The sequence below is a fragment of the Nomascus leucogenys genome, chromosome 5, assembly GCF_006542625.1.
Source record: "Nomascus leucogenys isolate Asia chromosome 5, Asia_NLE_v1, whole genome shotgun sequence".
NCBI classification, from domain to species: Eukaryota; Metazoa; Chordata; class Mammalia; order Primates; family Hylobatidae; genus Nomascus; species Nomascus leucogenys.
The window spans coordinates 6,565,043-7,606,209 of NC_044385.1; the positions used below are offsets into that span (position 1 = coordinate 6,565,043).

The 1,041,167-nt window shown below is 39.7% G+C and overlaps 6 protein-coding genes, 4 long non-coding RNA genes, 1 other non-coding gene and 5 pseudogenes across 22 annotated transcripts; 9 read left to right on the forward strand and 7 right to left on the reverse strand.

The window, feature by feature from the left end:
- The first annotated feature begins 7,031 nt into the window (after positions 1–7,031).
- OPN3 (opsin 3) lies at positions 7,032–53,999 on the forward strand. Its single transcript, XM_030812612.1, has 4 exons — positions 7,032–7,523; positions 42,334–42,653; positions 49,201–49,452; positions 52,500–53,999. Exons 1-4 carry the CDS (start codon positions 7,151–7,153, stop codon positions 52,761–52,763), a joined length of 1,209 nt encoding a protein of 402 aa, XP_030668472.1. The 5' UTR covers positions 7,032–7,150; the 3' UTR covers positions 52,764–53,999.
- Positions 11,331–14,121, forward strand: CHML (CHM like Rab escort protein). Its single transcript, XM_030812611.1, has one exon. It carries the CDS (start codon positions 11,633–11,635, stop codon positions 13,601–13,603), a length of 1,971 nt encoding a protein of 656 aa, XP_030668471.1. The 5' UTR covers positions 11,331–11,632; the 3' UTR covers positions 13,604–14,121.
- KMO (kynurenine 3-monooxygenase) lies at positions 51,516–112,848 on the reverse strand. The gene is made up of 15 exons (XM_003267317.3): positions 112,630–112,848; positions 95,953–96,022; positions 95,144–95,241; positions 93,873–93,962; positions 89,065–89,113; positions 83,798–83,885; positions 82,222–82,387; positions 79,496–79,567; positions 77,943–78,064; positions 75,912–76,059; positions 60,193–60,250; positions 58,121–58,203; positions 56,837–56,938; positions 56,687–56,746; positions 51,516–55,229 (listed from the first exon to the last, which is right to left on the reverse strand). Exons 1-15 carry the CDS (start codon positions 112,681–112,683, stop codon positions 55,029–55,031), a joined length of 1,461 nt encoding a protein of 486 aa, XP_003267365.1. The 5' UTR covers positions 112,684–112,848; the 3' UTR covers positions 51,516–55,028.
- Positions 112,849–125,873: 13,025 nt separating this feature from the next.
- FH (fumarate hydratase) lies at positions 125,874–148,716 on the forward strand. Of its 2 annotated transcripts, none has more exons than XM_003267316.3 (10): positions 125,874–126,062; positions 128,384–128,518; positions 131,925–132,035; positions 133,585–133,761; positions 136,842–137,024; positions 139,458–139,623; positions 141,367–141,570; positions 143,041–143,168; positions 145,042–145,195; positions 148,349–148,716. In XM_003267316.3, exons 1-10 carry the CDS (start codon positions 125,931–125,933, stop codon positions 148,489–148,491), a joined length of 1,533 nt encoding a protein of 510 aa, XP_003267364.1. In that variant the 5' UTR covers positions 125,874–125,930; the 3' UTR covers positions 148,492–148,716. The 2 variants fall into 2 exon arrangements, with proteins under 2 accessions (XP_003267364.1, XP_030668473.1); XM_030812613.1 differs by lacking the exon at positions 125,874–126,062 and adding an exon at positions 126,354–126,593.
- Positions 148,717–161,660: 12,944 nt separating this feature from the next.
- LOC115835128 lies at positions 161,661–194,997 on the forward strand. 3 transcript variants are annotated; one of them, XR_004030057.1, is made up of 4 exons: positions 161,661–161,748; positions 164,089–164,180; positions 176,709–176,856; positions 189,617–194,997. It is a non-coding gene; the product is annotated as an uncharacterized LOC115835128 (long non-coding RNA). The 3 variants fall into 3 exon arrangements; XR_004030058.1 differs by lacking the exon at positions 176,709–176,856; XR_004030056.1 differs by lacking the exons at positions 176,709–176,856; positions 189,617–194,997 and adding an exon at positions 172,465–172,780.
- Positions 182,254–230,283, reverse strand: LOC115835127. 4 transcript variants are annotated; one of them, XR_004030054.1, is made up of 7 exons: positions 230,210–230,283; positions 199,149–199,237; positions 198,881–199,026; positions 185,466–186,888; positions 183,649–183,771; positions 183,250–183,393; positions 182,254–182,858 (listed from the first exon to the last, which is right to left on the reverse strand). It is a non-coding gene; the product is annotated as an uncharacterized LOC115835127 (long non-coding RNA). The 4 variants fall into 4 exon arrangements; XR_004030052.1 differs by having other exon boundaries at positions 198,881–199,237; XR_004030055.1 differs by having other exon boundaries at positions 185,466–185,637; positions 198,881–199,237; positions 230,210–230,282.
- Positions 230,284–269,492: 39,209 nt separating this feature from the next.
- LOC115835126 (tRNA (guanine-N(7)-)-methyltransferase-like) lies at positions 269,493–290,686 on the reverse strand. The gene is made up of 3 exons (XM_030812618.1): positions 290,103–290,686; positions 275,111–275,216; positions 269,493–269,650 (listed from the first exon to the last, which is right to left on the reverse strand). The coding sequence occupies exons 1-2, from the start codon at positions 290,565–290,567 to the stop codon at positions 275,154–275,156; spliced, it is 528 nt and encodes a 175-aa protein (XP_030668478.1). The 5' UTR covers positions 290,568–290,686; the 3' UTR covers positions 269,493–269,650; positions 275,111–275,153.
- RGS7 (regulator of G protein signaling 7) lies at positions 290,361–872,623 on the forward strand. Of its 5 annotated transcripts, XM_030812614.1 has the most exons (20): positions 290,361–290,687; positions 291,738–291,865; positions 565,327–565,423; positions 680,491–680,541; positions 725,320–725,426; positions 730,856–730,907; positions 782,422–782,486; positions 783,689–783,765; positions 783,873–783,954; positions 821,341–821,415; positions 832,067–832,165; positions 833,698–833,759; positions 834,747–834,857; positions 836,424–836,549; positions 842,018–842,204; positions 845,344–845,433; positions 846,831–846,884; positions 847,582–847,662; positions 850,468–850,481; positions 871,921–872,000. In XM_030812614.1, exons 2-18 carry the CDS (start codon positions 291,788–291,790, stop codon positions 847,654–847,656), a joined length of 1,488 nt encoding a protein of 495 aa, XP_030668474.1. In that variant the 5' UTR covers positions 290,361–290,687; positions 291,738–291,787; the 3' UTR covers positions 847,657–847,662; positions 850,468–850,481; positions 871,921–872,000. The 5 variants fall into 5 exon arrangements, with proteins under 5 accessions (XP_030668474.1, XP_012361900.1, XP_030668475.1 ...); XM_012506446.2 differs by lacking the exon at positions 850,468–850,481 and having other exon boundaries at positions 871,921–872,623; XM_030812617.1 differs by lacking the exons at positions 290,361–290,687; positions 291,738–291,865; positions 850,468–850,481 and adding exons at positions 547,622–547,627; positions 549,194–549,197 and having other exon boundaries at positions 871,921–872,623.
- On the reverse strand, positions 633,793–660,086 carry LOC115835129. Its single transcript, XR_004030059.1, has 3 exons — positions 660,042–660,086; positions 641,600–641,606; positions 633,793–635,532 (listed from the first exon to the last, which is right to left on the reverse strand). It is a non-coding gene; the product is annotated as an uncharacterized LOC115835129 (long non-coding RNA).
- LOC115835139 lies at positions 661,019–665,680 on the forward strand (annotated as a pseudogene).
- On the reverse strand, positions 740,706–741,905 carry LOC105739709 (annotated as a pseudogene). The gene has a single exon (XR_004030051.1). The product of XR_004030051.1 is annotated as a heterogeneous nuclear ribonucleoprotein A1-like (transcript).
- A 3,997-nt stretch (positions 872,624–876,620) lies between the features above and the next one.
- Positions 876,621–879,978, forward strand: LOC100602198 (annotated as a pseudogene).
- Positions 879,979–905,272: 25,294 nt separating this feature from the next.
- LOC101179620 lies at positions 905,273–909,535 on the forward strand. Its single transcript, XR_178255.2, has 2 exons — positions 905,273–905,332; positions 909,090–909,535. It is a non-coding gene; the product is annotated as an uncharacterized LOC101179620 (long non-coding RNA).
- An 88,421-nt stretch (positions 909,536–997,956) lies between these two features.
- LOC100599370 lies at positions 997,957–998,506 on the reverse strand (annotated as a pseudogene).
- Positions 998,507–999,162: 656 nt separating this feature from the next.
- Positions 999,163–999,276, reverse strand: LOC115835233. The gene has a single exon (XR_004030228.1). It is a non-coding gene; the product is annotated as a U5 spliceosomal RNA (small nuclear RNA).
- A 16,456-nt stretch (positions 999,277–1,015,732) lies between these two features.
- Positions 1,015,733–1,016,193, forward strand: LOC100601862 (annotated as a pseudogene).
- The last annotated feature ends 24,974 nt before the right edge of the window (positions 1,016,194–1,041,167 follow it).

Consider the following 1,041,167-nt stretch of genomic DNA (forward strand, 5'->3'; position numbering starts at 1 on the left):
TTCCTTACCTCCTCTGTCATGTAAACTGCTTTTTTTTTTTTTTTTTTTAGACGGAGTCCTGCTTTGTCACCCAGGCTGGAGTGCAGTGGCGCGATCTCGGCTCACTGCAAGCTCCACCTCCCGGGTTCATGCCATTCTCCTGCCTCAGCCTCCTGAGTAGCTGGGACTACAGGTGCCTGCCACCATACCCGGCTAATTTTTTGCATTTTTTTAGTAGAGACGGGGTTTCATCGTGTTAGCCAGGATGGTCTTGATCTCCTGACCTCGTGATCCGCCCGCCTCAGCCTTCCAAAGTGCTGGGATTACAGGCATGAGCCACTGTGCCCAGCCATAAACTCCATTTTTTTTAACAGCAATGTAACAAGTGAGATTTTATTTTAAAAACAAATGTATGTATTTGGGGGTTGAGGGGACGTGGACAGATACACAGTTTATGTATTAAGCTGATCCCTACATCTCACCCATCTAAGGAGCTGTATGCACCAGGAGCATTGACATTCAGAACCTTAAGGCATGCTAGATTCTCCTTTTTTTAAAAAAAGTTCAATCACATCCATTAAATTGCATTTCCTAAGGTAGGAAAGGTGCATACATGTTTCGCAAGATTTTCAGTAAGGGCTCTTCTGCTGCTCACCAGAGACCAAGGTTAGAGTGGCCAGGGAAGAATGTGTCTCAACCCTGGGAAAAGGAATGCTTGATTGAAGTTCCCTCTCTGCTGTCACGTTATGATGCAGAAGGCTAGGGGTTATCAGTTTCCAAACAAGAATGTCAAATGAAACGTGTCTCCATTCCTCGCTCCCCTATACTTTGCGAAGGACTTCCTTGGAGTATAGGTATTGTGATAATTTAATGTTCCAATGTAAGAGGGTGTTTAGAGGGTTTTAAATGAACCTCTTTCTGTCTAAAGGACAGGGCTAGACGGCCCATGCAGGAGGATGTGTGCAGACACTGGGAACCAGTTCTGCAAGCATTAGCTCCTGCTCACCTTCAAACTACTTAAGAGAAGGCAACGAGTTCATTAGGAGCTCAAGGATATCCTTAATGAGCACTTCCACAGGGAGAGTGTTCAGCATGGAGGAGCCATGACATCTCCCCATTTCTTTCCATCTCAGGGGCACTGACAGGGAGAGTCTGGGGCTGGCCAACTCTCTGCAGCAGACCACTTCCAGAATTTGGCAGGGCAAAAGATGCATACATATGTACAGAGGAACAGATGCTAGACTCTCAGTAGAGGGGCCAGACTGGGTCAGCTTGGGAGAGTCCCCAAGCAGGGGCAGAGAGCGAGATCCCAGCAGCCAGCTACTAAAGGCATTGCCTCTGCCGAGAGAGTTGTGTGAGAAAGATGCCAGAGATCTCAGTTTCTCTAGAGAACCTGAAAATCACCCTAGAAGAGAAAAACCCAACATTTAAAATTTGCTACAACCAGAGAGCACCAATATCAATTTTTTTAAAAAAGACAAAGTCGCAATCTGTTGCCCAGGCTGGATTGCTGTCTCCTGGGTTCAAGTGAGTCTCCTGCCTCAGCCTCCCGAGTAGCTGGGATTACAGGTGCATGCCACCTCACCTGGCTAATTTTCGTATTTTTAGTAGAGATAGGATTTCACCATGTTGGCCAGGCTGGTCTCGAACTCCTGACCTCAAGTGATCTGCCCATCTCGGCCTCCCAAAGTGCTGGGATTACAGGCGTGAGCCACCGTGCCTGGCAGAGAGCACCAATATCAGACTACAACTTTACCAATCAAGGAAGATTTTTTTTCCCTCACAATCTCAAAGGGGCCCAGAGCAGCATCTACAGGTAACGGATCAAGAAACTGGGGGAAGCTAAACTTGTTTTCCTTCCCACCTCCACCCTCACAGAAGTTCTCCAGGCCTGACGTTGGCTCTATCTTGGAGGGTGTGGGCAAGCGAGTTTTACGTGAGTTTTAGCTTTTCAGCATTACAATGTTGTGGCCTTGATGTCAACTGCAAGGGAGCAGAAAAGCTTTGGAAGCTGCCAAAATTCCATCTAAGGGCAGGAAGGAGCAGGTGGTCAGAAAACATTTGAAATGAGTAGGGAGAACAAGTTGCTTTTTGGTTGCAGCATACTGAGTTCAGCTTGCCTCATCAACTGGTTATAGTAGTTTACTTCTCCCACTCTGAGAGAGTGAGATGCAGGCACAATTTGCACATGCTTTTTTCTTTTTTTAAAAAAAATGTGGTAAAATATACATAACATAAAATTTTCCTTTCTAACCATTTTTAAGTATACCATTCAATGGCATTGTGTACATTTACAATCTTGTGCAACCATTACTACTATTGATCTCCAGAATTTTTTCATCATCTTAAACAGAAACTCTCTACCCATTAAACACTAACTTCTTATTCTTCCCTCTTCTCAGCTTCTGGTAACCACCATTCTACTTTCTGTCTCTATGAATTTGCTTGTTATAGGTACCTCATATCATTGGGATCATATAATATTTGTCCTTTTGTGTTTGGCTTATTTCCCTTATCGTAATGTTTTCAAAGTTCATCCATGTTGTAGCATGTACTAGAATTTCATTTCTTTCAAAATATGCCTGTATAATATTCCATTGTATGTATATACCACATTCCATGTATCATTCATCTGTTGATAGGCATTTGAGTTGTTTCTATTTTTTGGCTATTTTGAATAATCCTATTATGAATATTAGTATACAAATATCTGTTTGAGTCCCTGCTTTCAATTCTTTTGTGTATATGCCTAGGAATAGGATTGCTAGATCATATGGCAATTTTTTTTGTTTTGAGACAGGGTCTCACTCTGTTGCCCAGGGTGGAGCACAGTGACACGATCACAGCGACACGATCACAGCTCACTGCAACCTCAAACTCCTGGGCTCAAGGGATCCTTCTGCCTCAGCCTCCTGAATAGTTCGGTGAGACTACAGGTATGTGCCACCACACGCAGCTAATTTTTTATTTTTTTCTGAAGAGATGGGGTCTTACTATGTTGCCCAGGCTGGTCATTGTACTCTTGGCCTCAAGCGATCATCTTGCTTAAGCTTCCCAAAGCACTGGGATTACAGGAATGAGCTCACAATAATTCTATGTTTAACTTTTTGTGGAACTACCAAATTGTCTTCCACAGGAGCCACGCCATTTCACATTCCCATCAGCAGTACCACAGGGTTCTAATTTCTCCACATCTCCACACAAAAACCAACACTTGTTTTTGTGTTTTGTTTTGTTTTGTTTTGTTTTTTTGATGATAGCCCTTCTAGTAGGTGTGAAGTGGTATGTCATTGTGGCTTTTTGCATTTCCCTAATGACTAATCATGGTGAGTTTCTTTCCATGTGCTTTTAGGCCATTAGTATATTTTTGGAATAATGTCTACTCAGATCCTTTGCCTATTTCTGAATTGGGTTGTGTGGAGTTTTTTGTTGTTGTTGAGTTGTAGGGGTTCTTTATATAGCCTAGATATTAATGCCTTATCAGATATATGATTTGCAAGTATTTCTCCCATTTGGTGTGCTGTCTTTTCACTCTTTTCATAGTGCCCTTTGATGCATAACAGCTTTTAATTTTGATAAAGTCCAATTTATCTATTTTTCTCCTGTTGCCTGTGCTTTTGCTGTCATACCCAAGAAGTTTTCTTCTAAGAGTTTTATAGTTTTAGCTTTTACATGTAGGTCTCCAATCAATTTCGAGTTAATTTTTATATATGATATAATGTAAGGCTCCAACTTCATTCATTTGCACATGGATGTGCAGTTTTCCCAGCATCGTTTGTTGAAAAGACTGTCCTTTCCCCATTGAATGGCCTTGGCATCCTTGTCAAAAATCAATTGACCATATATGTAAGAGTTTATATCTTGGCCCCTTTATTCTATTCCATTGCTGTACATGTTTGTCCTTGTGCTATGTATTAGGCTGTTCTTGCACTGCTATAAATACCTGAGACTGGGTAATTTATAAAGAAAAGGGGTTTAATTGGCTCACAGTTTTGCAGGCTGTACAGGAAGCATGGTGTTGGCATCTACTCAGCTTCTGGGGAGGCCTCAGGGAGCTTTTACTCATGGTTGAAGGCAAAGTGAGAGCAGGCATCTCACATGGCGACAACCAAATAGGGAGAGAGAGAGAGAGAGAGAGAGTGGGATGGGGGAGTTGCCACACACTTTTAGATGAGCAGAGCTCACTTATCACAAAGGGGATGGCCCAGGCCATTCATGAGGGATCCGCCCCCTATGACCCAAACACCTCCCACTAGGACCCACCTCTGATATTGGGGATTATATTTCAACATGAGATTTGGGTGGGGACAAACATCCAAACTATATCATGCTGGTGTTTCTTGTTTGTTTGTTTTTTTGTTTTTGTAAAAGATTGTAATGTTCTGCTGTTATCCTATCATTACATAATTCTAAAATTAAAAAAGAAACATATATCCTTATCATTGCCTGTTTCTGTCAAGCTCAATAAATGTCCTTAATGGTTCATAGTATTGTAAAATTACTGTATCAAAAATTCTTAAACATTTCTCAAATGCCTCTTACTCCTCCTTTGCATTCACTGCTAGTAGGCATTGCCCTGGACTTTACTCTGATTGAGTAAAAGCCAAAGTCCTTTTATTGAAATGGCCAAGGTCCTGCATATTCTGGCCATTCACTGCCCACCCACCTGACTGGCCGCATTTCCCAATTCTCATTCTTGCTTCCTTATTGTTCCTCCAACATACCAACTACAGTCCTCCTGCCCATAACCACCCTGTCTAAATAACAACCTTGACAGAGCAGGGGCATCACCATCTTGGACAAGCACTGCCATTTTAAAGTTCCCCTTGATCAAAAACCACCTAAATCCAAACAGCATCAGCCTAATGGCTAAGGTCAGCATGACTATACACCACAAAAGACATCTCTGACCAGAAACATTCCAACCCTAAGATAAACCCCTAAACCCCTCCCTGACCAGAGACATGCCAGCCCCGAGATAACCTCCCCTCCGACGGAGACATTCCAACTCAGCAATAAACTTCTCCTCCAAACAGAAACATTCCACGCCAGTGATAAGCTCTCTCACTCTAAAATCCTTAAATACTCTTAGTCTGTAAGAGAGTGCTCCTGACCGAAATTGGCCAGAAGCCCCTCTTAGGTTTATTCTTCCAAATAACCCTGTCTGACTGTTGAGCTGCTATTCGTGTTTCTTTCCTGTTTCTTTAACTCTTACAAACTCCTTGCCCCATCTCCCATGGCTCCTGGCTCAGCCTCCTGAGTAGCCAGGACTACGGACATGTACCATCTTGCCTGGCTAATTTTCTATTTTTTGAAGAGTTGGGGGGCGATTCTCACTTTGTTGCCCAGGCTGGTCTTGAACTCCTGGGCTTAAGCAATCCTACTGCCTCGGCCTCCCAAAGTGCTGGGGTTACAGGAATGAGCACCATGCCTGACCCCGATTTCTTTATGGCATTTGTCAGTGGCTGACACCCTACGTATTTATCTAATTTTTGTTTGTTCTCCCAACACTACTGGAATGTAAGCTTTATAAGGGCAATGACTCAGCAATGATGAATAGGAAAAAATATAGCGAGTTCTTTATTCATTCAAATTACTATTTATTGAGAACTTACTGTAGACTAGACACAGAGAACACACTCCACATTAAACATATAGAACTTGTTAAGTCGTTATGTTTTGTTCAATGTTTGTACAAATCTAAAATTAACAATTAAATGTGTGTATGTGTTTTTTAAGGGGTGGGTGGGTAGGAAGTCTCACAGATGGCTAGTCCAGAGCAGAAGCCTTGAAGGAAAATCAAGGTGTCAAAGGCAGAGCACACTGCCCCTTAGCTATTGCTCTATGCACCAGGGTGGAGAACTGCTGCCAGCCTATTAGATCCTCTCTCCAGGGAATTCGGAATGTGGATTGATCCAAGCTAGTCATTCCCTACTGATCTTTCAAACAGAGGTGAGGGGGGTAAACGCCTGCAATGGAAAGCCGTTTCTTTAGCTTGCACAAACCCTGTGTTCGTCACCAGTGTCCAGGACGATCTGCAGGTGTGGCTCGGGACTGTGATCTTCTTGTAGGGCCTCCTTAGGGATTGTGCAACCACAAAGGCAGAAGCGGCTCTTGCAGAGTGTGATGACGTTCACAACCTATATTTGACTTGTACTATATTCTCATCACTACAGGGGAAGAGGCCCAGTGGGAAATGTGTGCTGTTCTAAATATAGCACCTGCCTCCTATACCTGCTAGATTTAGGTTGAATCTTTCACTGCCTGTGAAGGACTTCAGCAGGCCTCAGTGACCGGAAAGATCTACCCACACTTTCAAGCACAGGAAGGACGGTATTGGAAGGCCTTGGGGTCCAGCCCAGGGCTTAAAGTCAGTTCCATTGGAATGCCATTTTCAGAGAGTTTTCATCCCAAACTTGCCGAGGGTGGCAGGCTCTTGTATCAGCCCTGGGACACGTGTCCTCTAGCAGTCAGGTAGTTAGGCAGGCACCTGTCTATCAATTTGTTGTTTTTCTTCTCAGTTTTCCGGTAAGACTACCCCGAGTTCTTCAATGTTTTCTTTGCTTTTGTTTACATTAAGTGTATGACGCGGGATGGGCTTCGTAGGCTGGATGTGGGTTATTACAGCTTCCCAGGAAGGGGAGAAGCCTGGGGAGAAGCCCAATTCTTGCCAGCACGTGGTGGGCGCAGGCGCTCATAAATACTTAGGAATAAATGAATGCATAAGTGAGTGAATGAATGGGTGAGTGGACACGAAGCTTTCAAGGTGGGTGCAGGGAGGTGGGGGTGTGAAGAGACATCGAGGCTACCCTACGGCCCCCGGCCCCCAGGCTATCCCGCGACGCGCGTCCACGCCGACCAGCTGAAGGTGCCCAGCCAGTGGGGGCGGGGCGAGCTAGCCGCGAGGACGCGCCCGCGGGGGGCGGGGCTGAGAGGACGCGCCGGGAGCAGCGGAGCGGCGAGAACAGGCCGCGGGGAGGGGCGGGGCCACGGGGGTGCGCCGGGCGGAAGGGGCGGGGAGAGGGCGGGCCCGGCGCGCGGTAGCGCGGGTACCTCAGTGCACAATGGCCAGAGCCGGCGGCGGAGCCCCAGCCCCACCCAGTGCGGAGCGCGCCGCGAGCTCCGCCGCACGCTGAGCGCCTCCGCCCGCCAAGCGCGCCGGCGCCGGGCCATGTACTCGGGGAACCGCAGCGGCGGCCAGGGCTACTGGGACGGCGGCGGGGCCGCGGGCGCTGAGGGGCCGGCGCCGGCGGGGACACTGAGCCCCGCGCCGCTCTTCAGCCCCGGCACCTACGAGCGCCTGGCGCTGCTGCTGGGCTCCATTGGGCTGCTGGGCGTCGGCAACAACCTGCTGGTGCTCGTCCTCTACTACAAGTTCCAGCGGCTCCGCACTCCCACTCACCTCCTCCTGGTCAACATCAGCCTCAGCGACCTGCTGGTGTCCCTCTTCGGGGTCACCTTTACCTTCGTGTCCTGCCTGAGGAACGGCTGGGTGTGGGACACCGTGGGCTGCGTGTGGGACGGGTTTAGCGGCAGCCTCTTCGGTGAGTTGGACTGGGAGGAGAAGGCAGCCTCCCCTCTGCAAACTTCCACTCCCCGCCCCGCCGCCCCCTCCGTGCGTCCGCCTGCCCCCAACCCGCCCCGCACGGCTTCCCGCTCGGCCCCGCGCCCCCCGCCCGACACCACCCCGCTCCCCGCTCGCCTCCTCACGCTGCTCGACCCCAGCCGCATGGCGGGTGCCTTCCTTTTCCTCCCCCTCCCGCCGCACGCTGTCCACGACTCCATTCCTGTGTTCTCTCATCTGCCCCCCACGTTGACCCCAAACCCCAGCCCGTCTCCTTTCTTCTCATTTGTTTTTACCTCCTAAGATCACTCAACAAGGCACGAAACCACGGGTTTTTACACTTTGAGGAAAGAGACGAGGGCCTGTAGAGTCAGGAGATTCAAGAAAAGAAGTGATTAACTCGTGAAAGTTGGAGGGAGTGATGAGATTAGATTCATATTCTACTATTTCCTAAAATGAGAGTAGAAAACTAAAATAGCAATATGTAAAAAAAAAAAAAATTCTCATTAGTACTTGTAAATCTTTGAATGCTTTCTAGGGAGTGAGACAGTTTCATTCAGATCCTCAGAATGCAAATTGGCATGTGCCCTGTAAGCTATTTTTACTATTTTCCTTCTTATAGATGGGTTCCAGCACACCAGAATCTCGGGTGAGATTACAAATGGCTCAGCCAATACCATCTCAGGTGAACAAATACTGTAATTAGCTCTGCAGTCGGTAGATTTCATTAAAGTAGAACTTGATTGTTGATTTATTTCGGAAATACTCTTATTATAGAAGATTTAAGTTTCACTGAGACATGATGTTTTGAAGGATGATCAACAACTCAGCAAATCATTGAAGGAAGCGTAAGAAAGAAATTATTTTTTGTGTGCCTCAGGAATTTCATTTGTAGGGAGACTTGAAATAGAAATGTGTATTTCTCGAGGCTTAAAGTTCCTTTTTTAAATCCTGAAATCCATTGATACTTTATTGCTTTAATCTTGGTGGGTTTGGGAGAACAAAATCTTTGTAGAATTATCAAAAATATTTTCTTATTCAGTAACCTCTATGCTATGACAAACCCAAATATTATATTTGTAATTATTCATTTTTTGGCATTTTGAAGGAAATAAGAAAATAGATTTTATTCGATTGCTTCAGAGGTTATAATATTTTCCTCCCCGCCCCTCATAAGCTTTAATCTGATAATTTCATTTGAACAAACATTTGAAATTTAGGGAGGGGACTGTAAGCGTATGTAGGCGGTGGTATGGATGGCTATGGGATTACACACCTTATATTAATTAAAAAATACCTATCAGGCAGTTTCTTCGGCAGTGCTAAGAAGGTTATTCAAGCCCAAGCCTAAAGTATCATCAGTAGTGTTCTCCAGGGTAGTCAACAGGTGTTTGTTCACAGACATCAAAGTTCTTTTTTCCTTGAAGTGCCTTTTCTGTGCTGGAAAATTCTATTTTCATGCCCGGGAGTTTGAACACAAGGGTGTACTGAGTTCTTTATAAGTGCTAGCTGTCATCCACCCTCTTCCTCACCTCTTTCCTCTGCTGATCCCACCCTCCTGTGTCTCCTAGTCACTTCTCCCTTCCTGTTTTTCTTCTTCACCATCCCTCCTAGGGTCCCAGCCCAGTGATTTTCTAAGTTCACCTAGGTTTTTGCCTGAGGGCTGCCCCATTTTTCAGGGCATGTAGTGCTTTCAACCATGACTTTCTCCCTGTTTTTAATGTAGAGGTGGAAACCCTGGGATAAGAGATTCAGATACTTACTTAAGCCCTGGGGGGCAAGTTAGTAGTGAAGTTACTACAGAGTTTAAAAAGTTTTTAGCAAAGATAATTTCTTTGCCCGGAGTAAATTCCAGAGTTTGTGCTTCTAGATCCAGGTTAAGGATGAAGAAAAGGAGGGCACTTCCTGCATAGTTATCCCTGAGCAAGAACTACCTAACAGTGGAGTATTGAAAGGGAGGGAGTTAAAAATGAGGGAAGTAGCTTCTTGATGCAGAGGCTTTTGGAGAGGCGTGCCCTATCTGTTGGAAAGACCATTGGCCTGATGGCACAAGAGTGGATCCTGTTCCTGATCCTGCGACTCATGCATTGTGCGGGCTTTCCCAAGTCACTTAATCTCTCCAGCCATCAGTTCTCTCATCTGTATTATTGGGTAGTTCAGCTTAATGCTCTGTAAGGCCATCCTACTTGCTTTGCATTTTGATGACCCCTTTGATATCTGTAGGTTAGAACGTGCCTGATCTTAGCACTTATTGATTGTGTCTTCTGCTCCTACTCCTACCCTGAGCCCTATCTTTCTAAGCCAAGAAGCAGCATATACTATGGTTACACCTCTTCAGATACCATCATAGATTCAGTCTCTGTCTTCACACCCTGCTGGAAGAAGCAGAATAAGTAATTCAGACATACTTATATTTATACTTGAGTGGGCCAGGCAACTGCTGCATTCTGTACTTAGTTCCTGGCTTCTTAGGGAATGCCAAAAATGAGTGGAATCCTTGATATTTTTGAGACAGAGGCTTTGACTAGACAGGACTGTTAGGATTGCTATTTTAGTTAAACTAAAGGTCTGTGCCCTACGCAATTTAATCTAAGTTCCAATTGTATGGCTTGTTTTATCAATATCCAAGATTATTAGTCATCTTGGGCTAGACAGGTCCAGCTTGTACTGATTTATATTTCAGTAGGTTTAACAGTAGTGAAAAACAGAGCTCAAAACTGTACAATGATGAATATTAGAAAGTTTAGCAGTATTATGTATATAATGCTTTAGCCTAAAGACTTTCAGGTGAGTATGCCCTTCAGCACCTTGGCCGTTCTACCTCTGGCCACACAGGGCATCACACAGATGTCTTCTGCACATGGAATGTAACCAGCATTATGCTCAAAGTTAACAGGAGAGCCTTTTTTTTTTTTTTAACTTCTCCTTCAAAAATAAGAACAAACAATGTTAGTCTTGGCAGAGGATGTTTAGATAGACCTTTTGCTTGGGATGCAGAGATTCAGGGTTGCAGAGACAGTGGCGAAATGCAAACATCATTGTATTCAAATGTTAGAAGTAGGTATTATTTATGTTAAGATATTTTAATATGAAATCGGAAGTTTTCCTTTTTTACTTAGACTTACACTTTTCCTTTTTTATATGCATTGTATATTCATATACATATTTTTAATACATTTTCCTCAGGCCTATTATGAGCCTAAATATTTTTAAATGGCCAGTTGTTTTCCTGAATTAATCCTTTTGTAATAAACTGACTAGTAATTGAGTAGAAATAGTCTCATGTTGCTACCATGAGATCCTAAGGGTGGCTGTGGCATGGAAAGGTCTTATATTCAGCTGTTCTGGAATCACACTCAGACTGTAATGGCCACAGAAATATTTTTAATCATGGCAGTATGCACATAGTGTATAATCTGTTTCTATAAACAATGGAGCCACGCGTTCCGTTTAGTCTAAGCTCACAGCTGTGTATAGATTTATTCACATGATAGTTTTCTTAAAAGCTAGAGAATTGTATTATGTTATTTCTTCTTTATTTTTGTGGAACATTATGTTGATTCTGTATTACTATGTTGCCTGATTCTTGGGAGGGCTGTTGTATCTCTATTGTCCATTTTCAAGAAATTAGAAAATATGTGAGAAAGCATTTAAGACACGCTTTAGTAGAGGTTCATGTCCAAATAAGAAGTCACACTCCAGTGGATTGTCATTGTTGCATGAAATTATTTTTCTCTTACATTGTTTACAATGTATTCTTTCTTGAATTTTCTTCTTTCAGAGAAGAGTTCCAGTCACAAATGCATATATGATGCATTTTGACATTTACTGCTAAGATGAAATGCAGAAATGAAACCACACATCCATTTTAGTATTCTCAGATGTGATTAGATGTACTTGCTCATGCTTTGATGCTACTGACTTATAAGAAAAAAAAATGTTTTAAAAGGGTAACCGTTAAACAGCTAGGACCTGCAACTTCAGTGCTTCTGGGATAACTGGAACATCAGAAGGACAGATTTTATTACAGCATAATCACACCTCATTTCTTTCATCAGCAGTTGTCACCAGACACTGTTACTTCCTAGAATGGCGGACAATCTTCCCACAGAGTTTGATGTGGTTATAATAGGGACAGGTTTGCCCGAATCCATCCTTGCAGCTGCATGTTCAAGAAGTGGTCAGAGGGTTCTGCATATTGATTCAAGAAGTTACTATGGAGGAAACTGGGCTAGTTTCAGCTTTTCAGGATTGCTATCCTGGTTGAAAGAGTATCAGCAAAACAATGACATTGGGGAAGAAAGTACTGTTGCATGGCAGGATCTGATCCATGAAACAGAAGAAGCCATCACTCTTCACAAGAAGGATGAAACTATTCAACACACAGAAGCTTTTTGCTACGCCAGTCAGGATATGGAGGACAACATTGAAGAGATTGGTGCTCTGCAGAAAAATCCTTCTTCGGGGGTGTCTAATACCTTCACTGAAGTTCTGGATTCTGCATTGCCCGAAGAAAGCCAGTCATCATATTTTAATAGTGACGAAATGCCTGCCAAACACACTCGGAAAAGTGATACAGAGATTTCACTAGAAGTAACTGATGTAGAGGAATCAGTGGAGAAGGAAAAGTATTGTGGAGATAAAACTTGTATGCACACAGTTTCAGATAAAGATGGAGATAAAGATGAAAGCAAATCTACAGTAGAAGATAATGCCAATGAACCAGTTAGAAATAGGATTACTTACTCTCAAATAGTTAAAGAAGGCAGGAGGTTTAATATTGATTTGGTATCAAAACTGCTGTATTCTCAAGGATTGCTAATTGATCTTTTAATCAAATCCGATGTTAGTCGTTATGTAGAATTTAAAAATGTCACTAGGATTCTTGCATTTCGGGAAGGAAAGGTAGAACAAGTGCCTTGTTCCAGAGCAGATGTCTTTAATAGCAAGGAACTCACCATGGTTGAAAAGAGGATGCTAATGAAATTTCTCACATTTTGTTTAGACTATGAACAACATCCTGATGAATACCAAGCTTTCAGGCAGTGTTCATTTTCAGAATACTTAAAAACTAAAAAACTAACTCCCAACCTTCAACATTTTGTACTGCACTCAATTGCAATGACATCAGAATCATCTTGCACTACAATAGATGGTCTTAACGCAACTAAAAACTTCCTTCAATGTCTCGGACGGTTTGGTAACACTCCCTTTTTATTTCCCTTGTATGGCCAAGGAGAAATTCCCCAGGGTTTCTGTAGGATGTGTGCAGTTTTTGGTGGAATCTATTGTCTTCGTCATAAAGTACAATGCTTTGTAGTCGACAAAGAATCTGGACGATGTAAAGCAATTATAGATCACTTTGGTCAAAGAATAAATGCTAAATATTTTATTGTGGAAGACAGTTACCTTTCTGAGGAAACATGCTCAAATGTGCAGTATAAGCAGATCTCTAGGGCAGTACTCATTACAGATCAGTCTATACTAAAGACAGATTCAGATCAGCAGACTTCCATTCTGATAGTTCCTCCAGCAGAGCCAGGAGCCTGTGCTGTACGGGTCACAGAATTATGTTCTTCAACCATGACATGCATGAAGGACACCTATCTGGTACATTTGACATGTTCATCTTCTAAAACAGCAAGAGAAGACTTAGAATCAGTGGTGAAGAAATTATTCACTCCGTATACTGAAACAGAAATAAACAAGGAAGAACTTACAAAGCCAAGACTCTTGTGGGCTCTTTATTTTAATATGAGAGATTCCTCGGAAATCAGCAGAAGCTCATATAATGGCTTGCCTTCCAATGTTTATGTCTGCTCTGGGCCTGACTGTGGCCTGGGAAATGAGCATGCTGTCAAGCAAGCTGAAACACTTTTCCAGGAGATCTTTCCAGCTGAAGAATTCTGCCCTCCACCTCCAAATCCAGAAGACATTATCTTTGATGGTGATGATAAGCAGCCAGAGGCTTCTGGAACCAATAATGTAATAATGGCCAAACTAGAATCCTCTGAGGAAAGCAAAAACATAGAAAGCCCAGAGAAGCACCTTCAAAATTAGAAAAGAGTAATCTGGAAATGCTGTTTTGGACCTCCTTCATGGCATCAGAATTTTCTCATTTAAAGGACAATTTCCCATATGAGTAATTAAGAGTGGTTATATATGATGAATGCTATGCAGATGTTGTCTTTAACTCTCAGACATTCAATGAGTGATTTATCGATTATTGAACATTTTGTTTAGAATGGGCTACATGACCCAGAATCTTAAAACAGAGTTAGCTTTATTTTAGTATTGGGTATGTATGTAAGGGTTCCATATTAGCAACTCAGCTTAAAGGTAATGTATTTGCTCATGATCTTCAGATTTTATCTTTGTCTATAGAACAATTAGTAATACCCAAGTAATATTTTAATTACTTTTGCAGCTATTACAGTTGCTGCGGCCTGTTCGAATAGTGAAACACACTCAAATGGTAAATTATGTGGATCTTTTGCATATAATGTAAATGTGTAGACATGGTGGTAGGAATAGCAACTAATACAAATGCCAAAATGATAATAAAATACATTTGTCTATAATCGTTAAAAGATTAGCTTTGCATGATGCTTTATTCACTGTGAAGGTCTGAAGTTTATAATACCCACTTGACCCTTGTAACTGATGAGGCAATGACGCCACCACAGTGTTCTAATTTACAAAAAGAATTGGAGTTCAATTAGTGGTTGAAAAGCTCATTTTGGGGAGGTTGATTGCAAAGAAAATTTGAAGGATAAGATTTATTCTTATTTAATACTTCAGAAAATTTCGGCAGAGCCCTGCTCTGGCACTTAAAGAGCTTCCAACAAGTAACTTAGACCAAAAGGAAAAACGAAGTGCCCCAGGAGAAGATACTTCAGAAGGGCTATTCTGAAATTCCTAAGGAGGAATTCTTAGGAATTCCTAAGGAGAAACAGAGTGAGGCCTTTTTAACCTGGGATTACAGATAGTTATAAAACCCTCTATAAATAGATTACCCAAGGTTTTTCAGTGAGAATGAAACATACCACCTTGTTGGCTCTACCACTTTAATTAATGTCACTAACATAACTGATAGGAATGCATCAAAGGAGGATTTACCATGCCCTTTTGGTTGTGTCCCACTTAACAAATTGTGAAGTAACAACCTTCTGTAATTTCTCTTGCCTCTTCACTGTTATCCAGAGTATAGAAACTTTTTTTCTCCCAGAACCACCCAACGTCATAAAACTGGTAGTACTCTAATGGTGAAAACCTGTGGAGCTGTCAGAAGACATGAACTTGCTTTTCCTCTAGTCCAGTTTCCATTCTTCAGTCAGAGAATGATGATCCCTGTGACAGTTGTTGCTCTGAAATAGTATTTATCATGTGCTTAGTACCTAGTATTATGCTTTCTCATAACAGTTTCTCAACAATCCTGTGAGGCAAATTTGCATGTACCTTCTGTATTAGTCTGTTCTCATGGTGCTGATAAAGACATACCCGAGATGGTAATTTATAAAGAAAAAGGTTTAATGGACTCACAGTTCCATGTGGCTGGGGAGGCCTCACAATCATGGTGGAAGGTGAAAGGCACGTCTTACACGGCGGTGGACAAGAGAGAATGAGAACTAAGTGAAAAGGGAAACCCCTTTTAAAACCATCAGATACCGTGAGACTTATTTACTACCATGAGAACAGTATGGGGGAAACAACCCCATGATTCAATTGTCTCCCATGATCTCCCCATGATTCAGTTGACCACAACATGTGGGAATTATAGGAGCTACAATTCAAGATGAGATTTGAGTGGGGACACAGCCAAACCATATCACCTTCAAAGAAGAAATAAGAGGATTATTAGTAATTTGCTCAGAATCTGGTATGTGGAAGAGCCAACATGGGACCTAGCCTTTTGTGATTCTAAAACCTTTGATCTTTCTACTAACATTCACTGTTAGAAGAGTGTAGGCGCTGCAGGAGAAAGAGAAAGTGCCCACGAAAATTAGTCTAGCATTGCCGGGGGTAAAAAGCACACACTGGTCCTGCAGCTTATTGAATCAGAGAAATGTGAAGATTAAGATGAACTAAACATATTTTAGAGCATGGATCTCATTGAAGCAGAATTTGGCTAAGTTTTAACAAAATGTTCTTCAGTAACACATCTCTGATCTGAAGATTGTGTTATAAAAAATATTATCAGGCCAAAATTTGTTCGGAATACACTAATTTTTGCTCCTCTATATGTGAGGAAAATGAGACCAGACAGATTTAAGTAATTGACAACTTAAGACTTAAAGTAGCAAAGTCATGGATTGTATTGACTTTTAAAAATATAGTAAAGTGATATTTAAACTTTATCCTAAAATTTAAATCTAACAAAACAACTGAAATACTTGAAATAGACCTATAAAATAGTAATTGAAATGAGAAATACATAAGATGATAAATAAAATGAAGGTGAAGTTATTCCAGATCTACTGAAAAGATTTTCAATATCACAGATTATTCATAAGAAATTGAGAAAAGGAACAATAAGAAGTTGCAAAAGATGGTATAGCTGAATATAATGGATATAGGAAAAATTAGTCCAAGATAAAGTTTGCTTTAAAAATGAAGAAAATGAATATACTTCTTAATACAAAATAAGTGGGAAATGAGAAGTTATACCAATAAAAAGCATTTAAAAATTTAGGGGATATTGTAACCCAGTATAATTTTCTGACAGGTTGGACTTTGACCCTAATGGACTTATTGGTGAACTTTTTCAAATGTTTAAATAATGTCTATCCATGTATCATGAAAGGCAATATGCTTCAAATTGTTTTTTGAGGCAAACATGTTCTCAATACTGAAAGACATTTTTAGAAGGATTTTATTCTCAACAGATGCAAAATGCAAAATAAAATATTGGCAAACAATAACAGCGACAAATAATTTACTATCACTCAGGATTGTAAGGCTGGTGTTAAGCAGAACAGCCATTAAATCAGCATCAACAGAACAAATAGTAAAAATCCAAAGTATTAACTACAGATAACTTCAAAAATTCCTCATTCACCCTTGATTTAATTATTTCTCTGGCAATGATTTAATAGACTTCTAGGAGTCTGTTAAGTACTTAAACCAAGAACTACCATTATTCCTACTGGGAAAACAAACATTTCTCAAGTGGAAAGTAAACAGTGTTGGCACCATTTTTATATATGGTTAAAGAGACCTGTCATTGCAATAAAAGCCAGCATTCACAAAATGAGGAAGATAGGGAAAGTAGCATAAATATTTTCTATTAACATGGCTTTACAACTGCTAAAACTTATAGTATAAAAATGTACTAACAAAGACTAATTCAAGAAGTTGCAGGATATACAATTTTTAAAAATCTCATTTCTACATCTTAGCAGTGACAAACTGCAATTTAAAAAGTGTGTTTGGTCATTAATATATATGAGACTTTTAAAGAAAGTTATATAACTACATTGAGATAAATTAAGAAAGATGCCTAAATAGAAGCAAGTTTAAAGAGCTATATTTTTAAACATGAGCAAACTCCCATAGGAGCCATGCTGGTGTAATGGAAAAGTAGTACATAGGGAGATAGGGAGTTTTTTGAAAACCAGAATTACAGTTCTCATTTCACTACTTACCAGTTGTATTCTCTTGGGAAAGTCACTCCTAGTATCTATTTCACCATCTACAGAAGAGAAATACTTCACAGAATTATTGTGAGGATTAAGTTAGATAATCTGTATTAAAATATAAAGCTACATCCAAAGGAATGCCAATATGTGACATTAGTATGAAATTTACTACAGTTCCATTTAACATTCCAACTGGTTGCTTTGTGGAATATGGCATAATTGTAATAAATTATTTAGGAAAGCAAACAAAGATGTAAGTTTTTTTAATTTAGGGGGAAAAAATGGGAGCCTTGCTCTCCAAATCCTTAAAACATGCTATTAAGCAACCTTTCTGAATATTCTGTGGTGCCAAGTAGAAAGTTTAACTAAAACTAATAAGCCAATGGAAAGAAAGAAATATTAATAACTGCTGGTGGAAAGACTAGCTAGATGTCAGTGTGGAAGGATTAGATCCACTTTACATGTGATATTCCAAATGAATTAAAATGTTAAGTATAAAAAGAAAAAGACTACGAGTCTCACACCAATAGTGGTAAAAAGGAACTTCATGGCAGTTGATAAGGTAGGTCAACTAAGAGAAAAAATTTTAAACGTGTAGTAAATAGGAAAAAGACAAAACAAAATGGAATTTAAAAGAAGCTATTTGCATTACACATGGATACACTCAATTTTTGTAAAACTATATGCATATCCATAAGGGTTTGTACTCTTAGGCAAATTTATAAAGAGATCGTGTATAAATGGTATAAAAAATCAATTTGAATGGTATTCAAATTTCCTAATATTAAAAATGCAACTTTGACTTAGTTCATGCTATTGTATTAGCAAAATTGTTTTAATTGCATGTGTCCTCATAGCAGCAGCATTGTATATTAGTAGCCTTTTAAGAGAACTATCTAGAAGACTATAAAAAGGGCTTTATAACTGATCTATCTTTTGACATACTCACTTTGAGTGGCATGTGCCCAGGAAAATATTTAAAAGAAAGAAAAGCTATTTGTACAAAGTTTTCTAGCAATTCCACTCAGATAACTTTAAGGGGAAAAAAAGCCCAATGATTGGGAAATGGTTAAGTAAATTTTGGTGTATTGCTAGTGCTATTACAGAATGTTATATAGCCATTCAATAATATTGATATATGTAAAATTGTATGCAAAAAAGTGAGATTCAAAAATGTTAATAACATAAATTATGTTTACTGATACATGTGAAAATTTAGTTCTACATTGAAAAGAATCAGAAGATAACATGTAATTAACTTCAGTTTAACATTAGGGGTTCTTTATTTTTCTTCTGTTAAATATTGATGTATGCAATAAAAAATAAAAGATTAATTGGTAAAGTGGTTTACTGAACTGGTGAGAAAATTACTGATTTCTTAGAAGTTTCTAAAATTCTATTTTAAATTAAAATACACATTTCTAGGTGTTAAAGTCAAAAAAGATCATCTTCAAATATGTGTGGCAGAAAGTTTTACAAATAATGGTGGGAAGGAATTCTTGGTCAAGATGGACTTCATAATTTATTTTTTCTTAGTTGATCACCATTAAGGAATAGTAATAGAAATAGTAGTAATACATTCTAGGACGTCAGCATGAAGACGTCATATACTAACTCAAGTATGCCCCTAAATGCAAACATGTCACTTGGGAATCTTAAAAACCGTGGAGATGAAAGTTGGATTCATAGATGTGACCGAACCTGGTTTGCAGAGAGACCTGTGCAAAGGCCAGATCTTGGGGGACTGAGGATGCGACAGACCCTTTCTTCCAGTCAGCGTGAGAGATCCAAATCAAGGTGATTTAATTTAATAAACATCCATTGAACACCTACTGTGGGTTATGAATTGGCATTATTCTGGGAAATTAGAGATATAAAAATAAGTGCTCTGTACCTGACAAACATTCTGTTGGAATGTTTTCCTTAAGGTAAGGTACCTTTTACCTTAATGAGCATTTAAGACATTTTTTACCCATCTCACTCCCCACTGTAACTAGCACTTCCTGTTTCCTGGCAAAAGAAAAAACAGAAGTCTCTGCCTTGTGCATGGCATCCCTTTTAAAAGGTGCCAAAACTTACTACACAGTTGAAAACAGGTGGCTTAAAGGTTAAAAGCCGAATCATTTAACACTCTCCGAAATCTATTTCGGATGACATTCAGTGAGTTAAGTTTTTCACATTAATCAGAAACTTTTTCTTTTGCCTGGGGAAGGAGCCAAGAGGAGTTCCAGGGGATTGGGTCTAGAAGCCCACGACATCAAGGGCTTAGAGAGAGGAAGTATAAAGAAATCAGATCATAAAGTTTCAATACCAAGAAATTCTGATTTAAGATTAATTTTATTTGCCTTCATCTTGATGGATCAAGTGAAAGTCATGCTCCTATTGCATAGAGGTAGCTGCTTCCTCTGAAGATTTTCAGATTTTTATTTTAGTATTTTTACCTTCATTATAAAGAGGCATTTGTAGTGTAGTTCATCTCCTTTTAACCAGCAACCAAATGTATTCACATTTCAACAGCAGGGGATACAGTACTTCCAGCTTTCTGTAAGGCATGAACAGTACCAAAGCTGAGTGATTCACCTGAAAGAATTTGGCTATAACAAAAATATATGACAACAGTTCTGCTCAGCACTTGTAGGAACGCTTTTCTCTTGACAACTACATTTTCTTACGTGATCCTCAGGACAACTGTGTAAGGTAAGAAAGGGCAGGTATTTATACCAGTTTTTTTGTAGATAAAACCGGGAGGAGTTAAGTGACTTGCCTGGACTCTTGTACTTTGTATTTAGACCCATTAATGAGAAGTGAAATGCTACTGTTGTGCTTTGCTTGCATCTCAAGAGTGATTTATTACATGTAAGGGTATGTAACACATAAAGCACTATTTAAAAAGTGGCGGCTTCTGGAACTTTAGATTGGCTTTTCAACAAATAGCAAAATAATCCTATAAATTACAATTTTTATAATTACAATAAAATGGGCCAACTGTGATTGAAAGAAGGGTGTTAAGTTCACTCCTGAAATCAGAAAAATGATTTCTTTATTCTGATATGTCAAGAGCTTAAAATCTTTATATATAATACCTTCATTGGTCCCTGCTGATGTCCTATGATTCTTGGCATTTGCTTGTTGCTAAATATATATTTAATTCTAATACACTCGGGACAACTGTTTAATATTAATAAAGGCATACACATCAGAGGAATGACTGGATTCAGAGGTGCAGAGTTGACACAGTGTAGCAGGAAAATGAATACCTGATTATAATTAAGTCAGAATGATATACATATTTAGGCATTTTATAGTTTTAAATAATCCTTGATACTAGTACAGTGTGTTTTATGCCAGTTCTTTATTACACATCATATAATTAAAGCCCTTGAGTTCTCTATTTCTGCTCACTTGAGACTTTTACTCATTCCTTATTCATCTCTGACATAAAAATAAATATTACCTAGTATGGGAAACTTTATTTTTTATCATTACTAAAAGTTAATTTTACTATATTTGTAAGTTAAGTTTACAGTTAAAGCTTGTGTAACCATTGCAGTATTTTACCAACTATAAAGGAAAAATTTTGGGGAATGTATTGGCTGAGGAAGTGCTTGGAGTCTTGTTTTTAGGCAATTAATAATACAGTTAATTTCCTAAAATGATTTAAGTGAAGTATTATGGAGAAATGAGCTGTACATTGTTCTGTTCTCATTTTATAACTACATAACATTATTTGTAATGGCCCCTGCTGTTGAAACATAAGTACCAACCAGATACTAAAAGTAAAAAGCAAAAGATGAGAATTGCACTGGAAATAGTTTGTCAGGAGATTGTGATCTCCTTTCAAACAAAGACGATGTGTATGGTACCTCTGCATTCCCTGCAGTTGCCTACATATCACAGGTATCCCCACAACGATTTGCTAATTGAAAGACCAGCTAGCAGTTTCCAGTGGCTCTTTTCTTCCATGTCATCCTCTTGCCTTCACACTGTTCTAGGTTCCAACCTGAGGAACAGAGGACCACTAGGACCCATCTCTGGTAAAAGCTATCGCAATCATAGTCCTGGCTTCTTGTATTATTAGTACAGATTATTAGTTTTAGGGTAAGTCTATATGAGTCAATAAAGCTACTTAAAAATAGTGCACATTTAAATATAAGAGGTTCCATCTAAATAATTTTGCTAATTTTCTCCCATTAAGGCAGTGATTCTTAAACCAGAGTGTTTGGCCTTTTATTGGCAAAGTCTGGAGACATTCTGGTTTTCACATCTGGGAATCAGATGCTACTGGCATTTAGTGGGTAGAAGGCAGAGGTGTTGTTCAACATTCTGCAATGTGCAGGTCAGCTCCCTCATAACAAAGAATTATCCAGCCTCAAATATCGACGAGTGCCAAGTTGAGAAAAACTGCACTAGAGCAAGTGTTGAATATTCATAAGGAGTCTGCTTTCCTCCTCAGGTTTTCTGACCCTATCAGTGCTTCTTCAACAGGGTCATTGTTGATGGGAACTGCTGTCTTTGCTGCTCCCATATAGATCCCCCAGTTCCCCACTCCTTACCCTCACCAATCCACAGTGACTTCCTTCTGGGATTTATTATAACAGATTCCAAAACAAAAGTCAGAGAATTCGAGAATATTTTTCATCCTGCCCCAGTTTGGTATAGGTTAGAAATTTGCAAATTTTGGTATTTTTAAAATAATTTTATCCAGAAATACAGTTCCTCTGCAAAGCAATTATATTAATAGAAATGAGAGGTAATCTTTCTATGCATGGCAACTACCTCAAAATCAATGTAAAAACATTTTAGCATACTGTTTTTGGAAGGGGTGCTATTCACTTGACAGACTATTGGCAAATTAATCAAATTACACATATATAACAATATTATGGCTTCAGAGAAGCCTATTGAAGACTAAATAAACCATCCATAATTGTACACACATTTGCACTCACTGGTGGTTCACCAAACAATGAGATAGGCAGCAGCTTGGTATTTTGTAGATGGGTGTTAACTATAGAAAATACTTAATTGCGATGGAATGAGTCAGTATGCTTAATGCAGATAAGAACTTTAACTAGATACTGCCAAGTGAAGCATAGGGTTCATTACAATGTAATATTTATTGAGCATGAGCCTTGTCCCAGGTTCTGTGCTAGACTCTGGGATACAGAGATAAAATTGTAACTAACACTTAGCACTAACTGGATGCCAAGTACTGCTCTGCATGGTTGCTATATTTATTTTGTGTTATCCTCATAAAAAACCCAATTGGGTAGGTATTTTATTGTCCCCATTTTGCAGACGGGTAAACAGACAATGTGAAGACAAAGAGCTTGACCAAGATCACACAGCTGGTAAGTGGTAGAAGTGGGCTTCAAACCCAGGCAGTTTGATTCCATAACCCCCAAGCTTAGTGCACATGCTATACTGGGATGTGATGTGGTGCCTTCAGAGGTGTCCGGTGAAGGCCAGGAACACTAGTAACTGCTTATGTGCCAGGAACTGTTCTGATTTCTTCACACGTTTTATCTCAATTTTTAACGCAACTCTGTGAGGTAGGTATTAATGTTTCCATATGTAGATGAGAAATAAGGCTCAGTAATTCTCTGAAAGTCAGAATCTCTAAGTAGTGGAACGCTGAAGCCATTGGGCCTGACATTGATGCACAATTAACCACTATTAATCAGGCTGTGATCATTTCTACAGTATATAAACAGAGTAGTCCTACTAGGGAAATCTAGGAATGCTTCAAAAAAGAAAAGGTGTTTCTGCTTGGCCCTGGTGATTGAGAAGGATTTCCATGGGCTGATATGAGGAACAATACCCCATGTAGGAAGAATAGCAGAAACAGGCATGGGGGCATTGAGGACAGTCTGCATGGCTGGAGCATGGAGTGCCTGGCCTGGCGTGGAGAGTCAGGACAGGTGGAAGAGGGTCCATGGTGTCTGGAGCATGGAGTGCCTGGCCTGACGTGGAGAAGCAGGACAGGTGGAAGAGGGTCCACGGTGTCTGGAGCATGGAGTGCCTGGCCTGGCATGGAGAGGTAGGATAGGTGGAAAAGGGTCCACGATGTCTGTAACCTTGAATAGCTTGCTAAGATTTGGGGGCTTTTATTCAGTGGATGAGGTACTGTGGAAGGTTTTTCTTGATAAGACTTATGTTTCAAAGGTTAGCCTGGTGACATTGGAGAGGAGGCTGGGAAAAAGGTGTGGATACTGGAGGCAAGGGACTGGCAAGGAGGAAGAATGTGATAAGGCCTGGATACGGCAGAGCGAAGGGAATGAAAGAGGCAGAGAACAATTTGAAGACAGAAATACAGGATCTGGAAAATGTCTACATTACAAGTTAGGTAGAGAGGGAAAGGAATTGAGAACGTCTAAAATTTCAGGTTTGGTGTCTGAATGTATGTAATTCATTTAACTGGAAAGAGGGTTTGAGGAAAAGCAAATGGATTTAGTTTTGGTTATACAGGGTGATCAGTAGATGGCTCTGGAAGATCTTGGAGGGCTTTGTATGCCATTCTAAGGAATTCTGACTACTTTATCCTAGTGGAGAAGCACCTAATGGTATTAAATAAGGAAACAGATTGCATTTGCTTATCTTTGTGTCCATATGGAAGATTAATCCAGGAGAGGCAAGAATGGAGAAGGGTGATCAGACGGAAGGCTATTAAAATAGTTTGGCAAGAGATGGTGAGAGTCTGAATTAGGGCAATAGTAGTCAGGACAACAAAGGACAGATTTGAGAACTGTTGAGATAAATTAGCCTGACTTAGTGATTGACTGAATGGGAGTACTGCAAAAATGTAAGAGAAATCAGAAAAAAATTAATAGCTGTGGACTTGGTAATGCAAACATGGTGCCCTGCCTGATTTGGCAAAGTAACTCCCACCCCTGGATTAGTCCTGAGCCAGAAAGAGTTCTTTTTTTTTTTTTTTTTTTTTAAGATTTCTAGGTATAGACTCTTTAAAAAAACAAACTTCCTGGGCTGCTTAAAGCTCAGGGATTTGAGTCAGAGCACGCCAGTACTTTGATTGCCAGGGAGTCTGTCCAAATACAAAGAAACTAAGCCAGTGATGGGAGGAGAGAGCCAAAGCCCTGATGACATTGCTTCAGGCCCCTGGATGATGCGGCCCACATATTTCTACTGGACACTATGCTTGAAGCCAGTGCCACTTTGGACTTGCCAGTTACATAAGATTACCCACTTACTTGCTCCTTAAAGGGAAAAAACATACGGTATAGAAATAGCAGATGATGCAGAAGAGAGAAGTGTTATAGAAGCCAAGAGGAATTTCAACAAGAGCGTGGGCCAAAGTGTTAACATTGCAAAGAGGCTGGGTGAAACCAATGTTTTAGCAATTGATTTATCAATTGATGAAATTCTAGAACAATGGTTTTAAACTGAAGAGTGCTAATGAATTGAATGGGCATTTCTTTAAAATGCGGATCGCCAGGCAGCACTCCTGCATTCTGGGTCAGTAGGTACACAGAGGACTATTGTAATCGATTGCTGGGTGGGTGGTGGGTTGTCATGCATTGTGACATAAATAAGAGGGAATCAAACAAGTGTCAGATGATATGGTAGTGAGATTTAATTTCTCTTCTGGTGAGTATTTTGGCAAGTTATATGAAAGCATTAAAATTTTGCACACCTTCTTACCTAACAATTATATTGTCAAGAATTTAACCTAAGGAGATAATCATGAATGCATATAAATATATAGCTACACTGATTATAATGTCCATAGCTAACAGTAAGTGTGTACCATATGCCAAGTACTATGATAAGAGCCTTATGCATATTAATGAACTCTATTTTTGTCTCAACTCCATGAGGTAGTTAGATACATCAGTACTCCATTTTACGTTTAGAAAATTAAGGCACCAGGAGATTAATTTGTTCAAGGTCACACAAAAAGTAGAGGATGTGAAACCTAAACCAGTGCCCTTGATCACTATGTCTCACTCTCTCCCCACTGCACTGTTAGAAGAGTGAAACATTGAAAGAAATTCAAAAGTCCACAGTTTGAAGCTGAGAGAGCACATATTCCAGAAATCAACATACCACCAAGCAAATCATTCAGGACCTACACCCTGGAAACACTCTTTACCCTGCCTCTTCCCAGAAGATGATCAGAACTGATCCCATAGTACCTCACATCCCTGCGAAAATTAGTTGATGCCAGAAGGGAAAACCTCTCCCGTTGGCCATGCCTGGGCTCACATCTCTTTATGACCCATTATATTTATTGATCTGTTCCAATCCTGAGCTTCCACTGGATCCTCCCTTCATGAGCAGTACACTCCCCTATAACTTCAACATCTTTGAACATTTCTCTACCTCCTTACTTTAACTTAACCCTGGCTGCCCCCAAGAACCCTACTTTCCCACCTGTCCCATCTGTGTTTTCCTTAACACCAGGTATACCCCAGGACCAGGTAGTAGAATAGGTGACTCATTAAGTATCACTGCTGCTTCTGAAGCATTACTCCCTCATTCTGTAAAATCCTTTGCTTCATCAACACTCTCCTAAGGTGAGGTTGCAAAATTGAACTCACATTTGTCACACAGATGTGCAGGGAATATAAAACTTTAGCTGTCACCTCTCGTTCACAGCCTTAACTCTCCTTTCTGGATCGTTCCCATCAGTTGACAAGCTGAGTCACCATCCCGTTGTCCCTTATGACTGTCTGTATTCTTTCTTCAAAGAGCCCGTCTTCTGATTGTCTACTACTTGCACCTCCATATCCTCAGTGAATTTTATTTTGTAATTTACTTAAAAGCTTTTAAATACAGAAAAATGCAAAGAATAATACAATAAGGGTCCATGTATCTATTATCCATTGAGCAAAGACTGGTATTTCTATATTTGTTTTAATCTAAAGAATTAAAATATTGCAGATAAAATTCACACCTATGTATTTCCTCCATTCCATTTTACCTCCTTCCCCCAGAGGTCACCAACATGGATTTAAGGTGAATCCAAGCAGTGCTTCCATCCTTTTGTTCACAGTTTATTTACACATTTTTCCCTTGTGATGGAGGTCCATTTCCTGTTTTTCACTATAATATAATAAACAATGCTTCAGAGTATATCTTTATACACATTTCTTCCTGCCCAATATGCACAGAGTTTCTCTAGGGTCATGCTGTCTAATATGATAACTACTAGTCACATATGTCTCTTGAGCTCTTGAAATGTAGCTAGTTTATACTGAGATGTAAGTGTAAAATATTAATTATATTTCCAAGACTTCGTATGAGAAAAGTATACAATATCTCAATAATTTTATATTGATTACAAATCGAAATAATATTTTGCATATATTAATGTCTTAGTCCAAGCTGCTATAACAAAATACCCTAAAGTGGGTGGCTTGTAAACACAGAAATTTATATTTCACAGTTGTGGAGGTTGTAAGTCTGAGATCAGGGTACCAGCATGGTTGGGTTCTGGTGAGGGCCCTCTTCCAGCTTAGTGTGCTTACTTGTGTTATCCTCACATGGCAGAAAGAGAACTAGAGTTAGCTCTGTGGCCTCTTACAACAGCACTAATTTGATTCATGAGGGCTCTGCCTTCATGGCCTAATCACCTTCCAAAAATGTCACCTCAAACCATCACTTTGAGGGTTAGGGTTTCAGCACATGCATTTGGGGGGCCACAAACATCCAGTCCATACCAGTTGGGTAAAATAAAATATGTTATTAAAGTTAATTGCATCTGTTTCTTTTTACCTTTTAAAAATTTAAATAATGTTTGTGGTTCACATTATATTTCTACTGAACCATGCTGCTTTAGGGTTTATAATTAAACCTGAAATTGCTAGGCATGTACATGCTGGGCAAATTTTCCGATTGATTATTTTCAACTTCCCTCAGTCCCACCCCTTTATTTAACAGCCCCCACTACCCTGCCCCGCCCCGTATTCCCCAGTACTTGGTGAACTTTCCCCTGTCTGGGCTCTTCTGGCACTTAACATCTGTATGTCTCATTTGACATTTCAAATACGCAATTTTGTATTTTAGTTTGTTCTTTCATATTGCGTTTTCCCCTTTACATCAAGGACCATATTTTATGATTTTGCTTCTCCAGAACTAAGCTCAGGGCCCTATACGTTAGAGCCACTCAAATATTTAAAGAAGATTTAGACACGCCGGCCTGGTGACTGTCTGCTGTTAAGCTGTGATTTGTCCTGGAACAATTTTATCTGATTTACTTAGAATATGCTGCAAGTTTCTTGTACAGCCAGGCTTCTGCTCTCCATAAAGTGAGATAATTCCCTAAGAAGTAACATCAGTCTGTTTCATGATGAAACTGCCCATGTCTCCCCAACAAGCTTCTCACTTTGTGATGGGTCTGCAGTCTAGGGAACTGGCGAGGCCAGGGTGAACCTCAAGGGCATTTAGTTAGATTTTTAAGAGCTTTTCATATGACATCACTTTCAGCCATTTTATGATATGCTGTGTTAGGTTCTATAAAATATGGCATTATTATAGCTTATTGGACTATAAGAAGCAGCAGAATTGCAAAAGACAAGGAGATAGGTAAAGAGGAATAAAAGCTAGAAATGAGCAAAGTACAAAAATCAGAGCTGCCTATATAAGCTAGAAAAGATGCCCTTTCATCAGGGCTGGCTCAGCCTGGTACCCGGACATCCATACTGACTCTCTCAACTAGGGAGCCTTGTGCATAACATTGCCTTTGGTGTCCCGTGCAGTACTGTTTTGTGAAATGTTAACGCAAATGAATGGTTCAGTTCTTATATTGGGGCAATTTCCAAATTCCTAATATGCAGCCACTGAGCAGCAGATAGGGACAAAGGCAAGCAAGTTTTAGAGCCCAGTATGAAACAACCAGAAGATTTTCCTGAAAGTTCTTAAGTTCCAAAGGATGAAGGAGTGTTGATGTAGAAAGATCTGTGAAGAATGAAGGATTTCACACATAAAAGGCACCATAGCACTGAATTGTAAGTATGTACTGTTTCCTTGCCTGGAGTGATCCTTAATTATATCTGAAATATATATATATATATATATAAACTAGCCTGCCCACTGGAGGCTTGAGGCATATCTCTTTATTCTCTATTTCTTAAAGATGTAGAAGAATTCCTAGATAAGATGAAATAGGCAAAAATAAATAAATACAAAAGTGGGTATGCAAAAAAAGATGATACAATGAGAAAAGAAGAAAGCCTTAAACCACTGAAACCCTAGCATATACATGAAAGTCTTCTCATTGAACATAACTATCATAGAACATTAAGGTCCTTAAATATATTCCCAATTCTGTGCTGCTGCCTGAACAAAGAGACAGAATGATGGTGTTGTTGCTTTGCTGAAAACGATGGAGGTCAGCACAGACCAGAAATGGGCTGGCTGCGGAATCCGTCAGAGACAGGAGAGAGGGCCACCCCTCTGCGCTGCACCTCTTGGTGTGGGATTGAGACTGAAGGCTTCAGAGGCATCTGGAGTGGTTTCTTGTGCTCCTGCACCAGTGATGGGAATTGAGGAAAACCTGGGAAATGAGCAAATAGTCATAGAGATTATATTAAAGGAAATCGGATTTTAATCTTGACCCATCGTTTCTGAAAGTCAGTCAGAATCATCAGTGGTAACTTTTAAACTTACAGATATTCAGGTTCTGTCCCAGGCCTACTGGATCAAGTATTTTCAAGGGCAGAGCCTTGGAATCAGCGTTTTAAACCGTCTCCTCAGGAGTTTCGTATGTAGCTATTTCAAAAGCTGGCATTTGGAAACAGCATTCTTATTAAGGGAAAGAGACATGCTGCTGTGATCCAGGTGTTAAATTGAACATCAAAGAGATTAGTTAAATTCATGTTAACCCCAATTTGACAGTGTGGAAGAGAAGCTTGAAATAGTAGAATGTGAATGGGTCTGGGAACTAGCCTTGTTCTAACACCTACTTTGTGGTCTTGGGGAAAATATCTCATATTTGTAAAGTTTCCTTCTCCCACCTTCTTCTTTTTATTTTTATTTTTTTTTTAGTTCTTCGTTACTTGACATTCTCAGATCAGGATGACTAAGACTTCTAAGGAAATGAGATTTTTCTTGCCTGTCCAAATTGTTCCACACTGGTCACCAATATGGGTTTTGCTTTATACTCCAACGCCTCCACCTCACAAGTTTGTTTTCAACTTAAAGCATTTTGCCCAAGTATAGAACTGCACAGGCTATATAGCAATTATGTGTTTCCTTAACACGTTATATATGACAAGCTTCTTCTCTCATTCTCCTCATATGGTCCTGAGGTATCATATCACATTTTCTGGTTGATTAATTACTCACACACAATTATAGTGGAGCGTGTGATATTCATTCTTGAGAGAGGAGTCGCACTCGCCCTCTGTGTTTCCATGCTCTCCATTTGCATCAGCAGCAGGGTAATAGAAAATGACTTAAATGGAATCAGTGTTGTTATCACCTGCTCTAAAACCTAAACCCTGAGCTCCCTTGAGAGCTTTGTAAATTATAAGTGATGGAATGAAGATTTAATTCAGTGCCTCTGAGATTCCTCATATATTTCATTTGCTCTTCTGGGATGCCAGATTTTTTTCATTTGCTGTCAGGTTAATAATCTAGGAAGGAACACTTAGAAACTAGACTCATCATTGCAGGTCACAGAGCTATTCCATAATTTATTCATGTGTTGAATGTTTTCATAGAATTAAAAAGACCTCAAGCTTCACCATTGCTGAGAAACAACTTGCTTTGTGTAATCTTTTTGGGGAAAATCCAAATAGAGCTCCACACTAGCAGTCAGAAGATCTGGGTTCTCATTCAAACAGAACCTTCCTAGTCTTGTGACCTTAGGCTAGTCACAGATATCAGCCCCTTTTTCACACTCATCAAATGGGGACGATGAGACTTTCCTGACTGACATGTCTGGAAAGATCTAATTAGAAAAATACATTAAAAAGTGCTTTGAAAATTATAAAATATCATATGAAATAAAGTTATTATAATGTATTATTTTGATTAGAGAATAAGAGATGATAAATCTAACAGGATTGTCATTTGACTTTGCAACAGTCATAAAAATGAATATTTTATAGATTTTTTAATAGCCAAAAATTATCATGTAAGGACTGTCAAATCATATTTTGAGTTGAAAAAGTGATCCTTTAGGTAAAATAGCAGGGAGTTGGCCTTGTTTTACGTTCTTCTAACTTGTGTATTGCTAGTTCCCTGAGGAAAAAAAATTTTTTTCATTGAAATGTCACTGTGGCTATTTCTAAGCAACGTTTCACCTGAGTGTTTGGTTAATTACAGGGATGACCATGTTTACTCCAGGATTTTTCCTTGTTATTTGGGAAGAAACATGGTCATGTGTATATAACTTTTATCAGCAACAAATACATAATAATCCCTTGTACTATTCTTGGTGCCAAAATGATGTCAAAATACAAAGACATACTTAAGTTTACAATTTAATTGGAGAAGTAAGACATAAGTACACAGAATTGTACCAAAATATAGTAAGTAGGAAATAGCAGCCATGAAGATGGTCTGTTTGTGTTGTGGATGGACAGAGTGAGGTATGCACTAAGGAAGTTATAAATGGTGAAAGAGAAGGTTGACTAGGTAGTGCAAGAAATACATAGTTTCTTAATAGCCAGCATGCTACGCGAAGGGAGCTTTGCAGGTCATTATTCTAGAAAGGGCTTTGTGAAAGTAATAAGATGATTATCTTAGCACACGTTCCCTGCATATAAAGCCTAAAGCAAAGCATATATGCTAATGCTTTATTGGGAAGCATAATCCCAGGGAATCAAAAGTAAGGGAATAGAGGAAGAGGCAGGGAAAGGAGGAGGCCAAATCTTAGAGAGAGGATGCACCATCGAGCTGGCCACAGCAGGTCACTGGGTCTTGCAGGACATCTTCAGAGAGACTACCTGATACTAATGCAGCTTGAAACAACCCATGGGATGCGAGGAGAGTGCAAGCAATCTAATCTCTGGCTTCTTCCTGTCTCCTGACCATTGGTCCCACTCTGCTCCATGAGGTGTTAATGTCCCTTTCCCTCTAGGTTGGATCAGCCAGCTTCAGGCAGCCACTAGGGAAGCCAGAGCCTCCATGGGTCCAGTGCAGCAAGGCACTATCTGCATGCAGGTATGCACTGGTGGTGACAGTGGCAGCAACTGAAGCTTTGTAACTATAGTCATAGAGCCACCGCTGCCGGGAAGCAAGGCAAATAGGGCACACAGTTTGGAGTAGGAGCTTGTGAGTGAGGTCACGGAGATCTGGGATGGCACATAAATAGAGTCCAGTCAACGATTAATCTGGTATGTGGTCCCCAGGAGGATGACAAAGGCTGTACGAACAAAAGGAATTTAGTCATGGATGGCTGACAGCAATCATTTATGGAATATGAACTTGCACTAGAATAGTGGGAATGGTATGAGGCACAGAAATGAATTTAGAAATGTTTCCCAAGAAAGGCTTTCTGTTGGCCTTAAAAGCAATATGAGATAGGGGAGAGAGGAATGGGAAAACTGAGCAAAACAATGTGTTTCTAAAGTGGATCAGAGTCTGATGCAGTTTTTTTGAGCATACTGTGGTAAGTTATCATAAAACCTAGATTGCTGTGTTCACGAAATAATTTTAAGTGTTGGAAACAAAACGTATGCCTCCCATTTTATCTGTGGTACCACACTTCACACTTTTATTCCATGAGTGCAGTTGATTTAGGATTAGAATTTAGAATTCTCAGTTCCTGTTAAGTGCATTCATCCAACTGTTTTGTTGTTGTTGTTGTTTAGACTTTGGCCCCACTGTGCTTATGTTTGTTACTCTTCTGAACCTTAATTAATTCCACAGAGAAGTTACTTTATATTCAGACTGTTTTTTCCCACTCAGCCCATAGACTCTGGTCATACTAGATATTTCTTGGGTCTCTTAGTGTAATAGTCCTTTTTTCATTGTTAACCATCTTGTTCAATATACTTTCCTGACGAGCAGAGGCATAAGTGTGGAAAAAGTTCTAGAGAGGTCCTATTCCGAGATAGGGCACTCCTTTTCCTTCGTTATGGTGTGTGAAGTTTAAGCAATTACTTGGGGGAAACAAATGCCTAAAACTTTGTCAAATCAGAGGCAAGTCAAAGAGTCTAAGGCTAGGATATCTGTCCAAATGGGACTATAGGCAGAAAAGAAGCCAAGCTTGAAGCCAGAATGGTCAGAGAACAAGTGGAGCTGATATTAAAGGAACCAAAGATAACAGAGGGGAGATAAGCCTGGCACGATTTCCAAGCTACTGCACAGGGGCCCAACGTAGCCTAGGAGGAGATGCTCACGGCGAAAAATGTCCGTATGTTTTAACAACTATGTCAACTATTTGCCCCGTGTATCCTATTTTTAAAAAAGTCACTAAATTTAATAGAAAACATGCAATGCATGTGAAATACCAGTGAAGGATAGCATGAGTGAACACAATGGGAACAACAGTGCAGCATTTTAAACTGTGAGCAGCTAGCCACAGACCACAGCATGTGGCCTGCCTCATTCAATCGTTCCCTTCTGGTAGTTCACTGGCCCTCTCTTAAGGGGGCTCTCAGTTTTAAATGCACTGCAAGCATTTGGGTAGCTATGACACACAATGGTCAGAAATAAATTTCTATATAAGTTGATTACCTGAAATCATAATTTTTTTCTTTTTTTTAATTTGGAGACGGAGTCTCACTCTGTCACCCAGGCTGGAGTGCATTGGCATGATCTTGGCTGACTGCAACCTCCACCTCATGGATTCTAGCGATTCTCCTGCTTCAGCCTCCCAAGTAGCTGGGACTACAGGTGCGCACCACCAAGCCCAGCTAATTTTTATATTTTTAGTAGAAACAGGGTTTCACCATGTTAGCCAGGCTGGTCTCAAACTCCTGACCTCAGGTGATCTGCCTGCCTTGGCCTCCCAAAGTGCTGGGATTACAGGCATGAGCCACCACACTGGACCCGAAATCTTAATTTTTTAACCCATGGAAAGGGTTTTAACTTTGATGTTGTGCTGGGTTTCCTTTGAAACTGAGTCATTGTGCACGAAATATGAAGACTACTGAACATGAAAAATGTAATAGAATGGGGTTTCCACATCCTGATGTGGAAAACATATATAATAAAAACCAACCACCACTTTGGTTGTTCTAGCAAACTGCTTTTATTGGTCAAATGGAAATCACTCATTCTAACAGCTGAGAGATATTATTCAAATGAAGGTAGTCTTTCATTTTCTCTAAAATTCTTCAATTTAAGAATATTGAGTTTAAAAAAATGATTTCTTCTGATATCAAAGGTAGACATGGTTACAGAACATACGTAGCAGGCAATGGGTTAAATATGCTTTCTGTAGAGACTCTACATCACTAATTTAAAATTTTTGATAATTCTCAAAGAAGAGTTAGAAAACAAGTATAGCACAGCATGGACTTTGGAAGCAGACTGTGTGATTCGAGTCTTAGCTCTTTTATTTTTTAGCTTGTGACCTTGGCAAATGACTAAACCATTATTGCCTCAGTTTCTTCATCTGTAAAATGGGAATCGTAATTATAATTTCCACATGTCTCACAGAATTATTATGAAGATTAAATGAGATAACACAGGTGAACTGCTTAGAACAGTCCCTGACTCATAGTAAGTACTCTCTATAAGTGTTAGTGCACTGAAATTACTATTGTTAATTAAATAAAAAGGAGGAAGGAAACTTTCTCAACAAATAAGCAACATAAACAAGATTTCAAAGAAGAATTGGTTACTTGCTTAAAAGAACAAACTTTTTCAGGCATATTAAATATACTGGTTTTCTTTAATATTGTTTAATATGAATCGATATTATAGGAGCAACAGGATGGTATGCCCGCTGCATGGTAACAGCCATGATTGAGTGGGCGCTGAGCGAGGAAATGGGAGGAGACCCTAAAATGCATCTCCCTGAGGAGTTCTGGGCTGGGATTGTTAAGGGGACCATGAGGAGAAAGAGGATGGGAAATTGGGGTCATTGATTGGTTGGGTTTTGGGGGATGAAATCATCAGGATGTGGAAACTGCATTCTTTGGTGAGTCAGCTTCTCGTGGGATCCTTCAGGCAAGCTGATGTCAGTAGTTTCACTGGTACGTAGGACCTGAAAGAATATCTCAAATGGAAAACTTAACATTATATAATGTTCAAGCTGTTATCCATAGAGCAGTTAAGGGGAACTATAATTTTGTCACAGGGTCTACGTGATTCTGGGACAAGAGGCAAACAGCTATAAGGAAGCAGGTCAGAGAGCAAGCTGACCTCATAATCCATGCTGAATGTACCACAGGCTTGGTTTATTTTACATTCCCCTTGTCCTTTTTTCCTTGATTAATTTTATAGAGCTTCTAGTGACGATTTCATAAAGACCACTACTTAGTAAAGTAGTATCTTTATTAAGCATTCTTCATAGAGTTTTGTTTCCATTACTATCTGTGAACAAAAATAGTTAAACTGCATCTTTAAAATTTCTACAAATCGATATATTTTTGAATGAGCAAAATTTTCATTAATTTGAGAAAAATGCATCCACTTAGTTTGGAAGATTTTACTGTGTGCTCATCCACCCAGCCAACTCTGAAGACCACAAGACAGGTATTTACAGTTGCCCCATTTTATAGGTAGAGAATTTGAAACACAATCCATCCAGATATTGTTCAAAATGATCCAGAGAATCTATGATGACATAAGTTATCCCCAATCATCTTCACTTCCAAATTTACTTCTCTCCCATTTCTTTTCTAAGTCAATGCAACATCAGCTATTAATTATAACAAACCAGTAACCCAAGACTTCCTGTGATTCTTCTTCATTCATTCCCACAGCCAACAAAGATTAACTTCCTTAAATATGGTGGACCTTCCTCGTCTCTCCTTCCCTAGTGCCACTGCATCAATTTCATTCCTTATCACAGTAACCATATTTCTCCACTAGGTTTCCCTAGAACCAGGCTTGGCTCACAATCTATTTTCCTCATTGCCCAAGGGAACTTCCCATAAGGAAAACCTCCAAAAGCAAAATCAAAAGAAAATAAAATTCTCTAGAATTGTATAGTAATGAAAGTGAACAAAAACAACTTAATGGCTCCTCAGAGCCCTCGGGACACATTCCAAGCTCCACGCATGGCATTTAAGGGTTTTCCTAGGAGAGTCCTTAGTCTTTTCATTCTCTGTTTAGAACTCCGTCCTACCATTTTGAATTATTTGCAGGCACCCAAATGGTGCAAGCTCTGTCAGATCTCCATGTATTTACACAAGCTGTTTTCTCTTCCTGGAATAGGATAAGAGGATTGGCTGTCACTTCCCCATCATTTTTTTTTTTTTTTTTTTTTTTTTTTTTGGCCTCGCTAAAGTGTGCTTTATCTTTAAGACTCACTCAGGTGGTACCTGCTTCCCACAGAAAATCTCCTGAGTTGGGTATTCTTCCTCCCACTATAGGCAGAGTTTCTGATTCTACCTCCTTCTCTGGATTGTGTGCTCCTTGAAGACATGGGTTTTGTCATATTAACCTTTTTATACAACAGATAAGGATTGACAGGTCTGGGTCATGGCCTTTTTTGAAGCACGCTCCTCTGTTTAGTGTGAACTTGCTTACCCCAGTCTAGAGACTTGAACTGTAAATAAGCTATTCAATGTGGCCATCTAGTGGCCAAAGTGAGAAAATAACTGTATTATTGGGTAGTTGTACATTGATAGACACACCTTGTATTAATATTTAAGCTCCAGAGTTGTATTGATATTTAACCTCAGAGCCCTGTCCACTCCCATGCCTTCCACCCACTTTCTACTACTTAAAGCAATTTTGCTCCCAGATATTCAACTATTCAGTAATAATAATAATACCTTATGCATTGCCACTTCACTAAACATATTTATATTCTCATTTAATACACCCACACACCCACACGATGAGACAGCATTTTGGTATGATTATCTTAATTTTACTGGTGAGCAAATTGAGATTCTGGGATGTTAATTTTCCCATGGTCACATAGTAATTATGTGAAAAAAAAATGAAATTGATCTGAAGTCAAATGACTTATTCATTAGGTAATATGGAGAAAACTGGAATTGAATACAGGGCTTTTGGCCTCAAACACATTTCTCTATTATTGAAGTTATCACATTGTTTTATAGTAGTTTACTTCTCTGTTTATAATTCACCTTTTTTTCTTATTGCCTAGCACAGTGCCTGACACAGTATGTGTATGACATATGTTTGTTGATAAATATTGCAAATGAGTGTATAATCATTAAGTTATATCAGAAAGAACTATTTGACTCAAACTGATGCACAGAGTAGACATTTAAATATACATTTTCACTTCTGTGCTTTTATACATACTGTATCCATGGCCTTGAAATATCCTCACTCTTGTCAACTTAATAAAATTCTCCCGTTCATCAATTCAAATGTTGCTTTCCCTTAAAACCTTCCCCAGTGTTTCCCCAGGCAGAGATAAGTACTTCCTCCATTGCATTCTCCAGCTCCCCGACACAGCTTTGTTTAACTCTTATCACATTCCTGTAATTATTTGTTTACACATCTGTCTTCTCCAGACTGTGAGATCTTTGGCAGCAATTCAGGCAGAAGGAACAGCAATATCAAAGCTGCCAGCTCTGAGTGAACATGCCGGGCAGTTTGCAGCCTGGGCATGGTGTGTATCCCAATGCAGCAAACTTAGGCAAAGCCTAATGATATGCCAACGAGATTTGATTTTACAGACTGATGTCTTCAAAACCGTTGGGGGGTACATAAGCCCTTTCCAATGTTTCCAATTTTGAAATGTTTATATTACACAATTCTTTAAACTTAAGACAAAAAATGTAGATGTCACAGTTTAAATATGGCTGAATACATAGTTTTTCAAAATTCCATTAGGGAAAACAGTAAGAAAAAGATGGAATATCCCTGCTGTGGACCATGGACAGCCATGGAAGGCAGATCAGCTTTGTGCCATCCTCTGTAGTGACTGACCTTCCCACCTCTTGATCCTGGCTCCACACCCAGAGTCCAAGGTACTCTTGCAGTAATTCAAGGAGGCTTCAGCTAGAAATGCCCATTTCATTCCTTTCTGTTCCTTAACACCTATTCCATCTTTTATGACCCAACTTAAGCTTTATCTCTGAATGAAGCCAGCAGTCCACTGGGATTTTACTTTTTCTGGTTTGTTTTGGCACCATGACTTTGACATATGATCACATATCATCTTACATTGTTCTCTAATGTTGTGTGTGATATAAAAATACAGTGTTGCAGTCTTCTTGAGAGTAGGGACCACGTGTCTCTGGTTTCTCCAAAAGACCTACTCAGCATAGTGATAGGCACATACCTGATCCATCGGCAGCTTTGCAGCAAAGGCACAGACATCACTTTACTACTGGTAGAATTTGTGGAGAGGTAGAAGTCACCCTCTAGTGGCAGCAGGTGGTATTAAGACAAAATCACAGGATTTGGAGTAAGTCTTGGGTTCTCAAAACTGTCTCCACCACCTGTTGGTGGAGACATCAATTCCTTAACCCTTGGAGCCACAGACCTTCTTTCCAAAGGAGTGCATATCATATGTGGAGTGATGATCATGGGACCTGGTGCATAACCGGCACCCAGATTGCAGCACTCATCATTCCCATTGCTTTTCAGTGTTCACGGAAATGGATGCACCATTTGAAGTAGAATTTGGTTGTCTTCCTCATATCTGCTCTTATACCATGTAGTTTTTATTTCCGTTAATAAGGCTCAACATCAATTAAAGGTCTAAAGTAGTTGTAAGACAGTCTTTTCGTTCTCATCCTCCTGGTGGAGTGTTGTGGGAATCAAATAGAATACAGCAATTAATTCCAACTCAAGACCAAAATTTGTTAGGAAATAAAGCATTGATGGGAGAAGGGCTGCATATTTTGCAAGGAAGATGTAGATTAGATCATTTCAGTTGGGTTATCCTCGAAGACTGTCAGTCTGACTAACGCTGCCACTCAGTTATATGCTCATGCTATCAGGGAGGACTTAGGAAATACAAGGTTTGCCAGATCTGTACTAACATGTCATGGTACATAACAACTGAAATCAGGCACCTGAAACTCACTGTGCTTGCTAAGACACAGGCATGATCAAAAACGATATTAGTAAATGTTAAAGTCTCTTTGATCAAAATAACCAGAAGGAAAATGTTACTAACCTCTTGCACCCTGACTTATCACAAGGCTGGGATTTTTCATACTTCAGTTCTGAGTGCAATGGGTCTTTTCCTGACACCCTGCCAATACCGGCTGCATCCCTTTCTGTGTCCTTCCCACCATGCCTCACGTTATCCTCTATCCCTGCACTCTCTATTCTTCATAGCACTGCACTGATTTGCTTGTTTGATTTGTTTTTTTATTGTCTCTCTTACCCACTGGACCTTAAGGCCATGAGGGTTGGTTTCACTCACCTCTTTATTTTCTAGCACAGTGACTGAAACATCACAAGCAATAAGTAATGACTAAATGAATGAATGAATATATGAACATGATATGCTCATACCAGCTTATTTTACCAGCTTATTGCTTTCACCATAAGAACTCATTTATTCCTCTCTAAGGTACATTGAAATTTACTAACTTACAACAGTGCAATTATTTGTACTGAGTTTTCTTGCCTATGAAAGACTAAATCATATTCAATGTAAATTAACTAAAAGTTGAATGCCAGACTATGTTTTAACACATAAAGGCAGTTATAAAAGTAAATACCATTATACTTAATAAGAAAGTTTGTAAACTACATAAAACCGACAGTATTTCATTAGCGTCAACTTATGTCATTTTCTTTAGGTGTTTAGATTTTTTTTCTAGGAATATAATCAGGTAAAGAAAGGATAATATCACTTTTTAGATAAAAATTTAATAAGGTAAAAGTAGACTTCTGAATACGAAAGCCATCCACCTTGATACTTTCATTGTCCCAATAATCACTACTGTGATTTGAATTTAAATCCATTATTTGCTATTATTTGCTATTATATCATTACTTTCTTTCCTTTTCTTTCGTTTTCCCTTCCCTCCTTCCTTCCTTCCTTCCATCCTTCCTTCCTTCCTTCCCTCCTTTCTCTCTTTCTTTCTCCTTTCTTTCTTTCCCTTTCTTTCTTTCTTCCTTCCTTCCCTCCTTTCTCTCTTTCTTTCTCTCTTTCTTTTCTTTCTTTCTTCCTTCCTTCCTGTCTGTCTGTCTGTCTGTCTGTCTTTCTTTTGATGGAGTCTTGCTCCATCGCCCAGGCCGGAGTGCAGTGGCACAATCTCGGCTTACTGCAACCTCTGTCTCCAAGGTTCAAGCAGTTCTCCTTTCTCAGCCTCTGAGTAGCTGGGATTACAGATGCATGCCACCATGCCTGTCTAATTTTTGTATTTTTAGTAGAGATGGGTTTTCACCATGTTGGCCAGGCTGGTCTTGAACTCCTGACCTCAGGTGGTCTGCCCACCTCAGCCTCCCAAAGTGTTGGGATTATAGGTGTGAGCCACCACGCCCAGCCTTATACCATTATTCTCTGAAGTATTTTCTTCCACTCGATTCCAAAACCCAATCTTCTTCCGGTCACTTGAGTATTTAATAAATATTCGTTTATTAATTCAAAGAACATTTATTGGATGCCGTGTGTGAGACACTGGGAATAATACTGCTCCCCACCCTCCAACTCCCACAGAAGAACAAACCTGTCATGGGATAAATGAATATTAACTATGTTATGCCAATTGCTTTCTGAGTCCAGCAGCTCTGTATTTCATACTTACGAATTGCAGAATCATGAAATGTTAAAATATGAAGAGATTTTCAATTTTATGAAAACAAAAAGGTCTAAGAGATTGTTTGATTTGCTGAAAGTTACAGAGCTATTTCATGGGGAGCTGGGACTTGCCTCCAGACCTCTTAACCTGTTTGCTGCCCACACCCTTTTCTCCCTTACTTCTCATTCTGTATTTGAACTGCTTTTCTTTTAATCTCTCTGCATCCACTCATTCAACAAATATTTATGCTCCAGGAAGCTCACAATTTTATTGTCTTCCCCACATCTGTTCATACATCTTGTGGTTTTTACTTCAGTTCATGTAATCACTTGCTATTCCTTAGGCAGGTTAGAAACCTCCAAGTTATTTTATTTATTTATTTGTTTATTTATTTATTTATTTATTTTGAATCAGAGTCTCACTCTTGTTGCCTAGGCTGGAGTGCAATGGCACAAACTCAGCTCACTGCAACCTCTGCCTCCCTGGTTCATACAATTTTCCTGCCTCAGCCTCCCAAGTAGCCAGGATTACAGGCTTCTGCCACCACACCAGCTAATATTTTGTATTTTTAGTAGAGACAGGGTTTCGCCATGTTGGCCAGGCTGGTCTTAAACTCCTGACCTCAGGTGATCCACCTGCCTTGGTCTCTCAAAGTGCTGAGATTACAGGTATGAGCCACCACGCCCAGCCAAAAACTTCACAGTTACTTTTAACTCCTCTCTCCCCTCACACCTCACATTCGATAAGCAGATAGATTCTGTTGATACCAGTTGCTAAATGTTTCTGGAATCCAGACTTTGTTGTTCATGCCTTTTAATGTCATCCTAGTTGAGGTCCCATCATGTCTTGCCTGCTGTTGCAGTAGCCTTCAAGCTGGTTTCCGTGGCCTCCAATCGTGTTTTAAATTCTCTACCACTGCTAGAATGAGCATCCACTACTGAAGAAAAAGGAGGAGGAGGAAAAGGGGAATCTAACTGTGTAAAAGGACAAGAGAGTAACAGATTTATAATTTACTATTCATAGAGGAAAATGTTAAAAAACAAAAAAATTAAAATAACACAAACGTTAGCTAGAAATTAAAAGCCTTTGTCAATGTGGCTCTCTCTAAATTTCTCTTTCCATCTCCTGTGAGCCCTGGCATCTTTGAATCATCGTTTATAGACCCCTCAGTGTCCTTTTACGTCTCCACACTCCGCTGCATATTTCTTCACTCTTCCTGGAATGTGCTTCTGCCTTGTGCGCAAATGCTTCCCTTTCTGTGTCTCCAATCCATTGTGTGGCAGTTGTAGCATTCACACATTGCATGGTCATTGTCAGTGTTTATACACGTACATTCCCTTCAGACATCTAGAGTTCTGTCTCTTAGTCACCATTGGCCATCCACTGCACAGTGCCTGGCACACAGTAGGTGCTTGTTAAGTGAGTACCTTACTCTCTGAAGGTGACAGAGAAATATACAGACAGTATCATTAAAGCGTACTTGTTGCAAAATAGCGGTATACGTGAAGACCACGGAAACCCAGAAGACCCCCCCACCACCCTTGTCAGCAATCCTTGCATGTGAACAGTTTGTATGCTGACATCTGCTGGTAGTAGGCGGGTTATGGCAGTCCTCTGCATCATTTGACTGCGACTTCATTCAGTTTGAGCTTTTGCAACCCCTTTTGACTTTATCTCTAATAGCTGAGTCAGAGACAGCCAAGAGAAGGTGAACTAAATGAGACACTTGCACTAGTGACTCTCCCTTACTCGTTCTGGAATTTCTCTTCAGAAGAAAGTCTAATACAATAGGGGCATCTTTGGGGTGGGGCTGATTTAGGGCTTTTAATTTTTGTCTAATCTTTTTTAAATCTGCATGGCATTTTCCATTTTATTTTATTTTATTTTTTTTGAGACAAGGTCTGGCTCTATTGCCCAGGCTGGTGTGCAGTGGCGCGATGTCAGCTCACTGCAACCTCAACCTCTCTGGGCTCAAGCAACCCTCCTGCCTCAGCCTCCTGAGTAGCTGGGACCACTGGCGTGTGGCACCACATCTGGCTAATTTTTGTATTTTTTGTAAAGACATGGCTTGCCACGTTGTCCAGGCTGGTCTCGAACTCCTAGGCTCAAGCAATCCTCCCACCTCAGCCTCCCAAAGTGTTAGGATTACAGGCGTGAGCCACTGACTGCCCTTCTATGGTTCCTTTTATGGAAACTGTTTTCAATAGAATTTCCTTGGGACTATAAGACACTATTACTCTTGGCTTTTAGAGCAGTCAGTCTCTGAGCACAGAGTCTCAGATACTCTGTAGGTATTTCCAGTGGAGAATGTATCACGTCTCTTATGCCTGGTTTCCCCCTGCACCATGCTATACTTTTCCACTTTCTCTTCTTGCAGGGATTGTTTCCATTGCCACCCTAACCGTGCTGGCCTATGAACGTTACATTCGCGTGGTCCATGCCAGAGTGATCAATTTTTCCTGGGCCTGGAGGGCCATTACCTACATCTGGCTCTACTCACTGGCATGGGCTGGAGCACCTCTCCTGGGCTGGAACAGGTACATCCTGGACGTACACGGACTAGGCTGCACTGTGGACTGGAAATCCAAGGATGCCAACGATTCCTCCTTTGTGCTTTTCTTATTTCTTGGCTGCCTGGTGGTGCCCCTGGGTGTCATAGCCCATTGCTATGGCCATATTCTGTATTCCATTCGAATGGTGAGTTGAAGACTACAGATGCCCCCCCGCCCAAATCACATCCAGGGTAGAAAATTTTGTGTGGAAAATAATGGAAGTCTTCCTATGTCATCAGTAGTTGCCCAGAGGTAGAGCAGTTCTAGGGGACTTCCCTTCTGGTTGAATTTTATGCTATGAGTCACTCTCTGGAAAGATCAATGCGGAATAGCATTTACTCTCTCTACTTCCCTCTCTCAACCAAAAGAAGGAAAGAAAAAGCTTCTGACTGACAAAATCAGCAACCAAAAAACCCTACATTATCCAACACTCTTAAAATTTAAGAATTTAAAAAAGGGAATTCCACACTTCCCATAACTTTGTTTATTCAAAGGTCATATGAATTTGACTAGAGAACAGCACAGATGTTTTGTTTGGCAATCACACCAGAGTCATAAGGGGTAAGAGCTGACCACAGACAATTTCACGCTGGGTGCCAACAAGAACTTTCCAGTTTGAACTCAAGCCCAGTGTGGAGCAGGCTCCACTTCCCGGTCTCTAGCTTTGGCCATGGATGTTTCCTTCCTCATTCACTGATTCTTCCAACTCTGTTCTCTGCTTCCGTCTCTAGTGTCTTGCTCACTCCGTCAAACCTTTCTAACTTTCACCTTTTTAAAAATCAGACTTAGCGGCCGGGCGCGGTGGCTCACGCTTGTAATCCCAGCACTTTGGGAGGCCGAGGCGGGCGGATCACGAGGTCAGGAGATCGAGACCACGGTGAAACCCCGTCTCTACTAAAAATACAAAAAAAATTAGCCGGGCGTGGTGGCGGGCGCCTGTAGTCCCAGCTACTCGGAGAGGCTGAGGCGGGAGAATGGCGTGAACCCGGGAGGCGGAGCTTGCAGTGAGCCGAGATCCCGCCACTGCACTCCAGCCTGGGTGACAGAGCGAGACTCCGTCTCAAAAAAAAAAAAAAAAAAAAATCAGACTTAGCTACATGCATCACTTTAAATCATTTGTTTCTACATTCTTTACACATGCCAACTTTGTTAAAGACAAAATCCCTAGATCAGTTCAATCATCTATTTTCTCCATGCCTGTAGTCAAACTGCAAGGAGGAGCTGGAAAAAAAACAAAACACATCTGTCTACACTTAGATGTCCTCTCAGCCTTGTTCTAGCAACCTTTCTATCCCTGTATGTGTGGTCTACTGTCTCCACACTGTGACTATTACACAGCCTCATTTCTCATTTTAATTTCTCGCCCTACTGTCTCCTCTCATTCTTATCAAATAAGCCTGCTTCCAATCTATCAGACAAAACAAAGCCATTATCAAGGGTTCCTTTGACTCCTTACCTCTCTTTACACAAACCACTGATTCTTACGACTCTCTCTTCAGTTACAGGGCGACAGGAGAGGTCTCCCAGGACCAACTCGATTCTGTATTCTGATTGCTCCCCCACCCCCTTCCATGCCCCAGAGACACTTCTTAATAATTTTCTCTTTCACTTGTATCTTCACACTCTCCCTTACCACTGGTCCTTTCCCTTTAGCATATTACCAGGCTATTTTTTTTTAAATCACAGTCTACTCTCAGCTCCCTCTAGCTATCACTTTATTTTTCTCCTTTTTGTCACTGCTAACTCAAAGAACCATTGGCGACTCTTGGTGCCACACTGTCACTCACTAAGCGTTCATTTACCCAATATTTATTGAGCATATAAAATGTGCCAATTTCTTGCTGTTATAGACTGAATGTTTGTGTCCCTCTCAGATTCCTATGTGGAATCTCTAACCACCAATGTGCCAATATTTGGGGATGGGTACTTGGGAGGTAATTAAGGTCAGAGGAGGTCATGAGGATGGGGCTCTGGTCTGATGGGATTAGGGAATTAGTGTCCTTGTAAGAAGAGACACCAGAAAGCTTGCTCTCTCTCTCTTTCTCTCTTTCTATCTCTCTCTCTCTGTCTCTCTTTCTGTCTTCCCACACGTGCATAAATAAGAGATCATGGAAGCACACAGTGAGATAACGGTCAAGAGAGGAGGCCTCAGAATGATACCTACCTTGCCAGGTACTCTACCTGGGACTTCTCAGCCTCCAGAACTGTGAGAAATACATTTCTGTTGTAGTTCAGGGAGTTGGTAGTTTAGTAAGTTTATCTAGCATTCATTCCTCAACTTAAGGCAAACTGATGACTCCTTCCTCTTCCGCACTGCCACTAATACAGCCCTAATTTCAGGTCATTGATGAGCTCCCAGAGATGTGATCCCATGGACACATTTTTATTCCTTGCTAGCATCCTCAGCGTTTGAGACTATTGGCAACTTCTACTTCCTTGTGATGGTCTCCTGCCATCGATTCTAGGGCGCCTTTCTCTGCTGTCTTTGTTGCTGACTCTCTGGCCCCATCTTCTTATGTCTTCCAAGGGCTTCTCTTCTTTGGGCCTCCCAGTATCCTATGTTTAGCTCTTGTCCCATGCTACACACTGGCCTTGGGTGGTCTTTCATACTGCCAGGATTTCTCCTTCTGACACAAGCTTGGTAACATCTCCATTTCCAGTTCAGGTCTTTCTTCCAGCCTCTAACAGATCCTCGTAGTCAATTGCCTATTGAACACCTCCACTTGGATGGTCCACAGACTCATCAAATTTAACAAATGTAAAGATTAATTTGTCATATTTTCCCTAAAATCCTCTGCTCCTCTATTTGCTTTCTCATTGAATAGTCATCATTCCTAGCTACCAAGACCAGAAATTAGGGAGTAATCTTTGACTATGTGCCATCCATGTCTCCCCCAACACCCAACTATTGATCGGTTCTTATCCATGCCACTTAAATGTTTTTTTGTTTTGTTTTGTTTGTGTTTGTTTGTTTTGTTTTTTTGAGACAAATTTCACTCTTATTGCCCAGGCTGGAGTGCAATGGCAGAATCTCGGCTCACTGCAACCTCCGCCTCACAGGTTCAAGCAATTCTCCTGCCTCAGCCTCCTGAGTAGCTGGGATTACAGGTGCCCACCACCATGCCTGCCTAATTTCTAAAACATTTTTAGTAGAGATGGGGTTTCACCACATTGGCCAGGCTGGTTTCGAACTCCTGACCTTATGATCTGCCTGCCTTGGCCTCCCAAAGTGCTAGGATTACAGGTGTGAGCCACTGTGCCCAGCCCTATATTTTTTGGTATATCCATTTTTTCCTCTCCCACTGCCACAGACTCAGTTAAAAAAAAAAAAAAGTTCTCCTTTTTAAAATTTTTGCTTTCCTCTATTCCATTCTTTGCACACTGCCATCAGAGTAGTTGTTCTCAAGTATTACCTTCAGAAGTTCCACCGTCTTTGTGATTAAAAATAAAGCCCTCGGGTGCGGCCAGCAGATCCTGTATAGCATCTCCTGTCTACCCGTCCAGCCTCATTTCTTGACACTCCCCTCTTCTTGCCACCTCAGGATGCGGCCAGTGGTAATATTTCTTGTTTTCAGAAACTGACTTGTTATTTTGCCTCTTGTCTCAGCACACTTTCTTTCTCTGGAGCATTCTGTCTCTCCTCCTTACTTGACTAATTCCTCATTCCCTCACAAGGCTAACAGCAGGATTTTCTTGCTCTAACCCACCCTCAGAACCAGTTGCCCATCCTGTGTACTACCATATCCTCCCTGTTTACCTCCCTCTTGGCTTCTACCCACTCAGTGTGCATCATCCTCACCAAATAGTGAATTCCTCAAGAGCAGAGACTGGGTCTTATGTATTTTCTCACCTGTGACTGGAACAGTGTCTGCATGTAGTAGGTGATCAGTGACTATTTTTGGAATGAGTTACAAGCAGAGGGCATAGAAAGGAGAAGACAGGAGAAGGGGTGAAAGTATGAAGAGATTTGACTTTAGCTGCTACCTAAACAGAGAGCTCACTGCAAGTAATTTGCCTCCGTTTCCTTATTCAGAGGGAGGTGACTCATAACAACGATGGAGACATAGCTACACACTTGAGAATGAAGATTCACAGTGAAATTCTTTGAAAATCTACAGATGTCTTGGATTAAGGAGCACTAGGCATCAGCCACTTATACAGCCAGAGAACACTTTCATAGAGAATTCTGAAGAATTTGTTTTAGCTGGTTCATTCTTTAGGACAGATTTGTGCCTGTGCCAATCATTTCAAAATTGCTTCATCCATAGCAATTTTGAAAACTATCCTCAAATGATTGAATAAAGAGGGTAAGACATGAAATCAAGTTTTTTATTTGGAAAATATTTAATGAGCAGACTGAAGGAATAGAAAGTAATGAAAGAAAGACGCCTGAAAAAGATAAATAAAAAATAATCATGAAAACTTCACATGTATAAACCCAAATAATCTAAAACATTAGTCAAGATCTTCTCCTTATACCAAAGACGAACTGGGGACGTATAGACCAACATTTATTTAAATTAATTTCTCCAGCATGCATGTAATTCCAAGATGGACAAATGAGTGCTCTCCTTTGATAAATGGCGAGAGGGGATAAAGACTGACCTGCCCAGAAAATGGTACAGATAAAACGATTGGACCTAAATACCGGAGGTTTGGGAGGCAGATAACTGAGATGTGGTTATGTTACTTGTTAATTGAAACTCTGAAGAGTCAATAATGATTCTAAATATCCTATAGTATCATAAATGTACATATACATACAAGTGTGTTAGTCTCATATCTAGTTCAAATGTAAATAAGTACTTAACCTCAAAAACAACCCCACAAAATCATACGTGTGGAAATGGAACTCAAATTCTGTTAATTCTAATAGGTTTTTTGTTTCAACCTCCTTTCTTCTTTACTCTTAGAGGAGGTTATTGACTTGCTCAATACCACACTGCGAGCAAAAGTGGTGAATCTGGGATATAAACTTAGATCTTCTAATTCCAAATCTAGAGCTTTTATCAAAACCCCACAGCCTTCCTATAAACTCTAGAGAAGCTACCCCAAAATGATATTTTGAAAATAGAAAAATATTCTATCCCATTAAATAAAACAGTTTCATTTAAAACAGAATTGCACACACAGAATAGTAGTATTCGGTTGGTGCAAAAGTAATTGCGGTTTTTGCCATTTAAAGGTAAACCTTTAAAGGTAACTTTATTTAAAGGTAAATTATTTACCTTTCTGCACACCAAAAATATGTTCCTAAATAAAAATAGTTATCTCTGAACATTGTAATAAGTTATACGAATTTTACTACAAAAACACAAATACTTTATATACTGATTTTTTAAAGTAATTGGCATACTGGTAAAGGAATATTCTTTACCTTTAAATAAGGTTACCTTCAGAGGTTTACCTTTAATGGCAAAAACCACAATTGCTTTTGCACCAAACTAATACCAGAAATTTAATACCCACTCTTCCCCACACAGTCTCTCTACCCTAAAAAAATCAACGATTTAAATTTTTCCTATTTCTCTCTATTCTTTGCTAATCTGAATACATGATTTTGATAAGAATATAATTTCTTAAATACAATTTTGGATATCAGTAATTTGAGAATTTTAATTAAAATATATTTCTAAATACTCTAAGCACATGTTCTAAATGATTTCTTTGGAAATTCTTTCTCTTAATTTTTATGATAATGCTAGAACTAAAAGGTACACTTAGAGTTAATTGAAACACAGTAAATTTCCCGGCATAAAGTAATCAATACTAAGTATTAACTATATGCTAACTACTTAAAAAATCAATATATAAAGTATTTGTATTTTTGTGGTATAATTTGTATAACTTATTACAATGTTTAGAGAGAACTATTTTTATTTAGGAACATATTTTTGGTGTGCAGAAATATTCTTTGCCTGTGTATTATCATGACACATTTATAATAATAGCCGAAACAGCAAAAAGAAACTTATATTCAAGAAACTCAAAGAACTTTCAGACTGTACATCATTACTCCGCCATCCCTTTAATGGGAACAGACTGCGAGTAGACAGGCTGATTTTAGAGGAAGGAGTTGTTTTACCAAGTGCTGTTCTCTGCAAGTGAGCCCCTAATGAAACCAATCACAAACAAATTTCTCCTGAAATTCTACTTTATAGTCACTAGCAGTGAATTGAAAAGCTGGTTTTCAGTAAGAATTCACTTGGGGATTAAGTTCTCATCAAGGCCAGCTGCAGGCTTAATCGTGCAGAACACCTGACATGACATGGGTATGCAGTCTGATTTGAGAACTCGAGGACTAACATTCTAGAGTTTCCAGGATCATGGGGAAATTCTTTCCATTTTATCGTGACTCTTTCAGGCTGTCTTTTAGAGACTTGAAGATCTAGGCAAAATTATTTTATTCTTATTAAGTAAATTAGAGAACGTTAAAAAAACACTGAAGGATGTAGGAGGCTATGTAGCTCAACCACCCTATGTTGTGAGTGGGGAGACTGAGGCCCAGCAAGGTCAAAGCTGGACTCAGCTATGAGTCTCGGATCCGAAGTCAGCCTGCCAAGCTGCCATTCAGTTCTCTTTCCATTTAGGTGGGGCCAAGAATGGTGTCTGAATATCGGTTCTAAAAACAACAAAAGAAAGCCTTCTTTTTTTTTTTTTTAAGGCTTTTCCTTTCTTTCTCCTTTCTGCAGCTTCGTTGTGTGGAAGATCTTCAGACAATTCAAGTGATCAAGATTTTAAAATATGAAAAGAAACTGGCCAAAATGTGCTTTTTAATGATATTCACCTTCCTGGTCTGTTGGATGCCTTATATCGTGATCTGCTTCTTGGTGGTTAATGGTCATGGTCACCTGGTCACTCCAACAATATCTATTGTTTCGTACCTCTTTGCTAAATCGAACACTGTATACAATCCAGTGATTTATGTCCTCATGATCAGAAAGGTAAGCTTTGCAATTAACTGATTGTTTTCACCCTGGGGATAGAGTTGGAAATGACAGTGTAATACTTTTACAGAGGTGATTCAGAGTCACTTCAATTAAAAAAAATAAGAATTTTGTAGGAAAGTAAAGAGATCTGGAAGAAATGTAGAATATTTCCAAAGAAAATCATAACATTCTAAGAACTACCCACAGGGATTCACACTTGTTAGGTAGAATTCTAGTAAAATTAATATTTAATTCACCAGAAAATAGTTTATGCCTAGTAATAACAGCTACAATGTTAATAATACATTTAAAATTCCGACTGTACCAAGCAAGTTACAAGCAAGTCACAAGTTACAAGCCGGTTTACAAAATTCCACAAAATAGGCACTAATATATTCCTTGTTTTATTTATGGGTTATGAATAGGTTCAGATAAGTTAAATAACTTGCCTAATCCAGGAAGTATTGGTGCCAGGATTTGAACCTAGTTTGCTCAAATCCCCAAATCCAGTGCTTATAACTCCTCACTTGGGGTTATAGATACTTGTAGCAATTGGTCTGGGTTGTTATTCACATGCCACAGCAAATGTCTAGCCTAAATTAATTTGGTTCAAGAAACTTCCTGGGCCTGGTGTGGTGGCTCAAGCCAGTAAACCCAGCACTTTGGGATGCTGAGGCAGAAGGATTGCTTGAGCTAAGAGTTCAAGACCAACCTGGGCAACATAATGAGATGCCCCTCTCTCTCAAAAAATAAAAATAAAATAAAATAAAATAAAATAAAATAAAATAAAATAAAATAAATTAGCTGGGCATGGTGGCATGTGTCTTAGTCCCAGCTACTCAGGAGCCTGAGATGAAAGGATCTCTTGAGCCCAGGAGGTCAAGGCTGCAGTGAACCATGATCGCACCACTGCATTCTAGCCTGGGCGACAGAGCAAGACCCTGTCTCAAAAAGAAGAGGAACTTCCTTATCATCTGTTCCTGTAGTTGAAAGGTTTTGACTTGATGGCTATGAGTCATGGCTAGGAGAGCCCACAAAATGATTATTATAAAGCTGAGCCTCTAAGTTTCAGAGAATTTGAAAGTTAACGATAATACTTAATTACTCCATTGGAATTTTAAAGATAACAGGTCATAATAATCACAGGTAATAATAATCACCGTGACTTCTAATGCTCAAGCATGTGGAAGAAGAGGGCACTTTTGTAATAACCTTATTATGTTCAGTGCTAAATCTCTCTGCCTCTTCTTTTGCCTTTCTTTCTCTTTGAATATTATTGGCTTACACTCTCCATAAACTCACTTTCACGTGCCTTAATCTCCTCTCACTGACAGTGTTTCTTTCCCTTTTTTGTTGCCTTCAGTTGGTCTATTTCCTTTAACCCAGAGATTTTAAACTTGGAGTCCGTAGGACCTAAACATTCCTTGAGTTGGCCTCAGAAGAACCACTGAAACCCTGGAAATTGTTTATAACAATTTTTTAGTATGCACACATATGAATTTTTCTAGTGAGATGGTTTATAAATTTTCTATCAGAGGTTAAGATATTTTAGGGACCACCCTCTCAACAGACAAAATTAAAATACATTAACTAACAATTATTTGTTGCACTCTTTCTCTCAGCCAATGGGCTATAAATTAGTGCTTCTGGAACTTTACTGTGCATACCCCACCCCTGGAAATCTCGTAATAAATGAATATTCTCCTTCAGTATGTATGGTTGCCCAATATTCTGCATGTCTAACAAGCTCCCACATGGTCCTGATGTTAATGGTTCCTAAGGGCATACTTTAAACAGGAAGTCTAAAAGATACAAACAAAAACAAATAAATAAAAACAACGGTCCTATGGAAAAACGTTTTTTGGCATACATACTCTATTTAACCTTTATAGTAATGTATCTTCAACACTTAACCAAACAATGGTCTAGTGAGTAAAGTCTCAAACAAATATTATTTTTTAAATTTTTGAATCAGATAGAAAAAATAAATATTTTTAAATGTGAGTATAAACTAAATGCTAACTTGCATAAGATTGGAGCTCAAAGAAGACATTATCAGGCAGTGTTTGCTGTAAAACAAACCAAAACAAAAAACAAAAAAGACAGAAATCAATGTAGCTATTTATTATATTTTTAATTGGTATTTCCTGATCTGAGAAAGTCCATATATTCAACATTTATTTCGCTCTAAATAATGGGATAACAATTACATTAACTTTTGATTTATGTTTTACTGGTCATGATGGACCGACTACTATAACAAGCAACCCCAGCATTTCAGTGAATTAATACGGAGTTTATTGCTCATTCAGGTCACAGTTCAGTCTATTAATGTATTGGGTGGAGGAGATGGGATCTGTCCTATGCAGTCATTTAGGAATCTAGGTTCTTTCCATTGTGTGATATTATAATCTTTAGGCGTTGGCCTCCCAGGTTCTTGTAGAGAGGAATAGCAGAGAGGAGAAGCCGAAAGGAGGCCAAGAAATATTATTCGATGTTGTACCCAGGACACAGAGAAGAATAATGTTTGTTGATGACATTAGTGCTGTCTGCTATAGTATTTTTTCCCTAACTCATTAGTAATTTCGATAGAAAAAAAATTCTTCACCTAATTAAAGAGACATTAGCAAGTACACCAGGCTGTAAACTCTGCCAGGAAGAGCCTTGTCTGTTTTTGATGCTTACAGTAAAAAATCTCTAATTATAGCACAGTGGCTGTCACCTAGTAGATGCCCACTGAATATTTGTGGACTGACTTAATGTTCAAAATCTCTTAATAGTTGTAACTGCCCTCACAGAAAGTGTGTGCAGATTGAAGCTTGGAGGATTACAAGGTATTGAAATGGTCCTACATGTTCTGGTTAATAAGAATTAGAATGAATAAAAGACATAAAGCTCTGAGGTGATTTAGGTAGATCTGAGCATGACCACATAACCCTACATCCATACCTGCTAACAAACAAAAAACAACTTAAATTCAGCTCAACTGATTTCCTTGAATGTTAATTCATATTAGTGCCCAGCTTTTACTTAATATTCCACTTTATTTTTTCTCTGCCCAGTTTCGAAGATCCCTTTTGCAGCTCCTGTGCCTCCGACTGCTGAGGTGCCAGCGGCCTGCTAAAGACCTACCAGCAGCTGGAAGTGAAATGCAGATCAGACCCATTGTGATGTCACAGAAAGATGGGGACAGGCCAAAGAAAAAAGTGACTTTCAACTCTTCTTCCATCATTTTTATCATCACCAGTGATGAGTCACTGTCAGTTGATGACAGCGACAAAACTAATGGGTCCAAAGTTGATGTAATCCAAGTTCGTCCTTTGTAGGAATGAAGAATGGCAATGAAAGATGGGGCCTTAAATTGGATGCCACTTTTAGACTTCCATCATAAGAAGTGTCTGGAATACCCGTTCTATGTAATATTAACAGAACTCTGTGGTCCAGCAGGAAATCCAAATTGCCCATGTGCTCTTGGGCCTCAGTAAGAGGTTGAACAAAAACAAATTCTTTTAATTCAACGGGTGCTTTACATAATGAAAAAACCACTTGTGGCACACAATGGGCATCTAACATCATCATCTTCTAATGTGTTGGAGATTTTCATTTCAAATATATTTTTAAAATTACTCTATTTTCCAAAACACGTAATACATTTTCCTCGAAAATACCTTACTGTAAAAATAACTGTCGCATACACATGTGTGAAGTAGCTAGAACATACTGAATTTTTTTGTACCGTTGGACTCTATTCAGTGTCATGTCCTACATCTGATCAAGTTATCAAGGAGATAATTCTAGAATGAAAAAGAAAATCCTCTTGTTGGAAACAAAAGACGTTTTATATGTGCAGTATGACAAAGAGGAGTTTCAGAGACAACTTTGAATCCTTGTCAGCCTGGAGACCAGCACCAGAGGAATCTACAAGGCAAACTCCCATATATTTGCTTCCCCCAAATTGCTGCCCCTACAGACTCAAAGCTCTTTTTCTTTGTTTTGTTGTTTCTCTAAAAATTTACTGTTCTTTGTCGATGCTATATAAGCCAGGGAGTTCTAAGACGCCAGCTCTTTGAGATTTGCTCATTCCCCTGTATTTCCACCTGTATTTCCCACATATATATTATATATACCTGCTAATAAACTTATGCTTGTTTTTCTCTTGTTAATCTGTCTTTTGTTATAGGGGCCCCAGCCAAGGAACCTAAAGTGGGTAGAAGGAAAAATTATTTTTTCTTTCCCTACAAACTAAACATGGATTATTAGAACTGAAGAATTTCATTGACAATATAGAAGAGAAACACTGAATCATTTTATTTTATTGCCCAATTTTTATTTCTTATGACTCTAGTGTTTCATCTTCATAATTAATCATGTTTGAAGGACTTTTCAGTGACTCAGCAGTCTGTTAAAGAAGGATGAACCAAAGAAAACATTTTCACTAAATGTGCTTTTAAAAATCAAGTGTATTGCTGGTTCTGCTGCAGTATGTAGTCGAGAAATAAATTAGTAAATCACTTCTGAGGGTGTGAAATTGAATAAAATAATGGCTTTGTATTTCTATAAAAGTTGTCTCCCCTTGTTTCCTTTCCACTCTTGCATATGTAGACATTTAATTTATGAATAAAACCCTTTCCTGTCCTTCACTTAGTATATTAATAGCCTTGTTCTTATCTTTAGAGGGTAACTTTGGGCTGGCAGCAGTGGCTCACAACTCTAATCCCTGTGCTTTGGGAGGCTGAGGTGGGCAGATCACATGAGGCCAGGAGTTTGAGACTGGCCTGGGCAGCATGGCAAGACCTGGTCTCTACTGAAAAATACCAAAAATTTAGCTGGGCATGGTAGCCCCAGCTATTTGGGAGGCTGAAGTGGGAGGACTGCTTGAGCCCAGGAGGCAGAGGTTGCAGTGAACCAAGATCTCACCACTGCACTCCAGCCTGGACAACAGAGTGAGACCTGATCTCTAAATACATAAATAAATAGACATAGATAGATGATAGATAGATAGATAGATACATACATACATACATACTAAACAGATAGATGGTGATACTTGTATTTGAAGATGGGAAAATAAAATGAGTTCATTTTGTAAGTCTCTGGAACTCCCTTGAATTCCTTATTTACATTTCTGGTTTTATCTAGTAAGTCTGAGCCCTGTGATTAGGTAAGTTCCATTCAGGTAATGAAAAGTGCAGTTAACATGCTAGGTAAGTTGTGATTTTTAGTCCCAGGTGTTGAGTCAATGCTGTTGTGAGTCCTACTGTGTCTTTTAAAGAAAAGGCATGATTACTGTCTTCCCTGGGGCATCTTGGGCCTTACTTTCTGAGAAGTGAAAGATCTTAGTCATTGCACTTTTATAGTTAGAATGACTCAACCTGAGTGTGTATAATGTAGGGAAGCTGCACGTTTCAACTTTTAAAATGTCCCCCCCACCAGTAATTGCAGTTAACATACAGAGATATTCTACATTCAGTTTAATTATAAGCAGACCACTGTCTTCCACTAGTGAATCAAATATGGCAATGGAAACATTTTTTTCATGCTTAATTTTGGTCATGGAGAAATCATGCATTTGCTACCACAAAACCTTTCTATCACCTGCTAATGAGACTGGAAATTTGTTCTAGGGAGTCCATGGCCTTCGCGGGGAAACATGTTGTATTCCGGAAGTGAGCTATCCAGTTCCATGGTCTTCTCAAGCAGAGGAAAGGTCGTGGTGACATGTAGTGCATAAGTAGGTAGGTACTGCTGATGGCTATCAGTGATCCCAAGAAAAAGAGTCCTTTGTTTATTACCTGTAAGACAGCAAGAACTCTCATTTCATTTGTCCAGAGATTAAAATCTGAAAATAGACTTCATTTTTTAACAACAAAGGGGTAAACAATGTCCTCTTTGTTCTTTAACCTGAAACAACAATTTAATTACATGACCACAAGATCACGAATTGATAAGATCAAGATAAAGTCAAGGATTGGGAGCCTCCCTTCTCCCTCTCTCCCAAGAAACTCATGAATCCAGGTCTTCTGTATGAAAAAAATTTAGCAGTCAGCTTTTGTCCAGCCATTAAAAAACCTTTGCAGTTTAGAAAAAGAGCTGTGAATTCTTAGAAGAGTACTGCTGTGCTGGGGCCACACATCATTCATTCCTTCTCAGAAGCTTCCCAAAAGTCTCCAGGAGAAGAGTGGTGGCCTGGTGGCCTCTGTGACTAAGACTCACGTGGAGACTGAACACCAGCTGTAAACAGCGGCCTGAGGCCCATTCCAGCCTGAGGCAGGTGCTTTCCCATGGCATCCTGGCTATTTCTATCCCCGCACTTACTGTCCTGCATTCTAACTGCCTGCTGGTATCTTTTCCCCTTTTAGACTTTCAGCTCCTTAAGGGTGAAGGCCCTGTTTTATTCATCTTATATAGATAAACCTTGATTTCTTCCAATCCATTCTCCATATAGACATCTTTCTAAAATCCATACCTGAGTCTGTTGGCCTCCCTGGGCTCCCTGTTTCTCTCAAGAGAATATTCCAGGTGTTTAAAGCCCTGCCTCCACCCTCTGACCATTCTCACACACTAGTGCTGCCTTCCAGCTCCACTGAAATATGTTTCTCATGTGTCTTCCGCCTTCCCCTGTCCTGGCCCCTCCTGATCTCCTCGGGAGCAGTTTATCCCTCTCCAGTGCAACTGTCTCTATCCCCCACTAGCCTCTGAGCTTTGTGAAAGGTGTGAACTGCTCATGTTCATCACCATGCCAGCTCAGTGCTATGTACTAAATAAAACTGTCTGCTGAATAAATGACGCTGTAAAATCCCCAAAGTGGAAGACTAGGGAATCAGAATTCCATTTAATGGCATCTCTAGGCCAACTGCCCAAAATGAATGTATTATAGCATTCCATTGGAATAGGTCTTTTAAAAGTGATTCAGTTCTGTCTAATTTTACAAATTAAACTCATAAGAATATTGCACGAAGCAAAAATCAAGAACAGTACATCTTGCTAAAATAAAGTAAAAAGTTGAGAAATATTAGCATCAGTTTCTTCTTTGAGATACTTCCCTTCAAAAGCTCTCTTTGCCACCTCCTTGTAATGTTGTTCAGTAACCACTGTTCCCTCTCTGTACTCAGGACAGTTTCTGTTTGGAAGGCAAACAGTTGGTGTCTGTCCCATTATTTCTGTATTTGTCGGAAACAAACATAATCATAATACGATGACATTTCAACACATCACATTAAAAAATAAATAAAATGTAATCTGTTCCAACCTTTTTTTGCCAATGCCAACGCTGCACAGCCTCATGGTATCTTATTCTGGAAAAAGTGACCTGCAGGGAAGTTTAAAACGTATTCTTGTGTATTCTTTAACAGCTAAACAGAAAATTAAAATGAGGAAAAGTCTTCAGTCCAGACCTTACCATTGTATAGAGAGGGATAAAGGTCGATGGCATAATAGCATGAAGAAATCTCTCCATGTTCTTCTGAAAAATGAACCAGCTTGAGTTGACATGTGCTCGCATCTGCAATAATGAGAGTCTTAAAGAATGCTTTTGAACAAATACGGTTATTTCTCACTGCGACTTAGTATTATTCTTCATTCCCACTCATCGCAATGCCAAACACAAAGTAGTCAAATAATTTTTTGTTTCCTTAATGTCATTCCCAATCCATTTTGGTAAATGTCGGTCATATAGGACGTTGCCTCGAAAATGTACAGCAATTACACGAAACTTGCTGGGGAAGTTTATTTTGCTCAGGGGTCAATAGAGGAAGTCGATTTCAGCAGAGGGTTTGTTTAACCAGATCTGCAGGCAATCTGTGAGCTCAAAGATTTGTCTAATTTTCTGTTGCTTCCTGGTTGGTTTGTAATATTGCTTATGGCAAAAGGAGATTGTTTAAAGCTATGTTTGTCTGGACCTACTCTCTTTTTTAGGACAGATACTGTGTCGTAGCCATCCTGTTTTTAAAGGAGAAGACAAGGTACATCAATGAAGCCTCCAATATCTTGTAGGACATCCTCTACCACATCTAATGTCGTTTTGCTCAAGCCGAAGTCCAGTTTCTTTCTGTCTTCAGGAGAGATGGAAAATAGCTGGTCACTCTGCTTTAAACTTATCTTGTAAATACTTTCGTTTTATTATTTTAAAACTATAATCACTATCACTTACCATGAGCTTTACATGTGACTGGTTCAAAATGGAATTAATGTGTTTTTCCTCAAAGTACTAATCTTCCTGAACATGAATTTCTTTTTGGTATGATGCATTTTTTTTTTTAGTGCATAAGTTTCCAAAGGATAATCAATGCTACTCTAAATATGCAAGTTATAATGTTATGAGTGAAAAGGCCATTCAACATTTCTTAGATTTTCTAAATATGTTGACACATCTGAAAGTTGTATTTTCATTAAATTAACATATTGCTAAATGTCTAAGATAAAAGCATGTGAATTATCAGAGGTTTTGTTACCTCCTAAATGTCCTTAAAGTGTAGATAGAGATAATGTGTGTTGGTCATTGCCACTGGCCAGAGTCGCAATCCACCCAAGTCTAAGGAATGCTATGTGTGTGTGTGTTTTCTTATCTGTAGGTATTCTTATATAGCATGCATGAGATGGGGGCTGAAGCAAAGAAAAAGAAAAGAACACTAGTTAGGATATCAGTGAACCATCTCATGGAATAAAGCCAAACCTTCTCACTCACCTCTATGTAATTGTACATGGATAGGTCTGAAATCGCGTGATCATCTGGGACTCTCAATCTTGAGAACGCAGGAAGACACAAACCTGTAAGTTAAATAATACATCTTTCAAAAACCTTCTATAAAAATGTGCTGAACTCTACACAGGTCAAATTAAATGGTATGTTCACTACCAATGCTCTCACTAATTTTTTTAAACCATAAATAACCATTCTGTATAACCAACAATCTATGACTATTAATAATACACATAGAGCATTTCCTGAAAATAAAAATTACAACAAAGTTAATCTATATTATTGCTTTATCTTTGTTCTCTAGTGCCCCAAACCAACGTTGACAGTGTGTTCTTATGCATAAACCCTCTATCCACCTCCAGCGTCATGTGTAAACCAGTCACACAAGCGCTAGGAAAGGAGGAGACAAAATATCTTTGGCTGCTGAGCATCTGAGAGAGACGACTGGGAAATAACCAAAAAAAAAAACAGATGAGAAAATTTGTCCTGGAACTCTATAATTTCTTCAGACGCAGGCATCAGTGTCCTTAGACTTCCTAAAACACCACAGCAAACATATACTATGAACTTACTTTACGGTAGGCTTTTTTTTTCTTTTTAAAACTTGATAGAAATTATTCAGTGTTCACAACTCTGAAGTTGAGAGTATCATCCCCACTTTATAAATGAAAAAGAACAGAGGCTTTAGAAAGATGAAGTGATTTGCTCAAGATCACACAGTTAATAAGTTGGCAAGTCAGGACTTGAAACTGGGTGAAGTTTAAGGCCAGTTCTCTAGTCTATCCTTTACCTGAAACAAGTGTAAAATCAGAGGTGGCCTTTGAAAGCACGTGATGCTGGGAAGCAGGAAAAGGTTATCCAGTTCTTAGGCTGTTGTTTGCACCTTCTTTTATATATGTAATATACAAACCTTCCATCCACCTCCATGGTCATGTGCAAACCAATCACACCAGGGCTAGGAAAGAAAGGAGGGAACAAAATGCCTCTGGCTCCTAAGTATTTAACAGAGATAACTGAAAAATAATTTAAAAAAAAAAGGAATTTATGCCAGGCACTGTGGCTCATGCCTATAATCCCAGCACTTTGGGAAGCAGAGGCGGGTGGATCACTTGAGGTCAGGAGTTCGAGACCAGCCTGGCCTCCATGACAGAAACCCTGTCTCTACTAAAAATACAAAAATTAGCCGGGTGTGGTGGTGTATGCCTGTAATCCCAGCTACTCTGGAGGCCGAGGCAGGAGAATTGCTTCAACCCAGGAGGCGGAAGTTGCAGTGAGGCAAGATTGAGGCCACTGAACTTCAGCCTGGGTGATGGAGTGACTCCATCTCAAAAAAAAAGTATTAGATGCAATCTTTGACAGGGCAAAAAACACTGGAGTGTTTCTGAGGATGTGTTGTAGGGTGAATGTCCCCAACCCTCCGTCCATGGCCTGTTAGGAACCAGGCCGCACAGCAGGAGGTGAGTGGCAGTTGAGATCGCATTACCGCCCAAGCTCCGCCTCCTGTCAGATCAGCAGTGGCATTAGTTTCTCATAGGAGCGTGAACTGTATTGTGAACTGCACAGGTGAGGCATCTAGCTTGCACGCTCCTTATGAGAATCTAACTAATGCCTGAAGATCAGAGCAGGAAGTTTCATCCTGAAACCATCTCCCCCCACCCCCTGTCTGTGGAAACATTGTCTTCCATGAAACCCGTCCCTGGTGCCAAAACGTTGGGACTGCTGCTAGGAGACGCAGGCAGAGGGTGCTACCTAGGCTGAAAAGGGAGAGAAAGCAGCGTTATCTCTGCCAAGCATGGGTACTCTGAGCTTTTATCTTTGAGTGAATCACTTCATGGACCTCCACATAGAAACTTCAAAAGAAACTGTGTTTCTTTTTCTGGGTGCTAGTTGTTGCTATGGGAGAATGGTGGCATAGACCGTTAGTAGAAAAATATGTAATCCTGGGGAGATAATATACATTGTACGTCACAGGTTTGTGATCATTGAGGATCAGAAATAAGCCCACAATTAGTCAGAAGAGCTAGTCCATGTCCAGTTGAGAAATTGACCTTACTTACTAAGGTCATTATTGAATTTATCCATTAACTCATCAAATACCAAGCAGTCTTCAAAGCCCTGAAACAAGAAAAAAAAATGAGAAATAAGAAACTAGAAATAATTTTTAAAAAAACCCTTATTATTGATTTTGAACAGATCTTCCATTGGTGAAGATAATTCATAGACTGTTTATCCTCAACTAGTACATAGCAGTTGAGTTGTCACATGATATTGAATTATGGTTAAAAATGACCATCGGGCCTGGGCGTGATGGCTCACACCTGTAATCCCAGCACTTTGGGAGGCCAAGGTGAGCGGATCGCTTGAGCTCAGGAGTTTGAGATCAGCCTGGGCAACATGATGAGACCCCGTATCTACTAAAAATACAAAAAAAATAGCTGGATGTGGTGGTGTGTGCCTGTGGTCCCACCTGCTCGGAAGGCTGAGGTGTGAGGATCACTTGAACCTGGGAGATGGAGCTTGCAGTGAGCCGAGATTGCTCCACTGCACTCCAGCCTGGGTGACAGAGCGAGACCCCGTTTCAAAAAAAAAAGACCATAGACTTCATGCTTGGCGGTGTTATCTTTGTCCAATTTACATATATATGATACAGTGATTTGAAATTCGACCAAGATTTTACATCACTGTTTTAATTTTGATAGATTCCATTACTTCTTTGAGAAGAAGAAATTATTATATTGCTCTACCATAAGTTTTAGAATTATATTTAAACTCATTCAAGTCTTTAAGATTCACATTTAGAGCAATTTAATGATAGGATAAAACTACTTACGTATTAATTTAGTTCCTATAACTCAGATTAAAGCAATATTAAGAAGTCCACAAAATTAATAATGTACTATGCTAAATACAGAGAGGATAGAGAATTGAAAACAATGTTTCCTGTTTTCTAGGAATTCAAGCTACAGCTTTAGAGGTAGTATAAAGATTTTTTTTCTTTTTGTTCCTTTTTTTTTATTTTAGATGGAGTCTTGCTCTGTTGTTCAGGCTGGAGCGCAGTGGCGCGATCTTGGCTCATTTCAGTCTCCACCTGTTAGGTTCAAATGATTCTCCTTCCTCAGCTTCCCAAGCAGCCAGGATTACAGGCGTGCACCACCACGCCCAGCTAATTTTTGTATTTTTATAGAGGTGGCATTTTACCACATTGGCCAGACTGGTCTCAAACTCTTGACCTCAAGTGATCTGCCCGGCTCAGCCTCCCAAAGTGCTGGGATTACAAGCGTGAGCCACTGTGCCTGCCCTAAAGATATTTTTTAAATAAAACATTTTTCACCTCGATTATAAAGATTACATCTGAAACAAACAGATTTATTTGTCAAATCAATTATATAGTCTCAATACTATACAAGTGAGAGATACCATATGGGGTTGAGATAACAGTTTTATATTCTTTTGTTTAAGTTAATTCATTTACTCTTCACAACTCTCTGAGGTAGACACTATTAAAATTCCAATTTAATTTAATTAAATTAATTAATTAATTTTGATAATTTTGAAATGTAGTCTCGGTCTGTCACCCAGGCAGGAGTGCAGTGGCATGATCTCGGCTCACTGAAACCTCCACCTGCCAGGTTCAAGTGATTCTCCTGCCTCAGCCTCCCAAGTAGTTGGGACTGCAGGCACCCACAACCACACCTGGCTAATTTTTTTTTTTGTATTTTCAGTAGAGACGGGGTTTCACCATGTTGACTAGGCTGGTCTCAACCTCCTCACCTCAAGTGATCCACCTGCCTCGGTCTCCCAAAGTGCTGAGACTACAGGCGTGAGCCACCACACCTGGCCTAAAATTCCAATTTTATGGATAAGAAAGTAAAGATAAGGTAAGTAAATTGCACAAGAATATATTTGCAGTAAATTCTGGAGCCAGGATTTAAAACCAAGTATTCTAATGCCAGGTCCTGGGCACTTATCCACTGTGCTACAATTAATGTCTTATGTTTTTATAAAACAAAATGTTTACCACTGCTTTGTGGAGAATATAATTGATTAGATTCAAAAGCTATTTTTACTTGGAATATATGCCAATAACCAAAATAATATATGATTAATGATTATGAAGCTGTTAGCATGTACACACACACGCACACACACACACAAATTAGTTTAGGATTCCTTGAAATGAATGTTCAACTTTTAAACACTATTTCTTTTCTGAATTCTTTTTCTAGCCAAAATAGTAACATTTCCATGAAGGCAGTAGTGTCCAACATCTAATCAGCTCATAGTTTTACTTAACCTTGTCAATCGGGTTTCACTTTCCTTTGGAAAGAAAAAGTAGAAAAGAAAGAGATCTTTGAGGAATCGCCACACTGTCTTCCACAATGGTTGAACTAGTTTACACTCCCACCAACAGTGTAAAAGTGTTCTTCCAGCGCCTGTTGTTTCCTGACTTTTTAACAATCGCCTTTCTAACTGGTGTGAGATGGTATCTCATTGTGGTTTTGATTTGCGTTTCTCTGATGGCCAGTGATGATGAGTTGCAAGGACAGAAAACCAAACACAGCGTGTTCTCACTCACAGGTGGGAACTGAACAATGAGAACACTTGGACACAGGGTGGGGAACATCACACACCAGGGCCTGTCATGGGGTGGGGGGAGGGGGGAGGGATGGCATTAGGAGAAATACCTAATGTGAATGACGAGTTAATGGGTGCAGCACACCAACATGGCACATGTATACATATGTAACAAACCTGCACGTTGTGCACATGTACCCTAGAACTTAAAGTATAATAAAAAAAAGAAAAATAAATAAATAAATAAAAGAGATAATTTTTGATTATTTTCTTTCTTTGAGGCTAATGTTACAAATTTATGCATAGTACCTAGAAAAAATATATTTAAAAAATTAAGTCTTGAATTGCTGATAGCCAAGTTTCCAAATTTTGAGCTATTGGTACATTTTTTCTAACCGAACAGAATACTATATGGTCAGCCACATATACCCAAGTTCTGGATATATGGATTCAATCAAGTTTGGATTGGAAGTATTTTTTAAAAAACAATAAAAATAATGCAACAAAAAAGAATGCAAATAAAAATACAGTATAACAATTATATACATGGCATTTATATTATATTAGTTATATGTATTATAAGTAATCTAGAGATGATTTTAAGTACTTGGGACCCTCTTCTTCAACTCCAGGCAGTGCAGCTTGGGGAAAAACTCCCTTCACTTGGGGAAAGGAGAAGAAAAAGTATAGAGGTCTTTGTCTTACTACTTAGTTAGGTACCAGCTAAGTCACAATAAAATAAAAGACCAAGTAGTTTCCTGAAGCCCATGATTCCAGGCCTTAGCTCCTGGATGGCATTTCTAGACCCACCCTGGGCCAGAAGGGAATTTTCTGCCTTGAAGGCAATGACTGAGTCCTGGCAGGGTTCACCACCTGCTAACTAAAGAGCCCTTGGGCCTTGAATAAACATCAGTGGTAGCCAGGCAGTAGTCACCATGGGCATTAGGCAAGACACAGTACTGTGTTAGCTTCAGGTATGACCCAGCACAGTGCCAGCTGTGGTGGCCACAGGAGTGCTTGTGTCACTCCTCCCCCAACTCCAGGCAGCCCAGCATAGGGAGAAAAACTCCTTGTGGTTCAAGGAACAAAAGAGAAGAGACTGAGATACTTTGCCTAGTAACCCAAGGAATTCTCCCTTTAGGACAATGCTTCATTTAGAAGCATCATTCTACCTCTAGGACTTGGCAAGAGTTGTAGCATTCCTGGGCTTAGGGCACCTCCTATTACTGATACAGCTACAGTGACCATAAGCTTAGATCGCAACACTCATTCCCCTTGGAATACCTGGAAAGCTATCTCAAGAAGGACAGGTACAAAGAAGCCCAGACTGGGAAGACAAAATAGACAAAATAGAGACCTAATTCTTCAATGCCCAGATGTCAACAAACATCCACAAACATCAAGAACATCCAAGGAACATGACCTTACCAAATGAACTAAATAAGGCACCAGTGACCAATCCTGGAGTGAAAAAGATATATGACCTTTCAAATAGAGAATTCAAAATACTCGTCTTACAGAAGTTCAACAAACGTCAAGATAATACAGAGAAGGAATTCAGAATCGTATCAGATAAATTTAACAAAGAGATTGAAATAATTTTTAAAAATCAAGCAGATATTTTGGAGCTGAAAAATTCAATCGAAAAATGCATCAGAGTCTCTCAATAGCAGAATTCATCAAACAGAAGAAAAAATTAGTGAGCTGGAAGACAGGCTATATAAAAATACAGTCAGAGGGAAACAATAAGAATAAAAAAGAGTTAAGCATACATATAAGATCCAGGAAATAGCCTGACAAGGGCAAATCTAATAGTTATTGGCCTTAAAGGGAACATACATAGAGAGGGACATCAGGGTAGAAAGTTTATTCGAAGAAATAATAATGAAAACTTCCCAAACCTAGAGAAAGATATGAATATCCAGCTACAAGAAGATCATAAAACACTAAACAGATTCAAGCCAAATAAGGCTACATCAAGGCATATACTAATGAAACTCTCAAAGGTCAAGGATAAAGAAAGGATCCTGAAAGCAACAAGTGAAAATAAGCAAATAACATAAAAGGAGCTCCAATATGTCTGGCAGCAGACTTTGCAGCAGAAACGTTATAGGACAAAAGAGAACCGATTGGCATATTCAAAGTGCTAAAGGAATAAAAGCTTCCAATTTAGAATATTGTATGCAGCAAAGTTATTCTACAAACATGAAGGAGAAATATGTTCACAGACAAACAAATGCTGAGAGATTTCATCAACACCAGATCCATCTTACAAGAAATACTCAAGGGAGATCTTCAATATGAAAGACAAGGATGTTAACAAATGGAAAAAAAGTCACCTGAAGGTATCTAATTCACTGGTAATAGTTAAGTATACAGACAAATACAATATACTATTAACACTGTAACTGCAATATGTACATATCTTTAGTAGAAGGACCAAAAGACACATTTATCAAAAATAATAATTACAAGAACTTTTTAGAGACAGTATAAAAAGATATATATAGAGACAACAAAACGTCAAAATGCAAAAGGGGGAAGGAGTTAAAGTGTAGAGTTGTTTAGTTTTCTCTTTGCTTGTTTGTCTTTTCTTTTCTCTTTTTTCTTTTTTCTTTCTTTTTCTTTGTAATTAGAGTTAAGTTGTCAACAGTTTAAAATACTTGGTTGTAAGATGTTATTTGCAAGCCTCATGGTAACCACAAAGCAAAAACCTATGATAGGTACACAAAAAATAATAAGCAAAAACATAAAACATACTACCAGAGAATATCACTTTTACACAAAGGAAAACAAGAAGGAAGAAATAAGAAGAGGACCAACAAAACCACCAGAAAAGAAGTAACAGTATGGCAGTCGTGAGTCCATACCTATCATTAGTAATACTGAAACTAAATGGAATAAATTCCCTAATAAAAATACATAGAGCAGTTGAATGTATAAAAAGATAAGACTCAACTATACGCTGCCTACAAGAAATTCACATCACCTATAAAGACACACATCGACTGAAAATAAAGGGATGGAAAAAGATATTCCAAGCAAATGGAAATCATAAGAGAGCAGGAGTTGCTATACTTATATGAGACAAAATAGATTTCAAGACAAAAACTCTGAAAACAAACAAACGAGTTCATTATATAATGACAAAAAGGTCAATTCAGTAAGAGAATATAATTGTAAATATCTACGCATCCAACACAGGAGCACCCAGATATAGAAAGCAAATATTATTAGAACTAAAGACAGTGATAGACCCCAATACAATAATAGCTGGGTACTTAACACCCCAGTTTCACCTTTGGACAGATTATCAAGAAGTAAATTAAAGGAACAGTATGTAAGAAATGGACCTAATATGTATTTACAGAACATATTATCCAAAAAAAGGCAAAATATATGTTTTTTTCCTTAGCACATGAAACATTCTCAAAGATAGATTGTACGTTAGGTCACGAAAAAAAATCTCAAAAAAATTTTAAAAAATGAAATCACATCAAGTATCTTTTCTGACCACAATGAGATGAAACAAGAAATAAATAACAAGAGAAACTTTGTAAATTATACAAACACATGGAAATTAAGCAATATGCTCCTGAATGACCACTGGGTCAATGAAGAAATTGACCAATGAGGGAATTTAAAGATTTCTTGAAACAAATGAAAATGGAAACAGAACATACCAAAACCTACGGGATACAGCCAACTAAAGTTGAAGTGTATGCAATAAATACCTACATCAAAAAACTAGAAAAATTTCACATAAACAAGCTAACAATTGTATCCTAAAGAGCTAGAAAAGCAAGAGCAAACTGAATCCAAAATTAGTTGAAGAAAAAAAAATCTTTCCCCCTAAGACAGTGAATTGGAGGCAACGTTAGCATGCCTCTCCCACTTGGGAAGATAAAATGTGGTGTAGAGATATGTAGAGATACATGTGGAAATATGTAGAGATACACACTGTGAACTTTTTTCCAGGAGGCAACACAGGAGCTTAACAGGAAAACGGAAGGAAACCATAAGACCCTTTAAAAAGAGAGATAGGCTGCAACCTATACTATAAGCCATGTGAAAAATTGTAAGTCCTCAAAGTGTGAGAGGGGGAGAGCCTGCCTCCAGGATATAAATCCCCACTGGGGAACCTGGCAATCCAGCCCACGGGGGAAGGTGTTAACCCCACCAAGCACTGGAACTGATTTAGTGAGCAGTGGGGAATATAAAAGCAGGATCAGTAGCTGGAAGAGACTTTTGGACATTCCCGGCCTCCAGTACAGACCAAAGGAGGTTATTCCTGATTCTACATCACTGGGAACCTCATGGAAGTCTGCAAGCTAACTCAGGCAGCAGTCACAGGTTGAGAGAAGATCCCAACTAAAATCTGTGATATAATCTCGAGTGGGGATGAACTCTCTTGGCCAGAACTGGGAGGTGAATGGGAAGTGTGCTACAGCCACGAGTGCAGAAGCTGGGTGCCCTGGATTTGTGGGTAGACTGGGAGGGGAGTGGCCTGAAAGTCACAGTTGCTGTGTCTGAGGAGAAGGCTTATGGCCTAGGACAGTTTTGAGCGTAGACTTCCTGGAACTTAGCTAGCTGTTGCCAGCAGAACACTGTGGGTGTAAAACCTGCCTTGCCAAGTGCGTGGAAGCTGGGTGGAGCTTACTGCCGCCTGCTACTCCCTAATTGCTGGGCAAACTCTTCAGTGAAGCAGAGGCAGTTGTCCTCATCCCTGAATCATTACCCTAGTGGCCAGAGAACTGTCTCCTGGCCCCCACAGGGAATGCTGCTTGCATGGACCTGCCCAACACAACTCTGACCTGGCTTCACCCCTCCACCTACCCTGGTAGCTTAACACAAAGGACGGAAACTTTTGGGAGCTTTATAACCCTGCCCATCATGTAAGAAACCAGAATACCTCTCCTAGGTAACATAAGGCAAGCAGATATCCCACTGCTACCACCACAGCTGGTGCTCTTTTGCAAGTACCACCAACCACCACCTGGCAGAAGCCAACTGACACAGTCCATTACAGCATCTGCAGGTAGAATAACCTGCACCCAGGAAGAAGAAAATTTGTGTGTGACCTCAGCTATCACCATGATATGGTTTGGCTGTGTCCCCACCCAAATCTCATCTTGAATTGTATCTCCCACAATTCCCACGTGTTGTGGGAGGGACCTGGTGGGAGATAATTGAATCATGGGGGCAGTTTCCCTCATACAATTCTCATGGTAGAGAATAAGTCTCATGAGATCTGATGGGTTTATAAGGGGAAAACCCTTTCACTTGGCTCTCACTCTTCTCTTGTTTGCTACCATGTGAGAAGTACCTTTCACCTTCCACCATAATTGTGAGGCCTCCCCAGCCGTATGACACTGTGCATCCATCAAACCTCTTTTTCTTTATAAATTACCCAATCTTGGGTGTGTCTTTATCTGCAGCATGAAAACGGATTAATACACACCATTACCTGCACCACCCTGGCTAACCAGGAAGTCCTAAGTCTGTCCACATGACCAGTTAACTACTCCTACAACCAGCATTTGAAATAGCCAACACACTAAGCCTATTTATAGCCAAGGAATCACAGAGTCTATGTCACTCCCCACCATCTGAGCTGGTACTGGTACCCACTGCTGGAAGACTTAAGGACAGGTCACGTTACTGGATCCCTTGCAGACATTCCCCACAGTGGCCTCAAGTGTGGCAGCCCCACTGTGTGGCTGGACCTAGAAAAGCAACAGCATACACACTAGTCTAGCTCTCAGGGACTCCTATTCCCAGGGGAAAGAAGAGTGTACCACATCAATGAAACATTCCATGGGACAAAAGAGTCTGGAGAGCAAGCCTTGAGTCCCAGATCTTTCTGCTGGTGGGAAGTTTATTTCATCAGAGTCATGTTTGCAGTGCTGGGCTCAGCAAGAAAAGTCTGCAGTTCTAACCCAATAGTCAGGCATCCCTGGTGCTCATGAAGAGTCTTGGAGAAGAGGACTTCTTTTCCTCCTCATCCGCCACTGCAAACACAGTGGGGATGGGGCTTCTCCCATGGAAGTTTGGTAAGGGTGCCCTATAGACTGCCATTCTGGAACACTTCAGGGTGATTGCAGCCCCACATGAGGGAGCACCCTTCAGGCTCAGGCTTGCACAAAAGGTAGAGTCAGAACTCTTTTCTACTTGGAACATCAACATTCCTGCAGATGGAAAGAGGTGCCTGTCTGATCTGAAGAGCCAGAACACTGGGTCAGGGATGTATCTGGGAGGTGGATCATTTTCCGGCTGGCCTGGCAGGGGAGGCCAGAAGGAAAGGGGGAGGGGAGGTGGCTCCCACTCTTTCCCCTGAAAAGACTTCAGTGTGTTTCACTGAGAGCTCCCCTAACCACCTCTGTCAAGGCTGAGGCCTCTGCCCACCATTTCATATTGCATTTACCCACCTGCTTTAGCCATAAATAGTTTCTGCCTAGGGATACCTTATCTACTGGCCTGAAACCTAAACTATTCAGCCCAGTAAATAAAATACTGGGGAAAAAATAAATAAATAAAAAAGTGCACATCATGGGAAACGAGATGAGCTTCAAAATATCTCTACCATTCCAACCCCATAGGAGACAGTGAACTTGTACACACACCAAGCGCATTGCTACTACAACCAGCATCTGAGAAAGCCAGTCATCAAACAAAGACTCTCCATAACCAAGGAACCCACACAGAGTCTTCAAATCTGAAAGCACCAAGAGCAGAATTAGGCTACAATAAACTATAACCATTAAAATCACATCCTTAACAGGGTAAAAAGGAAATTAAAGAAAAACACAGTTGAATCAAAAATAAATTTAAAAATAATTAGAAGAAATAGTCTACCCAAATTAGAAGGAACCAGAAAAATAATTCCAGTAATATGACAAAACAGATTTCTATAACAACCCCAAAAGATCACACTGGCTTTCCAGCAATGGATCCACACCAAGATGAAATCTTTGAAATACCAGATAAAGATGTCAAAACATTATTAAGTTACTCAAGAATATGCCAGAGAAAGGTGGAAAACAACCTGAAGAAATTTAAAACATTCAGAATATGAATGAAAAATTTTCTAAAGAGATAGATATTTTACAGAAAAACCAATCAGAATTTCTAGAAATGGAAGACAAATTTAAGGAATTACAAAATGCAGTGGAGCATTTTAACAATAGGCTAGAGAAAGTAGAAGAAAGAATTTCAGAGCTCAAAGACAAGGCTTTTGAATTAACCCAATCAGACAAAAATAAAGAAAATATACTCAAAAGAAATGAACAAAGCCTCAAAGAAATATGAGATTATGTAAAATGGCCAAATCTAAGAATAATTGATGTTCCTGAGGGAGAAGAGAAAGTAAAAAGCTTGGAAACTAATTTGAGGGAATACTTTTCTGACCCTGCTACAGATTGAGATATGCAAATACAAGAAGCTCAAAGAAGTCCTGGGAGATTCATTACAAAAAGAACATCATCAAGGTGTATAGTTATCAAGCTATCTAAAGTCAACATGAAGGAAATAATTCTAAGAGCAGTGAGGCAAAAGCATCAGGTAACTTATAAAGGAAAACTCATGCAGACCCCTCAGCAGAAATCTTACAAGTCAGCAAGGAGTGGGGTCCTGTCTTTAGCCTCCTTAAACAGAATAACTGTCACCCAAGAATTTTATATCCAGCAAAACTTAGTTTCATAAATGAAGGTGAGATAAAGTCATTTTCAGACAAATACTGAGGGAATTTTTTACTACCTAACGAGCCATACAAGAAATGCTAAAAGGAGCTCTAAATCTTGAAACAAAAGGTTGATATGCACCAGTATAGAAACTCTTGAAAATATAAAACTCACAGAGCCTATAAAACATAACACAATGAAGAAAACAAGTATCTACGTAACAATTAACATGATGACTGAAACAGCACCTCACATCTCAATACTAATGCTGAACGTAAATGGTCTAAATCCTCCTCTTAAAAAATATAGATTGTCAGAATGGATAAAAACATCAGAAACCAAGTGTCTGCTGTCTTCAAGAGACTCACCTAACACATAAGGACTCATACAAACTCAAGGTAGAGGGGTGTAAAAAGATATTCCATGCAAATGGAAACTGAAAGACAGCAGGGGTAGCTATTATATCAGATAAAACAGACTTTAAAACAACAGTGAAAAAAAAAAAAGACAAAGAAGGCCATTACATAATGATAAAAGGATTGATCCCACAAGTAGATATTACAGTCCTAAATTTATAGGCACCTAACGCTGGAGCTCCTAGATTTATAAAACAATTGCTACCAAATCTAAGAAATTAGATAGAAAAAAACACAGTAATAGTGGGGACTTTAATGCTCCATTGAGATCTGTCTAGTGCTGTCAATGGAATTAACCACACTCTAGAAAGTATAGATCTAACAGATATTTACAGAACATTCTATCCAAGAACTGCAGAATGTACATTCTTCTCATCAGCACATGGAACATTCTTCAAGATAAACCATATGGTAGATCATAAAACAAGTCTCAATAAATTTTAAAAAATCAAAATCATATCCAGTTATCTTTTCAGCCTACAATGGAAAATTAACTCAAGATTAATTCCAAAAGGAAATCTCTAAACTATACAAATACATGGAAATTAAACAATCTTCTCTTGAATGATTTTGGGGTTAACAATGAAATCAAAATGGAAATTTAAAAATGCTTTGAAATGAATGATAATAGTGACACAACATATCAAAACCTCTGGGTTACAGCAAAAACAATGCTGAAAGGAAAGTTTATAGCATTAAATGCCTACATCAAAAAGTTCAAAAAAAATCACAAATTGACAACATCATGTTACACCTCAAGGAACTAGAGAAACAAGAACAAACTAAACCCAAAGTCAGCAGAAGTAAAGAAATAACAAAGATCAGAGGAGAATTAAATGAATTTGAAACAAAAAAATACAAAAGATCAACAAGACAAAAAGTTGATTCTTTGAAAAGAGAATCAAAATCAATAGATCATTAGCTAATAGACCAGATGCACTAAAATCTCAGACTTCACCACTATATAATTCGTTCATGTAACCAAAAACCACTTGTACCCCAAAAGCTATTGAAATAAAATATATACATTAATTTAAAAACAAAATAATCTCAATAGGAAGTTTTTAAAATTTCTTTAAAGAATAATAAAGATCAGAGCAAAAATGAAGTTGAGGCTAAAATATGATACAAAAGGTCAATGAAACAAAACGTTGGTTTTTTAAAAAGATAAACAAAATCAACAAACCTTTAGCTAGACACAGAAAAGGGAGAGAAGACTCAAATAAATAAAATCAGAGGTAAAAATGGAGACACTGATACCACAGAAACTCAAAGGATTATTAGAGACTATTGTGAGCAACTATATGCCAATATATTTGAAAACCTAGAAGAAATGAATAAAGTCCTAGACACACACCAACTTACCAGGATTGAATCATAAAGAAATTCAAAACCTGAATAGACCATTAACAAGTAACAAGATAGAAGCAGTAGTAAAAAGCTTCCCATCAAAGAAAAGTCCAGGACCTGATGGCTTCATTGCTAAATTCTACAAAACATTTAAAAAGGAACTAATATAGGCCGGATGCGGTGGCTCATGCTTGTAATCTCAGCACTTCGGGAGGCTGAGGTGGGCGGATCGTGAGATGAAGAGATCGAGACCCTCCTGGCCGACATGGTGAAACCCCGTCTCTACTAAAAATACAAAAATCAGCTGGGCGTAGTGGTGTGTGCCTGTAGTCCCAGCTACTGGGGAGGCTGAGGCAGGAGAATCGCTTAAACCCGGAGGTGGAGGTTGCAGTGGGCAGAGATCACACCACTGCACTCCAGACTGGCAAGAGAGTGAGACTCTATCTCAAAAAAAAAAAAAAAAATTATTCCTACTCAAATTATTCCAAAACATTGAGGAGGAATACTTCCAAACCAATTCTAAGAGGCCAGGCCTTACCATAATACCAAAACTAGACAAAGACATAACAAAAAAAAAAAGAAACTACAGTCAATATCTCTGATAAACATAGATGCAAAGATTGTCAACAAAATGCAAGCAAACCAAATTCAATAACACATTAAAAATCCGTCATTATGATTAAGCGGAATTCATCCCAGGGTAGCAAGGATGGTTCAACAAATACAAATCAATAAAAGTGACACATCATATCAACAGAATGAAAGACAAAAACCATATGATCATTTCAATTGATGCTGAAAAAGCATTCTGTAGAATTCAACATCCCTTCATGATAAAAATTCTCAAAAAACTGGGTATAAAAGGAATATAGCTCAACATGATAAAAGCTGTATATGACAACCCCACAGCTAGTATCATACAAAATGAGGAAAAACTGAAAATCTTTCCTTTCCTCTAAAATATGGAACAAGACAAGGATGACCATTTTCACCCTTTCTTATGCAATATAGTACTGGAAGTCCTAGCCAGAGCATTTAGACAAGAGAAAGAAATAAACAACATCCAAATTGGAAAGGAAGCAGTCAAATTATTATAGTTTGCAGAAAATATGACCTTATGTTTACAAAAACCTAAAGACTCCCCCAAAAACACTATTAGAACTGATAAACAAATTTAGTAAAGTTACAGGATACAAAATCAACATACAAAAATAAATAGCAATTCTATATGCCAAGAGCAAACAATCCGAAAAAGAAACCAGGAAGGTAATCCCATTTACAATAATTACAAATAAAATAAGATACCCGGGAATTAACCAGAGAAGTAAAAAATCTCTATAATGAAAACTATAAAACGTTGATGAAAGAAATTGAAGAGGACACAAAAAATGGAAAGATATTCCATGCTCATGGATTGGAAGGATCAATATTGTCAAAGTGTCCATATTACCCAAGGCAATCTACAGACTTAATGCAATACCTATAAAAATACCAGTGTCATTCTTCACAGAATAGAAAGAATAATCCTAAAATTCACAGAATTTAGAAAGAATAATCCTAAAATTTATATGAAATAGAAAGAATAATCCTAAAATTTATATGAAATCACAAAAGACCCAGAATAGCCAAAGCCATCCTGAGCAAAAAGAACAAAACTGGAGGCATCACATTACCTGACTTCAAATTATACTACAAAGCTAAAGTAACCAAAACATCATGGTACTGGTATAAAGACAGAAACATTGACCAATGGAACAGAATAGAGAACCCAATAATATATCCACATTCAATTTTAGCAAAGGTGCCAAGAACACACATTGGGGAAAAGACAGTCTCTTCAATAAATGGTGCTGAGAAAACTAGATATCCATATGCAGAAGAATGAAACTAGACCACTATCTTTCACCATATACAAAAATAAAATGAAAGTGGATTAAAGACAAATCTAAGACTGGAAACTATGAAACTAGTAGAGGAAAACATTGAAGAAACCATCCAAGACAGTGGTCTGGGCAAAGATTTTCTAAGCAAGACCTCAAAAACACAGGCAGCCAAAGAAAAAAACAGACGCATAAACCTTTGGAACAGAATAGAGAAGTCGGAAATAAATAGGACAAATGGGATCGTATCAAGCTAAAAAAAGTTTCTACAAAGCAAAAGAAACAATTAACAAAGTGAAGAGACAACCCACAGAACAAAGTAAAATATTTGCAAACTACCCATCTGACAAGGGATTAATAATCAGAATATATAAGAAGCTCAAATAACTGTCAGAAAATAACGAATAATCCAATTTAAAAATTGATATTTTAAAATTGATAATATAAGTAGGCATTTCTCAAAAGAAGATAATAATATCTGATTGTTAAAATAATAAAAATAATATTTAAGTAGGCATTTCTCAAAAGAAGACATACAAATGGCCAGTGGGTATATGAAAAATTGCTAAACTTCACTAATTATCAGAGAAATGCAAATCAAATCTACAATGAAATATTATCTCACTTCAGTTATAATGGCTTTGATCTGAAAGACAAGTGATAACGAATGCTGCTGAGAATGTGGACAAAGGGGAACTCTCGTTTGGTGGAAATAAAAATTAGTACAACCACTATGGAGAACAGCATGGAGGTTCCTCAACAAACTAAAAATAAAACTATTACATGTGCCAGCAATCCCACTGCTGGGTAAATATCCAAAAAGCAAGAACATCAGTATATTGAAGAGATATCTGCACTCCCATGTTTATTACAGCACTATTCACAATAACAAAGATATGGAATCAACCTAAGTGTCCATCAATGGATGAATGGATAAGGAAAATGTAGTACATATTCACAATGGAATATTACTCAGCTATAAAAAAAGAATGAAATACCATCATTTGCAACAACATGGATGGAACCAGAAGACATTAGTGAAATAAACCAGGCATGTAAAGAAAAGTATCACATTAATTTTTACTCACTGAGGGAGCTAAAAAAATTAAACTTATGGAGATAGAATGATGCTCCCCAGAGACAGGGAATGGTAGTAGGGTGGAAGTGTAAAGTGGAGACAGTTAATGGATACGAAAATAGTTAGATAGAATGAATAAGATCTAGTATTTGGCATCACAATAGGGTGAATGTGGTTAACAATAATTTATTATATATTTTAAAATAACTAAAAGAGAGGAATTGGGGTGTTTCCAATGCAAAGCAATGATAAATGCTTGAGGTGACAGGTGTTTCTAATACAAAGAAATGATAAATGCTTGAGGTCACAGATACCCCAATTACCCTGATATGGTCATGTACATTGTATGCCTCAATCAAAATATTGCATGTATCACATAAATATATAAAACTAGTATATATCCATAATAATTTTAAAAATTTTAAAAATTAGACGTAAAAATGGATACGAGAGATTCTCTGTAGGTTATATGCAAAAACTATGCCATTTTACACCAGGGACATGAGCATCCATGGATTTTTGTATCCACGGGGGTCCTGGAGCCGATCCCTTGGTGATACCAAGGGATGGGTGCATTATGCTTTGTGCTTTTTTCTACTATGGATTACTGGATTGATTAATCCAAATTCTGATTAGAGTTGGTGATCAATCTAGCTACACAGCTGGTATGATTGCTGAATTGATTGTGCTTTCAGGGGTTATGTGGGGATAGTCTTAGACATATGTTTTATGTAAGACTTGTTAGCTGAGACTGACCCAGAAGTATTTCAGGGACTTACCTAGGGAAAAAGAACTTACCGCATTCATTCCTTGCCCAAAAAATGGCACTATAGCATGAGCTGCATCTCCCAGTAGTACACAGTGAGATTTAAAGTGAAATGAAGAGCACTTTACAGATATCATGGGCTGGGCAGGCAACAGGAAGAAATCTTGCACTAGGCGTTTCCTTCAAAGGAAAATAATCCGAATGTAAAGACATCAAACTAGGTATTAAATCCTGCTAAATTCTTTCAGATTTACTAAATTAACTATCATGAAGTTTTGTTGAAAAATACCTTTTACAAGAAGAAAAGAGAAAAGGGAAAAACTGAAGTTTTTCCAGTCCTAAAATTCCGTTATTCTAATTACCTTCTTGGTCTGCAACAATGTTAATCACATTAAAAATAAAAGTTTGGCTGTATTTGAATAATTTAAATATTTCTGTATCATATATTATTAAAACTTTGTTAACATGCACCTGGGCCATGAGAGTTTCAAATACAGCAGTGGATTTTAGGTTTCCATAAAAAATTGAGCAAATGCTACTGTGCATTTGATTAGAAGACAATAAACCAAAATTGAAATTAATGTGAATCTTTACGTATTTGGAAATAGATAACAGTAATAAAACTAGGATTTGGGGGATGGGAATAATTTGGTCAAATGGTACAAACTTTAAGTTAGACAGGAAGAATAACTTCAAAAGATTTATTGTACAACATGGTGCTTATAATAAAAAACAAACAAAAAACCTAATATTTGTAAAGCATCTGTAGAAGTGTTGAGGAAGCTCTAAGTAGACAAATAGTACCTAGCCTCAAGAATCTTACATCTGGCTGGAAAGGCAAAAGATAGCCATGAAATCAGTTTGAAAGTACATAAGGGCTAATTCTGGTGTGCAGAGATTTCTCTTCACAGTTGGAGAAGGAGGGACCCATAGAGACTAAACTAGTCTTCAGGAAAGAAAGTGACTAGCAATTTTTAAAAGACCTGCTATGGGCCAGCAGTGGGTTATCCCTTTTACATAATTAGCTCATTTAATTTTCAAAAATGCCCTATGGTAGATACCCATTTTAAAGGTGAAACTCAGGGAGGTAAGGGGCAGAAGCGGTACGAAAATCTTGCTCTGCTATAGACTGTTTATGCTCCCCTAACATTCATATGTTGGAATCCTAATCTCCAATGTGATGGTATTTGGAGATGGGGCCTTTGAGTGGTGATTAGGTCTTGGGAGTGGACCCCCCATTAGTGGGATTAGTGCTTTTATAAAAGGGACCCCAGAGAGATCCCATGCCCCTTCCAGCATGTGAAGACACAGCAAAAAGACTGTCATCTATGAACCAAGAAGTGGGGCATCACCAGACATCGAATCTGCTAGTGCCTTGATCTTACACTTCTCAGCCTTTAGAACTGTGAGCAATACGTTTCTGTCATGTATAAGCCATTGAGTCTATGGTAGTTTTATTATGGCTCACTGAACTGACTAAGGTCTATTCTCTGTAGCATTGCGCTGCCTTCATGAAGACATCGTTGGAGGTGTCTAGATAGACAACTTAATATGCACCAAGCCTTGTGCTGAATGATTTATAGACATGATCTCATTTAGTCCTCATAACAACCCTTTGGGATAGGTTCTATTATTTATCAACCTTTTCCCATGAGTGGAATATGGGAAAGCTTACGTGTCTAGTAAGTGTAGGATCCAAGACCTGAGGCTGCCTGATGTATCTGCTGTGCCAAAGATTTGTGTATCTACCAGTAGAAAACAGTTCAGCCAGTTCCTGTGGCACGCCAAGCCCCAAGGAGCCTGAGGAGCCTGCATAAGATGCACAAAAGCCTTGGGACATTGGTGGCTCATCTTTCCCGGAGGAACTGGCCACAACAAGGGTGTTTTTCAGAATTCCTGCTTGCAGCACAATATCCACTTAGACTTTTGCTCTAATGTAGGTTTCTCTCCAGGTTACCGCATGATCCATTGTGTTTAACCCAAACTGAAATCAGGTGCAAAACCTTTATTTGAATTTGGAATAATTCAAACAAATGGAGCAAAAGGCACATCTTGCAACTTACTCTCCAATTAGAGGGATGGCATCTGGAAAGTATTTCTGGAAGAAATCTACCACATCATTACTGGTTAGAAGTTTTTCAAACTCTTCAAAGGGCATGAACAAAGTACATGTGAATGATTTGTTCTGTGAGAAGAAGAGAAACAGAGTGAAAGGGGATGGGGGCCAAGTGATGCTGGCACTGTAGGTGGGTCTCGAAATCACAAGACTTCTTGCTGTGACCAGGGAGCTTTAGGAAGGAATGTCCAAGCAGACAGGAAAGGCACTGTCACTTTGTTCCCCTGCTCCCAAAGAAAAGCTCTGCCAAGTCCCAGGGGTGCTCTCCAGCTTCTTTGATTATTCGGACAATTTCTATATTGTAAACTCTCCATTTTCACACAGCAAATACTTCACTCTTTTTTTTTTTTTTTTTTTTTTTTGAGATAGAGTCTCACTCTGTTGCCCAGGCTGGAGTGCAGTGGGGCGATCTCAGCCCACCACAACCTCCGCCTCCCGGGTTCAAGCAATTCTCCTGCCTCGGCCTCCTGAGTAGCTGGGATTACAGGAATGCACCACCACACCTGGCTAATTTTTTGTATTTTTAGTAAAGACGGAGTTTCTCCATGTTGGGCAGATTGGTCTGGAACTCCTGACCTCAGGTGATCCACCCACCTCGGCCTCTCAAAGTGCTGCGATTACAGGCATGAGCCACCATGCCCAGCCTACACTCTTTAAATTACTAATAGGTTGGTTAGATTTGACATCTCTTTTTCTTCCTTTTAGGATCGTATTACTAGGCCCTGGACCCCAGGACAGATACCAACAGAAAGAAAAAAACCCCAACTAGAGACACAGCTATATCTACCTAGGAAAAAAGTCTTTCTAATGAAAGAAAAGCCATGCTGTCTTTTTTTTTTTGAAACAGGGTCTTGCTTTGTTGTCCAGGCTGGAATGCAATGGGATGATCATGGCTTACTGCAGCCTCCATCTTCAGGACTCAAGCAATCCTCCCACCTCAGCCTCCTGAGTAGTTGGGGATGCGTGTGTCACCATGCCTGGCTTTTTTTTTTTTTTTTTTAGTAGAGGCAAGGTCTTGCTATGTTGGCCACACCAGTCTTGAACTCCTGAGCTCAAGCAATCCTCCCGCTTTGGCCTCCCAAATTGCTGGGATTACAGGTGTGAGCCGTTGCGCCCATCCCCACGCTCTCTTTTGATAATGCATATTCCAATGTACTACAGACCTTAAAGGCTGAATCGATTCCTAATAGATAACCTAAATCTCTTCGGCTTTACTGGGGGGGCCATTTCTTCCTAAATTGTCTTTAGTGGCAATGACAGGCACCACCACATATAAACTCTTGTTATCCATTCATGTAAGTTAAATCTCCTTTCCAAAGTAAATCATTAGAAATCCTTCAGATTTTTCCTCAGTAATCCCAAAGTTTCAAAGCTATAATCACTAAATAGATTAAACAATGAAGTGATCAATTAGGTATATACATTCTAAGTACAAATGTAAGTAATAAACAACATTAATTACAAATGCAAAATTACAGTTGATAAAAAATTCTATATTACCATGTTAGGAAGTGCAATCATCATAAAGGTATTTCTAGGCCAAATATGCAGATAATTAGGTTCCATGGCATACTGCAGAAAAAATAATATATGATTGATTAGTGCATTCATATAGCAAACCTATAAAACGGACTCAGCTTTATAATAGTTTCCACAGTAATTAAAACCAGTAGCATCTACACGATGATATGCACATCTATTGCTACATAAAATAGAAGTTGTCTTAGAAAACACTTTGTGTTCTGTCTTTATGAACTCAACCTTAGGTAGGTTTTTGATACCAGGTATAATTCAAGATTTCGGCATACGTGCATGTGTGTGTATGTGTAAGGAAAAAGAGAGAGAGAGAGAACATCTTATGTTCTCAAATCTTGAATCATACCTGGTATAATTATACCTGGTATATATGTACACACACATACATTATATATATTTATATAATTTTTTTTTTTACTTTATCTTTTGCCTTATTTCAGAACTTATCTATACTGGACAGAAAGGTCTTACATTTAAATTTCATGAGCCAAACCAAAATTTTAGAAACAAGCTTCTTATCATTTGTTTCCTATAACATAAATAATAGAGAAGAGTCTTATCTCTTTAGTGGTCCTCTGTAATTACTATTAATACAATAACAGCCTGAATAAGTATTAATTGCTTGGGTAGATCAATTGACCCAAAGACCCAAGTGACCCACATTTTTGAAGGTTCCCAGGGGTATTATATACATAGAAATATGCAATCAATTTTCCAATTATTTCCAATTTGTATTATTTTCTACAGATGTTTTGAGAGCACCTTCCATGTATAGCTTACATAGTAAGAATACCGAAAAAACAGCATAGTCTTGGAGCTGACATTTTTACACTGTATCATAGTTATTTGTGTCTTAGGTGAAGGGACTGTGTCTTCCTTGTTTTTTTAGCCTCAGACTCCCAAAGAAAGCCCAACACACAGACACAGGAATGAGTATGTGCATAACTCTTGACCTTACAGGGCAATCCAATAGGCAAGAGGAATACATATGAAAAGCAATTATTTCGCTTTAACAGTAATGCTAGTGGTAGAAAGCCATTTACCCAATCTCTTGCCCCCACTCCAACCATCAGAAGAGCACAAGTGTCTATTTCATACATTACATTAAGAACAAAAGAAAAAACAGACACAAAGAGAAATAGAGAAAGTCTCACAAAGACTGTTTTTGGGCCATGTCAAAATGTTCCCATGTCTGAGTCACATTGCTATGCCTAAACAATGTTCTTAAAAGAGTGGAGATATTTTTTAAAACCATCAGTTATTACTATTTATTATATATACCTAGAAAATAAAGGGCTTTCTTAAATCTACTTTAGCAAGCACAGTTCTTCTTAAGTCTGGAACAATTTTTCAACAGAATTCTGTTATCCTATATCCAGAGTTATCAGATTCTGGGCCATGAGAACAGAAGCTATCTGAAAACCAGTACAATAAGTACTAAAAAATTAGCAAATACATTTTGACCATGAAGATGAAACAGAAAGGTAATGAAATGTGAAAATATGGATTTTACTGGCAGATATTTAGTATTTAACAACACTATCCCATATTGACTAGCTATTTTACACTTGTCTGGATTTCAGAGGATAGATTAAATCAGCATCTTAAAAATGTATGCTTTATATGCAAATCAAGTATTTAATGTTGTTTGCATATCCATACTTATAAGCCAATATCCTTATTGTTTCTGTTAGCATTTTTTTCTTAAGTTCCTACACTTATTTGCTTATGACAACATGAAAAAATTACATACCACTTATTTGCCTCCAGTCACATATGGTTTAACCAGGAAATGAGAGAAACACAATAGAAATCACTTTACAACAATTTTCTAGTCATTTTATTTAATAACTATTATTTGATTTAATCATGCTTATAAGAACCCCCGATTGTCAGTATACTGAAGGATTCATCATCAACCTGTTTTTTTCTCCCAAGAGAACATAGACAAATGATATTATTCAAATCCTTTATGTGTTTCCAGTAGGAGAGTTGTAACTTCCCCCTTCCCTTCCCCTTCCCCTCTCCTCCCCTCCCCTCCCCTCCCCTTCCCCTCCCCTCCCCTTCCCTTCTCCTTCCCTTCCCTTCCCTTCCCTTCCCTTCCCTTCCCTTCCCTTCCCTTCCCTTCTCCTTCCTTCCTTCCTTCCTTCCTTCCTTCCTTCCTTCCTTCCTTCCTTCTTTCAAGACAGGATTGGGCTATGTTGCTCAGGACAGAGTGCAGTGGCATGATCTCGGCTCACTGCAGCCTTGACCTCCCGGGCTCAAGAAATCCTTCCACCTCAGCCTCCCAAGTAGCTGGGACCACAGGCGTGTGCCACCATCCCTGGATAATTTTTGTGTTTTTTACAGAGACAGAGTCTCCCTATGTTGCCCAGGTTGGTCTTGATCTCTTGGGTTCAAGCGATCCTCCTGCCTTGGCCTCCCAAATTGCTGGGATTACAGGCATGAGCCACTGTGCCCAGACTGCTCCTTTCTTTTTCACTCCAGAAAGCATATCCAAAAAGAAAGGACTTGAGAATTGTATTATTAAAAAGATACCCATGCATCCAATTTATTATTAATTACAAAGTTCTTGTGATAGGCCTCAAAATGGATCAAGACATGCTGCTGAGAATGACTGCGTTAGAATATGCATTTGTGCTCATGAAGCAAGGGTTGTGGGAAGGGGTTGAGAAAGGGCAAGGACTTACATCTCCGTTCTTAGGTGGAATAGTCAACTCCATGTACCCATGAGGAATGTACTGCTGACTGTAATCAAAACGAGGTTTCTTCATCAGGTGAGATCTGACAGTTGAATAGGCTCCATCACATCCTACAATGAGGTCACAAGTGACATCTTTGGGAACTTTGTCAGATCTGAAAAATAGAACAAAACATCCAAAAGAAAAATATGTCTAGTGGTGAAAATGATGATGCACCTCTGGGTATGAGAAGTAGTGGCTCCATAGATAACTTAGAAAGCTCACTTTTACGTGTTTGACTTGGAGCTTTGAGTGAATAGATGTAACCTTTAGATGAAAACACTTGTCCCAGTCATATGTTTGCTTATGAGAATAGCACAACACCATACTGATTAATAAAGACATGGTAGGCCACAGAAGTGTGACAGGATTTGAGACTTCTGCATGAAGGAGGAGAATCTTGAAAACAGGGCAAATGTTCCAAGTGTACAAATGAATGTACGAACAACCACAGGATTTTCTAAGAACAATGCATTTGGCTTGAGCACAGGTATTAGAAGAAAAGCTTAAGAAAAGAATACAAGGTAGGGAGAGAAAGGAAGAGGAAAAGAAGAGAATCTTGAATGTTAAGATAAAAGATTTCAAAACATTATTCTGGCAAAAGGGAAACTGAAATTATCTATTAGGGGAATGATGTATGAAGAGCTGCAATTTAAGAAAACTTCCTTGGCAGTTTGAAGTGAAGGCAGAATGCCAAAGGGAGCAGAAAACAGGTGTGAGATGATGGCAACACATTATATTACATGTGCAGGGATGAGAGCCTGAAGTACTGTCCTGCAGCTAGAAGGAGGAAGACAGGCTCTGAAGCCAGCAGAAAGTAGGAGAGACAGGGGTGTGTTATAGATTTAATGGGAGAGGACAGGGGAAAGAACACATCATGAATGATTCTAATTATTCAGGCATTAGTTCTGGGTAAGTCAAGAATGGGATGTGATTTGGGAGAAGTAGGTGATCAAGGTTTTAGGTGTGTTTGAGATAATGGCAAGATGTTCCAGCAAGGATGTTTGATGAGAAGTTAACATAAATTGATTTGAGCTTCTATAAGGATTTAGAACGAAGAAAGAGGCTTGGACTGGAAATGTTCATCTTGGAGATGTGGTTGTTGAACCCATGAGTGTGGATCCGTAGCATATCGCAAGAATGGGATACGAGGCTTGGAACCTTAGAGGAAATAGAATCATCCAAGGAAAGGCAGAGAAATAGCACCTGGAAAGAGAACATGAGGAGAGCAGTGGAGGGTCACGTATATTTGAGAGAGGAGAGAGTTTGAAGCACATTAGAGTCACCAGTGTGGAATACAGTAGAGGAGGAAGGTGAGCGAGTGTGAGAATTAAGAATTATTGGCATTGGTGTTCAGATGGCCATCAGGCCCTATTTGCAATCTAAAATTCCTTGAATCTAGAAACTATTTGGATGATCCTTTCAATAATCTTTTAACTCTTTCAAAAGAGCCAACAAAGTTTATGGATACAATTCTCCACTCCCAGCTTTCACCTCTGAAGTCCAAAACCTGACCCATAGTTACCCAAGCACTGTGATCATTCCTTCCTCTGGGTTACATTTCAACAGCCTGTGGTTAAAGTGCATTTTCACATTGGGGTATTTCTCAGCAGCTGAGGAAATGGAGAAAGAGGCAAACGGAAATGAAATTTCAATTCTTACTTCACTTAATCAAATTGAAATATTAATTGTTTTCTGGGAACAGTATGGTAGAGAATTTTATTCATAACAATGTAAAAATAAGTTCACTTAAATGGTAATTTGACAACTGTTTGGTAACTATTTCAGTATAATTTGGTAGTAAAACAGATGAATAAAAATCAATTATCCTCATCTCAAAAAGAAAACATCCAACTGATTCCATTGTGCAAACTCTTGCATTGCTGTAATTATTAGCACCCTGGGAAAGAAGCAAGCATCACATATTTCAGAAGTCGCCTCTAATCCGAGGCTTTGTTGTGACTGGAAATATTCAGTCAAACTCCTTTCCTCATGCTATGCATGTCTCTATATCTCTTTTTAGCTAGTTTTCTGGAATTCTGATTGAAGTTGTCACAAATAGAGATCGTTGATTTTAAATCTCTTTGCAATCAAACACTGGCATAGTTAGGGGGAAAATGAGTAAGAAGCTTTGAAACCTCTCAATAAACTGAAACAAATTATTTTCATAATTTTCTATTTTGCCTGCTAGCACTCGAGAATTGAGTGAATTTCAATTTATGAACTGTTAATTATGTCCTTGTTACAAGAGCAAAATATGATTTTGTCCCTATTAATGCTCATGTATTCATCTATAAATATAGCCTATTTATTGTTCTTAAAGGTATAAATCAGAATACAGGTGTTAGAGCTGGAATAGACCTCAGAGATGATTTAGTTCGAAATCCTTCATCTTAAAAAGGGAGTAACTAAGATTCTGGAAGTAAAGGTAAAATGCCTGAGATCACACAAAGTGAAAAAATTAAGGACCAAGCTCATCAAGTTGTATACATTAATTATGTACAGTTTTTTGTATGTCAAAAAAGTAAGTAAAAAGAATGTTGAATTTGAAAAAAATAGGGAAAATAAGGCAGGAGTTCTATTCCTGCCTGTACTTATCTCCCTTTTTCATCTCAATCTTGTCTTATTTTACTCTTTTTTGTTTCAGTTTGATTTGGGGTTTGAAGATTTTAACTTTCTTGCAAAATCTGAGAGACCCTAAACCAAAGAAATTCATCTATGTATAAGAAGTAGTTTGGCAAATAACTTTGAAGTAATCAGAATTGACCTGATATAACAAGGATATATTTTAGAAACATAACATGTGTTTGCAAAATAAGCTTTTTAAAAAATTATGTTTATTTTTTCCATAAGTATATAGTATTACATCCTAAATAATTTTTTTGTAGAACGTTAGTCCTGGGATATACTCCCTAAAAAAATTGTTCTGTTGTCAAAGACTAGAGTCATGCTGAATACTCTGTCTTGGGCTGTGCTGCCCTGGTGTCCAGCCATATGTAGCGTTTGAGTGCTTGGAGTGTGGCTATCCTAAATTGAGATGTGTCGCCTGCGTTGGATTTTGGCAAATTAGAACAAAAAGTATACATAAAAAGAATGACAGTGAATAACTTTCTGATGTTGATTACATCTTGAAATAATATTTTGGATATATTGGGTTAAAATATCTTTATTTATTTTTTTTTGAGACAGAGTTTCACTCTTGTCACCCAGGATGGAGTGCAATGGCACGATCTCAGCTCACTGCAGCCTCCACCTCCAGGATTCCAGAGATTCTCCTGGCTCAGCCTCCTGAGTAGCTGGGATTACAGGTACCCACCAACATGCCCAGCTAATTTTTATATTTTTAGTAGAGAAGGGTTTTCACTATGTTGACCAGGCTGGTCTCAAACTCCTGGCCTCAGCTGATTCACCCCCTTCGGCCTCCCAAAGTGCTGGGATTACAGGTGTGAGCCACTGTGCCTGGCCTAGGTTAAAATATCTTATTACACATAACACCACCTGCTTCTTTTTTTTTTTTTTTAACCTGGTTAGCATAAATTTGAAAAGTATACACGTGCCTGGTATTTGTGGCCACATTTTGGACTGTGCTGCTTTGGAAGATCCACAATGCAGACCAAGAATATAATAAAAGCCCTGAGAAGTACTATAAGAAAACTTGTTTGATGCAGGATTTGTCAAACTTATTTGGCCACATATCTTTTGTCTGTTTGCTTTGGCTTAATAATTACTAACATCTCACAGAACAGCGGATGAACCATGAAACAATCCCGCAAGAAATGCCGACGCAGGGAAATCACGTAGCGACAATGTTTTCAGAGGGAGGTTGTGAAGTTAGGGAGAAATGAGCATTTACAATTGATTAAATGTGTGGAATGAAAACCTCCCACATTTGATGCCTCGTAAAGAAAGAATGAACTTTATATGCCCAACAAAGTCTAAGAGTGAAGAGATTCAGCATTCATTTTATTGAGGTATTTATGGCATTTATGAAATTGTTTGCCATGCAGCACATTCCTAATGAAAGACAATTTGGGGAACTTCTGGTGTGTACACCAAGAGTGTACCTTTCCCATGTTTTAAGTTCCTTAGTATTAGCAGATGTTTTATATATAATATTGGAGGCAGAAGTCATAATAATTAAAAGCATGGACTTTGGAATAAACAGACTCAAATTTAAATCCAGATTCTACCACTTATTAACAGTGTGATTCAAGCTCTCTAAGCCTCCATTTCACCATCTATAAAACGGAAATAAAAGTAATTTCCCCCTCATAGAGTTGTTGGAAGGGTTATGCAAATCTATGCATGTAAAACACTTAACATAGAGCTTGGTGCTTCAATGAATGTTTGCTATTATTTTTATCTTGATAAATTGAGAGGATTTTTGAAAGACGGTGTCATAGGTCTGCTATACTGCTTTTCGTAAAAGCTGTTTTGTGGAGTTTTCTTGTTGTTGTTTTGTTTTGATTATTTAGAGTTGACGTCTTGCTCTGTGGCCCAGGGCTGGAATGCAGTGGTGCAATTATACTCCTGGGCTCGAGCCATCCTCCCTCCTCAGCCTACCAAGATGCTGGGATTACAGATGTGAGCCACCACACCCGGCTGGTTCATTTGCTTTCTTGAGATCAACCTGAATATACCTAGCAAACTGGCTCCACTCCACCCATCTACCCATCCAAAAGGCAGTCTGACAAATATAACTAAAGAAATACAATTAATGATAATACTAAACCCTCTTTCTTGTATCTGGTGAATCAACTAAAGTGAAATTCCTCATAGCCCTCCTCATCCCAGTTTAATCCCATTAGATTCAATTACATTCAGTAGATATATTGAGGAGATTGTGGAGAAACAAAGATAAATCATGTACAGCCTCTGTTTAAAAATCAGAGTCTACTGGGCTCCATCACGAGGGACTAGTTTAAAAGATAGTAGAAATATTAAGTGGCATGCTTTGCTGGGAGTAAATCCGTTTAATACAAATGCTGAAGGGAGGAAAAGCAACTACAATGTAGGCTTAAACTTAGTAAGGGATACATGGGGTGTGACTAGATCGACTATGCAAGCTACAAATTTAATTTGTAATCCAGTGGCTTCTCCATGAATAGGTAAGCTTTTTTTAGTTACACAAATTCAAAACTTCAGGGTTATATTTACACCTTTCTCTTTCTCAACTTTCTATATCCCCTATCTATCGATTTGTTCTCATAAATATCACGAATCTACACTCTACTCTCCAGCCACATTACTATAGCTTTATTCTTGGGCCCTTCTGTGCCCAGAGATTATGGAAACGCCTTGAAGATTGCAACCCTTTCTCAGTCTTCACACTATGGCTTTTCATCTCTCTAAAAGACAAATCTTTATTATTATTATTATTATTTTATTGGGACTGAGTCTTGCTCTGTCAGCCAGGCTGGAGTGCAGTGGCATGATCTCGGCTCACTGCAACCTCCGCCTCCTGGGTTCAAGCAATTCTCCTGCTTCAGCCTCCCGAGTAGCTGGGATTACAGGCATGTGCCACCACACTCAGCTAATTTTTTTTTTCTTTTTGTATTTTTTAGTAGAGACAGGGTTTCACCATATTGGCCAGGCTGGTCTCGAACTCCTGACCTTGTGATCTGCCTGCCTCCACCTCCCAAAGTGCTGGGATTACAGGCGTAAACCACCATGCCTGACCCAAAAGGCAAATCTAATTGTGTCACTTTGCAAATTGTTTGAGTTCATCTATCATTCCATTAGAGTGTGAGTTCTTCATCAGCATGAACACTCATTCACTCAGTGCCTAGGAGACCGTGGGGATTCAATATATGTTGAACAAATGATTTCAATTCAGAGAATTGTCAGTGAAGTGGGTGCTAGCACCTGTAATCCCAGCTACTCTGGAGTCTGAGGTGGGAGAATCACTTGAGCTAGGAGTTCAAGACCAACCTGGACAACATAGAAAGACTCTGCCTTTAAAAAAATTTAAAAAATTAGTCGTACGTGGTAGCATGTGCCTGTAGTCCCAGCTTCTCGGGTGGCCAAGGTGGGAAGATAGCTTGAGCACAGGAGTTTGAAGTTACAGTGAGCCATGATTGCACCACGGCACGCCAGTCTAGGTGATAGCAAGACCTCGTCTCTAAAAACTTTAGGCAATTGATACTTTCAAGAAGGACTTCGTTTATTTATTTCTTTTTTTGAGAGAGGGTCTCGCTCTGTTGCCCAGGCTGGGAGTGCAGTGGCACAATCACATCACTCGTATCTCACTGTAGCCTCGACCTCCCTGGCTCAAGTGATCCTTCCACCTCAGGCTCTTGAGTAGCTGGGACTATAGGTACATGCTTCTACACCCAGCTAATTTTTTATTCTTTGTAGAGATAGGGTCTCTCCATGTTGCCCAGGCTGGTCTCAAATTCCTGGGCTCAAGCGATCCTGGCCTCACCCTCTCAGAGTGCTGGGATTACAGGCATGAGCTATCATACCTAGCTTCAAGAAAGACTTTGTAATGTACATAGTCTTGCTCTTCGTAACCCATAAAAAGGAGAAGCACAGCATTAGGAGATATACCTAATGCTAAATGACGAGTTAATGGGCGCAGCAAATCAACATGGCACATGGATACATATGTAAGAAACCTGCACATTGTGCACATGTACCCCAAAACCTAAAGTATAATAAATAAATAAATAGCCTGCAATTATGAAATGAAAAAAAAAAGGAGAAGCAAACAAATCCAATAAATCATATGACAAGGTTAGTGTCATGTGCTTTACTCAAAATGACAGCTGGTGAATCAAACATTAGACTTACCAGTCAATAGATCCTTGTTTAGATTTTCTCTGCTTACAGAAAGAATATACTGCAAGAAAAGTAGAGTAGATACTGTTTGTTTCTGGTGAATGGACAAATATAATTCTAAGTTATTCACTCAGCAATAAAACATATTTATTATTTAGCAGAGGGTTGCAAGCTTAGTTTTATAACCATTTCACTAAGTGACCTTTGATTTTTTTGTTTAAAAAAGAACACTTTAACCAAACACATACAATATAATATCCAAGTTTACACTTAGCCTTTTTCAAAGTTTAATACTTTAAAAATCAAATCCTTCTCTTGTAGCTAAAATATAATTTTCATCAAGAGAGTTCTGTCTTAAAAACACATCATAAATGTAATATTTTCAGCTTAGGTCTCCAAATTTAGCTCTTAGAAAAACTTCAGTCATGACAGTATCACTAGAATCAAAGTGCTATTTCCTGAAGAGACAACTTTGAAGGATTTCATTTCATTGTAAAAGGTGTGTGTGTGTGTGCACGTGCGCATGTGCGTGTGCATGTGTTTGTGTGTGTGTTTGTGTGTGTTTGTGTGTGCGTGTGTGTTTGTGTGTGTTTGTGTGTGTGCACGTGTGTGTGCACGTGTGTGTTTGTGTGTGCGTGTGTTTGTGTGTGTGCATGTGTTTGTGTGTGTGTTTGTGTGTGTGTGTGCGTGTGTTTGTGTGTGTGTTTGTGTGTGTGTTTGTGTGTGTGCGCATGTGTGTGTGTGTGTGTGTGTGTTGGTTGTGGTAGGGATGAAGATTGATAGGAATAGGACCAGTCCTTGCATGGAACATGTGCTGGTTGTTTCTGACTTTATAGGACAATTCAGCAAAGCTGACCCTCCCCTGAGGCAAGGTAGGCACAGCACCTATGGGACTACAATACTTTATTTTTTTTTTGAAACAGAGTCTTGCTCTGTTGCCCAGGTTGGAGTGCAATGGCGAGATCTCAGCTCACTGCAACCTCCACCTTCCGGGTTCAAGTGATTTTCCTGCCTCAGCTTCCCAAATAGCTGGGATTACAGGTGCCCGCCACCACACCCAGCTGATTTTTTTTTTTTTTTTTGTATTTTTAGTAGAAATGTGGTTTTGCCATGTTGGCCAGCCTGGTCTCGAACTCCTAACCTCAGGTGATCCACCAACCTTGGCCACCCAAAGTACTGGGATTACAGGGATGAGCCACAGTGCCCGGCCACTTTTTTCCTTCTGATTTAAAAATAAACTAAAATCAAAACATTTTTATGGACTCTTAAAAGTATTGTAAAAATGTTTTGATTTTAGTTTATTTTTAAATCAGAAGGAAAAAAGTGGCCGGGCATGGTGGCTCATCCCTGTAATCTCAGCACTTTGTGAGGCTGAGGCAGGCCGATCACTTGAGGTCAGCAGTTTAAGACCAGCCTGGCCAACATGGAGAAACCCCGTCTCTACTAAAAATACAAAAATAAGCCAGGCGTGGTGGCACATGCCTGTAGTCACAGGAAACTGAGGCAGGAGAACTGCTTGAACCCGAGAGGCAGAAGTTGCAGTGAGCCGAGATAGCGCTACTGCACTGCAGCCTGGATGACAGAGTGAGTGAGACTCTGTCTCAAAAAAAGAAAGAAAAAGAAAGAAAGGGAAAAAAGAAAAATGTTAAGTATTAGATAATAAAAAATATGTAATAATAAATCCAGCCTGGATTTTATTAATCTTTATACCAATGAACCCATAAAATCTAATTTTTAATATTTATCATTTTTCTAGAAAAGGAGCCCATGGAGGCCAAAGTGCCTGCCTGGGGCCCATTAAAGTCATAATGCAAGCTGGCAATTCAGGGTGAATCTATTCTTTAAAATTTTAAAGCATATAATTTTCCAAATTGTGGGACATAACAAATATTTTTAACACATATATACTAATTTATAAATCTTCACCTCATCCAAAAATAGAAGTATACATTAGCAGCTAAATCTATACTTGGTGTAAAAATAACTTGGTCAGTGGCAATGACGAAGAGGAAATTCCGGTCTTTGTATAATTTAAAATGAAAAGAAACATCTTCATTCTCTGCCTCAGAGCTAGGTTATTAATAGACTGTATTTCAACAGAAATCAAACTTGCTATTTAAATTATGTTAGGGAACATTCAAATTATAAAGGTTTTTAAATTTTTAATTTTTTTTTAATTTTTGAGACAGGGTCTTGCTGTTCCCCAGGCTGGAGTGTAGTGGTGTGATCATGGCTCACTGCAGCCTCAACCTCCCAGGCTCAAGCGATCTTCCCACCTTAAGTCTCCCAAGTTGCTGGGACTACAGGCGCATGCCACCATGCCCGGCTAATTTTTAAATTTTTTTATAGATACAGGGTCTTGCCATGTTGCCCAGGGGTGGTTTTGAACTCCTGGGCTCAAGCAATCCACCTACCTTGGCCTCCCAAAGTTCTGGGATTACAGGTGTCAGCCACTGTGCTTGGCCCGAATTGTGAAGATTAATTTACATGGGGAAAATATTTTCTTTCCACATCAGTCATCTGGGAACTGATAGACTTGTCAGCCCTGCAGGAACACCAGAATGTCCCTTTCTATTCTACTCCATATCTTTGGACAGTATTATATCATAAGCAAATATTTGAGTCGTTCCCATCAAGTCTTACTTCTCCAATATTTATTCTACAAGATTGGTCTGATAAAGAATAAATAAGAATAAAGAAGTCAAGCGCTATAAAGTGGCCTCTATAACCAAAAAGATAATAGTAAAACCTAAAAAAGGTTAGATATATCCTTTGGAGATCTGTAAGACATTAGTTGTAGTACTGACTACCTCAGACATATTAGAAAAAAAAAAGTTTATTTTCTCTATTCTCAATGCCTTCAAATGAGAATGTTTTCTACTAAGGGGGAGCCATTGCTCTATTTTGAGCATAAGAGGTTAGGTTAGGATTCAGAACTGAGGAGCTCTGACCTGCTCTGTATATTAGGGAATATTTTGACAGTTTCCAGGGCAATTTGGGGAGAAGATGGGAGGACCCAGCAAGACAAGAAGAATCTGGACATCACATTGGAGAAAGTTCAAAAGAAAAATCAGCCGAAGGAGGGAGGCCAGGGAAGGGAGTCAGAAAGGATTCTGGAGGTCAAAATTTGCAGATTAGAGATTTCTAAATCATTGCCCGTGCCATCCACAAGGAGGTCTCTTCATGACCCGTAGGTCTTCAGCAGACTCATGCATCTTTTGAGTGAGTGTTGTCTGTGGGTGTTGGTGGAGGAGGTGTATTTCAAATCTGGACCCCATGGTACATGGCCAATACCAGGTGAGAGGGAGTGGGGTACCGAGAGGCAAAGGAGGCCAAGAGAATGTGGGCTCCCCAGGGATGTGAAGAAATGCCAGAGTCATGGGAATGGCTTTGTGCTCCCACAGGCTGTGGAACTGACCAGGTAAAGCAATTTTATGCAGTTCTTAAAGGGCAAGGAGGCCACCATATATGAGAAATAAAAGTGACGATAAAGAAAAACTGAAGTATGTGGGGCCCCTGTAAATTTTGCATAAACTCAGTTCTTAAGAATTGAGAAGTAGCAGGAATGATTCGAGAGGGGCCGTTTCCTCCTTGTAATGCATTGAAGGCCGCAAAATGGGAACTCACACCAACGCTTTCACTCTCTTGGGGAATGTATGCACGCTCTTTCTCTCTCTCTCTCACACACACACACACACACTCACACTCACACACACACAGACAAGGTGGTGGGGGTGATGGTGTCAGCTCCAAGTCCCTCTCCTCATTTAGCTTTTCTGATACTTGAACCGTATCTTATCTATGGATACATTATTCGTTCAGTCTCTGAAGCGGGGGCGTCTATGATGACTTGGCCTTCCTCAGGACATTCCTGGTTAATGCAAGTGAACAGTGAGACGATTACGTTGATTTCACTCTCAACTCAGTGAAAGAAGTAAACACCCGGAAGCTTGTTAGAAATGTAGAACCTGCGCCTCCACCCCAGTCCTAATGAATCAGACTCCGCATTTTAACAGGATCCCAGGTGAGTTTGAGAAGCACAGGTCTAGTTTCAATGAGGGCTCTGCTGAGGGTCAGAGACTTAGAAGAATATGAATCTCACTCAGACTCTGCACTTCATAAAAGGAGGCATGGCTGGTTAAAAATAAAGCAAGTTGGAGTTTTTCTCTTGTCGATGGATGTTTGGTGCATTCATTTTCTCTCAAGAAACAGAATCAGAAGGTCTAATTAGATAAAATACAAATACATATTTCCCCTGTTCCGTGTGTTACTGTGTGAAAGATAAGGAAAGCACAGAGCAGGATAATGAGTCTCCTTTCATAAACTCTCCATCATCATCTGGCCTCTGTTGTTTTAGAAATCACGTAGTACTGAAAGCATTTCTGGATCATTCTATACATTCTATTATAAGCCCAATTTTGAGCAAGAGGGTGAGTTAGGGAAGGGCAACAGCATCATGAAACCTTCTAGATTGTTCTTGTACATTATGCTTGATGACAAATAAGATAGTCATCATCTCTATCTAATTGAAAAGGAGAAAAGAAGGAAAGGGTGTCCCAGGTAGCAGGGCAGCGCAAAGGCGAGAAATGACACAATAAGGACAGTAACAGCTAATTCTTCTTGAATGTTCTGGGCTGGGGCTTGTTTTGAGCATCTCCTCTCAATAAACTTGCTAACTAGTATCTGTATTCCTGGGGTCTAGACTGAGCCAAGCAATGTCAGAGATAGGGCTGGAAAGAGAGGGGCCATCAGGCAAGAGGCAAGTTCCAGACATTGACTTCCTTATAATCAATGCACAGTGATCTCTGGGGTCAACCTACCTGAGACTTTGTCCCATAGGGAATTGCAGACTTTTTTCCTGAAAGAGAGTGGATCATTCTTGCTCTCATGGGAATACCTTGGGATACAATCTGAAATGAAGCCAGAAATATTGACTTCAATGACAGTAACATGGCATTATGCAAGAAAGATAGAAGTTGATTTTTAAATGTAATTTCATATATTCTCCAAGAAATTTTAAAAATTGTGAAAGACCATAGAAGCCCAACGTGGTAGAAACTCCTTCAATGAAAATGGTGGTCCTGAAGCTTTTAGTTTGTTTTTTTAATCTTAGATCTTAGAACCGGCTTAAAATTTATCTGATCTAAATCGAATATCACAGATTGAGGAAAGTGATTTGTTGTTACAGAGGTCAAGTGATTTTCTCATCCTGAGAAAAAGGGAGAATATGAGGAGTAAAACCCAGGGCTCCTAACATTCAATGCAAAGTGTTTTCTTACACATGGCTGCTGCTATCTGGGAGAAAATAATAGGAACGTAAATAGCACTCATATTTGCTTGTATTATCAGCTCAGAGACACATTGTCACTGAAAGTAGTATCAAGAAAAATACATCTATCACGTTTGTTTATATTACCAAGTGACACGTAGACGGTGAAAATTTCTACAACATTAAGCTCCTATGATGAAAATCTACTATAGGCCCACCATTCTTTATCCAAACCCATGGGGCCTGATGGTTTCAGAATTCAGAATTTTTCAGTTTTAGAAAGTAGTGTAGCACACATATGCTGGATATCACATAAACTCACCCCATAATCAAACACAAAATTTCTGTAGCAAAACATATTTATGCTAAATGAGATTTTTAAAAGACTACAAAGAGTCTCATGTCAGGTCAGATTTTGCTACTCAATGAGTGATGAGAAGCTTTCTATTTTCAGAGTCTGTTTGGAGTATAGAATTGTAGATAAGAGATTACGGGCCTGTGCAATTGAAAAAAAAAGGAATTTGGCTCCTTTTATCCTGGATGCCATCTCGACTCTCACTCTCTACAGGCAGTGATGCTCCATCCTGTTGAGAGCCCAGTATTGGAAACAATCATCCGGTTGCAGGGTCCCCCTCGGGTGCCTCGAGTGTCCAATGTCCACCCTCTTGCCAAATTTCGAATTTTAAAAGCTTTAGTAGAATGAGTTTTCATGCAGAGATTCTTGATATTAAATGGTACTTTTTAAGCCAGGATGAAATCAAATCCACGCAATTGTTGAAAAATACCAGGTATTATCTTCTGTAAGAAAGATACATTAAGTACCTGATCTTCCAGGTCAACAGCTTTCAAGGCTTGTCGTCCTCTATGAGAAAGGGCTAAGTTAATGCTTCTTCCACGTGTGAAGTTAGCCACTCGAGTATCTGAGACATTGGAAGCAGACTGCATGTTACACACACTTTATATCCTAGTCCAGGATGAGCAAAATTACTTCACCTAAACAATTGGTTCATTCAGAACCAAATTAAAGACCTTCTTAACTCTTCTAAAGAAAATGCTAATAGCAGTAAATTTATATTAAATTAAATTTAGATAGTTGGTGGTTTTTTAAAAAAACTAGTTTTTTTAAAAAAATTGTTTTATTAAAGAAACTTTTTAAGTTCAGAAAATCTAAAGAAAAATAAGTCAAAGAATTAGAACCATATCCTGCAATAAATTCTTTCTTTTCTTTCTTTCTCTTTCTTCTTTCTTTCTTTCTTTCTTTCTTTCTTTCTTTCTTTCTTTCTTTCTTTCTTCTTTCTTTCTTTCTTTCCTTCCTTCCTTTCTTTCTCTCTCTTTCTGTCTCTCTCTCTCTCTTTCTTTCTTTCTTTGGGTCTTGCTCTTTCACCCAGGCTGGAGCGCAGTGGCACGATCTCGCTTCACTGCAACCTCCGCCTCCTGGGTTCAAGCAATCCTCCTACCACACACCACCACACCAGGCTAATTTTTGTATTTTTTGTAGAGATGGGGTTTTGCCATGTTGCCCAGGCTGGTCTCAAACTCCTGGCCTCAAGCGATTCACCTGCCCTGGTCTCCCAAAGTGCTGGGAGCCACCATGCCCAGCCTTCATCCTGCATTTTTCACCATGGACGTACCTTCCCTAGCTTCATATACATCAATCTGGAAATTCCTCTTTGCAAGAAAGCATGCTTGTAATGAGCCAACCTAGAAATTTTAAAAAAAATTAAATATTTATCTGACTCCACAAATATAGGGAATTTTTAGCAGCAAAATGAAACATCATGTATGGCTATATTTTACTAGCCTCACATCGTGTGTGGTCATATTTTACTAGCCTTGTTTATCACATTGCTTTACTCAGTTTCTGCTGAAAAGTATCAGTGGCAAAAATAGCAATATTTATTCAAAATTAAGTAATATAATTTTAGAAGTAGTTTTTTTTACTTTTTTTATAATGAGGCAATTTTCAAACAGAAAAAACATAAAACATATAATCTTACAGAACAATTAGAAAGCAATTCTTTATAACCTTATATCCCTTATAACCACTACTCTGGTCAAAAAGTAGAATAGCATCATTCCTCCAAAACTCCCCCCACCTCCTCCCCAGTTACAGTCCCCTTCCTCTCACATAGACGTAAACATTATTCTGACTTTTGTGATAACCCATTCTTGCTTTTTTATATTTTAGCCTTTAGGTGTACATATTTCTAAGCAATATACTTTAATCTTACCCATTAAAATTTTTTTTAAGTTTTTTTGGAGAGGTGGGGTGTCACTATGTTGCCCAGGCTCGTCTCAAACTCCTGGGCTCAAGTGTTTGTCCCACCTTGGCCTCTCAAAGTGCTAGAATTATAGGCATGAGCCACTGTGCCCAGCCATTTACCCATTTTTTTTAACCATATAGTTAGAATCACACTCTGTGTGTGTGTGTGTGTGTGTGTGTTTTGTTTGTTTGTTTTTGCATCTTGCTTCTTTAAGACAACATTATGGGATTCATTTACATGATTACATGTAAACTTAAGGTCATCCATTTTTTTATTACTGTATGATTCTTCATTAAATGAAAGATCACAGATTATCTATCCTACTGTCAAAGGACACTTGAGTTGTTTCTGGTCTGGGAATATGTTAACAATCCTTCAAAGAACATTTTCTTGTGTGTGCAGGAATTCTGGTACATATATGATGATTTTTTTTCGAGGGTTCTATGCATGGAAGTGGAATATCTGGTCAAAAGTTTATGTACCTTCACTTTTATGATGCCAAACTGTTTCAAAATTTGGTGGTAATGTGTTTTCCCACCAACAGCTTCTGAGAATTTATCTTTGCCAGCACTTGATGCTCTCAAACTTTTCATTATTGTGGAGTGGGAGGGTGGGAGCTGGTAAGTCGGAGAGGAATGTAGTTTTACTTTGCATATGCTTAATTACTAAAGAAGTTGAGCACTTTATTTATTTTTATTTTTTATTTTTTGAGACAGAGTCTCGCTCTGTCACCCAGGCTGGAGTGCAGTGAGCGCTTTTTCATATATTGATTGGCTGTTTGGATCTCCTCTTTCACCAAGTGTCTGTTTAGGTCTTTTGCCCATTTTCTGTTGGGTTGCCTATCTTTTTTCTTTTCTTTTTCTTTTTTTTAGTTGTTCATAGAGTCTGAATATAGAGTCTTTGTCATCTTTAAACATTAAAAATATCTTCTTCCATTCTGTTCCTTGCTTCTTAAATGCTATAGTCTATTTTGAGGATGAGAAGCTGTTTATTTTAATGTAACCATATTCATCAATCTTTTATTTTATTATTAATGCAATTGCAATTGTCATTTTATTTTTAATGCAATTACAAATGTCTTGTTCAAGAGATCTTTGCCTATTCTGAGATCATAAAGAATTTTTTCTGATCTATTGTCTTCTTAAAGCTTTAGAGTGTTGCCCTCCCAGTAGCTTTATATAGGCTGTGGTAGTTTACTACCTCATCGCTAGCAACTTGTATTTGGCAAAGTCATCAGTATACAATTATCACACTTGAATTTTCAACAGTAGTCAATACCATTAACTAGACCTTCTGGAAACATTAACCTTCTTCGTTTTCTGGTTTTCTTCATACGTCTCTGGCCAGTCCCACTTTTCCTCTTTCACCATCACAAAGACAGACAACTATTGGAGTTTCTCAAATCTCCATCCAAGTCTGTCTTCTCCATCCACGATGATGTGAAAATTTATATCTCCTATCCAGATCTGTTTTTTGAGCTCATGCATACAAATTTTTAAGTGACATAGCTTCTTGTATGTCTCAAAGCACTTCAAAATCAACAGATCCGAATTGAAACTTGCGATCATCGCCTCCCATCTCATCAATTCTCTCCACATATTCCCTATGTAAGTGAATGATATGCCATCCTTCCAGTTGCTCAAACTAGAAAGCTAGGAGTCACCGTCTCTCCTTGATACTCCATTCCCAGTTCTACCAATTCTACCTTACAATGTTTTTCCATCTACCCATCTCTTTTCATTTTCACCTTTCTGCCTCTAGTAATTGGAATCATTATGCTTTGCTAATATCAAATTTTCTGTGTATTCTACCAGCATTCATTTTGCCTCTTTCCAATTTATTTTCCACAAGCAGTAATTTAGGGTGATGGTGTAATAGGTCGTTTGAACTAATACCTCTACTGAGAGGAAAAGGAGACGCAGAGAGATGACCTGGCATTTGGAGCCATGCCTACAGGCATCAACAAATGCAAAAGAGGCTGAGGACTTCAGTAGACAGACTCATGAAACTAGAAGTACAAAATTTGGAGTCTGGGACACTCCCGCACCCCTTGCTCAGGAGGGCAGGTTCTGATAAACCCCTTAGGTTTTAGATCAGGACCCTAAATAGGTACATCCCAGGAGAAGGGCAAACTGGAAGGAAACCAATGGTCCAAGGGCCTGTCTGGAAATTATCTCTAGTCCTGATCAGATTGCATTAATTTTTGATTGCTGGTAATCACAGCCACCCAACAGAAACAAACATAAATCCTCTCTGGAAAAAAAATGACATCACCATAGGCCTCAGATTTTCCCCACATTTTAAAATATACAAATCTGATCATGTCACCCTTCTGCCCCAGCCTTGCTATCCTTCTTTTAGCCATTGTATTCACCACGCTGCTCCTCACTGAGGGGTTTAGCGTGTATTATATCCATGGCCAGAAATGTTATCTTTCTTCTTTACATAGTAAATTTCCATTCATCCTCCAGGTCTTCACTCAGCTTCGCTCTCTAAAAAAAGATTTCCTGGGCCACCCTACCTCAAATCTCGCAATTATGAGTTCTCACAGCACTTTGAACTTTATCTTTGAGGTAAATTGCATCCTTCCAACTTCATATGTTCAAGTCCGAACCCCCAGTACCGTAAGAATGTGACATCATTTGGAGATAGGATCTTAATATAGGTAATCAAGTTAAGATGATATCATTAGGGTGGGCCTTAGTCCAATATGACTTGTGTCTTTATAAAAAGGGGAATCAGACATGCATTGAGGAAAGATGATGTGAAGAGACACAGAGAAAAGGCTTCCATCTACAAGCCATGCAGAGGGACCTGGAACAGATCTTTCCCTCACAGCTCTCGGAAGGAACCAACCCTGCTGACACCTTCATTTTGGACTCCTAGCACCAAAACTGTGAGACAAGACATTTCTGTTTCTTGAGCTACCTGGTTTGTGGTAATTTATTTTGGCAAGCCTAGCAAACTAATACAAAGAGCTTACAACAATGGAAAATTTACATCTTTAGAGTGATTCTATAATCAATATCCGTCTATCCTTCTAAGCTATCAACAGGTTTTGCTCACCATTTTATTCCTAGCATCTACCATTGTGTTTGTAACATAGTAAATGCTTCATATATATTTGTTCAGTGTATAAATAATGGTAGAGATTACATTTTTAAGTAAAGTTTGTAACCAAGTGAAGCCAACATTTATTGAGCACCAACTAAATGTAACTTAATCTGCTAAATTTTAGGGACTCAAAGGTTACCAAGATAAGTCCTTGTGCCCAATAAACACCCTATTATTAAAAAAAGACAAACATATAAACGTATCCATGCTTAGTGAACCACTTTTGAGTATGGAGGCCCACTTCTTACATTAAAAATTTTCAGATTCTTTTATATTATTTGAATTTCTAACATGGATTGTTTAAAAATATATAATAAATTTAGTCACAAATCATCTACATACACTTTAAAAATAATTATGTGTTTAAGTCATATAATTTTATCCTACTTACTCAAAATTTTGTATGCATGTTATTTCATAGACCCCTTGCAAATAGCTCTGGGCTCACAGGTAAAAATCAATGTAAAAAACAAAAAGAATAAGTGAAGTTCTAGAAAACACACATGAAAAAGATTAATTTTGCCTTGATGAATGTGGCAAATTGTATTTTTCAAAGATGGTCATGATGATGTCCTTTATCCTACGTGCTCTTCTCCAGTGTGATCTTGATACTCCTTCATCAACGCATGGGGTTTATTTCTGCAATCTCTTAAATCTAGAAGGGCCTGTGGTAGCTTTGACCAAAAAAATGCAGTAGAAGTTACCCTTGAGCCATTTCCAAGCATAGTCCTTAACTGGTCCAGAAGCTTCTGCTTCTTTGTTTTAGGAAGTCAATTATCACAAAAGACAACAGGGTCAGGAGAGTTGAAATGAAGACACAGGAGGTTCATTTATTAGACTGGTGCAAAGGGAATCACGGTTTTTACCATTAACCACAATTACTTTTGCATCAACCTAATAGAAATGAGTCTCTCTTACTGAGAAAACAGGTAGAGAGAAAGGCAAGTAGGACACTAAAGCCACAATCTAAACAACAAGTGATCAGTGAAAATCTAATGTAGGGAAATGGCCTAAAAGGAGAGATCCTGGGATTCAGAAGCAAGAAATCCATTCATCCATCTCCTAAAAATTCAACCACAGTAAAGGAGCTACAATATATAACGCTGCAAACAAAGCTCTCAGTGACCGTGTTGGAATCGGATCAGCTCTGAGCCAATGATGGGCCAATGGCCTGGTTGCATGGGTTTGTTATGTTCCTTTTCTTTGATAAAAATTGCTTCCAGGATCTCAGAGGAGGAGGGCAGACCAAGGTGGAGATTCTGCCTCAATCCTTCTAAGGTTGGCAGATGCCAATTCATACCTTTCCAACACTTACATGTTTGCCAATTGAACATGTATTAATGGTTTTTATGGGAGAATAAGGGATCTCGGGTAGTGTAGGCACAATCAGATTAAATCTGTCTTAGGCTCATGAAAATATTAAGTGCTAGAGAAGATGAGGCCTAATGGGATCTCTTACACATTGCTTGTAATTATCTTTTCAAGTTGAATATTCACATATTGAACAAACCAACAATTCCTCTTAAAGGCATATACACAAGAGAAACTTTTGCTATATGTATATTGGGTGACATGTGCCAGGTTGTTCAGTATAGTGCCTTTCATAACTAAAATAGACAAACAAAAAAGCGGGGAATAGCCCAAATGACTATCAGAGAGGAATGAACGAACACATTATGGCATATTCACACAATGAAATATGATATGAATATATTGGCAAGACTATAAGTGAAAAAATAAGACTCAGATAATTTTATATTGCATGATACAAAATAAAAACAATCAGGATGAAACTATAGATATATACAAATACATAATTTTTGAAACACATAAGTAATATTTATATGTACATGTATATATGAGATGAACATGTAAATAATATATGATAAAACTATATGTAAAAAGGCAAGGGAGTGATAAATACGATTTGGCATAATGCTTCTAATGGGTGGGGGAGAAGCACAGAGTTAATGAAGTCACTGGCAATCTATCACTTCTTGTGTGGAGTAGTAGATTCATGGCTGCTTATTATTATTAATAATAATAAATAAACAAACAAGGAAGTAAAAGTGTTTTCTCCAAGACCAGTCATAATGGTGTGTAATGAAATAAAGCTTGTATAAATATGATCCCAATTCTGTGTAACAGAGGTTCAAATAAATTTAAAGAAAAAATACATTGGTAGGTGTTATGTCAGTTCAGCCAGAAGGCGGAGTAATGTGCGTGGGTAACAATATAGCTTTCAGACTGTAATTTTCTTTCCTCTCTCACTTTCTGTAAAAAGTGCTTAATTGGGAATAACTGTCAGTGCCATCTTGAGTTGTTATGCTGGCAGGAAGGACTACGACATAAATATGTAAGTGGAAAGAAAATGTGGTGTGTAAAGAATGCTAAGCCCACCACAAACTCTTGGTTAGGCACAGCTGGGTTCCTGAGCATAAATAGCGAAGGAGGATGGCACAGAAGTGAAGAAATTGGGCAGGGTTAGACAGCCAGGAGAAACAAAACGATTTTTTGATTCTGGTTCTGAGGGTAAAGGCTTAATAGAGACAGGACAGTTCCCAGTAAGGACACGAACAATTACGAAAAGTTTCTGTCTTTGTTTTGAAGCACCAAGCGTTCATGATAGTGAGATGTTTGCTCACAAAATAGTTTTGCAAATTAAACATTTTATGAATAGCCAGTCTAGCCTGTTTGTGTATACAAGACTCTGAGGGGAGAGGAGAGGAGAGGAGAGGAGAGGAGAGGGAGGAGAGGGAGGGGAGGGGAGGAGAGGAGGGGAGGGGAGGGAGGGGAGGGGAGGGGAGAGGGGTGGGGAGAGGGGAGGGAGGGAGAGAGGAGGGGTGGGGAGAGGGGAGGGGAGGGGAGAGGGAGGGGAGGGGAGAGGGGAGGGGAGGGGAGGGGAGAGGGGAGGGGAGGCTACACAATTATGGATTTACCCAATTTGTCATTCTCTCACTTCTCCACTTTCTTCTTCTGTCTCTTCATACTTCCTTATTTACAGGTCATGTGCTGTATAGGGATGCCTAACTACCACTTAAAGATATTATTTGAATATTTCCTTTCTGTAAATGTTGAGGTATGCTTCTCCTGTCTTCTGTTGCTGAGCTTTTCTGTCAGTTCCCATGTGACCCCTCTAGCAGCAATTGTTCAAGTAGCCAATGATCATGAGAAAATTGTAAACCATTTAAATTTATAAATGTTGACTCTTGAATCTTACATTGAACTGATAAGCAACAAAAAAAAAACAAAAAGAAGGAAAGGGAAAAACTGTGATCCTATTAGGAAGAGGAAACAGGATTATAAAAATTCCATACATTTTATGTCTTTTGGTATAATATGTTTGAAATTAATCTGATAGTGCAATATTAAACATGTGTCAACTACTTTTGACTTAATGAAGCATGTAACACCTCTAATCCTTAAGAATCGTGAATGTTTCTGAGTTTTCTGTGTATCCAACTTCAAAAAATCTTGTTAATAGTTTTTGAAATCCATATTTGGTCATGAAACTGTAGTTTGATGTCTCAAGAATTTGATCTTTGGGTATATCAATGCAGTGAGAAGAATCAGATTGTTAATTCTACTTACAATGCAGTAAGCACATCAAAGTGTCTTCATACTTTGTTAGTAAATATTACATCTTCCAGAATTTCATATGTTATGCCAAATATTGTTTTATTATTTAATCCTTACCCTGAGTTCTCTAATCTGTGTCATCTGGAATTGGTCTCTAAAGCCAAGCAGTGGTCTTGATTTTTCCCTCTTATGAGAAGGTGAATGACCCACATTCCATGAGTGCTCTTAAGAAAATTTATGACTTTTACTCTAGTCTTGATCTTCATCCTGAACTCCATCTGTGAGTACTGAACCTGTCTATAGGCATCTCCCTCTAAACATAGCTAAAATTTGACTTATTCCCATTCCTCAACCCTCTCATTCTCCTTCTTCTGTATTCTGTATTCCATAAACTTTCTTCCTCCTTGTATATTTCATATCTTAGAGAATAGCAATTGCACTCACTAATTCACCCAACCAGGATAGCTTGGTGAATATTTAACACCCCTCTCTACCTACCAGTATACATGAAATTAGGCAATACGTCCTATTGATTGTTCCTCTTCAGTCTCTCTCACAACAGATCTTCTGCTACCCACAGCTCTGTCCTTATATGGGGCCCCCATTAGCTTTTACCAGGCTACTGCAACAGCTTTCTAATAACCCTCTTTCCCCAGTCTGTATGCATTCAATCTATACTCTGCACTAGAACTAGTCATCTTCTTTTTATTTTCTTTTTAGACAGGGTCTTGTTCTGTCACCCAGGCAGGCATACAAGGCTGAGATCATAGTTCACTGCAACCTTGAACTCCTGGGCTCAAGTGATCTCCTGCCTTGGCCTCCCAAGTAGCTGTGATTACAGGTGTGCTGCTAGGCCTGGCTAATTTTTTTAATTTTTGTAGAGACAGGATCTTGCTATGTTGCCAAGGCTGGTCTCAAATCCCTGGGTTAATGTGATCCTTCTGCCTCGGCCTCCCAAAGTGCTGAGATTATAGGCATGAGCCATCATGCCCAATCACTAATTATCTTCTAAATCAGACATTGAGTGATTATTTTTGTCTTACTGTTGTTTATTAGCTCCTCATCTTTTCAGGATAAAATTCCAAATTGTCAACATGACATAATAGATTCTTACATGTGATCCTGACGTCTTTCTCCAGTTCATGATGCACTATTCTCATGCAGTATCTCATGCACTATTCTCTTGCACCATTTGTAATAGGCATACTAAATTTACTATATGTTTTCTGAATATGCCATGCACTTTTATTCTTCCATGCCTTTGAATACTATCCTTCCCTGCCTTATATTCAGTTTTTTGGAAAATGTCTACATTTCCTTTAAGACTCATATCCTCAGTGTAGTTTTTCCTGATACCTCTACTCCTCCAAAAGACTTGTTTGCCTTTTCTTCTGTAATTTTATATATATATATATATATATATATATATATATAGAGAGAGAGAGAGAGAGAGAGAGAGAGGTGTTTTAATGTCTTAAGTACATTGAATTATTTATGTATAGTCTTGTCTGACTTCCACCAGGCAGTAAATTCCCAGAGAGGAATAATATTTGTATGGCTTGTATTTTGTCTATCTTTTTATCTCTGATACAAACCACAAATTCTAATGAATTAGAGAATACAGGTAAATGTGAAGAAAAAAGTAATTTCTCACAATTTTACCACCAATGGCAACCAATATTAACATTTTCTATGTATATAAAATACATGATATTTCTTTTCAAAATGGTAACAGGTTGTATATTTTCTTTCATCATTTCTTTCAAAAAATGAAAAGTGTACCCTAAATACATTTCCATGTCAAAAGACGTCTGAAGTAAAAGTATTTAATACTTGCATTACATTTTATTGTAGGCAGTGTGCTTATATTTGGATATTCAAGTTATTTTAATTCTTTACCATTATAGACGATTGTATGATGCATACACGTTTCTTTTGATAAAATCTCACTAATGAAATGGCCCACCAAAGGGCACTTTTGAATAAAAGGGCTTGAAACACTGGCCAATTCGGAGCTCCACACCCTCTTTCTATCTGCCCCGTTGGCTCCTGGGCCTTATTACTAGTGGGGGAATGGAGTAAGGATAACAGGGGAATGAGAAAACAAAGAGGGAAAGAAGAGAGTCTGAAGTGAGCTGGGGAGAGAATATTGATGGTCTAGAGTGTAGGAGGAGCCTGCTCAATCTTCCTTTGTCTTGCTTTTGGAATAACTGCAAAGCACATGAAAGAGATTCAGATTGACTGGGGCAGGCTCATTTCAGAAGGTTTGTTGCTAGTTCTGAATACACTCCAGATTTGATGTTTTTGAGAGCCCACATTAGATTCTATTTGCTTTTAATTTCTCATTGGCTGAAGGACAGTTGTTTCTCTGAATGCAATGCCATGCTTAGGCCAACTTCAAGGGTGAAGTAGCTATTGCTGCTTTCTGGAATTTTTTTTTTTTTTTTTTTTTTGAGACGGAGTCTCACTCCGTTGCCCAGGCTGGAATGCAGTGACACGATCTCAGCTCACTGCAACCTTTGCCTCCCAGGTTCAAGCAATTCTCCTGCTTCAGCCTCCCGAGTAACTGGGACCACAGGCACACAATGCCATGCCTGGCTAATTTTTTTGTGTTTTAGTAGAGATGGGGTTTCACCATGTTGCCCAGACTGGTCTCGAGCTCTTCAGCTCAGGTAATCCACCCACCTAGGACTCCCAAAGTGCTAGGATTACAGGCCTGAGCCACCGTGTCCAGCCAAATCCCCACTATTTTTAAGACTACAGATGTGTATATTTTCAAGTTGTTTTCCAGGAAAAAAATACCAGCTTAGATTACCATCAACAGTGTATGAGGGTGCTCTTTTTCTTTGAGGGGACAGATAGAGGACTAGATGAATGCATGAGTGAATATAGACAGAAGGGAAATAATCTGAGAGTATTTAGAAAGAGGATGGGCCAAATGAGAAGGAATGAAAGACACACTCTTTGCAGGCACTTAACAAAGTTTGGAGCTGTCTAAAGTTGTTGGTTCCATTCCAGATACTTCCCACCAGATAGCAAATGAAGGAATCTCTGAGGGATGAATTCCCTGAGGTGAGAGTGGGATTTATGAGGCACAGCCACAAACAAATCCATTCCACCTCTGTTTTTAGAAGGTGCTAGATATGGGCCACTAATGAGAGTTTTTCATATTTAAGAAGGCTCAGAGCCTATGAAATAAAAAACTGAAACCCAGGGCTAACATAGTGAGGCCCACCAAACAGCCTGCCTTGCTTGATTTTTATTGCTTACTTCTAGTTGATCTCAAAGCCCATATAGCTAAAAGTCATGTAGCCAAACAATATACATCTAATGTGTCACTAGCTTCCTTATAGACAACATCTCTGGCATGTATGTCACTCGGTAATAGTTGCTTAAAGTTTTTGTTTTTGTTTTTCTTTTCAGGAACTAGGCAGGCAGCTCTTACCCAGTTTAAACTACTTGAAAGAGACCACCAACCCTCTTTCTGCCTCCCCCATTGACTCCTGGGCCTTATTACTATGGAGTAAGGATAATAGCAGAATGAGAAAGCAGATAGAAGAAGGAAAGAAGAGAGTTGCAGGCCCTTCAACTGGGCCTGCACAAATGCCCAAGAAGTGACTTTCTGATACTAGAAGGCCAAAAACTTCATCTTCAGAGCATGCTAATGCCACCATTTTCTGAACATGTGTCCTATGAAGAGTCGTGAACCTTGATTATGCTTGCTCAGACCACCTATTCATTTTTCCCCACTGCTGATCACCTTTCCCCACACCTTAGACCACCCCGCTTCTTTACCCCATAAATATCTCTAAGCCCTATCTTCAGAGAGGTGGATTTGAAAGCTATTCTTCCATCTCCTTGCTGGGCTGTCCTGTGAATAAAATCTTCTCTTTACTGCAATACTTGTTGATATGGTTTTGTTGTGTCCCCACCCAAATCTCATCTTGAATTGTAGCTCCCATAATCCTCATGTGTTATGGGAGGGACCCAGCTGGAGGTAATTGTATCATGGGATCGGGTCTTTCCCATGCTGTTCTCATGATAGTGAATGAGTCTCATGAAATCTGATGATTTTATAAAGGAGAGTTCCCCTGCATGCCCTCTCTTGCCTGCCACCATGTAAGACGTGCCTTTTGCCTTTCATCATGATCGTGAGACCTCCCCAGTCACGTGGAACTGTGAGTCCATTAAACCTCTTTTTCTTTATAAATTGCCTAGTCTCAGGTAGGTCTTTATCAGCAGCATGAAAACGGACTAATACACTTGTTATCTCAGTAACTGACTTACTGCATGCTGGGCAGAACAAGCCCAGTTTGGTATCAAAACAAAAGTAGAGCGAATAGAGCTTAGTTTATTTTCATATCCATAAAATAATAACAATAAAGGTTAACAGTGATTATGTCTTTTTCATGGTATAGCTCATTAATATTTGCAAAAAATAAAAAGTATGCACTTGAATCAAATTCTGTGTAGACCTCAACCCAGGATTATAAGCCATTTGATGGTTCATATGCACTGAGGACGTTTACTTCGGGGAAAGTGAAAAAATTCTGGGTGACATTTGATTTCTGCTTTTAGAAAGGAGTAGGTTGAGAACAAAGCTAGAGATCTGTGAGCGAGAAAGCGTGAAAAAGAAGCAGTAGAATTTTAGTGTTAAAAGACTAGCAATCTAGTTTTAGCCCAAGAGGAAGAAACTGAGACCCATAGGGTAAGATTTCCTGAGCGTCCAGCTGGTTGCAAACTCTGCTATTCCCAGTCTCCTCACTGAATAACACTGTTTCCATCCCATGAAGCTGAGTGAAGAGTAAGTGGTGAGGTGGAAAAATCCTAAGAAGAACAGAACAGAAACACCATTACAGTTTGGCATCAAGACAATTTTGAGCCTATAAATCCATGACAGGATTTAACATCTATAGCTGTGAGACATAAACTCTCATAGAGTTAAGGTCAAGTTGCTTCAAAGGCAATTTCATCAGCAGAAGCCACTGACTTGACTTGAATTCCGGGGGCAGGGCACAATTATCAACAATAAGTCGGAACATGTACAAATCTCCTCACCCTCTAAGTACTACTAAATGGAGAATTTTGCTGGGTCAAACATAGGGAGAGTAGATCACAAAACCCTCTACAATGGGGTTTCTTTTATGCAGAAAGGAACAGAAGAAATATTTGAATGATATCCTAAATACATCTCCAAAATATATGCTAGAATAGTGGACATACATTGCGACAGCAGGAGACAGCTGAGACTGGAATGCTTAATAGTCCTCTTAGCCAAGGCTCTTGGCTTCAGTCAAAAAATGATGTCTTGAGTAGCTTTAGCTGTCACTGAAATGGTGCCTTTTTGTTTTGATCACTTTCATCATACCTGTAAACACTGAAAATAGTTATCAAAAGCAGTATTTTTCTGAGTCTCGAGGACTGAATTCAGACATGGATTAGGGACACCTGTTTAGGTTAGATGGCCTTTGTTTACTTCTCTGGCTTGTCTACTTCTCTCTCACTTCATAAAGAAAAGAAAACATATTACTCTAACGTGAAGTAAGGCAGTTTGTATGGCAATTTTTTTGTAATGTAGGTTTTTCTTGAAATGATGTGCTAGAATTGAAAAGCTACACCTATAGAACTCCTTCCAGCATGCAAAATTGAGATTATTTTCCAAATCCTTTTTTAAGTTACTCACTAAAAGGACTACATTCCTTATGACATAATTGTGTTAAAAAAAACCATTAAAAAATTTCCCATAACTTCTAAAAGAGTGATTCTCCACTTTGTTCTGAAATCAAGCTCATGCACAGAAAATATTTTAGTGTGGTTCACATTATAAGGCATTGGGAAACCTTTATAAAAGTAGTAGAAGCCAAAGATAAAATGATCTTTAGATCTACGAAGTAAAAAGCTTCTATGGGGAATAAACTATGCATAATAAAATTTTAATAGAAGGCAGCATTTGGTAATGGCAAACAAAGCCCTGTGGGCATTTAAAGAGAGGAGAAGTCTTCACAGGTTGATCATCCTGCAATTACCTTCTGGAACTAGCAGGAGGTAATCCCATTGGCCGCAGAAGGGATGGGGGAGTTGTAATTCACACAAGGAGGAAAATATCAGTCAATACAGTGGTTTTTCTAAATATTTAGGTCAATGTTCTTGAAATGCTATTTTAACATCTTTTGCCACTCTTTTTTCAATATTTAAACTTTACCTGGTTTATGATTATGGTTTAGTTTCTTTTACCTTTTGTTTCTCATTAGGAGTTTCTCTACTGATTTGTTGATCTCTTTGACTGAACATGTCTTCAAAGAAAGGAAATCAGTTGGTTTAACCCAAGATCAGATGATCACTACATCAGAGCAAGAACAACTTCTCAGGGTGACTTTTCATTAGGCAAGGTTACTAGACACGGTAAGCTACCACTGATAAGAATTGAGGGAAGTTCACTATATTTTTTGGACGTCTAAGTAAAGGTTCTCAACTCTCATTTTTTTTTTCTAGGGGCCAGGAGAGAGCCTTTAATGTGTTTGACAGTATAAGGTACTGGGATATGGTTTATGGAAAGGAGGAGGTAGGAAGAGAGGGTGGAAAAAAAAAACAGAAGAAGATGGGCAAAAATGTAATCTTGTCCTCTATGTAAAGACATTAACCTTCTTGAATTGCTCTATTTAGTTAATACTTTTAAAATAATTTTCTCAATATTCAAACATGCATCTGTTATTATTTTTTCACCTTTATATCATTACATTTTCTCATTCCTCTCATTTATTCATCCACCCAATACATAATGTTAGGTATAATTCCAGCCTCTGGAATACATTGGTTAATAAGAGTTTATATCCTAGTTGGAGTAGATATCTAAGAAACAGGTAAAAAAAAAAAAAAACCCAAAGTGTGTAATTTCCGATACTGGTAGATAAGATTAAAAAATAAAAAGGGAAATGGGTGAAGCCAGAAAGGCAGATAGGCTCAGTTCAGACAAGACCTTTGGTAAAGAGTTTGGGTTTTATTTTATTTGTAATGGGAGATCATTGGAAGATTTTAAGCAGGGGATGATAATGATCAGACTCATGTTTTAAAAGGGTGTTTCTGGCTGTGGTGTGTAGTACGGATTATAAGGGAACAGGAGTTAAAGCTGGGAGACTAATTTGGAGCTTTTTGCAGGAATATGGATGGCGGATGATAATGGCTTGGGCCAGGGTGGTTGTAATGGCTAGAATTTAAATGTATTTTGGATATAGAGCCTCAAGGCTTACTGATGGAGTGAAAGAAGAATAAGCATTTGCATAAAATGACAAAAGGAATCAAACATGATGCCTAAGCATGGACTTGAGCAATAGGATGGGTAGAATTCTTTTGCAGAGGAATTTTAGTTGCTTCCTAATACACAAGTAGTAATTTTTGTCTCCTATTTTCCAGCATATGTATGACGTGGTTACATGATGACGATCTCATGTTATTCAGGGAGAAATCCATGGATGACACCCACATTTTTATGCCCCCTAAAACCATATATCCAATCACATATTTGTTATCTCTCCCTTGGATTTCTAAGAGACAGTTTTTAAAATGAGACATCACTGCTGCCACCTTAGTCCAAGTCTTGAACGAATGTAACAGCCTCCTAACTGGTCTATCTTGTCTTCTTAAAATGTTCCTGGTCATTCTCCACATAATGGTCCAAGGAAACTTTTAAAATCACAACTTAATTTCCTGCCTAAAATCCTCCAATAGTTTCCCATTATAATCTGAACAAAATCTGATCTTCTTGCCTGGACCTCTAAGATCCTACAAGATCTGGCTCTGTCAGCTTCTCCGGCCTCATCAGCTACTCTTCTCTGGCCTCATGCAGCTCCTGCCTTTCTTTCTGCTCCTTGAACTTGGGCAGCTCATTATTGCCCGAGGGTTTCTCTTCTTGCTGTTCCCTCTGCCTGAAATGCTCTTTCTCAAGATTTTCACGTAGTTAGTTCTATCTTATCATTCAGGTCTCTGGTCACATGTCCCTTCAGCAGAGCGACTGTCCCTGACCACATTCTAAACAGGTACTCCCAAAGATACTCTCTACAGCATTACCCTGTTTTCATTTCTTTCATAGTGCTTCTCTTTAACTGAAATTATCTTATTTGTTTTCTTCTTCCTTGTCTTTTTCTTCTCTGGAATTCTCACCCTTGCATCCCTACTACCTAAAACAATATTGGCACACAGTGAGTAATCAGATTTTGTTGAACACATGAATTCTGATTTTGTGCAACATTTTGATAGGACAGATTGGACACAAGCCTAGTATGAAGCAGTGACGACACGTGTCCCAACCAGTGACTGACACATCATGTGACAGCATTTCTAAATGGAAATTTAGAATGAGAAATGTTAAAAGAACTGTTCTAGCACTTTGGGGAAAAGACACTAAGGAAGGCAGAACAAAAGACAGCATATACTATATAAATACATGTGTGGCATAAAATATACCATCTATATTCAGCTTAGAACAGTGTTAGCCCTCAATAAATGTTTTGTTGAGTGGATATATGAATAATTAATGAAAAGTCTCCAAATGATTTGACCAAAGGTGATAGGGAAATGATTTAACCTTGACTAATTGGGATGTTTGTATTCTGAAACAGAAATTCTGCTGAGAGGGGAAAAAGCAAAGTTGAATCGAAGCAGACCCATGTTAAACAGAACTACCTTTGGCACCTTGACTATGAAAGCAGAGAATGACCCTCCTTCCGTCTTGCTAGGTGTGGGCCAAGTCCCAGCACCTGTATGTCACTTGCTCAGTGAGAAGTGAACACCTCACTCTACTGCCTTAGGTGCTTCACTGGAAGAGTCAAGTAAGTCAGGCGACCACATAAATCTTATTCCCAATTACTCATATAACTAATGAACATACAACATGATACTTTGACGTTAGCTTCATGTTTCTTGATCCTTTTATTCTCATTAGACAGCATTAACTGAGTTATTAAACAAAGCGGGACAAATGTTTTTATTAAAATGAATATTGAGATTAAGTCCTGTTCCTAAAAACATAGCCGATTTGGGGATAAAATCAAATTCAATTTGCATTATTTTTGCTTTTTAACAAATCCTAAACCAAAATGATGAGGGAAAACAGAAACCTTTGTATTTAATGGCTATAAAATACCTTTCCTGAAAAAGAACAGATTAAAACTCCTACTATATTAAATCTATGAAAATAAAAATGTTTAAAAAATAAACAAAATAGCTGTATTTAAATATCAGAGAAGTTTTCACAAGAAAATTAACAATTTGCAGAAGTGACGAATAATAATCATTATGAGTAATAATAGTTAATATAATACCACAAACAATAATAATCCATCTGAAAATTCTTACCAAGCCACCACCAATGACAGCTACTTTTTTCCTTTGAATGACAGATGAGTCCATAACTGCTGAAGTATTTTTCACAATTATTGTTGCTTCTGTCACTGAGTGACACTGATTTGTGTCTCTCCTACACACTGATTTCTCTGAGTTTTTATACTGCCCCAAGCCCAGTGCATTTATGAGCCAGCGGCAATGTTTAGTCAGGGCTAATTTCCCTTGACAGTATTAACCCATTAGTTGGCTAAAGTACAATCAGCTCAGCTCTAAGAAAAAATAAATTCATTACAATAACCAAATTTTTTTTAAAATCCATCCAATTGGAGACACTCTACTTCTTCTATCTTCTGTGTAAGACATGGAAATTTTTAAGCAGTCTTATGGCTTTTCTTCTTCTTTTTCTACAGCATATATTCTTAGTTTCGTTTTCATTCATGATTAACCATGAATGGAACCCTGCTCATCTGAAGTCCAAAAACATCTTATACCTCCCTTAGAAAGTAAGATGACATGGTTTCATAATTCATCTGTGGATCATTTTTGTGATTAAGACCAATCAAAAATTTCATCTAAAGGGTCCTCATGGATTGTTTTTAACAGGCTCTACCAGGGAAAATTTTCTACAAGGTCTTAATATTCTCCTGATCAACATTTTGAAATGTGTAACTGACCATACTTCCCCTTTCTTTTTTTCAGCCCAGATGCTAGAAAATTTAGAATCTAATTTTAGAATCGAAAATTTAGAGTCTAATTACCACTAGGGGAGATGACTGACACAGTGCTTCTGTAAACTCATTCCTGACTTCATATTATCTATTCACTTTTTTGTCTTTTTCACTCCATTTTAAATGTTATACTTTTGTGCATGCTTTGTGAATTGCAGTTGTTTTCTGGAACATGATGTGGTGTAATGTAAAATAAGAACATAAATGAAGTTGTTCCTTTTTTTTTTTTTTTTTTTTTGAGACGGAGTCTAGCTCTGTCACCCAGGCTGGAGTGCAGTGGCACAATCTCGGCTCAGTGCAAGCTGCACCTCCCGGGTTCACGCCATTCTCCTGCCTCAGCCTCTCCGAGTAGCTGGGACTACAGGCGCCCGCCACCACGCCCGGCTAATTTTTTGTATTTTTAATAGAGACGGGGTTTCACCGTGGTCTCGATCTCCTGACCTTGTGATCCGCCCGCCTCGGCCTCCCAAAGTGCTAGGGTTACAAGCGTGAGCCACCGCGCCCGGCCTGAAGTTGTTTCTTCACTTCCTGTTAAGCACATAAAGAATTCAGAACGTTTTTTACCCTGGTTAGGAACTAGAGTTAAATGGCATTCAATAGCGACCCCTTGTGGATAAGCACGATTAGGTATTTTATTTATTTTGAATAGGTAATACATTAACATGGTATGAAATTAAAAAGACACAAAAGAGTACACAGTGAATAGTAATCCTGCTAGCCTTGACCCTTGGCCACCTATTCCTCCTGCCCACAGACAACAACTGTTTTGGTGTGTGGGTTACTGTATTCTTCTACACGTTGATTATGTCTTTCTTGTTCTTTCCTTGTTTTCTATCTTCTCCCTCTCTCTCCTTTTCTCTCTCTGTCTCTCACTCTCTCTCTCCTTCCCCTCCTTCCTTTCTTTTTAAACATACATTTAAAAACTTTTTCCACACCATATTTCTCACTTTACAACATATAGCTTGAGAATTCTTCAATATCAATATGTAGAGAACTGTATCATTGTTAAAAAATCTTTTAAAAATTATGAACTATAACACAAATGAACAGTATAATAAGTTACTGTAAAGCAAGTATCCATGTAACTACCATTTAGGTGCAGAGAGAGAATATTACCAGAATCCTAGAAGTCTAACGTGCCCCTTGTTAATCACCCCTCCTTCATAGAGGTAACTGTCATACCGACTTTCTTTGCTTTTATGTATAATTGTACCATCATAGATGCATCCCTAAAATAGTTTAGTGTTGACTTTTTTTAACTTTCCTATAAATGAACTTATGCTGTTTATTTTTTTACAACATGCTTCTTTTTCTCAATGTTATATCTCTTAAGATCCATTTGTGTTGTTGCATGTTTTTCCAGTTCATTCATTTTTATCTTCATATATTATTTGTCCATTGTACTGTTGATGGACATTTGGGGTGTTTCCAAATTTTTAATATCATGAATAATGGTGTTGCCATAAACACTCTTGTGTATACAATGTCGTGTACATATGTATGAGTATCTCTAGGTTTCATATGCTGTTTATGCTTTTTTGTTTGTTTGTTTTTTGTTTGTTTTTGAGATGGAGTCTCACTCTGTCACCCAGGCTGGAGTGCAATGGTGCAATCTCGGCTCATTGCAACCTCTGCCTCCCAGGTTCAAGTGATTCTCCTGCCTCTGCCTCCCGAGTAGCTGGGATTACAGGTGCCTGCTACCACACCTAGCTAATTTTTGTATTTTTTTAGTAGAGACGGGGTTTCACCATGTTGACTAGGCTGGTCTTGAACTCCTGGCCTCACGTGGTCCACCCGCCTGGGCCTCCCAAAGTGCTAGAATTACAGATGTAAGCGACTGCGCCCAGCCATGTTTATGCATATTTTTTACCTTTCTGAATAAACCAACGTTACATTCCAAAGTGGTGCATTAGCTTTTACTTGACACAATGTGTAAAATTTGTCTTCTGCTGTATCCTCACCAATGTATGTATTGCCAAGAATTTTTAATTTTTGCCGGTCTGGTAGATGTGCTTTATATTTCATTGTTCTTTTAAATTGCAGTCCTTTGATTATTAGTGAAGTTGAGCACATTTTTACCTGTTCATTCACAACTTATTTTTCTTCTTCTGTACAGATAGTGTTAATTTTTGGGGGGAGGGTGTGAAGTTTTTTCCTTTTTTGAGTCCCATTGCATATGAACTTTAGTATTTACATATGGCGCAAATAACATTTCATTCACTCTGTGGCTTGCCTTTTTGCTTTCCTAGTGGTGTCTTTTGATGAAAGAATATTCTTCATTTAATATATTATTTTTCCTTGTGGTTAGAGTTTTTCATGTCATGTTTTATCATTTTTAGTATAACCTTGAGGTCATGAGGATATTCTTCCATGTTGTCTTCTAAAATACTTATAATTTACCTTTCATTTTTAGGTCTATGATCAACATGGAGTTAGTTTTTTTGTTTTTGGAATGCTGTGATATAGATGTCAAAATTTTATTTGTTCTCCAAATGAATACCCAGTATTCCCAGTACCACTAAATGAAAAGACTTTCCTTTTCCCACATTGCCTTCGGTGTAGGTCCGGTGTTCATATATGTGTGGCTCTTGTTCCAGGTTTCTACTCTACTTCATTCCGTTTAGTCTATACTGCCTATACTATACCTACTAATGCCAGTTCCAAAGCCAAATTACGATAGCTTTAATACAATCCTTAATGTCTTCATTAATTCACCCCACCTTGTCCTTCATTAATAATGTATTGACTATTCTTGGTGCTTTGTATTTCCAACTGTTTTAGAATCAGCCTGTTAATTCCATTTAAAAAAATCCCTAAAATAAAAACGTGGTTGGGATTTTTGACTGGGATTGCTTCGAAGTTATACATCTATCTGGAAAGAATAACTATTTTGACTACTGCGTCTTTCTATTCAGAATATGATATGCCCCTCCCCACCATCTGTTTGTCATCTCCAAGGCTTACAAAGTTATATTCTTTCCCTGCAGAGGTTTGATCCCCTATTATTATGTTTAGGTAATTGATTTTTTAAATTTTATTGTAAATAATATCTTTTATTTCATTATCTACTATTAATAGTATTTAGAAACATTATTTTCCATTTTGTGAGCTTGTATCCAGCAGCATTGCAAAAGTTATTAATTCTATTAATTTTGTCTGTAGATTTTTTGATTTTTCTTTTCACCCAATCACAATGATAGTCCTTCCTTCCTTCCTTCCTTCCTTCCTTCCTTCCTTCCTTCCTTCCCTGTCTTTCTTTCCTATTGACTGAATGGTGGATTTTTCTCTTCACCACAATCATGGTAGTTTCTCTCTCTCTCTCTTTCTTTCTCTCTCTCTCTGTCTCTCCCCCACTACTGACTGATTGAATGATTCCCTTCCGTGCTGGCTAGTACCTCCAGTACAGGGTGGAATAAAGGTTTATTTCTTAAGTTCCAAATGCATGAGACATCCTAGTTTTCTTTTTTTTTCTTTTTTTTTTTTTTTTTTTGAGACGGAGTCTTGCTCGGGACCAGGCTGGAGTGCAGTGGCGCGATCTCGGCTCACTGCAAGCTCCGCCTCCCGGGGTTCACGCCATTCTCCTGCCTCAGTCTCCCGAGTAGCTGGGACTACAGGCGCCCGCCACCTCGCCCGGCTAATTTTTTTGTATTTTTAGTAGAGACAGGGTTTCACCGTGTTAGCCAGGATGGTCTCGATCTCCTGACCTCGTGATCCGCCCGCCTCGGCCTCCCAAAGTGCTGGGATTACAGGCATGAGCCACCGCGCCCGGCCCCTAGTTTTCTTATTGTTATTGGTTTTTAGCAAAATTCAAGTGAAGCCAGCTAATATGTGCTATAGATTTTCAAACATGTGAAACTGGTTAAGACTCATTGTATGGCCATAAAGTGGTAAATTTGTGTAAATGCTTTGTGTGTACTTGAAATATATATATATATATTTTTTTTCTGAAATTAGTGTATATATTTTCCTGTACATATCCATTAGGTCAAGTTTATTAATCATGTGTTCAAAACTTTTGTATTCTCGCTAACTTTGGGTATGCTTGTTTTGTCAATTACTGAAAAAGGTACGTTAAATAATCTCACGCTGTGATTGGTATTTGTCTGTTTCTTCAGCATTCCTATCTATATGGAACAATCCACACTTAAAGCTGCTATCCATTACTGGTAAACTAAAGCTTTTATTATTATGAAGCAAATAATTATTTTTGCCTTAAAGTTTATTTGATAGTACTATTAGCTTTTATATTTAGGTTAGCATTTACATATTATATCATTTCCAACCTTTTGGTTTCAACTTTCTTTTATTCTTATGTGGCCTTTGTAAACATCATTCTGTTGAACATTTTAAAATCCAGTCTAGTCTTTAATCTTTATCTTTTAACTTGAGTCTTTGGCTTTCTGTCATTTCACTAAGATGTATCTACATAAAAATTTATTTTTATAGATCCTAGCAGGAAATCATTGGGTTGCTTAAGCAGAGACTGGTTTCTTCCCTTGTCTCGTATCCTTTTATCTGTATTTGCATTGCTTGTCCTTTTGTGCTTCACTATGGACAGTTATTTTAATGCATTACGTATTTTAATGTATTATTCAATTTCCCAATTCTTTTTTCTGCTGTCTAGTCAGCTGATAAACTCATCCATTATGTTAACTTTGATTATTGTAATTTTTTAGTTCTGGAATTTTTATTTTTCATATATACTACAATATTTTTAGTTTCCAGCACCCTTGCCAAAATCCTCAAGCTTATGTTTATTACTTAACATAATGAACATGAATGTCTTACGGTCTGTGTCTGATAATTTCTACTGTGGCTTTGTTTTGATGGTTATTTATCTTTTGTAGATACTTATGTTATCTAATTTCCCTGTGAGCATTTTAAACTTTGAGTGCTCAAAATGGTAGTTGAAAAAAAAAACAAAACAACTTGTAAGTAGTTTGGGGTTTCAGGCATCAGTGTATTGCTTTAGAGAAGATTTATTTTTCCTTCTGCCTTGTGCTTATGGGTGATTCAGCACTCACTCCATGTGCAACACCAGTGAGGTCTGTCTTAGGAATGGCTGTTCCTTTGGTATCTACATAGCCCATATGGGACAAAACTAGAGATCGTCGTGCTATTTGCTCTCTTTAAGCCTAGAAATTCAAAACCCTTTTCCACAACACATGACACATTCGTTTTAAATGTTATTCACCTGAAAGATGAACTCTCATGGAAGTACTAATATTAGCAGTTTGGGCACAGATGAGATAGCCTGAAGTTTACATACAATTCTCTGCTTAATAGCTAGAAACTTACCGTTTTTCTTTGACTCAAAGAAGCACATATATTAATACTATATTATCTGGGTAAAAACATATTGCATCTGCTTTACTTATTTTTAAAATAATTTTCAAATTTTGATACTTTAACTCCTATGTATAACAAATTGTGACCCACCTCACAAATAATCTGGCTAAAACAGTGTTTATGACATTAAAACTGACTATAAGGAGGCTGATAACTATTGTTCTATGATGTTTCTACATCACTTATTAGGTGGGTCAAATAACTCTCCACTTATGGGCCAAAAAATTATGTCAAGTCAATAGTTGAGATAAAAGAGATTAACAATGAATCATTAAGTCTATGCAGCATGTAAACAATATGCTAATAGACTGATAAGTAATGATTATTATTACTTTTATAGTAAGTCCCAGTTTTCTCAGTTCATTCTTAGAATAGATAATTTTGTTATTACCTCTCAGAAATGTCCTCAATTTCTGTTATAGGGAGAGTCAGTAATAAATGACTGTTTCTCCAGAAAAGTGACAATTTTCATATCTCATGTTGCTTTTATTTTTTTTGACAATCCAAACTAAATGAAACTTAAATTGATATATATTTTTTAATTTATTTTATCTTATTTTAACTTTTAGGTTCAGGGATACATCTGCAGGTTTGTTATTTGGGTAAACTTGTGTCACAGGAGTTTGTTGTACAGATTATTTCATCACTCAGGTACTAAACCTAGTACCCAATAGCTATTTCTTCTGAGCCTCTCCCTTCTCCCATCCTCCACGTTCAAGTAGGCCCCAGTATCTGTTGTTCCCCTCTTTGTATCCATGTATTCTCATAATTTAGGTCCCACTTATAAGTGAGAACATGCAGTATTTGGTTTTCTGTTCCTACGTTAGTTTGTTAAGGATAATGGCCTCCAGCTCTATCCATGTTCCTGCAAAGGACATGAGCTCATGCTTTTTTATGGATGCACCATATTCCATGGTGTACATGCACCATATTTTCTTTACCCAATCTGCCACTGATGGGTTGATTTCATGTCTCTGGATAGTTATATTTTATAATAACATCTGAATAATTTGGATTTGATGATCTTTGAGTTGGAAGAGGCAGGAAGAGGTAATCAACTTTTGTATAAGGTTACGCAGGAGAAAACAGATCTGAGTAGAATGATCCAGTTGGTGACTTTTAGAAACTGTAGGATAACATGAGAGTCCAGAGTGCCCGAAAGAGAACGGGCAGCAAAAGCTTGAACAAAGCTTAATTATTATAACAATTTTGATTATGGCTACTTATCCCTCTGTTCTTCCTAAAAGTCAGGTAGAAAGCATTGCGTTGGAGGAGCCTCAGGAAGGTTCAAGATCACAATCACTTCTTTCTCTGGATGATGTTCTTGAGGGAGAGAAGAACTGATAGACTAGCTTCCCCCATTCTCTGAGCCTGAAGAACTTGAGACTGTAGGATAAGTAGGGATTTATAGAGCAATTTGTGTCAATAGCAGTAAGCAATTCATCCTCATTGGGATTCAGCTATTTGTTAATCCCTAAAGCTGGCACTTTTACAGTAGAATGACTCCAAGAGGAGAATACTTTACATCAGACACTGAATATTTCCACTTTACTCTACACATATTTATATATTTAACAAATCAACATTATTGGAAATAATAAACATTTATGAAAAGAAATTAAAATTTAGCAAAGGATTAATTAAAACAGTATTTACTCCGATGTTTTCATCATTCTCGGACTGTTGAAATTGACAGAATATTATCTCCCTTTGACGACATCAGCTTGCTCAACAATTGTTTATTCGTTTAACCAAGCCCTTTGTACTTGCAGCTGTCTGCCTAGAATACTCTTCTGTCATTGTACAGCTGGCTCTCATCGCTTAGTTCTCAGCTCAGATACAATATCCTTAGCTTGATCACCTTACCTAAAAGAAGCAACCTCTCAATAATTCTCTAAACATCTTATTTGTTTCCTTTATTGTGTTCACTATTCTAGGAAACTACCAGGATTATTAGTTTACTTGTTTTATTAACAAATAGATATTGGTGAAAGTAAAAAGAGAGGAAAGTGAATGGATTCAAGACATAAATTTGTGGTAAAATGATGAGGATCTGCTGGTAAATTTGGCATAGTGTATGCATATGTTTGGGAAATGGGGGCAGAGTTCAGGAATCAAGGAAGACTTGCAGGTTTCCAGCTTGACTGACTCGTGGTAGTTTACTGAGCATGAAAGACTAGGGTGGGGTGCCAACTAAGATTTCTCATTTAGGGTATATTAAGTTTGAGATGTGAGTATTGAGTTAGACAAATAGAGATACTAAGCACACAGTTGGAAATGTAAATCTGGGGCTTGGAGAAACCTAGGTTGGAAAAATAAGTTTGGCATCATCAGTATATCAACATCAAGATGGTACTGAAAATCATGGGAATGAAGATTTCACCTACGGAAAGATAACTGATTGAGAAGATGGTTAAGAAAGGGAATAGCATGCATAATTCAATACTGTTTACATAAAATTTAAACTGCACAAAACAACTGTACAAATTTTACAATAATACATCTAAACAAAAGGATACAAAGTAGACACATTATAATAGTTTTCTAGGGGTTTGAAAGGAGAAAGGGTATAGGAGAATAAGAAGCTAAGTGAAGCTAAGCTATGAGGACACAAAGTCATAAGAACCACATAATGGACTTTGGGGACTCAGGGGGAAGGATAGGAGCGGGTGAGGGATGAAAAACTTACACATTGGGTACAGTGTACACTGCTTAGGTGATGGGTGCACCAAAATCTCAGAAATCACCACTAAAGAACTTATCTAGGCAACTAAACACCACCTGTTCCCCCAAAACTATTGAAATAAAAAAGAGAGTAAGAATATGAACAGAAAATAGGAATAGAAAAGAAATATTTAAATAAAACAAGAATGGATCTTACACTCCATAACGTCATAAGGTCAGTGTATTTACTCAACCCTCTGTACCTGAGGTCCCACTGTATTCTTTAAAATGAATTAAAAAGGAAAGACTATTTAGGAGTGAGCCCTGAGGCCCTTCCCTATTTGTAAGTGAAAATCTGTCAAAGAACAGTGTGAAGGAGTAGCTAGTGAAACAAAATGGAAGTTTGGGAGAGGGAAATAAGGAGAGTTTGATATTTCAAAGAGCGAGAAAGAGGTATTTCCAAGGAGAAGGGGTGTCAATTGTGTCAATGCTGCTGCAAACATAGGAAACTAACTGTTCATTGTATTTGCACCTTGCAGGTCACTGGTGACCCTGGAAAGGGCAGTATCAATGGAGTGACATGTACTGAAGGCAGATTGTAATAGGATGAAGAAAGAATGAGAAGTGAAGTGAAGATGGTGATCAAATATGTGCTGGAAATGAGGAGGGAGTTGAAGTGGGATGCAAAGTCAGGGCAGCTTTTGTTTGTTTTTAACATGAGAGCTGAGACAGCAAAGTTACAGTATTAACTTATTCTATGGGTCAATTAAGAGAAATAACCAGATGAAGTAAGAAAAAGAGTGGGTAGTGTCTTTGAGGGGTAATGGAATCCAGCACATTGAGGAATTGATGTTTTTCTGGAGAATGGAGAGAGAGGTTGGTTAACTTTTTGAGTTGGTAATTTTAGTGTTTTGCAAAGTTTCTGTATGTGCACATAGTCTTAGGAATAAAAAAGTTCTGCAAGACATCCAACCTAAAGAGTCATCACCCTTGTTACCTCTCTGCCACTTATCCTTGCACAGAGGCATCCCTTTCAGTTCCTGGGTATATACGTCCACGTCTCTAAAGATTACTTCTTGGTTTTTGTTTCTGTCTGTCCAGTTTATGGTTTTAGGTATTAGATCATGACTTCTCACTACTGAAGACGAAGATTAATGTTTTTTCTTCACCATGTCCGAATCTCTCCAAACTTCCACATTCTTTCCATCTCCCCATCCTTTCAGTATAGTTACATCAACATTTCAGTTAGATCAATATTCAACGTTTGATTTATTATAACTATGGCCATTCAAATTTGATAATGATTATTTTTCCTTTCCTGCAAAATACAACTATCTTTGTCAGTTTAATAACTGTCATGCTTTTTCCCTTTGGTTACTTTTCTAAGACTTATCAAACTCTCCCCCGATCAGCTAAATTCCTTCTCAATATATTCAAGGCATTAGCAATTTTATCTTTTTGAGTAAATCTATTCCAGAGGCTGTGACCTGCTTCCATCTGAGACGGTTGCTCTCTAAGGTAAGTGCACAGCTGTCATAGCCTCCTCCAGGCAATATGCCACATCTGTCTCTTGTGTTGAAGACCATATTTTCTAAGTCTGTAATTTCCTCTTCCTTTGTTTACTCCTAGTTACAGTGGAGCACTTACCTGAGGCGTTTTCTTGAAAAGTGTAGATAAGAAGTAAATTTTTTGACATCTTGATAATGTGAAAACATTTTAATTCTCTTCACACACTTGATTTCTCTGGGTATAAAGTTGGAAATAATTTTCCTTCAACAATTTGAAGACATCATTCAACTGTTGTCTGGCTTCTGATACTGTTGTTGTGAAGTCTAAGGATTTCTAATCCTTTGCTTATTTATTTTTCTCTCTGAAAGATTCCAGTCTCTTCTCTTTGCCCTTGGTATTCTAACATTTCTTGTTGACATAACTCATTCTGGCTAGTTCATATCTGCTAGTTCTACAATATATTTTTTTGAATTTTTTTTAAGGTTTATTCCATTTTTTCCTGATGTTTCCCCTATATTATTCACACATTGGACATACTGAACTGTTTCTCTAATTTTATTTACTTCTTTTATTTTCCTTCTCTTTGAATATTTGCTCTACTTTCTGGGAGACTTTTATGGCTGTATCTTGCAAACTTTCTATTAAGCTTCCTCTAGGAAACCCTCTGGTAACCTCCCAGGCTGGGAGGTATCCTAAATTAGAATTTGCAGAAGTCTTTATTTTGAATAAGGAGAACATTTTGATTGATACAATTTGAACCTTGCAATCAATTTTGTCAGCCAGGTGTTGAGATTTAGAACATAGGCAAGAGAAAACCACTGCACTTTTCCCTTGTCCCTTAGCAGGACACCAATCACATCCCCTACCTTAAACAGAAAGCAAAGTAAAACAAACAAGAACAAACCAGGCAAGTATCAACAAGAAGAAAGCAGGTCAATATTATTATCAGACAAGTCCAAAGATTTAAAAAAAAAACCCAAACTCTAAGCAAAGTAAAAACATTATTTCAAATAGATAACATAAGTCATTCTAAAATGAAGATGTCTAGCCTTTATTAATTTAAAGGCTTTATGTACATTTTATTACTAATTAATAAAAATAAATTAGCTAAGTTAACATTTCCCAAATTTTAGTCATTTATATAGCATCTTCATATTATACTGAATATTTTACTTCAAATAAAATGAATAATTAAAAATGGAACTTTATATTACTGCTGCAAATAGAAAAGCAGTTTCACTAATAAATCGAAGTAAAACACACAAATAAATACTTGGATGTTCCTGGGCATCAATTTTTCTCTTCTATGTACAGGAATAATAAAAGGACCTATCTCATAGGGTTGTTTTTGAGTGTTCCAAGAATTAATACATGTAAAGTGCCTTGAAAAATTCTAGAACATAATATGTGTCATAGGTGATTTTTAAAAGGGATTAAAATAACCTATTTATAAAAAGGCTATTAATTTGGGTTTTGAAAAGTTAAACTGTATGGTAGAAATGAGAGACATGCTCGAAACAAAAATGAAACAAAAAATAAAATAAAATGAGAAATATACATCAGGCAAATAATAGCCAATACAAAATTGGTAGAGAAATATCAATATTAAAAAAAGTTTAAAATGACAAGCAACAATAACAAGAAAGAGGGGCACTACCCAATGAAGAAAGAGATGATCTATGAAGAAATGACAAACATATGTTCATTAAAGAATTTTGTGTGATAGCAAAGAAAAATATTCTTTATTAAGAAACTGGATAAATAAAATATTTCATATTCATGTGATCAATATGATTAATTTTAACTATATCTTAAAAGCATAGAGTTCATTATACAACAGTAAAACTTTAAAGTAAAATATTAAAACCATTGTTTGTATATTAGTGCACGAAGCAAAAAATATACAGAACTGAAAGGATGCATCAAAATAATGACATACACAATAATGCTACCTGCTGGGAAGGTGGAGAACAAAAACAAAATGTCATTCCATTATTAGCAATGTTTTAAAGAATTTGCATTCAGTTTTCTAGTGTGTTTTGATTGTAGTTCAACTATTACAATCTCATTTGAATTTTTATATTTTAAATATGTGTCAAATTTATAAGTCGCAAAATAACATAATGTTACCAAAAGGTTTAGCAAGTTTACAAGTTTAACTCATAAATTTGCTTTGCAGGTTCTGGACTTTTGATTTTAAGAACATCCGATCGCTCTCTCTTTACTGTCGTCTGGTTCCAGGCAATAGAAAAGAGAAAAGATAAAACCGTGGTTCAGATGCAATTTTATATCAATTCCTGCTTTTCTGTAATCAACTATTATATTAAAACAATATGCCTTTAATTCGAAAATGTATAAATTAGCCATGCAAAAAACTGGGAGAACTATATGCAAATAATAAAAATTCCGAGGTTACCTATAATTGTGTACATCTTCCACAATTCATTAAAAAAAAAAAAAAAAATTCTGAGGTTACAGGCTGAGAAAGGAAACTAGCGATCTCAGAATGATAAGTTAAAAGAAATAAGTGAGTATCTTATTTTTCAATTGTGGGATTATGAATAATTACTATTTCATTATCTACACTTTGCTGCACTTCCCAAAAATTCTACACAGAAGATACAATCTGGAAGAAATGAAAAAGGATTTCAGTAGCAAGAACGTGTAATGAGTGATTACATGATAAATAAAATAATAAATATTTCTTTCTAGGATATTTCACCAACCAGACACGACCTGATTCACCAGCTAATACTCCCGCCTTCTAACAGCCACACGTAAAAATCAGACCGGCTCCGAGAATAACCGGAGCCTCCTTTCCCATAATTCCCTTCTTTCTAGTTTCCCATGAATCCGAGGGCCTTACACCCCACACTACTACTAGAAAGTTAACCCGCCCCCCTCATTCTTTACTGGTCATTCACTATTGGTCCCGCCCCACCTGTTGGTTTGAGGCTGTTGATTGGATAAGAGCGGAGGCCGGTGGGCGGAACGGCTTCTGACAGCTGGCGTGGAGGCGTGGCCACAGCCGCCCAGAATTTCTACCCAGGCTGCCTCAGCATCATGTACCGAGCACTCCGGCTCCTCGCGCGCTCGCATCGCCTCGTGCGGGCTCCAGCCTCAGCCTTAGCTTCGGCTCCCGGCTTGGGTGGCGCGGCTGTGCCGTCGTTTTGGCCCCCGAACGCGGCTCGAATGGTGAGCGCAGGCCGCCATCCCCCGGCCTCCCCGCGGTGACCTTCATTCCACCTGCCTGCCGGCCCGGGCTCCCGCGGCTTGGCGGGAGAGATTCCCCGGGCGTCCGGGCCGCGCCAGACTCTGGGCTCAGCGCCCGCGCCGGCGTGGCGGGCCTCCCGGCCTCGGGACGCCTCTTCCAGCGCAGGGATGGCGCCGCAGCCCTGGAGAGCGCTTCGGGAGGGACGGCGGCTGGCAGAGAGGGTCCTACTGGGCCCGCTCCCGGCGCCTCCTCAGAGCCGTCCATGGCGGGCCGAGGCCGGGGCATTTTGGGGTAACTTCGCTGCTGCTGGCGCGCAGGCCCACAGCCCTGGAGCGCTGTCCTCAAGGACAGTGGCAGCGTGGGCGGAGGGTGCTGGGAGAGGGGCAGCTCCTGCACCGTCCTGCCCCTTAGCTGGGCCTTCCTGGCCGGACACTGGCCGCCTGTGCATCTAGTGGTTTCTGAACTGTGGTTTGTGTCGCCAAGGGGCACTGCACTGCTTTCAGGCCCTCCAGGTGGGGTAGAAGGTTCTTCGAAGATTTTACTTCTTTTGAAATTGCATGTTCAGTTTGTTAGGCTGACTATGGTTTCCCCCATAACTTTTGTAAAACTCTTCAATTCCGAATACTGCGGGCATAGTATTCTGAAGCATGTTTGAGCAGATTGGCTAGGAGCTGAATCAGTACTTTTTGTTCAGAAAGACAGCTAAGAACTTAAAGATCCAAGTTCAGGTTATGACATGCTTACGTAAGTCCTTTTGCTCTTTAGAGTGTCACCTTTAGGAATGCAGGCTTTTAAAAAGCTTTAAATACATATGTATATTGTTAGGAAACGTTTGAGAAATGATAGTTGAAGAGTTACAGTTCTGCACTCTGGTGTAGCATGACGTTTGCAATCTAAGAGATGTGATTTCAAATCTTACTCTGCTTCTCCTTTGAGACTTTGGGCAAGTTGTCTTTGTGCCTCGGTTTCCGTATGCAAAGTTGAAATACAGCTACTCAGCAAAACTGCACACGTGAAAATACCATGTAGTGAGTGCTCATTAAATAAATGCTCCATCTAGGGTATTTCAAAGGGCCAGTACTTTTTCTGGACTATAAACGTGAAGATAATTTGATTGGATCACTATACCTACGATATACCACTATACTACAGAATCAGAGATATTTTGTATTCCTCGAACTCCCTGCTCGAATAATTTTAGGGCATTTTAAAACCTTTACATATTTTTAAATTTATTTATGTATTTAGTGTTTTGTAAAGGGAAGCAGACTGGAGAACTTCTGAATCTATCCTGTTGATGCAAATGTCAAAAAATAGCACTACTTTGCTTTTAGAATTGTAATGTTAGCTAAAATCAGATGGAGGTAGTTTTTGTTTTTTCTAGTTCTGGTATTTTTTGCCCTCTAACCATTCTCAGGTCCAAAATCTCTGTTGGTTTTGTTAAAAGTTCTTCCTGTTGCTAATGTTGAGAATTTCACATAACCCTTGATGCCCTAAGGTACCTTTTATTTAAAAGAACACATACAAATTCATTCAATAGAAAGATACTGTTTATTGAGTGCCTTCCACTTATCAGGCCCTGTAAATAGACCGTCTCTATGGGGATAGGGTTTTACAGACAGTGTTTTATTCTTGTCTTTAGGGGAGATTAAATAAGCAAAGCAGTTAAATAAGCAAATAAATCACACATGAGTAATTAGTGTGATCATTGTTTATTAAAAATGCATTAAAAAGTGCATTGAGAATGAGAATATTTAACAGGCAGACCAGCTGTGATACTGACTTGGTAGCATGATGACATATATATAAATAGTGTTTATATATATGAATACTGTTTATACATTTTTTATATAAATGAATATACATATGTAATATATATGAGTAATGTTTATATATAAATAATGTTTATAAATTTCAAATCATCGTTCTTAGACCATTTTCAAAAGTTCCCAGTAAAATAAGCATTAAACTAAGTACATTGAATTGGCCAAATCTTGACCAATAATAAGCATAGTCTTGAAATGGAAAAGATTACTATTTGTATTTCAAAGTCTATGTTTATCACCAGCCTAGTATATTAGTTCTACAATCTGTCTTTAACTCCTGCGTTAATAAGTTTGTGTGACAAAGAGCTCTCAAGAAAAGACCTGAAAGTGAGGAAGAGAATGAGAATCCAAATAGTATTTTTTTGTCTTTGTGATACTTATTCAGGGTTCTTTCTCTTTAACAGCTGATAAGATGCAATTACTTTTGATCCTGGGTTTCTTTTCAAGTTGTAACAGTGTTGTATTCTTGTCTTTAGGCAAGCCAAAATTCCTTCCGGATAGAATATGATACCTTTGGTGAACTAAAGGTGCCAAATGATAAGTATTATGGCGCCCAGACCGTGAGATCTACGATGAACTTTAAGATTGGAGGTGTGACAGAACGCATGCCAGTAAGTGACATTTGTGGAAATGTTGGCTTATTTTGGATGAAGTAGGCTGTATTCATGAGTCACTTTATAAATAAATATTTTTCAGAGTTAAAATGTAAAGTTATTAGAAAAGATGGCTTCATGAGTAATAAGAGGTTCTCTTTCACTAAAATGTTAAAGAATATTTTGGATTTTTTAAAAATTTAAGGCCGGGCATGGTGGCTTATGCCTGTAATCCCAGCACTTGGGGAGGCTGAGGTGGGCAGATCACGAGGTCAAGAGATCGAGACCATCCTGGACAACATGGTGAAACTCTGTCTCTACTAAAAATACAAAAATTAGCCGGGCACGGTGGCGCGCACCTGTAGTCCCAGTTACTCGGGAGGCTGAGACAGGAGAATGGCTTGAACCCGGGAGGCAGAGGTTGCAGTGAGCTGAGATCGCACCACTGCACTCCAGCCTGGCGACAGAGTGAGACTCCATCTCAGAAAAAAAAAAAAAATTAATTTAATTTTAAGTTCCGGGATACACATGCAGGATATGCAGGTTTGTCGCATAGGTAAATGTGTGCCGTGGTGGTTTGCTGCACCTCTCAACCCATCACCTAGATATTAAAACCCCACATTAGCTATTTATTCTGCTGCTCCCCCTCCCCCCACAGGCCCCTGTGTGCTTTGTTCCCCTCCTTGTGTCCATGTGTTCTCATTGTTCAGCTCCCACTTACAAGTGAGAACATGCGGGTTTGGTTTTCTGTTCCTCTGTTAGTTTGCTGAGGGTCACAGCTTCTAGCTGCATCCATATCTCTGCAAAGGACATGATCTCATTCTTTTTTATGGCTGCATAGTGTTCCATGGTGGATATGTACAACTTTATCCTTTATTGATGGACGTTTGGGTTGATTTCATGTCTTTGCTATTGTGAATAGTTATTTTGGATTTTTATTTGACAGAACTAAATGATTGTCTTTTCATTCTTGCTGGGTATTTACAGATTTTTACTACGATTTTACAGTTTGTAAACATTTTTATTTCAATATTCATTTTTTTCCCCCACTAATTTAAAACTGAGATTTTTTAAGATTACACTTTGTAGTTTGGTTTCAGTTTCCTATAAAGTGTATAGTACACAAACACATCAAAGTATTACTCTTAACCATGTCTGACATATAACAGATAATATATAAGTATTTATTCAGTTCCATATGAATGATTAAATGATGAGAAAACTTTCTACCACATTCAATTAAATTTAAGATGCTATCAATTAGAAGATGCACCGATAGGCACCACTAAGAAAGAAAAATGCTACTAATTAAGGTTGTGACTTACCATTGAATACAAGATACATCTTGATTTCAGAGATGTTAAAGTGTGAAAAGAATTGAGAAATGCATAACATATTCTACGGGAGCCCAACCGGAGTATGAAAAATAGTCAATGCAGGATAGGCTAGTAAGCCTAGAAGTAGCCAGGCTTCATCTGGTGAGATATTGTTTAACACTTATCTTATAAATATGCTTTTATTTTCAATAATGTTAAGTCATTCCTAAGCCTTCAGACTGCCTCGTGACAGGTATATAGAACTTTACAACAGGCAGGTGAATCTTTGATGAGAATATCTTTGTCATTGCCATCTACAGCCTTCTTGGCGGTGAGGTAAACATAGTTTGACTACGTGGTTGGGTGAAAAAGGGTAGTGACCAATCCTAAAATAATCTCATATTATTCAACTCCAGAGACTAAGGAGGAGGTCAGCCCCAGCCAGTGTCGGTGGGAGTGAGCATGGCTGCCGTTTTCATTGATCTGTGTCACCAGCATGTTTTGTGGTTCTGGTGGTGCATGGTTCCTGCTGCTGCTGCTCCAGAGACAGCACAGCCATTGGGATTGCACACCTGTGAAAGGCAGACACCTGGGGTCTCGATTTTGTCATACTTCCTGAACTTTATTACATGTAAAACAGTCTGTATGTACTCTAAACTAAGTAGTATGATTAAACTCAACCCTTTTTACTTGAGGTCCAGAGGAAAACAAAGCTAAAAAAGATTATGAACATCTAATGTGAATAAATTAAGAATAAAGTGACCTGTCTTTTCTCTCTAGTGAGACATTTTGCCATTTTATGGTGTTCGTTGAACCTCTTTCTGCTGTGAGTGACCCTTTTTTATTTTTATGGTCCATAAACACTGGGGGTCATTCACTCCATTCAGATGGCCAGCGTTGATTGGCATTCACCTTTGCCCTTGGTAGTGGTTCAGCCCACTACTGCAGTGTTTGTTACTGTGGAGATTTAAATTCCCATTTGTTTTCATGTTTAAAGTTTTTAAGTTTCTAATCCTGTGTGCCATCTGTCACCATTTTGTTTGAGTAAAACATTTCTAATGTTTTAATTTTAGTTACTTAAAATTGAAATTTAAAATTTTCTGGTTTTCCTTTTCTATTTGCCCCTCAGCTTATACTTACTGTGGTCAAAGTTTATGTTTTCAATGTGTCTTATTTCTTACTTTTCTTTGTTTTTTCTACTTTGATTCCAGAGATAACAGGTTCTCTCTTATATATTCATCATTCTCTTCCTTTCTTCCCTTTCTCCCTTCTGCTCTTTCCCCATTCAAACCTGGTGTGGGATCTATACAGCAATCTGTATTATTAATTTTGACAAGAACTCACAATTCACTTGTCTTACAAAAACTAGGTTTTCATTTCAGTTTATCCTTTTCAAGCGTGGTGAGGTGATTTGGGATAGACAATGAAAAGATCTGCACTAACGGGGTTTTATATATATCGGAAGCTGTCACCTTTAGGTCTGGAGAATCTTGGGTTTAAAAAAATAATTCTTCTGAGAGAAATGTCCAGGGAGTTACTGAGTATTAAGGCTTTACTAGCTAAGTAGAATAGATTGCTTTTTGGCCTTGGGGTGAAATGATAACCCAGTCAGTAACTGGTAGTCTCATACTGATTGGCAGTTAAATATATCCCTTATTTATTTATTTTTTTAAGAGGGGAAGGAAACAATTATAATGTAATGTGGGATCTAGTGAGAGAAAATAATGGCTCTTGCTGGTGAAAAGATTGACTACTATTTGTTTTTATTTATAGTATCTGAAATAAACACATATAATTTATTGTGTGTATTTGTGCATAGGATTGTATATGTGTGAATATGTGTGTATATGTATGTGGGAGACATACATATATATGAAGAGTCAATGTATTTGTTTTTATTTGGTTCCTTAAACAAATAGATCCATGATAATGTTGATTCTTGGTTCATGAATTCCTGTCTGTAATCTTTATAACCCAAACATTTTAGAGCTATAGTGTTACCGTTTTATTGTTATTGTTTTATGTATAGCTTTTGCATCTGCCAAAATAATAAATTTCCATGCTTAAGTAAAATTGCAAATTTGAAATATTTTTCTGATTAATTTTAGACCCCAGTTATTAAAGCTTTTGGCATCTTGAAGCGAGCGGCCGCTGAAGTAAACCAGGATTATGGTCTTGATCCAAAGATTGCTAATGCAATAATGAAGGCAGCAGATGAGGTAGGAGGTGATAAGTGTGTTTACTTAATAACATCAGACCCATGCCATACTCTGGATGATGATATGCTCTGGCAGAAGGAAAGGCGAACTGTGAATTCTTGAATTAATGAATTTCAGGGGAGGGTGGTAGCATGATTTTTAGTGATGATATTAATATGGTGCTTAAAATGTTACATTGTGACAACATTTCTGGATGATTTTATACCTTTTGTTTTTAAGCCTTTTGACTTTCCTTAATTTGTATAGTTTTAAGAAAATTTTTTGAAAAGATATTGTTTGGACTTTACTTGATTTTTTATTTTATATATAAATCTTTTTAAAACCAGTTGATTATTTGATAATGCATATTGAGAATGTAATTTTACTAATGTGCTAATAACATTGTCTTAAAGAAGCGGTCAGAGGTAACAACTGTATATATAGTATTGTTAATTACAGCACTATTTATAATAATGAAAACAAATTAGACAATTGCGTAACTATGATAGCTACTTATATACTTTATATTTATATGGTAAATTATAGAAAATTCCTTTTTTGAAGATTGGCATGAACAAAGCCTAGCCTATGAGAAATAGGGAGGAAAGTTTGCAAAAATATATGTATTTTACGATCCTAATTTTGTTTAGGAAAAAATGAACAGAAAATGTGTGTTTCTCATACACACACACACACACACACACACACACACCCCTCATTGCATGAGATAGAGACTGGGGATGCCAACATGCTAATAGTCATAATTACTGAGCAGTAGAACTATAGTGACTGTTTTACTTTTCTCAGTTCTCAAAATTTTCTACACTAATCACATATTTTTATATAACTAGAAAAAAAGTTTTATTTTAAAGTGGACCAGTTGTTCAAGGTAATAAATTTCTCAAGCGCATTCTGATTTTTTAAGCTAAAATCATTCCAGAAGATTGTTAACCACCCACATTTTACAAAGCACACCATCCAAAAACTAACACATAAGCTGAAAGTATAAAAATACTACAAAAATAGGGGCAAATCTGGGCAGTGTTTATTTCTACATTTGGTGATTACTGCTCATTGGACATCTGTGCAATGAAGTAGCTATTAGTGAACTCACATTTTCAAGTCACTAGCTCATTATCATGCTGACTCTGGCAATAACGTCTGTTGGATATTCCTGCTGAGCACCAGCAACAAATATATCTAAAGACTAAACGTATTTGCCAGCCCTAACAGGTGGCCCTATATTAGAGGAGGCAGTTAGAGAAAAATAAGAAAGATAGTTTTGATTCCCTTTTTATTTGAAACCAGTGAATTGTCATACCATTCACTATAGATAATATTTCACTTTTTAAAGTATCTGTGGTTGGAGCAAGTGATGCTTCAGAAGCTTAGATATGTGGGTCAACTGTATTCAAACTCTGTGGCATAATCAGCAGGTCATTTAGCATATGAAAACAATGAACGTATTTAAAATAGTTTTATAAATGGAACTTAATTATGGTTGATTAAAATAGTGGAATGAATATTATTTCCTTTTTTAAAATACTCATTTTTAACATTTTTTCTGCAGGTAGCTGAAGGTAAATTAAATGATCATTTTCCTCTCGTGGTATGGCAGACTGGATCAGGAACTCAGACAAATATGAATGTAAATGAAGTCATTAGCAATAGAGCAATTGAAATGTTAGGAGGTGAACTTGGCAGCAAGATACCTGTGCATCCCAATGATCATGTTAATAAAAGCCAGGTCAGTATGTGAGCTTTGCTTTTTTTTTGTTATAAATTGAAAAGCATACCTGAGATTTTCCTTGTAAAACAAGCATTCACTTTTTGACAAGAAGAGTTCATTATTTAATGGATAAGCCTTCTTATGGTTCTTATTTCTTTAAGGAATCTTGGCTTTATGTTTCAATCCTTATAAAAATTACTTTTAGGACACTTGAATTTAGTATATGTATTTTTTATTGTTTAAAACTCTATTTTGAAATAATTTTAGATTTATAAGAGAATTGCAAAGATAGTTCAAATAGTTTCTATATCCCTTCACTTAGCTTCCCTTAATGTTAACATCTTACGTAACCATGGTACATTTATGAAAACTAAGAAATTAACATAGATACAGTACTGTTAGCTAAACAACAGACTTAAAAAAAAAAATTGAGGCTTTCCTCAGTTTTTCCACTCAAGTTCTTTTTCAGGATCCAATCAATGCTATACATTACATTTAGTCACATGTCCCCTTAGTTTCTTCCAATCTGTGACAGTTTCTTGGTCTTTTGCGATTGTCTCAGTCCTTTGGGGCTGCAGTAACAAAATACAATAGACTGAGTGGCTTATAAACAATAGAAGTTAATTTGTCACAGTTCTGGCAGCTAGAAGACTAAGGTCAGGCCACTGGCCAATTCATTGGCTTGGTGGGGGCCCACTTTTTGGTTTGTAGATGGCCATCTTTTCTGTGTCTTCACATGGTGGAAGGGACAAGGGAGCCCTCTGAGATCTCTTCATAAGGGCACTAATTCCGTTCATGAGAGCTTTGCCCTATGAACTAATCACCTTGCAAAGGCCCCGTCTCCTAATACTATTACCCTAGGGGTTAGCATTTCACATAGTAGTGACCTTGACACTTTGAAAGCAGTGGTCAGGTATTTTGTAGACTGTCCCTCAATTCTGGTGTGTCTGATGTTTTCTCATTAGACTGAGACTTTTGAATTTTTGAGAAAACGTCACAGAAATAAAGGGCCCTTCTGATTGCATCATATCAGGGGTTCATGATAGCAACATGACTTTTACTGGTGATGTTAACCTTAATCTCTCGGTTAAGCTGGTGCTTGCCAGGTTTCTCCATGGTAAAATTATAATTTTTCCTCTTCTATACTCTTTCATTAGAAATAGGTCCCTAAACCCTGCCTGCATTCCAGGCACTGTATTTCAGTTTCTAGAGGGAGGAGTATCAAAAAGTTTTTGGGCTTACATTAAAATCACTGTAATAATTAATAGTGCTACCTTGAGGCTACACAAACATCTTCTTTTTCCTTAAACTTTTTCCCACTATTTTTAGCATTCATCAGGGAATCTTGTCTACAGCAATTACTTCCGTGGTGTTTTAATAGTGATTTTCAGTTTTCTTTATTCGTTCTACATTTGTTAGTTGAATTTTTCTGCAAGGAAGATTTGTTCTCTCTGTCCCATTTATTTATTTATTCAATTATTTGTGTATATCAGTATGGATTCATGGTTATTTATTTTATTCTTCAGGTTATAATCCCATACTTTTGTTTATATTGTTGCTTAAATTCTTTCAGCTCTGGGAACCCAATGCATTTGGCTCTTGTGTCCTTTTAGGCATGCCACCATCCTTTTACTTTTCTTAAGTGTGTTCTGACTTTCTGGTACTTTAAGATGCTCCAAGCTCATTGTCTTGTATTGTTTCTGCCCCAGCCCTAGAAACAGCCATTTTTCAAGGAACTGCTGGAGAATTTTTATTGGAAAATGATATTTAGAAACTGAGATCTGGGTGCTAGGTATAATTTAATATATTTTTAAGTAGTAAGGAAGAAGTTTTTTTCATATACGTTCATTGTATAAGGGATTTTCCCAATCTAATACTTGCCTTTATGAATTTATGTTTTCTATATACTGAAGTGTGAATTGTGCCTCAGAAAGGTAGAGTTGTAGATGTAACGTGATTGGCTACATGTTGATAATTATGTAAACTATTTTAATTCAGGTGACAGGTACATAAGTGTTTATATACCATTCATCCTACTTCTTTTGTAAGTACTTTATATTTTGCGTAGTAAACGTCAAAATATATAAATAATGTATCTTTTTAAATGACAGTATACTTTTATATATATCTGTGTGTGTACGCGCGCGCACGTGTGTGTGTGTGTGTGTGTTTAGAGATGGTGCTTCACTCTGTCACCCAGGCTGGAGTGCAGTAGAGTGAGCATAGCTCACTGCAGCCTCGAAATGCTGAGCTCCAGGAATCCTCATGCCTTAGCTTCCTGAGCAACTGGGACCACAGGCATACACCGCCATGCCTGGCTAACTTTTAAAATTATTTTAGAGACAGGGTATTGCTCTGTGTTGCCCAGGCTGATCTTAAACTCCTGGCCTCAATTGATCCTCCTGCCTCAGCCTCCCAAAGTGCTGAGGTTATAGGCATGAGCCACTGCACCCAGCTTGATATTATGTTTTAAAAGTACAGGGTCAACAGTTGAGGAAAGAGCACTGAGTTTATACTACCTGGTTAGGTCTCAGGTTTGCCAGTTGCTAAATATTTTGGCATTTATACAGTCTCTTTGAGGGCTTGGCTTTCCTATTTTTAAAGTGGTAATCTACCTCACAGAATTTTTCTAAACTTAATAAAGAGCTGTTTATGAAAGACTGTATGCACTGTATAATTGTAAGATATTCAATTATAAGATTTTGAATATATAATTCAATAATTGATGTAATTTGATATAATAAGATATTCAACTACATTGAAGATATTACTGCTGTCTTCAAGGGTAGTTGTTAACTATACTTCTCTGTATTTTGCTGTCATTTATTAGCAGCAGATATAATACGTATTCTATATAATACATAATACATTCAGTATACTTAATGTGTATAATACAATTCTGAGTATGCGTTAGAAACCAGGATGCTGCTTATTTGATTCTATAATAACTTACCTATGACATGCCACACATAAATGTAACTGAGCTGGGTTTTGAGTAGTTAGTTGGAGAGTTTTTTAATTGAGAAGTTTAATTCAGAAGTTTGTTTTTGTTGCCTCTGATTTAACATTTTGTATTTCTTTTGAAAAATTTCCAACAGAGCTCAAATGATACTTTTCCCACAGCAATGCACATTGCTGCTGCAATAGAAGTTCATGAAGTACTGTTACCAGGACTACAGAAGTTACATGATGCTCTTGATGCAAAATCCAAAGAGTTTGCGCAGATCATCAAGATTGGACGTACTCATACTCAGGATGCTGTTCCACTTACTCTTGGGCAGGTATAGGAGTTTGACTAATTTTATTCAATTTAGAGCTTAGTACAAATGGCCAGTGTGTCGTCCTTGAAATCTGACTGGCTTAAAAGGCCAAATTTGTAACCGTCAACTTCAGTGACAGAGGTTATTCTGTTCAACCAATCAGTAATTTTTATTGACATCCACTTAGAAGAAAAGCAGAGTGTACTGGCTATAAGTCAGATTCAGTCAGACTGCTCGGGTTCAAAACTTAGCTTTGCCGTGTACAAGCTATGGGACCATAGGAAAATCATTTAGCCTTTCTGTGCCTCAGTTTTCTGAGCTACAAAATGAGGAAAATAATTTCTCTTTCATAGGATAGTTGTGAAACTCTAATAAATTGATTTATGTCGAGTGCTTAGAAGCATGCCTGGCACACAGTAAGTACCCGTTAATGTCAGCTACCATCATCACCACCGTCATCGCTGTCATCTCCGTCAGTATCATCATGGTTTTTCTTTTGTCTTTCTTACCTAAATTAGTAGGTTATTTAAGATTTAATCTTAAAGTGATTAAATAAGGTAGATCTTTTTAAGATGGCTTTGGCCGCATGTGAAGGAGATACTACTCTCTTCTCCAAGATATTAGAAAGTATTTTCATGTTTCTTTATCAATGCCTTAAGGAATATCTAATAGTATACATTGTGAAGGAAATGTAAGGAAATACAGGGAATGACTTTTGTCTTAGTAAACTCACGCTCCAATTGGGGTAGCTTAATTTCCTTATGGAAGGAATGAGGAAAACTCGAAATGAGTAATTGAAAAACAAATGATGGGACTAAATTGAACTCACTGGATTGAGTTGCTTCTTAAGGCTATGTCTCATTTCTCTTTGCATCATTAGTACTTAGGACCATGCATAATTTCTAAGGAGGAACAGTATGTGTGTTTTGAAACTTTTGAATGTTCCTCAAGTTTCTAATTTTAACCTTTTTTTGGTGTTGAAAACCACAATACTAAATACCATTTGGGCCATGACTCAGCCTCCTGTGTAAAATCATCATTCTTCCTGTTAAGACAGAAAATTATATTTTTCTGTTTGATTTTATCAGAAGCATTTATAGTTGCTTTTATTGGGCTTGTCTTTTGAGTTCGTGCATTGTTCCCTGTCAAAGTGTATTTTGTAAGTGAATCTATGTAGTGTGTTTGTGTGTGTGTGTATACACACAGTCATGTGTTGCTTAACAATGGGGATGTGTTCTGAAAAATGCATCCTTAGGCAATTTCATAGTTGTGTGAACATCACAAAGTATACTCACACAAACCTAGATGGTATAGCCTTCTATACACCTAGGCTATATGGCATAGCCCTTTCCTCCTAGGCTACAAATCTGTGCAGCATGTTACTGCATTGGATACAATGGGCAATCGTAACACAGTAGTAAGTATTTGTGTATCTAAACATATCTAAATGTAGAAAAGGTACAGTAAAAATACGGTTTTATAATCTTAGGGTCCCACTGTTTATGTGATCTTTCGTTGGCTGAAACATCATTATGTGGTGCATGACTGTATATGAGTGAAGTTATATCAGATGCATCAGGTCTACCTATAATGAGTTATATCTTTTGAAATGTTTTCTTTAGAACAGTATGGCATCCTATCACTTACGGTTTTTCAGTGTTTTCAGGCAGGAAAAAAGGATAGATTTAGTGTAACCATGTATCTTGGCTTGCGCAGTTAACTCCCAGTTTATGCCTTTTGTTTCTGCATAACTATTAATAGAGCCCTTTCTGTGTTCAAAACATAAATTCTGTGGTTGCCTTAATTAAGGCATGTCAAAATTTGGAACCAGGGTTGACATTGGCACACTGATGCTATGATCTGACTCTACTGTTACCTCCTATTCTTTTTGGAAGGTCCCTGAATGCAAACTGTTACCTTCCTGTGCTATTCAGTGAGTCATTAGCTTCCCGAGTCTCTGTAGAATGTCTTCATATTTCCTGTAACGTTTATACACTGAAATTGTATGGAGAATATTTCTATGTTTGCATTTTTTAGGGGGAGATGAGTTACTATTTTTTCTTATACCAAGTTGTCTGAGACATCTCAAAAAATAAGAAATCACTTCAGTTTCTTTAGTAGACTGCAAGTAAACCAATAATTAAGTGTAGTAAAGTTGTTCTTTTTAAAGTGTATTTCCTGTGCTGTTTTTCTTTGCTTCCTATTAAAAGACTAGATTATAATAAATAGGCTGCATGTTATCAATGGCATTGTCGTACCTTATGGTTCTATAAACCCTCATCCTTCCCTATACTTTGCTCATCATAAGATTTGAAGTAGTATAAATAAAACTTGATTAGCTTGTAATTTAGTATTCTGAAAGGTATTTTTAAAAATTTCTATTTAATGAAGTTAGAGTCACTTGTAAGCTATTAGGAATTACTTATTCTTACCTTAATTTTCTTTTCTTTTCAGGAATTTAGTGGTTATGTTCAACAAGTAAAATATGCAATGACAAGAATAAAAGCTGCCATGCCAAGAATCTATGAGCTCGCAGCTGGAGGCACTGCTGTTGGTACAGGTTTAAATACTAGAATTGGCTTTGCAGAAAAGGTTGCTGCAAAAGTGGCTGCACTTACAGGTTAGTGATCACGTGAATTATTTCTCATTTTCATTTCTCATTATCTGTGGTCTGTATATTTTCTGAGTGTTCCTGTCTTGAATTCTTGTGAATTTAAAGTTAGAAATGATATTTTTCCATCAAACATGTGTTGTGAGTCTGTTTCTGAAGTTATAATGTTAATTATTTGCCTTTTAAAAAATGTTCCATATAGGAGTTTATACAGCATGCCATTAAAATCTACCAGTGTTAGCTTTATTTACTAGTTAGTTTTCAATTATTTTCCCTTTAAAGTTTTGAATAGCAGTTTTCAAAATAGGCAGAAAAAACTGAGTGTTGAGTAAGTTATTTGAATAGTAAATATGTTGTAGACAGACTTAATTTCTTTTTTTCCTATGTCATGCTGTGATAATTCTTTGAATTATTGACCTTTTTGAACCGTGTCTTTCCTTTAGTAGAGAGAGTACTATACTTTAGATAATGATAACTATTATTAGGGCCAAGTTGTCATCTTCAGAAAACTCTTATTAAGATGTAGATGTTACCAGACGGTTAGGGTAGAGATAATTATACACTGCACATGATACCAGCTGATATGTCTTTAAACCATATTTTAATAGAAGAGAACTCTACTTTTAGGGTTTGGCAAATGTAGATTTATAAAATTTTTAACATGGGGGTTTTTAACTGAGAACATCTAACTCATTTTAGCACCCTGTTTTTACAGGGGATCTTGTGGGCTTCTGGCTAGGGGAGAGGATGAAGCACAGTAAAGTGGACAAAGAAACTTTAAAAAATTGTATTAGGGGCTGGACATGGTGGCTCACACCTGTAATCCTGGCACTTTGGGAGGCCAAGGTGGGCAGATCACTTGAGGTCAGGAGTTCGAGACTAGCCTGGCCAACATGGTGAAACCCTGTCTCTAGTAAAAATTTAAAAAAATTAGCCAGGCATGGTGGCGGGCGCCTGTAACCCCAGCTACTCGGGAGGGTGAGGCAGGAGAATCGCTTGAACCCTGGAGGAGGAGGTTGCAATGAGCCAAAATCGTACCACTGCCCTCCAGCCTGGCTAACAGAGCAAGACTCTGTCTCAAAAAAAAAAAAAAAAAAAAGTATTAGGAGTGTGGAATAAACTAGAATGAATTCCCGTATACTTTTTACTCAAGCATGGTCAGGCATCATATACATGTATCTACGGTAGGATTGTGTTTTTTCTTTCGGTACATTTATTGTACCTGTTATTTCATCTTTTAAATGTAGTGCCTGGCTAAGCACAGTGGAATTACACACCTGTAATTCCAGCACTTCGGGAAACCAAGGTGGGTGGATCACTTGAGCCTAGGAGTTTGAGACCAGCCTGGGCAACATGGCGAAACCCCATCTCTACTAAAAGTTAAAGAATTAGCTGGGCGTGGTGGTGTGCACCTGTAGTCTTAGCTACTCTGGAGGCTGAGGTGGGAGGATTGCCTGAGCCATGGAGGTTGAGGCTACAGTGAGCTGTGATTGAGCCACACTGCACTCCAGCCTGGGCAACAGAGTGAGACCCTTTCTGAAAAAACTTCAAAAATGTAATACCAGATTCTTTCTGCTCCTTTAGGACTTCTTTTAAAAATGTGGACAAAATTTGAGTCTTAAGTAAACATTTTTTTCTGAAGTAAAATTTTTATTTTTTCATATATTGGAACTTTCTGTTTAACTTGATAATAGTAGAAAAATGTTTAATTCAACTTGTTCACCCATATAGGATATTTTTTCTTTTCCTTAGGCTTGCCTTTTGTCACTGCTCCAAATAAATTTGAAGCTCTGGCTGCTCATGATGCTCTGGTTGAGCTCAGTGGAGCCATGAACACTACTGCCTGCAGTCTGATGAAGATAGCAAATGATATTCGATTTTTGGGTTCTGGTCCTCGGTCAGGTCTGGGAGAATTGATCTTGCCTGAAAATGAACCAGGAAGCAGTATCATGCCAGGTAATCACATAGCTAGTAAATGTTGGAGCTAGAACTTGACTAGGTCCTAGGCATTTTTAGCTATGGAACATGTCTCTTTGTTTAAAGTTATCCCAAAGCTGGATACGCAAGGCACACTGTTTCAGCATGTCTGTGGTCCTCTGATCAGGACTTCTGGGCACATCACCTAACAAGATAGGAAAAAAGAATCTTACTTAGCAGCAAGTATTTTGAATCCCACATTAGAAAATGTAGAACAGGCTACATTGATCAGCATGGGTTGAATAAAAAGAAGTCATACCAAACTTCACTTATTTCATTTTTTGCATTGCGTTATGTGCCTGTTAGATATAGCAAGTGACACAACAGTGTATGCCTGGATTTCAGCAAGTCATTTGATAGATTCGCATGATAGTCATTGATTCCAGTGGAGAAGCCTGGGCAGTGCTGGCAGATGAATGTAGCTGGGTGAACAGTGACATTTCAGAAGTGACTAATGAAGTGACTTCAGTCTAGAAGAATATATTGGTAACGAGCTGAAGGGCTCTGCCCTTCAGCACTTTACTGGTGACTGAGGGTGAAGGAAGAGAATACATGCTAATCATATTAGCAGTTAACAGAGTTGAGGTAGCAATACTATGGATGACAGAACTGAGATCCATAAAGGCCATTGTGGCTTGGGCTAAAACTGACGATGTAACTTTTAATAGTGAGAAAGAAAGGCCTGACTCTAGATTTTTATAAAAATTATGGATCTGTAGAATAAGAAGAGATGAAATTTTGTTTTAAAGTACTTCATGTTGAAAAATGACATAAGGGTTTAGTTGATTGCAAATCCAGGGTGATTGCCGAAAGAAAGAGAAATGGGGAGTCACAGATAAAGGAAATAATCCACCCAATAATCTTTCCGGTTTGTTAACTTGTACTGGTCAGCGAATCTGGGTTGTTTGATTCAAACTTGGAGCTTGTCCAAGGAGTATAAGCAGGGTAGTGGGGTTCCAGAGACTCATGTGATAGATAGGAAAATTTTAGCTTAGCATCACCTTCCCCTAGGAAGCCTCCCAAGTGTTAGTGAAGGGTCACTTTTATAAGTGTTCTGATAGCAGCATGCACTTCTCTGTATTTACCCCTTATAATTGCCAGCTCTTTCTCCCTAGCCTCCAAGTTCTGCAAGGGCAGGGCCTGCATCTTTCTTATTCACTGTTGTATATTGAGTGCCTGGCTCCATAAATATGTATAGAATGAATGAAAATCATGAAGGCGGAGAACTATATTTAATGTGTAGTTGTGGCTACTCATTAGCCTTTGAATGATTCAGTTTGTGGCTACCCATCCCGCCTTCCTTGGTTGGTTTGTTTCATTAAATTACACCGATGGTTGGGCCTTGCTTTGTTGTATATCTTACTCTATTTAATGAAATTAGATTTCTTTATTCTCCTGATTATTTGCATAAATTCTAGTCTTACTCTGTCATTGGTGGTTTTCTTGAAGGCAAGGTGAACCCTACTCAGTGTGAAGCAATGACCATGGTTGCAGCCCAAGTCATGGGGAACCATGTTGCTGTCACTGTCGGAGGCAGCAATGGACATTTTGAGTTGAATGTTTTCAAGCCAATGATGGTAAGCTTTAAATCTGATTTTTAATGTTTTTTGACCAAAGGCTTATTATCTTGGTTTTGTATTTCATAAAGACTTCTAGTGATTCCACATTGGGTATTTGGGTGACATAAGTAGCAGTTGGAAGTCAAGCATTTATTAAGTTACCAGAATAACCCTAGATAATAGAAATTAGTTGACTTTTAACCTAAGGAATTTGATGTTTTTATAATAGCCCCAGTTTAAGAAAAATAAAACGCCTCCCTACAAGCCTGTCTCCTTCTCATGCTGCTGCTTTCTTCTTCAAATTCGGTCTTCTTGAAAGGATAACACATACTCACTTTCATTTATGCTATAGTCACCACAGCCCAGCATGGCCCCCTCCATGCTTGAATTATTCTGCCAGTCATTGGTGACTACCTCAGTCCAGCTGGCATTGCACAGTTAGTTCTTCCCCTACTAATAGTTGATGTTGACTGTCCCTCCTTGAAACATTCTTCATCCCTGCTTTCTTGAACATTTTTTCACCAGTTCTCTTTCTGCCCCCTGTCAGACTTTCTTGCATTGTTTGGCTTTACCTTTCCACATACTTGAAAACATTGTGTCCACCCGAACTGTTCTTTTTCTTTCATCTTTACGAAGTTTGTTAGACGCATTGCGTCATTTCTCATCAGTTTCCTCAGCTTCAGATAGTGGAGCTGTTGCCATAATTTAGAGTCCTTCATTTGGGCAAAGTGTTATAGCTAAAGTATAGTAGGGGCTTACTTTCTCTTGGAATCTGTTGTAAATTCTAATTTTAATTTGATAAGAATATGCAAATGACAAATATTGAGTATATTTAATATATTCACTAAATATTTATTGAGTACCATTTTCTATCAGGCACTGTACTGGATGCATAATAGAGATAGAGCAATGAACAAGACAGATTTCTTGCCGTCGTGGAATGTGTGTTCTAGTGGTAAATAAAAACACAGGCCAGAGCAGAATTCAGACTGTTAAAATTTTGCTCTCAGGTCAGATTCAAAACAGTTAACACCAGATACCCAGCATTTATAGGTGCATAACAATAAATGCCTTGTTAATCTTTTTAAAATTTTATTTTTAATATAAAATAAAGATAATCAATATTTGCCTTATTACAAGGTCATTAGTAGCAAATTAAAACTTAGATTATGTGTCTTAGAGTCCATTGTTGGAAGTCTCGTTTTCAGACTGTGGAGTTTTAGACCAGAGGATATTAGGATGTGGATATATCTTCATAAATATTGGAAATGTTGCCAAAAAAAAAAAAGCCAAAACAAACTAATTGATTTTATACTGTTTTTAATATTATATGAAAAGTTATTTTACAGTGACTGGAGTATTTGTTAAAGCATAGAAAACCTAGAAATTTGGTGATCATTAGATTTTGCCCTAACTTTACTAATTGCCTCACACTCATGTTGAACTTTCGAACCTCTGCATCTTTGCTCCTCTTCCTTCTGCATGGAAGATTATTTTTCCTTCTCTGGCCAAGTCCTCTCCATAAAATAGGATTTCACCAGTTCCAACAACTGGAGTTAATTTCTCTTTCTCTATAGTCTCTAACACTTCAGACCTCTGTTTTAAATACTTGCTGTGGGCTATTTTGTGTTTTAGTCATTTGTATTTATGTCTTTTTCACCTTTTTTAGATTTCTGTGCCTTCAAATGTTCGTGCTTTCTTTCACATTTGTTTCCTTGGTTATAGTGCCTTAAAATTTGCAGGAGTTCTATGTTTATTGAATTGTATATTTACTATCAACCAGAAAATAATATGTTATTGGACAAAAAACATGTTGCCTTAGTAATGTCTCTCTCTCTCTCTCACTTGCTCTCTCGCTCTCTCTCTCTCTCTCTGTCTCACTCACTCAAAGATTAAAAATGTGTTACACTCAGCCAGGCTGCTGGGGGATGCTTCAGTTTCCTTTACAGAAAACTGCGTGGTGGGAATCCAGGCCAATACAGAAAGGATCAACAAGCTGATGAATGAATCTCTAATGTTGGTGACAGCGCTCAATCCTCATATAGGTAAGTGTTTAAGGAATAGTAATATCACTTTGAATGCAAAATTAAAAAGCTAAAACATTTTTAAGAGACAAGCGGATCAGTGTTGGAGAACAGCAAATTTCTTTTGAATATAGTATTAGTAAAATCTCAAAATATTTGAAATTGTGTGGAAAGATACTATATAACTTGTATGGTGTCATAGTTCTTTCAAAACTTGATCTATCATGCCTCATTTTATTTGAAATGTATAGAGAAGTAGTAGTTCAAACTTATTTTAATTTTAATGGAATTCAGATGCCAAATACTCTATGCAGACCACTGGGGAAGGTTATTTGTAAGACCTTCAGGGGCCGGGCGCGGTGGCTCAAGCCTGTAATCCCAGCACTTTGGGAGGCCGAGGGGGGCGGATCACGAGGTCAGGAGATCGAGACCATCCTGGCTAACACGGTGAAACCCCGTCTCTACTAAAAATACAAAAAATTAGCCAGGCGTGTTGGCGGGCACCTGTAGTCCCAGCTACTGGGGAGGCTGAGGCAGGAGAATGGCGTGAACCCGGGAGGTGGAGCTTGCAGTGAGCCGAGATCGTGCGCCACTGCACTCCAGCATGGGGGACAGAGAAAGACTCCGTCTCAAAAAAAAAAAAAAAAAAAAAAAAAAAGACTTTCAGTGCGTAATGTCACTAGGTGGCACTGCTGATTAGCAACATTGAATGAACTCATTTTTCTACCTTCCCTAGATCTCTACAATGCTTTAATTTTGTTGTTTTATTCAATTCAGAAATGGAAAGTTACAATTAAAATAAAAAGTTTATGTATTCATTGCTTATAGTGAAAGGGAGGAAGGAAAATGCAAATATTTTGTCTAAAACCATGCTATTGTATTGTAAGTCTTTTTCGGAACTGTAAATATTTCATTATGTAGAATCAAACATACAGGTTTGGGTAGTAGACTGACCATAGAGATCCCCATTAAATGAACTGTTTTCACTTTTGTAGATTTTGAGGCATTATGTTGCATTATATTATGACGTGTTAAAAGCCTTTTACCCATTCTTCCTTTCTGCTAAGCAGAGGTTAATATATTTTCTGACTTTCTATTATAGAACAAGTTATGGTTCATGTATTTGGCATAATATGGCTACTGCTTCTTCTATAATCTTGAACTTTCAAGGCAAATTTTATATTCCTAGTTTCACATCAAGCTATAATTTCAGTTTTTTTTTTTTTTTTTTTTTTGGAGACAGTCTCGCTCTGTTTCCCAGGCTGGAGTGCAGTGGCGTGATCTCGGCTCACTGCAACCTCCGCCTTCCAGGTTCAAGCGATTCTCCTGCCTCAGCCTCCCAAGTAGCTGGGACTACAGGTGTGTGCCACCACGCCCAGCTAATTTTTGTACTTTTTAGAAGAGATGAGGTTTCACCATGTTGGCTAGGATGGTCTTGATCTCTTGACCTCATGATCCACCCGCCTTGGCCTCCCAAAGTGTGGGGATTACAGGCTTGAGCCACCGCGCCCGGCCTAATTTCAGTTTTTTAAAATTAGAGCTCACTTGACTCTTTTAGGTAGCTCTGAGCCCAGTGTGATATCAGTTTTTTGGTATGGCATTGAGATTGGTAATAATGGTTGATCCATTTAAAATTATGGTACATCAACTACATCTGGAAAAACACAAAGGGGAACCCAGAGGCTTGTGTGAGCAGTTTTCATCAGATCTTTACTTCAGAATATGTTGCCAAAACTTTTAAATTAGAGGTGTCTCCTAAAGTTGAATGATTGGTAAATCTTTATTGGAATCAACTTACTGTGACATAAAAAGAATTGTTAGAGGCCATATGAGAATGAGATGGGTCAACACCACCTCACTAGTTGACTTGGTGTGAACCTTACAACCCTTCGAATCATGGGTTCCCTATATTCTCATTATGTACCAGGCTGGTTGCTAATAATGTCCTGTTGGACTTGACAACTGAAATGCTTAGACTTAAAAGCCATTATTAAGATAAAAGTACTGGATATATTTTGATCTCAAGAGTTTAACATGCGAATTCTTTCTCAAAGCATTTCTGCTTTAAGAAAGATGCCCTTTTCAGTAAATGGCATCAATAAATGCCCTTTCAGATCAGTAAATGCCCTTTTCAACATATTTAGCATTCACAAATTCAGTTAAGTAATAAAAGTAACTATGCCCATGCTTTCTTTTATAGCTGATTAATAATTGCATATTGACACATGCCATCTTGTTGATGATGTATACTGCCTCAGCAAGCTTCTTCCTTTTGGTCATATTTCTCTGATCTTGTTTTGTTTTTTGTTGTTTTTTCTCCCTCATTGGTTTCATTTTCATTCCTGCTTTTTCTTCTTGACTTTATATATATATTTATATATATGTTATATATATATTTATATATGTTATATATATATTTATATATATGTTATATATATATGTATGTTAAGACAAGACAGCTTGCAGAACTGCCCTGCCCCCACTTTTATTAATTTGAAAAGCAAATAACTCTGAAGTAAACACTATGCCTGTGATCTTTTGTGCAGTCTGTATTTCTGCCCAGACTCCCCATTTGTGTCCCTGTAACGTCTGGGAGGAGGCCAGGGTATAGAAGCCATTGCAGTGGAGAGCCACATAGAGAAGAGCCATTGGAAGCAGCTCTGGAGGCACCTCTCCCCAGGCCCTGCCTGCCCCTGCCTCACTGCGAGGACTTCTCCCCTCTCAGAGCCACTCACCACAGTTGTCAGACGTGCAGTGCTGTATTTTCTGCTGGACTGGAGCATTTAGCTTGTTAATGTTTCTTTAGAAATATAATTGTTTCTAGATAAACATGTTGTTTGAAAAATATACCCAGATGTATATTTTTATGTCTTGGTGCTATAATTTCTACTTTTTTCCCCTTCAAAATATCTAAGTTAGTGGAAAATTTCAACTTAGGAACAAATCTGTTGGAGAAAGTGAGGTATGTTTAAGTGTTTATTTCTTAAGAAAAGTAAATGTTCTATGTAAAAAATGATTGTTAAGATAATCACTGTTAACTATTTTTAAAAACAAAAAATGTCATTTAAGAGGCCCATATAGCATCAATATCAAGTAAACAATTATGTTACCTTTTGCTTTAGGAAACCAAATATCACTACTAACCCGTATGTCATCTTTTTATTTTTTCTTCAGGGTATGACAAGGCAGCAAAGATTGCTAAGACAGCACACAAAAATGGATCAACCTTAAAGGAAACTGCTATCAAACTTGGCTATCTCACAGCAGAGCAGTTTGACGAATGGGTAAAACCTAAGGACATGCTGGGTCCAAAGTGATTTAAATAAATTTATAATGAAAATAAACATGTATAAAATTTAAAAAAACAGACTCCCATTTCTTAAAAATGGATAAGTTTGAAAGGAAACTTCTATTGAACTTAAGTATCTCTAGCAGAGCAATTTGATCAGTATATAAAACCCTAGGATGTGCTAGGTCTAAGGTGGATTAAGCAAGTGTAAAATAAAATACATTTATAAAATAAAAAGGAAAACAGACTTAAATTTTCTCCTATGTTAATTGACTTGTATTATAGTTGAATCTATGATATTTGTGCATGTTGTCTTTGTGACTTCATAAGTTACCAATTTCTAAAGGGTTTTAATTTTGGAGGTTATTGGTGGTTTAAAAAATTGTCCGATTATATCTTATTATCTCATTCCCAAACCATGTCCTTAGCCATCTTTTATTTTCCTTTGATTTGGAGACACAGTGACCAAGCCCTTCTGAGTGGGGATGTATGTGTGTGTGTGTGTGTGTGTGTGCGCGCGTGCGTGTGGGTGTGTGTAATAGAATAGATTACGAAAATTGGGACATACGTGTCCTGTGTGTTAAACACACACCTATCCCTCCAACCTTGTTTCTGTTACCACAGAGGGACCAGATAAAGGCCAGGCATGGTGGGTCAGGGACACTGACTTTGGGAGACCGCGCTTTGGGAAACTGAGGCAGAAAGGTCATTTGAGCCTAGGAGTTTGAGACCAGCCTGGGCAACATAGTGAGATCCCTATCTCTACAAAAAATAAAACAAAAATTAGGCAGGCTTGGTAGTGTGTGCCTGTAATCCCAGCTACCCAGGGAGCTAAGGTGGTAGGATTCCTTGAGCCCAGGAAGTTGAGGCTGCAGTGAGCCAAGATTGCACCCCTACACTCCAGCCTAGGTGACAGAGTGAGACCCTGTCTCAAAAGAAAAAAACAACAAAAAGACTGGGTTAAGAATTATAGGACAAGGGTTAGAAAGATAAAGGGAGCAGGCAGGAAGATTGGAAGGAAAGGAAAGATGTCCTGAAAGTGAGTCTTGTTCATCATCTCAAGTGCTGAGATTTTTTAGCAGAAATTCATTTGAAACTACCTTAGGGGATTTTGAATTAGCAGTTATAGGGAGATGCAGAATAGGGTGACCCAAATCCAAAGCTAAGGAATGTATTTAAAATAGAACCAACCTCTACTATGCAGGGAGTTGGAACAGGCATTTGGTTTATTTTTTCTTCTGCCTCGTATAATAAATAACAGGATCGTAAGAGGAACTCTCATTAACTAAAACATCTCATCTGTAAGTATTACTCTATCAGGTACATTTTTAAAAATGGGATATTTACCCCCTAATGTTCTTGGGAAATCAGTCACATTAACAGCAGCTCCTCTGTCGTTTGAAGTAGTTGCTTTATATAGAATTTAAAAGTGTAATTTAAAAAGTTCTAGAAACATTGTGATGAAAGATGAAATTTATATTTTTCTAATTTCTTAAGCGTGAATGGTCACTATTAAAAGGGGGTTCAAACTTTAAAAACTGAACTATAGAGAACCTATAGGATCTACTTTTTAGCCCATGCAATACTGTTTCTGCCAGTGTTTTTCAGAGGGTGATGGGATGATGCTTGTGTAGCTTGCTTTAAAACAAAGCATGCTTTCCCTTGGCCTATTCTGTTTTTTTTTTTAGAAAAAGATTTTTATTGGAAAATAAAATCAATTAGACTGCATAGCTGTGCCTGGACCCCAACAACCAAACTGGCAACTGATCTGTAGTTGTGAAACAATTTATCCACTATGATGCTGAATGTTTTGCCTTAGCAGGCATTCTCAGTCTAAATAGGCTGTCATTTGAGGATCACTAGAGACACAATGACTTATGTAATAAAGATTACAGCAGATCAAGTTCCTAGCCTCAGACAGTCTTTGCACAGCTGTCTGATGTATCGCAGCATATTATAGGGCATCATGGAATCCTTTGAGTTGGCAGTCATCTTTGTGTGATGTTAGTGAAGTGAAACTGCTTTATGATGCAATCTAAATAAGACTTTTAGAATTCCCTGTTGGAGGGTTGTATCGAAAGTCAACTTCCATGTTTTTTCACTAGGGGCACTTTTGTCTCCCAGGGAACATTTGGCAATATCTGGAGACATGTTTGGTTGTCATCGCAGAGGAGGGGGGTGCTACTGGCTCTAATTGGGCAGAAGCCAGAGATGCCGCTAAACGTTAATGCACAGGAGAGCCCCCCCCGCCCACAACAAAGACTTTTCTGGCTCAAGATGTCAATAATGCCAAAATTGAGAAACTTAGAACCAAAAAGAATGTCTCTGTAAATGCTCGCCATTCAGTTAGGCTTCACTACTTGTAGGGAGAGTAGGGACAGGGGGAGTGTCCTGGAGTTGCTGTGACTTTATTCATTGAAATTCTAAGGTGTCTTAGAAATAAGCAAGAAAAAGAAAGTGAAATACTAGCTGATCACGGTGCTCATGTCTTAGAATGACTTATTCCCAGCAGATTTGTGCCAGATAAACTCCATGGGGGTCAACGCCTTGCAAAAATGTCATGCTAAAGATAGAGACAAAGATAATTCAGGGATCCCTGTAAGCAAACCGGAAGGACCAGGGGCTTTCTTGAACAGAAAGATTTCAAATGGGGAAAGTCCTGGGATTTATGAATGAACTGGTTGGTCTGGGACTACACCCAACTCAACACACAAGTAGCAGGGAATTCATAGAAAGCCACCAGCCAAATTTACTCTTTCTTTTAATGGTTCAGTTTGGTAACAAAAAAAAAAAAAAGAAGGAAAAAACATACATACATATATACATACACACAAAATTTTTTGAGAATATTTCACTCTCAAGATTATGCTTTTGTGCATGGCTATGTTTTACTTTTCTCTTCTTCCTCCTCAGTGTCTTTGCAGCAGAAAGAAATCTGGGAGACACAAAAGTAATAATAGAAAAAGGGTGGTATTATAAAGACAAGATTAAAACTGGTAAAGTGAATTATTTTTCTTTTTGGAGTAAATTTATTGAATTGGCCACTCAGCAATTAATTTTTGAGCAATTGATGTAGAGCTTCCACATGCAATCTGGGTCAGAAGAAAGAAACTGCTGATTATCGTCTGCCATTTATGATGTTAAGAAGCAGAGCACTGAGGTCATCTGTGTCAAGCCAGGTAGGTGAGAGACCCTTGTATTGGTATCTTCTGATCATCCTGGAGATACCTGCTGAGATTTCACCTTGCTTTTCAGGGCTTTCCCAAAAAGACTAACATTGGGTTCCCAGTCACAGGCCAGGGTGCTCAGACAGGTACCACAGAGCTCGTTCCATCCCCACTGTTGTTTCAGCATCAAACGTAAGCCTATGGAACCAGAGCATGAGAAGCCCTGGGTCCTTACGGTTAAGAGATAGAAGAGAATGAGATATGGCTCCTATAGCAAACATTGCTCTCTCATAGATGAGCCTTCTCTTAAGAACTTTGGGTCATGCATGCTTAATTGGGCCTTAATCTTAATCAGGTGAGGAAGTGAATTTAGAAAGCTGAGTTCTTGATGAGAGCTACATGTTTTCATCAGTAACCCAGGGCAATTCATTATATCAAGACTTCAAGACAGAGGTGAGATTTGAAGGTGAAAACAATGGACAAGAAAAAGGCAGAAGGGAGATGAGAGATAACCACTGAAGGAGAAAAATGTGGCCATGGAGGTTAAATTGGAGTGGCTTATATTCTAGATGCTAAGAGAAGACAGGGAAAAAGCTGGTAGATTGGCTAATCCCAGCACTTTGGGAGGCTGAGGTGGGAGAATCGCTTGAGCCTAGGTGTTCAAGACCGGTCTGGGCAACATCTCCATTTGTAGAGACCCCATCTCTACAAATAATTTTAAAAATTAGCCGGGCATGGTGGCTCATGCCTGTGGTCCCAGCTACTTGGGAAGCTGAGGCAGGAGGATTGCCTGAGCCCAGGAGGTCAAGGCTGTAGGGAGGCATGATCATAATACTGCACCACAACCCAGGCAACAGAATGAGTGAGACTGTCTCAGAAAACAAAAACAAAAGCTGGTAGATCCAGTGGACTTAAATTCCACCTCTGCTGCCTGCTAGTTATGATTTGGGGCATCACTTTAGGCCTACAAACCTGTTTCCTTGTCCTCACAATAGAGCTATGGGTACATATTTCATACTCATATTCCTAAGTTCCTATGTATATCTAAAGTACCCAGCACAATGCCTGCCCTAGTTAGCTTTCTAATTCCCTGGAAACTGGGCAAAATTGCTAAATGCTAAATTGATTTTAAGAGGGTGAAACAGGTAAAATGGGATTAGGCCATTTTTTTTTCTTCAAGAAGAGACTATGTAATTCTTCAAGAGAATTATGTTACTTAATGATATAATTTATCATCCAAACTTGAAGCCTTTGAAGAATAAAAAAGAATAAAATAATTCAAGTTGTGTAATTTTTGAAACTTATTGACCAAAAAATTGGTTTTATCACATTAGTGGTGCTCTAAATAGTGCTACTGAAAAGCTAATTTCAAAAATAATTATCTCCAGGTTGAGGTGGGAGGGTTGCTTGAGCCCAGCAGTTGGAGGCCGCAGTGAGCTATGATCACGTCACTGCACTCCAACCTGGGTGACAGAGGGAGACCTTGTCTCTAAAAATATCAACAGAAAACACCAGTTTTCTCTCCAGTAGGGTCTTAATATTTTCACTTCTTCCATAAAACTGCCTACAATCTTCTTGAAGTTGCATTTATTGTTAATAAATGTAAAATGTTGATATTTTCAATGAACTCCTCTGTAGACTACAATATTTTTAATTGGGCAATTAGTCTCTCTACAGTTGCTGATGTACCTGAAAACCTCAGAGAAAATTCTACTAAATGAAAGATACTTTCAATACCATTTTTTGTACTGAAATGTATAAATTACTTATTTTCTTTTTGCTTCCACTCAGACTAACTTAATTTGATGATTAAAAAAAAAAAAACCCAGAACTTGTCAAATAAAGTGTTCCTATTTATGGTTAATTTGCCATATTGAAATGCCGCAAAATTGTAGGGCTTCTCAAGTGATTCTATTCCAATAGAGAATACAAATTTGCACAACATTATAAGTCAGAATTTCATCAAATAATTTTTCTCAAACGTAGAGATTTTTCAGGTTAAATCTCATGTATGATTTGACCTCTCATCATTTACTTTGTTCAGTTCTTGTTTTTGTTGAGACAGATTTCAATGTCTTCCTGTTTGCAAGCTTTTTCTCAATCATTGCGATTCAAATTTAAGAGAGAAAAAACCCTGAAATTTTGGTGCTACATTTGTTAAATACCTAGATTAAAGATTTCCAACTGTATTAGTTTCCTGTGGCTACCATACACATCACCATAAATTTGATGGCTTAAAACAACAGAAATTTTTTATCTCACAGTCCTGGAGGCCAAAAGGCTGAAATCAGTTGCATAGGGATGGTGCTTGTGGCAATCCTTCACCCATGGCTATATCACTCCAGTCTCTGATCTCATGGTCACATTGCCTCCTCCTCTTCTGCCTGTGTCAAATTTTCCTCTGTCTCCCTTATAAGAATAAGGACACACGTGATGGCATTTAGGGTCCACTAGGATAATACAGGACAATTGCCCAGTCTCAAGATCCTTAATCACATCTGTGAAGTCCTTTTTGGCCATATAAAGTAACATTCACAATTTTTAGGAGTTAGGACTTATATCTCTTTGACAGCCATTATTTAGCCTAATACACTAAATAATATTAAGCAAATTACTGCTGGGCACAGTGGCTCATGTCTATAATCCTAGCACTTTGGAAGGCTGAGGCGGGTGGATTGCCTGAGTTCAGGAGTTCGAGACCAGCCAGGGCAACATGGTGAAACCCCCATCTCTACTAAAATACAAAAAATTACTTGGGCAAAGTGGTGTGCACCTGTAGTCAGCTACTCGGGAGGCTGAGGCATGAGAATTGCTTGAACCCAGGAGGCGGAAGTTGCAGTGAGCCGAGATTGCGCCACTGTACTCCAGTCTGGGCAACAGAGCGAGACTCTGTCTCAAAAACAAACAAAAAACCCCCACAAAACTAAAATTTAGAAGATACATTCACAAAACTATTCCACTGTAGGATGCTTAAGATGATTTATGAAGTAATTCTAAAAGCTGGAGGAAATGTGTGTACCACCAACCTATTTTGTTTTTGACATCAGCTTTATCACAAAGCTTTTTGATTCAGTTACTCTAAAATTGTATATAAAAATAGTTATACACATTGACAAAGACAGTCTCTATTTCAATTGGGAAAATATCACAGCTTGTTTGAATTGTGTTTGGACCACAACCAGTTCCAAATACACTTTTGTTCCACCGGCTTCTTAATTTAGTAAAAACATTGCTTTTACAACAACTGTGTGCTCCACCGAAATAAGTCTCTATATTACTTCTATATCAACTTACTTTATCTTCAGTATCTTCAGTGTTGAAGTTTTTAATAGAACTTAACAATAACATTCACGATATTGTTTCACCTTCAACACCTCAACAAAAATAATTTCCAGCTATTACTGGAAATAATTGACTTTCTATTTGAAACATGATGACTGATATAAAGATGGCATTATTTATCTCTTCTACTAATGAGTAAAGCATCATGAATTAGACCATGAACAGGACATGTATTTATAGTCTCAAAGCTGACATAAAAAGGCAGAGGCTCACCTTGCTTGACCCTGGCTGGGAATGTGCACGTCAAATGGCCCACGTGTTTTGCCACTCTGTGCATGTTCATAAATGACTGCAAAAGCGCCAGAAATACCGATTTTGGGGTAACAAATTTTTGTCAGTAAGTGAATTAGCAAATACGGAATCTACAAATTTTGATGATTGGTTGTATTACCGAGCTCTTTTCTAAGAAACAGGTGTAAATTGGTGGTGCTACTAGCAATTGTATGAGGATTCTTTTTCAGCCAACAATTATCATTGTCATTTCAAAAAATTGCTGAACTAAAATTTTAAGTACCTTACGGTTTTTGTTTGAATTTCTTTGATTACTATCGTAGTGACAAATTATTTTCATGTTTATCAGTCATTTGTTTTTCTATAAATTTCCTGTTCCTTAACTTTATTTTTCTCTTAGGATGTTGGTGTTTTTATATGCATTTGAATGAATTTTGTATGTATCAAGTTCATAGACCCTATGACATATTTCATGTAAATATTTTTTTCCAAGTTTTCTGTTTGCTTTATAATTGGGTGTGCAGAATGTTTTGGCATGCAGAAAATTTGCGTTTTTTGTAGCATTCTCAAATCCATCAAATTTTTCCTTAAGCTCTTTCATGATATTTGGAAAGAAAGGAAAGAGGCAGGTCTTTAGCTTGAAGGACTAGGAAAATCCAGGAAAGTTCTATTCCTGCTTATTTTCCCTCTTCCCTTCCTTTCTTCCTTCTCTTCCTTTTTTAGAAAGATACTAAACCCTGAACTTTTTACTGACAAAGAGACTTGAAGTGAAAATACACCGAAGATAGAAGAGAAGGGATGTTTGATGATGTTCCAGAAGAAACAAGAATGATTACCACAGAGAGCTTAACTTCAATTCAGCAAGAAGCATGACTTTTATTTTAAACTGGGGATGCTGAAGTAAGGAGCAATGAAGTGACCTAAGGATAGGTATTTTATTATCTTCTGTAGTTTCTGTGCCTCAGGGAGCCTGGAGTGTGGAGGGTGCTCAACAGTTCTTCAGTAGCTGACATTTGGAGGCATAGCTGGGATCATAATCAAGAACTCTCTTCTTGGGAGGCTGAGGCAGGAGAATCGCTTGAACCTGGGAGGGGGAGGTTGCAGTGAGCTGAGATCGTGCCACTGCACTCCAGCCTGGGTGACAGAGTGAGACTCTGTCTCAAAACAAACACAAAAAACCTCTTATTACACCTTTTTTCTTTTTTTTTTTTAATGTACTACAATGAACTTTTAGTTTCTTTGAGTACCATGCCTTACCAGTACACATTTGAAAGAGTATTTTTCTGATTGAAACAACGTAATAGATACACCTTTAGCCCCGTGATAAGAAGAGTCTTGGTCTCTATTGTTATCTCCTAAAATTTTCTTTGGAAATCAAGAATGAAAGGAAAACACTTCTATTTAGGCCATGTCTGCTCAATGGCAGAAAGTTAACTGCCTTTCCTGTCAGAAACTAACTTAAAGGACTTTAATTTTATGTTGAAAACTGTATTGAAGAGTGAATTGCCGAGAAAACCGCAACCCAGAATTCTTGTGGATCAAGCCAGATTGACTTATCATACCAACCAACGCTTTGTGGTGTACAGGGAGGATGCTTGTTTGAATAAAACTTCTATGTTCTTGTGATTGTCAAACCAACCAGCGAAGGTGATGGAAATGGTCACCTTCTCACAATAGTAGCTAAAGATGTGTTACTTTTTTTTTTTTTTTTTTTTTTTTTGAGACAGAGTCTCGCTCTGTCCCCCAGGCTAGAGTGCAGTGGTGTGATCTTGGCTCACTGCAACTCCACCTCCCGGGTTCAAGCAATTCCCCTACCTCAGCCTCCCGAGTAGCTGGGATTACAGGTGCATGCCACCATGCCCAGCTAATTTTTATATTTTTAGTACAGATAGGATTTCACCATGTTGGTCAGGCTGGTCTCGCACTCCTGACCTGGTGATCCAAGATGTGTTAATTTTAGTTAGAACTACTTCAAATACATTTCACAGTTTTTACAAGGTCGAAAGTGCTTTGCCAGAAAGTATCTCAATAGAGGATTGGTTTTTGTTTGCTTTTTAAAACATTGATGCATTAATCAAGAAAATTGTCAGGGTAACTTACAAATTTTTGATTTTTGATGGTACAGCTATATATGGTTTCATTTGGTATGTGAGTAGACACACAAAACAAAAATACAGGTTTGGAGTTACACCTTGTGGTCATCTTTTTAGGGGGAAAGAAAAATTAAACCAAGAACATTTCTTACACCAAAATAATCTTAAATGAAATTAGATGAATCCTTCTGATTTTGTTATTTTTGGTTATAAGTGTCATCATTTAGATTCAATTTATTTAGCGTGTTTTCTGGCATCCATTTCTGTTAAAGATTAAGAATGCTGCTTCAAGGACTGAGTTATATATCTTGCCAAAATGTAATTTTGATTATAATATTTATCTTGTATATCCAATGACAGATATATTTGAATAAAAAGCACCTGTAACAGTAATTCTCACCCTAGTTGTTGGAGAGGGACACACTAGAATCTCCTGGGGAACTTTTAAAACATTGATGCTCAGCTTCACTTGTGAATTAAGTCAGAATTTCTGAGGGGAGAGACCAGCTCCTGGCATTTTTATGAAAAGCTCCCCAAGTGATTTTTATGTGATGTAGCCAGGATTGGGAACCAGTAATCTGTGTAACACAATGGTAATTTTTTAATACATAAATTAGCAATTCACTATATTCAAGATAAAATGGTAACCATTTTTGGTACATCTCATGAATGTACATTGTATCATTCTTGTTATGAAGCTGTTAGATCATCTGGGCAGAATTTCACATCGTCCGTCTCTTCTGTTCTTTTAAGTTCTCTAGTTATTTCTCCATTATTTCCTTGAAGTCTTAAAAAAAAACTTTGATTATTAAGAAGGAAAAACTTCATTGCCATTTTATCCTAATAATCAAACATTTGTTTCAAAAGTGATTTTCCTGTATCACAAACAGTCTTGTGGTGAGAATAGTAAGATCATAATTTCCTGGAGTTTTATGTTATTTTCCCCAAAATAATAAAGCCTTCCTTCAACATACATACTGTTAGCAAATATTCTCTACTGACATTCTGATTTAATGTAAGCAATATTTGACTTTATACTTTCATAATCATTAGATGTAATTTTATTGATTATTCATCAATATCCCTTTCAACATTCCTCAATCCTAAATGAGCATGCATTTCAGAAAATTATCCTAACTGTATAAGTTCAAAAACTAAAACACAGTAAATATATCACATAAGATTTCCTATTCTGTATAATTGTCCTTGGCATCAGACTTCCTGCCTATGACTTTAGGATACACTAAGAAGTCTAGGAAGACAAGCTGAGCTGAAAACTAGGGTGTGTGTTTGTGTCTGGGTTGCTTTCGTTAAATAATGGAACATTTCTCTTTCTCAATTTGTTTGAACCGAAAAACTGGATTAAAGACTTCCTGTCACCTAACTTCAGTTTTTTTTTTCCCAGCTATAAGACTAGCACCTTAGTGTTTGTCTCACTGACCAACCACTTTTTAAATTTTAATTCATTTTATTAAACTTTTTATTTTGACCTATTTTCGACATACAGAAAAGTTGGAAAAATTGTATGAAAAATTCCTTTATGTCTCACCAGCTTACTTACCCTTATATGAACATCTTACATAACCATAGCACAAAGGTCAAGAACAGAAAACTAACATCAGTATACTATTAATTATAGATGTTTTCCCAAATTTCACCAATTTTTCCATTATCATTCTTTCTCTGTTCCAAGATCCTACCTGGGATCCCACATTGCATTTAGTTAGTCCTCCTTAGTCTCTTCCTGTCTGTAACAGTTTTTCAGTCCTTGGTTATCTTTTATCACTTGACACTTATGAAGAGTATTAATATGTTGTTTTGTTTTAGAGATGAGGTCTTGCTGTGGTGCCCAGGCTGGAGTTCAGTGACTAGTCACAGGCGTGATCATAGCTCACTGCAGCCTCAAACTCCTGGCCTCAAGACATCTTCCTGCCTCAGTCTCCCAAGTAGCTGGTACCACAGAGTGCAACATGCCTGGCTGGATCAGTTGTTCTATAGAATGTCTGTCAATTTGAATTATTCTGATACTTTCTCATAATTGGAATGAAGTTATGGATTTTTGGCAAGAATACCACAGAAATGATGTTGTGGTGTCCTCGGGGCATCATACTAAGGGGTTGATAATCTCTGTGTCATATCATTGATATTTACTTTGATTGCTTTGGTTAAGTGGGTGTCTGCCATGTTTTTTACTGTAAAGTTACCATTTTTCCCTTTGTGGTTAGTATGGATCTTAGGGAAATATGTTGAAACTATGCAAAATCTATTCTCAAACTTTCAGCCACAAATTTTTGCATCCATGAGAGTACCTTATCTGTCTGTGACAGTTACTATTGTGGTAGTTGCTTAATGATGATTATGGCTTTTTATCTTCTACATTTATTTAAATTCTACTATGAAGAAGAGGCATTTCTTTCCCTGTTTGTTTGCTTATTTTATTATTTATAACAATTTGGAACCATAGATATTTATTTTATTCTATGTGTTCAGTACTACCATTATTTACTTTGTGACTCAATTTGCTCTAACATTAGCCATTCAAGTGGGCCCTTGTGCTTAAACAAGCCTTAATTTTTTTATTTTTATATATTTATTTTTTAGTGTTTGCTTTATTTTCTGGGACCACAAGATGTTCTTTACTTTCTATTCCTATGACCTCCAAACATTTCCAAAATAGGACTGATCCCATGAGGGCACTCTATTAACTTTGAAGTGGTAAGCTAATGAGTTCATATGACTGGTATTATCTACTCTGTGAATTAGTTCACTTCTATGTCGCAAGCTACACAATTGTCAAATAAGAATCACCTGTGCCTACTACTGTTACATACTAGTCGTGGCTGAATATTTGCCAAATACCATGCACAAATGAAAAACAATAAGCTGACTTCATGCTTTTGCTTGGGGAATTGTATGTATGTTGTGTGTGTCTTCAAATGAACCAAGGAGATTTTAGATTATTGTAGATGCTTCGAGGGATATGGGGGCTGATTTTTTAAAAAGCAATACATGACCACAAGGTGGCAATAGCACAGATAAGCTTTATTTCCCTTTGACAGGTTTGCATGCAGGAGAAGTCCCTCATAGCAGGAGAAGTCCCTCAGAGCATGAGGTCTTCCGGAGTTTAAAGTACAGGGAGCCACCACTCAGAAAGAGTGGAGGGCAAGGGAACTTCCAGGGAAGAGGGAAATTTGACAGAGGGCTATGTGTCTAGATAACGTCATTAGCAGCATGGCAAGAGTCTGACTCAGACAGCTCCAAAGGGCAGCAGCAGCTTGGACCTTTAGGGCCCAGAACTTATCTATTGCTAGCAGATGTTTGGTGCAGTTTTACTGAGTACACAATACAGACAGGCTCTAAGTGGCTACAAATATGGTTATTTGGACTATCTGCTTATTTGGACTGATTTAACAATTGGATGTATAAAAATTTGAGTTTGGAGCTGTCAGATTTTTGAGTTAGCGGGTCTCTGCCTGCAGGGAAGAAATAAACAATCTAGGGCCCAATACACAGATGCCCTTGTTGACTCATTTATATAACATTCATAAAGTAGCACTATGATTTTTCATGCTACATCAGATCTCAGTTTCATGAATGTAATGAACGATTATTAAAGGTGAGCTGGATGGCTGAGCAGCTTGTCAATCTTGATTTACACAGTAAGAATGATGTGTTATTAGCATAGGACTATTATGATAGTAAGATCTTAAAACCTGCCTTGCAATTCTATTCCTCCCACCATGTGGGCATCCAATAAGTGTCTTGATTTACACAGTAAGAATGATACATTATTAGCATAGGAGTATTATAGAAGTAAGACCTTAAAACCTGTGTTACAATTCTATTCCTTCCACCATGTGGGCATCCAATGAGAAGCTGAAGATGGCATGCAAATCCTGATAATCTACTCACTCCATATCCAAGAGGACTTGAGGAGAATCTGAGGTGGCACCTGTGGCGGAGTGGACAATGTTGGACTTGGAGTTCAACATCATCTCCAGATCCTGATACTGTTATTTGCTTGTCCCATGACCCATAGGTAGAGGATTTAATTCTGTAAAGCCAGTCTTCTCTGCAAAATGAGAATAGAACTGTCTAACTCACGTGGTTATTTTTGGTGCTAGAACAACACCAACAACATTACATCCTGAGTCCCAGAACATAAATGCTACCCAGAATAAACTTTTATAGATTGTTTATAGTCCATGTGATGACATAATAGATGATCTCCCTACCTGATGTGACTGGAATGGTATGGAGACAGCCACTCTGCGATGTTGACTCAAAGATCCACTACGTTATAATGCTCCAAGAAGATAAGGAACACATGTATTTTGTCTACTTCTGAATATCCAAGATTTTACCGGGTACCTGACATACAGTAGGTACTATATAAAGACATTATTTGAACCACTTCTTTGAGAAAACCTCAGTTGAACGCATTTATGGAAGGTAAGTTCTAGACATCTATATACAACATCGTGCCTAGAGTCAGCAATGCTATGTTGTGCACTTGAAAATTTGTTAAGAGGATAGATCTCATGTTAAGTGTTCTCATCAAGCAATCCCTGATAAATGCAAATATCTATTAAATCATTAATGTCTTGGTTTATAGTAATCAATCAAATTAACTTCACTTAGCACTATCCTAAGGGAATGGGGCATAATTTTGATGAAAGGAGATTTAGAGCATGGGATATTGTTGAGTAAGGAGAGCATGGCTAAGGTGCTGGGGCAGGTGGTCACCAAACAGCCAGTAGGGAGTCAGAAGAGGTTAAATGCGCTGGGAGGGAAACACTCAAACCTATGAGAGGGCTTATGAATATGGTCACTTAAAACAAACACGGACAACTTCCTAAGGATGAGTTCTGTGCCTATACAACTTTTCATGTAAATGAAGCTCTATCTTGCTGGGGATAATATATGATGGAATTAATTGTATCTTGGACATGGTTCGTGTTTCCTAGAGGTGCTATAGAAAGGGATAGACACGGCCAGGCGCGGTGGCTCACGGCTGTAATCCCAGCACTTTGGGAGGCCGAGTGGGGAGGATCACGAGGTCAGGAGATCGAGACCATCCTGGCTAACATGGTGAAAGCCCGTCTCTACTAAAAAAATACAAAAAATTAGCTGGGCATGGTGGCAAGTGCCTGTAATCCCAGCTACTTGGGAGGCTGAGGCAGGAGAATGGCGTGAACCCGGGAGGTGGAGCTTGCAGTGAGCTGAGATTGCGCCACTGCACTCCAGTCTGGGCAACAGAGCGAGACTCCGTCTCAAAAAAAAAAAAAAAAAAAAAGAATGAGAAAGGGATAGACTCCCATTTTTGCAGACTCCACAACCCAGTTATCTCTGAAGGCTGGAGAGTCTTCAGACAGCTGCTGTGTGCAGACAGCAGCACAGGAAAAGGAAGACAGAGGAGAGGGAGTGGAGGATGGTAAGTGACAGACACATGGATCCAGGGAAGAAGAAGAGAAGCAGTGAAAAGAGAGATAAAGGGAAAAATGAGACACCCGCAATGCTGAGAGTTGATGTCATTTGTTTCCAGAGCTCCTAATCGACTCAAAAACTTCTCGGTATAGGCCAAAGTCCTCATGACACTTTTTTTTCCTATCTTTCCTGCTCACAAATCTCAACATTTGTCGTTGAAAGGTACTCATCTACTTCTCAAATATTGTACTTACAGATAGAAGTCTTTAGAATCTGCATACTATTTTGTGTCTCAGCCACCAAAAAAAAAAAAAATTATGGAGAGTAATTGGGCAAATTGAGGATATGAACGCCAGAAGAAACAATGTATTTTGACAAGAAAAATTGGTTGGCAAATGTTAAGGTTTTTGTGAGTAATCACGATGATTCTTTAAGTAATTATAATTTGTTCCACACTCTGTCACAGTTGTTTTGATTGTGGCTTTTTATTAGTGAATAAGTTATTTAGTCGTCCTTATTTTTAGGAAGAGATTCACAGTATTGAAATATTTCAAATACCAATGATGTTAAATTTCTTGAATATTTTCCCTTTCTACTGTCTGATGAGTCATTGGACTATCATTCTGTCCCAAGAACATTACAGTGACACCAGTCTTAGTCACAAAATCATTACTGTCATAAAGTGGGGGGGCAGGATATGGGAAGAAATCTACACAATGTGACAAACCTGGCTTAATCTTACAGTTGCAATTATTACCCACATTTTTAAAGCAAATTTATTTTGAAGTAAATTTTCAAATTTCCCAATGCTTAGTTGCCTTGTCATTAGCCTGTCTCCAGATGAATGAAGTCTTGGGGCTGCAGGGATAAGTAGTTTGGATGCTGTGGTTTCATAATTGAATTTTCTTTTCATAAGCATGGAGAATGAGGATTAGGAGTATTATTCTGCAAGAACTGAGTGCAGCCATTGATGTAAGCCCAGATGTGCTCTGTTGTACCATAGAAACATAAAGATAGAGCACCTCTGCAGGCTATGTGGTTCAGTCCCTCGCTGAAGTATAACACTCATAATAATAATGCTCTTATAAACTTTCACATGGAGGAGACAGACACTGAATATTGGTTGATTAGTAAGGCATTTGCATTGGTAAAGTGTTGCATACTGTTGAAAAGTCTAAATAAAAGATCTGTTTTCAAATACGATAAATAAAATAGTTCATGTGTAAGAAGATAGGATATGTAAGATGATATATGTAAGAAATATGATAAATAATCAAAAGTTCTTGTGTAAAAAAGCAGGTAGCTTTCCTAGTGATGTTACAACACATCACAATATAATACAATATTGTGACTTTCACTTTTCAGTGTGACAACGAATTACAAGTGGAACAACACATAGAACTGACTGTTTTTTTCACTATTTCACAGAACTGGGATGGCCGAGGATTTGATAATGGGTAAGAAAGATGACCTGAATGGTCAATGCTGTAAACTTGTCTCCTTTATTAAACAAACTCGAACTCAGAGAAACTGGTGAATAATATCTATGCTATTTAACAAACATTCTTTCAACAATAAGTATTTAGTCTTTACTTTGTCTTTGGCTTTCCATTAGGCATAAGGTTCAAAAGATAAAGAGACAGCCTCGATCTAAAGTCTAAATGATTGGTCAGGGAATTATGGGACACAACAACAGTGATGGGAAAATATTCCTGGCAAAGAATACACTAATAATCATTTTCACATTTCCCTGCAGTATCTCTATTTACTCATAGGTAAAATTGTTGTTTGGAAAAATCCTCAAATAGGTCATCCTTCTGCTGGACCCACATTTAACTGTTCAAAATAACTGGTCTTTGTTGGCTTTATTAAACTATCAAGTATCAAAATTCCACAACTTTTTGGCAGAGCCTGCTGCTTCCATCTATTTTGTACAGGGATTTCTTTCTTATTTCTCTCTGAATTGTTTTGGTGATCTAAGGTCATTTACTCTGACTTTGTCACTAAGCAATATCTTCTGCTGGCACAGAAAATCATTCTTAAGGAAACTTCTCTTTCTTCTTATCAGGCAAAATGCGCTTCCTTTAATCTTTTACTTCAGGCCTATTTTTCATCATGCTGTCTTTCCCTGGAACTTTTCCTTTATTTGAGGGAGCAGGTGGTAGGCACAGAAGCCAGTCATACTTGCTTTAAAATGGTCCCAACCATTACTAAGAATAGCATTCATTGACGAACAACAACTATTAAATGCCTAGTCTGTGACAGGCACTGTGCTAGGGACTGGGTCTGCACACACAAATTATATATGATCCCTGTTCTTGGTCTAGTGGTCTAGGAATGGTGACCAATAATCAGAAAAATGTGCAAAAAAAGTGTGATAAGGCATTGTGAGTGTCATAAAGAATATGGAAGTTTGAAGGTAGGCACAAATCGAGGGGCCAATTTTGGGTGATGTTTATCAGGGCTTCATGGGAGTAGTGACCCTTGGGCTTATTGGAGTTTGAAAAGATGGGCAGAAAATGAGTGGGACAAAGTATCACCTGTCCATATCTTGCTACCCGTTTGTAGAACTTTTTAGATATGCATAGAAGACAAGACAAGGCAAGTTTATTTTCCCCTCAATTGTTCAAAATTTATTGCCTTATCTATGTGGAATTTGGTGAACTTCCATGTGCACTTGAAAAAAAAAAGCAGTGTGGTGATTCCTCAAAGAATGAAAAACAGAATTACTATTTGACCCAGCAATCCCATTATTGGTTATATATCCCCTAAAATACAAATCATTCTACCAGAAAGCCACTTGCATGAGTATGTTCATGGCAGCACTATTCATAATAGCAAAGACCTAGAATCAACCTAAATTCCTATCAATGATACACTGGATAAAGAAAATGTGGTACATAAATGCCATGGAATACTATGCAGCCATAAAACAGAATGAGATCATCCATCTCTATCCTTTGCAACAAATGGAGCTGGAGGCCATTATCCTAAGTAAACTAATGCAGGAACAGAAAACAAAATATTGCATGTTCTGACTTATAAATGGGAGCTAAACGACAAGAACACATAGACACAGAGGGGAACAACAGATGCTATGGTCTACTTGAGGGTGGAGGGTGGGAGGAGAAAGAGGATCAGATGAAATGCCTATCAGGTACTATGCTTAGTACATGGATGAGGAAATAATCTATATATCAAACCCCCATAATGCAAGTTTACCTATATACCATGCCTAAGGCACATGTACCTCTGAACCTTAAGTAAAAGTTAAAAGAAAAAAAAACTTTAAAAAATGTATTCTACTGTAATTGGATGTAGTGGTCTGGAAATGTTGGTTAGGTCAAGTTGGTTAATAACAGTATTCAGACCTTTTATAGCCTTACGAATACTTTCATCTATTCTTGTCTACTTTATTTGTTCAAGATTTTAGTTTCCAACTTTGATTATGAATTTATTTCTTCCTTTAGTTTTCTCAGTTTTTTTCCTCATAAGTGTTTAAACTATATTATTATGTGCATTAGAGTTGTATGTCTTCTTGATGAATTTCTCCTTTGCTTATTATCAAACATCCCATTTATCTCTTGTAATATTCTTTGTCTTGAAGTCTATTCCAGCTTTCTTATTTTCTGCATGGTATATTTTTTTCCATTCTTATACCTTCTAACTTATTTGTATTATTTGGTTCAAAGAGCATCTCTTGTGGGCAACATATAGATGCATCCTCCTTTTTTGAATTAGATACTCTCTGCCTTTACATTAGTGTTTTAGTTCACTTATATGGATTGTAACTGTTGATATGGCATGGTTTAATTCTTCCATCTCACTGTTTTTTAAATTTCTCTTTTCTGTTTTTTGTTCCTCTGTTTTTCATTTCTTGTGTGCTTTTGGATTGTTTGGATATTTTAGCATCTCATGGTATTTCTTCTGCTGACTTGTTACCTATGTCTCTTCCTGTGTTTGTAATGGCTTCTCTGGGGCTAATAATATGCATCTTTAATCTATCAAAGTCTCTTTAGAATCAATATCTACCACTTCACACTTCTCACCTGACACTTCCTACTTCATATTGCTCATTTCTCACCTCACGTCTACCACTATGCACTTCCCATTTTTCACTTCCCAAATAAAGCAACCTTAGAAGAGTGTAACTCAATGTAATTTCCCTATGCTTCATGCTATGTCTTAAATTTTACTTCTACATGTATTATAAATCTCACCTTGATATAAACAGTGAATTGCCTTTTAAGAAATTGTTTTTTTTTTTTGTTTCAGATATTTATTCTCATTGGTCTTATTACCAGACACCTTTTCTGAAGTCTTTACACATCTGGTTTTTTTTTTTTCTCTCTCTCTCTCTATTTTTTTTTTTTTTAAAAAAAAAGAAATTGTTTTTTAAGAGAACAAGGAAACAGCTTTTTGTGATATTAATCAATTTATTGACTATGATGGGCACTTTCCTTCATTTCCTGTAGATTTAACTTTTCATCTTCTATCATTTCTTTTCAGTCTCAAGAACATTCTTTAGCATTTCTTATAAGTCTCTTGGTGAATTTTTTCAGCATTTGTTTATCTGAAAATGTGTTTATCTAGTTGTGAATTTTTCTTTTTTGACAGAGTCTTGCTCTGTTACCCATGCTGGAATGGAGGGGTACAATCATGGTTCACTGCAGCCTTGACCTCCTGGGCTCAAGTGCTCCCCACACCTCACCCTCCCAAGTAGCTGGGACTACAGGCTCATGCCACCATGCTTGGCTAATTTTTCTTTTCTTTCTTTCTTTCTTTTTTTTTTTTTTTTTTTGCGTTTTGTAAAGATGAGGTTTCACTATGTTGCCCAGGCTGGTCTTGAACTCCTGGGCTCCAGAGATCTGCCTGTCTCCACCTCCCAAAGTGCTGCGATTACAGGCATGAGCTACCACACCTGGCCAATATTTTTTATGGTTATAGAATTCTGAGTTAGCATCTATTTCTTCTGGTACCTATTTAAAGTGTACAGTTGAATAGTTTCCTCCTTCCTGATGCCTAGTCCTTTTTTGTATATGTGGTTAGCAAGTATTTTTTCCCAATGTGTAGCTTATCTTCTCATCCTCTAAATATGGTCTTCAGCACAGCAAAAGTTTTAACTTTTGATGAAGCCCAATTTATAAAGGATTCTTTTTATGAGTTGTGCTTGTGAGTTGTGCTTCTTTATAAGTTGTGCTTGTGTCAAATCCAAGCACACTTTGTCTAGCGCTAGATCCCAATTCCAATGATTTCTCTTATTTTTAAAATATTTTTATCGTTTATGTTTTACATTTAAATCTATGGTCTATTTTGAGTTAATTTTTTTTTTGAGATGGAGTCTTGCTCTGTCGCCCATGCTGGAGTGCTGTGGTGTGATCCTGGCTCACTGCAAGCTCTTCCTCCCAGGTTCATGCCATTCTCCTGCCTCAGCCTCCCAAGTAGCTGGGACTACAGGCACCCACCACCACGCCCAGCTAGTTTTGTTTGTATTTTTAGTAGAGACGGGGTTTCACCATGTTAGCCAGGATGGTCTCGATCTCCTGACCTCGTGATCCGCCCGCCTCGGCCTTCCAAAGTGCTGGGATTACAGGCATGAGCCACCATGCCTGGTCGAGTTAATTTTTGTACAACGTGTGAGGTTTAGCTTAAGGTTCTTGTTTTTGCTTATGGATGTTCAATGTTCAATGTTCAATTGCTTTAGCACCATTTTTAGGACAGACTATCCATTTGAACTGCTTTAACACCTTTGTCAAAAATCAGTTGAGCTTGTTTTCATGGGTCTATTTATGGATTCTCTATTCTGTTCCATTGATCTACGTGTCTTTCCTTCCACAAATACCATACTGCTTGGTTTACTGTAGGTATCTTGTAAGGCTTAATATCAGGTAGAATGGCTCCTCTTGCCTTACTCTTCTTTGTCTAGATTGTTTTAGCTACTCCAGAATGTGTGACCTCTCATATAAACTTTATTTTATTTTGTTTTATTTATTTATTTATTTATTTGAGATAGAGTTTCGCTCTTGTTCCCCAGGCAGGAGTGCAATGGCACAATCTTGGCTCGCTGAACCTCCACCTCTGGGGTTCAAGCGATTCTCTTGCCTCAGCCTCCTTAGTAGCTGGGACTACAGGTGCCCCCCACCACACCCAGCTAATTTTTTTTGTATTTTTAGTACAGACGTGGTTTCACCATGTTGGCCAGACTGGTCTCGAACTCCTGACCTTAGATGATCTGCCCACCTCGGCCTCCCAAATTGCTGGGATTACAGGAATGAGCCACTGTGCCAAGCCTTATATAAATTTTAGAATAAATTTTTCTCTGTGCACAAAACACCTTACTGGGATTTTATAAAAATTGTATTAAATCTATAGATAAATTTTGGCAGAATTGATACTATTACTGTTTTCTTCCAATGCTTGGAATTGGTATATCTCTACATTTATTAAAGTGTTCTTTGATTTCTTTCATCAACATCTGGTAATTTACATCATGAGATCCTGCACATGCTTTGTTAAATGTATACTTAAGTATTTAATTTTCTTTGGAATCAATTGTAAATAGTATTGTATTTGTAATTTCAGTTTCTGCATGTTCATTGTTAGCATGTAAAATGTGATTAATATTTGTGTGTGTATGTGTTGATCTTCTCTCTTGCCGAACATGTTCTATTTTGAACATGATGAGTATAAGGGTTTTGGGGAAATTCAGGTGAAGATGTTCTACAGAAAATTAGATATGTGTAAGCTTGGTACTTGGTCAGGGTTGGGGAGAGAGATTTGAGGATCAGTCATATGCAGGTGGTAACAAAAACCAAAAAAAGTGGAAGAGGTTTCCTGGGGATTGCACCAGGAGAAAAGAGAAGCCTAGAGCTTCCTGGGAGCACAGGCATCAGAAAGGCAGGTCAGGGGAGCCAGCAAAGGAGCTGATAGAGACCAGAGAGGAGTGGAAGAACACTGAGAAAAAGTGGCATCTTAGAAAGCAAATGGAAAGAGGAAAAAGAATTTTCAACAGTATTAGATTCCTCAGAAAGTATATGTATTAGTCTGTCCTTACACTGCTAATGAAGACATATCTGAGACTGGGTAATTTATAAAGGAAAGACATTTCATGGACTCACAGTTCCACATGGCTGGGGAGGCCTCACGATCATGGCGGAAGTCAAAGGAGGAGCAAAGTCACCTCTTGAATGGCAACAGGCAAGAGAGAGAGCATGTGCAGGGGAACTCCCCTTTATAAAACCATCAGATCTCGTGAGACTTATTCATTATCATGAGAACAGCACGGTAAAGACCCCGCCCTCATGATTCAATACCTCCCACCAGGTCCCTTCCACGACACGTGGGTATTACAGGAGCTACAATATGAGATTTGGGTAGGGACACAGCCAAACCTTATCAGTGTAGACTTAAAATATTAGCACTTAATATAATTTATTGAATTTGACAAATATGACCTTAAATGACCCCAGAAAACACAGTTTCAGTGTGCATGTGAGTGTGGCAGATGTGGGTAGAGTAGAAACAATAAGCCATTATTTTGAGGACCTTAGTTGCCAAAGGAAGGGAAGTGATAGGGCAGGAACACAATTTAGCATGGGCTAAAAAGAGAATATGGTGAGACCTGAGCATAATGTTCTTACAGGGAAGGAACCAACCAGTGGATACTGAATGGTTAAACACAGAAAGATAGGAGTCAGATAGGGAGGGAAATGGGAGAAGGAGGACTGTTAGGAGGAGAAAGGCACGAAATATGAGGGCAAAGATCAAGAAGGAGGAAGGAAACAGGAAGGAGGGGAGGAAGAGGTGGAGAAAGTAAAGGGAGATGCCAGGCAGGGTAACCGATGGCGAATGGAGATGCAAGGGTGACTGTTCAAAAGCTCAGCAGAGGAATAACCCTTGGAAAAACCCTTTCTCTGTGATTAGTGCAAAAGTGGTGGGGCTGGCTGCAGAATACGCAAATTTGTTTCGATGAGTATGAAAAACTGTGGAATTTCTGACCTGCTAAAATGAAAGAATTATCTCTGTGAAAGAGGCATCTTGGTCATGAGGCTCTGGGGCTGCCCTGGGGAAATTGGTTTGAGAAGAGTGGCAAAATTTTAGAAAACTTGCTGCGGAGGATGGGAAAAGGACAAAATAGGAGATGCCAAATATTTCAGAGGAGTAATGACAGCCCAAGTGGGATTGAGTTCCATGATTCTACTGTGGCACTGATACAAACGATGCACAGTGCAGTGAAGGAGATGCTTTTCTGGAGCCAAGGTTGTAAGGTAGGGTAACATAATGCATCGTGGGGCTGGGCGATTCAGCCATGTGAGTGGTGATCATGGTGGTTGGGGTGGTGGTGATGGGTTGTTGGTTGTTGTTGGTGGTGGTGTTTTTCATTTTTAAAGAAATTTTTTTGGTGGTATTAGACAACAGTTGCTAGTTATTGGTAGTAATGATCATAAAAGAGTTGCTGACTATACAAAATGTGTAAGGTGGTTGGAGTCAACAAGATTAATGAATCCAGTTAGATAGTAAGGTGACTAAGTAAACCAATTGCATCTGTTCTACACAGCTAATAAAGAATAGCCAGGCTTTGTGCTCTCAATTCCTAGGCTAACTTTGATCCCAGAGAGCCAAAATAGTCTTTTTGTGGACAAAACCCTAACAAAGAAAAGCAGAGAGGTGGGACTAAACCATCCCAAAGACGAATCTTACACAGATCCTTGTTTTCCAAGATCTGGACCTCTTAAAGAATTAATATGGTTTGTCCCAGAGGAGAGGGGCTGGAGGCTTTCTTCTTAGGGGGAAGAAGATGGAAGGGCCCCCACCAACTCAGAGATTGCCAGATCTGAAGACTTAGGTCATAGAGAAGGGTGACAGGACCCAGAAAGTACGTAGGCAACTTGGTCAGCTTAACTATAGTCTCTGGAGCTCTAGTAACAATCCCAGTGGCTGAGCTTGGCACAGGGAAATGAAGCCAGAGGGGCAAGGAAGAGGCAACTGCCTTAGGATGAAGGCCAATGCACGCCATCATTTTTCTGAACTTCACTTTAAAAAAAGAAAATTAAATAGTAAAATATCTACTATAATTTCTGTTGTTTTACTTGCTTTTAATTACCTTTCATAAATAATTGAAATAATCTCAAACAATATTACTCACAGTCATATTTGATACATAATATTTTGATTCATGCGTATTCGAAACTGCCTAAGAAATAAGCCATATGTCCTTAGTTTTATTTTATAACCAAGAAATATGTGTAAAATGAAACCCCAGCTCATCCCTGACTTCCATCTGCATCTGCAGGGTTGGTGATGGGAAGGAGGTGGTATATGCACTTTCACTTTGCTCCACCAAACAGGAGGTCCACATTCCCGCCCCCGTGTCTGCAGACTGGCGGTGTCAGATGTCTAGGTTAACATTACTTTGGGCTTTGAAATAATCTTATTTTTGGTATTATGTTGTTGCAATATTTTAGTTTTAGGTGAATTAAGAAGTATGGCCTGCGTTATTCAGAAATTTATCTATGTAGATTTTTCTGTTTTATTAGAATCAACATTTTAATTTACTAAAGAGCTTTAGAAACTGTTAAAAGTCCTCATCGAAACTCTACAAAGAGCAGTTAGTGCTGTTCTACATAAATTGCACATAGAGAGATTGAAAAAGACCCCCAAAGACAAGCTATCTAGAAAAAACCTCACCATTTAATCCAATTAAACAATTAGTTCAGTTGATCAGTTTTCATTGTTTTTCAGGAAATTGACTGAACCTGCAACTGCTTTGGCCTTTTTGTGGATATACCATTATGACATATAAGATGGAACTTTCTACCTGTTTATCTGCATGCATGTCTCAAAATTCTTTCCATTTTTGTGTGTAGATAAATTGTTAATGAGTAAGTATTGTTTTACTTAGTTCTGATTATTAAAGTTAGCAGATAAAGCTGGAGGGAGGAAAATAATTTATCTGACTGGTTAAGTCTCTACTTAATATTATAAGAAGTTTTTTAGTGCTTGAGAAAATCTTATCTAAATATTATTTTACAGTAGAGAAAAAAGAAATTTTTAAAATTTAGATATTTTATTTTTATTTGTAATGGAAATTTCTGATTCTGATAAAAATTATTTACAGATTTTTATTTGTGAATGATTTATACCATTTTGTGAATTATTTAAAATGTCTTTACTTACCCTGAAAAATCTGAAAATTAAAATAAATAGAATTGTAAACATTCAACTATAAGAAAACAACCCAACTAAAAAGCGGGCAAAGGCCTTGACAGACACCTCAACAAAGAAGATACACAGATGGAAAATTATGAAAAGATGCTCAGCATCATATAGTACCATCATTAGGGAATCACAAACTGAAACAGCAATGAGATACCACTGCTTAGCTATTAGAATGGTGGAAATACAAAACATTGACACACCGGATGCTGGTAAGGATGTGGAGCAACAGGAACTCTAATTCATTGCCAGTGGAAATGCAGAAGGATACAGACACTTTGGAAGACAGTTTGGCAGTTTCTTACGAAGCTAAACATAACTATTTCCATGTGGTCCAGTAATTGCACTCTTTCATGTTTATCCAAATCAGTTGAAAACTTATGTCTACACAAAAGTCTGCACACAAATCTTCACAGCAGCTTTATTCCTAATTTCCAAAAATTGGAAACAACCAAGATGACCTTCAATAGGATACACAAACTCTAGTACATCTATGCAATGGAATATTATTTAACGACAAAAAGAAATGAGTATCAAGGCATCCAAAGACTCAGGACAATCTTAAATGCACATTGTTAAGTAAAAGAAGCCAGTCTGAAAATACCACATACTATATGAATCCAACTATATGTCATTCTGGAAAAGGCAGAACTATGAAGACAGTAAAAGGATCAGTGGTTTCCCAGGATTTGTGGGGAGGAAGGGACAAATAGGCTGAGCACAAGTGTATTTTTATGGAGTGAGACTACTCTATATGATACTGTAGTGGTGGATACAGGACATCTTTAAATATCCATAGAATGTATAAGCACCAAGAGTGAACTGTAAACTATAGACTTTAATGATAATATATCAACATTAGCTCATCAATTGTAACAAATATACCACACTAATGCACCATGTTAATTAGGGCAAACAATGGGCATGGGAGAGAGGGGTATATGGAAACTCTGTACTTTCTGCTCATTTTTTCTGTAAAATTAAAATTGCTCTAAAAATAGAGCAGTTTAATATTTTAATTAAAAATATAGATAAGTTCATGGAATATAAATGGATTATATTAATGGATTTTCACAAAGTAAATACTATAGAATCATTAACTATAGACTAAGCTTAATATAGAAGACTTACTATAGAATAATCAACTAATTAAAGGAGGTGATCAAAGCTATTGAGCTTGGCATGGTTCTTGATATCATCTGAGAGTAAGAATAAAATATCTTGGCCAGGCACAGTGGCTCATCCCTGTAATCCCAGCACTTTGGGAGGCCAAGGTGAGTGGATCACCTGAGGTCAGGAGTTCGAGACCAGCCTGACCAATATGGTGAAACCCCATCTCTACTAAAAATACAAAAATTAGCCAGGTGTGGTGGCGCGTGCCTGTAATCCCAGCTACTTGGGAAGCTGAGACAGGAGAATCGCTTGAACCCAGGAGGCGGAGGTTGCAGTGAGCCGAGACTGTGCCATTGCACTCCAGCCTGGGTGACAGAGGGATACTCCGTCTGGAAAAAAAATAAATAAATAAATAAAATGTCTTGCCTGGATAAGCTTCCAATTTATTTAGGAAAAATGAAAATTTTTATTACCACATCTTCTCAATTCTAAGATTTAAAAATATATTTCAAGATTAAAATTATATACATTTACAATTAAAATATATTATTTAGCATGTCTACAATTGTATGCATTTTACAATCAATGGCATTTTATAATTGGCAACTTTTTTTCTTAGTGGTACATAAAATATATGACATCCTGGAATTCAATAAAATATGTCTGCTTCTTGTAGTCTCTTAGAAGCGAGCTTTCTCTTCCAACTTAAAGAGAGCTGTTCAAAGATCTGGGAGAGCAGGCTCCTAGTCTTGGCTCTCTCATTAACTGGGTATCGACCTTGGCCATGGCCATTAACTGTTCTGATTCCAAGTTTCACTATCTGTAAAATGGTGGAAGTTTAAAAATCCCTTAGGTTCTCACTAACTCAACATTTGAATCTAGGCCACCTTGGTAGAGTAGGGCAGGGAAGGTGCTAGGGTAATACAAATGAAATTGAATTGCTCTTCTCTCTCTGTGAAGCACCTGGGCTGTTTCCAAATAGAAAATGCAGCTTAGTGATTGTTGTGAGCAAGAAATGTCCCAGCCAAGCTTAGTGAGGAAATAGCAGCAGAATTGCAGGACTCGGGCTCTGCAATCGCACATTTTATATATTTGGCACCACCTCGGACTTTCATATGAATAGAAACCAAAGGCTTTTTAGTTTTTGAAAGTAAAATGCTTCAGATTTGATTTTCCTCTGAATTATACTTAGGAATATGGGAAAATTAGCTAAATCTCCAAGACACCCTCCAACCCTCCATCTGCCTGCTCACCCCCGTGCCTCCTCAACACCTTCTGTGCGCCTATTCCACCAGCAGTGCCCACTGGCTTTTGTTCCTATGGGGGCATCTCCCCAAGGCTCTAGTCTCTGCATATAGGTCTGTAAGCCACAAACTACCTTCACCACACAAAGCCACTGTAGACTCCATCCTTCTGAATACTCCATGTAAGCTTGCGAATGACACTCCAAACACAACACAGTAGCTAATGTCATAAGCCAGTGAGCCACATTTAGGGCTGATTTTGAAAGCCTAGGTTTTATGTTTCCGATAGTTGTGATTCATGAGCAAATTACCAGACCCAGAAGGGCTGCTAATCTTTGCTTCTTGCCTCTATGAACATGTTGTTAATAACGTAACTATATTATTTGTTAATGATAATTATGTATTTTGTTATGGTAATGAATGATTGTTCTTTCAGATGAACTCCACAAAGTTATTAGTTTAGTCTTTAATTTTGCCTAAATCTGTTCATTAAGTGGCCAGAGTTATCTCTACAAATCAATCAGTTCACCCATCACTGAAACCTAACAGCTGTCTATATGACACAGAACTATTGTTTACTTTGCTGAGATGCTGTCTCCCCACAGTTCTGGCCAGAAATGAAGATGAGTAACATAATGAATAGGCATCAAAAGAGGAAATTTAGGACAATTTAAATAATACCATTTTTGCTTTGCTGAATTGCCCATGTATGGTGTGACACAAAAATTAATACATGATTTAAAATACCAAAGACATGAAAGCCTGCCATTTGCTTTCTTATCAGAACTTGAGGATAGACACACAGATTTGCCTTCTTCTTCAGCTTATTATTATTATTTTTATAAATCTCATGCTTATTACTATCTTGGTTTTTGGAGGACAATAGATATTGAGGAAAGCTATTTATTTATTATTTCTACTTTCAGATCTCCCACACTCCTAGCCCTTGACAGTTTACACAGATAAAATATGATCACTCACTTCTCTCTAATTTTCATTCTTTTTTTCCCATCATCTGGTCCATATCCATAATTACTCCCTTAGATTCAGATAATTACAGAGATTTCAATAAGCATGTCATGATATTTGTGCATTCACAACAACCCAAATCAATTTGATAATAGCATTCAATAAATATGTTAAGCATCAACTAGTAAATTGGCTACCAGAATTGCTTCTCTGAGTTTTTTTTCTAGCATGCTTGCCACTGAGTAAAATACATAGAAATTACTTTTCAGCAAGGTGGTGGCATGAGGGAAAAAATATTCTTGTTTCTCCTCTCAAATTTTCCCTTAAATAACCAGTAAAATATGCAAATATATTTTTAAAACAGCTGAAAACTAGAGATGAATATCATCCATGCACTATATATTTTGGTTTGGAGGAAAGCTAACCTGATTGTCCGCTTTTCAGAGATCAGAATGTTAAGGAAGTCAATGAGAAGAAAGCCTTGAAGAGTTCCCTGACAAGTTAGAAAGTTCAAGAACTGGAGGCAGAACTGGGCCCTGAGGCTTTAAGCTGCCTCTTAACATTTCCCACGAACAACATTTGGACTCCACTGGTAAGCCCATAGGTCCCCCATTTACTCTTGTTTCATGGGGCCTAGGAAGTAGAGAGCAGATATAGTTCAAATTTGCTCCTGAAAACTCAGGAGACTATGAGGAGAAAACTGGCAGGGACTTCTCTCTAGTGACCTGACAATATTGGTGGCATAGACAAATGTGCACTAAGGGAGAATCTATCACTAATGTTCTCTATTCCATGCCGCAGGCTATTAGATAATGAAAATGGATTGAATCTGTAGACTGTCCAGTAAATAGTTTGGACTGGGACTGAAATAATTTGTCCTAATTCCTGCTTGACTCAAAATTTCACGAGATGAGTTAAACTGAAATATTGTAGGATCTATGAAAATATGCAGTTCACATAAAATGGATCACCGAAAAATAATTATATCCACTGCCTTCTTCTGAAGAGGAGTGTCTGCCTAATTGAGAAAAGAAATTCTGACTTCTAGCAAAATGATGAACTCATTGTATGTATGGTTTTACAATAAGTATTGGTGGAGTGAAGATGTGTTTAGGACAGGAAGGATTACATGGAGATGAAAAACACAAATATTGAAAAACAAAAGGTGGTTAGAACATAGGCAAACTAAAAACTATGAATTTATTAATTATAGATAATAGGGAGAGAAACCAAGTTAGTCTTCCATCTCTGATGTAAGAATTAGGAAAAAAAAAAACAACTATAGAATCTCTGAGGCAGAAACGGTTTCCAAATCACAGTCCATATAGCAGTATATGAAAAAGACAAGAGCGTAGACATTGTTTTCAAAAAGAAAAGGCAAAAAGTATGATAACTGGCCCAACTTAAACGTATCATTTTGATAGTGTAAATGGATTACATTCCATGACTACAGAAAAATTTTCAAATTGGTTAAAAACAAAACCGAATAGCCCCAAATCCCATACTATATTGCTTATAAGAAATCAACCTAAAATAAGGAAAATAAGCTGTTAAAGAAGGTCACAGATTTATTAGATAAACACAACATTTTAAACAGCAGGGACATTGATATTAGTATACGTATATTCATCCTTTTTATTACTATTCATTCATTTTCATTATTATATACCTCCTATGTGCCAGGCAATTTTCTAAGTGCTGGGGATATAACTGAATGAAACAGAGCAAGTTGCAACTCTAATTGAGCTTGCTTTAATGGAGAGATATTAAACAAATAATTATATAATATAAAGTCAAATAATGATATATGCTACAAAGAAAACTAAAGGAGTGAGGGACTGAAGCCAGCTGTTTCAGAAGGGAATGCTTCTCTGAGGACATGACATTCCTTCAGGGACCTGAATGGAATGAAGAAGAGCTGTGTAGTTATTTGGGGTTGCTTCAGTGATGCTCTAGAATTTTACTTCTCAAAGTATGGTGGTATGTTTGTTCCAGTTAGTGATGAGGAGATTGCAATTTCCCCAGAATGCAAACCAGCTCCATCATTAAGGACACTGTTCACTGCAGCTGACATTTTTCTCTTTTATTGCAAGACTTTCTTGATGAAGGAAGCACTGTGTTCATTTGCACTCTGGCTCTTGCTCTTTTTTTGTTTGTTTGTTTGTTTGTGTGTTTGTTTGTTTGTTTTTTGAGACAAAGTCTCACTCTATCACCCAGGCTGGAGTGCAGTGACACAATCTCGGCTCACTGCAACCTCTGCCTCCCGGGTCAAAGCGATTCTCCTGCCTCTGCCTCCCGAGTAGCTGGGACTACAGGCATGTGCCACCATGCCCGGCCTGGCTCTTGGTTTTTATCTGGTTGCACTTTGAGTAACTCTGGTAGAGGGAACAAAGTGCAAAAGCTTGAGGCAAAAGCATAGTCAGCATATCGGGCAAAACAGAACAAGTAGACAAAGCTAAATAATTATATTTAGCTTAACAATAGTCAATCATTAATGAAATAATCGTTTGACTTAGTTAATCGTGTTAATTGTTTAAATAATTAGAAAGATTCCTTTCAGAGATATTAACATCAAAAATCTGTAAAGATCTCCCTCCTAAAGTCACAACTTCTCTCTCTCTCGTCTGATTTCCAACTAGAAATCTCCACTTTGATGTGTGATAAGCATAAAAAGCATAATGTGCTCCAAACTCAAGTCCTGATTCTGATCTCCCACACCCTGCATGGCAATCTGCCACCACCTTGGTCCTGGTCACCGTCTTCTGTTGCACATACTGTTGCCATAGATTCCCAAATGGCCTCTGTGCTTCTGTCCTTGCTCTTTCCCTAGCCTATTCTCCACGTAGAATCAAGAGTAGATCTTTTAAAATGTTAGTCAGATCATAGCACTACTACTCAAAACGCTTGTTAGTTTTCCATCTCATTCAGAGTAAAAGCCAAAGTCTTTACAATAGCCCACAAGCCCTGCGTGACCTAGAACATGCTGCCCATCTGATTTTTATCTCATATCCCTTGCTTACTATCCTCCAGCCACGTCGGCCTCTTTGCTCTTTTGTGAACACCCCGAACACACATCTCAGGGGCTTTGCACTTGTTACTGGTCACCGTGACTGCTTTTAGGTCTGATATGTTTTGGATCTGTGTCTCTGCCCAAATCTCATGTGGAATTGTAATCTCCAATGTTGGAGGTGGGGCCTGGTGGAAGATGATTATCCAATCATGGGGGCAGTTTCTCCTGAATGGTTTAACACCTTCCCCCTTGGTGCTGTTCCTATGATAGTGAGTGAATTCCTATGAGAGCTGGTTGTTTAAAAGTTCTCCCTCCCTCTCTCTCTTCCTTCTGCTCTGGCCATGTAAGATGTGCCTGCTTCCCCTTTGCTTTCCACCATGATTATAAGTTTCCTGACGCCTCCCCAGAAAAGCCACCATGCTTCCTGTACAGCCTGCAGAACCGTGAACCAATTTAACCTCTTTTCTTTATAAATTACCCAGTCTCAGGTATTTCTTTATAGCAGTGCAAGAACAGACTAATACAAAGCCTATGGTGTTCACTAAATCTTATCTGATTACCATATTTACAATACCAACTTATCCCCAAGCCCAGATACCCCTTCTTACAGTGGTGCCCCCTTATCCACTAAAGGTTTAGTTTCCATGATTTCAGTTACCTGCAGTCAACTGTGGTCTGAAGATAGCAAATGAAAATTTTTAGAAATAAAGAATTCAGGCCAGGTGCAGTGGCTCACACCAGTAATCCCAGTACTTTGGGAGGCCAAGGCAGGTAGATTGCTTGAGCTTATGAGTTTGAGACCAGCCTGGGCAACACGGCAAAACCCTGTCTCTAGAAAAAATACAAAAATTAGCCTTGTGTGGTGGCGTGCACCTGTAGTCCCAGCTACTTGCAGGGCTGAGGTGGGAGGATTGCTTGAGCCTGGAAGGTTGATGCTGCAGTGAGCTGAGATTGTGCCACTGCACTAAAGCCTGGGCAACAGAGCAAGACTCTGTCTCAACAAAGAAAGAAGAAATAAACAATGCGTAAGTTTTAAATTTTGTGCCGTTCTGTGCAGCATGATAAAACTCACACTTTTCTGCTTTGTCCCCCCAGGATGTGAATCATCCCTTTGTCCAATGTGTTCACGATGTCTGTGTTACCTGTCCATTAGTCACTTCACAGTTGTCCAGGTTGTCAGACTGACTTTCACATTATTGCAGTGATCGTGGTAAGTTATCCTTATTTTACTTCATGATGTCCCCAAAGTGCAACAGTAGTGATGCTGACAATCAGGACATGCCAAAGAGAAGCCATAAATTGCTTCCATTAAGTGAAAAAGTGAAAGTCTTCGACTTAAGGAAAGACAAGAAATTGCGGCCAGGCGTGGTGGCTCACGCCTATAATCCCAGCACTTTGGGAGGCTGAGGTGGGCAGATCACTTGAGGTCGGGAGTTCGAGACCAGCCTGACCACATGGAGAAACCCTGTCTCTATTAAAAATACCAAATTAGCTAGGCGTGGTGGTACATGCTTGTAATCCCAGCTACCTGGGAGGCTGAGGCAGGAGAATCGCTTGAACCTGGAAGGCGAAGGTTGCAGCGAGCCAAGATGGCACCGTTGCACTCCAGCCTGGGCAACAAAAGTGAAACTCTGTCTAAAAAAAAAAAAAAAAGAAGAAGAAAAAGAAAAATAATTGTTTGGTGAATCATAGCCAGTTTATCATATAATAAACTTATCACAGGTACATATGTGTAGGAGAAAACAGAATATATATATACAGGGCTCAACACTATCCACAGTTTCGGGCATCCACTGTGGGTCTTGGAATATATCCACCGTGGATAGGGGGCACTACTGTACTTTGCTTTACTTTTCTCCAAAGCACTTCATATCATTTGACATTTATTTTTTCCTTATCTGTCTCCCACCCACTCCCCTAATAGGATAATGGTTCATGGAAGAGAAAGCTTGTTCTTATTTTATCTCCAGCACCGAGTGAGCTCGATATATATTGATATGTAGGTATTTGTTTAATAGATGAATACAAGAATGAAATCATACTTAGAATTCTAAGACTAAAGATAGAATAAAATGTGTAGCTTTCCTCTGTCAAGTGAAAAAACAAATCTGGACTTAAGTCAAGAGACACTCCATTCATAAATTCTATTGCAAAAGGAAGAGGGTCACTATTGCCTTAAGGAGAATGCTCTGACCATAGCCTCCGCAAGTGTCTCAAAGCTCAGGCAGAAAAGGGATTCTCTCTCTTTTTTTTTTTTGTTTGAGACAGAGTCCCACTCTGTCACCCAGGCTGGAGTGCAGTGGCGCAATCTTGGCTCACTGCAACCTGTGACTCCCACGTTCAAGTGATTCTCCTGCCTCAGTCTCCCAAGTAGCTGGGCTTACAGGCACACACCACCACGCCTGGCTAATTTTATTTGTATTTTTAATAGAAACGGGGTTTTGCCACGTTAGCCAGGCTGGTCTTGAACTCCTGACCTCAGGTGATCCACCCACCTGGGCCTCCCAAAGTGTTGAGATTACAGGCGTGAGCCACTGCACCTAGCTAAGGGCTTCTCTTTTTATATGAAGGAGTAGAGAATACTAGAGAGGAGTGGCTGTGAGGGAGTGGGATGAGCAGGTGGTGTGAATAGACAATTCGAACAGGGAAGGATCACTGAGGAGAGATGTTCTGTGTTTTAGTGCTTGCTTAAGCTCAGGGGCCAGCCAAAGTTCAATGGCCTGGGGGAGGGAGAGAGGCCTCATTAAGTTTGAACAAGTTAAGTTGATGAGCAATTTGTTCAGATTAGTCGGTGAGGACCAAAAAATGAAAATTTGGAGGATTGACTTAGTCTGTTCAAGCTGCCATAACAAAATACCATAGATTAGGTGGCTTATAAACAACAAAAACTTATTGCTCACAGTGCTGGAGGCTGTGAAGTCCAAGATCAAGGCATCTGTAGGATTGGTGTCTGGTGAGGACCAGCTTTCTCATGGATAGCACCTTCTTGCTGTATCCTCACATGGCTTAAGGAGCACGGCAGCTCTCTGGGGCCTTTTTAAAAATATGAGATCACTAATTCCATACATAAGAACTCCAATCTTATGACCTAACCACCTCCCAAGGCCCCACTTCCTGATACCATCACCTCGGGGGTTAGGATTTCAACATATGAATTTGGAAGGACATAAACATTCAGACCCTAGGAGGGGTTGTGTCTGGCTTTGTCATAGGTTCTCGAGGAGCTCATCCATGAGTCTTCTCCAAGTCACATAGGGAAGGGTGGCTCTCTGCCTGGAACACAAAAGGACAGGGAGGATTTCTTGACCATTGCTGTTTTCCACATTGTTAGCCCATAGGAAGTCAGTCACAGCAAGGTCATACACCAACTTCAAGACTGGAGAATGGCAGCTGTGGGGACCATCACTGAGCTGTTTCTTCCGCCACAATGTGTTGCCAACAACAGACTTCACAAAGAGATCATTCCCCATCAACCCATTCACGTGTCTCTTAACTGTCAGCGTTATGTCCTCCATCTGCTGTCAGTGTGCCTCCATCTGCTGTCCAGCTCACAGAGTCTTGAATCTCATGTTGTCACTGTTTCTCTGGGTCATTGAAACAGAGAGAGATTAAAGGCGGTTCGATAGGGAAAGTCAGAATGTATGGTTCTTACTTATTCACTGTTCTGCCAACCAATATAATATGATATTACTAGAGATGAAACAGAAATGATTTCAGTTATAAATAATTTACCATCCTCAAAGAAGGTTAGAATTAAGTTGCTTATGTTTTCTTTCATTTAAATAGCTTGCTCTGGGAGCCTATTATGTTTCCTAGACTTACTCTGGTACTGAATTCCAGTATTCTGTAGCTCTTATTAAATACATAAATCTTGTTTATTCTAAAGCACTGCTTTATAGGAACAAACACCTCAAGTTCTTACTCTGATTTTAAAGGACAAGAACTTTGGTGAATACTAGAATATATTGGTCTTACCTGGAAAATGCTGACATTTGTAGCAGAAAGGCCTCAGAGAGCCCACACTCGGCAACCCAGATAATGTCCAAGTTCTCTGTTTATAGAGAAGAATCTCAGGGTACTGGCCCTAGGGACATTTTCCCAGGTGTCCCTGTGATAATCCTAAGGTATGAAGAAAAGTAAGGTAGTCCCACAAGACAAAGGTTGAATTGAAATGGTTTCATACTCTAGTACTGAAAATAACTGTTTTTCAACAAACTGTAAGAAACAGTGCCTTACATTTGTCTGGAATTTATACTTTACAATATGCTTTTAAATATACCATGTCATTAAAATTCACAACAGTTTGGCAAGAAAGAAATGATAATCTCCATTTTGTTGATGAGTAATAAAAGCTATTATCTATTTCACACTTACTTCTTGCTGGGCGCCATGGTGAGCACTCATTTGATCCTTGCAACACTCTTATGACGTATGTGCTATCATTGTCCTTGTAATACATACATTGAAAGTGAGGCTTAGGAAATTTGAAGATTTTGCCTAAGGTTAGGCAATAAGTAAGTAACAGAGTAGAAATTTAAACACGTTTTTCCAACTCATAATGCTCTAAACCAGTGGTCTTCACACTATTTTGGCCACACAATTTTTAAATTATCTATGTACCACCGTATTACCATGTGCATTAACATATATACAAAAATAGACATTAAAAAAGAGAACAAGATAAAAATGCAAATAGAAATATAAGTTATTTCTTCTCAAACTCTAATAGACTATCTTCTACATCCCATAAACTTAATCTTGCTAATGGCTCTTCTAAGTTATTACCCTCTATGGACTGTGCAAATGGCAACCAAATTTCAACTTGAGTTTTGGAGGGAATATTCAAACCATAGCACTCTTCACAGTCTGAGGATGATATTACTGTTGAGAGGGGTAGGTCTTTGAAACCAGGCTTGGGATTCCAGCCAATAGCATGATATGGAATGTGATATAGAATGTGGTGGTTTGAGGCTGACCAAGAGGCAGTAGAATGGCACTGGAAAGGACCTGGAGTTATCAGAGGAGAGTGGAGGGTCTCACTGAATCCTTTACTGATTGTGTGATTATGGACAAGTTGCCAAGACACAATGGGCTTTGGTGTCCTAATCTGTACCATGTTAAGAAGTGAGACCATAAAGAGGTGATTAGGCAGATCCCCTCATGAATAAATTAATGCCATTATTATGGGAGCAGGTTAATTGTCATGGGAGTGGGTTCCCCATAAATGGGTGAGTTGGCCCAATTTTCTCTCTCTTGCAAGTCTTGCAAGCTTGCTTCCTGCTTCCATTCTTCTGATACAGGATGACACTTGCCAGATGCCAGCATCATGCTCTTGGACTTCCAGCCTCCAGAACTGTGAGCCAAATACACTTTTTTTTTAAAATTACTCAGTCTGTGGTATTCTGTTATAGCAGTAGAAAATGGACTGAGACAGAGTATGAGAAATGAGTGCTCTAGCTATTGTAATTATTTGGATGAATCAGGCCCAAATCCTCTTTAATCTCAATTTTTCTTGACAGAGAACATCTGCTTTCATTGGACAATTGTTACCACCCCCCATTCACTTGATGCCATAGAGGGCTGCCTGTTTCACACAATTCAACTTAGATGTATTTTCTTTTCTCTTTTTCTTTCTTTCTTTTTTTTTTTTTTTTTTGAGACAGCGTTTCACTCTTGTCACCCATGCTGTAATGCAATGGTGCGATCTTGGCTCACTGCAACCTCCACCTCCCGGGTTCAAGAGATTCTCCTTCCTCAGCCTCCTGAGTAGCTGGGATTACCGGTGCCTGCCACCATGCTCAGCTAATTTTTGTATTTTTAGTAGAGACAGAGTTTCACCACTTTGCCCAGGCTGGTCTTGAACTCCTCATCTCAGGTTATCTTCCTGCCTCGGCCTCCAAAGTGTTGGGATTACAGGTGTGAGCCACCACGCCCTGCCTGTTTTCTTTACTAGAGTTTGCATTTGGCTGTACTCCCATTTGGTGTCTGGACACTCCAAAATTTAATATTTATCACTTTACTTGGCGTTTGTTTTATTTTTTTCTAACTTCCAATGATTCTGTGAGTTCACTTTAATATGAACAATACAAACTGTTGCTCTAATCATTTATAAATTCAAACAATGTGATTGTGCCAAACATTGTAATATCTTCACCATACAAGATTTATGATGTCTGGCCGTGAGTGCTTACCTGTTTTGTGGTCAAAGGTAGCACAGTAAGGTTGCCAGGATGGTGAAGTCTCCGTGTGTGGGATGAGATGGAGTTGGAATCCTGGTATAGTGCGTCTCCCAGAAGGGAGTGTGAGCCTCAACAAGTAATGTCTCATCACTAAGTGTCCTCAGCAAGAGTCCTCCAGGGACTGCTGTGCAAACACAGAGAAGGGAAAGTGAATCCCAAAGGTACAGGACTCTGGAAAGCCACCAAGGGGAGTAATTGCTTTATTGAGCATTTCATTCTAGGGACTCAAAACCTTTACCTTTAAGAGTTATTTTAAAACTCCCCAGCCCTAGCCATTTATTTTATAAAAAGCAGTTCACTTTCACCAAATATAGTACAAGACAGATTATAACAGAAATTATATCACCATTTCTTCCACTTTGTTTGCTTCAAAGAGAAGCCTATCAAGGACAAGGAAGTCAGTGCTGTTACAAATAATTTGATTTGATTTGATCTTACTTATTAAGCAGACATATATGAAGCAGGCATGCATGAAATCAGCTGCATTACAACCCCAGAAGTGGTTTTGTGTTCCCTGTATTGAAGTTCACACAAAGCACAGCATTTAACTCCCTGATCTCATCTATTTGAGACTGATACTGAGACTTCAGGTGGACTAGACACATCATATAAGGATAAAAATAAGTATCTGGCATCAATCTGGAATCTCTGGGTGGCTAGACTGATGCTCTCCCCATTTGGCAGCACTGCCCTCCTACAGGGCATTATGATTGGATCACTTTTGAAAGATGTGTCAGGGGTCCTTCAGTGATGAAATCTTTAACAGGAATGACAAAGACTAGATACCTCACTTAGCTTCTTTAAGTGATCTCTGAGGGAAGCTAGAGAAAAGGTTCTTAAAAGCTGCCACACCTCTGTAGCCCAGAAAGGAAATTTTCATATTTACTTTTTAAAGAAACCAACTCCAGTCATCTACAGTGCTTTCTTTCTTTCTGACTCTTGGAAAAATGTTATTTGCCACGTTTTAGCTCATACTGCTGGCCTAAGTGCTAATGAACACAAGATAATATGTGATCTCCCTGAACAGTGTCTGAGATAGTATCCACCCTCCCTTGCTTTATTTCCCCCTGAACTTTGCAGCTGATATATTATGTCTTTATATGCCACTGCTTGTTTTCTGTCTCCCAGTGGGATATAAGTGCTTCAACAGCAGGGCCCTGGTCTAGCTTATCAGCTGTTGTGTTCTCAGTTCATAGAACCCTGCATGGCCTGGTAATTGTTGGTTGGTTGAACAAATAAGCAAAGCAACAGACGAACAGATGAATATCTTGCATAAAGGCTAATTCTATTAAATTCTTACCAATGAGGTCTTACCAACAACATATAGCCAAGGTCATCACATGTCATTTTGCTTAGAGTTGCAGATTCCAAGAATCTTACAAAACAAAAAAACAACAACATGAAAAACCCTTTGTTTAAGACAATCAAAGATTGCCTTTCACAAACCAGAGCTACTATATTTGTGATCCTTCATTCACCTGAGGACATTTATTTGCATGCATATAACACTGTGTAGGCCTTTTTTAGTATTGTCAGAGTGACCCTGAGTCCACAGAATGAACTTCCCATGTTCCAGATGTCAAGGCTCCCCAGGAAGAGTCAGTTTTATCTGGATGACAGTGTGTTCAGCACAGTAGCATCCCAGGTTTTCCAGAAAGCCCTTCAGGAAAAACTATTTCCATCATGTTTTAAGCAAGCACTTTTTTAGCCATGAAATGAAGACCCACCTCATGCTACTTCAAGTAATGGTGTGTATATGGAGGAAGGGAGTGGTGGTTGTTGTAATAATATACACACAGGGGAGCTCAGGGATATTGGACAGCCAAGCCTGGAAAGTGGTGGTTCCGTATTGAAGGCAACTGCAACAGCAAAGTGGTGAATTTGCTCAGATAGTCTCAGTGGTTTGCCACATGCCTGCTTCTCATGCATCTCTATTAGCACTCTCTCAATTATAGATCTTTACATGGATCTTGAGATAGGTGTCTTCTGTCTACCTTACAGTTTCTGCTTATTCGTTGTTTGTGTTACCACGTAACTCCAGCTCACACAGGTTTCTCATGACCCCTCCAGCCTCTACAACAGAACCTTTTCATGAAAATGCAGTGGGTCCTAGCATAACTTTGTTTCATTTTAACATTGGAAGAAAAAAATACATTCCCATCTGGGGCCACTCTCTGTGTGGAGTTTACACATTCTCCACATGTCTGTATGAGTTTGCTCTGGATACTCGGGTTTCCTCTCACATCCCAAAGCTGTGCACGTGGAGTGAAACGGTGTGTTTATGTGGTCCCAGTGTGAGTGAGAGTGGGTGTGTGTGTGTGAGTGTACCCTGCAATGGGATGGTGTCCTGTCCTGAGCTTGTTCTGGCCTTGAGTCCTGAGCTGCTGGGATGGGCTGCACAGCCACCCATGACCCTGAACTGGAATGAATGGGTTGGAAAATGAGTAGATGAGTAAACATAAATCATTCCCAAATAAAAGTGTGTAAAGTATACAATTATCATACAAAGGCACAACGATAAAGGGTGCAGCAACAAAGCACTCAGTGAGCCGCCATATGTGTGAGTGTTGGTTTTTTAAGCCACTTGGTGACTGGGGGTGCTCCTTATGATTTTAGCTGTGAAAACATTTATTCCTTGATGGAAACTACCTATGGTTGCCTTCACTCACTGATTCCAGAAATTGGGTAAATAATTATCTTACTTGTTTTTATTCTTTCTTAAATGTATATGTAGCTCTCATTTATTTGAAGGTTTTGTATTAGAAGTATTTTCAGTCTTTTGTTAGAGGTTTGGTAATGTTTTTGTGACCAGAAATGTCATAGAAACTTAACTCTTTCTTCATATTAATTAGCCTATGGTAAAATTGGTTTCATTATCATTTTTCTTAAAGTGAGTTTCCAAGAGCCTATCTACTACATTAATTGAGGAATTACTAAAATTAAAATTAAAGAGGCTTAATTATTAAGACTAAAATTAAAAGGCTTAATTATTCCTCTTGAAAATAAGAAAAGAGATTTTCCTTTCTTCCTTTTTCTTTAAGCATTTACCTTAGAAAACTTTTAGTTGTAAGTATTTTCTTCTCCCTTTGAAATGTATTTAAATCTTTTGAAGATTAGGTAGGACTTTCCTCAGCTTTGTTATCCTGGAATGTCTTTCCCAAGGACCTGGCAGCCATCTCTTTGAAATGTAAACATCGGAGGACTTAGCATCCCCATCTCCCAGTTTCTGTGTCAGGGTAGAAGTCTGACTTCAGTGAGTATCTTGCTCCAAGTTGCAAAACTGCCTCCCAATATAAGACATGAGAAGTTGGTTTCTTCCTTTGGATAAAGCCAATTAGCTAATACAGGTGGTCAACCCCATGCCTAGGTAAAGTTAGGATGAACTTTGTGTGACAGTTGGTGCTGTCAAGTCCTCTTATTTGAGGACTAGTTATTGCCTGCCTTGAAAACACATATGTAATGGATTGTGGCTGCTTGGCTATATAAAAATGTGAGATTTCTTTCTGTCTTTGCAATCCCCTAGTGGTGCACATTACATTCTGGTTTAATGCTATTAAATAAAATTTATGGAAGGCTGTAGGTTTGGATTGAGCTTCTGCACTGGGCCTCAACAGACCAAACCAAAATGGAGTCATTCATGCTAAGTGCCACATAATCAAACAAGAGATTCACAGCAACCAGTCAGAAAGGGCTTAGCCAACCTAAGCCAGCACTATAGGAAAGAATGAAAGTAACCTAAAGTAACCTGATGTGAACCAATCCACTTTTTTGTATTATTCTGTTTCCTTATTCTGCAAGATAGCACCTTACAAAAACCAACTGTTCCACCTTACCCAACAGAGCTTCCTCTATTTTTAGACAGGATGCTGCCTGATTCATGAATTGCTAATAAAAGCCAATTCAATCTTTAAACTAAATTTGTTGAAGTTCTGTTTTTTGCCAATACTTATTCAATAATACAAGCGCTATTTTTCCCCCCTCAACTATCTTTAGGGAGAAGATTTTTTGGTAGGGAGAAAGTTTTCTTTTTAATTATATTTTCCCAAATACCTATCACATTTATTTCCTGTGGCTACCTGACTGTTTCCTTTTTCTTCATTCAGATTCTGTGGAGAAAGACTCTTATTGGACAGCTCTCCTTTTTGAGCAAGCTTTTCAATCTATAAACTGGCTGCCAGTGGATGAAGTACCCTCTCCCTCCCCCTGTCCAATGTGTGAGGCCAGAGGTGAAGCAGGATCATCTGTACTGTACGTGGTGCTAAAGACTGCTCACTAGTAGGTATTGTGTTGTGAGCTAAGTGACTCTCTATATGATACTTTTGAACATTTATGGAAAAATAAGGAATATAATGATGCCAGTTGGTTGCTCCTAATGTTACTGGATATGTGGTGGAAAAAAAAGAAATGAGTTCAGTTCAGGGAGTTGAATTCCCAGGTGAAGAATCACAAATGACCTAAGAGCTTCCAGGTGTGCCCCGAAGGACAACCTTATCTCCAATAGTTACAGGGCTGAAAATGCTGAAAGCTGATTGCAGAACCTCATCTGATGATTTGCTAAATTACAGCACAAGTTGAAATCCCAGCCTCCCAGGGTGTCTACTGTTAAAGTGAGGGCATTGATTGGGAAAGAATGGGATCCTGTAATTTGAGATAGGGCCATGTGGGAAGACCCTGATGAACCTGGAGATACTGAGCCCCTAAATTCTGATGAATCTTCTTTGCCAGAGGGAAATATCTCCCCAGCCCCAGTAGAAGAGGCCTCCCCAGCCCTACTGACAGCAGCCTCCCCAGTGTCAGTAGTATTGGCCTGTCTACCTCTGTCTGAGGGGTTTAACCCTGCATTGCTTGAGGAAATGGTAATGGCCTCCCCTGAGAGAACTGCCATGCAAGACAATTCTGATTCTCCACAGGACTCACCATGACCACCCTTCTTTGCTTCTAGACCTATGACTGGACTCAAGTCCCAGCAGGGCTCTAAAGGTGAGGTACAAAGTATGACCCATAACAGGGTGCACTGAATTCCAAAAGAACTACTTGGGGTTATTAGTTCATACAAGCAGAAATCCAGGAAACGTGTGGGAATTATGGATGTGGAACATGTGTGGGAATTAAGGGTGTGGAACAATGGTAGAAGGAACATAAAATTGGATCAGGCTGAATTTATTGATATGGGCTCAGTAAGCAGAGATTCTGCATTCAGTGTTGTGGCTTGGCAGAAAGGGCTCTAACTGGTTGGGTGAAGCAAAGATGAAACGATGGTCCACCATAAATGAATTGGAAATGCCTGACTTCCCTTAGTTTAATAGAGAGGAAGAAATTCAAAGGCTTAAGGAGATTGGAAGATTGGAGTGGATTTGTCATTTACCTTACTCACCTATGCTGGAAGGGTCCAGAAGACATACCTTTCACCAGTACTTTGAGAAATACTTTGAATAAATAAATAAATAAATGTCAAGGGGATACCCAGCATCTTTGTCGAGCTTTGTGGTTGCTCTTTTTTGTAGGCCCCACCTTACAATGGGAACCACAGTCATTCGATTGGAAAACCTAAATGCAATGGGAATAATTAGATCCCAGAATATGGCAGGAGTCAAGTGGTGGCAGTGGCACTTAACCACCAAAAGCAAAGTGGGCATGGTTATTATAATGAACAGCAGAGTCAAAGCAGCAACCAGAATAGTCTGACTCCAGGAGACGTATGGTGTTGGCTAGTTAATCATGATGTTTCTCAAAGTGAAATAGATAGGAAGCCTACTAAATTCTTAATTGATCTGTATAAGCAGAACATTTCTAGGCCAAAAAACAAAAGTCTAACTCAAATCATAAAAACAGAGAGATGTGGCCCCTCAATCAATTCCCAGATGAGCCAGTTTACAGACCTGGAACCCCATGAGTGAAGGGGAGATTAGGTCCCCTGGAAGAACCACGGCATAATACTAAAAATTTATACTGTTAAATCTTTCTCCTATCCTTCTTCAAAGGGACCTATGGCCTTTTACAAGGATAATTGTACACTGAGGAAAAGCAAATAATCAGACCTTTTGGGTCTACTGGACACTGGCTTTGTCTATCCACTGATTACAGGAGACCTAAAACATCACAGTGGTCTTCTCATTAGAGTAGGGGCTTGTGGAAGTCAGATGATCAATAAAATTTTAGCTCAGATTTGTCTTACAGTGAGTCCAATGGGTCCTTGAACCTATCCTGTGTTTTTTTTTTTTTCTCCAGTTCTGGAATGCATAATTAAAATAGACATATTTAGCAGCAGGCAGAATTCCTCCATTCATTCCCCGACCTGTGAAGTGAGGGCTATTTGATAGAAAAGGCCAAATTGAAGTCATTAGAACTACCTATACTTAGAAAAATAGCAAATCAGAAGCAATTCTACATGCAGAAATTAGTGCTACTGTCAGAAACTTAAAAGATGCAGGCATGGTGATTTCCACCATATCTCCATTCAACTATCCTGTTTGGCCTATGATAGACAGGTCTTGGAGAAAGACAGTGGATTATCATAAACCTAACCAAGTGATGACTCCAGTTGCAGATTCTGTACCAGATAGGATTCCATTTATTGAGAAAATCAACTATCTCCTGGCACTGATATGCAGCTATTGATCTGGGAAATGGCTTTTTCGTCATCCCTGTCCGTGGGGACCAGCAGAAGGGACCAGCAGAAGCAGTTTGCTTTTAGTTGGCAAGGCCAGCAACATACTTTCACTCTCCTACCTCAAGGGTATGTCAACTCTACAGTTCTATGTCATAATTTAGTTTTCATGGATCTTGATCACCTTTCGCTCCCACAAGATATCACTCTGGCCCATTACATTAATCACATTTTGCTGATTGGACCTGGTGAATGAGAATTAGCAACCACTCTAGACTTATTGATAAGACCTTTAAGTGTCAGAAGTTGGGAAATAAATCTGACAAAAATTCGAGGGCTTTCTAATTCAATGCAATTTCTATGTGTCCAATGGTGTGGGGCATATGGAGATATCCCTTCTAAGGTAAAGGTTAAATTGTTGCATCTGGCACCACCGGCAACCAAGGAAGAAACACAGCACGTATTGGGCCTCTCTGGATTTTGGAGGCAACATATTCCACATTTGGGTGTGTTTTGCTGAGCCATTTACAAAACGACCTGAAAAGCTTCTAGTTTTGACTGCAGCCTAGAACAAAGCAAGGCTCTGCAATAGGTCCAGGTTACTGTGCAAGCTGCTCTGTTACTTGAGTCATAAGATTTAACGTATCCAATAGTGCTTGATATATTAGTGGTGAACTGAGATTCTGTTTGAAGCATTTGGCAGGTCCATATAAGTGTATTGGAGTGCAGGCCTTTAGGATTTTGGAGGAAGTCCCTGCCATCTTCTGCAAATAACTACTTTTTTTTTTCTTGAGAGACAGTTCTTGGCCTGCTACTGGGCATCAGTAGAAACTGAATGTTCAACCATGTGGCACCAAGTTACCATGTGACCTGAGCTGCCCATAATAAACTGGGTGTTATCTGATCACCAAGCCATAAAGTTAGGCATGCACGCAGCACTTCGTCATCAATGGAAGTGGTATGTATGTGATCCAGCTCTAACAGTCTCTGAAGGCATAAGTACCTTACACAAAGAAGTTGCCCAATTGCCCATGGTCCTCCCTTCTGCTACACTGCTTTCTCTCTCCCAGACTGTACCTATGGCTTCATGGAGAGTTCCCCATGATCATTTGGCAGAGGAACAGAAGAATTAGGCCTGGTTTACAGATGTTTCTGCATGATATGCAGCACCACCCAGAAGTGGACAGCTGTAGCACTACAACCACTCTCTGGGACATCCCTGAAGGACAGTCATGAAGGGAGCTCCTCACAGTGGACAAAAATTCGGGCAGTGCACCTGGTTGTTCCCTTTGCTTAGAGGGAGAAATGGCAAGATATGTGATTAAATACTAATGTATAGGCTGTAGCCAATGGTGGTTTGGCCGGATGGTCAGGAACTTGGAAGGAACTTAATTGGAAAATTGGTGACAAATAAATTTAGGAGAGAGAAATGTGGATAGATGTCTCCAAATCAGCAAAACTTGTGAAGATATTTATGTTTCATGTGAACGATCACCAAAAGGTGACCACAGCAGAGGAGAACTTTAATAATCAAGTAGATATGATGACCCTTTCTGTGAATGCTACTCAGCCTCTTTCCCCAGCCACTCCTGTCATTGCCCAATGGGTTCATGACCAAAGTGTCCGTGGTGGCAGACATGGAGGTTATTCACAGGATCAGAAACATGGACTTTCACTCACCAAGGCTGACCTAGCTATGGCCACTGCTAAAGGTCCAATCTGCCAGTAGCAGAGACTAACACTGAACCTCCAACGTGGCACCATCCCTAGGTGATCAGCCAGCTACCTGGAGTCATGTTTATTACATTGGCCTGCTGCCATTATGAAAGGGGCAGTGTTTTGTTCAGGAATAGATACTTCTGTTTGCCTTCCGTGTACACAGTGCTTTTGCCAAAACTACCATCTGTGGACTTGCAGAATGCTTTATCCACCATCATGGCATTCCACACAGCATTGCGTGTGATTAAGGAACTCACTCCACAGCAAAAGAAGTGCAGCAATAAATGCACGCTTATGTAATTCACTGGTTTAACCATGTTCCCCACTATTCTGAAGCAGATGGCTTGATAAAATGCTGCAATACCTTTGTGAAGAGTCAGTTATAGTGCCAGTTAGGTGGCAGTACCTTGAGTGCTGGGACAAGGTTCTCTGTGCCCTAAGTCAGTGTCCAATATTTGGTGTTGTCTCTTCCATAGACTGGATTCATGGGTTGAAGAATCAAAGGGTGGAAATGGAAGTGGAACCACTCACCATTACCCTTAGTGACCAGCTAGCAAAATTTTTGCTTCCCATTCCTATGACTTTATATTCTGCCGGCCTAAAGGTCTCTAGCTGTGAGGGAGAAATGCTTTCACCAGGAGACATAATGATGCTTCCATTGAACTGAAAGTTAAGACTGCTGCCCAGTCAGTTTGGGCTCCTTCTGGTTTTGAGTCAACAGGTAAAGAATGGAAGTATGGTATTGACTGAGGTGATTGATTCAGACCACCAAGAGGAATTGGACTATTATTCCATAATGGAGATGGAGAAGAGTATGTCCAGAAAACAGGAGATCCTTCAGGTATGTTTTAGTGTCACCATGCGCTGTGATTATGGTCAATATAAAACTATAACAACTCAATGACCAGGACTCAAGGTCTACTAATGACCAGGCCCTTCAGCTTTGGATCACCCTGCCAGGTGAAAAACCATGACCAGCTGAGGTGTTTGCTGAAGGCAAAGGGAATACAGAATGAATAGTAGAAGAAGGTATTTATAAATACCAGCTAAGAATAAGTGACCAGTTACAGAAATGAGGGCTATAACTGCCATGAGTGTTTTCTCCTTGTTTTGTAGTGAATATATTTGTGTGGATATATATGTATATATATATTATATTTGAATATATATGGAATATATATTATATATTTATAAATTAATTTATATATATATAAATTAAGCAAATATTTTTCACTCTCTTATTCCCTTATGTAACATAAGATGCATTGACTTTATATCATAGTATTTAAGTATTATTAATCTTACATAGAAGTAAAGTTATAAGATATCAAGGGGAAGAGTTAACATCACTCAAATACTTTACCTCCACTTGTAGGGAAGGGATTAGTGTGTTTTCAGTTGTATGCAGGATAGTTGTATCACGTTAGGCAGAATTATGACCCTGTTATTGTCTTTAATTGAAGATTAAGTATGGTTTAAAAAGATGTGTATGGGTTGATTGATAAGAGGTGGAATTGTGGTGGTCATTTTATGTGTCCACTTGACTGGACTAGGGGATGCCCAGGTAGCTGGTAGAACATAATTTCTAGGTGTGTTTGTGAAGGTGTTTCCAGAAAAGATTAGCATTTGAATCAGACTGAGTATAGAAGATCACCCTCACCAATGTGAGTAGGTACCATCAAATTTATCGAGAACACAAATAGAACAAAACTTCAGAAGAATACATTTTCTCTTTCCTTATGGAGCTGAGACATTAATCTTCTCTCTTTTTTTTCTTCTTGCTCTGTCACCGAGGCTGGAGTGCAGTGGCGCAACCTCAGCTCACTGCAACCTCTGCCTCTCGGGTTCATTCTTGTGGCTCAGCCTCCCGAGTAGCTGGGACTACAGACACACACCACCATGTCTAGCTAATTTTTGTATTTTTAGTAGAGACAGGGTTTCACCATATTGGCCAGGCTGGTCTCAAACTCCTGACCTCAATGGATCTGCTGGCCTCAGCCTCCCAAAGTGCTGGGATTACAGGTGTGAGCCACCGATCTGGCCTATTCATCTTCTGTTAACATGAGTGTTCCTGGTTCTTGGGCCTTTAGACTCAGATCAGGACTTATACAATCAGTACCTCCATTCTTGGGCCTTTGAACTCAGACTAAATTACATCATTGGCTTTCTTTGTTTGCTGGCTTACAGACATCAGATTCTTGAACTTCTTGGCCTCCATTGTCCCGTGAGCCAATTCCTATATTAACTCTCTCTCTCTCTCTCTCTCTCTCAACTCTAGAGAGAGAGTCTGTTTCTGTGGAGAATTCTTGCTAATGCAGCATTTTAAGAATTTAAACACGATCATGCTTCTGTAGCAGAAAATCCTGAGATTCTTTCCTTTGATGGCAGAGATTCAAAGTAGTTCAGTTCCACTGCACAGCTGTGGCCACTGGGCTTTGTGAAGTCTCTCTCTCTAGAGAAACTTCATGCAGTTTCATAAAATTACTTTTGTCTTCAGGATGGAGGTTTATTGGTTCTTTGCACAACTGGGAAATCATCCCTTTTGGACTATGGAGAGTCTTGATTAGCCCTTCCAAATTAGTTTTTCCTTCTTCTGTTGGAAGTTTTAAATCAGTACAGTTTGCCAGACATGAGGCAATATATCCAGAAAGTAGAATGCCACAAGTCTTTGCAGATAGCCATTTCCCAGGGAACATATAATTTCTCACTTCATCTTATAAAGGAAAATGGTGGAGGAATGGAAACAAACATGTATTTAGACTTACTATGTTCCTGGTCCTTTGTGAGGGGGTTCATATGGAATATTTCACTGAATATCAGCAACACTTTTGTGATGTAGATGACATTTTTGAAAGGCCACTTGAAGCCCAAAGAGATTGAATAACTTGCCCAAAGGTAACATTGTATGAAGTGATGAGACTTGGATTTGACTCCACATGGTTGCTTTTTGTATTATAGCTGGTTGCTATCTACTCTCCTCCAATTAGACTTGAGCTAAAACCAGGACTGAAATGATGCTAAATTCATGAGATTAATATTAATGCAGTAGAATCACTCCTTTGCTATCCACATGAGGAGATAGTATTAGTCTGTTCTCACACTGCTAATAAAGACATACCGGAGACTAGGTAATTTATACATGAAAGAGGTTTAATTGACTCACAGTTCCACATGGCTGGGGAAGCCTCACAATCATGACAGAAGGTGAATGAGGAGCAAAGTCACGTCTTACATGACAGCAGGCAAGAGAGCTTGTGCGGGGAACTCCCATTTATAAAACCATCAGATCTCATGAGACTTATTCATTACCATGAGAACAGTATGGGGAAAACCACCCCCATGATTCAATTATCTCCACCTGGTCCCACACTTGACACATGGGAATTATTACAATTCAAGGTGAGATTTGGGTAGGGACACAGCCAAACTGTATCACCCAGTATAAACCACCCAGCTCTAGTTTTGCTTCTGTAATGGAGAAACTATTTTTAAAAATTCCTCTGGGTGTATTTTCTCCCATATTAATGCATTTTTTAGTTTTACTCTCTCTCTCTCTCTCTCTGTAGTCTTTTCTACCATTAAAGCAAATCAGTGACATTTATTGCCATAGTGAAAGGCAGAGAGATACATCTGAAGTCCATAGGGCAGGAGAGAAAAAGGTGATTCCTGGGAATATTACTTCTGGACAGGAAGGGGAAGTAGAAGTTCTTCCTAGGTTATAGAGCAGGGACTGGATCCTTTAGCAACCTGGTGTCCAGCCCTCAGGAGTTATATACCAAGCTGAGGAGGGCAGGAACCAGTGAGAAGAAACAGAGGCTCTTCTACAATGCTGAGAGGCTCCATAAATTTCCATGTGCACTCACATCTATGGGGAAAGATAAGGAAGGCAGACACTTTGGAGGAAAGAAATACTATAGGTAAGAAGTTAAAACTTAGATTGTGAGATATGAAATGTTATTTACCAGAAAAAAAAATTACCTTATACTGGAAAATTCCAAGATTTCTTACCAGCTGCTATAAGTGAGTATAGGGCCTCCAGATTAGGATGAGAGAAATTATAGAAAGAGGAAAAGTCTCCATTTGTAGCACATTCTTCATTTATAGTGTATTAATTTTAGATAATGCTGTGCTTTCATAAATCATTCTTTTGAGTTATTAATAATGGCTCCTCTTAAAATACAAAGAGATTTTATGGGAGGCATTGAATGTAAAGCTATGCTAAGTATCAAGACCATGACATTCAATCAGGTTATTGTGGCTCATCTCATGTACCTAGAGAGACCTGCAAAGATACAGAAGATACTGATATCATAGTGTCATGGTCTGTGGGGTAAATCCCTGATGAGAGAAGACAGAACTAGGAAAAACTCTGTTTTATAGAAACCTAAGTCAAGGCCCAAAAGGTGGACACCTGGGCCTTTGGTGCTTGGGAAAGGCTGCAAAGAGGACAGGGAAAGGTGAGCCAGGAGGTGGGGTTGGGGGAGGGACCTGTGAGCAAACTTCTCCTTAGCTCAGCATGATGTTGCAAAAATGTGTGAATTTTGGCTCCAGACAAATCTGAGATTAGATTCTCCCTGGCCACTGGTGCCTGGTGCCTTTGGACAAACTCATTTGCATAAAGGGAGAGCATTGCTTGAGGATGTTGTGAGAATTAAATGAGAAAACATTGGTTAAATGCCCAACATTTTGCTTGTCACATGGTAGCTACTGTGCCCATAACTGTAGATTTTAATGTGTGAAAGTGAGGGCTACACTAATTTGCTCTGGAGGTTTCCCTGAGCAGATGGCAAATAAGAAGTGTCAGAAAATGAATGATGTACTCTGTGTCATGGGTGGCCCAGAAGCATGTGGTGGCACGTGTGGTTTATATCTCTTTATGAGTGTTCTGAGTCACTCTGAACCCAAATGACAGCTGTGTGTAAGCAATTCCTGCTGGCAGGCTTACTGGTCTAGAAAGCCAAACAGCAACAACAATGCCCACCCCCCAACTAAAAAAAAATTCCCCAAACCTCATTACCATTTGGACTTGTTAACTTTGTACCTTTCTGTAAAGATGATTTGATTTGTGGCTCCTCCAACTGATTTAACTATGGCTTTGCCAGTCTGTCCTTTCTATTAAGTTAGAGCAAAAATCTTTCAAGTGTCAGCCAGGCGAATCCATCTGGAGTTCTGGAGGTCCTGGCAGCACTAATTGGGAGACAAGAGGAATGCATGCTTTCTTCCTGAGACTGTAACTTAGTCCACTGGTGTTGCTGTAACAAAATACCTGAGACTGGGTAAGTTATAAAGAATAGAAATTTATTTCTCACAGTTCTGGAGGCTGGGAAGTTCAAAGTCATGGTGCCTGCATTCAGTTCTGGTGAGGGTGGCTCTCTGCTTCCAAGATGGTGCTTTGTTGCTGCATATGGCAGAAGGACAAAAGAGACTTAAGTTCGTTTCCTCCATCCCTGTTACAAGGCACTAATCCGTTTGTGAGGGCAGATCCCTCATGACTCAATCACTTCCCCATAGGCCCCATCTTTTAATACTACAACAACAAGGACTACATTTTACCATAAATTTTGAAAGACAGGCAAATTCAAACCATAGCATTCTGCCCCGGTCTCCCCTAAATTTGTGTCCTTCTCACATGTGAAATACATTCATTCCATTCCAATAGCCCCCCAAATCTTTACTTATTCCAGCATCAACTTAAAAGTCTATGTCTAAATTCTAAATGTCATCTAAAATATCATCCAAAATATCATCTAAATCAGGTACAGATGAAACTTGTGGTATGACTTTTTTTATTCAAATTCCTTCTCCAGCTGTGAGCCTGTGAAATAAAGCAAGGTACTTTTAATATACAGTAGTGGGACAGGCATCAGATAGACATTCCCATTCTAAGAAAAAGTAACAGAAAGGCAGAAAGGGGTAATAGGTCCTGAGTAAGTCTAAAACTCAACAAGGCAAACGACATTCAATCTTGAGCCCTGAGAATAATATTCTTTGACTCCATGTCCCTTATTCCAGACACACTGGGTCAGGGGTTGGGTCCCCAAGACTCCAGGGGATCCTACTCCCATGGATTGTCTGAGCTCAGCTCATGCTGAAGCTGTTATGGGTTACAGTCAAGTGCCTGTGGCTCCCCAAGGCTGCCACTGAACACCGGTGGCCCTACATGTCTCAGATCTCATAGGTCATTCCAACCTCATGCCTCGGCTGGGCATTGCTCTGGTGAGAATTTTCAGTGGCAGTCTTCTCCTGATAGAAGTTCTCTGCCTGTTCTCCAAGGCTCTCCAAGGCATCTTTTGAAATCTAGATGGAGGTAGCCATGCTTCCACAACTCATGAACTCTGTGCCTGCAGAGTTAGCATCTCATGGATGCCACCATGTAATACAGCCTGTACCCTCCTGAGTGGCTTGAGCAACAGCTAGGGCAGCCAAGAAATGCTGCACCAGAATGCAGGGAGCAGAGATTTGAGGTGGCCCTGGGCAGTGAGGCCATAGGCACCTTGGTCCCTCTTTTGAAACTCTTCTGCCCACAAGGCCATGGCACTTTGGGCCTGTGAGAGTAGGGTATCCACAGAGATTTCAGAAATGCCTTTGGGATCATTCTTTCATTGTCTCGGTGAATAGCACCTGGCTTCCTTCTATCCATACTAACCTCCATTTCAAACAGTTGCTTAGCCACACCCCTAATATTCACTCCAAAATACACTTTCTCATTCTTTACAAGGCCAGGCTGAGAATTTTCCAAACCTTTAAGTTGTGTTTCCATTTTGATAATAAATTCCATCTTTAATTAAATTCTCTCTTTTTGCATTTTTCTATAAGTAGTCAAGAAAAGCCATGCAGCACCCAGAGTGGTTTGTTGAGAGACTTTTCATCAAATATTCTAGTTCATTGTCCTTAGGTTCTGCCTTCCACAGAGTACCAGGACATGGATAAAATTCAGCCAAGTTACTTGCCACTTTATAGCAAGAATGGCCTTTCCTCCAGTTTCCTATAAGATATTCCTCATTTTCAAGTAAAACCTCAGCAGAATGGACTTTACTGTCCATATTTCTACCAACATTCTGATCATGACCACTTAGAAAATCTCTAAGAAGATTTAGGCTCTTCCTACAGCTCTCTTCTTCTAAGCCCTCATTATAATTGCCTTTCATTCACAACAATCTAGGCTTTTTCTAGCATGCGCCTTCAAACTCTTTCAGCCTGTATGCATTACCCACTTTCAACGCTGCTCCACATTTCCAGGTGTTTGCTAGATAACACCCCACTTCTGGTACCAGTATCTGTCTTGGCCACACATTCAAAGCACAGAACTGTAATTTACTCTTCATCAGAACCCTTTGTTCTACCACTTATTTCTTGTTTAGAAGTGAAAGAAGTAGACCAGACTGGAATGTAAAACTTTGAGTTTATGAGAAAGGGTGATTTGGATTTTCTTCCTGTGCATATGTAACCCAAATATCTCTGACTCTCTGTGCATTTACACTTGCTGTTGCTCTTGCCAGCACCTGATTTAGGTAAAGTTTTAGCTGTTGTCCCATCCTAACTGCCCATCTCTTCTGTCCACTCTATACTCCCCCCACCCCCTACCCCTATTTATGTCTCAAAGCAGTCAGAGTATTGGAATTTTTTTTTAAGTTTGAAGGAGGAAATTGAAGAAGGACATTGCACAAAATATTCCACTTTTGCTCTTTATTTAAAGGTGCTTTCCACATGGCAGTTGCACAATTTCTTTCTCTTTTCATTGTTCCTCTTCCTTAACATAAACCTCCTACTGATTCATTTGAGACCATGAACTCCACGTTTTCCTCTCTCTTCTACATCAAACTCCCCAACTGCTAGCGTGTACACCTAGAAAAGAGCATTTCTAGCATGCCTTGGTTTCTCTTATAAGTGTATTTTAAATTTTTTATTTATATTATTCTTTCTATGTAATAAATGCTAATCAAATTAGAAAGAGAAACTAGGCAGCTATGTGATAAATACAGACCAATATAAACTGGTGGAAAAGCCTACCATCTGTGTTAGAAAAGTGCTTGCAAAAATAAATGCTGTTTTGAGTGGGAAATGCAGCTCTATAAAGGAATCACTTCTCAGTTAAAGGATCAGAGTTGAAGGTTGCCAAGGTTGGGTCTTGGGATGAATACACCCAGAGGCGAAGCCTGTCCTTCAGGCCAAAGCATGCACACATTTCAACTTCCAGGAGAACTGACTGATTGATATGAGGAGGGGACAGGAATAGAAGCTTGATACTATTGCCTCAAGTCTGGACAACTCTGTGGTGCCATTCATATGCCTGTCTGCTCATGGGATCAGGCTGGGGTTACACTTTAGGTGAAACTACGTCTTTACTGAACTTCTTTCCTCTGCCCAATCCTTTGTCTCTCATTTCTTTAGAGGGTCCTTTTCAGGAGGATCCCACAGTAAATCACAGCACAAGAGTCCCCATCTCAGACTTCTGGGAAACACAGTCTAAGACACTTGCTGTGGTATATGCAGAGTGATGGAGTGGTCAGCCAGCTGGGCTGTGACTTATTGGTCAGTGGTCAGATCCTTGCAATTCTTCCCTTGTGGTTGTGGTTTTTACTATTAGATTGATAGTTATATGTGGTATATTGCAAAAATGACCACCACTTTCTCTCTTTACTTCATGAGATGTCATCTGCTTGTCTATTTATTGAGTTTGGACTGGCCAAGTGACTTGTTTTAACTAATGAGACATTAGCAAACAAGGAAGTTTGGAAAAGCATGCGCACATTGAGCTTGCTCTTTTGCCGTTCTTGGAACCCAGAGCTACTATGTGAGACTAACCTGCTGGATGAGAGGCACAACCCATTATCCCCATTGTCTCCAGAAGCAAAGCTGTTCAACTAAACAGCAGTGTACCTTAGATACATGAAGAAGCTGGGATCAGCAGAACCATGCAGTCCAAATTGCTGACCCATAGAATCATGAGCTAAATGAATGTTTATTATATTAAACCACTAAATTTTGTTTGTTAGGTAGCATACGCTGATTGATACAGTATAATAAATTGTGATGGATCATATTCTTTTATGGATTTTTGCAGATAGCTACTTTAGGCTCAAATTGCTGCCATGCAAATATATGGAGCATGATGTATGCATTAAAAATATAAGCGCACACACACATATATATATATGCTGCAAAAATGTCTTTTGAAATCAATGTGCTTTCTTGATATTTAGACAGATAAATGTTGGAATTACCACTAACTTACATACTAGGTAAACAATTTATACGGCAGAATGAAGGAAAAAATCTTACATTTATTAAATGCTTTCTGAGTGTTAGGAGTCCCCATCTTAGACTTCTGGGAAACACAGTCTAAGACACTTGCTGTGGTATATGCATAGCGATTGAGTGGTCAGCTGGGCTGTGACTTACGGGTCAGTGGTCACATTCATGTAATCCTTCCTTTGTGGTTGTGGTTTTTACTACCAGATTGATGGTTACATATGGTGTATTGCAAAAATGACCACCACTTTTCGAGACTACCATCACTTGTAATGGTGAATGACTTCTTGCGAGATCCGGAAGTTTAAAAGTGTGAAGCACCTTGCTCTCTCTTGCTCCTGCTTTTGCCATGTGGCATGCCTGCTCCCCCTTATCCTTCTGCCATGACATGATTTGGATCTAAGTCCCCGTCCAAATCTCATATCAAATTGGAATCCCCAGTGTTGGATGGAGGTGGGACCTGGTGGGAGGTGATTGGATCATTGGGACAGTTTCTCATGGTTTAACACCATTTTCCTTGGTGCTGTCATCATGATAGCGATGAGATCTGGTTGTTTAGAAGTGTGTACCTTCAGCTCCAGTCATGTGAAGTGCTGGCTCTCCCTTTGCCTTCACCATGATTGTAAGTTTCCTGAGGCCTCCCCAGAAGCCAAGCAGATGCTGCCATGCTTCATGGACAGCCTGCAGAACTGTGAGCCAATGAAACCTCTTTTCTTTATAAATTACCCAGTTTCAGGTACTTTTTACAGCAATGTGAGAACAGACTAATATATGCCATGACTGTAAATTTCCTGACGCCTCCTCAGAAGCCAAGGAAATGTCAGCATTATGCTTCCTGTATAGTCTACAGAACCATGAGTCAATTAAAACTCATTTTTTTAAATAAATTACTCAGTCTCAGGTATTTCTTTATAGCAATGCAAGAATGGCTTAATACACATGGTCAGTTAGTTATATCTATTTTTACAAAAGAGGAAACTAATGCTCAGAGAAGGAATGTAATTTGCCCAAGGTGTAGATAGCAGATGGATTTGAAGGTAAGTTTGCTTCACTTCAAAGACTATCATCAGGTACCTCCTGGAAATGTAGGCTTCTTGTCACAGTACGTACCTTTCAAAACAGTATGGTTGGACAAATCTATGCATACGATTTAATATTCTTTTAATCTTGGCCTCCAAGTCTTATATGGAGCTTCAGATCCATAAGAAATTTCTGAGCAATTATTATTTCCACATTTCAGTTTAGAACAGCATTTCCCAGTTTTTATATCAGGGGACGGACTTCTAAATTTTCAAATATGCCTTTCAGATATCTGTCTTCTAAACTATATCCTCCAGCATAAACTATGTCCTCAATAAAATCTATTACATTTTATACAAATATTTCTGCTGCACCTCTTTGTGTCAGTCTGTGTCCTAAGCTCTGGAGAGGCAAAGAAGAATAAAATAGTCTATTCTTTCAAGGAGCTCACATTTTAGTGAAGACAAAAAATATACACATTTTTTAAAATCGCATACAACTCATAAATGAAATATGGAAGTGTTAAACGGAATACTAAAGCTAGTCTGGTGAGTGAAGGGATAAAGTGATCAGAAAGTTTTCTTGGAGGAGGAGATATCTAAACTAAGTCTCAAAGGAGTTCACCCGGCTGGGTGGGGTTGAGTGGGGTTGAGTGAGTACAGTAGACAAGGGTCAATAAATACTGTAATGTATAAACTCTCAAAGTTCAGTAGCCAACATAGCAAAAGTTTATTTGTTCATGTTAGAGTTTGATGCAGAGGTTTCTGTTGAGAGGATGGGTGTGAGACTCTGTCCCTAAAGTCATTGAGAGATCAAGGCTGACAGATGGTCTGCATCTTTGACACAGACACCTTCTAATGTCTCATTGACATCCAGTAGGGAGAGAAGACAGGATGTAGAGGGCACATGTGCATCTTAACCTCTTCCCTATGCATCACTTCCTTGAAGGCTGCATTGGTGAGCCTAACCACATGGCTCGACCATGAGGATGGGGACTTTGTTTTGCTAACTGCTGTATTCCCCACAAAAGGAGCAGTAAACACATTAAATGCACAAGAAATGTTTGTAAATTTATTTGTGATTGAATGTATCTTTGCACTATTAGTACAGCATCCACCACACAGTGCCATTCTATAAATATTTGTAGAAATAAAGCATACTTTTCTTTCTTTTCTTTTTACCTATGTTAAAAATTATTAAATTGTACTAAAAATCTAACACACTGGAATATATGAACTTCTCAGTTATGAACCCAAGAATTATGAGAGGTTAGAAAAATTCTGGGAAATATTTGTTTGTATGGACACCAAAGTGGAACTGTAGCTCTATCAGCAATAGAATCCTTCCTTCTCTCTCTTTCTTCCTCCCTCCCTCCCTCCCTCCCCACTGCTCTTTCTCTTCTCTTCCTCCTTTCCTTTCTTCCATTTCTATAGACCTGAACATATCCCATAGTGCTTGTGTCCTATGTATTTGGGGGAATACAGAGATTTGCTGGACACAACTTTTGCTTTACAAAAGGAATCTAGACACGTCACCAAGAACAAGAACACAAGGCAAGCAGTGACAAACACCACATTAGAGCCATAGATAGAACCACCCACTTGCCTAGTCTATGTGGCTGAAGAGGGGCTGGCTCTAAAACACGTCCCACATCAGCTGTACCTTTTCCCCATCTGGAGTATCTGGTACACCTACAGTTCAGGTGCCACCCTCCACTTCTAGTTTCAGTGAGAAAAAAGTGGCAGAGGAGATGACTGGGTAAAAGCCTTCTACAGGCAAAGCCATAATTTTCACATCAACATCTTAGGCTTCCCAAGGGATGTTTCTTGTCATAAATATGTATCTGAAAGCAATACTTCTCATGAACCATCTTCTTGGTTGCCAGGCCCAAGGATTAGAATTGCACATATCGGAAGGACAATTTTCACTCCCTTTAAAAAGCAAATTAACTATAATGCATATAAATAGCTGTTCCCACAGAGGCAGCTGAGTTTGGAGGACATAGTACCAGCAGGACTTATTGATATTTTTATGTGATCAGGAAAACTGCCTTAAACAAACATTGCTTTCTAGTGAGATATTCATCAGTCAAGCTGTCAAGTCAAAAAGGCCCAAGTTCTAGGCAAGAACCTTGTATTACATGTTTCATGCGCGTCCGTGTGAAGAGACCACCAAACAGGCTTTGTGTGAGCAGTAAAGCTTTTAATCACCTGGGTGCAGGCGGGCTGAGTCCAAAAAGAGAGTCAGCAAAGGGAGATAGGGGTGGGGCCATTTTATAGGATTGGATAGGTAAAGGAAAAAGGGGGGTTGTTCTCTGGCGGGCAGGAGTGGGGGTCACAAGGTACTCAGTGGGAGAGGTTTTGAGCCATGAGCCAGGAGAAGGAATTTCACAAGACAATGTCGTCAGTTAAGGCAGGAACATGCCATTTTCATTTATTTTGTGGTGGAATGTCATCAGTTAAGGCAGGAACCGGCCATCTGGATGTGTCACAGGGGATATGATGGCTTAGCTTGGGCTCAGAGGCCTGACATTCCTGTCTTCTTATATTAATAAGAAAAATAAAATGAAATAGTGGTGAAGTGTTGGGACGGCAAAAATTTTGGAGGATGGTATGGAGAGATAATGGGCGATGTTTCTCATGGCTGCTTCCAGCGGGATTAGGGGCGGCGTGGGAACCTAGAGTGGGAGGGATTAAGCTGAAGGAAGATTTTGTGGTAAGGGGCGATATTGTGGGGTTGTTAGAAGAAACATTTGTCATTTAGAATTATTGATGATGGCCTGGATACAGTTTTGTATGAACTGAAAAACTAAAGGGAATAAGAGAGGGAGAAAAACAGGTATTAAAGGACTAAGAATTGGGAGGACCCAGGACATTTAATTAGAGAGTGCCTAAGGAGGTTCAGCATAGTCCTGCCAGCAAAGATTATTTATTTACTTGTGGCGGTTTGGGGATAGCACCAGGAGATAGCAGCTGTGATGGCTTGGAGAAACAGTGTAAACCGGCAGTGTAAACAAGAGCAGGGCATGTATGAGTAGTTGAGAATGGTGAATAGGAGTATGACTAGACAGAAGACAGTAGGGATGACAAGTTTTTTGGGGCACAGTCCAAGTTGGTCTGGTCTCTGGAATGAGAGACTGGGACCTAAGAAAAAGGAGCATCTATACGGGAGCTCAAATGGGCTGTACCTTGTGGCATTCTGAGGACAGGCCTGAATTCTGAGAAAGGAAAGTGGTAAAAATATTGTCCATTCCTTTTTAAGTTGGTGGCTGTGCTTGGTGAGGTGTGTTTTAAAAAGACCATTAGTCCGTTCTACCTTTCCTGAAGACTGAGGACTGTAAGGGATATAAAGGTTTCAGTGAATACCAAGAGCCTGAAAAACTGCTTGGCTGATTTGACTAATAAAGGCTGGTCTGTTATCAGACTGTATAGAGGTGGGAAGGCTAAACTGAGGAATTATGTCTGACAGAAGGGAAGAAATGACTGCGGTGGCCTTCTCAGACCCTGTAGGAAAGGCCTCTACCTATCCAGTGAAAATGTCTACTTAGACTAAGAGGTATTTTAGTTTTTCTGACTCAGGGCATGTTGAGTAAAGCTAATTTGCCAGTCCTGGGTGGGGGCAAATCTTCAAGCTTGATGTGCAGGGAAGGGAGGGGGCCTGAATAATCCCTGAGGCATAGTAGAAAAGCAGATGCAACACTGAGAAGTTGTTTCCTTGAGGATAGATTTCTACGATGGAAAGGAAATGAGAGGTTTTAAGAGGCGGGCTAGTGGCTTGTACTATAGCATAGCCTGCCTTTGCTGGTGTGTGGCGATTAGGCCTGGTGGAACTGCCATCAATAAACCAAGTGTTATCAGGGTGAGAAACAGGGAAGAAGGAAATGTGGAGAAATGGGGTGAACGTCAGGTGGATCAGAGAGATGCAGTCATGAGGGTCAGGTGTGGTATCAGGAATAATGTGGGAGGCCAGATTGAAGTCCGGGCCAGGAACAATGGTAATTGTGGGAGACTCAACAAAGAGTGAGTACAGCTGAAGGAGCCGGGAAGCAGCAAGTATATGCATCAGGTGTGAGGAAGAAAATAGATTTTGGAAGTTATGAGAGCTGTAGAGAGTGAGTTGAGCATAGTTTGTGATTTTAAGGGCTTCTAAAAGTATTAGGGCGTCAGCAGCCACTGCATGGAGACATAATGGCCAGCTTAAAACAGTAAGGTCAAGTTGTTTGGACAAAACGGCTACAGGACGTGATCCCGGTCCTGTAGTATCCCGGCTGTGTGTAATGAAAAGGGTTGGGATGAATCAGGGAGAGCTAGGATGGGGGCAGTCTCTAAAGGTGTCTTCAAGGAATGGAAAGAGGAGTGGGGAAAGGATTTAGAATCTATGGGGTCAGCTAGGTTTTCTTTTGTGAGTTTATATGAAGGTTTTGTTAGGATGGCAAAACCGGGTATCCAAAGGCAAAAGTATCCAACCATGCCCAGGAAGGAAAGGAGTTGTTGTTTTGTAGAAGGGGTTGGGGTTTGAGAGATTAGTCGGACATGATCGGCAGGGAGAGCACGTGTGTTTTTATGAGAATTATGCTGAGATAGGTAACAGATAAGGAAGAAATTTGGGCTTGACTGAAGTAATGGGGGCTGTCTGTGAAGCTTTGTGGCAGTACAGCCCAGGTAATTTGCTGAGCCTGATGAGTGTCAGGGTCAGTCCTAGTGAAAGCAAAGAGAGGCTGGGATGAAGGGTTCAAAAGAATAGTAAAGAAAGCATGTTTGAGATCCAGAACAGAATAATGGATTGTGGAGGGAGGTATTAAGGATAGGAGAGTATATGGGTTTGGCACCATGGGGTGGATAGGCAAAACAATTTGGTTGATAAGGCATAGATCCTGAACTAACTGGTAAGGCTTGTCTGGTTTTAGGACAGGTAAAATTGGAGAATTGTAAGGAGAGTTTATAGGCTTTAAAAGGCCATGCTGTAGCAGGCGAGTGATAACAGGCTTTAATCCTTTCAAAGTATGCTGTGGGATGGGATATTGGCATTGAGCGGGGTAAGGGTGATTAGGTTTTAATGAGATGGTAAGGGGTGCATGATCGGTCACCAAGGAGGGAGTAGAGGTATCCTATACTTGTGGGTTAAGGTTGGGGGGTAAAAGAGAAGGACGCAAAAGAGGCTTTAGATTGGGAAGAAGGGTGGCAATGAGATGTAGCTGTAATCCAGGCATAGTCAGGGAAGCAGATAATTTAGTTAAAGTGTCTCGGCCTAATAAGGGAACTGGGCAGGTGGGGATAACTAAAAGGAGTGCTTAAAAGAGTATTTTCTAAGTTGGCACCAGAGTTGGGGAGTTTTAAGAGGTTTAGAAGCCTGGCTGTCAATACCCACAACAGTTATGGAGGCAAGGGAAACAGGCCCTTGAAAAGAAGGTAATGTGGAGTGGGTAGCCTCCATATTGATTAAGAAGGGGACGGACTTACCCTCCACTGTGAGAGTTACCTAAAGCTCGGCGTCCATGATGGTCTACGGGGCTTCTGAGGTGATCAGACGGCGTCAGTCTTCAGCTGCTAAGCCGAGAAGATCTGGGAAGGAGTCAGTCAGAGAGCCTTCGGCCAGAGTTCCAGGGACTCTGGGAGTGGCTGCCAGGTGAGTTGAACAGTTCGATTTCCAGTGGGTTCCCACACAGATGGGTCACGGCTTAGGAGGAATCCCAGGCTGTGGGCATTCCTTGGCCTGGTGGCCAGATTTCTGGCACTTGTAGCAAGTGTTCTGGAGGAATGCCTGGCCACTGCAGTTTAAGTGTTTGGAAGTTCTTGTGTGCTGGAGATGTGGCTGGGGTTTGTCTCACAGTGGAGGCAAGGAATTGCAACTCAGAAATATGTTGCTACTTGGCTGGCTCTACTCTATTATTGTACACCTTGAAGGTGAGGTTAATTAAGTCCTGTTGTGGGGTTTGAGGGCCAGAATTTAATTTTTGGAGTTTTATTTAATATCGGGGGCAGATTGGGTAATAAAATGTATATTGAGAGTAAGATGGCCTTTTGACTTTTTAGGGTCTAGGGCTGTAAAGCATCTCAGGGTTGCTGCCAAGCGAGCCATGAACTGGGCTGGATTTTTATATTGGATGAAACAGAGCCTAAACGCTATCTGATTTGGGATAAAGAAAAAGGAGCATTAACCTTGACTATGCCTTTAACTCCAGCCACCTTTTTAAGAGTAAATTGCTGGGCAGGTGGGGGAGGGCTAGTCACAGAACGAAATTGTAAGCTGGATGGGGTGTGAGGAGGGGAGGTGATAAAAGGATTATAGGGTGGAGGAGCAGAGGCTGAGGAAGAATTGGTCTGTAGAAAAGGAAGATTAGAAAGACTCAGTGACGGTTGGGGTTGGGACTGAGGGGACAGGTGGGAGGGAAAGAAGGAAGATTTGGGACGAGTTGCATTGGGAACAGAGACTAGGGAGGGACTGATGTGTAAAAGAATGCCTGGATGTCAGGCACCTCAGACCATTTGCCCATTTTACGACAAGAATTATTTAGATCTTGTAGGATGGAAAAAATGGAAGTGCCATTTTCTGGCTATTTGGAACTACTGTTGAGTTTGTATTGGGGTCAAGCAGCATTGTAGAAGAAAATAAGGCATTTAGGTTTTAGGTCAGGTGTGAGTTGAAGAGGTTTTAAGTTCTTGAGAACACAGGCTAAGGGAGAAGAAGGAGGAATGGAGGGTGGAAGGTTTCCCATAGTGAAGGAAGCAAGCCCAGAGAAGAGAGAGCAGAGACACAGAGGGAAGGGGTTCGGGGGTTCTCACCCTCCAGAAAAGCGGGAAACGGGTCTGGGTGTGGAAATAAGGGGTTGGGGTGCAGAGATAAGACGTTGGGGTGCGGAAATAAGGGATCGGGATGCAGAGATAAGAGGTCAGAAAAAGATGCAGAGATAAGAGGTCAGGGCATGGAAATAAGGGATTGGGGCACAGAGATAAGAGGTTGGGGCATGGAAATAAGGGACTGGGGGTTCTTTCCCCCTAGAAAAGCGGGACTCGCTGCTAACGGTGAAGGAGAAGGGGTTGAGGGGTTCTTGCCTCTCCCCCAGAAAAGCAGAGAAGGGGTAGAGACATGGAGAGAAGAGGTTGGGGTACTTGCCCCTCCCCCAGAAAAGCGGGACTTGCCGCTAAGGGTGAAGGACCAAGGCAGGCGTCCCTGCATGTTCTGACACCTCTGAAACATGGGCAAATAATCAGAGAGGTGTCCCTGCAATGATTAAACACCGGGAAGGCTGCCTTCCCGGTCTGTGACCGGCACCAGAGTTTTGGGTCCACAGATAAAACATGTCTCCTTTGTCTCGACCAGAAAATGAAAGGAATTGAAATTAAGAGAAGGGAGAGATTGAAGTGTGGCGCCAAGATTGAAAGGAGAAAGAGGTTGAGGGATAGTGAAGGAGGTTGGAGAAGAGAGTAAAAAGAGGCTGCTTACCAGATTTGAAATTGGTGAGATGTTTCTTGGGCTGGTTGGTCTGAGGACCTGAGGTCGTAGGTGGATCTTTCTCATGGAGCAAAGAGCAGGAGGACAGGGGATTGATCTCCTGTGGGAGGTCCCCTGATCTGAGTCATGGCACCAAATTTCATGCACGTCCGTGTGAAGAGACCACCAAACGGGCTTTGTGTGAGCAATAAAGCTTTTAATCACCTGGGTGCAGGGGGGCTGAGTCCGAAAAGAGAGTCAGCAAAGGGAGATAGGGGTGGGGCCGTTTTATAGGATTTGGGTAGGTAAAGGAAAAAGGGGAGTTGTTCTCTGGCGGGCAGGAGTGGGGGTCACAAGGTACTCAGTGGGGGAGCTTTTGAGCCAGGATGAGCCAGGAGAAGGAATTTCACAAGACAATGTCATCAGTTAAGGCAGGAACGGGCCATTTTCACTTCTTTTGTGGTGGAATGTCATCAGTTAAGGAAGGAACCGGCCATCTGGATGTGTACGTGCAGGTCACAGGGGATATGATGGCTTAGCTTGGGCTCAGAGGCCTGACACATGGATCACAAAATTCTTCAGTAACTTGAGGAATATGATGTACTTGTAGTTCTGGGAATTTATACTCTGTAACAAGTAGTACAGGGCCCATTTATGGTTCCCAAGAGTACCAAGGTTAATGTCAAGTTAATGTCATTAGAAAAAAATAAACAAGACTCCCACATTTTTTTTTATGAATAAAGGCAATTTCATCAGTAAGGCAATAAGGACAGAAAACGTATCTCACTGACATATTAGTTGAGTGGTTGTCTGTATTTTTAATTTCAAAGAAACTCAGAAAGAACATGGAATATCTTCAATTTTGATTATTCAGATAGCTGTAGGGGAGTCAAAACTCCACCTCCATCCTCTTTGGGTTCTGGCTGGACCCTAAAGTTCAATCGATATAGACAGATTAACAGGAGAAAAGCATACAAATTTATTTAATACAAGTTTTACATGGCACAGAAGTCCTCATAAGGAAACGAAGACCCCAAAAAGCATCTAGAGTCACTCACTTGTATACCGAATTGGACAACGAACACTGTTGCAAAATGTAATAAGGCAAAGGGGCTTCGGCTAGGGTAGTTAATTGGGTAAAGAAGCGACTAAGAAGATAAGGGTTAGTTTAACAAGGTCAGCTTGTGGAGCTCTCTCTTGACTTCAACTTTCTGTTCTCGATGATAAGAGCGTTGCTTTTATAGGTAGCTTGTCTTTCACATGGGAATGCTGCCTCCTGCTTTTAAGAAACACAAAAATGGTCAGAGCCATTTTTTTGCACCTACTGTTTTTTAAGTTCCTTGAACAGAAATAATCGTGATGCCAGAGCAGCATATTTTGGGGATGGCGTATTCTTAACTCCTTCATCACCAGGAACTACATTGCAAGCATTTCAAAGAGGATCTTCATTGTTTTCATCTCTAGCCTCTTTCTACTCTTCCAACTGAGTTGTTTGACTTCTATTTTTATGATGTTGTTGTTTTCACTATGTGAGCCAAATTATTGGTGTCACTCATGAAAAGCCATCTAAATGGCATTTATTTACTTTAATGCTGATAGGAAATACAAATAGTAATCTGGCTGAAAAGAAATGTGTCCGTTTTCCTGCAAGCTGTTGTATAATAATGGTCAGTTGGGAGGCAATGGGTAAACTGCAGTCATTCCTTCAAGAAACCCAATCTGCCTTCCATGGACCTACTTAGCAAAAGCAGTAAGAGCTGCCCATTCCTTGAACCTGTGGCTCCTGTGACTCTAAGATAATTCTTCCTGGAACTTGTTTGTTGGTTGTACTCTAATCCAGGACACTGTTGAGATGCCCCTGAAGGTTCCTTAATAAACAGTCTGAAGGTACTCATTTATTAGGATTAGAAAGTGAATCTACATTTTAGGAGCCAGGCTAAATAATGACAAACATTCAGAGTCATATTTTTCATTTATTAGAATGACAACATTCCAGGTCATGTGGTGATTCAGAGATCTGAATCTGAATTTCCATTCTGCCACTTACCAGCTGTCTGACTTTGGACGTCTTGCTAAACTGCTCTGGGTTTCATTCAGGTGCTGACTTTTAAAGTAAAAAAAAAGAATGTTTTCCTTTTTGACTCCAAAGTATTTTTTATGATAAAAAATAAGATAACGAATGTAAAAATGACATTTAAGCTATAAAAAGCTATACCCTATTATTAAGATAATCCAATAAATAGGGTGCATGTATTATTGCTTATGTTTACATCTGTGTGGTGATAAATCCTATCTGCTCTATCTTTTTAAAATAACTAAGACTAGATAAAAGAAACCACAATACCTTTTTGTCCCCATTATTTTTAGCTCCAGAAGTATGTTGATTTGGAAGCAAATCAACTTGATGCTTATTAGATCTCAAAGACTGCTTGCTGTGTTAAAGTGGCTTGGGATAAAACTTGAGTTAATACTACTCAAGATTTCTCTTCCTCTCAAGAAAGAGAAGATGATCATTTTTAGAGACTGCACATTTGGAGACAATGTCTTGCCTCTTCATTAAAAGCCTGGACAAAATTTTCATAGACTTTGTGTTCAGAAAGCACAGATGCACAGACATGAGGGCAAATAAGTGTCTTTCACTGAAGAGAGCCTTTAGTGTGTCTCAATAAACTTCTTCAGTAAGTTAATTTATTAACATTAATATATAGATTCCTACATGAGATCAACAAACTGACTTTTTAAAAAATGAAAAGAATCAAATTTGGTCTACATTCCTTTAAATGATGAATTTTACTAACTTTTAGTTACTGAAGTAACCAGTTTTGGGGTATCAGATAACTTCAGTCAGAATATAAATTTGGTAGATCAGAGATCTGGCCCTTGATGAAGTAGGATAAACAAAGATACAAGCTCTTTAAAAAGAAGTCATTATATCCAGAAGATACTTGCATTCATATGTTTCTCACAGCACTATTTACAATATCAAAAATATAGAATCAACCTAAGGGTCCATCAACCATCAACGGATGACTGGGAAAAAAATGTCATATAGGTGGCTGACAAGATGGCCGTATGGGAACAGATCTGATCTGCAGCTCCCAGGAAGATCAATGCAGAAGGCAGGTGATTTCTGCATTTCCAACTGAGGTACCTGGCTCATTTATTCGGGACTGGTTTGACAGTGGGTGCAGCCCCCAGAGGGTGAGCCAAAGCAAACCCAGGAAGTGCAAGGGGTTGGGGAACTCCCTCCCCTGGCCAAGGGAAGCCACGAGGGACTGTGCCATGAGGAACAGTGCAACCTGCAGACCAGCAGATTCCCTCGGGTCCCTACACCACCAGAGCCCTGGGTTTCAAACACAAAATGGGCAGCCGTTTGGGCAGACACCAAGCTAGCTGCAGGAGTTTTTTTTTCATACCTCAGTGGCACCTGGAATGCGAGACAGAACCATTCACTGCCTTGGAAAGGGGACTGAAGCCTGGGAGCCAAGTGGTTTAGCTCAGTGGATCCCACCCTGATGGAGCCCAGCAAGCTAAGATCCACTGGCTTGAAATTCTTGCTGCCAGCATAGCAGTCTGAAGTTGACCTAGGACGCTTGAGCTAGGTGGGGGAAGGGGCATCTGCCATTACTGAGGCTTGAATAGGTGGTTTTCCCCTCACAGTGTAAACAAAGCTGCCAGGAAGTTCAAACTGGGCGGAGCCCACCAGCTCGGCAAAGCCACTGTAGCCAGACTGGCTTTCTAGATTCCTCCTCTCTGGGAAGAGCATCTCTGAAAGAAAGGCAGCAGCCCGAGTCAGGGGCTTATAGATAAAACTCCCATCTCCCTGGGACAGAGCACCTGGGGGAAGAGGCAGCTGTGGGCACAGCTTCAGCAGACTTAAAGGTTCCTGCCTGCCGGCTCTGAAGAGAGTAGCATATCTCCCAGCACAGTGCTCAAGCTCTGCTAAGGGACAGACTGCCTCCTCAAGTGGGTCCCTGAGCCCCGTGCCTTCTGACTGGGAGACATCTCCCAGCAGGGGTTGACAGACACCTCATACAGGAGAGCTCTGGCTGGTATCTGGCAGGTACCCTTTTGGGACGAAGTTTCCAGAGGAAGGAACAGGCAGCAATCAATCTTTGCTGTTCTGCAGCCTCCGCTGGTGATACCCAGGCAAACAGGGTCTGGAATGGACCTCCAGCAAACTCCAGCAGACCTGCAGCAGAGAGGCCTGACTGTTAGAAGGAAAACTAACAAACAAAAAAGGAATAGCATCAACATCAACATAAAGGACGTTCATACAAAAACTCCATCTGATGATCACCAACATCAAAGACCAAAGGTAGATAAATCCACGAAGATGAGGAAAAACCAGCTCAAAAAGGCTGAAAATTCCAAAAACCAGAATGCCTCTTCTACTCCAAAGGATTACAACTCATCACCAGCAAGGGAACAAAACTGGATGGAGAATGAGTTTGACGAATTGACAGAAGTAGGCTTCAGAAGGTGGGTAATCACAATCTCCTCTGAGCTAAAGGAGCATGTTCTAACCCAATGCAAAGAAGCTAAGAACCTTGAAAAAAGGTTAGATAAATTGCTAACTAGAATAACCAGAATAGAGAAGAACATAAATAACCTGATGGAGCTGAAAAACACAGCGCAAGAACTTTGTGAAGCATACACAAGTATCAATAGCTGAATTGATCAAGCGGAAGAAAGAATATCAGAGATTGAAGATCAACTGAGTGAAATAAAGTGTGAAGATAAGATTAGAGAAAAAAGTGAAAAAGAACAAACAAAACCTCCAAGAAATATGAGAACTATGTGAAAAGGAGAACCTATGTTTGGTTGGTGTAACTTAAAGTGATGGGGAGAATGGAACCAAGTTGGAAAACACTCTTCAAGATATTATCCAGGAGAACTTCCCCAACCTAGCAAGACAGGCCAACATTCAATTCAGGAAATACAAAGAATACCACAAAGATACTGCTTGAGAAGAGCAACCCCAAGACACGTAATCATCAGATTCACCAAGGTTGAAATGAAGGAAAAAATGTTAAGGGCAGCCAGAGAGAAAGGTCAGGTTACCCACAAAGGGAAGCCCATCAGACTAACAGTGGATCTCTCTGCAGAAACCCTACAAGCCAGAAGAGAGTGGGGGCCAATATTCAACATTCTTAAAATAATTTTCAACCCAGAATTTCATATCCTGCCAAACTAAGCTTAGTAAGCGAAGGAGAAATAAAATCCTTTACAGACAAGCAAATGCTGAGAGATTTTGTCACCACCAGGCCTGCCTTACAAGAGCACCTGAAGGAAGCACTAATTACAGAAAGGAAAAACTGGTACCAGCCACTATAAAAACATAACGAATTGTAAAGACCATTGACACCATGAAGAAACTGCAACAACTCATGGGCAAAATAACCAGCTAGCATCATAATGACAGGATCAAATTCACACATAACAATATTAACCTTAAATGTAAACAGACTAAATGCCCCAATTAAAAGACACAGACTGGCAAATGGGATAGAGTCAAGACCCATCAGTGTGTTGTATTCAGGAGACCCATTTCATGTGCAAAGACACACATAGGTTCAAAATAAATGGATGGAGGAAGATTTACCAAGCAAATGAAAAGAAAAAAAGCAGGGGTTGCCATCCTAGTCTCTGATAAAACAGACTTTAAACCAACAAAGGTCAAAAAAGACAAAGAAGGCCATTACATAATGGTAAAGGGATCAATGCAACAAGAAGAGCTACCTATCCTAAATATATATGCACCCAATACAGGAGCACCCAGATTCATAAAGCAAGTTCTTAGAGACCTACGAAGAGACCTAGACTACCACACAATAAAAGTGGGAGATTTTAACACCCCACTGTCAACATTAGACAGATAAGACAAAAAATTAACAAGGATATTCAGGACCTGAACTCAGCTCTGGACCAAGCAGACCTAATAGACATCTACAGAACTCTTCACCCTAAATCAACAGAATATACATTCTTCTCAGCACCACATCACACTTATTCTAAAATTGACTACATATTTGGAAGTAAAACACTCCTCAGCAAATGCAAAAGAAGGGAAACCATAACAAACAGTCTCTCAGATCACAGTACAATCAAATTAGAACTCAGTATTAACTCACCCCAAACCTCACAACTACATGGAAACTGAACAACCTGCTCCTGAATGACTACTGGGTAAATAATGAAATTAAGGCAGGAATAAGTAAGTTCTTTGAAACCAATGAGAATAAAGGCACAACATACCAGAATCTCTGGGACACAGCTAAAGCAGTGTTTAGAGGGAAATTTATAGAACTAAATGCCCATGGGAGAAAGTGAGAAAGATCTAAAATTGACACCCTAACATCACAATTAAAAGAACTAGAGAAGCAAGAGCAAACTAATTCAAAAACTAGCAGAAGACAAGAAATAACTAAGATCAGAGCAGAACTGAAGGAGATAGAGACACAAAAACGCTTCAAAAAAATCAATGAATCCAGGAGCTGTTGTTTTGAAAACATTAACAAAATAGATAGACCACTAGCCAGACTAATAAAGAAGAAAAGAGGGAAGAATCAAATAGATGCAATAAAAAATAAAGGGGATATCACCACTGATCCCACAGAAATACAAACTACCATCAGAGAATACTATAAACACCTCTACACAAATAAACTAGAAAATCTAGAAGAAATGGATAAATTCCTGGACACATACAGCCTCCCAAGACTAAACCAGGAAAAAGTCGAATCCCCAAATAGACTAATAACAGTTCTGAAATTGAGGCAGTAATTAATAGCCTACCAACAAGCCCAGGACCAGATGGATTTACAGCCGAATTCTACTGTAGGTAAAAAGAGGAGCTGGTACCATTCCTTCTGAAACTATTCCAAATAACAGAAAAAGAGAGACTCCTCCCTAACTCATTTTATGAGACCAGCATTATCCTGATACTAAAACCTGGCAGAGACTCAACAAAAAAAGAAAATATCCGGCCAATATCCCTGATGAGCATCAATGTGAAAATCCTCAGTAAAATACTGGCAAACAGAATCCAGGAGCACATCAAAAAGCTTATCCATCACGATCAAGTCAGCTTCATCCCTAGGATGCAAGGCTGGTTCAACCTACACAAATCAATAAATCTATCACATAAACAGAACCAATGACAAAAACCACATGATTATCTCAATAGATACAGAAAAGGCCTTCAATAAAATTCAACATCCCTTTATGCTAGAAACTCAATAAACTATGTATTGATGACACGTATCTCAAAATAATAAGAGCTATTTATGACAAAACCACAACGAATATCATACTGAATGGGCAAAACCTGGAAGCATTCCATTTGAAAACCAGCACAAGGCAAGGATGCCCTCTCTCACCACTCCTATTTAACATAGTATTGGAAGTTCTGGCCAGGGCAATCAGGCAAGAGAAAGAAATAAAGGTATTCAAATAGGAAGAGAGGAAGTCAACTTGTCTCTGTTTGCAGATGACATGATTGTATATTTAGAAAACCCCATTGTCTCAGCCCCAAATCCCCTTAAGCTGGCAAGCAACTTCAGAAAAGTCTCAGGATACAAAATCAATGTGCAAAAATCACAAGCATTCCTTTACACCAATAATAGACAAACAGAGAGCCAAATCATGAGTGAACTCCCATTCACAATTGCTACAAAGAGAACAAAATACCTAGGAATACAACTTACAAGGGATGTGAAGGACCTCTTCAAGGAGAACTACAAACAACTGCTCATGGAAATAAGAGAGGACACAAACAAATGGAAATACATTCCATGCTCATGGAAATGAAGAATCAATATCCTGAAAATGGCCATACTGTTCAAAGTAATTTATAGATTCAATGCTATCCCCATCAAGCTACCATTGACTTCTTCACAGAATTAGAAAAAACTGCTTTAAATTTCACATGGAACCAAAAAAGAGCCTGTATAGCCAAGACAATCCGAAGCAAAAAGAATAAACCTGGAGGCATCACACTACTTCAAACTCTACTACAAGCCTACAGTAATCAAAACAGCATGGTACTGGTACCAAAACAGAGATATAGACCAATGGAACAGAACAGAGCCCTCAGAAATAATACCACACATCTACGACCATCTGATCTTTGACAAACCTGACAAAAACAAGCAATGGGGAAAGGATTCCCTATTTAATAAATGGTGCTGGGAAAACTGGCTAGCCATATGCAGACAACTGAAACTGGACCCCTTCCTTACACCTTATACAAAAATTAACTCAAGATGGATTAAAGACTTAAATGTAAGACCTGAAACCATAAAAACCCTAGAAGAAAACCTAGACAATACCATTCAGGACATAGGTCCTGGCAAAGACTTCATGACTAATTCACCAAAAGCAATGGCAACAAAAACCTAAATTGACAAATTGGATCTAATTAAACTAAAGAGCTTCTGCACAGCAAAAGAAGCTATCATCAGAGTGAACAAGCAACCTACAGAATGGGAGAAAATTTTTGCAATCTATCCATCTGACAAAGGGCTAATATGCAGAATCTACAAGAAACAAACAAATTTACAAGAAGAAAACCCTGTCAAAAAGTGGATGAAGGATACGAACAGACACTTCTCAAAAGAAGATATTTATGTGGCCAAGAAACATATGAAAAAAAAGCTCATCATCACTGGTCATTAGAGAAATGCAAATCAAATCCACTATGAGATACCATCTCATGCCAATTAGAATGGTGATCATTAAAAAGTCAGGAAACAGCAGATGCTGGAGAGGATGTGGAGAAATAGGAAAGTTTGTGCACTGTTGGTGGGAGTGTAAATTAGTTCAACCATTGTGGAAGACGGTGTGGCGATTCCTCAAGGATCTAGAATCAGAAATACCATTTGACCTAGCAATTCCACTACTGGGTATATACCCAAAGGATTATAAATCATTCTACTATAGAGACACATGCACACGTATGTTTATTGCAGCACTAGTCACAATAGCAAAGACTTGGAACCAACCCAAATGCTCATCAATGATAGACTGGTTAAAGAAAATGTGGCACATATATCCCATGGAATACTATGCAGCCATAAAAAAGGATGAGTTCATGTCCTTTTCGGGGACATGGATGAAGCTTCAAACCATCATTCTCAGCAAACTAACATAGGAAGAGAAAACCAAACACTGCCATATTCTCACTCATAAGTGGGAGTTGAACATTGAGAACACATGGGCACAGGGAGGGGAACATCACACACTGGGGCCTGTCAGGGGATGGTGGGCTAGAGGAGGGATGGCATTAGGAGAAATACCTAATGTAGATGACGGGTTGATGGGTGCAGCAAACCACCATGGCACGTGTATACCTATGTAACAAACCTGCACGTTCTGCACATGTATTCCATAACTTAAAGTATATTTTTAAAAAGTGCTTTTTGGTGCCCAAGGTCCGGAGGCGGCCGAGGTGGCAGGTGACTGGCATATCAGCACTGCTCCAAGTGTGCACACACCTGGCCGGGCTGTCAGTGCTGGGGCTCGGCCCCTAACCCTGCTCCGAGATCCAAGCAGGCACTGGGAGTGGGGAGAGGCTAGGCAGCAGGAGCAGATACCCACAGGCCTGCAAGGGCGAGGGGGGCCCCCTGGGCCCCTGAGGGTGCAGAGTGCAGAGACTCCCAGGTCCTGCACCTGGGAGAGTGGGCTCCCACCTGCTCCGTGGAGCATTCAGGCAGCTCCGGTCAAGTCTCCTCACAGCCTGGGGCAGGGGCTTCAGGTCCTCACTGCACCCGGGTGGCACCTGGGGAAGGGACAATGTCGCCACAAGTTCTTCCTGTGGCCCCGGCACTCGGGGGTGGCCCGGGGCTTTCTCTCACCCTGCTAGCAGCCCTGCCCAGTGGGAAAGCCTCCGGAGTAGATTGCGGGCTGAATGTTTATAGTCGTACAGTCATCACAAAAATCTGATTCTAGAAGCTGGCTGATTTATAACAGGGGCCCATTCTACTAATTCTTCTACATTTATGCATGCCTGAATATTTTCATAATGAAAAAGTTTATTAGAATTTAATACTAAAACAAAATTGATAAAACAAAAGCGTTGGGCATGGTGGCTCACACCTGTATTCTCAGCACTTTGGTAAATTAAGGCAGAGGAATCGCTTGAGCCCAGGAGTTTGCGACCAGCCTGGCAATATAGTGAAACCCCATCTCTATATTAAAAAAAAAAATTAGCCAGGTATCATGGCACCCACCTATGATCCCAGCTACTCCGGAGGCTGAGGTGGAAGGATCAGTGAGCTCAGGTGTTAGAGGCTGCAGTGAGCTGTGATCGCACCATTGCACTCCAGCCTAGGTGACAGAGTAAGACCCTGTCTCAAAACCAAACAACAACAACAACAACAAAACAACCACATAAGCCTGACTTTCCACACTGCTGCTGTCTAAAGTGTAACTACCTCTCTTTAAAGAGACACAATGGCAGCCCTCGAGTGTCTCATTAGATACATCAACCATGAATTAACAAAGCCAATTCAATTTTACAAATTTTGATTGAGCATCAACGATAGGCAGGGTTTTGTCTTGATGCTTTACATGTTTTTATTTCTTCGTTTCTTCATTGGTTGAAGCAGATATTCATGTTGTTGTTTTAAATTTGGTGATTTTTGCTCTTTTTCTCGAACTTTTATTATTGTCAATAGCATAAATTTAGAAACATTCTGTTCTATCTCTCTCTCTCTAGATTATCTACCCTTCCTGTATTTTGTCTGTAAATAATAGAAAATTTTACCTCTGTAATTCAAAACATCTAATGACTAAGTGAAATACTTTGTGATGTGGTAAGATAATTAGGTTTTGGAAAAAGTAATGAGTCCCATGAAGTGATGTCCAGTAGAGGCAGTAATTCATTGCTACCCTCTAACAACAAGGTCTCACTTTTTGAAGCTGATTTACTCTACCTTAAGATGACCTGGGTGAATTCTGCCCATCAAAGGGCAATATACTCACTGAAGTAGCCAGTCCTAATTCTTGCTTCACCTATTTGAAAATCTTGAATGGAATAGAAAGAATGAGAAACAGTTTTAGAATGTTTTATATTACCTGCTACCTGTGAAAATAGAATCACCTATAATAAGACATTTGGGATATTGCATGCATAGACTTCATAGAGATAATGTATTTGGGGAAGGTGGTTAGAACCAAGGGAAGGCTAAATTATTTCTCTCGACAGTCCCTATTGATTACTTGGCCCCAAATGGTAGTAACTTCTGGAATTTAGGTACAACGTCAGAAAAATTAACATAAATTAAAATATTAACTCTCTATAACCAGACATAAAAGATAACATTATGAAAGCTTCCAAAAGCTTATAAAAGGCATGGGAGAATCTCTGAAACATTTATCAAAAAAAGCTCAGGTGTTCCTGAAATTTCCACCCCTCTTACACTACCTGTCAAAGGACAGGAGCTTAGAACTGAATGTTGAATTTATCAGCATTAACAAAGACTAATGTAAGATAAACTGTTAGCCTATTAATGATGTTATGCCCCAGGCTATAACAATATACAAGTATTGCGATATGTTTAATCAAGGACAAAGAAAATTAAAGAGTGTATGTGTGTGCATATGTGTGTGTGTGTGTGTATCTAGTGACTCAAAAAAAGACACCGTCCGTAAGAGATATGAGAATTTATGTTACTAGAAAAGTGGACTACATAGTAAAGTAGGAAAGTATTCAGGTTACCTCACAACCTACATGAAGTGTCTTCCAAGACTCTCTTAATCTCTTTGCTTTATTTCGCCAAATAACCATCTGATTATTTAATCTGTATGGAAAAATCTTCTAACTTAGAAGGTACCAGGCAACACATAAAAGCATATTGGTCATTGTAAAGGCAGCTTCCATTAAAAATTAAAATTGAAATTCTGCTTTGTAGATCAGTATTTGTTCTCAATTTAGCCAGCATTAGTTGTGTGACCTTGAGAAAATCAATTCTCTGTGAAGAGAATCAATTTTTTCTCTTGTACAATTACAACATGAAATTTGGTCAGTATTCCCCCAACTGTCCGTCTCAGAACAAAAGTCTTAGCAAAGTGCCCAATCTATTAGAACAACTGGACATCCACCTGCAGTAGTGTGACTATTCTGTGACTATCCTATGTGATATTGTAATGGTAGATACACGTTATTATGTAACTGACAGAACCCATAGACCGTACAACCCAAAGAGTGAACCCTAATGTAAACTATGAAATTCTAGTTAATAATGATGCATCAATCTTGGCTCATCAATTGTAACAAACGTACCACACGAATGCAAAATGTTAATAATAGGGGGAAGCTAGGAGTGGTGGAAGGTTAAGACGATCTATGAGGCTAGGTGTGGTCGCTCACGCCTGTAATCCCAGTACTTTGGGAGGCTGAGGCGGGCAGATCATTTGAGGTCAGGAGTTTGAGATCAGCCTGGTCAACATACTGAAACCCCATGTCTACTAAAAATACAAAAATTAGCCGAGAGGTAGTGGCACGCACCTGTATGTAATCCCAGCTACTCAGGAGGCTGAGGCAGAAGAATCACGTGAGCCTGGAAGGTGGAGGTTGCAGTGAGCAGAGATCGCACCACTGCACTCCGGTTGGGGGTGACAGAGTGAGACCCTGTCTCAAAAAAAAAAAAAAAAAAAGAAGCTATATGAGAACTCTGTTCTTTTTGTCCAAACTTTCTGTAAATCTAAAACTAAAACTGCACATACACACACTATTAATTTTTTTTAAAAGGTACTCAATGTAAAAAGGATTTTATGGCCAAGTAATTTTTGGAGACACTTCCTATAGTTTGTGATTCTCTTTGTGATTCATATAGAATGCCAGGTATGACTGGAAAATTCTGCAGTAAAAAAAGTATGCTTAATATTATTTATCCTAGCATTTCCGAAACTTGTCATGGACATTTTTCCCCCCAAGGGAAAATGATTAACAGCCTGGGGAACCAGTGTTTCAGGAGCATTCTTAAGATTCTTTCCAAATCTGGAAGTCTGGTTTTGTCTGTATTATGAACTTCTTTAGTAGAAATCAGACATCACCAAATGATTCTATGGAATCAAAATGAGAGCCTGACCATAGGCCCCAGTGGCTCCAGGAGAGCATATTGGTGCCTTGTGAACTGTATTAGTCTGTTTTCACGCTGCTGAAAAAGACATACCTGAGACTGGGCAATTTAAAAAAAGAAAGAGGTTTAATGGACTCACAGTTCCATGTGGCTGGGGAGGCCTCACAATCATGGCAGACAGTGAAAGACACGTCTCACATGGTGGCAACCAAGAGAAGAGAGCTTGCGTGGGGAAACTCCCCTTTATAAAATCATCAGATCTCATGAGACTTATTCACTAACATGAGAACAACATGGGAAAGACCTGCTCTCATGATTGATTCAATTACCTTTCACTGGCTTCCTTCCACAACAACAGGAATTGTTGGAACTACAATTCAGGATGAGATTTGGGTGGGGACACAGCCAAACCGTATCATGAGCCTTACCTTTTCAGCATGCCAGTGCCTAGTTTTACCACCTCTGAGAGCACCAAGTTTACAATTTCGTAAATGCCTTTAAGATAACAGGTCAGCTACTTATTAAAATATGAAAGATGTCATATTCATATCTAAGGTAAAGAAATCTAGTACCAGTCCACATATCCCATTGGTTTTTTAAGAATTTCAGAGAATTTCTCAATCAAAATCACTCCTAATGGGGAAGTTGAGAGGTCAAAGCTGGTGCTGCTGTTTGCATGAAAGGTGGGCAGCACGGCTGTGCATCTTGAGAGCATTTGCTCAATAAACACTCATTTACTGACTTGCTGTTGATTATTCATTGCGTTCATGTAAACAGTGAAGCACTGGCTTAAACTTACGCTAACACATTTTTTCACTTCAATTTTTATTCTGGCTTCAGAGTATGTAATACTCCCTCTGACTCGAGGAAGAGAGGTAATATTCCCCAGTCCTGCCTCTTCCCCCCCTCCAACCCCCGCCCACAATTTTCCCAAGCTGAAAGCTTCCTTTAGAAATATCAGAAGAGTGTCAGTCAAGGCAAAAGTCCCCAGGTGTCCAGAGAAGGCCCTGGCATGACCACGGTGGCTTCTGTTCATTCTGTGCAGGACTTTTTTTTTTTTTTTTTTTGAGACGGAGCCTTGCTCTGTCACCCAGGCTAGAGTGCAGTGGTGCGATCTCAGCTCACTGCAACCTCAGCCTCCCGGGTTCAAGTGATTCTCCTGCCTCAGCCTCCCGAGTAGCTGGGATTATAGGTGCCTGCCACCGTGCCTGGCTAATTTTTGTATTTTTAGTAGAGATGGGGTTTCACCATGTTGGCTAGGCTGGTCTCGAACTCCTGACCTCAGGTGAACCGTCTGCCTCGGCCTCCCAAAGTGCCAGGATTACAGGTGTGAGCCACTGCACCCGGCCTCTGTGCAGGACTTTTAAGGGACTTCCAGAAGCACCTTATGGCATCCTATCCTTTCAGTCCAGCTGCAGGGCATAGCCACTTGGCCACTGGCAATGGCCTTCACCAAGTCCATGTTCCCTCTAGCCATTTCCAACCTTCTTGTGCTTGATCTCTTTATCTTTCGAATCCTTTGATTTAGTACTTGCTTTTGACTCCAGGTTCAGGCTGTTTTTGCTTTGATGATATGTTGACTTAGGTGTCCATGGTTCTCACCCTCCAGCACTCTCCACTGGCACCTTGTCCATGCCTGGTCCCTGACTCCATCCACCATAATCATGGGTAAGAGGTGCTCTTTTCATTTATCCTCATTCTCAAGTATGCCCACTGGCCAGGGCCTCCAGCAAAGAACTAGAAAATATTTGATAACTGCCTCATCACCTTTCCCCCAGTCTCCTGCACAATTTCCTGTGTAGAGAGGTTTAGGGATCCACTATGGAGCTTTGCAAACTGAAGCCTGACAAGGGCTGAGAGACAAAAGGACAAACTCACAGTTATCATGTACCTGTTGCACCAAAAGCTGTGCTTGTTTTTCACTGAATACTCACAACACCGCCGTTTCACAAAGAAGATAACTGAAGCTCACAGAAATTGACTTAACTTTTCCATAGCTAGCAAGCGGCAGAACTACAATTTGAACATCACTGTAGTTGATTCCCAAGCCTACTTCTTCTCTCTCTATCTCAGTGCCTGGTTAGAATGCTTAATTCTAAGATATAGACATGTGGTCCAAAGTATAGAGAAGTAAATATAGTTAAACTTACATTTCACATTATTTTTGTTACCACTTAATAAATGATCATGAATATTGGGCATATTCTTTCCTTTCCTCATTCATTCACTCAACAAATACCTGTTGAGTAACTACTAACTACATGTCAGGCACTGTTCTAAGTACTTGGAATACATAAATGAAAAACATGGCAGAAACGCCTGCAAACCTCACATTCTAGTGTGTAAGGAATAGAAAATAAGCAATAAACACAATAATAAAAAAGAAAATTGTATAGTATATTGAAAGGTGATAAATGGACTGGAGAGAAGAAATAGAGCAGAGAAGGGTGTGGGTTAGGAGGCGATTCTATTTCTAAACAGAGTGGTGATTGAGAAGTTGTCATTTGAACAAAGACTTGGTGGAAGACTTCCCGAGGACATTGGTGTGACTGGAGGAGAGAGAGCCATGTGTGCTAGGGGGAGGGACGGGGGGAAATACAGAGACACCGGCCTGTGAAGGCCATTGAAAGGGCTTTTTCTTTTACTTTACTAAAATAGGTAGCCACTAAGTGTGCTTGAGCAAAAGAGTGATGGATGTAAGTTAAAAGGATTGCTGCACTGAGAACAAGCTGAGATTGTCTGAACATCTAATTTATGGTTGCACATTCACTGTATCTCATTAGGTTAAGGTTAGAGAGAATTTAACAAGATCAAGATAATGGCAAAAGTTCATTATGCTGAGATGAGCCACGGAGAAGAGCTGGCTGTAAGTTAAGCCTAGAATTAATGTAGTGGTGGATGTAGGATCCAAGGAAAAGAACAGTAATTAGGAAAGAAAAGTGTGGCCTCTGACTGGGGAATCTCAATTTATAATCTCAGCCTGTCTTTTCAGTTTGATTTCCTGGATGTACATCTCTCTTTTCTCCAACTTGTGGAAAGATTTCAGCTTAAGAAATGAAATTTTCTCTAAAGATTTCATTTTTAGTTACACATTTAAATTCCAATATAAGTGACCAAAAAGAATACCACTTTGGGCCCAATAAGCAGATGCCATTAGTTACATGAAAGTCTTTCAATATCTGCTGATTGATTCTCTTGTAGTCACTGTTTTCCTTCTCTTTTCACTTAACTAGTTTCACTTAAAGAATCCGAGATAAGATGAATAGAATCACTTTCCAAATAAATGTGAGAATTTTCTCTCTTGTCCTCTTTCAATCTTACCGGTTCCCTTTCCTCCAACTTAGAATTCAGAGAGTGAAATAAGAGAAGTTTCTCTCTTGAATAGCCAGATGTATTGCTTTGATGCTAGTTTCCCTCTTATTTAAATGATGAATCTTATTTATATTTATTAAATATAAATTAAAAATATATTTAATGAGCACCCATTACATTTAAATCACCACGCTGGAGATTGAAGTATGAACATGAGCCAGGGATTGTGACACGCATTATAGTGCCAGCTACTCGTGAGGCTGAGGTAAGAGGAGTGCTTCAGCTCAGGAGTTCAAGGCCAGCCTGAGCAACAGAGAAAAAAGCCATCAAAAAAAAAGAAAAGAAAAAGAAAAGAAATATGAACATTGGCAGGCATACCCTCTGAGTTCAAAGAGCTCAAAAGCCAGTGGTAATCTCACGCCAGTGGGAACTTTGTCACTGGACTCTAGTTAAAGGGATTTTCTAATTATTTAACCTATAGCATGGTTCCGCAGAATGAACTGAATATGAAAGGAGCATTAACCACCTCTACTTATTGCACTGGTATTAAGGAATAGGTGAAATAAGACTTCAGAAATATTTACATGTCTAGATGCATTATTGCTTGGAGTCACTTTTCATTCTTGGTGACTTTTTGTGACTTTTTTTTAACAAGATCATCCTGATCTTGTAAAATCACTACTGGAATTTCAACTTGCAGGACTATCTTATATATTTGAAGGATTTACGAATAAACCCAGTACATACAAATCCATATTTAAGTAATAATTCAATAACTAATCATTCATTTTTCCAAAAGATTCATAAATGAATACTCTGAGACAAGATCTTCTTAAGCATTAAAAAATATGATTCAACCCTTTAAATATTCATAATGGACACACTCCTTTCTAGGGATACAGGTATTAGAGAGAGGTATAGTTATACCTGGCATATAGTATTAACTCCTATTAGCTCTGCAAGGTGAAAAGATAACAGCATTGAAATTGAAGATTCTATGAATGTAAAGTCCGTATCACAGAGACTGAAGGCAGTGCATTGTATCAACTAGAGGAAGACAAGGAGAAATTCATTGTCCTTCCTCAAGGGCACACTGTGAAGAAAAAGGAGCTGTACTTTTCCATTTCCTGCAACAAAAGGGACAGCTTTTAGATGATACTGTACTTTCTTAAGGTCTCTCCTATTTTCTGTGATTGTGTTCATTTTTGTGTGTGAAATAGATAAACATACTTGTGGTAAATGTTACTAATACCAAATTTTATCTATTTGCATCTATTATCTCTCTGTCTTTTTCTATAGATATCTCTTTGTGTATATATACAGCATAAAAACCCTATTCAAGATATGTATTTTACCCAAAAATCTATCCATTCTAATTCTAGCCCACTCTGCAATCTGTTGTAACGCATAAATCACTTCAAAAGTGAAAGAGGATTATGGGTCTCTTCCACTTTTCCATATATCGTATTTTAGGGCACTTCAACAAATGAAATGGTAAAGCCACTGTTGCTGTCCTAGAGACTGCAGGAAATAAACACACCATGTATGGGCACACACACACACACACACACACACCCCTCTGCCTTCTTCAAGTTTATCATCAATTGATGAGACAAAAACTAAATATGTAATCTAATCGCTTGACAAGGCTAGATTCAGATAAAGCTGCTCTGTCTGCAAAAAAAACAGAAGACACAGGGCACAGCAGGTGAGAGCAGGTGCCTGGATGTCTTGGTGTTTCCAAGTAGCAATACCCTCAAACCAATGTTATCACCAGTGTCCAGAAGCAGACACTTCCCTTTCTTCTTTTTCATGCTTTTACTTCATTTGGAAGGAAACAAGCCTGCTTAGCTCCTCCTCTCAAAGATCACCGGCAAGTCCGGGCGTCTGCAGAGCTAGTGCCCCTCAGGTGTCTGTGTCTTCAGCACACTTGGCTCCAGGGCCCTTGCAAACAATGTGACTCAGCCCTGAATAAAGGTATGCCTCCCTGCAGACTTCCAGCCCAGCTTGGACCCCTCAGGGTGTGAGAGGTCACGAAATGCTCACAATGCATCAACTTCATTTATCCCATGAATGCCATACATCATCTTTTAATTGAAGGGAATTGTAGGGGAAAAACAGTAACAAAATATTTAAACCAAAAGACAGTGCCTCATTTCCAAAGAGAGCAGGTGTCACAATTTTAGAGGACCTGGTCTCTCAGCCTCCACCAAGGGCACTGCTGAACGGGTCCCCAAGGCGATGCAAGTGAAAAAACCCATCTGACTTACCTGTAAGAATCCCATCAACCACCTCAGTCAGTCGTCTCTTTCAGATCCCCAGGCACTACTTAGGTCCTGAAGCTATGATCTTACTGTGGTGATTTAGTGGCTGAAGGAGCATTTGGCAGTGATGACACAGCCTTGGCTCTGAGATGAAGCATATGGCTCGGGAGAGCCTGGCTCATTATTTTCTGATAATGTTTACATGTTAAACCGTCGACTCAGATCTAAAATATCACATGTTCTGTGGTGGCATCTGCATGCGACTGTGACTCAGTACTGGAGCTGTGGCTCCATACCAAGACAACCAGAAGGACACATCTGGTTGCCACATTGGAACCACTATGCAACAGCTGTGCCATGGCTACAGGCACCTGGACTTGCACTGTAGTTCTCCTTTTGGTTCTCTCTGGTGCAGTTTTACCTCAATAATAGATTAAATGATTAAAGTGATTAAATAATAAAAAGGACCAACTTCTGTGTCACTCGGATCTAGGTTCAAATCTCAGCTCCACAACTTAGCAAATGTGAGAACCTGAGCAAAGTACCTAGGCTCTGAGCCTCAATTTACTCATCAGTAAAATGGGGATGATAATATACCCATATCTTATATACCCATATATATCATAGTCGTATCCCATATCAATATTGTGAGGAATAAATTAGATCACATACCCAAGCTATTTTTCATGGACAATATCGTGATTGGAGTGTAAGAAATGATAGCATTATCAGTGGCAAATCTGCATTCAAACACCTTTCTGTGAGCTGGGTTATAGGGCACTGTATTCTGGCAGATTCACTTAGTAGCTGCAGCTGAATGCATTATACCTGAAGTAGACTTTCTACCTGAAAGAGGATGCAGCAAATAAGATTCTAAAATGTGGAATTGGCTGAGTGGAAGAGGTGGGGCTTTGGATAGTGAGGTCTCAGGTATTTCAGGCTGCAAATCTGGTGGCCGAACATTTGGTCAGATTGTCACCCGCTGTTCTTTGGGATACAGACCATGTGCCATGGCAGCTTTGCTATTAGGATAAATAGTGGAAAAAATTCAGAACCCTGGCATATGGCTATAGAGTTTTTTTTTTTTCTGAAGGAGTGGTCTGTACTCATATCCAAGTTAGCCAGTCTGCAAGTGGAAATGAGAGATCAATGCCTTACCTGTGGCCTGCATTCTAAATTCACTGACAATCCTATATTTTGGATTGAGTTTTAAAAAAGAAATTTATTCCTACTGAACTGAGCAGGCAATGACAGTGACAGGAAGTCTGCAGCCTTCATAGATTGGTAGCTTAAGACTTTTCCATCCAGGCTCTTAGGATTTCTTTAGACAAATGCACATTGGCCTTACACTTGCTATCTCTCCATCATCATTTTGAATGACCTCAAGGCATTGGCCATTAAGCTATGGAATAGAGGACTGGGAAAAACCCAGAGATCAGTAGGTGTATTAGTTTGTTCTCACGCTGCTAATAAAGACATACCCGGGATTGGGTAATTTATAAAGAAAAGGAGATTTAACGGACTCACACAGTTGTACACGGCTGGGGAGGCCTCACAATCATGGCAGAAGGCAAAGGAGAAGCAAAGTCACATCTTAAATGGCGGCAGGAAAGAGAGCGTGTGCAGGGGAACTCCCCTTTATAAAACCATCAGATCTCGTGAGACTTATTCACTATCACGAGAACAACAAGGGAAATCCTGCCCTCATGATTCAGTTACCTCCCACCAGATCCCTCCCACAACATGTGGGGATTATGGGAGCTACAATATAAGATGATATTTGGGTGGGGACATAGCCAAACCATATCAGAAGGTAAAGGAAAGGAATCTTCCAGCTAAATACCATGTCTAAGTGAAATCTTTGTCTGTGGTTATTCGCATATGGAATTAATTGAGAAATTTTTCCAACACTGGAAATTCCGTGAACTTTTGAGGACATTGTATTGCTGGAGGCTAATAAGAGCCTGTCATTGTTAAACCTCTAAGGTTATTCCTTACCTCAAATTAAGACCAGTAGGAAGTGGGCCAAAAATATCTGTGGCTTCAAAGGAAGTGATCTTCTATAATACCCATTTCATATGTGGCCATGGATGAAAACAGACAAGGAATAATCTCCCCAGAAGCAGGACGGGAGGATGCCAGAATGGGTAACCGAGGACAGCACCTCTGACAGAGCACAGGAGTCCTGAGTTTTCCTGCCTGGCAATGTTTGGTGTTGACTTTGGCACTGTCTCTCCTATGTGACTTCCACTGTTCTCCTTTCTGAATAGGGGTTAGTATTGCTCCCAATTAAATATTAAATAATGGTTGAAAAGGAGCAGGATAATGCATTATTAGTAAGTGCAGCCAGGTAGCCAGGTAGCATTTGCTTCATTTACCTGTCCTTCATCCTTTCTCTCTTCTTTTCCTTCTTTTTTATCTGTTCTGGAATTAAAATTTGCTTGGGTACAGAGTAGTCATCCTGGAGATCATTAAAGCAGAAGCCACATGCTAAGGATGATGGAGGAGAAGCAAGCTAGAAAGAATCTGGTTCCAGATGACTTCCTTGAGTTGTTTCATCAGTTCTGGACTGACTCTCAACTTCTAGATTCCTTGCTATCTAAAACATTTCTAATTCCCTGAAGTTGGATTTTTTGCAAATACCTGTTCATGACCAAATTCTAACAAACCGTGGTTTGGTTGCCAAGTAAAATCAGAAGTCATGGAAAAGAGAAGGTCGAATATTCTTATTTTGGGAAGCAGTAACTGAATTGATGGAGATGACAGTGTGGTAGTGCAGGAGGCAAATGTGAGGTTTAGAAGGTAGAGGGTATGGTGCCTAGACAAGTTGAGGAGGCAGAAGAATGTGACCGTGTCTGGGGTCAAAATGGCAATTGAGAGGCAGGAACGATGGTCAAAAGGCTAGATAAGGCCAAGGAGGGGGCAGTAATGCTCTCTTAGCTAAAAGACCCTCAGGGCAGACTAGGACCTGTCTCCAGCAAGACACACTCTACTTTAGCTCAGCTCCATTCTAGCAAACATCCCTTAGTGCAGGTTGGCAACCACAGATGGAAGAGTCAGAAGGACAACTCCCTCACCTTCCTGTTATCCTGTGTAGAAGCATGTCTGAGTTGATGTGCCGCTGATCATATCATGGGCCTCCTGTTCTGTCTTTTTACTGAACAAGCATAAGAAGAGTCATTCATAGTGATGAACCATCTGAGTTTAGGCTTGGGTGCCTGCTGTTGAGTGGAGCTGTCTGGGTATGCATTTGTTTCTCACTTCTGGTAAATTAGAGAAAAGTTAGGCTTAGGGATTCAGGGAAGCCACTATCCAGGCCTCCAAAATCACCCACAGTTAAACCTGTTTGGCTCTTCTCAGGCTGGGAAGCCATTTATTTGCCTTTCATACATGTTTTGATTTGCTAATTGCATTTCTGTTGATCTGATGAACTATTAGGAATAGAGTCTCTTTGCCTAATGAAGCTATAATGAAATTCTAGTCAAGAAAAGCAACAGCATCTTAGTTACCTATATAAATATCTGAATCATTTTGTTAGACTCTCTAATGTTTCCTGATTTCTGTTCTTGCATTTTAAGAAACTGCAAAGAAAAAAGCCCTCTCAGACATAGCAGTCATCCAAGCCTCAAGTGGACCTAAATTTGGAATGCCTGAAATTGAAAGCTCTGATAATGGATTTGCTCAAATCAAGGAGAATAAAGTCCTTCCTCCTGGCACAAATAAAAATCATCACAACCTTTACTTTATGTGGCATGCGCTGGATTTTGTAATTTTCCACCCCCCTTTAATCTACCAAGATAGAAAACACAAAATGATGTAAGAAAATGGGAAAATCTGCCCATTGATGTTACATCACCCTTTTGCTTCTGTATTAGCCACAGTTCTCTAGAGAAACAGAACCAATAGGATATAGACATATAGGGAGATACAGATGTATAGAGAGATAAATGTAGACATATAGATGTTATATATGTCATAAAAATATAAATATATATGAATATTTTTAAATTTGATGAACATATTAATTAAATTAAAATATTTTAAATTTTAGATACATATATATATATAGAGAGAGAGAGACAGGGAGAGAAAGAGAGAGAGAGAGAGAAAGATTGAGATTTATTGTAGAAAATTGGCTCACACAGTTAAGCTGGAGGGCCAAGAGAGCCAATGACATAATTCCGTCTGAAACCCAACAGTCTCAAAACCCAGGAAGAGCCAATGTTTTAGTTCAAGTCTAAAAACAGGAGGAAACCAATGTCCCAGCTTGAAGGCAGTTAGTCAGAAGGAGTTCCCCCATACTGAACTTTCTCGTTCTATTCAAACCTTCAACTAACTGGATGAGGCCCATTCACATAAGGGAGGGCTGTCTGCTTTACAAGGTCCACTGTAAATGTTTACTGCATGCAGAAACAGCCTCACAGCCACACCCAGAATAAAGTTCAACTAAATATCTGGCTACCTCATGGCCCAATCAAGTTGATACATAAAATTAACCATCACACCTTAACTGAGATTAAAAGGTAGCTGTTTATAGCCTAGGTCTAGCTCAGAGGTCAGTGTTTTTAAAAAATTTTTTAAATTACTTGTTGTCAAACCAGTGGATCAGAGACTACTAGGAACACATCTGTAGTGAAAAGAAAAATAGTTTTACTTATATTGTTTCAGAAAGAATGGTCTCACTTTGGGGAAACCCCAGGAGCATTTCAGGAGGGAGTTGTTAAGGGCTCTTTTAGCATTGGGGCTTATGTTAGATCATTTGAGGAGGGATTAGGACACGGAGACTAGTATTAGATTTCAGACTGCTAAGAAGGTAGGAGGTGAATCAGACCACCTCCTTCCCATAGCAAGTCTGGGATCACATATGTACTGATTCTTAATTTTTATACTCATTTTATCTAGTATTTCTTGTTAATCACCCCAAACTTCTATCTTTACAAAAGGCTTTTGGCTGGGCACGGTGGCTCACACCTGTTAATCCCAGCCCTTTGGGAGGCCAAGGTGGGCGGATCACGAGATCAGGAGATGGAGACCAACCTGGCTAACATGGTGAAACCCCGTCTCTCCTAAAAATACAAAAAATTAGCTGGGTGTTGTGGCGGGCGCCTGTAGTCCTAGCTACCCGGGAGGCTGAGGCAGGAGAATGGCGTGAACCTGGGAGGCGGAGCTTGCGGTGAGCTGAGATTGGGCCACTGCACTCCAGCCTGGGTGACAGAGCGAGACTCCATCAAAAAAGAAAAAAAAAACAAAAACAAACAAAAAAAAAGTTTTTAGGACAAATCTTCTATATTTTCCAAGATACATTGTATCTTCCTTTACTTATACTAAGAAGGTAGGTCAATGCAGAGATTGGGTTTTATCTAAGACGTGAATGGTTTATCTAAGACGTGAAGGGTTTTATCTAAAACTCTGAATGAGTTTTATCTAAGACGTGAGAGTATTAAAGTGGGTTTAGAGGTATTGCTATGGAAGCAGTATCCACTCACACTGGTGACGTTAGTCAGAAGAGGGGGATATTGAGTCATGTTTGTGTCACAGGGTGGCCTTATCTGTCTTTCTCTAAACATGGCTATGGAGTGACCTTATCCATGTGTTGTTTTCAGCATTATTTGTGATCTTTTGGGAACATCGTTGTCTGGTTCCCAAAAATGGCAGAGCCATTTTTCACTTTCTCATTACCAACATTTAAAAATTGAGAGAATTTTGCCTAAAATATGGGCTTGTCTTCTTTTGAAAACATTTAAAATATTTATTGATTTGCGTATGTTGAACCAGCCTTGCATCCCAGGGATGAAGCCCACTTGATCATGGTGTATAAGCTTTTTGATGTGCTGCTGGATTCTGTTTGCCGGTATTTTATTGAGGATTTTTGCATCAATGTTCATCAAGGATATTGGTCTGAAATTCTCTTTTTTGGTTATGTCTCTGCCAGGCTTTGGTATCAGGACGATGCTGGCCTCATAAAATGTGTTAGGGAGGATTCCCTCTTTTTCTATTGATTGGAATAGTTTCAGAAGGAATGGTACCAGTTCCTCCTTGTACCTCTGGTAGAATTCGGCTGTGAATCCATCAGGTCCTGGACTCTTTTTGGTTGGTAAGCTATTGATTATTGCCACAATTTCAGAGCCTGTTATTGGTCTATTCACAGATTCAACTTCTTCCTGGTTTAGTCTTGGGAGGGTGTATTTGTCGAGGAATTTATTCATTTCTTCTAGATTTTCTAGTTTATTTGCGTAGAGGTGTTTGTAGTATTCTCTGATGGTAGATTGTATTTCTGTGGGATCGGTGGTGATATCCCCTTTTTCATTTTTTATTGCATCTATTTGATTCTTCTCTCTTTTCTTCTTTATTAGTCTTGCCAGCGGTCTATCAATTTTGTTGATCTTTTCAAAAAACCAGCTCCTGGATTCATTAATTTTTTGAAGGGCTTTTTGTGTCTCTATTTCCTTCAGTTCTGCTCTGATGTTAGTTATTTCTAGCCTTCTGCTAGCTTTTGAATGTATTTGCTCTTGCTTTTCTAGTTCTTTTAATTGTGATGTTAGGGTGTCAATTTTGGATCTTTCCTGCTTTCTCTTGTGGGCATTTAGTGCTACAAATTTCCCTCTACACACTGCTTTGAATGTGTCCCAGAGATTCTGGTATGTTGTGTCTTTGTTCTCGTTGGTTTCAAAGAACATCTTTATTTCTGCCTTCATTTCATTATGTACCCAGTAGTCATTCAGGAGCAGGTTGTTCAGTCTCCACGTAGTTGAGCGGTTTTGAGTGAGTTTCTTAATCCTGAGTTCTAGTTTGATTGCACTGTGGTCTGAGAGACAGTTTGTTATAATTTCTGTTCTTTTACATTTGCTGAGGAGAGCTTTACTTCCAACCATGTGGTCAATTTTGGAATAGGTGTGGTGTGGTGCTGAAAAAAATGTATATTCTGTTGATTTGGGGTGGAGAGTTCTGTAGATGTCTATTAGGTCCACTTTCTGCAGAGCTGAGTTCAATTCCTGGATATCCTTGTTAACTTTCTGTCTCGTTGATCTGTCTAATGTTGACAGTGGGGTGTTAAAATCTCCCATTATTATTGTGTGGGAGTTTAAGTCCCTTTGTAGGTCTCTCAGGACTTGCTTTATGAATCTGGGTGTTCCTGTGTTGGGTGCATAATCCAGCATATAAACAGAACCAAAGACAAAAACCACATGATTATCTCAATAGATGCAGAAAAGGCCTTTGACAAAATTCAACAACCCTTCATGCTAAAAACTCTCAATAAATTAGGTATTGATGGGACGTATCTCAAAATAATAAGAGCTATCTATGACAAACTGACGGCCAATATCATACTGAATGGGCAAACACTGGAAGCATTCCCTTTGAAAACTGGCACAAGACAGGGATGCCCTCTCTCACCACTCCTATTCAACATAGTGCTGGAAGTTCTGGCCAGGGCAATCAGGCAGGAGAAGGAAATAAAGGGTATTCAATTAGGAAAAGAGGAAGTCAAATTGTCCCTGTTTGCAGATGACATGATTGTATATCTAGAAAACCCCATTGTCTCAGCCCAAAATCTCCTTAAGCTGATTAGCAAATTCAGCAAAGTCTCAGGATACAAAATCAATGTACAAAAATCACAAGCATTCTTGTACACCAATCACAGACAAACAGAGAGCCAAATCCTGAGTGAACTCCCATTCACAATTGCTTCAAAGAGAATAAAATACCTAGGAATCCAACTTACAAGGGACGTCAAGGACCTCTTCAAGGAGAACTACAAACCACTGCTCAGTGAAATAAAAGAGGATACAAACAAATGGAAGAACATTCCATGCTCATGGGTTGGAAGAATCAATATCGTGAAAATGGCCATACTGCCCAAGGTAATTTATAGATTCAATGCCATCCCCATCAAGCTACCAATGACTTTCTTCACAGAATTGGAAAAAACTACTTTAAAGTTCATATGGAACCCAAAAAGAGCCCACATTGCCAAGTCAATCCTAAGCCAAAAGAACAAAGCTGGAGGCATCACGCTACCTGACTTCAAACTATACTACAAGGCTACAGTAACCAAAACAGCATGGTACTGGTACCACAACAGAGACATAGATCAATGGAACAGAACAGAGCCCTCAGAAATAATGCCACATATCTACAACTATCTGATCTTTGACAAACCTGACAAAAACAAGCAATGGGGAAAGGATTCCCTATTTAATAAATGGTGCTGGGAAAACTGGCTAGCCATATGTAGAAAGCTGAAACTGGATCCCTTCCTTACACCTTATACAAAAATTAATTCAAGATGGATTAAAGACTTACATGTTAGATCTAAAACCATAAAAACCCTAGAAGAAAACCTAGGCAATACCATTCAGGACATAGGCGTGGGCAAGGACTTGATGTCTAAAACACCAAAAGCAATGGCAACAAAAGCCAAAATTGACAAATGGGATCTAATTAAACTAAAGAGCTTCTGCACAGCAAAAGAAACTACCATCAGAGTGAACAGGCAACCTACAGAATGGGAGAAAATTTTTGCAACCTACTCATCTGACAAAGGGCTAATATCCAGAATCTACAATGAACTCAAACAAATTTACAAGAAAAACAACCCCATCAAAAAGTGGGCAAAGGACATGAACAGACACTTCTCAAAATAAGACATTTATGCAGCCAAAAAACACATGCAAAAATGCTCATCATCACTGGCCATCAGAGAAATGCAAATCAAAACCACAATGAGATAGCATCTCACACCAGTTAGAATGGCCATCATTAAAAAGTCAGGAAACAACAGGTGCTGGAGAGGATGTGGAGAAATAGGAACACTTTTACACTGTTGGTGGGACTGTAAACTAGTTCAACTATTGTGGAAGTCAGTGTGGCGATTCCTCAGGGATCTAGAACTAGAAATACCATTTGACCCAGCCATCCCATTACTGGGTATATACCCAAAGGACTATAAATCATGCTGCTATAAAGACACATGCACACGTGTGTTTATTGCGGCACTATTCACAATAGCAAAGACTTGGAACCAACCCAAATGTCCAACAACGATAGACTGGATTAAGAAAATGTGGCACATATACACCATGGAATACTATGCAGCCATAAAAGATGATGAGTTCATGTCCTTTGTAGGGACATGGATGAAACTGGAAAACATCATTCTCAGTAAACTATCGCAAGGACAAAAAACCAAACACCGCATGTTCTCACTCATAGGTGGGAATTGAACAATGAGAACACATGGACACAGGAAGGGGAACATCGCACTCCGGGGACAGTTGTGGGGTGGGGGGGAAGGGGGAGGGACAGCATTAGGAGATATACCTAATGCTAAATGACGAGTTAATGGGTACAGCAAACCAACATGGCACATGGATACATATGTAACAAACCTGCACGTTGTGCACATGTATCCTAAAACCTAAAGTACAATAATAATAATAATAAAAAAAACCTGGACCCTTGAACCAGAAAAAAAAAAAAAAGTAGACAAGGCACCAAAATATTACCTATATTTTGAACATTGACTACTATCTTTTAGGTAACCTTGAAAAATGAAGCTCACCAATCAATCATATCATCAATTAATACCTACTTAGGTGAATAATAAACATAAAAGTTGGATATAAAAATTAAAAAAAAGACAAAACATTTAAAATATTGGGCTATGTTGGACTTTTATTTCCAGATGATTCCAATAGGCTATCTCATCTCCAGTTTGTCCTAGATTTTACCCACTTATTATTATTTGATACCAGACATACTCCATTCTTTTATGATATCTTCCTGGTGTTTGTAGACATATGCATTTTCAATCTGTGGTGCAGGTGATGAGTTAATCAGAGATTTGGAATGGCCTGGGCCTTTCCAATTATTAAAACTGTTCACTTTTCATAATTTCTTCAGTTATTGAAATGAAAGCATTTACCATCATTTAACTAAATCATTATACATTAAATTTTGGTCTGTCTTACTTGGGGAAAGTAAAATGAAACCTCAAAACATCATATATCATATTTCAATTGACTGATCAGTCTATAAGTGGCTCAGCTGATTTACGTTAAATTTAAATGATAGTAAACTAAAATACTCCTTGTCTCTTTCTAGCTAAACCTCATAGAATGTCTATAACTTGTCTATCAGTGGGACTCTTTAGTACAAGTGACAGAATAATCTCACTCAAACTAGCTTAAACCAAAATAATTTATTGACTTTCATAACTGGAAAGCTAAGGGTAAGATTCATCTGTACAGTTTGATTCAGGCACATAAATAGAGCCATCTCTGAATGTGATCTTTTCTATCTCTCATGTGGTCTCTATTATGTTGGTTTTAGTCTCAAGCTTTGCATGGAAGTGGCATGGCTTCCAAAATCTACATTCTTACGTGCTTAACAGCCGTGGAAAGAAGGACTTCTCTTTTACGAAGTGAGTGAAGGAACGTTCTTGGTCTGAATACCATTGCCTCAATTTGGCTAAGATGTTCATCCTTGAAGCAATCATCTTGCAAATAATAGAATATAGTAATTGTCTCAGCTCTGTTTCTTACACCTGGTCCTGGAACTGCAGGTGGTCAGCCGCACCCACTGATATAGTAATGGATCTCAAAACAAAAGCTAGAGTACTAGTAATGGAAAAAGGTGAATGGCAGGAGAGAACTTCAACAATAAATATTCGGGAGTCTCATGCAATAAATATCTATTGCAACTTGATAAGGTCACCACCTTTTAAGGGTCTGACCTTCACTTTGATAGGTTCAGAAACAGTATTTGCAGAGATGATCACGCCATTGGTTCTAAATCCCTGTAAACCTGTTGGAAACTGATTTTTATATTTGCCTCAGACTTCCTAGGAAGCAGACTCTGAGCAAGAAATTTATTAAAGAGTTCTCTCAACACATTTGCGGAGGAGTGAAGAAAGTAAGAGTGGGAAGAAAAAGAAGTTTGAATGTAATGAAGTCAGCAAAAAAGGTCTTTAGCTGGTGTTACAGGAAGCTCTGGAGCGAGGATGCTCTTTTACATATGGGGGCTAAGACCTTATATTCTCCTCTTAGCTGTAGGTTTCCCAGAAAAGAGGTGGGCAGGGTGACTCTCTTCCAATAAAAGAAAATCCCAAAGAATGACTTAGCTGGGAAATGCCAGCTGTCAACATTCCTGGCAAATGGAAGAATGACTGCTTTGGTTTTGCTGTGGAGGGCAGGTCTTGGTAGCATGCCATAGCATCCACTGCAATAATGTATGACTCCATCCCAGATATGTAACTGGTAAGGGAAAACAAATACTGCTGGGTGCAGTCGCTCACTCCTATAATCTTAGCACTTAGAGAGGCCAAGTTGGGAGGATCGCTTGAGCCCTGGAGTTTGAGATCAGCCTGGGCAACACAGTAAGACCCCCATCTCTAAAAAAAAAAAAAAAATAGCCAAGTGTGGTGGCGCATGTCTGTAGTCCCAGCTACTTGGAAGATGGAGAGGTGGGAGGATCACTTGAGCCTAGGAGGTCGAGGCTACAGTGAGCCGTGATTGGGCCACTGCACTCCAGCCTGAGTGACAGAGCAAGACCTTGTCTCAAAAGAAACAAAGAAAGAAAAGAAAAGAAAAGAAAAGAAAAATACTTATGTCAGTTCATCAGATAATGCTATTCAAAGAATGAAAGTCTGTCCTGGAGAATAAAATAACTATCAAAAACTCACTTGGTGAGTAAGGCAGTAAAATAGAGTGGAGCATGTGCTTTAAAGGAGCTATCTCCGTATAGTCTTGGAATGTCTTTGCCTCCACCACATAAATACACCTGGCCATAAGGCAGAGTAGAAAGTTCACATCCTGTGGAGGTGAATCAGACCACCTCCATCCCACAGCAAGTCTGGGATCACGTATGTACTGATTCTTAATTTTTCTACTCACTTTATGTAGTACTTCTTGTTAATCACCTGAAACTTCTATCTTTACAAAATGTTCTTGTGACAAACCTTATAAGCTTTACAAGATACATCTTATCTTCCTTTACTTACACTAATGGAATGCCTTTCTCTTTAGGAAGGCAACTGAGGGGTTTCTCACAAAGCTTTAAGAAGCACCCCCTTCTCATCAGCAACACTGACAAATTAAATCTCACTTTGTCTAGTTAATTCATCTGTTTATGTGAATTCCTTTGAGTCCAAAGACTCATTGCAACCTTGTCTTCCCAGTCACGTGATCTCATGAAATTATCTAACCTTTCAAATTCTCAATGTTCTCATCTGGAAAATGAAGTTTTATAGAACATAGTCTTTAAGATGGCTTCTAGAATTCTAGGATCCTAACGTTCTACGATCCTTTTTCTTTCATTTATTTATTATAAAAATGAGACAAATGCAGTGATTCATATGATCACTGGATCCATATAATCACAGCATTCAAATGTTCTGTCAGTCAGGGGCTCATCAGGAGACAGAACAGAAAATTCAAATCTCTGCTAGCACACGGATATCAGTGGTAATGTACAAATACAGAGTCCTAACAACATAGTTATAACTGGATCAATTACTCTGTTTACAAATTTCAGGTAGATAAACCACCTGTGTATTTCTTATAAAATCTGTAAATTCTATTCTATTGGAAAATAAATTTGATCCTCCAAACTGAGGCCATTTCTTAATGCCAACAATATGTCACATGTCTTTCATGTCACAGGCAAAGTAATTTATGATTTATAGAAACAGGCTGTTGGCTGAATCAGAGACTCAAGTTCTAACTCTAACTGGCCCTGTTCTAAATGTTTTATGTGTATAATCTTACTTAACCCTTATAACAACTCTAAATTTACAAATGAGTAAACTAAAGCTCAGATTAAATGATTTTCCCAAGATCTTAAGTGGTAGAGTCGGAATTCAAACCCAGGAATTCTGACTCCAGAAACTATTTGCTAAACTTGTTCATAGAGCTACGCCAAAATTGAGTCATAAAACTATTTATTTCTCTTCCTAAATAAGAGACAAAAAGAGAATGATGGTATATATTGTTAGAATACCAGAAATATATTTTCACACCCATTATATGTAAATGAAAATTTATCTTGTAATTTTCTTTTTGTAAACAATTTTCATCTTTCTAATATGTATATACTCAAACCTTATGATATATACGTTACAAAGATAGTTTGATGTCTGGGTATCTCTTCGCTTTTTGAAAGTTGCACAATCTTTAGTTTTTAAGTTCTCAATTCAATTTACCCATCTCATCACTTCTATGAATGTATTAATGAACTTGCCAAAAAATCAGCAGTATCTGCAATATATTAGACACTGCTGAATGGTAGAAATACAAAAGCAAACAACACATCCTCTTCCATCAAAGAGCTCATCGTTCAGTAGGGGATGCAGACAAATAAGTAATTACAATCTAATGGGATGAACACTATTATATTATAGCTGTATGTACATGTTGCTATGAGACCACAGCTATTAGATCTAACTCTGCTTGAAGTGGGATGTAGGCAGACAGAAAAGATTTCACACAGTAAATATTTAGTGGGTACCTACCGTGTTCCAGATACTATGCAGAGGGCTGTAAGTACACTAAAGATGAGATGGCCCTGAGACAGCTTATCATCCATAAAAGATAAGGAGGGGTTTGTTAGATAGATGTTGGCTAGTGACATTCCTAGCAATGGAATAATAATGTGCTAAGATAGGAGATATGAATTTGTTCAGAAAACTCCAATAATTTCAGTGCACCTGGGAGAGGGGCAGAAGGTGAAAATAAAAAGATAGGAGGAGGCTAAATTCTAAAAATTCCTGAATGAATGAATGATGTACTGTAAGAGATAAAGAGTATGTGAAGTATTTTGTTTCGGGTTGTAATGTAATCAAATTTTTATTTTATGAAGATAATTCTAGCATCTGTGGAAATGGATCACAGACAAATTAGAGACTATTATATATGTTAATTTTTGAGTTAAGAGTTTGGACTAAGGCATGAGCAGTGGAGGGAAATTTCAAGAGATCTTCTAGAAGTAGAATTAAAGAGACTTGGAGTCCAACATATGGGAGGAGATCACAAATGAAGGCTGAAGGTGATTCTTGGGGTTTCTAGGTAATTAGTGGTACCACTAATAAAGACAATGGAATTAATTAAAGACAAGAGAATACAGGACCAGGTAGGTTTGGTGTGGAGGAGAAAACAATTACGTTTTGTACATATCAAACTTGAAGTACCTGCTAGATATTATAATGCCAGAAAGTAGTTGGATGCATGGATCTGAAACTTCAGGAAGCTGGAGCTGAGATATATAGATTTATAACACATCAACAAGAAGACTGAAGAAAGGAGGAGATTGGGATTACTCAGGGAGAGTGTTTAGAAATTTTAGAAGGAGACTAGCATGGTGCCTGGGGTACACCAACAATTTGAACGTTATTGGGCAAAGCAAACCAATGGGAAAGAAAGGCAGGTAAAAAGAGTAGCACTTTAAAGACAAGAGAAGGAAGTGTTTTAGACAGGAGAGTGTGGACAATAATGTCAACAGTTACAGAGAAGTGAAGTAAAATAAAAACAAGAAGTAGTTTTTAGATTCAGAGCCTTGATGATTGAAATAGTTTTCAGCATGGATAGGAAGATACATTTTAAAAGCCAGGTGGATTGAGGAATGAATAAAAGATGAACAAAGGGTATGTGTAGGTTGGTGTCTTAGTCCCTTTTGTGCTGCTGTAACAGAATATCACAGACTGGGTAATTTATAGTGAGCAAAAACTTGGCTTACAGTTTTGGAGGCTGGGAAGTCCGAGATCAAGGCACCAGCAGGTCTGCTAACTCTGACTCCAAGACAGTGCCTCCAATGCTACATCCTCCAGAGAGGAGGAAAACTTCGTTTTCACATGGCAGAAGATGAAAATGCAAACAGAGAAAGGGGGCTAAACTCACAGGGCTGAACTCATACTTTTTAAAGGGCATTAAGACAGCAGAGCCTTCATGGACTAATCATTTAAAGGTTCCACCTTTTAATACTATTGCAGTGGAAATTAAATTTCTACATGAGTTTTGGAGGTGAGAAACATTCAAGCCAAAGCACTTGGCTATTAAGAATAAAGACAGGCTAGCTAGAGGCGCTCTCACGGCAGAAGGCTAACATTTTTTTAGTTTGTTTGTTTGCTTTGTTAATTTTGTTACAGGTGGGGAAGAAGTGAGCATGTTTGTATACAGACAGGGTAAAGCCATGGAGAGCAAGTTCCTAAGAGCTTGTGAGAAGATTTATGGAGTAGAAACAAAATGGAGACAGGAGATAATGAAATGTAAAGAATAGCCAGAGGAAATAGCTCTCTGGTTCTCAAGCCTGGCTGTGCATTAGATACATTTGGAAAACTTTCATGGAACAACAATGCTGAGACCCTGCTCTAGGCCAATGAAATCAAAATTGTTGTGAATGGGACCCAGGCAGGAATATTCTCTAAAAGTTCTCCAGATGACTTCAGTATATAGCTAGAACTTCCTCAAACAAATAAGACATACCTAACCTTATCAGCAATGTTGATGGGTGAGGAATATTTTCAAGGCTAGAATATCAGGAGAGGAGATTGAGATGACCCACTTCCACTTCTGGGCCTTTATTTTTCTATTTCTTCCTGGCATCTGACAAGTTACAGAAATAAGATATACTGGACTTGAAATGAGTCCAGAGAGGTGCAACAGTGGTGACCAAAAAGGTGGAAGTGTTAGTCTGCTAGGGTCCAGATTTCAAGAAATTGAATTAATTTGTCCAGATGAGAAGACTGAAGAGGCATTTAATTACAGCCATTGAGGAGTGAACAGATTTTGTCAAGGGAAGTAGAACATCTGTTCACCCTATTCAATGAGACCAGGACAAAGGGGAAATGACTTGTAATTCAGCAAGATGCTAATTAAATACTAAAAATCTCTGGTCATGTATATGAGCTTTGAAGTGATGGGAAGTATGTCTGAAGATATTTTCTTTAGAAAATACAGACAATGTAGATATGGAAATGGATTAAGTGAATTCTAGAAATCTTTTTGATCCTTTGGAAAACTTTTATATTGACATTATCTCACAAACTTCCTATCTTTTCTGTGAGAAAAATGACAGGCTGTAATTCCTTCACCACATTCCACCAACACACACACACATATACAAACACACACACACACAAACACACACACACACACACGGAGAAAGAAGCTAAAACCAAACCAAATGACTGATATTTAAGATTTATATCAGTTACAATATATTTGCTTATAGGGCAGCAAAATATGTGACTCCAGTTGATATGGTTTGGATTTGTGTCCTCACCCAAATCTTATGTCTAATTGTAATCCCCAATATCGGAGGAGGGGCCTGGTGGGGGGTGATGGATTTCTCTCTTGCTGTTCTCATAATAGTGAGTGAGTTCTCATGAGATCTGCTTGTTTAAAAGTGTGTAGCTCCTCCTGCTTCGATCTCTTCCTCCTGCTCCACCCACGGAGGATGAATCTCCCTCCCCTTGGCCTTCTGCCATGCCTCCTCAGCCATGCTTCCTGTACAGCCTGCAGAACCGTAAGCCAATTAAACCCCTTTTCTTTATAAATTACCCAGTCTCAGGTAGTTCTTTGTAGCAATGCAAGAATGGACTAATACACTAGTGATTTAACACATACAAGTTTTTCACACAATAAGATCATTGAAGGCAAGTAGCTGTTAGTGTTGGCTCAATGGCTCAACAATGACAAGACTAGAAACCTCTGTGACTTATTTGGCATTTATCCTTCCTCCCCATGCTCATTCCCTTGGGTTGCAAGATGGCCATTCCACCTCTTGGTGTCAACCCACTTTCAAAGCTAGGAGAGAAAAGGTCAAGGGCCTCTCTTCAGGCTGCAACTTTTCTTCTTTAGGAGAAAAACAAAAGCCTCTCAAAACCTCCCTCAGGCTTCCACTAAGGGCTCCCTGGCAGAGACTTACGGTTGCTTATGCAACATTTATTTTCCCACAGTCTCCAATAGGAACCCAAGTTTATTTGGGGTGTCACTGTGCTCAGCATAGTGACTACATTTTCAGCTGTCTTTGTGTCTAGGGGTTGTCAATGACGTGGCATGGAACTTCTTGAGTGTGGCTCTCAGGAAAGTTCCGTAGGAGCTGGCTGGAACATAGCTTTCTTGTCCTTCAGTTGTCATTCCCTGTCCCAGTCCCCTGAGTCCCGCCTGTAATGTGGTATCATGGCTGGGGCCCCAGCTGACTTCCTTTTTTTTTTGAGACGGAGTTTTGCACTTGTCGCCCAGGCTGGAGTACAGTGGCGTGATCTCCACTCACTGCAACCTCTGCCTCCTGGGTTCAAGTGATTCTCCAGCCTCAGCCTCCCGAGTAGCTAGGATTACAAGCGCCCACCACCACACTCGGGTAATTTTGTATTTTTAGTAGAGATGGGATTTCACTATGTTGGCCAGGCTGGTCTCAAACTCCTGACCTCAGGTGATCCGCCTGCCTTGGCCTCCCAAAATGTTGGGATTACAGGTGTGAGCCACTGCACCCAGCCCAGATTTTCTTACTCAGTCACGGGCAGTGGGGGATCACCAGAGTGGTCTCTTTCACTTTCTGGCAGAATATTAAGCAGAAATGGCTCCTCGGGCAACCCCATTCCAAAGAGAAATAGAGAAGCATGTGTGTGGATGGCACATTCGCAGTTTTTTATCCCATGCTCACCACCCTTGGTTGGTGAGTAAGAGGCCAGAGGTGACTCACAGCGGAGCTCCCTTCACAAGGAGGAGGCACCAAGAGCAGAGGAGAAACATTCGTTCACTAACCTCTCGAGTTCTTTATTTTCTAAACTCACAAGGCTTAAAAACTCAGGGCATGAATGACCATCTCCAGGAAGAAAATCGGTGGCTTTTTAGGACAGTTGTGTTCTCAGCACTGTCCCTTTGAGGATCACGGGTGGACAGCTTATTATTTAACTTCAAAAGAGTTTGAAATGAACCAGAACAAATCGTTAATCAAATTAGTTCTAAACCCACATTCTAAGGCAGAAAATCCATTCCCTATTCTGTATTCTATTCCCTGCTCTACTTGCTACCCAAAACCATGCCCAGCCATATCTTCAATCAGACTTTCGAAGTTCTGCAGTAAGACTGGATGACAACATTATCACACTTTAATGACAAAATGTCAACAAAGGGATGTCTTACTTATGGATATAACTTCCCTTCCATTATCACATTTGCAGGGCATAATTAAAGCTGATAGATTCCTTTCCCTTGCCCTGATAAGTGAAAAACCAAGAAAATAAAAGCCAAAAGTCCCTTTTCCCCAACCACTTATTCTGCTCTGCCTCAGCTAGATGGGCTTCAGGCAAGGTTGGGACAGCCTCGGCAGCTGTAAGCCAACTTGTCTCTTACTGAACTCAATCCTTTAAAGCCTCAGAAACTACATTAGTTTTACATCAGTTCTTTGATGTACCTACTTGTTAAAGAGGACAAAAAGCTAATAATAATAGTAATATCTAGTCACTAATTCTGTTCTAGACATTTTTCTATGTATTATGCTATTTAACTATAACTACATGAACTCTTTACATAGTGTTATTCTCATTTTTGATGAAAAAAAAATTGAAGCCTGGAAATTAAGGAACTTGCCCAAGATGCTTCAACTGGTTTAGGAACAAGCCAAGACAAAAGTGCAGGAAGTTCCAAAGTCCACTCTTCTGCTGCCCACCTCCAAATTTAGAAGCAAGAATCCCCAATTCAGAGAAGAGTTAATCCAGACAAAATTATTGTCTGAGAACTCCATTCTCAGCATTGGCTAAGACCAGGAAAAATGCTCAACAGTTTCTACAGAAAAGAAGGTAGGCAGAGGAAACAATTTCAAATTTCGCCCTTTTCATACATCCCAGTTGTTTAGAGCCCAAACTGGTAAATTTAAACTGAGTTGGAAGAAATTACCCATCAAGGGTTTAATTTTGGCCCAAGGCATTTACCATGACTGAAGTTGGGACAGATAGACCTCCGTGCATGCCATTTTCCTCTCTCAGGGAGAGTAGCATTTGAGGCATTGCTACGTTTGTGCAAAGTTGGACAATTTGCCAGGGTGACCACCAAGTAACCAGGTCTTACCTGAAGTGCTTTTATTACTATTTTGCCTATTCCCTAGGTCTTCATTTTCATTTCCTTTCAGAAGCCCATGGTTTTGAGCATAATGCTGACCTAGGGGTGGGCTCTGCTCAGTCGTCTGGCCTCATTGGGGTGTCTCTGGTCACTCATCACATGCTGCTGCCACTCCTGTCTCTATGGAGTTAAGTCTGTGAATCCCACCCGCCGTGCAACAGTTTTTCCTCATCCCCTGTCTTTCATTTCCGCTGGAGGAAAAAATGGCTCAGCAGCTGCTGTAGATGATTCCAAAGTTCTGGAGTATAACAAGGACCAAATTTTCTGCTGTGTTGCTTCAATAACCCAAGCTCTAAGTAGTACTTCCTTCTGCTATGCCTTTTCTTGCAGGAGTGGGGGACAGCTCTGGCATTTCTCGTTTCTTTTTACAACCAATCCACTGTTTTTGTAATGCTTTAACTTACTGCTTTAATCTGTCCCTTTCTTTCTCCAAAACTCACAGGCCCCTCTTAGCATAGAAAGTATCTGAATACCCCCAAGATGACTATACCTCCTTGAAATTCATTCAGCAACTCTTCAAGTATTTTAAAACGTTAGCCTTTGGACAAGCTACATATATTCAAGGCTATCCAATGAGCAAAATCATTCAAGTTTGTTCCTTGGTCCAGAAAACAGGGTATAATATGGGCAGCAGATCTTGCATTTTTCACCGAGGTTTGACATTAATCATTTAAAGGCAAGTTCTCCCTCGTGTCTTGAGCATACCTGGAGCGCAGCTGCCTCAAAATTTAAAAAACAGTAATTATTATTTTTTGCCCACCAATACTTTAACAGGCTTAGTATGGAACGGTTCTCTTTATCCTAAAATGGAATCCTTACGTCAGCTACAACTACTTAGAAAAATCGTACCTTCTAGTTTAAGGTCAAGCTGCGGTGACTAACACCCCATAGCACACGATATTTTTCCTGAGGCATTTGTACTGTTTTTCCAAAGCTCTCATGCTTGCAGCTCTGTCTCTATAGAGACAGCCGCTCACTGTGGACGAAGTTGCCATAAGCTGATGTGAACCACCAAGGTGAAAAATCCCATATGGCTGTGCCTGAAGCCTAAAGCTTCTACCTCGGTAAGGTCAGCTGAAAGCTAAACAAATACCGAGTTGTAGGCAAGAGCTGGGCGGCTCAAGGTAGCCTCTCTAGGTTGTCAAGGTCAAAGCTATGTGCTTACTGAAGTCTAAATTCCTGTATCCTGGCCTAAAGTAAAGACTCACCGTGTGGCATTTCAGTCTCATTCTCAGATTTCTGGCCCAGCATGATGGATATTGAACACAGTATTTTCTCTCCTGTCCAATTGAGAACCAATTAAACCAATTGGGAGGGGAAAAAATAGGGTCTACGGGAAACACATATCAGTTTTGTGAAGCTATTATTTATAATATGGCATAAACCTGTGGCCTTCTAATAATGAGTTACAGCAACTTTCGCCTTTACAAACCATGCTGGTCCACTGCAGTTCCCACCCCTAAATCAAAAGGAACAGACCTCTGTCACTGTGTGGCAGGGAGAAGTGGAAATTCCCGGCTCCTACAAACAGTCAGAACTCAAAGAAAAAGGAAAGGGAGGGGCTGGCGCAAACACCTTCCTTATGTCCCAAACTCTCCAATTAAATGAAGGGACTTTTCCTTTTTTGGGAAGAAATGAGTGTTACACCAAGGAAACCCCTTTCCAGGGAAAGGAAATATTAGGCTCAATTAGGTAACATGTGCAAGATTGTAGCATTAAGTAGTATTAATGCTGGAATCTGAATCTGGGCTGAACAACTCCAAAGCCACTGCACATCGAGGCCTCTAAGAAATGGCTAATCACCATCTCCTTTGTACAGCTCTGTTTCTTGCAGATACCACTCTTATTACACCTGTTATGGCACCCTGCTGTAGTTGTTCCTGACATGGCTCACTGTCCTACCAGGAAGAGACTGTGACTTTATCATCTTGGTATCTCCAATCCTGCAATAGTGCATGACACGTAGTAAGAATTCAGTACAGGCTTGTTGAGTCCAACTAGACTGAACTATTATCTTTAGAAGAAACTCGTGATTGTTCTGTTCTTGGAATCACTGCATAACAAATTATCCCCCAAAGTAGAAGCTTAAAATAACCATTCTATTTTCCTTATGATTTTGTGAGTCAATAATTCTGGAAGAGTGAGGTGAGGCTGTTCTTGCTTGAAGTCTCTTTTTTTTTTTTGAGACGGAGTCTCGCTCTGTCGCCCAGGCTGGAGTGCAGTGGTGAGATCTCAGCTCACTGCAAGCTCTGCCTCCCGGGTTCATGCTATTCTCCCGCCTCAGCCTCCCGAGTAGCTGGGACTACAGGCGCCCGCCACCACGCCTGGCTAATTTTTTGTATTTTTAGTACAGACAGGGTTTCACCGTGTTAGTCAGGATGGTCTCGATCTCCTGATCTTGTGTTCTGCCCACCTCGGCCTCCCAAAGTGCTGGGATTACAGGTGTGAGCTACCGTGCCTGGCCTGAAATCTCTTGGGTAATTGTAGTCCGATGTCGACTATAGTCATTTGAGGGCTTGACTGGGATGGCCATCCAAGATGGCAGTTGATACTCTCTGTAGGGTGGACGGAACTCAGCTGGGACTGTCAAGAGAACAGCTGCCTCTTCAGCCTGGTGTTCTCCATGTAGCCAGACATCATCCATGGTGGCTGGTGTTCCCCAGCAAGCATCTCAAGAGAACCAGGAGGAAACTGCGAGGCTTTTTCTGGCCTGGCACTAAAAGTCACACAACCTTGGAAGTAGCTTCCACTGCATTTTATTGATTTGAATTAGTCACTAAGATCAGCCCAGATTCAAGATGAGAAGAGATAGCCCCTACCTTTCGACTAGAGCAATGTCAACAAATTTGTGGACAAGGTTTGAAATTCCCACATGACCTTTCCCATCAATTTTACTGCCTTCTCTCTCCTTTGCCCTCTTATAGGCAATCCATAATTTATACCCCTTGTGTTCCATTCCTCTTTTAACTGATAAATGAACTTTTTCTTAACTAATTCAGCAAATGCTGACGAATGAATATGTTGCTTCTCTAAAGCAAAATATGAGAGAGGACTTTCAGAACTCAAAGAACAGCTTGAATAGTTCTTAATTTTTAAGAACAATGCTTTGTGAAGAATATGTTTTTGAAAAGACAAGCCTGACAGGACTGAAATCACACAGGATGTAGCTAACTACATGTAGAAAGGTCAAAATATGGGGATTCTGTCCTAAGTACACAGAATTATACAAAGTTGGGCCCTAGAATATCAAATGCAGTTGAACAATTGCCAGCTTTAATGGAGATAGAATTTATTGGTTATTTTAATGCAGTAATGCAGACCCAGGAAGATACTAATTATCTCAAACAGTGTGTGACATTCTCAAAAAACATATTTTAACTTGAAAAATATATGCCCTGTGATACTCTTCAGAAGAGAAAACTCTAGGTGGGGGGCCACAGTAAGAGAGTGATATTTGCGATCACTGTGATGGTTTGTTTAGGTTGTTTGCTGATCAGGAGCAAAGGAGACTAGGACTGAGATCATACTCAGTGAAAGGAGCAAGATGCTATTTTGGAAAGTGGAAAAAGTAACATTTTAATATAAAACGGGCATCTATAAACTTTCCATTTTTGGCAACGTATCAGAGATTATCTCTATATAAAACTTCCTAGTAGAAAACTAATAAAAGTATACAAAACATCTGTTTCAGGGAATTTTTTTTTTTTTTTTTTTTGAGACAGAGTCTCTCTCTTTCTACCAGGCTGGAGTGCAGTGGCAAGATCTCAGCTCACTACAACCTCCACCTCCCAGGTTCAAGCAATGCTGATGCCTCAGCCTCCCAAGTAGCTGGGATTACAGGCACGGGCCACCACGCCCTGCTAATTTTTGTATTTTTAGTAGAGATGAGGTTTCACCACCTTGGCCAGGCTGGTCTCGAACTCCTGGTCTCAAGTGATCTGCCTGCGGTGGCCTCCCAAAGTGCTGGGATTACAGGCGTGAGCCACCATGCCCAGCCTTGTTTTGGGGAAACATTTTTGGTTGAAATATAATCTATATGCAGAAAAGTTCGACAACTGTAAATCTATTGCTCTAAAGCTTTTATAATTGGTATTTTGAATAGAATGCCATGATCAAGAATATGATTGACATCCTTGAAGCCTCTCTCGTGCCTCTTTCAAGCTACTATTCCCCCGAAAGTTTGCTACCATTCTGACACCCACAGCCAGGAGTCAGTTTTACTTGCTTTTGAACTTTATATGTGAGAATGTTGTAGTATGAGTCCTACTGTGTTTGGCTTCTTTTGTACATGTTGTGAAGTACAACGTTAATGTATTTATTTTCACTGCTGTATAATATTGTAATGAATGAACATGCTTCCCATTATTTTTTCGTACTATTGTTGATAGGTTTTTTGGATTCTTTTCAATTTAGGACAGTGGTTTTCTTTTCAATTTAGGACAGTGGAATGATTTTCCTGCCCCCAGGGGATATTTGGCAATGTCTGGAAACATGTTTGGTTGTGATGACTGGGGGAGGCTACTGGAATCTAGTGAATAGAGGCCAACGATGACGCCAATCACCCTATAAAGCACAGGAAATCCCCCACAACAAGAATTATTCAATCCAATGTGTCAATAGTGCTGTGGTCGAGAAACCTAGTTTAGGACAATTCCAGTAATCCTACCACAAACACCGTTGTATGTGTTTTTTGGTGAATTATATATGCATTTCTCTTGGATGCATACTTAGAAATATAATTTCTGGGTAAGACAATAGGCACATGATCAGCTTTAGAATATATGGCCAAACAGTTTTCCAAAGATTTTACCATTTTACACTCACCATGACCGGTATAGGAGGGTTTCCGTTGCCCTACATCCATCCACCCCAACTTACGAATTTTGGCATTCTGGTGATTGTATAGTCATATCTCTTTGTGATTTAATTTTCATTTTTATGACGACAAACAATGATGAACACTTTTTCATATGATTACTGGCCATTTAAATATCTCCTTTTGTGAAATGCCTATTCAAGTATTTGGCCCAATTTTCTGCAGGGTTGTTTGATGTTTGCTTATTAATTTGCAGGATTTATTTATACATTTTTTATATGTGTCCTGACGCAAGACTTCTCTCTCCACGTCACAATGTGCCCATAGATATGCAACCTGGAAGTGCAAGGAGCTGCCACCTTTTTGGGTAAAAATTTGACCACTGGGGGACAGGAATTGATGGATTAATAGTTACCCTTTTTATCCCACCCTGGACAAACATTCTGAAAGCCTGTTATATGTTTACACAGCCAGTCCTATTGAATTGAGCAACCAGTCACCCATATCAGAGGCCAATTCAATAATTTATCCTTAAACCTCAAAATGAAACATCTTTCTAGACTTTCCTGATAAATGATCTTATCAGATTCAGAGTTTGGGATACCACAAAACTACAGGTGCTGTTTTTAAGCTGATCTTGATGGATCGTTTAAACAACAAAGTTCTTGCCTATCTGAGAAGAGATCTCAAGAAATCCAACTATGTCACAACCTTTGAGGGAATATAATATTAATATTTGGAAGGAATGGATGCTAGTGATTATCTTGCCTGCCTGCAATGTTCATGTCAGAAGCTCTCTTACACCTGTCTGCCTCTGGAACTCAGCTTATCCCAGGTTGAATTGCTCTAAACATCTTACAATATTTTGTAAATAAAGAGCCCACTTCGTTCATCTCTAATTTCCATGCATTAACAGATAACTTTAAGTATGTATTTGCTGTATTTATAACACTGTGCTAAAACCTTTATATGTAGATCAGCAAATCCTCACACAAAATAGTAAGTCTATTATTAGCCCCATTTGACAGGTGAGAAAATTGCACATAGCAGTTTAGCAACTCACCCAAGATTACGTAGCTCGAGTATGTTGAAACACATTTGTGGGTTTTTGGTTCAAAATTCCTGTTTGATTAACTGCAAAGTTCCACTGCTTCACTTTGATCATAGTTCTCAATCCAAACATCATATATTGGTTGCCGATAGCACATGACATAATTTAAAGTCCCTGGATATCACCACTGTGTTGTTCCTTAAGGCTGCTTCTCAGTGTTTTCCTATTGATGAGGAGGAGGAAGAAGAGGAGAAAGACAATGAATCACCTAGTTTGGCTTCCCTTATAAAATACAAAGTAGGGAAACTCTGGGGAAAAAAATGTCATCCAGTCCACTTCGAGAGGAACAGATGGCTCAAGCTTATAAGGAGCTAGGCAAACACAACTAGGCAACTGGAGCCTGGTCCTAATCATACAGTGGGCTAATAAAAGAAAACAAACATTTAGTAACCAGCGCTGAATGAGATAACAAGAAAAATAACCACAGCTATAATCACAGGACTTTAAGCAAGCCAGGGGGAGCTTAAAGGGAATGTCATCCATATAACACCGTGGTTGCCTTCCTATTTTCTCATCCTGAGAATGTTTAATTTCTGCTTTATTCTTAGTGACTGATTCAGTGAAGGCAGAAATTAAAGTGAAAAGACCATGGGCTTTGGGGCTGCACATACTTGAGTTTAAAATCAGACTTTGCCACTTACCAGCTGTATGTCTTTGGGGACATTGCTTGATCTCTGAGGCTCAATTTTCTCATCAGGAAAATGAGATTGATAGAACAGCGTCTTTCAGGGATTTTGTGAATGTAGGTGTCTGGGATGGGTTTTCTGGGAAACATGATGAGATGGCAATTTGCGTGTAAGAGTTTTATTGAGCTGTTCTCAATATTGACACCTGCAAGGGGAGGGGAAAATTAAGGCTTGTCATGTAGTGACAGTGGAAACCTCATCTGATGCTGTAAGAGCTCTGGAGAGGAGATGAGCCCTCAGGATAATCCTGCGTATGGCCAAGCCTTTATGCTTTTCCGCCATGGACCAGACATTGGATGTGAGCTGCTTCCAGGGAGGCCGTGTGACCTTGGGCTAGGTGGCTCTCTTTAGCTTAAGCAGATTCCCTGAGAGCTGATTCCCCAAGGGCTTGGGGAATGAGTACTTCAGGTGTGAAGGGGGATCTAGGCAGTGCCCTACCGTGTCCACTAGAGCAGGTATGCCCCCCACCACATGATTCAGTAGATACCTCCTCACCTGACCTCTCCTTCCCAGAGCCTTGTGCTTTTCCTTAAGATGTTGCAATTGGACTTCAAGCTGCCACTGTCGGGGTCCACCCTTGGCTTCCTCTGTCTTCCTGGTCCCAGTCCCAGCTTCCTTCTCTGCTAGTCTTTCAGGCAAGACCCAGCCAGTCAGTTCAGAGACTTTGAGAGTTTCCTGAAAGCTATCAGCTTTTCGAGCTCAGGTTCTAGTGTTATTTATCTTGGACATCTTTGTCTATTGCTGTTCATCTCTGCTTAGTCTAGATACTGGAGCTTAATCTCCAAATGTGAATCTGGCTCAAATCTGAAAAATTGCCAATCGCCAGACAGCTCAGGTAGAAGCCGACAAAGGAAGCCCCACTGAAAGTGTTGGTATGGAGGTCAGGGCTTTTCCCATGATGGGTGGGTGGGAATAATTACCTAGCTGCCATAAGGTGCTTCCCACATAGCCTGGAGGATGATTGAATTTTATTTTGTATGATAGGCAAACCCTTCCAAAGCATCAGTGCTGGCTTTGATTGGTAGCAGCTAATATTCATTGAGCCCTAGTCATGGGTCACATGCTGGGCTAAATGGTCCATGTGGATTATGCCACCTTGTTCTCACTGCAGCCCGATGAGGCTCCCATGTGGAGGGCTGTATTTTCTCCATTTTGTAACTGGGAAAACTGAAGCTTTGAAATGATTTATTTATTGAGGGTCAATGTGCTTTGAATCCAGGCAGTATGACTCAACATCTATGCATAAATTATGGTCTAAGGCATTAGGAGAGGTGCAGAATCCATACCTGCTCCCTTAGATCCAGGAATGACCCCTTTGCGTTAAGGAGGAGCCATGGTGTTTGTAGTGGATTGAATAGTGTACGCCCAAATTTATGTCCATCTGAAACCTTAGAGTGTGATCTAATTGGAAACAGGGTATTTGCAGATATGATTTAAGATGAAGTCATCCAGGATGTAGGGTGAGCCCCAAATCCAGTGACTGGTGTTCTTGAAAGATTAGTGGAGGACACAGAGAAATAGACAGGAGGGAAGGCCATGTGACGATAAAGGCAGAGGCTGGAGTGATGCAGCCACAAGCTAAGAAAGGCCTGGGACCACCAGAAGCTGAAAACAGAGTTCTTTCCTAAAGACCAGAAAACGTGTGGCCCTGCTTAACCTTGAATTTCAGACTTCTATGTTCCAGAACTGTGCAAGAATAAGTTTCTTTGGTCTTAAACCACCACATTTGCAGGCATTTGTTATGGCAGACTAGGAAATTAATACATACGGTAAATAGAAATGGCTAAACTGGGTACCATTGGCTTTCTTGTTCTCAGGGCCAATGTCTTCTATAAAATGAAGCTTTCAGTCTAGGAGCCCTTCACCTTTGTCAGTGTCTGATCCTAAATCATGCCATTCCCTAACACAATCTTGGTGCCAGCCATTCTATTTGTCACATTCTTTAAGACCAGGCAGTTACCCAGCTCCTACATATGCCTTTTTAAAATGGCTTTTCTCCCACAAAAATCTTAAAATGCAGTCTAAAGTGACTTCAATTTTGAAAGTACCCTTCATTTGTTCTTGCCGTTTGTTCACCTCCTGAGCCAGGCACTTAGAGCACAAATGACAGCATCAGAGGTTAATGCGAGCATTTAGATTTGCCTGAATTAGTCATTTTTTTTCCAATGGCCTGTGTCAGTAATGTCTAGGCCCTAGAGAGAACGTGTCTCTCAGAAGTGGGGGATCATATTAATCACCTGAAAAAGTGCAGCACTTTTTACAGCAGAGACAAGGCCTGTGTGATTGGTTTCCTTTAAACTTTCAAAAGACAAGGCTGGGACTAACATCTTCTTATCATGGAAACAGCAAAGTTAAAACAATATAAAGTAGATTTTTACCCCTAAAATTCTTTGCTCCTCTGTCATTTCACAACTGGATCTGGTCATGGATCATGTTCCTTCCCTTTGGAGATCCTTTTAAGATGCCCTTGGCGGAATCCTAAGGACAACAGGAAATTGAAGCAAAGAAGAGATAATTAACTCGCTCCAGTTCACCCAGACAAAAAGTAAAGGAGCTAGATCCAAACTTAATGCGGTCTGACTCCAAAAGCTCTGTCACCCAGGCTGGAGTGCGGTGGTGCGATCTCTGCTCACTGCAACCTCCGCCTCCCGGATTCATGCCATTCTCTTGCCTCAGCCTCCCGAGTAGCTGGGACTACAGGTGCCCGCCACCATGCCCGGCTAATTTTTTGTATTTTTAGTAAAGACAGGGTTTCACCGTGTTACCAGGCTGGTCTCAATCTCCTGACCTCGTGATCCGTCCGCCTCGGCCTCTCAAAGTGCTGGGATTACAGGCGTGAGCCACCGCGCCTGGCCCAAAGTGTGGGTTCTTAATCCCTACCCTACTTCCACTGTGTCTCCATTCGCAGAACGGAGTAGCTGGAAGTAAGAACAAAGAAAATGAAAGCAGTTAAGAGACTGTTGTAATTGTTATATTGTTTATTGCAAAAAAAAATCACACTGGATTAAGGCAGGAGTAGCACTCTAGAGGCAGTGGATTGCAATATTAGGAAGAGAGAAGTTAGATACGGAAATGAATTTGATGTAGAAGATGCAGGAGATAGAGGGTTGAGATAGATGACACCTACATCCTGTCTTGGTAAGTGAGTATATAATGGTGGTAGTCACTTAGATAAGGAATACAAGAGGAGGGATATGTTTGGGTCCAGATGGTGGATTCAGTTGTGGATATTCCAGTTGTATCTCAAGTCCTGTGGAGGTGTTCGGTAGACAGTTGTCTAAATGGTAAATGTATTAATCCCTCCAGTTTTTGAATTCTCCAGATTTGCTTGGCTAATCTCACCTTCCAAGCACTTGGCCACTTGCTTGGTGGACAGCCCCAACTGTTGCCACCCTGACTGTCAACAATACTTGCAGTCTCAGCCACTGGTCTTCTTGGCTCTCGCATTTTCTGTTATCCCCAGCGCAGAGAAAGTCACTGCAGTTCTGGCCTCCAAATCTGGCCTAAATGGAACCAGTGGCTCTGGCTTCTCCCATCACTTCTGGACTCATAAAGAGCCACCCTGGGAGATTAGCTGTCCCAACAGTCACCCATATCCTGGAACACAGTGAAGTAAACATTCTATGTGGTGAAATTTGACTGATAAAAGACAAAAGATGGAGAGAGGCAGTAGATCTATTTTCCTTTCTTCTTCACTATTGACTGTTTCACAGCACAGCGATGCCAGCATTCTGCCTGGAGACATCCTGTGTGAGAGAACAGAAGAGCTGCCCTTTCCTGGAGGCTGTAGCCAACTTCGATGTGTAAAACTTAATATTTGTTTTCCCTATTTTTCTTTTCCTTTCATTCTAGATTCCTGGATTGTGCCTCCTACCTAAACAAAGCATTAGCTTACAACTTTTTCCTTTGATTCTGTTTTCCAGGGAGCTTAGGTTATGACAATTTGTACAAGGAGTGGCTCCAGAAAGCAGATTCTCAGCATGGGGTTTTGAGAGTGGTTTTCCTATCTGTCTAAAGGCAATAAAAAGCTGGAGTAAGTGTGATGGCAAAAACCCTCTGGCATAGAGAACATGATACATACTAAAGCTTTCACATTCCTTTAATTGGGCAAAGTGCGGGTGAAAGGGAAGGAGGTGAGAGATCAAGCGGGCACCGCACTAGATTGATATAAGGGCAAGAATAATGGTAAAAGCTGTGGTATGGGGTGAGTATTTTTGACAGTACAGAAGATCTCACAAAAATATAAAAAAACAGTAAGTCTAGAGTAGTTAACTGCCAACTTAAGGAATACTGTACAGTTAGAGATTTCTGTGGCAGCTTTAAAGGAAAATATTGTCATCTGCAGCCTGAGGGCATGCTCTATTGAAATTTCAGACTTACAGTCTGATTATAAGTGTGGCTGAGTTGCAAAGGAGGCTGAATGCATAGCTTTGACAAGTTTCCTATGTCAAAGCCAAGGCCCTGATAGGAAAATAGTAGACCCCAAGACCTGGCATGGAGACATTGGGAAGACTAGCTTAAATCTCATACCTATAAATTAACTCTAAGTCATTCTGGCAGGAAAAGCAACTTTCTTCCCCTTGCCGAAGAAGAATAGATTTTCCTTGACTGGAAACTGTACAAAACCTGATATAAATGAGTTCACTTGCAATATGACGTTAGGTCCCAAGCTCCACTCTCTCGACATCTCATTGACTTCAGGCCAATAAACAGGGTCAGACCTTAGCACAGCCTGAGCAAAGAAATACAACCTCTGTTTTGGAAAAAAAAGGAGCCAAAATATGCCAAAGGAATTGCAGGGCAAGACTAACATGTACCAGTAGAAAGTGGGAGAATATGTATGAAAGGGAATACTGAGGGTGTTAGACTTGGGTGGTGAGCATGCTGGAGCATGATGAGTTTATTGACATGGGAAGGACTCACCCATGGCTTGGGATTTAATATTTTGCTCTGGAAAGACACATGTGTAGGATATAAACCTGGTGAAGATTCATGAGCCTGGCGTATTCGTGAAATTAAGCTAGAACACCTGCCTGAAACTGGGTCTTAAATTTTGCTGGAACAACTTGAAGCATGGACATGGCAATGGGCTAGAATTAATAGGATGGAGATGCCAGAATCTCCCTGGCCTAAGATTGAGGAAAGAGTCAGATGGCTCATGAATGTGGAGTGTTAGGATGGATTTGTACGTAAAACCCAAAACCTACCACTTGGCAGTTTCCCAAGGAAAGTCTGGAGGCTCCTTTCACCAAGGCAATCAAGAATGTGCTGGTGAAGGAGGGGAGGAAGCAGGGTCTTTCCAAACCTTGGTGGTGCTTTCTTCTGAGGCCAGGCTTGAGAGTGGAAGATGCTGGCATGGAACTGGCTTCCTTTCTATCAATGGGTGTGATAGGATTCTGGAAAGTCAGAGACCATGTTTAGCATTTAACTCCCAGAAGTGAAGTAAATATATGTATTAATTATATATTGCTAAATGCATTTATTGATTCTAATGGTTTGTGAATTCATTTGTATTTACAGATATAATCACATTGTCTGTACATAATGAGAGGCATATTCCTTCCTTTCTCATCCTTATATATATATTTTTTCTTTTTGTTGCCTTATTGCTTTGATTTGGACGTTTCTTACAAGGGTAATGTCTTCATCTCGCTCGTGATCTTAGAAGAAAATATTTTCATATTTCATAATTAACTATGATGTTTGCCGTAGATTTTTTGTACATGTATCTTTTCAGGTTGAAGGAAGTTCCTTCTCTTCCTAGTTTGCTGAGTTTTTCTTATTATTATTACTATTATCATCATTATTATTCATGGATGTTGGAATTTTAATTATTTTTCTGACTTTACCAAAATCATTTAATTTTTCTTTTTTCTGTTAATGTAATGAATTATCTTGGTTGCTTTTTGAATTTCAAAATACTTTTACATTCCTGTAATAAACCCAATATTTTTGTGATATATTTTTGTTTCGTATCACTGGACTTTATTTTCCTATTTTGTTTAAGATTTGATATCTAGGCCGGGCATGGTGACTCATGGCTGTAATCCCAGCACTTTGAGAGGCCAGCGCGGGTGGATCACCTGAGGCCAGGGGTTCAAAATCAGCCTGGCCAACATGGTGAAACCCTGTCTCTACTAAAAATACAAAAAAATTAGCCAGGTATGGTGGCAGGTGCCTGTAATCCCAGCTACTCAGGAGGCTGAGGCAGGAGAATCGCTTGAACCTGGGATGCAGAGGTTGCAGTATGCTGAGATTGTACCACCGCACTCCAGCCTGGATGAGAGAGCAAGAGTCCGTTTCAAAAAAAAATAAGATTTGATATCTATCTGTGAGAAACACTGACCCTAACTTTCCTTTCTAGTAATGTCTTTGTCAGATTTTGGTATTCAGTTAATACTGACCTCAAAAAAGTGGGGGGGAGGGGGTATTTTCCTTTTATTCTCATCTCCGAAATGTTTTGTGCGAGATTGGCATTATTATGGCAATCCATATTTATGCCTTAAATATGGCATATCCATATTTGATGTAGTTTGGCTGTGTCCCCACCCAAATTTTATCTTGAATTCCCACATGTTGTGGGAAGGACCCCTTGGGAAGTAATTGAATATGGGGGCAAGTCTTTCCCATGCTGTTCTCGTGATAGTGAATAAGTCTCACGAGACCTGTTAATTTTTAAAAATGGAGTCTCCCTGCACAAGCTGCCATCCATGTATATGTAACTTGCTCTCCTTGTCTTCTGCCATGATTATGAGGACTCCCCAGCCACATGGAACTGTACATCCAGTTAAACCTTTTTCCTTTGTAAATTGCTCAGTCTCAGGTATCAGCAGTGTGAAAATGGACTAATAGAATAAGGATATTTGAAAAACATCATCAATAAAACCATCTACATCTGTGTATTTCTTCTGAGAAAAATTTTAATAACGAGTTCAATTTTAGTAATTGTTTTATGATTGTGGCTGTTATTTTCCAAGGACTGTTTTCAATTCATTGTCAAATTTATTAGGTTTAAACTGTTAATAATATACTATCATTTTATTGTCTATAAGATCTGTAGTAATGTTTTCTTTTTTATTCCTGATATTGGTAATTCATGTTTTGTCTCCTTTTTCTTTTTTCTTTTTGCATTGGTCTTACTAGAGCCTCTTCAGGTTTTTTGTTTTGTTTTGTTTTGTTTTGTTTTGTTTTGTTTTGTTTCCAACACAGAGTGTCATTCTGTCACCAAGGCTGGAGTGCAGTGGCAGGATCTTGGCTCACTGCAACCTTCACCTCCCAGGTTCAAGTGATTCTCCTGCCTCAGCCTCCTGAGTAGCTGGGACTACAGGTGTGCACCACCACGCCTGGCTAATTTTTGTATTTTTGGTAGAGATGGGGTTTTGCCATGTTGGCCAGGCTGGTCTCAAACTCCTGGTCTCAAGCCAATCCTCCTGCCTCAGCCTCTCAAAGTGCTGGGATTACAGGCACGAGCCACCATGCCTGGCCAGACCCTGTAGTTGGAATTGTATTTTCTTTCTGTTGTATATTGGATTTCATTTTATTGATTTTAGCTCTTAAATTAATTAATTAATTTTGAGACAGGGTCTCTTTCTGTCACCCAGGCTGCAGTGCAGTGGTGAAATCATGGCTCACTGCAGCCTCAACCTTCCAGATCAAGTGATCCTCCCACTTCGGCCTCCCAAGTCGCTGGGACTACAGGAGCACGCCACCATGCCTAGCTAATTTTTTGTATTTTTTTTAGAGATAGGTTTTTGTCATGTTGCCCAGGCTGGTCTTGAACTCCTGGGCTCAAGTGATCCTCCTGCCTTGACCTCCCAAAGTATTGGGATTACAGGCTTAAGCCACCACACCCAGCCTATTTATTATTTATTTGTTTTGATTTGTTATTTTTTTCTATTTATTGTAATAAATTCTTAGATTATTTTCTGGCTTTGTTTTTTGGTATATTTAAATACACATGTATTTAATGTATATTTAAATACATATATTTAGATCTACATATTTTCCTTCTGCAGGCACTGTTTCTGCTTTATCTCACAAGTTTTGTCATGTTCTATTTTCACTGAAGTTAAATTCACAATATTTTCTGATACTCATTTTAATTTTTTTTGAATTATATGTTATTTAGAAGTGTGTTGATTGATATTCTTGATATTTGGAGATTTCCAGTTGTCTTTTTAAAAATGACTTTTATCTTTATTGTATAATTACAGAAATAATCTCAATTATTTCAGTTTTTTGAAATGTGCCGAGACTTGCTTTCTGAAGCAGCATATGAAGAGTTTTGGTAAACGCATACGTGTATTCTCTCATTCTTGAGTATGGTGTTATCTGTATGTGAAGCATGTAGTGTTCACATTTTCCATATTGTTACTATTATTTTATTTTTTAATTCTAGCACTTATAAAAAGGAATGTGTTAAAATATCCCAATTTGATTAAGGATTTCCATATTTAGTTTAATTGTCCTTTATTGTAATATGTTTGTGTGGTTTTGATGCTAGAGTAATGCTGGTGTCACAGAATGAGTTAGGAAGTATTCCTCTGCTTCTTTTTTTTGGACTATATTGTAGATAATCAACAGCATCTATTTTTTAAATATATTGTAGAATTTACTGGTCAAACTATATGGGCTTGGTTGCACTCTATTTGGAGGGTTATACGTTGTTGATTCAACTTCATTAATAAATACAGTCCTGTTCTGCCTGTAATCCCAGCACTTTGGGAGGCCGAGGCAGGCATATCATGAGGTCAGGAGATCGAGACCATCCTGGCTAACACGGTGAAACCCCGTCTCTACTAAAAATACAAAAAATTAGCTGGGCGTGGTAGCAGGCGCCTGTAGTCCCAGCTGCTCGGGAGGCTGAGGCAGGAGAATGGCGTGAACCCGGGAGGCAGAGCTTGCAGTGAGCCGAGATCGCGCCACTACACTTCAGCCTGGGTGACAGAGCGAGACTCCATCTCAAAAAAATAATAAATAAATAAATAAATAAATAAATAAAATAAATACAGGCCTATTCAGATGTTCTATTTCTTCTTGTATGAGTTTTAGTAGATTGTTTCTTTCAAATAATTGTTTCATTTGTGGGCTTAGAATTGTTCATAATATTCCTTTATTATCTTTTTAAAATATTTGTGGCATCAGTAGTGATGGTCCCCCTTTCATTTCTGATATTAGAAATTTGTGTCCTCTCTTTTTGTGGTTAGCTTGGTTAGAAGTTTTCAATTTTACTGATCTTTTCAAAGAACCAGCTTTGGTTTTGTTGTTTTTCTCTATTAATTTCCTATTTTCAATTTCACTGATTTCTGCTTTGATATTTACTATTTTTCTTCTGCTTACTTTGAATTTAATATGCTCTCCCTTTTCTTATTTCCCAAAGTGAAAACTTAGATAATGATTTTTAGATCTTCTTTTCTAATACGTACATTCAGTGCTATAAATTTTCCTCTAATCCCTGCTTTTGCTGCATTCCACAAATGCTGATGAGTTGCATTCTCATTTTCACTTAGTCCAAAATACCTTTAAACTTCTCTTGAGGGATTATCTTTGGCCTGTGTGTTATTTATATGTGGGTTGTTTAACCTCCAAATATTTTGGGATTTTCTAGCTCCCATTCTGTTATTTTCATTATGGTCTGAAAGAATACTTTGGGTAATTTCTATTCTTTTAAATTTGGGAAGGGTGTGTTTTATGCACCAGGATGTGATCTACTTTGGTGAATGTCCCACATGAGCTTGAAAAGAATGTGTATCTGCTGTTGTTGGATGAAATATTCTGTAAACATCAATTAGATCCAGTTGATTGATGATGTTGTTTGGTTCAACTCCATTCTTATTAATTTTCTGCCTGCTGGATCTGTTATTTATGGGTAGAGGGGTATAAAAGTTGCAACTATAATAATGGACTTTTCTATTTCTCCTTGCTATTCTATCAGTTTTTGTTTTATGCTGTTTGATACTCTCTTGATAGGTGCATATATATTAAGAATTGCTATGTCTTCTTGGAGAAGAGAAGAAAACATAAGAGTATCATTATGTGATGCTTCCCTTTATCCCTGATAATTTTCCTTGCTCTGAAAACTGTTTTGTCTGAAATTAATATAGCTGCTCCAGTTTTTTTATTTGTGTTAATATATCTTTTCCCATCCCTTTTTCATTGTACTCTACAAGTATCTTCCATCCTTTTCTGTATTTCCTATTCATTTTCATCTCAGTGTTTTTATTTGATTATTTTCTGTAGATATGTCTTTCAGTTCAGTAATCTTGCCTTCTGCCATGTTAAAACTGCTGTTAACACCCTTGTTAAAATTCTTAATTTTAGTTATTTTATTGATCTGTTATAAAATGTAATTTTTAAATAAACTACAGTTCTCTGAAAAAAGTCTTCATCTTTTAATCCATTTTCTCCATATGCCTATGTTCTTGCACATGCTAGTTACTTTCAAATCCTTGTTTGCTAATTTACTATCTCGATTGCCTTTGGATCTGTTTATTGTCTTTTTTACCTCTCTTGGCTTACAATCATATGTTCTTGTCTCTTGGCATGCTTAGTAAATGTTTTTACTTAAAGGTAGACATTATATATAAAAAAATTGTGGAGGCTCCAGTTAATATTTCTCCAGAGACATTATCTTTTCTCTCTGCTGGGCATATACAGAGGGGCTTGTAATTTAACCCCAGAAGCTGTGCTGAATCAAAACTATGTTTTATTTATTTATTTTTCCCACATATGCATGTTTTACTTTTTGAAAGGTTCTGTCTTCCTTTGGTTCATCTACAATCCTGGGATGTATTGTTAGTGTTTTCTTCTGTTCACTGAGGGTCTTACCCTCGGCAAATCCTGAACTCCAATTTTTATATCGATATCACAGTACGACTGCAGAAAGCAATGCTTTGCATTTAGGATGACTTCTGCTGAGTTGTACAGCCTCCCAAGTCATGCAGCTTCAGAAATAGGCAGATTCTTTAGAGAGAACAATGGCTGTCCCCCAGGATCAACCCTCTACTCTTCCTTTTTCACTGGAATGTTGCCTCTTCAAATTTCCAATTATATCTCTCTAGTCCTGTGAGAGGACTTTCACACTCTGGTTTCTGTCCTCCAGCTGTGGCCCTCTGCCTGGGAAAAGTTCACATTCTCAGCCTCTTAGTTTGCAAATAGAGTTGACAAACATCCTCACTTGCAAAGTAAAGCTGCCAAACATCAGCTTACCTTTCTGCAGTTTTTTTTACTTTCCAGAATCTTGGCTTCTTTAATGTCTGCTCATTTTGTTGCCGGAAAGGGCTCCCAATCCAGACCCCGAGAGAAGGTTCTTGGATCTTACGCAAGAAAGAATCTGAGGCGAGTCCACAGAGTAAAGTGAAAGCAAGTTTATTAAGAAAGTAAATGAATATCCTGGCTAACATGGTGAAACCCTGTCTCTACTAAAAATACAAAAAAATTAGCCGGGCCTGGTGGCAGGCACCTGTAGTCCCAGCTACTCGAGAGACTGAGGCAGTAGAATGGAGTGAACGCGGGAGGCGGAGCTTGCAGTCAGCCAAGATGGCGCCACTGTACTCCAGCCTGGACGACAGAGCGGGACTCCGTCTCCAAAAACAAACAAAATAAAATAAATGAATAAAAGAATGGCTACTTCATAGGCAGAGCAGCCTCAAAGCCTGCTGGCTGTCCATTTTTGTGATTGTTTCTTGATTACATGCAAGAAATAAAAAAATAATAAACAAGGGTGGATTATTCATGATTCCCCTTTTTAGACCATATAGGGTAACTTCCTGACGTTGCCATGGCAGTTGCCATGGTAAACTGTCATGGCACTGGTAGGAGTGTAGCAGTGAGGATTACCAGAGGTCACTCTCGTTACCATCTTGGTTTTGGTGGATTTTGGTGGGCTTCTTTACTGCAACCTGTTTTATCAGCAAGGTCTTTATGACCCATATCTTGTGGCAACCTCCTATCTCATCCTGTGACTTAGAATGCCTTCACTGTCTGGGAATGCAGCCCAGTAGGTCTCAGCCTCATTTTATCCAGCCCCTATTCAAGATGGAGTTGTTCGTCTTCTAATGCCTCTGACACTTTGGCAGCTGTCTCATGCCATTGAATATTTTGAAAATTTTATTGCATTTTTCTAGTAATTCTCATAGGGACTATGAGTCTGCTGCAAACTACTCTATCTAATGTGGCAACAGAAATCCAGGTTATCCTTGTTTGAAGTGAAAAATGTCCATCTAGGATGTTTTCAAGAAGGCCTTTGTGTTTCCTAAGGACCAAGAAAGCACACTTGAGCATGAATGGTGAAGTAATTCACTTAAGAAAGGAAAGTGATGTCAGACTCAGTCCAAGAAAAACTGTTCTGAGTGAAAAGAGAAAGAGCTACATAACCCATGGACTAGATATGAAAATACTGTAAATTTTAATAACACCAAATGAATGACATGAAACTTCAAAACTTGTAATAGCCTCATTATTTTTGCTTGTATTGTGAAACCCCTTTGAAATATAAGAATAAGTGTTGTTTAAATGTGTAGAACTCCTTTGGACTATCGATACAGGAGGGGATCCCACAAGACAGTGTAAAGGATCGGGCAGGAAATATTAATGATCTCATCCTATTGAGTCCTTTGGGACATGGGGGTAGCAGTAGAATGTTACTTCAGAGAAGTGGCAAGAATCCAACTGGAGAAGCCTCCCATTAGGAGAGCTCACTTAGCTTTCGTGCTACTCCATAGGTAACGCCTTTAAGAGTGTTTATCTTATAAAGACATTGACAGGTAAGGTAGTGCAAAGGAAAACCTCTGTGATGACGGAATTTTTGGTACTCGGTAGCCTTTCAGATTTCTCTTGGTATATGTAAGGCTAGCTTTGCTCACTGGTTTTGAGAATTTGTGTTTTTGGTTACATATGGGAGTGGGAGATGAATCTGATTTGATGCCATGACTGACACCTGCTCTTACTTCCCCTAGGTGGAAAGAAGTGAATTTATGGTCCCTTGCTTCTCTTCCATTTCCCTTCACCAATGGAAACTCTGTTTTCTGGTTTCCTTCACCAGGAAAAAGTATAGTCCTAAATGACTGAAATAGCTCTCAGTGTCAGGTTAATGGCTGATTTTAATGCCATTGCCTTTAGAAAAACAATTTCCGGCCTTTAAGATATGAGTAAATGAGAGAGCTACTGGAGACCGGTGTTGGGGATGGGGGGTAGGTGGAGGGGAAACTCAGCATGATTGAAGTCCATTTGTAGATTTAAAATTCTTGTTGCTGAATGTATAAGCCTAAACGTTGCTCAGAAGGAATCCCAGGCCGGTCGTGGTGGCTCACCCCTGTAGTCCCAGCACTTTGGGAGGCTGAGGTGGGCAGATCATAAGGTCAGGGGTTCGAGACAAGCCTGACCAACATGGTGAATCCCCGTCTCTACTAAAAATACAAACATTAGCCAGGCATGGTGGCATGCGTCTGTAATCCCAGCTACTCAAGGGCTGAGGCAGGAGAATCGCTTGAACCTGGGAGGCAGAGGTTGCAGTGAACTAAGATCGTGCCACTGCACTCCAGCCTGGGCAACAGAGCAAGACTCCGTCAAAAAAAAAAAAAAAAGAGGCAATCCCAATATTCAGAATTCATTATCAGCTGCTGCCTAGTGTATCAAATGCATACATTCCACTGGTTTCCATTGGTTCCATTGTTTTCCATTGAATTTTTGTTAATGATTTTGTGGTAGTTTCTGGGAAACCTGAAGGCAAAAACAAAAATGTGAGGCATGCTCATTATTACTCCAAGAAAAATACCTCAACATTCTCATCTTGTGAAAGCAGCTTAGTGAAATTATCTTCTTACAACTAGACCACAGGATAAATACTTCTGAAATTTTGTAGGTTGACTTCAGCTCTGTGTACTTTAGTTAAAATAAATTTTGTGGTAATTTATTTGCAATCACTTAGTTATCAATAGAATTTTAAAAATGATCTGAGATGACTACTTTCTTAAAATTTGTCTAAAACTCCCATTTATTTAACAATTGAAGATAGTAGGCCAAAAATAGTTAAACGGCTTACCGAAAGATACACAGCTGATTTGTGATTGGTGGAGAGGCTGGGAACCAGAAAGCTGTGTTTGGGGTTTTCCACTCTACATGACCTGGCCTGTGACGCCAGCTCTCGGGTGGCTACGTAAGTTTCTGCCTCTTCTATCAGCTTCTTGTTTTTCCCTAATGTTATGTTCTTAATAGCCTCTTGGACTAATTCTTCCATATGCTGTAAGTGACTCAAATTGATAACACTATTTTATTCAGAAGAATTCCTAGAGATGATACCTTGTTGTATATTTTTTTGAAGAAATAATCTGCTCTCACATTTAATAATTTGCAAAAAAAATGTGGAAAACTGTCCTGTGAAGATATTCCATGCCACCCTGTCACTCGCTCAGCTACCCAATTCACCTCCCTATGGGCCACCTGTGTTTATTAGATTCTCATGTAGCTTTGCAAATGTATTTTATGAATATACAACGAAATAAATCTTATATATTCTTTTAATGCCCTTTTTAGTAACAACTTTTATTGTGACAATAAAGACTTCCAGTGTCAATGTCTGATACCAAGGTACTTTTGCTCATGGGTCTGTGGATTGACTGTGGCTCTGCCGGGTCCAGTGGGAATCAGCTGGGCTCAGTTGTGTTCAAGTCAGGTCTACTCCACCTGTTTTTTCTGGGATCCAAACTGAGGGAGCAGCAGCTACGTGGTCATGCTCATCTCATAACAGATGGTGAGAGTGCCCTAGGGACTAGCAAACACACATGCTGCTTCTAAATCCTTTCCTTGCAATTAGCACACTCTCATTTCTACTTGCATGTCATTGCTTAAGGCAGATCACATGGCCCAGAGTTAATGGGGTAGAGAAGCATATTCCTCCCACAGCGTAGTTGGAGGAGTGACTATTTGATGGCTAATGATGCTGATTATTAACCTAGTATGGGCTTACAAACTATATACTCTGTACTTTTATTTAACATATCTTGGAGATATTTGTCTGTTAGTATATAAACACTTAAAATTTTTAAATAACTGTACAGTATTTCATTTTATGGATGTCTATGATGTAACAAGTCAGTTCTCTATTGATGGACATTTTGATCATATCTAGCACTTCGCTATTACAAATATTACTGCAATGAGTAATATACATATATCATTTTGCATAAATGCAAGTTCTATCTGCAAAATAAATTCCTTGAAGTTGAATTGTTGGCTCCAAAGACAAATATTTAATTTTGCTAAATATTGCAAATTTCTTCTCTGTAGACATTGTATCCATACAGATCTCCAATAGCAGTATGGGAAAGGGCTTATGTCACCATATTTTTGCCAACTCTCTGTGTTACCCAGCTTTGAATCTTTTCCAATCTGGTGGAAAATAACAGTGTTGATGTTGTCACTCTTATTATTTTGTTTTGTTTTTTAACCACAGTTATGTTGGCATATAATTCACTTATCATAAAATTTACCCTTTCTAACATGTACATCTCAGTAGGTCTTAGAATATTCACAGTATGGCAACCATCACCACAATAAATTACAGAGCACCTTCATCACCCCAAAAGTAATCCTGTACTCATATTAGTCATTTTTCATTCTCGATCCCCCTATCCCTCAGCAGCCATGAATCTACTTTTGTCTCTAAGAATTTGCAGAGTGTGGAGATGTCATCATAATTGGAATTAAATATCACGGGTTTTTTCACTTTGCATACTGTTTTCAAGGTTCATCTATTGAACCTCATCATGGCATGTATCAGTACTTTATTCCTTCATGTTACTAATTTTTCATTATATGAACATACAGCATTTTATTTCTTCATTCATCAATTGGTGGACACAGGTTGTTTCCACTTTTTGGCTATTATGGATAATGCTTCTCTGAACATCTGTAAACAAGTTTATGTGGACATACACTTTCATTTCTCTTGGATAGATACCTAGGTGTGGAATTCTGGGTCATTTGTTAATTCCATGTCCAACAATTTGAAGAACCAGTGCACCGTATTTCAGAGTGGAAGCACAATTTTACAATCGTTCAGCAATATATTAAGGTTCCGATTTTTTCACATCTTCACCAATACTTTTTAATTTCAGACATCCTAGAGGATGCAAAGTTTTATCTCACAGTGGCTTTGATTTGCATTTCTCTAGACCTAATCATTTTCATGTCTTTCCACGTGCTTATTGGCCATTGACATAGCTTCTTTGGCAAATACCTATTCCTCACTTTTTAGTTGAATTATTTGTCTTTTCATTGTTTAATTGTAAAAGTTGTTTTATATTCTTTTTTGTTTGTTTGTCTGTTTGAGATGGAGTCTCGCTCTGTCGCCCAGGCTGTAGTGTAGTGGCACCATTTCAGCTCACTGCAACCTCTGCCTCCCAAGTTCAAGCAATTCTTGTGCCTCAGCCTCCCAAGTAGCTGGGATTACAGGCATGCGCCCCCACACCTGGCTAATTTTTGTATTTTTAGTAGAGATGGGGTTTCGCCATGTTGACCAGGCTAGTCTCAAACTCCCGACCTCAAGTGATCCTCCTGCCTTGGCCTCCCCAAGTGCTGGGAGTACAGGTGTGAGCTACCACACCCGGCCTGTTTATATATTCTTGATAGCAATCCCTTATCAGATATATGATTTTGAAACATTGTCTTTCATTGTGTGAGTTGTCTTTGTTGAAGAAACCATTTTTTTCCCAGTGAATGGTCTTGGTTCCCTGGCCAAAAATCAATTGGCCATAGGGATATAGGTTTTGTTTTGGACTCTCAACTCTAATTCCTTCATCTATGTGTTTATCCTTATGCCCTTGCCATGCTGTCTTGGTTTCTGTAGCTTTGTAGTAAGGTTAAAATAGGGAAGTGTGAGTCCTCCAACTTTGTTTCTCCTTTTCAAGATGTTTTGGATATTCTGGGCCCCTTGAATTTCAATATGAATTTTAAGATCAACTTGTAAATTTCTCCGCAAAAGGCAGCTGGGATTTTGATAGGAATTGTGTTGAATCTATAGTCAGTGTAGTTTTAAACTATATCTATTTATGAATTAGGTAGAACACATTTTTAAGGCCATTTGCTTTTCTTTTTCTAAACTAAGAACTTACATATATTTGGCTCTTTTCTTGTGGGTGTCAGTTCCAGTTCTGTTCTTGTACCACTCAAATTATGTTTGGAAACAAGACTAGAGGGATGGGCATGTTTCACAATTATATTGGAATATTGACTCATATACACTTTCCTCCATGATCCCCTCAAAAGGATTGGGTGCACTGGTGTTATGATAGAGAATATTTGTTTGAAACAACCAGACCTAAGCAATTAACTTAAATTAACAGGAAAAAGAAACTCTAAACTCTTTTTTTTCCCTCTCCTCAGAAGAAAAAGTGGTATTTATTGAAATATCCATGGATTGAAAAATGTTCCAAAATAAGTTTCCTTAAAATGGCCAGACAACTCATCCTTGAAAGAAAGTCATTTCACAAGATACACCAATTTATTCTTAATGTATATTTTTCTGTCAGTATTATTTTTCTCCAGATGTTTTATTTCCCTGTTCTTCATGCAGATAATTTGTAGAATTCTTGTCTTCCCTGTTTTGAAAGAATTTTCTTTAGTTTTTTTATGTGTTGTCTCTCTCTTTCTCTTCTCTAGTATGAGCTTATAATTATTTATGCTTCTCTTGTATTATCCAATTTTCTACCTCTAATTTATAGGTCTTAAATTTAGCCCAGTCATGTCACTTGGAAGAAAATAGCTTAGGTATATAGCCATGCCTTGGTTTTAGAAACAAATAGCTCCTGGATGTGTCAATGCCAGAAAATGAAGTGTCACCACAAGGGCATCCAATGACAGACAGGGACCACTTTCTTAATCCATTTTGTGTTGCTATAAAGGAATACCTGAGACTGGATCATTTATTTTAAAAAAGAAGTTTATTTGGCTCATGGTTCTGCAGACTATGCAGGAAGCATGGCATAGGAATCTGCTTCTGGGGAGGGCCTCAGGCTTCTTTCACTCATGGCAGGAGGTGGTGAGCTGGTGTGTGCAGAGATCACATGACAAGAGGGGAAGCAAGAGAGAGGGAGGAGGTCCAGGCTCTTCTTAACAACCACCTCTCTGGGGGAACTAATAGTAAATTCATTCATCCCCATAACCCAGGGAGGGCATTAATCTTTCATGAGGGATTCATCCCCAGGACCCGAACACCTCCCATTAAGCCCCACCTGTAACATTGGGGATGAAATTTCAACATGAGGTTTGGGAGTGACAAATAGCCAAGCTATAGCAGCCATCTTGCATACTGATCAAGGGTCAGTGGTCAGTGATTTTGCTGCTCTCTCAACTATGGTAGGAATGAGATTATAAATACAGGCCTTTGAGGGTTTTTGTTCAAAATATGAAGACCTCTTATTCTATTCACCTGGGGTGCTGAAAGGGCCCATTTTCATTCACTCCAAATTGGCTCTCCATGCCAGTGGCCATTATTCAATTCTTGATCACTGAAGGGCTCTGTAGATTGCTAAATGGCTCTGACTGTCCTTGATAATGCATTAGAGAAATGAAAAAGGCAGTGGCATTACAGCATAATTAAATTCAACTCATGAGCAAGGTAAGATGACCATGCTTTTTAAGCAAGTTTGCTCTAAGAGCCTGCTGCCGTCTCTTCAAATCTGTCCCTGGGAGCAGCTCATGTTTTACATCCGTCCAGTCTCTCTCACCTCTTTAACGTGTGTTGTCCTGGATGGTGTCCCATCATGATTTTTGGTGACAGGCACAGTCTTGTGGAACATGGCTAAAGACCCACCCCCTGGGATATGCCATAAGGAAAAAAGTCATACATTACAGAGCTTAAATGTGGCATTTCTGCTGGAGAATGGTATGAATGAAATTTTGTTCATTTTTATTTAACATCTTTCTCCTAAAAAGGCCAAAGGAGGCCAGCTTTATACATGTCACTGCAAATCATCTCAGCATCACTCAGAAGTGGTACCGAATTCAGAAAAGCATTTTAATGGTGCTTTTGGCACCACTGGCAGAGAGTACTGATATTTGGCATTTCTAGGTAACCATGTTCTCTAGGCATTTTCCGTTTAGTAGTTTCAGAGAAAAAGAGTTACTTCAGGTATGGCTGCAGTTATTTTTTCAAGAAATTGAGGAAAGAGAGGAACTAACCTCTGTATAGGCCCTCTTGTGTGCCAGACACTGTGCTAGATGATCAACAGGTATTATCGCATTTGATCCCATGACAGTCCTGTGAGGTAGGTTTTATTATTTCCCCCTATTTAAAATAAGAAAACTGAGGGTCAGTGAGGTTAAGATCACACAGCTCTGACACAACAGAAGTGGGCTCTGAGTCCTGGTCCAACTCACAGGCTGAACCCCCTCTTCCACACTCACTATCCCACCCTCATGGAGGCTGAATGAAGAGCCTAACTCAGGACACCCAAAAGGTGGCATAAGGTTTGGCTGGCCCAAGAGACTCGTGTTCCGTACAATCACACTTCTCTTATATGCCAAAGGGCCTGTTTTCCCCTATAAGGTTTTAGGAAATGCTTTTCAATAACTTTATGTTTTCTAGAACAAAGGCTATTTATCTCTCACACTCCTAGCCAAGTTCACAGGAAACGGGTCTTTTGTCAGAAGAGGCTAACCATGACAGAAGCCCCTGTTATAAGTGAGATTACCAAGGATCACTTGCGGATGGTATTTTTGAGCCATTTCACTCTTTACAAATGGATCCCAGACTAGAATGTTCATTCAAGGACAAGCTGTGCTTTCTGCTGCTCTATAAGCATGAGCAGAGAATGCGAGTAGGAGAGAGCAATACAGGAGTAGCTGAGGTCAAAATAGAAGACAGAAAGCCAAGCGTGTCTTGGAAATCGTCTTGGAAATTGATGGCTGTATCACGTCAGCTTCATTGATGGTGCTGGGACTGACCCATCACAGCTGCCAGAGCTGGAAGGGAGCTCAGAGATCACCCCACATAATCTATTCATTTCTCAGATGGAAAAATTGAGCCATTGGAGATAAAGTGACTTGCCCAAAGTTAGGCAATTAAGAATCCCCACTTCTAGTCCAATGCCCTTTCCATGACACCACAATTATTTCAAGGTTGTGGAATGGTAAATGGCTTATAATTTTTCTATTTTCAATCTAATATATGATCTATTTTACATATATTATTTTTACTAATGTGAAATTTTCTTGAGCAAGAAATAAATTCTTTTATTTTAAGCCAGTGAGATTTTGAGGTTTGTCTGTCATCATAGCATTACCTGCCTGTCCTAAATAATGCATGTGCCTATTGAGATGATTATGTACTTTTTCCTCTCCTAATGTATTTATTATATTACGATATAAGATTTTCTGATGTTGAGTTATCCTTGCATTCTTGAGATAGCCTTTATATTATGGCATAGGAATATATATATATATGATGTATTTGATATATATATGTATATATGTTACACTTAACTAATATTTCATCTATTTTTGACTCTAAGATTACAAGTGAGATTGGTCTATCATTTGCTTTTTTGTCCTGTTCTTGTCCCGTTTTGATATTCTGTTATTCTAGATTCATAAATTGGCTAACTTTTCCTCATTTTCTATTCTCTGAAACAGATTGCTTAAGATAGAGATGGCGTATTCCTTGAGTTTTGAGCAAAGGGGAATTGTAGCATAGAATGAAGTTGGAGAGGTGAGGAGGAGCCAGATAATTTAGGGTCTTGAAGGCCACCATAAAAATTTCAGATTTTATTCTAAGGTCATTGGGAAGCTATTGAAGGATTTAAGCTGCTGAACAGCATTATGCTCTTTTATGTACTTTAAATACAGTCACACATTGCTTCATGATAGTGATACATTCTGAGAAATGCACTGTTAGGTGATTTTGTCGTTGTGCAAGCATCATAGAACATACTTACGCAAACCTAAATGGGATAGTCTACTACACACCTAGGCTTTATGGAATAGCCTATTGCTCCTAGGCTACAAACCTGTACAGCATGTTACTCTCCTGAATACTGTAGGCAATTATAACACAACAGTAAGTTTTTGTGTATCTAATCATAGAAAAGCTACAGTAAAACTATGGTATTATAATCTAATGGGACCAGTGTCATATATGCAGTCTGTCATTGACCAAAATATCATTATATCACTGTGTCCATTATCTGAAGAATGCATTAAGGTGGTTAACAATGAAAGCAGAAATATTTAGAAGACTACTTAAGCAGTCAAGGTAAGAGATGACAGTGGCTTGGGCTAAGATGTGACAGAGGAGGTAGGAGAATTGAATTGTCTTGATGTGATATTTATTTAAATATATATTAACAAGATTTGTTAATGGATTATATAAAAGAGTAAGGAAAAGGGAGAGATTACAGTTTGCTGGAATGAAACCTAGGCTTTCACCTGTGTAACTGGGTAGATAATGTCCTAATTGCTTATATGGAGAATTCTAGAAAAGGAATAATTTTGGGAGTGTAGGTAGAGAAACCAGTAGTTCTGTTTCGGAACTGAATAAATAGAAGTGGCTATTAAAGGAAATTTGAGTTTGGAGCTCAGGAGAGAAATCAGGATACCATAGGTCTATTGATGGCATTGAAAGCCATGGAAGTGGATGAGATCACCAAAGGAGGGAGGTGAGACAGAGAAGAAGTCCCTGGGGCAGGAAAAGAAGGTGAGCCAACAAGAGATAAGCTCATCCTCCATAGGACTTGAGTTGCTCTCTGGTGTTCCTATTTGGAGTCTGGATGATTCTCCATGTACTTGGGCTGTGAACATTCAGAAACTTGTTAATTTTGTTAGGCACAATGTTGATGCTTAATAAGTAAAGGTTTGATTGATTCATAAAAAATACTGTTACTTGTGGGGCAGATGCTTTGGAATCAGCAGGAGCTCTTATAGACAACTTCCCTGGCCTCTCTCTCTCTCTCTCTGCAGTGGCTCAATGGGGAGATGTCAGGTCCTCTTCCCTTAAGTATACCCTGGCCTAAATGTTCTGCTTGTGGTCAAGGTAGAGTTGTGTCATCCATGTTTGGGAGTCCATATCATGCTTATATGGGATGGGGAATTGGGTATTCAACAGGACTGCATCTGGTACACATCACATACAGGTCCCATGAGGGAGAGGCAGCCTCAGGCCAGGACAAATCTGAAGGCCTTGAATATCATATCCCTCGCCCAGGGCAGGGATTGTTAATCAGTCTCAATATTCCTTCTGCTGATCTTTCGGGTGCTTTCAGCTCCTTCTCAACACAAAGTATTCTGGTTGGCTGAACCAAAACAAAAGCAAAAGCTTTTTTGTCAATCAGGGAATAGACGGATGTTGGATTTAAGAGCTGGGGTGTTCGGGGGAGTTCAGTGGTATGTGTTTAGCTGCTCAAAATGATCAAAAGATATACCTCCAGGGTTTTGGCATGCTGCAGGGTAGAATACCAGGCTAGCCTAAGAACTTTGAAAAAATCTTGAGAAGATATCTTGTCTTCCAAATATCTTGTTAACGGGTTGGTTCTATTGGTCAAAGATAAATAACACTGATTTTATACCTTGAAAAATTAGCCCTGGAATTACTCATGATAAGAAAAAAAAGTTTTTTCGGAGAGTCTTGTATTTAAGGATATTGGAAAACACGACGTGTGTCAAGAAGATCGAAAGCTGCAGAATGGTTGGATAAAGTACAATAAGAGAAAACTTACACAGTGCAGATAGAAACTCAAGTTCCTAAGCTCTTTACCACAGATTGTGTATAGCCTTTCAATTACAGGGTTATGTGTGGGTGGTGACTTATTATAAAATGCAAAGTTGATAGGCATAATTAACTAATTCAAGAATGAGTTCCTAAATGTTTTTCTATAAATTTCAGAATTCTGTAAATTAAGTAATTTAAATAAACATGTTCATTCCTTCCTCTTTTTTTCTTTTTGCTATTTGTTTCTTTTTAAAAGCAATTGTTAGGTTTGTAGAAATTTGGTACTGCTAATGCTTGATTAACTGGAAGAACTCAGAAATATTTATAAGTAGAAATGATGGAGAATCAAATACATGGAGAATAAAATAACTATAAATGAGTTCTTGTCTTGGCATGAACAGATGCCATCTTACCCTAAACAAGATAGACTTTGCATCTTCTGAGGAACTTCAAGGTGCTGACCAGCAGATATATTTAAGACACCATGTGACAAAGACCTACCTCGTGATAGGTAATCCATGATAACACATACTAAATGTTTCTTGGTGTGCAATGAAGGCTAAAGAAGCTTTTCTCATAATCACACTTCAGCAGTGACCACCATAGCCCCTTCTGTCTCTCCAATGTTCCAAGCTCAATAAGTCCCCTCTGCGACAGAGGTCTTCCCTGGTACCACCATAACTCAAAATGAACTCAATGAGGGAATTTATTCTTGGTATCAGTTATCTGTCATTTTTCCTACTTAATGCCAATCTTGTCCCAATTTACATTAAAATCATATTTTAAGTCCTCTTACGAAAATGGCAGCATTCAGTTTTCGTTTTCTTTTTTCTTTTTTTTTGAGACAGAGTCTCTCTCTGCAGCCCAGGCTGGAGTGCAGTGGTGCGATCTCATTCACTGCTACCTCTGCCTCCTGGGTCCCAGTTCAAGCAATTCTCCTGCCTCAGCCTCATGAGTAGCTGGGATTACAGGCATGCCACCATGCCCAGCTAATTTCTGTATTTTTAGTAGAGGCGGGGTTTCACCATGTTGGCCAGGCTGGTCTTGAACTCCTGACGTTGTGATCCACCTGCCTTGGCCTCCCAAAGTGCTGGGATTACAGGCGTGAGCCACCGCGCCCAGCTGGTAGCATTCAGTTTTCAAATGATTTCCTCGTATCTCATCTCATTTTGTAGTCAAAGAATATAAGAATTGGAAGTAACTTTTGTGGGCACCTAGATAAGCATCGTTAGTGTAAGAACATCCCCTCTGCAACTTTTCAAACTGGGGCCATTCAACTTCCTTCAAACACCTTCACCAATGGGCAGTTCACTCCTCAACTAAGGCCACTTTGAACTGCCCTAATTGTTAGAAAGTACTTCCTTCCGTGGAACTGAAATCTGTCTGCCTTAAACTTTTATCTGTTAAATTTAAATTTGTCCTATGGGGCTTGGCTGTTAATGTTCGATTCTTTTCCCACAGAAGAGTCTTTTAATGTTTTAAGAAAATGATTGCAAATCACCCAAGTCTTCTCTTTCAGGGACAAAATATCTTTTATTTCTTCCAGTCATCAGAGTGACTTTGAGCACCTTTGCCATCCTTATTGCTTTCCTTCAGCTTCATTAAGTCACTCCTTCACTGAATACCTACTTTGCTCCTGCTGTGTGCCTGGCACTGATCTAGGCACTGAGTGTACAAGAAAGGTGCAATAAGTAGTGGAAACAGGACAAAATCTCTATGCTCCTGGATCTTACATCACTGAGGTGGGGTGGGAGCATAAAGGAAGGATTTATATCCTTGGCACATGCCATCCAGGATGTTCTAGACATGTCTGCACAAAGCATTGATGGGCCCATTTTCTCACACCTCCATTCATTTCGTTGGTACTTCTCCATCACTGTATTTCTAGAAATGCAATTTGTGCTTATATTATCTTTTTTTGGTAGATGTGTGCTGTTTTTGAACAATATTGAGTTTGCTCTCAACCACAAACAAAAACCCAGTATCTTTTGTCATTCAAACTGATGTTCAGTTATATTTTGTCCATGCTGTTCTTAGTGCTAATCCAGCCCTTTCTGTTTGTCTTAGTCAGTTTCAGCTGCTATAACAAAATACTACAGAGTGGGTGGTTTATAGACAACAAATATTTATTCTCACAATTCTAGGGGCTGGGAAGTCCAAGATCAGGCTGCCAGCATATCCAGTGACTGGTGAGGGCCCAATGCCTGGTTCATAGATGACCATCTTTTTGCTATGTCGTCATGTGGTAGAAAGGTTGCAAGGGAGCTCTCTGGGGTCTGTTTTATAAGAGCACTAATCTCATTCATGAGGTTACCACCCTCATGACCTACTTACCTCCCAAAGGCCCCATCTCCTAATACCGTCACTTTGGGAATTAAGATTTCAACATATACTTTCTGTAAGAATACAACATTCAGACCATTGCACCCACTGAAGTATAAGTCTTAACATTTATTCTTGCTAAACTTCATCTTACTTGTTTCAGCTCATCTTTTCAGCCTGCCCAGATCTTCCTGGGTCCCCATGCCATTAGCTATTCCTCATAGCTTTGTGCCACTTATACATCTGATTGACTATGTGAGTTCACTGTGCCCAGGCCCAGATAGGACAGGGGCATTCTGAGGGCAGTGCTTCGAGTCCTCCTCATGGAGCTCTCCTTTCTAGTGTGTCCTGCTCAGTTCATCAGTGCTCTTTTTGCCAGCCTCACTCAGCCTGTTATGAGTCCAGTGAACTGTTACTCGACCCTGTTTTACCAGTACGTTTTCAAAGCTAAAGCAAAATGTCCTGTCAAGTGCCTTGCTGAATAATATATATTGCCTTAATATAGCCCTCATTTGACAGTTTACAGACCATATTTGAAGAGGAAACGAGGCTAGTCTGAGATGAGGTGTGATCGGTGAACATTCACAGTGGCTCATTGTTCACCACTTTTCGGTTTAAGGGTTTAAAACTCATCCAATTACTGACTGGTTAAAGCTCATACTTCCTGGCTGGGCACAGTGGCTCATGCCTGTAATCCTAGCACTTTGGGAGGCCAAGGCAGGTGGATTGGCTGAGCTCAGGAGTTCGAGACCAGCCAGGGCAACACAGCAAAACCCCGTCTCTACTAAAATACAAAAAATTAGCCAGGTGTGGCAGCATGTGCCTGTAATCCCAGCTACTAGGGAGGCTGAGGCAGGAGAATTGCTAGAACCTGGGAGGCGAAGGTTGCAGTGAGCCAGGATTGCGCCACTGCACTCCAGCTTGGGTGACAGAACAAGAGTCCGTCTCAAAAAAAAAAAAAAAAACCAAAAACAAAAACTGAAACTTCCTAGTATAGGCTGTAGGTTCTGTGTAATCTGTCCACAAGCTATAGACCACCTTAATTTCCATCCTCCAATCTCCATATGTCACTTCTTCTCTTTGAAATCAGCCACGCCAAAATTTTGCAGGCCATCAAATCTTTGCCTTTATTCATGCTTCTGTGATTTGGCACATGTTATTCCACCCACCTGAAATGCTGCTGCACTCTTCCTCCTTGTAGTCCATCTGGAAGATCCCTGATCAATTTTTAAAGACCCTGCCAGAATGTCCCCTTTTCATGGAAAATGTGCTTTCCTAACACTTTGTATGCACTTGCACTTAACACATTGCACTACAGTGATTTATACATCTGTCTCTCCTATCTGCCTCTGCCATGGGAAAGGTCCATTCATTCATCATCAAAGACTACCATGATGCTTGGTGTGGTGTGGGAGCTCAGTAAACATTTGTTGAATTCTATTATAGAATTTTCCCATGGATGGGTTCTGGGCACCACTCCAGTTTGTGCATCCATGTTCTCCCTCATTTCAGGCAAATTGACTCTATTTTGCTATCTTTTTTCTCCACCATGCTTTAAAAATTGCTAAGGATTTCATTTCCAAATTCTCTCAGTGCCAATGGCTGGGACTGCTCTGATCCTGGTGATGAACATCATCGAGCACCCTTTTACTATTTCTTCCCTTATTTGGGGTCTCAGTTGCCTCTGAGAGAGTTGCCTCTTCTTACATAATATGAAGAACACCATATCTCAATCTAAAGACTAAGGTTTTAGGTCCTGGCTCTAATTCTGTCTCGGTGTGTAACCTGGAGGAAGTAAATTCCCTTCACCAAAGCCCAATTTCTTCATTGTAATTTGAGGGTAATCCCCTTCATTTTTGTATTTTATTATTCTAATTATGTCTTCTATAATCTTCAATCTAGACTGTTCTCCTTGGCTAGGAATTCGGAAACCAAACAGGAGATGAGTTCCTCTGCGGTTTTTCACCTTCAGGGGAAATGACTCCTGTTGTCCGGCTGCTGGAGCTCTGCTCCCGTAAGCTGCCTGGTAAGAGCCCCAGGTATGGCCTGTTCTTGCTATGCCTTGCCCTCCTATGGGGACACTGCCTGTCTCATCTCTCACAGTGTCATTTGGATCCAGTCACCTGGCCTGTTTCTACACTCTGGACACCACACACTACTTGCTGCTACAGCTACAAGTACATTGTAGCCACAGCTGCTCCCAATATCTGCTCCACAGAATTGGTGGTTAATTTCTAGGCCACTGCATCTCTTGATATGGGCAACATGACTACTGCCAGACTGTCTTTCCAAATATTTAATTTGCCTTGGAATAAAAAGATTTTCACAGCAGAGCAAGACAAGGCAGATAATACGAATTTTGTTTTATGGCTAAGGAAACTGAGCCTTAAAATGATCAAATTACTTGCCCAGTGCTACCTTGATTTTAAGCAGAGGAGACAGGCTAAAGCTCAGACATTTTGACGCTTTCTCTAGTGGTGTTCCATCATGTCAAAAGGGCAGGAACAAAGTCTCAATATTTTCAGTATTCCTTCACAAACATTATACCACAACTCATTTATAATATGTGCTCAGTTAGGCCGGGCGCGGTGGCTCACGCCTGTAATCCCAGCACTTTGGGAGGCCGAGGTGGGTGGATCACCTGAGGTTGGGAGTTCGAGGCCAGCCTGACCAACATGGAGAAACCCCGTCTCTACTAGAAATACAAAATTAGCCAGCGTGGTGGCGCATGCCTGTAATCCCAGCACTCAGGAGGCTGAGGCAGGAGAATTGCTTGAATCCGGGAGGCGGAAGTTGTGTTGAGCCAAGATCATGCCATTGCACTCCAGCCTGGGCAACGAGAGAGAAACTCTGTATCAAATAAATAAATAAATAAATAAAATAAAATCTGCTCAATTAATTTGCCAGTTAATTAAAAAGTATATGACATTTTAAAATTGGGTAACTTTGGAAATACTCAAGATCGGAATTTAAACATGTCAACTGGAATGAGCGAGGAATAAACTCATGAAGAAGACAAGTCATAATTTTTACTTCTTTTTTTCTTTATCAACTCTCTGACATTAGTATGGAATTTCTAATTAGAAGAAAAATGGCCATGAAATGGACAAAAGGATAGTAAAAGTGAAGAATAATTCATTAATGAGGATATTGCACTGTAAATAATTCAGAGTTGATTACAAAAAAGAAGATATTTATTTAAAACCTGTCATTTGGGGTAAGATTTCCCAAACTATTTTGCTTTACTTTATGCTGCTTATATCAATCTTAACTCAATTGTCTCATACAATTCCAATGTAGTATTGTGAACAATATAATCCCCTTAACATTATTCTCATCTCTGTACTTGCCCCTGTGTCACTTATAATTCTTTTGCACAATAAAACCTCAAATTAATAAAGTGCTTCTCTTAGGAAATCAAGATGCTTTCTCCACGTTACCATTTAATTACGTCTCAAAGCATTCCTCTGTGAAGTGGGTGTGTGTTAGGAAGAGGAATTAGTCTTTCCCATTATGACACATAGGAAACAGCTTGGAAGAGCAGATCATTTCCATCCACAGGGGAACTTGATGCTAATTCAGTTCGGTTCGAGGTTGTTGACTGGGTTCTTCCAGTATACCCAGTTTTCAAACAGAATCATGCTAATGGACTCAATCACCCAGTAACTCGGCACATAATTACTGGATATCTACTATATATCAGACTCTGTTCTAGACACTGAGGATATAGCAGTGTGAACAGAAGAAGAAAAATCTCTGACCTTATGGAACTCATATTTTTCTAGGAGGAGACAGACATCAAACATAGTAGATAAATTGTACAATATGTTAGAAGGAGACAAATGCTCTGAAAGGCAAGTAAATCAGTGTAAGGAGAAAGCAGAGTGCAGGGAAGGTACATGGTTTTCTATAAAGTGGATAGAGTAGCCCTCACTGAGAGGATGCCAGTGGAGTAAAGCAAGAGCATTCAAAGCAGAGGGATCAGCCAGTGCAAATGCCTGGAGGTGGCAGCATGCTTGGAATGTTTACAGAATCCAGGAGGGCAGTGTGGCTGGAACAGAGTAAATAAGACGGAAAGGGGCACAAATTGAGGTCAGATGTGGCAGAGAGTGTTCCAGAAGTGCCTCTTTCGCATTTTAAAGATGTCTTGCCCTTTATGCAACATGGGGTGTTTTGGAGGATTTTAAGTAGAGAAGGGCCACGATCACTCTGGCAGCTATGTTGAGAACAGACATAGGTGGGAAGGGATGCAAGCAGAGACCAGTTAGAAGGTTGCTGCCTTCAACCAAGAGAGAGTCAATGGTGCCTCAAAGCAGGGAGGAAGCAAAGGAGATGTTGTGAAGTGACCAGATTCTAGATACAGTTTTTAGGTAGACCCAGTGGGACTCACTGATGGAACTCTATGTGAGCTGTGAGAGAAAGGAAGGACTCTTATCTTCTGAATGAGACTGGGAGCTCCTTGAGGACAAAAATCACCTGTTATATTTCTTTATGATCTTTATAGAAACCTAAGAAGGCTTCATGCACAATAAATACATGACTAAGTTTTTGTTAAATGGAAAAGGGAGGGAAAAAGCAAGTCTATATCAATAGACTTGGGGTTCCTATACCCACAATGATTTGCAAAAATAGACACTATTTCCTGTATTTCCACAAAATCTTAAAAATCGACTATTTTTTCCCAAGGTAACCCTACTGAAGCTAAAAAAAATCTTGAAATGTCTTTGTTTGGGCTGGAATTCATTACCTTGATGAGGTAACAGGTCTTTTATCTGCTATTTAGAAGTTCTGCCTGGCATGCAAAATGGATGTATTATTACCATTTAATTTGTTTGACAAAAATATTAATAAAATACAAGGCTTACAAGAAAAATAGTAAAATGCTTTGGATATAATGATTGAGAATCACATATTCACACGGTTTTTAAAGAAAGAACCCCCTCCCAAAAAAAGCTACTCCACAATATCTATACTTTCTTTTTTATTCTCCTTTACAACATAAAGGTCTCCATTATCTAGAACGAAAGCACAAAAGAGAACATGTTGAATCTTATGATGGGTTTTTGGAGATGATCTAGTCTAATTCGCTAAGTTTATATGTGAAAAACATCAGTCGTAGAAACGTTAAGGTGATAGACATAATTTTGTTTCCAATACACAGTAACACAAATTCTGAGTTGTCTAATGAGGCCTAACAAATAACAGTAGAAAAATTGTGAAATATGCTATTTCTTGAATCTTCCTTCTTCATGTTTGCTTGGCAACAGTAATTAGCCACAAACAATCTTGAGTCATAACTGCCCAGAGAGCACGGTGAGAGGTAGGTGTGTGGAGGGGTGGCAGATGAGGGAGAAAATAGAATGAGAGGCACCTTGATAGGAGAACTCTAGCTTTTTAAAACTCATACTGTTGCTAGGAGGCATTTGTGCATAATTTTTCACAGGGCTTTACAGTCACACACAGGCATATTTGAGTCAGGACTCTGATATTTAGAAGGTGTGTGACTATGGCCAAGTTTCCTAACTAGGACATTGGTGTCTTTACATACCTTATAGGGACGTTTTGTCAGCTATGGTAAGACTATTTTTAATATGGTTAGAGATAGCAGGAATTCAATACATGATATTTTTATTACTAGTAATTTTCCTAATGGGTTTCAGCATTTCTTGCCTTTGTGTTTGAATAGAAACTCCTTCACCCTTCATACAGTAGATATCCTGCTAGTCCTTGAAGAGCCCGGTTTGAATGTCAGTCTCTCCTTCAGCAGTTCATACACTGTCATTCAGTTTTTCACTTACATGCAGCTATTTGTCTCAAGATCTTATCTACCTAAGTTGGATTTCTTGTAGAATAGTGAAAAGAACCTAGAAGTCTTGGATTTGAGCTCTGCCAGCCACTCTTTCATGAAAGTGGAACCATTATGAATATAATGGAATGAGGGATGTATTATGAGAACTTACCCAATTGTTGAGAAAGTTATTTTCCAGAAGTAGGAATTCACAGATCTGAGAAAAGTCACTATTGGATTTCCTGAGGTCCTTGTGTGGATGGGCAAGTCAGAGCTTCCAGGGGAATCTGGGAGGCCCGCCACATCCAGGAGGGGGACCCTGAAAGAAAGCTGGAAGAATACTCAGTGAAAAGCTTTTGTCTTTGCCTGGCTACTGCCTCTTTGGATCCATGTTAAGGCCCTTGTGATGGGTGTGTGGCTACTGTTGATCAGCTGTGCTGGAAATTTGGAAGATCTGGGTGTGAAGTGGGGGAGGGCCAGGACATGCTAGAACCCTCCAGGTCTCTGCATGTGTTGTCACAGCAAACTACAAAGACCTTGAGAGAGGAATAGATACTGTTTCACTCTGCTTCCCAAATCTTGCAAAAATTCCTCTTTGGGCCAACCGTACTTACATGCATACAGGCAAGAGGATCCTAAGAAACATTGTTCCAGCTAATGCAGTCGACAGAGAACAAACCACCACTGCCACTTCTTGGCTATGTTGGTTGTATTGGGAAGTTGACCCAACCTTTCTGATCCTCTCCTTCTCTATTGTTGCATTGATGTAAATGAGATAATTATTATAACTACCTCTATAGGGTCATTAGTAAGAATTAAATAAGATAATACAAAAAAATCCATTACAAAATACATAGCTGGATGCGGTGGCTCATGCCTGTAATCCCAGCACTTTGGGAGGCCAAGGTGGGTGAATGACCTGGGGTCAGGAGTTCGAGACCAGCCTGGCCAACATCTCTACTAAAAATACAAAAATTGGCCAGGAATGGTGGCACGTGCCTGTAATCCCAGCTACTCAGGAGGCTGAGGCAGGAGAATCACTTGAACTTGGGAGGCAGAGGTTGCAGTGAGCGGAGATTGCGCCACTGCCCTCCAGCCTGGGTGACAGAGCAAGACTCCATCTCAAAAAAAGAAAAAATTACAAAATACAAAAGAATTTATCAGATTACTGTTACTAGATACATCCATTCATTTCATTAACGTATGTTTATTGTGCATCTACTATGCACCAGCAACTATACTATGCCTAGGATCCGAGGCAGTGACAATATCCTTGCTATCTTCAAGCTGAATCAGACATAATTAGATATTCAAGTGGAGATGTAAAGTGAGCATTTGACAGGCTGAATTTCAGGGGATAGGTCCTGGTTAAAAATATACATTTGGAAGTTATTAGTGTTTAATAATGAAATACTAAAATGTATGAGCCTGAATTAGGTCACTTTAGGTAAAGTGCATGTAAATTGAGAGAAGAGGCTTAATGTGTAAGATCCAAGATGCTTCAGAATTTGGGGGTCAAAAAGACAAAGAGGAACAAGCAATGAGGGTGAGAAAAAACAGCCAGTAACGCAGAAAGAGAAATAATAGAGAGTGGCGTCCAGGTTAATTTACGCTGAAAAGACAATTCATATGACAACTGAGAATTGACCATCAGCTGAGCACCATGGAGGTCATTTGCCAAAATGCAACAGGTTCGACATGGAATGGAAAGATTTTGGCATAAAGGGAAGCAGGAAAATAGGGTGGCAATAAGTGGAAAGGGCGTCAAGAGATAGTTTATATATATATGTTTATGTGTGTGTATAATTAATTTATATATATATAAATTAAATAGAGCCAATTATATATAATAAATAGAGCTATATATATACTTATCTATATAGGCTCTCTCTATATAGAGCTTGGGTACAGCTTCCTATGAGGATGGAAACTTTACCCAGAGATGCAAAGGAGGAGGAAGACTGCTTCCTTCAGGCAGTTCTCCCTTAAGAGGAAAACGGTCAAACTGAGTGAGCGTGCCCAGTTGTATCTGCAAATTTATTAATCCAAGTCATGCAAGTCACATCAACTTCTCAGGAGCAGACTGAGCAAAAGGGAAGAGAGAGGGCTTAAAGGAGGGATAAGTAGATTTCAGCGAGAGCAAGGACGTTAAAGAAATATTTCGAGAAGTCGAAAACGAAGAGAATTTTGCTGAAGAAGATTCTAAGTTCCACAGGCTACAGTGGAAAGACGTGGGGAGTTGGAGTGGGAGACAGGTCAGAGTAGAGTGTGTGTAGTTTGGGACAATGATATTTCTCCTGTAGTACTTGGAACAGGGGCTAGGTTAGATAAATATTTGTTCCTTGAGAGAAACCTGACAAGACCTGCATGGGGCTGGGGTAATACATTGGTCCACATGGCCCCCTGTTTGAGTAGAAGTGTTCATCTCCAATAAGGTCTACTCTGCTTAGACCAAGGGGTCAGGAAAGGCTGACCTTGATTATCTTCTCCTTCTGTCCCTCCCTCTCCTCCACACCTGGCCCAGTAGAGGAAGGAAAACTAGATTTACAGCTGATCTTGATTACCTTCTCCTTCTCTTCCTCCCTCTCCTCCACACCTGGCCCAGTAGAGGAAGGAAAACTAGATTTACAGCTGATCTTGATTACCTTCTCCTTCTCTCGCTCCCTCTCCTCCACAGCTGGCCCAGCAGAGGAAGGAAAACTAGATTTACAGCTGCCCAGCCCTTCCCCCTGAAAGCCAGAGGCACAGGTTGCTTTACTACCACCGAGAGAAAAGTGCTCTGTCTCCTTCATGTCGTTCTAATCCTTACAGAAGAATTTGTGGCAGGAATACGAAGACTATAGCTAGGAGGATCAGCACCTCAGAAGCTCTTTGAAAATTGCTAGAGGACGAGGGCAGTGGGCAAGAGGAAAGTTCCTCTGAGCACCTTCTGTTAAAAGGAGAAGCCAGGCCTTGGGGATGTTCCTTCAGTTTCACAAGTGGCAAGATTTTCACCTCCGGTTGGCAGCTTTCAAATCGTTTCCCATTTCTCCAACTTAGGAAGAAGCTGTGAAAACCGCAGGCAAACGGGGATGAATGATTCATTTGGTCCTGGCCATTTCCTTCATTCCTAGGATGTCTCAATATCTCTCTACTCTGTTATTTCAGCATAATAATAATAATAATAGTAATAAATCATCTGCTTCCCTGGGACTTTCAGCGGAGTCGTTAGGCACGTGATGAAACCTTGCTTTGCACGGGGCTCCATCCATCCATTCATCCGTCCATCCGTCCGTCCATCTGTCCATCCATTCACTAGACCACCCACCCACCTACCACCCACCCATCCATCGCAAAGCCTTCCTCCCTTTCCGGCTTACACTGGGCGTTAAACTCCGGTCTCTCCAGGCCTCCGGCGCACGTACACACGCGCGGGCCGGCGGGCGGGGTGTGCGGAAGCGCGGGCCGGCCGCGCCGGGGGCAGGACTACAGCCTCCCGAGGGGCGCGAGGGCGGGGAGGCCGGGGAGGCCCGGGAGGCCCGGGCGGTGTGGCGGCGGCCGAGCCGAGCCCATCCGAGCCGGCACCTTCGGACGCCCCTGTCCCACGTGACTGTCCCCTCCTCCCTCCTCCCAGTCGCGCGCACGGGCCGGGCGTCTCGACTCCCGCGCGCGCTCGGCTGGTCCCAGTCCCCGGGAGAAGAAGCGGAGGAGGGAGCGAGCCAGCGAGGCGGCCCAGGGGAGCGGGCGCGAGTGGCGGCTGCCGGAGCCGCCTGTGCACTGGCGGCGGCGAGGCGAGGGTGGCGGTCGCCTGAGCAGCTAGAGCCGGGGCGGCGCGGAATCCGCATCCGCCGCGAGTGTGATGAAGCTACCCTGCCTCGCTGCTCCGCTTGCCGCCAGCTGACACCGCCTGCACCCAGCCCGCCCGGGAGGGGAGACGCCGCGGGGCCGTGACCTTGGCGGAGGAGGTAAATAGCCGAGGCGGGCGGGGAGGAGGCAGCGCCACCCAGAGCCCTCCCGGCCCCCGGCCCGCACCCAGCCCTCGCTCTGCGCAGCGGGAGCGTCCGCGGGCGCAGGGCGGCCGCCCCCGGGAGCCCAGCGCCGGGGCTGGGCTACGGGCGCCGCGCGCACCCCGCGGTCCACGGTGCTGAAACTGCTGCCCGGTTCCGGCGGCCGCCGCGGCGCGGGGCACAGGCTCGCCTGCCATTTGCTGCTGCCGTGAGAGCGAGCAAGGGGAGCAGGGGCTTGCCTGTTTTCTCCTCTTTGGCTGCTTGCTCTGGAGGCTTCTGCAGTTAGGCTTTTACCTACGGTGACCCGGGTTAAATGGCCTAAAGGCTTGACCTCTCACTAGTTCTTGTTGCCGGGACATATTCTGGTGTCTTCTTGCAAAAATTAGGCAGGATTACCTCCGGACTTCGGAAGCGAAGTGGGGAGAAAGGAGAGCAGCCGGTGGCTGGCAGCGCAGGCAGGTGAAAGTAGGCGAAGCATATACTCCGGCTCTGTGTGGGAGACCCGGGGGAATAGAGAGGAAACCCATGCGCTGGAGAATGACACCGGGAATGGGCCTGTCTGATGCGCTGCAGGTGGGGACACTAGACAGATACCTGGGAGAAAGTATGCAACCACCCCCCAGGTGTTGCCTTTCCACCCTTTGGGGAAAACATCACCAAGTGCAGATGCAAGTATTGGGAGAGAAGAGAACTCTGTACTAGGGGAATGCTACCCATGAGTTTTTAGGGTAAGCGTCAAACACTTCTCAAAACGAGTATCCAGCAAATGAAGTCAGCTAAAACAATAACCAAATGGCTATTTCTACCTGGAAGATTGTAATTTCTTACAGTTCCTTGAGGGTATTGTAGGTGTCAACTCACTTTTTAAAAAATCCATGTCCTGTGTCACTTTCTCCAGCCTGCCCCAGTTTGTAAGAACGCACCATGTGGGGTGGGTGCTGTGAATGATGAGGATGAATCAGGGGAGTCCCACTGGGATCTCACTGAAGTCTCTCTAACCCTTTGCAGGGCACACTGATAATTCTTGTATCTTGAGAGTGGACCAAGTTTTGGGTGACATGGCCCAGGGGAATAATTATGGGCAGACCAGCAACGGGGTGGCCGATGAATCACCCAACATGCTGGTGTACAGAAAGGTAAGAACGTCTTCAGTTTCTTGGAAAACGGGAAACTTCTGGCTTTCTCGATTTTTTCCCCCTCTAGATGAGAGTATGTATCCACTTTGTGGCCTCGTGGATTCCCCAGATCATCAGTGATTATGTACTATATACGTGAAAGTGATCTGACATTCTCAAATGATGCATACGTGGAGAAACACATTGAAGTAAATGAGGCCTCCTCACATGTTGCCTGCTGGTTTTGAATAGATTATTCTGTCCTGAGCAATAACAGCACGTTTGGGCATTCCAGATATTTTGGTTGTTATACACATGATTTAGTTGCATCCGTAATAATTTTAGAAGCTTTTTCTTATACCCCCTCTAAACATTTAGGTTGTAATAATGATATAAGCGTATCACATTTTAGAAATAAAAATAGACCACTTTGCAGTTTTGTGGCAAGAGACTGTGTCGGTGTAAATGTATGTGGTTTTTACTAATTTTGTTCTTGACTAAACAATTCTAGTCTTTTTTTGTCTTAGCCGAAGTTATTTTTTACTTTCTGTTATTTTTATGACTCGGGGTATTTATGGGTATTTATATTCTAGTGCTGTATGCCTATTAAATCATTAAATAATATTTATTTTGCAGAGTTGCTTTTTTTTGGCCACAAATAGATTTGACAGCCTTATACATTTAATAGCAATGCTCCCGGCAACAAACTTTTAGACACTGAGCAACCATAATAAAGATGCATTTAAGTATTACATGTGCTTTTGAGTGATTGCTTAGGTAACTTCACTCTGGTTATCATCAACAATTCTTACTAAAATTGAGGATGCGGTGTTCTTCTGCACCAATCATCTTTATTGCGTTTTATAGATGATTTTTTAAGTATATTATCTGGAGTGCTTATTGGGCAATATTTCTTTAGTTAACACTAACAATGGTAAAAAGGAAGTCATACTTTGAAACACCCCAAAATTGTTAAAGGCTTTAATTAGAGGAAAGCCCATTGAAGAGTTCAAGATGTTTACATTTATTTCTTTTTCAGCAAGGGGATCAGAGCTGATTATGAATAAAGATGAAAGACTATGTGCTACTTTAACCTGCACTAAATCAAAACTTTTCATCCGCGTAGCCCAGAATCATTAAAAGGTAGTGATGAATATGTGTTTGAGGGAATATTGCTATGGCTTTAATGGAAAGATGCACAGGTGTCCTGGTACAATGCTAGCTGTTTTATTCTCTAGCCTTGGCGAACAGTACTATATTGTATACCCATGAATACATTTATATGTGTCTGAGATAAAACAGTATGATGGGAAAGATAAATCAGAACTTAGTTTTCTATGTTAGTCTTAAAGTATTCCAACTGCATAAATCAGGAAAATAATCCACTTGAGTTTAAGTTATTAGTATTGTATTTTTAAGTTAATTGAAATAACTGGATACTTGTCTATTCTATTTAGAGTTGATTTTGAGAAGAGATATTTTGGGGGGAGTTAGATGGATTCAAATAAGTCATAATATTTTGTGTTGTTTGGTAAGACTGAATATTGTAATATGCAAGCTGTGAGAATTTTGAATTCTATCTTATGGGTGTATACAATGTGAAGAGTTAGACTTCTGGTTGGAAAATTGTAGTAGGAAGTTATTTCTGTTAGGCTAAACAATTGCATTCCCTCTCTGTTTCCCTTTAAAAGATTGAGGACTGAGTAGATTGGACACCTAATAGTTATCTTCATTAGAAATAAACTAAGTATGCAGCATCTAGTGTGTGTCATTCAGTCAGTTATTTTGAGAACAACAACAACAACAAAAAAGAAGACAGGGCTTTCAGAAATAGTTATTTGACTGTTTAGTGTACCTGAGCCTCATATTGGTAATTTTGGGTTTACTCTACACAGCGTTGGATAGCATTGAATCACCATTAATTTTACTTTTAAGTTAACAGACTATAGTGATTTCAGGAAGAGAATGTACTACCTCATTTTTTAAAGCATGATTATTTTGTTGATTAAGCTTGGAATTGCTTGTGCCACTCATTTTTCCCTTCTTTTATTAGTTCTTTGCTTAGGATTAGTGACCACATATAACTTACTTTTCAAAGAAAGATTTTCCTGATAAATCATTATTGGAAAAAAATAACTCCTTTCAGTACATTTTACTCTTAATGCTTACCTATGGATTGTCTGTCTATTCTTGTATTCTCTGAGCATATATTTTTTGTTTTTCTTTGTGATAGAAATAACAATATATAAATAATATCAGATAATGTATAAAGAGACACAGTGTCCTTGCTTGTCATTCGCTAGTTATCAGGTCGAACGGTCTATATCTGTGTGTAGACATAGATCGTGACATCACATATTTCGTGTGTCCATTATGCTTCTATTTTTTCTATCTTATATGGGCTTTCCACTTGATATCTTCTCAGTAGAGGCCAAATTTCAGTGTGAAGAACAACACAGTAATTGGAGAGGGTTGTTGGTTGAATATGTGTGTTAGGATATTTCAACTGCTCCGCCTTCATAAAAGAATAAACACTAGATTACAATGCTTATTGATCAGGAAGTCAATCAAAGACTTAGAAAAAAACTTCAGTTCCAACAGGACATTGCTTAGTAACAATGGAGAGAAAGGATAGAGAAATTGCTGTTCTATTGACTCGTGCCCATTTTCCCTTCTACGTCACGATTGAAGCATCGTTCTTGAAAGTGTGTTCTGAACTGGGAGCATTTGTGGTGTTTTCCCTCCTCATGACACCGCCTGTTTACTTATTGCGTATGACTCTGATGATTTACACGCACTCAAGATGTGTATGTACTGTTTCCATTTTATCTTCATAGGCTATTGGTTTCCAAAGTGGAATACACAGAAAAGCTGGGATGTGTAAATTTCTTGTGTGTGTTTGATGTCTCTCTTGTTATCACTATCCTTATACAAATTACAGGAGTTCCTCCAAATCACAGAAAAATTCCAGGGATCTGTTTTCCATGGAGAAGTCCATAGGAATCTTATGGAAAAAATGTACAGTGGATAAAACTCTGATTGTTAAGGTAGAGCGGATATCACCCTATTGAAGGGTACAGGTGATAGTAATGCTGCTTCATGATCCGGAGTAGGGTTGGTACTTGCAAATCAGTCTTGGATGTTGGCCAGTAGGTTTTTGGCATAATACAGGGAGTCTCAGTAGAGTTCATTTGATGTCAGAGGCACATTTTAAAAATCCGTATAGGCCAAGTATTTGCCTTATCAGTTCTTCTGTGTAGAGTGCTGTCTTTTTCATAAGCAGATGATTAAATTACAATGGCTATGTTGTTTTATGTACTTGAGGACGTCTTATTTAAAAGCACATAAAATTATGAGGCTTGACTGCTTTTATTCCTGGCACTTTTTAGCCCTCCTTCAGACAGGCCCCTAACTAGATTAGAACTAGAAGTAATCAACTGCCTTAGGAAGAAGAGACCCAACTAGCTCCAAGAGGTGTTGGATTCAGATCAGCTTCTTGAAGAATCTGTAGAGGTGACAAATAAAAACTCAGTGTTATTTGGTGTTGATGGATCTTAAACACTACCCCCATTTTTGGTCGGCTTTGGACAAAACTCTCCTTTGTGAGGGCAGCACTGGCCGTAAAGAACAACTGAGTACAGGGAGAGACACTCCAAATTTGGTGTCTGGCCAGCATGCTGTCCACTAGACAGTATACATCACTTTCAGTCCAGCAGCTGACATTCCTGCATTTGAAAAACAAAATTTCTAGGGCACCTTGGGGCCAGAGCTTCAAATTGGCTGGAATGCTGACTTCTCACTAGCAAGACTTCTCAAAATGCCCAATAATTTCTGATATTATTGCAGCAATCATTTATGCTCAAGCTGTCAGAAAAGAAAATGAAAATGTTTTCCTTATACATTATCTTACTGCAGTAAACATGGTTTTGGAAATAGCAAACTTACCAAGTTCACTGTTCCTCCCCCCTCTCCCCCTTCCCCTCACCTTTCTCCTACGCCCATTCTCTCCTCCATTCTCCTGTCCTGTCTCTTCATCCTTATATAGTCGCTTGCTTTGCATTCATTTGTTTTTATTTTTTCTTTTCAAACCTGACTTAAAGTTGAGGACATAATTTGCACTGTTTATTTAGTTGTAAAGGAGGAAACAGTGCCTTTTGGAGAAGAGAATAGATGCCAGCCTTGTTACCTGTGAAGCTCAGGTACCTGAATAAATCTTTCAAATATGGTATCATATGGTGTTAGTGGAAAAAGGTTATTATTTTAGGGTTAAGATTGCTCCATTCTTTTTTTTTTTTTTTGTAAGTCAGGGTCTTGCTGTGTTGACCAGGCTGGAGTGCAGTGGTGCAATCATAGCTCACTTTAACCTCGAACTCCTAGGCTCTAGCTATCCTCCCACCTCAGCCTCCCAAGTAGCTGGGACTACAGGTGGGTGCCATGATGCCTGTATAATTTTTTTGTTTTTTCTAGAGATGGGGTCTCACTATGTTGCCCAGGGTGGTCTTGAACTCCTGGGCTCAAGCGATCCTCCCCACTCAGCCTCCCATACTGCTGAGATTACAAACGTGAGCCACAGTGCCCAGCCGTGACTGCTCCATTCTTGAAGAGCAAGACAAGACCACTGGCTTTTCTTATATGAAGTCACAGTGAGAGCTATCACCCAACCAGGAAGAGTACTTATGCTGATTGGCTTGACCTAAGCACTGTCTTTGAAAGCTACTTCTGAAGTCAGCCTGTTCTGTGAGAGGAGACATACTTGCCAGAAAGAGGAGTGGCTTGATTTCTTCTTTGGAAGAGACTGGGCCACAGACATTACTAGTCTCTTAGCGTTGAGCTAGCTGACATTTTCTACATTAACTCAGTAGACTTGTCAGTGCAGGACTGCCCTTCTGGTCAACCCTGAGGGTGTCGATGTTTCTCGCCGAAATCCCCGTTGTGAAAAATAATCGTTGGCTTTTTTTTTGAGATGGGGTCTCATTATATTGGCCAGGCTGGTCTTGAACTCTTGGGCTCAAGTGATCCTCCTGCTTTAGCCTTCTGAGTAGCTGGGATTGTAGGTGTGCACCACCGTGCCCAGTTGATCTTCGAACCTTAGTTTTCTTAATCTGTCTGGGTTTACTACATGTTAGCAGAGTGAGGAATATATACGAGGGACAACAAGACAAAGACCCACTAGAAAAGGAAGGAATGTGTGTAAAAGATCATTATGAAAGGCAAGGTCCTTTTAAGCCCTCAGATTTCTAAATTAAGGGCTCAGATGGGAGGCAGGCACTGAGAGAAGTATCTTGCCATTTCTGAAAAATTTTTAAACGGAGTGTCTTTTGTAAATCAGATTATTTGAAAGAAACTTTCTGGACCAAGGGATGTTGTCTACCCTAAACATATTCAGACCTGTTTTTTCCTCAGTGATACTAATACTGACATGTACCCTGAGATAAGATAGGACCATCATTGATATTTCCATGATGATAATTTTTGATGAGAAGTAGATAGAAGGATTTTATGAGTAATCATTTAATGATGAATTTTGGATAATAATTGAGTTTAGAGCAGGAGAGTCTTCCAGGGTTGAGCTCTTTCCTCACCAGTTGTTGTTTGTCAGTGCTATTTGTGGGATTATGAGAAGGATTTGTGGCCTGGATTTTATTTCTTTTATTTCCCACTTCCAATCTCCCTGAATCTAATTGATCAGAGGAAAGTGCAAATGTGCAAAAGAGAAGCCCTGGAGGGATTTTATTACCTTCTAATAGCCTCTGTGGTTCTAGTGAGTGATGGAAAGCAGGGTATTTTTAGGAAGTGTGGGTGACAGAATGTGATCACTGCAGAGAATGTGGAAATATTTTGAATTTGGACAGTTTAGTGACTTTAATGTTAAGTCTCTTTGAAAACAGGATTGTGGAAAACAAGCAACACAAATAATTGGCCCTTGCTTTCCACTTCATGACAGTGATAAGGAGGCATATGGATGTCAGGGTTACGCAGGCTTCTATCCTACAAAATATCAACCTAATTATAAAATAATTGTAAAAGATAGAATGGGTGCCCAGTTCCTTAGGAAACAATGGCCCACTTCTTTCTGCCATTTGCCCACAGCAATGCAAATTTAACTTGGCTTCTTTTTAACGCCCTTTGTCTTGTGTCTAATTAAAAAAAGTCTCAGGACATTGGAACACTAATAGGCAATCATGAACTCAATTCCAGCTCCACTGAAATTGCCACCTGGTCTAGACTAGAAAATATTTTGGCTGAGTGGCCTATCTAGAAAGATAAATTGTTATTTTTTCTTCTGGAAAAAATATATAGGAAATGGCAGTTTTATGAAATTAGCTGGGTTCCCAAAAAGTTTGAGCCTTCTTGGGTCCTTTCTGGTGATTAACAAGTAAAAGTTTTCTTAAGGAGACAATGGGTGGAAATGGAGGAAGCATGTGCACTAGAATTGGAAAGTCTTGGTTTTAAATCTCAGCTCTGCCACTGTTTAGTTGTGTGGCTGTGGTTTGGCGACCTAACTCCTTTCACTGCAGTTTTTTAACCTATAAAGTGATAAAAAAAATAAAAAATGTTGTAATGTTTTCTTCATAGGGCTGTTTGATGCTAAAATGGGATAGCCTGGGGAAAATGTCTTGCATAGAACCTAATATATATTAGGTTTCCAATAAATGCCTGCTAGCATAATTAATATTATTATCATTTTATCTTATTACTATTATTTAACAAAAATTATTAAACATCCGATATGTGCCAGGTGGGGTACCCTATGTTACCATATTTTTTGATAATGAAAGAAAAGCGAATATTTCCACTACCTCCAGTCATATTTTTCTGGTAAGATAAAGAGGAGGATTCTGTAGGATGCGTTGGTAATACCATTTTTATGATACTTACAATGTCCTGTCTTACATTGTTTAGCCCTGTCTAGTGAGCTTCCTCCACTCATTAATGGGAAAGTCTTTGGTATCTTGTCTTACATATCTTGGAAGTCTGCACAGTTCCTTGGATATTATGCAAACGATATAAAGCCTTAGAATCCAGGAATTTCAGAGGTGAAAGGGAACTCGGAGTTTATCTACTTTTTCATTTTGCAGATTATGAAATTTAGGATCAGAGAAGTAACACAATTTGCCCGAAGTCACACAGCTTGAATTCAGGTCTTTATTTATTTGTCTTTCTATGGCCTCTCTTTCTTTCTCTGTCAATAAATCCACTAAGACTTTGTGTTTGTAATTTAGTGTCAGTGAATAATCAGCATCCCGATTGCTTCGTGGACATCGTGGATTATACCAGGATGTCTAGTCAACGCCTCTAAATAGATTAGGTGCTTTTTTCCTCTGACCTGTAGTTTAGCTCTTGGAACCCCAGGAACGATAAGATTGGGAACTTAGTCTGACCTATTCTGGTGGTCGTTCTGTTCATATCTGATCTTAGCTGGAAGTCCTGGATTTGATGCCCTATGGTGATGCTGTCCAATAGAACTTTCTATCACGACCAATGTTCTATATGCGCACTGCCTAATATAGTAGCCACCAGCCACGTGAGGTAACTGAACACCTGAATGTGGTGAGTGTTATTGAGGACCTGGATTTTAAATTGTAATTAATTTTAATTAATTCAAATTTAACTTTAAATAGTCTTGGTGGCTAGTGGCCATTGGATTGGGCAGCACCGTGACAGGAAGTAAAGGACTTTGAACAAATAGCATCAAGTCCAAGAAAAGAGATAGAATAATATGCTATACTTAAACAGTTGCATACAGTGCTTAAAACAAGGTAGAGTTCAACAAATTATTTTTTTCAAGAGAAGACAACAAAAGTTTTAAAGGAGGACCATAGATCATGGTCTTTAAAACAAAAGTTTTAAAGGAAGACCATAGACCATGGCCTCGTAAGGGAATGGTAGATATCATGGTAAGTGACACTGAATCTTTACTTGGTTTGTGACTTTTTTTCTCTTTTTTTGAAACTTTCAGTGGTCTGAAGTGAGTGGCTCTCCTAACATCAGATGACATAGGTTGTCTTTCAGTAAGACAAAGGCCTGCATGTAACATGAATGTACTGTGCAGGGTGTTTATGGGGCCTCAGATGATTTGCTGATGTTGAAAGTATTTCTATTCATCTCTATTTCATAACATCTCAGAGATGTACCACAGCCACTCCAATTCCTAACAAGACTGAGCAAAAACCAGAAGCTTCTGGGTAAAAGGGATTTAAAGTGTTTAGAACCCTTTCTGAGAATTTTAAATTGACGTATAAAAGGAATCTATTTTTTATAAGCTCCCTTTTCTTGTCTATGTCTCTGAACTTTTAAAGGAGGGCGATAGCCCATGCAGAAGTAGTAGTCATGAAGGGTCAAAGGACTCCAAGTCAGAAGAGCCGGATGTGAACTCTCACCCCACCCCTGAGTAGCTATGCAAGCTTGGGCAAGTGTCTCAACTTACCTTAGTGTCCTTGCAAAATCCATCTTTGCAAAACGCTTCCTGACCAAGTCTTCCTCTGCTTGCTGTGTGTCCCCGTGGCTGTAGGTCATTTAGAAGCCCAGTTGACATGATTTCCCCCATTTACTCATTGCTAGAAGATGTCAAGAACAATACGAATCTACCTGACCTTCATTGTCCACACAAAGCTCTCCATGTCAGCCAAACTGGTTTCGTAGAAATTTTTTTCTCTAGTACGGAAATCTATGGACATTTTTCATTGTTAATACTTAAGATGGTGTATGCCAAGGGATTTTGAAGAAAATTTGATACCATACAGAGAGAACAGATTCATACTAATATAGCTACTAACACATAATTAATATTATTACAATGTTTTCTCTCTTTGAACTTTTCTAGGTGCATTCGCTCTGGAAATCAATGTTATTTGTCACTGGTTCTAAATTTTATATTTGGTATTTTGTTTTTAGGCTTTTGGTTGATTGTTGATTATTGAGTGTTTACTTACCATGTGCCAGGTCCGTTATGTATATGACTTGTTTTCTTTAAAATAATCTTCCATATCGGTTATTAGTATTCTATTTTTCTAACAAAATAAAAGCTGAAAACCAACTTACGCAGACTGAGTGACCTCCCAAGGTTAGTGGCAGAACTGTCGAGCTCTGTGAGGCTGGAAACACCTGTCTTTCACTGCAGTGTCTCAGGACCTAGAACAATGGCACAAAATAGGTGTCCTCGAATATTGGTTGCATAGATGCATGAATGAATGAATAAAATAGTGAATGAATGCCTGCTCCACAGCCCCTACTCTTGCCTCTTTGCTGTGTTGCTCTCTAGATAAATGAGTGAATGGACAGGACATTCGGAATTCAAGTCCATTCATTACATATGCATTTGGCCTTGGCTGTGTATGGGGCAGCTATGCGTATGGTTAGCGCTGAAGATAGAGTTTTGGACAGTGCAGATAGGTCTGAACCATCACAGAGCTTATTTTACCATGAAAAACACAGATGTCAAGCAACTCATCATAGGATGGTTAATACCATGAAAGAGGAAGAACTGACTGATATAAGTTATTTATTTTTGGTTTTCTGGTTTCTAAAATAAATACTATGTTAACCTCTATTTTCTGTTGGCAGTTTTTTAAATCAAATTTTATTTTTATTGCTCTCTGATAACAAATAATGTAATAGAAACACATATTTTAAGTATGTTTTACATTTGTATTGAAACTCTGCAAGTTGAGAAATAGAAACATTTAAGTATTTATTTTATTTTATTTTATTTTATTTTATTTTATTTTTGAGACGGACTCTCACTCTGTCACCAGGCTGGAGTGCAGTGGCGCGATCCCGGCTCACTGCAATCTCTGCCTCCTGGGTTCAAGTGATTCTTCTGCCTCAGCCTCCCAAGTAGCTGGGGTTACAGGTGCGTACCACCATGCCTGGCTTATTTTTTGTATTTTAGTACAGATGGGGTTTCACCATGTTGGCCAGGATGGTCTCAATCTCCTGACCTTGTGATCCGCCCACCTCAGCCTCCCGAAGTGCTGGGATTACAGGTGTGCCTGGCCTTAAGTATTACATATTTTATTGTCATTTGTTGCTTCTTTGATTTGGAAATTGGAATTTGTAATTTTTCCTTCTCCAAGATGCCATACCAGGCCTTGCAGTTTATATTGCAATAGTCTCTAATTCAATGTATCTTTTAAGTAGGAGCAATATTCATTTTACTCACTTTTATAATAGAAAAATAGGCATTGAGAAATGTAGGTATTTCCAGATAAATATACAATCATGTTAATATGTTGGTTTTTACCTTTATAAAAATTCTTCTCGGGGAATTCTAGTATTCCACCTTCATGATTATATTTTAGTTTTCAATACAGTATCATGTCGTAGTTCACTGTCTACCTTTTTAAACTTTTATTTTAGGCTCTGGCGTACATGTGCAGATTTGATATATAGGTAAACGCATATCATGGGGGTTTGTTGTACAGATTATTTCATCACTCAGTTATTAAGCATAGTTATAACCCCATAGTTGTTTTTCCTGATCCTCTCCTCTCTCCCATCCTCCACCCTTCGATAGGCCTCAATGTGTGTTGTTCCCTTCTATGTATCTATGTGTTCTCATCATTTAGCTCCCACTTATAAGTAAGAACGTGCAGTATTTGGTTTTCTGTTGCTGCATTAGTGTGCTGAGGATAATGGCCTCCAGCTACTTCCGTGTTCCCACAAAAAACATGATCTTGTTCTTTGTTGTGGCTGCGTAGTATTCCATGGTATGTATGTACCACATTTTTCTTTATCCAATCTGTTCTTAATGGGCACTTAGGTTAATTCCATGTCTCTGTTATTGTGAACAGTGCTGCAGTGAGCATTCGCATGCATCTGTCCTTATAATAGAATAATTTATATTCCTCTGCAAATCTGAGTGCCTAGCACAGTGCCCAAGGTTTAACAGCCTCTGACACTTAGTAGGTGCTTAGTGAATGAACTAAATTGACCTAAGCTAATGTTGAAACCAGGGATTTACTGTGACAGATGAGGCAAAGGTATTGATCATATCCCTTAAAAAACAAAATACCGCTTTTCATGGGTTCTCAATCAGGTTTTTCTAATTCTGGTAACTCAGGATTGTTGAGACTGTCTAAACTGGCTAGCAAGAAAGAAGAAAAAAAATACCCTCGTAATTCAAGAAATGTACTTGTTAAGCTGAAGGGCTTGTAGCCAGACTGTCTGGGTTAAAATGCACTTAACATGAATCCTGTTATTTTACCTCTTTGAGTCTGAATTTCCACATCTGTAAAATGGTATATTGTTAGTATTACGTGAACAGTGCATGTAAAGCTTGTATAAGTAACAATTGTTCAGTGTATGTTAACTGTTCATTATAATTGTCCAGAAAAGGGACATGGATTTTCCTACCAATGGAAGTGATGACATCTAAGGAATATTTTCTTTTAAAAATTTTCTTTACCTTATTTTAGAATTTGCTGCTCTTCAGTGGCTTGATATTTTGTTTAAAACTGTTGTATATGGTAAATATAAAGCAGTATTTAAAATTTTTCATTGTGGCATAGTTCAAACGAATACAAGAGTGGAGGAAATAATATAAAGAACCTTCATGCACCCATCACCTAGTGTTAACAGTGATTCATCACAGGTAAATCTTGTTTTGTTTCTACTTCCCCACTTCCTCTATGCCCCAGTTGATTACTTTGAAGCAAATCCCATATATCATTTAGGATATAAATTTTTTTAGTATGTACATAAGCCACCTTTAAAGAAGATAAAAGTATATAAAAAGGTAAATAAGATTACTCTATTATTTGTCTTGGATCCTTAGGTTAGGGACACATCTTACTCAATGTGCTGTAATTTTTTTTCATATTTACACAAAGAAGTCTTTTGTTGTTTACTTTTTCTTTTTTTTGGTTTTTCTATTGTGGTAAAAATATATATCATAAAATGTACCGTTTTAGCTATATTTAAGTGCACAGTTTAATGACACTAAGTACACTTCACATTATTGTGCGACCATTATCACCATCCGTCTCCAGAACTTAATCTTCCCAATCTGAAACTCTGCACCTGTTAGACAATAATTTCCCATTCACCTACCAGCCCCATTACAATCACCATCTGACTTTCTGTCTCTATGAATTAAACAGTCCTAGGTACCTCATGTAAGCAGAAACACAAAGTATTTATTCTTTTTTGACTATCTTATTTCACTTGTATTATTTGTGACTGGCTTATTTCCCTAGCATAACATTCTCAAGGTTCATCCATGTTGTAACATGTGCCACAATTTTCTCCTTTTTAAAGGCTGAATAATATTACTTTGAATGTATTTACTACATTTTGTTTGTTCATTCATTTAACAATGGGTAGTTGGGTTACTTCTACCTTTGACTATTGTATATAACAGTGCAGTGAACATGGATATACAAATATCTGTGTGGAGTCTCTGCTGTCAGTTCTTGTGGTATACACCCAAAAGTGGGATTGCTGGATCACCTGGTAATTGTACTTTTAATTTTTTTTTTTTTTTTTTGAGACGCAGTCTCGCTCTGTCACCCAGGCTGGAGTGCAGTGGCGCAATCTCGGCTCACTGCAAGCTCCACCTCCCAGGTTCATGCCATTCTCCTGCCTCAGCCTCCCTAGTAGCTGGGACTACAGGCAAGCACCACCACCCCTGACTAATTTTTTGTATTTTTAGTAGAGACAGGGTTTCACCGTGTTAGCCAGGATGGTCTTGATCTACTGACCTCATCACCCGCCTGCCTCTGCCTCTGAAAGTGCTGGGATTACAGGCGTGAGCCACCGCACCCAGCCTATACTTTTAATTTTTTGAGGAACTGCCATACCATGTTCTCTAGTGGCTGCACCATTTGACGTCTCCACCAGCAGTGCACAGAGGTTCCGGTTTCTCCACATGCTCACCAACACTTGTTATTTTCCATTTCTTTGGTAATAGTCATCCTAATGGGTGTGCAGTGGTATCTCATTGTGATTTTGATTCACATTTCCCTAATGATGGAGCATCTTTTCAAGTGCTCATTGGCATTTATATATATTCTTTGGATAATCTATCAGCTTTAAAAGGCAGGTCAGATTGTCCACAGTTTAGGAAGGGCTTTGGCCTACGGACTATATACAACTACTAAGATTTCTGTCTAACCGAAACTCTGTTGTTTTTGTTGAAACTTCTGAGCTAGGTTTTTAATCATGGGGAGGTCTTTAAAGTCTGTGTAAATTTTGTAATTGCTTTTTACACTTACTTATTAGCTCACCATCCACTGAGGAAAGATGAACTCAGCTCCAAAGGCTAATTTGTAATTTCATTAGCAATTGAAATAATCTCATGGAGGTTTTTTCTCTTCTCGTAGCACCCATTTGACCTTATCAGAGTAACTGATGTTACTTTCATTTACTGAGATCTCCTTCATTGCCACTGGACATTAAAATAGCATGTGCTAAATCTCTGCCTGGGGATAATATTTTTAGCTGCTGGTGTGCTGATGGGCCTAATATTTTCCTAGTCCTGCTTTTATAGTGAGATTTTTATGATATTCGCTCTTTCCTATAGGACTGTTATTTCTAGCTGACTAATATCCAGGCAGTGTAAGAGTTGAAGAGTACCAGAGACCAGGTGTGGTGGTTCATGCCTGTAATCCCAGCACTTTGGAAGGCCGAGGCGGGCAGATCTCCTGAGGTCAGGAGTTTGAGACCAGCCTGGCCAACATGGTGAAACCCCATCTTTACTAAAAATACAAAATTAGATGGGCGCGGTGGTACATGCCTGTAATTTCAGCTACTCGGGAGGGTGAAGCAGAAGAACTGCTTGGACCTGGGTGGTGGAGGTTGCAGTGAGCTGAGATTGCACCACTGCACTCCAGCCTGGCTGACAGAGTGAGACCCTGTCTCAAAAAAAAAAAAAAAAAAAAAAGAGTTGAAGAGTATGTACTTGTACCTGTGTGGATTTGAATCCAGGCTGTCTTGCTAACCAGCTGTATACATTGGTCAAGTTACTAAACCCCTTCAAGGCTCACTTTCCCTATCTGCAAACTGGGATAATAGCAGTACCTGCCTCTTAGAGTTACTGTGGTGATTAAATGAGCAAAGACTTAGTACAGGGCCTGGCACACAATAAATGCACAATGTTAGCCGTTGTTCCTGGGTTTGTCTGTTTCCTTGTCTTCCTCTCTTTCTCTCTCTTTCCCTCTCTCTTTCCTTCCTTTTTACTTCCTTTCTTCCTTCCTTTTCCTTCTTCTCCTTCGCCTTTTCCATCATTTTCAATCCTAATAGTTTATAGGACTAGCAGCATGTAACTCCATGTAGCCTTTTACACTGAACATTTTGGTTTTAGTAAATATGACAAATTATGTTTTTCATTTTACCAAGTATTTTTACATGTACGTATATATATTCCCATTTATATGTGAAAGCCTGTGGACTTGTTATTAATTATTTTCACTTTACGGATGATTTTTATGGAGGCTAAGTGACTTTTCCACAACACACCGAGTAAGTTGCAGACCTGGGACTTACATTGTTCAAGATAATCTTGGACAAGTCAGTTTCTCTCTCTGAGCCTCCATGGGAAGTAGGGATAATAATATCTGCTTCACAGTGGTGTTGTAAGGATCAAATTCAATGACAGGAGAAACCAAACCATTTCTACCATTTCGTGATTGTGTAACTGGGGTGGAATATCTCCATGAGCTTTTGTGTTTTAATAGGGAAAATCAGGATCACACAAAAATTGGGCTTGATGTCCTCCAAACGATGGTTAAATTCGAATACAGTTTCTCCTACTGAATAATGCTGCCTAGATGGTGCCTCCCATTTCAGAGATCTTCATGGCAGTCCCAGTCCTGTAAGAGGATTTCTGTCTCCCTGCTAAAATATCCTCTTTGCTTTTTGTTCTCTTTGTGTGTAACTCCTTCTGTCACTAGTGTTTTTGCTCTTGCCTTCATCTCTCTCTCCTTTACTTTCTTACTTCTCCTATTTTCCTCCAAATTCACCCTCTACTTCTCCGAGTCACTATCTAGTACTAGTTTTCTTTTTCTTCTAATTTATTTTTCTTTTATCTTCTTTCCATTTGAATGTTTCTCTTATCTTTTGCTTATTCTTATCTTTCCATCCTTAGCTTTCAGTGTTTTAGTTTGAATGAAACCTCAATAATTGACCCTTTTGGGTGATGACAGTGATGAAGCTTAATTAAGAAAAATACTAAGATAATAGTACAGTGAAAATAAATTCAGTTTTAGTTGTTTTAGATCTATGAAATAACTGCTTTTGGAGTTTTCGGATGAGGCAAGCTACCCATATCTCCTGAAGAATCTTATAAATTATTGAAGGAATATCCCAGATGCTCTCAGAATTATTTTATTATTATTGTTTTCTTTCTTTGGCTTTGTTTAGTCTCCCCATCCTTTTATTCCCAATGCACTTAAGTTTGGACAGCATTAGTGACTATACAGCCTTCCCTCTATTCTGAGGGTAAGGAGAGAGATGGATGTGATTATAACCAAAAAAGTTACCATTCAGTTAGTTTTGTGTGAAACGATTATTTCAACCAGCTCTCTCCCTTCACCTGAAATCTTAGTCTCAGGCAGTTATGCATTCTTTTCATAATATTTCTTTTAATCGATGTGGTGTGGCTTAGTATTAAGTTTTAGTATAGATCATTAGGGATGGGAATTTGAATGGATTCCAACAAAAGCATCTTATCTGTTGGAAATAGGTTCCAACTCTCCTCATTAACTAGAATTATCTACATCCTTAAAACACGTGTGACGGTCTTGTCCTGAAAGTTTATTAGAAACAAATTAATTTACTTGCTCTGTATTGATTTGACTCAAAGCTCACTGTCAATTTATACAACTGTGTTAACCTTTCTGTCCTTGTTATTTTTTCCCTCTTTTTCTGTAGTAATGGCACTCACCATTTATCTAGGCACGTGGCCATCAGAATAAAGATTATAGCTCCCAGGCTCCTACACAGCTAGGCATGGCAAGATAATATATTCCAGCCACTGGGATGCAAACAGCTGGGATGTAATATTCAGAAAGTGCTCTTAAGAAACGGGGATGCACCTTTCTTTTTTTTCTTTTGTTTTTCTTGCTGGCCAGAATGCAATCATCTTGGCCAGGAGATAAAAGCTGAGAGTTTATGATGGTAGAACAACAGTGGTCCCTGATGATTACAGGGTCACCATACCTGACCTGCCTACATAAACTTCTTTGCTATAGAAAAATTAGCTTATACTTTCTTTAAGATATTACAATCTGTGTTTTCTGTCACTTGCATCCAAACTGAATTTTAACCAATTCAACAGCCATAGCCAGTGCCCTTTAAGAACAATCTATTTGCTCTCTAGGAATAAATCTAGTTTCCTTTAAACAACTTAACAGCAAGACTCTGACTTTGCTTATGCATATGGTTCAATTTAATGTAGCAAACATTTATTGAATAATTATTATATGCAAGGCTTATTCACGGTAGCAAAGACATGGAATCAACCCAAATGCCCATCAGTGATAGACTGGATAAAGAAAATGTGGTATGTATACACCATGGAATACTATGCAGCCTTCAAAAGGAATGAGATCATGTCCTTTGCTGGGGCATGGATAGAGCTGAAAGCCATCAATCTCAGCAAACTAACACAGGAACAGAAAACTAAACACCGCATGTTCTCACTTATAAGTGGGACTGAACAATGAGAACACATGGACACAGGGAGGGGAATAACACACACTGGGGCCTGTTGGGGTCAGGGGAGAGAGAGCATCAGGATAAATAGCTAATGCATGTTGGGCTTAATACCTAGGTGAGGAGTTGATAGGTGCAGCAAACCACCATGACACATGTTCACCTATGTAACAAATCTGCACATCCTGCACGTGTATCCCAGAACTTAAAAAAAAATTATTATGTGTAAGGCAATTTGTTAAAAGAGGCTGGGGATAAAGAATCAGTGATGATGATAATATGTTCTTTATCAGAGTACTGTACAATCTCAAGATTGAAGGACAGATTTACAAGTAATTTCCAGTATATATATATATATATATAATATATATTTAATATATAAGATATAAACATATATTTGCATATAATATACCATATATATAAGCTTATAACAACCTCATAAAATTAATAGGATAGTTATTCAAGTTTTTAAAATTGCCATTTTCCTACAGTGAAAGCCTGGAAAGGTTGTCATTTGCCCATGTCAAAGAATAAATGCAAATGAAAATGTTCTGATTCATTATACTGCCAGCTCAGTATGCTAGGGGTAAGAGGAAACATTTTAAAAAAGTATTTGAGCTTATTTTCTTACCCTGGAAATTGGTTCCTCATGTGACAGGTTCTGTAGCTGAAGAATCTTTTCTTGTAATGTCTTTGCTTGCTTGGAAGTTTAGCTGATTTAAAAATGGAATGCTTTTATATAATAAAGCAAAAGCTGCTTAAAGTTGTAGAGATAGGCCAGTACTGGATAGATTTATTTCAGTGCTATATTGGATACACTATTTTATGTTTAGAATCATTTGGTTTAGCATATTTATGAAAAGTAGTATGAATTTTCCCCCTCGGTACTATCTTTGGTGGAAATGGTACATTCTTAACCATGGAGATGAGTTCCTCCTGACTTGGATTTTAACAGAGTCAAATAAGCACATCGATTTGTGGCACCTCAATATATAAAAAATAGCTACGCAACAAAGCAAAATGTGAGCATTCCTACGGTCACATAATGCATGTATTCCTTTTGAAAATCTCACATTCTGAAAAATCACTCACTAAAAATAACTGACGTTTTGAGGAAAATAGAATTGGAACAGATCACTCAAAACATTTTAAACACTCAAAACATTTAATGTTATAATTAAACGCTAACCAAAACAATAGCGAGCTTATGAAAAATACTAGCACAATTATAAGAACATGTTAATGTCCCTACAAATAAATAATCCAGTAAATAAAAGAGTTTACCTTTGAAATTGAAGGGGAAGGTGGGTTGGTGGAAGAGTATGTACGGAAGTACTGAGTAGCCTGAGTTATGAAAATGAAGTCGGGGGGCATTGGCACCAGGATTTGCAGGTGGAGGAGCAGTGACAGGCTTAGTATAAAATGGTTCTGGCTGCTTCTTGAGTGTTTGCTTGTTTTGTGCATTGAAGTGTGCAATAAATACTTTGGAAACCATGCATTTAGCGAGATGGAGCCAAGAGGAAGAGCATGGTATAATGGGCAGCACGTTCAGTACTGTATCTCTGCATGACCTGTCCATCCTCCTAGCTGTGTGTGCTTTATGTTCAGCTGCTGTGTCTTGGTGGCACAGCACACAGTATGCTAAGAAAAATTGTGCAGGAACCAATGGGGCTTCCATGTTGGACTGCAGTGATTCCCTGATTTCCCAATTGTGTGGGGTCTAATTCTTGCTACAGCAATATACTCTGGTAGAACACACTGTCCATTCAATGACTGTTCAACTTCTGCTTGTTCAACTGCAGAGGCCGTTTGAGTCAGGGCAAGAAACAAAATGAGTGTGTTTGAACTAAGGATGGTGCGAGGACAAGAGGCATGAACAACGGAGTACAGAATGGTAGAAAAGAGAAAAGAAATGTTTTGAGAACCCATCTTATGCCAAATTTTATTTTGTGTGATTTTCCTAACAGTCCAGTAAGGTGAGTGTCATCTCTCCATGCTAGAAATGAGGAAAATGAGGCCTAGAAAGTGTAAGGATTTTACCCAAGATCACACAGATGGAAAATGGTGGTGTCAAGGTTTGAAATCTAGCCTGCCTAACTCCACATCTTGTTTTTCTCTAAACTATACCAAGCTACTTCCCTACTGGGTTGGAATATGGAATCTGAAGCTCATGTGTTTAAGGCAGTGAGCGACCAGTCTGTGGCTTTGTGAACTTCAGTGAGTCTTTTAAACTCTCTGAGCCTCTTTATCTTCACGTTGGAAGGTGCCAGGAATATCCTATTCCAGAGGATTATTGTGATAACTGTGATAAGTTACATGTAATTGCTTCATAAATGTTAAAACATTATGCAAGCAATAAGGCGTTTTATTTTCCCTCCACAAAACTTCCACTTCTTTACATTAAAAATGATAATAAATAACCTTGAAGATTACAGGGTTAATCATTTATATAGTCCTAAGAAAGAAAAGAGTTTCTGGAATGGGGCAAAGATGTTTGGTTCCAAAACAGAGTGCATCTGCGTGTTAAGAAAGCCGAAGGAGGAAGCACGAGTTACAGCTGCAGACACTGTTGAAATTTAACCATAAAACCAAACAGGTGGTGAGTCATTCAATCCTGTCCTAGGGTTTCTGCAGAAGCGATAATATTTCTGTCTGGATTCCTATGTTTTAGGGATTATCCTTCTCTTAGTTTCTACTTCCTCCCCTTCTTTCACATACATCCTATGATTGACTATTTCAAAATCTTAAGAATGTGTGGAGGTGGCATGCTCTGCAAATATATTTCCTAAGATCTAGGTAGTCATATGGTTACATAGGTGGGGCTCAGGAAGGCTTAGTGCTAAATGAAGTCTGATGATGCCTCTTAGAAGTTGGACACTCTCTGCGCATTTCCTTTCTTAGTTCTACTGGGACATGTGCCTCTAAAGCTAGTCTGATGTGCCATCAAAATATTTTAGCCACTCTACTCCTCAGATAATTTTGGTTATACCAAGGCTGTGTAGAAAAAGTGGTCTGGGATAAGAATCTTGCTACTAGTACTTATCTTTAAAAAAATCTTCTTCATAAAAAATGTTGGATGCTGTAAAAAAAGGAAAAAGAAGAAGCAATCATAATCACACTAACATAACAACTCTAAAATATTTGATTAGTTCTTTTATGTAGTGAAACACACACACACTCATATCAGCAGTATATCAGTAGTGGTGCACTAGAGCCAGTTTAGACAGTTTTGTATATCTCCCTGAATCCACAACCCCACATTGATGTTGAAAAATTGAAATTAGCCGTGGTTGGAGTATTTGTATCATGGGAATTGGCAAATGCTGTAAATCAAGGCTCCTCCTCCAGCCCCTGGAAAACTGGTTGATGAAGAGCATCTACCAGCACATCACTCTGCGTGTGTGTGTGTGTGTGTGCGCGTGCACGTGTGTGTCTGCGTGTGTGTGCGCGTGTGTGTGCGTGTGTGTCTGCGCGCGTGTGTGTGCGCGTGCACGTGTGTGTGTCTGCGTGTGTGTGTGCGTGTGTGTGTCTGCGTCTGCGTGTGTGCGTGCGTGTGTGTGCGCGTGCGTGTGTGTGTGCGCGTGCGTGTGTGTGTGTGTCTGCGTGTGTGTGTGCGCGTGCACGTGTGTGTCTGCGTGTGTGTGTGTGCGCGTGTGTGTCTGCGTCTGCGTGTGTGTGCGTGCGTGTGTGTGCGCGTGTGTGTGTGTCTTTTAAAATCTTTTAAGCTCTTTAAGAACAGGATCTCTTTGTGATTTTTGTGTGTTCCAATAGGACCTAACACATCACTTGATAAATTTAGTGGATATTTATTAAATGCCTGACAGATTAAAGAATGTATGAAGGAAGAAAGGGTTAGAATTGTGGATAACATTTTAACAACAGATTTGATACATTGGTTGACTAATATTTTATGAATAAGTAGTTCCTCAAACCCAGAGAAAAGTGGCAGTTTTGCAGTTTGCTGTGGAACTTGTTGAATTAACATAAATTGTTTTTTCTCCAATTCCAGGATCATTAAACATCCATTTAATTGCCCACAGAGTGGAAAGTACATAGGACTAATCCAAAGATCCTAGTCCTGACATTATTACTAGGGGCTTGATTTGGACAATCTGTTGACTCTTAATTCTTACATTTGTGAAATGTGCATGTATCTCTGTGTGTGAAAGGGGTATAGTGGATGTAAGGATCATGCTAGGTTCTCAAGATACCGTTTAGGGTGCTGGAATAACTTCCTTCTCTCCCCCCGTAACTTAGGAAATACAATTCATCTCTCAAGGTTACAGATTCCCCTTTACAAGTGGGATCAGTCTGCAGTTTTTTGCTGCGCTATTTTGATTTTACTTGGTTTAGCCCCACTTATTAATGTGGAGATTGGAATAATCAATGTGCAGGAAATTAATTGCCCCATGGATATTATTTTTGATTGTTTAGAACATTAAACTGGCAGAACCCAGTGCCCTTGCCTGCTGATTGTTAATGACTTCTAATATGTCATAATTTAATGATGCTTGCAGAAATAAATATTTGGTTTATTCTGTATTCGTGTTTATTTAAAAAGTCTGTGTAACACAATTAATGATTCTTGAAGGGATTCTATAACTAGAATTACTGATGGGACCTTTTGCCAAGAGATGCTCTTTTTTTTCTATTTTTTTCTTGCAATTTCTCTGGTAAAGGTAAGGAATGGTCACCGCATTCAAAGGAAAGTGAAAAATCTGTGGATATTTTTATGTTACTTTAGAAAACTACAGTATGGAAAGAGAACTTCATGAATTGAGTAGGTACTGCTGTTTTGGAGGAGTTTTACTGGATAGTCCCTTCCCACTGTATTGCCCTGCAAGGTAAAAAGAACTTTCCAGCTAACAGCCTTTCACTGTGGAATGGGCCCCTTCAGGATAGTAGGTTTCCTCTTCTGAGAGGTGGACTGGCTCAGAGGCCCTGAGCATTTGAGGCTGGGGGGAGTATCCCTGAGATGATCACAGAATCCCATGTTGTGGAATGATCTTTATGACCCAGCCAATCCCAGGACCCTGGTACTGAGAGTTTCCCCATCCCCATTGCTCTCCAGCAACAAGACAGTGCAAGCCGGAGGATGAATCTTGCTATTTCAACCACTGGCCTTGTGATTAGTGGAAATCTTGATTACTCTTTATGGGGAAAAAGATTTTTTAACTTTTTAATTAACCATGATCTTCATAACTTCAGTGCAGAAGCTAAGAATTGTGAAAAAGCTTTTACTCTTCTTGTCCATTATCTGTTTATCCTAGGTAGAGGTTTGATATCTAGTTTACCTTTTTGGGGAAGAGATGGAGTACTAAAACACTTTCAAGAGTATACATATATATACATATACATATACATGTATGTATATGCTATATATATGTATATATAGATCAATATATTAATTTGGTTTAACATCACAGAACCAATGTTTATAAAACTATAACATTATCATTGCTATTACAATAATATTAATTACTATTTATAAGGAAGTCATCTAACTTTCACAGAAACTTATTAACATACGGAAATACAAAGGAACATTTTTCTGTTAAGAAGAGACAACTAAGATGCAAAAATAGAAAAGTTTTATACTGAAGAAGATATCTATAGCTCAAAATTGCTTTTTAATAATCTTGCTAATACAGTATATTATCTATACAAATAGTTTTAATATCCTTAATGAAAATAAGGAAATACAGTGAATTCCCTTAATTCGCTATGAAATTGTTGAGATTTCCATCAAACCATGACCATTATGCGTAGTGAAAGAGTGCCGTATCTAAGACTTACACAGTGTTTTGGACTTTACATAGTGTTTCCAGAGATATTATTTCCTTTTAGTCCTCACACCAGTCCTCACTGTGTATGGTAGATGAGGAATATCAGTTACAGACTTAGCCAAGATTATAAATATGGAAACATGAACCCAATTTTCTAACTCACAAAATAGTTCTTGTCCCAGCTGAAGTCTCTTCTTATCCGCCTGGCCTTATCTAGATGTCATTTTGGATACATCTTTTCTAACAGACTTGAAATAAAAATTGGAATGACCCAAATGGGACACATCTAGTTACCGCTAGATTCCCCATGGCAAATTTCCACATGTGAACTCTCTCTCATTTAAACAATCCCATCTCACAACAGAGTGTTATTCTATCAAAACCAGTAGTCTAGCAGGGCTTGAGAGGAAAGTGGTAGAGAAAGCTAAGGGGGCAAATGACAGTATTGTAGCAGTCGATGCCTTTAAGGAGCACCTGGGTCTGGCTCTATTGATCTGCTTTTGAAGTCTGTTCTAAACTACAACAACGGCATTTCCTGTCTGTGAAAGACCCTTCAAAAACAAAATAAGACCTTGTGTTTGTTATCCCTTTCCCTCCAGGTGGGGAGTGAATTGAGACAGAGTAGAGGGCTTAGCCTGACATCACTGTTCATCCTTGTGAAATAAAACTCTCCATCCCTTGCAGGTGGCAGGGAAAACAAAGGCTGCTGGGGAAATGGGCCTGTTCATTGTTCATTGCCTGTTCAATGTCAGACACCCTCCTAGGTGGTTCTGAAGGCGGAATTCTAATTTTTTTTTCTTCCTTCTGTTCATGTCAAATTGCATGCAGAATTGAGAGGCTTTACTGTATTGACAACACTAAACTCGCCAAAGAAGGTGAAGCTGCCAGTAAGTTTCTGCTTTTGGTTTGCTTACAGATATGCAAATGGGAGATACAAAACACAATCAAGTTTTCCTAACAGCTTTCCACAATTAATTAGGTTTTCTCTAAAAAGCGAATGTTTCATTGCGTTAAATACTTCATGGACTCTTAGACTGTGAAGGTGCCGTGGAAGTTTTCTCATTCACTCCTCCCTCCCCCGCATGCCAGAATTTTCTCCCTCTGTATGACTTCTTTTAGTGGGAAGGAGTCCACATCTTCAGGAGGAAGTCTTGGTTGGACATCTCAAACGATTATAAATTAGTTCCTTACATTAATATAAAATCTGTTTTTCTGGCGTTCTTTCCCATGGTTCTAATTTACATTTCTGGATTTACATAGGATATCTAATCTCCTTTCACACAAGATCACGTTACCTCACCAAAACATCAATCATGGCCTCCCTAAGCCTTCTCTCTTCCAGGATTAATGTTTCTGTTTCATTTAATCATATGTCACATGATGTGGTTTGCAGATCCATTACCCTTCCTGTGGGCCTCCTCTAGACAGCCCCTAACTGGCTGATGCTTCACTTAACTCCAGTCCTGTGCTTACGATTTCCATTACTGTTCATTGCACGATTACTTTTAAAAACTACAGGGTGCTCTTTGGGATAAATGTTTGAAAGTCAACCTCATAAAAATGTGAAGACTGTAACAGAGATCGAGGGGGCAGTGGGTGGAAAGGAGATTCAGCAACGAAAGTAGCCAAAGTACAATTTTGGAAACTCGATTGTTCTCTTAGTCCATTACAAGTTAAACATTCCCAGGCCAGCAGGTTTCCTCCTGCAACTGCTGAAATCCCTCAGCATGTTATTGATGCTTCTCGAGTGACACTGATATTTTTCATCTCTGCATTACCATACATCTTTCTGCTGTGAATGAATGATCACCTTATGCGACCCTAACTCTGGATATCTGAATAGAAGCTGTATTGCTCATTTTGCTTCTCTCTGAAACATTCCTGGTCAAATTTCCAGCTGACAGTAAAATTGCCAAGAGCTCTACCCCTGAAGAGTGGCTTATTTACATTCCTCCTGTTAGAGAGACTGCATTAGGTGTAACTAGTAAGTAAATACAGAACTAGAGTAACAAACACAATTGCTAAATCTCAAGTCTAAACTTTGTCTCACAGTATGCAAGTGAATAAGTAATAATAATAATATAATATCAATGGCAGCAACGTAATAGTGAAACTATATTGTACCTTTTTCATATGTGAGTCACTGTGCTAAGCACTTTACATATATTGTATATTAATGACTTAATCCTTAAACTACTCACAGATTTGGAGAAGTTAAGGAACATGCCAAAGCTAAGTTGCATGTAGCAGAGCCGATTCAAATCTAGATTTTTTTTTAAAAGCCCATTCTCTCAATCATTATAATACTTTAAATTTTCTTTTATTTTTTTATTTTTTTATTTTTTTTATTATTATACTTTAGGTTTTAGGGTACATGTGCACAATGTGCAGGTTTGTTACATATGTATCCATGTGCCATGTTGTTGTGCTGCACCCATTAACTCGTCATTTAGCATTAGGTATATCTCCTAATGCTGTCCCTCCCCCTTCCCCCCACCCCACAACAGGCCCCGGAGTGTGATGTTCCCCTTGCTGTGTCCATGAGTTCTCATTGTTCAATTCCCACCTGTGAGTGAGAACATATCCCATTCTCTCAGTCATTATATTATAATACTTTAAATACTTTAAATTTAATAGATTCTAAGTACAGTTTGATTAGCATTTCTTCTTCCTCAAAATGAAGTTCAGAGGTTTTGCAGACCTTGTGGTTACTTGCAGTTCAATAATCAACAGCACAATGGGTGAGTGAGTGGAAATACCCTCTTTCGTAAATTAGACTTTCTTCCAGTTTTGATAGAGAGGATCTGAAGTTGGCAGCATCTTTAAAGTGCCTCCTTAGTTGGCTTTTGACATTTGCTGGAGCAAATAGTTTAAATAAATAGAAAGAAAATTCTACTGAAGAACACATTTAATATAGGAATCGTGGAAAAGTCAAGCTAAATAGAGATGTACTAATGGATCAATGAAAATCAACGCTGCATGTAAATACAAACAGGGTTTTTAAACATAGATTTAGGGTGTAGGTGTGCAGGTTTGTTACATGAGTATATTGCATAATGCTGTGGTTTGGGCTTTTATCGAAAGCATCACCCAAATAGTGAACATAGTACCCAGTAGGTAGTTTTTCAACCCTTGCCCCGACACCTCCCTCCCCGCGGTTGGAGTCCCCGGAGTCTGTTGAGAAACAGGGTTTTATTTTGCTGTGTGGTGTGGGAGAATATATGCCTTTAGATTCTAGAGTGAAAGAGAGTTTCCATAAACAAATATAATTCTAGGGGTAGCTTGACTAATAGAGTGTACAGTGGAACTTTTACAGCCCACTTTCTGGATACTCTAATGCTGTTAACGCGTGAGTGTTTTCAAGAGCTTCACTGTTTTATCGTCCCTTTTACACTTTTAGGTCACACTGAGCTTGCAGTCAAAGGGAGACTTAAGGTTTGTTTCAGATAAGCTTCTGTATAACTGGTATGTCTTCAGGTGATGGGTTATTTAAACCCACACACTGACTTTATATATAAATCTACTTAATTACATGTTATTAAATTCAATTTGGCTTTTCATCATGTTGTTTTTTGAATCTGATAGATCATGTGATATATTCCCTTTCACCCTCAAATGTGTGACATCCACCACTAATAGCAGGTCATATCAGATGAGAGAGTTATGGGCCCTCACTTGAGCTAGAAATTGCCATCCAGGGCCAGGCGGGGTGGCTCACACCTGTAATCCCAGCACTTTGGGAGGCTGAGGTGGATGGATCATGAGGTCAGGAGATCGAGACCATCCTGGCTAACACAGTGAAACCCCGTCTCTACTAAAATTACAAAAAATTATCCAGGTGTGGTGGCGGGCACCTGTAGTCCCAGCTACTCGGGAGGCTGAGGCAGGAGAATGGCTTGAACCTGGGAGGCAGAGCTTGCAGGGAGCCGCGATCGCATCACTCACTCCAGCCTGGGCGACAGAGCAAGACTCCATCTCAAAAAAAAAAAAAAAAAAGAAAAATTGCCATCAAGTTTTTATTGACTTATTGATTAGTGCTTGCTGCTATGCAATGGGAAAGCCTAGTTATAAACCATCATGTGTGTTTTATATCTATAATCCATCCACCAGCAGCACACAAGAAACACTGTCAAATGTTTTCCAGGATTTCACCTAAGTTCCTAGAGCTAAAAAAAATCTTCCTTTTACCTGGTACTGAGGACAGCACCACATTATCCAGCACTTAAGGACCCCAGAGAACTTGTTTCTTAAGTGGTTATTGACAATTAGGCACTTGATGGTCATTGTGGAATAACATTAAAGGGAACATATGGTATTCTGATATCACCGAGCCCTTTGTAGAGGATTAGCTCTTCGCTGCATTATCACAAGAAGAACTCTTTTGTGTAGGATAATGCTGGAAGGAGACAGGTTTTATTACCATCAATATTAATATTAGTGATGGGTATCCCATCTATGAAGACTCCCAGGCAGTATAACTGGGCTGTAAAGCATTTGGAAATTTTAAACTCCGTAAGCAACCAACTGACTGTTGTACACGTTCTGATCTTATTGACAGAATGCTTTTCTTCCCACTCAAACAGACTTTTCTCACTTTTCTAATGATAGTATCTTTGTATCCTGTCAAAGTAAATATGCAAAATTTCTGTAATTCTCTTAATGCCTATTGGTTGTTTGTAACTCACTAGTATCTTGGGTATGGAAGGCTTTGGTGCGGATACAAGTTCAGTGAACCCCTGAAAACAGTAGGGGATAAATGGGATCTCGAAGTTGGAAACGAGGAAGGATAGACTGAATGTTATTGGCATTTTACAGATATGAAGGCTTTTTATTAGATGGAACCTACCAAGTGCATAACAGCAATGGTTATTTTCACTCCTTTATGTTGCCCGTATGGAAAATGAAGGAAAGCATTGTTTGTGAAGGTGAGTGGTAATGACTTCCATTTCACATTTATTGTTGATTTCTAGATACGAGTTTGTGCATAGGTATTGTAGAGAAGGAAAAAAAATTAATGCTATCCCTGGTAGACCAGTTGCCTGAGCATCAACTTTGTTTCCAGACTATTTTCATAAATGAAATGACCCCACTGTAGATTTATTTGGGAGTAGGGATAACAAGTTAAGACAGCATTTTCTGACATATTTCTATAGAGACACAAGCCTTAAGAAACTGTGTTACAAGAAGACAGTGTGAGGTATTAAAGCAAGCATCCCAGATAGTAGCCGTGCCTAGGAGATAAAAAACCATGCTGGAGTCCCTAGCTGTCAATCACCAAAACAGGCAGCCGTGATACCAGCTGGTCATGGGAAGGTGAAAATTAGAGGAGTGAGCAGGCAGAAGGTTAAAATTTAGACAGATTAAATTAACCTGGTCAATGTGCTGGCCATCAGAGTGTGTTATGTGAGTTTGCGTTGGCACAAAGACTTGATTTCCAGTCCACTAGGACAGATATGAATCCCATGTTAGGAGTGGAGCTGGGCCTGTAGTTTCTTGTAGCTAAGCAGCTGTACTGTGGCTGAAAGTGGACAAGTGAGCAGTGTTCTTCTCAAAAGTCCACAGAGTCACAAAAGTGTAGGGCACGCAGTGGACCAGGTCATCCTTTATTTTACACATGTGGAGATAAAACTTTCTAGAAGCTAAATGATTGGAACAAGGTTGCTGGCGAGTGGCAAAGCCAAGACTCCAAGTACAATCCCTTACCACATATCAAAAAAAAATGTGAACAGGAATAGATTCCTATGAAAAATTTGGGTGAGACTTTTTTTTAACAGTCCTTAAGAGGATCCACCTCTAGCGAAATATACATTCCAGATTTTTCTGTAACAATCCTGACTTTACAAAAATTTTCCAAGAAGCCATTAACTGTAAAATCAAATGTAATTTAATATGTACATAAATTGTACTCTTTTATAAAAACAAACTTTCAAATTCATATATTATTTTTCAAGCCATATGTTATTTCTGCTTTGAAAATAAGGTTACTTTATTTTACAGTCTGTACTATAATGTGGTAGCTGTACTCTAAGAAGCCTTTTTCTATCAAAAATTGAGTTTTAAGCATAATTATTTTATTGGGAAAAAGGATAGTAAGGAGTTTTAGATCTGTAATTATAGCTATTTTTCATGTAGGAATTTCAATAATAAGAGTTTAAAAAATATCTGTAAATGTATAGTCATAAAACCTTAACATACCTACATACATTTATTCTTGATTATTTCTAACTTTTGCCCTGGAGTAATGGCTTTTCTTTCCACCATGAAAACTATTATCAGTGTAGCATTCTTTCACATTCTTATCACATTTGGCAATGAATGATACAGCCTGTCAGACAGATGTATTGTGGGGATCTAGTTCTTGATGCTGCTACTTCTGCCATTACAATAATGACACATAATGGAACTCAAGTAACAACCGATGTCCCTATACTTGGTTGAATTATGAAAACTTATGCTGTTGGCTTTTCTTCTTGCCTGTTATGTATTATTTAATAAGGAATCCCATAATAACATGTTTTTACTCTTTAGGCTATTTAGTTCATTGCCTTCATAATTGCAATATGAAAACATTCATAATAAACAGTTTTATGAAGTTTATTTCAGGTGCTATATTTCCTATAGGCATATTTCCTTAAACACCAGGAGGTTCAGAAGTTGATATCTATGGCCTGCCTCTAACAGAGTATAAGGGCCTACCTGGCAGGTATTCTAATTTCTAATTACCTACCTGTACCTATGGCTTGATCTTAGTTTTCTTTCTTTCTTTCTTTCTTTCTTTCTTTCTTTCTTTCTTTCTTTCTTTCTTTCTTTCTTTCTTTCCTTCCTTCCTTCCTTCCTTCCTTCCTTCCTCCCTCCCTCCTCCCTTCCTTCCCTTCCTTCCTTCCTTCCTTCCTTCCTTCCTTCCTTCCTTCCTTCCTTCCCTCTCTCTCTCTTCCTTCCTTCCTGCTTATTTCTCTCTCTCTTTCTTAATTTTTTCTCTCTTTTTTTTTTTTGACAGTGTCTCACTCTGTCACCCAGGCTAGGGAGCTGTGCCATGATCACAGCTCACTGCAGCCTCAACCTCCTGGGCTCAAGTGATCCTTTCACAGTCTGCTGAGTAGTTAGGACTACAAGTGTGTGCCAGATGGGTTTCAACATGTTGCCCAGGCTGGCCTTGAGCTCCAGAGCTCAAGCGACCTACCCACCTTTGCCTCCCAAAGTGCTAGGACTACAGGTGTGATCCACCACATCTGGCTTAATCCTACTTTTTCTACTGTTATTTTTGATTCTCTGAAATTTGCTAATTGTTAATATTTAATGTGTCTTTCTAATTGGCCTTCCATGTTTTTAAAAGATAAAACAGAAGGCAAATAATAATGTAGGTAAATATTAAACACAGTTTTTAAAGAACAAGGTGAAGTACAGACAATAAATAGACACACAATTTGGTAATGCTGTTGTAGACAGGCCTACTGATACATGGAGAAACAAAGAAAGCAGGTGATATAGCTGGAGGATTCTCTACATTTAATAAGCTGATGTGAAAATGAAGAAGAGGTTATTTAGAGCAAGAAGGTAGCCTATGGTTTATCCAATTCTTTCTGGAGGATCTTGAGAGGAAGCCAGGTTAACAGTGGTAATCCTTTGCTTCTCACTACGGAGATGATGTACGTACACAACCAGGGTCCCAGGAGGAAACTGCTGAGAGATTCCTTCTGTCCCTCAGTCTTTTCCAATTAGCGGTGAAACCGGAGATGAGGTTCCTAGAGACACCTCTGTTTGAGTACACATCCTAGGAGGGGAACATGAGTGCTTTGGAGAGTATTATGACTTTCCTGGGGAAGCTGAAAGCCACTGGGAAAGTGACCTTTGCTGGGTGAAGCAACAAAGAGCTTACTTTGTTTTATCAGTAGATCCAGTGCACTCTGTATTTTAGTTTATTTAACAGGGTAGCCTCTTGAGTAGAGAGCAGAGGAGCGTAGTGAAAAAAAAGAAAAAAAGTAACAGTTGTTCCAAGTCATCCTGTTTGCCTGGAGAAGTGAGAAAAATTACACTTTCCTATAAGAGACTTACGGATATTTTATTCTATTTCCGCCTCCTCTTCCTCCTCCTCCTCCTCCCTTGCCCTCTGTATGTGTCTCAATATTTGATGATAATTGAAAAAAAGAATAGTTTGTGATCAGAATGTTGTCCTAAAACACGAGAGACGCACGCACAACAAGTATCAGATCTAAAATCCCTGCATGATGTCATGGAATCTGCCAAATGGTCTCTATATAAAGGTTGCCAGTAACCCAAATGGAGTGAGAACCTCTTGCCGACAGACACGTTTCTCCTTTCCTACAGGAATGAAGTGAAAGTCAGTAGAGATTTATTTGAAAGCAGGTTTAAGTGTGTGCACCTGTGTCTGGCGGTGTGTTAGGCATACATGAAAGATGCCTCTCATATCATCAATATGAATACCCTTTTTACCGTCCTATGGTCATTTTGCATTTTTATATTTATAGCTTAGCGTGAGTAACTGTGGAGAGCCAAACTGCAGGTTCAATCAGCAAAATAGTACCTGGCTTATGAGTTCTGTGTAACTAATAGGCACAAGGATCCTCTGCTAGTTTGGATCACTGTGATCGCTCAACAAGAATTCATTGAAAAGGGTTTCAGTGCCTCCTTATATCTAATTTCATCTTTTTGTGCTCAAAAGCACCAGCTTATTAGGAAAGTTTTTCACCTTGAACTAGAGAAAATCTTTGTTGTTTAAATAAAACAGGATTCTATTTTATCTCTTTAGAGTCAGGTTTTGGATGGGGACATGGAGGAATTAAAATACATCCTACAGAACAGTTTCAAATGTGTTTACCAACAATTTTCCCATATCAGGGTTACCTTGTTTATGAACTTCACAATTATTTTTTATCACTGTTTATTTAAAATATAGCTACTGCTTTTTTTGGAAAGATGTGTCCATAGCTTTATAGTAGAATGTGATGTCTTTTAATAGAAATACAGAATACTCTATGACCAAGGAAGAGAAAATCATTAGGTCAGAGTATAAAGATAAGAGGCATTTTATTAAGAAAGAGCATTTGAACTGAACCTTAAGACTTAGGCCAAAAACTTGTGTCTTTATCCAGACCTGTAAGTCAGAAAAAGATCCTAAGCAAGGAAAAAAGCCAGAGAAAATGAATAGATATGAGGAAGGACCATGAAAAGCTGGTGGGGATGAGTAGGGGATGAAGTGAGGAACTGAGATCAGATTGTAAAAAGTTGCAATGGTCATTCTAAGGAAATCTGGTCTTTATTCAGCAGACAGTGGTGTGTTCCAGAAGAGTATTTAATTAGAGGTGACTGTGAATTAGAAGTTTTTCTTCTGATGCAATGCAAAAAGGGTACACATATTAGAAGACAGAAAGTTCAATGATGAGGCCCTCATAAAATCTCCATGAGGGGAATGAGTACATGAGTTATACTTTTTGCAGAGAAAATGGGTTATACATGAGATTTAGAATCAATTGTGATGGTAGAAAGAAAAATAAAGAATCTAGGTTTTAAATAAAAAGTTGTGTTTTTTTTTTTTTTGCTTTTATATATTTTTCTTTCATCCCAAACTGTCTCCAAGGCAAAACATCTGGGGTTTAAAATCTTAACTATAATCGTCTACCTATTTTTTAAGTGAACAAGCTGGTAATAAGTAACTAGAGTTAGCTTAAATTTAAAGCTAATTTATTTCTCTATTGAGCTACTATGCCAGTGTGGAAAAGGAAATTATTATCATTGTTGTCATCATCATGCTCATGATCGTCATCTAACATTGGAGTTGTCTGTGCTAACCACTACGCATTCATCATCTCATGCATTTCTCATAATAATCCTTTGAGGCATTGCTATTATATCCATTTTAAACATGATAAATTGGAGACTAAGAGAGACTAAATAACTTGCTTAGGGCCACACAGGTAATAAATGACAGAGCTGGGGTTCAGTCTCAGGCAGCCTGGGCTTTTAAAAATTACTGTTTGCCTAGGCCTTTTTGTCACAGGGCCTATCAGTAGGTTAAATTATATTATTATGACTTCTGTGTCTGTCCAAATAATTTAGGTACATTGTGACTCTGTGGAATTGGAGTTGGGTTGCATTTCAGGATAGATGGAAGCCTGCAGGTTGACTGGAATCAGAACCTCAGGGTATCAGGACCTCGGACAGCTCTCGCGTCAGTTCTCCGTTGGCAGCTCTGCTTCTCTCCAGGCATCTTCATTTGCCTGTTTTCTACTGATTAGCTTTCCCCCTCTGCTTTGTCTCTTGGACTCGTTCGTATCATTGACTTACACTAGTTCATTCTTCTGATTTCCTAATCCAGAGTTTTGAGATTCGAATCTGATTGCCCAGTTTATCCTTTAATACTTGGGCAGAGGTTTGCCACTGGCTTGTCTGTGCATGGGCTGACTCTGAGTGAAGATTTACTTCTTATTCCTACAACGGGGTCAGGGAGGAGGGAGAAGACTGCAGCTGTAAGCCTTCTCCTCTTAGGCCTGCACCTTCAACAAGGGCAGTGGGTGGCAAAGGCGCTGACAGGTGCGTCTCTAGTTTAAAGGAAGTAGACTGTGTCTTGCAAACATACATCACAATTTAAATGAAAGAAATTGTCACAACATTCATTGGTATTTGAAACATTGCATATTATTTAGAACTTGATATATTCATTGGCACTTATAGCCACAAAAACATATTATCAAGAAATTTTCTATTATCACAAAATCAGATGGCTTCATGTTTTCTCTCTTATTTTTGAGGGAAAATATCAAAGCAGTTTGGGGAGTTTGTAGTGTATGATAATAAATATGATATTTAAACGATTAAACTAAATAATGAAAATCTCTTGTTTTTTATTTTCTGCCATAATAAGATTTATATTTCTGTTTTTTACTGTTAGTAGAATTTAGAAATTATTTTATTTCCTGGCCCTACCAATTTGATTTCTGTCCTTCAGAGTATTCTTAGATTATGGTATAAAAATTCAAAGTCCGAGCAATATTCATGATCCTATTTTTATTTGTCCTTTATGTGTGAATTCATGAATTACAGTACCTGTATTTCACATTTTGTTAAAAAAAAATCTTGTGGAAAAGGTAAGGCTATTGGTGATATGACTGTGTAGCACTTAAGCACTCCATGATCTAAAAGTATTTCCAAACTAAGATCTTCAGTAGAAGCCATGTTGGTACTTATCATTCTATGCCATAGGACCCTCAAACTTTCTGACACTGGAACTTAAAGAATCTCTGAGGGGTGGTTTAGCATCAAGGCCCAGGTTACACATGAGGGGCAACACATGCAGTAGATAATTGAATTCAGGGTGGGAGATATGCTAAACCCCTGCTTATCTTGAATTTATGTAAGTAGGATATTCAAACATCAGATTTTAAATACTCTTTCTTTATATGAGAATCAAATAAGTGGCAGATAAGCTGCTATTAGAAATTAACTTGCTAAAACAACTTTTAATATCAGTTCAAGAGTGACTATATAGTCAACCAATGTCTTGCAACGTCTGAATCTATCAAATAATGGTAGTCGATATGCGTGGTTATGTGGAGAAATTAAATAATCCTGAGATGCCTTCTGAATCATTTTGTAAAAAGATTCAGCCACTCACTTATAGGTGTGGTGCTGTACACCTAGTATGTGCTCACAACAGTTACTTATAAAGGTGAGCAAGGTGAGGTTTACTTACGAAGGTGAGCACGGTGAGGTTTACTTATAAAGGTGAGCAAGGTGAGGTTTACTTATAAAGGTGAGCAAGGTGAGGTTTACTTATAAAGGTGAGCAAGGTGAGGTTTACTTATAAAGGTGAGCAAGGTGAGGTTTACTTATAAAGGTGAGCAAGGTGAGGTTTACTTATAAAGGTGAGCAAGGTGAGGTTTACTTATAAAGGTGAGCAAGGTGAGGTAGACGTGGCAAGAGACATATATGCCAGCAGAGTGAGAATGTAGAGGACGGAGGCATTGCTCTCAGGTGGGATAATCTAGACAGGCTTCAGAGAGGAGGGCTTCTGATGAGTTAGGTTTGAACAGGTGAAATGGGAGGAAGGTTAGTCAAGTGGGAAGAACCGTGAGAGGGCAGACATGGAGGTGGAAGAGTTCTCTGAATGCTCAGAGAACACAGAGTCTCTTGGGGATGGAGTGTAGATTTTGCAAGGGACATGTGGTTAATCAACAATGAAGGCAGATTGGAGCCAGTTTGTGAGGAGCTTGAATTCTAGAACGGCGGTTTGGACTTTATTCCACAACTAATGAGTGAGAATTATACACTGTCAATCAGTGCCACATTTTTGAGCCGTGATTGAGCTATGTTTTTAGAAGTCTATCTGGCTACTATGTATGTAATAGATTATAGAAGGTTATTTAGAAGTATGGTTATTAGATCTAGGTGCAGTTTATTCTTTAAGGTTGGTGGTAAATATATAACATATGTCTTAATTCTCAGACGTAATGGAAGCAACCATAACCTCCCATCTTCATGTTGTTCTGCACAAATGATAGTGTTCTATGGTTTGAGAAAGAGAAGTTTGGAAGATATGGAAGCTGAAATAGTTAAAAAATCTTTTAACCCGCATGAAGATTTTTCAGTGTGCCTTTGGAAAGTGAATCTGATGTGCTCACCCAACCTCGTATCTGTGGGAGTGCATGGAGCCCGAGTGAGGTGGAAGGGGGATCGAGTTTGAATCCACCTGGGGACTCCAAATTGCTTGAAAACAGAAAGCTGTGAGCATAAAAAAAATACTGGCGCCTGTAGTCCCAGCTACTCGGAGAGGCTGAGGCAGGAGAATGGCGTGAACCCGGGAGGCGGAGCTTGCAGTGAGCCGAGATTGCGCCACTGCACTCCAGCCTGGGCGACAGAGCGAGACTCCGTCTCAAAAAAAAAAAAAAAAAAAAAAAAAAACAACAACAAAAAAAACTGCTTGTGCTTTTTGGTTCTTCTATAGAGAGACAATTTTATTTCTTCAGTGCATTTCTTTGGAAGATAGGAAGAGCAATAATGTTCAAAGTTGAGATATCAAAAAGTGACTTTGTTAGTCCACAACAATGGAATCCTAAAGAACGCTTCTCTGTCATGATACAATTTAAGAAGAAATTTATACTACCTACTCCCCCCACCCCAGCTACAAGCTGAATCTGGGAAATAATGCTTTCACACCAGTTTTAAAAGTTTATTAAATCTTCATAAAAGTATCTTTTCCAATTCTATACTTTCTGTAGTGAGTGACAGTCAGCGTGTCTTCCAGTATTCCAGTGGGTTAATAACAGCAGGTTTTGTTATTTTTTATGCCCATTCTAATCACGTAACATTGGGTATTTACATTGATGATATTAGGCAATTGTCCAGTGCAGCCTTTATTATGCTTTGTATTGTAAATACAACTACATTTTAGTTTAACACATTGTTGGAACCAAGAAGGCTTGTCCCCACACCCCACAGCACCCCTTTTTGTTCCTGCTACAGAAAGTGCATGCTTCAACACTGCACTTAATAACACTACTGCAACAGTGGATTTGCCTGACTATTCCTGTTAGTCTCAGTTTGTTGAGGAAAGAAGCACTGTTCCTCCTTTCCATGTTCTAGTGCCTAACACCAAACCTGGCACTTACAATGCCATCAGTTAATGCTTATTGAATGATACTATTTAATTAAATGTATAGATTGAATTTATGTAGATAACACTCACCCTTTTTAGGGTGTCAGGACACCTAGTTTCTTTTTACTACTCTAGTCAAACAGCCAGTCACTTAAGTGAGAGAAAACAAAAAGGTCAACCATTTGTTTAAATTATGGAAATGTCAAAGTTGCTTACCATTCATTCATTTCTTTATTCAGAAGGCACTGTGCTTTGTTAAGTCACTTTCCACAGTTATTATAGTGTGATAGTGCTTACTGTTGATAAATGCATTGAGGGCTGTCTCCGAAGGATGAGCATTTATATTGTAGTGGAGAACTCAGAAAGTGTTCCTGGAGCAGGTTTTGAAGGAAAACTCATAGTTACATTAGGAACATAGAGCAAGGTGCCTAATATATCAGCAACAGCACCTATTAGGGCACAGAGTTGGAATTAGCATGATGCTTCAGGGAACTACAGGTAATTCAGCATGGTTGGGAAAACACAGGGAGAGTAGTTAGCTTCTTTTGGACATTTTCAAACTTTTTTTTTTTGATATGGAGTCTCGTTCTGTTGCCCAGGTTGGAGTGCAGTGGCAGAATCTCAGCTTACTGCAACCTCTGCCTCCCGGGTTCAAGCGATTCTCCTGCCTCAGCCTCCTGAGTAGCTGGGATTAAAGGCGCACACCACCAGGCCCAGCTAATTTTTGCATTTTTAGTAGAGACGGGGTTTCATCATGTTGGTCAGTCTGGTCTCGAACTCCTGACCTCGTGATCTGCCCACCTCAGCCTCCCAAAGTGCTGGGATTACAGGCGTGAGCCACCACGCCCGACCTTCAAACTTTTTAAAAACAAAAATTAAATTATAAAACATTTTCTGGAATATGTTTAATGAGTAAAGTGAGATATGAGTATGTTATCTTTTTAAAATTGATGTTTTAAAAATAAACTTTTGGGTCAGGCATGGTGGTTCATGCCTGTAGTCCCAGCATTTTGGGATGCTGAGGCAGGAGGATCGCTTAAGGCCAGGAGTTTGACATGGTGAACTATGATGGTGCCACTGAACTCCAGCCTGGGTGACGAAGCAAGACCTTGACTCTAAAAATAATAATATTATTAATAAAGTTTTATTTATCCATCCCAGGAGCATTTCACAATCATTATGTAAACTTGGAAACATCACCTTTAATCCCTCCATTTAGAGGCACTACCACCATTAATATTTTGGTGTATTTTCTTAGGATATTTTTATACCAACATTTAACAGGCACCATTAATAGTAAAATCTATATTCTTGTATTTTTCTTTTATATTAGCATTTCATGTTTACATTTCATGGATGTATATAACATGGGAAAATCAGTCAAGTCACATTTTTGTAATAAATCATGATTTAATGGCTTTTATTTTAGAAAGGGAGTAGAAAGCTAACATTTATTGACACCCCATGGAGACTTTTATATTAAATATTATCAGCCAACCAAGTTAAAGATGCCAGAGACAACCATACTACAATGTCGAGAGGGTAAGAAATGGTTGTGGTGCTATCACATCTGTATGGATTTCAGGTTGAGCTCAGGTTGTTCATTTAATCATTTTAACAATCTGGTGAAACATTTGAAAAATCACACATGATCCACTTGTCTTCCTGAGGAGTAATTGATGGGTCAGTGTCCTTCGTTTGATCATCTTTTTCTACATTTTTGTTAAAAAAAAATTAAATGTCATGCATTTTTAAAGGGTTAAGTCCAGGAAGCCTTTTGTAAATGAAGCACATCGAGTATGTATTGCTTTATAATGATTAAAATATAAATGTTGATCATTTTTGCTTATAAAACAATAGTTCCACATTGAAAGTTCTCAGTATAGGCTGGTAGATTATGCCTGTAATCCCAGTACTTTGGGAAGCCGAGGCAGGTGGATCACCTGAGGTCGGGAGTTCGAGACCAGCCTGACCATCATGGAGAAGCCCCATCTCTACTAAAAATACAACAACAAAAAAATAGTAAGAAATTAGCCAGGTGTGGTGGCACATGCCTGTAATCCCAGCTACTTGGGAGGCTGAGGCAGGGGAATCGCTTGAACCCAGGAGGTGGAGGTTGCGGTGAGCCAAGATTGTACCATTGCACTCCAGCCTGGGCAACAAGAGTGAAACTCCGTCCTGGAAAAAAAAAAGAAAAAAGAAAGAAATTTCTCAGGATAGAAGCCTTTTTGATGCTGGCAAGGGCATATATGCACGTAGAATACTTTAAAATGACGTCAAATATAAGAAATGACTTTTTACAGTGGAGAGCTCTTTTATGTCATCTACGTGATAGATTCCAACCAAGTCTCATTTTATATTTAATGTGAAATATTATAGATGTCTATAATTTTGTTATTATCTTAAAAACGGAGATACTTCCATTAGTGTGTGATTGCTGGATTCCAGTATTGACCACACAATTTTAATCTTTTGTCTATATATGTCATTACTTGCCCATTTCTATCCGAATGATTACTCTCTGGTTAGGACCTCCTGAGTGACAGGGGATATGTCTATAACACATAGACAAATGTATTATTCAAGGAGTAAGTATTATGCTCAACCTCTCAGTTGAGAAGGTGAAGTGGGTGAGGGGCACCAAGATGGCAGGAGGTGGTTTTCATGTGGAAAACCCAAGACAGTATTTTGTTTACGTGGAAAAGCCAAGGCCTTGAAAGGAAATCTCAGAAGAACTGGGAAGGCATATGATTCAGTGTTTACTGCCAAATGTTATCTTCTGCTTTGGCAAAGGAGATGATGATATTATTGTCCCTGTAAGATATATTTAGAACCTAAAAATATATCCAACAGCAGCAACTGATGAATGGCCAAGAAGCTGAAGTCTGAAACCTTGATAATCCAAAAAGATACATCTAATGATGTCAGCAACAGAGATGTTTATTCCGTGATATTTTAAAAGGGTGCATACTTTTGATGTGCAGATAACCACTGATGATCTTTCCTCCCCAAATTCATTACTGGAATCCTGGGTGGCTGGGAATGGAGTCCTGATTGTCATGGGTTCTCAGTGAGACCTTAAGAAGCCTGCCTCAGGATTTGGGGTTTGATTCAGCTGAAGAGTTGACAGTAGCTTCCTTCATGCACATAGGGAGACGTAAGAAAAGAGGAATGCAGAAAGTAAGGGTAAGGTCCTTTCCCCATATTTGGCTCCAGATAATTCTAACAAGTTGTTTTCTGGAGACCAAGCTACAGTGGTGTGCTGGAGCTGGCTTGTACTATTTCACAGGAGCCAATTGCTAAATTCTCAGGAATTCATGTGTTGGCTGTTAAACACGGTATGTATTAACTATTCAATTATATAAACTTATAGTTCATTAAATTATATTAAACGGAAGTAATACTCAAAACTTGTAACTTTCTAGTTTTTTACCCCATTTACAATTATCTGTGCTTTTGAGGTTGTTTACATCTTGTAAATAAACTGCTCATTTCTTCCTGTCTCTGGGTTCCATATCAAACATTGGAAGCTTGAAATCAGCTTCCAAACGTGCAAATACTTTTGTTAGTATTTATCCCAGGGAAATCAGCAAACACTACAAATCAGTGCTTGATTGATTATTTTATTAGCTGTCAAGACTTCAGAAAGTGATGGAGAAAATGTTAACATTGCAAATATAAACTTAAAAGTGCATAATGCCTTTCACTATTATATATTACTTTACATAATAGTAAGCACATATATTGTTCTCTATTTGAAAACTATTAAACTGTCTGATTCAAAAACAAAAAAGTGGCTCACGTCATTGATAAACAAATGAAATTTTGACATTCATCTTCTGAAAAATTGAAGGGGACACTTCTAAACTCAGTTTATGAGGCCAGCATTAACCCATTACAAAAACTAGACAAAGATATAACAAAAAAAGAAAACTACAGGCCAATATCTATGATAAATATGGATGCAAAAATTCTCAAAACAATACTAGGAAACCGTCTTCACCAGGTCGTTAAAAGGATCATACACTAGGACCAAGTGGGATTTATCGTTGGGATGCAAGAGTGCCTCACCACATGTTTGGTATTGTGAAATATATACATTTGGTCTTCCATCAGTCTCCTGAATACAGCTCCTCAAATCCTGGAATCTCCAAACTATTCAGTATCTTTTTTTATTTTTTTATTTTTTTTTTGAGATGGAGTCTTGCTCTGTCGCCCAGGCTGGAGTGCAGTGGCGCAATCTCGGCTCACTGCAAGCTCTGCCTTCCGGGTTCACGCCATTCTCCTGCCTCAGCCTCTCCGAGTAGCTGGGACTACAGGCACCTGCCACCACGCCCGGCGAATTTTTTTTTGTATTTTTAGTAGAGACGGGGTTTCACCGTGGTCTCGATCTCCTGACCTCGTGATCCGCCCGCCTCGGCCTCCCAAAGTGCTGGGATTACAAGCGTGAGCCACCGCGCCCGGCCTTAAGTATCTTTTTATGCTAATGAGTTGACTGATGACTGGCTACCCTATGTAGCTTCAAGATGTGGGGACTGGTCATTGGAAAGACCAAGGCATGATTAGAAGGTAGGGACTTTTAGCCCCACCCTTGCTCCCCCACCTCCACGGAGAGGAGAAGGGCCGAAGGTTGAGCTGGTCTTCAGTGGCCGGTGATTTAGTCAATCATGACTGTGTAACAACACTCTCCCCAAACCCCCAAAACCTGGGTTCAGAGAGGGGTGAACACTTGGAGGTTCCTGGAGGGTGGCATGCCTGCAGAGGGCATGGAAACACTCTCTCTAGGTAGATAGTGGCAGGACTACTGGAGGACGGCTAGTGTCTGCTCAAGGATTGATTGCTTGCTTGATGTGTGGGGAAGAACCCCCCACAATGAGTGTCAGAAGCATGTTCTGAAAGTAGAGTAGGAGAAACTAAGTTTGTTTTTCTACTTCTATACCACGTGCAGATCAATTAATGTGATTCAGTATATCAATGGAATGAAGGAAAAAAATCACACAATCATCTCAAAAGATACAAAGAAAGTATTTTACAAAATGTAACAACCTTTATTGATAAAAATGCCTAGTAATGTATGTGTAGAAAGAATTTACTTCAACGTAATGAAGGCCATATATGAAAAGGCCACAGCTGACATCATACTCAATGGTAAAAAACTGAAAGCTTTTTCTCTAAGATCAGAAAAAAAGACAAGGATGCCTACTTTTGACACTTCTATTCAGCATAGCACTAGAAGTCCTAGCCAAGGCAATTAGGCAAGAAAAGGAAATACAATGCATCCAAATCAGAAAAGAAGGAGTAAAATTCTCTCTTTTCACAGATGACATGATCTTATATGTAGAAGATCCCAGGGACTTCCCGAAAGTTGTTAGAACTTGGAGCAGAAAAATTAATAAGTGGGAGTTGTTGGTATTATGGAATGTATTTAGCTAAAATTAGTAAAAAGTAATAACATTAGAGACTACATTCAAATGTTTAGTACCACAAGAAAGTGGCTTGGTTATCACTATGTTTTTTAATCATTAAATTTTTAAAATGTATTTTCCCCCTATTCTGAAATTTCAAGGCTGTAGGGATTAGCTATTGTCAGATATCAGACAGTTGTTGACAGGAGAACAGGGCTGGGGAAAATGCAAGGTGTAGGAGGTCCACTTTAAGTTAATTACAAAAAAACAAAAATTGGCCACTATTCAACTTAAAATAATTCAAGGTGAAGCTTCCTTTTTCATTCTCAGGTTGATCTTTGGCTGTTATTAAGACTCTTGATTTCTGGCACTCCTCTCACCCTCAGCCCCAAGTCAGTTCTTGCCATTTTCTGCATCTCAAAAAAAAAAAAAAGCTACTACTGTTTCATTGTTTGAATGAAACACCTTGAAGCTATTCTTGATGCCATCCTTTTTCTTACTCTATCTTCAACATCAACAAGTTCCCCTGGCTCTAACTTTAAAATATATCATGACTTTACTCACTTTAAACCATTTCTACTGCTACTACTATCATTTCTTGCACAGACTATTGCAAAGGGCTCCCAAGTGGCTCTCATAGTTCCTACCTTCTATCTGTTCCCCACAGTACAGTGAAAATGATCTTTTAAACATTTGAGTTAGCTCATGCTACAGCCTGCACAAAACCATGAGTGAATTCCCCTTCCTTTGGCCTACAAATTCCTATGGTGTCTGGGCCCGACCACTGCTCTGCTTCTCTTACCAAATCCCCTGCAAGGAAGGGAATTTATATATTTCTGATTCCCACTGTGCTCTACTTTTGTTCATGACATTTATTACTTTCTAACATTATATATAATTTATGTATTATAGGCATAGCTTGGATATATTGCAGGTTTGGTTCCAGATCACCTCGATAAATGAATATCACAATAAAGTGAGCCACACAAATTCTTTGGTTTCTGAGTGCATATAAAAGTTAAGTTTATATCACACTGTAGTCTAATAAGTGTCAAAGAACATTACGGCTAAAAAAACAATGTACATACCTTAACTTAGAAATTCTTTATTGCTAAAAATTGTTCACAATTATCTGTGCCTTCAGCAAATCTTTCTCCTTGTGGAGGATCTTGCCTCAATGTTGATGGCTGTTGACTGATCAGGGCGGTAGTTGCTGAAGGTTGGGAGTGGCTGTGGCAATTTCTTAAAATAAAGGACAGTGAAGTGAGCCGCATTGATTGACTCTTTCTTTCACAAAAGATTTCTCCGTTGCATGTTATGCTGTTTGAAAGCATTTTATCCACAGTAGGACTTTCAAGATTGAGGTCAATTCTGTCAAGCCCTACTACTGCTTTATTAACTATGTTTATGTAATATTTTAAATCCTTTCTTGTCATTTCAAAAATGTTCGTAGCGTCTTCACTGGGAGTAGATTGCATCTCAAGAAACCACTTTTTTTTTTTTGCACATCCATAAGAAGCAAGTCCTCATCTGTTCAAGTTTTTTCATGAGATTAACAATTTAGTCACATCTTCAGCCTCCACTTAAAATGCAAGTTCTCTTGCTATTTCTACCACATCTGCAGTGACTTCCACCACTGAAGTCTTGAACTCCTTTAAGTCACCCATGAGGGTTGGAATCAGCTTCGTGCAAACTTCTGTTAATATTGTTATTTTGACCTCTTCCATGAATTATGAAAGTTCTTAATGACTCTAGAATGGTGAATCCTTTCCATAAGGTTTTCAATTTTCTTTGCTCACATCCATCAGAGAAATCACTATCTACATAGATAGATGTTATTATACATCTGTCTAGGTGTAGACTTACAAAATGTATTTTTTTAAACTTATAAGACTTAAAGTAGAAACTACTCCTCGATGCATGGGCTGCAGAGCAGATGTTGTGTTAGCACAAAAACAACGTTAATCTGTTTATAGATCTTCATCAGAGCTCTTGGGTGACTGAGCATTGTCTGGGCCTTGTTGCTCCATTGATAGAGCACAGGCAGAGTGGATTTAGCATAATTCTGAAGAGTCCTAGGATTTTTGGAATGGTCAATGAGCATTGGCGTAAACTTAAAGTCACCAGCTGCATTAGCCTCTACCAAGAGAGTCAGCCTGTCCTTTGAAGCTTTGAAGCTTTGAAGCCGGGCAATGACTTCTCCTCTCTAGCTATGAAAGTCCTAAACGGCATCTTTTTCCAACAGAAGGCTGTTTCATCTACATGGAAAATCTGTTTTTTAGTGTAACTACCTTCATCAATTCTCTTGGCTAGATCTTTTGGATAACTTACTGCAGCTTCTTCATCAGCACTTGCTGCTTCACTTTGTACTTTTATGTTCTGGAGATGGCTTCTTTCCTTAAACCTCATGAACCAACCTCTGCTAGCTATCAAATTTTCTCCTGTGACTTCCTCACCTCTCAGCCTTCATAGGATTGAAGAGAGTTAGGGCCTTGTTCTGGGTTAGGGTTTGGCTTATGAGAATGTTGTGGCTGGTTTGATCTTCTATCCAGACCACAAAAACTTTCTCCATGTCAGCAATAAGGCCGTTTCACTCTGTGATCATTTCTGTGTTCACTGGAGTAGCACTTTTAATTTTCTTCAATAACTTTTCCTTTGCATTTGCAACTTGGCTGACTGTTTGGCTTATCTTAGCTTTCTACATGCCTTTCTCATGAAGCTTCATGCTTCTAGCTTTTGATTCCAAGTGAGAAATGTGTGACTCTTCCTTTTACTTAGAGGCCATGGTAGCATTATTAATTGGCCTAAATTTAATGTTGTTGTGTCTCAGGGAATAGAGAGGCCCGAGGAGTGGGAGAGAGACAGGGCAACGGCTGGTTGGTGGAACAGTCAGAACATATACAACATTCATGGATGAAGTTCGCCATTTTAAAGGGGCGTGGGTTTTGGTACCCTAAAACAATTACAATAGTAACATCAAAGATCACTGATCATAGATCACCATCACAGATATCATAATAATGCAAACAAGTTTGAAATACTATTGGAAGAATTACCAAAATTTGACACAGAGACACAGAGTGAGCACCTGCTGTTGGGAAAATGGCACTGATGGCCTTGCTCAGTGCAGGGTTGTCACAAACTTTCAGTTTATAAAAAAGGCAATATCTACAAAGTGCATCAAAGCAAGCACAAGGACTGTATATGTATCAATGTGCCATTGTTTGTAGTCTCTTTCTCTCACTAGAATGTAAGTTGCGTGAAGACAGTGACCTTTTTGTGTTTTGTTTACCAGTGCATCTCCAGTGCCTAGAATGGCACCTGACACATCACAAATGTGCAATAAATATTTACTGAGTGAATCAAGATTGGAAATGAAAATTTGATGAATGATTGGAGAATGAAAGTAAAATCTCCCCATATTTGGTAATCTACTGGTTATTGATCTTAATTTCCTAATCAAATGTCCTTTGTGAGGTTCAAATAATGTGCTGAGGAAGACAGAGGTGTGATGAAATTCATGTTTGAAGCCATTGATTTTTCAAACCATCAAATGTTCATCTATTTGCTGATAAAAAGAGAGAAGCTCAGAGCTGCGCTGAGATGTTTCTTCCGTGTATATACTCCTTTTAAGTAGCAGGAACAAAGAGAACCAGCTGATTTTCACGTAATTATTTTGGGGTTTTGTTTTCCAATTTGGGGACACATTTCATGATGCAGTCAGTTCCGCTATAATGCTCACTTGAAAACACAAATTTGTTCCAACACAATTGATATCTCAGGGAGCAATTCTCACGCAATGTGAATTTTATGATTGTTTATGCGTGGTTTCATTTGTGAGTGAATGAAAAAAACTGCACCTAGCTGAATTGAGCCCTATAGAAATACATAAAACGCCCATTTCTCAAACATCTACCAGCTACCTCACAGTTCAGGCCTTGGATATGAGCATAACACCTCCTACTGGCGTGACAGCTCTCCAGCTTCAGACAATCCTCTTTCTACCACTTTCCAATAACTCACAAGCTTTAGCTCTTCCGGTGCCCACTTCCATGAGCCAACTTTCAGGTCTTTGTCAGGATAGAAACTATGTATTGTCTTGAAAATAGAAAACTATTGTAGTATGTATGTATTTCTTAGCCAATTAACTAGTGAAACACCGTGCTACCGTTTTTATTAGGTTCCTATCTTTGTTTTTATGTGGCACAGATAAAATTTTTAGAGCGTTGCACCCTGTTTCTTTTCTCTTAAGCTCTGTGGTTTTTATTGCTCAATTTTCTGTGGTGTGTGATTTTCAGGAATGCCTAAGTTGTTATAGAAAAACAAATTGTGTTTTCAAAAGGTGCTAACAAAATATCTAACAGTAGCAATACTTTTAATTGTCTTATGCTTTTCAACCTATAGTTTCATTTTTATCTCGTTTTAAATTTTTATAACTGCTTTGAGGAAGATATTTTATAAGCGAGGAATCAAAAGATGACAGAAGATGAAAGCTTGTTTGTCAAAAATTAGTCCGTGTCAGAACCATAGTCAGATCCAATCCTCTGTCTTCCGTTGCATTCCACCCACTCCAGGGATCGAGATGAGAGGATCCTGGCTAATTTCTTTGACCACTGCCTTGCAAATGTGCATTGGGTAGCCTTCTTTGGGGAAAAAATATTCCTGATAGCCAAGCGAACCCCTTTGTTGAATAGTGAATTTTAAAAAGCAACACAAGGATCTTAAATTAAGGATTTAAAAATTGCAGGTTAACAACACATTTAACAGGAAATAGGACAGTTCTGAATTGGATAAGAGAAGCATTTAAGGCTGAGAATGATTCACTCATCAGTCACTGCTATAAGCTCCTTTACATGGGCAGTCATTGACTCCCTGGTAATTTTATGATACCCATCATATTGTTCTGGATTTTCAACACTTCCATGGCTGTAGTGGGCAGTACACTGGTTAAAAAAAAAAAAAAAAGACATAGTCCTGTCGTCTTGTGTTGCATATATTTTTTTCCTCTGTCTCACCACACACACTCACACACACAGACACACACACACACACACAATCTCACACACACAGAGACACACACTCACACACACTCATTCACACACACAGACACACACAATCTTACACACACAGACACACACCCCCCCACACAGACACACATACACTCTCACACACACTCTCACACAGACACACACAGACACACACACACGCACACTCACATACACTCACACGCACTCTCACACCTTCGTCTCTAGGTCTTCATATACACTGTTTCCTAAGATAAATGTACGTAACAGAATATGGTAGACTTGACTACATTGGAAGACAGGGTGCTACTTAGAGTCAATTTCTCAAGTTCTTGACTTTTTTTCATAAAGAGAAAAATGACCACACGTGTTGGTTTATTGTCTTCTTGTAATGAAAGTCTGACTGGAAAAAAATGACCTTTTAGACATCTAGAAGTAGCAAACATGTTGTCCTCCTGGGCAATATACCTTACTGTAATGGAATATTGCTTACAAAACAGCATTAATGTCGTTTTTGAGCTGACACATTTCTTATCCTGCTCTGGAATGCTGTCTTGTGAATAGCACCAACCAAAGTGTTCCAATGCCACTCACCAGAGTTATTCAGGATACTTTGCCAGTTTGACAAATTGATTCTTTTACATTAAATTAAAAGGAATCTGGGCACTGTGTCATAAGCTGTTGAACGAAGGCAATCATGGTGATTCTTGAATCTGTGCTACTTCAATGCACATGTTAAGTGCAATGCTGTAAAATGAGATTAATTCTAACATTTGCATTTTGCCTTGCCTCCTATGCCAGAGAAGCAAATGTCACAATCTGCATTCCTTTCCTAAATTTTCAGTAAACCAGGACTCCTTTACAGGAAAAGGTACTGCAAAGTATAACATTATAACACAATGTTCCTCAGACCTTTACATTCTACCAAGTTTACATAGAGCATTCTAGTAACACCTTAAAGGATGAGTTTATTGTCTATATCTTTCCTGTCGAGTGGCAAATGTCAGATGCCTGGAATCTTAACACCAGATGCCACAGCACTTGAAGAGTTTCTTTTGGTAGTGAACTTTCTTTACAGCAGCCTACAATATGGCCAGGGCAATTGGATGATTTCTGTTTCTCATAGACACCTTATGTTGTTTACTCTTGTCATTTTCTTTTTCTTTTTCCTTTTTTTTTTTTTTTTTTTGAGATGGAGTTTCACTCTTGTTGCCCAGGCTGGAGTGCAATGGTGTGATCTCTGCTCACTGCTACCTCTGCCTCCCGGGTTCAAGCAATTCTCATGCCTCAGCCTCCCGAGTAGCTGGGATTACAAGCGCCTGCCACCACGCCCGGCTAATTTTGTATTTTTAGTAGAGACAGGGTTTCAACACATTGGCCAGATTGGTCTCGAACTCCTGACCTCAGGTGATTCACCCACCTCGGCCTCCCAAAGTGCTGGGATTACAGGTGTGAGCCACCACGCCTGGACTTACTCTTGTCATTTTCTATAGACGACTTGCATTCCTTGAATGTTACAGGAGAGGTTATTGTGAGAGATGCAAAGAAAATACCATGACCAGTTTTTGTGTTCCTCTTTTGGCCATGCGTTCACTCATGAATACCCCTCTCATGTAGCTGACCGCTGTCCTCGGTTTAGAGACAATGACAGAGGGCAAAAAGTCAAGGGAGACCTGATGTGATAAGAAGTGAGTTCCTGCAGTTTTTTAAAAAATTCAAACATTTTTTGGGGAAAAAACTCTGCATTAGCTAGCTTTCTATTAATGAATCCTCTTTTCTTTTCTTTGCTGCACCAAGTGTCTTTTCTGTGTGTATTAAGCTAAGAGGGCCCCCCCACCCCCCGGCACAGTAGACTCGCTGTAAGTACTTGCAGCGTGAATCAATGAACAGGCCTGGAGAGCGTGCTGGAAAAAGCAGCCAGACTCATGATCAAATCTACTAGATTAAGAGCACTTGTATCCAGGCCATGACAGAAACCTCAAAGACTACTCAGCAGCTGTCTAGCCCAAGCCCACTGAAGTATTCACACAGCTGGGCACAGTCTTCTCTGGGTCTCTCAGGTCATAGACCAGCTGATAAAAGACAGTTTGCTCTGGTTCTCTGTCAGGCTTGTTGCTGTCACCTTGCAGAGCAGATGCTTCTCCCAGGTGCTTAATCCATATCCGTGTCAAAACACAAAATTGCCCCCATGCTTCCTAACAATTGACAGCTTAAATAACATGGCGGTATTTGGAATAGAGTTGTCTTAGGCTGATATTTTTGGTGGTTCTAGGCTAAATACCAAAACGTAATCATGACTACTTCTATTCTCAATGGACTGTAAGAGATTTGATTGAGAGAACAGGCTGGCCCTGTTTCTCCATTCTGATCACTGTGCCCTGGCCTGCAGGCTAAAGAAAACACTCAATGTCCCCCTCATTCCCCCCACATTCTCCCTATCTCCCTAGCAACAGCAAAGCCCACTGTTTCTAAGTGGCATCATTGCCTGAAATGGGCCCTTAAAAAAGAGCAAAGATCATTGTCTCCAGAGTTATACCTAATTTCCCCTTGGTAAGGCTGTTTGCATCCAAATGCACAAACATTTTCAGTATAAAATCATAAGAATGAAATCAGTCGATGGAATGAGGTGAAGAGCTGAGTATCAACATATAACCAAAATCCTCATTAAACACATTTCCTTATTGTCTCCTATTTCTGTACCGCGAGGCGATGTGACTTTGGCTGAGGAGACCCACCCAATGTTAAGGAGCTTGGGACTAACCACTTCTCTGGGAAGACATCCCATTCATTCATTCATTCATTCATTCATTCATTCCGAAGTATTGACTGAGCATCTGTTGTGTGTCAGATACTGCAGGTGCTGGGCGATACATCAGAGAAACAATGCTCTTACTCTTGTCATATTTCTGTTTCATGGTGGAGACGTTTATGTGTTGACCTCACTTATAAATAGGGCCTAATAAAAGGCCCGTCGTAGAATGGGTGATCAATAATCAGTATCCTCTTTTTATCTTCTCTTTGCCTAGATTTTAATTTTCTAAAGGATACCTATGTATTTTAGTTGGTTTGAATGAATACCTAAAGCTTTTTTAACAGTTGGTTGAAATCACTCGGTGAATTAATCAATAGATTTAAAGGGCCTACTCACTGATTTTACTAAGTGGGAAGTACCAGGATAATTGATGCACTCAAAAAAGCCTGATTTTTAAAAATATAATATGCATTTGTTATTTCTCTGCCATGATAGTGGTTACATTGAACTCCCATTAGATTCTTCTTCATTGTGGAACTATTAATAGGCGCATGAATTTAGTAAGTTTTTCTTCAAACACTTAAATTCATTAGGAGGGAGTAGAAAGAGTGCATTTTCAGGGCCCACTCATAGTATTTTGGATGGTCTCAGGATCCTCTCTGTAAATGACTCATTCAGTAAATTGCAAATAGAGATTGGGCGGGAACAAGAGCATTTTCTATGGTCATATTTATAGCAAAGCTGGAAAAATATCTAAACCATGGGAAACAATAGAATCTTTCAATAAAAATCCATTCAAAACACATTCAACAGGTGAACAAATACTGATTTGCCTGCAAGTATTTTTCTTTCATTTTTACAGCCTTTCTCCCTTGCCAACTATCTGTTAGTGTGATTTGAAAGAAAATACTGGAACACCATTCACCTAACATGTTTTGCCAGTTAACTGCTTCTGTTCCAAACTAGGTATCTAGGGTTTTGTGTGTATGTGAGTGGATATATGTGTGTGTATGTGTGTGCACACAGGGGGGTGTGTTCATGTGTGAGGATGTGTGTGTAAAGGTGTGTGCGTATGTGTGCAAGTGTGGGGACATGTGTGCATAAGTGTCTGAGGGTATGTGTATAAGGGTGTATGCATGCGTGTATGTGTGTGTAAGAGTGTGTGCATGTGTTGTGTGGGCATGTATTTGTGTGTGAAAGGGTGTGTGCATGCGTGTGGACATGTGCATATATATGGCTGTGAAGGTGTGTGTATAAGGGTTTGTACATGGGTGTGTGGGCATATGTGTATGTGTGTAAGGGTGTGTGCATGTGTGTGGACATGTGTGTATATGGCCATGCGAGGGTGTTTGTGTAACAATGTGTGCGTGTGTGTGAGTGGACATGTGTGCATATGTGCATGTGTGGGGGTGTGTGTAAAGGGTGTGTGGACATGTGTGTGCGTGTGAGGGTGTGTGTAAGGGTGTAAGGGTGTGCATGTGTGTGTGGACATGTGTGCATATGTACATGTGAGGATGTGTTTGTAAGGGTGTGGACATGGGTATATATGTACATGTGAGGGTATGTGTGTAAGGGGGTGTGTGTGGACACGTGTGCATATGTGTGTATGAGGGTGTGTAAGTGTGTGCATGTGTTGTGTGGACATGTGTGTATTTGTGCATGGGAGGGTGTGTGAATGTGTGTGGACGTGTGTGAGTGTGTGTGTGTGTGAGAAAAAGAGGAGAGAAAGAAAATAGCTACTCATGGTTTCTTGGAAAATATATTAACCTCTCTTCTCTTTATTCTGATGTGAATTCCGTGCTTCAGCACCCATAAACCTTTCCAAATTCATTTCTACTGGCTGCTCTCTAGAGAAAGTCACTTCACCTTTCTACACCTTTTTCCTTCTACAAAAGAGAAGGTGGGTCCCCTGCGGTGGCCCTCGGAGAGCAGCAGCCATGGTCCTGCACTACCCCATGGCCGTGGGCCTCAACAAAGGCCACAAGGTGACCAAGAACGTGAGGAAACCGAGGCACAGCCAAGGCTGCGGGCGCCTCAGCAAACACCAAAATCGCGCAAGACATGCCCCGAGAGTGTGTGGCTTTGTCCCGTAGAGCGGCGTGCTGTGGAGTTGCTCAAGCTCTCCCAAGACCAACAGGCCCTCAAGTTCATCAGGAAAAGGGTGGGGGGCACACTTCCCCCCCAAGAGAAAGTGAGAGAGCCTGTGCAAGGTCCCGGCCCCGCCCTGAGGAAAGAAGCTGCCAGGGACTGAGCCCCTTCCCCCTTGCATCTTTGCAGAAAAAAAAAAAAAAAAAAAAAAAAAAAAAGATGGGAAGAGTAGTTTGTTGGAAAACCTTCATGGCCCACCCAGCTGTAAGATTATGCTATTCTTTTTACAAGTGTCTCAGGGGAAACGTGTCCTCCGATTCTCTGCTTCCCTTCCCTAAGAAGCTGACATGCTCATTAGCAGCAGTGGCGTTGCTGGTGCCTGAACCCACAAGGGCATGGGTGATCGATGACGTTTTAAAACTCCATCTAGAAACCGGAGATTCAGTACGATGTGGAGTTCAGAATGTGTGTTTTTCTGAATGTGTTTCTCCATTGACATGTCTTCCTTCATAAGTTAGAGAAAACTAGTCAGTGGCATTAGAAGCACTGGAAAAGAAAATATTTGTAAATTATTTCATAAAAACTTGGGAATGGAAATTAGCCAGTGAAAGCAGTTAAAAACTCCTAAAAGAATCTACCTGAGAAAATATGAAATGTCTTCAGAGAAATTAAGCAACTGTACCATTTAAAAATAGATGGTCTGAAAATTTTAAAACCTTGAAATAATATACTAGCTGAGGTTTATTGTCAAATTAGGTTGTTAAATAATACAACAGCTTTTTTTTTGACAGATCAAGAGGGTTACAACAGATTATAATTACTACAATTAGTAATTGTGATTTAATTATGAACCACCTAAATATAGGTAATAATAGAGTGCTGATGAAAATGTGTTAAGTAGGTCTTTAACATGATAATCTCATGACTTCCTCAAACCTCACATATGTACAAATGTATTTTTTTCTCAGACTTCTTTACTTTTTCTTTATTTTTAAGCCAGCACAGTAACTATCATTAATGTCCACTGCTGTCTTGCAAAAGTACATAACTGGAATTTTAAACTAACTGCCTATTTAGCATTAAGTATGTAACTCAGAGCTTTGTTAAGACAGGAAACCTGTATGATCAGTTCTCTTCACAACACCCACTCCCGGCCCCTACCTTGCCCTCCTGCTAAGGGATTTGCTTTTATACCCAGATGTAGCACCCAGAGCCCAAATTCCTGTCTCAGCTATGATAAAACCTATTAACCATCAGGGACCTACTGAGCCACTTGCAAGTAGAAAAATCTATAACCCCAGTACACTCACAACTCCTGTTGGCTGTGCATCAACTCAGTCCTTGGACCTCCCTACTTGCTTCTCCCTACTTCCAGAGTTATACTTTGATTTTAGCCATGACCATGGCTCTCCCGGGTAGCCATAACACCCTCCTAGATTATTTCTCTATTTTCACACTTGCACACTTGCCTCTAGAGTCTTTTCTACCACAGCAATCAGAGTGATCCTGTTAAAATATAAATTAGGCACAGGCTTGTAGTCCTAGTTACTCGGGAGTCTGAGCCAGGGAGAATAGAGAATGACTTAAGCTCAGAAGTTTGAGCCCAGGCTGGGCAATGTAGCAAAATCTCATCTCTCAAAAAATAAATAAAATAAGGTGTAAATTAGCCAAATGATTGATTAATATAAATTTCTCTTATAGATGTATTTAAAATAGTAAATGAAGAATAAGTGATAGAATGCAAAATATTATCATTTGGAAAGAATCATCAGTAGGCTATTATTACTACAAAAATGAAACACAACCAGCATGATGGTTCCTTCTGATGGACGTGCACCACCTGCACCTATGAAGGAGTCTTGCCCCCCAAAATAAATCCTGCCTCTCAGCAAGCCACTAAATCTAATGACCAATTTATAGGAAACGGAGGAACATGTTAAATGAAACCATAGGCATACAATTAGCAATTGCACACTGTGAAGAACTCTACAGGGCAAACAACCCAGTTCCCTTAACAACAATAAAAACAAATGCCAGAAAAAAGAGAGATGTTGGGGATCCTATGGATTAAAAGAGATTTAAGGGATATCAAACAGTCACAGAGTATAGATTTTATTTTGATCACTATTCAAACATACAAACTGAAAAAAAAAAAGGTTTACCAAGGAAATATGACCATTGTGTAGAGTAGACATCTAATGGTATTAAGTAAGAATTGTTAATCTTCTATGTGTGAATCAGAGGTGTGATGGTGCATTAGTCCGTTCTTGCAGTGCTATAAAGAACTACCTGCGACTGGGTAATTCACCTAGAAAAAGAGGTTTAATTGACTCACAGTTCTGCAGACTATACAGGAAGCATGGCTAGGGAGGCCTCTGGAAACTTACAATCATGGCGGAAGGGGAAGGAGGAGCAGGCACATCTTACATGGCTGGAGAAGGAGGAAGAGAGAGCAGTGGGAGGTGCTGCACATTTTTAAACTACCAGATTTCATGAGGACTCACTCATTATCACAAGAACAGCAAGGGGGAAATCCACCCCCATGGTCCAATCACCTCCCACCAGGCTCCGTTTCCAACACTGGGGATTACAATTTGACATGAACTTTGGGCAGGGACGCAAATCCAAACCATATCAGATAGTAAAGAATTAACAATTTTATTACTAGAAATAAAAGCCCTGCTGTTAGTATTTGTGGATTTTCATGGTGTATACACTCCCTTCATGGTTAATTTCAAGCCACGTTCATGAAGTCATGGATCCTTGAGTGGGAAGAGTGGCATACGCTGTTTCTCTTTGGCTGAGCAGGTATGAGCTGCTTTAACCCCTACCGGATGTGATAATAGTATTACAGTGGTGTTAAAAAAAAAAGAAAGAAAGAAAGAATAGAATGCCTATCTTTTAGAGATCTCTACTGAAATACTTATGGTTGAAATGACATGATGTTGGAAGATTTCTTCAAAATGATTTGGGGTGAGGGTAGGGTAGAGAGTGTAAATGAAACAGTAATGACCATGAATCAGTAATTTTGAGACCAAATCATAGGTACACTAGAGTATATTATCATTTTTCTCTACTTTGCTCATGTTTAAAATTTTGTATGATAAGAAAAGTTTTCCAAAGTAATTTCTTTTACTGAAAATTCCCAAGGTGCTCCCTATCTGAGTAGAAGCCAAAGTTTTTTTTTGTTTGTTTTTTTTGTTTGTTTTTTTGAGACAGAGTCTTGCTCTGTTGCCCAGGCTGGAGTGCAGTGGCGTGATCTCGGCTCACTGCAAGCTCTGCCTCCCAGGTTCAGGCCATTCTCCTGCCTCAGCTTCCCGAGTAGCTGGGACTACAGGCGCCTGCAACCGCTCCCGGCTAATTTTTTGTATTTTTAGTAGAGACGGGGTTTCACCGTGTTGGCCAGGATGGTCTCCTGACCTCATGATCTGCCCGCCTCGGCCTCCCAAAGTGCTGGGATTACAGGCGTGAGCCACCGCGTCCGGCTGAAGCCAAAGTTTTAAGATGCCTGCAACTGATCCTCCCCCTTCACTTTGCTCCACTCACCCTCCTGCTGTTGCTGCAATGTGCTAGGCCTGCTCTCACCTCAGGGCCTCTGCACTGGCTGCTGTCTCTGCTCAGAATACTTTCCCCCAGATAAACCATGAATATTACTTCCCCACTTTCTTCAAGTCTTTGCTCAGACGTCAACTTCCTAATAAGGGCCCCATTTAATGTCCCATTCTGCCCATAGCTCTGGCCCAGAACTCCGGATCCATAGTGCTTATGATTTTCTAACATAATTTGACATCTGTGAATGTCATAGCATTTTTCTTCTTTACTTGATACTTCTGATATATCATCTGCACTAATTACTACATTTAAAGTACATTTTTGGAAGACTGAGCTGTTGGAAATGCCTTTTAGAATTGATAAAGGTAGTGCACATTGCTTTAGATTCTATTCAAAAGGTCAACATAAGCTTGTTTCTACACTTAAGTGCAGAGGTAGAAAACTTTTAAGAGATTGTACTATCATAAGTATCTTAAAATTGATAAGTTTCAAGAGGAAAAAGAATTATAGTTTGACCAGTTTACTTCCAAAATAACTTTGCCATTATTTTAATAAATTCACAATTTTTAATGAGGATGCTGGTTCTTTTGAATTGTAGCACACTTGCAGAATGTCTCTTACTCCATTTCTCCATTGCCCTTCAGCAAACACTTACACAACTTAACATGCTGCTCTCTCTACCAGTTCATCTTGACCTCCATAACCCTTAACCATCATCCCTAAATATTCAGGGTTACATGCTGTGAAAACTTCAAGCAAGAATAAATCTCCTTACTTTGTGGACTGTCAAGCAAACACTGATGATTCTGTGTGAACCCCTCAATGTCATGGTCTAAGCAGAGAATTTGATAACTCATTTGATGCCTTTTCATATATGTAGTTAAGGTGCATGGGTGTAAATGCTGTATTAAATTATCCAGTCATTGCATTACTTTACATTTCCACACAGCTTTCTTTGCTCTAGCATTTATTTGCTATGAGCTATTTCAGTGACCCAGGAATAGTAGCTCTGAAGGGTAGAATGTGAAAACCATGGCTGGTTCATTGATTAAATCACAACTAGCTCATCATTGAAGGGCTTGTTTTTATTCTGTTGCACAAGATTCAGTGGGACTTGGGCTTTGGCTAGATATGGCTAAAAGGAAAGGCCTGGCAAATAAGAATATGAAAAGATGCTCAACATATACGTCACTAGGGAATTACAAATCAAAGTAACAATGAAATACCATTAAGACCTATTAGAATGGCCAAACTCCAAAACACTGACAGCACTGAATGTTGGCAAGAGTGTAGAGCAACAGTAACTCTCATTCATTGTTGGTGGACATGCAAAATGGTACAGCCACTTTGGAAGAAAATTTGGCAGTTTCTTACAAAAGTAAACATACTCTTACCGTACAGTCAAGACATTACAATCCTTGGTATAACCCAAATGAGTTGGAAACATGTCCATACAAAAACCTGTGCACAAATGTTTATAGCAGCTTTGTTCATAATTGCTAAAATGTCTTTTAGTGGGTGAATAGATAAACTGTGGTACCTCTAGACAATGGAATATTATTCAATGCTAAAATGAAAGGAGCTATCAAGCTATGGAAAGACATGGAAGAACCTTAAATGCATGCTAAGTGAAAGAAGCCTATCTTAAAAGGCTACATACTATATGATTCCAACTGCTCGACATTCTGAAAAAGGCAAAACTATGGAGATAGTAAAAAGATTAGTGGTTGCCAAGGCTTAAGGAGGGTGGGAGGGATAAATAGATGGAACACAGGATTTTTGATACCCTAATGGTGGATATATGTCATTATAAATTTGTCCAAACCCATAGAATATACAACACCAAGAGTGAACCCTAATGTAAACTATGAACTTCAGGTGATTATGATGTAGCCATGTAGCTTTGTTGATTGTAATAAATATACCACCTAGATGCAGGGTGTTGACAGTGGGGTAGGTTGGGGAGGGGACAAGGATTATATGGAAACTGTACTTTCCACTTAATTTTGCTGTGAATCTAAAACTGCCCCCAAAAATTGTCTTTTTTTTTTTTTGAGACATGGTCTTGCTCTGTCACCCAGGTTGGAGTGCAGTGGCGCGATCACGGCTCACTGCAACTTTGAAAACCTGGGTTCAGGCAATCTTCCCACCCCAGCCTCCTGAGTGGCTGGTACTACAAGTGTGTACCACCACTCCTGGCTAATTTTTACTTTTTTTTTTTTTTTTTTTTTTTTTGTAGAAACGAGGTATCTGTATGTTACCAGGTCTCAAACTCCTGGACTCAAGCAGTCTTCCCACCATGACCTCCCAAAGGATTACAGGCATGAGCAACTGGGCCCAGCCTTTTTTTTTTTTTTTTTTAAGGCCTAATAAAACTGGGAAGAGAGTACCTAAATGATGCTTTAATGTGACAATTAAGGACTGAAATGAAGGACTCCTCTATCATGCTCATATGTAATCGTACCAGGTTGTTATCTATTGATTTGCAATTAGAAGCATAAATAGATTTCAAAAATGAAGATTAATGCTATATTTTGAAATTTACAGTGGATTAGATTTCATAGTCTTCTCTGTTTCTTGCAAAAGATGCTGGATATGTAGTGATACTCATTTCAAATCATTTCCGAAATATTCTAGTTGCCATAGCAGCCAAAGCTGATGATGAAATTTCTATACAAAGCTCTCAGAAATGAGATTTGCTAAGAAAGTCTTTTGAATTGTTCAAGATAGTTGGCTTTTTCTTATCTCACCTTCAAAACATTTTTTTACTTTTAAGTTCTCTACATTTATTCTAGCACTAAAACTGTAGTATTTTTAGAGCTAAGAAAATGTATGAACCATCTAGGAGGCACACAAGATATGGTCAGTGTATGATAACAGGAGGGAATAATGGAAACACGGATCTTCCTGGACATTGTGAGGACTATTAGCAAGCCTAGAAATGTCAGAGTGAGAAAGGGAAACTTGAAAGTTTTCAGAATTGTACTGGCTCAGATTCGTTAGCCCTGTGTCTGCTTCAATATGTATTATTTCTTTGTGATTGATTCTATATTTAAGCTTGTACACAGTAGCGTTGAAATTAAAGTGGGTGAGCAGAGTTCCTCATGTCTACAGAGATTACTTTGCCAGCTCTGGGCTTCCCTGAGGATGCAGTTTTGCAGCCTGTTGTTCTTTAGGTGCTAAATTATGTGACGGCGCATGTGTTTCCAGACATAGCAGGCGCAGCTCAGTTGACCTTGTTACGTTTGTTTTTGTATTTTTTTTTTCTCTAGAAGCTTATCTTGAGATAGTCAAAATACTGTGAAAAAAAAATAAAAACATTGGACACTGACCTTTGTCCAGGAGATGATGGAAGAGCGTTGACTTTACTGATATTGCCACTGCCGATTAGTGGCCAGCATGGGTCTCCTGTGACTTGTGTTGCTCGAGTGTTTACTTAATGCTTGACATATAGAGAAAGAGTAAGACTTATTTGGGGAGGATTCATTGTGAGATGCCTCTCTGGTCTACTCTGTAGGCTCCAGAATTTTATCTAAAGTTGTATCTTGGTTTGCATTTAGACTAAGCATCTCTATAATCATACCCGAGGGTACAGATAATTTTTTGAGTTCAATGAAGCAACGGTAGAAGGTGCTGTCAGAGAATGTAGTGTCAGAAGACGTGATTTAGTTGAAAAGATAAAGTAGGGAAGGGCTCCCTGAAGTGGTCATGTGTAAGCAGGGACCTGAAGAACTAGTAGATGTCAGTCAGGAAAACTCCAATTTGGATTAAGGCACTTTATTTCCATCTTTCAGACATAGTACGAGCTCCAGCAAAGTCTTCACACAGATTACTACTTTGGCTTGGAGTACTGGTCTCCTCCTAGCTTCCAATTAATTCTTTCTGCAATTAGTTAATATCTGTCTTCCCTGGTAACCCTCAATCAAGGGATTCATTTTTTAAAAAACCATCCTGGGTTTTAGTAGTTGGCCGTTATTTGTGATTCTTCTTTTGTATCTCACTGGTCACTGTCCAACTAACTTTTTCTTTGAGGGGAGCAATTTAAGGTTCTTGTAGCAGATTTAATGGGAAATGAATGAGACTTGGCTTGAAGATCTTCCTGTGCCACTTGAATTCCCTTTAATAAATGATTTTGGTGGTTTTCTCACTGACTTTTAAAAAAAGTATTAATATATTGATTTGCCAATTTTAGTGACGCACACCTGTGTTCTGGTATTTAGTTTTGATCTAGTGGTGATTAAACTTTGCAACATACTAGAGGATGCCCAGGTCATTCAATGCCTTCAGACTGAAGCCAGTGTGTGGACATGCTGCCATTTTGAGGCAGGTTGTTTGATTTTACTTTCTTTGTTACGTTTCTTTAGAAAAGGATTGAATACTTAGCTCTCAGGATTAGGGTTTTTAAAAATACTGTAACTCCTTAAATCAGCCAGTTATTGAAGACTGGATTAATGGGAGACTTGACGGTTTATAAACTCAAGAGCTACCTATGGTTCAGCACTGAAATTGTTTTCATGTAGATCTCATGGCAACCCCAAGCTTCGTTATGTCATTCTTCCGAGCATTGGCCAATTACACTGTCGAGTTTTTACCTGATGCTGATCCCCTGGTGACATGGCCTGTCTTATTTGCTTAATAAATTTCTAAATTTCTGAAATGAAATTTGTAGGATCACAGAGCTTATTATGGATTTTCCCCTCCCCATCCCCTTACAGTAATGCTGAAGAATCAAAGCTGCATCCAATCTGGATATAAAGAAAGCCAATTAGTTATATTCCTGTATCTCATTACAGCAATTCACATCTTCTCCCCACGTAAGTGGGACACTCATCATATCTTCTTCATATTCAATCTACTCACCTTCACCTGATTCTGTAATGGTGCTGCTATCCTTCTGAGGATTTATGCTTATAATGTATATTTTCTTTCCATCCATTCTTCCATAAATTCATTCCACAAGCATCCATTGAGCTCATTCTATGGGCCAGACCCTGATTTAAGTTCTGGGAATACAGCAGTCCATTACATGCACAAAAATCACTTTCTCTATGGAGTTCACAATGGAAAGGCATGAGGCAATGGATGAGACAAATAAGTAAAATATACTTAGGGGCCAACGGGGACATGAACAAGGCCCAGCAGGTTTGTCTTTACAGGAATATTTTAGGTGTGAAAAGCTTCCTCTTTAATATTAAGGAAGAGTCAGTTTGATAAAGGAGCTGCTAAAATTGTGACTTAAAAAAAACCCCAGCTAATTAAAACAAATTCAATTGGACTTGATAACTATTTATTTTTAATTCAGGAAGCTAGGAATGAATTTGTGTCTCCTGCCTGCTACCTTACCGCGTGACAGATTTCATCATTCCAGTAATTATAGAAAATATCTCAAATCAGACAGTGCTTGCAGGCACCTGCAGCCAGACTGAGTCCCACACAGCAGTGTCTGAAAGAACAACTTCATTTCCATGCAGGCCACAGACTAGAATGTAGTTAGTGCCGGGCAGAGTTAAAGTACAACAGTTGCTCTGTTGGTTGCTGCGGTGATGGCCTCAAACTCTTAGCACTCAAGAGATGAACATCTTCCATCCATCTGGACAAAGGAGGAATGACTTGACGCTTAGGGTATTGGACTCCAGATGTGTTTTTAAAATGGTAGTTCCCACAGGAAAGTGTCTATTGCAGTGACATTGGACATGTTGATTTTATTTCTTATTTTTTACTTAAAATTTTTTAATGTTACTTGAGCGCCTAATCACTATTTCCAGTAGCCACTTGTCAGTGTGCAGCCTCCTTGAACTTTGCACAACATTTCACATCGAGGGTGACTCTCTCGTTGGTGTTTGGTTCCTACTCTGCAGTGTTGAAATATGCACTCCTCTTTCTGTTTGCTGCTTCTGGCTGTGTCAGCGGCTACTTGTCTTCTGTAGTGTGGTCCTCCGGTATCTTCTCCTATCTTCTCTTTCTGTCTTATGTGCATCCCTTCTTCCCCTTCTTCCTCCTCCTCCCTCTCCTGCTCTTCCTCTCCTGGTCTCCTCCTTTAGTATCTGACCATCTCTCCTGTCTATACAGATAATTCCCAAATCCATACCACCAGCCCAGGCTTCTCTCTTAAGCTGCAACTTCTCAGATTCTTCTGAAGATACTCTGTGGACACATTAAGCTCAGCATGTTCAAAATAAGCTGCACATATTCTTCCTCCAACTTTTGTGACTAATATTGATCTCTGATTCATCACCCAGAATCTAGCCTTAAAGGCCTTCTTCAGTCCTGTCCTCTCCCAGGTGATTTATACCCAACCATTGGCTGAGTCTTGTACTCAACACTCACATCTACCATGTCCTCTCTTTTGTCACTGAGACCACATAGTCAGGCTGACACTGCTTGACACTTGGACTATCACGATAGCCACTCACCTCTAATCCATTTCATTTTAGATGCTATTTGCCGGAGCAATCTCTAGAAAGACGGCTCCAACAACAGCCCTTTCTAGTTCAAAATATGTGCTACAGACAGAAGAGAATCTCTGCCCCTAAACATGGCATTCAAGGCCCTTTCTTTGCTCTCACACATCCTGGTTCTCCAACGCCGCTAGGACGTGGCCTGCGTTTTCTTACCAACTTGTCTTTTGGGACAGTTCCCCTTTGCTTTGAAGGCTCTTACCCTCAGCTTCGTTATTAATATCTGTATATTTGTAACATATCTTTTTTTTTTTTTTTTTTTTGAGACAGAGTCTTGCTCTGTCACCCAGGCTGGAGTGCAGAGGCCCGATCTCGGCTCACTGCAACCTCCACCTCCCAGGTTCAAGCGATTCTCCTGCCTCAGCCTCCCAAGTAGCTGGGATTTCAGGCATGCACCACCACGCCTGGCTAATTTTTGTATTTTTTTTAGTAGAGACGGGGTTTCACCGTGTTCATCAGGCTGTTCTTGAACTCCTGACCTTGTGATCCGCCCGCCTCGGCCTCCCAAAGTGCTGGGATTACAAGCGTGAGCCACCACGCCCAGCCGTAAACGTATCTATTTTTAAGAAAACATTACAAGTTTTAAATTATGAAAGTAACTTCACAGAAAGGTTGGAAGAAAATAGAAAAATAGTAGGAAGTAACTAAAATTCTTACATAATCACATCACTCAGATAGAGGAACTATTATTTCACCTCCGTTTAGTTTCACTGATTTATAGTCATACATTGCTGAAAACCAGACTGTGTTCTGAGAAGTGCACCTATAGGCGATTGCTCTTCTCTCCCCACTATTTGTTTCTTTAGTTGACTAACACCATAGCATGTACTTACACAAACCTAGATGGCGTAGCCTCCTGCGCACTTGGACTATATGGTGTAGCCTGCTCCTAGCTACAAATCTGGAAGCACATTGCTCTCTTGAATGCACCATGGTAAGTATTTGTGTATCCAAACATAGAGCACGTACAGTAAAAATATGGTATAGAAGAGGAAAATAATGGTACACCCATATAGGGCACTTGCCATGAATGGAGCTTGCAGGCCTGGGAGTTGCTCTGGGTGAGTCAGTGAGTGAGTAGTGAGTGAATGTGAAGGTCTGGGACATTACTGTACCCTAGGGTAGACTTTATAAACCCTCGCACTTAGGCGATACTAGATTTATTTTTAAAATTTCCTTTTCTTCAATAATAAATTAACCTTAGCTTACTGTAGCTTTTGACTTTTACATTTTTAAAATTATTTTATTTTATGTTTTATTTTACTTTAAGTTCTGGGATACACGTGCAGAATGTGCAGGTTTGTTACATAGGTATACATGTGCCATGGTGGTTTGCTGCGCCTGTCAACCCATTGTCTAGGTATGGCCCCGCATGCATTAGGTATTGTGTTAGTTTGCTGAGAATGATGGCTTCCGGCTTCATCCATGTCCCAGCAAAGGACATGAAGTCATTCTTTTTTATGTCTGCATAGTATTCTATGGGGTGTATGTGCCACATTTTCTTTATCCAGTCTATCACTGATGGGTATTTGGGTTACTTCCAAGTCTTTGCTATTGTGGATAGTGCTGCAATAAACATACATGTGCATGTGTCTTTATGGTAGAATGATTTATAATCCTTTAGGTATATATCCAGCAATGGGATTGCTGGGTCAAATGGTAGTTCTGGTTCTGGATCCTTGAGGAATCACCACACTGTCTTCCACAATGGTTGAACTAATTTACACCCCACCAACACTGTAAACGCGTTCCTGTTTCTCCACAGCCTCGCCAGCATCTGTTGTTTCCAGACTTTTTAATGATCACCATTCTAACTGGCATGAGATGGTATCTCATTGTGGTTTTGATGTGCATTTCTCTAATGACCAGTGATGGTGAGCATTTTTAAATTTCTTAACTTTTTGACTCTTCTTTACAGAAATATTTTCTTTTTTATATTCTTATTCTATAAGCCTTTTTGTGCTTTAATTTTTTTTACTTTAAAAACTTTTTTTATTAAAAACGAAGACACAAATGCAGCCTTAGCCTCAGCGTACACAGGGTCCGGATCATCCATATCACTGTTTCCACCTCCACATCGTGTCCCACTGGAAGGTCTTCAGAGGGAGTAATATGCATGGAGCTGTCATCTCCTATGACAACAATGCCTTCTGGAATACCTTCGGAGGAACTTCCTGAAGCTGTTTTATAATTAACATATTATATACTTCTACTTACGTAAGTAAAAATACACTCTAAATAATGATAAAAAGTATAGTATAGTAAATACATAAACCAGTAACATAGTCATTATCATTATTATGTGTTATGTACTGTATGTAATTGTGTGTGCTACACTTTTTTCAACCAGCAGCTTAGTGTGTTTGTTTACAACAATGAGTAATGCATTGTGCTACAACATTATGACAGCTACAATGTCGCTAGGCAATAGGAAATTTTCAGCTCCATTATAATCTCATGAAACCATTGTCATATCTGCAGTCCATCATTGACTGAAATGTTGTCAGGCAATTGATGACTTTATACGCACCACATGTGCAAAGTTTTGTAAAGTTGATATATACAGGTTTTGCACCCAGCTCTTTTCACTTTGTATTACATTCTACGAATCTTCTGATGCGTTTAATGGTATTTGAGAACATGAGTGAACATCTGCAAAATATATGAATGCATTGTAATTTATTTAAACTCTTCTGATTTGTGTTGTAAATAATTTTAAAGAGCTATACTTTTCCTCTAAATTTTCGGGATCATTGTTTCTGTGCTATGTTTTTAAGACTCATGGTTTCCTTCTTCCCTCCCTTTCTCCCTTCTCTTTATTTCCGCGGGGAAGAGGAATGTTCGTGACAGATTAGGCTGCTTGGGCATAGTAGAGTAAATGGCTTGTGCACAGATCTACCCACTGTTAACCTGAGTGCCCACAGTGCTTTCCCAGGAGGTGGTGCTGTGAACAGCCTAAGCTCTGTGTTCTGTACTCTTCTGTTGGATTCGTGGGATCCTCTTTTATCCCAACTATTTGTCTCTCTGGTTGACTAAATGACTAAGTACTTGAAAACCGAAATTCCCAATCTCCACTGCTACCAGGGCTCTTCTCCAAAGACCACTACACTACACAAGCTGCCCTGTTTCTTGTTGAGATTGTGTCCCTTTCCCGGGAGTAGTTTATTTCCTAAACGATCCCCTTTGAGTCCTCTCTTTTTATTTTACACTAAGCTGCTAGTTGAATAAAAGTGTAGCACAGAAAATTACATACAGTACATAATACTTAATAATGATAATGACTATGTTACCGGTTTATGTATTTACTATACTATTCTTTTTATCATTCTTTAGAGTGTATTTTTACTTATGTAAATAGAAGTATATAATAAGTTAGTTATAAAACAGTGTCAGGAAGGTCCTTCAGGAGGTATTTCAGAAGAAGGTATTGTTGTCATAGGAGATGACAGCTCCATGCATATTACTGCCTCTGAAGACGTTCCAGTGGGACAAGATGTGGAGGTGGAAACAGTGATATGGATGATCCGGACCCTGTGTAGGCTGAGGCTAAGGCTGCATTTGTGTCTTAGTTTTTAAGGGAATTCGTCTCTGTAGAAGGAATAATATGGATTAAAGAGGCCGTGACACAGTTTCTGGCTTGTTTGGTGATTGTACTACAGATAGAAAGCCCCTAGTGCTTTGGTTAAAATGTTGGGAATTCTGGCTGGGCGTGGTGGCTCATGCCTGTAATCCCAGCACTTTGGGAGGCCGAGGCGGACGGATCACCTGAGGTCAGGAGTTCGAGACCAGCCTGCCCAACATGGCAAAACCCTGTCTCTACAAAAAATACAAAAAGCCAGGCATGGTGGCGGGCACCTGTAGTCCCAGCTACTCGGGAGGCTGAGGCAGGAGAATCGCTTGAACCTGGGACATGGAGGTTTCAGTGAGCTGAGATCATGCCACTGCACTCCAGCCTGGGTAACAAGAGCAAAACTCCATCTCAAAAAAAGAAAAAAAAAAAAGTTGGAAATTCTCTGAGCCAGAAAGGGAAAGATAAGGCTTGCCCCTACCTTCCCTTGCCCTTACCTTCCCTTGCCCCGTTTTATATTAATAGTATATTTGGACAGTATACTGTTTTCCACCCTAGTTGTCATCCTCAGTGTAGCTCTAAAAGTTGGTGACCAGTGAAAATTCCTCTAAGGATTTTTAAACCAGAGTATCATCTGCCTGAACTTCTGTCTTCTCCTGTGTTTACAGGTGTATTGTAACTGTGAGTCTTACCTGGGAAATAAAAACCACACATTGACAAGGTCCCTACCAATTCTGTGAGAACCATTTAAAATGGTCTTTTCATGAAGCTGATCCTGATGTCCTCAGGGAACTTGGCACATGGTCTTCCTCCTTTGTGTTCTTGTATCACCTGGATTCATTCTGCTCTCAAAATGTATATCCTGCCTGGCTTAGTCTTTGTTTATTTTATCCTCTTTACCAGTCTAAGTTCCTTAACGACAGAAAAGTGTCTTGTTTCTCTTATCATTTGCCCAGTAGAAATTCTTTAAGTCAAGAAAAGAGGTGGGGCACGTGGAAACAAAATGTGAGTGTTCACCCTGCAGTAGGCTGTGTGCCTGACACTTTACTGGTGCCATTTTATGCTGCCATTGTATCATGGTTAATTGCATACATACATACAAATCTTGGAAGTTGTAATGCCGTATTAAAAAGTAGAGTTCGTATTTACAGGTGTTTGTAAATGACAAGTTTGAAATCTGTCTCGCCATTTCATGAGATGTTTACTGTCAACTCTGTTGACAGTTGAGAAAATTGAGATTTGGAGAGTTTATGTAATTTGTCCAAAATTACATAGCTACAGAGTGACAAAACTGATATCGAAACCCATGCCAAACCAATTTTAAAGTCTTTTAGCTATACTTCCACCTGATCTTCCTGCTTTGTTAATTTATGCTAGAGTGTTCAGTTAACGTGCAATTGAGACGATCGTTTATTATTCTAGGCAAGTTCATTCTCTTGTTTAATCAAGAAGCAACCTAACTTGAAATGAGAACAGGACACAATTTCCTTTCTACTTAGCATAAAGAAAAATGAAACGAATGATTTTTATTTTGTACTCTGAGATAGTGGGATGATGGGAGAGATATATGGATCACATATAACCATGCTAAGTTTCTAAGTCATTGCTGTATTTTGGTAAGCTTTTGTCAGAAAAGTTATTCATATATTTTAAAAATTCAATCTGTCAGCTAGTAGACTATGTCTGAAGGAAATACGCACATGTTCTTTGGAATGTCTCTTAATTTCCAAATCATCTGAATCACACATTTTGGCATCAGCTGCTGCTGTTTTTCCTCCTGATCATCTTGCCTATAGCAGTTCTGGGTGAGACACTATTACATATGTACTCCCTAAATTACAAACTTCTCATTTACAAACACCTGTACATATAAACCCTACTTTCTAACATGACATTTGAATTTAAAGAGAGATTTGCATGCACGTATACCACTAACCAGAATATAAAAATACTGAGATAGAAAGTGTAGTATTGCTTTAGCCTTTGCCTCAATTCTGATGATCTCTCTCTTAAAGCGATAAGAAAGTTTGCAACAGAAGATTCACTCTAAGCTAGAATGAGTGATGGAACCAAGACTTTCCTCTTCCCACATGGGGGCACTAGGTGATGCTGTGGACCACGTGCTTCTGCTTGCCCTCATCTCCATTTTTCCTCTTCTCACTCAGGTAGCAGCAGGCAGTCATGCTCTCCCTCCGTCTTCTCTCGTACCACTTCCCACCTCTCTGCAAGCACCAATTGTTTGAGAGTCTGTGCGGAGACCTCTCATGTGCCCAAGAGATTGAGGTGAGGACGGTTTCTTCAACCTAGGGTCAGTGCTCAGGAACTCACATGCTTTCTAAATATACCTTGTAGTTCCTTTGTAAATATTTGTTCGGTGAGTGAACCAGGTGTACCTTTTTGTTAAGCATTTATTTAACAACTATGTTATAGAATTGGAAGTTCCGTAAATTCTCATACAAAATTGAATGAGAAAACTTCCTCAAGGTATGTAGAACCTGATTTTCGGTTGGGGGGACACAAGTAGATACATCAGCTGTTACTATAAAATGTGGTGAGCACTATCAGAGAAGCATGGACGTGCGACTCAGGGAGCACAAAGGGAAGACCACTCAATCAAGGTTGTGGATCAAGGGGAGTTTCCCAGATGACTGGATAATTGCACTAAATTTGAATAATGGGTGGGCATTTGCTGGATAAAGCAGGTCTGCAGGGCAGAAAGAGGGGAAACTGTGCTTAGGGACCTACAAATATTTGAATTGACTGAAGAAGAGAGAGTGTTGGACACTGAGGCGTGATGGAGAGGCAGGAGCTGGATCACAGAAGGCTTATGTGCTAAGCATCTCATTGAAAGGGTGACTTGCATTGTCCCAGGTATGGGGGCTGCTCCAAGAAGAGCATTCCTTACTGGAGGCAAAGGTTAGTATCGTGACTTACTTTGCATTTTAAGCCTTGTACAGCCAAAACAGCAGTAGCAGTAATAAAAGCCCGGGCATTTGCAGAGACTGAATGGGTTTATATAATCACTGAGCAGGCGAGTTGTTTTGGTTTAGGCTGATGTCAGAAAATGTGGTCACTGGGAGGGATCCTTGTGATAATCATGTTCCAGGAAGGCTTAGTTCCTGCTAGAGCAGGTAGGGAATATTTCTGTGGCCAGAATCTCTCATCGAACATGGAACACAAAAGCTTGAGTTTGAGGAGGAGTCCTATTCTGCAAGTCCTCAGTTTCTTGACCAGAGGCTTTGGGCAGGGCACAATGAAGACAATTTTCAACTTTCCAGAAATGAATTTATTTCTTTACAGGATTGCAACTGTTAGGCGCCCTCAGTTTGAAAATAGAAGTAGACCTTGTGGCCTCCCTTACTTTTGCTTCCAGACAGATAACCTTGGGCTCTGCAGCAAAGCACCTTTTCCCATCCGGGGTATCTGCGGATCAGAGAGAAGATTCCCTTTACTCACCATATTGTATAGTAACAGCACCCCATACTTCAGCACATTTATCAGATTTGGGTAGAACTTGGAGGACTTGCTGAACTCCTCAGACTACTCATGTCCTCCAGAAATCCTTCTCTGAGGAACAATAACAGGCATACTTGGTCTCCATACCCACTCGGAGATGAAGGAGCCTGGACTAGATATGTGAGAAAGAACAGAAGGTTTGGAGTCTCACAGACCTGGAGTCGAATCCTGAATCTTCTCATCACAAGCCACGTGATCTCAGGCAACTTGCTTTACCTCACTTAGCCCATGTTTCACATGTGTGAAATAGAGACACTACCAACCTCATGGCTGATGAAACATCAAGTTCTTGGCCACGTGAAACATATGATCTGCCAATGTTCATTTCTTCTGCATTGCCAAAAACTTCACAATTTTTGTATTGTGGAAATTGTCACTATTTGTCATAAGGTTCTACATAAAATAAAATGTTAATTGATTTGCTACAAGGTGTCCCCAATTTTCTAGGACACCTTGAAAGAAAAAGAATCTTCTGTCGGATCCCCAAATAGTCCAGATGGGAAAATTACTTTGCTGCAGAGCCCAAGGTTATCTGTCAACAAGCAAAAGTAAGGGAAGTTATCATGTATACCTCCATTTTAAATAATTTGTCCAGTGTCATATATTTTTATTTTTTTATTAGAAAATATGGCCACCGCATTTGCCCAAGCCTGACAGTTATTTGCTTTAGAAAAGAGCAAGATCTTGATTCCTCATAATGTATATGATATTTACTTAGAAGTCCCTCTGTCGTGTGTGTGTGTGTGTGTGTGTGTGTGTGTGTGTATGTGTGAATGTGTGTGTGTGAAGTGGTATCTATACAATTAAGGATAACCAGAGAGGTCTTCCTTTGTCTAAGACCATTACACGAGGCAGGACAGCTTGTAGGCTACAAAAAAATAAAACCAGGAAAAGTAGAGCCAGGGCGTGTTAGTCTGTTTTCACACTGCTAATAAAGACATACCTGAGGCTGGGTAATTTAAAAAGGAAAGAAGTTTAATTGACTCACAGTTCCACGTGGCTGGGGAGGCCTCATAATCATGGCAGAAGGCAAAGGAGGAGCAAAGTCATGTCTTAAATGACAGCGGGCAAGAGAGAGCTTGTGTAGGGGAACTCCGCTTTATAAAACCATCATATCTCGTGAGACTTACTCACTATCACAAGAACAGCACAGGAAAGACTCACCCCCATGATTCAATTACCTCCCACTGGGCCCCTCCCACAACACATGGGAATTATGGGAGCTACAATTCAAGATGAGATTTGGGTGGGGACCCAGCCAAACCATATCACAGGGATTTAAATGTCATAAACTCTACTGATGACCTCATTGCCACTTGTCAATTACGCCCTCAGAAATGGTTTCTACTTTTACTGAAGTTCATTACGTTAAAGGGCAGAGACTCTGCCTTTGGAGCTGAGACTCCTGACACATCGTGACTTTTCTCAGCATTGATCAGTTTAGAATAATTTTGTGATATCTATATTTGTCATTGTCCATGGGCTTTTTAAATACTGCAGCCAGTTGAACTTTGAGCTTTAAGGACCGATTATTTCCTTATGACATACAGAAATCTATACTGTGCAGGCTTTCACAAAAGTATGTTCAGACAGAGTCTTTGCAGGGATTTGGCCCTGAAATCTAGATGTCCCTTGTTGATTGTAGTGTGTGGTGTAGGCCACCAGACACAATAAGAGGGCTGCAAGTGGCATGTTTATGGGACTGTGAAGTCACTTTAATGATCTTCCTCTTCCTTGAGCAATGTGGCATAACCAGAGACTTCTGGAAAATTACTATAGTTGGGCTGGCAGCAGCAAGCCACAGGGTGCTGGCACTTGTTTAGAAAGCCCAAAAGACCTGAGAGAAAAACCCTAGTTTGGGCCAAATGGAAAGGAGAAGGAAGAGTTCCGAGGTTGAATCAGACTGATTCCTGGTGAGGTAGGTTTGATATAATCTGTTTGTTATAGAACAGGCAGATAGTTTGTGCAGCCAGGCTTGTTGATGGGATGACAGCACTGTTCACTTCCTTCTCTTCCCCCATCCCCACTTTTTTTTTGAGGTGGGAATTCTTAGCGGTGTTTCTGAACTAGGTTTAGATGGAAGGAATGGAAGTGGCGTGTATGTGTAATAATAAGAAACAATCTCTTATCTCTTTATCAGAGCTGAAGAAGGGAGTCAGTGTGTAGGATGTCATATGTAGTAGTATTCTAGTCTCAAGTTTGTCATGAAGAAGCAGTGTAACATTGTCCAAGTCACATAGTTCTCTTATCACCAGCAAAATGGTCCCTAAAGGCTCTTTTCATCTCAATGCTTCTGTGACTTTTGGCATAGCAGAACATTACAGAATTGGTGAAGTTTTATTGAAAGGGATGGAGGTGACTTGGACTAAAGGCTGAGAGAATGGAAGTGACTTAAAGAAGATCCCTTAAAAGAATGATTACCTTGTAGATAATGCAGCAAGAAGTTGGCAGAAAATAAAAAGTGTTGAATTCAAAAGGGTCTGATTAATAAACACGAGGACTATGCTTACTTTCATGGCTCTCATTTTGAGGTCATTATGAGCACTCATGTTGAACTTTCAAAAATAAGGGATGTGATTGATCATGACTCATCATTTTTATGCTTATAACCCTGCACCTTTAAAACTAGGTATATACTTGTGGGTAAGAAGTGGGGAAAAGGTGGGGCGTGTAACCTGAGGACTATGTTCCACAGAGGGCACTCTCAATTATTGTACAATAATCAGGAGTCCAGCCCTGCAGGGAGAGACCAACCAAGACAAATGAGGAGCTTTGTTGTGAACATTTATTACTTGAAAACAGTTCTAATATACTCTTTGAAAGCACTGACTCTGGAGGCTGACTTCTTGGGTTTGAAACCTGGCTTTGCTACTGTTAGCATGTCACTGTAGACAAGCTACTTAACTTCTCTGTAACTCAGTTTCCTCAAATGTAAAATTGAGACCTTAATAATTCTACTTTAAAAGGTTATTGTGAGAATTAAATGAGTAAGTGTAAAGTATCTAAGACAGACTCTTGTTTCCAAGAAGATGAAGTAGGAATAGCTCCCTCTATTAGATCCTTTAATTACAATAAAAAACTCTACATATTGCATAAAACAAATGTAGGGAGGCCATGAAAGAAGAAGAGAAGAAGGCAGATTAGCTAGGGACTCAGGACATGAGGAATAACATGCTAATGAGTTCCCTGTGTTTTTTTCAATTCATATCCCAGATTTGGAGTAGAAGAAACCAACAACCCAGCAATGCCAATGGGCACAGACAAGACAAGTCCCCAACAAAAGCCTGGTCTCTCTAGTCAAAGCCCTGGAAAAAGGGCAGCATAGAAAGACAGAAACTTGGCCGGGCGCGGTGGCTCATGCCTGTAATCCCAGCACTTTGGGAGGCCGAGGCGGGTAGATCATGAGGTCAGGAGATTGAGACCATCCTGGCAAACACGGTGAAACCCCGTCTCTACTAAAAATGCAAAAAATTAGCTGGGCATGGTGGCGGGCACCTGTAGTCTCAGCTACTTGGGAGGCTGAGGCAGGAGAATGGTGTGAACCCAGGAGGCGGAGCTTGCAGTGAGCCGAGATCGCGCCACTGCCCTCCAGCCTGGGCAACAGAGGGAGACTCCGTCTCAAAAACAAAACAAAACAAAACAAAAAAAACAAAGACAGAAACTTTTGGATAATAACCACTTTACTCCAGCCAAACACCACAGAAAAATCTGTAGCATCACTCCCACCCATATTAGGAAAGGCTGGGTGGGGAGGCTAGACTTCTACCTTCACAAGCTATAATGGTGTTCCCCAGCACTCTCACTAGGGTGATGTCAGAGAGGCCAAGTAGGGAGCTGGGACTTTTGTTCCCTGTCACTGGCATTGAGACTCCCTTCACTTTCCACCACAATGTCAGTAGAGACCATGTGGATAGCTGGACTTGAACCTCCACCTGACAGTAGCAAGGTGCCCCATTCTCTCCTTGCTGGGGTGTTGTCAGAGAAAAGTCAGGACTTTCACCATTGCTCCTGGGGTGTTACTTAGTGGAGAGTCAGGACTTTATTGCCCAGGTTAAGGAGGACATCGCCACTCTGGTATCATTGGACACCCGGTAGGGAACCAGAACAACCACCCCTGCCAAACACTCGCCCCACCCCTAGGTGTCATTGGAGGCCATGTTGCAAAAGTAGACTTCTACCTCCAACTGGTAGTCATGGGGTGGTTCCTATTCTCTTCCCTGCCAAAGAAGTATTAGAAAAGCCAACTAATACATAAGGTTTAAATAAGTTTCAAAGTTTCATAACATATGACCAGAAAAAGTCTGGGTTTCAACTGAAAATCACTTATATGGAGGACAAGAAAGATCCCAAAAAGAATGAGAAAAGACCATCAATAGATGCCAACACCAAGATAACAAAGATGCTAAAATTATCTGACAAAGATTTTATTTATTTATTTATTTATTTATTTTTAATTTTAATTTTTTTTTTATTATTATACTTTGGGTTTTAGGGTACATGTGCACGATGTGCAGGTTTGTTACATATGTATCCATGTGCCATGTTGTTTTGCTGCACCCATTAACTCGTCATTTAGCATTAGGTATATCTCCTAATGCTGTCCCTCCCCCCTCCCCCCACCCCACAACAGTCCCCGGAGTGTGATGTTCCCCTTCCTGTGTCCATGAGTTCTTATTTTTCAATTCCCACCTATGAGTGAGAACATACGATGTTTGGTTTTTCTGACAAAGATTTTAAAGCAGCCATGAAAAAAATGATTCAATAAGCAATGCAAACACACTTGAAACAAATGAGAAAATAGAAAGCCTCTGTAAATAAATACAAAGTCTTATCAAAGAAACATAAAGTACAAAAAAGAACCAAATGTAAGTCTAAGAACTAAAAAATACAATAACCAAAGAAAAGCTCAGTGGATTGGCTCATCAGTGGAATGAAGAAGGCACAGGAAAGAATCAGTGAACTGGAAGATAGAACAATAGAAGTTACCCAATCTGAAAAATAGGAAATAGACTAAAATTAAATAAGTAGACTCAGGGATCTGTGGGACTACAATTAAAGATCTAACATTTATGTCATTAGAGTCCTGTAAGGAGGAAAATAAAGAGGTTGGATAGAAAAACACTCAAAGAAATGATGACTGAAAACTTCAAGAATTTGGCAAAAGACTTAAACCTACAGATTCAAGTAGCTGAGTGAACTTCACACAGAAGAAACCCAAAGAAATTGATGTCAAACACACCATAATTAAACTTATGAATATAAAGAAAAAATCTTAAAATTTTTCATTAAAAAGTGACATCTTACCTACTGGGGGAAAAATTAGATTTTTCATCAGAAACACTGGAAGCCAGAAGGAAATGACACATTTTTTAAGTGCTAAAAGAAAAGAATTGACAACTCAGAACACTATATCCAGCAAAAATATTATTCATGAATGAAGGAGGAATGAAGACATTCTCAAATGGAGGAAAACTAATAGAATATACTGCCAGCAGACCTGCTGTAAGAGAATGGCTGAATCAAATTCTCTAAACAGAAAGGAAGTGATAGAAGACAGAACCTTGGAACATGAAAAAGGAGCAAAGACTATAGTAAGTGAAAGTATTGTTAAATACAATAACCTTTCCTTCTCCTCTTGAGTTTTCTACATATGTTTGACAGTTGAAGCAAAAACTACAGCACTGTCTGATGTGGCTCTAAATGTATATAAAGGACATATTTAAGACAGCTTTTTATAACAAGGACAGGATAAAAGGACATGAAGGGAGGTAAGATTTCTGTACTTCACTCAAACCAGTAAAATGATGATACTAGTAGATTGTCATAAATTATGTATATATAATGTAAAAACTAAAACAACAGTATTATATAAGGAACTGACTTCAAATATAATGATAAGCAGATAGGAGGTGAAGGATGGAAAATGAAATTTTATACACATATTAGTTAAAGGAAACAAAGGAGTTATTTAGAAAGCTAAAGAGGAAGAAGCTCATGATCCTATCAATCTATACAAAAGAAGCATGTGACAAAATTTAACACCCATTTATGATAAAAACTCTCAAGAAACTAGGAATAGAAGTGAGCTTCTTCAAATTAATAAAGAATGTTTACAGAAACCCTATAGCTAGCATTTTTATTAATGGTGAAAGACTGAATGCTTTCCCCCTAATGTTGGGAACAAGGCAACTATGTCTATCCTTACCACTTTTATTCAACAGAGTGCTTGAGGTTTTAGCCAGTGCAATAAGGTAAGAAAAAGAAAGGACATTTAGATCAGAAAGGAAGAGATCCTTATTTGCAGATGACGTGATTGTCTATGTAGAAAATTACAAGAAATATACAGAAAAACTCTTAGAACTAATGAATGAGTCCAGCAAGGTCACAGAACACAAGATACACATCCAAAAATCAATTTTATTTCTATATTATAGTAATGAATGTTGAGGACACCAAAATTAAAGATACATACCACTTACAATTGTCTTTTTTAGCAACATGAATGCAGCTGGAGGCCATTATCCTAAGCAAATTAATACAGGAACAGAAAACGAAATACTGCATATTCTCCCTTATAAGTGGGAGCTAAACATCGTGTATGCATGGGCATAAAGATGGGGACGATAGACACTGGGCACTGGGGACTTCTAGGGGAGGAGGATGGGAGAGAGACAAAGGTTGAAAACCTACTTATAGGGTACTGTGCTCACTACTCGGGTGACAGGATCATTTGTACACCAAACCTCAGCACGCATAATTTATCGATGTAACAAACCTGCACATGTGCTCCTTGAGGGAAAACAAAAGAAAATATGAGTACAGATATTGACTCTCACAAAACTTAACTACTAATAGACCAGAAGTTTTACCGATAACATAAGTAGTTGAATGTTTAACTAACTATATGAATATTTAACTAAATATATAAATATATGGAGAGACATGCCATGTTCGTGGGTTGGTTGAGAGCATGGTAACGATGTCAGTTCTCGCCAAGCTGACATGTAAGTTGAATGCAATTCATAACATAAATAGTTGATTAAAGCATATTTTGTATATATAATACATATTCTTAAAGTGAGCTAGAGAAAAGGAAATGTTACTAAGAAAATCTTAAGAAAAAGTACATTTACAGTGCCGTGCTATATATATCAATGCCCTAAGTGTATGTTGTCTGTTTACAAGATGAATTGTCTGTTTGAAATGGTTGGCAATTGCAGCTGCAGGCGTCAATCTATGGTACATATCAAGCAACTCACATGACTTTTCTCTGCTTCTTGGGAGCACTTCTGGCGTCACTAGTGATATTTCATGTGGGTCCCATGGTGTTATTCAGGGTTTACAGTTTGCACTAAACATGATGAAAAATACACAAGAACCAGAAACTATCACTTTTTGCTGTGATAGGCAATTTACTGGAGAGACGAACTGCCTGGGTGGGGATAAATAGCGTTTTAAGTGGATACTCACAACACTTGAGCTCACCACAATAGCAACAGAAGGTGGCTACAAAATTATCACAGCGGTACAGTATGGAGTACAGTTAATTTTATGCAATTATAATTTAATACTGCATCTTTAAGTTTGTTTACATTTCTTTTGACTGAAAATGGTGCCATGTACCATCTGTAAGTGTTTGTGTGGGCAAATTTTGATAAGTTTCAACTTTTTTAATATACTTGTGTATATTTTATGGTAGTAAGTGATAAAATAAACTAGTATCTACATATATTTTATGCATTTGTGACATACCTAACTTTTTCTTAATTTTTTTTTATATTTCTAGACTATGTGGTTCATCTGTGAGCTTTCAAATTGTCACAAATCTCTAACAAACTTTGTAGTATATTTATTGAAAAAATCTGCATATAAATGGACCTGAATAGTTAAAAACCTTGTGTTTCAAGAGTCAGCTGTAGTTTGGCAGTTTCTTACAAAAGTAAACTTGCAACTATCATTTTGTCCTCCTAGCATTTGCACTCCTAGGCATTTAGCCCAGAGAACTGAAGACATATATCCACAAAAAATCTTGCACACATGCCAGGTGCAGTGGCTCATGCCTGTAATCCCTCCCAGCACTTTGGGAAGCTGAGGCAGGAAGATTCCTTGAGCCCAGGAGTTCCAGACCAGCCTGGGCAGCACAGTGAAATCCTGTCTCTATCAAACGAACAAACAAAAATAGCCGAGCATGGTGATGTACACCTGTAGTCCCGGCTACTCAGGAGGCTGAGGCAGGAGGATTGCTTTAGCATGGGAGGTCCAGGCTGCAGTGAGCTGTGATCGCACCACTGCACTGCAGTCTAGGTGACAGAGCAAGACCCTGTCTCAAAAAACAAAAAACAAAAACTTGTACCCAAATGTATGGCAGCTTTACTGGCAGTAGTTCTGTGTTCATTTGCTAGAACTAGTTAAACAAAGTACAGCAGACTGGGTGGCTTAATTAACAGAAATGTATTGCCTCATAGTTTTGGAGACGAGAAACCTGAGATTGAGGTATCAGCAGGCCACGAGGAAGAATGTGTTCCATTCCCCTCTTCTGGCCTCTGGAGGGATCCAGCAATCACGGCATTCCTTGGCTTGTAGGTGCATCACCGTGATCTCTGCCTTCATTTTCATATGGCATTTTCCCTGGGTGCCCACCTGTGTCCAAATTTCCCCCTTTTTATATGGACACCAGTCACGCTGGATTAGAGGCCCACCCAACTACAGTATGACATTATCTCAACTAATGATACAAGCAACAACTCTATTTCCAAGTAAGATCATGTTCTGAGGTGATCTCTCAGAGAAAGTGGGAATCAGAACTTCACCATGTAAATTCTTGGTGCACAACTCAACCCACAACCAACCCCAAACTGGAAAGAATTCAGATGTTCTTCCACAGGGATTGGTTAAACACATTGTGTACCTCCATCCCATAGAATACCACTCAGCTATAAAAAGGGATAAACTGTTGACACACACAGCAACCTGGGTGAATCTCTAGAAAACTGGGCTGAGTGAAAAAACTAATCTCAGAAGTTTACATATCATATAATTCCATATTTATGTAAAATTCCTGAAATTACAAAATTAAGAAACAGAAAACAGATTAGTGGTTTTTAGGACTGATGTAGGGGATGAAGTAGAGGAAGGTGGGTATGGTGACAAAAAGGGCAATAAATGGGATCTTTGTAGTAATGGAAAAGTTCTCTTTACTATGCCAATTTCAGCATCCTGGTTGTGATATTTTACTATACTTTTGCAAGACGTTAGCATTGGAAGAAGTTGGCTAGACTACAAACACTTCTTCTGTATCATATCTTATAGCTGCATGCCAATCTATAGTTATGTCACAATAAAGTTTTAACACAAAAAATATACAGGACATAGGTACATGATACATAGCTAAGTGCTCAGCATATGTTATTATTATCTTTGTTAGAAGACTATTTTTGTCATACAGTTTCAACACTGAGCGTGTTTACACAAAATACATTTGTTCTTTACCTTCCCTCAAAGAACATAGAAACAGTAGGAAAATCAAGGGGAACCAACACCCATTTTTCACTGTAACTGAGCTCTGCCCATCTTTCTGAGCCCTAAATGATGCCCTGTGAGCTCTCTTGGATACTGAAAGAAGTAAAATCTTTTTTCCTAATTCTTTTCCATGTTCTCCAGTGTATTACTGTGTAATTATATTATGTTACATTATAAAGTTACATGTTATATTATATATATATTATATATGTTATATTGTGAAGAAGTTACGAGATCTTGCTGCCTTTCACATTGCCTATTGTCTTCAATGGCGAAGGAACCACTTAAAGTGGGCACTTAACTATGGGGAAGGCGTGTATATGGTTGGAAGTCCCCAAATGAATAGTTGTGGGTATGTGTTCCTTTTATGGTGGAGTAAAGGGATCCTGCTTCCATTCTTATCTTCAGAAAATAAGGAGATTAGAAACAGGAAACATAAGATTTATTTTCAGTGGAACTAGAAGACGTGTGCCATCCTAAATGTCAGTGTCTCAACAAGAGTGGACAAGTGCAGTGAAAGAAGTCAAAAGGAGGTGCACAGAGACGCCGAGTCAGGATGTGCCACATGGCAGTTCGTAGACAAAGCCAACAGAATGTAGATCTTCAATGCTGGTGGCGCAACAGGAGGGGCAAAACAACCACCCATTGTTGGGAGCCATGGTGGTGAGGTGTGTGGGCTGGTGGAAGAGGGATACTCAATGGGTTTGGGTGAATGAGAAAGGACACAGCCGTTGCCATAGTTGTGAGCTCTGTGGTGAAAGAGGATCTGCCCTTGAGCCTGCTGTAGCTGCCTTCACCCAGCTCTGCACCACGAAGAACCTCGCTAACAACACCAATGGCTGCGCCTGAAACAGCTCACTTCGTGCAAAGACAAGTGATAGATTGAGTGGTGGAGTAGGGTGAGGAGAACAAAGAACAGGTTCTGCAGGGAAGTAATGTAGAATAGATTAGAAAAACCAAAAGTAAATGGCAGATAGAAAACGTGCACCTAAAAAATCTTCCCAATGCAAAATATCTGTGTTTAAAACACTGACTTATGTTCGTTTTTTAAAGAAAGCAATAATTTCCAGAAAACAAAAACTTAAGCCATGCATATATAAGAGGTCATGAAAGATGTGGTGAAGCAATGGAAGAAGATAAAGATGAGCTGATCAAGCTCAGGCAATAAGTAGAAGAAAAAAATACAAACATCAAATATAAAGTCCTGTTTGGAAATAACCCAAGGGAAATTAAAGATTATTGAAAATATGGCAGGAAGTATCGCTGTGACAGCACTGAGAACAGCATGAGCAAAGAGTTAAAATGAGTTTTTTAATGGTAAATATGGAAGACAAAGTGAAATCGACGAACAGATATTTGCTACTCCTGAAGAAGAGAATCAAATAACAAAATGGAGAAAAACTAAAGATGCAACTCAGTAAAACTTTACAGAACCAGAAGATTCATAAAAGGTTTCAAATAAATGACTAAGTCTCTGTCAGCATTATTGGTAAGTTTTGCCTCAGCTGCCAGACCTCTACCAAACGAATGCATCTTCTACTGGTTTGATTTCTTCGGTTGCTGTATCTCTTTGAGTAATGTATGTACAAGTGATGGTTAGAGACGAGTGAAAAGTCACAGCTTAAATATCCCCTGGGATGGCAGTGTTTACATCCTGGCCTGTTCAAAGTGCATGCTTGATTTTTTTTTTTTTTTTTTTTTTTGAGACGGAGTCTCGCTCTGTCACACAGGCTGGAGTGCAATGGTGTGACCTCGGCTCACGGCAACCTCCGCCTCCCGGGTTCACAGCATTCTCCTGCCTCAGCCTCCCGAGTAGCTGGGACTACAGGCGCCCATCACCATGCCTGGCTAATTTTTTGTATTTTTAGTAGAGACGGGGTTTCACTGTGTTAGCCAGGATGGTCGCGATCTCCTGACCACGTGATCCACCCACCTCGGCCTCCCAAAGTGCTGGGATTACAGGCATGAGCCACAGTGCCCGGCCTGCATGCTTGATTTTGAGTGCCAAACTAATGTTTACATAAAGATCAAAATACAGATATATATTGCAGTAAATTTATTTGGCTTCGAAAATTGAAAATTAATTCATTGGGTGTAACAAGATGAAAAAGATGAGCCCAGCCTTTAGTCTTTCAACAGAATTATATAGAGCAGAAATAGAAGAAATTGGAGCAATGCATACAATAGGAGAGTACATAGCTATTTTTAAAATGTAGCAACTCTAACAGGAGTGATCTGGAATGTATTTTAAGTAAAAATATATTTTAAGTAAAAAACAGTAGGATGCTACTTTGTATGCACATCTTAGGATGTATTTTAAAAGCTGACGATGGAGATTGTCTCTGGGCAGAGGTACGAAGGATACCTGAATCAATCAATCCATTTTTTTCTCTCTTCCTTTCTCTCTCTGTCTCTTTTTTTTTTTTAACTGTTGCCTGTACTATTAAAATTAAAAAGAACGAAAAGAAATAAAATAGACTTGTTTATTCAAGATAAATTCTTTACTGGAGGCTGGAAATTCACCATTAGTTTTGGTCTGTGATTTTATTCACTGCTTTCCATTTTAAGATGTAAATACTTGTATGCCAGGTAGTACATTTTAAGCCCCTTGGGAGAGAAGGAACATTACATTATTTTGTTTTTCTTCAAAATACTTTTATCAGAGAAGATGCTGAATACACCCTGATTGTCTGGACATTGACTAAGCTAAAATGAAGCAACAGAAGAGGATGCGTGCAATGATTCATAGTGTTGCTTGAGTATGCAAATCTTAGCAGATTGTCATCGTTGCTCCTTAAACTCATTTAGCAAAATGAGACAGGGAATTGAGAATTGGAAATAAAACTATCACTTCTAAGCCATTTCCTACTCTTCTTTAAGAACTATATTTTTTCTTTTTGGCTAGGAAGATACATCTCTGCCTGTGAATGGTTGTCTAGAATGATATTAACCTCTCAGGCTTTATCAAGAGCTAAATATACTAATGGCAAGAGTTGCTCCATGTTAACTGCGTTTAGGCTGAACCCTTGATAGACTATTTTGATCGTTGATCTGTATTAGGACATTGGACGAATAAGGTCCCAAGGTTCTTCTGAGCTCTGATCCATTCTGAGCTGATCTCCTAAAGTCTGACTCATACTTCAATTATTTCCAGGTTCTTTAGGACAAAGCTTACTGTAATCTCTATGTTGCCACTACCAACACAAGAGTTAAGAACAGAAAAAAGCTTTAATAGGAGGCAGGTGATAAATAAAATTGGCTGCCCTAGTATCTCTGATATAATCACATACTCTCTCATCTATTAGCATGGCACTTTACAGCCGTGATTTAACCCACACAAGCCTGTATAAGGCACCTACTTAGATTCATTAGAAGCTCCAAATAGATGACTGAGTCTTCATCAGAATTATTGGTAGGTTTTGCCTCAGCTGCCAGACCTCTATCAAACAAATAAACCTTTCTTTTACTGGTTTGATTTCTTTGGTTGCTATATCTCTTTGAGTAATGTTCATACAAGTGATAGTTAGAGATGAGTGAATAGTTGCATCTAAAATGTCTCCTGGAATGGCAATGCTTGCACTCTGCCTTGTTAAAAGAGCTTGCTTGATTCTCTCCCAGCTGTTGTTCAGAATAGGGCTCTGTGGAATCATTAGAAAAAGAAGTTCCGTGACATGCTTATATGAATAAATATCCTGCCTGCTCTTAACTCCTGTTTTCCCATCTGGGGCCATTAGTAAAGATCTACCGGTTGATCTTAATTGCTATGAGAGAGAGAAAGATGGCCTCAAGGGTCACCAACGTTTCCTACCATAGAGGATTTTAAAGAATCAAGTCATAGGAGCCTACCATAGGATGCAAAAAGGAAGCCAAGGCGACCAAGTCTAAGAAGGTCTAAACAAGTATCCTGTTAGGGGTGTGCTAGAGTGTATATTTTTATGGATGAAAATGACTCATTGCACAAACTGTTCCTCCTAAATATTACCTTTCCTCAGAGTGAAAAAATAGACAACTTATAATAGCTCATAATCTAAATTAGTAGGCACTCCACCATGTTTTATCAGCCTCAGGTCAAAGCATTATTGCTGGACGGTGGCTATTAATATGTGGCTGTGGCCACATCTGAAGTGTTTTCTTAATAATCCACTTTTCCCCCAAACAGAGCTGAACGGAGGCCAGCTATATTCAGTCTTTAGGGGAGGGATGTCTCCAAAACTGCTCTGCTGAACCAGCCTTGGCTTGCTTGTGGTATTTGATGCCATAAGTGCACTCGTAGTACACTGACTGTTCTGACCCTGTTCCTCATTTCTGTCAGTAAAACCAAGTAGCTATTCAGATAATATAGAAGCATGTTTACTCTGCCAAAGTTAATTTGAATAATCAGTTCATCCTGGATAAGGAAATATCTCTTCAGTACTCTGGTCGTGATGTTATCTGAAAGCACATGTTTAAAAGGGAGATGTTACAGATAATTCAGTCTAATTTCTCAGCCTAATATGAACCAGGGAAAACCTAGACTTGCAGTTTTCCATAGTCAATCATGAGATTGGGAGGAAATACTGAGTGTAACCACAGGGCATTTCCATGGGCCATAATGAGGTTTTACTAGTAATATAATTGTATTCATTTTAAACCTGGAAAAGTCATGAATAGTGAACCAGTTCTACTCTTCCATTAAAAAATTTTTTTAACTTAATTTGTGTGTTTTCCACTTAAATACATTAGAGTTTACTTTTCCTGCCTCAGCTAATGTCATAATTATATCTGCGTAGATTATATTATTTTTCTTCATCTGCACAATTCAGATAGGCATCAGTGTTATAAGATCATAATAAATAATATTAGTTCCATGTACGTAGTTGTGTTAGAGTGGCAGCATAACTATAAATTACTTTAAAAATTCTTTAATTTGTGTAATCTTTGCCTCTTCAAAAAATTCTGGGCATATTTAGGTTTAACTAATCTTTTACCAGTTAAGTGTCTGTTTAATACTACCAATTAGATGTCTAGTTGGTATCACTGTTCTCTTTTTACATATCCAACAAAAAATTTATTGAGTGACTACCAAGTACTAGTACCAGTACAGATGCTGAAAATATAAAGATGAAGATGTGGGGTGGGAACGTTTCTATCTGGATAGATGTAGGAAGTACAAGAGACTATCACTTCCACTCTAACCTTAATATCAAGCCAGACACTCTACAGCATTGTAACATCTCAAACCCATCAGAGCAGAGTATGCAAAAAGAGACAATTAACTAATTTCCAGAAAGTGGCAAGACATTTCCATGAGAGAAGAGATCCACAGTTGCTTTTATTCCTGGTGGACTAATAGGAGAAGAGAAACCAGCCCAACTTTTGGTGGCTGCATGTGAGCTGGCAGGAAGGATTAGAATCTCAAGGAGCTTCAGACACAAAAAGTCTGCATCTGTCTGCCCACTCTTTTCCAGGGACCTTCACTAAATGCACAGGGTACAGTGCCAAATGATGGAATCAGAGCAGGTTTGCCGAACTAATTTACCCTGAGATATGAGGGACTTTTTTTTTTTTTTTAAAGACAAGGCAGAAGGCTGCTGAAGTCTAGGGGTAGAGCAGGAGAGAGGAAAGAAATCCCTTTGAGGCACTTTAGGCCTTCACCAAGTACACTGCAGAAGTCCTATGAGGGCTAGAGTTGGGCAGGAAAGCTGAGAATAATTCCACCAAAGTAATATTGGTCTTCACAGAACACACCATAGAGACCCTAAAGGCTGGCAGTCAGACAGTAATGCTAAGAGAGAGCACTACTTTGGAGGCACACAAAGCTAGAAGTGGTACTAGACCAAAACCAAACCAAACAAACAAAAAACAATTCCCTGAGAACCCCATCTCCCTCAAAAAAAAAGCTAACAGATGGACTGACAAGTAGATAGAGATTTCCGGAACTTAGAAGTTTGGTGGCTGGGCTGTTAAGGAGAACAATATTTTCAGAGTCTTGACAATGTGCAGATACCCAATCTTGCTAAAGAGAAAGTCCTATCATGTCTTCAAACTTACAGTTAGTGGTCAACTGAAACTAACTAAAGCTAGACTAAGTTCAGACACATCTCAGCTGCAGAGTAGCTAACTCAGCCTTGAGAGAAGAAGGAGTGTATCCTTTTGGGGGGGGTTCATTATTATTTACTTTAGTCTGTAATAATACTTTACCTACAATATCTGAACCACAATAAAAATTGATGAATTATGTGAAGAAACATAAGGTCAAGAGAGAAAATAGTCAACAGAAGCAGACCAAGGGATGGACCAGATGGAATTATTGGACAGATTACACACACACAGACACACACACAGACACACACACACAGACACACACACACATACATATGTATATATGTTAAAGATCAGCAGAAAATGGACAATAAAAAAGTAAAAAAGTAAAGGAAATCTTAGATAGAAATGCTAGAGAATCAAATAGATGTGCTGGGAAAAAAAGTACAATATCAGAAATAGAGAAGTTTTTTGATGGATTTAATAGCAAACATGGCATAGCAGAGGAAGGGATTAGTAAATTTGAACAAGTGAATAGAAATTATCCAATTTGCAAAATAGAGAGGAAAAGAGTGAAAAAATGAAAAAGGCTACTTGAGACCTGAGGATAATATCAAATTATCTAATCACAGGTAACTGGAGCCTAGAAGAGAGGAGAATGGGAGTTGAGAAGAAAGAAATATTTGAAGAGGTGGTGGCTAAGAACTTAAAGACCTCAACCACTGGAAAGACAGCTAGAGAGAGCCTGGATATAGATGGGGCTAGGAACTTCTTTTCAGATTGGCTGTTCAAGGAAAACACATATGAGATGCCATAATTTGAGCAGAAACCAAAAGCCATGACGAAATATAGTTGAAGGCACTCTAGGCTTAAGAAACAAGTGTAAAAGCCCTAAATTGGTAGTAATCCTGGCGTGTTGAGGACAGCAGGAAGCTGGGGAGGGGGAAGCTGCAGGAAATAATTTGGGGAGGTCTGCAGGAGTGAGATCATATGTGACCTTGGGTAGGCCATTATAAGAAATTCTAGTAGTCAGGCTGGGCGCAGTGGCTCACGCCTGTAATCCCAGCACTTTGGGAGGCCAAGGCGGGTGGATCACGAGATCAGGAGATCAAGACCATCCTGGCTAAATGGTGAAACCCTGTCTCTACTAAAAATACAAAAGATTAGCCAGGTGTGGTGGCGGGTGCCTGTAGTCCCAGCTACTCGGGAGGCTGAGGCAGGAGAATGGCGTGAACCTGGGAGGTGGAGGTTGCCGTGAGCCAAGGTCACACCATTGCACTCCAGCCTGTGTGACAGAGCGAGACTCCATCTCAAAAAATAAAAAATAAAAATAAAAAAGAAATTCTAGTAGTCAGGGTTCTCCAGAGAAACAGAACCAATAGTGTGCGTACACACACACACACACACACACATATACACACACACACGTTATAAAGATTTGGCTTGCGTGATTGTGAAGGTTAAGTCCCATAATCTGCTATCTGCAAGCTGGAGGCCAGGGAAGTTGGTGGTGTAATTAGTCTGATTCCAAAGTCCTGAGAACCAGAAACGATGCTGGTATAAATCCCACTCCAAGGCCAATATCCCAGCTCAAGCACTCCAGCAGAGAGAGAATCCTTACTTCTTCCAGCTTTCTGTTCTGTTCAGGCCCTCAACAGGTTGGATAAGCCACACCCACAGTGGGGAGGGCAGTCTGCTTTACTCAGTCCACCATTCAAATGCTAATTTTTTTCCAGAAAGCCTCTCACAGACACACCCAAAAATAATGTTTAACCAGATACCTGGGCACTCCTGTGAAACAGTCAAGTTGACACGTAAAATGAACCATCACTAAAGCGTTGGACAAATCCTGCTATGGGAGGCCACTGGAAAGTCTTAATGCATTTAATGGGAATTGTTTGAACTATGGAGCATCCAGATAAATTTTCACATTTGATTTCCTTTTGTAAAAAAATGTTGAGGCATAAAAATTTCAGTTTAGTACAGATTTTTTACTGGCCCTCATGTGACACCAGTCTCTCCCGTCAAGTATGTCAGGAAACTTGGAGGTCATTCTTGGGTGAGGATCATATTACATAATACTTTAAAGGTGATAAGATCTGTTCAAGATTTTGAACTGTTTAGCTCCATGTTATAAAGGAGACATTTTAGCTACATAAGTTCTCACCAACAGAAAATACTCAGGTTCACATTCCACACAGGTCATCAATGATGAATGCTTTAGCCACTGCAGCGATACTTAAAGTAGGACCCATGCAGAAATTAAAAGGGATGGGACCTGTAATCCCAGCACTTTGGGAGGCTGAGGTGGGTGGATCACGAGGTCAGGAGATCGAGACCATTCTGGCTAACACGGTGAAACCCCATCTCTACTAAAAATACAAAAAATTAGCCGGGCGTGGTGGCGGACACCTGTAGTCCCAGCTACTGGGGAGGCTGAGGCAGGAGAATGGTGTGAACCCGGGAGGCAGAGCTTGCAGTGAACCAAGATCGTGCCACTGCACTCCAGCCTGGGCGACAGAGCAAGACTCCGTCTCAAGAAAAAAAAAAAAAGGGGATGGGATGTGTCTGCACAGGGGGTTTTATTTCTATGAACACTGCTTCATACTCATTCTACATGTCAGGTCCTCTGTGTTTCTCATGACACAGGGCAACAACCTCCCCTGGAGAGAGAAAAGAAAACTTACTAGAGCTCCAATTGGTGCTTATTTTCTTTAAACAAAGACAGATACTTGATCTCTGAATTACAAGTACAATTTCCAAGGACTTCAGGATGGAGAAAACCGCTTCAGTTTTTGTGTCAGCCATAGGAGCATGGCTTAAATATTGTCTTGTTAAAAAGAGAAGTTTAAGTAAGTAGATTTAAGATCAAAGTTTTATCCTTGTAGGATTTGCAATGCAAGGAACAAAATGACCTCAAGATCATTAAAAGAGAGTATTTCTGCATCCCAAGGTAAATGGAAGGAATGTATTTCTATTGTTTCTTGGGTCCAATTTTAAAATATAGTGTTAGTCAGACCAAGGGCATGAGCTTGCTTACGTCCTAGACTGAGAGCCCCACTCTACCTGGACTAACTGAAGTTTAATGGGAATTGGCCCCATGGGAGAGGAAAAGCCACTCTAAGCTTAGGATTAGTGAGAGGATCAGGGATGCAGGGGCCAGCATTAATAAATGGAGCCAGTGGAAGTGGGCAGAGCTGGCCCCGTGTCTCTCAGAGGGGTGAGGCTTAAGCAGAGTTCTAAAGGAAAAGAGGTGTATTAACTAAGGTTTTGTGATACTCAAGGTCCCTGAGTTTATTCTTAAAAACATATATCTGCTCCTGTGCTATCCAACTCATTTCACTTACCCATAGAGACACTGCCAAAAGTAATGAGGTTCAGGAAGAATGAGCTACAGTTATTTCAGCCTCCTAATGCCCTATGTTTGCCAACTGATTTTGAGTGCACAGTCCTAAATGGCTACACTGTATATAATGCTGAAGGATTTGCTCTTGTGTTGTTCAGACAGCAGTGTACAATTACACTTGAAAATTCATAGATTAGGTTGTGGAAAACCAGTACATCGAATTGAGAATACCTATGATGCATTTAGATAGAGGAAATGTATTTATGGTTCAAAGAGTAGCAGATCGCCCACTCCTCAGTGGAATCACCTTTCTTTCTTTCTTTTTCAATTTCTTCCCTTTTCAATTTGTCTCCTTCTTTTTCAATTTTCCTGACTTAATCTTTTCTCATCCCTTTTCCCTGCTTTCTAAATCTTACCAGGAGCATATGGACACACAAGCTGAATGCGCACTTCTGGCAATTATTCTTGGAAAATGCTTCGGCAAACTGTGTGATGATTGTATTACTGCTCTTACCACCTGGAAGAATCTATTATGATAAAAACATGTGAATGGGCAGGAGGCCTTGCTCGAGGGCCCTCTGGGATGGACGGAATGTGGGCTTGAACCCAGTGCTCTTCCAGGTTTATTTTTACTTGCTGGCATGCTCCAGGTATTGCTGTAGGCATCCGCCAGGAGGCGTCTACCCACGTTTCCACAAAAGGGAGCCTTGGACTAGAGCTTATGCCACCTCCACAGCCCTCCTATCGTGTTCAGCCAAGGCGTCTAGGCTGGTTACAAAAGAGATTTTTTAAAAAGAGACCCACGAGTCTGTCAACTCTTCCATACTTCTTAAACTGTTAAAACTAATCTCCTGGAAGCATGAGATAGTTGATCTGAGTTGGGAAAAGAAAAAATGATATAAGTGATCAATATCGCTCTGTATAATTAATCAGAATCTCTAGAATAACTACTGAAGAAATTCATTATGCACTTACCTAAACCAATAAATGAGGAATCATATTTGCAAAGTAACAGTACAGGTTTCTAGTTAAACATGGGGCATTGGGCATGTGGCTTCCCTCTGCCCCCTTCCACAAGTCCATGTAAATGCCAGTAAAAGGAACAAAAGACAAGGTCAATAGTGAAGAGGTGATGAGTCAGGAGTGGGCTAGAGGTGTCCACACATTTTTGGAATATGTAGGGGTTGGAGGAGTGGAGACTGATCCAGTGGAGGGACAAAGCTGAACTCAGTGTCTGCAGGTGTCATTGAGCAGCAACTGTTAGAATCCCATAATGGCACATGACTGGGGGCTCTAGATACCACGGAGAGCAAGGATAACACCAGGCAAAATTGCAGGAAAATCTTCATATTTTCCTGCATTTACACCCCCACTTTCCCTCTCGTATCTCCAGCTTCAGGCAACCACACCTACCCTTTGCTTCTAGAGGAGCTTAGAACTTTGTAACTGGAGAAACAGTTGGAAGAACTCAGACCTCAGGGAGCCCAAGCACCCTGCAGGGCAGTAGTCCACCCCAGGGAACATTGGCAGACATCTAGAGACATTTTTCATTGGCACAACTTGGGGGTGCTCCTGGCATGTCGTGAGTAGAGGCCAGGGATCTGCTAAACATCCTACAATGCACCGAACAGTCTCCCACAGGGCTAGAGCCCAGGATGCCAATAGTGCCACGGTTGACAAACCCTTTTCTAGGGTGAAGAGACAGACAGGGCTGAATGCAGGAGATGAAGCTGAAGTCTACACACCGAATTATGGAAGCCTCAGCTCTCTTCCCAGCTCTGCTCCCAGAATGCTGAATGGCAGGTGGGCTTGGGCAGTTCTTTTCCACCAGAAAGCAGAAAAGTCCTCTAGACAGTGACTTTGGGTGTGTCCCAATAAAAAAGCTCTCACTGCCCAGTCATCCAACATTAAGATCCACCAGCTAGCAAGACCCCTAGTGTGCTCAATGGTCCAGTCAGCTTTTTACGGCTTCGTTTTAAATACGAATGACAAGAAAGAATTTTAGAAACATTCTAGAATCAGACATTTTAGAAAAACCTCTAAAAGGAAAGGCATATTCTAAAATAAAGCAACTGAAGTTAAATTTTCAGAAGTGTAAACAGAGGAAAATTAAAAAGTATAGAAACAAGAATGCTTCAAAAACCTCGTAGTTAATATCCTTGGAGAGATAACGGAAGATTCAATAGATTCTATGCTAAAGAGAGAAATCAGAGGACAGGATAGCGCTATGTGAAATTAAAAATATGTATGCTAAAAAAAAATACATAGAAGAATTTAACAATAAAGTTGAAATTGCCTGGAGAGTAAAATAAGAGGCAAAGAAATTGACAAGAGGAGAGGAAAGATAAGAAAATGGGGGGCTCTAGCATGTGATCACTGTAAGTTCTATGTATAGAGAGAGATAATAAGGGGGAGAAGTCAGTGGAAACAATGCAAGAATAATTCCTCAAACCAAAGAATATGCACCTCCAGAGGGAAAGGCCTGCCAAGTAGCCAGCCCCAAAAATCGAAAGAGAAAAAAAGGCAAATTATTGTGAATTTTTAGAACATCGAAGAGAAAAAATAAGTCCAAAGCATTGGAAATAGGAATGGGCTCCAGCTTCTTTGCAGCATCCTGGTGCCCTAGAAGGCAATGGAGTAGTCCCTTCGGAGTCCTGAGGAGCAATGGAGTAATCAGGTGCAGTCATCTAAAGGAGGATTCTACACTGACTCAGACCCCTCCATACAAGGTGAGGAAGGAACAAAGACATTTCAGGCAGCCAGGAGCACCTAAATCTACCTTGTATGCATCCTTTTTTGAGGAAGACACTGGGAAGTGGGAGAAACTGAGAGAGACGGAGCTAGGATCCTGAAGTAAGACACCCAATCTCAGGGCACATCTGAGGACAGGTACAGAGCCCCTGTGCAGGTGGTCTGGCAAGTGCCCAGTTTCACCTGGAGATAAAGGCAGAGGTTAGAAGGCAGAGGTCTCCAGGAAAGAAAAATGAATCTGAATGATTTCCGGATTTGTAGGACTAGTAAAGCACTGGTTTTAACTCAGGCAGACCCAGATTTTACTTACTTAATCACAGTACATACAGAGGCCAAATGTCTGAATTATAGGATTGGTCTTGTAAGTACAATCCTCGATCCAGAATCTGAGGAGGTTTTAGGGAAAGGAAGAAAAAGAATTTGTCTTGGTTTTGTTGTCACATTTTGCATCCAAAAGGAATACTTACACTCCGTAAAATAAAACTGCATTCTTCACTAGGTTCCTGAAGTTTCTATCCAATGCTTAGCAAGTTTTAGGTGTGCCACAAATAAATATTAGTTGAATGAATGAATATTTCAAATATGGATCTTAGTCCTACAAAGTGTGGAAGAATACGGAAGACCTCCCAGAAATCTTTATAAAATACATTGAGGAAAGGTAATACAAGTGGAATAGGCCTGGCCCCAAATGGAAAAGCTCAAGCAATGAATGTGTTCTATAGAGACTAAGAACTGGATAGAGATTTTAAATTAAAGGAAATAGAATGGAGAGATTTAGCCAATTATGGAGCCAAGATAATCCTGATAAAAGCCACTTTCAAAAATTAAAGAATGGAATAAGTGTGTGATCTTGGCGATACCCAACTCCGTGATCTTAGGGGGGTTAGCTAACAGATTTAATGAGGCACCCAATTATTTTGAAAAAAATCACAAAAACCTGGCATGATGCCAGAGCTACACAGAAGCTACAAAATCGTTTTAAAAATAGGTGAATAGCAGTCTTGAAAATTTGGTGATAATCCTTGTAACAATAACATGATTAAAATGAGATGAAAATGGCAAGTGGCCCTCGTTCTGATGTTTTTGTGACTCACAATTCCCCCTGAGCTCTTCTAAAACTTCCTGGACAGATCAGCTTTATTCAGCCTCTGGAAACAAGTCTGTCTTGAATGCTAAAAAGCAGGGAGGCCAGGCACGGTGGCTCGTACCTGTAATCCCAGCACTTTGGGAGGCTGAGGTAGGTGGATCACCTGAGGTCGGGAGTTCGAGACCAACCTGACCGACATGGAGAAACCCTATCTCTACTAAAAATACAAAATCAGCTGGGCACGGTGGTGTATGCCTGTAATCCCAGCTACTCGGGAGGTTGAGGCAGGAGAATTGCTTGAACCTGGGAGGCGGAGGTTGTGGTGAGCCAAGATCGCGCCGTTGCATTCCAGCCTGGGCAACAAGAGCAAAACTCTGTCTCAAAAAAAAAAAACAAAAAAAAAAAGGAGGAGGAAAAGGGCAGTAACTTGAGATCAAGGTGACCTGGCTGCTAATATTTTATCCCATGATTCAATCTGAGTAATCAAAGTTCTGTTTTTCCTTAGGTTGAGCATCTATTGACTCATTTGTATCTGCCCTCTGTGGCTCAGTCTTTGTCTTGATAATTGGTCCAACTCCTTCCTTTAGTTTGCTTGTCTGACCTACGTAAACTTTGGAGCCCTGTCCCCAGCCTGGAGGCTGCATCCTGTGGTTAGATGTTGATCTCATAAGACTGCCTCTGACTACCTACACCTCCTGTGGCTGTCCTCCACCTGCCTACAGAAAACCTCCCTCTGTATCTTCTTGGTCTCTCTGTTGCCTTGCACTCACTTGGATGCCATTTACCTTACTATTTTCTGTATACTCAGAATCAACTGTGTGTTTCAAGTTGACTCATGAATGAGTTTGTTTTGATTGCCTTCTCTGCATCCCATTGGTTAAGGAGGGAGGGATTATGGAGATGGCCAAGTAAATGGCACCTGCCGCTGGACAGATAACACTGACAGCAGTTTATTAATCACGTACATTCACAGCCTGCAGGAGGAGGCCACTGCAGGAACAGCCACACAAAGGCTGCACTTGGGAACACAGTGAACAAGCAGGGGATGTGGGAGGCAGGCTCTGTAGTAACAAGAGGTTGAGGTGAACCCTGGTTCCATGGGAGAATGTGACTGGCTTATTTGAATAATTCCATGGGCTGGAAGGGAACTGAAGGCTGCCACTCAGAGAAAAGCAGAAACTGGGCCTGCACTTCTTAATAAGGAGGGTTGTTTGGCCACGGGATCTATGGGAGCCCCATGCAGAGGGAAACTTGCAGTTAGGCCACTGGAGGCTCTCCTGGTTTTTCCAAGATGTCAAGGCACATATGATATTGAGGCTTCATTTTAGGTCTTCATACCACAGGTCCTTCCTCTATCTCCTGACCTGTTTGTGTGTTTATGTCTGTCTCTTCCTTTTCTGCTCCAACCACTGCATTTAGCCTTCCATCTCTTACTGCATCACGGGGCAGAGTCAGTCCACACCAACTGCACTTGTCTGTTTAGCATTAAAAGACCATATAGCTTACTGGAGACTTCATGATTATTCACCTGAATACATTCATTTCATAGCTGAGGAAGCTGAGGTTATTGAATGCCCCGAGCCCAGTCACGTAGCTAGTTATTACCAGAAAGAGCGTTCTTGAACACGTGACGTTCACGGTTTTTCATTGATACATAGAATTAATGTCTTTTTTTTTCTTTGAGACAGGGTCTCACTCTGTTGCCCAGGCTGGAGTGCAGAGGCACTGTCTCAGCTCACTGCAACCTCTGCCTCCCAGGTTCAAGCTGTCCTCCTGTTTCAGCCTCCAAGTAGCTGGGATTGTAGGTGCACGCCACCACAGCCAGCTAATTTTTGTATCTTTAGTAGAGACGGGCTTTCACCATGTTGGCCAGGCTGGTCTTGAACTCCTGAACTCAAATTATCTGCCCACCTTGGCCTCCCAAAGTGCTGGAATTACAGGCATGAGTCACTGCGCCTGGCCGAATGTCATATTTTTAAAAGGAGATATGTTCTTGTGAGAAATTTGTTCAAATTATTTGGAAATTTAAAAAATACTCAAACATAAGTTGGAATATTAATTGCTCAGTGAATAATGCTATATATTGGATGAGGTTTTAAGGCCTCTGGTAAGTCAGGGTGGTGTACCGATACTATTAAGCAACATGAACAACTTCTGGATTATCAATTATTTCTTATAATTTGGAAAGGACAGTGATTTTCCTACCTTCTATTTAAAACCACAGAGGCGCCATTTATCTGAATAATCACTGGCATGAAGTTCTGTGACTTGTGAGTAGTTCCTGCTGTGTTTCTGGGGATATAAAAGCACCCAGGCCTGGTTCCCTCTTTCTGGTCCCCAGAGTTTGCAATGTCAGGATATGCAACAGTTTGGTAAATGTAAGGTTCATGAGGCTGGCATTTTGGACTCTTTTTTAAAAATTAGATTATTTTTAAAGTTGACACATTGTAATTGTACATATTTATGGGATACAATTTGATGTTTTCATGCATATAAGTGGTGTATAATGATCAAGTCAGGGTACTTGGCGTGTCTGTCACCTCGTACATTTATCATTTATTCTCTGCTGTAACCTTAGTACTTTGCATATGCCAGGCACCTGTAAATAAATGCCTGCTGAATAATGAATGCAATAAGTACTGGTTTCCATACATGTCCACCTGTTGCCAAAATAAGCCACAGAAGCTCCAGAGACGAGCCCTGTTGGTTTTATCCACCGTGCTATAGTTGTACCCTTTGGAGCGACTGCAGTTCAAAATATAAATTCCTAACCAGGCACTACATGTTCCCCAGAGACAGGGCTGTTGGCTGAAAGCAGATTGATGGAGTTGTAGGAAGTGTGCCCATTATAAGCTATTGATAATCTTTTATTTTATATATATATTTTTTTCTTTTGAGATGGAGTCTGGCTCTGTCACCTAGGCTGGGGTGCAGTTTCGTGATCTCGGCTCACTACAACCTCTACCTTCCAGTTTCAAGTGATTCTCCTGCCTCAGCCTCCCGAGTAGCTGGGATTAGAGGTGTCCGCCACCATGCCTGGCTAATTTTTATATTTTTAGTAGAGACGGCGTTTCACCATGTTGGCCAGGCTGCTCTCGAACTCCCGACCTCGTGATCCACCTGCCTCGGCCTCCCAAAGTGCTGGAATTACAGGCATGAATTGCCACGCCTGGCTGATAATATTTTAAATAGATGAGGTATTGTGATATTTTCTTAGTGAAATGCAGATAGAAACACCAAAAGCAGAGACTACCTGTAGCCTTGACTCTTTTGAAGAAGTGCAGTATCTCTGTTTAGAAATTGGGAAATAAAGACTTAGGGAGTCTTCACTTGGGAATAACTGACACACACATTTTAAACTCTGTGATTTTATAATTATGTTGCTATGAACAATCGTAACAATGTGAGATGTGGCCACAATTCTGAACTATTGATTCAGAGGTTAAACTAATTTTCCATTTTGCTTCAAAGCTCACCAACAAATCTCTCTTCCCACAGAACTGTGCATTAAGGACAGGTAAAACAACCTTTCTCATCAGGCTTATTGAGAGTATTGATAGTGCCCGTGAACTTCCGGCATCTTTTTTGTTGAAAGCTGTTGCTGCCTTGGATATGACGCTATGAAGATGAAATACTCATTTACTCGATTGACAGTGAGATGCTTTGCAGTTCTCATCCAAGTGTCACAGAATGCCTTGGTCCCCACCAGCTGAAATGGGACCCTACCGATTTTAAGAACTGCAGCAATGGCGTATTAGCTGTAGACACATGGATCTCTTCTGTAGCCTCTGCAGTATTTGGGACCCATAGAGAGGCCTTCTTCTCTTCCTTTCCTGGCACACTGTGAATTGCCAAGACCTTGCAAGGGGGATGGGGAATGGGGTAGGGTGGAACTGTTCCAGCCTTTCATGTGAGGGTCTGAAATTGAGACTTTGAGGACATACATATGAGTTGTGTCTTCCTGTTGATAAAAATTTCATTTCACTTTAAAAAATCTTTTTCCACCTGTTCTTAAAAAACAAACAAACAAAAAACAAGCAAACAAACAAAAAACCTGTTTTTCCTGGACCACTCACAAAGTATATATGTAATACATATTTATTATTATTTTAATCTCAATCAGCAAATTTCCCTCATTTTTCTATCTGCAACCAACCATAAAAAATCCAGGGAAATAACTTTTTTTTTATTTCTTGCTTTACTAATCATCATGGTTTTCTTCAGCTCTAGTATCACCAGATGAATATATATGGGTTTTTTGGTTAAAATTAACATTATGGCTCCTGATCCTCATTTAGCATCTGTCTTCTTGGTATGAAGGGGTAGAATATGATAGTAGAGCTGGAAAGGATTGGGGTGACCATCTAAATCATTGCCCTCATTTTGTTGTTGTTGTTGATTTTTTTTTTTTTTTTTTGAGATGGAGTCTCACCCTGTCACCCAGGCTGTAGTGCAATGGCACGATCTCGGCTCACTGCAACCTCCACCTCCCGAGTTCAAGTGATTCCCCTGCCTCAGCCTCCTGAGTAGCTGAGACTACAGGCACGCGCCACCACACCTGGCTAACTTTTTTTGTTGTTGTTGTATTTTTTAGTACAGACTGGGTTTCACCATGTTGGCCAGGATGGTCTCAATCTCCTGACCTCGTGATCTGCCTGTCTTGGCCTCCCAAGGTGTCATTGCCCTCATTTTTAAGAACAGCAACTTAAAATGTAGCAAGAGCTGAAACTAGAGCACAGGGCTTCTAGTCCCAGCTGCATGCACTTCTGTTCCCAGCCGCATCCACTTACCAAGACACTCCGAGGCTACTGCTTCTGGGAATGACTTGAGGAGGCACCAGCAGGGCCCTCTTCCCCAGTGCCTGTCCTAATCTGTGAGAACAGCAATCCTTTGAGGTTCGAAGAAGCCTTTTGCTAAAAACACTGCCTTTTGTTTAAAAAACTGTCTTAGGGAGGAGTCTCACCTTAAGTCTGTTTTAACCAACTCCTTAGATATCTGCTAGCACCTTCCCAGGATTTAGCAGAATGAGACAAAGGATGGGTTTCGGTTTTAGAGGCTTGAGCAGTAGGATGGAAAACATGGGCATTAGTGTGATATGCTCTTGCCATTCACAGTTTTCTTTGATCTTCACAATAAGCGTGTGTACTTGTGAAGTAGATAATATTACCCTTATAGTAAAGGTGAGTTCAAGATTCAGTGAAGGTACATGCCTTATCCAGGGTCTACACGCAAAAACTGAGAAACAAGTATGTGAAAAAAAGCAACGGAATCATACTTTACTCTTTTTCCTTCTCTTCACCTGAGCTAAATTTATTTAGAATTTTAAAGCACAAATTTGCTGCCCTGTGTAAAGCAGATGTGCCAGTTTGAAGACAGGTATGGCTTTTTCATGTAATAGCAAGTATTTGATATACCCAATATAGTAAATGGAGGTGAGGTTACATTAAATGATGATTCAATCACTGAGCAGGTATTTAGAGCGGCCTTGACTGTGCCCGACAGAAGCTAGGATCAGAAGAACACTATTGAGGATCAGTCTCTATCTTCAAGTGACCTACTGTGCACTTGGGAGAGTTTCCTACAAGAAGCAATAAAGTAATTGATAGGACAATTGTGGCTTAGCCTGTGAGTGTTGTAGGAGCTCAAAGAAGAGTGAGATCAGTAGAGAGAATGGTTCGAAGAGCTCCACGGTGAAGGCAAGACTTTCTGAGACGAAGCATTGAGAATTTGGGTGGGTATAGGACAAATTCCATATGGGTGGCAGGCAGTGTGGTGTAGCTAAAGAATATAGGACTGGAAGGTAAATGACTTTCATTCATTCTGGTCTTGACTATTCAACAAATTAATTATGGGGATAAAAACCAATGTTTTAATCTCTAGGCTAGATTCTGAAATGAAGAAATAAGCCTAGATGATCACTAAGGTCCCTTTTACTGCTAATATTTTATAATTTTAAACTGTGCCAATTAAGTATAGTGGCATCAGTTGAGGCTGGAACATGTCATGAGAACCAATGATGCAGTGACAGATGCAGGTGGCACAGGGACCCTGTGTCCTGCAGGCTTTGTCCTGGACATGTTCTTGAGCATCAAAAAATATTGTTGTTGCTGTTAGATTAGTATTTTAATTATATATATATATATATATATTTTTTTTTTTTTTTTTTTGAGACGGAGTTTCACTCTTGTTGTCCAGGCTGGAGTGCGATGGCATGATCTCAGCTCACCGCAATCTCCATCTCCCAGGTTCAAGTGATTCTCCTGCCTCAGCCTCCCGAGTAGCTGAGATTATAGGCATGCCCCACCACGCTTGACTAATTTTGTATTTTTAATAGAGACAGGGTTTCTCCATGTTGGTCAGGCTGGTCTCGAACTACCGACCTCAGGTGATCCACCTGCCTCGGCCTCCCAAAGTGCTGGGATTACAGGTGTGAGCCACCATGCCTGGCCAGTAATATGTAATTTGTTCCTAATTTTGTTCTTTGTGGTGTCTTTTTGGCCCTTATACTTATCATGCCTTTATAGGCCACACCCAAAGGTCCATTAACTAGTGAACTTCTTGAAATGCCTTGATAATGCCTAATTAATACCATGGCTAGTATAGTGCCACATTATTTGCTGCTTGATAAATATTTGCCAGAGAAAATTGAACGGCTGTTCATGTGCTTGTCAATTTTTTGGAACATAAGAAAGTTGTAGTAGTATTTGAAATTGATGCTACTAACTGGAAGTATGGGGAGTGAGCAAAGAAGGGAAAGATGATCTTTCCAATGTGGGGAAGGGAGGGGCAAGAACTGGGGCGCATACCTCTAGCTCTCTACAATTTTCCTGCTTGTGAAATATGGCCCCCTGCTGTCATTGACATTGCTACACCAGTATTCCTAGTTATATGAAGAAATTTAAAAGGAAAGGTGTAACTTTTAGGCTAATTGTCTGTTGTCTTTGAAGTCTGCAGGATAATACTCTGTGAATTATCATGTTGCTAGGCAAAGTTCATTGGTGTAGAAAAGTTTCCTTGTATTTTGCCTCCCATAGAAGATCATCTGAGTAGTTTTTCCCTCCTGAATTTTTGCTTGTTAAAATTCAGGCTTCAGTGATGTTCATAGAGTTTCTAGCCCAAATCAGTTCAATTAGAACCTACGAGGGTGTCTGTTCCTTGTTAGGACTGTAAGTGGTCTGACTTGTGTGACCTTGGTCTTTGCTAATAGAAGCATAGAATAAGAACAAGCTGTGGCCACCTGGGAAAGGATGTTACATTTTATGATTTCCTCCTTTTATCTACTTAATTCTGTTCCTTTAAAGACCTTGGTATGCATGCATGGCTCCTGAAAGCTTGATGTAGCTCCCACTAAATATGGAACCGAATTAATTGCTTTGCAAAAGGTCACCAATAGCTTTAAACATTATAAATTATGAGATTCAGTAAGTTCTGCCAGTAAAAATCCCTCTATTACTTCTTGTTCCTGATACGTATAAGACCTTTAGTCTAGAACGGTTTTCTCATTTCTCTCCCACTCACATCCCATGTCAATTTGTTTTATCTACATTATGTCTAGGTCTCTTTCCTCATTTCCCCAGGGGAAATGGGTTTCACTGAGATTATTGAAGTGCTGCAATTAATTCCATTTCCATAAGAGAAGGGAAATCTTTCCAGCTTCCATAAATCTAAATGAATGTGATGAAATAAAAAAAGAAATAAACTTCTTGCCAATCCAGAATACTATATATAAGAATTATCAGAGATAGTCTCATTATATAGTCAATAGACTTTACTCTGAGGTTTTCAGAAGATCTAAATTTTTAGGAGGTTGGAATTCATAGTGTCTACATACTATATTATAATATCTTTATACTATATGAGTATCTTTACATGATTTACATCATTCTACCTGCATTGTGTTATAGATTTTAAATTTTCAATGACAATAAAGGAACTATAGTCTATTTTGTGTTTGGTCTTGTAGAGTGAAAAGTGAATTCTAATTCTGGCAGACACTTTCTGCATGAAATACAGTGAAGCATTTCAGTTCTCTGTGCCTCTGGTTCCTTATCTATGAGGCAATGTAGACCACAGTTTTTTTTCCTTTGTGTGTGCTTGCAAGGAGGGTAGGAGAATGAGAGGTGAGAAAAGAGAAGGTGGAGAAAGAATCTCCTTGCCATTGGCCTTCTGAATTAAAACTTGATGTTTTACTCACACTTTGGACAGAATTTAATTCCCCAAAGGGAAATGTTTTGTTTCACCTTAAATTAGATAAAAACATTTTGAAGGCAGAGACTGTACCTTCCCCACGTGTGTGTGTGTGTGTGTGTGTGTGTGTGTGTGTGTGTGTGTGTGATTTCTAGTGGTAGTTTAAGAATAACTGGGGTCTTGGCCTATGGGAGAAGTTGACAAATGTCCTTGGTATGGACTGAACATTTGTGTCTCCCCAAAACTCATGTGTTAAAATGAGATGATATTAAGAAGTAGGGTCTTTGGGAGGTAAATTGATCATGAGCATGAAGCCCTCCTGGTTGGGATTTGTGCCCCTATAAGAAGAGACACAAGACCTTGTTCTCACTATCTCTGCTCTCCACCACATGAAGACACAGTGAGAATGCAGTCATTGACCAGCTAGGAAGGGGCCCCTCACCACATGCCAGATATGGCAACACCTTGATCTTGGATTTCCAGCCTTCAAAACTGTGAGACATAAATTTCTGTTGTGTCAGCCACCCAGTCTGTGGTATTCTTGTTATGGCAACCTGAGCTGACAATGACAGTTGCTTGAAGAAATTGTAAATAGGTGACCAACAGGAATACCTCACAGTTACGGTGGATGCTCATCCTCAATGACTGACAGTGAAGTGTTTGTGTGGATATCAGCTGTTTGGTACTTTTCTGTGCAAGATCACTCTTTGAAATCATGCCAGGTGTTGGCAAACATTTTTTTCAGAACATAGTCTTTTTAATAATTTCCAAAGAGATCTTTTGAGAGGGAATTTAAATTTTTACAACCACCCAGAGCCTTTTAAAAAATGTATAATTTTAAAAATATGCATAAATTTTAAAATATTGACACCGTAATTTTCTATATCCTTTTACATATATAGGAAATTGATGGTTCAGTCTTGCTGAAATGAATTTGTTTTATTGGGGGAGGTGTGGCTAGAGAATTACAGAACAGGGATTCCCAATTAGTTAACTGGTATCTTCAAAGATCTTGAAACTTTCCCTGATCTGTGTGCAGTTTTATTATTGTTCCAGATCTCTCATCTTTTTAGTTTGTCATTTTCAAGGACTTCTCAGTCTATTTCTTTCTTTACCTCTGGTGTCCCAAAATTTCCAGAAGCATAGATTATTTTCATAAACATATTGTGGAGTCCCAGTCAGGATTTCTGGTTTCTCTTGCTAAGGGGATTACCTAAGTTCTTTTTGAAATGCATGTTTACTTAGTGAACACCCATTTGGGAGTTTTAGAAAAGTACGTTGAGGTAGAAAACACCATATTTCCAGTTGAATATGAATTCAGAATTCTCTCCACATCTATCTAAAGAAGGAAGCACATTGCAGATCTCTCAGGAATCAAGCCCTGTCTGCTTCAACCAGGATGGTGGGCTCCCTAAATGCTGACAGCAGTTTCTCTTTACCCCCCCTTTCTTGGTTTAAATGTAGCAATTGTTGTCATTCTTGTGTTCCCTCAAGTTCAGGCCTGCTCATTTTTCTGTCTGACCTTAGAATGCCTTTTGTTTAGGTAGGATTTCCTGTCATGGACATTCAGTTCCTAGAATTCTATTTGGTCCTGGTTAAACAACATTGTGTAAAAGCCATGGGTATCACTAACTACACCTGTCAGTGATGAGTTGGAAGGATTTTAGGTGATGATTAATGCCAATCTCTCTTCTATAAAACCTGGTTTCAGGAGTGAAACATTATAGATAGGCTCTCATTCCCAGGAGAAGCTCAAAATACATTTATTTCTACCTCATAAATTAGGACTCAGCTGATTCAGAACTGGCGATAGTCTGCTTGTACTATTTCATATTTATCACCCAGAGGAATTAAAAAACAATAGTTGCCCTCTAGTAATGACATAATCAGGATCAGAGAATGGTGTTCAGTTATTTAAAAGAATAGTATGAACTTTAGCAAGCTAGTTTCTGAGATTATATGTCTGCAGGGTTAGAAAGGACTTCAACAGTCATCTTCTATTCTCCGTGAGGCCTGTGTTTCTCTATCTGTAAAAGGAGAGATGGTTGGATGGGATACTTGCCCAGTTCTGAAATTCTATGATGCTATGTAGTGGGTGTTTCAGCATAGAGTTAGTGACTTTTGGCATCAGCCTCAGGAATAAATATTTCTTGGGAAATGCCAGAAATGTTGATTTCTAGCACTTTCTAGGTGGTAAAATCCCAAACAATGTGGTTTTTACTATATCATTATAGATTTGCAATTTACTCAAACATTATTCTGAGAAGAAATAGTTGACATCTTGTAACTTATTCATAAGAATTATACAATTGAAACCTCAAAAAAAATCTTTCTATGGACTGAATGTTTGTGTCTCCTCCAACATTTATATGTTGAAACCGTTATCCCCGAGGTGATGTTATTTGGAGGTAAGACCTTTGGAAGGTAATTGAGTTTGGATAAGGTCATGGGATTAGTATCCTTATAAGAAGATGAATGAACCGGAGCTCTCTGTCTCTCCAGCATATGAGGGCACCACAAGAAGATGCCATTTGCAAACCAGGAAGAGCCATGATGGCACCTTGACCTTGGACTTTCCAGCCTCCAGAACTGTGAAAAATAAATTTTGTTGTTTAAGCCACCCAGTCTATGGTATTCTAGCATCCCAAACTGACTAAATCACAGCTCAAGAAAATCTCTTCTTCTCTGTGAATTCCATTGTTCACAAGCATGACCTTGCCACATCTTCAGACTACTCCCATATTCTTCTAACCCCTTTACAGCATGGCTTTACTACTAATGTCTTTTTTTTTGTTTTTTTTGTTGTTGTTGTTGTTGTTGTTGAGATAGAGTCTTGCTCTGTCGCCCAGGCTGGAGTGCAGTGGTACCATCTTGGCTCACTGCAAGCTCTGTTTCCTGGGTTCGTGCGATTCTCCTGCCTCGGCCTCCCAAGTAGCTGGGACTACAGGCACCTGCCACCACACCCAGCTAATTTTTTGTATTTTTAGTAGAGATGGGGTTTCACTGTGTTAGCCAGGATTTTACCACTAATTTCTTAACAGAATCTATCACCATCAAAACCAATGACCTCTACCTACTGCTCTCCTCCCCAATTTCTTCACCACATTGAATACTGTCCTTCTGGAATGGGACATTCCATTCTTAGAATCATAATTTCTTAATCTATCTCTGACTGCTCCTTTTCTGTCTCTTTGACAGAAATAAGAAGAGCCTCCTCTACTTCCAGCTTCTAAATCATTTGTTGAATACCAGGGAAAAGGGAGGGGACCATAAAATCAGAAACCCTGGGGGAGTTTTTCGACATTGTTCTCAAGCCCATGTACCATGAGTCAGAATTGTGGAAGGAGAGAAATGTGTGGTTGACCCATGTGTACAACTGACACAACGGTGGGCATAAAGTATCAAATAATAATTCTAGTGCCTGCTGGCATTTAATGGAGGGTCAGAGGGAGAGCTGTTTCATCGTTGCCTCTTGCACAGTTAGGGATCCATTTTCATTTCCACTTCAAGGAGGGAGTGACTCTTCCTGTCAAATGGAATTGGAATTCTCCCTTTTATCATCAGAATACTCCAAAGGAGCTTCATGTCACAGAGATCTATAGCCACCAGGGAGCCCTCAAGAAGCAAGAAGTGGGCACACGTTTACAACAAACTACATAGAATAAAAACTTGCAATATGGAGATTTAAGCCAGACCAAAACCAGTCTTCTATCCCCACTGGCTTTTATTTCTCACCTCTCAGTGAGAAGATACATAAACAGACTGACGTCATAATCTACTGCTTATCTCCTACTAATAGCATGCTACATGTGGATAATGCTGGGGAAATGATAATGGTTCTCATCCAATCTATCAACAGTATTGTTTGTCTTCATAAATTCTGGAGTTAAACTGCATAGGCATAGCATCAAGAATAGGTGGAAACCTTCTTGATAGTTGATATTTGGCTGCTCAGACTAGGAAGAAAATATGTAATCACTGTAGAATTCTATCTCCAGGCATATTTCTGACCTAGGAAGCTATGTATTACATTGGCTTTCCCCAAATATCTGGAAAGTCTAGAATCTTCAGAGAATACTGCTAACTTCTCAGCAAGACAGCAAATCTTAGAAGCAAGTCCGAGGATAGGGGGGCAGTGTGCTTTGGGGAGATATGGATGATTAGGTCTTCTGCCTCCAGGCCTGTGCAAAGCAACCTCCCCTTCCTTGCAAATGCACCACACTGCTTCTGCCTAGAGGAGGTGAAAATGCCATAATACCTACCCGCAAAAGACTTACTCTTAATTTATTTGTAAAAGCTAAGTGTGGTTGCATGTGGGTGGAGGGAGTCCTGAGGCTTAGCAACATTCAGGCAGGAGACCTGAGGTTGGTCTCAAGGCCTCCTCTCCCTCTGAATTCTATGGTCCTCCAGGAAAAAGGGCATCACATCATAGAATTTCTCTACAGGTTACTTGGGAAACCGAGAATACACTGGGCTGTGTGTGACATGTTGCCCAAATATAGTGATGTTTCTCAAAGAAAGAAAACCACATGTATTTGTTGCAGGGTGTGGGAGGGTGTCAGCTCAGGGGCAAGGTGAGTTATTGAGAACTGTGGGCTCTGGCTCATGCTAGTAAGTTCTTCTTTTATCATCTGTTTCAGTTGCTTTTATAGTCATCAAGAAAGAAAGTCAAGGCCCGGCGCAGTGGCTCATGCCTGTAATCCCAACATTTTGGGAGGCCGAGACAGGCAGATCACCTGAGGTCAAGAGTTCAAGACCAGCCTGGTCAACATGGCAAAACCCCATCTCTACTAAAAATACCAACATTAGCCAGGAGTGGTGGCAGGCGCGTATAATCCCAGCTACTTGGGAGGCTGAGGCAGGAGAGTTGCTTGAACCCGGGAGGTGGAGGTTGCAGTGAGCCGAGGTCACACCACTGCACTCCAGCCTGGGTGACAGAGCGAGACTCCGTCTCAAAAAAAAAAAAAAAAAAAAGAAAATATACCATGAAAGATAATTTTCACCTGTTTTTATTTGGGATCAACAGATATCAGAGTTTCCATCAATTAAGGACACTTATTGAGCACCAATGCTAAGTGTTAGGGATTTAAAGATGAGCAAGGCATAGTCCCCACTTTTTAAATGAGCAGAGAAGACAAACAAATAACAAATACAGCAGAACCACTCACTATTCGGAGGGGCTTCCAGAGAGCCACAGGGCTTAGCCTTATCATCTGTTGAACTTCTTATGGTACCAATATTTCTTGGTTTGTACAGGTTTTCTCCTGTTTAGTTATCAGATTTTATATTTGTTACTTGACAAATGACAGGAACCATTGACAGGTGTGCAAACACTCCTTAAACAGTCATTTGTCAAGAGGCCTAGTGCAATAAAGAATAAAGGCACAGTGCTTACCTGAGTATGGATGACTCATGCAAGCGAAAGGCCTGCAGACCCAATGGGAGGAGTAAGAGAGAAAGGCATGGCCTGTGCTATTTTCCCTGGTGTTCTTCTGCAATCAACATTTATTCTCACATTTTAAAGTGCTTTTGTTACTTTGCAGAAGGTGAGTGTCCAAAAAAAAAAAAAAAACCCACAATATTAACAGGTTTACATTGGCGACTCCTAGTATTTATTCAGGATACTGTTTTGCAGTTCATAAGCTGAAAGTGGAATAGTATAAATGAAGAATTGATTACACAGTTGAACCATAAATGCTTGTGCCCTGTTTCACTAGTGTAAGATTTAAGTTTACTCTGATTCCTCCCCCTCGATAAAATTCTCTACTCTTTCCTTTTAAAAATGATTTATATTAAATATTAAATAGAAAAGGATATAGTAAAATACATGTATGCTGTATAGAATAACACTTCGATAACATTCTATGTACTTGCCGTCAAGATTAAGAAATACAACTTCGTGGCCCTCCCAAGTTTATTGCTTTCCCCATCTAGTAAAAAGCTCATTATGAATTTTATTATGAATTTTGTATTTATAATTTCCTAATTCTTCTGTATAGTCTTAACACATATATTTGCTTTCTCAAACAAGATGTCATTGGTTTTACATATTTCTTTTTGTTTTGTTTTGTTTTGTTTTGAGACCGAGTCTCGCTCTGTCGCCCAGGCTGGAGTGCAGTGGTGCAATCTCGGCTCACTGCAAGCTCCGCCTCCCGGGTTCACACCATTCTCCTACCTCAGCCTCTCCAAGTAGCTGGGACTACAGGCGCCCACCACCACGCCCGGCTAATTTTTTGTATTTTTTTTTTAGTAGAGACAGGGTTTCACCGTGGTCTTGATCTCCTGACCTCGTGATCCGCCCGCCTCGGCCTCCCAAAGTGCTGAGATTACAAGCGTGAGCCACCGCGCCCGGCCGGTTTTACATATTTCTTAATGTAATATTGATAGGATAATACTATATGTATATTCCTTTTTAAAAATGTAACTGTTATGTTTATGAGTCAATTCATTGTTAACTGCCATATGAAATTCCAAAATTTTTTTCTGTAGAAATATGCCACCATTTTTCTATCTTCTCAAGTGATCGGGAAAATGTTCTAGTGTCTTTCTGTTACAAGCAGCAGTACTAGAAGCATCCTTGTGTATATTTCCTTGTTCACTTGTCCAAGAGTTTCTAAGACATACTTAGAGATTGCTAGATTATAATGAATGCATATATGTTCAGAAGAGATGATATTATTAGTATGTCAGTGCTCCTCCAACAGATCTATAGATTCATTGCAATCTCAACTGAAATCTCAGCAGGCTTTTTGGTGGAACCTGACAAATTGATTATAAAATTTGTATGGAAATGAAGAAGGTCTGGAATTGCCAAAATAATTTTGAAAACAGAGGCCAAAGTTAAGGAATTTATACTACTGATTTCAGGACTTATTGTAAAGTAAGCAAAACAGTGTAGTATTGGCATACAAATAGACTAATATTTCAAGGGAACGGTAGTCTAGAAATAGATGACATATATGAGCAGTGACTTTTGACAAAATGCTAGGACAAGTCAGTGGGGAAAGGATAAATCTTTTCAACAAATTATGCCATAACAATTAGGTATAGTCAAATGCCAAAAAAAAAAAAAAAAAAAAAAAAAAACTTGACCCTTACCATAAACCACATACAAAAATTGACTCAAAGTGAATCATATAGTGAAAATCAAAACCTGAAACTATAAAACTATAGAAGAAAATCTTAGAATCCTTAGTTTGACAAAGTTTTCCTACATGCAACATGAAAAGCACAATCTGTAAACAAAAAGTCAATGAGTTATACCTCATGAAAATTAAAAACTTTTGCTCTGTGGAAGACCCTGTGAAGAGGATGAAAAGACAAGATACAGTTTGGGAGGAAATCTTTTCAAAATACATATCCAACAAAACATTTGTATATAGACTATACAAATGACTCAACACAATCTAGTTAAAAACAGGGCAAAATGTTTTCAAACAGATATGAAATTCAGTGACTGAAGAGGAAAAAATAATCTGTACAACCAAGAAATACTGGTAGCAAGTTCATCGAATGATAAGATTGAGCCTTGTGGCCATCTGAAAGGTCCTCTGAATAGTGAGAGGTTTTGCTGTATTTATTACTTACATGTCTTGTCTTCTCCACTCATCTGAAAAGGAAGGATATGCCTTGCTCATGTTTGAATCCCTAAGATTTCGTATTGGTGCTCAAAGTAGATTGTGACACTTTAAGGATGCATATGTTCATTCTAGGAATGAATTTAAAAATACAAAGAGATGTAGCTTAAAATGCAGTGGAGGAGATAGAAGAAATTAAAAAAAAATACCACTTCGCACAAAAGAACACAGGAAATGAGGAAAAGATAAGGGACAAAGTAACGAAGATCAGAGACGCCAAATATTAAAAAAACCAGCAAGATGGGAGACTTAACCACAGTCATATCAATACTTACATTAAATGTAAATGAACAAAATATATTTTTCCAAAAGGCAGAGATTTGATTATATATATATGTATGTATATATATTTAAAACAGGATCCAGCCATAGGATTCTGCACATATATAATTTAAATATAAAGATGCACAGCAATTAAAAAATTGAAAGTAAATTCATGGAAAAATACACATCATTGCAAACACTAACCACAAGAAGGTGCATATGGTTGTATAAATATCAAAATAAGCTTCAAGACAAGAAGTCCTATCAGACATAAAAAGGGTAAAATCATAATGATTCACAGTCTTAAATGTTTATGCACCTAATAACATACCTTCAGTATCCATGAAGCAAAAATTGACAGAAAGGGAGAAAGATATACCTTCACATAGATATTTGGACATTTTAACATTCTTCTTTCAGTAATTTACAGAACACGTGATGGACCATTAGTGAAGATACAGAAAACTCAAGAAACACTATCCATCAGCTTGACCATATAGAGAGTTATTTACATCATTCAGTTACTGCAGATTACATACTTATTTTATGTGTACGTGAAGCATTTATCAGGAAAGCCTATATGCTGGGTCATAAAACAAATCTACCAATACAAGACATTAATACATTCATTTTTAATTCAATCACAAGGACATATATCTTATAATTATTTTCTTAATCTTTCGAAGAGTATTTAGAGATTTAGCATCACTATACCTATTTTTTTTTTTCAGTTGAGAAAAGGAACCTTGGTTAGTCCCCAGGTTATTCTAGTTAAATCCAATCTGAGTGTCCTTGGTGGCCATGCATACCACCTATATGATTGCATTATATTAAGAAAGTTGTTACAAAGCCTTACTACCCTTTGGCCCTCCGTGGCTAGTTATCCCTGGCGTTATTAGTAAAGAACAACAGCATGCAACCATTTCTTTCAACCTGTGGGGGAAAGAAAGAGAGATCAGACTCCCCTCAGTCTCTCATCTCCACCTTGCAATACCCACAGGTGTGGAGTGGCAGGCCCCCTTCATCAACCAAATAATTTATGTACACAGAACCACTTTCTTCCTACGATTTCAACTCCAGGCTCATTTAAAAGCCATTACTTCCAAATAATAATGGCATTGTAATTCACAATATGTAAATGAGGAAGTAGAACTTGGTGCTACTGTAAAACAAATCGAGTTATTCAAATTAAAAGGCTTGATTCAAGGATACCCTTATTCTTTCGTTTGTAAATAATTATTAAGTCTTTCTGACATGATAGGTCCTTGTTTTGAAAGAGCTTATAGCCTACAGAAGGAGACAGACAAATGTGCCAGGTGTGTCTCATTTTTAGATAAAATGAGAACATATTCCCTTTTAAAGAACATATGTACAATGGTCCCAGCCTCCCTCCTGCTTGAATGCAGTAATTTTAGTCTTTTGCAAAATTTTCTTTCCGTGTATTTCTGGGAGTTTCTAGGAGACGGTAACTGTTAAATTAATTCCTTCCCTTGCTGCTATGTTCCTCAGCTAGCCAGCACTCTCAGTTCTGCACGAGGGCCACAGCTGGCGTTCATGTATCCCTTACTTCCTGAAATGGCTCCCTTTGGACGGCCACTGCTCTCCCCCATGATGTTTCATCCGAGCATGGGCCTCTAATTCTACAAGATTTACAGTGTGTTCAATAATAGAAGAAAAAACAACAAAGAGGACAATTTATCATAGCAACTAGATATGGTAACTATTAAAGCCAACATACCCAGACCCTTAGCTTCTAGCCTAATGCCTTGTTGCAGAATCCACTTTGCCTACCCCCGAAGGACTACTCACAGGTAGATAGTACTCAGTCGAAATCTAGAGCCATGCTTCCTCTAAGTGTTTTAGGAGGAAGATGTGTTCTTTTCATCTTCAGTTTTTTCTAGTTTAACACATGCCTTCTTAAACTTAGTACTGGAATGGATCTCTCCATTGGAACACAGACAGTAAAAATATCTACTTCCTTTGAAAGGAATTTTACCTTCTACCCACAGGGACATGGTCTGTTCCCAGGATTTCAATTTCACAACCATGCTCTATCACGGTTCACTACCTTAGTAGTGAAGCATTGGTGTATATATGACAAGTGGAAAAAGACAGGCAGACTTTATCAGTCCAGGTTTCCTTCCCTTCTATAATTACATCTCACCCTCAAGCAGACTCTGTGGCCTACATACTGTTCCTGCTATTTTTGGATTTTGGGGGGAATATCAATTTCTGATTGCCTTTGAGACAGCTTGCCCAGTCTTCATCCACACCCCATCATCACAGACACACACATATTTTTGGTTTTTTGTTTGTTTTTGAGACAGAGTCTCACTTTGTCGCCCAGGCTGGAGTGCAGTGGCGTGGTCTCAGCTCACTGCAAGCTCCACCTCCTAGATTCATGCCATTCTCCTGCCTCAGCCTCCCGAGTAGCTGGGACTACAGGCGCCCGCCACCACGCCCGGCTAATTTTTTGTGTTTTTAGTAGAGACGGGGTTTCACCGTGTTAGCCAGGATGGTCTTGATCTCCTGACCTCGTGATCCACCCACCTCAGCCTCCCAAAGTGCTGGGATTATAGGCGTGAGCCACCACGTGCAGCCTGTTTGTTTGTTTTTTGAGGCGGAGTCTCGCTCTGTCACCCAGGCTGGAGTGCAGTGGCACAATCTCAGCTTACCACAACCTCTGCCTCCCAGGTTCAAGTGATTCTCCTGCCTCAGCCTCCTGAGTAGCTAGGATTACAGGCACACGCCACTACGCCTGGATAATTTTTGTATTTTTAGTAGAGATGGGGTTTCACCATGTTGGTCAGGCTGGTCTTGAACTCCTGACCTCATGATCTGCCCACCTCGACCCCCCAAAGTGCTGGGATTATAGGCATGAGCCACCGTGCCAGGCCCGAACACACACACATTTTCTAAGAAAATAATAATAATTACCTGGATAGTTCAGTTTAAGTTCATACTTGGAAAGGGAATCTTGCTCTAAAGAAAATAATATATAGCCATTTCACTGCCCACCAGAAAGGATCTCTTTTTTTGTCACTTTGCTCCATTACTTTTAGCTTCTAACACCTGTGTACCCTGAAAAATCTCTGCTATATATTTGCATATCTCATGGTCCTTCTGGAAAAAAAAATGTTCTTTGAATAATGAAATGATCTGTCTGTAAGGCAAAATCAAGTGTTTACTTCTTGCAATAGAAATTTTCTCTTCTGGATGCTCCAAGATGACTAGGTTTTCAGGTTGCTGCCTTCCCATTAAAATAAGGTGACCACTTTCCTTCATTTCTATTTGTGTGTTTAGTAGGTATCTGAAACATAATGTGGCCAAAACAGAACTTTTTATTCCTTCTCTCTCCAAATTTCCTTTATCCCTCTGTACCCTATTTTGTTAAAGGGCAGCTGCAAGGATTTAGTTGCTCAAGTAAAAAACCTATGAATCTTCTTTGATCCATCTCTTTCCCTTCATGCCTCTTTTCTCCTCCTTGCAAGCCATTAATGTTTGTCTTGTTGGCCGCACACAAAATATATCCCAAATTCATCCATTTCTCTCCCCCATAGTCATGTGACCCTGTCATTCTTGCAGTAAATCCTCTTACTGGTCTCTTTGCTTTCATTCTTCTATTTCCCAGAAGCCTGAGTTTTTAAGTGAAATTCAAATCATATCACTTTTCTGCTCAAAACTCAAACGTAGTTTTCTACAGCACTTAGAATAATATCTAGATTGCTTTCCATGGCCTACAAAATTCTATATGATGAAGAAAGAATTCTTCATTCCTGGTGACTTATTGGCTCTGGAGGGAGAGGAGGTGTCAAGATTAAATATCTGACATGCAATGTGACATGAAATATTCAAGATAGTTGAGGTGACACTCATCAATTCTGCTTCTTCAGTTTAAATGTGAAGCGCAGGCTTCTGGTTCATTCACATTCTAGAGAATAATGAGAGAAATCAAAGTTGGGTTGGGGGATAAGAGTGGGAAAGGAGAAAAACAAAAGACACACACACACACAAAAACAAAATCAAATGCAATAAAACAGAGATAAATAGATGGGACTTAATTAAACTAAAAAGATCCACCCAGCAGAAGAAATAATCAGCAGTATAAACAGACAACCCACAGAGTGGGAGAAAGTCTTCATAATCTATACCTCTGACAAAGGACTAATATCCAGAATGTACAAGGAACTCCACAAAATGAGGAAGAAAAAACAATCTCATCAAAAAGTGGACTAAGGACGTGAATAGACAATTCTCAAAAGAAGATATAAAAATGGCCAAGAAACATATGAAAAAAATCCTCAACATCACTAATGATCAGGGAAATACAAATCAGAACCACTATGTGATACCACCTTACTCCTCCTGCAAGAATGGCCATAATCAGAAAATCAAAAAATAATAGATGTTGGCAGGGATGTGGTAGAAAGGGAAACCTTCTACACTACTGGTGGGAATGTAAACTAGTACAACCACTATGGAAAACAGTGTGGAGATTCCTTAAAGAACTAGAAGTAGAACTGCCACTGGATCCAGCAATCCCACTACTGAGTATCTACCCAGAGGAAAAGAAGTAATTATATGAGAAAGATACTTGTACACACATGTTTATAGCAGCACAGTTTGCAACTGCAAAAAATGTGGAACCAACCCAAATGCCTACCAATCAACAAGTGGATGAAGAAATTGTATCTATCTATCTATGGATCTATCTATCTATCATCTATCTATCTATTATCTATCTATCTATCTATCTATCTATCTATCTATCTATCTATCTATCATCTATCACTCATCCATAGAAAGGAACGGAATAATGGCATTTGCAGCAGTAGCAACCCGGATGGGATTGGAGACCATATTCTAAATGAAGTAACTCAGGAATGGAAAGCCGAACATCATATGTTCTTACTTATAAGTAGGAGCTAAGCTATAAGGACGCAAAGGCCTAAGAATGATACGATGGACTTTGGGGACTCGGGAAAGGGTGGGAGAGGGGTGAGGGATAAAAGACTACAAATTGGGTACGGTGTATACTGCTTGGGTGATGGGTGCACTAAAATCTCAGAAATCACCACTAAAGAGCTTACTCATGTAACCAAATACCACCTGTTCCCCAAAACCTATGAAAATAAAAATTAAAAATTAAAAAACACAAAAAGAGAGTGAAAGAGTAGCAAATGGTTTTACAGATGTTCAAAAAAGAAATTTCAAAAAGCGAACACAATGTTACTTGTAAGAAAACAAAATAGGTTAGATTCACCTACTGCTTCTTAAGTGGTAACTGTGTAAAAGAAAAGGCCTCATAGAAACATGGCCAGTGGTGGTCCATTAATGTGCACGGACACATGTATACATGTGTCTCTCTATCTGAGTCACTGGTAGCAAAGTTGAGAGTGTAGGGATCTCCCATGGCTCATGCCACCTGCCACGTGAAGAGAATACTTTAAGGTCACAAAATCCCCAAGGTATTTTTCGAAGTGTGAGACAGCTCTGGTTGCTATTCCATGTGATCATCACACACTCCCAGGAGGCAGAAGGTGAAGGTCAAAGCAGCTTCCTTGGAAAGGGGGCAGCTCCACAGACACGTGCTGCCTTTGCTCTGTGGTGTTTAAGCCCGTGGAACATGGAGATGAAACAGAAAACAGCACAAAACAATTTATGCCCCAAGAAATCTTGAGCCCAATTTATTTTTTAAGGCATTGCTAACACTAGTTGGTACAAAAGTAATTGTGATTTTTGTCATTACTTTGCATTGCAAAAACCACAATCACATTTGTACCAACCTAATAGTAGTCATAGAAAAACATGACAACTTCTACTTAGAATCAGAAGGCCAGAAGTTGAGCAAGAGGTCCAAGAAAGCCTGCTTCTTGTAGTGGAATTGTCAAATGGAAACGTTCTGCTCCTGATGGGTGAATGTGTCTGTGCTGAGACCCCACCCCTCTAGTGACGGTTTCCTCACTCCCTCGAGAAAAGCGGGGGGTCTCACTGCAGAAGACCTGAAGGGCAGCAAACAGGCAGTTCTAGCTGATGAGGAGGGTTGGGAGGGTGAATCTGGGCTGTTCTCTTCTTAATTAGCTCTGGCCTCCCGAGGAGGGCAAATGAACTCTCTGTGATGAAGAAGCAACAGCAGCTGTCAGAAAGAACCTAAAGGCATCTTGATATCAGGTTGTCCCGAAGCCTGGGAGGCCAACACCAGTTCTCAGAAGAGTGCAAAATATGAGCAGAAAGGGCTCAGGGAGTAGGGCAGTGATTTATTTACTTTAATATTTGCTCCCCGATCCTAGCCCTTTACGTGTATTTTTAATTTTATAATTTAAAACTGTATGTCATAAAACACTGTAGTTTAATTGCTCCGTTATCATTAACGTTATGATGTAATAATTTCACTGTTTAATGTTATGATTGAATGATTGTGTTTTTAATTTACATAGAATTTCTAACTATATGTATACGATGAAATATATGCACACAACACCAACATGTACACATGCATTGGGCAGCCTCATGTTTCTATGAGCTTTACTCTTTTACACGTTCACTACCTTAGAAGTGGCAACCTAGTTTGATCTAATCTAACAGGTTTCATTTTTTACAAGTAATGTTTCTACACCCACACACATACATATTTATAAGTGTGATATTTGTGGCCATTTTTAAAGGGTAAACTTTGCAGCTCCATCAAACCTATCTACTGCTGACGTCCAGTGCTGGTCACATCCACGTAAGTCTAACTGAGTCGTCGCTTCTTCCCGTCAGCAGGGTGTCTAGACTGCAGGATCAGTCCACTGAGTTATTAAGAGCAAACATGTCATGCTTCTCATTCTGCCTGGGTGCCCACGAGGCACTTGCCTGTGTCAGTGTCCATCAGATGACTCAGCTGTTTTGACCATGCAGCTTTTTCCTTCTGAAACACTTTGGTTTCAGTGTTCTCTTGGCCATCAGGCTCACACTGAGTAAGTCATTTCACCTTTCCAGGACTCCTGTTTATCCTCTGTGACATGATGAGATTGGACTATTTGACCTACTGGACCCTTGGGACACTGACAGTCTCTGTTTCTATAATGTCTATCTGACTCCTCAAGCTACAGGGGTCCCTGCTTATAATCCATTTATTCTCCTTGAGCCACTTCTGTTTCATTAATAGCTTGACCAAGTGACCTAGTGGTCTTCACTTCTGCTGCATATTTGCTGAACTGCAGGCAATGAAGTCATCGATGGCATGCTAGTTCTTTGCACGCTGCCTGGCTTTTCTGTGGTATAAGATCTACAGTCCTTATTTGCAGATTGCTGGTCCATTCTCCAGAATTTCTGACTCAGAACATCTGAGATGAAGCCTGATCATTTGCATTTCTGACATGTCCTATTTGCTGATGTTGCCACTGTTCCCTTGAGAACCTTGAGAACCACGGATCTAGACTGAGAATGGGAGGCAGTTCATCCCTGGTAAGGAGTGGAGAGTAAAAAAGATGAAGGCACACAAGACCATGGCGTGCTTGGGGTGTGGCACAGTTCATTTGTCCAGAGTATATAGTTGCAAATTGAGCAAGTAACAAGAAAAGAGTCAGATTATGGAGGGCTAAAAAGTTTGGACTTTATCCTGAAAGGCTGTTTGGGGGAGATATTTAAGCATTTGAGTGAAGGGGGGACATGATGAGAGTTGTAATTTACAAAGACTGCTCTGCATGTAGGGCGGAGAGCATGCTGGATAGGATCCGCATTGGACCAGGATGCCGACCAGCAGATGCCGTCATCTAGATTAGAACCAAAGAGGTTAATGGCAGGGAACCAATGCATGGCAATGTGGATTAAGAGTTAGAGAGAGGGAGGCCCGGGCGTGGTGGCTCACACCTGTAATCCCAGCACTTGGGGAGGCCGAGGGAGGTGAATCACGAGGTCTGGAGATCAAGAGCATCCTGGCTAACACGGTGAAACCCCGTCTCTACTAAAAATACACAAAATTAGCCGGGCGTGGTGGCGCACACCTATAATCCCAGTTACTCAGGAGGCTGAGGCAGGAGAATAGCTTGAACCTGGGAGGCGAAGGTTGCAGTGAGCCGAGATCACACCAGGGCACTCCGGCCTGCGCAACAGAAGGAGACTCTATCTCAAAAAAAAAAAAAAAAAAAGAGAGAGAGCGAGAGAGAGAGGGGCAATAGCTGTTTGGAGACTCATTGGCCAATTAAATATTGAAGGAAAATTTTTAAATGTTTTATAACAAATCTAAAAGTTCATCAGGCTCTTTAGTGTCAAATTATCATATTATCTTTCCATCTTTGATTCTTCTAGACATTATACGTATATTTGCTTTGTGAAATTCTTAATTTTTTTTTTTTTCATGTTGTTTCTTCCTGGATCATTCAACAGATTTAGTAGATTGTATTTAAGAGAGGTTAGTAGCCAGGCCTGGTGGCACACATGTGTAATCCTAGCCACTCAGGAGGCTGAGGCAGGAGGATCACTTGACCTCAGGAGTTTGAGGCTACTGTGAGCTATAATTTTACCACCGCACTCCAGCCCTGGGCGACAGAGTGAAACTCCTCTAAAAATTTTAGAAGAAAAAAGAGAGAGAGGATGAGTAAAGTTGCCACAAAGGAAAATAGCATTTATAAAAATTCTTGGGGCAATTGTGTATTTAACAAAGATGTTGTTGAGGTCTGTTTTGGTGGCACAGTGTAGCTTGTTCCAAAGCAGTTGGTCCTGAGTTAGCAGGACTCAGATGGTGGGTTGCAAGCAAGGCCAAGTGATAGTCACAAAAGCATTACCTATACAAGGTCGTAATATCTGTAGGCAGAAGTTGCAGCCACTATTACTTCCTTTTATTTCTTTTTCTTCTCCTCCCCAAATTTCTATATGCGTGTACACACACACATGCCCAGTATAAAAGACTGTCTGGGTCGGTCAGCCCTGGGCACTCCCAATCTGAGCTTCTACAATACCTGCACAACACTTCCTCACAGCACTTTGCATGCTTCACTGTTGTTTCTCTGGTGTGTCTGCCTCCCTATCTAGCCTGTGAGGCCTTTGAGGGAAGGAATTCTTACGAGAGAGGAGCAGAGGAAGCAAGTGATCGCTCAGCTTCAGGGCTTAGTCCCAGGGACGGTCTTGGCGGATGGCATTTTAGACTCATGCTGAGAGACTGTTTATTTCAGGATATCTGCAAAACCCCTGATAAATCTGGTTTTGCCTCAGTCGGAATTCTCAGAGGAACCCAAGGAAAGATTTCTTTCCCAAAGGATTCTAGAACACAGTAAAAAGCTGCACTGACAGCTTTCCTGGCTCAAATTATACTTGAATGGTGGTGTCTGGAGGCTTTATCCTGTCCTAACCTTTCCTAGAAGACAATATTCAGAAATGCACTGCATAAACCAGGTACAGGTGGAACTGCTCTGGTTCCCTGGCCACACTCCCCTTTCTTCTTCTGGTGAAGGGTGTGTTTCTCAACATTATTTTAAAAGTCTCATTTTTTAAATTAAATGGCTTAATTTAAAAAATGAAGTCCTTCAATAAAACTTTTACAATTTATCTTCCTATCAAGGAAGTTTGGTGGAATCTCAGTTTCTGTGGTTAATTTTTTTTTAAGTGTAAAATATGCTTCTTAAATGTACTTGCCCCTCTAGACATTCTGGTGCGGACTCCTAAGGGGTGTCTGGTCCCATAGCTGGAGTTTGAAATAACTCACTGCTCGTGGTATATGGTCTTGTGCACAAAGCCCTCAGCCAGGCAGACCCTATGGCCTACCTAGGACCATTTCTATGATAATTCATCTGAGCAAGGGTGGATGTGAGCTGAGACCCCTACATTTTATTATTTTTCAGATATGTTCTCTGAAAACAAATTAGTTTTGAATTAACTATTCTGACCTGGGATTAAGAATTTTGTGTTCCAGAAGTCACGTGCAATTCTTACATGTTTTAGTAATATGGCAAAAAGTCATTAAGCTTCTGTTTTTTGTTGTCCTTATAATTAGATTATTGGCTAATTTTAAAAAATATTTTCTTTTCTTCCTTCTCTGGCTTGCACGATCCCCTTTGACCCAGCATTTGTCTGTGCGCTTAAATCATTTTCTCCAAAGACCATTAACAAGTGCTTGCTGCACATTTCCCTTGTCCTGCTCTTCATGGATAATGCTACCTAACAGACTAGAATGGGCAAAGCAATGCTGTTGGGAAGAAAGAAGATTGCTTTACTTTGTAATATTAACAAAGCATAGCTTTTACTCCTAGAATGTACACACATTGAAGATCAGATGGATTTGTTTTTATAGATCCTAAAATTATGTTGAGTCCTTGATTCGTGGAAAGTTTTCTTTCTGCTCAATACTGTATTCAAGTTTTAACCTTTCTCAGCTGCAAGTTTAATTCAAGCTCATATTGCTTCTTTATCGAACTTGGGTGTGACAATAAAACTAGAAACTTTCACTTGGGTTTGATTTGTCCTGGAATCTTTATATTCTGTCAGATTAAACCATGCTTAGCACAAGTTTGACTTAGCTTATGGTTTCGAGGCAAATCATGTGAGTCATTTAATAAGATAGAAGGTCTTTCTTGTCTATAACCAATGTGTTTATATATTAAAAATATAAAATCAAGCAATAAACACCATACTGTACATATGATGGGTGCGCAGAAGTCCTTAGGGTCAAGCTACAAGGTGTTAACAGGAGATATTAGCACCCGTGGAAGATTTAACTAGATCATTCAGTGTCTGTAAATTTGCTTAATGGCTAACTCTACACACTGAAAAAGAAAAACCTTGAATTGTGAAATTGCATGTCATATAATATTCCTGGATGCATTTTGCTTTTTATTAGTTTCCAGATAAAAATACAAGGTGGCTTCTCGTTTCTCTAAGTGCTGACATGTGTGTACTCATCTTCCTTTATGGTATTCATGCATTCAGTTTATTTGTTTCTAAAATATGGGAGGGGGGCGTCATTTGCTCAGTGATATCATAGAACACTCAGGCACTTGGTAACTTTCCCTTCAAGTATTCTCAAAAGTTTGGCTTTCAGTTCTCTCCTTGTCATCTCATGGTCTGTTTTTAAACTGCAGACTTTAAAAACATGTAAACAAATAAAATGCATATAAAAACAGAAAATGAGAGGAAGCCAGGAAAGCCAGAGAACTAACTCTTACTCTCTTTTCTCCTCTGTCTCTTTCTCTTTCTCTCTCTCTCTCTCTATCTCTCTGTAAGTGCATCTTCTAGGGATTTGCCCTTGTATCTCACTCCCTATGTTAGGTTGAGGGAAATGGGAATGAGAAAATCGGTGCCTAGGCTTCTCATCAGCCACTGTTCTGGGAAGCAGATTCAGTAAGCAAAGAATAATGGTGGAAAGGAATGATGAGAGAGAGAGAGAGAGAGAGAGAGAAGGAAAGGAAAGGAAGGGAGAGAGAGAAAGAAAGAGAGAGAGAAAGAGAAAAAAGAAAAAAGAGAAAGAAAGAAGAAAGGAAGAAAGAAAGAAAAAGAAAGGAAGAAAGAAAGAGAAAAAATGAAAAAAGAAAAGAAAAGAAAAAGAAGCATTCTATAATCAGAATGAAAAACAGAACAATAACCGTTGTTGGAGTTTATTCATTCATTCCATCGGCTAAATCAGTATGAGCTCTGTAGCTGATATTGCCATGGAAACCAGGCAGGAACAGAGCTGCCTGGTTCCTGCCTGTTCCAAGCTTTGGATCCTGTAAATTCTAAGATTTTAAAAGGATTTTTGCTTATGTTAGTTAGTCTGCTCTTGACAACCAAAGGCACTCTAACTGATTCTGAGAGTACCAAGTTGGAAGTCAGATTATCTGGGTTCTGACATCAGATCTGCCATTCAATGTTTGTGTGGCCTGGAATTAGTTGTGTCACCTCTCTGAACATCAGCTTTTTCATCTGTGGAATCAAAATTGTTTAATTGCTTGAACCCCATTGTTACTATCAGTTTTATGATTTTGTGAGATCTATTATTATAGTCAATTACAGGCCTTCTGTCTCTAGAATATCCATGGAATCATTGTATAAATTTGCTTTTCCTTCTACATGAAAAACCAAACATCTTATTAACATCATGATGAATAAATTAGAATAGAAATTAGATTTAAAAAGCTGAGAGGCCTTTGAAGGCCAAATTGTATGGCTAAAATGTTATGATTTTACTACCCTGGAAGGAGATTTGGTAAAATCATATGGAGCAGGATGGATTTGAAGGTAATATGCCATAAAGCTTTTTTTTCCTTTTTTTTTTAACTTTTGCTATCCCTTTGCAGTAAATTAGCAAACATCAATTAAGTAACTAGTATGTGTTGGGCATAGCACCAGGTACTGAGGATGCAATAGGATGTGGTGTAAACCTCTTTCGACTAAGTTTGGCAACAGGTAAGAGAGACCCAAGAAAAGAACAGCCTAAAGCAGGGAGAATTGTGTGTCTTTCTCATGGAAAGCCCAGAAGTAGGCAGACCAGGGGTGGGATATGGAGACCCAGGCTCCTCTCCCATTGTTGCTTTGCCCCATGTGGGTATCTGTTCCCACAGTCACTTCACTTCATCCACTCAGGATGGCCGGTCTAGCCTCATTTAGCAGATCCGGTTTAACCTGCAAGAAGGAGAAAAAAAGAGAAAAAAAGAAAAAGAAAAACAAGATATGCATTGGCTGTTTTTCAGGGAGGGTTTCTGGGAGCTGCCCGATGAGCTTCTCTCACTGGATGCAAGATAATCATACCACTGCATTTAATGGCAAGGGGCGGGGGGGCTGGAAATATGGTCTTTATTTCTTTTGCTTTATGCCTAGCAAAAAATTAGGGGTTCTGCTGTTTTGGAAAGAGAAGATGGATATCGATAAACAACTGGCAGGTTTTGCTATACATGGTGACACAGGTTTCTCAAGATGAACGTGTAAGTAATTAGTTAAAATTTGGTGTAGAAATGACAGTGTCCATGCACACGCACATTCCCCAGTGTATGCAGCGTAGCGCAAGCAGAGAGAAAATGGGAAAGGCTTCTAGGATGAGGTAATGCATCAACTGAGACTTGAGGTTGAAATTAAATTTAAGTAAAAATATCATAAGGTTGCAAGCTACTGTCGAAAGTTCAGTGCTCACGATTGAAGAAATGCAAATCAAAACCCAAGTGAGATATAATCTCATCCCAGTTAAAATAAAAAAGATAGGGAATGACAGATGGTGGTGAGGATGTGGAGAAAGGGGAACCCTCATACATTGCTAGTAGGAATGTAAATTAGTACAGCCACTGTGGAAAACAGTATGGAGTTTCCTTAAAAAAACAAAACTAAAAAACAGAACTACCGTATGATCCAGCAATCCCACTACTAAGTATATATCCAAAAGAAATGACGTCAATATATCGAAGCGATATCCTCACTCACATGTACTTTGCAGCAGTGCTCACAGTAGCCAAAAGGTGGAGTCAACCTAAGTGTTCATCAGTGTGTGAAAGGATAAGAAAAATGTGGTAGATGTACACAGTGGAATATTACCCAGCCATAAAAAAAGAATGAAATCCTGTCCTTTGCAGCAACATGGGTAGAACTAGAGGTCATTATGTTAAGGGAAGTGAGTCAGGCACAGAAAGACAAATTTCACATGTTTTCACTCATATGTGAGACTATGTGAGAGCTAGCAAGTGGATCTCATGGATATCCAAGTTACCCTGATTTGATTATGTAAATGTATGAAATTCTCACATGGACCCTGAAAATATATACATCTAACATGTATCAATTTTTAGAAGTTCAGTGCTAGGGAAACATACATTCTGAGTTACGGGTGCTGGGGAGTGATGCTGGAGTAGCAGGTGGGGACTATATTATGGAACCCTTTTCATGTCACCATATGATTACTGTAAAAAGATTATAAGATTTTTTTTTATATAAGCCAGTGACCTACAAAACTACAATAATTTAGTCCTGTATGCTAGCAATGGACAATATAACAATAAAAATAGCATCAAAAAGTACAAAGCACTTAGGAATAAATGTAAGAAAAGAAGTGCAAGAAGTACACACTGAAAACTACAAACATGGATGTGAAAAATTAAAGATCTACAGAAATGGAGAGACATTACGTGTTCACAGATAGGAAGGTTCTACGTAGTTAAGACTGTCATTCTGCAGCGGATCTGCAGATTCAACTCAATCCCTATCTAAGCTCCCCCAGGGCTTTTTTTCTCTTTTCCAGAAATTGACAAACTGCTCCTAAAATATATATGGAAATGGAAATGACCTAGAACAGCCAAGCAACTTTGAAAAGGAAGAAAGTTAGCAGATTTACACCACTCATTTCAAAACTTATGACCAGCCTACATTTATCGGGCAATGTGGTTTTGGCTTAAGAATAGACATATAAGCCCAGTGCAATGGCTCACATCAGTAATCCCAACACTTTGTGAGGCTGAGACAGGAGGATTGCTTGAGGCCAGGAGTTTGAGACCAGCCTGGGCAATAAAATGAGATCCCTTCTCTACAAAAAAAAAAAAAAAAAAAAAAAAAAAAAAAAAAATTAAAAATTAGCTGAATTAGCTGAGTATAGTGTCTCAAGCCTGTGGTCCCAGCTACTCAGGAGGCTAAAGTGGGAGGATCACTTAAGCCCAGGAGTCCAAGGGCGCAGTGAGCTATTGTCTCACCACTGCACTCTGGCATCTGAAAAGAGAGAGAGAAAGAGAGAGAGAATAGACATATACAACAATGGAACAGAATTAAGAGATCCCAAAATAAGCCTTTATATGTATGGTCAGTTGGTTTTCAACATAGGTGTAAAGGCAATTCAAAGGGTTACCGTAAGCATTGTTTTTTAAACAAATAGTGCTGGGACAATTATATATCCATACAAAAAGCAGTGAATTTAAATCCTTACCTTACACTATACATAAAATTACCTCAAAATGAATAATAGAACTAAGCAGAGGAGCAAGAGTTAAAAAATGTCTAAAAGAAAACATGGTAGAAAATTTTTGTGATCTTGAGTTAGGCAGTGACTTTTTAGATATAACATCAAAACCACAATCTATAAAAGAAACATTGATAAACTGAACTTTGTCAAAATTAAAACCTTTTGCTCTTCAAAAGATACTGTTAAGAAAACAGCCAAGCCATATCTTGAGAGGAAATATTTGCAAATCATTTATCTGATAAAGACATGTATTCAGAATACACAGAGGGATCTTACAATTCAATGAGACAAATGATTAATTAGAAAATGGGAAAAGAGGCCAGTCATGGTGGCTCATGCCTGTAATCGCAGCACTTTGAGAGACCAAGGTGGGTGGATCGCTTGAGGTCAGGAGTTCGAGACCAGCCTGCCCAACATGGCAAAACCCTGTCTCTACTAAAAATGCAAAAATTAGCCAGGCATGGTGGTGCACGCCTATAATCCCAGCTACTCAGGAGGCTGAGGCAGGAGAATCACTTGAACCCGGGAGGTGGAGGTTGTAGTGAGCTGAGATGGTGCCACTGCACTCCAGCCTGGGTGACAGGGTGAAATTGTGTCTGAGACAAACAAACAAACTTTTTTTAAAAAGTGGGAAAAGACCTGAACAAATACTAGCCAACGAAGACATACAGATGGCAAATAAACACGTGAAAAGATGCTCAATATCATTTGTCATTAAGGAGTCACAAATTAAGACCATAGTGTGATACCACTTCGCCTCCACTAGAAAACCTATCATCAGAAAGGCAATGACAAATGTTGGTGAAGATATAGAGAAAAATGAATCCTTAAGGCATTACCTAAGCTGCATTGAAAATATATATCCACCCCAATATATGTACCAACATGTTTATAGCAGAATTATTCACAGTCGCCAAAGATACAAACAATCCAAATGTCCATCAAGTGGTGAGTGACTAAACAAAATGGGCCATATGCATACAATAGAATATTATTCAACAACAAAAAGGAGAAAACTCTCTGGTGTGCTACAAAATGAAGGAACCTCAGAAACATAATTCTAAGTGAAAGAAGTCAGACTTCATAGATTATGTATTGTATTATTACATTTATATGAAATGGCCAGAGCAGACAAATCTATAGGAAAAGAAAGCAGATACAGTAGTCCCCCTGACCCTCCACAACCCCAGTCCCTTATTGGCACTTTGGCTTTTGACAGTTTCAGTTATCTGTGGTCAACTGTGGTCTGAAAATATTAAGTGGAAAATTTCAGAAATAAACAATTCATAAGTTTTAAATTGTGCACTGTTCTGAGTAGCATGTTGTCTCTCTTATACCTTTATTTAATCACTATATTATTTGTAAAAGTAGATCACATCTTACTGTCTCCCTAAGATGTGAAATAACTCTTAGAAGGCATATTCTTGGTCTATACTATAAACGGTCACCTAATTAGGCTGCTCTGTTCTGGTTTTCAATGATCTCCCAGGGTTAGCATGAATCAAAATGTGGTCTTACCGCTAGAGTTCCAGAAAATCATTAAGAGGAAGACACTCCACATTTATAAAGATATTGTCATAATAAATAAATTTTTTATTAGAACTAGAGGCGGTACTATTAATTTTTATCAAATAGACTATTCTATGTCATCAAAAGCCATAAACAGATGCTCTTTCATTCTGTAAAATGAAAAAACAGTGCCAGAGTCCTCCCCAGCTAGCTTCAAGGAGTGTTTATATCATCTCTTGCCCAGTTACACAGTATATTGTATGAACAAATTAATCAACTAGAAGTCATTTCAGATCTAGTTTCATCAAAGGCAACTTGAGAACATTTTGGCCTAAAGAAAAGGAGAAGAGGGTAGAGAACTTAGGGAGGAGTGATTTCTAGACTAGTCAAGGGAAACAGGAGGGAGTGCAACTAACAACCAACAGAGTTATCATGATCAGAGGTAAAACTTGAAAAGATGAGGAAATACAAAGTTATAAAGCACTAAGTTGCATCTTGATGTCCACTATAATGTCCCTCTCAGTAGACAAATTTGCTCTCTCCTTCTTAGAGCACCATAAGGGGTCCAGAAGCAATAAGGGGACAACCAAAGTGTCTGTTTCCTTCCCAAGTTTCCTGCCTCCTCCCGACCTACAAGCCCACCTAAGACTGCAGCTGTACTCAGGGTCCTAGGACAGAACACTAGGGTGAAGCGGGCCTGGTCCCAGCCTTCTTCCTGTCCTCTCCTTCCCTGTGTCATTGTACTTAATGATTCAGAAAATGCTCAGGCATTGTACAAGCCTTGAGGTTAATGTTTTTGCTCACTCAGAGCACAGAACTGTGAGTCAAAGTGGGCACCATTGTTGATGGGCCCCATGGCATACCCAGCAACTGTTTGTAGAAAAATTAGTTTTTGTGCCCTGGCGGGTGCGGTGGCTCATGATAATAATCCCAGAACTTTGGGAGGCTAAGGTGGGCAGATCAGTTGAGGTCAGGAGTTCAGGACCAGACTGACTAACATGGCGAAAGCCACTCTCTACTAAAAACACAAAAATCAGCCAGGCATGGTGGCATACACCTGTAGTCCCAGCTACTCAGGAGGCTGAGGCACAAGAATCGCTTGAACCTGGGAGGCAGAGGTTTCAGTGAGCTGAGGTTGCACCACTGCACTTCAGCCTGGGCTGTGGAGTGAGACTCTGTCTCAAATAAATAAATAAATAAATAAATAAATAAATAAATAAAAATTAGTTTTTATGCCCCCAAATTAATCATGTTTTCTGATTATATGGACTCAAGTAGGAATTTCCAAGAAGTATAAGGCAAGGTTAGAAAAGTCAGATTCATATTAGAAGGACAGAATTATTCCGTGAAAAAAAAAACTTAAATATAAATTGATGGAAGTCATTGGTTTTGTGAACTGATGGACTCATCCTCTTGTGGCCAGAAGCTGACTGTGGTGCAGTAGCCCTTCACGCTGAACTTCCGAGGTTATCTGTTTCCTGTTATAGATCCTCAACAATCTATTTTAACACAGTCAATCTGTATGGTTTTAAGGTAGGAGGCCAAGCCCATTGCTATTCTTTATGTTCAGTCTTTATTTTCATAGATAAGTTTTATGAATGTTCCCAGAATTTCAAGATTTGCACTGGCAAAATGATTTTAAAATAGTTCTGATCATTTCCCGGAAATTTCTCCTTCACTCTCCCCGACGGTGTGGCCGATTTCCCAGACCAGTCAAGTTCAGTTCGGATGATAAACTGATAAGATGCATATTTCCCTGGGGGAGGAAAGAAGGAAGTGGACTACTACACCGTTAGAAAAAAGCTCTTTCAATATTTTATTAAACCATCTCTGGTATAACCCCACTTCTGTCTCTTCAAATATTTAGAGCAGCTCAATTAGCTTGAGAAGGCGGTTTCGGAGAGCTTTCAGCTAGTTCATGGCCACAGACAGATGGCACCGGATGACTGGAGTGTGGAGGAAGTCTACCCTCTAAATGAGGGCGAGGAGATGTGGAAGCTACACGCGTGAGGACTCTTGGCAAGAACGTAGCTTGTGGCTGCCAAGAATTCAAAGGTCAGAGAAGAGGTTTAGAGATTGCACTACCGTGGGAAGTTTCCCATCGTCTGCTTCCTCGATTCATTTTCTCAGAAGTGTTCTAGCTGCAAAGTGCTGGCATATACCTGCAGTATGTGGGGACTTTTTCTTGGGGAGCGAGGCCTGAACCAGAAGTCAGTGGGCCATCTGTTCTGGCTTTATCAGAAAGTTGGAATGAGGGAAGCAGAGGAGAATTATATCTGAAATCTTTTTAAAGTACCAGGCATCGCATTTTCCAACTTTGTTTTTTAAAACCCCACAAGTTAGGTATGGTTTTTCCTTCCTTTTTGTTTCTTTTTAATTTTTTATTTTGATCTAATTTTAGACTTACAAAAAGTTGCAAAAATAGTACAGAGGTTTCCTATTTACCCCTCACTCAGCTGCTGCTGCTATTAGCATTTCATGTAATCATAGTTGAATAATCAAAACCAGGAAATTAACATTAGTACGATCCTATTAAACTACAAGCCTGTTCCAAATTTCATTGTTTTATTCATAGTTTTCTTTCTCTGTTTTCTTTCTGTTTAAAGATAGGGGCACCCAGGCATAAAGTTAACTTACCTCAGGGATATTATCAGCCCAGTTCTGATGCCAAAGCATGTGATTTTTTTTTTTTAACTACCCCGTGCTTGATCTAATATTTTGGAAAGAGCTTCAGACTCCAGCACTCTTCAGGAAATCTAAGTTCTTTTCCTGGATCTGCCTTTATTAACTGTGCATCTGGATCCAAGTCATTTTTCTATGAATCTCAGTGTCCTCACATGTACTTTTATGATCATTTTATTGCTGCATTTATAAGATTCTACTTATGATTCTATCATCTAATTGGGTTTATCTGTCTGTACCTTGGGTTTCTCATCTGTTCAGCAGGCTCGATGCCCATAGTAACCTTTATAGAAAGATAATATAAAATCTATTTCAGTCATTTTTTTTCTGTGTAACAAACTCCATTTAACCTAGTGGATTTTATCTATATCTATGTGATTGCATTATGCATACCGTTTCTGTGTGTTAGCAATTTAGACAGGGCATGTTATTTCTGCTCCATGATTTCTGGGGGCTCAGGTGGAAACGTAAATGGCTGGGAGGGGATCACTTCTACAATGGTTTCCTCATTCACGTGTTTTGGCATCGTGGCCGGGGCGGACATGGACAGAACACCGGGCTCACCTGATGCTCTGTTGACTGCAGCGTCAACATGTGGCCTTTTCAAAATAGCAGCGTCAGGCTAGTCAGTCACCTGCCATGGTCAGTGGCTTCCCCAGAGCCAGTGTCCCAAGAAAATCAAGCACAAGCCCCATGGCTTTTCTGGCATAGCCTGAGAAGTCACTCAGTGCCACTTCCACCACTACCTCCTGTTGGCTACCAGCAACTCATAAGGTCGCCTAGATCCGAAGGGGGAGGCAAGTTAGATTTCCCCCTCTTGATGGAGGAATGGCAAGGTCACATTGGAGAAGGGCCGGTGGGATGAGAGAGATTGAGGGAGAACACCTACCTTCAGAAAACACAGTCTGCGGCAACACTAAGTAAAATAATGATAAGGAGTCCCCGGCCAAATAGAATATTCCCTCAGGGTACCTTCACTTCTGTTTGTTAAGGCTTTTTCTTTTTTGGAGGTGACACAAGGTCTTGCTGTGTTACCTAGGAGTGCAGTGGAATGCAGTGGAGCAATCATGGCTCACTCTCTGCAGCCTCAGCCTCCTGGGCTCAAGCAAACCACCCATCTCAGCCTCTGGGACTACAGGTGCACACCACCATGCCCAGCTAATTGTTCTATTTTTTTTTTTTTTTTTTTTTTTTTTGTAGAGAGAGTCTCACTGTGTGTCCCAGGCTGGCCCTGAACTTCTGGATTCAAACCATCCTCCCATCTGAGCCTCTCAAAGTGCTAGGATATAGGTGTGAGCCTATTTGCTCTCGAAAGCAAATAAAACTCTGTCCTGGGCTTTCAGGCTCCATACCAATTGCCTGCCACCTCAGAGACCTCACCTCTCCCTCTAATTGTTGTCATAGGCTTTTTACCTGTAGATGGATTCCATTACATTCCGGTATTCAGCACTCCCAGCCTTTGTCGCTTCCAAGCTGGACAACCTGAGCAATCTCTTTAATCTCTATGAACCTCTCACTGTAGGCATGAGACGGTCAGGATCCTACAGCCCCCTACAACTCTCATTTTCGCTCAGTGCACGTGTGCACGAGGGTGTATCCTCTACAAGGGTTTTATTTTGCTATGGTAGATTCCTCCTTTTCCCCTCTTGACATAAGTGAATTTTAAGGTCCTTGGAGTTCCTCATCAGAGCCAACCAACCTTGGTATTGTCAGTTCATAATTATTGATGCTTCAGATCCCAAGTGTGCCTTCTGAAAGCAAAAACCATACATATTTTTATACATTTTAAGGTCCAAATAAGTAACATAAAAAGATCATGAGAATTTTTAATGAAAGCATCAGAGAAAAAAAAAGGGGAGTACCTATTTTCAGTTACAACGTGGTTTCTGAAACTTCAGACTTCAGGATTTAAAAAAGCAAAGCCAAAACACCTGTGTGGAGATAATTTGATAATATAAAGAATTTGGGAAATAGTTATTTCTTATTCCTATCAATGGTGGCAATGGCTTCCTTTTGTCAATTTCTGCTTATGCATCAATGTTCAGCTCGGTGTCACCTGCTCATGGAATTAAGTAGGTCAGATTTCGCCACTATGTAAATTCCTAGTGCTATTTCTTCTTCTAACACTTATCATCATTGTAATGGAATCAGTCCATTGTTGATTGTCTTTTACTTCTGTTTTTGTATAAGATCCATTGAGTGCAGGGGTGGTCTGGCTAACTGATTATCTCCTCATTCCTACTACACTGCCTGGCTGCTAACAGGTGCTCAGAAAAGGTGGACTGTATGAAGGAAGAGTGTGTAGTACTTCCAATCCTTTAGACTGAGATAGAGATAACACTCTATCCAGTCATCCTAACTACCAGACCCTTTGAGATTTGCCTTCTCTCCAGCATGGCAGAAGCAGGTGCCCACAGACAAGGATGCTCCTTCCTCCAGCCTCCTCCCAAACGTTGCACACCAGGACAGTAGGAAGCTTATTGTTTTGCGCATTTTGGAAAAGCATTTAATATTCTCGCAGACATTTTCTTTGTGTTTTTCACCTAGAGGGTAAGATGGATTTCCTTTTTTTCTTTTCATTTTTCTAGGAGAACATCTTTGGCCAATGTTGTTTTCTTCTTTTCCAAATGAACATATTAGGGAATTTTTATGAACTTGGGTGCGCTCATCTCCGTCACTCTTGGTTTACTGTCGAGCTACAGGAAGCTGCTTTTGCAGATGCAGCAGTGCCCTCTTGATTGTGTGTAAACTTTCTCCTGGCTCCAAGCCCAAGTTTCAACTGGTGTTGAAAATGTCAGCTCCCTTGAGTAGGTCTCAACTGTTTAGTACCAAAGGATCAACTTTTTCTTACTCTCACCGCTGCTAAATGGCACTCTATTCAGTGGCAGCAAAACAGAGCCAGCTTATCATGGAAACTGCAGTTTGAAAGCTGGCATACAGTTCTTGTTTATATCTAGCTCAGGCTGGACTGTTATCACTGTTGATAACTGTACCTAACAAGTTAGAAATAACCAAGCCCAAGAAAGTATTCATACTTTCACCCTGTCTGTCAACATGAACTTTAAGATACTTACTAAGTCATATGCTCTAAGAGAAGCTTGGTGAAAATATCATAGTCACTCAAAGGCCTGTAATATCTCTCTAAAAGGCATATCAAACATTTCACATCCACAGCCTCCCCATTCATTCATTCATTCACTGATTCATCCAGCCAGTATTTGTGATGCAAACACTATGTACCAAGTGCTGAGGATACAGCAGTGAACGTGAGAAGCGTCCTCCCTACCCTAGTATATCTTGTTCCATTTTATGGAGAAAAGGCTAAGTATTGAAGTTAAATATTTGTTTAAAGCTCTTATGCTGTCAGCAATGAAGTCAGGTATGTTATACCTAAAGAGAGTTGATATATTCGCCACATGTGGGAGAAATGCATAAATTATTTCAGTAATTTAAGACTGATTCTTTTACTTTTCCTTTCATTACAGAGATATATCTAACATGTACTTTTCTTACCACATGTTCTCACTCGTAAGTGGGAGTGAAATAATGTGTACATATGGATTCAGAGAGTGGAATAATAGTCATTGGAGACTTGGAAAAGTGGGAGGGTACGAGGGGGATAAGGAATGAGAAATTACTTAACGGATACAATGTCCACTGTTTGGGAGACAGGTACACTGACAGCCCAGGCTTCATCACTAGGCAATATATCCATGGAACAAAACTACACTTGTATCCCTTACATTTATATAAAATTTTTTTAAAAGAAAAAAAACCACATTTTTCCTTGCACGTTATCCCTCAGTCATCATGCCGGGAGTGCAGGACCACAGAAAACTTCTGTAGAGTCTAGGTCATCTCCAAATCAAACTTTTGTTGAGCATCTATGGTGTGGCAATCACTGCGCTATACCGTGGAGAGAATACCAGAGCATAGTGCGCCTGTTCAGAAAAGCTTGCCATGGAGAAGATGAGACAATGCAGACTGAACAACTCAACACAATGATTGACTATGGGAGGGGCTAAAGGGGACAGACATGGGCCTTCGTGCTATCTTAGGAAGTTCTCTATCCACTATATGTACCTCGTGATATTTATATTCAAGTAAAGTGAATATCTCAAAGTTAGCCTTCTAGTAAGTTTTCAATAAACCACGATTGACCAAATTATTGCCATAGATTTTCTTTAACTTTTATGGTGGGAAGAAAGAGACTGCATATCCTGCTAAATGGATTGGGAAACTATATGTTATTTAAATGTCCATCAATAATAGACTGGATAAAGAAAATGTGCCACATATACACCTTGGAATACTATGCAGCCATCAAAAAGGATGAGTTCATGTCCTTTGCAGGGACATAGATGAAGCTGGAAACCGTCATTCTCAGCAAACTATCACAAGAACAGAAAACCAAACACTGCATGTTCTCACCCATAAGTGGGAGTTGAACAATGAGAACACATGGACACAGGGAGGGGAACATCACACACCAGGGCCTGTTGTGGGGTGTGGGGCTCGGGATGGGATAGCATTAGGAGAAATACCTAATGTAGGTGACTAGTTGATGGGTGCAGCAAACCACCAAGGCACATATATACCTATGTAACAAAACTGCATGTTCTGCACATGTACCCCAGAACTTAAAGTATAATTAAAAAATAAAGAAATATATATATGGTATATATACATATATTGGTCACCAGTCATTAAACAAGGCATTTTATCAAACACTTTTTTTTTTTTGGAGGGACCCAAGATATGTGAGGATAAAATCTTAGGATTAGAATGGACCTTAATGACCATCTAACTTATTCCTATCTTGTGCAGAACCACCATTTCAGTATGTACCTGAACATTTCAATGAATGGAACACTCACCAACATGATAATAGCAACAAAAATACTCTGTGTTTTATATGCATTTATAGAACATATTTTCTCATTAAATTCCAGCAACCCTGCTAGTCTTCAGAAAAGCTCTAATTATTAGAAGGTCTTCTTTATACCAAGCAGAATTTTCTTTTTTTTTTTTTTTTTTTTGCAATGTCTAATTTATGATCTTGATTTAACCCTCTGGACAAAGGGAGAACAGGCTAATTCCTTTTTCACGTGTCAACCTTTACAATATTTGAAGGCACTATTATGTTGTCTTTCTTTAATCATTCCTTCTTTTTTAGCATTGCCTTTCTGGGATCTAACCCTTCCTTTCTCTTCCACTTATTCCTGCTTGCCAGGCTTTCCAACAACCTGCTTGCTCCTCTCTGAACACAATTTTACTATCTTCTTCTTTAAACTGGGACTCTGGGAATTGAATGCAGTATTTCAGGTATCTGAGCAGCAAGTTGCACAGTGTGATCAGGACATCTTCTTTCTCAGGACAAATCTTGGCAAATCAGGACATTTGCCAACCAGGGACATCCACATGGACTTAGCATGAATGGGAAATAAACTTTCATTGTGTTAAGCTACTGAAATTTGTGGTTATAATTGTTATAGCTGCCAGCATTACTCGATATAACTAATATAGCAGATGTTGAATGAGATGGTTGTTAATTTCCCTTTATCGCTGACATTCTAAAGCAGTGGTTCTCAATTATAGTGGTTCTCAATCTATAGCAGGTTCTCCTGCTAAATTTGCTTGGGAAACTATATGTTATTTAAATGTCCGTCAATAATAGACTGGATAAAGAAAATGTGCCACATATACACCTTGGAATACTATGCAGCCATCAAAAAGGATGAGTTCATGTCCTTTGCAGGGACATGAATGAAGCTGGAAACCATCATTCTCAGCAAACTGTCACAAGAACAGGAAACAAAACACTGCATGTTCTCACCCATAAGTGGGAGTTAAATAATGAGAACACATGGACATAGGGAGGGGAACATCACACACCAGGGCCTGTCAGGGGGTGGGGGCTGGGGGTGGGATAGCATTTTCTTTAAGATAATGGGAGGTATTACAGGTTAGAGTTGGGAGCATGGGCTCTACTCCTTAGCTGTGTGACTTTGAGCAAGTTACCTTAATCTCTGTTTGAGCTTTGGTTCTCTCATTTAAAATGTGAGAATCATAATATTTATGGAAGAGTTTTATTGTGAGAATTTAGCGAGGTAGTAAGGTAATGCATGTATCCTCTTGGTACTATTAATAGTAATGATAATTATATAGCTCAAGAGCTCTGCTTTGAGGCCAGAAAATCATACCATTCATCCAGATGAAGTCTTTCACCAACAGAACCCTCTTGGTTTCTCGTATCAATGAACTTTTAACTCTGGTGTCAGTCATCCTGCAAAACAGTAGTTCTTCAAATTATCGGCATATTAGAATCGCCTGGAGAGAATTTAGAAATTCCAGTGCCTGGGCTATACCTCAGAAACCAATGAAATCATAATTTCGGGGTGAAGACCAAGTATGAGTACTTTTTTAAAGCTTTAAGATTTTTTTATGCACAGCTAAGTTTGAGAACCACTGCTTTAGAATGTCAGCGATAAAGGGAAATTAACAACCATCTCATTCAACATCTGCTGTATTAGTTACATCAAGTAATGCTGGCAGCTGTAACAATCACAACCACAAATTTCAGTAGCTTAACCCAATGAAAGTTTATTTCCCATTCATGCTAAGTCCATGTGGATGTCCCTGGTTGGCAAGAGGACTTCCAACAAAGAAACCCAAATTCTTTCCTCATTCTTAAGAGTTCTTCCTAGAAAGTCATTGTAGTAGTCAGGGTTCTCCAGAAAAACAGAACCAATAGAATATGGGTATGTCTATGTGTGTGTGTATAAAGTGTATATGCGTGAGTATAAAATGTATGTGTGTGTGTATAAAGAGAGAGAGAGAAAGAAAAGAAAGATTGATTTTAAGAAATCGGCTTATGTTTATGGAGGCTAGCAAGTCTATAATTTATAGAATAGGCCAGAACTGTGGAAACCCAGAGAAGAGTAGATATTTCCATTCAGGTTCAAAGGCCATCTCCTACAGAAGTCTTTTTTGCTTGGGGGTGGACAGTCTTTTGTTATATACAGGCCTTCAACTGATTGGATGAGGCACATTCTTGGAGGTAATCTGTTTTATTCAAAGCCCACTGATGTGAATGTTAATCTCATTCAAAAGTACCTTCACAGTAACGTCCAGAATAATGTTTAACTACTTATCTGGGCATTGTCACCCAGCCAAGCTGACACATAAAATTAACTATCACAGTCACGTATGAGTAGGCTTCATTGACCAGCTCTGGATGTGGCATTTACATCTGCCCATATTCCACTGACTAGTTCTCAGTCACGTCCCTATATCCATGGACAAAGGAAGCTGGGAAATGTTCAAGCACATGCTCAGGAAGAAAGGAAACAGGCGGGTGAGCATCTAGCCAGTCTATGCCACATCTGCATGTTTAAGACATGGAGACATAAATATTTGCTCTCATTAAATGATAGATTTGTGTACTTATTTCTTCTTTTTTAAACTGAAGTGCAGAACCTAATCTTTGTCTAATTTTTTAGCTTAGATTCGTGTCTTTTTCTTTCTTTCTCTTTTTCTTTCTCTTTCTTTCTTTCTCTCTCTTTCTTTTTTCCCCTTTTTTCTCTTTCTTTTCTTTCTTTCTTTTTTCTTTTTCCTTTCTTTCTTTCTTCTTTCTTTCTTTTTCTTTCTTTTCTTTCTTTCTCTTCTTTCTTTCTCTTCTTTCTTTCTCTTCTTTCTCTTCTTTCTTTCATCTCTCTCTCTCTCTCTCTCTCTCTGTCACCCAGGCTGGAGTGCAGTGGTACAAACATAGCTCACTGCAGCCTCGAACTTCTTAGCTCAAGCCAGTCTTCCTGCATCAGCCTCCCAAAGTGCTGGGATTATAGGCATGAGCCAACCTGCCTGGCCCATGTCTCTTTTTTATTGCAAAAGAACCTTAATTATTAATATGATTATAAAAGTATTAATAATATTAATAATTACATGTCATTATAGGAAGAGTCTACCTGCCCCAAGGTTAGAGCAGTTCTTCTGATAACCCAGGAGTGTTTGTAAAGAAAACTGTAACCAACCCACATAATTACAGCCTAGGATTTCTTTCCCAGTATTTTCTTTCTTACTTAAAAAAAAGGAGAAGGGGAGGAAGAGTGACAGGAAGGAAAAATAATTTTCTCTCAGGGATAGACTTTAGTTTCAAAAGTTCTTAACACTGGCTCTGCATTAGAATTACCTGGGGAGCTTTGAGAACATTCTGCGCCTGGACCCTATCTCTCTAGACATTGTGATTTAATTGGCCTGCAGTATGGTTTAGGCGTCGGTATTTTTAAAAAGATCTTTAAGTGAATGCAACCAGGGCTAATAATTACTTCTTTAAGATCTCTAGGTTTATGTAACAAGGGTAAGAATTCCTTACTTAGGCCAAGATTGTTTCTTTTATTAGCAGAGTTAAAATCTGGAGTTGCAAATTTGGGTATTTACTTAAATAACAAATACATTTTCTCCATGGTCTTTTCAAGTAAGCAACATAACAAAATGAAGCAGACCATATAGCAGTCAGGTGAAGAAGAACTCGATGATAGAAGCTCTGAAGTAGAAATTTACTTCCTATTTACAAACTAGGTTAGAGATTAGCAAGTCCTCTGGTACCATGCACGACAGAAATAGACAATATGGATTGCCACATAAACAGCAATTTAGGATCTAGGTGATTTTTTGAAGAAGTCCAAAGCAAGCCATCTACTTCCTTCATTGGCATTATCCTTCCAACTGGTGGCTTTGAGAGTCAGCTAAACCAAGAATGAAAAATTGAGGATGCTTTTGACATAATGTTTACATTTCTTAAGCTTTTAAAATAGGGGCATAATGTGAGTAAAGATGTGTACCTTGTGAATAAAGGCTTAACAAAGGAATGCTTTCCTTCCCCTTCTGCATGAAAATTTGACCTTATCTTTCTAGCTTTGTTTCTCTGCAAACATACGAAGGTAGTATGGTTCAACTTTGTCACTAGGCAATATTGTAAAGTGACCCCTGATTGGTACTAATGGGTATCACTCCTCTACTGGGTGACCTATAAATAGGAAAGGAAGCCATAACTCTGGCCTTCTCGGACGGTGACTCGGGTAACTGGCACATCTCTCTAGTGGGGTCCCTGCAAGCTCTGTGTATTAGTCCGTTTTCACGCTGCTGATAAAGACACACCTGAGACTGGGCAATTTACAAAAGAAAGAGGTTTAATTGGACTTACAGTTCCACGTGGCTGGGAAAGCCTCACAATCATGGCAGAAGGCAAGGAGGAGCCCGTCACATCTTATATGGATGGCGGCAGGCAAAGAGAAAGAGCTCGTGCAGGGAAACTCCTCTTTTTAAAACCATCAGATTTCCTGAGACTTACTCACTACCACATGAACAGCATGAGAAAAACTTGCCCTCATGATTCAATTACCTCCCACCGGGTCCCTCCCACAACATGTGGAAATCCAAGATGAGATTTGGGTGGGGACACAGCCAAACCACATCACTATGTCTATGAAGTTATTACAAGAGATGTGAGGCATGTAGCTTTTAAGTCATGATGCCCTCACACCTGCTGGATGTGAGCCTTGTAGCTCCTGACAGTGGGTGAACTACTGCAAAACTCCCCCAGAAAGCAGAGCACTTAATGCCTTTCCTGCTGGCAAGCTGCCTCTCTTGTCCTGTAGCTTCTTAGCCAGTGGTTCTCAAAGTGTGGTTCCCCAGTCCAGCAGCAGCAGCATCCCCAGAAAACTTGTTAGACATTCTAATTATGGGAGTTCAAGACCAGTCTTGCCAACATAGTGAAACCCCGTCTCTACTAAAAATACAAAAAAAAGAAAAAATTAGCCAGGTGTGGTGGTGTGTGCCTGTAATCCCAGCTACTCGGGAGACTGAGGCAGGAGAATCACGTGAACCTGGGAGGTGGAGGTTGCAGTGAGCCGAGATAGTGCCATTGCACTCCAGCCCGGATGACAGTGTGAGATTGTCTCAAAACAAAAACAAAAACAAAAATTCTAATTCTGTGACCCCCCGCTCCCTGCCACTTAAGTCTAAGGAGCCAGAAACCCAGGGGAAGGGGAAAGGACCCAGGGCAGCAGTCTGCTTGAACAGCCCCTCTAGGTGATTCTGACACAGGCTCAAGTGTGAGAGCCATTTCTCCAAGTGAACCCTATATCAGACGCAACTTATGTGGAGTTGAGTGTTCAGCTGAACACACAAAAATGATTTTCTGTGTTAGGCACTGTGTGTTATACTCTAAACTATGTTAGGGAAATGCACTCACCTTCCCAATGGGTGTGAAGTGTTTTTAGCCTTTACTGGGGGCTCTGTTTGATGTGTATTGTACAGATAATAATAATATAAGTTTAGAGATATGGTTCCTATTTTGGTGAAACTCACTGAGAATAAATTTTACATATGAAATCCCATTTCTCCTAAAACAAAGATTCTCATCTGGACAAAGGGAAGGAAGGGAGGTGAAAAAAGATACTCAGGACTCTTTTGCAAGAAACACATCTGTGCCCTTCCTCCTTAGAATCTGTCAGAATTTGAGGGTGAGGAAGAACATCATGCAATTATACACACACACACACACACACACACACGCACACACACAGCCACATGCGCACACATGAACACAGACACACAAATATATCTATTTATGTATCGTTTCACCAGATATTTGATTCTCAAATGAGTCCATCTTTTTATTAGTGCTTCAAGATCTAGAAAGAAATACACCAGCTAAATAGTTAGCTTTGCTCCTTTGAGTTTTGGAACTTGGAAAAACTGATTGAAAGCTTCATGAAAACTTCTCCTGCAAGAGAGAATTCTTTATTGTCAGTTTTCAGTGTGACCCTCTTGTGCCAAGTTCAAATGCTCTTGAATGGCCTGATCTGAACTGGCTCTGGTTTGAGAGAAAGGCAATTAGCTTATGCTGAACACATACATAGTTAAATGAGTAATTGGTGCCAACCGTGTGATTGGATAGCCCTTTAGATTTAATTAGAACCTTGATTTTTGCCAGTGAGCCACTTGAAAAGGTAAAAGGAAAGTCTAAAACGTGCATTTAGAAGGCTTTTGTTGGCACAGTGGATTTTCAGTCTTGGTGGAGTCTCTTTTTTTTTTTTTTTTTTTTGTTTTTTTTTTATTTTTTTTTTTTATTATAGTTTAGGGTTTTAGGGTACATGTGCACAATGTGCGGGTTTGTTACATATGTATCCATGTGCCATGTTGATTTCCTGCACCCATTAACTCGTCATTTAGCATTAGGTGTATCTCCTAATGCTGTCCCTCCCCCTCCCCCACCCCACAACAGTCCCCGGAGTGTGATGTTCCCTTCCTGTGTCCATGAGTTCTCATTGTTCAATTCCCACCTATGAGTGAGAACATGCGGTGTTTGGTTTTTTGTCCTTGCGATAGTTTACTGAGAATGATGTTTTCCAGTTTCATCCATGTCCCTACAAATGACACAAACTCATCATTTTTTATGGCTGCATAGTATTCCATGGTGTATATGTGCCACATTTTCTTAATCCAGTCTATCGTTGTTGGACATTTGGGTTGGTTCCAACTCTTTGCTATTGTGAATAGTGCCGCAATAAACATACGTGTGCATGTGTCTTTATAGCAGCATGATTTATAGTCCCTTGGGTATATACCCAGTAATGGGATGGCTGGGTCAAATGGTATTTCTAGTTCGAGATCCCTGAGGAATCGCCACACTGACTTCCACAATGGTTGAACTAGTTTACAGTCCCACCAACAGTGTAAAAGTGTTCCTATTTCTCCACATCCTCTCCAGCACCTGTTGTTTCCTGATTTTTTAATGATGGCCATTCTAACTGGTGTGAGATGGTATCTCACTGTGGTTTTGATTTGCATTTCTCTGATGGCCAGTGATGATGAGCATTTCTTCATGTGTTTTCTGGCTGCATAAATGTCTTCTTTTGAGAAGTGTCTGTTCATGTCCTCTGCCCACTTTTTGATGGGGTTGTTTGTTTTTTTCTTGTAAATTTGTTTGAGTTCATTATAGATTCTGGATATTAGCCCTTTGTCAGATGAGTAGGTTGCAAAAATTTTCTCCCATTCTGTAGGTTGCCTGTTAATTCTGATGATAGTTTCTTTGGCTGTGCAGAAGCTCTTTAGTTTAATGAGATCCCATTTGTCGATTTTGGCTTTTGTTGCCATTGCTTTTGGTGTTTTAGACATGAAGTCCTTGCCCACGCCTATGTCCTGAATGGTATTGCCTAGGTTTTCTTGTAGGATTTTAATGGTTTTAGGTCTAACATATAAGTCTTTAATCCATCTTGAATTAATTTTTGTATAAGGTGTAAGGAAGGGATCCAGTTGCAGCTTTCTACATATGGCTAGCCAGTTTTCCCAGCACCATTTATTAAATAGGGAATCCTTTCCCCATTTCTTGTTTTTGTCAGGTTTGTCAAAGATCAGATAGTTGTAGCTATGCGGCATCATTTCTGAGGGCTCTGTTCTGTTCCATTGATCTATGTCTCTGTTGTGGTACCAGTACCATGCTGTTTTGGTTACTGTAGCCTTGTAGTATAGTTTAAAGTCAGGTAGCGTGATGCCTCCAGCTTTGTTCTTTTGGCTTAGGATTGACTTGGCGATGCGGGCTCTTTTTTGGTTCCATATGAACTTTAAAGTAGTTTTTTCCAATTCTGTGAAGAAAGTCATTGGTAGCTTGATGGGGATGGCATTGAATCTATAAATTACCTTGGGCAGTATGGCCATTTTCACGATATTGATTCTTCCAACCCATGAGCATGGAATGTTCTTCCATTTGTTTGTATCCTCTTTTATTTCATTGAGCAGTGGTTTGTAGTTCTCCTTGAAGAGGTCCTTCACATCCCTTGTAAGTTGGATTCCTAGGTATTTTATTCTCTTTGAAGCAATTGTGAATGGGAGTTCACTCATGATTTGGCTCTCTGTTTGTCTGTTATTGGTGTACAAGAATGCTTGTGATTTTTGTACATTAATTTTGTATCCTGAGACTTCGCTGAAGTTGCTAATCAGCTTAAGGAGATTTTGGGCTGAGACAATGGGGTTTTCTAGATATACAATCATGTCATCTGCAAACAGGGACAATTTGACTTCCTCTTTTCCTAATTGCATACCTTTTATTTCCTTCTCCTGCCTGATTGCTCTGGCCAGAACTTCCAGCACTATGTTGAACAGGAGCGGTGAGAGAGGGCATCCCTGTCTTGTGCCAGTTTTCAGAGGGAATGCTTCCAGTTTTTGCCCATTCAGTATGATATTGGCTGTGGGTTTGTCGTAGATAGCTCTTATTATTTTGAGATACGTCCCATCAATACCTAATTTATTGAGAGTTTTTAGCATGAAGGGTTGTTGAATTTTGTCAAAGGCCTTTTCTGCATCTATTGAGATAATCATGTGGTTTTTGTCTTTGGTTCTGTTTATATGTTGGATTACATTTATTGATTTGCGTATGTTGAACCAGCCTTGCATCCCAGGGATGAAGCCCACTTGATCATGGTGGATAAGCTTTTTGATGTGCTGCTGGATTCGGTTTGCCAGTATTTTATTGAGGATTTTTGCATCAATGTTCATCAAGGATATTGGTCTGAAATTCTCTTTTTTGGTTATGTCTCTGCCAGGTTTTGGTATCAGGACGATGCTGGCTTCATAAAATGTGTTAGGGAGGATTCCCTCTTTTTCTATCGATTGGAATAGTTTCAGAAGGAATGGTACCAGTTCCTCCTTGTACCTCTGGTAGAATTCGGCTGTGAATCCATCAGGTCCTGGACTCTTTTTGGTTGGTAAGCTATTGATTATTGCCACAATTTCAGAACCTGTTATTGGTCTATTCAGAGATTCAACTTCTTCCTGGTTTAGTCTTGGGAGGGTGTATTTGTCGAGGAATTTATCCATTTCTTCTAGATTTTCTAGTTTATTTGCATAGAGGTGTTTGTAATATTCTCTGATGGTAGATTGTATTTCTGTGGGATCGGTGGTGATATCCCCTTTTTCATTTTTTATTGCATCTATTTGATTCTTCTCTCTTTTCTTCTTTATTAGTCTTGCTAGGGGTCCATCAATTTTGTTGATCTTTTCAAAAAACCAGCTCCTGGATTCATTAATTTTTTGAAGGGTTTTTTGTGTCTGTATTTCCTTCAGTTCTGCTCTGATTTTAGTTATTTCTAGCCTTCTGCTAGCTTTTGAATGTGTTTGCTCTTGCTTTTCTAGTTCTTTTAATTGTGATGTTAGGGTGTCAATTTTGGATCTTTCCTGCTTTCTCTTGTGGGCATTTAGTGCTATAAATTTCCCTCTACACACTGCTTTGAATGTGTCCCAGAGATTCTGGTATGTTGTGTCTTTGTTCTCGTTGGTTTCAAAGAACATCTTTATTTCTGCCTTCATTTCATTATGTACCCAATAGTCATTCAGGAGTAGGTTGTTCAGTTTCCATGTAGTAGAGCGGTTTTGAGTGAGTTTCTTAATCCTGAGTTCTAGTTTGATTGCACTGTGGTCTGAGAGACAGTTTGTTATAATTTCTGTTCTTTTACATTTGCTGAGGAGAGCTTTACTTCCAACTATGTGGTCAATTTTGGAATAGGTGTGGTGTGGTGCTGAAAAAAATGTATATTCTGTTGACTTGGGGTGGAGAGTTCTGTAGATGTCTATTAGGTCCACTTTATGTAGAGCTGAGTTCAATTCCTGGATATCCTTGTTAACTTTCTGTCTCGTTGATCTGTCTAATGCTGACAGTGGGGTGTTAAAATCTCCCATTATTATTGTGTGGGAGTTTAAGTCCCTTAGTAGGTCACTCAGGACTTGCTTTATGAATCTGGGTGCTCCTGTGTTGGGTGCATATATATTTAGGATAGTTAGCTCTTCTTGATGAATTGATCCCTTTACCATTATGTAATGGCCTTCTTTGTCTCTTTTGATCTTTGTTGGTTTAAAGTCTATTTTATCAGAGACTAGGATTGCAACCCCTGCCTTTTTTTGTTTTCCAGTTGCTTGATAGATCTTCCTCCATCCCTTTATTTTGAGTCTATGTGTGTCTCTGCATGTGAGATGGGTTTCCTGAATACAGCACACTGATGGGTCCTGACTCCTTATCCAGTTTGCCAGTCTGTGTCTTTTGAATGGAGCATTTAGCCCATTTACATTTAACGTTAATATTGTTATGTGTGAATCTGATCCTGTCATTATGATGTTAGTTGGTTATTTTGCTCGTTAGTTGCTATAGTTTCTTCCTAGTCTCGATGGTCTTTACAATTTGGCATGTTTTTGCAGTGGCTGGTACCGGTTGTTCCTTTCCATGTTTAGTGCTTCCTTCAGGAGCTCTTTTAGGGCAGGCCTGGTGGTGACAAAATCACTCAGCGTTTGCTTGTCTGTAAAGTGTTTTATTTCTCCTTCACTTATGAAGCTTAGTTTGGCGGGATAGGAGATTCTGGGTTGAAAATTCTTTTCTTTAAGAATGTTGAATATCGGCCCCCACTCTCTTCTGGCTTGTAGAGTTTCTGCTGAGAGATCAGCTGTTAGTCTGATGGGCTTCCCTTTGTGGGTAACCCGACCTTTCTCTCTGGCTGCCCTTAACATTTTTTCTTTCATTTCAACTTTGGTGAATCTGACAATAATGTGTCTTGGAGTTGCCCTTCTCGAGGAGTATCTTTGTGGCGTTCTCTGTATTTCCTGAATCTGAATGTTGGCCTGCCTTGCTAGATTGGGGAAGTTCTCCTGGATAATATCTTGCAGAGTGTTTTCCAACTTGGTTCCATTCTCCCCATCATTTTCAGGTACACCAATCAGACGTAGGTTTGGTCTTTTCACATAGTCCCAAATTTCTTGGAGGCTTTGTTCATTTCTTTTTATCCTTTTTTCTCTAAACTTCCCTTCTCTTTTCATTTCATTCATTTCATCTTCCATCAGCGATACCCTTTCTTCCAGTTGATCACATCTGCTACTGAGGCTTCTGCAATCTTCGCGTAGTTCTCGAAACTTGGCTTTCAGCTCCATCGGCTCCTTGAAGCCCTTCTCTCCATTGGTTATTCTAGTTATCCATTCTTCTAATTTTTTTTCAAAGTTTTTAACTTCTTTGCTGTTGTTTTGAATTTCCTCTCGTAGCTCAGAGTAGTTTGATCGTCTGAAGCCTTCTTCTCTCAACTCATCAAAGTCATCCTCCATCCAGCTTTGTTCCGTTGCTGGTGAGGAACTGCGTTCCTTTGGAGGAGGAGAGGTGCTCTGTTTTTTAGAGTTTCCAGTTTTTTTGGTCTGTTTTTTCCCCATCTTTGTGGTTTTATCTACTTTTTGTCTTTGATGATGGTGATGTACAGATGAGTTTTTGGTGTGGATGTCCTTTCTGTTTGTTAGTTTTCCTTCTACCAGACAGGACCCTCAGCTGCAGGTCTGTTGGAGTTTACTAGAGGTGCACTCCAGACCCTGTTTGGCTGGGTGTCAGCAGCGGTGGCTGCAGAACAGCAGATTTTCGTGAGACCACAAATTCAGCTGTCTGATAGTTCCTCTGAAAGTTTTGTCTCAGAGAAGTACCGGGTTGAATGAGGTGTCAGTCTGTCCCTACTGGGGGGGTGCCTCCCAGTTAGGCTGCTCAGGGGTGAGGGACCCACTTTAGGAGGCAGTCTGACTGTTCTCAGATCTCCAGCTGCGTGCTGGGAGAACCACTACTCTCTTCAAAGCTGTCAGTCAGACAGGGACATTTAAGTCTGTGGAAGTTCTTGCAGAGTTTTTGTTTGTCTGTGCCCTGCCCCCAGAGGTGGAGCCTACAGAGGCAGGGAGGCCTCCTTGAGCTGTGGTGGGCTCCACCCAGTTCGAGCTTCCTGGCTGCTTTGTTTACCTAAGCAAGCCTGGGCAATGGCGGGCGCCCCTCCCCCAGCCTCACTGCTGCCTCGCAGCTTGATCTCAGACTGCTGTGCTAGCAATTAGCGAGACTCAGTGGGCATAGGACCCTCCGAGCCAGGTGCGGGACACAATCTCCTAGTGTGCCGTTTTCCAGGCCCGTTGGAAAAGCGCAGTTAGGGTGGGACTGACCCGATATTCCAGGTGCCGTCTGCTTCCCCTTTCTTTGACTAGGAAAGGGAACTCCCTGACCCCTTGCGCTTCCCGAGTGAGTCAATGCCTCGCCCTGCTTCGGCTCGCGCACAGTGCGCTTCACCGACTGTCCTGCACCCACTGTTAGGCACTCCCTAGTGAGATGAACCAGTACTCAAGCAGAAATGCAGAAATCACCGGTCTTCTGTGTCGCTGGGGCTGGGAGCTGGAGACCGGAGCTGTTCCTATTCGGCCATCTTGGCTCCACCCCCTTGGTGGAGTCTCTTGCTGATCCTATTATGGGGTGTTTTGAAATCATCGGGGTTTTAATTGAGGGAAATTTTTGCCAGTAGAGTGAATTGCCATGACAGGGTCACAATACAAATCTACCTTTGCACCCCTACTTCCTGGATGACTGGAGACTCATAGTTTTAAGTGACCCCAACTGAATTAGTCTGCTCAGCTGCCACAGCAAAAACCACAGGTTGGGTAGCTTCAACAACAGACATTTATTTTCTCACAGTTCTGAAGCCTAGAAGTCCATAATCAAGGAGCCAGAAAATTCTGTTTCTGGTGAGGGGGTCCCTTCCTGGCTCATAGCAGGTGGCCTGCTCACTATAGCCTCATGTGGCCTTTCCTCAATATGTGCGCCTGGAGAGAGAAAGCAAGCTCTCTAGTGGCTGTTCCTATAAGGACACCAATCCTGCTGGATCAGGGCCCCACCCCTATGACCTCATTTAACCTCCATTACTTCCCTAAAGGCCCCGTGTCCAAATACAGCCACACTGGAGGTTAGAACTTTCAACATATGAATTTGTGGTAGGACACAAATGTTCATTCTACCACACCAACTCAGCTGAAAATGCCGTAAGGGCAATTAACAATAATGAAATGGCTCAAATAACTAAGCAATCAGGGATAGCTATCAGAGTTGCTGGATTCAGGTTTAACTGACATTGTCAGGACTCCATCCTTCTATATTTCTCAGCATTGATTTTCATTCTTAGGCAAGCTGTCTTCAAGAGGTGACAAGATGGCCATACCAGTTCCAAGTTTATATTCTACTGTCTACCTCAGTGAAAAGAAAACTTTATCTTACCAATTATTTCATTCAGATTCCCAGGATTATATCTCTTTATGTTTATTTGGGCCACAAACTCATTCCTAAATCAATTACATTGAGAAGAAGGCCAAGTGGTCAGACCTGGATTATGTGACCAGAGAAAGGGTTGGGATAGACATGTTTAATTGCATGAATAGGGAATAAAGAAGGAAAAGTAATGCAAAGAAAACCATATATTTTCTTAGAAGAGTGGGCCTTTCCCCAGAAAACTCAATCTGTCTGCCCACAAATATAACTGGTGTTGAATAGGATACTGTTTTGGTTGGTAAAAATGTTTTTCTAAAAGTGAGCTGGATTTAGAGTCACATCATGAACACTGTTTAAAGACTTAGCTATAATCATTCAGTACCAAATCAGGTATGTTTTAAAGTTATAAGATGAAACGCCATATTTTACCTCTTTTTATTCTCATTTTTCTTTCTTTTTTTTTTTTTTTTGAGATGGAGTCTCACTTTGTTACCCAGGCTGGAGTGCAGTGGTGCCATCTCGGCTCACTGCAACCTCTACCTCCCAGGTTCAGCCTATTCCCCTACCTCAGCCTCCCAAGTAGCTGGGATGACAGCCACATGCCACCATGCCCGGCTAAGTTTTTTTGTATTTTAATAGAGATGGGGTTTCACCATATTGGCCCGGATGGTCTCGATCTCCTGACCTTGTGATCCGCCTGCCTCGGCCTCCCAAAGTGCTGGGATTACAGGCGTGAGCCACCACGCCTGGCCTTTATTCTTATTTTTCAGTGTTCATTGAGGTTCAGTGAGGTTTGTCTATTTTTTGAAAATAATTTTGTTCATTGATGGTTACACATTCAACCAATGGAGCACTCTGGTCTTGGAGATGGTAGAAGTGCTTGTATAAGATTAAGCCTTCTACTGATAACAATTATAAACTCTGGGGAAAAATAGAAAAAAAAATTTCAAATTGCTGAAAGCAACCAAACGCAGATTGAATTAGAAGGCATTTAATGCTTCAAACAAGGGAACAACATTGGTTAAGATTCACACCATTTTCCCCTACGAGGACTTCCCGAATAATATCTCTTGGGTGGCTAGAACTGAGGCCAAAAAACAATTGTTGAAGTCCTATTTGCCTGAGGAGTCAGAAAGGAAGTTTAAAACAGCCAGAGTAGCTGGAAACTGGGGGAAGAAATACTATAAAAGAGAGAGAGACATAGAAGGAGGGGTTGCAAAATATGAACGTAAACTCCTCTCAAGTCCTTGGTTGACTCCTGACCTGCTCGTTTGTTGGGGAAATATTTAAGGAGCCCTAGAGGAAGCCAACGGTCAGAAGTCTGAAAGAGTCTAACAGAGATTTCAACTACTTCCTTGTGCTAAGAGCCAGCGTTTGAAGATTGAGTCCTGTCAAGTTAGAGGGCATTGATAACTATGTTGAACTTTTCACTGAAAACCTATAAGGGTCACTCCTAGTAATAAATACCATGTATCAAGACTGGGAGATTTGCCCTAAAACTAAGGGCATAACTAAAATAGACATATCCTCATGAAACACATCAAGTCTCAACATAGGGCGATTCATTAATAATTTAATTGCCTGCTAGTACAAGACTCAATACTCTTCAAAGAGAGATAATGGATTCTAAAATTTTACAATGAATCATCCACAATGCCACTATACAATCAAAAGTTATTTTGACCAGGGCATACTAAAAATTATTAGACATAGTCAAGAAAAAATAATTTTATAGAAATATTTCTGATATTGGAGTTAGCAGACAAGTACTCTGAATTAACTATGATGAGCACATAAAGAATCCATAGGAGGGCCAGGCGCAGTGGCTCACGCTTGTAATCCCAGCACTTTGGGAGCCCGAGGCGGGCGGATCACGAGGTCAGGAGATCACGACCACGGTGAAACCCCGTCTCTACTAAAAATACAAAAAAATTAGCCGGGCATGGTGGCGGGCGCCTGTAGTCCCAGCTACTTGGAGAGGCTGAGGCAGGAGAATGGCGTGAACCCGGGGGGCGGAGCTTGCAGAGAGCCGAGATTGCGCCACTGCACTCCAGCCTGGGCGACAGAGCGAGACTCCATCTCAAAAAAAAAAAAAAAAAAAAAGAATCCATAGGAAAACATAGATATAATGGTTAAAGTTATAGTATCCATAGTTAGGATAAAGAATTGGGGAACTTCAAGAAAAATAAGAAAAATATAAAAATTAAGCAAATGGAAATCTAAGAACTAAAATATTATAGGTGAAGTTTTAAAAAATGCACTGGATGAGATTAACAGCAGACCAGACACAACAAAAGAAGCAGTTTATTGGGTCACAAATCAATAGAAATTACCTAAAATGAGTCACAAATTTAAAAAAAGATTTTAAGAATGAACACATTCTTAATGATCTGAGGGACAGTATCAAGTGATCTGACATACTTTTATCTGTAGTCCTTGATGAAGCGAAGAGAGAAAATGAAGAAGGAAAAAAATAGTTGAAGAAATTTTGGCTGAAAATTTTCCAAATTTGGTCTAAAACAGTCACCCACAGATTCAAGAATCTCAGTCAATAAATATAAAGAAAACCACACTAAGCAGATCTGCTGAAGTCCAAAGGTTGAAAGAAAAATTTAAAAGTCGGCCAAAGAAAAAAAGAAACATTATATATTGAATAAAAATGACAAGAATTGTTTAAGCTAGCTTATACAATTGACATGTCATTGGATAATTGAGACCAGACAACATGGAATGATAAGTTTCTAGGGCTGAAAAAAATACCTTGTCGATCTTGAATTCTATATTAAAGAAAATAATGTTGTTAAAATGAAGGCATAATAAAAAAATTAAGATAAATAAAAACTGAGAGAATTTGTTGCTGACAGGTCTGCAACATGAGAAGTGTTCAAGGAGGGGGTCTTCAGGCTGAAAGGAAATAATACCACATAGAAAATTAGATCTACTGGAGAGGCAAGTAAAAGACATTGTTAATACATAGATAAATATAAAGGCTATTTTTCTTGCTGGGCATGGTGGCTCATGCCTGTAATTCCAGCACTTTGGGAGGCCCAGGCAGGAGGATCACTTGAGCCCAGGAGTTTGAGACCAGCCTGAGCAACGTAGTGAGACCCTGTCTCTACTAAAAGTAGAAAAAATTACCCAGGCATGGTGGCACACAGCTGTAGTCCCAGCTAATTGGGAGGCTGAGGTGGGAGGATCACTTAAGCTTGGGAAGTCAAAGCTGCAGTGAGCTGTGATTGCACCACTACACTCCAGCCTGGGCATCAGAGTGAAAAAGAGTATTTTTCTTTTTAAAAAAGTATTTAAAATTAACTGAATCTTCATACCTGATAATGTACATTAATGACAAAGTATTGTGGAGTTTATAATCTAGGTAGAAGTAAACTTCAGCTACAACAAAAGGATTGTGAAGTCTGTACATGAAATTACACTGTAAGAAGTTCTTACATTATATATCAAGTGGTCTAATATTAATTCAAAGTAAACTGATAAGTTAGGAATGCATATCGTAGTCACTAGGGTAACAACTAAAAGACTAATACAAAAAAAGCACTAAAAATTCCATAGAGATGTTGAGTATGACTGTGAGCAGGCAGGTGGGATGCTGACTGGTTCTTAGGCAGTCTTCAATGACGTTCTGCCGTTGCCAGTACTACGGCCAGCTTTCACCTGCTGTCATATTTGGTTCGCTTTTACATGAGTTCCGACAGCCTGAGTCAGCTAACTTGAAAGGAGATTCGCATTCAGAATTTGTTCTGATTTGTTTGCGATGAACATAAAGTAATGACTAGAGCAGAAGGCATTTCATACGCTGTGCTACTGCCAGTGAGATTTACGGTCAGTCATGACACTGCAGAGTCTCATACCCAAGGACATGCTTGTAAACAAGACATTATCTATCAGTGAGTCGTATCCTTTGGAAGCATTCTAATAGACAGATGACACAACACCCCAAATATATTCTGAATCAGCACCATCAATACAGAGTCCACTGCGTCTGTCTGAAGGTTATTCTCAGGTGCATTTCACAAGCAGGTTGGCAATCATTGAGGATGAATAGAAAGCAAAACGAAACACACACACAAGGACACTCAGATGGACGTAAAGGATCAGTCCATTTTCTCTGTGACTGATTTCAGGGACTTTGAGAAAAAGTCAGAGTTACCATCTAACCGGAGCTGTGGCCCACACAGCAGTGGGAGGAGGTGTTGATTATGAAAAAGACATCTGTGATCTGGAACACAAAGCTGTCCTGCAACAACATGTAAGCCCTACGTATGTGCTAGGGCAGGCCATTCATTCATTAGACAGAATGCAGAGGACACACTGCTGGTGAGCTGGGCACCTCGGGCAAATGGCCCAAATTCTGGGACTCTTAATTTCTTCAATTGAAATGAGAGATGGGTCTGAATGATATCCAAGGTCCCTGAGATTCTGATTCAGTGCTGCAGTCACATGCAACTGAGTACTACCCTCCTGTGCAGACAGCTAGGAGCTTCCTCCTGTAAGCCCACCTTTTCCTCCAACTCTCCTACCCTGGCAGCTTCAGATTCAGCTTTTATTCACACCACAGGACTGGCTACATAATTTGTGAGGTCTAGCATGAAATAAAAATGCAGAGCCCCTTATTCATCCGCTAATAAGAATTTCAGGATAGAAACAGCAGAGCATTAAACCAAGCACAAGGCCCTTTAAGCTTGGAACCCTGTGTCACCGCTCAGGTGACACACCCACGCAGTCGACCCTGTTCCTGGGTTTTGGATACAAATGCTTGACTAGTGATACAGATTATTCTAAATCACAAAGAGGCAAATATTACATATCTGATGTTGGAATATTTATAAACCATAAATGAATACACTTCCTTCAGTGTATCCAATTATTATATGTGTATTTGTTATTAATTATTACTCAATTAGTACATGTATTCAGTTATTACACATGCAATGATTAACTGTTATTTATTAATTATAATTGAATAATTTATTATTAAATTATTACATGTATAATAAATGAATACATATAATAATTGAATAATTTATTATTAAATTATTACATGTATAATAAATGAATACATATAATAATTTAATAATAATACACATGTAATAATAATGGATTGTTAATTAATGATTAATGGGTGAATACACTCATTCAATTAATAGTAATGTAATTGTTAGTAATGATATCGATTATTTATACTTGTATAACTTGTCACCGTACACAGAATGCTTTTCACCTAACACAATTATATTGGATTTTTAGAATCTTGTGAAAAATAAAATTGCTTTCCAGATTAGGAAACTGAGGCATTGAGACAGACCATGATTCAAATCCGTTTTTGTTTTAACTCTTTGTCCAGTTTCCTTTCTATGATACCGTAATGCCATGCTACATCAATGCCTTGGACTGTTTTTTAAGCTTGATGAAACATACAGACTTCAATTTAGAAACTTCAAAGTGCTTGAAGTTCAGTTCCTTGTAGAAGATTGATTTGACTGGTTTTTATAAACAGGACTGGTGTCGCAGCTAGAAAATTAGCCTCAATTCAGCAAACCTTTATGAATACCAACTATACACTAGGTCTTTGGTGATGTCTTCTTTTGTCAAGTACAGAGGACACTTGAAGGAATGGCTTTTGTCCCACCACCTCATGTTGCTCACTACTTGAGCTAGGGTGACGGTGATGGGTCTTCAGTTGCCACAAAGCTCAGGGATTTCTAAACCTCACAATGAAGTTGCTGTTTCAGAAATAAAATGGCATGGTTCCCACATAATATAAGACTTTTATCTGACTGATACTATGCTATGCCTGCCTTTCATTTCATGATGGAGTCTAGGTGGGCAGGGGATAGCCTAGTGAATAAATACACAGGGTCTGGGGTGCAATGGCACCATCTCAGCTCACTGCAACCTCCCCCTCCCGGGTTCAAGTGCTTCTCCTGACTCAGCCTCCCGAGTAGCTAGGATTACAGGCACGTGCCACCACATCCAGCTAATTTTTGCATTTTTAGTAGAGACGGAGTTTTACCATGTTGGCCAGGCTGGTTTTGAACTCCTGACCTCAGGTGATCCACCCTTCTCGTCCTCCCAAAGTGCTGGGATTACAGGCGTGAGCCCCACACCCGGCCAATATTTACTAAATTTTATGGAAACACTTAGAAATACAGGTGGAGGCCTTTTCAGAGGACATTTAGTTTGGTTACCACAATTGACCTCTAGTTTTAAATTATCTTATGTTGATCTATTACCAAAATAGTGTCTGCAGTTTATTCCTTATAGACTCACAGAGTAGAGATCCGGGGAGGTCCCTTCGCCCTGTGTCATCTGATTTCAGCCACTGCCTGCACGTCCTCAGTGAGGCATGATTCCCATCTCACAAAGCAATCCCACTAGAAAGCTTTGCTTTTTATTGAGCTTCTATTTGTTCTTTTTCACATCTAATCCTTGTACTTTGTAATCTGGGAAAGTCATAGTAAATATTCCATGGAATGTGTTTGCTATTATTTTCACGGCCACACTTCAAAGCAGCAGGGCATATGTTTCATGCTATTTAAACTGAACTTTACTAAGGGTTTGAAGTCCTCACTCAAACTCTCATGTTCTACCCTTCTTTCTGTTATTTAGCCATAAATCCATCAGACTTTTCCATTCATTGTTCCTCCTTAAAAGTGGTTGCATTCCTGGAGCCAGGCGTGATGGCTCACGCCTGTAATCCCAGCACTTTGGGAGGCCGAGGTGGGTGGATCATGAGGTCAGGAGTTCGAGACCAGCCTGGCCAACTTGGTGAAACCCCGTCTCTACTAAAAATACAAAAATTACCCGGGCATGGTGGTATAAGCCTGTAAGCCCAGGCACTCAGGAGACTGAGGCAGGAGAATCGCTTGAACCTGGCAGGCAGAGGTTGCAGTGAACCGAGATAGCACCACTGCACTCCAGCCTGGGCAACAGAGCAAGACTCCATCTCAAAAAGAAAAAATATATATATATTGTTGCATTCCTAGTCATGCTAACATTTTTCCTCAAGGCTCCATTTTGCCCAAAACAGAATACAATAATTTAAGTGCAGTTAGAGAAGCTTTATCAATTCTCATGTTCTGGACACTATTCTCTAACATCTAAGATCACATTAATACTTTTTGACAATGACATTACGTTATTGATTCATTTTAAGTTACTTTACGTCTGTTCTTCACCTATAGAATGGATATGCCAATAAGGTACTCTAAAGATTCTGTCGAGATTAAATGAGTTAATAATATATTTTATTTTAATTTTCTTTATTTTATTATTTTATTTTTTGGAGACAGGGTCTGGCTCTGAGACCCACGCTGCAGTGCAGTAGCATGAACACAGCTCACTGCAGCCTCAGTCTCCCAGGCTCAAGCAATCCTCCCACCTCAGCCTCCTGAGTAGCTAGGACTACAGGTGCATGCCAGGCCGCCCAGCTAATTTTTAAAATTTTTTGTACTTACATGGTCTTGCTATGTCGCCCAGGCTGGTCTCAAACTCCTGGATTCAAGTGATCCTTCTGCCTTAGCCTCCCAAAGTGCTGGGATTACAGATGTGAGTACCACGCCCAGCCTCTAATATGTTTTAAATTATTAGAACAGTCCTTGGTACATGATAAACTCTTTATAAGTGCTACCTACTATTATCATTATTATAATTACCATTATTAATGGTAAATTAAAACTCCTAAGTCTTATTTGTACTAATGTTTATTACATTCTCCCCATCCATTCTCATGGGGATTTCGTTTTTATTTTTAAGGTAAGCTCGGGATTTGTTAAATATCACCTTGCTAAATTTCCATTATGCCCACTTATCTGAATCAGATCTCTTTATTCAATACATTCTGTGTTCCTCTAGGCTGAGCATTATCACACATAGATAAGTGTGTCATCTGTGTGCCCCAGGCCATCAAAGCACTGTTAAAAGTGGCAGAGTGGACAGTGCCTCAGACAGTGCCCTGCGGCAGACGACTAGAGACACCTCTCTAAGTTGACACTGATTTAATAATTAATTTTCTTTGGGAACAGACACTCCACCAGTAAATAGCCCACCCGAATTTACTATCATCAGCCTATATCCATGAGAACATAGTTTCTGCATGGACAGATGCAGGCGCAGTCCTTGCCTCCACTGCAGTGCCTGTTCTGCCTGAGCACTGATAGGTTTCTGTCCGTCCCTCGGACATCTCTTAGGTGAGCTGTTACAGCACCAGATAAGCAGTTAAAACAGTCGAGCATTCTCTTACCTTGCCTGGCCATCTCTCTGTTAATTGTGTTTATAATCTCTTAAGGTTTCTTAAGAGAAACCTCTTTGTTTGCCAGACCACATCGGCAAATTGGAAAGAACACAGGGATTGTTTGAACAGCTTCTGCAGTGTTGCCGAGGATGTTTGGACTCTTGTTTCTGATGCTGGCATGAAGATGGGAAGGGGGACACAGGTGAAATAGGGAAACTGTGCTAGATTTGCACCTGGGATGTTCCTCTTTGTCATGACGGAGGTAACTACATGGAGGTGGGGCTGACTGGGAGGGGCTGAGGATTAAAATTAGACCAGCTCATTGAAGTGCTTATTTTCACCTAGATAACACATCTGAGGTAGGTGTTGGGAGGAAATTCAATCAGCCAGGTAGAACACACACACAAAGCACAGCAGACAGAATTGCTGCGGTTTTCCCATCTTTCTTGCCAGCAGTATCGTGGTGTGGTTCCGAAATGCCTCCTGTCCCTATGCATTACTAAGCCTGGCGTAGTCATCCCAACCCTATTGTCAGGGCGTGGCTTAGACACGGGCATGAGACTCATGGTATGGGGTTGGGATTATGTCATATTCTCAATGCAAGAATTACTACTCTTTCTATTTTCAAAAAAGGCAAAGATGGGCCGGGCGCAGTGGCTCACGCCTGTAATCCCAACACTTTGGGAGGATGAGGCAGGTGGATCACAAGGTCAGGCGTTCAAGTCTGCCTGGCCAAGATGGTGAAACTCCATCTCTACTAAAACTACAAAAATTAGCTGGGCGCAGTGGCGGGTGCCTGTAATCCCAGCTACTCAGGAGGCTGAGTAAGGAGAATCGCTTGAACCTAGGCAGCAGAGGTTGCAGTGAGCGGAGATCGCACCATTGCACTCCAGCCTGGGCGACAGAGGGAGACTCCATCTCAAAGAAAAAAAAAAAGGCAAAGATGTCAGCATTTCTCCACACAACCCCAAAACAAGTAAAGCAGAAAAGTGTCAGCCTGCATTTTAATCTTGAGCATTGAGCCATTCTTCTCTTTTTCCAGTGGCAGCAATTTAGTGGATGTTTCATTCAAAGGTAGTTTATGGACAACTGCTTCCAAACGTGTGGAAGATTTTGGAGAATAAGATATTTAAAAATTGCAAAATGTCTTCTACTTGAACATTTCAGTTGATAGTTTTGGTGGGTTTGGTTAATGAAGCTTTTCGAACAAGCCCATTCTAACTCTCTTTGATATTACCTTTTTAATTTTATTCCTAGCAGTTATTACAGCCTGAGATTTTCTTTTGTTTGTTCGTTTGTTAGTTCTCTGTCTCCCTGAGCTAAATGTGGGCTGCATGAAGACAATAGTCTTGTCTGTCTCGTATTCCAATGCCCAGAATATATAGGTGTTTAGTAAACCTTCACTGAATGAATAATCAGATTTCATAGCTATCTGTCTGTATGATATCAACATGTAAACTATATGTACATACCTGTATATTTATGCATATATATATATATATATATGCATTTTAAAGTGCATACTGCATACCTGGCACAGTGATTAACAAAGCATGCCTAATTCTTGATCTTTAGAAGGGAAAGGTGGAAAGAAAGAGAGAGAGTGAGAGTGAAAGAAAGAGAGAAAGAAAGAAGGAACAAAAGGAGAGAGAGAGAGGGAGGGAGGAAGAAAGGTAAATTGAGACAGCACTAAGTGCTATGGAGAGAATTAAAGTTGAGCCATGTAATGTGGCTGAAGAATTATGTTAAATTGGGTGTTCACATGGCCTAAGGGGGTGACATTTAATTTAGGTTTAACATGGAGAGGTGAGCAGGAAGAGAGTTTCAAATCATGTGAGAGCTAGTCCCAATGCCCTAAGGAGGAAATGGGATTGGTGTATTTGAGGAACTGAGGAAGGGCAGCTGGGAGTATGGTACATGAAAAAGACAGTGACAAAGAATAAGATTTGGCACATAGATGGCAGTTCCATCTTCTCTCATTGTATGCCAACGTAAGAAGTTCCTAATTTACTGATAGCAATGTGAACCCAATGAGAAACTTTTAAAAGAAGAATGAAGCCATCTGATTAAGCATTTAAAAGTTCATCCTTTGGGAGGCCGAGGTGGGTGGATTACGAGGTCAAGAGACTGAGACCATCCTGGCCAACATGGTAAAACCCCATCTTTACTAAAACTACAAAAATTAACCAGGTGTGGTGTCGGGTGCCTGTAATCCCAGCTATTCAGGGGGCTGAGGCAGGAGAATTGCTTGAACCCGGGAGGCGGAGGTTGCAATGAGCCAAGATCGTGCCACTGCACTCCAGCCTGTCGACAGAGTGAGACTCCATCTCAAAAAAGAAAAAAAAAATCACAAATGAGTTTAGGGGATCTATGGATTCTATTACTGATTCTTGAATTTTATGACCACAGATAAAAAGGGATGACTCTATTAATAAATAAATTTACTTTTGTGTATTTATGTGTTTATATAATATATGAGTATACATATACATATGTGTATATTATTTTAAACTCAACAGTTCTGATAGGAAGATGTTCAAATATGAATTAGTCCAAAGTATTTTGAGGTGCTCAAATGGAATTTTTATTATCAATATTGTTTAACTATATCATCTCACATAATTGCTGCTCTATGTAAAGCCTACTTAAAACATTAGTGAAAACCCCAGTGTGCCATCATTAACATTGCTTTTCATAGGCTCATTCTTTTTTTTTTTTTGCAGAAAATAAGAAGAATAAAGCAACAACAAAAAGACACTTGAGACAATAGTTTCTTTTCTTTTGTTGATAAATTTGTCTGACTTTTAAAGAGAACTCTCTAAATTTAATTCTTTTGTTTTTAAACATTTCTATTATAAATTGGCAGATTTCACAATTATTACCTTTTCAGAGAGAAAGGAAAAAGAATGCTAGAGTTACCTTAATTTTGATTTTTGCTAAATGAGTTTCCTCTTTATTCACTAAGAAAATTGTACAATACCCACCTAAAATGTATGACATGCAGTACATATTTTAAGAACTTGCACACCACATCTCATCTACCCACCCCCTCCAGCCCATCCCTGTGACCTAGAGGATGAAATAATTCTCTAGAGCTTGGTGAGCAAATGCAACAGTTTGATCTTTTCTTCTACAACTTTTTCTTCCTCTGGGATCCTTTCAGTCCAATGAATTACCCTCCTCCTTGGGTGTTGACTGTGATTCTTGAGCTCCTTTCTTTGTGCCGTTTCTGAGAACATTTCACCATAAATGGTTCCATCCCTCCTCCTTTATACGTACCTGTGTTCCTCCCATCATTTCAGGCTCATTCTTTCTAAAGTTTCCCTTAAACCCTGACCTAACAAACTGGGCAACTCCTATAGTATTTACTTTTGGTAATATTTGGCATTTAGTTGATATGTTCAGATTGTTGGCCATTTGAAAGGGCAAGAGTAGCTCCTGTTGTATTTGACCTTCAGGTTATCATTTCGGGAAGATAAGTTTTAACTGTTTCCAATTAACTTCCTTATCTGGACTGTGCATGTTACACCCTTTGGTTGCCAATAACAAAGATACGAAAAGTGTAAAATCCATTAAAATTTATAACTGTATCTTCATTATCTAGAAATGTACCTACCATGAACGAATGAATAAATGAAAAGAGAGGGGATCTATTATATTTTAATTTTTAAAAATTGAGTTGTGGGGTTATGACACTGGTTTGGTGATTGCCTGTTTGTGTTTATCAAGAGACAGGGATTATGTCAGGCAGGATTCTTAATTTCAAGCCATAGGATCTGACTTTGATTGGTTTAAACAGAAAACTGTTTGTTGAAATGATATTCTTTGGAGTACCTGGTGCTCACAGAATCAACGGAAAACCAGAGGATCTGTCTTGGAAAGAAGCAGAACTCAGGCCAGGTGCGGTGACTCACACCTGTGATCCCAGCACTTTGGGAGGCCGAGGTGGGCAGATCACGAGGTCAAGGGATTGAGACCATCCTGACAAACATGGTGAAACCCCATCTCTACTAAAAACACAAAAATTAGCCAGGCATGTTGGCGGGCACCTGTAGTCCCAGCTACTTGGGAGGCTGAGACAGGAGAATTGCTTGAACCTGGGAGGCAGAGGTTGCAGTGAGCCGAGATCACACCACTGCACTCCAGCCTGGTGACAGAGTGAGACTCCATCTCAAAAATAAAAAATAAAAATAAAAAAAAGAAGCAGAACTCAAGGTAAGGCTCGTGGCAGCCAAAAAACGCAGATGTGATCGAGTGGAAGGAAGGTAGTGCAGGATGGAATTTATGGCCTGGGTTTCAATGAGGAAAACCACAGGTAGAAGAATTTTCTAGGTAGCAAGATCACATGCTGAGTGATCAGAACAAAGCAATTCAGGATGGACCCCTCAAGAGCTGCTAGATTCCTTCTATTTTTAGTGCCACACCTCAAATTAGTTGTCATTATTCTTACAGAAATGTTAAAGCTCAGAAAATGATATCCCAATATGAGGGACTCAGAAGCATGTTTCTCTGACCTCATTCCCTCCTGTCTCTGGCCTCTTACTCTCCCCCAAGGTTAGGCATAGAAACTAGAATTCCCCTTCCTTAAGGCGGGTCATAGAAGCCAGCACCCCTTTCCCCTAAAGCCAGCCATAAAACCTAAAAATACTACTCTAACTGCCCCCCACACTCCTCCCCACTTCTGTATAAAAACTAGCCGTAAAGAACTTATCTGACTTGTTTGACTGTAGGTCATAATACCCGAATTCCAGAGAGGGGCCTGCCTCATACCCAGAGGGAAGGAAAGCTGCAGAGAGGCCCAGAAATCTAAACAGACAGGCATTGCTGAGCTTCCCCACTCAGTCTATTACCATTAGATCATTCCCTTTTTGCCCATTCGTGTTTCTACAGAGCTGTTCATCCTTTGTTGAATCTAAGCATGAAAATGGACAATTTCTCCTGTCTCTTTGGCTCTTCATTCTGAAGGCTCCCATATCATGCAAAACTAGGACCAAATAAATTTGTATGCTTTTCTCTTGTTAATCTGCCTTTTGTCAGTGATTTTCAGTGAACCTTCAGAGTGTGACAGGGAGGTTTTCCCTTGGCCCCCACAGAAAGAACTATTTTCCTATTAGGGGATGGGGAAAAGGAATTAAAATTGTGTTTGTTTCATAGGTGAGCTATTTCTGGACTAATAAATGCTACAACTGATGTTATTTTGTTATTGTTCTTTTCTATGTTTGCAAGTTCCACAGAGACAGGTACAGAAATACCTCCTTTGTCATTAATATCTATCATAAGATCTGAGTAGGTATTAATGTAAGAACCTTGATAATTTATTCATTCACCTTCTAAACATTTACAGAGTCAAATTGTTGTGGAAGTAACCCAGTTAGGGTGTGTGTGTGTGTGTGTGTGTTTGCAGGGTTGAGGTAGGCTGAAATAGATTATTCACATTCTCAGCTGAGAGCTTGCAATCTTTTAGGGAGACACATGTAAATAATTAGCTGTAGAAATTATCTTGCCAAGTATAAAGAAAATTGACTTTGGAACCCCAGAGTCTTGGATTCTGATCCTGGCTCCTACGTTTACTTCACTTTAGTAAGACCTCGGGTGAATCATTAAGTCTTAATTAGACCAAGTTTCTCATCTCTAAAATGTAAAGTTGCTATGAAAATTAAACTAATGAGGATTAAATGAATTATAGCATATAATGTACCTATTCAAATGCTCGACACAAAATAGACAAAAGTAGTTTGATTTTTAGTTCTTACATATGCATTAAAAGAAGTGCTGTTGGTTCTGAAATGAAGGGCTAATTTATTCTGATTGTGAAGGCCAGGGAAGAAATTTAAGGATACATATCACTTTGGTGAGTACAGAAGAGGCAGAAAGTTAGAGAGAAAAGCATGGGTTTATGGAAATGCAGGAATGGTGCACACTCTGGTGAGGCTCCAGTGTAATTTGTATGACGCTATTTCATGGTGGATGGTTCTGGAAAGGAACCGTCCTTTCAGGTTGACAGGCGAAGGAGTTTGTTCTTTATTCTGCTTTTATGTAGGATGACTAAAAGCAGGAAATTTTCATGATCTGACACACCTTTAGGAAAAGAAGTCCATTAGAGAATGAAAGATGCATTGCAGAAATTAGATCCATGAGTAGCAGATCAGTCAGGAAACTCTTGAAATCCCTCAGGCAAAAGATGAACTGAATTAGAGAAGTGGGGTAGGCATAGTGGCAAAGGGACATTTCAAAGGATACTGGGGTGGTAGAATTAACAAGATTTGGCAAGTGAACCAGAGAAGGCTGATGAGATTCCCACGTGTCTTACAGAGGTGACCAGAAGTGGTAATCAAAGTAAAGAATATACCATAGGGAGAAGGTATGGGGAGGAAAGATGATTTCTCTTTTAATAGATTGGGACTGATGTATCAAGAGGACTTGAAGATATCAGCAGGTAGTTGAAAATCTTGGACTGGAGTTGGGGAGAAAAATTAGGGTTGGGATTTTACACTTGGAAGTCTTGACATTGAAGTGATAGATGAAACTAACCAGGAATTGAATGAGAAACTGTGGTGAGAAATTTGATGAGAGACTGAGGAGAGTTGGGGGCAGAACAGAATCTTGGGAAATGTTTGCATTCAAAGATGAACAGAAACTAACCTAAGCAATAATCTGGGGAGAGTGGATGAAATTCAGGAAGGTCTAGAGTCATGGAAGCTAAAGGAGAGGGAGCTTTAGGAAGACGGTTTTGGTTGCCTACAGTTATAGTCCTGGAACTCCACTGTGAAACAAGAGGTTGGAGGGGCAGGGGAATGTGTTGCTCTTAGTTTCCACATGAGAAAAATCAGGATGCCAAGGATGTAGGGAAGGAGCTAATTTAAGTCAACCAGTGCATCCCTATTAGAGCCAGAATTAGCATCTGGGTTGTCTGACTCCAGTTGAGTTTGTCAACCTCTTTGTCAAAGATTTTCTGAATGATCAAGTCATGGGAAGAATTTGATCTGGGTGTTGGTTACATGGATGTGTTTAGTTTGTGAAAATTCATTGAGCTGTACCTTTAAGATATAAAAAAGTATTTTTCTGCCAGTTTGCAGCAGTTAAAACCTTTTTTAAAAAAATCATGGGAAAGAGAGAGAAAAGGAACACTTTGTGAAAAAAGTAATATTTAAATATCTCATTAATGTAAGCTTCATTAATTTTTTGTTATTATTTTCAGTTCCAAATCACCTGTTACAGTTGTTTGTGTTAAATTTGGGGTATAATTTATTTTCACATGAGATTAACTTCAGTGGTCGCCTTAACTGAAGGAACCAAGGCTTTGGAGTTGTTACTAGTAATTTCAATAAAATTCATCTAACATTTATTTTATATTTATGTTAGGGTTATTACATCATATAATTTTATTTAATCCTCATACAGGCAGAGGAAGCAAGTACTTCTGCCACCTACATTTTGGAGATGAAAGATCTAAATGCTAGACATGCTATATGACCTGCCAAAGGTCCTACAGCTAGCAGGCAGTACAGCTTGAATTCTAACCCCTCCTGTGTGATGATAGCAGTAGTTTTTCTGATTGATGGACTGAGGTTCATCAATATCCAGACACTGACTAGTTGTCAGCTAAAAACAGAGTAACTATATTTATTTTCATCTAGAGAAACATAGTAGATATCTGCTGTTGTTTTCATTCCCATCATCCTTTCTCTTTTTTTATTTTTTCTGGAAGCCACAGCTTATTTTGAAAGGGAGGAGGACTAGACTTCTGTCATTCATTCCATTAAAATCCTCATATGTTTTGGCTTTTTCTTGCCTTATTGCATTGACTAGAACCTCTAGTACATGTCAAATATAAATAACACTGGCATTTTTTACTTTGTTCTTGATTTTAGAGGAAAAATTTTTAATATTTTACCATTCTGTATAATGTTTGCTGGAAGATATTTCTAGATACTGTTTACTAAATAAATAAAGTCCTTTTTTTTTTTCTTTGAGACAGTCTCACTGTGTCATTAGGCTGGAGTGCAGTGGTGCGATCTCAGCTCAGTGCAACCTCAGCCTCCCGAGCAGCTGGGACTACAGGCGTGCCACCACACCCAGCTAATTTTTGTATTTTTTTTAGTACAGATGAGGTTTCACCATGTTGGCTGGGACGGTCTCTATCTCTTGACTTCATGATCCGCCCGTCTCGGCCTCCCAAAGTGCTGGGATTACAGGCATGAACCTGGCCAATAAAGTCCTTTATTTATTCTTTGTTTGCTAAGGGCTTTTATCATAAATAAATCAGATAAATAATCAGATGACTTCTTTTTTTTACATTTCTTGAGATGATTGCTTCCTTTTATTCTCTTCGTATGGTGAATTACATTAACTGATTTTACATGTTATACCAATTTTCCATTCTTGGAATAAACCAAACTAGGTTGTGATATATTATCTGTTTTCTATATTAATAGATTTGGTTAGCACAAATTTTTAATGTTTTGCATATGGGTTTATGGCAATGATTGGTGTTTGATTTTTCTTGTAAAGTCCTTGTCAGGTTTGGTATGAAGATTATGGTAACCTCAAAAAAACAGCTGGAAAATGTTCCACGTTTTTTTCTGTTTCCTGAAAGAACTTATGTAAGATTGGTATTTTGTTTTTCCAAATGTGTTTAGTAAAATTTACCAGTAACAACACTGAGGTTATAGATTTTCCTATTGTAAGTTTTTAAATTATAAATGTATTTTCTTTCACAAATATAGAAATATTCATATTTTTAGGAATGATACGAGTTTTCTTGTGTGAGTTTGGTTAGCTTGTGTTTTTTCAGAAATTTGTTCATTTATGTCAGTTTTCAAATGCATTGGCATACGGCTATTCAAAATATTCTATTACCTTTTTAATGCCTATGTGATCTGTAATAATCTCATTGTTCAGTATGGATTTTTTTCTGCCTTTTTTATGATCAGTATTGACAAGTTATCATCAACTATATTAGCCTTTTCAAAGAACCACCTTTTTTCTTAGTTATTCTTCTATTACGTGTTTGCTTCAGTTATATTGATTTCCACTCTTATTTTTTATTGTTTTCTAGTTTTCACTTTATTTGCATTTAATTTGCTCTTTGTCGATTTTTTGAGTTTAGTGCTTAATCGTTGATTTCTCAGCCTTTGTCTCACGTATATTTTAAATATAAATTTCTTTCTAAGCATGACTTTATCTGAACCTTACAAGTATTGAGATGTTACATTATCATTATTGTTTCATTCAAACTATTTTTAAATTTCCCTTGTAATTTCTTCTCTTGCTCATGAACTATTGAAAAATACAGTCTATGTTCCAAGTCCATGATATTTTCTACTTATTTTTCTTACCCATTTCTAGGTTAACTCCATTTAGGTTGGAAAATATACTTCACATTTCCAAACTTTTGAAACTAGGTAGGTAGGTAGATAGGTAGATAGATAGATAGATAGATAGATAGATAGATAGATAGATAATGTTTAATTTTGGTAAATTATGCATTTGGGAAGAATATTATTATACAGTAGTAATGTTTTGAATATTTCAACTAGATCAAGTTTGCAATCTTTTTTTTTTCGGTCTTTTATCTCTTTGCTGATTGTTTTTGTCTGCCTGGTCCATCAGTTACTAAGTATATGTGCGGAAATCTCTCACTACAATTTTGAATTTATATATATCTCCTTTTACTTCTGATAATTTACCTTTGTATATTCTGACACTATTTATTAACTGTGCACAAGTTTTAAAATGTGTCTTCCTCATGGATTGACTGTTCTATCATTATGGAAAGTGATCTTTATCTCTAGTGGTGCTTCTTGCTATACCATCTACTTTGAGATTAAGATACTTTGATTAGTATTTTTATGGTATATATATTTTCTATTTTTAGTTTCAACTTTTTAATATTCTTATATTTAAGGTGAGTCTCTTGTAAGTGTCATATAATTATTTTTTAAATCCAGCCTGAAAATGTTTGTTATTTAATTGGAGTGTTTAGTCCATTTACATTTAATGTTATTGATATATTAAGTTTAAAATCTAGAGCTTTACATTTCTTTTCTAATTAACCCAGCATATTCCTTATTTGTTCTTTTTTTTTTTTTTTTACGTTCTTTTGGATGGATTCAGTATTATTTATTTTTCCATTTCTCCCCAGTACTAGCTGGTCAGATACACATTCTTTTACCATTGTAGTGCTTACCCTAGCTTATGAAATATAATACATCCCTGAAATTCAAGTCTAACATAAATTACGATTTTTACCAACACCAACTCAATGCAAAAGTTAGAATACACTTTAACCTCATTTACCCATACTCTAATTTATGTTCTCATGTGTTACAATTTTCTAAATACTTAAGAATCCATGACTTTAGTATTATTGTTTTATAGTCAATATTCACTTGTGTTTATCCACATATTTACTCCTTTTAGTTACTCTTCATTCCTTTCTGCATTGCCAACTTTTTGTTCTTCAATAAATTGTATCACCATATTTAATCTTTTAAATATTTTAATCACTGTTATCTTAAAGTTCCTATCAGATAAATACAATAGCTGCATTTCTCATGGATATTTGTGTGCACTGTCTGGTTTTCTTTCCCTCTTGTTAGCTGGTCAAATATTTTTAATATGCTATTAATTTTTCATTGAGTGTCATATATTTTAGATGAAAACTTGCAAGGTATTTTGAGGCTTAAATGAATGTTTTTCTCCATGCTCTCTGATGACTTCAAACAGATGGAGTTTTTTTACAAAATTTTTAGTACGAATTTACTTCTTCTTGAATATCCTTTAGTATTTTCTCTGTTCATCTGCTGCTGGTGCATTCAGTTTTTATTTGTGTGAAAATGCTTTTATTTTGTCACTTTTTGTATTGCAGTTAATACTGATACATAATTACGGGTTGACCTCTGCCCCCACCCCTGTCTAAAGATATCTTTCTGCTGTCTTCTGGCTTCCATTGTTTCAATCGAGAAGTCAGCTATTAGCTGTCATTCTTATTGTACCCCCTTTGAAGTTAATACACTTTTTTCTCTATTTCTTTTTTTAAGATTTCTCTTTGACTTTGGTTTTCAGAAATTTAACTATAATGCATCTAGCTATGTGGTTTTCTTTGTATTGATTCTTCTTAAGGCTCATAGCACTTCTTGAATAATGTATTTGATCAGTTTGGAAAAATCCTTAGTAACTATCTTTTTAAATATTGCTTGTGCCCCATTTTTCTTTTCATTGTCTTACTGAAATTTCAATTACATGTGTATTAGATCTTTTCATTGTGCCTGTCCCATAAATTTTGCATGCTCTTTTATTTTCTGTAATTTTTTCTCCCTCTTTTGTTCTCAATATTTATTTCTGACCCATCTTCCAATTCACTATTTTTTTCAATAGTCCTGTATGTCCTATTGTTACATCTCTCTGTAAAGTTCTTAATTTCAGTTCTAGAATTTATATTTTCTTTGTTTTTATAAATTTTTGTTCTTCGCTGAATTGTATTGCCTTATTTAATCTTTTAAACATTTTAATCACTGTTATCTTAAAGTTCCTATCAGATAAATACAACAACTGCATTTCTCATGGATATTTTTGCACTGTCTGGTTTTCTTTCCTCTTGTTAGCGGTCAAATCTTTATTTATTTATTTATATTTTTAAAAGGAGTCTTGCTCTTTTCGCCCAGGCTGGAGTGCAATGGTGCGATCTCTGCTCACTGCACCCTCTGCCTCCTGGGTTTGAGTGATTCTCCTGCCTCAGCCTCCTGAGTAGCTGGGATTACAGGTGCCTGTCACCATGCCCAGCTAATTTTTGTATTTTTAGTAGAGATGGGGTTTCACCACATTGGCCAGGCTGGTCTGAAACTCCTGACCTCAGGTGATCCACCCACCTCAGCTTCCCAAAGTTCTGGGATTACAGGCATGAGCTACCATGCCCCGCCAGTCAAATCTATTTAATATGCTATTAATTTTTCATTGAGTGTCATACATTTTAGATGAAAACTTGCAAGGCATTTTGAGGCTTAAATGAATGTTTTTCTCTGGGTGGGACTTCAACTTGCTTCTATTAGGCAGCCAAGTGAGATGCCAATCACCTTAATCCTTTAGGAATTGAGCTGACCTAAAATTCTTCTTAAATCTTTGTAAAGGCTGTTCTATTTTCTGTTTACACTCACTCGCAGGGTGAAGCCCTATAGATTCCATACTGATATCATAAGTCTTTATCCAAGCATTTTTCATCCCTGGAAGGCACTAAACTCAAATTTGTGTTGTCCTTCTCAGTGCGACTTTTAAATACTCCTGTCAACCTCCAAGCCTTTAGTAACTGTTTTGGGGGTGAACATCTCTTGGCTTCCCTCTCTCAGATTATTTGCCCTGAAGCCCCTCTTTACCTTGATGGCTCTCTGATGATTTCAAACAGATGGGTTTTGGACATTTTGTTTAGCCTTTATAGTTATTTTCAGTAGGAAATTGGTGCAAAATAAACTGATCTCCATTGCCATAAGCACAAGTTAGCTTCATTTCTTTTTTTAAAGTACAAAACCCTTGCCTTTGCAGTTTTTTTAGATTATTCATTTTCTGAAAGTCAATGGCTTCATTTTAAATTTCCATTACTGAGTTTAGGGAATAGATTCCATCCAGAGGCATGAGAAAGTTGGAGGCTCCATCGCTGACTTTTTAGAATATAGCTTTTAGTTAGAGCTACACAGCAGACATTTCTTCACAATTTCATCTGATTTAGCACCAGTTGTTAGGCTTCATAATTCAAGTCCAAGAGTCTATTATACTGATAAAATTCTTTAAAAAATCATATTTCAGTTGAATGTCCATTGGTGCCTAGAAGTAGCAAGCTGTAGAATATGGGATGTGAAGTTTTGTCTTTTCTCAATATAAATTTTGCTTTTATTGGGTTTCAAGGAAAGCTGAACAAAAATCTAAGAGAAAATGATGACGAAAATGTAGACAAAATTAAGTAAAGAAAATTAGGAAATAAGGTTAGAAGAAGAAAAAATGTAGGTTTGGTGTAGGTGAAATAAATTAAAGACTAATATGTATTGTGCTGTCTAATGAATATAGACAGTGCTTATGTTCATCCAGAACTAGAGATTTCTACAGAAGAGCAGAAAATCAACAATTTAAATGGTGATGAGGGAACTCCTAAGAGAGTATTGCGGGCAGTGTTGTATTTGTCTTCCATACCAACTAGCATGATTTATTCACATATTGCAAGCATATTCCAGGAACATGCATTCAGATGCTTCATCTCCCAGAGTGAAAATTAATAGTGAATTATATCAAAGGAAATCTGAGTTTCTTGGAAAGATGGTGTTATTTTGTGGCAGAGAGAATCCTTCTTTGCTGATCTCACCTGAAAGTCAAGTTCTTTCCTCTGACTTTCTGTAGCAGAAGTCTCAGTCTTAACATACATTCAAGTGTTTGTGTACTGCCTGTTTCCAGACCCTGTCCCTACTTGGTATGAAACCCAATCTTCTGAAATTGTGTAAGTACTCTAGGTCCTTCTGGAGAAGTATGACGAAGACTGCTCTAGACCATTTGTCTATATGTATTTAATTTATGCTTATTGAGCATATGTTAAGCAACTAAACACTATATCCAAATGTGGTGTTATAAATTCAGGCAGGATGAATTGATTGATAATATCCGCTAGATGAGACACAGTCATTGGAAACCACATTAGCTAATTTTCAGGATCCAGGATGTTAGAAGTTATCATTCTAAGAGACCTGACCAAACATGGCGGGGACCAACTCCATGTGCTAACACAGGAGGGTGGCAAAGAAAGTCTGAGGACCATCTTCAGGAGCAGTAAGCAATGGATGAGGTCTTGAGGGAGAATTAGGTTAGAATAATTCTTGGCTTAGCCATGTGATTATGGGCTTAGGGAGGACAAATGATTCAAAATTAGCTTAGGAGTTTACTTAAGTCTGATCTTATAGGTTGTAAGAAAGGGAAGCAAGAAGGCCGTAGACAAGGACAATTTAGAGTTCCCAATACAAACGTTTGTGTTATATTTAAATGACATTTTAAATCCTATCCTAGAGATATGTGGTCCATTCTATCTCATTCTTCAGAACCTGCCCATTATTGTAGTTCTTTGGATACAGGTTTTATGGATTTTCTGAAAGAGGCTATGCCTTTGTACCTTAATTTTCTCCATTGTGTTTAGCATAAGAGTACTTAAAAAGTAGGTGCTTGAAATATTTTTTCACGTCAGTATATATGTGTGATTTTTAAAATATCTCTACTGGCTAGATGGATGTTGAATTCAGCCCTTGGATTTTCCTGAACTCTTGGTACTGTGGGGTTCTGAACTTGCCTTGGGAGTGAGGCAGGAATGAAGTGAGGAGTGAGAAACAGAAAGTCCTCCTGATTTTCTGTTTTCTTCTATTTTCTTCTTCTCTCACCTGAGCTCTTTTCTGATGGGGAATAGCAGATTGGTCCACCAAGGGAAAATGTCACAAAAAGGAATTTGTTTCATGGATAAATATTCATGTTTTGATTAGGCCTACTTTATGTACCAGAAATTCATCTTGACCAATTCATTTAAAACTAAACCTTGGATGACTTCTGTTTCTAGAAGCTGAAGTAGACATTCTTTTCCTTTTCATCCATCTAAGTACAGCTTTGTATACTAAGTAAAAATTCTGAACATTATGCATAAAACATACATAAAGGACTCTGAAAAATGGAGAAAAGAAACATTCGAGCTGGGGTCTTTGGGACCTGAAAAACCACATGGCAGTGAGTTCTTAATGCTGAAGAACTAGAATCCTGGAAATGCCGACAGGTGCAGACAGAAAATAAAACCAAGCCAAATCAAAATCATAGCAAACTAAACGCGCGCGCGCGCACACACACACACACACACACACACACACACACACACACACACACATCTGTTTTCTCTAGCCAAATGATCAGGAAAGGGACAGGCTGGCAAGATAGAGAGCTTTTAGACAATAACCTTTCTATTCCAGCCAAACACCACAGAAAGAAGTGTGGCCCCACCTCTACTTATGTTAGCAAAGCCTGAGTAGAAAACGTAGACTTTGACCCTTGTGAGGCTCTGATGAGACCAAACACCCTCACCAGGGTGATGACAGAGGAAGCCCAGGAAGGAGCCTGAATTTACATCTCTGCTCCAGATGGTAGTGAGGTACCCCTGCCCGCATATGAACAACTCTATACACATGAATTTGGCAACTTAGATGAAGCAGGCCAATTCCAAACAAATTACAAGTAAACCAACATGAAATAGAGAATTTGAATGGCCTCATGACTATTAAGGAACTTAAATTTATAATCTAAAACTCCCCAAAAAGAAATATCTAGGTCCAGATGATTTCACTGGAGAATTCAACCAAAAGCTTAAAGAAAAATTAACACCAATTCTACACAATCTCTTCCAGACAGAAGAGTAGAAGACACCTCTCAAATCATTTTATGAAGTAATATTACCTTGAACCAAAACCAAAGGCAATTCAAAAAAGGAAACTAAAGTCCCATATATCTCCTAAATATAAATAAAAATATCTTTAACAAAATATTATCAAATAGAATTCAGCAACATATAAAGAGTTATATATCATAATCAAAGTGGGATTTCTTCTAGAAATGCAAGGATGATTCATTGTTTTAAAATCAATCAATGTGTTTAATTGTATTAACAGGCTAAAGAAAAAAAGGCTCACATGATCATATCAACTAATTCAGAAAAAGCATTTAACAAAATTAAATACTCATTTATGATAAAAATTCTCATAAAAATAACAATAGCCCTTTGGGAGGCCAAGGAAGGTGGATCACAAGGTCAAGAGATCGAGACCATCCTGGCCAACATGGTGAAACCCCATCTCTACCAAAAATACAAAAATCAGCTGAATGTGGTGGTGCGCGCCTGTAGTCCCAGCTACTTGGGAGGCTGAGGCAGGAGAATGGCATGAACCCCGGAGGCGGAGATTGTAGTGAGCCAAGATCACACCACTGCACTCCAGCCTGGCAACAGAGCAAGACTCCGTCTCAAAAAAAAAAAAAATAGCAATAGCAGAGAATTTTCACAACGTGATAAAGAACATCTATCCCCTCTGCAAGAAAACTACAGCTAACGCTACACTTAATGGCTACAGACTGAAAGCTTTTTCCCTTCAATTAGAAACAGGTTCCACCACTTTTGTTCAACATAGTGCTGGAAGGTATTGCTAATGCAATAAGATGGGGATGGGGGGAATGCATACAAACCAGGAAGGAAAAAAAAAAACTGTCACTATTTTCAGATGGAATAATTGTCTATATAGAAAATGAAAAAAATCTACAAAAACATCCACAGAACTGATAAATAAATTCAGCAAATTCATAAGATAGCAGATAAACATAAAAAAATCTATTGTATTTCTTTATCATAGCAAGGAACACATGAAAATCAAAATTTAAATTATAACACCATTTACAATAATCAGAAAAATTTTAAAGTAAATATTTAGGTGTAAATCTTACAAAATGTACAGAGCTTGTGTGCTGAAAACTACACTATGGACCAAAAGAAGCACACAAAATATAAATTAATGGACATAAATGAAATTTTTACTGATTGGAAGACTCGACATAGTAAAGTGTCAGTTCTTCACAAACTGAAATACAGATTTAACATAATTCTTATCAAAATATGAGCAAAATTTTTATAAATATTGAGATTATTTTAAAATTCATATGAAAATTCAAAGGAACTAACATAGCTAAAACAATTTTGAAAAGAAAAATAATGTGAAGAAAAAAATAAAAATAAATCTGCCTCATTTCAAGACTTACTACGTCACTATAGTATCAAGATTATCAGTGGAACAGACACATAAATCCACTAGCGATCAGAATAGATAGTTTGGAACACAATAGATAGTGTGGTATAACCATACAGATATGACCAATTGATTTTTTTTTTTTGAGATGGAGTCTGCTCTGTCGCCCAGGCTGGAGTGCAGTGGCGCGATCTCGGCTCACTGCAAGCTCCGCCTCCCTGGTTCACGCCATTCTCCTGCCTCAGCCTCCCGAGTAGCTGGGACTGCAGGTGCCCGCCACCGTGCCCGCCTAAATTTTTGTATTTTTAGTAGAGACGGGGTTTCACCGTGGTTTCGATCTCCTGACCTCGTGATCCGCCGGCCTTGGCCTCCCAAAGTGCTGGGATTACAGGCGTGAGCCACTGCGCCCAGCCTGACCAATTGATTTTTTTGACAAAGACTCAAAAGCAATTCAATGGAGGAAACATCACCTTTCAGCAAATGATACTAGAGCGATTAAATGTCCATAGACTAAAATAAATGAACCTCAGCTTAAGTCTCACATCTTGTACAAACTTTAAATATATTAACTCAAAATGGAGCATGGACTTAAATGTAAAATATAAAACTTTATATAAAGTGTAAAGAAAAAGAAAAAATATTCAGAATCTAGTCCTAGGCAAATAGCTCTAAGACTTGATACCAAAAGCATGATTTATAAAATAAGTGAATAAATTGGACTTTATCAAAATTAAAACCTTTTGTCCTGTGAAAGACTCCGTTAAGTAAGGATGAAAAGACAAGCTAGAGACCGGAAGAAAATAATGGTAAACCCCATATCTAACAAAGGACTAGTATCTAGAATATAGACTATAGAACTTTCAACACAACAGTAAGAATGCAAACAATTAGACCAAGGGCAAAGATACAAATAAACATTTTACCAAAGTTATACAGATAGCAAATAAGCACATAAAAAGATATCCAACACCTAGGGAAATAACAATTAAAATCACAGTGATGTATCACTACATACCTACCTATCAGAACAGTAAAATAAAAATAGTTCAGCCTGGGCAATGTAGTGAGACTCTGTCTCTATAAATAAATAAATAAATAAATAAATAAATAAAATTAGCTAGGTGTGGTGGCATGTGCCTGGAGTCCCAGTTACTTGGGAGGCTGAGGTGGGAGGATTGCTTGAGCCCAGGAATTTGAGACCACAGTGGGCTATGATTGCACCACTGAACACCAGCCTGGGCGATAGAGTAGGACCCTGTCTCAAAAAAAAATTAAAAAGTGACAAGACCAAATGTTGGTGAGAATGTAGAGGAACTGGAGCACTCGTGTATTGCTTGGTTGATAGTTTGAAGTTCTGCTGAATTTCCAAGCATTCAAAGTATTTTGGTGTGTATTTCCTCATATAATTTGGCAATAATTATTTGAGGTGGTAATAGGAAAGGAATTCTTACTACTTCTCTTCCTAAATAAGTAAAGAAATTTGTGGAGTGGCTAATTTACTACTAAGGTCATGCAATAGTGTCACAGAATCATTGACCGTAGAAGTCAATTAATATCAGTCCTAGGACTTTTTCTTAGTGTTCCAAGACTACTATGAAGCGGTTTTAATTGTTTCTGTCATGATTTATAATCTCAAGCTTTTTTTTTTTAGTAAAATGTCTGAGGATCATTAATAAACGTATGATCATAAGATTTTGTAAATAAAATGTCCATGGATTAAAAGAAAAAAATTATGTTTTTTCTATTACCATAGTTTAACACTCTGCTGAAAAGAAATATATAATTATAATTAAGGTTCTCTTTTTATTCTTGCACATATTTCCTGTTTATTGAATACTTTTTTTTCTGAAAACCCACTCAACTATTTAAAAAGTAGATTGGTTATTAATCTTAACATCCTTGTAGAAAACTTTCTGTATAATTCTTTAAGGTCTGTCTGGTTTTTTTTTGTGTGTGTGAGAGGATAAAAGAAAAGGACTATAATAGAAGTTATATAAAACTCTAACTTTTTTTCATTATTGACACATAATAATTGTATATATTTATGGGGTACCTGTGATATTTTGATGGCATGCATACAATGTGTAATGATCAAGTTATGGTAATTTGGACATCTATCTCCCAAAACATTTATCATTTCTTTGTGTTGGGAACATTACAAATCTTCTAGATATTTTGAAATATACAGTAAATTATTTTTAACTATCATTACCCTACTCTGCTGACACTACAACTTATTCCTTCTATTTAGTTTTATGTTTGTACCCATTTACCATCCTCTCTTCATCTCTCCCTTCTCCTTCCCTTCCTACCCCACTTTTATTTTCAGATAATGTTGCAGTGCAGTCAATGAAGTAGATCTTTGTTAGCTTATATCTTGTGATCTAACACCAAAATCAGTAATGGAATTAAGCTAAACAATTCCTTTATTAGATAAAACAAACATGCTTCAAGGTGAAGCTAGCCATAGAAAGTGACTTTCAGGTTTCTTTATTGAGAAATGAGGCAAGAGAGATAAATGGCAGTATATACTTGGTTAATGTTAATTTCTTTATAAAGCCATTCTGTGTCCCTTAAATGGAACAACAGCCATGAGGCTAAAAGATTAGAACTTTGGCATTCCACCTTTATTGAGCTGTACTGCATATAGAGCTGAGACTGAAACGAGACTGCAATTATTCCAAACAACTGGAATACCTTTTTAAGGAGTCTTCCTTCCTCAAAATAATATTTTTATGCTGATATTTAATCATTTTTTTCTCCCAAAAGTGGCACTTGAAAAAAAGCGTATAATCTCTAATTCTGAGTGTAAATCTTACCTCCTTCACTTAACTAGCAATATAGCATTGGACAAGTCATTTATCACTCTAAACTGGATTTTCCTCATTTGTAAATGGAGAGCTATTACCTGCTTCACAGGATTCCTAGGGAAATGAAATGAGAGTAAAATACTTGATTTCCAGCAGAATCTTGGTGGATGTTCAGCCTAAATTGAGATTTTATGTAACACTACACTCTCCCTTTTTCTCTTGTCACTCCTTCACAACATCTGCCTTTCCTGTTTTGCCTTCTTTAAAAAAAAAAAAAAAAAATCACAGAGGTTTATACTGGGTCCTTTCCTCTGATTCTAACCTTTTCAGTACTTCAAAAATTGTCACAATTTTCTCATTTCTAAACTAGAAAATCTATTCTCGTTTGGCATTCTGGAGAAGTATGTAGGATTTGTTATTAAGGGAGCTTAAGTTTCTATGAGAATAATATGAGTGAATCATGTTACTTGGCAAAGGAACAGTTGACGCAAAAGACCTCAGGACCCATCATCTGCTTACATTTCTGTCTTATCCAACACTGAATCCATTGTCGTAGCCATATGCTAGTACTGGATAAGAATTATGGTTAGATGGCCGGGCGCGGTGGCTCGCGCCTGTAATCTCAGCACTTTGGGAGGCCGAGGTAGGCAGATTACCTGAGGTTGGGAGTTCGAGACCAGCCTGACCAACATGGAGAAACCCCCTCTCTACTAAAAATAAAAAAAATTTAGCCGGGCATAGTGGTGCATGCCAGTAATCCCAGCTACTCAGGAGGCTGAGGCAGGAGAATGGTTTGAACCTGGGAGGCGGAGGTTGCGGTGAGCCAAGATCACACCATTGCACTCCAGCCTGGGCAACAAGAGCAAAACTCCGTCTCAAAAAAAAAAAAAAAAAGGTTAGGAAATGTAATTTGGGGGAAAAGACGTTTGAAGAAGAGCCATAGCAATCAGGTAAAAATGCTAGAAAAAAAAATCTTAGATGTTGTTTCTTGTGGTCTTTTGCATCAGTTGATAAATTTGACTTAATCAAAATTTGAAACTATTTTACTTTATGAATGTAACAGTATCTGTTTATCTGTTTGCCAGGTGAAGGATATTTGGGTTGTTTTCAGATTTGGGAAATTATGAATAAAGCCTCTATAAACTTTCATAAGCAGGTTTTTCAGTGAGCATAAAATTTTTTTGAGTGAGTCAGTGGTTAAGTATCTAGTTTGTGACATTCCTTTATTATTCCTTAAATATTGATGATGTCTTTGTGATGTTTCCCGTTTTTTCCCTGATACTGATAATTTGTAACTTCTCTCTGTTTATCTTGGTCAATCTGACTAGAAGTTTGTTAGTTTTATTCATTTGTTTCTCAGAACCAGATTTTGATTTTCCCATTTTTTTTTTTTTGCTTTCAATTTTATTGATATTTCAGTTAACTTTGTTATTTCTTTCCTTCTGTTTGTTTTGGGTTTAATTTGTTTTTCTTTCTCTAGTTTATTAAGATGGAAACTTAGATGCTCTTTTAAAAATTTAGGCATTTGGTGGTATTAATTTTCATCTAAGCTGTGTCTTGAATGCATACCACAATACTTAATATGTTGTGGTTTTGTGTTTATTTAATTCAAAATATTTTCTAATTTTTTTCATGACTTCTTCTTTGGCTTATGGTTATTTAGAAACATGTTTTTAAATTTCACAGCATTTGAGGACGAGGACCTTCCAGCTATTGTTCTGTAATTGAGCTCTATTTTGATCTTTCAGGCAGGAAACATAATTAGTATGATTTTTAGTTTTCATGATTTGTTGAAGTTTGTTTTATAGCTCAGAATATGGTCGAATTTGGTGAAAGTTCTAAAAGCACTTGAAAAAAATGTATATTCTGTTCTGATGAGTAGAATATTCTATAGACATTAGATCCACTTGATTGGTACTGTTGTTCAGGTCTTCTATATCCTTACCTATTTTTTATTTGTTCTATTAACTGCAGAGAAATTGCGGTTGAAATTGAAATCTCCAGTCATCACTTTGGATTTTTCTATTTTTTTTTCAGTTCTATCAGTTTTTGCTTCATGAATTTTGAACCTCCGTTGTTAGATGGTCATAGAGATTTCATATTAAAATAAAATAGAGTAAACCCTTCAGACAAATAGAAACAATAGAAATTTCTGTTTATTTCTTGTTAAGAAGTTATCTTAAAAGCAGAATGATCTTTATACCTAGACCATGTGGACAGTTTCTTGTGATGTCCTTAGACCTGACTAGTGGTTCTCAAATTTTAATGTTAAAAATCCTATTAAGGTTATACACACAAATTCATGTATATTTCATGGATGATTTAAGGAATGTACAAGAATAAACTTTACCTGATTTTTCTGTTGTGGACATACTTTAGAATATTACCTCCTGCAAAAGTCCACTTTCATAATATTTTCTTTTGCCTTTATTCTGCTTGAGAATGTCCAATTCAAAGGTTACTTCCTCAGTCAAATTTCTATGAACTGCTATTTTCCTCAGTAGATTAATTCAAGCTTTTATAGCTCTTCAAATATATTTCTATCATGGAACCTGAAATTCTATGGTACAGGTTGACTGTTATCCAAAATGCTTCAGACCAAAAGTGTTTTGAATTTGGGTTTGTTTTTGGATTTTGGAATGTTTGCACATTCATAATAAGATTTCTTGGGGATGGGGCCTAAATCCAAACACAAAATTGGTTGATGTTTTGTATACACCTTACCCACATAGCCAGAAAATAATTTTATACAATATTTTAAATAAATGGAAATGAAGTTTGTGTTACATACTTATGAAACAAAGTTTGTGTTAAGTACTTATGTGTGAAACAGGAAACAAAGTGGAACCTTCTACTTCTGGCCTCATGTCAGCACTCAAAAAGTTTTGGATTTTGGAGCATTTCCGATTTGGGAATTTCAAATTAGGGATGTTCAACCTGCATGTCATTACCTATGAGATGCCTTCGGAGAATAACTTAATCATCTGTTTCCACATTGCTTGTCATAGCAACCTGATGTGCAGTTAGGTACTTACAGGTTATTTTTAAATGATGAATAGATAAATAAATGAATATAATTTTTCTGCTATTGTCAACAGAGTGGCTAGGTAATCATGTTTCTATTGGCTCTTGACCTCACTTAATAATTGTGGAGTCATGATTCCTAGACTACTTCACTCAATACATTTTTTTTTCTGCCCATCAATTAGGCAGGATGTTTCCTATCACTGAGTGCAATAATAATCCAGTCATTGAATAGGTGACATTCATTATTTCTCCGCTTTTCCTGGGATAATCTTCCTTTCTCTGTTGTTGATGGATGCAGAGTTGCATGAACAACTTTGTTTCTAGGATCCACAGGTGAGCTACTCTCAGAGGGCAGTTCTGACTCCCATCGACTCCTGTTCTGTCCGTCTGCCTCAGCAGGGTGCTGCTGTCACTTCTTTTAGCGGCTGCCGTCTCTTTCCTGATGATAATGCCACCAATGTGCTTTGAATGCCTAAGAGATGCCAGTTTCTCTGATGTGTTCGTGTGCCAAGGCGGTACAGAAGTGGAGGGAATACCCCTGTCTCCCTACCGTTTACTTTTCCAAATGTTTCCCATGTGGCCCTGCAGTGCATTCCACTGTTTTACTACATAGAGCCTCTTTCTCTTACTCTCTTACTAGAATTCAGGTGGGAATATGTGGGAGGCCTAGACTGGAAAACAGATTTGAACTCACAGAAGCATGTCTCTTCTCTATGGTGTAAGTTTTGTACTTGACCCAGTTTGACTCCTTTTTCTTTGAGAGAGATTTTTCCGCACAGGAGACTTTTCAATACCATGTGTATGTAGATAGACTTCTTGTAGACCTGACCCACCCATCTACTTGATGTATCTAGACTGGTAAATTCCAGGGGTCATGTCAGCTGTGAGACAGAGCATGATTTATTGTACTCTGGGTATCTATAGGGCCTGTTTAGTTATTTGCAATAGTACGGGCCAGGCCAGAAGGGTTCTAGTCCTGCCTGTTCAGATGGAGCACGCGGTGACTGAGCTGAGCCTTTTGCAGGTGCTCATAGTGGAAATTGAGTGCCACAGATATGCACGCAACCAAATCATACTGCAGTCATTGATGCGGGGAAACAATTAGTAATGGAAATTTTCAGAGGAAATAGTGTAATAGGATATCTCACCACACAAACGAAGTTCAAGGATTGAGAGGTGGGACATGGTCTACTTGTATGTCCAAGCAATGAGAGTGGTATTTGGGCGATCTCTCATGAGGAGAAGAACCCAGCCAGCAGACTCTGTTCTGAGTCTGGGCTTCAGGCTCTGGATAAGGGACTAGCAAGCATACAGCAGAACCCAGAGGATTACCAAAATGAAAGCAAATAAATGTGGACCAGAGCATGGTATGTATGCATTTTTCCATTTTTTTTTTTTTTAAGGAAAAAAAAAAGTTTGGGAGGCTGAGGCGGGTGGATCACCTGAGGTTAGGAGTTCGAGACCAGCCTGGCCAACATGGTGAAACCCTGTCTCTACTAAAACAAACAAACAAACAGAAACCGAAAAATTAGCCCGATGTGGTACCATGTGCCTGTGATCCCAGCTACTCGGGAGGCTGAGGCAGGAGAGTCACTGGAACCCGCAAGGCGGAGGTTGCACTGAGCCGAGATTGCGTCACTGCACTCCAGCCTGGTGACAGAGCGAGACTCCGTCTCAAAAAAAAAAAAAAGTGTGAGATGCTGGGTTAGGAAGAGCCAGTTCATAAGACCTGGAAAAACTAAGCCTCAGGAACGGGATAAATACTCAATTTTCAAAACGGAGACACAATACCCAGGTCAGAATAGTAGCAAGTATAACTCTATGCTGGCACCTGAGCGTGTGAATTATCATTTAGAAAACATTCATAGTCACACTAACATTGATGGAACTGGGGGTTGTGTGTCCCAAATGCTTTGTAACCATGACTTCGTTCAATTCTGTCAGTTGCCTGGTGAGGTGCGTACTGTCTCCATTTTTGGAGTGAAAGTGCATGATTATCACAGCTGTGACAAATGGAGTATGATTTTTTATTCTTTGGAGCCCTATGGGGCATGCTTCGTTATTTACAACGGGATGAGCTGGGTCAGAAAGGTCCTAGTCCTGTCTACTGAGGTAGAGTGGACAGTAGCTGAGCTGTGCCTATTGCTCATGGTGATGGCAGGGATCCGGTTCAGGGACGTGAATGGACTTAGTCAAGGACCCAAAATCAGCACGGGGCCAACAGAGAGCAAGAATTCCGACCCAGCCCTTCTTAGGCAAATGTTCCTGCTTTTCTTACATCACAAGGCTATAGGTTGTGACTCTGCAGTGTACTAATGCTTCCTGATCTGTTAAGATAGAGAGCAGGCAAGGAATGGCTCACATCTGTAATTCCAGCAGTTTGGGGGGCAGGAGGATTGTTTGAGGCCAGGAATTTGAGACTAGCCTGGGCAACAAAGCAAGACCCTGTCTCTTCAGAAAAATTTAAAAAATTAGCTCGGCATAGTGGTGTGCACCTGTAGTCCCAGCTACTTGGGAGGCTGAGGTGGGAGGATTGTTAGAGCTCAGGAGGTGGAGGTTGCAGTGAGTCATAATCGTGCCACTGCACTCCAGCCCGGGTGACAGAGCCAGACCCAGTGTCTAAAACAAAAAACAAAGAGACCATTATTTGCTCCCTCCCTGTATAGCCTTGGAAGAAATGTTTCCTGAGTTCTGATGCTTCCTTCCTAGCATTCTTCTGTATCCTCCTGTGACATCTGGCCACCATCAGTATAACTTCTTCTAGCAGCTCTGACCTTTAATTCCAATCGGCAGCTTTTGATCTGCTGTAGGCTAAGAAACAGGATCAGAGTAATAGCTGGCATTTGTTGAACATTGACTATTTAGGAGGCTCTGTGCTGTCCTTTACATATTTATCTCATTTAATTATTACTACTCTGTGGCCAAAGTACTGTTCTTTTATGATTGTTTTAAATGTATTTTATTTTTTAGAGCAATTTTAAGATCACAATAAAATTCAGGAGAAGTTATAAAGATTTCTCCTATACCCCGTATCCATATATGTACATAATCTCCCCCATTAACACCATACTCCACCAGAGAGGTACACTTTTTTCAATTAATGAACCTACATAGAGGCATCATTATCACCCAAGGTCCATGGTTTACATTAGGGTTCCCTCTTGGTGTTGTACGTTCTCTAGTTTGGGCAAATTTATACTGACGTGTGTCCACCGTTATAGAATCATACGAGGTAGTTTCATTGCTTTAAAAATCCTCCGTGCTCTGCCGATTCATCCATCCCTCTCCTCTAACCCCTGACAACCACTAATCATTTTATTGTCTCCATATTTTTGCCTTGACCCAGAATGTTATGTAGTTGGAATCATACAGTATGTAGCCTTTTCGGATTGGCTTCCTTCACTTACTAACATGCATTTGAGTTTCCGGAGACACTGTTCTTCCCAATTTATAGATGATGAAATAAAGTCTGAGAAAGCTGAAATGCCTTGCCTACAATCACACAGATAGTGAGTGAATGACAGGTATGTCTGGAGAGCTCTTGACTCCCATGCCCTGCTGTCCTATCCATGGCAAGGACACACATCAAATTCACAGCAGAGTCAGGAGCTCTGAAACCCTTTGACTCTTGATCTAGTGCTGCTCTACAATGCCATTCTGTGTGTCAAAGGACATCTTACTATAATAGAAGAGTAATTACAGGGATAGAAAATGTATTCTCTGTTTGGAAACACTGTCCCACATGGAAGCTGTTCTCTAGAGATCCACTGTTCAGCATTATACTTCTTTGTGGTTGCCATACAATGAGAAACAGGAGTCAAGGTGAGAAACAGGAGTCAAGGTGGGTTTCTCACATAAAATAATCTAGGACTGATAATTTTTTATTTTGAGGAAGAACAAAACACACACACACTTTATGTTACTCTGTTTATCCTTCACTTTCTGTGGTTTTTTTTTTGTTGTTGTTGTTGTTTTGTTTTTTGGGGTTTTTTTGAGACGGAGTCTCGCTCTGTTGCCCAGGCTGCAGTGCAGTGGCGTGATTTCGGCTCACTGCTATCTCAGCCTCCCGGGTTCATGCCATTCTCCTGCCTCAGCCTCCTGAGTAACTGAGACTACAGGCACCCACCACCATGCCTAGCTAATTTTCTGTATTTTTAGTAGAGACGGGGTTTCACTGTGTTAGCCACGATGGTCTCGAGCTGACCTCGTGATCCGCCCGCCTCGGCCTCCCAAAGTGATGGGTTTACAGGTGTGAGCCACCGCGCCCGGCCCGCTTTCTGTGTTTATCAAAGATTCCACTAAAGATTCATATCCACCTCATACCTGGCCCACATCAATAGCTGTCAATTCTATAGAACCTCATAACATTTCATTTTTCTTATTTCAGTGTCTAACTATTAGCTTTTCATGTTATGAAAAGCATCTACCCAACTAGATTTTAGGACTCTTTGAGATCAGGAAGTATGTCTTATATTTTTCAGTGCCTATGAAAGTGCCTCATGTGTGTATGATTTTATGTATATTTGCCAAGTACCCTATCACTAAAACTAAAATGTACTAATGTTTATGGAAACTCTTGGTAAATTATTTCTTGGAAGTCAACAGGCTGTGATGTTATATTTTCATGGAATTTTGTGGAGAATTGGACTAATAGGCTTTTTAGATTGACTGGGTATTATTACATTTCCCTCTACAATTACTGTGCAGAGGGAAACTGTAGGTCACATGTTGTCCATCTGAATCTGGGCAGTAATTAATCATGTGCTTGTGGGGACTAAATATGCAGTAAATATTATGAATAACAAAGGGTCCTTGGAGCTAGACTGTGATTTAGTGGAGATGTTCTGCCTGTGAGACTTTGCTTAGTCGCCAGCTGCCTTTTTTCAGCATGTCAAATGGGAGGGTTAATCTCTTAATACTGACTGATTAATGATTAAATCACTTTATCAGCCAAAGTTTTAAAAATCTGCCTGGGGGCTCACACCTGGAATCCCAGCACTTTGGGGGCTGAGGCGGAAGGATCACTTGAGGTCAGGAGTTCGAGACCAGCCTGGCCAACATGGTGAAACCCCGTCTCTATTTAAAATGCACAAAAAAATTAGCTGGGCATGGTGGCGGATGCCTGTAATCCCAGCTACTTGGGAGGCTGAGGCAGGAGAATCGCTTGAACCTGGGGGGTGGAGGTTGTAGGCAGTTGATATTGCACCACTGCACTCCAGTCTGGGCCACAGAGTGAGACTCTGTCTCAGAAAACAAAAAACAAAAAACAACAACAAAAAAAACTACTAAACATTAAACTATTGTTTGATTGAACATATCAGGCACATGTCCACCATGATAGAGCTTATAGTTCAGTAGAAGTACAGCCAGTGCAGGCACCATGATGGAAGATAATTAGCATGTGTCTTTAGGCTGGACTACAGTGTAATAAGCCCTTTAGTATCTTACACAATGAACATTGAAGGTATATAGCACAGTTTCACTGCATATCAATCTTACAATAGGATCTATAACTGACGCACAAATTATAAATGGAAATGGTAATTGATAAAATGTTTCTTTCTATAATCCCACACATCTTGAGTAAATAAACTGATTACATTTTAACTGGATTCTGGTATCGTGTCAAACCTGATAGGTAGTTTTTGGAAACAATATCAAAACAAAGGAAACAGATACCTTTGGAGGAGCTCAAAACTGCCTTTATCTTGGGCAACTTGTCACCTAGTAATTGGCTTTAATCACTCTCTCTACCCTGTTGACCATGTCCTCCTTCCTTAAACAACACTTTCTTTTCTTGCCTTCTGTGTTCTTATACATTTTTGGTTTTCCTTCTACTTTCTTGGCCCTTGCTGACTGCTCAGCTTCTGCGAACCTACAGGTGCTGAATGAACTCCCTGGGTTTGCTCTTGGGCCCTGGTTGTTTCTCTATGTTTAATTTCTCCCTGAGTGATCACAGCTGGCTCTATGGCTTCGAATGCATCCAAATTTTTATGATTCCCAAATTTATATCTCTAACCCTCAAAGATCTCAACTGTCTCCTAGAATCTTTTCTTTTTCTTTTTTATTGTTTACTTTTAAATTTTTTTAGAGACAGGGTCTTGCTTTGTTGCCCAGGCTGGAGTGCAGTGGCACCATCATAGCTTATTGCAGTCTCAAACTCCTGGGCTCAAGTTATCCTCCCGCCTCAGTCTCTCAAGTAGCTGGGACTACAGATGCCTGTCACCACACCCAACCAATTTTTTTCTATCTTTTTTGTAGAGACAGGGTCTCACTAAATTGCCCAGGCTTTTCTTGAACTCCTGGCCACGAGCAATCCTCCTGCCTTGGCCTTCCAAAGTGCTGGGCTTACAGGAATGAGCCACCACGCCTTTCCTGTCCTAGACTCTTGACTTATGTATCCAACTACCTAATTCACATATCTTTTTACCAGTAAGCATCTCAAACATAAGGCAACGCAATTGGACCTCTGGATTTTTCTCGACCCTCCTTTTCCTCCCCACTTTTCCCAGACTCAGCAAATGACACTCTCCAATCAGTTGTTTAAGCTTAAGACTAAGACCTAGTAATTGGCTTTAATCACTCTCTCTTTCTCCATTCCCACCTCCCTTTCAGTCAACTAGGAGGTCTTGTCTTTGTCTCCAAAAATGTATCTTGAATCTGCTCATTCCTCTACCTCCCCATTGCCACCTTTAGTCAAAACCACCAGGCTTTTTCACCTGAACTTCTGCAGCACCCAACTGAGTGTTCTCTCTGTCTCCACAGTTGCTTCTGTGCTATTCATTCTGCACTCCACATACACAGTGCTATTTTAATACTATTAATACCATTAGTTGCATCACCATTTATAACCCTCAAGGGGCTTCTTATATTTACAATGAAACCCAAATTTATAAATACGGCCCTAGACTATCTGGCCAGTGGGGCCCCCTTTACTTCCATTTTCTGTTGTACACGCCATCCCTGTCTAAGCTCCAGGTTCCTGTTCCTTATTTTCCTTGAACATGGGAAACACATTCCCTGCCTTGAGGCTTTTATACTTGCTGAACTCTCTCCTTCAGATGCACTTGCCTGGCCCTTTGCACGCTGGCTTCTTCTCGTCACTCCAGTGTCTGCTCACACATCACCTCTTCAGGGAGGCCTTCCTTGGCAAGCTTTGTGGAGTAGCCTACTGCTCTGTTACTTTATGACCTGATCTGATTTTACTTTCACAGGCATTTTATTATCTCTTGATTGTTATAGTTGTCTTTCCTCCTGCACTAGAATGTAAGACTCTCGAGGGCAGGGCACTTGTTCATATTGTTCATGATTCTCGTCCATGTCAATCAAGCAGAGCACACACCAGGTGCTCAGTAAATGCTTCTTGCATAAACAGTTTCGCTCCATGCATGGCCTTAAGGAGTCCTCTTCAGTTTTTCACTTTGGTGAGATGGTGACATATTAATTTTACTCATGGCCATTATAGTGCTGGAAAGGCAGAAATGTCCTTTTGCTGAAGAGTGCCTCACGTCCAACCTCAGTATTTCTGAAGAGGAAAGCAGCACAGGAGGCTATCAGAGGAGCCCGCCATGAGGCCTCGGTCTTCTGTTTGTCCATCTTTCCCTCAGGTCATAAGTCTTCAGGGCAGAGTCTGTTTCCTCATGAAGTTAATATTACAGCCAGCCATATCCAAGGCCCACCATTTCCTGTAATGGGGTGACTGCAGAATGTGTGAGCTTTGACTACCCCAAATGCAGCATCTGTATGTAAAAATATAAGCCCCAGTGCCTTGTTTCCTGTAACATTGATTGAGCCCAAATCTTAGACTTTCATTTATTGTTTCTGGGTTTAGGGTCCTCAGCCAATTAGAAAACTTTATAAGACTCTTCTAGGCAACTAAAATGAGTCTAGAGGGAGTGGGGAAATGAGCTTGAGGATTCTGGCTCAGAAGACACTGACCCAGAAATAACTATCAGCACTTTTCCCTTCATCCTTGAAGTGGGGGCTTAAACAAGCAAGCAAACCAGTAACTCAGTTTTTAAAACAATGTCCTGGGTAGCTTCGGTCTTTCCAAAGCTCAGCTCTGATCATATCTAACTCCTGTCGAACACTTCCAAGGCTTTCTATGCTTCTCGATCCTATCTTAGGATAATGTTCCAGGACTCTTGACTTCTGGCCACAACACCCCTTCACAAGCTTATCTCCCATATTGTACTTAAAAGGAAGTCATAATAACAAAGGGGATCTGGGAGCAGGCTGCATCTGCTCTGTTACTGTCTAGGCACATTAGCCAGTTGACTTAAGTGGTTATCATACAGTCACAGGACCACCTCTCATAGAAAGGTGGTAAGTCTGAGGTCCTATTTGTAAAGTGGCTATAGTGATAGTTCTTGCCTTATACTGATAGCACCTACTTTATAGCAGACCAAATAAGATACTGCATGTAGATTACTTGCAAAAAGAATCACTGCTCTTTAAATTTTTAGCCGTTCTTACTCGTTCACTATTCTTCTTAGCTAAATGGGCCTCTGCACTTGCCCCATACATTCTGTCTTGATGTGTTTGATTGTAGCTGTTCCTTTTTCGTGCAATGCTTTTTCCTCCTCCCCAACTATTGCTGCTCCCATCACTAAATAAAGTTCAGTCTTCGTAGACATCTGATTTTTCCAGGTTTAACTCTGAGTGACAGCTGAAGCCCCTCTCCCTTCTCTGTGGTGGATTTCCCTCCACTGTGGCTCTGCACACTCCTTTCTGTGAATGCTTGTATTTCTCTAGTGCCCTTTTATGGTATTTATCATGGTCTGGCTAGCATTCTGGCATTGGTATTGACACAGATGTCCACTCCCCTTCCTACTCTCCAAGCATCTTGAGGCCTGCAACAACTCATAAACCTTGGAATAAAGCCTGGTCTTCCCTCTGCAGTGGTTGACCTCTTCTGTGTGTGTGAAGTCCTGGGAGGCTATTCATGGAGGCTTGACCAAGGAAGGTGGCACTCAGCAAACCAGACAAGTCCCATCCAAATCTGTAATGGCTGAAGTATCTACACTGTAGCAGCGAACTCATCTCCCACCACTGACTTCTGAGCTTTGCTTTCAGTTACGATATAAAAATGCTAGAGAACATTATATGCTTCCAATGTGTAATAGGAGATAAGGATTCCTTCTCGTTTCTCGTATATCTCCCTTCTAAGATTTTCTGTGAGCCGGAAACAGTGGCTCATACCTGTAATCCCAGCGCTTTGAGAGGCCAAGTCCCGTGGATCACGAGGTCAGACATTCGAGACCAGCCTGGCCAAGATATTGAAACTGTGTCTCTACAAAAAATACAAAAAATTAGCCAAGCATGGTGGTGGGCGCCTGTAATCCCAGCTGCTCAGGAGGGTGAAGCAGGAGAATCACTTGAACCTGGGAGGTGGAGGTTGCAATGAGCCGAGATCGCGCCACTGAACTCAGCTCGGGTGACAGTTCAGGACTCTATCTCAAAAAAAAAAAAAAAAAAAAAAAAAATTCTGTGAATTGGAGTCTAGTAACACATAGAAAACATTTTCGCTTGTGAATACACTAAAAGGAGCTTTATAGTTTGTTTTTAAGTGTTCATCGTACACTCACAGGACCACCTCTCATAGAAATACTCCTTCTGACCACAAAGGCATAGGGGAGAAGGAAGGAGTTGTCCCCAGGTACGTACTTTTTTGCTAACTTTTTGCAAATAGCCCAGTGTTGGGGTGTGTTCTAGCTTTGGATCCACTAGCTGTTTCCTCACGTGTAAAATGATAGCTCCCACATAACAAAGTGTTTGTTAAGGATTAATTAAAATACTTCATAGAAGAAGACATTTATGCAGCCAAAAAACACATGAAAAAATGCTCATCATCACTGGCCATCAGAGAAATGCAAATCAAAACCACAATTAGATACCATCTCACACCAGTTAGAATGGCCATCATTAAAAAGTCAGGAAACAACAGGTGCTGGAGAGGATGTGGAGAAATAGGAACACTTTTACACTGTTGGTGGGACTGTAAACTAGTTCAACCATTGTGGAAGTCAGTGTGGTGATTCCTCAGGGATCTAGAACTAGAAATATCATTTGACCCAGTCATCCCATTACTGGGTATGTACCCAAAGGATTATAAATCATGCTGCTATAAAGACACATGCACGCGTATGTTTATTGCAGCACTGTTCACAATAGCAAAGACTTGGAACCAACCCAAATGTCCAACAATGACAGACTGGATTAAGAAAATGTGGCACATATACACCATGGAATACTATGCAGCCATAAAAAATGATGAGTTCATGTCCTTTGTAGGAACATGGATGAAACTGGAAACCATCATTCTCAGCAAACTATCGCAAGGACAAAAAACCAAACACCTCATGTTCTCACTCCTAGGTGGGAATTGAACAATGAGAACACATGGACACAGGAAGGGGAACATCACACTCTGGGGACTGTTGTGGGGTGGGGGGAGGGGGGAAGGATAGCATTAGGAGATATACCTAATGCTAAATGACGAGTTAATGGGTGCAGCACACCAACATGGCACATGTATACGTATGTAACAAACCTGCACGTTGTGCACATGTACCCTAAAACTTGAAGTATAATAATAATAAAATTAAAAAAAAAATAAATAAATAAATAAAATACTTCATAGAAAGCTCACAGCCCAGTGCTGGCAAATAGAATGATTGAGTTGAGATCTTTAAAAATAAACGTGTGCTTTAGGTGTGTGACATGCAATGCACTGAGTTCTCAGCAGCATCAGTGCCTCCTCATTCTCATCCTGTGGATCTGAACCAATCAATTTCTTACTTGGTACTGGGAACAGAAGCATTAACCTCTGGCAAAATCACACTTTGGACAAAGTCAAGTTTTCTTGTCCTGAAGTTTCTCGCATCCTGATTCTGGTTGTAACACATAGAAACTGCATTTGTGAATCAAGGTAGTGGGGTGCTTCAGTATCTAATTTTAAAGTTTTTCAACCTGGGACCTCAAACAAGGCTGCAAGTAGAAAATTGGGTCTTGTCTTAGAACTGCTAAGAAATATTGGGCAAGTTTTCAACCTATTCGTGAAAAAGAGCTGTTGCTCATATTTTCCTTTGGTTTATCTCCAGCAGACCTCAAGGTGGATAGCAAGTCCTATAATTCTCATTAAACACAGGAGCCCAGCACATTCGGGAATGATTTGCATCTTTGACTGGTCAAACTCTATATATCATGAGTGTTAGTTTAAAATGGAATCAGAAGCATGAATGGTGCTTTCACACTCATCCTTCTTCCAGGTAAAGTATGGGTAGACGTGGTAGCAGCTGAGTGTGTCCTGGAAGAACAGGAATATAGGGAAGATTTACCATAAATCTCTGGAATTCTCCAGCTTGACAATGGGAGGGCAGTAAGTGGTGGTTGGGGCAGGAAGCAAAGGTTAGTAATTTTCTTTTTATTTTTTATTTTAGAGACAGGGTCTTGCTCCTTGCCCAGGCTAGAGTACAATGGTGCTAGCATGACTCATTGCAGCCTCAAATTCCTAGGCTCAAGTGATCCTCCTGCCTCAGCTTCCTGAGTAGCTGGGACTACAGACACAAAGCACCATGCCCAGCTAATTGTTTTTTGTAAAGACCAGGGTCTCACTGTGTTGCACAGGCTGGTCTTGAACTCCTGGGCTCAAGTAATCCTCCTGCCTTGATCTCCCAAAATTGCAGGATTACAGGTGTGAGCCACTGTGTTTGGCAGGTAGTTTTCAGATTACCACTAAAATAGCTGCTCTAAATCCAAACAACCAGTCTCAGACTAATCAATCATGCTTTCTATATGCATTAAAATAAAAACTCTTCACTATTAAATTCCTAAACCATGTTTACATACATTATGATATTTGATATTTGTAACAACTCCATGACCTGAGTAAGACAGGCAAGGCATCTTTATTTGTATAGGAAAAGAAAGTTTTACAATGCAGGCAATCAGAGTATGAAGATTCACTGGAAGAAGTGAGCTAGAGTAGAGGTCAGAAGATGGAGTTCACAGAGTCACAGAGTAGGGCTCAGATCCTAGACCTTCACCTTGGAAACCAGTCACTTTGGCAAGCGATATAAAAACCTATGGGCCTCAGTTTATGCACCTGAAAAATTAGGATAATAATATTCATCATGAATTATTTATCACAAGAAAAATAATTTGGAAACTGTATTGAAGATACCAAGGTGGTCTAATATGTCTTTTAAAAGAAATTGCAATAGCTGCTCTATGCTTTCCTTTCTAGTTATGCCAAGCAAATTCGTTGGCTTTCTCTTGTTGCAAAAATTTGAGAGAAAGAAAACCTGACTTCTACATGTATTCTTAAAATTGTTTGCTTTTTGTGTTCCTTAAGAGAGTATTTCAAACTCGAGAAAAACAATAGCACAGTTACTGGTAAATCATCTCCACTACTTATTGCATTCTCTTTGAACTTTGAAAATAAAATTTTCTTTCTTGCTGATTTTGTCCTTTTCTACTTTACAGAAACAGATGACTCATTTCTCAAGGGTTAAAGATGGCAACAATTTAAAGTTTTCAAAGTCCACAAGCAAATTAACTGACATCAAAATCAAAGCTGAGTTTAGACACACAACCAGATTTGTTTTGTCTTTGGGCTATCAGTTCAAAGCCTGGACAATTCTTTCTAATGTGAGTCCAATTTGCTATCCCCCAGCCTTAAACTATGAATGGTATCTTAGTTTAGTCTGTGAGTTTAAAAAAAACGTACAAATTCCAATAGCTGTTTCATACTGTTCTTTGCCCTCCTAGTCCTGTTAGCTGATGGATTTTAAGAGGCTCTTATTTTTTTCCTGAGTGACTGTAATTATTTCAAATATTGAACATAATACTTCTCTTATTTTACCATTTTACTGTTTTTCTTTTGCATTTTCCTTATCCAAGTCCGTGTGCTCATTCATCCAAAAGCATAATCGGTGATGCCAAGAAAAACTCTGGATTTTAGATTGCCACGTGTGCTGTGCCTTTTTTTAAAAAAATAACTTGGCAGAATTAGGAAACAGGAGACAAAATCAAAAAGTGCCTTGACAACACAGAGTGACTGCATAAACAATAGGAATCATGGAAAAGCAGCCTCTCGTGTAATCTCTCTTAGAGAAATCCTGTGTTGCTAAGGACTTGTCTGAGCATAATCAGCTCACTTAACCTTTCTATTCCACAATTTTCCATTTATTAAATTGTGAAAGTAATGCTCTTCTTTTTGGGTCGTTAAGTGGAATATTGTAAGAAGAGCACAGACACTAAATCTACACAGTATCAAACAGCCCATTGAAGAAAGAAACAGAGTGAATCCTTTTGTTTCTCTACAGGATGCGTTAGCTCTGACTAATTTGATTTTTTTGTTTTGTTTTGTTTTTTCACCTGCTGAATTGAGAGATGAACAAAAAATTACTAAGTCATTTAAAGTATCTGTTTATGTGAGGAACAGAGAGAGAAAGCTGGAATTCTTCCCATTTTGTGGACCTGTGTCACTCACGGATAGGGTACAGACTTAATCCATCTATCTCTCAAAATACCCAAAGTATTCCCTGGTGCAATTCAATGGCAGGTAATATTTCACTGTAACGTGAGTTAAAATCCTCTAGGAATCACTTGTTACTATAAAATCCACCTCCAGAAATATTTCGAATCATGTTATAATTGTAGATTTACAGGCTTACCTAAACTGTCTGCCATTTTATTTTATGAAACCGTGGGTCATATGAATGCTCAATAAATGAATTGATTGAATTAATAGATGGATAAATGAAAGAGCATTTATAGGAGTTAAAAGAACTGGGTGACTTACATGACTAAGGTTAAGTGACTGTGTTAGTTGCTTCAATGGCACAATGGAAACGACGTCTGCCTTATGGAATTATGGTGAGAAATTAGCAAAAAACTTTAGAGACCACTATCAACTATTTAAATGTAATGTGATTTTTTTTAGTATGTTGGCATTTTATTTTTCCAACATTATGAACAAATGACATATTTGATGAATGAAATTTTGAAACGGTCACCTATTTAGGTAGTATTTAAAGATAACTCAGTGGACAGAAACATTTCTAAATATGGTATGTTTCTTTCTGTTTTAAATAGAACATAATGAACATAATTTAACCTTACTTTAATGACTCATGGCTATTATCACAGTGTGCAGCAAAGCAATAATTTTTTTCTTGATGATTAAAGTTTATAGGACTGATGGCTCCTACACTGAAACATTAAATGACTCCAGAGTACTTTGCTTGTCTAATTAGATTATTCCTATCACCAATCACGTCTCACTCTCCTAAAATGATATTATTACTTCTACTATTGAGTCTTCTGTAGGCTTGGATGCGAGAGTTTAAAGAAGAAAGCAGAAACCAAAGCCTGTTAAGAATAGTATTGGTTTACCTAAAATGCAACATAAATAATTTTTACCCCAGGAACTGGGATGATTCTGTGTTTGTGCTACAAAAATAGAGTGAAATCTTTCCTACTGCCCAGCAAGTCACTTTCCGCACTGCTCCCCCCAGATCTCCATCAGGCTTTTGCACATCAGCTCTTATTTGTAATTGCATCATCGCTCTGCCAAGCTGCCTCTTCCATGACAACATGATAGCCTTGAGGTCATAGACTATACACCCCACCATGGTGCCTCAGATACGTAGTAAGTTTACAATATATGTTTCTAAAAATAAATGCATAAGAGATTTGCAGGACCTCTTTCTCTGCTTCTGTCCCCATATAAGGCTAATGTGTATCTCTTTGGGATGATTGAGAAGTTGTCTAGAATCCAAACATATTAAATCATGATTGTACCTAATTATAAAACTCAAGGTTGATTCATGCAGATTTGACTTGTAAAATATGTATTTTTTTAATTTTAAAGAGTTATCCATTTGACAAATAAAAGGAAGTAGGCAGTAGAGGAAGGCATATAAATGAAAATTAAGTTTATTTGTTATTTCAAATCTTTGGGAAATAACTGAAAGCAAAAGTCAGAGTGGTGACTAGAACACATTGTACAGAAAAGTCTAAATGATACCTGTGAGGTATTTGATAATATGGAATTAGCATGTCAAGAGAATTTCAAAAGCAGAATATGAGATTGCTGCTGTTGTCTCTGTTAGTCAGTGGCCATAGTGACCTCCCGCCATGCTGATGGACAGTGGCCCTTCTGAAAAGAGAGCCCAGGGTGGCTATCCCAGAGTCATTGTGAGATTTCATCAGGGATGTCTCTAAGAGACCCACTGAGATTTGAGTATATTCTTTTATTGCTGCAGCTATCTGTTCTCAGTTGAGGTAACGCAAGAAATTGGCTGGTTGAGAACCCTCCTAAGCATTGAGGATGCTTGTTATAAATGCACTCACACACGCATACAAACATACATAGGAAGAAACATAACCGATTTCTTACAAAGAAACAAGTACATATATGAAACAATTGAATTTCTTCCGTTTAATAGGTAAATTCCTAATTTTATAACTAAGAAATGACCTCATCTTATACTAGGCATCAGTAAAGTCAAAGTAGCAATATTCTGTTTTCAATTATAGCCTAAAGAAACACACATACAGGCCAGGTGTGGTAGTTCCTGTAATCCCAGCACTTTGGGAGGCCGAGGCCGGTGGATCACGAGGTCAGGAGTTCAAGACCAGCCTGGCCAAGATGGTGAAACCCTGTCTCTACTAAAAATACAAAAAAATTAGTCGGGTGTGGTGTTGGGCACCTGTAATCCCACCTACTCGGGAGGCTGAGGCAGAGAATTGCTTGAACCCGGGAGGCAGTGGTTGCAGTGAGCCGAGATCGCACCACTGCACTCCAGCCTGGGAGACAGAGTGAGACTCTGTCTCAAAAAAAAGAAAGAAACACACATACATAGACATACATTGTCACATTCACAGGCACTTGGGGATGAAAAAAGGACTTGATTTTCTTAAGGAGGATAAACTTAAGGAACATACACATATAGATACATGTATATAGTTTTCTACATTGACGTTTACATGTTAATGTATATAACATATATATTACGTGTGTAGCTATGTATGTATAGTATCCTATTGCTGCAGAACAAATTACAACAAACTTTTTAGTGACTTAAAACAACACCCGTTTATTACTTCACAATTTTTGTGAGTCAGGAGGTCAGGAGTCTGGGGACAGTTTAGGTCCTCTGTTTAGGGTCTCACAAGGCTGAAATGAAGATGTCAACCAGGTGGCATTCTTATGTGAAGGCTCTGAGAGGAGTGATCCACTTCCAGGCTTCTTCAGGTTATGGGCACAGTTCATCTCCTTGCAGCTGCAGAAGTCATGGTGGCTTGCTTCTGCCAAACCAGCAATGGAGAGAGAGTATCTGCTGCCTGCAGTCTCTGACTTCTACCTCTGCTCATTGGGCTCTTGGCCTAGTTCTCTCTCTCTCTCTCTCTCTCTCTCCGTGTGTGTGTGTGTGTGTGTGTGTGTGTGTGTGTGTGTGTGTGTGTGTGTGTGTTGGAGGGGCGGGGAGGTGGGGGGAGAGAGATAGAGAGAGAGAGAGAGAAAGATGCTTTTTAAAGGGCCTGATTAGGTCAGACTCATGCAGTATATATTCCTTTTTATTAACTCTATAGGGGCTCGAACAAAATCTGCAAAATCCCCTAACCTTTGTGATATAACATAACATAGTCAGGGGAGTGATAACCCCATCAAGTTTGCCATATTCTCTTGTTGAAAGCAGGCCACAGGTCCAGCACACACTCGAGAGGAGGAGATTGCACAAAGATACTGATGCTGGGGTGGGAATCATGGGAACTGCCCTAGTGAGTATCTGCCATGCATATATTTCCAGTTTCCCAGAGAAATTTCTGTTTGTCAACTAACTTGATAAAAATAAGTATCACTTGTATTATCCATGAGATATAGATAGTATTTTATTTTTCTCTTCTCTTCAATCTCATCAAATTTATCAAAAAAATACTGTTACCTCTAAAACCTATCAAAAATGTCCGCCCTTCATCCCTCCTGAATCCACCATATTTGCCGGTGTCATTTTCCACATGGCCTATACACCCATCCTCTTTCTGATCATTCCTTGCAGAGTTAAAAGTATTGTAACACAGCACAGCCTATTGTGCTCAATGCTCAAAACCCTCTCATGGATTGCTAGTGCATTTGGAGTAAAATTTAAGCTACTTTTAGTGGCCAAGAGTCCATATTGGTTAAGACAAAGTCATGTGCAAATAACAGAAACTCCAAATAAACAGTTTTCATTTTTTTCACAAGAGTCTTGAAGACATGCAGTCTGAAGGCTTTGCTCCAAGATGTTTTCAGTTGCCCCTTCCAGCTTCCATGACCACACCACCCCGGGAGTACAGAACTGGCTCTTTGTCTGAGGTAGTATTTGGGTAACTGACAGCAGGAAAGAGGAAGGGGAAATATAAAAGGAGGATCAGGCTGGGCGTGGTGGCTCATCCCTGTAATCCCAGTACTTTGGGAGGCTGAGGCGGGAGGATCACGAGGTCAGGAGTTTGAGACCAGCCTGGCCAACATGGCGAAACCCCGTCTCTACTAAAAATGCAAAAAATTAGCCGGGCGTGGTGGTGCGCACCTGTAATCCCAGCTACTCATGAGGCTGAGGCATGAGAATCGCTTGAACCAAGGAGGTGGAGGTTGCAGTGAGCCGAGATCGCGCCATTGCACTCCAGCCTGGGTGACAGGGCGAGACTCTTGTCTCAAAAACAAAAGAGGACCAAAGAGTACGGTTGTCCCTGTGGAAATCTCCTGGATGATGCCACATGACACATTCGTTTTTACCACATTGGCCAGATCTTAGTCACATGACCCCACCTAATCTCAAGGAAGGCTGGGAAATTTGGCATTTATCCCAGGTGGCGTATGCTCAGTCAGAAGTTGGTGAGTTTATTTACTTGAAAGATGAGAAGAACGAATACTGGAGGAAATCCAACAATCTGCTTCAGTCTGCCCCCGGCCAAACACATATTTGTATGTATTCTTCACCCCACACATGACACACTCACCTGCTCCCAAAAGGAGGTGAGCCCGAAGATCTAACCAGTTACTGCATCTGAACTGAAGTCCAGAATGCCTGTGTCATTCACATCCTCTCCCCCCGGTCTGTGTATTGCTTTTCTTATTTTGGTGACTGATAAACTAAAAGACACGTTATCCGTGCCCTGTATTACCCCATATTTAATGGAGCAGTGGCACAGGAAACTGTAATAAAAACTCTCATTTGTAGAGGAAGAGGATGGGAAACGCAGACCAGAAAGTATTTCATAGCAATTAACACATTTTACTGGTCAAGAATAACAGGTTCCCATCGCTGGCAGTAGAGAATATGGAGTTTACTCCGTGGGGCCTGATTCTGCCTTCTGGAAGGAATTCCATTGTTCACTATCTTTGTGCCCTCCGTCTCATCCCTTCAAGAGATTGTTCTCAGCACATTATTCATGAACTTACCCAAAAAAGGACATTGCAGAATATGCTGCTCTTGGCGCTGCACGGTCAGCATAAGCTTTGGGGCCCAGGGTTCTCTTGCAATCTGAAGACTGGCAGGGGCTTGAAGCTTGGGAATGTGGTTTATTGGATAATAGTCTTTCAAAAACTCAGAAGTCTGCTGATTAATTATTCACGATAATTCCATCTGCAAATAACTATAGCTAAAGGCACTTTCTAGGAAGTTTTTACACCCAAAATCTCTGGCCCTGCCTATCTCAGCCTCCGTCAGCTACAGAGTGACTCTCTCCCTTCTGAAATCATAAACTTTTCCCCATTCTCAGCCTCAGGTCTTGTCAGTCAGGGTCATCCTTTCACTCCCTGCCATCTCTGCACCTCAGACCTACTCCAGAGTCATTGATTCAGTCTCATTACATTCTCTTCTCATTTGCTGGGCTCCAGCCACAGGGTCTTTTGATCAGTTCTTTGTATACGCTGACTTCTTTGTCTGCACAAGGTCACTGCTGTGTGCCACTTCTCCCTGAAATGTTTTCCCCACTTATCCTGTTTTCTTCTTCCTATCCTTCAAGGACTGACTCCATTTCATTTTTCAGGTTCAACTGTCATCTATTAAGAGATGCTTTTCTGGCCACTATGTGTAAATGAGTCTCCTGTGTTTTTTATTTGAATTCTACCCCTGTTCCCCACCCCCAACTGTTCTCCAGACATGAGCTTCTCAGACATGAGCTTGCATCGGAATCACCTGGAGGGCTTATTACAACACAGATTGCTGAGCCTGGTTCCCAGACTCTCAGATTCAGTAGATCTGAGGTTCTGAGGCGGGGCCTAAGAATTTGTGTTGCTAACAATTTCTCAGTGGCTGATGCAGATGCTTCTGATCTGGGGGCCAAGTTTTGAGAACTACTGCTGTTGGGTAAAAGCGTTTGAGGTTTGGTACCAGGTTGTCTTTTTCAATATTGTGTGCTCGACCCCTAGCATAGATTCTGTAACATGGTATGCAATCATTAAGTATTTGGGGAATTAATTATTAAATCGGTAGTTTAAGAAATGCATATTTGTGTATGCTACTTATCTTATGTAGTCCACTTCTTGAGTGAGTGTTGGTTAAAAACATAAACTGCTGTGCCCAAGAATCAAGTCATATACCAATTTAGTTCCCGTCTCATGCTTTGGCGTCAAGAGCTAGGTCTTCTAGCTCCTTGCCAAAGTAAGTTCATCAAATGATGAGAACGCACATAGGGAAAGGAGTGAGCCCTTACACAGGATCAGCTGAGGATTTGCTTGGAATGAGTTGGAAATGTGATGGATATGACAGCATGTGAATGACACAGTTCAGTTCTACGATTATGATTACAGTCATTTGACATAGATGTTCTCTTGTGATGTTCAGATTATATAAGACCTTATGGGCAATTCTGAGAGTAGTTCCCTAAATTTTGATTACTGAGAAAAAAGTTGCCTCAGTATTAGAATGTATTGATCCGAAGTACATATGAGCACATGCCACTTGCAAACCGGTGGCCTATGTGCAGAATCTGAGTAGGGGATGTGTTTTGTTGGGCTGTGCAGTATTTTTTAAACATGGAAAATTTCACATTAATGTTCAGATATCCGACTTCTCTAGAAAAATTGAAAGATGAGGTAAAGCTAGCAACAGTCTGCCAAACCTGGCCTATCTAGTTTGGTCAAGGACTCCTGTGATATTGTAGAATATATATTTGGTCTTTGATCCCATTTCCTAACATACAGCTCCTAAAATCCTTAGAATCTCTGAAGTGATGTCTTTTTGTATGCTAATGAGTTGGCTGATGGCTGGCAATCCCTAGGTGGCTTCAGGATGGGGACCGGACCTTGAAAAGACCAATGCATGACTGGAGGACTGAGACTTTCAGCCCCATCCCTCAACTTCCAAGGAGGGGAAAGGGGCTGAAGGTTAAGTTGATCACCAATGGCCAAAGGTTTAATGAATCATGTTTACATAATGAAGCTTAAAAAAAAAAAAAAAAAAAAAAAGAGGATAGGGTTCTGAGAGCTTCTGGATAGCTGAACATGTGGCAATTCCCGGAGGGTGGAGCCATTCAGGAAGGGCATGGAAGCTCCACAACCCTTCCCCCATACCTCACCCTATGCATCTCTTCACCTGTATCTCTTGTAATATCCTTTATAATAAAGCAGTAAGCCTAAGTGTTCCCTAGGTTCAGAGAGCCACTCCAGCAAATTAATTGAACTCAAGCAGGGGCTCATGGGATCTCTGATTTCCAGCTGGTTGGTCAGAAGCACAGGTGAAATAAACTGGGACTTGCAATTCACATCAGAGGCAAGGGGCATTCTTGGGGACCGAGCCCTCAATCTGTGGGATCTGACGCTATCTCCAGGAAGATAATGTCAGAATGGAACTGAATTAGAGGACATCCAGCCTCAGTCTACTGCAAAATTGATGGCTTGCTTGTTGGTGAGGAGAAATTCCCATACATTAGGTCAAAGAAGTTATCTGTGTTAATTGTTGTTGAGTGTGAGAATAGAAAAAAACAAACAAAAAACAAAAAACAAACAAAAAAACACTTCTCATGTGTTTTTTCCACTCACAGCTTCTCAGAGGGACAGTCACCCCACTCTTCATCTTATTCCTGGCTTTCATTAATTTGTTTCTTGCCTGGCCCTCCTGTAGACAACTGAGTTTTCAAGCTGTCATTGTGTTGCATAATAAACATTAGTGAACACATGCTGTGTATCAGGAACTGAAATTGGATATGAGGAGTAGATTGAGACAATCCTAGCCCTCCACCAGCATATAGTCTATTGGGAGAGACAGGCAGTGAAGCAAATAATTATAACGTTAATAGCACTATAATGGAGGTTTGCATAAAGTATTATGAAAGTTACTGCTAATTAATTATTGCAAAGAATCAGGAGAGAAAAAAATGATCCAAAGATATATTTTATGTTTTCTTAGATGTCATAAATATGAGGGAAGATAAAAAATACAGAATGAGTCTTAGCAAAGTGCATGATTTCCACTGGGCTTTTTATTATTTTAAAATTATTTAAAAGTAGGTATCTTGCATATTGAAAACATTTAGTTTCTGCTCCCCTTTATCTTTACCAACGAGTATTGCAATAAGATAACAAGGCTATTGATTCTGTTTTCTTTCTTCATGGTGTCAAGCACATGATACATTATTTTGTTTCAGATTATTGCTTTATGAGTGTCACAGAAACAAATAATAATTTAAAAAATTGAATAAACAAAGGACTATCACCTCCATCATCAATAAGAATTATATTTGGCCAACATTGTTTTTGTTTTACCTGAGTCTGACCTACGAGACACTCCATCAACTACTTGTTTTCCTTTTCAGGATCATTGTTTTTAACCTGAATGTTTGAAACATGACAAGTACCTGGGTAATTATGACAGAAGTACTATTTCATGTACGATTTGGCGCATATAGGAACATGTAGGAAAACTGTAATTTAGGATGATAATCAGGCTCCTTTCTGCTTCTGACATCTGCCCAAAGGAACAGTCATTACCTTCAAAAATAATGCACCTGATTATCTATGCGAGTTACTGATGGAAAAAGGATGAAGCACCAGAACCATCACTTGGAAGTACTCAGGCTGCTTAAAGTCTTCGGATGTTATGCAAATAGATTTTTCTACTTGAGGATATCTTGAGCAATATGGTAGTGTAGCCACCCAGTGGGTTTATTTTGCCCATTGCCCAGATAGAGCTGATTTATCAGGACAGGAGAATTGAAATTGAGAAAGAATTTGACTAATGCAGAGCCGGCTGAACAGGAGACCAGAGTTTTATTATTACTCAAGTCAAATTTGGAGACTAGGGTTTTTCAAGTATAGTTTGGCGGGTAGGGGGCCAGAGAGTGGGAGTGCTGACTGGTTGGGTCAGAGATGAACTCATAGGGAGTGGAAGCTGTCCCCTTGTGCTGAGTCAGTTCCTGGTTGGGGACCACAAAACTAGATGAGCCAGTTTATCTATCTGGGTGGCACCAGGTTATCCATCAAGTATAGAGTCTGAAAAATATTTCTAGTACCAATCTTAGGTTTTACAATAGTGACATTACTTAGAAACAAATCTAAGAATAAGGAGAAAACAAGGAGAATGTCCCCCTTTCGGGCACTCTGTAAGTTTTATGGGACCCCTACTTGCCATAGTTTATATGCAATGGAAATAATATGGTCTGTGCACATTTACATTAAGGGAAAAAGTCGTAAGGTCCACCTGCAAACTAGAGAGTCCCTAGGTTCTATTTCTTTTGTTTTCTTTTCTGCCTGATTTAAATCTGTTGTTACTTTTCTACTGAGATAAAAAAGCACTGTTATCTAAGTGATTTTTTTTTTTTGCAAGCTGGTATTTGTCTCATCGCTAAAGTACTGAAGTAATAGCTATGAGAACTTTGTGCCTGTGTGTATGTGTGTGTGTATATTTAACGGCCTTTATAATAGACTTATATAATTCTATGTTCAATTGGCAATTGAATTCATTTTAATTTCCCTCTAGAGCACCAGACTTTCTCTTCTTACTTTATGATGTTATCTTGCTATCTGATTTTCACCTGAGTTGCCTTTAATATGCAAATTTAAGGCTATTTAGCTGACAACCGCCTAGGGTAAGATTTAAAACAAAGTGGAAGAAAAGGTCTTCATCAGTCCCTGTGATGTGCTTCTATTGGCATGCCTAATACGTCTGTATGTTTATGTGCATGTACATAATATTTTCAATACTAAAAATATATAAAGAGCTCTAAATAATGGGCTTACAAATATATAAAAGTATTTAAAATCAGATACTTAAAAGACTCGGCAAATGCTTTTTCCAGTTCGCGTGACTTAAGTAAAACCTTTACCAAATAAGCCGGCTTTAAAATTTTTGGTAAAATAATATCAGCAATGTTTTTAGAGTTGTTAGCATTTTGTTTGCATCTATTGATCAAGTAGTTTCATGTTTATTCCCACACAATACTATACGATTTGCCATAAGGGTTATAAACTATAAAACCCAGCCCCAGACAGAATGATCTTTGCTTGGATATGCTTATGAAATATTATTGGCTTAAATGAAGACAGCTAAATACTGAGTTATTGGTATAAGTACCCTTAAATTTGAGCATAAGTTTTATTACTTAAGTACCTGAAATTACAGCTATAAAAATGCTAATTAGGAAAATAGCTTTAAACATCAGCTATCACAGTTTTGTTTTTTGGGGTTTTTTTTGGTAAATAATCTAGGTAGACTACTAAATTAATCTAGGTAAATATAATGAAATAAGTGCTTCTAAACAAACTTGTTATAATTTAGGATCTAGGGTTATTAATTGATATTAAGTATCTGGGCAAGTTCCAATTTAAGAATTATAGGAAAACATTTTTTAAAAACTGTTCTTATTAAAGGTAAAATATCTTTGTCTAATTCCAAGCTTATTTAAGGGTTATGTATAAAACAAGGTAAAGAAATCAGGAAATAAGAGATGTAAAGAAAGTTAAAGACATAAAGAGGTATTTTTGGTAAGGAAGGTAAAAGGAAAGTAATTTTATATAAGAAAGAATCTTGTATAGTGAATTTTTGCCCTAAAATAAGATAACTGGGTTGTTCAAGAAAGAGAGATATTTAAGGTAAAACAGAGAGTCTAACCATTGTGAATGGTCTATGTAAGTCATAATAAGGGTAGCAAGAAGGAATTTTTAAAGGGATTGTATAATTTGATTGGATATGATTAAAGGAAATCATAATCTTTCTAGAGATGGGTCTTTAATATTTAAAAAAATGCACTAACACAAAACTAAATAATTGGCTAAAACAAGATTTTATTACAAAGTTTGACTTTTTTTTTTTTTTTTTGAGATGGAGTCGTACTCTGTTACCCAGGCTGGAGTGCAATGGCACCATCTCAGCTCACTGCAATCTCAGCCTCCCGGGTTCAAGTGATTCTTCTGCCTCAGCCTTCCTAGTAGCTGGGACTACAGGCGCTTGCCACCATGCCCGGCTAATTTTCGTATTTTTAGTAGAGATGGGGGTTTTGCCATCTTGGTCAGGCTGGTCTCGAACTCCTGACCTCAGGTGATCCACCCACCTCGGCCTCCCAAAGTACTGAGACTACAGGCATGAGCCACTGTGCCGGGTATTGATTTATTTTTAATGTAAAAAGTTCTTAAATTTAAAAAATCTATAATCTGTTTCCTTTAACATTCTACAGGTTGACATCTTACACTCTTTCAATCTTTTGAAAAGGCCTTAAATGATGGCTGTCTCCTTCACCTTTTGTTGGCTCCTGTAACTTTTACTACTTATCTAAAGGGAGAAAAATTGTTTTCGAAAACAGGCAAATAAAGTATCTTTTGAACATGCCTTTTATTCTGCATGCCTGTTATATCTCTGTCTTTATATGCGTCATGTAGAAGTGATATTTTACTACCAAAATACATAAAAGAGCTCTAATCAAGTAACTTAGAAAATGTAAGTGCTTATCAGATTGGAAAAAGCTAGCTCAGATGCTTTTTAATTTACATAACCTTGGTAATCTTTGGTAAACAGTTATTTGGTAAACTTAATCTCAAAACTCCCCAGTAATTTAAAAATCTTAAAGTCATGTTTGAAACCCTCAGGTTTTTTTTCCCCTCACTGGAAATTTGGCTTACTAAAAGTTACAATATTAGAAGCATAAAATAGGCTTTTGTTAAAATTTTATAAAACACAAGATGTCACTTTAAAAAAAAAAAAGTAATGTTTTTGGTTAAGAAACTATTTAAGAGTTGCTTTATAATGAAGGAAATTATACAGAGAAGCCTAAATGGATAAAAAAAAAAAGCAAAACAAAAAACAACAACAAAAAAAAACAAAAAAACAAGCTACAGCAACAGAAGTTAACTCTGAGCCCTGTGGTTACCAAGAAAATAGTCACTATGGAGGAAGGATAAAAACAAGTAACTATTTAAAACGAAAGCGTGTAATGTAAAGGAATTGCTCCATTTTGTAGGTTGGTATCATTCAGCTTCATTAAAAAAATTCCTTATTATAGTGGATTATAAAAATAACCACTTTAAGGACAAAATTCTTAATTTTAAATTCTACAGAATTTCAGAGCTTGTTTGAATTAATGCAGGGCCCGCAGCTCATTACTAAACAGTCACTGAGTATATGTGATCCAAATGCACAGGAGGTTGTCCCTGAGAAAGCAATCAGCCTGGTGGGCCAGATAATGCCATTATAAGGACTGTTCGCCCTGAGAAGGGGACTGCCCAACTCTCCCTATAAAATACCAAGTGAAGGCCGGGCGCGGTGGCTCACGCCTGTAATCCCAGCACTTTTGGAGGCTGAGGCTGGCAGATCACGAGGTCAGGAGATCAAGACCATTCTGGCTAACATGGTGAAACCCCGTCTCTACTAAAAATACAAAAAAATTAGCCGGGCGTGGTGGCGGGCGCCTGTAGTCCCAGCTACTCGGGGGGCTGAGGCAGGAGAATGGCATGAACCCAGGAGGCAGAGCTTGCAGTGAGCCGAGATCGTGCCACTGCACTCCAGCCTGGGTGACAGAGTGAGACTCCATCTCAAAAAAAAAAAAAAAAAAAAAAACCAAGTGAACTACCACAGATGATGCATGTTTCATATGCAAACCATGCTGGACTAGCTTTATGATAACTGGGATATCCTCCCATGGCAGGCCAGGCCTCATTAACACAGGCCTCCATTACAACTGTCCCAGCACTGACTGAGCAGCTAGGTTAAACATCAAAAGCTGATTGAGCCAGTGTCCTTATACAAAGGCTGGAATGTAACAAAGAGCCCACCAAGAGTTTCGCCTAGGGTTTTCCTGGGCCTTGTAGCATGAGAAGATAACGAAGAAATTCTTAACAGGACCCTTTTAGGATTAAACAAGTTTTATTGGAGGTCTGAAGAAACTCCCCAGGCCTCCACAAACAAGTTTATTGGGGTCTAAAGGAACTCCCCAAACCTTTATGATTTAGCAGGAGACAAGGGTACTCACCCCAGCAACTAGACCCATTTAGATTAAGTAAATTTAGTGATGCTCCAGAAGAAGGTCTTCAGGACTCAGACCTTAGTTGTACATTAAAAGAAGTTAATCACTTATGTCTTTAGATGAATGCACCCTTACATGCAGACATATAGCTTAGATGATATATAAGGTCTGGAAGACTTTGTAATTTTGAGTTGGCCTGGCAATAATTTCCAGGCCTTCTCCCTGTAACTGGTTGCAGAAAACAAAAATTCTCTTCCTCCCAGAGTTCATCTGCATCTCATTATTGGACCACAAGGAATAGCAGCCCAACCCTCAGTTTGGTCCAGGAACACTCCCACCAAATAATGTCCATTACCCAGGTCCTAGGAAATTTGGAGGTTAAGGGAGCCCCTTTTGCATGGGTGCCCCTCCCACAGAATCATAGGTCTGTTTAAGAAGCTTTATCAAATCTGTCCCTCACAGATCTTACAGATACAACTTCCTGCTGGGAACCAAACTCTTTTCACCAGAAAAGGTAAAATGGTCTGGGGGTAAAAAAGGCTTCCTGGGACCAGAACATGAAAACATACAAGTTAATAAAATTATAAAATGTGAGATGTTTAAACAAGCTTTATGCAAGGTAGCTGTAAACCCTTTTACCTAAATGTCTTATGAAAATGAGTACTCTATCTAACTGGGGGATGCTTTCCCCTTTCTGCTACTATAAAACTGAGGACATGTAAATCTGCTCATGTAAATTCTCCACTGCACAGCCTTTTGTGTGAAGTTTTTATTGGGGCTGATGGCAAAAACTGTGAGTGCTTTTCAATAACAATGACTGACCTAGGGAAGTTCTACTTGATAGGGCATTTACTGCCTTGTTACAGAATATTAACTGAAGCTACCCCTATACTAATGGAAATAATGTTTCCCAAAAGGTTCCATGATAAAATAAAAATGGTTTACATAAAATCTTGCTACCAAATAAGCAGAGAACCTCTTTTGTAGGACTAATTGTGAGGAGCTGCTAAATTCTACAGTAAATGGCATTTCCAAGGTAAACAAACATCTTGTTTTAAAAGCTGTTGCTCTGGTTAAAGGGTCACGGAAATCTTTTTAAGTTAATTAGGGTAAAGTATGTTTTAGTAAGCAAATTTACTTTCTGCGTCCTCCAAAATTCAGATTGTAATTTTATGGCAATATAGTCTGCATAAGTTCAATAATAGTTTTTTTAAACAATTGCAGACACTGGTTATTTCACCAAGACTGAAACTAAAATAGCCTATTTTTAGGTAAAGTTTCAGCAAAACCAACTTTAAAAGGAATCTGTATGGCCAGTTTCTTGCTGCATTTTATGCAAATAATCAGGCAAGCATAATAAGCCTAAAACTAACCTTGCACACAAATTGACCTTGCTATCATATTCCCTTTAATAAAAAAGGCAGCTAAAAATATTCTTTCAAGGATAAAGCGTAACACTTAATACTAGATTTCAGCTCCAACTTTTTGAGTGCAGATTAAAGCATTTTTTCTTGCCAACAATAATCCTCTAGAAAGTGCCAGTTTATAATTTTTCTTCATATTTTTAGTTGGTGCCCGGATGGAATAGTTCCTTTTTCTGTTCTGACTTACAAACTACTCTTAAAAATTGTTAAAGTATAAATACTAGTTATCTCTTTTTGTTAGACTTCCAAGGAAGCAAAAATCATGGTATTCTGAAGACCAGAGATGTGAATCTCCCTCATTGGGCATTCCACTGGACCCAGATCTGTTTCACTGTTAATGCTTTGCTGCTAAAAGTATACAAGCTGCCTCCCTCTAGGCCCAGGGACTATCACAGTAGAGGTGGGCGTGTAAGACTCTAAGGGCCAGTTTTGAGGGATAATGTTAAGACAGGATCAAACCCTCCAAATCATGAAGGGGGTACCAAAAAAGCCTAAACAGCCGGTAAAACAAGTTTAGTTGCCTTCTAAACTATTATGTGTCACTTTTGCATCCACCCCAACCATAAAAATTTCCTGTTTATTATAAAATTAAAGGAAAATATTTACTAACAGGATAAAATACCTTGTAACAAAGCCTCCTGGGTATACTCCCAATTATGAGTTGTGAAGATAAATCTATCTATTTTTTTAACTTTTCAGAACAATGTTTATGTTTTGTATACCTTATTGCTCTAAGTCTGTAACAAAAACCAAGCTCACAGCAGCTCAACACATAGAAGGTAAAATAAGTCGATCTTGTAACTTTTCCTTTTGGTTTTTCTGTTGACCTTCTTACTTAAAATAATAATTTTATGTACTTCTTACTTTAAGTACTTCTGTTACTACAAATGCCTATCCACATCCATTCCTATCTGGCCTCGAACAATTAATTGGCTATAAGTCTTTTGACTCTGATGGCCCCCAGCCATAGAGAGTCCTGCCAGGGAAAAAAATGACACTGTAGAATTAGATGACTTGTCCTGTGACAAAACCTCCTCCCTCCCAAATACCAGCATATAGTGCAATACAAAAGTGGCAGGAAAAATAGATTTGTCTATTGTTAACAAGTTTATAACAATTTAAACACTGAGGACCAGGTGTTTCTCGCATTTAATTTACACCCGCCTCTGGATGCTATACCTATAGAGATAAATTGGCCATAAGAGATTACATTTATTAAATTCTAATTTAATGTTGGTCCCACAATTTCCAAATAGGATTTTTCATAGGGTTCAAATAACCCTTAATAAGGAGGGTAAACACATTAAGTCTGATCAAAGAATATGATGATGCATGCAGGTTTTTTTTTTTTTTTTCCGGCTGATCGGGTTCTTTACTGCCCTCTGATTCTACCTATAACCTTGGATGCCCAAATCGTCACTATCTTTATGACATTTGTTACTATTTAACATTAGATATTTCTTGTAAATATGATACCAGACACAGCAGAAGGAAAGGCACAATTAAGGACCCCGATCATGATAGCTCAGAAAATAGATCTGATCTGGGATGTTTTTTCTTAGACTAAACCGTAGGCCTGACTCCATCTCACCCCTTAAACAATTGGCTATGACATTAGGTCAGACAATGTCCTCCCAGCATTATCCAAATTGCTAATATCTAAAACTATTACCATCAAATCAGAGGACTCTAGGAACAAGCCTTCCTAGCACATGGGACCCTACCAGATGGCCAAGTCAGACAACTCTAGGAATGAGCCTTCCTAGCGCCGTCGGACGTGCTGCTGTTGTTGACCTGCACATGCATTCTATGGAATGCTTTTTGGCCGAGAGAGGGAACTGAGGACTGAGCTCTGATTTTTTTTTTATCTTGCCCAAATTCCTTTCTCAGGGGTCTGGGAAGTCATGCCCCACAAACCATAAATTCTCATCAGATGGGTTTTATTTAACCCTTTATATAGTGACTTACTTTCCAATCTGACTCTGGCATAGCAAGGGAAAAAATCAAAATGTTTTACCCCAAAATATATTTTCTTGCCATACCTTGGAATTGCCCTGCAAAGTCTCTTGTGGGAAAAATCCACGTTCTATAGAGAATTCCCTTTCCCTTTTGTTTTCCTTTCTTCCTTTCCAGATCCAGGAGATAACCAAGAGCCAGGCACCCTTTTAAGTCTGATAGGAAACATTTTACAACCTGCTCTCTCTGAAGTCTGCTATCTGAGAGCTTCCTCTATACAATAAAACTTGGTCTCCACAATCCTCTGTCTTAATCTGAACATTTCCTTTTATCCCAGTTCTTCAGATAAACTCAACCAATTGTCATCCAGAAAATGTTTAAATTTACCTGTGGCCTGGAAGCCCCCACTTTGAGTTGTCCCGCCTTTCTGAACAAAACCAATGCATTTCTTAAATGTATTTGATTGATGCCTCATGCCTCCCTAAAATATATAAAACCAAACTGTACCCGGACCAACTTCGGTAGATGTTCTCAGGCCCTCCTGAGGGCTATGTCACAGGCCATGGTCACTCATATTTGGCTCAGAATAAATCTCTTAAAATATTTTACAGAGTTTGACTCTTTTCATCAACAGGCCCACCAACAGAGAATTTTTACCAAAATGAAAACAAGATGTTAAGTGTAATTCCTAGGGTTCAAGCATTTTGATGTGTTCTTAAAGTGACTACCCATGCCATCTTCTTGATTGTGTATGTCTCATTTCTTAACTACCTGTGCTTCAGACCCCCCTACACGAAAGTGTCTCTCTACTCCTTTAACTTCCCTGCATCATTAATCATTGTTTATACCTTCAGCCAGTGTATTGTCTTGGTCATGAATGCTTACGTTATTTTCGCCTAATGTCCCTTTTTCTTTATAAAAACAATCATTTTTTTCTTATGTGAGAAGACAACGATAAGAATCTAATAAAGGCCAGCAAATAATTAAATATATATTGTTATTAGATTATTTTTATCAGTTCAGTAGAGACCATCCCTTAAAACTTCAGAAAATTATGGCAAATATTTCTGGAAAGTCAAGCTTTTGAAAAATGGAAGGTACCAAGCATTATTTCTTGCTTAACATTTTCAAGGCAGTGTGCACTCATTTGATGTAACATATTGCTTTAAGAGTTAGTGATATCTGGTGTGTCTAGGTGCCCTGAGAACCGGGGAGCCTGTCAATCTGATAAGGAGATCCCACTGAGTGTGTTGTTCAAAGTCCTCCTGTGCTTTTCATTCTTTTATGGTCAGCACACTGGAAGGATTGTTATGACTAGAATTGACCATTGTGTTTAAATTTCCAAAGGAATCAGTATTCTTTGATGTTCTGTTGTCCAGTTCACACGTAACTGGTAACTGACCAAAATGATATTTTATTTAAAGAAAGGTAAGCCTTCAGCAAACCCTACCGAGATAATAGCAAAGTCATTGGTTAAAAAAAAAAAAAAAATCATTGACCTTCAAGATATCTTATTCTGGCTTGTTCAAATAAAAGTTCCAATTTGATTTGAATTGGTTTCAGAACATTTGAATGGGAGGCAGAGCAAAGTGCCTGGGGCTGCCAGGGACTGGTTTGTGTTCCTCCTAAGAAGTTAGTGAGCGTGGCTTCATTGTGGTCCACCCGCAGTGCTCCAGGGCCTGGCCTGGCCTTGCAGACTCAGACCCCTGATTTGGTTAACACACTGAGAGTCATCCCATCCCTCAGCATGTAAATACACTTCATCCCAGCTCATAATCATATCATCCCAGCTCTGCTCTAAAGCAGAGCGGAACATATTAATTTGGAGTAAAGAAAGTAATTGGCAAGGGTGCCAGAAACTTGTGTCTTTCAGTCAAACTGTCTCTGCAGAAAAAAATACATAAGAAGAAAGCAGGTTGGTGACCATTTTAGGGGCCAGGAGAAAACTTCCTTCTTGCCCTCTGAAGGTGTGCTAAAAAAAACCAATGGACAAAAGGCAGATTCATTGGAGGAAAAGCAGACAAATTTTTTAACATGTGCATGGGGGAAAACCGCAGAGTGATTGCCCCAACTCCCCAGTGGGATTCAGAAGCTTATATACCATCTTGAGGTTGCAGAAAGAATGGAGGCTTGGATTGTGGCAAAACAGATTGTGATTATGGGAGGGAGAGAAGAGGAGCCCTGGCTAGCAAAGGTCACTTGTTATGTAGATGAAATCTCACAGGTAGCCGCCCTCAGAGAGAATAGATGGTAAATGTTTGTTTCAGACTTTTAAAAGTGTCCACTCTCAGTTCATCTTTCCTAGATCTGGAAGAGGACAAGGGAGGCCCTCAGAGAAAGCCTGGCTGCATCAACGCAGATTTTCTCTGCAGATGTGTATCTCCCCCACAAAAGACAGCTTTGCATGGCTACTTCTATTTGCTGGCCCTCTGAACATCCGTTTCAAAATATGTCCAAGAAGGATGTTTTGGGGTGAGATATTTTTATTTCCTTCACCCTGTATTTGAAAAGAGGGGTGCTATGCAGTCATCTCCACAAAAAGCTACTCTTAGCCCTAGGACCGAGCAGGCTGAGTGAAATCACCTTCTTTTCACCGATAAAGTTAGGAGGTCACTACCAAGGCTTGCTTCAGGCCCCCTGTTTCCTGGCTTCCTCTAATTAACCCCCCTTTCTGACCTTTTGGCTGTGTTAAGCCGCCAATGGTTATGCCTTCCTGGCCACAGAGCCTGTCTCTGTTTAATCTGACTTTGCTCATATCTGCCCCTATTATATAGTTTATGTAGTGGCAAATTCCAAAACAATTTAACTCCCATCTTCAACACATTTTTGAAAGTAATACTGTCATTTCCAATGTGCCAACTCTGAAACTGTATTATAAATATGACACGGGCTTTAACAATGGCAACAGTTAACAATAGACTATAAACCGTGGTTTAGAACCAGAGTTAGACTGCCTTACTTCAAATTCTCCTCTTGTATTTATTAGCTGTGTGAACTTGGGGAAGAAAGCTTATAACTTTAAGACTCAGTTTTCCCTTCTGTAAAATGGGAATAATAATGATAATGCTTACTTGATGGTGTGACCAGGGAGAACCTGTATGAGTCTAGAGAAACTCGATCCTTGCCTCTTCAAAGGAAAGAATTTGGCCAAGGGGTAGAAGTGGGTTTAAGGCAGCGGGAGAGATACAGGCAAGTTTTAGAGCAGGAGTCAGAGTTTTTTAAAAAGCTTTAGGGCAGGAACAAAAGGAAGCAAAGTACACTTGCCAGAGGACCAAGTGGGTGACTTGAGAGATCCAGTGCCCCATCCGGTCCTTGACTGGGGTTTTATACCTTGGCAGGGTTTTTGGGCTTGCATTTCTTCTTCCCTGATTCTTCCTTCGGAGCGGGCTGTCCGCATGCACAGTGGCCCGTCAGCACTTGGAAGGGGCTGCCTGCGCAGTGTGTTTACTGAAGTTGTGCGCATGCTCACTTGAGGCGTTTTTTCCCTTACCAGCTGAGTGTTCCTAGAGGAAGGTCATATACCAGTTAAACGCCGCCATTCTGCCTCTTAGTGCGCATGCTTAGATTGCTTGCCCAACTTCTGAGATCTTATCTGGAAGCGGCTCATCACCAGTTTCAGGTGTTTTGTATCTATTGGGAGACTGTCTTTCTTTGGCACCAGCTGCAATCAATTATTATTTTAGAGAAATAATTTAACAACCGCCTGACCATTACCTAGTAGTCACCTGACATTCCTTGGGAGGGGGTGGGGGGGCCTTTCCTGCCCTGCTCATAGCTACCTGTTTTAACAATAGAACAGTTGTCTGGGCATGGTGGCTCAAGCCTGTAATCCCAGCACTTTGGGAAACCGAGGCAGGTGGATTACCTGAGGTCAGAAGTTTGAGAACAGCCTGGCCAACGTGGTGAAACTTCATCTGTACTAAAAATACAAAAATTAGCCAGGCGTGGTAGCAGGCGCCTGTAATCCCAGCTACTGGGGTGGCTGAGGCAGGAGAATCGCTTGAACCTGGGAGGCGGAGGTTGCAGTGAGCCGAGGTGGTGCCATTGCACTCCAGCCTGGGCAACAGAGTAAGACTCTGTCTCAAAAAAAAAAAAAGCAATAAAACAGTTATGATTACAGGAAATGTAATGTACATGTATTACATGTATACATACAATGTTAGCAAATTTCCTGGCACTTATAGAAATGAGAATTAAATTGAATATTAGTTATTATTAATGTGTCATGGACTGTGCCATTGTGCAAACAGTTTTAATTATCTCTTAAAAACACATTAAGTGAAGAGTGCTGACCAGATCTGAATGGAAATTTTGTATCTGTCAAACACAATGGTCTTCCTGTGTCAGTGTAAGAACTCACGGGTTCTCTGATGGCTACTTTTGGATACATTCATCACTATGGCCCTTTCTCCTGGCTTAGTTCCCTGAAAAATTACATTTAAGTTTTTTGATACAACTGCATATGCAGACACAACCTTGGAATGATGTAATTTCTATTTTAAAACTGCTCCTGAAAGAAGGCATTTGAGTTGAAGATTTCTTAATCATTTCTACAGGTGGTTTGGGTGTTATTAGATTGGGGCAAAAGTGATCATGGTTTTTTAATGGCAAAAAACACTATCACTTTTGCCCCAACCTAATAATTCACGTCTAACCGGATTCAAAATGCATTATCCACCATACTCCTGATTTCACACCAGTAGAATGCAGCAAGCGACAGGAGTCCACTTTGCGAAGTCCTGCTGCAGATGACAAGGCCTGGATGGTTTGATAAGGTCAGGAGAAGATGAATAAATTTCAATAAAATGATTTAATAAGCCGGAACAGTACCCCAAAATTTGCAGCTTCTCCATAACCCCAGGGCAATGTAGATATCAAATTGGCGAATCGCCATTTGAATTCTGAATTGATTGGTTGCCATTATGAAACAGTTCTTATGTGAAGGGTACAATTGATAATACAGGGAAAGAGCCAATGTAGAAAACTGACTCTGAGTTTTGGGAGCATGAAAGTTACAAAATCCAAACATATATTCTGCAGCCAGTTCTTGATTGCTACGTGTTTCAGCTTATTCCACACACCATTCAGGGGATGAGCCACTCATTGTCTCTCACTTGGAAGAGGAACAGAATAATGTCTATTATTCAACATCTGACATGAATTTTATAAGGAAGGTGAGATCCTACCCAGAGCTCTTTGGACTGTTGAGAATGAAGGTATTTTGTTGATCCATGGGCTGAGTCTGTATCACAAGATGACAAAGCAAGTGTAATGGAATATTTATTTTCCAAAGTGCCTTTCAGGACAACACTTAGCCCCAAATATTACCAGATTAAAACCCTATGTCTTTTTTTTTTTTTTTTTGAGACGGAATCTCGCTCTGTAGCCCAGAGTGCATTGGCGCTATCTCGGCTCACCGCAAGCTTCGCTTCCCGGGGATTAAAACCCTATTTCTGACAGGTAATAAAAGGTAGAAGAACCTCAAGTCTGTATTATCTAAAGCAGAACCTCAAGCCCATATTACTTAATATAAAGTTGTAAGTGTTCTACCAAACGTATGATGAAGTGGCCCAAGGAGCAGGTTTTCTTTCTGCCATATTGATTTAACTCTCCTAGTGGTGACTCAGTTTCTTACCTGCTGTGTTTTTGGCTTAGAACACCCTCTCCCTTTCTCCTCTTCCCATCCGTCATCCACCTGGCTGCATAATTCTTGTCCTGTGTATACTTAACTCAGTATCATCTCTTCCGGGAAATGCTTTCCAAACTGTCCTACTTCCAGTTTGACTTAGATGTCTTTCTTCTATTTTCTTCTTTGGTCTCATAACACTTTGCTGATATCTCAGTGTCCTTATAAACCAAGCAGAAATAACTTATTTGTTACACATTTTTGAGCATCTAATAGATGCTCAATATGTTTGTTCAGTAAGGGATAAATTAGTGAGTGGGTGAGTGGGTGGGTGGGTGGATGGATGGATGGATGGATGGAAGGAAGAAAGGGCTATATTTCCCTGGAGAAATTGGAAAGTTCCTACATTTAGGTTGTTCTAGAAGGATAAGTAGGTGTTTTTCAAAAAGAGGAGAAAAGGGGTTTCTTTGCAGAAAGAACAACACATAAAAGGGACATGGAGCTAATGAAAACATGGCGATTAGGAGTAAGGGCTTTAGTGTGTAGGAAGACAGGTGGGTGAGATACAGTGAAATTGTGTGTGTAATGTAGAATGTAATATTGAACAGATCAGGTAAGATTAAATTCTGAAAGGCTTTTAAGCCAGAATAAGCAGAAAAAGAAGCATTGTAACTTCTTAGGCAAGCAATTGATATAGTAAAAATGAATTACGTGTTCATAAACAATATAAAAGATAAAAAATATTTATTATTCCTTTGTGAACACCATGCGGAGTTTGTGAAGTTTATGGAGTTTGTGAACTTGAAAAAGCTCAATATATCTTGAAAAATAAGAATTGGCACAAACTCTTGGGTGCTATTTTGAGACATATTGCAGAAATAAATTGATGGATGGAGAGACAGATAGATGGTTTCATGGGTAGATTTGTAATAAAATTGATTTCTATGATTTTCAGTGCATATGAAAACTCCAGGCATTTTTGTTTAATTGAACTTCAACGTGGCTTTTGGGATTGAAAATCACATTTCTAATCTTTTGATATTTTTGACCATAAAATTTTAGGCATCTGAAGAGTAAGTGTTATTGTGTCAAAGCCACTGACTCTCTGGGATGAATTAAAATTCCAAACTGGTCGGGAAAAGGTCAGGGAAACTTTTTCTACCTGAGTTTGGGGCAGATCTAAAATACCCTTCACACTAACACAAGTATTATCATTGCTGGCATATCTTCTCTATTGCTTGTATGTTAAAAGATCCATCCATGCATTCATCTATTTAACATTAACACAGCTGCACTTACTTGACAAATGTTGTTTTTCCAGTTCCGTTTTAAGGCAGATATTTTGAACTAAAAAGTTGTGAAGAAAGATAGCGCTTGAGTTTGAGCATAACCTGGGGTCTCTACATCATTGCGCACTTCTGTGGAAGGTGTTTAGTGTTTTATGAGAGGCTAGATACTTACAGACATGTATAGGTAACAAGTCTATCATCTGTGTGAATATCCACACATTGGATGTTCACCAATAAGCAAATGTGTGATACTGTGTTGTATAATCCTAAATCACATAGCTCTGTGGTTGGCAAAGTTTTTCTGCAAAGGGCCAGAGAGTAAACATATTTGGCTTTCAGGTATCTGTCACAACTTCCCAACTATGCTATTGTGGATCAAAAGCAGCTATAGACAATATGTAAATGAATTAGCATGGCTATGTCCTAATAAAAGTTTATTTATGGGGACGGGCATGGTGGCTCACACCTGTAATTCCAGCACTTTGGGAGGCTGAGGCTGGCAGATCACAAGGTCAGGAGATGAGACCATCCTGGCCAACATGGTGAAACCCTGTCTCTACTAAAAATTAAAAAAAAAAAAAAAGCCAGGTGTGGTGGCAGGTGCCTGTAGTCACAGCTACTCGGGAGGCTGAGGTAGGAGAATGGCGTGAACCCAGGAGGTGGAGCTTGCAGTGAGCCGAGATCGCACCACTGCACCCCAGCCTGGGGGACAGAGCGAGACTCTGCCTCAAAAAAAAAAAAAAAAAAAAAAAAAAAAAAAGAAAAAAGTTTATGGAAATTACAAATTAGATTTTATATAATTCTCACATATTATGAAATATTATGCTTTTTTTTTTTTTCAACCACTGAAAAGCCTGAAAACATTCTTCACTCCTGGGCCCAACAAAATCTGATGGCAGGCCAGATTTGGGCCATGGTCAGTGTTTGCTGACGCCTAGCAGAGATGATGGTCTCTGCATCTACAACAGCTGTCTGAATTTGCCTGATAGATCTATATTCAGGTTGCATGGAAGAGAAGCATCTGTTCCTTTGATACACATTTTTACTTGAGTGTAGAGGACAATGATTCTCATACCAGCAGTGAACGACTTTTTGCAGCAGGTGGTTGACCACAGGGAGCGAACCAAGGAACACACTATGAGTCATGGAGGGAAGCCTATGTAGGGGGACCCCTTGCCTATTCCAAAGGTTTCCCAGCCTCCAGTCTTCTCCCCGTTCACTGAAACAGGTCAGAGCATCAGCTTTTTCAGGAGTTGACACTGGCCAGCGCTCCTGGAGGTAGGTAGAAGCAAAGGAGGAGGGCATTCAGCAGGAGCAGAGTGGAGCTTGTCTCCAGGTTCCGTATTAGCTGTCTCTTCCTTCTCTTCCAAGAGCTACCAGTGGCACATTGATATGAATTGCACCAATAAAAGTGAAAGTCTTTTTTTTTAAATTCCACCAGACAACTGGAGAAAGTGAAAGTTTTAACAGCTGACTGAACAAATAACATACTTACTCTTGCTAGGGATTTTTAAAACATATATGTACACTCACACATATGTACGTAATGGATGTATGCATGTACAGGAAGCAGACTGTGGTTAGAGTTTGGAATATAGGATGCTAATTAAAAAGGATCCTTGGTAATGACATCTGGAAGGGAAGAGAGGAGACAGTAGTGAGGAGAGGGAGAAATTGAGCTGCAATGCAGGCCCAACCACACAGACCTCACAGGGAACTCCACTATCAGAACGGATCTTCAGAGTTGTGCCAACTTGGCTCAAGACAGACAGGTTTTATTGATTGTGTCAGTTGATTGTGAGTCACCCAGGAAGGGGTGTGACCTTGTATGAGGCAGTTCTCTGCAGCTGGGTCAATCCCTGATGTAGTTGACAGCTGAAGGCTGTCTGCTGGCTGCTCTTTGATACCTGACCTACAAGTCTTCAGTGAAGGGATTTCCCCTTCCCTCCCCTCCTCTCCCCTGCCCTCCCCTCCCCTCCCCTCCCCTCCCCTCCCCTCCCTTCCCCTCCACTCCCTTCCCCTCCCCTCCACTCCCTTCCCCTCCCATTTCCCTTCCCTTCCCCTTTCCATCTATCTTCTATCTAGCATCTATCTTTCTTTTTTTTCTTTTTTTTGAGACAGAGTCTCTTTCTGTTGCCCAGGCTGGAGTGCAGTGGCACAATCATGGCTCACTGCAGCCTTGACCTGCTGGGCTCCCGTGATCCTCTTGCCTCAGCCTTCCTAGTATCTGGGACCACAAGTGTGCGTTACCATGTCCAGCTAATTTTTTGTTTGTTTGTTTTTCATAGAGACAGAGTCTTGCTTTGTTGCCCAGGTGGTCTCGAACTCCTGGGCTCAAGCAGTCCTCTGGCTTCAGACTCCTAAAGGGCTGAAATTACAAGTGTGAGCCACCACACCCAGCCTAGCATCTATCTTTCTGTCTGTCTATCTATCTATCTATCTATCTATCTGTCATCATTTATCTTTCTATCCTCTATCTCAAGTGTGTGTGTGTGTGTGTGTGTGTGTGTGCATGTGTAAATTTAGGAACTCTAATATTATAGAACCTAGACAGTGCCTAGCACTTGACATCATTTGTGTGTAGGACTAACTATGATTTATGTCTGACTAGGAATCATAATCCTGGTGGTAGTTACTATAATTTTATCTAGTCATAAAGAAAGGACTAAGAAGTACTTGAGGCTTACGGAGAAGAGACAACCCAAAAGAAGGATTTCTGATTCTCAGCCTATGATCCATTTGGCCTATTTTTAAAACCAGACAGTATCTAAATATGAGATTTAAAGAAAATCACTCTACTTGAAACCTAATGTTCAGTTGTAAAATGCAGTTTCTTCATGTATGTTTGTTTTCCATATTTAAAAAAAAAACAAAGTCTGCTGGAAATTTCATTTTGAGACTGGGGAAATAATTTTACCTCAAACATACTTACCTTTGACAACCTTATTTAAAAGGTGCTCAATTTGGGGTAGTTTCTTAACAGCCTAGGTCGTTTCCTTTTTTTTTTTTTTCAAGTGAGCATAAATTTTGAACAATGTGCTTCTCAGGGCTTTCTTAAGTTCTCAAATCTCTTGTCCTTTCATTGGTCCCTAAAAAAGATAAAAGATGACATATCTCTTTTCTCCTTCTACTATACTAAATTATGCAGGCCTTCATTTTTATTTTTTAAAGACACATAATCTGGCCAGGTGAGGTGGCTCATGCCTGTAATCCCAACACTTTGGGAGGCAGAGGAGGGGAGATCACTTGAGGTCAGGAGTTCACCAGCCTGGCCAACATGGTGAAACCCATATCTACCAAAAAATACAAAAATTAGCTGGGCATGGGGGTACACACCTGTAATCCCAGCTACTTGAGAAGCTGAGGTGGGAGAATTGCTTGGACTGGGAGGCAGAGGTTGCCACTGCACTCCAGTCTGGGCAACAGAGTGAGACCCTGACTCGAAAAATAATAAATAAAATAAAGACACATAATCAAAATGATTGTATTGCAATATTAACCAATTGAAAGTGTTTATTTTGTTCTCATTACTAAGCATGAAATTTGCCTTTTTCAGTTTAACTTGAGAATAGTGAGTTTGTAATACAATCCCTTTTCTTGATTTTATTTTGATTTTCTTTTTCAGTCTGCATGACATTCTTTTTTAAAAAAATGGCTCTTGGAACAGTATTTTTTTTTTTCTTGCAAGCTGCTGTCACTGTTGTCTACATAACCCCTAGACGTGAGCATTTGTTAGATGGCCTCCCCTCCCATGTCTGCCGTCACTGACAGTGAAAGTCAGCCAGTGACCCTGAATTGTCTGTCATTTCTCTCTCCTCTGCCCTTGTCGTCCAATATGTCTCCCAGCTCTGCCAACTTTCCTCAGTTTGAGTTTTCAGATTTTAGCACCTGTAATAACTGCCCAAGGCTAGGTTCTAATTATCTCGCACCTGCAGTATTTTAATGACCTCTGGCCCATTTTCCCGACATTCAGGAGGACACCCAAACCCAATAGCAGATTCATTTTCAAGAGTGTTCTAATCACTTCGCCTTCTCTGGGAACAGTCCTGGCTTTCGCTGGCCTTTTCTTTCATTTCAGAGCCCCTGACCTTGGACATTGGGGTCCTCCTCTGGCTGCTACTTGCATGTTATGGCTTTGTTCCCCTGGACTCACCCCTCCTGATCCCCTAGGGCCACACTGGCCTCCTCCACAGCCAAATGTGTTTCCCCTCAGGGTCTGTACAATTGCCTTTCTTGCTGCCTGAGATTCTTCCCTTCCTGTTTCTCCTTGGAGCTCTTTGTCTCCTTGCAGTTAGGATTCTGCTCAAAGACCCATCTTCACAGACTAGACCTAGCCAACTGCCCAAAAGAGCGAGCCTCCACTTATCCTGTCTCCTTACCCTCCCTTATTTTCATTAATGGCACTAATCAGTATCTGGAAATACTTTATATACATACTACTTGCTTCCTGTCTACCTTCCCCGCTAGAATCTCACCACAAAAACAGGATACATGTCTGTCTCCTTCACTAGGAGTCCATGGCTGCCAGTGTTTGGGTACAGAAGAGAGCACAGGATTTACACTGACCATCAGTGTCATTACACATTTTTATCATGTAAGTGAAAGCACTTTACAGAACTCAAAATATAGACAGATAAGCATTTAGTCCTTGATTTTGTGCTATAGTACTGTATCCTGGAATACTTCTCATCCTCCTCACATCCAAACCCCATTTCTTCCTTCCTTCCCGTCTCAGCCTAAGACTGGCTTCTCCATTAGGACTTTCCCTTGCTGTATTTGAAGAGACCAATCAACAGCACCTGCTTCTCTGTCCCTATTCTGGACAAATTGAAACATAGAACAAAGTAGTAAGGCCAAGGAGATCAGGTTTCCACCATTATTACTGAAAAAGGCTACACTGCGGGATGTGGTTTAGATCTGCAGGTAAATGGGTTATCCAATGCTGAACACCCAAAGAGATGGGCTTACCTGCCCCGACACAGGTGGCACCAGACTGGGGTAAGCCCCCCTCTGTTGGGGAAGGTCTTCCTGGAGGAGCAGCACAGAGTATTTCCCTTTACACGTTTTCCTTCCATGCCTTTTGTAAATCTAACCACTTTTTTTTTTTCAAATCATCTGAACTCAGAGATATAACTTGTGTAACTCTCTTCTTCACCAAACTGTTAAGCACCTCATCATAAATGTTATAATATGATTCTCATGTTAAATGCTCAGCAATGATTACTCACGTTAAAGTGGATTGATTGCATTGCATCCAGCTTGAAGGCAGTGCATTTGGTCTCACAGTACCTGCACAAATGCTGTGCCCTCACAGCAGGTGTCACCACTTCTAATGTGACTCTCCATGATGCTCCCACCCTCAGTCATCAGCCTGACAAATGCATATAATTTCTATCTTACAGAATGAACAAAATCTACCTGTGGGTTTCTGTGCAAATCAACAATGACTATTCATTGTCAGTCCATGTTTACTCTTACTGATGCTCGTATGGGAAATGTATTACTTATATTACCCCAAGTTCCAATCATAAAACAACTCATCGATCTTTATAAATAAAAATGGGCACTAAGTTGCAGTCCAGGCATATTCAGTAAGTGACCTGATCAGTCAATATCAGTAAGGAGGTAGACAATAAGACCTTTGTATCAGTCAGGGGAGGTTAACAGGTGGTAACAAATAACCCCTGAATCTCATGGGCTTAAAACAAAGTTTTCTTCCTCACTCATACCACATGGCTGACTCTGGCAAATGGGGGCACTGCTTCTCAGGGTGCTCAGCCCCTGGAGCCTTGCTGGCTACCATGGGAGGAGAAGGAGAGTATACTCACAACCACACATATATGAAATGCTCGGCAGAAGCAGCAGTTCTCTTCCACTCACAGCTCATTGGCCAGAACCAACCACGTTGCTCCATTGAACATGGGTCCAAATGACATCCTCCTACCATTTCCCCACATCATAGAGAGCCAGAAGTACCTGATGAGGAGCATGACTGACTATTGCTGGCTACAAATGAGTCAGCAAGACCTATGCACACGCACAATATTCTGGAGTGTTCAATGGGCTTCAGGAATGAGTTGCATTCAGTGATGGAAGATAGCAATTGCTATTGATGAAGCTCTCAATTGTTGAATAACTTGAAAGAGTTTTAACTAGGATACCACTGCTCTATCTTCAATGAATGATCATGTTTTCAACAGTGATGCAAAAGACACGCTATCTGCATTTTCCTACTTTAAAATAATAAACATGAGGTTATATTATAATATGGTGTTTTATACATATTTTTAAACCTGGATGGGTTTTTTTGTTGTTGTTGTTGTTCCAGAGTTACAGTTAAGAGTATCAAACATACATGGCACTGGTATTTAGCTCATTATTCCCCGTTTCTCCTTAGAACTTTGGCTTGCCCAAAGATCTTTTTTTTTCTTGGCTGCTAATGAGCTAGAATTATTGGCTTATTTTGTCCTCTTTTTTTCATTTTCACTCATTGGAAGCATTGAGAATGCTGCTTAAGTGGCCAAGCATCAGGTTATAAGAAGCAAATGCATAGAATGTTCTGGACTAGCTTTGTTGATGAAGTGAATATACCATGGACATAGTTTGCCAAGGTGGCTCAGTCCATATCCTACAAGAGAGGAAGCACGTGGTACCATGGAGCTCGTATTCCATTCATGACATCGATGGGTGCCAACGTGAATGGAGCTCGTATTCCATTCATGACATCGATGGGTGCCAACGTGAATGGAGCTCGTATTCCATTCATGACATCAATGGGTGCCAACGTGAATGGAGCTCGTATTCCATTCATGACATCGATGGGTGCCAACGTGAATGGAGCTCGTATTCCATTCATGACATCGATGGGTGCCAATGTGAACATTTATTTCTCCCTCTGTGATTAAGTTCTTTAACATTAATTGAAGAGGAATTCTACTTCATATTTTCCTGGCTCTTCTAATGCAAACTTTATAATATAGTGCATCTTCTCACTAACCAGAATAGCAATACAATGGAAATGGATTCACCTCATTCAATGTAACCCAAGTGTTGTGGCAGCCTGGTGTTGTAGGTGATGGGTTGATGGGTGCAGCAAACCACCATGGCATGTGTATACCTATGTAACAAAACTGCACGTTCTGCACATGTAACCCAGAACTTAAAGTAAAAAAAAAAAAAAAAAAGAGTTCCTAATCCACCCTGTCAGTTCATTTGACATCTCCTGTCTGCAGTGTCTTTGACAGAGTTGAGTGTTTCTCCTCTCCTGGTTGTTTACGATCCCTTCTTCAGCCCTTCACCCCCTGCATGCAGGTGGCACCTGTTCATTTTCCTTCTGCTGAAGTCTCCATGCATGGCTGGACAGGCTTCCTGAGCAGAGTCTAAGGAACTTGGGCTTTCTTTGCTCTGACTCTCTGTGGGGACAGGTTGTTGCCCTCTCTTCAGGCCACCATCAGAACTGTGTATCCGCTACCGCCTCTCTTTCCATAGATGTTATTGCACAAATCGACATCAGTCTGCGTGATAGCTAATTTTAGGTGTCAACTTGACTAGATTGAGGGATGCCTAGATGGCTGGTGAAATGTTGTTTCTGGGCACGACTGTTAGGGTGTGTATGCAGGAGACTGGCATGTGTGCCAGTGGACTGAGTGGGGAAGATCCACCCTGATGTTGACAGGCACCGTGCAAACAGCTAGGGGCCCAGATAGAAAAAAAATGGCAGAAGGAGGGCAGACTCTTGCTCGCCTTCTCTTTTGGAGCTGGGATGCCCTTCTTCTCCTGGCCTTGGACATCAGGATTCCAGGTTTTCCCACCTTTGGACTCCAGGGCTTGCAACATTGGCCCTCTGGGTTCTTGTGCCTTTGGCCTCAGACTGAGAGCTACACCATTAACTTTCTTGATTCTCAGGCCTTCAGACTGGGACTGAGCCACTCTCCTGGCTTCTCTGGTTCTCCAGTTTGCAGAAGGCCTATGTGGGATGTCTCAGCCTCCATAATTGTGTGACTCCATTCCCCTAATAAACTCCCTCTCATCTATCTGTATCTACATCTGTATCTGTATTCTATTGATTCAGTCTCTCTGGAGAACACCGACTAATACAGTTTCCAAACCCCAGGGGCTACATATCAAGATGTCTAAAACCTTTCTCTAGGATTGAGGTGAGAGACAAACTCCCCCACACTCCCTATGGGAGGGGGTTTATAGAACAATTTATCCAAATAAGCCTTATTTTAATTTCTAATCCTACCATTTTGAACCCTTAATATACATATCAGATTTATATCCTCAAGATGACTGAGGGACTCAGAGTCATAAAGTCTTTTTTTCTGGTTATCTTGTTTTCAAATCCTGATAAATAAGGACTTGGGGCCTCAGGCAAAACTGAGATTGAAATAATTCTATTTTAATGTTTTTACGATACAGACATTTCCTCTCAAATGTCCCTGCAAATCAACATAGAGTGAAAATATACATCTCTATAAATGGGTTAAATACTGCACCAAATGTGATTTTATTGATCACTATAGTTTATATTCTCAAATAAGTCGCAACCATTTCATCATCTCTCTTCATTGTATAATACAAATGATTATTTTTTTTTTTGCTCAAATACATTGCAGCCAGGATCTCTTTAGCTCATGAGCATTGTACTCTTGGTCTGTGTATGCCCCAGGAGGACAGGTTGTATGATTCTTATGAAATGCCTATCTTGGGAAGCCAAGGCAGGCAGTTCACTTGAGGTCAGGAGTTCGAGACCAGCCTAGCTAACATGGTGAAACCCTATCTCTACTAAAAATACAAAAAATTAGCTGGGCATGGTGGCATGCACACGTAACCCCAGCTACTTGGGAGGCTGAGGCAGGAGAATCACTTGAACCCTGGAGGTGGAGGTTGCAGTGAGCTGAGATCCCACCACTACACTCCAGCCTGGGCAACAGAGCAAGATTCCATCTCAAAAAAAAAATAAAAATAAAAGAAATGCCTACCACTCCCTCCTCTCCACTGTCAGTCACTATTGAACATGCAGCAAATGTTTCCACCAGCCTCTTTAGTCATCTCCCAGAAACATTTATTGCATGACATTGTGGGTATGGGGTGTGGTTAACCAAGAGTTAACGGCTACTGCTGGTTTAAAGGACATGGCCCAGACATTTACTGGACAAAGGGAAAAGGGTCGTTTATGTGTAGCACTCACTCTGGAGAGCAGGACCATGCCAGTGTACCTTGGGGACAGGGGAGGAGGAGTGGCATGATAAAGCCAGTCATGGCAGCAGCTTTAGTAAAAAAGAAAATGAGGCTGGGTGCAGTGGCTCATGCCTGTAATCCCAGCACTTTGGGAGGCCAAGTTGGGCAGATCACCTGAGCTCAGGAGTTTGAGACCAGCCTGTCTCTACAAAAAATACAAAAATGCAAAAACATCTGGGTGTGGTGGCACATGCCTGTAATCTCAACTACTCGGGAGACTGGGGCAGGAGAATCACGTGAACCTGAGAGGCGGAGGTTGCAGTGAGCCGAGATCGCGCCACTGCACTCCAGCCTGGGCAACAAGAGCAAGACATCGTCTCAAAAAAAAAAAAAGAAAGAAAATGCTCACATTTTCTACTTGTAGAGTTCATTGGCTGTATTTTCTGCTTTCCACTTGGTTGTTTGCTGTGTATATAGCTGACACTTGAGAAATATTTTCTGCTTTCTGTTGAATTGGAACCACAGATATTTGTGCTAGATAGGACATTGAAGATCATTAATCCGGTGATGCCCTGTTGGAGTGTGAAGGTGTTTTAGAATGTCAAAATGGTTGTAATTTTACATTTTTGTATGTGCTCATTAACGAAATACATAGTAGCCAAAAGATGTTATAAACTCTACAGTGCTTTTAAATGATACTGGTTTTCTCAGACACAGTAACCTACATACATGTAAAACTGTTATTTGTTTTACATGCGGTGTGCGTACACACACATACATATATATATATGACAAATAGTATATTCAGTTTTTATATAGGACTTATTATAGAATGTATATGCATTTTCACATCCTTACAATAACACCAGTCTTGACTCAGCTGGTTAGCAACCACCAGCCTTGTCTATCATTTTATGAATGAAGAAAGCATCAGATACAGTGACTTGCCCGAGGTCACCCCATAGTAGAAGGGCTGTTTGTCATTTAGCATTATGATCATTATTTATATTTCAACTAATTATTATTTGAGCCTATTTTGTGTCAGGCACTGGGGCACTGAGCTAAGGTCTGGGAATAAGGTATTAAGATGTAGCTCAGCAGAAATTTAGAAAGACATAAGGAAACAAAAGGGTTTTTAACTTATACTGACTATAATTATCAGCAGAACCAATTGATTACTGTCTGGCTATATAGAAATGAAGTCAATAGAAAATCTGAGGCCAGTCATGGTGGCTCATGCCTATAATCCCAGCACTTTGGAAGGCTGAGGTGGGTGGATCACTTGAGGTCAGGAGTTCAAGACTGGCCAGGCCAACGTGACAAAATTTTGCCTCTTCTAAAATCACAAAAATTAGCTGGGCATTGTGGCACACACCTCTAATCTCAGCTACTTGGGAGGCTGAGGCAGGAGAATCACTTGTATCTGGAAGGCAGATGTTGCAATGAGCCAAGATAGCGCCACTATACTCCAGCCTGGGCAACAGGGTGAGACTCCATCTCAAAAAAAAAAAAAAAAAAGAAAGAAAATTTGAAAAAACCATATAGTCAAGGCAAAGCTATCCTGTCACCAGGCACATAGATAAAATGAGAGCCTGTGATGCCTAACATACTTCTTGGAATATAGCAGCCACTCAATAAATACTTGTTGAGTGAAAAAATGACTTAATGAGAAGAATGTAAAAAAGGAGTAAGAAAGTAACATATTTTGAGACCTGTAGATATTGCATTGATTCTTACATATATACATATATACATACATGTATATATATATGTATACTTAATCTAGATGGGGTATTTAATCTGCACCTAAAAAAGGAAAAAAAAATCAAAATTCTGTTACCTTGTGAATTGACTGAAAGTGATTTGAAGATGTGCCTTGCTGGTAACCTGCATAGAAATTATATGTTGAAACGTGATTTCCTGGTACTGTTGGCATGACTGCATGAATCATGTATGCCTATTATTTTCTGACCATCTTCCATTTTTTCTTAATCATAAAATATGGAGAAGGAAAAACTGTACTATATTTTACAGATGGTAGAAGACCAAGACAAAGAAGGTAAAGTGAGTTATCCAAGGTCATATAGCAAGTACATTCATACAAAACTGAGAAAATAGTCATACTTCTACCTGAAGGCACTAGGTTAAGGTTTGCTAATCACAGCAAACTGTAATGGTGGTGAAACTCTACAACACATTGGAATTAATTTAGATTATGCAGTTTAGGTGCATAACGAATGATCACACTGGCTACAAATAAGTGTGGGAGGAAAAGAACTTGGGACACTGAATTTCTTCATATTATTCATTGCCTCTCCTGATTTTGATAATAATCTCTGCACCTTTCTCTGACTAGTCAAAGAGTAATTTCTTTCTGAAAGGTGACCTTGATGAAAAAGGGAGTCGTGTGTGTGTGTGTGTGTGTGTGTGAGATTAATTTCATGTGACAGGCTGGAGGTGATTATTATAAACACCAGGGATACTTCAAGTGTGAAATAAATGTGCACACAGATCGACCTTAGCTATCAGTAAGGCAAAATAAAAAGAGCATTGCTATAAGCTGAGTGTTTCTATGTCCCCAAAATTCACATGTTGAAATCCTCACCCCCAGTATCATGGTATTAGGAGGTTGGGGCTTGGGGAGATGATTAGGTCATGAAGGTAGAGCCCTCATGAATGAGATTAGTGCACACACAGCAAGAAAGCATCATCTGTGAATCAGAAAGTGGGTCCTCAGCAGACACTAAATCCACTGTCACCTTGATCTTGGACTTCCCAGCCTCCAGAACTGTGATCAATACATTCATGTTGTTTATAAGACACGCAGTCTATGCTATTTTGTTATAGCAGCTGAATGAACTAAGACAAGCATATTTTGGAGAGGAAAAGCAATGAGTGACCTCTGGGGAGAAAGAAGATAATATTTTATTTTCTTCCTTTGCCATATAGAGTAGGTTGGGAATCTTGTCCCTAAATCCTTTATAGTCAGAGGTCAGCTCTTGTGAAAGAATCAGGTTTTTCCGTTGTTTCTTCTGATGCTGGCATTTTGTTGAGCAAGAATAGGGGAACAATTGTGTGGCTCTTCTGGAAGTACTTCTGCCCAGAGCATAGCATTGTTTCTCAGTATCTGCAGGGAATTGGTTCCAGGAATCCCCTCAGATACCAAAATCTGGAGGTGCTCAACTCTTTTATATAAAATGGCATAGGATTTGCATATAACCTATGCACATACTCCCATATACTTTAAATCATCTCTAGATTACTTATAATACCTCATACAATGTAAATGTTATCGAAATAGTTGTTGTGCTCTATTGTCTTATTAGATTGTATTTTTTTTTTCATTGTACTGTCATTTTAATTTTATTTCTTATTTTTGGGATATTTTGATCCTTGGTTGGTTGAATCCATGGATGCACGGATGCCAATGTGGAAGGAGGGCTGGCTGTGTTTGCTTTTCCTTCCTTCACCTTCCCATCTGCCACCCCCACTCTCCACAGAGCTGAGCTGTGGTTACTTTTTCACTTTGCCTTCAGCCAAGAGATAAAAAACAGTTTATTTTTTCCAAACTTTGAGATTCAGATGCCATTGCTTCTCCCCTTAAAGGAGAACTTTCAGTGAGAAGTATCTTGTATCTTCCTCAAAATGGAAAAAGCATCTTGGGAAACATGCAAAGTAGGAAAATATTCAAGGAAACTATGAGTTTCACTCTAAAAATCACCATCAGAACTGTTCATTAAACTGGGAGTGAGATCATGGCATCATAGAATATTTATTTTTGTATTTATTATTTTATTTATTTGTTGGTTTATTTTTGACAGAGTCTCACTCTGTCGCCCAGGCTAGAATGCAGGGGCATGATCTCGGCTCACTGCAACCTCTACCTCCCAGGTTCAAGTGATTTTCGTGCCTCAGCCTTCAAAGTAGCTGGGATCACAGGCATGTGCCACAACCTTGGCCAGGCTGGCTTTGAAATCCTGACCTCAGGTGATCTTCCCGCCTCTGTCTCCCAAAGTGCTGGGATTACAGACGTGAACCATCACGTCTGGCCCATAGAATTTTTAAATGGCAGAGGATCTTCAAGGTTATCTGATCCAACCTTGATCCTAAAGTGGAAATCTCATGTTTAAAAATCTGGCTTGAATACTTCCAGTGTTGGTGGGAATGCTTTTGTTCATGTCACCTCACTGGCTTTTATGGATCTCTAACTGATACAAGTCTCTGCCTTCAAACTCTGCCTGAAGCAAATAGGTATATAAAACATTTCTGTAATCTCAGCACTTTGGGTGGCTGAAGCAGGAGAATTACGAGGTCAGGAGGTCGAGACCAGCCTGGCCAACATGCTGAAACCCCGTCTCTACTAAAAATACAAAAAATTAGCTGGGCATGGTGGCAGGCACCTGTAATCCCAGCCACTCGGGAGGCTGAGACAGGAGAATCACTTGAACCGGGGAGGCGGAAGTGGAAGTGAGCTGAGATGGCGCCACTGCATTCCAGCCTGGGCGACAGTGCGAGACTCTGTGTCAAAAAAAAAAAAAAGTGTCATCAACGACACCCAAGGCTGACGTGGGAAAACAGGAACAGGGAGGAAGAATGAACACACACACACACACACACACACACACACACACACACACACAGAGCATCCTGCCCTGCCAACACATACTGACTCACATCAGTTGTTCCTTTGGGAGGTTAAGATTTTAATAAAGAAAAGGCAGCAAGAAAATGAAGAGGAGAAATGATCTTCCCTATCTTCCTGCACCCTCAACCTGCAAGTTCCAGGGTTCCTTTGCCCAACAGGCGGCTGTGGGGTTGGCTAGCTGGCTGTTAGCACTGTGCTGCAGGCTTGTTGCTGCTGTGAGGAAAAACAGATTTCAAATACCAAGTTTAGCATCCCTCCATGCTATCTTGAAAATACAGCCAGACAAACAGCACTTATCGAAGCAGGCCCAGGACAGCACATCCACAGAGATGATTAGGCTTCTGCTGAGGAGTGCTGGCTCTTTGAAAGCAGTCACACAGCAGGTTAACACCCTGCCTCCATGCTGCTCAGTGAAACATTGCATTCATGGCTTCCTAAGGAAGGGGGAGTCTTTATGTAGGTTTACAAAGCTGCTTCCGTGAACCGCAGTAAGTAATAATGGATCAGGTTTTTGGCCCAACATCACTGTGAAACTGTGAAAACAGTAGTAGTGGGTCTTACCTGCAGTGTATTTGGATGTGTGTGCCTGTGCATGTCCATATGTGTGTGTGATGGATGCATTTGCGGGAAAAGTTTGGTATAAACAGCAGAGAAATAAACAACATTTGCGCCAGCACATGTATGTCAATTTGGATGAGGATTTGAATTTTTTTAACAGGAGACACCGTTGTTCAGCTTCCAGAGGTACTCTGTTTGAAAATGCTCATATATATATGAACAAACTAGAAAAGCTAGATTTTTACTATAAAAGCTAGTAAAATCTTTACATTACTGCCTTAGTCCGCTCAGGTGGCTATAACAAAATATCATAGGCTGAGTGGCTTATACACAATAGAAATATATTTCTCAGAGTTCTGGAGGCTGGCAAGTCTGAGATCAAGGCACTGGCAGATTTAGTCACCAGTGAGGTTTCATTCTCTGGTTCACAGATGGTTCCTTCTTGCTGTATTTTCACAAGGCAGAAAGGACAAACAATCTCCCTCAGGCCTCCTTTATAAGGGCACTAATCTCATTCATGAGGCTTTGCCCTCATGATCTAATCAACTCTTGAAGCCCCCACCTCTAAATACAGTGGTGATTTCATTTCAACATATGAATTTCTGGGGGGACACAAACATTCAGACCATAGCAGTGGTAGTATTTCACATAAATAAGTGGTTTAATTCTATTAAAGGTACATCCCTCCTTGCTTGCTGATATGGTTTGGCTGTGTCTCCACCCAAATCTCATCTTGAATTCCCACATGTTGTGAGAGGGACCTGGTGGGAGGTGATTGAATCATGGGGGCAGGACTTTCCCATGCTGTTCTTGTGATAGTGGATGAGTCTTGTGAGATCTGATGGTTTTAAAAAGAGGAGTTCCCCTCCACAAGCTCTCTCTTTTTGCCTGCTGCCATCCATGTAAGACATGACTTGCTCCTCCTTGCCTTCTGCCATGATTGTGAGGCTTCCCCAGTCACAAGGAACTGCAGGTCCAATTAAACCTCTTTCTTTTATAAATTGCTGAGTCTCAGGTATGTCATTATTGGCAGCATGAAAATGGACTAATACAGTAAATTGACCAGTAGAGTGGGGCATTGCTGAAAAGATACCCAAACATGTGGAAATGACTTTGGAACTGGGTAACAGGCAGAGGTTGGAATAGTTTGGAGGGCTCAGAAGAAGACAGTAAAATGTGAGAAAATTTGGAACTCCCTAGAGACTTGTTGAATGGCTCTCACAAAAATGCTGATAGTGATAGGAACAATAAGATCCAGGCTGAGGTGGTCTCAGATGGAGACAAGGAACTTGTTGGGAACTGGAGCAAAGATGACCCTCGTTATGTTTTAGCAAAGAGACTGGCAGCATTTTGCTCCTGCCTGAGATATTTGTGGAACTTTGAACTTGAGAGAGATGATTTAGAGTATCTGGTGGAAGAAATTTCTAAGTAGCAAACCATTCAAGAGATGACTTGGGTGCTGTTAAAAACATTCAGTTTTATAATGGAAGTAGAGCATAAAAGTTTGGAAAATTTGCAGCCTGACAACATGATAGAAAAGAAAATCTCATTTTCTGAGGAGAAAATCAAGCTGGCTGCAGAAATTTGCATATGTAAGGAGGAGCTGAATGTTAATCACCAAGACAATGGGGAAAATGCCTCCAGGGCATGTCTGAGGTCTTCACAGCAGCCCTTCCCATCACAGGCCTGGAGGCCTAGGAGGAAAAGTGGTTTCACGGGCCAGGCCCAGGATTCTCATGCTGTCTGCAGCCTAGGGACTTGTCCTTCATTCCAGCCACTCCAGCCATGGCTGAAAGGGGTCAACATAGAGCTTGGTCCATTGCTTTACAGGGTTAAAGCCTCAACCTTTGGCAGCTTCCACATGGTGTTCAGCCTGAGAGTGCACAGAAGTCAAGAACTGAGGTTTGGGAACCTCTGCGTGGATTTCAGAAGATATATGGAAATGCCTGGATGTCCAGGCAGAAGCATGCTACAGGGGCAGGGCTTTCATGGAGAAGCCCTGCTAGGGTAGCGCAAAAGGGAAACGTAGGTTCAGAGCCCCCACACAGAGTCCCTACTGGAGCATTGCCTATGGAGCCATGAGAAGGCCACCATCCTTCAGATCTCAGAATGGTAGATCCACTGACAGCTTGCACTGTGCACCTGGAAAACCTGCAGGCACTCAGTGCCAGCCCATGAAAGCAGCCAGAAGGGAGGCTGTACCCTGCAAAGCCACAGGGGTGGAGCTGCCCAAAACCATGGGAACCCACCTCTTGCATCAGCATGACCTAGATGTGAGACATGGAGTCAAAGGAGATCATTTTGTAGCTTTAAGATTTGACTGCCCTGCTGGGTTTTGGACTTGCATGGGGCCTGTAGCCCCTTGGTTTTGGCCAGTTTCTCCCATTTGGAACAGCTGTCTTTACTCAATGCCTGTACCCCCATGGTATCTAGGAAGTAACTAACCTGCTTTTGATTTTACAGGCTCATAGGTGGAAGGGACCTGCCTTATCTCAGATGAGACTTTGGACTGTGGACTTTTGAGTTAATGCTGAAGGCATGATTGGTTTTGAAATGTGGGTACATGAGATTTCCCAGGGGCCAGGGGCATAATGATATGGTTTGTCTGCATCCCCACCCAAATCTCATCTTGAATTGTAGTTCCCATAATTCCCACATGTGGTGTGAGGGACCCTATGGGAGGTAATTGAATCATGGGGGTGGTTACCCCCATGCTGTTCTTGTGATAGTAAGTTCTCAAGAGATGTGATGGTTTGTAAGGGACTTTTCCCCCTTTGCTTGACACTCACTCCGTCCTGTCAACCTGTGAGGAAGGTGCCTTCTTCTCCTTTGTCTTCCACCATGACTGTAAGTTTCCTGAGGCCTCCCAAGCAATGCAGAACCATGAATCAGTTAAACCTCTTTCCTTTCTAAGTTACCTAGTCTCAGGTGTTTCTTCATAGCAGTGTGAGAATGGACTAATACAGTGAGTCTGTAGTGGCCCAGGGATCTGCATTTGAGTGTGGCATTTGTGACAGTTATAGCACTTGGGGATTCCCAGTTCCTTGTCCCTGGCTTGGCTAGGCAGATTTGAACTGCCTCATGGCTGTTTTCTCCTGGGCTGGCCCTCTTAGGAAGCTTTACACGAGCCTTTATTCCTTTCTTCCCCTCAGTCCTCATCTCATTCTCCAAATCAGTAGAGAATTTAGACAGTTAGCAATTCATACCTCCTATCTGAATAAAGAACATCTACGAAAAAACACCTGTATGGACAGGCTCTTAGAGTAATTGCACTCATCTGGGTTAGGGAGAGCTGCTCAGATGACTTTAGGGAAACTGAAAAAAGCTTTTACATTTTTATGCTGTTTGTGGTGAAGGTGGTGGGAATTGTCTTCTACTGCAAGTGAGTACAAAGCAAGGTGGAGGGTGACAAGTCCTCGTGAAAAGCCCAAAGTGCTACAAGATCAGAGGTGAACAGACACTAGTGGGTAACGTTGTGTCAAATATGTCTGAAGAAACTACTTTAAGTTAATCATTAGCACTAACCCTTTGTTTTGTGCATAAAAGTGCTGGTCTTAGGTATCACAAAGGAGTTTTGCTTATCCCCTGTATCATTCGGAGTCCCAGCAAAAAGGAGAAGACACACTCGAAAAATGAGAGTTAAAGATGCTCTGTCCAGGCTGGGCGTGGTGGCTCATACCTGTAATCTCAGCAATTTGAGAGGCCAAGGCAGGAGGATTGCTTGAGCCCAAGAGTTCAAGACCAGCCTAGGTCACATAAGAAGTAGGAAGACCCTGTATCTACAAAAAATTTAAAAATTAGCCAAGCATGGTGGCACTTGCCAGTAGTCCTAGCTACTCAGCAGGCCAAGGCGGGAGCATCACCTGAGTCCAGGAGTTCAAGACCAGCCTGGGCAACAAAGTGAGATGCTATCTCTATTCTATTTAAATAAATCAATAGTTAAAAAGAAGCTCTCTCCAGAAGGGTCGACAAGGTTAAGGGACCCATCAGTGGGTGGAGAAGAATAAGGGACCAGTCACCCAAAACAGCCCTTACCATCTCTAACCCTGAAGGTATGAGAGGAGGGAGCTCCTGGTAGGAGCTTTCAAGGGTATTCAGCCCCTGGAAAGGGTCTGCTTGGCCAGAACTAAAAACTAGGCAGGGAAAGGCAGTGGCTACTTCTAAACTGCAGCCCGCAGTGAGGGAGCAGAGGAAAAATGCTCTTCAGTGTTCCTCTCTACCTGCCCGTGTCTCCATCCAAAGCCAGACACAAGGGATCCTGGTACAAAGTCGGCCTCCAGAGCACAGATGAGGGGAGACGAGAGAAGAGCAGGTCTGGAGGGCCATCAGGAACATCCAGCAGGCTCTTCCTCTGCAGGGCTGTTCACATAAAGGGGTACCACACAGAAACAGGACAATTATTGGGTGCCATTCTCTGAAAGAATCCATGCAGGCTGACACCAAGGTGATGGTTATAAACACTGAGACAATACTCTTAAGATCAGAAGAGTTTTTTCTAAGTTGGGGATTTATAGTGACAAGAAAAGACTAGTTGCGAATAGTCGAATGTATTTTAAATGAATGCTTTATCAGAAAGCATGGCATAAATGCATGAAAAGACGATGAACATCAGTCGTTGTTAGGGAAATGCAAATCAAAACCACAGTGAGATACCACTAAACACTCAGAACAATGGTTATAATAAAAAGGACAGACAATAAGGAATGTTGGCTAGGATGTGAATAAGACCCCCTCACACTTGCTGATGGGAATATCAAGTGGTGCAGCCATTTTGGAGAATGGTTTGGCAGTTTCTTAAAAATGTCAACCTAAGTTGACCATTTGATCCAACAATTCCACTTTCAAATATCCACTATTTACCCAAAGGAAATAAAGACATATTTCTATCCAAAGAATAGCACATTAATGTTGGCTGAAGCATGATTCACAGTTATTTCTAAAGTGGAAACAACCCTAAAGTGTGTTTTACAACTGGTAAATGGATAAACAAAATGTAGTACATTAGTACAATGGAATGCTATCTGGGAAAGAAATAGAGGAAGAATAGAAGGAAGGAAGGAAGGAAAGAAGGAAGGAAGGAAAGAAGGAAGGAAAGATGGGGATGAAAGGAGAGTGGGAGGAAGAAAATGGAAGCAGGAAGAAAGGAAGGAAAGAGAGAAGAAGGGAGGGAGAGAGGAAGGAAGGGAGGAAGATGGGTGTGAATGAGGAAGGGAACAATCTACTGACACATGCTACAACATAGATGAATCTAAAAAAAAATCTGCCAAGTAAAAGAAACCAGACATATTGTATGGTTCCATTTATATGAAATGTCCAGAGAAGGCCAATCTGTAGAGACAGAATTTTGAGACATTTTAAATTTTTGATAATGTCTCCCTTCTCGTTGGTCCTGGAGTTGAGTGTTACTGATTGTTTTGTATCATGTATTACAGAAAAAAGCCTGGAGTTTGTTATTTGCTTAATGCCTGGTGCGTTTGTTTAGCTTTAATCTGGATTATAGGGATTTGTTATATTTTTTTAAAAAAAGCATACATTATGAGGAAAAACATGGAAAGCTGTTAACAAAAATGAAGACAGCAAAAAATGGAAATAGCCCCCAAAGCTTTTAAAGAAATATTTTTGAAGAGAACTTCTAATCATAAGTGGAAAGGGTCGAGATGAGGATTAAACAGAGGATAAAGACAATAAGCAAGACAGGTGAAATAGAGAGGCACCGGCTATGCAATCACCTTAATTCTCAAACTCTAAGTATCCATGGCTCTGCTACAGCTGGACCAAGACAACAGATGTGGTACTTCCAGTAACCAAGTTCCACAGAAGCCACGCGTGTGTGCACTGGACTTTCCCTGCGTGCTGTGTGCTGTGTGGCATTTGTGTTGCCCTCTTTACTCTCCCCTATACACATGTGAGGTGCTTGGCTCCATGTGTTCAGCTGTGTTCAGCTGGTTCCTGATCCCGAAGACATTCCCCTCCTCTCTTTCCTGCATCCTTTCCAACTCCTCACTGAAGATCCCCCCCCATAATTTTAGTTGACTGTGATATCTCCCGTTTCTGATACCTGTATCACTTATCTGTGTTATAACTTCTGGTTCTTGATTATATTAAATTTAGGGCTTGATTATAGTTTAGTTTGTTATTCCCTAATTTCCTCTTTTTTTTTTGTTTTTGAGATGGAGTCTTGCTCTGTTACCCAGGCTGGAGTGCAGTGGCATGATCTCAACTTACTGCAACCTCCACCTCCTGGGTTCAAGTGATTCTGTCTCAGCCTCCCAAGTAAGCTGAGATTACAGGCACCTGCCACCACACCCAGCTAATTTTTGTGTTTTTTGTAGAGATGGGGTTTCGCCATGTTGGCCAGGCTAACCTTGAACTCCCAACCTCAGGTGATCTGCCCGCCTCAGCCTTCCAAAGTGCTGGGATTACAGGCATGAGCCATGGTGCCTGGCCATTATTCCCTAATTTCTTTGTGTTTATTCATATGATCTTTTCACATGATGGCCTTCAAGTTCCTTTTGGGTAGCATGTAAGCACACACCTTTGCAACTCATCAGAAGCAGTGATATGATTTGTAGTATTTGCCAGTTGCTATGGTATAGATACTCCTGCCGTTGCCAATTTCAAGCTATCAATTGTTTAACAGCTTCTCACATAATTCCTGAAAATTTAAGAACCAGCTCTTTTGAGCAGGTGTATGCCAGCTCCAGCACATACTGCATCCCGAATTGAGCCTAATGTGACTGGCATCTAGCAGCCTGCTGGGACAGCCTGAGTTGGCCCGTGATGGAAGTTGTGGCAGTTGAACATTCAGGATCTGATAATGAATATAAAATTTGGGAGCTCAAAGTCATAAAACACCAGAGGTAAGCTCTTACATATTTATATTCCCTAAAACAACAATAAAAGGAACACAATAAATAAAGATATCAATAACATTCTACATATCTTAAATCATTAATAATAGGTTCAGTGTTTTTAATTTGGTTATAATTCATTAAAGTTGTTTAATGTAGACTTTGTGTCACTTTCTGATTGAAGCCTTAGAAATGCAAAGACCTGGGAAACATAAATTTCCCTCAAGGAGCTCACAGCAGGAAAGAAAGAAAAGGAAAAAGAAATGTCAATAAAATACAGTCTTTGATAGTACAACATTGAACAACATAGATCCCAGAGTTGAGGGGAGAGAGGAAGGAGTAGGAAAGTATAAGGATAAACTTCCCAAAGATATGATGCCTAAACAGAGCCCTCAGGAACCATACATCCCTTCAAAATGTCTTCCTCAGCTAAGGTGGCCACAGCAGCTGACTGTAATGCACATTGTTTAAGAATTAGCTTTATAATAGAATTTTGCCTTTGCTTCAGTAGGCATCAACCAATGATGACACAAGCCACCAACAGATTAACAGAAAGCTCATCTTCATGGCTTCTTTGGTGCCCTTCTAGCTCTAACATATGAAAATTACACATTTTTTAATGCAAAGGAAGGGGAACATAGCCTGGATACCAAAGCATTGCAAACACTAAGCAAGAATAATATGATGTTCATTTGTAATCTTTTTTACCTGTGAAATCACAAATACACTTGAGCTGAACTAAGGCAGTCTCCGAAAGAACTGAAAATGAAATTAAGGTAGGAACAAAACATGTAATCTTCTTTGTTCTCTACAAAAGAGAGGATAGCCATCTTCAGGTTTCCAGATGGTTTTGTTTTGCCATCACCCGGCCTTTCGTGGGTGCTGCCCAGGAGCTTTGTGACTATAGCTCAAGATCGGTGCGCAGTGCCACGTGGCCCCTCACTGTGGGACTGTGCTGTGGCCACACAAGGCAGGAGAGTGCTCCAGAGTGACACTCCCCTCTACGCCATGAACATCACCCCCCTTATCTCCAAAACACTAGAGCAGGTTTTCACAAGGTGCAATCCAATAAAAGTCTCCACTGTGATTCCTTGTGGAGAGGGTGAAGACCAATGTTCAAAGATGAGGATTCCTGGACCCCGCCTTAGAAAAAGGCTCAGTCAGAATCTCTGGGAGCTGGGCCTTGAAATCAGTATTTTTATCAAGCTCCTGAAGTAATGAGGAGCTTAGCACAGTGTCTGACACTGCAGACTGTCTATACATGTTTTTTAATTGAACACAACTTACCTTTCCTCCACCATCTACCCTCACCCACTCGAAAGAGCTTCACTTACTGGCTAGTGAAGGGATTTGGTGGAGGATAGATGTGATTTGATACATTTTATTTCCCCTTAAAAAGACTCATATATTGTTTGTAACAGTCTGTCTTTCATTTTCACAGTCAACAAATTTTCTCATTTTTCAAATATATCTTTCTTTAGAAAAACAAACTAGTTTTTTTTTTTTTTGTCATTATCATGTAACCACCCAAGGGATTCGTCCTGTCACTGCATAAAGAAAGGCCACTGGTCGGGTGGCTGAGGCAGGAGAATTGCTTGAACCTGGGAGGCGGAGGTTGTGGTGAGCTGAGATCCAGCCATTGCACTCCAGCCTGGGCAACTCTGTATCAAAAAAAATAAAAATAAAAAAAGGCCACTGACATTGTAGTAGAGAGTTTAATAGACACGAGGCCGGCCACACCAAGTGGGAGATGGAGTTCCCACTCAGATCATCTTGTTCAGAGCTCTTTGGTTAGGGGTTTTTCAAGGGCAGGTTTTTTCCAAAACAGCCTGCCAAACCTGGGAGCCCCAGAGTTTACTATCCTTTCTCCCTAGGTAAACACAGTGCCATTATTCCCTCAAAAAAGAGTTGCAAAAAGGTAGGGGAGGCATCCCAGAAGTGGTGAGTGTAAGGTTCTCAGCTCGAACCCAAGAGCACGCCAACAGACAACACGAGGCCGTGTGGAGCAGCATGCTGCTTTTCTTGTTTTTTTGTTGTTGATTTTTTTTGTTGTTGTTCAGACGGAGCCTCGCTCTGTCGCCCAGGCTGGAGTGCAGTGGCGTGATCTCGGCTCACTGTAAGCTCCGCCCCCCGGGTTCACGCCATTCTCCTGCGTCAGCCTCTCCGAGTAGCTGGGACTACAGGCGCCCGCCATTACATCTGGCTAATTTTTTAATATTTTTAGTAGAGACGGGGTTTCACCGTGTTAGCCAGGATGGTCTCGATCTCTTGACCTCGTGATCCGCCCGTCTCGGCTTCCCAAAGTGCTGGGATTACAGGCGTGAGCCACCGCGCCCGGCCGCAAAGTGCTGTTTTAATGAGCGCCTGGGTGCAGGCGGTCTGATGCCTAAAATGGCGTCAGCCCCAAATGAGGATAGGACAGGGGTTTTATAGTCCTCTGTAAACGGGAAGCGTCCCAGTCTGACCTGACTGCTACGTAGTACCCGGACGGCCTCCTTCTCCATCTGCAGGGGTACGTGTCTTCCAGCCAGGGTAGGTGTCTTCCGGCCGGCTGTCGTCCTGCTTCTGCTGTCTTGCTGACCCGCGCTGCTTCTGTAAGTGGCCTTGCGCCTTGGGACTGGGGGGAGGAGTTACTCATCTCTTCAAGCTTTCAGGCCCCGGGGAGAATCTTTCCATGAGGAGCTAGTAAAACTCCTTTTCCTTTCTAGTTATGGTAAATCTTTCCCTCTTCTCAGCACTGCTTCAACTCTCTCCCATTCATTTCCCGCAAGCCCCTCCCCTCTCTGGGAAAAAGTAGGGCACTTTCCCTTGTGGGCCTTTTATAAACACAAGAGTGACTTCTGCTTCTACGGCGTAGGTGTGGGGATAGTCATCTAATATCCATTCTATTCTCAGATTTCTCCAGATTGCCTCCTAATTCAGTATTCAGTCAGGATTCACGCATTACATTTAGTTGTTACATCTCTTACATCTTTGTAGTATACAATAATAATTGCATGTTATATACATATGTAGATGTTCAAACACCACACACACACACAAACACAATTTACTTTTGGAAGAGTTCAGGCTAATAGTCTAGTAGAAGTCCCACGGCATTCTGTCAGTCTGGATTTGTCATATGGTTTCCCCGTAGTGTCATTTAACTTGGTTTCTTGGTTTCCATATAATTTGGAAGTTAGGTCTGGAGCAGCACTGCCCAACAGATCTTGCTGTGAGGATGGCTGTTCTTCGTTGGTGCTACCCAATACAGTAGCCACCAGCCATATGTGAGAGGGCTAGGATGATAGAGGAAAAGAAATTCTAACTTATTTAACTTAAATTATTCTAACTATAAATCTAAATAGTCTCATGTGGCTAGTGGCTACCATATTGGGCAGTGCAGGATGGGATGTTTGATTAGATCCAGGATAGACATTTTGGCAAGGATAGATGATGTCGTGGACTTACTGCTTTCCTTTGTTGGAGGGCATCTCATTCATTCTCTCTCTCCCTCTTTCTCTCTCTCTTTCTCTCCCTCTTCCTCTCTCTCTCCCTCTTATTATGAACTCATGAATGCTTTATGAAGCTAGTTTTTGAATTATTTCATATAGTTTGATTTAAATTAGTGTTGGCACAACAAATTGTCACCAGTTCACCTTGACCAAACCTAGACTTGGTATTAACTGGTTTGTTTTTTGTTTGTTGTTTCTGGTAAGGAATGGTATTTAGAAACCAGGATCAGGAAACTAAATTTGCTTGTTGCTACTGTGCCAATGTTTCTAAACCCTTTCAGTAGAAACCCTAAGGGAAATTACGTTTATAATCTTTGGTTCACACTATATTTTTCAATTCAAATTTAATATTACAAAAAAAATTAAGTGGGAGGAAATTAATATTACAAGTGTTCTTTTTATTGGTTTCTTTTTTTTGTATTTGTATCTCCTTTCCCTTAGAAAAAAATCATGGTGGCTAATATTATCAACATACCTCTTTAGTTTTGTACAATATTGTCTCAAAATTAGAATATCACTGCTAACAAACCCATTAATAAATTTAAGGTATACTTTCAGACCTTTTTTTTTTGCCCTTGGACTTAGACATCCCATTAAAATCGGTCAAAGAAATATTTTCAAAAATTATTTGAAATAATTACTTTTTTCTCTGTTTATCAAATTGATATATAGTCGATTTCATTTATTGCTGTTTATATTCAATAACCAATTTAAGTAAAAATGGTTTTATTTTTCTCTTATTTCTTATTATGATTACATTTTCTATTGGGAGTGTAAACAAAAAGCATTTCAGTTGTATTGTAATTTTTACATGTACTACAATACAATTATATCACTAGTTTTCACAACTTTTTCTGTAGAAAATGTATTCTAGTATTAATAAGTTGAATTGCCGGGCGCAGTGGCTCACGCCTGTAATCCCAGCACTTTGGGAGGCCAAGGCAGGCGGATCACGAGGTCAGGAGATCAAGACCATCCTGGCTAACACGGTGAAATCCCATCTCTACTAAAAATACAAAAAAGTAGCCAAGCATGGTGGCAGGCGCCTGTAGTCCCAGCTACTTGGGAGGCTGAGGTAGGAGAATGGCATGAACCTGGGAAGTGGAGGTTGCAGTGAGCCGAGATCGCACCACTGCACTCCAGCCTGGGCGACAGAGCAAGACTCTCTGTCTCCAAAAAAAAAAGTTGAGTTGCCAGGCGCAGTGGCTCACACCTGTAATTCCAGCACTTTGGGAGGCCGAGGCAGGCGGATCACGAGGTCAGGAGATTGACACCATCCTGGCTAACATTGTGAAACCCCATCTCTACTAAAAATACAAAAAATTAGCTGGGCGTGGTGGCAGGCGCCTGTAGTCCCAGCTACTCAGGAGGCTGAGGCAGGAGAATGGCCTGAACCCAGGAGGCGGAGCTTGCAGTGAGCCTAGATCGCACCACTGCACTCCAGCCTGGGCAACAGAGCGAGACTCCATCTAAAATAAATAAATAAATACGTAAATAAATAATAAGTTGAATTATTGACAGACTTTAACAATAAAACCCATTTTTTAACTTTGAGATTGCATGTATTCTGTGAAATTTGAGGCTAATATATCCCCCCCCCCAAAAAAAAAATGGAAGTACCTCTTCTCCCAAATACGTGTCATGGGCTTTCATGGTGTCCTGCACTTGTGACAACTGTATTTGATTATTTCATTGTGGGATTTGTGTTTTTCCTTTAATTTAAACAAACATTGATGGAAGCATTCCTCTTGCCAAGTGTTTTAGTTCTTGTTAATTACTGATATAGCCTGTAAACTGCATGGGGACAGGGGTCCTGTCTGTCACACCCATTCTGTCATCCCCACTCATAGTACCTCTGGCCCAGCATAGGTGCTCCATAAATGGATACTGAATCATGGATACATGATTAAACAATTCTCTGGGCTCCACTCTCCATGTGGAAATGGGAGAATCATTCAATCAAATCCGTGTTACATTCTAACAAAATTCTGATGCATGGCCACCTGGAAAATAATTGGGCCTCCCTGCCCAGTTCTTTTACATTTTAATGAACTCTGTGTATGCCACATAAATACAAAATTGCCCTCAGGCTTTCAAAGAGGATTAAATTGTGTTTATGGGAGCCTCTCGTTAACGAAAAAGTGATCAGAATCCTTGGCTCTTGGAGCGTGGCGGTCCTTTGCGAGACATACCACACGAATAGACTACCACTCTTCCTCTCTATTAAGGACAATCCATCACATTTTCCAGTTGGGATGGATGATAATGCCACATTTAGTTTTCTGTATTTTTAAGCATCATCTCTTCTTAACAGGATGTGTAATGTGATTCAAGCTGATGTGATGAGGCAGACCATTAACAAAATGTCTTTCAGTTTCTCCTTGATTAATAAATATTTCCTCTGCATTTTATTATGGGCAGATTGCAGAGGGAGCCAAAGTTTATTGCTTTTTTTTTTTTAATCAGTGAAGTAACATCAGCTATTATGCATAATCTGTTCCAGCTTGTACATTTGTAATGTTTTGATTTAGAATAGTAAAAAGGAAAGAGGACAGTGGAGGCTGCAACGTTATGAGAGAAAATTCTGGTAAATGCGTAACAGTTCAGGTGTCTCTCATTTTTGCTTTTTAAATGATTTTCTACTTTGCCCCCAACTCCCAGACATATATCTTAAAAGAATCTCTTTCTTACAGCCACCAATTTTTACCAGTCTTCTAGAAACAGTAGTTCTCAAAGTGTGGTTCCCAACCAGCAACATCAACCAGTGTAGACTGAGAAATTGTTAAAAATGCAAATTTTCAGGCCCTACATAGTCCCATGGACTTGGCAACTCTGGAAGTTGGGTCCAGCTGTCTGTTTTTACTAGCCCTGTTGGTGATTCTGATGCAAACTCAAGTTGGAAAACTATTGTTCTAGAAAGAGTGAAATAACATCCTCATCTTAATGATTAGATTCAAGTAAATGAGTAGACATTCAAATTCCCTTACATTTCTAAATTGTCATTTGGCTTTTTTTCCTATGTGCTATGGGTGTTTAGTTTAATTCGAGAATCAGTATGACTCATGCATGACACTGGAAAGGTATTTTTATTTTCAAGGTACAGAGAGTAAAGTCTAATGGAGAAAAACATTTTACTCATTTAAAAAAAAAGAATCATGTCATCGGCATAAAGACATCATTCTTCAAACTGGCATTAAATAAATCTCTGTAACAAAGTTAATGTGGCTTTCTAAATTGCTGCCATCATTATGATGTTACAGCCAATTCTTCCAGAGTAGAATTATCTGGGCTCTTGTTTGTTTTTGTTTTTGTTTTTTTTTCTGTAATTAAGCCTTTTATCCTATTATTTTGCATTTAACTGTTATTAACACATATCATCAAAGATGGATAGGACAGAGAAAGGAGTTGTCACCTTTAGATTATATCTGGAAGGGATGTTAAAAAAATAAAAAAGAAACCAAACACCAAATCCAACCCTTAGTGGTTCAGATAAGAAAGCAATGCTCAGGGAAGTTAACTGACCTGTAAAATTCAGATAGTTTGTGTTTTAGTTCAATATGTTTTCCACTGTTTGTTATTAGTAGTTCTTGTCCCTACTTAGAAAAAGATTTTAGAGTTATCAACTCAGAAATACCTTTTTTTTGGCATGAAGTCATGAGTGAATTTGACCTTAGCATTTTTCTTACTGTCCCTCTTCTCACTAACAGACATGGACAATTGAAAGCTACCTAAAGGATTTGTAGCAGTATTTACTTCCTCAAATGTTGCGAAGCAGAATAGCAAATTCATTCCAGGACATTTTTTAATGTGTCAAAATCATCCTAGTTCTTAAAAGTGTTGGAAGTGAACGATGGTCCATCATACAATTAAAAGCATTGGTTCAGAGCCTAGTGGTTTTTAAAAAAAAAAAATTGATGTTAATCACTTAAAATAGGTAATTGACTCTCAAATTAATCCCTGGAAAATTAAAGGAACATCTGGTGAAGTATATTATTTTTGGGCTTTTTATCTAAAAGTGGTTACCAAGTGGTTACAAAGTGGTTCTTGCTGGGCTAGAAAAATTCTAACCTCCACTTCCATTTTTTTCTCCTTTTTAAAGTTAGCCAAACAATTTTCATGCCACATAGAAGTTTAATAGCTCCCTCCACAATGACACATTGGCAATCTGAAGGATGCAGTTGCTTAGCAGTGACAGAAACTTTCTCACTATATCCTTGCCCTAGTAATGGCTTCAGAGAGGTGGAGCATAGTGATGATAGAATATCAAAATTTGCAATTCTAAAATACTCAGAAGACGCTCAGTTACATGTTTAATTTGATGTAATAGGAATTCCTGAAAAGCAATTTTAAAATAATATTAGATCTCAGATGCCCTTTGGTTGATTACCTAAGCCACCTCCCCCACCCCTTTGCTAAGATGCTCCCACGTGCTTTAGGGCAGTGCAGGGGGTTTGTAGAAGGACCAGCAGCATCCGTAACACCTGGAAGTCTTTTGGAAATACAAACTCGTGGGCCCCACCCTATACCTACTGATTTCGTAAACTCTCCAAGTAACTGTGGTGCTCACTCAAGTTTGAGAACTGCTGCTCTTTAGGGGTTGATTGTGTCTGTTTTATTCTCTCTGCCAGTGATTATTGGCTTATAAAATATACTTACTGCAATTCTAGCTGATGTGACCTAAAGAGATTTCTTCTGTGAGGGTGCTGGCAATGCTTTTTTGCTACTTAAAGGAAGGAAAAGTAAGAGGTTGACGCCATTTTTGCCTTTGGGCACAGGCATGTAAAAATGTGATAATGTTGTGGCCGGGAAGGTCCCTTGCTGATGATGTAGAGTCAAAATACGGAAAGAATCTGACTTAACCAAATCTGAAATCATCCTGCCTCGGGACTTTACTTCATTTTGTGAAATTTAAAAACAAACAAAAAACCTTTTACTGCTTGAAGTGTTTTGAGTTCCGTTTCTTTGTTTTTAGTAGCCAATATCCCCTCAGTGGTACACTTGAACACGCAAGGTCATTTATGGCATTTTGCAAGAAAATCTTATGGTGAATTTCAGTGTTACTTATAGCATGGAGACTGAGGGTAAGAAGCTCACCTGTTTTTATATCACTTTTGTTTTAAAAACTTTTTCAAAATGTCAGAGAAGTATAATTTGGAGAAATTATCTAAAGTTGGGTTTAATTACGTCTCTCCTCCATGCTAATTGCATATAAATAGTAGTTGTCCTTCTGTTAACATTTTGAAGAAGGGATATCAATATAACAATCAATTTAGTTGTTCAACTGGTATTTAATTTGCTTTTTTCTAGCCCCGAGGGAGCATATCATTATGGGGTAGGGAAATGTAAATTGATCCAAAGCTAAAATATCTTAAGAGTTATCACCCCTTTATATGAAATTCTCTACTTATTCCTCTTAAGAGTTTTTTTTTTTTTGCCTATTATTCTGCATGTCCAAATAGCATTTAAATACTCAATTTCTGGGAAATTGCTTTATAAAATAATTTTGAAATATTTTATAGAGATGTAAATTATTTGTATATATTTACATATATACACATAGTGTGTAATTTTTATTTTTGACATTATAAAATATTTTCTGAACTTTTAAAATTTATTTATTTATTTTGAGACAGAGTCTCGCTGTGTTACCCAGGCTGGAGTGCAGTGGCACGATCTCAGCTAACTGTAACCTCCGCCCCGGGTTCAAGCGATTCTCAAGCCTCAGCCTCCCTGGTAGCTAGGACTACATGCTTGCACCGCCACCATGCCAGGTAAATTGTTGTATTTTTAGTAGAGACAGGGTTTTACCATGTCGGCCAGGCTGGTCCCAAACTCCTGATATCAAGTGATCTGCCCACCTTGGCCTCCCAAAGTGCTGGGATTACAAGCATGAGCCACCGCACCTGGCCATTTTTTGAACTTTTTTTTTTTTTTTTTTTGAGTCTTGCTCTGTGGCCCAGGCTGGAGTGCGGTGGCGCGATCTCGGCTCACTGCAACCTCCACCTTCTGGGTTCACGCCATTCTCCTGCCTCAGCCTCCCGAGTAGCTGGGACTATAGGCACCTGCCACACGCCTGGCTAATTTTTTGTATTTTTAGTGGTTTTAGTGGAGACGGGGTTTCACCATGTTAGCCAGGATGGTCTCGATCTCTTGACCTCGTGATCTGCCCACCTCGGCCTCCCAAAGTGCTGGGACTACAGGCATGAGCCACCACGCCCGGCCCATTTTCTGAACTTTTTAGATAACATACTGCTCTATATTTCCTCTTCAAATCTATTCAACTGTACTTTTTTTTCAAGTATACTTTTAAAAGCTCAGTGTTACTGGTTTTGGTTGAAATTTATCATCCTCTTATCTTTCTGAAATATGCTAAATCATTTGTAGAGAATAATCTCCAACACTATGTTTTTACATCAAATACGTACATACATCTATATACTAATATTTGTAGTCAACACTATTTAAACTTTTACTTCTATTAATTTCAATTGATAAAATGGAAAGTTATTCTTTTTTTAAATTTTATTATTATTATACTTTAAGTTTTAGGGTACATGTGCACAACGTGCAGGTTTGTTACATATGTATACATGTGCCATGTTGGTGTGCTGCACCCATTAACTCATCATTTAGCATTAGGTATATCTCCTAATGCTGTTCCTCCCCGCTCCCCCCACCCCACAACAGTCCCCAGTGTGTGATGTTCCCCTTCCTGTGCCCATGTGTTCTCATTGTTCAATTCCCACCTATGAGTGAGAACATGCGGTGTTTGGTTTTTTTATCCTTGCGATAGTTTGCTGAGAATGATGGCTGTCGAGTAGGGATTATTGACGGATTTAGTAATTTATTTTTAGCTTCATAGAATTGTGCTTTCTATATGACTTCAATCCTTAAAATGTGTTGAGATGTGCTTTATCACTAATATATGGTTACTTTTTATAATTGTTGTATGTAAGCTTAAAAAATATGTATTCTGAAAAAATTGCCCAAACATTTCAAGGATTTTTTATTTGTCAGAATAACTCCTATTTATACTTCAAGACTCAGTTACCTCCTCAGGTAAGGCTTTCCTGATAGTATCAAGCAGAATTAGATGTTGCTTCTTCTGGATTCTCTCTATGATATTACCTTAACATTGAGTTGAAATTTAAATGTTTATGTGCATATTCTCCTTAGACCATAAGTTGCTAAGGCCAAATTTATCTTCTAAATTACCTTTACTACTGTACCTAATCTAATACTGTACCTTTCACATAGTAGGCACTTGGAAAGTATTTCTGGAAGGAAGGAAGGAAAGAAAGAAGTGAACAATAGTATGGTGATATATTAGGTTTAATTATATGCTTAGGACTCTACAAGGCTGGTTTCTATAGTTAGGCAATGCTGTCACCTAGACCAAAAAAAAAAAAAATCAACTTAAGGTTGCTAAATAAAGAATGCACAATTCAAAAAGGAGAAATAATTATAGCTAACATTTATGTAGCATTTCTCTGTACCAGGCACTTTCGTAACCTCTCTAATGGGTGTATGGGGGGCTGGAGGTAGGAGGGGTAAACTCATTTGATCCTCATAATAACTCCATGAGAAGGATATTGTTGTATTTAGCACATCTGTTTTTCAGATGCTGAAGCTGAGGCAACAAAATGCTGAGTAACTTTCCCAAGGTCAGTAACTAGAGAGTAGCAGAGCTGTGCATTTGACCCAAGCAGGCTTGCTCTAGAGCCCGTTGCATGAACTCCCATGCCCCATTACCACGCAATAAATATCAATGGGACCAGGCACGGTGGCTTGCACCTGTAATCCCAGCACTTTGGGAGGCCGAGGCGGGTGGATCACCTGAGGTCGGGAGTTCGAGACCAGCCCGACCAACATGGAGAAACCCCGTCTCTACTAAACAGCAAAAGCAATGGCAACAAAAGTCAAAATTGACAAATGGGTTCTAATTAAACTAAAGAGCTTCTGCACAGCAAAAGAAACTACCATCAGAGTGAACAGGCAACCTACAGAATGGGAGAAAATTTTTGCAACCTACTCATCTGACAAAGGGCCGATATCCAGAATCTACAATGAACTCAAACAAATTTACAAGAGAAAAACAAACAACCCCATCAAAAAGTGGGCGAAGGACATGAACAGATACTTCTCAAAAGAAGACATTTATGCAGCCAAAAAAACACATGAAAAAATGCTCATCATTACCGTCATCAGAGAAATGCAAGTCAAAACCACAGTGAGATACCATCTCACACCAGTTAGAATGGTGATCATTAGAAAGTCAGGAAACAACAGGTGCTGGAGAGGATGTGGAGAAATAGGAACACTTTTACACTGTTGGTGGGACTGTAAACTAGTTCAACCATTGTGGAAGTCAGTGTGGCAATTCCTCAGGGATCTAGAACTAGAAATACCATTTGACCCAGCCATCCCATTACTGGGTATATACCCAAAGCATTATAAATCATGCTGCTATAAAGACACATGCACACGTATGTTTATTGTGGCACTATTCACAATAGCAAAGACTTGGAACCAACCCAAATGTCCAACAACGACAGACTGGATTAAGAAAATGTGGCACATATACACCATGGAATACTATGCAGCCATAAAAAATGATGAGTTCATGTCCTTTGTAGGGACATGGATGAAACTGGAAATCATCATTCTCAGCAAACTATCGCAAGGACAAAAAACCAAACACCTAATGTTCACACTCATAGGTGGGAATTGAACAATGAGAACATGTGGACACAGGAAGGGGAACATCACACACTGGGGACTGTTGTGGGGTGGGGGGAGGGGGGAGGGATAGCATTAGGAGATAAACCTAATGCTAAATGACAAGTTAATGGGTGCAGCACACCAACATGGCACATGTATACGTATGTAACAAACCTGCATGTTGTGCACATGTACCCTAAAACTTAAAGTATAATAATAATAAAAATTAAAAAAAATACAAAATTAGCCGGGTGTGGTGGCACATGCTTGTAATCCCAGCTACTCAGGAGGCTGAGGCAGGAGAATTGCTTGAACCCGGGAAGCAGAGGTTGCGTTGAGCCGAGATTGCACCACTGCACTCCAGCCTGGCAACAAGAGCAAAACTCTGCCTCAAAATAATAATAATAATAATAATAATAATAATAAATATAAATGGGAAACCTCGATTATTCCCATTTTAAAGAGCAAAAGCTGCCACATTTGAAAACTCTTTGTTAGGCAACATTATCTTCTAACTCTAGAACGGGGTCACCAAGACTCCATGTCCCAGCTTAGCTTCTTCTCTGTGCTCCCTGTGGGCAACCTTGGGAGTCACTTAACTTCCATCTCTCTGGGCTCCATCTGCGCACTGGAGATAAGGGCATTTTTTCCTCTCATCGGGGGAAGCTGCAAGGATTACTGAAATAATGTCTGAAAGCACTTTCAGTTCGTAAGAGGAAATAAGATCGAGGTAGAAAAAGGGATTTAATGTATGCCCGCCCTTATCCTCTATAAATTAGATGGGGGAGTGTCTCAGCCCCAGGCTGCTTCTGTACAGGGTCACCCTGAAGAGGACCTTACTTAGAGTAATAAATATTTACACACTTATTATTTTCTAAGCACCTACTATGCGTCTAAATTAGTTTAGAAAAAGAGTTTTTTTTTTTTTAGTAACTGGCATGATAATTTTTTTCTAACTAGAGAAGTGCCTTTGTTGGGAAAATTTCTTGCAGAGCATATTTAGGATAGAAGCTGAAAGCTGAGTGGGAGGGGTGCTGTTCTGTGGGAGAGCAGAGGAGGAACCCTTGGTTTTCTGTGGATCAAAGGGAGGATGAATTCAGCGTATGTGTGTGTGTGTGTGTGTGTGTGTCCCCATGTCTTTGTGCATGTCGGGTATCTGGATGGTTGGAGGAAAAAGGGTCAAAGACCTAGAGAAATTGGAATACTGTGCAGTGAGATATAGCCCTCTCATTGTTATCCCCTTAAATATTACATGAATTCTAGGAAACCTCATAAAATGCTTAGAGCGAGTAACATTGTTATGGAGACTGGTGGAAGAACTGAGTTTGGACTCTGCATGGTGCAGGCACAGAAAATGACTGCCTATGTGGATAGAGCTGAGCCATGAAAAAAATGACCACAAATCTCTAGTTGGCTTAAGACTTCTTCACACTGTCCAATGGGAGGGTCAAAGCAATCCTACAAATACCATGAGGACACGGAGTCCCCACCTGACATCTAGATTATAGCTCATGAAGTAAAAAGGCATGACCATGCAAAACAACCTGCCATCCCAAGTAGTGTTTTCTGCCTAATGTCTTGGGAGGGAGCAAATACTTTAGTCTCCAAGGGAGGCCTCACACTTCTGTATATAACTGTTTCTTCAGGCCTCAGCAGTTAGTACAGAGAGAATCCATTGATGAGTAACAAGCTCGCTGGCTTTTGCCTCTGCCTACCTGCAGCGCCTGCAGTGTCCTATCACTACTTCCGTAGCTCTCCTGGGAGGTCCCGAGATATGTCTCACGTGTCCACACAATTGGCTCAGCTCCCAGGGGGCCCTTCCTGTTTCTGCTGGTGACCAAATGGGTCCCGTGCACTGGGCATCTCCTGCCACGATTCAGGTCCCAGCAGACACCACTCTGCAGGAAGCCCAGAATGGTTCTAAAGCATTACTGGTGGCTTCCATCTAATGCCTCCACAGTTTTAATAGAACTACCTTGTATTAAAGGTAGAAGTTTTCCTTTGAACTCCACCCCTAACCCTCTCCCAGCCTTAAGAGGGAATTGGGCTATCTATCCTCAAAACCACTCTTCCATCTGTTGACCAATGCTTTTATAAAGCTTGATAGAGGAAAACAAAGATGCATTTTCTGGTTCTTGTTTTCTTTCTTATTTTTTTCAAAGAGACAGGGTCTGACCCTGTCACCCAGGCTGGAGTGCAGTGGTGCAATGGAGTTCACTGCAGCCTCAACCTCCTGGGCTCAAGCGATCCTCCCACTGTAGCCTCCCAGGTAGCTGGGACTATAGGCATGCACCACTATGTCTGGCTAATTTTTTTTTTTTTTTTCTCAAGGTGAGGTCTCACTAATGTTGCCCAGGCTGATCTTGAACTCCTGGTCTCAAGCAATCCTCCCGCCTCAGCCTCCCAAAGAGCTGGAATTAGAGGCTTGAGCTACCATGCCCATCCTGGTTCTTTTTAAGAGGGATACTCTCTAAGCACATCCCTGGCTTTTCCCCACCCCTTTATTAACACTTGACCTAGGAAATTGGAGTGATTCATTTCATCAGTAACTTTCAGAAAAATATCTGAGTATGTTTGGTTCGTTTTTCTTCCTCTTTTGGTCAAACTTTCCCCAAAGACAACACATTCTCCTGCTTCTCCAGGGGCGGGCCCTCTTCTAGGGTGAGGGTGGACAGCATGGTGGGGATGCCCAGTCCTGTGCTACCATGACTGGGACATAGGTCTGCGTCATTCTGGGTTGAGCATTATTCTGGGCTTATTTGATGCCAAAACCTAAAGCCATGTTCCCTTTTCTGTTTTTCTTTTTTTGAAATGGAGTTTCACTCTTGTTGCACAGGCTGGAGTGCAATGGTGCAATCTCAGCTTACCACAACCTCTGCCTCCCGGGTTCAAGCGATTCTCCTCCTTCAGCCTCCCAAGTAGCTGGGATTACAGGCATGCACCACCACACCTGGCTAATTTTTGTATTTTTAGTAGAGACGGGGTTTCTCCATGTTGGTCAGGCTGGTCTCAAACTCCCGACCTCAGGTGATCCACCCGCCTCGGCCTCCCAAAGTGCTGGGATTACAGGCGTGAGCCACTGTGCCCGGCCCGTCTTCTCTCTTCTTGCCCCTGAGCCTTTGATTGATTGTTTCTTAGGGAGAATCCACTTGCCAGGGTGTGGGTCATAATTAGAATGGTGGGAATAGTGGCATCGTCTCTGCTTCATCCAGCCATAACTGCCTGAACTAAGGCAGTTGTTTTTTTTTTTTTTTTTTTTTGAGACGGAGTCTTGCTCTGTGGCCCAGGCTGGAGTGCAGTGGCACAATCTCGGCTCACTGCAAGCACCGCCTCCCGGGTTCATGCCATTCTCCTGCCTCAGCCTCTCTGAGTAGCTGGGACTACAGGCGCCCACCACCACACCCGGCTAATTTTTTGTATTTTTTAGTAGAGACGGGGTTTCACCGTGGTCTTGATCTCCTGACCTCGTGATCCGCCCGCCTCGGCCTCCCAAAGTGCTGGGATTACAAGTGTGAGCCACCGCGCCCGGCCGGCAGTTATTTTATAGACAGAAAGAAGCAGCTGGGTTGGGGAGGCCTTGGTGAGGTAGATAGGCTGATTAAATAATGAATGAGTGATGAAAAAGAGGGAGCTGTTGATCCAGCCAGACTGAAGGCTTCAGAGCCAAAGGTGTTGCTGAGGCTAAGGACCTGGGGGCTACAGCAGGGCAGGCTCTGGGGCAAGTCATCAGAAGCCCTGATTGACACCACCCTGTTGATGTCCTCTAGGGTTCCTGAGCACTTGTGAGAGTAGCTATGTTGAGTTCCAGAGGTCTCTGTGATTGCACAAAAGCAGGAACTTTTCCTTATTTATTCATGTGTCTGACAATCACTTATCAAGCACCTAATGTTTACAGATGGTCCCCAACTTAATATGGTTCGACTTAGGATTTTTCAACTATACCGTGGTGTGAAAGAGATACACATTCAGTAGAAACCGTATTTTGACTACCCATACGATCACTGTGTTTTTCACTTTCAGCATAGGAGTCAATAAATCAAGTGGGACATTGAACACTTTATTATAAAATAGGCTTTGTCTTAGATTATTTTGTCAAACTATAGGCTAATGTAAGTGCTCTGAGCACAGTTAAGGTAAGACTAGGCTAAGCTATGATGTTTGGTAGGTTAGGTGTTTTTTTTTTTTTCTGATGGAGTTTCGCGCTTGCTGGCCAGGCTGGAGTGCAATGGCACGATCTCAGCTCACTGCAATCTCCGCCTCTCGGGGTTCAAGCGAATCTCCTGCGTCAGCCTTCCAAATAGCTAGGATTACAGGCATGCACCACCATGCCTGGCTAATTTTTTGTATTTAGTAGAGATGGGGTTTCAGCATGTTAGTCAAGCTGGTCTTGAACTCCTGATCTCAGGTGATCCACCAGCTTGAGCCTCCCAAAGTGCTGGGATTACAGGCATGAGACACCATGCCCAGCCAGTTAGGTGTATTAAATGCGTTTTTACTTATAATATTTTCAACTTATGATGAGTTTATCAGGACATAACCGTGTGGTTAAGTCAAGGAGCATCTGTGGTACACACTAGGCATCCAGTTGGTGGAGAGTAGCGAGAATGCTAAATAGGAGGTATAGATACTAACTACAGATCACATATTCATTTAATTTTTCACACTCTACTCCTTCAGCTTGCCAACAGGTTGAATGAAGTGCCAAGGGTTGAATTACTTTTGTGTGAACCTACTGAACAATGTCACTGAAGATAGCAGCTGCATTTGCATAACAAAAGCAATGTATAAGTGATTTTTCAAAAAAGTAATAAAGCAGTCTTGGAACAGAACTTAATAATTACCTTCAGAAAAAGAATTAAGGCCAGGCACAGTGGCTCATGCCTGTAATCCCAGCATTTTGGGAGGCTAAGACGGGAGAATTGCTTAAGCCCAGGAATTTGAAACCAGTCTGCACAGCAAAGACCTCATCTCTACAAAAAATTTAAGAGCTGGCCAGGTGTGGTATCACGCACCTGAGGTCTCAGCTCCTAGGGAGGAGAATCTGCTTGAGCTGGGAGGTTGAGGCTGAAGTGAGCCATGATCTTGCCACTGCACTCTAGCCTGGGTGACAGAGTGAAACCCTGTCTCAAAAAAAAAAAAAACAATTGCAACACAGGTGGATAGACTAGCATATATATAAACTCTTTCTTCTCTAAACTTCAAAGTTGCAAGTTTATCATGATAAGAAATTTAGAGCAGTATATTCTCCTATAAGCTTCCGAACAACCCTCCCTGTCATCCACCCTCACTCCCAGACATATTATACTGGAACCATAGCTTGTCACCTTTTATGTAAGGCTGCATCAATTATAACATACATATTCAAACAAGTTTTCAATTGATGATTTTATTATTGCTGCTCTTTAGAGACTTTGTTTTTGTTCCTTTTCCTTTTGTTGTCCTTTCATCGCTCAACCTAGACCCATGCATACCTCAAGGTCTCTCCCAGGGGTATTGTACTAAACCTTAGCCCTTGAAATTCTCCTGTAAGACAAGGTTCTGCAGCTAGCTCTTTTGGAAGCACTGCAAACCGTAATTCCTTTTTAGAGATATTTGGAGCAAGTTAGAAAAGTAAAACCTGTGAAAGGTTTTTGACATCTGTCCAATACTTTTTTTCACTCCGTATTTTACAATTTGGCCTCTGAATTCTTTTTCCTGATATCATCTATTTACTGTTGAAATCTGTGAAGCAATCTTCAGAGTCAGGAGCCCAGGCAAGGGGAGTAATGGAGTAAGGAGTAAGTGAGATCATAATCCAGAGAGAAGTGGAGGCTATCTCATCGGGAGATAACCTGTTAGACCTGGAACAAAGCTTTCTTCTGGGGTCTAAATATAGGTACAGTGTCCTTGCCTTGAGTCTTTCTCCAAAGTCCAAATTGTAGTGTGAAGCAGGCTTAATTAACCTATTTAAAATGCACCTCACTTGTGCACCTCCACTCTAAACCCTCTATCCTCCATTTCTTAAACTATGGACACCAAACTCCATAGCCTGCTGCTGTGCTATCAGGAGTGACCCTTTACTTGTCAGCTAGTTTCCCTATTTTCCTCTCTATCTAGAGGCCTTGGCTTTTCTAGGCCTGAGATCATTTTGGACACATATGTGTACTGGTAAAAAGATCTCTGTACAGTACAAAATTTCCACCTGTAAGAATTTCACAGTTTAGGCCAGGTGTGGTGGCTCATGCCTGTAATTCCCACACTTTGGGGAGATGAGACAGGTGGATCACCTGAGTCCAGGAGTTCGAGACCAGCTTGGGCAACATAGCAAGACTCCATCTCTACAAAAGATAAAAATTAGCCAGGTGTGGTGGTGCACATCTGTAGTCCTAGCTACTCGAGAGGCTGAGGCGTGAAGATTGCTTGAACCTTGGAGTTCCAGGTGGTAGTGAACTGTGATCGTGCCACTGCACTCCAGCCTGGGCAACAGAGCAAGACCGTGTCTCTAAAACAAAACAAAAAAAATTACAAATACAACATTAATTGATAAGTAGACCTATGATGATAGTGGTATGTAGAGAGCAAGATGTCTGAGAAAAGCTCCTCAAAGCCCCTGAACTTGAGCAGAATCTTGGAAGGTAAGCCCATTTTCACCAGGTAGGCAGGCAATGCCTTGGAGGCCTGAGGATGGCTCACCTGGGAAAATGATTAAAAACTCCAGTGTGGGAAGGATGGGGATTGCATTGAGGATGGGCAGGGCCTCATAATATGCCAAGTACTTTGAGCTTTATCCTAAAGTCAAAAGAGAAAACCAAAGTATTTTCAATAAGAGAGAAAAATGAGGAGATGTACTTACAACACACCACTCAGACCACAGTGTGGAAGATGGCTTTGAAGAGATCAAGGTGCTGCATACGAAAGTGTGATGTGCTATTATTTGAGTTGCAAACTGAGCTAGTCATTGTTACTTGAAAGAATAACTGAAAGACAAGCTCTGATGTTTTAGACATGAATATTTGGCAGACTTTTTTTTAATGGAAAAAAAGTGAGACTGTCATTTCAAGGAAAACAACTGACAGTATTAGTTGCCAATAACAAACTTTTGAGTGAAAGTTATAATTTTGGAAAACTTGTAATTGTCACGATGAGCCTGGGAGCTTTCCAACAGCAAAAGGCTTTTCTCAGTGTATCAGTGGGGATATTAACAAATGTCATTTTGGATATTGTATGATGAATTGTGTCAGCATTTAAGAGATCTGCATAATTCAGTGAATCAGTATTTTCCAAGTCATCAGTACATGCCATTCCTGGGTAAAAAGATCCATTCAAAGTCCAAAATAGGCGAATGAATTTTAATACAGTAGGAGTATGAAAATTTCATTGTTAAAAGTTTCAGATTCTACATCTCAGGTAATCACTGACTACTACCTGTGGAGTTTTGGCATAGTAGCAGAGAAGAGTATCATTAATTGTCTGATAAGGCTACTAAAAATCCCTTCCTTCTCAAAACATTTTCTGTGCAAGGATGGATTTTCTTTAACTAAAACAACATATTGCAACTGATTGAATGCAGAAATAGATGTGAAAATCCAGCTGTCTTCCAAGCCAAACATTGAAGAGACTTGCAAAACTGTAAAATAACGTCATTCCTCTTACCAAATATGTTTGAGAAATATAGTTAGTTGTGATAGATATTCATGTTACCATGTAATGTACTTATTATTCTAATTTTAATGAAGTAATATATATTTTTACTGATTATTTTAATTTTTTATTTCATAGCTGGTAAATTTTTAATTTTTAATTGTTTTATTTTATTTTATTTTACATTTTGGGGGAGCATGTGCATGTTTGTTAAATGGGTATATTGTGTACTGATGAGAGTAGGCTTCTAGTGTACCCATGGCTCAAAGAGTGATCATTGTATTCAACCAGTAATTTTTCAACCCTCAGCCTCCTCCCCTCCTTTTGGAGTCTTCAGTGTCTATTGTATTTTCATCCCTATGTCTATGTGTACCCGTTGTTGAGCTCTCACTTATAAGTGAGAACAAAAGGTATTTGGTTTTCTGTTTCTAAGTTAGTTCACTTAGGATAATGGCCCCCTCTCTTCCATGTTGCTGCGAAGGACATAATTTCATTCTTTTTTATGACTGTGTCATATTCCATGGTGTTTATATGCCATGTTTTCTTTATTCTGTCAACTGTTGATGAAGACTTAAGTTAATTGATGACTTTGCTATTGTAAATAGTGCTGTGATGAACCTATGAGTGCAAGTGTCTTTTTTATATTTTAAAATGATTTCCTTGCGTAAATACCCAGTAGTAGGATTGCAGGGTCAAATTGTAGTTTTATTTTTAGTCAAAATTGGTAAATATTAATAGGTACAGCCTATTTGATTTTTTTAAAAAAGTCTCTTTGGAGTTCTCAATAAGTTTTAAAAGTGTAAAGGTGTCCTGAGACAAAAAAGTTTTAAAACTATGAGGTTAGACAGCTCTTTGCGGAAGGCAAGAGGTTTGGCATTAAATAAAATGAGATAAGATGGTTGCCAGAGGAGGACTGTGAGTTGGTTGGTTTGTTTAATTGTTTAATTGGGTGGATCTTAAGGATGGAAACTTCTTGCGTATGTTTATTTCCTCATAGAACATACCCAATAGTCCCTTACGAACTGCTGGTTGACTCATGTTCCAGTTGTGGGTTGTAAAAACATTTAAGAAGGTTGTAAAACCTATTTTAATTTTTATTTAATGGAATAGAATAAAAATAGTAGGCTTCACTACCATAGAAAGAATATCTATTGTTTTGTGAAACTTTAGTTTCAATTAAATCTATGTATGTCAGAATACATATGTATGTGCTGGGTCATGATGAAAAATGTTTATTTTAGTGCAGATTGCTATCAAAAGTTTTACAGATTTTGCAGGAAAGGATTGTGTTAGTCCAGCCTATGCCTGGATTCTGATTTCATGCTTATCTTGCTTGATTCTCTGCATTACCAGCTATTGTCCCCAGTGCCATTGTCTGATTTCTTACACAAGGTCTTTTATGTCTCTGTTGGCTTCTCCACACTGATCTTAGATTAATCTGATAAGAATTATATTGCAGCTTTACTTTTTCTTAGGGTTGTTTCTTCTTTGTTATCCATGTTCTATTTCCACTCAAGCCTGTACATTACACTCTTCCACTTTATCCAACAGATACTGCTCTGCAAACAATCTTTTCCAGTCAAATTAACCAGGAGTTTTCTCATTGCTGCAGTTCTGCTTAAGTCCCTCCACTCAGTTTATCTGATTTGCACTCAGTGTTCAAAGCACAAATCAAAGATCCCTTCCAGGGGAAGTCATTCCTTACCTCCTTTCCTGTCACCATCCACAATCCACAATAGGCATTCAGCACTTCTACATGGTAGATTCACAATAAGTACTAGCTACTTTAGTGAGGTATTTAGAATCATTAAATGTTTATTTCAACAACTGCCATATAGATTGAATGATGCAGGTTCTGCATAGTTTAAAAAATCCTGTAAATCCAGGCAGCAGTTCCCAGAGAATGCATGTGAACAATCAGAACTTGAAGTAGGAGCATTTCAATGTTCTGGTTGAAATGTAAAGGATTGTATCATTGTGTGCAATCAAATGGAACATAGTCTGTATGATATGTCTTTTCCTCAAATTTCCCCTGAGAGTAGACTGTGTTCAAGGACATTTATATTTTATTTGAAAAGAAAGCTGACATGCATTTTTGCAGTGTTTTTTTGAAATACAATCTTCCATTGTAATGCTTTGCAAGTATGCCCCCATATACTACCTCGTAGAGGGCCCCCTTCTTACCAACTGTGTAACCTTAAATCTGTCGGTTTAATTCTGAGAACCCTAGCTTTCTTATCTCTAAAAAGGAATTAACAATGATTGCATTGTCTATATTACATGGTGGTTAGGAGTAAATTAAATAATGTGTATAAGAAGAAATAAGTTACAGTGTTCTATACCACTGTCAGATGACTATAGTTAACAATAACATATATCATATAATTTCAAATAGCTAGAAGGAGGATACTGAACATTTCCAACACAAAAAAACTGACAAATGTTTTAGACGATGGATATGCTAATTACCCTGATTACTATACATTACATGTATTGAAACATCACTGTGTACCCCATGACTATGTGCAATTATTATTTGTCAATTAAAAAAAATTTAAAGAATGTATATAAAAATAGAGGTCAAATTTTACTTTATTAGTATATGAACTGTTGTCTCTCACCCTCTTTCTTTCATAAGTTTGGAGTCTCATAGGAGATAAAGAAGTTAGACAGGCATTAAGGAAAGCCAGGTCTGGTGTCACAGGTATCCACAGCATTAAGGGAGGCCAGGAAGCCAGCAGCCAGAGCCTGCTAGGAGAGAGCAACCACTTTATACATGGGAAATTCACACTAATAGAAAAACCAATATACGGTACATTTTCCTAAGTAATACTTTTCATAGAGAGAGTTGGTATTCCTTTTAAAACATAAATTGGCATAATAAACTGAAGATTTTTACAGGTGGGCGATGAGTACCTGTGGCTCAGTGTATTCTATTTATTTTTGTATCTGTTTAAGATTTCCCACAATAAAAATTTCTAAAATTACATGTATAATGCAAGTTTTAGAGTAGTCTAAATATAAGTGTATTAGTCCATTCTCATACTGCTATAAAGAACTATCTGAGACTGGGTAATTTATGAAGAAAAGAGATTTAGTTGACTCACAGTTCCACAGGCTTAACAGGAATTATGACTGGGAGGCCTCAGGAAACTTACAGTCACGGCAGAAGGCAAAGAGGAAGCAAGCACCTTCTCCACATGGTGGCGAGAGAGCGAGAGTGTTGGAGGAAGTGCCACACGCTTTTAAACCATGAGATATTGCGACAACTCACTCAACTAGCGTAAGAACAACAAGGGGGAAGTCCGTTCCCATGATCCAGTCACCTCCCACCAGGCCCTGCCTTCAGTTCGACATGAGATTTGGGTGGGGACACAAATCTAAACCATATCAATAGGTCACATAAGATTTGGATTCATAGGACTACTTACTCAGTTCACAGATTTCTTACATAGGTCATAGTCATTGTCGTCCATGTCAGTTCATTCCTAACATCAACTAGAAAGACAAGGATGGCCTTTCAAGAAGTGGGATAAAGAATGTTTATATTCTCCAAGGGAAATGAATCCCAAAACAAGGGACCAGGGCTGGCAAGAAGAGAAAGAGAAGCCAGGCTCAAGCCATTTGCCGACATTATGTTAGCAGTCAATACACATACAGTGGGGGAGACAATTGTTTCTTCCCCTACTGAGAATTCTTAGTGTTCAGTTCCCACAAAGCTGGACAAGTGGATTTTTGAAAAAAATGAACTGATATTTAGTAGAAGGATAAATGCCTCCTGAAAGAAATCATGTAATTTTATACCCATGGCTCTTAACTGGGCAGTATAATATTGCTGGGTATGATGTGGTGGGAGTTTAATTTGGTCTTTTAGAACTTGTAAGGTATAAAACTTTAAACAAACAACTTAATTCAGAGGTTCAGCATAAACCATTCTGTCAACCTGAAATAACTGCAAAGATCAGATCTAGTTTTAAAGAGTTTATTCCGGTGAAAAGGTGAGAATGGCCATCAGAAAATAGACTTCAGAGAAATGGGGTCAGTGCTTAGAAGTAAAAAGTTAAGGTCTTGCTTATGTAGGCAGAAAACAAATTTAACAGGATTATAGCATTTTCTATACAAGGCTGGTTTATGGGTTACAGCAATGTAATGATTGGTTACAGTTTCTTTTCTTTTCTGTAAAGCTTGTTTTCATTTCCTTTCCAATTTAAAAGTATGTTTGGCATTCCATCTTAGACAATGTGATAGTCAAGTAAAGTCCTTGTGTGAGAAAGGTAAGAAGAAAGTCAATCTGTAATGAAGATCAGCAGTGTAGAGGGAAAGGGTCTTCCCTGGTGCCCTTCAGTCATTTGCAACATTTTACAAAACAATATAGGAAGAAGGCTAATCTATAATCACAAAAACTAAAGTTACAGCTGCGTAGGTTACAGGTGCCTGTCACATGACTCAGGCCCCATAATCATATTCTTTTAGGGCTCAAAATGAGGGAAAGTTTCAACAGTTTAGATTTTGAATTACTTATTTTGACAATTCTTAAACACAGGAATAATCTATTTCTGAAAAGTTGTTCAACTAGTTGCCAAATCAGCATTTTATTCGACCTCAACATCTATTAGTCACAGAACATTAGAACTGGAGGGAGACTTTGCTTCTATAAAAGACATAATTTTGTACAAGGATTTACCCCAAATTCTTCTTGGGAATGCAGTGAGATGTACTTGAATTTTTTTTTTAATGTGGAAATAAATGAAGGTCACCAAAATGAAAACAAAGAAAGGCTATGTATTCAGCCCTTGCTGTAGCAAGGTAATCATCCACCACCACTTGTGTCTAGCAAAGACTCAAAGGCAGGCAGAGGAGTGAGAAAGCTTTATAGTAAAAAGAGAGAGAGAGAGAGAGAGAGAGAGCTCTGACTGGAGGTTGTTGTGTGGAGAAGCTGAAAGTGGGTATCTAATGTAACTAGATTGAGGAGTGTCTAGCTTTCTCTGGTTTGTCCAGAGTTATAGGCAGAGGCAAAAATTAGGGAAACTGGTTGTCATTGCCTGAGTCTTGACCATTGTGGACTTACTACTGCTGAGCTTGTGGTTTGGCTTCCCAGGCTGGTTGCAGGGGCTGTGGGTCAGAGTTCTGTGCTCATATGTGGTCTAGCCATTGTCTCTGTATACTCAGTTTCCCAAAAGGTACTGTTCAGGATGCAGTGATTAAACTAGTGTAATTAAACTAATATTTATCCTGAAGAAACTCAGTAAAAGAGAACAAAAGAAATAAGACATATACACATATGACTATAATGTAATACAGAGTGTGTCATAAGTAGAGAATAAAGAAAGTCTTAATAGCTCCAGAGAAAAGAAGACACCACATTTCTGAGTGTTGCACTCTTAGAAATAGTGTCATCTCAGAGTTTGCACCGAAAGAAGGAAGGGGAACATATGCTGTAAAGTACATGTTTTATCAAGGAAGTAGCATTCTCATTTTATAGGGAAGGAGTACAAAGACCTAGCCCAGAGAGGCTAAATTTTCCTAACATCATTCATCAAATGACAGACCTGGGATTTGCACATGGCTCTGCTAAGCGACAAAGGCCACATTCTTTATACCAGAGGTTATCAAAGTTGTTTATCCATGCGAGTATCAAAATGTTAAGGGAGCAGGTGCAGTTTTAAAAATATAGTCAGTATTTTAATTTTTTCTTTTAAACAATAAAAAACAAAGCTATTGTTTTTCATTATTCCAGGTATAGAAAGTAAAGCTCTACAGGGTCCTCTTGGCTGGCGGAGACACATAGAAATTGCTGGCTTTCAATGGAGGGCATTTCAAACTACCTAGGTGTTTCTATGAGACTTTAACAATTACCAAATGGGGAAATAGTTTTAAATAATTCAGCATCACTGCCATGACCTTCTGATGTTCATGTTCTAGCCACAAAATAATAGTCACAGATATCTAGTAATTAAGGCACTTTTTTTATTTTGTATTCATTTATTCATAGGATCGTTGAGAATTGTTGTCAGGAAGAAGGCAACTAAACATTCTGATTTTCTTGGCACTCATGGGGAAAACAAAATTGTGGTGGATATAAAAGAGCCAGTTATTGGACTAGAAGTTATATGTTTGTGTGCCAAGTCTTGGACCTACTTTGCCTTGGGATTTTGTATGAATTAGTCCACCATTCATCCTAATTCCTCTCTTGAGAACAGTGTGGAATGAACGAATAGTTGAAACTAGGTCCTGTGCAGAACCTTCTTTCATAGGTGGACTAGCAAGAAGGAGATGTTTTTTCCAAATCCCCATATAAAAGGCAAGTCAGAAAAGTCACATTGAATTTTCTCTGCTTTAAAACTAACCATTCGGTGGGTTAGAAAGATCGATATCGCTGTTCCAATACTTCAGAAAAATAAAATCCATCTTAACGTTGTAGTGCCTTGAATCGGCAACACTAGCAAGGGTACAATTAAAGTAGAAATCTTTTCCTTTTGCCCTTCTACAGTTTACTCATTGATCTTAAAAGAATTCTAGGAACTGGAATTTTAAAAATCATTGTACAAAATAAGTAAACCAAGAGTGTTACACAGAGAAAAAGGTCAGATTCAGCAGCTGCAGAAACCACTTTAAAACTTTGAAAACCATGAAACATCTAAGACAAATAAATCACCATGCTTATATTTGTTTTTAGTGTGTGCACCTGAAATCTTCTTCATTGACATGAGGATGCTTTTGTCCTTTTAAAGTGCTTTTGCCCTACGTTCAGGTTATAATCCCTTTTTAATTTTATTTTGAAAATGATAGTTAGAAACATGGTATTGTTTCATGGACTAAGCCAGCTGGATGGACCCAGGCAAAGCACTATCATATATAAAGTGATGATGGCTGTGAGGTCATCCCTTTAATTACTCCCAGAAGAACTCTACTAAAACCATCCCAGAGACATCTCTGGGCTGCATTTTATAAGTATGTTACCATAAAAATAAATTACTTAAGTAAAATTTCTTGATATCACACCATTAAAAATATATATTTTTAGCCCTTCTGCCTACACGTAATCCAAAGTCCTCATGTTTCATCTCAGCGGAAGCAGAGTACTGCTGTCTCTTGTGGCTTCAGATAGAGCATTTCATACTCTGACAGGTCCTGCCCAGGTTTCATGAGAATATTAAGCTCGAATGACCTGAGGCATCTATTGTGTGTAATAAATAAACTTCTCTCCTATGCATTTGGAATGCCACTAGTCCTGTACCAGCCTTGAAAGAATTGAGAGAAGAATCACCTACATGATACTCTGAAATGTTCTAGGCTCTGCATCATTGAACACATGATGACAGAGCCTTATTTTCAACAATGGGTACATTTATTGTTTTCAGTCAGTTTATGGGAATAACAGAGATGCTTTTAGTCCATAGTGCATGTTCAGTCTTATTTCCTGGTTTGCAGTGTAGGATTAAGATGGAAGTAAGCATGCAGAAGGCTGTTCTTCCCACCATCAGTTCTGGAGTTGTGTGAAGGTATTGGAGGGAGAATATGGGTAACACAGGTATCTGGAAACGGGTCTGTGATGCCCAGTGGCCATCAATAGACTGGATTGTTTTTACACTTGTCTTTTCATTTTTTTTTTACTTGCAGAGGCGGGGGGTCTTATTATGGTCTCTAACTCCTGGCCTCAAGCAATCATTCTGCCTCAGCTTTCCAAAGCACTGAGATTACAGTGTGAACCATGGTACCTGGCCTCGGCCAGGTTTCCCTTACAAATATCAAGTGGGGCAGACAATTGTAGAAGGATGTGCTCTATACAGAACTATGAGAATGACTGGGTCTGTTGCTCACGAAAAGAAGGATGAGATACTGTGGATCAACATTTATGGATGTACGAATACCATGAATAGGATAAACAAAGTGTTAGTCACTAAATTCTTATACTGTTGAGCTTGAATGAGGCAAGAATTAAATAATAGGAACTAGATATGAATTCAACTAGCAGATAATTTACATACAGAATTTATTACCCAAGGAGCTGGGAAACTTAAATGGCTTCCAAAATATTTGTATGAATTTATAAACAACAAAGACATAAATGGCTACAAAGACAAGCTGGGATTTAAATCAAAGAACTGAAACATTAGAGTAATTCTTATATTCCAAAGCTATTTTAAATCTGTTGTACTCCGTGGAGGTATTGTGAGACCCCTTCCCTGTAGTAAAAATGTTTCAAAATGGCAAGCTTGGCCAGGTGTGGTGGCTTACTCCTGTAATCCCAGAGCTTTGGGAGGCTGTGGCAGGTGGATCACTTGAAGTCAGGAATTTGAGACCAGCCTGGATAACATGGTGAAACCCCATCTCTACTAAAAATACAAAAATTAGCTGGGCATGATGGCGGGCGCTTGTAATCCCAGCTATTTGAGAGGCTGAGACAGGAGAATCACTTGAACCTGGGAGGTGGAGGCTGCAGTGAGCCAAGATTGGACTCTCATACTCCAGCCTGGGCAACAGAGTGAGACTCTGTCTCAAAAAAAAAAAAGTGAGTGAGTGAGACCCTGTCTCAATAATAAAATAAAATAAAATAAAAATGAAATAATAAAATAAAATGGCAAGCTCAGCCAAGAGCCCTTTGACTTTTTTTATGTCCTTCCTGCCAGAATCTCAGAGATTAGCTAAATCCTAGGCATCTTCTGCATTCTCTGCCTTTTTCACTCATCCAAATCAATGGCTGTCTTTAGGTATTTTGTTTGCTAAATATTCGTTGTTCATTTATTTTTTAGAGGAATGATTGGTCCATTTTTGTTACACATAGAGGTTGCTGAATTTCAAGGTGATTCCAGAAGCTAGAATAGAAGGGCTTGTCTGAAATCAAGCACCTGCATCAATTAAAAAGAGTCCCAAGAGAAGCCTTTCATCTGTCAGGAACTGTGGTCTGTCCATCTGAAAAGGGGCTGATGATAAGAACTGTGGTCTCTCCATCTGAAAGGGGGCTGGTGATAAGAACTGTGGTCTTTCCATCTGAAAGGGGGCTGATGATAAGAACTGTGGGCCCTCCATCTGAAAGGGGGCTGATGATAAGAACTGTGGTCTCTCCATCTGAAAGGGGGCTGATGATAAGAACTGTGGGCTCTCCATCTGAAAGGGGGCTGATGATAAGACTGTTGATTAGGACTTCTAGGGTTACTAGAGATGTGACTAAGAAAAAAGGGAATGTAAACAATTTCGTTCATTAACTCTGAATTTAAAAGATTGTAAAAAAGAGATAATTTGGGGGTAGACTAGTTTAGTTGTTGAAAGTCAATAGCAATTATACAGAATGTTTACAGAGAGTACATTATAAAGAGCAGTTGGCGATATTTAACCCCCGAATGTGTTACAACAGGCATTTGAATAAAGAACGTTTAATATTTTAATACTATTAAAGTGGGAATTCTTAATTATTATTATTATTATTTTTTTGAGATGGAGTTTAGCTCTTGTCGCCCAGACTGGAGTGCAGTGGCATGATCTTGGCTGACTGCAACCTCTGCCTCCCGGGTTCAAGCAGTTCTCCTGCCTCAGCCTCCTGAGTAGCTGGGATTACAGGTGTGAGCCACCGCGCCCGGCCGGAATTCTTAATTATTTCAAATAGAAAATAATATTAATTATAAAAGTAATATGTCCTGTTGGTGAACATACAAACACAGCAAAGAAGTATGTAAAGTAAAAAATGGGGGGTGATAATTCCTCATGGACCATGCCACAGATAGCAAAACTAATGCAAATTACCAAAGCCTTTATAATCTAAAGAGAATGATATTTATGTTAATAAATAACTTATATATGAGTCACGTAAAGTAAGGTAGGGTAAAAAAAGTTTAAAAATAAAGATCTCAAGTAGTGTAACAGGGACTATGATCATATCCAGTTGGGATGAGAGAGGTGAGGGGAGGGATAAAGACAGACGTCAGTAGGAAATTACAATTTGGAATGATTCTAGAAGTATAACTGAATTTCCACAGGCACAGATGGAAAAGGGAAGGGTGCAACTGGCATGAGGAAGAGTATGTGAGAAGGTGAGGCAGGCAGGAGCAATTGCTGAGCATGTGGGAAGCAAGTTATAACACTAGAATGACAGTTGGGCGTCATATCGTGGACAAATTTGAGTGGTCATTTCGCTTACAGAAAATTCATGGGGTTGTCAGGCCAATGAAAGTTTTAAACAAGAGATGAAATATTTAAACTTGTTCCCAAGTTAATTCTGGGGTTTGCTACTTGAGCGAACTGATGTGAGCTCAACTGGGATCAGGAGGTAAGGAGTTCATATAAGAGAGAATTTCAAGCAGGCAGTACATGAACTAAGTTGATAGCAAAGGTGGAATTGTGTTTGAGAATGACTACAGAGACACCTTCCAGAAAGGTTAAAATTGTCAAGTTGGAGAGGCAGAAGGAGAAGGATTCTGACAGAATTCATTATTCTGTGCAGGAGTCTTATTCATTCCATCTTGATGCTGAAGATGAAGCAATTGATTAAAGTATTCATGTGCTCTGCCTCCTCCTTTCCTTTATAGCTCTCTATCCTGCCTACCCTGTAGGATCAGCTTAATCTTACTTTTCCCATGAAGCCTTTCCCAGATAGTTCAGGGGACATTGACAACTCTCCTATTTGAACTTTGACTGCAATAAAAATTAGCCATGAGGCTCCTTTTGAGAGTTAAAGAAGTGATACCTCCTAGGAACAAAAAAGAAATCTGGAAACCTAAGTTACTCCGTCACATACATTTAGCACCGTTGGCATTTTCTACCTTGGGGCAAATACTTACTTACCATGGCCGAAGAGTACAATGTAATTAACCAGGTGGCCTATTTGGTCATGCTACTTCCTTCTTTCTGTCTTTCATAGCTGTGAAATCTCATTCAATTGTTTGACTTGTCTGTCCAACATTCTTTTCTGCATCAATTTTTGTCTTTCTTTGGCGCTTTTTTTTTTTTGAGACAGAGTCTTGCTCTGTTGCCCAGGCTGGAGTGCAGTGGTGTGTTCTCGGCTTGCTGCAGCCTCTGCCTCTCGGGTTCAAGCGATTCTTCTGCCTCAGCCTTCCAAGTAGCTGGGATTACAGGTGTGCACCACTACCCCGCCCAGCTAATTGTTGTATTTTTAGTAGAGATGGGCTTTCACCATGTTGGCCAAGCTGGTCTCGAACTCCTGACCTCGTGATCCACCTGCCTCGGCCTCCCAAAGTGCTGGGATTACAGATGTGAGCCACCGCACCCGGCCCTTGGGCTCTTTCTCATTATTCAGCAACCACCCACTCTTATTTTTTTTGAGACTGCTTTTCTTACACTTTTTTCTGCTGTATAACTCTATCCATGTTCAATGGGTTTTCATATTGAATAAGGTGATAACGAATGCCTTTAGTTTCTCTGCCCAGCACCCCTTCCAACTCCACCTCCAGTGTTATAAATCAAAGTTTTTGCCCCAAAATTCAGGTATGGAAATTAGAGAAGGAATTTCTCCTTGGATTCATATAAACTTGTCAGCATTAAATAATGAGATTGAGAAAATATGATTAAGTGTAGAATTTATTTGAGCACAAAGTTTGAGGCTGTCACCACCTGGGTAACACAGACTCCAAAAGAATGGGGTTAGTGCATCCAAGTGTGGAGGTAAGGTTTCACTTATATAAGTAGAGACAGAGAAATGTAACAGAGTTGCAACATTTTTCATGCAAGACCAATTCTTAGATTATGTTACAGGAGTTTGATTAGTTATAGTTTACTACATTCCAAGGAAGACTGATTCGATATTTTATAAGGATGGGTAATGGACTCTTATTTATGGCACCTTTCAGCCTTTCCTAATCATCTACAGCACAAGAGTAACATACTGTAATGTGTAATCGGAGACGCAGGAATTGCAGCTGCATGCTATGTGACTCAGGCCATATAGTCACATTTTTCTCAAAGCTCAAATAATTTAAAGTTCCAAAAGCTTTAAGTTTGAATTATTTAATTTTACAAACTGTAAAGCTCAAGCAGTAAGGGCAGCCATTTTTGCTGTTCTGTGCATTGAAGAACTAAGAGAGGACTCTGGGCTAAGAAGAAAAAGTGGAATCACCACAAGGAGCAGAGTGGAGGGGGCAGTAAGCATGCCCTAAAGGCGGGCTGCTTATGAGACCCACTCGTGTGCCCGTCTTCGAGTTCCAGAAAACATCCCACAGTACTTACAACACATTTCTTTGTTCATGACAGTTTAATTTGGGATTCTGCAACCCAAGTAATCCCAACAAACACAGTGAGCATAGTTGTTTATTTATCTGTTTATTTATTTACAGTAGAGGTTATATTCCTTGAGACGAATGACAGATGCTTTATTTAAAAAAACAGAAACGTCTATAAATTAGAAAAAATCACCTCTATTTCTGCAAAATCACAAAAGGATAAAATTTCTAAGCTTCTAAGCTTTCAAATGAGTTATCTTGTGTGTGTGTGTGTGCGCATATGTGTGTGTGTGTGTGTGTGTGTGTGTGGTGGTGGTGGTGTTTTTTTTTGGACATGGAGTCTCGCTCTGTCACCCAGGCTGGAGTGCAGTTGCGCGATGTCGGCTCACTGCAACCTCTGCTTCCCAGGTTCAAGGGATTCTTCTGCCTCAGCCTCTTGATTAGCTGGGACTACAGGCACCCGCCACCACACCTGATTAATGTTTTTGTATTTTTAGTAGAGACAGAATTTCGCCATGTTGGCCAGGCTGGTCTCAAACTCCTGACCTCAGGTGATCCGTTGGCCTCGGCTTCCCAAGTGCTGGGATTATAGGCATGAGCCACCATACCTCACTGAGTTACTATTTTTTAAATAAGTAAATCTGTATTTAAGATAAACTAGGACAGATTTACATGCAATAAGATTTTACTAGTTTCTATTTTTAGTCAATTATTCATGAAAATGGCAGTTTTTTAATATGAAAAGAGTAATTAATTCTGAGTTAAGATACTGACTGCAATCAGCTATAACATGGGGAAAAATCATATCAATTAGAAGCAGCTTTAATTGAATTATTACAGCAGAAAACAGTTTGTGTTGCAAATTTTAATCTCATTATTCTTAATTTAACTTTCATTAGAGACTGACTCTACTTTCTCTGTTTTCACTGATGAATTCTGAAGTGTAAATGATTTTCTGCATTCGAAAGGCTTTCTGAAGTAAAAAGAATTATAGGCGGATTTAAATTATGAAAACCTGCCACCACCTAATTGCCCAAGAAATCCACGAAGTGCTTTAGTGATCATTTCTCCCATTTTCATAGCTAGCACTTAAAATGACAGTACACGCCACAATTTGAAAGTATGTGCACATAGAAAAAAAGCCATTCAATCTGCCCATTTAGTCTCCCATTTATATCTCCAAATGCCTGTGCTTAATGGTGGTTGTAAGGCAGAGTTGGAAAACTTCTTTTGAAATTTTGATTGATTCATTTCTTTTTCAGAATTACAGAGTACACAATGTTTTAGCTTTACTTCATACAAATGTTTTGCCTACAGTCCTGATGTCTCTGTAAAGCGATTGGCTTAATGAAATCAATAATAATGATATTGTGGTAAAGTTCCAGCAAATATAGCTACAAGTTAATTTAAACTCCCATAATTGTTTAGAACATTAGAGAACTGGAAAGGTTTCAAGGCAGTGATTCTGTTTTCATCAATATGTGGGAGCCCTGTCTGGCAGCCCCTCTTGAATAATTAGTAACTCTCTTCAAAGATGATGTACCTGCATAATATGCTCCTTCTTTCATTCCGCCAAGTATTCGGGCGGGGACTGTTTAACCTGAGCCTTTTTGAAATATATCACAAGCTTGAAGTGACATCTAAACTATTCCAAAGGAAATGCTAATTATGAATTCCTGGGAAAAGAGCAGGGTGTTGAAGTTCAATAGTGCCTTTCATCTTGAGGGCTTACACATGGCAATGAACTTGAGTGTTACATCTACAGGCAAGAAGACAGCCTCATCAACAGCCACTGATTTACTCTCTTGCATTAAAGGAAGAAATTCCTCTAACAAGTAAGCTAAAGTATCTCTGCATTAGATAGAGCAGAAAAAATAAGAGGGATAAGAGTGTTTTAACCTGCACTACGTTGAGCTACTCTGTGTCATTATTTCTGACGCTGATAATGTATTTTTTCACAAAAGTTACATACAAAGAAAAAAAACATATCAAACATCTCAAGACCAAATCTTAAATTAACTTCCACTTTTGTTTTGAGGCTCTCAGAAAAAGCAAACATATGCCTTCAACAAAAATACATCAATCCCCTCTCCTCTTTTTAAAGTAAGCCTCCATTATGGACCAGGCACTTTATATATTAACAATGCAAAGATGAGTAAGGTAAGAATTTTTTCCTCCAGAAGTTTACATCTAAGGGAAAACAGATAGTTTTGCTAGTTAATGAAATATGGAGGGTTCTGTAATAGAAGCAAAAAAAGTTTTGAGTGAGTTCAGCAATACATATTCTGAAAATTACTTTGCAAAATACAGTTGTTTAACTTTTACTTTTATCACACATAGTAAATCAGTTTGCATTAAAAAATTAAGTCTTGCAAAGAGCACTGAATTCAATTTTTAATCTTCTAAATAACTTCAGGAGGCAAATTTGTCAAGAAGAGATAAGAGCAAATGTTTTCATTTTGTTAAAAGTGAATGCAATCTCATTTCCCCTTCTAAATATGATTTTTTCATAGCTTACATAGCCTTTGCTTATATGCACGGATATTTCCCCTGACATTTCATCAAATCAAATCTCCTGTCTTGCAGGGGCCAACATGAACTCAGTTTTTTACAAGAAATCAAAGACAGAGCTTATGTATAGGCATCTCTGACTACTTATTGCTTGACAATTTATTGCATCTAACAAATATTTGCACTTAACCACAGCATCTTTGCCGGCTGAATTATAAAAGAAAAAGGGTCCGTATCTTCCTAGTACAAGATGAAGGAAGAAAATTATGTTGATGATGATGATGATGATGGTGGTGGTGGTGGCATTATAGTAAGCATTTAATTAGCATTGTTTCACTAATTCTCGCCCTTGATAAGATGTATAAAATTTATGATTATCTCCATTTTACAGATGATATAACCGAATCTTTGAGTGTTAAATTAACTCACCTGTTTAGATAGCTTGTAAGTAGTATAGTCAGGATTCAAACTCAGGTCTAACTGGCCTAAATGCATGCTTTTAATAACTACGGCTTGCATTGAAACTAAAATGTGCTGACAGTTGGAAGCAAATGCATTTGTATAAGGTCTCGTTTGATTTATTATTTTATTTTATTTATTTCTGAGACAGAGTCTCATTCTGTAGCCCAGGCTGGAGTGCAGTGGTAGGACCACAGCTCACTGCAGCCTTGACCTCCCAGCCTCAAGAGATCCTCTCACTTCAGCCTCCTGAGTAGCTGGGATCACAGGTGCTTGCCACCATGCCCAGTTCATTTTTGTATTTTTTTTTTTTTTTTTTTGGAGAGATGGAGTTTTGCCACGTTGCTCAAGCTGGTCTCAAACTGCTGAGCTCAAGTCATCCTCCTGCATTGGCCTCCCAAAGTGCTGAGATTACTGGTGTGAGCCACCAACCCTGGCCTGGCTTTGTTTAATTTAATAGCTTCATCTATTTGTCTCTAACAGGGAATTGGCTCTTTGACCTAGTGTGGAAACTTACCTCCTTCTGAATGCTGATGATTATTTCCAGACTTAATCATTTTGTGGCTAGCAGAAATCTTACAGATCATCTGCTTCGAACTTAAGAGTAAAGAAAATAGCCTTCAGAAAAATCCTCGGTGACCCAAGGCATGCCAGCTCTCCTGTCCATGTCCATCGTCTAGTGTTCTCTTCTCCCATGCCCAGTTTCCTCACCCTCAGAAACAGGCTTATGGAAGTGAAAACACACAACTCAATGGCATTTTAATGAATATCTGCATGTGCATATATGTGTGTGTATACACATATATACATGCATATATATGCGTGTGTGTGTGTGTATATATATATATATACACACACACATATATATACACACACATACATGTATATATGGGATACTTGAGGTACCTGAGTCTTTTGGCCTTAGACTAAATTGCCCCAAATATTTTCATATTTATTGGAGTTGCTTTTTACTATCCCTCATACCTCTTACTGTCTAACTAGTTCTGTTTTTTTTGCTTGCTTTTAGCATTTTTCTTCTCATCCAATTGCTGTTGCTAATAGGGAGAAAACAGACCATCAAGCTTGTTGAAGTCATGCTTAATATAAAAATTAACAGACTCTGAGTGAAGGCTTGAGGAAACGTCAACAGATGAGATAGATGTGTTTTTTTATGTGGCCTTGGTGACTGTGACAACCAAAATGAGTGATTGAGACATAAATCTCAATCACTGAGGCTTGTTGAGCCAGCTTGAGGACAAGTTACAGATGCCTGTGTGGCTGTTTTTCCCAAAGAGGTTCTTAGGAGGTTTAGTATTTATACATTTTCCTTAAAAAAGAGGAGGCAACAGTGAGAGGAATGATTACATACTTGCGAGACTTTAATTAGTGCCCTGTAAGTTTACGTTTTACGTAAGATAAGGTGAACATTTGAAGAAAAAGGGAATGGAGGGAGCAGACATAACAGGGAGGAGTGAAGGAATGACTAATCTCATTTTAGCTTTGTTCTGTACTGGGAAGATAAGTCATTAATCAACATTATCAATGTGGAGCCTTTCAAAAGGGTCTGTTTCTGTTTGCCCCTTAGGGAAGAAAGCCTAATAGTGGTTAGTGAGGAAGGGGTACAACGAGGTGTGTCCCACCCCCATCCCATCATGGCCATGAACTTAGCTTCCAGGGTTTCCCTGGGGTCCCCTTAGCCAAGAAGGGGTCCCTTCAGTCATTTGAGTGCTAGAATTTTCTCTTTTTTAATTGATTTTAGTTTTTAGAAATCAGGGTTTTTTTGTTTTTTTTTTGTATGTGTTTTTGTTTTTTCATTTTGTTGTTGTTGTTGTTTTCTTTTGTTTGTTTTTGTCTCATTCTAGGCCATGGGAAGGTTCATGGATAAATTATTTCTGGATAAAGATAAAAACAGCTGAATGCATGTACATGATCACGTTTTCAGTCTAGAACACCAATCCTATTTTTACTTGGAGTTAAAATTTTTTTCTCTTGTGGAAATTATGACTCAGAAAAATGGAATATTTTGAAATACAACCACAGAAGTCACTTTTAATTTCCAGCCTCCTATTCTCACTCCTTTGGGATCCCATGAACTGAGAGGGGATGAGACCGTACAAAGAAAACACTGCCGCTCAGAGCTACACACCTTAATTCAGCCTGACGCAGAGGTGACTGTTGCCACATCTCTAGGTGCTGAGATGAAAGTGCGAGTCAGAGAGGTTTCCATGTCCCTCTAATCCAGCCTGCTTTAAACCATTAAGCAGATAATACAAGGGTTTAGAGGCCGATATGAGGCAGGACAAAGCAGCTTATTCTGCATTTCTGAACATTGTAGCAGGTCAATCATGAACAAATAGTAACAAAATGAAAAGTCATGAGAGTATTATCTATTTTCATGTTTCTATACTTAGAGATCTTTATTACAACAGAAGTGGGGTATTTGGTATTTGGTTGTTGTTGGGGTCTCTTGCAGGCCTGATAAAAGCATTTTTTTTTCTTTTTCTTTTCTTTTTTTTTTTTGAGATGAAGTCTCACTCTGTCTCCCAGGCTGGAGGGCAGTGGTACCATCTCAGCTCACTGCAACCTCTGCCTCTGGGGTTCAGGTGATTCTCCTGCCTCAGCCTCCCGAGTAGCTGGGATTACAGGCGCCTGCCACCACGCCCAGCTAATTTTTGTATTTTTAGTAGAGACAGGGTTGCGCCATGTTGGCCAGGCTGATCTGGAACTCTTGACCTCAGGTGATCTGCCTGCCTCGGTCTCCCAAAGTGCTGGGATTACAGGCGTGAGCCACCACGCCCAGCCCCATGTTCTTTTTATACTTGATTTTGGAGCCAACTGAGAACCATAACCATAAAGACAGGCACTTAGGGGTCACAACATCACCCTGATGGCTGATAAAGGTATTATGGAAGAATGTTTGTGCACAAGTCACTGTTAATCCTGAAACACAATCCTGAATAGACTTGCTCACCCCACTAGGGCAGGCATCTCTCCATCAGCAGAGTTAGATGTGGGCTTCTAGCCGAGAGAAAAAGAATGGGCCCTGCAGGCCAGTTTCTCATTCCCAGCTCTTCTATCTGATAAGTCAGCTCAGCTCCCGTGGAGTAAATTAGGGGGTAGAGACAGGCAAGGGGATTAGGGTAATGGCGCTCCTTCCACATGGAAAGAAACATAAAGATGGAGAATAAGCATCCCCAGATATCATGGGTGTGCATGGACATTTGGTCTAATATTTGTTGTTCTATATATGTACCAGGCTTTATATATGTTGTATCATTTGCCCTTAAAATACTTTACCCCACCCTAGGCCCAATGCAATCCCATGAAGAATGCTATGAAGAAATTATTACAAGTATTATTATCACCATTTTATGGATCAGAAAACTGAGTTTTAGAGAGGTTGTTTAACTTACTCAAAGAACATAGATAATAATTAGAAGAGCTCAGAGTCAAATACAAACCTGTGTTTCATTAAAACCCATTCTTTCCACATCTCCAGTTATTTGTCATAGTAATACATCTGTTCATAGTGTGATTACAGCATAGTAATACATCCATTGATACCAAGCGCAATAGATTTCTTAGCTGAAAACCATTCTAAAGCTATGTTGATGGAAATTTTTTTTTCTTTTTTTTTTTTTTTTTTTTTTGATATAGAGTCTCACTCTTTTGCCCAGGCCGGAGTGCAGTGGCGCTATCTTGGGTCACTGCAACCTCCGCCTCCTGGGTTCATGCCATTCTTCTGCCTCAGCCTCCCAAGTAGCTGGGACTACAGGCGCCCGCCACTGCACCCGACTAATTTTTTGTATTTTTAGTAGAGATGGGGTTTCACCGTGTTAGCCAGGATGGTCTCGATCTCCTGACCTCATGATCCGCCTGCCTTGGCCTCCCAAAGTGCTGGGATTACAGGCGTGAGCCACTGTGCCCGGCCAATGGAAATTTGATAATTCATTAATATAAAGTTTAGACTGTGTTTTTTTTTAACTGTTTACGTTGAAATAATTTTAGGCTTACAGAAAAAAAGAAAACAGAATTCCCATACACCCTTTACTCAACTTCCCTTAATGTTAATGTCTTATATAACCATGGCATAATTATCAAAACAAGAAATTAACATTAGTACAACACTATTAGCTAAACTACATACTTTACTCAGATTTCACCTTGGTTGTCACTATTGACTGAATTTTTTGAGGGTTGGAACTGTATTGTATGCATTTTCATATCCGTGGTGCCTAGTCATATATCTGGTCTAGAGTTAGTGATAAGTGGTTGTGGAATGAGTAAATGGATGAATGGATTTTAAGTCCCATACTACCACTTGGGTATGTTTGTGTGTCTCTGCATCTCCCAGGTTTAGAAGCACATGAGTAAAGTCTGTGGCTATGATTTGAATGAATGAATGTTCTTCAAAACTAAATTCCACATTGACTTTGTGAAGCACAGCCCTTTAGAATTAACAGCAATTTGTAAAAGTAAAAGAGAGTGTACTAATGAGATTGAAACAAAGATAAAGGGGAATCTAGTAAACAGGCAGAAGGCTGTGGTGTTACATTCATTTTATTGTACATATATGTGTGTGTGTGCACATGTGTGTGTACATGCATGTGTATGTGTACTTGTGTGCATATATATGTGTGTGTGTACATGTGCATGTGTGGAGTGTATGTGCACATGCATGAGTGTATGTGCATGAGAGTGTGTATGTGTGTGTATTTGTTTTGTAACACACTTCAGTAAGTACCCGGGCAAGAGATGTAATAGTAGTTGGCAATCAGTCCTGGATTTCTAGGCAGGTTTTAGAACTTTATTGTAAAACAAAATCACGGAAATTCTCTTGCTTGAAGAAGCAATTCAAGCAGATGCTTTTAAGGCTGTACTTGCTTTTGCACTGATTTCAGTAGAGGTAACATTAATGAAGCATGAATGTGCTATGACAATGGTTGCTAAAACCTTGTGAAATAAACAATCTTTGATCTTAACCTTTATAACCAAGGTACATGAAGTCAGGAGAAAGGCAATATTCAAAGCACAAAATTCCTATTGGTAGCTTAATGGACCCTAACATGGCTGTTTTTGTTGCTGTTTCCTCCATCTCTTTTTAACAGAATTTAAACTATTAATGTGGCAAAAACTAGAAAGGCAAGAATACGACATTGTTCTTAGTTGGGCAAAACTGGAATACAAAATTGTTATGAGAGCAATTTTTTTCAAAAAAGTTCAACTTCATAAAGGTTTTAATTGTGTTATTATTGTTGTTTAGATGGAAGACGTCATAGCACGGATGCAAGATGAAAAAAATGGAATTCCTATTCGTACGGTCAAAAGCTTTCTTTCCAAGATCCCTAGCGTCTTCTCTGGTAAGTCTGCATGGAGCACAGTTCTGTTTTCTCCTGTACCTCTTAGATAACTATTTAAAACCGATTCCAACTGTTCACTATTGAAACTCTCTCTCTAATCCATTATTCAGTAACTACTTATAAAATGCCTGTGGCATGTTTATCATGTGAAACACTTGAAATGATAGTAAAACAAAACACCAAAAATCATGACCCTGCTCTAAGTTAGTTTGTGAAGACCGAATGAACAAATGTGAAATCAAACAATATTAAAATAAATAAAGACATACAAAAAGCAATGTTACGAAGGTTGTATATGGAAATTAGGAGGGTGAAAAAAATCAGTGATTTCTTTTTCCTGACTGATGGGGAGTCAGGAAAGGGTTTCTACAGAGCAGTGGTGAGCTGTTTGAAAGATGAGGAAGAGCCATATTCACTCAAGACCACTGTCACCACCAGCCGTGCTCACCGAACTCCACAGTGACCAAACTGTAGAGAACTTGGGTCAGGTTATGAGGGTCTGTGAAAGCTAGCCAAAGAATCTAATCCTGATAAAAGGGGAAGTATGGAGACATTTAAAATTTTTGGCAGAGGATATTGTAATGAAAGTGCTCGGGATACACTGGCATTCAGTAAGGGCAATAGCACTGTGACAAGGGTAAGACTCTTGCGGGAACAGGTTTGGGTGCCCAGGTCCTGATATCCAAGGGCTGAAGGAATAGAGAGGAAAGAGCGTGAGGGTTTAGTGAATAACTAGGCATGCAGAATAAAAGACATAGCCCAATGGATTTCATTTTTTTGTTGTCGTTGGTTTATTTTAAAATGGGGAGACTGAGAGATAAAAGAATCATTATCCAAAATGAGGAACCCCCACGGGTTTGATTGGCGATGACTGGAGAAACCCAAGACACAAGGAAGAGTAATAAGCTAAGCATCTGTGCTCTGACTCCAGGAGGCAGTGAAAGTGTCAGTTTTGAGGCCTGGGATGTAATGGGGCATGGCCTAGCACAGCTTAGGGAAGAGGTAAGATCAGACAGCCCGAAGCCTCAGCAGCGAGGAGGGAGAAGAAGGCGGCTGATGCTGAGTGTGGGTGGGAAGGGTGCTTCATGGGATTCCTGTACAAGGGTTGCAGGCTGCTTCCTCATGACCAGGATCAAGAGAAGATTCATGATCAGGAAGCTGTCAAGCCTGGGAAGAGGGTAGAGATCAGGACAGGAATAACAGGGAAGCAGGCCTCCGTGTTGGGGTTTGAGATCTATGTTGCTGTCAGAGAGAAGAGAGGGAGCTTGGAGCTGAGGAGAGCTACTCTGGGATGACATTTTGCTCTAACAAAATGTGTCTTCTTTTTTCCCTGGTACTCCCTCTTACACCCACTTCGTTCTAGTTTCTTGCTTTTTCTTAATGATGCCTTGTACTTTTTACATCTGTGGCTTCACTCCATTTCTCCTCTCCTCACCGTCCCACTTACAGGCCATTCTGACTGTTAAATTCCATCCATTCTTCAGTAGTCAGTTCATAGAGCTCATTGGTGAAAACTCTCCTGAACCTTTTGTCTCTGTGCTCTCAAAGACCTTGGTTTTTGCATCTCGTATATGCTTCACTTTGTCTTAGAGTTATTTTGCATATGTCCTATATCCCTAGTTAAACCTTAAGCTCCATTTGGTCAAGGATTCAGAAAGTTAACTCTACATCTAAACACACATATAAAAATGTTACTCATATATATGTTGATGAGCTAATGAAAGGGATGAACTTATCTCCTTTAGAATTCAGGCAGATAAATGCACTACGCTGCCATCCTGCACTGGGAATTGTGGTCAGTTCAACTGTGTATGGCCTGCTTAGAGGCATTCTAATTCAGGAATTATGAAAATACATAGGCTAAACAAAAAACCTTTGCTCATCTGATTAAGCTTGGCTGCAACTTTGTGATATCCACTCTAGTGGAGTCTAAAATTTTTGATTGAGTTCTTCAGTTAGCAAATATCTCAGCAGCAAGCTGTTGGAAGAATTCTTGGTTGACAACATTAAGATTTTAATTGAAAAATAAGATTGGACATATAGATTGAGAATTAACCTGGGAATCTCTGATAATTGTTTTAATGTTCACTGCTGTAAAATAACAGTGGTAGCTATTAAATAAAGAGAATATCAATGACGTTTTTCACGTTAATGTAATTAGGTCCAAGTAATCATTTTATGTTCCCTGGAAACTTTGCAGGCGCGCTCTGCCTCGTAGGTTCAATTAGATGCTTTGTCGTGGATTTAGTTGGTATATCTAGTATTATGTCTAGCACTTATCAGCTTCTTTATATTAATATTCCCAAATTATAATGTTCTCAAGCTCCATTCACTTTACTAGAAGTTTTCAGTCTTTTCTAGTTAATATCCCTCCCCAGATTTTTCTTATAATCTATGGGGATTGTTAATTCCTCTGTTCTTTTGTGGCCCAACTCGCAACCGACTGCTGGCTTTCCCAGCTCTTTCAGCTTCCCCCTTCTCTCCCTGAGCATGTTTCGTGGTCTACTGCAGAGCTTCTAATGAAACAAGGAATCCGCTGACTTTATTGCCCTTAGTAGAACCAGAAACCATTGTGATGAAGTCCTGCCATATGTGAAAGGAGGGTAGTGCAGTTGTTGCAGACTGGAGTCAGTCTTTGCTATGGACTGTTCCACAGGGAAGGAAGGATCTCAAATGTTGTAAATCTAACTTTCTCAAGTTACCAATTTGTGCTCCTTAAAGCCTCATTACTTCCATGGACCGTTAGTATCAGAATCACTTGGAAACTTAACAGGGAGAGATGTGTTAAAGAATGCAAAATTACAGCCACATAGTTCCAGTGTTCTATGCCACCGTAGAATGACTATAGTTAACAATAATATATTGTGTAGCTTCAAATAGCTGGGAGGACATTGAGTCGTCCTGACAGAAAGAAATGATAAATATTTAAGATAATTGATATGTTAATTACTCAAAAAGGATAAATGTTTATCATTTCTCACTTTTCATTATTTATCACCAGACATTATTTGTTTCTTGTTTTGTTTTGGTTTTTGAGACAGTCTTGCTCTGTCACCCAGGCTGGAGTGCAATGGTGCAGACATGGCAGCCTCACCCTCCTGAGCTCAAGCGATCCTCCTGCCTCAGCATCCCAAGTAGCTGGGACCACAGGCACGTGCCACCATGCCTGGTTGATTTTTAATTTTTTTTTTTGTTTTGGTAGAGACAAGATCTCACCATGTTGCCTAGGCTAGTCTCAAATTCCTGGGCTCCAGTGATCTTCCTGCCTTGGCCTCCCAAAGTGCTGGGATTATAGGGATGAGCCCAGCCATCATACATTATTTGTATCAAAACATCACTATGGATCCCATGAATATGTACAATTATTATTTGTTAATTTTAAAAGAAAATATAGTATCTGGACCCACCCCCAGATGTACTAAATTAGAACCTCAATTTGTGCACTAAAGTTTAAGACATATTGCCTTAAAATGCACCCAGAGAAGGTGGGCAGCTCCTGGGAGCATGCTTGTTTTATTGAGGGCTCCGGGATCAGTGGCCACCTTACTTGTGCCGATCTTTTTCTTTGAAGGGCTCTAATCATCTCTGCAGTCTGGCCTCAGTCAAGGCCACCCCAGTCTATCTAATGACTTTTTAAAAAATTTTTTACTTGGGGAAGGAAAAAGCAGTTAGGAAGAATAATCTAGTTCTTTCTCCTTCCTTTACTCCCAAGCTGAGAGTCTCTGTTGCCCCTAACATTGATAGCTGTCAACAGCTTTGTGGGAGAATGAACACTATCCAACTCCACCAGACAACTCCCATGCTTCAAAGGAAAACACAGGTGATGGTGGCCAAGTAATGCCCATATCCACCTCAAGTGAAAACAGCTGTGTTGAGAAAGTGATGCTATAATCCAATTCCCCCTGCAACATCTGCAATCCAGATCCAGATCATGTCAAAGAATGCTATGACAAATATAATCTACCTAATAATAGGGTTTGTGTTTTGTTTTTGTTTTTCCCGCTAAATGCATTTTGTCCAGTGAAACATCTAGACTTTGTTTTTTTTTGTTGTTGTTTTTTTTTTGTTTTTAGAGTTGTTGATTTCAACCTCCTGGTTTCCATAGTCCCAAGACCATAGGACAGTATCTTTGGATAATTCCTCTGTGCCATTTCCTTGAACTCTGAGATGAGAAATGTCCTTGAGTGGATCCAATCACAGCATTGCCTTTTTCTCCAGAAGTGCCTTCTCAGCTGCAGAGATAGCTCAGGCAGCTGCACAGGTCATGTGTGACCTGGTGTTTCAGGGCCAGGGAATGAGCTCAGTGGTGTATGTACACTATAGAACTTGGCTAACAGCTCTCTCCCCTGGGATTCTGTTGAGATTCCCAGAACCTTGGTGAAGTGTGTGTGTGACTCTGTGTGTGTGTGTGTGTGTGTGTGTGTGTGTATGTCTGGCACTGAGGCAATGTAACTTAGGGGCTGGGTAATGCTCCTGTGCAGAGAGCAGCAAAGGAAGCCTGTCTGCAGTTGAGAACAGTGAAACATGTAAGGAAGAAGCAGAGAAGATAAGGCAAAGAGTACTGGGTTACTGGTAGCTTTGCAGCTCTTGCCCCAGTCCTCAGGCACAGTCCTGCAATCTGCACAAACTTCCTTCTGGTTTCTTCATCTCCTTCAATCCTCCACAGTAAAACATCTACCTTTTGTTTCACCATGTTTTTGACTTCGACTTCCCTTTTCTAGTTTAAACTTTTCCCATCTCAATATTTCTTCTAATTATACCTAGGAGTCATCCCCCATAGCACATGTATTGGACACAAAGTACTTATGGTTGCAAAAAAAAGGAGTGTACATAAAACATGTTATAAAAGGAGAATATTTGGGATTGATGAAATGCCACTCTGGAGTATGGCTGCAACAAATTCTCTGGAGAAGGTCTTAGGAATGCAGATTTCAAATGCAAACCACAGATATTCTAATTCATTAGTGCTGAGATGGAACCAGGGAATCTATAATTTTTGTTTTTATTTTACTTTATTATTTCTTTTTTCCCCTTGATTAAATATATTAAGCTCAGATTATAGAAATACGTATTTTTAAGCTGATTTTAAAAATACAGGATTAGTGTCTGCTGGTCTTAGATGCATGCTAACTACGTTTTTCTTTATATTTTTAATTCAATGCAATGAACATTGATCAAATACTCACTATGTTCCAGTAACTATACTGGGTTTTGTGGGCTAGTATTTTACTGTTGCTGGGGAAATAGATTACATATACATTAGCAATAAATGTGTTACTAACTTGTATGAGGAACCAAGGTTCCTTTAGCAGAGGTTAAAAAAGTCAGGTGTAGGAACAGAACTGCTTAAAGGCTATCACTTTGTAATCTCATCTTCAACGAGGAACTTGAATTGTCTGTCCTTAACTACAAAAAAAATACCTTTAAGAAGTTTGAGTTTAATGGTGTCAAAGCCTTTAGAGCAGGCAGATAGATGATTGTTTGTATCTTATTTTGTGATTTCTGCGAAATTATACTAAAAGACATTTCCTTCATGTTCTCTAAGTTTCTAATGAAAAAAACAATAAAATAAATGTATTTTATAATAAACTACTAAAAATTTGTGTCTTTGAAGATAAACTTGACTTTTTCCTTTTTAAAAACAATAATGTATAACCTGTATTTTCCTTTTCCTTTTTTCTGTAGTTGCCAAGAAGTTCACTGCTAAATTTAATGTTCCATTCTTTCTTTTTCTCATGTGATTCATCACTGACATACCTACCTTTCTTTGTCTTCTAATTGTTTTTTTTCTATCTTTTATTGTTCTTTTAAGTTTGTTGGGGGGGCTATATAGTAAATTGCTTCAAATCATATTTTGAAGGCAGATAAGGAATAAATCCTGAAGAGGCATCTGAGATGTGTCTACTTTGTGGTGAGGAGTGGTTTTGCCTGGAATCCACCCCATTCAAGTGGGGATACATCTTGGCTTTGAACAAGTGCTCTACCACAATAGAAAATAAGAGATGAAGTTCAAATACTATTCCATGAGAGTTTCATAAAAGTGCTCAGTCACTGTTAACGCCATTATGTCTTCAAATTGAGAAAATAACTATATAGCTAAAAGTATATTTATAGATTTTGCTGAAGATTTTCTGTAAATGAAATTTATAAGTCTTATTCTTGTGTGATAGCTCTTTCCCTGGAATTCATATCCTGTAACTTATAATGTTTATCCATTCTCTCATCTGAAAATCTTTGGTAAAGCAAACTATAACACTCATACCAGCTAAAAATCCTTTGTACTTAAAACTCTAAATTTTAGAAGAATAGAGATCCAAATCCAGATGAAGCATAAAAGTTTATGAATAAAAGAGGAAATGATTAATTTTACATTTGTAAGACAGTTGCTTCATTTGTGATACTGTTTTAAACTGTACCATTTACCTTGGCTACAGGCATATTTGAATGAATTAAAACTGACAACATAGGTTTTCAGTTGCTTAACAAGATATTGGAATAGCGCGTGGTTTCTTGTGTGCTCTATTCTAGAAAATATATTACATTATAATAATATCAAGTACTATTTGGATATAGATGTTTCGATTCATAATCATGCGTGCTTTATAAATTTTAGGTGCATTATATAGTAAATAGGCTTCAAATCCTGATGACTGGAATAATTGCTTTTTTAATATTTTAAACAATAGTCTAATGTTTCCAAATTATTTCAATGAGCCCTTGAGATTTTTTTAAATAATAAAGTTGGTTTTTGTTTGTTTGTTTGAGGCAGAGTCTCACTCTGTCATTCAAGCTGGAGCACAGTGGCACAGTCATGGCTCACTCCAGCCTTAAATTCCCGGGCTCAAGCAATCTTCCTGTCTCAGCCTCCCTAGTAGCTGGGACTACAGGCATGCACCACCACATCCGGCTAATTTTTAAAATTTTTTGTAGTGATAGGGTCTCACTGTGTTACCCAGGCTAGTCTCAAACTCCTGGGCTCAAGAGATCCTCACGTCTCTTCCTCCCAAAGTGTTAAGATTACAGATGCAAGCCATTGCGTCCGGCCAGCATATTTATTTATATATTTATTTATTTATTTATTTATTTTTGAGATGGAGTCTTGCTCTGTCGCCCAGGCTGGAGTGCAGTGGTACGATCTCAGCTCACTGCAAGCTCTGCCTCCCTGGTTCACGCCATTCTCCTGCCTCAGACTCCCAAGTAGCTGGGACCACAGGCACCCACCACCACACCCAGCTAATTTTTTGTATTTTTAGTAGAGACGGGGTTTCACTGTGTTAGCCAGGATGGTCTCGATCTCCCGACCTCGTGATCCGCCCGCCTCGGCCTCCCAAAGTGCTAAGATTACAGGCATGAGCCACCGTGCCTGGCCAGCTTTATTATTTTGATGACATCTATTTTTTTTCTTTACTTCGGAGGAAAGTATTAGTTGGTAATTTGGAAATCTACTATGTGGTTAGTGGCTTTAAATACATTAGTTTTATTCCTTTCAACACTTCAAGGTAATTATTGCTTTTCTCCATTTCCTAGAGAAGGAAATAGAGGATCAGAGAGTTCAAGCTTTTGGCCCCATTTGAACAGTTTACTAATATGTAAACCACAGTGGGTCTGAGGCAAAATCCCATTCTGTTTCTCACCACCTCATGGGTAACCCCATGTTTGTTGTCCTTCACATGATGTCCTGTGTTGTTTCATTATGACAAGCACACACATATCAGAATTGGTAGGATTCTGGGTACCTGGGACTCTTAACATTCATCTCCCAACATGCTCCTGTTGCAGATGTAGTCCTATGGGGTACTCATCAAAAACACCTGAGCTTCTGTCTTCATTTTTACCTCTAAGGAGCAGTGTGACCCTGAGTAACCCACTATAGTTTTTTCACCTGTAATATTTGGAGATTATATCTGATGATCTCCAAGTTTGCTTTCTGCATAAATTTTATAAATCAGGGAACCCAGTGAAGGAGAAAGAGTGGAAGAACAATTAATAGGATAACACAATAATAAACTAGACTATTTACAAGGTAATTGAAATAGCAACACATCAATGGAAATCTCACTCTACTTTTTTCTCAAGGCAATGCCGTCCGTCTCATGGCTTAAATTAAATATTTCTAAATGTATGTTTCTAATTCAGACCTTTTCTCTGAACTCCAATAAATTCAACTGTGTATACAGTATTTTCGCTTGGATATGTCAAAGAAGTCTCAGACTACACATGTCCAAGATGAGAGTCATTGTCTTACCCTCAGCCCCTTCCCTGGTTTCTGCCTCAGTAAAAATTGCACATGCCAGAAATGCCGGGGTCACCTTGACTCTTCTTATCCCCCTCTTCTCATATCTGTTCCATCCACAAGTGCTGTCAGCTTAGCTTGGACCATGTATGCTTGTATTTCTCTACTGCAAAATATTATCTGCACTTACCTGAACTATCTCATTGATCCTAACTAGTCTCCACATTGACTCTGCACCTCATCCTGCCTTTCTCCAAAGGGCAGCCACACTACTATTTTCAAATTGCAAATCTGTCCAATTAAAATCCATCTTTGATTTTAGGATTAAGACCGAAATTCCAAACAAGATCCCTATGGAAGAAAAAAACTTTTCCTGTTCTCTCTTTTTTTTTTTTTTGAGGTGGAGTCTCACTGTGTCGCCCAGGCTGGAGTGCAGTGGCACGATCTCAGCTCACTGCAAGCTCCACCTCCCAGGTTCACACCATTCTCCAGCCTCAGCCTCCCGAGTAGCTGGGACTACAGGCACCCGGCTAACTTTCTGTATTTTTAGTAGAGACAGGGTTTCACCGTGTTAGCCAGGATGGTCTCGATCTCCTGACCTCATGATCTGCCCACCTCTTCCTCCCAAAGTTCTCCTGTTCTCTCTTATGGTCTGTTTATGGTTCTTACTAATTACAATAACAAAAGACAGGTTAACAGGAGAAACACATACACATTTTCAGAGGGATATGCTGAAGGCATTAGTATTAGGGAGGAAGTTTAGTTATTATATTTGTTATACAAAAATGGAGGATTAGTTGGAGGGTCTTAGATTTTTAGGAAAATTACATCAATCGAGGGGTAACTGGGTGTTCATGGTTAAAATATGATTTCTGGGCTCTGACTGTGTTTCATTTTAGTCTCTGGTTTTTGGGGTTTGGCAAGGGTACGTTTACCTATGTCCTGCTTTTAGGCAGCAAAGGGAAAGGTGGAGAGCCCTTCATGCATTCTCTGTTTCTCAATTGCCTTTACCTCAGAATAATCAATATGCCAAAATGGTATGGTTTTTGGTGGCATGTTCTGATCCTCTTCACCCTTAAGCAGCAACCTGGATCAGTCCCTCCCTGCCTCTCAGACCTCATCTGGTGTCACTTCCTCTCTCGCTCTCTTGATTCTAGCTGTAGAGGTCACTTTTCCATGGCCACTCCGGTCATGGAAACTTATCCCTGCTCTGCTTTTTCCTCCATCTAAAATGCTTTCCCTCCTTTTCCCCTATGCCCAGTTGAGACCCACTCACCTTAGGTCTAAGCCAGTTTATATATATATATATATATATATATATATAGAGAGAGAGAGAGAGAGAGAGAGAGAGAGAGAGAGAGAGATGGAGTCTTGCTCTGTGGTCCAGGCTGGAGTGCAGTCCCACGATCTCAGCTCACTGCAACTTCCGCCTCCCAGGTTCAAGCGATTCTCCTGCCTCAGCCTCCCAAGTAGCTGGGATTACAGGCATGTGCCACCACACCCAGCTAATTTTTGTAGTTTTAGTAGAGACAGGTTTTGCCATGTTGCCTGGGCTGATCTCAAACTCCTCACCTCAAGTGATCTGCCCACCTCGGCCTCCCAAAGTGCTGGGGTTACAGGCGTGAGCCACTGCACCCAGCCTCTTATATGGTTTTATAAAACCACATTCTTCTCTTTCAGAGTATTTCCCTCCATTTTATAATTATAAACTTATGAACAGTAAGTAGTATTTGATTAATCGCCTTCCAGATGATAGTGTAAACTATAGGAAGCTTCCATGTACCCACTCTGCTAACCCCTGCACCATAAAGAGCATCTAACATCAGAAGGGTTCATTAATATTTGTTAGATGGGTGAATAATAATTACACTTTTTAGAAGGAATATTTGCATTCATATGGTCACTTTTGTGATTGTATGGCTTTATCAACAAATGTAAATTATTTGAATTTTTAAAAAGACCTTTTGTTAATTCTTTTTGCCCTTTAAATATTGTTCAAGTGAATAAAGGAACGTCTCTGAAATTATTTTATTCACAGTGTAAATCACAGGAACAAGAACCTAGGCATTACTCCCTTGTTTTCTTTGAAGTGGGTATCTGAAATTGGCTGTACCTCAGGATCTGTAGAATCCTATGTGTTAGCAATAAATTAAACATGGTTCAGGAGCCTTCTGTGTGGGAGTGTTTTGTCAGGCCTAGCGACACAGAGAATTAAGCCATGCTGTCTGTCCTCGAGGGGATCACAGTCTAGGGAGGAGAGAGACAAATCAAGGAAGTGAGATAATTTCCACAATAGAGGTAAACCCAGAGGGCTGCAGGAGTGTGTGGAATTTCACTCAGGTTCCTGGGGTCAGAGGCTTTTCTTGGAGATGGTGACGTCAGAGCTTCATTGTAAAGCCTGAGTCAGACGTAGCCAGAGAAAAAAGGAGCTCTTGTGCAACAGCTCGTAGGTGTGAAAGGGTCTGGCGAGTTCTGGGAACTCCAGATATTGTCGCGTGACCTTTGCACAGGATGAGGTGTTTGGAAAGTGCAGAGAGATGACTCCAGAGAGGAAGGCAGAAGACAACAGTTAGAATCTGGAGGAGTTCAAATTTTATCCTGAAAAGAGTAAAGAGCCATTGAAAGTTTTGAGCAGGAAAATAGCAGTATTTGTTTTTCTATTTTTTCCAAACAGATTCCTCTGGGGTGTGTGTGGTGGGGGGGAGAGTGTAGAGAATAAACATCAGATGGTAGAAAAGGGAGACAAGGCTGGGGGCTGTGGCTGCAGTCTAGAGCAGAGATGATGAAGGCTTGACTCAAGGCAGTCCAGTGAGATTTAAGAAAAAATAGGATGCACAGGAGACTTTCAGGACATAGGAAGGACTTCATTACTAATTCAATGGGAGGATTAGGGGTGGTGGTGCTGGAAGTGAGGGGGCAGGTGAGTTAAGGGAGAAGGCCCTACCAACAATGATGTCACCCATATGTATGACTTTGACAATGAATGCACCACTATGCCTTTCACATTGGGAAACACAAGAGATTCTATCTTCCTTTCTTTCTTCATGGAGAGAATGACGAAGGCAAGATATGTTTTGAGTATATTCAGTTTCAGGCAACGTACATAGAGCAACCAGATGAGATGCCCTGGAGATATACAGGTCTGAAATTTAGGGGGATTTATTCATACACATATTTGAAACCAATGAATACATGAGATTCCTGTTGGAGTTGTGTGTGGAATGAGAAAATCAAGTCGCTAAAGATGATGGGCCTCTGTGGAACACAAACACCGAGGGGAGCACAGAGCCCACAGTTCCTGTGTGCTTGCTGTTAGTTTCTGGCCTTAGTTCACTTGGAGCAGCAAGGGAAGCAGGCTCAAGGGAAGATGTTCTGGGGAACCATAAAGACCACTTGTAAGTAACGAGGAATCCTGTTGTGATATGTCTTGAGATCTAGCATTCAGTGGATAGGACTCCAGTGGTTTTATTTGAGTCTTAACAAAGAGAACCAGTCAGCACATGAAGTCCAAACCTTCCACCAGTCTGCCTCATTCAAAATGGTTCATGATTGGTGCATAAAAAAGTGTGAGGGAGGCCGGGTGTGGTGGCTCACGCCTGTAATCCCAGCACTTTGGGAGGCTGAGGTGGGCAGATCACCTGAGGTCAGGAGTTCGAGACCAGCCTGGCTTGGCCAACATGGCAAAAACCCATATCTACTAAAAAATATTAGCCGGGCATGTTCATGCGTGCCTATAGTCCCAGCTACTCGGGAGGCTGAGTCAGGAGAATTGCTTGACCCTGGGAGGCGGAGGTTGCAGTGAGCCAAGATCACGCCACTGCAGTCTAGTCTGGATGACAGAGAGACTCTGTCTCAAAAATAAATAAATAAATAAAGTGTGAGGGAGAAGCTGTCCCCAAGTTCATGATGTACAAGCTTAAAACCAATTTTTCGTTAAACTTCAGGTAATATCCCTGGAAATCTCCACCACCACTGCCCCCAGCCTATCCATATTAACCTAGCTAGGAATGAAACGTACTTACCAGCAGGATGTCACAAAATGTTCTCATGTTCTTGATACTCATTAATTCTACCATTCTACCATGGAGAAAAATGAGGCTTTCTCTATTGGATGAATTCCATTCTCCTGCATGGATTCATTGGAAAGTTACTATGCTTCCAATGTAAGCCACAGCAGAAAAGAAACCAGAATTCCCTTCTCAATTCCTTGTAATGATGTAGGTTTTCATTAAACTTGAATTTGACTTGCCTGTAAAGCAGCCCACTGTGATTATAAAAGTCTGTAGGACTGCCTGTTGGCAGTGATCAAATAAAAAGGCCCCTATTAAATCAGGTCACTGAATGTGTTTGAAGATGGAACTTCCTGAACTAATTGGCAGGAGCCAAAAAGGCAGGTGTTCTCTCCAGATCATCAAGCACTGTTAATAGGGAAGAAAATGGTCAGAAATTAATAGGGAGTTCTTGTCAGCCATTGCTGTGTTTCATCTGTTTCTGTCTTGTATCTTTCATTAAAGAAGGTTCTTCATCATAAAAATGTTGATAATTAAGGCACAGAGTCTCTTTGCCCTCTTCTGTTGAAATTTGACTTCTAGTCCTTATCTGATTTGCTTGCTTTTAACATGCTCTCTTACCAAAGGATTATCACCAACTGGTAAGAGCAAAATTTGTGGTCAGAAGAGTTGTCTAATAGTCCAAATGTCATATGAGTGTGACTGACCTGAAGTCTTAAGGTTCCTAAGAATGTCTTTAATTCTGTAGAGCTCAATTCCTGCTATTTTTTCCTCACTGTTCTATTCTTCTCAGCAAGTTTGATAACAAAGGAAGCCCTAATTAGTGGCATGTTGACTTCAGTTGCATAGACATAGGGCCTGTTATATTTAATATCATTAAATATGGAAGAATTATTCATATTTTATTATTTTGGTCCTCTAACAGTGTGAACAGTTCTCTGTGATGACTTGTTTTCAGCCACGTATATGAAAACTGAGCAGTATATGAGTTTTAAAGTCCAGTTGACCTTAAATGTCACAATTTGAACATATCTTGCCTGTTACCCCTTATCCCTCTCAGGGTTGTATGAATATGTCTCAGTGTCATGGAAAGATGATTAATTAACGTAGGCTTAAACTTGTCATAGGGGCAGTCGGACAGGTAAGAAGGAGCAAACTTGGTAAAATGGACTGGGCCAATGCAAGTTTTACTGAGGATGTAGTCTGCATTTAATTGTTTTTGAGAAAAACTTTTAAGGAACCTTATATAACTTAACTCTGCTTATTATATTTGGAGTCAGTTTGAAGAAGATAAGAATAGGTAAGGTGAAATATTTTTCTGTGACGCCTATAAGACCGTCTAGGTAGTTCTAAGATGCTTCTGAGACTCTAATAAAAGACTCCTTTCTGAAACTGACAACTAATTGTGAGATTTTTTTTCATTCATCATAGGAATGACTAAAATGGGTTCTATAGAAATTAAGAGAGAAATAGATTGCTTTTGAAAACAGTTATAAAACATTGTGTCAGAAATTATGCTTGTAATATTTTTCTTTTATAACATCCCAGAGAAAATTCAAGGATACAAACAGATAATGTATAAATAAATAAGAAAGTAAGAGTATACTAAAAATATTGGTAGTTCTTAAAGTTCATTAGGAAAAAAATTAATTCTTACGGAAAACAGGAAATGTTAACTAGATCCGCAAGAGACATGACCAATTTGCAAAAAGCTAGTCCTTTCTTTTTCATCTTCTTCACACATCCTGTCTGACAGAACTGAGTAACTAAGCAACTTGCACATCATAACTACATAGCCAATCGAGCTGAGGAACAAGAGGGGAAAGTGAGATGTCACATAGTCAAATAGACACTTCAATTAACCTTGCTATGAAGGAGTCTATATTCCCCTATTGGTTGTTACTCTTTCCTTATTGTAAATTAGCACCTTGAAGTGGTTAGAAATAGTAAAGAATGTTAATCTCAACCACTTGGGCTCTGACATAATACTTTTTCTTTTCTTTTCTTTTTTTGTCTTGTTTTCTTTTGTTTCTTTTTTTTTTTTTTTGAGACAGAGTCTCACTCTGTCGCCCAGGCTGGAGTGCAGCGTCATGATCTTGGCTCACTACAACCTCTCGCCTCCCAGATTCAAGCAATCCTTCTGCCTCAGCCTCCCAAATAGCTGGGATTACAAGCAGGTACCACCACACCTGACTAATTTTTGTATTTTTAGTAGATAAAGGGTTTCACCATGTTGGCCAGGCTGGTTTTGAACTCCTGACCTCAAGTGATCCGCCTGCCTTGGCTTCCCAAAGTGCTGGGATTACAGGCATGAGCCACTGCACCCAGCCTAATATAATTCTTTTTCTAATAGCTGAATCCTGCTGGGTAATGACAAAGTTCTCATTGTATTTGTAGAGAAATAATTTATCTTATCTTATATCATAGTTGTACATATTTTGGCAGTACATGTGATATATTGATACATACATTAAGTGGGTAATGATCAAGTCAGGGTAATTGGGATATCCATCACTTTAAACATTTATCTTTTCTTTGTGTCAGGAACATTACAATTCTTCAGACTATTTTGAAATACACAACAATTATTGTTAACTATAATTTCGGTAATGTACTATTGAATACTAGAACTTATTCCTTCTATCAAACTGTATTTTTGTACCCATTAACCAACTTCGCTTCATCACCCCCCACCCTTCCCAGCCTCTAGTAACCATCATACTAATTAGAGAAATGATTTGTTTTTAAATGTGGTTGGATCCATGTGATATGACCAAGATGAAAAACAAGCTCTGACTTATTTTCACCAGAATGTTCAAAGGAACAGTACAAAATTGGGAATATCTAAATGCTTTGATTTTAGCTTTGGTTTTCTTTGTAGGCATGTATTCTAGTCCCCGGGACTGTTTTCTCTTCCTAGATAGCTGTCGCTTGTGCTGCTGCTTCTGTGTAGTGCCTTCTGAACATGTGAATTTGCTATTTTATATTTGGAGTGAATATTATTGGGACTGGAGGTGATTTTGGATTGGGAAAATAAAACCTTCACAGCTTCCATTGACTTACAATATCTCAAGGGAATTACAATAATTACATAATTACAATAATTCCTTTGAGATATTTCTGTGCAAGTAACTCAGGTATATCAACTTATTCCCAAACTTGGCTGGATCCTTTGTCTTCTGAATAACTCTATTCCATAAAGGGAAAATTCTTTCCAAATGCATAAATATGTCTATCAACATCTACAAAGAAGCCTTATCTCTGACTACCAACTGTGTTGATTGACTGAAATGGTTCTATTATGCTATCCTTTACCTGGAACACCATACCTTCTCCCCGTGATGGCCTTGGTAAAGGGAAATTCTTCTCAGTACAACCAAATCATTTTATTGCTGTGTGGCCAAAAGCAGTAAATAAATCTCTGGAGATGAATTACTTAAGATTGTAAACTGTACTCAACAGTAAATCATTAATGATGGACCAAAATGCACATTTTTCTGCAACATATATCACTGTGCCTACAGAATACTATTTGCCTATCCTTAAGAACACTCTGAAAAAGACTCCAAGAACCATAGGAATGAACTTCCTGTTCTCTCATCCCTGCATGGGAACCTGACATGATCCATTCGTTGTGCAAGCACAAGTCCAAGAGTCTATGAAGAAATATTGAACTTCACTAAGATTGTAACTTTGTTTCTTGACTTTGAGGAAAGGGGAAATCGATGTACTTTATTTAGTGTTTCCCCAAACCTCTAATACATTTCTACCCCATATAGGCCTCTCCATGGCAGTGTTTGGGACTCTTTTGGCATGGCTAAGGAGAGGCATAAAAGGCAGCAAACATAGTGCAGGCATAAGCAAACAACTTTCTGGAAGTCTGGGGAATCCCAGCTGGTGTTGAATTTTATCTTAGTTAGCATTTAAATGTTATCTTTATAGGTATCTGGAATTTTCAAACTTGCAGATTATGTCAGACTGTACTAAAAAGTGGGGATCTAAGCCAAGAAAGAAAAAAAGATGAGAACATTGAAATATGTGAAGAACAGAAAGTTATCAAGAGAGATCCAGTTGACCCACATAGAAAATAATACATTTATGAAAAATAATGCAAAGGTGACTTTTGGGAGGGCAGGTTCAGCACTAACAGTTAAGGCCCATTAAAGGGACCCAAGGGTCACGGATAGCCTAGTTCATAAAGTCACTGCTCCAGTGTGCTCCTGTGATCAATAAGACCTCGTAAGGTCTTGAGTGAGGTAGGAGGCTATTGGACAGAGACAGAAAACAATCCTACCCATATTCGAAACCACGTGAATATGGGCTCCTCAGACCATAAATTAAATTAGGACCATTTTATGCTATTTTTAAATCCAGTCTTCAGGCAGACTTCACAGAGCTTGAGAGGTTCCATAAGAAGGTTTTCCTTGAAAAGGAAGCTTTCAGACATAAAAGAGATATTAGTAATTTACTTAGCCTATGTAATTAAAAGGTAGAACTTGTTACCAGTCATGTGTTAAAAATATATATGGTTCTAAAAGAGTGACTCTGGATAACGCATACACAAGAGATGAACAAGAAAAAAATGGTATATTTGGACTTCATCCTTATTTTTTATGGTGATGTCACTGGACAATTCAGTATTTCTAACTGGTGTATGGAACACATAGAAGGTGAGCAAAAACTGAAAAGATTATTATAGTTTTTACCATTATTATTAATGACTTTATTACCACCTTCAGAGGCTTGGATTAGGCCCAGATTTAGACATTTTCTTACATCCTAGGTAATCTATTGCAAGGCCAAAAAATTACTTATGTTAGATTTGCTATAGTATCGGCACAGGTTTTATCAGATAGCCAAAAAGTATTTTTTGAATTCTTAGCTATCACTTTCATTAAATAATAATTATTTTCTACATTCTCAAGGTACCTTATAGCCTTTTACACTCTTTAATGTGTCTTTTTTTTTTATTCCTCACAACAAATGACTATACATATCAAATGGAAATCTTCTAGGAAGATAAAAAGTTTATTAATTGTTTTTGTAATGCCTCATCCTTTAAATTTAAGATCATTATCGATTGATACTAATTTTTGTCTTAAATAAATCCCATTTTGACTTTCTTAGCCTTTTTTGATGATGATGATGTCAATACTCATTGGATGCCATCTAGACGGTTACTGAAAGAATAAAATCGTCAAAGTCAGAGGCAATATTGCAGATTTGTTTTGGGAGATTTAACTGATGCAGACATACTACATTGTCATTTTGTAGTAATCTTCTCTTGAAATTGTTTCTTATAAATATTGGCTATTCTTTAAAGCAACAGACCTGAGAAGTTTAATTCTGTCCATTGTTGCGTTATTTTTTTAAATCCTAGAGATTATAGGCTGCTAAAATAAATAAATAAATAAATAAATAAATAAATAAATAAATAAATAAATAAATAACAGCCTATGGGGTGAGGGTGGGGATGGCTTGCTTTCTTTGAATTAATGCATTAACATTGCTTTCTTCTGAATTGCTAGTCCGAATGCGTTTTTGTAAAATGCTGATTTACCACACAGCACATTCAAAGTGCATGTATAATCTGTTGTTTTGCACCGCCTTTTTATTCTGATGACATCATTTGGTTTTCTCCTCATGCCTCTTTCTCTTTAAACATGAGTAGAAGAGCTCCAAATTTTTACCTCCTAATAATTCTAGGAGAGAGAACTGTCCCTGTCCTTAGCCTTGCTCTCATCATAGCCCCCTTCCCAAGCTAGCTGGCATTAATCATTCCATTTCTTGCATTTTCCTAGCACTCTGTTCTCCTTCATGGAATTTTTCTTACCTGACATTTTATTCTCGATGGACATGTGATATGATTCTTAATAGCAGCTTTAAGCACCTGGAGTACAAGAATAATCTCTCATTTCAATTTGCATCCTCTTTAGTACCCAGTGTTTGGCACACAGTAGACATTCAGCAAACGTTAATGACTTCTCATAGGACAGCTGATGTCCCCAGCACTCAGGTGCATCCACAACAAATTTCACTTTCTGATTCATTGGCTGTGGAAAGAGCACTCAGTCTAATTATTTGCTCTGTTGGCATCCGGTGCTGCACGTCGCTTTTATCTCAGCAGGGAACACTAGAGAGATAGCAACTCGGTTTTGCTGTCTGTTACTAGCTTAGATGCATTTCAGGATGAAGAGCCAGGAAATTAAATACAAGTTTCAAATTCCTCCAGCGCCCCCCAAACACTCTCCATTTAAATTTTATCATTTGGTTTACAGTTAATTTTTAGAAGATTGGATATTCTCATTCAAATGTAAGTATTCCTCTGTCTGAGTAGTGGAAAGAGTACATACCGGTGGTAGAGGGGCCTGGATTTTCGTGCCATTTCTCCTGTTGCAAATGGGAACATTATATTTTAAACAGCAGCCCTGGCTCTGATGCATATATGATTGTGAATGTGTTTTGGTCATAAGTGCTGTCAGCAACTACTGGCATTTATTAAGTGCTTATATTCTACCAGCATTCAGTAAGTATTCCTTAAATGTATTAATTTATATATTTATGGTCTTATAAGTAAAGAGAAGTTAAATAACTTGTCCCAGGTGTTACTGTTAGTAATAGAACTGATAGTTAAATCTTGGTTAATCTAATATATATGGAACAAGGAAGAATAAATAATACAGATTACCTGCACATGTACCCCCTGAATCTAAACAACAACAACAAAACTGCTACCAGATTAGGATATGTATATGTATGTGTATATACATATATATACACACACACACACATAACTTACGTGTGTGTGTGCGTTATGTGTGTATAGATATCTAGGACCACAGACCACATATTATATAATATATGCTGTATATATATTTTATATAGACTATTTTGGTGATCTGTGCCTTTATAGGATCAGTTTATGCCGTACACACACACACACACACACACACCCCAGAAGCACATATCACAGAAATATATGTTATATGTTTTTATATATAGTGTATATTATCTGTATTTCCATGGTCAGTGCTCCTCTGGTCTCTCTTCATCTAAACAACATATATATTATTTATATATTAATATATAATATTAATATATATGTCCATAGATGCATACACCACAATTTGATTCCATAGAAACGCAGGCCATGGAGATCTATAAATATATATTATATATAATTAAATATGTTTTATATGATATATATATACATGGTATATATATCTCTCTCTCCAATAAGTCAGTGGTCTGTGTTTGTTTCTTTCCACCTTGTAATTCAGCATCATGTGACGTCATAAAATAATCTGCGTTCTTTACTGTTTTTTGCTTCATTCTGCACTTAGTTTGGAAAATGCTCTTTTCTTTAAAGAGAAATCACCCCAGTAAGAGACTTCTCAGGGTAGGGGTGACATGGATAGTCATCAAGAAGCTTTTTTTTCTTTTTTTGGAGATTCAATTATTTTACAAGCAACAGCTTTTTCACTTTACCCAGTGAACAAGTGGCATGCTTATTTAGCAGAGAGGAGCCGTCAGTGGAGGAGAGGCAAAGAGCATACAGAGCTGTGCTGAAGGATAACAGTGTGAAAACAGAAAAAAAACAGAGAACAATCGCTGGAGGGCCGAAGAAGTGTGACTATCGCTGGTCCTTGTGGCTTCCAGAGGCCCAATCCCTGAGCCAAGTACACTGGACCACGATCCCTTTTTCCTCCCCTTCCACTGTCCCTGAACAGCAGAGAGAAGAACAAAAAGATCCAGTGTTCCCAGAACCCAGGCCAGATCTTGACACATCCAGAATTCCACGGTAGTATGCCCATTCCTTCTCTCCAAATACCGTGATTTGGAGACTTATTATTGGTCACACAGAACGTATTTGTATCCAGTTAGCCATTTTTGTGTCATCCATTCATTCTTTGTTCTTTGGGTCAAGTTTCTGTGAACCCTTATCCATTTTCATGACAGCTCAGCTTGTTTGCAGGGCAACAGTTTTACTTTCTGTGTAAATTAAGATTTTGTTTTAACTTCCTTTTGTCACATTTTGTTATGGAGGAATATTTGGGCTAGCTGTTTATTTTTAAATGTATTATCTTCAAACCTTTTCTTACAAAAATTATGTGTAAAATTATTATTCTGAGGTAATCCTACTTTTACCCTGTTCATAGCACTCAAGTGATAAAAAAGAATAGTTGGCATAAGAGGGTTTGTTTTGACCAGGGAGAGGCAGAAAAGCGAAGTTATAAGGTTGGACTTTTAGTTTTGTCTCTAGCTTGTCATCTGTAATTAATGTAGAGCATGACCTGTTTCCTCAACTGAAGATTTGGGGAATGATTGACACAAAGTCATATTTTTACCATGAGAACAAAAATGACACTTTTGAAAGCTACGCTTTCTTTTGAGGCATTGGAGTTTCTCACTGACTAAAATTTTTCCCACTGCTTATTGCAGAGGGCTTGATTCTCATGTGAAATAATCTGATAAGCAAAGAATTATCAGAATGTAAACAGAAATCAATTGGCCATTGGGTGCACCGGTGATCACGGACAAAACACTCTTCCTTTAAACAGAAACTATACACTCAGTTTGTATCTAAATGAATGAACACTAAATTAAGTCCAAAGATCACTAGTGTGATTTTAGGTCTAATTCTTATTGATATGAGCAACAAATTCTCACCTCTTTTATTAATATCACTGGGAATTTAAACTTTGATATTGATTCAAACTGAACACTATATGAGAATGCTGTATATCTAGCTTCAGATCGTCTGTTCAGAGATTGCTCCGAGTGAGGAGCCCACAAGTATTTATCATAGCCATACTAAAATTCTAAATGTGAGAGCAAACTTTCAATTTGAACTAATTAGGGAGGAATGTAAGACAGTTTATCATTAAATGCAGAGTTGTTCCTGTCTGTGGATTTCTAAGTGAAGGGAAGCCATCAGGAGGGCTGGGTTAACCGGGAAAGGACTCAACCAGGAAAAGGCAAAGAGAGAGACGTGGAGGTAAATGGATAGCATCCTAGAAGAGGCTCAATCCGAGAAACGTCAAACCTGAATCAAACAGAGTAAGCCACGTTGCATACATCATGCCAGGTACAGCTCACTGTCATGCTCCATGGCCTCTCTGTGGGGTCCTCCAGGAGGGCTGCCCTATGTTCAGTGCCATCTTAGGGAGGACTGGAGTGTTAAGCCATCACAAGTTGGAACCTGAAAATTGCCAATTTCAAATGAATGTGGAGTAGAATGGGGTGATGGATCTATCACTCCAAGAGCTAACCTAGAAGATACGTTCAAAAGGAGTTGTACTGACAGTTTAAAAAGTTTGGAAAGCAAAGCTTGGTGTAAACTTGATGTAAAGCACCTGGTCACTTTCACTCCACAGATAGCAGTACCTTAAGGTGATGAGCTATTTTGGTAGCTCTTCCTAGTAGGACAATTCTCATAACCCAGACATCTTCATGAAATTGTGTAAAGGTATTACTGACTACTGTCTTTCAGAACAAATTTCCTTTTAGAAAAATCATCTAGGGCAAGCTTGTCCAACCCATGGCCCACAGGCTGCATGTGGCCCAGAATGACTTTGAATGTGGCCCAACACACATTTGTAAACTTTCTTAAAACATGATGAGACTTTTTTGCATTTTTTTTTTCTTATCAGGTATCGTTAGTGTTAGTGTGATTTATGTGTGGCCCAAGACAATTCTTCTTCTTCCAATGTGGCTCAAGGAAGCCAAAATATTGGACACCCCTGATCTAGGGCCTGTATATGGAAAATTCTGAGATGACTGGACCCTGAATTGCACATAGAAGGTCCTCCCTTCTCTCTCTTTTTCTCCTTGTCAAAAGGGGGTTAGGGTTAGGGTTAATGAAAGGTTAATTCCCAAGTATAAAATCTTTTGGTTTTCAAGTTTTTGTTGCTTGACCTATTTCTTCTTATGTTAGTCTTAAGCCTTAGACAACCCAAAAGTGAGTTAAAAATAGAACTAACATTTTCTTTAAAAGTTTAAAGAATCTTCCACTTTTGGATGTGAGTGAGATTTTCTTTAATATTCGACTTTTCCCCCTTCTTTTTTTGGCAGCCTTTAAATGTACAAATCTCATTGAAGTCATTCCAGGCTGAAAAGCATTTAAGAACAAATATCATAAAGCTAAAAATAAATATTCTACTCTTTCTGTAGAGGCTATTGGATATTTCTCTTAACCTTTCTGGTCAGGTGGCCTTTTAGCAAGAGATGGATGCTAAGAGTTGCGGGGGGCAAATGCAGTGGGAAGCTCAGTAAATAATTCAAAAATAGCTACACTCCAAACCAGCCCTCTGTGCTAAGCAATTTGGCTTATCTCAAAACTTAAATTTTTTTTTAAGTGGTGATGCAGCCAAAACCCCAAGGCCAGTATTATCTTACACTAATTGCAGCTACTGCATATACTGGCTTAAAAGCCTTCTCACCTTTTCCTGGCACCATTTCCTTGGATTTCCTTTGTGTAACAACCTGACCTGACTCTCGGTTCATATGGTTTGAGCAGGGCAACCCAGTCCTCTGGAGTGAGGGTGAGGAGGGGGAATGTGACTCAGGTTTGGCAAGTCAGAGACTTGTGGCCAGTACTTTCACTAGAACTGTTGGGGAAAGAGAATATTTCTCCACTGATTGCTAAGCTGTTAGGTGTAAACACGAGAATGAAATCTGTCTGAACGTGAAGCCAGTACAGAAGAGGGAAGAACCTAACAATTGCATTTGAATACCTGGCTCCAGCTGTACCTGAAGCTTTACAGCTACTGAGACATTAAATTCCCACTTCCTTTAGTTTAACTTGGGTTTCTGGTGATTGAGTTTTGAATAATAGATCCCTCTTAAGTATCCTTCTCTATTCCTCAATCCTCACCTATTTTCAAGGGATTCTTTGCATCTGACACCAATTTGGTTATTTTTATTTTTATGTTTTTACCCTTGGCTGAAAATTTTCTATTAAAGTTGCATACTTCTATTTCTTTGGGTGGCAAAAACCAAAACAAAGCACCATTTTTCCTCTTAAAATTAAAACGAACTAAGAGACAGGAGGGCATGATGGCACAAGCCTGTAATCCCAGCACTTTGGGAGGCTGAGATGGGTGGGTCACTTCAGGTCAGGAGTTTGCCAGCCTGGCCAACATGGCAAAACCCCATCTGTACTAAAAATACAAAAATTTGCCAGGCCTGGTGGTGCATGCCTGTAATCCCAGCTACTCGAGAGGCTGAGGCACGAGAATCACTTGAACCTGGGAGGCAGAGGTTACAATGAGCTGAGATCGTGCCACTGCACTCCAGCCTGGGCAGCAAAGCAAGACTCTATCCAAAAAAAAAAAAAGAAGAACGAGGAGACAAAGACAGAAAGACAGTTAATCATCTCTACTTTTATCACTAAGGTACGGCATAAACTTGGCTTGCCACAATTGCAGAGATTCAAAGAAGGAGGATGGCATTTATAATGAATATTGAAAGGTGAATTAATTCCACAGGATGTTGTCTGTTAACTTGTTAGCTGTATGACTGTAATCAGGTTTCTGTATCTTTTTCTTACTCCCAGACCCTAGAAACACTAGGACATAAGCCTGGGTAGTGTATGCTCTTGTTCCCACTGAAATTTTGCAGATTCACCCCATTCCAAGGGAGTTTCACCACATTACTGACAATAAAGAATAAGAATTGTGTTTTATCTGCCCTGGCATCCAGTGTCAAGGGTCCTAGTATAGAATACTATACTCTGAAAATGCTTGCTAAACAAACTAGTTTATCTAACTTTGTAGCCAAAGTGTACATTTGTTATATGAGCCACCTCTTCAATATTGATTTCTTTTTGAGCACCTTCTATAGTCAGGTTCTGTGAAATGCACTAAGAATACAAAAAAGAGGCATATTCCACCCACCTGCACTGGGAATTTATCATTTCAAATGGAAGACTGGCCAATAGAGTTAGTCTCCCGTTCTTCCCCAAACCCATAGAAGCTGCAATAAAGAAATGTTCGAAAGGTGGTAATCCACAAGGACAAGGAGAACAGGACAGAAGGAAATAATGAATGAAAGATGTGGATTTTTTCTTTTTTTTTGGAATAAGGGAAGGGAAGTGATGGAAGAGCAGTAATTGCCTTAGCAGAAAGGATAGAGCTACAACCTAGCTCTCAACATGGAGATACCTGTGATTAATGAACCAGTTTGCCCCATGGAACTCAGCACCATGAGAAATGAGATTGAGGAACAGGGCTGGAAAGAGATGGATTTATTGTAAGAATGGATCTAAAGGAAGCTACATCTTCAGGATCTTCCCCTCCTCCATGCACCCTCCCAGGGAGGCCACAGAGGTTTATTATTTGAAAATACTGAGAAGCTCCTGACTTGGGAACACCAGACAGTGGCAAGACCTGGGATAGAAAAGGCATGTAAATTCATGCCTATATTACTGAACTTGGAGAGCTTGACCTCCTTTCTCCAGCCTGCCTCTGGTGCTATCATGTGCATATTACCTGGCTGGGAGCTTAGGGAGTCCCCTCGAGAAAAGACAGGTGCATAAATACACATACCTGGAGAAAAGCATTGATTCAGCTTCAGTAACCCAGTATATACTTCTTCAGGGTCACATCCCTGTTCCCACAGGACACCATCAACCTGGAGGGACCGGAAGACACGCAACACAGGGAGTGAGCCACTCTGTAGTTGAGAAGTCAATTTCATACGAGAGCTGCATGGTTTTATAGTCTGCAGCTGTATCCAAGAAGGGCGAGGGGGAAAATTCCATGCCTCACTGGTGCCAGGTAGGTTGATGGGAAAGAGCCTCATGACAACCTTTGGCAGTTCACAGAGCCTCCTGCAAGATATGGAGGTGGATGTGAAATGGCCTGTGACAGCCGTGGATAGCTTGCTCATCATGCCATGTTCCAGAAAGGAAAACAGAGCATTCTGCCCAGACATGGCTCCAACACCACTGAGTCTTGCCTACATGGCTTTTGTGGGAGCATGCAAGGCCACAGGGCACTTTGGCCAGGCCATCCCCTACAACTATCACCACTCAAGGTCTTTTAGAAAGTTCCAGCACTGTGGTATTTTAATGAAAAATGTAGCTTTTACCTCCACCTGGCTTAACTCATCAGATGTGCTGTGTGTTTATCAGATGTCTTTCAAGGTATATCTACCAGTTAGATCACTTGGTGGTTGATCTATAATGAGGGATGTCATAAAGATGGCTTCCTAGCTCTCTCTGTTTCTGAAAAACTAATAATTCCAACTTACTCTAGTAAATTTGAAAGTGAGAAGAAATTTTTCAATAAGACAAAATAAAATTCTAATTAACAACTATCACAGAGTATATTCTTTCCTTTTCTTTCTTGTTTTGTTTTTTTTTTTTTTTGTTTGTTTGTTTGTTTTGACAGGGTCTCTCTCTGTCATCTGTCAGGCTGGAGTGCAATAGTGTGATCATAGCCCACTACAGCCTTGAACTCCTGGGCCCAAGGGATCCTCCCATCTCAGCCTCCCAAGTAGCTGGGACTACAGGCACATACCACCATGCCCAGCTAATTTTTTTTATTTTTATGTAGAGATAGTAAAACTATACCTTAAAATTAACTGAACACCTAAGGCTTAACAAAGATTCTACGCAGTGTTTTTATTGGAGTCTTTCAAAAGACTTGTGAGATAAGCAGAGCTGACTTTATCTTCATTTTACAGTAAAGTGACTAAAGATCAGAGAATAAAAATGTTTTGACAAAAACATCACTGCTAGTAAATACAAAAAAACACACTTAAACATAGGCCTGACATATTTTTACTTATTTGTAATTATATTTGAACTCATACATGTTCTCTAAGGCATAAAAATAGCAACTGAGGAGTTTGGTAAACCAGATTCTGCATTTTTTATATTTTTTTAGGCTAATCTAGCTTTCTATTCAGGTCAGTTCCTAATAGAGACCGCAGAATGTCTACTAAATTACTGCCATGAAAGGTGAATGGATTTCTTTTCATTTTTTCTTTTTATTTTCCATGAATCCCAAAATACCCAGCAAGACATGCTGTCTCTGAGAAATATCCTGTTACCTAAAATGTAATCAGTTCAGTCCAAAACCACCTGCCCAGCAAGGCAGATAGGAAAATTAAATGAAGAGTATGTTCCTCCAGCTATAAACTAAGGTGAAATTTCTATAGAGACAGAAAAAAAGTAAAAGTACTAGAGAAAGCTAGGTTTTTATAGAAAATGCTACCTGCCACCAAGATAGAAAATATAGGTTTAGTACATATCAGAAAAAGGAGGACAATCATGTTCTTCTTATTCTGTTTCTTGGTGCTTGCTTGTATTAGAAACCCAGTCCTCTTGGCAAGATTTCTGAGAAGCAACGGACATATTTTTATGCCCATCACTGACCTCTTTGAGTCATGTTCTTATGGTGGATTCTTTCCCATTTTCTCTTCCAGACAGGGCGCCTCGCACATTGCACTTGACGGCTGGCTACCCAAACGTGGCCTTCTGTTGGGCTGTCGTATTTTTATGTAGTGGCTTGCCAAATCCCGTGCCTAATTTAAACTTGACCCATTCCCAGCCTCCCTGCACTGTCTCTGGGTTTGCTGTCGTGCCCATGGGCAGGGCAGCTGGGCCTGCAGTGTAATGTAGCCATCATCTGTTTCAGGCTTAGCTCCGCCCAGCCCTAATCAAGGCCTCAAGAAGCTCTTTCTATTCACAACCATGTGGAACGCAACATTTTCACAACTTTGCAAAGCATTTTGTAAGGTTGCCTTTAGGTCAAGGTGAACTTAAAAAGCAGTCATGCAATGAGGCCAGAAAACAATTGCTGGATGAACATTAAGAAACCACTCGGCCGGGCGCGGTGGCTCACGCCTGTAATCCCAGCACTTTGGGAGGCCGAGGCGGGCAGATCACGAGGTCAGGAGATCGAGACCACGGTGAAACCCCGTCTCTACTAAAAATACAAAAAATTAGCTGGGCGCAGTGGCGGGCGCCTGTAGTCCCAGCTACTCGGGAGGCTGAGGCAGGAGAATGGCGTGAACCCGGGAGGCGGAGCTTGCACTGAGCCGAGATCGCGCCACTGCACTCCAGCCTGGGTGACAGAGCAGACTCCGTCTCAAAAAAAAAAAAAAAAAAAAGAAAGAAACCACTCATTCCCCAGCTTATGAAAGTGAAAAGTCATAAATGAATTGATTTTGTTTAGCATAATCAAATGACTTCTTGGCTAGTGCTTTTTTTTTTTTTTTTCCATTTCTCCTCAGCTGTGGAGAATTCCACAAGTTATTTGGGTTACCAGCCTATCTGGAATAGCACTGCAAGCTATCAGCAAGCAACCCATCAATTTATCTTTCACGAAAGTAACCAGCTCTGCTGCGCCTGGTGAACTTTCTTCTACTCATGTTTCCAGATGTTATGTCCTCTTCACCTCTGTCCACCTGACACTTGGCATCAGAGCACAAGTGTGGATCACCTCCCTGTGAGCAGGTGACTGCTGTCCTTCTTAGATGAGGTGTCATCCTAGGCAGAAGTTTTGTCATCTGAACCTCTTTGAAACCTGCCTAACTTGTGTGTGACATTGGGCACCTACAGTATCTGAAACCCAATTTTCTCATGGTAAAATGAGGATACCGATACCTTTCTCACAACATTGTTGCAAGTATTAAATGATCAAATAAGGTACCCGGTAAAATAGAAGGAATTCATGACATACAAATTCTTCTTAATAGAGACTCCGATTGTTTTCCTTCTTTCATTTAGTTTTGTTTCAATTGAATTTTCTATTATCCTGTTCCAATCAACAGCGGTTTTGATTAGAATATTTTCTGATGTTTCGGAAATATGTCAGCAAAGGACTAGGATGTGCTTCTCCTGCATTTTTGTACATAAACATCCCTTTCAGCCACACCCTCATGGATGGTTTACCATTTCAGTAGTACAAAAAGCCACATATGAAAAATTAAATAAATGAGAAGGGTGTTATACTACTATCCACTCTCCCCAAGGAGATTGATATCACTGTATAATTTCTTCTCATTATGATTATTATTCATGTAATGCTTTTGTTTTTCTTTTATTGGCTTATATAGGGAAGATTTACCAAGATGTAAATGGTTCCACTTATAATTTATATTAGCAAAATTTCCCCCGTTCTTCTTCATTGCTCTGAGCTATTGGAGTATCTGGCAGTTTCTCAAGGTACCCACCACTAGGTGATAAAATGCTTTTAAATTAGGGATGTGTCAGCATTATATCTCTGGAGAAATGGAATAAGTGAGAATCAATTACTAATCTCTTATTTATACAAAAATACGCTGCTAGTTTGAAAACACCTATATATCTCTGATAACTTAAAGGACATGATAGTGGCCAAGATTGGGGAAAAAAGTATCCACATCTCTATAGGACATTCTTGCTGTAAACAAATACCTGAGACTGAGTAATTTGTAAAGAAAAGAGATTTAATTGGCTCACGGTTCTGCAGGCTGTAGAGGAAGCATGGAGGCATCTGCTTCTGGGGAGGCTTCAGGGAGCTTCCAGTCATGGCAGAAGGCAAAAGGGGAACAGACACACACAGGTGAAAAGCAGGAGCAAGAGGAGGGGGAGGTGCTACACACTTTTAAACAACCAAATCTCACGAGAACTCCCTTCCTTGGAACAGCAGTACCAAGGGGATGATGCTAAGCCACTCACGAGAAATCCACCCTCATGATCCAGTCACCTCCCACCAGGCCCCACCTCCAACACTGGGGAGCACATTTCATCATGAGATTTGGGCAGGGACAACATCCAAACTATATCAACATTTAAGCTGCATCTATATTTTAAACATGTTTCTCCCACTCACCAAGGCTTTAAAATAAAGTACACTGCTTCCCTCTGTCTTCCATTTCCAAGTCTCTCTCGAGAAGAGATGATGTGAGGCAGGGATCAGGATTCAGACTCAGATGCCACACTCCCTTGATCAAGCTCAGCTCCTCCACTCATAAACTTTTTGACCTTGGACTGGTTCCCCAGTTTTATGGTGCTTCTGTTTCCTCATCTGCAATAAAGAGAGTAATAATAGTTGTTGTAAATCTTAAATGAGTTAATATAGGTAATGTATTACTGTAGTACCTGACTGCTGATGGAAGATGCTCAGGATGTTTTAGCTATGGTTATGAGCTATCATAGAGCAGAATAAGGAGAAGCCAGAGGAAATTCACAAGATTCAGATTTCCTTAGCTTTGATTATTTAGTGCAACTAAATATAGGTCTTTAAAACATGATTATACAAGTAATATTATATATATACAATATTATATGTATACACACACACACACAATTTATGGATACAACTTAAAAGCAAAGTAAAGTTTACTCTCTCTGATAAAAATACTGACCCACTGAATTAATGCAGCTGAGTACCGTGTTATTAGCTTTCATCCCACTTCTGACTGCTAGGATGCTTGTGGTCAGCAGGAAAACTCATGCATTTGGATCGCTCTGTTCCATTCTGTCTTGCTGCTTTTTAAAATTTTAAATGTAGGACTTTGGTTTTATGATTTCCTTTTCTCGGACTCAGCCCATCACATACTCTCTGTCTACACTCAGATGGGAGCAATTCCTTATGCATCTAAACTATTAGGCCCGAAACTAGTTAGAAAACATAAATTTTTATTGTTCTGATTAAAATTATGCCTATAATAATTAATCTATTTGCAGGTATTATTCTTAGAACATATTATAGAGTAGCTATATGAATTTTATAGAATTTATTGTAGCTATATAAATTTTATAGAATATATTGTAGGCCGGGTGCGTGGCTCATGCCTGTAATCCCAGCACTTTGGGAGGCCGAGGCAGGTGGATCACCTGAGGTCAGGAGTTTGAGACCAGCCTGGCCAACATGGTGAAATCCTGTCTCTACTAAAAATAAAAAATTAGCTGGGCGTGGTGGCACACACCTGTAGTCCCAGCTACTCAGGAGGCTGAGGCAGGAGAATCACTGGAACACAGGAGGCGGAGGTTGCAGTGAGCTGAGATTGTGCCAGTGAACTCCAGCGTGGGCAACAGATTGAGATTCTATCTCAAAAAAAAAAAAAAAAAAAAATCTCATTATTCAGTAGGTTTCTGTATTTTACTTGAATATTCTACTAGCTGAGTATAGAGGTGTTTAAAGCCCTGGAAAGATAGCTCTTGGTGGGCTTCATCCTAGCCCACTTATCTGACAAACACTGATTATTGACTGAATGCCTACTACATTGTCAAGCTAGGATCATGGAATACAGAGTTAAGTCAGGCACAATCCTTATACTTCAAAAGCTTCCGTTGTAGTGGAGAAGAGAGAGTTGATCTTTATAGTACAGTGTTGTTAAGTGTCGCAATAGAAGTAAAAAGGAGGCCACAAGAAAGACAAGCCCCAAACTCATAGTAGAGATCATTTCTTTTGCTTCATGTAATATTATAGCTTTTTGTGAGAAATGGGAATGTTCAGGCCTAAGGACACATGATGGGCAACTTCACACAGCTAATTAGCCACTAAGCCCTTTGGAAAATTCAAACCTCCCGATGCTAACTTATGCAAAGTAGGGCACACTGTATTTCAGGCCCAGAGGGAAACATTTCTTGTCCTCTCTTTCCACTATAAATTAATTATTTGTTTCACTGGTCCCAGAGGCTTCTTGACAACCAAGTTTCTTTGAAGATTCTATCTTATTTCCTCACATAGCAAGCTAAAGGGCCAAGTAGGTTAGTGTCACCTGAACATCTAGGAATGTTCTGCACAAATGCATCTAAATAGATTTGTTTTGTGATTCCTATTTTTAAGTCATTCAAATACCTTAATTTAAAAGCTTCAGTGAGTGCCTTTTAGTGGGCCTTTGATGTGATGGTGATTATAATTTGAGGAGCAAGAGGAAAGAGTGTGAATAGTTGGGCTCATCTAAAGAGATGGGGTTTCTTAGGAAAAAAGAAAGAAGTCTGCAAGAACTTAAGAAAGATACGTTGAGCACGCAGGGTTGCTAGTTGTATATATTAAGATTACATGTTGTTTTATTTTAATGGTAATGAACCTGGAATAGGGCTAAGGAGAAGCAAACAGAAATTGAGATCTTCAGCTAAGCATTTAACGAAAGTCCTGTGACTATAGTTTCTTTATTTGCGTTGCTTATGCTATGGAGATCAGAACAAACTTGAGCTGGAACGGTCTCCTTTCTTCAGCGTGATCCCTTTGAGCGGGGACCATCTTAGAATGGGGTATCTTCATAGGTCAGTATCCACATATCAGTGAGCACACATTTCTGATTGCTCATCCGTTCTTGCATATAGACAGACTCAAGGAGGGAAAATGAGGAACACCTTCAGGGAGAGTGAAAACAGAGTTAGGAGTGATATCAAATCAAAATTCCATAATGTTGGTAGTTGAGTTTTCTTGCATAAGACGAGATGAATGAGAATTTCATTTACTCCATTATTCATTTATAAGATATACTTTATACTACACTTACTTCCACTTAGGTAAGTTTATATACTCTTTTTACCTTTTTAAGATGCTTTTTTACTGTGTTTCTTCAGTAACTATTCTTTGGTAAATAATACTAAATAACATTGCTAGAGTGCATGCCAAATGCCAGGTATTGTTCTAAGTATATGATTTATGTAATCCCCACTACAATCTTGTGAGATACTATTATTAGCCGAATTTAACACTTGAGGAGTTTGAGGCTAAGAAATAGTTTGTCCATCATCACTCAGTTAATAAATAAAGTGTATTACATGCAGGCAATAAGACTTAGCTCTTCCTCTTGAGGATATACCCTCTCATTAAGTTTATTGGATGGCCAAAATGATTTGTTGAATAAGTAAATGGATGATTTGTTTTTAAAAATAACTATAAATAATATAGAGAGGAGAAACATTATTTTATTTTGAGCATTAATTTCACATCTAAGTTTTCTGATAATTTAAGCTGAAAAGAAATGTGATGGTTTAAATAACTCCCATTGATATAAAATAGAAAGATAATGTGTTAACATAAGTATTGAACTTCAACCTGGCATCGAGGTGTTTCCCACAACATAAAGGCCAATGTCTTAAGAACAGCATTTAAGAAAACATATAAAAATAATTTTTATATATCTACTCTATAAAATTTGGCAGAATTTGGAAGGGGTGAGGGGTAAATTTTGGGGAGTACCCAGTGTAGGCCCACTCATTTGCCAGGTGTTTATCTATATCTGTAATATATCTATTATATCTATATCTATAATATATCTGTAATATATCTATTATATCTATATCTATAATATATTTTTTAATCTGATTATCTTATCATTATTTTTTGCTATTGTCCCCATTTTATAGCTGAGAAAATCAAGACTCACACAGACAAATTAGCTTGTCAAATTTACATAACTAGTAAGTGGTGGAGGTGTATCTTCCCGATTCTAAAATCCATGGTTTCTCTGTTAGGCCACATTTAAAATACAATAATGGGGCAGCTAAAGAGTCTCATAGATGTGACTTTCTAATGATGCTACACTTAAAAGAAGTGATATTTTCCTTGCATCCTTTTTTTTTTTTTTTTTAAGACATCATACAGGAAACCCAATAAATAAAAGACATAAATGTGGAGGTGTTTCTATTGGAGAGAATGTGTGCCTCTTTTCTCCTCCTTCATGAAAGGCATGGATATGGCACTATGGATGCACAAAGAACATCAGAGTACTGCTAAAAATGCAGATTCCTGAGTTCTGACTTTGTTTTCTTTCTCTTTTTTTTTTTTAAATGAGGTCTTATGTTGCCCAACTGGTCTGGAACTTCTGGTCTCAAGCCATCCTACTGCCTTGGCCTCCGAAAGTGCTGGGATTACAGGCGTGAGCCACCTCACCTGGCCAAATGTTTGGTATTTTTTGTTTTTGTTGTTTTTGAGACAGGGTCTTGCTCTGTTGCCAGGTACAAATGCAGTGGTGGAATCACTACAGCCTTGACCTCCCTGGCTCAAGCAGATCCTCCCACTTCAACCTCCTGTGTAGCTGGGACTGCAGGTGTGAGCTAGCATGCCTAGCTAATTTTTTTTTTTTTTTTTTTTTTTGTGGAGACTGGGTCTCTCTATCTTGCCCAGGCTGGTCTCCAATTCCTGGGCTCAAGCCATCCTCCCACCTCGGCCTCCCAAAGTGCTGGGATTACTGAGGGAGCTGCCACACCCAACAGAATCTGCATTTTAAATAGGTACTTCCAGGGATTTCAATATAGGTGTCTTGTGAAAAACACTGACCTACAAAAAGCACAGCACCTTTACCTTATTGATTTTTTTTTTTTTTTTTTGAGACGGAGTTTCACTCTTGTTGCCCAGGCTGGAGTGCAATGGCACGATCTCGGCTCCCTGCAACCTCCGCCTGCCTGATTCAAGCGATTCTCCTGCCTCAGCCTCCCTAGTAGCTGGGATTACAGGCATGTGCCACCACGCCCGGCTAATTTTGTATTTTTAGTAGAGAGGGGGTTTCTCCATGTTGGTCAGGCTGGTCTCGAACTCCCAACCTCAGGTGATGCACCGGCCTTGGCCTCCCAAAGTGCTGAGATTACAGGCGTGAGCCACCGTGCCCGGCTTTATTTGATTTCTTTCATGTGGCAGTGGCCTTAGTTTCCTGACAAGATCCTCTACGTTCTTCAATACAGGTAAATTTTACTTGGATTGTAGAAACAAATGCTTATTTCATTCATTATACTATCACCATCATTTTTACATGCAATAAAAAAACAGAGTAGTGCTTGGTACATAATAGGTTGTCAATAATGTTAGCTAAATGGATGGATGGGTGAATATTATAATTGCAAGGAATTGTTACATGTTGGAAAATAGGACAAGATACAATACCTGAGTCCAGATCAAAAGCCAGTGAAAGCAGGACATTTTAAATGGCCCATAAATAAATAAATCCTGTATCTTTAAAGAGAACAGGCCCCATGTTTAAAATAGCTGCTTTGGGGCCTATTGACTAAATCACCTGCCTCTTGGGATTCCCATGCTGAGAGGATGTAGTGCTGCTCTGAATCTCTGTGTGGAAGCCTGCACTTCTGATGGTTGATAGGGCTTCATCTAAGCCAAAAACAAGACATTTACTGCCTTTTTTTTAAATTTATTTTTTATTTTTTATTATTATACTTTAGGTTTTAGGGTACATGTGCACAATGTGCAGGTTTGTTACATATGTATCCATGTGCCATGTTGTTTTGCTGCACCCATTAATTAACTCGTCATTTAGCATTAGGTATATCTCCTAATGCTGTCCCTCCACCCTCCCTCCACCCCACAGCAGTCCCCGGAGTGTGATGTTCCCCTTCCTGTGTCCATGAGTTCTCATTGTTCAATTCCCACCTATGAGTGAGAACATGCGGTGTTTGGTTTTTTGTCCTTGAGATAGTTTACTGAGAATGATGTTTTCCAGTTTCATCCATGTCCCTACAAAGGACATGAACTCATCATTTTTTATGGCTGCATAGTATTCCATGGTGTGTATGTGCCACATTTTCTTAATCCAGTCTATCGTTGTTGGACATTTGGGTTGGTTCCAACGAGTAAGTGTGTGTGGTGATTGAACCTCCACTTTGTATTCACTACCAACCCAGTAATGGAATGCCTGCTTCGACTGCAGCATTAGAGTGCAGTGCTAATGCTCCTGCTCCTTAGAACTCCTGTTTTTCTTTTCGCTTCTTTTGCATCCCAGTGGTAACTACTGTCATTATAAAAGTTGGGATAATCCATGCTAGCTTTATGCAAATAAAGAACTATCATTGAAGAACTGTCTACTCTGAGCTTATTTTCTGCAACCAAACAAAGCAAACATCAAAAAGCTGTTTGCTGCTTTGAATTACTATCCAGGGTTGAAATGAATGCCTCAGACTACACAAGACTTATATCCGTGTGTGTGTGAATTCAGTGGAGGAGTAACATGGCTGTTTCCAACTCTCCTTTGTATGGAGTGGTGTTGATAATATTGCGGGAAGGGGAATCTGTGCCCAAATACACTTGTGAAAGGAAGACTTAACGAAGTAAAACTAGGCTATTTACAGAAGTAATAGGGTCTTTAACCCGTTATCGTTCACAGTGAATTTTCAAACCAGGGCTATACTCTACAGTGTTTCCTGAAGTTATTCCATCCAAGAAGCCGTTTTTTGGCATCTCACAGGATAAGTGGGTTAAGGAGCACACTTTAGTATTTATAGGGAAGCAAAGACCTTTGGGGGAAAAAAGGGGTATTGGCATTTGTTTATTTTTCTTTTCAGAAATAGCTGGAAAATATGAGCAGCCTTGGGAGTCAATTCAGTAACTGCAGAGTCTGGGGAAAACTACTTCAGTTCTAGGTCATCTATTTTGATATTGCTCCCATATGAAATGCTCTAATTCTTCAAAACTGTTAACTTCCATTGAGAGATTTAAATAATTTGTCTCTCCTACCTCAGTCTCTCTGATCAAATTTTCACTGGTAATCTGATGTTGGTGAGAAATTGTGATGGAATAAGGTTGAATAAAAACTAAGTGAGGACTCGATGGATCTTTGTGACTGTACAGTATGGTTGTTGGCCGGCCAAGCATTTGAGGGGATAGCAGGATGATGTGAAGCAAAGAGAGATGGGATGTGGTCAGCTGAGGAGTTTGTAGTCTTGGTTAAATCATCCTTGTGGGACTTGCCATAGAGATGCCTGTTTTTAATGGATAAATATTTATGAATACACAATGCTAAACAAAGTGCATTGGTCGCTTTTCATGAGAAGGAAGCCCTTTCCAGGTGAGTATCAAACCACTGGGAAAGATTTCCTATAGAAGATCACTTTTGAATAAGGTTTTGAAAGTTGGTGATGATGCCAGCTGCCATTTGTTTAATGACTAACAGAAGTGTAGGTGATCACTGAAGGAAAAACAAAAATAGAAACCATGAGCAAATTAGCCTTATTGGAATGGAACAAATATGTTGTGATTCTTGGATGGTGAGATACGACCAAGCATGGAGCTTGGAGCTAGGTAGACCTCTTAGGAGGTACAGACTCAGAATTTCACAGAGAGTGAAGGTTCAATGGGGCAGATGTAATAGGTAATAGGGAGTTAACAGATGATGGTCTAGGCTAGCAGAAAGTATTGGGAGGTCCAGCTCAGAGGGGTGAGTGGGTCCCACCAGAGGAACAGTATACCTCTCCTAGCTTCGCAAACCTTCACTTGGTTAATTTGCCCCTCAAGACTTGGCTCAGGCATCACTCCCTTTGACGCTGCCTTCTCCTCGCCTGTTCCCTAGTCTCCCCCGCCTTAGCCTATTTAATTGTTCTCCTGTGTGTTCCCAAGCACCCTATTTATGTATCTGTTTTAGCACTTATTAGGAATAGATTAAGATTTAAGAGGTCTCTTTTACTGGGGAGACCAAACTATTGTGTAACCTCACATAATAAAAATCATGTTAAATTATAACATAAGGGTAAAGAGATCCATAAAGCTCTGAACTTGTCCATTGGCGATTGCTTTTTTTTTTTATATCAATTCTGTCGAACTCTTCTAAATTTTTCTTTATGTCCTCAGTGTTCTGCTATGCTGATATGCTAAATATGAGTTTAGTCTGCCTGTTGGATAACACAGTTTCAACATTTATTTACTTAAATGACTCAAACGCATGTTTATTTCCACCAAAATACAGTGACCTTTACAAGAGAAAGAGGGCGTGACTCATTCATCATTATAATTGCTAGAGATTGTTAATGAACATTTGTTGAGCTGGACTGTCAGTCTTGGGGGTCTTGGCTGACTCTAGGTAACCAGCTTTTCTAGTGGAAACTTCTTTCCATTGGTTTGATTCCCATCAAACCTGAGTCTTAGGCACCATCTGATGCTCATGCAGTTTATTCTGGCAGAACCCTTACAAGACAGGTAGCGGGAGCAGGTGGTGGCATGAGCCTGGCACAGCCTGAGGGGCAGGTGACCCATTGACCAGGAGAGCTTCCATCCAGAGACCATTCTTAGAGCTTTGAGGATTCTTCCCCTTTCCTTATACCTGTATTCCTTCCGGGTCAGTTACAAGGGGTTTCTTTCACAAAGGGAGTTTAAGCTATTCTTGTAACACTAAGCTTTGTTTTAAGGTTTATGAGAACTGCATCTGTGCTGAGGTGGTCTTGTCTCCTGGAAATTCCCAGGCCAAGGTTGCAAATCCCTGGGCCAAGATGCATCATACCGCTAAGTGACACAGAGTATAGGCCCTGTGAGATGTTTGACTGGGCCCTTTAACTATCATTAACCTTATAGCAGTGATACATCTCATATAGTATACTATGGGGAGTTAACTAAACCCTGGTAGAAAATAAGTTGTTTATAAGTCGAGGGTATCAATCAATAGGATTTAGGGAAACTTCTCAGTTTCTTGGTTTGAGGCATACTCCATCCTTAAGAGGAAAACTGGGAGTGGAAGTGGGGGGAAAAAGAAGGGTTGACTGATTGAATTTTTTCCCATTCATATTCTTTCATTTTTTCAGTAAGAGCCTGCTGTCTCTCAAGCACTACTTGGTGTAAAGGAAACAAAGGTTAACAGTGATATGCCCAATCTACAACATAACAAAGTTAGGATAATTGCAGCAATAACCTGGCTTGTTTAAAGTGGTGTTTCATAACTATTTTTCACTGTAAGTGGTTTGGCATTTGTTTTGACTTGTTGGTACCTATACTATTTAATAGTTGTTAGATATTTTCTGTATGAGCCTTTTTTTTCCTATAAGTAACTACAATATATTAATAATTAACTACAGATTTCCATTTCCTGAGTCACTCTGGCTGATGTATAAAGAATAGAGTAGAAGGGGTCCAACTGGGGACAGGAGAGAGGAGCTGGTGGCCTAGGTTTGGGAGGTACCTGTGGAGTGGGAGAGAAACGGGTGAATTTTAGAATTACTTAGGTGATGATGTTGATGGAATTTGGTAATTGACTGACTGTGGATATGATGAGAATGGGAGAAGTTAAGACTAACGTCCAGATTTCTGGCTTGGCCCATTGAGTGAGTGTAGATCCATTTACTGTGTGAAAGAACATAGAAGGAGGATCCGTTTTGTGCAAAGAGGATCAGTTCCATTTTGGACCTGTTGAACTTGATGTGTAAGGTGCTGTCTAATAGATGTTCAAGATACATCTTGAGCCTTGAGCTTTGTGTGTGGTAGGACCAATCAACTACAGGTAGCAGAGTTCTTTGTGAAGAGAGAGACACAGAACCAGGAAGCCAGACGCTGAGTGGTGCTTCAAAGGCATAGGCTGCTGGGCTTCCTGGGTCTTTACACCTCCTTCCTATAGCCAAACATATAGTTCATGCGTTACTCGTCCACAAATGAAAAATTATGTCTAACATTGCTGTCTAATTTGGCCTTCTGGGAGAGACTATTAACACAGTATGTAGCAGTTTTGAAGCCACCTCTGAATATGGATCCCTGATTAGGTACTGCAAATTCCTATCCATTCCTAGAGTGTGGATTCCAGATTTAGATATTTCAAATGCTGACTAATACACTCTACATATATATACTGCTTATATGGAAGTATTTTAAAGTAAGTTATCACTTTTTACCACTATGCCAAGTCTGAAGCTCAACAGAAAGATCTGGGCTGGAGCTATAGATTTAAAAATCCTTAGCATATGGATGGGAAAGCCCAAGGAGTACGGTGTGGAAAGCGAGAAGAGAAGGACCAGTGACGGACCCTTGGGAGATCCCAACATTGTAGATCTAGGTTAGGAAAGCAGATCCTAAAATGAAGACCAAGCATAGCATAGCACCCTGAGAGATGGATGGAGAGAAGTCAGGAGCACTGTGTTACCCAGTTCAAGGGAAATGAGTGCTTTAAGGAAGAGGGGATAGTTAACAATATTAGATGTTCTCAGGAGATGCAATAGGTTAGGACAAGAAATGCCTTTTGAAGTGTGTTGTTGACTTTGGCAAGCAGAGATTCAGTGGCATCAGTGGGGCTGAAAACCAGATTGCAGTAAGTTGAGGAGCAAATCAGAGGTGAATCTGTGCAGACACAGTCAACTCCTTCAAGAAGAGTATTCAGTCAATGCCTGAATCACACACTCTCAAAAAGGACCTTAGATTTCACCTGGTTAATGTCAAAATTGTTGCATGAATCCATCTCAACTCATCATTTTAAAAGTAAATACTGAATGCCTACTGCATGCAAGGCCTGGAGCTAATTGTCTCAGATTATTCAAAGATGGACATCATCTTTACACTTAAGCAGTTTCCAGCCTGCTGGTGAAATAAGATACAGACAAGCTAACATTGTTATAGGTGGAAGTTATCCGAGTCACCTGGCAACAAAATATGTTAGCTGTGGCAGATATCTGAGTTACCAGCCGTGAATCCGTATGGGTTTGCAGCAGCCTCAATTCTTCCCTCCTCAGAAGAAAGAATTCAAATAAAGCAAATGAATTCAAAGAAAGCAAAGTACACTTGGAAGAGGGCCAAGAGGGCATCTCGGAGGACAAGTGCCTTATTTGACCTTGGACTTAGGGTTTTCTATGCTGGCATGTTTCTGGTGTCCTACATCCCTTTTCCCTTGCTTCTTCTCTTGGGGTGAGCTGCCCACATACACAATGGCCTGCTAGCACTTCAGAGGTGAGCATGCGCAGTGTGTTTACTGGAGTTGTACGCGTGCTCACCTGACGCATTCTTCCCTTTACTGGTGGAACGCCCCCAGAAGGACATACCAGTGAAACTCTGCCATTTTGCCTCTTAATGCACATGTTTGAGCCCATTTGCCCAAATCCTGAGATCTCATCAGGAAACTGATGATAACCAGTTTCAGGTGCTTTTTCTATCTATATGGAACCTGCCTTTCCTGGTGCTGGCTGCAACCAATTATTATTTTAGAGAGGCAGCGTGACAACTACATGACCATCACCTGATGGTTGCCTGACATTCCTAGTGGGGTGAGGGGAAGCCTCACCTCCCCTACTCATGCCTGACTAGCTACCTACTATAACAACGTAAGATCCAAGGATTCACAACCTATAAATTTAACTCTTTTTTAAATTATTATTACTATTTTTGAGATGGAGTCTCGCTTTGTTGCCCAGACTGGAGTACAGTGGTGTGATCCCGGCTCACTGTAGCTGGGACTACAGGCGCATGCCACTATGCCCTGCTAATTTTTTTGTATTTTTAGTAGAGACGGTGTTTCACCATATTAGGCTGGTCTCGAACTCCTGACCTCAGGTGATCCACCCACCTCAGCCTCCCGAAGTGCTGGGATCACAGACATGAGCCACCGCACCCGGCTATAAATTTAACCCTTAGAGATGAATAGGAACAGAGATCCTACAGTAAGACAGGTGAATAAGAGTGTGAATTCTGGCTTTAGACTACCTAGATTCAAACCATCTCCACCACTTAAAATGTGTATTATTTATTCTGTCTCTGCCTCATTCTCCTCATATGTAAAATAGAAGAAATAATAGTACTGACTTTGTAAGTTTTTTTGCAAAGATTAACTGATAATTAATTTCTAATAATGCTTCAAATGTAATAAGTCTGAATACATAACAGGAATTTTTAAAGCCTAAACTGGCCCTCTTATTGTACAAATGAGAAACCCAAGGCTCAGGGAATTTAAATGACTTATCCAAATATTTCAGCTGGTTAAGGTGAGAGGTAGGACTGGAACATTTAATAACTGACTTCTAGTCTGGTGTTCCTATTTCAATGTTCTATCTATCTATCTTCAGTGAAAATTCAGGGAAAGCCATACTCATACAGCATGCATAATATAAAATTATCAATTTGGCTATCTCTCCCCAGCTAAAAAAAATTACTTCATGTTTTAAATACTATTAACTAAATCAGTAACACCAGAAAAAAAATAAATAACTGTCTTGGAAATAAATTACCATGAATAAATAATCATATATCAATGGTGTGCATATTGACAAGAGCTAGGAAATAAAGTGAGAGGAAGGACAAAAAAGGACTGTGTATTCCAAGCAGGTAGTACCCAGGACAGTAAGAAAAGTGGAATCCATTAAGTCAGTCTGTCCTAATTTTAAATAAATGGCTTTATTTATATGCATGTTTGTGCAATTTTAATAATGGTTGCCCTGAAAGAAACCACTGCCTATTAAATGACTATTTAGTAATAACTATTTATTCTTTCCACATAAAGAAAGGAGAAGCCAGACTCCATAATTAACAGTTTAATGTGCTGAAATGAATGGTCTCTTGGACTGAACACAAAGCCAAAGGGAGGAGTTTTGAATACTAATTCTACAGCCTTGACTTTTCTACACGGGGCCCTGAGAAGCCCAGGAGAGACCAAAGATTTCCCATTATACCTCAACAGAGGGGAATTATGTCTTCAATTTTCTTTATTCACTCAACAAATACTTACTGAGCACCTGTTGTGTGATAAACATTATTCTTTCCACTGAAGATGCAGTAGTAAACCAGAGAAATGTGGTCCCTGAACTCGTGGAGGTTTACATTCTAAGAGAAATACGTAGAAAATAAAGACACACACAAAAACGTAAATGAATGAGATGAGATGGGTACAGTGCTAAGAAGAAGCTGAAACAGGGTGATGGGATAGCTGTGGTGAGATAAGCAGTGTGGAAGGTGTTACTTTAGAGATAAGATGCCTAGCAGGAGGTAATACTTGAATTGAGATAGGAATGGTAAGAAAGAAGCATACATACAAAATGTCTAAGGATAAATTATTCCAAGTAGAATGATTTATGCAAAGGTACTGAGGCAGGGGTGAGCTTGCCTGCTTGAGGGCTAGAGTGAATGTTAGTGAGGTTGTAGCACAGTGAACAAGGTATAGTGTGGTTTTAGAAAAGATCAGAGAGGTAGTCATGGGCCAGATCATACAGGTCAGGGGCTTGCAAACATTTTTTGAATGTAACTCATATTAAGAAAAATGTTTTATGTTGCAAACAAATACACACATAGCCTAACTTAATATGGTGATTTATAATAAGATAAATATATTTGTCATTCCTCTTGTTTTCTAGCACACAGCTCCTAAAACTCTTGGAATCTCCAGAGTGACAACTGTCTTTTTGTATGCTAAGGAAATGACTGGTGGCTGGGGGGCTCCTGGGTAGCCCCAGGATGGGGGCTGGTTTCCAGGGAAACTGAAGAAGTAATTAGAGAGTTAGAACATTCATCTCTACTCCCCACTTCTGGGGGATGTAATCAATCAAGCCCATGTAATGAAGCCTCCATAAAAATCCAAAATGACTGAGTTTGGGTAGCTCCTGGATAGCTGAATATGCAGAGGTTTCTGGATGGTGTCATGCTTGGGGAGGCCACAGAAGCTCCATGCCCCTTCTTGCCTGTCTCACCCTATGCATCTCTTACCTCAGGCTGTTCATCTGTTTCCTTTGTAATATCCTTTATAATAATGAATGACCAGAAGTGAAAGTATTTCCCTGAATTCTGTGAGCTGTGCTAGCAAGTTAATCAAACCTAAGAAGAATGTTGTAGGAACTCCAATTTATAGCCCATTAGTCAGAAGCTCACGTCACACCCTGGCACTTGTGATTGCCATCAGAAGTGGGAGGCAGTCTTGTGGGCTGAGCCATTCACCTGTGGGATCCGAGGCTACCACCAGGTAGATAGTGTCAGAATTGAAAGGACATCCAACTGATGCCTGCTGGAGAATCTGGTGTCAGTAGTCCTGTGTTGAGTGGTGTTGGTTTTTCCTATCTTTTATACCTTAATATTTAAAATTAAAAAACATCACAAAATACTTCCCCTTACTACATATGGTGTACTGTGGCATTTTTATTCCACTCTGTTTTTTTTAATGTTGTCATGATCTACCAAACTGCATGATTAATGGTTCTTGATTTACTAGACTGGGGTCTTTCAGACAATAGTAAGAAAGTTTGGATTTTATTCCGTTAGCATTGAAAAACCACCAGAAGACCACTGGAGTGTTTTAAGTAGAGTTATGATATAAGTTTTAGGAAGATGACTCTACTTGTTGGTCAGGAGAAATAGGATGTTGGCTTATACAAAGGTGGAAACAGTAGGAAGGATAAGACATGGTTGGATTTGCTGACAAATCAGATATGGGCAAGAAAGAAAATAGAAGAGTCAAGGATCATTCCTAGGATTTGGTCCAAGCACCTGAGTGAATATTGGCACTCTTAATGGATGTGTGGTTGACTGAGGAAGTAGCAGGTCAGGAAGTAGGGTATAAAAGGTCTATTTTGGACATGTTATACGTTTGAATTACCTATTACATATGGAAGTTGAGTTGTCAAGTAGGTGGTTGGATCTTTATATCAGGTGCTCAAAGGGGAGATTGGTGTCCATGACATTAACTGGGAATCATTCATTCTATGAGCTCCATGGAACTGGATAACATCACTTAAGGAGACAATAGAGATGGAGATGAAAATATAAATGAGAATCAACCCTGGGAAACTCCAACCTTTAAAGTATTTAAAGTCTGTCTGAGAAGGAAGGAGATGCATAGGAGTTTGGCTGCCTTCTGTGTTATGAGATTTGCATTTTAGACAAAGCCATCTCTCGGTGTAGCTCCCTCTGACTCTTCTGTTGCACACTGGTCTCCTCTTCTGCTGAACTATCATAGTTTAACACTTAGTTGCCTTTAATATTGTTCTGGGGTTGTTTATGAATTCTCAGTGTTATATGTTCTTTCCTTGACTTCATCATAAATCTAGTGAGATCAAGGACTCTATTCTACTTATTTTATTACTGTCAGGCCATTAATTCATGCATATTTATTGGGTGTGATTACCATAGGTCATAGAGCACTTCTGACTCCAGAGGAATAGATGTTATATTAGTCCATTCTCACGCTGCTGATAAAGACGTACCCGAGACTGGGTAATTTATAAAGAAAAAGAGGTTTAAGGAACTCACAGTTCCACGTGGCTGAGGAGGCCTCACAGTCACGGCAGAAGGTGAAAGGCATGTCTTACATGGTAGGGGACAAGAGTGAATGAGAACGAAGCGAAAAGAAAACCCCTTATAAAATCATCAGATCTCATGAGACTTACTCACTACCATGAGAACAGTTTGGGAGAAACTGCCCCCCTTGATTCAGTTATCTCCCACCGGGCCCCTCCCACAACATGTGGGAATTATAGGAGCTACAATTCAAGATGAGATTTGGGTGAGGACACAGCCAAACCATATCAGATGTCTAGTGTATACTTTTTGCACCAAAAATCTTACGATGATAATAATGAGCACCTTACTGCTAAGGAAGATCTATGAAAGTAGAATCATTTAAATATATTTGCCATCTAGAGTTAACAGGTGGTCAAATGACACAATGTAATATTATTAAAATTTGCTATATTCTTTGTTGATAGTGATGAAAATTTTGTTTTCAAATTGCCAAAATTAGCTTTATAACATTCCCCCTCCATAGGAGAAACTCTAGGAAAAGTCTCCTACTTTGAGGGTCAGTATTTACAATATTTACTAAAGCAAATTAAGCAAAGATCTACAAGGCCACGATAAAGACTGCAAGGCCTGTAAGGGCCTGCTTGCCCTACAGCATGGGTGTCTGTTCAGAATAACCTCTGTTCAGATATTTGAGATAACAGTTGAGATTTTGTTTAGCATGGCCAAGAAATGAGGAGGGACATCTAAGAACAAGAAGAGCTGGATAGGCTTTTTTGATTGCAAAGTTTCCTTGGCCCCACGTTTTACTGAATTCTGGTGAACCACTTCACTGTGACATCAATCTTCATTTTATTCCTGAAAGTCTAAATGTATGTCAAGAGATATTTTCAGTGTGATTGCTTTAGGATAAGGGATTCCCCTTCCAAATTCATATTCCTTTAGGAAGAAACAGTATACATTTTTGAAGCACCCACAACTTAGTCAAGTATATGTAGGTGTCTTTCAAATCAAGCAGAGGATGATGGGAATTAGGGTGGAAAAATTATCTTGTTCTGGCACACAGATGACATGATTGGGCTACATTTAAGCTCAGCTATACAGCTGCTTTCTATTCATTTTCAGAAATCAGTGTTCTGTCAAAAAAAAAAGTATCCACGCTATGCAGAAAAATTCTAAGATCATTTCCTCTGAGAAAATTGCTTTGCATCAGGGAATAGGTATTAGTTCAATACTTTGGGGGGGGGAAATTGTTAAGAATTATATCAAGCTTATTAGAGAATCCTTAAGGCCAAATCAACTCAGAAAATTTTGAAATACAGTAGATGGTTTTTCAACCTTGACATGGATCATCAGAGGGAGGAGTGATTTCGCTTTTTATAGAAATAGAGAAGGTCAAGCTAAGGCACAGCATTCCAGAGTGTATTACAGCAAAGAGTTCAGAGTAGTAGGGTGTGGTGTAAATAGATACATGATGCTATGCGTGGGCTGTGCCCTCCTGTACTGCTCGGCCTTGACATTGCTCTTATCCCTGACTGGAAATACCTTCCCTGCCCTCTTCATCTGGCTTACTTGTATTCATCTGTTAACATCCACCTCAAGTGTTTTAATCCTGCCCTCCTAGCCTGTTTCTTTTCTCCTTAACAACCTTGATCGCTTGCAGCCTTCCGCTGGGCTTCTGTAATGCCTTCTACCATAGCACTTCACTTGCTGCGTTAACATTTCCTATTTCCATTTTCCGCAGGAAACTAAGGTTCTGAAGGGCATGGACATTTTGTTATTTATATTTGTATCCCTAGCGTTGAACACGGGACCCAACGCATGTTAGGCTCTTGGAAAATGTTCAACTGATTTGAACAAGCTGTGGTCATGTCTGCTGTGTATAACATGTTTATGGAAGGTGTTCACATCTCTGGGGAAGCTTAGCAAGGATTCTTAGATACAGTCATAGTGGTGAAGGGACTCGGTACAAAACTATAGAGGCCGGATTTGAGGACTGAGTGCACCACATAATACGTGTACGATTGTGGACAATTTCTTTAACCTCTTCAAGCTTCAGTTTTTTCATCTGTGAAATGAGATAGTAATAATTATAGCACCTACAGAATAAGGCAATTAGAAGGAGTGAATAAGATAACACATGTCAAGTGCTTAGTATAGTATCTCAGACAGAGAAACACTCAATGCAAGTTAGCCGTTATCTGTTGATGCAAGCAAATGCATGCATCTTGATTCTCAGACTTTTTATGTGACTTAGAAAATCTATTTAGTTTTTGTACTTCAAGTTCTCTCTACCCACGGAAGTTATTTAAACCGTGTGAATCAGTTGTTAAGCAAGAGAAGGAGAGGAAAGGCAGAGGAGAAGAGGAGAGATGGGGCGGGTGGGGGGGTATGGGGAGAGAAAGAGAGATTCTTTGACCAAATGAAGAAGTCAAGGGAAAAAGCTAGGACATGAAGTCTGTGCTTTACTATTAATTGGTTGACTTCTGTAATCCCTTTTTCGGGGGTTCCTTTCAAGGTGACTACAGAGTGTAATTCATTTAAATCACTGCTACTTGATAAAGCGTCTAAATGAGTTTTTATAACCAAGTTGCAGGTGATTACAGCCTGTAGTAGAGAGAATAATGGCCCTCCAAAATGTCTATTTCCTTATCCCCAGAACCTGTGAATATGCCAGTTTCCTCAAGGCAGAATTGAGGTTTCACACAGATAAGTGACATAACTTCACTGAGCTTCCATTGTCTCATCTTGGCTGCTTCTCTGCTATTCTTCTCTGTGCTTCCTTGGATCTGCAGCTACTGCCTCCCTCCCACCTGGCCTCTGGAAATATACTTTGATGGACAGGCACCCAGACCCACCGTTAACACTTGTAGGGCAAGAGTACAAGTAGAGACCCTTGTAACCTAGGTTTTTACAGTTGACCTTTGAACAATGTGGGGGTTAGAAGTGTCAATCTCCCTCACCATCAAAAATCTGCATATAAATTTTGACTCCCCAAAAGCTTGGCTACTAATAACTTTCTGTTGACCAGAAGCATTACCAATAATATAAACATTTGATTGACATGTATTTTATATGTTACATGTATCATATACTATATTCTCCCAATAAAGTAAGCTAGAAAAAATAAAAATAAGAAAGTCATAAGGAAGAGAAGATACAGTTCCTATCCATTAAATAAAAGTGGATCATTATAACAGTTTTAATCCTTTTCATTTTCATGTTGAGTAGGCTGTGGAGGAGGAGGAAGACGAAGAGGAGGAGGAGGAGGCGTTGGTGTTGCTGTCTCAGGAGTGGCAGAGGTGGGAGAAAATCCAGGGATAAGCAGACCTGTGCAGTTCAAACCCATGTGGTTCAAGGGTCACTTGTATTTCAAAGTTATGAATCAAGCTTAGAAAATGTTCAGTAATATATGTACTTCTCTTCCCTCTTTGACAAGTCTACCTTTATAATTACAAGAAAGACCACATTTATATTTGGAATTCTTGGACTCCTCAATGTCCCGTGATGGAACATGGTGGCCTGGGAGAGCCAGCCTCCAGTCCCTGCCCCTAGTCTCTGGCCCACTCCAGTTTCCCTTTCCACCTGTGGATTTTCCTTGCGTGCCCAGCAGCCTCTTGGATAAGTGTATGGATGCTCCAGTCTGCATGCCCAAGCTCTATTCACACCATCACCACTAATAGCCACCCCTCAGGCACCCTTGAGCCTGATCTACACATACTGGCTGAGCCATCTATCTTCAGGATAAAAAACCTGGGGAAGGGACCTGGAGATTCTTTATAATGGGATCAGATTCTTTAGGGAAGGAAATTTCTGGATTCCAAGAGTGTGTGCGAGAACTGGGGGCAAAGATGCTAGGTGGACACAGCCCCTTAGCTATGTAGAACTTTTAACCTCTGGAGAAGGCTATAGCTAGAGGAAGCTAGAAAGGCCCTACAAAGTGTAGGTCTTGGCCAGGTTTGAGAAAAGTACTGAGGGCACTTAAATAATAAGTACTTTCTATGTTTTATTGTCTTGTAGAGCATCTCTGGGTGTTTATAAAATAGCTGTAACCTTTTTGGGTTAGTGCAGTGTGACCCACCCCGACTACCACAGATTTCACGCATTTGTCTCAAGGGCCTGGAGACAAACCAGATACATTAAACTTACTGAGATGTTCAACAACTCCTCAGCTTTTGCATAACCAAAGCTGGATTTCTGTATAAGTCCATGATGCCAAATTCCATCTTTCCTTGCCAGAATTTCTTACAGGAAGATCCTTTAGTTCCTGGTGGGTCTGCACCAACAGTTTGTCCAGCGTACCCATTAGCATCTTATTTATGGTCAAGCTGAGACTCCTACAACATTGGAATATGTCACAAAAGTTGTCCACAGACAATTGTGATTAAAGGTAGGGGAAAGCCCTTTCTCTTGACTACCCACTGTAGCAAAGTCATGAGGAAAGTTTAACAAAAGGATGAGGACTACAAGGTCTCTAGAGATTTTAGTTGACTACATAGTTCTTTCATCTTTAAATGTATTCCAAAGGTCAAGGATTTTCAAACAAAATAAAGTTTTTTTGTGTGTGTCTAATGCATCTATGTTGTAAATAAGAATTCATGAAGACAAATCCCAGCTCTGTAAAGAGGAGTATGAGATAACGCCAGTAATGTCCAATTTAATGTAAAAGGCACCAAAACCAGGTATTCACTAACACACTCAAATATATTTAAGTCAGTGTTGCCAGGTTTTCAGTCTTAGTGCTATTGGTTGAATTGGTCCCCAAAAAAGATATGCTAAAGATCTAACCCCTAGTACTTGTGAGTGTGGCCTTGCTTGGAAATAGGGTCTTTGAAGATGTAACAAAGTTAAGATGAGATCACTGGGGTGGACCATAATACAATAAGCTAGGCGTCCTTATTCAAACAGGAGATGAAGACACAGACAGAAGAAGGGAGAACACTGTGTGACAACGAAGGGAGACACTGAAGTGCTGCAGCTGCAAGCCGAAGAGTGTCAACGATTGTCAGCAATCCCAATGAATCTAGGAAGAGGCAGGGAGATTGCCCTTGCAGATTTCAGAAGCAGTGTGGTCCTGTTGACACATCAGTCTCAGACCTGTGGCCTCCAGAACCATGAGACAATAAATGTCTGTTGTTTTAAGCCACCCAGTTGGTGGCACATTTTCATGACAACCCTAGAAAGCTCATACAGTGCATAAGAATGGGATGAAAAGACCAGGGGAACAGAAAACTTTGCATACGCCATTCTCAGGAGGAACCACAGAAGAAGAGCGGCAGTATTTTCCCTGGGCTTCTTAATCGGTTGGTGAGAACATCACAGCCCTGATTTATCTATTAAATAAAACAGATTTATTTAATATCTTCCAGAGAGTTTGAATAGAAAAATGAGCTGCCACATAGTATTATTAGTTAAACTATAGTCACAGTGACACCGTGGCCTTGGGTGAGAGGCTGGAAGGCCCAGCACTCATGGAGGGCTTCTCTCTCCAGATTTATGCCGGCTTCTACTAAAGGTTAGGGGTGGGGGAAATATGAAGAAAACAGATTCATTTAACTCTTTATAAAATAGTGTTTATTTTTTCCAACTCTTACTAGTTCTTAGGAGGGCGTAAGATTTGGTATTGAACTTACTTTTATATTTCATTTCTGTGCCTCATTAGGCTCACCAGGGGGAGGCTGAGCCTGGCTTGCAGATCATTGATCCTGTCCCAGGGTTATGAACACAGATGGATCTAAAGCGGAAATAAGGTGACAACACAGGGACACTTTCCTCCTGAGTCATGGGAACTATTTTTAGACTCTTTCCTTTTAAACTTGGTAATAATTCCTGTGACCCCGCCGTACACACATGCATACACATCTACACCACTGACAGGCAATTAAGAAGTGTAAACAGGCCAGGCTCAGTAGCTCACTCCTATAATCCCAGCACTTTGGGAGGCTGGGGCAGGTGGGTTGCCTGAGGTCAGGAGTTCAAGATCAGCCTAACTAACATGGTGAAACCCCGTCTCCACTAAAAATACAAAAATTAGCCAGGTGTGGCTGTGCACACCTGTAATCCCTGCTACTAGGGTGACTGAGACAGGAGAATCGCTTGAACCTGGGAGGCGGAGGTTGCAGTGAGCCAAGATTGCATCACTGCACTCCAGCCTGGGCAACAGAGCAAGACTCCATCTCAAAAAAAAAAAAAAAAGAATTGTAAACAATTATTTGACAGAGAAGATTTGAATAGTGCATGGTTGCAATGGCGTAAATATTCAAGTGTATTGAGTTTACTTGCTGATAGGAGAGCATTTCCTTTCAATTAAGTAAGTACTAATAGTGACATTTGAAAGTCAAGTTCCCTGTTGAAGTACATTATGTTGTATTTCATAATGCTGGAGTACATTAGAGAGTATAATAAAGGTGATAATGTAGATATTGGAAGCATTTGAATTGTATTGTCATAAAAGCATGTTTAAACATGTTTAACAGGTGATCCTGTAGTTCTAACCCCAAGTGAAAGAGAGAAGAAAGGTGGGAGGGAAAGATAACAGGAAGCGGGGAAAGACAAAGAAAGAGGAAAAGAAAGGGAGTTGGATGGAAGTGTTTTAGATTTGTGCACAGCTCCAGGAAAACTTCAGCAAGGCTGTGGGGAAACCATGAAGCTAAAATCACCGTGGGAGTGTCCTATGTTTCCCAGAAATAGCCCATTTTAGTCATTGGGCTGTGCTTCATCATTGGTTGGGAGCAACCTGGGAGATATGTGGATTCAGCGCAAACCTCAAAGCAACTGGTTGTCTATATAACATCTCCTTTTGCCCTGGCCAAAAGGTAATTAAGATAATAAATACAGGCTTTAAGTCTCTACAGTCCCCTGCAGTTAGGTCTGAGACTGATCTCTCAGACTTGGGGTTCATGGACTGCTCACCAAATTTGCTGCTGTTGGAGGAACAAGCCTTGGAGGAGGACCGTTGGCGTTTCCCTTCACTCTAAGTTCCTCATGAGCTCATTTGGGGATCTATTGGCAGTAAAACGTAACATTTACGAATTGAAATTGCACTACTGGCTGGTGTACATTTCATATATAGGAAATTGCCAGATTGAAGAAGAGACAAAACCTAAGTGGCTAAGGACAAGCAGAAAAATCTTCTGTCTACAGATGATGTATACGGCATTCAAATTACCCTTTAAGGGAGAATTTATCTGTACGCATAGCACCTGGGCACCAAGTGTACAAAGATTAGTAGGGTGTTTTCCTGCTCATGAGAGAGTCACATATATTCAGATACTCATCATCACTGACTGGTATCCTCAAAATTTGTAAGACCAAGAATGGAGGTGTCAGCAGTTGAAAAAAAGATGTAGAATAACCCACTTGCAGTTGTTTTTCCCCACTGAAGACAAATGGTTTTTCAAGGCCTTCACTTGAATGATATCAAAAGTTTGACCACTTTTCCCCTTTGGCTAAGGAAATAGACAAATCTTTGAGGATCAATGGCTCTACTCAGTTATAAGTGAGAACGTGGTATTTGGTTTTCTGGAAGTGGGAGCTATACATTAAGTACACGTGGACATAAAGATGGGAACGATAGACATTGGGGATGACTAGAAAAGGGAGGGAGGGGGTCAGGGCTGAAAAACTACCTATTAGGTATTGTGTTTACCCCCTGGTTGATGGGATCATTTGTACCCCAAACCTCAGTGTTATGCAATATACCCACGTAACAAACCTGCACACGTACTACTGAACCTGAAATAAAAGTTGAAATTTTTTGAAAAACGGCTCTACCCCAAATCTCAGCAGAAAACAAAATGCTTGGTGAGAAATATGAAAAACAAAACAAACAAACAAACCCTAAACTCATAAACCACAAGGATCTCACAGGAAGCATAACAGCCCTACTCCAAAGAGAAAAAAAGTCTAAATGCCAAAGGTACTTTCCACAGACCAGGGCACACCTTCAATTGTGTGAAGCTGGCCCATGTTACTGGGGATTCAGACCAATTGATGGAGGGGAGAGAAGAGATGAATCCTCTGAATAGAACTGCAGGGCCCCTTTGCCTTCCCTGACAACCTCTCTCTTGAAATACTTTAAAGAGAATAGAAACCACAGGGAGCCTTCATGGTCCTGTTCAAATGAGATTTTTCAAGCAAGGTACAGGAAAACGAGGAGTTGCAAGGAGAATCCACCCGTTTTATATTTGGGCAAAAGGCAAGCCTGTGTAGAATAGTGTTCACTGTTCAATGATACCTGGACAGGCCAGGCGCAGTGGCTCACGCCTGTAATCCCAGCAGTTTGGGAGGCTGAGACAGGAGGATCACATGAGATCAGGAGTTCGAGACCAGCCTGGCCAACATAGTAAAACCCTGTCTCCACTAAAAATACAAAAATTAGCCTGGCACGGTTGCGGACACCTGTAATCCCAGCTACTCCAGAGGCCGAGGCAGGAGAATCTCTTGAATCTGGGAGGTGGAGGTTGCAGTGAGCTGAGATCTCACCACTGCACTCCAGCCTGGGCAACACAGTGAGTCTCTGTCTCAAAAATAAATAAAAAAAAAATAAGTAAATACAAAGACACCTAGACATAAAGTATCTTGTCTATGTTAAATTTATGCAAAAGAGAAGGTAGCCAAAGGGTAAAAGAAAAAAAGTCTAGCATGCAAAAGATTAATTCAGGAACATATTTTGGAGGAAAGCACACTCAAGGAATTAGAAGAAAAATTTAGACAAGTGTTTTCCAACATGGAGGAATTTAATAAAATTTGAAGTGTATCATCTACTGTTCTGAATGAAGAGATCAAAGATGAGACGATAATGTAAGTGAATTCACTTTAAAGGGAGCTAGCCATATTAAGGAAAGAAACTGAAGAGAAAGTAATTGCCATCACGGAAATTAAAAGCTCGTCAGAAACTCGAAGTACAGAATCAGCACTACAGAGCTGAGTCAGTGATAGGAAGGAGAAGACTGAGAAAATTAGCCAGAGTTTAGGGAAAAAAGAGTTAAAACAATTAATCAATTATAATAATTTATATTTTGAACATTCTGTGTAAAGCATTGCTCTAAATTCTTGTGTTAACTTATTTAATAAGGGAGAAGATTATAGATATGGAGGCACGAAATAAATATCAAGCTTATGGATCATTGTTATACCTGCAGATAATATCAAAGCAACAGCAGAAACGAGCCAGGCGTGGTGGCTTACCTTACCGTCTGTACTCCCAGAACCTTGGATGGCTGAGGTGCGAAGATTGCTTGAGGCCAGGAGTTCAAGATCAACCTTAGCAATATAGCGAGACTATCTCTACAAAAAAAATAAATTTTAAAATTAGCTGAGCGTGGTGGTATAACCTGTAGTCTCACTTACTCAAAAGGCTGAGATGGGAGGATTGCTTGAGCCTAGGAATTTGAGGTTACAGTGAGCTGTGATTGTGCCACTGCACTCCAGCCAGGGCAATAAAGTGAGACTTTGTCTCAAAAACAAAACAAACAAACAAATGAATTCAGGGCAGCGCACGGTGGCTCACACCTGTAATCCCAGCACTTTGGGAGGCCAAGGCAGGCAGATCACTTGAGGTCAGGTGTTCGAGACCAGCCTGGCCAACATGGTGAAACCCTGTTTCTAAAAATACAAAAATTAGCCAGGCGTGGTTGTGTGCACTTGTAATCCCAGCTATTCGGGAGGCTGAGGCACAAGAATAGCTTGAACCCAGGAGGCAGGGTTGCAGTGAGCCGAGATCGCGCCACTGCACTCCAGACTGGGCAAGAGAGTGAGACTCCATCTCAAAAACAGAAAGAAAAAAAAAAAGAGCAAAAGAAAGAAATGAATTCAGACCCAAATCTGCAGATCAAGATGAGGCAAGATGTTCCAAGCATGTGTATTACAAAGCAAGTAGCACAAAGATCGTAGTAGGTTGTTGAAATGCAAGGATTTTGAAATATTTCTACAAGTATACCTGCAAAAGAATATACATCGTCCCTCAGTATCTGCACAGGATTGGTTCTAGGAGACTGGTGGATATCAATACCCGTGGATGCTCAAGAACCTCCACACATCCTCCCTTATACATTTAAAACATCTCTAGATTACTTATAATGCCTAACACAATGTAAATGCTACATAAATAGTTGTTATACTGTACTGGGTTTTTGTATTTATATTTTTTAATTGTTGTGTTCTTGTTTTTTGTTTTTTCTCATGTCTATATATAGGTCTATAATATATAATATAAAATATAACTATATAACATAAAATAAAAATTCAGGTAATATAAAAGGGGGTTATAATAAAGTTATATATTATATTATTATTTATTATATATTATAATATATCTATGTACATATTAATGCCATATCATAGTTGACCCTCCATATTTGCAGGTTTCAGCCAACCATAGATTGAAAATATTAGGTAAAAAATAAGAACACAACAATGAAAAATACAAATAACAAAAATACAAAGTAACAATATAGGGTCAACAATATCAGAGAGAAAAAAATTAGCCTGGATCCAAACTTTTTCCTTAGCAGTACTGTGTCCCAAAGACAATGAAGCAACAGCTACAAAATTTGAGACAAAATAGTGTAACAGAAGTATTATATAACCAGCTAAGTTCACATAAGCTCACATAAAAAGAAAATAGAAATACATGAATAAATAATCAAAGATTCAGGACATTTTAAAGACTCAGGAAATATATCAGATATACCCTACTGAACTGGACAGTGATAATAATTTTAAAAACTCATCATGTGTAGAAAGAATGAACTAGAACTAGTAATGAGCATTAAAGTCATTTGAGCAAACAATTATTCATAATATCTATAGGAAATATTGGCTATACAAAAGAAAGCAAGTATACCATACAGTATAAAGTAATAATAATTACACTAGGATAAAGGAACATACTCCTTTTTGAGATGGAGTCTCGCTTTGTCACCCAGGCTGGAGTGCAATGGTGCGATCTCGGCTCACTGCAATCTCCGCCTCCTGGGTTCAAGAGATTCTCCTGCCTCAGCCTCCCAAGTAGCTGGGATTACAGGCGTGTGCTACCATGCCTGGCTAATTTTTGTATTTTTAGTAGAGACAGGGTTTCACCACGTTAGCCAAGCTAGACTCGAACTCCTGACCACAGGTGATCTGCCTGCCCTGGCTTCCCAAAGTGCTGGGATTACAGGTGTGAACCACCATGCCCAGCTAAGGGACATAATCTTGAAGCATTCTCCAATAAAATGAAGATGAGAGAAAGTAAGCTATTCCTGGTCTTTTTTGTGCCTTCTTTTCTATATGTATTATTTTATATCTGTACTTAATATATTAAGAACTTTGTTAAAATATGCTATTTAAAGTTAGAAAAGTGACTACTAGTAAAATAAAAAAGAGACTTATCTCCATCATGTCAGAAAGGGCGAAAAGCACAAGTGATACAGCAAAAACAGAAATCAAAATAAATTATAGGAAGCATAAACACAGACATACCCAGAAAGGTTGATCTTGGATGATCCCCACACAAATGTTGATGGGAGAGTTTTTCTGAGTGGTGAACTTTTAGGGGATTTTAGCTTTATTACAATCCCTTTTTATATTACCTGAATTTTCTACAGCATGCATGAAATATCTCTGTAAACAAACTACATGCATAGATTGCAGTTAAGAGGTGATACATATGTGCAGGGCCCCCACACATGTGACAGGGTTCTTTTGGAAGAAACCTCAGCCATTATCCCCTTCTTCCTTACAGTTTTTCTTTCTCTACATACTATGGGAGATCCATATTTACGTAGTTAACTTAGGAATAGCAGGTGTTCCATTGCAGTATCTTAGTCACTGTGGTTGGTCAAGGATGTCTCGCCTTCCTCATTTACTAAGTCATCCCACAGATATTTACAGCCAGCCCACGACGCTCTAGTACTTGGTAGGTTCTAGGGACACAAACAACAAATAAGATATGCCCCCAATCCTCAAGAAATTCAAAGTCTAGCGGGGAACCTAGTTCTCAAAGGTAGTCCTACCAAAGGTAGTACTGAGTTAGTTCATTGGAAGAGTCCTGAGTTAAAACCCTGAGCCTAGGTGCTAAGAGCCCCAGGTCCTAAATATAATGGGTAACTTGAGTCCCTCTTTGTCCTGCTTGTGACGGAAAATGTGTAAATGCGACCTAAGTCTGCTTTGGGGTCTGATGCCTAATGGCTTCATTTCTGCAGACAACATCTGCATGGGAATATTGGGGGAAGTGGGAGTTTTGGGATCAAAGGAATGGGGGCACCTTTGCCACTAGACAGGGTGAATTTTTACTTCAGAAAATGTCAGCATTTGGAGCTTACTGTCAAGGTGGAGACAGGGCCACATCTCTGGATCATTCCTGTGTAAAATACTCACGAGAGAGAGTGCCTGTGCTCCCACCCAGGACCATAAGTACAGACAAGCTTTTGTGAGTATTTTTTTCAAGCCTCAGCTTATCAAGTAAATAATATACAAAATGAACTGACAAGGAAGACAAAAACATGGAATACCAAACTCTGAATTTTGAAATTATTGGAATGAATTAGACTTTAGTGAAAGATCATCACAGTAAAACCTACTTTCCAGTAATATGTTGTGGTTGAGAGTAATTCATAAAACTAAATTTGAAGCAATAAAAATAATAAGCCCCTTGTCAATATTTCAGAAGTATTTCTATTTCCTAAGTAGGTCTTTCTTCAGTTCATTTTCAAAAGGTAATAATCAGAATAAATATACACATCTAAAAGCATTTTACATTTTCTGAGAGTCTCACTATTTAAACTTTGAATTCATGAACCTTAGCACAATCTTATATTTACTTTTGCCTCCGAACTACATATTTAATTGAATTATGCACACATACACACTCTTCTTGGATAATATGGCAATTTTTACTGAAGAGAGTTGCAGGTGCATGTTCCCATGGAAGAGTAATATATTCTGTTGGTTAGATAGAACAGGGAAGATTTATAATAGACAGGGCAAGAACACTTCTGAGAATAGAAAGCTTTTTGTTTGTTGGTTTGTTTGTTTTTAAGTAAAGAAGGCTGGGTGCTGTGGCTCCCGCCTGTAATCCCAGCACTTTGGGAGGCTGAGGTGGGTGGATCACCTGAGGTTGGGAGTTCAAGACCAGCATAGCCAAGATGGTGAAACCCTGTCTCTACTAAAAATACAAAATTAGCCAGGTATGGTGGCACACGCCTGTAATCCCAGCTACTTGGGAGGCTGAGGCAGGAGAATCACTTGAACCTGGGAGGCGGAGGTTGCAGTGAGCCAAGATCGAACCATTGCACTCCAGCCTGGGCAACAAGAGCGAAACTCAGTCTTAAATAAATAAATAAATAAATAGAAAAGTAAAAAGTGAGTCTACGTATATTCTCCTAATCATCTACACATGTCAAGCTCTTTGTAAGAGAACCTTGGAAAAAATGACATTTGGCAGAAAAAGCTGTTCATTAAACACCCAATGCCTATGTATGTCAAATATATTTAGAAGTACATTTATCAAAATCGATAAACCTCTTTGGAAAAGAATCTTAGTCTAGTGGTTAGAGCATACATGATTTTTCTCTTCTGGTGGCTCTATCTCATCAAAGTTTAGTTGAAAGTTTTCTGAAGAATGGACTTTATTTACAGAAAACACTGAAAGGCCGAGAGGGGTCTAAAGGAGATGTGGCCACCTCAGGTGATACTCTTCACAGTTTTCCTGCAGGGAAAAACTGTCTTAAAGTGTCCATATGACTGATCTCTGTCATTCCTAGTGTATCATCATGATGAGACTTAGGATAGCATATTAAGAAATTCAGCAGTTGGGTGCTTGAAATCATTTTACATTCAATCTTCTATTAATCCAGGTGTGGGTGTGTGGTTAAGGTAATCCCATCAACTCTAACAGCAAAGTCCCTGAATCTTAGTGTCTTAACATAGGTTTATTTATTGAGCATGTAATTTCCAAAGCGGGTGTTCCTAAACAGCAAGTCAGCTCTCCAAGTGGCGATTCATAGATCAAACATCCTTCCATGTTATGGCTCTGCCATTGTTACCAGCTAGCCTTCAAGGTCTCTGGCTTGTTTGCATCAAGCTAAACGGGGAAAGAGCATGGAGAATTGTGGGCAGGGGAGTTTCCTATCCAGTCCTAGAAAGCCCATTTCATTTCACTTACTTCCAAGTGTTGAAACTCAGTTATACATCACAACTAACTGTGAAGGAGCATGAGAAATTCTGTCTTGCTACATGCCAAGGGGAAAAAAAAAAAAAGAAATCAGTGATCAACTGACCAATCTCTTCTAAGTCTACCTTCTGGTTTCCATATATCTGTTTCATTTTTCTTCTCACACATAGAACACACCTATAAACCACCCATGTGCCAAAGATAACCCCAAATCCCGTTCTGCTTCTGTGTCTAATTCAGCGAATAGGATCCTTCCAGTGATGTGCAGCTGTCTGTCAGAACGAGATATGGCTCCTTGTGGTTTATCTATGAACAGAAGGACAAGTTAGTTACTCTCTCCTCACAACCCACACCTCACGCCCAGTGTTTGATCCCACAGTAAAGAAAGGTTAAGCACACTAATAAATTCCAATTAGGAAAAGTGAAGAATGGGAGGCAGACAGCATTCCCTGGACCAATGCAACTGCAGGTTCTTGCTGGGCAGGTGTCCTGAATATGTCAACTTCAGAAAAGGGGGAAATCTGTTGATTAGATCTTCACATGCAGATATGTTCTTTTGTGTGTCCTTCTCTGTGGTCACAACATCAGAAGAGGGCATCATGGTACATTCTCTCCATGACGAGCTGCCTGACTTCCATTCTTTTTCCTTTTCTTTTCTTTTTTGCTTCTTCCTATTTCTTTTCAACAGGATCTTGCCCATTCTCCCAGGCTGAATGAAGTGCAGTGGTGCGATCACAGCTCACTGCACCCTTAAACTCCTGGGCTCAAGTGATCCTCCTGCCTCAGCCTCCTGGGTAGCTAGGACTACAAATGCATGCCCGACTAATTTTTTATTTTTGTAGAGACAGGGTCTCACTGTATTGCCCAGGCTGGTCTTAAGCAGTCCTCCCACCTTGGCTTCCCAAACTGCTAGGATCACAGGCATGAGTGGATCAGGCTGGCTACCCTATTTTCATTGCCCACTTCTCAGGCTGGTACAAATTGGCAGACCTAAGTGTTGTCTTAGAGTTCAAGAAGTCAACTGCTTTTAAAATCCAGGCTCAGGGATTTTCTGACAGCATAATTATCTCAAGAACTTAGGAATTTCTGATGTTTGTTCTTTCAATCAGCTCCATATGTCAGCAGTCATACCCAAACTTTCTACTAACTATACTTGTCAAACCTGCTTTCTTTGCTTCTTTTGCCCGGTGCTTCTCTTTCTCAACTTAATTATGGATATGTTGTGACCTCGTGAAAGTACAAGCTTGAGTGGGAAGGTAACGTTTTTAAAGGAGTCTTTGCTGCAGGGCCGAATCATTTCTTTCAACTGAAATATCTTTTTACTCCAAGATACCATTTTTCAGTCGTACTTTGCTATTTGGTATATATAAATGGTCTGGATTTTCGAACCCTACAAGGGGCTTGATCTCCAATCACTTCTAACTCAACTGGAGAACTAGCAAATTCTTTCCTAAGAACATCTTTATTTTTTGTTTATCTATTTTTATGGCAATAACATACCAATAACAGCCAACTGTAACAAATACACACTGATTTTTTTAAAAAAATTTTAATAGTTTTTGGGAAACAAGTGGTTATTACATTTTATTACATTGATATGTTCCTTAGTTGTGATTTCTGAGATTTTGATGTGCCCATTATACCTGAGCAGTATACACTGTACCCAAAATGCAGTCTTTTATCCTTCAATCCAACCTCCTCCCATGTCCCCAAAGTCCACTGTATTATTCTTATGCTTTTGTGTGCTCCTAACTTAGCTCTTACTTATAAGTGAGAACATACAATAATTGGTTTTCCATTCTTGAGTTACTTCACTTAAAATAATGGCCTCCAACTCCATCCAAGTTGCTGCAAAAGTCATTATTTCATTCCGTTTTATGGCTGAGTAGTATTCCATGGTGTATATATACTACATTTTCTGTATCCACTTTTTTCTTTTTCTTTTCTTTTTTTTTTTTTTTTGAGATGGAATCTCACTCTATTGCCCAGGCTGGAGTGCAATGGCATGATCTCGGCTCACTGCAACCTCCGTCTCCCAGGCTCAGGAGATTCTCCTGCCTCAGCCTCCCAATCAGATGGGATTACAGGGGCCTGCCACCACGCCTGGCTAATTTTTTTTATATTTTTAGTAGAGATGGGGTTTCACCATGTTGGTCAGGGTGATCTTGAACTCCTGACCTCGTGATCTGCCCACCTCAGCCTCCCAAAGTGCTGGGATTACCGGCGTGAGCCACTGGGCCCAGCCTCCACTTGTTGATTAATGGGCATTTTAGGTTGTTTCCATATTTTTGCAATTGTGAATTGTGCTGTTATAAATATGCATACAAACGGATGTTCTAACTTTCCCTATCTACTTCCCCCAGAGTTAGAGGTTAATTGAAGATTTAGTTGGTCAATACATGTAGGAACATGTATTGCAGATGATAGACTTAACAAATGTTTTGTCTCCAAGTAACACATGTCTATCTTCCCAGCTTCTGATACGTATTTCCTAGCCGTATACTCCATAATGACTAAGCCTATTCAAGGCTTTTATTAGAGCAACATTCCATTTCAAGATAATAATGTCTGTGTTAGTTAATATACCTTAGCTACTTTAATAGATAAATCCTCAAACCTTAGTGATTTATTATGACAGAAGCATATTTCCTACTCATATAAAGTCTTAAACCTATGTCCCTAGTCAGTTCTCTTCCAGGTTGTGACTCAGGGACTCAAGCTCTTTCGTCTTGTGGATCCTTTCAACTTAAGTATGTAGCTTCCACAATCACCATTCTTGTTAGTGGAGTGCAACAGGCAAATGACTGGAGGTTGACACATTGGAGGTTTTTTATAGAGAAGGACTAAACATTTCTGTTCACCTTACGTTGGCTGGTACTCAGTCATATGGCCCCATCTAACTGCAAGGCAAGCTAGGCATATGCAGCCTATGCATCCAAGAAGATAGTTTCAGCTAGTCTCTACTACAGCATACTTAGGCAAACCATCTAATCCTTGTTCCTAACTATCCCTTTGTAAAGTGAAGCAATGAATTACTTATCATGTAATTTAACAAGATTATTAGAAAAACTGTTGGTTTCTCAAACAGCACTGGACAAAGGTATTTTTAGAATGAGAAGCATGCTAATTTTGTAAGCATGGGACTTATAGTTAGATCTTGGCACTGCTCTATATTTTGGATGTAATAAATGTAGCTAAGGCCAACCAACACCACCACAGCAAGCAACCAACAACTACAGCCAAAATATTTCCTAGATGATATTTCTTTGCCTTTATACCAGCAGTGGCAGGACTTATGAATAAAATCTGTTATAAATCTAGAATATTTTCTAGAAATAGTTGATAATGCAATTATTCTATACTTGTGTTTCTTTCAATGTGTAAATGATCATCTGATATTTTTGCATCACAACTGACATAAGGTTTATATGTAACTTGTCTTTCTTTTATTTTCTGTGAATTTTAAAGACATGGATGAAGGTAACTAAACTCTTGCTTTGTATACAATGTCGTGTTTGTATTCCAAAATGAGAATCAATCTTAAAAATATTGTATCCTTAGGAATTATCTTTTTATTTGTTCATTAACGCAAATAAGTTTATTGAGCAATTAGTAGTAACAAATGGGCTGGGTACTTTGAGAGGCTTGAAGTGGAATCAGGCATAATCTGTCCTTAAAGAAGGTAAATAAGTAACTTGTATCTATAGAATAATATGGAAAGTGATTTTTCCATTAAAGAACTTTACAGAGAAAGAGAAAATTTCATTGAAGGGAAGATAATTCAATGAAGTGGAGCATATCCAGAGAAAATAGCAATTCACCTGGAATTTTTAAGAAAGCTTATATTTGGTTATTCATGTAAAGGGATTAGAAGGATGTTAAGCATACAGTAAGCATTTGATAAATGTTAGCTGTAATGATGATGACAATGATGGTCATGGTGATGGAGGTGGTGGTAATGGAGATAATGGTGATAGTGGTGCTGATAAGGGTGGAAGTGGTGGTAGTAATGATGGTGATAGCAGTGTTGGGGTGGTAATGGTGATGGTGACGGTAACGGCAGTATTGGTGATCAAATAAGTTGATTTGGCCATAAATTTTAGTACAGAATTTGACACACCTTAGAATTCTCAGCCACTCTGAGAGATGTCATTGAGAAAGCCCACCATGTAATTATTTTGAGTGTATTTTGAGCTATATCCCAGTTCCAAAATGTTTCATAATTATCCGAACCAGAAATGATGTTCCCTTCTCTGAATTCCTATAGATGTTTCATTGAAATTATCTCAGAGTACTTTATTTTTTTTTACTTCCTTATGCTGTTTATATACCTGGAGAAATTTTGCATCCTTGCATTCTTCCATATTTTAACAAATTATCTGGCCTAGAAATTATAGAAATGAACTTAGATATTCCCTTTACATCACTTCACTTGATTTCAGAGCATTTTCGAGCTTCAGACTTTCTGATCCCTGTATTCTTGCTGTTAATCTTGCTAACCTTAATCTTGCTATTCTAGCTCTATACTGCCAAATGTTACCCCAGAAAGGATGATGCCTCTTCTCATTGTATCCTGAGACCTACAGCCCCTCTTGCATCCTGAGTCCACAGCATGAAGAAACCTTCACAATCTCTCCTGTTCAATGCATTCTCTTTTAAAGAGCATCCATTCTACCCTAATTATCTATTAATCTTAAATACGAGAAGAAGTGGAGGGTTGGAAGAAGAGAATAGGACAGATGCCTCTAACTTCCTAAATAAGTTTTGCTCCACTCTCTCAAAATCATTTTCTATCAACAATGTGCTGTTCATCAACTGATTCATCCTTGTGCTGGTTATAAATTTCCCATTGTTCAGTCTATTTAACATTAGTATAATGGCTCTCTCACTTCTTCATAAGGCCTCGATAACTTCTATCTGAATGAATACCCATCAGAACCTCTTTTGCCCCTCCATGCATGACACAGTATAAGACATCTATAAACAAGTGCTAATTATAAATCTACTTGCATTCTGTTATATAACCAGCATACTTTTAGAGCAAGAAGTGTAATGTTATTTGGTATTTTTTAAAGTTTTTATTGTTTCCTTTTGAAGAGGAGCTGTGTAGCTGTCTCATGATTCTTTGTCATCAAATGGACCTTGTTACCTCTAATTTACAGGTACAGGAACAATAGCTTTGTAACATCGTGTTCCGTCCCACATTTCTAAGCCTCTTGCTTTATTCAGTGCTTGATAACTGAGAGGATATTTTTCTGCTTTCCCCTGCCCTGTGATACTTGTTAGTTACTCCAGCAACAGTAACATAACTTCAGTAAAGGTCTAAAGATGCCGTTTCAAATTCATACAATGTCTTGACATTTCAAAGTCATTTGGGAAAATATAAGCATATGAATGGGGCTTATTCTTTCATAAATATGCAGACCAAGCTACGAAACAAGTAAGTTGAAAATACTAAGGCTGTAGTCGAGGATGACATGGCACAAATCTCTGAATTCTCATCTTAATTTCTTTTATGTCCCTTGGATTCCTCTTTCTATAGAAGTGTAATTATGCATTTCTATTTGCCAGCCAATATTCAATATTTGATGAAGTATTTTGTGAGTCACTAGATTAACACTTTCCAGGACAAGTCTCTGAGATGCTTCTTTGTGCAAGAGTTCCTTGGTCAAATAATTGCGGGATATACTGTATACTGTATCTTCATTTTGGAGATTCACCATGTACATTAGCACGTTTAAGGCTGTGAGAAGTTCTGTGGTAAGGTTCCTCTATTTTTTTAAGTTTCTTATCCCAGCATCCTGAGTATATTCAACAGTAAACTTCTCCCACCCTTCTTTCTTGCAAGCAATTCCAATTGCAATTTAGGTGGCATTTTGGTAAAATGTGCTCTAGATTAAGGATTCCCAAAGGTTTGGATATTATGAACAAATAAATTTAAACAATATATTAGGAAACTGTCATAAAGTTGTTAACCTTACTTTGCCAAGTAAAGACATAAAAAGATAACTGTAAACTGATATCACCATAACATATTAAATGAAAGGACATTTTATCACCAAAACTAAAAAAGAATAGTAAAGGGGAGTAAAAAATAAATATTTAAAAATTAACCCTATTTAGCTTCATAAAAATTTTCAAAATATCATTTTTATATAAAAACTCATAATGAATTTTATAAAAATTTTAATGTATCATTTTTGTATTTTTCATTTCATTTTGGACCAATGAGAATTTCATCATGAATATATAATAGAGACTTATTGTTTTTGCCTATGGAACTTTCCTCCTCCCCTCCCCCAGCCAGCCTTTTTTTAGATGGACTCTTGCTGTGTCACCCAGGCTGGAGTGCAGTGGGGCAATCTTGGCTCACTGCAACCTCCACCTCCTGGGTTCAAGAGATTCTCCTGCCTCAGCCTCCCGGGTAGGTGGGACCACAGATGTGCATCACCACGCCCAGTTAATTTTTGTGTTTTTAGTAGAGATGGGGTTTCACCATGTTGGCCAGGCTGATCTCGAACTCCTGACCTCAAATGATCTGTCCAGCCCTCCAAAGTGCTGGGGTTACAGGCATGAGCTACTGCACCCAGCCCCCTTTTCTTTTTGATATAGCAGAACTTCCACTTTTCCATAAGAAGAATTCATCAATATAGTACTGCAAGTCCTAGCCAGAGCAATCAGTCAAGAGAAAAAAAATAAAATGCATCCAAATTGGAAAAGAGGAAGTCAAATTATCTCTGCTTGCTGACAATATGATCTTATACCTATAAAATCCTAAAGGATACTACAAAAGACTATTAGATTGTATCAATGAATTAAGTAAAGTTGTGGAACACAAAATCAACATGCAAAAATCAGTAGCATTTCTATACACAAATAATGATGAAGTTGAGAACCCATGAAGAAGTCAATCCCATTTACAATAACTACAAAATAAAATAAATAGGAATATATGTAACCAAGGATGAGAAAGATCTCTGTGAGGGAAGTTACAAAACCCTGATGAAAGAAATTGATACAAGTAAATGACACAAACAAATGAAAAACTATCGCATGCTCATAGATCGGAAGAATCAATATTGTTTAAATGACATACTTCTTAAAGCAATCTACAGATTCAATGCAATTCCTATCAAAATCCCAACGTTTTCCACAGAATTAGAAAAAACAATTCTAAAATTCATGTGGAACCAAAAAAGAACCCAAATAGCCAAATTTAATCCTAAGCAAAAAGAACAAGGCTGGAGGCATCACTGTTACCTGATTTCAAATTATACTGCAAGGATACAATAATCAAAGCAACATGGTACTGGTATAAAAATAGACACATAGGTCAATGGAACAGAGTAGAGAACCCAGAAATAAAGCTACATACGTGCAGTCAACTGATCTTAGACTAAGTGGACAAACTTATGCACTGGAGAAAGGACACCCTATTCAATAAATGGTGCTAGAAAATTTGGTTGCCAAATGCAAGAGGATGAAACTGGATCTCTATCTTCCATCATATACAAAAGTCACCTCGAGATAGATTAAAGACTTAAATGTAAGACCTGAAACTATAGAAATACTAGAAGTAAACCTGGGGAAAACTCTTCTGGATATTGCCGTAGGCAAAGAATTCATGACTGAGACCTCAAAAGCACAAGTAACAAAAACTATTTTGGATAAATGAGATTCATTTAAACTAAAAAGCTTCTGCATAGAAAAAGAGATAGTCAACAGAGTGAACAGACAGCCACAGAACAGAAGAAAGTATTTGCAAACTATATGACAAAGCACTAATATCTCGAATCTATGAGGAACTTAAATAACGATGACAAAGAAAACACAAATAACCCCATTAAAAAGTGGGCAGAGGGCACAAACAGACATTTTTCAAAAGAAGACATAAAAATGGCCAACAAGCATGTGAAAAAATGCTAAACATCACTAATTATCAGATAAATGCAAATGAAAACCACAATAAGATATCATCTTACACCAGTCTGAATGGCTATTATAAGAGATGTTGGAGAGGATGTAGAGAAAAAGGAACGTTTATACAATGTGGGTGGAAATGCAAATTAGTACTTCTATGGAAAACAGTATGGAGATTTTTCGAAGTACTAAAAAATAAAACTACCATTTGATCCAGCAGTCCCAATACTGAGCATCTACCCAGAGGAAAAGAAATCACTATATGAAAATGACACCTGCATTTGTATGTTTATCACAGCATAATTCACAACAGCAAAGATATGCAATCAACCTAAGCATCTATCAAGGAATGACTGGAGAAAGAAAATGTAGTATACTATAATATATACAATAGAATACTACTGGCCCATAAAAGTATATAATAAAATAATGTCTTTTACAGCAACACAGAAGGAACTGGAGGCCATTGTCTTAAGTGAAATAACTCAGAAATAGGAAGTCAAATGCCACATGTTCTCACTTGTAAGTAGGAGCTAAACAATGTGAAGACAAGACTATAGAATTCATAGACATTGAAGACTTAGAAGGGTGGGAGGAAGCAGGAAGGGGAGTGAAGGATGAGAAATTACTTAATGAGTACAGTGTACCTAATTTGAGTGATGGTTCTACTAAAAGCCCAGGCTTCACCACTGTGCAATATATCCACGTAACAAAACTGCACTTGTACTCCCTAAATTTATACAAATAATTTTTAAAAGAAGTTGTTGAATGTTTTGTGTTTGGGGGTGTTGTGGGGCAGGGCACTCCCTATGCTCCTTTCAAAGGGATGTCACTTGGACTGGCCCAGTTGAGCCTCCCATTGCCTGATCACAGCCTTGGACTGTCATTTTCCATCTGCAATACCATGTGGGGAGGATTTTTTTAAGAGGAGTATTTTTAAATGATGACTTCGGCTGCTATACAGAGAAAAGCTTGAGGAGGAAGAATGGAAGCCAGGAAACCCATTGGTTCCCAGATTGCAGTGATGTAGTCCAGGGGAGAGATGATAGTGGCTGAGACTAGAATGGTCGACAGGAGAGATGGGAATGAGCCAAGTTTTAAGATTGTTTGAGTAACGGAGGAAAACAGAGATAGATCAAGGCAATTCTAGATTTGGGATTGAGTAATTGGATGGGAAGTGGAGCCATCAAAGAAGGATGTGTGTGAGTGTGTGTGTGTGTATACATCTATATACATACCATGCATATATATGTTTGTATATGTGTATATATATTGCACATATATATATATTTTATATATGTGTGTGTATGTGTGTCTGTGTGTATATATATATATATATATATATGTGCTATAAGTTCTGGAAAAAACAAAGCAACTCAATCATTTTATTCCAAGCTCTGTGGGAGGGTGGAAATCCGTATTTATCAGTCAGTTTTGGCTGCACCTATTGTATCTCAACAGCCCATGGCTGATGTAAAAGAAAACGGAAAGCACCTCTAAGCCTTACTTACTACCAATCAATATTTGCCATTGTCTTGATAGAGCAAGGGGTGCAAACCTACACTTAGTTTATTCCTTTAAGTAAATTGCCAAGCATCAGTGAGAAAGTGACAACCTAAGAAGAGTAATCTTTACTCTCAGTGTAATAGTTGAATCAAATAATCTTGAACAAACACGGAAGCTATAATGTGTTTTGCATCATTCTAGAAAGCCTTTAGGAGAAAACTGCAGAACCGTCATTGGTGTAGTGGAGGTGCCTGTTATCTGTGCCTCTCCGCTTCACTTATTGCCACAACTGATTATTTTTAAAAAGGCAAATATCACCGAAAAGAAATGAAATAAGAAGCGAAATGAAATAAGATCAGGCTAATTCAGTCTTTTTGGCAGCTGTTGTTTACATCAGATCTAATGCACATAAGCAACCATTTCTATATTGTATATTTGTGTACCGATGTTGTGAAATCCGGGAGGTTAGGGACAAGCTGTCAGTAAGAGTATGTTATCTCCTTTAGGCGGAATTATTCAATTTAGCAGTAAATAGATCGGCATGCTGAGAAAGCTGATGGTAAATAAGACTGTGGGATGCAAGGTAATTGAATAAGCATGGCATTTATTCTTGTTCAGATGTTGTAACATTCATCTTGAAGGCTTAAAAATATTAAATTTCTTATTTTGCACATGTCACTACACTCAGAATATTCTGCTCAAAGGGCAACAACAGGTTCTTGAGCAGATGTGTGGAAACTCATTTCCAAAATGTTTGACTTGTCACCAAACTCATCTATAACCACGATTCCAAACCCCATGTCAAATTTTTTTTTAATTACAAAGCTAGATTTTGAGGAGTTATGTTTAAAATGAATGAATATAATTACATGGGGTTTTAAATTTTTATAAAAAGGGGCTGAAAATAAGTACTGGTGGCTGTGCCTGAAGCTAAAAGAAAGTGGGTGTAATGTATTTTGCTAGATGGCTACTTCCCTCCCCCTCCCCCCATGGTAATTTTGTGTCAGGAAATACTTGGATTTGTTCTGCTTTGTAGAATGACTTCCTCTAGTTTCTGTTTTTGTTTTGTTTTTCTTTTTTACATCAACAGCCTCATCCTACAACCCTACCAAGCCAGCCTCCAGAAATCTCTTTGTTCCTTTGATTTTCGCCTCTTCAATTGTATTGATTTCTCCCGCCTGCCCACGTTGGTCCAATCTCTTGGCTGGAACACCCTTTCTTCCTCTCACCATTCATCTTATTCCTAGTTTCTTCGAAATATGAACACAGCATCTTTTGAAGCCCTTTCTGGCTGTCCCAGTTCGCTTTCCCTTTGGGTCTTCTGTGTCAACAGGTGGCCTTGGTAGTCATCATGTCAGTTTTATGATTTATGTCATTATGATGTAGCTCATCCTGCCTCACTACCCAGATGGTGATCCCCTCAAGCGTTAAGAATATTGTTGCTGATTATTTTGTGTCTCTTGACTTGTCCTTTGCTTTTCAACCTATCCTAAGGGTGTCTGTGCCCTCAGCTCCAGTCCCTGCGCCTCCCTGGGCCCTCGCTGATCTCCATCGCTCTGCCTGCATCTTGTCTGCCTCTTCAGCAGCATCTCTCAGCTGAAACACTTTCTTTGATGGGCTTCTCTCATCCTGTGCTCTCCTGGCTCCCCTCCTCCCTGTTTCACCAGCATCTCAGTCTCTTTCTCCAACAAAATCTAATGATGAAGTGAACCCAGTGGCATGGGGCTGTGTACTATGCATCTCGTCTCTAACTCTGTATCCTCCCTCGCTGCATAACAGGCATACCATTGCAACATTAAAGTTTTGGATAGGCACAAGCTATGATTGTATTTATTTCTACAAACTGAATATGAGTTCCAAACTCTTTCCTAGCAGACAACTTAGTGTTGACACTGTCAGGTAAATTCAATTCACAAGCGGATTTCTTGTATTTTTGATTTGGATTCCCAATCCAATTCAAAACTCTATTCATCGGCATCCTTTTCAGAATTCTGTGGTTGAGTCAATATGGCCAGAAATTTATGTAACTACAACATCCAAACATTGAAATGGAGGGAAGGCTGGTGCCTGCTTAGTGAACATCACTGGCTTCTTGGTCCTCTGCTGTCCCGATCTTCATTTTCTGAAGTCCAGCACTCAACATGGCTGATGCCCAGTAGTCATGCTCATAGAGCTGATACACGTTTCTCTCCATTGGTTCCACAAAGTAAAGCTATTTCCTCTCATCTTAATTCAAAATGAGCCAGCTAGCCTACACTTGCACTAAATTAATAAATCACATACTTCCTGTCACAGGTAATATAATCCTGTAGCTTCAAATGCCATCTAGATGCTAGTTACTTCAGTATTTCTATATTCTCCTACACACTTGACATTTCTACTTGGTTATCTAACATGTGCTTCAAATTTAAGTTTCACAAAACCTAATTCTTTTTTTTTTTTTTTTGAGACGGAATCTTGCTCTGTCGCCCAGGCTGGAGTGCAGTGGCGCAATCTCGGCTCACTGCAAGCTCCGCCTCCCGGGTTCACGCCATTCTCCTGCCTCAGCCTCTCCGAGTAGCTGGGACTACAGGCGACCGCCACCACGCCCGGCTAATTTTTTTGTATTTTTAGTAGAGACGGGGTTTCACCGTGGTCTCAATCTCCTGACCTCGTGATCTGCCCGCCTTGGCCTCCCAAAGTGCTGGGATTACAAGTGTGAGCCACCGTGCCCGGCCACACAAAACCCAATTCTTGATTCCCATTCCCTCCACCTGTTTCTCCTCCATACTTCTCCTTCTCAGCTGCTGGCTCCTCCTGTCATTAAGCTGTACGAATACAAACCTAGGGTCTCCTCCATCTGTCTCTCTTTCCCTCACTTCACACATCATCAAGTCCTATTGGTTCTGTCACTAGAAGAATCTGAAAACCAGGCTCATTCTCATCTCCCTTTTCATCACGCTAGGCTAAGCCACCAGCATCTTTCTGCTGGAGTATATATACCATGCACCCTGGGCACCAGTGGGTCTCCTGGCTTTCATTCTTCTTCCTCAAGCCATTCTCCACACAGCAGCCAAAGTCATCTTTTAAAAATGCAAATCACTTCACATTATTCCCCTACTTAAGATCACTCACCAACTTCTTACTGAAGTTAGAATTAAAACGAATTTCTTATTATGAATCTTTCTTATTACAGGATCTTATTACAGGATCTTATTACAGAATCTCCGCTCACTTCCCAAGTTTCTCCTCCAGTTTCCCTCCCCACCCCCTGCCACCACACTCCACATGAACCTTCTTTTTTTTCTTCTTCTTTTCTTTTGTTTTTGTTTGAGACAGGGTCTCATTCTGCCACCCAGGCTGGAGTGCAATGACATAATCATAGCTAACTGCAGACTGGAACTTCTGGGCTCAAGTGATCCTCCTGCCTCAGCCTCCTGAGCATCTGGAACTACAGGCTTGTGCCACTCCACCTGGCTAATTTTTTTTTTTTTTTTTAAATTTCTGGTAGAGATGAGCTCTTTTTATGTTGCCGAGGCTGGAACCTTGTTTTTTCTTAAAACATGCCAAGCTCATTCTAGCCTCAGTACCTCTCCTCTTAGCATTTCTTATGCGTACAAAACCCTTTCCTTTGATTCCTTTGAAGACAAGACATCATGGATGTCTTCTTATGATCACTCAGAGAGATCCTCTAAGCCCACTCAGTTTAACATTGGATGTCCCCAACCCTGCTCACCCAGTAGTCCCTCTCACTCACCAGACTCTTTGATTTTCTACACAGTACTCAACAGTATCTAGAATGATTTGATTTATGCATTGGTCAAGGTTGTGTCTCTCTCTTACTGTAATGTAAGTACCCCCAGAGCATGGCCCTTCATGCCTGGCTCACTGTTAGCTGTCCAGTGCCCATTGTAGTGCCTGGCAGATAAACAGCACTCAATAATTTTTTTTTTTTTTTTGAGACAGAGTCTCACTCTGTCACCCAGACTGGAGTGCAGTGGTGCGATCTCGGCTCACTGCAACGTCTGCCTCCCAGGTTCAAGCGATTCTTGTGCCTCAGCCTCCCGAGTAGCTGGAATTACAGGCATGTGCAACCATGTCTGGCTAATTTTTGTATTTTTAGTAGAGACAGGGTTTCACCATGTTGGACCAGGCTGGTCTCTAACCCCTGACCTCGGGTGATCCACCCGCCTCGGCTTCCCAGAGTTCTGGAAATACAGGCAGGAGCCACAACACCCAGCAACAAATTATTAATAGCAGAATAAATTAACAAGTCTGCATTATATAGAAAATACCTTACATTTATTCAGTCAACAAATGTTACTGAGTTCCCTCTGTGTGTGAGGCACACCACTAGACCCTGGGAAGGCAAAATATAGTAAGAAAAATGTGTAGTTGCTGGCCATGCAGAGCTTGTATTCCAATGCTGGAAGTAGGCACTAAATAAATCATTGCTCAGTTAATTATACACATTGTGTTGAGTGCTATGGAGAAGTGAAACAATATATTAAAGAGACAATTTGCCAATATACATTTATATTGCTGCCTTTAGAAAGTGTGTCTACATTACTATGTTCTATTAATGCTATGTGCTGCACAAACAGCATGAAGCTTTAGACTGTATTTCACCTGAGGGAATATATCATTCCATTATGATTCAGTTTAGCACCAGCCTGCCCTAACTTCCAGAAAGTTAGTCCACTGTTAATCATATTTTGTGAATTATCTGTTAGATAATTTGGATTCTGCATTTCCCTCCAGTACCTTCATCAGGTAACTGAATCCATTGAAAATGATTCCTGTGATAGCTTTGTTCTTATGAACTGTAATATCCTTCATTTAAAAAAAAAAAAGCTTCTAGAATTTCCCATTTTTGTACATGTTTCATCTCTGTGGTTCTTGAGGCATAGATAAAGCAAAATGCAATCTTCCCTCCCCCATATTTAGTTTCATCAGTTCTCAGCAATGTGGAATATGAAAAGCTCCCTGCACAGCCCCTAGGCAGCAGGCATGCCAAGTAGTTAGAGCTTGAATCTGGAGGTGGTGGTCACAGTGTGGCTTCAGATCTCAGCTTCACAGCTCTGTGACCCTGGACAAATGACTGAACTTTTCTTTGTTTTATATTCCCTGGCTGTAGACCAGAGATAATGATAATATCTAAAAGAATTTTTGTAAGGATTAAAATGCCTAATACATATAAAGCCCATGGATCTGTCATAAGAACTTAATAAGCATTCAGTAAAGCTTAGATAGCACTATTACTACACTACCCTCTACTGATGTTGCCGCCTCTCCTTCTGCTAACCACTGACCTGTCCTCTTCAACACCATTGTGTATTTTGTACTTTCCTTGAAAGCTAGTATCCTCAACTCCTTGTTTGCACTGGAGAGCATATTACATAACCTAAAATACTTTGCCTTTCATAAATTGAAATTTGTCCTCTCTACCAAGGGTGGCTTTTGCTCTTCCTGATAGCATTTAATATTTCTTCATAATGGAGGCAGAAAGCATTTGGCCCCAAAGGCAAATTCCCAGGGACTTAATAGACTGAAAGCTATTACGCTACTTGAGAGTTTCTAAAATTAGTAGCTCTCAATAAGAATTTATCAAAAATTAAAATGGATAGAAATTAACATTTTAATTTGCAATCAGCAATCTCTTTGACTTGCTCTTGTTCTTGATAAAGGGGTGGGAGAATCACATCTGCTTTTCTAATGTGGGCACAATACAAAACAGGCCTAAATTATCCCTAGTTAATATTAATACATAAGCATTTCAAATCAATGATCTGCAGTGTCTTTTTGAGCATCAATATACATCTCTCTCCACAATTTCCTTTGTTCTCCCTGTGTGTGTTAGTTTCTGTGACTAACCTTGACTTTCTGCTCCATAATTTATTCTTCCATTCGGCGTCCCTAAGTCTATTTAATGACATTAATATTTGATTTGTCTTTAAAAGAGTCAATTCACATTTCTTTCTTGCCCTTAATAATAATATAATGAGATATTATTCCAGAATGTCACTGGTATACTAGCTCATCATCCTTCAAAGATGTTTGTGCTTCCTGCTAGATAATCAAGAGTTGGTGCAAAACCCACCGAGGCAATGAGAACACTTGTACTTCCATTCAGCTACAGGGAAATAGCATAAGCACAAATCTCAGGTACTATTACTGTGATCTCCCAAGGATACAGGATTGCTAAGAGGTATTGCCTGGATCCAAAATAGATCTGCTTGTACTGAGTCCTGTTTTCCTCCTTCCTCTCCATTGTCACAGCTTCCAGCTTTTGAGCACCTGTTAAGTGAAGGTGCTAGGCTTCACATGCCTCCTTATCACTGTGTGAATATATTATTTCCCTTTGAAGTATGATGATTCAGACATGACCGCTAAAGCTAGGTGGCCTGGGTTACAGTCCTGGATAAATTAGCTTATTTCTTTGTGCTTCTGTTTTCTCATCTTTGAAACAGTTATTAAAAAGCATTGTCGGCTGGGCCCGGTGGCTCACGCCTGTAATCCCAGCAATTTTGGGAGGCCAAGGCGGGTGGGAGGTCGACCACACCTGAGGTCGGGAGTTTGAGACCAGCCTGACCAACATGGAGAAACCCGTCTCTACTAAAAATACAAAATTAGCCGGGCATGGTGGCGCATGCCTGTAATCCCAACTACTCGGGAGGCAGAGGCAGGAGAATCTCTTGAACCCGGGAGGCTGAGGTTGTGGTGAGCCAAGATCGCGCCATTGCACTCCAGCCTGGGCAACAAGAGTGAAACTACATCTTGATAAATAAATAAATAAATAAATATAAAAAGCATTGTCAAAACAAAAATGGCACTCGACAATGTAAACAGGCAAGGAAGATGTTATTTAAGGCTATTGCAATAGGGAAGATAAATCAGAATTAAGACAGAGCTTAAGGAATAAAGGATGGTAGAGTTTTTAGAGTTTTAAGAACTGGAGTGGGCCGTATCACAGAGCATCCATGTTTGCCAATTGGCCTGATCCCAAAACAAAGTTAATTTTCTCATATCTTTGTGACAGGAGGTACTTTTACAACCTGGACAAGTTAAGCCTGTGTCCTCCCTGGGAGACTGGGAAGCACTGTCTTCATTGATGATGACTTTTCAAAGGAATGGTTCTCAGGTCCTTGAGAAAGACAGTGCTGGCTTACAAAACTGGCAAGAGGCTTTTAAAAAGATTTACACCTAAAGGAGCAGAGAGAAAATGTACAACTACAAGTTTTCTAAAGTAAACGCTGTAAAACCAAGGGAGTTCAGGGGCCTGAGTCCAGAAGAAGCTGAAGTAAAGCTTAGTCAAACTGAGGAAAATGTTAAGGCTGTTTTGGTCAGCATTTTACACGATTTTACCCATTTAATCATTATGAAAACTATATCTCATAGTTGTTATTTTACACGATTTTACCCAGTTAATCATTTTAACAACTATAGTTGTTATTAGTTATTATTGATTATTAGTAGTAGTATCTCCATGGTAGAGAGCATGGAGTTAGTGAGGTTTAGTGAGGCCACCAGCAAGTTACCTAACCTTTTAAGCCTCACTTTGATCATATTGTAACTGCCCAGTGGGTTCTTCCTGCCCACTGCACAAACAAAATCAGCTCAGTAAGACCACGGCATTACAGTAAAGGAAGAGTTGAAGTGTCACGATGCTGGCCACGCCATGTTGGAGATGGAGTTAATATTCTAATCAATTTTCCTGAAAACTCAGGGATCAGGGTTTTTAAGGATAATTTGGTGGGTAGGGGGTCAGAAAGTCGGGAGTGCTGACTGGACAGGCGAAGATGAGATCATAGGGAGTCAAAGCTGTCTTCTTGCGCTGAGGCAGTTCCTGGATGGGGGCCATAAGACCAGATGAGACAGTTGATAGATCTGGGTGGCATCAGCTGGTGCATTGGAATGTAGACTCTGCAAAGTATCTCAAACAGTAATCTCAGGTTTTACAACAGTGACTCCTAAACTATGATTTCTAGTCTTCCGGCTAATTTGTTAGTACTGCAAAGGCAGTCTCACAAAGGCAAGAAGAGGGTTAGTTGTGGGAAAGGACTATTATTTTATGTTTCAAAGTTAAACTATAAACTACATTGCTCCCAAAGTTAGTTCACCCTACACCCAGGAATGAACAAGGACAGCTTGGAGGTTAAAAGCAAGACCAAATTGGTTAGGTCAGACCTCTTTCACTGTAATAATTTTATCAGTTATAATTTTTGCAAAGGCGGTTTTAATACATGATGTGAGATTGAAAAGGCCTACCTAATAGGGCTATTGTGAGGAATAATGAGGTTTTGAATAGTAAACCCCTTGTATATAATCAGTTTTCAATCAATGGCAGATAATATTGTCATCGTAGGACCCTGTACTGCATTTAAATCTGCTGTCTTAACAGCACAGCTAAACATGCAGTGATCAAGGAACCCAGAAGGCAACTGGTCACCTTCCTTTATCACTCTTACCATCCTCACTTTAGATGGGCCAGGTGTCCAGTTGCAGGTCCTCTCCCACCATTTTTCTCAGGTTGAAGGGAACACATTCTCCTATATTGATAAGTAAGCCAGAGCTATCAAGATAGGACCCCGAGTGATTAGTGCTTGAAATCTCAGCTTGTAAACTGAGTAAACTAAGCAAATAGGTTTTTATAAGGTACAAAAGTGGTATATTACCATACCCTTTAGGAATGTTTTCACGTAGATTTTTAATAGTAAAGGAAAGGCATTAGATTCCAGCCAACAGTTTAGCCTTCCACCTCCTCCCCTTGACCGCCCTCCAGAATAGGTTTGAAAGTTATGGATAGGGAATTTAAAACAGTCCACATGACACTCAGTCAGCAAATACTTGGTTCTTATTCTGAAACTGGATATGTATTCTTGTGAATCCGTGTTTCCAGTAAGCTGTGCCATATGCCCATAGCTGTGCACCAATTGGAGATGTGTTCACTGTCTAAATGTCATGTATATGCTCAGAAGCAAAGCCAAAGGGTTATGTCCAAACATTTTGAAAATGAATTACAGACTGAAAATAAAAACAGTAAGCTGGATTTTTGAAACAACCTTTGTTGTTTGTTTGGAAATGATAAATTATTGTCTCCTTGCTGTCCTCTTTACCCAGCCCTCCACCCAACCCCTTGCATATGCACTGAATCAGAGAGGAATAAAATGGCAAACCTGCTTCTCACAGTAGAATGTGGACTCACACACAGCTGCTGTTGTGTGACAGAGGAGGATCATGAAGTGTAAATTGCTCATTGTTACTGATGCATGCAAAATAGAGCTTCTTTGGTTCTGGAGATTGAAATTTAAGAAAGAAAATAAGAAGATGAGGCAGTACAGCTATGTTGACAACACTAATAAGAAGCTCTACCAATGTTGCGAGTCTTTCTGTCAGCATTTTTAATTAAACCATAAACATTAACTGGATTACCCTTCTGTCTTAATTTCCCATTTACAACATAAGAACCATATTATTTGCTTCCTCTCTATTCAAAGGAATGATCCCAAATTGCTTTTGTGGATAAAATATTGTGATCTCCTCGAAGGAAAAACAGTAAGTTGATACAGTTGATCATGTTTTCTCCACTACCTGGCACTGATGGTTGCATTGTGGAATCTATTCTATTGGACAAAGAAATTAAAACACTACTCTCTATTCTTCTACGGCAATATAGAAGTTTATGTGGAACTTTAAGATTAATTGTTAGGCCAAACTGATAGTTTGGATCAGTCAACAGCTGACTTAACTAATGCATTATAGAAGGTTGAATGGTCTTTCCCTCAAAAAAGAAAACAAATATGTTCATGTCCTAATTTTGAGAACCTGTGAATGTGACCTATTTGGAAAATTCTATCTTTGCAGATGGAATTAAGTTAAGGATCTCAAGTTGAGATCTTCCTAGATTATCTAGGTGGGCCATAAATCTTAGAAGGAGAAGACAGAGAAAGCCATGTGAAGACTGAGGCAGAGATGGGAGTTATGCAGCCATACGGAGTGTCTGCAGCCACTAGAAGCTGGAAAAGGCAAGGAGGGTGTCCCCCAAGAGCTTTTCAAGGGAGTATGACCCTGTCAGCATCTTGATTTTGGACTACTGGACTCCAGAACTCTGAGAGAATAAACTCCTATTTATTAATCCACCAAGTTTGTAATAATTTTTATGACAGCCCTAGGAAACTAATACATGCATGTTTTATTAGACAAATAGCACTGATTAAGTCCCTACTTCATACCAGACTTTGTGGTAGATGTTTTTTAGAAGTTATCCCTGTAGCAACTTCCTTAGGTAAGGCATCTTATACCTATTTTTTCAGATGATAAAAACTAATGCACATAGAGATTTAGTAACTTGCTAACATTCTCACAAATTAAAAGAGCTGAGACTTCCACTTTTATTTCCAATATGTAAAGAACTTAGAAGTCATCACTCTTTTTAAGTCATCACTTGGAAGTCTTTGTTACAGCAAGAAAAATCTGGACAAATCAAAATTCAATGATTTTTCTTCTACCCATCAGAGAACTGAAGCCATAGGTCAACATATCACTTTCAAATCTGTAGCAACACTGTAGACATATGCACACGTATGTTTATTGTGGCACTATTCACAATAGCAAAGACTTGGAACCGACCCAAATGTCCATCAGTAATAGACTGGATAAAGAAAATGTGGCACATATACACCACAGAATAGTACGCAGCCATAAAAAAGGATGCGTTCATGTCCTTTGCAGGGACATGGATGAAGCTGGAAACCATTATTCTCAGTAAACTATCACAAGGACAGAAAACCAAACACCACATGTTTTCACTCATAAGTGGGAGCTGAACAATGAGAACACATGGACATGGGGAGGGGAACATCACACACTGGGGCCTGTTGCGGGGTAGGGAGCTAGGGGAGGGATAGCATTAGGAGAAATACCTAATGTAGATGACAGGTTGATGGGTGCAGCAAACCAACATGGCACGTGTATACCTATGCAACAAACCTGCATGTTGTGCACATGTACCCTAGAACTTAAAGTATAATTTTAAAAAATAAATAAAATAAAGTTATAATTCTTCCAAGAAAAGAAAAAAGTCTGTAGCAACAGACTCCTTCAGAGAGATACAGTACAGAAAGAATTGTTTACTTGGAGCAGAAGATGCTAGACACCATAAGTTAGTAAGAACATTTAAATGAAGATGCAAGACACCGTAAGTTAGCGGGAACATTTAAATAGTAAATGTGACGAATTTCTGGAGGCTGAGGGCAGGCCAGCATTAGAGTGAGTCACTCCTGGGGGCCCTGGTCATGGGATAGCCTCATGTATTGTAGGCTTTCCCTTTAAAAACAGCACCAGATGTCCATGGTTAGGCTCTGAGGAAAATCCCCTCATGGCCTTCGCAGGGGAAAGGAAAAAGAATGTGTGCTATACTTTGTGCCTAACAAAGGCCTAGTCCCCAGGGGAATAAATTTTCCTGAGGGCAATTTTGAAACCTTATCCCAGCTTGTGAAGTGGAATTCTGCCCCACTGGAGCATATCTCACCTAAAGAAAAAAGAAAAATCCTAATTATCAGGGTATATGACATCCAGGAAATGGATTGAGAACACTGAAGCCAGGAATGGAAGTAGGGAAAGTAGAGGAAAAACCTCTACCCCTTGAGGAGGGAGGGACAGAAACACCTGTGAAGGCCACAGCCCCAAGAAAAAGTCTCACTAAATGAGACGTATGCAGAAGTTTCTAGAATGCCCCCAACCTCCACTCCGCCCTACCATCACACCAATAAGCCTCCAGTACAGTAACAATGTATTACAGCTGAAAGACCTGCAAGACACATTCTTGAAGACTTGTACGAAGTATATCCCCCAAATCAAGAAAAAAGACAAAAAAAATAGAAACAAAAACAAAAACAAACACTAGGGGAGTTTAAAGCCTCTGGTACCTATAACTGCAACAAACATTAGACATGACCCAACTGCTAGCCAGATTAATAAAGGTAATCTCATACTAAAGGTATATTTACCTCAGTCCCTATTACCTGATATGATATACCTGGCTTTCAACAAAAAATTACAAGGCATGGAGGGACAGCATTAGGAGATATACCTAATGCGAAATGACGAGTTAATGGGTGCAGCAAACCAACACGGCACATGGATACATATGTAACAAACCTGCACATTGTGCACATGTACCCTAAAACCTAAAGTATAATAAAAAAAAAAATTACAAGGCATGCAAAAACATGAGGAAAAAACACAGTCTAAAGAGACAAGGCAAGGCTGGGTATGGTGGCTCATGCCTGTAATGCCAGCACTTTGGTAGGCCGAGGCAGGCAGATCACTTGAGTCAGGAGTTTGAGACCAGTCTGGCCACATGGTAAAACACCGTGTCTACTAAAAATACAAAAAAAAAAAAAAAAAAAAAAAAGACAAAGAAAATTAGCTGGGCGTGGTGGCACATGTCTGTAATCCCAGCTACTCCAGAGGCCAAGGTAGGAGAATCACTTGAACCTGAGAGATGGAAGTTGCAGTGAGCCGAGATCATGCCACTGCACCCCAGCCTGGGCAACAGAGTGAGACTCCACCTCAAAAAAATTAAAGTAAGAAATAAAGAGACAAAGCAGTCACCAGAACCCAACTAACATATGAAACAGATGTTGGAATTAACAGACAGGAAACTTAAAATAACTATGGTTACCATGGTAAAGCCTCTGATAAAAAAATAGATAACATAAAAGACGAAAAGGGTAAATAGGATTAAAAGAAAAACAAAACTGAAAACCTTAGGCTTATCCTATTCAAGCTACAGTATAACATATCAAGAAAAAGATAAAATCTTGTAGAAAACAAGAGGGGGATAGAAATCACCTAAACTATAGAAGAACATCCATAAGAATTACAGAAGACTTTTCACCAGAAACTATGCAATGAAGAAGAGAATGGAGAAAAATCTTTGAAGTATTTAAAGAAAAATCTGCCAACCTATAATTCTATGTCTGGCTAACATGTTTCAAAGGTGACAGAGAAATAAAGACTAAACTTGTATTTACACAAAGAAGCAACATAAAAAAAGGCATAATTGAAGGTAAAGTTAAATATTTTCTTTTTCTCACTTTTTTTTTTTTTTTTTGAGACAGAGTGTTGCTCTGTCACCCAGGCTGGAGCGCAGTGGTATGATCTTGTCTCACTGCAACTCCACCTCCTGAGTTCAAGCAATTCTCCTGCCTCAGCCTCCCTGGTAGCTGGAATTACAGGCGTGCGCCACCACGCCCAGTTAATTTTTGTATTTTAGTAGAGACAGGGTTTCACCATGTTGGCGAGGCTGGTCTCAGACTCCTAACCTCGAGCAATCCACTTAATTAATCTAAAATATAACTTCATTTAAAGCAATATTAGTAGCAATGTATTGGGTGAACTGAATGACAGCAATGCTGCAAGAGAAGGGAGGAATTAGGAAGTCTTTGTTATTAGGTACCTGCACTTGTAATAAATGGGTACAGAGTTATTTGAGGATAGATTTAGATCATTTAAAAATATCTATTGTTGATCTATGGCAACTCCTTAAAAAGTTATAAAAATCAGCATAAATTATACACCAAAAGAAGAGATAAAATAGAATCATATAAAATGTTCAGGTAAATCAGTGGAAAGCAGTAAAAGAGGAGGAAAATACACAACAAATGCAATGAGTAGAAAACAAGTGCACAGATGATAGATTTTGATCTGAATTAGCAATAATCAATTTAAATGTGTATAGTATAAACATGCTACATAAAGGTAGAGATTGGCAGATTGCACTAAAAAATTAGACCACAATATGCTGTCTCCAAAAAAACCCACTTGATAAATGCTACGTGACAGAAGTATTACAGTAGAGACGTTAGTACTCTAGTCCCAGGTCTCTCCCTAAATTGATATAGATTACACAGTCACTTTTCTGGGACTTGTTTTCTTATTTGTTCTCACGTTGTTATGGGGTTTTTTTTGTTTGGTTGGTTGGTTTTGTTGTTGTTTTTTTTTTTGAGATTGAGTCTCGCTCCTTCACCAGGTTAGAGTGCAGTGGCACAATCTCGGCTCACTGCAACCTCTGCCTCATGGGTTCAAGTGATTCTCCTGCCTCAGCCTCCCAAATAGCTGGGACTACAGGTGCATGCCACCACACCCAGCTAATTTTTGTATTTTTAGTAGAGACAGGGTCTCACCATGTTGGCCAGGATGGTCTTGATCTCTTGACCTCATAATCAGACCGCCTTGGCCTCCCAAAGTGCTAGGATTACAGGCGTGAGCCACCGCACCCAGCCATGAGTTTTTATGTAAAATTTTTTCTAAGGAATTTAAACCTGGTTTGGTATGAGGCAGGCTCCAGATCTTCATAATTTTTCATATGCATGTTATCTCATCATACCTCACACCCCACAAATGATTTCTGCCAATATTCTGATAAGGTAAGTTTGTCAGATTCTAGGTTAATTATTTTTAGGTGAGCATTTTTCTAGTAACCTACGAATTAAACAACAAATTAAGACCTGGTTGCAAACTGAACAAATAGCTTGATTAAGTTACACACTAAAGTGAATTTGTTTAATGGGAGTTATCTTAATGTAGTACAGTTCTGCAGTGCAAGCCACAGAACTTGGTAAATATTCAACTTAGACAACTAAAGTGTGGGAATCAGAAAAAAGTCAATGTCTTACTTTGATCTGACTTGATTCTTATAATAGATATTATCTTATATTGATCACTGGAAAGAAAATATACTAAGTTTTTAAAAGAATAAAATACCTAAATGAAATTACCCTAAAATATCATTGCCATTTCTTAGATTAACTTACATAAATTCACTTGATAGTAATGGTAAAAGCAATGTACCAAAATTTTGTTAAAATTGGAATAAAAAATTGAGGTTGATATTTATTTGATACCATCAATCAGTACAAGACCAATCATTTACTCTAAAATGCACAAGACTGTAAACTTTTGGGGGAGCAACTTCAGCTTCTAGTATGTACTTTGTTTATAAATGCTTCTATGAAATCAGGCTACAATGGTCAAAAGGTTAAAGGTTTATATATTAGATTTTTAAGTTACGCAAATTACAAACAAATTGCAAATTTAAACAAATGGGCACATTGAAAACATTAGCAACCAAGAAAAAATGGTAAGAACGCTAACTGTGAAAATGAGAGGTTTTATTGAATAATTTCTCATTTTTTTAAATTCTAAGCTACAGTAGAACAATTAGCCCAGAAAGTACACGACAGATGAACATAATGAAACTTGAAATTTCGGGTACAATAAAAATCTGTCATTGGAAGTTATAGCTATTTCTCAGCTTCCAAAGGATTAGCTTAGAAGATCTTGGACTTTCTTTGACAGCCTGGAGATGAAAACTATAAAGCTTTTTGAAACTGTGAAACTTTAGATTTAGAAGTACCTTAATTGTGAATATGAAATGGGAGAATTTTTCAATTTGTGATTCAATGCTCGTAAAAACACCGGAGACTGAAGGGGTTTTCTGAAACCTGGCAACTTTTTTAGTGTTACCACACACTACTTCCCTGTATCCGGGCTGAACTGGATGACTTGTCAATCCCATGAAAAATTTTTCCTTTGATGTAAGTGATGGAGAATCCTTTTCTCTATGTAAGGGTCTCGTCTCTCAGTCTGACGGAAACCGACCTATTCATGGCCAGCTGAAATGCCTTTTCTAATCACCAGATCCAGGAATGATACATTTGTCCTCAAGATTTTCAGAGTTGTTCCTACCCCTTATATGGAAACTTTTAACTGTAGTTATTTATGGAAATATTTTACTTCCCTCTTGATAAGTATCCTGGTGCTTCCTGGAACATAATACATATTCAAAGGATAATAATAAATGAGCAGTTTCCATGTTTAGGGGATGACTGGTTAGTTACATGACTGATCCAGTAATTTCTGTTGTCTCAACAGTCCTGTGACGTCATTGGGCCACAGTCAAAATGACTGGAGAGAGCTTGCAAAAGTTGAGTTCTGTAGATACCTGCAGACAAGTAACATAGAGTGCCTCAGTCCAGTGGATTTAAAATTGATGAAGTGCTGTCTGAACTATTAATGTCTAAAATTTGGCCTTTAAGTAACATTGCATAAAAGGAATAATACCGTAAATACACAGAGATACTGTCTAACCAATGCTACCTGGTTGTTGGACAGACTCATGTTTTATGTATTGAAGGCTGGTTGTAGACATAAAGCATCCAATGAAGGAGATGATTTGGATTTTATAGAATCAACCATGGGACTCTCTAGTCTTTGCGTTTCAAGACTTCAAATTCAATAAAATGTAGAAAATGAAAGGTTGTGAAAGAAAGGAGAAATTATTTTCATCAAGAGAAGAAGATGAAAACATAGGCTTGATCATGTAAATCTGATATTTGGATAGCTCAGACCTTTTTAGAAACAGTGTTTTAAAGTCTTTTATCAGGAATTGACCATCACCACCATTTCTCAAGTGAATGCCCTGATGCTAGTAAGGTTACTTGAAAAGGACATTATTCTTGTAGCTTCTGCTTCTTGGAATTTTACTGAGAGTAGGATTTAAGAAGGTTAATTACATTATCAAACTGAAAGGCCCCGTTAATATGCTGACTCTTGGGAGCGACATTACCTTGCTTTGTCCCCTCCTGTCATTATGTCTTTTACTAGCATGATATGGAGTCATTTTAATTATGTAGCCTAACACTAAGAGAATGGAGATAGGTAATGTCCTCATTGTTCCCCTTTTAGGTAACAGCTTTTTAAATTCATTGACAGGGGTCATTTCTTTTTGCTTTGCCTGGGTGGGAAGAGACATATTTGCTGAGCTGATTTTCTCACCAGCAGAGTGAAGGCAACAGTCAAGCTTTCTGAGCTATGAAATGGAGGAGGGGCCCTTTCAGATCCCTAGTGCAGCTTGTTTAAAATTGACCACAACAACACCACGACAACTAGCAGAGGGTACATCTTTTTATTTCTGTTGAAGGGGAGAAAAAAAATACATAATTCATTTTCTTAACCCTCGTAAGTTCTTAGCTGGGACACCTTTGGAAGAAAAGACATAGTCACAGGAAGAAAAAGGTATTCAAATGTATTAACATTCATATGGACACAGGAGCCATACACAAAGTGTGAGACTCAAAGCAGGGATCAGGGCCAGGTGCAGTGGCTCATGCCTGTAATCTCAGCACTTTGGGAGGCTAAGGTGGGCAGATCACTTGGGGTCAGGAGTTCAAGACCAGCCTGGCCAACACAGTGAAACCCCATCTCTAGTAGAAATACAAATATTAGTTGAGCATGGTGGCGCACACCTGTAATCCTAGCTACTGGGGAGGCTGAGGCACAAGAATCGCTTGAACCCGGGAGGTGGAGGTTGCGGTGAGCCGAGATCACGCCACTGCACTCCAGCCTGGGCAACAGAGTAGGACTCCGTTTCAAAAAAAAAAAAAAAAAAAAGGAGGGGTCAGTTGACTGACATTTTTATACCAGCCTGAAGTTACAGAAGAGTAGGGGCTTAGGGCTTCTAGAAGGAAGTGGCATCACAGGTTATGTAAGAGTGAGAGAGGAATGCATTGCAAACAAAGGCTATCTTGTTTTGCAGATGAAACCTTAGGGGTAGCAGCCCAGCCATTAGAAAGGACAGTTAATAGCTAGTGGTAAAAGTTTCTTTGCTAGACCTTTAAAAGTCCCAGACTTTTAGTCTCCTTTTACTGTGAGTTAATCTTTCCTAGAGCTGGTTAAGGGGGACTCAGAGAGAGCCTGGGTGTTTATTTCACCCATGTGGATTTTCTCTACAGATGCAAATCTCCCAGCACAAAAGGCAGCTTTGCAAGACTATTTCTGTCTGCAGCCTTTCGGAATAGCCATCTCGAAATATGCCAAAGAAGTATATTTGGGTGACATATTTTGGTCCCCTTCACTGTATGACTGACCCGAATGTCCTCATGAGCCCTATTTTATTGACTGATGAAGGGTCAGGAAGGGGGATAATGAGAGATTTTGGAAATGTGGTTTAATCTTGCCTATTATGTATAACTGAACACTTCCTGGTTATTCTGCCACTGTCTGGTGACTTACTGTCATCTGGGGAAAGTTTCTTTCCAGATCTACTTTCCCTCTGCCTTCCTTTTCTTGCACAGCACTCTGGTGTAAGGCAGGTAGGTTGTGTGCCCTCGTGCCTTTGCATGAAGGACCTTGGACCTTTCCCTGGCTTCTGGTCCTCATTTGGTCCTGCGGTCTCACTGAACTTCATTGAGATGTCAGGTCCTATTGTGTATCTGCATGTTGCCCTCTGCCCTATTTGCATTCACTCTTCAGTATTCCTGCATTGATAAAGCTCACAGTGTGTTCTCTGGGTATAGTCAGTGTAAGGTCTCCCTTCCTCCACACCACCCCATTACTACTGTTGTCTGTAACTGGCTAGTGATGTTACCAGAAAGGGGTCCCAATCCAGACCGCAAGAAAGGGTTCTTGGATCTCACATAAGAAAGAATTCAGGGCAAGACCACAGCGCAAAGCAAAAGCAAGTTTATTAAGAAAGAACAGCTTTATTAAGAAAGAACAGCTAGCTACTCATAGACAGAGTAGGGCGTTCCTAAAAGTAAGGGGAGGAATGCATCCACCTTAGGTACAATACTAGTTATATATATATCAAAAGATCATGTGTTCTGCTACATGGGTTTGTGATATAGGATTAATTTTCTTAATTACTGTGTTTTGCAAGAATCGATATTATTACTTTTAAAGCAAAATTAGGAATGCTTCTGTTCTCAAGGTATGGGGATATCAGGACACTCCTAAGTCTGGGTCTGTTTAGTCAATGTTATCAATCTGTTTTCTTAACAGTAAGCACCTAGAGGCTGGGAATACCCAACTTTGTGAGCCTCATTTTTCCTAGCCCTTACTCAAGATGGAGTCGCTGTGGTTCAAACGCCTTTGGCACCGTCGTCTAAAGGTCCCTCAATCCACACTGTGGAGAGCCCCCAGCAGACAACTTAATTCTTACTTTTTACTTGGTTTTCATTTCTAACACTCAAGGGGCCACAGGAACTTTCTGGATCTCTTTCATCTCCTCCAGCAAGCATGGCAGCATCTATGGCCTCTTTCCTGAGGCTGCTCTGCTTTGCTCTCTGCCATTCTATGAGGCCGTTTCCTCCCCTGCTGCCAGGAAGGAAGGAGCACGTATGTCCTTCTGCCTTTCAATCTCCAAGCCCATCCTGGAAGAATACGCACTGTCCATTTGAGGCAGTCAACAGTACATTTTGTTGGATACTGCAACCACAAGAACTTTTTTAAAAATGTAAAAAACAAAATCATTTTATTTATTATCCTAACCCAGACAGATTAGCTCCCTGGGGAAGCATACTCCTGCAGCCATCTTTTAAAGACTTTTCTCTGCTTGAGACAAACTTTCTTTTTATTTCACTAGAGTTATGTATTCAGTTTAGTTAAAATAAAACACATAGAGTCTTGGTTAGAAGTCCACAAAAATCTGTGTGTTGATTGCACGTGATTTATGAAAACCATCTCATTATGCAGATTTACCAGGCACAGGGCCATGTTGACAGAGGGGAAAACCCATGTGGGAAGAAAAATGGTGACAGCCTTTCTGATGAGAGGATCAAGCCTTTGATGGAGCTTATCACCTCTTCCACCAGAGACATCTGCATATTCTTGTAGGTGCTGTGATTCCCAGATGAGACCCATTGATAGGATCAGCAGGAAATTAGTGCATTGGCTGAGAAGACATTAACTTGAAAGTCACAAAACCACAAAGGGCCTGGTCTTCTGAATGTTAACTAATGTGTAGCTGCATTTTTAGCTGAGAAGTTATGCTTTTGATCTATGGACTTATTTAATTTTTCTCTTGGCCTCTAAGGAGGAGAGCAAAATAAAGTATCCTAAAATGTAGTTTCATTCTTCGCATTTTACAAACGATCAGCAATTATTCCTTTCTGTGTGCTGAACGTGTCAGGGAGAGATCATCACAGAGCAGTGTTCTTGATCCACTTGGGGCTTTCTCCTGGTGTATGTAGGTTAATGACATGAAAGCATATGTTGCTAAACGCTTTTGCCTTAACTGTTTAAATCCATGTGTATTATGTTGGGAATGTCAATCCATAGAGAAATTCCAATTCTTTGGCTCTACCACAAGCATCCAGACTGTGGACTGGTACCATGATCAGGTGTTCATTCACAGCACCAGCATGGCCATCACTTCAGAGCCATTTCCTTCAGATACACAAGCCCAGAAAGTCATACCATGTTTCTTTCTTTTTTTTTTTTAATTATACTTTAAGTTCTAGGGTACATGTGCACAACATGCAGGCTTGTTACATGGGTATACATGTGCCATGTTGGTTTTGTGCACCTGTCAACTCATCATTTACATTAGGTGTTTCTCCTAATGCTATCCCTCCCCCCAGCCCCACACCCGCTGACAGGCCCCGGTGTGCGATGTTCCCCTCCCTGTGTCCATGTGTTCTCATTGTTCAACTTCCACCTATGAGTGAGAACATGTGGTGTTTGGTTTTCTGTCCTTGTGATAGTTTGCTGAGAATGATGGTTTCCAGCTTCATCCATGTTTCTTAAGTCGTCTTTCTAGGTACTACCCCAAATACCATCTCGACTTAATGCTTTGTTATTGAACTTTCATCTGACCCATTTCTTCCACTTTCTATTTTGTCCCTCATTGTTGACTCTCCTTCCAACAATTTGCAGTATGCCTTCTAACATGCCCATTCAAGTATAACAGTGAGAGAAGTGTTCACTTCCAATTTCTGGGTTTACAGTCGTGTGTCACTTTATCTACAGGGTGCCAGTTGATGCCACCAGTTTTCAACTCAGTAATGGCTGGGAAATCTGAATGGCACCTCCTATTTGAACTCTAACCTCCAAGGCTATGGGGCAGTTTCATAATTCAGATCACTATAGACTCTGTCACAACAGGGACCCAAAGGACCTTCTCTCTTCCTTTTGCTCTTTATTTGAGATCTGCTAGATTCTCTTCCTACATTCTGTCAACCTGAAATAAATGAAAGAGTCAGAATCCAGCTTAAAAGTGTTTATTCATGTGCAAAGCTGAGAATGGTCATCTAAGTAACCCAGATTCCAAAGGAATGGGGTCATTGCTCCCAAGCTGAAAAGTTAAGGTCTTGCTTATACAGGCAGAAAACAAAGAAATTTAACAGAATTATAATATTTTCCATACAAAACTGGTTTATGAGTTACAGCAATTTGATTAGTTACAGCTTGTTTTATTTCCCTTTTCCAATTTAGAAGAGTATATTTAATGTTTCAGACTATCTCTTTGTGTAAAAGAAGTAAAAGGGAAGCTAATCTATAATGAAGATCCAACAGTGAAGAGGCAAGGGGTCTTCTCTGGTGCCCTTTAATCCTTTACTACATTTTACGAAACAATGTAAGTAAAGAAAAGGCCAATCTATAATCAGAGAAAGAAAGGTTTCAGCTGCCTGTGTTACAGCTGTCTGTCATTCTGTCATGACTCAGGTCCCATAATTACATTTCCTTTTTTTTGGAGACAGAGTCTTGCTCTGTTGCCCAGGCTGGAATGCAATGGTACAATCTCGGCTCACTGTAACCTCTGCCTCCCAGGTTCAAGCAATTCTCCTGCCTCAGCCTACTGAGTAGGTGGGATTACAAGCATGTACAATCATGCCCAGCTAATTTTTGTATTTTTAGTAGAGATGGGTTTCACCATGTTGACCATGCTGGTCTCGACCTCTTGGCCTCAAGTGATCGGCCCACCTCAGCCTCCCAAAGTGCTGGGTTTACAGATGTGAGCCACTGCGTGCGTCCACATTCCATTAAGGCTGAAAACAATTTACAGTTTCAACAGCTTTGGTTTTGAATTATTTATTTTTACAGTTCTCAAACACAGAAGCCCCACTGAGTCACTCAGAGTTGATTTACATCCTCAGGTGATCTAAATCCTTGCTACTCAAGGACCAGCAGCAGCACCACCATCCGGGAGCTTGTTAAAAAGCAGAATCTCAGGCTCACAACCCAGGGTTTCTGAATCAGAATCTGCATCTGAACAAGATTTTAACAATGTCATTTATATGCACATTGAAATGTGAGAAGTTCATGTCTAGATAATGTTCTGGCATCTCCATTTTTTAAGAGGAGAAAAAATAGAGTTTTATCTCAGTTGCTGAATCTTTGCTATATATAGAAACTCTTTTACAGGCTCAGTCTCTTTTTAGAATTTTTTTTAGATTTTTGGCCTTAAAAGAAACTTGGTCTTTTTTGAAGGACAGTTTTTGTTGTTATTGTTTTTTGTTTTTGTTTGTTTTTTGTTTGTTTGTTTGTCTTTTGTTGCCATATAAAGCAGGGACGGATCTTTGCATACAGGTCACATATTTGTATATTTGAGGTGTAGAGGCAGAAAAGGCAGAATTTGCCTAACTTTATTTCCACTTCAAGTCTTTTAAATATCCTCATTCTTTTAACAATTTTCTTACTTCCCCCTCCCATTGAATAGCCTCCAGGGCCTTTGCCAGACACACCTTAAAAACCACCTGCTGTCCCTGAGAGCGTGTGCCCACCCAGTTGGGTGTTGCAGGTACAAGATGCAGAGCCTTAATCACAGGTGCTTTCCACCCTCACCTGGGCCCTCAGGACCTCTCAGCAAACCTTTTACTAATTCCTTGCCAGCAGCCTTTCTCATTTCTTATAGTAGCACTTCTAACTTCTCACCACTTCCTTCAAATTTCAAGTACCATCCTCAGCTGCCTCAAAAGATTGTCAGGCCACCTGGTTCATAGGAAAAATAAGGAATAGACATATTAATACCACACGTTTAAACTGATTTCACTTTCTAGTCAAATTCTTTCTATCTCAGAAAAAGGGTTTTGACTCTGTTTCTACCTAAATCAAATTCCTTACACCGTTGACTCTTGAACAACGTGGAGTTTAGGGGCACCAACCCCCATGCAGTCAAAAACCCATCTGTAAATTCTTACTTCCCCCAAAACTTAACTACTAATGACCTATTGTTGACCAAAAGCTTCACTAATAACATAAATAGTTGATGAACATATATTTGTATATTACATATATTATACCCCATTATTATATATCCAAGAATAAGAGAGCATTCAACATTCTTGAAGTGGTAATAAAGTACCACTGTGTTCTTACAATAATGTGTTCTTAAAGTAAGCTAGAGAAAAGAAAATAGTGTTAAGAAAATCGAAAGAAAGAAGGCTGGGCGCAGTGGCTCACACCTGTAATCCCAGCACTTTGGGATGCTGAGATGGGCAGATCACTTGAGGTCAGGAGTTCAAGACTGGCCTGGCCAACATGGTGAAACCCTGTCTCTACTAAAAATATAAAAAATAGCTGGGCATGGTGGCATGTGTCTGTAATCCCAACTACTCAGGAGGCTGAGACAGGAGAATCGCTTGATCTCAGGAAACGTGGGTTGCAGTGAGCCAAGATCACACCACTGCACTCCAGCCTGAACAACAGAGCAAGACTCCATCTCAAAAATAATAACAAGAAGAAGAAGAAGAAAGAGAAAGTGCATTTCCTATGCATTAAGTAGGAGTGGATCATCATAAAGGTCCTCATTATTATTTTCGGGATGAGTAGGCTGAGGAGGAGGACGAAGAGGAGGGGTTGGTCTTGCTGTCTTTCGTGGCAGAGGTGGAAGAAAATTCACCTATAAGGGAACCCGTGTAGTTCAAACCTGTGTTGTTCAAGCATCAGCTGTATTTTGATTCTAATTTTGTCCTATCTCCTGAAGTACTTTCCTTATTTATAATTCTCTCTCATCTGTAGTTTCAACGTTTTCTATCCAAGTGTTCAGAGAAGTCTCTTGAGCTTCCAAACTAAATCAGGATGTGTTGTTTTAATCTTTCATTGTTCCCTCTAGTTTTCCTTTACAGAACTTTTCACTTTATGTAACTGTTTGTAGGATTATTTGTATATTTCTTGTTTACCAGACTGTGTGTGCCATGTTCTTGTCTAGGGAGCTTGATATAGACATTTTTTTAATATGAAAAAGACTTGAGGGCAAAGTACAGTAAAGCTCCTGAGGAGATGGTAGAAAATAAGGTGAAGAGGGATTTGCCTTGGACAGGAAAACAGAAACCTTTTCCTCAAACTCCGACAGAAAACAGGAGAAAGGAGCTATAAAGACAGATAAATGTGTATGGAGGCTATATATTGATGGCATTAATATTTGCTAACCTTCATTTTCTAATTGAAGTGAGAGACAAGGGAAGATTATAATTGAGGCCACTTAAAAATCAGATTGAGAATTATTGATACAGTTTTACCACTGGGTTTTTTTTTATCCTAACCTTCTAACTTTTAAGACTCAGAATACTACGTTCTATGTCTACCAAAGGCAGAGGGAAGGGATTTACCAAAATAAACGAAAATATATGTCTACAATAAGCTCTGTGCAGAATGTTCATAGCATTTTTTTATAAGAGCCATAAACTGGAAAAAATTTGAAGGTCAATATACAAATTGTAGTAGATTCATACAGTGGAAGTGACTCAGCAACTTGGAACACAAATACAGGTAATGACATGGATGACTATCAAAAGCAGTATGTTGAGCAAAAGATGCCAGATGTGGCCGGGCGTGGTGGCTCACGCCTGTAATCTCAGCACTTTGGGAGGCCAAGGCGGGTGGATCACGAGGTCAGGAGTTTGAAACCAGCCTGGCCAACATAAGTGAAACCCCATCTCTACTAAAAATACAAAAAAATTAGCTGGGCATGGTGATACATGCCTGTAATCCCAGCTACTAGGGAGGCTGAGGCAGGAGAATCGCTTAAACCTGGGAGGCAGAGTTGCGGTGAGCCAAGATCACACCACTGCACTCCAGCCTGGGCAACAGTGCAAGACTCCTTCTCAAAAAATAAAAAATAAATAAAAAGAAGCCAGACGCTAGCAAGTGCATACTGTGAGATTTCATTTCATAAAAGCAAAATGAAAACATAGTGACAGAAATCAGAATCCTAGTTTTTTTCTGTCAGGGCATGGGGTAATCTTGGTGTGAACAGATCAGGAGGCCATTTAAATTTTTACCACAATGGAAATGTTTTATATCTTAATTGAGGTGATGCATGCATTTGTCAGAACTTTGCAAGTTTTAGACTAAAATTCTGTGCATATAATCTGTGCAAAACTGTATATATAAATTATCCCTCTGTCAAATAGGGCTATACATTTTAGTTAAACTTCTGTGTATTGCTTTTGTTTTGAGCAACTTCATAGAAGTGATTGAGAAATTGAACCGTGGTGAAAGATTGGAACATTCACCATAAAGAATGGGGGAGGAAGCTGACCGTAAACTCAAGTTCCTGACTGTTTCCTCCCTTTGCTTCTCTCTCAGTCTGTGTTGGGCACCTCATGTATGTGAGCCTGTAGGGGGCTGTTCTTAAGTCTGTCCTAGCACCACATTGGAATTGTTGGGACTAAGAATGCAATACCCTGAAGCAGCCTCAGAAGCACACTTTTTCTCTGACTGTCTCCTGACCTGTGCCATTCTCCCCAGAGACTAGAATCCCTCTGCCCCGAGGCAGGTCATGGAAATCAGAACCCCTTCTCCTCAAAGCCAGCCGTAAAAGTAGTCATAAAGAAATTATCTGACCTGCCTTGTTGGACTGTAGGTCATAAGACCCCCAGTCCAGAGAGAGCCCTACCCCATACCCAGAAGGAAGGAATGCTGCTCAGAGAGGCCAGAAGAATCTAGAGGGACAGGTATTGCCGGGCTTCCCCACTCAGTCTAGTAGCATTAGATCATACCCTTTCTGTCCAGTCTTATTCCAGACTTTGTTGAATCGAAGCATAAAAATGGACAATTTCCCCTATATCTTTGGGTCTTCGTCCGGAAGGCTTCCATATCCACATTAAGTTCGTGTGCTTTTTCTCCTATTAATCTGTCTCTTGTCAATGATTTTCAATGAACCTTCAGAGGGCAAAGGAAAAGCTTTTCCTTCATGCCTATATGATCTATTTATCTGTTTCCTTGCTTCAGATACTGTTCAAATAGATTCCTTAAGAGTCACCCCTCCATTCTTTTTACCATGTCTCTCCACAGTGCCGGTATCCCCATTATTAGACGATGTATACTCATTATTGTGGAATGAACAAAAGGAGAGAACAAATTGGTGGAAAATGAATTACTAAGCAGCAGTAAGAAAGGCTGGGGATGGCAACTGCAAGTTTAGAATGGAGGTCTAAGCATTTTGTAATTTCTTCAGGATTTCAGGCCCTAGTCTTGGACTAAAGGCAGTAGTCAGACTGGTTTAACTTTCCCCTCTATACACAGCTTGCCTTAGTAGGCAGTGAAGTCCTTCTGGGTAGAAATGATGCTTCTGTTATGTTATTCCCTCGCAGTGCCCAGCAGAGTCCTAAATGAATCTGGTTTAATAATCAGGTGAGTGGCCGGGCACGGTGGCTCAGGCCTGTAATCCTAGCACTTTGGGAGGCCGAGACCAGCCTGACCAACATGGTGAAACCCCGTCTCTACTAAAAATGCAAAATTAGCTGGGCATGGTGGCACATGCCTGTAATCCCAGCTACTTGGGAGGCTGAGGCAGGAGAATCACTTGAACCCAGGAGGCAGAGGTTGCAGTGAACCGAGATTGTGCCACTGCACTCCAGCCTGGTGACAGAGCGGGACTCCATCTCAAAAAATAAATAAATAAATAATCAGATGAGTGGATCCCAGTAGTGCTTTGCTGGAGGCAGATACAGGAGTGGGAGAGCCCCTTCATGAGGGTTTGGAAATGGGTCCTGATGCTTTTTGCAGTAATTAGGTTTTGATGCAAACTCAAAATCCTTAGTGAAGATAAAACACTTGATGGAATTCCATTATCCTTCCCATCCAAGTCCTCTTCTAATAGTAAGGTTGGCACTTAGGGAAGTGCTTACATCACCAGAATATCACGATATCCATTGTATTGGCACAGCACTTTTTTTTTTTTTTTTTTTTTTTTGAGACGGAGTCTCACTCTGTCACCCAGGCTGGGGTGCAGTGGCGCGATCTCGGCTCACTGCAAGCTCCGCCTCCCGGGTTCACGCCATTCTCCTGCCTCAGGCTCCCGAGTAGCTGGGACTACAGGCACCAGCCACCATGCCCAGCTAATTTTTTGAATTTTTAGTAGAGACAGGGTTTCACCATGTTAGCCAGGATGGTCTTGATCTCCTGAACTGGTGATCCGCCCGCCTCGGCCTCCCAAAGTGCTGGGATTACAGGTGTGAGCCACTGCGCCCGGCTGGCGCAGCACTTTTTTTGTTGTCATTATAAGCAATGATAAAATAGGTATCTTTGTGTATGTGTGTGAGTATATATCTTGTGCACATTTATTTGTGAGTATACCAATAGGGTAAATTTTTAAAATAGTGCATGTGCTGAGTTATAATGTAAGTGATAACTATAAATTTATACATATTATAAAATTATCCTACAAAGAAACTAACAAGTATATGAAAACTCTTGTTGCCTATTTCTTCAAAGTGGTGTATTATAAATTTTTTATTTTCATGTTATCAGTGTATTGAGTGAAAACTTGTATTCATATGTTTTAATTAGAATTTATTAAAGTATGAATGAGATTATTCATCATTTAATATGAATCATTTGTATTTAACTTTTACACGAACATCCTGTTTACATTTCTGCCTGCTTTGCTATTGGTTTTCTGGTCTCTTTGTCAATTTCTCAAAGTTGTTCCTTTATGTTCATCCATTCTTTCACCAACCATTTATTGAATACTTATGATATGCCAAGCACTACTTTGGGCACTGAAGATACAGCCATAAGCAAGACAAATGAAATCACTGCTTTCATGAACTGTGTCTAAGTGGGCAATTAAAACAAATATACATAAAATCTAATGTCAGTAAATATAAAATGTAACAGCAAAATGATGAGTGCTGGGGAGACAACATGGAAGAATATGCTTTCCACTTTCAGTTGATTGCAAAAATGTCTTCACAGTGTGGTACCATTTTTTTCTCTTTTTTTTTTTTTTTTGAGACGGAGTTTCACTCTTGCTGCCCAGGCTGGAGTGCAAAGGCTTGATCTCGGCTCAGTGCAACCTACGCCTCCCGGGTTCAAGCCATTCCCATGCCTCAGCCTCCCAAGTAGCTGGGATTATAGGCATGCGCCACCAAGCTCGGTTAATTTTTTTTTTGCATTTTTAGTAGAGACGGGGTTTCACCATCTTGGTCAGGCTGGTCTCAAACTCCTGACCTCAGGTGATCCACCCACCTCGGCCTCCCAAAGTGCTGGGATTAGCAGCATGAGCCACGCTTCTCGGCCTATTTTTTTAAGACTATGCTTTTCGGAGGAGTTTTAGGTTCAGAGGAAAATGAAAGAAAGGTAAAGAGATTTCCTGTATACCTCTTACTCCCATATACCTCGGTCTCTTCCATTACCAACACGTCCCAACCAGAGTAGTACATTTGTTACGGTTCAGTGAACCTACACTGACGCATCATTATCGCACAGGGGCCATCATTATCACACAGGGGCCGTAGTATACATTAGGGTTTATCATTGGTTTTGTGCATTCTGTGGGTTATAATGACAAGAATCCACTATTGGAATATCATATAGAGTCGTTTCAGTGCCCTAACAATCCTCTATGCTCTACCTGTTCATCTCTTCCACCCCCGGCAACCAGTGATCTTTTTACTGTCTCCATAGTTTTGCCTTTTCCACAAAGTCGCATTGTTGGAGTCGTACAGTGTGCGGCCTTTTCAGATTGACTCTTCTTTCACTTAGTAATATGCACTTAAGGTTCTGCCATGACTCCTCATGGCTTGGTAGTTCATTCCTTTTTAGCACTCAATGATGTTTTGTTGTCTGGGTGTACCAGTCATTTATTTATTTTGTTTTGTTTTGTTTATAGTGCCTTTTCTTCTTTTCTGTATAGAAATTTTTAAATTTATGTGAATTCACATTTATCAGCTATTTGTTTTATGGCTGCTAGGTTTTGTATCTTAATTAGAAAGCCTTACTATTTTACTATTTATCCTTACTATCTTACTTTTAAAATTGTTTCCTTTTTTATACTGTACAGTTCATTTAAACCTCAATCTTTTGTTTTTGCTTTGGGGCACCTTTTGGAATTCTCTCAATTGACTTCTTACTCTTATTTCAAATAAAAGATTTTCCCAACTGGATAGAAGAGATGCTAACATTTTTATTGTTGTTGTATGGCTATATTGTGTTAGGTCCTGTACTATTCACTTTCACATTCATAATTTCATTTTGAAAAAGTAAAAATTAGCCTGTGAAAACACACACACACATGCACACACACACATATCCAGATAATTATTCCCATAATATTGTAATACCTGAACCAATGCTGTCCAAGAGTTTCTTAATGACGTAAGAGTTCTATATCTGCAGTGTCCAGTAAGGTGGTCACTGGCCACATGTGGGTAATGAGCACTTGAAGTGTAGCTGGTGAAAATGAGGAACTAGCCAGGCACGGTGGCTCATGCCTGTAAACCCAACACTTTGGAAGGCTGAGAGGCAGGTGGATCACCTGAGGTCAGGAGTTCAAGACCAGCCTGGCCAACATGGTGAAAGCCCGTTTCTACTAAAAAAAAAAAAAGAAAAACAAATAGCTGGGTGTGGTGGCACGCACCTGTGATCCCAGCTACTCGGGAGGCTGAGGCATGAGAATCACTTAAACCCAGGAGGCAGAGGTTTGCAGTGAGCTGAGATTGTGCCACTAAACTCCAGCCTGGGTGACAGAGGGAGACTCTATAAAAAAAAAGAGAAAAGAAAAGAAATAAATGAGGAATCAATTAGCTACATGTGGCTAGTGGCTAACATATTGAACAATACAGTTCTGGACCATTCAGTGCTGAAAAAAAGAAAGTCTTACCGTCTTACAACCTAATTCACATTGAAGACATGAGTAAGGAGACTTAAAATATTTCCTTCTTTGTTTGTTTTCAGATGTTTTGAGTTTTATACCTATTAAGGGATAATTAATACACAACCTGGATAGCTGTAAAGTATAAAATTTTGATGCATTTGGACACACGAATATATCCCTAAAACCATAGCCATAATCAAAATAGTAGAAATTTTTATTCTCCCCAGAAGTTCCCTTGTGCCTTTTTGAAACCCATTTTTCTTCATTTTCCCTCACCCCACCCCATCCCTAGTCACCACTGGTCTGCTTCTTGTCAGGAATGAGACCTCCTTTCCCACATTCACATTTCAGTGAAGATCACAAGAGGAGACTGGCTATCCCACACCAACCTGGTAGTAATAACACCCGACTTCTGCACCCTGGAGTGGTGTCAGAAGAAGCCTAAGGGAACATCAAGACTTCTGCCATCAAACAATGGCGACCAGGCCACCCTCACTGCAGTGTCAAATTTCTACCCTCAGCAGGTGGTCATGAAACAGCATTTCCCTCTTCTGGAGGAGTGGTGTCATCAAAAGCCAACTACAACAGAGGTTTAAATTAAACCCAGAATCGCATAACAAAATACAAAGATGTCCAGCTTTCAATTTTAAAAAATATTCATCAGGCCAGGCTCAGTGGCTCACGCCTGTAGTCCCAACAATTTGGGAGGCCGAGGTGGGTGGATTGTTTGAGGCCAAGAGTTTGAGAACAGCCTCGCCGACATGGCGAAACCTCATCTCTACTGAAAAAAACAAAACAAAAAAATTAGCCGAGCATGGTGGCACATGCTTGTAGTCCCAGCTACTTGCCAGGCTGAGACACGAGAATCATTTGAGCCTGGGAGGTAGAGGTTGCACTGAGACAAGATCACACCACTGCACTCCAGCCTGAGTGACAGAGTGAGACGCTGTATTAACAACAACAAGAACAAAATACTCGTCATAACAAGAACGAGGAAGACCTCAAACTAAATGGAAAAAATTGTCAAGATTGAGAGGACAGAGATAATAGATTGGCTTACAAAGATTTTGAAGTATCCATGACAAACTTGTCCAACTTGCGGCCCAGGACATCTTTGAATATGGCCCAAAAGCAATTCGTAAACCTTCTTAAGACATTATGAGGTTTTTTTTTTTTTTTTTTTTTTTTTTTTGTGATTCTTAAAAATCTCATGGGCTATCATTAGTGTTAGTGTATTTTATGTGTAATTCTTCTTCCAGTGTGGCCAGGGAAGCAAAAAAAGATTGGACACCCCTGATCTATGATAAAAATTATTTAATAATAATAATAATAATATGCTTTAAGCATATTAAAAACTAGAAGGCCTCGGGAAATAAACTGAAATTCTCAGCAAAGAAATAGAAGTTATAAAAAAAAAATGGAAACTTTGGGACCGAAAAGGACAATATCAAAAAGAAAAACTCAGTGGATGGGCTCAATGACAAAATCGATAAGACAGAAGAAACCGCTAAGTCAGTGAAATAGAAGATAGAACAACAGAAATTACCTAATCTGAACAGCAGAGAGAAAACAGACTGACAAAAAGGAACACAGCCTCTGGGATGGAGATCTTTTGTGGGTTTATAACAAAAGATCTAACGCTGGTGTCATTGGAGTTATGAAAGGATAGGAAAAAGATAAGGGGACTAAAAAAGTGCTTGAAGAACCTTTCCTCAGCTTCCGCCAAAGTGCTCGGTCCATCCGCGTCCAGCAGCGCCAGCCCCACACTCGCCCGCGCCATACCCTCCATCTCCCAGCATGCCTGTGTCTACCTGGCCCTCATTCCGCACGACGATGAGGTAGGTGACTGACTGTCACGGAGAATAAGATCAATGCCCTCATTAAAGCAGCTGGTGTAAATGTTGAACCTTTTTGGCCTGGCTTGTTTGCCAAGGCCTGGCCAACGTCAACGCGGGGAGCCTCCTCTGCAGTGTAGGGGCTGGTGGACCTGCCCCAGCAGCTGGCTCTCTCTGCACCAGCAGGAGCTTCTGCCCCCTCTGCTGCTGCTGCTCCAGCTGAGGAGAAGAAAGTGGAAGCAAAGAAAGAAGAATCTGAGAAGTCTGATTGTGACATGGGCTTTGGTCTTTTTGACCAAACCTCTTTTATAATGTGTTCAATAAAAAGCTGAACTAAAAAAAAAAAAGTACTTGAAGAAATAATGGCTTAAAAACATCACAAGCATAGCAAAGATATAAACCTTCATTTGAAGAAGCTGAGAGAAGCCCAAATAGGATAAATAAGCCCAATGAAATGCATGCTGAGCCACTTAATAAACATTTGAAAACTGCAGACAACCACAAAACAAACATCTTGAAAGCAGTCAGGGAAAAATGACACCTTAACTAGAAGAGAAAAATGATTCAAACCACAGCAGACTTCTCATGAACAACCATGGATGCCAGAAGAAAGTGCCACAAAATTTTTCCTTTCCTGCTGAAAAGAAAGAATTGTCAATCCATAATCCTCTGCCCAGCAAACATTTTCCTGAGGCATAACGGGGAAATCAAAACATTCTCAGATGAAGGAAAACTAAGCGAATTTGTCACCAGCTGACGAACTCTAACAGAATGATTAAAAGGAATTTTCTAAATAAAAGGGAAATGATAAGAAAAGGAACCTTGGAATATCAGATAAGAACAAAACATGGTAAGCAAACATGTAAGAAATACAATAGACATATCTTCTCTTGATTTTCTGAATTTTTTTCTTTTTTTTTTCCTGAGACAAAGTCTTGCTCTGTTGCCCAGGCTGGAGTGCAGTGGCACAATCACTGCTCACTGCAACCTCTGTCTCCTGGATTCAAGTGATTCTCCTGCCTCAGCCTCCCAAGTAGCTGGGATTACAGACATGTGCCCCCTTCTCGACTAATTTTTGTATTTTTAGTAAAGATGGGGTTTCCCCATGTTGGTCAGGCTGGTTTCGAACTCCTGACCTCAAACGATCTGCCCACCTCGGTCCCCCAAAGTGCTCGAGATTACAGGTGTGAGCCACTACACCCAGCCTTCTGAATTTTTTTTTATTGTTTTGATTGTTAAAGAAAAAAATGTAACAACGTCTGATGTGATTCTAAATGTACATAGAGGAATTAGCTAAAAAACATTAAAAATTGGGGAGAGTAAAGGAACATGAAGAGACATAGGTTCCATACTTCACTTTACTCAAATTGGTAAAGCGATTACACCAGAAGGCTGTAATAAGTTGTGTGAATATAATTTTATCATCAACTAAAAAGAGCTACACAATAATGCATTCAAAAATATTTAGAGCTAGGTGCGGTGGCTCACACCTGTAATCATACTTAGCACTTTGGGAGGCTGAAAGAGGAAAATTACTTGAGCCCAGGAGTTTGAGACCAGCCTGGGCAACGTAACAAGACCCTGTCTCTACAAATAATAACAATAATAATAATAATGATAATAATAATAAAAACATTAGTAGGGCATAGTAGCATGTATCTGTGTTCCCTCCCAGGCTGAGCTGGGATCACTTAAGCCCAGGAGGCTGAGGCTACAGTGAACCATTTTCATGCCACTGCATTCCAGACTGGGTGACAAACCAAGACTGTAAAAAAAAAAAAAAAACTTAGAAAATTGAAATGGATTTTTTAAAAATATTAATGCAATCCACTGGAAGGCAGAAACAAGAAAAAAAAACCCAGAAAAAATAAAATGGCATACTTAAGCCCTATCAGTAATTACATTAAATATACCATCACATATCGGTAATTACATTAAATATAAGTAATTACAATTTAAAAGACAGAGGCCAGCAGAGTGGATAAAATCATGGCTTAACTACATGCTATCCCCAAGAAACTTGCTTCAAATATAACAACATAGTCAGGTTGTAAGTAAAAGAATAGAAAAAAGATATGTGGTGCAAAATTGATTAAAGGAAATCTGGAATAGGTATATTAATTTCATATGAAGCAGACGTCACCACAAGGAAAAGTGGAAGCAGTAAAGGGAGTCATTAGATAATAATGAGGAGCTCATTTTTCCAAGAAGACATAGCAAACTTAAGTGTGTATGTATCTAGCAAGAGAGATTCAAAATATATGAGGCAAATGGATAGAACTGAAAGAAGAACTAGACTATTCCATTATTAGAGCTGAGACTTTCATACTCCTCTATCAGTAATTGACAGATCGGTAGATCAAGCAGGCAGAAAAATCAGTAAGGCTGTAGATGACCTGAAGAACACGATCAATCAACTTGACCTGATTACAGGATATTCCAACTAACAGCAAAAAGCATGGTCTGTTTTGCTTTTCATGGTCTCAAGTTCACCTGAAACATTCTGTAAGACTGTATTTTGGGCCATTAAACACATCATAATAAGTTTTAAAAAATAGAAATTATACCAAGTATGTTCTCTGATCACAATGGAATCAAATTAGAAATCAGTAAGAAAAAACTAAAAGGAAACTCTCCAAACATTTGGAAATTAAACAGCACACTTTAAATAATATTGAAGAATCTTCTGGAAAATAAAAAAAAATAAACAGAATAAAAATAAAATGTAACATGTCAGTTTGTGGAACACTGCTAAAGCAGAGCCGAGAGAAATATTTATAACATAAATGTATACATTAGAAAACATGAAAGTTTCCAAATCAGTCATCTAAACTCCAAACTCTAGAACAGCAAAATAAACCCAAAGCAAGCAAGAGTAAGGAAATAATAAAGATAACAGCATAAATCAATGGAATTGAAAACATTAAAATAATTTAAAAACCAATGAAACAAAGAGCTGGTTCTTTATAAAAATTGATAAATTGACAATTCTGTAACAAGACAGATCAAAAAAAAAAAAGAAAAGACACAAATTGCCATTTTTGGGAATGAAGCAGGGGAAATGACTACAAAACCTGCAGACATCTAGAGGATAAAAGAATACCATAAACTTAAACACATAATTTGACATCTTATACAAAACTGATCAGTGTCTCAAAAACCACAAACTATTACAACTCACCCTGTATGAAATGGATAATTTGAATAGCCCAGTCAATGACTATTAAGAAAATTAAATTCATAATTTAGAAATCTCTAAAAAAGAAATCTCCAAAAAAGAAATCTCCAGGTTCATGGTTTCACTGAAAAAGTCTACCAGACTTTTAAAAAATTCAATTATACACAGTCTCTTCCATAAAACAGAAGAGGAGAGAATATCTCTCAACTCATTTTATGAAGCTGTTATTACCCTGATGTCAAAACTAGAAAAATGAAGTAGAGAAAAGAACACAACAAACCAATATCCCTCATTAAGATGTAAAACTCCTTAGTAAAATATCACAAATAGAATTTAGCAATATATAAAAATAATTATACACCATAACCAAGTGGTTTTATTTCAGAGATGCAGGCTGGTTAAATATTCAAAAATTAACCCTGTAATCCAGCAAATTAACAGGATAAAAAAGAGAAATCACCTGATCATATTAGCCAACATGGAAAAGCTAGTAGACAAAATTCAAAACTTACTCATAATAAAAACTTTCAAAAAACAGGAATGGAAGAGAAATTCCTCAACTTGATAAAGAACATCTACAAAAAACTTTAGGCCAGGTGTTGCGGTTCATGCCTTTAATCTCAGCACTTTGGGAGGCTGAGGTGCAAGGATCACTTGGAGACCAGGAGTTTGAGATCATCAGCTGGAAAACATAGTGAGACACTATTTCTACAAAAATTTAAAAAATTAGCCAAGCATGGTGGCACACACCTTTAGTCCCAGCTACTTGGGAGGCTAAGGTGGGAGGACTGCTCAGGCCCAGGAGACCGAGGCCACAGTGAGCCATGATGGACTCTAAACAGGACAATAGAGGGAAACACAGTCTCAAATACCTATAATAAGAAGTTTACTTTACATGTAGTTGTAAAAGACTGAATGTTTTCCTCTAAAATTGAGAACAAGGCGAAGATTTATTTAACATAATGTTGAAATTTCTAGTCAGGGCAATAAAGCAAGAAAAGGAAATAAGAGATATACAGATCAGAAAGGAAGAAATTAAAAGCTTCCCCTCTTTGCAGATGATATTATATTTACCTGTTAAATCCCAAAATATCTGCAAAAAAACCTTCTAAAACTAAGAATTGAGTCCAGAAAGATTATGGGATATGCAATAAATATACAAAAGTAAATTACATTTTCGTATACTAACAGTAAACATGTAGATGCTGAAATCAAAAACACAATACCATTTAAAATTGCTCAAAAATTAAATAGGTGTTAATCAAAGTTTGTTTAGGACTTGTATGCTGAAAACTGCAAAATGCTGGTGAGAGAAATAAAAGAAGATGTAAATAAATGGAGAGACATACTTCAAATCCATGAACAATAACCTTGTATAAAAGCCAGTTCTCCCCCAAATTGATACACAAGTTTAATGAAATTCCTTTCAAAACCCCAGCAAGATTTTTTTGTAGATATAGACAAGATAATTCTAAGATTTATAAGTAAACAAATGAAATAGAACAGGTAAAACAATTTTAAAGGAAAAATAATGGAGGAATTTATTATATGTTTATATTATATATTCAAGACATTACATAACTGTGGTAAACAGAACTGTGTGGTATTGGTAGAAGGATAGACATGTTGATCAATAAAATAGAATAGAGAATCCAGAAATAGATCCATACAAATAGACACAATGGATTTTTGACAAAGATGGAAAAGCAATTCAACTGAGGAAAGATAGCTGTGTCAAGAAATGGTGCTAGAGCTATTGGACATTCACGGGCAAAAAGGAAGTTCGACCTAAGTCTCACAACTTATACAAACACTAATACAAAATGGAAAATTAAAACGAAAAAAAATTTTAGGAAAATAGTAGGAGAAATTATTGGATATCTTGGTCTAGGCAAAGAGTTCTTAGATTTAATGCTATAATCTATAAAAAGTTGATAAATTGGACTTCATCAAAATTAAAAAAATTTTTTTCTGAAAAAGACCTTGTTAAGAAGGTGGAACAACAAGCTACAGAGTAAAAGAAAATATCTGTAAACCACATATCCAAGAGAGGACTAGTATGTAGAATATAAAAAGAACTCTGAAAAAACAATAGCAAAAAAAATTAATTAGAAAATGGTCAAAAGACATGAAGAGACGGTTCACAGAAAAGGATGTACCTACACCAAAAAAGCATATGAAAACATGTTTAATACCATTAGCCACCAGGCAGACACAAATGAAAATCGATACATACTATCAGAATGGTTGAACTAAAAAATAGTAACACTAATGTTAGCAAGGATGGGAAGAAACTGAATCACTCCTACATGGCTAGTAGGAATGTAAAATGGCTCAGGCCCTCAGGAAAATAGTTTGGCTCTTTCTTTCTCTCTTTCTTTCTTTTTCTTTTTTCTTTTCTTTCTTTCTTTCTTTCTTTCTTTTCTCTTTCTCCTTCCTTCCTTTCTTTTCTCTCCTTCCTTCCTCTCTCTCTTTCTTTCCTTCTTTCTCTCCATCCCTCCCTACCTCCCTCCCTTCCTTCCTTCCTTCCTCCCTCCTTTCCTTTCCTTTCCTCTTTCTTTCCTTCCTTCCTTCCTCCCTCCCTCCCTCCCTCCCTTCCCTCCTTCCTTCCTTCCTTCCTTCCTTCCTTCCTTCCTTCCTTCCTTCCTTCCTTCCTTCCTTCCTTCCTTCCTTCTCTTTCCTTCCTTCTCTCTCTCTCTCCCTCTTTCTTTTTTTTAAATTTCATTTTAATTTTTGAGATGGAGTTTCACTCTTTCACCCAGGCTGGAATGCAGTCGTGCAATCTCAACTCACTACAACCTCTGCCTCCTGGGTTCAAGTGATTTTCCTGCCTCAGCCTCCTGAGTAGCTGGGCCTACAGGTGCACACCACCATGCCCGGCTAATTTTTCTTTTCTTTTTTTTTTTTTTTTTTGTATTTTTAGTAGAGACAAGGTTTCAGCACCTTGGCCAGGTTGGTCTTCAACTCCTGACCTCGTGATCATTCAATACCTCGTGGTATTGAAATTACATCTTCAATAATAGAAAACATTTTAAATAGAACCCCAAAGATGGCATCATTAATTGGTATTTTCAATATTTTGTCACAGCAGGAAATATTCAGGGTTATGTTAAAAAAGATTCACTCTTTTGGATCTGGGCCTTGGTCTATACGTAGCACTATATAGAGCACATTCATGTGCCAAAATAATTAGGATGGGCACAAAAGCACCTTGCCTTAGCTATAGTTCTTTTTGTTTTTGTTTTTGTTTATTTTGTGAGACAGAGTCTTGCTCTGTCACCCAGGCTGGAGTGCAGTGGCATGATCTTGGCTCACTGCAACCTCTGCCTCCCAGGTTCAAGCTATTCTCCCGCCTCAGCTTCCCGAGTAGCTGGGACTACAGGCGCACGCCACCACGCCTGGCTAATTTTTTTTGTATTTATAGTAGAGACGAGGTTCAGCATCTTGGCCACACTGGTCTCGAACTCCTGACCTCGTGATCCACCCATCTTGGCCTCCCAAACTGCTGGGATTACAGGCATGAGCCAATGCGCCCAGCCTGAGCTGTAGTTTTGACTATGCATTCATTTTGTCAATCTTTAATGTATTGGGAAATTTCTGGAATTGGAATCTTCTTTGATCTGCTTGGACCTTCTGCCTCATCCACCTCTTGACCAATGCTGGTACTCTCTGCTAATAAAGAATAAAAAGTATTATCTCTACCTGTCAACAGATACAGCAACTGTGTCTGGACTAGATTGATGAGGTCTGGGCCTATCCAGTCAAGAGCAAGTTTTTTATTTATCAATCAATAAACATTTTCTTTATCTCATATGTCCTTCATAGAGGCAGTTAGACAGTTAGACATGGCCTGTGTGTAGCTGAAAAAAAAAAATATGTGTTGAGGGCAAGAATGATCCACTAGGATTTTCTTTATGCCTACCAGCTAGCATATGGAATTGATTAATCGATTAATAAATAATTTCTTCAAATGTGTTCCAATATATTAGCTGATCCAAAATTCATAGTTATATCTGAACATTTTACACACTTACTTACTACTCTTTTTATTTTCTTTGAGTCTAAAGAACCATAGAACTAAAACATAAAAATATAAAATTGTCTTTAAAAAGGGATCCAATATCCCCATCCTAAGGAAACACTGCGGACTTAGTCTTCTCTTGATTTTTCTACAACTTGCTTTATCAAAATAAAAGTTGCACATCAAGGAACCCTATTTTCCTTCCTTCTCTTAACTCCGCATTTCCCACACTTACTGTCACCATCCCACACAAGAGGCAGACGTGATGTTTCTCTGAGTGCAATTTGGGATAAGCTCCTCTGGTTGATAAGGAATCCTCCTGAGCTCCAGTAGAGGGCAGGAAATAATCCTGAGGGTGGTCTCCATTGCCTTTTATCTCCTCATTATTGTCATCTTTGCTGCCTTGCTGTTTTTGCTGCCTATGTTTAAAGCTTCTTAGGCTTTGAAGAGAGACAAAATGCCTGCTTTGCGTCTGAAGAGATATTTTTATGATTTCTGGAACTTACACAACAAAGATTAAAAATCTAGTTAAATCCCCATGATCTTGAGAAAATGTCTGCTCAAGGAACAGCCAAGGAGCTCTACCACAGAACTCTAATTTGTTTTCATTGTACCTTGCCAGAGGGTAGGGAAATATATTTTTACTTTTCCTATCCTCAGAACAAAGTAGTAGTAATTACGATGAATATCGGGCTTCTATCCTATTGATTTGAAGATTCAGGTTATATCAACAAAACCGAACATTTTCTGTGACTCTGCTCTTAGGGCAAGGGGCAGAGAACTCTAAAGAGCAACAACCTAGAAAGAAAATGTAATCAACCAGATAATTTGCTTTTTGCCATGACATCTGCAAATGCATTTAAATGACTGCTGAACAACATTTTTAAAGTCTCGTAGGCAGATGCTTCAAATGTATCTCAGGTTTACTGAAAGGAAACATATCTGTTTTGATTATTTTGTTTCCATTGACCTTTGAGATTTCATAGGTGTTATTAGCTATGGAATATTGGAAGAAGGGCTTTATATCACGAGTTTGATCCAGCTTCAAATTGTGAGCAGAAGTTAATTTTTTTAATTCTATGAAAACTGAGTAATTTTCTCTAGATACACCTGATGTATAAAAATCCAGAAGTAACAATACTCAATTACATGTTATTCGTTTTAGAAAGTGAATTATTTACTTAAAAATATACCCACTCATAAAAATACACAATCATATACACATCACGAAGTTTCTTTGAATAGCTGTTTTAGTGCACATGAAGTGTGGTTTCATTCACATACACAAAAACAATGTATTCCTACTCTGCTTTACAGCACTATAATAAGTTCATAGAACAAAACACATTTATATTCATAGCAAGGCAGAATAACATATTCATTTCATTCAAAATTTGACATTTTGCTTTTGAATTCCACTTTTCCTCTCTTTTCTGCTTTTTTTTTATGATGAAACATAAAAGCTTTACAAACTGGAAGGAAGCTGTAGTTTACACCCATTGTTATGTCTGCAAAGCACTCATTCTTTCTGGAAAATGCCTCCATCGATACCTCTCGCCAGCGTGACCATTTTTATGCACAGTGATCCATCTTTTCTTGCCACAGTTGGCTGATACAGGAACGGGCACCTCCCTGCAGCTGAGACCCTTCATCAGGAATTAAGACTTAGGACTACAAGATTTCAGCTTCAAATGGCTTGCCGTCTTCAGTGGCAGAGATTTTAACCCAGGAGCTGTGAGCCTTCATGACCCACAGACTTTGTGGATGGAAAATAGCAAAGGTTGTTTCTTAGAGAGAAATGAAGATGTCCAGAAAGGAACAAGGATGACAGTCTCTGCCTCCATGAGTCCTTGAGGCTCAAATACATCCTTTCCCTTTAGTTCTGGGTACCTTTTTGCAAATTCCTTCTTTGATAAGTTTATGTTTTTATACTTCCCTCAAAGATCACTCTTTACAACCAACAGTGCCCTGATGAAGTAACTTAAATTTTGTTGTTGTTGTTATATTAATCTTAATAGATATTAGCAGTTGTTTTTTTTAATTAAAAAAATGTCAATGCCTCTAGCCCAAAACCACCAGGAACACGCCTATAATTGAACAAGTCAACTTTATTCTTTCTTGAAGGTAGGGAGAATGCACACCATCGGGAACCATGGGGTGTCTCAGTAATTGGGTGTTAGGGAGAATCTATTATAGGATTTTGGCATTGGTAGTCATGGAAAGGATCTGAAGAAGTGGGCCTTTGCTCTAGATTGGATGCTGTCAGGAAGTAGGGACAAATCCATGATCCGGTATCTTTTTTTTTTTTTTTTTGAGACAGAGTCTTGCTCTGTCACCCAGGCTGGAGTGCAGTGGCACCATCTTGGTTTACTGCAACCTCGAACTCCCTGGTTTGATTCTTCTGCCTCAGCCTCCCGAGTAGCTGGGATTACAGGCATGTGCCATCATGCCCAGCTAATTTTTTTTTTTTTTTTTTTTTTTTTTTTTTTTTTTTTTTTTTTAGTAGAGACAGGGTTTCACCATGTTGGCCAGGATGGTCTCCATCTCCTGACCTCGTGACCCACCTGCCTTGGTCCCCCAGCATGCTGGGATTACAGGCGTGAGCCACCACGGCTGGCCTGATTGGGTATCTTAATACATTTTTTCTACAGGAGGACAGATCAGACAAGACTAAATATGGGATTGATAAAGAAGCAGCAGTCGCTCATGTTATCCAGGATGGAATTTGGTATTTTATGGCTCAGCCCATGTTCGTGTTTTGTTTGTGTTCAGATCTGATTACAGAGTGGTCTTGTTTTATCTTGACCTATGAGGGTTCTAGAGTGGCCTTGTCCGATGTTAATGTTCTTCTATGAAATTGTTCATATTTACCAGGGAAGCACCAAGACATAGCTGTGAGTGCCCAGCCAGTTCCTGGAAGCCAGTGGCTGCTTTTCTCTTTTTTCAGTACCCACTTTTGGCCAAAGGCAGACAGAACTAGGACACCGGCCATTAATTGGTGATATCCAGATTTTTGCCATTGCTGAGATTTCTCAGATCAAGGGGTTAGAGAACATAGTCTGTAGCTGGGCTGGAGTTCATCTCTTCTGCTCCTTTGGTTGCAGGTTGCTTTGTTGAACCCTCAGATGTGACAGTGGCTGTGCAATCGTATTTAAGGCTCTGGACAGGACACAAGTACTCAAATAAACAAAATGTTATTCTTAGATATTAGCAATTACTTATTTGAAAGATTGCGGAGAAATTTAGTTCATTAATTCAGCTTTACAAAAGGGTAATATGCTAGCTTTAAGCGAATCACTTCATTTCTCAAACAGAAATCCTGCAGTGTTTTAAGTTAAACTGAAATTCTGCAGTGTTTTAAATTACAGAAATTCTGCAGTGTTTTAAACTGAGTTTAATTTAAAAATTAAAGAAATTAAATTGAGTTTAATGTAAAGAAATTCTGCAGTGTTTTAAATTTAATTGAGTTAAAATTATAATTGCATGACAAACTTTTTAAATTATGATAATGAGAGATACACTGTGGTGTCATACTAGATGGAGTCACCATTAGAGCTGACTTTTTCAGCATTTTGAGTCTTTTCTGTATAGAGTATATGTCCATAAATAGTGACTCATGCCTTCAGTAAACATTTAATGATGATCTGTGTTGAGGCACTTTGAAGAGAATGGTGGAAACGTGATGAGTATGATGTCGTTTCTTCTCTCAAGGGACTGACAGATCAGTTAATTTGCTTCGCTCAACATTCTTTCTTGTTCCTAAAACTGCAGATCCTCAGCCAAACTTCTGCAGAAACGCAACAGATGTTTATTACACGCTATTTGATGATAATAAACATTTATTGTGCCTACTTCAAGGAACCAAGAATAATGTTGGAAAAATTATTTTTAGTATGTAGAAAGTCTTCTATTTAGTGAGAGGTTCTAAGAATAGTTGGCTGAGCATGGTGGCTCATGCCATGTGATCTCAGTGCTTTGGGAGGCTGAAGCAGGAGAATCACTTAAGGCCAGGATTTCAAGACAAGTCTGGGCAACATAGCGAGACCCCATCCTCCAAAAAATAATAATAAAAAAAAATTGCCAGGCATGGTGGCTCACACCTGTAATCCCAGCTACTTGGGAGGCTGGGGCAGGGGGAATTGCTTGAGCCCAGGAAGTTGAGGCTGCGATGAGGTGATTGTTGCACTGCCTTGCAGGCTGAGTGAGACCCTGTCTTAAAAGGAAAAAAAAAAAAAAAGAAGAATAATAGCTATAACATCAAAAATCATGGATTATGGATTATTTATGATATTCACTAAATAAAAATATTTGTATTGTCAGCACTGTGTCTATGTGGTTCTGAGGCTTCAGCAAAGGTATTTGGGCAGTACAAAGAGCTTTTCCATTTCCCTGAGACACATTGCAAAGGTCAGCGTCTTTGCCTCAGGAATAATTTGCGCACCTTCTATGGTGATTAAGAGCTAAAGTTTTCACTAATGTCTTTAGCTGAAAATTATGAAAATACTTTAGTTTTGTAAAGGATACAAATCAAATGTGTTCCATTTTGCTTGCTTACAAAGTCCTCATATATTTACAAATATTTTGCAATTTTTTTCATGAATGCTTAATATTTTTGTGTACCTCGAATTCAGATTTAGTTTGTGGATAGCTGTAGGTGACACTTGTAGCTAAAGATGTGCTCTAATCCTGGGGGCCGGGGGTAGTGGACGTGGACTGTAATGGAAGTAATACAGGCTTAGGACAGAGCCTGGTCCAGGCCTTTGCACTCTGCAGGGGGCATAGGTAAGGAAGTTCGTTTGCCATCAGATCCGTGGCATGGGTGAAAAAATAATGTTGAAGTTTAAGATCAATTTAACATCATGTTTAATAATATTGGTGTTTAAATTACATGCCAGTAGAATATTCTTTGCATGAAGGATACTATTCTTTTTAAACTCTCTCAAAATAGAATATGGGGAGGGGAGTCTTGCTATTTATTCATCCAATGTTTTGTTGACATTTACTGATCATCTTTTACATGTCAGGCACTGGTCTTGGTGTTTGGGATCCAAAGATGAATGATACATGCTCCTGGCCTTCAGTGGACTTCTATTGCAAAGAGGAAGACAGAGAAAAATAAAGACAGGATGATAAAACCATTGATAAGTAAAAAGAATGATAAAGATGTTAATAGAATGTAAATAAAAAACACGTTACCTAGTAAGATAGGGTGGGGTGGGCACAACAGGCTTCCTGGAGTAGATAATGTTTGAATTGAACTTTATGGCCTCAGTTGAGATTCACCACAGGAAAAAGAGATGAAGATAGAAGAGCATTAGCAAAATCATGGAAGGAAGAAACAGTATAGCAGGTAGAAAACTATGAGCAGTGTGATGAGGAAGAATTCAGCTTGTTTGTTTTTGCTTGTTTTCATTTTAAATAATATACTGCTAGGATTCGACAATAATAAAACCTCTACTGCTTCTTCTGAACAGATGGAGCACAAAGCTCTGCAACTCTAAAAGTGACATATGCCTGTATAAACTTTCCATAGGCTACAGTCAAAGTGTGATTTCAAAAAATTCACAGGTTACTTTGAGGGCTCCAAAATCAAGATAAATAGAATGCTACAATATTCTACATATACATTATATGTGAAAAACTTTAGCAGACCCAGCCATTTATTTATTTATTTATTTAATATAAAGCTGGGAAATTGCTGTAAAGGTGGCATTCCTACTACACTTCTCTGGACTGTAATGCTCCATTTTAAATCTGAGTCATGCTTCTCAAAATGACTCTATAGGAGCACGTTTCTCTTTCAGTCTTCTGGTTCCAATAAGATACTGGATTTTTTTCCCTTTCTCTCTCCACTTATCTCTTCAAGGAGTTGAGGTCTTACTCTTACAGATGGAGCATAGGTTAACATGGTGAGTCTGGGTAAGAATTTAACAATTTAAAAATCTATAACCTAAAACCATAAATATGTTGGGGTGATCACACAATAAAAAAACTACTACAGCATCTGCTAAGTGACACTAACAGTTGGTCAAGTCCAATTAAATTGACTCCTTCAGAGCTGAACTGAGAATACACTTGTGACAGAAATACTCAAAAGTAGGCTAAGAAAGAAAGTTTCCTATTCTCTGAAGTAAACATACTTTTAAATTAGGCTTCTTTGTATTTCTTTCTGCCCAGAAAAAAAAGAAAAGGAAAGAAAGCATAATAGAATAGTTTAAAAAACTTAGTCTCTAAGAGCATTTTTCAAGTCATTTTTCACAATAAAAAATATGTATAGTCCTGGAATGAATGTTTGGCTGTCTTCAAAAGAATGGAAAATTTCCAGTGGCTGCTCACATATGTTCCACAAATAGATGCTCAACTCTGAAAAATGAGCAGGGTGCTTGGGGCTTGTGCAGAAGATTTGTGTATCTGGGAATCGACATTGGTCAAGGATCACTATATATATATATGTGAAAAGCTGAGTTCTCCTTTTCTTTTTCAACGGGAAGATCATGCTTCAAGATAACTTAGACTATAAGGATGAACACAACACCGGGACACCATCAACTGCCTTCTGGAGAATGATCTCCTTTCCTTTTGACCCTCAGAGCTGTTTTAGTAAAACTTCCTTTAAGATCTGGATGAATCTGTCTTCCCAAGTGATTTAAATCCATGGCAGCTGTAAAAGGAACACAAGTTCAAGTCAATACTCGGAGTTATTTTTTAAATGCATGCATGCTGAAATTGACATTGAGTATGAATGTTCTCATAAATTTTGGGACTTTATTGTCAAGTTTAGTAATCAAATTTATTCTTAAATTGATTTTGAACTGGTTTAATTCAGGCAGCTAGAATTATTTTGCCAATGTTAATGTAATTAATTTGCCAAATCTCTGAGGCGGGTAGACAGCAACTCTAGCCAGCCTCCAGGAGAGGCTGAAATGGAATCTTGGTTCACACTGAAGTTTGATTCAATTCACGCAGGCATAACACAGTTTACTATGTATGCAAACAATTCACATACATATTTTTCCTATTTTATGTAGAAAAGAGTTATGCAGAAAACCAATTTTAAATACAAATGAATGTCTCAAGCAAATCAGTTGCTAAATCTTCCATTTCTGCTCTTATTTTCATCATTCTATTCATCTATGCCTCCAGGCTAGAAACTTTGACTTCTTTTTTAATCTCTCCTACTTATAACCTTTATACCTAATTAGTCGTAAAGTCCTGAAACAAGTCTGTAATTTTTTAAGAAATTCCTTTGTACACTGAACTAAGACCTTTTCCCTTCATTCTTGGATTGCAACTAGTAGACATGTCGACTGCCTTGCCTTCTTTTTGACTACAAGGCATTTCATATATATTGCAATCATACTCCTTAAACTTACTTTGATAATGTCATTCTTCTGCTCAAAAATATTGCATGTCTCTTTCTCTGCTTTCCTTATGGGGGGGAAGAAAATTAATTCTTTAGCCTAGAATTCAAGACCTGCTGAATATACTGTGTGCTGTTATTACTTTCAAGTTTCTATTATTCTCAGCACTTACATATAGACAGTGTACAGTAAATTATTTCTGTTGACTGCTTTTCCACCTTTTAGTTTCTACGTAGGCCCCTTCAGCAACTAAATTTCTCTCTTATTCATGGATAAAAATATATCCTTCAAAATCTAGCTCAAACGTTATGTTTTCTGCAGACCCTCTCTTGTCTCTTCTGTGTGAAGTAGAAACACATTCGCTCATACTTTGTATTCATCACACATTGTTAAGCACTTACTATGCTCCAAATATTCAAAGATGAATATGACACCCTGCTTCAAAGTTCTTACTTTGGAGCATCCATCAAATAAACAGCTGGGGCAATGGTGTGTGATCAACACGACAATAAAAGACTACATGGTTTCCAATGAGGTTTCATGGACAGTACTGTAAACTCAGTGGACAAGCGGAAGGGCCAAGGCAAGTTCTGTTATGTCAGTGAATCTTGAGTGTCTTAAAAATAGTGGGAAGACATTTCAGTCAGGGAGAATACTGCTATGGAGACACAGAGACTTGAAATACATAAGAGGGTTCAAAAACCAAAAACAAATTTCATTTGGCTTGAGAGGGGATACAAGGATGAGGTGGGTACAACCAAAAATGAGACAGGAACCACCTTATAAAGTACTGGTTATGCTGTGCTAAGACTTGTACCTGAAATATAGGAGATGCTTAATAAACACTTATTTAGTAAACAAATCACTTTCTACTACTACAGTAAATTTTATTTACATTTAAATATTTCATATTTAATAATTTACTAGTTTACACCTTGGTTTATTGACGGACAGCTAAGTATCCATACTCTGTGTTTTCAGCATTCCACCTGGGGTAGATCCTTAACCTGTCATTGTAACAATTAGAAAAGTTCCTTCTAATATGAGCACCAAAGGTGGAGAATTCTTAAATATATATAAACAAAATGTTCACATCTGTTTGTGTTTTTCTTTTTTCTTTTTCTAGGTTCAGACATTGTTCAATGGTTGATAAAGAACTTAACTATAGAAGATCCAGGTAAATAAATCATTTTCCCATTACAAGAACTTTTTTCTTAGTGGTTTTAAGAAATATGTTTCCTCAGGGATATTTTAATATGGCATGCAAGCAAACCTCCTGAAAAATTATAATTCAGTTTGAACTGTGCTTTTAACATTATATAAATTTTATGGTAGTCAAAACATATTTCATTAAAAGTTAGCATATTTGTACAATTTTTCACATCCTTAATTCTGCTGTATTATTTGATTCAGGTCATTGGTGATCATTAGACTGGATCAGCTGTATACATGTCCATAAAATAATTGTATATATAATTTATGGCAAGTAATTATGAATTAATGAACTTTCCCTCTATAAGACAGATACATCTCATTAACTTATAATTTTGCCTTAACTACAGCTTTAAATGCAGTTTGAAATCAGTATTTTATTTGTAATTCTGATCTTTTTTATTGTGTCTACATGGGGTGTGTGTGTGTGTGTGTGTGAGAAATGCTCTATTTAAGTCATAAACCTGTTCACTGTGTTGGACATTATGTCTATTCTGTAGCAGAAAACTAATTTCCAAAGTAAGGGAACAATTTTTTATGAGTTCACACTTCGCATTGCCTGGAACAAGATCCTACATATGCAAAGCATTTAATGACTTTTTTTTTTTTTTTTTTTTTTTGGAGGCAGAGTTTCACTCTTGTTGCCCAGACTGGAGTGCAATGGTGCAATCTCGGCTCACTGCAACCTCTGCCTCCTGGGTTCAAGCAATTCTCCTGCCTCAGCCTGCCGAGTAGCTGGGATTATGGGCGCGTGCCACCACATCAGGCTAATTTTTTTGTATTCTTAGTAGAGTCGGGGTTTCACCATGTTGGCCAGGCTGGTCTCGAACTTCTGACCTCAGGTGATCCACCCACCTTGGCCTCCCAAAGTGCTGGGAATACAGACGTGAGCCACCATGCCCAGCTACATTTAGTGGCTTTTTAAAAATATGTAAAACCTTTCACACGTGGCAAACAATTCACATCACTGAAAGAAAATAAGATGCATATTGTTCAGAGAAGATTTTGAGAAAACAGAAAACAATAGTCATGAAAAGCTGGCATTACAGTGACTGCAGAAAAGGTCAGTGATATGCCAACCTATGTAACACACCCTTCCATCAATAAGAGAGGAACTTGGCATGGTTGTGGTTCCTGCCTCTGGTAATTATCACCTTAAAATGGTTTAGAATTAACAGTATACGGCCGGGCGGGGTGGCTCACGCTTGTAATCCCAGCACTTTGGGAGGCTGAGGCGGGCGGATCACGAGGTCAGGAGATCGAGACCACAGTGAAACCTTGTCTCTACTAAAAATACAAAAAAATTAGCCAGGTGTGGTGGCAGGCGCCTGTAGTCCCAGCTACTCAGAGAGGCTGAGGCAGGAGAATGGCGTGAACCCGGGAGGCGGAGCTTGCAGTGAGCCAAGATTGCGCCACTGCACTCCAGCCTGGGTGACAGAGCGAGGCTCCGTCTCAAAAAAAAAAAAAAAAAAAAAAAAGAATTAACAGTATACGAAGATGCGAGGTTTTAATTTTTTCTTATTTTAAGCTAGCTTTATAAAGCAATACCATCAAAAGATGCAGCTCAAATTCTGTCCATAAAGGCCTATGTACACCCCCAGCTCATTTGCTACATGAGCTTTTAAAATACTCATTGTTGAAGATTAAATGGTACTAAAAATTAGGTAAAGATAAAGCAGCTATTGCCAGCATCATATTATCACCAGGTGAAAAGGGGAGATAATTAATAGGAAAGGAAGCTACAGTCTTACCAAGTTCACATTTCAGCCTCACCTCAGTGGCATGCCTGCTTTTTTAAAACTATAGGACCAGACAAATAATCCCAGTGATAAAAAATAGATTGACACAGTCATGGCTAATCAGCAAACTACTGATTGGCAAAGACTATTAAGGATCAGAGGTGAAGCAGATTTAAAAGAGTATTATTTCTGTAAGGTAAAGACTGGGTCAGGCACGGTGACTCATGCCTATAATCCCAGCACCTTGGGAGGCTGAGGCGGGTGGATCACGAGCTCAGGAGTTCGAGACCAGCCTGGCCAACACGGTGAAACCCCGTCTCTACTAAAAATACAAAAATTACCTAGGTGTGGTGGCACACGCATGTAGTCCCAGTTACTCGGCAGGCTGAGACAGAAGAATCACTTGAAGCCAGGAGGCGGAGGTTGCAGTGAGCCAAAATCACAGCACTGCACTCCAGCCTGGGCGACAGAGTGCGACTCCATCCCAAAACAAACAAACAAACAAACCTGAAGGTGTAGTTCAGTAAAAATCTAAGAAACAGGAAAAATCTTCACAGATATCATAAGCTAGTAAGAAACAATCATTGTTTATAATTTACAGGTAGGATCTTGTTTTAGCTATAATGTGTAGGGAAAACTGATTTTATTTGCTTGCTGGACACTTTGAGGAAGTTTTTAAGATTCATTAGAAGCTGTTATGAAGAGATAAAGTCAAATGTATCCAGGAAGAAACATACATGTTCTTTAGTCATATTTATGACAGGCTGAAAAATTAGTTTCTGATCTGTTGATTTGTTTTTTTGAATGAAGTAATTCACCCTAGACAAAATCCAAGGCTCCGTACTGGTTTCAAGAAGAGTTAAGAAGCATTAATGATTGTTCTGAATATGTAACAGATTGTGCACATGGAAAATGAATCAATCTGGTGGCTATTCTGATCCCAATTTGATGTGGTTAATAATGTAGCTGATATCATGAAAGTTACTTTGATGGCTGCCTGTGTGACACCAATCATACCTGTTGAAACTGGTCATGAAGGGAGACTAAGTAGTTATAATGCTAAGTCTAGTTTTAACTCTATCAAAAACTCCCTCAAGATGTTTAAAAATAAGAAAGAAACCCATGCCTAGTTTCTGTCTTGTGTGCTGTCTGGTAGCCAAGTGGTCGTTTGAAGATCTCTAGGGATCGTTTGATGTTCTAGAAGTCAGTAATTCGCTGAAAGAGGGTTTTGTGGCAAGATGGAAGAAGAGACTAATTCTGGGTATGGGAGCAGGTTCCAATGGCCCATTTGGACACAGGAGGAGAAGGTTGAATGATCTTCAGGACCATACTTAAGACCAATGAGTCTATATTATTTGCACACTTAGTGTTCAGTGTTTTATCAATGAGCACTTAATAACTCATTTCTATTACAGCAATCCAGGACACATTTAGCTGAATATTTTACCAGAGATTTTGGTACCATTAGACACGTAGTCATATTTTGTTATTATTTTAAAATACACAAGGATTTGAACTTTTTGTTAAAATTTAGGATTTTTTTTTAGTTTACATATATGTATAACACACATATACAGAATTAGACTAAAATGTTTTTCTTCTGCTTTGTGAGTACACTTTTATAAAATATATCTTTCTAGGAAAATTCCATTTCTTCTTTCACACTTTCATTCATCTAACAAATATTTACTGAGTTCTTCCCATGGGCCAGGCACTGGGAATACAGAATGAATACTCTCTCTTTGAACAAATTGATTGTCCTTTCCTTCCAGAATATCACACTCATACTCTTCCATCTTTTTCACTGGCCATTTGGTTTGGTCTCAGTCTTCTGTAGTGGCTTTTCACTCTCAGCTAATCCGTAAATGTTGGAAGGTTCAGGTTTCTGTCCTAGGTTCCTCTCCTTTCTGCATCTACACGCTGTTGCCAAGTGACATATGTTGAGAACGCTCCAATTCATAACTTTCATGCTGACCTCTCCACAGTGCCCCACACTCACTTCTCCAGTGCCTAAGGCCTCTCCCCTGAAAGGTCAAACTCAACACAACCAAAATGGAACCCCGATTTCTCCACCTCTCAAACCTACTCCTTATTGTAATCCCAAGCTCAGTTACAGAGTTGAGTCTTCTAATCAAGAATATACTCTGTCTTTTCCTGTCTTCAATTTTGATATGTGGTCTTTCAGGAGTGCTTTAAAGTTTTTAAAATATAGACTTTGCACTTTTCTTACTAGGCTTATTTCGGTTATTTTATTATGTGTTATTATTATATGTGGGTCTTTTCTTCCTATATATACTTTTTATTGTTTACATATATGAAAATGATTGATTTATATATGCTAATTTAATATGTAATTTCTTTGCTACACTGTCTTTTTTTTTTAAAGAAATCTTAACTAGCTTATTGGAAAACTACAGTACTTTTCCCAGCAGTTTATTAGGATTATATGTAGTTGTTCAAAGCCTTTAATTATTTGGCAGAATGTTTTGTTGCCTGTGCATATGCTGTTTTTTAAAACTGATTTTTTATCCTGCCTAGATACCTGTAATGCCTTTTCTTTCCTTGAAATTCAAAGTATAAATGGGCCATTGCCATTTCATTGCTTATTTTGTGATGTATTTACAAATTTGGTGACGGATTTAAGTCTGTTGATTCAGGTTTTTCCTAATTGAAGAAATTTTTTTTCTGTTTTGTTATTTAAGCTCATTTTCTACATTTATAAAATGCATATAATAGTAACGTCTATTACTCAGTGCTTTCCTGAGGATTTAATAAGTATTACATACAGTGTAAAGCAGTTATTACCAAATCTCTTACATAATAGTTCAGAAAATCTTGATTGGCAATTATAGGTATTTTTGTATTTTTTATAATAATTGTAACTAATTATTTGCTTGCTTATTTGTTCTCATTTTCTGTTTTGAAACAACATTTACTGATATGCTTCACTCTTTTCTACATCTCAATTATTATTTTCTCTGTTTTAAAATTCATTTTTTGGCTTTCTCTCTCCCTTCTCCCTTCCAGATTAAGTTTTTAAGTTTCTACATCATAACATTAATTCTAATTTTCTTCACTGCCGATTCAGCCCTTTACAGATGCTAATAGAGAATATATCTATTATTGCATGTTTAACTTTTCATCATTTTCTTATTTTTTTCTAGTTCTCTATTTCTACCTTCCTTTAGAAAGTTCTCTTCTAATCATAGACTCTAAGTATAAAATTCTCTTGTAAGTTATCTTTCATCAATTGCTTTCTTACATCATGTCATTTAAGTTGAGTATTTTAGGTATATATAGATACTATTATAATCATACTTTATGTCATTGCATGTCTTAGAAATATTTGTGAATTTGTTTTGTGAATTTTTCTCGTTTACTTTGTCTCTGGCATGAAGGACTCTACATGCAACTGATCTTTAGTTACATGACAGGGTGGATGGAGTCCCCTTAGATTACTTAATGTCTGTATATGTCAGTGGGATCGTCTCCATTTTGCAGCTGGAGTTGGCATTCTGGTTAATATAAATTTGCATTAATAAGTTAGCTTTTTGAGAGACTAAGTATGGTGGGGAGCGAGCTGGACCTGTCAGTAATCCTTGCCTCAGGATATCATCATGATATCATATTGTCTCTGAGTGTGATGGACTTACTTCATTGGAACACATTTCTGTCCTGTATTCAATGTTGTCCATTGCCACGCTGCCTCCAAGACATGGCCATGGCTGATTTCTTCTGTGGTGTTTGCCCTCCACTGCAGGGAGAGAAGCTGTCCATATTTGCAGTGGTTTGATTAGTGCAGCCCCACTGCAGCTGTTTTTTGGTGCTGTTGATCTACTACAGTGAATGGGATTCAAAGTGTTGTGCCGCCTTCTCACATATATTTTGCTGTTTCCACCCTGGCACTGAGGGTTGTTTGAGTAATCTCCTAGAGTCTTCTCTACTTAGTACTGTGGTGCTGTCTCAGGAGAATGTTGCAATCTGGTCTTATATATGGAATATTGGTTAGACTTTCAGACCACTTGCTGCCCTAATTTATAGTGCCAATGCAGATTTTTATTTGTGTCAATTATTTGTTTGTGGCATTGATAGTTAAACTTCATGTTGCCATCATGTCAAAAGTTTATATTTTGATTTGTACCTTTCAATCATATCACTAAGAATCTAAAAGGAGTGTATTTACGTGTGTGTGTTTGTGTTATATATATACATATATATGTGTGTGTGTATATATAATTCACATATGCAAATGCAAAACACAGAATAAATTGCATTAGTCTTACAATTGGACTGTGGTTGACAGATTAAATAAAATGGCTACTTTGATTTCATAGAGAGGAAAATTAATGTGCAGCAATCGTTGGATAAGGGCAGGGGGATTGGAAGGAAGAATTTAGTCCTTGGTAAACATACGTCTACATTGTTGAAATCTGTACTAGTCAAGGTTCTCCAGAGAAACAGGACAAAGCAGTGTGTGTGTGTGTACAGATGGATAGATAGATAGATGATAGATGACAGATAGATATAAATAGATAAATGATAGATGATAGATAAATGATAGAGAGATAAATGATAGATGATAGATAAGTGACAGATGATAGAAGATAGATATAGATAGATATATACAGATAGATGATAGATGGATGATAGATAGATGATAGATGTTAGATAGGTGATAGATAAATGATAGATGATAGATGGGTGATAGATGATAGAGAGATAGACAGATAGATGATAGATGGATGATAGATGATAGATAAATGATAGATGATAGAAGATAGATGGATGATAGACGATTGATAGATGATAGATAGATAGATAGATAGATAGATAGATAGATAGATAGACAGACAGACAGATAGATAGAGATTTTAAGGAATTTGCTCACACAATTTTGAGAACTGGTACTTCTGAAATTCATAGAGCAGGACGGCAGACTGGAGACCTAGGCATGAATTCATGTTTAAGGAGGTCTGGTGGCAGAATTCCGTCTTCCTTGGAGAAAATCTGTTTCTTTTCTCTTAAGGCCTTCAGCTGATGGGATGAGGCCCACCCACATTACAAAGAGTAATCTGCTTTACTCAAAGTCTACTAATTCAAATATTAATCTCATCCAAAAATACCTTCACAACAACATCTAGACTGGTGTTTGGCCAAATATCAGGGCACAGTGGCCTAGCCAGGTTGACATATAAAGTTAATCATCACAGCACCCATTAGGAAGCATACCATCTAACACTAATGTCTTCTGTTGACAGTCCACCCCATTGCTTCCATGTTGTCACATGTTCCCATTGGCAGAGCCCCTTCCTAGCTATTGACACTCTTTGCTTTAGCCAGGCTCACTCTGGGGACACAGCAACTAATCAGACCTCAAAGTAGGAAACTGTGCTGTGCATCCAAAAGCCCTGTGCTATTTTGCTTTTTTACTCTCGGTTGCATTAAAGTAACTCCACTGCTTCCTTAGATTTTTGGCATATCTGGCACTTGGTAAGCTGTCAGCTAAATATTTTTCATTCTCTTGCCCTTCAGCCTCTAGCACTGGCTTCTTACAATGGTATTCTCAGGGTTACAAGCACAACGTGAGTTTCTGTTTGTGTCACATTTGCTATTGCCTCATCCACTAAGACAAATCCCCTGGACAAGTCCAAAGCTGCTGTAGGGAAGGACTGTACAATGCACGGATATAGGGCTGTGTGAACAAATTGGGGCCATTACTGGCAACATTCTTCCACGTTCGTATTTCCTCTGCCTTTTAAACCTGCCCTTCTGTGATAAGTCCTACTATCCTTAGGGTTGAGTTTGCAAAATTTATCTTCCAGAACAGATTTATTGTTTTCTTAGTAAACCCATTGTAAACAAAATGGCTTAAAATGCGGATAGAAGAATAAGATTAAGAATAAATATAATTTATCTAGGATAAAAACTTAATGACAAATACCTGCAAAGTTTCTTCCTCTAGAAGCAATATCTGTTGTAAAAATACCAGTGAAAATCAAGATTCAGGCAAATCGACCAGATGTTTTGCTTACACACCATCAAACAACTGGATCAAGTAACTTAATTACCACTGAATTAATTAAATCAATCCATTGTGCACACCATTATATAGAGTCTGTCATCTGCCTCCCAAGCCTGCCACAAGTCTTCTGAAGAAGAAAGTGCTCTAAATCTTGTTAATTAATTTAATGAAACTCCATTACAAATGGCCTTTGTATTCCACGAATTTAGTTAAACTGCCAGTGAAATTACAGCCCTAAGAACATGAGGGTACATCAGAACTGAGAAAGTAAAGAATGTCTCTGGCCGGGCGCAGTGGCTCACGTCTATAATCCCAGCACTTTGGGAGGCCGAGGCCTGTCGATCACAAGATCAGGAGATCGAGACCACAGTGAAACCCCGTCTCTACTAAAAATGCAAAAAAAAATTAGCCGGGCGCGGTGGCGGGCACCTGTAGTCCCAGCTACTCGGGAGGCTGAGGCAGGAGAATGGCGTGAACCCAGGAGGCAGAGCTTGCAGTGAGCCGAGATCACGTCACTGCACTCCAGCCTGGGCAACAGAGTGAGACTCCATTTCAAAAACAGAAGGAAAAAAAAAAAAAGAATATCTCTGTTATCTTTGATAATGTTTTGGACTTACAAAGTGTTTTATGCTTTTCCAAATCATTTAATTAGATTTTTTTTTTTTTTTTTTGAGAGTCAGTCTTGCTCTGTCACCCAGGCTAGAGTGCAGTGGCGTGATCTCGGCTCACTGCAACCTCAGGCTCCCAGGTTCAGGTAATTCTCCTGCCTCAGCCTCCTGAGTAGCTGGGATTAGCCACCACGCCCAGCTAATTTTTGTATTTTTAGTAGAGACAGGGTTTCACCATGTTGGCCAAGTTGGTTTCAAACTCCTGACCTCAGGTGATCCGCCCTCCTCAGCCTCCCAAAGCGCTGGAATACAGGCGTGAGCCATGGCCCCCAGCCTTAATTAGATTATTTTATTTGGTTATCATATCAATATCATGAAGTAGCCAGGAAAATTAACGGGAGAGAAACTTGTGAATATCTAAAGTCACACAAAAACCTTGAAATAAAAGCACAGCAGGTACAACCTCTACCCTGTGTGCCTGATCCTTTTTTATTTTTTATTTTTTTCAATTGTAGTCTTTCTCTGTTGTCCAGGCTGGAGTGCAGTGGCACAATCATGGCCCACTGCAGCCTTGACCTCCCAGGCCCAGGTGATCCTCCCGCTTAAGCTTCTTGAATAGCTGGGACCACAGGCATGTATCACCACACTCGGGTGATATTTATTCATTTAGTTAGTTGATTTTAATTTTTTTTTTTTTTGAGAGGCAGGGACTCACTGTGTTGCCCAGGCTGGCCTCAAACTCTGGTCTCAAGGGATCTCCCTGCCTTGGCCTCTCAAGGTGCTGGGATTACAGGTATGAGCCACTGCACCAGACTCCTGCACCTTTTTGAACAACTATTTCAGATCTGGATTCTGCTTTTCCATCAGTGGCGGGCAACTATAAGAGAGGCCTGGACCCAACTGACCCAAAGGCACATTACATAATGTCTTTTGGAATAAAGTAATGTATATCCTTGGATTTGATGTTACGTTTACCTGTTGCATTCTGGGTACACCATTTTGTTAGAGCAATTTTCTATGTATTTCAACTCATATATTATAGGTCAATAAAAACAGATCTTTTCTGTATGCTCTTCAAATTGTTTCAAACAACAATCTTGCTTCAGTAGAGGGAAGGGGTAGAAGCATTTAAAATATCCCTTGAAAATAACCATTAAGACCCTTACAAACCTATAAACCTATAAAATATATATTTTATTGTCCACTGAGCAAGCTGTCATGTCCATAGGAAATAAATAAAAATGACCATTTTATTATTGTTCCAGTGCTAGTAAACCACTATATAAAAACATTCTAGGTTTTTGAGATATATTTCACACTCTGATGATAATATGCAAGAAGTCATAGTTTGGAGCCATTAAGTATAAATCTAACAAGACTGATTGATTTGACCTAGTTTCAAGATAATAGATATTAACCAAGCATTCATCTTCCAAACGTGCATTTTATATTATAAATAATGCTTAAGAAACTAACAAAGTCCTCATGTCTTTGGGTACCTGCTCTCATCCCACACCCTGGCTACTGCAGCCAGAGCTTCATAGTTGTGTACACAGGGAATCTTATATGTAGTTCTACTTATTTCATGTGAGATGAGCAAGAACTATAGTTTTCTTTGTGCATTCATTTCAGTGTATTAGGAGCTTTTCTTTAGAAGGGAGGAATTTATTTTTGCCTATATTCTATTGGTACCCTATCTATGTTCATTCAGGGTGCTATAACAGAATGCAATAGACTGAGTGGCTCAAACAACAGAAACATTTATTTCTCACAGTTTGGGAAGCTGGGAAGTCCAAGGTCAGGGTGCTGGTGGCCATTATGTCAGCTCTGCGTTCTGGTTCATGGATGGCTGTCTTCTCGCTGTGGCCTCACCTGGCAGAAGGGGAGAGCGAACTCTCTGGAGCCTCTTTTATAAAAGCACTAACTCCATTCATAAGGGCCGTGCCCTCATTACCTAATCGCCTCTTGTATGAATTTGGGGGTGATACAGACATTCAGTCTACAGCAGGTTCACCAAAATTATGGTATCTTGTACATTTATTTTTATTTTATTTATTTTTTATTTTATTTTGTTTTGAGATGGAATCTCCCTCTATCGTCCAGGCTGGAGTGCAGTGGTGCAATCTCAGCTCACTGCAACCTCTGCCCCCCAGGTTCAAGCAATTCTTCTGTCTCAGCCTCCTGTATAGCTGGGATTACAGGGGCACACCACCACGCTAATTTTTGTATTTTAGTAGAGATGGGGTTTCACCATGTTGGCCAGGCTGGTCTTGAACTCCTGACCTCGAGTAATCCACCCCCCACGGCCTCCCAAAGTGCTGGGATTACAGGTGTAAGTCGCTGTGCCCGGCATATCTTACACATTTAATAACACCAGGAATCTCTCTTTTGGTGGCCCCTTGCCCCTTGGGAATGCCCTAGTGTACAGAAAGTGAGAAGTCTGCACATGTTCCTCTATGACATCTGCCATTCAAAGTGATCAGTGCCATCCAGTGCAGTCCTGTCACATCCAACCTGTTGGGACCAACTGTCTTACTTAACCTAGAAGCTAGCCACACTTTTCTTTTACTCCCCACCTTATTTGTTTTTGGTTTTGCATTTGCATTTAAATACTGCATTCTGTAATGCAGCGAGTGACTGTTGTTTCCATTGACTTGTATAATTATCCAATTGCTCTGCACAACAAAGTCCCCACACCTAGAACGTACTGAAAGGTCTTCATGAAGGCCATACGTTGAAGTTTTCATTGCCAAAGTAGGAGGTATTTCCCCCAGGATGTCTGCCATTATTTCAGACCATCTTTCCCGTTGATAAAGGCTTTTTCAGGTTTGAGTTTCTGGCTGCCTTCACTTCCCACCTCTATCACTATATTGCAGTTCCAGCAGAAAAGAACTATCACACGTGAGCATTAATCAATTGGGTGCCCCCAGGTACCATGTGGGATGTTTTCCTCTCATTTAGTTCTTGTAAGTAGGAAGGGGGCAAGAAAGCTCACATTTACTGAGCATCAACTATGTGCTGAACATCATGTTGAGAACTTGATATATGTTATTCTGAACTCCAAGAGAAAAGAAAGAAAATTTGAAGAAATAGACCGTACATTTAAAAATGTAAGTCTCAGATCATGAAGCGAGTAGGAGAGATAACCAGTACTCAAACCCAGATACATTTGATTTAAAAGCATGAACACTGTCTGCTCCAGGCGAGGGACGTCAGCTTCACTTCACAGATGAAGCCCCTGAGACTCCCAGCAGAACCGAGGAGCAGAGCTGGGATTCATACCTGGTGTGTCGGCATCATGCCAACACAGCACGTTTGTTAGAGACCAGCAGGTGATGTGTCTGTCCTAATTCCACTTTTGGTTTTTGCTGGACAGCACATGCATCTATAAATGCCAGTCCCAGAGTTTTGTGACCTCTCTCATTTTTATCTGATTGGCTTTTTAAATATATATTGTTTATTAGAGTTGTCAGCTATTAAGGAAAATACAAAAGGCAGCTGGAAATCTGATTAGAATTTCTGTCTTTTATCTTGTAGAACTTGAACAGACATAATGAGGCCAGGGTTCAATGGACATTTGAAGATGTGTTTAATTACACGTAGGAACATCTCCTATTACAGCAGAGCTTGATATTTCTACACTGTCCACTAGAAAAAACAAAAATGAAGATGGCTACACAGACCAAATGGATGATGCACAATTGTCCTGTGGCATTGTCTGATTCTTCCAGTAGCTGGCTGGCCTCTTTGCTTTCTTCTTCTTTTTAGAGCCTCACTTGCCTTTCTGCATATATGTGTTCCTTTTATAAGCCGACTTGAATTTTGTTTGGCAAAGAAATAAGACATAAGCAACTTTCCTAAAAAAGGAAGAAGGGAAGAAGAATAGAAGAAAAGAAAAGTAAAAAGCACTGGATAAAGCTAATAAGGCCTAGAGCAGAGGATATCATCTAAGGATATGCCTATTCATCAGGGTAGCCACTCAGAAAATGACAGAGAAGTGTACGATTGTATCTGTTATCCAGAAGGGGCCATAGATAGTTGTGTAAGAGCTGTCTGAAAAGTCAGGTCCCTTTATCTTTTATTAAAGATAACACGGTATTTCTTATTTCCCAGATGAGGAATGAGTTAGGTTTTCCCCCTCCTATATTTCAGGTGAGAACAGTGCTGCTTATTCTATTTCTATGTTGTATTTCATGAAGCATTTTCTTTTATCACAGCTAATAATGATAGGAGATGCTAACTACAGCAGTACAGAAAGTGTGATAAGGGCACTGATAGACGTTTTATAGCCTAAATATGATCCTAGGAACATATCCATCTCTTCATTGTCATTTGTCCCAAACCACACAGACAGGTTCCTGCTGTACAGTAAAAGGTCACCCTTTTAAAAATAATGAGTCTAAAAACCTCAGTTGAAACATCTGATGCGATTTTCAAATTTTGAAAATTCCCCTTTAAGTGAGGAAGGCTGCAAGTCTAATGAGACTAAAATGCTTTTTTTTTTTTTAAATTTTGCAGTTATGTTAAATTCAAGTGATTGGGGCCTCTTGAATTATCCAGAATTCCTGCTTCCTGCTGTGCTCACTAATACCTGGGCTTTGAGGCCCATTACAGTACATTATGCGCACCATGTTGAATTCTGATTATCTCCATTTCACAGGAGGCACATGCTCAGATTGTGATTTGTGTTATTTTCGGGTAATAACTGCTCTTTTGATTTGAACCAAATTTTGGAAGGGATCTGCCAGGCATCAGTAGCATTTTGCTTCTACTGAATGCCCATAGGAAGAGGGAGTGTCTGGTTTTCAAAGGACTGAGGCTTACTCATTTGTTTTAGCAAATATGACATTCAACTCTTCTTCTGCTGGGGTTCATCCGTGAACACGGATGTGTCTGGATAGTCATGGGCTTCTTGTGTGAGAAGTGATGGGTGCACCCCGTCTTTATTCTTACTTCTGGCAGCACCATCAGTGAACCCTTGGCCCTCATGAACTGATCTGCCAAGTCTTCCTGGGATATTGGATATTGGTTGTTTGGATATTGGATGTTTGGATATGGATATTGGTTGGTAGATGTTTTAGCAGCCCCTGCCTAGGGATAGGAGTCAAATGTCACATGTAGTTACTTATAATGTACACATTTTTTAAAACATTTTGGATTCTTTAAAAGCAATAACTCTAATTTGCTTTTTGTAATTTGGAATTTGGGAGACATAAAAAAATAAAAAGAATAAAATAAAAAGCACTCATCAAAAGCTCCCTGAGATAGCCGTAGCTAAAATTCTAGCACCTCTGTCTGTCCAGGCTTCTTTGAAGGCCTGAGCCCACTCCGGCTTTATCACTGGAACGAGCCCCACTCGGTGTCTTTCCTACTCCCCATATGTGATCGTTTTCTTGGACCTCTCATGAACCAGTATCTCATGTCTCTTTGCCCCCACTGGCCTGTGAGGCCCATACTCTTGCCATAGCCTTTTTTTTTTTTTTTTTTTTTGAGATTTCCCACTTCTTGGCACAATCACTTTGACCCTAGCCAAGGGCACTGCTTGTGCCCGGGATATTATGCAGCCTGTACCACTTCACAGACTTCCTCCGTGATCTCTCAGACTCGAACTTTTCACAAGGTTTTGTTGAGCTCCAGGGATAGAAGAAGAAAAACACAGCACACAGGATAACTATGACCCTTTCCCAGCCCAGATCTATCCTTGTGTCTTTTAGAAGCTACTTCTCTGAGGCTCTCCTCATGTCTCAGGACAGTGGCCAATATCACTAAAATCTTCTAGGTATATTTAGGCCCGGAGTCTGGGTTCAATTGACTCCTAGTGGAAGAAAAAGAGTAAACAGTTTCTTCATTTTACTCTTAGCCACACTTTCTAAAGTCTCATATCCGACTGTCAGATTGACCTCAAGAACATTTTAAGATTGACCACATCCAAGGATCTCTTGACATGACAAACACCACCCCTGTTGACAGGGGCATGGGCTGTCCCACACTGATGCATCATGGTCTGACTTAGGACATTTCCCGAAGTCTGAGCCACATATTCACTAGAATATGAGCTTTATAAGTAGAAGGACTTTGTTCTTTGTTTTGTCTCTAACCCCTACATAGTGTTTCACACATATTGGGTAACCAGTAAACATTGTTGAATTGAATACACTTAACAGAGAATATTAACATTAAAAAAATAGATTGTTTTATCTTGCATATTTTACTTAACAATATAGGAGACATTTCCACATTCATAGTTTAAGCTGTAACTGGAGGTTTACCTTAAAGTGAAAAACCCTAGGTTCCCTTGACCCTTCATGACACAGAAAATGTTTAGTTACAAACAGAAAATGAAACTTCCCAAAGCTATTATCCATAGGTTTCGATTAATCTATTTTTTCTCTAAGTAAAAACAAGGAGAGAGGTTGCCCAACTACAGGAAAATGTTCTAAAGGTTCTGAATCAGCCTAAAGAGACTGCTTTTATTCCATGGAAAATGAGTTTTATGAGCAAATAGTAGCTCCTGTTAGAAACAAGCCATCATTTGTTGACTGAAATGGTGTGGCGTTCTGGAAAACTCAAGCGAAGAAACAGCAAGGCCGTAACAAGAATTCATACAAATCATAAAGAGACAAATTCTTCTGCTGGAAATTTATCTCTAAACCTAAAATAATGTCATATTAACTGAAACAACTGCTTTTGGTTATACTTTGATTTTTTTTTCCTAAGTTTTTCAAAAATTTAAGCCATTGTAAAGTATCATGACATCCTGCAAATAATCTTTTTTAAATAAATCACAATTCAAGGTCAGATCATTTACTTCCAACTTAGAAATTCTAGACATTTTTTTTTTTATAGTTTAGGGAGAATGAGTAGGTTAGTGTTTCTAGAATGACAGATTCATGCCTGTAAAAGTAAGAGATAAGACAAAGATGGTAGATGGTTGCATCACATAAATCCCAGAATTGCACCACTGAGATATTTCTGCTCAGTCTGGTGTACAATGAACAGCTATTAAGGACAGAGAGCACCTCCTCCCTCTACAATAGGTAAATTTCCACTGCTTTGCCTTTTCATGCACATTCGCTGTGTTTTATTAATGCTTTCCAGCTCCCATCTGGGGCCTCACATTTGATGAATGTGCCTGATTTACTAACAGATGTCCAAGAGCAGCCTAATAAATTTTTGGTCATTGATGTGGTACTGTAAATGGAAACAAATTATTAAAAGATTTTTTTATCCAGTGTCTTGTCTGTCCAGCTTAGAGCCAACAGGAGCTAAGATTTCTGTCACTGAGAATCATATCATCACACCCCTGCTGTCCCACCGAGCCCTTTACAAGAGAAACGGGAGCAAACAGTGGAGTGTGAAGTGTCTGGCAGCTGACGCCCCTCCACACTGCTGCTGGGAAGGAAGGGCTGATGGCAGCCACTTGTAAGCCTTGTTCACTCTCCGCCTGTGTCTCCTGCAGATTTTGTCAAATATTCATTCGCTTTACATGAGCACTTGCTGTAAGGAAATACTGGGGACATATCTTAAGGAACTATTACTAAAAGTCAAATAATCTTGTGCGGTTGGAGACACTTCTGTACCTGGAAGGTGAGGCATTTTACCAAATAATCAATTTCAAGCATGCAAAGTCAGAGAAAAAGATGCAAGCAAACTGGCAGGGAGGTGCAAAATTTCAAAATAAAGAGTGGGACAGAAACATAGGTATTACTTAGACTCTATCATACAAATTATGTGAAAATTCTCCGGCATCATAACGGGGCCTCTGTGGAATTATATTCTGCAATTAATGAGGACAGTAGAGGCCTAGGAGAGAGTTGATTGAGAGGCAGTGACATCATTAAAGAGTTAAGAAGCAAACATATGAGAATAAGAAAATAGGGCTATACGCCACTGCACTCCAGGCTGGGCGAAAGAGCGAGACCCCGTCTCAAAAAAAAAAAAAAAAAGAAAAAGAAAATAGGGCTATAAACATTTTCTTGAGAGAAGCAAAGGTAAGGAGTACAGTTCAGTGCAATAATCTTTTCAACTTGAAGTTGAAACATTAACTTGTTTGAAGTTGAAACATCTAATTAGTCACCATCAACGTATCTGATAAAGTTCCACAAAGAAGAGCCCTGGGTTTAAACCACACATGACACTTACCCAAGAGAATGGAACAGAACAAGTGTCTGAAAGGAAAATGTATTTAATATAAATGGAGTGTCAGGAAAGACAAAGGGATGTTCTTTTCATGACCTTAAAAAATAGATTTGATATCTCTTCATCTCTGATGTCAAAATGTTTTGTCTTAAGTTCGAATAAAATGCACTTTTTGGTTGGTCACGAGGTAAATAATCTAGAAATTCTCTCTGCAATATGATAGAGTGATAAAATAGTAACAAAATAAATCAGGTTTGCAGATAGGACTGTGATGCGTTTAATAAATTGTTAATGCACACACAAAATGTCCCCATCCTTGCACTGGAGGTGCAGTGATGATTAATAAACACATCACTGCCCCTCTTAGGGGCAAGAGTGACATTGAAGAAATCATTACACCAACAGCAAAGACGATCGGACACTACAACTCGCAAATGCTCTCAGCTTCCTCCAATCTCGGTTTCCCAGTGCATCCACCAAGAGAGTTTCTGATCCTGGATCAGTCTTGTATTCCTGTGTCTGTCTGAAATTGTGCACGTCGCTGTTGAAAAGTCACTCAATCCTATAAATTATTGCTACCAAGATATCATGGTTCCCAACCTCAGTCAGGCCTTCCTGACTTCCTGGCAATCCTTTCTGTAATCGGATCTATCTCCTATTTAGTGGGATGATTATTCAAAGCTTTCTCCACTTCCTCTGCTGGCACGCTACATTCTCAGTCATTCTCAACATCAGACCGTAATCTTTCAGGGGAAATAGAAAGCAAGGAGGAAATGTCTCTAATTTTAACTCGCTCTGCTTTACAAATACACTTTGACTCTGTGTGCACCCGTTCTTGCTTCTCTTGCTGTCTGTGTTGAGCTTCCCTGTGCTTCTTACCCCATCATCTCTCACCACCTCAGTGTTGATTCATCCCTTTTTATTTTTATTTTCATTTTGAGACAGGGTCTCGCTCTATAACCTAGGCTGAGGTACAGTGGCACAATCACAGCTCACTGTAGCCCCAAACTCCTGGCTTCAAGTGATCCTCCCACCTCAGCCTCCTGAGTAACTGGGACCATGGGCACGCACCACCATGCCTGGCTAATTTTTGTATTTTCTGTAGATATGGGATTTCACCATGTTGCCCAGGCCGATCTCAAACTCCTGGGCTTAAGCCATCCTCCTGCGTCAGCCTCACAAAGTGCTGGGATTACAGGCATGAGCCACCACACCCAGCATTTCATTCCTTATATTTCACTTTTTATGTTTGTTTGTTTGAGATGGAGTCTCAGCTCTGTTGCCCAGGCTGGAGTGCAGTGGCACGATCTCAGCTCACTGCAACCTCACCTCCTGGGTTCAAGCGATTCTCCTGCCTCAGCCTAACGAGTAGTTGGGATTACAGGTACCCGCTACCACTCCCAGCTAATTTTTTTTGGTATTTTTAGTAGAGACAGGGTTTCACCATGTTGGCCAGGCTGATCACGAACTCCTGACCTCAAGTGATCCACCCGCTTCGGCCTCCCAAAGTGCTGGGATTACAGGTGTGAGCCACCATGCCCAACATTTCATTCTTATGTTTCACTTTTATATCTTAACCAGCCATATCTGTATAGGCTTACTCACCACAGTTCTCTCCCATCATCATACACTCTTACATTGATTCATGGTCCATGCTAGCTATTCTCCTATGTCTCTCCTGTTTTCACAAACTCAGCTGCGTTTACTGTCTCTAATTCCTGTCTCTCAAGTTTATTTCTCAGTTCACTGGAATCTGGTGTGTATCCCCCCACTTATACACTGAAACCTTATTTGCTGTGATCACTGATATTTTTCTTGTTGCTAAATTCAATGATTACTTCTCAGTCCTCAATTTGGCCTCACTGCAGCATTTTTCACTCCTTTTTAACTTCCATTACTCTCTTCTCTGTTGTGCCATAACTTCATCACCCTCCATCTTAGTACCTTTCACAGATTTCTCTATTTGCCTCTTAACTTTCAGGGTTTTGGAGATCCAGGCATGGGATTTCTTATTTCTTGGCTCTTCACAGTTTATGCACTTCCTTATTTTGCCCATTGTTGGTATGATAACCACTACAAATATACCTCTGGACTCTCTTCTGAGCTCCTGGCCAACTGTCTTGTCTGCTACAGATCTCTACTTGGACGTTTCCTGGGCATCTCATAGATTGAACAAATCTAAATGGACCAAATTCTTCTATCCCCCAATCTGTGCAGACTTTGCCTCCTAAATATCAGATCTGTCTACCTCTCTCTACTCCCACTATCTCTCTCCTCATTCCAACCATCGACACATCTCACTGGGAACTGCCACTGTTTTCTACCTCATATTCCTTTTCCTCTTGTCTCACACCAGTAAATTCATTTCACTGCATCTATAATGATCTTTCCAAAACTCAGATCTAATCATGTGTCTTCTGAAGTTCGATAACTAATAGATCCCCCCATTGTCCTCAGGATAAAGTTCAAACAAACATTTTAGCTTAAATTTAAAACCCTTTTTGATATAGCCATATTTATATCATTGCATCTGCTCAGATCACTTTTCAACCCATGCTGTGTCTTCAAGCCACCCGACTGATATCCCTAATCACAATCATTTGCATATGCTGCTTTCTTTGCTTGGAACCTTCTCTTGCTTCATACTCCCGTCTTTTTACTTAGAACTTGAATTAAATATCAACTCCTCCAGGAAACCTCCCTGAGCTCCCAAGATTAGACTGGATCTTCCTTTAATGTGTTTCCAGAACACATTGCATTTTTTCCCTGTTGAAATTATTAGACTGTGTAGTTAAGTGTCTGTTGATTTGCCAGTTTCACTATTAAATAGACTACTGACTTCCTATAGACAGAACTGGCACCTTGTCTAGTGGGTTTTGTTCTCCCATACATTGAATAAATGATGACTGAGATACACATTTGGTAAGCAGACCTTTTAAATTAGATGAGCTTGCCAAGGAAGAAGGAATATAGAAAGACACAAAGGAAAGGGGAAGCTACAGCAGAGATAGATTTCTAAGAGACTTTTAACCATAGGGAGCAGGTGTCAGAAGGTAGGGAAAACTATGTCAGGAGCCGGAGAGAAAGATAGCAGAGTAGATAGAGTGTGACAGCAGCCACATAGAGGGCTCCAGGAAGGGAGATTCACCGGAGCTTAAGCAGAGAAGACTGGGACAGAGTGGGGAAGTGGTAGAACTTTTCTACTAGGAAATCATTGGTGACCTTTGAGAGAACAGATTCAGTAGACTTCTGCCGGAAGAAGACAAGTACGGTGAGCTAAGGAAGGGGTTGGGAGTTGCAAGTAAGGAACATACATGTGTAATACTCTTTCATGAGGCATGAATTCAAAAGGAAGGGGAGCAAATTGCAATAAGGTCATACTTAGGAAGGTAGCAAAATTAAGGGCAGATTCTTTTCTTGTCTCTCTTCTCTCTCTTTTTATTTTCCTTCCTCCCTCCCTTCCTTTCTTCCTTTTTCCCTCCCTTACTCACTTTCTTCTCTCTTTTTCTCTCTGAGCTTGCGTAAAGTGAAAAGTTTTGGACAATATAGTCATCAATTAAAGATAGAATGTGGAATCTCAGAATCAATATTGATAAAACTTCTGAATTTGGAGCTCTCTGCTGCCTCTTAGTGTCCTTGAAAATGTTCTTCCCCCTATAAACTGTTATCCTCAGAAAGATACCAGTTCAATGCCAAATGCCATTTAAGCCATCTTGCATTCCCCATTGCGCATTGCCATTGTAGACCTCACAGGGGTTGTTAGAAATTTAAAGTTAGCTAGAGTATGACAATAGATGGCAAATTGCTTCACACATTTCTGGTCTATTTCTGGTATATTTTGGCACCTCAATAGTTTGAAAAAGCAATTTTCATTTGCAGTAAGTGAAAATAAACATGCACATATTAGTAGTAAATTTCTAAAGACCCCAATAAAGCTAAATTGAGCTCCCTGATAATAGATTATTTTACATAAGGTGGATACATTGATGTTATTCATCCATATGTACAAACTGGCACCCCTGCATGACATCACTTTGGATTATCTGATAAGGAGGAGGAGATGGCAGAGGAGATTAAAAAAGGAAGTAAAATATTTATGTGAAACTCATTTCTCTGTTATAGTATGTTTTTCTACCATTGCATAATCTTTAGCTGAAAGAAATGGTGATATTTTAATTTTTTGATGCCATTATTTCTTCCAGCAACTTTGCTCTTTTTTTTTTCCTAATTGGCTACATTTATATGTATTACTTTACAGATAATTTTTATTACTTTTGCCATTTTAATCAATAAGAACTAAATGATCCAAATAATTAGCTGTCTTATTCATTATCTGAATAAAAATTTCTGGAATCAACCATTTGTTTTTCAGAGCTTTTGTCCTTTCATCCCACTTTCATGATTTTACTTAATTAAAACAGATAGGTATCCAACTTACCTATATTCATAATTGCACTTGGCATGCTATTTCCTTCAGATAGCTTTGTAATCAGACCAAAGTTCATTAGTAACATTTTTAATGTAAAAAAAGATACCTGCATTGTTTTCCCACACAGTTAGGTCTCAAGCTTTATTGCTTTTATAAATTAAGTTTCCACTTTCAGAATTTATTATAGTTACTTTCTTTTAAAAGTATGTTCAGCTGTGAGGAAATCAACATTGCTTTTCATGGGCAGAATTAAGGGACTGTGCATAGGTTAAGGAATGTTGTCTAAGTAGGCTGGGTAAGGAATCAAGTTCCATGAGTCTCATCTCAGGCTTCATTCGTTTTCTGAGCTTTTCACTTGGCTTTTAAAGTTGGATTCAAAGACTTCTGGAAAAAAAAAAAAAAGAACAGCCCAGGCACAGTGGCTCACGCCTGTAATCCTAGCACTTTGGAAGGCCAAGGCGGGCAGATCACTTGAGCTTAGGACTTCAAGACCAGCCTGTGACATGGTGAAACCCTATCTCTACAAAAAATACAAAAATTAGCCGGGCATGGTGCTGTGCCCCTGTAGACCCAGCTACTTGGGAGGCTGAGGTGGGAGGATGGCTTGAGCCCAGGAGGTTGAGACTGAAGTGAGCTACTGCAGTCTCAACAATGATTGTACCACTGAACTCCAGCCTGGATGACAAAGCAAGACCCTGTCTCAAAAAAAAAACCCCAACAACAACAACAACAAAGAAGAAGATGAAGAAAAGCAAATCAATATTTTAGACCTTTTTTTTTTTTTGGTGTTGGGGGATGGAGTCTCACTCATTCTTTCACCCAGACAGGAAGGCTGTGATGTGATCTCGGCTCACTGCAATCTTCACCTCGCAGGCTCAAGCCTCAGCCTCCATAGTGGCTGGGACTGCAGGCACGTGCCACCACACCTGGCTAATTTTTGTATTTTTAGTAGAGATGAGGTTTCACCATGTTGGCCAGGGTGATCTCAAACTCCTGACCTCAGGTGATCCACCCACCTCAGCCTCCCAAAGTGCTGGGATTACAGGCGTGAGCCACCATGCCTAGGCTGTTTTAGACATTTTTCGCTCCAAATGTATTTAAGTGTGAGTTTGTATTTTAAAATGTGGACTGGTAGGTTGAAATAATGTTTATGCTGTCACTAGGCATTAATTAAAAATAGAGAAGATGACATTTGAAATTTTTTATCGTCTTATGTGTTTGCAATTTAATAAATTATCAAGATGTTATGGTGAACAGTGTCCTTTTTAAAATAGAAAATAAGTGTAAAATTCTTACATAAAAATTATATCTAGTCATGTGTCCCATAACAATGTTTTGGTCAGCAACAGACAGCGTGTGTGACAGTGGTCCCATGAGATTATAATGGAGCTGAAAGTTTCCTAGTGCCTAGTGATATTGTAGCTATCATAATGGTATGGAGTAATGCATTGCGTTTTCTATGTTTAGATATGTTGAGATACACAAATACCATTGTGTTACAGTTGCCTACAGTATTCAGTACAGTCACATGCTGCACAGCTTTGTAGCCTTGGAGCAATAGGCTGTGCCATATAGTCTAGGTGTGTAGTAGGCTGTGCCATCTGGGTTTGTGTAAGTATATTCCATGAAGTTCGCACAATGATGAATCACCTAAGATGCGCATGGCTGTATTTTCCTTTTGTTTATTCTCAGAGCTACTATTAGCTGTACAACTTAAATCAAGGCATTGATTCTTTTAATTCAGCAGTCAAAAGTAATATAGCAGTCCAAATAAAGTAAACTTTAATCATATCCAGTATCAAAGCAAAGTGAGCATTTGTTATAAGTATCAAAGAACCACTCTGAAATAAGTGTTTTCTTTTAAAATTAAATTTACTTTTTCTTACTTTATTTTCAGTTCAAATGATACGTTCTGCTTATACCAGGTGTAAAGTGTGCATGGCCAGGGAAACAGAGTTTAAGCAGCGTGCCTGCCTGTCTTTCAAGATCTTTATGAAAAGAATAGGAAAGGCTAATAACAGTACACAATTAGCTACAGTAAAAGATGTCAGGCATTTAGGGCTCATTGGAGGGAGAGATTGCTCTAGGAGGTCAGAAAAGGTCTCATGAGGGAGGGCTGTATTTGGGTGGACCCAGGGAATTGGACAGAATTATACCCAGTGAAGAAAAGCAAGAAGGAAGCTTTTTTACATATACATAAATGTTAAAGGAAAGGTACGGAGAAGACTGCCACCTGCTCCAAGTCACTAAGTGATCCAGTTTGACTGGAAGAACTCGTACACTTAATGTAAAGGCGGGGCTTGGGCAGGGTGAGTTCAGAGGAGCAGCTTCTTTATAGAGAAAGAATAAAAGTCCTCCTGCAGAGCATCACTAAGGAGTGAGTTGGGTGAAGGCAAGAAAGCAGAGACTGTAATCAAAGCATATCTAATTCCATGATATGGAACAGTTGAAATTATTTTCAAGCACACTGAATAAAGCCAACAGACAAGAAGTGATGAAAAGATGTGTCAGTTACTTCCACAAAGAGCCTCCAGCCTTGCTACCTTTCAGTCTAGTCTCCAGATTTGGAGAATGATCTCCTAAAGAACAAACTCTAACCTCGTAAATACAAGGATCCTTTGAAATGATCAAAGATAACGAAGCTGAAAAATCTAACACAGTATCTGGAACACAGCAGAAATGAATGAGGCTCTTATTGTTTTGCCACTTTCCCACTTAAACCTGCGCAAAGATTTCACCTTCTCAGAGGAACAAATGCCAATAAGGACTTTCAGGAAGGACACAGCCCTGCATCCTTCTCCAGCCTGAGGCTTTCCCAACTTGTAGTTCTGCCAGAGGAACTGCACTTCATCAGGGGTGCCCAGCCACCACATGCCTAGGGGCCTTTGTGTGCCTTCTTCTGCCTTTCGGTGCAAGTCTGCTCTTCCACCTTCTTCCACCTGCTTTTTCTAGCAGCACTAGCAGCCGATTGGATGGTGCCCACCCAGATTGGAGTGGTCTGTCTCTCCCAGTCCACTGCCTCAAATGTTAATCTCCTCTGGCAACACCTTCACAGACACTCAGGAACAATACTTTGCATCCTTCAATCTAATCAAGTTGACACTTATTATCAACCATCACACCTCTTCTGGTCCTCTAGACTATGACAGTTTCTCAAACTTTTCTTGTTTTTGACGGCCTTGACCTTTTTGAGGAGTATTACTTGGTTATTCTGTAAAATGCCCTGAATTAGGATTTGTTTAACGTTTTTTTTTCTCCTGATTAGTCTGAGGTTATGGGTTTGGGGGAGGAAAATCACAAAGGGAAAGTGCTGTTGTGATCACGTCAGAAAACCATGGATCCTTTTCTCTTTTTACCTTTTTCAGAGTGTCATGTAAATGGAGTCATACACTCCATAGGCTTTTTAGAGTGGCTTCTTTCAGTTAATAATATACATTTAAGTGTGTACGCTATAAACATGACATCACTGCTGAGGTAAAATATATTGTAAAGTGACTCATATTTTTCCCTTTGTCATGCTATACTTTTTGGAAAAACAGTTATTAAATGTGGCCCCCACTGAAGGAGTGGAGTGCTATGCTCCACCTCATTCAGGGTGAAGTATCTACGTAAATTATTTGGAATTCTTGGCAGGGAAGATGTTTCTATTTATTTATTCAATTATTTATTTACATCAGCATGAACCCCTAGTGGGTTATTTTTTTTTTTTTTGGTACTTTGGGATATAATCTCAAAATATAAAATTACTTAATTCAATTTTTTTTTTTCCTGAAATGGTTTTATCTTTGGCCATTGGGAACTCTTGGAGTTGGCTCCTGCTTCTCTTCCACAGGAAAAGCAGATAGGGCAACCCACTGTTGCTTTTGTTTCCAGCCCTTGCTTACTCATCAGGGAGCCAAAGGTAGACAGTGTGTGCATCAAGTGAAATGAAGACAATTGTGTTAGCTTTGTGCAAGTGTTTCCACTGTTCTGGTAAGAATGAAATACATATGTATAAAGGTTCATTTTGTAATACTGGTAATTCTAAATTTTAGTGCTATCTCTACAAACTCATCATGGTATGTAAGGTCATGTTGCACTAGTGATTTTAGTGCTATACCTAACAACCCATCATGGGCTACAGGGTCAGACAGATTCCCTCCTATGTTTTCTTCTAGTAGGTTTCTGATTTTGCATTTTGCATGTAGGTCTATAATACAATTTGAGTTAATTATTGTGAAAACTAATAAGTCCTGTGTGTGTAGGGTCAGGTTTTCTTTTTTACATAACAATTGGTTATGTTGTGTTAAAACAACAAATAATGATGGAAAACACTATCCTTTTTCTACTGAATTGTTTCTGCTCCTTTGTCTAAGATCAATTGACTCTGTAGGTCTATACCTGGATTCTCTATTCTGTTCTACTTATATATTTATCTGTTCTTTTTTTTTTTTTTTTTGATTTGCATTTTTCTTTTTTTTTTTTTATTATTATACTTTAGGTTTTAGGTTACATGTGCACAATGTGCAGGTTTGTTACATATGTATCCATGTGCCATGTTGACTTCCTGCACCCATTAACTCGTCATTTAGCATTAGGTATATCTCCTAATGCTGTCCCTCCCCCCTCCCCCCACCCCACAACAGTCCCCGGAATGTGATGTTCCCCTTCCTGTGTCCATGAGTTCTCATTGTTCAATTCCCACCTATGAGTGAGAACATGCGGTGTTTGGTTTTTTGTCCTTGCGATAGTTTACTGAGAATGATGTTTTCCAGTTTCATCCATGTCCCTACAAAGGACACGAACTCATCATTTTTTATGGCTGCATAGTATTCCATGGTGTTATTTATCTGTTCTTTTGCCAGTACTCACTGTCTTGATTGCTACAGCCTGAAACTAAGTTTTGAAATCAGTGTGGATATTCCAAATTTGTTTTTTTTTTTTTTTTTTTTTTTTTTTTTGAGATGGAGTCTTGCTCTGCCGCCCAGGCTGGAGTGCAGTGGCATGATCTTGGCTCACTGCAAGCTCCGCCTCCCAGGTTCATGCCATTCTCCTGCCTCAGACTCCCAAGTAGCTGAGACTACAGGTGCCCACCACCACGCCTGGCTAATTTTTTGTATTTTTAGTAGAGACGGGGTTTCGCCATGTTAGCCAGGATGGTCTAGATCTCCTGACCTCATGATCCGCCCGCCTCAGCCTCCCAAAGCTAACTTTGTTTTTATCCTTCATTATTATGTTGGTTATTCTATATCTTTTTCCTTTTATATGCACTCCACAATCATTTTTTCAGTATCTTTAAAATAGTTTTCTGTGATTTTGACTGGTATAGCATTGAATCTATAGTTCAGTTGTTCAGTTGTAATGAATTGGCATCTTTAAAACATTGAGCGTTCCAGTCCCTGAACATGGACTCTCTCCATTTTTAAATCTTTTATTTCTTTAATCAGTGTTATGTAGTTTTTCTCACAGATTTTGTATGTATTTTGTTAGATTTATCATTATTTCCAATTTTGCTGCTGTTGTGAATGGCATTGTTAAATTCAAGTTCCAATTGTTGATTTTTGGTAAATAAGAGAGCAATTAAGTTTTATTTATGGAGCTTGTATCCTATATACTTGATATTCTACCTTTTAAATTTCAGGAGTGTTTTTGTAGATTCTTTGGGATTTTCTATGTAGACAACTATAATCATCTGCAAACAAAGGCAATTTTAACTATTTCTTCTTTTCCAATGGGTATAACATTTTTTCTTTGCCTTATTGGACTAGCTAGAGTTTCTAATACAATGTTGAAATGAAGTGTGGAAGAGGACACTCTTGCCTTATTTCTGATGTTAGGGAGAAACTGTCCAGTTTCTACCATTAGTAATGATGTTAGCTGTAGTGTTTTTGCAGATGTTTTCATCAAGTTGAGAAAGTTCTCCTCTGATCCTAGATTGCTAAGAGTTTTTTTTTTTTTTTACATGGATAAGTTTTGGATTCTGTCTAATGATTTCTTGTCACAAATTGATATGATCATATAAGTTTTCACCTTTAGCTTGTCCTATGGTGAATTACATTAATTGATTCTCAAATGCCGTAACAGGCTTGCATATGTGGAATAAGTCCATTTGGTTGTGGCGTATAATTCTTTTTATTAACCGGTAAATTCCATTCGATAATATGTTAAGGACTTTTGTTTCTATGTCAATAAGAGAAAACGGTCTGTCGTTTTTCTTTCTTGTATTTATCTGGCTTTAGTATTAAGTTAATGCTGGCTTTACAATTAGCTAGGAAGGGATACTTGTGCTTTAATTTTCTGGAAGACATTGTGGAGAAATGGAATCATCTCTTCCCTAGATGTTTGATAGAATTCACCAGTAAAATTATCTGGGCCCATTGCTTTTTTGAGGGGGAAGTTATTAATTATTGATTCAATCAATAATTTACTAGAAATAGAGCTATTCAGGCTACCCATTTCATCTTATGTAAGTTTTGATGGTTTGTGTCTTTGAAGTAATTTGTTCCTTTTTAATCTAAGTTATCAAATTTGTGGTCATAGTATTGCTCATAGTGTTCCTTTATTATCTTTTAATTAAATGGATCCTTAATGATGACCACTCTCTAATTTCTGATATTGGTAATTTGAGTCTTCTTTCTTTTTCACACAGTTCACCTGGGCAGAGATTTATCAATTTTGTTGACCTTTTATAAGAACCAGCTTTTAATTTTGTTGATTTTTCTCTGTTGTTTTCCTGTTCTCAATTTTATTGATTTCTGATGTAATTTTATTATTTCTTTTGTTCTGATTAGGTTTAAATTGCTCTTCTTTCTCTAGGTTCTAATATTGCTAGTGTATAATCTTGGTTATTAATTTTGGATTGTTCTTCTAATAAATGCATTAATGCTTAATAATGATATGAATTCCCTTTAACCACTGCCTTTGCTGCAGTCCACCTGTTCTGATCAACTGCATTTACATATTAATTTAGTTAAAAATAATTTTCAGTTTCTCTTTAGACATTTTCTTTGACCTATGGGTTACTAAAGATTATGTTGTTTAATTTCCAAATAGTTGGAGACTTTCCAACTACCTTTCTTTTATTGATTTCTAATTTAATTCCTTTGCATCTGAGAATATACTTTGTATGATTTCTCTTCTTTTAGATTTAAGATCTATTTTATGACACAAAATGTGGTTGATCTTGATGAATATTTCATGTATGCTTTAGAATAATGTTACTCTGCTGTTGTTGGATAGAACATTATATAAATGTCCATTTATATCAAGTGATTGATAGTGCTTTTCAGGTCAACTATATTCTGACTGCTTGATTTTCTGCTGCTTATTTGGTCTGTCAATTAATGAAAAAGTGGTGTTGAAGTTTGTAACTGTAATAATGAGTTTATTTTTCCTTTCAGTTCTATCTAGTTTTGCCTTATGTATTTTAACATTCTGTTGTTCAGTGCTTACACATTTAGGATAGTAATAGAAAACTGATCTTCATAATCAATTTATTGTTGTGGAAGAATTGATCTTTTTAGATAATGCTTTCCATTATCCCTGATAACCTTGCTTGTTATGAAGTCTGCCTTGCCTAAACTTAATATTGCTTCTGTATTAGAGACTATTTCAAAAGATTTTGATTAGTGTGAACATGATATCTCTTTTTCCATCTTTTCCTCCCTCTTTTAACATATATGAGTCTTTATATTTAAAGTTAGTTTATTATACACATGTATAGTCAGGTCTTTTTCCTTTTAATCCACTTGGATAATCTTTGCTTTTTAATTGGTGTCTTTAGACCATTATATTTAAGGTGATTATTGATATATGTGGATTCTTATTACATATTTGTATGTATTTTGTTCATTGTATTGCAATGCATTTGGACAAAACATGCATTTTGTCCATTGCATTTGTTCATTTGTGTCTTTTCCCCGCTTCTTTTTCAGCCAACTCTGCTTTTAATTGAGCAGTTTAAATAATTCCATTTTGTCTCTTCTCTTAGCATATCAATTGTACTTACTTTTTAAAGTTTTAAGCAGCTGTTCTAGAGTTTACAATATACGTTTTAATTAATCTAACTCCATGTTCAAATTACACTATACTGTTTCATATGCCATAAAGGTACCTTGTAACAGAATATTCCCAGTTCATCATTTTCTTCCCTTACAACACTGCTGTTGTTCATTTCACTTATCCATATTTTATAATCACCTAATACTGTTACTGTTATTATTTTAAACAAATAGTTATATTTTAGATAAACTAAGAATAAGAAAAATAAGAGATTTCGTTTTACCTTTATTTCTTCCCTGATGTTCTTTCTTTATTTATGTATATACAAGTTTCTGGTCTATATTATTATTTTTTTCTCTGTGAAGAACTTCTTTGTAACCTTTCTTGCAAGGCAAGCCCACTAGTAATGTATTCTTTCAGTTGTTGTTTGTCTGAGAAAATATTTATTTCTCCTCTACTTTTGAAGGGTAATTTCACTTGATGTAAAATTCCAGGTTAGTGGATTTTCTTCCTTCAACACTTTACATATTTCTCTGCATTCTCTTTTTTGCCCGCATAGTTTCTGATGAGAAGTGCACTGTCATTCATATTTTTGTTTCTCTATAGGTAAGGATATTTTTCTCGCTTTTTTCGAGATTATTTTCTTTGATTTTCTGCAGTTAAGATATGTGTAGATTTAGATTTTTTTGTTATTTAGTTTTCTTTCTCCCTGAGTGTGGGGTGGCATTTGTTATTAATTTTGGGAAGTCTGCAGCCGTTATCATTTCAGTATTTCTTCTGCTGCACTGTCTTTGCTCTCCTCCTGCTATTCCAATTATGTTATGCTACACTTTTAGATATTGTCCCACAGTGTTTGGATGCTTTTGTTGTTGTTCTTTTTATTTTCCTTATTATTTTTTTTCTTTGAATTTCAGTTTTTGAGGTTTCTGTTGGCTAATCTTCAAGCTCACTGATTCTTTCCTCAGAGTTGTGTAGCCTGCTAATGAGCCCAGCAAGATATTCTTTATTTCTTTTTTAGTATTATTTCTACCATTTCATTTTGATTCTTTCTTAGAATATCTTTCTTAGAATCTTTCTGCTTATGTTATTCATCTACTCTTCCATGTTTTGCCCTTTTTCTGTTAGAGTCCCTAACATATTAATTACAATTTAAACTTCCTGTCTGATAATTCCAATTTCTGTGTCATATTCGAATTTGGTTCTCATGATTGTTTGGCCTGTTCACACCGTGTTTTTCTTACTTTTTTGCCTGCCTTGTAATTTTACATTCAAAGCTGAACATGGCCGGGTAGGGTGGCTCATGCCTGTAATCCCAGCACATTGGTAGGCCAAGGCAGGCAGATAGCTTAAGCCCAGGAGTTCAAGACCAGACTGGGCAATGTGGTGAGACCCCATGTCTTCAAATAAAAACAATTAGCCCGGTGTGGTTGCACATGCCTGTGGTCTCAGCTACTCGGAAGGCTGAGTTGGGAGGACTGCTTGAGCCTGGGAGGTCGAGGCTGCAATGAGCCATGATCACACTACTACACTCCAGCTGGACAACAGAGTGAAAGTCCCATCTCAAAAAAAAAAAGAAAGCGTGAGAGAGAGAGAAAGGAAAGAAAGCTGCACATCTTGTATTAGGTAATGGGAACTCAGGCCTTTAGTGTGTAATTTATGGTTTAGTACTTGGACCGTGCTTAATGTTTGCTGTGGTTATAAATGACAGAAGCTTCAAATTCCTCTAGTGTGTTTATTTTTATTCTTCTGTAACTTTGAGCTCCTCTAAGTATTTCACCTCAGAGAATGTTGGTGTCTTAACAGCTCTTTCAGCTGTAATCTGTTATTATACCATAGCCTATAGGTATGGTGGATAATTGTTAGGGAATGAGAGAATTATATAGTATTTCAATGAAATCTCAGCATTTCAGAGTCTGTCCCTTGGAGCTGTGACCTTTGCAAGTGTCCTGCAGTGGTATAGATCCCCTGTCTCCCACCACTATCTTCCTTTCCCAGCTGTAGCTTTCCCAAACTATTTTGTAGAAGCTCTGCCCCTGTTCATGTTGTTTGCTTTTTTTCCTCCCTTCGGTGAGAGACAAAGTCTAGAGGGGACTGCAGTTGGAGAAATGCCCTTTCCCTAGTGAGAATAATGTCTGACAATGTCTTTCCTTTGGGGTAGACGCCTTTGTTATAGAGAGGGCTCTGGGCATTTTTCGCAATGATTACTTTTCCCTCCTCTGCCAGAGCCATGAGGGATCTTTCTTGGATCTTCACCATGAGAATCTGGTGGAATTTCCGGAAGTGTAGCTCATGAAGGCATGTGCCCCATTCCCCACCAACACTATGAACCCCTCGAGTTCCTCATTGTCAAGCTAGTTCACACTGAGTCTCAAGTTCTTTGTCAGAAGAGCCATTTTCATGTTTCTCTCAGTTTATGGATCCAAAAGCTTCTGCTCCAGGTAAGTAGATCTTGGTGATGTCTCTGGATGAGCCTGTCTGTGCAGATTTTGGAATGAAGGTTTGTCCTGCAACTTTACTTCTCCAAACGGTCCAGGAAAAATAGTTGATTTTCAGCTTTTTCAGTTTTCTTTTGTCGAAAGGATGAGAGTGACAGCTTCTAAGCTCTTTAAATGTGTCAGTTAAAACCAGAAGTCATCGTTGGCTTTTTTTTTTTTTTTTTTTTGAGTCACAGTCTTGTTCTGTCACCCAGTCTGGAGTGCAGTGGCCCGATCTTGGCTCACTGCAACCTCCGTCTCCTGGGTTCAAGCCATTCTCCTGCCCCAGCCTCCCGAGCAGCTGTTACTACAGGCATGCACCACCACGCCCAGCTAATTTTTGTGTTTTTAGTACAGATGGGGTTTCACCATGTTGGCCAGGCTCGTCTCAAACTCCTGACCTCGGGTGATCTGCCCACCTCGGCCTCCCAAAATGCTGGGATTACAGGCGTGAGCCACCACAACCGGCCCATCGTTGGCTTTTTAAAGCACAGGATACTCCACAGCATTGTGAGTCTCTTGAGGGTAGAGGGAGGGAGAGTGTCATCTTCACTTTTATATCTGTGGCTTGTAGTTAAGCACCTAAAACCAAGCAGACAGTGAATAATTATCTGTTAGATGGACAGCCGATGGGTGGATGGATGATGGATGATGGATGAATGGATAGCAGATGGGTGGATGGATGACAGATGAATGGCTGAAGAAATGAAGTCTAATAGGGTAAATTAATAAAACCTGTTATGAGTAAATAATAGAGCAAAGAATTTGAAAAATAAAAAGGGAATGCATTTTTATTAATTAATTACATAAGACAAGCCTAGGAAACAAATCAAAATTGAAAGGTGAGAAAATAAGAAAAGAGAGCATTTTTAGGAGAATTGGGGAGAAATTGAAGGACCTCCCTCTTGACCAACAGTCTAAAACCCTTCCATTCCTAGTCTAACCTACCCTTTTGTGAAACCTTCCCTGTCAACTTGAAATGTCTTTTCTTTCACTCATAATGTGTATTAAAAGACTGTGCATTTTAGCTAAAATTCAATATAATATAACTCCAGTTAAGTCAAATTAAAGCAAAATGCCATTTCTTCCCAGCAAATGAAGAATGAGAAAATAAATAATAATTCCAAGTGGTTAACTACTTTACAGGGATACCAACACATTTATACCCTTTTGATGAGAATTTAAATTATATATATAATATATATGTATGTTATACTATATATGTATTATTGCTAATAATGCCATCTGGAGATGGAACAATATTACGTTTAAATAACATAGACATACATAGGCTGGACATGGTGGCTCATGCCTGTAATCCCAGCACTTTGAGAGGCTGAGGCAGGCGGATCACCTGAGGTCAGGAGTTTGAGACCAGCCTGGCCAACATGGTGAAAGCCAGTCTCTACTAAAATTACAAAAATTAGCCAGGCTTGGTGGCACATACCTGTAATCCTAGCTACTCAGGAGGCTGAGGCCAGAGAATCGCTTGAACCAGGGAGAGGGAGGTTGCAATGAGCTGAGATCGCGCCAATGCACTCCAGCCTGGGCGACACAGAATCTGTCACACACACACAAAAAATAAATAAAATAGCAACACTTAAAAAATATGTGAATCTTTTGGCTCCCCTATTTTATTTCTAAGAATTTGTGCTATGAAATAATGTAAGATCCTTTTATCCATTTCCGCTCTCATATTTTTTAGTTGGTTGCAATATCTCAGAAATTAAGTCATGGTCAGAGAGCAGATCAAGCAAACAAACCACTAAAACCAACCAAGCAAACAAACCACTAAAACCAACCAAGCAAACAAACCACTAAAACCAACCAAGCAAACAAACAAAAATGTCCATACTTACCTAGAGCTTAAAATATTCACTAGACAAGATAATAATCAATAAAAAATAGTTAAATATGTTATATGGTAAGTGGTGATGAGTACTAAATAAAAATGGTTTTTATGAAAGCCAACTAAAAGATATGCGGTCTTTTACATCATGTAGTCATGGCTGGTGTCTCTGATGTGGTGGCTTTGGCTAGAATCCAACTGAAGGAAGGAAGTGGGGTGTTCTGCTCTCTGAAGGAAGGGTTCTGAGCATTCCAGGCAGAGAGACTAGCAAAGCCCAAGGCCTGTGCATGCTTGGTGTGTTTGAGGAGCAACAAGGAGGTCTGTGAACTAGAGGAGGATGTGTAAAGATGGTCAAGGAAATAGGAAAGGAAGACAGAGAAGTAACTGGGGTGGCCAGATCATATAAGATCTTGTAAGCCTATGACAAGGAATTTTATTTCTATCCCGAGAAATCGGGGAAATCGTTGAGGGCTTTCATAGGAGAGACATGATCTAATGTATGTTTTAAGATAGCATCATAGCAAAGGGCGAAGTATGAATGAAATTAGTTTGAATGTTGTTACAGTGACTCAGCCACAGGATGATATGAGGTTGGACTGGGGTGGTGGAGGTGGGTGGCTGATAAGTGGGCAGATTCTAAGAACATACAGCAAAACAGGATCATCAGAATGTGCTTCTGGACTGGAGCTGGTGAATGGGAGAAAGACATCAAAGACGATCTAAGCTCTTTGGTCCGAGCAGTGGAATAAAAGTCACTGATATTAACTCAGATGAGAAGGACTGCGAGAAGAGTGGGTTTCAGATGAAAGCCAACAATTCAATTTTGACATGATGAATTTGAGATTATTCAATATTCACGTGGAGATGTCACAAAGGCTGTTCAGAATACCATACAGGAATTTAGGAGAGAAGCCAATCTGAAGATATGTGTTCTAAGAATAATGATCACATTTATAGGAAAGTTTATTACATAATGAAAATGGTAAAAAACTTGAATATTGAAGACTAAAGAACTGCTAAGATGCAGCGGGTCCAGGGCAGTCTGGCTCAAAGGCCAGGCTCATAATCATTGCCCCATGTAATGCAGTACTCCTTCCATCAGGGGGCATGTGTGTTTTGTCCACCAAGATTACTGATCCACTGAGGCTCCAGCCATTTCTTCTCGTTAATATCACCTACAGCATCTAGAATTTCGTTTCTTATTTATAATTGGCACGTAATAGTTATATATATTTATAAGGTATGATGTGATGTTTCAATGCATGTATATATAATATAATGAACAAATCGAGGCAATTACCGTATCCATCACTTTAAACATTTATCATGTCTTTGTGGTAACAGCATTCAAAATCTCCTCTTCTAGCTATCCTGAAATATACACTACATTGTTACTTGCTATAGTCACCCTACTGCATAATAGAGCACCAAAACTTATTCTTCCTGCCTAAGTGTAATTTTGTACCCATTGACCAGCCTGCCCCAGTCCCCCACCTCTCCTATAATTTATTTGAATTCTGGAGATAAAGTTGTCTCACTATATACTTCATTAAAAGAACCTTATGAAACCATATTTTCTTAGAGGCTAATTGATTTTAATTCTTTTTTAATTTTTGTTTTTTAAAGAGGGAGTCTTACTCTGTCACCCAGTGCAGTGGCATGATCATGACTAACGGCAACCTTAAATTCCTTAAAATCCAAGCGATTCTCCCACCTCAGTCACCCAAGTACCTGGGACCACAAGCATGCACCACCATGCCCTGCTAATTTTTTAAGAAACTTTTTGTAGAGATGGGGTCTCACTATGATGTCCAGGCTGGTCTCGAACTCCTAGTCTCAAGCAGTCCTCTCAGTTTGGCCTCCCAAAATGCTGGGATTACAGGCGTGAGCCACCATGCCCAGCCTGATTTTAATTCTTTAAAAACATCTGATGTTTAAATTCTGGCTCATTACACAAAATAATGAAATTGGCAAGCAGAATGGTGAAGAAAAGGGGGGATTTTTGAGGGGAGTTGTTAATACTTTTAATAGCTCATCTGAATTTACTCATTATGGATTCTGAACCTGCCTCACTGTTATTGTTAGGCAGTAGTTATAATTTTAATTGTGGTATTTAAAATTAAAATCAAATTGTTTATGAAAGACTGTGCTGGTTTTAAAACAGCAAACAGAAAAAATGTTTTAATACATCTTATTTAACAAATTTACCCATATCTAGTTTCCAAACTAATTTTGAGAAAGATGATCTCTATCCAGTAGGTTCATGGAAAGCTCGTGTATTAGATTTTAGGTATTCTAAAATCTAAAATTCTTATTTTCAGATTATTTTAGTTACTAAAACTCATACACCAACATATACACACAGAAATCACAGAAATTTAAAAAATAAAAATTGACAAATACATGTGCTTATGTAAACTAGGATTTTTAAAATGATACTATGCTGTAAAGATTATTCAGAAGTTGCAAACATCAGTCCTGACGTCCTACACACTTCTCTCAATTCAAGCATTTGTTTCTGCAAAATACAGATAAAAGTGCATTCCATCTGGCTTGGTCTGAAATTTCATAAAAACTGTGACTGTTTCAGTGACCAAGGCTGTGGCTTTTAAATTAGACTTATCATTCATTATGGTTCAAATATTAAGGAATAGTGATTTTTAAAAGAGATACCATTAACAGGTATTATGAGAAGACTATATTGCTTATTCCTTAGGAATGATATTTGATTTTCAAACAAAATGCATTCAGGATATTTTGGCACATGGGATGTGTTATTGGCTAATCCGAAGGCATGCGTGTGTTTTTACAACTAGTTTTTGAAAATGTGTAAATAGAACACACACGTAAAACCAGTTCCTATTTGGAATAAGTATTCATTTGCTCTGTGTACACAAAACTCTATACTATAGCAGCCCTTGAGAATCATCAGGATTGAGTTGTAAGCAACTGAAATTAAAATCAGCTTTTATATTTCATATTGGGCTATTTTTCTCTTTCATGTTAGAGTACTGGGACATGGGCAATGGCAAGAATGTCTGAGAAATAAAGAAAAATCCATTTCCCTTTGACACAAGGAAGCAAAAATAAGGATGGCGGCTGCTCTGCCACAACTTCTAGCTAGTGTTTTGACTGCACATCTTGTCATGGACTCAGAATTAAAAAGTCTTTAGTGATCCCTGCTGCATTTACAGATGCCAGCTCTAAGAAAGGAAGCGACTTGGCTGGACGTGGTGGCACACGCCTGTAATTCCAACACTTTGGGAGGCTGAGGCAGGTGGATCACGAGGTCAAGAGATAGAGACCATCCTGCCCAACATGGTGAAACCCTGTCTCTACTAAAATACAAAAATTAGCCGGGCATGGTGGCACACGCCTGTAGTCCCAGCTACTTGAGAGGCTGAGGCAGGAGAATCGCTTGAACCTGGAAGGCGGAGGTTGCAGTGAGCCGAGATTGTACCACTGCACTCCAGACTGGTGACAAAGTGAGATTCCATCTCAAAACAAAAGAAAGGAAGTGACTTACTCCTGACATGCAGTTACAGGCACTAGGATCAGAATTTGAGCTCCATAACTTGCAGTTGAGCCTTTTTTTCCCATGATTTCCACATGTGCTTGTGTGGCAGTGTGTGCTGTCTCTGATTTGAAGAAATACAGCTGTAGAAACTCCTCTGCCTATTAAAAAGTTAATTCAGTGCCCTACTTTCTTCCAGCTCATTCAGCCAAATTAACTAATGGAAATTTTGCAGAATATATACTGAATTTTAGATGGAATGTTATTTTCCACTGTAATTTATTATTGCCCTGGCTCTTGCAATTGTGGTGGTTTCCTCACACTGTACTTAGATGAAGTAAGCATGATTTTTATATCATCTAAATACTATTCTATGCACCTAACCCATATATATATATATACACACACATATAATATAACAGAATCTTCTTAAAGGATTGGCTGATGGAACTGTCTATCTAAATCTGGGGAATGAACATGCTAATATCATATAGGCCGTATAATGTGGATCTGAAAACAGTTATTCACACCGGTATTACATGGACCATTTTTTCAAATTTCAGCATGATTTTTCATCTATGCAGAATGCCTAAGATGTCATAACTGCCATTAGGCAGCTAGACTGATCTACTTTGTGTGTGTAAAAAAGATCATTGATTTATGATTATCTGTTGCTCTCACTGTCAATTGCTTTATTATTTTAATGTCGATTTTCTTTTTTTAGTCCTAAGCATATATTATGCTTCCCTAAGAATTCATCTCCCATTCTGATTGCTGTCCCCATGCTCTCTCTGTCCCTGTTCTTCTTCTACTATCAGGTTCAGGGTGTCCTCACATCAGTCCTCCTCTAAAGCAGGCAGTTCTCTCATTGGCATCTGGTATTCACAGTACGGTTTTGTAAACCTAATGTGCGGAGCATGCTGCCTTTGGAAATCTGTGGCTATCCCTGTGATATATAATAAGTTTGTCCCTAATTTCTTTTTGGGATTTTGTTAGTGTTCTTTGCTGTAGGGAAAAACATAGGCAGATTTCAGCACACAAAAGACTCTGGTTTGATCACGTGGGGCGTTTAAAATAGAGTTGAATTGGAAGTGTTTAACATGATTGGGAAGCCCAGAGCAACACTAGCTACTCATGTTTCCCGTCGCCCCTTAAACTAGATTAAGTGCTTCTGAATGTGACACTTCATAAGTATCAACTGATAATAACTCTCATCTCAGGAGCATTTCTGTGTGGCAGACTGTGTTTTAAGTGCGCTGTGCATATTATCTCAATGGATCCTTACCACTAATCTTTGGCACTAGTATTTTATCAACTTCTTCTTACAGATGAGGACACCAAGGCCCAGAGAATCCAAGTCTCTTGCTCAGGTCACACAGCCAGCAAATGAGGGACCTGGGATGTGAACCTAGGCAGGGGGCTGGCATAGTCTTTGTACTCTGCTCCTTTTTTGGAAATAGCACTTACTTATATTAATTTCCTATTGCATTCCTCAATGTCAGTATAAATTATGATTCTGTTTTCACTTCTGCCAAATAGAATCTCTTTTAGCTTATCTATTCTATGTCACCTTATTATTCACTTCTCTATCCCGAATTATGATTGCTGTTGAGAAAGTGGCACTTGATTTTTCTTACATGCAAATGATGTTTTTTTTAAAAAAAGATGAAAGTCCAGATACTTCTTTTACTAACTCTTACTATTGAGAAAATAAACTTACTTCAGAAATTTCTAAATATGGTAATAGTCCGTTTTTACTTGGTTTTGTCAGAGAATAAAATGTTCCGCATATGAGATTTTTCTACATGACTAATCTTACCTTTCCAAATGCCAGTTCCAAAAAATAAAGCATAATATTTTGAAGGATTTCTAAAATGACCACTTCCATATCTTCTTAAACAGAAAATAACAAGTCTAACGTATCTTCTTTTTATGGCTCAGAATTGTCCTGATGAATGCCTGTTATTTTATCATTAAGTAACTTAGCTTTGTCTTCATTTTAGCATCTCTGTTTCCTTAATATGATCAGCTGCCATCTGTTTTCTTTTTAGATTTTCTTTTAAAATATTTCTCCCCACACACTAATCATACTTATACTGTGTTGGAAATGAAAAAAATTTTAATACATGCACATAAATAAGAGTAAATAACATGATAGTGATAAAAATATAGGATTCAGTGAGGTTTTTAAATGATTTTCTTGACTCAGAGGCATTTTATTAATCATTTCAAAATTATGAGCTGTATTTAGAAGAAGAGGAGGCTGCAAGAAGTTGAGCCTCTGGGTAAGAAAAATATTACTGAGTTTTAAAATTACATTGTAAATATAGAGTACTTTACACTCAAGTACTCAAGCCTCTTTTATAAGCACCGTGGGCTAACCGATTGCGCCACTGGAGTTCCTCAAGCCTCTTTTATACTATGGCTTTCATCCTGTTAACTTTTTGAAGTCATTGTGGTTCAAAGCAAATTATGCTGTGGAGAATTCTCTTCGCTATCAGAGGATGTTGATAATACCATTCCTTTAGAGTTTGGGGTGAAATCATCCTGTGATGGTATCAGGCTTTACAAAGCTGTTCTAGGCTCTTCACCTAATCAGAGGTGTTTGGAGATTGATTTTTGTTTCTCAGTTTGCTCATGGCTTGAATATCCAAACAAAAAAATAAACTGGAATTTTTTAGTAGGTTTATCGTTGAACTTTAGCTGTGTGGGTGAAGAGAATAACACATGTATGAGAAGATTAATTAGCGATTATTTTGCCGTGAAGCGTGATGCTGCTGAGCCATCTGGTGTGCCGTTATTGGGAGAGTGATCTTGATAGATTACTCATTAAACTCTTTCAACACTTTGTTCCAAGATTGTCAGCGGTCTTACGGATTCTTACTAGATTAAGATGGTGCTAAGATTTAGGAGCAGTGGGACCACAGGGAAGTGTGGCACCATGTTTGTCCCTAGCAATAAACAAGTCTATCTTGAGAATACTGCCCCAAGTCCACTCTTACTGACATTTATCTTGTTAACATTATCTCACAACAAATGCTACAATAGCTTTTAACACACAATATAATATAACACACAAAATAGCTACAATAGCTTATAACCTCAACAGCTTGTAACACCCAATAAAGTCTGGTGTTTTTCTATGCAGTGTTAGGTTTTTAATATTCTTGACATGTCATTTACTCATAAATGTCCTTGTTCATTGATTCAGCAAATATTGATTCACTTGCTACTTTTGCCATGGATGTGCTGAGTGCTAAACTTGTCATCCTAAATGAAGCAAAAAAATTCACCCCAACTTTCTGGTTTTTCATCTAGGCATTTATCCTGCTCTGGAGCTATATTATTCTGGAGACCCTGTAATGAACACAAAATGTCTATTATTATTTCAGTACCTCTAGATTACTATCTGACCAAAAATCTTAAAACCATTTGTAAGCGTTGTTAGAAGATCAATCCTCTTAACTATTAAGTCAAAAGGTTTGATTTTACCTTGACATATGAAATGTGTGTGACTCACATAGAAATTAAATTTAGTTCTTACCTGTATCCCCACCAGTATATTTCTACTAAATTCATGACATGATGCAAAAGCATCAAAACAAATTTGCCTTAATTGTAAAATTATGGAGCGTAAGTATCACTCGGAAGAGAAGTAAAATGAGAAGGCATATCATCAAATCAAATGAAAATATTGTACCGCAAAAAAGGAAGGAGAATTTTACTAATTCACTCATTCTCATTTGCAAGCATTTATTAATGACTAATTATGGTAGTATTACATGAAGAAGAACCTGCCAACATACCCTTTGCACTCTATAAGTATATAACTTGTAAATTAGTAGTTAATGAGATGCAGGAGCCAAGAATAGTCTTATGATCATTCACTTCTGTTTTTCTTTTTTGAAGCATCTCTATATTTACTTTCACTATATTTTTCTAATCCTCATCAACACTTTTAACACCCAATTGCTTTTTGTTGTTCCTTGGCTTGGTTTCAGTCACACTCTTTCCTATGCTTAGAACTCAGAAGCTCCTCTTACTGCCTATCTTCCTGGGCATCTCAGTTTTCCCTTCTTGTATCTATACTCCGCAGATTTCCTTATGTGCTGTAACTTAATTTTTCTTCCGGGAAAGTGTGCTAACACTATCTTCCCAGACCACAAACTGCTGGGACTAAAATAATAAAGATGGCTTTACGAAGACAGATGGGCCACCTGACTTTGAAGTCCTGCAAAGGCTGTTACATATTGCTCCACCCCATATTCCCTGACAGGTGTTAAGGACATCAGAGATCACCTGCAACCTCCCTAAGCTCTTCTGTGGACGTGGAGACCAAGTGGACACCAGGCAGATGAATAGAGAAAAGCATACACGTTTTATTAGTTTTACATGAACATGAGGATCTTCACAAGAGAGTGAAGTCTGAAGAAATGGCCAGAGCAACACACTTCTATACTTTTTAGACAAACAATAATAAATTTAAGAAAAAAATGACAGAACAAAGAAAATCTGGCTGAAGGCAGTAAATTTTCTAGCAGAATCACTAGGGAATATATGGGGGGCATAAAACTAGTGGAAAGTAGGGGTTACTTGATTAAGTTTATTTCTTAATTTTAATTTAATTTAATTTTTTGAGATAGAGTGTTGCTCTGTCGCCCAGGCTGGAGTGCAGTGGTGTGATCTCTGCTAACTACAACCTCCACCTCCCAAATTCAAGTGGTTCTCGTGCCTCAGCCTCCCAAGTAGCTGGGATTACAGGTGCCCGCCACCATGCCCAGCTAATTTTTTTATTTTTTATGTTTTTTAGTAGAGACGGGGTTCGCCGGGTTGGCCAGGGTGGTCTTGAACTCCTGGCCTCAAGTGATCCATCTGCCTCAGCCTCCCAAAGTGCTGGGATTACAGGCATGAGCCACTGCACCCAGCCCTTTATTAGGTTCATTGCAGGCCCCAACTTCCAGTCTCTGGTGATAAGAGCTATTTTCTTGCCCTGGCAGAGGGAAGATACCCCTCCCAGAGGAATCTTTATGGCTTGCTGCATGTAGGAAGAGATAGGCCAGCTAGCCCTTTCTGAAACTACAATTTCTCCAGTGTTTTCAACTTGAAACAATCTGGGGTACTTTGGGATGGCGTGTTCTTCACTCGTCCACAGGGGCACGTAGGGACTCAGAATTTAACCAGGACTATAAGAACCTGCTCGTTTGTTATGGGCTAACTATCTTATAGATCTTCTTACCATTTTAATTTTACAGACAGTCAAAAAAAAAAAAAGAATAAGATGATGTTGATGAACGTGGCTGCTTAGGACTGTCCGGTTCCCTCACTCAGCCTAGCTTTTTAAAACTTTTGTTACATTTTTATAGGGTACAGTGTAATATTTCAATACATGAAATGTGCAATGATCAAATCAGAATAATTAACATATCTATCACTTCAAACATTTATGTTTTTTTGTGTTGGAAATAATCACTCAACCTAGTAGAAGGCAAATGTATGGAAGTAGATTCTCTGAAAGTGGTTTGTAGAAATGTAAAAATTGTTTTGTGTGCAAGTAATGAAGCACAGTAGCTACCATATACAGAGCATCTACTAGGCTGGAAGCGTGATTCCAGTTTCATTACAAGTGTGCTTATGTCATTCTCACGTCAATCCTGCCAGGTAGATTTATGACCTTTATTAATAGATGGGGGAGGCACAGAGAATGAAAGTAACAGAAGACAGTGGGTGTCTCCAAAGTTCTTGTTCTTTCCACAGTGACACCCTGGCACTAAAGTTTTAACAAGGATAGGTAGGCATGTTGCCATGAGCTGTGCATGCTTTGAGAAGGCCTTGACTTTGAACTGAAAGGATTTTGAAATGATGGAAATACACACACACACGCATAAAATTGATGAAAAAAAATTGCTCCTCTGTACAAAAAAACAACATTCTATACAGACAGACTTGATTGGGAGTTTAGAGATGATGGCTGGAGCACTTAGTAACAGTCTTCCAAAGCCAGGACAAAGAATGAAGAATAATTGGCAGTTGTTCTTTATTATCAGCAAGAACAATGCAGGGAGAGATCAGAGGTAGAAGTTATCAATCGAAATGTTTGCAAAATGCTAGATAACAATTTCAAGGGGCATCATAGTACCCCACAACAGATAAAAATTTAACAACAAATTGTTTATTTATGTAGGTGTGAGGGGTAAAAGGATGGGATTCTTATGCTTTGCTGCACCATAGCTAGCTGCTTAGTTACTCAGTTCTTACTGAGGTGTAAAAGCTCCCGATGGTTGATGGCTGGAGATATAGATAGATACATGTTGTCCTAGAACTGCTGTAAGAATCCTAGCTTCTTGACTAAGAAACATAAATAAATTTATAAATGAATTATACATAAAGATACATAAACAGATAAATAAATCTAACTTTTTTGGTATTTTCTATATACAGTAGGCCCTCTCTGTTTATGACTTCCACTTCTGTGGATTCAACCACCCATGATCAAAAATCCACAGATGTGGGAAGGCAAACTGGGGAACTTGAGCATCCTTGATGTTTGGTATCTGTGCAGGTCCTCAAACCAATCCCCTGAGGATACCAAGGGACAACTGTACATATATTTTTTTGTTGGGTAGAAAACTATTTTGCATAATTTCATATTTTCTAGCCTTTAAAATTTTATGTCATCTCTGCACAAATGCAGTAATAACTATTGACCAAATTTTATTAACCCTTTTGTTGGAAGAAATTGTTGGTGGCTATAGACAGTATGAGTATTACAGCCTTAGTTTCAGACTATATGTTTCCATCGTCCAATAAATCTCTTCCTACTCCATATTTAGATCACTGTATAGAATAGTAAAAGCTAGAACAATCTTTACAGTCACCAGTCTGTAGATTCAATAGTGCAGCATACATGGTCCTTGATTCCTTAACATTCCCTCATAGCATCACAAAATAATGGTCCATATCATTAGAAACATTACTGATGGTACTAGATAGCTATGATATTGAGAATGAGGTGATGCAAGTGAAAACTTTTAAAAGTGCTATATAAATGCCAAATGCAACCGCCTGTGAGAGAACATTAACACATGGGCCAACACACATCTATAAAATGAGGGAGACATATTCTACAGATTCAGAAGAGCCTTCCCATTTTAATGTTTCTTAACTTTATCTTCTCGTGGACTGGTTGTCATGGGATGAGGTTGGTCATGGCAGTTGCTACCAGGAACTAGAACCATCTTAGTGTCTTGTGAGAAACAGCTGAAAAAAGAAGAAAAAGCACAAAGCCAGGTTTTCAGAGTGCCAAGAATATACTCTAAAGTGTTAGAAACAAGAGCTCGGAGTCGCAAGGAAAATGAGCATTCAAGAAAGGATTTCTCAGCAAGGCAAATTTACTTCTGCAGAAGGGTGCCACTCACACTTCTGGCCACTGCGAGAGCACACTGAACAAAGGAGGGAAGGGGTTTTTATCCCCAACGCTATTAGTCCCTGCTTCTGCGTCCAGTCCCCATTGACTGGAGTCATACGACACAATCTAAACTGACCCGATTGGCTGCTGTTTAAAATTGAATATGGCTAATTAGGTGGGAAGGGAGAGGCTGTCCATTTCGGTACAAGGCATGTTTGGGCATGTCAGGGCACGGCAAAGGCAGGAGGCGTAGTTTTGGCGGGAAGACCTGTTTCAGTGGGATGGGCAGTTTACAGAATGGGTAGCCAGGAGTAAAGGAGGACTGTTTCCAAATAAGGAAGAGATGTGAGTTACAGACTGGGAGTGGTAGGAGAAGTTGTTTACAGAGCAGGTAGCTTAGGTAGCTTAGGAGAAGGGACAAGGAAGTTGATCTCGAGAACAAAGAACAAGGAAGTCAGAAATTAAATCTTTGAAGAGGAACTTAACTGTATCTGACAAAAGGAACCACACAAAAACGTTACATTCCTATAAATGAATACATTTAAAAGGCTTTTTAATGTTTTTTGTTTGTTTTCATAAAACAGTGGAGGCGCTCCATTTGGGAACGTTAATGGCTGCCCATGGCTACTTCTTCCCAATCTCAGATCATGTCCTCACACTCAAGGATGATGGCACCTTTTACCGGTTTCAAGTAAGTTTATTAGAAATGTTCTTTAACAGTAAACTAGAAGCCTGCATTTCATTTGTTAGTTAGGTTTCTTTTGAACAGAACTTTTAAAAACTACGCCTTATTTTACCTTGACTTAGGCCAGTTAGAAACTGATTAACGTTAAACTAAAGACATAAAAAGCAATAAACACAGAGAAAGATAAAGTATGCTTAGTCAAGATGATGTGTGAAAGCTAAATTGTGTGATGATTGAAGTTCTATTTTATATGAAAAGCTTAAGGGAAATTCAGAAAGTGACTTCATGGCATTCGGGAGGACCAGAGAGTCTTCCTCTGTCTGATCCTTGCCTGTGATCCAGACCATCTTCAGCCCAAGTAAATTTTAATGTGAATGCTTGAAGCTCCAGATAGGATTCAGCTAATTAATAAACTCTCAGCATCCGAGGCTCTTCTACAAATCTGTGAAGACTGACATGATGATATATTGTGTGTGTGCACTCAACTGCAACAGGACACCTCAGATAACTTGCAAACTGATAAGAGTCATTCTAGGTCATTTGCAAATGACACAGATGCTATTATTCTTTCTGGCAATGATTGTGGACTCTAATTTCAGTCATTGTAAGTATATTTGACACTTGAGTTCACATTGATTTACCTAAAGTATATTCTACATTTCAGTAGACATTATGGCTCATTAATAACTGACTAGCAGATTCTAGCCTGTAAAATTCAGGCATATAAAATGCTGGATGTCAAACTCTAACCCATTTCCAAGAGGTTCTCCCCATAGTCCAACTTTCAGACTTTGGAACCTTCTTATCACTTGTTCTAAGTATTATTAAATGCTCTATGTCTACATAAATGACTAAATAGTAATCAGAGTGCCTAAAATTTGTTTGGGAAAACTGAGAAAAAAGAGGAAATATGCTTTAAAAATCACTTGAATCATTTGCTTTAAAAAATCATTTTAAAGATTATTGTCCTCATAGAACAGTCTCACTGCCCCTTCCTTGGACTCATTTCTTCCAAGGCAAATAATTGTAGGACAGCTTTGGACTTAAGAGCTAGGAGGAAATAAAGCTGTATCCTGAAACTGTGATACTGAGCTAAGTATTCAAGCACTTAGTTAAATTACTTAACTTACAAAAGCTTTACGTTAATGGAGCTTTATTCTTTATACAGCAAAACTTACACTAACAGTAGCTTAAAATAGCATATTATTAGAGTAACTTCTGGTCCCAAGGTTAAATTTTTAATAACTAGGAATTATTGGTGATCAGCAAATACATTGTTTTTATGTGACTAATGCTTCCTGATTTTTTTAAAGAAATCTCTATTCCAGAAAAAAAGTAGTAGACAGACAAGGTTTTCATGTCTTAGTCATGCTCATGGTTCTAAAATGGCACATGAGGCCGGGCACAGTGGCTCATGCCTGTAATCCCAGCACTTTGGGAGGCCAGGGTGGGCTATCACTTGAGGTTAGGTGTTTGAGACCAGCCTGGCCAACATGGTGAAACCCCATCTCTACTAAAAAAAAAAAAAAAATTAACTGGGCGTGGTGGCATGTGCCTGTAATCCCAGCTACTCAGTAGGCTGAGGCAGGAGAATAGCTTGAACCTGGGGGGTGGAGGTTGCAGTGAGCCAAGATTGTGCCACTGCACTCCAGCCTGCGTGACAGAGAGAGACTCTGTCTCAGGAAAAAAAAAAAAAAAAAGCCATGTGAAGGAAGGGGTCACCATACACACACAAGAAAAGGAGAGGATTTTTAAAAGAGCTTTAGAACAAAGCAAGGGAATGGGTATAAATGACATATGAATTATGTAACTACTAGGGATAGACAGAGAGTTGTCAAGTTCAGTGTGCTGAGATAGATAGGCAGATATAAAATAAACATTATCTATAAATATACACATTAAAATTACATTAGTGCTAAATAGTAAATGTTACATATTTTAATGATACATCCATATTTGAAATAGTATCTAAATATAACACATTTGTAAATCTAATAATATTAGAATTCTGAAACCAAGATTTTAAAAAACACCAGAAAACTCAGAGGTAACTGAATTTCTACTATAATGTCTACCAAGTCATTAACCAGTCCATATTTGAAGAGTTCTAATAATAGAAAACAAATTATTATTCAGAGTCTTCAGTTCTATTTTTATGTTGGTTCCAAGCAGTGAAAGTTCTTTATTACACCGAAGTGAAATTCAGCTCCTTGGAAGGATATTTTAAAATCATAAAGTAGAAAAGTTGGGATGCCGTGTTTACAAATCCTCCAGTGAATGATTGGGAGCCTAACCATCATTAAGAATCTAGGCTGGGCACAGTGGCTCACGCCTGTGATCCCAGCACTTTGAGAGGCAGAGGCAGGCGGATCATGAGGTCAAGAGATTGAGACCATCCTGGCCAACATGGTGAAACCTCATCTCTACAAAAAATACAAAAATTAGCTGGGTGTGATGGTGCATGCCCGTAGTCCCAGCTACTTGGGAGCCTGAGGCAGGAGAATTGCTTGAGCCCAGGAGGCGGAGGTTGCAGTGAGCCAAGATGGCGCCACTGCACTCCAACCTGGGTGACAGAGCGAGACTCCATCTCAAAATAATAGTAATAAAAATATCTAAAGAGTCTTCAAAGCATTAATTTGAGACAAACAGAAATCTTTATGTCATTTGCATGACAGTTTATATATTTGTCTCAAATTTGTAGTACATGTCTTAATCACGTGATTTTTTAAATTTACCGTAAAGTCACAATTATCTAATCATCCTCTCTTAGCTAACTGAAAATGAGATCTGATATAATTCTTTAGCTCTCTTTCATGATTTTCAATACATTAGTATATGCTCCAACAGTTATTGAACAACAGTTGAACAGTTTTGGATGAGTTTCATCCTAGCTAAGGAAGCCAATATTGAAAAATCAAGAAACTCATGCATTAAAATGTCCTAATGTGTGGTAGAACGATATAGGTATGTATTTAAATTCCAAAAAAACTGTAAGAGTTTGTTGTTCTCTTGTATTATCATTTACTACAAATCAAAACACTACTTCTTAGAAAAAATCTTCCAATATTAGTGAAGAACATTGGTTTAGTGGCGTTTCCACATAATATCACAAGAAAAAATTACTTTATGCTTTAATTTTACAGTCATTAAATTCTCACTAAAGTAAATGATGAAGAATGAAGAAAAATATAAGAATGCAGTTGAGAATATTTTTTGTGCTTTTGTGGGAAAAAAGTATATGTCTGTATGGTCTGACTAGAATAGGTATTTTAAGGTTAGATAAATAGATATGCCTGCACACACACCTATACATACACATACATACTCCCCAAAATATAGAAACGACCCAAAAGGAACTGCACACTCCATAAGAAGCATCTCAAAAAGTAACACCGGCTGGGCGTGGTGGCTCACGCCTATAATCCCAGCACTTTGGGAGGCCGAGGCGGGCAGATCATGAGGTCAGGAGATTGAGACCATCCTGGCTAACACAGTGAAACCCCGTCTCTGCTAAAAATACAAAAAATTAGCCAGGCGTGGTGGCGGACGCCTGTAGTCCCAGCTACTCAGGAGGCTGAGGCAGGAGAATGGCGTGAACCCGGCAGACGGAGCTTGCAGTGAGCCGAGATTGCGCTACTGCACTCCAGCCTGGGGGACAGTGAGACTCTATCTCAAAAAAAAAAAAAAGTAACACACTACATGAAAGCAAAGTTTTAACTACTCTGTCCCCCTAGGGCTCCCCTAGAATCCTGATTCAATTTTATTTTTAAGAAATCAAATTCTCTAAGCTTCATCTCCCATGGAGTCAAGTGAGATTGGGGTGATGAGGGTGACCCATATAAAGTCTTACTATCCTCTTTTATCTAGCGGTTCAGTCTTTTTTTCTTTCTTCAAAATTCCTACGATGATTTTGTTCTCATATTCACAAAACTAGTATTAGTAGCCTTATTTTACTACTATAATTCCCAAGAAAGAACGGAGGGTAAGTCAAAATCTCTGGGTGATGGTGGTCGGGGGGGCCTCTGAGACAGTTTGGGAAGACTTGTCTGTAGAGATTCAAACAGTTCTCCCTATCTACCCATTTTCCCTCCGTTAGAGTCTCTCTTCTAGAGGGGAAAATGATCAGATGATCAGAGATTACTCCAATTATGCTCATTGCACATGGTAGTTACTATAATTAGCTAACATAGAATTAAGCCCACAGTACTGATATTTGCCATCACTGTTACAGTGAGTCCTGCAGGCCTCATCATTCCAGGAACTAGCGATTGATAAGGAGACAGGTGATCATCAGGTTTCCTCGTGGTCAGGAGCCAAGCATGTTCAGCTAGCAGGGCTAGGAAAGTCCTTTTAGAAAATATAAATGTTAGTGATAATAATAAAGTTTTTCTTGGTCAGACATTTTCTTTGTAGTTTAGTCAATCAGTTTCTAGAATTCTACAGAATCTGGATCCTGCCTATTATAGATTATATCACTCAATTAAGACACTATTCCTTTAAAAAAAAAAAGATCTCTGATTTGTGCAGTGTAAAACTTTAGAGCAGTAGGTGTCTTTGTAAGGAAATGTTTCTATTTTTATTTATTTATTTTTTGTAGGTTTTTTTAATTTAAATTTTTAAATTTTAATTTTTGTGGGTACATAATAGGCGTATATATTTATGGAATACATGAGGTGTTTTGATACAAGGATGCATTGTGAAGTCATCACATCATGGAGAATGGGATCTTCATTCCCTCAAGCATTTATTCTTTGTGCTACAAACAATCCAGTTACACTCTTAGTTATTTTTAAATGTAGAATTAAGTTACTATTGACTCGAGTCACCCTGTTGCACCACTAAATGGTAGAAATTAGTTACAAGAGGAATTTAGGAAATGTGTTTAAAAGTGAGAGTAAAAAGTTGCTTTACTGTCATTGGACAATGCTGAGAACTGCATTATATGACTAATGGAGCCAGGCAAATCACTGTCAGATCTCAGAGAAAGAGTCTATCAGTTGGTTGAGCTTTTTGAAGCTACCAAAAGCAGTGTTGAGATACGTGATTCATAGAAAACAATTTGTTATATTTAAATATATTTCATCCTGAGTCTTGCTGAACATAATACTCTTTCAGTCCTCTCTGTGGATGAATACTTTTTGTTTGAATATACAATCAGACCGTTTTGCCTTTATGTCAGTTGGTGTAAAATTACAGCAAAGGAATGACATTTTAAATACCTGCTTGCTGGTACTACACATATATAGAAGCTGAGCAATTGGTCAGCAAAGTACATGTAGACAAAGACTTTACAGTGTCTCTCTTGGAACATGTTCTGGATTATAAAACATATAGCAAACTAATATAGAGAATTGTGGAAGATAAATGCAATTCGCCAGCCAGAAACTCCACCAATTTTTTGTCTAACCTGGGTTCCACTTCTTTTCATTCCACAGACGCCCTATTTTTGGCCATCAAATTGTTGGGAGCCGGAAAACACAGATTATGGTCAGTGCCATCTCTCATTATTTTATTATTGACAGCCTGTATGTCCAAATGGATGTGTACTTGCGTTTTATTGCTTTTTTTCATTAAGAAAAGGAAACCACAGTTCTCAGGATGGGACCAATATTTTTAACATTGAACTGATAAGCGGCTTTGTTTGGAAAGTCACCAAACCTCGTGACAACTTTCTCTGTGGTATGGTGCCCTCTGCAACTATTAAAGAAAGCTTTCTGATTAGGTTAAAGAGCTATAAAGAAGCTTAAAGGGGTTATTGTTTTGTCATAGCAACCTGGCCTACTAGAAAGAATAAAAAATAGGCCCATAGAACCAGAGTTCCAGTTCAACTCTCCCACTTAGCTGTGCGATTTTTAGTCAGTCCCTTGACTTCCCAAGGGTCCGCTTTTCTCACTGTTCTATGAAGCATCCTATGATTTTTAGAAGTGGAGGGTTGTGTTAAACATGGAGAGGCCAATTACAAGCAAAATTTTAAAAAAGCTAAAAAAGAAAATTCAATGCTAATAAATCAAGTTCAATGAACTTAGAACAAACTTGGTTCAACAACCATTATTTCACTCAAGCTCTTCAAGGAGAAAAAGAGCCCCTAGTAAGTATTCATCTTCTTAAATCTTCCTGAACAGTACAGTTTTCAAAGACAAGATTGCATGGTTTTTAAAGGTCATTTCTGCAAGTGTTTGTTGAGTATTTTTCTTCCTATGCCAGTATAGTAGAAGATGCTAGGTTTGCAAAGGTGACTGAGTTCATTGACACCATTGGGTAGCTCACAGGCTAGACGGGAAAGTAGAATTATACAGAAGGAGTTACTGTAGAGTGTCAAGTGAATAGGAGAGTGATATATGCAAAATTATATGAATGTTTAAAAGAATGAGAAATTGACTTTCCCTGGGGTCTTCCAGAATGATTTTGCAAAAGAACCGATAGCATTTGAGCTGGATTTTAAGAGGAATGATTTTTCAGATGAGAAGGCAGGGCAAGTGTTTGAGGCAGAGGAGCCAGCATAATATACAAAGGCAGTGAGAAGCTTTGCAGCAGCCTGGCTTTCTTTGGTATTGCTCCTGGAGAGACATTTTTGTAAGAAGAAAAAATAAGAAAATTCATAGAAAACCAATAAAGCTATCTCTCATGTGTGTCATTTCAGAAACTTGAATTTAGTAGATCATCCAAGAATGGTCAGGCTCTAGTCAAAAGAGTCAAAACTAACATAACTCATGAAAAAAAAAAAATCTAAAAACCAGAACACCGAAAAATTAATACGGAGACAAAATTATTTCTTTCCAGTAGTGAGAATGCCGGTTTCTTCATCCAGGGCACACATTCCTCAAAACTGAAGTCCTTGGAGAAAGAAGTTATTTTACAAAACAACTACTGATTTGTAGGTCTAAGTTGGAGAACTTTCTGGAGCATTTTATTCAACCTAGGATAATGCCTGGAGATCGTCTCACTAAAGAATGTAAAATTCTAGTGGAGGAACACTGGAACAGCTAAGAGGGAGCTCGTAGAAAAAAATCCAGGTATTGGAAGCAGACAGACCTGAACATAAATACTGTCATAACCACATACCAACTGTGTGACTTTAGGCGTGCAACATCTCTGAGCCTCAGTTTGCTCACTTTTCAAACAGAAATCATATTGACTTTCTAAAGTTGTTAAAATAATTCAAATTAATACACCTAAGGAAACTAATATTGGTCCTCTCACATACTCAATACATTGAAATTAGTGTTTTGTGCTCATCATCATTATTGCCTGGCAGATACACTGCCTCTTTTCCCTGTTGAAAAGCAAATTCCCAGCCGGGCACAGTGGTTCACGCCTATAATCCCAGCACTTTGGGAGGCTGTGGTGGGCAGACCACCTGAGGTCAAGAGTTCGAGACTAGCCTGGCCAACATGACGAAACCGCATCTCTACTAAAAATACAAAAATTAGCCAGGGTGTGGTAGGGCGTGCCTGTAATCCCAGCTTACCTGGGAGGCTGAGGCAGGAGAATCGCTTGAACCTGGGAAATGGAGGTCGCAGTCAGCCAAGATTGTGCCACTGCACTCTAGCCTGGGTGACTGAGTGAGACTCCATCTAAATAATAATAATAATAAAAATTTAAAAAGAAAATAAAATTCTCATTCTCAGTGTTTCTTTCTGCCCATCTGCTGTGTCTTTCATAAATATGTTAGAGTGCTCACATTTAAAGCTTATGTTTTATCATTTTATAGTAGGTTGATGTTTCAGTGGTGAGTCTGAGGAAATGTCATGGCCTACACAGCAGATCATGTACAGAACATCTCTTAAAGTAGATCATCCCAACATGCTAAATGTTTAAGTTTCACATTGTTCCACGAAAGGGCCATATATGCAAAGTGTCCACCAAATGCAGAAGGAGCCAAGAAACCAAAGAATAGAGCAGAAAAATCCAGTTTGTTGGAAAAGGGTGATTCACTGGGGAACTTACAGACAGAAGCGTGGTCGTGGGTGGCCACAAGAAAGGTAGGCCCTCGCACTACAACCTTCTAGACCCAGGGTTTATATATCCTGGAGGAAAAGTATATTAGCTATGGAAGGAGGAATGAGTGGGTGGCTGAGAGAATGCTATGGGTGTCACAGCTACAGGTGATGTATGCAACAAGATCAAGGGTTGTTGTGGAGGAAAGGTGTAACTCAGAGTAAATAAGTGTTTCTACATAGAGAGTAAATCATCAGCTAGACATCTTGGAGGCATTCCCAGACTCAGGGTTAATCAGGAGCCAACACGGTGGATTAGCATCTAAGATAGAATCACTCTTGTTCCCACACATTACCATCCACTGGTGTCCATTTCTGAGGGGATCGTCTCCTACACTTTCTCCCCAAACCTGGAATACTTGCTACTTAGAGTAACTAATTTATTCTTTAATTATTATGTTTGGGATTTTTTCCTCTGAAGAAACATTTTATTGGTCGTGCTTAGCTTGCCTGAATTATATACAAGTAAAGAATAATGTAATTATTCCATTAAGAGGATATGGGAGAAAAATGAGAGGAAGAGAATAACAATGATCTCAGACACCATACATGTCTGTACCTGCAGGCAATGATGCTTCATTTTCTATGATTTTTCTTTTTAGATGCAAACAAATTATAGCAGCAATATGAATTACCCAACTTCGAATTTTTTGCTGCCATTTGTTTAAAGCATACTTTTATAAACCTCACTCCTGGCTTTTAAAGAGGATATTGATGGTGCGATGTACTTGCGCTGTGAAGTCCAAAGCACAGTAACTACTTAGGCTGTCTTTTCTAAGACAACTTTGGGGCACAGGGACTTTATTGCATAAGGCAGGTTAAAGAAGAGTTTATTGGCCGGTCGCGGTGGCTCACGCCTGTAATCCCAACACATTGGTAGGCTGAGGCAGGCGTATCACAAGGTCAAGAGATCAAGACCATCCTGGCCAACATGGTGAAACCCCATCTCTAATAAAAATACAAAAACTAGCTGGCATGGTGACGCACGTCTGTAGTCCTAGCTACTCGGGAGGCTGAGGCAGGAGAATCGCTTGAACCTGCGATTGCAGTGAGCTGAGATTGCACCACTGCACTCCAGCCTGGTGACAGAGACTCCATCTCAAAAAACAAACAAAACAAAACAAAACAAAACAAAAAAAACAGTTTATTTCATTTTGTTAGTATCCTGACCTGTTTCCATCCCCAGTTTAAACTTACCAAGTAGGTTCTGCTGAACATAAGCCTCAATAGATCAGTTGATATGAAAAACTACTTTTTCATAATTATCTTGGTTTTATAGAAAAATGGAATGTTTTGATTCTGTTCAATAACTAAGACAAGCCAATACTGACTAAAAGGTCTATATCTTTATAAACTCCATATTTGAAAATCAAGTTGGATAAGATTTCTGATATTTTGTGTGCAAGTACAAAAAGCATTCTAATTCAAGCCGGTTAAAGTGGAGTCAGAAATGGGCTTTCCCAGATGTATTTGCATCATCAAGAGCGATCCAGCACTAAGGACTTGCAGTGAGGGCTGGAGACAAAGGCACAGGAAAGCTCAAGAGAGCTTTGGTAAGAAGTAGAGACAGTGTCAGTTGTAGCAAACTGAAACAGAAGCTGACGCAGGGTTTTTACTGGTACCTCTGGACACACACATTGCACACAAAGGGTCCTAGAAATGACCATTTTATACACATCACAAAACAGACACATAAACTAATGAAACAGAATTGAGAGCCCAAAAGTAAAGCTGCACATCTATAACCGTATGATCTTTGGCCAAGTCAACAAAAATAAGCAATGGAGAAAGGATTCCTTATTTAATAATGATTCTGGAATAACTGGCTAGCCACATGCAGAAGAATGAAGCTGGACCGCTACCTTGTACCATATACGAAAATTAACTCAAGATGGATTAAAGATTAATATAAGACCTCAAAATATAAAAATCCTAGAATAAAACCTAGGATATACCATCTGGACAATGGCCTTGGTAAATACTTCATCACTAAGTCCTCAAAAGCAATTGCAAGAGAAACCAAAATTGACAAGTGGGACCCAAATGAAATAAAACTAATTAATTAAACTGAAGAGCTTCTGCACAGCAAAAGAAACTATCAACAGAATTAACAGACAACCTAGAGAATGGGAGAAAATATTTGCAAACTATGCATCTGACAAAGGTCTAATATCAAAAATCTATAAGGAACTTTAACAATACAACAAGCAAGAAACAATCCCATTAAAAAGTGGGCAAGGGACATGAACAGACACTTCTCAAAAAAAGACATACAAGCAGCCAGCAAACATACAAGAAAATGCTCAACATTACAGATCATCAGAGAACTGTAAATCAAAACCACAATGATATACCATCTCACATCAGTCAGAATGGCTGTTAGTAAAAAATCAATAAATAACAAATTCTGACAAGACTGTGGAGAAAACAATGTTTATACTCCGTTGGTGGGAATGTAAATTAGTTCAGTCATTGTGGAAAGTTGTCTGGAGATTTCTCAAAGAACTAAAAATAGAACTACTATTCATCTCAGCAATCCCATTGCTGGATATATATTCAAAGGAAAATAAATTATTCTACCAGAAAGACATGTGCACTTGTATGTTCATCACAGCAGTATTCACAACAGCAAAGACATGAAATCAACCTAGGTGCCCATCAATAGTGTATTGGATAAAGAAAATGTAATATATATATACACCATGGAATACCACACAGCCATGAAAAAGAATAACATTATGTCTTTTGCAGCAACATGGATACAGCTGGAGGCCATTATCCCAAGCAAATTAACATAGGAAAAGAAAACCAAATACCACATGTTCTCACTTATAAGAGGGAGCTAAACATTGGGTATACATGAACATAAAGATGAGAACAATAGACACTGGCAGGTACTGGTGGGGGAAATGATGGAGGGGTGCAAGGGCTGAAAAAGTACCTACTGGGGACTATGCTGACTACCTGGGTGTTGGGATCAGTCATACCCCAAAGCTCAGCATCATGCAATATACCCATGTAACAAACCTGCATATATACCCTCTGAATCTAAACTAAAAGTTAAAATTATTATTTAAAAAAAGAAATGAGTACAAATGGAACAATGTCTTTAGGCTGGCTCCTTTCAAGGGTTGAATCTCTAATATCCAAATAGGATTTTAACTCCAAGAAATTGAAATGTCCAATAAAGACAGGAGCCTCCCCTGTACCTACTTGTATAACTCATCTCACCCATTACACCCACATCCTTGTCCATTTGAACTTTTTGCATTAATTTTTATTTTTTTAAATATTGCACTAAAATATTTATTTTGATTAATGTTGTTTTTTCAAATATTGCATTAAAATATTGTTAATTTTGATTACCGAGTTTTTTGACACTCCCTTAGATTTTGCACCTGAGGTGACTGCATCACTCACGCCATCCTAGTGGTAATACAATTAATATTACATTTGGTTCTTGGGCTATCTTAAAAGACCTTAATGACAATGTAGATTTTGTCAAGATCACGGTAACCACATTAATTTTTGAATTGGATTAAATTTTGAATTTGAAGGACAAGGAATATTTAGCCAGAAAAAATATATATTTAGTATGGAAGGGAGAGATGTGTGTGGGACAGATACAGACTTTCTGGTGTGTATGGCAAAACCAGCATGTGACAGTTGCAGAAGGAAAAATTTGTTCCCCACATAAGAACCTCCCAATTTAAACAATTAAAGTTGTTCGAAACATCACATTATCTTGTAGGGTGATGATTTATGCCTCAGTAAATGTTCAACCGAAGGCCTGTCTTTTCTCCAGTGTGTTGTGAAGGTTTTCAGACCCATGGAGATAGATTGTACTTAGTGCTAGACAAGATGAAGTTCCACTTGCCAAAACCGTACTAAAGTCATAATAAAAGGATGCTGAGAATCAATACATCTTTCATACATGATAATAAGAGGCCAGCAAAAAGAAAGTATTCTAGTTGGCCAACCACAGCAATTGTAGGCTGACATAAAATAATTATAGCAGCTTTGAGATAAATGGTAATTTTTCCTTCAGGGACAGATTTTAAGTTGGTCAGTTACCATTGGTAGAAAGCTTGCCATATCCAAGGTTTTGTTTTGGGGAAGAGATGACAAGGGATTTATGACCAACTAAAGAGATCAAATACATGGTGAACTAATTTAAAAGAATTTTGAAATAAACACATAAAACAAAACCAAATTAATAGCCCAAATGACTTTAGAACTGTGTCTTGAACCTTGAATAGCTGATAAAATAACAGTGCCTTAAATATCTGCATAATCCATTAATAATTCCATTATCTATAATATTAGAAAACTGAGAATTTAAGATATTGGGGAAAATGAAAGAACTTCATTTTTCTAAACATAGACATTATTTCTTTATCTAAAACATTGCAGTGCTTTCAAATATATCCATTCCGTTAACACAGATTGTGTGTGTGTGTGTGTGTTTTTATCTGGATTCCCTTTGGCATTTAATTTACACAGTTGCTTGTTTTATAAGAGCTTTAAGAGGGGCCTCTACAGTTCTATCTTATTGTCCTCTGAAGAACTTCCCAAGCCTTTGTCATTCACTTTTAATGAATCCATCCCTGCATGTCTGTTTTTGAAGCCAGGTGTTAGTGGCTCCTAAAATCATGTTCTGGGGAGCAGAGTTTTAAAAATTAATAGACTTCATTTTTTTCAGAGAAGCTCAGAGTTTACAGAAAATTAAACAAAATATGCAGACAATTCCAGTACGATGCCTCAATACCACCTATACTTGCCCCTATAATTAAAAACTTACCATAATATGGTACATTTGTTACAAATTAATGAGCCAAGATTAATACGTAATTGTTAACAAAAGTCTGTAGTTTATATTAGGGTTAATTCTTTGTGTTATACATTCTGCGGGTTTTCAGAAATGTATAACATTTATCCACCATTTAGTTTCACTGCCCTAAAAATTCTCTGTGGTCTGCCTATTTATCCATACCCCTACCGTAACCCCTGGCAAACACTTATCTTTTTGCTGTCTCCATAGTTTTAGCTTTTACAGAATGTCATAGGGTTGGAATTACACAGTGTAGAGCCTTTTCTTCTTTCACTTAACAAGATTTGTTATAGTTTCTCCATGTCTTTGCATGGCAGGATATTTCATTGCTTTTTATCACTGAATATTCCATTTTATGAATATACCATAGTTTATCCAGTCACCCATTGAAGAATATCTTAATCGATTCCACATATGGCAATTACGAGTTGAGCTGCTATAAACCTTCATGTACAGATTTTTTTTTGAAGACATAAGTTTCCAATTCATTTGAGCAAATACCTAGGAAAGTGGATCATATGGTTAAGAGTATATTTAGCTTTGTAAGAAACTTCCAGTCTTCCAAAGTGGCTACACTATTTTGCATTCCCACCACCAATGAATGCAAGTTCCTGTTGCCCCACATCCTCACCAGCATTTAGTGTTTCCAATGTTTTGGATTTTAGCCATTTAATAGATATGGTATCTCATTGTTTTTTAAATTTACAATTCTCTAATAACATATGATGTTGAGCACCTTTTCACATGCATATTTGCCAAGTGTTTATCTTCTTTGTTGAGTTTTCTGTTCAGATATTATATTTTGCGGATTTTTTAATTGGGTTGTTTTCTTACTGTTGAATTCTAAGAGTCCCTTGTATATTGAGGATACCAGTGCTTTATCAGATATGTTTTGCAAAGATTTTCCCCCAGTCTGTAGTTTGTCTTTCATTGTCTTAATGGTGTATTTAAAAGAATCAAAGTTTTAAATTTTAATAAATTCTAACTTACAATTTTTTCTCATAGATTGTGCTTTTGATGTTGCATCTAAAAAGTCATTGCCAAACTCAAGGTCACCTAAATTTTCTATGTTACATTCTAAAGGTTTTATAGTTTTACATTTTATTTTTAGTTCTATATTTATTTCAAGTTAATTTTTGTAAAATTAGTAAAATCTGGAGTCTACATTTTTTTTTTTTTTTGCATGTAGAGGTCTAGTTGTTCCAGCACCATTTTTTGAAAATAGGATCTTCTCTCCACTCGATTACCTTTTCTAACTTGTCTAAGTCTCTTCCTGAAATCTCTATTCTTTTTCCTTGATTTATTTTTTCTCTTCTTTTGCCAGTACCACACTGCCTCGATTACTATAAGTTTATAGTAAGTTTTGAAGTTTGGTAGTGTCAACTCTCTGTCATTGCATTCCTTCAGTATTGTGTTGTCTAATTTGGGTCTTTTGCTTTCCACTTCAACTTTGGAATCAGTTTGTCAATATCCTCAAAGTATGCTAGGATTTATACGGAGATTGCATTGAATTCACAGGTCAAGTTGGAAAGAACTCACATCTTAAGTCTTCTTATCCACATATTTGGTATGTCTTTCCATTGATTTTGATCTTTGATTTCTTTTAAAAGAGTTTTGTACTCTTATTAATATATATCTTCTATATACTTTGTTAGATGTATGCCTAAGTTTTGCTGCTTATGAATTTCAAATTTTCATTCCTGGTACATAGGAAAACCACTGACTTTTTCTGTACCCTGCAACTTTGCTATGATCACTTAGTTCTAAGAGTTTTTGTTGTTGTTGTTTCTTTGAGATTGTCTACCTAGACAAACATGTCTTCCTGAACAAAGACTTATTTCATCCTTTTCAAACTGTATACCTTTTTTTTCTTTTTCTTGTCTTATTCCATTACCTAGGACTCCAGTACAATGGAAATAGGAGTAGTGAGAGGGGACATTCTTGCATTTTTCCTTATTTTAGTGGGAAAGCATCTAGTTTTTTTTTTTTTCTTCAAGAGAATTAAATCATTTATTGATTACACATGGTAATGGATGATACACAAGCTTCATTCCCATCTATAATTTTATCTGGTACCATTATTCAACTTAGTATATTGCATAGGATGTGCCAACACTCATTTTTATAACCAATAATTTTATGATTTTGCTGGGTAATTCCTTTTAATGGTGAACTTCAGGTCCCAACAGTAACTATCGGTTCAACTATACCAAGGTTTCTGAAGAGAATGGCTTCTCCACCCAAGCAGGTTGTATATAAATTCCAAATAGAACCTGGCATCACCCTGAAGGAATTCTAACTTCACACTGTTGGGGGAAATTTACCAAGATGGCTTCAGAGCAGACTAACTTTATACAGTACATTAAAAAAAAAAGACATTTATTCAGCATCAGGATCAAACTATTACATTTAGCAATCAACAGCATGGGTGCAAAAAAAATCTACATTAAAACCCTTTGTTGGAATGCTTTCCACTTTTCACAGAACAGAGACTAAAATAACCTGTTATACAATTAGTCACAAATACAGTCCTCGAGTTTTTTGCCCATTCACATGAGTGTTTGTGTAAAACATATCTTCTTTGTAGCAGCGAGGCCCTGCCACCACTGTGCTTGGCTGAGTTCACAAATCTGTGGTAACCTGTACCTTCCCTGTCACTTCTCTGGCTCTCCTCTTCTGCGAAGCTTTGTTTCCTAATTGAAATCTTCTGCCACTGCCATAGCTACTGCTGTTACTGGAACCGCCATAGCCACCTTGGTTTCATGGTTTGACAAAATATTGGCCTCCATCACCACAGAGGCCAGAGCTTCTGCCTCCAAAGTTTCCTCCCTTCATGGGTCCAAAATGTGAAGATTCATTGTTGTAATTGCCAAAATCACTGTAGCTTCCACCACCTCCAAAATTGCTTCCATCCTTACCAAATCCATTGTAGCCATCCCCACTGCCACCATATCCACCACCACCACAGCTGCCACCAAAGCCATCATGACCACTCAAGTTTCCTCCACGACCAAAGTTGTCATTCCCACCGAAACCACCGCCATAATCACCACCAAAGTGTCCGGAACCACTTCGACTTCTTTGGCTGCATGAAGTACTAGCTATCTCCTGCTTTGACGGGGCTTTCCTAACTTCACAGTTGTGGCCATTCACAGTATGGTATTTCTGAATGACGGTCTTATCCACGGAGTCATGGTCATCAAAGGTTACAAAGGCAAAGCCCCTTTTCTTGCCACTGCCTCGGTCAGTCATGATTTCAATCCCTTCAATTTTTCCAAACTGTTCAAAATAATCTCTTAGGTGATGTTCTTCTGTGTCTTCTTTAATGCCACCAACAAATATCTTTTTCACAGTTAAGTGGGCACCTGGTCTTTGAGAATCTTCTCTTGAGACAGCTCTCTTTGGTTCCACAACTCTCCCATCCATCTTGTGTGGCCTTCCATTCATGGCCACATCCCCATTCTCCACAGTGGCCTATGTGACAAACCCAAAGCCTATGGAGCGCTTGGTGTTTGAATCTCTCATTACCACACAGTCCGTGAGCGTTCCCCATTGCTCAAAATGGCCCCTCAGGCTCTCACCTTGTTTCAAAGCTCAGCCCTGCAATGAAGAGCTTCTTCAGCTGTTCGACTCTTTAGGAGACTCTGACTTAGGCATGAGGGCAGGGAGAAGAGAGACTTTTCATTTTGTACTATATTAGCTGTAGGTTTTTTGTAGGCATTTTTTTTTATCAAGTTGGGAACATTCCTCTATATTTCTAGTTTGCTAAGGGTTTTTATCATGACTGGTGCTAGATTTTGGCAAATGATTTCTCTGCATGTATTGATATGATTGCATGATTTTTCTTTAGCCTGTTGATGTGATGGGTTACATTAATTGACGTACAAATTGCCAACCATCCTTGCATACATGAAATAAATATCACCTGGTCATGATGTACAATATTTTATACATTGTTGGATATAATATGCTAATATTTTGTTGGTGGTTTTTGCATCTATGTTTATGAGAGATATTGGTCTGTAGTCTTCCTTTTTGGTAATTTTTTATGACTTTGGTATTAGAGTAATGCTGGCCTTGTAGAATTAGTTAGAAAATATTCCTCTGCTTCTATTTGCTGGAAGAGATTGTACGGAGTATTATTTCTTCCTCAAATGTTTGGTAGAATTCCCCAGTGATGTTATCTGGGCTTGGTGGCTTTCTGTTTTGGTAAGTTGTTATTGTTGATTCAATTTCTTCAATAAGTATAAGCCTATTCAGATTATCTATTTCTCCTAGTGTGAGTTTCAGTAGATTGTATCTTTCAAAAACTTGGTTCATTTTAACCTATGTTATCAAATTTGTGGGGTTGAGTTGTTCATAATATTATTTTACTATTTTTAGAATAAAGGGGATCAGTAGTGATGGCCTCCTTTTCAGTTATTATACTAGTAATTGGTGTCTTCTTTTTTTTTTCTTAATTAGCCTGGCTAGAGGCTCATCAGTATTAATTGTTTTAAGCTCCCAGATGTTGGTTTCATTGAATTTCTCTATTGATTTTCAATTTTATTGATTTCTGCTCTGATTTTTATTATTTATTTTCTTCTATTTGGTTTAGATTTAATTTGCTTTTGTTCTTCTAGTTTTCTAAGATGGGAATTTAGATTATTGATTTTAGATCTTTCTTTATTCTAATATATGCATTCAATTTCCTTCTAGGCACTGCTTTCACTACATCCTGTGAATTTTGATAACACATATTTTCATTTTCATTTCGCTTGAAATACTTTAAAATTTCTCCTGAGACTTCTTCTTTGGCCTGTGTGTTATTTAGAAGTGTACTGTTTAATTTTTAGGTACTTTGAGATTTTCCAGCTATCTTTCTGTTGTTGATTTCTAGTTTAATTCTATTGTTTGAGATCATACTTTGAAAGACTTCTACTCTTTTACATTTTTAAGGTGTGTCTTATGACCCAGAATGTGGTCTATATTGGTGCATGTCATGAGAACTTGAGATGATTATAGATTCTGCTGCTGTTGCATTAATTATTCTATAAATGGCCATTAAAATTCAGCTGATTGATGGTGCTGCTCAGTTTGATTCTGTCCTTCCTGATTTTCTGCCTGCTAGATCTGTCAACCGCAGATATATGTGTGTGGAAGCCTCCAATGATAGTAATTATTTATCCATTTCTCTTTGTAATCTGTCAATTTTTACCTCAAGTATTTTGATGATCTGTCGTTAAGCATATACACATTAAGACTGTTATGTCTTCGTGGAGAATTGAACCTTCTATTGTTATGCGATAAAAGAACTTTATCCCTGAAAAATTCTTTTTCTTGAGTCTTTGTCTGAAATTAATTTATCTAACTTAGCTTTATTTTGATTAGTTTTAGCATGGTATATCTTTCCTCATCCTTTAACTTTTAATCTATCTGTGTCTTTGTATTTAAAGCAAGTTTCTTGTAAACAGAATATAGTTGGTTCTGTTTTATATCCACTCTGATAGTCCCTGTCTTTTATTTGATGTATATTATTCACATTTAAAGTGATTATTAATATAGTTAGTTTAATATCTATAACTGTTACATTAATGTTTATAACTGTTTTATATTAGTTTCCTTTTGTCTTCCTGTCTCTTTCTGCCTTCTCTGATTTTAAATGAACATTTTATATAATTCTATTTTCCCTTTTTGCCCAGTATCAATTATAATTCCTTTTAAATGTCTTACGGTTTTTCTAGAGTTTGCAATATACATTTACAACGAATCCAAGTCCATTTTTAGATAACACTGTACACTTAACATGTAATGCAAGTATCCCATAACAGAGTATTCCTACTTTCTACTTCTTATCTCTTATAATATTGCTGTCATTCCTTTCCTTTAGGCTATAACCATCGATTACATTGTTGCTGGTACCATTTTGAACACTTGTTTATCCATCAGATCAATTAAGAAACTTTTCATAAAGAGATTTTGTTTGACCTTCATTTATTCCTTCTCTAATAGTCTTCCTTTCTTTATGTAGTTTCAACCTATAGCATTCTCCCTTTTTCTGAAGAACTGTTTTTAAACATTCTTTTCAAGGCAGGTCTTTTGTCAACAAATTCTCTCAGTTTTTGTTTGTCTAAGAAAGTCTTTATTTTTCCTTCACTTTTGATAATTCCACAAGATATGGAATTCTAGGTTAATGGGTTTTTTCTTTAGAGACTTTAAATCTATCACCCCACTTTCTTCTTGCTTGCATGGTTTCTGATGAGAAATTCAAAGCAGTTATTATATTTTTTTCTCTCCAGGTAAGGTTTCCCTCACCCCATCCACCCTTGCTCCTTTCAAAGTTTCTCTTCATGTTTGGTTCTCTGAAGTCAAAATATGTTATGTCTGTGGTTGCTCTGATAGTTATCGTGTTTGGTGTTGTTTGAGTTTCCTGGTTGTGTGGCTTGGTGGATTCATTTACTGCCCCATAACAAAGTATAACAGATTGTATGGCTTAGACAATAGAAATTTATTATCTCATCAATAAATGTGAGGGTAGAAGTGCTCTGGATACTGGAAGTCCAAGAACAAGGTGCTGGCAGGATTGATTTCTCTTGAGGCTGTCTCCTTGGCTTTCAGAAAGCCACCTTCCCCTGAGTCCTCACATGGCCTTTTCTCTGTATAGCCCCATCTCCTGAGTCTCTTCCTCTTAGAACGACACCAGTCATTATTGGATTGGGACCTCACCCTTATGATCTCATGTGACCTTAATTACCTCTTTAATGGCTTTATCTCTAAATACAGCCACGTTCTGAGGTTACTGGGAGTTAGGGCTTTGACCTAAGTTGAGGCTGGGGGAACAGGAGGACATAATTAAGCTCATAACAATATCTATCATTACCTTGGGGGAAAATCTCAGTTATTATTGCTTCAAATATGTCTTCTGTTCTTTTCTCTTTCTTCTCTGATTTTCCCATTACATGCGTGTTATGCCTTTTATAATTACCCCACAGTTCTTAGACATTCTGTTCTGTCCTCTCTTTCTCTATTTTTTTTTTTTTTTGACAATGTCTCAGAGCTCTGTCACCCAGGCTGAAGTACAATGGCATGATCTTGGCTCACTGCAACCTCTGCCTCCTGAGTTCAAGCAATTCTCATGCTCAGCCTCCTTAATAGCTGGCATTACAAGCATGCGCCACCATGCGCTAATTTTTTTTTTTTTTTTTTTTTTTTATTTTTAGTAGACACAGGGTTTCACCATGTTGGCCAGGCTGGTCTTGAACTCCTGGCCTCAAGTGATCAGCCTGCCTTGGCCTCCCAAAGTGCTGGGATTACAGCATGATCCACTGCGCCTGACATGTCCTCTCTTTTTATACATTCTTTTCTCTTTGTATTTCAGTTTGGAAGTTTCTTTTGACACATGTCCAAACTCTACTGATTCTTTCCTCAATCGTGTCCAGTCTATTGATGAACTAATTTTTCATTCTTCATCTCTATTACATTTTTTATTTCTTGAATTTCATCATAGTTCCTTTTAATTTCATATCTGATGATTCCCATATATTTTCCATATTTAGTCGGGTTCTCATGCTTGCTCTGACTCTTCAAACTGTATTTTTGTCTTTTAGTGTGCCTTGGAATTTTTTTTGTTGTTGACAGTAGGATGTGATGTACTAAATAAATGAGGCATACAGGCCATTACTGTGAGGTTTTATGTTTATCTGGCTAGGAATTGAGCTGTGTTTACTGTTTGCTGTAACTACAGGCTTTAGAGGGTAATATCTCCACTGATGTCCTTGTTTTTAATTCCCTGCTGTTGTCTTCGGGTTTTCCTAGAAACTTCTTCTTAAATAAAGTATGGGTCATACAGTTCTTTCCGTTGTGTTCATCTGTTATTATACAGGAGCCCTACTGGTATTGTGGTAAGGTGCAGGGGAAGGGGGATGCTTTGTATAATCTGATGATCAGGACTCAGTCCCACAGTGAGCCTCTACCCCTGGGCAGTGATCTCCACACGTGCTCCTTGGGTTTTTGGGGTTTTTCCTCTTTAGGTGCAATGGGAAGGATAGAGGGCCTGGAGTTGGGTATTTCCCTACTCCCAGGTGGTTTAGGCTCTGCTATAATCTCAGTCTGTTGGGTTCTAGGTAATACAGTTTCTTTTGAGACAGGCCGTTGTTAAGAAGAACTGAGTGACCTGGGTGTATTTCAGAATGGTTACTTTTTCCCTCTCCCTTGTTGGAAGCATCAGGAAATTTCTCCCTGACCCTCATTTTGCAAACCTAGTAGGGCTCCTGGAAGTAAAAGTCACAAATATGTGGCAGCCCCCTTAAAACTGCTCCCTGATCCTCAAAGGAGTTTTTAATGCTCAAATTAATCCACACTGAGCCTCGAACAACTAATAAGTTGCAGTTTAAGTTTTTCTATCCCAATGCTGGTTTTCCCAAAGGTTTCTGTTACACTAGGTCATGATTCTCTGTACATTTCTGTCTTTGTCTCCAATCATAGGGTCAATGGTTTGCCCTCTGACATCAATCCTCTGAGGGATTTAAGAGGAATTGTTGGTTTTTACTTCTTCAGCTTTTTTTTCTTTGTGAGATTGGATGGGAGGGATGACTTCCAAGCTCCTTAAATGCCAGAGCAGACTCCAGAGAGCAGATTTTTGCAAGGGAAAGAAGGATAAACAAAGCATGGCTATGTTGTTTTTATTTATTTATTTTGTTTCTGCTTTTCTTTCTTTTTTACACCCCCTTCAGTATTTCTACATGGAATAGTCTCTGAGTCAGCCTCTGAGAGTAATGGGATACTTAAAGTTGGTTGTTTCTTCTCCATGAGTTCTCCCTTTCCAATGAGCTTTGGAAAGTATCTGAAATCCAGCCATTAGTGTCATGGAAAATGTCTCTTTTGAGGTAATTATTTTCCCCCTTGGTTTCCCTTTAGCTTTGGAGCTGCTGTGAAACAGAAAAGGAGAGAAACCTGGCACTCTCAATTGGCAGGGCATGGATAAAAGGAGAGAGAAATAAAATAAGATTGTATTTATCTAAGCAGAATGCTAATAAGACTTGCATGTTTTTAAACTTTATACATTTTCTACCATCAACCTGTAAAGAATAAAATTAGCATGTTAATGTTCCAATGTTTGTTCTCAAAGCTATCATAATCGATGAGTGTTTCTAAATTGATGTGCCCTGGAACAAGATCAGAGATAGATCCAGGAGGAAAAATAAAACATTACATCTTACCAGGAATATCTCATCATCATTCAAAATTACAGATGCTCTGGGATAACTGCAATTTTAAAGCACAAAATAAGCAACATTAAAAATATCCACAGATTCAGCCAAATTGCAGTAGTGTAGTCTCCTAATTTGTGAAAGTGATGGACTTTCACATAACTTCCTTAATAAAAAGGAACTAATTTTAGCAAAAACGAACAACAACAAATCCCATTTTAGCAAAAACGAACAACAACAAAACCCATTACCTAATATGACAGTGAGAACCAACTCATTGTGTAAGACTATTTATTAAAAGAAACTAAAACATTTAAGGCATCTTAAAAAATGAAAATTATGGCCCAAAGTATTCTACTCCTTTCGAAAATATTCCAAGTTTTTGTCATTTCAAAACACAAAACTTCCTGATCAAATGTGTAAGTCATTAAAAGGTCTGGCTTTTACCTTATTTATACAAGGACTAAAACATCTGATTTACTCTCTAACCCAGATTTTTACATGTAGGTATGCATGTATATGAATAATGCTCATGCATATAAATGTATTATATGCATACTTACATCATGCATACATACAAAATAAAAACAGTTATTCACATGGAGATTAAAATATTCTGAAACATGGTATCTGTAAAATAAAATTAAAACCATATTAATATGTTTGGGATGTATCCCTGGTTTATAATCTCAATCTCTAGAAATGCTCTCTGTTGTACTAAAAATAGCTTCAGATATTAACTGAGCCACCAGCTTGGAAGTGTTTTGCTGGTTGTCTCTCCAAATGCTGAAGCAAGCCTGCTGAGATTAATTGCTACTGACCTGTGCTACTGGTTTCCAGTTTGGCTCCTTCCTCCCTGTAAGTATGCAGGCTTGTAGTCTTTTCATCTAAACCCATCAGCAGAGATATGAAAAGAGAAATAGAAAATATTTGGTAGCAATAGATATTCAAACAAGCCTAATTAGTGTCTGTTTTATTTTGTGTCTTTACATTATTACTCATATAGTATACAAGAAAAAAATTCCATTAATGAAAACAGAGTATGCATATGTAAATATATATATTTATTTATATATTAAAAATTATGTGTGTGTGTGTGTGTGTGTTGGGAGTGAGGAAAGAATGATTGCTTTATGTATAAAGCCCAAAATTGGAAGCCTTGAAATTCATTACAATTTGAACTCAGCAAAAGAAGCAATGTGCTTCCCAAGAAGGAACTAGTTCTGAAGCCTTTACAGGTCATTAGAATATTTTGAGGATTGGCCATCTCTCAAGTGCATTATATTTTACTGTTTCTTGAAGTGTGGCCCTGACTTGCCTGTGACAATGGGGATGATTTTGAAGTACAGATTACTGGCCTCTTTCCCAACCAATTAAATCTGGGCTGTAGCTCAAGCATTGACATTATTAATAAGCTCTTCCAGATGTACATTAAAGTGTAAAAACCATTATATATTTAGTTTACTGGGACAAATTAATTTGATATTTGCATTTCTGGTGGTTTGTACTTTTTGTCTCATTTTAAATGGTTACTCCTGCTTGTCCAACTACATTTTAAATAATAGTATATCAGAAATTGGAATAACACTTACCAGCTTACATCACACCTTTACATACATTATCTGATTTAATCCCTCACAGAAAATCTTTTTTTTTTTTTTTTTTTTTTTTGAGACGGAGTCTTGCTGTGTTGCCCAGGCTGGAGTGCAGTGGCACGATCTTACCTCACTGCAAGCTCCGCCTCCTGGGTTCACGCCATTCTCCTGCCTCACCCTCCCGAGTAGCTGGGACTATAGGCCCCTGCCACCTCACCTGGCTAATTTTTTTTTTTTTTGGTATTTTTAGTAGAGAGGAGGTTTCACCGTGTTAGCCAGGATGGTCTCCATCTCCTAACCTCATGATCCTCACACCTCAGCCTCCCAAAGTGCTGGGATTACAGGCGTGAGCCACCACGCCCAGCCAGAAAATCTTTAAAGTACAGTAAGCCATACTCTACAAGTGAAAATCACAGTCAGATAGATAGAGGACCTACCCTATGACTAAAAACAATTGAGCCGGGATTAGAACCCAAGGTTTCTGACTGAGTTTTACGCTTTTCTCACTCCATCAGACTTGCCTTAAATTCATGGTCCACTGGGCATGAGTGTTTTTCAGTTGGATTTCCATACCATTGTTGTGTTTACAAGACTTACAGATAGCTGAATGTTTAGCTATAGGCACCCAGTATGCAGTGGCTATCCAATTCTAAATTAAAGACAAGAGATTGGTGTTGGACAGAAAGATTTTTGAGTCCCTAGAGTCAGATTGTAGTTAAAGCCATGGTCGTGGATGAGGTCATTCAGAGAGGACATGTAGACGAGACAAAAAGACGGCCCATGTTGGAACCATGTATAAAGAGAACATTAACATTTAAGAAGAAATCACCAGAAGAAGAACCAAGAGAGAAAATGAGAGATGTAGGGAGATCAGATTTCAGGGAGAGAATGAGAGGTGAAGAAGCAAAGGCAGCAGTAACCTTGGACTGCTTTCCCGAGTATTTGGCAATGAAATGAGAGAAAGAGATGGATGGATGGATGAATAGATAAGGGGAAAAAGAGAGAGAAAGAACCTCCCTGCAAGATGTAAATGATGCTGAGTCAGTGGTATGGTGTTCAGTATGGAAGGGAGTTGGATTTATTTGGGAATTAAGAGGAAGCTTCAGTGAAAGGAGAGAGATTGAGAGAGAGAAAGACAATCAATGCATCTGGCACAGATGTTTAGCTTTTGCCCAGGATATAGTAGGAATGAACTAGAGAATTCTTTAAAAAAAATTTTAATTGGCCAGGTATGATGGCTCAGGCCTGTAATCCCAGCACTTTGGGAGGCCGAGGCAGGTGGATCATTGCCTGGCCTGACCAACATGGAGAAACCCCATCTCTGCTAAAAATAAAAAAAATTAGTTGGGCGTTGTGGCGCACACCTGTAATTCCAGGTACTTGGGAGGCTGAGGCATGAGAATCTCCTTGAACCTGGGAGGTGGAGGTTGCAGTGAGCTGAGATCACACCACTGCACTCCAGCCTGGGCCACAGAGTGAGACTCTGTCTCAAAAAAAAAATTAATTGACACATTAATAGTTGTACGTATTTATAGGGTACATAGTGATGTTGCAATACATATAATGTACGGTGATTAGATCAGGGTAATTAGCATATTCATTATCTCAAACATTATTATTTCTTTGTGCTGGGAACATTCAGTATCCTCTTTCTAGCTCTTTGAAACCATGCATTATTGTTAACTATAGTCATGTTACAGTGCTACAGAACACTAGAACTTATTCCTCCTCTCTAGCTCTAAATTTCTATCCTTTAACAAATCTCTCCCTAACCCCTCTTCCTCCTACCTGTCCCGGCCTCTAGTTTCCTCTGTTCTACTTTTTACTTCTGTCAGATCAACTATTTTTTAGCTTCCACATATGAGTGAGCACATGCATTGTTTAACTTTCTGTTTCTGGCTTATTTCACCTACCGTAATGTCCTCTGGTTTCAAGGGCCAAATGCCCCACATTTATTTACATACAAACCGTGTTCCATAGAACTTTGATGGATAGAGTACATCACACCTGACAGCAGCAAGACCTTTTGAGGAACTGAACCTTGATGACAGTATATCATGCAAGTATCTATATATATATACAAAATCATTTCTTTCCTTAAAAAAATGTTCAAAATATGTTCAGGGATAAATACAAGATATAAAAATATGAAAGCAAGCACAAAACAAAACCAAATATCAGAACTTTCCCAAAGAACCACAAACGGAAGGGACAGAAGAGCATGTCTACTGCACTTTAATAAAGCGGGGCTACCAATGCTAAATACACTTACTGAAGTGACTGAACTAAACCCAGGTGGCTCGGTGTTTAGTTTAATGGCCAGTTGCAATACAAAGGTGGCTGCACTGGTAAGTCAGTGGTTGAAGCTGTGCATCCCAACTTCAAGTACCAGAACATTTGCCAGTAGCACCCAGAACAGGAAAGCCTCAATTCCTTAGACAGCAAGAGGTTAAGTCAACTGTGTCAAGAGCCAGAGAAATACTTGATATTCTTAAATGCATTTCTATCATAGTTAATAAATTACATGACAAAAACCTGACTATATAGATCTATTGGCCTACTACTTCTATTGTAGTCCAGCCCTTTCATAACTGTATCTCCCTGTGCTCTTGAAGCCAGCCTTGCAAATTGGGCCATAGTTTTCCATCCCTGCTATCATTTAGAGCTGAGTTTCAAAGACTTCTGGTTATTACACATTTAGGTAGGGTAAAAGATTCCATGGCTGTGTTATCTTACTCTAGGTAAGTTATAGGTAGAAAAATAACTTAGTGATAATAATAAAGTGACACTATATAGGCAAAATTGTAGACTAGGGGTGGGAATATACAAGGAAAACAGACTTATTTGTTTCAGAAGATGGGGTATGGATAACTCACATTTGTACTGTAAAATATACATATTTTTTGGTGAAATAATTGGAATTTTAGTCTAGAAATGTCAGTGATGCAAATATGCTTCATTGCACTGTATGGGATTCACCAAACAACTTATAGCAAACTAAATTGATGAGGATGACATAAACATAAATTTTCAACTTAAATTCATGAACATCAGTCTCTGAAAATCATGACCAACTCAGAACAACACTGAGGAGCAGTAATAAAACATCCTCTTGGAATAGAAAATTACAGAATCCCAATTATCCAAGGACGTGTGCATTCACAACTTTGTGATTCTGCTGAGTATGATGTGACAGTCAGACTTTCTAGGAAAGTCCGAATTAAGAGTCCTCAGGAAATTTTATTAACAAGCAAATTTAGTTCATGCGTTCCCAATGTTAGCATAACCTTTTTGCATGTTGTCTTGCAGCCCTGGGCTGTTTTCTAGTCCTCAGAGCAGTGGACTTCAGGTCTTTCTTTGAGAATCACAGATATAGGTAGCTTGTTTGCATTAACAAACTTTCCTAGTCCCAATTCCTTGGGTAAACCAAGCGGTCCTCCTAGTTTTCTTGTGAATTAATTGCATCAGGTAAACAGGTACCTTTTTCAAGTGACAATAGAAGCACTTAGAGGATAATAATTCTGGTCATTCACAGGTGAGGGAGAAATTACTTTGGAACCTGGGTGCCTTCTGTCTTAGGTGGAGCTTTTACCTGGCAGGGAGGGAGTGGAAGGGAGGTAGAGGGTTTTGACAGTGTCAGTGTAAGAGCGACTCCCCTTTATGTAAATGTAGGCTTAACAGCTATAGGAAAGACATTGATTTATTGATTCATTCATTCATTCATGTGGGCTTAAGAACTACAGGAAAGACATTCATTCATTCATTCATTCATTTGTGTGGGCTTAATAACTGCAGAAAGTGCATTTGTTTCATTGAAAATTTTTCTTTTTTTAATTTAATTTAATTTTTATTATACTTTAAGTTCTAGGGTACTTGTACACAATGTGCAGGTTTGTTACATATGTATACATGTGCCATGTTGGTTCGCTGCACCCATTAACTTGTCATTTACATTAGGTATTTCTCCTAATGCTATCCCTCCCCACTCCTCCCACCCCACGACAGGCCCCGGTGTGTCATGTTCCTCACCCTGTGTCCAAGTGTTCTCATTGTTCAGTTCCCACCTACGAATGAGAACATGTGGTGTTTGGTTTTCTGTCCTTGGATATCATTGAACATTTTTCTAAAGAAAAAGTTAACCATGGTGGCTATGGTAAAAACAAAAACTGTTCTGACTTCGTAAGGAGATTCCTTAAAAATCAAAGAATGGAAGGGAAAATTAAAAAATAAAAATAAAAGAAGACCATGGGTAAGATTATTTATAATTTAAATCAAAACTAATGGCATGTATTTTATGAATCAGCACTCTTATTCAATGAAAATTCCATTTTCTCGAGTCTAGCGGTTAAGGCTGACAAGACGCCATGTTTAACTTGGTTGGTAAATGTGTCTACAGGAGAGGACTTATCATTGCTTCAATATTGAGGGGTGAGGGGAAACAGAACATTGCTCACTTATTACAGGATAAGATTTACTTTTTGATCAAACATTGAAGTTATCTCAACGTGGGATGTTTAGAGACAGGGCCTTTCACTAACACCCTAGGTGGTAAACATTCTACCTCTGCTGCATCCCTTGTTGGGGAACAGCTTTTTGTGGTATTTTTGAAACAACAATACTGCTTTTAAGCTCAAGTGACCTGCCAAAAAAATTCTTTCATGAAAACCTGCTTAAAAGGAAACACATGTCTAAGCTCATCTTTTCCTTGAGCAAAGAAGGAGTGGGGGAACTTTAGTATTTTATTTCTACATTCTCTTAACAGAAGGGAGATTTATACTATTTTATTTATAAGATTTATACTAGTGTATTTAAAATATACTATTTTATTCTCCTGAACAAGGGAGACTAAACCTGAGGAACCCTAACCATGTTTTGACATTTTTTCAGGTATGATAATTGCATACACTAAAACTCTCTGTTGCCCCAGGATGTCAAGGCAGTGTTAAACCTTGACTTTCTTTAGTCATGGAATGTCAGAGCTGGAGGGAATATAGGGGGTCATCCCATTCAACAGTTTCAGGTAAAGGTGAGGCAGCCAAAATCCAGAGATCTACAGGAAACACCAAGCCAAGATCACACCTCTCCTTCCTGGCCAAGTTTAGAATACACTAAAAAGTTAGGTAAGTAGGAAGATGCCTGAATCCTTCGCTAGAGTATTTAACAAAGATTTTTTATAACTTATTCTTAAGCAGCTGTACCTTTTCTCAGGCTCTTAAGTATACCAAAATTGTTACAGCATTGTATTTCTAGCTTTGTTATGGGACCGATTTTGTGAAACTGTTTTATGTGATTGACCTGAGCTATGCTTTTTTGCTAGGTTTCAGGTGTCAGGTTTTGTTAAAGAGGCTCCTCTTTGAGCCAAGAAATGTTTTTCTAAGGCAGCCCAGTGCCCTGCTGTTGCTTTCTGGTTTCTTTGCAAAGCTTTGGCCAGCTCCCAGCTGTTATAATAAAAGCAACAGTGATAACACATTGTACTCCTAGATCACAGTGCTATTTGTCAAGGTCCAGTGCTATACCACAGGTTGGATTCCCTGGAGGGAGGTAGAAATGGCAAGGCTTGCAAAGACTGCTTATACTTATTTCTGTTTTAGGCATGTTTTTCTAGCTTGGAAAAGAAAAATGTCTTTGCTTAGGTTATACGGAGGACCTAGAATTCCTCTGCCCAAGTGATTATTCCAATTCTTGGTTCAAACCAAGAGATGAAACGCTGTAGAGTTCAATGTGTCAAGAGGGACGTCTGGGAATGGAGTCACCAGCACACTACTTTGCAATTGCTGAGTGCACTCTGAAGGTTAAATCCTGCTCAAAGGCTGGTGCAGTACCCTGGGAGGGCATTTAATGATGTACCTGTGCGGGCTATCCAAAGCACAGATACGCAGACACAGGAGGAGTTATCAAAGAGAATAGTTTCACCACCTCTTTCCGGAGTGATTAACACAGCCTTGTTGTGAACTTTATAGATACTTGCTTAGAGTTCCTAGTCTCCATCTAGTATTACTATGCCTCAAGCCACTGTAGCAAAAGTACTTTCAGAGGATTTCCCTGCTAAAACCAGTGTGGGCAATATGGGTGGTAGGACTATGCTGGGCAGATGGTGTGAGATGGAACCTGGGAAATTAGTAGCTCCAGGTTCAAAGCCCCAGCTACCATTTTCACTGATGAATTTCACATCATAACTGACATGACCAATTTTTAAAATGCACATTTACAAATACTTGTTGAGCATCTAGTCATGTGCAGGGCATTCTGTTCATGCAATGGCGGGATTAGAGGTAAGATCCCTGGTGCATGTCATCTTAGAGCCAAGGAGAGGAAACAGAGTCCAAAAACAAACTTTACACTTCAGTGTAGCTCCAGCATGACCTTCCCCTGATGACTAATTCTTTATCCGGGAATACGTTTGCTCAGGACTTGAACTCCACACTCCAGCACTTCCACTGAGTGCCCTGAGTGCACTGCATTTTCCCATTCCTTCTGTCTTATCCACCAGGAAGAATATAAGTTTTGGAATCAGACTAACTGGGCCTCATATCCTGACTCAGCAATTAATAGTCGATACCTTGTGTCAATGACTTCACTTTTTTGAGCCTCAGTTTTCTCAGTTGTGGTTGGCTGTAAAATGGAATCTGATTTTGAGATCCCGTTTTATACCCAATCATACATAGTTACTCAGTCAGTAGTTTCCTCCCTTCCTCTCTCTGCCTACCTGTCGCTGCTTCTTTCTGGTTCTTCTATTCTCTCTATTGAAGATATTGCAAAATCTTTGTTGGTAACAAGGGTTCTTTTACATATTCTTCATTATGTTTGACATATATCATGTTAACAAGGCAGACGGATAAGAAAATCAGGGTTGCAGTCTTAGTTATTGCTGGATTCATGGAACATAAGATTTTTTTTTTCTGACTTCCTAAAAAAATATGGCAAGCACCAATTAACACATAGTGCTGTGGCAACAGTCTTAAATGGATTTTGATTTGCAAATCATATTATTTTTGTCTTAAAATATATTCATTGGTTTCCTTGGAAACTTTAAGTTGATTTTAAGGTGTACATTGTAAGTTTCAAAGTTTATAATCATAGTGACATGGATCATTTGAGCATCTCCTGGTCTTTATTTTTTTTGTACCCTGAACTGGCAAAAGTGTTAGCTACTGGTAATTTTTAAGGGCAAGCACCCTATCTTGCTTTAGAATCATTTATGATGTTTGTATATTTAGCCACGCATGAAACATTGAAAATACCATGCGTTGTGAACTGAAATTGAAAAAGATCTGAACTGTCCCTTATTCAACATTTTAAAAATATGTTTATATCCATATACTGTATTGTCTTCTGTGGACCAAGTATAATGTCCAGATCATCCAGCTTGATTGGCTAATGATCAATATTCCATGCTTGGCAATTCATATAAACTTTTCCAGACCTTCTTTGCCAACACTCATTGAAATAACAGTTTCATTTGTCCCATAAACTCAAAATAGAGAAAAAGTACTCTTTTAAAGCAGGTTTTCTAAAATTTAGATTTCTGTTGATTAATCCCTCTGGGCAATTTGAGAGAGACAGAAGAAGGAAGGGAGAGAGAATAAATACTACCCTTTTACAAAACTGCAGATAACAAGCATGTATTTCAATAAAAATACAAAACATATGACTCTAAATAAACTTACTCCAAAATTACATAAGAAAATAAGTTAATTTTATTCTCACACTTGATTGTGTGTTTGTGTGTGTGTGTTGAAGATGAGCTGTTACACATAGACCACACACAAAATGCAGCAGAGTGTACTTTAAGAAATGTCAAAGCTTTGTAACACTCCTGTCCTGATCTTTTCTGGGGGAAGGTATTATATTACTCACTTTTAATTCACATATTTAATTATCTTAATTTTAAATTTTCAATAAATTTTATTCTTTTCTCCATCCTGACTCTCTCCTCCCAAAAACAGGGAATGACTTATGTTGTGTCTTGGAACTAAGAGAAGCCAAAACTTAAAATTTACTTGCCTGGAATGAAGATGAGAATGCAGAGTAGTAACAGATGCCACCGTTGTAATTAAAAGCTATCTTAGTTCATTTAGTGTTGCTATGAAGGAATAGCAGACTCTGGGTAATTTATAAAGAAAAGAGGTTTATTTGGCTCACCGTTCTGCAGACTGTACAAGAAGCATGGCACCAGCATCTGCTTCTGGTGAGGCCCTCAGGCTGCTTCCTCTCGTGGGAGAAGGTGAAGGAGAGCTGACGTGTGCAGAGATCACATTGCAAGAGAGGAAGCACAAGTGAGGTGGGAAAGTGCAAGGCTCTTTTTAACAACCAGCTCTTGTGGCTGCTAAAAAGATAATTCACTCATTACCACTAGGATGGCACCAAGCCATTCGTGAGAGATCTGCACCCATGACCCAAACACCTCCCATTAGGCCCCACCACCACCATAGGGATCAAATTTCAACATGAGGCTTGGAGGGGTCAGATATCCAAACCATAGCAAAAGCCAAATGTTGCGAAATCTTGGACTCATCATAGGAAGATCAGCATTGTTGTGGGGAAAATAACTAGGCCAGTTCTGCCAACTATAATTATCTATAATTATGTATTTTTAATATATAATTAATATATCATTGATATAAATATATTATTCTTCCACTAATGAATAGGCAATAACCCTTAAGTGACCAAGAAGATTTGTGCTGTCCAACACAGAAGCCTTTAATTACATATGACTATTTAAATTTAAATATTCCTCAAATTAAATTAAAAATTCTGTTCCTTCATCTCCTAGTCACATTTCAAGTGCTCTATAGCCACATGTGGCTAATGCCTACCATATTGGACAGCACAGACATACCACATTTCTGTTATCACAGAAAGTTCTAGCAGACAGCACTGATGAGCAAATTTTCTGGCCTACTTGATAGATTTGTTTCCTCTTCTTTTTGACAGCTGATTCTTTGTTGCATAACCCATGTTCTTGTCACTCATAATTCTGTGCAGCATGGTCTTGAAAAGTTTGAACTCTGCCTTTATGATTATTTAAACTTTGCTATCAGAACACCAATATGTTTTTCTTGCATTTTTATTATGAAAGTAATTTTTATTCCCTGTAGAAAACCTTCAAAGTATGGAGAGAAAATACAAGATAACACAAGACAACCTAAAATTACCTAGGAATTATTAGCATTTCTAAAATTATAGTATGTTGCATTTTGCTACTTTTAAACACATATACATATTCTTCAAAATACAATTGTATGTCCTATTATTTGCTTGATATTATGTTATGATAAGTTACTAATATCATTTAATTCTCTACAAAAACATTGTTTTAGTAGTTGCATAATATTCTGTCATTTAGATGTCCCATAGTTGTTTAAATATTTAGTTTTGTTTCCTAGTTTCTCCCTATTGTAAACAAACCAGTAATTGACCATCTTGGAATCAAGTAATTACATTTGTCTGATTTAAAGACCAGCCTGGGCAACATAGTGGAAGTTTGTCTCTATTTTTAAAAAATAAAAATATATGAGCATATATGGCAGTTGAATAGAAGTGACAGCATCAAACATTAGAAACATCTTGTCTTTCTGGTTTTGTGGCTTAAAATGTGACCCAGGGCTCATGCATATAATCATGTCCTAAAATTTCCCTGTTAAAGGTGCAAAGAAATGTAATGATAGTGTGCTCCAGAAAAAAAAAAAAATAACAATGGTATCCAAATAAAATATATTTATTTTAAGTTAACATTTTATTTCATCATCTTAGCAAAATATTACCATGAGATTAGCTCTTCACAGCAAAGGTTCTATAGTAAGTAGAGATACATCTAAACAGTTGTAATGCTTCTTATTTGTAGTTTTTTGTAGTTTAAACTCAACCAATTGTATACAAAAACATATTTTTCTATATAGTTGACAAGAAACATTAGATTTTTACATCCCTGATGGTTTTAGTAGTTTGCATTTGAAATAGTTTTCAACTGAGACCTTCTGTCTTACCAATTGATTGAATTTATGGAAACCATTTTGTGGGACAACTTCCTAAGGGAAAGCAGCCTTTCTGATGAATAAAATCTGGAGAGAAAAACATTTCGATGGCTCTATTGACCCTTAACTTAAAGGGTTGTCAGAACTAAAATGCCCTATTTCTTTAGACACAAAGAAATGGTAGCTAAAAATGTAACAATACATTACTAGGTGTATCAGAGAAAATATATAACTAGATGTGAGAAACAAAGAATGAATTTAAATGAAGAGTGATAAGTTTGAAAGTCTGCAGAGGTCTGGGAGAATACTGGATTTAATATTCCACTAGGAGTGGGAATGAGAAGTAATGCTCCCAGAGTGACAGTGAACATGACTTGGAGACCATACATAATGAGGAGCAGTGACTGAGACCCCAGAAGAAAGACAGGACCTCAACGTCAAGCCATTCTAACTATGCCAGCCAACCCAGGGAAGCAATAAGGAAGCAGAAAGAGAAACAAGTTAGTATCTTAGAAGAAGTAAAACCCCAAGCCTGTGCTATGCATAAGTATGATGTCAGGAATCACCAAGCCAATAAATAAACATAAAAACTGGGTTCGGGCTTTCGAGCCCTTGGAATACTTGGTGTGGTAGGTTATTCTTGCATTGCTATAAATACCTGAGACTGGGTAATTTATAAAGAAAAGAGGTTTGGTTCTGGTTCCAAGATGGCTGAATAGGAACAGCTCCAGTCTACAGCTCCCAGCATGAACGACGCAGAAGATGGGTGATTTCTGCATTGCCAACTGAGGTACCAGGTTCATCTCACTGGGGCTTGTCAGACAGTGGGAGCAGCCCATGGACCATGAGCCGAAGCAGGGTGGGGCATCGCCTCACCTGCGAAGCACAAGGGGTCGGGGAATTCCCTTTCCTAGCCAAGGGAAGCCGTGATAGACAGTACCTGGAAAATCGGGACACTCCCACCCTAATACTGCACTTTTCCAACGGTCTTAGCAAATGGCACACCAGGAGATTATATCCCATGCCTGGCTCGGAGGGTCCCACACCCACGGAGCCTCGCTCACTGCTAGCACAGCAGTCTGAGATCGAACTGCAAGGCAGCAGCGAGGCTGGGGGAGGGGCGTCTGCCATTGCGGAGGCTTGAGTAGGTAAACAAATCGGCCAGGAAGCTCGAACTGGGTGGAGCCACCGCAGCTGAAGAAGGCCTGCCTGCCTCTGTAGACTCCACCTCTGGGGGCAGGGCATAGCTGAACAAAAGGCAGCAGAACCTTCTGCAGACTTAAATGCCCCTGTCTGATAGCTTTGAAGAGAGCAGTGCTTCTCCCAGTATGGAGTTGGAGATCTGAGAATGGACAGACCGCCTCCTCAAGTGGGTCCCTGACCCCTGAGTAGCCTAACTGGGAGGCACCTCCCAGTAGGGGTCGACTGACACCTCATATGACTGGGTGCCCCTCTGAGATGAAGCTTCCAGAGGAAGGATCAGACAGCAACATTTGCTGTTCTGAAATATTTGCTGCTGTGCAGCCTCAGCTGGTGATACCCAGGCAAACAGGGTCTGGAGCAGACCTCCAGCAAACTCCAACAAACCTGCAGCTGAGGGTCCTGACTGTTAGAAGGAAAACTAACAGGGCTGGGCGCGGTGGCTCACGCTTGCAATCCCAGCACTTTGGGAGGCCGAGGCGGGCGGATCACGAGGTCAGGAGATCGAGACCACGGTGAAACCCCGTCTCTACTAAAAATACAAAAAATTAGCCGGGCGTGGTGGCGGGCGCCTGTAGTCCCAGCTACTCGGAGAGGCTGAGGCAGGAGAATGGCATGAACCCGGGAGGCGGAGCTTGCAGTGAGCCGAGATTGCGCCACTGCACTCCAGCCTGGGCGACAGAGCGAGACTCTGTCTCAAAAAAAAAAACTAACAGAAAGGACATCCACACCAAAACCCCATCTGTACATCACCATCATCAAAGACCAAAGGTAGATAAAACCACAAAGATGGGGAGAAACCAGAGCAGAAAAGCTGAAAATTCTAAAAGTCAGAGTGCCTCTTCTCCAAAGGAATGCAGCTCCTCGCCAGCAACAGAACAAAGCTGGATGCAGAATGACTTTGATGAGTTGAGAGAAGAAGCCTTCAGACAATTTGTAACAACAAACTTCTCCGAGCTAAAGGAGAATGTTCAAACCCATTGCAAAGAAGCTAAAAACCTTGAGAAAAGATTAGACAAATGGCTAACTAGAATAAAGAGCATAGAGAAGACCTTAAATGACCTGATGTAGCTGAAAACCATGGCATGAGAACTACATGACAGATGCACAAGCTTCAGTAGCCGATTAGATTAAGTGGAAGAAAGGGTATCAGTGATTGAAGATCAAATGAATGAAATGGAGTGAGAAGAGAAGTTTAGAGAAAAAAGAGTAAAAAGAAATGAACAAAGCCTCCAAGAAATATGGGACTATGTGAAAAGACCAAATCTACGTCTGATTGGTGTACCTGAAAGTGACAGGGAGAATGGAACCAAGTTGGAAAACACTCTTCAGGATATTATCCAGGAGAACTTCACCTACCTAGCAAGGCAGGCCAACATTCAAATTCAGGAAATACAGAGAACGCCACAATGATACTCCTCGAGAAGAGCAACTCCAAGACACATAATTGTCAGATTCACCAAAGTTTAAATGAAGGAAAAAATGTTAAGGGCAGCCAGAGAGAAAGGTCAGGTTACCCACAAAGGGCAGCCCATCAGACTAACAGCTGATCTGTCAGCAGAAACTCTACAAGCCAGAAGAGAGTTGGGGCCAATATTCAACATTCTTAAAGAAAAGAATTTTCAACCCAGAATTTCCTATCCAGCCAAACTAAGCTTCATAAGTGAAGGAGAAATAAAATCCTTTACAGACAAGCAATTGCTGAGAGATTTTGTCACCACCAGGCCTGACTTATAAGAGCTCCTGAAGGAAGCACTAAACATGGAAAGGAACAACTGGTACCAGCCATTGCAAAAACATGCCAAATTGTAAAGACCATCGATGCTAGGAAGAAACCACATCAACTAATGAGCAAAATAACCATCTAACATCATAATGACAGGATCAAATTCACACATAACAATATTAACCTTAAACGTAAATGGGCTAAATGCTCCAATTAAAAGACACAGACTGGCAAATTGGATAAAGAGTCAAGATCCATCAGTGTGCTGTATTCAGGAGACCCATCTCATGTACAGAGACAACACATAGGCTCAAAATAAAGGGATGGAGGAAGATCTACCAAGCAAATGGAAAAAAAAAAAAGCAAGGATTGCAATCCTAGTCTCTGATAAAACAGATTTTAAACCAACAAAGATCAGAAGAGACAAAGAAGGTCATTACATAATGGTAAAGGAATCAATTCAACAAGAAGAGCTAACTATCCTAAATATATATGCACCCAATACAGGAGCACCCAGATTCATAAAGCAAGTCCTTAGAGACCTACAAAGAGACTTAGACTCCCACACAATAATAATGGGAGATTTTAACACTCCACTGTCAACATTAGACAGATCCACGAGACAGAAAGTTAACAAGGATATCCAGGAATTGATCTCAGCTCTGCACCAAGCAGACCTAATAATTCTCACCAAGCAGAGAATTCCATAGACATCTATGGAATTCTCCACCCCAAATCAACAGAATATACATTCTTCTCAGTACCACATAACACTTATTCCAAAATTGACCACATAGTTGGAAGTAAAGCACTCCTCAGAAAATGTAAAAGAACAGAAATTATAACAAACTGTCTCTCAGACCACAGTGCAATCAAACTAGAAGTTAGGATTAAGAAACTCACTCAAAACTGCTCAACTACATGGAAACTGAACAACCTGCTCCTGAATGACTACTGGGTACATAACAAAATGAAGGCAGAAATAAAGATGTTGTTTGAAACCAATGAGAACAAAGACACAACATACCAGAATCTCTGGGACACATTTAAAGCAGTGTGTAGAGGGAAATTTATAGCACTAAATGACCACAAGAGAAAGCAGGAAAGATCTAAAATTGACACCCTGACATCACAGTTAAAAGAACTAGAGAAGCAAGAGCAAACACATTCAAAAGCTAGCAGAAGGCAAGAAATAACTAAGATCAGAGCAGAACTGAAGGAAATAGAGACACAAAAAACCCTTCAAAAAATCAATGAATCCAGGAGCTGGTTTTTTGAAAAGATCAACAAAATTGATAGACCACTAGCAAGACTAATAAAGAAGAAGAGAGAGAAGAATCAAATAGATGCAATAAAAAGTGATAAAGGGGATATCACCGCCAATCCCACAGAAATACAAACTACCATCAGAGAATACTGTAAACACCTCTATGCAAATAAACTAGAAAATCTAGAAGAAATGGATAAATTCCTGGACACATACGCACTCCCAAGACTAAACTAGGAAGAAGTAGAATCCCTGAATAGACGAATAACAGACTCTGAAGTTGAGGCAATAATTAATAGCCTACCAACCAAAAAAAGTCCAGGACCAGACGGATTCACAGCTGAATTCTACCACAGGTACAAAGAGGAGCTGGTACCATTCCTTCTGAAACTATTCCAATCAATAGAAAAAGAGGGAATCCTCCCTAACTCATTTTATGAGGCCAGCATCATCCTGATACCAAAGCCTGGCAGAGACACAACCGAAAAAGAGAATTTTAGACCCAAACGTCGATGCAAAAATCCTCAATAAAATACTGGCAAACCGAATGCAGCAGCACATCAAAAAGCTTATCCACCGTGGTCAAGTTGGCTTCATCCCTGGGATGCAAGGCTGGTTCAACATATGCAAATCAATAAACGTAATCCATCATATAAACAGAAACAAAGACAAAAACCACATGATTATCTCAATAGATGCAGAAAAGGCCTTCGACAAAATTCAACAGCACTTTGGGAGGCCAAGGCGGGCAGATCATCTGAGGTCAGGAGTTCAAGACCACCCTGGCCAACATGGTGAAACCCCGTCTCTACCAAAAATACAAAAATTACCCGGGCGTAGTGGCGGGCGCCTGTAAGTCCCAGCTGCTTGGGAGGCTGAGGCAAGGAGAATCGCTTGAACCCAGGAGGTGGAGGTTGCAGTGAGCCGCGATCGCACCACTGCACTACAGCCTGGGCAATAGAGTGGGACTCCATCTCAAAAACAAAACAAAACAAAACAAAAACAAATGTTACCTCTTTCTTCATTGAGGCCTTTGACCATCATAAAATCTGAAGTAGCTCTGCCCTTTGCACCCGCTGCCTCCCTCTCTCTGCCTCCCCTTTCCCTAACCTCCAGCTGTCACACACACAGCCTAGTGGTTAACTGAGTCAATTCTGATCTAATGCCTGGCTTTGACTGTCGCCTCCACCAAGAAAGTACTCAATCTCGTCCTCTCATCCTGCCTAAATTGCCTCATCAGCAAAATGGGAAAGTTGATACCACCTCTTCTCAACGCGCGGCTGTGCAGTTTAAACAAGATAATGTATGTGAAATTCTTGAATAGTTATTGGCTCATGGAAGGCATTCAATAAATTTTGGACATTGTTATTACTTTATTCATATTATTCTACATTGTCACACCACAGACCAGTACAAAGTAAGCCCTCTGAGAGCAATGATAGCCGACTGCGTTCATCGCCAGGTCTCCAGGCCTTAGGAAAAGCTGGGCACAAGGTGAAACAAAGGAATACATCCAGTATCCACACATACCTGTCTCACTTTTCCTCCTTCTTCTATTTTCTCCCCTTAAACGCAGAATTTCTACTTTTCTCCAGCAATTGAAGATACTTAAGTTCAGCACCTCATGCAATTAGCCCACATAAGACCCCTTTACCGTTTTAGGATTCTTAAAATTCTTTGTAAAGCTGCCATCTTCTAGTTTTACCAGGTGAGACTGAAAAAGTACCTGGTGCAATGGCGCCCTCTGCAGGTAGACAGAAGAATTAACGTGGTCCCAGCTCCAGGAACTGCATTCTTGAGGGACATCACCTGTGCAGGTGCAACTGGAAGTGCTGTCTTTTCTGCCCTGTCCAAGATATTTTTTGCTTAGTATTTCTCTATAATGTAACCTCATTGAGGATAGAAGCTTTGTCTATACTCCCAATCCCATCACCAATATAGTAAGCACCCAGTGCATGTTTGTTGAATAAGTACGTAATAGAAAAAGAGTAGTTTTCAATCTTTGTATCCCCAAGTGGCCCAGCAAAATGGGGAAGCTACCGATAGAAAATAGTGATCAGTTGATTAATTGTATGCAACGTTTGGGTAGCAAGATAAGTCATAATACAAATAAAAGGAATGAGGGAACAGAAAGAATTAATAATTAAATAGGAAATTAACAATAGAATTATTTAGTGACACTGAGGTATCCACTTAATAAAACTAGTTACATGTTTTAAATTGAAGTATATTTTGAGATAATTTTTAAAAAATATTTAAAAATCATTGGGCAATATATTCAAGATGCAACAGACACATGTAATTAATCGATATTGTTTACAAATCTTGGCAGTGCAAATTTATTGCAGTTCTACAAGGAAGAGACACTTGACAAATGAGACACTAAAATAACTCTAGGTCCAACCCTGTGGTATCTCACTTAAAAAATAACTCTATATAAAACTATATACTCTCACACCTGTAATCCCAGCACTTTGGGAGGCTGAGGCAGGTGGATCACGAGGTCAGGAGATCGAGACCATCCTGGCTAACACGGTGAAACCCCATCTCTACTAAAAATACAAAAATTTATCCAGATGTGGTGGCAAGCGCCTGTAGTCCCAGCTACTCGGGAGTCTGAGGCAGGAGAATGGCGTGAACCCAGGAGGCGGAGCTTGCAGTGAGCCGAGATGGCGCCACTGCACTCCGGCCTGGGCAAAAGAGCGAGACTCCGTCTCAAAAAAACCAAAAAGACAACAACAAAAAACTATATACTCAAAATGATGTTCAAAAGGATATTTCATTTATAAAAGAACTTGCTATAATTTTCTTTTGAGTAGAAACTTATGCAGTGACCTAAAAGTACAATATATCTAGTAATTCCATACATTACTTTCCCTCTGTAGTTAACATAGAACTCTCCAACACATCATCTCCAGGAATTCTTACCTCAGTCCTATGGAATAGACACACCGGGTATCTTTATTCTCATTACACAGGTGAGCAAATCGGGATGGTCAAGAGACTCATCCAATATCACAGTTAACAGGAAGGCCAGAACCCAAGGTCTTCAAACTCAGGGGCCATTGTTCCTTCTACTACACCACATGGCATGTTCTAGAATATCTGTGAATGTGTCTTTCCACGTTAGTGATCAGAGGATCAGACAATTAAGCAAGTGATCACTATTTTCTTCCCCATGTTGCTGGGCATTTTGGGGAGAAAAAGATTGAAAATTACCCTTTTTCTATTCTAGGCATAGTCTGACTCTAATGTCCTGAGTAATTTAGCCAGCAGTTTGGGACTCTCAGTCTTGTATTGGTTAGATCATCCTTTATTTTTAACACTCTGCTTATGTCTCTCTCTTTTTATTTGAGAAAGAAGAAAAAGAGAGAGAGTGGTGAGGAGTGGGAATGGGAAAGAATCCAGTGGAAACAGGTTCAGATATTCAATGAAATGTGCATTTGCAGATCATTTGGGGTTTACATTTTTATAGACAGTTATTTTATTAAGCGAGATGCCATAGGGTTGGATACAGTTATTTTAGTGTCTCATTTGCCAAAATATTCAACAGATAATTCAACCATGATTCTTTTGGTCCAGATTCAATGAACACAGATTTGAATGACAGAACTTTCCTTTGAAAGTCGCACAGCTCCGCTGGGCTTATCCGTTGGGTGTCATGTTCCTCTGGATGGATTATTGTGGTACTTTAAAAAGGTGCAAACTCTCAGAACCTGTCACTTTGGTTGATACGTTTAAATAAGAGACAGAGAAATTAAGAACCCTTGACCTAGTATTATGTGAGATTTACATGAAAGTATTACATGAACATTTACATGGAAATATTTTAACCATTTTGCTTGGAACAGTGGCTCAGAATTATAATTATCATAATAGTTAAAGTATGGTATTTCTTACTCTATTACATTTTTAAAAATAGATATTGCATTGGTTTAAAAATAATACTGTGAGCAAAATAATATAAAGCATTGGTTTAAAAATAAATACTGTAAGCAAATAATGTTACCTATGAAAGAATGAAGTTAGGAGTTATTATAGAATATGAGAGTTTTGTATGTGTTATTGTTACAGAAAACATCCTTTTTTAAAACTTTTATCTTAGGTTTGGGAGTATGTGCGCAGGTTTGTTATACAGATAAACTCATGTCACAGGGGTTTGGTGTACAGATTATTTCATTACCCAGGTATTAAGCCTGGTACCCAATACTTATGTTTTTCTGCTCCTTTTCCTCCTCCCACCCTCCACCCTCAAGTAGACCCCAGTGTCTGTTGTTCCCTTATTTGTGTCCATGAGTTCTCATCATTTAGCTCTCACTTATAAATGAGAACATGTGGTATTTGGTTTTCTGTTCCTGGATAATGGCCTTCAGCTCCATCCATGTTCCCTCAAAAGACATGATCTCATTCTTTTTCATGGCTGCATCGTATTCCATGATGTAGCCGCTCCACATTTTCTTTATACAATCTGTCATTGATGTGTATTTAGGCTGATTCCATGTCTTTGCTACTGTGAATAGTGCCGCAGTGAACATTCGCATGTGTCTTTATGTGAGAATGATTTCTGTTCCTCTCAGTATAATCCCAGTAATGGGATTGCTGGGTCAAATGGTAGTTCTGTTTTTAGCTCTTTGAGAAATTGCCATACTGCTTTCCACGATGGTTGAACAATTTACACTCCCACCAACAGTGTGCAAGTGTTCTCTTTTCTCTGCAACCTCGCCAGCATCTGTTGTTTTTTGACTTTTTAGTAATAGCCATTCTGAATGGTGTGAGATGGTATCTCGTTGTGGTTTTGATTTGCATTCCTCTAATGATTAGTGATATTGAGCCTTTTTTTCATATGATTGTTGGCCACATGTATGTCTTCTTTTGAAAAGTGTCTGTTCATGTCCTTTGCCCACTTTTAATGGGGTTGTTTGTTTTGCTCTTGTAAATTTAGTTCCTTATAGATGCTGAATAGTAGACCTTTGTCAGATGCATAGTTTGCAAATATTTTCTCCTATTCTATAGGTTGTGTCTTTGTTGGTAATTTCTTCTGCTATGCAGAAGCTCTTAAGTTTAATTAGATACTATTTGTCAATTTTCGCTTTTGTTGCAGTTGCTTTTGGTGTCTTTGTCATAAAATCTTTGCCCATTCCTATGTCCAGGATGGTATTGCCTAGGTTGTCTTCCAGAGTTTATAGTTTTGCGTTTGACATTTAAGTCTTTAATCCATGTTAAGTTGATTTTTGTATATGGTGTAAAGAAGGGGTCTAGCTTCAACCTTCTGCATATGGCTAGCCAGTTATCCCACACCATTTATTGAATAGGGAATCTTTTCCCCATTGCTTGTTTTTGTCAGCTTTGTCGAAGATCAGATGGTTGTAGGAATGTTCCCTTATTTCTGGGCTCTCTATTCTGTTCCATTGCTCTATGTGCCTGTACAAAAACAACCAATACCATGCTGTTTTGGTTACTGTAGCCCTGCAGTATACAAAAACATTCATCAGTGTTCTCCAACAGAGGGAATAAGACACAAACGCATATTTGATTCTTCTTATCCAGAGTAGCAGTGTTTTATAAAGTTGCCTTGAACACTGAATTAGGGAATACTGAATCATTGATCCTGGGGGAAATACAGGATAAGTTTCCTGCAAGCCCCGGTCACATTTTTTTGTCAGTGGATCAACACACAATCTTCATGCATATGTGTTTCTGTTTAAAGACGTCTTATTTAATATATATTGTTAATTCATTAATACTGAGCTCACAGGCAACAGCACTATAACTCATGCCTGAATGAAGCTTATCTAACACAATTTTTCTGTAAGTCACACCACAGCCTTCCCTGATTAAGAAACACTAGACAGCACTTCAGTACTACTCTCGGGGCCTTTTTTTTTTTTTTTTTGAGACAGAGTTTTGCTCTTGTCGCCCAGGCTGGAGTGCAATGGCACGATCTCGGCTCACTACAACCTCTGCCTCCCAGGTTCAAGTGATTCTCCTGCCTCAGCCTCCCGAGTAGCTGGGATTACAGGCACCTGCTACCACGCCCAGCTAATTTTTGTATGTTTAGTAGAGACGGGGTTTCACCATGTTGGCCAGGCTGGTCTTGAACTCCTGACCTCAGGTGATCCACCCGCCTCGGCCTCCCAAAGTGCTGGGATTACGGGCATGAGCCACCATGCCCAGGGGCCATTTTAAATAGCACTATTATCAACCAAAAGCATAAATGCAAAAAATGTGGCACTACATGTCCCACAAAAAGGACTTGTTTGCAGTATGAGAGCTGGAACAGGAGGCGGAGCATTGCCTTGGTCGACATCAGCTGGTCCTGTGACTGTCAGGTGACTTGAGAATTTGCCACTCTGTTAATGGCCGTGAATAACTGTGAAAGCTCCGTGATTTATTGATTTGAGGGCTACAAATAAATTTTAGTAAGCTGGCAATTTCCAAACAGGGTATCAGCAAATAATGAGGATTTAATGTGAGGTTAAAGGAGATAAAGGAAGTACATTTGGTAAGAAGGAAGTATCTGCCACACCTTAAGGAACTGCAAGTTGCCAAAACGCACTAACGTGAGAAAAGCAGCCACGCCTTTCAGATTTGTTACAGTGACATTGTTATATTTACAATGAAAAGGTAAATGAAATGGCTCTATTTTGTTTCTTCAGCAACTTCCGCAGTGGGAGTAAGGGTAACATACAATCTGTAATGTAGTTTAGGGATGAATGCACAGAGAGCTCAATTCAATCAGTAAACCTTTAGAATGACAATAACAGTTCTTACAAGGAGAAGCCATATTCTCAGAAATGAAGAAAAATGGACCCCAAGAAAAATGGACGCTTCAAAGAACAGAAGGATATTTCTCCCTTTTCAGCACTGAGAGCCAGGGTGGAATTGTCTCCTTCATTGCCACTGCCTTCACGTTTTGTGTGTCGTATCTGTTTTGTGATCGCTGAGACCCAAGAACCCCCGACTTGCCGACTTACTATGTGGCCCCGAGAGAGAACTTGGCTCTCTGGGTTTCATCATTACCATCAATTAAATAAACAGGACAGTAGCTTCTTTCTTGGATTGTTAATTTAAGGCTCTGGATAATACATGTAACCACCTTATGACAGCAGAATCATAAGCAGGCTCATGGTAGAATCATTCAATGACATTTCCCTTTCCTTCAGGAGAAACAGAAATTCACAGGTCTAATTCTTTTCATATTAATAGTTCCTGGCCATTATTCCAGAACTGTCCTAAAGGAATTCTTTCTCCTTAAGGATACCACCTCCCAGGAGGGTATTTAAAGATTTGCACAGGCCGGGCGCGGTGGCTCATGCTTGTAATCCCAGCAGTTTGGGAGGCCAAGGCGGGTGGATCACTCGTGCTCAGGGGTTCGAGACCAGCCTGGCCAACATGGCGAAACCCTATCTCTACTAAAAACACAAAAGTTAGCCGGGAATGGCTATGCATGCCTGTAATTCCAGCTACTCGGGAGGCTGAGGCTGGAGAACCGCTTGAACCAGGGAGGTGGAGATAACAGTGAGGCGAGATGCCGCTACAACACTCCAGCCTGGGTGACAGAGCAAGACTCTCTCTCAAAAAAAAAAAAAAAAAAAAAAAAAAGATTTTTATAGTCCAGGTATTCAATGTTCATAGTACACCTTTCTCATCCTAGTAAATCTTCTTTTATCAAGGTATATGATCCCATATAGTAGTTAACTCTTACTCTTACTTTATGACAACCCAGTCTTTATTATTACTATATATCAGAAAATTAAATAATTAAAAACGATTTTTATAATATTATCTCTAGTTGTTTTTATTAAGATTCAATTTCCCTTGCACTTAATAAATGTTTCAGTTGCTGTTGAGTCATAAATTTTAAAAATAAAATTCTCCAAATTATTCTTTAACTTTTCATTCTTATAAGTGCGTTGCTAATGTCTAAATCTTTAAATGAATGCTAGATTTTAAAGTACTCGATTAACATTAAATTTAAAATACCTTTATTTGAATAATTATTTTGAAAACCCTGTTTTTTTTTATTATTATACTTTAAGTTCTAGGGTACATGTGCACAATGTGCAGCTTTGTTTCATATGTATACATGTGCCATGTTGGTTTGCTGCACCCATTAACTCGTCATTTACATTAGGTATATCTCCTAATACTATCCCTTCCCTAGCCCCCCACCCCACAACAGGCCCCCGTGTGTGATGTTCCCCTCCCTATGTCCAAGTGTTCTCATTGTTCAATTCCCACCTATGAGTGAGAACATGCAGTGTTTGGTTTTCTGACCTTGCGATAGTTTGCGCAGAATGATGATTTCCAGCTTCATCCATGTCCCTACAAAGGACATTAACTCATCCCTTTTTATGGCTGCATCATGTTCCATGAAAACCCTGTTTTTAAAGAACATAATTATCTTTTTCTTTAGTGTGAAAATAAGAATAATTGTAGTATGTGTTTTTTTAATCCAAAAATCACTGTGGTTCTAAATATATGTCTCTTCAGCATAAATATAATTACAAAATATATTTGAGTCTTGGGGTTGATGTTACAAGTAACAATTGACTAAGTATACACCTTACTTTCCAGAAGTTTACCAAAATTTTTCCCTCTCTCTTCCTGCAAAGTATATAAAAAAAGCAAAACCAGAGGAAAAGGAATTATTAGAACAGAGTGGAAATTAGAATGGTACCACACACTACTCATTTGAAAAATTAACATTTTTCTGGAATCAGTAAAATTTAGCCAAATGGAAGGGACATGGTGGTGTCAGACTTTCTCGAGAAATTAGCATTGGATGGAATTCTGACCAACCCCGGTAGGAATTCCCCATATTGATGCATGAGGGCTGGAAATAAGTGGGTCCTCGGGGTGCAGAAAGGCTTTCCCCATCTTGGAGCAAGATTTCTTAGGCATGAGCGTGGCACCAGAGGAGAAAGCTTTGTCCGTGACCTCAGTTTATAGAGCAGCACAGGCTCTCTCAGACATTGGGGAGCAAGCTCGAGGGTGAAGGGGAAATACTGGGAGGAGAGCAATGCAGTGGCTTTGTAGGTAGGATTGTTGCAGTGGCTGGTCAACAGCTGTAATGGGAAACCCAAGATTAATAGCATTAGTCTCTATTTCAACTTCACCAGTGTAGCAGCCTCACTTATAAATGAGCAAGCAAACTCCAAAGACCAGAAATAAGAGTAACTTAAAGTAGGGCCAGGAGCGATGGCCCACACCTGTAATCCCAGCACTTTGGGAGGCCAGAGCAGGAGAACTGCTCGAGCCCAGGAGTTCAAGATCAGCCTGGGCAATATGGGGAGTCCCCATCTCTACAAAAAAAGTTTTAAAATTAGCCAGGCATTGTGGCATGTGCCTGTGAGTCTCAGCTATTTAGGAGGCTGAGGCAGGAGGATTACTTAAGCCCAGGAGGTCAAGGCTGCAGTGAACAATGGTTGTACCACTGCACTCCAGTCTGGGTGACAGAGGGATGCCCTGTCTCAAATAAAATAATAAAATAAGATAGGAAGTGCCCAATTTTGGAGCATCTGAGATTTGATAAAATAATTTCAGCAAATGTGGACTTTTTTAAAAAACCACTGTTCCAAGACAAAATTTTCAGCCTTAATTTTCCAAGACACCAGCTTTCTCTGCATGCCCTGCAGAATCTAAATAATTGTGATAAAAATATTTTCTGAATGGAATGTGAATGCTATAATTATTTTTTAAAACTATGACAGAGTTTATGATAAATTCTAGTAATTAAAAAAGTTGGAAAGACTGGAGGGAGTGAAGATATGCTAATTTCTCCATCATTTATGGAGGGAAGCAATAATAAGCAGTGTACAATTTCTGAGATTAAAATTCAAGAAATACATATTTAAGCATTTGTACAAAGATATGAGAATGGCCACTAATGGAATGGTAACAAATTTTGTCACTTTCCAGTTATAAAAGTAGGAATTAAAGAAAACTCACTCCATCTAACAAAAGGTAGAAACCAAAAGAAATACCATCAGAAAGAGGGCGAGTGATGAAGACTTGAGAAAAGGAATACAAACAACTTTCAAAAATGAGTGGGGATTTTTAAATTCATCTGTAAAAAGAACAAGTGTCTTTAGATTAGATCCTAAATAAAATCTACAAATATCTTTCCAGAGGAAAGAGAAGTAAAACACACTGACTTATTTAAAATAAATGGTGAGGCAAAGATATACCAGGCAAATACATGTAGAAAATAAAATTTGAACTTGCAATATTGGTCAAGTAAAAAATAATCCAAGGTAAAAAGTATTAAATTGAGCCACATTAGTGAAGGGGACAATCTATTCGTAGACATTTTTGAAATTAAAATGTGTGATATGAAAACTGTTGGAGATACAAGAAAACGGACACAGAAATCTACTGAAAGGGTTAGACTTTAACGCACCTCTCTCAAGCCAGATTGGCAAAAATTCAAGTCTGGAATGAAGGTAGGAATATTTGTACATTACTGGACAAGTATTATGGGACAATTTTGGCAGTGTCACAAAATTCAAACTGTGCCTATCGCCACAACCCGTTGATAGCATTTCTAGGAATATATGCTTAGAGAAACTTTCACTGGATCATTCTTTGTAATAGAAAAAGGAAAAAAGAAAAAGAAAAAAAAGTGTGTATTTAGTAATAGGGATATGATTAATCAATATGAGCTACATTCATAAGATAAACTACAGCAGTTAAGGGAAATGAACTACATCTATTGAAAACAGCCTGGGTAAATCTCAGTAATGTTATTTTAAGTGAAAAAAAGCAGATTGCAGACTATGTACTGTTGATCCTCTGTGTGTGTGTGTGTGTGTGTGTGTATACACCAAATCAATATTCTCTTAAGTATGCTGAATGTTGTCTGCATTGTTTAGTAAACTTTTCCCCCAAAACCTGGGGAAAAAACATATTTCCTCATATATACCTAACATTAGTTTTTATCTCTAATGTACTAATGGGCCTTAAGTCTAATTTAAAAATGTTAAATATCCCAATAGAAAAATCAGCAAATTATAGTTAATTAGTTAATTCACCAAAGCAAAAAAAAAAAGAAAGAAAAAAGAAAAGAAAACACAAAACCTCGAATGACCAGTAGGCAAATATTTTCACTCCCCAACTATGTTTTGAGCATCACTATGTGCCAGGTGCTCTTCTAGCCATGCGGACTGATTGGTAAACAGAATAGGCAAACCTCTGCCCTGGTGGAGGTGACATTCTGGTGGGTCGGTGGAGGGAAGAAGAATAAGGGGAGAAAAACTGAGAAGTTAACTACATAAATGAATGCGTAAGTTGTACATTAGGAGATGAAAAGTTGTGTGGAGAAAAACTGGGAAAGGGGCTGGGTGGAGAAGGGGGAAGGTATTCTGGAGAGAATTCAGTTCAGCTCTGGGGTAGGGCTCTCCAGAGACGGAAAGGAGAGAAGACATAGGGGACATCTGGTGTGAGGCCCAGGCAGGGTGGAAGGTGAATAGGAGATAAGATACGCTCATGTCTAAACTTTCTGAAATTTGGTTATAAAGATCACAAGTCTTGAAAGGTGCATGGGCCCTGACTCAGCAATAACCCTTTCAGGAAACTGGCAATTTCAAAAACAAATAAAGATATGTACATAAAGACACATATACATACATGTGTATATGTTCACACAACTGTTAGCATATAATAGCAAAATGGTAGCTATCACCCAAATGTCCAATAATAAGAACTCATTTAAATAAATTACGTTACATCTCAGCACTGGATTACCATGAAATAATTTTTTTAAAAGTATTATAGACCAGCACTTATTGATATGAAAAGTTAGCCACAACAGACTATTAAAGAAAAAAGTTCATAATACAGCATGTGTGGTACAGTTCTGAGCACACTTAAAATAAATATATGCATATAGATTTTGTATATGAGTAGATATTCATGTGTATTAGCAGATGTATATATAAAAGAAAAAATCAAGACTATATACCAAATAATGACAGAAATGGTATTATAATGATTTTTTACTTTATATATTTTTTCTGTATGTATTTTACTTTATATATTTATATAAATACTTTACATATATAAATATATAAATACTTTATACATATATATTTACTGTGTATATTTTACTTTGTATATTTTGCTGGACTTTTACAATAAGGAGGAATTAAGGGTTTTACAAATCAAGTTATTTCAGCTTTTTAGGTAGAACAATTTGTACACATCATTTTGAATGATGATCTAGTATCTTGTTGAACAGATATTCATGATTTTCTTGCAATTTCCTTTGTGTTTCCGTATTTAATACAGTGGATTCTTAGCCCTCTAGCTTTCCTGTTATTCCCTTGGGTAATATTCCTAGAAAAGCAAGTCCTAGAATTATGGCCATGAATTTTTTGGGGGTTTTTTGGAAACAAAGTCTCATTCAACTGTTGCCCAGGCTGGAGTGCAGTGGCCTGATCTCAGCTCACTGCAACCTCTGCCTCCTGGGTTTAAGCAATTCTCCTGTTTCAGCCTCCCAAGGAGCTGGGATTCCAGGTGTGCACCACCAAGCCCAGCTAATTTTTTGTATTTTAGTAGAGACTGGGTTTCACCATGTTACCCAGGCTGGTCTTAAACTCCTGAGCTCAAGCAATCTGCCTGCCTCAGCTCCCAAAATGATAGGATTACAGCTGTGAGCCACTACACCCAGCCTATGGCCATGAATGTTTTAAGACTTTATTACTCACTCTCACATCCTTTCCAAGGAGACTTTTCCCTGTTTATTTGCCCACCAGCAGCTCTCTTTCATTCTTCTTTTGCCAGAATGGATTATTCCCCTTTAAACTCTCTGCTGTTTTGCTGAGTGGAAAATGGTTTCTGTAATAGGATGTTAACATGGAAACCCAGCCAAAGTGTTAAGTGGGTCAAGATCAGGTGTAAAAGGGCTGTCTGTGTTCCACTGACATACATGATCCCAGTAATTGCTTTCTGTTCACATCAAGGGTCTAAGGGCAAGGCATTGTCTTGAAGACCGATTCTGTAATCCATAGGATGTTGGGAGCCACTGCTTCCACCAGCCCTGAGTGGATGGAGCCAGGGGTGACTGCCCCTTATCTCACTCCTGATAAGAAACTTCAAGGGGCTGCTGAGAGTGCTTGATGAGAGTCCCGCACCCCTGGGAACACAACAGGCCGCAGACTTGTAGGCCAAGGGATTCTGAAGGGCAAGAGGGGGGCTGTCTAGCTATGGGTGGAAGAGTTGAAAGGGAGGTGGCTCTGTTCTGCAGCCTTCTTTTAAGGGAGAAAATAAAATGTGTGAATGTTTCTCTTAGGCATCATCTAAACCCTGTGTGAGACAGTCCTGTCCTACATGGCAGACTGGAGGGGCAAACAGCATCATAGAGAGAGGCTAAAGATACCATAAAAATCATAAGGAGCTTTAAACTTTTGCCAAGCCTAGAGAGTGGCAAGCTAGATCACCGTGGTGGTATCAGTGAAGCAGGAAGATGATTAAGTCAATTAAATAATGAGCAAAAAACCTAAATAGACATTTTTCAAAAGAAGACCTACAAATGGCCAACAGGTATATGAAAAGGTGGTCCCCGTCACTAATCATCGGGGAAATGCAAATCAGAACCACAGTGAGATATTGCCTCACACTTGTAAGAATGGCTTTGATCTAAAAGATGAAAGGTAACAAGCGTTGGGGAGAATGTGGAGAAAAGAGAACCTGATACACTGTTGCTGGTGGGAATGTAAATTAGTACGGCCATTATGGAAAACTGTACAGAAGTTCCTCAAATAATGAACCTAGAACTACCATAGGATCCAGCAATTCCAATTCTGGGGATCTACCCAAAGAAAATAAAATCAGTATTTTGAAGTGATACCTGAACTTCCATGTTCATTACAACATTATTCACAATAGCCAAGATATGGAATCAACCTCAGTGTCTAGCAACAGGCGAATGGATAAAGAAAATGTGGGATAGATACACAATGAAATACTACTCAGCCTTTAAAAATACAAAAAATCCTGTATTTGCAGCAACATGATGCCCCTGGAGGACATTATGTTAAGTGAAATAAGTCAGGCACTGATAGACAAGTACTGCATGATGTCACTCGTGTGGAATCTGAAACAAGTTTATCTCATAGAAGCAGAGAGTAGAATGGTCATTACCAAGGGCTGGGGGCGGTGGGGGCAGATATTGGTTAAAGGGTGCAAAGTTTCAGTTAGAGGACTAAGTTCTGGAAGACTGTTGTGTAATGGGATGATGATAGTTACCATTAATTCTTGAAAATTGCCAAGAGAGTAGGTTTTTTTTGTTTGTTTTTTGTTTTTTGTTTTTTTGAGACAGAGTTTCACTCTTGTCACCCAGGCTGGAGTGCAATGGTGGGATCTCGGCTCACTGCAACCCCCGCCTCCCGGGTTCAAGCAATTCTCCTGCCTCAGCCTCCCGAGTAGCTGAGATTACAGGCACCCGCCACGACACCCAGCTAAATTTTGGTATTTTTAGTAGAGATAGGGTTTCACCATGTTGGCCAGGCTGGTCTCGAGCTCCTGAGCTCAAGTGATCCGCCCACCTCGGCCTCCCAAAGTGCTGGGATTACAAGCATGAGCCACTGCGCCCGGCTGAGAGTAGATTTTCAAAGTTCTCATCACAAAAAGTGGTAAGAATGAAGTGATGGAAATGTTAATTAGCTTGATTTAGTCATAGCAAAGCGTATAACCTATATAAAAACATCACATAGCACAACATAAATATATGCAATTTTTCATTTATCAACTAAAATATTTAAAAAAATTTTAATGTTAAAATAATAAAGGAAAGCTCCTCTGAAGCACATATTTATTTTTGTTACATACCAGATTTAATTTTTTATCTCAGCAATAAAATTCAAAATCTCCATCAAATATAATAAAGTTCTATTCCAATGAAAAATGTAATGAAAATGTCAGTCTTCCCCTTTCCTCTCTTACACTCCAGCCCCAGGAGGATCAGAGGTCTCGGTTCATGGTTCTTGGTGAGAGTCACAAAAGGGAGTTGGGGAGGGGAGAAAGAAGCCACTCACACTTCTCACCCACAATTTGCGTGATTATTTTATCATTACTTGAGATGAACGTTCTCATTAATAACTTGGTACCCTTTTGTTTTGTTTTGTTTATAAACAGCAAACGTTTATTTCTCATGATGCTGGAGGTTGAGAAGTCCAGGATTAAAGTGCCAACTGATTTGATGTCTGGGGAGGGCCCACTTTCTGGTTCATAGACGGCACCGTCTTGCTGTGTCCCCACATGGTAGAAGGGTGAACCAGCTCCTTCGAGTCTATTAATAAGAGCACTAATCTCATTAAGGAAGGTTCCATCCTCATGACCCAATCACCTCTCAAATAACTTGAGACTCTTTGAATTACTCAAGCATGAGAAGGAATATTGTACAAACTGCCTGACTGTTTAAAATTCAGGAACAAGGGAAGAATTAGCCACAAACTAAACATTAAAAGAGAAAAAAAAAAAAAAGAATAGCACGACAATGTAAGTTAATTTGCATTACCTGGGTTGTAAGTTGGGTAATTTAAAAATATTTATTGGACTTTTGTAGTTCTAGTCTTGGTGAATGACATATTCCTACTCTTTCCACATTTTGATACTGGGGTCTTAGTGATTTTCTCGCTGACCTGTGTGATGTGCCTTCACACCTTTGTCATGGGCATCAGTGTTGTCTAAGAGACCGCTCTAGCTTCTCTAGAGCTTTATAAAATTAAAGGGGAAGACCTGACGTCAGCACTCGTTTTCTATTCCATTTCTACTCAAAGATGTGATCCAGAAACTTTGACTTTCCCATCTAAGTCCTAAGTTGCATTTGGGCAAAATCTATGCCTTGTCTATGCAGCTTGTTTAGACAGAGTAGCACTTCGGGCCTGCCCAAACTCTCTCCCACTTAGTGGCATAGCCTCCTATTAAATTACTTGTTTGACCTCCCAAGTCTTCCAAATTGTCTCCTGATGATCTCCCAGAAAACTACTGCAGGGAGATGTATTTAAACTTGGTATTGAAATTACATCTTTAATAATAGAAAATATTTTAAATAGAACCCCCAAAATGGCATCATTGGTTGATATTTTCAATATTTTGTCACAGCAGGAAATATTCAGGGTTATGTTATAAAAGATTCACTCTTTTGGATCTGGGCCTAGCACCATACAGAGCATGTTCAGTGCCAAAATAATTAGGATGGGCACAAAAGCACCTTGCCGTAGCTGTAGTTTTTGTTTGTTTGTTTGTTTTTGTTTTTGTTTAGACGGAGTCTTGCTCTGTCACCCAGGCTGGAGTGCAGTGGCATGATCTTGGCTCACTGCAACCTCTGTCTCCCGGGTTCAAGCGATTCTCCTGCCTCAGCTTCCCCAGTAGCTGGGACTACAGGCACCCGCCACCATGCTTGGCTAATTTTTTTTGTAATTTTAGTAGAGACGAGGTTTCAGCATCTTGGCCACACTAGTCTTGAACTCCTGACCTCGTGATCCACCCATCTTGGCCTCCCAACCTGCTGGGATTACAGGCATGAGCCAGTGCACCCGGCCTGAGCTGTAGTTTTGACTATGCATAAGTGCATTCATTTTGTCAATCTTCAATGAATTGAGAAATTTCCTGAATTGGAATCCTCTTTGATCTACTTGGACCTTCTGCCTCATCCACATCTTGTCCAATGCTGGTACTCTCTGCTAATAAAGAATAAAAAGTATTATCTCTACCTGTCAACGTACAGCAACTGTGTCTGGACTAGACTAATAAGGTCTGGGCCTATCCAGTCAAGAGCATATTTGCTGTATCTTCAACAGTTACCAGATTATTCTCTACACTGCTAACTCACACTTGTACCTTTTGCCTCTTGCTTTCTTATTTTATTTTTTTAAGAGACAGAGTCTTGCTCTGTTGCCCAGTCTGGAGTGCAGTGGTGCAATCATAGCTCACTGCAGCCTCGAACTACTGGTCTCAAATGATCCTCCTTCCTCAGCCTCCCAAGTGTAGCTAAGACCACAGAAATAAGCCACCATGCCCTGCTTCCTGTCTTTCTTTATACCAAAGAATCAAGTAGACATTTAGGGAGATTTTATCACTGAAGTTGATTTGACCTCGAAATAGCTCCTTCTGAAGATATCCTGTTCGTTCATTTATTAATTCACTCATTCAACAAATATTTGTGATACCAATATTTTATGCCTGGCACTGTCTGCCCGCACCTTCCTTTTGTTCCCTAGAGAATTAAAGAAAAATCACATCATAGGACACCTGTATTATAAGATACATAATGTCTTTGTGAGCAGTCATGTAAAAAATAAAATCATCCCACTCTTGCTTTAATGCATTAGGGTACCTAATGGTGAGAAACATTTCCCCAAAGGGAGCTGATTTTGCAAATAAGAAAGATTAGATGGGCAGAACCAATAAAGCAAGGAGAAGCTGATGCAGGAGGACACAGGAGGTGTGACTGATGGAGGGCATAGCTGGGGCTTGAAATTTCATTAGAGGTAATTCCGCAGGAAAGCTGAAATTATTCAATTAGATATTTAAGAAGATTTGATCTTTCTCTCATGAAGAGACACCCTCGGGTATTTCACTTATGCTTCAATTTCTTTTACAACTGCTTAGAACATTTTAGATATTTTATTCAAGTCACAGTGGCCTCTATAGTAAGAGATCCTTCGGGAGTGAGCGTCAGTTATGACGAATTAGGAAATGAACACATCATGTCACTTTTGTTTATGAAGTCTGACTTTTAAAAATTACTAATATTAGTAGAACAATGAAATTATTATGGTAGATTGTACAAAGATGTGTTCTAATACTATATACTGGGTTCTTAGCATTTGTAGGAAAGTCAGCATCATTCTGTGGTTGGCTCTCTCCTTCGTCTTGACTTTCATACAGGAAACCTTACAGAAATTGAGTAAATAGTATTCCTGTTTGCACCGGTCTCAAATTTTCTGTGTAGTGTGTTTCCTTAATGGTACCAGCTGGACGTTGTTATCCAAAACTAGGGGTGGTACAGTGTAGTGCAATGGTGATATTTCCAAGGCAACCTCACAGAGGTAGCCTTACAATAAGTAATATTTGACAGTCCTCATCCAATGCATTTACTCAGCATCTAGAACAGATACAATGGATCTTGAGTTTCATGAGACTCAAATATCATGCATGTTTAGTGAAAAACAATGACAAAAATTTTCTGGCTATTGGGACTCTACCAGAGGGCTGTGAAGGCCTTGAGTTTGTCAGGAGAGTCACTAGAATATCCTGAAATAATTGAAGAAATTTGCTCAATTGCAACACTGCTGTCACCACCTTCTCCTATAAATCACTGCCCAGATGGGCTTTCCATGGTAGCCCAGGCCATCGACTCCCCAGGAAAATGGAAATACTGTGGAAGGTAGGTAAGATGTTACACCCTTCTCCTAGTGACAGAACAATGGAAGATTGGCTCTTGTGAAATGAAGCCAAGAAGGTGCCAAGAAGTCTTCAGTGTACATGTACAGATTGTTTCAGTTGACAGTAGAATCTGGACATCGTTGAATGTGCCAATAATTAATAATTTCCTTTTTGCAAAATGATTTTATTTGGATATATAGATTTTTAAGTTCATTTGGTGACCCTTTTAGAAGGTTTTATTTTCTCCTCTTATTTGTTGAAGATGCTAAAAACTGTGATGACCATTCAATAAAAATTTTTAAATGATTATGTCTCATGCCTATAATCTCAGCACTTTGAGAGGCCGAGGTGGAAGGATCACTTGAGCCCAGGAATTCAAGACCAGCCTGGGCAACAAAGCGAGAAGCCTCTCTACAAATAATAATAATAATAATGATAAAATTAGCTAGACTTGGCGGCTCACGCCTATAGTCCCAGCTACTCGGGAGGCTGAGGTGAAAGGATCAACTGAGCCTAGGAGTGTGTGGCTGCAGTGAACAAGGATCTTACCACTACACTTGTTTCAGCCAGGGTGACAGAGTAAGACCATCTCTGAAAAAAAAAGTTACCAAGTTTCTTAGCATATTTATTTCATTAGGATACCATAAATACTATGATGCTTGAATTTTAGTAATAATGTTATTACATAATTATTTTTTGTCTAAGAAAATGATCAAAAATTACAACTTGGGAAAAAAGTGCAAGTCCCTTGATTTGTAATGTTGTACTTTTACTTATAGTGCCATGGTGTTGATAAGCAGGCAAGAAATGATTGATTTTTTTTTTTTCAGCCGTTTACCTCTGCAAGAGAACAATGCAAAACAAGGCACGACTGGAGCTTGCAGACTATGAGGCTGTAAGTACCAAGGACCTTCTGGCAAAGATAGTCATAGAATGCACAGCAGTAAGGCCCACAGTCTTTTCTGGGCAGGCTGTTAACTCTTCATTCATAGATCTTTTTCTTTTTTTTGAGATGGAGTTTCACTCTTGTCACCCAGGCTGGAGTGCCGTGGCGCGATCTTGGCTCACTGCAACCTCTGCCTCCCAGGTTCAAGTGATTCTCCTGCTTCAGCCTCTGGAGTAGCTGGGATTATAGGCGTGCAGCACCACCACGCCCAGCTAATTTTTGTATTTTTAGTAGAGACTGGGTTTCATCATGTTGGCCAGGCTGGTCTTGAACTCCTGACCTCAGGTGATCTACCCGCCTCAGCCTCCTAAAGTGTTGGGATTACAGGCACGAGCCACCACGCCCAGCCTCATTCATGGATCTGAAGGGTCAGAGTTCTAGGGATCTGGCATCACAGTGGGCGCATGAATCCCTGTTTGCTTACTTCCTCTCTTCATTCACATTGTGTATGGCAAAACTGTAAATACATAAACTCAAAGTGTAAAAGGGAAGCATATCTTATTTTCTAAAATTGACTTAACTGTCGAAATGTCAGATACATCCTACATAGTGAAGATATCCAAACTCTGAGGATTAAAGACCATTTACCCTGGGAAAGAGTGGGTTTTGCCAAAATTGTATCTGCTGACAGTGATCATCAGCAGATAAAAGTCATCTGCTGTCATTTGTGCAGATGGTTGCTATGTTAGATTTTCTGAATTCAAAGCACTGTGTAGGAATAGGTTGTGGGCCGCCAGGGTGTTCCATGTATTGTCAGGAACTGAATAGGCTGATTGCATGCGTAGTAGGAATGTACTGATGTTCTGTTCCTCTATAAAGTGGGTACAGAAAAATCCAATGGGTTCATCTGGAGCACCTCCTTATGTACCAGGTAATTTTAGTATTTTGCAGATACATATTGGATTTATAGTCCTGTTCTCCGAAGTCAGTAATTCAAAAAATTGATATTTGTAACAGGTTTTTCTGCTTCCTTTAAGATTGCCAATATGAAGATGAGCTGAATTCGGGGAGCGTGACTTATCACTGAGAACCACAGTACACTTAGGGCTTTAGAAACTATTTGTTTCCTCGACAAATACAAGTGGTAACTAAGCTAGGAGAGAGCAGTGACGATGAACACCGAATGTCTTCACCTGGGGTATGTTTTTCAGGAGAGCCTGGCCAGGCTGCAGAGAGCGTTTGCCCGGAAGTGGGAGTTCATTTTCATGCAAGCAGAAGCACAAGCAAAGTGAGTCCTTGTGAGTCTTTTGGAAGATTTGTTCCAGTTGTGGCCTTTTTGTCCAGAGAGGCACTACAGTTAACACTAAATGTTATCCATTGTTACCGTGTTGACAGAGTGGACAAGAAGAGAGACAAGATTGAAAGGAAGATCCTTGACAGCCAAGAGAGAGCGTTCTGGGATGTGCACAGGCCTGTGGTAAGCAAGCATCACACTCCCATCTTGAATCTATCTTCTCCATCTGTGGAAAGTGAGGGGTGCCCTGCCGAAGTAAGGGAAAGACTGTAGTGACCCTATGCATGCCCCACGGTATCTTGGTGAATTCGTTAAGAAAAGATCGCCACTTTTGTAGTATGACTAGACCTCAATAGCATCATATTTAATTTATAAAACCATGCATTTTCCCACCATGATATCACTTGCTTACTCTGTTGCTATCTGAAGGTATCTGATACTTCTGTATACATTTGAGAGAAAAACCACCGCAACAAAACAGTTTTTCATGTTTTATTGTTTACATTTTTCTGGCTTTATAGTAAAAGTGTTATTCCTGCCCTGATTTTCCTTTCCTTTCCCTTCCTTCCTTCCTTCCTTCCTTCCTTCCTTCCTTCCTTCCTTCCTTCCTTCCTTTCCTCCCTCCCTCCCTCCCTCCAATCTCTTTCTTTCTTTCTTTTTTCTTTCTTTCTTTCTTTCTTTCTTTCTTTCTTTCTTTCTTTCTTTCTTTCTCTCTTCCTCTCTCTTTTTTTTTATGGGATCTGGCTCTGTGGCCTAGGCTGGAGTACAGTGGCGTGATCTTGGCTTACTGTAACCTCTGCCTCCCAGTTCAAGCCATCCTCCCACCTCAGCCTCCCAACTAGCTGGGACGACAGGCATGTGCCACCAAGCCTGGCTAATTTTTTGTATTTTTGGTAGAGACGGAGTTTCACCATGGGCCCAGGCTGGTCTTGAACTCCTCAGCTCAAGCAATCTGCCTGCCTCAGCCTCCCAAAGTTCTGGGATTACAGGCACGAGCCACCGTGCCCAGCCTGATTTTCTTTCTTAAAACCTATTAGTAGCCTGCTTTGGTTGTTGACTTTCACAGACTAACATTTCCTGTGGCTCAAATTCAAATCAGCTCACACTTTTAATGACATGACATTGGATCTCTATGTAATAACTTAGCTGGCTTTCTTCCTTATTAATGTTAAACTATGTGCCTCAGAGTAACCTTAATGAATATCCTTAATTAATACCAGAAAACTTTATGGATGAAATTAAACAGTGGTTACCAGCAACCATAATACAACCTCATATATTTCTTGCTATTTTGATGCTATATTGTTTTCTTCTGTAGATTTATTTAAATACAGACAAGGCGCTAGAGAATAATATTTATATAAGTATTATTAGAATAAATAATAGGTTCATAGCATGAAAGATGAATCAAGATTGATAAGAATACCTTACAATTTTCCCTTCAACTACCTTCAGAGTCAGACCAAAATAGAAAGTCTCCAAAGGTTTGTTTATATTTGTACATATTTCAGCTTCAGATAGCAATGCAGTTGTTAAATGCTATATTGAATTTGTTCTCTCTGTTGAATTCTGAAAAGATTAGAATTGAGAATTAACTGGCTTTGCTACTGAAAATTCAGTGTGAGTTTTATTGTTCATGAAGAAAAAGGATTATGAGGTCAGGTGCATAGCTATTGCAAGGACATTAAGTAGGATTTTTATTTTTTTGTTTGTTTTAAGCAACCTCTAGAAACCAGTCAATGCGTTATGTTCCTATGATTATCTACTTTGTCCCCTGGACATCTGGTGGCTCATCTCTAGCCTCGTTTAGCTTCCATGGCCTGGATCCTCCTGGCAACCCAAAAGGACTCACACCATGCCAGCTCCCCTGCACTGCCCACATCTATTTCATGCTCTGAGACTCTCATGCTCAGAGATGACACATGATCCCACCTCAAACACTCCCCTGCTCCATTGCCGCAGCCCTTTATGTGCCTCTGTTGGAGGCAGAATCTGATCACAGTTGTCTTTCCCTCTATCCAGTGCAAGTCAGGCGCTAGTCTTTCGTGTCTCCCACCAGCAAGGAGCACATATGAGTGTTATCCAAGAGGCCTCCACCACATCCTTCACTAGGCTTCCAACTAGAAAGTCATCCCGAGGAGGATCTGGAGGCAGAAACCACCCAGAAGCCACTGGCTCCATCTCCCTTGTTGAACTTTTTTTTTGTTTTTTTTTTTTTTTGAGACGGAGTCTTGCTCTGTCGCCCAGGCTGGAGTGCAGTGGCTCAATCTTGGCTCACTGCAAGCTCCGCCTCCCGGGTTCACACCATTCTCCTGCCTCAGCCTCCCGAGTAGCTGAGACTACAGGTGCCCACCACCATGCCCGGCTAATTTTTTGTATTTTTAGTAGAGACGGGGTTTCACCGTGTTAGCAGGGATGATTTTGATCTCCTGACCTCGTGATCCACCCACCTCAGCCTCCCAAAGTGCTGGGATTACAGGCGTGAGCCACCACACCCGGCCATCATCACTTATTATCTGGAGGAAAATAGAGCTTCGGGTTGTCATGAGCTTCTGAGAATGGCATTCACCTAAAACCAATCCTACCTTCAACCATTTCTTTTTCTTACATTATAACTTCCTGTATTACTTCAGAGGTAATCCGTCTTGACATTTTTAAAATTTAAACATTTTGAAGTGATCTCAGGCACTTGTGAAATGCTGACACTTGTCCAAAGGCCGTGTCTGCCATACAGGTGCTGGTGTTTATCTTGTTTTTAGCCTTTTGGGTCCTTACTGTGAGTTAATAGACAAAGATGATGATGACAGGGACATTAACAGAAAAGTTCTCCTAAGAGAGCTCCTATGTTATTTTCTCAGCCAAACACATAAGCTGTATCTCTATTTGCTGACTGTAGTGTTAGCTAAGCAATAACAAGAACTTTCTAAGGTAACTAGGCCCCCTCAAGAAAAAGTGGCATAGGGGAAAACAGCAATATTGTGATAATTTCTAAGAACGTCTACACTTTTACATTTGTTCCTAGAAATGAATTCTGCAGTTGTCATAATCAATCCTAATATATTTAGACCCTAAATCCTATATCCCAGAGTTAAAGTGAATAGGTATTTCTATAGCTCAGTTTCTTCTTCATAGTCTGTCCTGACTGTGGCTGTAATGAAAGACTCTTTGTAACTTGTAGTATTCACTGTAAAATTTAAGTGTCTTCTAGACAGGATCTGTGAAGCTAGGAAGCTAGGTCTTCCATGTTAACACTAAATTATTGCCACCTGAGCAATGCAGAGTCCCAGACCATGTATAGGAAAATATCAGAGAGAATCTCAAACTGTCCAGAGGCTTAATCTGGTATGGCCTGGGGCCTGATATTGCATACCGCCCCTCACCAGAAGATGTCCATATCTAAGAGACTGTCCTATTGTGCACACTTCTAGTTTTTACTATGTCAGCCAACAACCAGTAAAAAAGGGAATAGGGAGAGCTGGGGCAGAGTGGGAAGCAGGTGGGCTTTGGAATCAGACAGACCTGAGTCCGTTATTTACGAGGCCCACCTTGCACGGTGATTGGCCCTTTCTGAGATTTAGCAGTCTCACTTATAAAATGGAAATATATCTACCTACCTTGCAGTGTGATTGAACATTAAGTGAGATTATATGGGTAAAAGCAGCTGGCAAATCACTTTAGCATCTCACTTGACAGGTGAAAGAAATAAATTTTCAGCTTTCTTCATGAAAAGAAACAGAGAGTAGCACAAAAAAGGATAGAGCAAAAAAAATGGAAGATGGAAACAGACAATGCAAATGTAACTCCTATACTTCATGGTTTTAATGACATCTGTGAATCTCACAGAGTACAATCAAGGAGCATCACAACCTTTGTCTTCAGTGCTGAGGTCCCAACCAGAATAACTCCGAAGACCACTCCCACAGCCATCTCTTTTTTCCTCTAGCCTTATCATTCCACTCTTCCATTTAGGGATACCTTGCATGAAATAGGCTGACCTCGACTTAAGGCTGATGTGGTCACCATGGTGTTAATTGCTAATCTATGAGCCGTCTCTCTTAGTACTCTTTATTTTTGAACTCTTTTATTTCCTGTATGCTTGCATTTTTATTTAAGCCTTTATTCTGGAATGTAGAATCTGTCCTCTAGGTGCAGGAACACAAGACTTAGAACAAAGCAGCCTTTCTTGGTCTTTATCAACCTGTTTACCTGAAATAAGTCAGACTGTGTTGACTTTCCTCTTCAAAGGGATTGTTCCTTTACCCACCTATGGAACTTTTTGAACTGTGTGGGGAATAACTTTTATCCCCAACATTTTTGTTATTTAAATATGTAAGTCCTGGAGCCATCTGCCAATGCAATGACTAAAACATGTTTCTTTCAAAAGTTGAATCTGAAACTCATGAAACAGGGCGTTGCCACCCTTCCCATAATATGGAACATGGATCATGGGATACATGTGGATACAATATGGAAAGGTATCACATAAAGATACCTTTTATACTGTATCAGAATGTGCCAGATATTATACTAAGGCCAGTCATAAAAAGTGGACTGAAACTCCTTGATTCCTAAAACTCGTGGTCCAGTGTCGCATTTTATGAACATAGCCATTGACACAGCAGGATGAGTATGACTGTACCATTTGTTTTCTAAAGGGAGATACAGATGCTCATGTTGTTTATAGGACGTGCTCAGGTTCAGAGCTAGCAGTGGGAGAGCCAGGCCTGGAACTAGTGGGTGGTATGGGTCCAGGCAGATAAGTAGCTCCAGCAAGAATGAGATCCTGACTTCATGTTATCTATCCTGCAGAAAGAAAGAATAAATAGTTAGAATGCAATAGTCCGCAGAAGATATAGCTGTATTTATAGGTGTCCTATTATATTTTACTGATGGTTTTCAGATATCCTTTTGCTTTTTAAAAAGTAGCTGTACTTATAGATGTCTTGTTGTATTTTAAAATGGTTTTCATATATCCTTTCGCTGTTTTTAGAAGTCCAGAGTTCAGGGCATTTTTCGTATATTACAGACCACACACCCCTGACCTAGGGGAATCCAACTAACACGTGTAGAATACCCCTGCCAGGGATGTTTATACAATATATACCCTAGGGGGCTGTTGCCAACAGGGCTGCCTGATAAGTCCTATCTTCAATATTTAGATATGATAATATTGTGTAACAACCTATATACACTATTATTTCAAGAAGGATCCAAATTTTTATTTTTATTTTTTTATTTTTATTTTTTTTATTTAAGACAGAATCTCACTCTCTCGCCCAGGCTGGAGTGCAGTGGTGTGATCTTGCCTCACTGCAACTTCCACCTCCCAGGTTCAAGCAGTTCTTCTGCCTCAGCCTCCTGAATAGCTGGAATTACAGGTGCTTGCCACCACGCCCGGCTAATTTTTTATATTTTTAGTAGAGACGGGGTTTCACCATGTTGGCCAGGCTGGTCTCAAACTCCTGGCCTCAGGTGATCCTCCCACCTCAGCCTCCCAAAGTGCTGGGATTATAGGCATAAGCCACCATGCCCGGCCTAAAATTTTTAAAATGTATAAACTATATTTAAGCCTGGGTGACATAGTGAGATTCCATCTCTACAAAACATTAGCCAGGTATGATGGTGCATGCCTATAATCCTAGCTACTCAGGAGGCTGAGGCTAAGAGGATTCCTTGTGGCCAGGAGTTCGAGGTTGCAGTGAGCTATATAATGCCACTGCACTCCAGCCTGGGTAGCAGAGTGAAACCCTGTCTCTGAAATGCACACACAAACAAACACACACATACATATTTAGTTTACAGAAATTATTCGTAAAAAAAAAAAAGAGATAAGAAAGTAGGGTCTTATTTTTGTTATGGTTTTTCAGAAGGTTAATCGAAAAAATATGAAGCAATCACTATCAACTTTAAAAGTCTTGAGATTGATATTCCCATTAGAATAAAAAGCTCTATGCTTAAATGTCACAGATCTGTGACACGATCTAACTGAAAGACTTTTAAGTTATGTAATTATATATTCTTGAATCGATTTGCCTTCATAAATATATAAAGTATCTTTATTTTCAAAAGCCAGAAATGGAGTTATTCTAACAGCATTTTTGTTGAATGTTTTTCATTTTGTTTTCGCTTTCACAGTTCTGCTATTATACCTTTCAATAAAAAATATAACAGATAACAGCTGATCCTTATAAAGCTTTTAATTCAAGTAAAGGTGATATGCTACCTTGCCTTTTGAATACTTTTATTTGATTCGATTTGGCACGAGCATTTATTATTCCAACTTCAAGAATGGATTGGAAGCCATTAGCCAGAAAGGTAGTGAGGAAAGGGAAATAACAGTTCAGAATCTTTAAAATATACTTAGTCAATTTAATGTAAAATATGATATATTATGTGCATTTTACCTAGAGTGTAGAAAATATACATAATGTGATTTTTTACCTTTCAAAAAACCATGAGGTCACTTTTAGGTCAGATTGACACAGAATACTCATTCTAGTACTTAATATCTCTATAAAATAGTTAGCCTCCTAAGTATGTCAACGTTTACTCCAGAAAAGAAAATTAAGGTCATAACACTAAAAAGGACTCTTCACTTACTAAGGACTCCAGACAGAATTGCCAGAAACTAACTACTGAATAATATAGTTGGAGAAATACACCAAATTGTAGTATGACAAAGATAATACAGTATTTGGGTTGACTTGTGTATTTAATGTTTCAATAATTTAATGAAGCCCCACACATATACACACACAAAGAGTAATGCATTGGTAGCTTGTATTAACAGGATTTTAACATCTAGCTAAATTGGAGTAAAACTTCTACTTGTCAAAGTGCTGAAGAAACTCAATTTTAGCATTTTGTGCCCAATCCTCTACACTATACTTGAAAACGAATGTGGATGAGCTGGAGTTAAGAGGTGAATGGATGGACGGTAAGGAGGCAAACTAAAAAAAGCGAGAACAAAAAAAAATTGTGAAATTATTAATAAGATAAGTGACCCTAGGAATGAGAAGTCCCATGGAAAGTGTCTTCCTATTTTGAAATGTTATTAAACAGGTGGAATAAAGTTTATTAGTTTACCACACATTGGGTTCTGTATGACTACTATGAAAATGACTGGAAAATAAAATATCAGTATAAAAGCTTCCTAATACTCAAAGCTATCTAAAGGTCATTGCCAACTTCTAATGATGCAAATGATAAATTCAAGTATAGATTAGAAGTCATGAGCCAGAAATAGAATGGAGAAAAGGCAATCACTGGATAGAAAATGAGATTCATAATTTTTAGAGCTCTTTCCAGCACTGAAGCAATAAGAATTAGATCACCTTCTTTGCTTCCCTGGTCTATTAGTTTAGGGTTGAATGCATGCCAAGCATTCAACAAAGACATCACGGATAAAAATGCTTAAGCAGAGAAATGGAAATGTACTTCATCAGGATATTCAATATAGAAACAATAATCATTGAATTCTTCCTGACTTCAATTTAAGCAATTCCTAATCACAAAGTAGTGAGAATAGTTGATTTACTTATGCTTTTTAAAACCCATATATAATCAGCATTTTGTAGCATTTTCGTTGACACTGACCAGAGCACTTGTTTTAACATCTGTCAGACCACGATCTCTTGAAGAGCAGAAAGTCTGTCTTCAATTCCCTATCCTAAACCTAACATTTTGTAGTATACAACTTAATGCAAAATATTGAATCTAAGTAGTTGAGAAAATGGTGGACATATGAAATTTACAAAGGATTTTGCTAAGGGTTCGTAGAAGATATTTTTTTCTCTGAAAAATCACACTAATCATAAGAGAAATATTTTCTCCTGATTATGATGAGAAATCCTGCCAATGATTTCTCCTGGATGAGAATTAATACATGCGAAATATTTCTTCAGAGAATGCTAAAAATTCAAAATTACCTTCTGAAGGATTAGTTGCACCACGGTTGTATGGACATCCCACATGTTGTTCTGAGGCATGATTGTATATTAATTGTGTACTTTAAACAAACAAGTATATGATAAAACATCATTATTCCTGTGGAATACATTTTTCCTAACTGTACTATTAATACAATAGTTTGGCAAGAAAAAATGGAATAAGGGAAGTAAAGTAGTACATTTCTTTGATTTTCACTGAAAAAAATCTGTGCATTACACCATTGATTCATTCATTTAGTCTGTCTTTCAACCAACATTTATAGTTTCCCACACTAAAGGCTAAAGACAAAAAGATGAGAAATACTACCCCACTGACTAAGATACTCAGAGTCCAGAATAAGTAGAAGAGGGCTTAAATGAATGATTATATGCAAATACTATGATGAGATCCGTAGTAGAGCTATGAATATAGCTGTTTTAAAACAGAGGTTTACGTTGAGCTAATATTAGGATCTAGAGAACTTTTCATGCATAAAGACAGCAGAATAAATCACAAAATAAGCGGCTAATACATTTTATTAAAAACTTGTTTTTATTAAAAACGTTTCCTCTCCTGAGTCATTACTTGGATCTTCTCCCTTACTATTTAGTGCTTTGCATTAGGAGAGGGTGAAATTGGAGTGTTATTGATTAAAGGAACTCAGATTGAAATTTGAGAGCATCATATTGTTTTATATAAACAATTTTATATAAAAAATTTTGTTTTATATAAAAATATAAAAATACATTTTGCTTTATATAAAAATATAATTGAAAGGCATAGAGATAATCTGAAAATACTTGGAGCAAGATAAATAAGTTTGATATTCCGAATATATAAAATAATTAAACAATTCAGAAGTATTGTGATTTCACATAAAATAGATAAAGGGCTTAAACTGACCATGTATAAAAGAAAATACATAAATGGCTATTAAAAATTGGGAAAAGAGTTTAACCTTTCTAGTCATAAATTAAGACAAAGAGATGACAATTTTTTTCAATATATTTTATTTTAAAATTTCCAGTTAATTGTATGCAATCCTGGCAAGAACAATAGAAAGGCAAGTGTTTCTAAATGCTATGGTGGGTGTGTGCATTGGTATTATCTGTATAAAAATTAATTTGACATTATGAATTAAAAAGTTAAATATTTTTCACAAGTAGATTAACTTGTCCAGAGCTATACAATAAAATTAGAGTGGTTAAACGTAGGGTAGCTGACATTTGAAACCGCATAGCTATTCAACTTATCGGGGTGGTTAAATAAGATATATCCACAAGACAGTATATTGTATAACTCAAAATGAGAATTTTAAAGAATTGGAAAGATGTGGAGAAAAACTATGCTGAAATGTGAAATAAAATCACTCGAGCCTGGGAGGTCAAGGCTGCAGTGAGCCGTGACCATGCCGTTGCATTCCAGCCTGCGCGACAGAGTGAGACCATGTAATATAATTTTATACTTAGGTAATTTCTTCCTTTTCTTTGTTTCTTCCGTTTTTTTTTTTTTTTTTTTTTGAGACATGGTCTCACTCTGTCGCCCAGGCTGGAATGCAACAGCATGTGTAATCTATGGAAGTGCTTGTTAAATAAGTAAGTGAATAAATAAATATTATATTGTTTGCAATGATTCTACCATCCAAAAAAAAATTATATGTAATATGATCCCAATTTTGTTTATAAAAATAGATACCTAGAGAAACAGTTGAGAGAATATACTGAATATTGATTGTAACTATTCCGGGATATTTGATATCATAGGCAATTTTAATTTTCTATAAAGAGAAGATGTCACATTTATACTCTGAAAAATTGTAGATAAAATATACTTAAATCCTTATGGTTGGCCCATAACGTCCGAGATGAAGGTAGGCATGCGTCTGCCATGGCTGGAAATAGTCAGAACACACGGAGTGTATGGTATCCCATCCCAGGCACTGCATACTCAGGGGATAACATGTAGAAGCTCTGCCCATCTTTTGAGCAGAGTGAACAGAACAACCGGTGCGGGCCGGGGAGGGTATGTGAATTACTAAAGTAAGTGAGAGGACATGAAAAATTAAGCTTAAGGCAGAGAAGTTAGATGCTGTTACTCATCTGTCTTCAAGTATTTAAGCAGCTGTCATTGGAAAAAGGAATAAGATTAGCCTGCTTTGCTTTGGATAAAAGGAGGCAGATTTTGTCTGAATGAAAACTGTTTTCATTCTTCTAATTGTCCAGTGGATGGCATCACATGGCAGGGAGATCTCTGCCGTCTGAAGAGTCCAGACGAGGCGTAGCGTCTCCTCTCCTGAGTCATTACTTGGATCTTCTCCCCTACTATTCAGTGCTTTGCATTAGGAGAGGGTGAAATTGGAGTGTTACTGATTAAAGGAACTCGGATTGAAATTTGAGAGCATCACATTCCAGCCAACTTAATAAAAAGAGATGGTGCATAACGCTTTTTTCTGAATTCAAATTTTTTAATTGGATACATTACAGATTTATATGACATTAAGCAAACTGGGAATAGATGACCAAGAGGGGAGAAAAAAAGTTTGAGATTTAAATTCTAGTTATATTATAAGAGTGAAGCTTGCTCCTTGGTAGACCGTCTTTTCCCATGATCAAAGTCCGTGATTTTGCACGTGCAGTTAATGCCTGATTCTCTTTTAGCCAGTGATGTGGTATTTAATAAGACCAGGGTGTGATTTTCACACAGTGAAAGCAATCATCTAAGTTGTCTCTATCAATTATTATCTTTGTTCAGCCTCAAAAATGTATATGTGACATTTCTCTTTAATAGCTCCAGAAAGGAGGTTCCAGAAGTGTTACCAAGAGAACATTCCTGAATGTTTTTTGTATGTTTCATAATCAGCATGGATTTTCATATATTTGCCATTTCTAAAATGAGGAACATGCTTTTTTTTTTTTTTTTTTTTTTGAGACGGAATCTCCCTCCGTCTCCCAGGCTGGGGTGCAGTGGCGCGATCTCGGCTCACTGCAAGGTTCCCCTCCCGGGTTCACGCCATTCTCCTGCCTTGGCCTCCAGAGTAGCTGGGACTACAGGCGCCCGCCACCACGCCTGGCTAATTTTTTGTATTTTTAGTAGAGGCGGTATTTCACCGTGTTAGCCAGGATGGTCTCAATCTCCTGACCTCGTGATCCGCCCGCCTCGGCCTCCCAAAGTGCTGGGGTTTCAGGCGTGAGTCACTGCGCCCAGCCAGAACATGCTTTGAAATCTGGTAGTACATGTAATGAATGACTGCTGCCTTTTATCAGTTCACAGATGGAACCAATTTTTGCAAGTGATATTGTCTGTTCTTCTGACTATTGTTACTGTGAGGAGTGGTGTTAAATTTTCAAATGATTCCCATCATTGGCTTCATTATCGCAAATGTTGGGAATATAGCTTTCGTATTAATCTGGACCAAGAAGTTGTATCTTATGCTGTCGTTGAGAGAGTGTTATCATAATGTAAATAATATAATTTTTGCTATAATTATTTCATGTTGCTAACATGCTTGGTTATCTTGAAGAAGCAATTCCTCTAAAAATGTCTGTATTCCACTGTAGTCGTTTCTGATAAAGCTATTCTTTATTTACTACTTTAAGAGAAGTGATGGCAACTTTGATACATTCTCCAAGACAGACAATATTTTCCCTGGGAAATGATAAATTTATTTTTTTCTGAGAAAATCCGGCCTAGAAATCTCTTAAAACATGCACGTAGTTGCATTACCTTAGTTATTCATATGATGTCCTACATTTTACCTCATTATTTGAAAATACTCAAAAATGCACTAGAAAAGATTTATGTAATTGTGTGGTTACTTAACAACCTTCATTAACACTTGATATTTCACCACCAGTTCTTAACACACACTGACAAGGGTAATCACAGACAATGTTGCTTGTGATCCAAATGACTTAAAATTGGTCTTTTCCTTCATCAAGTTTCACCATCCAGAAAAGTGCCACTTAGAACAACACAAAACCCTCAGGAATCCCTTAGCCCGAGTTGCTGCCTGTGTGCCTTAGAGCCAGGGGAAGGTAATGTTTATGTTGATAATTTCCTTTTTGTCTTGTTTGGCTCTTACTTACCTTTGACTGTGAGAGGAAAGGGTGAGATTCTATATTCTTGGGTCCCTGAAGTTCTTTTCCACAGAGCAGAGGCAACATTGGAGAATCAATACCTCTGTCTTCACCAAGTTGGGGAAAAAGATGGGCTGTAGATAATAACAGTTAGTTTATTAGTGCCTAGAGAACATTCACCAGGTACCAGGTTTTATTCCTGGCACTTTCTATAAATTACCATATAATAATCGCAACAACTACAGGAAGTATAGGCATACCTTGGAGATACTTGGGATTAAATTCCAGACCACAGAAATAAAGCAAATATCACAATAAAGTAAATCACGCATATTTTTTGGTTTCCTAGTGCATATAAAAGTTATGTTTACACTATACTGTAGTCTATTAAGTGTGCAATAGCATTATGTCTAAAAAACAATGCACATACCTTAATTTAAACATACCTTATTACTGAAAAATGGTAGCAGTCATCTGAGCCTTTAGCAAAAGTTGTAACCTTCTTGTCGGTGGGAGGTCTTGCCTCAGTGTGATGGCTGCTGACGGATCTGGGCGGTGGTTGCTAAAGGTTGGAAAAGCTGTAGCAACTTCTTAAAATAAAACAACCATAAACTTTGCCCCATCAATTGACTCTTTTTTGCAAAAGATTTCTCTGTAGCATGTGATGCTGTTTGATAGCATTTTACCCCAGTAGAACTTCTTTGAAAATTGGAATACATCCTTTCAAACCCTGTCCTTGTTTTATCAACTAAGTTTATATAATATTCTAAATTCTTTGTTGTTATTTCAACAATGTTCACACCATCTTCACCGGAAGTAGATTTCATCTTAAGAAACAACTTTATTTGCTCCATAAGAAGCAACTCCCCCTTTGTTTGAGTTTCATCATGAGGTTCAACAATTCAGTCAAATCTGTAGGCTCCACTTCTAATTCTAGTTCTCTTGCTATTTCCACCACATCTGCAATTACTTCTTCCAAACTCTTGAATCCCTCAATCATCCCTAAGTGCTAGGATCCACTTCTTCCAAACTCCTGTTAATGTTAAGATTTTGACTCCTCCCATGAATCATAAATGTTCCTAATGGTGTCTAGAATGATGACCCCTTTCCAGAAAGTTGTCAGTTTACTTTGCCCCATTCCGTCAGAGGAATCTGATCATCTACAATAGCTGTAGCCTTAAAAATGCATTTCTTAAGTAATAAGACTTGAAAGTCAAAATTACTCCTTCATCCATTGACTACAGATTAAATGTTGTGTTAGCAGGTATGAAAACAACATTTATCCCTTTGTACATCTCCATCAGAGCTCTTGGGTGACCAGGTGCATTATCAGTGAGTGGGTATATTTTGAAAGGAATCCTTTTCTCTGAGCAGTAGGTCTCAACACTGGGCTTTAAATATTCAGTAAATCATGACATAAACAGATCTGCTGTCATCCAGGATTTGTTGTTTCATTTGTAGAGCACAGGCACAGTAGATTTAGCATAATTCTTATGGGCTCTAGAATTTTCAGAATGATCAGTGAACATTAGCCTCAACTTACAATCACCAGCATCATTACCCAATAACAAGACAGTCATCCTGTCCTTCCAAGCTTTGAAGCCTGGCACTGACTTCTCTCTAGCTATGAAAGTCTTAGATGGCATCTTCTTCCCATAGAAAGCTCTTTTGTCTCCATCGAAAATCAATTATCTTAGCTAGATCTGGATAACTTGCTGCAGCTTCTCCATCAACACTTGCTGCTTCCATCTTGTACTTTTATGTTATGGAGATGGCTCCTTTTCTTAAACCTCATGAACCAACCTCTGCTAGTTTCCAACTTTTCTTCTGCAGCTTCCTTATTTCTTTCAGTCTTCATAGAATTGATGACTTAGGGCCTTGCTGTAGATTAGGGTTTGGTATAAGGGAATGTTTTGGCTGCTTTGATCTTCTATGTAGACCACTCAAACCTCTTCCTATCAACAATAAGGCTGTTTTGCTTTCTTATCATTTGTGTGTTCACTAGAGTAGCACTTTTCAAGTGCTTTTGAAGAACTTTGCATTCATAACTTGGCTGTTTGGCTCAAAAGTCTTAGCTCTCATCCTATCTCAGCTTCCAACATGCTTTCCCTCACTAAGCTTAATATTTTCTAGTTTTTTATTTAAAATGAGAGACTTGGGACTCTTCCTTTCACTTGAACACTTAGAAGTCATTGTAGGTTTATTATTGGCCTGATGTTGATATTGTTGTAGCTCAGAAAATAGGGAAGCCTGAAGAGTGGAAGATGCAGCAGTCAGATCACACACAATGTTTATCAATTAAGTTTGCCATCTTAAATGGGAAATGACCTGTGGCATCCCAAAACAATCACGACAATAACATCAAGCATCACTGATCACAGGTCACCATGGCAGATACGATAATAATGAAAAGGTCTGAAATATTACTAGAATTACCAAAATCTGACTCAAAGATACAAAGGAAGCACATGCCTTCAATCTGTAAAAAGAACAAAACAAAAACAAAAGCCCACAATATCTGTGAAGTACAATAAATCAGAGCACAATAAAATGAGATATGCCTTTACTGTTATCTTTTCTCTTTACAGTTAAGGAATCTCAGACATGGGACATTTAAGTTGTGCAAAGTTCCACAAGTACTAAATGAGGAAGCTGTTACTGAAGGCAGGTGTTCTGGTCCCAGGACCCATACTCTTTATCACACCTTCCTGCCTCTTGGTAAATCCAGTATGGGTGTGGAATGTGATCATTATATAAACTTTCTTTTTAATTTCACGTTACTCTGTTAGGTTGGTGTGTTCGACCATTCTTGCACTGCTATAAAGGAATACATGAAACTGGATACTTTATAAAGAAAATAGGTTTAATTGGCTCATGGTTCTACAGGCTGTGGCAGCATGGCTCCAGTATCTGCTTCTGGTGAGGCCTCAGGTAGCTTACAATCAGAGTGGAAGCGAAGGGGCGAGCAGGCACATCACACGGTGAGAGCAGGAGCAAGAGAGAGGAGGGGAGGCACCACACACTTTTAAACAACCAGACCTCGCGGGAACTTACTCATCACCAAGGGGAGGGCGCTAAGCCATTCATGAGGGATCCACCCCCATGATCCAAACACCTCCCACCAGACCCCACCTCCAACACTGGGGATTCCCTTTCAACATGCGATTTGGAGGAGACAAATATCTAAACTGTATCAGTTGGCATTAATTTTGTCCTCATTTCATAAATAAGGAAACTGAAGTGTAGAGAGACTCAGTTTTGTTTTATTTCCCCCTAGGACTTCTTTTTCTTTGAGAGGGGCCGGGAATGAACCCAGGTGTTCTGAATTGCAGCTCAGGATTCCTTCCACTAACTCAGGATGCTGCTCAAAGCCAGGCCCTGTGGTTAACATGACAGATCACAGAGGAAATACATTAGGATGAGTAAGGTAGAACTTACAATAAACCAAGAAAAATGAAGGGGATAATTTGTTGAATGAAACAAATGTAATTAAAGGCAAAGCAGAATAGATCTGTTTAAGAGATACATCTCTCTGGAAATCTCACACCACATGATAGAATTATTATGGAAAACATTAGGATGAAAGAAAGGAGGGAAGACTTAGGGAATTATCATTGAAATATGCTAGCGAGGCCTGTACTAGGAAATGGATGATGAGTTCCTTACACAGGCAACAAAATGGTTCAAAGGCATCATCTGGGTTGGAGATATCACGTTCCGCCCATCACTGTTTGGATTTTAGTGTTTTATGTCTCATAAGTCTAGACCCTCTCAATCCCAATACACCTTTTACTTGTTGCTCTTCATTTTAGGTTTTTCGTAGTTATTTTGCTGTGTGATCTTTGGAATCAATTGTCTAGCACCAGAAAAGAACCCTTTTTGGCATTTGAATGTTATAAATTTATAGAAAACTTGGAAGAATTGAGTTTTTTTCTGAAGCTGAGTCATCCTAAGCATTTGTTCTTACCAACTTCTGTGTTATTCAGGAGCATCTTAGATTTTTCTTGTGCATGTCTCATGCATTTCTTGTTAGGTTTCTTTCTTAAAAAAAAAAAACTGTCTTGTTATAAATGAGATTTCCTTTTCTGTTGTGTCTTTTATAAAGGAACTATGTATAGAATTAAGAAACTGGACCTTACATTTGTATCTTACACAGCTATCATTTTCAAATTCTGAAAATTTGAAAATGGTCTTATTGTTTTTTGGTCTTATTATTCCTTTTCACTCCTAAAAATTATTGTGTATCCTGAAGTGTCTTTGCTTATACAAGTTTTATCTATTAGCATTTATCAGACTCAACAGTAAAACCAAGGAATGTTTAAATATTTATTTTTTCATGTAAGATAATAGGACACCAATCACTTAATAAAATAATCAGTGTAATTTTAATGAAAAATTGGCACATTTTCCAAAGGAAAGTTAGCAGGAAGAGTGGAACTGTTTCATACTTTCGCAAATCACTTTAATCTTAAGCTTACTAGAAGGCAGCTCCATTCACCTATCTCTTTCTCCATTCAATTCCTTTGCTGTATACATGTCATCACAATATCTGGGAAAATCTACTGTATATTTCTGAGAACAAGGCAGTGATTTCTTTATGGAAATAATTTTGATCTTGCAGAACCCATGAATAAGAACCACTATTACAGTGTATTTGTTTTTACAAGTAGAAATAAATGATTGATAAAACCATTTTCTAAAGCTTTTTATACATTTTTGTCCTTATATCTATTAGTAATATGTGAATTCTATGAATAGATGTCCTAATGTTGAGTGATCCTTGAAATCCCAGAATAAATAAACCCCACTTGGTCATGTGTTATTTTCTTAATGTGATATTGGATTTTGTTTGTATGTTGATTTAGAATTTTGACATGCATATTCAAAGGTGAAATTGGCTTGTACTAGGCTTCTTATTGATTTCTATAACAAAAACTTGACTATAAAGAATGGTAATTTTATGGATTTTTGGCATACTCTTCCATGATTTAGAAAAGCCTCATGCAAAATTTATGTTATTTCTTTAATCTAAAGATATCCAATGAGACAGAAGTTGGGGAGGGCAACATTGTGTCATGAGCTAAATGCCCAAATGATGGATTACATAAAGATTCTCACTTCTCTTCCCACTCCTGCCACTGTGCATAGGCTCTCTCCATTTATATTTTCCCTGTCTCAGATACAAAGACTTCAAGAGAACTCGCACAGCTATGACAGTTTTATGTGATGTAGTGTTCAAGGGATGCAACTGCAGCTAAAAAGATTTGGCTCAAACACCAACTTCTTTCTTGAGTGAGATTTTACTGAATGCCTCCAAGTCTCAAACTTCTCATTTGAAATGGGAAAAATAAATACTTACCCTACACGACACTTGAGAACACATGGAAATAATATTTGTACATTGCTTAGGATGGTACCTGGCACACAGCCATTGTTCAGTAATTGGTAGCTGAAGTTATTTTAGCAATCATGCTTTTAAAAGGAGGAGGTGGTTAAAAAGGTTAGCAGATAGCTATGACCTGGTATAATCAGGAAAAATACTTTTGGGGATCAGAAGAGTTGGAGTTGAAGTTTGAAGGTTAAGTATATTAGTTATCTATTGCCATACAACGAATTATCGCAAAATTTAGCAGAATAAAACAACAAACATTCACTATTTTACACAGCTACTGAGAGTGGTTTTCCTGGTGATGCAGACTCGGGTTCTTTCATGAGGCATCAGTCAAGCTGTTGGCCAAGACTATGGTCATCTGAAGGGGCTGATGGTTCACTTCATTCACATGGTGGTTTGCAGGCAGCTTCAGTTCCTGGCCACATGCACTGCTCCATAAGGGTGTCCAAGACAGAGTTTCTGCCATGTCATCCCAAGATAGGAAGAGAGCCCCATGTCAAAACCTCATGTTTGTATTTCCTAATCTCATAAGTGGTATGTCATCTCTTCTGTCATAGTTTATTGGTTACACAAACCAACCCAGGTGCAGTGTAGGAGGGAACCACACAGAGTGGGAATACCAGGAGAAGGAGGTCAATAGGGACTGTTATGGAGGGTACTCACTACAGTAGAATCTGGGAAAATAGAATTTGGAAAGGGTGGTGGAAAAAATAAAACTAGGTTAAGCCCTAGCATGAATGAAACCCTTCCCAATGAAAAGGGTGACCCATGCAGATGCTGCTGGAACCATCTTACAGTAACCTGTAAGCAGGAGGAAGAGAACAAAGCCCTAGATCAAGAGGGGAATAAGGGGATAATCCTGTATACTTCTCACAGCTGTGGCACGTGATTTCTTTGCAAAATCTCCCTCCTAAACTAAAGAATGTCTCTCACCACTCATTTATATTTTAGGTTAACTTCCACAATATTTAAGCAGAGCTAATCATCTCTTTCATAATATTAAGGAAGAAAAACTTTTGAGATGAACATGAAAGTACTTTCTATGAATGATTTTTATACTGGGAATGAGATGGTAAATATGAGGTAGTAGCTGTTCCCCATAAGAAGACAGAGACAAGGCTTCACTTGTCCCTGACTCTGTATTTAGGCCTCAGTCAAGTACCAGGAACACAGCGGACACTCAATGGATAGATTTTGAATTCATGAGTAAATTAATAATCCTTGATTTCCCTCATCCCCATCTACATCCTTTTGGATGACATGAAATACATACTGACTTAGTTTCAAAAGCACACAGATTTTTCTTTTCCACAGGGCTCCAATATTTGAACCAACCAAGACAGCAGTGGCCAGAGATGAGGCAACAGGACTTTGTCAGTTATTGAGAAGCTTGTCAATTTCCAGCATTGTCCCTTTTACTATTCGAGCTACTTCTTTGTTCAGATTACATTACTCTAAAATACATGTTAAATGCATGCCACCTGGATTCCTTTCTACAAAATGTAAGAGAACAGTAATATATGTGGATTACTATCGATGACAATAACATTGATTGCCTGTATAGCAGTTTCTGGTGGCAAAAGCTTTTTAGATTTATCATACCATTTATTCTTTACAATGACTTCGTGGGGTGGGTAACTATTTTCTTTAATTAACAAATAAGAGAAAGCAAGACTCTGAAGAGTTGGGTTTTGTGGTTTTGATATGGTTGAGAGTCAAATCCCTAATGATGACTAAAAACGTGGCGTTTGCTTCAAAACCCCACGCGATCTCTGTTGCATAGGATGCAAACTTTGTCAATTCATAAGGCACAGCAGAATATTATATCGCACCAGGACCGGCTTTGTGCATGTTAACTAGTTTTTATTTCATATTAGTGAAATGATTGAGTTTTTTATGTATTAGATGGTCTACTGCACCTTGCATGTCTACTTGAACTCTGAGGCAGGCAAAGGGCAGTATATGTCCATTGTCCCAACATCTCCCGAGAGGCGGCTACATATTATCAGCCATGCTAGGCTGCTGGAAAGGAGTCACAGCATGGATTGTGTCATGTAAATGCAACAGGTATAAATATCCCTTAGAAATGTTCATGTCTCCCTCTGGGTTTGAGCCAGCAGGTATAGTATTCTATTGATTTCAGGGAGGTTGCTTTTTAATTTTGTAACTTGAGATTACAGGCATGAGCCACCATGCTTGGCCACATATTTTCAAATGTTAGCAGTTACCTCTTATGAGGAATAAAAAAATTCAATTGAAATTGAATCCACGTGCATAATTTCATGTGCTCATCTGGAGCTTAAGCTGTAGGAGCTGTAGGAGAACCCTAATATTTGCCCTAATATTTCCCTTGGAAGATATCAGTTACATACCTATTTTAATCTTTTGCATTGTCAGTTTTGTGGTGTTCATGAGAAACAAATTAGGTTGAAATCAATAGGAACCGTGCAAGTTTTTTGTTCTTAAGTTCAAATCAGCCCATACTCATGATGCTGCCTTTCCTATCAATAGTCCATGATCTCATTACTGATACCTTGAACTGTTTTAGAAAATCCAAAATGTGTTCATCCAAATTTAAATATTTCTTTTGTGCTCTGAAAATGGAACAGCATTTCTGTCTATTATTCCCATCTGTTCCTTTGGATTGAAAAATATTTTGACAATCTGGCTATCACAAGCCGCTATGAGTGAAACTGTTCTTTTTTGCTTCCTGGCTATATCTTTCATCTTCTGTCTGCTCTTTCTATCCCTGAATAGATTTGTAGATACAGTGTCCTATTATTATGTAATATCTGTTGCTATTTATGTGAGCCATGGGTAGAATGAGAATAAAAACTGCTTCCCCTATTATTAAGTTGATGCTTTTATCCCTTGTGGATTGGAGACTTTTCAAAATCATGAGCCCAGATTTCTGTCCTGTTTCTTCTGAAATGATGAGGATGTGGATAGGGGTTGGAGTGATGCTAGCAGGAAGGTCTTGAGAGCCAACAGCTAACTCTCAGGGAAGTGGATAGAGGATAGTATTGATCTCAAGTACTGATGGTATCTTGCATAGTTGTGGGTGTCTGGGCAGGTGTCGGGGAGGGAAGGGGAGCATCTAACTCTGATACTCTATTGAGAAGCCAGCCTCTTGGGCCGTTCCTACTATAGTTGAATTTCTGTTTGCCAGTAGTTTAAATATAGACAAGGAAGGAGAGAAAATGGGGCCAAATGTTAACAATTGGAGAACCTGGATAAAGAGTCTATGGGAGTTCTTTAAACCACTCTTGGAATCCTTGTAGGTTTGAAATTATATCAAAGCGAAACTAAGAGATTTAAAATGTGTACAGACACACTCAGGCATGCACGTGCACAGAGGCTTTGAGGGGCTGGCTGAGCTAACAACATGGGCTCAATCTGCCAAAACCCTGATGGGACCAGCATGGACGCTGATTTCACAGAGAGCAGTCATTATTTGAGCTTGTTTTTTTTTTTTTTTTTTTTTTTCCTGTTCATTTGCTTTTCCCCAGATGCACAAATTGTATTTTTAAAAAAGAAAGAAAGAAAAGATAGGCTGTCTTCCCTTAACAGGACATCAGCTATCTTCTTCAAATGAATTTTCTCTTTCCTGAGAAAGACAATTAAATTAAAATTAAAAGCAATCTAGATTAATTTAAAAGATAGCAAAACCTCTCTCAAATACAAAAAACTGTAGATTTCTCCTCAGCTCTGCTATTTCCTGCACAATAATTTCATATACCTCCTCACAATCAATAACTGGATTTTTTCAAAACAAATTACATTTCATTAAGAGAAAACTCAACATAAAGATATGTGTCAGGCCGGGCATAGTGGCTCATGCCTGTAATCTTGACACCTTGGGAGGCCAAGGCAGGAGGATCACTTGAGGTCAGGAGTTGAAGACCAGCCTGGGCAACATAGCAAAACCTCATCACTACAAAAAATACAAAAATCTGCCAGCCATAGTGATACGCTACCAAGTAGTCTCAGCTACTTGGGAGGCTGAGGCAGGAGAATCACCTGAGCCTAGGAAATTGAAGTTACAGTGAGCTGAGATCACACCACTGCATTGCAGCCTGGGCAACAGAGCATGACCCTATCTCAAAAAAAAGAAAAAAAGATATTTGTCCTTACATATGTTCATTCTTTCTTTCTTCTTTTTTTTTCTTTCTTTCTTCCTTTCTTTATTTCTTTCCCTTTTTTTATTTTTATTTTTATTTTATTTTTTTGAGATAGAGTTTCGCTCTTGTGCCCGAGGCTGGAGTGCAGCGGCATGATCTCGGCTCACTGCAACCTCTGCCTCCCGGGTTCAAGCAATTCTCCTGCCTCAGCCTCCCGAGTAGCTGGGATTAAAGGCACCCATCACCACGCCTAGCTAATTTTTGTACTTTTTTAGTAGAGATGGGGTTTCACCATATTGGCCAGGCTGGTCTAGAACTCCTGACCTCAGGTGATCCACCCGCTTCGGCCTCCCAAAGTGCTGAGATTACAGGCATGAGCCACCACGCTTGGCCACATATTTTCAAATGTTAGCAGTTACCTCTTATGAGGAATAAAAAAAAAAGAAAAAGAAAGAAAACTGCCATTAAGAAAATGGAACTCCAAAAAAACAAAAAAAGAAAGAAAGAGAAGAAAATGCAACTCCAGTGTATTGATCTGGCTTGATATATCAGAAGAACTTTGAAATGAACTGAGTTTTACACTCTTGCCTCCACGCTTACCCTATATTTATTCCCCCAAAAAATGCTTACTTTTTTAAAAATTAAATCTGATATTTGGCCTAAAATTACTAAAATTTATTAGCTTTTGCTTTTCCTCCATTCAGTATAGTTCAACTTGTTTACTTTCAATTAGCAACTTCCTCAAATCCTGACAAACAGCCAGGCGCGGTGGCTCACACCTGTGATCCCAGCACTTTGGGAGGCCAAGGCAGGTGGATCACCTGAGGTCAGGAGTTTGAGACCAACCTGACCAACATCGTGAAACCCCATCTCTACTAAAAATATAAAAATTAGCTGGGTGTGGTGGTGCATGCCTGTAATCCCATCTACTCAGGAGGCTGAGGCATGAGAATCGCTTGAAACCGGGAGGCGGGGATTGCAATGAGCCAAGATCTTGCCACTGCACTCCAGCCTGGGCGACAGAGTGAGACTCTGTCTCAAAAAAAAAAAAAAAAAAAAAAAAAAATCCTGACAAACATAATCTGAAAGCATGGAAGACCCACCCAGTACCTCGCTTCTATGGGATTATTTTATTGATGTCAAATTATACTGCTAATAATACTAATACTAAGGGAAACTAATATGTGCTTTGCATATTCTGTGTGTCAAGAACTGTGCTGACCCCTTTACATGCAATATTTCATACATTGAGGAGGTTGGAACTATTTTTATTGCACTCGCTCTGAAAGAAGAGTCACCAAGGCTTAAAGAAGTTGCTACTTTTCCAAGAATCTTAACTATTTTGTCATCATGTTATTTGTCTTTTTTAGGTATGATTATTACCATGTTTTAAAAGTGGCATGGTCCTTTAAATAAGTGACTTATTCAAAAATTTTCTTTCAAGTGTGATGCAGATGGAGGTATTTTAGGGGAAAGGAGGCAACAAGCATTCGAGCTAAGGTTAAATGACTCGTCGTAGAAGTTGCCAGAAGAAATCATGAATTGGATGCTAGGTTAGACCAGATAATATTTATATTCTCTTCCAAGGTATGAATCTTTGATACGCTTCAGTGAAAATTAGGTTCATAGTGACTAATCTATCTAGTTTAGAGAATGCTTATGAAACTCATATTAGATGACCGTTATAGTTGAAAAATGAAAGTACTGCACAATAGAAGAGCCGTTATTAGCTTTATCTTTTCTTAGTTTATATCTTGAATCCAGGTTTTTCTCATATGGGGTTTTAATCTTCCTCTCCATAATACGGCCCAGTGGAGAAGTGCTGGTTGTATAATATGGCTCAGTTGTGTTGTCTGAACTCTGCTGTGCCATTGCACACCCAGGTAAAGAAACGCATAGGGGCACAGCTTTCATTTGTCCTTAGATATTTGTAGGTCAAGATGGAAACTGCTTTAAACAAAGTTATAAAGGCAGGGACAGAGAGGCCTGCTCTATTCTCATCTTGACTTCTCTAAAACTGAGCCTTTAAAGTTCCCAGTGTCTTCCTGCTTTTTAACTACTTAACCCCCATCAAATCTGGAAGCAATCTGCTATTTACACTTATCAACTGATGGGCTAATTACATTGCACAGGAAAAGAACATTTGAGCTAAATTTTTCTGCACTAGAAATGTTTCTTTTAAGGCTAACTGAAGAATTGGAGTATTTGTTTCCTGTTAAATAAATGTATGATAATAATGAGAGGTGATGATCAGTCGGCCAAGAGGTTAAGTTATAGGTACCAACATTCTCAAGCACACACAAATGCGCACACAAATGCACACACACACACACACACACACAAGCAAACAGAAAATAAAACTCATTTTGTATTTTTAATAGATGGGTATGTTCAAAAAGTCTTTCACATTCATTCATTCAGTAAACATTCATTGAGCACCTACTAGGTACCAGGAGATTTCAGACTCCAGTGACAGATACTAAGCAAGACATAGAAAGTGCCTGTATTTGAGGAGTTTACCCCTCAGTGGTGAAAGAGAAAACCAACAAGTGTAATGCGTAAACCTCCAGGTGGAGGTAAGTGGTATATGATAAAAATAAAAGCGAGGTGATGTGATCGAGCAGGACTACATAGTATTTGGAGAAAGAAATAGCAGCTAGTACAGAGAAAAGGGCCTGGTACAGAAAGAAGGCCAGTGAGGCCGGGTGCGGTGGGTCACGCCTGTAATCCCAGCACTTTGAGCAGCCAAGGCAGACAGATCATGAGGTCAGGAGTTCAAGACCAGCCTGGCCAACATGGTGAAACCCCGTCTCTACTAAAAATACAAAAATTAGCTGGCATGGTGGCACATGTCTGTAGTCCCAGCTACTCGAGAAGCTGAGGCAGGAGAATCACTTGAACCCAGGAGGTGGAAGTTGCAGTGAGCTGAGTTCATGCCACTGTACTCCAGCCTGGGCAATAGAGCGAGACTCCGTCTCAAAAAAAAAGAAAAAGAAAAGAAAAGTATAACACCTTGTAGATTATGGCAAGGTGTTTGCCTTTTATCCTAAGCGTGAGGAGAGCCCTTTGGAGGTTTGACGAGGAGAGTGATGTGATGTTGCTGTAGTTTAAAAAGGTGACTCTGGCTACTGTGTGGAGAATAACTTGGGGAAAGGGAGGACAAAGCAAGAAAGGAATTAGAACAAATAAGAAGGCTGTTGTGATAGTCCAGATGGGAGATAATGGCAGCTTGGAGCAGGGTGGTAACAGTGAGGGTGGAGAGAAGCCAGTAGATTCGGGGTGTATTTGGAGGTAAAGTTTGCATGATGCGCTGATGAATCAAGTGTGGGAAGTAAGGGGAAAAGAGGACTCATTGATGCCCCCTTGGTGATGGCTTGAGCCTCTTGATGGATGGTTGGAGGCTCTCACTGAAAGGCAGAAAACCAAGAAAAGAATAGGTAGGAGGGGAGAGAAACTGAGAGTTCTGGCTTGGACACTTTATCCTTTTTGGGAAACTAAACCGAAATTAGCACTGAATCTGGCAGGCATTTTCCAAAAGAATCTGGGTGTAGACAAGAGAGTGCATCATTGTTCACTCAGGATCTGGGGAGATGCAACCCAAGAATGCTGTCCTTCACCTCAGTTAGCTTTTCTCCCCACCCCTCGGAGCACAGAACAAATTTCGAGCTCTCAATATGCCATCCTCTTTCTTAGAACTCCAGATAAATATTTGATGTCATCTACTTCTGACCCCCTTTAATTGGCTTCTGTGATATGTATGTACTGATAAGTTTTCCTGAATATATCATGAGAACTTGTCCACATTTTATTTGTTACAGTTTTGAGACTTTTTCTTACCTCTCATATCTCCAAGTCTAATTCTATCCAAAACTCAGCCAAGAAATAAACTCAAAAAGTCTTAACTGAAGTAGCTGTTTAAACTCTCACACTCTAACTTGTGTGCTTTGATCAGTTCGTTTGCTAAAATGAGACCCTGTGGCAAAGGAGCATTTGTATAGTTTCCTGATCCACATCAGAAGCAAGCAGCGAATTAGAGAATAATGAGATGCGCTGGAGTCAAGGATGCTGAGAGCAGCAAAAAGTGACAGCTAACTGGGATAAGGCAGAGGAACTAAAAATGGCATAAAATCACATAAAAGCTCAAAAGGCATTAGGAGTTGGGATCATCTAGCCTCACAGGCATTGCTGTCTTAAAGACAGCAAAATAGGCTGGGCACAGTGGCTCACGCCTGTAATCCCAGTGCTTTGGGAGGCCAAGGCGGGCGGATCATGAGGTCAGGAGATCGAGACCATCGTGGCCAACATGGTGAAACCCCATCTCTACAAAAAATACAAAAAAAAATTAGCCTATAATCCCAGCTACTCGGGAGGCTGAGGCAGGAAAATGGCGTGAATCCGGCAGGCAGAGCTTAGAGTGAGCCGAGATCACGTCACTGTACTCCAGCCTGGGCGACAGAGCAAGACTCTGTCTCAAAAAAAAAAAAAAAAAACAAAAAGACAGCAAAATAAGCATTGTCCTCAAATAATCATGACCTCAAATCGTCATGGAAAGACTGTTGTTTTGGATATGATTATGTAAGAATGCGAGGATGCATGGGAATTATGTTAAAAGATTTTTTTTTCCCTAGGAGTGAAAATGAAATTTTGGCTTTTAGCAATAAATATGAAATCTAGAAAAGAACTTTATGTAAAACTCTCTTTTCTAACACCACTACATCTTTTTCTCTTTTTGGAAATCAAGTTGAATGCAACAGAGTTTATCTTTGAAATTAATCTTCTGTACAGAGATTTTGCTAAACCAAGGTATGTGTTATGGCCTTTCTCTGTATGTGTGTCCTGAAAAGGGAGGGCTCTGGTCTGAACATTTGTGTCCTCCCCAAATTCGTGTTCTGAATTCCTAACCTCCAAGGTGGTGGTATTAGGAGGTAAGATCTTTGGAAGGTGATTAGGTCATGAAGGTTCTTTCCTCTTGAATGGGATTAGTGCCCTTATAGAAGAGGCCAAGAGAGAACTATTACGCCTTCCACCATGTGAGGAAACAGCAAGAAGGAACCTTCTATGAACTGAAAAGTGACCCTCACCCAACACAAAATCTTTCACTGCCTTGATCTTGAACTTCCCAGCCTCCAGAACCATGAGAAATAAATGTCTATTGTTTATAAGCCACCTGGTTTATGGTATTTTGTTATAGAAGTCTGAAGAGACTAAGGGAGGTGCACCCCTTTTCTATTTGGGAACTTATGATTTAGGAGCCCCCCGTATCCTTTGTAATTCAAAGCTATTGAATTCAAGGCAGCTATTGTAATTCACAAACTTATTTCCTAGTTGTCCCATTGCTGTCTGTTGTAAAAATTATTATAAGCCTTTGAACTTACTGTGAGTTATTTATGTTATATGAAATGTTATTTGGTTCTCTTTAGCCTTTACAGCATACCATTTAAGTCACCAGTACTAACAATAGCACCATGTAAAAAAATAAAGATTGTTTTCTCTAGTTCAATAGCTAGTTCATTTTCCTACTTTTTGGCACCTCACTTTTACATTGGGGAAATTTATGTTGTCACCAGAGACATAGTCTAGATTTCATGTCTTAATTTCTGCACTCAAGAAACATGTTAAGTGTTAAAGTAAAAATGTTTAAGGTGTTTGATGACCCATTTAAGCCCATGGACCAGGAATCCTAAAATTCTGCATTGCTACTTACCCTCCCACCAATGAAATACCAGAGGAACAGTATAATGAAAATCAAAATGCCAGTTCAATTATGGGTATAAAAGTACCCAATATGCCAACCCAGGATATAGGACAAGTTGGAGCACACATGTTCAGTCTCAAATCTAAGAGGGACTTTTTTTCTCATCCAGTTGAAAATCTTTGCATGTCCTCACACCACAGCCAGCTTTTTGTAGGGAAATAATCATAGAAAGGGAAGGAGATCAATCGCTCATGTGCGCACAGCAGGCCAGGTGTCACAGAAAAGTGTCCATGCACACTTGCCTCAGGCCTTTTGTTTCTTCCTGCAGGAGCCCCTATTTTAAAGATAATTATGACAACTTAGCTTCTGCCCAGTGATTTTTTAAATTTCAAAGCAGTTCTAGCTGGGAACATTTTAAGTATTTTAAAGCTGAACATTAAACATGGGTAATCCCAGTGACCACAAAGAAGCTATAGCAAATGTACTGGTTAGAGTCCTCTTGGTTGCTCTTCTGAGAATGGTACCTGCAAGGCAATTCCTAGTCTATAAAAAGGGAATATCATTGAAGGATGCACAGATAGTTCCTAGATGTGAGGCTGAAGTGGTCTGATTTCAATTAGAGCAGATTAATAGAATGTGGTAGGACTACAGAAGAAGAATTTAGGAAAGTGTAGCAGAGACTCTGAGTAATGAGAGACAGCTCCACCAAATTCTCAGGAATCGATCATCATGTTTTAATGTTGCAGATTCAATGATATGTTCATACCACCAATGATAATGCAAAAATGCAATGGCACAAAAGGACAGGCCAAGGGCAAATGATTATACAGGCATTTGTGTTGGAAATGCTCAGATTGGTGATCTTCATAGAGACTGCATAAAGAGCTGCATTCCCCTTGGAGACTTCAGCAAATGCAAACATTGTATGTAAATACAACCCAGGGTTCGTTTTGGATTCCTCTCTTCTTTTCACAGGCTTTCCCATCTCAGCAGATGGCATGGGAGTCATCCTTGATATTCTGTTTTCTTCAGCATGCCCACAGACACAACCCATCAGCAAGTTTTGTTGATTATAGCTTCAAAATGCATCCCAGATGCAACCACTTCACATCATCTCTAGTGCTGGCATGCAAACCCACGTCACCATAATCTCTTGCCTGGATAATTGCAGTAACCTTCAAACTGGGCCCCTTGCTTCTGTTTTGCCCTCTTCCCACCCTGATAATCCACTCTCAAAGTGCGCAATATTCTTGAATGAGTTGTTTGGTTGGTTGGTTTTTAATGAATTTTATTTTTTTAGAGCAGTTTTGGTTCACAGCAAAATTAAGTGGAAAGTACTGAATTCCCCAGCAACCTCCCCCAGGCCCACAGCCGCCCCCATTATCAACCCCCCGCCCCCAACCCCACCAGAGCGGTACATTTGTTATAATCGATTAACTGACACTGATATATCATTATCACCTGTACTCTGTAGTTTACATTAGAGTTCACTCTTGATGTTGTACATTCTATGGTTTTGACAAACGTATAATGGCATGTATTCATTATTGTAGTATCATATAAAATAGTTTCACTACCCTAAAATTTCTCTGTGCTGGGCCTATTTATTCCCAACCCTTGGCAACCACTGATCTGGAAAAGGCAAAACTATTTGTCTCCATCGTTTTGCCTTTTCCAGAATGTCATATGGTTGGAATCGTACAATCTGTAGCTTTTTCAGATTGGCTTCTTTCACTTGGTAATATGCACGTAAGATTCCTCCATGTCATTTTGTGGCTTAATAGCTCATTTCTTTTTAATGCTGAATAATATTCCATTGTCTGGATGTACCACAGTTTATACATTCACCTACTAAAGGACATCTTGGTTGCTTTAAAGTTTTGGCAATTATGAAGAACAAGCTGCTAGAAACATCCACGTACAGGTTTTTTTGTGAACATAAGTTTTCGACTCAATTTGGGTAAATGCCAATGCAGATGATTGCTGGATCGAATGGTTAGAGTGTTTTGTAAGAAACTGCCAAACTGTCTTGCAAAGTGGCTGAACCGTTTTGCATTCCCACTGGCAATGAATGAGAATCTCTGTGGCTCCACATTCTTGCCAGCAATTGGTGTTTTCAGCGTTCTGGATTTTGGCAATTCTAATAGGTGTGTAGTGGTATCTCGTTATTTCAATTTGCATTTTCCCAATGACATACGATGTGGAGCATCTTTGTATAAATGTATTTGCCATCTGTATATTTTCTTTGATGAGGTGCCTGTTCAGATCATTTGTCCATGTGTTAATTGGGTTGTGGTATCTTCTTATTGTTGGGTTTTAAGAGTTCTCTACTTATTTTGGATAATAACCTTGCATATTTTTTTTCCAGTTTGTGGCCTGTCTTCTCATTCTCTTGACAGTGTCTTTCACAGAACAGAAGTTTTTAATTTTAATGAAATCCAAGTTACCAATTATTTCTTTCATGGATTGTGCCTTTGATATTGTATCTAAAAAGTCATCACCCAACTCAAGGTCACCTGGATGTTCTCCTGTTATTTTCTAAAACTTTTATAATTTAGCATTTTACATTTAGGTTTATGATTCATTTTGAGTTTGTGTGTGTGTGTGTGTGTGTGTGTGTAGAGTGTAAGGTCTGAATGAGTTTTTAAAAATAAATCATATGAAGTCAGTCTTCTGTTTAAAACTCTCCAGTGGCTTCCAATTATGTTTAGAATTAAGCCAAAGTCGGGCCGGGCGCGGTGGCTCAAGCCTGTAATCTCAGCATTTTGGGAGGCTGAGGCGGGCGGATCACGAGGTCAGGAGATTGAGACCCTCCTGGCTAACACAGTGAAACCCCCTCTCTACTAAAAATACAAAAAATTAGCCAGGCGTGGTGGCGGGTGCCTGTAGTCCCAGCTACTCTGCAGGCTGAGGCAGGAGAATGGTGTGAACCTGGGAGGCGGAGCTTGCAGTGAGCCGAGGTCACGCCACTGCACTCCAGTCTGGGTTGTAGAGCGAGACTCTGTCTCAAAACAAACAAACAAACAAACAAAAAACTTAAAAATAAAAATAAAGAATTAAACCAAAGTCCTTACTACCTTACCATGGCCTGTGATTTCTACTCAACCTGACCACTTTCCACAGCTTCAGTGCTGACTTCTTATGATTCCATTTCCTTCTGCCTCTTGGACATGTGGAGTTCATTCATAGCATACATTGAAGCACGATATCATACTCAGGAATCTGTAGCTAGCAAATGAGGCCTAACAGGAATCAAATGAGTAACTACTATAGAGAAGAATGAATGGAAGAAATTTGGAGCAATTTCCTCAAATAACTTTCTTCAGTTTGTGTGTAGGACTTAGTAAGTAGATGGGTCAGGAGGAAGAGGGCTGAAAGGATCAGAGGCTGAATCAACTGACAACTGCCTAAGAAAATGAAGAAAAGCTTGAATTGGATCTTTAAAAAAAGAATCCTGGCTAGGCACAGTGGTTCACACCTGTAATACCAGAGCTTTGGGAGGCTGAGATGGGAGGACTGCTTGAGGCCAGGAGTTTGAGACCAGCCTGGGCAACACAGCAAGACCCTGTCTCTACTAAAAATTAAAAATAAAATATTAGCCAGACATGGTGGCACTCACCTGTAGTCCCAGCTACTCAGGAGGCTGAGACAAGACAATTGCTTGAGCCCAGGAAGTCAAGGCTATAGTCAGCTGTGATTGCACCACTGCATTCCAGCCTGGGCCAAAAAAAAAAGTCCTGAGACTGAACACTTTAAAATCTATAGTTACTTCATGTAAGTGAACACTTCAAAATCTATAATTACTTCATGTAAGAATAAGGGATCATTTTTATTGGGGTACTATGGGTCATGCATGCAATTTTTATAACTTGTACTGTATTACAAAGGGGTGATTCTTTTTCATTAATCTACGTCTATTTGAATTAATAATGATATATACAGATGCTCCTTGACCTACAATGGGGTTATGTCCCAATAAAGCCATTGTAAGCCAAAAATATTGTAAGTCAAAACTGCCTTTAATACTCTAATAAACTCACAGTAAGGGTGAAAAATTTTAAGTTGAGCCATAGCAAGTCAGGAACCATCTAAATACAGTAGCTCCCCCTTATCTATGGTTGCACTCTGCAGTTTCAGTTACCCATAGTCAACTGCAGTCCAAAAATATTAAATGGAAAATTCAAGAAACAATGCATAAGTTTGCAATTTCGTGCCATTCTGAGTAGCATGATGAAATCTCATCTATCCCATTCTGCCCCACCTGGAACATGAGGCACCCCTTTGTCCAGCAGATCCACGCTGTCTATGGTACCCACCTGTTAGGCACTTAGTAGCCTTCTAGATTATCAGATGCGACTGTCCTGGTATTGCAGTGCTTGTGCTCAAGTCACCCTTACTTTACTTCAGAATGACCCCAAAGCCCAAGCGTAGTGAGGCTGACATATTTTATTATTTTATTATTACTTATTATTGTTTTCTATTATATTATTATTGTTGTTAATTTCTTACTGTTCCTAATTTATAAGTTAAACTTTACGATAAGCATGTGTATATATAAGAAAAACAGTATATATAGGGTTTGGTACTATCCGTGGTTTCAGGCATCTCTTTTGCGGGGGTGGGCAGTAGTAAAACATATCCCCCAAGGATAAGGGGGGGACTATGCATATTTGAAACCTGAATTTTCCCGGAATCATGATTTTTTATCACTTTCTAGGGTGTACTTGATGTCTTGCTATCAGCTCTATTTGATGGTGCATTTCTAATCCTCCACTCACCTGTCATTTAGGACACTGTTCTCCCAGGTACACATCAGCTGCAGTGATAGAACTTAAACACAGCTGTTCTGTATTCCTCTCTCTCACTGTCGCTCTTCACCACAGGCTTTGCCGAGTTGTCCTGAACACAAGTATGCCTTCTGCTATAACTAACAAAAATGTACTATCGCATAAAAGGAGCTAAATGGCATTTAGATGCTTTTACTTTAAAATATCAATAATGAAACCAAAAACTCCAGCTTCTCTTTTGCACCTCATGAGGACACTCACGTAAATGTTATGACAGTAATATTTCTCAATGATATGCTCCATTTACTCCCTCAGGAATGGCTTCCACAATGTTAAATCCTACTTTATAATAAATAACGTTATAATAATGTTACAACCCAGCTTAGTTCGGTTGAAAAGAAATTCATCTTTGAATCACTAGAAATAACACAATTCTCTTCCAGGCTGATGTAAATAGCATTTCATTATTCCTTACATCCAGCAATACTATGTGCTTTATACTGTATCCAGCAAATAGTATATATTTGAACATTTTAATGGAATGTCTACTTGGTAATGGTAATGTTATTTATATCTTATTGGGAAGTTAGATATGTTTAGCTCTGCAGAAACCAATTTTATGAATTTCATGAAGGTCTGGTGCCAGCTAGTGGTACCTATTATATATGCATCAAAAAGATAATTGACTTATTTTTAAATAACCAAAGACAACATGGTCTCATCGAGATTGAAAAATTGCTTAAAAACAACGTTTAAAGGAATATTGTTTGCCATGTTGAGGAGAACCAACAGACTGTGCATAAAAATGGATGCCTGTCTTGGCCGTGTGCAGTGACTCATGCCTGTAATTCCAGCACTTCGGGAGGCCAAGGCAGGTGGATCACCTGAGGTCAGGAGTTCGAGACCCGCCTGGCCAACATGGCAAAACCTTGTCTCTACTAAAACTACAAAAAATTAGCTGGGTGTGGTGGCACCTGCCTGTAATCCCAGCTACTCGGGAGGCTGAGACGAGCATCACTTGAACTCAGGAGGCAGTGGTTGCAGTGAGCCGAGATCATGCCATTGCACTCCAGCCTGGGCAACAAGAGTGAAACTCCGTCTCAGGAAAAAAAAAAAAAAAAGGATGTCTGGAATGTTCTGTTGTCATATAATGCTCTGTGCCAACTTCCACTTAGTCATTAAGCTCCCATATTCTGATTATTCATGTGTCTGTCGTTCTTACTGTATCAGGAAGTTACTGGGATACGGCTCATGCCTTCATTCCTGTAACTCACCATTTGTCACAAGATCTGACAATTAGATGCAGAAAGAAATATTTATTGAATACATAAGAGAATTCAAGAAAAATTATTGCCATATTTCACTTACCACAGTACATAACTTCTGAAAGCAGTTATTCAGGCGTTATCAGCACTGGGTCATGACCTTAATTATTCAGAAGTATACCAGACAACTGTGGGCCTCTAAGCTTTTTTAATCTTCAAGAATTCCCTAGTTGACTTAGATATCATAGATCTGTTGAACCATTAGCTGTCCCATGAGGCCTCCTTAGAAATTACAGGGCCTCTGAGACAAGCATCCCAGATCCAGCTTACTATTTTAACCATTTAGTCATTAGTAACAAATTTTGAACTGGCAGATTTCATTTTCCTGGGATGGGAGCCGGGTTATAAAACATATCTTACAGTTCAGTCTCTAATGACATTTACTTTTAAAATCAATGCTTTCTTATTAATTTGCTGATTAGTGGTGTTAATAATTGGCTCAAGTGGGAATTTCAGATGTAAGCTAATGGTTCATTAATCAAATTTAAAAGGCCAACATCTTTTAAATATGAGGATGAAACTTCTCATTTCCTTTAGGACTGACAGTCAGATATGTTCCTCTGGGGAGGGGAATCTTTCCACTTTATGCCTTCAGTGGTTGACACAATTTCCAGGGCCATTTGTTAATTATCCCCCTTGGTATGAAGTAAAATTGATTTGGAATCCTAGCTCGTTATGGAAGGAGTTTTAGAGTTCAAATTAGTTCAGCTTCCTCAGATGTATAAAGAAAACACAGTTTCTGTATTTTCTATAATTGACATAGTTTTCTCAGAAACCTATTTGAAGGGTAGGTTTCAATGCATGTGCTCTGCATGCCACCATAATTGAAATAGTTGCTTTAGATGACTCGGTCATTTGTGGATAAATGATCACACTTTCAGTTTTCTCGGCCTTTCTCTGCTGCTATCCAGGATTGGTTTTGGAAGGGAGTTTGGGGTCTAGAGGTTTTGTTTTTACAGTCTTGTGCAGTGGGGCCAGAGGGCCAAGCACCCCCAGAGCATCTTCCAGATCCTTGTCGATTTCTGCTATAGGCAGATTGGCATGGGCTGCTCCAAGGACAGCTGCAACAGGTACCATCTCATCACCTGGAACTCACTGCTGAAGTTTGTGTTTCAGACATCTGCTTCAGCATAAAATCCCTGCACACTGCAGCCTTTGTCCCGACTTCAGGCTCCCATCCACCCACTATTCTTAGATCTTCTGTGCCTTTTACTACTGTGGCATGCAAGAAATTCCAGATGCCTTGACTGCCACCTAAGAGGCTTGGGAAGCATTTTCTTAAGCTCATCTTTCTTGCTAACACCCATATGATATAAAATTCATGTTGGCTCTGATCGCATGTGGGGCTTCTTCTATGGGAATGGGACTGACTACTTCACAGGCTTCCTCATACTTGTCTGGGATTTTTTATTCCTCCCTGTCACCTCTTGTTCTTCGAGTTTCTTGCACAGAGGAGAAAAATGAAGTACTTGCTGAGCTCAGTATCTTACCTTTATCTTTCTTTGCCTCCAGTTCATGAAGAAACATGCTTTCCTTTTCCTGGATATTATATCCTAATTTTTCCCACCCCTTAACATATGGAAGAAAATCTCCATGACGTATCTTATCATACTTGGCTCTTTAAAAAAAAAAAAAGAAAGAGAGACAGAATCTCACCCTATCACCCAGGCTGGAATGTGGTGGCTCAGTCACAGCTCATTGCAGCCTCAAACTCCTCAAAGCAAGTGATCCTCCCACCTCAGCCTCTCCAAATGCTGAGATTACAGGCATAAGCCACTGCATCTGGCACCGTGCTTGGCTCCTGATATGTTGATAGGAGTTTAAAGAATTTTACTGCCTTCCCTTCCGTTATGGCTCAGGCTTAGGGATGGAAGCCTGCAAAGAAATAGAAACTGAATCGAAAATGAAAACTCGATCCTTTAATGTTTTACAAACCTTGTCTTTGTTACACCTAGATCAATGGTTGTGAACACTGGCTGCATATTAAAATCCCCGGGGGTCTTTTAAAAAAATAAATGCTTAGACCAACCATAAAAAAAAAATCAAACCAGAATATCAGATACTCAGCAACCAGATGCTGGGAGAGTTTGGTGAATCGCTCAGTGTCACTTACGAAATTAGTCCCACCCAGCTGGGTGCCCTTCCTCCCTCCTACACTGCCAAGCTGACCACTGTGCTGAACCAGTGATTTCTATTCCTAAATAGATATGCAAACCAAACTCACAATGTATTTAATGTTTGTAGTACAGTGTGTGTGTCTGTGTGTGTGTGTGTGTGTAGTATATACATACTCTACAAAAAAAAAAAAAAAAAAGAAAAAATGTTTTCCTCATTTACTTCCTTATCTATTATAATACTATGGTGGGGTTTTGGCCCAATGGCTATGCTAGCAGAAGATGGTTCTTTAAGGAAAGTGTCGTCTGTCTTCATTACACAGTGAACTGATTCCTGTTACTGCAGTGAACAGCTGAGTCTGCCAGTCACATCAGCTCTGCCTTTTTGCCCTTCCTTCCCAACCCCATCCCAACTCCACAGAAGACTCTTCCGCATTCACAGTTTCTCTAAAGTCACTTCTAAGGACATCTAATGCTTTAATTTCTTGCAATCTGTGGGAAGAAATAGAGAAATGGAGCAGAGACATGCAACTTGGTGGTTTGTTTGTTTGTTTGTTTTGAGATCGAGTTTCGCTCTTGTCACCCAGGCTAGAGTGCAGTGGTGCAATCTCGGCTCACTGCAACCTCCGCCTCCTGGGTTCAAGCGATTATCCTGCCTCAGCCTCCAGAGAAGCTGGGATTACAGGCGCCTGCCACCATGTCTGGCTAATTTTTGTATTTTCAGTAGAGATGGGGTTTCACCATGTTGGCCAGGCTGGTCTTGAACTCCTGACCTCATGATCCATCCACCCTGGCCTCCCAAAGTGCTGGGATTACAGGCGTGAGCCACCGCGCCCGGCTGATGTTAAGGAAACACAGTCCATGTAGCCATTAACTTCTCATCACTTCTAAAGGATGTGTGATGTCTAAGCCCTTTCTACATTTAAGCTACTATGTATTTTTGAATCTCCTGTCTTCTCTGTTTCGTGATTCATATTCTCTCCCTTCCCCTCTTCTTCCCGCCTCCTCCCCTCTCCTCCTCCAAATATACAAGAAGCTTGCAGCTATTTGTTTCTGTACAACAGAACAATAAATCTGACAAGATGAGACACCTAAGGTTGTCAGGAAGCTAACAGCAGGCTGCCTATACTTCTCCAACCCCTCTGTTTTAAAGGGGTTCACCTGCCCTTAAGGAAAAGGAAGTTCGGGAATTTATCAGAAGAAGCATGGCATCTTATTTACTAGTTTCTTTCTCCACCTTTCACATTTTAACCATGAACTCCGTTGCACATTCTGTCTATAGCAAACAAAGATTCCTAGTTGCTGGGTTTCACAATCCCTGTAAGACAGTTCATTCTGGGAGCTGAGCTGGCTCAACTAAATGCCATTTTAGTCTTCCAGCCTGAGAAAAGCAAGTCACCCATCTAATAGTCTCTTTTTTTTTTTTTTTTTTGTGATGGAGTTTCGCTCTTGTTGCCCAGGCTGGAGTGCAGTGGTGTACTCTTGACTCGCTGCAACCTCCACCTCCCAGGTTCAAGTGATTCTCCTGCCTCAGCCTCCTGCTTATCTGGGATTACAGGCACCCGCCACTACGCCCAGCTAATTTTTTGTGTTTTTAGTAGAGAGAGGGTTTCACCACATTGGCCAGGCTGGTCTCGAACTCCTGACCTCAGGTGATCCGCCCACCTCAGCTTCCCAAAGTGCTGGGATTACAGGCATGAGTCACTGCACCCAGCCCAGCCTCACTTTTTATAAAGAGAGAACTCTGCAAGAGGCTGTCTGCAGATAACCAGCAAGGGGTATGGGCCCGTTTGTCCAGGAGGGCCCTCACTCTATCTGTCGTGTTTGTCGGTATACATATTGACACCACTTTCACATGTGTGCAGACCGAGTATTTCTTTTTCCTATTTCTCTGGGAGTTATTTGAGGATGGCATCTGAAGGCTTTTAAGTGTGAAGAGTTAAGAAGTATCATGTCTTTTATGACTGGCTACTGCTGATGGGACAGGCTGTGGCCATCTAGAAAACACTTCCCTTGATTTGTGTCGTTGTGGCATTTGCTCGGGCTCTGGAGAATGAGTCACTCATGATTGTCCTGGTCAGAAATTTCACACCCAAAGATTCATTTGTCTCTCTATTTTTCCATTCCCAGCCTGGATGTGTGAATACGACTGAAGTGGACATTAAGAAGTCATCCAGAATGAGAAACCCCCACAAAACACGGAAGGTAAAACTGTCATTTGTTGTGCTGATCTTGGTGATGGATTGCACTGTTGACAGGACGTCAGCCATAAAAACACTTTCTTCTCATGTCATGGAGTGTCTTCCCCACTCTTCCCAGCCTTCCACAGCCCTCCCTTCCTCAAGAATAGCCCCATCCTGATGCTCAAGCACACCAGGGTCCCAAGACACAGCGATGGGACTGACTGACTGAGAGGAGAGGAACAGGGTTTCTAAGGAAATCGTCCTTAGAAAACCTGATACCGATGAGAGAAGGGCATTTTAAAACCCGAGGAAAGGGGGACATCTAAAAGATATTTAATTACAGAAAGAGTGCAGGGACCCCCTCTTAACACTAGAATTTTGTGACACAACCATAAGACAGTGGTTGTATTTCAGTGTTTGTTATCTGAGAGAATATCGGTGTGCAGGGTGCGGGGGAAGCTATTCCGAGTTCAGTGACATTTAAAATAACCCTTTGAAAATGCACAGCAGTAGTTTCTACATATTTTTTAAAGCAACACGTACAACTAGAAGACATTTTTATTCATTCTGTAAAACACGCTTGATGTACACAAGAATTTCTGGCCTCTAGCAGTCGCTTTGAGAACACAGCTTATAGATTGGTGCTGCTGGATTAATACATTCCACAAAGTTCAAGGTCTTTTTTCTGTGGCCATTTCCTTAGTATTTCGTTAGCCATAGCGTTTTCCAGAGTCTGTGTCCCTGTAGTAAGCACTCAATATTTTTTTCTAGTCTTATTTTCTGTTGCCTTTCTCTCCCATCCCTAGAAACATAGCATCATGCTCAAAGGCCCCAATATGGTCCAAGTACCTTTTCTTTCTTTTAAGGCAGTTTACCTTGATGTTAGGATAAAGAAGCTGAAGCAGAGCACCAGAAAACCAATTCAGATGCGGTGCTCAAATGCTTCTGCCCCTAGGAACTCTCCGAGAGAGAGGCGAAGCCAGACCAAAGCAAGCCTGTCTGGTCTGTCTCTCTGGTGGCTGGCCCTACTTAATTGCTTTCATCCTCTGCTCACAGCACATCCTGAGGGCACCAAGAACTATTTTTGCAGAACAAGATTCAAAAATGCTATCAGCTCTCCAAAAAGTGCATTAAGCCACCTCTCTCCACTTTCTGAATAGTGAAATTACTCTTCGAAATACTTTATTGGGTGTCCTGTTTCCCCCAACAGACACTAACCCAGACATGCTGTGATTCAGAAGAGAAAGCATGTGGATTAACAGGATAGCACTTAGACACAATAAAGGCATCATTTATACTCTCTTTGGCACCATATTCAGTATTGATCATCTTTCTCCTGTTTTACATGGCACCCTTCTTTTTGAACATTTGAGAAACATTAGTTTACAATGTCGTTCTTTACATACCATCAGCCCTCATTTAATGATGAAAAGCCCATGAGGCATTGCAAGGTGAAATATTGTAAAGAAACAGAATCATTGATATCTAGCTCTCTTTGTCTTGATAACATCTAATTTCTTGTGAATCGATAACAATAGAATGACAGGGCCTCACTCCAGAGCTGTCTAGCGCTAATATTTGCCAGAAGAAAACAAAAGTCCTGAAAAATCTGACAGCAAATAACAGGTATGCCCTTATTTTCCACAGCTGGAGAAAACTGATTTTTCTCACCTTTTGATAAATATAGCTTCTCACAGTCAGAAGTGTTCAATTTGCTAGAATCTTCGCAGATGATAATGTTATTTTACCTGGAAGGTTATCCGACTCCAAGCCACATACTAATATTTTTTAGAATTATCACCACTGATACTTTAGCTCATAGTTGTTTAGGAACTGTAATGATCCACTGAATTAGCAAAATTAAGGAGTCTCTACTCTATGCCAGACATGTCCTGGGTTTTAGGTACTCCACAGTAAATGGGACAGTCAGGGCCTTGCTCCCCTAATTCATGGTCTCATAAGGGTGCAGATATTGAGCAAGGAGATAAATGTCTGTACATGGATATAAGTATATGATTTTGTTAAGCTTTATGTAGTCTGCTGGGGCCGCCTTAACAAAATACCACAAACTAGGTGGTTTAAACAGTAGGAATTTGTTACCTCATAGTTATGGAAACTAGAAGTTCAAGATCAGGGTGGTGGCAAGTTCAGTGCCTGTGGAGTGTCTCTTCCTGGCTTGGGGATGGCCGCCTTCTTCTCGTATCCTCAGTGGCTTTTCCTGTGTGTGCATACAGCCAGAGAGAAAAACAAAACAAAACAACCAACTCTGGGGTCTCTTCCTCTTCTTAAAAGGACACCAGTTCTATTGTATTAGTTCCCACCCTTATAACCCCACCTAACCTTTATTTCCTCTTCACAGGCCTGATCTCCAAATATAGCTACATTGGGGGATAGGGCTGCAACATAAGAATTTAGGGGAGGGGACACAACTCCGTCCATGACATATGACAAAGGGAGTGCAAGTGATTGGTGCTTGTGATTGCCACTGCATTTTATCAGTGAATACCTTGACAGCAATCAGCAAGCTGTTTCACCATCCTCTGAGGGGTCCACAGCTCTGTGTCTGTGGAGCAGGTGATACTGTGAGATCACAAACCACAGACAGAAATGGCAGAGGCCAGCCAGTCGCCCCTGGAAGCCACCCTTCCCTTCCGCCATAATTGAGCCGTCTCTGTAGCGCCTCCTCCTGGCTCTGTGGTGGGCCTCATCTTTATACTGCGGCTGCTCAGGAAGTGGAAGCTATGGAACATGCTTAATCTTTGAAAGCAGATAATGCTCGGAGCAAGGAGAGCTGCTGTTCATTTATGTGGGAGTGAGCTATAATAATTTTTCCTGTGATTACATGCCGTAACAAGAATAAAGGACCCAGTAAATCCCTAAAGTAACAATCTAGCATAGGTGCCTCAAGAATATCAGAATCATTTCACATTTCATTTGGGAATGTTGTATCTAATTGTTGAATGTTTGACATGTTTATCAAATATAGGAAGCGAAGGCTTTGCTGTATGCATGATTTGAGATATGTTAAGAATCTAAAATTAGTCCATTTTCAAGTCTTTCTTTTCAATTAGAATATACTTTACTACAATATAAGGAAATGGGTAAAAATGTATTATCTGGAGGATCTATGCAAGAATGATAATGTAGCGTAGCCAGAAAGAAATCAGCCTAATCTAAGTAAGTTTGAAGGGGAACTGTCTGTCTGATGTTCTTGAGTCCGATACTAAAATTTTTACTGTAATAGATTCTGTATTAGCCAGAGTTCTCCAGAGAAACCGAACCAGAGACAGAGTGGGGGGCGGGAGTGGGGAGAGAGACAGAGACAGAGACTTATATTAAGGCACTGGCTCACAGGATTATTGAGGCTTGGCGAGTTCAAAATCTGATGGGGGAGGCCACCAGGCTGGAGACCTAGGGAAGAGCGGCAGTTCAAATCCAAAGGCAGTCTGGGGAGACACAGCTCTTGAGTCGCCGGGAAGCTTTTGTTGGGTTGGTAGCCTCAGGGACCCACCGCGGCATGTCGTCTTGTCGCCAGGACCCTGGTGCGCCCCCGCGGCAGGCAGAGCTCACGGCCATGTCCCCACCCCACCCCCTGCTGATCCAGGGTCCGGGCACCGCGTCGATGGCGGCTCCGTAGAACGCGCGGACCCGGCCGCAGCCCGTGTCCCAAGCGGACTGGACTATAACGTGAGGCATCTGCCCTGCTTCTGCCGGGCACAAGTGGTGCGGGGCTTCGGCCGTGGCTCCAGGCAGCTGGGCATCTCCGCAGCTAATTTTCCTGAGCAGGTAGTAGCTAATCTTCCAGTTGATGTATCCATTGGCGTTTATTATTGTTGGGCCAGTGTTGGAAGTGGAGATGGCCTTTAGGTGGTGGTGAGCATAAGATGGACTCCCTACCACAAGAATACAAAGTCCATGGAAACGCTTATCCTGCATACCTTCAAAGAGGACTTCTGTGGGGAAATCCCCAGTGCGGCCACCGTTCGCTACCTCAGACCAGAAAAGAACTTTGATTCTTTAGAGTCACTTATTTCAGCAATTCCAGGCGACATTGAGGAGGCTAAGAAATGACTAGATTTACCAGAACATTTGAAACTCAAGACAATTTCTTCCAGGTTTCCAAAAGCAAAATAATGAATAGCCCCTGATGAAAAAAACATATTATTTATTCATTCACTGTTTTCTAGTATTTCAGTGTTTATTAGTATCCAGCCTCATCTTGGTTGTATTTTAAAACTCAAATGTTTTCCTACAGCTGCAAATTAAACAGTACAATGTAGTTACCATATCATGCTTCAGCTGTTAAATTAAGGCCATCATGTCATAGCACTAAAAAGATTCTTTTAAAAATCAATATTTAAAAAATATATATTGTTTAAAATGTACCACTAGAAATGTATTACATGTCTTATGATGGAAGTGAAATGTATATAAGTATGGGTAAAAAGACAAATCACTAGTTTGAGATGAAAACTAAAATTTTCATGGTACAATACCAGCATGTATGTACTTGTATAGTTTGTACTTCTAAACAGAGAAGGCTTATAAAAGTAAATGCCTTAAATAGAAGTTTAATAGTTTATCATAAACCTACAGAGAAGAAACCTAGACTTTGTATTTTTGATATTTTGTGCATTAATATATTATTAGAAACATGAAGATGTTTGTGAAATTTTTAGTCATTTTCTTTGAAGTCACATCATGGTACCATCTTTATTTTCATACAGAGCTGCTTCAATTCTGTCATCTAGACGTCCCCTGCCTGTTTTTCTGTTTGTTTAATACAGTAAAATAAGTGTTTTTCAAATCTGTACATCTTTTTGTGGGATAGCACTTCATTTTTAAGAGTAAATATCCTTGTTCTTCAAAACAACAAACAACAACAAAAAAGGCAGTCTGGAGGCAGAATCCCTTCTTGCTGAGGGAGGTCAGCCCTTGTTCTATTAAGGCCTTCAACTGATTGGGTGAGGCCCACCTGCATTGTGGGGGGCAACCTGCTTTACTCAAAGTCCATTGATTTAAATGTTAATCCCATCCAATAAACACCAGCACAGAAACATCCAAAGTAATGTTTGTCCACATACCTGAGTACTATGAGCCAGCGAAGTTGACACAAAATTCACCATCACAGGCTGTATCCTTCTGTAGGACGATAGCTAGAGGGGTCCTAGGACACAAAACCTGAGGGAAATGATAAGAGCATCTGCATGTGTGTGTGACTGGACCCACACTTTGTGCTCCCTCCTGTAACTTTAATACCCATATTTCAAAATAACAGGAAGCTATTTCCTATCCTGTTCTCTTTTTCCTCTGTCACCTTCATCTGGACATCATGGCACTAAATATTACACTTAACAGCATCAGTGAAAAGCTAATGTGCACGTCCTCGAAGAACAACAAAAAATGTATAATTAGCTGTCCGGTTTTCCTGCTATTAATAATCCAGTGGTTCTAGCTGTTTCTGCATAAAATATGGGCATGTCTTCAACTCCATATACAGCATGTGTACATTTAAATTTTAATGTGTTACTGAACAGAATAAACTACTCGTATCTTAGAGCAACACAAAAGTGTGTCAAGTAAAGGGTACAGTAAAGGTGCAGGCAATAGAAACTGCTCAAATGAGAATGAATAAAGAGGGGACTTTTCTTTTTTTGAAATGGAGTCTTGCTCTGTCTTGCCCAGGCTGGGGTGCAGTGTCGGGATCTTGGCTTACTGCAGCCTCTGCCTCGCAGGTTCAAGTGATTCTCCTGTCTCAGCCTCCCAAGTAGCTGGGACTACAGGCATGTGCCACCACACCCTGCTCATTTTGTATTTTTAGTAGAGATGGGGTTTCACCATGTTGGCTAGACTGGTCTCGAACTCCTGACCTCAGGTGATCCACTCGCCTCAGCCTCCCTAAGCGCTGGGATTACAGGCATGAGCCACCACACCCGGCCAAGAGGGGACTTTTCTGATTCATGGTCTGAAACCTTGTGGCAGGCAGGGGTCAAGCAGGCCCAGGGGTGTGAGTGGACCCAGCTCTCTCATGATCTCTCTCTCTGGTCGCCTTCTCTCTGCTTCTTTCTGTGTACTGACTTTCTCCATATTGTGTCAGATATGGTGACAATCTGTTCTCTAGTTCAGCTGAGCAACCTTGAAAGAAAGAAAAATATTACCACACCAGTCAGTCAGAAAAACCCCAGAGATTACATTTCACATAGAAACACAGAAAGGCTTCTTGTACTTTGTGGTTTCTATTTTACAGTCTCTGACTTTGTTCTTGGTCTGTTTGAGTTGCTGACAAAATATCTTAGACTGGGTAATTTATAAACAACAGAAATGTATCGCTCACAATTCTGGAGTCTGAGAAGTCCAAGGCACCGGCAGATTTAATATCTTTCGCGAGCTCACTCTGTGCTTCAAAGATGGTGCCTTCTCACTGTGTCCACATCGTGGAATCGGCAAATGAGCTCCCTCAGGCCCCTTTATAAGGGCACTAATCCCATTCACAAGGGCTTCACCCTCATACCTAGTCACCTCCCAAAGTCCCCACCTTTTAATACCATCACATTAGGGGTTGAGGATTTCAACATATGAATTTTGGAGAGACACAAACATTCAGACCATAGCAAACCCCCACACCCCGCCTAAAAAAAAAACGGGATAATTTTTCTAGTTCTCTTCTAAAATGTCAAGGGAAATCACACATGAACAGATTTATGTAGGAAGCCAAATCTATTTTATTTAATGAATAAATAGATGGCACTGTATATGAAAAAGTGCTTGTCTTAGCACTATAGGAATAAAAGAACGTGTTAATCAAGCCAAAGCATTGCAAATAAATGATCTTGCTATTAAAACTAAAAATGGATCTCAATTAGTTAATTTGATTTTCCCCAGCTGCAAATATTAAGACATTAAGAGATTTTATTTCTCTTCCTCTCTAACCTTACCTGTTTCTAGCTCTATGCCACCCCACCCTGTACCACGATTTGAATACATTTTTTTTCTAAAATATGCAAAGCCTTTTACATTGCAAATAATTTTCATAACTTTTCTGCCAAAATAGGATTAATCTCTTTGCCTCCTTTGTCCATAAAATAATCCCCATATATAAAATTATATTCTTCTCGGCTGTTTTCATTGTAGCCAACAATCAAAGTTAAAAGCTATCACTATCCCCAGGAAATGAACAGTACTCAGATTGGTGAAAGCAAGACCTCCTGATGTTGACTTTTATGTAAGACAAGAAATGGAAACTCTGCAGCAACTTCAGAGCAAGTAGCCAGGCTCCTGGAAGATGTTTTAAGCAACACCTCCCAGTGGTTTGGGTCATGGTCTCTTATGGGACCTTTTGTTTTTGTTTTTGTTTTTGTTTGGAGACGGAGTCTCGCTCTGTTGCCAGACTGGAATGCAATGGTGCAATCTTGGTTCACTGCAACCCCTGCCTCCTGGGTTCAAGTGATTCTACTGCCTCAGCCTCCCAAGTAGCTGGGACTACAGGCACATGCCACCATGCCTGGCTAATTTTGTATTTTCAGTAGAGATGGGGTTTCACCATGTTGGCCAGAGTGGTTTCTATTTCCTGATCTCGTGATCTGCCTGCCTCGGCCTCCCAAACTCCTGGGATTACAGGCGTGAGCCACCGCACCCGGCCTCGTATGGGACCTCTATGAAGTTTACAGGAAATGCATAAATGTTGAAATCATTATAGAAATGTAGAGATAAAAGATAACTTATGGATCATTTTACTTTCATGATACCACAGATTGCTGTTTTTCTAGCAGTCTTTTATGTTTTTAATCTTAGCCCAAAAACTTACTGTTAAAACCATCAGCTATTTTTTATAAGCACTGTTTACATGACCTGTAGATTATTATTTAAAAACTTTAAATAATTAAACCACTTTAAAAAAGAATGGAAACTTTAAGTCTCAGAGTCTTTTTATTTTTCTTCTCAAAAATTAAGGTGATACAATTGAAAAAATAGCAGATACTGAAAGGTAGAACTATTATATAATTGGTGATCCTTCTGTTGCCTAATTTTGACAAATAATAATTGCACATATTTGTGGGGTAATAGTCAATAAACATATACCACGGAAGGAACAAATCAGAGTAATCAACATATTCGTCACCTCAAATATTTATCCTTTTTGTGGCAAGAACATTTAAAATCCTCTCTTTTAGTTACTTTGAAATATGGAATACATTATTATTAACAATAGTCACCTTGCTGTCCAATAGAACACCAGGGCTTACTCCTCCTAGCTAACTAACTTTGTACCCATTGACCAAGAGCTTTCTTTTCCCCACCCCCTATCCCAGCCTCTGGTAACTGTCACTCTACTCTCTACTTCAGCTATTTTATATTCCACATATAAGTGTAATTCTATGGCAAATACCTCTCTGCCCAGCTTATTTAACTAAACATAATGTCCTCTAGGCTCATCCATGTTAATTGCAAATGACAGAATTTCTTGTTCTATAAAGGCTGAATAGTGTTCCGTTATGTATATACACCACATAATTTTTAAAAAATCAACCTCTACTGTTATTTCAGAATTCAGAAGGTTGTTTTATTTAATCATGTTCAAATATGGCTAGTATCAGTTTGGGCCATTTCCATTCCTTCAATGTAAATTAAATCACTTTATATTCCAGGCCCTATGCTTGTTATTCTTTTTTGTTTCATAATACTGATCCCTTTTTTAGTCATATGTTTATTTGTGTAATTACCTGCGTAACTTCTTTCCCTTCCACTGGGTTGTGAGTTCCAGTGCAGAAAGAAGCACATCTATTTTGTTTATTTGTATTTCCCTAATGCTTAGTACTATATCTAGTATATAGTAAGTGTTCAATAAATGTTGAATGAATGAATGAATGAAAAAATAAATGAAATAAAAGGGCTAGTTTAAGACATTCAGCTCCGTCCTGTTCAGAGTAAATTCAAAGCATATGAGCAAATCCTTGTGTTGAAATGGATGGCCATTTCCTGCCTCTTGTTTGGCATTATCAAAAAAGAAAAAAAAGAAATGGATGTCCTCAGTGATGGGAATTGGGTTCCAAGGGTCTGGTGGTAGGGCAAGAGAAGGAAATTGAAGAGGCCTACCCAGGATAGTCTGGGAATAGATTATTCCAATGATTAAATCCAAGTTAAAATCTATTGAAGAAAGGATAAGAGCACCAAAAAAAGGATGGAGGCCTGGCACGGTGGCTCACGCCTGTAATCCCAGCACTTTGGGAGGCCAAGGCGGATGGGTCACCTGAGGTCAGGAGTTCAAGACCAGCCTGGCCAACATGGTGAAACCCCATCTCTACTAAAAATACAAAAATTAGCCGGGCGTGGTGGCACGTGCCTGTAATCTCAGCTACTTGGGAGGCTGAGGCAAGAGAATCACTTGAACCCAGGAGACGGAGGTTGTGGTGAACCAAGATTATGCCACTGCACTCCAGCCTGGATGACAGAATGAGACTCTGTCTCAAAAAAAAAAAAAAAAAAAAAGGATGGAGGGCGGGAGACACAAGGGCAAAACCACATCCAAAAGGCACAGATACAGAGTCAAAACAGATACAGAGTCAAGACGTAGTGTTAAGTGGACTTAAGGTCCTAGTGAAAGCAGTTCAGGAACAAAAATACATTGAATTTAGAGATGCTGGCAAGCTTGGTGACCGGCCTGAAAATTGGCATCATTAGGCATCTGGATCTAACCTCATCTAACTTCAAAATTGTCTTTGTAAACTTTGTCTGGTACTAATTTTGTGGAGCTCATGCAGTTTTATTATGCCCTCATCTTTCTTGCTCATGTCCAAAGAAAAAGTGCTCAATAACACACATTAAATTCTTTATTTTAAAGGAATAATACTTTGATATCCAAAAAAAAATAATTTGGCTTCTTCCTTGAGTTGACACGTGAGATGTCTCACACTCAGTTACAGATAGTTTTTTATCCCTTTAGTCACCAGATCTTTATTTATACTTACTAAGCAATGGGCCTTTCTCAAAAAAAGAGTCTTCCTAAGTAGTAGGTCTGACCTTTTGACAAGTTAATAAAAAAGTACAAGCGTATTGAGAATTCCAAAGACGCATGATGCCTCTGGGGTCACTGATGTTTGCAAATGGCACCCAATGGCAAGGCTAGTATTGTGAAGTAAATAACCCACTGTTGATATGGAGAGTAGGAGTACCCTGGTGTCTTCTATTGCACCATCAGAAATCAAATCAGCAATAGAATTCTTGACTTTTCACTCTCCTCAGTGCCCCATTTAATTCCTATGTAAAATATCAAGTTATTTTTAAATCTTCTTTTGAGTTATTACATTTCTATTCTGTTCTGCATCCACCTCTCTATTTTCTTAAATCAATGCTTATGAAATGTTAGTTAGTGTTGACATTCTCCAACTTGGTATTCCCAGCCTGCTCTCAAATTTTATCACATGCACCTTGTTCTCTACATATAACCAATTATTCTGTCAAAGTTAATAATCTAACTACATATTTTTTCAGAGCTGTGCTTCTATTTTATATGCATTTGATATTTATCATAGCAGTGCCTTTTGAATTTTGTGAAGAAGCTTAATCAAATAAGCTTTGAGCGACCTTATTGAATTTATACTAGAGTTACTTTTTAGAAAGTCTGTGACTGTAAATGGTATTTTGTCCTAAAATGTTTGTTCTTTATTTTAATATAGTCTGTCTATGGTTTACAAAATGATATTAGAAGTCACAGTCCTACCCACACACCCACACCAGAAACTAAACCTCCAACAGAAGATGAGTTACAACAACAGGTGAGTCAGCCTATGAGATGACCTGTTAAAGGTTTACAGAGTAACAGCTATGAAAACCAGAGGGTAAATGTTAATAATGGGTATTTTTATAGGTTATTTGTATGATTGACTGTTTCGTGTGGAAGATTTGCAGTTAAAAGATAATAAAATGTTCTAATTTTAAGTATTGTAATTACTTGAAAATGTATCAATATATGGTAATGGTTTTCAAAACCCCTCACTGTTTATTTACCCAAATCTTTGTTCCTCTAACCAATTGTAAAAATCACATATGCTGATTTGTAAGTGACTCCATCATCAATAGTTACTTTGTACTCCAAAGCTGTGTTTTAAAGAGTAAGAGGACAAGAGGTTGAGACCATTGTCACACTTCCCATATCCAATGATAGGACATTTTCTTCACAAGAGTGCTTATTCTTGCTTTCTGCAGTGCTGATTTATCTCTACCTCTTAAAGTTTTTTCTTATCAATACTGGCGTACAGTCATGGAGTCATGCTATACACTACCTCTTTTTTTAGCATTTGATCAATAGTGTTGGCTCCAAGTAATATTTCAAAGCAAACTCCAGTGTCTGAAGTCAAGTAATCTCATGATTGGTTCAGTCATGGGGCTTTATTCTCATTTTGACTCTTTTCCTCTGATATTTTATTATAATATGGCTTATCAAGAGTGTAAAATATACTTTTCTAGTATATTTACAATAATCAGGAAGGAAAAGTCATTCAGAGAGTTTTTAATTAAAGTTTTCTGTGTGTGATTATTCCATGTGAGCATTTGTCATGAATTGTTGATAAAATTATTCTCAAAACACGTATCATTGATACTTTCTTGGTATTAGGAGATAGGATTTATTTTGAAATTATAGTAATAAATACATTTATTTTCTAAATTTGGAGGGAAGTATGATTCTGGATTTAGGTATTCACCATGAATGAATGTTTAAAATCTCTACAATTTTATTTTTTATTTTTTTGAGACAGAGTCTTGCTGGTCACCCAGGCTGCAGTGCAGTGGTGTGGTCTCAGCTCACTGCAACCTCTGCTTCAAAGTCCCAAGTGATCCTCCTGCCTTAGCCCCCAGAGTAGCTGGGACTATAGTACCTGCACCACTACACCTGGCTAATTTTTGTATATTTTTTTTACAGACAGGGTCTCACTATGTTGGCCAGGCTGGTCTCGAATTCCTGGGCTCAAGTGATCCATCCACCTCGACCTCCCTAAGTGCTAGGATTACAGGCATGAGCCACTGCACCCAGCAAAATCTCTACAATTTTAAAATAAACTTACATTTTGCTAAAGTAGGCAGAATGGTCAAACTCATTGCTGTTCTAAAGTGATATCAATTGTGTTCAAATTCCAACATTTCATTTTTTTAACTCTTTAGGAGCCCTCTGCTTTTTTTTAACCAACTTTGAAATTGTACTGACGTAGACTATACTCTTGTTCAGAATTGCCCAGCTGATCACGATTTAGAGTGGAAAATTGTGAAAATGTCATTACTTACGTAACTCCTTCTCTAACCCTCTTTTCAGATAAAATATTGGCAAATACAGTTAGATAGACATCGGTTAAAAATGTCGAAAGTCGCTGACAGGTGAGTATTTCCAAGTGTCTATATAAATTTTAAAATTTCATATGACAATGAAATGTGTTTAAAAATGAAAGAGAACTGTCGGGGCAGGCGTTCGGACAGATAATTGGAATCCTATAAGTAATGTGATCTTGTTTTCCTTTTTGCACATAGAAAAACTTTCAAAGAACTCTTTTGATGTAGTTTAAATGACAGAATGATTATAATGGTCTTAAAAGCCTAGACATCCAGTCCTTGTTCAACTAAGAATCAGATATAGAGGATAATTCTGTAGAGTCTAGCCTTTTCACTCCTGCCGGAAGACATGAAACTTTCCATTTATCGATGACCTCTGGGCAACCTGGAGCCTCTCTATAAACTTATTTTAACAGTAACAATTGACACTGTTCCTGCCTGACTTCAGAATATGAATGAAACTCAAATTTTAGATATTTTCCTTTTCTTCATTTAAATCTGTTCTTAATGCCATTCATATTCTTCACTTTTGGGTATTGCCAAATCCTACCTCTCCAACTTCTTTCCCTTCTCCCTTTTTAAAATTTGTATATCCATTTAAAAAACTTGTCAGTGGCTCCCATTTTACTTAATTCCTGTAAAGACTTTTGACAAAATTTCCCTTTTAAGCCCTTCTCTAAGTTGGCTAAAATCTGTTCTGCTGTGGGTGGACTGATTAACCAAAGATTGGAACTGACTCTTAGAGGTGCCCTTCACACACTGACCTCTTCCATAGTACTTCATGTTAACCAAGGGATACTGATTTATATGGCTTAGGCATGGGGAGAGATGGAATCTTTAGCCATAGCTGTCTGCCAAGAAGCACAATAAGTTGTTGCATGAAAGTTACTGAAGCGTGAAGATTGCCATTGGATTTCATTCTTTAAGTGAGCAAGGATTCCTTGGTCCCACATTTTTATATTGTTTTCCTTGCTTTGGACCGGCTGCAACCCCAATCAGAAAACTAAAGAAACTGGAAATGTTTTTTCTCCTTAGTCTACTAAGTTACACGGAACAGTATTTAGAATACGACCCGTTTCTTTTGCCACCTGACCCTTCTAACCCATGGCTGTCCGATGACACCACTTTCTGGGAACTTGAGGCAAGGTAGGTGGCATTTTATCTTTCTCGCACATATGTTGCTTTATTTCAGGGTCTGAGTGAAATGGGAAGGATTTTATTGTTGGCTAATTGTGAATGTAATTTTGTTCTTTATCTGCATTGGCCCATATCTAACATTCTTGTTCGAGATCATGGCTTTTGAACCTTAGACATTTGCATTTGCATTAAGATTTGCATTGCTGGAAAGACCGTCCCAAAATTAGAGGTGCAATTAGTCAGAGTTAGGATCTTCAGCTCTTGAAATTTAGCTCATTGCTATTATCTTCCTGGAAAATCCACGTAGCCACAAAGTCTCATGTAGTCAAGTAAAGTGAATGCTAAAGCCATACATACTTAAGCCCAACACAAGTATGTCTTTATGAATTCAATTTTAAGACAGAATGAGCTTACCATAAACACTGTAAGAGAAACTGGCAAGACACTTCCTAAGAAAAGCAAAGCATCACTTAGGACTCCCTAGTTTCTTTCATGAGCTATCTAGGGAAGAATTACATCATCAGCCTTAACAGAGTCATAAAAAGATCATGGCATATCACTTTACAAAGAAAAGATTGGTACTCTGTCACACTTCTAGCAGTTCTCTAGATTGCATTTCTGGACTCTCTCTTTCTTTTGCATCCAGCCATGAATCTTAAACACTGGACATGCCCAGAACTCTTCATCCACAAGCTAAAGATTTTATAGATGAGAAAGCTGGAACCCCAAAATGTTGTGACTCAGCTAGGATTAGGTCACAGATTTAATTGACACCAGAATCATTAGCTAGTATTGAGATCTTTTGGTTACCAATGCATTTTCCCCAGTTCAGTATACCTGCATGACCCTGTGTGGCGTAGTGGTTAAGAAATGTGTGCCTGGCATGGTGGCTCACACCTGTAATCCCAGCACTTTGGGAGGCTGAGGTAGGTGAATCACCTGAGGTCAGGAGTTCGAGACCAGCCTGACCAAAGTGGTGAAACCCCATGTCTACTAAAAATACAAAAAGTAGGCAGGCATAGTGGCAGGTGCCTGTAATCCCAGCTACATGGGAGGCTGAGGCAGGAGACTCTCTTAAACCCGGGAGGTGGAGGTTGCAGTGAGCCGAGATCACGCCGTTGCCCTCCAACCTGGGTGACAAGAGCAAAACTCCATCTCAAAAAAAAAAAAAAAAAAAAAGAAAGAAAGAAATGTGGCATTGGGGTCAGAATTTCTGGATCTTTACCCCTTATTACTTGCCTGACATTGGCAAGTGATAACACTGTGCCTCACTGTCCTCATCTATAAAATAATAAGATTAATAGTGCCTATCTCATAAAGTGGCTGGCAAAAAACAAAAAGAGACCATTTATGTAAAGTGCTTAGCACATAATGCTCAATAAATGTTAAACTTTATTATTAATACTAATGTACACGATGATTTCATGCAGAGCCGTTAATCAGATATATATATTTTTAAAGAAAAGGTAAAGATAGGAACTTCGAGGCACACATGATTTTGAAGGGGAATGTAATAACAAAAAAACGGGAATTCTAATGAAAGGAATGTATTTGCCTTTGTTTTATCTTCTATAGCAAAGAACCGAGCCAGCAAAGGGTAAAACGATGGGGTTTTGGCATGGACGAGGCATTGAAAGACCCAGTTGGGAGAGAACAGTTCCTTAAATTTCTAGAGTCAGAATTCAGCTCAGAAAATTTAAGGTAAGACACATTGCTTGGATCTGATAGGCCAGAGAAATACTGTCTGTGATGTGTCTGGTTATTTTGGAGGTAATAGATCAATTATTCTTCCACTAACATCATAATGATGTCATGAACCCATTGAATTTCTGCCACCTAATGAAGGGAAAAGAGATAGCAAGGCAAAGGCTGTCCAACGTATCAATTTCTTATAACTTATTTTTACACCATCTCTGTGTCTCCAGATGTTTTAACTATACAAATTTGGTGGCTTTGAAATGGACTCTGTAAAGAAATGCAGTACAGAGAACAATGTTTGGCAAAGTGGAGATTGGCCAATAACATTTATGAAGTTCAATTAAAATATCACCTATTTGTCAATGTTGACTATCTTTGCGTATCACTTCTCAAGCAAGTTAGAGAAGAAGAGACTGGGCAGCTATATCAAATAACTTGAAACCAGACTGTTGGGCTGTCTCATTCTCTTTGCATGTTTAAATAATAGCCACAGGGCAATTGAGAGCAGCGCAGCATTGAGCTGTTCGTGAGAGAGCGACACCCATTCTGCCCATCTGTTGTAAACATCATCTTTATATATTTTTAAAACTTGCTAACATAAGGAGGATCTGAAAATTGCATTTTTAAATATAAGACATTAGAGTGGATTTTAATAGCTCTATTTAACATCATTGAAGGGAGTGATAACTTTCCACTGTATAAGACTGTTTTTTCATGAGCTCTTTCATTCATTATTCTTTTGAAAGCTGATGCCCAATTTTTACTTTTCCATGACTTATGCAGTCCTGTAAAATTCATTTACTGAAAGTTCTCTGCATTCGTTTATTTTCATTGGAACGAAGTAGTGCCAGGCATGGTCACGTTCTTTTCAGGAGATTTAACAGGTAGGAATCCCAAACCATTCAGAAAGATGTAGGACGCTGACACATGTCACACGGATGAAGCAAGATGACCACAGACAGAACCCAGAGGAGTGTAACTCTCTATGTGTGCCTAGCATGGATTGCTGGCATGCAGCTTCCTATTCTCCTTCCAGTTTATGGGAACCCTTCACGCTTGGGCTTTTGCAAGATCTTGCTGCTAAAGTTGCTAAAGTTCTGTATTGAGCCTACTAATAACATTTTCTATATTGAGGTCACATTGTCAATAATGGAGTGGAAGAATTCATTAAAAGGCTAGGTGCAGGGGTCACGCCTATAATCCCAGCACTTTGGGAGCCGAGGCAGGTGGCTCTCTTGAGGCCAGGAATTTGAGATCAGCCTGGCCAACATGGCAAACTCCATCTCTACAAAAAATTAAAATTAAAATTAACCAGGCATGGTGGTACACACCTGTAGTCCCAGCTACTGGGGAGGCTGAGGAATGAGAATCGCTTGAGCCGAGACTGCACCACTGCACTCCAGCCTGGGCAACAGAGCAAGACTCAGTCTCAAAAAACAAACAAAAAGAATGCATTAAAAATAAAGCAGAGATAAAGGATACTTTAGGCACTTTAGTGGCTGGGGAGATGGATGTTCCTCTCATTCTCTAAGTTTTTGAAAACATGCTGATATCATTTGTATCATGATGAGTAAATAAACAAGGAATAAGCCTTACCAGCCTAGCCTAGCCAGGTAAAAACATCTCCTCCTCTCATTAAAATTACGGTCTATTGGTAGATACAGACAAGAAAACAAATCACAGCACAACATCATGGGTGTTTAGTTGGGAGAAACACAGAGGGATGCCTAGCCCAGAGTTAGAGATCAGCAAAGGGATACTAGGGAGAATCGCTTCTAGGCTGAGAGCTGGACAATGGGGAGGAGATAAACCATCAGAACAGGAAGAGAGAAGATGCCTTTGGAAAAAGCGGATAGCATGTGGATATTAGGTTTCAGGCATGAGTTGAATTCCTGCCAATTTCTTAGTTCAAGCTTTAATCATTTATCTTAATCATTCTATGCCGTACTAGACTCTAGACTAAGTAATTATATTTAAGAAATATTAGATTATCTTATATATATATACACACATTTTATATATATATATATACACACACATATATATATTTCTTGAATATCTACTATATGCCTACCATATGTTTCCTTAGTAAGTAGAGATCAGTAGATACATGAAAGATGTAGATTGATTCCTGAATACCTACAAGACACCAGAATATATTTTATATCTACTACTTTTATATGCTATGTTATATTTTGCATTCATTATTTCTGATCGTCACACATCTAACCACCAAAACAAGCATAAAATGTAAATATTGCCTCATTTTATAGATGAAAAAAGCATGGCTGAGGAAGGTTAAGCGGAGAAAGTATGGCTAAGGAGGTCAGATTGCATGTAAGTGGCATTCTTGGTTTCCTACAAACCAGTACCAAGCTACTGTCCACCGCTCCCCAAATCTGAGCCCTACTCTGCTTCCACTGACGTATCTGTGTCACACACTGAAGGAGACAAAATGTTCCAGTGGTCAGCGGGGCTGTGAATTGCACTTAAAATAAAATAACTCTCCGTGCATCTTACCTAAACAGCTGCCCTCCTGCTATCAGTGAGAGTGTGTCACTCATCTGAGCATTTTTTTCAAATATTAGGACGGGAAAAAAATAAGAAGGACTGTTTCTCGATAACTACTTATGCTTCAGATACCCCCTCTGCTCTCCCTAATAGAGAGCAGGGACTTGAAATTTTATGATGTATTTCCCTCATTCTTTTTTTCTAGCAAAACACATAGCATAGAGCAAGTGCTAAGAAAATGTAGTCATATCATGAGTTTTTATCTTTGAGTGACTAAAAATATGCCAGGTACTTTTCAGTGCCTTCTACGTAATTTATATCATTAGTATACATTAATGGAATTAATTTAATCAACTAATCCAATGGAAACCAAATAATCCAGTGGAAACCCAGTGACATAGGCATTATCATCCCATTTTACTGATGAGGAAATCAAGAATCAAAGACATTAAAAATACTGACTTAGGTTCCAGCTACCATGAAATAAAGGATATAGGACTTTTTTTTTTTTTAAGAGAGATGGGATCTTTCTCTGACAGCCAGGCTGCAGTTCAGAGGCACTGTCATAGCTTACAGCAGCCTTGAACTCCTGGGCTCAAGTGATCCTCCCACCTCAGCCTTCCGAGTAGCTAGGACCACAGGTGCATGCCATTGCACCCGGCTCCTCCATGCTATTAAGCTATTACAATAATTACGGTAATGGTCAGAATAAGAAAGGCGGTGATGCTGTTAGAAAGACTGTGTGAGGGAGTGGTTGTGAGCATGTCATCTGCTGCACATTTTCTGGGGGCAAACCTCAGCTGTGACACTAATAGTGAGCAACCTTAAATAAGCAACTTAATCTTCATATGCTCAGTTTCCTCTTCTCTAAAATGAGGGAAATAATAGAACTTGCTTTATAGAGTTACTGTGGGTATTAAATGAGTTAATATAGGTGAATCACTTAGAGCAGTGCCTGCACCTACATATCAGTATGGGTGTGGTTATTAACGTCTCAACGCCTTTGTATTTTATGCTTATTTCCAGGCCCATTTCAGATGTCACTGGATTTAGAATAGCTTTGTCTAGATCCCCCTTTTCCAATCCAGCACTTGCCCCAGCAGAGGGGCTCTTTCCTGCTTGCCTTTCCCAGACTGTCTAGTTTGTTCTCTTCCTAGACAGCCATTCATGTACTTCCTGGTGTTGTGGCCATTTAAATGGTTTATCTTTTTCTCTGCTCATTCTTTGAGGACAGAGACTGTTTTGATTGATGTGTTCAAAGTGTGCTGGAATGAACTTGCCTGAGCATATGTTAATTTCAACACTCCTGTGCCCTCGGATTATGCATAATATTCCTTTTTTTTTTTTTTTTTTTTTTTTTTCTGATAGGAAGTTTTGCTCTTGTTGCCCAGGCTGGAGTGCAATGGCATGATCTCTGCTCACTACAACCTCCACTTCCCAGGTTCAAGCGATTCTCGTGCCTCAGCCTCCCAAGTAGCTGGGATTATGGGCATTCGCCACCACACCCAGCTAATTTTTGTATTATTAGTAGAGACAGGGTTTCACCATGTTGGCCAGGCTGCTCTCAAACTCCCGACCTCAGGTTATCTGGCCGTGTCGACCTCCCAAAGTGCTGGGATTACAGATGTGAGCCACCGTGCCCAGCCTCGCATAGTATTCCTATTAGAGTGCACAGTGTCTAAATCTGTGTTTTAAGAGGGAATGGTCTTGAGCCTTCCTTTCTGAAAGTCATGGTGGTAGTTTCCTGTCTGAGGTGTTGTCAAAGTTAGATTATCCTCTGTTACATATATCTATAAAAAAACAAAATCTGGAGATGAAAACTCAAAAATCACGAGACTGAGTAGTAGTTGATACTCTAATTCTAGCTCATGCACTTCATTACTGGTTTCTGGTTATTTATTAATGGTCAAGTTAAAGCTTAGTAGTTACAAAGGTACTGCTGATCACCTGTGCCTCTCTTAAGACTCTGTAGCCTGAAGTTTGCTGTCTCTGTGGCCGTCTTTGCCTTTCTTTGACTTCGTCTACTATTAGAGCAGTAAGAGTGTTTATGGAGGATAACACAATCCTAGCAGCTCCTTTTTCACGTAGAGTGTTTGTTTCTATTAACAAATTATGATCTACTCATTTATCTTTTAAACATTATTTCTGGAGATCTAACCAGCAAGCTCTAGCCTAGAGCAAAATATTGAAGAAATGCAACCAATGAATAGACTTTACCACTTGCTATTATCAACCAAAACACACTCCCAGGTTCTTTCAGTATACATATGCTATAAATAAGTCTATATTCAGAAGTAAGTCAGTATATATTATTCTGTGGCTTTTGAATTGCAATGATGCTTCTACACATTTAAACTTTTCAAATAATTCCATGTGAAAGCTTGCTGCTTCGGTCATTCCATAACTCTCTCAATTAAATTAGCTTAACATTAGTTAATTGTTTTTATTTTTCCAGCCAGAGCATTTTCTGATCTTATGTCCAGGCCTCTTTTAACTCCAGCAAAGCTTCTTTGTAATTCCCTTACCAGCTAGAACAGAAAAGGCTCTCCATACTAGCCCCCATTGCTCAAATGGACAGAACATCCAAAGAACACAGTGTAATGCACGCCTTTATCTCCCAATTGGAGACTCCATGTCCCACACCTTTAATTCCCTTCAAACTCCTCTTTGTTTTCAATAAACAGTTAGCAGTGCTACTTTCCTTAGGTAAAATCAATGTTATACAGGGCTCTGACAGATCTGCTTTTAACAACAAACACTTAGAAGAGATTGTTTTTCATAATTCCTTCCAAAGAAGATTATACCTTTGAATACAGTCAGTACCACCCTGATACTGGAAGCCCTCAGAGAAAGTGAGTTGGCTGTGAGTCATCATGATGAACTGCATGATCTGTAAATATCACAAGAATTTTCAGATGATGGGCCATCAGAGTAAACACCTGATCTCACATTTTGCATAGATTCTGGCTGGCAGTGGAGGACCTGAAAAAGAGGCCTATTAAAGAAGTGCCCTCAAGAGTTCAGGAAATATGGCAAGAGTTTCTGGCTCCCGGAGCCCCCAGTGCTATTAACTTGGATTCCAAGAGTTATGACAAAACCACACAGAACGTGAAGGAACCTGGACGATACACATTTGAAGATGCTCAGGTGGGTGTACGGGAGCCTCACATCACAAACGTGCTTCTGAGAAGTTGATCGTTGGATATATTCATTTTATTTTCATTATAAATGGCAGCTATTTCTAACATTTTCAATTTAGATAACTGTAAAATAACTCTAACTGATCTAGGAGGGAACAAAGACAGATTAAACTGAATAGTTTTTTAAAACTTGGGAATATTTTCTAAGTTTGAATATTTTTATATGAAGGGGCATATTTGAAATATTTTAAAACTTTTACTTCATTTTCTACTCTGTTTGTCCCCCCCAATAAGTGAGCAAACACCATCTAATGATGACCCCATCTCAGTAAAAGATTTTTAAAACCATTTTTTTAAAAAGATTTAAAATCTTTAAAGCATCTTCAATGTAGAGATTCTAAGACTCTGACGTTCCTGAATTATTCATTATTATAAATTATTCAAACTGAATTAGCCTAAAGTTATGTCAAACTCAAACCAGTTTTATCTCTGGTGAAAAAAAAATCAAACAGTATATTCTGACATTTCTTAAATTTTCAAGTTAATTTTTTAGCCTACAGAAAGAAAAAATAAAGAAAACTGATTCTAACTTCCTAAGACAAATTTTTAGTCATCTTTTCTCAAACTGGATCTTAATTCCCTTTGTAGAAACAACTTGAATTTCTGCCTTCTCTCAAAAAATGTTGATACTTAAGAAGAAAAATAAACTTGTAACGAGGGGATAGTGTTTCCTAATAATGTGGTGTTTTATTTTATTTTATTTTAGGAAATAAGGTCTCTCTCTGTTACCTACAGTGGCAGGATCATGGCTCACTATAGCCTCCACCTCCCAGGCTTAAGCAATCCTCCTACCTCAGCCTCCCAAGTAGCCGGGACCACAGGCATGCACCACCATGCCTGGCTAATTTTTTTAATTTTTTTTTTTGTAGAGACAGGGTGGGTCTCCCTATGTTGCCCAGGCTGGTCTTCAGCTCCTGGGCTCAAGCAATCCTCCCACCTTAACCTCTCAGAGTGCTGGGATTACAGGCATAAGCCACTGCACCCACTCCCTAATGATGTGTTGAAGTTGGTTTTTAAATCAGAATGTGCATGCTTCATAACTTCTTAAACTTCTTTTGGAGAAGACTATTAATTCTAAAAAGTACCTTTTAAAAAACACACATTACTAAAATAAAATATAGAAGATGAAGAATGAGATACACGAATATCCTTCCTTATTTCCACTCTCTATAGAAAATATATTTCTCCTTGGCTTTCATTTAAAGAAATCAGCAACTGTGTAGTAAACTAACATGAATTTTAACAGCTAACTGGATACCTATCCCATGTGGTTCAGCCATGGTCTCCAATGTAGGAATAATTACACTCTAGAGAGACACAGGACAGAGAGCAGGCCGGAAACTGGCCCTGCTGCCCACTTCTCTGCTGACTTTTCTTTCTTTCAGTCCAAGATAAAATGTCGAGCATCTTTCTAGGGCCAATAATGTGTGAAATGTTTGGAATGCCCTTCCTGAGGTTTAAAAGAGAACATTTTTTTAGTTATCAGTGTCATTTAAAAATATTCTTGCCTAAGAGGATCCTCTTTTCTTACAGAAAAAAAAAATTCTATAGAAAACAATACCACTTGGCCCTAGATTTCTTTTTCAGTTAAGCTCAGATATTTAATTCTAGTTTTTTTGTGGTTTTTTAAAAAAATCCTATCGTAAGCTAAATTGCCTGGGTTCTGCTTTCAGCTCTGCTCCATGACCACCTCTCCACGCCTCAGTTTCTTCACCTGTAAAATGGACATAATGGTTACCAACCCCATAGGGGTTTTGTAAGGCTTACATTAACTAATACAGGAAAGCACTTAAAAGAGTGCCTGCCATATACCCAAGTATATTTGAGCACTTACTATCCACACCCCATGCTTCACTACATATTTATTATTCCTTTAATCATCACAACAATGCTATTTTATAGATTAGAAAATTAAGGATCAGAGAGATGAAAAAGTTGGCCTATATTTATCCTATTTGTAAGTGATAGTTCTTGAGCAAGGTAGAATCTGAATCTCAAAATGCTAAACTCCAAAACCAGCCATTGCTCTACTTTTCAGACAAATTCCCATACAGTTCCAAACTTAACACCCTTTGAAGATCACCCTTGGGCTGAGTCTTGAGACTTAATCCTGAATGTCTTTAAATGAATTTAAAGTAACTTCAAATTATTGCTATTGTGTTTAAGACCAGAGAACTGGAGTCATTTCTTGAAATGTATTTTCTTCAAGAAAAAAAAAAAGAAAAGAAAATTGGGGCATTCAGAATACTCTCCAATAGTTCCAAGCTCTACGCCTAACTGATATTTCACTAGAGTAGGAAGATCAAGGCACATGTTAGCTCCCTGAGCTGTGGTACACCAGAGTGGAACCTCCCTAGATTGGGTCAAGATTGAATTGAATGAGTACCTTTTTCCTTTTTTTTTTTTTTTTTTTTGGCTTCCTTGTCTACCAAAATTCATCATCAAAACAGAATATTGCAAACTTCTTAGGGGCAAATGATCAAATATTTACCTAATCTGTCACTGAGTAAGTCATAAGAGAGAGCACACAAATTTGGAGATTTAGCAATTAAATATCACAAAATTTATTTTTGGACTTGTGCTCTGACCCAAAGTGGGTGTGGAAGACAATTTTCCATGCAATTTGTAAGATGATGCGATTCTTCCGGGCAGTTGGCACCCTCCCAGTAAATGTAGGGGCCAAAGGTATTCAGGATGATGACTCAGTCTGAGTTAACATTACCCACTTCAGGCCTGGAGTAATTTTAAGAGACAGCAAATTTAGTTATATTCTCTAGTGATCTATATAAGTCAACAACTTGATTTGAGGTTATTTTATGACATTTTATTAATCAAATTCCATTTTTTAAATGACTGCATGTGATTTGCCTCCTCAGTAGCTCCTAAACCAATTTAAGCAATGACCCATGAATGAGATAATGAATTTGAAGATCTAAATGTCCTGTAAATAGAAGGTATCCTAATTGGCATTGTTATTACTATTTTTAGCTGCTACTAGATGTGTTCTTTAGCCATGTGTGACATCATGATATTTTACTTTTCCCAAGAAATAGTAAAGAAGCACCTCAACCATTATTTCTTTTTAGGAGCACATTTACAAACTGATGAAAAGTGATTCATACCCACGTTTTATAAGATCCAGTGCCTATCAGGAGCTTCTACAGGCAAAGAAAAAGGTACTGGTTTTTTGTGAGTTGTTTTTTCTTGACCTAGTTCTCAGTTATAATTATTTGGAGTAATTACCTCTGCTGAATCCAGGGTATTGGACTAATGGTAAGTGAACATACTCCAAGACCCTCCCCCAAACCTTTGCATTTTATAAGGGCCATTTAAGTTGTTTCTGTTTGTTTATTGCTTATTGTATTACTTTCTGTTTGTTTGTTTCTGCAGATGTTCATGCTTTGCAAAATTTATTAGAAGCTGTTTTCATGTTTCATGTTAGTCTTCTGTATGCCTAGTTTCATGGAATCAAAGTTACAATAAAGAAAAGAAAGTAACAAAGTCATTAGGTCAAAAACTTGAAGAGAGGTTTCTTTGTTTGGTAAGCTAGAATGTATGTTTTGAACTACAGGCCTCATAACTGAAAGTAGACTCACCCTTTTCAATAATAGACGACAAAATGTAGGAATGTTTGCTTCCAAATATTTTTCTTTGGCATTTATCCTGAATCACTTAATATCCCTGTGATGAATTTTATACACCTAGCATGGTAGCCAAGCACATTATGGGAGCATTGTAGTAGACCTCATTATTCAACAATGTTAATAATCGATGTCTCTCTGTTCATAACTCCTTATGTAATCAATGTAACAGGGAAAAGAAAACCTGGACATAAACATCAACGTCATTCATTATTTTTAATGTTAAAATAGTTCATAGCTTCTTGAAACTCTGAGTTTAAATTATAGTTTTGTGTAGTTCATGATCATCATGTAGGCTAATAAGATTTTTAAAAGTCCGTTGCCTTTACAACTGGAAATGGATACTTTGTAGTAACACTATCCAGTACAGCAGTCACTAGCCACATGGGACTGTTTAAATCTTAGTTAATTAAAATTATATAACGTTCTAGCCAAATTTCAAGTGCTCAATAACCACAGCTAGGGGCTTCTGTAATGGACAGCATAGAATGAGATTTCCATCCTTTTGGAAAGTTCTATTAGACATTAATGCTCTATAGAATTAATGATGATGTCAACAGAAATTTTTTTTGATAAAAGTTTTGAGGAAATTCTGAGGATATGCTGCTAGATTTTTAAATATTTAGGCTCTGTAAATGTCAGTATAAAGGCTTCACATATCTACTTCATTTTGGCTTAATTTGATTTTGCCTGAATCACACCATTTTGTTTGTACAAGGAAAGATTTTAGTGTAAGCAGAGCCCATGTCCTGTGAGAAGAAGCCTGTCCCTCGGCGGCTCTCCAACCTCTATGGGCCTTCTGATTTAGAACATGGATTTGGTGTTGCATCATTTCATTATCCTGTCTTTTTCTGCTCTGTTTTCCTTGCTTTCTTTCTTTTTTTTAATCTTCCCTTATTTCCCTTCACCCTATCCTACCCCACATACGTAAGTCTGGAAACTCAATGGATCGCAGAACATCTTTTGAAAAATTTGCACAGAATGTGGTAAGTTTAATTTTTTGAGGAATTATGAATCATTAAGTCCAATGAAATTTTTCCCATTTCCCTATTTCTAGCCCTGTTGCCCACCTTGCATTCTTGATGTAACAGCAAAAGTGTTTCTTTTATTCAAATTCAGAACTTCATGTTTTCTGCTTATCTTTCTGTCCCATCCCTTTCCAGAGTAGAAAAAGATGTTATATGAACAAGTATCTGTACAGAATTAAAGTTTGGAAAGAAGTTTATATTACAACATATAAAAGGAAGGAATAATAATTATTCTTTATATTTTATTTTTATTCCTTGTATTCCTTTCTTTGTTAAAGATAGTGCATGTATTTCTATGGTCTTTCCCTTAGCCCTTCCTGAGGCTTAAAATATTAAGAACAATGAGGGTTCTATGCTTTTTACTTCTGCAGAGGGTCTACTGAGCAGTTTAAAGTTAAAGATTTTATATGAGTGGTGGTTGGTGACAAGATATGCCCCACCAAAGACCCTTATTTTTCAGGAAGGTGTTGAAAACTGTTGCATAAATCACCTAAGAAACCAGTAGTTTTCCTACCAGTGTTTTCTTAGTATCTTGCCGTGTGTTTTGATGATATATATTTGTTTGTAAGATTTTTTTGTATTGTGCCAGTGCCTTTGGAACTTTCTGACATTGTGTAAGCTCAAACTAAAGCCTTCAACACATTTATTTTTATAGGGCAGAAACATCCCTATTTTCCCATGCCATAAAAACTGTACACCAACACTGAGGGCCAGCACTAACCTGTTATGAAAAGAGGTAGAAAAATCTTGGTTTATACTCAAGTTTGTCTGCATTGTCTGTTGAGTTGTGTGGTTTAGCTCCATGCTGCTGTGTGTGTGTGTGTTGTGGCTTTTGCTGTGATGGCCAGTTCAGTGGAGTTATGTGTGTTGAAATGTGAGCAAACTGGATTCAACAAAGATATGGCTTTTGTTTTCAGTTTCCTTCAAGGATCCTTGTGGTGGGGAATGTTATTCAGTTCTACTTGTGAATTACCATTGCAACGGTACACAGAGTATTTGAAAGAATTTGAACAGTAATATATACTGTGAACATTCAATGTGATTGCATGAATTAAAGGAATGGAGAATGACGGACTCCAGAAATTAATCACATTGTAAATAAACTTTATGAAATTTTGGCTGGCACTATTGGAACCTCTGTTCTTTAATACAGAATTTTCTGAAGCATGCCTCATAAGTCACCATGGGGCAATAAAGACAATGTCAAAAAATTCTCCAAGATTTGGCTGGAGAAAGTGACGATCAGATAATATAAGGTACTCTGTGTATTGTTTAAGAGGCATTTCAAGTTAATCCTTTTCAAATGTAATGCTGACAGAATATACTGTTCTTGAAATTACAATGGAAATTTCTGTGATATGATCTAAAATAGTGATGTAACCTGGGGAAGATGGAAAGGGGAAGTCAAATGGTTGTCTTTCTTCCAACATCATATCTAACCCACTTCTCAAACTCTTGAAATAGTACCATATGGTCACACACTGCAAACTTTAAGAAAGGGCCAATAGGAAATAAGGGGAAGGGAGGACTGATCATCCACACCTTCAATCAAAATTCACACAAATGCCACCTCTATTCTAAACTGTGTGCTATGTCTTGGGACCATGTAGAAAGTATAGACTTGCAGCCATGTCCAACCCTTTGAATGCAAGGACTTTTTTGCTTATCTGTGGTGGTAGATGTTATAAAAATTATGCACGGACCTTTTTTTTAAGATTATTTGTCATTAGTGTTAGTGTATTTTATGTGTGGCCCAAGATAATTCTTCTTGCAATGTGGCCTAGGGAAGCCAAAAGGTTGGATATCCATGGTAGAGCTTGATTTCAAAGGTACCCAGTGGTATAGACAAAATGTTAGGATGTACAAGGGAAAGATAAACAACTTCTACTGGGTGTTAGGGTGAGGAGGGAGGGCCCATATGTAATCTGAGAATTCCCAGAAGTTACATTTAACTGAATTTATAGGATTTCACTAGACCAAGAAGAGCAACCACCTTCTTAAAGAGACGTGAAAAAAAAACAAAACAAAACTGGAATTACTGAAGGAAAAGAAGTTGAGTACCATCCATGCACACACACACACACACACACACACACAAACATAGACACACACACACACACACATAATAATAACTTTCAGACACTGTTGCTTAGTGTTAATCCTTTTCCATCCAGGAAAATAAAATGCAATCTTTTTTATTTAATACTTTTATTTGGGTGTTATTCAGAAGAAATGGAGTAAGGAAATTAGAAAGGTTCTCTGAATTTCCCCTTGGTTTGGTGTTCTATATTTTATAACTTAAGGGTCGGCAGCTGTATCAAGCATCTTAGATCTTTACATACTAAATTTTATGAGACACCTTTATAGGATCAATAAAATAATTTAATGTAAGATAAAGAATGAGTGATTTTATTATAATCAGATAGACTTAATGGAGTAAAGATGGAATTTATGTAAATATTTTAAAGGAATCCTCTACACAGGTTGCTCTGGTACATACAGGGAGGCTACAAGGTCAACAGTATCCAAGAAAGAAATGGAATAGGGGAAAATAGTAAACAAGTATGTAGCCTAGGAAAACAATGGGGAAAAACTCATATTCATTGAATATCTGCCATTACCAGGCTCTGCACTGGGCACTTCATAATATCATCTAATTTAATCCATATGCTGACCCTGTAAGGTAGGTATTATTATAGCCATTATTTTACCCATTTTGTAGGTAAGAAATTTAAAGGGTCAAAGGCGGTGCATAATTTTCCCAGAGTCACATAGTCAGCGAAGGAGCTAGGACTGACTCCAAATGTATTTTGTTCCCCAATGCTATTTCCATGGATCCACCCTGCTCTTTGACATTCTCCCAACTGACAAAAAATAAATAAATCTTGCCACCTGATGATACCCGCCTCCCCAGTCTGAGTCCATTTCCAATGCATGCCTATTTTAGTAAGTTGATTTACATGTTCCAGCCTAGGGTTTTTATAACCGAGGTTAGAAAAATGGCATTGTTGTTTTTGTTTCAGCCCAGAGACAAAAATATTTTGCTAGCCAGCTTTTGCAGAGGAGTTTTTGTTAGTTACCCAGACTCATAAACACTTACTAGCACTTTAGAGAAAAATTAGAACAAACAGCTGAGGATTGCATTGCACTTTCAGTCTTCCAAAAAATATAGACTCCTTTTTGTGTGTTATGTTGTTGTTTTGGTCATTGTTTACATGCACAACAATCCTGGGAGGTAGTCAGGCAAGTATCACCTTTTTTCACAGACAAAAAAAATGGGGTAATAGTGAGGTGAGGTCACCTTCGCCAATCTCTCTCAGCTGTTGAGCGTTAGAGCCGGAACTGGAAGCAAGCTTTTTCTTTTACTTTACATTCATTACTCTTTATAGATTATTCTTATTCTTTTCATTAATCCCAAAATGGGTAGGATAAAAATAACTCACATTTGTGTAATGCCTGCATTGTGGTTTGTTGTCTCAAGAAAGCTCCTTTTCATTTGTTGTTGTTTACTCTTTTATTTCTTTATTTTTCTTGCTATCAGAGAAGTCTCTTAAGGTTGGTCTTTCAAGGGTTACTGTGTCCTCTCATACCTTTAAATGTTATTAAGTTGACTTTATTCTCTTTCAAAAAAGTTCATATGCTTTAAGAATTATGAAATTATTTTCTTCATCAACATCATCAAATCTGACACCACTTTTTCAGCCATTAAAATATCATAGCATCTGCTGGGCATGGTGGCTAACGCTTGTAATCGCAGCACTTTGAGAGGCCGAGGCGGGTGGATCACCTGAGGTCAGGAGTTCAAGACCAGCCTGGCCAACATGGTGAAACCCTGTCTCTACTAAAAATACAAAAATTAGCCAGGTGTGGTGGTGCACACCTGTAATCCCAGCTACTTGGGATACTGAGGCAGGAAAATCGCTTGAACCCAGGAGGCGGATGTTGCAGTGAGCAGAGATCATGCCATTGCACTCCAACCCAGGTGACAAAAGCGAAACTCTGTCTCAAAAAATAAGATAACATGATAAGATAAGAAAAACCATAACATCTGTCTGCTACACAAACATTAAGGAGGGACAGATAGAAAACAAAGGAAAAACAGGGTAGGATGACTGATTAGCCACACCTTCAATCAAGATTCATAATCAAGTGCTGACTGTGTGACTCACCTCCTGTCTTGTCTTTGTGTGAAGTGGAAATTAAATCAGCCTGGCTCTGGGCTACAAAAGTAGAAAAGTAAAAATGAATATTAGAAAGTATTGATGTTGAACGCCCAGGGATTCACCTAATCTAATCTCTTTTTGGAAATATTTTCACCCTATCTTAATTAAGACAATTATCTGTAGAGACTTTAAAAGAATCAATAGAAAAAAGATGATGCCTCCTTGGCTATCCCATTCTCTCTGTCCTGGTATATTTGTGCTGGTGCATTGAGCTCCTAACTGCTCTGGAGACTGCGAAGAATGACCGGAAGTTGTGGAGACTCTGTGAGAGAAATTTAACAGGAGTGGGTGGGCTCTGAAATCAGTTGATCTTTAGGATCAGATCTGTTTTGTTGTTGTTGTTGTTGTTTTGTTTTGTTTTGTTGTTGTTGTTGAGACACAATTTCACTCTGTCACCCAGCTGCAGTGCAGTGGCGTAATCTCCGCTCACTACAACCTCTGCCTCCCTGAGTCAAACAATTCTCCTGCCTTAGCCTCCTGAGTAGCTGGGACTGCAGGCGCCCGCCACCACACCCGGCTAATTTTTTGTATTTTAGTAGAGACGGAGTTTCACCATGTTGGCCAGGCTGGTCTTGTACTCCTGACCTCAAGTGATCCACCCGCCTCAGCCTCTCAAAGTGCTGGGATTACAGGTACGAGCCACTGTGCCCGGCCCAGATCTGTTTTTAACTGTGTAACTCAATTGTTTAAATGTTGATAGGAGCAAATTTAAATGTAAATCCTCTTTATTGAAATATAAAATGAAAAGATACAATACTTAGTTCTTTTAGAGTGTTCTTTTGATTAAATAAAATTAAATGATTTATCTAAGCCCACTGTGGAATCACTGGTTAATACAGCCTTATGCAGATTATATATAAGTGGTTACATGGTAAAAAGAGCCTGGGCCAAGGAATTTGATGTGTTTCTATTTAGGTTTGAAACCTGGTCCTGTATTTTCTCGCCATGTGAATTTTAAAATATCATTTAAGGCCAGGCACAGTGGCTCATGCCCGTAATGTCAGCACTTTGGGAGGCTGAGGTGGGAGGATGGCTCTAGGCCAAGAGTTCAAGACCAACCTGGGCAACATGGTGAGACTCTGTCTCTACAATAATAATAATAATAACAATAAATAAAAAAATTATTTTAACTGCTGAACCTCAGTTTCACCTCTAGACGACTCTCTCTACCCAGACATAGCTCCAATTAGCATTTTGCACAAATAAATATAAATATTTAAGAATTTGAATTGTATTTAAATATTCTTTTGAAACATTATTCACTTAAAACGCATTGTAAATGTCTTCCAAATAATTGACTATTCTTCTACCTGATTCTACTTATTAACCACACAAAATTCCTTTGAATGGATATGCCCTGTAATTCTTCTGATCATCTATTAATGAACATTTAGGTTGTTGCTTATTTATTTATTTATTGCTTTTATAGGTCAAAGTATGATGAAATCTAAGTTATATATTGATTTTCTTTTTATAAAAAATTGAACTACTTAGTTAAATGGAATGTAAATTTACAAGGGAAGACGTATCTATTCATCTCTTTTCATCTCTTTTGCATCTTTATTTTTTCCTTCATGCAAGAGCATACACTAAAGGGAAAAATAACTTATTCTGGAAGGCGGGAATCAGATGTTGTATTCCTGATTTCCAAAACCAACGTGTTACACATTAATGACAGACCTCCACTACCAATTAGTCTTCAGTCAGTGAAGAACTGTGGCTACTTTCTGGGAAGCTTATATTGCTTTTTTTAAAGACACTGTGGAAGACGTTGATAGTTTCTAGTTCTCAGTCAAATGATTTTTAACCTGGTTTTTCTTTGTTTGTTTTTTGTGTTTTTTTTTTAGACGGAGTTTCACTTTTGTTTCCCAGGCTGGAGGGCAATGGCGTGATCTCGGCTCACGGCAACCTCTGCCTCCCGGGTTCAAGCAATTCTCCTGCCTCAGCCTCCAAGTAGCTGGGATTACAGGCGTGCGCCACCAGGCCCGGCTAATTTTTCATATTTTTAGTAGAGGCAGGGTTTCTCCATGGTGGTCAGGCTGGTCTCGAACTCCCGACCTCAGGTGATCTGCCTGCCTTGGCCTCGCAAAGTGCTGGGATTACAGGCATGAGCCACCGCGCCCAGCTTAACTTGGATTTTATTAAATGTAAACTCTAGTGTGAGATTTCTTTCCATATTCTAATAACCTATAAAACTTATAAAACTATAAGCTGGGAACTGCCCTCTGTGTGCAGTGTAAACCTGTGAATAATACCGGTGCCACGACTGGGAATCACAGCCCCAGCCCAGCTATGGAGCCAGGGTAGGAGCAGTGCAGTGCAGTGCAGTGTCGAATCTACCTGGGCAGTCCCTCAGCTGCCCATTCTGGCACATTTGGGATGGACCTTGGTTCTGTTCGGGATTGAGCCGTGTCACTCCTGGCTGAACACTCTGGACTTGATTGATTGGACCTACATGCACATTAGTGCAAATAGGCTATTTTGGAAAGGGTCCTAGGACAACTAAAAAGAAAATATATAAACTTGCCACTGGATTTGTTCTCCATAAATAATCCCAATAGAGAAAATTGACCTGGTGGCCCGGGATCCACGCATCTGCTACATTTATATCATTGTTTTTATTTACCATTATACTAGTTTCTAAATCATTCATTCATCAACAGGTATTAAGTTTTGACTAAGTGTCAGGTTATGTGATACTCTTTGTGGTTAAAAAAGACAGCTTGGCTGTCCTTACTTTCACTTCTCTTGGTATCAATTTCTACCACAATAAAGTAGAGACAAGCCTTAGAGTATTCAGAAAGGTCATTTTCTAGATTAAATATATATTAATGAAGTTGTGGGCATGGTAAGAGCTCCAGAGAGTGAGTCAGATCCTCAGTTGACACAAACACCTATCATAATGAGGCAGATTATCTGGTTCACAAAACATTCATCATAGGACACAAGCAGACTTGGAACCTACGAGAAGGAAGGTTTTGATTTTATATCTCTGCCCTGTGAATTTACCTTAAAGAAAGCCTTTGTGCATATTATTTTAGGGTTGAGTGCTATCGATTCTGTTGCTTGGGATTACAGATACACTAATATAGGTAAACTACGCTTAAAAATTCCTACTATGGCCGGGCACGGTGGCTCACACCTGTAATCCCAGCACTTTGGAAAGCTGAGGTGGGCTGATCACAAGGTCAGGAGATTGAGACCATCCTGGCTAACATGGTGAAACCCCGTCTCTACTAAAAATACAAAAAAAAAAAATTAACTGGCCGTGGTGGCGGGCACCTGTAGTCCCAGCCACTCGGGAGGCTGAGGCAGGAGAATGGCATGAACCGGGGAGGCAGAGCTTGCAGTGAGCCGAGATCGCGCCACTGCACTCCAGCCTGGGTGACAGAGCAAGAACTACACCTTCAGTGAAAATAATTTATAAACTGGCCATTGAGTTTCCCCACCACAGATATTACCAGCAAGCATACGAAGTGTGTCTGCTCAGAGATGAACTATTTTCTCCTCTTTCTTCTGCTATGGACCTGAAACCATTTCATTTGTCATTTTGTAGTTGGCAGATATGGCTATCCATCTTATTTTATTGAAACTGGTGGTGATAACTTGCCTGAGAAAACAATTTTAGTTTCCCTGCAGCATGATGTAAATCGATTGGTGTGCAATGTATCAGACCTTGTAGCCTAATTGAGTTCAGACAATATATTTTCATTTTCCCCTGGTAGCATCGTTAAGTAGTTCTTAAGTTGCTGCTCAAGTTCTGTGAGCTCTGAATTGTATCATGGGTTTTTGTCAGAGTGTCCAGTGCAGCCCTGGGGGTTCCTATGGAATGCTGTGGGACTGCTGAGTAGACACTCCCCACAGTGGGAAATGTCACCCTCCGCTGCTACATATGCCAAGGGCAGAAGTTTCTACAGCATTTCCCAAAGTATTGTGTTCCAATGAATATGAAGTCTTGGGTGTGTGCCAGTAGCTATGAGGCTTCAGCCAGAGACCACCCTGGGGGCTCTGTATGATAAGTTTACAAACCAAGAGCACCCATGTATTCAAGCACTACTAGATTCTTTTATCCAACAACAACAACAAAACAGTTATTGGGAAACTACTGTGGGCCAGGCACTTTATTCTGAGAATGGATAGATAAGACAAAGCCCCTGCTCATAGGAAGCTTATAATTTGCAAAAGGACAGATATGAACACAAATTACTACTTTGGGGATACTACTAACAGTTGCACCTAAGTTGGTTCATTCTGCTCATGCAAGTTAACTGTTCAGTGAACAGATCTGGCTTTCCACTAACTTCCTTAATATAAATCATGATAGCTTCTCTTAAAACAGTGCAGAGGAGGCAGGGAGAGGAAGAGTTAAGGCCTAAGCAAGAGACCTGCCCACTAAACAGTGGGGCCCTGCAGGAGAGAGAGAGACAGAGCAAAGGTGGCACAAGAAAGAGGGTCTGAAGACGGCAAATTCAGGCAAGGACTACTGTGGAGGTTTCCGGTTAGAGAAGCAGAGTACAGAAGAAGGTAATCAAGAACATATCCTGTGCTCTGGATCTACACATGGGCCATCATCATCTACACAGCAGATGAGGGCAAGCTAGGAGAATCTAGAGATAGGAGGATGTGTTTGCAGCATCAGCAGCTACTGTAGTCATCTGCACATTAGATGATAACAAAAACTTGGGTGGTAACATAGAAGAAATGAAGGAAGAAGAAGACTTGTAGCACCAATAAACTTTATAGAACATTTTTGAACCAAGTTTGCTGGAAGACTTGACAGCAGAAAAATAAATGTCACACTGTCTCACTTTGAAATCATGTTATATATGACCATTAGCTCATTATGTTGCATTATCACTTTTATTTTATTTGATGATATTTGAACTTGAATTATTATTCAAAATGATCTGAATCTCATATTAGGGTACAAAATTGTAGCTCAGTAAAGCAAGGAGATATAGGACTTATATCTTATATGTAATGTAATCTTAGCATTTCAACATTTGGCACAGTACCTTGCAGATGGTCAACTCTCAATCTCAGTTTATGTCATTGAATTAAACAGCATTGAATAGAATGAAAAAGAGTTAAGCAGAATTCCATCAATGGTCTAAAGGGTAATATTTGCACATTATTTTTATAAATTTGTTTTAAGTATTTAGGAAAAAGATGAATGGAAGTTAAGTTAATGTAAAGTTTCGGTTTATTATGATGTCCAAATTTAATTTCCACCAAAAGTGGAGTCATATATTAATTATTTCTAGTTGTGAGGTCACTTACTAGGCAGCCCTGGGTCATCAACAAGGCATCTCTTACTCCTTTTCTCTTGCTTATTCTAAAGACACATGTAGCATCATATATACTCATTAGCATTTTTTTATGAAACATCGTTCAGAAAAGAAAGCCGTTTTTATACTGATGACAAGCTGTGGTTGTAATTTTTTCTTTTCCATAATTTTTGCTAGTACCCAAAAAGCAATGACACTAAAATAGACAATTTAAAATAGTGATACATTAGACATCTTTATCTAAATTGCATCCATCTATAAGCATGGACGTATTATGTGTATATCTACAGACACCTTGGTGCATTTTTCATGTTTTTGGCTGATACTATACACAAGCCCAGATTGGGCAAAATCTCCTGCCCTCTTCATTGTGCACCATATTTTGATGGCTATTGTCGTTGTTTTTGTCGATGGCCAGTATCTAAGAATAATAGGAACACATATTGGACAATCCTAAATATACCACTTACACCTGTAATTTCAACCAGCAGAAGGCATTGCTAAAATAGGCTGTGGCAGTTACTGGAAATTTAAAATACATTCTCTAGAATGCTCTATTATTCCTGGGGGAAAAAAAGTTCATCCATCAGTTTTTTGCCTCATTGAGTCATGCAGATTTTATTTTGATATTAAAGAAGTTTTTCATCTATTTCATCAGCCAAAAACAAATTACCCAATAGACATGGGCTCAGTTACTACAAAGGAGAATAACAAGTCCCTATTATCAACACTGTTCACCTGAAATAGACATTAATATCTAACAAGAATATATTCCTAACATGAGATAGAAAAGATTATTGGGAGAGCTTTCTCTTTGCTGATTGTAAAATGTAAATCTTCAAGGTACTTTCAGGAGATCTGGCGAATAATAAAATTTTTGGAGTTTCATTGAAAAGGAACTTAGAGGTCCTTATTTCCCCAGGTCCAATCCCCAGCCCATTGCAAGAATCTTTTCTGTAGGCTCAGTGACAAATGGGTATTCAGCATTTGGCAGCTCCTGAGTATCTGAGATGTGGTACCCATAGACAGCAGACCATTCCATCTCTTAGAAATCCCTTCCATAATCCACTTTTCTGTAACTTCCAACTATTAATCCTAGTTCTATTTCCTGAAGGCACCACAGAGTAATACAAGCCCTTCCTCTAGATGACAACTAGTGAATTGCTTGAAGGTGTGATTTACATCACCTCCCCCAAGTTTTCTTTTTCTTTCGCTTAGTTAAAATCTCTACATTGGCTGGGCACAGTGGCTCGTGCCTGTAATCCCAGCACTTTGGGAGGCCGAGGCAAGGGGTTGTGGGGATCACTTAAGGCCAGGAGTTCAAGATGAGCCTGGGCAACAAAATAGATCTGGCCTCTATAAAAAACAAATTTATAAATTAAAAAAAAAAAAATCTATGTTATTTTTTCTTTCTTTCCCTTTTGTTTTTTTTTTTTTTTTGGTTTTGAGACAGAGGCTCACTCTGTTACCCAGGATGGAGTGCAGTGGCATGATTTCAGCTCCCTGCAACCTCTACCTCCCCGGCTCAAGTGATTCTCCTGCTTCAGCCCCCCAAATAGCTTGGATTACAGGCATGCGCTATTGGGTGAAATTCACCCCCGATATTTCACATAGGTTCTTTTCTATTTTCCCTAAATGTCAGCCAGTCTGAGAAATAAAGGGACAGAGTACAAAAGAGAGAAATTTTAAAATTGGGTGTCCGGGGGACACATCACATCTCGGCAGGTTCCGTGATGCTCCCCAAGCTGCAAAACCAGCAAGTTTTTATTAGTGATTTTCAAAAGGGGAGGGAGTGTACGAATAGGGTGTGGGTCACAGAGATCACGTGCTTCACAAGGTAATAAGATATCACAAGGCAAATGGAGGCAGGGCGAGATCACAGGACCACGGGACGGGCGAAATTAAAATTGCTAATGAAGTTTTCGGGCAGGCGTTGTCATTGATAACATCTTATCAGGAAACAGGGTTTGAGAGCAGACAACCAGTCTGACCAAAATTTATTAGGCGGGAATTTCCTCATCCTAATAAGCCTGGGAATGCTACGGGAGACCGGGGCTTATTTCATCCCACAGCTACGACTGTAAAAGACAGCCGTCCTGAGAGCAGTCATTTCAGAGGCCTCCCCTCAGGGACACATTCTCTTTCTCAGGGATGTTCCTTGCTGAGAAAAAGAATTCAGCGATATTTCTCCCATTTGCTTTTGAAAGAAGAGAAATATGGCTCTGTTCCGCCCAGCTCACCGGCAGTCAGAGTTTAAGGTTATCTCTCTTGTTCCCTGAACATTGCTGTTATCCTGTTCTTTTTTCAAGGTGCCCAGATTTCATATTGTTCAAACACACATGCTCTACAAACAATTTGTGCAGTTAACGCAATCATCACAGGGTCCTGAGGTGACATACATCCTCCTCAGCTTCCAAAAATGACGGGATTAAGAGATTAAAGTAAAGACAGGCATAGGAAATCACAAGGGTATTGATTGGGGAAGTGGTAAGTGTCCATGAAATCTTCACAATTTATGTTCAGAGATTGCAGTAAAGACAGGTGTAAGAAATTATAAAAGTATTAATTTGGGGAATGAATAAATGTCCATGAAATCTTCACAATTTATATTCTTCTGCCATGGCTTCAGCCAGTCCCTCTGTTCGGGGTCCCTGACTTCCCACAACAATGCGCCACCACACTCGGCTAATTTTTGTACTTTTAGTAGAGAGGAGGTTTCACCATGTTGGCAAGGCTGGTCTCAAACGCCTGACCTCAAGTGATCCACCCACCTTGGCCTCCCAAAGTGCTGGGATTACAGGCGTGAACCACCGCGCCCTGCCTACTTCATTATTTTTCTAAGTGTGGTCTGACTATCCATACCTCAAAAATCACCAGGGGCTTGGCAAATGCAGATTATGTAACCTCATCTCTGATTACATTAGAAATATTCTTTTTCTCTGCTCCACATTGGTTACAAGCATCCCAAAACCATACAGTTTAAAAATCATCACACAAATAGAAGTATTCCCAGCTGATCTCTCCTTACTGAACATCCATGGTTCTCACTTGAGATGCATCAGAATCACCTGGAGTGCTCATGATAACACAGATTGCTGGACTCCATCTTTCAGAAAGTCTATGTAAGTCATTTTCTGATGGATCCAATTCAAGAGTTTTCATGTTTAACCAATTCTCAGTGATGCTGATGCTGCTGATTTTAAGACGACACTTTGAAAACCACTGCCCTAGACATACCAGTGCTCTCCACTTTCTGCACGGTGAATGTCAAGAGCACACAAATGTCACAGCTGAGAGGCTGCTGTCTAATTAGGTCCTCACATTTCTGCAACCACCCATTGAACTGTATAGTATGAGTCCATTTTTGTTTGTTTTGTTCCATTTGTTCCCATAGCTATTTATAATTAAATTTATTGCATATTGCATTTAAGTACTTTATTAAAATAAACCTGTTGAAATTTGAGTATAAAAAGAAAAAGATATTTCTGTGAAAACTAAGCTGAACACAAAAAGACTTGATAAAGATGTCTTAAATGTTGCTAGCAAATTAAATCTGAGTGACACAATGGGAAAGTGAGCTTCTAATGTTGTCCCATTTAATAATTTCCTGTTCTTTCATCCTCCTGTTTGCTCACTTTGTACATGTGCTCCAGTTCATCAATAGGCCTCATAATCATAACCGAACATAATATTTGAGATACAGCCCAGCCAGCATATACTATAACTTTTAAAATCTAACCTGAAAATTGCATCAACTTCCCCACTGTAGCCCCCAACCAGAGCAACATGTAATGTCATTTGGGGCTTAAAATAAAATACTTTAAAAATTGGATTTTTTTTCTCATGTTCTGAGATTACATGTCCCTGATTTTGTGTTTTGCTACTAGGTTTCTTTGTTCATTGTTTACTTATTCACTTTAGTGTACGTTGGCTCTTTACCCTTCTATCTACTAAATTTATCTTGTGAGTTATAGCTCATTTTTATAGCTTTACATAATTTTTTGAAGTATTTCTTTGTTACTCAGTCTTTTAGCCAAGGTTATCATATGTAGATCATACATACATTTTATCAGAATTTCATCAGTTTAATCATTCAAATTACTGATTAAAATGCCATAAGGAACAGGGAGGAAGACAGAATTCCACTGCCCTAATAGCACACTTTGAAGGTAATTGTTTGTTTAGTTATGAAGCACATCTTTCTCTTTTTCAATCACAGAGATACTGCAAATACTGCTGCATGCCTTACTTAGCTGAAGATCTTTTGTTTAAAGCAAGTTCCTGTGCTCAAATCTGGTAAACTCCTTTTTAAAATGAATAAATGAGCATCTCTATGACAGACAAAAGTGTAATATAGGGTCTACAGGGAGTTCCTTGCAAACATATAATGTCATAAGAGCAACACACCATTAGAAGAATGAGGGAGGGACTTAGGCAATTTTGACAAAAGAAATACAAACAGTAAATTGATATATGAGAAAACAAAAAAGAAAACCTATTGTTATTAATACCCAAGTAAAATTCAGAAAGCAGCACAATCACGCTTTTTCCTCCAAATAGATTTGTTTTGTTAATATGATAACATCTAGTATTAGAAAGGGGTTAAGAAAATAGGTGATCTCATACAGTGTTCATAAAAGCCTGAATTGCTATCACTTTTGTCGAGTAGAATTTGACAGAATGTGCCAAAAGGTAAAAAATCTCTCACTTTGAATCAGTAATTCAAGTTCTAGTAGTTTAATCCTAAAAAAAACCCCAGATGTTCCCACATATAAAAAATATTTGTTGCATTATGTAATTGTCAAATATAGAACACAATCTGAAAGTACAACAGTTGTGAATTTCTTAACTATATCTACTGTTGGAGGGTTATACAAATATTAAAAATTAGATTTTAAAGCATTGGCTTTTGTTTCTTTTAATGATACCCATATTTGACACATTTTTTAAAAAATATTAATTTTTCTATTGCTCCTTGCAGAGCAGGGCTAACCCATGGGCAGTGTGCCCGGAGTAGCCACATTTGATCAACACATACATGTGTTTGTGCGTATTTGTATGTGTGTGTGTGTACATATATATGGTTACTGTATAAACTGTATTTGTGTGTTTTTATATGTACATAGAACTGAAATAGCATAACAATACATTCCCTTATGTGCAATGCAATCTGATTTTTAAAATGTATGCTGTACTTAATTTTTTTCCAAATGTTAGTTGTATCTCTCTAAATTGATTTCCTTACCAACTAATGCATTTAGTTGGTAAAACAATATTATTTTTGAAGAAACATCCATAACATGGGTAATTGGACAAAATGTAATCTCTTTAATATACATGTTACTCAGAGTATGACATAGTACCATGCACAGTATAATTTCAGTTTTGTAAAAAAAATTTTAAACATGTATCCGTGTATAAAAAGGTAGAAGGACATAATAGAATGTAAATGATCATATTTCAAGTAATATTTATTTCTTCTCTGTTTTTCTATGTTTTCTTCATTTTCTTTAGTGAACATATACTGCTTTTATTATGGGAAAATATTTTTAAGAAAATGAAAGTAGTTGGCGATACTTATTCTTTCTCAATTCTCTTAGGAGAATTGAGTGACAGTACTTAATGTATATGTGTTCATAAGCTATCTCTTTTTAGTGCATAGTACTAGAATATTTTTCAGCATTCAACATTAAGTATGACAGTTTCAAAACTAACTACAGAATCCTCTTCCTCTTGTCCTTTCCATCTTAAATCTCAAGAATTTGAGCTAGGGAGCCGCTGTGGCTCAGGCTGGTTGCCCTGGCACTCGGGGTGGCGAGGCTACACGTTCAAGGCCAACCTGGTCAACATTGATTAAAAAAAAAAAAGAATTCGAGCTTATCTTTAACATTCTAGGAACTCACCCACTGTCCACAGTTTTATAAAAATTGTTCACTGTGTTTCAGTAAACTCACTTGTAAGTTTACCTGGAAAAACTGATTTCATTTAAGTCGTGCAAGAGCTTCCCAAACACCTAGCCTAGCTTGAATTCCTTCTTAGCACCTGCCTACTTGAAAATATTCTGATTCTATTAGTCAATCTGTTAACATTTAGGGTGTGACCAGTGACCCCCATCCCTCTCTCCACCATGCCTCTCCTCCCCCAAATTAAAAGTTAATTTTCCCAAGACCTTGGAATCTCATTACCCTGATTTCTAGAAGTTTGTTCCCTTAATGAGATTTGCAGCCAAGGAGCTCAACACTTAACAAATAATCAAGTACTTATTTGGAGACTGCTATAATGTTAATGTTGTTTAACAGCTGTCCGTTATCACTTCATCAGGCCAGATGACTTACAAAATCATGTAAGAAGGCATATAAAAGCACTAATGCAGGTTCTACCAGCAAGAAGAATTCAAAGAGGAAACCGGCAGAGTTTAGGGATAGTTAGAAGGCTTCAGCAAGGACATAGATAAGAAGTTCATCTTTGAAGAGTGGATAGGGTCTGAACAGGTGCATGCACAAACAGGTGACTAGTGGAGAGAGCAGCAGGCACAAGGGCCAGCCAAAGAACCACTTCGTGGGCGACAGTAAAGAGTCTGAAAGGCCACGGAACCCAGGTAGTGAAGGATTTGGAAATCCAGGCAAAGACGTTTATATTTATAAGTGAAACGGGAATTTTCAACATGAGAGTAAGATAACAAACATCTAGCATCCCTTAGTTTAGACTCTGCCAAGAGCACTCCCTATCCCTGGTTCAATAAGTGGAAAAAAAGGGCATTTTTCAACATGAGAGTAAAATAACAAACAGATAACATCCTTCAGCTCAGACTCTCCTAAAAACATGCCCTATCTCTGGTCCAATAGCATCTCATTCTACCACCATATGATCAGCTCTTTTTAACATAGCTGTGGGGTGGAGCGTCTGGTGAGACAGCTGTATCATCACATAAACCAGTGGAAAGGCAATGACAGGATTTTACCTTTCTTATTCCCGGTCCCTCTCCATAGTCTCTGCAGCCTACAAGGCACTCAAGAATATCCATCTTGAGTCTACAGCAACATATGGGAGAGACTTGGAGGCAGTGGCTGGAGACAAGCAGGAATTGTAAAAGGATAGCGAAAATGGAGGTTAAATTTTTTTCAGAAAAAAAAATCTTTTTTTTTTTTTTTTTGAGACAGCATCTTACTCTGTCGCCCACGCTGGAGCACAATGGAGCAATCTCGGCTCACTGCAAGCTCCACCTCCCGGGTTCACGCCATTCTCCTGCCTCAGCCTCCTGAGTAGCTGGGACTACAGGCGCCTGCCACCACGCCCGGCTCATTCTTTTTGTATTTTTTTTGTAAAGACGGGGTTTCATTGTGTTAGCCAGGATGGTCTCGATCTCCTGAACTCGTGATCTGCCCGCCTCTGCCTCCCAAAGTGCTGGGATTACAGGAGTGAGCCACTGCGCCCGGCCTCAAAAAAAATCTAAAAGATGCTGATAACTTTCTAGTCTTCTCTGTCATCTGTTTCATAGCCACCCTCTAAAAATCTGCCCTTTATTTCTGCTCAGTCTCTTCAGTGTCCTGTAGACTAGAAAAGACTACTGTATTTTTTTTGTTTTGTTTTGTTTTTTGTTTTTTTTCAAGACAGAGTTTTGATTTTGTAGCACAGGCTAGAGTGCAATGGCGCCATCTTGGCTCACTGCAACCTCCGCCTCCCGGGTTCAAGTGATTATCTTGCCTCAGCCTCCCGAGTAGCTGGGATTACAGGCACTTGCCACGACGCTCGGCTAATTTTTTTTTTTTTTTTTTTTTTTTTTTTTTTTTTTTTTTTTTTTTTTTTTTTTTAGTAGAGACAGAGTTTCACCATGTTGGCCAGGCTGGTCTTGAACTCCTGACCTCAGGTGATCCGCCCACCTCGGCCTCCCAAAGTGCTGAGATTACAGGCATGAATCACCGCACCTGGCCACTCTGTTTTTATGACAGCAATAAAATAAGTGGGCTTAGTAACTCAAGCAAACGTAGCTTCTATTTCCTTTGTGAAGAAGGGATTGCAGGAGAAGAATGTAGGAAGTTGCTTCCATCTCCCTAATGCCCCAGGCTCTCAGACTATAGCTAAGAGCCTGGCCTTCATCGGGTCCTACTGACTCAGGGCTCCTTACCATCAACTTTCTGTTACTACTTTAAGACCAAGAATGATTTTTTTTTTTTTGAGACAGAGTCTCGCTCTGTCACCCAGACTGGAGTGCAGCGGCACAATCTCGGCTCACTGCAACCTCTGTCTCCTGGGTTCAAGCAATTCTCCTGTCTCAGCCTCCTGGGTAGCTGGGATTACAGGCATGCACCACCATGCCCTGCTATTTTTTTTTTTTTTTTTTAAGTAGAGACAGGGTTTTGCCATGTTGCCCATGCTGGTCTCAAACTCATGACTGCAAGAGATCCACCCACCTCAATCTCCCAAGGTACCAGGTTTACAAGCATGAGCCACTGCGCCCAGGCCAAGAGTGATGTTTTTAAAGTCAGTTAAAATTTATACCTTTGATAGCTCACTTGGAAAAGTTAAGGACAAATACATAGGTTGTTATTTTTGTTTTGAGGGTGTTATCCCTAATTATAACAAAATCTCTACAAACCATTTAGGACAGAAAGGAATTGGTTTGGCGGAGGGGAAGTTTTATTGTGACACACTAGAGAACGCTCTTTGTTTATGTAATTATTGTATCATAGACTAGGACCATGCTCTCTATTCACTTACCTGCCAGCTGAAGTCTCAGGTTTATTTTGTCCTGAAACTGATTATATGCTTCTTCTTCTAGCATATTTCCATTAACTGGATATTACAGAATCTCACAGGATCTTGAGTTTTTGTTATGTTATGAGTATATTTGTCTTTCTCTATAGATTTCTGTTTCCACTATAATCTGTTTCCTTCAGAATCTGACAGGAAGAGTTTAAATCACGTAACACATACGTAATCATTGGGTTAAAAATAAGTATTATTCACATAGAATTATTAAATTATTGTAAGCAATTTGGTTTTTTAAAAGTGCTATTGATAGGGTTTGTTAGCCCTTTTAATTTCTGGAATTAAGACTTTAAAACTTAGCTATAAAAATTTCTCAGATTTGGTCGGGCACAGTGTCTCATACCTGTAATCCTAGCACTTTGAGAGACTGAGCTGGGAGGATCACTTGAGCCCAGGAGTTTGAGATCAGACTGGATGACATAATGAGACCTCATCTTATTAAAAATAAAAAATCAGCGAGGCGTGGTGGTGCACACCTGTGGTCTCACCTACTCGGGAGGCTGAGGCAGGAGGATCACTTGAGCCTGGGAGGTCGAAGCTGCAATGAGTCATGGTCACACCACTGCACTCCGACCTGGGTGACAGAGCAAGACCCTGTCTCGAAAAATTTTAAAAATAGTTTTAAAAAAACATTTCTCAGATTCTTCAATTTGGAAAAATTGGGAAAAGATCATTGGCAGGGGCTGGTTCCATACAGCATCCAAGGAACTGCACTGAAAATGATTGTTCCAAAATGGCTGACATGCAAATATCATACCATGTGTACTTCCCTGGAAGTGATTGTGTTCTTTTTAACTTAATACACTGCAATAGAGTGAGCAACCAAAAGTATACACACTATCGTTTCTTTGTGCGCTGGAGTAGGGCTTATGCATTTTCCTTTCCCGTATGTGAATAAGGCAGGATTTGCACATGGTTTACAAATAGATCCAACTGTAAATCTTCCAATCCAGATGGCCTATTGGGCATCCATGCTGTCTGCTTTGACCTCAGTGCTGTACTTAAGATCTCTCTTTTTTTTTTTTTGAGACGGAATCTCACTCTGTTGCCCAGGCTGGAGTGCAATGGCACGATCTCGGCTCACTGCAGCCTCCACCTCCCAGGTTCAAGCAATTCTCCAGCCTCAGCCTCCCGAGTAGCTGGGATTACAGGCAACTGCCACCACGCCCAGCTAATTTTTGTATATTTAGTAGAGACAGGGTTTCACCATGTTAACGAGGGTGGTCTTGAACTTCTGACCTCAAGTGATCCACCTGCCTCAGCCTCCCAAAGTGCTGGGATTACAGGTGTGAGCCACCATGCCCAGCCCAAGATCTGTTAACTGTTAGTTGTACCCAACTTTGCCTTTTAGTTGTCTCAATATACAAAACAAATATCCTTATTGCACATTTGATAAATCTGTACCACACACAGAGGTTTTGTCTGTTTGTTTGTTTGTTTGTTTGTTGAGACGGAGTCTCTCTCTGTCACCCAGGATGAGTGCAGGGGCGCAATCTCACCTCACTGCAACCTCCGCCTCCTGGGTTCAAGCGATTCTCCTGCCTCAGCCTCCTGAGTAGTTGAGATTGCAGGCACCTGCCACCACACCTGGCTAATTTTTGTATTTTTAGTAGAGATGGGGTTTCACCATGTTGGCCAGACTGGTCTCGAACTCTTGACCTCAGGTGATCCGCCAGCCTCGGCCTCCCAAAGTGCAGGGATTACAGGCCTGAGCCACCTCGCCTGGTCCACACAGAGTTTTGTTGTTAAAATACACCTGTATGTTTTCTCATTTTTGCCCATTGTCATGCTAATATCACAAAGCCCCACGTTTACTGTGGGCCTGTATTTCTCTATGGGCTTCTGTGAAAAAGTGTTTTTTAATTATTTCCTGGGACAAGAGCTTGTCAGGCTTAACTTGAATCATCCAATTTTTAATGAAGTCCGTATAAGGCCGAGTACTAGTAGCTCTGAGGATTTGAGGATATTTGAAACAATAAAAACAAAACCATAGAAAGAGAACCATGTTTTTTTTATAAATTGATAAAAACAACAGATTTCATCATTCAAATAAAAAAATGTATCTGAGTTTCAAATGGCTTCCAATTTCAATGTAACTATTTTACTTTTTTTTTTTTTTTTTTTTTTTTTTTGAGACAGAGTCTCACTCTGTCACCCAGGTTGGAGTGCAGTGGTGCAATCTCGACTCACTGCAACCGCCACCTCCCAGACTCAAGCGATTCTCCTGCCTCAGCCTCCTTAGTAGCTGGGACTACAGGTGCACACCACCACGCCCAGCTAATTTTTGTATTTTTAGTAGATATGGGGTTTCACCATGTTGGCCAGGATGGTCTCAATCTCTTGACCTCCGTGATCCACCTGCCTAGGCCTCCCAAAGTGCTGGGATTACAGGCCTCAGCAACCGCGCCCAGCCCAGTCTTCTTCCCAGATTTTTGAACCAAATCACGTAAATCTGTAGTTTTAAAAGAAACAGTTTTATATTAGCATCTTTCCCCTAGTCTTCTATATAAGAATTCATTCCTGTGCCTCAACCAACATGTACTGATGTGTACCTTCCTTTATCCCATAAAGAGTAAGCATTTTTTTTTTTTTGAGACAGAGTCTCACTCTGTAGCCCAGGCCGGAGTGCAGTGGCCTATCTTGGCTCACTGCAACCTCCGCCTCCCAGGTTCAAATGATTCTCCCACCTCAGCCTCCCGAGTAGCTGGGGCTACAGGTGTGCCCCACCATAAGCAGCTGATTTTTGTATTTTTAGTAGAGATGGGGTTTCACCACGTTGGCCAGGCTGGTCTTGAACTCCTGGCCTCAAGTGATCCACCCGCCTCGGCCTCCCAAAGCGCTGGGATTACAAGCATGAGCCACCATGCCCAGCCAAGTAAGCACTTTTTAAAGATAAATTATTCAGTCTCAGAATAGGTATATATGCACGTGTGTATACAATTCTATTCATAGCACAGAGACTACAGTAGTAAACACAGGAAATAGCATTGTATTTAAGAACTGACTCTTTTTTATTTCAACATCATTTGATTAACTTATTGCCCAGGATTGGGGTGGAAAAGCAGTATGATTTTAGCTTTTAATTTATAACTTTCTGTCCTTCTCAGAGTCAGAATAGTGACTCTGGGTTTGGGTATCTTGATGAAGAGAGCATACAATGATAGTATTAATAATTAGAATGATAGTATAATAAGGTAATAGTCAACATAAACTGAGTGCACAAAATGATCCATAAATAGTTTTAAGCAATTTACTTGTATCAGTCTTCAGAACAAGATTTGAAAATAAGTACTATTATTATCCTCATTTTACGGATGAGGAAATAGGCATAGAAGTAGAGGCAGCATTTCAGTCCATTATAGTCAGCTATAACAAAATGCCATGAACTGGGTGGGTAGCTTACAAACAAAATAAATTTATCTCTCACAGTTCTAGAAGCTGAGAAGTCCAAGATCAAGATGCTGGCAGATTCAGTGTCCGATGAGGGCCCCCTTCCTGGTTCATAGACAGCCATCTTCCTACTGTGTCCTCACGTGGTGGGAGGGGCAAACAAGCTTCCTTCGGCCTCTTTTATAAGAGCACTAGGCCAGACGCGGTGGTTCATGCCTGTTATCCCAGCATATTGGGAGGCCGAGGCGGGTGGACCACCTGAGGTCAGGAATTTGGGACCAGGCTGGCCAAAATGGCAAAACCTGGCTCTACTAAAAATACGAAATTAGCTGAGTGTGGTGGTGCCTGCCTGTAATCCCAGCTACTCAGGAGGCTGAGGCAGGAGAATCGCTTGAACCCAGCAACTCAAGCGATTTGAGGCCCTCCAAAGTTAGGGGCCTTTGGAGGCGGAGGTTGCAGTGACCCGAGATTGTGCCATTGCACTCCAGCCTGGGCAACAGAGTGAGACTGTCACACACACACACACACACATAAAGAACACTAATCCCATTAATGACAGCTTCACCCTCATACCTGCTCACCTCCCAAAGCCCCCACCTTCTAATAGCATCACACTGGGGAGTAGGCTTTCAACATGTGAGCTTTGAGGGGTCAAACATTCAGACCAGAGCAGACAGGAGTGCATATTTTATTTATAAAGCAGGGTCTCTTGTTAATAAACTGTTCTCTCTTTTATTGTTGTTTCTCCCATAAAGTGAATAAACATAAGCCTAGTGGGAAATGCCAGCATTAAACTTTTTTTTTTTTTTTTTTTTTGAGACAGAGTCTCGCTCTGTCACCCAGGCTGGAGTGCAGTGGCGCATCTCGGCTCACTGCAAGCTCTGCCTCCCGGGTTCTCCTGCCTCAGCCATTCTCCTGCCTCAGCCTCTCCGAGTAGCTGGGACTACAGGTGCCCGCCACCACGCCCGGCTAATTTTTTTGTATTTTTAGTAGCGACGGGGTTTCATCGTGGTCTTGATCTCCTGACCTCGTGATCCGCCCGCCTCGGCCTCCCAAAGTGCTGGGATTACAAGCGTGAGCCACCGCGCCCGGCTCCAGCATTAAACTTTGATATCAGCCGGGTGCGGTGGCTCACGCCTGAAATCCCAGCACTTTGGGAGGCCAAGGCGGGCAGATCATGAGGTCAAGAGATCGAGACCATCCTGGCCAACATGGTGAAACTCCATCTCTACTAAAAATACAAAAATTAGCCAGGTGTGGTGGTGGGCGCCTGTAGTCACAGCTGCTCCAGAGGCTGAGGCAGGAGAATCACTTGAATCCGGGAGGTGCAGGTTGCAGTGAGCGGAGATTTTGCCACTGCACTTCAGCCTGACGACGGAGTGAAACTCCATCTCAAAAAAAACAAAACCACTTTAATATCTTCTACTCTCAGTTGCTGAAAGCTAAGTTGTGGACCCTTTTTCCCAATTAAGAAAAAACTAAGAGAAAATGGTGCATGATTTTCATTGCTGCTGTTCATTATCAGCAAAAGGGCCCTTATCAGTAATTATATGGTGTGTAAAGAAAGGTTGATTATGGAATTATTAATCTTTTCTTAAACATACTGTCTTTTTCCAAAAATGTGGCTGCTATGAACTGAATATCTGTGATCCCTCCCCACTCAAGTTCACATGTGAAATCCTAATCTCAAGGGTGATGGTATTAGGAGATAAGGCCTTTGGAAGGTAATTAGATCATGAAGGTGACGCCCTTATGAACAGGAAGGTCCCAGGGAGCTTATTTCCTTCTTCCATTATCTGAGGACACAATGAGAATGCACTGTTGATGAACCAAGGAGAAGGACTTCACTAGACAAAGAATCTGTAAGTGTCTAGATCTTGGACTTCCCAGGCCTATAAGAAATAAATTTCTGTTGTTTATAAGCCACTTAGTCTATGGTTTTCTGTTATAGCAGCCCAAACAGACTAAGGCAATGGCCATGAGTGATGATGTATATCTCCCATCACCCCCGACCCCTTTCTAAAACTGAGCCACATTAGGTAGCACATCCAGAGTATTGCTGACTGTAATTTATTACTAAAATATATGTTTCAAATATTTTTATTATTACTTATTTTATCTTCTGAGATGTACAAAAATTAATTAAATAACTGGCCCACGTTATTTTATAATAGGACATATAAATAAGACATGAAATGAAAACCACCAGTTTTGTATTCTGATCAAACATTTCAAATTTCTTTTTTTTTTTTTTGAAACAGCGTCTCGCTCTTGTCACCCAGGCTGGAGTGTAGTGGCGCAATCTCGGCTCACTGCAACCTCTGCATCCTGGGTTCAAGTGATTCTCCTGAGTAGCTGGGATTACAGGTGCCCGCCACCATGCCCTGCTTATTTTTGTACCGTTAGTAGAGACGGAAGTTTCGCCATGTTGGCCAGGCTGGTCTCGAACTCCTGACCTCAGGTGATCTGCCCACCTCAGCATCCCAAAGTGCTGGGATTACAGGCATGAGCCACTGCGCCCGGCCTCAAATTTCTTATCTTTCTAGAGTACTTGTAATTAACAGCAACAGTGTCGACTTACAAGATTTCTAAAACATAAGTATGTGCTTTATGTAATCGTATGATATGTGGAATCAGAATAGATCAGATTTTTTCTTGGATTAGGGTTGGAAGAAGTCAGGTAGGAAAGAACAGGAAGACGTCAACAGCTAGAAACAGGGAACAAGTAGACTTTTATCTCCAGATGTATAATTGGCACCTTTTTATCCATTATTGTGTAAGACAGGGGACAGACTCAATCTTGAGTTTCATGAATCACACCCTCAAAAACTGCATTTTATTTAATTAAATCATATCCTCTACATTTCTAGATATTTATAAATGTGACATTAATTTCAGCCATTGAACAAGAATGCACTCACATTATTATCTTTCAGAGCAGCTTACTAAGATTTGTTGTAACATGTTTATAATCACTTGGGAACCTAGGTGTTGCTTCATTGCTAAGCCTTGATGGAGCATTTATGGATATGTTTTATGATTTGCTAATCTGTGCTGTGAAACCATCAGTCTGTTTGCAGTGGGGAGGAAGGATTTGGGAGGGGTAGGAGGGGGCAGGGAGGGAGGATAGTTTTGTTTGACGTGTCAGTGGAGGGGCGGGGGATGGCAGGTTGGTCATGAGGTTTGAACTAAGATGGACTTAAAGGGTTCAGTTTTGACCCTTGCACAAAAATCAGCTACAGTAAATAGTTGCTACTACTAAGCAGGTTTTCAGTGATCATACTTGATTTTCTTTCTTTTTTCTTGTTTTATATATTTTCTCAGGGGAAATCTCTCACGTCCAAGAGGTTAACAAGCCTCGTTCAGTCTTACTAAATGGATCATCTTGTAGCATGAATGCAGACTGGAGTCACTGCACACACTTTGTAGCTCGCTGTTGTGACCTGGAGGAGAGGACAGTAGAACAAGATGTTGCATGAGCAAAGGACCTAAATTGTTATTTTTGTGTGTACATTCCATCTCCAATGGACTCTTCCATCTCAATGCTTCCATTCCAAACTGTTGTCTGCTTTCTTTCTCCTTCTACTACGCTGGATCTGTGTCTTTTCCTTTTTAACAAGTTCAAGTGAAGTAAAACCTTTTCTTTTTTTTCCTTCTTTCTCTCTCTCTCTCTCTCTCAAAGCTTCAGCTAGACACTCAGTTCACTGAAAATTCAGTCAGTCAAAAACTGGAAGAATTGTAAAAGAAAAAAGTATATATCAATAAGTATACATATGGCTTCACATTTATTAAACAATAAATTCGCACAGAAAGTTTCATTTCACCAATGTGTCCACAGTCAGAAACAAACTCATGTCTTTGTCTGTTGTCTGTACATTCTCCGTTAATGTTTCTTGCATTTATTTTTATACCATATTTAAAGAAGAAACACCTTTTACTCCAAATGTATTAAAGTTGATCCCTTCTCTGTAAATTTGTGTATGTTTATATTGTTGTTTTATCTTTCATTAAAAGATGCAGAATCTCATTGCTTTTGTAACTTTTGACTTCCATGCTCACTAAAAAGGAAAATGCTGAGAAATCCACGACCCACTACCGCAGAGTTAAATTTAGGTTGTCACCTTGAAATTTATTTCAGGGTTTCAGACAAGCTTGGATAGTACAGAAGCCAGGGGCAGATGGAAATATTTTTCGGAGGCTTACCTGAGACTTAGTAGATTCTTTTTCTCCCGTGGAAAAACAACACAAATTGACGTTCCACATTTTCAAAGCTATTTAAAAGGCCTTTCTGCCTCATGAGGAATATGCATCTGTATATTTTGCAAATTAATATTTCTGTTTGAATTAAGCTTGAGTGTGACTTATTAAATCAGGTACTTATTTGTTCTTTAAAACACAATTCTAAAAATATCATAGCTCAGTGCCTCTTAACTTTTTGGAGGTTACAGATTATTTTGAGAATACAGTCACCTCTTGGCATCCCTGGGAAATTGGTTCCTGGACCTCCTCAGATACCAAAATCCACAGATGCTCAAGTCACTAATATAAAATGGTGTAGTGTTTGCATAACCTATGTAAATCCTCCCACATACTAAGTCATCTCTAGATTATTATAATATCTAATACAATGTAAATGCTATTAGTTGTTATACCGTATTTTTAATTAATACAACTTTAATTGTTACATTATTATTTTTTATTGTTGGAAGGTTGCTTGAATCTAAAGCTATGGAACCTGTGGACGTGGAGAGCTGACTGTGTGATGTAATTAACTAGTAAAATTTAGTGATGCTTACTAAGTACCTGCCACTTCATTAAGAGTTTTCCATGCCCTCAAAATTCTCACATTTAATCATCACAGCAGTCCTATAAGATCGTTTCCGCAATTTTGAGAACACTGAAGCAGAGAGAGGTTAAGTAACCTGTTTGAAGTCACCTAGCTAAGTAGTGGATTGGGATTATACAGGAGGAAAAAAATCTTTTGCTTCTACCCTTCTAGGTTCTTAGTTGTGGCTCTGTAACAACAACAGAAAAGCATACAAATTTGCATAACGGAAGTATTATGTGCCAGGTGCGGTAGCTCACGCCTCTAATCGCAGCACTTTAGGAGGCTGAGGCGGGTGGATCATCTGAGGTCGGGAGTTCAAGACCAGCCTGGCCAACATGGTGAAACCCCGTCTCTACTAAAAATACAAAAATTAGCTGGGCATGGTTGCGGGCACCTGTGATCCCAGCTACTTGGGAGGCTGAGGCATGAGAATCACTTGAACCCAACAGGCAGAGATTGCAGCGAGCTGAGATCGTGCCATTGCACTTCAGCCTGTGCTACAAGAGCAAAACTCCGTCTCAAAAAAAAAAAAGTATTATGTGACATGGGAGACTTCATTAAGAAATGAATACCTTAAAAAATGATTAAACCTGAGTGTTTTCTCGTACTAGGTTTGATGAAGAGTTGTGGGGAAATGTGATAGGGCAGAGGGGTAGGTGCTAAGGGCAGTAAACCGGGGGAAACTGAACAAGGCCTGTTCATTCAGATTCCCTTCAGCATCCCTCCATCTTCAGGGAGAAGAATGCTCCATTTCTCTGGGTATAGGAAGAGCATCTCTCACAGGAGGGTCTTATGACCTGCTTCAAGGAAAGGCCAGAGAGTCCTTCCTGAACCTGCCATTTCTCAAATTTCTTCAGCTTAAAATATTCAATATGCCAAGGTACCGTATTTTGGAATAAAACTCAAAAACCCCATCATCATATAAATCTAGGCAGTCTGCCTGCAGGGCACACTATACTGCCCACCCATCCATTATACCACAAACTTCTTTTGATAAAAATTATGTGAAAATTTACATAAACTCACAGTTGTACTGAATTTTAGGACATTCACAGACTAATCTCTGTAGCTCATCCATGGACCCCAAGTAAACAACGTGACTCACCTTAAGGGCTGGATCAGTGGCAAAAAGAGGTTACCCAGCCAGGAGATGGGCCTGACCTGTCTGCTTTTCATAAACCAAGGCGTTGCAGACTCTGGTTATTTAAAAAAGAAACCAAGTTATTAATGCCTGTTACTTACTGTAGATAAATTTAGATTCTGAAAAAATTTATTATCATTGGTGATACATCAGCAGTGGAGTCTGTTGGTTATTTAATAAAACTCACAAAATGGAAGAGACTTGATAGGAGAAATTTATATGTAAGCTATAATCTAAACTGTAAACATGCTTTTTTAATAAAAAAGAATCCATAAAATGCAAATAAATTAAATTGATAGACTTTATCCCTTAAAATCACTTAATTCAGGACAGTCTTGGACAGACAGTACTGAAGTTAGATTAAAAGTCTAGTTAGTAGAAACATTCTTTTAAGGAAAACAGTAATCCTGTGAGAAGAATATGGTGTTTCAACAATGAGCCTTGCACAAATACGATTGGTTATTTCAATGGTTATCTTTCACAAGCTATCAGTCCTTAGAAGTCCGTCCTTCCTGGTAATTCCAAATCATGGAAAAATTCATCCTTATTGCCATTTTCAATCGTAGAAAAAGATGGCAGAAAAGAGAAACCCCAAGTCAAGAATTCCTAATTTAAAAAGTTACTCTAGTTACTCAAGCCTAATGACTCCATTTAATGTGGCCTACACACAACTCACGTACAAAGCAAGAGTATTTCTGGAGAAGCACAGAAAAATTTTGGAGTTCCTTGCAGTTCAGTCCAGTAAGCCCTTGGCATCTGCCTCCCACCCCATGCTAAAACCATTTGACATATAAGGCATAGAATAAAAATCTCTCAAGTTTCTATTTAATAAAATTGTTTTTAAGTTTTTTTAACTTTGAGACCATCAGAAAAGTTATCCTCCAATAAACCAGAGTTTCTACACTCACGTTGCAGAGCTATTTTCATCCTCTAAATTGCACTGGCCCAATTCTCCTCTGAGCGATGTTACAATCATGTGTTCCGTGGATCTGCACAGGATTTTCTGCTTGAATCAAAATAACAGAAATATGGCCAGCAACCTTATCTAAGCTATGTCCGAAAATAAATGAAGGCAGAAACCCTCCCTCTTCGTAATGAGCGTGTGAGACTCGATCTTGCTACTAAGGACTCACAGCTGTGCCCTTGGTTCTCCTGGTTGACTGCTCACTTCTCTTTACATGATGGTTTATGAATAATTCTGGTCTACTGAGAGAGGCAAGTCTTGGCTGCTAGCACGAATTTAGTCTAGCTGCATGCACGGATTGTCTCCACACAGAAGATGCTGTGTCCTTAAATACACATTTGAAAGAGCACGTTGAATATTTAGTTGTCTTACTGTTGTCTGTAACTACCTCTTTGCACATTTTAGTAGCCCTCTAAAACGTCAGCAGGAAACAGCCAAAGCTACCAATCCATTCCCTATGCCATTTTAAGAAATAGTGCATAATAATGAAGAATTTAAAGAGCATAAAGAATAGAGAGGAACTACATTCATGTATTACACACACACACACACACACACAAATAGGTATCTTATATACTTTATTGTACAACCATACATTTGTACTTTTTATTGAAACTGTTGTGCTCTAGAACTCATTTTTTAAAAGACATCAAATTATGTATCAAACATAAGATGCTTCCATTTAAAAATCAGATTAGAAGAAAAACTTGCAGATGCCCTTAGATATTTTGAGGAGTTTTTGGAGCTGAAATGTGTAATGTGTTTGCAACTTCATTTTCAAAAAGGTCATTAGAGGCTGGGTAGACATGAATACTTCTTGATTAAAAAATTGATTAACAGGCATTGCGGAAAGGAGGCGGCAGCGTCCCGGGCGGGTGGGAGATGCACCAGAGGCAGCGGTGGCGGCGGTAAGTCCTCCCGGCCGCTCACAGCGCTGTGGAGCAGCGTCCCCAGCCCGGCCTCGGACCGCGGTGCCCCTCCTCCAGGCTTCTCGTCCGCCCGCCCCTCCCCCGCGCGCCGGCCGGCCTGGCTGCCCTTACCCGCCCCGACGGAGGGGAGGGCTGGGCCAGCAGGCCTGCGGGGCAGGCTGGTGACGATGCAGAACTTCTGCACTGCCAACTGCACGCGGAAGAGCACGCAGTCCAACCTGACCTTCTTCAGATTGCTGAGGGACCCGGCCAGATGCCAGAAGTGGGTGAATTGTAGGAGAGCAGACTTAGAAGATAAAACACCTGATCAGCTAAATAAACATGATCAATGAGGTGCCAAACATTTTGAGACGTCCGGGGTCTGTGGATAGTCCTTATAGGACAGTTATTTGAGATAATGCAATACCAACAATATTTGCTCTTACCAGTCATTTGAACAACCCACCTAGTAAACCCAGAAAACGAATAAAAGAATTGTTGATGAAACTTCTGAACAGGCACAAAAACGTAAAGAAACCAACAACAGCAATGCTCAGAACCCCAGTAAAGAAGGGGGTGAAGGGCCAGATGAGGACATTTTACCTCTAACCCGTGAAGAGAAGGAAAACAAAGGATACGTAAAATCTGTTTGAAATCTTGATTCTGATGGGAAAGCAAAACATACCTCTGGATGGACAGGAGGCCTGTGAAATCCCAGAAGGTCTCTTTACTCCAGATAATGTTCAAGCAATGCTGGGGTGCTGGATAAATTCTGGTCAAGAGGTCCTGAGAAAGCAGTTTGAGACAACAGCAGTTAACACGTTGTTTTGTTAAAAAACACAGCAGAGGCAGATGCTAGAGATCTGTGAGAGCTGTACTCGGGAAGAAACTCAGGGAAGTGAGAGACTCACACTTCTTTTCCATTATAACTGACAATGTAGTGGACATGGCAGGGGAAGGGCACCTACCTGTGTCCGTGAGATTTGTTGATGAGTCTCGGTGAGGTTTGTTGATGAGTCTCCAAACATAAGGGCAATTTGTAGGCTTCCTGCCTTATAAAGCTGATGCAGAAGTTTTGGCTGTGAAATTTCACACTATGATAGCTGAGAAGTGGGGATTAAATATGGAGTATTGTCATGGCCAAGCTTACGTTGTGTCTACTGGATTTTCTTCCAAAATGAAAGTTGTTGCTTCTAGACTTTTAGAGAAATATCCCCAAGCTATCTACCCACTCTGCTCTTCCTGTGTCTTAAATATGTGGTTGGTAAAATCAGTACCTGTTATGGGAGTATCTGTTGCATTAGGAACAATTGAGGGAGTTTGTTCTTTTTTTCCATCCATCACCACAACTGCTTTTAGAATTTGACAATGTAATTTCTGTTCTTTTCAGAACAGTAAAGAAAGGGGCAAAGAACTGAAGGAACTCTGCCATTCTCAGTGGACAGGCAGGCATGATGCTTTTGAAATTTTAGTGGAACTTCTGCAAGCATTTGTTTTATGTTTAGATGATATAAATAGTGACACAAATATTAGATGGAATAATTGTGTAGCTGGCCGAGCATTTGTACTCTGCAGTGCAGTGACAGATTTTGATTTCATTGTTACTATTGTTGTTCTTAAAAATGTCCTGTCTTTTACAATAGCCTTTGGGAAAAATCTCCAGGGGCAAACCTTTGATGTCTTCTTTGCAGCTGGTAGCTTGACCGCAGTACTGCATTCACTCAATGAAGTGATACAGAATATTGAAGTTTATCAGGAATTTTGGTTTGAGGAAGCCACAAATTTGGCAACCAAACTTGATATTCAAATGAAACTCCCTGGGAAATTTTGCAGAGCTTACCAGGGTAACTCGGAATCTCAGCTAACCTCTGAGAGTTACTATAAAGAAATCCTAGGGCCGGGCGCGGTGGCTCACGCTTGTAATCCCGGCACTTTGGGAGGCCGAGGCGGGTGGATCACGAGGTCAGGAGATCGAGACCACGGTGAAACCCGTCTCTACTAAAAATACAAAAAATTAGGCGGGCGTGGTGGCGGGCGCCTGTAGTCCCAGCTACTCAGGAGGCTGAGGCAGGAGAATGGCGTGAACCAGGGAGGCAGAGCTTGCAGTGAGCCGAGATTGCGCCACTGCACTCCAGCCTGGGTGACAGAGCAAGACTCCGTCTCAAAAAAAAAAAAAAAAAAAAAAGAAAGAAATCCTAAGTGTCCCAACACTTTAAGTTCCTGAACACATTATTCAGGAACTTAAAGATATAATCTCAGAACAGCACCTCAAAGCTCTTAAATGCTTATCTCTGGTACCCTCAGTCATGGGACAACTCAAACTCAATACGTTGGAGGAACACCATGCTGACATGTATAGAAATGACTTACGCAATCCCGACATGCTCTCAGCCAAGCTTCATTGTTGGAGAATCAAATGGAAACAGGGGGAACGACATGGAGCTTCCGTCCACCATTTATGAAGCCTTCCACCTGCCTGACATCAAGTTTTTTCCTAATGTGTATGCTAAATGACCTATTGCCAAAGGTCCTGTGTATTCCTCCTGTGATGAAGGTTGAGAATGAGCAGTATGAAAATGGACGAAAGCATACTTGAGGAACACTTTGACAGACCAAAGGTCAAGTAACTTGGCTTAGATTAACATAGATTTTGATATAAAACATGACCTGGATTTATTGGTGGACACATATATTAAACTCTATAAAAGTAAGTCAGAGCTTCCCACAGATAATTCAGAAACCATGGAAAATACCTACGAGACTTTTAAAAATAGTCTTTCTTGTATTTGATATTTGGAAGAAAAGCCATAAGGTGTATCTAGGCCTTAATCACTTAATATCTTTGCCTATAGGCCTCCATTGAATACATTAGCCATTGATAATCTACCTGTTTAAATGGCCCGTTTGAACCCTCATGCTTTGAAGACCTGTCTGTTCTTCCAGAACGGAACATTGAAAGTGCCATCTTTCACTTCCGCATGATCTCTGCGGGTGGCATTCTGCAATTGTTTAAGTCATTTGAGACATAGCATTTATTATCACTGTGGATCTCTACTCCTTGGGTGTTGAGTTACCGATTCTTTGAAGAAACATATTTTGAAGAGGTGTGAGAGGAAGGAATACATTTTATAAAATGTTACATTGAAGCCCACAATTGACCTTTGACTAACAGGAGTTTTAAGTATGTTAAAAATCTATACTGGACAGTTACAAGAAATTATCAGAGAAAGAGAAGCTTGTGAGCTCGCCAAACAGGGATTTCAGGGTAGATTTTTATCTTTCACAAATGAACTTAAAGGAACAAATGACAGTTAAAGTTTGAATGGAAGAGCCTGCTGTTGGTCCACATCTAGTTGTTGCTGTTTATATTCCTTTGTGGAGCCTACATCTTCCTAAGCTTTTTAGTAAGTATATGTTGAACACTTCTGTTTCATGCTTAAGACAGAATCAGAGGCTATGGATACTGACAACTGATTTATCTTTTTTTTTTCTGTCTTTTTTCATGACTTACCTACTGCCTCATCTTGATTTATAAGCAAAACCCGGAAAACCTACAAATATAAGTGTTTTGGCTTATCTAGAAAAATATGTAAAATATTGCAGTTATTTTTGGTGAAGAAAATAAACTTTGTATAATGTATTTCAATCTAAATAAAATGAGAATTTTGTTTTAAAAGTTTGATTAATAAATCTTGATATTTTAATCAGATTATAGGACCTTCATCATTTCACATTCGTTGGGAAATAAAGCCGAGCATGTTTGATATCTTTTAAAGGTTAATATCATCTTCCTCCAGTATTGGTTGAAAGGATGAAGATAATGTAAATCATCAAGCACAGTGCTTGATACATAATGGATAAAGCAATGTTTATCTTACCTGCTTCCTTTCTTTTTCTCCAAAAGGTCATCGTTGCAGAAAGATTAAAGAAATCTCCACATATCCTTCCTACCTGGGGTGGGGTCAAGGATGAAGTTTAGGAGGCCAAAGTTGAGTGGTGAGGATCAGGATCCCAGGGATCACAGGAAACACCTAGAGCACAGTCAGATATGACAGTGGTGGGTTGGAAACCGATCAATTAGAGTCCATAAAGCCCCAGGATGAAAAAGGTGACCAAAAGGTGATAATGGGCTAAGTCAAGAACACAGCATCCTTGAACAAGTGGAGTCTGGAAACTCCACTTCTAGAAGACAAAGGCAGAGGTTGTTTTGAAGACATCTACAGCCTCATGCTACGGTGTGAATGTCTGCCTCCTCCAAGACTCATGTTGAAGATGGGGTATTTAAGAGGTGATTGGGTTATAGTTGCTCTTCTGTCTTGAATGGAATAATCCATTCACAGATTAGTAGACTAATGGGTTATCACAGGAGTGGGTCTGTTATAAAAGCCAGTTTGGCATTTTCTTGTCCTCTTGCCATGTGACACTCTGAGCTGCCTTAGGACCCTGCAGAGAGTCCCTACCAGCAAGAAGGCCCCCATCAGATGCAACCCCTCAACCTTGGACTTCCTAACCTCCAAAACTGTAAGAAATAAATGTCTTTTCTTTGTAAATAACCCAGTCTTGTGCATTCAGTTACAGCAACACAAAACAGACTAAGACGTGTAGAATGGAAAATCCTATGGGAACCTAGCCATTATGAGCTGGAGGCGAAGAAGAGAGTAGATGACAGAGAGTGATAATGTAGCAGGGATGAAATTATCCCATCTTTCCCAGTCCAGGGTGTCCAAAGCTATTTTTGTCTGGCTCCAAAAGCATTCTTGTCCTACAAGTATAGGAACTTCTCTCCCCACCCTCTGCACACACACACACACCAAGTTTCCAGCAGTCTCCTGGACTACACAGGGAAGGGGTACTCATAACCCCATAGAAAGACTGAATGATTTGGCATGGGAGGTCTTGGAGACCCTGTAACCTATTGATTCCATGATATAATGGCTGGAGAAATTGCCGGTGAGCTCTCAAATCCAGGCTGGTGATGGTCCCACTCAAGTGGTAGTGGACATTTGGTAGGTGAGGTTGCAATTCACAGGTTGAGGGAGACTGAATTCAGGAAATAGACACTATACTCAGAATTGTTGCCTTCAGGCCACAGAGTTTGAATTGGCTGTGTGGAATGATGTCGCTATGAGGAATGTATTCATATACCTAGTTACCGTATCACTCCACTCCATATAAACTAGGACAGCAGTTCCTCGCCTGGTTTATGTGCCCTGGCACCTTCTGCCCTGCAGACTTATTACAGGACAAAGTTCAGGAGCAACTTGCTATGCTCATTCTCCATCCTATCCCCTGAACTTCTTCCTGCCTTTGGCCTTTGCAATCCCCTTCAGTGTTCAGGCACAGGAGCATGTCTTTCTGCTTCTTTTTTTTTTTTTTTTTTTTTTTTTTCTTTGAGACGGAGTCTCGCTCTGTTGCCCAGGCTGGAGTGCAGTGGCGCAATCTCGGCTCACTGCAAGCTCCACCTCCCGGGTTCACGCCATTCTCCTGCCTCAGCCTCTCCGAGTAGCTGGGACTACAGGCGCCCGCCACCACGCCCGGCTAATTTTTTTGTATTTTTAGTAGAGACGGGGTTTCACCGTGGTCTCGATCTCCTGATCTCGTGATCCGCCCGCCTCGGCCTCCCAAAGTGCTGGGATTACAAGCGTGAGCCACCGCGCCCGGCCTCTGCTTCTTTTTCATAGTAAACTTTAATAGCCACAGCACAAGATTCACTGGAAAGAATTTCAGCTTCATCTAGGCTGAAGACATTATATAATAATATTTATAAAGGCAGGCCAGGTGTGGTGGCTCACACCTGTAATTCTAACACTTAGGGATGCCAAAGTGGGAAGACCACTTGAACTCAGGAGTTCGAGAACAGCCTGGGCAACATAGTGAGACCTCATCTCTATAAAATAATAATAAAACAAATATATATAATTATAAAGGCAGATGAAACATATTCTAAACCCTCCACTCTCTCCAAACGGCAATGATTTCTAAAATTTCAACACTAGCAAACACATAGTTCCTTAGGAAAAGGAGAAAAGTGACTATTTTCTAACAAGAACATAATCAAAGGGGGTATTTGGTAATTGTCAAAGTCTAAAATCACTTCGCCTGGGAGAACAGGGCATGGATCCCAAGCAGAAGGTTCAGGAGCCGGAGCCAGGATCTCTTAGATCTCTTTGAATGCAGTCCCAATAAACACTATCTTCCTGGAGCTCAGGGTGGGAAACACAGAACTCCCACAAACAGAGACTAACTGGACAGCCTTGCACCATTCCCAAGGCCACTAAGGAACTACAGTGGCCATGGTTTGCAGTGGCCGTGGTTTCTGCTATGATCCCCTGTACATGAAGGTGAGTGAGGTCATGCCATTAGCAGACACAGGGGAGGAAATATATCCCTATGCAGGAGCATTTCTGAGCATTGCTGAGCATTTCGGAGCATATGCAAGCTCATTTTCTGAGCAAATGCATCCTGGCGGGGACCTGGGAAATGGGCTGTGGCTTTCCATGAAAGAGAACCACAGGAGGAATGTACAGAATGTGAGCTCACAAAACAAGAATCCTAAGAATGTTTAAGAAGATAAACATTATGAATAACAGCGAATGGAAGAGTTTACACCAAAGGAAATAGATGAAGTCAACCTGAAAATTATCCCAAGATAGTATCTTTAAAATTCTTAAAGTGATAAAGAATGGAAATATAAAACAAGAAGCAGGAAAAATATTTTAAGTTCACACCTACACAGAGTGAAACTTCTGAAATTAATGGTAGAGAATAGAGAAAAGATCCCAAAAGTTATTAGAGAACACACAAAAAAACATAAATCTGATTGAGATTACATTTACCTTTGGAATGTGGAATATTGGAAGTCAATATATGGTTACTCTGATTTTAGAATTTTATATCCAGCTGAAGAATCATCCAAGTGTCAGGGCTGATACCTGACAACTTCATACAGGCCATGTTTTAAACAGAGTTTCATTGACAGAACAACTTAGAATGGACTCTATGAAGAGAAAAAAAAGAAGTCTAAAGAATGAATTAATATGTGGTAGCCGGGCATGGTGGCTCACACCTGTAATCCCAGCACCTTGGGAGGCAGAGGCAGGCAGATCTCTTTGAGACCAGCCTGGCCAACATGATGAAACCCCATCTCTACCAAAAATACAAAAATTAGCCAGGCATGGTGGTGCGCACCTCTAGTCTCAACCACTGGGATGGCTGAGGTGGGAGAATCACCAGAGCCCGTGAGGTGAACGCTGCAGTGAGCTGAGATCACGCCACTGCACTCCAGCCTGGGCGACAGAGCGAGACCCTGTGTCAAAATAAATAAAGAGTGTCTGTGTGTGTATGTGTAAAGAATTAATGGTAAGCAAAGAAATTAGTAAACAAATATTAGTGAATCTAAATGTGTATCATTATTAAAAATTATTACAAAATTTAGTATCATTAGTTATGAGCTGGGAAATAAACTTGGAAGTTAGAAGGTAAGATGAGAGTGAAAAGAAAAAAAGTATTTCAACTATTTTCTCATATTTGTGAGGAAGATTGAGGTACAGAATAGCTTTATGTTTAACTAGGAAAAAACACGTCTTAAATTTTCATTAACTCTATAATTATAGAACACAGAATATAAATATAGAAATGGAAAATATAACTTTTTTTTTGAGACAGAGTCTTCTGTCTCCCAGGCTGGAGGGCAGTGGCATTGCCTCACTGCAATCTCTTCCTCCTGGGTTCAAGTGATTCTCATGCCTCAGCCTAAAGGGGTAGCTGGGATTACAGGTGTTTGCCACTACGCTCAGCTAATTCTTATATTTTTAGTAGAGATAGTGTTTCACTACATTGGCCAGGCTGATCTCAAACTCCTGACCTCAGGTGATCTGCCTGCCTCGGCCTCCCAAAGTGCTGAGATTACACACCTGAGCCACCACACCAGGCCAGAAAATATAACTTTTTAAACAAATAGAGGGAAATGAAACAAAGAAAACTTCACCTACACAACTGGATATAAGAAGAGAAACAAAGATAATATTAAATTGCAAACACAAAATAATATAAAAGAAATAAATTCAAGTACCTTTGCAGTTGTAGTACAGGTAATGGGTTTTAAACTGCCTCTTAAAAAATTCTCAGAGTAAGGATGTATCTAGATATATTATGTAAGAGACACTTAAAACAATACTACCCCAAAAATTGGAACATAAAGAATTTGGAAAAAGGGATATAAGGCAAATACCAAAATAAATTTATATATCTCTCCAAAAAACAACAATATGAAAAGAATTGGAAGCTGCGAAGATGGCGGAGTAACGCCTGCCGCTGTAAACTGGCCTCTGGGCCGGGGGCGGGCAGCCCCCCGGGAGGCCCAGTGCATCTGTTGGACCGTGCGAGGAGAAGAAAAAAGGGATTGGCCAGAGGAAAGGAACTAACCGAACATTCTTCCTCCCTACCTTACAGAGGGGAGTGGTCATCTACACTGAAGCCAGGTGTCATGCGCGTCCGTGTGAAGAGCGCACCAAACAGCTTTGTGCTCCTTATCACAAGAAGAATTTTCCTTGACCTTTAAGTGCTTTTATATTCAACTCAAAAACAAAATTCTGAACTCAGGACTTGGCAATTGTCTCTATGTTGTCTCCTAGAGTGGGTAGTCCTGCTTCTTTTATCCAGTTACTTTCCCTATTCTTGAAATGTGGCTATCACTTCTCTAAGTATTACCTCCGTGATTTGGACTGGAAAAGGCCACTTTTGCGTTCTGCCTCTCAAATTCAACACAGAGGAGCTCCTAGGATTCCAGGTAACCTGCCAACATCTCCAGGAAGAAAGAAGCAACTCGCATGGGTCTTCTGCTGTTTGCTTAATTATAAAGACACCATTTTGGAAGCTGAAGGCTGAGTTTCATTTGAAACAGGTGCTTAAGTGGTGGTATTTGTGAATACTTTTCATTCCAAGCAGGAAGACTAAAGAAGTAGCAAGTATGGATGACTTCAGAGTTTAAAAAAATGTCTTCCAGTTTCAGCCACTACCGTGATAAGCACAGTCGAGACTGCAGCAGTAAATTCCAAATATGTGTTTCTAATTTGACGTGAAAGATACTAAAAATTTATATTTGTATATTTAAATCCTGGCTCATCCTGTTGTGTACGGAATTGGTGAGTTCTTGGTCTCACCGACTTCAAGAATGAAGCCGTGGACCCTCACGGTGAGTGTTACAGCTCTTAAGGTGGCGCGTCTGGAGTTTGTTCCTTCTGATGTTCGGATGTGTTCGAGTTTCTTCCTTCTGGTGGGTTCGTGGTCTCATTGGCTCAGGAGTGAAGCTGCAGACCTTCGCGGTGAGTGTTACAGCTCTTAAGGCAGCGTGTCTGGAGTTGTTCTTTCCTCCCGGTGGGCTCGTGGTCTCGCTGGCTTCAGGAGTGAAGCTGCAGACCTTCGCGGTGAGTGTTACAGCTCATAAAAGCAGCATGGACCCAAAGAGCGAGCAGTAGCAAGATTTATTGCAAAGGGCGAAAGAACAAAACTTCCACAGCGTGGAAGGGGATCTGAGCGGGTTGCCGCTGCTGGCTTGGGCAGCCTGCTTTTATCCTCTTATCTGGCCCCACCCACATCCTGCTGATCGGTAGGGCCTGGTGGTCTGTTTTGACAGGGCACTGACTGGTGCGTTTACAATCCCTGAGCTAGACACAAAGGTTCTCCACCTCCCCACCAGAGCAGCTAGATACAGTGTCGATTGGTGCATTCACAGACCCTGAGCTAGACACAGGGTGCTGATTGGTGTATATACAATCCCTGAGCTAGACATAAAGGTTCTCCACATCTCCACCAGACTCAGGAGCCCAGCTGGCTTCACCCAGTGGATCCTGCACCGGGGCTGCAGGTGGAGCTGCCTGCCAGTCCCGCGCCGTGCGCCTGCACTCCTCAGCCCTTGGGTGGTCGATGGGACTGGGCGCCGTGGAGCAGGGGGCGGCGCTCATCGGGGAGGCTCCGGCGGCACAGGAGCCCACGGAGGGGGTGGGAGGCTCAGGCATGGCAGGCTGCAGGTCCCGAGCCCTGCCCCATGGGAAGGCAGCTAAGGCCCAGCGACAAATACAGCCCAGTGCCAGTGGACTGGCACTGCTGGGGGACCCAGTACACCCTCCGCAGCCGCTGGCCCGGGTGCTAAGCCCCTCATTGCCTGGGGCGGGCAGGGCTGGCTGGCTGCTGTGAGTGCGGGGCCCACCAAGCCCATACCCACCCAGAACTCCAGCTGGCCCGTAAGCACCGGGCAAAGCCCTGGTTCCCGCTCGCGCCTCTCCCTCCACACCTCCCTGCAAGCTGAGGGAGCCGGCTCTGGCCTTGGCCAGCCCAGAAACAGGCTCCCACAGTGCAGCGGTGGGCTGAAGGGCTCCTCAAGTGCCGCCAAAGTGGGAGCCCAGGCAGAGGAGGCGCCGAGAGCGAGTGAGGGCTGTGAGGACTGCCAGCATGCTGTCACCTCTCGCTGTGACATAGATTTACTGAATAAGAACAAAGGCCAAATTTTAAACAAAAACCTAGGCTGGGTGCGGTGGCTCACGCCTGTAATCCCAACACTTTGGGAGGCCGAGGCAGGTGAATCACCTGAGGTTGGGAGTTCGAGACCAACCTGACCAACATGGAGAAATCCCATCTCTACTAAAAATAGAAAATTAGCTGGGGGTGGTGGTGCACGCCTGTAATCCCAGCTACCCGGGAGGCTGAGGCAGGAGAATCGCTTGAACCTGGGAGGCGCAGGTTGCAGTGAATCCAGATTGCACCACTGCACTCCAGCTTGGGCGACAGAGTGAGACTCTGTCTCAGAAAAATAAAAAAAAAACTTTGGACATAGAGGAGTCGGGGGCAGAAAGGGGAGGATGAGAGAATTTTCCATATAACTCCTTTTCCTTAAGAAAAAGAAGCAAAAATGCCTCATGCAGTGCCATCTGACCTTATGGTGTTTCACATTATATAGTTTTATGTATATATATTTTTTATATATATATATATTTTGTAAACGCATAAGATTAACTCTTCCTGCAACCCAAGGTGGATACTTGGATGTTTGATTTTTATTATTTTATTTTATTTATTTATGTTTTGAGGAAGAGTCTTGCTCTATTGCCCAGGCTGAAGTGACTGACGTAATCTCTGCTCACTGCAGTCTCTCCCACCCGGGTTCAAGCGATTCTCTCCTGCCTCAGCCTCCCAAGTAGCTGGGATTACAGGCACGCACCACCATGCCCAGCCTGATTTGTTACTCTAGATATTAGGTATAATGTTAGGCTGAAAAGACTGGGACTCAGGTACTTTCCCCAGTTGGGACTGAACTTTCTCATCAGAGAATGGGCCTCAGAAGCAATGTTCCCAAACTTGTGGTTGGGTCATCGTGGAAAAGAAACCTCAAACAAGAAAAATAATTACAATAAGAAATGGATTTTCTTTTTTCCCACAACAGTTATACGTTATAAAGAACAGACTGTCGTAGAAAACTGTCCTTGCTTCCAAATCGGCAGAGGACCATTGTATGTATTGTCAGGTCTTTACGTAAGAGTGAAACCTTTATTTATGCTTCTTTGTGAGTAGAGAATAAATTTGAAAATTAATTAGATGAAATTAAGAACAGAGAGTATTGGAATATCTCTGTGTTTTCCGGAATGTTTACTCAGGTCCATGAATGCTGTGATGCTGGGAACTTAGGGAAGATTCACCAAAATTTGAGAGTGATCAAAATGGCCCAAAATGGGAAATGTTGAGTGCTCTTACTATTAGTGAGATTGGTCAATCAACCCATTTGAAATGAGTAAAAAATACTTTCAGTAAAATAATTAAAAATTACATATAAAATATTTCTTTTTTTGAGGGCAACTACTGAGTGAGTGATAAAAGCATAATAGAAATCACTTTGGTTAAAAGTAACTCAAATTTTTCTCTTAAGTAATGTACCTACTTCCTGATGTTTTTCTTTAATATTTTGGAATTGTTCAAGACAGAATGGAGTCTACATATACGGGTTCCACTAGTATGTTGAAAATGTCATATCATGGAGAATTTGTACCTTCCAGGTGTCTGTTAACCCATCTTCTCTGTGTACTTCTGGCATCTTTTCTGGTAGGATCATTTGGCAGGGGGTAGAGTACTGTACTTTTGGCACCATTGAAACCGGCTCTGGCCCACTTGTTTGAATAGCTATCAGACTCAGCGTCTCTATATGCTTTATATTTTTTTTTCATTCCACAGTTGAGAGAACCAGTGTTTAATGCCCTTGAAATTGTTTCTGTATCTTCCACGGTTCAGACCAGATGCCTTTAACAAAATGGGTATATTCCAGCTGTAGTTGTCCAGTGTTTACTTAATACATCTACATTTTTTTCTTGTCTATTTTAGCCCCCTTGATAGGAAAAGCTATAATTTTAGGCAGGACTATACGTCGATTTGTAGCCATGCTTCCTTTCTTTCCCTTGCTCATCCATGTTAGCTGGCTGTTTTTCTTTTGAAAAGTTAAACAAAAACAGGATATGTGCAATAGAAATACATATATATGTATATTTTGATACTTGTGGACAAATGTTACAAGTTGTTTAAGAACAACAAAATCAGCGATGTCTTCCATTTTGAGATGTGTATAGTTTTGTAAGCATTAGTGCTCGGTAGCATATTGTGGTGCCATGTTAGCGGTTAGCGCATAAGCCTAGTGATTTTAAACTTCAGGATGAATTATTGATAATAACAAATAGCGTAAAAGGAGTAGAAAATCTAAACCTTTTCTTTTTCCATAATGTCTAAATATGTTATATTCTCCCTGGGGAAAAGAGGTTAAGGCCCAAAAGACTCATTTATGAATAGAAATGTGGGGTCAAAATCTGAGATACTATGCTTGAGGACATTTCAGCTTTCCATAAGGTATCTGGAAACCAGCTGTCTTTGTGTCTTAGGAAACCTCAAGTCAAGATGAGACCCCATTTAATTATTCCGCTTTGCTCTTTTTTGGGGGCGGCGAGGAGATGGAGTCTCATTCTGTCACCCAGACTGGAGTGCAGTGGCACAGTCTCGGCTCACTGCATCCTCTGCCTCTTGAGTTCGGGCGATTCTCGTGCCTTGGCCTCCCGAGTGGCTGGGACTGCGGGCATGCGCCTCCACGCCCAGCTAATTTTTGTATTTTTATTGGAGACGGGGTTTTGCCGTGTTGGCCAGGCTGGTCTCAAACTCCTGACCTCAAGTAATCCACCTGGCCTGCTCTTTTCATGTCTTAACATGGCACGTCTTCTAGGTTCATTATTTTCCTACTCCTTGTATGTCAAGAAATTACCTTTTTCATGTCTTATGGAGATGCTAATTGCTTCAGTGAGTGCTTTTCTAATCTGCAAACCATTTACATTTCCTGTTTGCAGCATGCTGTGTGCAGACACTCAGGAATTTGGAGTATTCAATTATTTGTTAGGGCTCTTCCTATTTCCAAATGCGCTGAATTGTCTATTGATGGGATTTTCAGACCTTTTCATGAGAACTGGAAATGTAGCTGGATGGCACCTACCTAGGTTGCTACGTAATAAGTAGACTCTTTCTCTTGGGTATAGTAAGCCCCAGACAGCTTTCACTTTTATCTACTTTACTTGTGGAAATAAAACAGTTGTTTTGTTCTGAAAGAATACGATAGCTTTCTGTAGAGAAGGAATTCCTACCTCTAAAAGCTGCCTTGAGAACTCAGAAGTGGCAGTTTTCTGATGTGATTTTTAAATTTCAGTATTAGGGAGAGTCCAGCATTTGCTGACACAGATTCTACATAACTAATGTATGATAGCACATGCAAAACTATTATAATGTGGTGTATCTTGTGCATACACAGGTTAGAACAAGTAGACTCTGGCAGTAGATCTCCAGAGACCCAAGTTTAGATTCTCGTAGTGTATTTGATGTAGTTATACTCTTGGCTTACTTAGTTTAGTGCCTGGGAGAATCCATTACTGAAAAGCATTTAAAAAAAATTTTTTTTAAAACTGAAAAGGTAATGAATACAGAATAGCACAGTATATAGGAGAGGATATTTCCTGTTGCAAAAAAAAAAAAGCCATAAAATGAATAGTAATTTTCAAGAGGTAGAATTTTAGTAGCAATAAGTTTGTGCATGTATAGTAATTTGCATTAGCAAGATTGTACAATAGAGTAAGTGATACTACTTGAGTTTGTGGGGCTCTGCAATCAAGACTTGCACAAAGGCTAGGTGTGATGGCTCATGCAAGCCTGTAATCCCAGCACTTTGGGAGGCCGAGGCGGGCAGATCACAAGGTCAAGAGATCGAGACCATCCTGGCCGGCATGATGAAGCTCTGTCTCTGCTAAAGGTACAAGGGTTGGCTGGGCGTGGTGGAGCACGCCTGCAGTCCCAGCTACTCGGGAGGCTGAGGCAGGAGAATCGCTTGGACCTGGGGGGCAGAGTTGCAGTGAGCCGGATCACACCACTGTACTCCAGTCTGGTGACAGTGAGAATCCTCCTCAAAAAAAAAAAAAAAGGCTGCACAAAAGGAAAAAATGTTCTGGATAAAGAGCAGATGAAAGGTACTTTCTTTTAGAACAGCATGAATGTGTATGGATTTATCTTTGTGTGAGAAATAATCAACTTTTGTGTAAGTTAAAGGTTAAAGATCCTGTTTGTTTCCTAAATCAGAGGGTTAGAGCTGTTGAAATTAAACCTTTATAGTGCCTAACCTGGAAACAAATGTACTACAGCCCCACTGAAGCCGCTCTGTGGGTTTTTTGCTTACGACGTTTCAGCCACAGGCATTTATTTTGTAGAATGCTATACTTCCTGCTTTGTCTCCTCATCTTTCTCCGTTGGTTTCCTGGGTACATTTTTTTTAAAGGGAGAGAAGTTTGTGAGTTTAATGTTTTAAAAAAACTCCCAAGAACATGGATAAGCCGGATTTCTCTCATGCTTGTGATTAGGGAGTTAGGATTTAAAGATGCAAAGCAGAAGGATTGAAAGGAATAGCCAGTGAATATGTTTGGGTGGGCGGGGTGTGAAACCTTGTCTAATATAGATGTGTCCTATGGCCTGTGACTGCTTATTCTTTATCAAGGAGAACCCAGCAAATTAGTTTCTTTCTTGATCTGAGGAACCACACAGCTCACATCAGAATGTAATAGTGGAACTAGGGTGACTTCACTCCCTTTCACCTAATGTCTGTCTTGGTCTTTTAGCACCTTGACTATCCCTGAAAAGACTGGGTCTACATTTCCTTGTTTTCCCAGGGAAAAAACAAAAAGATAAGTGATGTAGATCTAAGAAATAGTGCCTCTTGAATATTTAATTCTTACATGACAACTGACACACAGGGAAAAGGTTGTGTTAAGTTGATTATAGCTCCTCTTGAAATGTCCTATGCTGTCAGTTGGTCTTAGAGACATTGGAATAACCAAGCAATATTCAGACATCTGCACAATCTGGGGACAGCGCTACATGTTACAATGATGTCAGCAGTTCAGTTACTTGGAACAATTAAAGATTACCCTTAACAGCCATGTTAATACGTCTAAATGCTAAAATATACTACGAGTTTTTCATAGTCTTGAAAGTATACAGTTAATTATTTTTCAAAGTTACTGTGGTCTCATGTTTACTCTTCATGTATCTGTGATATGCAAAAATATGAAGAGATTCTTGGCCTCCAGGAGCTTACATTCTCATGGTGCTGTTGGTTCAAGCAGATTGCTTCTAGTTTCTAGTTTATTAATGAACATTGCTTGGCTATTAATTATATCCTATTTGGAAGGATCCCTTGGTGAACAGTTTTAAAAAGCAGAGAGCTGTGCTAAATTTCAGGCTATTGATAGCTTGAGTTTACATTGTATTAGCCGTGCTCTTTATCATTTTTTCCCCAGGGAGCTATGCAAGTAATGCTCATTAGCATGAATCAGAAAAGAAACCATTCTGCCTGAGAGCATCTTAACCATCCCCCAAACCACCTGCGCTCTCCTGTTACAGTTGTCAGTAAATCGCCAAGAAAATTAATAGCTCCTTAAGACTGTACATCCCTCAATTCTCTTTCTTTTCCCAGAGTTTGTACATCATTCTCTACTCAGATGGACCAGGATTTGCATATAAGTCTTTTAAAACTGATTAGTGGTCCTAATTTTAACATTTTTGTGTATGACTCTTATTCCTGTTCTGAAGCAGCATTGTGATAGATGTGGAGCTTCTACCTGCATTTCTAAGCAATTATTAACCCAACTTTTGAGTTGAAACTTGCATGGATCCTTGTTATTTCCCATAATTCCTCTGAATCAAGGAGTTTATTCTGCATGCTTATTAAGCTCAAACCAGGTCTGATTGAAAGTGCAAGCAATAGTGGCAGGCCCTTAACTCTGATTTTAGAGTACGAACATTCTAATGCATGACTCAAAATGTCCAGTGTTGTGGTTACTAGTTATTTTATATATGTATTTGTTAATAATGAAGCAATAGAGACTAAAACCAATAGCTTGAATTTATTCAGATTATTTTCATGTTTTAATAAAGGATTTTTCTAAAAAAAGACAAGAATTAATTGAACTCAAATGGGCCATTCATATGGATAAAATGACAAAAAAAAAGTCCATGAAGAATCTAAAACAATCATAAATCTATATTCACCTAGTAATATAGCCTCAAAATATAAAGTTGTCAAATTTGACATGATTACAGTGGGAAACTAATATATTAATACAAAACTTGTATTAACTAAAACTTTCCAAAACGAATACAAAACTTGTTAAAGCTATAGAATATGTGAATAACATGATGAACAAGACATGTGCATGGGGGGTTTTCTTGTTTGTTTTTTGAGATGGAATCTTGCTCTGTTGCCCAGGCTGGAGTGCAATGACACAATCTCGGCTCACTGCAACCTCTGTCTCTCAGGTTCAAGTGATTCTCCTGCTTCAGCCTCTTGAGTAGCTGGGATTACATGTGCATGCCACCATGCCAGGCTATTTTTGTATTTTTAGTAGAGATGGGGTTTCACCATGTTGGCCAGGCTGGTCTTGAACTCCTGACCTCAAGTGATCTGCCTGCCTCGGCCTCACAAAGTGCTAGGATTACAGGCGTGAGCCACCATGCCCAGTTAAAATATGTTTTAAAATACTGGTCAAATACTATATGCAATCTAGGCTTAATAAATTATGAAAACTAGTATCCTATGGATTATACTGTTTGCCAAAATACAATAAAAGTAGAAATCAACAATAAAATGACATATAAGTAACGTTTCTCCATTATAAAAGGAATGTCAAAAGCAAACTGTTATACTACTTATGGGCTAAAAAGGAAATCAAAATGATAATATTTGATACCAAATGTCAACAAAAGTCCTATCCATTAAACTTATGGAATTACGCAAAAGTGGTACATAAAGGAAATTTTATAACCTTAAATTCATTCATTGCAAACAAAAAAGATGAAAATAAAAGTGTTCGATTGAAATCTAGAGAGAGGATAACAAAGTAAACTCAAAGAATGCAAGAACAAGGGAAAATAAAGATCAAAGAAGAAATGAATTAATTTGCGGGGAAAACAGATCCGATCAACAAACCAAATCTATTACTCTTACAAAGACCAAATAAAATAGAAATCTTGACATAAGCCATAAAAAGGAAAAATGTAGAAAAGAATTAAAATTAAAGAACAGCTCTTTCTTTTCTATGTTATTTTCTTCTTCCTTTTCCTTTTTTCTTTCCTTCTTGAATAATTCAAACCACAAGCCGGTAGCTGGGGCTGAACAAGGTAGGTGTTGCGGGGAGAGCCACAGAGGCTGCGTGAGGTGTCAGAGACCACGAAGGATGAGGAGGTGTCCCCATAGGGAGGCAGCCTGATATGGCCTATTGAAGGCTGAGCAGGGCAAGAAGAGGGTCCACAAGGAGGCGCACCATCTGCAATAACCCAGAGACAGCCAGGGCGTCAGAAACCGAGCAGACTGAGGAGGACATTGCCAGAGCCTGAGGTACAGGTTTCTGGAGACTGAGCAGAGGGAAGAAGGCCTCCATCCAGGAGACATCCCAGAGGAGGGTGCACAGGGTGTCAGAGCCAGAGAAAGTTGGTGGGGGGGCCAGGCACGGTGACTCACGCCTGTAATCCCAGCACTTTGGGAGGCCAAGGCGGGCAGATCATGAGGTCAAGAGATCGAGATCATCCTGGCCAACATTGTGACACCCCGTCTCTACTAAAAATACAAAAATTAGTTGGGCGTGGTGGCGGGCGCCTGTAGTCCCAGCTACTTGGGAGGCCGAGGCGGGAGAATCACTTGAACCCGGCGGGCAGAGGTTGCAGTAAGCCAAGATCGTGCCATTGCACTCCAGCCTGGCAGCAGAGCGAGACTCCGTCTCAAATAAAAAAATAAATTAATTAATTTAAAAAAAGAAAACTGGTAGTGGGGGCGGGGGGTGTCTGTCTAGGAGGAAGGCCCATCAGGGGGTCTAGAGGCCTGAGCAGGTTAAAGGTAGTGTCCACTCAGTGAGAGGGCTGGCATGAGATATCAGAGCCCAAGATGGGAGAAGAGAGCTTCCATGTAGGAAATGACCCAGCTCAAGGCAGGTGAGGAGGACATTCATGCCGAGGGAGAGGGGTAAGCAGGGTGGCATAGCCCAAAAGAGGTGAGAAAGACATCAACACAGGTTAAAGGAGGGAGGAGAAAAGAAAGGAAAGGGCAAAGGCAGTGAAAAGAGTATCATACAGGATTCAGTCAGTAAATATATTCAGGGTAATGGCAGCCAGCCTTCTCCCTGTTGGAGAAGGAGTTTAGAAATATGGAGAGGGGCTGGATGCGGTGGCTCACACCTCTAATCCCAACTCTTTAGGAGGTTGAGAGGGGCGGATCACATGAGGCCAGGAGTTCGAGACCAGCCTGGCCAACGTGGCGAAACCCTGTCTCCATTAAGAATACAAAAATTAGCTGGGCGTGATAGTGCATACCTGTAATTCCTACCACTTGGGAGGCTGAGGTACTAGAATCATTTGAACCAGAGAGGCGGAGGTTGCAGTGAGCCAACATTGCACCACTCCACTCCAGCCTGGATGACAGAGCAAGACTCTGTCGAAGAAAGAAAGAGAGAGAAAGAAAGAGAGAGGGAAAGAGGGAAAGGAAGGGAGGGGAGGGGAGGGGAGGGGGAGGGAAGGAAGGGAAGGGAAGGGAAGGAGAGAGAGATTGAGAGAGACAGAGAGAGAGGGAGGGAGGGACGGAGGAAAGGGAAAGAACAGAGAGGGAGAAAACTAGAAAGAGTCCTGGGATTAGAATTGGAGATATCAGTATGAATATTTTCAATATATAGAGATGGATTAGAAATATAGATGTAATGTGTAAATACACACACTTAATCAAATTCTCTCGCTATGTCCACTGAGAAAGCCACATCCCAGTAGTAATGAAAAAAACAAGGACCAAAGTCCTGGATTCTAAATGGCACTACTCACCAAAAGGATCCAGGGCTACCTACAGAAAATGGCCAGTTCCAGGACTGGGGCAGGGAAAGTGAAAGATGAAGCTGAAACATCTGACTATACCAGAAAGTAAGGACATAACACAGAGAATTTTGGGGACTTGTAAAAAGGACACAGAACTCAGCTTAAAGGCAGTCTCACTGGCCAGTTTGAGCATCAAAATAAATAATGGTAATAACAGATTCCCTAATGAACAAATAAAAACCTAGTGAATGAAATAGCAATCATTGAGGCTGGGTGTGGTGGCTCACACCTGTAATCCTAGCACTTTGGGAGGCCGAGGCTGGAGGATCATCTGAGGTCAGGAGTTCGAGACCAGCCTGGCCTACATGGGGAAACCCTGTCTCTACTAAAAACAGAAAAATTAGCCAAGCGTGGTGGCAGGAGCCTGTAATCCCAGCTACTTGGGAGGCTGAGGCAGGAGAATCGCGTGAACCCAGGGGACAGAGGTTGCAGTGAGCCACGATCACCTCACTTCACTCCAGCCTGGGCAAAAGAGCAAAACTCCATCTCAAAACAAATCAGTAGCAATCACTGAGTATAAATTAATACAAACCGAATGAATCCATAAAGGGAAAGTTTGATAAGGAATGCAATATTTACATGTTCTCTGTGTTCGTCCATTAGTCCATTTTCACACTGCTATAAAGATACTACCTGAGACTGTGTAATTTATAAACAAAGGACATTTAGTTGACTCACAGTTCCACATGACTGGGGAGGCCTCAGGAAACTTACCGTCATGGAAGAAGGGGAACCAGGCACCTTCTTCACGAGGAGGCAAGAGAGAAGTGAGGAGGCGCAACTGTAATTTAGAAAACCATTAGATCTCATAAGAATTCGCTCACTATCATGAGAACAGCACGGGGGAACCACCCCTATGATCCAGTCACCGCCCACCAGGACCCACCCTCAACACCTGGGAATTACAGTTTAAATTACAATTCAAGATGAGTTTTGGGTGGGGACACAGAGCCAAACCATATCACTGTCAAAGCACCTCCCCACAAAACAGTATTAATTACAAAAAGAAAATTAATTACTTTACAATGTATAAGCCTGGCAGACACCACCCGCATTAGTCTCACATATCTAGACATCCTATTGGGCAGCTTCTCTGGAGAACCCATATATCTCCATATAGGAGAGGAGATTTATTATGGGAATTGGCTCATGAGCTAACAGAGGCCGAGAAGTCCCATGCTATGCCATTGCAAGCTAGAGAATCAAGAAGGTCAGTGCTGTAATCCATTCTGAGCTTGAAGGCCTGAGAACCAGAGGAGGCAACAATTCAAGGCTGAAGACCTGGAAACCAGCAGGTGAGAGTGGAAGCGTGCTAGTGAAAGCCCCAGAGTCCAAGGCCCGGAGAACCAGGAGCTCCAGTGTTGAGGGTAAGAGAAGATGAATGTCTCATCTCAGGAAGGAAGAGAGCATTCACCCTTCCTTGGTATATCTGTTCTATTCCAGTCCTCAATAGATTGGATAAGGACCACTCACATTGGTGAAAGTGGATTCCCCTTAGTCCACTGATTCAGATGCTAATCTCTTCTAGAAACATCCTCACAGACACACTCAGAAATAATGTTTTACCAGCTATTAGGGCATCCCTTAGCCCAGACAAGTTGACACATAAAATTGACCATCACACTACCTTAATCAAACCCCAACAGGACAAATCAAAATCAGGTGCCCGTCTGTTAGGTTGCAATAGAAGAACACAGCATCCTTTCTGTGATATTCCTGATAAAGATGCACACCTGAACCTAATCATGTGGAAATTTCAAACTCAACTTGAAGAACATTCCACAAATTACTGACCTGTGACCTTCAAATATATCAAGGTCCAAAAACATCGAGAGAATGCTGAGGAACTGTTCCAAATTGAAGGAGACCAAAGCAATATGACTCAATGCGATGCATGATTCTGGACTGGATTCTTTTTCTATAAAGCACATTGAGCTGCAATGTGCAAAGCTTGATGGGTGTTGTGGAATAGATTGTAATAACAAATCAATAATAATGTCCTAATGTTTATGGTTTGATTGTTGATATGTAAAAGAACGTTCTTGTTTGTAGGAAATACATGCTAAATTGTTTGGGAGTAACGAAGTTTCGTGTTAACAAATTATTCTCAGATGATGGAGAAAAAGTTCTTTGTGTTTATTTGCAACAATTTGAGATTGTTTCCAACAAAAACAGGAAAAGAGAGATGATTGTTTTAAATAGAGATAAATAAGGTTTGGGAGTATTTTTTAGAAAAAGAGAAGTAACAATTCTAATATCTGGACAAAATGAATAAGTTTTTGGAATGTAATTTAGAGCATTCAGGTAGAGCACATAACTACAACTTCTTCTGAAGTACCTAGAAATGCTGGATAACATTTTTAAAAAGTATTTTAAATGCATAACCCAATTCACAAAAATGTAGAATATCCTCAGAAGAAAGAAAACATAGAAATATAAAGTAGGGAGGGACTGTTAGCACTTTCACATAGAAAATTTTAAAATGTCAGTGAGCAAACTATTAGAACTCGTAAGAGATTTCAGCAGGCAACACATATTTATCTTAGATACATTGCTGATGGGAGGATCCACATACAAAACTGAACGCATTTCTAAATAACACAATGATTTATAAGAAAAATGAGGTACAAAACATGTCATTGAATTTAGTTTCAAAAATTGAAAAGTAGTTAAGAATAAAGTTAGAAAAAGTGGGAGAACTTCATAAGGAAAACAAGGAATCTTGTTGGAGTTCATAAATAATACATAGTAAGTGGGAATTTTCAATATTATATACATATGGATTATTTGTAAATGAATTTATAAATTCAATGCAGTATCAAAATCTTAAAATTATCTGTAGAACTTTCCAAATTGATTTTACATTTATATGGAAGCATAAATGCAAAACAATAAATGGGACAAAAAAATAAAATAGACAAGACAGGGCCACTTAATCTACCATTTAGCAAGATGTTTTTTAAAGCTATAGTAACTTTATATTATTGACACACCTATTTGCTTTATTTCAGAATGAAAATATGTTACATTTACAATAAGTGGAAATAAAGCTAGTTTCATTTCACAAGCAACAAACATAAACAAACAATATATGCCACCCACATGAGATCTTGTTTTTTTCTCTCTCTCTTTCAGTCTGGATTCCCTACAGAATTTTATTTATTTTTAAATTAACAAATAAGGCTGGGCACCGTGGCTCACGCCTGTAATCCCAGCACTTTGGGAGGCCAAGGCGGGCAGATCACCTGAGGTCAGGAGTACGAGACCAGCCTGGCCAAAATGGCAAAACCCCATCTCTACTGAAAATACAAAAATTAGCTGGGTGTGGTGGTGAGCACCTGTAGTCCCAGCTACTCGGGAAGCTGAGGCAGGAAAATTGCTTAAACCTGGGAGGCAGAGGCTGCAGTCAGCCGAGATCACGCCATTGCACTCCAGGCTGAGCAAAAAAACGAGACTCTGTCTCAAAAAATAAATAAATAAATTGACATATAAAATTGTATGGTGTACAGCATAATGTTTTGATATATGTACACATTGTGGAATGGCTAAATTAAGCAAATTAACATATACATTACCTCATATACATTTTTGTGGTTAGAACAGAAAATCTCATAGCAGTTTTGAAGTACACGATATATTATTAACTATAGTCACTATAGTGTACAATAGATTTCATTAAATTATTTATAAGTAAATGAAATTTTATATCTTCTGACCAATGTCTCTTCAATCTCCACCTTCCTCCCCTCTCCCATCCTCTAGTAACCACTGTTCTACTCTCTGCCTTTATAAGATCAACTTTTTTTTATTTTTTTGAGACAGAGTCTCACTCTGTCACCCAGGCTAGAGTGCAGTGGTGTGATCTCAGCTCACTGCAACCTCCGCCTCCCAGGTTCAAGCGATCCTCCTGCCTCAGCCTCCTGAGTAGCTGGGATTACAGGCACGCACCACCACACCAGGCTAATTTTTGTATTTTTAGTAGAGACGGGGTTTCACTATGTTGGTCAGGCTGGTCTCGAACTCCTGACCTCGTAATCCACCCACCTTGGCCTCCCAAAGTGCTGGGATTACAGGCATGAGCCACCACACCCGGCAAAGATCAACTTTTTGTAATTCCACATGAATGCAAGATCATGCAGTATTTGTGTTTCAGTGCCTGGCGTATTTCACTTAACATAATGTCCTGCAGATTCATCCATGTTGTCTCAAGTGACAGGACTGTGTTCTTTTGAAGGCTGGAGAGTATTCCACTGTGTGCATATATACCACATTGTCTTTCTCCATTCACCCACTGGTAGGCACTTAGGTTGGTTCCGTAACTTGGTTATTGTGAATAATGCTGGGATGAACCTGGGAGTGCAGATATCTCTTTGACATACTGATTTCATTTTCTCTGGATATATACCCAGCGGTGGGTTTGCTGGGTCATATGGTAGCTCTCTTTTTAATTTTTTCAGAATCCTTCATACATTTATCATAATGGCTGTACTAATTTACATTCCCATTAACAGTATACAAGGGTTCCCTCTTCTCCACATCCTTGACAACACTTGTTATCTTCTGTTTTTCAGTAGTAGCCATTCCAACAGGTGTGAACAGGTGTAAGGTGATATCTCATTGTAATTTTTTTTTTTTTTTTTTTTTTTTGAGAAGGAGTCTTGCTCTGTCGCCCAGGCTGGAGTGCAGTGGCGCAATCTCAGCTCACCGCAAGCTCCGCCTCCCGGGTTCACGCCATTCTCCTGCCTCAGCCTCTCCGAGTAGCTGGGACTACAGGCGCCCACCACCACGCCCGGCTAATTTTTTTGTATTTTTAGTAGAGACGGGGTTTCACCGTGGTCTCAATCTCCTGACCTCGTGATCCGCCCTCCTTGGCCTCCCAAAGTGCTGGGATTACAAGCGTGAGCCACCGCGCCCAGCCGTCTCATTGTAATTTTAATGTGCATTTCCCTGATGATGAATAATGCTGAGCATTTTTCACATACTCATTGGTTAATTGTATGTCTTCTTTTGAGAAATGTCTATTCAGATCCTTCATCCAATTTTTAAATGGATCACTTGTTTTCTTATTATTGAGCAGTTTTGAGTTCCTTACATATTTTGGATATTAACCTCTTACCAGGTTTGCAAATATTTTCTCCCATTTCACAGGTTGTCTTTTCACTCTGTTGATTGTTTCCTTGGCTGTCCAGATGTTTTTTACGTATATGTAATTCCACTTGTCTATTTTTACTTTTGTTGCTGGTGTTTTTGAGGTCATATTTTAAAAATTATTGCCCAGACCAATGTAATGGAAATTTTCACCTAAGTTTTCTTCTGATAGTTTTACTTTCAGGTCTTACATATAAGTCTTTAATCTGTTTTGAGTTAGTTTTTGTAAATGGTGTGAGACGAAGATCTTATCTCGTTCTTCTGCATGTGGATTTCTGGTTTTCCTCAATACCATACATTGAAGAGACTTTTCTTCCCCCATAGTGCGTTCTTGGCATCTTTGTCAAAAATCAATTGACCTTAAAGGCATGGATTTATTTCTGAGCTCTTTATTGTTCTATTGGTCCGTGCATCTGTTTTCATGCCAGAGCCATGCTATTTTTTTTTTTTTTTTTTTTTGAGGCAGGGTCTTGCTCTGTCACCAGGCTGGAGTGCAGTGGTGCGATCTCGGCTCACTGCGACCCCCACCCCCCAGGTTCAAGTGATTCTCCTGCCTCAGCCTCCCAAGTAGCTGGAACTACAGGCACGTGCCACCACTCCTGGCTAATTTTTGTATTTTTAGTAGAGACGGGGTTTCACCATGTTGGCCAGGATGGTCTGGATTTCCTGACCTCGTGATCCATCTGCCTCGGCCTCCCAAAGTGCTAGGATTACAGGTGTGAGCCACCACGCCTGGCCAGCCATGCTATTTTGATTATTATATCTGGTAGTAGGTTTCGAGAGCAGGTAGTGTATTACTTCCAGCTTTGTTCTTTTTGCTCAAGATTTAATATTGCTTTTTCTATTTCTGTGAAAAAAATCATTGGAATTTTGATAGGGATTGAACCTGTAGATATCTTTAGGAGCATGTATATTTTCACAATATTAATTCTTCTAATCCATGAACACAAGGTATCTTTCCATTTACTTATGTATGTCTTCTTTAATTTCTTTCATCAATATTTTATTATTTTCAGTATACAGATCTTTCACCTCCTTGATTAACTTTATTTCTAAGTATTGTATTATTTTAGCAGCAATGTAGAGTTTTTTTAATTTCTTTTTTTGATACTTTATTGTTACTGTACAGAAAGGCTACCAGTTATTTTATGTTGATTTTGTATTCTTCAACTTTACTAAATTAGTTCTAACAGTTTTTTGGTGGAGTAGTTAGGAGTGTTGTGTATACGGGAATATGTCATCTGTGAACAGGGACAATTTGACTTCCTTCTTTCCAATTTGGATGCCTTTTCTTTCTTTTGCCTAATTTCTCTGAAGCTACAGTAATTTTAGAAGAGTGAAATTAGCCTAGAAATACATGAATAGGTAAATGCCACAGACAAAAAGCCCAGATACAGACAGAAGCATAAATGGAAGTAAGTTGTATGATAGGGAAGCATCACAAATCAGTGGGGGATAATGTACACTATTAATCAAATGGTAGGGAGACAGTTATCACTATAGAAAAAACAAAACAGGAAAAAAATGTGAAATATAAAATAAACTCAACAAATTATATACAAACTATGGAAAAAGTAAACTGTTTGAGTCAAAAAGTTTATGACCTTGGGTTACAAAGAAAATAATTATATTAGCCCAAGATAAGAACAATAGAATAGAAAGTCATAAATGTGGCTATATCAAAATTTTAAACTTCTACTTAATCAGAAACAGCATATACAAAGATGAGACAACACGTAGGATGAAGAACATATATAATGGAGTGTTACTTTTAATGATATGATACCAGGCCAGGCGCAGTGGCTCATGCCTGTAATCCCAGCCCTTTGGGAGGCCGAGGAGGGTGGATCACTTGTGGTCAGGAGTTGGAGACTAGCCTGGCCAACATGGTGAAACCCTGACTCTACCAAAAATATAAAAAAATTAGCCAGTGTGGTGGCACATGGCTGTAATCCCAGCTACTCAAGAGGCTGAGGCAAGAGAATTGCTTTAATTCGGAAGGCAGAGGTTGCAATGAGCTGAGATTGTGCCACTGCACTCCAGCCTGGGTGACAGAGCAAGACTCCATCTTTAATAAACAAATAAAGATATGATACCAAAATAACTAAAATTTACAGAGACAAAGATGACTCAATAGAAAACTTATGGAAAATATATAAAGGGGCAATTTACAGAATCCAAATACACAAAAAACATATGAAAAGATGATAAAAGTCACCAGTAATCAGGAAAGTACAAATTAAAATAATGCTATGCCATTTTTCACCCATTGGATTGGCCAACATTTCAAGATCTAACAGTATTACATATTGTTGAGAGGTCAGAATAAAGTTCAGGTAAGTTGCTGATGGAAATCACTACAACCATTGCGGAGGGCAATTTGATTACATTTATTAAATGTGAAAATATACATACTCGATTTCTCAGCAATTCTTTTCAGTCTCTAGGTTAAATATGTGTGGATGTGGAAATATGTAAAGATGAGTATTACAGCATTCTTGTAAGACAGGAATGGAAGAGGGTAGAAAGTAACCACATAAGTCAACAGGGGAATGAGTAAATAAGTGAGCAAATGAATTGAAATCACATGGACGATTATTCATAGTTATAAGAATGAACTATATTTATAAGTATCTATATATATAGTTCCAAAAATAACATTGAGTAAACAAGTAAGCTGTGAGATAACATGTACCAATGTGTATAAAACCCCAGAAAGAGAGTATTTTCTCTGGTTATATATGTGTGAGTGTGTAGGGGTGAAAGTATATAAAAGAACTCTGATAATAGTAATTGGTTCTGCTTGGAGGTTGAGTCAATATGGATTATGATGGGGGTCAAAGTAAGAGTTTGTTTCTAACTATAACATTCTAGTTTTTAAAGAAATTATCATATATTCATATATAACTTGTGCAATTTTTTTTTTTTTTTTTTTTTTTTGAGACAGAGTCTTGCTCTGTCACCTAGGCTGGAGTGCAGTGGCCTGATCTCGGCTCACTGCAAGCTCCACCTCCCAGGTTCACACCATTCTCCTGCCTCAGCCTCCCGAGTAGCTACAGGCGCCCGCCACCATGCCCGCCTAATTTTTTGTATTTTTTTTAGTAGAGACGGGGTTTCATGGTGTTAGCCAGGATGGTCTCAATCTCCTGACCTCGTGATCCGCCCGCCTCGGCCTCCCAAAGTGCTGGGATTACAGGCGTGAGCCACCGCGCCCTGCCAACTTGTGCAATTTTTTAAGACATGATAAAAAAACCAAAGGCAACATGCTAATAATATCTTAACACCAGTTAATTCCAACTGGTGCCAATATGGATAAGTTTTCTTGTCTGACTTCGACATGAAATCTTTTACCTATTCCAGTAGGAGTGAAGTTTCTCATATTAAAAATACATAAGTACTATTATTCATTGATTTCAAATAATTTTATAATTTTGTCATCCCCTGAGAAACCCAAAATTTCTCTAAGTCCTGGCATTAAACCAAAAGTCTAAATTGCCAACAGATTCTATTTCTCTTGGATCTTTTTTTCTATCATATGCTTCCACTAAAGATCAATTTCAGCCTGAATGTTAGTGTTCAAACATATTGCATTTCAGATGAGTTATAAGAATGAAAAGGCAGAATTCTTTATTATTACTAATAAAGATAATTCATTGGCTGCTGCAAGAAGAAAGCATGCTATTTCCAAGGGACTGGGGGAGGAGAATAGAGGCAATTATCTATTAAATATACTCTCTATAGAGGAGAAAATTAAACTAGTAAAGATAAGGATGGATTGTATCCTGAAGTTTCCTTAATCCATTTACAGCGTATGCCTGGCACTGGAGTACCTAATACACTAAATCTTTGAGTAATCTAATGCCCATTTTGCTCTTGGCTTCTAGCTCTGAAAGAAGAGTGGCAAACTAATTGTGAAAGCAACAGAGCCTCTTAAGGTCTTCATAAAGCTTGGTGTATCCAAATGCAGATTAGTCTCAGGGATGCCATGTCAGTTAAGAGTAATCTAGGGTCCTTTTAAAACTCTTGGTGGGTTTTGCCTACGAGTCGAAGCCTAAAGCTCTGAATTCTGAGCTCCCTCATTACTGACTGAGGAAACAATATCCCCAAAATGGAAAGCTCCAGGTCTGTATGCTTAGATTTAGGCTCCAAGGACTGAAAACCTGCATGTAAGCTGTATGTCTAAGCAGTATTTATGCATAACAAACCAGCCGAGAGCTGGTGGTTCTGATCAGCAAACAAGGAAGGGACAACATCTGACATCTTTACCCACTTTAACTGTGAGTATATGATATCCAGGCAACCAAATAAATAGAACAGAGACTAGAAGACGTGATGCTTCCTGGGAGAACATGTGCCAGTTAGGATTGATCTCATGGGATTCTTAGGCAGGTCTTGCTAACACAAAATCTGTGGGTGCAAACAACATGTATTCTATATTATATATTCTACATTATATTATCTATAGTCAGACCTCATTTTCCCACTGTATCTGGCATCAACACCCACCACCTATTTGAAGCACAAGTTTCTAATATTATATTTACAGGCAAAAAGTCAGGACCATCAAATGGCCTGTGTGCGAACTGCTGTACACGCTAAGCAAAAACAGATTGAACTTTATCAATTTGCTGTTCATAAAATGACTTCAAGATTCAAAGGTCTAAAGTTTTCTCCGGTGACCACACCTGAGGGTATCACACATTCAAAGCTTTTCCACATGACTTTCTAACATTCTTGTCATTGTAGGATTAAAAATTGCACCACCGACTCAGGGAAATAGTAATAACCTGGTTTTTTTTCTTTTGCTCCGGAAAGTTCCCACAATAATCTCATCATGAGGCTCACTTGTTCTCACCTCCAGAGTTCTGGGGGGTAAAATAATACATAAATTCAAGGATTATATTATAAATACACCAAGGGAAAGGAAATACTGCCTATAAAGAATTAGCAGGTAACAGCCGGGCGCGGTGGCTCACGCCTGTAATCCCAGCACTTTGGGAGGCCGAGGCAGGCGGATCATGAGATCAGGAGTTCGAGACCATCCTGGCTAACAAGGTGAAACCCCATCTCTACTAAAAAAAAAATACAAAAAAAAAAAAAAATTAGCCGGGCATGGTGGCGGGTGCCTGTAGTCCCAGCTACTCGGGAGGCTGAGGCAGGAGAATGGGGTGAACCCAGGAGGCGGAGCTTGCAGTGAGCCGAGATTGCACCACTGCACTCCAGCCTGGGCGACGGAGCAAGACTCTGTCTCAAAAACAAACAAACAAAAAAAATTAGCAGATAACGGGCCAGGCACAATGGCTCAAGTCTGTAATCCCAGCACTTTGGGAGGCCGAGGTGGGTGGATCACCTGAGGTCAGGAGTTCGAGACCAGCCATAGCGAAACCCTGTCTCTATTAAAAATACAAAAATAAGCAGGGCCTGGTGGTGGGCACCTGTCATCCCAACTACTTGGGAGGCTGAGGCACGAGAATTGCTTGAAACTGGGAGCCGGAGGTTGCAGTGAACCAAGATTGTGCCACTGTACTCCAGCCTGGGTGACAGAATGAGACTCCGTCTCAGGGAAAAAAAAAAAAAAAGAATTAGCGGCCAACAAATTAACCAGGAGAAGCTCCTATAAACTCTCTGCAATCAGCAATTTCAGAGAAATGATAGAATGTAGAAAAAGACTAAAGTCCTAGGTTAGAGTAGGGTATTGTAAGTCCAAACTCAAAGTCCAAATGGGATTTACACACTGTGGCATGTCTATCAAAGACTGGGTCTTCACAGCACACTCCGAGTTGTCTATTCTACCAATAGCTAAACTGACATGTCTGTCAAACCTAAGAAATCTTTGCCTAACCCAAGGTTACAGAATTTTTTTTCTGTGTTTAGTTCTAGAAGTGTTATTGTGTTGGTTGTATATTTAGGTCTATGACTTATTTTGAGTTAATTGTTGTGTATGGATTGAAGTTCAGGTTTATAGGCTTGCAACACTCCCTTATTGGTACCAGTAGCTTTTATGTGGGTTCAATTGGTCCAAAATGTGGATCATTGAAATTTCAGCTTCTGACAGATCTCTTTAGTCTCTCCTCATTCTCTGGGAAGAAGAGCATCAGGGTAAACAAAGACTAAAACTGCCGGCAGATATTACCTTGGCTCCAAGGCAAGGACCAGGATTCCTCTGCTTTCTGTCTACCTGTGATAAACTCCTCTGGGCAGAGCCTCTTCTCAGGGAAAAGCCCTTCCATTGTTGCAAGACTTTGGTTAATTTCCAGAGTTTTGAAAAAAAAATGATTTTGATAATTTTCACAAGTGTTAGATCTTCATTATACTTTAAAAGATGAACATTATGATGTGTGAATTATATCTCAAAAAAGTTGTACTAAAATTAATTATATTTCTATATAGTAGCAATAATCAGAAACTAGAATGTTAAAATCAGTAGTATTTACAATGGCATAAAAAAGATGAAATAAGAATAAATTTAACAAAATATTTGAAAGCTCTGTACAGTGAAAACTTCAAATATGACAGAGAAATTCAGGAAGATCTAATTTAATGGTGAGATATATCTTGTTCATGGGTTGGAAGAAATAGACTCACATCCATTGACAACTGATTTTTAACAAAGATACAATGATAATTCAATGAAGAAAGTATAGTCTTTTCAGCAAGTGATGCTAGAACAATTTGATATCCATGAGCCAAAAAAAAAAAAACAAAAAAACTGAAACTTCAATCCAAACACAAAAATTAACTCAAAAGTGTTCACAGGCCTAAATATAAAACTAACACGATAGGACATCTAGAACTAAACGAAGAAGAAAATGTTTATGACCCTGTGTTAGGCAAAGATTCCTTACATATGACACCAAAAACATGATCCATAAATGGACAAATTAGTTACATTTCATCAAAATTAAAAACTTCTGCTCTTTGAAAGACACTGTTAAAAGAATAAAAAAAAAAAAGTCAGAGTGGGAGAAAATATTTGCCTTATTAGCTACTTGGTAAATCCAGCCTTATACCTAGCAATTGGTAGAAGTTAGGGTTCAAATTAATGTATGGCTGACTCCGAAGCCCATGTTCTTCACCTTACTTAGACAAGGCTCCTTATATAGCGCTGAGCACTGTCCCTGCCCGTGGTATATGCTTAATAGATGGTTGTTGTATGAATAGCTACTAAACTAAATAGAAGGGAACTCAAGTGTACGTATATGATCTAAAAGAGTTGCATTAGAGGCCTTATAAATAATTAAATAATATATTGAGAGAAAATACAAACAGATTACAATTTTTAATTCATAAAAATTAAAAATTGAAAGAGAAACATGTAAGATACAGTAAATCGAGAGGCATTCCATGAGTAAGATCCTAGTGAACGGATCCGGATTGGAGAATTATCACTTTTTTAATAGTGTGTGGTCTTCATGGGAGTTCCAGAATTTAAAGAATAGCTTCAAATAGGGAAGCAAGCGTTATCTAGGCATTTGACTTCACAGACATTAACAGCCACTTCACATTTACAAGACTGAGTTGGGGGTGATGCCTGGGGAAGAGTTAACTTAATGAATTGGCCTCAATTTAACATTTAAAAGAAATAGTATACTTGTTTCTTATCCAATAGATGTTTGAGATTATAGATTAGTTAGTTTCCAAGGTTAAATGAAATAGATTTTTTAAGGTCTTATATTTCACATAGGGAAGCCAGCTTCTTTAAAATACAGACACATTTCCAAATGGAAATCACTTTCACCAAAGCAAAAACCTTCACTAGGCAAGTTAACATTCAACTTGGGTAACTAAAGAATGCAGGAAAACGTACTGAAATAAAATGACTTTTTTCTGGTTAAAACAATAATTTCCCTGTTTCCTCATAGATCATGAGGATTTAGCACATATTTTTGGCCTTGGAAATCCTTCCCAATGAGCTCTTGGCATTCCTTCATCTTAGCATCATAGACGCACTATATCACTATTATTTATTTTCGATAAATAATAGTGCCTGTTTCTCTGTTTGGACTGCTGTTTAATCTGTCTTTCTCTATCCAGCATCAAGCAAAGGACTTGGAATACCCTGAATGCTGCATAGAAGGTTTTGAAACTACTTACCTGCTGTGGAACACTTGTATAACTTTAAAATGTCTCAAGACATTTTAAATCCATCTCGAGAGTATGACCATGCTTCCCACTTCTTAGGATCTAAAGTTAACTGCAACTCCAAGTATACAAGACTTCTTTGGGACCCATGAAAGCATCTCCACGTGCTCATGTTTGCCAGACTCAGTGGCCTGCTGAAACCTGGCCCTAGCTAATAAGTTAAAACGCTCTAAGTAATCCCAAGCTTCATTTGAATGTCCAGGATCACTTGTTCATGGGTTGGTAATACTTTAAAGAGCCATTTGTTTAACTGCTAATCTGGATCTTGTATTCCAAGCCCCAGCTTTTTTCTAAAGCAAAGAAAATACAATATAAAAGTAAGACCAAATGCCTTTGTACAATGGAGAGAGAAATGACTCATTGGAATGCTTCTGTTTTTCATCACATCAAAGATGCATCAACATAAATCAACCATTATATCATGCACCATCATAAAAAAGGGGATAAAAGTCCCCAAACCACTGCCAATTAAACCAACACAGTGCCTTTGTATTATTCAGAATTTTTATCTTAGCCTTATTGAAAGAGCTTTTTTAGAACATATTTAAACAATTCTGTCATATTTCATTCTTGCATACTCATTAAAAAGGAAAATATGAGAGATACAAATGAAAAGTTTCCGAAAGTTTCCTCCCATTCAGAATCCAATTCTTCAGAATGGTTTTGCAACCCAGACTCTTTGATGTCCTCGTTTTCCCACCAAATATATTACCAAGAGCATGGTAGGGCAGAGTTTCTTAGAAGAAGGCAATGTTATTGTCATTGAACACTGGCACTCATCCTACGAGTTTTGATTTTGGCCTCTTTTTTTTTGTGGGGTGGGGGCAGGGGCTCACTCTGTTGCCCAGGCTGGAGTGCAGTGATACAGTCATGGATCCACTTCAGCCTCCCAAGTAGCTGAGACCGCAAGTGTGTGCAATTGTGCCCAGCTATTTGGTTTTTTTACTGTTATTTATTTTTTGTTTATTTATTTATTTATTTTTGAGACAGAGCCTCACTCGGTCGCCCAGGCTGGAGTGCACTGGTGTGATCTTGGCTCACTGCAACCTCTGCCTCCTGGGTTCAAGCATTTCTCTGGCCTCAACCTCCCAAGTAGCTGGGAGTACAGGTGTGCACCACCATGCCCAGCTGATTTTTGTATTTTAGTAGAGACAGGATTTCACCATGTTGGCCAGGCTGGTCTTGAACTCCTAGCCTCAAGGGATCCATGCACCTCGGACTCCCAAAGTTCTGGGATTACAGGCGTGAACCACCGGGCCTGCCCTAATTTTTTAATTTTTTTATAGAAATGGGGTCTCACTGTGTTGCCTAAGCTGGTCTCAAATTCCTAGTCTCAAGTGATTCTCCCACCTCGGCCTCCCAAAGTCCTGGGATTACAGGTGTGAGCCACCACACCTAGCCATCTGTTCTTTGTCTTACCAGAAATTGTCAGTGGAAAGTTTTTCAGGCAACAACCAATACTCTTATTCCTTCCTGAAATGGTTCTCGAGTGGTCTATTGGCCCAAGCATTGAAGTATGCAGGTGGTTTAGTCTTGCACCAGAATAGCAACGGACGACTGCATGTACAGGCAGGGCCAGCTAGGGTATGAGATAGTGATTGCAAGATGTGCCCCAATTTCAGAGAGGTAAAATATGGGTGGCAATGTCTGTGTTGGAGTCCTTGCTGGGATCTGCTGCTTTCTATTTGTGTCATCTTGGGCAGGAGAGCAAAAGTGTTTCGAGCTCTGAATTTGGAGTGAGAAGAAAGCCACATTCTAATCCTGACCCTGGGACTTTGGGCGAGGTGTTCAAGCTTCTATGGATTCAATTTCTCCATGTGTTAAATGAGGATAATGGAAATACAAAGTTATTGAAAATACCTTTGTAAGAAATTAATTCCAGACATCTAGGGAAAGTTCAGTGTGTCTTAGGTATTATTGTTCTTATTACTTAATATCTTTGAATCTGAGCTCCCTCAAGTGTATTACAGGGAGAATAATAATAACATTTATCTTACTCTACCCACAGAATTATTCAATGAGTATCAAGTCAGCCAGAATTTTGAAATGACTATGTAAAGCACTAGGCAAATATATAATATTTCAAGGAATTACTATGACTTTGTCTTTGTTTCCATTGCTCTATCCATTATTACAAAAATTGGCTGTGTGATTCACATGCAAGAGTCAGAAAGAGATGAAATTCTGTACATGAGACCCACCTTGTCACCCTTCCAACCAAAATGGGCTAAATATTCAAAAGTATCTTGGCAGAATGCTTTTATGGCTAACACAAATGGCTTTATTTGTAAAAGTGAGTCATCTTGTCGTACACTTGAAAGTTAGAATACAGTCTGCTTTAGAATATCAGAAACAGAATACAGGGATGCTTTTGCTCCCTTTTTACACTGCACTGGCATCAGAGTATCAGGATAGTTTTAAAAAATGTATCGCGGGGAATGGATAGTTACCTTGTTATTATTTGTCCATGTTAATGCTGTATCTCTTCAAAAAATGATGCAGACTTTTTAGATTTTTACTTTCTATTCTTGTGCAGGAAATTAAATTTAAATATACTTTGACAAATCCTTTTTCTGTTTATTTCAGCTAGATAGGAATTTTGGAACCATTGATGGGTCCATTGGAAAGGAAAATGCGTCCATTATGCCAGCTGAATGTTGGAGTTGATATTAACAATAATTTTCTGTTTAAAGCAGAGAAAACAGAAATATAGGTGAATCACTAAGTCATTTGTGAAGAAATATGAACTAATCCATTGTGTTTTATATATTTACTTATTTATTTTTTGAGACAGTCTCACTCTGTCACCCAGGCTAGAGTGCAGTAGCTAATCTCAGCTCACTGCAACCTCTGCCTCCTGGGTTCAAGTGATTCTCCCGCTTCAGCCTTCTGAGTAACTGAGATTACAGGCCAAGCTAGTTTTTGTATTTTGAGTAGACATGGGGTTTCATCATGTTGGCCAGGCTGGTCTTGAACTCCTGAGCTCAAGTGATCTGCCCGCCTTGGCCTCCCAAAGTGCTGGGATTACAGGCGCGAGCCACCATGCCGAGCCAATTGTGTTATATTTAAACATATATCCTAAAGTCTTCAACAAATAACTCAGAACATTAGTTTGAATTCTTCAGTTGCAAGCAAAGAAACCCATTCTAGTTAACTCACAAAAAAAGAATTTTGGAAGCCTGTCGGGACTCACACACCTGAGGGAAAACTAGAACGTCAGGTTGGATCTGAGTCCACCAGGCAGCCTTGACAGCAGGAGTGCAGGCCCTGCACCTTGGCTGTAAGGCAATGAGAGAGAGCTCCACCCATTTGCCCACTCTCCAGCCCTCTGCACCATGATCCTAGCAGAATGTTTCCAACAACCTGAGTGGAAGTCACAAGACTGTCAGGTGGCAATTTGGGAGGTAATGAGAGAAAGCACTTATTTGGGGTGCTGGGCTTTAATTAGTGTTTTTGGAAATGAAGACGTAAATCTGCTAGAATGAGTAGCCCAAATGAGGGCCCGGTCCCAATCAGTCAAGACTCCTCCAAGTCTTTTTTTCTCTTCTTTTTTTGAGACGGAGTCTCACTCTGCAGCCCAGGCTGGAGTGCAGTGGTGTGATCTCTGCAAACCGCAACCTCTGCCTCTTAGGCTCAGGCTATTCTCCTGCCTCAGCCTCTTGAGTAGCTGGGACTACAGGCACCCGCTACCATGCTTGGCTAATTTTCGTATTTTTTGTAGAGACAGGGTTTCGCCACGTTGGCCAGGCTGGTCTCGAACTCCTGACTTCAAGTGATCTGCCCACCTCGGCCTCCCAAAGTGCTGGGATTACAGGTGTGGGCCACTGCTCCCAGCCATCCAACTCCTATTGTATCTGGCTCTGTTGACCAGAGAAGGCTGCCCAGAAGCAGTGAATATAATATTTCTTGTCTGGGCTGCCTTCACTGCTTCTGGGCCACCTCTTCAGGTGAACATAGCCACATAAATATAGATGGGAGGTTTCAAAAAATACCTAATCTGATTATATGAAGTTCCTAAAATAAACCTCTTCATGGCTTCTAGCTGTGTTCTGGGTAAAAATCCAAGACTCTTATTTGGCTCCTCACAGTCTCTGGAGTCAGAATGTTTATGGCTCAAATCCTGGCCCCCCCATTAGCGTCTCACTTCCTATGTCTCAGTTTCACTTTTTATAAAATGAGCATAATGGTTGCCGTGTGATTAAAAGAGTGAATACAAATAATACAGAACAGTGCCTGGCCCAGAGTCAGGGTTTGGTAGGTATTATTTTTCATCTTGTTAATGTTTTTACCTTTACAATTATCTGATGAAAAAAGCATCCAGTTTAGTCTTGGTAATAGGATTGCAGGCACCTGAAGTCCCACTGTGATTGACTGCATGTATTATGGGTGAGGTAATTTCCAAAAAAGAGACTAGGTTACTGTTAGGAAGAAAAGGTAAATGCCAGATGGTGTAGTATTAGTCAGGGCCCTCCAGGGAAAACAAAAAGCCAGAACCAATAGGAATGTGCATCTATAAAGAAATTTATTTTAAAGAATTTGTTCCCATGACTTCTACACTGCTGGTGGGAATGTAAACTAGTACAACCACTATGGAAAACAGCGTGGAGATTCCTTAAAGAACTAGAAGTAGAACTGCCATTGGATCCAGCAATCCCATTACTGGGTATCTACCCAGAGGAAAAGAAGTCATCATATGAAAAAGTATACTTGCACATGCATGTTTAGAGCAGCACAATTCGCAATTGCAAAAGCGTGGAACCAACCCAAATGCCCATCAATCAATGAGTGGATAAAGAAACTGTGGTATGTATACACGGTGGAATACTACTCAGCCATAAAAAGGAATGAATTAATGGCATTGGCAGCAACCTAGTTGAGATTGGAGATTATGATTCTAAGTAATGGAAAACCAAACATCGTATGTTCTCACTCATAAGTGGGAGCTAAGCTATGAGGATGCAAAGGCATAGGAATGACACAGTGGGCTTTGGGGACTCAGGAGGAAATGGTGGGAAGGGGGTGAGAGATAAAAGACTACAAATTGGGTGCAGTGTATACTGCTCAGGTGATGGGTGCACCAAAATCTCATAAATCACCACTAAAAAACTTATGTAACCAAACACCACCTATTCCCAATAACATTTGGAAATAAAAAATTAAAGAAACAAAAAAAAAAAAACCAAAAAAGAATTTGTTCACATGATTACGGAGGCTGACAAGTCTTAAGATCTGCAGAGTGAGTCAGCCAGCTGGAGACCAGAAAAACCAATAGTATAGTTCCAGTCGGAGTATGAACACTTGAGAATCAGGATAGATGATGATAAAATTTCAGCTCAAAGGCTGATAGGCTCAAGACTCCAGGAAGAATGGATGCTTCAGTTTCATTCCCGAGGCAGGAAGAAAGCTGATGTCCCAGTTCAATGGCCGTCAGGCAGGAAGAATTCCCTCTCACTCAGGGGATGGCCAGCAATTCTGTTCTACTCAGACCTTCAACTGACTGGATGAGGTCCTCTTGCATCAGGGAGAACAATATGCTTCACTGAGTCTGCCAATTTAAATGTTAATCTCATCCAAAACATCCTCACAGACACATTACCTGGGCGTCTCCTGGCCCAGTCAGTTGACACATAAAATGAACCAATTCAGATGGCAAACAAATAGTAACAATGTTCTACATGCAATAATTGATTAATTTGATAGAATATTGTAATTTGTTAAAATAGCTCAAATTCATAGGGCATCAGCATTGAAGTGCCATTGTTTAAGCAAATGGGAAACTGAAAATACCATCCTCTTAATAAGGCTAGTCTCCGTGTTACCAGTGGAGGGGGTCCATATTTAAATAATTTTCTAAACTAGGGACTGAAGTAGCTAAGCGTAGGCAATTATGTAAGTGATACTTTGAGACCCGATTCTTGAACCAGATTAAGAATTCCAAATTTACATCCCTACTGCCCAGCTTCAGAGTCCCTGTGCAATTAAAGGAAAAGAAGAGACCTTTTATTCCCAGAGCCTTGATGTCTAAGACACAAAGTTAGGTGACTTTATTTATTTATTTATTTGAAATGGAGTCTGACTCTTTTGCCCAGGCAGGAGTGCAGTGGTGTGATGATCTAGGCCCATTGCAACCTCTGCCTCCTGGATTCAAGTGATTTTACTGCCTCAGCCTCCCGAGTAGTTGGGATTACAGGCACCCGCCCCCATGCCTGGCTAATTTTTTTTTTTTTTTTTTTTTTTTTTAGTAGAGACAAGTTTTCACCATGTTGGCCAGGCTGGTCTCAAACTCCTGACCTCAAGTGATCTGCCCGCCTTGGCCTCCCAAAGTTTGCTGGGATTACAGCAAAGTTAGGTGACTTTTAAAAAAATCTTAGTAAGTGTTTTCTTTTAGATGTAGCCCCAGATCATCACTGTGATTGGACCACTCTCGAAGCCTGGTTTCTCTTGTCATCATTTGATTTCCTCAGGGCTTAACAGTTGTCTTTATTCCTCAATATAATCTGAATCCATGGAGAAGTGTGTACCCACAGTTCCATCACATGGCGGCAAAGACTACACAATCTATCCTTCAAATGTTATTTCTGAATATTTGATGTGACTGGTCTGACTTGATCATTACACGTTATGTGGATGTATTAAAATATCACATGCAGCCCCAAAATATATACATATATTATGTATCAATAAAAAATAAAATTTAAAAATGTATCTTTGAACAAAACAAATTATATTGGCACGAATCACAGACTCCCAGACAAAGTTGATCCACATATTAGCACATTCTAAACCAGTGGTAATGTGACCCTGGTGAAACATTGCCAAAGTCACTGAAAGCTTCTTACAAAGGAGAAAGAAAGCAAGAAAGGTGGTTCACACCTGTAGTCCCAGCACGATGGGAGTTAGAGGTAGGGGGAATGCTTGAGACCAGCCTGAGCAACATAGTGAGACCCCATCTCTCCAAAAAAAATACAACAATTAACCAGGCATGGTGGCACGTGCCTGTAGTGCCAGCTACTTGGGAGGATCACCTAAGCTCAAGGAGGTCAAGGCCGCAGTGAGCTGTGATTGCATCACTGTACTCTAGCCTGGGCAGCAGAGTGAGACCCTGTCTCAAAAAAAAAAAAAAAAAAAAAGGAAAAAAAAAAAGTGGTTTTCAAGTCCTAAGGGTGATGATGGAACACATTCCTAACTATTTAACAAGTCTGACATCTAGTGGTCAGCCGGTGTATCTAAGGTAGCTAAAGGAGACTGATCGACCCTTATTCAAGTTCATTGTGATGGAAGTATTGTGTAGATATTGGAAGTGTACGTCTGACTGTCGGAGTCAGTGAGACTGGGTTAAAAAAGGAAGAATGGAAATTATTATGCAAGCCACTCAGATGTTTGTTACACCAGTCTATGATAAGATAAAGTAATTGAAGTGGACCAAGAGCTGGGAGTTCTGAGCAATCACTTCACAAGGGAAAGGGAGACAGAGAAAAAGAATGAGGCAGGGCGTAGTGGCTCACTCCTGTAATCCCAGCACTTTGGGAGGCTGAGGCGGGTGGATCACTAGGTCAAGAGATCTAAAAATACAAAAAAAAAAAAAAAGAAATTAGCTGGGCATGGTGGTGTGCTCTTGTAATTCCAGCTACTTGGGAGGCTGAGGTGGGAGAATCACTTGAACCTGGGAGGCAGACGTTGCAGTGATCCAAGATCGTGCCACTGCACTCCAGCCTGGCAACAGAGCGAGACTCCATCTCAAAAAATAATAATAAAATAAAAAATATAAATAAAGAGAATGAGCCTCAGGCAGTGCATATTTGCACGTTTCTTAATAATAATCACAATAATATCTATTTGACATGATACTATATGATGAGTCTTACACTAAATGTTTCATACATTGCTGTCTTTCCAGAAACTGAAAAGTAAGTATTATAATTCCCACGTCATCAATGATGAAACTGAGGAGCAAGGTAACTTGCTGAGTTGCCCAAATTCTTATAAACAAGACTTAGTAGAGCCAAATCACTATCTTAGATCCGTTTGTTTGTTTGTTTTAATGTGAGTCAGGGTCTCACTCTGTTACCCAGGCTGGAGGGCAGTGGCACAATCGAAGCTCACTGCGGCCTTGACCTCCTGGGCTCAAGTCATACTTCCACCTCAGTCTTCCATGTAGCTGGGGCCACAGGGGCACACCACCATGCCTAGCTAATTTTTTGTAGAGACGTGGTTTCGCCATGTTGCCCAGGCTGGCCTTGAACTCCTGGGCTCAAGCAATCCCCCCGCCTTGGCCTCCCAAAGTGCTAGGATTGCAGGTGTGAGCCACGGTGCCCGGCCGATCCTAGATCCTTTACATTCCAACTAGGCCACCACGCCATATTGTCTCTATTATTCAACAGGCGGAGGGAGAGAGCAAAAGCAATTTATCCTCTCTGAATTGACAAATTATTATGGCATCATATTCATCCATACATTGAAGACAAAGTTTTTAAAAGCATCATACAGAGTTCTTGAGTGTTTCTGCTATTCAATTGGTGTGTGTGTGTGAATCATATTGGACTCTCTTTGATCCTGTTTCATGTTTGCTTTTGTTTTTCCTTTAGAATGTTATAATTTCCAGCTAGAGATTATATTAGACTAGAAAGGGCAATCAAAGAGATTTTTACTCCTTCTATATCCCCATTTCCTGGACAGAGAACAAATTCCCAATAGACGTGGATAGCTTGAAGCACCGCCAAACTTTCACTCTTGCAGAAGCCTTTCAACCAAGGACAGTGGTTTAGGTGTCTTTCCAACCTAAACCCAGCCTTCAGAAATTCAGTGACCTGCTCAAAGATTTTTAAATTTAGAGATTAGAGGGCCCAGGCAATAACCGTACCTGAACTTTACATTGTTTTGTAGGCTAAGTTTTGTGTCACTGTAAATATCTTAGGACATTATTCAGTTTGTACCTCATAATTTCTGGAAGAACTCCTCTGAATCCTCCAGATGACGAGGCACTTACCCAGAGCTCCCAGATGCCCTGTCTGTGTCAGACACCCATACTATAATTGAGCTAGAATAAGGGTTCTAGGGACAACGTGATCCAAAAACACACCAAGCAAGTGACCTAGAAAATGTTCCAGCTGGGCGCAGTGGCTCACGCCTGTAATCCCAACACTTTGGGAAGCCGAGGCAGGCAGATCATGAGGTCAGGAGTTAGAGACCAGCCTGACCAGCATGGTGAAACCCTGTCTCTACTAAAAATACAAAAATTAGCCAGGCGTGGTGACGCGCACCTGTAATTCCAGCTACTTGGGAGGCTGAGGCAGGAGAATCACTTGAACCCGGGAGGCAGAGGTTGCAGTGAGCCGAGATGGCGTCACCACACTCCAGCCTGGGTGACAGAATGTCTCAAAAAAAAAAAAAAGAAAAGAAAAAAAAGAAAAAGAAAATGTTCGTATGCATGAAAACAAGGAAGAAAGTGGATGGCGATGTACACGAATGAGGTGCTGGGGGGCGGGGTGGGTACGCAGAAATTCATCAAGCTGGCGTGCTCTCACTGCTTTCAACAGTCATTGGCCATTAAACAATGGACCGCTTGTCCTTGAAAGAAATGTCAAGCAGGAAATGGGCAGGCCCAGCATCAGATTTCCTCTCTTGTCTAAGGCCTGGATGTTGCTTCACTCAAGAGTTGGACTCTGGGTGCTGGGGAGCCAGCTGACTCTCAGGGTGGTACCTTGTAGAGAAAGACTGAAGTCTATGTGCTAAAAGAGCTGGGTAACCAGATACGCTAAGTTTGGAAGCCCAGGCATGTGGTCAACAAGCAGTGTCGGCCAAGCTTAATAGCAATAGGAAGGGGCTTCTTTTTTTTTTTTTTTTTTGAGATGGAGTCTCGCTCTGTCACCCAGGCTCGAGTGCAGTGGCTCGATCTCGGCTCACTGCAAGCTCCACCTCCTGGGTTCACGCCATTCTCCTGCCTCAGCCTCCAGAGTAGCTGGGACTACAGGCGCCCGCCACCACGCTCGGCTAATTTTTTGTATTTTTAGTAGAGATGGGGTTTCACCGTGTTAGCCAGGATGGTCTCGATCTCCTGACCTCGTGATCCGCCCACCTCAGCCTCCCAAAGTGCTGGGATTACAGGCGTGAGTCACCGCTCCCGGCCGGAAGGGGCTTCTTAATCCGCTACATGCTGAGAACTGATTGCTGGCCCAGTAGTGTCAGAACACACCCAGGGCTTTCAGCTGCAGTTGGGCCTCTGCACCCTAGAAAGCCAAGTCTTGATGGCATCGTCATTAGGTCACCTGCGGCCTAACCTGGGGAACAATGACTCCTCCAGGCTGCCAGCGATGTTTTCAACAGCCAGACTGCATGGCAACAACAGCCACAACAGTGAAAGCACTGACATTGCTCCAATAAAATGGGTAACACCCAGGACTGACCCTTTAAAAATATCCATGTAAGTAGATGCAGGTTTTATTTTATGCCTAAAGCGGGTCAACGGGATCATAGTTAGAATCCTGCAAAGTGTCTGTTAAAAAATCAATTACTTTGATATATCACCTCTCTGAACTTTTTTTTTTTTGACACAGAGTTTCGCTCTTGTTGCCCAGGCTGGAGTGCAATGGTGTGATCTCAGCTCACCGCAACCTCTGCCTCCTGGGTTCAAGCTATTCTCCTGCCTCAGCCTCCCGAGTAGCTGGGATTAGAGGCATGCGCCACCACGCCTGGCTAACTTTGTATTTTTAGTACAGATGGGGTTTCTCCATGTTGGTCAGGCTGGTCTCTAACTCCTGACCTCATGACCTGCCCCCCTCGGCCTCCCAAAGTGCTGGGATTACAGGCATGAGCCACTGCGCCCGGCCACCTGTCTGAACTTTCTGTGTCCATATGCTGTCTCAGAAGAGCTGTAGTTGAGGAGGTTTTCAACTCTAATCACCATTTATCTTCCAACGTGGGTGGGGAATAGGAATTAAAACCCCAGGGTCCGAAGTTATTCACTGTAATAACTTTTTAGGAGAGGGGAATAGAAGTATAAAATATATTTCTCCAGATGTATTTGTCTTCTTGGAGATTTTTTAAAATGATTTTCATTCTTTTAAAGTACCAGGGATATTCCTTTATTCTTGGGGCATGCATGTCTGACCCTGGCCCTGACTAAATGCTGGAAAAAGATACTTTGAAGAAAGTAAGATAAATTGAAAAATTCCCTTGTGGTGTAATCCCTTTCTCCCTTTTACGATGACAGTACAGTATAAATGAGATGGTCTGGATCTTTGTAGACGGTTTGTCTTATTTATCTTCCCACTTCTCCCCAGTTTTCTCTGCTTTCTACAAAGGACCTTAACACATTTTTTTTTTACCTTGTGTTTCCTTCTTCATGCTTCATTTTATACATTCTAAGTTTTTTTGATTCCTATTTTTGCTAGCTAATATTTAAGATTTGCAGAATCAAGGCAGCTTGAATCTTATCCTGTTTTATATCCTTTGATAAGGAAAGTAAATGTATCATGCCACTGCACTCCAGCCTGGTGACAGCAGAGTGAGACTCATCTCAAAAAAAAAAAAAAAATTAGTGAATAAGCTTGAACGGAGCCCTTCTTTTCTTCTCTTTGTTTCATTCTTAGGTGATCTACTTCATCAAGTTTCCTGGCTTTTTTCTTTTCTGCTTTTTCTTTTGAGACAGTGTCTTGGTCTGTTGCCCAGGCTGGAGTGCAGTGGTGGCATCATAGCCCGCTGCAGCCTCAACCATCTGGACTCAAGCAGTCCTCCCACCTTAGCCTCCTGAGTAGCTGGGACCACAGGTATGTGCCACCACACCTGGCTAATCTTTGTTTAACTTTTTCTGTAAAGACAGGGACTTGCTATGTTGTCCAGTCTGGTCTCGAACTCCTGGGCTCAAACAATCCTCCTGCCTTGGCCTCCTAAAGTGCTGGGATTACAGGCATGAGCTCCTATGCCCAGCCAAGTTTCCTGGTGTTCATTTGAAGTGTATATTCGAGCTGCACGTGGTGGTGTGTGCCTGTAGTCCTAGCTACTCAGAAGGCTGAGGTGGGAGGATTGCTTGTGCCCAGGAGTTCCAAGTGTAGCCTGGACAGAACAGTGAGGCCCCATCTTCTAAAAAAAATAAATGTATATCCAGTAACAGTCAAATATATGAATTCCTGGTTAAACTCCCCAGACAGACTCCCAGCCCTAAATCCCAATCTAAACCATCTATGTGAGTGTCTAACATATCCAAAATCCATACTCTTGATTCCCATAGGGCAACACCTGCACCATGTTGACTTGCAGTTATCAGAATCCATCATGTAGGCGAAGGCTTGAACCACAGCTAAATCTGAGTTTTGGCAGGTGCCTTGTGATCTCCCCAGAACACACGAGGATGGAAGGTCTACAAATTACAGCTATGAGACCATCCCTCACTTGCCTCCTTGTCTTCCCTTGGATGCTATCAGGGGATAAGTTCTCATTGGCTCTCTAGTTCTGATGAAATGTGGGGTGTCCTGACAACCACCCTCAGAAGAGAGCTGCAGAGGCCACTGTACTATAGTCAAGAATTGGCTCCTCAGCAACAAGGAGGCAGCATTCCTGCTGCTGTCACCAAGCCCTTTTTGTTTCAGATCGTTATTTTGGTGTGTGAGACAAGAACCAGAGGGAACTGGTCTCTTTCAGTTACTCCTCTGTTCACTACCTGTGTATTTAACAAGCTGTGCAAAAGTGTCTCATCGTATCTTTACCAGGAAGATCAGCCAAATCAAGGCCTTGACCTTGGCCAGCCTTGGGCTTATGACCTTGACAACTCTCCCCGCAGCCTGCCTCCTTCTTCTGCAGTCTTCTCCATCTCAGTACATTGCAACACCAGCATTCAAAGCCCAGAAGTTTGGAGTCGTCTTTGCTTCCTCCTTTTCGCACCCAATCCATACTCTCCAATATATCCTAAATCCTATTGACTCAAATTCCAAAACAAACCCAGAATTGGACCACTTCTCACCGTCTCCAGTCCAATTCCCCACTGCAGGCATCTGTTTCTGTCCCCGGGAAGATTGCATGAGCTTCCTATGTGCTCTCCCAACTTACTCCTCCTTCTGCTTCATCTGTTCTCCACACACCTTCCAAGGTGATTCTTTTAAAAAGTGTCAGAGCATGTTATCTTTGCCCTGTTCACATCTGTCCATCTTCACATTCTATCAACAATCTCTATGGGATTTGGCTCTGTCCTCTCTGATCTCAGCAGCCACTGTTCTGTACCTTGTAATTGCCTGATGGGTTCTTCCTGCCTGCTGCACAGACAAAACCAGTTCACCGAAGACCATGGTATTTCAGTAAAGAAAGAGTTTAATTGGCATGAAGCTGGCTTTGTGAGAGATGGCGTTACTACTCAAATCAGTCTCCCTGAAGCCTCGGAGGTTAGGTTTTATTGAAGGACAGTTTAGTGGGCGGGGACAAGGGAATGGGTGCTGCTGATTGCTCAGGGATGCAATTGTCGGGGTGTGGGAAATGGTCCTTGTGCACTGAGTCCACCTCTGGCTGGGGAGTCCACAGGACTGGTTGAGTCATCAGTCTAGGATCTGGGTGGAGTCTATCAGTTGCTAGAATGCGAAAGTCTGAAATACATCTTGAAAGACCAATCTTAGGTTCTACAATAGTGATGTTATCTACAGGAGCAATTGGAGGCGTCACAAATCTTGTGACTTCTGCCACATGACTCCTGAGCAGTAAGGGATTACAAAAACTATGCCTGCATTGGCCGGCGGTGGTGGCTCACGCCTGTAATCCCAGCACTTTGGGAGGCCAAGGCGGCGGATCATGAGGTCAGGAGTTCAAGACCAGCCTGACCAACATGGTGAAACCCCACCTCTACTAAAAATACCAAAAAAAAAAATTAGCTGGGCATGGTGGCACGTGCCTTTAATCTCAGCTACTCAGGAGGCTGAGGCAGGAGAATCACTTGAACCTGGGAGGCAGAGGTTGCAGTTAGTTGAGATCATGCCACTGCACTCCAGCCTGGTGACTGAGCGAGACTCCATCAAAAAAAACAGAACAAAACAAAGCAAAAAAACTATGCCTGCATTTTAGCAGAATTCAGATTCCTCCCATAATCCTAATCTCCTTGTCTTTGATTAGTTTTACAAAAGGCAGTTTAGTTTGGGGAAGGGCTACCATCAACCTTACTTTAAGGTTAAACTATAAACTAAATTCTTCCCAAAGTTAGCTTGGCCTACACCCAGAAATGACCAAGGACAGCTGAGAGGTTTGAAGCAAGATAGACAACTATGTCAGATTTCTCTTACTGTCTTCATTTTGCAAAGGCAGTTTCATCCTCTTCTTTCCTTCCTCCTTCTCAGAAGGCATATTCTCACCTTACGACTGTCACAGTGCTTATGCCTGGAACAGTTGCCCTCAGATGCTAGGACAGCCGCCCCTCCACGCTTCTACTCAAGTATCCCCCTTATTAGTGAGGCCTTCCCTGTCTGCTGCACAGCAGACCCCTGCCCTCTGCCCTTGCATTTAGTTTCCTTCTTTCCCTGTTTTATTTTTCTCTACTATCATATGCTATAGAACTATCATATGCTATAGAATTTATTTATATTATGTGCTATATATGCTATTATATGCTATAGAATTTATTTATTGTCCAATTGTTTATTATTAGACCCTTTATTTATTTATTTGGAAACAGGATCTCGTTCTGTCTCCCAGGCTGCAGTGCAGTGGCACAATCTTGGCTCACTGCAGCCTCCACCTTACTGGCTCAAGCAATCCTCCCACCTCAGCCTCCCTAGTAGTTGGGACTATAGGTGCACACCACTGAGCCCAGCTCAATTTTATTTTTTAACTTTTTGTAGAGATGGAATCTCACTATGTTGCCCAGGCTGGTCTCAAATGCCTGGGCTTAAGCAATCCTCCTGCCTTGGTCTCCCAAAGTGCTGGAATTACAGGTGTGAGCCACCGTGCCTGGCCTTGATGCTCAATAGAACGTAAAATCCATGAAACCAAAGGGTTCTTCTGCTCTGTTTCTCTTGCACCTAAAACAGTGCCTGGCACCTAGTTAAGTGCTCAACTAATATTTCCTGAAAGTATGAGCCACAAAAAAGTGTAAATACATTCTTCAATGAAACAATGTAACCCAATGTTTACTACATTATAAATGTGTGAAGTTGAATCAATCTGTCTTGGACTTATGAATGAATTTCCCTACTTTGAAAGGATAATCTCAATACTTAATTGCTGTATATTTTATAATGACAACTAAACTTAATTAATATTTGGTAAGTATATAAAATAGACAGTATATCAATGTAGTAGAACAAAGTATAAAACCTTGAATCAAATATCATCCCTGATTACAGGGAGTTCAAAATCTATTAGGGGAAACAGATCCAGACATAAATGGTTCCATTTTAAATATATTTAACAAATATGTTGTGTTTGACCATTAGAAGGTGAACATTAAACATTATTATCCACTTCATCAATTGCTAGTGTGTGCTGAGCACTCTGTAAATAGTACCTGATGTTATGGTTGTTTATCATGAAAGAACAAGCGAATCGTTCCGAATGGTGAGAAAAGAAGTCTTGTGACTTTTCGAGCCAGTCTTCATAGGGTAAGCAGATACTTGCTGTTGGAAAAGCAGAGGAAGAAATTGCAGGTTCCACTGCCCAGCCACGCTGCCTGAGGCCATCGGGTGTGTAGCGAGTGGGGAAATAGCTGTCTCAACTGGGGATGAGCAAAAGTGGGAAATCGGAAACAAAGACTGGGCCAGGCACGGTGGCTCACGCCGTTGCACCCCAGCCTGGGCAACAAGAGTGAAACTCTGTCTCAAGGAAAAAAAAAAACAAAAAAAAAACATAGGCCAGGCGGGGTGGCTCACACCTGTAATACCAGCACTTTGGTAGGCCAAGGTGGGCAGATCATCTGAGGTCAGGAGTTCAAGACCAGCCTGGTCAACATGGTGAAACCCTGTCTTTGCTAAAAATACAAAAATTAGCCAGGCTTGGTGGCACGCGCCTGTAATCCTAGCTACTCAGGAGGCTGAGGCAGAAGAATCACTTGAACCCAGGAGGTGGAGATGGCAGTGAGCCGAGATGGTGCCACTGCACTCCAGCCTGGGCAACAAGGGCGAAACTCTGTCCCCAAAAAAAAAACAGATTGAATGAATTTCTTATTATCTCTGCTTTAAGAAAGGTAGGATTTGGGGATGCTATGGCTTCAAAAAAAAGTCACACATACTAAAAATAACGGTAAAATTATATCAATGGATAATCTGGGTTACTCAAATAGTACAAGTTTCCACAGAATGAGAAAGTATCATATTTCTTTAATTCCATTTCCCTTGAAAATAGTGGTTTCAATTAAATGAGGAAAAAAACTTGAAAAACTTAAGCTTCAGGAAATAGGATTTTTTAAAGAAAATCAAAATATACAGAGTAGTTTGGTGAAATCAAACCATTACCAGGTTTCTTTTTTTTCCCCCAGAAACAGATCTGATAGTTAATCTAATTGGCTATTAAATGTATTCCTTTTATAAAGCCCATTATGTCGTACTCTGTTTCAAAGCTTTGGAAGAGAAATATAAATAGTATCTCATCCTAAGCAAAATTAAACTAGCATAATTTCATTTGGAAATAAATACCTAGAAAAACTTACAAACGTTCAAAAAAGTTAAATCTGTTAGTCTGACAAAATCGTCTACAGTGAAAAGGCGGCTTCGGGAAGGAAGATTACCTGCTGTTAAATTAGAAAACTACAATTAAACCATTGATATTTCCCTGAGAAGAGAAAACTAGTAACCGTGAAGAAGTGAGGGAAAACAAATGATGACATCATGTTAACAATAGGAAAGACATGTCTTTTTATAAAAGATGCTGTCACCCATCACAGACTGTTTCTTCCAATATGGATTTGCAAAGCATGACAGTCCAGCTCACCAAATCTCTCGTGGTTGCCGTGGGGCAGGGCGAGGTGGCCCACACCTGTAATCCCAGTACTTTGAGAGGCCAAGGAGGGAGGATTGCTTGAGCCCAGGAGGCCAAGGCTGTAATGAGCCATGACCATGCCTCTACACTCCAGCCAGGATGACAGAGCGAGAGCCTGTCTCTAAAAAAAAGAAAAAACAGCACTAACGGTCGCCATTCTCCCACAGAGGAAACGATTAGAACCCTCTTCTGCCTTCTTAACTGCAGCTCCAAATCCATCTGCCATATAAGAGAATGAGACTAATCAAAAATACGTATCAGATGAGACTAGGCCTGCAGAGGTCCTGGAATTTGGCCTACCACTTTGACATAGCTTGTTAGGTAGCCTCGCACACTTTGTTACATCTCTTAAGAATACATCCTGGCCAGGCGGATGCAGTGGCTCACACCTGTAATCCTAGCACTTTGGGAGGCCGAGGTTGGCGGATCACAAGGTCAGGAGATCGAGACCATCCTAGCTAACATGGTGAAACCCTGTCTCTACTAAAAATACGAAAAATTAGCCGGGCGTGGTGGCGGGCGCCTATAGTCCCAGCTACTCCGGAGGCTGAGGCAGAAGAATGGTGTGAACCCAGGAGGCGGAGCTTGCAGTGAGCAGAGATCACGCCACTGCACTCCAACCTGGGCGACAGGGAGATTCTGTCTCAAAAAAAAAAAAAATACATTGTGGCTGGGCACGTTGGCTCATGACTGTAATCCCAGCACTGTGGGAGGCTGAGGCAGGCAGATCACCTGAGGTCAGGAGTTCGAGACCAGCCTGGCCAACACTAGCCAAACCCTGTCTCTACTAAAAATACAAAAATTGGCCAGGCATGGTGGTGCATGCCTGTAGTCCCAGCTACTCGGGAAGCTGATGCACAAGAATCACTTGAACCTTGGAGGTGGAGGTTGCAGTGAGTTGTGATTGTGCCATTGCACTCCAGCCTGGATGACAGAGCAGGACTCTGTCTTAAAAAAAAAAAAAAAAAAAAAAAAAGAATACATTCCAATATTGTCCAACTCTTTTTTTTCCTTTTTTTCTTGTCTTTTCTTTCTTCCTTCCTTTTCTTTTTTTTTTCTTTTGAAACAGAGTCTCATTCTGTTGCGCAGGCTATCGTGCAGTAGCATGGTCATGTCTCATTGCACCCTTGAACTCCTGGGCTCAAGCCATCTCCAGCCTCAGCCTCCTAGATAGCTGGGACTACAGGCATGTTCCACCATGCTGGTTGATTTTTAAAACTTATTTTTGTAGAGACAGGGTCTTACCATGTTGCCCAGGCTGGCCTCAAGCTATTCTCCTGTGTTGACCTCCCAAAGTGTTGGGATTACAGGTGTGAGCCACCACACCTAGCTATTTTCCAACTCTTAATGTTAGGAATTCTACTGAAATGTTTACCATGATCTAGGGCTGCAAGCAAATCATTTCTTCATGCTCAGGCATTGGGAAGACAACAAAACCTCCCCACGACCTCCCCAAATTCTATGCCTTTATGTACATAACCTGTCTTCCCTCCAACCCAGTCTCCACAGAGATGCTCATGTCTGCCTTTCCTTACATCTTTATCATCATCATTGGTCTCCTCTGAACTGACTGTAATTCAATTTTTAGAAATTAATGCAATATTTATTGTATATTGCACTGAAGTACCATAGAAAACTAAGCTGCCTGACATCAACTCCTTAAAGGAGACGATCAATAGTCAAGATATGCACCCAATGCAGGGAATCCTGAAATGATTCATTCCAAATCATACGAAGAAGTGTATGTGTTATAATTGCATAGTCACTTATTTATTTAAGTCTAAATGTAATTGTGTAATTAAATGCGATTAAATGCTCATGATTTACTAAGACACAGCCACTTGGATCTGGGTTTAGAGAGAGAAAGTGACTCTGGAGTCTAAAGAACCAAAACTGTGCGTGTGTGCTCGTGTAATCTATGTGTGTATTTGTGTGCTGCAAAGAGGACTCGTAAGTCTTTTTGAGAGGGCCAAATGACTCTAACAAACAAAATTTTGATGAGTTAAGTGTAAATGAATCAGAAACATACGGATTAAATTTTCGTTAATGCACAGGGATTTAAAAATTAAGGGAAAAATATTTGGCAAAGCTAATTTTGGCTTTTGCCAAACCCAAAGCTTTGGAAAAATAGTTGGAGACATTCAATGATCCAACTAAAGAAAACGTGGCCCACTTCCCCTCTCCTTTTTATAAAATCTTTATTTGTTCACACACATGGCATCAGAAAAATTCATTTCGTTGGAGACGACGCCTGCTTCTAAACAAGACTGTGAGAAAATCCCTTGTTTATTAGTATACTTGCCAGGCATTTATGTTTATGGAGCATAATTAATTCACGAATCTTCTGAAGATGTATCACTCTTCCTCAGCCTTCTGGAGAGAAAGGACATCCGCTTCTGCCTGGGCACTACTGTCTGCCTGTCTCTACATCATAAATATATTTCCAAAGGATTCTCAATAGAAAGTATCTTCTCTTAATTCCTTCCAGATGTTATTCTTAGTAGGGATGATTCTTCTGACTGAGTGTCTCCTAAATCCTGCTGGGTAATTCTGCACATGGTCATGGTTAACACAAGCATGTGACGAATCCCAGATGTGGAAGTAATCAAAGTGATCTACAGATCTAAGGCAATACTCCAGGGAACAAATGAGGGGTACTGTGAGGTCAAAGCAATTAAGGAGGGTCACACTGGAAAGCCTGGGAGTTATGAAGTAGGGGGAAGAGTGAGCAGGGGGTCGGAGGAAAGAATGGATATCCCTCATGGTTTAGAGTTGTCACTTCTGTCTCAGAAAACAGGGATAGGTAAGAGAGGACAAATATGAAAACCCCTTATAATTTAGTTATTGTTATGTGGACAGATATTCTGCTTTTCTATGTGTCCTGAAGGCAAAGGATGACTAATTTTCTGTCCTTTATCCATAAAATTGTGCTGGATGTGATTGTTTGATTGAAACCATTAGACCATGGTGTCAAAGACAGATAAAACAGAAAGACCTAAGATAGTCATAGAAAGTTAATAGAAACAAAATCTGGCTTACATATGGTGGAGAGAAACACAGCAGGACCGTCTAGGTAGTGTGGAATGGCAGAAAGTGGATTTGCAATGGGAAAACCTTGAACACAAATGCCAGCAACATCTATGGCTGGAGACACAGGGAACGATTCATTTTTTTTGACTTGTAAAACGATGGTAATACCACCTATCTTGGAGGTTTGGATTGAAGGAAAATAAGCTTTATTTTAAATATTTTTTTTAGCAAGAAGTGTCAGAATAGAACTGAATTTGGGAGACTTTAGTGGGGAGAAATGAAGTTGTTGTGAGTATTTTATTTTATTTTGCCCTTCTTTTTTTTTTTTTTGAGACGGAGTCTCACTCTGTCGCCAGGCTGGAGTGCAGTGGCGCACTCTCGGCTCACTGCAATCTCTGCCTCCCGGGTTCAGGTGATTCTCCTGCCTCAGCCTCCTGAGTAGCTGAGATTACAGGCATGCACCACCACACCCCGCTAATTTTTGTATTTTTAGTAGAGATGGGGTTTCACCATGTTGGAAAGGATGGTCTCGATCTCTTGACCTCATGATCTGCCCGCCTTGGCCTCCCAAAGTGCTGGGATTACAGGCATGAGCCACCCCATCCGGCCTTAATTTTATACTTCTTAAATGAATATGTTGTGCTTTTTTATTATAGAAGTAATACACAAAGTCACATATTCATTCAATTCAAACAATATAGAAGTATATGAAATACATGAATAAAGTCCCCCTTCTACTTTCTAATTCTCTCTTAGCAAGCAAAATTAAGGTTTGCTTTATTTTGCAGGTAAGCAAAATTAATGGTTAGATATGCATCCTTCCCTACTTTTTCCTAGATTTATGCACATATATTCATGTTATAGGGATTTTTTAAAAAGGAAAGTGGGATCATATAATAAATAGATAAATCATCCTGCAATCTGCTTTTCTTTCACTTAATATAGCAGGAGCAAAAGGCATTTTAACTTTATTACAATGTTTGAGAACTGTGCATTATTTATGAACATAGATGCAAACATCAGGATTATTAGGTACTATAATAAAAATGTGAGTATAATTTAATGGAAAACACAATGATGGTTCAATATTATTTAATATATGCCTATTTTCCATCACATCAATAAATCAAAGCAGAAAAATCATATGCTCACTTTAAAAGATGAAAAAACTCTTTTGATTAAATTCAATATGCATTCATAATTCTAAAATATATCTTCATAAACCACAACAAAAGGATATTTTCTTAATACGATAAAGCATTAAGAAATTAAATAATAGCCAAGCTCACATGGAATAGCAAAAACAGTAGAGCCAACGTAAGTGCATAAGGAAGAATACAATAATTCTTGATATTGCTACCTTATAATTTTGCTGAAAATCACGTCATAATACATTGAGAAAAAAATGAAAATATTTGTATACAAAAGAAAGTGAAATGTACAGAATGCCCATGAAAATCAGCTTAAAAATTATTATAATAAATAATACAGGGTTCAGTAAGCTGGCTAATTACAAAAAGATGCTAAAATCTCAGTGATTTTTTTCTTTACAGCTGCTCCAATTGAAAAAAATAGAGCATATAAGACCAAGGTGATGCAATTCACAAGCATAACAAAAAATACCAAATTCTTGTGAATAAATTTAAGTAAAGTATGTACAACTTTTAGAAATAAAATATATTTATTAAATAAGAACAACAATAAAATAAAATATATTTCCTAAAAGATACCATGCATAAGTGAAGAGGCATACTGTATATTAGAGATCATGAATTAGTACTGGAAACATGGTGAGCCTTCCCTAAGCAATCTATGAATTAATACAATTATTGTAAAATTCGGAATATGTTTTTAAACGTAATTTTGCCAAGACTTCAGGAGAATAAATTCCTGAAGATAATAAAGGAAACTTACAAAAAGGAAGATTGATGTATATCAAAAGACATAAATAAAGCCATAATTCTCAAGACAGTATTCAGTATTGTACTGATGCTGATACAGGCAGAAATTAATGAAATAGCATGGATAGCTCAGAAACAGACCCATGTATATTTAATATCATGTTAAATGATAAAGATAGTATCTTAGTTTGTTCCAGGCTGCCATAATAAAATAACTTACACTGGGTAATTTATAAAACCAGAAATCTATTTTCTCATAGTTCTGGAGGGAAGGAAGTCCAAGATCAAGGCTCTGATATTAAGTGTCTGGTGAGGACACATTCCTCATACATAGTGCCTCTGTGTGTCCCGTGGCAGAAAGGGCAAACAGGCTCTCTCAAGCACTTTTATAAGGGCACTAATCACCTCCCAAAGGCTCCATCTCTTTTTTTTGTTTTTTTTTTTTTTTTGAGACGGAGTCTTGCTCTGTCATCCAGGCTGGAGGGCAGTGGTGCGATCTCGGCTCACTGCAAGCTCCGCCTCCTGGGTTCACACCATTCTCCTGCCTCAGCCTTCCTAGTAGCTGGGACTACAGGCGCCCGCCACCACGTCCAGCTAATTTTTTGTATTTTTAGTAGAGACGGGGTTTCACTGTGTTAGTCAGGATGGTCTCGATCTCCTGGCCTCATGATCCACCCACCTCAGCCTCCCAAAGTGCTGGGATAACAGGTGTGAGCCACTGCGCCCAGCTGGCCGCATCTCTTAATGCCATCACCATGAGGGTTAGGTTTCATCATACGAATTTTGGAGAGACACAAATGTTCAGATCATAGCAAGTGGCATTTCTTAACAGTAGAAAAAGCAGGAATTATTCGATCATTGATTGTGTAATTACTGGCTATTAGAGAAGAGGGAAGAAAGAAAGGAATGAGAAAGAGAAAAGGAGGAAAAGGAGAAATAGAGAAGGAAGGAAAGAGAGATAGCAGGAAGAAAGAAAAAAGTTTGACTTTACATCAGCCACGAAGTAAATTGCAGATGCAATCACATTCTTAATGTACAAATGAAAACTAGGCCCAGTGTGATGGCGTATGCCTGTAGTCCCAGCTCCTCAGGAGGCTGAGGCAGGAGGATTGCTTGAGCACAGGAGTTCAAGGCTGCAGTGAGCCGTGATCATGCCAACAGAGTGAGGCTCTGTCTCAAAAAAAAGAGAGAGAAAAGAAAACTAAAACTAAAGAGCATTTGAAGAAAGTGTAAGAGAGTACATTTTTCATATTGGGGGCAACTTTCCTAACAAATCAATGAAGGAAAAGACTGATTCATTTGGCTAAATAAAACTTGCAAGTTTCCCACATTAAAAAAAAAAAATGCATTGGCCAGGCGCGGTGGCTCACGCCTGTTATCCCAGCACTTTGGGAGGCCAAGGTGGGTGGATCACGAGGCCAGGAGATCGAGACCATCCTGACTAACACAGTGAAACCCTGTCTCTACTAAAAATACAAAAAATTAGCCGGGCGTGGTGGCGGGCGCCTGTAGTCCCAGCTACTCGGGAGGCTGAGGCAGGAGAATGGTGTGAACCTGGGAGGCAGAGCTTGCGGTGAGCCAAGATCGCACCACTGCACTCCAGCCTGGGCGACAGAGCAACTCCGTCTCAAAAAAAAAACAAAACATCACAAATAAATATTTGCAGCAAAAGTGACAAGAGCTGGTGAGCTGTGTTGACATTTCTGTGTCCTTGATCTCCTTGATCGTGTCGTAGTGAGCCTCTTTCTTTTAATCAAATGCTCTGCACTCTGTCAATCCTGGGCTTCTACAAAACTGTTCTCTTCTGACAGGAGAGGTGCCCCAGCCTTTTTGAAGGGCACTCTTTTAGAGTGTATCACAAGCGTTTTGCAAAGTCCCTATGCCAAAAAATTACACTTTCCTTTCTAAGGAAAGAAATTTATAGACACACAAAGACATGATTTACAAAAATATACGTTGCTACTATGCTGAAAAAGTCTAGTGCTCGACCATAGGCGATAATATGTTTTTCTTTTGATTATCTTTCATCCACAAAATAAAATATTATGCTGTCACCTAAAATGATATTTCAGTAGAAGGATCAAATCTGGCCTGCTGCCTGTTTTGGTAAATACAATTTTATTGGAATGCAGCCAAGCTCACTCATTTACATATTATCTGTGATTGTTTTCTCAAAACAACAGCAGAGTTAACTAGTTGTGCCTAATCTTGTGGCTCGAAAAGCCAAAAATATTTATTATGTGCACCTTTACAGAAAAAGTTGCTGACCACGTTACAGTAGAATATTTGGTATCTGGGTAAATGTTCGTAATTTATTATTAAATTTGTTAAAGTAGAATACAAAATAGAAAAAAGAGCTGGGCATGCTGGCTCACCCCTGTAATCCCAGCACTTTGGGAGGCCGAGATGGGCGGATCACTTGAGGTTAGGAATTCAAAACCAGCCTGGCCAACATGGTGAAACCCTGTCTCTACTAAAAATACAAAAAACTTAGCCAGGCGTGGTGGCAGGCACCTGTAATCCCAGCTACTCGGGAGGCTGAGGCAGGAGAATTGCTTGAACCTGGGAGACGAAGGTCGCAGTGAGCTGAGAGCCTACCACTGCACTGTAGCCTGGGCCACAGAGCAAGAGTCTGTCAAAAGAAAGAGAGAAAGAGAGAAAGGAGAGAGAGAGAGAGAGAGACGGAGAGAGAGAGAGGTAGGAAGGAAGGAAAGAAAAAGAAAGAAAGAAGGAAAGAAAGAGAGAAAGAAAGAAAGAAAGAAAGAAAGGAAAAGAAAAGAAGGGAGGGAGGGAGGAAGGAGAGAGAGAGAGAGAAAGAGAAAGAAAAGAAAGAAAAAGAGAAAGAAAGAAAAATAATGTAAATTAAATATATATTAAATATATAGGTTATATCTAACTGTTATCTAATCATAATCTGAAATATATGTGTATGTTATATCAGAAGTCTATCAATGAAATGTTATTTCGAGATGCTGGGATTACACAGTGCCCTTTTTGTTTTTCTATTTCACAGAAGTCTTCTATAATGAATATATATTATTTTCAAAATCAGTTAAATAGGCCAAGTGCAGTGGCTCATGCCTGTAATCCCAGCACTTTGGGAGGCAGAGGCAGGCAGATCACCTGAGGTCAGGAGTTCAAGACCAGCCTGGCCAACATGGTAAAACCCTGTCTCTACTAAAAATACAAAAATTAGCTGGACATGGTGACACACAGCTGTAATCCCAGCTACTGGGGAGGCTGAGGCAGGAGAATCACTTAAACCCAGAAGGCAGAGGTTGCAGTGAGCTGAGATGGTGCTGCTGCATTCCAGCCTTGGCAACAGAGAGAGTTTCCCTCAAAAAAAAAAAAAAAAACTTAGTTATATTAAATATATAAATACATTTTATTTAAAAATAAACTTTTTGGCCTGGCCTGGTGTCTTACACCTGTAATCCCAGCACTTTGGGAGGCCGAGGTGGGTGGATCATGAGGTCAGGAGATCGAGACCACCCTGGCTAACACAGTGAAACCCCGTCTCCACTAAAAAATACAAAAAATTAGCCTGGCATAGTGGCAGGCACCTGTAGTCCCAGCTATTCAGGAGGCTGAGGCAGGAGAATGGCGTGAACCCGGGAGGTGGAGCTTGCAGTGAGCCGAGATCGCGCCACTGCACCCCAGCCTGGGCGACAGAGCAAGACTCCGTCTCAAAAAAAAAAAAAATAAATAAATAAACTTTTTGTATTACACGAGAACAACAGTTCAGATTGAGTTACTCCAAGGTACATTTTTATTTTGGACTGAATTTTAGACCCAAGTCCAATTTTCAGAGTTTATGCAAATCTTCCTCCATTTCCCCTCTGCACTCACACATTGCATCCAGCTGTATGAGTTGGTGATGAGCATCAATCTTTTGACAGAATCTCAGAGGACACATAAAATTTCCTGTTTTCTCTTAATTTAATTTTTGCTTCATTGTCCAACTTTCTCAAGGAAAAAAGTTGGTCTTCTCCAGGTTTATGGACTCTGTTTACCTACCTCTGGCAAGGCAAAATGCTGCAATGTTTCTGGAGGTTTGGCAACATAAGTCAAAAAGCTATTTCATAGAGTTGATGGGGAAAAAGAGGAAGAAAAGTATATATGCAGTTGCTATGGTAACAGGTGGGACCACAGCTCTTAAGCACTTCCTCCTCCATACTCCATAATTAATTTTACCTTGGGCCATTAAATGGAAGCTTACTGCTCACAACCAGCTTTTAGAGAAAGCGAATTCTGGCCGGCATGGTGGCTCACGCCTGTAATCCCAGCACTTTAGGAGGCTGAGGCAGGCAGATCACCTGAGATCAGGATTTCAAAACCAGCCTGGCTAACATGGTGAAACCCCGTCTATACTAAAAATACAAAAATTAGCCAGGTGTGGTGGCTCATACATGTAATCCTAGCTGCTCAGGAGGCTGAGGTGGGAGAATCACTGAAACCCGGGAGACAGACGTTGCAGTGAGGCAAGATCACACCATTGCACTCCAGCCTGGGCCACAAGAGCGAAAATGTGAAAGAAAGAAAGAGAGAAAGAGAGAAAGAGAAAGAATGAAAGAAAGAAAGAAAGAAAGAAAGAAAGAAAGAAAGAAAGAAAGAAAGAAAGAAAGAAGAGAAAGAAAGAAAAAAGAGAAAGAAGAAGCAAGGAAGGAAGGAAGGAAAGAGGAAGGAAGGAAGGAAGGAAGGAAGGAAGGAAGGAAGGAAGGAAGGGAAAGAAAAAGCTAAATCTGTTCTCATTCACCACCAAAATCTCAAGAAGACTGATTCAGAATTGGCACCCAACTTCCTACTGTTATACAGAAAGGGAGGAGTTAAAGAATCTGCCTCACAACTATTAAACACTTATTAAGTAAACACTGAATTGAGCATCTGAAAATAAGCTTCTTTCTCTCCTGGAGACCAAAGTGCTTTAAGTTTTGAAATCTGTTAATGTTTTGTATTTCCATAAAAATCTTACATCCCAAAGCAGCCTGCATTTCAGAAACTCTTTTTTTGGAAATGCCAAGTTGAATTTGGTATCAGTTTAATAATATGCAGAGACAGCAAAGAATAATAATAATAATGCTTTCCTGGTCACACATCAGAATGTGAGGAGATTAGGAAAGACTGCAGTGTTTTCTTCCCCTCAGGAAAACAGAACTAAATTCTCATTAGAGTCAGGAGATGAGTGAAGTCTTGCAATTTCTGAAAGTTTACAGTGATTCCCCCAGTAACCCTAACGACACCTGGCTGGAGGGGAGAATTCCAGGGACAATGACATCAACTTGAAGAATCTCAGAAGGTTGAAGCTGAAAAGGACACTTCCCTATAGGCTAATCCTATAAGACTAGTCCCGTATTTTCCAGAATGAGAAACTGATCCCCAGAGAGGTGATGTGAATTGCCCACCACCACCCAATGAACTGATCACAAAGTGAGCTCTTGAACACAGGTCTCTATATTTTTACAAGTGCTGCATCTTAAACTGGCCTTCTCCTCATCCCTCTTTCACTCCTGGGCTATGTTACTGCTAGAGTAATCACAGTGTGGCAGACAATGGGCTACCCTGGCAGCCTTTATTTCATTTAATTCTCACTGCAGTACTATGAGGTATGGTTATTGCCTCTTTCACAGATGAGGAAACAGAGCCTCAGAGAGGTGAAGTAATTTAGACACAATCTGGAAGCCAATTGTATTCAACTTCGAAGCCTATGATCCCAAGTATTCCTGTTGGCAGAAAGCAATTCCATCAGGCCTTCTCCCCGCTTGCCTGTTATTTACCCACTGGGTTATCTGGAATAAGGTTTTTTGTAAAAGGTACTTATAATCACACCCCCATGTTTGGGAAGCAAAACTTAGTTCTCACTCCTTTACCTCTTTTTCTTTTTTTTTTTTTTTTTTTTGAGATGAAGTCTTACTCTGTCACCAGGCTGGAGTACAGTGGCTCGATCTCGCCCCCTGCAACCTCCACCTCCCAGGTTCAAGTGATTCTCCTGCCTCAGACTCCTAAGTAGCTGGGATTACAGGAGTGCACCACCATGCCCCGATAAGTTTTGTATTTTTAGTAGAGATGGGGTTTCACCATGTTGGCCAGGCTGGTCTCAAACTCCTGACCTCAGGTGATCTGCCCACCTCGGCTTCCCAATATGCTGGGATTACAGACATGAGCCACCGCACCCGGCCTATACCTCTTTTTCTACCTACGCATTTTGTAGGGCACATGGCAATATTTCCCTCTGTATCTAAAAAGTGAATAAGCCTAGTTCACATATATATCATTGAGATTTTCCAACTCCTTTTTACTGAGTGTTGCATATCATTGAATTTTAATATATTGTCTGTAATCTGTATCGTAATCTTGAAAGTCAGAGATGACATCATTTGCTTATTTTGTGTCTTCCCTTCTCCAATGTACCTAGTTCAGTTACAAGTGCCTCATAGAGGCTGAATATCACATGATGGGTTTAATTGACTTGGCACCAGTTTCCCCGGAGACCACAGAGCACTTGCATATCTCTAAAATATCTGGATCCCGCCATTAATCACTGGCTTCAATAGCAAAAGAAGGGGAGAATGAAGGTCCAACTGAAACGTGCAAAGTGCCATCTCCAAGAAGCAGGTGCAATCTCCACCCGGCTCCGTGGTGTTTAGCAGCTGTGGAATCTGCCATCCGTCACCTTGGAGCCAACACTCTTGGCCCTCGGGGCTGAAATATTGGCTTCCCCTTGTGTGCTTGTCTCCTACATAGAGACTGCCTTGCTTCTGTCAGCCTCCCCTTGGCAATAGGCTTGGAGCCTGCCTGCTGTGCTTGGAATTGATGTGATTCCGGTCCCAAAACCAAGATGCAAAGTCTTTTATGGCCAACTTTAGAGACAGGAGTGAATAGGATAGAGGGGGAGAATGCAGAGGCAAAGGGAGAAGAAAGACATGTTGAAAGGTGAACAAGACAAGGCCAGGCACGATGGCTCATGCCTGTAATCCCAGCACTTTGGGAGGCTGAGGCAGGAGGATCACAAGATCAGGAGTTCAAGACCAGCCTCGGCAACATGGTGAAACCTTGTCTCTACTAAAAACACAAAAATTAGCCGGGCGTGGTGGCACACGCCTATAATCCCAGCTACTCGGAAGGCTGAAGCAGGAGAATCACCGGAACCTGGGAGGAAGAGGTTGCAGTGAGCCAAGATCACACCACTGCACTCTAGCTTGGGTGACAGAGCAAGACTCTGTCTCAGAAAAAAAAAAAAAAGAAAGGTGAACAAGACATAAATAATTCCATTAACAAAGGCTTTGGGGAAAATTATTTCTCTGTTAGCCTTGAAACACAAACGCAGGGGCTCTGAGGGTAACTGGCCCCTGAGAAACTGAGGCCTATTGCTCTGTTCATTCCCCTTTCTGTGTTTTGCTTAAAGCAGTGAGGAATATGAAACAAGGAGGAAAGCTGGGCACCTGTAGTCTCAGCTACTTGGAAGGCTGAGGCAGGGGGATTCCTTGAGACCAGGAGTTTGAGACTAGCCTGGGCAACAGAGGGAGACCCCCACCTTAAAAACATATATATGTGGCCAGGTGCGGTGGCTCATGTCTGTAATCCCAGCACTTTTGGGAGGCTGATGCAGGCGGATCACTTGAAGTCAAGAGTTCGAGACCAGCCTGGCCAACATGATGAAACCCCATCTCTACTAAAAATACGAAAATTAGCCAGGCATGGTGGTGCACACCCGTAATCCCAGCTACTCCAGAAGCTGAGGCAGGAGAATTGCTTGAACCTGAGAGGCAGAGGTGGCAATGAGCTGAGATTGTGGCACCGTACTCCAGCCTGGGCAACAGAGCGCAGACTCCAAAAAATGTGTGTGTGCCTGTGAGGGCTGAGGGCTTAAGGCTTCTATCAGCTTTACTTGTGTCACAAGTAAACAAAGCAATATTCCCTGAGGATATTCACAGCTCAGTCACTTAAAAGAACTTCTGAGGCTGGGAGTGGTTGCTCACGCCTGTAATCCCAGCACTTTGGGAGGCTGAGGCGGGTGGATCATGAGGTCAGGAGATTGAGACCATCCTGGCCAACACGGTGAAACCCCGTCTCTACTAAAAATACAAAAAAAACTTAACCGGGCGTGGTGGCAGGTGCCTGTAGTCCCAGCTACTCTGGAGGCTGAGGCAGGGGAATGGCGTCAACCTGGGAGGCGGAGCTTGCAGTGAGCCAAAATCGCGCCACTGCACTCCAGCCTGGGTGACAGAGTGAGAATCCATCCAAAAAAAAAAAAAAAAAAATTCTATTTTTGTCTAGAAAGATGCTTCCTTTATTCTGAAAGGGATGATCTATTGCTGTGTTTTGACTGCTGTTGTTGGTAGTTTTGCTTTAATAAAGTGTATCATCCTTACCATATTATACTCTTTCTACCTCAAAAGAGGATTGAGTATACTTCTGTCCTCAGTGATTTATTGAACATGGTACCATGTAAATAGAAATGCATGGGCAGGGCACGATGGCTCATGCCTATAATCCCAGCACTTAGGGAGGCCAAGGCAGGAAGATAACTTGAGGCCAGAAGTTTGAGACAAGCCTGGGAAACATAGCAAGACCCCATCTCTACAAAAAAATTTTAGAAAGTTACTTGGGCATGGCAGCACAAACCACAAACCTGTAGACCTAGCTACTCAGGAGGCTGTGGCAGGAGGATTGCTTGAGCCCAGGAGTTTGAGGCTGTAGTAAGCTGTGATGACACTACTGAACTCCAGCCTAGATGACGGAGTGAGACCATGACTCAAAAAAAAAAAAAAAAAAAAAAGAAGAAAAAGAAAAAAAAGAACATAGTCCCATTCAATGGAAACCAAGCTGATAATGCCTATATATAAAAGCAGCCAGTACAGTGCCTGGCACTTAGCAGTTTTTCAAGATTTATTCCAGCATACCTTTTTGCTAGGGAGATCGCCGTAACCTAAGACAGGGAACTGATATTGAAACAGATGAATTCCCTGTGAACTCTATGAATGGATCACAAAACAAAATAAATAAATGCTACACTTAACTTATATCTAAGTAAAAGAACATTTATGGAATGGAAAAAAAAAAGATGAAAGCGTAGCATTTATTGAACCAGGATGAGATTGCGTGAGAATAAGTAATCACATCTTTTATTTGACCCGAACGTTTTCTGGTGAAAGTTTGGAATTGAAAGTTGTTTGGGAGACAGAAGGAAGTGATAAAGCAAGCTTGGAATGGGAGAAGTATGATTAAAAGCAGCTTGTACAGAGGTCCATTAGTATGGGGTTTTTGGAGGACCAGGGAGAGAATGTGAGAATTTTTCTCAAAGAAGACTGCCCTTCCTTTAGTTTTCCAGAATTAACAAACTAATAGGGAAGATGGGAAATCATGATGACTTCATGGTGATACTGGTACGTGGATGAAATAGTACAGGCTGCAGATGGACAGAGAAGCTGATCTGATTTGGAGAAGGGCAGTGGGTTTTGCTACTAGACTAGAATCTCTCTCTGTACAACCTAGTGATGTGCCTCCCCGTCAAAGTCAAGCTGATGTTGACACAATTATTTGGCATCATCCAGATGACTGAGAGACTGGTTAGAAAATCTAGATGGAGAGCTTGTGCGCAGACAGCATGGGCGCCCCACCAAGCTGATCAGGATGACCAGGGACGCACAGCTCGCCATCTTGGCCAGCATGCCGGGCGTGCTGCGCTTCTCCTTTGTGGTTCTCTATTGCTCTGTGGCCACCAACAATCCCAGGAAGCAGGGATGAAAATAGCGCTTTCTCCACCCGAGGTTTCCAGAACATAATCTAAGGCAGGATGCAGGGGGCGAGGGGCCTTCACGCTTCATCCTTTCTACCCATCACAGCATGCAAAACAACCACACCGGGATTTTTCCAAACAACCTTTATTTCCTCAAAGTCTTCCTTAACCCTATGGAACAAGAAGCTGCCACTGAATAGGGCCCACCATAGGGGCTGCTTTCTTTTCTGCTCCTGCCCCTCAATATAAAAATATGTTTTGTGGTCCCCAAACCCCCAAAAAGAAAATCTAGACCCAATAGATTCTTCTTTGTCAATTATCCAAGTTGACTGTGTAGAATGCTTAACTCACTCTCAGTTGATACCATGCTTGACTGCCTTTCAACCCTACAGTGAAAAGTCCCTCAAAAGCCCCTTGTGCCTGCCCTTACAGTGCGAGGGGTCAGAGGATGCTGGAGGTAGAGCCCCCGAACAAGCAGCAAAGAGCGCAGCAGAAACCTACAGATGAGGGTGCCATGATGGAGGTGCTCAGGGTGGCAGGCAGGAAGGAGAAACATGGCGGGGAGAGAGGGCAGGGTGAAGATGCGTGATCACAGAATCCACCTGAGAGCTGTTGGAGGTGGGAATCTCTACTCCAGAGGATCAGAACATGGAAAATGTGCTGATGACTAAGGTTTGTTTTTAGAGCTCAATATTTATGGATTAATTTATCCTAGGACACTGAATGTGGAAAGCTCATCTCCTCCTCAATATTTCCACCGTGTGTTGTTGTGCTTCCTTTTTATCTGATTTGTCTTATTAAAATTTGTTTTAGAGAATGATAGGAAAAGAGAGAGGAGAAAAATTAGTCTGTGGTGTTCTTTGATGTTCGTCAGTAAAGTTTGAAAATAATGGCATAGAAGAGCTTTGGAGATCGCCGCGGAGCCAGAGTCGTCAACCAATTTATGTTTAGAAGGTATACGGTATACTATATATTTAGAAAAAAAACTATTTTGAAATCAATAGATCTCTTAATTGTTACAGAGGCTAGGAAGGGGAGTGGGGGTAAGGGGGAGGTAGAGATGGTTAATGGAAAACAGACACTTAGAATAAATAAGATCTGCTATTTGATAGCACAACAGGGAGACTATAATCAATAATAATTTAATTGTACATTTAAAAATAACTAAAAGAGTATAATTGGATTGTTTGTAACACAAAGGATAAATGCTTGAGGGATGGATACTCCATTTTCCATGATGTGATTATCATGAATTGCATGCCTGTCAAAACATCTCATGCTACCTATAAATATATATACCTACTATGTACCCACACAAACTAAAAATCAAAAACTTTTAGAAACTAATTCATGTGGCAAACATAAGCATAAAGTGACTGGAAGAGAGAAGAAAAGCATTGACATTGAGTAAAATATAAGGAAAAAGAATGAATAACAATTGCACAAGAAGTAAGAAAGAAGTGATCAGAACCGCTTTCTTTCCCGGGGAAGGCTTTGAGTGGAGACAGAGCACACCTGAGCATTACAGACATGGTGGACCAGAGAAAGACTTGAGCAGGAGTGTGTAGGTGATTGTGCCCTGGATATGTGGAAAGGCACTGGTGTGGGGACAGGAAGGTGTGGGGGCTGGAGGCACGGAGTGAGGATGTTCAACAGCATGAAGAGTAGAGAATGAACAGCATTCACATCCAGACTTCATGAAATTTAAGGTAGGTAGCCATTGTTCTGTACTGATTAATCAAACTAAGAGTGGAAGTGGAACCAGGGCCGGTGGTATGAGCCTGTAGTCACAGCAACACAGGAGGCTGAGCGAGAGGATTCCTTGAGCCCAGGAGTTCAAAATCAGCCTGGGCAATATAGAGAAATCTTGTCTCTTAAAAAAAAAAAAATGGGAAAGATGAAAGATTGGAGACGTGACTCCAGACTGGAATGAAAAACAATACTTTAGTCATGAAATGATGAGAGGCTGACCCTGCACAGATCTGTAGTAATGGCTGTTGAGAAAAGCTTCAGTTGCTGGAGATAAAAGCTAGTACACTGGATTTACTTTATGAAATGGAAATTCTAATAGCATCTAAATGTTTCTTTTAAATCTGGGATTTGGCAGTGGGCATGTTTTAATCATGCGAAAGGTTTGATTGGTTGGCTGAACCAAAGGATTGTTCTTGTTCTTTTTGTATCCAGTAATTTATTTTAAAGCTGTGAGTAGAATTTCTGTGTTACGTTGCTTCTTGTTTAGTGGGAAAGAATGTACTATTTAACTTTCCTCAGTAGGAAGGGTAAAAAGAGAGACAGAGAGGAGACTGATAGTTGTTTATTTTAAATTCTGAAGTTTAGAAAACTAAGGCTGGTGCCTTCATGATCAATGTTTTAAGTAAAAGCCTGTCTGGAAAGGAATGGAATGGAAATTTTGCCTTCTAAAAATTATGTCTGTCTTTTGTTCATTTTATTCAAGACACCATCAAGTGAAAATACATGAAGCTTTTCTTGCATGTCTAGTCTGAGGATAGAAAAACTTCCAAAGAAGAGGTACCTTATCCCAGATAACTTCTTCCCCCTAGAGTTGACTTAGGAGATTTTCGGATCTTGTGAACACAATTTACTTTGGCCTTGGAGACAGGGAATCTGTCGCCTAATAACAACTTAAGTTCGTTGCTTGATATATGACAATTTGCACCCAGCTATCCACGCAGACACCAGCTTCTCTCAGTCGTGCTCTCACCAACGACTTTCCATCCGCAGGACTGGCCTTGACTGAGACTCCTGAATCCCTCTCCCACCTCCAGGAGGTAAAATAGGGCTTTTGTGCAATAAAGCCAGAGAGATGGGAGGAGGGTGTGTGTAGGTAACACACACCTGTTCTCAGACTTGTTGCTATGTATTTTTAAGGGGTGATCTGGAGGTTTTAGGTTTAAATCTAGAGATCTTATGGACTTGGTGATTCAGTACCATGAGGGATCCTGAGGTTGCCATCCTGGGAAGTTGCCACTGACTTTCCAGGGAATAAGGGGTAAGATTTTTTTTTTTTAAACTATAAGTCCCTGGCTATAGCACTTTTAAGTACCTCAAGATGTTACTAGTCTAGCCAGGCATGGTGGCACATGCCTGTAATCCCACCTACTAGGGAGGCTGAGGCAGGAGAATTGCTTGAACCTGGGAGGCAGAGGTTGCCGTGAGCTGAGATTGCGCCATTGCACTCCAACCTGGGCAACAAGAGTGAAACTCCGTCTCAAAAAAAAAAAAAAAAAAAAAAAAAAAGATGTTCTCGTCAAGGCTTAGAGTGCCAAGAAAGATCTCTAATTAGGGTCTGTCATTCCATGATGGGGTCAGTTTTTTGTTTTTTTCAATTTGTCGGTTAAGAAGTCTTGCTACTGCCCGGCGCGGTGGCTCACGCTTGTAATCCCAGCACTTTGGGAGGCTGAGGCGGGCGGGTCACGAGGTCAGGAGATCGAGACCACGGTGAAACCCCGTCTCTACAAAAAAAAAAAAATTAGCCGGGCGTGGTGGCGGGCGCCTGTAGTCCCAGCTACTCGGAGAGGCTGAGGCAGGAGAATGGCGTGAACCCGGGAGGCGGAGCTTGCAGTGAGCCGAGATTGCGCCACTGCACTCCAGCCTGGGTGACAGAGCGAGACTCCGTCTCAAAAAAAAAAAAAAAGTCTTGCTACTAAACAGCAATTCCTCTGTAGTTGAGCATTCATCATGTCCTCTCTGCTCCCGTCTTTCTTCTCGTTCTTCATGGTACTTGATTCTTGTCTCATTGTTTCATTGATTATCCATTTGAAGTACCTTGTCCTCCCTGAAAATATGTTGCATCCTTTATAAACCAACTAAAATTGCACCTCTCCAATAATCCTAGAATGACTCTTTTCTCAGCACCCAAGTATTCAGTATGAATCTCAAAGGACGATGAGTTTCTCTGGAGAACAGGATATTGCAAAAAGCAATTTGTAAGGGATAATGGAGAGCTCTTGCAAAGATTCAGAATAGAGAAATGCACATTGTGTTGATCTGGTGTGATCTGATTGCAGGATGCTTGGAATCAATATGAGTTGATTGTGAGAAGGTAAGTAAGTTCTGAGGATGCCGAGCATCTTGTACACTGTGCTAAGGACTTTATTCCATAGTCAAGTTGATGGTTTCCACCAGATATTCAGATATTTATTTGTGACTGAAAATTCTAGCATCTGCCAAGATTTCTAGGCAAATATAATTGGTTGCCTGGTTTGGGTGATAACAATGACTCTTCTCAATCTCTTCAATTTTCTCTTCTGTTCGTGTTCAAAGAAGCTTCACTGAATAAACTCTGGCTTTATCCAAGTATCCTAAACCTTGGTCCTTTGTATCAATCTGGAAGGTCCTCAGGATCCTTCGGGATTTATGAAAGTTCAGCCCTCTTTGTGTGCTGGTTAAAAGGCAGCATACCTGACCTAACATCAAACTAAACTTAGAAAGTGAGAAATCAGGCAGGGTGCCGTGGCTCACACCTGTAATCCCAGCACTTTGGGAGGCCGAGGTGGGTGGATTATCTGAAGCCAGGAGTTCGAGATCAGCCTGGCTAACATGGTGAAACCCTGTCTCTGATAAAAATACAAAATTAGCTGGGCATGGTGTTGTGCATCTGTAATCCCAGCTACTCGGGAGGCTGAGGGAGAAGAATCACTTGAACCCAGGAGGCGGAGGTTGCAGTGAGCTGAAATTGTGCCACTGCACTCCAGCCTGGGTGACAGAGTGAGACTCCATCTCCAAAAAAAAAAGAAAGTGAGAAATCAATCATGAGGAACTGATACGAGATTTTCTTATGTTGGAAGTCAAATAAAAGTGAACATATATAGTTTACAGTCATCATATATTCTAATGAACTGACATGAGTTCTGTGAAATAAACATTTTCCTTTTCACAAAGATAGGAAGCCTATGAGCCACATAAAAACGGGGTCATTTAACCATGTCCCTATTTGTAAGACTGATATATATTGCCTATCTCATCAGCCTCACAGCTCTGCCAGGGAGATAAGTGATTAAAAGGACATGGGAGAGTTTCCTTGTAATTCATAGCACTATTAAATCTTTCTTCTGTATCTATTCATTTAGTTGCTCATGCACTTACTAATTCATACATTAAATCAATACTTATTAAGAACTGACCATCTGCCAGTCAGATGTGTTAGGTGCTGGGGTTTCAGCACTGAACAAGTCACGGAATCTGATATTATGCGTCTTATAGTTGAGCTTATAAGGGGGCTGGGAAGTTCTACGCTGAGTCAGTCATTATAAGAATGATGTGTATTACTAAGAAAGCAGGCTGCTAAGGAAGCATAAAACAGGTGGTCCTAACTTAGCCAAGGGGGACCAGAAAATCCTTCCTGGATAAAGTGACATTTAAACTGAGACTTGAAAGATGAGGGGAAATTAAGTAAAGAGCTATAAAGAGTCTGGAATGAATGCTCTTCTAAGAATCTACCATTAGTCAAAACGCTTTCTGACATCATGTAAAAAACAGTTTCAAAGCACTGCCCTTTGGAGCAGGCATCCATCTCTGGATCTTGGCTGCAATAAGCTCATCTTAGTGATTTCACTGAGTCCAGTGATTAAATATTGCACGGCGAGAGCAAAGAGATGTGAGTCTTTGACATGCTTGGCTCCATCCCAGATTTATGTCTACGAAGGGGGATAAACTCAGGAAAGGCCAAGCCAGGAAAAATGTGCTGGCATCTCCTCTTGGCAGTCAAGGACTTTTGAAATCATTGGCCACTAGATTAAATCGGAACAGGCAAATTTGATCTAAAGTAATTCCCAATACTCTAATTACATCCGAATTATCAAACGAAAATTTAAAAATTGGAGAAACTCTCTGACCTCAAGAGAGTCCAAACATCAAATAGCAACAATGTTTGTGGATGACAATACTATATCTAACTTTTCATCCAGTGCATCATCAGAGGGGCTCCCGATAATTTCTTTAAAAAAGAAAAATGTAAAAAGAACGCTTGACAGTCTACATTTTAAAAAAAATTTTAAATTTCCACCTTTAAGGCTGTTTATTATATTAGCACAATATTTTAAAAATGTCTTTTTACCTCTGATCCTTGTTCTGAACCGCTTTCACTGGTTTTCCTATTCTTACCCAGTTATTCTGTTCCAGTAGTTTTTCTTTCATGAGTCCCGTTTCCACTGGCGTCATTCCATTTCTCATAGACACGCTCTCTCCTCTCATTGTGCCAGACTGTTTTGTGGTCTCTTCTTTCTGCAGTATGCATTTCCTTCCTTCTTTTCTTTTGCCATTAATGTTCTGTTTTTCCATGAATTTTCCTAGGATTCTGATTTTTCTCTATTTACTCCTTTCCTTATTTTCTGAGTTATTTGATCTCCATTTCCATCTTCATATTAACTTGTTTGTTGTTACTTTGTTGGCAAGTGTAAGTATTTTCCTATTTCTACTTCTGGCACATACATTACGTATCAAAGAAACCTATTATCTGTGCCACTGGAAAAGAAAATACCAACTCTGTCATCACTTTAGGCTACACAGAAATCACTGCACTTGGTGGCCAGTGATTACTATTCATTTTTATATTCAACAATTTATATTTCATTATTATATGTATTTATACATCTTTATACACATGTATAAAAATAAACATTTTCGTGCCAGGCACGGTGGCTCACGCCTGTAATCCCAGCACTTTGGGAGGCTGAGGTGGGTGGATCACGAGGTCAGGAGTTCAAGAGCAGCCTGGCCAAGATGGTGAGACCCCATCTCTACTAAAAATACAAAAAATTAACTGGGTGTGGTGGCGGGCGCCTGTAATCCCAACTACTCAGGAGGCTGAGGCAGAGAATTGCTTGAACCCGGGAAGCAGCAGAGGTTGAGGTGAGCCGAGATCACGCCACTGCACTCCAGCCTGGGTGACAGAGTGAGACTCTGTCTCAAAATAAATAAATAAATAAACATTTTCAGATATTGATTATGTACTCTTAAATTTATAGATACTCTCTTATCCACTCTGTTAATATGACAGGCTCTGAGGGATATAATTATTTTCCACTCACAGGAATTAGTGCACAAAGGGGATAAAGAACTTTCTCAAGGCCAGGCATGGTGTCTCATCCCTGTAATCCCAGCATTTAGGAGGCTGAGGTAGTGGATCACCTGAGGTCAGGAGTTCGAGACCAGCCTGGCCAGCATGGTGAAAGCCCGTCTCTACTAAAAATACAAAAATTAGCCAGGCATGGTGGTGCACACCTGTAGTCCCAGCTATTCAGGAGGCTGAGGCGGGAGAATTACTTGAACCCGGGAGGTGGAGGTTGCAGTGAGCCGAGATCACGCCATAGCACTCCAGTCTGAATGACAAGGGTGAATCTCTGTCTCAAAAAAAAAAAAAAAAGAAAAAAAACTTTCTCAAGAACCACAATCTCCTAAATGGCAAAGCCAGAATTCAAACTATGACATCCTGCCTTTAAGCCCGAATATCTTTCTGCTTCTGTTTTTCTGCTTATACTGTTATCAGCATCATGCCGAATGGGCCATTCAGGTAATGTAGGGTGGAAAGCTTTGTATGAGAGAAAAAGGGCTAAAAATATATTAGCAAAAATATCAATAATCTCTTGAAGCAAAAATTATTTTTTCTTTGGTCTACTTAATCCTATGAAAACAAAACATGTATGTGTGGGAGAGCGCAAGGGTGCTGGGGGCCGAGGACTACCCTACAAGCCAGTCCATGACTGTTTGTTCTTCGTGCTTGGCACTGGGGAAGATGAAGAAGCAAGACCGCAGTAACACTGAGGGTAACTCCTCCTTCAAGCCCTGCACGTCTTCTCATTGCTATTTCTTAGCATTTCTGTAGCTGAAGGCTTCAGGCATGAGATGCCAGAAGTTATGTGTATGGAGCAAGTCCATTTTTTCCACCTTTTCAACACTGCCCGCTGTGATTCCAGAGGAAGGTCTTTCCTGGCTCCATTTGTCAGGCTTCTCATCCCTTAGAATGCCCATACTATTTTCTCATATAAACTTTATTTGCTATTGCTGCTCTCCTACTGCTTAACTCAACTGTATTTTCCCCCCAAATATTTTCTAAGGCTGCCAGAGCTCCAAATCCTAACACAGTGTGGTTCCACAAAGTTGGACATATTAGCAAGAAATATGGTAGAAAATAAAGAAATGTTGGCCGGGTGCAGTGGCTCACGCCTGTAATCCCAGCACTGTGAGAGGCCGAGGCGGGCAGGTCACCTGAGGTCGGGAGTTCAAGACCAGCCTGACCAACATGGAGAAACCCCGTCTCTAATGAAAATACAAAATTAACCAGGTGTGGTGGCGCTTGCCTGTAATCCCAGGTACTCGGGAGGCTGAGGCAGGAGAATTGCTTGAACCTGGGAGACGGAGGTTGCAGTGAGCCGAGATCGCGCCATTGCACTCCAGCCTGGGCAACAAGAGCGAAACTCTGTCTCAAAAGGAAAAAAAGAAAATAAAGAGACGATGAGTTTTTAGAATATTACATCATAAATCATCATCATCGTTATCATCATCATCACCATTACAGTTCTAGTTAACTCTTTAGGGTGCTCAATCTGTGCTAGCCACTTATAATCTCTCATCCTAGTTACACTCATGAAATGTAGATATTATTAAACAGCTTATAAATGAGAGAACTGAGTTTAAATGGCCTGCCCAAAGTCAACCACTTGGTCTATGGTAGAACCAACATTTATGCCCGGGACGCAAGCCATAAGCAAGCCCTATCCCCAGTCTCCATCCAGTGGCTCAGTCCCTGCCCATCACGCCCCCATCCTCATTCTCCTGAACCCCATAAGAAGTCCAAGCCTCAGGCCATGTATCATTACACAGATGTCCCCACCAATTCATCCATACACATCTATACTTCCCCCAATCTGACCCATCGGTCACCCTCCCAAATCTTTCTTTGGTGCCAAGAACTCTCCAATATCTTCAAACTCTTCTCTGAACATTCTCCTCACTTCCTAGCACTAACCAAAACCTTGCTGTACCCTGAGGTCCCTGCTTTTCCTGTGGCCTTTTAAAGAGGAAGTTGTTTGGTTCCCACATCTCCAAATGCCTCAAACCCTAGAGGTGGGCTAGGTTTTCCTTGCTCTTCATTGCTACTTCTTTTTTTTTTTTTTTTTGAGATGGAGTCTCACTCTGTTGCCCAGGCTGGAGTGCAGTGGTGTGATCTCGGCTCACTGCAACCTCCGCCTCCTGGGTTCAAGCGATTCTCCTGCCTTAGCCTCCTGAGTAGCTGGGATTACAGGCACGTGCCGCCATACTCAGCTAATTTTTGTATTTTTAGTAGAGACAAGGTTTCACCATGTTGGCCAGGATGGTCTCGATCTCTTGACCTCGTGATCTTCCCACCCAGCCTCCCAAAGTGCTGGAATTACAGGTGTGAGCCACAGCTCCCGGTCCTTCACTGGTACTTCTAAACCATCTCTCCTCTGTCCTTCAAAGCCCCTAGATCCCTTGAAACTCAGGTGATCAGAAGTTTCCACCCGTTACTCTTCCTATTGGTATGTGTCAACCTCCTAGCTAATTGCCCTCAGTACTGATGAATATGAGTACCTAGCTGTCTTTCCACCACTGCAATGCCTCTCATAATTCTCGTTAATGTTAAAATCCATTTGAATGATTTATTCTTCACCCTAGTTTTCCTGTCCACGTCTTCTTCTTTGGCTGCAATAATATTTTCTCACACTCCACTTTAGCCACTCACCTACATTGTCACACTCTAGATCTGCTTATCACTTTATAAAGTGGCCCAGCCACTCTCTCTATATGACTTAAGTTAGTTAATGTCTCCATTCTGCTGCAGTTTCTTCTATAAAATGAGTGTATCTGTAATTCTAACTCCAAAAGCTGCTGTATAGTTTGAATGAATTCATGAATATAAACCTCCCAGTACATTGCCTGTCACATTAGAAATATTCAATAACAGTTATTCTTACTATGGTTACTGTTACCACTTATAAACCCTCTATTTTAAAAGTCCATGTCTGAACATTGCTTTCCACTCATTTCATCTAATTTACTCTAGTTCTCACCCTATATCAAATATCCTCCTGCACTGAGCCATCTGGTCCATTTGCTCTACCACTTTTTTACTATTTATCACCCCAAGAATGTCCTCCTTACCCAGCCTAGCTTCCATGATACAGCTCAAAAACCATTCCCTTGCAAACATCGTTTTCTTAGGTTGGTCCTCTTCCCCACAATCACATTTGTCTAGAATTCCCAGATATTACTTACTCCATATCCTCCCCAGAGCAGCTGAAAATAGTCTGAGAAAAGTTACACAACCAGGATAACTGGATACATCTCAAATGTAAAACCACAAGTATGAAACGGGAATTCAACAAAGTCATAGAATCCTTCCATGCTGCCCTTGTCTCTTCTCAAATCTCCAGTACCAGGCCGGGCACGGTGGCTCACATGCCTGTAATCCCAGCACTTTGGGAGGCCGAGGCAGGCAGATCATGAGGTCAGGAGTTCGAGACCAGACTGACCAACATGGTGAAACCCCGTCTCTACTAAAAACACAAAAATTAGCTAGGTGTGGTGGTGGGCGCCTGTAATCCCAGCTACTCAGGAGGCTGAGGCAGGAGAATCGCTTGAACCCGGGAGGCAGAGGTTGCAGTGAGCCGAGATCGCACCACTGCACTCCAGCCTGGGCCACAGAGCAAGACTCTGTCTCAAACAAACAAACAAACAAACAAAAAACTCTCCAGTGCCCCCACTCCCCTTACTATCAGATGTTGGTCACACCTCGTACTTCATCCAGAATGTCTCCACTGTTACACCATCCAGTCCCTTAAACCAGTCAGTGCCACACCTGTCTGTCTCCTGTTACAGAGGAATAAGCATCCCTGCCTAAGGCCAACCTCCCTACTCTGTGCGCTGGAGTCCACGTGACCTTCGTAAGACACATGACTACTGTTATCCCTCCTCAACTGTTTGAAAAGTGCTTTTCCCAGATGTTTCCACGACTGCATTTTCTCATCATTCAGCTAAAAATTCAAACATTACCTTCTCAATGAGGCCTCTCCTGCTATCCTGAAGAGTTTCCTCCCCACATTGCTTTACCACTTTCATTGCAGTTGTTAGCACCAACAATTATCTTGGCCATTTTTTTACACCCTTCTTTTTTTTTTTTTTTAGAAGGAGTCTCACTCTGTCACCCAGGCTGGAGTGCAGTGGCACGATCTCAGCTGACCGAAACCTCTGCCTCCCGGCTTCAAGCAATTCTCCTGCCTCAGCCTCCCAAGTAGCTGGCACTACAGGCACTAATTTTTTTGGGTTTTTAGTAGAGAAGGGGTTTCTCCGTGTTGGTCAGGCTGGTCTTGAACTCCCGACCTCAGGTGATCTGCCTGCCTCAGCCTCCCAAAGTGCTGAGCCACCGCGCCTGGCCAGTTTTACACCCTTCTTATCTCTCCCACTTGAATAAAAGTAAGCTTCATAAGGGCAAGAGATGCCTGTCACTCCTGTAACCCAAGCTCCTTGGATAGTGCCTGGCACTCTGCAAGAGCACAGTGGACGTTTTTGAGTAATCGACTCTAAAAGCCTGTGTTATTACTTCTACTGCAACAGATTATCTTCCCACTGAAGGCGAACGATGAAAACAATCAAAGGAAAACAATTCTGGATGAGCATTTTCTGGAGAAACAGAGGCCACACTTTGCTATGGCAAAGACTTCTGAGAGAGCAACGAAGCAAGGAATGGTCCCAGTGGCACTGTGATGAGAAAGAGAAGAGTGCGTCCCATGAAATTAAGACTGGCTGGAGAAAGGCTCAGATCCCAAAAGATTTTACTTGTAGATGGGCAGAGCTCACATAGAAATATCATATAGGGCTGGCGCGGTGGCTCACACCTGTAATCCCAGCACTTTGGGAGGTCGAGGTGGGTGGATCACGAGGTCAGGAGATCAAGACCAGCCTGGCCAAGATGGTGAAACCCCATCTCTACTAAAAATACAAAAAAATTAACTGGCAGATCACCTGAGGTCAGGAGTTCGAGACCAACCTGGCCAACATGGTGAAACCCCATCTGTACTAAAAATATAAAAATTCGCCAAGCATGGTGGCATCCACCTGTAGCCCCAGCTACTTGGGAGGCAGATGCACAAGAATCACTTGAACCTGTGAGGTGGAGGTTGCAGTGAGCCGGGATCACACCACTGCACTCCCTCCTGAGTGACAGAGCAGCATTCCATCTCAAAAAAAAAAAAAAAAGAAAAGAAAAGAAGTATTGTATAGACACAATGTGTGCACAAAGACAATTTTAACTAAAATAAAAAATGCCCTTGGATATTTGACTCAAGAGAGTGCCAGGGAGGCTGAAAAGCTGGGTTTTTTAATAAAACCAACCGAAATGTGGAGAGTTCCATGGTCAACTATATGTCTTAACAGAGTGGCCATTGGAATTTTCATTAGCTGCACTCATTTCAAAGGGTTATAATAGGATAATTGAACAGAAAGTTCCCTTTGGACCTGAACTTGGCAGAGAAAGGCTTTCCCAGAAGATCATTTCACCCAATATTTGTATTACACAAGTGTCAAAATATGTCATTTGGAAGATGATACTTTCAATTCATACAAGAATACTTTTTAGAGATAATTTTTACAAAATAGAAAATATGTAATTAATTAGCTTGATTCCCAAGTTACAAAAATAAGACACACATGTGTGCTGTGCTGTGACTGCTAAGCCCTCTAGTTTTACAATATCATTCAATTCTGCAATTCTCACTATCTTCCAACTATATATATCGTAGTTATCAAAGAGGTTAAAAAATTTTGTTTTACAAATTTTATGAAACATTGAGCACCTCATTATTATTTTCAAAGAGTTTTGAAAACTTGCCATTTATTTTGTCTGGTTCTTGGGAGAAGCATATTTCTATTAGGTTGGTGAAAAATAATTGTTTTTGTTATTACTTTCAGTGGCAAAAACCACAATTACGTTTGCACCAACCTACTAGTTATTATTTTTGTTCTTAGGATTTTGATGAAAGTAAACTTACTTTAATTTAGCAGTAAATCCCACCAGTTGGATGGAGAGAGAAGTGGATAGATAGAAATGTGTAGAAATGTGAAGAAGCAAATATATTAAAATATCCTAAAATGTCAGTGTAGAACGTGGGTGGTGGGTGTCTAAGTGTTAGTTGTAATATTTGAATATTTCCATTTCTTTAATTTTTCATAATACAATATTTTAAAACAAATTCTAATAAAACTAATCCATATGATATTCTTTATGTAGCAGTTTTCAGTTTTGTGTTCATTATACCTTGCTTGGTTCAGATGTCACGGGATTAATTGTATAACCAAAAGACACGGATACCTAAATCTTGAGAGAATATATTTCCAGTCATTAGAAATAAAACCTAATGATATGGACTCTTAGTTGATGACTCTATAATTGGCTAGATTTGTAAGAATAATAATTTGCTCAAGGGCTTATGAGAAAAAAGAAAAAAAATTTTTTTTAGCAACTTTTTTTCTTTTTAAAAGACTAGTCAAGTGCAGTAGTGAGAAAGGGGTAAAGAATAGAACAGGGACTTCAGTCTGTAACTGACTGTGAATAGTCAATTGAGATAACTCACAAACTTCACACCGGCCCCTAGCAATTTTTTTCTATGAGACAAAGCCCAGGAAGGTGTGTATCACGTGTGCCTCCTTCCTGTATCACATGTGCCCCCTTCTGTGTATCACGTGTGCCCCCTTCCGTGTATCACATGTGCCCCCTTCCGTGTATTTATATATACATGCAAATTCACTTGCATGTACACACAGCATTTCTGAAAACAAATGTAAGAGGCTGGGTCCATTGGTTGCTTCCAGGGAGGAACATTAGCCAGCCGGCATTCAAAGGTGGGAGAGAGACTTCACTGTCTGCTCTTTTATATCTTTTAGATATTGATCTGGATGAATGTCATGCTCATGCCAAAAATAGAATGAGTCACTACCTGTACAGTTAGCAGGCAGTAGGCAGGGATTGTGAGTAAAGGCTGTTTTCAAACGTAGTGGGCTGTTTCTCAGCAGAGACCCCTCTCCAGGCCTCTGAGAAACAATTGTTGATTTGGAATTCATTGTATGTCAGATCCATATGTGTTAATGGCCATGCATGCATTCTTTATTTAATATACATGGCGATAGAGTTGCGTAAGGGACTCACTCTATTTTATAGAGGAATCTGTGGCTCAGGAATTTGAAGTTCTTCATCTAAGTTCATACACTTAGGAAGTGGCAGAATGGGGCTTAAACGCAGGTTTGTTTGAATCGAAGTTGTACTACTGTCACTCTGTCACCTTGATTACTTGTTAGATTATTGAAAATCAGTCACAATATCTCTATTATTTGATTTATTGGTCTTTTTTTTTTTTTCCCGAGACAGAGTCTTGCTCTGCTGCCCAGGCTGGAGTGCAGTGGCACGATCTCGGCTCACTGCAACCTCTGCCTCCCTGGCTCAAGCAATTCTGCCTCAGCCTCCTGAGTAGCTGGGATTACAGGCACACACCACCACGCCCAGCTAATTTTTGTATATTTAGTAGAGATGAGGTTTCATAATGTTGGCCAGGTTGGTCTTGAACTCCTGACCTCGTGATGGGCCTCCCAAAGTGCTGGGATTACAGGTGTGAACCACCGGGCCCGGCTGATTTATGGGTCTTTAACAGAACAGTAATAATTTCCCTAATATTTTACTCTGAAAGCTTTATTAAACATCCCATGTCCTTTGATACAGAATCTGAGAGCTAGTAGAATCCTCAGAAATCATCCCTTACCAGGCCGGGTGCGGTGGCTCATGCCTGTAATCCTAGCACTTTGGGAGGCTGCGGCGGGCAGATCACAAGGTCGGGAGATCGAGACCATCCTGGCTAACACACTGAAACCCCGTCTCTACTAAAAATACAAAAAATTAGCCGGGCGTGGTGGCGGCGGGCGCCTATAGTCCCAGCTACTCAGGAGGCTGAGGCAGGAGGATGGCGTGAACTTGGGAGGCGCAGCTTGCAGTGAGCCAAGATCACGCCAGCCTGGGCGACAGAGCGAGACTCTGTCTTAAAAAAACAACAACAACAACAACAAAAAAATCATCCTTTACCAACACCTTTAGCTGATGGAAAGGGAAATAATGTACAACCAGGTTAAATAATGTATTCGAAGCCATATAGCCTCTGAGTAGCATTGCTAAGAAAGATTTATATGGCTCTTCCATTGTATCATGATGCTATTTTATTGTAAAATGCAAAATTAGAGGTGTAAATTAATTTAATCTGATTGGTTAAGTACTACATTGAGTTTAGCATCAGCACATTGTGTCTGCTATGGGATGCCTTGATTCCTTATATCAATATCAACTCTTAGTTTAGCTCATTAATCTACAGTACATTTAGCCCGGCTTCTACAAGCTTCTTCTACAAGCTTCTTCTCAATCTCTTTACCCCAACCTTGTTGCTGGCACAATTCCACTCAGGGATGGGTAGAGAACAAGCAAGCACATAATGCTTTTTTCAATAACATGTCTTTGTTCTTTCAACACAGGCAAAGTTACGTTACATAAAGCCATTTCACTGATATATTTCAAGTTTTCATGGGAATTACAATTTCTCTTTTTTAAAAATGTCCCAGCTGACTGCACTGATAGGGAATTAAAATTTCTAGTGGGCAAATTTCAATGAAGGGGAAATTGACAATGACATCACCTGGTGGGAGAATTCAGGGACACATTTCAAAGAAGCCTCATGGTAAATAGGTTACCAGGACCTCAACTACATAACAGAGTAATTCTGAGATGTGTTAGAATATATTAGTATTGATGCTAAATTCAATGTACACTAAATCAAAATCCTATATTGATTGATCTCCCACCAAGAAGACCTCTTAATCACTGTGATATGTTGGCAGTTTTGAAAATGGCATAATAGACCAGGCATGGTGGCTCACGCCTGTAATCCCAGCACTTTGGGAGGCCGAGGATGGGCAGGTCATAAGGTCAGGAGATCGAGACCATCCTGGCTAATATGGTGAAACCCTGTCTCCACTAAAAATACAAAAAATTAGCCAGGCATGGTGGCGGGCGCCTGTAGTCCCAGCTACTAGGGAGGCTGAGGCAGGAGAATGGCATGAACTCGGGAGGCGGAGGTTGCAGTGAGCCGAGATCGCGCCACTGCACTCCAGCCTGGGCAACGGAGCGAGACTCCGTCTCAAAAAAAAAAAAAAAGAAAATGGCATAATTATGGGCAGAGAAACTCAAATAGAGACATCCAGAAAAGAATGGAAAGAGTCAAATTTCCCCTTGTTTCCAAGTGCTAGAGCTCTTCACTAGTGAACATGAATCTGTATGGCAGAGAGTAAAGGGCACACTCAACAGGTGGCATTTCTTTCAGGATCTAGTGACATTTTCAACACCAAGCCTGGTGAAGTGGCAAAGGAGGTCAAGGAGTGGGTTCCAATGAGAGTGGCCAAGTGAGGGGTGTCATCACCCTAAGAGTTTCATGAATGGCAGTGCATACATAACTCCATGCTGATTTATGGCCACCTCTAGAGGCCTCATGAATATTATCTATTTATTCCTTTCTTGGGCTTCCCACATATCTAAACTTTGGGACTCGTTGCCTTGTACTGTGTTCATTTATGTACCACCTTCTTCATTTTGGTGGTGAAAACTATGTCTGATTTGAGGGAGGGTACATCCTAGAAGTCAATTCTTTTGGTTCCAGAGCTAGATGATTTTGATTGAAATCCTCCTCTGACATTGATGAGATTGTGATATCGGCCAATTCACATAACTGCTCTGTGCCTCAGTTTCCTCATCTTTACATATTTGAGTAGTTGCTAGGAGGATTAAATAAATTCATATATATATATAAAACATTTAGAAGAGTCCCTGGCACATGGTGAGAGGTAAGAACTCCATAAGGTAAATTATTATTATTTTATGTCAATGAATGTCATAGCAATAATTTTATTATTTTAATTTAATAAAAACCACAATTTTTAATTAATGATTAGTTAGTAATTATTTTAATTAATCATGACATGTATTCACACTTCACACAAATTCATAAAGAATAAATCATAGAGGTAAAGCTATAATAAATATCACATTGCAAATACACAATTAGCAACATGAAAAGTACATGGAATTTTTGAAGCGTGAAGAAGCTTGAGGCCGGGCACGGTGGCTCACGCCTGTAATCCCAGCACTTTGGGAGGCCGAGGGGGGTGGATCACGAGGTCAGGAGATCGAGACCATCCTAGCTAACACGGTGAAACCCCGCCTCTACTGAAAATACAAAAAATTAGCCGGGCGTGTTGGCGGGCGCCTGTAGTCCCAGCTACTCGGGAGGCTGAGGCAGGAGAATGACGTGAACCCGGGAGGCAGAGCTTGCAGTGAGCAGAGATCGCGCCACTGCACTCCAGCCTGGAAGACAGTGAGACTCCATCTCAAAAAAAAAAAAAAAAAAGAAACTCGAGTGCTAACTCTAAACAGATAAAGCATCTGTTTATCTTGGATAAGTCTTTTAAACTTTATAAAGAATAACTATGCAGAGATAACATTTAGCACTTAAGAAATAATAAATTTACATGACTTTCTCTCTCTTTCTGTGAAATAAAGATATTAGACCAGATTATTACTTCTTGCTAAAAGATTCAATGACTCTCAGACAGAAGATGAAAATATAATAGCAATTCCTTGGGGTTCCAATCTTGACACATACTGTCTACAGAATTTGGCACACTTTGTTGCTGTCCTCTATTATAATATATGTGTTTGAATCTTTTCTGACCATCTAGTTTAAGATTGAAAACCATTAATTTAACTTATTAATTCAATGGACATATATTAAGCATCTGCCATATCCAAGTTAATAGGATCTGGAAATACATAGTGAAAAAAGCAGTCTCTCACGTCCATGAGTTTACAGTCTAATTGTGAGAGAAGCGTGCAAACAAAGAGTTCAATAATCATTACATATCCACAGTGGAAGTCTATACAGAGCACAATGGGAGCACAGAAGAATGAGAACGTGTTTGTACTGTGAAATGGCCGTAGTAAGTAAAAGTTTCACAAAGGAAGTAAAAGCTGTTTAGATTTTTATCATTCTCTTCCCATCAGTCCCTATTATACTGCTGGCACTTTTTGAAATAAGCAGAAACCCAATATGCAATTTCCAAAGATGGTCTTTAAAGATGTAACTTATTGAATACATGTGGATATATAGCTTGGGACACATGCTACACCTTCTTGTCACTACGTATGCACATTGCAGGAGCCTGCCAGTCCCAGCATAGTTTCTCATTGCCACTTCATAACACTGTCTACCAGATTTTATGAAGAGATCAATTGCTCATTATGTTACTGGTATCTTGTCCTCAGTTTGTCCCACATGCAGTGAGAGAAATATTTTATACCATCCTATGGAAGACTGAGAATAAAAAGAACATATCCTTGCTGTAAGTTAAACATCTAAAAATGGTATGATTCTTTTCAGAGTGTGCTGCCAGATGCTGCTAGATACTGGGTATGTGGCCAGAGGATGTTAACCCAGCACTAACAGTCATATAAATCATGATTTCCCAAAGGTCAGATGCTACCACTGCACGGTTATTTTCTTCAACTTACTCTGTAGTCTCTCTTATAGAATTTGTATGGTTTATCCTATACACATTATGGGACAAAAGGTCTTTATCTCATGAAACAGGGCTAGGGAGTGAGAAACCCAACAATGAGAAGGGCAAAATTAAGATTTCCTATGGACGTCACTAGCAAAGTCATTATTATTGAAATTGAATATATGAATGGAAAAAGCAAAACAAGCTCTGAGTTAGAAAAACAAATTACACATGGCCAAGCTCAGATTTATTCCTATTACCTACAATTAGAATTTTAAAAATTGAGCCTTCCTTTTGAATTTCCAAAATTAGTAGGAAGGGGGAAGTGAAAAGGCCATTAAAGGAAAAAAGAAAGAGATCAGAGTTTTGAAGAAACCATCAACAGATGTTGCTTCAGAAATTGGATTTGGAATGAATCCAAAAGGACTATTTCCAAGTCAAGAGCTGGGTAGACCATGGGTGAATTTCATTTTATGCATTTCATCTGAGCATTGATACTGGAAGACACACTAGAGTGGGCATCTGGAAGTTAGTTTACCAAAAGGAAATAGAATCACTTAAGGAGTCTAATAATGAGCGAAAATAAAGAGATTGAGCTATTGGAAGGAAGGCAGAATCATGTGATGGTTTCTTTAGAAAGTCTTGATCATCTTTAGATGTATATCTTAGAGACTCACTCCTAGAATCTTACACACCAGTAATTCTTTTTTTTTTTTTTTTTTTTTTTTTTTTTTGAGATAGAGTCTCACTCTGTCACCCAGGCTGGAGTGCAGTGGCGCAATCTGCAACCTCTGCCTCCTGGGTTGAAGCAGTTCCTGTGCCTCAGCCTCCCGAGTAGCTGGGATTACAAGCGTGCGCCACCACACCCAGCTAATTTTTCTCTATTTTTAGTATAGATGGGATTTCACCATGTTGGCCAGGCTGGTCTCAAACTCATGACCTCAAGTCATCCACCCACCTCAGCCTCCCAAAGTGCTAGGATTACAGGTGTGAGCCACCACGCCCGGCCACACCAGTAATTCTTTATCCTCTATTTTGATCCAATGTTTATCCAGAAGTAGTTCAAGATTAAGAAGTAGTTCAAGTGAGCAGACAACTTAAATTCCATTGAGCCTAATCTATATTTATTTGCACACACAATTTTTCCCTCCATAGTCACAACATGGAAGACATAATCACGTTAGTGTAAAGGAAAGTATATTCTACATCCTGAAAAATCACTGTGGTTCATTCACGCTGGAAAAGGTGGCCGCTTTTCTGACAGGAATCCGTAACTGCATTATCATGGGGGTTTCCTGGGTAAAGAGGAGGCTGCCAGTCTCTTGCTTCCACCACTTTTCCATTTTTTCCTCTTTTGCAGCCAGCCATGGTCCCATGCTTGCTAGCAACAGAAAGTACAGCAGATGGCAGCAAGCAGCTGCTGCATTTTCTAAACCTTGGTCAGCAACTGTTTTCAAGCCAGCACAAGGCAGGCTGAATGGAGGCAAAGATGGATGTTGATTTGTTAAAGAGTCCCCCGTCCTCCATCTCTTGTTCTGTCTCTACCTTTCTGCCCTGCCCAGTGATGAGCAAACACCTCATTTCACAGAAGCACAGCAAACTGGAAACAGACAAAAGCTGGGGCTTGGCGGGACACACTGAACTGGACTCAAGCCTGAAGTGACCTAGTCAGGCGTGGCATTGATGTCGTGGCAGATCTTCCTTGGCCTCCATGGGCTGTTGAGCAATTCCTTGGACCCACATCTGTGAATGCTAATCCAACGCCAAACAATATTTTGCAGAATTATTCCATCCGCTTTGCAACTTCCAGCTTTGTAGGGGCTTCACGGGGGCTGCAGGTAGCAGGAAAGACCTGAGGGTGAACTGCCTTGTGCTGAGAGATAAGCCTGGATTTTACCAATTCAGGCTTGGCAGACCACATCAGAGCTGTCAGAAGGCTATGAACTGCTCTGAGCTCCTGCCTTTAAACTTGCGCTGTTTAGTTCAGCTCAGAAGCCTGGAATTTGTGAAGGTAAACAACTCTTATCCCATGGATAAACTGGATAATGCAATTTAAAATACAGACGTATATTCTTCAGACAAACGTAACTACCCTGACATTAATGGGGCCATTTATCTATGTTGAAGTCAGTAAGCCATAAGCACTTTCAGTGATGTGGGGATTTGGGGATTTGATTAGGTTTGGGTTTCCAGTGGCTTAACAGGAACAGAGGGTGCGAGGTGAGGTAGCTGGTCTTATCTTCTTGAGTTATTAGATAACTTGTGTTCTTTCTCCTTTGTGCTAAAACCTAAAATGTAAATTTGTTCTTTTGTGTTTTCCATAATTCAACAGATTGTTAACCTGGTTTATTTTTCATAACCAGCAAATTGTACCTATGCTGATCATTCCGTTTTGTGGCCAAATATTACAAAGCTGGGTTATGTAAGCCTATATTTTTCATGAAATCAGCCCTGTAAGAAATTAGGATTACAGGTCCTAACACTTTTTTTTTTTTGAGACGGAGTCTCGCTTTGTCTGGAGTGTGGTGGTGGGATCTCTGCTCACTGCAAGCTCCGCCTCCCGGGTTCATGCCATTCTCCTGCCTCAGCCTCCCAAGTAGCTGGGACTACAAGTGCCCGCCACCACGCCCGGCTAAATTTTTATATTTTTAGTAGAGTTTCACTGTGTTAGCCAGGATGGTCTCGATCTCCTGACCTCGTGATCCGCCCGCCTCAGCCTCCCGAAGTGCTGGGATTACAGGTGTGAGCCACCGCGCCCGGCCTACAGGTCCTAACACTTTAACTTCCAGAGTTCAAGATTATTAAAGTAACTTCAATACTGAACGGCATTTGTAAGCTTTACATGCTCCCAGCTGGTTCGTTGACATGGAGTTCAGACTTGCATGCAATCACCCTTGACTATCTTTGGCTGTCCTTTCTCAGAAACAGGGCAATCATCTTAACAAAAACCTGGCCAATAGATTTCCAAATGTTGGGTTCATAGAAAGAACACTGGTTTTGAGAAAAATTTTCACATATATTTTCTTTTCCTTTCTCTCTCTCTTTTTTTTTTTTTTTCAGACAGGGTCTCGCAGTGTTGCCTAGGCTGGAGTTCAGCGGCATGCTCACGGCTCACTGCAGCCTCGACCTCTTGGGCTCAAGAGCTCAAGCAATCCTCCCACCTCAGCCTCCCAAGTGGCTGGAACCACAGGCACATGCCACCACACCCAACTAATTTTTGTATTTTTAGTAGAGACAGGGTTCCGCCATGTGTCTCAGCCTGGTCTCAAATTCCTGGGCTCAAGGGATCTGCCTACCTCAGCATCCCAAAACACTGGGATTACAGGCATGAGCCACCGTACCCTGCGTCAAATGTATTTTCAAGTGGAGCAAAGTTAAGGGGCTCACAGTCACTTGAAGTTTTAGCAAAACTTGGGAGTAAGCGAGAATGTTCTCTTAAGCAACTTTTCTGCCTCACTGGTAGGATGAGCCATTTGGCTGCCTCTGGTTTCCCACTAGAAACATTAACTGATTAGGAAGATGAATAGGATTAGCTAAATGATTAATCTCCATCTGCTCTAATACATAAATTATGAAATCATACTCATCATACCAATTTTTGCTAATTCAAAATGTGAACCCATTGGCAAAAAAAAAAAGGAAAAGAAAAATTTCCAGTCACCGAGAGATGTTCCACTGTAGTCTTTCAAAATGTTTTTAAAACAGTTTGAAAAATCTTACTTTCAAAGTTTGAATTTTATCCCAGTCCATTGTCCTCCTGCCCAATTGTTGACAAATCATCACCACAGGGGATCTGGTGAGAAAACCGTGGGTGGCCCTAGGCTGGTATCTTGGGCTAAATCAAGTATACATTTGGCGAATATGGCCAGACTGTAGGCCACCTGGGTGGCTTTGTGGTCTCATGTGATCAAAGTCGGGGGATAGATTAAGGAGACCAGATCTTTCTTTAGTAGATGGAATATAGCAATTCCAATTACTGACATCCTAAAAGCTTCTCTGGAGATGCAGAGCAAATTCTCTATACATTTAATGTTTTCTACATTAAAGGATATTTTGCTTCCACAACTGAAGTGAATTATGGAAACAAAACCTCCTTTAAGATAAGCCTGAAATTATCATTGTATTTGACAATGGGAGGAAAAAAGCTGAGACGTTTTCAGAATCTACCAGCATGCATCCCCCAGAGAACACACAATCTGCATGAAGCCCCCTGAGCTAGGGAAGCAAGGGATATTGGAAAGAGAAGGGGGAAAATGTATTTTAAAAGCTTCCCAGAAACAGGTAAGAGTTAAGAAAAAGAAAAATCCTGTTAACAAGTGGGATGGGCAGACACCGCTCTGCCAGCCCTAAAAGAGTCAGATTAGAGGCCAGACACGGATTTCTGCTTTTCTGAAAGTCACCCAGACATAGAAAAGGATAAAGTAAAAATGAGAAATGTAGAACAACATGATCCCTTTATTTTGATAATTTAGAAAATAAAAAGAAATGATTGCAGTGTAGGTAAGCAGCAGAGGCCTAAAACTTCAATACTTTACATGGAAAAGGAGACTGGAGGTGTTCGAAGAAAAAGCAATTGCAATTGCAGTGGCTTTTAACCTTTTGGGAGCGTTGAATTGCCTTGAGAATCTGGAAAATGCTATGCATCCTCTTCCCCCCAAATAGAAATGCATGATTTTCCATTCCGTTCTTGAAATTTCACTCATAATTATTTTGCACGTATGACAGGTTAATAACTCTTACAGAATAGAGTTTCTGGCTTTGTTTTGTTTTGTTTTTCATCTTTTTTTTGTTTGGTTTGTTTGGTAATGAGTTTTGCAAACCTTGGGAAGGTAGTGTGAGGCAAGGTTATTGGTGAGGGAAGGTGATTAACTGTGTTCTAAATAAATAGTAGTTATGGCAAATCATTTCCCTCCCATCCTACCTCAAAGAAAAAATATGGATAAATAAAATATCTACGAAATTACAATGACATACCAAGAATGGTGAATTCTTAATGCTCCTCAATGTAAACTGGCATGTAAACACATGGAAATTTTTCTTGCATCTGTACTTATTGGTTGTATTTGTTTCAATCATTAAGATCTTTGAGACTGGGCATGATGGCTCATGCCTGTAATCCCAGCACTTTGGGGGGCCGAGGTGGGCACATCACCTGAGGTAGGGAGTTCAAGACCAGCCTGACCAACATTGAGAAACCCTGTCTCTACTAAAAATACAAAATAGCTGGGCGTGGTGGCGCATGCCTGTAATCTTAGCTACTAGGGAGGCTGAGGCAGGAGAATCGCTTGAACCCGGGAGGTGGAGGTTGTAGTGAGCCGAGATTGTGCCATTGCACTCCAGCCTGGGCAACAAGAGCGAAACTCCGTCTCAAAAAAAAAAAAAAAAAGATCCTTGAAAAGCATCATATCATTGTGTCTTTCTTATGTCTTTTACTTAAGACAGTTATCTGGTGTGGCATGACGCAATATCTCCCAGCCTCTAAAATATTGTTTCTCAATCATATTTTGCCATAGGAATGATCTCGTCTGGTCACATTCCAGGAGCAGGAGAAAAAAAAAATAGCATTTCTGAAGCCAATGAGTGAGTGCCAGTCACTTTAAGATGGTAATCTGAACAGGAAGAGCACTGTGACTTACTACTGTCCTTCAGAGAAAAAGGAAGAGGTGCGCGTCACAGACGGGAAGTCAGTGAACAAGAGGCAAAGGTACCGAAACTTTATTTGGCACATGTGAAACACCTGTTGTATTTAGAGCACAGATCCAGTTTTTGCAAGATGCGAATTTCATGGCAAAGCAGCAAAAGCCTGAAGAACCACTTAGCTTATAATTGACTTGGTGCTCAGTATCCCTTTTCTGTTTTTCTGCTGTGACAGGCCTTTATTGAAAGCCAGAATATATAGATCAGTCAAAACCTCAGAACCAAAAGGTAGTGGGCCTGAGCTCAGAACGTCAGGCAATTAATGCACTAGTGTTGGCATCAGCCTCCAAATCCTTGAAAAGATAAAACACTTGAACACTCGTCTCTCTTATGAATGAGTTTCCTATCGATATATTGGTTTCCTTAATGAAGATCAGAAAGGAGTTTCTGAAAATGATATGCTTAGCCAATTTAACACCAGATGTTTGATTCTCCAAGTTTCCTTACCCTAAATGACTATACAACAAAGTCAAGTAGAAACGCTGCTGAACAATGCTGTCATCCTTTCCTCACCCTGGCCGAATGAGAATTTTTTGTTTTTTTTGGATTGCAAAAATTTATTAAAATTAAAAGACATTTCTTAATTAATCTTCTGTGCCATGAGACTCCATCACGCTGTCTACAAAGACCACTGGGAGGCTGAGGATCACTTGAGCCCAGGAGTCTGAGGCTATAGTGAGCCTCAAAGGGTCTCTGCACTCCAGCCTGGGTGACAGAGTGAGACCTGTCTCTCTCTCTCTCTCTCTCTCTCTCTCTCTCTCACACACACACACACACACACACACACACACACACACACACTCTGCCACATTTCCAGATTTCAATGTAAATGGTACTTGGGGAATGCTTTTTGACGCAAGAAAGGAAACGAGGTCAGAGTGTTTGTCCTTTGTAGATTGGTGAATAGATTCAGAACAGTTAATAACACAAATTTGAGAGTGGCATTTTGTGGGCATAGATTTCACATTAAAACTGAGACCAAAAGAGTATTGTCTGTTATCTCGACATTTTGTGGAGTTAAAACTAAGGACAAATGCTAACAACAGGTAGCCTGGTAGATCTGGATAGCTGGGATTTGATAGGCTTGCTTGCACACAAAAACAAATCTTTTGTTTGGCTGGAAATATAAAAAAGCATGGCCTTCAGATCAATTCAGAGACTCGTTCTGACTGCCAACTGAGATATTTCGCAGTCTTTTCTCCTTGTACCACCTAAGGAAAGTATTCGATTCAAAATTGTGAAAAATTCAGTTTATCAGAAGATATATAAATGACTAACACATCTGATCTGAATTCCAAGTGTGTATACCACCTTCAGAATAGAGACTTTTTTTACATTTTGTTTCATTCCAAAGTGTAACGAGGGCATCATTTTAGCTCTGAATGTCCTTTGTGTGTTACAGAGAGGCCGCCTTGCCCTGCCTTGTTTGGAGAGCACAGCGGTGATCTGTACTTATGAAATTTAGTGACCCTCAGTTGCTTGGCAAAACTACAAAAAAAATTGTGACCTGCTTTTTATACAGGTGAATAAACAATTCAGGTATCAAACAATGAACCCCTTGATTTCAAAGGACAGTGATGTGTTTGACGATAAGAGACAATTCCTATAATTCTTTTGTGTTCCAGTGAAGTTTATAGCATGAACAACTTGTTTCTTTGGTACAATCCTGTACATTAATTGTTACCAGCACTTTTCTTGGGGATCCTGTCCACACAATAGTCATTACCAACACCTGAGTTGATCTGCACAAGGGCACGGATTACATGGGTAAGTGAAATAGCATCCATATTCATCACTGATTTCAGTTATGTCTAAGAATATAGGATCAAATTTTTATGTTCAGACTATAATCAAAAAATATTTCTAGAGGATACTTTGTTACTATACAGGTGTGATAATAATCAGATTATCTAATGACTATAGGAAGAATTGTGCTTTCAAATTAAGGGACTGGCCTGGGCGTCATGGCTCAGGCCTGTAATCCCAGACCTTTGAGAGGCCAGAGTAGGAAGATCGCTTGAGACCAGGAGTTTGAGGCCAGCCTCGGCAACATAGCAGGACCTCGTCTCTATTTCTAAAAAAATTATTTTATATATACATATCACATCATTTGAAGTAGCATAAAGCACATAAGAAAAAAAATGGCTCTGCTACTGTTTATAGGAACATTATATATGTGTGTATATATAATATTTAAAAAACATATTAAAATAATGTTTTATGTCTGTAAGTACAGATATATGTTGCTATATGTTATATATATGCACACATATATACAGATTATATTACATGTACATATGTATACATAATATATCATGTTATCTGTATATATACATGAAATTATATTATATATAATTTTATCACTGCATTACTTATATCTTGGCAAAATTTTATTGAAATATAACTCACACAAGGTGCACAAATGTTAGGTGCAATACAGAGCTCAGTGAATTTTACAAAGTGAATACCTCTGTGAAACCACCTCCCAGATGAAGACACAGAATATTAGTAACACCTTCGAAACCTTTCTCATGTCTATTCACCTTTACTACCCTATAGAAAAAGACAAGTGTTCCCACATTTTCTATTACCTAGAGAAGATTCTTCCTTAAATGTTAGAAGAATTGGTGAGTAAAAAAATCTGGGCCTAGAATTTTGTAGGGGGAGGGATGGGAGTAGTTTGTGGAAAGGTTTGTCAGATTTTATTTTTCTTATTATTTTGATTTTATTAAATAATCCTTTTTATTTGAAGAAGTGTGTCCATTTGACAATAACTCTTTAAATTTTGGTGTAAGTTGCTTATTAGATTCTTTTATTAACTGCTTTAATATCTGTAGGTTTTGTGGTCAATCTGTCAGTTTGTGTTTTTCTATTTTTATGATATCAGTTTTTCTAGTAATTTATATCTTATTAGAATTTTCAAAATCAACTTTGGCTTTGTTGATTTTCTTTTTATTATGTTTGCTGTTTGATATCTGCTGTTAGCATTATTTCATTTCTTATTTTTCTTTGGGTTTAATTTGCTATCCTTTAGCTTATTTGATGAATATTAGACTTTTTTTTTTTTTTTTTTGAGACAGAGTCTTGCTCTGTTGTCCAGGCTGGAATGCAATGGTGTGATCTCGGCTCACTGCAACCTCCACCTCCTGGGTTCAAGCGATTCTTCTGCCTCAGCCTCCCAAGTAGCTGGGACTACAGGCACCCGCCACCACACCTGGCTAATTTTTGTATTTTTAGTAGAGACCAGGTTTCACCATATTGATCAGGCTGGCCTCAAACTCCTGACCTTGTGATCCACCCATCACGGCCTCCCAAAGTGCTGGGATTATAGGTGTGAGCCATGGCACCTGGCTGAATATTAGACATTTTTTAGATTTTTTTTTTCTTTTCTAATATGTGCATTTATGTTTCACTCTAGGCCTCCAGATGCATCCCTTACATTAAGTACCATTTCTCATTATCATTCATTTCAAAATATTTTCTTATTTACTGATATTCTTTTTTTTTTTTTTTTTTTTTTGAGACAGGGTTTCACTCTGTCCCCCAGGCTGGAGTGCAGTTGTACGATCTCAGCTCACCTCAACCTCCGCCTCCTGGGTTCAAGTGATTCTCCTGTCTCAGCCTCCTGAGTAGCTGGGATTACAGGCATGCACCACCATGCCCAGCTAATTTTTGTATTGTTAGTAGAAATGGGGTTTCGCCATGTTGGCCAGGCTGGTCTTAAACTCCTGACCTCAAGTGATCCGCCCACCTCGGCCTCCCAAAAGTGCTGGGATTACAGGCGTGAGCCATCATGCCTGGCCAGTTGTTTTCTTTTTAATTTTATCCAGCTTTTATAGTAGTTCCCAATATGGGAATTCGTTTGATTGAAGCCATGTCCTTATGTCTAGAAGTAGTTTCTTCTTCTTGTTGTTGTTTTTTTGTTTGTTTGTTCTTTGTTGTTGTTGTTTTGGTTTGTTTGTTTTTTGAGACGGAGTCTCACTCTGTTGCCCAGGCTGGAGTGCAGTGGCACAATCTTGGCTCACTGCAATCTCCGCCTCCTGGGTTCAAGCAATTCTCCTGCCTCAGCCTCCTGAGTAGCTGGGATTTACAGGTATGGGCCACTATGCCCGGCTATTTTTTGTATTTTTAGTAGAGAAAGAGTTTCACCACATTGACCAAGCTGGTCTTGAACATCTGACCTCAGATGATCCACCCACCTTGCCCTCCCAAGGTGCTGGGATTACAGACATGAGCCACCACGCCCGGCAGAAGTAGTTTCTTCAACCAGCATTTAAACCTACTGAAGTGTCACAGATTCAATTCTTGTTCAAAGAGTTCTCCTCCTTTTAACCTCCTAACTGCTATGGGAGAAAGCTGCTTCCCTTCCTTCTTGGCCTTGAGTTTGGCCTTGTGGCTTTCTTTGGCTTTGGGGATATTAGCAGACATGAGGCAAGCAAGGACTTTCGATGCATCTGCTTGGCTCAGCGTGCCTTCTCAGTCTCTTGCTTGCCATTGAAAGAGCTCGCCTAGTTGGCCTGCTGCTGCAAGAAGGATGAGAAACATGTGGAGCAGCTTCCTGACCAATCCACAAACCTACAGCTTAAAGCAGAACTGCCCAGCTGTGCCCCGGCTAAATCGACAAACTCAAGCCTTCCCACAAACTCATGAATGAGCTCAGCCACACACAGCGGAGTCACCGTAGCCAACCAGCATGTCCTGGACAAATAAATTACCGTGGCTTTAAGATGCTGATTTTGGGGATGTATGTTATGTACCATTATTTCAATAAGAAGAAGATACTAACTGCTACACAGGACTTCGCTTTTAAAAGTTTATAACTGCCCTCCCTCCCACCTACAGCATAATCAGCTTTCAGTGAACATACCTTAGAAAATGGGGACAGTTGGCTGGGCATAATGGCTCACGCCCGCAATCCCAGAACTTTGGGAGGTCAAGGTGGGCAGATCACAAGGTCAGGAGTTTGAGACCAGCCTGGCCAACATAATGAAACCCCGTCTCTACTAAAAATACAAAAAATTAGCTGGGCCTGGTGGCGGGTGTCTGCAAGCCCAGCCACTCAGGAAGCTGAGGCAGGAGAATTGCTTGAACCCGGGAGGCGGAGGTTGCAGTGAGCTGAGATTGTGCCACTGCACTCCAGCCCTGGCGACAGAGCAAGACTCCACTTCAAAAAAAGAAAGAAAGAAGAAAGAAGGAGAGAGAGAGAGAGAAAGAAAGAAACAAAAGAAAGAAACAAGAGAAAGAAAGAGAGACAGAAAGAGAGAGAGAGAGAAAGAAAGAAAAAGAAAGAAAGAAAGAGAAAGAAAGAAAGAAAGAAAAAGAAAGAAAGAAAGAAAGAAAGAAAGAAAGAAAGAAAGAAAGAAAGAAAGAGAAAGGAAATGGGGACAGTGAGGTCAAGGGTGCATGCACGTTTGACAGCTCCACACTCCATTCCTCTCTCTCTCTCTTTCTCTCCCTCTCTCTCTCTCTCTCTCAATACTGGAAAGCATTATTCTTTGGCAGCATAAATTCCAGTGACACAAATACTAACACAGACATTTTAATCAATTTGTTCTCACTAAAGGGGGAAAGCTGGACTCAATATTCAAGATTCATTAGTTCTATATAACACTAGAAAAATAAATGAGTTGGACAAAAAGACAGCAAGGCAATCTTTAGTACTGCTAACTTTGAAAAGAGAAGAGGTATTGTCCTAACATAGTAAGAAAATTCTTATTCCACATGTATAGAGATTAACTATGTTAACACAAGTCCAGTTTTAGCCCACTGATGTGGAAAAATGCAAATAAAAAATCTGGACACCTTCTTGTGCATATAGCATGTCTGAGAATAGCCTGAGTTATCTTGAAACATAGTTGTTTCTCATAAGTGCAAATAGTAAACTGCCTACAAGCCAATGAAACCACAGGGCACCACTGGCATGATACATATATGTAAAAAAAAGGTCACAGTAGTACTGGACTTTAACTCTAGTAGGTTTCTTGAATTGGAAAGACTAAATGTTACCACAAATACCGTGACAATCTCCTATTTGAAGACAAGGTGTGCCAATCATAGAATCCCTGACAAAGATTATTGCTCACAATAGGCCCCAGTATTCCTCAAAGGAATCTAGTGCTTTTGCCAAAGCACGAGATTTCAAATACAAAACAGGCCCACAGGAATCCTAAGAGTTTGGACTTAATGAAAAAAAAGTTCAAACAATAAAACATAAGCCTACATAGGATTGGTTTTTTGTTGTTTGTTTGATGGGGGGCAAATAAAGCACATTTAATAAATTGTCAATTTGTTTTAAAAATTTCTTGTTATAAAATAATAGAGCATTTTGAAAGTCAATGTTTTAATTTTTAAGTTTACTTTTATTTCTTTGATTTCCTACTTTTATTTTCAGGGTTACATGGGCAGGATGTGCAGGTTTGTTACATAGTTAAACGTGTGCCATGGGGATTGGCTGCACAGATCATCCCATCACGTATGTATTAAGCCCAGCATCCATTAGCTATTCTTCCTCATGCTCTCCCTCCCCACACCCTCAACCCCAATAGGCCCCAGGGTATGTTGCTCCCCCTCTGCATGTGTCCATGTGTTCTTATCATTCTGCTTCCACTTACAAGTGAGAACATTCGGTATTTGATTTTCTGTTCCTGACTTAGTTTGCTGAGAATAATGGCTTACAGTTTCATCCCTGTCCCTGTATAGGACATGATCTTATTCCTTTTTATGGCTGTATAGTATTCCATGGTGTGTATGTACCACATTTTCTTTATCCAATCTATCATTGATAGGTATTTAGGTTGATTCCATGTGTTTGCTATCATGAATAGTGTTGCAATGAACACACGCATGCATGTATCTTTATAATAAAATGATTTATATTCCTTCGGGTATATACCCTGTAATGGGATTCCTGAGTCAAATGGTATTTCTGGTTCCAGGTCTTTGAGGAATCGCCACACTGTCTTCCACAATGGTTTAACTAATTTACACTCCCACCAACAGTGTAAAAGCCTTCCTTTTTCTCCACAAATGCACCAGCATCAATTGTTTTTTTTGCTTTTTAACAATAGCCATTCTGACTAGTGTGAGATGGTATCTCATCATGGTTTTGATTTGCATTTCTCTAACGATCAATGATGTTGAGCTTCTTTTCGAATGTTTATTGGCTGTCTGTATGCCTTCTTTTAAGAAGTGTATGCCGAGGCCGGGCGCAGTGACTCACGTGGGTAATCCCAGCACTTTGGGAGGCTGAGCCGGGCAGATCACGAGGTCAGGAGATTGAGACCATCCTGGCTAGCATGGTGAAACCCCATCTCTACAAAAAAATACAAAAAAATTAGACGGGCATGGTGGTGGGCGCCTGTAGTCCCAGCTACTCGGGAGGGTGAGGCAGGAGAATGGCGTGAATCTCGGAGGCGGAGCTTGCAGTGAGCTGAGATCGCGCCACTGCACTCCAGCCTGGGTGACAAAGCGAGACTCTGTCTCAAAAAAAAAAAAAAAAAAAAAAAGGAAGAAGTGTATGCCAGGCACGGTGGCTCACGCCTGTAATCCCAGCACTTTGGGAGGCCGAGGGGGTCAGATCACAAGGTCAGGAGATCAAGATCATCCTCGCTAACACAGGGAAACCCTGTCTGTACTAAAAATACAAAAAATTAGCCAGGCATAGTGGCGGGCGCCTCTAGTCCCAGCTACTCAGGAGGCTGAGGCAGGTGAATGGCGTGAACCTGGGAGGCGGAGCTTGCAGTGAGCCGAGATTGCACCACTGCACTCCAGCCTGGGTGACAGAGCGAGACTCAGCCTAAAAAAAAAAATAAACAAAATAAATAAATAAATAAGTGTCCATTTATGTCCTTTGCTAATTTTTTAATGGCGTCGTTTTTTTTCTTGTAAATTTGTTTAAGTTCCTTGTAGATGCTGGATATTAGACCATTGTCAAATGGGTAAATTGTAAAAATTTTCTCCCATTCTGTAGGTTGTCTGTTTACTCTGATGATAGTTTCTTTTGCTGTGCAAAAGCTCTTTAGTTTCATTAGATCCCATTTGTTAATTTTTGCTTTTGTTGCAGTTGATTTTGGCATCTTCATCATGAAATATTTTCCCATGCCTATGTCCTAAGTTTTCTTCCAGGGTTTTTGTAGTTTTGGGTTGTACATTTAAGTGTTTAATCCAACTCAATCCATGAGTTGATTTTTGTATATGGTTTAAAGAAAGGGTCCAGATTCAATTTTCTGCATATGGCTAGCCAGTTCTCCCAGCACCATTTATTAAATAGAGAATCCTTTCCCCATTGCTGATTTTTGTCAGGTTTGTCAAAGATCAAATGGTTGTAGGTATTTGGTCTTATTTCTGGGTTCTCTATTTTGTTCCATTGGTCTATTTGTCTGTTCTTGTACCAGTACCATGCTGTTTTGGTTAATGTAACCTTGTAGCATAGTTCAAAGTTGGTTTGTGTGATGCCTCCAGCTTTGCTCTTTTTGCTTAGGATTGTCTTGGCTATTTGGGCTCTTTTTTGGTTCCATATGAATTTTAGAGTAGTTTTTCTAATTCTGTGAAGAATGTCAATGGTAGTTTAATGGGAATAGTATTGAATCTATAAATTGATTTTGGCAGTGTGGCCATTTTCACAATATTGATTCTTCCTATCCATGAGCATGGAATGTTCTTCCTTTGTTTGTGTCCTCTCTGATTTATTTGAGCAGTGGGTTGTAGTTCTCCTTGAAGAGGTCCTTCACTTCCCTTGTTAACTGTATTCCAAGGTATCTTATTCTTTTTGCAGCAATTGTGAATGGGAGTACATTCATTATTTGGCTCTCTGCTTGCCTGTTGTTGAGAAATGCTAGTGATTTTTGCACATTGATTTTGTATCCTGATACTTTGCTGAAGTTGTGTATCAGCTTAAGAAGTTTTGGGCTGAGACAATGGGGCTTTGGATAATGTCATCTGAAACAAAGGTAGTTTGACTTCCTCTCTTCCTATCTGAATACCTTTATTTCTTTCTCTTGCCTGATTGCCCTGGCCAGAACTTCTATGTTGAATAGGAGTGGTGAGAGAGGGCATCCTTGTCTTGTGCTGGTTTTCAAGGGGAACGCTTCCAACTTTTGCCCATTCAGTATGATATTGGCTGTGGGTTTGTCATATCTGGCTCTTATTATTTTGAGATATGTTCCTTCAATATCTAATGTACTGGAAGTTTTAACATAAAGGGATGTTGAATTTTATCGAAGGCCTTTTCTGCATCTATTGAGATAATTGTGTTTTTTTGTCTTTAGTTCTGCTTATGTGATGAGTTACTTTTATTGATTTGCATATGTTGAACCAAGCTTGCATCCTACTTTATCAATGAAGCCTACTTTATCGAGGTGAATAAGCTTTTTAATGTGCTGCTGGATTTAGTTTGCCAGTAATTTTTTGAGGATTTTTGCACTGATGTTCATGAAGGATGTATTTTACTTTTTAATAAGAGACAGGGTCTCCCTATGTTGGCCAGTTTGGTCTTGAACTCCTGGACTGAAACAGTCCTCCTGCCTCAGCCTCCCAAAGTGCCGGGATTATAGGCGTGAGCCACTGTACCCAACCTGAAAGTGAATTTTAAAACCACTTCTTACTAAGAACTCAGAAGAAACAAACTGCTAAGATACTCACCCTGTGCTCAGTATAAACTGCAATAAAAGGCAAAATGTCAAATATAAGACAAAGTTTTTATAGCCTTTATCTTTAGACTCAAAGGGCTGAAAAGGGGCTGAAACTGGGCTGGACATCAAGTTTCTTTACCTCAGCCAATTCCTTAATATTCTTTTTTTTTTTTTTTTTTTTTTTGAGACGGAGTCTCGCTCTGTCACCCAGGCTGGAGTGCAGTGGCGCAATCTCGGCTCACTGCAAGCTCCGCCTCCTGGGTTCATGCCATTCTCCTGCCTCAGCCTCCTGAGTAGCTGGGACTACAGGCGCCTGCCACCACGCCCAGCTAATTTTTTGTATTTTTGGTAGAGACAGGGTTTCACCGTGTTAGCTAGGATGGTCTTGATCTCCTGACCTCGTGATCCTCCCGCCCCAGCCTCTCAAAGTGCTGGGATTACAGGTGTGAACCACCGTGCCCGGCCATCCTTAATATTCTTACCAATTTTCTTAAAAGCTTTTATTCAGCCAGGTGTTGCGGCTCATGCCTGTAATCCCAGCACTTTGGGAGACTGAGGCAAGCAGATCACCTGAGCCCAGGAGTTGAAGGCCAGCCTGGGCAACATGGCAAAAAATGAGCTAGGTGTGGTGGACGCGCCTGTAGTCCCAGCTCCTTGGAAGGCTTGGAAGGATTGTCTGAGCCTAGCACTCCAGCTTGGGTGACAGAGCGAGATCTTCTCTCAAAAAAAAAAAAAAAGGTGTTTTTTTTGTATTTTCTGGATATGAAAATAAGACCTGTTAATTATTGAAAGATATATAAAAATATACAATGAAACTAAAAACAACCTATAATTTTATCATCTAAGTATCTGTGTATATATTTAGGTATCTATGTATGTATATAATTTTTCAATTAAATTAAGTTCATAGTGTGTATATAGATTTGTGCTCTGATGTTTACACTTAATATCTTATCAGGAACACATTAATATGTGATTTAACATTTTCTGATTTTTGATGTTTTACTGCTGTTTCCTTTGTGTGTGTGTCTTCTGTAACAAAGACTGTTTTATTTTGTCTTGTTCACAAATTCTATTCATAATAATTTTGAAGGCACTGAAAGCAGATTATTTTTTAAATTATCTTAACAAAATAGTTTATCTTTAAATAATACTTACCATATATAGTTTTGATATATACTTATGCTATATACTTATATACTTTTGAATAGTATGATACATCCTTTTGTAATGAAATATACAATAATCGTCTAGACTTCATGGTTTTCAATACTCACTTCAAAATCTTTCAAGCCATGACATGTCTATGTTTTGATGTCATTTTTTTTAGGTATTCTTCAAATACACTAATAGTATATTTGAAAATGTATTTCAGGTTTCCTCCCACATAAAAGTTAATGAATGTAATGAATGAATGTCATAAAATTCTATCATGGTGAAACCCCGTCTCTACTAAAAATTAAAAAAAATCAGCTGGGTGTGGCGGCACGCGCCTGTAGTCCCAGCTAGTTGGGAGGGCGAGACAGGAGAATCACTTGAACCCAGAAGGCGGAGGTTGCAGTGAGCCGAGATCGTGCCACTGCACTCCAGCTTGGGAGACAGAGCGAGACTCGGTCTCAAAAAAACCAAAAAAGATGCTAATAGTTCTGGTCCCTGACCCTGTAGCATTGTATCACATATCCCCCCTTTTTTATCCCCTTTAACTCTAGAATGACAAAAGATCTCACCATTTCAAAGTCAATGGGCTGCCTGGATTACTCTTGGCTCATTCTATTCATGTTGATTCTGGTGGAATCCACTTTTCCTTTCTATTGATGGAAGGTAGGTTGACGTGAGAATCTCCCAACCAACTCCAAACTCTGAAAAACTTTCATTCAGCTGGAATGACAGCGAATCTTCTATTACGTTGCCTGGTGACCTGAGAGAACACGAAGTACTTGACAACCGTAATTCTCAACAAGTACATCCATCAACATTTTCCTTCATCTACTTCTTGCTCTTTGCATGGGAGGCCTTCCCCTGTAAGGCAACCTAATGCACTGATGTCTCCTCTGCCTTTATCTTTCTGCCTACTTCTCCTCTGAGAGTCCCTGGTTGGGTGTAGGGAGAAAGGAACTGAGAGAAGAGACAGCATATTACCAAATAGCTGGAAGAGAGGCTTTTGAATGTTCTAACCATAAAGGAATGATAAATGCATGAGATGATGAACATACTAAGTACCTTAATTTGATCATTATACCTAATATGTATGTATCAAAATATCAAGTTGTACTTCATAAATATGCATAATTACAATGTGTCCATTTAAAAAAGTAATTAATTGTTTTTAAAAAAGAGAAATAAAATGTTTCCTGACCTAATTTCAGGCAATCAGTCTTGGTCTGTTTTGGTGGAATAACTCTAGCATCTGCATGCTTTTTATTTTTATTTATTTATTTTTTTGGAGACAGAGTCTCGCTCCCTCACCCAGGCTGGAGTGAGTGGCATCTGTCAGCTCACTGCAACCTCCACCTCCCGGGTACAAGCAGTTCTCGTGCCTCAGCCTCCTGAGTAGCTGGGACTACAGGCGTGTGGAGGCTGAGGCACGAGAACTGCTTGTACCTGAGAGGTGGAGGTTGCAGTGAGCTGAGACGCCACTCACTCCAGCCTGGGTGATAGAGTGAGCCTCTGTTTCCAAAAGAATAAATAATAAAAAATAAAAAGCATGCAGATGCTAAACTACGCCCAGCTAATTTTTTGCATTTTTAGTAGAGACAGGGTTTTGGCTTGTTGGCCAGGCTGGTCCCAAACTCCTGGCTTCAAGTGATCCACCCACCTCAGCCTCCCAAATGCATGTTTTTTAATTAGGCATTTTTCAATTAATTTAATGTGGTTGATTTTTCAGGTAGCAATTCCATCCAGAATTGTATTTTTTTGTATGCTAACTTGTCCCTCTTCTTTGGCATCTTGATGGGATGACCATCAGGAGCAGCTGGATTAGAGACTGCTAATTTAGGTCCTTTTAACCTAAGGCCTCTCTTCCTTTTTTTTTTTTTTTTTTTTTTGAGACAGAGTCTCGCTCCTGTCATCCAGGCTGGAGTGCGGTGGCACATCTCGGCTCACTGCAACCTTCACCTCCTGTTCAAGTGATTCTTCTGCCTCAGCCTCCTGCATAGCTGGGATTACAGGCACCCATGATGGTGCCCGGCTAATTTTTTGTATTTTTGGTAGAGATGGGTTTTCACCATGTTGGCCAGGCTGGTTTTGAACTCCTGACCTCAGGTGATCTGCCCACCTCAGCCTCCCAAAGTGCTGAGATTACAGGCATGAGCCATTGCACCCGGCCCTCTCTTCCTATCTTTAAGTGTGAACGTCTTCCCTCATAACTGCCCTGACAATACCAGTACCACAGCTGATATTTGTAGCATGAATATTTGATCAATGCAAACTTGATAGAAATAGCCTCACTATGAAAAATTCAAGCCAACCTCCCAACCTCAAAAGAAGCCTCCTCACAACCTGGTAACACCTTCATTTTAGCCACTGAACAGCAGATGACACATTACTATGATCTGTGGTTGCACTCCTATACCTAAGTGTATAGGAGCAGCATTTGCTACTGAAATTTCTCAGATGCATGTAAGGGAATCTCCTGAATCTATATTCTGTCTTATCTATAAAGCATCCCATTGTGTCAAACAAAACCCGTTTACATGAATGAATTCAAATTGGTAAGAAAGAGGGCCAGGCGCAGTGGCCCATGCCTGTAATCCCGGCACTTTGAGAGGCCAAGGCGGACAGACCACTTGAGCTCAGGAGTTCAAGACCACCCTGGCCAACATGGTAAAACCCTGTCTCTGCTAAAAATGCAAAAATTAGCCAGTGGTGCATGCCTGTGATTCCAGCTACGCAGATAGGTGAGGCAGGAGAATCACTTGAACCCAGGACGGGGAGGTGGCAGTGAACCGAGGTAGCACCACTGCACTCCAGCCTGGGGCGACAGAGTGCAGCTCTGTCTCAAAAAAAAAAAAAAAAAAGAAAGAAAGAAAAGAAAGAAAAAAAGAAAAGAAAGAAAGAAAAGAAAAGAAATTTGCTGGGTGTGGTGGCTCACGCCTGTAATCCCAACACTTTGGGAGGCCAAGGTGGGTGGATCACTTGAGGTCAGGAGTTCAAGATCAGCCTGGCCAACATGGGGAGACCCCATCTCTACTAAAAATACACAAACTTAGCTGGGCATGGTGGTGTGCACCTGTAATCCCAGCTACTCAGGAGGCTGAAGCAAGAGAATCGCTTGAACCCAGGAGGCGGTGGTTGCAGTGAGCCAAGATCATGAAACTGCATTCCAACCTGGGTAACAAAGCAAGACTCTGTCTCAAAAAAAAAAAAAGGAAGAAATAGATAGGAAGAGTTGCATTATTTTTGACAGTGATATAATAGGAATCAAAAACAATATTTTACAGCGTGTGTTAATTTTACTCTTATTGTAAGTCAGTTATTTTACTTTATAACAATTATAATCATCTTCATAGTATTCATACATCTTTATATATAAATAAATCATATCGTTTATTGAATAACCACATTATTTCAACTGTTATTGATTAAACTGATTCAAATATAGAAATAGAATTAGGCAACCATTGTTCTGACAAATACTGGTTAACACGTAAATGAATCTAGAATTAAGGGTTCAGGAGTCTATGGATTCTATAAAATTGATTGTGAATTTCTGAGTGTATGTGAGTATTTTTCAGTCAAGAGGGTTTGAGTTTTCAACAGATCCTCAAAGGGATTTATGACCAAAAGAAGGTTAAACACCATGCTTTAGGGATTTTAAAAAATATATATTAATAACATTTTCTCTCCATCCCCCATTATTTTGAAATGATGAACCCAGTGCTCATGAGGCCAAAGACTTAAATATTATCAGAAAAGCTAAGAGGCTCATCTTGGAAAAACATACCACGTTGTCACTAACAGTCTCTAAGTCCAGGGTATGGCCCCTACAACCTCCCAGAACCTTGGTTTCCTTATCTGTAAAATAAGAAGTTTGGGCTAGAAAGATGAATTCTTAGATCACTCCCAGCTATAAAATTGTAGGATTAGTATTGAAGACTCACACACAAACTTTAAAAAAAAAAATAAACAAGACACATGGTTATAATATCATTGCAACAGACACGATTTTATTAACATCATCAATGAAGTATTTAAACAGGAAGTTAAACTCTTTGTGAGTTCTCAAAATCTCATAAAATACATTGTCTCTCAAATTCAAGCCTCTTGAAAGTTAGATATTTGATCTCAGATGAAATGACTTGATAAGTTTATATATTCTACTGTTTAAATTCTTGTCTGTTACAATGTTTTGCATGATGTTCAAAAAGCTTAATGAACAAAAGCAAACATTGTGGTGACCTATTGAGATGAAATAAGCAAAGTAAGGAGCAAAAAAATGGTATAAACACATTGGCTCATATAATCTAAACATGTGGTCAAGAGAAAAAGAAAACAATCCTTGTTCCCTGTAAATTAATTGTTATAATTTAACAGCAGGACAATCAAAATGTGGTTGGAAATGAGTGGTATATAATCATTGTGAAGAGGAAAGAGAGAAGCTGGCTGAGAAATACTGGACGGGTTTAAACATTGCAGAAGATCCTTGTTTATTTGCTCTAAAAGGCAGTCCAGGCACTCTGTTAGCCAGCACCCCAGGATAAACCTATAAATATTTACTATCTCCTGGCTCAACTGCTGGACAAGTGACTCAAAATTACTCACTTCACTTGACTAGAGCTTAAACCACACATCTGATATTTGCAGACTATTTTGACTAATGGTCACGTCGCAAAGAGTTATTTTTTAAAAATCAAGCAGATTTTTAGTTTGCAGATCAAACCATTGCTCCATGTGCATTTAATGGGCTAAGAATGGAGTCCACTAGACATGAAAATAGAGGTGTTGATGATTTTTTTATCTAATAATAGAATTATTTGGCCAGGCCTAATGGCTCATGCCTGTAATCCCAGCACTTTGGGAGGCCAAGGTGGGTGGATCACCTGAGGTCAGGAGTTTGAGACCAAACCCCATCTCTACTAAAAATACAAAAAATTGGCCAGGCGTGGTGGCAGGTGCCTGTAATCCCAGCTACTTGGGAGGCTGAAGCAGGAGAATTGCTTGAACGCAGGAGGCAGAGGTTACAGTGAGCTGAGATGGGGCCATTTCACTCCAGCCTGGGTGACAAGAGCAAGATTCCATCTCAAAAAAAAAAAACAAAAAACAAAAACAAACAAACAAACAAAAATCTCGAATTATGTGCTTTAAAGTGGAGGTATTAGGCTAAAACATATTGCCAGAGGCAGGATTTGAGTAAAAAGACCTAAGCAGATAGTAACTATGTCTTCAGGTGGGAAATGAACATGCATATAATTGAGTTGCTTCTGAAGCCATATAAATTGGTTTGTTTCTGATTATTGGGAAGATTGTTAGAAAATCATAATTTATTTTCCCATTTTGAAGTTTTCCTAATAATTTATTATTGTAGTCTTCTCTACAACCTTAAGAGAGACGGAGAAGGGAAATGTGGTTGAAAAGAGCCAGGTTATTTTCTAGGGGTCAAAACTTGTCTATTACAGATGTTGACATGGATGTGGTGAAAAGGGAACACTTAGGCCGGGCGCAGTGGCTCACACCTGTAATCCCAGCACTTTGGGAGGCTGAGGTGGGTGGATCACCTGAGGTCAGGAGTTCGAGACCAGCCTGACCAACATGGCGAAACCCTGTCTTTACTAAACATACAAAAAATTAGCTGGGTGTGGTGGCAGGCGCCTGTAATCCCAGCTACTCGGCAGGCTGAGGCAGGAGAATCACTTGAACCTGGGAGGTGGAGGTTGCAGTGAGCCGAGATCGCCCACTGCACTCCAGCCTGGGCAACAAGAGTGAAACTCTGTCTGAAAAGAAAAAAAAAAGAAAAAGAAAAAAAAGGAAAAAAAGGAAAAGGGAACAGTCATGGTGGGAATGTAAGTTAGTACAACCACTATGGAAAACAGTTAGAGATTCCTTAAAGAACTAAAAGTACAACTACCATTCGATCTAAAATCCCACTACTGGGTGTGTACCCAAAGGAAAAGAATTCATTATATGGAAACGACACTTGCACATGCATGTTTATAGCAGCGCAATTTGCAATTGCAAAGATGTGGAACCAGCCTAAGTGCCCATCAACCAATGAATAAAGAAAATGTGGTTTATATACACGATGGAATACTACTCAACCATTAAAAGGAATAAAATAATATCTTTTGCAGCAACTTGGATGGAGCTGGAGGCCATCATTCTAAGAGAAGTAACTCAGGAATGGAAAACTAAATATTGTATGTTCTCATTTATAAGTGGGAGCTAAGCTATGAGGAAGCAAAGGAATAAGAATCACATAATGAACTTTGGGGGCTTTGGGGAAAGGTTGGGAGGGGTGACGGATAAAAGATTACATATGGGGTGCAGTGTACACTGCTTGGATGACTGGTGCACTAAAATCTCGGAAATAACCATTAAAAGAACTTATCCATGTAATCAAAAACCACCTGTACCTCCAAAAACTACTGAAATAAAAATAAAAATAAAAACAATAGATAAAAAGTGAACAAAGGATTTGAATAGATATTTCTTAAAAGAAGACATAGAAATGACCAACAAATATGTGAATAAATGCTCAATATCACTACTAAGAGAAATGCAAATCAAAACCACAGTAAGATACCATCTCACCCCAGTTAAAATGGCTATTATCAAAAAGACAAAAAATAACAAATGCCAATGAGGACATGGAGAAACAAGAACTCTTATACACTGTCAGTGGGAATGTAAATTAGTACAGCCGTTATGGTAAAACAGTATAGAGGTTCCTCAAAAAACTCAAAATAAAACTACCAAGGGATTCATACATCCCACTGCTGGACATACATACAAAATAAAGGAATTCTGTATGTGGAGGAAATATCTGCATTCCCTTGTTTATCACAGCACTGTTTACAATAAATGTCCATCAGCAGATGAACGGATAAAGCAAATGTGGTATATATACACAATGGAATGCTATCCAGCCATAAAAAAGAATGGAATCATGTATTCTGCAACAACATGGAGGGAACTGGAGGTCATTGTCTTAAGTGAAACAAGTCAGGCACAGAAAGTCACACATCACCTGTTCTCACTTTAAGTGGGTGCTAAAAAATGTGTACACATGCATGTAGAGAGTGGAATGACATTCGATGGAGACTCAGAAGGGTGAAGGGGTGGAAGGGGGAGGATTATGAGAAATTAGTTGATGGGTATAATGTGTTATTTGCATGATCCATACCTTAAAAGCCCTGACTTGACCACTATTCGATCTATGCTTGTAACAAAATTGTATGTTTCCCCCCAAAAACAAAAACAAAATGTGTCTATTGTGAAGCCACAACTTAAAGCTACTTCAGTCATAAGCTGAAGGAAAAGCTCTTTCCAATACATCATTTTACTGATCTACTAACCATGCTGCTGTTCAAATTTGGACCTTGCAATAACCAAAATAACACCTTTTATAGAAACACTTTTGTGGGTATGATATATATAGCCGATAAGTATAATACTCTCTGGATCCCAGAAAAGAGAGAGTAGAAATGGCAACATGCTCCTTTTAGAAATAAATGAGGATGGCTGGTCTGACAGCATTGCAAACTAAAGTAATTGCCAAAAATATATACAGTATTCTATAAACATGCCTATTATTTATAGTGCATTATAATTTGTTGCTTCAATTATATGCGATAGTATAATTACTCAGTATGATAATCTGTCCTAAAATATCATAATTTCAATTATATGTATTTGATCTACTAGTTTCTCAGAAGAAATAAAAGCCAAGTATCTTCCATAATCCCTTATTCTATCCATTGATTGTATAAAAATAATATGCACTATAATGTGTGCCATTTTGTGAAAGTCGTGTTATATAGAACGGCATAAAAAGTACCACTGGGGGCCAGGCGCAGTGACTCACACTTGTAATCCCAGCACTTTGGGAGGCCGAGGCGGGCTGATCACCTGAGGTCAGGAGTTCAAGACCAGCCTGGCCAACACAGTGAAACCCCGTCTCTACTAAAAATCCAAAAAAAAAAAAAAAAAAATTAGCGGGGCGTGGTGGCGGGCACCTATAATCCCAGCTACAGGGCAGGCTGAGACAGGAGAATCGCTTGAACCCAGGAGGCAGAGGTTGCAGTGAGCCGAGATCGTGCCACACTACACTCCAGCCTGGGCAACAAAGAGAGAAATCCATCTCAAAAATAAAAAGTACTGCTGGGTGGGTGCGGTGGCTCACACCTGTAATCTCAACTTTAGAAGGCCCAGGAGGGAGTACTGTTTGAGGGCAGAAGCTCGAGACAGCCCTGGCAACATAGTGAGACCTCCCATCTCTAAAAAAATTAAAAATCAGCTGGGTGCGGTGGTGTGCACCTATAGTCCTATCTATTTGGAAGGCTGAGGCAGAAGGATCACTTGAGCCCCATTCAAGGTTGCAGTGAGCTATGATCACACCACTGCACTCCAGCCTGGGTGACAGAGCAAGATTTTGTCTCAAAATAAAACTTTTTTTTTTTTTTTTTTTAAAGTACCATTGCTGTCCTCAAGAGTTTTACAAATCATGAAGGGGAACGAGCCACACAGTCAACTAAATTCAACAGTCATCTTTATTTACCAGTCATCTTCTATTTGTCATACTGGGCTAGGCACAGAGGAGTTGTGATGCTTAATAAAAACAATTTCAGCCAGGCACGGTGGCTCACGCCTGTAATCTCAACACTTTGGGAGGCTGAGGCGGATGGATCACGAGGTCAGGAGATTGAGACCATCTTGGCTAACATGGTGAAACCCTGTCTCTACTAAAAAATACAAAAAAATTAGCCGGGCGTGGTGGCCGGCACCTGTAGTCCCAGCTACTCGGGAGGCTGAGGCAGGAGAATGGTGTGAACCCGGGAAGCAGCGTTTGCAGTGAGCCGAGATCGCACCACAGCACTCCAGCCTGGGCAACAGAGTGGGACTCCGTCTCAAAACAAAACAAAACAGAACAAAATAAACAAAACAATTTCAACATTTTAATATAATAGCAAGCATGATATCTGTTATTCATTCACTGAACAAAACTTTCTCCCAAGCCGACCTTTTGATATTCACAATCTATAGGAGAAAGACGTAATAAGTAGGCAAACAAATGACATCTTGAATTACACATTAGGAAAAGAGTCACACAGGGTGAAGACGAAGAATGGAGAGGGACATCTGCTTCTATGAGCTTTATTAAAGGAGGCCTATGTGTGGTATCCCTCAAGGACTGAGACAGCTTCTGCATGGCAGGAGAGAGAGGAGAGTGATCAAAGGCTCCAAGGCACAAAGGAGCACGGTGTTTCTGTAGATAGAAGGAAGCCAGTGTGGCTGGAGCACAGTGCACTGGGAAAGACCTCTTGAAATGAAAGGAAAACTGGAGTGAGATCAGCACTTGAGAGGTGCATGCTACACAAGAATGCAGAGGGCAAAGCATGAAGCAGGATCCAGAAGATACCACAGAGGAGGTGGTGTTTTTTTTTTTTTTGAGATGGGAGTCTCACTCTATTGCCCAGGCTGGAGTGCAGTGGTGTGATCTCAGCTCACTGCAAGCTCTGCCACCCGGGTTCAAGCGATTCTCCTGCCTCAGCCTCCCGAGTAGCTGAAATTCCAGGCGCCCGCCACCACGCCTGGCTAATTTTTGCATTTTTAGTAGAGACGGGGTTTCACCATCTTGGCCAGGCTGGTCTGGAACTCCTGACCTCGTGATCCACCCGCCTCGGGCCTGTCAAAGTGCTGGGATTCCAGGCGTGAGCCACCGTGCCCAGCCTGAGGAGATGGTATTTTAAGATGAGATTTGAAGGCATGGTATGTTTTCTGTAGGCCATGATAGCATAAGAGGGAATGAATAACACTGTGATGCAAAGAAAACTTCCAACAGTGGCATTTGTTCTCAGAGGATTCAAACATTTGTGCGGGGAGATGCCATAGATACGTTTGTAATGGTGAGGTCTTAAATACTAAGATAAGATTGATGTGTTTTATTATTCAAGCAATAGGGAAACTACTTAAGCCCTATAAACAGGAAGTGGCTTGATCAAGGGAAGTTTTGTGAGGCTCATCGGGAGGAGTATGTGAGAAAGGCTGGAGGCAGAGATGCCCACAAGAAAGCTAATGAAATAGAGTAAGTGTGAAGAGGTGGCTCTCCAAAGGGGTGGTGGCAACAGATATGTGCATAAGGTGAGGCGTACAGAGACAACTATATTGCCACTAGTCACTAGGTACTGCATCATTGATTTCAGCTCACTCCTGAGAGATCTCAGCTCACACAACATCTATAAACAACCGTGGAGAGAAGCAATTTCAGGATAGATATGTAGTTTTAATACTATACATGGCTGGGCACAGTGGCTCACGCCTGTAATCCCAGCACTTTGGAAGGCTGAGGCAGGCAGATCGCAAGGCCAGGAGTTCAAGACCAGCCTGGCCAATATGGTGAAACCCCATCTCTACTAAAAATACAAAAATTAGCTGGGCATGGTGGTGTGCGCCTGTAGTCCCAGCTACTTGGGAGGCTGAGGCAGGAGAATCGCTTGAACCCGGGAGGCGGAGGTTGCAGTGAGCCAAGATCGCGCCACTGCACTCCAGCCTGGGCAACAGAGCGAGACTGTCTCAACAAAAAAAAAAGAAAAAAAAGAAAAAGACTATATGCTTAGTCGTTTCTCTGGTTACTCTGAAATTCACCACTTTATGGAGGCAGGGTTGCCAGAAGATAAGGATTCTGAGCTATATCACCTTGGCCTGAATTGCACTAACTGAATTTCAGTTCATGTGAGACCACCAGTGGGAGTGAGGTGTATCAAAAGAGAGTTCTGTGGCCTGCATCAACACACTGATGCTAAGAATGATGCTGCAGGTAGGATTCGCTATATCACATTGGACGATCTTTAGGATAATCATGGGCAGACATCTCATTCCAGTCTCTTAGGAATGTTTGTAACGGCTGTGCTTCTTCAGAGTATTTGATTTGCTTTCTTCTGATTATTAATTATGAAGTTTGTGATTAATCAGGCTCTCCTTTTAGGAGTTACTACTGGAAACTTTATAGCCAATCTGTGGTCCTTGTTGACTGATTACTTCTGTGTCTTAACCTCCATGTTACGCTCTTGCTTCTTTTCTCTTTCCTCTTTTTAACTTTCCTCCGTTTATTGCATGAGATATTACTGAAATTTATAAGACTGTGTAAAGCACTTTAGTTCTAGAATAAGTAACAGTAAGATTAGGAAAATGGAATAAAATGCTGAGTAAGTGCAAATTCTTTTTCTTTTCCTTCTTCTTTTTTTTTTTTTGGAGACGGAGTCTTGCTCTGTCTCCCAGGCTGTAGTGCAGTGGTGCAATCTTGGCTCACTGCAACCTCCGCCTCCTGGGTTCAAGCAATTCTTCTGCCTCAGCCTCTCAAGTAGCTGGGACTACAGGCGCCCACCACCACGCCTGGCTAATTTTTGTATTTTTAGTAGAGATGGGGTTTCACCACATTGGCCAGGCTGGCCTCGAACTCCTGACTTTGTGATCCGCCTGCCTCGACCTCCCAAAGTGCTAGGATTATAGGCGTGAGCCACCACGTCTGGCAGGTGCTAATTATTTTCCTTGTAGCCAACCTTTCCTACCCTCTATGGGTAGAAGTTTGTTTTTCTTTTATTTTGTTTTGTTAATTGACAGGAGCAAAATCTGTCTTTAAAAAAAGCATAAATTGTGTTTGTTCATTTATTTTGTCTGCCATTTTGAAAGCATCCCAATAAAAGGCCAATAGTTGCAAAACCAAAAATCTGTAACTTAGGACAACTCTTTCCATTTATAGAAGGTGGATGACTTTGTTATAGAAGATGCCGGGCATGGTGACTCACGCCTATAATCCCAGCTGGGAGGCCGAGGCGGGCAGATCACAAGGTCAGGAGATTGAGACCATCCTGTCCAACACGGTGAAACCCCGTCTCTACTAAAAATACAAAAAAAATTAGCTGGCTGTGGTGGTGGGCACCTGTAGTCCCAGCTACTTGGGAGGCTAAGGCAGTAGAAAGGCGTGAACCCGGGAGGTGGAGGTTGCAGTGAGCCGAGATGGCACCACTGCACTCCAGCCTGGGTGACAGAGCGAGACTCCGTCTAAAAAAAAAAAAAAAAAAGAAGATGACTCCTCCTCCGTTTATAGAGGAGACTGGATGACATAAGACTAAGAGAAAATAAATTGTTAAAGAAACTAGAACAAAACTAAGGAAGGAGAGAAGGAGCAAAGACCCAATTTAAATTTAAATACTGCTGATTGGAGAGGTTGATGAATGAGTACAAATACAGAGTTCTATAGAAGAAATAAGACCTAGCGATTGTTAGATGAGTAGGTGGCTGTAGTTGACAAGGATCTATTGCATATTTCAAAATAGCTAGAAAAGAATAATTGGAATGTTTCTTACAGAAAGAGAAGACAAATACTTAGGGTGATGGATCTCTCAGGTACATTGGTTTGATCCGTGCAAATTACATGGATGTATTAAATTATCACTGTACCCTGAAAATATGTACGACTATTACATATCAATAAAAATAAATAAATACTTCTGATTTTAACCACTAGATGAAGTAAAGCCAAAACTATATAATTGGCATTGAAATTGTGAGACTACCCAGTTTCCTCTGTCATAAGGTGCTGTCACTGACATGGTCAAATTTATTCAGATAAGGAGTTCTAGATTTGTTCTCTGTCATGTCCATGATGTCCTAGACTGGCAAGACATTCACAGAAGAAGGATGTGATGTTGCTTTTTTACAGGTGACAAGTAAGAAACCAGCAAGATAAAAAGATCAACCGAAGATCCCAGAGGGACTTAGGACAGAGTTGATGATGGAAGCCATCATCCTGTGCAGGGGGTTGACAGCCGATGCAGACCTGTATCGTAGGTTCTATTGGATTCATGAGATATATAAAATGATATCACAATGTAAATCTCTTTAGTCACTTGTGAGTCCCTCATCCCTAATGAACATACACAAAAAGTAGCTAAGATGCCCCTGTCCTCAATCAGGGGATCACCCCCACACGCTTGTGATTCAGAGAGAAAGGTCCACAAACGTGAGCAGAGTGCCAAAATTCTACAAGCCAGAGAACGTTTGTGATATGACAGAGACTACTGATATTTTAGCCAGGCTTTCAGATCATTGAGTCATGGCCTGCTATGCACTAGGGAGCGCTGATGAGCAAGGCAGATCTGGCCCCCACCCTGGTGCCTCTTAATAGTAATACTCATTGTGAATTTAGTACATGCCAGGGGCCATTCCAATCACTGTACATCACTTAACTGGTTTAAGTATCACATCAATCCTGTAAGTTAGATATTATAGTTATCCTCATTTTACAGATGGAGAAACTGAAGCACAAAAAAAGTTAAAGTACCATAACTTGAATGAAGTTCCAGTTTCTGTTCCCAAATGTAAGAAGCTTAGGAGTCATTATTTCCATCCTCCTAACAAGGAAAAAAATGCTGAGTAAACTAAAACTCAACAACTCTTCTCAGATTCATCACAGAATTGAGGCAACAGGGCAAACTGCTGCCCTGAAAGCTAGAAAGACAGACAGCTGGATGCAGAGAATCACAGCTTTCCAGCCAAATCCCCCCAGCTAGACCTAATATGGCAGGAACACTTAAAACTGTGATTAATGAATTGGTGGGTGCTCAGTGTAGATTAACTTGAGGCCTAAACTTCCAGGGGGCCCAGTCTTAAGGAGCCCTCACACTTCTGTGAGGTTTATCTCCAGGAGCTCTACCAGGTTCTTGCGGTGATGATCTGAAAAGAAGTCCTCTCCTAGTTCTGGCAGGGGAAGAAGAGGGGCCATTTTCAAATATGACCAGACACCTCTGTTCTCCTGAAAAAGGGGGCTACCCTCAAAGGAAAACTATTTTCTTTTCTTTTTTTTTTTTTTTTTTTGAGTCAGAGTCTCACACTGTTGCCCAGGCTGGAGTGCAGTGGCGCCATCTCAGCTCACTGCAACCTCCACCTCCCGGGTTGAAGCGATTTCCCTGCCTCAGCCTCCGGAGTAGCTGGGATTACAGGCACGTGCCACCACGCCCGGCTAATATTTGTTTTTTCAGTAAAGACAGGGCTTCACCATATTGGCCAGGCTGGTCTCGAACTCCTGACCTCATGATCCACCTGCCTCGGCCTCCCAAAGTGCTGGGATTATAGGCATGAGCCACCGTGCCCAGCCTAAGGAAAACTATTTTACCAGAGCCTCTGACTGGAGTTTTTACCAAAGCTTAACCAACCTATAACAAGGGAGATATTCAACTCTAGTGTATTGTAGACTTCCACATAGGAGAAAGAAAATGGCCAACTCAGACTCCCCAAAAGACTGAGATCTAATCTTAAGACTACAAAATATTTTCCATCCTCCTCACCCTACCACCTATCAATAGGGCTCTAGTGTAATAACAGAGGAATACAGCTAAAATAACTGGAAGCCTCAAACTCTATTTAAAGAGTCTCTAGAAAAACCCAAAGCTAACAGAGGAGACAAGAACAATGACACTGGAAGATATTTTAGCTTCTGACACCGGAGCTAAAGAAACGATATGCATAGACTACCTCTGAGCCAGAAAAGAATGAAAGCACAAACCCTCACATACCTCTGTTCCTCTTACCAGGTGTATTATGTCCAGCTTGCAGCAAAAAATTTCAAGGTATGCTGAAAGGCAAAAAGCAATCTGAAGAGGCAACGCAAGCATCAGACCGGATTCAGTATGGGAGACATTCTGGAATTATCTGACTGGAAATGTAAAATAACTATGATTAATATGCTAAAGGCTTGAATAGAAAAAGTGGACAACATGCAGAAAGGGAGGTAACCTGTAAGCAGAAAAATGAAAACTCTAAGAATCCAAAGGAAATGCCATGAATCAAAAACTGTAATGGAAATAAAGAATGCATTTCGCCAGGTGTGGTGGCTCATGCCTGTAATCCCAGCACTTTGGGAGGCCAAGGTAAGTGGATCACCTGAGGTCAGGAGCTCGAGACCAGCCTGGTCAACATGGTGAAACCTCATCTCTACCAAAAATGCAAAAATTATCCAGGTGTGGTGGTGCATACCTGTAATCCCAGCTACTCGGGAGGCTGAGGCAGGAGAATAGCTTGAACCCGGGAGGTGGAGGTTGCAGTGAGCCGAGATCGTGCCATTGCGCTCCAGCCTGGGCAACAAAAGCGAAACTCCACCTCAAAAAAAAAAAAAAAAAAAAAAAAAGAATGCATTTCATGGGCTCATTAGTAGACTAGAGACAGCTGAGGAAAGAATCAGTGAGCTTAGGGCTCATCAGTAGACTAGAGACAGCTGAGGAAAGAATCAGTGAGCTTAACAAGATGTCAATAGAAACTTGCAAAACGAAAATGCAAAAAAAAAAAAAACTGCAAAAAGAAAAAAAAGGAAGACATAGTACAGAATATCCAAGAACTGTGGGACAATTTCAAAAGATGCAACATGTGTGTAATGGGAATAGCAGAAGGAGAAGTAAAAGAATGGTGAAAAGAGAGTCATGACGACTTGGGACGTGATGAGAGTGTATAACTGAAAAATCTAATGGAACCTGGGCTTCTCTGGAGTGTTAGGGACCAATTGAAAAATAGACACAGAAATCAAATAGGTTTCAATATGTCAGCCTTGTTGCTGATATGGTTCAGAGAAAGTGACTTGGGCCCAAAGGCAAAATGACTTCCAACTCCTGCTCATGACAAATTACATTTAGCCACTCAGTTGAAACAGCGATGCTAAACCATTAGTGCTCCCTGCGCTGGGCTTGTTGCCTGAAGAAAGTAGAAATCCAGAACAGGTGTAGCCTGTGGGTGGTTGGTAACACAAGAGAAAGCCAGAGATGGAGGTTACACACTCGCTCATCCTTATCCCGAAGTTTTCAACCAGCTAAGTTACTTCCCCTGTGGAGGGAAGCCAGTAAGTCTGGGAGGGGAGAGTGCCACCGCTTGTTAGAAATGTGAGGCACGGGAAATACGCATGTAGCCAGGGAGAAATCGACCTCTAAGCCGACCCCTGGAAACTATACAAGAACTGATGTGAGGGGTGGAGCTGCAGATTGCGGCTTTTCCAGGCATCAGAAACACACTAGATTTAAAAACTAATATTTTAAAATGATACTTGGTATGGTACATTTTTTCAGATCTACCTTGTGAGCAAATGAGGAGAAATGTATATTTAAAAAGACTGTGGAAGCAGAAAGGAAAGAGATACTCCATAAATAAAAGAAAAATCATGCCTTATTCATTTTTGTTTTCCTAGATCCTACCAGAAACAGTGCCTTGGTCGACAGTGTTTATAAATGAATGTTACGGCGGAAGACAATGAGGCACATATTAAGCAACTATTTATAGCTACTGTAAAGAATCATTATAAGTCTTTTAAAATCTTCTTGAATTCATGGTTATCAGATAATACTGATTTTTTAAAAAATCTGGGTCACTGAATACGTAAATTAATCAGATGAATAAATGAATCGTTTTCTCCAAAATAACCAGAGGTTTTTGAGTTGAGGGAAACTACCTGATAAATGAACTGAGATTTCTGTTTCCCCAAAATCTAGAATTGTTCAGAAAAAGAAAATACTTTGAGCTATTTATGCAAACCTTCTGATGTGGGAAGTTTCACCCATATCGAATTGAAGGCATTTATATCTCACTACAATATAGCTTTGTTGAGTGACGAGATTTAAGAGCTATTAAGGGATTGGAAAGATGAAGATAAGCCTGACAGGGGAATTGAGACTAGGGAGAAAGTGAGAGTCTAGAGGAGGAAGGAAGGCTTAGGCTGGAAAGTAAAACGTAGGAAACGGGGAGCCGTTGTCCACCAACAAGTGCATCTTCCTTTAAGAAGTCATTTCAGGCTGGGCGCGGTGGCTCACGCCTGTAATCCCAGCACTCTGGGAGGCTCAGGCAGGTGGATCACGAGGTCAGGAGTTCAAGACCACTCTGGCCAAGATGGTGAAACCCCGTCTCTACTAAAAATACAAAAAGTAGCTGGGCGTAGTGGTGGGTGCCTGTAATCCCAGCTACTTGGGAGGCTGAGGCAGAGAATTGCTTGAACCTGGGAGGTGGAGGTTGCAGTGAGCTGAGATCGCGCCACTGCACTCCAGCCTGAGCGACAGAGTGAGACTCCATCTCAAAAAAAAAAAAAGGAAAAAAAAAAAAAGAAGCCATTTCAAACCTTTGCCTTATGGGTATATATGATTGAGGTTAATTCATATTTTAACCACACAAATAAGCCAAAGGAGCTTGACTAGCAGAACTGCTGTCAGCAGAGCCTGTTGCAAGCTGTATCCCCTGGCTGTGTGCTTGACTGAATTCCTTTCTAGCCCTGGGCTGAGCGTCATTGATTTAGGAACCTCACTGGGCTGTTTTTGTTGTTGTTATTTCCATTGCTTGCCCACTTTCCTGACTATAACAATCAACCTAGTTGCAGTGGTCATTTCTTACCTGTCCATTCAATCAGGGTATTCTTGGATTATATGTCAGATATCCATAAATTGCAAAAATGCATAAATATCAAGTGTGAGCCTTTAGAACCAGTAACAATAAATATCTCAGTGTTGGACCAGCCCATCCAGTGCCACTAAATCAATACTGCTAATAGAAATGTGTCTCTCCCTCTTCTAATCTTCCTCACCAAGAAAATTCTCTCTCTCTCTCTCCCTCCTCATTAATTATGAAATCAATAGACCGGGTAGGGTGGCTCATGCCTGTAATCCCAGCACTTTGGGAGGCTGAGGTAGGCGGATCACTTGAGGTCAGGAGTTCGAGACCAGCCTGGCCAAGATGGCAAAGCCCTGTCTCTACAAAAAATACAAAAATTAGCCAGGCGTGGTGGCGCATACCTGTGGTCCCAGCTATTCGGGAGGCTGCAGCATAAGCTGAGATCACGCCACTGCACTCCAGCCTGGGCAACAGAATGAGACTGCCTAAAAAAAAAAAAAATTATAAAATAAACAATTTCCAGAAATTAGAGAGGCTTTGTCCAATCTTGCATGATTCAGTCTTGTTCATTCTTTGAATAACTTGTATGAGCAGAAATGGCCTTATAAGTAGGTAAAAGAGAATATTTACCTAGGAAGATTTTCGGAACATTGAGAATACTTGCCTGCAGTAACCAGCCTCCAACATGATCCCCAATGATCCCCACTTTCTGATATTCACACCCTGTGTAACTCCTTTCCATATTGCACCAGGGTTGGTCAGTGTGTCCAAGAGAACACAGCAGAAGTGATGACATGTCACTTCTGAAATTAAGTTGTAAGAGACACCACAGCTTGCTCTTGATTGCACTTTCTCTTTGTCTCCTAGATCGCTTACTTGGGGGAAGCCAGCTGCCGTGTCATGAGTGCCCACTGTGGAAACGAACTGAAACCTCCTGCCGACAGCCACCCAAGTGAGCTGGGAATTGGATGCTCCAGTACAGCCAAACCCTCAGTTTACTGTAATCCCAGTTGACAGCTTGACTACAACCTCCCGGGACACCCTGAAGCAGAACCACCCAGCTAAGCTCCTCCTGAATTCCTGACTCGCAGAAACTATGCGAGATAATAAATATTTGTTGTTTTATCTCTTTGAGCTTTGCGGTAATTTGTTATGAAGCAATAAATAACTAATAGACTACCCATGAATTAATTCTTTTACTAATTCATTTATTCAACAAGTACCTGTTAAAGTCTACAGTCTTTCAATCTCTGTAACACACTTCATTGCCATAATAAAACAATATATCCCCTCAAGGAGCTAACAGAATCATTTGGAACACAAGTACATAAATAGTGTTAATTCAAATTGGTAAGTGCAATGAAAAAGTTACATTAAAAAGCATGCAAAATGAGAAAGTTTATCCAGGAGAGTTTGATAAAGCTTCATAGAACTATCATACTTACGTTGTGTCTTAAAGAACAAGGAGAATCAGTCAATGAGGAGATAAAATGTATTCCAAGGAAGAAACAGCCATTAGCCAAAGCTGAATTCATGAGGTAGCATGCTGTACGCAGCGATTTGGAATCAGTTTAGTGCTTCTGGAATGGAATACTGGAAGTAGAGAATGGCAGGAGATATATCTAGAAATGTATTACAAAGGGCTCTAAATGCTATATTAGAACACTTAAAGTTTATCCTATAGGTCTTGAGGAGCCAATGAGAGCCCACAAACAAACAAAAAAAAGTCATCATCAAATTTGCATTTGGTAACAGAATGAATGGAGGATGGATCTGAGGTCAAAAAGGCTGGAAGCAAGGACTCCAGTTGGAAAGCTGGTCTTGCAATGATCAAATAAGAGAGGATAAAGGCCTGGATTAGGGCCTTGGTGGCAGGAATGGAGAGGACTAGATGACTGTTTGGACATGGGGAAAAGCAAAGGAGGAATAAAGGACAACGTTCTGCTTCGCAACTGTGTGACATGATGGAATGTGATTCCACCACAAGAGAAAATAGATAGAGCGGAGAAAAAGATTATCAGGGAAGTTTCTAAGTTCAGTCTGGGCTATGCTAAGGTTGAAACTGCTCCCCTTTGATAAGAAACATCACATAATTGGTAGTAATACCTCTGTCTACAATTAAAGTCCCATCATCCCTGGTAGGGAGGTATGACATGCCAATGCACACCGAAAGACAGTGACGTGTAAAGAACTGAGAATCAGGAAATATGCACACATCAAAATGGCAATATTTCATTGATAGAAAGAAACAGAACTTTATATAAATCTCAGCAGTCTTTTGGTATAGGAGCGCCTGGCGAGGGGGTGGTGATTATGTGGGAAACTGGCGAATAATGGGGAAATTCTATTACATGCAGTAAGCCAAATTTCAGATTTAAAATAGGACCTCCCTGACTCAAATTTCCTTTTCAAACATGGTATTATCAAGAGTAATTGGATTATTTCAAATGTCATTTCTAGAGTTTCATTTTAAAATAAAATTATATTGGCCACTCAAAGCGCAGACTGGATTGCCATCTGTTTCCTACTCCAGCATATTCTTGCCGTCTGGGTATTTGCCTTCTCAGAGAAAGAAAGAGAAGGCAAACGGCTTGGGATGTGGGGAAGAATATGCAATGGGTCTTATTGAAGATGGCAGCATAGCCCAGGGCTTTTTCTTCTTATTTGGGAAAGCTGTTGCTGGAGGAGAAAAAAAAGTGAGAATGGGAAAGAAAGGAACTTTTTTTTTTTTTAGCACTTACCAAATGTCAAGATCGGCTAGGTGTTTTCCATATACTGTCATTTAATCCTCATACATTTGGAAGGTGTGTATTATTAACCCTGTTACAGAAATCAGGAAGCAGGCTTTCAGAAAGGTTAAGTAATTTGCCTAAAACTGCACAGGACGTTGCTTTCAGTATCTATCTGTTTTCCCCCTTAATTAAATGATGAGTCACCTGTTCATTCATAGCTAATGTATATTGCAAGGAGAAAGTGATCCTTTTGCTTGATAAAACACACTTTTTGAATCATCACGGAAAATGTGCTGTACCCCAAATAACCCATCCAGAAACGGCAAGGAAGACGCGGTAGGGTAAGACTCTCTTCCCTAGTCTCAACATATGGATAATTCCTCCTTTTGGAATTGAAGTCATAACTACTGAATTTTTCATAAATATTTTAAACGGAAAAATCCTCATTGCCTTTTGAATTATAATTCTAATACTTGGTCATGTAGGGGAAGAGAAAGAAAGAGAAAGAAAAATGGGTAAGGAGAAAGTAGAGTTCCTTGGTAGTCCCATGCTGCCCAGAAATGATCACTGTTCAAAATTCATATGTATTTCTATGAACTTTTTTCTAGGCAAATGCATATATGTGTCTAAGTATGTACACACAGACATACACAAATATGAGATTTTCCTATAAGGGCTTCTGTGCAATCTGCTTTTCTCATTTATTTAACAACATATTGTTTAAATATCTCATGATGCATATAGCTACCCGACTCGTTGAAAGAGCTTCACTCTATTCTATTATTTAGAAACGGTTACCAAATTTGGCTGGGCACGGTGGCTCACGCCTGTAATCCCAGCACTTTGGGAGGCTGAGGTGGGCAGATCACGAGGTCAGGAGATCGAGGCCATCCTGACTCACATGGTGAAACCCTGTCTCTACTAAAAATACAAAACATTAGCCGGGCATGGTGGCGGGCGCCTGCAGTCCCAGCTACTTGGGAGGCTGAGGCAAGAGAATGGCGTGAACCCAGGAGGCTGAGCTTGCAGTGAGCCAAGATTGCGCCACTGCACTGCAGCCTGGGTGACAGAGCAAGACTGTCTTAAAAAAAAAAAGAGGAAAAAGAAATGGTTACCAAACTTAAACAGCATCTCAAGAGCAAAATAAAGTTAATGAAGAGTGGAACAACATGCAAATCTGAAACTACCTATATTGTGTATCTCTAGTGCATTTGTTCTCTAGTGTCCATCTCTGTACCCTACAGCTAGTTGGCCCAAGAAGCAGACACTTTCAGATGAAATTTTCCTGGAACAGAAAAAAAATTGAAAACCTTAATTGGACCATCGATTGCTGGAGTCAGAACTAGACCCGTAGTTGCTCCTCAATCTTGCTTTGCATACTGGCAATGTCTCACCCACTCCCAACATCCCAGCTCCTCTGTCCTGGGGCTTGTTCCCACGGTACATTATCTTCTTTTACACCAGGAGCATCCTACAGAGAGTTGCCTACCTAAGAAGCGGCAGCCTGACGCTGATGAAAATCCAGCTGGGGCTCACAACTGAATAAACTGTTAATCTGTTCTTGTTGTGTGATACAGTCGCTACATACTCTAGAAAATAATCTCTCTTTCTGTTTTTTTTTTTTTTTTTTTAGGCCCATGACATAGTTTTACTGCAGCTCCAATCTGACTCTACCCTACTTACACTCTATTCTCAGGGGCTGGGGAAGACCACCCCACTAGAGATCCTGTCCCCACCAGAGCTTGGACATGGGATCTCTCTCAAGCAGGGGGCTTTGTCCTTCTTGGAGGCTTCCTGTCTCTCTCGGGACTGTACGTGCTCTGAGCTGGGCTCGGCTGAATCTTGGCTGTTCCTTCAGTCTTGGCCCTGAGGCCATGACAATCCGGGAAGTTCCGGCTGTCCACGTCAGTGGGGCTTGGGGATATGGCAGTCTACGTAGAAGTTCCTGGTGTTCTAGGGCAGGCTGAATTCTGCCCCTTCCAGCTCTAGCGTCAGCACGATCTGCCGGCCCAGCGGGGAGTTCTCCTGGAGGAGGGAGGCCATGTCTAGCATGCCGTCTTCCCTCTCTTCGGGAGGAGGCAGAAGGTCCAGGTCTTTGCTCACATGCACATGGCAGGTGGAGCATGCCAGGAAGGCTTCACAGGCGCCTTCCAGGTTCAGCCCGTGGCATTGGGTCAGGTGGAGAAACTGTCCTCCGACTCTGCAGCTCACTGGATCCGCCAGCCTGACAGGTCTACAAAGACCACTTTCACCACATCCCTGGGCCGCTCAGGGCCGCTGGGCTCTACCTCTCCCGCCTGGCACGTCAGCCTGTCTCCTGAAATGTCCTGGTTGTCACTGGTGCCTACGCCTCCCTGGACCCTAAAGAGCTTCTGGGTCTGTTACACAAGGTGTCCCTGGCAGCCCACAGCAGAACCCTGGCACTCATTCCACCCCGGCCCTCGGAGGTGGCCATGACAGGTGTCAGGTGACTCGGTCAGACAATTATCTCTCTTATGTTTCATCATGGCTCACCAAAAGGGAATTTTTTCTCGAAGTATATATCCAGTTTTTATGTCTGATCATTATAAATAAATCTTCCAAATTTGATGAAAAGTTATCTAGTCATTTTCAAGTTAAATCATAATCACAAAAAAAGAAAAAAATAGAGCAAAACATGATGTCATTTACATAGATCAGGAGTCTGCAAATTAGAGCCATGGTCCAAATTCAGCCCATTGCCTGTTTTTATAAATAAAGTTTTGTTTGTTTTTTTTTTTTTTGAGACAGAATCTTCCTCTGTTGCACAGGCTTGATGTGCAACATCCAGACAAGATGGTTAACTGGAGTACAGTGGCGCAATCTTGGCTCACTGTAATCTCTGCCTCCCAGGTTCAAGCAGTTCTCTTGCCTCAGCCTCCCAAGTAGCTGGGATTACAGGCATGTGCCACCACGCCTGGCTAAGTTTTGTGTTTTTAGTAGAGACGGGGTTTCACCTCCATGTTGGACAAGCTGGTCTTGAACTCCTGACCTCAGGTGATCCACCTGCCTCGGCCTCCCAAAGTGCTGGGATTACAGGCATGAGCCATTGCGCCTGCCCTAAATAAAGTTTTTTTAAAAAACTTTTTATTAGCCCTGCCTAAGCAAGACCTCAAAAAATCTGATTATCAACTCACACTGTTCCTCTCCATGGAAACTTTTAGTAAATGGCAAAAAATTTATTCATTCTAAAGAATGAGCATTATAAATAAAGTTTTATTGGAACATAGCCACATACATTGATTTATGTATTGTCTATGGCTGCTTCCACTCTATAATGGCCAAGTTGAGAAGTTGCAGCAGAGATCATATGGCCTTCAAAGCCTAAAATGTTTACTATGTGGCCCCTTAGAGAATGTTTGCCAACCCCTGATATAAATCAATACTCAAGAATCTTTCAGATAATTTGATATGTTTTCTCTGCTAGAGTTCCAATTTGTTTCATAGAGACACAGTGCCTTATGTCAACAAAATGTCCCAGTGGTAAGAATTCTTAGAAGAGCAGCTGTTCAGCAAGACTGGCCTTTCTGTTTGGGGACAGTGAAATGTTTCTCTGCCTCCTCCAGTGATATCCTTCTAAGCGATGCCTTCTCCCCGTCATTCATCCTTAGCACCACAATGACACTTGCAAAGAGTCCTACCATGCTACTCAGCAAGTTCTCTCCCTGCTTACCAGAAAGGAAGAAAGAAATTCAAGAAAACAAATTAAGAAAGAAAATGTGGGTGGAGGACAGATGACTTACTGGTATCTCCTCCACCCATCCTGTCTCCTGTCCCTACTCCGATCACCAGTGAGACGCCTGAGGTGTGGGAGGGGCTGTCGACAAAAGCGTGAGTGCCTGCAGATGTGGGTGTGTGCCTTTGAAAGCGAGACTGTTGGAGAATAGCCCTGTGCTCAAAGGAGAGAGAATTTGTCCCCCGGGACAGACAGCATCTGTAGGAAATTACAAACTTGAGGTCATGTGTATTTAAGAGTGAGAAACTCAGTGTGCAACAGACTTTGACAGAGTGAGTGATAGAGATGTGAATGTACCCAGGACAGTGAGCGTGTGAGACAGTGAAGAAGGCAGGGATGAATATGTGTCCCAGAAAGACACCAGATGTGTGACTAAGTGTGTGTGTGAACAAACAGAGAAGGAAAATAAATGAAATAAATGAGGAGGGATACAAAATATGGATGAGACTGAGATTCTTTCCAGCAAGAGGGGATTTATACATATATGATGTCACTTTGGTGTGACTACATTGCATGTCAATCCAGTACCACCAACAAGAAATTCAATCTTAATTCAACTCCTCTGGGTTGTAAAGCATAGTAGAATTGGATGACAAGATGGTTAACTGTATCCCTGCATTTTCATGAATTGAGGTAATTTTAAATGATGTAGGCAGGAAAACCATTTAAAGACAGAAATCAACTATCTCACAAAATATGTGTTCTTCTAGTGTTTTGTCGAGATTTCGATTCCACCAATTATAATGTTGTATTGTAATCATCAATTAACCACTTATTTCACCTGTATTTCCCACTTCATTCTGGGTCTCCCACACAATGTTTGGTGCATAGTTTATAATCATTAAATATTTGCTGAATGAACATATTAATCAGTGAATTAGGTTAGCTCTAAATGGAAAATTACAACTCCTGCCATCGATATGCAGGTAAAAAAGACAGCTGCTCATAGGTTACTTCTGTAATCCCTTCAATGAGACGCAAACTGATAGCAAGGATCACAGTTATTGTCATTGCCACAGTTGAAAGACAATGATATATGTGCACCAGTCTTCACTGCAATCTTTTTAAACACTTTTTAAAACATTTTTGGTATTTAAATAACTTTTTGTTTGTTTGTTTGTTTGTTGTTGTTGTTGAGACAGGGTCTCCCTGTGTTGGTAGGGCTGGTCTCAAACTCCTGGGCTCAAGCAATCCTCCCACCTCAGCCTCCCAAAGTTCTGGGACTGCAGGTGTGAGTCACCATGCCTGGCGAATGTCACTCCTATAACAACAAAGTATTAGAACTGGCTCATGATCAGCCAGGTCCCCAGTTGTGGAGAAAAAGTATTCTCTCTCAGGACCTGAATATCAACACTTGTGGGAGAAGCTTATGTCTGGAGTTGGATTTCACCCCTCTGCTGTAGCTAAGAGATAGATGGACATTTCTGTTAAGTTGAACTATTCCCCAAAACAGAATAAGCATATCCTGCCCAAAGGGAAGTTTATAACATCATGACCATCCCAAGGATTGGGTTTGGGTGCAGAAAATGAACCTGAGAACCATACAGTTTCAGAGCTTCAAAGCTTCTTTAGAGAGAGGTGACCAAATGTTCCAGTTTCTCCAGGATAGCCCCAGTTTATGCCTGTTGTCTTGGTGTAATTTCAAAGGCACCCACTTTCACTCTAGAAAGTTAATTATATGGTCAACCTGCTCAGAAATGATCTAATGCTCACTTTACGTAAGAGATGCTTGTAACCTGGAGCACTGAAGTGACTCACCCAGTCACATAGCTAGTGGGACTGTGTGCCCATTGGCTGTGGGACTTTCACCATTGCAAGTGGTAACAAACCTTTTCTTTTTGCAGAAAACTCAGGAGAAAGCCTTCACCTCCCTATCACGTAATTCTCTAATGACATGAATAAAAACAGAAGGAAACTGCCTTAGAGACATTCACTTTCCTAAGGCTTAAACTATGGAAGGATTTCTTCATTCATAAAGGAAATGCATATGTCTAGAGAAAACATTTCAATCGGAAAAAAGGGTCCAGATTCAGGCCTCAAGAGAGGGTTCATGGATCTCTCGCAGGAAGGAATTCAAAGTGAGTTGCAGAGTACAGTGAGAAGAGAGAGTTTACTGAAATCTACCCAGTTACAGAGCGAGAATGTCCTCAGAAAGCAAGACAAAGAATGCATCATCTTTGTTTTAAACTCTTCTTATATAGGGATCTCTCTATGTAAAAGCTAAGCTATGTCTACATGCGGGTGAGCCGAAAAAATGACATTTATTACTTTGTTGATTTAAAGAAAGTTATCCTTGGCATTTTGGTGCGTAAGTACATCAAAGCATGACTATAGTCACCTTAAAAGCACATATTGTTTTGCAATATCGGGACATCTGGGCATTTTGTTGTCACAGGAGTTTGTCCTTGCAGGCGTTATTAAGCTGCTTCCTTGGTGGTAAACATCTTACGACCGTGGGTCATGACTGTCAAGGAATGTGTCTTGCTAGTTTTAAGATGGAATTGATTTGAAAATGATGTCACCCTGGCTCTCCTATGTCCCTGTTTCCCTAACAATTCCACCATCATACTGGCCTCATCTCAAGCACAACTCAAAATCCTTGATTGTGGGTATACCGAGGGTGGTGAATTTCAGCTTACACTTACGCTGCTGGGTAAAGTCCAGCCAGGATTGTGCCTATTCCTGGCATGGGGATAAGGAGATGGGTGTTGTGGCTACAAGGTCAGCACTAATTTGCTGACATTTGATGAATCTGTACACTGCATTAGACATTAGACATTTATGGACATTTAAAAAAGTATTTGTATAAAACACTTTCCATTCCTTGCTACATAATGTTTTGGATCCTAAAACAACTCAGTACAGAGGTCAAATTTTGGAGTTCAGCAAAAGCTCCAGTAATCTTACGCAATACGTGGGACCTTCACTGACGAAAGAGCTATTGGGTAATCTCATGATGTGATGACCTACCTCTCACGTACCCAATTTGTCACCTCCTTTCTTCCCTCTCTGTCCTACCTTGGTTCAGGCTTTGTCACTTTTTATATGGTTGTCACTTGGCTCCATTCTAATGCATTCTGGAGACCACTCTTCTCTATTCTAATGCGCCCTGGAGACCACTACAATCTCTGTTACTTACTAGATGAAAAATCCTTTAATAATTCTCCATTGTCTATAAGATGAAAGTCAGGCCGGACGTAATGGCTCAAACCTGTAATCCTAGTTCTTTGGGAGGACAAGGCAGGAGCTAAAAAGTTCGAGACCAGCCTAGGCAACAGGGCAAAACCCTGTCTCTACAAAAAATACAAAAATTAGCCAGTGTGGTGGCACACGCCTGTGGTCCCAGCTACTCAGGAGGCTGAGTGGGGGGATCCCTTCACCCTGGGAGTTCAAGGCTGCAGTGAGCCATATTGCATCACTGTGCTCCAGCCTGGGCAACAGAGGAGATCCGTTTTCAAAAGAAAAAAACTGAAGAAATGAATATGTGAAGGAATGAATTAATTCACGACAGAATAAAACTCTTAGCATGGTGCAGTGAAAGCTGGCGTTTATTGTACCTGCCTGTCCTCAAAGCTTTCTCATGGCTCACAGAGTAGGAATGTGACACAGGGCTGGCCAATCAAAATACCTCTTTCCCATTGTCATGTGATTCAACTAGGGTGGTCGTGTGGCTGAAGCCACAGAAATCAGAGCTCCACCCTTGTATTTTTTTTTTTTTTTTTTTTTTTTGAGACAAAATTTTGCTCTTGTTGCCCAGGCTGGAGTGCAATGCTGCAATCTCGGCTCACTGCAACCTCTGCCTCCTGTGTTCAAGCGATTCTCCTGCCTCAGCCTCCCGAGTAGCTGGGATTACAGGCATGTGCCACCATGCCTGGCTAATTTTGTATTTTTAATGAGACGGGGTTTCTCCATGTTGGTCAGGCTGTTCTCGAACTCCCGACCTCAGGTGATCCACCCGCCTCGGCCTCCCAAAGTGCTGGGATTACAGGCGTGAGCCACTGCGCCTGGCCCGCCCTTATATTTTTTGTTTGGAGCTGTACAAGAGGCAATTTTGCCTCTGAAATCACAATAATAGAGGACTATGAAGTTGGGGCTGTCTGGTGAGGTGACTTATACTTATAGTTACAGCACTTTAGGGGCCCAAGGTGGGAGGATCGCTTGAGCTCAGGAGTTTGAGACAAGCCTGGGCAACATAGTGAGACTTTGTCTCAAATAAAATATAGAATAATAAAATATTAAAAATAAAACAAACAAAAAAGTTGGGGCTACAGGCAAAGACTTGCATATTAGAAGAGAATACAAATAAACAAAGGAAAGAAAGTAAAAGAAATAGATGGCAGTTTGGAGTAAGAGAGCCACTGAATCCCTATTACACCCTCTCCCAGGGTTCTCTTGATATCTTGAACTGCCTCAATGTGTGCCAAGCTAAATGATTCTCCCCTCCCCTTACTTTCCTAAAGCTTGAGAGTTTCTGTTTTGTTTTGTTTTCCTGAAGGATGCTAAGTCATTAATTAATTAGTTTTATCTTTACCCACTACAAACTAATGAGTCCTGTTTAACACCACTGCCGTTCTGGTCTTTTCTTAGACACCCTTGTCCACTTTGCAAAATTTCCTCCTGTTACTTCCCAATGTAAAAGCTCTACTGGAACAAACAGGCCTGAGTGTATCCCTGAGTCACCTTCCAGCGCTGCTCTTTGTTCTTTCTTGATCTACCTTCTGGGAATGTTCTTCCACTGTATCCCTTCTATTCCACTAATGACAAAACTACCCATTCTTCAAGACTGAGTTCAAATTTCACTTCCTTCTGAAGACTTTCCAGCTCACTCAAGCCAGAAATAATTACTCTTTATTAAACGCTATAACCAGCATCATTTCTGTCTTTTCTTGTATTTTGGATAATTGTACACAACTGGACTGTTACCCATCCAGAGCCTTTTTCATTTTCTAGAATGTTTAGTAGAGTCCTGTGTACAGCAGTGCTCAATGAATATTTGGTGAGCAAATATCCCTATAGGCATAAGTGACTGGTTTTCCAGGAACCAAACAAATCTTTCCAACATGAAGATCATGAGATACATGACCTACTTCTAGAATCTGTGAAATCTTTTGATAATTCACCCATAAGTGCTACCTTCCCACCTCACACACATGTGCACGCACACACAAATACACTTCCTTTCTGAGGGTAACAGTGTAGGAACCTCACCTCATAAAGAGTATGAGTGGCTCACGCCTGTCATCCCAGCACTTTGGGAGGCCGAGGCTGGCAGATCACCTGAGCTTAAGAGTTCAAGATCAGCCTGAGCAACATGGTGAAACCCTGTCTCTACTAAAAATGCAGAAAATTAGCTGGGCGTGGTGGTGCCTGCCTGTGATCCCAGCTATTTGGGAGGCTGAGGCAAGAGAATCGCTTGAACCTGGGAGACCGAGGTTGCAGTGAGTTGAGATCATGCCACTGCACTCCAGCCTGGGCAACAGAGCGAGACTCTGCCACAGACACACAACAAAAGGAGTACATGTGAATTTAGAAAAACTGGAGGGTTTCCATGGAAAATGTGGAAATTTTTTAGATAGAGAATTGTGCTTAAATATTTAGAGATGTGATAATACACATATAGTTTAGGGGGTTTTACCCGACACTTGGAAACACCAACCCTAAAAGAATGCACTGAGATGGGAGAGATTGTCACTGTGAAGGTGGATATACTTGTTTGCAGGCTTTTCTTACTCCAGGCACATCCATTTGGGAATTTTTTAAATGTGCTTCCAAAAGTCATTTCTGGAATCCTTTGGGGATTGGCTTGGCTTTCCTGTTGTTCAAGTGAATCCACATGGCTGTGACACCTCAGGCAAAATGCGAACTAAACACCATGCTGGCATGTCCACAGAGCCATGAGCTTGAGAGCAGTCTTCTCGCTTTGGTGGTGGGGATAAATTAGGGAAACAGACCATGAGCAGAGAGAAGGCAAGACATTGGACAGGGTAGTTATTACAGCGATCACTTGTTGTTTATAAAGTACATAGGGATAGGAATGAAGCGTGGCAGGCTTTCTGTCACCTAATGTGATATATCTGGAAGGTATGCCATCCAGTTCTCTCTCTCCAAGTTCACGGGGATGCTGACAATGTGTTGTCCCAGACCTACATAAAAGGAAAACCTCTGGCCTTATCCCAAACCCATTGCATACTTTCCCTTTTTTTTAAAAAAAAAAAAAGCATACAAACACATTTTCCAGCAGGGACACTTCAAAGCAATTGCTGATTCATTGATCCATTCATTCAGCAAACAATTATGGAGTGTCTGTTATGTGCCAGACATCATGGTAGGTGTTCAGGAAAATTAATAAAAATAAAATATGATCCCTGCTCTCCAAACTTGCTCAGAGCTTTATAGGAAAGAAATACAAAGGAACACAATAATAATACAACAAAGTAATGATAATATCAATGATGACAGTGGGTAGCAGTTATTAAAAATGTAACACACGCCAGGCATGAGGCTGACTGCATTTATACATTATTTAATAATTTTTTTTTTGAGATGGGACTTCACTCTGTCACCCAGGCTGAAGTACAGTGGTGCAATCTTGGCTCATTGCAACCTCCATCTCCCAGATTAAGCAATTCTCCTGCCTCAGCCTCCCAAGTAGCTGAGATTACAGGCACATGCCACCATGCCTGGCTACCTTTTTTTTTTTTTTTTTTTTTTTTGAGACAAGGTCTCACTCTGTCACCAGGCTGGAGTGCAGTGGCATGATCTCAGCTCACTGCAAGCTCCGCCTCCCAGGTTCACGCCATTCTCCTGCCTCAGCCTCCTGAGTAGCTGGGACTACAGGTGCCCGCCAACACGCCCAGCTCATTTTTTGTATTTTTAGTAGAGACAGGGTTTCACTGTGTTAGCCAGGATGGTCTCGATCTCTTGACCTTGTGATCTGCCCGCCTCGGCCTCCCAAAGTGTTGGGATTACAGGCGTAAGCCACTGCGCCTGGCCCCTGCCCAGCTAATTTTTGTATTTTTAGTAGAGACAGGGTTTCGCCATGTTGGCCAGGCTGGTCCTGAACTGTTAGCCTCAAGTGATCCACCTGCCTCAGCCTCCCAAAGTGCTGAGATTACAGGTTTGAGCCACCACACCCAGCCTACATTATTTAATTATTACAATACACTATGAGTTTTACAGATGTGGAAACTGAGGCTTAGAGAAATTAAACAACTTATTGAAAATTAGAGAGGCAGTTAACTCTAGAACCAGGAAACCTAAGTTTATCTGCCTCTAGAGCTCATGATTTTAACTACTAGTTCAAAGAAAGCACAGAGAAAAGTGGGTATTGACTCCCTGGATCATGAACCGGATCTTGGAAATAAGCGGGAATTTGCCTGTGGAATCAAAAGAAGCTGGGTGGGGTAAATGCCGTGAACCTCCCTCTGAGGAGCCACTTGGGTGGCCAGCGTGGATAGCCACCTAGCATGGCTCAGTCACCACCGTCTCTGAGTAGTGTGAGTCCCTAGGCCAGCACAAGTAGGCCTCTAGTGAAAACACCTTTGCAAAGATTCTAACAGTGAAAGAAGTGTAGCATGGCTGATTCCACCTCGCTTCTAGTCTCACAGGCTGCCTGTCCCTACTCGTTTCTGGGCACAGGCCAAGCTAACCATGGGAAATATTTAGTCCCTAATTTAACTTTAAAGCAATGACGATCATAGTCTCTCCCTAAAACTGATCCCCTCCTTGTTCTGGGACTGATACTGCCTTTCTAAGACTAATGAAAGCCCACAAGATGAGGATTAGCCTGAGTTCTGCTAAAATGGTAGATGTAGCCAAACGATAACCAGTCATGTGCCCTAGCCTGTTTTTCTGTAATCCCTTAGTGCTCCAGAGTCACGTGGCCAGAGGTCATAAGATTTGTGACTTCTCCAATTGTTCCTATAGATAACATCACTATTGTGGAAACTAAGGTTGCTCTTTTGAGATGTTTTTCAGACTTTTGCATTCTAGCAACTGACAGACCCCACCCAGACCTGTGAGTCCTGGCTCAATCAGTCCTGTGGCCCCTATCCAGAGGCTGACTCAGCTCACGGGTTCCCTTTCCATAGCCCTATGATTTCACTCTTTTTTTTTTTTTTTTGAGATGGAATCTCTCCCTGTCACCAAGGCTGGAGTGCAATCTCAGCTGACTGCAACCTCTGCCTCCCAGGTTCAAGCAATTCTCCTGCTTCAGCCTCCCAAGTAGCTGGGATTACAGGACGTGCCACCACGCCCAGCTAATTTTTTTTTATCTTTAGTAGAGATGGGGTTTCATCATGTTGGCCAGACTGGTTTCGAACTCCCGACCTCGTGATCCGCCTGCCTTGGCCCCCCAAAGTGCTGGGATTACAGGCGTGAGCCATGGTGCCCGGCCTTACATTTCTTAGAGTCTGTTAAATTAAGTTTAGTCTAAATCTGCCTCCTTACATATCTTAAGTTCAGCCTAAAGGTTTATCTGTACATGGTGAACTATACCCTAAATGGAGGTGTAAATAGACTATAAGGTACTCTTGTGCCAATCACTGAGTTTCAGCCAGTGAAGGATAGCAAACTGTTCCAACTGAGTTCAAAGACGACAAACGCTGAACTGTAACCAACCCAGCAGTTTCTGCACCTCACTTCCGTTTTTCTGCATGTCCTTTCCTTTTTCTGTCCATAAATCTTCTGTCACATGGCTGCGGTGGAGCCTCTCTGAAGGTATTCTGGCTTGGGGGTTGCCTGACTCTCAAATTGTTCTTTGCTCAATTAAACTCTGTTAAACTTAATTTGTCTAAGATTTTTCTTTTAAAAAGCCCCATAGACCAGATTATTGGCTACAGCTCTCTTGATAATCCTATTCCTCAATATGTAGACTGAAGAATGGGGCAGGCTACTTTGCAAATTTACTTAGATATGGCCAGGCATGTTGGTTCATGCCTATAATCCCAGCACTTTGGGAGGCCAAGGCAGGCGGATCACTTGAGGCCGGGAGTTAGAGACCAGCCTGGTCAACATGGTAAAACCCCATCTCTACCAAAAGCACAAAAATGAGCATGGCATGGTGGCATGTGCCTATAATCCCGGCTACTCAGGAGGCTGAGGCACGAGAATCACTTGAACCCGGAAGGGTGGTTGGAGGTTGTAGTGAGCTGAGATTGCACCACTGCACTCTAGCACTCCAGCACTCCAGCCTGGGCCACAGAGTGAGACTCCATCTCAAAAAAAAAAAAAAAAAAAGACATTTACTAAGGTAGGCTGGCTCTGGACTCACTGCCTATGGGTTAGCCCTGCTTCACACACGCAAAAAAGAAATGTACTTACTTAGGAGTTTGTGGAACACACACAAAGCTTTACATTATCTCTATAGCCAAAGTGACAGAATCATTTTGGAGCGATTCATCTTGTGTCTTTACGAAGACCTTTAATTCTCTATATCTCATCAACTTTAGGCCCTCAAACTGACTCTGTCTTTAGTTTCCAATCCTTTGTGAAAGCTCACTTCTTTTAAAAACTCTTCCATAGTACTGAGCAAGGGAATCCCTCTCCAAAAGAATGGCTTCCTTATTCATAATATGAAGGAAAAGATAAAGGAAAGAAAAAGCAGAAAAATGTAGGTTTGCAAAAATATCCATGCTTTACTTCAGATATTTTATTCAACATTTGTTGGTTTCAAAAAAAAAATTTTTTTTTTTACTGTCACCCAGGCTGGGGTACGGTGGCACGATCTTGGCTCACTGAACCTCTGCCTCCCGGGTTCAGAGGATTCTCATGTCTCAGCCTCCTGAGTAGCTGGGATTACAGGTGAGTGCCACCATGCCCGGCTAATTTTTTTTGTATTTTTAGTAGCAACAGGGTTTCACTATGTTGGCCAGGCTGGTCTAGAACTCCTGGCCTCAAGTGATCTGCCTGGCTTGGCATCCCAAAGTGCTGAGATTACAGGTGTGAGCCACCACACCTGGCCATCATAAATCTTACTGATGGACCGGTTTATCTCATACATTTGACAATCAAATAATAATAAAAAAAAGTATGTGACAAGCTTTGAAAAAAAAAAAAAACCATACAAATACTAGGTGTATTCATCTTCTCTTGCTGTATAAGAAAGTGCCACACACCTGGGCAGGGTGGCTTGTGCCTGTAAACCCAGCTACTCTGGAGGACAAGGCTGGAGGATCAGTTGGGACCAAGAGTTCAAGATCAGCCTGAGAAACATAGCAAGATACCTCCGTCTCTTAAAAAAAAAAAAATTGAAAAAAATTGAAAAAATTAGCTGGGCATGGTGACAGGCACCTGTAGTCCTAACTACTCAGGAGGCTGAGGCAAGAGGACTGCTTGAGGCCAGGAGTCTGAGACCAGCCTAGCAACATAGTGAGACCCCCATCTCTACCAAAAAAATTAAAAATTAGCCAGGCGTGGTGGTGCATGCCTATCAACTACTCAGGAAGCTGAGGTAAAAGGATTACTTGAGCTCAGGCATTGGAGGCTGTAGTGACCTATGATTGTGCCACTGCACTCCAGCCTGGGCAATAGAGAGAGATCCTGTCTCTAAAAAAAAAAAAAAAAAGAAAAAAAAAGGTATCACCAATTTAGCAGCTGAAAATGATGCTCATAATATTAGCTCCTAGTTCTGTAGGTCCAGAGAGGCTCAGCAGGGTCCTAGGCATAGGATAGCCAAAGGCAAAGATCAAGATGTTGGCTGGGGTTAGTTGTTATCTGGAGACTGGGGAAGAAACCATTCCAAGTTCAGCCTGGTTTTGGTAGAATTTGAGTTCTTGCAATCGATGTGCCGAAGTGCTTTTTTCCTTGGTAGCTGTCGGTAAGGGCTGTTCTTGGTTCCTCAAACTTGCTTACATTTCTTCTCAGCAGCCTTTGCCATCTTCAAAGTCAGCCATGGAGCACGGAGTCCTTCTCACTTCCTCAGTCTCTGTGATTTCCTCTTCGGCCCTCTTTTCTGCCCCCTTCTTCTATCAGCCAGAGAAAGTTCTCTGCTTTTCACGGTCCATTTGCTTAGATCAGGCCCACCGGAAAACCTTCCTCTCTTAAGGTAAACTGTGTCCTACAGAGCTGTATATAAGAATTTAATAATGCGAGTGGTAGCTTCCTGGATTCACAGACTCCAGAGATTAGGATATGGAATCTTGGGGGGCTGTTTTTAGAATTCTGCCTACCACATTAAGGTGTCAGTAAATAAAAGTACAGAATTTCCAGTTAAATATTAATTTCAAGAAAAACAACAACTATATATATTTTTTTTAGCCTGAGTACGTCTCATGCAATATTTGGGACATACATAAACATTTTTATTGTTTACCTGAAATTCAAATTTAACTGGCCATTCTATATTTTTACCTGACAACTCTAATAAATACAACCCACTGTTATCACATTTCTTTGCTTTAGTATGCCAGAAATGCTAATTTCCACATGTGCAGAGATAATCATTTAATAATATTACATGTTCTAATGAATCCACTTTCACACAGAAACTAGTTTATATCTACTAATTCAAAAGTATTATTATTATTGAGATAAAGTCTCACTGTTGCTATTTTTATTATTATTGAGATAAAGTCTCACTCTGTTGCTATTATTATTATTGAGATAAAGTCTCACTCTGTTGCCCAGGCTGGAGTGCAGTGGCATGATCTTGACTTACTGCAACCTGCTTCCCAGGTTCAAGCAATTCTCCTGCCTCAGCCTCCTGAGTAGCTGGGATTACAGGCATGTGCCACCACACCTGGCTAATTTTTGTATTTTTAGTAGTGACGGGGTTTCACCATGTTGACCAGGCTGGTCTCAAACTCCTGGCCTCAAGTGATCCACTCACCTCAGCCTCCCAAAGTACTGGGATTACAGGCATGAGCCACCACGCCTGGCCAAAATTATTATATTTAAATGTAAAGGGAAGAAAATGGAACACTTTTGAATGCCCATTATGTACCAAGCACCAAACTAGGCATGTAAAGAGGGGAAGGAAAAGGAGAGAGAGAGAGAGAATATGAATTATGGGCAAATATTTTACTTTTTTTTTTTTTTTATTTAGACAGAGTTTCGCTCTTTTTGCCCAAGCCGGAGTGCAGTGGCGCAATCTCAGTTCACTGCAACCCTGCCTCCTGGGTTCAAGTAATTCTCCTGCCTCAGCCTCCTGAGTAGCTGGGATTAGAGATATGTGCCACCACGCCCGGCTAATTTTATATTTTTAGTAGGGTTTCTCCATGTTGGTCAGGCTGGTCATGAACTCCCGACCTCAGGTAATCTGCCCGCCTCGGCCTCCCAAAGCGTTGGGATTACAGGCGTGAGCCACTGTGTCCGGCCTAAATATTCTACCTTTTGCCTCACGATAGAACGAGCACAGAAAAACCATATCGGTCAGATACTCTATCTCCTTTTCAAAAACTGTTTTAATCATGTCTTTTTTTTTGTTTTTATTTTTTGTGCAGATGGGGGCCTCACTGTGTTGCCCAGGCTGGTCTCGAACTCCTGGCCTCCAGCAATCCTTTTTTGTATGTTTGATGCTTTGACATCTTGGGGCCTTACTGATCCTGGAGAGAGGACTCCTCTCAGAGCTAGCAAATTCCTAGAGGTAGGAAACAATGTGCCTTGCAGCATACCTCACATGTGCAAACCAGCCAAGCCAGAGCCCAAACTCCAACCGCCTCCTTCCTCGGGCTCTCTCAAAGCTCTCACACTCAGGGCCACTATCCACCATGTGTCCTGTTTACCTCAGGACCAGTTACCAAAACTAGGGGCATCACCCCCAACCCCAAGGCCCACTGAAATTATTCAAACCAGCTGAACCTGAACCTGCTCCGCCTACTTACCCTGCCCAGCCTGTTCCTTCCTGCAGAACCACAGAAAAGACTCTTGCCCCTGATTACCCCTCGCTCCCTCTGTGTCCCGACAGACCCCAGTGCTTCCCCGTGTGGCCCTGTGTGGCCTGCTGTAGCCCCTGTTTCCAGGGATCTGTGAGTACAAATAACTTCTTCCCTCATGACAGTCGTTTCCAGTCTGCGTGCCTTACCTGATTCAGACACATTTCAGGTATCCCTGAAACACCTTTAATGAAGTACCTAATTTATGCTTATGGCTTTGAAAATCACTGGGCAGTAGGAGGGATTGAGAACACAAGGATAAATAAGACTCAAGCCTGGCTGTCAAATTTTTCAGCATTCTGGTCGGAGGGTGTACTTCTGTCCATGTATAGCCCCAGGAAGTAAACGGTTTAGGTAGGGAGAGAGAAGTGCTGAGACTGTATATTTCATGCTGCAAGTTTCCAGGCGGAAGCCCTGGTCCTTGAAGCAATGCCTTGATATTATCTTCCCTCCTCATCGCTTCCTTCTCACCCAGAAGCTGGAGACTGAACATCAGGCCTTCTGGAACACTGTCAAGTCTTTGCAACAGCAGGTCTCAGGGGTTTTTTCATTAGAACCCATGGGAGAGGAATATAATAGTACATAGTGACTGTGTGCACATATACAAATACATAATCATATACAAATAGGAAACAAAAGCTTCCACAGCAAAATTTACCCTTACACACTTTTTCTTTTTGAGACAGTCTCCCTCTGTTGCCCAGGCTGGAGTGCAGTGGTGCAATCTCGGCTCACTGCAACCTCTGCCTCCTGGGTTTAAGTGATTCTCCAGCTTCAGCCTCCCGAGTAGCAGGGATTACAGGCGCCCGCCACCATGTCCAGTTAATTTTTGTATTTTTAATAGAGACAGGGTTTCACCGTGTTGGCCAGGCTGGTCTTGAACTCCTGACCTCAGATGATCCACCTGCCTCGGCCTCCCAAAGTGCTGAGATTACAAGCGTGGGCCACCGCGCGTGGCCCCCTTACACACTTTGATATTTTCTCCTTGCTTATCCTTTCTTTTGTTCTATTTTGTCTGCTTTCTTATTTTTAATCTTGCTGGTCCTAATCCACCAAATTGATTTCATGATTTACTAAGGGGTCAGGGAATAGAGTTTGAAAAACATTGCTCTGAACATTGTGGATGAGAGAAAAATGGTGGCTGCAGTTTTCTCTCTGAGCTAGTGAACAGATGAACGATCCCAATTAGGAAAACAAAATTTTCAGAGTTTGAGGCCCAGCTATAAATTTTTCTATCCTTTATTCATTGCCATCTTCCTTTACTAGCTCTCAAACAGAACTACCGTTTTGAAGTTTTGTCCAAATGGTAAGCTCCAGCCAGAATTTTCGTTTTAAGATGGAATAAACGTGTGTAGGACTTTTTAGATTGATGACCTGGGAGAGGTTTGGGGGATCATGTATAGAAACTTTCAGGTTTTAACTATGTTTTGTAATGTGTTTTGGAATGCTTTGTAAAGCATGTACCCATAACCTACCCGTAATGTAGGTTATGGGTACATGCTTACTAATTGTACTGTTCTCCATACTTTTTATATGCCAGAATTGTTTCATAATGATAAAAAAAGAATGGCAAAAATGGGAAAGAAATATCAAACACATTCATATAATAAGGATGAGCTAGGAAAGGCGATGAGCCATCTGAAAAATAATTTTAGGCCTGGCGCAGTGGCTCATGCTTGTAATCCCAGCACTTTGGGAGGCCAAGGGGGAAGGGGGGGCGCAGATCACCTGAGGTCAGGAGTTCGAGACCAGCCTGATCAACATCGTGAAACCCCTTCTCTGATAAAAATAGAAAAAAAATAGCCAGGTGTGGTGGTGGGTGCCGTTAATCACAGGTACTCAGGAGGCTGAGGCAGGAGAATCACTTGAACCCAGGACGCAGAGGTTGCAGTGAGTCAAGATCACTACACTCCAGCCTGGGTGACAGAGTGACATTCTGTCTCAAAAAAAAAAAAAAAAAAAAAAAAAAAGAATTTTATGGCTGGGCATGGTGGTTTACACCTCTAATCCCAGCACTTTGGGAGACTGAGGTGGGAGAACCGCTTGAGCACAGGAGTTCATTCGAGACCAGCCTGGGCAATCAGTGAGATCTTATCTCTAGAAAAAAAATTTTTTTTTAATTAGTCAGTTGTGACTGTGCATTCCTGTGGTCCCAGCTACTTGGGAGGCTGAGGTGGGAGGATTGCTTGAGCCTGGGAAGTGGCGGTTGCCGTGAGCTGAGATTGTGCCATTTTACTCCAGCCTGGGAGACAGTGAGACTTTGTCTCAAAAAAAAAAAAATTAATTATTTATTTGTTTTCTAAGTTTAGATTCGGGGGTACGTAGGTTTATTACATGAGTCTATAGCTTGATGTTGAAGTTTGGGCTTCTAATGACCCAGTCACCCAAGTAGTAAACGTAGTACCTGATAGGTAGTTTGCAAAAGAATTTTATATATGACATATCAAGTTGAAAACTTAAGACCAAAATTCCAGTTGCTTGGTGGGAACCAAAAGCTAATTCTCAGTTACTTTTCCCATGTTCATTCGTATCCTCCTCCAAGAAGTATACTAATGATAATAGCCAACATTTATTGAGTACATATTCTGTCTCAGACTACACAACTAGTGTCACCTACATCTTTTCACTTAATCCTCACAATAACCTCCAGGAGAAGACTCTGTTACTATCCTCACTATAGAGGTAAGAAAAACAGTATTAGGATGGCTAGGTAACTTGCAAAACGTTATACACCTAGTAAGAACAGGCGGAGCCAGAAATCAAAATCAAATTCCCTTAACCTCTAAGATCTACTGCCTCACAGAAGACAATGAAGAAAGAAGTGTATGTTAGTCCATTTTCACGTGGCTGATAAAGGCATACCCGAGACTGGGTAATTTATAAAGGAAAAGAAGTTTAATGGACTCACAGTTCCACGTGGCTGGGAGGCCTCACAATCATGGCGGAAGGTAAAAGGCACATCTTAACGTGGTGGCAGACAAGAGAGAATGAGAGCCAAGTGGAAGGACTTTCCTTTTATAAAACCGTCAGACCCTTTTTTCAGGCGGCCAGGAAGATGGCGGCCATTCAGACAGAGGGTGCCTGCTAAGAGCAGCCGACCATCTTTCAAAACAAGGAGAGGGTCCTGCTGGGAGAAACTGGCAGGAGAAGTCCCCGCTGCACTACAAGAACATCGGTCTGGGCTTCAAGAGGCTATTGAGGGTGCCTACATTGACAAGAAATGCCCCTTCACTGGGAATGTCTCCATTTGAGGGCGCGCCATCTCTGGCATGTGACCAAGATGGAGATGCAGAGGATCATTGTCATCTGCTGAGACTGCACTACATCTGCAAGTACAACCACTTCGAAAAGGGCCACAAGAACATGTCTGTACCGCTGTCCCTCTGCTTCAGGGATGTCCAGATCGGTGACATCATCACAGTGGGCGAGTGCCCGCCCCTGAGCAAGATGGTGCACTTCGATGTACTCAAGGTCACCAAGGCCACCAGCACCAAGAAGCAGTTCCAGGAGCTCTGAGGCTGGACATCGGCCTGCTCCCCACAATGAAATAAAGTTATTTTCTCATTCCCAGGAAAAAAAACAAACACAACATTCCCAGGAAAACAAACAAACAAACATCAGATCTCATGAGACTTACTACCATGAGGTCAGTATGGGGGAACCACCCCCATGATTCAATTATCTCCCACTGGGGCCCTCCTATAACACGAGGGTATTAGGTGAGCTGTAATTCAAGATGAGATTTGGGTGGGGGCACAGCCAAACCATATCAAAGTGATGCACTGTTTAATTTAATCCCTTGTAGTAACAGATCACCTGTTTAGAATGAATGCATTAGAGCAACAGAATCTTTTACCTCCCGTCATTAAGACTTAAGACAGAGATGGCTGTGTTTATAGCTATTGGAAACTTAATGAGGGAGAGAGTCCAGCAAACAGTCTTTGGGGAAATCTGGCATCTTCGAGGCAATCTGTAAGACAGAGAAAGTTTATTAATAAGCCACATATGGCCACCGTTGCCACATCAGGGAGGCATATGTGTGGTACAGGCGGCTGTGATAGCAGCCGTGAGGCCTGGAGAATTCCAGTCCCAGGTTTTATGAGGAGTTAGTGGAGATTTGAAGCAAGCACACAGTAGCAAGCAGTCCCCTTGGGACAGCCCCACCCTTTTGTGTCGTTGTTGTATTTTTCAATCTCTCTTGTAAAACTGCCTATGTTTCTGCCTTTCAGCCCCAGGGAAATAACAGCTCTATTGAATAAAGTATCCAATCACCAGAAGCTGTAAGAATCATTCTCATATACGAAGAGGCGTGCAAACTTAGAATGACATGCGGAAGTGGTGCTGAGGAATGGGGGCAGGGTGGGGGGAAGTGGATAAGAATGTTGGGTTAGAACTCAGCGGAATCCCTTACCACTCATTAGCTATGTAAACCTAAGCAAGCAGCCTTAGGTGTTGCGGTGGCTCACACCTGTAATCCCAGCACTTTGGGAGGCCAACGCAGGCAAATCACCTGAGGTCAGGCGTTCAAGACCAGCTTGGCCAACATGGTGAAAACTTGTCTCCACTAAAAATACAAAAATTTGGATGTGGTGGCGTGTGCCTGTAATCCCAGCTACTCAGGAGGCTGAGGTAAGAGAATCGCTTGAGCCCGGGAGGTGGAGTTTGCAGTGAGCTGAGATCATGCCACTGCACTCCAGCCTGGGTGACAGAGCAAGACTCTGTCTCAGAAAACAAACAAACAAACAAACATACAAACAAACAAACGGCCGGGCGCGGTGGCTTACGCTTGTAATCCCAGCACTTTGGGAGGCCGAGGCGGGCGGATCACGAGGTCAGGAGATCGAAACCACGGTGAAACCCCGTCTCTACTAAAAATACAAAAAATTAGCCGGGCATGGTGGCGGGCGCCTGTAGTCCCAGCTACTCAGAGAGGCTGAGGCAGGAGAATGGTGTGAACCCGGGAGGCGGAGCTTGCAGTGAGCCGAGATCGCGCCACTGCACTCCAGCCTGGGTGACAGAGCGAGACTCTGTCTCAAAACAAACAAACAAACAACGAAACTAACTAAACCTAAGCAAATCTGGGTTTCACCACTCTGAGTTTCTGAGTTTTTCCTCCAATGGAAACTTTTCTCTTAGTCCTCTAACATGCTTCAAAATTTGCCTTCTTAAAGAATAAAATATAAACAGCGTGACTTTTCTTGGTCAAAAACATCTGCCATGGGTCCGGACATGGTGGCTCATGCCTGTAATCCTAGCACTTTGGGAGGCCAAGTCAGGTGGATCACTTTAGGTCAGGAGCTTGAGACCAGCCTGGCCAACATGGTGAAAACCCATCTCTACTAAAAATATAAAAATTAGCCAGGTATGGTGGTGGGCACCTCTAATCCCAGCTACTCAGGAGGCTGAGGTAGGAGAATCACTTGAACCTGGGAGGCAGAGTCTGCAGTGAGCCGAGATCACGCCATTGCACTCCAGCCTGGGTAACAGAGCGAGACTCTGTCTCAAAAAACAAAAACAAAAACAAACAACAACAACAACAAACACACCTGTCATGGGACAAACTCCAAAAAGTTTGTATATTGACATCCTCACCCCCAGTACCCCAGAATAGACCATACTGGGGTATTGGGTCTTTAAAGAGGTAATGAGGTTACAATGAGGTCACTAGGGTTCTAATCCAATATGACTGATGTCTTTACATGAAAAGGGGATTAGAACACAGACAGATACAGAAGAAAAGACCATGCGAGGACACAGGAAGCAGATGGCCACCTACAAGCCAAGGAGAGAGGCCTCAGAAGGAACCAACCCTGCTGACACCGTGATCTCAGATTTTAGCCTCCAGAATTGTGAAAAAGTAAATTTCTGTTGCTGAAGCCACTCAGCTATGGTATTTTGTTATGGCAGCCCCAGCAAACTAATACAACTAATACAACACCTTACCAAATTAAGATAAAACATACACAACACCAAATTAAGAAATTGGTGCTTAAAGCTGGGTGTGGTGGCCCATGCCTGTAATCCCAGCACTTTGGGAGGCCGAGGCGGGTTGATCATGAGGTCAGGAGTTCAAGACCAGCCTGGCCAACATAGCGAAACCCCGTCTCTACTAAAAATACAAAAATTAGCCAGGCGTGGCGGCAGCTGCCTGTAATCCCAGCTACTCGGGAGGCTGAGGCAGGAGAATCGCTTTACCTGGGAGGCAGAGGTAGCAGTGAGCCGAGATCATGCCACTGCACTCCAGCCTGGGAGACAGAGCAAGACTATCTCTCAAAAAAAGAAAAGAAATTGGTGCTTAATCAGGGATGCTTGCTTAAAAAGGGATGGAACAAAATTGATAAGAGCAACAACTCCTTGGTATGTTGCAAGGTGCCAAGTACCGAGCTGAGCACTCGGCATGGATTGAATCATTTCACCCTCATAGTAAATCCTACAGACAGTATTGTTATTCTCACTTTACAAATGAGAAAACAGAGAATCAAAGAGCTCGTGGCACTTGCTTGGAATCACATAGCTAATCAGTGGCAGAGCTGAGATGGAAATCCACAGGCTGGGGCTGGCCGCAGTGGCTCACGCCTGTAATCTCAGCACTTTGGGAGGCTGAGGAGGGCAGATCACCTGAGGTCAAGAGTTCCAGATCAGCCTGGCCAACATGGTGAAACCCTGTCTCTACTAAAAATATAAAACATTAGCTTGGCATGGTGGCGGGCGCCTGTAATCACAACTACTTGGGAGGCTAAGGAAGGAGAATCGCTTGAACCTGGGAGGCAGAGGTTGCAGTGAACTGAGATTGTGCCTCTGCTCTCCAACCTGGGCAGCAAGAGTGAAGCTCCGTCTCAAACAAACAAACAAACAAACAACAACAACAAAGAAATCCACAGGCTGTGCTCCTAATCCTTAGGATATTCTATACATTCTTCAAGAAAAGGATGCAACCTTTGCAAAAGGACAGGCTACCCCCAGTGCTTCTCTTCCTTCTTACTCTTCATTTCTTACCTATTCAACCTGCTTTTTCATCTTCCCACCTTGCTAAAACTGCTCTCTCATGCGTCAAATGTAACCTCTTAGTTCCAAAACATTGACTAGGTCAATTGGCATTTGGTATACCCTTCTACGTCCCCCCAAATCAGTATTCCAAGGGATGAAAGGATGCAAACTGGAATTTCCAGGATCCTTTATCATTACAGTTCTTGGTACAATTTAGGAAATTCTGTCTCTGATTTTGTTGTCTTTATCTTATTTGTCGGGTTTACTTTTTCCTTCCAGCCCTTAAACATTATCACCCAAGTCTCTGGCTTCGATTATCTTCTTTTTTCCCACATGTTGTCTTTCTTGAGTTCATCTCCCAGGACAACATGCACAGATTTTAAGTAGGTAGCTCTCAGTGTCACCCAAGCCCCGACTCACATGTTTTATATCTGCTGGGACCTCTTCTCTCTGCCCTGCTGTCACCTGAGACCCAACGGAACTCCACACCTACCTTCACCCACTCCATCTTGACCCTCTCACCAATGCTGCTCTTCCCATCTCTCCTCCCATTTCTAGTGCCACCATTCAGTCCCATCGTGGGTACCAGAGGGCTTTTGGGTCCCATTTCTCTTATTTTCTCTATCCAAACCATGCCATAGATCTCCTTTATTTCTCCCCTTTTCCAATTCTACTATTCTATTCACACAGCCTAGGTTCTTACTGATTTATCTAAGAATCTAATGTGTTATCCTTTCTCCATAATTTCTTTTTTTAAAAACTCATTTAACAATCTTTTCTGGTATACCCATCATATACAAGGCACTGGAGAAGCAAAAATAAAACATATAAGGTCATTGTCTAAAAGTGTTCATACTGGAGTATGGGAGACAGGCGCATGCATCTATGTGAAATACCCGCGGGCATGTGTATATTTAACTGCAATAGGAAATAAATTGACATAACAGTGATCTGAGCAAACTGCCTTGGGACAAACTAGAGAGGAGGAATCAATTCAGTCTTTGATGACAGAAAGGGATTAACAGAGGAAATGATATTTGAACAGGGCCTTGTTGAATGAAGAGGATTTAGACAGGTGAAAAATTGGAAGGCGGGCATACCTAGGCTGAGAGAAGAGGATGAGGAAAGGGCGGAAGCCATGTGTGTGCTTGTTTGAGAGGAGGTCAAATTGTTTGGAGGAGCTAGAGAACAGATGTGTGTGTGTGTGGTCAGGACGTGTCAGGAAAGAAGACTGGCAAAGTAAATCAGAGTCATGTTGAGAAGAGCTCTGACTATAATGTTACAGAAATTTATACCTTGTCTTGTAGGCAATGAGGTATTCATTCAAAATTTTAAGCCACAGCCATGACATTTTTATATTTGTTTTTTGAACAACCTGTCGGAAAGCTTTCTGGAGAATAAATGACAGCTATGGTTTTCTACCTGCATTCCAACAATTCCAAATAGAGTCATGGACACCAACAATTAGATATAAATTTAAGCCGCGTATGTGACTGTGCATTTATCTGAAGAAATAGTCTGTGCTGACGCTGTCCAATAAAAATATAATGTGAGCCACACAAGTAGTTTTAAACCTTCTGGTAGCTACTTAAAAAATAAAAGGAAACAGCTGGGCGTGGTGGCTCATGCCTGTAATCCCAACACTTTGGGAGGCTGAGGTGGGTGAATCACTTGGGGCTAGGAGTTCGAGACAAGCCTGACCAACATGGTAAAACCCCTCTCTCCTAAAAATACAAAAATTAGCCAGGCATGGTGGTGGGCGCCTGTAATCCCAGCTACTCTGGAGGCTGAGGCAGGAGAATCGCTTGAACCCAGGAGGCAGAGGGTGTAGTCAGCAGAGATCGTGCCACTGCACTCCAGCCTGGGCGACAGAGTGAGACTCTGTCTCAAAAAAAGAAAAGGAAACAGATGAAATAAATTTTAATAATATTTAAATAATGTCTTTAACCCAATATATTCAAAACATTATCATTTCAACATGCAGTCAATATTTTAAAAATTAATAGATGTATTTTACATTCCCTTTTTATCCCCTCATATGTGATCTTTGGAATCAGCTGTGTATCTTACACTTACAGCACATCTCAATTTGGACCCGCCACAATTCAAGTGCCCTAGAACCACCTGTGGCTAGTGGCTAACATATTGGACAGTGCAAGTCTATATATTTTGTTTGTTTGTAGAAATGGGGGCTCTCTGTGTTGCTCAGGCTGGGACACCACCTTGGTGTCCCAAAATGCTGGGATTACAGGTGAGAGCAACCACACTCAGCTGAGGTCTATACTTTTTTTTTTTTTTTTTTTTTTTTGAGACGGAGTTTTCACTCTTGTCATCCAGGCTGGAGTGCAGTGGTGCAATCTCAGCTCACTGCAATCTCCATCTCCTGGGTTCAAGCAATTCTCCTGCCTCAGTCTCCTGAGTAGCTGGGATTACAGGCACGCCACCATGCCCGGCTAATCTTTTGTATTTTTAGTAGAGACGGGGGGGTTTTGCCATGTTGGCCAGGCTGGTCAGGAACTCCTGACTTCAGGCAATCTGCCCACCTGGGCATCCCAAAGTGCTGGGATTACAGGAGTGAGCCACCGCGCCGAGCTGAGGCCTATAGATTTTAAAAGATTCTCAAATGGGTTCATGGTCCACCAAAAGATTAAGAACTACTGAAACAAGGGAGAGAAGCTCATCTGCTACCTCATCCTCCTGTTCTCCAACCAAGGAGCCTCTGGAAGTCTCCTGGCATGCTTGGGCCTCTCTCCATTGGTTGCTTCCGATGCCACCCAGCACTGGGATTGGCCCTCGAGAGCCTGTGGAGCCTCCTGTGCTTAAGACCCTCAGCCATGTCAGCTTCATACTAACAGGATAAGAATAACTGCAAGAGGGGGCTTGCTATCCTAAGTCCACCCAGGAGTAAGCATGGGTTCCATTGCAATATCTGCTGGGGGCCTGTTCTGCTAAACAATTCCCAACTTCATTGCTTTTCCTCAGACTACTCTGTCTCTCGCAGCTCTGATCATTTTTTTTCTCTTTAGCAAGGAAAACATCCTCTTGCATGTTCATGCATTATTCCAGCTCTGTTGTTTGTGGCTAGGGTGACTGTCTCTCAGGCCAGGTTTACGCCTGTTGTCCCAGCATAATTATTAATGGTGCCTCCTTTCACAATCAAAAGTGTTCTGGTTTGGAAGACAAATGAAGATCTATTTTGAAACTCAAAAGCTGGGCTCTGAATAAATTCTTTCTCTCCTCTTCCTGTTGTTACAACCCTACCCGAAAGCAGGGGTGGCTCTTACGGAATGAGTGTGAGAAAGAGAGCACACTGACTACATGTTCAAAATACTCTCTTATCCCCCAAAACCAGAACGTTGTCTTATCGTAATTCACAAATATCCATTATATGAAACCAAGAGCCCACTCTATATTTAATGGGGGAAACACTGTTTAGTGGTAATGAGTCATTACCGTTAAACCAGGAGGAAAACAACCAAAGCTGCTTACTAATGTCAATGTTACCGTTAAAGTCCTCACAGCCAGTAGGATCAGAATCAGCATTTGGTTAGATAAGGGCTGATTAAAGCAGGGAAATTGTATCGATCTATGTATGTATATAGGTATAAAATAATCTGTATGTATTCCATATATAATCTAGCGCATATCTAAATACCTAATCAACTATAAATCAGTGGCAAAGTATTAATCAGGATACAACACTATTACCTTATACTAAGTAACAAAACACTTTTCTCTTAGAAAGTTAAATACATTCAATTTTTTTTCTTTTTTTTTTTGAGATGGAGTTTTGCTCTTGTCATCCAGGCTGGAGTATAATGGCATGATCTTGGCTCACTGCAACCTCCGCCTCCTGGGTTCAGACGATTCTCCTGCCTTAGCCTCCTGAGTAGCTGGGATTACAAGCATGTGCCACCGCGCCGGAATAATTTTTTGTATTTCCCCAAGTTGGCCGGGCTGGTCTCAAACTCTTGACCTCAGGTGATCCACCCACCTTGGCCTCCCAAAGTGCTGGGATGACAGGTGTGAGCCATTGCACCTGGCCAAATTCATTCAATGTTTTACTAAATATTACTTAAAATCTACTTTACCTTAATAAATTACTTTTATTAAATTAAAACGTTAAATGCTATAATTAAAGTAATAAATAGAAGAAAATATATGCTGAAATTGACTTCAACCCTGGATGAGAAATTGATTCCAAATTGTAAAACAATAAAATAAACAACAAAGAAAAATACTGATATATTGACAACATATGCATTAAAACCTGAATGCTGTCTTTTCAATTCAGCATAGGTAAATGTACAGAGAAGCAATATACTGGGAAAATACAATACATGTGGTAAAAGGTTAATATTATGATATAAAGAGCTGTTGCACGGCCAGGAGTGGTGGCTCACACCTGTCATCCCAGCACTTTGGGAGGCCGAGGTGGGCGGATCACTGGAGCCCAGGAGTTTGAGACTAGCCCGGCAGCATGATGAGACCTTGTCTCTACAAAAAATACAAATATTAGCTGGGCATGTTGGCATGCGCCTGTGGCCCCAGCTACTCAGGATCTGAGTGGGAGGACTGCTTGAGCCCAGGAGCTCTAGGCTGCAGTGAGCCATGATCGCACCACTGCTCTCTAGCCTGGGCGATAGAGTGAGACTGTCTCAGAAAAAAAGAGCTGCTGCATAGATTCGGGAAAAGTACTAAGATCTTAAAAGTTAAAGGACTAGAGCATACACAAATAAACAGTAAATAAACAGTTTGCAGAATAGCAAACAGATGGCTAAGATAAACTTTGCAGAAAATGCTCCAAGGATGTGGATGCAAACAGCTAACTTGAGGCAGCTTGCCCAGGGTATTCCCTTGGGGTGTCAGAGCGTGCATCTGAACCTCAGCATCCACACTCTTACTCCTCCAGGATGGAAGAGAGGATGGCAAGAGGAATCGATAAGCAAATCTATTGGTAAAACACAACCATTGTTTTTCTTTTAAACACACACACGTAATTGTCAAGTCATTCTCATTAAAACAACTACGACAAACACAACAACAAACCCTAACTTGGGCGAATGAGGAAACCTTCCATTTCGATGAATGATACTACTGGGCATCTCATACATGATGGGATGGCAATATGGGAAAATACATTTTCAAGCAATTTGAATCTGTGTATGAATAGCCTTTAATCGCGCTACGTACTATGCAGGCATCCCTCGAGTTTGTTACACGTTTCTGAAAACCCACTCAAAAGCCATGTGAAGGCTGACCCCTAGGAAAATAAATATTAAGGGCAAGTTTTCTCAAATTTTAAAGTGGGTAAGGTCCCTCTGAGGAATTTGTTTAAATACCATTTCTGGTTCCAACCCTTATCCCTGTTGAGGCAGAGGAATTTACATTCTTGGAAAGCACCACAGGTAATCCTGAGGCAGACAGGCTACAGGGCACCATGCTAATAAATAGTTCCAAGAGGAAGTTTCTATTAGCAGGTTGCTAAAATCATGTAACATCCCTAAATTACACCTCACTTCTTAGATACATTTTTTACAATGCATTTTCGGCATTTCACGCGTCTCCTGATTTTAGTTTTTATTATTAAGCACATAGTCAAAGAACTGAAATATCGTAAGGATCAGAATGAGGGGTAAAAATTGCTGGTAGACATAATGCCTAGGGAATAATTCGTTAATTTGTGTCTTAGGGACTCCACCTGGCACTTTGGCTGTATCTAATAATTTCTTTTTTCTACCTTCCATATTTTTTTTTTTTACCTTCTATGCATTTCAGTAAAATAATTAGGATAAATTCCATAAAATATTTAAATCGCTCATGAATACTTCCTGTCATAGAGATGAATAAAAGCTCTCATGGAAATGTGCTGGAGTTTGGAAAATATCTGGAATTTTTTTTCTGGGCAAAGGGGATGCGGAATGGTGCACCCATGCAGAATAGCAGAGGACCAAGGTGCTAGGCTTACAATGTGATTTGTATGAAGACCTTGTGGTTTCAAACTATGCTTAGATATGTCTTGGACCCCCTCTGAGGGGTATTAACAAACAAACAAACAAATAAATGTAAAATTCAAGAAGATTTTGCCAGAACCAAGAAGCTTGAAATATTTGTGCGTGTGGTTTTTTTTTTTTTTTTTTGAGATGGAGTCTCAGCCTGTTACCCAGGCTGGAGTATGGTGGCGCGATCTCGGCTCACTGCAACCTCCACCTCCCCATTTCAAGTGATTCTCCTGCCTCAGCCTCTCGAGTAGCTGGGACTACAGGTGTGTACCACCATGCCTGGCTAGTTTTTGTATTTTTAGTAGAGACGAGGTGTCACCATGTTGGCCAGGCTGGCCTCGAACTACTGACTTTAGGTGATCCGCCCGCCTTTGCCTTCCAAAGTGCTGGGATTACAGGCATGAGCCACCACACCCTGCCTTGAAATATTTGTCAATTGATGTATGAAATTCCAAATTTAGCTTAGAATAGGTGGCTAAGAAGGTGAACATGAGAAAATCAGTATTAAATAAAAGTTGGATATCTAAAAGTCTAGGGCCATCTCTCATAATTTATCTTTGTTTGTTTGTTTTGTTTTGTTTTCTGGAGACAAAGTCTCCTCTCCCTCTGTTTCCTGGGCTGAAGTGCAATGGCATGATCACGGCTCACTGCAGTCTTGGCTTACCAGGTTCAAGCAATCTTCCCACCTCAATCTCTTGAGTAGCTGGGACCAAGGTACATGCCAACACACCGGGATTTTTTTTTTTTTTTAATAGAGATGAGGTCTCCCTACTTCCTATGTTGCCCAGGCTGGTCTTGAACTCCTAAACTCAAGCAATCCTCCCGCCTCGGCCTCCCAAAGTACTGGGATTGTAAATGTGAACCACCATAACTGGCCTTATTTTTGAAAATATTCAGAATATACAGATGTTTTTACATAATAATTTTTTTTACATTTTATTTATAATAGTTCATCTCTGACAATAATTGAAATGTCTAATAAGGGGTTCGTTAAATAGTCATTAAATAATTTAGTGGTTATATAGGCATTAAATAATTTGTGAATAATTTAATTTTATTAAAATATTCAGATATAATATTAAATAAGCAATATGGAAAATTCACATGTCGATGATCCCAATTAAGCAGACAAAAGAAAAGAACAGACAGAAAAGGGAATGCTAAAATGGTAATATGGATTGAGGAGCCCTAATCCAAACATCTGAAATGCAAAACTTTTTTGAGCACTAACATGATGCTCAAATAAAATACTCATTGGATCCTTTTAGCTTTTGGATTTTCAAATTAGGGATGCTCAACCAGTAAAATTCAAATATTCCAAAATCTGGGGGGGAAAAATTGAAACTCAAAGCACTTCAGGTCCCAAGCGTTTCAGAAAAGGGATGCTCAATTTGTAGTGGTAGGATTGTGGCTGTTAAGCTTGGCATGAGCCTGAATCTATACCTTCAGTTCCTAGGTAACAAACTGCAACCTAATTTAGAACATAAACAAATGGCAAACCTAATTTAGGAGTATAACAAACGGCAAGAGTCTCAGCCAAACACAAGCGCCGAACTTCAGCCAAGGAAAGGCGACCAACTTATCAGACCATGTCTAAGTAAGACAAACACCTCACTCCAACCAGTCAAGCCATTTCTTTCTTTCTTTCTTTCTTTTTTTTTTTTTAGACGGAGTCTAGCTCTGTTACCCAGGCTGGCTTGCAGTGGAGTGATCTCGGCTTACTGTAACCTCTGCCTCCTGGGTTCAAGCAATTCTCCCGCCTCAGCCTCCTGAGTAGCTAGGATTACAGGCGCCCACCACTATGCCCGGCTAATTTTTTGTATTTTTAGTAGAGACGAGGTTTCACTATGTTGGCCAGGCTGGTCTCAAACTCCTGACCTCAAGTGATCCACCCACCTCAGGTTCCCAAAGTGCTGGGATTACAGGAGTGAGACACTGCACCCAGCCCAGTCAAGCCATTTCTGTACTTTACTTCCATGTTCTATCTGTAAATACTCAGTGCTCACATTTTCTCTTTCTCTCTTTCTTTCTTTCCTTCTTTTTCTTCTTCCCTTCCTTCCTTCCTTCCTTCCTTCCTTCCTCCCTCCCTTTCTTTCTTTCCTTCCTCCCTCCCTTTCTTTCTTTCCTTTCTTTTTCTTTTCTTCTTTCTTTCTTTTTCTCTCTTTCTTTCCTTCCTTCTTTCTTTCTTTTCTTCCTTTCTTTTTCTTCTTCTGCTTCTCATTTTGTTTATTCAGTTTTTTTTAGGGACAGAGTCTCACTCTGTTGTCCAGGCTGGAGTGCAGTGGTATCATCGTAGCTCACTGCAGCCACAAACTCTTGGTCTCATGGGCTCAAGGGGTCCTTGTACCTCAGCCGCCAAGTAGTTGGGACTACAGGCACCTGCCACTGCACCTTCCTAAATTATTTTAAATTTTTGGTAAAGACAGGGTCTCTCTTTGTTGCCCAGGCCTATCCTGAACTCCTGGCTTCAAGTGATCCTCCTGCCTCAGTCTCCCAAAGTGCTGGGATTACAGGTGTGAGCCACTCACTGCACCTGGCCAGGAGTTCAAGATCAGCCTGGGCAAAAAAGCAAGACCCTGTCTTTACCAAAAAATTTAAATAATTTAGGAGCCCACATTTTAGAGAGGAGCTCTCTGAACCTCTTTCAGTTGTGAGTCCTGCCCAATTAGATATTTGCTCAAATAAACTCTGCAAAATATAAGTTGTCTAATGTTTTTCTTTTAAAAATAACTAACATGCGTTTTTTTAACCATATATTTCTATATTGTAAAGTGCTTTACAATAAAAATACATTACTTTTTTTTCTTTTCTTTTTTTTTTTTTTTGAGACGGAGTCTCGCTCTGTCGCCCAGGCTGGAGTGCAGTGGCGTGATCTCGGCTCACTGCAAGCTCCGCCTCCCGGGTTCACGCCATTCTCCTGCCTCAGCCTCCCGAGTAGCTGGGACCACAGGCACCCGCCACCACGCCCGGCTAAATTTTTTTTTGCATTTTTAGTAGAGATGGGGTTTCACCATGGTCTCGATCTCCTGACCTCGTGATCCACCCGCCTCGGCCTCCCAAAGTGCTGGGATTACAAGCGTGAGCCACCGCGCCTGGCCTTTTTTTCTTTTTTTGAGACGGAGTTTCACTCTTGTTGCCCAGGCTGGAGTGAAACAGCACGATCTCAGCTCACCGCAACCTCTGCCTCCCAGTTTCAAGCAATTCTCCTGCCTCAGCCTCCCTAGTAGCTGGGATTACAGGCATATGCCACCACGCCTGGCTAATTTTGTATTTTTAGTAGAGATGGGGTTTCTCCATGTTGGTCAGGCTGGTCTTGAACTCCTGACCTCATGATCAACCCGCCTTGGCCTCCCAAAGTGCTGGGATTACAGGCATGAGCCACCATGCCTGGCCCAAAAATACATTACTTTTATATGGGAAAAGTGTTTATTGTTAGTAAGAAAGTGTGAGTTTTGTAGTATAGAAGTTTCAAATCCATATTCTAGTTCTTCAATTTACTGGTTGAACAAGGCTCAGTTTCTTCACCTGTAAAATGAGAAAAATCATATCTAAGTTAAAGTGTTGTTGTGAGACTTAATGAGCTAACCCACTGAGAGTGCATAGGGCTCTGTAGACCCTTAAAGGGATACTAGTTCTTTCTTTTAATTTATCCCCATTCAAGTGAGGATGCAGGGAGGTGTTAGTAATGTTCCCATAGAACAAAGGTTTAATAGACATTGAATCCAGGTAAGTATTTGATAGAAACTGAAATAAAATATTTGATCCTGTTTTTTCAATGCATCGATAGACTTGAGATTTGGAATGCATTTCTTTATTTTTATTTTTATTTTTATTTTTTTTGAGACGAGTCTCGCTCTGTCGCCCACGCTGGAGTGCTGTGGTGGGATCTAGGCTCACTGCAAGCTCCGCCTCCCAGGTTCACGGCATTCTCCTGCCTCAGCCTCCCGAGTAGCTGAGACTACAGGCGCCTGCCACCAAGCCTGGCTAATTTTTTGTATTTTCAGTAGAGGAGTTTCACCGTGTTAGTCAGGATGGTCTCGATCTCCTGACCTCGTGATCTGCCCGCCTTGGCCTCCCAAAGTGCTGGGATTACAGGCGTGAGCCACCGCGCCCAGCCTTGGAATGCATTTCTTTTACAAAATACGCTGCTGCGCATATGATATAAGAACTATGGGCCAGGCGTGGTGGCTCACACCTGTAATCCCAGCACTTCCAAAGGCCGAGGCAGGCGGATCACCTGAGGTCGGGAGTTTGAACCAGCCTGGCCAACATGGAGAAACCCTGTCTTTACTAAAACATACAAAATTAGCCGGGCATGATGGCACATGCCTGTAATCCCAGCTACTTGGGAGGCTGAGGTAGGAGAATCGCTTGAACCCGGGAGGCAGAGGTTGTGGTGAGCCTAGATAGTGCCATTGCACACTCTAGCCTGGGCAACAAAAGCAAATCTCTGTCTCAAAAAACAAAAAACAAAAAACAAAAAACTGTGACAATGGAGATGTCTGCTGAATTTCAAAGTCAAATGCTGTCATGGACTATTCAACTGTTGATGAAACTGGAGATATAACCCACAAACCAAGGAAACTCTTATGATGTTAAAGAAACATTACATCATATTACAATCTACACAGGATTGGCTAACCTAAAGTTTGCAGTCTTTTGGGATTTCCCCCAAATAAAATAATCTCACAATATAACAGGTTTAGATGCAAGAAAATCATTCTCACACAAAAGATATATTCTTGGTGATTCTTTATTACCATCACTAGGACTGAAAATTTAATAGTTTGTGACATCTATTATCAATTGAAACTGTCCTCGTCACCATTACCTCTTTTTCCCTCATCCCTGTTTACTTTTCTAGCTCTGCTGATGAAATCATTTTCTGATCATTTGTTTTCTAACTCCCAGACATTGTCTAGGAAGTATCCCTTGCCAGGCGTGGTGGCTCATGCCTGTAATCCCAGCAGTTTAGGGGGCAGAGGCGGGCGGATCATGAGGTCAGGAGTTCGTGACGAGCCTGACCAACATAGTGAAACTCCGTCTCTACTAAAAATACAAAAATTAGCCCGGCATGGTGGCGCACGCCTATAATCCCAGCTACTCAGTAGACTGAGTCAGGAGAATCTGGGAGGCAGAGGTTGCAGTGAGCCGAGCCACTGCACTCCAGCCTGGGCAACAGAGTGAGACTCCATCTCAAAAAGAAAAAAAAAAAAAAAGAAAAGAAGCATCCCTATCAGAGCAGAGGCAAGCAAGTTAAAGAAACAACTAGTGGATCTGAGTTTTCTGTATGACTCAAAGATGAAGGTATGGGATCAGGTATGAGTGAGTGGGTGGGGCATGGTGGCTCATGCCTGTAATCCCGGCACTTTGGGAGACTGAGGTGAGAGGATCACTTGAGCCCAGGAGTTCAAGACCAGTTTGGGCAACATGGCGAAACCCATCTCTACTAAAAATACAAAAAATTAGCCAGGCTTGATGGTGCATCCCTATAGACTCAGCTACTGTGGGGGCTGAAGTGGGAGAATCACCTGACCCCAGGAAGTTGAGGCTGCAGTGAGTCATGATCCTGCCACTGCACTCCAACCTGGGCAATGGACATGAGACCTTGTCTCAAAAAAAAAAAAAAAAAAAGAAGAGAGATGAGTGAGTGAAGGGAGCTCACTGGATTGGAAAAGGCCTTGGGAAAAGCCAGGGAGATATGGTGACAGACAAAATATCAGTTACCGCTTGTTACAGGTCAAATTATGTTCCCCAGGACATGTTGAGGTTCTAACCCCTGGTTTCTGTGCTTGTGAACTTATTTAGAAATAAAGTCTTTGCAGATGTAATCAAGTTCAAATGAGGTCAGTAGAGTGAACCCTAATCTAATAAGATTGGCGTCCTTGTAAGAAGAGGAGGAGACAGAAACAGACAGAGAGGAGAATGCCATGTGACCACAGAGACAGAGATGGAAATGCTGCAGCTGCAAGACAAGGATGCCAAGGATTGGCAGCCACCACCCAAAGCCAGGAGGAGGCAAGGGAAAGTTCCCCTAAGATTTCAGAGGGAGCACTGCCCCCACCAACCCCTTGATTATGGGCTTCTAGCCTCTGGAACTCTGTGAGAAGAAATTTCTGTTGTTTCAAGACACCCTGTTTGTGATATGTATTTTGTCATGGCAGTGCCGGGAAATTCATACACTAATGAAAGTAAAATAGGCCAAAGGAAGGAAGCTAGAGCATGAAACCTGTCTCTGGAACTGTCTTAGTGTTGCTGGTATTCGACATCTGATGGCAGCTGGTAGACATAATATTTAGGAAATAACTCATTAATTTGTATCTTAAGGACTCCACCTGGCACATGAGATCACCGCCTTCCAGAGGTCATGGTATGTTGGGCTAATAAGGCAGGCAGAGTTGGATGCTAATATTAGGTTTATGTAATACCAAGTATTTTTAAATGAAGTAATGCCAAAAGATAGGACATAGTGAAGAGAAATCACTGAGGCCTGAAACAGACAGGAAAGTCTGCATGGGAATGAGGTGGAACTTAAAAAATCTCTAGAATGTTTTCTTCTGGTTGAATAAGGTGAGGAGTGGTGCAACCATTGAGAATTGCAAAGGATCAAGGTGCTCAGGCTTATACAATGTGATTTGTATGAAGACTTTAGGGTCTCACACCAAGCTTGACTCTGTTTTGCATCCTTTAAAAGTGATTTCTAATAAATACATACATATACATATACATAGATAAATAAATAAATATTAAAAGGCTGAGGCCGGGTGTGGTGGCTCACACCTGTAATCCCAGCACTTTGGTAGGCCAAGGCGGGTGGATCACCTGAGGTTGGGAGTTCGAGACCAGTCTGCTCAACATGGTGAAACCCTGTCTCTACTAAAAATACAAAAATTAGCCAGGCGTGGTTGCACATGCATGTAATTCCAGCTACCTGGGAGGCTGAGGCAGGAGAATCACTTGAACCTGGGAGGCGGAGGTTGCAGTGAGCAGAGATCATGCCACTGCACTCCAGCCTGGGCAACAAGAGTGAAACTGCATGTCAAAATAAATAAATAAATAAATAAATAAAATAAAAGGCCAGGCACAGCGGCTCACACCTGTGATCCCAGCACTTTGGGAGGCCCAGGCAGGCGTATCACCTGAGGTCAGGAGTTCCAGAGCAGTCTGCCCAACATGGTGAAACCCTGCCTCTATTAAAAATACAAAAATTAGCCAGGCGTGGTGGTGCATGCCTGTAACTCCCAGCTACTAGGGAGGCTGAGGCTGGAGAATCGCTTGAACCCAGGAGGCAGAGGTTGCAGTGAGTGGAGATCGCACCATTGCACTCCAGCCTGGGCAACAAGAGAGAAACTCCGTCTCAAATAAAATAAAATAAAATAAAATAAAAATTAAATTAAAGAGTCTTCTTGATAATATAAAACCAAAGAATAGACTGACTTCAGAGCTATTCACGAGGACATTAGGTGCTTCTACTAGCTTTGATTTATTTACCCACCCAAGATCTAATTGTACTGCCTGAGTCAGAGATCAACGTTACCTATCAATTTAGTTCACTTTATTAACTCCTAGTATGCTGACACTTGGGTAAAGAAGTCTAATCGATATTTCTTGCAGTGAGCCATGTGCATTTCTTCAATATTCATGAATTTCTGAATTCATGAGCCTACAGTACAGAATCTCGTTGTTACCAAATCCCCATGGATATGTCACTCCACCACGCTGGCTGTGTAATGACTCTTGATGAAAAAGTCCCCACAAAGGCACCAGCTGGGGAGGAGCCCCTCACCGTTGCTTTTCTAACAGGACAGCCGTGCAGTCCTTATGGGGCGGAGCTCGTTCTGAGGCTGGCCAGCTGTCTCCCTGTCACTGATCCCGCAGGGAGATATGTCGCTTTCGGAAGTGCGCGCAGGGCAGCCTAAGATTCACATTAATACAAGACAGAGGTCAAATGCTGTTCCGTACTAACTTTTGTTCCCTTCCAAATATATCAGGAACGTTTGCTTCGGGTCCTTCCAGACGGCAGGAATGTGTGCGGGGGAGAACAGAAGCTGGAGTGAGGATTGTTTTATTTTAATTCTGGCTCTGGGCTGGAAAGGGGTGACCTGACCTATTTTGTAAATAACCTGAACCAGAGTTTAAGGAATAATGGCACTGTGTATTGCCACGGTTAACAAGAATTTATGAAAAATTAATACGTCCTATTCTTTAAAAGCACAAATGGTGAAAATAATTTCTCCAGAGCATTTTAAATTCTTCCTGCTTCTCTAGAAACTGCTTTGAGATGCGATCAATGGATCTTCTGCAGCATCAGGCAACACGCCCGTCAGTCACGGGCTCCCTCCAGTGTCCTCCACACCTTGTCCTCTGTGGCCACCTGTTGGGAAATGAGCTTTAGTCATAGTCACCAAGTGATTCCTGGGTTCTGAAGAGCTTTATTTTCAGAGAATAGGCACTGGGGTGAAGACAAACTGGAAATGAAAGGAAGCCAGGAGCCAACCCTGAAACATTTTTTGTTAGTTTTTTGGATGGGAATTTCATGACATAGCATATACAATTATACAATATCCAGTATAACTAAGATAAATGTACATGTATCTGTTAACAAGCGTGCTGGATCTTATCTATGAATAAGAGTTCTGGTCTCCAAAAAAGCAACCGTAGAAACGCATAGCATCTGTCAGTTTAGGTTGCATTATGTTACAGTCGAGAAATGACCCCAAATCCCTGTGGCTTATGACAGCTAGGTTTTCTCTCTCACCCGTATGATGAGTCTGCCTCACATCACCTGTGGCTCTGCTTCATGCCATTCTTATTCAGGGAACCACGGACCTCATCGGTTTTCTGGAAGAGAAAAAAGAGAAGTGGCCGACCACACAGTGGCTTTGAAAGCTTTGTCTTGGAAGCACACACAGAACTTTTGGACATATTCTAACGGCTACAATAAGCCAAATTGCCAAGCCTCATCAGGGGAGTAGGCCTGTATTATCGTTTCTCAGGAATGGGTCCCGTGGGCAGGGAGGTGAATATTTTGGACAATAATACAATCAACCAGCATCAAACATTTAATTCAAACAATATTTTTATTGGATGAAACAGACTGGGATTCCTTCTTTAGAATCATGTTCTGTGCCAGTTTACAGTCCACATAAGGAAGTCATCTTTCCTTTAATAAATTCATCAACTGGCTAATTTTTTTTTTTTTTTTTTTTTTTTGAGACGGAGTCTCGCTCTGTCACCCAGGCTGGAGTGCAGTGGCGTGATCTCAACTCACTGCAACCTCCGCCTCCTGGGTTCAAGCGATTCTCCTGCCTCAGCCTCTCAAGTTGCTGGGATCACAGGTGCCCGCCACCACACCTGGCTAATTTTTGTATTTCTGGTAGAGACGGGGTTTTACCATGTTGGCCAGGCTGGTCTCGAACTCCTGACCTCAAGTGATCCACCCACCTTGACCTCCCAAAGTGTTGGGATTACAGGCATGAGCCACCACACTCAGTAGTTAATTTTTTAATAAATTAGTTTATAAATTGTTATTCAACTAACCTTTACTGACTGCCAGCTCTGTACCAAGAATAGTGGTAAGCACTGGTTAGAAAAAGTCAAATAAGATACAGTTTCTGCCCTTAGAGAGCTTAGAGACTTTTCATATATCACATTGCTTTAATTGTACTCTAAAATGGAAATAGCCAGTTTAGCCTCCCTGGTGAGGAATAGCTCTGAATGATTTGGGCTTGTTTCTAAAAGCCAAATGAGTATACTTCTCTATGGGAGCCCAAAACAGTCCCAGAGGGGACACTCCCCCAAACCATCTTGAACACATAGATTCTCCCCTCCACATTCAAAGGCTGGTTACTGAGCTTCAGTAGCCTTTGCTATTCCCGGCATGTGAAATGCCTGCTCTGTTGAGCTTGGATCCTGAATTTTATATTTTCTCCGGGCCAGACACTGTGTAATCCTTCTAAACAAAAATCTAATTTAATCCTCCTAGAACCTACATCGTTGTCACGTAAACCTTATTTTATATATGCAAAAACTGAAACCCCAGAAAAAAAGCAAGGATGCCGGGCATGGTGGGCATGCCTGTAATCCTAACACTTTGGGAGGCCAAGGTGGGCAGATTGCCCGAGCTCATGAGTTCCAGCAACACAGCCTGGGCAACACAGTAGAAACCCTGTCTCTACTAAAATACAAAAAAATTAGCCAGGCATGGCGGTGTGCACCTGTAGTCCCAGTTACTCGGGAGGCTGAGGCAGGAGAACTGCTTGAACCTGAGAAGCGGAGGTTTTAGTGAGCTGAGATCGCGCCACTGCACTCCAGCCTGAGTGACAGAATGAGACTCCCTCTCCAAAACAAACACACAAACAAACAAAAAAAGCAAGGATATCCAAGCAGTAAGTGACTCAGGATTCAACCCAATGTTGACATGGAAGTCCAGGCACCAAACTACAGTGCAATAGTGTTCATCATCTGAAACTTAGCCTGAGGCTAAGTTTCAACTTCTTAAATTATGGTACCTGCTTTGATTTTCTATTGGGCTTTTTTCCTCATGTACTCTTCAAGGAGGAGAACGTCACACAGATGACCTCAAACACTGAGAGATTTGGTGTATGGATACACACAGAAACAAAAGAAATACAGGCAGGGCCAGTGAAAGCTCAGAAAGATTAAACAATTGGACCTCATCTTTTCTTGCTCATATGCAAGACATACATTAGAGGTCTATTAGATCTTCATAGATACCTATTCTAACCATGATCATAACTAGTATGCTCTCTCTTCTCTGATTTTCTGACTCTTTTTTTTTTTTTTTTTGAGACGGAGTCTCACTCTGGAGTGAGTGCAGTGGTGCCATCTTGGCTCACTGCAACCTCCACCTCCCGAGTTCAAGCAATTCTCTTGCTTCAGCCTCCCAAGTAGCTGGGATTACAGGTGCATGCCACCACTGGCTAATTTTTGTCTTTTTAGTAGAGAAGGGGTTTCACCATCTTGGCCAGGCTGGTCTTGAACTCCTGACCTTGTGATCCATCCGCCTTGGCCTCCCAAAGTGCTGGGATTACAGACATGAGTCACCATGTCTGGCTTGATTTTCTGACTCTTTAAGCTTATGTTATTGCTATCAAATGACAAAGTTAGATAGATACAGATAGAGAGATGATAAATAGATAGATGATAGATAGATAGATAGATAGATAGATAGATAGATAGATAGATAGATAGATGATAGATAGATAACCCTAGTTCAAGCTCATCAAAAGGGGAAATCTGATGGACAGCCAACTCCCATTATCTCTGCACAGGTGGCAGATTGGCTCCCTTTGAGTCCAGCGTGCTCTCCTAGTCTGGTGTCTGTAGCTGTAGGGGCAGATGAATGTGATACTTCTACAACTATCTATACTACTATCTAGGTCTCCTTCTTCATCTGGGCTATCGGATCTGGGAAGGAGTTAAGGAAGTGGCAGGTGCCATGATGGAGCCATTCTGGCCACTCCTTCAGCTACATTTGTCAATCCGAATCTTAGTTTAAACATCTCCTGCGTTCACCGCTTATATGATGTCATAAGCACATGCAGGTCAGAGGTGGCTCTGCCTTCTCTTCACTCTCATTTTGCCCTCTTCACCTCTACCCATCCATATCTCAGAAGTAAGAGTACAGCGCAGAGGCCTTGCTGACATCTAATAAGCATGGGCTAATGAATCAAAAAAACCCACAACCACCTGCTCCCTGGGTCTTAAGGGAAAATATAGGGATTGAGCTGAATACACGGTCACTCCCTTTCCTATTAATTTCCCCAGCTCATCTGTGGGTTGTGCTCTCTGCTCCACTGGGGTGACACAAACATGACAGATGGCACTCTCATGGACAAGGAGTTTATTCTGTGACACAGTGAGAGCTATATATTTTGCTACAAAACTCTTATAAATCACTCATATATTCTGGGTAGAATCACCATGACACAAGAGAGATAAATGTTATTTAATACATGTGAACAGTTGAAATTTGTGAACCATAAGAGCATAGATTCATATGTATCAGTGAATCATAAATATAGATTTCATTTTGAGGTTTTGATGTAAACATACAGTATTAATAAACAAAGTTAATGACTTTCTAGAAAATAAAGGTTTCTTATATGGTGGAGGAATAAATATTGAATAATCAGTAAATTGAAGCATTTACAAACTTTGTGTATCAAAAGCACTTTAACAATTTAAAAAGTAAACTATGATAATCTAAGAAGGAATTATAGCTATAAAAGGACAAAACAAGCATGTATGGATTTGTCAATAAATCCACAGGTTAAAAGGAAGCTATTAAGATAAATAAAGAGATGACCAAGGGGAAAACATTAGCATTAGAATGGCGTCCAACCTAGGCTAGAAAGAAAACACATGAATAGGTACAGACAAGATCAAGAATGTGATCTTACGCTTATCACACTGGGAATGCAATGTCAGTCTTCAGCAAACTAGTCATATGGAAATCTTGTATCTTTGTATAGTAGAGGAAGAATTATAAGCTCTTCTACTTTTTCTCTTTTTTTTACTTTTTTTCTTATTACAAATTATACATATTCATCATAGAACACACAGATATGCCAAAAGAAGGGTAAAAGACCATCTGCAGTCATCTATAGTTCAGAAATATACTTAGATCATAATCATAATCTTTTAAAAATTTAATGGCATACTATGAAAATTATTCAATAAAATTATAAATTATTCTGTAATATAGTAAAAGCCAATAATAGCATCAAAGATGATTTCAAGCTGAAGTAAACCCTAGGTTACTTAGTCTGACCTTTATAACAATCTCTTCATCATCTCTCCAAATGACTGTGAGTCCTTTTCTTGACCACTTCATTGACCTATATCAAAATCTCCAAATCATCACTTTGCCAGGAAATTCTTTCAATTTCCGAGAGCTTTAATTTTGAGAAGTCTTTCGCTCTCCTGATTTTTGCCCACCCTTATGTTCTCTCCAGAACAGCACTGGGTTTCGGGTCCACTTCAACTTATTCCCATCCTCTGGCATCATAACTATGACTACATCAGGGTGACTTTACTATACAAACTTTTTTAATCTATAAAATTAGCCTAGTAGCATTTATCCTACATTCCTCATAGAGTTGTTTAAAAAAATCAAAAAATAAAATGTTTATAAAAATGACAACACATTTGAAGCATGACAGGAATGAACATATTTCCTCTTTTACCTTTACTGTTTGAAAATGTTACCATTTTCACCTCAGTTCCTACTCCAAGATGCCTGATTCTCTCTTGCATCTCTTATAAATGATAATATACAGAATCATCATCTTATCAACTCCTTTGGATACATGCCAATTTGTGAATATCTCCTGTAAAAAGTGCCACACTGAACTAAGCAGGATGATCCTGATGTGGCTGAATAAGTGGAAAGTAAAATGACTGTTCTGTCATGAATCTGCCCGGCTGTCCGCTGCTGTGCATGCTGAGATGCAAGCGTTTTTATTATTACCAGTGTCTGTGTCACTTATAAAGGATTTAAGAAATGTCTTTGAAAAACTCTTTTAAAGGTAGCAAAATGACCAAAAGACTAAATACAGAAGAATAAACACTGATGATTTATTTTCCCTTAACCACAAACTGATTGGGTATAGATGTCCTTTAAATCATCCAGTTTTGCTCTTCATTAACTGAAGGACAGAGGGCTTGAATTATTATCTAAAATGAAGTTTAAGATAGATCTGTGACTTTAAGTCCTCCATGATTTCACTTACACTGTCTTTTCAGTGCTATGAAGAGCTATAATGAGCCCTGAAAATAACAAGCAGAAAATATAATGATCTACTTGGTTTTATCCGTCACTGTTTCTCTCTTTTCTAGAAAGGCAGTTCTGAGGCAAATTATTGGTAACTTATCTGAAAATATCATGACCTGTTCTGAAATAACATAAATGACTATTTACCAAGTTGGACAGATGATTTCATGAATTGTTAGCTCTTCTGTGCAAAGGCAGGCAGGACTGAGAGTCAGCTGTGTTAACCCTTTGCTTTCCTTTGAGTCAAATAGTTTGTATGAACAAATAGGGCAGTCATCCACTCTCCCAGCTCTATTTGCTGTCTGCCTTTGGCAAGTCACTTTATCATCCCTCCACTCTGTTTCTCCACCTGGAAAATCTGGAATATCCTACCTATAACTCCTTTTTTTCCTAAGACTATTGAGATCTTTAGAAGAACTGCACTCTACACATTCAAAGATTTATGACAGTATTTTTTTTTTAGCTGCCTACCTAAAGAAAGGGAATGAACTGGAGTTGTTAAAGTAATAAGGATATGCCATTTGAGGTTAGACTGTGGTTAGCAGGAACCAACAGCTAAATGTGGTTTTGTTTTGTATTTCCTTTGTCAATTTCAGCTGATTTCAGGCTGGCCCATTCTGAAAATAAGGCTGCATTTCACAATTCCTGGAATGTGCCCACGTAAGAAAGAAGGCAGGTAGTCTGTTTGGTGATAATATATTTCAAGAACTAATTGTTATTTCCTGTGAATTTGCAACACAATGTGCTGTGAGTTGAGTTGGAACTAGAATATCAAATACCAAATAGTATACAAAAGGGATAACACTGCAAAAAAAAATTTCAAGTCAAAAATCAAAACAGAGCTCAGAGATTTCAGAAGCAATGGCTTCTTGTCAAGAATAACTGTCATTAAAATTTCCATAAGCACCAGTGAAATTGATTTTGGGGAAAAGTCTAAGGGAGGGCCTGTTTTATAAGACACACTGAAACTTTATTTTATTCTGAATTTCCCCAGCCAAGTTTGTAAGATCTCAGATTTTTCTTGGGCCCTTTCCCTGCCAAGCGGCCAAAGGTTTATCTCTATTGACACATACAGATAAAAAATTTTCATCCAGGAACCTCTATCAGCAGTCTTCTTTGGCTAGTGAAATCACATTAAGGGAGTCTCAGTCCTGAGATGATCAGTGGTGAGAAGTTCAAAAAATAATAAAAAGAGCAAGCACTCAGGAGTCACAATACGCTTCTGATATAACGCACCAAGCCCGTGGAGCACAAGAATTGGTCTGGCGTCATTGTTTTATGTTCTCTGGATGTTGAAGAGTCTGATTTGCATTAGAAACCTCTGCATTCAATAAACAAAAATCAGGATAATAATGACCAAAGTACTATTTGGAACAGAAAACAAATTCAAGCAATGGGTGTTTTGCACTGAATTCATTCAAGATTTTATTAGTTAAGCTCTCACTTAGGTTATTAGGCTCAGCTTGCTTTTTATTTCACTGGCCTCGGTTACTGCAAACAAAAGGAGCCTGGTGTGTGTGTGTGTGTGTGTGTGTGTAAGTGCACGTGTATGAGAATGTCAGACATGTCACACACAGGCTTTCTACATTCTTCACATTGGAAACCCGTCAACAAAAGGAAGAAGATCTGAAGGGAATGAGTGTTGTTTTTTTTTTGTTTGTTTTGTTTTCTGGTTTAGGGGATGGAGGGAGAATTTCTCTACA

Excerpts from the sequence above, each read along its gene's own strand:
- OPN3 (XM_030812612.1), top strand. The coding sequence starts at position 7,151 with ATGTACTCGGGGAACCGCAGCGGCGGCCAGGGCTACTGGGACGGCGGC. Across the intron at positions 42,654-49,200 it reads TTCTGTATTCCATTCGAATG|CTTCGTTGTGTGGAAGATCT; the intron begins GTGAGTTGAAGA and ends TCCTTTCTGCAG. Across the intron at positions 49,453-52,499 it reads ATGTCCTCATGATCAGAAAG|TTTCGAAGATCCCTTTTGCA; the intron begins GTAAGCTTTGCA and ends TTCTCTGCCCAG.
- CHML (XM_030812611.1), top strand. The coding sequence starts at position 11,633 with ATGGCGGACAATCTTCCCACAGAGTTTGATGTGGTTATAATAGGGACA.
- KMO (XM_003267317.3), bottom strand. The coding sequence starts at position 112,683 with ATGGACTCATCTGTCATTCAAAGGAAAAAAGTAGCTGTCATTGGTGGT. Across the intron at positions 78,065-79,495 it reads TGATTGCACTTCCTAACATG|AACAAATCATTCACATGTAC; the intron begins GTAATATAGAAT and ends TTCTTCTCACAG. Across the intron at positions 60,251-75,911 it reads TTGGGCAAGGAATGAATGCG|GGCTTTGAAGACTGCTTGGT; the intron begins GTAAGTTCTTTT and ends TTCTTGTTTCAG.
- FH (XM_003267316.3), top strand. The coding sequence starts at position 125,931 with ATGTACCGAGCACTCCGGCTCCTCGCGCGCTCGCATCGCCTCGTGCGG. Across the intron at positions 128,519-131,924 it reads GTGTGACAGAACGCATGCCA|ACCCCAGTTATTAAAGCTTT; the intron begins GTAAGTGACATT and ends GATTAATTTTAG. Across the intron at positions 145,196-148,348 it reads AGCGCTCAATCCTCATATAG|GGTATGACAAGGCAGCAAAG; the intron begins GTAAGTGTTTAA and ends TTTTTTCTTCAG.
- LOC115835126 (XM_030812618.1), bottom strand. The coding sequence starts at position 290,567 with ATGCGGATTCCGCGCCGCCCCGGCTCTAGCTGCTCAGGCGACCGCCAC. Across the intron at positions 275,217-290,102 it reads ACCGGAGTTTAACGCCCAGT|GGGGAAATAATAAAACCTAC; the intron begins GTAAGCCGGAAA and ends TATTTTAAATAG.
- RGS7 (XM_012506446.2), top strand. The coding sequence starts at position 291,788 with ATGGCCCAGGGGAATAATTATGGGCAGACCAGCAACGGGGTGGCCGAT. Across the intron at positions 291,866-565,326 it reads ACATGCTGGTGTACAGAAAG|ATGGAAGACGTCATAGCACG; the intron begins GTAAGAACGTCT and ends ATTGTTGTTTAG. Across the intron at positions 565,424-680,490 it reads GATCCCTAGCGTCTTCTCTG|GTTCAGACATTGTTCAATGG; the intron begins GTAAGTCTGCAT and ends TTCTTTTTCTAG.